This window comes from Aedes albopictus, chromosome 1 (assembly GCF_035046485.1).
Source record: "Aedes albopictus strain Foshan chromosome 1, AalbF5, whole genome shotgun sequence".
In the NCBI taxonomy this organism is placed as follows: Eukaryota; Metazoa; Arthropoda; class Insecta; order Diptera; family Culicidae; genus Aedes; species Aedes albopictus.
The window spans coordinates 28,519,493-29,484,570 of NC_085136.1; the positions used below are offsets into that span (position 1 = coordinate 28,519,493).

Below are 965,078 nucleotides of genomic sequence, written 5' to 3' on the forward strand. Positions count from 1 at the left end.
ATTGGTGTGGTGTCGCTGAGAGCAGATAGAATCCGAAGATTTTTGACGGATCCTCGGAAACAGAATTTTGGTGACCAGCAAAACAAAGGAAGTTTTCGCCGCAATACACGCAGAGATCGGTCCACTCAATAATGAGCAAGATCTACTCAAATTTATATTCATCCCATGGCACTCCTAAAGTGAGCAAGTGGGGTCTTACTCATTTTTGAGCTAATGCTTCAAAGCCAAAGCAGCATGAGTAAGCTTCACACATTGAAGCGTTTGGTCACCATTCCGGAAGAATGAGTAACCGTTACACATAAATGCGTATGCTTCGCTTGCTCTGAAAATGTGTGATAGCTACTCATTTTGATTAAATTGTTTTTTTTTTTTATAACTGTTTGAATAAAATACAGTAATTCATTGTATTAAAAGTTTAATATCTGTAGGAATTGACATCATAACATACATAAATATTAATTCTCATTCAATTTCCTAAATAATAAAAATGCCGTCGTCGCATAAGTCGTCATATTAGACGCGGTTCCGCATCGGGTATCGATGACCGGATTCATCCGAGTGTTTCAGCCTTGGTTCCAGCGATGCAGTTCTTCACCTAAATCAAATAAAAACTAATTTTAAGCACTTAATTTACTTAATTTTTAATTGATTACTTACTTTTGGGGACTTCTTGTGATCATCACAAAGAAACAACTTTTTTTTATTTCTTTTTTGTTGGAAACTTTGACAAACGCATTCTTTTTGAAGCGTTCGTCAACACAAGTCAGGACACAATCGCCAGCACAAAAGTGTGTAACTGGCCATCAGCTCATGGCGTGAGTAAGCCGTACACATAATTTTCACGCATTCTCCCGGATTTGCAGCGATGCTCCACAGTGAGTAACTGTTACTCATGCGATGAGTGAAGCAGTTTAAGCGTGTATTCTTTGATTTTCACGTACAACAGCTTTTCCCCCTCGGTAAGTAACGCTCACCGGATAAAAATGGCCGATTCCGAACTGGCTCGCAAGAACTGGGAGATGGAGAACAACATCGAAACGCTGCCGGCGAGCGACGAAATCTTTCGCTACGATGCCGAACAGCAGCAGCGGATACTGGCGGCCCGTCCCTGGGACAAGGATCCGCACTTTTTCAAGGACATCAAAATTTCCGCTTTGGCTCTGCTGAAGATGGTGATGCACGCTCGCTCCGGCGGGGCGCTGGAAGTGATGGGCCTGATGCTGGGTAAGGTTGAAGAGGACACCATGGTGGTGATGGATGCCTTTGCGCTGCCTGTGGAAGGAACCGAGACGCGGGTCAATGCCCAGTCGCAGGCGTACGAGTACATGACGGCTTACATGGAAGCGGCCAAGGAGGTGGGACGCTGTGAAAACGCCATCGGGTGGTACCATAGCCATCCGGGGTACGGTTGTTGGCTGTCGGGAATCGATGTCAACACGCAGATGTTGAACCAGAACTACCAGGAACCGTTTGTGGCTATCGTGGTCGATCCGGTCAGAACCGTCTCCGCCGGGAAGGTATGCCTGGGAGCGTTCCGGACGTATCCGAAGGGTGAGTATTGAAGTAGACCGGGGCTGATTGCGGAACTAATTCCGGTTATTCCTTACAGGCTACAAACCACCGAACGAAGAACCGTCCGAGTACCAGACCATCCCACTGAACAAAATCGAGGATTTCGGCGTGCACTGCAAGCAGTACTACCAGCTGGAGGTATCCTACTTCAAGTCGGCATTGGACCGAAAGCTGTTGGACTCGCTGTGGAACAAGTACTGGGTCAACACGTTGGGCAGCTCCGGTCTGCTGAGCAACGCCGATTACACGACCGGTCAGATTCTGGATCTGTCGGAGAAGCTGGAACTGAGCGAGGCTAGCCTGGGACGTGGCCCGTTCGTGGTCAGCGGAACTGATCCGAACGAAAAACGCACGGAGGACAAGCTCTCGAAGGCCACCCGCGACTGCAGCCGGGCTTCCATCGAACTGATCCACGGATTGATGGCGCAGATTGCCAAGGACAAGCTGTTCAACACGGTCAACGTGAAGACTGCCAAGTGAATGATTCTATTGATACGGTATAAGCTTACTCAATAAATAACATGTAAACGAAGTTCATTCAATAAATCTTATTAAACCCTTTTGATTCTCTCAGTAAAATTTGCTAGTTTGTATCTCTTTGAAAAATCTTTATTAAACTTAACATTCTAATTCTAAATAACCTTTTTGCTGTAATTACTGTACCCGATCCCCACGCAGGTAATCATCACCTTGTTCGAACCTGCCATCTCGTCGTCGTCCATCTCATCCTCGTCGCCTTCCTCTCCGGAGGCATTCTCCAGCTTGAACGTGATCCCGAAAAACTCCCTCAAATGTTGCAGGAAATAAATCGAGTACTGCGACAACGGTCCAATCAGAAACTTGGACACATCCTTCTGCCCCAGGGCCATGTATAGGGCAACCAGCCACTGAAACGCCGAATCCACGCATCCACCGCGGTAGATTTCATCCAACAACTTCATGGCCGCTTCTTTCCCCACATCTTCCGGAATCGAAGGATTTCCACCGTCTTCCAGTGTTTTGGAAGTGGCTTCTGCGGAGAATTTGCTCCCATCTGTCGTTTCTGCCACCAAATTGACTCCGTAGCCAGGACTGTTTCCCGATCGCTTGCCCTTGTGCTGATCCGTATTGATGTACACATCCGGCAGAAAATTCAGCATGACTCCCTTGGCCGATTCCACCGCTCGATTGGCCATCGCTGGAGAAACCTTGCAACAGTAGGCCGTACCCCGGATCCGCTTGACCATGGTCTGCTTCGTGCACTGAATGGCTTTCAAAGTCTTCCTCACCGGGCACTTAAAATGCACTTCTCCGCCTCCCCCGGGCATGATCCCGCGTTTCCGAATGGTCAACTCCAGCCCTTCATCCACCAACAAAAACCGCTTCAACGCGGCGAAAGCCGACGCCTTGATGTGATCCACCGAGGGGCTCTCGGCGCTATTCGTCACTCCGGTCAGTGTGACATCCAGTGGAAGCTTGCAGAACGGCCCCAACGCCACCAGCACGTCCAAATAATAGCCAATCCCCCGTTCGGTGCAACAATCGTGCTGGAATGCACCTCCCTGCAGCAGCCCGGGCTGGTAGCTGAACGAGCCCCCGGTTCGATCCACCTTGACACGCGTTCCGTTGGTCACCTTGTCCAGCAACTTCAGCAGGTCAGTTTCGTACTCCCTCAGGCCGGGGCTTTCATCGTCCTGCAGTCGGATGTCGCGGATTTCCACCGGTTTGCCACTCAGCGTCGACAGGATCAGTCGCTGCTTGAGGAAATTGCTTCCGCGGTAAATGAGGTAGCTGTGCTCCTTGCCGACACAAGTCATGACTGTCAAAAAGACAAAATCTCCATTATTCGAAACATTTTTGTTATATTCTGTGGAATAACTCACCTGTACTGCTTATATGAATAGTAAATTAACGATATTAAACTTTAAATTCAACGAAAACCAATAAAAATTCCGACATGTGCGAAAAACACGACAACGCGCTTGATGTTTTTTATTTTAGTTTGACAGCATGGTGTTTACCTCGGCTGGCCCCTGCGACTGAAGTTGCAGCAGAGTCAATATACCGCATTTAGTTCACTACTGGACTGCGAACTGCGACTTTATAAGTGCGAAAACGTAAATAAAAGTGCGCGATTGCATCAAATCAGGTTGATGTCTTCGGCGCACTATTTCTTCAATCTATGGAGAACAAGTGCTCTGAAGACACCGAGTTGATTTGATGCAATCGCGCACTTTTATTAGCGTTTTCGCACTCGTGAAAACTGTTAGAATAATATAATTATAGCAGGCGTTCAGACCGAACGCCAATCGTAGTAGCCTAGATTTAAATTTAAATAAAATTTTCACTTCTGTTTCTACCACTGCACAGAGTAGTTCGTTTTACTGCCTACCTACTCCAATAGGTTATTGGCCCAAGTATTTTTTTCAAAAGAAGATTCCAGAAGCAGTTTAGAAAATGTCTCTCGGAGCTGGTGACCATCGGGCGGAACGGGTTCCGCAAGCCCCGCAACAGATCCAGAACCTTTCAAGCCTTCCCCCCATCGAGCGGCCGCGAAAATTGGCCCACGTGGAAGTTTGCGGTGGAAACGTATCTGGAGCTGGAGGAGCTGTGGGAAGCAGTCAAGCCGATTCCCGACGCGGATGGGACGCTACCGGCGGTCGACGAGAGGAAATGCAGAAGAGCACGTGCGAAGATTATTCTGTTGGATCCCATCAACTACGTGCACGTAAAGGGAACGTTCAAAAATTACGTCCAACATTTGGGGGAGGGGGGGGTCTACAAAAGTGTGACACTACGTGTATTAGGTATAGGGAAAATGCGTGACAGAGGGGGGAGGGGGGTCTAGAAATCCCAAAAATTGATGGACGTAATATTTGAATCTTCCCAAAGGACGCGAAAACGGCCCGTGAGGTTTGGGCGAAGCTTGAGGCAGCGTTCGAAGACACCGGCCTGACGCGCCGGGTGGCGTTACTCAGGAAGCTCATCACGACGACGCTTTCGGCGTGCGGCAACGTGGACACGTACGTAACGGAAATTATTTCCACCGCTCATAACCTTCGAGGCGTTGGTTTCGAAATTTCCGAAGAGTGGATTGGTTCCCTTCTACTGGCTGGCCTTCCGGAGGAGTACAAGCCAATGATAATGGCGCTGGAAAACTCCGGCACCCCCATCACCGGCGACAGCATCAAGACGAAGCTGCTCCAGGAAGTGCAATTCTCATCGGACAAGACGGCGTTCGTTGGAAGAAAGCCATTTCCAGCGAAACCGAAGCAAGGCGTACCCGAAACCCGGACAACTGCGCAGTCGAAAGGTCCGAAGTGCAAACGTTGCCACAAGTACGGGCACATTGCGAGGGAATGCCAGGTAAGAAGCGAGACGAGGAAAGGATCGGCATTTTGCACGGTGCTGAACACAACTGGTTGCCATAGCAACGACGGTTGGGTTTTCGATTCGGGCGCGTCGGACCACTTCACCATGAATCGCAGTATGCTGGTCGACCCAAGGCCGGCGAGCGGCGTTGTCATGGCAGCGGATAAAGGTATGATGGAGATTGCTGCGACCGGCACCGTCAAGCTTTTTCCGAAATGTTGCCCGGAAAATCCACCGATAGACGTGCACAACGTAAAGTTCATCCCAACGATGTCGAACAATTTGCTGTCGGTGAGCCAAATCGTGCGACGAGGTCACGTGGTGCAATTTTGCAATCGTGGCGTGAAGGTAATCGTCCCCGCTGGTGACGTCATCGCAACCGGTACCCACGATGTGACGAATGGCCTATTTCGTTTCGAAGAGTCCGAGGAGCAAACCGCTCTGTCGCTCGCAGCTACGCCAGTCAACTTGGACGTCTGGCATCGGAGAATGGGACACCTCAACGTCCGAAGTCTGAAGCTTCTGAAGAACGGTCTTGCATCCGGAATCGAATTCAAGGAGTCAGCGATGGAAAACTGCACGGTGTGCGCCATGGGTAAGCAAACTCGACTCCCATTTTCAAGCGGCGGTCATCGTGCCACCGGCGTATTGGAGCTTGTCCACACACTTAATCTCCAAATTTGATCTCGGTAAAAGCGAATAACGAACTCAATCGGTAAAGGTTATTTTAACTGAAATGTCGTTGAAATTTGACAGTTCATAAAAAATAACTTGTCAAAAATAACGAAATTCGGTAGTTTACGTTCATTACTGATTATTGGCAAACTTTTTTGCCACAGCAATCGGCAATCTAATCATGTTGCTGAATTTCGGTAAAGCGCATCTGTCAAAAGTCAAAACGAAACATGTTACCGGGTGCCATCTTCGAAAAAAAAGGAAGAAGGATTTTTTGAGGCTGGGATGATTCTTGTAAGTAAAGCAATTGCACTCGCTTTTTGCTAATGATGTGTATGATTATGCTATTATCATTCAAAATTTATTGTTGCTTCTCTTAATTTTCTTTTCAGTTCGTTGGTTTGGATGAGGCGCTGCTGAAAGAGTGCCGGATTCTCGCTCCAAAAAGGGGCCAGTTTGTTTGCTGCCAGCTGAAGCTAGAAAACCAAAAGCATAATAGTCCGCACCAAACAAATCGCTCGTAAATCCACCGGAAAAAGGTAGCAGTTCACAAAGGCTGCCCGCAAAAGTGCTCCCTCGACCGGCAGAGTAAAGAAGCCGCATCTTCACCGGCCGGGAATTGTAGCTCTGCGAAAAATCCGTCGCTACCAACAGTCCGCTGTCGCTCCAGCGCTTGGTGCGTGAATTCTAAGGTGGATCTGCGCTTCGAATGTGCCACCGTTGCTGCCCTGCAGGAAGCCAGCGAAGCGTTCCGGGTTGTTCGATGACTCCATATGTGCACGATCCACGCCGAGAGCGTCGCCATCATGCCGAAGCACATCCATCTGGTCCGGCACATCCGTGGCAGGCGTGTGAGGAGTAGGAGGAAGTGACCCCGGGAGAAGTGTGAAATTATGTTCCGGAATATGCATTTTTTTTGCGTTATTTACTTGCGTGAATAAAATTGTTAACGTATTCATAATTTTTGTTTTATTTTACTTCTTCTTATCAATAAGCATGAAAGAAAACAAACATTTACTGAATTTCGGTAATAATATACGCCGAAGTTTTCGGCAACGTATTACCGAACCGCTCGTCAAAGTTTGACAGTTGATATTTGTCAAGTTTGCAGGTTAGTCGGCAATTTGAACTTTTACCGAGATTTTTACCGAGCGCTCAGCTGTTGGATTCTCGGCGATTTATTTTGCCGGCCTCGGCAAATTAAATTAAGTGTGCACACGGACATTTGCGGACCAATGGAAGAAACCTCGTTAGGTGGAAGCCGGTACTACGTGTCGTTTGTGGACGATTGGACGCGGCGCATATTTGTCTACTTCCTGGAGACGAAATCCGAAGCTGAGGTGCTACACGCATTCGACCAGTTTCGCGCCCTACACACTTAATTTAATTTGCCGAGGCCGGCAAAATAAATCGCCGAGAATCCAACAGCTGAGCGCTCGGTAAAAATCTCGGTAAAAGTTCAAATTGCCGACTAACCTGCAAACTTGACAAATATCAACTGTCAAACTTTGACGAGCGGTTCGGTAATACGTTGCCGAAAACTTCGGCGTATATTATTACCGAAATTCAGTAAATGTTTGTTTTCTTTCATGCTTATTGATAAGAAGAAGTAAAATAAAACAAAAATTATGAATACGTTAACAATTTTATTCACGCAAGTAAATAACGCAAAAAAATGCATATTCCGGAACATAATTTCACACTTCTCCCGGGGTCACTTCCTCCTACTCCTCACACGCCTGCCACGGATGTGCCGGACCAGATGGATGTGCTTCGGCATGATGGCGACGCTCTCGGCGTGGATCGTGCACATATGGAGTCCTCGAACAACCCGGAACGCTTCGCTGGCTTCCTGCAGGGCAGCAACGGTGGCACATTCGAAGCGCAGATCCACCTTAGAATTCACGCACCAAGCGCTGGAGCGACAGCGGACTGTTGGTAGCGACGGATTTTTCGCAGAGCTACAATTCCCGGCCGGTGAAGATGCGGCTTCTTTACTCTGCCGGTCGAGGGAGCACTTTTGCGGGCAGCCTTTGTGAACTGCTACCTTTTTCCGGTGGATTTACGAGCGATTTGTTTGGTGCGGACTATTATGCTTTTGGTTTTCTAGCTTCAGCTGGCAGCAAACAAACTGGCCCCTTTTTGGAGCGAGAATCCGGCACTCTTTCAGCAGCGCCTCATCCAAACCAACGAACTGAAAAGAAAATTAAGAGAAGCAACAATAAATTTTGAATGATAATAGCATAATCATACACATCATTAGCAAAAAGCGAGTGCAATTGCTTTACTTACAAGAATCATCCCAGCCTCAAAAAATCCTTCTTCCTTTTTTTTCGAAGATGGCACCCGGTAACATGTTTCGTTTTGACTTTTGACAGATGCGCTTTACCGAAATTCAGCAACATGATTAGATTGCCGATTGCTGTGGCAAAAAAGTTTGCCAATAATCAGTAATGAACGTAAACTACCGAATTTCGTTATTTTTGACAAGTTATTTTTTATGAACTGTCAAATTTCAACGACATTTCAGTTAAAATAACCTTTACCGATTGAGTTCGTTATTCGCTTTTACCGAGATCAAATTTGGAGATTAAGTGTGTAGCGGAAAAGCAAACCGGAGCCAAGCTGAAGGTCATCAGGAGCGATAACGGTAAGGAATACTGTAATAAATCGTTTCAGAAGCGCTTTGCCGAGGCTGGCATCATCCACCAAAAGTCAACCGATTACACACCGGAGCAAAATGGGTTGGCCGAGCGTGTCAATCGAACCGTCGTCGAGCGTGCAAGGTGCATGCTATTCGAGGCGAAACTACCGAAGTCCTTCTGGGCGGAAGCGGTGGCAGCTGCGACGTACGTGATCAATCGGTCCCCTACCAAAGGTCACGAATTGACACCAGAGGAAGCCTGGAGCGGAAGGAAGCCCGATCTTTCCCATGTGAGAGTTTTCGGTACGAAGACGATGGCACACGTTCCCAAGCAAAAGCGGAAGAAGTGGGACGCGAAATCGAAGGAGTGCATCCTGGTCGGTTTCGACGAGCTGACCAAAGCCTACCGCCTTTACGACCCAGTGAAGAAGGACGTCTTCAAGAGCCGTGACGTAGTGTTCATGGACGAACTGTCTCAATCCGGGACGCGGGCGCAACCAGTCGCCATGGAGAGCAAGCCAACTCAAGTGCGGACGTTTGTTAATCTGGACTTCGACGTCAGTCCGATAGAAGCGAATCCACCAGCTGAACCACCGCGGCCTACAGATGAAGAAGTTCCCGATGACGAGGCATCTGGATCCGATGAAGATTTCTATTCGCAAGCAGAATCAAGCGCAGGCGAATATTCAGATGGTGCTGAGGGTGACGTGACAATTACGGCGCTCCCACCGCGACAATCTTCATATCCACCGGAGTCACAGGTGTTGAGGCGCAGCGGTCGGGAGCGCGCAATTCCAGGCAAGTACCACGATTATGTATTTCCGAACAAAGGCTATCCGTTTCCCCCTCCTACAGGACAGTCTGACCAAGCCGGTCGGAGCGGTCTGCAACAAGGACTGAAGGCCAGCAAACATCCGGCGAGGAAGTCGGGTGATCCCCAAACGCGAACGGAGGCGCTGCGAAGCGGCGACGCATCTCTATGGCAATCCGCCATGGACGAGGAGTTTCGGGCGCTGATCGACAACGGCACGTGGGAGTTGGTGCAGCTTCCGGCTGACAAGAAGGCTGTCGGCTGCAAATGGCTCTTCAAGACCAAGCAGGACGAGAACGGTAACATAGTACGTCACAAAGCGAGGATCGTCGCTCAAGGCTTTTCGCAGCGCTACGGGACGCACTACGACGAGGTCTTCGCACCGGTGGCAAAGCAGACGACGTTTCGGACACTGCTGACCGTTGCCAGCCGGAAAGGGTCCATCGTAAGGCACGTCGATGTCAAAACAGCGTATTTGAACGGTGTGCTTGAAGAAACCGTTTACATGCGCCAACCCGAAGGATACCACGTCGGGGACGAGAGGACGGTTTGCCGATTGAGGAGGAGTCTGTACGGCCTGAAACAGTCAGCGCGCGTATGGAACCGTAAAGTGGATGCTGTTTTCAAGTCCATGGGATTCCAGCCGACCGAATCGGATCCGTGTTTGTACGTGCGACGTACGAATGGTTCGGTAGCATACATTCTGATATACGTTGATGACATGATCATCGTAACGCAGACGGCGAAAGAATTCCAGTCCATCTTGAATAGGCTGCAACAACAGTTTTCCGTAGCGGACCTCGGAGACATCAGTCACTTTCTTGGCGTGCAAGTCGAGAGAAGCGCATCCGGGTTCAAGCTCAACCAGGAATCGTATATCCGCACGATAGTTGAACGGTTTGGCATGGAGCAGGCGAAACCCTCGAAGGTGCCGCTCGATCCGAGCTACCTACAGAAGAAGGAGGAGATGGATCAACTGCCGAACAACCACGACTACATGAGCTTGATTGGTGGTCTCCTGTATGTAGCTGTACACACGCGGCCCGACATTTCCGTGAGCGTGTCCATTCTGGCGCAAAAATCCAGCTGCCCAAATGCGCAAGACTGGGCTGAGGCCAAGAGGATCCTGCGCTACTTGAATGCCACCAGCAACCATAAGCTGCAGCTCGGAGCCTCCAGTGAAGGTTTGCGAATGTTCGTCGACGCAGACTGGGCCGGTAATGCTCGCGATAGGAAATCGAATTCCGGTATGATGCTTCGGTTCGGCGGAGGACCAATCTCGTGGTGCTCAAGAAAGCAAACGTGCGTTGCGTTGAGTTCGACCGAAGCTGAGTTCGTGGCACTCGCTGAAGGGTGTCAAGAGTTAGTCTGGACCAAACGACTGCTGGAGGAGATCGGTGAAGCAACGAAGGAATCGGTCCCCGTGTTCGAGGACAATCAAAGTTGCATCAAACTGGTCGAAAGTGATCGCATCGAACGACGTAGTAAGCACATCGATACGAAGTTCTTCTTTGTACGGGACCTGCAAGAAAAAGGTGAAATTAGAGTGCAGTACTGTCCGACGGAATCAATGTTGGCCGATTTGATGACGAAGCCACTGCAACGGGTTCGTCTGGAGAGATTACGATTGGCAATAGGAATCCGTCCGGATCTGCCCGAGGAGGAGTGTTAGAATAATATAATTATAGCAGGCGTTCAGACCGAACGCCAATCGTAGTAGCCTAGATTTAAATTTAAATAAAATTTTCACTTCTGTTTCTACCACTGCACAGAGTAGTTCGTTTTACTGCCTACCTACTCCAATAAAAACTAGTGCGATAGTCCAGTGGTGAACTGAATGCGCTATAGAGGTAATCACGTTCAAATGTATGCGTGCCTTTTTTGTAGATGTAGTTGTGAAACTGCGAGGAAAATATTTGCACTCTTGCCCCGGACGTTAGTTTTATCATTATTTACCCGTTTTACCCAATTCGATTGGGTAATATTTGCATATGCAATCTGAATAGCCTTTCAATCGGCGTGCACTTTTGTGTGAGGAAAAACTTGCGCTAGTGTTCGTGTGTTGAAATGTCACTTATCTCTATATCAAAATATCTAAATACCATTTTATATATTACATTTACATTTACATTTTTATTTAACGTATTTAGATACGTTGAGTCAATATACCCGCAGAGTCGTACTCAGAAATAAAAGAAGTCGTTAATGCATATTTTTCATGCAAAATGACGGTTCGACTGGGTTTATGCATAAAATGACTAATTCTGGAAAAGTTTTAGCTACATAGTATTTTCAGGATATTTATTTCTCATATATCACATAGGTTTGAAATTAATGAATGGAGAATAAATCTGGAGCTCGATTTGAATAGGTCGTATGTACATTTGTCGATATAAAATTCGATCAGATTATTTTAGTTATTGTAGCAATAGGGAACGAGATAGGGAAGATATTTTGGAGACTTTTAATGATGGAACGTGTTCTAAAGTACGTCTATTCGGGAAGGTAGTTAAAAACACACTGGTTGATTGTCACAAATGTACAAGCTCTCATTTATTTCACCTACCCGTTTTATACACGTCTCAGACCCGACTCACCTACTTTCAATTCTACTCATCTCACTCAGTTAATCAGTCTGCACTCTTCCGAGGATTTGTCTTTCTTGGTCGAAATCCTAAACTGCTCGAAAGCGTTATAACAGAACGGAAAGCCTGTTTTGTGATGATTCTGCTGTATGTATCAACTTTGTTCAATTTCAACGGTTTTTGCTATAATAAGCGAATCCAACTGATCGAATTTTTAATCGACAAAAGTACATACGACCTTTTAAAATCGAGCTCCAGAAATGTTGTCACGAAATACGATAACACGGTCCAATCATAGATGCTAGCGCTCTGCTTTGACCACGGTAGCGCCATCCGGTCGGGGAAAACGAAACATCAGACATTTCAAGCGGATATTGCGGCGTCGTTGACTCTCCAAACATCAGCTTGGTTCCCCATTCTGAGATGAATATTAAAAATATGTTTATTTTAACTACTGAAACAGTTTATAAATGTAGAAAACTTACTTACCTTTGCAACAGTTTATTTCCACGAAAAAAACTTCTTAAGTCGCAATGGCCGGTGGCTTATGTATTCGTTCTAAAAAATACTCATTTTTGAAAACTTAACGGAAGTTATTCATAACATGCATTAAATTCAGATTCTTAATGCATAATTTGTAGTATTTGATATGCATAAATTGAACATAGTTGGCAAATGAATAAAATATAGTCATTTTCTGACTTTCCCAGCTTCTGAGTGTACATATGCTTCGGTTGCTGTGATGCAAAGTATATAAATATGTACCAAGGTAAGAGATTCCCGTAAATGTCAAAAATGAGACTCACCAACACATCTGCGTTAGTTATGAAAAGTTGGTGTTTTTACACTAAAATGTCATTATTTCAGCAAAGATTGTGAAGTTTTGTTAGTTTGGATGTTTCTAAATGCTGAAAAAATATGTTTAGAATCAATTAAAAAAAAAATGTTACCGATTTTCAAATGGCGATATTTTCTGTTTTATTGCATGGAGGTCACATTTAATCCAGTCAGATGCAATTAAATAATAGCTTCTAAGATGCGAGTGCTTAATTTCTTAAGAAAGTTTGCTAAATAGTGATGTGCCCATACAAATCAGCGCAAACTTCATAACTATTTTTTGCTTTTTTCCTTTTCTCACTAATCCGTGAATATTAGCGGGAATCTCTTACCTTGGTATTTAGATACTTTGGCTGTGATGTGCAAACCTTAGCAGTCAGCGAGTGCTAGATTTCTAACACCCCCTCTCAACACGCAGAAAAATGAGGCTTATTTAAAACAATAAAACGCACGGTTGATTTTCAATCTGAGCATTTACTTATTCCAAAGTTATATTTCTTTGCTCTTACTTAGAGTTTATTGATCAAAACAACTAATTCCCATCATTCCATATAACGTTAAAATCTGCATTTGTTTCAACAAAATGGGGACCATAAATATGGCCCGGAAGCACTCACACATCTTCAAAATTCTTACCCCAACATCGCCACAACGAAGAAAGTGTAGCAAATCCATCACTTCAACTTCCAAGTGCAGTTTTGGCCGTGATGGATAACGCGCAGGTACTCAAGACTGCATCCAAAAAAAAAGTTGGTCGGTTTCGATTTTTTGCCTTTTTTCATTCGTTCTCGCTTCCATCCGCTTGTCGAGTGTCTAAAAATAGATTTCCGAGCTGCCGCAGGAGCTGCCGTCGCCAACACAATCACTTCCCGGCTTTGTTAGTGGCAAAAGTGCAGTTGTTTAAAACAATCTGTTATTTTATGTTGAAACTACCAAATCTCTGTTTGTTCTAACAAACTGTCAAAAATTTCGGCAAATGAAAATATTTGTATTATCAAACAATGGAACAGTTCAGTTTAAACTAGAAATCAGTTTGTCGCTATAACAAACTGAAAAATCGGTTGATTTGAACTAGAATTTAATTGTGTTTACAAAATATTTTTCTGCGTGAATCGATGACCCCGATCTTGCTCCTGAGGGACTGGAATCGGGTTGCATCTAACGCCTTCGTAAACAGATCTGCTTGCTGCTCGGTGGTACTGATCGGTTCGATCTTGACGGTCCCGGCAGCCACATCGTCCTTGATGAAATGGTGTTTAATGTAGAGGTGCTTGATACGCTTCGATTCAGCATTCTTGGCCACCCGAATAAAAAATACAGTAGAAAAACCGAACGTTGTATTGTAACAGTACTATTTAAAACCATATTTTTACAATAGAAACCACTGTAAAAATAAAAATACAAAAACAATTAAATGTAATGTAGAACACCATACAGTAAATTGTAAATAAGATTTTTACAATATACTATACGGGTTGTTAAGTATCGTAACAATATAAAAAAATATTTTTCTTCATATATATTTTTTTGCAAAACCATACATTATATTGTAAATGAATTGTTATAAATACTGATACGTGGGTTTTAATAAACCGTACATTGTATGGTACACGTATGGTTTCAAACAACAAAATGTACCGTAAATATATTGTTTTAATTGTAGTTTCACCACTGGTTATACATTTAATTAAATGGTTTTGGAATGGTTCTCTTTTGTTATGTTGTATTGGTTTACATTACATAAACCATGTAATGTTATATTATCTTGTCATTTTCCTCCTGTTAATGGCATCTTAGGCTTACTAGCATTATGAGAATGCGCTTTGGGAATTCTCCAGAGCGTTTTGGATAACCCTTCATATATTGGATTGCCCACGTCTAAGTCTGAGTCGAGGTCTGAGTAGTCTCTGATTGCATTAACAGTTGAAGCTTAGGCTCCCATGCCCCACCAGCCAGATAACCGGGTTTCGCAAACTAAGCATTATTTGTGGCAACACTTTGAGCGGCATGATGGAACTATGCCGAGCGCGCTAAGCATTATTAGACCACTAATGTAGTTGCATGAAGTGGGTGACGAGGTACATAAGTATCATTACAGCGTGCTTAACCGTTATTGCAATATTGAGGCTCCAGTTTGACTAAAGTTTGAAATAAACGTATGTATTTAACAACTCATTAGAAAACTGTCAAGTTCGATTCAAGTATAAGTTAGGTTAAGAAGCGAACCCACAGACGAACCTATATTAAAATTTCTTTCAGTATTCAGTCCAGTCCATGTGTTAAAGATGGCTCTACGTCAAAGATAAAGTTCGTCAATCGTATTCCTCTCATCGCACTCTACATACCTAGCTCGCCATATCTCTAGGATCTGCGATTCTTAAGACAACTGGTTTACTACTTATTTAAACATTTTATTGACTTTAAATTGATGTTTCAACTTATACACTTTTTTCTTTCCTTTCCTTTGCATCATAAAAGTCACAAACATCAACAAAACAAAGCACGGAAAAAATCTAAAACTGAATAAATAATTAAAAATGCACGGAAAAATAATGTTTCGGAAAAGTGAATGGTTCAAACGTAAGAAAAACAGTATAATATAGTGTTACATAAAAATCGAATGTAAATGTATAGTAGCTACAATGTGCGAAGCTTTTAGTGAACCATTTCATTACAATATACATTATTGTAGCTGGTACACTGTATGGTGCAGGAATGGTTTTCACCAAACACCCTATGGTTAGTTTTTATCCGGGCAGCCCTATACAGCCTCGGTTATCCTCGTAGATTGGCACAGGATCCGTCGGTTTCTTGCAGTTGAGGTCTTCCAAAATTCCAGCTAACCAGATGGCTTCGGATACAGCTGCAGCTAGCGCAACATATTCGGCCTCGCTAGAAGACATGGAGACTGTTGGTTGCTTCCGACTTGCCCAGGACACTGTTGAGCCGTAAACTTTAAACAGGTAACCCGTTACCGACTTGCGATCTTCCGTGTCGGATGCCCAGTCGGCGTCTACAAATCCCACGAGTGGTCTGCTGTCTGCATTTCGCTTGAACTGTAGTCCCATGGTAGCGCCCAAGTAACATTTCTAGTTTTATGCAACTCTACAAGACTGTTATAAATCCATGTTCATAAAACTCTTACCGAGGCAATAACATCTTCAAGGCTTCTATCAAAACCTCATGAAGAGTAGCATCCGGCTAGTTGGCCCATTCTTGAGAAGGTTATGAAGAATGCCAAATGCTACAGATAGCAAAGTAGTTTGACATTTATAATAACCTTCTGTATGCTATTTTATCTCCGAAGCTGCTGTTTTCACTAGCGAGGGCATTAATGGCAACGTATTGGAATTCATAAATTATACTTAGCTTCAATTAATTCATGCAGGAAAAACAAACACTCCAATGGGGCTTTGCCAAATTTCGAGAGAAGTTTTTTATCCATGTCACGCCTCAATTTCCATGGCCATATAGAATTTATCGTGAAAAGTGTCACAAATCACCCGAAAAACAAGTGCCCCCTCTGAAATTGTTAATATTTATAATATTTTTTGGATGTAAAAAATTCGGTCGAATGCAAATTTAGATTAAATATCACCAAATCATTCAAATTCTGGTTTTATTCAAACCTAAAAACAAGTTTTGTCCAGGATTTAGCTGAATAATACAAAAATGTTAGGCAAAACTAAACTGTATGTTACAAAACAAATCAGTGAAACGGTGTACAACCATAATGGCGGAGGCTAAAACATGATCGTTATTGCCATTGCTACCTTGCTTTCATAAAAGAGCATATTAATACAAAATGATTAAAAGTGGCATTTGTGGAAGTAATATGCATGCGAAAATGTTGCCATAAAAGCCGATCTAAAGCCGTTCAGCATTTTTTCTGCTTATGTGATGGCCAAACAGCAAGCAGATGAATTTTGACAGCTGATGCACTGTTTACATTGGAAACATTTTCCGCGTAAGTGAATTGCTGAGTTTGTAGTAATTACATATTTATATGAATTTATAACGTGAAATCTTTCCCACTTTGTGGCTTTCTCAAACGGCTACCGTTTCACCTGGCGCAAACTAACACCGCACCGTGGAGCCATCAATTACCGCATCAAGTAAGTTCTTGTGAATTTCTTCGATTTACGACGACTTACTGCTCACGTTTTTGGGGATTAAATTTGGCCGTTTCTAAAACCTTCAACCTGGTGGTGGTTTCGTCCCGCGATGTGATCCTATCGTCTATCAAATTCTTGCAGTTCTCGAGGCATTCCTTATTCCAGCTTCCAAAAATTAATGGTGCTTTTCGCAGTCATGGAAACAAATAACAGTGAATAACAGTGATCGCCATGTTGATGAGCGACGGCCGCTTTGATGGTTGTTTTTTTTTGGTTTTGTAGCGGCATTTATACAAACTAAACACTTTTATAGACTATTTTATTATAGTTTCTTTAAAACCAAAATCGATAGCATTATCAAACGGTTTTATAAAGGCACACAATGCCGTGACAAATTAAGTGTTAAAACCAACGTGTGTTACATTTATTATTTAACTACAAACGGTTTTGAAAATATCTTGAAGAAAATTTTGTAAAAGTAATTGCTTTGCATTCTTAAATGCAACAATTAAGCAAAGCGGCATGATAACTGTTACAATAAAACCTCTATAAATATGCATGAAAGTCAAAAGGTTGTCATATTGTTACTTGGGCGGTCCCTTTGAGGTATCTTACAACCCGCTTCAGTGCCTGCCAATGATTTTCCGTTGGGGATTGCTGGAATCTGCCCAGGTAGCTGACGGGGTAGCACAAATCCGGGCGAACGCAGAGCATCTGATACATTAGGCTGCCCAGCAACTCCCGATACGGCTGGGAAGTACGACATCCTTCTTGGCACAGCTGGAGTCCTTTCTCCATCGGATTCTTGGTGGGGTTGCACTCGGCCATGCCGAACTTCTCCAGGATTTTATTAACAGCGGTCTCTTGAGTCAATTTCAGGTCTCCACGCTCCGGATTGTAAACGAGCCGCATCCCCAGGAAAAACTTCGCTTCGCCGCAATCAGTCATCTCGAACTCATCGGAAAGACGGGCTTTCAGCTTCTCGATTGTTCGGATGTTTCGTCCGACTATCAGGAGGTCGTCCACGTACAGCACCAGATAAACTTCATCGCCTTCAGTCAGTGTTGCACACGTAGAGACAGTAGTCGCGGTTCGACCTTCGGAATCCCAGCTTCAGTAGAGTTGCGTTAAACCTCTCGTTCCAGCAACGTGGTGCTTGTTTTAACCCGTATAGAGATCTCTGCAGCTTGCACACGCTGCCTGGTTTCGCTCTTACGCCTTGAGGCACTTCCATGTACAAATCTTCCTTCAGCACTCCGTGGAGGAATGCCGTCTTAACGTCCATATGATGTACTCGAAAAACATGATGTACCGCAACAGCCAGCACCACCCGCACGGTAGACAGCTTGGCTACTGGTGCGAACGTATCCTCGAAGTCGACTCCAGGACGTTGCAGGAAACCTTTAACCACCAGTCGCGCCTTACGCCGAACCAATCGACCGGTCTCATCCTCCTTGAGTCGGAAAACCTATTTCGTTTTGAGCAGCTTCACGCCGGCGGGACACGCCATTAGCTTCCACACATCATTGGCCTTCATAGAGCGGAGCACCTGCGGGACGGAAGAAGGACCAAAAATGTTCCGAAGGTTCGCTCGAACTCAATCGTCAACGGCTCACCTGCGGGACGGACGTTTGGCTTCTGGGCAGCGTGTTGGGGGGAGCACCAGGTTCGGCTTCGGCTCAGGTTTCAACTCACTTGCACCACAGTCACATCACCAAAACTACTGTACAGGGGTTCGTTTCTCGACGATTGACTACTAAAGCACTTATTTGGAATCTTTTACTAATTTATTCAAACTTATTTTATACAACAGTAATTTACAATTTAATTTTCAGTTTTTCAACAGACGACCATGTGCGTCTTGTTCGCACGAGGAAAATTTTCTCTACTCTACTGCAAATTCAAATTTGAACCTCGCTTGCTGCGATGCGGTTCGTTAGTTGCTAAGGCAACCCGTTCGCGTAGTCGCGACGGTTGGGCCGACGACGGGGGTCGGCAGTGCCCGAGCAAAAATGTTTGTGTCGCGTCTAATGTTCGCAACATTCTCCGGGCCAGAAAGCGAGCTGATGGGTTGCAGCAATACTATTTTAGTGACCGGCCTCTTGTACGTTGATTTCGACGTTCGTATCCGCACCGTCCTTATTTTGTCATCCGGACCACGGTAGACCTTCTCTACTATACCCTTTGGCCAGCTACCTCGATGCAAATGTTCGTCCACAATCATCACCAAGTCGCCAACTCTGTACTCATGGTACTTCCTGTTATCCGGCCATTTGCGACTCCGAATCAGTTCCGGACGATAAGCTGCTACCCACCTGCGCCAGAAACGATCCGCATAGACCTGTGAATGTTTGTAGGCGGCACGACAATCCAGGTCTCGTTCATCGAAATCGTGGTCGAATTGGATCACGTTGTTCCGTCCGAGCAACAGCATGTTGGGTGTTAACGGTTCTGGATCCTGGGGATCATCTGCAACGTGCGTCAATGGTCGGTTGTTGACGGTGTTCATCGCCTCACACAACGCTGTCCGTAGCACCAAGTCGGTAGGGTGTCGGTCCCGTAGCATCGCACCAAGTGCCGCTTTAACGGAACGGACCAATCGCTCCCAGCACCCTCCAAAGTGTGGAGCACCAGGTGGTATAAACTTCCACAGCACACCTCTTACGCTCAGCGTCTCCTCGATCTGCGGCTGGTCCAGTGACTTCACGAGTGATTTCAGTTCTTGATCGGCACCGGTAAAGTTCGTCCCATTGTCGGTCATGATGCACTGCGGCAGTCCACGGATAGCCATGAAACAGCGTATTGCCATTATGCAGCTGTTTGTATCGAGCGATGGCACTACCTCCAAATGTATCGCTCTTGACGTCATGCAGGTGAACAAAACAACCCACCTTTTCTCAACACGCCGGCCGACTTTCACAAATAGCGGGCCAAAGTAGTCGATGCCAGTACAGGTGAAAGAATATACGAACGGGGTAGTCCGCTCCGGCGGCAGATTTCCCATCTGTGGAACGGTTGGCTTGGCTCGCAGTTCTCGGCACTTCACACATGACATCGTGTACTTCTTCACCTGCGAGCGGATCTTCAGAATACGGTAGCGTTCCTTTACATTATTGATGACGGTTTCCAGACCTTGATGTGCGTTGGCTATGTGGTACATCCGGATCAGCAGTGTACAGAACGGGTGTCCGTCTGGCAGAATCACTGGATTGTTCACTTCGAACGGCTTGCTATCGTTTTGGACGCGACCGCGCATCCGGATGATTCCCTCATGGAGAAACGGCGAAAAAGTTTTAAGGCGACTGCTACTCTTCACATAACCTGACGTCTTCAAGCTACGCAGCTCGGATTCGAAGGTCTCCGATTGTACCTTCCTGTACCACGCTTTTCTTGCTTCATCCATGTCACGAACATTGATCGTCAACCGATCAGGCTTTTCTCGTTTTGGCAAAACTAACAGTTTTCTCATTTTCAGGTAGTACGCAGTTGACCTGATCAGCCGGTTGAAATCCGAGAACCTGGAAATGTCGGGTAGATCGATCAACTTTTCTTTGAACGCCGCACAGCACAGCGGTCCGGCAACATCTTTGACAGCTATTTCGGAGTGGAAGCTCGCGAACTCTGCGGAGGACATTTCCAACGGTTCGTCGACCGGCCAGGTAGAGCTATCCCGGTAGAGGAAGTCTGGGCCACGCAGCCATTCCTGCATGCTGCCAATCTTCGAGCACTTCGTTGCCAAATCCGCCACGTTGAGCTGCGACGGAACCCAGTGCCAGAACTGCACTCCGTGACCATTCTCCTTAATCTTCATTACGCGAGCGCCGACATAGGCCGTCAGCTTCTGATCCGACTTCAACCAACACAAACAGATCTTCGAATCGGTCCAGAAGTACAGCCGGGTAATGTCGATCATGATCTCCGTTTGAAGAACGCTTATCATCTGGCTTGCCAGGACGCATACTTGTAGCTCTAGTCTAGTAGCGAATTTCTCCCAGTCCTGCAGTTTCGTTCAGCCATTCCATCCATCTCGGCACCAGACCATCAGGAATCTCATCGTCCCATCCCGACTGCAGTCGCCACAGCTCTTGAAAGATGATCTTCAGCTGAATCGTGATCGGACTGAGCAAGCACAGTGGATCGAAGATACCCATCATGAATTTCAGCAGTTGCCGCTTCGTGGGCACGGCTTCAGCTGTCCGGAATCGCTGATCCAGTTTTGGGAAGTCTAGCGGGAAGACGAATTCGTCGGACTGCAGGTCCCACTCGATTCCGAGGACACGAACGTCGCTTTCCTTGTCCGCGACGATTTCCGGATCGAGGGATGCCAATACGGCACGGGAGTTCGACGAGAACTTCACTAGCTTGAATCCGCCTTGATCGTGCACCTTAATGACACGCTGAACCAGTTCGATGGCTTCTTGTTCAGTGTCCGCGCAGTCGAAGTAGTCGTCGACATAGTGCTGCTTCACGACAGCTCGCTCGACGCCGGGGTGCTTTTCTTCCAGCTCCTTCGCATTGAAGTTCTTGATGAACTGTGCCATCGACGGGGACGACACTGCACCGAATACCATCACCTGCATAACGTACTCGTTAGGAGGGTCCGTGCGATTCATGCCACGCCAAAGAAATCGCTGGGAGTCCTGATCTTCTCTGCGGATGAGGACTTGATGGAACATTTCCCGTATGTCCGCAACGAAGGCAATCTTCTTCATTCGGGCCCGTATCAGGACCGCGATCAGCGGAGGGACGAAATTCGGACCCTTCAGTAGCAGATCGTTCAGGGAAAAACCGTGCGACTTTGCCTTGGCGTCCATCACCAAGCGGAACTTCTCATCAGTCGCCACGCTGAAATGCGGCAGGTACCAGGTGTTCGGAGTTTCAGTTAGCTCATCAGGTTCCAATTCCCTAGCGTATCCTTTGTCGACGTAGTCCTGGATCTTCCTGCAGTACCGATCAGCGAAATCAGGATTCGAGTCCATCTTCTTTTCCATGATCTGGAGACGTCGTAGGGCTTGAGGCTTGCTATCCGGGAAGACGAAGTTGTTGTACCTGTATATCTGGCCAACCTCGAAACGATCACCACGCCGTGTAATGGTACGGTGCATGATGTCCAGTGCTCGTTGATCTTCGTCGGCTATTTTCACCGACTGGCCAGAGATCCCGAAATCTTCAACCTTGTACATCTGTTTCACCAGATCTGTAAGCTCGATGTCGTCGTCTTCGGAGCACAGGAACGCATGATTATTGCTAGATCCGGCGCCGGCTGGGTCCACTACTCCATGGATTGTCCATCCAAGGTGGCATCGAGTCAGCTGCAAGCCATCCAATGAGTATTGCACCGTCTTCAGAGGCACAATCAGACCTGCGTTGTTCGATCCAATCAGCATACAGGGACAGGCATCTTGGATCGCAGCCAGCTTCTCTTCATCGAGCATGGGGTACAGCTGCTTTACTCTCGCCATGTCGAACTTCACCGCCGGCAGGGCGATGTTTGTCACCGTCTGGATATTGTTCACGTCGTACCACTTCGCTTGATCGGAAGGTCCAGAAATTCGGAACGAGAGCATCATCGACTGTTCCTCTTTGTGCAGGATCCCATTTGTCCAGCGGTAGGTCACAGGAGCAATCGGTCCCCGCAATCCGAGACTCTCCGCCACAGCTGCATCCATCATCGAGAGAGACGAACCTTCATCGAAAAGCGCAAATACTTCAGCGACGCCTTGTGGACCACGAATCTTAACCTTTCCAACTCGGAGCAGTGTGTTCATGTTCTTGCCGTTGAAGTTGCAGACATTATCGTCACCACTCGCCGCGTCCGTACGACTGATCCTCGAGTTCCTTGCAGGTTCGTCGGTGTGGACCAGTTCATGGTGGTTCTTCTTGCAGATGGAACACTTCTTGTCGGACTTGCAGTTCCTCCTCGCATGGTCGAACTTCAGGCAGATGTAGCAGACCTTGCAAGAGTTAGCAGCAGATCGACGTTGGGTAACCGACAGCTTCCGGAACTGCTCGCACTTCTCCAGGCCAGAGTGAGAGCTTGCGGAGCACAGAGGACACTTCTTCGCTACCACTTCGTCGCGACTGTTGACGTTCAGGACTGTCGGCTTCGGCTTCGGCTGGTAGCCGGGCTTTTTGACGCTGAATACAGGGTTGAGACTCGCGAGCTGGTTGTCCATCTCATCCTCCAACCAACGAGAGAAAGTGTCGAACTCGATTACAACGCCTTCCTTCAACAGAGCGGCCTTATGCCGAACCCACATCTGTTTGCTGAAAGCAGGCAGTTTTTCAGCCAGGTGCGATATGAGTTCGGGATTCATCAGGTAGTTATCCGCCCTCGCGTTGGTCATCGCCACCTTGGTACCAATTACCGCATTGTAAAAGGCACGGAAGGACTCGATGTTTCCCTCTTTTACGGTCTCCAGGTTTCTCAGCGCCTCCAGTCGGTTTGCCACCACCCATTCAGTGCGGCCGAAGTTCGACTTCAACATTCGCATAATCTGCTCCACGTTGTCAGGCGATGAGAGCAGCGACTCTACAGTTCTTCGCGCTTTTCCTTGTAGCGCTTTGTTCAGTCGTCGAAGATTGTCACGGTCCGACAGCTGAAACTCTTCGGTGGATGTTCTGAAGTCGTTTTCAAAAACGGTCCACTCCATAATGTCGCCGGAAAAGGGAGGCAAGTCTCGCATGTTCCTACTTTGTAGTGCTCTGAAAGCTTGCGACAGAGCCTCATTTACAGCGGGTTCTTGTACCGACGCACTCCGCACGTCGGATGCCGGCGCGTTCCGCACGCCGGAGGCGGGTGCATTCCATGCACCCTGGTTTACAGCTCTCTGCACGCCAGGAGCCGACGCATTTCGCGCACCGGGGGCTGGCACATTCCATGTGCCCGGGTTCCAGGCTTTCTGCACGCCGGGGGCCGACGTATTCCATGTGCCGGGAGGCGGCGCATTCCAGACGTCGGGGGGCGACGCATTCCCTGCATCGCGATGTTGTAGGAACGGACGATCTATCCAGTGGGACGATTCATGCACGTTGGTTGGTCTGACCTTATCGGATTCGGTAAGCCAATCTGCAACGCGCTTCGAGACGTCGGTGTAGGTACTCGATCTGCTCGATGTACCCGATCGGTGACTTGAGTCAGACTGCAGCTCGATCTTCCTCAAATCGCGTTCTCGCTGCCGCTTCAGGAACTCCGCTTTCCGCTGCTCGGTCTTCAGTGCCAGGTCGTGTTGAATCTGCAGTTCAGCAAGCTGCTTCTCAGCCACGATTCTGTCCCGCTCGATGGAAGCTCGCAGTTCAGCCTCCTCGTTCTGCTCTTCCAGGTCCAAGAGCTTGATTTGACTGTCAGTCCTGCTGCTTCGCGATGTTCGAGTTCTCGTTGACTTCGCAGGTTCTCTCGATGTACCAGAGGCGACAGATTTGTTCTCCGGAATCGCGTCCGGTTGAGTAGCAACGTTTTCCCCCACGTGGGGATTCACATTCGAGACGTTGGGTGGAGTACGAAGCATGTTGCTTAACTTAGGAATACTAACTACGTACTTATCTAAAGCCTTAGGAACTACACCTTTATTTTTTCTAGAAGATCGTCGTACCTGTTGTTCCATATAAGCCGGTCATGGGCATTCGAAGGACCAAAAATGTTCCGAAGGTTCGCTCGAACTCAATCGTCAACGGCTCACCTGCGGGACGGAAGAAGGACCAAAAATGTTCCGAAGGTTCGCTCGAACTCAATCGTCAACGGCTCACCTGCGGGACGGACGTTTGGCTTCTGGGCAGCGTGTTGGGGGGAGCACCAGGTTCGGCTTCGGCTCAGGTTTCAACTCACTTGCACCACAGTCACATCACCAAAACTACTGTACAGGGGTTCGTTTCTCGACGATTGACTACTAAAGCACTTATTTGGAATCTTTTACTAATTTATTCAAACTTATTTTATACAACAGTAATTTACAATTTAATTTTCAGTTTTTCAACAGACGACCATGTGCGTCTTGTTCGCACGAGGAAAATTTTCTCTACTCTACTGCAAATTCAAATTTGAACCTCGCTTGCTGCGATGCGGTTCGTTAGTTGCTAAGGCAACCCGTTCGCGTAGTCGCGACGGTTGGGCCGACGACGGGGGTCGGCAGTGCCCGAGCAAAAATGTTTGTGTCGCGTCTAATGTTCGCAACAATCAGTTTATAGTCAAGTATAACATCCCTCCTTAAACTTATCACCCTCTAATACCCAATGCAGAACGATGTTTCTCGAACGATGCGGCTGGCAATCCTTTGGTAAGGATATCAGCTGTCTGTTCCGCAGTCGGCACGTAGCTCACCTCTATCTTACCTTCTCGTACACACTGTTTGATAAACGACAGCTTCACCTCGGTGTGCTTCATCTTCTTCGAGGGGCCATAAGATTCAGCGACGGCTATCGCGGACTGATTGTCCTCGAATATCTTCACCGGACGACGATCCAGTAACTTCAACTCTTCAAGCAACTTGCAGGTCCATAACGCTTCGCATATGCAATCAGCCAGGGCACTACACTCTGCCTCGGTTGAGGACAGTGCCACGGTTCTTTGCTTCTTGGAACTCCACGCCGTTGTTGATCCGTACAGCTGAAGCAGGTATCCGGATGTCGAGTGACGATCGTTGATGTCGGTTGCCCAATTGGCATCCGCGTACCCGACGATCTGACGGCCAGTCTCACTTTTTCCGTACACCAACCCGAAGTTCGCCGTACCCTTCAAGTATCTCAACATCTTCTTTGCATGTCCCCAATGTTGCTCCGACGGATTACACTGGAAGTGGCTGAAGAAGGATACCGCCGCGCTCAAGTCCGGCCGTGATGTCACTACCAAGTATGTGAGACAGCCGATGAGTTCACGAAAAGGCTTATCCAGGTGTTGAGCTTCCAGGGACTTCTCGAGCTGCAAGTTAGTCTCCATGGGAGTACGCGCCGGTTTGCAGTCTTGCATGCCAAATCGCTTCAGGACTGCGTTGATGTAGCACGGCTGGCTTAGCTTCATGGTGCCTTGACTCCGATCCCGGTCGATTTGTAGACCCAAGAACACTTTAGCTTCTCCGAGGTCTTGCATTCGGAACTCCTTCTGAAGCATTTGCTTGACCACCTCCACGCTGTTCAGATTCTTCGCGATAACCAGTACGTCATCTACGTAGAGTAGCAGGTAGACAGGACCGTCGCTTCCGTATCGTACGTAGAGGCAGTTGTCCTCTTCACATCGTTGGAATCCGCACTCAATCATGAACTCGTTGAAGCGATCGTTCCAGGCTTTCGATGCTTGACGCAGACCGTAAATGGATTTGAACAGTTTACACACTCTATCTCCCTCCTCAAATCCTTTGGGCTGCCTCATATAAATGTCCTCCGTTAGTGTACCGTTGAGAAACGCAGCCGTTACGTCCATTTGATGAACGAGCAAGTCATGTTGATGGGCGTATGCAAGCATGGGACGTACTGTAGACATCTTGACAACGGGCGCATAGGTTTCGGAGAAATCAAAACCGTATCTCTGCGTAAAGCCTTTGGCAACCAATCTTGCCTTCCGCTTCTGCACTGAGCCATCCGGGTTGAGTTTCGTCCGGAACACCCACTTACAGTCGATTGGCCTGCATCCTGCCGGTAAATCTACCAGCTGCCACGTTCCGTTGTCCGTCAATGACCGCAGCTCATCATCCACCGCTCGCTTCCACTCCGGCCAGTCGTCCAACTGTTTCAGCTCCTCGATTGTACTCGGAATACTCTCCACGTAGTTCTCCGCGTTGAGTGCGAAGGCCATGCACATGTAGTCGCTTAGCTTTGCAGGTGGCTTTCTGATTCGTTCGCTCCGACGTACATTGGGAGTCTCCGGTGGATCTGAGCCCCGCGCCGGCTCCTGTTCTCCGTCTGTATCAGAATCTCCATCGTCAGGAATGCCATTTGTTGCTTCCATGTCGTTGATCTGGAATCGCGGTCCAGCCAATCGGCGATCGTCACCCATCGAAGAACATTCCTCCTGGCACTGAACAACTTCCGGATCGCTACAGACGCCTCGGCCGAGCGGAGGTAACGGCACTTCCTTGATCACCACGTCGCGAGCCATGAATATCTTCTTGCCGTCCCACAGCCGGTATCCGTTTGGCCCGTACCCGACGAAATAGCTGGACCTGCTACGCGCTTCAAGCTTGCTACGCTTCTCCTGTGGAATCAGACTCATAGCCAAGCTCCCGAAAATCCGCATCCGAGATACATCCGGTTTGTGGCCGTACCACAGTTCGTACGGGGTTTTGTTCGACGTCACCGCTGCTGTCGGGCTCCTGTTGATAAGGTATGCGGCCGTTTGGACAGCCTCGTTCCACAGACACTTGCTCAATCCCGAATCAGCAATCATCGACCGCGCATTATCGAGAATGGTGCGATTTAAGCGTTCGCTGACCCCATTCTGCTGCGGGGTATAGGGTACAGTTTACTCGACACGGATACCCTTAACGGCACAGAACTCAGTGAACGCTCTACCCACATATTCGCCCCCATTGTCGCAACGCAGGCGGCTTACGCTGCTGTCAAAGTGGGCCTCGGCCATCGCCACGTAGGATTTGAACGAATCCAGCACCTCGTCTTTCGTGTGTAAGATGTACACCACGCAAAAGTGAGTATAATCGTCAGTGAATGTGACTAGATATCGCTTACCATTCCAAGACGCTGGCTTCATCGCGCCGCAGACATCGCTGTGTATCAGCTCAAGCGGCCGGGAGCTCCGTGGCAGTACCATATCCTGGAACGGTTTTCTGGTCTGCTTGCCCTCCAAACACGGGCCGCACATTCCCATTTTTAGCACTGAACTCTTGTCAACCGAAATTCCGTTCACCATTTCACCACTAATCAGTTTAACCAGTCCACTTCGACCGATGTGGCCATATCTTCTATGCCACATCTCCACATTGTCCATCGATTGCACGGTTGCCAAGCTCTCCGAACCCATCACTTTCTCCATGTCCACATTTAGCACATACAGTCTATCCGTGCGACGTCCAGTGCACAACACTTCACCGTTTCTCTTATGTCGAATTCGTTTTTGAACCTGGGTTGGAACTGGATTGGCGGAAAATGTGTAAACAAATAAACGTCAAACAAACTCAAACAAACTTTAGTACAAGGGAAACCGAAGTCGGGTTGGGGTTGAAACTGTGATCTCATCCAGTTCCAACCCAGGTTGGAACTGAATCAAAAACGAATTCGACATTAATCACAGCGGCATTTTTGGTAAACACTACTTCCATACCGAGCTCACCGCACCGCCGGATCGAAAACAAATTGTAGTTCAAGCCGGGCACATAGAGAACGTTTTCCACGACATATTTCACTTGCCGCTTGCCGATTCGCGCAATTATGTCCACTTTTCCTTTGTAATGGCTTCGGAGAACTTGACCCGAAGCAATCTTAATCAACACTGCACTTTCCAGCTGTTGGACGTCACGCAAATATTCTTTGGAGCAGATCATATGATCTGACGCCCCTGAATCCAAGATCCACTCAAAACCCCCATCACTCGGAGCAGGTTTATCACCGCCCACGCAGCTGCTGATGAACGTCACTTCCGAAGACTCTCCGACGTGTGCCTTCTCCTTCTTAGTCGGCTTCTTCGCTGGCTTTCCATGCTTCGCTGTGTCGAATTCCCGCCGATGAGGACAATCAGCGCGTTTGTGTCCCACTTTTCCGCAAGCAAAACACTTAATCTTCATTTTATCACTTTTGCCCGCGAACGCCGTCGATGCGTTGCTCCCTCCGACGTCGTCACTGTACTCCCGCTTGACGCTCTCGCTCAACAAGCGAGCTTTCACAAAATCCAGCGTGCATTGCTCGGTCGAAAGGGTCTCCAACACCGTAACCAGCTGATCATATGACTTCGGCATCGTTTGGAGGAGGTAGAACACCACCAAATGCTCCGGCAAATTGATCCCGGCCGAATCCAGGTCTCGGACCATCCGGTCGAACGCCAACAAGTGGGCCTGCATCGGTGTTCCCTCGTCGAACTTCATTGCAGACAGCCGCTTCATCAGGTAGAATTGCCCGGAGATTCCTTTCCTCGCGAAGGTGGATTCGAGCGTCCTCCAAATTTCAGCTGGTGTGCGTTTGCCCTTTATATATTCCAACTGCGAGTCAGCGATGTTGCGAACGAGCACTGATTTACATTTGACATCCTTCTTGAGACGACTCGCCAGCAGCCTGTCCTTGCTCCTCCTCACATCGGCATCGTCGCCGGGAAGGACCTGCAATTCCGGAACATCCTCTGCCTCATCTCGTACACATTCCACGAGCCCCAACTCTTCGAGGTGAACTTCCATCCGGAAGCACCAGTTGGCGTAGTTGGATCCATCAAAGAGGTAAATTTTCTTGTCCTCTTCCATCGCTGCAAAAAAAAAAACTTCTTCCGACCGCCGCGAAACTTGTTTAAACGTGTTCGAACGCGCACTCGTGTGGGGCTAGGGCTGCGCCCATAACCTATAAACGGTGATATATACGGAGCAGTAAAGAAACGCGTGTGTTCTATACGAATGCGACAACTGAATGAAATTTTATTGTTTACCTTCTTGGTTACACGTTATCATGGTATTACCCATTATCCCTTTAGTTTATACCCAGTACACTGTGATCAGTTTATAGTCAAGTATAACAATTTCATCATACGTCTCAGGAATGCCTGGAGGAGAATGGGGGCCAACAGTCCCGAATAAAAAATACAGTAGAAAAACCGAACGTTGTATTGTAACAGTACTATTTAAAACCATATTTTTACAATAGACACCACTGTAAAAATAAAAATACAAAAACAATAAAATATTATGTAGAACCCAATACAGTATATTGTAAATAAGATTTTTACAATATACTATACGGGTGGTTAAGTATCGTAACAATATAAAAAAATATTTTTCTCCATATATATTTTTTTGCAAAACCATACATTATATTGTAAATGAATTGTTATAAATACTGATACGTGGGTTTTAATAAACCGTACATTGTATGGTACACATATGGTTTCAAACAATAAAATGTACCGTAAATATATTGTTTTCAATTGTAGTTTCACTACTGGTTATACATTTAATTAAATGGTTTTGGAATGGTTCTCTTTTGTTATGTTGTATTGGTTTACATTACATAAACCATATAATGTTATATTATCTTGTCATTTTCCTCCTGTTAATGGCATCTTAGGCTTACTAGCATTATGAAAATGCGCTTTGGGAATTCTCCAGAGCGTTTTGGATAACCCTTCATATTGGATCGCCCACGTCTAAGTCTGAGTCGAGGTCTGAGTAGTCTCTGATTGCATTAACAGTTGAAGCTTAGGCTCCCATGCCCCACCAGCCAGATAACTGGGTTTCGCAAACTAAGCATTATTTGTGGCAACACTTTGAGCGGCATGATGGAACTATGCCGAGTGCGCTAAGTATTATTAGACCACTAATGTAGTTGCATGAAGTGGATGACGAGGTACATAAGTATCATTACAGCGTGCTTAACCGTTATTGCAATATTGAGGCTCCAGCATGGGCTCCAGTTTGACTAAAGTTTGAAATACACGGAAATACATAACAACTCATGAGAAAACTGTCAAGTTCGATTCAAGTATAAGTTAGGTTAAAAAGCGAACCCGCAGACGAACCTATATTAAAAGTCATTTCAGTGTTCAGTCCAGTCCATGTGTTAAAGATGGCTCTACGTCGAAGATAAAGTTTGTCAATCGCATTTGATTCGATTGTGGTCGAAGGCAAGTTCACATGAGAGAAGAGGAGAAAATTCCCCTAAATGCAAATACAGAAATAATAGTGTTGAACTCATCCACTGATTTACGGTAATCTGACCTGCATCATTCCGGGTTGGCCTACATTCGTATTTCTCTCATCGCACTCTACACACCTAGCCCGCCATATCTCTTGGACCCCTGCTTGGACCTGCAGTTCTTAGAATAGGACATTTGGTTTACCACTGATTTAAACATGTTATTGATTTTCAATTGATGTTTCAACTTATTCACTTTTTTCTCTTTCCTATGAAAGCTTTCCTTTGCATCAAAAAAGTCACAAACATCAACAAAACAAAGCACGGAAAAAATGTTAAACTGAATAAATCTGGTGTTCGATTTGAATAGGTCGAATCTGCATATGAATCACAGCAAACATGCGACCTATTCAAATCGAACACCAGAAATAATTAAAAATTCACGGAAAAATAATGTTTCGGAAAAGTGAATGGTTCAAACGTAAGAAAAACAGAATAATATATTGTTACATAAAAATCCAATGTAAATGTATAGTATAGCGAACCATTTCATCACAATACACTTTATTGTAGCTGGTACACTGTATGGTGCAAAAATGGTTTTCACCATACACCCTATGGTTAGTTTTTATCCGGGGTACTTGCTCTAAATCCAGTAAGATAGTCAAGGAACTTACCCGGAAATCGGCGCTCCCGTTCGCTGCGCCTCTCGGACTGCTCGCCTGCATGGCCGGAAGACAAGTCCAGATCTGATTGCGAAGGGAGCGCGGGGTGGGCTGGTTCAGCTACATCTTCTTCGTCGGTGACATCATCGGTTAAAACTTCATCTTCATTTTCCGGAACAGATTCATCGTCAGATTGGACACCTTCCTCTGGATGTGGAAAGGTTTGTTCTTCCCCCTCTTGCTCGTAGATTAGGGGTACCACCAGTCTTTCTTTCACACGATCTCTTGCATCGTTGGCCCACGGAAACGAGTTTTCTTCGAACTTGACGTCACGAGCAATTACGATTCTCCTTTCGTCCTTGTCCCACAGCCGGTAGCCATATGGCGCGTAACCGACCATGACCAGATGTCGACTCTTCGCGTCGAGCTTCTTCCTCCGTTGACTCGGTATCCAGGCAAAGGCTTGACATCCAAAAACACGCGCCTTCTCCAAACTTGGCTTCCTACCATACCATAGTTCAGCAGGGGTAACGTTTCTTGGAACCGCCGAGGTTGGGCTTCGGTTAATCAGGAACACGGCCGAAAGCACAGCTTCACACCAGAACAATTTTGGAGCATGGGACTGGATCAGCATGGTAGGTACTTTCTCGATGAGGGTCCTGTTAAACCTTTCCGCCACTCCGTTTTGCTGCGGTGAGTAGGCTACAGTTGGCTCAACTTGAATGCCCTTCTCCTTGTAGTAGGTCTTCTGACTGTTGGAGAAATAGGGTAAGAAATCAAACTTTGAACTAGTCAAATTGTAATCTTAATTTGAACCATTTCGAAACTCATTAAAACGACGTACTTTTTAGGCAAATATTGTCCCGAAAAAGATGTTAAACAGCTTTCCGTAATATAACCTGATAACATGGACTTTAAAAGCATTGAAAAAAGCGTTTTTGTCATGGAAAACAGGCAATTGAAAAATCACTGTGATTTCACCTATTTCCCCCCAGAGAAAGTCCATTTTCGGTGCACCCGTACAGCTCATGCATTGCATCACACGCAATTAGTGAAAACGTCAAATGAAAGCTTATTTATCGTAGAATCGACCAACCGAATAATATTCCGCATAATTTGTTATAAAATTATCAAATTTAAGTGATTCTTACTTGGAGAATGTTATCTTAAGTTGAACCATTTGTAATCTAAATTTGAACTAGTAAACGGGGGTGAGCTTCTAGTGTTGGCCTGTAGATTGCGCTAGTGGTTGCTTTGTTTACTCTTGGGGGATGAAAAATTCCAAATTTAGTTTCCAAATTGGCTTCTTAAACGGTGTTGAGATAATTCGATATTCTGAATCTGCATGTCAAACTGAGCCGAAATCCAAATTTTCATGAATTTTGGTGCCCGGGAACCTATTTAAAAATCAATTTGAAGTTTGTATGGGAGCGATTCGTCGAATCACCCCTCGTCGCAGTTTGTACTGGGCGGAGCTGTCAAACAGTTGCCCAGCTGTCAAAAGGTGATTTTAAAAAATCTCTTAGAAATTGATTTTAGGTATCAAAATAAAGTTCTAAAAATCTGAAAAAAATCATAGCGGCTCAGAAAAAGGTGCTCTTTCATATAAAATCAAAAAATCAATACATTTTTCAAAATTTAAAAACCCAATTCCTAAAGAATTTCGAACATTCTGAGGTGAGATTCCACTGCCTAATGAAAAATAGGTATGAGAATTAGCAGATTCATGTGATTTTTCATTGTTTAGCATGGAATTGGCTGTTTTGTGAGTTGCTCGAGCTGCTGCCGCCAGTAGTTCAAATTAAGATTAAAATTGGTTCAAATTATGATTACGATGGTTCAAATTAAGATTAAAATCATTGTTGATGAAAAATCGAATATTTCAATGAAATTCGGTGCAAATACAAACTTTTTACCATTTAACAGAAAGCTTATACCTGTGGCTTTCATGTACATACGATTTTGCCGTAGTAAATTATTTCCATGTGGGAGAAAAAATCACTTAAAATTTGCACTGCTTTAGAAAGCCGCAATTTGGTTCAAAGTTTGATTACCTACCCTACTCACGTCCCTGGTTGATAGTAAGCTTCGAAATCTTCGTGCCACACGCCGCTGTTGCCATCGCTTCAAACTCCTTGAATTTTTCAAACACCTCCGATTTCTTCCTAATCAGGTACACCACAGCGAAATGCGAGTAGTCATCAATGAAGGAGACGAGATAGCGATGTCCTTCCCATGATGCAGGCCCGATCGGCCCACACACATCCGAGTGGATACGCTCCAACGGTCGCGTCGCCCTGTCTCGTGCACCATTGAACGGGTCCAGGCTTTGTTTTCCAAGGACGCACACATCGCAGAACTTGATCTTCTCTGGCTTGAAGGACACGCCAAGGACCAGCTTCTCACGCATTAGAGCGGCCATTCCAGTTTCACTGATGTGTCCGAGACGTCGGTGCCAGAGATCCGCACTATCCACTTCAGCCAAGCTTGCATTGGCTCGTTGCACTGCAATCTCCATGACGTAGAGATTTCCCCGCATATGCGCCGTCCCAATCGTCTCTCCGTCCTTCTTCAGTGTTACTAACCTTTCGTTGAAGATGACTTCCACACCAGCCTTTGTTAGCTTCTTCACGGACATGAGATTGTCCCTGAGAGACGGAACATACAGGACATCCTTCGCATGCATCATTACGCCACGGTTCAGGTATCAGTAGGTCGGCTCTAGAGGCACGTTCTCCTCCATTTGGGAAATTTGTGCCATCGCCACGGTTGCTCATGCCACTAACGACACCTGATTCCTTGGCCACCAGGGATTCTCCGCTTTTCGCTACATCGATATGCACGGGTTGCTTTAAAACCTCGACGGACGAGAAATGCTGCTTCGTGTTCATCATGTGACCTCCCGAGTCCAGCAGGAATTCAACCTTCTTACCGCATTGCTGCTTACCTTCACATTCGTCCACACGGCCGCCCGCCATGTACACAACCGATCTTGGTTCGGTGGCAACGTGAGCGTTCGTCTTCTTCCGGCAATCCTTCTTCATATGGCCGCGTTTGCCACAGCCATGGCACTTCCCGTTAAACTTCTCACCTCCTTGCTTCTTCCGTTGATCCCCGGCAAACGCAGTTGGTTTTTCTTCGTTGCTATGTATCCTGTCCAAACGCATCGACTCGTCGCTTAGCAACCGGGTTTTCATCAACTCGTACGTCAACTCGTTTTCCGGCAGGTTTTCTAGGGCTGTCATCAGGGGGTCGAAGGATTCTGGGAGGGTCAAACTGAGTGCTGCACACGCATCGCTCTCTTCCAGGTTTGAACCGGCCACTCGGAGTTGCCGAACGAGGTCCTCAAACTTCAGCAGGTGGGCGCGCAACGATGTCCCTTCCTTCAGCTGCAGACGAGCGATTTGCTTCCGCATTACCGTTTGCTTACCGGCAGACTTCCTGGCGAACGTATCTTCGAGAACCTTCCATATTTCCTTCGTTGTAGACTTCTCCCGGATACATCCCAGATACTCGTCCGAGATAAGGCTCACCAGCAGGGACTTCGCCTTACAGTCCATGTCCTTGAACTTGGCTGCTTCTCCGGCTTCTGCTGGAATATCCTTCACGACTGCGTCCCACACCTTCGATGCTTCCAGGTAGACTTGCACGCAGAACTTCCAGGTGTCATAACCGGTTCCGGAACTGTGGGATTCCGTGAACGGCCACTTCCTTCTTGCTGTCGCCCATAACCTCTTGAATATGGTGGAACTTCTTGAAGGCGAAAATTGAAAAACGCAGCTTGAACAGTTTAACTAATTTATTAGTGACTTGTCAGGATGACGGTAAAAGTTGGAATGAACGAAAACTTACAAAACTACATATGCTTCGGTTGCTGTGATGTGCAAACCTTAGCAGTCAGCGAGTGCTAGATTTCTAACATATTTAAACATTTTATTGACTTTACTTTTGTTCTTTCCTTTCAAAGGCATCAAAAAAGTCACAAACATCAACACAAAAAGCACGGAAAAAATCTAAAACTGAATAAATAATTAAAAATGTACGGAAAAATAATGTTTCGGAAAAGTGAATGGTTCAAACGTAAGAAAAACTTACTTACCTTACCGGTCAGGCTAAGGCCGGGGTGGCCTCTGTGTACATAGTAAGCCGCCTCCATTCCACTCGGTCCATGGCTGTTTGTCTCCAGTTCCGCACTCTGCGTAGGGTCCGCAGATCGTCCTCCACTTGGTCGACCCACCTAGCTCGCTGCGCTCCACGTCTTCTTGTACCGGTCGGATGACCCTCGAGAACCATTTTAGTCGGGTTGCTATCCGACATCCTGATGACGTGACCCGCCCACCGTAGCCTCCCGATTTTCGCGGTATGGACGATGGTTGGTTCTCCCAGCAGCTGATGCAGCTCGTGGTTCATTCGCCTTCTCCAAGTCCCGTCTTCCATCTGCACTCCGCCGTAGATGGTACGCAACACCTTCCGTTCAAAAACTCCAAGGACGCGTTGGTCCTCTGCACGTAGGGTCCATGTTTCGTGCCCATAGAGGACGACCGGTCTAATGAACGTTTTGTAGATGGTTAACTTCGTGTTACGGCGAACTTTATTCGATCGTAGAGTTCTGCGGAGTCCAAAGTTGGCACGATTTCCTGCCACAATGCGCCTCTGAATTTCTCTGCTGGGGTTGTTGTCGTCGGTCACCAGTGAGCCCAAATACACGAATTCTTTAACCGCCTCGATTTCATCACCGTCGATATGAATTCGGGGTAGCGGGCGCGGTGATTCCTCCCTGGAGCCCTTTGCCATCATGTACTTTGTCTTCGACACATTAATGACTAATCCGATTCGTCTGGCTTCACTCTTTAGTCGGATGTACGTTTCCGCCATCGTCTCAAATTTACGACCAATAATATCAATATCATCGGCGAAACCAAGCAGCTGAACGGACTTCGTGAAAATCGTTGAACTCGTGTTTATCCCCGCTCTCCTTATTACACCCTCTAGAGCAATATTAAACAGCAAACACGAAAGATCATCACCTGGACGTAACCCTCTGCGGGATTCGAAGGGACCCAAAAGTGTCCCTGATACTCGAACAACGCACATCACTCGATCCATCGTCGCCTTGATCAATCGTATCAGGTGGTATCAGTTTATCCGGGATTCCGGAAAGCCTTGTAGGTGCTTTACTGTATATTGTGATAAATACGAGGCCCAATATTGCGATCGATCAGCACGTCTATTCTGGGGCGTAAGGTAACCAACCCATGTAAGTTGGTTGGACAGAGACCAAGCGCACTCTGCGGTATTTGTATACAGCCGCGGACCTCAAGCTAAGACTAGAAGATGGAGGATGACACTTGAAACAGGATTATGCCAAATGTCTTTATGTCAAGTGACCTTATGCCAAATGTCCTGCTCCCTTTCTAAAGATGGGAGAGATCTGGGATTATGTTAAGAATGTTTCCCGGTCCCAAAAACCCTCGCATACAAATTTGCATGCCGATCGGTTCAGTAGTTTCCGGGACTCTTTCCAGCTCACACATGAAATAGCTTCCCGATGAATTTATTCGTTCTTTCAAAAATAAACCGGAACTTTGAACATAAATTAATTGCTTTTATTGTATCTTCAACTAGTGGTTACTAAACTAACTTGTTTTATTCAACATTTCCAACGTTTACACTGGTGTTTGATGCCCATTACACCTCTTGTAACGAGTTTCCACGCACAATAGAAAGAACTATGTATAAAACTCCTTTCCGAAAAGCTCTTCCTCAAAATGTGTACTCTTTTTTTCACTGACGGATCAGAACTTTTTTGTGGATCGATCTAATAACTAATCGTTGGTCAACAATATCAATTTGTCTTTTTATTTTTCGACGGTTGTGTCAAGCTGCATTAGTCTGCTATCACTTCTTTGGTTAGCATTGTTAATAATTTAGGTGCCTGCTTAAATATTAATTTGAACGTTCCTAAACTTGAGTTATTCTAGATAAACAGTTACAATATATTAACAATTGGGAGTTAAAGAAACCTGCACTGGTTTTGTTAAAATCATCAGAAAAGGTCAATTTAAAAAATATATAAACCTACGTAGGTAGTAACACACTTTGCTGAGTTCCAATCATTGAATACAGCAATAGCGAATGTCTACGTAATAATACTTGTATGGGTGTATTGGATGAGTTTGTTAACCGAAAAACGAGCACCACTCAGGCATGCAGGCAGACAGGAGCTCACTTAAAGTAGGCAGTTATCAGATAGTTGGCCAAATAGAGCATGAATATCCGGACTAAAATCTTGGACAAAAACAAATATCATTCCTTGGTTTTTCCGGTCTTGGCCGTCGTCGGTTTGGTCACGTCCAAGAACAGATCGCTACCGTAGGACCACACCAGCTCTTCGCCGTCGAACTTGTCCTGATGGACCAGATTTTTGTACGCGTACAACAGCGGGTTGTCGATGTAGGATTCGCACTTGTAGCACCACACCGAAAGGTCGCTGAAACTGAGGGCTAGCGCGTGCTCCGACTCCAGGCTGTGCAGCATGGCGTGCTCGTTGATGTAGCGACCGCAGTGCACCCGGAAACAGTGTAGGCAAACCCAGTTCTCCGCTGTGGAGTCGCACCCGGTGCAGGGAGATTTTGTACTGATGGCTGATGGGAGTGAGATAATATGTTATGGTAAGCGTAATGGGGCACTCCCAAACGGAACGTGTGCAACATACCTTCAGGAATATTTTCCGGATTGAGTTCTTTGAGATGCGGGCAGTCCCGCAAAGGAACGACAGCGAACATTTCCTCGTTCTGTAAGGCCTACAAAAGTACGAATTTCAATCAATAGCTTTTGGGAACCGTCAATCATCAACCTACCTCTAAATTGGCAGCCAAGAAGTCCCTGAGCGTTTCGTGCTTCTCACCACTACTGACCCTTCCAGCGCTAGGTCCAGCCTCCAGCTGGTCTTCCGTTTTCCGTTTTCGACTCGATCCTGGTTTGTCATCTCCATCGCACGGAGCTCCGTCTGCGTCCTTATTCTTTACCGGTGATGACCCCGTCGACGAGGGCGACCCACTGCTAGAAGACTCCGTCCCCGTTGATGACAGGTTCAACCTATCGAAGGCACCATTTAGATCCGGCTCGACACCGGAGCTGTTGCTGAAATCGGGCAGCTTTTTGTTGAACCGCAGCGACTTCCAGAACTTTTCCTGCACCGACAAAACGTTCCTCAGAGTTTCCGCGCAAGCAGCGTTTGGTCCGTTGTATCGTGAACTCAGGTGAAGCATTGGCAAAGGATCACCGAGTAGGGATTTCGTGCACAATGCCATGGCGTGGGATATCGAGTTCACGTTGTAGCCTCCTTCCAGACAAACCACCACGCGGCCGTTGGCCAACGAAGATAACCAATGAGTGAAGAATCCGTATGCTTCGGGGGTAACCTTGCATCCACCCAAGGGATCACCAATGGCTGCATCGAACCCAGCAGACACCAGAACCAGCTCCGGATCGAATTCGTATGCTATGGGAAGGATAACCTGCTGGAAGGCTGCCGCGTACTCTTGATCTCCCATGCCTTTCTTGTTCCAAGGAATGTTCACATTAAAGCCCTCGCCGGAACCGGATCCTACCACGTCATAGTTCGCATCGGTGCTCTTCGGGAAGAACGTCCCGTTGTCGTACCGATGAACCGATACGTACAACACTCGGGGATCACTTTCGAAGATATGTTGCGTGCCGTTACCGTGATGGACGTCCCAGTCTACGATCAACACCCGCTTCAATCCGTGATCCCGGATGGCGTACTGAGCCGCGATTGCCACGTTGTTAAAGATGCAGAACCCATGGGGCATGTCGGATTCGGCATGATGGCCCGGAGGTCGTACGATGCAGACTCCACTCCTCGATTGACCATTCAGCACTTCGTCCACGACCTGCAGGACGGATCCGGCCGCCAAGGTGGCACATTCGAACGTCTTCGGATGGAAGTAGACCGAGTTGAATTGGTCCGCCACCTGTTTCATCTCTTCCCGTTCGACTGTCCGCCGTATCACGTTGACGTGCTGTCGGGAATGAACCATGCACAGTTCAGTAGTGGTCGCATGCCGCGGCTTGAGGCGCTTCATCCGGGACAGCAGTTTGTACTCTTCGTGGCGGGTGTAGATTTTAGCTATCCGCTCCGGTTGTTCCGGATGGGCTTCATGCACATTCCGGTGCTCTAGGAGAAGGTCGTCGTAAACGAAGCATACGCGATTCGAAGGGAATGTAAGACGGGTGGCAATCTGAAGCATGGACAGACGTTCTTCGATGCGGGCTTTCTCATCCGCGCTTTGAAGTGGGTAACAGTTTCGAGTTTCGTACCGGATGGGTTCGGGTTGGGGTTCCGGTTGGACGTAGTATTGGACTACTTGATGGAAATTCGGTTGTGGGTTGACGTTGTTCAACTCCTCGAGACCATAGGTATCGTTCAGTTGGAGATTCTTCCAGTAGGGTCGGTGTGTGTGAATACAATTTAGGATTGTTTGTTGCATGCTTTCGCACGGAGGGTGCAGCTTCTCCACCAGTAACGGACAAGGATCACCAAGGAGTGTCCGCAGAGTGAGAGCACCGCCCTCGGCCAGCGATGACAGACAGTAACCACCTTCCAGGATGACAGCGACACGACCTTGAGCAAGAGACATCAGAGGAGCTAGCAGATGCGGGTAGAACGCCGGTGTGATCTCCATTTGGCCCTATCGGAAACGTTAAAGCACATGTTAGAGACGTTTCTACGATCGAGAGGGACACGGACAAGATGAGACGGAACTTCGATTGGACCCGTTATGTTCTGATGAGGAGGACGATAAAATGCGTGAGAAAGCAAGCACTTGCAACCGATTGCGACTGTACCTTGTCATCCCCGAGGGCAGAATCATAACCGGCCGAAACGATAACCAACTCTGGGTTGAACTGGGGAAAGGTGGTGGGAATAAGAAAACAAATAGAATTAGTAATGGTGGAAAGAATACAAACCTCGGGGCAGCCGTACGCAGCATCGTAACCAGCTGAAACCAGAACCAGTTCCGGTTGAAACTGAAATGGTTAGAAAGAGATGTTATCTTGCTGTATTTGTCTGACGTATCGTAGCTATTAAAAAAAAGGCAATGTGAAAGCTAATCCCTGGATCCCTGCATATCTTTTGCCTCGTTGTGGCTTTTACACGATTTCTTGTAGCAGTTTTCCCGGAATTGATGCAAGGATTCCTTTCGAAACTTCTTCCGGTATTTCGTTAAACGCTCTATCCAGAATTCATCCTGGATTTTCTTAACCACTTGAAGCTTTTGAATTTATCCCGGGAATTCTTCCCAGATTTCACCCAGAAGTCTTCGGAGATTTCTCATGAAATTTCTACCGGGTTTCTTTGTGGAAAATATCCGGTTCAACTCCTGTAGGAATTCCGGAAGAACTCTTTCCATTTTTCTCAACTATTCCTAGCGAAACTCCAGGAAAAAATTCGGGAGAAATTCCTGGAAGGAACTCGACTCGGTGAGCTGAACATGTTGATGTTGTATAATACACGAAGCTGTTTCAACGCACTGTTCAGTTCAGAATACAACACCGTGACACTGATGATTCTAGTATTTATAAGTAGGACTCAAATAATGTGTGACTATCTCCTTTCCGACACCTTAGTGCGTATAAACTTACAGAAAGGCAGCTATTCTTGGATTTTCAAAATATGCAATTACCTCCATCGCTACGGGCATCAGGATCTGCTGCCAAATGGCCAGGTAGTCCCCGTTCGTCATCCCAGTCCGGTTGAGTGGCACATTAAAGTTGTAACCCAAACCTGCACCGTCTCCGACGTAGTCAAAGTCCGACTCTCGCAGATTCGGCCAAAACTTGCCGCACTCGTATCGATGAATCGAAAAGTACAACACCCTAAAATTATAAGGTTATAGATTATTCAGAGCTACGCAACAGTCAACACTCCACCCCACCGGCTCACCTCGGATCATCGTAGAACATCCGCTGGGTGCCCTGGCCATGGTGAATGTCCCAGTCCACCACCAGAATCTTCTTCAGCCCCAACCGGTCCAGTGCATGCTGGGCGGCAATGGCCACATTGTTGAAGAAGCAATACCCATTGTATTCCGCCTTCATGGCGTGATGTCCCGGCGGACGGATTATGGCCATACCATTTTGCACCCGCCCTGTCACGACAGCATTCACCAGCTCGATCGTACTCCCACAAGCCAACAGCGAACAATCATATGAAGACTATACAGAAATCAACAACGAGATAAAATATTGCTATAAGTCCTGTTTGCTATCACCGCAATCAAATTCCCCATCCATAAATAGCCATATTCAAATAGCCTTGATAAGACACGTACCGGGTGCACGTAAATCGCATCGTACCGCGAACTCAGTTCCTCCAGCCGTTCCAAATCTTCGCTTCCTTTGGTACGCCTCAAAATCTCCACCTGCTCCGGCGTATGCTTGGTCAGGATTTCCTCCTCGGTGGCCATCCTCGGTTCCACTGTCCTACACCTATCCACAAGTCCCAACTGTCGGCATCGTTCCAGCACCCGGGTAAACCTCTCCGGACATTCCGGATAACCCGTATCCCAGAGGCATCGATGCTCGGCGAACTTCTCGTCATACACCAATCCCGTCTCGCCACGAACCAGCTCCATCGACGACATCGCATTGCTGTAGATGTCCTTCAGCTGTGCTCCGGTCTGATCCGACCCCAGTGCCGTACCTTCCGGTCCCATTTGGGAACTCATTTTCAGCTTGCCTCGCTTTTTAGCCTCCGCCAAACTAATGGGATTCTGTCTGCGTCCGTAGAATTTATTCCGTCGTTCGGTGGCCTCGGCTTCTTCCGCCGCTTGCTGGGCTCTGGTGCTGACTTTGGCCTTCTGGGCGCCTCTCCGCGTTACGACGGTGGAACTCTGCGTCGGAATAGATGGAAATTGAAAACGGAGACAATTTAGTCAGTGGAAAATGGGGTCACGTTGGAGGTGGAAATTGATAGAGAAAAGCAACTATGATGAAAACGATGTGACACACTGAATGGGAACAAACGGTGGGACACGACTAATTGAAGATGATTCTGCGCTTTGGGGCCTGGCCTGGCTGTTTGTTTGTTGATAACGCGCTGTGAGAGAGAACAAGAGCGTAGCGCACGCGAGAGAGAGTGCACTGCTGATGATAAGCTCAATAGAAATACACTAGAACTCCAATGGCGCTGTAGTCACTTTTCTTATTTAATTAAATTTATAACTTTTATTGTAATTATTGATTGTTTTTAAGTGTCCAGCTTGACGAGAATCTTTTGTTTTGGTAAACAAAATTTATTTGACACTTCTAGTACCGCTACTGACGCTGTAAGGGCGTGGCAAACTAGATGTTAGTCACACGATCAGTCGCGACATTGGACTTCTGTGGCTAGTTATTCTACTATAAGCTCTGATAAGACACAAAAAGAGCCGTCAAGGTGCTGTGATGTCGAATAGGTGTGGAATTGTTTACACACCACAACAGGCTGTTACAGAAGTATAAAAGGAGCTTCAGATTCTAACATTTGGAAAAATATTTTGTTTGGAGTCCAATCTACTTGATTTCTCATCGTTGATTCTCTCGTGGACTTTTACTGCTTTATGGATCTGTACCAAATAATCGCTGTAAAATTTAATACGGCTCATTACTACATATATCTTCTAATCTTTTCTTTTCGAAAGTTCTTTCGGCAGTTACTCAGAATATTTCTTGAAGAATTCAAGCATAACTTTTCAATCCGACGTAACTCGAGAATGTAAACAAATCCGGGTTTACTGCTGCATGCATGATTCATAAAGCAAATTGAAGAATCCACATCACTGTTTGATGATTTATTGCTTAATTTGTTTAACTAAGCATATTTTTCGAAACGACGTATCTAACTATTTTGATGTTTACAACTTTACTGATAGATACACCGTTTTGATATATGAGAAAACCAAACGACGTATCTAGCCAAAATCAAAAGTAAGAGATACACCAAACTGGCACCATACAAAAGCGACGTATCTGGCATGACGTATCTCGAACCAACCCGGTGTATGTGTATTTTTGTCAAAATTTGTTGTGAAAAATATATGGAATGAGTAGGTTTTGTTCCTTACCAAGTGCGTGCAATATCCCTGGTGATGTTAAGCACGAAAAAACTTATGAAAAGTCTTTTTATAAAAAACTATTTTAGTGAAATGGTCGTCAACATTGAGCATGAATTTACTCAGATCAGTGAAAAAGTTAGATACGTCGATTTGAAAAATTATGCTTGAATTATACAATATTTCAATAATCGAAATCTCCGAGGTCACTGGACAACATTCAGAGAGAAAAAAGGCTGTCCATGTAAACGCCTTCAGAGTACTATTCATGAGAAATATACAAAGAGCGAAAAAATGTGTCGTAGCTAATTTTTAAAGATTTTATATTTCTGAAAATTATTCGAAGACAGTTACCAGAGCTAGCGTTTTTAGCCGATATGGGCAACTAGTTTTTCTGACAGCTTCCCCAAACAATAATCAGATAATATCCTCAGTTATTTTATAATACATTCTGAAAATTATTTCAAGCTGATTACCAATAGTGTCAATAACCGATGTTAGTCATTGACAGCACCAGAATCATCCCCAAATAACTCTCATATTAGTGTTAGATAACACTTTTTGAGCTTCCATTCGATGTTGTAAAGAAATTAGTCAAACCCTTTATGTCAAAATATAGTCTATAATGTATCAAATTGTGTTCCTAATTTCGCCAGTCGTCTTCTGTATATCTGTGATCATCTCAGTCCAAAGTAATATTACATCCACCGTAACCCTTTACATTGTCAACCGTCCTAAGTCCTAAAGAAACATGTAACTAAATTCCTGCTTTTTTTGGTCAGGGAAATAATACCGTCTAAGATATAAAAACAAAAAAGTTCAGCCAACTGATTTTTGTTAAAAATAAAAAAAATAATTATTTGTCAACTTTTATATATTCTTCCCTACAAAACCTAAAAATAAGAAATATAAATATAAACTCCTAAAACCAACAGTTTTATCTTTACCTAATCAGTCCAAAATTTTCTAATTGTAATGATTCTAATCTGTAAGGCTGTAAGTCAACTTATCCTAGCGTCCCTGTCCTGTGTACTAACGAATTCAAGTAATGGATGATGAGTGTAACGCAGAGACCTCCCTCACCCACTCTTGCGTTACGTTAAATTTAACAATTATTGTTAAATTTGAGAAAATTCAAAGAATGCAAAGATTAGGTCTATGCAAGCGGAATTATAATTTGTTTTCGACTTGTGATAAATGCACCACGGATACTCCTTTGGTTCCCATTAGCACTTACTGCGATTCCTTCACTTGCGCTCAACTCGTAAACTAGATATATCTAACCCAAAGTCCAAGCGGTGGTGAATGAACTGGCGCTAAAGTGCTAATGGGTTAAGCCCTCCCATCGCGTCAAGATCGAATATCCAGGGGGAGGGAACTTCAATTTTGACAATGATCTAGTCTTATTGAAATTGGCCATATTGCACCCCTTCTAGAGGATGGCATTGGGACAAACACTAAAATTTAAACTAAACAGTTCAATGTGAGAAAATATCGCTTACAAATCAAAACTATTGAATACATAGGTACTTGCACACAACCTGAAAAGGGTGAGTCGATAATTATTGTGCCATTTTCAAATTACCGTAAGTTTTTTCCTACTTCACCAAAATCAACCAAATTTTGCACAGTTCCTCCTTATATTCTAATGTTTACTGTTGGGAGGACCACCCTACGATCCAACAATGATCCATCTTATTCACAGTGGACTCATCATCTGACACACTCTGTCAGAGTGACTGACGTCTACCAACACAACGAGCGCACACTGGCTCCAGCCCCATATAAGGGCGATCATAAATATGATTTTCTCGAGTTTTATGATGAAACCGCTAAATTTGATGCATATTTGCATTCCAAATGCGTTTTTCAATTGTTTATTGAAAATGGGATCAATCGAGTTTTTGGCTTTACGAAGCCGAAAATCATTATTATGCAGTTTGGGTTACCAGCTCATTTGGATAAACTAAAATTAGTTTAGGTGGTCCACGGTAGTCAAACCTTCTCCAGAATAGGGAAACACACATAATGTGATGGATAGAGATTTTTTCCAGCTCGTTGAAAATTTTCAGTTTTTTTGTACTTTTTGGAAAAAGCATCTAATTCAGTATACTTATTCAAATTAAATGATAAAGAATGGCATCCTAATTTATGATAAACATCGATTTCAACTATGTAAGAATTGAACACAAACAACTAAATACATGTCGAATGTATGAGACTTTTTAATAGAGTGATGAATGCATAGGACTGAAATCAGAAAAAAAAATCAAATAAAATGTCTTCTCAAGAATAACCACTTTCAAGAGCTCTGCGGAAAAGTTTCGGCATACAATTGATAAAGGTACTGATTGATCGTAGTTATTAAAGCATTAAACTTGATGTTACCGCAATGATATCACAGTTTCATTGGGGTCAAATTTTTGGATTAATGACCTATGGCGGAACCACTGTAGAGCGAGAGGGAGCAACAGATCATACATACAGTAAGACTGTGACCATAAAGGGTAAGGTGAGATGCGATCGGATGCGATAAGTTATGAGATGAGAAGAGAGATGTTTGATAGGTCATAGTGCATGAGGTTTTCAATGAGGGTGCGCATGTTGTTTTCACATCCTTTTTCGCCTATTTCGTGCGCATTAACGACTCGCGTGATTTGATCGATGAAGTTGCTTGTATGTTGAAGCGCTTCTTTGGATGTGGGTAGTGAAATGATCATTTTATCTATAAGAGCGGAAAGATAAAATGCACCCGCTTTTTGTTTTGCGCGGGCCGTTTTTTTTTGCTATAACTTAGTCAGTTCTGATCCTGTTGCAATAGCAAAAACCGACCAGTTAAAAAAATCAAAACAAGATTGAGATTATTGAATTAATTATTTGAGAAAAGAATGTATAAAATGTAATTATATCCGCGTGAGTGATGTCTTTATATATACACATATTTTAACTTTCCGGACTGGGCTATCTAAGTGTTGATTTCAATTTAAATCAATATGAGACTGTTATACTGATTTTCGGCATTAAAACATTACTTGATTGTTAATGAAACTCAACGTACATATGTACAGATGGAAATATTATTAGTAAAATTGCGAAAAAATCCACAGCTCAGGTGAGATTTGAACTCACGACCCTTATACGCTAGACAAGTGCTTTTCCAACTAAGCTACCACAGTCGGTGATGAAGAGACGCCTGAAAGTTAGGCAAACAGTTTCAACAGTAAATAAATCGCATCGCTCTTCATGCATGTGTACATAAGAGATGGATATATTTGCGGTGAAATTTAAGGGAAAGATAAAGCATGATCGATGAGATTGGAATTACCTTGTACCAACCAAAATGCCGTGTCATTAATTGGCTCGGTAGCTTAGTTGGAAAAGCACTTGTCTAGCGTATAAGGGTCGTGAGTTCAAATCTCACCTGAGCTGTGGATTTTTTCGCAATTTTACTAATAATATTTCCATCTGTACATATGTACGTTGAGTTTCATTAAAAATCATTAATTGACCACACGGATTGGTATACCGAAGACTTTGCCCTTAAGTCATTACTTGATTGTGCTGACCTCGACAAAAAGACACAAAAATTCGGCAAGTATGTATTATTAAAGGGTATAGATTTTTTTATTACAAAATTTTCGGCGATATCTACGAGAAAAGATGTTTCTAAAAAGTAGACATTATTTATCAAATACTAGCTGTCCATGCAAACTTTGTCTTGCCAAGCTTGTGATAGTTTGACAGCTTTTGAGTTCATTTAAGCACCGTACTCTAGATTGCTTTCATTTCGATCGTGCTGATTTTCTTCCCAGCTCATAAAAAATCAGCACTTCATCAATTTTTTTACTTTTTCAGTTGATTTTCCTAACTTTTTCCACTTATAAACACAGCCACCATGAATACGAATCGAACCGTGCAAGAGTCAAGCTAATCGGTTCACCCGTTCGTGAGTTTTGTTGCCTCAAAGGGACTTCGAACTCATTTTTGTATATACATATAGATTAGGTAAAAGAGTATCACTCGAAATCGATGTCACACTCTTTTTGTTAAGGATCTAATTTTGCCTGACAAAGAAAAAAGCAGAACCTTTCAATCAGAATCCTTTTTGCAATTAAGTTGAATACCATAAAACCTTAAACTTTCTAACTTGCACATGAATAACATGCACTGAGCAAACGACCATATCAAACATTGAACACTTGATTTAAATCCTGAACAGAGAAAATTTAATGTTTTCTTATACATGTCGTGTTCTGAAAACGACTTAGTAAAGAGAAGATACCCTAATCGAATACAGATGTATTTTCAATATAATTGTATATATTGTATAAGATCCTATTGTACTTCGATCAAAATAAATACCGGCTGGTTCGGGAGACGAGTCAGAAGTTCACTCTGACACATCAAGATAATGACTCGTGTTTTATTCCTCTTGGAAAGAATGACAGGATATTACAATACACATATAATAACAAAATTATGCTTAAACGATTTGATGGAATACCATTTCATATGCAATGAAATATGTTATTTTACATGGCGATCGATAGACAGTTTGATAAATTTTTATTACGTCTGGTCCATCAAAATGCAAGTCATGTGAAAAAGCATTGAGTTATGTTTAAAAACAACATATTAACGCATTTTATATTACCTACTAGCATTACCAACACATTAAATCCGCATTGCTTCACATACACAACGAGCCAGGGATGGGAACACTCACTTGCAAAGATTTACATTCACTTGCTATTTTCTTAGCTCAGAAGCGTGCTATCAAGAAACGATGTATGAACGACTTTTGTCTTATAGTTTTGTCTAAAAGTTTGCCGAATAGAGTAGGGGTCGCAAACGCATATCAAAGTTGTAACAGAGATGTGAAAGCGACTCTCCACGAGGTGAATGTAATTTACATTCACCTCGTGGAGAGTTGTCTTCGCAGCTCCCTCACGTCTTCGGTATGCGTGTGCGACCCTTACTCTATTCGGCAAACTTTTAGACAAAACCACAAGGAAAGGTCGTCCATACATCGTTTCTTGATAGCACGCTTCTGAGCCGAGAAAACAGTAAGTGAGTGTAACTCTTTGCGAGCGAGTGTTCCCATCCTTGCAACGAGCGCAATCATAAAATCCATACCCGACAAGCGTTCTCTTGCATTCACATGCGTCAAAGCAGCTCCATCGCATCTCCGCACTCATCGCAACTCATCTACTATGTACGGTTCATGCGTTCTGCATATAGTTTCCACAGAGTGTGCTTCGACGCTTATCCGATCTCTTATCTCTTTGCATCGCACCTCACCCACTATGTGCTCAACGTAACAGTAACAATAGCGATCAGAACAGAATGTATTTTACCACCGCAGTGAAAACCACGCCGCGTTTTTAATCTGTAACTTTATTCAGTATTTTAAATAAAGTATTTATTTGTTTGTTGTGCAAATCATCGGCCCCATTAATCACAACATTTACATATAATAAATTGAGCAGTTATCAGTGAGATTTCGGTCGATATAGAATAAATTTAGTTAGCAGTTCTAAAAAAGATGTTGTACAATCACATGCTAAAATCAAAAATCATGGTACCGCACCTTGGAACAATTCATGATTATATATGATCGGATCATCTTAATGTTCGTCAATAGGTTTCAGGAACAGTTGAAACATAAGCTTGGAGCTGGGTGAAAATCAAGCACGATGCGCATAAACAAACCAGAGAGATTTAATTATTTGTTTCAAGTGGAGCCTGAACATGTCCACATGGAGGGCGTTAATTGAAAATGTCGTGAATTTCACTAAAACGCATCCTAAATTTGAACCTATACCAAAAAGTTGAAATACATACATATACTAAACTACTGTAAAAATTTGGTTTCATTTCGTTAACTGTAGACAATTTGCGAATCAGTTGAAGGTAGGGTGGCACAATAATTAACGACTCACCCTTTATCAGTGTCTAGTCACTTTAAAATAACATTATATAGAAACGAACGTGAAAGTTTGACCACAATCATTGTAAACGATCAATGATTGAATACAATACATCCGCTATCTCTTAAATATAGCTCCAACTAGCATTCTCAAAAGATGAAAGTAATATTTTTTATATCTACCTTGGGATTGATATGCGTGCATTTTTAATTTTGCACGAATCTTACATTTATTTCCAAAACTTTACCACGTATTATGCATTAAATAATGTAAATACTCTCACATGTAATGTGAACACATTTGTGACATTTGTAGGGTTTTCGTACTGATTGCATTGCTTTCATATGACCCAAAGTTACCCCAAAATGAATTATTTGTAACAGCTCGAATAAATAAGCATTAAATTAAAAAAAATCCAAAGAAGTTTTCTGGAATTTCTGTTGGAGCTTTTGGAACAGACTACGGAAAAACTTATGGAAGTACTCATTCCCAAAAAGGAATCCCAGTGGAACTTCTAGTAGAACGCCCAGTGCATCTCCCAGATGAATTCCCGGCAGAACTAGAGAAATACCTTGTGGAACTTTTGGTCTTCCTAGATGAAGTTCCAATGGAGCTGCTAAGAAAATCCCCGGTGGAACTGCTAGGGATACTCCCAAAGGAACTTATAAAAGAAATCTTAGTAGAGTTCCTAGATGAATTTTCAAAGAAACTTCCAGGCGAATTCCAGTGAAACTCTATTACAAGTTTTATTTTTGTGTTAAATGTGCTATTTTAACTTGTAAATATTCCCCTAGAATTCATGCACATTTATAGGGCTCCGACAGAATAGAGGCTCGCAATCCTATTTCGATTGCCAACATTCAGGCCATTTCGGGCCGTGATAAAGTACTAGAGATGTAAACCTTTCCCTGGCCAGACTTCAAGTTATAGAACTCTAGTGATAAAACCCAAATTGGGGTGCCCCCTTAGGATTAGAAATTCCTAGACAAAACAGAGATATGAAAGTAACTAATGCTGTGAACCAAAGGCAACCTGCCGGAAAAAATACGATTACAGGATTGACTGATGGACCAACAAAATTTATGAAACCTCGTCATCCTGTCATCGGAAATTGTTATCGACTAGGTTAACAGGGCAAAATATATGTTCTGTGTTGTATTTGTGCAAGTGTGATGTCCTAATTTATTACGCATTTGTAGTGTTCCACTCCAATATGTTATATTTTAATGTGCATTTGTAGTGCTTTATTATTTTTTTCGTAATAACTCCTAAAATAGACGTGTGCGCCACCGTCGCCGACGTTTTTTTTTCACGCCACCGCCTCCAGTCAAATGGGTTTTTAAATTATGAAAAATGTATTGTTGTTTTGATCTTATACAAAAGAGCACCTTTTTCTGAGCCACTATGATTTTTTTTCAGATTTTTAGAACCTTACACTTTGAAAAGTTTTCACGTCCAAGTTACATGAAAACATTGGTAGTTTTCGTCCACCTAACTTTTCATGTAACAATGACCTGACTAGCATGTGGCGGCACTCACAAATGAGGAACTCACGGTTACATGATTATCACGTGAACTTTACGGCGATGGTGCGGTGCCTTGTTTGAATGTTTTTGCTGATATCATTCAAACAATCAAGAAAAAAGCCACATTATTTTTGCTACCCTTTAATTATGTAATACATTATATTATATTATACGTGAAAACTGCAAAAATTCGGTAATACAAATAATTCACTGATTCCTTTGTTGACATCGTTCATGCTTCAGCTCCAAGCATCGACTGAGTTTGTGCTCCAAGTAGGTATGTCCGATGGCTTCACGGGTTCACTTTATTTCTAAGAACAAATACCAGTTAATAAGAAGAATGTTTTTCAAAATATTAATTTTTGAATTGTGTGTATGATTTATTATCTATTACATACCTTTTAATTTCGATTTTTACCCAGAAAATCAAATCAACGAGTAGCAAAACGAGCAAAACGAGTAGGTAAACAATGATGACCGCCATGTTGTGTACTAACTTTCTGCAGCCACCATGGCAGTCACTCATTTTTCACACATGATAATCATGTAACTGGTACGTGAAATCGAGGTGACTCTAACGTGGTTCTACGTAAGAGTCACATGAATCATGTAAGAAGGGCAAAGTGAGTTCAAGATGGGGTCCACGTGATTTTTCATGTAGATTGGACGTGAAAACTTTTCAGAGTGTATTTTGGTACCTAAAATAAATTTCAAACAGATTTTTTGAAATCACCTTTTGACAGCTGGGCAACTGTTTGACAACTCCGCCCAGTACAAACTGCGACGAGGGGTTATTCGACAAATTGCTCCCATACAAACTTCAAACTGATTTTTAAATAGGTTCCCGGGCTCCAAAATTCATGAAAATTTGGATTTCAGCTCAGTTTGACATGCAGATTCAGAATATCGAATTCAAGGATGGAAGATCATGTTACAAGTCGCGATAAACTTTATTCATCACGATTAATGCCACTAATGCACCCGAAACCCGAATTCATTACCAGGAATATTACATTCATAGGGGTTGTGTGCTAGTAGTGGACCCTGCGCCTATAGTGGACCCCCTTCAGAAAAACTTAAATATAAATGCCCAAATCAACTGTTTCCAGGCAACTTCCACCGGGGGAACATCAATTCCATTGCTACACAGCAGTTCCTGGCAAACAAATGACCCAGTGGCCGCAACTATCGGTTATTTGATCTATTTAATGAATGTAAACACTCAAAAGGGTCCACTATACGCACACTCAGGGAGGGTCCACTATAGGCACCTCCGGCGGCGTGACAGCTAGCATGGAAATCAAATGGGCGGTCCACTATAGGCGCAAAGATATTTGTAAATAATCCTATAATGGACCCCGGTGGTGTCCATTATAGGCAACATCGATGCGTATTTTCAAATGCGTATTTCACTGGAATAATTTATAAATGTTGTATGTTTCACGGTCTTAACATAAAGAGGGGACGTGAAACTTGTTAAAAAAAATCCACTTTAGAACAATCCACTGCCTTAACATAGCTAAAAAGCCGCAGAAGTAAATTTCGATGGCTTAGGGGGTCCACTACTAGTACCCAAACCTATGCATATCGCGAAGCTTCAGCAATAAGAATGCACAAAAATTGCCCAAAAATCGAAATTTATCATTTCGACTTCATGATAACGATCGCATCGCAACCGCACATGCCGAGCGATTCATTATTCGCGGAGCATGGTTTGTTATGAATGCTTGACGACAAAAGTCTAGCGTTGTTGCTATGATCGCGCGATGCCTTCCAACCGCGACTCATTTGGGATCCTATCATGATCACAAGATTTCCATCCTTCATCGAATTATCTCAACATCGTTAAAGAAGCCAATTTGATCCGGCGCGCCGCTGTTCATATTTTAATTAGGTAAACAATTTATTTCAAAACTTCTCCATGGATTGCATCTGAAACTTACTGAGAAATTACTTCAGAAGTATCACTTAAGACTCCTTCAGTAGTTTAAGGATTTCTTCATGAAACTTTTGAAGAAATTTTGGGAAAAAACCTGGACAAGTTTCTGAGAAAATCCCTGAAGGGATTTCTAAAGGATATCCTTGAGGAATTCAATGTAAAAGCAGTTCTTGAAAGAAGTTTCTGAAAAAAAAAATCTTCTGGAATCCGTGCAAAAATGGCAGACAAAAGTAATGAAAGACTTCTTGAATATATAAACAAATTTCAGGAGGAATTCCTGGAAAATGATTGTGTAAAGTATTCAGGGAATAAGGAGAAGGCGAATGGTGGCATAGCCAGCCATGCTTTCTCTAGAAAATCCGTGGGAGTTCCTCCAGGAGTATCTCGTGAAGCCCTCTAGAATTTTCTCGGGAATACTTCCAGGAAATTATCAAGAATTATTTTAGGAGTTTATCAGAAGATCAACTGGATGTTCCTATGAATAACTCCAGGAAACTCTCAGGAAATCACAGGAAACTCCTGCAGTAGATATCCGGGGAATATAGAGAAATTTCCGAGGGATTGCAAAAAAAAAACTTCAGGAACTCTGAAGGAATTCTCTTGAAGGGATTTCCGAGAAACACTGAACTCCTGGAGGAATTTCCGATGAATCCCAGAGAGAATTGCCGAGGAACTGTTGGGGGAATTCTCGAGAACTTCTGGAGGTATTCCCGAGAAACATTTAAATAAATTCTTAGAGGAATTCCCGATAAACTTTCAAATGAACTCTTAAAGAACTCCTGGGGAAATTGCCGAGGATCTCCTGGAGGAATTCTCGTGGATTTCCTGGAGGATCATCAAGGATCTCCTGGAAGCTTTTTCGAGTATCTTCTACAAGGGTTCCCAAAGATCTCCTGAATGAGTTCCCGAAGAACTCATGGAGAAATTGCCGAGGAATTCCTGGATGAACTCCTGAAGGAATTTTCGAGGGACTCATGGAGGAATGTCTGAGGAACTCCTGGAATTCTCGGGAAACTTATGGAGGAATTCCCGTAGAATTCCTGGTGAAGTACCCGAAGGACTTCTGGTGGAAATCGTAAGAAACTCCTTGAGAAATTTTCCCGACGATCTCCAGGAGGGTTTCCCAAGGATCTTCTGGGGGAATTCCCGATGATCTCCTGAAGAAATGCCCGAGGACCTCCTGGAAGAATTCCCGAGGAAATCCAGGATGACTTTCCGAGGATCTTCTGAAGGAATTCCCTACGGTATTCTGAAGGAATTAATTTCCAAGGAATTCTCCGAGGACTACCCGAGGAACTCATGCAGGAATTTTATTTTATTTTTAGATGAACTCGTGGAAATAAATCCTAAGAACTTCTTTAGGAGTTTTCGGAAAAATCTTAGGAAAATATTGGAAAAATCCTGGGGAGAACCATGCATTGTTACTGGAGGACTTCTTGGTGATATTCTAAGGTAGGTTCCGTGGAAATTTTGGATGGAATTTTCGTATAATTTCTGTAGTTATTTCTACGTCTGGAGAAGCTACGTAGCGGCCTAGGAGTAAAACCGGATTCATTTGAGGAGAAGAGTTGCGAAGTAGGCGTCCGAACCGGAAGATAATCACAGTAGTCTGTATGTTACATAGAAAATAAATTTGGTTCATTCTTTCCTACACTGCCAATCCAAACGGTAGAGTAAATCGCCAATTATTGCACACCTTAAAAACTCGCCAATTGTACACTCCATGCTTTTCTTATGAGGTGTACAACAATTAGCGATTTTTTAAGGTATTCAACAATTGGCGGTGTATACTTTCTACGGCAGTTTCCCACTAAGTGGTCCTGAAGGAGTTCATCCCGGAATTTCTTCCAGAGATTTTCACGGTATTACTCTTAGGATCTCTCATGGGATTTCTCGCGGAGTTCCTTCTGTAATTTCTTCAAAAAGTTATCGTGAACTTTCATCTAGAATTTCTCCTGAGATATTTCTTAAAGATTCTCTCGGGATTTCTTTTCTAGAAATTTCTATAGGTTTTTTTTCGGAGTTGCTCTTGGAATTTATCTTGAGCCGAACAATCTCGGAAACAATCCCTGGAACCTCTGGATAGAATTTTGGGAGAAACTCCTGGACAAATCTAGAAAGAAACTTCAACAAACTACCAGGAATTCAAGGAAGAACTCCGGGAGAAACGAGGGAAGAATTTAGTAAGGAACTGCGTAAGAATTCGAAGAAAGAATTGTGGTACAAATCCAAGGAGAAACCCATAAGATGTTCAATGAAGAATCCTGGATAGAATTCAGGGGGAAATCTTCAGACGAATAGGACACCATCGTTGAAGTACTAGAATTTAAGTAATGAGCTGAATTTTTGTATGGTAAGAAGGTCAATTCTTCGCTTCTATCAAATTAGACAAGGAATCATCATACTCATGCATTTTTCTCCATTCCATTGCAGGAACGGAGAATTCAGCTTCTCACCATGCAAAAATTCAGCTTATTACTACAATTTTAGTACTACCCCGAACGTGTCCTATTTCGGAACGAATTTTAAATAGATTTCCAAACATATCATTAAACAAACCTTTGAAACAAATGCTAATCTCTGAAAGACGTTTTGAGATCACATGTTTTCCTCAGAGTATACTAGTAGCTATCCATCGGAATAGCCAGGGTTATTACAGTACTTCCCATTTTTATACGATCGCGTTAATATTCCGTCGTAATTCTATTTTTTTTCCAAGAATTTTCATCGGGATCGCATTATTACTAGCTAAAGGCTTGCTACTCTAAACTTGTATGTAGCAATTACTACTTTTATTCATACTGAACGCTTTGAAGTGTAGTAAACTCGTTTTTATTCGTACGAACATGTTACACAAGTAATATTAACTAAAAAATGTGGAAAAAATCGATTTACTACTTAGGGTCTGTTCCAATTGGCGAATTAAAATTGATTTTTACTTAAATTTGACAGTACTCCTAAGGAAATAATTATCGAACTGTCAAGTTTAAGTGAAAATTATTTTTAATTTACCAATTGGAACAGACCCTTATATGACCCAATGTTGACAAGCCATGTGTAATTTGCAATTTGTTACAAACACCTGTGGAACTAATACGACCTAGAAGAATTAATCAGCGATGTGATTAAAAGGTGTGGAATTGTTCACCATCGCTTAGATTTGCTAGTCACACATTCACACCGCCTTTATTATCGCCACCAAGCGACGTTCTTAATACTCCGTCTTTATCCAATCCAAAATGGCAATATGTACATATTAACAGCTATTACAATTAAGGCCATGTCTAACCTTGAACAAACCAAACCAACTAACGAAATCTGCCAAGTGAGGAATTACGACCAAAACAGTCGTTCCCCTTACACTTCATTGCGCTGGACAGACTAACTAACTTGGACAAACGGTACCTACTGCTTACTAGCCCGGCACAGCCGGGGTTCATTCCGGCGCCTCATACTCTTCTATTTATCTAGTTATATGTATCGCCTGCTCGCACCGTATATTGATCGACTCCGCTAGGCGACGCATGAGGAACCTATCCGAGGTAAGGAAGAGGTGGGGGTTGTTAGTCACCGTGTGGTGGGCGGGCGGCTTCAAAACTTCAAAAGAAGGCAACGCTATTCAAGCGATTGCTTGGCGATCGATTATTGTTTGTTTTATTAAACAAGCGCGAACAACCACTTTCGATGAGAAGTTTGGGGGACAAACTGCTGAATAATTCATTTGTGGGTTTCTTGGAAGAAACGCCCCGTGGTAGTTGGGGTGTTTCTAAGTACCTAAGGCATCGAGTAAACCGTTGCTTTGGCAGTCATATTTAAGAAGACATGTTCAAGTCAAGTGCAACCAATAAATGTTTCAAAATAATCTCAAGGAACACATAAAAGAAAATAACTTATTCATATGACTACTATAATGAGAGAACAAGGGCCTTAATCGATCAGATACAAGGTCAACACGGTGGCGACAGCGGTGTCCTTTTTTGGTTACGATTGGTTCTACCTTGTCCCCATAGTTATTGATTGACGTTGTCGTCTAACTTAACTTACCATCGTTGTAGACGATGTGGTTCAACTACTGCAGCTCCCAATATGCCCAATCCGGGTCAAGAATTCTGCTGTGGTGGCGGCAGCGGCCTTCCGGGACTTTCAATGTCAAATTAGTATTCTTCTCTCTATTTATTCACTGCACGAGTTCTTCCACGGGGTGTCGAGACTCAGCAATCCAAACACTGTTTTACTTCTATTTCGGCGGTCGTCATCATTCTGCTTGGATTGTCACGTTCAGGCAAGCGTAGGCCGCACCACATCAAACACCCACTTGATGCTCTTTTTTGGAATGCTTGTGCCTCCGCAGTCTGTCACACTTCGACTCTTTTCTCCTTGCGGGAAGTCAATCACAATCACACAATCAACGGAACCGAGCAACCTAATTCCCTGATTCGACTTAGAAATTCCTTCAGCTAGCACAGATTTCCATCTCGGTCGGTGGGTTATTTTTACGACACTCTTCAGTGCTTCACAAAGCTGAACACAACACTACGCCGCGCCGCGCCTACCAGATCCCGTCCGCTTCCTCCACCCCCCGGCCCGGGCACAGCGCTGAATTCGAATTTTCTACGGTGTTTTGCTTTTCTTCTTCGCTTGACGGATCACAGTTACCATAGCGCGTTGATGCAGCTTAAAACTTAATGGCTAGGTTTCATCGAAGCAATCTGCAACTTTCCACGCAACAGCGCGACTAGGCAGCGAGCGAGCGAGCAGATGGTCCCAAATCCGCTTCGTTTGCGTCCGAAAGACAATTTTGCACAATCCACACCTCACCGACAAGAACGAAACTAACAAAACGCGAAAATTCGGATTCTTTTCGCACACACGAGGTAGCCTGCTTGATTCACCCGATTCTGGTCAGAGAACGATGTTCCTCCGCCAGCACTGTCCACCGTTCGCGTATGTGTAATGAATGAAAAACACTGTTTTTTGCAGCAGCGCACACTCTAGCAGGCGAGCCCGACGAACACACCTTCCTTTTGTTCGCGGAAAAGCAGCCGTTTTTTTTCTACTGCCCGCGGACGCAATCTGACAAACACTGATTCAGCTTCGCTCAAACAGACTTTTTCCTCCGATGAAACACCCTGGTGTGGTGAGGGAACGTCCATAAATTACGTCACGCAAAAATCGACCATTTTCAACCCCCCCTCCCCCCTATGTCACACTTTTTGTATTGGACCTCTGAAATTTTTGTATGGGTCGTCACACTTTGCTGAACCCCCCCCCCCCTCCCCCCTCAAAGCGTGACGTAATTTATGGACGTTCCCTGAGGAATCGGTAGAATCACTACTAGCACCTACCAGCAGCTGGAGGAAGGAACCGCGCGGATGAGGAGTACTGCGGAAAACGCGCACTGGAAACGCGAGCGAAACCAAAACGAACGAAAGGGTAAACAAAAACTGTCAAACAAAAAGGCGACGTTTTGAAACGTCAGGCGGAACAAATTTTGTTCGGTGCGATGTTTTAGCAGAATCGTTCTCTCTCGCACTCTCTCGACAAAGACCCTCATGGATCCTCACATTGAGCAACATTGGGATTACGAATGGTCAAAATTATTTCACTTGCCGAGAGTTGGATTCTCAACATTCCCTTTCCTGTCATTATTAGGGGCTGTCCATTAATTACGTAAGGGTTTTTGGGGGGAGGGGGGGGGGGGGGGTTGGAAAATCTTACGCGGCATACAAAAATATTTGGAGTTTCATACAAAAAATCTTACAAGGGGGGGGGTGGGTGTGTCGAAATTTCGGAAAAATTGCCTTACGTAATAAATGGACAGCCCCTTATGCTTTTGCTTGAAATCCGTAGTCATCGGCGGTGCGAAAATCGATTTCTAATCTAGTTAGGAATGACGCAACTTAACTTGAATTAGTGCATATTGTACATCTTAAACAGCTTAATGATGCGCACCAGAAAAAAAATATTGAGGGATTTGCACAAAAGTGCACGCGGCCTATCGCTTCTGAAAGGTACAGCCGCGGTTTTCACTCCCTGTTTACTTCATCCTTATGGGAAATAACATTGCGGCGTTTCCTACGGTGCGGCTGATCCTTTCGAAAACGATAGACCGCGTGAACTTTTGTGCAAAGCCAAGGGGTTGGAAACTCTGACACCTTGAATTGTGTCGAACGGTGTTCCTCGGGTGTTTTTGGGTGTTTTTGGGTGATTCTGCGTGTTTGACAGTGACTTTCACATATCTCCGCAAAACGTCAAATTTGTTCATCTTTTCCAATATTTCTGGCAACACTGCTGGATTGTTTTGTTGTTCCTTGAGAATCTATCAGAGAAATTATGTAAATAACCACACAAAAGTATGTTCGTAGCTTCTTAAAATGTATGATTTCGGTTCATAAACGATTGACGAGATAAGAAACCATACACGTGCTGCTCCCAAAAGGCGAATTCCTCCACCACCTACCTATTTCGTTAGACACAGTTGAGGTGGAAATGGGTTTTTTTCCGGGCTGTGAGCGTTGTTAGGCGAAGGATGATGGCACGGTTGCATGACGATTACATAAGGTAAGATAATCTCATTCAAATGATTCGGTGTATTCTGATTTTTTCCATATCCGTATTCAGAAAATACCAGTGGCGGAAGGAGTTTGATAGTCGTTGGTCACAGCGACGTATGGAAGAGACGATCGTACCCCAATATAAAATCAACCATGACTTTGGATGTGGCGGAAGTGGTAACAGTGAAGCAATGTATTGTCATCATGAACCAGAAATACACAGAGAAACTTAGCAAAAGCCTGAAACGCAATGAAGCAATTACGGCATCCAATTTCTATCGGAACAAACCACGAAGTAGAGTCACACTTCCGGAGAATCGTCGCGAGACATGGCTGGTAAAGGTAGCTCGCGAAAGTCGTACCACAGTCATTCTATCACACGTCCGGTTGGATCCAGTAAGAAGAAATCGACGACAGAGGAAAGCCAGAAACTTAACGGCGACGGAGAGTCCAAGAGCTGTTGATCAGGTGTGGAAACACCACTACTAAACTGTCCGTAGAGAATTCCATCTCACTGAGTTTTTCTTTCAGAAAAAAAAAATCTGAAATTTTGTTAATATGAAACAATAATATAATATCCTTTTTATTAAATAGAGAAAGACGAAGAGAAAAAAAAAATAAGAAAATAAGGTAAATCTTCCGATATAAGGTTTCTAGTAGAACCAACAAAAAAATTAAAATTAAAATAGTTTTATTCAAATAACACTTTTTTATTGGATTTCATACCTATCACATTGTATTTTTAGAGATTCAACATACCATAAGATTAATCCAAGGATTTAAGATTAAACTACCTTCTTCTCAGCATATGTAAATACCACGAACGTTTAGAAAAATATCAGTTTCGGTCACATGGCTAGGTCGAAAAGTCCCGTGATCCTTCCCCCCTGTAAAAGTTCCGCACAAAAGAGATGCTGGGCACCACAAACACCAGCCACCAGGGCAGCCACCGATGGCGTCAGCTTCGTTTGCTGGTTCGGAACATATGGGCCAACATAACCGACAAATCGTCATGCTGATCCTCCTTGAGGAAGTTGTCGAATAGTCCAGACGAGGTGAAAGCAACACCGGGAAGGATTGCGCCGATGGAAGAATGTTTCCGGGATAACTTCTCGAGTTTCTCCAGTGGATGAGGATGTGAAAGTAGTTCGACGGTGATGATCGGTGGGAAGTAATACTTCTAAGCCGCTTCTTAGCGGATGCAACGAGCGCTTTCGTTCGTTCGCGAATTCTGCGACCGATGGCCGTGATTTTGCTTCAGTCGTTTTCGTGTTGGACGACTCATCCGATTCACATCGTCCACCTCGCTGTTGCTTCTGGTAGACTGCTGCGCTTCCTAGGCATGATTGTCTTTCGTCTTCAGCATCCCTTCCACACCGGTACCACATCGAGGAGGACTGCAGCGTTCACCCCTTTTGTTGCCTTCAGGTCATTCTGTCCACTCAATCACCTCCAACTTTTTCCTTTTTAACAATCCGGCCCATGGTAATATTGGACAGGATTTCGTTCGTAGAAAATGTACCTGCTGCTGCTCCTGCGCTTCTGCTCGTACCCGGTAGCTGCTGCCTGTTCCGTTCCGCAGCGATGATAAACATTGTCTGAAAATGTAAATATAAACATCGGCCGACCAGTGACGCCAGTAAAATAAAAAGTAATCATGGTGGTAAAACTGAAAGGTGTCGCAAAGGTGTCAAAAGGTGTTTTAGGTGTGCAAAATGGGTGTTTCACACAAGGCTTCAAAACATCGTTGATTTTGGCATTCCAGACTCTGCCGGCCTGCTTGAGTCCATAGAGGCTTTTCCGTAACAGGCATACCTCGTTTCCGGTCCCGCCTTGGAACCCTTTCGACTGTTTCATGAAGATGGTCTCCTTGAGCTCTCCATGCAAATACGCCGTCTTCACGTCGACGTGCTTGACCAACATACCTCGCCGGGCGGCGACGCTCAACAACGTCCGAAAAGTGGTTTGCTTGGCAACTGGCGCAAACACCTCGTCGTAGTCGGTCCCGTACTGCTGACTGAAGCCTTGTGCCACGAGTCTGGCTTTGTAGCGGATGACGCTTCCGCTCTCGTCCGTCTTCTTCTTAAAAATCCATTTGCAGCCAATCGCTCTCTTGTTTGGCGGCAAACGAACAACATCCCATGTGGAGTTTTCTTCGAGCGACTGCAGCTCCTCCGCTATGGCTTGCTTCCACATATCGCGCTCGGGCCCGGACATTGCTTCCTCAAATGTGCGGGGCGCGTCATCGTCGTGTATCGCTACGCGTACGGCATCACTGTACCGCTGTGGTGGTATCCCTTTTGTGGTACGTTCCGATCGCCGAACTACTGATACATCGGCATCGCCGCTGACGGCCTGCTCCTCCTCCTCACTGTCGGATGTACCGGACTCTTCCGGCGCGTCTTCCACGTACGGTTCTTCATTAGCATCGTCGTAGCTGGTCTTGAACCCACGGAAATCGGATTCGTCCGATTCGTTATCGCTGTCATCCACGTTTGCTGGAATAACGGGTGCATCAGGCTTCTGTTGTTCGAGGAGTTTGAAAGGGTAATCAACGATACTTTCCTGTTGAGGTTCGGCGGTCCGAACCTCATCCTTTGACAGGAACCTGCAGTCACGGCTGACGGTCAACTTGTCGTTGCTTGGGTCCATGAAACGATACGCCTTATGGTGCAAGGAGTACCCAACAAATAACATCTTGCGAGATTTTGCTTCTAACTTTCCTCTTTTCTCCTTAGGGATCCAAACGTACGCCGGCGACCCAAACATTCGGAGATGACTCAGGTCCGGCTTCGTTCCATGCCAGAGTTCGAACGGAGTTTCTTCCAGCAGCTTCGTCGGCAATCGGTTCTGAAGATAACTTGCCGTGTTTACCGCTTCGGCCCAGTACTTTAACGGCATTCTCGCGTCCAACAGCATGCAGCGCGCCATTTCGACCAAAGAGCGGTTCTTCCTCTCCGCCACTCCGTTTTGCTGCGGGGTGTATGCAGTGGTGAACTGTTGTCGAATCCCTTCGGCTCGGCAGAACGCATCCAGCGCGTCACTCCGATATTCACCACCCTGGTCGGAACGTATGACCTTCGGCGGCCTGCCGAATTCGGTCTTCACCATCTGGACGTATTCCTTGACACGTTGCGGCACCTCGGACTTTTTCTTCAAGAAATATACAACGGTGTACCGAGTGAAGTCGTCAATCATGGTGAGGAAATAACGACATCCACCTGGCGTCACAGTCCGCATGGGTCCACACACATCGGTGTGCACGATATCCAACGGTTGTTTGGATTTTCGCTCCGATTTCTAGGGGAACGGAAGACGTGTCAGCTTACCTTCAAGACAGCACTCACAGGTGACCCGACAGCCGCAATCTTCCATCTCGATCCCAGTGGCCATGTTCTTGGATACAAGGTCACGGATGACGTCATAGTCGCGATGCCCCAAAACACGATGCCACGTGTGCTGACAATTTGCTGTGTGCTTCACCGCCAATGCTTCCTGGGCTACCTTCAGGCAGTAGAGCCCACCGGAAATGGTCGATCCAGCAATCACCTTCTTGTCCTTGATTATACAACATCCGTAGACGTCGAAAATGACCGTAGCTCCATATGATGCCAGCTTCTTCACCGAAACCAGGTTCGAATCGAATTCCGGCACCAGCAGCACATCCTTGAGGGTTACTGTTGATGGCTCACCCTCCGGAGAAAGTACGGTCATCTGGCATGAACCGATTCCTTCCGCTTTCGTCGTAGTACCGTCGGCCAAAATCACGTCCTGCTTGCTGCTGTCGTCGAGTTCCAGGAAACTTTCCCGATTCGAACACATGTGCGACGTTGCACCTGAATCGATGATCCACGCATTCGACTTTGCCTCCGACCCCGTCGTGAGGAAAGAGTACTCCTGCTTCTTCCGGGTTTCTTGACGAGCCGCTCGCACCCGTGGTTGGCTTCTTGTCTCACGATGACCTTCCGATGGCCTTTGCTCTGGGGTATGCTTCTCCTTCAGGGACGGGCATTGCTTCTGCTTGTGCCCCGGTTTGTGGCATAAATGGCAAAGCATTTTCTTCTGTGCCACGTTTGTCTTGAGCACCGAATCCGACACCGTAGCCGAGCATCGTTTCGCCACTTCGTCGACCACCTTGGACTTGACCAAATCCAATGTCAGCTCCTCGTCTGACCTGCTCTCCAAAGCCGTGATCAATGTCGAAAACGATTCCGGTAGACTCCGGAGCACCATAGCTACCTGCAGACTTTTGCTCAGCTCCTCGCCAGTCATCGTCAGCCGCTCGAACAGATCTTCCATCTCGAAAATGTGCCGCTCGATGTCCTCGCCGTCGGAGTAGCGCTTGTCGCAGATCCGCTTGAGAATGGACACTTTGGAAGTTAGTGTTACCTTCTCGTAGTGTCCCCGTAGCTTCTCCCAGGTCGCTTTTGCCGTCTTGCAGTCCTTGATCAGGTTCAGCTGGTTATCCTCCAGCAGGAGGCCAATCGTCGCCCGAGCCTTCTGGTCGCCACCGTTCCATGCTGCCCTGGCAGCCTCGCTTGCCGGATTGATTTTATCTTCCACCGGTTCCGCACGAGTAATGTACTGCCATAAATCCTCCCGGATGAGGAGGAACTCCACCTTGGTCTTCCAAACGCTGTAGTTTCCTCCGTTGAGTTTCTGGATTCCCAATCGTTCCATCTTGAAAATTTTTCACTTGTTGATTTTCGTTGCTATGGACAACGTCTCTAACAACGGCCCATAACCTCTTAGAGGGGAATAAAACCCAACTGGTTTGGTTGAAAGTGTAGAGTAAACTAACATTTATTTCCAATTCAAAATCTTAATCTCCATCAAAGCTGTGGCTGCTGGGCTCGATTTCCGAGTGATTTAATTGAATGAGAACTTCTCCCCGGCCCCGCTGTCGCCGAAGTTCAAGTGAAGTTCACTTTTGGTACGGTTAATATTTATCCGAACTTTCAGTAGTAAGTTCAAAACAAGTTCGAAACAAGTTCGGAACGGATGATTTCAAGTTGTTGGAATATGTTCAAATGAACTATATTTGAATTTTAAAGGCACGCAAAAGTTCAACATGAGTTCGGTTAATATTTGATTGAACTCTGTTTTAAAGTTCAACATAAGTTCTTTTTGAACCTTTTTTCGACTTTAATGTCGTTTTGAAGACAAGTCAAAAGCTTGTACATGTACTTCCAAGTTCATAAACAATACAAGAGTAACTTTTTGGAGAATTAAGTTCAACGAAACCTGGAATTGAACCGAACTTGAACTTCTGAGTTCGTTCTTCAAGTGGAATCCGAACTTTTGGTTGCTTGGGTGTCGGGCCGCCACCAAACCGAACTTCGCACAATCAAGTCGCGCGCGACCCAACTCGCGACGTTTTTGAATCATGTTAAAAGTAGTGCGCATCCTTCCCGTTGTTGTCAGCAACACAGCGCACTAGATGCGAAACAGATGCGACACTTGTGGTCCAAGGAAATGACAATTTTTGATTGAATGTCTGTCCTGATTCCTACCGGATAGACAATATTAAATACATGAGTGATCCCCATGACTCCAAAATGTTCTCTTGTTCAAAGCTGAACATGATGAACATGTATCGTTGTTTCAAAATAAACTACAATGCACTAACAGTTTTTATAATTTACCATGCTTTCCACGTGACCGTGGAGCTGTGACAGCTCGATGGAGATATTTTGACAGCGGGGAATGGAGATATCTGAACAAGCATTTTCGCAGTCCCCAGGTGTGCATCCTTCCCATTGTTGCCAGCAACACAGCGTACTAGATGCGAAACAGTTGCGACATTTGTGGACCAAGAGTGTTGGTCAATAGGAATAGAATCATTTTATTTTGTATGGCGAAAAGCATCTAAACTCGAATTTCTCGAAATGAAAAGCTTTTACCGAAAAAATATTTGGTAGGCACCAAACCGGTCATCATTGTGCACAACCGCTACCAAATATTTTTTCGAATAATGTGTTTCACTTCGAGAAATACGCCATTAGGTGCTATTCGCCATACAATATTTTTGTGATTTACTTTTAGTGATCTTTCGCGCATAGAAGCTAGCGCCGCATTGGTTGATGCGGAGGGTAGGAAAACAGTCAAAGCATTTAATTCATTTGGGGTGCTGCCTCAGACGAATTTATATATCTTCGTTTGTGGTGCAGCCAGCAATAGATAAAACTAGAGTTGAAAGTCTCTTTAATAAAGACAAATCAATCAATAAATCAATAAAACTAGAGTGCCTTTAACTTAGAGTGGCGTCAATGTCAAAATTGGAACAAAGATCATGTGTCAAATTCCTGTCAAATTCATACAAACGCGCGTTCCAAACGAGCAGGAGACCTGTCAAAATCGGAACATGACGCCACTCTCCAGTCACTCTAGATAAAACCATTTTGTCCCGGATTTTATTAAGTTTTTCTCAATGTGATTCGATGTTTTTTGTGTTTGCTTCTTCACGAATTACCCCTCGTAATAATCACCTTCCAGTCAACCCTGCGCATTGCACGCATCCGCACGGAAAGTCAGACCAAAACAAAATATAATATCTGTCAAAAAGCGAATACATAATCGCTAACGAGTCTGGAATAACAAAGAGGAGAAACGTCAAAATTGGAACAGCCGATTTGCTGTCATCCCCATAGTTCCAATCGAGCAGGAGACCTGTCAAAACGACCAGGATTCGCCACTTTGGTATACTCGAGACACTTTAATAATCGCATCCTGCAGTCCAGCACAAATTTTATCGAAAAAATAAGTGTTTTCCGTGAAAATTTCTGTTAAAACCCTGCGGACCAATGTCCCATCTGTTGCGTAACTTCAGCCGGCTGGCCATCGGCAGTTCCAACCGCTTAATGCCGGCCTTAACCGCCTTCCCCGCGGTCGCCACCAACCAATTCCACACGAGCAGCACGTTGTCCAAGAAGTGGAACAGTCACAGTACCGGCCCGAAACGATGGCTCGATTACAACAAAATCGTGTACGCACCGCAAACACCGGACGAAACCCCCCGGCCAGCTTTCGTGTGCCACCAGAAGACCAACATCAAGTACAGCCCGAAAAAGATGTGGTACATTGCCAGCTTCGTGCGGGGCATGTCGGTGGACGAAGCCGTCAAGCAGCTGTCCTTCATCGATAAGAAGGGAGCCGCCGCAGTGAAGGAAGCGATTCTGGAGGCGGTGGAAATGGCCGTCAAGCAGCATAATGTGGAGTTCCGGTCAAACCTGTGGGTGGCGGAATCGTTCTGTGGCAAGGGGCGAGTGTTCAAGGGTTTCCGTCGGCACGGACGGGGCCGGTTCGGTGAGGTCGAGTACAAACATTCGCACTACTTTGTCCGGCTGGAGGAGGGAAGCCCACCGGAGAATTACTACCCGGGACAGGAACCGAAGAGTGGCGACCAGATGCTGCAGGAGTGGCTGGAGTCCATGCGAAAGCGGAAGGTTATCAATTCGCTGTAGAGGTTTGTGTTGGAATAAAAGGATGATAGTTTCGGTTTGAAATTTGCCTTATGATGTTGAATATTTTATGTGAACATGCCCTTAAAAAATGTTACCTAACTCTTAAACATTTTCAGCGTTACAAAGAAAAATATGTTGCGGGAAAAACAATCCGGTACTATTCTTACACGTTTTTTACAAGCTTTTGTATGATTTAGAAACTGTCGGAATTCTTTAAATTTGAATTACTATTATGCCTCTCAAGAAAAATCAGAATATGGCGATTATCTACCTCTGGTTTCTGATATAAGCGCGACAGTCACTAATCATAACAGCGTCACCAGATTTAAAAGTAGATAATTCCATTATATGGGGTTTGACAGCAAGAACACTCATTCCACTGAGCCACTCTTGCCGTTCGTCACAAATACATTCAAAAACATCTGTCACTTCGCGAAACCCGCACGTGCTTTTGTTTTTGGCGGGAACACTTTTTCTTTTGTTCTGCCTTGCGACTGTCATGCGGCGGTATGCCTTGCGAGCGTACGACCGCCACAGGACTAATAAAAGATAAGCGCGACAATACGTGTGATCATCGAAAAAAAAACATCAAACATCGAATTTGCTCATAACAAAAGCAGATAAGGGCAACAAAAAGAAACCTACCTGAAGCTACGAACTGACCCATCCAAAAGAATCATGAGGAAGATAAATGTAACGGTTGATGGGTGGCTGGAACAGAAATGTATAGAGAAAAGTGAACATCGGGAAATTAAAATATCGAGCTATAATCCCCCCAGAATCCACGGCTTTCCGAAGCTGCGCAAGGAAGGCAGACCTTTGAGGCCAGTAGTTTCGACTTTCGGATCCACCACCTACCAGATGGCCCAATTTCTGGCAGGAGTCCTGGAAAATATTGTTGAATAAAAAAAACAACACGTAAAAAAAAAGTTTTGAGTTCGCACAACAAACAACAAGAATGCAGATCCCCGAGGAGCACGTGCTTTTTTCACTGGACGTGAAATCTATTGGAAATAAAAACACAAGCGAGGCTTTGCTCTCCAACCCCAGGCACTGACTGATATCGCTACCAGCTCAGTGCCTCTCCTTTATTCAATCTAGGTATAACATATTTACAATTTACTAGCTGTACCCGGCAAACTTTGTCTTGCCTACTGCGTTTTTTGACGTTTCAAGTGTCTAGCCAAGCAACCAAGTCCCCGTTCAAAATGTATAAAAACCCGTTTTTCAAACTCTCAATTTTCCCATGTTTTAGGCCTCATAAACCTTCCTTGGGTGAAAACTAACAGAACAAAACTTAGACGACCCAAATCGGACCACCCGTTCGCAAGTTATGCGCGGTCCCACGTATGCCGCTGCATTTTTATATATATAATATAGATAGATATAGATTTCCATTTACCTATCAGTTAATACCTAGCTCTCCACTGAGCTGTGTGATGCACCTCCAAGGATGTACCTACCATTCAACAAAATCGCTATATACAAATCGTGGAATGAAATAGTTATTTATGTAACGAGTTGCAAAAAGTTGATTTTTTCAGCACGAGTCGTACATTTATCCAACGAGGCTTGCCGAGTTAGATAAATACGAAGAGTGCTGAAAAAATTGAATTTTGCAACGAGTTCCATACAAAATTTTATGCAATGATTTTTTCATAATGCAACTCATTTGAGTTGTATAATGTTCATAATGCAACTCAAATGAGTTGCATTATGAACATTATTCAACTTTTTTATTATGCAACTCATTTCAGTTGCATAATGAACCAGTTCGGAAAAATTGGCCATTATGATACTAAAATGAGTTAGATAAAATATAAATTATGATACTGAATTGCATAAAAAATATTATTCTATATTTACACAGGTCGCTGCGATTATACATTTTATATGTGGATTTCAACCGAGTGCTTCGATTGAGCTATCTCAACGCTCCTCCTCGAAACCCCCAGGAAGTACACCAGCCTTGGATCGATGCTTCATCAACTTAATTTTATTCAATGGCTTGGTTAGCATGTCCGCAATAGGCTCCTAAAGTCCTATCGGGATTCTTGTTTTAAACCACAATAAATGGTTCAAGAGTACATATTTACTCATTTTTTGGACCCTATTATATGCTCAGAGGGCAGTAGATTACGGTCAGCATACCTTGTTGAACGAGGTCCAAGGTTGGATATTCGTTCCAGCCGTTCCGACTCCAGTTGCCGGATCGCACTTTGATTATCCTCGTAGGGCAGGATTTTACTCGCCGATTCGCCTACGTCTGCCATAAGCTTCCGGTTCCAAAGCAGCAACTTCAGCTGCTCCAATAAATTCGGCCTCGGTTGATGGCAACGCGACGCATGTCTGCTTCCTCGCTACCCAACTTATCGTCCCAACTAACAATTGCAAGCCACAAACAAGCAAGCTTGCTGAATTGTTGCTTAATTATTGGTAATAATAGCTGAACTAAAATTATGCTCTGCACATTACTGTTTAAATGATTTTTCAATTGAGAAAATAGTCAATGTTCGACTTTCCTCATCGGTATCAACAATGATAAATTAAAACACTTTTCAAAAGTTTAACAAGAAATTTATTCGACAAGCATTGATTCCTTAACAAAAGAGTTTAACAACATTTGTCTGCATCTTATTAAGCTGATGTATCGATAAGCATATGCTCCTGAACAATGTGCTTTTCACTTGTCAAATAAACGCCTTCAGCCTGTCATAGTTTGACTCGGAACTTTGTTCGGATTATGGGATAAATCATGACTAAAACTGTTTAGACAACCAAGTTATTAAAGAACCAAAACTTCAAACGAATCACATAAAATAAAACAGAATAGAATTATGTAGTTTAACATAGAGTGTCAAGAGACGTAATCAACGTAAAAATGAGGCATTTATTTATTATTATCAGTCTGTAACAAGATATCTTGTACCTTGATTATTATATTTTTTATCTTCTGCAGCAGTTCGATTGTACGAGACGCTTTTTTTTTCCTTCTAAACCATAGGGGGATAAATCTGCTCAACAGACACCCTAACAGGAAGGTTAGGGTAGTGTGGGGTTGAGGCCGTCTTCTACAATGCCGGTAGAAGCCAGGACTACTCTCTCCTCGACCCACTAAAACACATTCCTATGGTCGCCAAACCCTACGTCTCTCCGGAACCACCAAGAAGGTATTGCTTCAGAGAAGTGTACGAGACGCTTGGATCGCTGCATTTGACATTTCAGTGCTGTCGTGTTTACTGAATATTGTTCCCACAGTCACCTAGATAACCAAAGCATTCAGAAATCGACATATTTCAAGTATCCCTAAACATCCTTATGCACTATTTATTGAACATAATATCAAGATTCCATGGCAAAAGCATAAATAAAAAATTTGCTTGACGGATCTTCGACTGAGCATGAGTAGATTACCTGAGCAGAAGCTGTGAATGCACCATGTCCAAGACAATACCGCATCACATATTGTCATACATTTTTAAAGATCGATATTGAATAATACAAATTAAAACATATTCATATCGCAATTAGTTCGCCTGGAAACAATATCTTCAATAAGGCTTTTTGGCCGCATTCGATACAAGTTTTCTCCCCGTGCGATAAAAATACTGACAGCGAAATCAGAATGGAAAACACGTGTTTTGGGCTGAACAGCTGTTGAAGTATAAGGTGTTGATCAGTTGATTACCACGTGCTGTGCTAATTCACCACTGCTGAACACAAGTTCAGGTGTGATCCTTATTGAGTCATGGGAAGATTATGTTTTGCTTTGGTTGCTACATCTCACCATCTCTAAGATGGCGCAGATAGGAAGGCATGTGGCTGGCAATCGACAGGTCTCGCGTTCTAATCCGGATTAAGGTAATTTTACATGTAACTCTTATTTCATAATATGTGTTCTCAACATGGGAGCAAATAATTACTCTCGTGAGAGTTCAACATTTTTGCATTTTATTTATTTTCAGTCATTTTTGCCAAAGCTTAATAACAACTTTCTTGTACATTTGTAAAACGCTTTGAACAACAAAAAATTAAGTTGGTGCCCACCCTTAAAATTGAAGGTCCAGGATAATAATTTCTATTGCATCTACATGAGAATCATAATTTTTTCTTAAACATGATCTATATTTTTGTAATCTAAAGATACTATATCGCAGATACTAGATTTATCGTTCAAAACTTAATCATAAGATTTATTTTAGATTTTTCTTAAATTTTGATTTTAAATCTTGGACTTTTTTAATAGAACTGTTGTAGAGAATTACAATTGTTTTTTTTTTTTGTAAAAGCTAAGGTATAAATGGAAAACTTTAAATAATGTGTCTTGGGTAGGACAGTCAGTGTATTGTATCATTACAGAAAAAAATATTGCCATATTAAAAAATACCTTATTTTACCGCAGTGTTCCTCTACAATTACAAATGTGTATGATTTTACAAATTCTGTTAAATCGATCGTCTTCAAGAATTTCATAACATTTTTTCCAGTATTCCATGTTGGACATGTTCTTTAGATAGTATTCAATCGATTCTTCCAGGTTGCCTAACATTTCTCTTGATGATAAACCAAGGTTTGCTTCGCAGATTCTCCTAGAGATTTCTCCAAACATTCAATAAGAGATTTAACAAGATATTTTCCCGGGGATTTCTTGAAACGTCTCACAAGTAACTTTTCCAAAACAATTCAACCATATCAAGTAGTTTTACCAATAATTTCCATTTTTTCAAGAAAATTATTGATAAAATTATAAATAATTTCTTAAGACGTTCTTAAAGATTTTACATGCTTTTTGTCAAATTCTCTTGGAGTAATTTATTTGGGAATTCCAACTATATTTTACCTATTTGAATCCTCCCATGGATTTCTTCAAGAGTCCCTCTTTCATTAGTATACTGTCAAGCATCTCAACAGTGAACATCAACAAATCAAGGAGGGAATCGCGCCACTTCGGCGGTGGCTTCTATGTTCGTCTGTTTTCCACTATAACTCAGTCAAATTTGAACCAATTGACACAACTTTTGGAATGCCATAAGATAGGTATAGTATCTATAGGTATACCCGTGTGCAACATTTCAAGCCAATTGGTTCAAAATTGATTAAGTTATAGTGGAAAACAGACGAATATAGAAGCCACCGCCCAAGTGGCGCGATACCCGAATCCTTTATTAATTATTCCGAGATTCCACAAACAGTTTTTACATTCCAGATTACCTCAAGAGATTTTTCGAATAATCTCCCAGGGATTGCTCCAGTTGATTCTCGAGAAATTGATATGTTTTTTTTTTTAATTTCATTTGGCATTTCTATTAGAAATCTCTACCCTAACTTTGAATAGAGCATATCTAATCAAGGATGGCAGAAAATCACTTCAAGCGATAAATGATACAGGATACGAAAAATCCAAGATAGCCTTGTTCAGGCAGTAGCATGATGCCGACGCCTCACACCGTGCTCGTATCAAAGAACAATTAAAGCATCTGATGCACGCTTTATCGCGTGATGACCCGTTATCGGATCATGTTACAAGTCATGATAAATTTTATTCATCACATTGTTTGCCACTTATGCACCCGTAAGCCGCATTCATGATTCGAAATGATACGTTCATAAGCATATCTGAAAGTTAAATCATCAAGAATGCTCAAAAAGTGAATGAAATCACTAATTTATCATTTCGACTTCATGATAACGATCGCATCGCGCCCGCACATGACGAGTGAATCATTCTTCTTGAACCGAAGTTTGTTATGATGCTTGACGACAAAATGTTATCGTTGTTGCTATGATCGCGCGATGCCGTTCGACCGCGACACATTCGAAATCTGATCATGATCACTAGATTTCCATCCTTGTATCTAATATGTATAAAATTCCGAAAATACTTTTTTGAGAAATATTTTAAGTTTTTAGGACTAGAGAAAATATGGGCTTCTTACTAAATGTGGCCTATATTGGATTTTGTTTTCCACCAAAGATGCTCTAATAGCAGGGATCATTCGCTTCTAATTGTTAGGCATGATTTAGTTTTCGCTTTGTTCGAGATTTTACTAACGTTTTCTGAATTTTGAATGTTGATAACTTGCACATAAAAAAAGAACTTCTGGTACAAAAAATCGCATTCAAGTATTTTTATGTCATTTTGAGCGTTAAACAGTTCAAGCTTAAAGCATAAAATTGAACAGTTATGGTGTTATGTTGTTGGGGAATTAAAAAAATATATAAATGTAAAATTCATTAAAGCCGCCATAAATTGTCAACCTCCTAGAACGCGATCAATTGAGCCAAAAGTGTACTTCACTTGGGCTGTTTATGATGAATGATATTTTTTCACATTGTTAGACCTTTGACAATGGTTCGCTTCCAGTAAGGTTAACTGTTTACAAAATCAGAAAATAGCAATATCAGTGTTCCGATTTAACCATATAAATCAATTTCTAGAAAACCGGGAAAACATTTTTAGGTACCGGGAAAAACCGGGAAATAACCGGGAATTTATTTTACCGAGTTGAGTGACCACCCTGAAATGAGCATCTGGAAAATTTTACATATCTGCGTTACGTAATTAGTGAGAAAAATGAATAAAATTGAAAAGCACGATTCTGATGTAACTTTCCCGATCGTTTGTCGAATGATTTGATGATGAAAACCGACCAAACATCTAATGCTGTTGTGTTTATTCAGTTCATTGAGGGCAATGCAAAGCAGAGGAAAAATAACTTCAACAGTAATCTACGTAAATTATATGTTTTAAACTATTTTATTTTTTGCTATTGATTGGGGCAAAACGCACCTATAGAAAACAAGCTGAAATAATATCTATGAGTGCTCTGTAAGTAATCGCAAACTAAATTGAGCTATTGTTTGTCTTAAAACCTTATAAAACATGCATTTTGTCTAAGAAGTGAAAAGATTTCTAAACTCGATGGTGCATCTTGCCTCAATGTTGTGGTGCGTCTTGCCCCTTTGTTTGAGTGCATCCTGCCCCATTGTTGTAGTGCATTTTACCCCGAGCAAGGGTGCATACTGCCCCGCATAAACATACGAAGCCGTAATGTTAGTCTTTACAAAAAAATGTTATTTTCAAGAGCTGAACTGTATTAAGGCTGAAATTTTGTTTGGTTTCTCTTAGAATGAAAGTATATGCAATGAATGCATGCATTAAACCAATAAATTATTGCCTTTTTATATGCATTTGGACGCATCTTCCTTAAGTGGTGCGTATTACCCCAGAATCCCCTAATGGTACCTGTTAAATGAGTGATTGTTAGTTGGGTTCAACTCTTCCCATCGATCATAGTTTTTTTTTGTCTGTATTAACGAGATTTTTAACCCTAGGCTAGTTCATCTCGGGACCCACGCTTTACTTCCCTTCCGAAGGAAGAACCCACATTTTGTGAGTGTGTCGGGAGTGGGATTCGATCCCAGGTCCTCGGCGTGATAGTCTTGTGTTCTAACCACCACACCAGGTCCGCTCCACATCGATCATAGTGAAAACCGCTTATTTTTATATTTTACAGATCCTGAGTATCAGACGATTGAAAATAAGAAGTTTGTCCTGGGGCTCTGAGGGTTAACAACACTCGGTCCTTAGAACACGCAATTCCAATCCACCGACATCATTTTCAGCCAGTCGCGACCCAGTAACGGATGCTTCCCGGAATTCACCACGTACAACGGTGATTTCATCCCGTTACCACCGAATTCAACACTCGCTTCGAGGATGCCAAGTACATCGATGCAGGTATTGCAGTAGCTAAACAAGTCCGTATCGCCCTTACGCTACCGCGCGGCCGGGAAGAGTCTGGTCTTGTCCTCCGCACTGATGATACTGACCGGCGAACCCGTATCAACCTCGGCCGTACGCACTTGTCATTCACGGAGACATCCATTATGTAGAAACTTTTTGCGACGCGACGACGATTCGACCATGTAAACTTCACGCAGGATATAATTTAAGACGGGTATAAAGATAGTATGGTCGTGTGCGTGGCCGACGGCTGGTGAATTTTGCCGTTTTTCGGTGAATTTTCTGAGCTTCTTATTCTTTTTCTGTTCTTTTGGTTCACGATTGGAATTTGTTATGGAAACTTTTTGCACCATAAAACAGAAAATTTCTTCAAATGTGCAAATAAATTAGGAAATCGTTAGGCAATTACTAGCAAGCATCCCTCTGATGCGATCTGATTGCAAATACAGATGATTTTTGCTACTTTTCTGTGATGTTTCAAGATTTTAAGAAACCTCACCAGCAGCTGATTGGGTTTGCCATAACAAATTTCGGCTCATCTTCGGCTCTCTTCGGATAAACTTTTTTCGTTGCTAACGAAAAATTTCTCACGCATACCTGAGCGTTCGTGTACATTTTCCCCCCCTGGGCCGAACCGATCAGCATGACCCTTGCACGTTTCGATTCGTATTCATGGTGGCTGTGTTTATATGTATAAAAAGTTACGAAAATCAACTAGAAAAGTAACAAAATTGATAGAGAACTGATTTTCCATGAGCTGGGAAGCAAATCAGCACGACCCAAATAAAATCAATCTAGAGTGCGGTGCTATTTCGAGCTCAACAGTTGTCAAACCAACACAAGACGGCAAGACAAAGTTTACCGGGACAGCTAGTACTGTATATAATACATGTTTCATACAAACGTCCATGTTTTGTTTCAAATATGGAAAACGTATTTTCATACACTTATATAACCGAAAAAGCGCAAAAAATGGCGGCTTATAAAACATCTTTGATGTTACTGAAGATGTTTATCAATACATCATTATAACATAAAATTATGTATCGAATATGTTCTCAGCAACATCATAACAACTTACTAATTGCTGGCACGAAATTAATATTCATCAACCACGCACAGCAAATCAATATGGCATCTATTATAAATGCAGTATTAAGTGATGGCTCAAAATAATTTGCAGATCTTACACATCGTTTGTAATTTACCATCTCGATGTTTGGGCACTATGACTTAATTTCATGTGCCGTTCAAAATTTATGCTGAAATGAGCACTTTTCCTCTTAATAAATTCATTCGCTTTCCATCGGAAAGAAATAAGAAGGGAAGTTTTTTGACATTTCTGTGGTTTGTAAGAAATTTTCAAACAAATTTTCAGATATGCAACATGGTGGCTTCTTGACCTTTGTCACGGTACTTTACCGTCAGAATGTTTTGGGATGTTATTTTAAATTATGATGTATTAATGATGTTCTTTTAGACTGTAGAATTTGTCTTCGTTATCAATAAGGAAATTATATTATTTCATTACATATTTAAACTGTTCCAGATGGATAATTATTGGCAGAAACATCAGTAGATGAATTAACGGCCATATATATAAATGATAGTGTGAAACTTTTTAGCAGGCACTGTAATTGGTCTGGCCTGATATACGGAAGAGCTCAAAATTTTAGAAATACGTTTAAATTACGACTGCTATACATCTCAATAACATGTTTGTCGAATACCACTTGAGTCGAATGAAATACATTGAAAAAACATCATAGCAACGTATTTTGAACATCTACTACTCAATAGCATACGGCGATGTCATTTTTGGTTTTGGATTACCTGTTTTGAACATAGGTATAACAATAACAAAGTTAGAGTGCGTTTCCTAGAACAAATACCAATTAATTGTTTCCGTTTGCTTCACGGGATAAAAATAGTGTAAAAACTGTGCTGGTAAGGGAGATTTATCCGCCAGGTAAGTATCCCCAGTGATTTTTAGATGACGGGAGGCCTACCATGTAAATAAAGTTGAATGGTGGCGTCCATCTTTCGAGCCATGGTGACTGTGATCTGCTGATTGGTCTGCGCCAAGTTTTTAGAGACTATTAACATACCGATTGGTTACCTCGTTTAGCATACTTGTAGCAGGATCAATCCACAAACCATAAAATTAAAGTTGCTATCGTATTTGGATTGCATTGTATTTTTAAGTGAAAGAGATGTTTCTTAAATAATGATCAAATCAGTGAGAAGAGATAGCAAACTAATAATGTTGTACATTAACGTATTTAGTACGTAAAAACAACGTTTTAATAACATGTTTGATCTCAAAGGTTATAACAATGTGCTGCTGATGTTATACAAAACATCTTCAATTGAAGGAAGACGGTGATATAAATATCTTGTGTAACCAACGTTAAATTTACGTTATTTTAACTTGTAGTGAGGATGATAACATTTTTCAGTTACTTGTTATTGCCAAACAGAGTTAAAACATGATTTCAACATAATATGTGTACAAATACGATTATAGTACATACCGTGATTTCGGGTGAAATGGGGGACGTTCAGTGTAGAACTAGATTTGTAGTAATGAGCTGAATTTTTGTATGGTGAGAAGGTCAGTTCTCTGTTTCTGCAATAAAATGGTACAAAAAGCGTGGGTATTATGCTTCCTTGCCTAATTTGATGCTGTTTGAGCAAAACTTTGGATAACTATGTTGTTTATGTTGCAAGAAATGAAGAAAACAATAACACTGTTGCCCAAAGTTTTGCTCAAACAGCATCAAATTAGGCAAGGAATCAAAATACCCACGCTTTTTGCACCATTTCACTGCAGAAACGGAGAATTGACCTTCTCACCATACTACAATTCAGCTTATTACTACAAATCTAGTACTTCACTGATCTGTCCTATTGATCACTTTTCACAGTTTTTGGCGTCTTATTTTTGAACAGTTATCGATATTGTCAAACTCAATGCTATAAAACAAGTACGACCACGGTTCTCATCAGTCAACGAGGTTAAAACTTTTTTTGCAAATCATTTTATTACAATAAATATCATTTGAAACAAAAAATAAAAAAAATTGCTTCCGGGGTGAAATTGATCAGTAAATGTAATGCCTATGTAAGTGCTGTAAATATGTTTTCCAGTTGAATTAACTACCCCAGAACGCGAAAAACTACGCAAAACTTTTACAAGTTTTCTAAATTTTTAATTATTTAAGTTAAAAGGTTAGTAAGTCCAAAGAAAACGCCTGAAAGTATGCAATTTCCTTACTAAATAAGTTATTACTTCCTGTAAAGTGCAATTTTATGCATAAATTTGAATATTTATAGAAATTTTTCAGACGAAATCGTGTTTAGCAAATGATTCGCGAATAAAAACATCCATTTAAATATTCATTACACGTACTATACAGCCACGGTGACAAAAGTTTGAAAGTGTGTTTGAAGTTCGCCTAACACGCAATTTCATAAAATATTGATTTTAATACAGAAATATGTGACTAATTGGCTGTAAAACATGTAAACTCATCATTCAATAACCCTTTAGCCAGATGATGGCCATTTTCTACAAATTGTTTTAAGTTTAAAGCATTATTTTTAACAAACAAGAATGAGCCTCAAGACGATCAATTTCACCCGAAATCACGGTACTATACTACAACGTCTTTTTTAAAGTTTATTCTCAAAGATGTTTTCTGTGTTACTTGGGCTGTTGCCGTGACGAGCTCTTCCACTTCGGTGACCTCGTCTAGGGTGTTCACCTCACCTCTACCTCTTCGCCAAGGACCTCTTCCGCCAAACTTTTGTAGGTGGCGCTCTTGCGCCCTCAAGACGTCCGAGTACTTTGGCTGTTTAGTCTTGATGACGAGCGCGTCGCCTTTCTTGCGCTGGGCACCTACTCTTTTACCCCTTCTTGATTTGACGTCCCAGACTTTTTAAACCTGCGGCTTTTTCTTCTTCCTCCTCCGCTCGACTTTCGTCCAAGGGGAGTCTTTCCCTTGATTCGCCCTACTCTGTGGTTGCTTAGGGCCTATCAACGGTCGCAATCCTCTGTTCTCTTCCAACCGGGACGGGCCAGCTTTTCCAGCTTTCCGGGATGCCTGGTTGGGGTCCGACTTGCCGGCATTACTGCCGACCTTCGGAGTTAGTATCCTCTTGGTTTTGCGGGCACCACCAGACAGCGAAGGCCTCCGTCTGGGTAGACTTCGTAATCTTTAATTTCACCGTTTTCGCCGCTGCTACAGACTATACTAAGTTATGAATGGTACGCTTTGTTACAGCAAATTTGTAGCTTCGAAAACATCCCTACACTCCTGTATGTGGCCCACTGTCCCATCCACGTGAGAGAAACCAGAAATTTTCTCGCCAAGACTCACATCGAGAAAAACTCGGAAAACCCAAACGGAAAAGGGCCAAACAGTGAGAAGGAGCAGCGTCTCGCTTTTCACACGACTTGCGACGACGACGGCTGGCTTCTGCTTCTGGTCTCGGTGGTTGTCTGTCGTCATTCTTCTTTCCTTCGCCGATTCGGGTGGTGTGTGTACTGTACGGTGGAAAATTCGATCCCGCTGCAAATTTCGCGTTCGAATCTGTTAGAAGTGAAAATTGTTCGGACTGTGGAACGGCAAATCTTCCAGATCGATTAAGGATTTGCGGTGTTTGTGGAGAAATGCAGCGCTGCTGGTTGGGGATTGCTGCCCGGATCGTGACCTAATCCGTGTGGCGTGATCCTAGTCCCTTGGATATTAGGTGAAAGGAGCAGCGGTGGTGCGAGTGCCATAGCATAAAATACCTGCAGTGTCGTTTTTCCATACGAAATCTGCTGGATTCTGAGCGCGAGTGTGGGAGTGGACAACGATTCCGAAGTCCCTTTTTCCAACTATAGCCCTCATCGTGTTCGCGCGGAAGTCAACCCATTGCCAGCCAGTTGATTGGGATTTATTGCATTTTTTCGTGCGGCGAGGTCGCCTCATAAAAAGGCGAATAAAATTGTGACCCGTTTTTCCCGAGCTGGAAGTGTGTGGAAAAAAGTTCCCTAATCGCGCAGCAATAGTAGTATACATATTTTCCCGGAGTGTGGCGGCGACGAAGGAGGGTATCGCGTGTGTGTGAATCGAACGAAGAGTGCGAGTGGGTGGTGGGTGGCGTCGCGGTGAGCCGCAAGAGGAGGGAATTTTCCTCGTTCGTTTTCGCACATTGCATACGACAAAGCAGGCGGGCAGGCATTGACGACGACGACGCCGCACAAACACACGTTCGTCCCTAGTAGGTGGTGAAAAACAGCAAACAGTCAGCAGCAGTCGCCGTCGCTCACTTGACTACCAGCCAGAACGCAGAAACCGATAGTGAAGTGAGGAAGGGGTTTTCTCACTGGTGAGCGCACGGTCACGCGGGAACGGTGAAGGAGGTAAGAATAAGAAATCAAAGCTCACTCGCGTGTGACTTTTTCGTGTGCTGTAATTGGCGGATGGGAAAAATGTTGATTGAGTCCTAGTCAAAGGGATACCTACCTGTGTGAAAAGTGTACGATTGGCATTTACGAGGGTGTTTGTTGAAAGGTTCGTAAATCGTCAAGTTTGTTATGATTTTGACTTGTAAACAGTGCAGTGTGTTACTCGTGATGCATTTTTCAGGCAGTATTTGCGCTGTTAAGGTCACCGGCAGAAATTGTGATTTGGTTGTTACTATTCTATCTTCAGAGATGTTTTGCCTTTGCCCGTATCCCGTTGATGAGCATATTTTGCGCGGATGAGTAAACTTTGGCTACATATACAGGCACAGAAGTAGACTATGATGCTTTTCAGTGACATTTAAGTCTTACTGACTTATTCACTTATTCAGAGGGCTTACTCTGTGGGGACGGATGTAGATGAACGACCTTTAAAGTTCTGTGTATAGTTTGTCGCACTTACTTTGGGAATGTCAAGACGCTTTTCAAGAAGATTAAAGGCGAATAAGGAGAGGCGTTTTACTCCAATTAAAAAAAAAATATTGTTGGTACAGGTTGGTACCGTTGTTGATTGCCTAAATTATAGGTTAAAATAAAAGTAATAATCACAAACATATAATAAATTTGATATAGGATGGGAAGGTCGCGTGCTAAGGAAGATCTTCGGCGACGTGCTGGAGAATGGTGTTCGGCGGAGAAGGATGTACTTTACGGCAAACCTAGTTTCCAGAAAGTGGCAAAAGCCGGAAGGATGTTGCAAGAATACCGGACAACTACCCTGCAAAAATGGTGTTCGCTTCACAGTTCGGGGTTTTCAACATAGTTTTTCGGCAAATCCTAGACCATACTGTCACATCATCAGTAACATGATTTTAGAAAAGGATGAACATGGCAAATCCATACAAATTCCTGTTCAATTTTAATTCTTTTTGGCTCATATCAAAGATAATTAACTAAATTTACGTTTGATGTCTTTAACTTAACGTATTTAACGATTTTTGTATATGAAAATGTTATGTAAAGTTAACACATTTCACCACATTTCAAAAAATGAGGCAACTTTACGTTATGTTTTAGTATGTAAATTTCAACAGATATGTGTGGTCCAATTTCTTTGTAGTTAGTATGATTCATTATGTTTCAAATAAGCCAAGAAGAATTTAAATTGAATGAAAGATGACAAAGATATCAACAAATCACTTTTCCATGTTTTACGATAGTGACCCCAAAATTTTGGCCGATAAGGTACCCCGGGGCAAGTGAGACCTATAGCTGGTATTTTTTCTATTATTTATTTTTAAGACTAACATTCTTCATGGAAAACATAGGTATCACATCTACGGATACTTTAAATACAAAAAATGTTATTGTTTCAACCATAAAGAGATCATATACGTTATTGTTGTTAATATGTAATTTTCAATTCACTAGGTGAGATTGACGTGCTCTACTACATTCGTCGTTTAAAAAAAGATTTGTCATTCTACAAATACTTTTTCGGTTTCAGGATAGTATTTGGAGTTCTTGCAAATGATTTCAAGCGAAAAAGCTGTATTTTATTTTTATTTATTACCTTTAGTTTACTGCTCTCACTTGCCCCAGTGCATTTCGCTATCTGGGGTAAGTGGGACCTATGAGAATAAACAAACACAATTTTAAGGGTTCATCTCGCCTTGTCCAGCCTAAGATAAAATTAGCACGAAAGTCAACAAAAATGGACGTGTTAAGTAATCTACTGTTGAATTATAATTTATTACCTCTATTTAGATGATGAAATTCTTGTTAAAAATGGTTAAACCTTGGGTAAAACGAAAAAAAAATCAAAAGCATGTATTTTTTTAGTTTTTCTCTAAATATCTTCCATTATTTTTTTCACTTTACGCGGCATAATGAATTCTTTTGAGCATTCAGAAACCGTTCATAAAAAATAAAATAGGGAAATGACTTTTTCAAAATTCATGATTTAATAAACACATTATTTAATGATCGTAAGATTATGTAAGGGAGAAGATATTACTGAAAATCTCGAAACCCTAGATTTACTTTTTGCAAGATTCATCAACTATATAATATAGAGACCAAGTTTCGAAATCTTTTGTCTCTTCACTTTACGGCGCTTTTTGTATAGAAAAAAAAAAACAATTTATTTTGCATGAGCTGCTAGAGTTGATTCAATTTTTTTTCCCCAGCGATTTTTTATGTGTTACGTAATTTATGCACGATACCTTAAACCTCTTCTTATTTTAATCTCTTAACATAGTCATTCATATAAGGGGTTTATGATTTATGTTACCTTATTTGCTGCAAATTATATTAAGCCCTTTGAACAAAAACTCTGAATAGGTCCCACTTGCCCCGTGAAACGCAGTAAATGAAAATCTGCTACATTTTTCATTATATGCATAATATATGGAATGTAAAAATTTTGAAACAGTTTTAATGCACGTTAATAAGTACAAATATACCAACAACGTCTTTTGGGTTCATTGGAATTATTAAAAAAATGTGTTCTGAAATTTTTGGCATGACAAAACCAAATTAGCATTTTTTTAGGTTCCACTTGCCCCGGGGTACCTTACATCATTTTGAGGGGTGACCCCAAACTTTTGGTCGATTACATCAAGGATTAATTTACCTAATAACTTTTTTTTCTAGTTTTTTTTAGCAAAGTTCTGTAAAATGCAGTTGAAAGCTAATAGAAAATGGGTTATATTACCGCTCTCATCTTAAAATTTTGTCGACCCAATTTCCAGCGATACTGCCGGAAGTTTATATTTATTTTTTAGAAAATTTGGCAACTTTGGGGTAAGTTTACATGCAATTTTTTTCCAAAAAGTTTCTTTTAAATCATGTTCAAAGTTTCTTTGACTTATTATCTTTTGAATGAGACCTAGGGTTTTGAAATCGGACGCAAATTGGCGAAGATATGGCAATTATAAAAAAATGACATGTTTTTTAGGGGGTGACCCCAAACTTTTAATCGGAAGTGTATGTGTGAAAGTCCAGTTTCTATCAAGCCTAAAATGTCCTCCTACGTAAAGAATTTTCCTAATTATTAAATGTGATTACTTTTAATCCCCAGTACAAAGGGCTGTGCATAATTCTGACCTTTCTTCAGGATGATAGATATTTTTTGGTTTCATGCGCTGTACCTAACGTTGTGAAAATCATAATAAATAAAATCGTTAGAAAGGGAACGAAGCCTTTGCATCTGCTTGGTCTTGTTCCGTTTTTGGTCTGTTGTAGTACAAAAAGCCCCTTCCACTAGAAAGCTATGATAGAAGACCTTCAAATCCTGTCCATAAACCACGTAGACTCGGGGGGTATGTTACCCAAATGAGCTCTGAAAAAATTTGAAAACCTGGTATGGCCAAATGTCGACGAGTGGGAGGGAGGGAGGTTTCTGAGAAGTGAGTCAATGAACGACGCCTCATTACTCGAGCAATTGTGGGAAAACTATCTGGTTAGAAATCATGAAGTCAATGAACCGGGTGCTCCACGGTGTTGTGATAAAACTCCTAAAAGCATGCATCTGGTTCACTAATCACTGCATTCCTTAATGGTAGCCTAGCCGCCAGCTACAGTATTGTTCCGATTTTATCACGCCCCTTTTCGAAAATGTTTTTAAATATTCTACAAAATCTATACGCATTTTAAATATTTTTATCGTAGCAAAACGCACAACATTCATTTTGAAGAAGAGGGGAACCCCATCTTCTCAAATGTAACAGCAAATGAATGAAAAAAGAAAGATTGACACGCGGAGACCGTGATGAAATCGGAACAATACTGTATTGCCATCAGTTCTTTTTCAACCTAAAAATATAAATATTAAGTACGAAATCATTAAAACAAATTGATTCCTATTTCTACAAACAAGTGAAAATTGTTGACGTTTCACGATGTAAATACAGGTTTTTGAACAAAGCTTGCTTTGATTTTACCATAATAGTATTTATGGTGTCGGCAAGAAATGTCATCATAATTTATGGCAAGCTAGCGTAAAAAACTGTATAAGGACTGTTCATTAAAGAAAGTGGACATCTGTTTAAGGACTGTATCATTAATTACACTAGTTTACAGCATTTTTTAACTCGGTAAGCTGATGATCATTTTTGGTGTAGAATCATGCCCAGAGTTCGAAAACGCAAAAGAAAAAAATTACAGTAGAGCGGAAATTTTTTCGACTTTCCATACAAGGGTGATGATTTGAAATTGATTTTTGTTCTATTTTTAAGCAAAGTCGCTCACTTCAAACTTCTCATTCTCCGTAATCATTGCTCCGATTGAGCTGAAATTTTTACTGTAACTCGCCTACACATGATATGTCAAATAAACGTCAAGAAAGAATTTTTAAATAGGGGTTTTCTTATTGAAAAAAATACATTTCTTCAAACATTTTTGGGAATTTTGCTAAAATTTAAGGAGATCGTCCCTAAAACTCGTCAATATCTTGAAATTCATCAATCTGACGCAAAACCTGTATTCAGATGATCGAATGGTATTGTATTCAGCTTTTAATTTATGGAAAAAGATTTAAAATTGGTTGGACAAAACGCAATACATTTGAATTTTAGTAAACTACATATTTTGAAAAGTTGTAAAACTCAATATTGAGCTAAAACTCAAAAACTGTTCTACTTAAAATTTTTTGAAGGTCGGTTTCGAAATCAGCGCTAAATTGTGCTTAAAAAATTTGGTCGTTGACAGAAGTTCACGACTTTTGTTTTATTTTGTAAACTAGTGTTATGAGTACACCTTTGAGGCTCTGTATTAATAAGTCTATGCCTTATTTTGACAACTGCTATGTGTCTATGTGTTGCTAACGTTGTAAACAAACGATAACCTTCATTAAAATTTAAAGTTTTTCCTCAAGTGGAACAATGCGAGAATTTACGGAGGAGAAGCGAAAATCGATTGTGACCAGGCACTGCAATGAAAAATGATCATCGCTAAGAAAATTAGCAAAAAATGAATGTGTTAGGGTTTTTGTTGTCCAAAATGCTATCAAACGATTCGGTATGCATAACACACTGAAAAACTTACCCGGACGCGGCAAAAAAAAACAGGTGCGTCCAAGTCAAATTTGGACAACAAAATTTGCAAAATCGTTGAAGAAAATAGGAGGTATCCATTAGAGATTACGCAAAAAAGTGCGGAACGACTGTTGGTATGGTTCAACGCGCCAAGGAGCATAATTTCCTTAAGACCTATTCAAAACAGAAATGTCCAAAACGCAGTCAAATTCTAGCGGATTATGTGAAAACTCGAGCTTGGAAACTGTACGACGATGTTTTGAGTAAAAATTGCATGTGCATAATCATGGATAATGAAATGTATGTCAAATTGGACTACAAGGCACTTCCAGGGGTACAGTTTTTCACTGTGAAGCGTGGCACGGATGTTACGAATCAGGAGAAATCGATTTTTTGCGAAAAAATGGGAAAACGTGTTGGTTTGGCAAGCAATTTGTCAATGTGGTATGAAATCGTCACCTTTCTTGACCGTCTCAAGTATGAACGTCGAAATATACCGGACGGAATGTCTCCAGAAACTTATTCTGACACTTATCAGAAGGCACAAAGGTCCTACATAGCTTTGGCCGGATTTGGCATCCTGCCACTATGCGCGTGACACCTTTGACAGGTATGATGAAAATAATGGTCAATTTGTGGAAAGGGCAATGAATCCTCGAAATTGTCCACAAGTAAGGCCCGTTGAGAAATAGTTAACTTTGGTGAAAGGGAAACTACGGAAAAAGGATAGAGGAGCAGAGGACGTCACAAATTTCAAGAAAAACTGGGTCAGCGTAAGCAAAACCATCGTCGGAACGGTTGTCCAAAACCTTATGAAGAAAGCCAAGAAGAAAGTGCGAGAAATGGCAAGATCCACGAAAAATCATATATACAATCATGTCATGGGCTTTTCTGATGGTCAATAAACAATGTAATTGAATTCAATTTATGAAATAAATACAACATTTCCAAATACAGCAATTATCAGGTGTACTCATAATTAACGATACAGTCCTTACCAATAGTCTAGAGTTAAAACTCAACAAAAAATTGTGAATTTTCGCTCAGTGTGTATTGTTTTCTTCGGCAACACATTCAAAGAAAACGAAAAAAATGAGAAAATTTGAGCGATAGGTTGGATTAGCTTAGCGACTAGCAGATAAATTCTGCACAAATAGTGTTCCAAAAAGTTGTCGTTTTGAGAATTGGCATACTATTACACTTCCGGTACCGCAATTTTTCAACGCTGAGCAGGGAACAGATGTGCTGGATGATGTAGGGTACATCAGAACCGAAAATTTGGAAAAAAGTTTTAGGTGTGGCAGGTCAGTTGTTTATGCGACTTAAACAGTTCTTTGTACTTTACAACAGGAACAATCAACGGTGAAAATAACATAAAGGAATGCATCAAAAAACGACTTCTACCCATCTATCGAAAACATACGGATCCTCCATTGTTTTGGCCGGATCTGGCATCCGCTCATTACGTTTCTAATACACTAGAGATGCTCAAGACGGAAAAAATCGATTTTGTCGAAAAATGGCAAAATCCACCAAACTTTCCTGAACTGCGTCCTTGTAGTGACGTCAGTAGGTCAGACATAGACAGGGCAAGTTACCATACCTGGTATATCAAAAACCTTGCTACCGTGATGAATCTTAAATGTCATTCAGTATAAAAACGAGAAAAATAAACGATACACGTTCTGTTTAAGAGAAAACTATCTCCGCGTTTTTTTATCGGAATATCGCGTCGGATTAACTGTCCCAACCACGGAATCTCTTCCCGGATCTCAACAGGTTGTGGACCCGCACGAGAATGGCCGAAGAAAGCAGTGAAAGAATTGGAGTGAGACAGTTTGCTGGAGTTGGGTACGCTAAGTGGAGCTACCGAATGGAGGTTATACTCGACGAGAAAGACTTGCTCGAACATGTGAAGGGGGTACAGCCGGTGCAGCCCAATGATGAGTGGAAGAGGGATGACAAGAAAGCAAAAGGCTTGGTCATACGGTGCATCCACGACGATCTTCTGGACATGACCCGCGACTGCAACACAGCCTTCGATGTATGGGATGTTTTGAGGAGCACGTTCAACCGGTCGAGTGTAGCTAAACGTTTGTTGCTGGAGACGGAGCTGCACAACCTTAAACTCCACGGTGACGAATCTCTGCAATCGTTTTTCATGCGTTTCGACAAAAACATTCGAGAGCTGCGCGATGTTGGGAAACAGTTCGACGAAATTGATAAGGTGGTGCGACTTTTGATGCTGATGCCGGAGCAATATCGACCTGTGATCGCTGCTTTACAAACCATGGACGAAGCGGATTTGAGCCTGACGAAAGTGAAATCAAGCCTACTGGAAGAAGAACTCCGAATGAAGGGCAAGGCGTCAGAGGAGGTACTTTCGGAAACGTTTTCATCGGCAATGAGCTTGCAGGAGCGAACGCAGGAACGCAAGCGCTTTGCGAAACAAAAACGAAAATGTTACATCTGCGGATCCGAGGAGCATCTGCAGGCGGCGTGTCCAAAAAGGAGGAACGACATTGCGGACGGTAGAGCATCGGCGGTCAAGAGCGGGGAAAGAGCGTTTGCAATGGCCGTGTACGAGGGCAGCGCCCCGCAGGTGAGTGAAATGTGGTTCATACTCGATTCGGGATGCTCAGAGCACCTCGTCAACGATGTATCTGTGCTCTCTGGAGTTACAGAGCTGAAGTCACCTTTTCAAATTGCAATCGCTATGGATGGGGTGAAAATGTGCGGCACTGTTGGTGGACACATATCGGGACGCATCATAGCGGATGGAGAGGAGGATATTGAGGTGATCTTGCACGATGTTATTTACGTCCCAGAGTGCAGGGATAATTTGTTGTCGGTGCAAAAGTTGGTGGAACGTGGCAACAAGGTGGTGTTTGACAGACAAGGCGCTGCTATTTCGAGAGACGGAAAAGTGTTTGCACGTGCAGTTGTGAAAAACGGCATCTACTGGATCAAGATCCATGCAGAACAGCAACCTTCGGTAAGGGCAGCGGTTGCGGAAGTGAATGTCAACTCCTTGTGGCATCGACGTCTAGCACATCTCAACATGAGAAGTATTTGTTCGTTGGTTAGAGGTAACATGGTCACCGGAGTCGGAGACTTGCTGACGGAAGAACTGGATTTCTGCGAGAACTGTGCACGAGCGAAACAGACGAAGGCGCACATCGGTGGTACACGAACCAGAGCTACAAAACCGCTTGAGCTAGTGCACAGCGATGTGTGCGGTCCAATAACGCCCACTACATACGACGGGTATAAGTATTTCATCACGTTTTTGGACGATTTTACACACATGGTCGTTGTGTATCTAATGAGGAGTAAGGATGAAGCATTGGCGAAGTTGAAGGAGTTCCATGCCATGGCAACTGCGCATTTTGGGACCAAAATGAAGCGGCTTCGGTGCGATAACGGCGGAGAGTACCGCAGCCGGGATATGAAAGCGTTCTGCGTTGTTGAAGGGATTGTTTTGGAGTTTGTACCCCCCTACACACCGGAGCTGAATGGTGTGGCGGAAAGGGTTAATCGCACCCTCTGCGAAAAAACGCGAGCGATGCTGATTGATGCTGATTTGGACAAACGGCTTTGGGGCGAGGCACTCAATACCGCCGTTTATCTAACGAACCGCAGTCCAACTCGTGCTGTGCACGGAAAGACGCCGTACGAAGGATGGTTCTCAAGGAAGCCGGATTTCTCGAACCTCAGGATTTTTGGCTGTCAAGCATTCGCGACTGTGCCAGCTGCGCATAGGAAGAAACTGGATGACCGTGCTTTGGAATGCGTGTTTCTCGGATATGGAGTAAATTGCTACAGGCTGTGGGATGTCGTCAAGCAGAGGATCGTTTGTTCCCGGAGTGTGAAATTCAATGAGTTGAAGAACGGCACTTCTATCGAAGAAGTAGAACAAGCGAAGCCAATTGTCGTGGACGTCAGTAACAGCGAAGATTGTAACGAGGTTCGAAATGAGTGTCAGGAGCAGGAAGAGTACATGTCGGTTGGTTCGGGTGATGATTCGCTAGAGGAAATTCATCAGCCAGAGGAGGATCCATTGGAAGTCCGGCAGAATCCAGATCGGAGTCGACGTCAGCCTGCTTGGATGAGGACCGGAGAATACGATATTTCTGCAAATGCTGCGATGGCTCTTGAAAGTTTCATGTCGGGTGCTCCTGAATCATACCAGGATATTCGTGGACGAGATGATGAAGCTCAATGGATGCAAGCTGTCAAGTCCGAGATGGATGCTCTGGAGATGAATGGAACCTGGACAGTAGTGAAGAATCCGGGAAACGTGAAGGTTATTAGTTCGAAATGGGTATTTAAACGCAAGAACACAGATGACGAAAAGCCGGAACAGTTCAAAGCTCGACTGGTAGCCCGTGGTTTTCTACAGAAGCGTGGAGTAGATTTTGTGGAGTCGTACGCACCTGTAGCTCGTCTCCCAACCGTGCGCTTTGTACTGTCTCTTGGAGTTAAGAATGGCTACCACTTCCGACATCTCGACGTTAAAACTGCCTTTCTTAATGGAGTGCTCAAGGAAGATGTCTTCATGAATCCCCCCGAAGGTATGGAATTGAAACCAGGATATATTTTGAAGTTGCTCCGCTCGTTGTATGGTTTGAAGCAGAGCCCTAAATGTTGGAACGATCGGTTTCACGACTTTATTACTAGCATGGGGTTCAAACAGTCAACAGCGGATGTTTGTCTGTACTACAGATGTTACGAGGGCACAGTTGTATATTTGGTTATATATGTTGATGACATGTTGCTGTGTGGTAGTACTACGGATGTGGTCAACTACGTTCGTGATAGGCTCGCCAGGGAGTTTCGGATGACGGACCTTGGGGTGCCTAATATGTTCATGGGGCTTCGTATCAAGATGAATCCAGAGGAAGGCGTTCTGCAGATCGATCAAGCAGGTTACACCTCGCGCTTGTTGGATAAATTCGGAATGACTGGCTGCAACCCTGCTGCAACCCCCATGGAACAGAATCTGAAGTTGATGCTTGGCGTGAAAGCAGACAAGGTTCAAGAGCCCTACCGTGAACTCATTGGCAGTCTAATGTTCCTTATGTCTGGTACCCGGCCGGATATCTGCTTTGCTCTGACGTACCTTGCTCGTTTTCAAGAGAATCCTACACAGGAGCATTGGCAGTGTTTAAAGCGTGTTTTACGCTACTTGAGTGGCACGATCGACGTGGGACTGCAGTTTAGTAAGCGTGACGATGAACCAGCCCTTAGTTGTTACGTTGACGCAGATTGGGCAAATGACTTAGTGGATCGCAAGTCAACTACTGGTTTCTTCATTAAGGTGTACGGAAACGTAGTACAGTGGTGTAGCCGCAAGCAAGCCATAGTGGCCCTCTCTAGTTGTGAAGCAGAGTATGTAGCAGTCTGTGATGCCGCCAAGGAAGTACTATGGCTACTGAAAGTCATGAATGATTTGAACCTACAAGTGCAGCTTCCAGTGACGATGCTTGAAGACAACTCGGGATGCATAAGTGTTTCGGAAAACCCAGAGACGCGCCGTTCCAAGCATTATGATGTTCGATACCATTTTCTACGAGAGAAGGTTAGGGAGAAGATACTAAAGCTGAAACGGATTCCATCTGAGAGTCAGGTTGCAGATACCTTAACTAAAGCACTAGGCAAGGTTTTGTTTGTACAACATCGAGAGGGATTAGGATTGGTGAACTTGAGAGGAGGTGTAGTGACGTCAGTAGGTCAGACATAGACAGGGCAAGTTACCATACCTGGTATATCAAAAACCTTGCTACCGTGATGAATCTTAAATGTCATTCAGTATAAAAACGAGAAAAATAAACGATACACGTTCTGTTTAAGAGAAAACTATCTCCGCGTTTTTTTATCGGAATATCGCGTCGGATTAACTGTCCCAACCACGGAATCTCTTCCCGGATCTCAACAGTCCTGTGAAAAGATACTGGACAATAATTAAGCGGCATCTCAAGAAAGATGGAAGTGAAGTAAGCTCTGTTGATTACTTCAAGAAAATTTGGTCTGCGGCACAACGAAATGTTACGGAGAAAGTTGTGCAGAATCTAATGGGAGGTATCAAGAGGAAAGTCCGAGCGTTCTTCAGAAATGCGAAGTAAATGTTCAAACTCTCGTGAATTCGGCCACATGTATGTTGATTGTATTAAATAAAAAATAAACTTATGAATTTGTTCGAAAATAAATAGTTTCTATTGAAAAACAGGTGTCCACTTTCTTTAATGAACAGTCCTTAGTGCGTCAACTCTCGCTCAAATCAACCACGTTACCAATCAGAACAACCGTAGTCTGGACCTCTGCTTTGTCAGTAGTGCACAGGAGCGATGTGGATTTACCCATAGGTGCGGCGATAGAAAACTAGTCGGCTCTTCCATTCCTACAGCGTTCTTATGGGAGTGACGTCATGTTTACAAATATAGAACATGACGTCACTCCCATAAGAACGCCGTAGGAATGAAAGAGCAGACTTGTTTTCTTTTCGCCGCACCTTAGGTGATCCACATCGGCACAGGAGACTGCTCCACTTTAGGCGCCGTCCACAAATTACGTAACGCTCTGGGGGGAGGGGAGGAGTACGACCGAGCGTTACGATCCTTACAAATTTCTTGAGGTTTTTATACAAAAAAGCGTTAGAGAGGGGGTAAAAAATGTTGATTTTAGCGTTACGTAATAAATGGATGCTACCTTATGCGAAGCTCCTGTTCCTTTAGTAAAATTAACAGTCTACCACCCTCCTTTGCAGTTAACAATCGACGCTAACTCGCCGCTTGAATTTGTCAATTTCACCGACTGCCGTTTCCTATGGCAATTCCGCAAGGCTGATCATCGTAGATTCAAAGTATCACTGAACTGTTATCCGGCCTTGATTGGGGTTATCTCCTTAACACCGAAGTCCGAAGACATTGAGCTTGCTGCTCAAACTTTGTCCAATGTGCTGGCATACGTTGTTGACAGACACGTCCCCAAGAAGCTGCATCGTAATACATCGCGTCGTCCTTGGGAAGCAAGTGAACATAGAAATCTGGAAAGAGGGCCGCTCTGAGGAAATTCACCAGACACCACTGCTACTCCGAAACTATTGCTTTTTTCACTGAAAATTTTCGTTGCTTCGCTGAAGAACTTGACGGTTTCTTCCAGCGAAAGCTTACGCGATATAGCAAATCGCTAAATTTCACACTAACACAGCAAAAAAATGCGTCGACAATAACTTAATACACATGCATTTTCTGCGAAAAGCTCTATTTGCATGACAACAATCCACTCCCATAACTAACGGGCGGCCGCCGTCAAATATCAGGATTGCCAACTGTCCGGCGACTGCTGTCATGTTTCTTTGTCGCCGAATCTGGCGCTGGGTCTTCGGCGCGGAAACCCAAAGGTGGGAATAAAATTTTGGGGTTTGCGCGCAATACTATGTGAGGATTGTTGGAACTAGTCCACCATGGACACGCAGGCCTTAGCGAGGTTAGCTCCGTCGATGACCGTTTCTTGTCCCCCCCCCCCCCGCTTGCGAGTCAGCCGCGTAGTCGCCAGCTAAGAATAGGACTACTAACCCCAATTTTCAAGGTGTCAAGCGACCCGTCCACGAAGTCCAAAATAAGTAAGGACCTGAAAATGGCCGTGTTGCGTTGCGACTTCGTATGTCGATGGACGACGCCAAAGCAGGATCACGTGAGCCTCGAGAAGAGCTGAGACGAGACTCACGAAGAGGAAAAAAAGGAACGTCAAGTGTAGCTCAACTGTGCTGTCAGCTGTAGCCCGTTTGATTACGTTACTTAAAACGAGGAAATTATTGCTATCCGAGATAAATTCTGAAGCCAAAATTCACTCCGAGCAGCATTTTCTTCTCCTGTGCTGCAAGAATAAATTGAAATCAATATATTCCAATGATTACTTTGCTTGGCGATTGTTGGCGATGCAACATTTCACCTCAACATGATTTTGTGCGTGAATGGGATTCAGTCACACTGCATGTGAGATGATGCAGTCACGTACGTGTTTGAACACCAGCCCAAAACCTAATGTCAACACAGATAGGAAGAAGAAGAAAAATAACAAACTGGAGAAAAAGAAGACCGTCTTAGCGAGTCTCGTCTCAGGTGAAGACTACAGCAGCGGAGGAAACCGGTGAAAGTAAGGTTACGAAGTCTACCCAGACGGAAGCCTTGGCTTTCGCAGGAAGTCCAAAAGGTGTGGCGGTGCCCGCAAGGCTAGGAAGATGCTAACCCCGAAGGTGGACAGTAATGCCGGCAAGTCGGACCCCAGCCAGGCGTCCCGGAAAGCTGGGAAGGGTGGGCCTGAAAAGGCTGGCCCGTCCTGGATGGCAGGGAACAGGGGATTGCGACCGTTGTTAGGCCCTCAACATCCACAGAGTAGGGCGAACCAAGGGGAGGACCCCTTTTGGACGAAAGTCGAACGAAAGAAGAAGAAGTCAAAGCCGCAGGTAGAAGTAGCTTGGGACGCCAAACCAAGGCGTAAGAGAGTAGGTGCCAAGCGCGAGAAAGGCGACACGCTCGTCATCAAGACCGAACAGTCGAAGGACTCGGACGTCTTGAAGGCGGTGCAAAGCGACGCCAAGCTCGTGGATCTGGGAGCCGACGTGCGCAGTATCAAACGTATTCGTACGAGCGAGATGATTCTGGGCAATAGAGTAGAGGTGAAGGCTCTCACACAAGAGGCGACTCTGAAAGTGTAAACACTAGACGAGGTCACCGAAATGGAATAGCTCGTCACGGCACTGCGGCAACAGTGCGAGGTGCAGGCGGCCGCCGTAGCCAATAGGCTACGGAAAGGGCTGACAGGGACACAGGTAGCTTTGGTGTGCATGCGATGCGACCATGCCTAGGCAAGGCCACCCCAGAAATGGGAGACCTCCGGCTTTCTGGTATGGACTCAAACGATTGCGGACTTGCGCCGCGCCTGCCTACGGGCTAGGCAGTGGATGCAGTGAGCACGATCTGAGGAATAGCGAAACGAACGGTGGGGTGTGTTCGTCGCTGACAAAGTCACGCTGAAGACCGAGATAGGGGCAAGCAAAAGGCCTCCTTTGAGGGTCTCTACCAGAGTGCCAATGCAAATCCGTGTGGTGATGCCTACAGGATCGTGATGGCCAAGACAAGAGATGAACATAGTTCTTGGCCTCTTTTCGTAGGAGAACTGGGGACTGAGGCTGGCGATGAGGAGAGGGTCACCGATGAGGAACTTGCGGGGACAGTAAAATCCCTTAGCGTAGGTAAGGCCCTATGTCTGAACGGTGTTCTGAACTTGGCCTTAAAAGTAGCTATTGCAGAGGCTCCAGGGATGTTCAGGTCTACTATGCAGGAATGCCTGGACGAGGTAGTTTTCCCAGAGGTTTGGAGGCGGCAGAGCCTGGTTCTATTGCCAAGGAGCTGTCCATAAACCACGTGGTCATTTTTTTGGGACTTTTCAAACCCACCCCCCCCCCCCCCCCCCGCGTGGTCATTTGTCCATACAAAATTTTTTTTGTGTCCATACAAAATGGTCATTGGCCGAACCCCCCCCCCCCCCACCTTATGACCACGTGGTTTATGGACAGCACCCAAGGGCGGGGAAACTACCCGGATATTCGTCGGTATACTGATAAATATGTTTGATCGACACGGCGGAGAAGGTGTGAGAAAAGATCATCTTCAACAGAATGTTGAGACACACCGAGGGTGGATTCGTCTTCCGGAAGGGGAGGTCGACCGTAAACGCTAACTTGTCGGTTACATAGACCGCCGAAGCGTAAGAGGAGAAAACAGCGTAAGGAGATGTTGATCAGCCGCTCCTAACCTGGAGAGCAGAGGCTCCGACATTCTACTTCCCTGCCAGCCTACGACCAAAGTTCCCCCGGTGTTAGTTACCCGATCTTCCCTAAAGTTGCCGGGCTGCGGACCAGTCGACCAGTGTCTTTCGGATAGGAATTGCTAGGAAGCGGGTAATGACGCGTTACCCAGCCGTTACCGTGCGGGTAATTACAAAGTTTTTTATAACAAAAGAAAAACATGTGATTGAGCCAATTAGGCCATGGTCTAGGAATTTCTTCGAATTTACGAAAGAATATAGATAGTCATACGTTTGAACCAATCATCCAATACTTAGTGATTGAATATACCTGAGTCTTTAAAATGTTTCCTGTTGACATAGACAGCATAGCATCACGCGACGACGCGACACTGAGGAAAGCAATGACGATAAACGTTGCGACAGTTGTTGGATGTTATGTACACAGTCATAGAGGCTGTCTCTCAGTGCCCTCCCGAAAAGAGTTATTAGAATTTCACATCTGCTTCCCTCAAAAAATTGATTTTCGATTGTGTACCATCCGACGGTGACCTTTCACCACCATTAATAATTATTTTTTCTTCTTCTTTTTAAAGACAATTGGTCGGTGAGGCGGCGCGAAGATGGAATCCGTCAGCATGGTCGGTGCCAACGGCGGAGGGTGTCCCGATGCCGATGGGACACCCCTGTTGATAAAAGCCGCCCGAACCGATCCACAGTTACCACAACCGCAACCGCCACCTGTTCCAGGCTCGGTGTCTTCCTCGTCGGCGCTGGAGGAGCATCCAGCGGTGGACGACGAACCGAATCACTCGGATAAGGTTTGTCATTGCGGCCGGGGGGTCTAGGTGGTGGGTGGATGGAAATCCTAAGAATGACATCGCACGTTGCTTTATCAATAATGTATTCCCACAATACGGAACGAGACGATGATGATGATGGGTTCCATCCAAGACGCGATTGACGTCATCCATATCCGGCGTGGTCGACGTACGGTCGTTCCTAATGTTCTCTCCGTTTCTTCTTCTTCTTCTTCTTGTTCTCTTTCAATTTCCGCCAGCTTGGTGTACATCTGATTGTTAGTTTTCGCGATATCTGTGTCTTTACGTTGGTCCTGCCTCTGGGGACGCTGTTCGTGTGCTTCGTGACGGCGTACATCTTCCAGCCCGATGAAGTCCACGAAACCCACTGTCGGGTAAGGAAAATGCTGAATACTTGGCTGGGGTGGGGGTGGGGAGGTATTGTTCTTTGCTGACAGTTTTCTTGCATTTCCATTTTTAGGTTTACAATGTTATCCCTTCGATCAGTGCCATCACCGGTGTCAGCCCCCAGAGGTACTTGTGGCGGATCTCGATAGCGCTGCACATCGGACCAAGGATTATTATAGCCTTCGTGTACAAGAACTATTACCGGGCGTTGATTCGGGAGCTCAGCGATTTAGTGGTGAGTTATGTCTTGAATCTATGGCTATATCTACGGTTTGCTACTACAAGGTTGATGGAGCTTTTAATTTAAAATCGGAAATTCTGAAATAAATTTGGAGAGAATGTTAAATGGCATTCTGATTTAGTTCTTCGAAAAAAAAGGCGTATTCCCAAGTAACCAAAAGTTCCGCTTCCCATGACAAAATGCACTTTCAAGTTCCGCGAAGTTGAGATAAAGTTCAAAATGGAACTTTCTGGCTGCTTAAGAAGCCTCGATGAACCTTGCTGGAAATTTGATCACAAGTTCCGGCAAGGCTCATTGTTAGCCTCTTAAGCAGCCAGAAAGTTCCATTCGGAACTTCATCTGAACTTCGCGGAACTTGAAAGCTGCTTAAGATGCTACTCGGAGCTTTGTCGGAACTTTCAAGTTCATAGAAGTTCAGTACAGTAGCATTGTGTTTCAATGAAGATTAAATTTATTTCTTTTACAGAAAACAACTGCACGAATAAAAGACAAATATGAATTTATCAAATCAATAAATACTAGGCTTGAGCAAAAAAAAAATTGCCGCCCATCGGATTCGAACCGATAGTCGCTGCGTGAGAACCCTACACTCTACCACAGTACTACAGTTGCGATTGAGTGGACAGCAGGTAAAGTCTGACTTGAATCGATTTTCTGTCAGCAGCTAGTTTTGCACATTTGTACAGTAGTGAAGTTAGCTTGACTTTGTCAAGTGTCTTCAGCAGCGCAGCGGTAAGTCGGCAGGCTATCACGTAGGAGGATCCACTTCAAATCTACATATCTGCGACAGGTGTAAAAATATAATTATCAGAAGCAATTTCCAGACGTGAATCACAAACCCACCAACAGGGTTGGGATTCTGAAAAACACATGTTTGTTTCTGCATGAATTTTGTCAAAGTTCTGTCAGAAGCTGCTTTAGAAGGCTATCCAGCGTGCTTATGTGAACTTTCAAGTTCCAAAATTACTTAAAAATGAAGCTGCTTAGAATGCTAATGAGCAACCTCGAACAAGCTGCTTAGCTTATAAAGTACCCTTTTATCTGAACTTTTGGTTACTTGGGTTCCTTATAGGTGGTGAAATAATATAAAAACCCCAGGTTTTTAGAAATTTGTAGATTCGACCAAAAATTTGGATAACTTTTGCAGAGATCTTACATCTCTCAATATAAGGCCTATTTAGGCGCAGCGGTTAACGCAAAGGTTTTCAAGATGACTAGACTTTCATTTTCAAGTTTCTTGGGATCTTCAGAGGGGCGTCGGAAGGGTCCTCAGGGCTTCTAATGGGGTTTCAGGGATGTTTCAGAGGCATTTCCGGGATTTTCAGAGGATTTTAGAAGAATTCCGGAGGGGTTTTGAAAGATTCATGGAAATTTAGATAGTTTTCAAGGAAGTTGCACGGATTTTCAAAGGGGTTTTAAAACGTTTCAGAGTTTCAGGTGATATCAGGGGTACAGACCCCTTGAAACCACAGAAAAACCGCTGCAATGCTCCTGAAACCTTCTGAAACGCACTGAAACACTGAATCGGCTCTGAAATCTCATGAAACACCTTTAAATCCCCATGTGAATTTTAACTTAGGCTTATTATTCACACCTTGGAACACCCCTAGACCGCTTATGGGACTCCCTGAAACAACTCTGAATCCCTCGGTAGTCAGGATGAGTCCTTCTTATTTGATGCCGTAGAGCAACTCAATTCAACGGTCTTCAAGACGCGTTTTTCGATTCCGCAAGCCTCCACACGTTCAAAGACGATGGCTTTCAAGGCACAACCTTTTGCACAGGAAAATAAACACATTGCAATACGACGGTCTTCGAGATGCGTCCTTCTTTTCCATTCTCGACGGCCTTCGAAGCACGTCCTTCTTTTCGATTTCTCGACGGCCTTCGAGGCGCGTCCTCCTTTTCCATTCGCGCCGGCCTCCGAGGTGCGTCCTTTTTCATTCTCGAAGTCCTTCGAGACGCGTCCTTAATTCTCGATGGCCTTCGTGACGCGTCCTGCTTAGATTTATCGACGACCTTCTAGGGCGCGTCCTTTTTTTATTCTCGACGGCCTTCGAGGTATGTCCTCTTGCCCATTTCAACGGCCTTCAGGCGCGTCCTTCTTTTCGATTTCTCGACGGCCTTCAAGGCGTGTCCACCTTTTCCGTTTTCGACGGCTTTCGGGTGCATCCTTTTTTTTCGGTATCTGGACGGCCTTCGAGGCACGTTCTTTTTTCATTCTCGATGGCCTTCAGGCGCGTCCATCTTTTCCATTTTCGTTAGCCTTCGAAGCGCGTCCTTCTTTTCCATTCTGGACGGCCTTCGAGGTGCGTTCTTCTTTTAGATTTCTCGACGGTCTTCGAGGCGCGTTTCTCTTTTCCATTTTCGACTGTCTTCGAGGTGCGTCTTTCTTTTAGATTTCTTGAAAGCCTTCGAGGCGCGTCTTTATGTTCTATCTATTTGACGAATCACACGGCATTTCTCTGCAAAACAAAACTCATAACTTCCGCTTCACAAAACTGTATTTTTCAAGATTTTCACTTATCTGGCTGAGCGATTCTCACCTAAGTACGTCCGACGTAGTCTAACACTGACCGATGCAAAAAAGAAGAGTCGTGAACCGCTTTGATCTCGACAGCAGCTGTTAGTCGATAGGGTAAGCGTTACCCCGGAATGCCTTTGAACCCCCTTGTAAACTCTGGAACGCCCCTGGAACCTCATGTTTGATGCTTGGAAAAATTTTGGAAAAACGGGTGCCGCCAGGAAGTAACTTGTGTTTACACTTTGACGCGAAGGCGGTTTGCGCGCCTACTAGATTGCTTGATGTGTATTTGGCAGACCATGTGCTAACATTGGAAGGCTAGTCGAACAACAATGCAGATTCAGTACCACACATCCTCCCCCTTCTCAGGAATGAATATAGTAGTAACAGAAGCTTTCATCCTTAGATACCTACTACATAATTATCAATTTCTTTTCGTTCATTTTAAACATCAGCCTTTGCCGCAGTTGTTCATGTTTTGATGTTGTTGCTGTTTTATTTAATTTGTATTAGCAGAATCGATAATCAATGAGCAGTGTGCGGTAATATATACCTATCTACTGTTCACATGTCTACCATCAGCAAAGTTCTACTGAATACCTGCGACTACTAGTATGTAGTATAGTACTACCATTAAACCAGACGTCGAACATTTGAGCCGCGACACCACCCAGTTTGAGATTGTTTTCATCACGGTGGCTTCTCGTTGACACGTGACAGCTGGGTGTGGCGTATTTTTCATTACACCTACAAAGCTAGCCATGAAAATGTTTGACACTTCTCAGGTCATTTTGACAGACCACACACATGCACGAAAAAGAAGGATCATATATTCTATTCAGTGAACCAAAATTCAACCATCGCGTAACAATAATGACAATGTCGCAACCTGCATTTGTTGCGACAATCCACCCAATGCGACATAAGTTTGTCCTGAACATAATAGGACAAAGATCGTGCAACAGGAGTTTAGAGATTTTAAGCCTTACATTATGATCTTGTACCGACTTTTCGAACCCTCTAAGCAGAAAACCCTCTTCGAATGAGTGTTTTCAGTGTTGTACCTTTTAATTCCGCCCTAAATTGCTTATCCTTGGACAGATATGCGTATTTCGATTACCACTTGTAATCTTCCTCAGTATCAGCTATCCACTTCCGTTTGCCTGCAACAAAATTTTTCGAGATCATGTCATTATCTGTTACCAGTTGGGATAATGAGTAATCGCCGCGCCTTCTTTGTTGCTTGTTTTGTGCCTCTTTTGTCTGACAATTCTCTTCACTGATTCTACTCAATCGATCTTGTTGCCTAACGTATTTAAGGCCTTTTCTTGTGTCATCACAAAATGGCTTCTTCAGAATCATCATCCAAATTCAACTTTACACAGTATTGCACTAATACATTTACGCAAGAAAATCGACGCTTACCTTTTCTCTAAAATTCTCCACTTCACGCAAGATATTTTGAAAGGAAACATAGAACACACTGTTCCAATTAAAATTCTCTTTCGAACTATCTATACCACAAAGAAATATTTTCACTCAAACTTGAAAATTATTCAAATTTGTCTCAAACGCACCGAGGGTTCGATGGCAATGTTTACCATCCACCACAGTACAACGACGACGGCAGCAGCGCGACGCGACGGTGCCGTCCGGCGCACAATCATCGATCATTGAACGCAGTGATGTCGATCTTGCGGGCCAATTCATCAATAAAATCAACCAAAATCATTGAAAAGGTCAACTCAAATTTATCGATTATACGTCGTAAAATCGAAAACTATTCTTCGAATGATTATTGTTGTACTTTGAATCACATATGATAGTCATAAAAGCAAATAATTTTTATTTGTGCAATCTCCTCCGCACTGTCCGCCAACACTGCTGCTGCTTGCAAACATCAACAGCGGAAGAGCATACTAAGAGTATTCGATCATTTTTAGCTTATTACACATAAAATTCGGCGTTTTTCGTAATATTGAGACATGTTTCATTGTTATTTACCAAAACAGAGTAGTCTACTGCTTGAATTGGTTTAAAATGATTGATAATCTTGAAATGTTTACATTGGTGAAAGCGTGACAAAGAGGTGCTGTTTTTGTTTGTTTGTTTATAAACCATATGTAAAAAGGCAACACCACTACTGTTGCGCTCGATGATTGTTAGAAATAAGAATCGAAAAAGAAGTGCTGAAATAGGAGTGATACGGGGAGTCACCTTAAATACCAAGGTAAGATATTCCCGCAAATGTCAATAAAGAGACTCACCAACACATCTGCGTTAGTTATGAAAAGTTGGTGTTTTTACTCTAAAACGTCACTATTTCAGCAAAGTTTGTGAAGTTTCATTAGTTTGGATGTTTCTAAATGCTGAAAAAATATGATTCTAACCAATTAAAAATATTTTGTCTCCGATTTTCAAGTGGCGATATTTCCTGTTTTATTGCAGGGAGGTCCCTTTTAATCCAGTGATATGCAATTAAATAAATGCTTCTAAGATGGGAGTGCTTAATTTCTTAAGAAAGTTAACTAAATAGTGATGTGCCTATACAAATCAGCGCAAACTTCATAACTATTTTTTTGCTTTTTTCCTTTTTTCACTAATCCATGATTATTAGCGGGAATCTCTTACCTTGGTATAGATACTTTGCTTGTTGCCGTCCTTCTCATGTTCATGTTACATCTGTCAAAATGACCTAAGAGTTGTCAGTCATTTTGTGGCTATGTTCGTTGGTGTAATAAAGAATTGCTGCTGATCAAACGTAGAGTAGACAAACAACCTGTAACGATACAAATAGACGATTTTCGAAAGGACACGAGGACTTCATACTCACGATCAAGCTTACTCAACACATCTCTAATGTCTTCCTTTTAATGTTTTCCCTGAGGGATGCACATGGTGAAAGTTGTGCACAACCTTCGCATTTTAACCGTTATGTGTCCGACAAACTGTATTTTAAATGGGCGCTGGGTACCCGGGTATTCTGTCGGACACATAAGGGTTAACCAGTCAAACCGATCATGCATCACGATAAACTTGCAAAGCTTAAGTATTAAACAAATATTGAATTTTGCTATTTTTTGTTTTTTTTTATGACTACATAGGGGGATTAGGGGCATAATGGACACCCTAAGCAAATGCGTATGTTAGGCCTGTACAACAGAAAAAAACTTAACATATTATCAGTTGGCTTACAACTTTAACTTGTTTTCTACGTATTTCAATCATTTACAGCTGGTAGAATGTCATTATTGTGGAGAAATAATGAATTGAAAATTGTGTGTTTTTAGGGCTGGCAGGAAAGGTACGGGGTGAAATGGACACCCATCGGGGCATAATGAACACCCCTGCATATTTTATGCTGTATCTTTGAGAATATAGATCAGATAAGTAACTTGCCAACGGAGATCAATACCACAGATATAATACTCCATCTTGGACGAGTTTACATAACTTCAAAGTTAATTAAATAAATTATAGGCTAAAATAATCATATTGATTTTTTTCAAACTCTCTAAAACGCCTAACAGTATGCAACGCGCGTACATCCATTCATAATTGCCAGTGCTCATTTTGCCCCGAATAGACTACAACACTAACTTTGCTATTTTACTTTATCCATTACAAAATCTACGTATACATGTAGATAAGCTAACAATTCACTTGTTTTTGTAGTGGACACACTCAATCACACGTAATACCTTATTTGCTGCTGCTTCGAAATTATAAGAAATCCACCATATGAAACACATACTTCAATTTCAATGATATTTTGGTTATTTTGAAGGAATACAAATGGTACTTTTGAAAAATAGAACAATGACTTGTTCCTTTACACTTATGCATTGAAAGTTTTACATAAAAGTCAACGTTTTCGGCAAAAACAGAGGTGTCCATTATGCCCCTAATACCCCTACCAAACCAAAATATGTAATCCGAGTCTCACAGTTCTTCCCTTAGGCATATCTTCTGCATGTATTATTCTTGAACTACAGCATCTTCTACAGCTATCATATAATCTATTTGCTGAATCGTCAACAATGTGTCTTCACCCCTTTGGTTAGATTCTGATGGAACAACAATTATACAACAAACAAAAATTCATAAGTTTGAACGTCAGACCATATGATAGATCAATCGAGACCAGAAACAGAATTTATTACAAAAATAAGGGTGTGGTCATCCGGACACGCTGTGGACTGTTTCTACTGTCGCCATGAGACAGAATTTCTTACAAATGTAGGGGTGCGGTCATCCTGACATGCTATGGACTGTTTATACTGTTGCCATGAGACAGACTTTTTTTTACAAAAATAAGGGTGCGGTCATCCTGACACGCTATGGACTGTTATACTGTCGCTATGAGATAGAATTTCTTTCAATGTCCATCTGGACGCGCCGTGGACTGTGTTTACTGTTACCATGAGACAGAATTTCTTACAAAAGTATGGGTATGGCCATCTGGACGCGCTGTGGACTGTGTTCATTGTTGCCATGAGACCGATTTATTTTAAATAAAAGTATGGGTGCGGTCATCCGGACGCACTGTAGACTGTTTTTACCTCGGTTTTTACTGTCGCCATGAGACAGAATTTCTTACAAATGTAAGGTTACGGTCATTCGAACGTGCTGTTGACTGTTTTAACGGTTGCCATGAGACAGATTTGTTTACAAAAGTAAGGGTACGGTCATCAGGACGCGCTATGGACTGTTATAATTGTTGCCATGGAACAGATTTGTATTTACAAAAATAAGGGTCCGGTCGTCCAGACACGCTGTGGACTGTTTCTACTGTCGCCATGAAACAGAATTTCTTACAAAAATAAGGGTGCGGTCATTCGGACTCGCTGTGGACTGTTTTTACTGTCGCCAAGAGATAGAATTTCTTACAAAAGAAAGAACGCGGTCGTCCGGACATGCTGTGAACGCCCCAGAAACCCTCAGCGTCTCCCATCAAGCTCACTGGAGCACTTCGAAAACTTCTAGGACTCTCTTAAAATCCGCTGAAATACCCTGGAACTTATATGAAACACCCTGGAACCCCTTGAACCCCCTTGAAACCCCCTAGAACTTCTGAAACCCTCTTGGAAAACCATGAAACGACCATGGAACCCCATGGAATGCTCTTTCTTGAATACACCTTTTTACACAATACACAATTCCCCGGAATACACCTGTGCAACAAACTGCCCATTGTAAAAAGGCAGTTTGTTACAAGTTGGCATATTTGATTAAAAGCAGTAGTTGAGTGTTTTTGAGTGTCCAAATTTACTTTGGACCAATCAATTAGAATTGAATCGATTTGGCCTAGATCCACTCGCCACTGCGAGCATAACAAGCCACATATAGCCCTGACTTTGAATATTTTTCAAGTTCAAGGGGAGAAAACTTTGCATACACCATATGCGACAATATTTATAAACACTCTTCCTCTAGAACGACCACCGATAGTATGGCGTTTAGCTGAGAGTGGTTTATGTTTGGAGAAATATCGATCGGACGCGCGATCAAAACGCAATGCGTGTTGCAAGCGACAGTCCGTCTTGGGTTTTCTTTTTGTTCTTCCATTTAGAACAGATTACCTCTTATGGAACATGGCATATGTTTCGATGGATGGAGATAGGAATCCATTCAATGATTCATAAAGGCATAGATTCAGCCACTTATTCAAGGCGAGAGCCTGGGGTAAGGAACAATCGATCCAACTGTGATTATGAGTATTCGTACTACTGGGGTTCTCGAACGAATTTGAGTACGAGACATTTTCTTCATATATTTGAGTACGAATCAATCAATTGGGAAACTTCATTTTCATCACGAATTAGATCTTATCCCCACCACTTCATATTGATAGTGTGTGAAAATTTTATTTATGGATAGGGGTTGCAAATTTGGAATATCATACCCCCCACCATATTTCGAATAAATATTTCCGAAGGTGAACCGATCTCTCCCCACCACTCTTTAGGGATATTTTGTAGGATCCGTATTATCCCGATCAAGAATAATCGTGGATCCGATCTCTCTCTTTCATTCGTCACGGATAAAAATTCCGAAGTTGAACCGATCTCTCCCCATCATGATACTTAGATACTTAGATCGGCACCTGAGTTTTCAACACCACTGCGATAGGATTAAAGCACAATGCGAAAGCCGACTGAATCTGATACGAGTAATTACCAGCAAACACACCAAGAACAATCGTGATGTAGGATTACGGATCACACACGCCATCGTTTGCAGCAAACTACTCTACGGTGCTGAACTACTATGTAGAAGCTCGGACATCGTAATTAACAAGCTTGCGCCAACCTTCAACCGATGTATCCGCAGTCTGTCTGGCCTTCTTCCCTGTACACCAGCAGCATCCGCATGCGTCGAGGCTGGTACTCTCCCTTTTCGACACATTTTCGCTATAGCCGTGTGCTCAAAAGCCGTCAGTTTCCTGGAAAAGACGAGCGGGGATGACGAGGAAGTGTTCCTCCTCAAAGAGGCCAACAAGCTCCTCCAACAAATCGCCCACCAAACCCTCCCCCCGGTGTCCACGGTCCACTGGGTCGGAGACGAAGCGTGGGACTTTTCTCCACCCAGAATCTTATGGGCACTAAACACTCCAACCAAAGCAAACCTAAACCCCAACACTGTGGTCCCACGCTTCAACGAGCTCATCAAAACAAAATTGAATGATTACAAACTTATCTACACCGATGGATCCAAGACATCTGGTGAAGTTGGTTATGGCGTTTATGGCCCGAATCTAGGCCCGAATATCAATACAAGTGGAAGCCTTCCCAAACCTACTTCGATTTTCTCGGCCGAAGCAACGGCCATCCTTCTGGCTGTTACCAATCCCGAATCTACTTGGAAGGCCATTGTCACTGACTCAGCCAGTGTACTGAAGGCCCTGGAGAATCCAAAAAACCGACACCCCTTCGTGCAAGCTATTAGAAAAGCTTCGAACAACAACACCATATATGTCTGGGTTCCCAGCCATTGCGGTGTTAGCGGAAACGACGCTGCCGACAAGCTGGCAGCAAGTGGCAGATCAAAAACCCCAGCAAATCTTGAAGTGCCTGCAGATGATTTAAAAACATGGGTTAAATCGATAATCGCCTTGTCTTGGGAGAACGAATGGAATCAAATACGCGATCCTTTTCTACGAAAAGTAAAAGAAAATACAAATCGCTGGTCTGACACCAACAACTGCATATTTTGTTTTTCGAAATTTTTCAAGAGTAACATTTGAAGAGGGCCTAATTTTTTTCATAGATTTTTTTCAAATCTATGTAACTCAAAAATGACAAGACCTACAAAAAAAGTGTTGTATGGCGCACTATCATGAAATTCATGAAATTTCATGAAGTTTTTTAGAAAAATATCTAAAAAATACAAAATTAATTCCTACACTGAAAAATAAAGGTTTTAAAAATTTAAATCGATATTACAAAAAACCCTATGTTTTTAAATCGATGATTTTTTTCTGGAGAAAGGTATTTCAATTACCTACATTTTCTCCAAACAATGTTGCTGTGACATATTTAAGGGAAAAAAGTTTTTCTAACAAAAACTTTTTTCATGTCTACATTGAGTGAATATATTTCATCGTGTTTCGTGCCAACATGGCCATATATAGGTTCAGCAGCCTCTCATCAACCAATGAAAGTTTATAGAAGTTCAAAAAATTGTTTAAGAAGCAACTTTGCATAATCTAATATTTATCTAGACGAAAAACAAAATATGCAAAGTTGCTTAGAAAGACCTATTGTTTATGCCCATAAAGTTTCGTTCGATTCTGAGGGGGTGCTGCCAGCCCCATAGAAGGGATGGCGCGAAATTCGTCTAAAGTCTTCTAGCCATTGACCATCCTTGATCTCATTAGTAATCACGAGATCTAAGTAATGAATCCGCCTATTATTTACATTTGTGCACTCCGACTCATTATCTCAATGAAGGTTCCTTGAACGATTTTGGAGAACAACAAAATTTACCCACCACGATCATGCGGGACAATCACATGTTATAGGTCGGACTCGATTATCCGGGTGACTCCAAAATCATTTCACCCCGGATAATCTAGCCATGCTTCTTTTCTTTTATTTTTGATGTTCTTCAATCAAAAACTGTTCGTTAAACATAGAAGCTATCATACATGACGTTGTAGTGCCTAAACTTAACGTCAGGTATTATTATAACCATGTTTTTTGAAAATGAAATTTTGGCTGAAAAATGTGAAAAAATGAAAAAAAAATTCAAATATGGTAAATCCAATTTTCAGGTGTTGTATTTGATGTTTATCACATTTTTTGACATATTATAATCTTAAATCTTGTAAACAAAGCATAAAAAAATTTTTCCCCGGATAATCGAGCCATTTTTGCCGGATAATCGAGCCCCGGATAATCGGGCCCCCGGTTAATTGAACCCCCGGATAATCGAGTCCGACCTGTAATTGTTAATTGTTAATTCGGAACATTGTATCAAGTACCTAATTGACGGTGCTGGTGACTTCGATGATAGAGGTCAGCATTGGTATGCTGTTGTGAGATAATCATGCACGAATTATTACCGCAGGTATCTGTTGATGAAGACCTGCAATTGTTGAGTGTTCTAAACGTATTAACGTGATTTATTGTTATCTGAGTTCTCTTACGTATTCTTGTTGAAGTTAATAAGTTTAATCTTAATTTTATTTCTTTTCTAAACAGCGGATCAAGAAAGCGACCAATCTTCTCAGGATTGTCCACGGTTTAAACATAGTGGAAATCAGTGCCCTCTGCTGCGTTACCTATGTTTCCAACAAGGAAAACTATCGTAAGTATCTTGCATTCCTTTGCTTAAGAAAACATCTCCAGAATGCGCCTAACCTGATCACTTCTTCCACCACCACCAGCCGTTCACGAGAAGGTCTTCATCCTTTTCATGACTTCGTCGTTGTCCTATATGCTGGCCACGCTCAAACTCCTGAAGGTGCTCCAGCCGAACGGACCGCAAACGCCCCAGGAGGACAGCTCCCTCCGGTACAAGAAGGCCTTCTTTGCCCTCTCGATCGCCTCCACCGTTGGGTTGATTTTGTTTTTCCTGAAGCATCGCTTCCTGTGCCACGATTTGGGTAAGTTCTGAAGCAGACGAAATGAAGTGGACAAAGACTGATCAATGTATCTTTTCTCGTCTCGGAACAGCCTTCAGTTGGTTCGCCCTGTGCGAGTACATCGTGGCGTCGGCCAACATGGGCTTTCACTGCACCACCATGTTGGATTTCCCGACGGAGGACTTCATGATTGCCAAAAACGCCAACCGGTACCGGAAGAAGCACGCCACCATCAGTTGGAAGCTGGATTGAGGAGGCTGCTGAGCAGAAAGAGCAGTGTTGCCAATCGGTGCGATCGGCAGCCACATCAGTGTTGCCATTGTTGTTGTTGTTGTCGTCGTCAGCAGCAGTACCAACCGCCCACAGGCCTGCGGTTTGATATCTAGTGAATTCTCTTATGTTAAGTAGGTGCAAAAGTTAGCCGGAGGAAATCGTACCGAATCGGTATTATTGGCACAATTGGCAACGTTTCGGAGCGCAATCGGTGCTTCCAAGGGGTGCTTATTGAAGATTTTCCTTTCCGATCTGGTGTCTTCAGAAGATGTTACTGTAGGTTAGACGTAGAGTAGTGTAGACATTCCTTAATTTCCACTGCGTTAGCTTTACTTTACTTTCTTCTTCGTCAGATAAGTACACTCTGCCATTTAGACAAGACCCATTTCAGAATGCCTGGAGAGACACGTCAATTCGGAAGTCACTTTCACTTACAATAAAACCCGCATGTGTGCATTATCGTTATCAATTGGATAATAATATTGAAAACATACTTCCTGAATCAAAGATAGTCTTTGAAACTGGCGTGTATTTAGTTCAATGTGTTCTATTAACACTAAGCAGAACATTCTCACCGGAATCCATCCAAGGTAGCGCTGCCATCGTCATGAGAACGTCTTCACAGCGCAGTCAAGCTTGTTCCGCGTATGCATTCTGTCATCATTAGAACACGCGTCACTCTATCTCTCACAGAATTACGAATTACGGTACATTTGATTCTGCAACCACTCAAGAATCACTAATATCATGGTGTATAAGCCAAATATGTAAAAAATATGACATAAATTAGCTAAACAAAGATGCATTTTAAACGCTTTACACCATTTGCGTCACTCGAGCAGCTAGCAGCGGCATGTAAACACACAAAACACTTCCAAAGGGCGTAGCGCTGTCTTGTTTCTTGAAACGCGAAACTGAAATGGAAAACAATTCTTTCCAAAATCAATAAATCTACATTGACATTCACACAGCACAAACACTTTAACACACGGGAGAACTATTCGGATGGCATTGCACCGACCAAACCGTCAGCGAAATCGCGAGAATGCGAAAGAAATGTGACAAGCAGCTTGAAACACGTCTGCAAGGGGCAACGCCTACTGAGCCTTTCAACCGCTTGACACTTATGTGGGGTACACGTTTATTCAATGTTTTTTACCTAAATTCACAAGAATTACAATTTTCCAGGTGAGTGAACGAAGAACTCACCGTTGAACAGTTCACTCGTTACTCGTTACACTGTTACAGTAGACGTTCGATAAGTGCAACATGTTTACGTTTCAGTTACCGAATGAAATTCGCTAACTGCAACGACTAGCAGCCGTCAATCAGTTGTCAAATACTGGTGGACGCAGCCAGAATGAACTCAAAAACATCGCAATGCAGCTGTAGTGCATCCGAAAAACATTGCAACTCTGTTGACGTTTTGTTTTGGTGCGATAACTGCAAAATTATTGCACTTAGTGGACTTGCAGTTAAAAAGCATTGCAGCTTAACCGTTTGCGCCAAGCGAACGTCTACTATACTCGTCTCTAGACGTGTTTGTTATGAGTGGCGAGAATTTGTTGGGTGCCGTTTGACTGAGTTGATATTTAAAACCAGTCAAAATGGCATAGACCATAAACATAGCCAAAGTAATAGAGAGGGCACACAAACATATACAAAGAACAACTTGCGCCTTCTTGGATGGATCATGTGTACTCACGATGTTGAATGAGTGAGCGCTTAGTTGTCAATATGCCCAGCATGAGTTACTGTGTACTTATCTGAGAAGATATCATTAGTTACCTGTTATATTTTACTTAACAATAAATTGTTTACATTCCTTATTTTTCCAATATGTGTTTTTAATAACCTGTAACTAGTCATTTTCGAATTGCACTCTCAAAACAGGAAGCACAAGCGTCAAAAAGTAACCCAATACTCAAAATTGTAATTCAAAACAAATCGTAATGAATATAGGACTCCTCTGAATGAACTCAAAACGAAAATTAGACACGCAATTAGAACAAAAAGCAGATGAACAGTGATTTTAAGATATTATTAAATATTACCTATTGAACAAAGAAAAAAAAAAACACACGTATAGTCAAAATACACGAGAAAGGGTAAACCCACTCCTGTAGGAAACGATGAGAAACCGATTCTAGTCCTGATTGTATTTAGAGAAAAGAAAAAAAAAGAGATGCTAAGCATAATCTTACACAAAATTGGTACCTTAACATTGTAACGTATATAGTTATTATTTTTCACTTTCCTCTATAATGAAACTAGAAAACCGAAACGAAGAATAATGTAACGAAAACGGAAGATTGCTGCAATTTAGACGAAGATGAACTCTCGCGACAATTAGTTCTTAAGCACTCTCATACAAACAATCACGCGCCATATTGGTTAACGCGCCAGCATTCAAGAAATTTTAAAAAAAACGTCATCACACGTCAGCTGTCAAGTTGACACGCCCAATGGGCATTGTTTATGTTTTCCTTTTACGCCCGGTTCCTGTCGCTCCTCCAACAGCCTCTGTACGTACAGATATTAGTCAATTTGCATGTGTGATATTTTCTATATATACATTGTGATTTATCTGTGTCTTCTTTTGTGCCGTCGCATCCGTCAGTGTGACACGTTCCCGAGCATTGTTTACCCGCAATAAGGCGTTTGTTTTGTTTGATCGATTCGCTCTCCGTGTGTTGTTGTTGTTGTTATACATACTCGCGATGACACGTTTGTAGAATTTACATGCGCGTTAATCGACACTATCCAAATTTACACTGGCAATTACATATCATCGGACGGAATCACAACGGAACTATTGTTTACATAACGAGTTAAAACAAATGCGCCCTTTCTACTACCAGCTACCACGCACAAAACCATTTTTTTTCCTCCATCATCGATCGCTTCCCCGAGTTCCTACTTACGTTTACGTTTCCGCAGTCCATCATAAAACCTCAAAGTCTGATCAATACTCTGAGTTTCCGTTTTACGTTGAAACTTATCAATGTAAAAATCCATGTAAGTAAAAAGTCACCCACCGTGTATTGCTCTCGGCTTCCCATAGTTCGCGCGTTAGAACGTCTTGTTTGATGATCGATCGGCAGTTGTTAAGTGCTTTTGACTTTTATCTCCCCTACTAAAAACTGTCTGTTTTATAATACTGAAAAAGTGCATGCATGAGCCTAAGAGGTAGTTTGTGGTCCAGTCCACAGTGAAATATGAAAATTTGTCTTCTTGTTTTCCAATCGAAGCTACCGAAGCGAAAATTAGACAAACCTTCCGCGTTTGGTTGTTGACATTTAACTGACAGCTCGAGCTGTCAAACCACACAGAACAGTATGCAACAGTTTAAAAATGGTTACGACAACCTCCACATCACTCACGTAACAACATATTAACATTTCCGATTCAATAAAAAAACACGTTATGAAATAGACCGAATTCAGGAGAATGAAAACAACAAAAACCAAACAGAATGTTATAAGAAAATAGTAAACAATATTCGAATTATATGGTAACGCCGCGTCAGGAGGAGGTCAGACAACATGGTCGATCGTGAAGTGAGAGTTGAATGGTCACATGGTTGCGCCACCACACACCACCCTTAACAATTGAGGAACTTTGAAAGGAAATAAATAATAACAATTGACAAATTTGACAACTAATCTTAGCTTATTCGGTGTAGAATTCTTCGAAATCACGTCCCATCACGGTTGGGGATTGCAATCCCATACAACATATCCGTCTACCCCCGTTGGTTTGACCTCATCTAATCTGAACACCTTTTAATTTGACCCCCTCTAATCTGCACATCGTTCAAACTAAAAATGGTTCAAACCAGGCCCCTGGCATGAATGAAATTTATCGTAGCCAACATCTAACTGCCTTATACTCATATTCGTGCAAATTGTAACAAGCGTGTAATCAACAAACGCAGCTTTTGTTTGATGTTGTGAGCCACACACGAAATCACATTCACAATGCGTGTTTGTTGGGTTGCTTCATTCAGCTAATCGCATGCTCCACTTACCGTACATTAATATTAAAGCGAGTTTGAAGTGTTTTGTGATCATAAGCGGTGGGAAAAATGATTCCAAAAACTGATCAACAAACCAAAATAAACGTTTAACAAAAAATTGTTGATGTTTTCGCATTTGACAGTGGGCGCTATTTATTAGCGCCCAGGACATCCTGTCTACCATGATTCCAATGCATTGATATAGGCCGTGTCAGGGGCCTGGTTCAAACGTCATGCTGCTCATGAAACGGAGTGAAACGAAACGCAGAATCAAAACAAAACAGCAAAAAGGGTTACTATCAGTATGTTTTTCGATGCCTACAGGGTTACAGGTTCAAATTAAAAAATGAACCCCGTTGATTTGCAGGAGATGTCGTTCAAACCAACGGGGGTAGACGGTAATCGTGATTTTCGCTGTCAATCACCATTGTTTTGCTTTGAAAACTTCCTTCCTGGGCATTGCACTATGTAAAACCTCCACATATCATTCTGATCCAAGCTTGTGGTTTATTCGTTTGTTTTTATCAGACAGAGTGGAATTTGAAACATTGACTAAACTTTTATATTATAAACACTAGCATGTGCAGGGATATTGCTTAGGGAGGGGGGTGGTGTGGTGCAATGGTGCAAAATAGTATCATTGTGTTACACTTGTGTTACACGCAATATGAATTCCCAAGAATGAGTTTAAACATGCTGTGGTGTCAACATCGCAAATATTGGGGTTCTGGAGAAGGTTTCGGATGGTGATCATTTCAAGGCAATGTGAAACTTTAATATGAAATCATTATCTCGATCCTGATGAAATTTGGTAAATATATCATTTGAAATGAAAAAAAAAAACGAGAAAATTATCAATAAATCTTACTAAAAATATATATGTCGCAGTGAAAGAATTTTAATCTTGGACAATTCGCGATGATAGATTTAGAAAAGATTTCAAAGATTGAGTAGGAATTCCTAGATAGACAATTTTTATCGGAATCCTTTTTGCTATCTATAGAGATTCCTACAGGCAATCTTCCAAGGATTCCATTAGGAACGCATCCAGGGATTCCTCCAGAAATTCTTTCAGGAATTCGTCCTAAAAGGTTTAGGGGAAGATGATATAGATCGATGAGATTTGAATTACCTTATGACTAAGTTGCCGTGTCATTAATTAGCTCGGTAGCTTAGTTGGTAAAGCACTTGTCTAGCGAATAAGGGTCGTGAGTTCAAATCTCACCTGAGCTGTGGATTTTTTTCTCAATTGCCCCAATAATTTACCCATCTGTACATATGTACGTTGAGTTATTTGAAAATCATAATTGACCACACGGATTGGTATTACCGAAAATTTGTACTTTGAGTGAGTCATAAATAGTGTACAAAATTAAGGTGATTCATTGGTGTGGAGTCACTGTATTTCCAGGATGCTTTTCAATACTGGCTGTGCAAGCGCTAGAATAGAGTAGAATAGAATAGATTCTTTTAGGAATGCCTCCAGGGATTCTTCCTGGAATTTCTCCTTGAATAACTTCAGAGATTCCTCCAGCAATTCTTCCAAGAATTTCTTAAGAAATTCTTCCAAAAATACCTCCAGGAATTCCCCCAAGGTTTTTTCTAGGGCTTACTCTTAGGAATCCTCCAGGGATTCCGTCAGCAATTTATCCAGGAGTTCCTCTAGGAAATCCTCCTTTCAGGAACACCTCCAGGGATTCCTCCATAATTTTTTTCAGGGATTCCTCCTGAAGTTCCTCGAGGGAATCATCTTGAACTTTTTCACGGATTCTTTAAGGAATGCCTTTATGGATTCCACTAGGGATTTCTCGAAGAATTTTCCAGAGTTTTCTCCAGGAGTTTTTCCAAGGATACTTTTAGGAATGCCTCCAGAGATTCCTCCTGATTTTTTTTTCAGGGATTCCTCATGGAATGCATACACGGATTTCTCCAGAAATTCCTCCAAAGATTCTTCAAGTAATTCTCCCAGATATTCCTTCAGGAATTTATCCTGAAATTTCTTCAAAAAATTTTCCAAAAGTTTCTTCATGGGTTCCTCAAGGAACTCATCGAGAGATTTCTTTAGTATTTTTTTCAGGGGTTACTTTTGGGAATCTTCCACGAAGTTCTCCACGGATTCCTCTGAGAAATTTCTCAAGGATTCCTTTAGGAACGCCTCCAGGAATTCCTCCAGAAATTCTTTCAGGGATTGCTCCTGAAGTTCCTCCAGGGATTCATCCTCCCTTCTTCCAAAAAAGCTTCAAAATTCCTGCAGAAATTCTTCAAAAAATTCCTCCAAGAATTCTTTTTTGAATTCATCTTCAGGAATTTCTCCAGGATTTTTTTTTCAGAACTCCGCCAAGGATTCTTCCAGAGATTTCTAGAAGATTTTCTGCAGATTTTCCTCCAGGGTTTCGTCAATGAACTCCTCCAGGAATTTTCCCAGAAATTGCTCCAGGAATTTCTCCACGAATTCCTCCAAGAATTCCTCCATGATTGCTCCAGGAATTTCTTCTAGGATTTCTTCAGGTATTCTTCCAAGAATTACTTTCAGAATGCTTACAGGGATTCCTCCAGAAATTCCTCCTGAGATTCTTCCTGAAAATCCTTCAAAAATTCTACCAAAAATCATCTAGGGAATCCTCCTGAAATTCCTCTATTGATTCCTCCAGGAATTTTTCCAAGGATTCCTTCACGAATGCCTCCGAAATTCCTTCTGATATTTTTTCAGGCATTCCTCCAAGAATCCCTCCTGAAATACCTACATGGATTCCTCCGGAAATTCCTTCAGAAAATCTTCCAGGAATTTCACCTCGGATTCTTCCCGGAATTCTTCCAAAAGTTCCTTCAGGAATGCCTCCATGGATTTCTCCTAAAATTCTTACATGGATTCTTCCATGAAAGCCTCAAAATTTATCCAGAAATTCCTCAAAGAATTCCTCCATAATTTCCTCCATAAATTCCTCCATTAATACCTCCATAAAATTCCTCCAGCGATTTCTCCAAAAAATCTTCTGGAATTTCTGACAAAATACCTCCAAGAATTTCTCCAGCAATTCCTCCAGAAATTCCTTCAGGGATTCATCCTGAAGTTCTTCCATTGGAAATCCAAAAAGCAATTTAAGAACTTCATTCGGGATTCCTCCAGGAACTTCTACTAGAAATTCCTTCAAAAATTCCTTCCGGGTTTCCTCCAACAGCACCTTCTGAAATTCCAACAGATCCTTCTGAAATTTCTACGGAAGTTCACTATGCTCTGTCAGATAGTTCTCATAGAAATCCTTTATGAATTTTCAATGGAAATATTTATGGAATTATTCCCAGCAATTCCATTTAAACTTCTTCCATTACACCCTTTTAAAATTTCCATGATGAATTCCCCCAATAAAATCATGAGGTAATCCTCCAGCAGTTGTTTAAGGGCAGGAAGGATTGCAGACTAAATTTCAAGAGAAATCCATAGAGGAAGCTCTAGAGGAACCTCTGTAGGAGTTTATAGAGATAAAACTTTCCCCTGTGGAAGAAGCCAAAAAAATCTGGAGAATTCCTGGAGCTTCTGGAGGAATTTCGGAAGATATTCCTAGATATATCCTGGAAGAAATCTCTAAATGGAAATACAGAGGAACTACTGGATGAATCTAGGAGGGAAATTTTGGGGGATTCCCAGAAGGAGTTCAGGGATCTCAATGGAAACTCCTGGGAGGAATCTTGGATGAAATTGCTGGAAAAGCACTGATATAATCCCGGAAGAAACTCCTGGAATAATCACGGACGGAACTTCTGGATCCAGTAATAATCTTAGTTGAAATTCCTGGAGAGAAGTAAGAATGAACTCCAGTAGGAATATCATAAGAAAACTTCTGCTTCTGCGCCGAGTGACGATAAGCTTGACCTGGATTGGTACCGGGGTAACGGTGTCCGGCCATTTGGACAAATGTAATTTGGCCGAATGCCGTTTGGGTGAATAATGATCAAAATAATTTGGAAGAGCGGGCAACCTCTAGATAACATTCTAGCTGCCAATATGACCATCGGAAATATTTTCTTAATGTAATCATAGGTAATTCTTTCTAAGTTTTACCATTAAGGCATTAGCTGGTGATGAAACTGTGACTATTTTCAACAGAGAGTTATTCTTCTTTGAATCATAGGCTGCTCTTTCGACTTGCACTGGTACAGAAAACAGTGGCATGATCACTTAAGTTCATCTTTCACACTTAAAACAGAAAACCGAGATCAGCTGGGTGAATCTCGGTTAAAGTTCATTTGCTGATGTATCGGCTAAACGCTTGACGTTTAATGTTTGATAATAGCGGCACCCATGGGTGCTGTTATGAATAAACATGACTTTTGGGTAATATCTCAGTTAAATTGCGATTGGCACTCGGCGGTGCGAATCGCAGCCTAAGAATGGAAATTAGCCGAGCTCAGCTTAGTGTGTTGCTTTTTCGGCCAAGCGGCATTTTGCCAAATGGAGTTCGTCGACCGAATGACCCAGAAACCGGGGTAATATTTTAGAGATGGCAACCTAACAAAGGTCCGGTATATCTGGGGCTACATTTTTTCCGGAACATGATCATTTGTTGGCGCACCGATGCCTTCTGGGTCTTGGTTTGCGCCGCTACAGTATTATTGTAGAAAACTGGTAGAAGGTCCGTTTTACAAATGCTTCATCCTCATCAAATAGGTTTCGGCGGAGAGAGGATAATTTACTGGTACTGTGGAATTCGTTGCAACAATACGACAAGTGCTGAATTGAATGATTCTCCAACCATCATTACTGAAGCTAATGAAAAACTACTCAAACTTCAAACTGTAAACAACAACCCAAGAAAAAAGGACAGCTGAATAACAGCTTATTCAGCCATTTTTTTCAAAATCAACAGCGGCCTTTTCATCTGTTGTACAGCAATAATATTTGTCTGGAAGGCTTTGAAACGTCAAAGACTTAAAAAAATCCTTAGCAATTGCAGCATGCATTGCTATATAGCGCAGAGAACAGACATCCAAGTCCAGTTCCGAAACTGTGTAAGAAATTTAACGGCCATTTGAAATTGACAACACAAGTGGCAACATCGTGGCACTGCAATCGGTTAATTTCCCATACTAATTTAATTCACCACTTAAAATGTTTCAATTCACCACTGACTGTGGCAATATGGTGTTTGGCGGCGTTAGTGTTTTCATCGTGTATTGGTTTGCAACCTTACTCAAGTGAAGATTCAAATCCTTACACAACTTTCTGAATGAAATTTGTTCTAGCCTAGATGTCTGTTCTCTGTGTATATAGGGCACTGCACTGTCATGATTTTGTACGGGATTTTGACGTTTCGTGGCCTTGTTGTTTACAAAATTTATAAAAGAGTGAAAGAAAAGGAGATAACACAGCGCAACATTTTTTTGTCTCAAGAGCAAACTTATGTGTCTCCGAAGGATTTTGGACCGCTGAATCCGAATCCGGGCTCAGATTTGCTCCAACACGTCACATTTTTGAGCTATACCTCAATTTATAAGGCAAAATATGCGATTTTGGGCTTTTTTGACTGCAAGTTATTAAGCAAGGAAATATTTTTTTTAAGCAATCAAAAGGTTAATTGGTCAGTTAACATCTAAATTAACGACTCACGCAAAATATTTCGTTTTACCTAATCAAATTTGATAGATTTAAGCATTTCATGTTAGTATGAAAACTTGCATACAACTTTTGGAGGGTGACTTGTATGGGAAATATCGCACCTAACATAAATCGCTTAAAACTATCAAATTTGATTAGGTAAAACGAAATATTTTGCATAAGTCGTTAATTTAGATGTTAATTGACCAATTATCCTTTTGATTGCTTAATAAAAATATTTGCTTGCTCAATGGTTTGCAGTCAAAAAAGCCTAAAATCGCATATTTTGCCCTATAAATTGAGGTAAAGCTCAAAATTGTGACGTGTTAGAGCAAATCTGACCCCGGATTCGGATTCAGCGGCCCAAAATCCTTCGGAGACATATAAGTTTGCTCTTGAGACAGACAAAAAGTTAATTTTTGTTACGCTGTGTAATTTTATGCAGTGCCCTATAGGGCGATTCATTGTCAAATAACACATTAAGATAGTGAGTATCTCAGCATAATCGATCGCGTTCGCTATTGTCACGCGTGAAGATCAAAACAATGGATGCGCGGGTGTTTAGTGTTCAGTATTGTCGATTGATTGATTGATTTGTCCTAGGATTTGTCTTTATTTAAAAGACTTTCAGCCCTTGGCTGGTTCCTCTCTTTCATTATTGTGTTGTTCTTTGTTGTGCATGTGAGTGTTGAAAAATAGGGTCGCACGGTCGCACGGTCGCATCGTTTTTAGCGATAGGTCGAGGGGTGCTCGAGTGATTGATGAGTGATTGATGATCGGTGAGCTTATTCCTCGTTTTTCTTCGAAATACGCTGTAAATGTATCTATTAGTTTAAAATCATCCTTCATATATTTGCTCAACAAGAACTGCAGAATTCGCCACTTTAAGTGTCGGCTAAATTTTTCATTTATTTTGTTTTTTTTTTTAATAAAGTCTCCTGTATTTATGTACAGTCCGCCACCTTACGGTGCTGGCCACACTGATTTGATTCGTAATTATGCGTCAGTATGTTGCCGGCCTAAGTTTGTGCGATCCGTCACTGTTGTGTCGGCACATTGTTATATCGATTTCATGGCAAGAAGCATATTGGTTTACCAGTCCTCACAATTGCGAGGTGACGCAAAATCTTTTTCATTCCATAAATTTGCATGGTCTCACCATTTTTCCAAATTGTGAGGTGACACATTTGTGTGTATACTGTACGGTTGTATCAAAGTCCCAATTAAGTCGTATGACTCCTTGATAATACCTCATTATTTTGGGGATCATGAAGTACTAGAATAGAAAACATTATACCGTGTTTCATAGTTGCCTTGAAAAGTTACGATCGAATTGATCTCGTTACCTGTGCAATTCAAAACCCATGTTGCTATCTGTTGCTATGCGGAAAATAACAAACGGTGATCTGTATTGCATAATGTTGATTAGGTTGGCTCGCCATGGGAAAAGTATGCTGCATCGAAAGATACAGGAACCAATCGAAAGTATCCATCCCACCACACACTGTGGTCTCCCTGTACCGTTTCCCTCAGGATGATTACTGGTAAGTACATGTATTACTGTATAAAAGCGAGTATTATTTTCTTTTTAATTTTAGCTCGAATATGTGTAGAGAGTTCTGCCGTAAAAACGGCCCTACAGTAACCGGAAATATGGAGCATCGCCGTATTTGCTCTCGGCATTTTGATGACGAGGTATTCACGGATCCATCAGATGTTTCGAAAGGGTATGTAACAGTAAACATTGTTGTCTAAAAGAGTCCACCAATAAGTTGTTCGGCTTACTCGGTATTAATGTTATACCGTAAACCGGGATCTAATCTGAAGTACCCAATATCGCTTTGCGCTAAAAAGATGAACGATTGATTACTCATTTTTGATGATCAATAGATCTGCTTTTCAGCGTAACTCGTTATTTGAATCTTCAGTTTCTTCTTTTGTGCTCTTTAAAATTCTAGGAAAAACGGCTGATCAATTTCGACCGGAGATCGATTTGTGTGGTAACTAAAGCATCTGAGAAGTAATTATGTATCTCAAACAATTTCAGGTTGAAAAGACATGCTGTTCCTACGCTATTTGAGATTGAGCTGTTACAGGACGTACAATATTTGGAAATTCATAGAGAACAAGTGAAACAGAGTCTACGGATAGAAAAGTCCAAAACTGAAGGTAAACCTAATTAAAAGCACCGTGAGGTCGCCATTCACCGCTCGTTTCATACGATTTTGATATAAATTTCTTTAAAAAGGATTTGTATATTTGCAGATAAGGAAGTCCTAAAGAAGGGAATACAGCTGAAAGATGTATTCAATACATCAATACATAAGTTGATAAACTTTTTTTTCCTATGCCGTATTGTAATTACTATTAAGGCTTACTATTTCATCATATCTGTTGCATTGATAGGTTTTAAGGATTTTTTTAATTAGTTTTTTTTTTATTTTAATATATGTTTGTTCAATGAATAATAAAAAAATACATATTACACCGCTAAGAAGCTCATGGTTGTTTTTCAATAAATTAAATCACAAAGAGAAACTCCTGGGAAGGGAAGCATTCCCACTTGCTTGATTTCAACGTAGAATGAATCAAACTCAGATGCATTCCGATGTCGCCAGTTTCGTGAATTATGAACACACTCTAAAGTTTCAATTATGGCAAGCAAACTGACTTCGATAGCCCTTTTTCTATCATTTTCTAGTATTTTTTGCTAAATCCTGTTATTTTCTATTCACTTTGTTTGCTGCTCATAGCTAAGAATCAGGCTCTGTTCTTATTGCAATGCGATTGCAAGAAAAAGGATAAAAATACCGATGATTACAAATGAAGCCCAAATTTTTTCACCCGATAGCGTCACGAGTCAAGCGTCACAAAACAATTTTCATGCTGAGGTTGTTGCCATAGACTACTGCCTAGCAAAGTTGATATGAAATGAGGTATTCCGGCAAATGTCAAATTTGGGTACCGGGTACCGAGTGCAGTACTAGAAGTGGTACCCAATAAAAGGCTGACTGCTACGACTTTATTTGGACTTTGGTTGTATGGATAGCATCGCCCAACTAACAATCGCCAGCCACAAACAAGCATGCATGCTGAATTGTTGCTTTATAATGGTAATTATAGCTGAACTAAAATTATGCTGTACACATTACTGTACAAATGTCATTTCAATTGAAAAGGCAGCCAATGCTCAACTTTTCGTATTGGTATTAACAATGATAATTTAAAACATTTTTTAAGCGTTCAATAAGATTTTTATTCAACTCGCAGTAGTTCCTTTACAACATAGTTTAACAAGACTTTTTTCTGCTTCTTGTTAGGTTCATGTAAAAATTAGCACATGTATCTGTATAATGTGTTTTTCACAAGTCAAATAAACGCTTTCGTTTCATCATACTTCGACTCAGAGTACATGATGAAAAACACGTGTTTTTTACTAAACAACAGCTGAATTAATCTGTTGTTCAGTCGTTAACCATAATGTATGTGCTAATTCACCACTGCTGAATAGGAGTCGAAGTCTGATCATTATTAAACCACGGGAAGTTTATGTTTTGATTTGAGCGCTGCAATTCATCATCTCTAGGATAGCGCAGATAGGAAGGCATGCGGCTGGCAATCGACAGGTCTCGAGTTCGAATCTGGATTTAGGTAAATTAATGTGTAGTTATTATTTCATAATATTTGTTCACAGCATTAAGTTCCAATCATAAACCCTCGTGGAAATTGGAAAATTTTGCATTTAATTTATTTTTAATCATTTTTGCTAAAGCTGAATAACAGCTTTTCTATATACTTGTTAAACGATTCAACAACAAACAGTTCAGTTGGTACACAACACTATGCTTTATAGTTTCTCCAAATTTGTGTGAACAAAACCCGAACAAAGGTTGTGCCTGAAAATTATCCAAATGTTATTCAGCATCATGCTGAATCAATTCGTCGTAAAGGTGCTTGTAAAATGAGTGATTGTTAGTTGGGTGGTGGCCTGGAACTATTTTTAAAATGCATTTAAAATTTGTATGGGGATTTTTTTTTGTTCGGGGCGAACTGTCATTCTATCCACGGAAATGAAAATTGTTTTGTTTATTTAACCATCAAAACAAAGGAATTGCATCGTAATAAAATCACGCTATATTCAGAAAAATGAGCTCTTCCGATTAGGCTACAGAAAATATCAATATTTTATTCACTAAACCCAATTGGCAGCTGCACTTCCATTTTTGTACAGCGCCTAAATGTATTCTATTATTCTACTATACCGAATTGGTTGCTATTCGCGCTGCTTTCACTTTCTAACCTACCGTCTACCCCCGTTAGTTTGACCGCATCTAATCTGAACACTTTTTCATTTTAACCCCGCTAATCTGCCCATTGTTCAAACTAAAAATAACTCAAACGTCATTATGCCCATGGAACGGTGTGAAATGGAACGTAGAATTAGAACAAAACAGCAAATAAGGTTACCAGCAGTGTGTTTTTTTTTTATGCCCATAGGGTAACTAGAAGTTTAAATTAAAAATGAACCCCGTTGGTTGTTACCGTCTTAGGTAACAATGAGCCCGACGCACTTGTATCACAGAGAACAGACATTCAGGCTAGAACAAATTTCATTCGAAAAGTTGTGTAAGGATTTGCATCTTCACTTGAGTAAGGTTGCAAACCAATACACGGTGACATCACTAACGCCGCCAAACACCATATTGCCACAGTCAGTGGTGAATTGAAACATTTCAAGTGGTGAATTAAATTAGTATGGGAAATTACCCGATTGCAGCGCCACGCTATTGCCACTTGTGTTGCCGATTTGAAATGGCCGTTAAATTCCTTACACAGTTTCGGAACCGGACTTGGATGTCTGCAAAGCGGCTTAGAATGGGATGGTCATGTACATTCACAGTGTAGCAAGATTTATAATGGGCTTCGCACTCTTAGAATCACTGCAAATATGCTACCCTGTGAAGTTAAACTGAGACTGTTTAAAACACTTTTACTTCCGCATTTTTTCTATGGTTGTGAATTTCTATTGAATGCTTCAGCTGCAGCATTACATAGACTACGATTGGCTTTGAATGTTTGCATTCGTTGGATTTTCAACTTATCAAGGTTCTCTAATGTTACACGCCATCATCAACAACTATTGGGATGTTCATTTAGCAATTTTCATAAACTTCGCTCCTGTCTTGCATTTTTTAAAATAATAAGCAATGAAAAATTAACATATGTATTTATTTGAAAAATTTCAACCGTTTCGTGGATCACGTAATAAAAACTTTAGATTACCACATTACAACACTTCGCACTATGGAGGAACCTTCTTTGTGCCACGTTTGTGCTCATTGAAACCAACTTCCTTCAGCTATTAAATCGCTTTGAAATTTGAATTCGTTCCGTAGAGAGGTCACGATATGGATGGAGACAAGAAATTAGAATATGTAATTAAATTGAAGTAAAAAATAGATAAACTGAAAGAGTAAAGAATAGTTAAGTAAGAACTGTCAGAATTGAAAAACTCAAGGAATCATCTAATTGTAGAATTTTAAAAGGAGAATTCCTTACTCTACATGTATTACGCATAAATAAATAAATAGTTCGAAGAAGAGAGAGTCGATGAAGAGAACTCGCTCATGTTACTTTCGCCCTTATTTAAACTCAATCCAGACTTTAGTGGCACAAATCTGATGATTCCAGCCCGGGGTCCGTGGCGCAAGTGGTCACAAGTTTGCTTCAGCAGCAGATGGTCGTGGGTTCGATCCCAGCCCAGGCACTTTCGTCAGTTGCTCTTTCCCCCCTGAGAGCAGCTTACACTGACCATCTTCTGAGCCCATGGCTCAAATGGACGCGGATACTTGAACTTCGGCGAACGGCAACTCATAATGGGTCCCCAATCGGACTGGAAAATGGAGCAACCAAAAGCCACACATCAACAACCTCGTGCTCATCATTCTACCATGATACCGTCTACCCCCGTTGGTTTGAACGACACCTCATGCAAACCAAGGAACTGCTAGGGCGCTGTCCATAAACTACGTAGACTCAATTTTGGCAATCTCAGACCCCCCTCCCCCCTCGTAGACTTTCGTCCATACAAAATTTTCGAAATTTGTAAGGACCGTAGACTTTGGCCAGACCCCCCCGTCCCCCCTCAGAGTCTACGTAGTTTATGGACAGCCCCTTAGTGGGTGAGGGTTAATACATGTGTTGCGGCCGATCGCTGACGGTGGGGCCCATGCTGGACATACAAAAGGAGCCAAGGCTCCTGACGACATACCTTGTTCCTGTGACCGGGCTTTCGTTGTTTCGGCCGGAAAGCTTCTGGAGATGGCTGGATGGGTGACCACGATCCAATCGGGGCCGGGTGCGCCAGCAAGGGAGTTCGTCCCGGTGGTTTCGTGGGTGTTTCGTCCGGGAAGCTTCCAGGAACGGCGAGATTAGCGACAACGATCCATTTGGGGCTGGGTGCGCCGGCAAAGGAGTTCGTCCCGGCGTTGGAACGAAGACCACGTGGATTTACTTTCGTTCGTTGTGTTTACAGTGTGCGACTATACGTAACGACACTCTGTTAGTAACTGACCAAATCAGCTCGTCCCTTCTCCAGTATCTCCTTTTCGCTCTATTCCTTCCCTCTCCTTCTCGTTTTGCCCCGGATATGGAGTTGCCATAATAGAATTCACCCGAGGGATCGTGGCCCAAAAGGCCCAAAGGAGCGTTAGTAAATACACGCTCAACGTATTGACGGTTTCCCCCTTATCGAACGCGACGATTTGAATCCATCGCGGATGAAATCGTCGACAGAGTCGTCGCAGCCAATCAGCAGGCGGGAGTCTGACGTTTCTCCGATCTCACTAACACAAACAGCAGCAGAGGTGGTGCTTGATTCATAGTGGTTTCGCAGCGCGGTGTCACGAACACTAATGCAAATCTACTGGTTGAAAATATACCCATTTGATTTTGCCAGGAACAGCTGATCTTTGTTTACTATTTTCCACCAGTAAATCAGGTAGTGTTCGTGTAATGCAACGTGTACGTACACGCAACACCACTAAAAGCAGAAACCACTATTGCGATGATTTAGAAATGCCGACTGAAAGTTGGCAGCGCGTTTTGTTATAAAAGCAACATACAATACTTCATGCAAGATCTCACATTATATTTGCGATTAGTTGAGTCCATACAAGGTAAAATCATTCCCAAAACAGTAAACTTATTAACATAAACTAATTCATCATCTCCGAGTTTAACCCTAAAATTGGACCCCAGGCGCCTTTCAGAGCTCGTCTTTCATGGAACACACTCAGCGAGGTGACGAAACTGAGGCATTGAAGGTATCCCTTTTAGGGTTGATAGAGGGTAAGCTAGATGGAAATCGAGATCGACAAATAAACATAAACACAATTAAAGCGACAAGATGCAAGTATGGTTGAACTTTTTGGTCATAAATCGCTAGGTTGCGATGCAATCTTGCGTCTAAGTGTGAAAAAGTTCGATTGATTTGGCATCTTGTCACTTTAATTTGCAGAAAAGAGAGTCGATGAAGAGAAGTCGCTCATGTTACTTTCGCCTTTATTTAAACTCAATCTAGAAGTTTGTATGCAATATTGCAATGGGATTTCTTGACTGTTTCACCTTAACCAGTCGGATGGAAAGTCCAAAAACAAAAAAAAAATGTCAAAGACTCAGAAAAATTTTCCTTAGCAACCACGACGTGCAGTGGGCACTGCATTATTAAGCCTATCTTATTATGCCTCTCAAGAAAAATCAGAATATGGCGATTATCTGCCTCTGGCTTCTGATATAAGCGTGGCAGTCACTAATCATAACAGCGTCACCAGATTTAAAAGTATGTAATTCCATTATATAGGGTTTGACAGCAAGAACACTCATTCCACTGAGCCACTCTTGCCGTTCGTCACAAAAACATTCAAAAACATCTGTCACTTCGCGAAACCCACGTGCTTTTGTTTTTGGCGGGAACACTTTTTCTTTTGTTTTGCCTTGCGACTGTCATGCGGCGGTATGCCTTGCGAGCGTACGACCGCCGCAGGACTCTAATAAAAGATAAGCGCGACAATATCTAACATTGAATAAAAATATGGTATCGTATAATCATGTTGTCCGTTATATGTAATATGAACAACCGTTAAGTTAAAAAAATGCTCAATAACATAACCTTTCTTTGCGTATTTTTATTTCTCCAACTGCATACCATCCTACTGATGCGCTTTCCTTTCAGAACAAAGAGCGACGCACTCACTCCACCCGTCCCAGTCCCAGACCAGCTCAATCGGACTGGGCGGGGGAGAGAAAACTCGCATTCGCCGCGTCGTCACTCACCTCGTGCACGGCCGGCCGGCGGCGCGGCGCCGAGCTCGAGGCGGAAAAACGACGCCTTTGCGCGAACTGAACTGAGTGACCATGCTTGTTTCACGCTTGTTTGTTTCTGCGTGGAGTTGGGTGGGTGTTCTGTGTTGAAGTTATGGATTTATTGTTGTTACTTTAGTCTGAATGGGGAAATGATTTCGAAAAATAATTCTCAGATTAACGTTTTGAACAATTTTAGGACTGTGAACGCAAAGTCACAAGTTGCACTGAGGGGGGAACAACCCACATGCTTGTGTGAGAGTTTACAAGCGTGACCAAGAAGAGGGCGTCGCGAGAGAGAGCACGCGTGTGAGACACAGACGTCGCTCGCTCGTTTCGGTCGGGACGAAGCGGGAGGTTCCTTCCTGCTGCTGCTAGCTGGCTCTGACTGATGCTAAAAGAGTTATTACCGACCGACCGACCGATCCGATCTCCGACTTTGTTGGGGCTATATTGTGCTGCCATCATTACCTACCAACAGCAGTTTTCTAGAGCTCTGACACGACGACGACGCCGGGCAGGCAGCAGCGAGCGTGCGTTGTGTTTGGTAATAATTTAAATTTCGCTTGCCATTCTAGATTTGCCATTTGTCGGGACACGCCGCGCCGCGCGCTTTGCTTCGAGTTCGAGCGAACATTCGATTCGGTGTGTTACTTGGATCCGTCGTCCTGTTGGCGCGTACAAGTCCGTCGGTCGGTCGTATTGAACACGTGCGAAGTCTGTCTGGACTTTTCGGTTGAGGTTGTTGTTGAGTGGAGAGCGTGGGTTTCCCGCAGTTTGTGGTCGTTGAGTCGCACGCGGAAGTGTTTTCCGTCGTCGTCGTTCAATCAGAAAACGCGCGCGCGGTGTGTGAGCTGTTGCGCTTGAGACGGCCGACGGCAGAGCGACGCTACAGGCGATTATGTCATAAACAGGACGGGCATTGTGGTGAACAGTAGAACAACAGGTTGAACACGCGGGTCACCAGCACCCGGTTGGTGATGAGTTACGCGGCTTAAAGTTCTGGAAGTGTGGTTTTGGGGAGCGGAATTTGGTGATGAAAATTCGACAATTGAATGAGTGTCCAAGAGTGTGATTAAGGAAAACTCGAAGCGCCTCGTTCCCGGTCTGTAGTGGCTATAAAATACGAAAAAAAGGAAAACATACTAGAAGGAAGTGAAAATAGATTTTCCCATGTGTGTGGTTGGCGGCTGACGGTCGGTCGGTCTCGGTTAGTTCGGAGGTCGGTCTCGGATTCGGGTTTCAGTTCGCCGAGAACACATATATTGTTTGTTTTCCGATGCGTGCTACTGCAGACTACAGCCTAGCCTAGACTAGCGAAAGCGCAGCCCGCCGGCCCGAGTTTAGGTTTTTGTGTATTTTCGTTTCTCTCGCTTTCTCGGGTGGTCGTTTGCGTGCCGCCGGGAACTCCGCGTGGTTTCGTTCCGTCGGGAAAACAGGGTATTGTTTGAGTTTCAATTTAAACCTAAAACATACGATAAACGCGCGCGTTCGGCGTCTGACCGGCCATGGATTATCCCCGTGAAGTTGACCATTGAAACAGAGTGCTAAGAAGCGCGTGCGAAGGCGGCAACAGGAGGTGACTCCCCTGAATCAACAACAATTACACCTTTCCCAAAGGCTTTTGTATGGGCTTCACCGCCAAGGCTTCAATCCGAAACGAAACTAATGTGTATGTGAATGATTTCGCTCTCTCTCGCCCCATCTGTATCTAAAAGCTGGTTATCTCGTGAAGAAAAGTGTTGCCTGAAATAGATGCAAGAGGCGTGCCCTATCTCGACCGCATCGATTCAAGGAAGAGGTGTAAAACGATAAGCCTTAATTGAAATTGTTTGTTGCTAAAATCGCGGCCCCCCGATAAAAGGCCCCCATCGGAGAAAGAAATCAAAAGCAAAGCAACGAAGAAGTGTGTAGGTTATTTCCCCTCGCGCGCAATCAACCTCTACCCCGAAAAGAAAGTGTAAAGTCGTATAATCATCAAAAGAAGAAGAAGAAGAGGAAAAGTGCGCGCCGATCTCCGACCCGGAAGTGCCCCCCGAAAGCCGTCAAAATTGAAAAAGGAAACTATCCCTTTTTGAACCCCCTCGCGTATCCCTCGTCTGCTCCCTCGTCTGCTGGTGTGCCGGGTGGCATCGGCGGCGTCGGTCCGAGCGGCGGAGGCGGTTCCCTGGGCGGCGGCGGAGGCAGTGCTGCTGCATCCGTGTCGGCCGTGGCCGCGGCAGTAGCGGCTGCAGCTGCGTCCACCACCACTAGCAGCAGTACCACCAATCCGGTCGCGGTGCATCACCACGCGGCAGCGGCAGCGGCGGCGGCAGCTGCGGCACACCATCCGCACTTCCCATCGCTGGCGGCGGCGGCGGCCGCGGTCAATACCGGCGGCGGTACCGGCGATCATCACCACCACCATCATCATCCCCATCATCACCCGCACGCCACCGGAATACCAATCAGGATGGACTGCGACTACTCGAAGCTGTTCTATGCGAAACGTAAGTGTGCCTCCTTCGGCTGGTTGTTGTTTTGAGTCTTTATTTCGGAAATGACCATTCCCGGTTTCGTTTTGGTTCGGTTCGGTACCTACTGTGGTGGTTCCTAGCTGCTGTGGTGATAGTCAATGAACTTTGGAGGATGTGTAGCGACTGACTCTGTAGTGATATGCAAATGCCACTAGGCGGTTTGGCGTTCGCTTGGAATTTTAATGCTTTAGTTGAGCTGGAATTTTGAGAGGTCATTCTAATGCATGTTCGTATGGAACGTTTGATGGAAAGGAAGCGATGTTAGACATATGAAAAATCGTAAATTGTAATCTCAAATGGTTTGGATTGGGCTTTGGGAGAATGTTTTTTAAGATCTTAACTACTGTTAGGTTTATATCTAGAAGATGTTTGACATAAGAGGGTACAATTTATACTTTTGATGAACCAAATTATTTTCAATTCAATTTCAATGTCACCTCAAGCATATAGTAAGTTGAGCCTTGTTTTCCGTTCATGAGCCTATTGAACAGATAGATTGTTTATCTTCTTCTTCTTGGCGTAACGTCCTCACTGGGACAAAGCCTGCTTCTCAGCTTAGTGTTCTATGAGCACTTCCACAGTTTTTAACTGAGAGCTTCCTCTGCCAATGACCATTTTGCATGTGTATATCGTGTGGCAGGCACGAAGATACTCTATACCCAAGGAAGTCAAGGAAATTTCCTTTACGAAAAGATCCTGGACCGACCGGGAATCGAACCCGTCACCCTCAGCATGGTCATGCTGAATACCCGTGCGTTTACCGCCTCGGATATATGGGCCCATTGTTTATCTTATTTCACAATTTGATGTACCATAATAACAGAATGTTTCATTGCTATACAGATTCTCTGTGACGTCTTGAGTAATCAAAGAGATTTTCAATTTTACTTCTGTTTTATTCTAATGTCACTTATAAACTAACTTTTACATTTTCAATTTCTGGCCAGCGATTGCTGCGATTGAAGTTTTATTACATGGCAACCGTCGTCAGGTCAAATCGCGGTGTGTGCCATGCTGCAGGCAGTGGTGCCAATACACCACAACTACTCCCCCTCAAGATAGCGCGGTGGGCGCACTTCTCGATTCAATCTGCTCACGTTGGTCTAATCCGATCGATGATGATCAAATCGACGCAGCTCAAATCCTTCAACTTCGTCGACGAAATCCTCGCCATAGAACTTGTTGTCACTTGATTCATTCCCTAGATTGTGCTCGTCTTCGAAATTGTCGTAGGGATACTCCAACAGTTGATGGCTTCGTCGCTTGATGCGTTTTGAACCCACGGCATCGCATTCGTACAGGGCAGCTCCAAGCTTCCTCACCACAGTTGCTCGAACCCAAGCAGGCTTCTTCGGGTCACGGTAATCTCTTGCATAGACAGTATCACCTACTACGATCGCTCCAGTTCCATCCGAATTCACTCTACGCTGTCGTCTGCTACGATCCGTCTTCAGGACGTCGAACTTCAACAGCATTCCCCTTCTGCGATTTGGTTTAAACGTTCTGTGGCACTCCTCACAATTCCTTTTTGATGAGCCTCTCCTTTCAACGGATGACAACGGTATACTCCAGTTCTCATTTCCCGTGGACGCCTTTTTCAAACTTCGGGGCTCTGCCGTAGAAATAACCTCACGCTTGCTGTTTTTTCTCAGCGGCTTACTGTGGCCTACAGCAACCGACGACGCACCAAAATCGATTTTCAGTCCCCAGCTGAACATAGTCTGTCGACCCAGCAATGGGTGCCAGTCGCCTTCGAATACGAAAATTTCCTCCTTGGAATCGTGTTTCTTGAACCGCATCCGAGCGTTGAACTTACCTATCGCTCGGAAGCCGCTACCGTTGTAGCAAACGAACTCCTCTCGCACGTTTGTGATGAGCTTCGCATACGGGAACAATTTCTTAAACATCCTCTTCGAAATCGCGTTTACTGGGCTTCCTGTGTCCATCTCGAAATCGATCAGCTTACCATTGACGTCAATCTGCAACCGAACGGGTGGCAGGACATCCATTTTGCTCAAACGTAGGTTGTTCACTTCTGGGCCGCTGAAACTCCTTTCCGATGACGAATCGCTTTCTTCGTTAGGGCAAACCCTAGCTAAATGCCCCTTCTCATCGCAAATCTTGCAAATATAGCTTCTGTACTGACACTTACGAAAATTGTGGTTGCCTTTTCCGCAAGCAGAGCACTTCGTAGGAATAGTCTTGTTCTTGTCAACCTCGTGCTGGATCCGGTGCACATCGTATACTTCCCGCCGCTGCAGAGTCGATTCCTTCTTCATCGCAATCTTCACCAAATCGTCGTACGCCGCCGTGGCGTCTTCCTCGCAAACTCGCTCGAAGATGGGACCACGCCGCAATCCCACGACGAACATATTCTTGATGAACTCGTTCAAAGTGGCACCGAAATCACAGTCGATAGCCAACTTTTTCAGTCGGGTGGCCCACTCCACCACCGACTCGTTGTCGCCTTGACGTGCTTCGAAAAATCTCGAACGCTCTCGAAAAACCACCACCGTTGGGGTAAACCGCTGGCGCATCACTTCGCAGAGCTGGGAAAAACTCTTGCATTCCGGCTTGTCCGGGAAACATAGATTCTTGATGATCTGGTAGACCTCCAGGGAAACGGAAGTCAGCAGGAACGCAGCTCTCCTCTCGTCGTCGTCCTCGTCGTTAAGGTCGTAGGCCACGAAAAACCGTTCCAAGCGTTCTTGATAAAGTGGCCAGGAATCTCCGACGTTGAACTCCGGGGGCTTCACGTTCATCTTCGAATCTTCTGGTTTTTACCTCGCCGCCAAACTGTGACGTCTTGAATAATCAAAGAGATTTTCAATTTTACTTCTGTTTTATTCTAATGTCACTTATAAACTAACTTTTACATTTTCAATTTCTGGCCAGCGATTGCTGCGATTGAAGTTTTATTACATGGCAACCGTCGTCAGGTCAAATCGCGGTGTGTGCCATGCTGCAGGCAGTGGTGCCAATACACCACATTCTCAAAATGTACAAACGCAAAACAGGTTGGTTCCATTTTTGTCACTATTAAATTTCGTCAGTATTATTACCTTCCCATGATGACATAAAAGACGTATGCGCCACATCTTACAACACACTTTTATTCATATCTAAATAGTGCGTGATTGAGCTTTCTCTCACGCACAATTTTACTTTTTTCCATATTTTAGAAAAAAATAATTATTTTTTTTAGTGTGAAACACGAAGTGACCCAATCCTATAGGTGGGAACAAGGAACTCTTAGAGAATTGTTTAAAAAAATTAAAAAAATAATCCTGCGGGATTCCTAGAAGGAACTTCTGAAAAATTCCCACAAAGAACTCCTGGAGGATTCTCAGAAATAATTCCTGGAAGATTTCCATAAGTAACACCAGAAGATATCCTAGAACGAACTCCTGGACAATCTCCAAAAACAACTCTGCATGGACTCCCAGGAGCAGCTATTGGAGGATTCCGAAAAGGAACTCTTGGAACAATTGCAGTAAGAAATGCTGGAGGAACTCCAAAGACAAATAAAGATTCAATCTAGTTAAGTCGCTTGGAAGTATTTAAAATCAGAGTCCCAGAAGGAACTCTGCTGCAACATTTTCGATGAGTTCTAGAAGGATTTCTTGGAAAAATACTACAAGTAACTCTTTGGAGAGTCCCAGAAGCAGCTCCCGATGAAATCCTAGAAACTTTTTAAGTCGTTTTTTTCAAGCGTTTTTTCTAAGGTTTTTATGAAGTTTTGGTGCTCAACAGCATAAAACGGGTAGAATGTGAAGCAGAATTTTTTTCTGGATATCCTAGGTCATTCAAATTGTTCTTGAGTATAGATCCTAAAGTCTACGGGAGTAACGGTAACTTCTTTCGTTATACAAAGTTACGATTTGTAATCTATCATGTTTAGTAAGCTTTCTGTAAGTTCAGTAAACAGTATTAGATCAGTCCGGATATCCATACTGTTTTGAGTTCAGATACTAAAGTCTACGGGTGTAACGGGGCCGGATCACAACGTCCGAGGCCATACTATCCCGGTCATTGAGTCGCGTTTTTTGCGAAATAACGTCCAAAAGATTGGGTGCGTCATAATATCCTATCTGTATCTGCATGTTCGGACGTTATGCCCCGAAAAAATGCGCCATTAGGTCCTGGGATATTATGTCCTCGGACGTTATGATACTGCGCCGGGTGTAACGGCAATATTTTTTTTATTTATTATACAAAGCTACGATATGAAATCTAGGGGTTGTGTGCTAGTAGTGGACCCTGCGCCTACAGCGAACCCCCTTCAGAAAAAGTTCAATTTAAATGCCCAATTCAACTGTTTCCAGGCAACTTCAACCGGGAGAACATCAATTACATTGCTACACAGCAGTTCCTGGCAAACGAAATGCCCAGTGGCCACAAAAATCGGTTACCTATTTTAACTACCGTCTTACCCCGCTGGTTCGACACGTTTTAATACGACACTTTTTAATTCGTACCCCGCTTATTCGACATATGTCGAATTAAATAGTTTTCAAATGTCACAGCGATGTACACTGCAAATGCAAAATAGTTTGATATTGCGCTTATACTCGCACCCGCAGCAGCTCCTCTTGCAGCCGCTAATTCCGGAAATTCTGAGTTAATGCTATTTGAGACCCAAACCGCCTAGAGATCAACCGGAATGAACTGAGGATGGCACCAATCGTAGAAAGAACAGTCGGTGTCGTATTAGCGGGGTAATACGGTATTTAATAAATGTAAACACCCAAAAGGGTCTACTCTATACGCACACTCAGATGGGTCCACTATAGGCACCGGCGGCGAAGTAGATAGCATGGAAATCAAATGGTGGGGGGGGGGGAGGGTGGTCCACTATAGGCGCCAAGATATTTGTAAATAATCCTATAGTGGACCCCCGTGGTGTCCATTATAGGCAACGTCGATGCATACTTTCAAATGCGTATTTCACTGGAATAATTTATTCATGTCATATGTTTGACGGTCTTAACACAAAGAGGGGACATGAAACTTGTTATAAAATTCCACTTTGGGACAATCTATCGAGGTAACATTGCTAAAAATCCGCAGAAGTTAATTTCGATGGCTTAGGGGGTCCATTACTAGTACCCAAACCTTATCATGTCCAGCAAATCTTCTAAATATTCAATGAACATTATCAGATCAGCTGGGGTCATCCAGATTATTATGATCTTTAAAATCTAGCATCTACAGCAATTGAAGTTTCTGTTTTGGTTATATAGAATTATGCGTATAAAGTATTATATTTACTGGAGCTCACAGAATACAATCAAATATGTGAGAATCTTTCTCTGTAATGATTATTCAACAACTGTATTCATTATTTGTATACACTTTATTACCGATACTTCAATATTACATACAATGATTCACACTCTAGACAACAATAACAACATCTCCACATATGACAGATACTCAATGTAAACATACACGCTAAACGTAATAGAGTAATACAATAATTTATTATGTGCATACCACAAGGTACCACATCTCGTTTTTTCTCCAGATCCGCAGCAAGGTCACTCCACGTTGTTTCGCTTATAGTCTCCTCAGTTTATAAACGTCTCGCTTCAGTCTCACATCAAAATTAGAAGTACAGTCATCCATTTGGTCATCCATCTCTGCTCGGCATTTTGGTAAATTACTTGGCCGTTACTTGTGGTTGTACCTAAAAAGAAATATTATTTTGACCCAAATATTTTCCCAAATCCCAAAATATTTTTAATACTGAGTGTCAAGCTAAATATTAACTTTGCTGATGAATTATTTGAATTGCTTTCCTCTTCTCAAATGTTTTCAATGACAGCTAGCATGCAAGCATTGTATACTGCCCACTGATTTTTTTTGACATGTCCTTTCATAGAAGAATCTCATACAAAAGGTATGTATATTCAGATTATTATTCAGACATTTTTTTTAACTAATATGTCGGAACACTGCACGAATGTTACAGTGGAAAAATTATCAATATCCATTAACTCGTTTTCGATCCAACGTGTCCAAGTGTCATACAAACACTATTTTATTTTATGTTTTTTTGGCGAACTTTGCTGGAACTCGTTTCTTGTTCAGAATATATTCAGAAGTTTGGCTTAACAGATTTTGTTTTCTAAATATCGAAGGGATTGATACTTTTATTAAATCAAATCACGATTTTGAAAAACGTCACTTGTCCAAAGCAATATTTGTAATACTAGTTTTAGCTAAATAGTAATTTGAAAACTTGAAAACATCCATTTTTTGAATTATATTTTATATATATTGTTCACAAAACTCGCACCCGCACTAGCTGTTTGAAAGTATAGTAGAATATTAATATTCATTCTTTTTTTTCATGTTGTAATCCTATAATTATCTCAAATTCTTAATACATACATCATCGTCGCAGTACCAAATCGAAGTCACGCATTTAAGCACATGCAAAGTTGCAGTTGTGACGTAAATTTGAACCTGTTGCTGGTATTGCGCATCATTAAGCTACTTAAGAGCTGAAATTAGCACTAATCTAAATCGAGTTGCTATGTTTATAAGTAGGTTAAACATCAATTTTCGCCCCGCCAGTCACTTCGGCTTCCAACCGTAAACGTAATGATAGTAGTCAATTATTATACACAAAGCAATTTTCTCCAGATAACAAAATAAATCGATCATCTTATTGGAGCACTTTTCGACGGTTCACCTATATAGGTGTCCACGGGTTTAGGAACCATGTTTCCGATAATTTCGGAATTCTTATGATTTACCATTTACCTTTCAAACTGAATGAGTTTATTTTTACGGTTTGGTCGTTCAATAGGTTTACATTCTACGATGCATATTTTCCCTCATTAACTGGTGATTCGTGCTCAATCAAACCTATTTTAACATTACAAAACCAAAAATTTGTTCCTTTGATGTCGCTCTTTTGGGTTCTGAACTGTAGGACTTATTTTAATGGTGTACCTCCAAAATATTGCAAAAGCACCTCAACATGTTATGTTCTCACTCTAGATACCTAATGAAGCTATTTCAACAAGCCTTTTCCAAATTATTCGCATTCAATGTACCGTCAAAATTTAGAACTTTTTATCTTTAAGTAACTTTGATTTTCTACATATGCCTATCATACTGATAATATTCTCAGTTCGTTGGATCGGACTAGAATATTCTGCATTATTGCAAAGCTCAATCATCTGTCTATCATATCACTTATTTCACATTTTTTCGATGAAATACATCCTCATATTTTTTTTTGTTAACGACTACAAGTCTGACGTAGTGCACACTGACCATGATTGTCTGTGTCATGATGGCCCTTACGCTTGCCTCTACGATTCATTTCTTTGTACTGAAACAATTTAAAGCACGTTTTTATTCAAATTTTCAATGAACTCATAACACAAATATCACTTATACATGTACACGCATTTTTATTGGTAAAAATCCATGAATTTGATATATAAATTTTATTTATACACACATATTCGTTTTCCACGCTGGATCACACATAAAATCGATGGACCTTATATAAACTATGTGTCTACACATGAATAGGGTTATCTATGACAAATTGCAAAAATCTATGTGAGCGACACATGCATACAATATTTGCAGTTTTTTCAGTGTATGAAATCTAAAAATTCAAACAAGGTAACATGTTAGTAATGGTACCTGTTTGCATTAATAAGCTCGACTGAAAAACAAACCTCATAATCCAGCTTTCATTAGATATATCTATTCCTGTAGTTACAGAAATGATTATCTTTTTTTATTCCAATATCTTGTGCTTTTGATATACTGTACGTTATTCTCCTCAATAATAGTTTCAATACTTCTTTAACTGATCAAAATTTGTCTCTTCCTATAAGGAAATTATTGCGCAGAATTTGTTGTTGAGCGTAATGCTGTACCTTGTTCTCTAACTTGTGCCACAGTTCTTGGCAAGATGGCCACTCATTAGCAAAAATGGCACTATATCCAGTGTTAGGCAATCATAAGTCAAAATGCCCCTCCTGACAACACATTCAATAGGTTATAAAGCGCTTTTTACTCGAATTCCTGAGACTTCTAGTTAAGCCGAAAAGTTTCATTTTTTATTGTTCGATTTTTTTAAATATCCAATTCAACTAGCCATTTGACTAGCATGATACTTAACAGGTTAGTGGTTAGCAACTGCTCTGAATATGTCGTCTAGCTTCAACGAATGCTTTAACTGTCAGTCAAAACTTCATATCTTGCAAACTACCAAGACAGTTTAATTATTCTCACACATTGATGTTAATTTTCTTGAAGTTACATTTTTAGTCTTGTAACAGGACAAAGCATTAGTTAAATCATGTCTTCATAATAATTTGGTTTCAAGAGCCAACCCTTTTTACGTCTCGTAGACTTATTATACTTTGCTGAGCAATGATAACTTCAATATATATCACCTGAGGTGGGTCCACAACAATCTCAGTATCAACTCAGTTATATTCGCATTTGGAACATATTCAAATACTATTCGTTCCTGTTTTTCTAGTCACGCTCAGCCTAAAGTTTAGTTTTGTCTTTCGCCTTCTCAGCTGCCACTTAATTGGTGTGAAATTTCATTTTTAATGGTTCAATTTAACTAAAAAGCCCAGATTGGAGTTCAAGAGAAATCGCTCAAGAAACTTCTAGAACGATTCCTGGCAGAAACTTTCTACGGTGACTGCCATTTGAACTGTCATTTTTTTCGCAACTGCGTACTGCGATCGAAGAAAAAACGGTTTCTTGAGTGATTCAGCCAAGCAATTTCCCATGCCTCAAGATAGGCCGAGAAATTCCTTCTGATCTGCAAACAGCCCTTAAATCTGCGTTGGCTGGTAATCTGTTTCTTACGAAATTTACGACACTGTTGCGTTTTTAGTACTACAATTTTTAATAACACAATTCGCCTTATACGGCTCTACAAAGAATCGACTATATTTGCCTTGCAGGTCTTACCGCCTTCAACGGCATTTCCACCTTCAACGGCTTTTTCCGCCTTCAACAGCTTTTCACTCTCCGACGGATCTTTCCGTTATCGACAGTTTTTCGCCTTAGTCGGCTCTTCTGCCTATAACATTTTTCCTGCTTTCCGCCTTCAACGGCTTTTCTATCTGTAATCATTTCCGCCTTTTACGGCTATTTCAAGAATGTCGCCTTCATTAGCTTGTATCGCCTTCATTGGCTTTCATCGCCTTCACTGGCTTTTAACAGCAACGGCAAAATTTGATTTCAAAATATTGTTTCACCTCTACACCTTCCTCGGCCATCCGGTTAACAAATCAATACTTCATTCATCATTCAGCATTTAAGTCTAGATTTAGGACAACAACCCTATTCAACGAGTACCAATATCACAATCAACAAAACTTAGGTTTTCTTCACAGTTCTTTATTTCTTTATCTGACAATAGTGATTGTCATCGATTTGAACTAAACAATACCGATCACCATCAAAATCTCTCACAGGTTGATCATTGTCATTAGTGGAAGGTACAAATAGATCGTTTTATTCATATTGAACAGTTAGTACACAATATTTACCTTTTTGATTCCAATGTTGAAATTCAATCACAAGTCATCACCTGGAGGTCATCACCACTCTGCATGCACCACACACACACCACTCATCTCTTTCTTTTTCCAAAGACAACACTTCCCGAACCGAAATTAAACTAATTTCACATGCACTGTTCACCGTTCTCGTCGCCAATGTGAGAATCTTTCTCTGTAATGATTATTCAACAACTGTATTCATTATTTGTATACACTTTATTACCGATACTTCAATATTACATACAATGATTCACACTCTAGACAACAATAACAACATCTCCACATATGACAGATACTCAATGTAAACATACACGCTAAACGTAATAGAGTAATACAATAATTTATTATGTGCATACCACAAGGTACCACAAAATACATAGCACAGGCAAACAGACGTAACACTTGCGAAATTTCCATCGACCACGCTTTTAACGATCATTTTAAATTTTCACAGTTGTGGTTTTCACAACCAGAGGCACGTGCATCGTTTTTCTATGCGTTTGACGTTTCACACTAGCGCTTTCTGTTGACGATATTGCACAACACAGTGATTCGTGCAACTTTTCCACCAGGTGAGTTGTGTGAACTGGGCGATGGATTTCCATGAAAATCGTTCAAGGTGTTACGTCTGTTTGTCTGTGTACATAGCTTCGGGGTCCAGCGGTTTTTCGATTTTGTAACGGTTCTATTTAATCACGCTCCATTATATCACTCTCGATTCTAGCACGAAATTTTTTTGACGTAGGACTACGTCTTTCTTTTCTATACCAGGTGTCATGCTCAAGTTGCCTAGTCAAAAGTCAAGTCTAGTTTAGTCTACACGTACACAGTAATTCATCGAAAGAATCCTGGAAAATAATAGAATCGACTATTTCCATAATTTTTCTTGTCATTATTAATGATTGCAGTACATCGGAGTTGCATTACAAGCATTAAAGCGGCCAGGCCTACTGTGTAGCGTTTTTAATTCAACAATAAAACCAATGAGTGAGGACATCTCGTACCAATCGCTAAGTATATGAAAAAGCAAAATACGGTGAAAATCAGTGGGGGTGATGATGCTAAGAAGGTTAATGTCACCCCTTGGTCCTTGGTGCTTCCTGGAATTGGACACAGATATTTAATCCGTGTCCTGGTCCTGATGCCTAGGCTTAAGCGCCATTGCTCACTCTTTGAAACGAAAATAAAAAAGGAGACCCATTTACAGTAATTAGTCCAGTGTATTACTATACGACAACTCAAAAAATAATTAAATTAATCAATAAATATTTAGTCTTTATGAAATTTTAGCAGCTTGGCTCTATTCGTCATGGTGTTTTCTAAAACCAGTTGACTTCAAAACTAGCTTCAAGACATTCCCTACAAACTGCAATCAATTTGGCCGACGAAACCCCCTCATAACGAAGAAAATGAAACCATCGAAAATACCCAAAATCATCCAACATAGATTTATAAATAAACAAGGATGTAAGACATACTGGAAAAACTTGTAATAAGAAGGCACGAAATGTTGCTAATTGAAGATGAAATTTGTGAAAAAAAACGCGTTCTGGTGGGATTTTTACCCACGACTCCGTATTCGCTAGACCGGCGCTTTAACCAACTTAGCCACAGAACAAGTAATGATTCTGCGGAATAGAAAGCCAAACTGACTCCGAAGCCGCACCGTGAACATTTCTATTTCACAAACTCATCTGTTTCGGCTTAGATGCCAATCCACAACACACTCTCGTTTTTGCTCACTAACTGTAAGACATGTAAAACATGTTGACTTGGCAAGTGATAAACAATCCTACGGAACACTTAGCAACCACACTGAGGCAAAAAAAAAACTTAGGATGAGCATAAGATCCCCTTAACTATCGTATGTTTGCTCTTATTGAAATCAATACTGAAACTTATAGAAAACAACATTGATAATTATGAATGTCATGTCGCAAGCAAAATAATATTCGTATTCATATATTGTGGATTTTTTGATGAAATAATACTGCTCCAATTCATGTCATGTGTCTTGAACTACTGCGTAAATAAAATAATCAAATCCTCTTCATCCTTCACATGAAATATAGTGGAAAGGAGCGTATTCGACTGTGCGTTAATTAAAAAATGCTGTCAAACTTGCTTCTTGATCAATTCAGAGAAATCGATAATTTTACTTACGTATAATTCCATTGTTGTTGTTGATTTGGGAGAACTTATGGGCACTTAAATAAAATATTTGATTTTGAGTGTCCGATGGCTCTAAAAGCTGATCTCTGAGTAATGCTTGTTTGTCTAAGATGCAGCTAGCTGGAATCCATACTCTCATTGTAAAGTTTTTCATAGATTTCAATTATGGTTTTTCCACAACCATGTCTCGGTGTATCTATAAGCTAAACTGGTAAGATCTCTCCGAATTTCAGCGTCATTTTGTTCAGTATCGTGCTCAATATATTTACGTAGCCCCAGGGGTCGGGACAATACCATGGCTTAAAGGAATTGAAGATTTCCAAACTTTTCACCATCACCAACATTAACACTAACACCAAATTCGTTGCGCTAAACGTTAAACGTTATTTATAACTTATTGAAGTTTCACATGGAATTTAGATTTCACGGGAGCTGCGCGGCTTTAAAAATGCACTTCTTGCACTTATTTTGAATTCAATTCAATCGTCCGAATTTATTATCATCAGAGCCGAGCGAAAACGTGTCAAAACTTTGAACGCTGCCATCCGCGCGCGATGCCTGCTGCGATCACCCAAGTGTCAGTTCATGTTGCCTAGTTACTTTCTGCTAATAAATAATATTTTTCTGTCATTTGCCAAATAAATAGATTGATTCGTCCAAAGAGAACTGAATGAATCTCATTAATTAACATATTGAATCCATATCATGTGACTTTCCCTCCTCTCCATTAACAAAAACTACTTTCCGTGACAGTTGTGGAGAATATGAGGTGATCTCGGTCGCTAGTAGCAACGTACGTCATGTTAAACTTTCTTCCATTCCTCGAAGACCGTAAGGATGTGGCCGGCGCCGTTACAGACTTGATGAAGTTTGGATTTATCGAAAATGCACATTGGGAACGGTAAGCTACTCCCGCTCCGTTTGTTGATTCCTTGTGCAATTTTACGCCCATCTAAGCTCATGTTCATGCTAAATGATCATAAAATCTCAAAAATAATCGTCTTAAAAATAAATAGAAAAATATATAGAAGCGGGTAAATGCTTATAAAAAAATCAAAAACCAACATTCAAAAAAAAATGCGATATAAAAATAATTAGCAGCTTCAACGAGTTCAAACATGTTATAAACTGGTATAATTTTAGAGGGTATTCAACACCAGTTGAAACTACAGGGGTAGAACCAGGTCAAGCAAAAAATATAACAGTTCAAAAAAAAAAAATTATTACAGATTTAAGAGTTCCTAAAGGAATTTCACCAGTGGATTTACGTTCCAGCAGTTCCTTCCAGAAGAGAACAACAATTTCTCAACCGAGCTTTGCCAAATGCTTATTGCCCTTCATGATGCGTACTATCTGAAACAAAATAAACCTAAACTATTTTTTTAGAGAAATTTGTATTAAACGTATTTTAAGTAGAATGTTTGAAAGATTTAAGATGACTTAATCTGAAGTTGGATTATTTCTGAATTTTCAACAAACTCCAGAGACCTTTGACAAATTGCTGTTGTAATATGTATTGTAATATTCTAGGGTTTTGCAATTATTCTACTGCCTATCAGGCCATCCTGGCTAAACAGAAAAGCCAACACATTAAAAAAAATGCATTTCCGGCAATCCAGCATATGCGGCGATTGCCGCCAGCGGGCGAACTAACTTGCTCGTTCATGCAATGCCGAGTGTAATGTCAGTCTCTCCACACTCGGTTGGGTCGTTTTCCCTACAAGCTTGATGCAACTTTTAACATGAAAAGGGGGAACCAATGATCCGAAACGTGCAAAGGTAAATGTAAAACGATGCAATAACGTGAGAAAATTGTTGCTCCTCTTGCTTTTATCTGGTTGGCGATTTTCGTGAGAAAAACGAGAAAATCGCGAATGGGAATGTACAATGCGCAAACCGTTGATACTTGCGCCCGGTGGATAGGCAATTCAAATTGCTATCAGCATACTAAGGGTCTGTGTCAATTTACGAATTAAAATTAATTTTTACTTAAATTTGACAGTTCAACACTTAAACTTGACAGTTTTCCTAAGAAAATAATTATCGAACTGTCAAGTTTAAGTGAAAATTAATTTTAATTCGCCAATTGATACAGACCCTAAAGCCTACATGGTATCTTTAGTGAAAACGGTATTTCCGAAAAAAAAAGAAACAAAAAAATGTTTAATGCCAATTCCACAATACTATAATTTAATACAGTAGCAGAGACAATGATGATTATCTAGCAATCATCGGCGACAAAATATTCTGGAATGAATGACGCTAATATTCAAACGTACTAACACCCATACAAGGGATACTTATTTTATAGTAGCTGACAATCCTTCTTATTGAGCTTAATGATTTGCACACGCGGATTATCTTTCTCTCAGCTACGGATCGGAGCGAGTGTAGGTGGGCAGTAGATACAAACAATGTTTTCCTGCCCATGGTTTCATTCAGAACTGTAATGCATGGTATGTGAAAAACAAACAACTCCAGCTGAGTTGGAAGGTAGTTGTTTGTTTCGGCGTACTTCAGGCTGGAAAATTTATAAACTAAACGTATTTCCAAACTTTTAGAAATAAAATAATAAGGGGAGTCACTGGTTTATACATGGTTCATGTCAAATTTGTAAAAGTGGACAGAGAACTTCGGAATGGTCCCTGTGGCCGGAACTTTTCGGAATAGAAGGAATTCCTGAAGGAATCCTTGCACGAATTTCTACTGGTATTCCAAGAGAGACTCCTAAAGGCACCCTTATAGAAACTTGTGCAGTAATACCAGCTAGAGTTTCTAGAGGAATATCTTATGGGATGCTTTCGAAATTTATGCTAGGAATGCTGGTGGAATTCCTATAAGGATTCCTCCAAGGCACTTGTAGTTCCTCCTGTTATTCGCCCAGGGATTTCGCCAGATATTCCTCGCGTGACTCCTGAAGGTATTGCATTGCGTTAAGTCACAGACAAACAGACGTAACACCTTGAACGATTTTCATGGAAATCCATCGCCCAGTTCATACTAGCATCACTTAGTGGAAAAGTTGCACGAATCACTGTGTTGTGCAATATCGTCAACAGAAGGCGCTAGTGTGAAACGTCAAACGCATAGAAAAACGATGCGCGCGCCTCTGGTTGTGAAAGCCACAACTATGAAAATTTAAAATGATCGTTAAAAGCATGGTCGATGGAAATTTCGCAAGTGTTACGTCTGTTTGTCTGTGGTTAGGTGGTACCGGAGTAATTCGTAGATTGCAAATTGAAAGTTGTAATGTTATTACACTTATTCCAATTACGTATGGAAGGCTATATGAGAAAAAACGAATTGGATATTTAAGCTGAAAATACATGAAAACTTTCATTGCCGGCCACGCCCATCATCTTCGTTACGAGGATAGGAAAGAATGTGATGATATGACATCAACTCTACAAGAGGCCGGCGATTCACCGACGCCCCCATAGGTGTCAAGTAGATGGATATTTTAATTAGGATGCTTTGGGATTCTATAGGCGAGTGATATAATAAGGTGCAGATTTTGTTAGTGTAATTGAGTAGATCATGTAGATGTGTTGATGTTAGTGTTTTGGTATATTAAAACATCATCGTTGGGAGTGACGTAGCCCTCCCCCTGGATATTCAATCTTGACGCGATGGGAGGGCTTAACCCATTAGCATTTTAGCGCCAGTTTATTCACCACCGTTTGGACTTTGAGCTAGATATATCTGGTTTACGAGTTGAACGCAAGTGAAGGAATCGGCCGTAAGTGCTAATGGGAACCAAAGGAGTATCCGTTGTGCATTTATCACAAGTTCAAGACAAGTTTTTATTCAGCTGGCATAAACCTAATCTTTGCATTCTTTGAATTTTCTCAAATTTAACAATAATTGTTAAATTTAACATAACGCAAGAGTGGGTAGGGAAGGTCTCTGCGTTACACTCATCATTCATCTCTTGAAATCGAAAGTACACAGGACAGGGGACGTTAGGATAAGTTGTCTTACAGCCTTACAGATAAGGTTTAGTTAACAATTAAACCCATTACCATTAGAAAATTATGGACTGATTAGTTAAAGATAAAACTGTTGATTTTAGAAATGAGTTTATATTTGTATTTCTTATTTTTATAGGTTTTGTGGGGATGAATATATAAAAGTTGACAAATAATCTTAACCATTGCCATGAGATACCATGAAGATTGGACATATGCTGTAAGTAATCCAAGATCCTTAGTTAAGGACAGACTTGTTAGAATCCCAAAATGGCCGCCACAATGGCCGTCTTTGGCACCTACTCACGGTTTCGAAAGCACAAATCTCTTCATAAACAAAACTAGCGCACCTAAGCTTCTTATTTTATTCTTATTACAAGTAAGCAATAACAGAGTAATAAAATGCACTGTTGTTTAAAGCTTGCTTCTTGAGATTTGTGCGTCTGAAGTTCTGATACACTTTTGAAGCGGGATTTCAAGACGTTTGTCCTTAAGTATCCCATCAAACTGAAGCCTCTAAATTTAATGACTGAGCTGCTTCAGATGATATGGTCAGCTTCAGGTTTCACTAGTTGAAGAGCAGTATGCGATGACTTGTTTGAAAGCATCCGTAGGCATCCGTTCGCCATGGGGTAAATAAAGCGAACAATAGACGTATTCCCTGTTGAGGATTCCAGCTTTTTACGCTGGCCATAAAACGACGAGGGGTGATTTGATTCTGACATTTCTTGCCGACAGGTTTTATAGTATACATCTTGGTAGGCCGTATTTGAGATCGTTGATACGACTGTCAAAAATTTTCACGTTTGTGTTGGAGCTTGTATTATCATTTTGTTTCGCTAATTTTACTTTTATTAAATACATGATTTTAGGAACCCGAGCACCATAAGCATGGAGAAATAGTTATGCCCGAGGAACTAGAAAGGACGATAAAACACTGCGGAGATTTAGGATTGACATTCGTTATTAAATTTCCGTTTTTTTTTTCGCTTGAAATATTCAATGTGTGTCCCGACAGTCATGTTTGTCAGAAGGAAATTATTGAAAACCTTAAAAAAACCTTGAAAAAAAGTCCTCTGTGTAGTCCTCAAATGGTTCCTAAAGTTGACACCCTAATAGTCTATGTTTGCTCGGAGATTTGCTTGTCCAAAAATATATTGTATCGTAATTAAAAAAAGGGGTCTTATAAAGTAAAAAAAATATGCTCAAAACCACGTAAACCGTCATGGAAAGGAACACGAGATATTTTGACGAACTTTGTGTAACTTTGTCTCATCTCAGTCCTTGTTCCTGTCTTGGGGATACCAGTTGGAAAGAATTAAAATGGCTTGGTACCGTCCATGGTAATCAACTGTTACATCTCTTGTAAAACATTCCCAAGCAAGCTCACAACCATAGGCAAATTTCACCGTTCTGGAAAATTGATATAGCGGTCTAACGGAAATGATAATCCACTTTTATGCTGTTGATTCAACAGTTTTCCCAGGTACCGTAGATTCAGCAACATTCCTAAGCCATTCTTTTCTACCTAAAAGACACAAAAAGATTAAATAAATTCATGAAAATTATGTATTAATTAACGATTGAATTTTCAGGAATGAAAATGAACAATTGAATGTCAACACAAAGTTTTTGGTGCCTAAATGCCTGCTTCGATTTTACTATAATTGAAATTATAGTGTCGGCAAGAAATGTCAGAAAGGGGTGATTTACAGTTTATAGCAGGCTAGCGTAAAAACCTGGATAGATACACCAATTGTGTTGGCATATGCATCTCTTATGGTTGTTAGTTCATAGACGACTGTAGCGTGGAGTGGACCTGGTGTGATGGTTAGAACACTTGACTATCATGCCGAGGACCTGGGATCGAATCCCACTCCCGACAAACTCGCAAAACGTGAGTTCTTCCTTCGGAAGGGAAGTACAGCGTGGGTCCCGAGATGAACTAGCCTAGGGCTAAAAATCTCGTTAATACAGATAAAAAATAAATAAAAAAAAAAACGACTGTAGCAACGATTACGTTGTTGGCAAGCACACATGCTCGAGGTATGGCACGCGAGTTTGTGAGTTTATCATTCAATTTTACTGACAGAGTAGCAAACACCGTGTTCACAAGGTTACCTAGATAGAAGTTTGCAAAATCAAACACGAAATCATAATCAGCAACTACATCTCTATGTTTGTGTTGTATATCCACTTTTCTCTATTATAATTCCTATTGTTTGCAATCCAAATTCCAATCCAAGAGGAATCGTCAAAAATGAATGAATCTTCGCCTAAGGAGGCTGTGGGCAATGTGTACGTGGATTTTTGCATACGAGACATCGTACTTCACAATCACAAAGAAAGATTTTTTCGTTGCACTATGGTGGCGTTTTATGATCTTTTGGTCGATATTTCAAAGCTACACTCATTGCAATTTAAAAATTTCCTCTCAAACATACTTTGAACATATGATTTGATTTGGATTGCGAAGAATTTGACCAACTTTTCCAATAAGCACCTATGGTCAAATTCTAATTTTTGACCATCTTGTGTTCCATAGTGTCACGTAGAAGGTGTGCCCGGAATAGACGTGGACTAGACGGACACCTTGTAATCTTCACAGACCGCAGGGGACAAGCATCTTCAAAAGCTTTCATGATGGAAGTCGTTGCAGTATCAACGACACCATCTGATTCAGATGATCTGAATCACTTGGAGTGTCAATGTATGGTGAGTATTGATTAAATTTGCCCGCCACCTACAGATTTGATCCCAGGGGCCAGGTGGTTGACCGAGGATTTCTGAAATGCAAAATTTGCGAAGTAATATTCAAGAGCTCAAAAAAAAAAGATGTAGCGATGGTCAGATGAAGATTGTTCATCTGACACATACCTATTGGTCTCCTCTCTAGCAAATACCATGAAGGTTGGGAGGTTGCCTTTATAACTAATCCAAGATCTGCACTGTATTCCATCAAAATGCAGCCTCTCAAGGTAATGTCTCCAAATGGTATAATGAACACATACATAGTGAACCTAGATAGTGCCGCTACTGCCGCTCACTAAGAATATTCAAAACGAATGCATACATATTATTTCAATGTTCTCAATGGAAAACTAAAACAAACCTAATTTTTCCCAACCGATGCGCCGCCGTCAAAAGTAACCTATACGATCCCCCAGGATTACCAATTTCCTACTCGTATACATACCTATTACATTTATATGCATTTCGGACCACACTCAATCCGCCACGGCTGAGTCGGTGTGTCGTTCATCCGTTCGGACGGCGGCAGCCGGCCGGTCGTTCGGTCGTTGGTCGTAGTCGTCGATTCGCTCGCGCGGAAAGATTCTATTTTTGGACGTGAAAACGCCAATTTTCCACTTTTCTTCTCCCTTCCCCAGCACCCTCCTTCCCAGGTTTTCCCACACCGTCCTCACCGCTGCTGTTGATCGTGTGTTTGTTTACCCAGCAAGTGGATTATTAACTTGCGCGCTTGCAATATTTTATGCGGCCAAATACGAAGGTTAATCACCAACTCCTCCGGCTTTCGGCGCACCACTCGCGCGCCGGACGGACGCGACGAGCGGTAATCGGCTTGCACTGTAAATTTACGTTCGAATTTAGCTTAATTGCCGTTGGGCGAAAAACAACGGTTCTTCGGACGACGACGACGACGATGACGACGGACGCACTCGAGCCAGGATTCTCCTCAGTTTCCCATCAATTCTTGGCTACATTAGTAGGTAGGATACATACAATACAGGAAGCAGAGTATTAATGGCTTTTGCTTGCTTTTTGTGTTGCGGCAGGCCGAGAGTGGAAAGAAGACGAGCGTCATCGCCTCCATCATCAGCATCATCACAACGTGGTGATCCCCAAGGCTCCTTCTCATCGTGGTACAGTGCAGGTTGAAAGAAAGTACGATTATATGTAATAATGAATATTATTTTATGATATTTGTTTCATTTTTATTGAATTATATTATTTAATTTAAAAATATGATTGGTGTTTTGACTGAAAGGGGTTGGTATTCCTTTCCTTGGATTCTATAAACTAAGAAAACTTTGCACCTCTGACACCCCCTAAAATGGCCTTGGAAATCCCGTGAATCCCCTCCCCCTAGGGAGCCCCTGAAATGCCTGAGATCTCCCGGAACGCCTCTGAGACCCCCTGAAGGGCCCCTGTGACAGCCCTAGAACCCCCTGAAACCCAAGGTGGTGACCCTGATACCCCCTTCAACCCCCGTGAGAATTCCTGAAGTGCCTCAGGGACCCCCGGTCGTTCCACCATACCCCATATGAAGATTCCTTGAAACACTCCTGAGACCTACGGGTACCCTTTAAGACCCCCTAGAACCCTCTGCAGCCCCCTAAAACCCCCTGGATCTCTTCTGCAACGCTTCTGAGAGCCCCAGGTACGCTTCTAGCACCCCTTAAACACCTCTTATACTCCCTGGAACGCCTTGAGTCTTACTGAAGTGCTCTATGAGATCCCTTCGAACCCCCAGGGAATCTCTAAAATGCCCTTGAGATCCCCTGAAATGCCCCTGAGTCCATATAATGATCATAAAACGGCATAAAGATCTTCTGGATCTGCCCTGGAATCCTCTGAGACCCCTTGAAGCGCCCCGGTGACCCCCTAGAGCCTAGAACTTCCTTAAACCCACGGAGATGACTCTGAGAACTCCTGAAGTGCTTCAGAGACCCCCTGGAGCCCACCCTCCGTCCCACGAGGCTTAAGGGCATTACCCCGAATTTCATTTCCCTGAATAATTTATCCACAAGCCTATCTGGAGACCAGCTCTGGGTATTCTACGATGTACCAAGTGGTTGGCCGCACTATGTTGTTCTTTCTGGCCTTTAGCAAACTGCTAATGTGGACATCAGATAAGTATCCTTCTTTCAAATTTTGGCTATTCTTTTAAGGAATTTGTTAGCGTTTCAACTGGTAATATTTTTATCATAGATTTTTCCTTCTTTAGGCTGGTCTTTTATGTTGTACTGTTATTTATATAGAAAAGTTTAGTTCATTGTTTTTGGCCCCATCCGAAACCAGTAGTTCAGTTGGCTGTTCTTTTATTTATAGTGATTCGAGACCAAGGTTGTTAATCGATAAATTATCGTTATCGGCGATAAAGTTAACATCTGTTATCGTTTATCGTCGATAACGATAACGTCTTCAGACGGATTCGTCATCGGCGATACAGTTAACTGTTGAAATTATCGACTCGATAACGTCTCCGGAAAATTTTCTTCGCGATCTGAACCGTTGTTGATGCCGTCACTAGGGTAACTAGATTTATCGCAAAATTATCGAAGGTACGTTGATCTTCGCGTTGATTCATCGTTTGGTTATCGTTATCGAGAGATTATCGAGCAACCTTTATCGTTATCGAGTTTGCGTTGAGTTAACTGTCGATAATTTATCGGTTAACAACCTTGTTCGAGACGTTTATAAAGTGTCCCTGGAGCTTTATATACCTAGAAATGCTCACAAAAATAGCTATGACTTTTCTTGATTTATGCAAATAGAAAGTATATGATAACATGATTCGGGGTAATGGAATTTGGAGTAATAGATCATTCGCGGTAATGGAATTCGGGGAAATTTCATAGTCGTTCCACGACACCATCTTATAATCCTTGAAACGCTCCTAAGACCTCCGACTAAAGCCTGTATCCGCAATAATCGGGACACAAAAGTATGGCTGTAGCTCTGCAATGAATCAGTATAATTGACCAAATAATTGACTGAGAACTCTTTGGTGTATGTTTATCATTTGTGCCAAATTTCATCAAAATCGATGCATTACTTGTAACTGTAGATGAAAAACAAACAGACGTGGTTTTAAGCATTTTGTACAATCATGACCAATTTTCATTCGCATAATAGATGGTTCTTTTAAGCTACAGTCCAAAGTTCTATGATGATAATTATGAAATTTCGTTAGCAGTTATGATACTTATAGATACACTTTCTTGCAAGATTTCGTCAACTTTGATCAATTGGTTTGAAAGCTACTGCTGTTGATAGGTGTGAGTGTTAGGGAAAAATTTTCGTGTTTTTCATGTGCGATGTTTGCCTATTCATAACTTTTGAATTTCTCTGCTAATTTTCATGAAATTTTGACAGAAGGTAGTTGATTATGTGTATATTTTGCCTGCAAAATTTTAAAATTTTTGGTATAGTACTTTCAATAGTACAATCATAACAATGAAGAGTGCTGACTAATTGCTTTCGGAGGGGCTAAAATCACGTTCAGTCCCAATACATGTTTCGACTATAAAATTGTTGATAGTGCATTGATTTTTTTGAAATTTTGCATATGCAACAAATGTAGATTGAGAGGTTTGTGTTCAAAATTTCAGCCATTTCCATTGCAAAATTCAAAAGTTACAGCGCTGACAAGCAAAACTAGGGGCTGTACAAAATTCATTGGCGCACATTCTACTCTTTCATTGCTACAACAAAAAGTACTTCTTCGATTCACATGAAATTTTGTAGGTGAAATGAACACATACTAAGATGTTATTAGGCCAAATTTGAGCAATTTTAATGTACATATTGCAGAGTTATAGCTGTTTTTCTGTGTCCCGATTATTGCGGATACAGGCTTTACCCTCTGAGGCCCTGTGAAACATTCCTGAAACCTCTATCTACCCAATTAAACCCCATATGTCCCCATGAAATGCCAATGAGATGCGCATAAACACCCTTGAGAACCCTGGAACTCCATTGCAATCCCATTGTACTTCCTGAAACGCCTCTAAGATTACCTTAAATGTCCCTGATATGCTTGAAACGCCCTTGAGAACCCTGGGACCTCTTTGAAACCGTTTGAGACACCCTGAGACTCCCTGACACCTTCTTGGACCCTCTGAAAAGCCTCAGAGCCCCCCCAGAAGGACCTCGGAGAAATCCGTGGAACCCTCTTAGCAACGCTCCTGAGACCCCCAGGTATGCCTTTGGAACCCCCAAAGTTACCAAAAACTCTTCTGATACAACCTGAATTCCCCCAAAACCCTCACAAACCCCATGTAATGCACCTGAGATCTTCCGAAGTTCTCGAAAACGCCGGCGTAACGCCTATGAAACCCACCGAAAGTCATCTGAAACTTCCTGACATGCACCCGAAATCGCCCAGAAATCTGCTCCGAAAATCGTCGCGACATTCTTACACTTCCGGTTCTCGAGTTACCCGCATGACTTTCTCGCGGTTCTCGGAACAGTTCGGAACTTCAGCCTATATTTCGAAACTGTTATTTTTCAACTTTATGGAGTTGAGGTTAGTACTACAACCACACTAGTGGTGATCAATTGGTTTATAAGAAATCTGTTAATGACTGAAGTTCAATAGGCTGGAACGTTATGAACATCGAGTTTAAGTGTGCTTTCACCGAAAATAATCAACAACCGAAATATATACTTACTGTCAATTTTTTACCTGATACACCTTGGAAGCCTCTGAGATGCCTTCGGATCCCTATATACGCCTCTAAGACTCCTTAGAACGCTCCTCAAAACCCTTGAATCGCTCCTGAAAGTCTCTCATATGCTCCAGAGACCTTAAGGTACCCCCTGAAAGCCCTTGAATCCCTTGAAACGTCCCAGAGACCTCCTGGAACCCCATGAGACCCCCTGGAATCCCCCTGAGACTCTCTAAAACAGCCCTAAGACCTCCTGAAGCACTTCTAAGACCTCCTAGAATCGCTTAAGCCCCATGAGAGAACCCTGAAACACTCCTGAGATCTCCCGGTACCCTTTTGAAACACCTCTGCATTCTCCTGGTACCCATTTGGTACCCCTTTGGGACCCCTGCAATCGCCCTTTACTCGCCCCCATCAGTCTTCAAAAGTTCCCTTGCATTGCATTGCTTTAATCTGAAAAACTCGGAGCAGGAGAATAATGGTTTCTTCGGCAAACTTGTTCCAAATAAGTTATTTGAATGAAGTATGCCGAAACGTTATGCCCAAACGATTTGGAAGAATTTCCGATGTGTTCACCGAGAAAAATTAAAAATGTGGTGAAATACGGCACATGGAGACAGGGCAGTTGGGTCCTCCAGTGAGCTTTATGAATAACCAATCCGGAAACGGCAAGTTCCACTCCCGCTCTGGTCGAGAACTTTTGTTGACTTTCCTGGGAATAATAGGCTCCTAAAGGCCTATCTCAATTTCTGCATAATTCGATCAAGCATTGATTAAAACGACATGTTTACTCATTTTTTAAGTATTCCTATTAGGTAAAGCCCATAAAATATATTTTCAAAAATTTTAATAATTTTTGCAACACTCCTTGTTTAGCACTCAATTATGGGTAAATTTTGTTTACCGTGTATGTCAAACAGGAACATTTGTTGTCAAAAGTGAGCCAATGTGGTGTCTTTTGCAACCCGCTGTTTCACTTTCGTTACGTCAAGGTTGACCTCGAATGTCAAACAAGACCTGCTCATCATTATTTTATTTTCGAGTTTATTAACTATACTGTTATTGTTAAAGTTCGGAAAAATTACCATTGAGATCAGAAAAGCATGCTCCTTCGTGTTATACACCAAAAGCGGGAAAATATTTTTCATTTTAGGACCCTATTGTATCATTGTGCTTGCCTCACAATATACAAATTCATGCAATGGCAGGCAAAGAAAGCCCTTCAATTAATAACTGTGAAAGTCCTCAAAGAACAGTATGTTTTGAAGATAAGGCAGGCCAAGTTCCAGTGGGAACGTAGTGCCACAGAGAAGAAGAAGCAGAATAAGGGACAGGGCAAGATTTGGTGAGAAGGGGTTTCAAGGGATCTCAAGGAAGTTCTTGGGTTCAGGATTCTTAAGAGTTTAGGGGGCGTTACTAAGACTCAAGGGATTTGAAAGGATTTAATGTGTTGGTGGCTTTTCAAGGGGGTTCAAAGGATTTTCAGTGAAACTTACATAAGTCGTTGAAAATCCGTCGAAACTTATTGGAAAGGCTCCAACAACCCTATGAAACCCTTCTGGGCTCTTTGTAATGCATCTGCGACCATCTGAAACCTCATAAAACACTCCTGAATCCCTAGAAAACTTTCCAATATCCCCTGAAATATTTCCGAAAACCTTCTGCAACACATCCGAAACCCCCCAAAACTCCCTGTAATCCCTCTGAAGCCCACTGAAAATCCCTGAAATAACCCAAACAACCCCCTGAAACTCTCAGAAATACCCAAAAACACCCCGTTGAAAACCTTCAGAACACCCCGAGGCCACCATTGAAACCCTCTGAGAACCCCCTGTAACGCTGCTGGAACTCTCCGAAAGCCCCTGTAAAACCTCAGTAGCATCACCGTAACCATCAAAACCCCCTATAGTTTTGGGAAACCTTGGATGCTTGGAAATGCCCATTAAACCCTGAAACTCTCCTAAATCTCCTTAAAGTATGCCACCCCGCTTTGAACGCCCCTGAAACCCCTGGAATCCTCTCCTCTTACACCCTTCTAAAACTTCCAGCAAACCTATTTTGGACTCAAACACCTAGAAGTAAACTCTGTGCTCGCGAACTGAACTTAATTTACGCACAAAAGTCCTTGGTGGTACCTGTTTGTTTTACTTACCTAGTGGTACCTGTTTGTTTTAACTTAAGGCATTTTTGGGGAGTTTCGGAGGGTCTCAGGGTATCGTGTACGTTACAGAGGGTTTCGGAGGGTTTCAGTTGCGTTACATGCGGTCCAAGGGGGTTTCTTGGAGTTTTAGGTTACATTTCAGAAAGTTTCAGAGGATTTCCAACATGTTTCAGAGGCGTTACAGAGTCGTTTTCGGAGTTTCGGAGGGTATCATGTGCATTACAAGAAGTTTTCGGTGCCATTTCGAGATTTTTTTTCAGCGGATTTCAGAGGCGTTACAGGGGCGTTTTTTGGGGCGTAGGAGAGTCTCAGGTGCGTTACTAGGGGTCCGGGAGGGTTTTCAAAGGCATTTTAAGAATTTTCAGCGGGCCCCCAAACCTCAAATAGTCAAAACACCCTGGTCCCTGGTCTGATGCAGTTGAATCGATCCGTTTGCTGTACTTTTGTTTTTCTTGATGATTAAAGGTTTTCAGAACAGCTGCTGTTTGAGCCACACCTCCTAGGTACATACGCTGAGAGAGTTCAGTTATGTGGCTTTACTTCCAACAGATGCTGTTACTAATCGAACCGAATTTGTTGGAAGTTTACGCAGATTAATCTCAAGTTAACAGATTGGTAATGAATTCATTTAGAACTTTATCCCTAGATTTATTCCGGGGTATGCTTCATGGATTCCTGACGATAGTCTATAGGGATTCATTCAGGAATCTCTCAGGTATTCATTCATTCAGAAGTTTTTCTGTGGATTCCTTTAGAGCTTTTTTTTGGGGATTCCTTCATTGATTCACTTCGTGATTATTCTAGGGATTTCCACAGGGGCTCTTCTTGGGAATTTCTGAATGAATCATCAGGAATCCCTTGAGTGATTGCTCCCGGGAGATATCATTAGGGGTTTGTTCCTTAATGGCATCAGGGATTTCTCTCGCGATTCTTTCCTAGAATTCTGTCGGGTTTCCTCTATGGATTTCATCCGAGATTATTAAGGGGATTTTTTTTCTGATATTCATTCCGCAGTTCCTTCGAGGATTCCTATCCAAATTCTTTCAGGGTTTCTGTAAGGGATTTCATCATTTTTTTTTGCCCGGGCTTCCTTCAAGGGTTTCTCTCGGGATATTTTTTTTACATACTTTACCTTGGTTACCGTTCTTCCGTCATTCCAACAAGGATCTCTTCAGTGAATCCTCCTGGGGTACTTTTCAGGAATTTCCTTCAGGATTTTCTTCCAGATTCCTTTAGAAATTTCCACGAAGAATCCTTTATCTCTTTTCCCGGGATTCCATTACGAATTTCTCGCAGAATTCCTACCGGAATTCCTTCCGGGATTCTTTTAAGAAATTTCTCCCGAGATTCCTTCGGAGATTCGTCCTGGATTTTTTAATTGATTATTATTACAACCTAGCTTTATTAGGGAGATTTTTAGCCCGAGGCTGGTTCATCTCCACCGATTCCTCCTTGGGTTTCTCCAGATTATCTCCAGACAATCTACAACATTTTTCCAAATATAGAAGAACAGAAGTCTTTTATCGTGTAACAAGCCAGATCGTGTAAGGGGCAGGACAGTGTCAAAAAATAAAAAATACAGAGAATCCTTAAAATTATGGACTGACCATTTTTCACACTTTTTGATTAAGACCATTATTTTTTTCCTGGGTTGTAACCCTTTGATGAACCCCCTGCCAACTCAAAGCGTGACGCAATTCTTGGAAGTTCCCTCAATGTAGGACAGTACGAGAAAGAAAAATAAATTTTTAACTATTCTTCGGAATAGTTCCTTGGAATTCCCTGAGACCTCTTCAAACACACCTGAAAACTTTCTAAAATCTCTTGACACACCCCTGAAATATTCATGAAACCTCCAGAATACCCTGAAAACTCACTGAGACGCCCTTGAAACCACCAGAAATGCTAAGAAAAACCCCTAACACTCCTCTGAAACTCCCTGAAATGGCCCCAACAACCCCCTGAAACCCCTGTTGAAGACACCCTCCCCTCCCTCCAGTAACGCTACCAAACTCTCCGAAACAAGCAAAACCGACGAAACTCTGTATAATGCTCCTTAAATCTGTTGAAAGTGCTCTAGGAACCCCCAATGCAGCTCCTGGAACCCTCTGAAAAAACCCCTGTAACGGCCCTAGAATCCACCAAAAGCCCCTGTCAACCCAACGAAACCATCCAAATTACTTGCAAATATGGAAAGCTTAAGGATTTCAGGGGGGTTTAAAAGGGTACCAGGGAGTTTTCGAAGGGAAGATCCCGAAAACACTTGGAAAGTCCCTGAAATCCCGTGAAACGCCAGTCACTCTCTTCGGCATGCCTTGGGATACTCTTGAAGCCCCATGAAACCATCTGAAACACTCCTGAACCTCCCTGGAGTGCGCCATCCCGCTTCGTTCCTGCCAGCCTCTTTTGAAGCCATCTCAAATATTCAGAAGTAGAAGTCTCGCGAACATAGTATTTGAAGTGCTGACTTGATTTATGCACAAAAGGCCCTATTTTGTTTCAGGCCATTTTTTGGCATGTGCACTACTATTTTAAAGAATGTCATTCAGGTGAATTCGTGGTTGTCGGAACATTTTAGAAGGTTTTCATGGGCATACAATGACGATTTCAAACACGTTAAAAGAGGTTTCAGGAGGGTTTTAGAGAGTTTTAGGAAGCTTCAAGCTGTTTCTCGGGTGTTTTACAAGATTTCAGATGGTTTGCAGGGGCGCTGAGGTGAATCCCCCTCCGCAAAATGCCTTTGATCCCCTGAAATCGCTTGAAATATACTGAAAACCCGCTTAAACCTCCTGAATTCTCCTGAGACTCTGGAATCGCTTCTTAAAAGCCTAAAGCTTGATGAAATCCCCTAGTACCACCTGAGAGTCCCTGAAACGTCTCCGTAAGCACCTGGAATCTCCTGAAAAGCCCACAAACAACCCTGAATACTACCTGAAATACCCTGAGACCATCATAAACGCCTTAAAACCTCCTGTAGCGTCTCTGAAACCCCTAAAACGTTTAGAAACGCCCCCACGGTGCTTCATTTACCGTTATTATCAAAAAAAAAATATACCATCAAAACCTGAAACGCCAATCTCTTTCTTCATCATTCCTACACCTCTGGACAAATTTTTTAAAAAATCGTTAGACGAAATTTTGAGTTACGCCCTTTTAAAGGGCCTAACCCCTAAAAAATCAAGGTTTCTATAGAAAAACATCATATTTTATAACAGAAGCATGTTTCTGCCATCAAAATTTGAAACGCCATTCTCTTTCTTTATCATTTCTACACCTCTGGACAAATTTTGAAAATAATCGTTAGACGAATTTTTGAGTTACGCCCTTTTAAAGGGCCTAACCCCTAAAAAATGAGGGGTTCTATAGAAAAACATCATATTTCATAACAGAAGCATGCTTCTGCCATCAAAATTTGAAACGCCATTCTCTTTCTTTATCATTCCTACACCTCTGGATAAATTTTGAAAGTTATCGTTGGACGAAATTTTGAGTTACGCCCTTTTAAAGGGCCTTACCCCTAAAAAAATAGGGGTTTCTATAGAATACCATCATATTCCATAACAGAAGTATGCTCCAAAGTCCAAAATAACGAACAGTATCATTAATAATGCTACAATTTGATACTATGTACTAATATTGAATGCATTGTGTATAAAAATTAGCCATAACGCCAGTAAAAGGGAAGTATTCTTTAACCTGTAGGATACGGACGTTGTTGGCTTCATTTACTATTATAGCCAGAACAATGTACAATGAAAAACATAAACGACAGTTCATTTACTTTTTCATTTATATAGTTAATGCACACCCATAAACTGAATTTAAAAATAATGTTGGTCAAATTCTCCAGTTACGCCCACTTGAAGGTCATAAGTACTTATAGTAGAATTATTATAAAACTTAGTTTCATTTAATCACGTTTATTCTTCGGTAACGTAGTTTAGCAGATAAATATAGAACTTTCATTACAATTGATCATCTCAATCCTTAGTTTTGTATGTTTATTAATTGAAAACAGCATTCACCAAAAAATCTAACGAATGAGATAGGCACATGCCATCGCTTGTTTTGTCTTTAAAAAAGCAATACAAAAAACTTACATCCCACGCTATGAATGGCAATTGATACAAACATGATTGCTCCCTACATGTTTGAAAATACTTCCCTTATATTAGCGTAATGGCCAATTTGTATACAAACATCAATACAAATAGCCAATATTAGCGCATAGTATCAAATTGTAGCATTATTAATAATACGTTTTATTATTTGGGACTTCAAGGCATGCTTTTGTTATGAAATATGATAATTTTCTAAAGAAACCCTGATTTTTTAGGGGCTTGGCCCTTTAAAAGGGCGTAGTCTAACGATTATTTTAAAAATTTGTTCAGAAGTGTAGGAATGATAAAGAAGGAGCATGGCGTTTCAGGTTTTGATGGCAGAAGCATGCTTCTGTTATGAAATATGATGGTATTCTATAAAACACCTATTTTTAGGGGTAAGGCCCTTTAAAAGGGCGTAACTCAAAATTTCGTCTAACGATTATTTTAAAAATTTATCCAGATGTGTAGGAATGATAAAGAAAGAGAATGGCGTTTCAAATTTTGTTGGAAGAAGCATGCTTCTGTTATGAAATATGATGATTTTCTATAGAAACTCTCATTTTTTAGGGGTTAGGCCCTTTAAAAGGGCGTAACTCAAAAATTCGTCTAACGATTATTTTCAAAATTTGTCCAGAGGTGTAGAAATGATAAAGAAAGAGAATGGCGTTTCAAATTTTGATGGCAGAAACATGCTTCTGTTATAAAAAATGATGTTTTTCTATAGAAACACTGATTTTTTAGGGGTTAGGCCCTTTAAAAGGGCGTAACTCAAAATTTCGTCTAACGATTTTTTTAAAAATTTGTCCAGAGGTGTAGGAATGATGAAGAAAGAGAATGGCGTTTCAGGTTTTGATGGTATATTTTTTTTGATAATAACGGTAAATGAAGCACCGTGGCCCCTGAAAGTCCCCTAAAGCACTCTGAGATCGCTCAAAACCCTAAGACTTTAGCACTCTTAGACCTTTAACGTTTTGAAGAATCAGGGTGTTGAGCAATTTGAGAGTGCTTCCGGGGCGTTTCTGTACGTTTTTGGGATTTTAGAGACGCTACAGGAGTGGTCAGATGGGTCTCAGGGGATTTTAAAGCGTTTATGGATATCCCAGGGAATTTTAGAGGGTTTTCAGGGTAGTTTTTGAGCTTTTCAGGGGATTCCAGGGGTTTTCGGAGGTGGTACCATGAAAATTTCATTGTGCCTCAGGGGGTTTCATGGGTTTTCAGAAGCGATTACATAATCTTAGGGGGTTTGAGCAGGTTTTCAGGATTTTTCAAGTGGTTTCAGGGAGTTTTCGGAAGTCTCAGGGAGTCTCCTGAAAACCCTGAAATGCCCCTACAAACCTCCCAATATCCTATGGAATGGCCATGAAACCCCCTAAAACCTCCTTCTAAACATGCCAATCTGGTAACGTCCCCGAAACACGCCTGAAACCACCTAGAGCCCCAAAAAATGCCTGTGGCCCTCCCTTAAATCGTCCACCCCTCCCTCCTCGAAGCTCCTGGAAATTTCTTTAGTCCCATTTCAAACCCCTGGAACCAAACCTTATCTCGCTAACTAAGAGTCCTGATTTGAAACAATTTAATGCATGGCATACGTTCAGAACTTAAGGGCCCATATAGCCGTGGCGGTAAACGCACGGGTATTCAGCATGACCATGCTGAGGGTGACGGGTTCGATTCCCGGTCAGTCCAGGATCTTTTCGTAAAGGAAATTTCCTTGACTTCCTTGGGCATAGAGTATCTTCGTGCCTGCCACGCGATATACGCATGCAAAATGGTCATTGGCAGAGGAAGCTCTCAGTTAATAACTGTGGAAGTGCTCATAGAACACTAAGCTGAGAAGCAGGCTTTGTCCCAATCAGGACGTTACGCCAAGAAGAGAGAGAGAGAGAGACGTTCAGAACTGAATACTACATTTTTATGGTATAAACAAGCTCTAATGTTTTCTACTCCGTACGGACTGTACGAAGCTTTCATCTTCTTTTTATTCTGTTTCGTATGTCTCACTTGGTGTACAGTACATTCTCAGCAGAAGCTACTCACTGTAGCGACAGCGAGTTATTTCACATGGTGGATAACGGCGCACTCTTATACCCCTTGCCATTGATAGTAGTACAAAAACTCCGCATATCGTTTCGATCCACATTCATTTCAGTCATCACATTCTCTTTGTGCAGCCTTTGTTCGATACGTTGGATTTGTTTCTCTTTTCAATACTCTTGTCACCATGCCCTTCTTCTTCTATTTGGCGTAACGTCCCTACTAGAGCAAAGCCTGCTTCTTAGCTGTGAGTTTATTGGGTTAATAACAGAAAGCTTCCTTTGTCAATGATCATTTTGCATGTTGAATATCGTGTGACAGCTACGATGATACTAAAACCGCTGAAATCTTCTGAGGTTCCATGAAATTCCCGGTACCACCTGAGAACCCCTGAAGCGTCTTCGAAACCCTTAAAACCCCCTGAAATCCTCGGAGACCCATCGTTAAACGCCATTTTTAACCGCTTGGGAATCCCTCTGAAGCTTCCTGTAGCGTTCTTGTAATGACTTTTCGAACCCTCTAAGCAGAATACCCTCTTCGAATGAGTGTAATCAGTTTCGTACCTTTTAATTCCGCCCTATGTTGCTTATCCTTTGACAGATACGCGTATTTCGACTACCACTTGTAATCTTCCTCAGTGTCAGTTATCCACTGAGTGGAGCAACATAGGGCGGAATTAAAAGGTACGAAACTGATTACACTCATTCGAAGAGGGTATTCTGCTTAGAGGGTTCGAAAAGTCGGTACAAGAACGCTACAGGAAGCTTCAGAGGGATTCCCAAGCGGTTAAAAATGGCGTTTAACGATGGGTCTCCGGGGATTTCAGGGGGTTATTTGGCATAACGCCGTTTGGCATAATGCCATTTGGCATAAAGGCCATTTGGCATAATACGAAAAACAGCCTCCTTGGTAAGAATGTGCATAGTCCTCGTTATGTCAAATGGCCATTATGCCAAATGGCCAAAAGGCATTACGCCACACAGCATTATGCCAAATGGCATTATGCCAAATGGAGTAGATCCCCTGCACCACTAGCATTCGACTAAGAAGCTGTCTGTAGGTTTTCAAACTGAACTGTTTTGTATGGAAGTCAACCACTGTGTGTACTACATTTCGGCCAGTACTGTACATGGATAAAGTAGATATACCTTCCAATATCCGCAAGCCGCGGAGAGGTTGCTTGGGACGAAAACGGGTTTTCCTGCTCGGAGTTTAGCTCCGTTGGTTGGTTGGTCGGAGCAGCAAAAAAGAAACCCTAAGCGTAAGCAAATGAAAAGTCCCATAAATCAATCCTCTCTGCCCGGTCACCTTCTACCTCCCCCCTCCGAGAGGTGCGGAGACGCATTTCTTCCTGCGCGAAAAGAGGGAAGGCGTTCTAATTCAATTTAATTTATTCGCGTGGAGCTCTCTACAACCAAGCAGTGAGTTTGTTTGGTTGTGTGTTTGGGTGGGGTGGTGGTACGATTACTACAGTTAGCTTGTTGCACTTTCCTCCTTCTAAATGCGATCGATGGATACCTCCTAGTGGTGTGGTGGTAATGGAATGGCTTGCCGCGTAAAGTCGGTGCAAGGTCAGCCGATTGCCCCCTCCCGACGATTGAGGGAACACAGTGAAACTAAATACCGTGGAAAATCTGGTGCCATCGGATTATGTTTGGGTGGTCTGTGTGCAGATTAAAATTAATTCTCGTTTGGGATACTTCCGATTGCAACATGGGAACAATTTAGTGGTTTCGAACTTAATAAATCAAAAATATGCCAATCTCACCAATTTTGAGAGTTTTGTTTCAAACTGGTTAATTAATGTTATTTTTTCTTTCTATTTCAGGTATGTACTGGATGATGAAACAATTGTTCGACTTTAAATAACAGTAAGACAGTGTACATGCAGTGGTTGCATACTTGCAGGCGTTTTAGCGGCTCCATCTAGTTGTGAAACCCTAGAAAACGCAAATTCAGTAAACTTTCAACTGTTTCCCTATAAAACTTGTCATTTGTAGATGGGATCCAATCGACTTCCTTATTTTGTAACAAAATAAGGATGGAATCCAATCGACTTTCTCATTTTGTAACAAAATTTCTCTCTGAAAACCCATCAACCATCGACATCAACGGCCAAACCCCTCGAAGCCAAACGTTCAAATTAAAAGTGATATTTCCATTCGAAGAATAATTCCATCGGTATACCTACCATCATCGCATGGTCGGACCAACCAACTGCCGGTGCCGGACGAACAAAATTGGGACTGAATTTGCGTTGGAATGATGAGGCCCGCAGCCGTCGGCCTGGATCCCGACCGAAATGCCGGGAATTCCTTTGCGTTGCTGCGTTGCGAGTTTCCACGACTGTAGGCCCCTCCCAGTTCGGTTTGGTTCGGTTTTTCGTGTCATCAGGAGGTGAACTGAATGCGACCAAGATGGAAGGTGGGGATTAAGGTAGAAATCGTTCGTTGGTCGCGAAGTTCTCTTTATTTTGGGAAGTGGAAGAACACCACAGTCATCACCCGATTGGATGATTTGATTTCTTTATTTCTCGAGGACTGGTCTAAAGTAGGTACTGGAGGATCAATATCAATTCTAATCAATTTGAGCCTGGCAGACACAGAAAACGTGACAAAATGGGAGTGGAATTTTCTTTGAGTCTAGTTTTTTTCCCCCGGCGAGTATTGTTTGGAGAAGTGAAGGACCTAACTGGTAATGGAATGGCATATAAATTCCTTGGTGTGGCAGTGCGTCGTCGTACTGGACGGACAGTCACCCTTCTCGATAAAGAAATGAGGAGAAAAGTGGATTAAATGTGGGTCAATAACTCAACAAGATGAATGGGTGAATGGAACTGCTGGGGACTGGGTGGTATTAGGAATCCTCCAATTGCTGAATATCATTTACATTGGGGTAACGTCCAAAGAATAGACTTGCAAATATAACAAAAATATAATTTTTTGCGCTTCTCAGGCTTCTTAGTAGAATTAGGAATTGCTACCTATGTCAAAAATCTTCCAGAATTTCATCAAAAACTCCTTTCAAGAAACTTTTAAGAAATTCTGCCAGAAATGCCTTCGGAGATTTCATTGACAATTTCTGCAGGAATTGTTTCAAGGATTCCTTAAGAAAGTTTACAAAGATTCCCCAAAACAAACTTTCATGAATTTTCTCAGAAACTCCTCCATAGATTCTTTCAGAATTCCGTACGAGAAATCTTTCATAAATCACGGATTTCTTTAGAAATGCTCTCCGTGATTGCTTCAGGTGTGAATAGCTGACAATCAAGTTTAAATAAAGATACCTTCAGAAAATCAAAAGTTCCGAAATCTTCTAGAAGTTCGTCCAAGGATTTCTTTGGAAAATCTTCCATGGACTTTTTCAGAAATATTTCCAAAATTTCTTTGAGATATTCTTCCTGGGATTTCTTTAAAAAATCATGTAGATTTTCCAGATACCTGAAATTAATTCATACATTTTCCAAAGATTTTTTAAAGAAATCTTTATTGGATTCCTTCCAAAATTGCTTCATTGATACCTTCATATAATACTCCAGGAGCTCAAACCTACCAAGGTTTCTTTCAGAAATTTTACAATTAATTGAAAATAATTTCTGCAGATGTCTTAAGAATTACTCCAAGAATTCTTTTTGGAAGATTTTCATGGATTCCTTCTGAAACATCGCCTGGTATTGCTTCAGAAATTATTCTAGGATTTTGTTTCCAGAATTTTCTATAGGGATTCCTTCAGAAATTCTTATAGGTATTTCTTCAAGAAATCCAGAGATTTGTTCAGGAATTGCTCTAGGGATTCCAATGAAAATCCTAGCAGGAATTTGTCCAAGAATATCATCAGAGATTCATTTAGAAAATCTTGCAGAAATTCCTCCGGAGATTCTACTATTATTAATTTCAATGATTCAGGTAGGATTCCTGCAGGAGTTCATTTTGAGATTCTTTCAGGATTTCCTCCACACATTCCGCCAAGTTTTTCCTCAGATATTTCTCCAGAATTTCCTTTAAGGGTAATTCCGAGAATATCTCCTCGGACTCTACAAAATCTTCCAAATCTTCCTCAAAATTCCTCAATAACCTTTCTTGGGAATTCCACCACGTGTTTCCCGAATAGTTTCTCCAGGAAGTTCTACAAAAAATCCCCCTGTTTTTCCTCAGAATTTCCTCAAGTTTTCTCTAGAGATATGTTCAAGTGTACTTCTTCGGCATTCTTCTGGGATTTTTCTGGAGATATCACCAGAAACTTTTTCAGGGGTTTTTTTTTTCAGAAATTCCTGTGCAGATTTCTTCGGAAATTCCTTTAGAGATTTCATCAAAAATATGAAACTCGTTCTTAGTTTTAGAGATTTCTTCAGGAATTTCAGCGAAGAATGGGATTTTTCACAGATACCTGCAGGAATTGTTTTAGATATTTCTCCTATGCTTTTTTTTCGGAAGCTCTTTCCGGAAGCGCTCCAAAAATACTGGAAAAATTCTTGAAAAATAAAAATTAATGAAAGAATTTCTAATGAAATTCCTGGCTGAATGCCTGAAGGAATTCCTTATACATCTGCTGAAGATTCCCAGAAAAAATTCTTGAACATTTCTGAAATTATTGTTATAAAAATTTCTGGATGAAGATGAGATTACTCCTTAATTCATATTACAAAAATATGAGAAACTTATGGAGGAAGCAATTGCCAGGAAAAATAGCTTGACAATTTTCTGGAGAAACTCATGAAGAAATAGGTGGTGGAGTTGTAATGTCTTTGAAAATGTCTTTGAAAATCCCGACTATGCAGACAGAAAAAAAAACAGAAAATGGAGGAATTCTTTAGAGAAACGCTGAATTTATTTTTAATTTTAATTTGATTTGATTTAAGGAATTCTGGATAAAATGTACTTTTTCAAGGAATCTTTGAAGGAACCCTCTGCAGGTGTTTATAGAAGAATATTTTGAATAATTCCAAAAAAAAAACGTCATAGCATGGATTCTGAAAGAATCTGCTAGAACCTCTAAGACAAGCTTTTGAGAAATTGCTGAAGAATTACTGGAAAAAATATGAAAGAATCCATGAAGAAAGGTCTGCATAAATCCTAAGCAATCTTTGGGGGAACTTCTGGAGAAATCCCAAAAGGCTCTTTCAGAAAAACCTCTTGAGAATTTTCTTCAGGATTTTCTAAAGAAATGACTGAGATAATCCCTGAATACATTAAAGAACCTACAATTATTTCTGAAACAGTTCATGGAAAAAAATATGAATTTCTAAAGAATAACCCGTGAGCAGTTTCTAAAAATAAATCTCGTAATGTTTATGAAAATAATTCTCCTAAAATTTCTACTTTTGAAGAAGCTTTTGCAGCAATTCCTGGAGAAGCCTCTGAAAAATTCGCAGAAAAATTTCTTGAGAAACTTCTACAAGAGTACCAGGGAAAATCCCAAAGAAAAACTCCTGGAGGAAAATTCCTAGAGGGATTCCTTCAGAAAATTTTAAAGAAATTAATGAAGGAATACATAAACAACTTTCTGTAGCAATTAATGAAGGAGTTTCCTAAAGGAACCCTGAAATAATTCCAGGAGGAAGTGCTAAAGGAAATCCTGTGAAGAAGACTCAAGGAAAATTCCTGAAGGAATTCCTGAAAGAATTTCTGGAGGAATCCCTGCAGAAATTGCCAAAGAAATACTTGGATCGGAATACAATCTAATGGGGTATCTGAAGAAACCTTTGGAGAAATTCTTACTGAAATCATTTCTGGGAAATCCTGAGAGTCTTCTTTTCATAATAAAAAAAAATAAGTCCTGAAAGAATTCCTATAGGAATTTCAGGTGCAATATTGAAGTCATTTCTAACGAGGCGTACCAGTATAAGGAACGCTGATATTTGGAATTACGAGCTCTGATTTTATTACGATAGCACTGACCTTGATCGAATTAAGTTGTTTTTAGCGCCAGTAGGTGGACTCAAGGTAAGTTTAACTTCTAGGGGTGGGGATCATAAGAGTATCCAAGGACTCCCTGGAGTACAGGCCATTTTGGATCGACAAACACTGTGATCATTTGAAGCATTATGACCTAAGATCATGATCGTGTGGCTTCGTCCAACTATGTCCTGTCAACAAGTGGAAACAATGACTGTCTAGGGTGTCCATAAACTTCTTTAAGTTTGGGTAATCAAATCTACATGGGAATTTCAATTGCGTTTACAAAGGAATTACGTAGGTTTCGGGGGCGTTTTAAAGGCATTTCGGAGCGTTTTAAGGGGGTTTCAGAGTCGTTTCAGTGGGGGGAAGGTTCTGGGGTTCTAATGGGTTTCAGGGGCATTTCAAATAGATTACGGAAGTTTGAAGGTCCTTTCAATGAGATTATGGAGGTTTTAGGAGCAGTTCAAGGTACTGCAGGAACGTTCCAGGGGTTTTTCTGGAGGGGTCTCAAAAGTTTAAGGGCTCTTATGGGCATTTGATAAGGATTACGGGGATTTTAGGAGCGTTTCAATAGTATAAAATGATCCCTCGCGTTCCTTCCCAGGACGATGGCCGGACGTTGGCCTGGCTTCGCCTCATGAAGCCTCGGTGGTTGAGCTGGACTAGCCTCCGCTAGCAGCAACCTGACAACTCTTTGAGACTGTTGTTCAGACAACTCCGTTGCTCTGAATAACTCCAAGAAAAATAATTCTCAACAACTCTTCTGGTGGAATCGGGGATGGTTCATATGTGCGGTGGATGAATGTCAAACACTGGAGAACTTCTAATCTACACTACTGTATTGTCCATTTTCCCTTCGATCGCTTAACTTTAACTTTGATGTTCACTCTTCGGCGGCTCGCGTTCAACTGATACTGCCGCCACGATGTGAACTATATTTCTAGCCTTTATCCTACTCGAGCACCCGCCCCCCCTGGAATGGCCCTAACATACCCTGATGCGCACCTGAGACTCCCTGAAACATCCCTGAGACCCCATGGATCTACCATGAAATTCCATTGGATCTCATGAGATGCCCCTTAAACGGCCACGCGAGAACTCCGTACACGCCAAATTTTTGGAAATGCTTCCAGCACAAAAAAAAATCAGCAAAATAAATTGATGAATTTCAGCAATATTTTTGCTGAATTTCAGCACAATGTTGCTGATCAACTGTCAAAATTGCTGGATGGTTCAGCAAGTTGAAAAATAATTGCTAATACTCAGTAAATTGCTATTGCTGAATGAGATCAGCACAAAAAAAAATCAGCAAAATTTGCTGAATACCAGCAAACAAAATTTGCAGTGTACACCCCTGGGACCCCATTAAAATGCCCTTATGATCTCTTGGCACCCCGTAAAACGTGCCTGAAACCCTCAACAACTCCTCTGGAACCCCTTAGACTTCTTGATGCGTCCCTGAGATCCCATGGAAACCCTTGAGACGACCCTGAGACCACCTTTAACCCCATGAACGTCAAATTTAATGAAGTCTTATTAATGATTTTTTGTCGCATTGGCCATATTTCGGAATTTCACGCTGCCTGATTGACCTGCGATTTTTTAAAGTGCTCCTACTGCAGTTTCTTCTGAGATATTTACCAGGAATTACATCAAAGAAGTTAGATTCTTAGATTTCTTGAACAACTCTGGGTTTCTTCAAGTAGTTCCTACCAGAAATTCTCCGGGAGTTACGGTGGGCGTCTTGAGTCTTGGAAGGAACTTATGGAGCAACTCACAACAAAGTGCAAGAGACGCCATCTGGACATAATATCAGAAGAAATTGTTGGAGGGATTCCAGGGGGAATTCCTGTGCAAATCACACAAAGACTTTACCTGCCGATCCTTTTGGAATTCCTTCAATATTTTTTGTGGGATTTTTTTCATGAATTGTGTTCTGGGTTCTGGCTCCACAGATTTTCTCTTGGATTATTGAGGTAAATCCTTCTGAGTTTCCTGAATGAGTTCTTTTTTGGATTTTCCAAGAATTTTTATGGCTATTCCTCCTAGAGAAATGTGTTCTAGGACATCTTCGAAAATTCTGTCTGGGATTCTGAAATTCCTTCAGAAGTTTCTTCTTTGAATCCTCAAGAAGTTCTATCTCAGATTCCTCAAGGAGTTTTGGGATCCTACAAGCAGTTCCTTCTGAGATTTCTTGGACCAATTCTTGGTATTTTTTGTTAAACACTTGGCAAATTATCCTTTTTAAATAAATTTCAAGGTTGTAGAGGAAATAATAGAAGATATGAGTGGCTATCACGAGCAGGAGAAAATAGCTGAAGAATACCAAACTCAGGTAAGGAAAACCAAATACCTACAACCTAAACGAGGTATTAAGAAGCCCTACATAAGAGGTAAAATTCCTAAAATAATAACTGGTGTATATTCTGTGCATAACACGTGAATAATGACCTCAGGTATGACAATACCTGCATAATAATTGGCGAACAATTGTACGACTAACAAATAGCAATTTTTCCATAATTCAATAATACCTCACGCAGTCCTCAACAGTGTTGAGAAAAGTCATCGCTGAAGCATACAAACTAACAGTAGCAACGGTTCTTGTTGTCTTCATTGCTGCGCCACATAACAAGTACGTCTCACAAGACGAGAGATTTCGTCATGCAACAAAAAAGTTGTAACGCTGTCGAATCTGGCACAGTCAATATTTTGTTCGTCACAATGCATTATAGTCATGCTACATTAAACTGATGAAGAATCGCGAAAGTTTTCGTAAGATACAATTTTGTTTCGTCATCGTCACACTTCAGCTGTTGCTCGAAGAAATACGATTTGTTCTAGTTGTTCCATCCAAACTAAGAAGCTGTAAACAATATGATATGATTTGACAATAGTTAACTTTTAATTTTCGTTGTAACACTCTCAGAATATAATCCTCGTGTAAAAAAATCGAAAATGGATTTTCCGACATGCGCAAATTAGTGTTATTTACCTAATACCTAATAATTTGGTCCAGGCATATTGCGCTGATTGGCAAATCACATCAGCAATCCACCGCACTACGTCCAACGTTAGCCATCCTATTGCATCACGTTGAGACCAGCTCGCTGACGATGACGTAGTATACGGTCTGGGTCAAAAATGGAGATAATGCTAAAGGAGGGCTAACCTTCCGTACCTCGCGCGGTTGGTCACCTCCGTCAGCACCACGCTAATGCTGAGTACAAAAAACGAGATTTTTTCAACATGTTGTACAAAATACAACAGCGCGATCACCCGAGGGTTAATGGGGATTACGCATTTGTGCCATGATTTGTACTCTAAGAAATTCGTAATATATATTTATATTCATTCACCGAAATTATTTATCGCTATGGATCTTTGCACGAGCTGACTAATTTGATATGCCCTGTTTACCGAAAAAGTAAGCGTTCTCAAGGCCAATAAAGATGAAAGGGAAGCGCATCTAAATGCATTTTTGACTCGCATTTCCACAAATCTTATAATCCTCGCAGAAATATGAAAATGCTACTCCACGTTTACCACAAGTAAGCAAACAATTAAAAACATTTAAGCATTAAGCATTGAGCATTGAGAATCTGTAAACTATTTTGATGACGAAATCCGTGTTTTTTATGTTTCCGAGACAGCCATTGCGGCGGCCATTTTTGTTTCCTTCATAGGGTATCGCGCCACTTGGGCGGTGGCTTCTATATTCGTCTGTTTTCCACTATAACTCAGTCAATTTTGAACCAATTGACTTGAAATGTTGTACACGGGTAGATACTATACCTATCTCACCACATTTCAAAATTTGTGTCAATTGGTTCAAATTTGACTGAGTTATAGTGGAAAACAGACGAATATAGAAGCCACCGCCCAAGTGGCGCGATTCCAAATATACTATATTAACAATATAGGTCACTCTTGCGATTTTTTGGCGACACCTTTTTAGTGAATGTGGCGCCACCAAGCGTCAGAAGAGGTACTACTACACACTAAGTGCATGCGCTATCCGAATGACGTTTATTCTGTCGAACTGTCATTGCATGGTGGGGATGCCCATTTCTTCTGAAATAATCGATTAAACATTAATCGATTTTTTTTCAACTACTCAAATAAGAACAAATTTTATTCTCTCTTCTTGAACAATTTCTGGCGTATATTATCGTCGCAGCACCAAATCGAAGTCGCGACTCGTGCGAATGCGAAGTTGCAGATGAGAAGTAAATTTGAACCAATAAACGTTCATAACAGACTAAAACACAGACGACCCAAATCGAACTTTCCGTTAGCGAGTTATGAACGGTATTTTGTCCGGAAATTACACAGGAATTTCCTTTAACAATTGCACAAGAGATCCCTTTAAGAATTGCACAAGAGATCCCTTTAAGAATTGCACCCTGGATTTTTTTTTCTCCAAGATTCCTCCTGAAGCTCTTGGGGGATTCCTCCTAGAAATTATTCTGGAGTTTGTTTAGGAACTCCTCCGGAATTGCTCAGGGAAAGCGTTCCAGCGTTCCTCCAACATTTTTTTTTAATCTGGGATTACATATCTCCATGAATAAAACGCAATCAGTGAAGTACTTTGTAGTATAATGATTTGTATAATGAGAAAGTAAATTCTCCGTTACTGCAGTTACCGTTTAACTGCAATAATGATAACAAAAAACAAGGGTTTTATGACTGCTTGTGTGATTTGATGCTGTTTGAGCAAAACTTTGGGTAACTGTGTTGTTGTATTCTCATTTAATGCAACTCCAACAACATATTTCCCCAAAGTTTCGCTCAAGCAGCATCAAAATAGGCTAAGAATCATAATACCCATTATAGATAGTAGAGTAAACTGTTACTCTACTATCTATAGAGTACTGCAAGCACCTGATCTAACCTCACTTTGTTTGACAGTTCAGCGAGCTTGTTTACAAGGTGCTAGAATTTTTAACGTCCGGCGAAATTTAAATTTATGTTTTCCGCCCCGAAAACATTATGATACGGAAATATCGATTATATTCAACTCCACTAGTACAAAACCAATCGTCTAATTACCGTTTCACTGAAATTGTATTGAAAAACAGTTTTGCCGGAACTCCGCCAGAGACTAAGTCCATGTAAACAAGCTCGGTGAACTGTCATTGCACGGCTTCGTGACGTCATCTTGCAGTATCCTATAATACCCATGAGTTTGCACCGTTTCAATGCAGAAAAGGAGAGTTTAGCATCTCACCATACAAAAAACCAACTTATTACTACAAATCTAGTATTCACTTATTTCTTCTGGGAATCTAGGAAAAAAGTACTTCTGAAAACATTCCAAATTTATAGAAGTCTCGGAAGGAATCACGAAAATAATTCCTGGAGGATTTCTGATACTTCAAAAAGGGAACTTCTGAAGGAATCCTGGAAAGATCCCTCAAAAATATTATCGCGTATAAAATCGCGTTGGAGATTTACAAAGTCACTTCGGAAATTCTACGAAATTTCAAAAGAAATTCCTTGAAAAATCCCAGAAGACTCGGTGGAAATCCTAAAAGGACGGAGTGATTTCCACAAGGAACTTTTGGAGGAATACTCGTAGAAATCCCGGTTGAAATTCCCAGATGGAGGTTTTTTAAGGAACTCTTGGATAAATCATTAAAACAACTTCTGGTTGTTCTTGGAAAATTTTGGAGGAATTCCAGAAGAACTCCCGGAGGTATTCGTAAAAAAAACTGCTGAGGGAATCATTGAAGGAGCTGAGCTTCTGCAGGAATCCAAGAAAAAACTCCAAGAAACTTCTATAAGAAAATCCTATGAGGAACTTCTTGACGGATCCTAGAAGAGAATTCTTGAGGATTCCTAGAATTAATTCTTGAAGGAACATCAGAAGAAACTGCTGGAGTAATTTCAGTAGGAACTCCTGGGAGATCCTCGAAGGAACCTCTGGAGAAATTTAAGAAAAAAAAACTTTAAATCAATCTCTGAAGGCACTCCTGGAGGAATTTTACAAAGAGCTTCTGAATGAATCTCAGAAAAAAAAACTAGAAGGAAACCAAGGGGAATAACATATCCTTTTCTAATCGGAAAATCCGTATACATCCGTGCCTAACCGTTACTAACCGCTGCGAATTGAGCCGCGGGTGCAGTTAGACGCGATTAACGACGGTTAGCAACGGATAAACAACAACGGATTTTTCCGGTTAGCTACAGAAAAGAGCAAACTGAGAAGGAACTTCCGTTGGAAAATCAGAAGGAATTCAGAAGGAACATCTGAAGGAATGCCTGACTAAATTTATGGAGGATTATCACTCTGCAGCAGGTGAATTTGTTAGAATATTTTTACTAACTGAAGTTCACCCACAAACCCATGACTGTATATTTAAAAATAATGAGCTTTGAAGGATTTCGCGACGATCGTGTAAATTTTCAATCTTTGACAACACAATTATCACACATTCAACAACAAAGGAAACCGATTAGTCCGGAATTAACAACCAGTATTCGAATAAACTCACAGTTCACTTCGGAAGAACAACAAAATTAATCGAAATTAAATCTGACGGGTTCTATTCTCAGGTCCGGTCCCGGAGCTCATTTTTTATAAGCACTCAAACGTTGAAATTTCGTGCATCTGTCCATTAGCTTGTGCACCCTTGGATTCAATGTCTTGCACTCTCCCACAAGAAATTTGACGTGCATTTGGTTGGTGATCTTCCGTATTTTTGTAAGCTATCCAATCCGATGTATGTATGTCAACATGGACATTAAGAAAGATGATATTAAAAGCCTTTGTTAAAGAAAAATAGTATCCACCAGCGCAAAATATAAGTGAAAATTTTAAATTTCGAAGTGAAACGATTTCGGTGGCGTTAATGAGGAAGCATTCAAATTCTTCTACAGATGTATTCGTAGATGTCATCTTATGAAATATAGCGCATTTAGTTTACCACTGGACTATCGCACGAGTTTTCATGAATGTGAAAACGTAAATTAAAGTGCGCGATTGAAACAAATTAACTCGGTGTGTTCAGAGCACTTATTCAGCATAAATCAAAGAAATAGTGCGCTGAAGATATCAACTGGATTTGATGCATTAACGTTTTAGCACTTATAAAGACTTTTATTAACGTTTTCGCACTTAAAAAGACTGAGTGCGCCGTCCAGTGGTGAACTAAATGCGCAACATTATTTTGTTTGTGTATATTGTAAATCGATTATTTATTAATCGATTTTTTGGAACAGAAAACTTTGGCACCCCTAACATCTTTTTTCAGAAATGTCACCTTACACGGTAAACAAAAAATGATCAAAATACAATTATTGACTTTTTCTGACAACAGGTGGTGCTGTAATCATTCGTAAACGGCGTCTCCATGTCGTTGTATGTGAAAACACGAAGTGACCTATATTGTTAATATAGTATATTTGGCGATTCCCTATATGCCATTAACAGCAAATCATACGGGTGAACACGTGCGTTGGAACCGAAAATTTTCAGGATTTGTATAGCCATACAGGAATGAAGTCAGTAGGCCATGAGAAACAATTCACATAACAAAAGAAGAGCATTCGTAAAAAAGTGACATTCGCCTCTCAGACATGGAGCGATGAAGCGTACTTCCGATCCTGACTACTGTCCATCAAGAAATTTATTTTAAATTTATCTAAACGACCTGAAAGTGTTGAAAAGTAATTTGACGGAGCTTGGGTGAAGATAAATGAAGCCAAGACAGTTCAGGAAATACTCTGATAACGGTAATAGCAGTAATCATTTGTAGTATTGCATATACATTTTCTTTGCATTTTACACTTTTTGCATGTTTCTCTTTTCGACTTCCTTATGACCCTGCTCACTATGCTCAAGCTATTCCTAGTACGTAATTCAAGTAACGATTTTTATCCTTTTGCGACTTTTCAAATCCTCTAGTAAAATTTACTATAGAATTTTAGTGAAATAAGTTTTTTAGGGAACTGGAACATTCTAGTCAGTTTTCCACTATATCTTAGTCAATTTAGAATCAATTTTGTGTACGCAGTTAGATACATACGTTCAATATCTAATCGTTCATAAAAATTTAAGTCAATTTGATGAGTTATAGTGAAAAAGAGTCCAAAAAAGCAGTCACTGCCAGTGGTTTGGCACACATTAAATTCAACTCGCTGTTGCATATACTTCACAGATACGCGTATTTTGACAACCATATGCAGTCTGCAAATTTGCAGTTATTTACTTCCCTGTCACATGAATCATTATCCATTCTCCTCTGATAGATAATAAGCATTAGCAGGCAGAGTTGCAAGGTAAACAAATCAATTTACTCAAACCAAAGTGATCAATAGGTATTCTGCACTTCTGCAGCGTACCAGCAAAGTCAGTCTAAGCTAGTTGAACTAAGCGTAAAAAATACGTTCCTATAAGTATATGTCATTGAATTACGCATTTCCCACTCCACTGGACCCCTTTCGCAGTTAGTATAAGTGCGGAATCGTGAATAAAACCGTGGTTTTACGTCAAATCACGTCGGTGCCTTCTACGCACTTATTCATCTTCTTGTAATGCATAAGTACGCAGAAGAAACCCGCACGATTCGATGCAAAACTGCAGTTTTATTCACGATTCTTCACTTATGCCAACTGCAAAAAGGGTCCAGTGGAACGGGAAATGCGCAATAACGCAAGATTCGCTACTGGTTTACATAAACTTAAATGCAACGATTTGTAACAATACCAAGTCAAAACCATTTGCCAATCCAAATCTGTCCCAATTATAAAATTGAGCGTAAGCTTACCCTAGGGTACCTACACACTAATGAAATGGTTGGTCAAACCTGGCCACTTAATCGATCAACTCTCTTAGGCCACGAGCACACGGGGTCAAATATTTAACAATCAATGAACTAATGAGTAAACATCTGTTTGACACTAATGCAAATTTGATCGAGTCAAAGCAGATGTTTGATCACTGTTTTCTTTTTGGTCAAATAGTTGATCCTTTGTACTAGCGGCGTTGGGCTTGTGCTATGTTTGATTTCGTAAATCGGAGCGAGTTGGTCGTTTGCACCACAATGTTTGACCAACCATTTGACGATAACGGCTGCTGCAGCTGAACCGAAAATGGTTTTGCAACAGCCTCAGAAAAAACGATCCTCATATAAAAAAAACTTACATTCTCACGTTTGAATTAGACGCAGTTTATCCAACATTTTCTTATTATTTGTAATACCTAGTAGTAGTAAAAAGGCCTTTGATGCAGATGTAGCTCTTTCTTTCTGTATTAAAAGTAAACAAACGAATTTAGAAACTTCCGTTTTGCAAAATGCACATTTAAGATCAACTTTTATTAGTAAGGAAATAAAATTCATAAAACATAACAAATGCTCAAAAATATCAATGTTCCAATTTTCTTCTTAAGTTTCAGATGTATCATTGAAGGCAGCTTTCCAGTCATACATGGACGGTATGATCTTTTCAAAAATGTCCTTGTTGAGTTTAATCATCAAAATGTTTTCCAAGGCTTCATCCGACAGTCCTGTGCGCAAATCCGATAGAACTAGTGCGAGCGCACTAAATGATCGTTCAACCGATACTTGACTGGATGGTCCGGAGAGTACTGCCATGGAAACTTCAAACAGCTCCGGGTGGCTGTGCTTCCTAGCGATCCAATGATTCCACACGTCATAGTGATGAGGTTGCCTATTTTCGATGTTAAGATGATGAAGCTGCTGTTGGAATGAGGAAGCCATTGAGGTCGATGCCGTTGGCTCCGAGCTTCCAAACAATTGTGTGATGTAATCGTCCATTTCATCCACCTTCGAGGCGTTGCTGTTATTCGCTACTCCTGAAGACGTTGATGGCTGGGGTTCATTCGTCGGTTGTCGAATCTTGTTGATCCTGTCCCAAACGTTTAGAATGAATTTCTGAAAATAATTGGTATTTATTGGATTATTTCTAACTATAATTTTTTTCAGAAATGGAAACCTACCTGTACAGATTCCCTTTCGTCTGCTGAAGCAAACACGTTTGATCCAGGAAAATTGAACCGTGGGTCCAGGAGAAGGGCAGCAAGAAAAAGTTTGTTTTCCTGGAGCTTTTTCAGTCGGCTTTTAAGCGCCTGTGCTAAATTGAAGCACAACGGGTTGCTCTTGTTACTCTCAACAGATCGTATTGCTTGCAACCAATGCATGTAAAAGTCACTGAGTGTGACGTGTTTTAGTTGTAGCTCCATCGTCAATTTATGTACAGGAGAAAACGCTCCAACGAAGTCTTTCATGAACTTCCAGTCGTCATCGGTGATATCTGTAAATAAATTCCTAACTAGTTACTAATAGGACTTTAAATAAATCACGTTAACATTTAGAACGGAGATGAAGGGTGCTGTTGTTTACGAATTTGTTTTAAGCTAAAACTGCGAGACGGTCAAATTTTGGTTTATGTGGTTTAACAAGTCTAGACAAACATTTGAAAAGGACGTAACAGCCATTGCGAATTTCTGCTTCTCCCGTCCCCCCTAGGCTTATCCCCCATTATTCATGAAATCTTTTACCAGTAACAGATAGATCTGGCTCCCCTCTATCTGTTAACGGGAAAAGTTTGCATAAAATATTGAAATACGCCCAGGAGAGACGGAACAAGTGAGAATTTGTAATGGTTGTTCCGCCCTTTTCAAATGTTAGTCTAGAAGTAAGTTACCCACTCAATCTAACCATTGTTCGTTAGTGTTACTACTACGAAATGAAATGATTTAATAAAAACAGGGACTCCAACCAGTAACTTACCAATTTCCTTGTAGTCTTCACCCAACTCTTTGTAAAATTGTTCTTGCTGAACAATCGATTCTATCATCTTATATTTATTTCCCCATCTGGTAGGGCACCAGAAAGGAGCCTTGGTGGCTTGTTTGTGCTCGAAGAATAGGGTGTACTTAGTTTTCCGTGTCTCTTTCACAAGGTCGGTGATCCGTCGAATGTTAGGGTCGTTCTTTTTAACGATATCACCGACAGCCAATTGAAGCGTGTGGCTTGCGCACCGGGTGAGGCATAGCAAAGGCTCGAACTCTGCACTAAGTGAATCCAATAATTCGGCCTCCTTATCGTCACAGGTGGTCGTTTCATCCTCCAAGGAGGTTTCTGGGGACATTCCGAGGATTTCAGCATCTTTCTGCAACATTTTATCTGCTGCAATCATGTTGGCTCCATTGTCAGTGGTTACTGACAAAATTTGATCAATGGAGACCTCGAACCATTCCAGAATCTCAAGAATCCTTTCCTTGAGGAACTTAGCGGTCTGACTCTGCTTAACTTCGATCATTCCTACAAATACGGCAAAATTTGAGAGAGAATATATAGATAGGACAAATTTATGGGTTTAATAATTACCAAGTGTACGTATGACCACCGCCCCTTGCTTCTCGTACTGCACATTTATGCCGAGTATGTGCCTAGAATGTCGTGAAGCGGAATCAATGGCCAGATGGATTAATTTCCCGCACAATTCCGTTTTGATCGCTTGTTTTATTTTCTCCGCGGCGACACTAACGTGCACTTTGATGTTCTGACGGTTAATTTTAATGTTCAGTGCTTCCGAAATCGGGTCCAACAAAAGTCGCAGCCCTTCCCATTCCATACTCGAGAAAGGAAGATGATGCAGAGCAATCAACTTGAGGCACGCTTCCAGCAGGATTTGTCGATTTATTGGAATGGGGATCTTTGGCACAATTCGTGCTTTCTTCGCTGGAGGCTTTCTCGTTAACTCGTGAATAGCAGCTTCTTCCGGGTGCTGTGATCGGAAATGCCGCAGAAAATTCGTCACATCATATTTTTCTTGGTGATAATTACACCCACTTATTCTGTCGATGGCACAGTACACTTTATTGTCCACTTTTTTGATCAGATCCGTAATTACAGACGAATACGTAAAGCTCCGCTTCTTTCCGGCCATGATTTCGGATTTTGTTGTTGTTTTTCGTCTCTGCGGGTGAAACACTGATTTGGAAATGACAGATATTCGTCGCGCTTGTATCACCTGCATGCGATGCGACAAGATCGACGTGACGACATATGTTGGATATGCGAGACATGTTCAGTATTCAAGTCATGGCAATTCAATGTTGCGAAGAAAAAACTAAGGTTATCGTCGTCACTTGTAGCTGCTGGACTATCGTCATGCCTCGTATGTAACATGACGAAAATGGCAAAATGAAGCATCAATCAAATCGACGACGACGATTATTTTGTCATAGTCGGCTTCATATGACGAGAATAACTTTTGTCAGCCCTGCTCAACACCAAACCAATAACTCGTTAAGGTATTTATCAATACCAACGAAATACCAAAATAAGTTATTTTCAATACCTGGGTAACCGACCAATACCTTGTTTTGGTATGCTACAGTTATGTGTCAGTTATTCATTCCTGCTCGGGTAGAAGATTTCAAGGTGATGCCATGCGGTTTATCATAAGGATTTAAGGAGGATTTAGGGTTTTCATGGAAGTTTCGAGGGGATTTCTAAAGCGTTTCAAAGCATTTCAGGGGTTGGAGCTTTGGTGGGATCAGGGAGCTTCAGGCAAGTTCAAGAACAATTTCAGAGAGATTTCAAGGCAATAGTGATTCAAGGGGTTTAAGAGAAGTTTCTAGAATTATCAGAGACAGATTTAGGACAGATTCAAGGCGTTTTGACCAGAGTTGATGTACACGTCAAATAGTCCCATGTACGGGAGCCACATTGCAAGAGAGCTCCCAGGAGCATAGATAGAAAGTTGTGCCTCAGTCTTGAGCTTCGTCTCATGTGCTGATTAAATTGGAAAATTTCACGACATAAACTTTCTAAACGAACGAGAATTGAAACCTTAACATTTGCATTAAGAGTCCCTAGTCGTATCCCGACTAGAAAATTGTAACAAAAATATAACATAATCCTAGCAAACTATGATATTTATAACTAATTGTGATATAATCATGTTCAACATCCTTGGTGTTTTCAAAATATTATAACTCAATAATATCACATTATGTTATAAATGTTGAATGATAACACATTGTATAATAATTTAGTTTTGAGTCTTAGACATTTGGAAGTTTGCCGGGTACAGCTAGTTTGATATAATTTTGTAATATTGTTTTCCAAACCTCGAAGACTCAAAACCCAATTATAATACAATGAGTTATCAAACAACATTTATAACACAATGTGATATAATTGAGTTACATTATTTTGAAAACATCAAGGATTGACAGATCTCCTGCTCGTTTGGAACAGGAATTTGTATGGGTTTGACAGATGACCGCTGTTCCAATTTTGACATTGACGCCACTCTAAGTTAAAGTCACTCTACCTACTCCGTACGTGGACAACACTGTCAGTGCCAATTAGCACATATCTTTTTGCCGTTTAGTTTACTTCAATGAAATAGTAACTCGACGCTACGTTGTTCTTCCTCCACTCTTTAGTTACACCGCACTTTTACGTAATTGGCATAAGCAGCACCAACTTGAAAAATGGCAAAAAGAAAGGGAAACATACTCGTTCGGTTCGCCCTTCCACAGCACATGTGTGGTGGGTAGGTGCCCAACTAACTTGTTGTAAGTAAGCAAGCATCGTATGAGTGTGCTGATGATGGATGCTCGTTGTTCAATTCATTGGGGTTGACGAAGCACAGAGCGGAGACAGACGACACAGGCGGAAGGGAGCAGCGCGCGGTAGATTGTGACGTGTCTGTGTATCGAGTTAAGTGTGTAATTATCACTTGTATAAACACCGTATAAGTAAATAATTTGTCGATGAGCTGATGGGAAGGGAAGTATAGGGGATAGACACTACTGCCACCGCCGCGCCGATCGAAACTGTTTGCAAGAAAGTATAAGCTACTACCTATGAGGAGAAGCGTTTCTTCTATCTCTGTTTGCTTTGGATGGAGAAGGCGTGAGCAGGCAAGCAGTAAGCCATGAGCTTAATCGTTGCCGGTTTAATGAGTGGGGATGGATTAGTGGACAACAACAGTGTGCTGTTTGCACAGGTTGGGGGTTGGGGGTGCTTTCTGTTCAGTCATTCAGTTGAGCTGAATGCTGTGAAAAATTGTTACAAATATTTCTTTTTGTTTTCTGACTAGGAACATACGAAAAATTTCAATCGTAGTGTTCTGCAATAACTAAAAATGTTTTCCTTTTTAATGAAATGTCATGATGTTGAATACTATTTCTCGAGTTAGATAGCAATTGTTTTTCTTCTCAAGGTTTATACCTAGTAGTTCACTCTAACTATACTGATCTAAGAAATCTGTTTTTGGGATTGCACAGCCAGTGAAAAAGTTGTCGAATCACGAGCCCGACAGATGAGTTAGAACGACAATCGTACCCGTAGCGGTGTAATAACTCTGTAGAAAGTCCATCATTGAAATTTCGAACCTTTCTCCAAAAATACCTTAATAAAATTTCCAACAGTTCCTGTAAAACTCTGAGAAATCTAACCAAATCATGCTTCTAAATCGGTAATTAGGATTTAATATTCTGCATTTTTTTTTTGAATTCCTGCAGATATTTTTTGGAATTCCAGAAAGTTCTTCTAAGAATCTTCAAGGAATTCTTCCGGAAATGTCTCCCGAACTATTTTTTTCAATAAGTTCATCCTGGAGTTTCTTCTGCAATTTTTTAGGAGTTTCATTTTTTGGGCTCCCTCCAGAAATGTCTTCTGAGATTTCTCCTGAAGATCTTTCTGAATTTCCCCAAAGACTTCTTTTAGGAGTTTCAACTGGATTCCCTCCTAAACATCCTGTTCGGATTTTTTTTTCATTAATTGAACAAATTTGAGATTCTTCTAAATTTTACTTCTAAAATTCCAACAGATGGTCCTCTTGATAAGTCTCTAGCTGTTTTGTTATGATTTCTAATGAACTGAAATTCCTCTAAATTTGTGAGTCTTGCTTAGATTCCAAAACCGAACTTTCGGAGAAATACCAGAATGTACTATTGAAGGAATTCCAGATCTTCTTGAACTTCTTGAATTTCTTCAGCCCTGAAGAAATTACTCTGTGGAGGACCTTCTTGAGGAATACCAAAACAAGTTTTGGTAGGAATCACAGTATTCCATAAGCAATTCCTGAAAATATCCTAGAAAAACTGTCGAAGGAATAATGCTAGAAAGTCTTGAACAAATCCAAGATAGAACTTCTTAAACATTTTCAGAATGACCTTCTTGAAGAACACCAAAATGTAAATCTGGAAGAAAAAACATCCCTAGAAATTCACTCACCGAACTACAGAAAGAGGCTGGAAGGACCCCTAAGAGAAATCCATGAAGATTCTTCTGAATTTCTACTCGGATATCTTTCTTCATAAATAGCTTCTCCGATTTTTCCAAAAGATTGTTCTGGAATTCCTCAAGAATTTCTTCCTGGTCCTAGTCCACACCAAGAACCGGAGTCAGTTTGGCTTTCTATTTCGCAGAACCGTTACCTATTCTGTGGCTTGGTTGGTTGAAGCACTGGTCTAGCTAACACGAAGTCGTGGGTTCGAATCCCACCAGAGCAAGATTTGTTTTTTTTTCACAATTTCATCTCGCAATTTGCCAAATAAACAATGTTCTGTGTCTTCGAATTTTCAAGTTTTTCCTAGTACGTTTCGACGTACCAGCAATTTAGAACAAGCCTGTAAATGGCAACATAGACATGTGTTGAATAGTTAGCACTGGAATATTAGATTTTGCTCCTTTTGGGGAATCCTTTAGATGTTCCTTCCGCGATTTCTACAGGTTTTACTTACGAGGATTTTTAGAGGAGTTCCTTCTGGGATTCCTTAAATATTTCCATCGTAAACTCTGCAATACATTTTTCAAGAGCAGCTCATAGAGAAATCCCGGAAGGGACTCCCAAAGGAATCCTGGAAGGAACTCCTTGATGAATCTAGGAAGGCAATCCTGGAGGAATACCAGAAAAAATTCTTGGAAAATTACCGAAAGGTACTCCTGGAGGAACTAGAGCAGTACTTAGAGAAATACTACAAGGATCTCCCGAAGAAATCCCGAATGGAACTCCTGGAAGAATCCCGGAAGAAGCTCCGGGAGGAATCTCAAAAGGATCTCCAGGAGAATTACCTGAAAGAACTCCAGGAGGAATCCCGGAAGGAACTGCTGAAGGAATCTTATTAGGAACTCCTGGAAGAATTCCGTAATGAACTATTGTTGGAATCCCAGAAGGAGCAGATTTCTGAACTGCTGACCGCATCTGACAATCATATGTGCACCTTGCGGAAGCACAAAGACAAATGCATTTTTGCATGGGCCATCCCCTAACACGCCCCCCTCCCCCCTAGAGGCCCGTAGGAGAAACACTTAGAAATCTCTGAAGGAGTCGCGTGATAATTTCTTGAAGAATACCGGAGGGAAATCCAAAAAGAATGGTGAAATAAACTCCTTGGGTTTTCCGGTCGCAAATCTTGGTGGAATTCCAGTAGCATTTCCCGGAGGAATTTCGGAAAGTGTTCCAGAAGGTACCTCGAATGGAATTGCCCGACAAATTCTGGAAGGAATTCACGGGGAAATACCTTGAGGAATCCTGGAGGAAATTTCCGAATGAATCATAGTCGAAATTCTTGTAGCAGTATTGTTTGAGATTCTTGAGGTAATCTCAGCTGCATTCCCGCAAGGAACCTCAGAAGAAATTACTGGAGGAATCCCAGAAGGAACTCCTGAAGCAATCCTTAAAGAAACTCGGAAGCAGTTCTTGGAGAAATCGAGAAAGAAATTCCCGAAGGGGCGCCGGAAGAAATGTCTATAGAAATCCCTGAAAGAACTCCTGCAACAATGCCGGAAAGAAGTCCTTAAGGAATCCCCACCTGTTTTGATGGTGATATTTGAATTTATTGTTAGATAATATACTATTTTTTTCGAACTATAATGAATACGCTAATACTGTCTACCCCCTTGGGAATCCCAGAAAGAAAACCTACAGAAATCACGAGAGGAACTCTTGAAGAATTCCGGGAGTAATACTGGAGGAAACTTTTGTAGGAAAGGAATTCCTGGGAGAATCCTGGAAGTAGTTTTGGAAGAATCTCGAAAAGAAATTCAACGACAAATCTTAGGAGGGTCTTCTGGAGGAATTCTTGAAGAAACTTCCAGAAGAATTCAGGAAGCAGTTGTTGGAGGACTCTTGGAGAGAATTTGTAGAGCAGCCCCAGAAGAGGCCCCTGGAAGAATCCCGGATATAATGCCTGAGCAAACCAAGAAGGAATTCTAGGAGGAATATCGAAAGGCAGTGCTCGAGTGATCTCAGAAGGAATTCCTACAAAATACTGGAAATTCTCCAGGAATCTCCGTAACAATGTCTGGTTGAACACTAGAAGGAATTTTTGATGGATAACTTTTAGGAACTCCTGAAAATATTTCAAAGAGATCCTCAGCGAGTACCTCAGAAGGTGTTAGCACAGCTTCGTACCACCCTTCGACAGCGCAACCAGGCGCAACACTCGGTCCACACCGGACGCGACAACACCAGTGGATGGATGAACCGTGCGCTGAGCATAGCTGTCAGCAGGTATAGGATACTGCAAGATGACGTCACGAAGCGGTGCACTGACAGTTCAGCGAGCTTGTTTACATGGACTTAGTCTCTGGCGGAGATCCGGCAAAACTGTTTTTCCGATACAATTTCAGTAAAATGGTAATTAGACGATTGGTTTTGTGCTAGTAGAGTTGAATATAATCGATTTTTCCGTAACATAATGGTTTCGGGACGGAAAACGTAAATTTAATTTTCGCCGCTCGTTAAAAATTCTAACACCTTGTAAACAAGCTCGCTGAACTGTCAGTCAAAGTGAGGTTAGATCAGGTGCTTGCAGTACCCTATGTTGGGGGATAGAAAAAGTAAAAGGTAAACAGAAAGAAACTAAATTACACGCTCGCGTCAGAATACCCATTTTTTCATTGCTATCTCTGTCGCTCTTCAAGAGGCTCCATTTAAAAATACCCATTTATGAGTTGGGCCGCCCAACTTGAAAATGGGTATTTTTAAATGGGGCCTCTTGAAGAGCGACAGAGATAGCAATGAAAAAATGGGTATTCTGACGCGAGCGTGTACGGAAGATACGAACAAAATGGTTTTGTAGTGAAAAGGAAAATTAGATTTCGAGCCAAACTGGAGATTAATTGCAGTTCAGAGTTTGAGGCTTTTTATTGAATTGATAGCTTTTAAGGTGAAAGAAGGCAGTAGATTTTGTGACTTTCCTGAAACTCAAGGTAAGCCAAATGAAGTAAATTGAATGTGAATTATTTATATATTTCGATGTTCGCCTGTAGGATCCTGTTGGAAACCAGCGCCAGAAAATCATTGTCCTAAAGGGGAATTATACGAAAAACCATTAAATGTAAGTCATTGTAACTAGAGATAAGCTAAAAAAGAAATTAATGTTCGATGTTTTTATATTTCCAAATAATATTGAAATAAATAGTTTCAAGCTGTCACATCCAAAGTGCTGCTGTGGAAATTAGGTTTCATTAGGGTGGTCCAAAAAGGAACAGAAGGTATTCCTGGAGAAATACCAGAAGGTGAATTTGCTTCTGTTGTATTTCTTTCGACGAAGAACGCCCGGATTTATCAAAATAAAGACATTTTAAAAGGAAGCATTCACATTTGTTCACATTGTTAGTTGGAAATACGGCAACGGCAGTTTTAGTACATTCCGTGCTTGCCATTCCTGTCGTTTTGCCGTTCTCATTGTTTTTGGTCCTTAATTGTTCAACGGTTCACTCCGGTAGTCGGGAATTTGAATTTTCTGTAGCATATTTGTCAGATTTTCAGCTTAAAACTTCTTGGAAGTTTCGGATGGTTTTCGGAAGTGTTCCCATTGTTTCACGGCGTTTCAGGAACACCCCTGGGGCTCCCATGGAACACTACTGAAAATCTGACCAAGGTAGTTTAAGTGATGTTCCACGGGCTTTACTGGGAGTCCCAGGGGTGTCAGAAACGTTGCAGAGAGATTCATAGGGGTCCCGGGGGGGAAGGGGGGGTGTTCAGGGCCGTTCATGAACCCCTTTGAAACAACGCCTTTAAAACTTTTCCTGGAACCCCTTGAAAACCCCTGAACGGGTAAAATATGCCTACACAGAAGAGATTTTCGGACAAAAGAGGTACAACACAAGCAACAAAGAAGGCGTCGAGATTACTGAGTAATGGTAAGAGATAATGACACGATATTGAAAATTTTTGTTGGAGGCAAAACGGAAGCTTAATTTGTTGCGTACTTTTCAACTCATGAGTAATCGATTATTACTCACTGTTGAAACTGTTTGATGATTGAACAACGTTGTTGTGTTTACCGGTTCGAAGTTACTGCTCGATGCGCAATGCAAGGCTATCTAAACTCGTGGTGTACGATCTTTATCCTAGTCTATTGAATATGGGACAAACTTAGGTCACATTGGGTGGATTGTCACAACAAATTCAGTTTGCGATATTGTCATTTTTGTTGCCAGATGGTTGAAATTTGATTCAGTTATGTCTCTCTTTGACGTACGGTGTCAAAAAATGTAAAGGAATTTCTGTAGATTTTTTTCAGAAGGATAGCCTACTTTAATGCAGACAAACTAGCAAAAACCGAATAAGTACTCACTTAAACCCACCGCCACCGCGAGCATATTGGATGTAATCGCCACCATCTCCACTCATATCAACTCTTGAGATAATTACTACCATAAACAAGTCTCAACCCATTGCTCGGAGTCATAACAAATGCGCTCCCTGCCAGCTTGCATGGCCACCACCACGCCACCGCACGTGACTCCACCGGTAAGAAAAAAAAAAGCTGAAACCAGTGCACTCTAGTGGTGGACAATTACACTCCGCCCACTTCCTCCGCTAATAAGCGCGCAGTAACTTCAAGTTTCATGAAATAATGAAACGGCATCGAAGCAACCCCCCGCGTCGTCGTGCCAATTTTCGCTCCATTACATACTGCGCGATGCGATGCGGTGGGGAGCGCAGAGAACAAACCCTACCACGACGACGACGACAATGCCATGTGTGCGTGGGGGTTCCACCCACTCTCAACGCTTGCTGCGCGACGACGGCGACGGCGACTGAATCTGCTGAGTCTTCAGAGTTTAAGTCTGGCTCACGACGATGCGACGGGTCTTTGTTTCTGAACCGAAATCGTAGTAAGCCTAGCCTAAGTTAAGGTTCAACACAACATTGTCCACAGCAGACGGGAAGGTGATTCAAGCAGTTTTGTCAATGGAGCGGTGGCAATGGAGAAACTCCGCCCACCTCATCGAATGCGGTGGTTTTCCGATTTGAATCATTTGGGTAGTGGAAAATCTTCCTAATAGGTAGCCTGTTGCTATGACCGTATCGGCCATGATAGAACAGAGAGATATAAAAAAATATGGCTTTCTACATGACTTTCCGGCTAGCACAGTTGAACTTAATTATTAAAGCGATACGGGACACCGTGGTTATTTGGCTATCTTCCGTCTCTACCCTCGAAACTTTAACGATGTAAATTTTCAGTTCCAATGGTCTGATCTAGCTGAAAACTTAGTTGATTGTTCATCACATATAAGAATACAAACAATCAAATTTTCAGCCCATTTGATGCAGTAGAACTCAAGATTTGTATCTTCAAAGTTTGAGAGCAATGATTGATGATTCTGATGACACCCCGTAAAGCCTTAAGGGGGTTCACTAAATAACGTAAATCGCTGCGTAAGTCATGAAGATTATTTGCTTTTCAACACTCCAACAGCCATGGTCTAAATCACTTACATCAACTGCCATGCCCAAAACATTGGGAACGGTCTTTTTCAAGTTCTAATATCTCAGCCGTTCATCATCCGATTTAAAAAAAAATCAAACTAATCAATTTTTCCAGCCTACTAGATGAAAGTAAAATATTGGAAATATCGGTTGGATCGAAGTTGTGCTTAGAAAACTTAGAAACTTAGAAAACGTATTTTTTGGGAATTGTTTCGTAAATTTATTTGGCAATTCTTTTGTAATTCCCTCAGCAATTTTTTCGAGTGTGTTTTGTGTAAATCCATTGGGAATTTTTACTTCAATACTTTTCGGAATTCCTTCAGCAATTTCTATGATTTCTTCATACAATTTCCTTGTGAATTCTTAAGCGATGTCTTTGGAAATGTCTGCGGCAGCTTCTTTAACAATGTCTTCGATTTCATTGGCAATTTCTTTAAAAATTTCTCAATAAACGGTAAAATTTCTGGAGAAATTCCTTTAGGAGTTCCTTAAAAAAAACTCGTCAAAATTCTTGGTCGTAGCAATTTGAATCAATTGCATAATTTCTTCCCACATGTTTTGCTAGAGAAATTTTTAAAGGAGTTACCTGTTTTTTTTTTAAAGATAATTCTGAAGAAACTCTTAAGTGAATTTGAAAGACTCCTTCGAACATTTTCTTGGGCAATTCTTTTTGGAACTCTTCAGATATAATTGATACGAGAGCTCGCACTTAGGATATTCTACAGGTAAATTTTGGAAAGAGTTACTTGCAGAATTCTCAAAGATAAATGCAATATCCGAAGAAATTCCCAAGTGCATTTCCAGACGAATTAATGAAACATCTTCGAGAAATCGCCTTTGGTAATTTTTTGGGCCATTCACTAACAACGTAGACCAAATTTTGGTCATCTCAGATCACTTTCCATCCTAATCGATTTTTGTCTATAGTAAAAATTGAAAATTCTAATGAAGCGTAGACCTCAGCAAGATCTCTCCTCGTTCCTCCAATGAAGTCCAAGTGATTTATCGATGACTTCTCAAGGGATTATGTGATAAATTTCTTCAAGAATTCCAACATCTTTTTCAAGTTATTCCTTCAGTAATTTATTTGAAAATTGCTCTGGAAATTAAGTTGAAAGTTTCGCTGGTAATTTATTTGATGGACTTCTTAGACAATTGTCTTGTACAATTCCTTTAGAAACTCTTTAGACATGATTGATAGGAAAACTCGTTTCGGAATTCTTGTAGGAATTTCTTAAGAAATTCTGCTTGAAATTATTTGGAAAACATCTGAGAAACTCTTCTGGAATTTTCTTAAGTAATTTCATTACCGAGGGATTTTCCAAAAGAATTTTCGGATTTCAAGATGGTTTCTAAATCAATTGTCCATGAAAACAAAATAAAAAATGAATTAGCGAAACGATTATATTAGGAATAGTTGAATAGTAGAAGGAGTAATTTCCGAAAGTAACTATGTATCCTCGTAAAAAGCCAGGGAGTTGTTAAAGAAACTGCCGGAAACATCATTGGAGAAATTGCCAGAGAAATTGCCAAATGATAACTCTTGAAGGAGTTTCTGAATCAATTACCTGAGAAATTCCAAAAGAAATTGTTGCAAAAGCTTGTGAACAAATTGCTAAAGGAATTCTCCAAAGTAGTTACCCAGGTACCCTGAAGAAATTCAATGTTGAATTCTTAAAAGAATCGCGGAAAGAATTCCTCATAGATTTGCCGAAATAATTTCTTAAAGCTATGCTGAAAGAATGTTTACTGGGTTTACCGAAGAAATTGCTGGACAAATTTTATAATAAACTACATGAGGAATCCCAGAAGCAAGTTGCGGAGCAATTCTTAAGATTATCTTAATTCCAGACACATTTCTAAAAAAAAATGCTTTAGATATTCCTGAAAAAAAAAATGTGCCGAAAGAACTCTCGAAGGAATTACTAAAGGGACCCCTCAATTTACAGGAATTTTTATAAAAATTGTTGAAGAAATTTACAGAGCTATATCGAAAGAAGCTCAAAAAGAATTTCTAAAAATTATTTGACAGTATTGCCAAAGGCGCTTTTAAACAATTTGTGCAATAGGTTTGCAATGATAATGGTGCAATATTTCCAAACAAAAATTACCCGATGAATTTTTCACAGGAATCCCATGTAACTTTTTTCAAGTCAAATATACTAGAAGAAGTTCTTAGAACCTGAATAAAAGGTATAAGGTTTTATAACGGTTCTAAAAACCTCTACAAGACTAATTGGCCATGGAAATGTTACTTGGGATTATTATAGGAACTCCTCATGAAACTGCTGGAAGAGTCCCTTGAAAATTTGACGGAAGAGCAATTGTCAAATAATTGGCTAAATAAACTGTCGGAGAAGTTTCTGAAATAATTGCATAAGAAAATCCTCAAGAATCTGTTGAATGAGATTGGGAAAAATTGCCAGAGGAATTCATAAAAAAAAAAAAATGAAAAAGGAAATGAATTGTCAGAGAAATTCCTGAAAACAGCTGTCGAGAAACCCTGAAGAAACAACTGTCACGATCTCCAAAGAAGTTTTATGATAAATTCTTAAAATAGCTACCAAATTGCTGGAGGAATTTTTCAATAAATCGCAAGGGGAATTATATAGATGAAAGCTCCTCCGTAAATTCCTTTAGATTCATTAGAGAATTTTCGAATTACCGGAAGTATTATTATTTATTTTATCTGTATTAACGAGATTTTTAGTCCTAGGCTAGTTCATCTCGGGACCCACGCTTTACTTCCCTTCCGAAGGAAGAACTCACATTTTTTTTTGTGAGTTTGTCGGGAGTGGGATTTGATCCCAGGTCCTCGGCGTGATAGTCAAGTGTTCTAACCATCACACCAGGTCCGCTTCACTACCGGAAGTATTTGTTTCCTATCAGCCAAAGGAGTTCCTGATAGATTGGCAGAGAATATTCCAGAGGCATTTCTTATAAAGTTGACTAGGAAATTTCTGAAAAAAAAACTCCCGAAAGAATTGCTCAAATGGACCCCTTAAAAATTTCAGTTGTAATTAAAAAAAGATCCAGGAATTACCTATGAATTCTTTACGAATTTGTTGGGAAGATCTCATAAAAAAATGCAAAAGGAAATACTTGAAAAATATGCAGTGAGAATATCTGAAAAAAAAAATGTAAAGAAATTCTTAAGCAAATTATCATAGAACTCCCGAAGGAATTCTATGCTGAATTTCCCAATTGATAGGGAATCCAGGAAGACACTCTTCAATAAATTTTTGAATAAACTGCATGGAGGAACTACGGAAAAATAATCGGGGAATTCGTAAAGAAATAATTTAAAACATCCTCAATAAATTGCCGGGGTAATCCTTGAATTTTAAGAATTCATCTATACAATTCTTACAGGAATTTCCAGAGAAGTTCCTAGAGAAATTGTTGAATGAAAATCTGAAGAGTTTAAGGAAGAAATACGAAGAAAATCTGTCGAAGGTGTTCTTGAAGAAGCTGTCGTACAATTTCTCAAAAAAAGTTAGATAACTCTTAAAAACTGCTCACGAATGAATTTCCTGAGAAAAGTCGCCAGAAATATTTCCCAAAGAAACTATAAAAAATCCTGGGGCAATCTTCAAGAAGTCGCTCAAAAAATTTCCGAAATAAAATGTTCAAAGGAATTTTAAATAAATTTCCTGATAAATTCTTAAAGAACAGTCCGAGGAATTCCTGAATAAATACCAGAAGGAAAGCCCAAAATGATTGCAGAAGAAATTCTTTATCAATTCTCTGGATCAATTCCTGAATCAGACTTCTAGGCTAATTGTTGTAGAAATTTCCAAAGAAATTGAAAAAACTATACCGTAAGATACTCTGAAGGAATTTCCAAAAATTCCCTAAAAGTATTGCCGAAGGAAATTTAAAACAATTTGTGCGATGGGTTTTTAATGATAATGGCGCAAGAATTAAAAAAAAAAGAAATCCAAGAAGATTTCTGATAAAGTTATTATGGGAAGTCGTCATGAAACTGCTAAAACCCAACTAACATTTTCAGTGCTATAAGCTACAGTCATTTGCTTTCTGTTATGTAACCATCGAATTGAAGCAGTCAACGCTGAATAAAAGGGAAGCTAGTCAAATATAAACCATAAGATAATACACGACTGGAAAACAAGCACCATTAGTAGCTGTAGTAACTCGGTTTTCAGAAATCAATCAAGAATTGGGAAGATGTGAAAACTTGAACAAATCGAATAGGAGTCCCCACTAACAAAACAGCTGCTACTATACAGTACCATTCGTTATACTGACAAATCCACAAACCAGCAGCGCTTTGAAGACCGTTATACGATATCATTACAGCTAGTAGCTGTAATAAAGAAACTGTTGGTATATCAACAGGGGCTTGTCGGATGTAAACATTATTGTCAAAACAAACTTTAAGCGGCATATACAGCTACCACACAAATACTTTACAGCTATCCATCTCCATCTCTTAGAAATTGCCTTGTTCATTATGAGTTTTTTTTTTAATTTAAGAAGCAAATAAAATTATGAAAATGTTACAAATAGGTTGACAGGAAATTCTGAACTTCAGCGATTCAAAAGTAATTTTCAGAGGAATTCTGTATAAATATCTGGAAAGAATGAAAAAAAAAAACACAAGTAGATAGCAAAAACTTCTACAAAGTTCGATGTTATTCAAGCAGTGGCTGGTTGCTACGATATGACTGACGAGTGACTGCGCGACTCATTTCTCAAATTTCCGTTCAACAAAGCAGTTGGTGATACTGCATTGCAGCAACCATCCAATAGGGAACTGCACGCCGCGGTTGCTAGGGAAAATTCTTCTAAGTCCTTGACGTTTCGTGGCCTTGTTGTTTACGATTTGGACTTAGAAAAATTTTGCTGGTTTTACTGAGGTGCACCCAGGTGGGCAGGGTGGCTTTGATTGAAATTATCAACGCGTGGTTCGTGGGTGGCGGAATGCGCGCGTTTGGGCTCCTACTTGCAAGATTATGAAACCTGACTTGACTACAGTTATGAAGTTCAGCAATTTGTAAGGCATGATAAGCTGATGTCAGGATGAATCATTGACCACATGGTCACCACTGGCCACTCCGGGAACTTCCGGGATGACCCGAAACAACCTGGAGAACCGGTGATAGGGGTCAATTACGTTTATTTAGCAAAACATGATGAAAAACACCACGGCTCTTTTTTATGATTTTTCGACAATTCACTTGTGACTGCATAGCAATACTGGCCATGGTTCCCATGTGCCACTTCCGAAACTTCCGGGGTGCCCTGAAGAACCGACATTAGAGGATAATCATATTCTAACAGAAAAATGTGTCATGCGACGGATCTTCCTTCATGAATTTTCATAGATATGTTTGAGGTTGTATCGATGCTAGACATGGCCCCCATTATTGGCCACTTCTGGAACATCCAGGTACCCCGACGGAAACGACAACAAAAGCTAATTACGATCATACAACAAAACATGTAATGTGACCATCATGATTTTTAATTCCTATGTATGTGGTCGTATCAAAAGTGGCCACACTCTTGGTTGACCATTTCTGAAACTTTCTGGGGCGCCCTGAGGGAACCGATGGCCAGAATCAATTTGCTTCATTCAGCGACGGTTTCATCATGTTTTTCGAGAATATGCTTGTGGTTACTGCTAAAACTTAGAGAATGCCCTCAAGAGACTGATGGCATATTGAACAAACGCGTTCATATGACAAAATGTGGTGTGTAACGCATCTTGGCTAGGTCCAGAGAAATATCTGACAGGATAAAATAATGCCTGATGGATCTTCCGAAGGATTCCCTGGCGTAATTCCTGGAGGAATTCCTTTCAAAATGTTTGAAGGCATCCTCAACGGAATTTCTTGAGAAACGTCCATCTGGGAATTCCTCCGGGTTCTCTTCCTCCAATTCCTCCAGGAGTTTCTCTAAGAGTTCATTCTATTTTTTTTTCCTTAACCTTCCAGGACGCGCGCCATCAAGCAGCTGAAACTGCACCGCGCTCACGCTGTATACGACGAGCGAGGATTTTTGGTAGTGTTGTACTTTTTACAACAGCGCGCGCGCTGAAGGGTTAAGTAAGTATGAGAGTTTCTTCCAAAACTTCTCCGGGAATTTCTTCTGTAATTCCGCACAAAGTCCTTCCTAGAACTCCTCTGGGAGTTTCTTCTTAAGTTCCTCTGGAATTCCCCCCGGCAGTCCCTTTTAAATTTCACCAGGAGTTTCGCGTAGAATTTCACTGTGAGTTTTTCATAATTTCCCCCGAGAGTTTATGCTGAAATTCTTCCACAGGAAGTTTCTCATGAAATTCCTCCGGGAATTTCCCCAGGAATTCCTACGGAAGATGCTTGTAGAAATATCTCTGGAAGTTCCTTCTGAAATTCCTCCGAGAGTTCATCCTGGAATTCTTCCGGGAGTTCACTCTGAAGTTCACGCGGAAACTCCAACGGTAGTTCGACCTAGAATTTATCTGTGAGTTCGCCATAGTATTCCTTCAGAGTACCATCCGGGAGTTTCCTCCTAGAATTCCTCTTGAAATTCCTCATGGAACTTCCTGGATCCCAAAAATGCTTCAGGAGTTTATCACAGAATTGCTCGGATGTTCCTCTTGAAAAACGTCCGGGAGTTCCTTCAGGAAATCTTCCGGAAGTTCCTCTGGAAGTTCGTCCTGCAATTTCTCCTAAAGTTGTTTCTGGAATTCTTTCTGGAAATTCTTCTGGAATCCTTCTAGGAGTATCTCTGGAGTTAATCTGAGAATTCCTCCCAAAATTCCTCCTTTCTTACCGAAATTTCTCTGAAGGGTCACTTTGAAACACCTTCTGAAATTCCCACAGGAGTTGCTCGTGAAATTTCTCATTAAATTTCACAGGGGACTCTACTTTTATTTCTTAGGGGGGTTTGCCTTAGAATATCTCTAGGAGTTTCTCCTAAAACTCTGGGACTTCCTATTGAAATTCCTTCTGGAGTTCCTCCTCCTCTGAGAGTTCACGCTGGAGCCCCTACGAGAGTTCATCCTGAAATCCTCCGGGAGTAAGTCATAGTATTACTTCGGATTCTCCACTTGAATACTCTCCACGAGTATCCTCCTGGTACCTCTATGAGAGTTCCTCGAAGATCCTGGAATTCCTCTATGAGTTCGTTATATTATGTCTTCGGATGTTCCTCTTGAATACCCTCCTGGAATTCCTTCGAGAGTTCCTCATGAAATGTTACCAGGAGTCCCTTCTGAAATTTCTCTAGGAATTCCTTCTGGCAGATCCTCCTGGAAATCATCAGATAGTTCCTTCTAGAATTCCTGCGGAAAGCCTTTCGGTAGTTCCTCCTGAAACTACTTCGTGAGTTCATCCTAGAATTTCACAGGGAGTTTCTCATGATATTCCTGCGAGAGTTTGTAACGTTCCAATCTGTTACAGCAGTCTGCGACTTAAGCGCCACCTTCTAAAGTTAGAAGGGCCGAAGACTGTGATCTAATCCCGGCATGAGATTCCTCTACTCAAGGCAGGTTATAGTTCTGCATTAACATGTCTAAAGGGTCTAACTCGTTTTGTAAACAAACATTGTTTCTGTCGCTGTAGGGCCTATCTCGATCCACCCACGCATGTCGACACCCTTAACAGAAAGAGCGAAGTTAGATCTTTCTGATAACGGTACCTAGATGCGTGGGTGGATCGAGATAGACCCTACAGCGACAGAAACAATGTTTGTTTACAAAACGAGTTAGACCCTTTAGACATGTTAATGCAGAGTTATTCCAGATGACAAAGTTACTAATTTGAACGAACCAACTAAGCCAACTCAATCACGTCCCAAACTTACCAACTCAATACGCCTCCCACACAGTCGAGGAGAGCATGTGTCTCGGCTAAAATACAACCAATTCGTTCAATGTCACAAGCTATAGCGCGCGAAGAAAAAGGTGGAATTCCACTAAATTAGAAGTAATTTTCAAAACTCATTTATTCACGCAATCCAAATCAAATTACATCAACCTTTTCTTGAGTTTCACAAGATTCTGTTAATGAGTTTTCTGGCGCCTTTTAAATTGACTTGTGACGTCACGTCAAAACTATTTTTACGCTTATAATTTTAGGTAAGCTAAGTTTTCTCTAGAGAAAAGTTCCTCGTGCACAAAAAAGGAGAAAAATCTGACCTTGATACGCCGGGCCGAGGTCCCACGTCGTCCTCTAGGGTCGTCAGCAAAAGGATCTACTCACCAAACGATTATCTTCAAATCAGTTCACGTCGAAGTCCGAATCCGCCCCGCGCGTGCGATTGTCTTCAGGGTAGATATGTCCCCGGAATGGTGGAGTATCGAGCCGTTTTACGTAGCTCCTATCGCACAACTAGCTTGGACGGGTTCACGATTCGGATCTGGATGGACGAGGATTCGGTTACCTGTTATCCGTGTCGACGTATCTCGACTAACAGTCGAGCAGTTCGAAATGAACTGCACCGATGACCAACGGGCCTTGAAGTATGCTTGTAGTTCGGTGGCAGGGACTCTTGAACGGAAATGGTTCAGCACTCGCTTGTGTTACGGTTGGGCAGTTTAGCAAATCCGGTTCCTAGGTCCCAGGAGTACGGTGACAAAACACGTGGTCGATTCAACGCAACGTCCACTGGCGCCTGCTTGGCCTCACGGGCTTGGATTTTGGCCACTACTGCTTCACCGGCACGAACTGACCCACACTGGCTGCCCTCGTTGAAGGGCTTGGCCTAATCAACGAGTTATTTCATTACTTCACACGTGGTCTTCACATAAGGTCACATTAGAGCTTACCTGTCTCAAGTCACACACTAATGCACGGTGTGGACGAGTATTTCACCACAAAACCTGACCGAACTCAAAAAAAGATCAACTAAAAATACCAAGCACATTAGAATAAAACTAAGCTTTAATTTAATCGCGACATTACTTCGAATTTAGTTGTACAAAGCGAACGATATTTTCCAATATCGATTGATTATTTGAATTTCAAATTCACCACTTAGCTATTGCTCGAACTCGAACTCTACACTTTGGAAACTCCACCAATAATGAAGATCGGTCGCGGTCGGATTGGTATATTACCTTAAACTAAGACGCAATTTCCCACTCGAGGGTGTACGGAGAGCGTACAAAGCATTTTTTGATTGGGTTTCGTTATGCCAGAGAAAATAGCTCTGTAATCCGTTCAAATTTTCTCTAATGCGCAATTAAATCCTGGAATTTTCCACATGAAACAAATTCGAGCAGATTTCGAACAACCGCCTGAATGTAGACTTACTCATGCTGCAGTTTATTTTATTTCGATATAAAGTTTAGCTCACGATTCAAATAGTTGTTCACAGGTGGCGCATGGCTTTATGCAAACTTTTGTAAGCTTGCAACATATTCGTTTACACTCTAAAAAAAGTATTAAGTGTCTAAGGGTCGAAAAGAAATCTCTCATACAATTTCTTATTGAAATGGTACAGATTCATCGTTACAAGTTCATGCTGGAATTTCTTCGGGAGTTCCTTCTTGAGTTTCTTAGGTTATTTTTTTTTAAATTCCTTCAGGATTTCCTCGAGGAATTGCTGCGGGAGCTGCTCGTGGAATTTCTCCTAGAAAGTCAACGGAAGTTTCTCCTGAAATTCCCACGGGAGTTTGACCTGGAATTTCCGTAGAAGTTCCCCTGGGATTTCCTCCCAAAATTCCTATGGCGATTTCTCCTAGAATTCCTTCGGTAGTCCTTCCTGTAATACCTTCGAGAGTTCGTAAGAGTATTTCTTTAAATGTTCCTCTGATTGTTCGGATCCTGGTGACCGCTCTAGCTACACCAAAGTTACGGAACTTCTGGGAGATTCCCTGGTCTTGTTCCTGGAGAAATCCCTATCAAAAGTCGTTAAAAATAATTTGTGGTGCTAGTGATTTCTGACAGATGCTGTGCCAGTTATTTTTCCAGAAGCTCCACCATGTATCATTCCATGAGTTTCGTAAAGGATTGTGCGTAGTGTTTCACCAGGGATTTTTCTGAAGATTCACTAGTAATTTATCTTGAACTCCACCACTGACTGCTCCAGAAGTTCAGCTAGAAGTTCTTCCAGAAATTTCCCCAACAGTTCCGGAGGGTATTCTTCGTGGTGTTTATCAGGGATTTTTCCTGGAAATCCATCAGGGGTTGCTCTTAGAGTGCTGTTTCATTCCCCCAACAGCGGGGGTAAAAAAAATACTGCAGGTGATTACTGCTGCCATTCCTCTCAAAATTTCTTTAGAAATTCCGCCATACGGGAACTCCGCTAAGAAATTCATACAGGAACTCCGCTAAGGACTCCTCTAAAATTTACGCAAATTACTGCTCTTGAATTCCATCTGGTTTTTTTTTTAAGAGATTCATCTAGGAGTTCCGCAAGGGCAATGCACTGCATCTGGATTATCTCTGCCAGATATTTATTCAACAATTCCAACAGAGATTTCCTCAATATATTAGTCAGAGATTCCTCAAACATTTTGCCAGACGTTTCTCAAGAAATTCCGTTGAGGATGCCTTCAAACATTTTGAAAGGGATTCCTCCAGGAATTACGCCAGGGAATCCTCCGGAAGTTCCATCAGGCATTTCAAAGGAATGAAGGAATTTCAAAAGGATAACCTAAGAAACTCAAGAAGGAACTCCCGAAGAAATTCCAGCATAAACTCTCGCAGGAATATCATGAGAAACTCCCTGTGAAATTCTAGGATGAACTCACGAAGTAGTTTCAGGAGGAACTACCGAAAGGATTTCCGCAGGAATTCTAGAAGGAACTATCTGATGATTTCCAGGAGGATCTGCCAGAAGGAATTCCTAGAGAAATTTCAGAAGGGACTCCTGGTAACATTTCATGAGGAACTCTCGAAGGAATTCCAGGAGGGTACTCAAGAGGAACATCCGAAGACATAATATAACGAACTCATAGAGGAATTCCAGGATCTTCGAGGAACTCTCATAGAGGTACCAGGAGGATACTCGTGGAGAGTATTCAAGTGGAGAATCCGAAGTAATACTATGACTTACTCCCGGAGGATTTCAGGATGAACTCTCGTAGGGGCTCCAGCGTGAACTCTCAGAGGAGGAGGAACTCCAGAAGGAATTTCAATAGGAAGTCCCAGAGTTTTAGGAGAAACTCCTAGAGATATTCTAAGGCAAACCCCCCTAAGAAATAAAAGTAGAGTCCCCTGTGAAATTTAATGAGAAATTTCACGAGCAACTCCTGTGGGAATTTCAGAAGGTGTTTCAAAGTGACCCTTCAGAGAAATTTCGGTAAGAAAGGAGGAATTTTGGGAGGAATTCTCAGATTAACTCCAGAGATACTCCTAGAAGGATTCCAGAAGAATTTCCAGAAAGAATTCCAGAAACAACTTTAGGAGAAATTGCAGGACGAACTTCCAGAGGAACTTCCGGAAGATTTCCTGAAGGAACTCCCGGACGTTTTTCAAGAGGAACATCCGAGCAATTCTGTGATAAACTCCTGAAGCATTTTTGGGATCCAGGAAGTTCCATGAGGAATTTCAAGAGGAATTCTAGGAGGAAACTCCCGGATGGTACTCTGAAGGAATACTATGGCGAACTCACAGATAAATTCTAGGTCGAACTACCGTTGGAGTTTCCGCGTGAACTTCAGAGTGAACTCCCGGAAGAATTCCAGGATGAACTCTCGGAGGAATTTCAGAAGGAACTTCCAGAGATATTTCTACAAGCATCTTCCGTAGGAATTCCTGGGGAAATTCCCGGAGGAATTTCATGAGAAACTTCCTGTGGAAGAATTTCAGCATAAACTCTCGGGGGAAATTATGAAAAACTCACAGTGAAATTCTACGCGAAACTCCTGGTGAAATTTAAAAGGGACTGCCGGGGGGAATTCCAGAGGAACTTAAGAAGAAACTCCCAGAGGAGTTCTAGGAAGGACTTTGTGCGGAATTACAGAAGAAATTCCCGGAGAAGTTTTGGAAGAAACTCTCATACTTACTTAACCCTTCAGCGCGCGCGCTGTTGTAAAAAGTACAACACTACCAAAAATCCTCGCTCGTCGTATACAGCGTGAGCGCGGTGCAGTTTCAGCTGCTTGATGGCGCGCGTCCTGGAAGGTTAAGGAAAAAAAAATAGAATGAACTCTTAGAGAAACTCCTGGAGGAATTGGAGGAAGAGAACCCGGAGGAATTCCCAGATGGACGTTTCTCAAGAAATTCCGTTGAGGATGCCTTCAAACATTTTGAAAGGAATTCCTCCAGGAATTACGCCAGGGAATCCTTCGGAAGATCCATCAGGCATTATTTTATCCTGTCAGATATTTCTCTGGACCTAGCCAAGATGCGTTACACACCACATTTTGTCATATGAACGCGTTTGTTCAATATGCCATCAGTCTCTTGAGGGCATTCTCTAAGTTTTAGCAGTAACCACAAGCATATTCTCGAAAAACATGATGAAACCGTCGCTGAATGAAGCAAATTGATTCTGGCCATCGGTTCCCTCAGGGCGCCCCAGAAAGTTTCAGAAATGGTCAACCAAGAGTGTGGCCACTTTTGATACGACCACATACATAGGAATTAAAAATCATGATGGTCACATTACATGTTTTGTTGTATGATCGTAATTAGCTTTTGTTGTCGTTTCCGTCGGGGTACCTGGATGTTCCAGAAGTGGCCAATAATGGGGGCCATGTCTAGCATCGATACAACCTCAAACATATCTATGAAAATTCATGAAGGAAGATCCGTCGCATGACACATTTTTCTGTTAGAATATGATTATCCTCTAATGTCGGTTCTTCAGGGCACCCCGGAAGTTTCGGAAGTGGCACATGGGAACCATGGCCAGTATTGCTATGCAGTCACAAGTGAATTGTCGAAAAATCATAAAAAAGAGCCGTGGTGTTTTTCATCATGTTTTGCTAAATAAACGTAATTGACCCCTATCACCGGTTCTCCAGGTTGTTTCGGGTCATCCCGGAAGTTCCCGGAGTGGCCAGTGGTGACCATGTGGTCAATGATTCATCCTGACATCAGCTTATCATGCCTTACAAATTGCTGAACTTCATAACTGTAGTCAAGTCAGGTTTCATAATCTTGCAAGTAGGAGCCCAAACGCGCGCATTCCGCCACCCACGAACCACGCGTTGATAATTTCAATCAAAGCCACCCTGCCCACCTGGGTGCACCTCAGTAAAACCAGCAAAATTTTTCTAAGTCCAAATCGTAAACAACAAGGCCACGAAACGTCAAGGACTTAGAAGAATTTTCCCTAGCAACCGCGGCGTGCAGCAGTGTTGCGAAATGAGCGAGTACTCACACAACTAGTCAAACTCACGAGTGAGTATGAGCAGTACACCTTAAACTCACCGTGAGTATTACTCACATTTGAGTAAGCGCTGTACAACTCACACTCACTCGTGAGTATTGACGTGCAGATACTCACTCACGAGTATGCTTTACTCATATTCATACGGTAATATAAAATTTATCTAAAGGCTTGGAATCCTATCAAACATTAAAATGGTATGTTTTTTTGGGGCGAATGTATTGAATCAGTAGACAAGGTTGCTTGTCAATAATTCTATTGTTTTTTTTATTCTAGTGAATTGTATCTTATTGGTAGTTCTAAGCGCTCCGTTAAGGGTGGTCCTGAAGAGGTCCCCTTTGAGCCCAACAGCATTACATTTCTCATCGTAATAGGCTGTTTTACTTAACGCAAATCTAACAGGAAAAGGCCTACTTTCCCACACAAAATTAGCAGTGCTGTAATGGTTCATTACAGCACTGATTTGCGTTGCGTAATGAACCATTACAGCACTGTTTTCAGTTTTGATCAACTTCTTGGTGATTTCTGGACGCAGCTCTGAAAAAATGTGACAAATGCACAGTATAACCTGTTATGATCAGACTTTCTTAAACATGGCTATGAACATCAGTGTACAGTTTGATGAAAATTTTTGTTAAAAACTATCCTCAACCGGTAATTTATGAAATTGCAAAAAACGTTGTACGCAACTCGGTGCAGAACTCGATTTTTCCAGCACTCGTCGTAATTATCCAACTCGGCAAGCCTCGTTGGATAAATGTACGACTCGTGCTGTAAAAATCTTTATTTTGCACCTTGTTGCGTAAACTACTATTCATGTTTATGCGTCTTGTAAATTTAATAAAGAACACTAAACGCATTGAACAAATGTGTAAACGATCGTTTCTCAAATGCACGATAATTCGTACGACAAAGTTCGCTTCCGCACGTAGCAGATTGAAAGGCAGGCTGAAATTTCGTAAACGAGCCCGTTCGAGAACTTCAAGAACTAACGCTTTCTTCAGGGGATTGGCAGAGATAGCAATTAAGAAAAAGTAATTTTACGGAATCGTGTGGTGTGCTCGATTGGTAGCCGATTTGACCTTGGATTTGACAGTTAGATAGCAGCAGACCTGCTGCAAAGGCGCATATAGTGCTAAATTAATGCCATTTTAGCTGCTAATTGGTTACCTGGGTGTGATTACTGGCCATGTTACTGGTAGTAATTTGCTCGGCAGTTTTTGTTTTCTTTTTAGGTCCGAGGCTCATATAATTAGGGTGGTCCAACTTTATATGAAAAAAAAACTAAGACTTGAAAAAGCTCATGGGATTCCTTCAGAATTTGTTCCCTTTTTTCCATTCTTCAATCACTTTACCTAATTTACAGCTCTTTTGTCCACCAGGGCACTGCGTGAGCAATTCCTATTGGAAGCTGTGCTTACACTTTGTACAGCTCCTAAATGTATTGTATTATAATTCTACTAGATCGAACTGGATTCCGTTGCGCTGCTTTCACTTTCTACACTATCATGGTAGAATGATGAGCACGAGTATGTTGATGTGTGGCTCTTGTTCCTTTTCCAGTCCGATTGGGGATCCATTGTGAGTTGCCGTTAGCCGATATCCAGGTGTCCGGGTCCGTTGGAGCATATGCTCTGAAGAGGGTCAGGTACCAGCTGCTCTCGGGGGGAAGAGCAACTGACGAAAAATTGCAAGTGCCGGGCTGGGATCGAACCCATGACCATCCACTTATGAAGTGAACGTGTAGCCACTACGCTACGGGCCCTGGCAATTTGTTCCTTTTGTCACCCATAAGCTCCAATAAAGTTTTGTTTCAATTCTATCAAGTCTAAGCACTTTTTAGTGAAACATCCAGCAATTTGTGCTGATAGGGCACAAAGTTGTACCGGATTCTAGCAAAAAATTGCTTAAAAACCAACTATTCGTTTTGCTGGTTTTTGCTTTGCTGGATGCGTTTAGTGTGTAAGTTTCATGTTCGAAAGTTGAGTACTCAAGTAAATTTACTATTTTTTGTAAATTTTAAATTACAAACTGATCAAGTGTTTAATATGAGGAAAAACGTTACTTTTCCTTACGGAATAATAGAACGGACTATTTTTCCGCACAGAAAAAAATACAGCTCTTTTAGATTTACAAGGGAGGCGTTACCAGTGTAAAACTTTGTTTCCTTACTTGCCTACTCAAGTAATTTTGAAGCGAAACCACTATTTGTCCATTATATGCCCTATCTTTTTGCACAGTAATAGAAACTAGCCATATGGGAAAAAACGATCAAATGTATGCAGAAAAGAAAAGTTTTAAATGTTTGGACCAAGGAGATGCTGTAATTGACCCTACCATCTTTAATTTGAAGGTTGGTAAATATTTGCCAAACATCTTTATTCAATACCGTAAAGTGACCCGACGTACGCGAAAAAAGTTATACCATTGACAAAGTGTGGTGAAATATAGAGATTTCCTAATTGATGATGTTACTTTGCATGCGTAGGTAAACAATAAGAGTTTTTAGCCTATGGTGCCAAAGCTCTCGAGCAGATCCACCTTTCGTCGAAAACTGTGCCTTGTATATAAATAATCATCATTGCAGTACAGAACAAACGAAAACATCATTTCAAACCAACAAAAATAACTTACTCACTAAACTCACCGTGAGTAAAATGAGTAACTCACGCGTGAGTAATGACGTCATACTCTCGCGTGAGTATTACTCACTTGTGAGTAATACTCACGCGAGAGTATGACGTCATTACTCACGCGTGAGTATACTCATACGCGAGTAACTCACAGCGTGAGCATTACTCGCAAATGAGTAAGGTGAGTGAGTATTTTTTACTCGTGAGCATGAGTTTCGCAACACTGGCGTGCAGTTCCCTATACATCCAAACAACCTTGCTTGATCTTGGCGGCTCATTTGATTGTCGGCTAATTACTCCCTAATCATCTGTTGATTTGTTGAAATGTCTCACTCTAGGCAGCGTGTGTCCGTTCGTCACTGACCGCAGTGGATTGACGGACGTTCGAGTTCGGGGCCGTCTCGAATGAACTGCTGTCACCAGTTTGTTGAGAACTTTTCATTGAAAAAGAAGAACATTTGAAATGTTCTTGTTATGTGAACATCTCTCATCTTCCAGATAATATCAAAGTTTTAAGAGTTTTCACAAATGAAAGCATATCCAATATGGCCGCCCAGACATTTTTATAGTTACAAAAAGTAACTCTTGCTCTCTTCGTTGTTTTTTTTTTAAAAAAGTTTGCTTATGTCTCAAATGGACAATAACGTACCTCTGGTTCGATTGGTGCGGTTGCCTTCGTCGTATGCAAAACGAGAAAAATTGTGATGTCGTAAGTGGAGTGCAATTCAAACGTGAAATATTGCGTAATTTTTCGATTTCCAGTGCTATAGAGGCTGGTTATTGACAATCTACATCTTTTGGCTTCCATCTAACGAGTCGTTAGCAATGGTAAGTTGGAATATCTTTATTTATTGGCCATTTTTCATCTGATATGACGGGAATTAGCGCATATGACGAAATCATTTTCTACTCTACATAACAGGAAAACACTTTTCGAAACATGGCAACCTCAACCCAGGCTACTTGGATGATTTCTGAAATTTCAACTGTATACGAACGAAACGTTATAGAAAAACTCTGATCAACGTCTTATTTAGAATATGGCAACCCCAAATTGATTTCAGCCTACTGTAAGCGATAGTGTACTACAGCTAGGCTACTTTGATGTTTTCGGAATTTCAACTGAATAACAGCGAAACGTTATAGGTACAAAAACTCTCATCAACATCTTATTTATACAAAGACTTGCCTCCAAGCTCTCGGAAAAACCTTGACACCCCCTTCCATTCAACAACGGCTAGTTACGCCGCCAGGTGACTGGCTGTCCGAAGCGAACGGTTTGCTACGGTTTGATTCTCGGAACGTTGTTGGAATGCTCGCACTCGCATAACTTGCTCGTCGTAGCTAGTTATACCTATGGACGGACGACGGCGGCTTATATGTACTTGCCCACACGTCTATCTCATCCACAGCACTCAGCTTCTCTGCATAGCATACCCGTGAGCTCAATTCTCAGAATTTTCCCTACCACTGACTGGATGACTGACTAACTGCAACTTCCCCGCGTTGCTGCTGCTGCTGCTGCTGCTACTGCACCTGTTGAGTTTCCTTCAGAGGCGGTCCCTTCCCTCCGCTGACTGGGCTGTGTTTGCCGTTTTGAATTTTCCGCTTACACAAATAAATAATTAAAATTTTCCTTCCACTTATTCATTACCAATTAACGCATTTTCCGCGAGTCGGAGATGGGAAGCTTGCTCGTGGGTACCTACGTATGTAGGTACGTGCAGTGTTGTTTATCGGGGCGATGTAAGTTTCTTTGCGCGTCCTCCTATTCCTAATCATCACTGCACTCCTCACGTGTTCGTAACATCGCATCTGGGGACGTGCTTTTCTGAGATTTTTTGCGTGTTTCTTGCCAAGGGAATCAACAACGCTAGACAGACGTAACGTGTCTAAATGTGATTTGGCCGCCGGAGTTGTGTTCAGAGCGTTGATACTTACCTACATGTAATTTAAGTCGAGTCTCTTGCAAAAACGAGTGATAGCAATGTCAAAACTAGGAACGAGTGATTGTTGTCGTACTAAACAAACAATATCACCCTAATTATGTACATTACATGCCGTTAGACTTCTAACTTGTTTCCGTCACAACAAGTTATATTTAATTCAATCTATCTACCTTCTACATGCAAAAAAAAAAATTTTCTGTCTGTCTGACCCGTATAGACGCAGAAAGTCTTGAACCGATCGACGTGAAAACTTATTTGAGAGTGTTTTTGGAGCAGGGGAAGGTCTCTCTGGATTTGCGAGAGACTTCTCTATGGTCCACTGCACGAATTTATGCTGGCCTGCTTACTCTCACACGAAATTTGACGTTTGAGAGGTGTCGGCACCGCTCAAACGTCAAATTTCGTGTAAGAGTAAGCAGGCCAGCATAAATTCGTGCAGTGGACCATAGAGCTGTATGTAAAAACGCAGTAGGCAAGCAGTATTGTATGTTGTTTTCACAACAAAACGCATCGCCAACTTACAGTGGGCAGCTCAGAATCATCGCGACGAATCAGGCACCATATCTACTGGTGCTTGTGTAGGTATAGTGATATCGGAGAAACGTCAGGCTCCCGCTTGCTGAATGGTTGGCGACGGCTCTAGCGATGGTGTCACCCGCGACGGATTCCTATCGTCGCGTTCGTTAATGTACAAAATCTACAATATTGTCGGGCCGCCACCAAACCGGACTTCGCACAATCAAGTCGCGACGCGACTCAACTCGCGACGTTTTTTAATCATGCCAAAAGTAGTGCGCATCCTTTCCGGTGTTGTCATCAACACAGCGCACTAGATGCGAAACAGTTGCGACACTTGTGGACCAAGAAAATTGCAATTTTTGATTGAACGTCGGTCTTGATTCCAACCGGATAGACAATACTTACAGGCTGCACGGAATTGTCTTTTACTCTTATTAAGATTTTCAAATTTTTTATATACATACATATTAGGTTGTTTCAAATGTCAAAACAGGCTAAGCGGCCATGCTTTTTTCATCATGAGAAACTCTGAAAACAAATCCCTCGTCTCCTTAAGTTCATTTCAAATTTCGCTTTCTCTCCCTTTCTCTACAAACCAAACATCATGGATATGTAAAAACCACGGCATAAATATCACAAGGCAGGCTAGTAACCTATGTAAACATAAATTTTGGATGTAAACATGTGACGTCATTCTAATCGATCTTCACATGATCAAATTGATGTGGAGTACTAGATCGCCTCTGAACGATTTGAATTACTTCATCAGAAAACTGTCAGTTTTTCGGAAGATACCACCTTCTAAATGTTGTACACCGTGTGTAAAAACCAACGTAATGAAATATCAAAATTCCTTGCAAAACCAAAACAGTGCAGTGCCCTATATAATAGTCTATTTTACGAGCCGATTTTATGAATGAATTTTGACAGAAGGTAGCGTCCAATAGCCCGTGAAAACCAATATCATCATCAACATTGTTGTCACTTCGTAAAATGGCTCATTGTGTTCCTGGACTCCTCCAGGAGTTTTATGTAGGATTCCCAGGGAGCTCTTGATGATTCTTTGGGGGGTTTTCCAGGAGTTTCTTCCGTCTTTGATTCCTTGAAGAGCTCTTGCCTAGATTTTGCCAACAGGTACTCCTGAGATTCTTTCAGAGATGTTTTTTTCTGGGATTTTTCCTCCAGGAATTCCATCCTAAATTCTCCTAATATTTTCTTTTGGAATGCCTTCAAAAGTTTCTGTTTACCTCCAGAAGGTATTCCTGAGACCTCCAGCAATTTTACCCAGATATTCTTCCGGGATTCCTCCAGCCGTTCTCTAGAGAATTGCTTCATGAATTTGTTTCGAGATTCCTCCAGAAATTCCTTCCAAAATGGGATTACTTCCAGGAATTCCATGCGAGTTTCCTCCCGGAGTTCCTTATGGGATTTCTTCAGGAATTCTTTCTGACATCCTTCCAGAAATCCTACAAGAATTTCTTACTGTATTCCTCCAAAAACTTCTTCCAGGGATTTTTCCAGGAGCACCTTGCCGGACTATTTCAGGAACTATTTCTGGGATTGCTTCAACAACTCCTTCCGGGATCACTACGGTAGTTCCACCGGAAACCTCTTCCGGGACTCCTCCAGCAACTACTTCCAGGATTCTTTCGGGAGCTCTTCCAAGAATTCGCACGGGATTTTTTCTAGGCTTCTGCCAGGATTCTATTCTGGATTGTCTTCAGGAACACTTTCGTGGATTTCTTCGGGAAGTTCTCCCGGGACTCCCCTTGGAATTCTTTCTGGGATTCCTCTTGCAACTCATTCTGGGAAACTCTTCTGGAATTATTTCAGAAACTGCTTCCGGGGTTTCTTCATGAAATCTTTCCAGGATTCATCTAGGAACTCTTTGCTGGATTCCTTCAAGCTTCGTTTGTAATTCCAGCAGATCCTTCTGGGATTTCTCTGGAAGTTCATTCTGTAATTCTTTCAGCTGTTCCTAATGGAAATCTTTCTGTTTCCAGTTTCAAGAGTATTATGAAAAGTTCCTCCTGCAGTTTTTGTTTATGGATTTCCTCATGAAATTCCTACAAGATTTCCTTGAGGGAATACTCAAGCAAGTTCCTTCTAGTTTTCATCAGAAGGTATTAGGAGAATCCTGGAGGATACCCGAAACTCCATGAGAAATCCCTTAAAGTCCCAGAAGGAATTTCAGAATTAATCCTGGAAGGAGTTCCTGAGATGGAACTGGTTAGGATTCTCCGAAGAAACTTCTGGAAGGACTTCAGAGGTAACTTCAGAAGGAACCCCAAAAAGAATCTCAGATACAGCTCCCTGAAGAATCACATAAGGAAATCCTAGAGGTATCCTAGAGAAAAAATGTGGAGAAATTCAAGGAACTCAAGGAAGAATCTCAAAAAAATGCTTAAGTAATCTTGGGAGGAATATCTAGAGGGATCTCTCTCTCTCTTCTTGGCGTAACGTCCTCATTGGGACAAAGCCTGCTTCTCAGCTTAGTGTTCTATGAGCACTTCCACAGTTATTAACTGAGAGCTTCCTCTGCCAATGACCATTTTGCATGCGTATATCGTGTGGCAGGCACGAAGATACTCTATGCCCAAGGAAGTCAAGGAAATTTCCTTTACGAAAAGATCCTGGACCGACAGGGAATCGAACCCGTCACCCTCAGCATGGTCATGCTGAATACCCGTGCGTTTACCGCCTCGGCTATATGGGCCCTATTCTATCTAGAGGGATCTTCAAATTAATTTCTAGAGAAATTTCGCAAAGATTTTTTTTTAAATCCAAGGACTCTTGAAATCCTTTTGCTAGGACCCCCACAACCGCAACAATCTCAGCAAGTACTATTCAAGCAAACCAGGAATGAATCTTTGGAAGAATCCCGGGAGTACTTCCTGGAGGAATCCTGGCAAAAGCTCTTGAAGGACACCCAGAAGAAAACTCTTTAGGAATCACAGTTGAAATTCCTGAAACCACCCCATAGGGAACTTTTGAAGAAATTCGAAATAAACTCTCAGAAGAATCTCATCAAGAACTCCCTTGGAATCCTACAAGAGACTGCTGGAGGAGTTCTGGAACAAATTTGTGATAAAATCGCGAAAGATTCCTGGGATTTCTGTGGAAGGAGCTCCTGAAGGGGTGCCACCGTGCAGTCATCAAGTCATAAATCAGCTGAAGCCCGAATCGTAATGCATCCTTGTTGTTTACATCAAATGTTTAGAAACATAAATATCATAGCAACCGCCGTATGCAGTGCCCTATGGCCCTATGGGGCACTACACAGCGCGGTTGCTGAGAAAAACTTGTCTAATGCCTAAGTACACAATATTTGATAAGGAAAGTACTCAAGAAATCAGTTTGACACTAATGACAATTCGATCGAGTCAAACAAGATATTTGAGCATTTGTTTTGTTTTTGGACACATATTTGACCCCGTGCACTGAGATCTTAAGTGTATGACGTTTTGTGGCTTTGTAGTTTACGATTCGGACTTTGAACATTGGATCAGTGAAGCAATCTTTTCTAGCCTTCACCGCATGTAAACAAAGGCGCCACTCACTGTATATGGACATTAGCATTGTGACAGCAGTAGAGTTATGTCAAACACACAAGCATGCACACAAGTCTACGGTGGCGCTATCTGTTCATTCCATAGCGACCGTTTTAGTTATTTCAGTGATCCATTCATCAACTATCCATGGGTGACTTGATTGAATTCAAAATGTGTGCGTGTGAAACTGTGCTGATTTAAAACTTGCCGCTGGCACTGACACCCCTCATATGGGTTCCGCAGGAATTTCACCCAGGATTCCTCCAGGAAGTTCTCCGAAGTTTCTCCACAAAATTTCTTCCGGGACTAATCCTGATCTTCTGCTGATTTGGAATCCCGAGAGAGTTACTGACCATGGTTTCTTAGTGGCCTTTGGATACACTGTTTCATCGCTTTTGAAGCGTATTTGAGCATAGTTTGCATTCTGAACATACACAGCAGTAACTCCATCCAAGGTTTATGCCGGAATTCCTCCGGGAACTGCTTCCAGGATTCCTCCAAGAATCTCTACTGGGATTCCTACAGGAACTTCTTCCGGGATTCCTCCGGGAACTCCTTCAGGGAACTCCTACCGTTTTTTTTTTGCGGAATTCTTTCAGAGACTGCTACCAGGGTTCCTTTTTTAGCTACTCCTTCCTGAGTTCCACTAAAATTTACTTTCGGGATTTCTCCGGGAACTCCTTTCAGCTCTTCTCTGGGAAAATTTCCTGGCATTCCTCCAGGAACTTCTACGGGATTTCTTTCGGGAAGTTCTTCCGGAATTCTTTTAGAAACTGCTTTCGGGATTTCTTCAGGAACTTCTTCTGGAATTTCTCTAGGAACTCTTTTCTGGATACCTCCAATTTCCCCGGAAGTTCATTATGGGATTCTCCCAGATGTTCCTAATGGAATTCCTTTAAGAGTGTTTTATAAAACTCCATCATTAGTTTCTATGCAATTCCTTATGGAATTACTCTAGGAGATCTTTTAAGAAGTTTCTTGATGAGTTCTTCCAACAATTTATTGAGCAAATTGCTACAGCAGCTTTGTAAGGAATTCCGTCGGCGGTTCATCTAGTTTTTCGCATGTACGTCTCTTCGAATCCGGAAATATTCCATTTTCCAGGAATTCCTTCTGGAAATCCAAGAAAAAAAAATCTGTAGACATTCCAAATGGAAGTATTAGGAGACTCTGGGAAAAAAATTCTGTAGGATTTCCGGAAGTCCCACACAGAAGGAACTCTGGAAGGAGTTCATGAAGCAATCCCAGATGGAACCTTTTGAGGAATCCCAGAAGAAACTTCTGCATGAATCCCAAAAGGAACTTCTAAAGAAACCCCAAGTAGAATCTCAGATGGGATGGGAGCTCCATGAAGAATCATACAGAAGAAATCCCTAGAAGAATCTTGAAACCAATTTCTTGATACACCACGGTAGAACTGGAGGAATACACAAAAAATACTGAAGTAATGTCAGAAGGAATTTCTGGAGGAATCACGGAATGAATTTCTAGAGAAATTTTGAAATTCCAGGATCTTCTGCAAGAATTCTAGATGGTATTCCTTAAGAAATCCGCAAAAAAACTTTGAAGGAATCCCGGGAGTACTTCTGGGGTATTCCAGGTGGAACTGCTTAAGAAATATCACATGAAACTCCTGGAAGAATCCCAGATGGAACTTCTGAAGGAATCCCAAATAAACCTCCGGCAAAATGTCATAAAGAACTCCTTCGGTATCTCACAAGAAACTTTAGAAGGTGTCCTGGGAGAAATCATCTTAGGTAAAATATCACTGATATGGGGTATATACGATATACGAAATAAAAACAGAACACAGAGAATCACAGACACACAGAATTCCGAAGTTTGTAAACAGTGAGCGACCAGTTCGCGTTCGTTTTGTGCCGTTCGCCGTCATTTTGTATTTGTGTACAGAGCGATAAGCTAATTTTGCGGGACTCACGTGCACTAGATTTCAGTAACTCTTTTGATTTTTTGGTTTACCCATGGCCCGACGACTGGAGACTCAGCAGCGCATGTTTTGAAAGAGTGAACATTCGATATGATTCGAAGGGGATTCTTAACCTATTAGAAACAAACAAAGGCAAACAGAAAATAAGCTGCATAGGAATAACTGGTGAGTTCGTTCCTTGTTATTCCAGAGTTTGTTTCTGTGAATTGCGAAGGAGGTGGAGTGGAACGAACACTTTGAACCGTTAACTGGCTACTAAAGAAAACCCTAAAAGTATTCTAGGGGAATTCTGAAGAAACTTTTGGAAGCAACTCCCTGATTGAACCCCCGGAGAAATCTCTGAATGAACTCCAGGATAAACTCCTGCAAGAACTACTGGAAGAATACGCGGAAAACCTGAAGAAAATCCTGGAGAAATACCTGAAAGATCTGTAGAAGCAATCTCTGAAAGAATTGTGAGACAAATCCCTTAAAAAACTTCTGAAATGACTCTTTAAAAAACCTCTGAAGGAATTAAATGAGTTTGTTAAGACAGGGATGGGAACATTCACTGGCAAGAAGTTACACTGACTTGCTATTTTTTCAGCTCAGAAGCATGCAATCAAAAAAAAAAAAAAACGATGTGTGGGTAACTTTCATAGTTGCTTCCGGACTGCCTTCTGGTTTTGTCTAAAAGTTTGCCAATTAGAGTAGGGGTTGTACACGCATTCCGAAGTCGTGAGGAAACTGCGAAGGCAACTCTCCACGAGGTGAATGTAAATTACACTCACCTCGTGGAGAGTCGCTTTCACAGCTCTGTCACGGCTTTGATATGCGTCTACGACCCCTAAATACTCTATTCGCAAACTTTTAGACAAAACCACAAAGCAAAAGTCGTCCATACACCGTTATTTGATTGCATGCTTCTGAGCTGAGAAAATAGCAAGTGAGTGTAACTCTTTGCAAGTGAGTGTTTCCATCCTTACCTGAAGAAACTAGGGTAACTCGCCAATTATTGCCTGCATTAAAAGTGATTAAAAGCTCGCCAATTGTTGCACACTCCATGCTCCATGTCCCTTGAAGTAACTCCATTATGAAGGAATTTTTGGAGGAGATCTTGAAGGAATTTCTGGAGGACCCCTGAAAAAACTGCAGAAATAACCTCTGACGGAACTCTTAGAGGAATCTCTGAGAAAAAAAAACCCGAAGGGATAACTGAAGAAACTCGTGAAACTCTTCTGAATACCTCAAATCCCTTAATCAACTCCTAGAGGAATTCTTGAAAAAAAAAATCACTGGGTGGACCACTTGAAGAAACTTCTGAATGAGCTTCTAAAGGAACTATTGGATGAATTTCTGAACGAACTCCATTATAAATCCTTGAAGTAATTTTTGGGATAATTCTTGAAGGAACTTCTAGAGGAACTCCTGAATAAACTGTAGGACCGAACTCTTGGAGCAATCTCTGAAGAAGTTTGTTGAGGAGTCATTAAAGTAATTTCTGAAAGAATTTTTAAAGAAATTTTTGAATTAACTGCAGAAGGAACCCCCTACGAAACCCCAGGAGGAATAACGAAACTACCAGGACAACCACTTGTAAGATCTTTAGGGGGAGTTCTCGATGGAACTCCAGGAGAAAGCCCCAAGCTGGATGAATCGAATCGGATGAACTTCTGAATGAACTCCTATAGGAATTCCTGCCTGAACTCTGGGATGAATTACTGAAGGAATTTGTGGAGGAATCTCTGAAGCTATTTCCAAAGGAATTGCTGAATAAATTCTAGTAGAAACCCCTGAAGGAACTCCCGGTAGTAGAAACGCATAAACAAGAAAATGGTTTCAGACCATATTTGGGAAAACCAGTAGTATTCCGGAACCGGTTCCGTGTGTCCCGCCGGAAGTGGTCATGTAGATGGGGGGACCAAACCCATGCATGTGACACATCAAATATCGGCTTTTACGATAAGCTGATGAACAGTGAGTAGGAAAATAGCCTTAGATCCAGCAGAGACTATCGATACTGTTCCGGAACCGGTTCCGGGTGCCCCGCCGGATGTGGTCAAATATAGAAGTGAACCAAACCCATGCATGCAACACATCAAATCGCGGCTCTTTAGATAACCTAATGAACAGTTAGCAAGAAAATGGTTTCAGGCCATTTTTGGGATAACCAATAGTATTCCGGAACCGATTCCAGGTGTCCCGCCGGAAGTAGTCAAATGTAGATGAGAGCCAAACCCATGCACGCGACACATTAATTCGCGGCATTTTGATAACCTGATGAACGGTTTGCAAGAACACAGCCTATGATCACATCAGAGACTACCGGCAGTAATCCAGAACCAGTTCCGGTTGTCCCGCTGGAATTGGTAAAAATAAACCAAACCCATGCATGTGACACATTACTTCGATAACCTGATAACAGTAAGCAGGAAAATAATCTCAGACCATAGCTGAACCGGTAGTGTTCCGGAATCGGATACAGGTGTTCCGCCGGAACTGGCCGAACACAAAAGTGAACCAAACCCATGCATGCGACATATCAAATCACGGCTTTTTCAATAACCCGATGCATGGTTTACAAGAAAATAGCCTCAGATCACATTAGAGACTACCGGTAGTGTTCCAGAACCGGTTGTGTATATCCCGCCAGAATAACCAAAATGTAAAATGTATCAAATCTATGCATGCGACACATCAATTCGCGGCTATTCAGAAAACCTATTGAACAGTTAGCAATAAACCAACCTCTGTCCATATTTGAGACAATATGTATGTACTTCCAGTCAACTAGTCATCGTATAAGATGTTGCATAAGATGATAAAGTGGAGGCGATATGCGTACATTTTACATGCGCCTAAATGGAGGCATGCACGCATATGGCCTCCACTTTTTCATCTTATGCAATATCTTATACGATTACTGGTTGTCTGGGCTGTCTTGGAACCGCTTCCGGGTATCTCACAGGAAGTGATAAAAAACAGTAAAAATAATCTTGACAAAACTGAAGCAGGCTCATCAAATCAGTAGGATGGGGTTTGCATGGGAAAATTTAAATTTAATTGCATCAACCTCGTACAAAGTTTTTCAATCCCCTTTTGCGGCTAAGATTACTGCGCAAAATTTTTATTCGACTGGATGCTCCTCGCGCTCTGTGATATGGTTCTAATTTGATTTGGATTTAGTATGAAAACTTTCACTTGCTTGCATTTTTGGTCAAATTTTATGAATCTAGTAACCAATGATAATACAATATAGCCTAAAGTTTGCAAGATAAAAGTTTATCAAAGTAAAGTGGTTTTTGGTTGTGAAAAAAGTTATATTTCAATTTGTTATTATTGTCTTGGTATTGATCAGCCTTCAGTAATAGTATTAGTGGTGAAGCAGTCAACTAAGAGGTCTGATATTATTCAGCTCTGCCTATACATTCAACATAATGTCGGAATATATGCAATCAATAAGTTTCCTAACTCGATGCATCGATGTACATCATGATGGCTTGGATAAAATTCTTGCTTTTATAAATAAAGTATTCACATGATTCAGGACTACGACTTACGTCGACAGAAAGATCATGAGTACATATTTGACGAGAAAGGCGCTATCACCACTAGGTGGATAAATCCGGGTTTTACTTATTCGTTTATTTGGAAGGCTCGGGCGCCACATGAGCATAACAAAGCCGAAATCTTTCATACATTTTTTCCTCAAAAAACCTTCTCGGGATTTATTTTATACAATTCTCAAGAGAATTTTTGCAGGGATCCCATCAAAATTTGTTGCAGTGGTTCTCCATTAATTCTTACAGGAATTCTTCGGGCATTTCTTCACCAACTACTCCAGGAATTCCTACAAGAATTACTACATGAATTCCATTTGAAATTCTTGCTGAAATGTCTACCAGGTTTTTAAATGGAACCGATATTACAGCAGGAATCCTTCACAGACGCCTGCATAATGGCATTCAGTTATTCCAGCAGGAATTCTACCAGAGATTCCAACAAAAGCTCGTATAGAAATATATTCAGGAATTCCACCTGGTAATTCTTTATAACCATGTTTTGTTTAATAATTATTGAAAATTTTCTTACAGATCTTCTGGGAAATATTTTGACAACTTCAGAAGACACCTTTGGTAAAGTTATTGGAAAATTCTGGTAGTACCAATTCAACTAATCGACCAAAATTTGAAAAATAGATCGTACCCCTGAAACTCAATAAGTATTTTTTTGAACAAAATTCTGTTGAACAAAAAATCTAGAAAAGAAAAATAACCCTGCAATATGTCTTGAGCAAATTTGTCGTGGGGCGCTAATCTGGATGCTTGCCAGGGGTGCCATGGAATCACGCTACGGCTCTGAGTATGACCAGTGTCTCTAGCAGGATCTGACCCCGCTGGTTCGTGAAACGGATTCCCCATTCCACGGCCCGCAGGCATTGTAGTCACCCGCTATTACCACCGACCTTCGCCCTGTTAGCACGGTCGTCATGCGGTCCAGCATCTGCGTGAACTGCTTACATAGCATATTTACATAGGGGCTGTTCATAAACCACGTAGACCAAAATTTGGCCATCTCAGACCCCCCCTCCCTCCTCGTAGACTTTTGTCCATACAAAAATATGAAATTTGTATGGAGCGTAGACTTTGGCCAGACCCCCCTCCCCCCAAAAAGTCTACGTGGTTTATGAACGGCCCCATAGTTGTGCCAAGGCTACCTGTGTCCCTGCCGGCCCCCGTACCCAAACGGCTGCAGTGGCTACCTGCACTTTGCACTGATGCCGCAGTGCCGTGACCAGCTCTACCGCTTCAGTGACCTCGTCCAGATTTTTCACCTTCAGAGTCGCCTCTGCTGTAAGAGACCTCACCTCGACCCTTTCGCAAAAGCCATCTAATACTGCGCACATCCGCTCTCAGATCAACGAGCTTTGCGTCGCTTCCCATCGACCTCAAGACGTTCGAGTACTTAGACTGTTCGACGAACAGTGTTCGTTCTTGATAACGCGCTTGGCACCTACCCTTCTAAGCCTTCTTGGTTTGGCGTCCGTAAACACCTCCTCATCTAGCCGTTTTTCTTCTTCCTCTTCCGCACGACTTTCGTCGAAAAGGGGTCCTCTCCTTGGTTCACCCTGCTCTGTGGTTGCTGAGGGCCTAATAACAGTTGCAACCCCCTGTTCCCTTCCATCCGGGACGGGCCAGCCAGCCTTCAGGCCCACGCTTCCCAGCTTTCCGGAAAGCCCGGCTGGGATCCGACTTGCTGTCATTACTGCCGACCTTCGGGGTTAGTATCCGCCTAGCCTTGCGGACAACGCCAGACAGCTCTGGAGAAACTTTTGTAGAAATGCTTCAAAGAATGTCTGGCTAAACACCTGGATATTCCATTTTATATTTTTGCCCACCATATCGTCATACGCCATTACAGTTCAACGAAAAAATCTTTCTCCGTGGTTATGAATTACGATGTTTCGTATGCAGAAAATCCACGCCCAGATTTGCTTGCATCCTCCCTAGGCGAAGACAACTTGTTGTTTACAATTTAAGTAACAGAAAAAAGTGATTTATTTGGTTAATTGAACTGCTTTTGATGCATTCTGCAGCAGTGAAATCCAATTTTGAAGTGCCATAGAGCTTTTGTGAGACTCAATAAGTGAATGTGGCGAAGTAAAAATTGTACGGTAATGAAGAACAAGTTGGTTAGCATCTGCTGTGGTGCGGTTGCCTTCGTCGTACGCAAAACGAGAAAAAAATGTCAACTCTTAAAAAGAGTGCAATGAAAACGTGAAATTTCGCGTAATTATTCTATTTCCAATGCTATAGGAGCTGGTTAGACTACATCTTTTTGCTTCCATTTAATGAGCCATTGGCCATTAGTACTTTAGAATATCTGTAGTTATTTTGTATTTCCTGATATGACGGGAATTGGCGCATATGACGAAGTAGATTTCCTCCCTTTTTCATATAGTCCATGTTATGAATAAAAGTTTGGCAGGAAGTGGCACACTAAAGCCGCTAGTACATATAGGGTCAAATATTTGACCAACAACAAACCAATGCTCAAGCATCTGGTCTGGTTTGACTCGATTTCATTTTAATTAGTGTCAAACAGTTGTCTAGTTTGCTCATTAGTTCTTTCCTTGTCAAATATTTGACCACGTGTACTCGATACCTAACACGTGACTATCAATATCAACATTGTAGTCGTTTCGTAAGATGGCTCATTGTTGTCATAGAAACCTCATTTTGCTGTCACCCACTTCGGCCAACCTTCAGCCTACTCGGACCTCGGGCAGCATAAGTACACATGTCCCCATTTTCAGACCGTGATCCACATACGTTTGTTTCCAAACAATTTAGGAAATAAACTTCGTGAGTCTCAACGAGCAGAGCAACTTGGTATTTTTCAAATAAAACATTCTAAACGTCTTCACAACAAATCACACGGTCGTCGCGCCGGCCAGCCAATGATGAAACCGATAAATTGTTGCTTTATAAAACGTGATGACAGCGCAGCCAGCACAGAGCTGATCTCGATGGTGGTGTGCGCTGGTCGAGTGTTTGGCTGTTAGAAGGATGCGGAGGAGCCTTTCGTCATCATCTTTTAGCTGTGATGCTCACTCAGCTCTTTCTCAGCTGCCACCGCGCGCAGCTGTCTACTGTAATATCACAGAGAAACAGACGTAACAACACTTAGAACAAATTTCATTAAAAAACATCGTCACGAAAACATAATCGCCCAATGCTAAGCGTACTGTGTTTGGCCGGGCCGCCACTAGATGGTGGTAGTGAGCGAACGTCAAACAGGAGTAAAACCGATATCAGCGCTGCGAGTGGTCAATCGACCTACTACAAGAGTTGGTGATCGATGGGAAGCAATGAGAGTGTGACGTCTGTTTCTCTGTGGTATTATCGTGTTTCACAATCCACATTTCCGAGACAGTTCCGCTGAGTCGGTATTGTTTTTGGTGCTTTTGTTATAGGAGAGAGTGCTCCAAAATGCACTGTCAAGGTAAAATCACAGACAAACAGACATACTACTCAAATCGCAATCACCGCACGATTTAACGGTCATTTTGAAAATAAAGTGTGGTTCGGACTGTGCTCGCATGTGTCATGGTGGCGCTGCTGTGCCTACATCACCTCTCAATTTTGGAGAGAAATGAACGCGACGCCGATCAATGTTTACATAAAATGACTCAGTCATGAACTTTCATTCATGTTTTATGAATGGATGACGCCACGGGGGAGTCGCCACCTGCTAAATTATTACATTGTGCCGAGGGAAACAACACCTGCAAATGAATGCTTCGGATTGAGCATTATAGAGGGTGCTAGTGATATGCCGAACGATGTTTTTGAAGCCAATTTCTTCTAAGTAATATGTCTGTTTGTCTGTGGTAAAATGGTGGAGAACATTTATACTCACGAAGTGGAAACTAGCCTTCAGGATGCATACTTAAAGATTGGAAACCGATATGAACAGTTTCACGATCTAGCGAGCCTGCACGCTGCACGTGCAAAGCTCTATAGCGCATTTTATTCCAACTTCCCTAATGATGAACACACGGCTAAACATTCTCGAGAGGGTTGCTTGTTGTTGAGGTAAACAAAGCCGGTCAATGCAATGTTTACTTCTCCTATCCTAGTTTGACGCTACGCCGCCACCACGGATTGAAAGACGCGCTGACGTGGGCGAATTTTCAATGGAGGCGCAAGGTTACCACTGATGGCCGTTAATAGCTGTTGCCTTGCAATTCAACATCCAATCGATCGATGAAGAGATTGTTAATCTTCCTCGGGATGAGATAAAGACAATGGTCTCGATTGTTAGTTGGTGCGGGTTGCCGCCCCAAGACGGGAACCGAGATTGGCGGACGGGGGCTGTGCAAGGGCCGAGGGCATGATGAAAAGATTCCTTCTGCAAGGAAAATTTCTTGCATAGTTTCGCCGAGATTCCTTTTTCCAGTTTGCACATCGAAGCAAGCTACGTCGTCGTCATCGTTGTCGGCGGCAAAACAGCCAAACCCCGTCGTCGTCGCCTGCTGCTCCTGCCTGGTCGCCTACTACGTCCAACAGACGAGGACGACGGCAGAACCTCCTGAAGATGGGTTGTTTTCCGCTTGGAAACCCGTAGAATGGCGGCCATTTCTACGTTCCTCTCGTAGCAATCCACGGCAGGAAGCTGGGGGAAGCAGCGCGGACGAAAATGCTTCATATTTTAACATCCAGCCGCGTGATTCAGCCCAAGACCGTGTTGTTTTGTTGCACATCCGACCGAACCGATGCCAAAACTGTGCGAAATCAGTGCACGACCGACCAACCGGACGACAGAGACGCGGACGACGCTCGCTTCGCGTGAAAACGGAACGGACATCGACGTTGAACTCGGTCCATCGGCATGGCATGCCTCTTGAAGGAACCCTCGTCGGCAGCCCCGAGACTCGACTCGACTCGAGTGGATGTGGAGATATGGCGCGGGATAGATTCGCAAATATGCCAACAATCTTCGCCGGTCGTGTCGTCATCCACGATGAACCCCGGCCAAGCCGGCCGACCAACATCAACAACGCAACGGACGGGGACTTGTTCTGGTCGCGTCCCCGTCCGACGAGGACGAGGGGCATTCACAGAAACGCAGAGTTATTCGAGAGGTGGTGGTGGTCATTCGTGGTCCCGGCGGCGGCCCGGAAGATGCGATGCAACAACACAGCAGGCTGTGATTTGCGGCGATTTGGCAAAGCATCGCGCGTCAGTCGTTTGGCATCGCCATCGCCATCTAAGAAGGCGCTGATGATGGTCGATGGAAACGAAACATCAACAGCGTTGCGTTGCCCTAGTGAGAACGACTGACTTCACCGGGTTATTGCACAAATGGAGTGAGATAAAAATATCTGCACGCATTAGAAAATTGTTTATGAGTGTGCTGTGTTTTGAAGGGATTTTTTGCACAGTTTGTATACATTTTTTCGCGTATCTAGGAGAAGATTATATGAAATGTACATGCCTGTTTAGATTCCAAGCATAGAGAGATTGAAAAGAAATTTTTTATCGTTTGGATTATTATGGTTACGGTTAAACAGCTGGTATCCGAATCTTATCTTAATCTTACCCAATCTTATCCTATTATCCTACCTATATATTAAAGGTACTGTTCATAAGCCAATCAATACCATAATTTGACATGATACCAGATTTTGGTGTGAATCTCGTGTGACTCTGTTAATCGTTTTTGCTCGGAGGCAGATAGGCAAACTAAGCGCTCTGTCATCACGTTTATAAAGCAACAATAAATTTATCGGTTTCATAATCTGAGCGTTCTTGGATGATTCGCTGTGAAGATGTTTAGAAAATTTCTTTGAGAGCTGCTGTTCTACTCGTGGAGATTAGTAACAAGGTTTGTTTGTTTTCTTTTTACGATTGTTTGGAAACAAAAGGTTTGTAGATCACAATCCGCAGAAAAAGGGGACATGTGACGCTGATCCGAGTAGGCTGATTGGTTGTCAGAAGAAGGTAAATATTATTTCCAAATTAGGTTACATTGCTAAAATGTGGGTTACTAGATCGCCTCTGGCTCTACAAATTGAGGAATGTATTCCTTTTGAATGATTAGTTTTAACTTGTCAGAATGACGGCAGATTACTTCTAAAATAATTGAACATTTCACATTACGCCAGTTCTTCATGTGCCAATTGTAGTTGGAACTATTACTGCACGGTTCTTCATGGTTGTTTCGGGGGTACTATAGGAGTCCGTGTTGAAGGAATCCTAGACCTTATGGAGTTTCGCTTAATTAGGACTATGGGTAAGCAAGCGTATTCCAAAGTACTGTTATATTTTGTGAAATCCAGGAAACTTCTTGAAATTCTTCTGGAACTAGAACGTCCCTGAACAGAGACTTCTTACAGACTTCTCCAGTGTCGAGCACAAGGCAGTTTCTCATTTTGAGAAGTATAAGGGTTCATAAGGTAGTTCCGGTACTGTGCGGTGATCTCAAAGATATTATCCTAGGCATTTATTAATTACTTCAAAGATAGCTTCAGAAATAGCTTCAAGAATTTGTCCAAAAATTCCTACAAAAAAAAAATCCAAGAATTTTATCTAATTTCTTGAGTTATACTTGAAAAACTTGTAATTAATTAGTAGGCACGATATGGGAACGTCCATAAATTACGTCACGCTTTTAGGGGAGAGAGGGGGTTCAGTAAAGTGTGACAACCCATACAAAAACTTCAGAGGTCTCATACAAAAAGTGAGACAGGGGGGGAGAGGGGGTTGAAAATTGGCAACGCTCCCTATGTTGCTAGTTGACAAGTTGAGAGATGAAATTTGAGAAAAAAAAATCGCGTTCTGGTGGGATTCGAACCCACGACTCCGTATTCCATAGACCAGCGCTTTAAAGAGAAACATCAGAGGACTACAAGTGAGAGCGAATTGTTTGTAGATAGTGGGCACAAACACGAGTGTGTTGTGGATTGGCATCTAAGCCGAAAGAGAGATGGGTTTGTGAAAAAGGAGTGTTCACGGTGTGGCTTCGGAGTCAGTTTGGCTTTCTTTTCCGCAGAATAAATACCTGTTCTGTGGCTTAGTTGGTTAATGCGTCGGTCTAGCGAATACGTAGTCGTGGGTTCGAATCCCACCAGAACGCGATTTTTTTCACAAATTTTATCTCTCAATTTGTCAACTAGCAACATTTCGTGCCTACTAAATTAATTACAAGTTCTTCCAGAATGTTCTTTCAGATATACCAGCAAATCTGGTAAAATGCCGGTAAAGGGCAATATGTATCATTGTTCTAGGGTTATCTTCAGGAGAATTTTAAGGGGTTTCTTGACACAATCCAGGAATTTCTTAGAAATCCCTTCACGTATTCTTCAATAAACAATTCTTCAGTAAGTTCTATTTCTGTGAGCACTTCTATAAAATTTCTAGAGAAATATCTGAAAACATTCTGTAGGGATTTCCACGAGGATCTCTAAAGACATCCCAGGAGATATTTCTGATGAAGTCGCAGCAGAAATTTCTAAAAAAAACCTTACAGGAACCATACTGAAGCAATTTATTGTAGAATTCAGCCAAGGGACCCAGGGACTCTGTAGAATTTGTAATTAAATTTTCAGAAGAATTTCAGAATAAAAACTCCATGGAAGAACTTTTGAATCCCTTGCTGACATTCCTGATGAAATATCCAGAATTCTGAAGCAATAAGTTTTGAGAAAATATAGGAAAATTCTTGAATAAAATTCTTGGAGGATTTTCTGAAGGTTATTCCTTAAGATATCTGTGGACAAATTTCTGGAAGAAATCCTGTAGGAATATTTGGAGAAAGATCCCTCGGTAAAACTCTACAGATATTTCTAAAGAAATTTGCGTAGAAATCCTAGAAATTTCTTAAGGAATCCGTGAAGAAATATTTGGAACAATCATGGAGAAAATACCTGATAAATTTCTTTGCTAATGCATGGAGGAAATCTTGAAGGAAACTCAGTATGAGCTCCTGCAGGAATCTCTAGAAGAATTCCGGCCTGATTCACTGAAAGTTATAAATAATGTCAGAAGAGCTGCTGGAATTTCTGCAGGATTTTCTGGATGAATCCCTGAAGAAATTCCTGGAATACGGGAATTTACAACGGAACTCCTAGAGTAATTCCTGAACAAATCTATGGTGGAAATTTTTAAATGAATCCCTGTAAAAATCCGAAGGAAACTCTTGAGAAATTTCCGAATAATCTTTTAAACGCATCCCTGAAAGAATGTCTCAGGGAATTCCTGGTGGAGTTTCAGAAGGAACCCAAAGAAATCTGCTTATGGAAATGTCTGCACGAAGCTCTGGAGAAATTTTGCAAAGAATCCCTAGTAGAATTTCTGATAAAAAAAAATCGCCGGAAGAGTTTTGTTTTAGATAAACCTTGATAGATTTTAAGACCGAATTCCTGAAGTAATTTTTGAATAAATCCATGGATTAATCTTTCAAGAAATCTATAGACTTGGAATCCTTGGACAAATATATAGAGTACTACCTGTCCCCGGCAAACTTTGTCTTGCCTACTGCGTTTTTTGACGTTTCAAGTTTCAAGTTTCAAGGCCAAGACCCCGGTCACAAAGTGTATGGAAGGTCAATTTTCAAGAACTCCCAATTTTTTCATGTTTTTTGTCTCATAAACCTTCCTTAGGTGAAAACTAACAGAACAAATCAAAGACGATCAAAATCGGACCTTCCGTTCGCAAGTTATGCGCGGTCCCACGTATGCCACTGCATTTTTATATATATATATAGAAGATTCACGTTACCATTTTTTGAGTCTCCAGGAAAGTCCCTGGAAGAGTTTCTAAAAGGTGTGGTTTTTTACCCTAGAAGAGTTTCTGAAAGAATTTTTGTTAGAATTTTTGAAGGATTTTCCTTATATATTCTTCGATAAATTTATGAAGGAACCTATAGTTTTCATAACGAATCGCTGAAAGCATTTCTGAAGGAATCCATGGATCAAAATTCCTGAAAGATTCCTGCAATAAAAAATCTATGGAGGATTTTTATGCAAACCCGTAGAAGCTTTTCTAGAGGAATTTTTGGAGAAATTTCCGAAGGAAATTGTAGAGGAAATTCGGATGCAATCCATGGAAGATGTTCCAAAGAACTTTTTATAGAAATTCGTAGAAGACTCTCCTCCTCTTCTTGGCGTAACGTCCTCTTTGGGACAAAGCCTGCTTCTCAGCTTAGTGTTCAATGAGCACTTCCACAGTTTTTAACGGAGAGCTTCCTCTGCTAATGACCATTTTGCATGTGTATATCGTGTGGCAGGCACGAAGATACTCTATGCCCAAGGAAGTCAAGGAAATTTCCTTAACGGAAAGATCCTGGACCGACCGGGAATCGAACCCGTCACCCTCAGCATGGTCATGCTGAATACCCGTGCGTTTACCGCCTCGGCTATATGGGCCCTAGAAGACTTTACGTAAGAAATTCCTGGAAATTTTTTCGCAAACTGGAAGGAATCCAGGGAAGATTTTATAAAAAAGTTCCTATATTGATTTCTGGGGTCATTTCTAGAAAGTGTTGGAGAAAATTCTAGGGGAAACTAAGAATTTTCTACAGGAATCAGTGGAAGTATTCCCGAAAGATTTCTCAGATAAATATCCAAAGTTATTCCTGGCAGAATTTCTTTAAAATTTTCTGATTGAAGCGCTTTAGGAATTTTTGAACAAATACCTGGAGGATTTTAGGATAAATTTCTGAAGATATTGGACATCCATTAGGGTGGCCCACACTTATATGAAAAACAAAAATTTCGAAAGATGCCAATTCTTACCTCATAAATCAGTTGTTTTGGACTCCCAGAAGCTATGTTCAAAATTTGAGCAAAATCGGTTGAGCCTAAGGAGGCGCTCAAATCGCTTGAAGTTTGTATGGGAAAACTTGGCCAAAAGTATGCAAAAATTTTGAGTTTTCGAATTTTGCCGCTAGGTGGCACTGTAAGCGTTCAATAAACAAACCCTTTGGTATTATTGTAGGTGACTATATGCCAAAGAACTTTGTCGAAGACCGCGAAGTGATCCGACGGCTGTGAAAAAAGTTATACCCAAGGCAAAGTGAGGCAAGGTATTGAGATTTCATTATTGGTATTATTCCTTTACATGTATTGGAAAAACAACAATAAGGTTTATCCTCACTTTATCTAGGGTATAACTTTTTTCACAGACGTTAGATCACTTTGCGGTCTGCGACAAAGTTGTTTGGCATATAGTCACCTACAAGAATACCGAAGGGTTTGATTATTGAACGCTTACAGCGCCACCTAGCGGCAAAATTCGAAAACTTAAAATTTCTGCATACATTTGGCCAAGTTTTCCATACAAATTTCAAGCGTTTTGAGCGCCCTCTTAGGCTCAATCGATTTTGCTCAAATTTTGAACGTAGCTTCTGGGAGTCCGAAACAACTAATTGAGGAGGTAAGACTTGGCATTTTTCGATTTTTTTGTTTTTCATATAAGTGTGGGCCACCTTAATATCCATGCATGTTTTTTTTTAAATAAACCCCTCGATAGTTTTGTGGAGGAATCTCGAAAAGTTTTTGTAGGAAATACTAAAGAATTTCTGAAGAAATAATTTTTAAAGCAGCCTATGCAAGATTTTCTGAAGTAATCTTTTGAGACATTTCGGAGTGATTCCTTCGTTAATATCTCAATAATCCCTGTTAGTAACTAAAGCAACGCCTGGGAGAAATTTTCCGAATGAGTCCTTGATGTGTGTTTTAACCATTTGGAGCCGGAGGGGTCAATATGACCCCGGTGATGAAACTGAGCATATCAAACGTTTTCGAGGCCAGCGAGGTTGCGGCGGCGGTGGCTAAATTATACGGCTCCATAGAGCTCAGGGAGGAATTTTAGGAGGAATTTGTGGGGAAATCCTTGAATATATTTCTGTGAAATGAGACGAATTTTAGAAAGAATTCCTGGAATTTTTATTTTAGTTGGAGAAATTGCTGAAGAAATCCCTGAAAGAAGACTCTATTTCAATTTTTCCACTTTATCACTCTGTATTTTCCGCTGGAACACCCTGTACCTCATGGAACACCCCTGAAACGCCCTTGGGGACCCTCTGAAATCCCCTGAAACACCCTGGATATCCCTTGAAACTCAATTAAATCCCTGGAGTAGTCCTGACACCCCCTGAGACATCCTTGGGACCTCCTAAAATTCCCTGCAACACCCCTGAAACTCCCTGGAACAGCCTTGAAACGCATTGGAACGTTCCTGAAACCCCTTAAAACCTGCCAAAACACCCTGGTGTAGTGACCAGATATCGGTACGTCCCTGAAACCCCCTGGAACGCTCGGGGACCTCCTGAAATCCCCTGGAGCACCACTGAAACTCCTTGGATTGCCCCACAAATCCCTTGAAAGCTCCTGGAACAACTCTGAAAATCCTTGAAACCCCCTGAAACACGCTGGAACAACATGGAAAGTCCCTGAAACCCCTGGAACATCCTTAAAACTCCCTGAAATGCCACTGAAAGCTCTTGAAAATCCCCGAATACCTTCAAATGCCTCAAAACTACGGCATTCCAGCGGAGATTCTTCATGGGATTCCTTCATTGATTACTCTGCTGTTTGTTTAAGAGATTTTTTCAGGATTCTTTGCAAGTTTTTCAACATTCCTCCCGGGAATCCATCTCAAGATTCCTTCATGGATCCTTCCCGGGACTTCTTCAGGATTCTGTCAAGGATTTCTCCAGAAATTCTTCCGGGATTATTTCTTAGTTTCCTCTCGGGACTCGTTTAGGGATTCCTGCAGGGAATTCTTCCAGCATTCGTTCATGGATATTTTCCGGATTCCATTAAGGGCTGCTGCCGGGATTCCTTTAATGATTCCTCCGGGGTTCACTTCCGGGATTCTTTCATGTATTCTTATTTTTCTTTATGGTTCGACACATTGGAACTTGGCCTGCCACTCTTCAACTTAGTGTTCTTAGAGCACTTCCACAGTTATTATTTGGAGAGCTTTCTTTGCCTGCCATTGCATGAATTTTTACATTAGGTGGCAAGTACAATGATACACTACATCCAGGGAGTCGATAAAATTTCCCGATCTGTACGGGAATCTAACCCGCCGTCTCCGGAATGGCGTTCCATAGTCTTAACAACCATTTGGGCTAATTGGGAAGCACGGCTTTTCTTCCGAAGGAAAAACTCACATCTTCTATATACAGGGGATGGCCAAAATGTTTGGGATAGGCAACTTTTTTTCTCCCACAAAAAAATTCAACATGCTGTAACTTTTCATAGAGTGCAGCAAAAAATCTCAGATTTTGAGGGTTTGTCAACCTATTATATGTGCATCATTGGTACAAATTTGAGCTCGATTGATTAATTTTTCGCGAAGTTAGAACCGTTCGGGTAAAACACTATTATTTGGACAACTAATTTTTGAACTGTCATATCTCGGAAACCAGTGAACCGAATTGAATGATTTTTTTAACGTTTATCAACAATATATTGATACTTAATACGACGTTATAAAATGTAATATTTTCTCACGGCAAATTAAGTTATACCGGATTGAATTTTTTACCCATATAGAGGAAAATAAGTAAAATTTACAATACCATACAAAAATTACTGAAAATGTTCTACCTTCAATCTTAATAGGCTCTAATATATCTGATCAGAGATAACTTGAGAACAGAAGTAGAAAATCTTTGGATATCAACACTAAAATTTATTGACATTGATGTAAAAAAATTACATTTTTTCGAGAAAAATCCAAAAAGTGTCAATCCATGATAACTTTTTTCAACGTTTAAAAAGTACCTATGTTTTAATAGTTTGTGAAGCATTTACATATCGTTAGTGTACGTTCAAAATTTGATTCAATTCGGTGCACTGGTTTCCGAGATATGACAGCTCAAAAATGAGTTGTCTGAAAAATAGTGTTTTACCCGAACGGTTCTAACTTTGCGAAATATTAATCAATCGAGCCCAAATTTGTACCAATGATGCACACATAATAGGTTGACAAACAGTCAAAATTTGAGATTTTTTGATGCACTCTATGAAAAGTTATAGCTTGTTGAACTTTTTTGTAAGAGAAAAAAAAGTTGCCTATCCCAAACATTTTGGCCATCCCCTGTATATATAAATGCAGTAGCATACGTGGGACCGCGCATAACTTGCGAACGGAAGGTCCGATTTTGATCGTCGTTGTTTTGTTCTGTTAGTTTTCACCCAAGGAAGGTTTATGAGGCAAAAAACATGAAAAAATGAGAGTTTTTGAAAATCGATCTTCCATACATATTGAAACCGGGGACTTGGTCTTGAATAGAAACTTGAAACGTCAAAAAAAACGCAGTAGGCAAGACAAAGTTTGCCGGGGACAGCTTGTTTTTAAATAAATATGTTGGGAGTGAGGTTCGATCCCAGGTCCTCGGCATGATAGTCATGGGCTATCTCACCAGTAGGCGAATTCCGGTTCACTTTTTCTTTGAAGAGAACAAAATTTTCTTGCTGGTTAGCAATGGAAGAAAATTTCTTCTCTTCCAGGAAACTGTGCGCCGGGCTTCGGCTACAGGTCTGCTTCTCACTGGGGCCCAATTGCTGAGCTGGTAAATGCACAGCTTGTTGAAAGTATTCAGGCTCAATTCGTGGTCTGGTTCTTGAGACACAGCAGTTAAGAATTTCTAAGACTTACTAGCCCCACCTAGTGGATAAATCTAGAATCAAAAGTTCACTATCTGACAGCTCTTGATGTGCTGATCAACCTAGCCAAAAGACGGAATTCAATCACTAGCGCCATCTTACGGATAAGAATCAACTAGTCAACTACTGGATAGTTCTTGATTGCCTGATCAACTTTGCCGCAGACAAAATTCTTCTAAGTGGTTTGTTTCACACATCAGTTTAGAATTTCTAAGACTCACTAACTCCACCTAGCGGGTAAACCTAGAATCATCTAGTTCACTATCAGACCCGAGCAGAGGAGAATAGCAAATTGATAACAACACAATCACATAGCCTGTTTTTATATCATAATTTGTTATTGTTAACTTATCAAAATATATCTTTTTAATAACATGTTTTGTTGGGCACTCTTATTTTGTTATTATCAAGTTTTTGGGATATATCCACAAGATAACATTTCAATAATATATTTTGTTGTAGAACATGTTTAGTTATTATTCTGCTGTAGAGAATGTACAAATATGTGATGAAGAATAACACAACAGTAACAAGTTCACAAATTTCCTGTTATTAAGTTGTAATTGATCTAACAAAACATGTTATTGATTTGTTCTTCTAGGAACATTTTTTTGTTATGATATTTGTTATTTTGCCGCTTATGACAGACAAGTTTATAACATAATATGTTATGCCAATAACATAAAAATTACTGATTGCATGATACAGTTATTAGGCCAAAATAACACATTTGATATTGATATTGATATTGATATTTTCTTCTGCTCGGGGATAGCTTCAAGATGCCTTGATCAACTTTGCTGGAGACTGCGCACTCAACCCAAGAATTAATTCAGCTAATGCTAGGTACACTACGCATTGCAAAACCACGCTGGATATTTACAACACGGTCACGACGATACTGGCAATAGCTGTTGACACAAAGCCTATTAAAACAAAAACTTGTATGATCACTAGCGCCGCCTACTGGAACCAAAGTACTATTGTAGAGCCTCTGACCTCCTCAACAACTTTGCTGAAGACACTACCCGAGCAAAGTACAATAACTGAGCAGTAACATACTGATAACTAGTGTTCGCTCCAGAACTCATTTTACAATTTTGTGTTATCAACTTGGTAGTTCATGTTACCATTACCTGTCAAACTGGGGACATCATCGTCGACAACAACAACGGAAGTTAGTTAGTTATGACTGTTGCAAATATCTTTCTGATAACAAAATAAGTTTTCAGTTGGATAAAATTGATAGATTTACAGAAGTTGTTATCAGGGTGCCTTTGATGATAACATAATGAGATATTTAATTGGTATCACGGGTATACTTGTTTGTTATCATGTTTGTTATGTTGCCTGCTTATTCAGCCACAATGAGAACAAATTTAGTTAATTATTTTTGATATCAGATAACACAGTATGTTATCCGGTTGTTATGAAACTTTGCTCGGGTAGTCTTCCAACATGCTTCATTTCTCCACGTATTCGCCAAAGTTACTGATCTATAAACAGATCGCTGGGCGTTTAGCAGCAGATGTAACTTTTGAGTTCTGGCCTTCGGCCACATTTTACATAAAATACAGTCAAATTTATTGAGCTTGATCAGCTGTAGTGGCTGCTCCAGTTATCGCCAGGTCAGCTTAACACGCTAAGTACCGACAGGCAAAAAAACGTGGAACTGTTTTTTTGCACATCCATATCTCAGCAGTTAGTGGACCAAATTTCAATCTTTTTGCGTTAACGGAATCCTACACTATCCTAGAGAGGTGAAGTGAAAGCCGATTGGAATTTCATGCAGCTTCCGGTGAGAACCAGGCGAAAACATTAGTTCCACATTTTTAACTTCTTCCGGTTCCGTTATGTTCCCGGATTGGTTGTGAGTACCATGTCTTTGTAGCGAGTTCTTTCGGAACCTCGACAAGATAGCAACATTCTGTCTTCGGCAAAGTTGTTCAGAACCACGACCACTTCCTGGTGATGGATTTCATAGTTCCGAATTTCACCACCACGTGGCGCTAGTGTACATAGTGACTTCCGGTACGACTTTGGTGGGATATAGCACGAGATTGAAGCCAGATAGGAAGATGCAAGCTTCGGCAAAGTTGTTCAGGACTACGAGTACTTCCAGGTCTTGAAGAGCATAGTTCAAAATTTCACCACCACGTGGCGCTAGTGTACATAGCTACTTCCGGTACGATCTTGGTGGGATATAGCACAAGATTGAAGCCAGATAGGAAGATGCGATCTTCGGAAAAGTTGTTCAGTACTTCGAGTACTTCCAGGTTATGAAGAGCATAGTTCGGAATTTCGCCACCACGTGGCGCTAGTGTACATAGCTACTTCCGGTATGACTTTGGAGGGATATGGCACGAGATTGAAGCCAGATAGGAAGATGCAATCTTCGGAAAAGTTGTTCAGGATTACGAATACTTCCAGGTCATGAAGAACATAGTTCAAAATTTCACCACCACGTGGCGCTAGTGTACATAGCTACATCCGGTATGATCTTGGTGGGATTTAGCACGAGATTGAAGAAAAATAGGAAGATGCGATCTTCGGCACAGATGTTCAGGACTACGAGTACTTCCAGGTCATGAAGAGCATAGTTTAAAATTTCACCACCACGTGGCGCTAGTGTACATAGTGACTTCCGGTACGACCTTGGTGGGATAAAGCACGAGATTAAAGCCAGATAGGAGGATGTGATCTTCGGCCAAGTTGTTCAGGACTACGAGTACTTACAGGTGATGAAGAGCATAGTTCAGAATTTCACCACCACGTGGCCCTAGTGTACATAGTGACTTCCGGTACGTTTTTGGTGGGATATAACACGAGATTGAAGCCAGATAGGAAGATGCGATCTTCGGCAAAGTTGTTCAGGATTACGAATAATTCCAGGTCATGAAGAGCATAGTTCCAAATTTCACCACCACGGACGCTAGTGTTCATAGTTACTTCCGGTACGACTTTGGTGGGAATTCCTCAAGGAAATTCCGACAAGGAATTTCCTCAGGGTTTGTCCTGGGTTTTTTTTTCAATGATGTATTCGAGAATTTTATTAGGGATTTTTGTTCCACAGATTCCTACTGGAATTTCTTTAGAATTTTGTTCAAACATTTCTCCAGTGATTCTTCTGGAATAAACTCACCTATTATTATGTCTCCAGGAATTCCTCCGGATATTTTTCAAAGTATTCAGTGGTGGAAAGCATCATTCGCTTGACGTGTTTTTTGGTTCGCATCAAACACAATCTTTGCTCACGCGCTCGCGAACCCAAAAAGAGAGAACGGTTCACGATTCCCCGGATCGACGAACCAACACAAAGCAAATGTCGAACGAGCAGAATCGCAGTTGGTTCGCTAGAAAGATCACAATGTAGAACACTTGGTTTGTTGCCATTTTTTGTACACAGGTAATTTGTTGGGTGTTTTGATTATACTGGTCAGGTACCATTCCAATAAATGATATCGACGAAAAAGTTTACCAACATTTGATTTCATTACAGAAATATCGGCCGCGAACCTCTAAAATAAAAAATAGCATCGCGTTTGCAAAAGATGCGATGCACTCGTTGGCGTTCGTGTCGTACGATCGTGAGTCACAGACGTACGAACAACATCGCACAGCAAAGGTTTGCGATGCGATGGCATTTTTTTGTAACGCGTAAGCACACGTTCGCGATAAATTTCCACCACTGAAAGTATTCCTCCAGGAATTCCTCAAAATATTGTTCAAGAGATTCTTTTTCCAAGGATTCCTGTGAATATTCATTCGTGGAATTCCCAATTAAATTTATGCAGTCGTTATTACTGAAATTCCTCACGGACACCCTTCAGGTATCCCTCCTGAGATTCCAGCTGAATTTCTTCCAGTAAAGGAATTGCTTCTGGAATTTTTTGAAATATTCTTGCAGGAATTCTTCAAGAAATAGTTAAATAATTCATACAAAGATTTTTCCAGCTATTCGAAAAATTCTTCGAAATTTCACCAAGAATTCTTTGGGATTTTTTTAGAGATTGCTTCGGAAATGCCTCCCAAGATTCCTTCGAATATCCATTCTCCTGCGATTCTTTGCCAAATTCTTCCAGGGATTCTATCAGGATTCCTCTAGTGATTTTTTGGAAATTCCTTTAGCGGTCCTTTCTGGGTCATTTCCAAGATTTCTTTCGGGAAATCATATGGGTGATTCCATTTGGGATCCTTGAGTATTGTTTTACAAATCTTTCTAGGGATTCAGGGGATTTCCAGTGATATCTTCATAAATTCACCCAAGCATACCTTTATATTTTCTACATGGAATTTTTAACAGGGATTCTGGAGTTCCTCTAGATGCCCGTTTGTATTATCCTTCATGAACCCATCTTCTAATGCTTTCTTTCCCCAAGAATTTCTTCAGAAATTCCTCCGGAGCTTGAAAACTTCAGCGATTTCATTTCAAATCACTCCGGAGCTTCTTTCTGCGATTCACTTACGATAAATATATAACTTATTTTCAGCTCATTTTTATAAATTACAATCTCCGTGTTCTGTTTTCATAGCAGAACTCATTGCTTTGTATTTTACTTGTAACATGATCAAAGATTGTCCGCCTAATTTTTATATAATATGCTCTGACAGTTTCAGTTGTCTGAGTGCTTTGAATACTATCAAATTCAATTTCAAATCACATCATATCTTGTTGATGCTGGAAAAAATATTGTTTGATTTGCATTATGAAGGATATGTTATTAAATTTGTTTGGGTTCCTGCTCATTGCAATATTTATGGCAATGAACAGGCGGATTTATTGGCAAAATTTGGGGTTATGCGTGGACAAATTTATCATCGTGATATATTTCCTTCTGAATATTTTCCCAATCTGAGAAATTATTCTCCAAATGCTTGGCAAATCAATTGGAATTCTAGTGAGAAAGGGCGATGGTGTTATTCAATATGTCCCAAGGTGAATCATTTTCCTTGGTTTAAAAATGTATCTGGGAGTAGAAATTCATTATATTTGTAATAGTCATTTGTATCGTATCAACATTGTAGATTCAAACTTATGCGAATGTGGCTTATCGTATGAAGACATTGATCACATTATAATTAATTGTTCTCGGTTTATTGCACCGAGGAAGATATTATTTGATAGCCTGATTGCAGCAGGTTTTTCAATTCCTGTATCTATACGGGATATTTTGGGCTTAAAAAATGATCATATATTGAAACTTTTGTTCAAATTTCTAAATGAGATTGCCTATGTTGTTTGATACTGTTCGCCTTTTTTTGTATTCTTTATTTTCAGCCTTGAAGATTCGTTTCTGATGACCCCCTGACCCCTCCCCCTCCCCCATTAGGATTTCTGGATTCCCGGAGACTCTTTTTACGATTTGGCATACTGTCCTCTTTCAAGATAGCGGCTCCGTTATGGCTCATTGCCGTGTGAGCCTTTAGTTTTAAGTTATTTTTATAATGTTATTTGAAAAGAAAAAGAGGTTTTGTGCCTCTTTGAGAAAGATTTCGTTTTTGAAATGCCGAAATCACTCAAAGGGGTTTTTCCCTCTTTCTAAATTTCAAGTTAAAATAAACAATACATAACAATAACTTACGATAAATTTTGGTGATTCTTTCAGAGATTCATTATGAAACTCCCGAATTTAGGAAAGTTTTTTAGTGATGCTTTCGGAATATGTTTTGCAGGGATTACTACGTAATTTTTTCCTAGAGTTCGTTCGCGAAGTCCTCGAAAGATTCCTTCAGAAATTTATGCAGTGATTTATTCGGAAATTCCTCTTCAGAGTGCCCGAGTTCGTGGCGCAGTTGATCGCATGTCCCCCTTCATTTGTGGATGGTCATGGGTTTGATATATTATTCTGGATAATAAATATGAAGTTAGATCAAATTTATTTGAATATCTTTGCTAAAACTTGTGTAAATCATCATTATGAGAATATCTTTCTGAAGTTTACATTTTTCACGAAAACAAAAATCTGCCATGAGATCAAAGCTTTTGCAATAATTATTATTCTACTAGAACTGAATCTCTTGGAGAAACGCCTTGGGCATTCGCGGAAAGTATTTCTGTAGATATTCTTAGGGAATACTCTCCAAGTGGTCCTGAAATGATCCTTGATCCTTGATCCTTGAACGTGGGAGCTAGACTCGTACCTTTCTATCTGGCTTTAATCTTGTGATACATCTCACTAAAGACGACTCGGAAGCCACTATGTACACTAGCATCACGTGGTGGTGGAATTCGGAACTATGTTCTTCATGACCTGGAAGTACTCGTAGTCATGAACAACATTTCCGTAGATCACACATTCCGTTCTGACTTCATTCGAATGATATAGCGCCACGTGGTGGTATTAGTCGGAACTATGCTCTTCATGACCTGGAAGTACTCACAGTTCTGAACAACTTTGCCGAACATCGTATCTTTCTGTCTGGCAAAGTCGTACCGGAAGTAACTATGTACACTACCGTCACGTTGTGGTGAAATTCTGAACTATGCTCTTCATGACCAGGAAGTACTCGTAGTCCTTAACAATTTTGGCGAAGATCGCATCTTCCTATCTGGCTTCAATCTCGTGTTATATCCCACCAAGGTAGTTCCGTAAGTAGCTATGAACACTAGCGCCACGTGGTGGTGAAATTTTGAACTATGCTTTTCATGACCTGGAAGTACTCGTAGTCCTGAACATTTTTGTCGAAGATCGTACTTTCCTATCTGGCTTCAATCTTGTGATTTATCTTACTAAAGTCGTACCGCAAGTAACTATGTACACTAGCGCCACATGGGGGTGAAATTCCGAAACATGTTTTTCATCACCTAATAGTACTCGTAGTCCTGAACAACTTTGCCGAAGATCGCACCTTCCTGTCTGGCTTCAATCTCGTGCTATATCCCTCCAAATTCATACCGGAAGTCACTATGTACACTAGCGCCACGTAGTGGTAAAATTCCGAACTATGCTCTTCATGACATGGAAGTACTTGTTGTCCTGAACAACTTTGCCGAAGATCGCACCTCACTATCTGGCTTCAATCTCGTGCTATATCCCACCAAAGTCATACCGGAAGTCATTTTGTACACTAGCGCCACGTGGTGGTGAAATTCCGAACTATGTTCTTCATGACCTGGAAGTACTCGTAGTCCTGAACAACTTTGCCGAAGATCGTATCTTTCTATCCGGCTTCAATCTCGTGCTATATCTCACCAAAGTCGTACCGGAAGTCACTATGTACACTAGCGCCACGTGGTGGTGAAATTTGGAACTATGTTCTTCATGACCTGGAAGTACTCGTAGTCCTGAACAACTTTGCCGAACATCGCATCTTCCTATTTTGCTTCAATCTCGTGCTATATCCCTCCAAAGTCATACCGGAAGTCAATATGTACACTAGCGCCACGTGGTGGTGAAATTTTGAACTATGCTCTTCATGACCTGGAAGTACTCGTAGTCTTGAACAACTTTGCCGAAGATCGCATCTTCCTATCTGGCTTCAATCTCGTGCTATATCCCACCAAAGTCGTACCGGAAGTCACTATGTACACTAGCGCCACGTGGAACTATGAAATCCATCACCAGGAAGTGGTCGTTGTTCTGAACAACTTTGCCGAAGACAGAATGTTGCTATCTTGTGGAGGTTCCGAAAGAACTCGCTACAAAGACATGGTATACTCACAAACAAACCGGGAACAAAACGGAACCGGGAAGAAGTCAAAAATGTGGAACTAATGTTTTCACCTGGTTCTCACCGGAAGCTGCATGAAATTCCAATCGGCTTTCACTACACCTCTCTAGGATAGTGTAGGATTACGTTAACGCAAAAAGATTGAAATTTGGTTCACTAACTGCTGAGATATGGATGTGCAAAAAAAATTAGTTCCACGTTTTTTTGCCTGTCGGTACTTTACGTTACAAAAACCCTGTTGGTATAAGCAGTGTTAACATACCACGTGCACATACACACAGGAAAACGATGAATTACCTGCTTTGGACGAACAGACAACTTCAACGTGTGTGTGTGTGTGTGTGTGTATGTGTGTGTGTGTGTATGTGTGTGTGTGTGTGTGTGTGTGTGTGTGTGTGTGTGTGTGTGTGTGTGTGTGTGTGTGTGTGTGTGTGTGCGTGTGTGTGTGTGTGCGTGTGTGTGTGTGTGTGTGTGTGTGTGTGTGTGTGTGTGTGTGTGTGCTGGTGATCAAAAATGGCGTCTGCTACGTCAGGTTCCAAGTCGGGTCAATGTGGGGAAGGGAAAGGAAGTGATGATTGCAATCGCTTGCCCACGACAGACCGTTTATACCACTGCGTCTGCGCAAGTTCATGCTAGGTTGCCGGAGTGTTTGGAAAATTGCTGCGTGGCAGAGGGTTCACGTTGATGCGTAGATGCCAGACGTAAGGTAGATTGTGCGTTTATCACTCTGAAGAAGATGTGGCACAGTTCATTGGCTACATAACTCGTAGGCGTTATATGATAGATTGACAACCTGCTGTGAAGTTGGAAGAATGGGAAACGGCTTTTTCAATCCTACTTGCGATGGCTACAAACATTTATACATGAGTTGCAAATGTAAAAAATAGGGATTGATAGATCCAAAATAGTTTCCATAGTTACTAGTTATTACGAAACAATTATCAGAACGGTCGAAAAGAACCAAAGGTGGTGCGTACTAAATTTATTATTTTAATTACAAACTCCAATATAAGTTTTCGAATGAAAGACTACACACAATCATGAATAAATTGAATAACCTCCATCACCAGTAGCATCCCCGTTGTCATCAAAGCTAAAATGAATTCCCCGCTAAATCATCGGGCGGAAAATCGATGAAAAGAGCACAAACGACGACGTCAACAGCCAGTCAGCCAGCCAGTGGAAGACGAAGACGAAAGCCGGACTAGGGTTGTGCCAGTGTGCGACCGGATAATAAAGCTTTTCAAATTTATAATCTGCCACTTATCCTTTTGCCTTTTGCTCTCATAACTCTTACCGAGGGCTCTGCTAGCTCGTTCTGCTAGTCGTCGTCGTCGTCATCTCACCAAGATGCTACACGGAAGGATTACACGAGCGAGCAAGCAAGAGAAGATCCGACCGACCCATTGTGTAATAGGAACGACACGCCGCCGGACGGTTCCGTCCGGTTTGGTCCCCGTCCATCGTGGGTCCAGTCAAGAGCGTTTTCTTAAAGCTGCCCCGTGTCCGACGAATGCGAGAACGAGGAAAACCCAAGCAAAAGAGCAATCCCATTCTTCCTTCTGCAACCCCTTTTCAACCGGGATGAGAAATTTGTCTTTGATATAGCTTACATAGGCGAAGGAGGAGGAGGAGGAGGAGGAGGAGGGTTGTTCGGGTCCCGGGATGCTCATTTGTTTGTGAATGCGTGAGTTGAAGTGGCCCATGGGACAATGGAGAAGTGGATTTTCTGATGTTGAAAAGATTGGAAAACCTCTCGATGGAAGCTTGTCAGCTTTGTCGCACCTTGATTGATAATGTTGCCACATCATAAAGTTTGGTTTATGCCGTTCTCTCGGAAGTGTACTTCTTTCAGTAGGTAATTTGTCCTCCGAAATTTGGCGTTTCGTCACTGAAGAATTGTCAGATCCTTTAGAAATTATGACAGTACAACATTGATTCTCATCACAACGCATGAATTGATTGACGTACGAGAACGGCGCAGTACAAAAACACAGATAAGGCTCAAGCATGGTCTTCCGGCCAAACTGATAAGGCTGTAACGTGCAACGCTGGATGAACTACACTCGTTCGCTTTCAGACTCGTCCATGTCATTGGTTGGATTCTCGCAAGGGTAAAGAAGTATTACCATTAACCAATCACCATTAATCAAGAGCTTTTCTGGATATTTCCTGCAGTCTTTCCAGTATCATTTTTCAATAAAATAACGCTGCTATGAGTGGCCCAATCAATGGGATTTTCGCGAAAAATACGAAGAAATTACGTGTCTGTGATGGAATTTAGTTAGGGTTTCTTTCATTGGCCTTTCCTCAAACTTTCCTTTGATTTCCCTACAATTTGCTCTTGGAAAGCCCATGGAGTATCTTCTCTCATTATTTTTTTTTGCTGAAGTTCGCTTGGAGTTTCTCTTGATATTTCTTTGAATTTTTCCCGAAAATTCCCTTAGAATGTCTACCGGACAACCACGGAATGTTTCTTCTTCTTAAAATTTTTGAACATTATCCTGTTTTTTTTTGAAATTTGGAGTTTCTTCGTGAATTCCCTTGAATTTTAGCTTTCTACATATGTTTTCAAGTTGGTGCGGTTTCCTTCGTCATATGCAAAACAAGAAAAGTTGTCAATTGAAAAGTGAAATTTAGTGTATTTTTTTTTATTTCCAGTGCTATAGAGGCTGGTTATCCATAGCCTATATTTTTTTGCTCTAATCTAATGATGCATTGGCAAAGGTAGGTCGAAATATCTGTAATGATTGGCTATTTTCCGTCTGATGTGACGGAAATTAGCGCATATGACGAAGTAATTTTTCACTATATTAAAAACAGTAATCGTTGCGAGAATTATCCAATCAATTCGTTTTGAGCCGTTCTGCACAAACATGTGTGTGATAAATTTCCTATAATAGAATTAAGGGAAAAGCTCTTCTAGAACACCTTAAGAATTGTGAGGTATAACTCGTGCTGTGATTGGCTCGATCTACTCTCATGATTAACAGAGCAAAATTGAAGGAATTCTCGTGTCCATTTCGTTATTTATCGTATGTTTTTTTTTTCAACATCGTTTTCAAACTTTCACTTAAAAACTCAGTTTAAACATTCTTGAAATAACTTCGAAATTTAGGTATAATATTCTCAAATTTATCAGAAGTTTCTTGAGCAACTTCCCTGCATTTTGCCGGAAATTAGCTAAGAATTTCTTCGCATATACCTTTGCAATTTCCCTTGTATTTCTAGATACATTGGCAATTTGGCATGTTTTTCGAAGTTATGGCAGAATTTTTTCTAAAGATTTCTTGGAAATTCTGCTGAAATTTCTTTTGATTTTTTCTAAAAATTAGTCTTGCATTTTCTGTTAAAGGTCGCTTAGATTTTTTTTTCCTGAAACACTTTCTTGAACATTCTTCTGAAAGTTTCTTGGAATTTCTTTTGATGTACCCCCCTCACAATTTCTCCTGAAAGTCCCTTGGGATCCCTACTGGAATTGGGTTGGAATTTCAATCGAAATTCCGTTTGAATTGCTGTTAAATTGTCTATGAACTTACCACTCAAACTTCCCTCGAATATCTCCTGAAAATTATAGAATTACCCTGAAATTGTACCAGGCATTTCTATGGAACTTCTTTTGGCTTTGTTTTCTAATGCTGAAACAAGCAAAAGATATTTTTCTGGTTTTTATTTGAACTTTGCTCTCAAAGTCATATGAAATACCATTTGAATTTTTTTTTTCGAAATTTCTCATTAGTTTCATAGAAAAAATCTTCTCAGTTTCCTTTTAAATTTCTCTTGAAAAGAAAATTTCCTTAAATTTCTTCCAGCAATTGCCTTTCGGAATTTGTCGAAAAATTTCTTAAATCATTTACCAATTTCTAAGGAAGTTATTTAGAAGCTCCCTTGGCGTTTATCCAGTAGTTACCTTTGATTATTTCTAGAAGTTCTTTTGGAATTTGCTCGAACAGTTTCTTGAAGTTTTTCCTCAAATTCCATTTGGGTTTCTCCAGAAAGTCTCTTGAAACTAGAATTTAGAATTTCCTTTCGATTTTCCTTCAAGTTTCTCCAAAAAATACCATGGGTTTCATTCGTTTCAGTTTCACTGAAATTCATTTGGAGTTTTATTTTGAATTCTCTAGGAATTTCTTCTGAAATTCCCTTGTTTATTTTCTTTAAGCTTCTTTGGGATTTCTCTTGACATTCAATAGAATTGCTTCATGAATTCGTTTAGTTTTTTTTCTGAATTTTATCTTGAATTAACTAAACATGTATTTTGGAACGCTCATGAAATTCCTTTGAAATTCATTGGAACTATCTTCTGATACTCTAATACTTCTTTTGAAATCGCCAAGAAAGTTCTCTAGAAATTTTCATACTTCGATCGTATTTACTTCCGAATGTAACCTGAAATCCACTTGCAATTTCTTCTGAAAGTCTGTTAGAACTTCTCTCCTCTTGAATTTTTTTTTCTAACATCTTTTGAAGATTCGTTGGAGTTTCTCTTAAATTTACCTCTGAAAATTATCCAAATATTCATGTGGATTTTTCTTATTTTTTTCCGAAATTTATTCTAAAATCTTCACGAGAAAACACATTGGAATCTTATTTTATTTTCTCTAAAATAAGTTGAGCAGATTTCCTCTACAGAAAGACCGTAGAGACCGACCGGAAATCGAACGCGTCACCCTCAGTTTGGTTTTGCTGAATACTCGTGTGAAATTTCCTACGTATTTTTTTCCAGAAATTACCTTGAAAATTCCTCCTGAAATTCCATCGGAAATTTCATCTTAAATCCTCTCTGACCCTTATTCTGAAAATCCCCTGGAGTCTCCAGCAATTTCTTCCGATTTCTTCAAAAACTCTCTTATGCTCGAAATTTGCTCAGATGTTTTTCAAAATTGCCTATTGAGTTTCTGAAAACAAAAATCATTTGCAATTTTGCTTGAAGTTTCTCTTAATTTTAATTGGAATCCTTGGTATTTGTTTGGAAGTTCTTGGAAATCGTCCTCAAATCCCACTAGGAATTTCTTCTTAATTTCATATAAATTTCAGTAATTTTTCAGAATAAATGCCAAATTGTGGAGTTTACTTATTCTGGAATATTACTGAAATTTATTTTTGAATTCCGATTGTTTTTTTTTTTTAATTTCCCTTGATATGCTCCTAAATGCTTTTTATTTATTTTCTGAAATTCCCTTAAAAGCTTTTCAACTCTTTTGGAATTTCGTTGAAAATTCCTGAAATTCCTTTGGAATTACGCTAGAAGATATTTTTTAAATTTGTTTATGAAATTTTCTTCGAATTTTTCTTGAACAACTTAGAGTTTTATCCTGAAAGACGCTTGGAACTTATTTTGTTTTTTTTTTCAAAAAATAATTCGAATTTCACTTGGAACTACGTTTGTTTCTTAAAATGGTTTAAAATTTGATTTTAAGTTCCATTGAAATTGCAGCGAAATGTTCTTGAACTTACTAACGAAATTTCTTTGGAATTTCAATCCAAATTTCCTTCAAATTGTCCTGAAATTTTCCCTGAACTGGATTTTTTTTCAAACATCACCTTCGAAAATTGATTGGATTTATTTGAAATAACGCCTGATTTTTTTCGTAATTTCTTTCGAAATGAGTATAAGATTTCTTCTTCCAATTGAGGGTCCCATATTTTTTTTTCAAAAATATCGCTGAAATTTATTTTTTGAAATTTTTCCGAGATTCGCTCGAACTTTCTCCCGAATTATCTTTGACATTTCCCTTGGAATGTTACAATTATTACTATGTATTACTTTATTATAGAGATTTTCAGCACTAGGCTGGTTCATCTCTTCTTGGAATGTTTTAAACTTTTCCTGTAATTATCTTGAAATCACTTCAGACATTTCCTGTAACTTCTGCCAGTAATGTCTTCCGGGATTTCACCAAAAGTTGCCTTGAAATTAATCCAAAAATGCCTTTGGAATTCTGGCAGAAATTTGTTTAGTATTCAGAAATTCCTTTGCAATTTATCCGGAAATGCTATTGAACTTTTTTTCCAGAAATTTTCTTGAGATTTTCTAGAAAATTTCTTGGAATTTTGCCTTAAATTCATTTAAATTTCTCCTGAAAGTCTCCTGAAATTTCTTTTTAAACTCCTTTGTAATGTCTCCTGAACCTCTTTTACTTAGAACTTCTTTCTGATTTTCCTTTGAATTTCTCCAGAAATTGTCATGGACTTTCACCAGAAATTCCCAGGGGATTTTTCTGAAATTCATTTGTATTTTATCTTACATTCTGGGAAGAATCCCTTTCAATTCTCTTTAGCATTCCCCTTAGATTTTTTTAAGCTCCCGCGAATTTCTCCTGGAGTTTCGAAGGAATTGCTCAAGGAATTACATCAGGATTATCCCAAACATTTTTTTTTATAATTTCTACTGCAAAATTTGTAAGAATTTCTTGAAATTTAGCTGAATTTTCTACTAAACTTCTCTCTAAACATTTTCCTGGCATTTCTTCTCCTTGATTTTTTTTTCTGGATCTTTGCAGTTTTCTCAGAATTTATTCTGGAATTTCTTAGAAATTTCTCTTTAAATCTACATGAAATTTGTGCTGATGTTTGAAATTTTATGAAAAGATTCATTGGTTTTGTCCTGAAATTCCGTTGGTATTTATCCCAAACTTTCCTCTGAAGATTTATCTGAAATTCACTCAACACAAATGTTGTTGTTTTTTCGGATAACCAATCGAATTGGTATGTTAACGCGCCCTGCCTAATGACCTCGGGGAGATGTGGGTTCAAACTCGTATTTTTTTTGCAATTTTTTCATTCAATTTCTCTATTTTCCAGCACATATTGTGCCTTTGAACTTCAGGCATTACGTATGAACTTCACTTCCAATTTCTTCTGAAACTCGCTCGAAGCTCCCCAAGTAACACACTTGTCATCGAAGAGTCACGGCGGCGCAGGTTTTTGTTGCGCAGAAGTCACTGTGACTTACTTCTAACAAATAAACACTTACTTGCTAGAAGTAAGTCACAATGACTTCTGCACAACAAAAACCTGCGCCGCCGTGACTCTTCGGTGACAAGTGTGTTACTTGGGTCTTTACAATTTTTTTGAAATTTCTTCTGAAATTCCATCAATATTTCTGGTGAAGTTTCCTAGGGATTTCTTTTGAAATTCGCATATTTCTCCTGAAATTTCCTCCAGAATGTCATCTGAAATTCACTAGCGATTTCTGCTGATATCCCTTTGGTATTTCTTCTGGAATTCTTTTTGAACTTTTTCTGAAGGTTTGTTGGAGAAATTCTCTCAAAATTCATTCAAAAATCCGCTAGAGAAATTTCAATCCCATAAATAGGCCAAGAATTATTCTTGTAACTGGCCCAAACCAGTCGTAATTTTCTGGATGGTTGTTTCCATACTCATACAGAATCCCTAGAAATTTCTCTAGAAATTTGCTTGGAATAACACTTGGGAATTCTCTTGAAATTCCTTTGAAGCTTTATAGAAATTACTCTTGAATCGTCCTACAGTTTTTTTGTAGGAAACCCTCTGAAGTTTCTCCAGATTGTTCTTTCTTATTTATTTCTGAAATTCTTTCCACATTTCATTTTTTCTTGATTTTTCTCCAAAAAGTCCCATGGAATGTTTCCCGAAATAGTCACGGGGTGTTTTTTTCTGAAATTTTCTTGAAAAAAAAATCTTGCTTCTTTTGAAATTCCCTTGCAATTTCTTCTGGGATTTATTGGCATTTCTCTTGCATCTTTTAATTTTTATTATTTTATTTGAAATTGAGGTTGCCTTGAACTAATTGCAGAAAGATCCGTGGAATTCCTCTTGAAATTTTCCTAACATTTTTCCTTAAAGTCGCTTGGGCTCCGCAAATTTTTCTGAAATTTACTAGAAATTCCCTTGAAAAATCTTTTGCAATTCCGTTATAATTGATCTTGCCATTTCTATAAATCTTCTTTAAAAATTCCCTAACCCGAAAAATGCACACGAAATTTCACCTGAACTACGTTTGAGATTTTTTCTACAATTTTCTAATTTTCTCTAATATGTTTTTTATGCTTTTTCATTTGAAAATCACTTCAAATTTCTTCTGAAATTTCCTTGGAACTTCTTAAAAAATTTGGGGGATTTATCTAGAAATACCTTCGATTTTTTTTCTGGAATGGCATCGGATTTTTTTTTTCCATAAATCCCGTTCAACTTTCTTTACAAGTCACTTGATTTTTTTTTATTCTTTTGAACTGACTTCTGAAAATTAAGTTCTGAAATCTTTTGAACTTCCCTTCGAACTTCTTTTGAGCTTCCCTTGGAATTTTTGTTGAAATTCCCTAGAAGTTTCTGTTAAAATTTGCCTGGATTTTCTGTTGGAGTTTATTTGGAATTTCTCCTGGAAATTTCTTTGAATTTCTTCTCAAAGTTTCTTGGAGTTTCTTCTGATATTCGTTCAGAAGAAATTCCAAGAGAATTTCAGAAGATATTCTAATCTCTGCTAAAATTTCCCGCGAACTTCCTCTATTTTTTTTATTATAATTCACATGGAATGTCTTCTGAAATCCCATTCGCATTTATTCTGAAGATTTATAGGAATTTGTATTGGAATTCCATTAGTGTTTTTGGTGAAATTCCATTGGAATATTTTGTTAATTTCCCCACGATTTCTTTGTCTTGGCGTAATATTCCAAAAATCTCATGCAGTTCATCCTGAAATTATTTTGGATTTTTTTTAATTGTTTTTAATTTTTTTTTTCAAATTTCCTTAAATTTTTTCCTTAAAATAATTTTTGATGAAATTTCTAATCTCCTCTGAAATTTCCTTGGAATTTTTATGGAAATTTTCTTGAAATTTCTTTAGAAATTCCCTTGGATGTTCTTCTGCAATTTCCAAAGAATTTATTTTGTAATTCCTTGAATTTTTTTTCTGCAATTCTCTTGAGATTTCTTCTGAAACACCCTTGGAATTTCTTCTGAAATTAAATTAAAATATTTTTCTTGAATTCTTCTTAATTTCCTTTTGCAATCCCTTTAAATTTTTCCCCAAAAATCCTTTGGAATTTCTTTTGAAATTTATTTGGATTTTCTTTTGAAATAGCCTTGGAAATTCTTATGAAATTCACTTGCAATTTTTTTCTAAAATTTCCTTTGAGTTTCTTCTTCCTTGGATTTTTGTCCAAAATTCTTTTGTAATTTCTTCTAAAATTGCATTGGAATTTTTTTCTGAAATTCCTTTGGAATTACTTTTGAAATTCCCTTGGACTTTCTCCTGAAATTCCCTTAAAAATTTTTCTGAGATCCCCTTGGTATTTCTTCAGGATTTCTCTCAAAACTTCTTCTGAACATCTCTTAGATTTTCTTTTGAAATTCTCTTAGATGTTCTACTGAAATTCTCTCAGAATCTCGTTTTAAATTCCTGTGGAATTTTATCTGGAATTTCTTCTGAAATTCCGTTTATTTTTCTTCGGAAATTATTCTATACTAGCAGTCCCGGCAATCGTTGTCCTGCCTGCCCTTTCTGTTTTTTTGACATCCGGTTCCATGAAGAAATGCCCCTCAAAATGAAATTTCAGATATTCCTGTTTTTCTTGCCATCCCGGTCACTTTTTCTAATTATTTTTTCGTACGAATACGTCGGAGGCTTGGCGGAATGCAACAGTGAAAGAATTATGTCGATCAGTTGACTCGTTCCCGAGCCTATTCGTGACATATAAACACCATTCCATTTTTATTTATATAGATTTTGTTCTGGAACTCTCTTGGATTTTTTTCTGAATATCACCTGGAATTTTGTCAAAAATTCTATTGAAATTTCTGCTTAAATTCTCTTGGTATTTCTTCTGGAACTTCCATGATTTTTTTCTGAAATGCCGTTGGATGATTTACTGAAATTCCATCGAACTTTCTGACATTTCTTCTGAAATTTTCTTGGATTTTTTTCTGAATGACGTTAGACATTTTTGTTTCTGAAATTTCCTTGGAATTTCTACTGAAAGTGTCTTGTTGTTTTATACTATTTTTCCTTGTTATTTCTTCTCAAATTCGCTTGGCATTGTATGTGATTATTTTAGGGCCTCTCCTGAAATTTCCATGGAGTTTTTTTTTCTGAAGTTTCCTCGAAATTTCTACTGAATTCCCAATGGATTCTTTTTGAAATTTCCTTTCAATTTCTTTTGAAAATTGAAATTGAAATTTATCTTGAAATTATCTTGTTTTGAAATTAGTTCTGAAATCCCCTTGGAATTTCACATAAAATTATCTCTGAATTTATTTCATGAAAGTTCAGCCACAAAAGTTCAGCATATTGGACGCAGTGGCTTAATTTCCCCAACAGGGGAGGAAAAAAAATGTCATGAAATTCTCCTTGTATTTTCTTTGATTTGTTTAAGTTCCCTTCGATTTTTTTCTGTAATTCTTCTTGTATTTTGTTAATTTATTTGTAATTTTTTCTTCAGTTTTTCTATATTTTTTTCCTGAATTCAATTGAAATTACTCCCAAGCATTTATCGGAATTATTTCTAACATTCTGTTGAATTTTTTGAAAATACTTTTCACTTACTTCTGAAATTTTCTTTTATGACATTTAAGAATTCCCTTGAATCTTCTCTTGAAATTCCATTTCAACATCTAATGATATTACTTTAGATTTTCTTTGGCGTCTTCCACGAACTCCCCTCGAAATTTGTTCTGAAATTCACTTGAAATTTTTCTTGCAATCAAAAAAAATACTCCGGAAATTTCCTTGGGATTTCTCCTGAAACCCACTCCAAATTTTCCGTAAAATTACTTAGAATTTCTCATTATATGCCTTTGAAATTTCTCGAGTGATTCCCTCCAAATTTCTCATGGTATTTGCTACTAATATTTCTCACGAAACTCTTTTGCAATTTCTATTGAAATTTGTGAAAATTAGGTATTTAGCTTGAAACATCCTTGGAATTTCCTTTGAAATGTCTTTACCAAAATTTCCCAAGAAATTAACTTTGAATTACCTTTAAATTTTCTAGGGATTTTCTCTGAAATTTGCTTGAAATTTCCCTTCGGAATTTATCTAGAAATTCCCTCGAAATTTCCTTTGAAATTTCCGTGGAATTTTTCTTAAAATTATCTTGGAATTACCTCTGAAATTCCATTGGGATTTTCTTCAAAATTCTCATTGAATTTCCCTTGAAATTTATTATGAAATTATCTTGAAACTTGTTTCGAAATTCCCTTGGAATTTTTTTCAGAAATTTTCTTGGTATTTCTTCTGAAATTTCTCGGAATTTCTTCTTTCTGTTTATGATCTGGGACAGATGTTCTTAGTTGCTTGGAAGAAACTGAGGTGGAATCTTGATTGTGAAAAACCTCGTACCACTACCTACTTTTTCTCGACTCCTTACAAAATCTATGCTAACAAACATTTAGATATAAAACACCCACAAAGCTACATTCAAACGAGCACCAACGCGGGAACGGAGTACATCTGAATTCCTTAGGAAATACCTCAAGTCTAGGAGTTGAACGCGGTGCAGCGACAATGCCGATATCGTTTCTCTCCCGACCATCATTGGCGGCGGTCGTAGGAAATTTCCCACTTTTTTTCTTTTTTTTTTGTTCAACCATCATCATCACCGGTCGTCTTCTAGGAAAACCACGGTCCACGACCACAGTGGAAAAAAATACGGGCGTTTATTGCTTTTCCTTCTCGGAATAGGACGCGAGCGAGAAGTGGAGAGCGATTCCAAGCAACAGCATCAAAATTAAGGAAAATTTTTAATTCATGATTTTCTATTGAACTGAAACTTTGCACAGTTTTTCAGTTCTATCTAAATCGCCATTTTTCGATATCAAATTTTTATTTAGAGCCACGACTAACTTTTCAAAAGGGTGTATGTGAAAATGGTTCAAAAATATTCAAAAATATGCACAGCAAAAACGGATTGTTCGATTGTTATGAATTTTTCAGCAAAGTTAGATAGCTAAATGGTGATATCTAAGAAAATATACACTGTGAAAAAAAAATCTATTTTATCATTGAAAAACATCATTTTTGTCACAAAAACTCAAATATCTCAAAACCCTATCTTTTTACCAACTTGAATTTTTTAGGGAAAACGGTCCATTGTATTAGCAATCTACCATAAAAATTTGGTGATGGTAAACTAATAAACAAAAAAGTTATAACATTTCAAAAATTTCACAATTTTTACATTTAGTAAAAAAAATTTTTCTGTGTAAATTATTTCGGCCGGAAATCGCGATTTGATGCTGATTTTATTGTTCAGCAAAGTTAGATAACTAAATGGCGATTCCTAAGAAAATATACACTGTGAAAAAAATCTTTTTTAACATTAAAAAATATCATTTTTGTCACAAAAACTCAAATATCTCAAAACCCTATCTTTTTACCAACGTAATTTTTTAGAGAAAACGGTCCATTGTATTAGCAATCTACCATGAAAATAAACAAAAAAGTTATGACAATTCAAACATTTCACAATTTTCACATTTAGTAATAATTTTTTTTAGTGTAAATTATTTCGGCCGGAAATTGAAGTTTGATGCTGATTTTATTGTTAATGGCCTTGCGTGAGTAAAACAAGTTGTTTTTATTATATATTATATATACATATAATATAATATACTATGTACCGTAATGTTCCGATTTTATCACGCCCTCCGCGCATTAGTCGTTTGTTCATTAATTTGCTGTTACATTTGAGGACAAGTGTTTTCCCTCTTCTTCAAGATGAATGTTGAAAGCGTGTTTTGCAACGTTAAAAATATTGAAATGGGTATAGATGTTGAAGAATATTACATGGCATTTTTGAAAAGGGGCGTAATTAAATTGTTTAAACAGATGTCGCTGATGGCAATTTCTCAGTTGTTGTCGTTTTCGAACTTCCTGCGCCCTGCTTTACCGATGATAAACAGATGGCTCGTTTGTCAAATTCTAGACGGCAGGACGTGCAAATGCGTAATTTTGTACACAATGTGGACATTTGGGCATAACCAGTCTCTTTCAGTTTATCTATGGTGCTTTCGGTGTGATTTCGTAACTCTTTTGAACATTTTTTTTCATCAAACGGTCTACAAGAGAGCGTTGAGTTGAAGACCTTTGAGAAAGCGACTGTTCATCTTGTTCGTTAGATTATAATAAACAAAATCACTTATTAATTTTAACTTACTTGTTTGGTGTTGGTGGCTGAAGAAAAAAAATACTATACAATTTTTAATATTCATAGCGGTAGTATTTTTTTGTTTTTTTCGTGAGCATTGTCAGGTATGTATACAGACAAACAAACGTAACACTGGCGAAATTTTCATTGACCACGCCTTCAACGATCATTTTGAATCTTGGTTGTGGCTTTCATAACAAGAAGAGCGCCCATCGTTTTTCTTTGCGTTTGACGTTTCACACTAGCGCCTTCTGATGACGATATTGCACAACGCAGTGTTTCGTGAAACATTTCCACCAGGTGGTGATAGTGTGAACTGGGCGATGAATTTTCACTAAAATTGTTCTAGGCGTTTCGTCTGTTTGTCTGTGGTATGTACCTCTTATGCATTTGTTGTTGTTGAAGTTACTCGCATTCTTCCGATCATAAAGTCTGTTCTCTACACACTTAATTTTGATTACCGAGTTCGGTAATTTTTTGACGAGATTAAAACTGCTGAGCACCGAACTCGTTCAGCAAAAATGCATTGTTTACCTTTTCCATACGATTTTGACAGTTGTTTTACTGAGCCTCAGTAAAATCGATTACCGAAACTACCGAGATCGTACTGCTGTTATAATCTCGTCAAAAAAGTACCGAACAGACAATTCATAAATAAGTGTGTAAGAGGGATTTTTTTTGCGGATAAACTAGACGTATACGCGTATAAAAAAACTTTTATTATACAGCTTTTGTCTTAAAAATAAATTCAATTCCATTTTTCTTATAATCAACAGCTTTTCAACACTATCAAGGGATTTTTTCACCAGTCACGTACAATAAAAAGTATGACAATCTCAATATTTTTGATCACAACACTGGATCGCGTCTAAGTTTCAAATAGATACTATAGTAATTACGAATAATCAAACTAAAGTATCATGAAAACAACTTGTTTAATTCAGGCGGTAGCCTTTACAATAAAATCAGCATCAAAATATATATATATATTTTTTTTTTATCTAGTTCATTTATTTCAGGCTCAATCGCGTATAACGCTTTACGGAGCCGAGGATCTCTTTTTGCACTTAATAATATACTATGTACAAGATAATAACTTTTCAATCATGTTTGTTAGTGATGGGTGGAGGCCAGGGTACTCGTGGCAGCTCGAGGTTAGAAGGTCACATTTTGAAGGATGGACAGGGTGAGGACTGGACCAAAGGTTTCACTGCAGCTCATCCGGGGGCTAATCGCATTTTTCTAGCGTGTTCGGTGCCTTGTGGTGTTGGTACCAGCTTGTTGAAGGGCTTGGTCTTCCGGATGGCCAGGAGCAGCTCGGTAACACGAGGGGGACAAAACAGAGAAAAAAAAAACTGGAGAAGAAAACACAAGCGAATTAAACTTTTATACCAGATGAGCGGAGAAATTCATAAATGGATTGCATATAGGGGAGATCGCGGGTTCCCAAAACATCTCTAACTGGAACAAAGGGCTGTCTACCTCGGGCCTCAAGGGTATCCAATAGTAGCGCTCTGGAGGCGTCATTATCCGGGCATTGCCAAACTACGTGGTCGATGTCATCATAACCGGAACCGCACTTAGTGCAAAGATTGTCGAGCGCAAGATTTATTCTATGCAAATGCGCGCCTAGCGAGTAATGGTTGGACATAAGTCTTGACATCACACGTATGAAGTCTCGACCTACATCCAAACCGTAATGCCACGCTCGCAAAGAAACATTAGGAATAATAGAATGTAACCACCGTCCCAGTTGGCCATCTCGCCAATCATTTTGCCAACTTTGAAGAGAACTCTGACGAACTAAATGGAAAAATTCATCGTGTGAAATTCTTCTATCATAGATCTCACCTTCCTGTGCGCCCACCTTTGCGAGAGAGTCCGCCTTCTCATTGCCATAAATTGAGCAATGTGAGGGGACCCATACAAAGGTAATCTTGTATGATCTTTCGACCAGTGCATACATCTGCTCTCTTATTTTTGTAAGAAAGTAAGATGCATGCTTTACAGGTTCCATCGACCGGAGTGCCTCAATCGAACTAAGGCTATCCGAGAAGATGAAGAAATGGTCTGCGGGCATGTTGGAAATCATCCCCAAAGCGAAGTCAATTGCTGCCAGCTCAGCAACATAAACAGAACAAGGTTCTTGAAGTTTCCGGAAGGCGGTGGAGTTTTCATTGAAGACACCGAAGCCAGTGGATCCATTTATTCGAGACCCATCAGTGAAGAATCTCTTACAGGAATTGACATTTTGGTACTTTTCGTTAAAAATGCGAGGAATAGATATACACCGAAGTTGATCTGGTATTCCCTGAATAGCTTGTTTCATGGACAGATCGTATTTAACAGAGGAACTGTCAATAGTGAAGTTTACACGAGGAGGGTTATAACTTGGTAGGCTTATGTCAGATGACATGTAGAACAGATAGATTCTCATGAATTTTGACTGAGTGTTCAAACTGAGCATTTCTTCGAAGTTTTCTATAACGCGTGTGTTGCTCACTCCACACTTGATAAGTAACCTTAGCGAGAGTTCCCAGAAGCGGTTCTGGAGAGGTTTCACCCCTGCCAGGACCTCTAGGCTCGCATTATGCGTTGAGTGCATGCAGCCGAGGGCAATACGCAAACAACGATATTGAATTCGTTCCAGCTTTATTAGGTGGCAGTTTGCTGCTGAGTGGAAGCAGAAAGAGCCATACTCAATAACAGAGAGAATAGTCGTTTTGTAAAGTTTTATGAGGTCTTCCGGGTGAGCACCCCACCATGTTCCGGTAATTGTGCGTAGAAAATTGATCCTTTGTTGACATTTTTGCACCAAATACTTTATTTGGGTACCCCAAGTGCCTTTTGAATCAAACCAGACCCCAAGGTATTTCGAAGTTAAAGATTGGTCGATTTCTATTCCCAAAAGATTGAGTTTCAGTTGGGCTGGGTTCCGCTTTCTAGAAAACACAACCAATTGAGTTTTTTGCGGAGCAAACTCGATCCCTAAATGTCTTGCCCAGATTGACAGATTATTTAGAGAATTTTGCAATGGTCTTTGCAACATTTCTGCATGTGGGCCTTTTAGAGAAACCACAGCATCATCTGCAAGTTGTCGTAGCGTGCATTGTCCTTCCAAGCAACTATCAATGTCTTTCACGTAAAAATTATAAAGCAAGGGACTTAAACATGAGCCTTGGGGTAGGCCCATGTAGCTAATTCTGGAAGTTGTCAGTTGTCCGAGATTGAAGCTCATATGTTTTTCTGACAACAAATTATACAAGAAATTATTTAAAATTCCTGGAAGTCCACTATTGTGCAGTTTTTCTGACAATATTCCTATGGAAACTGAATCAAAGGCGCCCTTAATATCCAAGAAACTGAAGCCAGTTGCTCCTTTTCCGCAAAGGCCAGTTGAATATCTGTTGAAAGCAACGCTAGACAATCGTTTGTTCCTTTGCCCTTGCGAAACCCGAACTGTGTATTTGAAAGCAAATCATTCGATTCAACCCAATGGTCGAGTCGTGATAGGATCATTTTTTCTAACAATTTCCTTAAACATGATAACATAGCAATTGGGCGGTATGAATTATGATCAGACGCTGGTTTACCAGGCTTTTGAATAGCTATTACTTTGACCTGTCTCCATTCTGGCGGAACAATGTTATTCTCCATCAATGAGTTGAACAGGTCCAGTAATCGTCTTTTCGCGATATCTGGGAGATTTTTAAGAAGATTGAACTTGATCATATCGCGTCCCGGAGCGGAATTGTTTGATGAAAGAAGAGCCATAGAAAATTCCAGCATAGTGAAGGGTCTGTCCAGAGAACCGTCTCCTGAGGATGTTTCCCAAGAAACCGGTTGTGCTGGGACTGAGTCTGGGCAGACCTTTTTCGCGAAGCTAAATACCCAACGGTTGGAGTATTCGTCACTCTCATTAGAAGAAGAGCGGTTTCGCATGTTGCGAGCCACTCTCCAAAGCGTTGTTATTGAAGTTTCTCTAGAGAGGCCCTCAATGAAGTGTCGCCAATAACTACGCTTCTTCGCTTTCAGCAGGTTCTTCAGCTGTCTTTCAAGCTTAGCATACTCTTGAAAAAGATCTGAAGTACCATGCCTACGAAAAGCTTTGAAAGCATCAGATTTTTTAAGATACAACTGGGTGCAATCATCATCCCAGCCTAGTGTGGCGGGTCTTCTTTTGAAAGTTGCACTTGGAACTCGTCGTTTTTGTGATTCTAATGCACTCTTGTATATCAGTTCTGACAGGAATCGATATTCATCCAAAGGTGGGAGGGGGTTGAATGATTCGATGCCAAAAGATACCGCTTCTGCATATTTTTGCCAATCGATATTCCTTGTGAGGTCAAAAGGAACCTGAATTGGTTGGTCTGACCTTTCACTATTATGCTTTATGGTGGTTATAATGGGCAAGTGATCACTACCATGAGGATCCTCGATTACCTTCCACAAGCAATCGAATGATAGTGAACTTGACCCCAGTGATAGGTCGAGACGACTTTCTTTGCCGTCAGATGCAATACGTGTCACTTCACCTGTATTTAAAATGTTCAAATTGAAATCGTCGCACAAATCATAGAAAATGGCCGCTCTATTATCGTCATATGGTTCGCCCCACCCTGTACCATGTGCGTTCATATCACCCAGAATTAAAACTGGATGTGATAGTGCAGAAACCGCATTCCAAAGATGACGGCGGTTAATAGAGATTCTTGGAGGAATATAAACGGAAGCTACGCAAAGATCTTTACCCTTTACGTTTATTTGGCAAGCGACGATTTCTACGCCAGGATGAGTTGGGATTGGAATTTTATAAAATGAGTAACTTTTTTTGATCCCCAAAAGTACTCCTCCGTAATGGTCATCTCGGTCCTGGCGAATAATGTTGAATTCGTGGAAGTTGAGTTCGTCTTCAGAAGAAAGCCATGTTTCACAAAGTGCAAATATATCACAATCAGAGTTGTGAATCAAAAATTTAAACAGGTCTAATTTAGGTTTTAAACTATGACAGTTCCACTGTAGTACAGTGATCATATCTTGAACCTCGGTTGATGAATTATCCATCAAAAGATATGATCGAAGCAAGGAGGGGCCATGATTGTGTCAAATTCCGAAGATACTCTTCTACTGCTTGGAGAAAAATGTCTAGTATGCCTCTGAAGGAGTCGGAAAGTCCGAGGGCATCGTATAAGCGATCCACAAGGGCCCTAAAAGTGAACAGTCCTCGTTTGGGCTTGATAGGTTTTGCTGAAATTCGAGGAGCTTTTGTGGCTTTTTTCTTGCCACCTTGTCGAGAATTTCTTTTTGAAGTATACTTAAGGTGACTTGGTGCATCACAGAATTTTCATAGGAATCATTGACTTTTTAATTTTCAATGATTGTTTGCCTCGCGTTTTTGAAGTGATAAAAAACGGGAAATTTTGCAGTCTTGCAGTAGAAAAAGTATCATCACACTCACCACGAGTGAGCATATGGGATGATACATTTTCATCCGAATTTGCGCTTTGGTAACTGAGTTTTATCACTTTGAAATTTCGAGCGAGATTTCAATGATGCTGATGACGCACTACGCGTCGTTAACAGTTGGAGGCGGGGGTTCTAGGTCCTTGCTACAGCAAGGAACTGCACCATCAGAGACCTGCTTCTTCGGAGTTTTTAAATTCCCTCCGCCTCCTTTGGTAGTTGTCAAACTTTTGAGGGAAGACTTTAAGAAAACCTTTCGGCGCAAGCCCGGGGAAGATGGTGACTTCCTTTTTCCGGATGCGTGTACCTCCGAAAAGGATCCACCCTCATCAGTTTCGCCATCGTCCTGATCATCGGAAGACAACTCCTGATAGGGATTTTCAACTGGGACAGCTGACTCAGACATTATAGCGGGCGGATTCGATGATTTCACCATTTCCGCGTATGTCTTGTTGGAGCGCTTAATTATGGAGCGACTCTCATTTTGAATACGCTTTTTATAGGCCGGGCATTTTTGCAACTCGTGTAGTTCTTTACCACAGTAGCTACATTTTTCAGCTTCCTGTGTGCAAGACTCGTCGAGATGAGCTTGGTTGCATTTGCCACAACGGGGCTTGTTGTCGCAAAAGCTAGCACTGTGACCAAACTGCTTGCATTTGGTACAATTAAAAACCTTCGGCCTAAAAAGACGTACTGTGTAAAAAGCATTATCAATTACCACAAAATCTGGGAGGACGGAACCTGGGAATGTCACTCGAAAAGACCCTGACGGTGAGTAAACTTTCTTGTCACCTTCCATGGATGCCTTTTGAAGAGGTTTGCAATCAAGAATACTCACATCAGCGATTGACCTATTCTCGAACCGGCCTACACCGGTCTTGATGTCATCGCAGGTCAGCGTTTCGTCGAGGATCTTCCCCTCCACCTCCACTTCTCGTGCATTTATGTATAGAGCGTATTCACATGAGAACAACTCGTGCTGGACAATTTCATTAGCTGCTTTGTAACTAGGTGCGGTTACACGCAGCTTGGACTGTTTCACTTGGTGAATAACAGTCCCGGGATACTTACGCGTCAGCTCTCGAGAGATTGAGAGCACATTCAAAGGTTTGCATTTGCGCCGGAAATAGACAACCCAAGGCCCAGGCGAAGATGGTTGGTAAAATCGCGTTCGAGCAATGAGATCTTTTGGAGGCGTACCGCCTCCATTTGAAATGTCCATGCGGGAGTAATCTCTATCGCAGACAGATCAGTACCAGAGAAAAAAAAAACAACAGTAAAAAAAACAGTGGTAATTCAAGTGCACCAGTACGGTACTTAAATGAAATATTGAGAAGAAAAAGTACTTTTCAAATGCACCCTATAGCACTGCGAGAGAGACGAAAAAAAAAACGACCTTGAAAATCGAACGGTTTGTTCGGAGATGCGAAAACAATTCGAACGGGAATGGGATATAAAATAAAAACGTTTGCTACTTAGCCGTTAACGTTGGTTTGATCGGCCGCCCCGCAGCAGCCGTAGACGGAAAGCAGGCAAAACTGCCACACAACAGCTTGTTGTTTATCGTGGCGATGTGGAATCGATCACGTGATGCTAGTGTGACGATTCTTTCGATGGTGGAATGATGCTAGATAATCTAGCTCACTTCCTTCGACGAGCGCGGTTACCTATAGCACTATGCACAGATTAACTTTATGATATCATTATCAATTAACCGACCGACGAAAACCCACACGGGCGGTGGGAAAAAAGTCAAACTATTTAAACGTACTGCACAAGTGCCGCGTAACGAGACCGGGAGCCTGTCGACCGACTCATGCAAGCGCTCAGCAAGGAATGAAAATATAATTCTCGAAATAATTTACACAGAAAAAATTTTTTTATTTTTTTTGTTACTAAATGTAAAAATTGTGAAATGTTTGAAATGTCATAACTTTTTTGTTTATCAGTTTACCATCACCAAAATTTTATGGTAGATAGCTGATATAATGGGCCATTTCCCCTAAAAAATTGAAGTTGGTAAAAAGATAGGGTTTTGAGATATTTGAGTTTTTGTGACAAATATCATATTTTTTCAAAGTAGAAAAAGAAATTTTTTACAGTGTATATTTTCTAAGGAATCATCATTTAGTTATCTAACTTTGCTGAAAAATTTATAACAATCGAACAATCCGTTTTTGCTGTACAGCTTTTAGAATATTTTAGAACTATTTTCGCATACACCCTTTTGAAAAGTTAGTCGTGAGTGAATATGAAGGTTTAATATCAAAAAATGGCGATTTATATGAAATTGAAAAACTGTGCAAAGTTTCAGATATTTTTGAAATGGTCGCTCAGGATCGACTGACATGACTCCGTGGAATTCCTCTGGAGCAGCACATCAAGCAGCGACGGCGGTGGAAAATCGACGTCGATGGTGTGGCGGCAGTAAAAACAATAATAGAAATGATCTGTCAACTAACTCTCACTGGCTTTGGCAAGCACGGCCTCGAAGTGCTCTCGTCACGTGGTGGCCTTGTAGTACCCAGCTAGTAAATCGAAAACAATCGAATCGATTATCTCGATTCCCGATTCTTCAATCGAATCTATATTATATTCCCTGCACTTTCTCAGACATAATTTAGGGTAAAGTAATTTTTAGTAATCCGACAGTCCCACATTCACAATTCACACAACTGAACTGTTTGTTGTTAAATCGTTTTACAACTATATAGTAAAGCTGTTATTCAGCTTTAGCAAAAATGATTAAAAATAAAAAAATGCATTTTTTTTCAATTTTCACGAGAGTTCATGATTGAAACTTAATGCTGTGAACAAATATTGTGAAATAATAACTAGGGTAAGTGTACCAATTATGGCTACCACTTATTCGCCATAGTAAATTTTCACCCTTTAGCGATGTAAATCAACAAGAAAAAAATTGTGAACAACAGATTTCGTTCACAAAAGATAGTCGCACACATTTAAACTTCACATTTTCCGCAAATCATGGTAGAAATAAATCATTTTCCTTAAGATTTTGGCTTCCTTGCACCCTTTTTCGCCATAGTGTACCAATTATGGCTAATCCCATAAGAAATGCATGCAAATAGTGCGAAAAGGAAGCGAAGTTAAAAATGCAACCATACCTGGTACAGGGTTCCTATCATTGGCACACGCTGTAATCAATACTTAAAGTAGTTTTGGCTCCGATACTATATTTTTCCTGTGAAGTATGGAAACTAAGCTGTCTTTTAACTTATTGATGACATTCGTTGGTCTTCTTGTTATTTTTGTATAAATAGCTTTCCTTAGATAGTGCCATAATTGGTACACGCACCCTACACATATGTTTTCCTAAATCCAGCTTCGAACTCGAGACTCGTCGATTGCCAGCCGCATGCCTTCCTATCTGCGCCATCCTAGAGATGATGAATTGCAGCGCTCAAATAAAAACATGAACTTCCCGTGGTTTAATAATGATTAGACTTCGACTCCTATTCAGCAGTGGTGAATTAGCACAACATTATGGTTAACGATTGAACAACAAATTAGTTCAGCTGTTGTTCAGTGAAAACCACGTGTTTTTCATCATGCTCTCTGAGTTGAAGTATGATGAAATGAAAGCGCTTATTTGACTTGTAAAAAACGCATTATACAGATACATGTGTTAATTATTACATGAACTTAACAAGAAGCAGAAAAAAGTCTCGTTAAACTATGTTGTAAATAAATTACTGCGAGTCGAATAAACATCTTATTGAACGCTTGAAAAATGTTTTTGATTATCATTGTTAATACCAATACGAAAAGTTGAACATTGGTTACTTTTTCAATTGAAATAGCATTTGTACAGTAATGTGTACAGTAATTTAAGTTCACCTATAATTACTATCTTGAAGCAACAATTTAGCATGCATGCTTGTTTGTGGCTGGTGATTGTTAGTTGGGCTGACAGCACTTTAACCCCAACTCGACCGACCTTCATCCGATGAGAAAAAGCCGTGTTCAAATTGTCTGTGTAAAGTCAGCTTTAAAAAACTTTGCGGAAGCACTTGAAAGTACGACGAGACTCTCTTGATCATCCGGTAGGTAGCAAAAAGGGGTAAGACGCAGGGGTGATGATTTTCAGGCAGTCCTGACAACAGACAACAGCATCCTCGTCCTACAGACATGACGAGAAAAGTCGTCCCGGAGGAGGTGAAGTTTAAAAGTTTTTCAATCTAGCTTCCACACTTTGACCGGACCGGACCCGCCGGTTTCTAAACCTGGGTTAGAGGACAGAGGAAGCAGTTCAACTCACTGGACGGCGTTGTTGTCTCTCACTCATAAGTTTGAACACTTAGGTTTTTCCGGTTTGGTCGGTTGTTTTTGGGAATCGGTTGGATTCAGAGAAACTACAGTTGCCGTAGCGGTTTGCATGGTTATTTTAAAAGAAGTGCAATATGGCTCTTAGTTTCCAGAAAATTGTTGGTTTACATGATTTGGATATGTGCTATTTTTTGACTAAATTTTTATGTGAAAAATGTTCAACTACATGAAACGAGCTCACCAATTCATTTTCGGATTCATCCCCTGTACACATTAAATAATACTCTGACGCCTCAGCTAAGGTCAGTTTTCCAGACAGATGGATACAAACAACCGGCCTGATGATATGCTCAACAAGCCTTCAGCAATTCCAACTGAGTCAGGGCCAGAAATTCCTAGCAAATTTAACACTCTTTGTGTATAATGATCATTTTCGTCCCAAAACGTACATTAGCTGTTTTCAACGGAAAGTTAACAAGAAACTCGAAGGAAATATCAGAACTAATAACAAGGAAATTTCAAAAGCAATTCTAAGAGAATTCCAGAAAAAAATCCACTAAAATTTGAGATCAAATTACAAGAAAATATCGAAAAAAATCCAAGGGAATTCCGGAAAAAAAAATTCCATGGGAAATTTAGAAGCGATTCCAAGTGAATTTCATGAATTTCTTCTGAAATTTTCTGGGATTTGCAAACAAAAAATTCAAAGGAATTTCCGAGGCAATTCCAAGGGCATTTCAATATAAATTCCAAGGGAAAAAAATTCTAAAGGAATTGTTGAAGTAATTCCCAGAGAATTTCAGAAGAAAATTCAAGGGAATTTCGGAGAAAATTCCATGGGAATTTTGGGGAAAATCCCATGGGAATTTTGGAGAAAATTCCAAGGGAATTTCAGACAAAATTCCAAAGAAATTTGAGAAGAAATTTCAAGAGAACTTCGGAAGAAATTCCATGAAAATTTCAGAAGAAATTACATGCACATCTCCATCGAAATTCAACGGGAATTTCAGAAGTACCATTTCACGGGAACTTCAAATGATGTTCCGCGGGAATATAAGAAGTAATTCCACGCAAATTTCGGGAGAAATTCCATGGGAATTTCCAAAGAAATTTCATGGGAATTTCTGAAGAAATTCCAAGAGAATATCGAAAGAAATTCCAAAAGAATTTCAGAAGAAATTTCAAGAGAATTTCAGAAGAAATTCCAAGAGAATAATAGGGGAAATTCGAAGAGAATTTCAGGAGAAATTCCAAGGAAATTTCAGAAGAAATTCCAAGGAAATTTTGGAAAAAAAAGTCCAAGGAAATTTTCTAAGAAATCCAAGGAAATTTAGGAAAAAAATCAAGGAAATTTCAAAAGAAATTCAAAGAGAATTTCAGAAGAAATTCAAAGAGAACTTCAGAAGAAATTCCAAGAGAACTTCAGAAGAAATTACATGCGAATATCCAACGAAATTCCACGGGAATTTCAGGAGTTTTATTCCATGGGAATTTCAAATGATACTCCGCGGGAATATAAGAAGCAATTCCACGCAAATTACACAAGAAAATCCATGGGAATTTCCAAAGAAATTTCACGGGAATTTCAGAAGAAATTCCAAGAGAATTTCAAAAGAAATTCTAAGAGAATTTCAGAAGGAATTCAAAGAGAATTTCAGAAGAAATTCAAAGAGAATTTCAGAAAAAAAAATCCAATAGAATTTTAGAACGAATTCCAAGAGAATTTCGGAAGAAATTCCAAGAGAATTTCAGAAGAAATTCCAAGAGAATTTCAGAAAAAATTTCAAGAGAATTTCAGAAGAAATTCCAAGAGAATTTTAGAAGAAATTCCAAAAGAATTTCATAAGAAATTCCAAGGGAATTTCAGAAAAAATTCCAAGAGAATTTCAGAAAAAATTCCAAGAGGATTTCAGAAGAAATTCCAAGAGAATTTCAGAAGAAATTCCAAGAGAATTTCATAAGATATTTCAAGAGAATTTCAGAAGCAATTCCAAGAGAATAATAGGGGAGATTCCAAGAGAATTTCAGGAGAAATTCCAAGGGAATTTCAGAAGAAATTCCAAGGGAATTTTAGATAAAAAAGTCCAAGGGGATTTTCTAAGAAATCCAAGGAAATTTAGAAAAAAAATCAAGGAAATTTCAGAAGAAATTCCAATTGAATTTCAGAAGAAATTCAAAGAGAACTTCAGAAGAAATTCCAAGAAAATTTCAGAAGAAATTACATGCGAATTTTCAACGAAATTCCACGGAAATTTCAGAAGTTTCATTCCATGGGAATTTCAAATGATATTCCGCGGGAATATAAGAAACAATTCCACGCAAATTACAGAATAAATTCCATGGGAATTTCAAAAGAAATTTCACGGGAATTTCAAGAAATTCAAAGAGAATTTCAAAAGAAATTCTAAGAGAATTTCAGAAGAAATTTCAAGAGAATTTCAGGAAAAAATCCAAGAGAGTTTCAGCAGGAATTCTAAGAGAATTTCAGAAGAAGGTCCATGAGAATTTCAGAAGAAATTCCAAGAGAATTTCAGGAGAAATTCCAAAAGAATAATAGTGGAAATTCCAAGAGAATTTCAGGAGAAATTCCAAGGGAATTTCAGAAGAAATTCCAAGGGAATTTTAGAAAAAAAATCCAAAAAAATTTTGGAAGAAATCCAACGAAATTTAGGAAAAAAATCAAGGGAAATTCAGAAGAAACTCCAAGAGAATTTCGGAAGAAATTCCAAGAGAATTTCAGAAGAAATTCAAAGAGAACTTCAGAAGAAATTCAAAGAGAATTTCAGAAGAAATTCCAAGAGAATTTCGGATGAAATTCCAAGAGAATTTCGGAAGAAATTCTAAGAGATTTTCAGAAGAAATTCCAAAAGAATTTCAGTAGAAATTCCAAGAGAATTTCAGAAGAAATTCCAAGAGAATTTCAGAAGAAATTTCAAGAGAATTTCAGAAGTACCATTCCACGGGAATTTCAAATGATTCCACGGGAATTTAAGAAGAAATTCCACGCAAATTTCAGATGAAGTTCCACGAGAATTTCGAAAGAAATTTCACGGACTTCCAGGAGAATATCACAAGGTATTCCAAGAGGATTTAAAAAAAATACCAAGGAAATTTCAAGGGAAATTTCAAGGAAAACTTCAAGGGAAATTTCAAGGGAATTCCAAGAGGAGTTTCAAGGGAAATTTCAGTGGAAACTCCAAAAGAATTTCAAGTGGAATTTCGAGGAAATTTCAAAAGAAACTCCAAGAAAGTTTCAAAGCAAATTCCAAGAGAATTTTAAAACAAACTCCGAGGAAATTTCGAGGAAAATTTCAAGGGAAATTTCAAGGGAAATTTCAAGAGGATTTCAAGTGAAATTTCGAGGGAGTTAAAAAAAAACTTCAATAGGATTTGAAGTGAAATTCCGAAGAAGTATCAAAAGAAATTTCCAGGAAATTTCAAAACAAATTCTAAATTTCCAGAAAAATTTCAAGGAAATTTTAACCTTCCTCTTGCAACACGTTGGTAGCAGCTCGCTGACGTAGTGTACGGTGAGGGTCAAAAATGACCTTAATAAAAAGGAGAGTAAAGGGAAATTTCAAGGGAATCCAAGAGAATTTGAAGCAAAATTCCAAAAGAAATTTAAGGGAATTCTCAAAGGAATTTCAATGGTAATTCAAGGGAAACTTCAAGGAAATGTCAAGGTGAATTTGAAGGGCATTTAACGGAATTTCTTGGAAATCGCAAAGGAGTTTCTTGGGAATGTCAAGGAAATTCCAAGGGCATTCAAACGGAATTTCGTGAGAAATTCAATAGGAATATCAGGAGTATCATGAGAAATTCCAAAGGAATTTCCAGAGAAATTCCAGGAGAATTCCTGGGGAAATTAAAGGGAATGTCAAGGGAAATTCCAACGTAAATTCTAAGAAAATTCAAGAGAAACTCCAAGAGAGTTTCAAGCAAAATTCAAGCGAAAATACTAGGGAATTTCAAAGGAATTTGCTAGGGAATTTCATGGCTAATTCAATAGACGTTTTAAGGGAAATTTCAAGCAAATTTTTAGAGAAAATTCAAAGGGAGTTTTCAGGGAAAATTCGAAGGGATTTTTCAGAGAAAATACGAAGGGAATTCCAAGGCAAATTCCAAGGGAAATGCCAAGGGAGTTCAAGGGAAATCCCACAGGAATTTTAGGGAAATTCAAGAGATATTCCAAGGAAATTTCAAATGAAATTCTGAGGGAATTTCATGAGAAACTCCAAGCAAATTTAAAGAAAAATCACATGGACATTTCAATGGAAATCCCAAGAGAATTTCAAGAGAAACTTCAAGATTTCAAGATAAATTCTAAGAGAATTTCAAGAAACATTCCAGTAGAATTTCGAGGGAAATATCAATGGAATTTCAATGACATTTCAAAGAAAATTTCAATGGAATTTCAAAGGAAATACCGTGGAATTTTCAAAAGAAAATTCATGACAATTTCCAAGAAAATTCCAACGAAATTTCAGGGAAAACTCCAAAGGAATTTGAGGGGAAATTCCAAGGAAAATTTCCAGGGAATTTTAAGGGAAACTCCAGGGGAATTTCAAATAATTTCAAGGGTATTTGAAATGAAATTTCTAGAAAATTTTAAATGAAATTCCAAGGGAATTTGAAGAAAAATTTCAAGGAAATTTCAAAGGAAATTCTTGGGGAATTTCAAGGAAAATTTCTAGGGAATTCAAAGGTAACTCCAAGGGAATGTCAAGAGAAATTGTAAGGGAATCTAACGGGCATTGAACGGAATTTCTTGGAAATTTCAAAGGAGCTTCAAGAGAATGTCAAGGGAATTTCAAGCGCATTCAAACGGAATTTCTTGGGAAATTTCATAGGAATATCAAGGGAAATTCCAAAGGAGTATCAAGGGAAATTCAGAAGGAATTTCCAGAGAAATTCCAAGAGAATTTCTGGGGTAATTAAAGAGAATGTCAAGGGAAATTCCAGAGGATTTTTCTTTTAAATATCAAGGGAATCTCCAAGAGAATTTCAAGCTAACTTCAAGGAAATTACTAGGAATATAAAGGCAAATTTCAAGGGAATTTCCAGAAGAAATTTAAAGGGAATATCAAGAGAAATTCCAAGGGAGTTGAAGGGAAATCCCTTTGGAATTTTAAAGGAATTTTAAGAGATATTCCAAGGAAATTTCAAATGAAATTCTGAGGGAATTTTAAGAGAAATTCCAAGCGCATTTCAAGGAAAATCCCAAAATTTCAAGGGAAACTTCAAGAGAATTTCAAGGGAATATCAAGATAAATACATTGGAATTCAGAAAAAAAATCATTGGAACTTCAAGGGAAATTTCAATGGATCTTCAAAGAAAATTTCGAAGGAAATACTATGGAATGTGTAGAATAAATTTCATGACAATTCCAAAGAAAATTCCAACGAAATTTCAGGGGAAATTCCAAAGGAATTTGAGGGGAAATACCAAGGGTATATCAGGAGAAATTCTAAGGGAAATTTCCAGGGAATTTTCAGGAAAATTCCAAGGGAATTCAAAATAATTTCAAGGGTATTTTAAATGAAATTCCAAGGGAATTTGAAGGAAATTCATAGGGAATTTCAAGGAAAATTTCTAGGGAATTTCAAAGGCAACTCCTAGGCAATGTCAAGGAGAATTGTACGGGAATTTAAAAGGCATTAAACGGAATTGCTTGGAAATTTCAAAGCAGTTTCAAGAGAATGTCAAGAAAATTTCAGGCGCATTCAAACTAAATTTCGTGGAAAATTTAATAGGAATATCAAGGGAAATTCCAAAAAAAGTATCAAGAGAATTTCTGGGGAAATTGAAGGTAACGTCAAAAGAAATTGGAAATTCAAAAGAAACTCCATGAGAATTTTAAGCAAAATTCAAGGAAATTACTAGGGAATTGCAAGGGAAAGTTCAAGGGAAAGTCCAAGGGAAAGTCCAAGGGAAATTTCAAGGGAATTTCCAAAGGAATTTCATGGTTCATTCATTTTAAGGAAAATTTCAAGGAAATTTTCGTAGAAAGTTCTTTGGGAATTTTCAGGAAAAACACGAAGGGAGTTTTCAGAGAAAATTCAAAGGGAATTTCACGGGAAATACCAAGGGAGTTAAAGGGAAATCCCACTGGAATTTTAAGGGAATTTCAAGCGAATTTCAAGGAAAATTTCCTGAAAGTTTCAAGGGAAATCCGAAGATAACTTCAAGAGAAACTTCAAGAGAATTTCAAGTTAAATTCTAAGGGAATTTCAAAAAAAGTTCCAGAGGAATTTCGAGGGAAATTTCAATGGAATTAAAAGGGAAATTTCATTGGAATTTCAATGAAAATATCAATGGAATTTAAAAGAAAATTTCAATGGAATTCCAAGGGAAACACCATGGAATTTTCATAAGAAATTCCAAGACAATTTCAAAGGAAATCCAAAGGAATTTGAGGGGAAACTCCAAGGGTACATCAGGAGAAATCCCAAGGGAATTTCAAAGGAAACTCCCAGGGAATTTTAAGGGAACCTCCGAAGGAATTTTAAGAAACTTCCATGGATACTCCAAATTCTTAGGGTATTTAAAATGAAATTCCCAGAAAATTTCAAATCAAATGAAATTTCAAGGGAGTTTGAAGTAAAATCACTAGAGAATTTCATTGGAATTTGAAGTGAAATTTCAAGGGAATTTCAAGACCAATTCCAAGGAAATTTCAAGGGCATTCAAACAAAATTTCGCGGGAAATTTCATAGGAATATTAAGGAAAATTCCAAAGGAGTTCCAAGGGAAATTCCAAAAGAATTTCCATAGAAATTCCGAGAGAATTTCTGGGGACATTGAAGGGAATATCAAGGGAATTTCAAGAACAATTTCTAGGGAAACTTAGGGGAAATTCCATCGGAATTTCAAGGGAAACTCAATCAGAATTTCCAGGGATTTTCAAGGGAATTTACAAGGGAATTTCAAGGGAATTTCAAGGGAATTTCCAAGAGAAATTTTCAGGAAATTTTAAGGGAAATTACTGCGGAATATCATGAGAAATACCGACGAAACTTCAAAGGTAATGCTAACGGATTTTTGTAGGAAATTTCAAAGAGACACGGCACTATCTTCAACCGGAGGCTGTACAGACTGAAACTTAACGCAGGACCAGTGAAGAGAATTTTCAGACAAAAGAGGCACAAAACAAGCAACAAAGAAGGTGCGACGATTACTCATTATCCCTACTGGTAACAGATAATGACATGATCTCGAAATTTTTTGTTGCAGACAAAACGGAAGCTGAATTTGTTGCGTACTTTTCAACTCGTGAATAATCAATTATTGCTAACCCAAAGTCGAAACTGTTTGATGATAGAGCTTCACCAGAGTTGCAGTGTTTACCGACTCGAAGTTACCGTTCGAAAATCGCAATGCAAGGCCTTAAAATCTCTAAACTCGTGGTGTACGATGTTAATCCCATTATTTTCAAGTTGGGACAAACTTATGTCGCATGGGTTTGTTTGTCGCAACAAATACAGGTTGCGACATTGTCATTATTGTTGCGCGATGGTTGAATTTTGATTCACTGCGCAAGACAAGGGACATACGAAGTGGATACGGAGAAGAAACTATTCTCACGAAAAGTATCATCGTCCGGAGTGGGAGTCGAACCCTCGCCTGATAGCATGGTGCGATAACAGGCTTGGCGACCCTAATCGCACAGCTACAAGGCTCACGGGATTTCACGGATTTCAAGGATTTTTTAAGGAAATTTCTTCTCTTTGGACTTCATTTCACGTGCCCAATGAGGCTCTCGGCTTCGTCGTCGATGGCTGCCTTATCTATACTCCAGCTGTCCTCAAGAGGGGCCTCATGGAGCTAGTCCACGTCCGGCAACACTACTGCTTCGGGATTCTGTATGAAGTGCTTATGCTGAGGCGACATCCGGTTGATTTGGTCGTCAAAGGTCGTACCGGCCCATATAGCCACAGCTGTAAAGGCGTGGATAGGGTATCCAGCATGGCTACCGGTTGGTCTAGGAACTTTTCGTAGAGGAAATTTCCTTGACTTCCTTGGGCATCTTCGTGCCTGCTACACGATTTACCCTGCAAAATGGTCATTGGCAGAGGAAGCTCTCAGTTAATAACTGTGGAAGTTCTCAAAGCTGAGAAGTAGGTTTTGTCCCTGTGGTGACGTTACGCGAAGAAGAATAAGGACAAGAAGGTCGTACTGAAGCGGCCGTCGGTACCGTACTACCCCATACAAAGCAGCTTTCCTATCGATGGAAAATAATAGAAACAGCACACCTTCGGTAAAGTGAACCCACGCAAGAAAAATACACAGATAAAGTACTCCTCCAAGTACCTAACCTACGTACATCGGAGGTACCCTAATTGACTGAGCCTCATCAGCTTTGCTACAGTATACAGTAGTGGCATTTTCTCTCAAGGACCTGCCCCTGCCAGGTAGGTAGAAGATCCAATGTCTAGCTGCTGGCTGCCAGATGGATGAAGTGTAACTGTTGGTAAATTTCGGTAATCGGACACCGTTGAGTTGTCTCACGAGGACCATGACGAGGGCGACGGGGTTGGCTGGCAATGCTGGCCCGAGTAACGAGAATGGCAAAAAAATCAACGAGAAAAGAACATCATGACCACCGAACCTACACCGACTTCAAGATTCCGTCCGGACAAGGTGAACCCCCCCCCTCTCGCGGGGGGACGGACTGGGGCACTCATGAGGGAAGAGGGAGAAACAAATGAAGGAATTCCAAAAATCTTCCTTTCGTTCTTTCGTGATATAGAGTTTCAAGGAGAACCGTTTTGCCGAGCTGCTGCTGCTGCTAGAGAGGTACGTCGTCGTCGTTTGATCTAAGCCGCTGCGCTCGATGTACTAAATGGAGCGCACCGTCGTCGTCGACGTGGCCTAGAACAGACCGGCGAAGGAGCGCGGAATTTCAGGTGTGGAACGGGGAGGTTCAACGGCATCTTCCGGCAGCACGAAACAAAACAGCCAACGGAGCCCAGAGGGGGGGAAATGCCCAAGACTTCCACCGCCACCACCACCATCAACCCTCACCCGAGAAAAAGGAGGGCAAAATTAAATAAATGATATAAGATTGCGTATATTTTAATTCGGCTCTTTTATCCGACATTTCTTTGTTAAAATTCCGGGGATGCTTCCCCCTTCCGCGGGGATTGGATTCGTCTTCGAAGCGGGACCGACTCTACGGGTGAATTTGGCTGGCTGGAGCAGCAGAACCCTAGCAGCGCGCATTTTTTCCATCCTCCACCTGAAACGACGACGTCCTCGCCCTTTGGAAGATGGCTAGGGCCGAGGAATTTGCGCGCTAAGCTACCTAACTAACTATACTCGTCCGCCGCGAGAGATACACAGCAAACGATATCAGCTCTGGTAAGCAACTTGGCCGCCGCGCCGTTCCACGCCATGGGGAAATAATGAAGAGCTTGTGTTGTGTCCTTGTTGGTGTTGGTTCCTCGAGTCCCCTTGCTTGGCGTGGCGACCGGAGTTGGGACCCAAATTAATTGATGCTTCCAGATGAAAATTAATTGATGTGAGTAACGAAAATTTCGACTTGTCTTAAGAAGGACACAGTTGAAAAACTTGGTTATGAGCCGAAACATCGAAATATATTCTGGACAAAAAATATTCTTTTTGGGACAATCGTAGAGACGTGTACAAATACTTGGTCTATATACTAACAATATGGTGGTCAAACTAACATTCCTTTCCTTTACCGATGACTGGTAGGACGTGGTCGGTGCCTTTATTGACCCCTTTAACCCTTCCGTTATCAACCCCCCGGCCTCCTAACGAGAGTGCGAAAAAACACTCTTTTCACTATAACTTTTTTTGTTTTTCAATATTTTCCAGCCAAATTTTGACAAAGGAAGCGGATATCCTTCTAGATTAGGGATTTTCCAGGGATTTTTGGAATGGCTACCTGGTTCCGGACACATTTCGGAAGCAAAATGGGTCATTGGAATTGGCCGTATTGGATAAAGTGAATTTTCGATTTGAGAACAGTTTAGTTTTTATACCTAAATCAACTAGTATGATAGAAACATATGTCTGGAAATCCATACCGGTCACTAAGTGCATTGGAACCAGTTTTACGGATGTTCCGGGGAACCGGTTCCGGGGTCAATTTTTGAATATGATTCAATACCATCATGCGACACCTCAAACTTCATGATTTTTCAAGATACATAATTCTGAACTGTTTTTGTGTTATCCTAAATACTTTTGGCCATTTTGGAACCGAAAGGCAGATATCACGGGAATCGGTTCCGGTGGTCCCGGAGTCAAATTTTCTAAGACGAATTAACACCATCATGCGACATATCAAACTTCATGATTTTGAAAGTTATAGAATATTATTACGATGATTGGATTGGAATCGGTTTACCGATTTTCCGTAATCCAGTTCCGGGGCAAAGTTTTGGAAATGGTGCAATATTTATATATAGATATATATATATATATATATATATATATATATATATATATATATATATATATATATATATATATATATATATATATATATATATATATATATATATATATATATATATATATATATATATATATATATATATATATATGCTTAGCTTAGCTTAGCTGACTGCACATATCTATGGTTGCTACTCCGTGATTGACCCGAACCAATGACAGTTGCACAATGAATCAACTGAATAATTGACTGGGAGTGGTCAAAATTCTCACTGTGCACGCTTCAGAGACTCTATTTAACGGTACAATAACGGCGCCGGCCACGTCCTTGCAGTCAGGTTGGAAGAGGGAAGGAATATTAGTATCAACCTTTGTTATGTGAAAGTTGGCGTTTACCGCACGTCTCCACTAAAGGTTGAAGGAAGGGTTGGTTGTTAGTAGGGAAGGTATCGTTGGGTCTGGATTCACTTTGATAAGTAATATGACCTTTTGTATTTGAATCATGCCATGCAGATTGTCGCGCTATTGTTCGCTTTACTCGGAATGCAAACAATCGACTACCCACGTCAGGTGGTCTCGTAATGAATTTATACTACAAATGACGGGACAAAATATGCAATCTGACGCGCTATTGTTTGCTTCACGCCATAAGCAAACAATCAATCACCCACGTTGGGTGATTGTTCAATATATACTATAAACCACGCGACAAAACATACAAGCTGATTCGCTATTGTTCGCTTCACGCGGGAAGCAAACAATCGACCACCCGTACGGGTGGTCACTCAATGTTTACTACATGAGACGTAACAAAACCTCTCCGGTACATGCGAATGGCATTACAAGAAAAAACATAGGAGATATTGAGGATGTTAAAGGAAACTTAGGAATCATGAGGATCTACATGGGAAATGACGCCTTTGTGAAGTCTATGCATTAAGTTGGACATTTTAGGAGAAGTTGGGGATTTTTAGGGAATATTGGGGATTTTTAGGAGATATTGAGGATGTTAAAGGAAACTTAGGAATCATGAGGGTCGTCATGTGAAATGACGCCTTTGTGAAGTCTATGCATTAAGTTGGACATTTTAGGAGAAGTTGGGGATTTTTTGGGAAACATTGGGGATTTGTAGGGAACAATGGGGATTTTTAGGAATATTGGGTATTTTTAGGAGATATTGAGGATGTTAAAGGAAGCTTAGAAATCATGAGGGTCTTCATGAGAAATGACGCCTTTGTGAAGTCTAAGGATTAAGTTGGACATTTTAGGAGAAGTTGGGGATTTTTTAGGAAACATTGGGGATTTTTGGGGAACAATGGGGATTTTTAGGAGATATTGAGGATGTTAAAGGAAACTTAGGAATCATGAGGGTCTTCATGGGAAGTGATGCTTTTGTGAAGTCTATTCATTAAGTTGGACATTTTAGGAGAAGTTGGGGATTTTTAGGGAATATTGGGGATTTTAGGAGATATTGAGGATGTTAAAGGAAACTTAGGAATCATGAGGGTCTTCATGAGAAATGACGCCTTTGTGAAGTCTAAGGATTAAGTTGGACATTTTAGGAGAAGTTGGGGATTTTTTAGGAAACATTGGGGATTTTTGAGGAACAATGGGGATTTTTAGGAGATATTGAGGATGTTAAAGGAAACTTAGGAATCATAAGGGTCTTCATGAGAAATGACGCCTTTGTGAAGTCTAAGGATTAAGTTGGACATTTTAGGAGAAGTTGGGGATTTTTTGGGAAACATTGGGGATTTTTAGGGAACAATGGGGATTTTTAGGAGATATTGAGGATGTTAAAGGAAACTTAGGAATCATGAGGGTCTTCATGAGAAATGACGCCTTTGTGAAGTCTAAGGATTAAGTTGGACATTTTAGGAGAAGTTGGGGATTTTTTAGGAAACATTGGGGATTTTTGGGGAACAATGAGGATTTTTAGGAGATATTGAGGATGTTAAAGGAAACTTAGGAATCATGAGGGTCTTCATGGGAAGTGATGCTTTTGTGAAGTCTATGCATTAAGTTGGACATTTTAGGAGAAGTTGGGGATTTTTAGGGAATATTGGGGATTTTAGGAGATATTGAGGATGTTAAAGGAAACTTAGGAATCATGAGGGTCTTCATGAGAAATGACGCCTTTGTGAAGTCTAAGGATTAAGTTGGACATTTTAGGAGAAGTTGGTGATTTTTTAGGAAACATTGGGGATTTTTGGGGAACAATGGGGATTTTTAGGAAACGTTGGGGATTTTTGGGGAACAATGGGGATTTTTAGGAGATCTTGAGGATGTTAAAGGAAACTTAGGAATCATGAGGGTCTTCATGAGAAATGACGCCTTTGTGAAGTCTATGCATTATGTTTGACATTTTAGGAGAAGTTGGGGATTTTTTTGGAAACATTGAAATCTAAGCATTAAGTTGGACATTTTAGGAGAAGTTGGGGATTTTTAGGGAATATTGAGGATTTTAGGAGATATTGAGGATGTTAAAGGAAACTTAGGAGTCATGAGGGTCTTCATGGGATATGACGCTTTTGTGAAGTCTATGCATTAAGTTGGACATTTTAGGAGAAGTTGGGGTTTTTTAGGGAATATTGGGGATTTTTAGGAGATAGTGAGGATGTTAAAGGAAACTTAGGAATTATGAGGGTCTTCATGAGAAATGACGCCTTTGTGAAGTCTAAGGATTAAGTTGGACATTTTAGGAGAAGTTGGTGATTTTTTAGGAAACATTGGGGATTTTTGGGGAACAATGGGGATTTTTAGGAAATATTGAGGATGTTAAAGGAAACTTAGGAATCATGAGGGTCGTCATGAGAAATGACGCCTTTGTGAAGTCTGAGCATTAAGTTGGACATTTTAGGAGAAGTTGGGGATTTTTTAGGAAACATTGAGGATTTTTAGGGAACATTGGGGATTTTTAGGAGATATTGAGGATGTTAAAGGAAACTTGGGAATCATGAGGGTCTTCATGGGAAATTACGCGTTTGTGAAGTCTATGCATTAAGTTGGACATTTTAGGAGAAGTTGGGGATTTTTAGGGAATATTAGGGATTTTTAGGAGATATTGAGGATGTTAAAGGAAACATGGGAATCCTGAGGGTCTTCATGGAAAATAACGCCTTTGTGAAATCTAAGCATTAAATTGGACATTTTAGGAGAAGTTGGGGATTTTCAGGGAACATTGGAGATTTTTAGGAGATATTGAGGATGTTAAAGGAATCTTAGGAATCATGAGAGTCTTCATGGGAAATGACGCCTTTGTGAAGCCTAAGCATTGAATTTTCAAGGAACGTTGCGCATTTTTAGAGAACGATGAGGATTTTTAGGAGATATTGAGGATGTTAAAGAAAACCTGGGAATCATGAGGGTCGTCATGGAAAATGATGTCTTTGTGAAATCTAAGCATTACGTTGGACATTTTAGGAGAAGTTTTTAGGGAACTTTGGGAAATTTTAGAGAACGTTGATGATAATAAGGAGATATTGAGGATGTTAAAGGGAACTTAGGAATCATGAGGGTCTTCATGGGAAATGATGCATCTGGGAAATCTAAGCTTTGAGTTGGAAATTTTAGGAGAAGTTGGGGATTTTTAGCGAACGTTGGGGATTTTGAGAGAATGTTGGGGATTATTTGTAAAGGTTTGGGATTTAAGGGAACGTTGCGGATTCAAGGAGATATTGGGAGGTCAAAGGCAAGTTAAAAATCATGAGGGTCTTCATTGGAAATTATGCCTTTGTGAAGTCTTAGCATTAAGTTGGACATTTTAGGGGAAGTTGGGGATTTTAAGAGAACGTTGGGGATTTTTTGGAAAAGTTTGGGGTTTTAGGGAACGTTGGGGATTTAAGGAAATATTGGGAGGTCAAAGGCAAGCTAGGAATCATGAGGGTCTTCATGGGAAATGATGTCTTTGTGAAATCTACGCATTAAGTTGAACATTTAAGGAGAAGTTAAGGATTTTTAGAGAACGTTCTCTGAAATTTTCCAACGTTCCCTTAAAATCCCCAACTTCTTCTATAATGTCCAACTTAATGTTTTGATTTCCCAAGAGCATCATTTCCCATGACGACCTTCATGATTTCTAAGTTTTCTTTAACCTCCCTAATGTCTCCCTAAAATCCTCAACGTTCTCTAAAAACTCCCATCGTTTTCTAAAAATCTCCGACTTCTCCAAAAATGTCCAACTTAATACTTAGACTTCACAAAGGCGTAATTTCCCATGAAGACCCTCATGATTCCTAAGTTTCCTTTAACATCCTCAATATCTCCTAAAAATCCCCATTGTTTCCTAAAAAATCCCCAACTTCTGCTAAAATGTCCAACTTAATGCTTAGACTTCACAAAGGCGTCATTTATCATGACGACCCTCATGATTCCTAAGTTTTCTTTAACATCCTCAATATCTCCTAAAAATCCCCAATGTTTCCTAAAAAATCCCCAACTTCTCCTAAAATGTCCAACTTAATCCTTAGACTTCACAAAGGCGTCATTTCTCATGACGACCCTCATGATTCCTAAGTTTCCTTTAACATCCTCAATATCTCCTAAAAATCCCCAATATTACCTAAAAATCACCAACTTCTTCTAAAATGTCCAACTTAATGCATAGACTTCACAAAAGCATCACTTCCCATGAAAACCCTCATGATTCCTAAGTTTCCATTAACATCCTCAATATCTCCTAAAAATCCCCATTGTTCCCTAAAAATCCCCAATGTTTCCTAAAAAATCCCCAACTTCTCCTAAAATGTCAAACTTAATGCTTAGACTTCACAAAGGCGTCATTTCCCATGAAGACCCTCATGATTCCTAAGTATCCTTTAACATCCTCAATATTTCCTAAAAATCCCCATTGTTCCCTAAAAATCCCCAATGTTTCCTAAAAAATCCCCAACTTCTCCTAAAATGTCCAACTTAATCCTTAGACTTCACAAAGGCGTCATTTCTCATGACGACCCTCATGATTCCTAAGTTTCCTTTAACATCCTCAATATCTCCTAAAAATCCCCAATATTCCGTAAAAATCCCCGACTTCTCCTAAAATTTCCAACTTAATGCATAGACTTCACAAAAGCATCATTTCCCTTAAGACCCTCATGATTCCTAAGTTTCCTTTAACATCCTGAATATCTCCTAAAAATCCCCAATATTCCCTAAAAATCCCCGAATTCTCCTAAAATGTCCAACTTAATCCTTAGACTTCACAAAGGCATCATTTCTCATGACGGCCCTCATGATTCCTAAGTTTCCTTTAACATCCTCAATATCCCCTAAAAATCTCCATTATTCCCTTAAAATCCCCAATGTTTCCTAAAAAATCCCCAGTTTCTCCTAAAATGTCCAACTTAATGCATAGACTTCACAAAAGCATCACTTCCCATGAAAACCCTTATGATTCCTAAGTTTCCTTTAACATCCTCAATATCTAATTAATAATATCTCCTTAAAATCCCCAATATTCCCTAAAAATCCCCGACTTCTCCTAAAATGTCCAACTTAATCCTTAGACTTCACAAAGGCGTCATTTCCCATGACGACCCTCATGATTCCTAAGTTTCCTTTAACATCCTCAATATCTCCTAAAATCCCCAATATTCCCTAAAAATCCCCGACTTCTCCTAAAATGTCCAACTTAATGCATAGATTTCACAAAAGCATCACTTCCCATGAAGACCCTCATGATTCCTAAGTTTCCTTTAACATCCTCAATATCTCCTAAAAATCCCTAATGTTCCCTAAAAATCCCCAATGTTTCCTGAAAAATCCCTAACTTCTCCTAAAATGTCCAACTTAATCCTTAGACTTCACAAAGGCGTCATTTCTCATGACGACCCTCATGATTCCTAAGTTTCCTTTAACATCCTCAATATCTCCTAAAAATCCCCAATATTCCCCAAAAATCCCCGACTTCTCCTAAAATGTCCAACTTAATGCATAGACTTCACAAAGGCGTCATTTCCCATGACGACCCTCATGATTCCTAAATTTCCTTTAACATCCTCAATATCTCCTAAAAATCCCCAATATTCCCTAAAAATCCCCGACTTCTCCTAAAATGTCCAACTTAATCCTTAGACTTCACAAAGGCGTCATTTCTCATGACGACACTCATGATTCCTTAGTTTCCTTCAACATCCTCAATATCTCCTAAAAATCCCCATTGTTCCCTAAAAATCCCCAATGTTTCCTAAAAAATTCCCAACTTCTCCTAAAATGTCCAACTTAATCCTTAGACTTCACAAAGGCGTCATTTCCCATGACGACCCTCATGATTCCTAAGTTTCCTTTAACATCCTCAATATCTCCTAAAAATCCCCAATATTCCCTAAAAATCCCCGACTTCTCCTAAAATGTCCAACTTAATCCTTAGACTTCACAAAGGCGTCATTTCTCATGACGACACTCATGATTCCTTAGTTTCCTTCAACATCCTCAATATCTCCTAAAAATCCCCATTGTTCCCTAAAAATCCCCAATGTTTCCTAAAAAATTCCCAACTTCTCCTAAAATGTCCAACTTTATCCTTAGACTTCACAAAGGCGTCATTTCCCATGACGACCCTCATGATTCCTAAGTTTCCTTTAACATCCTCAATATCTCCTAAAAATCCCCAATATTCCCTAAAAATCCCCGACTTCTCCTAAAATGTCCAACTTAATCCTTAGACTTCACAAAGGCGTCATTTCCCATGACGACCCTCATGATTCCTAAGTTTCCTTTAACATCCTCAATATTTCCTAAAAATCCCCAACGTTCTCTAAAAACCAACAACTTCTTCTAAAATGATTAATTTATTTCCCTGATTTCTTATGAGCATTATTAACCTTGAAATCCCGCAAATTTTTGCTGCATGTTCATCAGCTTGAGAAACAGGCTCTGTTCCATTGGGGATGTTAAACCAGTAATAAGAAGAAGAATAACGCTACACATAATACATTTAGTACATTTGAAAATGCATTTAATAAGTGCATTCTCTAGTGCATGCTCTAAATTCCCGCACGCATAGACCTCCCCATCTGAACAGCACCGCAGCAGAGCTACGAGTGCGAAGGATTTAAAGGGATGCTCTTGTAAATACACTTTTGTCAGCGCTTTCGCTCCGTCCAAAACAAGTGTATAGTGCGCGTCAAACTGAATATGGCACAGAAGTCACACGCCGCCTCGAAATCTTCCACAGGCGGGGATACAACGCGACAAAGAGCGAACTCGTTCTCTGTTCGCGATGGCAGCACCAGCAGCTGCCGTCGTCCTCATACCGTAGAGCAACATCACACGAACGCACGAACGGATGGGGTGATGACCATTATTTTGGCATGGTGTTGATGCAATTTGGAGCGATATTTTCAAAATCATTTTCTAGCTAATCTACAAAAGATAGAGTTTTGCTGTCAAAGAAACATTTTTAGAGAACAAGTTCGTGCGTGTTTTGTAGAAGAACTTTTTTAACAGAAGTTTTGTTTTCATATTAAAATCATCAAAAATGTCTGAAAAAGAGCTGTTTTTTTCGACATGTTTTGCAATGTTTTGAAAATTTAAGCCTTTTAGACTAATTTTACAAAGTTCACGTCCAAGAGGCTAAGATAGTAGAAGTCATTAGCTTTCAATTCGAGCGTTGACATTGATGGTACGACTGATAGTTTAGTAGATAGAGGGTTTCAAAGATGAGCTAAATTAAAAAACTTAAAATGTGATTAACTCACTTAGCAGTGATTTCCGACCCCATGTTCCTTGGGCACTTTTTCATAACTCATGGAGACCTATTCACCCTAAAAATATCTGCACTCCGGAAACAAACACCCTGTATATATTTACTCTCATTTGGAATTTCAAACATCGCGGTTTTCAAAATACACCATTATGTGCTAGTTTTGCGTTGTATGGAATACTTCTGGCCATTTTGGACGACAAACTGATTACCGGGAAATGATTCTAGCGGCTCCGGGTTCCATTTTTCGAATGTGAACAAAACAGTATCATGCGACACCTCGAATTTTGTGGTTTTTCAAGATACATCGTTCTGAGCTGTTTTTATGTTATCTAAAATACTTCCTCCTGGTATTTCTTCAAGGCCTTCTCTCCATGGGTTTTTCAAGGAATGCCTCTATCGATTCTTCCAGTGAATTCTCTAGGTATTCCTTATTCTTCTAGATTATTCTAGAAATTCCTACTTTGATACCTCCCGCAATTCTTCTAGGGATTTCTCTCGAGGTCTATATTGGTTTTTTTTTTTCAGGAATTCCTTCAGAGATTTTAGCCTTGGATTTCTCGAGATATTTGCATCAATATTTTTATTGTCAATAATTATCGACAATATTTTCACCGAGTTCGACCCGAGTCACCCACACTGAGTCGGTCCACAAAAAAGTCGAAAATTTTAGCGGACCCCACACGAGCATCAATACTTCATCAATATCGGTACTTTTTGACAAAATTTTCATCAAACCTTTAGTTTAATCGAAATATTTTCCAAAAATACATTGGAAAAACCATGTGTTTGACGAAAATTCCAACAAAAAGTACTGATATTGATGAAGTATTGATGCTCGTGTGGGATCCACTTATGATGCCGATTGAAACAAATGAGAGCGAAATGCATAAAATATGCTTCGGTTCGGCTGGTCTTGGCTAGCGTGGTCGAACTGAGAGGGGAAAAGAGTGAAATATTGAATAAACGTGAAATAAAACTTTTCTGATTTCCCTCAATATTTTCATCAATACATTGATGTCACCTCACACGCCATCAATGTATTGATGTGTTTCTTCAAACCATCAATATATTGATGTCGTCTGGTGGCCCCTTAATGTTTGCATCAATATACTTATGTCGCCTTCATATGGCATCAATATATCGATATGTTCCGTCAAACTATATTGATCAAATATTGTCAAAGTATATTGATATTGAAGTCGTCTAGGCGCACACTATGATTCAGATGCTCCAGCTCAGTAATTTTTACACTGAGTTCAGTATTTTTTCGATCTTTTTACAGAGTTTTTAAAAGCAGATTTATTTCGGTACACTCGGTAATCGTATTCACCGTTCACCAGTAACGATATTCACCGTGAATCAGTAAATTTTGACAGTTTATTAGCTGAGCTCGGTAACTCATTTACAGAGTATCCGCAAAAGAAACAACCGAGCGTACCGAGTTAAATCTGCTGTTGAGAACTCAGTAAAAAGATGGGAAAAATACCGAGTCGATCTTAGTGTGCGGTTGGTTTGAAGAAACACATCAATATATTGATGCCGGGGCGACATCAATATATTGATGCAAATATTGAGGAAAATTGCATGCCACGATTAAGATAAAATTTTGACGTTTCGTGGCCTTGATGATTACGATTCGGACTTCAGCTTTCGGACTTAGAACAATTTTGCTCCAGATTCCTCCAGGAATTCCTTCTAGGATTAACGTAGCAATTTTTCGTGAGATTCCTCCGGAAATTTCTTCCATTGTTCCTCCACAAATTTATTCTAGGATTCCTCTAGAATTTCCTTCTGTAATTCCTCAGATAGCTGCATCTGAGATTGTTTTTGGGGTTTCTTCAGAAGTTCCCTCCAGGAATTCTTTCCAAGATTCCTTCAGAGATTCCTTTTGGGACTTCAAGGGAATTCTTCCGCAATTGCTCCAGGCGTTCTCTATAGAAATTCTCTCCGGATTTTTCATGTGAGATTCCTCCAGGAGATCTTTCTGGGATTTCTTCAGGAATTCTTTCTGAGATCCTTCCAGGAATCCTACAAGAGCTTCTTTCAGTAATCCTCCAAGTGGTTCTACCCCATTTGGCATAATGCCGTTTGGTATAACGCCGTTTGGCATAAAAGCCATTTGGCATAACGGTCATTTGGCATAACAAGGATTATGCACATTCTTACCAAGACGGCTGTTCTTCGTATTATGCCAAATGGCATTATTCCAAACTGCGTTATGTCAAATAAATATCTACTTCTGGCATTGTTTCAAAAATTCCAAGATTTTTTTCTGGAATTTCTTCTGAAACTCCTTCGTGGATTCCTTTAGGAACTCCTGCGGGATTCTTCCGGAAAGTTCTTCTGGAATTCTTTCCAGGATTCATCTAGGAACTCTTTTTTGATTTCCTTCAAGAGTTCCGTTTGGAATTCCTGATGATCTTTCTGGAATTCCTCCAGAAGTGTGTTATGGATTTTTTTTCAGCTGTTTCTAATTAACATCCTCCAAGAGTGAATTTGGAAGTATTTTGAAAATTTCTTTAGAGCCTAGAAAGCCTGTCTAGTATCGATCTAACTACAATTACCTAGCCGTTCAACATCAGAACGGTATGCAAGATTATCACTGTTGTAATTGTGTTATTCAACAATGGCCCTCTTCTAATTTCAATTTCTGTTCAATTTCTCTTATCGCATCGCTTGCGTATTCTTTCGACCGTATACTTTAATTACTTTCCTTACTCCCTCTTACTTCGAGTAATATTCATATCACCGAAAAAACCAATTAAAGTTAATTATGATAACTTCTCATTGATTTCTTTCTGTATTTCCTTCACCAAATTTATTGTGAAATCCTATGACAATTCCTTTGGCAATTGTTTCGACAATTTCTTTGGAAATTACACAGCAAATTTCTTTGGAATTGATCGGGCTATTCCTTGAAGCTTTCTTCGTGCAATTTTTTGACTACTTATTTGGTATTCGTTTTTGGAAATTTCTTTAGCAACTCTTTTGGATGCTTGTTCGGAAATCACCTTGGGGCATCCTTTGACATTTTCTTTGAGGTTCCCTTAGATACCTTTTCTAGCAATTCCTTTGGAAAGTCCTCCGGTTATTCCTTTTTCGGTGTCTTCGCATATTTCTATACAAACGTTTTCGGGCCATTTTTCAGGACTTCTTTGGCCATGGAAAACCTAAAGAGGAATCTTATAGATTTTTTTTTGGATCAAATCCAATAAAAATTGATGATAGGATTTCCAGAGGATTTTCCGAAGAAGTTCCGCCAATGGTAATTCGAACGATTTCCACAGGTTAACTCACAGGAATTTCACCAAATCAATTTCCACAGAAAATGCCGAATATATTACCCAATCGATTCCTGTAGGGGTTAGCAAAGAATACCAGAGGATTTTTCAAACGAAATGTACAAAAATAAACAGAGAGAAGCTGCAGACGGAATATTCAAAGAAATTTCCGTAAATAAAAATTCGGAATAAGTTCACAAAGCCATTGCTAAAGCATTGAATTCTCGGTATTAATAATGTTTCCAATTAAGGAAATACCTAACAATTTTTCCAAAAAAAAATGATACAGAAATTTCCAATAAATATTACAGAAAGAACTAAAAAAAATGCATAAGGAATTCCCAAAGGAATTACCGAAGGAATTTTCGTAAATTTTTCTTAATACCCGAAGATGGTTAAGGGATTCCTCCGAGATTTCTGCTGGAGTTTTGGAAATGCTCCAAACATCGGTTCCAAGATTCCTTCCGGAATTCCTTCCGAAATTCTCCAGGTTCTTTTGAATGTCTTCTCTTCACTCTTCAGTGTTTTTTTCTGGAATTTCCTGAAGGAATTCCTGAAAAAAAAAATGGAATCCCGGAAGGAAGTATTGGAGAAACCCCCGATAAAACTTATGGTGGAATTCCTTACAAGCCGGACGAAGAAGTTGGAGGAATTCCATAATAAGCTCCTGGAGGATTTCCATCCTAGGAACATCAGGGGAAATACCTTGATGAACTTCCGGAAGAATTCCAGAGGAATCTGCAGGAAATCCAGAAATAACACCTAGGCAAATCCAGAAAAGAATTCATAGGGGAATCCTGGGTGGTGCTCCTAAAAAATGAAAAGCAATTCCTGAAAAAATGCCGGAGAGAGTTTTCCGGAGGAAACCCAGAAGGAATTACCGAAAAAATCGCGAAAGAAGTTCTTGAAGGATTTCAGGATTCAGGAGTTTACAGGACCGGTTATGTTGTTAACTCCGAAGGTGAACGACAGCCGTGCTAGTAAGCCGGTCTTCGGGCGGACATCCCGGAAGCTGGGAAGTGTTGTCCTGAAAAGATCGGCCCATCCCGGGTTGATGGTAGCAGGGGGTCTGTAGACCTTATGTAGGTCCTCAGTCACCACATATTAGGGTGGGTCAGGTGGAGAATGCCCTCTGGACACAAGTAGGCAGGCAGAAAAAGAAGAAGACGAAAATAGATGACCAGCAGCTTAAGGGCGCTAATCCTAGGAGAGGAAGGATGGCATGTTTCAAGCGCAAATAGAAGGACGCTCTCGTCAGCAAGCCGAACGAGTCTAAGCATTCAGAGGTCTTGAAGGCGATGAGGAGCATTGCCAAGCTCACGTATCTTGGGGCGGACGTACGCAGTATTTGACTTGCGGACCCCGGACGGCTTCCGTGGTTAGACAAGGTCAAACACATAGGTGGAGATTACGGACGCGGAAGAGTTCGTCACGGCACTGCGGCAGCAGTGTGAGGTGAGGTGACCACTGCAACCGTTCGACTACGGAAAGGCTCTGCAGGGACACAGGTGGCCTTGGTTTAGCTACCTGTTGCGGACGCCAACAGGTTTGTCAAAGTAGGAATGCTCAAGGTGAGCTGGTCCGTTTATCCGCTCGTCATACACGAGTTACTGGAGGCTTGCTTCAGTTGTCTTGAATCGGTACATAGTCATGGGACTTTAAAGGCCCTGACAGGAGCAAGCTTTGTTGGCGATGTGGAGATGAAGGCCATAGGGTACAAAGCTTTACGAACCCTCCCAAGTGCTTGATATGTTTCGGGACATCCGTGAACAGCAAATACTTGGCTGGAGGCCAGAAGTGCCCAGCCTTCAAGAGAACTTCAACAAACAAGTCACTGTTCAGGCAACGTAGCTAACCCTGAACTACTGTGACGCAGCTGTGTAAGCCAGTTGGTGAGTAGGGGATTGGGCCGTGGAATGAGGAAGCTGTTGTACGTCGCAGCGGGCTCAGATCCTGCTTAAAGCACTGGTAATGCTACATGTTGAACTGGCTAATGTCGGTACCAAAAGTACCTCCAGTCGGAACGGAGCAGAGTGGATTGTCGACGTTACTTTTTGTAGCCTAGCAAGTTGTTGGAACTGGAGGGTAGACGATGGCTACACTCACAGCGACCACCTGGTGGTTCGTTGCTTGCGAAAAGGTCAAACCACGGATCTTCTTGGACAAAATTCGATCATTACTCGGCTTCTTGAAACAAAAAATCCATCAAGCCAGTTCCATGTAACCAAAGACAACGACGATGACGACGACTGTTACGGAATATGTCGACTGGAATGCGGTTTCGGCATTCTTCAGTAACGGGGTCCAAACGCAGCAGCCCTTGAGATATTTAAGTTAAGTGCATCATGGGTTGAATATGCGTTCGTCGCCTACCGAGCCTCATGGCTGGTTGTGCGTCATATGGCATGATTCCGTCAGATCGCGTCCGCTCGGAGTAGGTACATAGTCGACGGCGACATTCCTTTCCAGAGCTCTGTGGCGGCTGCGGCAGCAGAAGTCTGCGTCGTGAAGGATATTTGTGTCATCGTTTTTTTTTTCGAGTCAAAAATGCAATCGAGAATCATTCCTCATCAGAATGATAAGAAGGGACGAGCTTTGTCACGGGGAGATAAATACAATTTTTTGCCCATTTACCTACTTTGAGAGAAGCTCCCGCATTGCTCAAATAGAGTCACGTTCCGATCGCAGGAGGCTGCCATCATGCTGCTCTGAAGTAAAGTTCATCAGTCGTAAAGGGTGTTATTTTTTTTGTTTTTGTATTTTGTTTGTATGGTTGCCACATTTTTTTTCGTTCGTGCTTGTGTTATTGTCCTTTCATAAATTCCTCGCAATTTTTCGTCTCCGTCGACACGAGAATGGCCGGTTTCGTAATTGAAAGTAACATCGAATGAGTAGGAAAAATCGCGAAAAAGGGGGAGGAGTTTATTCGTTTACACCTCCTCTCGCCGCGGTGGTGGTCCACCGTCGCCATGTTGGAATGGGGACAGTTGACAGTTCATGCATCTTCCGAAATGTCACCATGTCGCCGCGATACAAAGGGATTCATTACAGCCTTCTCTCTGTTTGGAAATGTCATTCCTGCACGATCAGGTTTCGAAACGGGGAAGAATAATAACCCGCACCTTACGGGTGCTAAACGATCCGGATTATGACCGAGAAGGGACCGAAATTACACCTATTCATTGTAGCACAAGTTGGTCGAACCGACAGGTCGGTCGGCTAACTGGTGGGTGAAGTGTGTTGTAACTAATTCCAGTCATTCGCCCCCACCCTCGCCTCGACCAACGCCTTTCGTTCGCACCAAGAAGCATCATAATCATCGAAGTAGCTCGGTCGGATGGTCTCTCGGTGGTGGCAGCGGTGGTTTGTGGTTTCTATGCGGCCTCCTAGATGATTTATTAGCGCAAATACTTCGAATTTACTGGCCAATAAATTTCTCTCGCCTGCCCTCGCCCTTCCCTTCCCCTTCACCACAACCTCCCTGTCATATTTTCTATAATCGCGCACACCATCCTCCCTCGCCGCCCACCTTCTGCCAACAGCGACCCCTTTTTGACAGTTTATAGTTCCCTCCTCTAACACACAATGGAATGTCCATCGTCCGTTCAACACCATTATGCATCCAAGCAAGCGTTGAGCAGCGGCGAGCTAAGCAGGCTTGCCCAAAATTTCGTGACGTCTTCCACGTCCACCGCAAGGTTCTCCTCGTTCCTTCTTGTTTGCGGAGGAAAATATTGTCCCAGCAAAAAAAAAACTGAACCACGAAGGAAAAGGGGGAACGGTACGGAAGAAAAATGAGACAAGGAAATTAATTAAATAATGCCTCATTGTGTGACGCGAAGACCGAGGACCGAAGACGACGACGATGATGACGATTATTTCACGACTTTGAGCCTTTCCGACGGAGACGAAGAATGCTATTCATGAATATACCATACGCTGAAAGGGAGCGTCTGGAAATTGGGTGGAGAGAGGACAAACACCAAGGAATGGGTAGGAGTGGTGGTAATCATATTAAATAATCATAAAATAATAGGTAATCGTGTCCATAAATTAAACGGCTTCGTCGTGCTATGCTACCACACTTGGCACAGGGGCGCTTGCTTTGACCTGCTCCTTCATTTGCGTTTTTCTACTTCAAACATGATTCTTGAAAATCGAATGAGTCAAAGTAGACTGTGATGAACAACGTTAGAGTTCTATAGTAACAAAAGGATGTAAGAGGTTAGTCTGACGCATACACCAAAGAACATGAATTCTAAGTGCATAGTTCCACTCCGCGATAGCTGTTGAAGTCCTGAAGCAGCCTTGAAATAAATAGCAATTTCCAGGGGAAATTTCCGGAACTTCCAGGGGCAATTCTCCGGAATTTCCAGGGAAAATTCTTCGGAACTCCCAGAGGAAATTCTCTGAAATTTTCGGAGGAAATTCTCCGAAATTTTTGGAGGAAATTCTCCGAAATTTCCAGGAGAAATTCTTCGGAATTTCCAGGGGAAATTCTTCGGAATTTCCAGGGGAAATTCTTCGGAATTTCCAGGGGAAATTCTTCGGAATTTCCAGGGGAAATTCTTCGGAATTTCCAGGGGAAATTTTTCGGAATTTCCAGGGGAAATTTTTCGGAATTTCCAGGGGAAATTTTTCGGAATTTCCAGGGGAAATTTTTCGGAATTTCCAGGAGAAATTTTTCGGAATTTCCAGGAGAAATTCTTCGGAATTTCCAGGGGAAGTTCTTCGGAATTTCCAGGGGAAATTTTTCGGAATTTCCAGGGGAAATTTTTCGGAATTTCCAGGGGAAATTTTTCGGAATTTCCAGGGGAAATTTTTCGGAATTTCCAGGAGAAATTTTTCGGAATTTCCAGGAGAAATTCTTCGGAATTTCCAGGGGAAGTTCTTCGGAATTTCCAGGGGAAATTCTTCGGAATTTCCAGGGGAAATTCTTCGGAATTTCCAGGGGAAATTCTTCGGAATTTCCAGGGGAAATTCTCCGGAATTCCCAGGGGAAATTCTCCGGAATTTCCAGGGGAAATTCTCCGGAATATCCAGGGGAAATTCTCCGGAATATCCAGGGGAAATTCTCCGGTATATCCAGGGGAAATTCTCCGGAATTTCCAGGGGAAATTCTCCGGAATTTCCAGGGGAAATTCTCCGGAATTTCCAGGGGAAATTCTCCGGAATTTCCAGGGGAAATTCTCCGGAATTTCCAGGGGAAATTCTCCGGAATTTCCAGGGGAAATTCTCCGGAATTTCCAGGAGAAATTCTCCGGAATTTCCAGGGGAAATTCTCCGGAATTTCCAGGGGAAATTCTACGGAATTTCCAGGGGAAATTCTCCTGAATTTTCAGTGGAAATTCTCCTGAATTTCCAGGAGAAATTCTCCGGAATTTCCAGGGGAAACTCTCCAGAGTTTCCAGAAGATATTTTCCGGAATATCCAGGGGAAATTCTCCGGAATTTCCAGGGAAAATTCTCCGGAATTTCCAGGGGAAATTCTCCGGAATTTCCAGGGGAAATTCTCCGGAATATCCAGGGAAATTCCTTCAGAGTTTCCAGGGGAAATTCTCCTGAATTTCCAGAAGAAATTCTCCGAAATATCCAGGGGAAATTCTCCGGAATTTCCAGGGGAAATTCTCCGGGATTTCCAGGGGAAATTCTCCGGAATTTCCAGGGGAAACTCTCCAGAGTTTCCAGGGGAAATTCATCGGAATTTCCAGGGGATATTTTCCGAAATATCCAGGGGAAATTCTCCGGAATATCCAGGGGAAATTCTTCGGAATTTCCAGGGGATATTTTCCGGAATATCCAGGGGAAATTCTCCGGGATTTCCAGGGGAAATTCTCCGGAATTTCCAGGGGAAACTCTCCAGAGTTTCCAGGGGAAATTCTTCGGAATTTCCAGGGGATATTTTCCGGAATATCCAGGGGAAATTCTCCGGAATTTCCAGGGGAAACTCTCCAGAGTTTCCAGGGGAAATTCTTCGGAATTTCCAGGGGATATTTTCCGGAATATCCAGGGGAAATTCTCCGGAGTTTCCAGGGCAAATTCTCCGGAACTTCCAGGGAAAACTCTCCAGAGTTTCCAGGGGAAATTCTTCGGAATTTCCAGGGGATATTTTCCGGAATATCCAGGGGAAATTCTCCGGAATTTCCAGGGGAAATTCTCCGGAATATCCAGAGAAAATCCTCCAGAGTTTCCAGGGGAAATTCTCCTGAATTTCCAGAAGAAATTCTCCGAAATATCCAGGGGAAATTCTCCGGAATTTCCAGGGGAAATTCTCCGGGATTTCCAGGGGAAATTCTCCGGAATTTCCAGGGGAAACTCTCCAGAGTTTCCAGGGGAAATTCTTCGGAATTTCCAGGGGATATTTTCCGGAATATCCAGGGGAAATTCTCCGGAATTTCCAGGGGAAATTCTCCGGAATTTCCAGGGGATATTTTCCGGAATATCCAGGGGAAATTCTCCGGGATTTCCAGGGGAAATTCTCCGGAATTTCCAGGGGAAACTCTCCAGAGTTTCCAGGGGAAATTCTTCGGAATTTCCAGGGGATATTTTCCGGAATATCCAGGGGAAATTCTCCGGAATTTCCAGGGGAAATTCTCCGGAATATCCAGAGAAAATCCTCCAGAGTTTCCAGGGGAAATTCTCCTGAATTTCCAGGAGAAATTCTCCGAAATATCCAGGGGAAATTCTCCGGGATTTCCAGGGGAAATTCTCCGGAATTTCCAGGGGAAACTCTCCAGAGTTTCCAGGGGAAATTCTTCGGAATTTCCAGGGGATATTTTCCGGAATATCCAGGGGAAATTCTCCGGAATTTCCAGGGAAAATTCTCCGGAACTTCCAGGGGAAACTCTCCAGAGTTTCCAGGGGAAATTCTTCGGAATTTCCAGGGGATATTTTCCGGAATATCCAGGGGAAATTCTCCGGAATTTCCAGGGGAAATTCTCCGGAATATCCAGAGAAAATTCTCCGGAATTTCCAGGGGAAATTCTCCTGAATTTCCAGGAGAAATTCTCCGAAATATCCAGGGGAAATTCTCCGGAATTTCCAGGGGAAATTCTGCGGAATTTCCAGGGGAAATTCTCCGGAATTTCCAGGGGAAATTCTCCGGAATGTCCAGGGGAAATTCTTCGGAATTTCCAGGGGAAATTCTCCGGAATTTCCAGGGGAAATTCTCCGGAATTTCCAGGGGAAATTCTCCGGAATTTCCAGGGGAAATTCTCCGGAATTTCCAGGGGAAATTCTTCGGAATTTCCAGGGGCAATTCTCCGGAATTTCCAGGGGAAATTCTCCTGAATTTCCAGGAGAAATTCTCCGAAATATCCAGGGGAAATTCTCCGGAATTTCCAGGGGAAATTCTGCGGAATTTCCAGGGGAAATTTTCCGGAATTTCCAGGGGAAATTCTCCGGAATTTCCAGGGGAAATTCTCCGGAATTTCCAGGGGAAATTCTCCGGAATTTCCAGGGGAAATTCTCCGGAATTTCCAGGGGAAATTCTTCGGAATTTCCAGGGGAAATTCTCCGGAATTTCCAGGGGAAATTCTCCGGAATTTCCAGGGGAAATTCTCCGGAATTTCCAGGGGAAATTCTCCGGAATTTCCAGGGGAAATTCTCCGGAATTTCCAGGGGAAATTCTCCGGAATTTCCAGGGGAAATTCTCCGGAATTTCCAGGGGAAATTCTCCGGAATTTCCTGGGGAAATTCTCCGGAATTTCCAGGGGAAAATCTCCGGAATTTCCAGGGGAAAATCTCCGGAATTTCCAGGGGAAATTCTCCGGAATTTCCAGGGGAAATTCACCGGAATTTCCAGGGGAAATTCACCGGAATTTCCAGGGGAAATTCACCGGAATTTCCAGGGGAAATTCACCGGATTTTCCAGGGGAAATTCACCGGATTTTCCAGGGGAAATTCTTCGGAATTTCCAGGGGAAATTCTTCGGAATTTCCAGGGGAAATTCTTCGGAATTTCCAGGGGAAATTCTTCGGAATTTCCAGGGGAAATTCTTCGGAATTTCCAGGGGAAATTCTTCGGAATTTCCAGGGGAAATTCTTCGGAATTTCCAGGGGAAATTCTTCGGAATTTCCAGGGGAAATTCTTCGGAATTTCCAGGGGAAAATCTCCGGAATTTCCAGGGGAAATTCTCCGGAATTTCCAGGGGAAATTCTCCGGAATTTCCAGGGGAAATTCTCCGGAATTTCCAGGGGAAATTCTCCGGAATTTCCAGGGGAAATTCTCCGGAATTTCCAGGGGAAATTCTCCGGAATTTCCAGGGGAAATTCTCCGGAATTTCCAGGGAAAATTCTCCGGAATTTCCAGGGGAAATTCTCCGGAATTTCCAGGGGAAATTCTCCGGAATTTCCAGGGGAAATTCTCCGGAATTTCCAGGGGAAATTCTCCGGAATTTCCAGGGGAAATTCTCCGGAATTTCCAGGGGAAATTCTCCGGAATTTCCAGGGGAAATTCTCCGGAATTTCCAGGGGAAATTCTCCGGAATTTCCAGGGGAAATTCTCCGGAATTTCCAGGGGAAATTCTCCGGAATTTCCAGGGGAAATTCTCCGGAATTTCCAGGGGAAATTCTTCGGAATTTCCAGGGGAAATTCTTCGGAATTTCCAGGGGAAATTCTTCGGAATTTCCATGGGAAATTCTTCGGAATTTCCAGGGGAAATTCTTCGGAATTTCCAGGGGAAATTCTTCGGAATTTCCAGGAGAAATTCTTCGGAGTTTCCAGGGGAAATTCTTCGGAATTTCCAGGGGAAATTCTTTGGAATTCTTCGAGATTTTGAGGGGAAATCCTCCAGCATTTCCAGGGAAAATTCGTCAGAATTTCCAGGGGGCATATACGGGAATTAGATAAAAATCTTACGTAGACTTTATTTTGGTAATCAGTCACTTGAGTTTTGTGTTTTTTTTCTATTGGACGTGTTAATAATCGAAATGAAAAAAAAATCCTCTTTCAATGCCATTAATTCATATATCCACTTCTTTCGAATTCCAAATGAGACACGTATGATTCACAATCGTCCAACTCTTTAAAAATCAATTTTCCTTACCAACTGAATTGCCACCGGTACGGTACCTTTCCGAAGAAAGCAGAAGCAAAAAGTCCTCATCCTTTCCTTACAAACACCCCCCTAGAAAGAACGAACCAAGCGCAACCAAGAGGAAAAAGCCAGTCTTCTTACTGCGCTTGATGATGACACCGGAAAATCTGAGTTTAACCTACTGCCAACCAGCCAGCCAACCCTCTTTGCCGGTCACCACTTATGCTAGCTCACCCACATCCATCATCCCATTACCACCCGAACGATTCTCGAGAGCGACTACCTAGTACCTAGGATAGACGATGAGAACCAAGAGCGCCAAAGCCAAAGTCAAACCTTATTGTCATTGTCTATTTGTTAAACGTTTACCGCCCCCTTGCTTCCGCATCCAAGACCTACCGCCACAGCGAGGATCCTCTCCCATTGTGTTCGCCAGAAGGAGAAAATTCAATTATACGATTCACGCCGGCACGCTCTCTCTCATGAACGTGTTCCTTTCTCTTTCATCGGGTACGATGAAAATTGGAAAAACCAATAAACATCATCCCCAACACCAGCCCCACCCTCACACGCTGAGTTCTTCTTCCGAGCGAAAAGAGTTTCTTCTCCCCATCAGGCAGAGAAGAGTGATGACAGCTGCTTTCTCCGACGAGCTCTCTCATGACTCTCAGCAGCCTTAGCGCGGAGCTGTTCTCACGCGGAGATTGCAGTCACTCACCGTCCTCTCTCGCTCCCTTCCCCATCGCAGATGGCGTTGTGTTGGTGAAACCGACGATAGCTGTGTTGCAAAAAGCTGCTCCTAAACAGCAACAAGTTGGCAATTTGTAGTGCCAGCCTCCCTCTTCCGACCGGTTCCCAGTCCTCCGATGTGAGTTAACCGGCGGGCGACGAAGGAACCTTTTCCGGTTATGCAAATATGTACATCTAATAGTGTGTGTCTTCTTTGTTATGGTTTCGTTTTACTCCCATTAGTATGCAATTACGCGCCTGGAGGTAGGCTATTGATTGCAAACGATTTGCCATAATTTCGAATAATTATGGATTTATCGAGAACCAACTAACTGCCCTCAAAACTACTCGAAATCAGAGGTTCGATAACAAATTGACTTCCTTTTGTCGTTCCAACTCTCTCTCTCCTTTCAGTTTCTGTCTCTCTTTATCCTGGTATCACACTGTTGGGACCGATTTCGTAATAACCTCCCCACCATACCCTCAGTTGGGGACATTCCGCATCATTGGCGATGGACGGACGAACGGATGGACGGGTGGGAAGGCGGATTGTCCGAAACTCCTTGCGGCTGTATACATAACAAACGAATCAATCAATTTTATTGATTTTTCCCTCAAACCCTTGCCCGATGATGGTGTGATTGGTGTTGTTGTTATTACTTTTAACATTTTCCCGGTTTCCTCCCGGCTTCTCGCGATGCAACGGTGGTGTATCTAGGATAGAAAGAACGCCAGAGAATTGCGGACAATTTTCCTAGAAATTCCGGAGAATTTCCTTTGGAAATTCCGGAGATTTTTCCTTAGAAATTCCGGTGAATTTTCCTTAAAAATACCGGAGAATTTTCCTTATAAGTACTGGAGAATTTCCCCTGGAAATTCCGGAGAATTTCCCTTGAAAATTCCGGAGAATTTCCCTTGAAAAATCCGGAGAATTTCCCCTGGAAATTCCGGAGAATTTCCCCTGGAAATTCCGGAGAATTTCCGCTGGAAATTCCGGAGAATTTCCCCTGGAAATTCCGGAGAATTTCCCCTGGAAATTCCGGAGAATTTCCCCTGGCAATTCCGGAGAATTTCCCCTGGAAATTCCGGAGAATTTCCCCTGGAAATTCCGGAGAATTTCCCCTGGAAATTCCGGAGAATTTCCCCTGGAAATTCCGGAGAATTTCCCCTGGAAATTCCGGAGAATTTCCCCTGGAAATTCCGGAGAATTTCCCCTGGAAATTCCGGAGAATTTCCCCTGGAAATTCCGGAGAATTTCCCCTGGAAATTCCGGAGAATTTCCCCTGGAAATTCCGGAGAATTTCCCCTGGAAATTCCGGAGAATTTCCCCTGGAAATTCCGGAGAATTTCCCCTGGAAATTCCGGAGAATTTCCCCTGAAAATTCCGGAGAATTTCCCCTGGAAATTCCGGAGAATTTCCCCTGGAAATTCAGGAGAATTTCCCCTGGAAATTCCGGAGAATTTCCCCTGGAAATTCCGGAGAATTTCCCCTGGAAATTCCGGAGAATTTCCCCTGGAAATTCCGGAGAATTTCCCCTGGAAATTCCGGAGAATTTCCCCTGGAAATTCCGGAGAATTTCCCCTGGAAATTCCGGAGAATTTCCCCTGGAAATTCCGGAGAATTTCCCCTGGAAATTCCGGAGAATTTCCCCTGGAAATTCCGGAGAATTTCCCCTGGAAATTCCGGAGAATTTCCACTGGAAATTCCGGAGAATTTCCCCTGGAAGTTCCGGAGAATTTCCCCTGGAAATTCCGGAGAATTTCCCCTGGAAATTCCGGAGAATTTCCCCTGGAAATTCCGGAGAATTTCCCCTGGAAATTCCGGAGAATTTCCCCTGGAAATTTCGGAGAATTTCCCCTGGAAATTCCGGAGAATTTCCCCTGGAAATTCCGGAGAATTTCCCCTGGAAATTCCGGAGAATTTCCCCTGGAAATTCCGGAGAATTTCCCCTGGAAATTCCGGAGAATTTCCCCTGGAAATTCCGGAGAATTTCCCCTGGAAATTCCGGAGAATTTCCCCTGGAAATTCCGGAGAATTTCCCCTGGAAATTCCGGAGAATTTCCCCTGGAAATTCCGGAGAATTTCCCCTGGAAATTCCGGAGAATTTCCCCTGGAAATTCCGGAGAATTTCCCCTGGAAATTCCGGAGAATTTCCCCTGGAAATTCCGGAGAATTTCCCCTGGAAATTCCGGAGAATTTTGCCTGGAAATTCCGGAGAATTTCCCTTGGAAATTCCGGAGAATTTCCCCTGGATATTCCGGAGAATTTCCCTTGGAAATTCCGGAGAATTTCCCCTGGAAATTCCGGAGAATTTCCCCTGGAAATTCCGGAGAATTTCCCCTGGAAATTCCGGAGAATTTCCCCTGGAAATTCCGGAGAATTTCCCCTGGAAATTCCGGAGAATTTCCCCTGGAAATTCCGGAGAATTTCCCCTGGAAATTCCGGAGAATTTCCCCTGGAAATTCCGGAGAATTTCCCCTGGAAATTCCGGAGAATTTCCCCTGGAAATTCCGGAGAATTTCCCCTGGAAATTCCGGAGAATTTCCCCTGGAAATTCCGGAGAATTTCCCCTGGAAATTCCGGAGAATTTCCCCTGGAAATTCCGGAGAATTTCCCCTGGAAATTCCGGAGAATTTCCCCTGGAAATTCCGGAGAATTTCCCCTGGAAATTCCGGAGAATTTCCCCTGGAAATTCCGGAGAATTTTGCCTGGAAATTCCGGAGAATTTCCCTTGGAAATTCCGGAGAATTTCCCCTGGATATTCCGGAGAATTTCCCTTGGAAATTCCGGAGAATTTCCCCTGGAAATTCCGGAGAATTTCCCCTGGAAATTCCGAAGAATTTCCCCTGGAAATTCCGAAGAATTTCCCCTGGAAATTCCGAAGAATTTCCCCTGGAAATTCCGAAGAATTTCCCCTGGAAATTCCGAAGAATTTCCCCTGGAAATTCCGAAGAATTTCCCCTGGAAATTCCGAAGAATTTCCCCTGGAAATTCCGAAGAATTTCCCCTGGAAATTCCGAAGAATTTCCCCTGGAAATTCCGAAGAATTTCCCCTGGAAATTCCGAAGAATTACCCCTGGAAATTCCGAAGAATTTCCCCTGGAAATTCCGAAGAATTTCCCCTGGAAATTCCGAAGAATTTCCCCTGGAAATTCCGAAGAATTTCCCCTGGAAATTCCGAAGAATTTCCCCTGGAAATTCCGAAGAATTTCCCCTGGAAATTCCGAAGAATTTCCCCTGGAAATTCCGAAGAATTTCCCCTGGAAATTCCGAAGAATTTCCCCTGGAAATTCCGAAGAATTTCCCCTGGAAATTCCGAAGAATTTCCCCTGGAAATTCCGAAGAATTTCCCCTGGAAATTCCGAAGAATTTCCCCTGGAAATTCCGAAGAATTTCCCCTGGAAATTCCGAAGAATTTCCCCTGGAAATTCCGAAGAATTTCCCCTGGAAATTCCGAAGAATTTCCCCTGGAAATTCCGAAGAATTTCCCCTGGAAATTCCGAAGAATTTCCCCTGGAAATTCCGAAGAATTTCCCCTGGAAATTCCGAAGAATTTCCCCTGGAAATTCCGAAGAATTTCCCCTGGAAATTCCGAAGAATTTCCCCTGGAAATTCCGAAGAATTTCCCCTGGAAATTCCGAAGAATTTCCCCTGGAAATTCCGAAGAATTTCCCCTGGAAATTCCGAAGAATTTCCCCTGGAAATTCCGAAGAATTTCCCCTGGAAATTCCGAAGAATTTCCCCTGGAAATTCCGAAGAATTTCCCCTGGAAATTCCGAAGAATTTCCCCTGGAAATTCCGAAGAATTTCCCCTGGAAATTCCGAAGAATTTCCCCTGGAAATTCCGAAGAATTTCCCCTGGAAATTCCGAAGAATTTCCCCTGAAAATTCCGAAGAATTTCCCCTGGAAATTCCGAAGAATTTCCCCTGGAAATTCCGAAGAATTTCCCCTGGAAATTCCGAAGAATTTCCCCTGGAAATTCCGAAGAATTTCCCCTGGAAATTCCGAAGAATTTCCCCTGGAAATTCCGAAGAATTTCCCCTGGAAATTCCGAAGAATTTCCCCTGGAAATTCCGAAGAATTTCCCCTGGAAATTCCGAAGAATTTCCCCTGGAAATTCCGAAGAATTTCCCCTGGAAATTCCGAAGAATTTCCCCTGGAAATTCCGAAGAATTTCCCCTGGAAATTCCGAAGAATTTCCCCTGGAAATTCCGAAGAATTTCCCCTGGAAATTCCGAAGAATTTCCCCTGGAAATTCCGAAGAATTTCCCCTGGAAATTCCGAAGAATTTCCCCTGGAAATTCCGAAGAATTTCCCCTGGAAATTCCGAAGAATTTTCCCTGGAAATTCCGAAGAATTTCCCCTGGAAATTCCGAAGAATTTCCCCTGGAAATTCCGAAGAATTTCCCCTGGAAATTCCGAAGAATTTCCCCTGGAAATTCCGAAGAATTTCCCCTGGAAATTCCGAAGAATTTCCCCTGGAAATTCCGAAGAATTTCCCCTGGAAATTCCGAAGAATTTCCCCTGGAAATTCCGAAGAATTTCCCCTGGAAATTCCGAAGAATTTCCCCTGGAAATTCCGAAGAATTTCCCCTGGAAATTCCGAAGAATTTCCCCTGGAAATTCCGAAGAATTTCCCCTGGAAATTCCGAAGAATTTCCCCTGGAAATTCCGAAGAATTTCCCCTGGAAATTCCGAAGAATTTCCCCTGGAAATTCCGAAGAATTTCCCCTGGAAATTCCGAAGAATTTCCCCTGGAAATTCCGAAGAATTTCCCCTGGAAATTCCGAAGAATTTCCCCTGGAAATTCCGAAGAATTTCCCCTGGAAATTCCGAAGAATTTCCCCTGGAAATTCCGAAGAATTTCCCCTGGAAATTCCGAAGAATTTCCCCTGGAAATTCCGAAGAATTTCCCCTGGAAATTCCGAAGAATTTCCCCTGGAAATTCCGAAGAATTTCCCCTGGAAATTCCGAAGAATTTCCCCTGGAAATTCCGAAGAATTTCCCCTGGAAATTCCGAAGAATTTCCCCTGGAAATTCCGAAGAATTTCCCCTGGAAATTCCGAAGAATTTCCCCTGGAAATTCCGAAGAATTTCCCCTGGAAATTCCGAAGAATTTCCCCTGGAAATTCCGAAGAATTTCCCCTGGAAATTCCGAAGAATTTCCCCTGGAAATTCCGAAGAATTTCCCCTGGAAATTCCGAAGAATTTCCCCTGGAAATTCCGAAGAATTTCCCCTGGAAATTCCGAAGAATTTCCCCTGGAAATTCCGAAGAATTTCCCCTGGAAATTCCGAAGAATTTCCCCTGGAAATTCCGAAGAATTTCCCCTGGAAATTCCGAAGAATTTCCCCTGGAAATTCCGAAGAATTTCCCCTGGAAATTCCGAAGAATTTCCCCTGGAAATTCCGAAGAATTTCCCCTGGAAATTCCGAAGAATTTCCCCTGGAAATTCCGAAGAATTTCCCCTGGAAATTCCGAAGAATTTCCCCTGGAAATTCCGGAGAATTTCCCCTGGAAATTCCGAAGAATTTCCCCTGGAAATTCCGAGGAATTTCCCCTGGAAATTCCGAGGAATTTCCCCTGGAAATTCCGAAGAATTTCCCCTGGAAATTCCGAAGAATTTCCCCTGGAAATTCCGAAGAATTTCCCCTGGAAATTCCGAAGAATTTCCCCTGGAAATTCCGAAGAATTTCCCCTGGAAATTCCGAAGAATTTCCCCTGGAAATTCCGAAGAATTTCCCCTGGAAATTCCGAAGAATTTCCCCTGGAAATTCCGAAGAATTTCCCCTGGAAATTCCGAAGAATTTCCCCTGGAAATTCCGAAGAATTTCCCCTGGAAATTCCGAAGAATTTCCCCTGGAAATTCCGAAGAATTTCCCCTGGAAATTCCGAAGAATTTCCCCTGGAAATTCCGAAGAATTTCCCCTGGAAATTCCGAAGAATTTCCCCTGGAAATTCCGAAGAATTTCCCCTGGAAATTCCGAAGAATTTCCCCTGGAAATTCCGAAGAATTTCCCCTGGAAATTCCGAAGAATTTCCCCTGGAAATTCCGAAGAATTTCCCCTGGAAATTCCGAAGAATTTCCCCTGGAAATTTCGAAGAATTTCCCCTGGAAATTCCGAAGAATTTCCCCTGGAAATTCCGAAGAATTTCCCCTGGAAATTCCGAAGAATTTCCCCTGGAAATTCCGAAGAATTTCCCCTGGAAATTCCGAAGAATTTCCCCTGGAAATTCCGAAGAATTTCCCCTGGAAATTCTGAAGAATTACCCCTGGAAATTCCGAAGAATTTCCCCTGGAACATCCGGAGAATTTCCAGTGGAAATTCTGGAGAACTTCTTCTGGAAATTCCAGAGAATTGTCTCTGGAGATTCCGGAGCCTTGCAGAGCTTCCAGGGGAAGCCTTGCAGAGCTTTCGGGAGGAGCCTTCCAGAGCTCCCGGGAGAAGCCTTGCAGAGCTTCCGGGAGAAGCCTTGCAGAGCTTCCGGGAGAAGCCTTGCAGAGCTTCCAGGACAAGCCTCCGGGAAAGCTTTTCCAAGCTCTCTGGGTGAAGCTTCTCCAAACTCTCTGGAGAAGCTTATCCAAGCTCAATTGGGAAGCTCCTACAGATTCCCGAAGGGAAGCTTATCTAGTCTCCCTGGAGAAGATTCTCCAAGCATCCTGGAGCACCTTCTCCAAGATTCCAGGGGAAGCTTCTCCAAAACACTTGAGGAAGCTTCTCCATACTTTCTAACGAAGCTTCTCTGAGCTCACTGTGGAAGCTTCTCTAAGCTTCCTGGGGAAGCTTCTTCAAGCTTCTTGGGGAAGCTTCTACGAGTTTCTTGGGGAAGTTTAGTTCAATCATTCTAATGATGAATTAATACGGAATACACCATTTGTGAACTTTGTGCATTTGTTTATTTGCATCACCACATTGCAAAACTCCTTATTACGCTTATGTTGAACAGTATTCTCAACTCAACGGTCGCCTACAGATATAGGATTCGTACATGATGTTTTTCGCAATAATGTCGATTCCTGGACGCTCCCCTTCCCCTTCGTTCCTTCGTCCCTACCTTCTTCGTCCCGACCCAGACCCAGAATTGTGTCCGTTCGCTCGCTTCGGAGGGACAGTGTAGAGTCTTCGACTGAACTTGTCAATAATCACACATACACACACAGACACATCCACCACTCACAGCAACTACAATGCCTTGAAGGGAGAAAAGCTAGAGAAAAGATCGACCTTTTCACTTCGGACGGGTGGACGAACGACGACAACGATGACGATGGCAGCGACTTTCGAAGAACTAGTCCCCTCTGTTTCTTCTTTCCATTTCCTTCTTGTGTCCGGTAAGAGGCGCCTCCGCCCCACCCAATACCGAACCGCTTGCTTGCTTATTTGTTCCGATAAATCTATTTTTGATTGTGACATTAATTGAATGATACGCTTGTCAGGCGGGCGGAAAGAGACGGGGTTAAACGGAATTGGACCAGCAGATTGAATCGAATGTTGAATTGAGGAAAATTTGTTACTTGCCTGTTAATCGGGGGAGCGATGGCGATGGTTATTGATTTGTGGAAGTTTTCTTCCAGATTATGGAGTTCTTAGTGATTAACAAGCTTTCGAAACAGGACAAAATAAACGGAACAGATGGAACAGGTTGAAAACATAGAACAGACATAACAGGGATAGAATCAGAACAGACAGAACAGACAGAACGAACAGACAGAACAGACAGAACAGACAGAACAGACAGAACAGGCAGAACAGACAGAACAGACAGAACAGACAGAACAGACAGCACAGACAGAACAGACAGAACAGACAGAACAGACAGAACAGACAGAACAGACAGAACAGACAGAACAGACAGAACAGACAGAACAGACAGAACAGACAGAACAGACAGAACAGACAGAACAGACAGAACAGACAGAACAGACAGAACAGACAGAACAGACAGAACAGACAGAACAGACAGAACAGACAGAACAGACAGAACAGACAGAACAGACAGAACAGACAGAACAGACAGAACAGACAGAACAGACAGAACAGACAGAACAGACAGAACAGACAGAACAGACAGAACAGACAGAACAGACAGAACAGATAGAACAGACAGAACAGACAGAATAGACAGAATAGACAGAACAGACAGTACAGACAGAACAGACAGAACAGACAGAACAGACAGAACAGACAGAACAGACAGAACAGACAGAACAGACAGAACAGACAGAACAGGCGGAACATAGACAGAACGGAATAGACAGAGCAGACAGAACAGACAGAAGAAACAGAACAGACTGATTAAAATAGAACAAACGGATGATTAGATCTATGGATCCGAAGATTCATGAACGTTCTTCGAGTCTGGGTGTCTGTTCTCCTTGGCATCTGGTTCCTGATGCCTATGTGCTTGAATTTCTGATATTCCATTGTTCTGTTTTTAAGCATTCTAAAAGCACGGAAAATAAGTTCGAAACTGCTTTGGAGATGAACCAGCCTCGGGCTGAAAATCTCCCTAATAAAGCTAATAATAATAAAGTTCGAAACAGAATTATTTCATCAATCAACATTACACCGCCTCCTCAAACATAAAGGACACATCTCCCAACTGTCAAACAACTGACAACTCTGGATTTGCGTGGTCGAAATTCTAACGAACCTTTCAGCCCAATCAGTCGCCCCGGCATCGGCTTCGTCCAGAATGGCTTATATGTCCATTACCGTAGTTGGCTATGACCAACGCCGAAAATAGACCGTCTCACCGATTGAATTAAAACGGCCTGCTATGCACAACTGCCTACTGTGCTCAGCCGTTCCCGAACAGTTGCAGCACTTGCAGGCGCAATACCGTCCAAAATGTTGCATTGCTGGATTCGTCCAAACTGCACTCTTTGCTGCTGTGCTGAACGGTGGCGGTGGTGGTGGTGGCGGCAGTGATGATGACAGTAGCTGCATACGATCCCCCTCCTGTACAAGGGGAAGGACAGTGTCGAGGGGAAGGGGAAATAAAGCACGCCGAAAATTATATTTTCATTGCGAAATAGTTGTGGTTTTGGTTGGGTTTCGTTGGAAAGCTATACCCATCCATGCTGGTGCTGGAACCGGGGGGACCCAAGCAAATTGTAAAATGTTGAAAATGTATATTAAAATGAAAGAAATTAAAATTTTGCAGTGGCGTATGCGTGCTGCTTTTAGTGGTGGAGAAGGGGGGCGACCGGGGGACATTGTTGGTAGATTATGAATGTCTTGCTCGCTCTCTCTGTGTATCAAAATGGCAGAAAAATGTCGGTCCCTTTGGAAGGGGGCAAAACCTCAACGGCAATAGAGCGCAGCACGCTATTTTGCAATTGTGGTGCAAACTGCAGCAGCAGCAACAGCAGTGGCAGAGTCAGTGGCGCAATTTTGTTGTATTTATTTCGACCGTCGTCGCCCGAAAAGGATCGGAATTACATTCTGCATTTTTGCTCGCTAAATGAATCCAAATCCCGCTCTCCGTTCGGCCGGGTGTGTTCTTCCATCTGCAATGGAGTGAAAGTTTTGGGACGCAAATTAAATCCGCACTGCGACTGCGGCGGATTCTACCATAGCAGCAGGCGTCGGTTTTTCGCTGGGCCGATTGAGCTGAGGAGATTATTTAGATGTCACGTGGAAACAAGCTGTCAAAAGCTGTGCGACGACGACCGGCCAGCCGGTTGGCACCGCAGTTGGCCATGGATGCGGGATATCAAGTGTCAAACCAGCGCAGTATGGTTATTCGCAAAATGGGTCCATTTCCCTTAACCTCCAAAAGCGCATTTAACGGTTGGTCGTGTATGGAGCGAAAATTCTCACTCATTCGACGTATGTGATAGCTAACAAACTGGTGCACTACCAGTACCAAACCAACGTAGAAGTAATCTGCTTCACCTGTTGCAAACGAAATCGGATCAACAAGGTGAATCGTTGCCATTTCACATGGTGTTCTCATGTTTCATACAAGTTGGACGACGAACGCTTGTTACTCATTTGAGACGCCGAGGGTTACAGCTCTGAGTTGCTGTTATTTGTAGATACACATCAGATGCAGGAAAATGCTTGAGACTAATCGTAGTAAATTTCAACGTAGACAAAAAGGCGTTACATGCTTCGGTTCATCGAAAACTTTTTAGCGATGGGTTCGGTAGATGTTCAAACCGTCACCTTATGATCTCTTCGTCAAATACACACCTCGCTCTGACTTCATAATATTTTGTCGAGGTCAGAGCAATCCATGTTCTTCGTTGTTACGGAAGCAGAAAGAAATTGTCAGTTTTCACATATATAAATTCACATTTATTACTCCATCTGTGCCTGTTTTGCTGACCGACCACCACCAGCACATGCATTCGACCATCAAAGTAGGTTGGGAAGGGAATATTGCATTTCTTTTCACCATCGCCGCGTTGTCGTAGTCGTCGCCATCGTCACCGAACGTTTACCCCTTCACCCCAAGACTTTCCAAAGTAGTGGGCCCACCATCCCTGCTTCCAACTGTGTCCACCGCATACAATATTGCCTCAAATTCCACAGAATTCATAACTCCTCCGTTTCTTGCTGTGAGGTTCCGTACCGTTTTGCTCATTTTTTACCCTGAACTGGGGCACATTGTACCAAAGTTCTCCTGAACTGAACTTAATTTACCCAGCTTTAGCAGCTTTTTACATGCCTTTGTGTTCTTATTCTTTCCTAGTGCTCATATACATAAAAATGGCAAAACAAAATCTGTGAAAGATATTGCGGATTTTAAGAAAAAAAAAATCTACTCTGTGGTAGCCGCAGAGTTCTACCACAGCTGTCAAAGTCCTACCGCAGCCATGAAAATCATCCTATCATTGAAATAGATTGCCAAATCGTAGTATGCTTGCAAAGTAAATCGCTTTGAAAACCAACAACAGACAATGTTCATCGGCGAATCTTCCATAGGCCTTTCAGTTGACAGGCCCGTGTATGCCACTGTTAACAACTGCCCAACAAAGGCGCAAATGCTGAACTGTCATTTTCATAGGAGAACTGTCAAATGCCCCAAAAAATCCGCTGAATTTAATCGTCTTCTGATTAGGCCTATAACCCTATTCGAACCCTCAGTGATTATTCTGCAGATCAATGCACCTCCGGCTTACGGTATGTAACGTACAGAGGCCCTTAGACGTATAGACACAGAGACCTGCTCCCCCGTACACACACACATATGAATTAACATAAAAATTTATGCAAATTTTTGACATTTTTCCTCCTTCTCCGGATGGCACTTGGCTTCCCTCGTCAACTGACCAACTGGAACTTCTAAGCTCGGCAACAATTGGACAACGCATTCGCTGCTTTCATATGGTTCAACCCCTTCCCAGCTCGTTCCATCTTCCGTCCACCGCATTGCATGCATTGAGTAATGCGTTTTAATATTCATTATTCTAAATACTACTCTTACTTGTATACGATGCAGTCATAATAGAGCTGGTGAGGGCCTTGATCATCACGTGGAATCATCCGGAGAATGATGATTGTGTTGGAAAATTCTACTATTTCAAGTCTGTCGATTTTGGGAACAGTTTGTATTGTCGTCGCGGTTGAAACCCGAAGTTTTCCCACACCCGACAATTGAATTTTCTCAAAATCCATACGTAAAATCTAACGTCGGACGTAGTGCGCTGGACAGCGGACCTGGCCCTCTATCCAGCGCACTGTGCCCGACGTACGTCCGACACACGGTTAAGGAGAAAAATCGATTTTCGCGTGTCAAAAATTCCGATTTTCAACTGCACGAACAATATTATTCTAGAAAAATCATTTTATAAATCTGGCAACATTGCCTCAAATGACAGTTTAGCTTTAACCTTCGTATTCGAATCAATTTCATAGTGAAGCTTAACCGCGAGTTTAATGTTTGCCATTTTTTGTTCTCTTTCTTCTCTTGTTTCAGGTAAGTTCCGGTCAATTAACCGTGACAATCAGAGGGACAATTGGACGAAGTTGTGTTGCTCGTGATGTGAAGGTACACACTAAGAACGGCTCGGTATTTTCCCCATCTTTTTACTGAGTTCTCAACAGCAGATTTAACTCGGTACGCTCGGTTATTTATTTTGCGGATATTCTGTAAATGAGTTACCGAGCTCAGCTCACAAACTGTCAAAAGTTACTGAAGCACGGTAAATATCGTTACTGGTTAACGGTAAATACGATTACCGAGTGTACCGAAATAAATCTGCTGTTGAAAACTCAATAAAAAGATGGAAAAAATACGGAACTCAGTGAAAAAATTACTGAGCTGGAACATCTGAATCTTATGCCGTTTTTCTTTATTATTCAGTTCCAACCTGGGTTGGAACTGGATCAGATCACAGTTTCTACCCCAACCCGACTTCGGTTTCGCTTGGGGAAGATTCAAATATTACGTCCATCGTTTTTCGGGATTTCTAGACCCCCCCTCCCCCCTCTGTCACGCACTTTTCCTATATCCAATACACGTACTGTCACACTTTTCTACACCCCCCCCCCCCCCCCCCCCCTCCCCCAAATGTTGGACGTAATTTTTGAACGTTCCCTTGTACTAAAGTTTATTTGACGTTGTTTGTTTACACATTTTCCGCCAATCCAGTTCCAACCCAGGTTAAAAAAGAAAAACGGCATTATTAGTGTGTAAGGTGACGAGAAGGTGCCAACCAAAACCACGACAAAGCGACCAGCCCAACATTGCAATGGTATATCGCCCTCCCTCCTCTTCTGGGAAATGGTTAGCGGGACAACTTATCAATCGAGGCAATTGTTATGCCTTTTTTCGGCTGCCTGACTGGGCGTTCAATGAGCTGTAACATACCTGGCTGGAGGCCGCACCTCTCGGTTTCATTCAATAGGGCTTAATCAGAAGACATTTTATTCAGCTGATTTTGGGGGCCTTTGATAGTTGTCCTATGAAAATGACAGTTCAGCATTTGCGCCTTTGTTCGGCAGTTGTAAACAGTGGCATACTCGGACCTGTCAAATGAAAAGGCCTATGCGGGAAATGATAGCTGATGACATTGACTGGTGGGATCAGCCGGGGACAATGAAGCCATCAGAGAGGAAGGGGTGTGGAACAATAATAGTCACACGCTATGAGGAGTGTTGTGTCTTATGTCGTTTTTCTTTTTGATCCAGTTCCAACCTGGGTTGAAACTGGATGAGATCACAGTTTCGACCCCCAACCCGACTTCGGTTTCGCTTGTACTAAAGACACTGTATGCTAAAGACACGAAATCTGATGATTGCTGCTGTTGATGATGATTGTCGCGTCATGACGATGATGCTGTCGAGCAATGCTTTTAAAGTGCTGCTCGATTGGAATGACATTGACAGCAAATTTGGAATTCCAATTGGAACATTTCGTGTCTTTGCATATAGTGTCTTTAGCTTGTACTAAAGTTTGTTTGAGTTTGGTTGACGTTTGTTTGTTTACACATTTTCCGCCAATCCAGTTCCAACCCAGGTTCAAAAAGAAAAACGGCATTAGAAGAACGGGAGCTTGCACGCTGACGTCATCATTGTCTCCTTCTCTTTCATTCCTTCGGCGTCGGTCCATAAAGCCGTCCTTGCCCTCAAAAAAAAAATTGAGGGCAATGTTTACAAATCGTATGAGAATTCGATGAGGTTATGTTTTTGATGCAAGCCTCTACACTGTAGGAAATGTATACCGGCAAATCAGCATTATGATGTGTAGCTAGAAGAAAAGCCTTGGGAACCAGGACGAACTTCGTGTGTGAGGTTATGGAGAAATCCATGGAAACATTTATGTCCTGGAAATAAAATATTTAGGTTATTTCTAACGAATCCTCAAAAAAATTTCCCTTCACGAAAAAAAAGTGAAGCAAGAAAAAAAAAGTAATGCAAGAAACTTCACTTGATTTGATTTTTATCACAAGAATTCAAATAATTGTCTACTGCAAGATTTATGCGATATGTTATGGTTATTCTGAAGTAGTTATTATTTGTTTAACTATTTATGAAGTTCAAAATTTTGCCTCCATAACTTATGATCATTTTTTGTGCAATTTCTAATAAAAATTACATGTAGAAAATCTTCGATTGAATTCTAAAGGAACTCCAAAACTCTATCAATTGTAGAATCAGACAGTTCCTGCTGAATTTGTTTGTTTTTCTTATATTCTGTCTAGAGTTTTTGGAAACATTTTGAAGAAATTTCTATAGAGTCTTGAAGTTTTTTTTTTTTTTGAAAGGGCCACATGTCTAGTTTTGTTAACCATCGGAGAATTCCGGATTTGGCCACTGTGGCCACCGCGAACCTTCCTCATCTGAAAAAAAAAATGCCGCTTTAGAGACCCTAACTTTGCCAAGCTATAACTTTGCAGCCAAACAACTAATCAGGTTCGTTCAAGAATTGTTGGAAAGGTATTCTCGTGGACTTTGATTAGGTATAGGCATTAATATTGACTAATTATTGAGAACCGGTTCCAGAAATTCTACAAGTACAATTCTTTTTTAAGTTGAGAGATTGGCTTACTGAAATAAGGATAAATCCATGGTGAGATGCTGATTAAATCTATAGATTCCTTGAGAAAAACATCAGATGAAATATGTAGAGAAATAAATGAAAAAAAAATTGTCTGGGTTTTCCGCTGAAGATTTTCGAAAAAATAGTAGGAAATTGTATTGAAACTTTAGTCAGGAATTCTTTCGGGAGCTAATGAGAGGTTCTCTCCAAAATATTTTCGGCATTTTCTATTAGAATTTCCTTTTTGATTTTGGAGGTTTATGAACCTCCCCTAGCAGTCACGCTAAAACAAGTTTTTGTTAAGTGTTCATTCGTTATGGTGATCGACCAGCAACTCCTCCAGAGATTGCAGCAGGGATCTACTAGAATTTGTCTTTGGATTTCGAAAAGTCGACACAACCGATTGCACTACAAATTATACCGATTTTTTTTTTTCAAAAATTTCATCTATAAATTCTTTTTGTAGTTTCACTATGAACTCTGGCATGAATTTCTACTAAATCTGGGATCAATTGCCGTGAATACGCTCGTGAAAAGCTTTTTTTTTACTTTAATCCGTTATGAATAAATTTAGTGGATATAAACATTTTTCCTAGCTCTGCTTATTGCTCTTGATTCAAGTTCTTCTACATCAACATTTGCACCTTCAATATTATATCTATTTGTAAAATTATCAATATTTTTTTTAAATTATTTCCATATTATATTGTAAAAAATATATTCACTATATTAAGGGCCCCCACATCTGTAAATTCGGCTCTGGCTATGCTATAAATCACATACACCAACTGACATGCCTGAAAACAGTGGGGACGGTATTTTTCAACTTTTAATATCTTAACCGTTTTTTATCCGATTTGCAAAATTTTTTAAGCTTGAATTTTCTCAGCCTTCTCGGATGAAGTACCTTGAAAATGCTGTTTTTCTGGAGCTATTCCTAATGTAAAGTGGTTTACACACATATTTTGGTGTTGGATTGGCCATATTAATGAAGCAAAAATATTGTATAGAAATATCCGGAGATACTCAATCATTAAAACTTGAAAATTTTCACAAAACTACTTACAATACAAAACATTTGTATGTTCGGTTTGAACTTCACATTCATCGTTTATTGCTTTAAAACAGTCCCGTTTACATAAAATTACATTTTCAGAGCGATGGGTAGGAACTACAACATCTTCCCAAAATTCCGTATAATATAGGAAATTTGTATTAGTGGTTCAAACTGAACATTCGCCGGGACAACCCGTGTGTTGGGACGGTTTACCTTTAGCGCGTACAACCAATGATTGAAAGCAGCCTTTTACTTCGTAGCAGCTTCAATGCTGAAATTCAGTTTATTTAGCTTAAATCTATTTACAAATAATAAAAATTATATTTACAATTTGGTGCCCATTTCACGCTCTTCAAAGGACCTCCGCCCGAACTCATCACTTTTCTCAACTGATTTCATCTACCGACCAGCGTTGCCAGTTTTACAAAAGATCGTCACAACACCGTGTGTATTTTTTTTTTGGCAACAATCATGTGTGCATAAAAATAAAAACTGGAATCGAAAAAAAGAGACACTCAAAATAATGTATAACTTTTGATTGCGTTCACAAAAATAGCTGATTTTTTATCCAGGAATAGCATGTAATGTGTAGCTAATGCCCTAAAAATTTCATCAAAATCGGTTCAGTATTGGCGCAAATATTGTCGATACAATAAAATGTGCTTTTGCAAATTTTGGGCTTCCCTTTTAAAAAAATGTTTAGGCTATAACTTGGTTGTTAGCTCATCAAAACGTCTGAAAATTTGACTGTAAGTTCTTCAAGTAAGTCATAATAAGTGGTGAAAATTGCATTATAATCGGTTCTGTACTCTTTTTTAACAATTCAAACAAATTTTGGGCACTTTTTATCATTTTAAAATCAGTGTGCATTATTTTGACTGTAGTATTGGCAACACTGTCCTGACTTTTTTTTGAAAATTTGACAGTGTAAAATCGTTGTGCTAATCTGTTCTCAGTGAAAATTTCAGCCCTTTTGATTCAACATTTAAAAAGTTAGAGCAGTTTGAATGTCACTATACCAAAAACCACATCTGCTTATTGTGACATAGTGCATCATATATGGCTATAACTTTTTAAAGGTCAAAGCAAATTGAATGAAATTTTGGCACAATACATCTACATACATACTTTTTGTACAGAAAAATTTTCATTGAATCGGTTCAGTATTTTTGGCTCTACAGTTTTAGGTAAAAAATGTGATATTTTTTTTAAAGTGGGCCAAAACAAGATTCTCAAATGGTAAGTCTCTTGTTTCGACGATATCTCCGCCAACACTTAACCGATTTTGATGAAATTTTTATGGTATTAGCTACACATAATGTACTATTCCTGGTAAAAAAAATCTGCTATTTTTGTGTACGCAATCAAAAGTTATACATTATTCTTTGCGTCTCATTTTTTTTCGAGTCCAGTCTTTACTTTTCCAGAACGATGGGGACAAGTATAATTCTTAAAAACTACAAAATCTTCACAAAATTACGTATAATACATAAATTTTGTGGGGTCTCCAATTAGCCCAGTGGTTAAGGCTATGGATCGCCATTCCGGAGACGGCGGGCTCGATTCCCGTTCCGGTTGGGGAAATTTTCTCGACTCCCTGGGCATAGTGTATCATTGTCCTTGCCTCACAATGTAAAAAAATATGCAGTGGCAGGCAAAGGAAGTGCTTCAATTAATAATTGTGGAAGTGCTCAAAGAACACTACGTTGAAGAGCGGCCGGCCAAGTTCCAGTGGGAACGTAGAGCCCATTAGAAGAAGAACTCTTCCAAGAATTTCTACAGGAGTTTCTTCCTGAGATTCCTAAAGAGTTCTACTCGGCAATTGTGCAGGAGTTCATTCTGGGACTTTGATCTTATTCCAAGAACTTTTGCTGCATTCTCTTTATAATCTTTTTTTTTTATTTATACAGCTTTTTATACTGCGTTTCATCTGGAAGTTGCTTCTGATAACTCTTCACGAGTCACTTCTGGGAATTTTCTAGAAATCCTGCAGGAAGTCCTTTTGGAAATATTCTGGTAGGGTCTGGGACCATTTGGGCAGGAGCACCTATTTTGGGCACTTGCTGCTATAATTCACTTAATATCAAACCGATTGACTTGAATTTTTGTACATGGCTAGATACTGTGCGTATCTAATTGTGTCTCGAAGTTCAAGTCAATCGGTTAAAAATTGACGGAGTTATAGCAGCAAGTGCCCAAAATAGGTGCTCCTGTCCAAATGGTCCCAGACCCTATTCCTTTTTAGAAACATCAGGAGTTCTTTCTGGGAAAACTCCAGGAGTACCTTTTGCAGATCCTGAGAGCCCTCCCAGTCAACCATTAATCGTAAAAGATGTTGCATGAGATGATAAAGTGGAGGCGATATACGTACATTTTACATGCGCCTAAATGGAGGCATGTACGCATATGACCTCCACTTTATCATCTTATGCAACATCTTATACAATTGCTGGTTGTGTGGGCTGCTTCTGGGATACCTTTTTCTGGAAGCCTTCCTGGCACTCCTTTAGGAAATTTTCTCAAGAATTATTTTTTGGGAATCCTCCAGGTGTTCCTTTTGAAAATGTGGAAATCTTTCTGAAGCTCCTCTTTTCTCTAAGACTTTTTGTAAAGATTTTTTTTTCGAAATTTTTTTCTGAGATTCTTTCGGCAGTGCCTTCTGTGGTTCCTTTAGGAGTTTCTGAAAATAATCTTAGATAAAATTTCTGGACTAATGCGAGGTATGCACTTCAAACGGAATCGCTCAAGTATATTTCGTTTAGTGCATTATTTTTCCGTGACAGGAATGGTCAAGAAATTTAACATAGCAAGCCCCATTTGATTTGACGTTTCGTTTCAGCTCCGTACCTAGGATAGGATGTGACACCTGCAACTTCTCTGTCTAATTTCACAGCTTGCTGTCTTGTTTTTCCGCGTTGCTAAGATTATTGGTCCCCAAATTGGTCTCTTTTGGGCTGACTAGTTGTCGTATCCTATCCTAGCTCCGTACTAGGATCTGGACTAAAGCGACGCTTTACTATTTCTTGAGCGATTCCTTGCCTGAATTTTCCACGCATCGAGATAGGCCAAGAAATTTCTTGCAATCTGCGTACTACATATACTGATGCAGGAATGCACCCTAGTTTTACCACAGTTTTCCTTTCTTCTTCCCCTTTCCATATCTTCACAATAACACAGAGAGCCATCGCAAAAATACATGTTTAAAGCATCTTACCTGGCCGTAGAGCAAAGATTTTGCTACTGAAAGCGGTGCACACTATTTTCTTCCCAATTGTTGAAGGAGGTAGGACGAGAATAAAAGGCGAAACCGTTTCGATAGCAACTATATTGCGAAATAGGCTTCAAACTGAAGAAAAGGCATTGGTTTTATAATAGTTCTATGATGAAACAAAGTATGACTTACAATTCGGTGTGCCTGGTATTTCTAGCACGTCCTACTTTACTGAGAGTTCAACATTTAACGACGTTCAGATTTCTGCACACGAATTTCTCAGATTTATCAGCTCTTGATACGAGGGAATCTTAACTGTGGGCAATGGATATCGCTTTCCTAGTAGGATATACAAATGTGGAACTAACTTCACAAAAGTTGAACTAACTTCAATTCTAACCGGCGGATCCACGACTCCGCTCAATTTTACAATTATCACTATTTTACAACCTGCTAACGAATTCAGAATCTCTGCGGTCGAAAACACATCCGTATTTAAGCATGAAAGAAGGTTAATAATTACAAAATCACACTGAATATTTCTTCTACGACTGCTGCACTTCACTGTGTCTCGGAAAATGTGGTATGATCACCGGAAATGAATCGTTGACAGCTCGCTCACTGTTTGTGACGGCTGTCACTTGTTTTGCCGCGACGCTTCACTTGTTGGACGCGACGCTTCAGTAACGCTGGGAGACAGGGCTGCCAGCTGGACTAATTCTGCGGCAACAACAATTGATCGGCGTTTGGGTCCAAATACGCTTTAAATTCACTCATGTGTGCTAAAACAAACAGCACTTCAAAACCGTTTCTTCTTCCTGTTCTGTGTTGGCGGTATTCTTGGTGGCAGTTTCGTTTGCGGCCGTTTCTTTGATCAACCATTTCATTCACTTTTTCAGACGGTAGCACTCAAAGTAGAGGTTATGTCGTGAAAATTTGGAAGTTTGAAGGGAATATCAGTTCCCTATCAGTTTAATCATCAATTTTTTGGTAAATTTATCGATAAAATTATTTTTTCTATCCGGTTCCTACAAAAAAGATTGTCTGGAACGACTCAAAATACGAAATGAGATTTCACAAAACATAACCTCACTTTTGGAGGCCAATTGCGCGATTAATAAGAGAGACAGACGCGTTTTTGCCGAGAGATAGAGACGTACATATGAGTGAGAGCATTCGCAACTGTGTGAGAGACAAATCGCAGCACTAGCTCTACGGAGAGAGTGATTGGCACTGTGCTGGTCACAGTGCACTTGTTTGATACTTTCGATGGATTGATTCGAAATTTCACTAATCTTGCGTAGACTCAAGCTCAGTATCAAGCACAGAGAATGTTCATACGATAGAGTGCGAGAGACAGGAGACCTTAATTTCGATATTCCACTTGGCTCGGGCTGTAAATTTCACAAGTGATGCCTGTATATTTTTTTATGAAATCTGTGAAATATATCGAGCTCATAATCGAAACGAACTCATAGTATACTCATAGTTCCAATGGGGCATTTGGAACGGAGGAAAATCAGACCTCCACTGCCACAAACTGACTGACTGACAGACTGCGTTGGAGACAGTTTGGAATGCGTCGAACGAATCATTGTCCGTGCATGGCAGCGCAGCATCCCAACAGATTGAGTATGTGTACAATGTACACGAATCCGAATGAGTATAATGCTGCCGAACGCAGTATACCTAGTTGGATGCACTACCGGTGGGTATGGGGTCGCATTGTTGGGATATTTTCGGAATTCATTTATTATTTTCTATATTTAAAACGAGAAACGGGGAAAAACAACAAACATTCCTCACGTGGACTAACAATGGAAAATGGGATGGCTGGAAGCAAATTGGAAGTTACGGAAAATCTTTTTCCGGATAAAACCGATTGTACTATTATCACAGACAAACAGACATATTACTTACAAGAAAATTGCTTCAAAAACATCGTTTGGGATCTCACTAGCACCCTCTATAATGCTCAATCCGAAGCATTCATTTGCAGGTGTTGTTTCCCTCGGCTCGATGTAATAATTTTGCAGGTGACGACTCCCTCGTGGCGTCATCCATTCATAAAACATGAATGAAGGTTCATGATTGAGTCATTTTATGTAAACATTGATCGGCGTCGCGTTCATTTCTCTCCAAAATTGAGAGGTGATGTAGGCACAGCAGCGCCACCATGATACATGCGAGCACAGTCTGAACCACACGTTATTTTCAAAATGACCGTTAAATCGTGCGATGATTTGAGTAGTATGTCTGTTTGTCTGTGCTATTATTATTAAAACATAGTTTGTCAAAAGATGCGGTTTTTGAAACGTTATTATATTTGGCAGCGTAAAATCACGCCGGCCTACTTCTCTTGTCATTGTGATAAAATGAGATGAATGCTACTAGGACAAAGAAGGATACATTTTTCAAAGTTTTTTTAAAATTTCTTTTAACGTAATGTCTCCAGAAACCATAAATCAACGAACACTACTGTCCAGATGAACTAGTCAAAAACAAAGCGTACATGTTTTTTTCTGAGATCTAATGCTAATATCACCGTAGGGGTATCGCTTTGTCGAACTCAACCTTCGACATGCCAACAACGACTGACAGGCTTCATTATTCATCCCCGAAAAAAAAAAACCTATGGAAAAATAGCAGATCATCGCTCCCTTGCTGATCCCCGAGTTCCAATCAAATTAATTATCGAAACTGGATTTAATTAATGCACCACCGCGCAGCCACAACACGGCGGGACATCTTGGTGGATTTCATCCCAAACGAGAAGATATCGATCTAGTCAGCCAGCAGATAATAGTAGCGTAGTAGGCTGTCGTGTGTACCATTGATTTTCACAGCCTGCTACCACCACGCACCACACGCGGTTCGAACGAAGAAAGAAAGACCAAAAGCGGTTCCCACGTAATTATGCAAATAAGGAAACCCGAAGAAGGCGTAGAAAGCGAAACGCGCTGCGAAAATAAAGGGACGACATCCATAGGATCAGACGCGGGCAGGTACCTGGCTGCTCCGGTTCCAAACATAAGATGTGTATCACGTCGTCCTATCTCCAGTGAGCGAGGAAGCAAGCGGGGTATCAGGTGGTCGTCTTCATCGCAGCCGAATCGCTCGAGGGGGGTGACAAAAAGACGAACGAAACGATGAACGAAGAGAGCGGACGGTTCGGTCAAGTCCACAGATGGAAGCGACACCGAAGAACTAAATTTAGTACGTAATTGTTGTTCACCTCCCGAAGGGGCCAGAAGCGCAAGTATGACGAGCGAAGATGATGAAGGTCCAGTTCGTTCGGATCGGATGGAGGAGAGATAATAATTGTGCCTTTCAGCAGAATACGCGCGGAAGAGTGGGGGCAGCGGCGCGGAACGAAGGAGGCTGTGTGCAACTTGAGCAAACAGCTGCTGGACCCGTTTCCTGTTTGGAGCTGTTTGGGCTCCAGGCTCCCAGTATGGAGAGAATGTGGAAAAACGTGAGTCCGCGTTCTTGGAAACGCAACAAAAGGGAGGCCATGAAATGGACAACTACTAGAAACCGTCGCCTGCTGCGACCACCAACCGCGAAGCGCCGACCAACATGCTGCGCCTAATCGCTCAATCTAGTTTGTCGTGTCCCGCTGTAATCGCTGGTTTTGGCAGCACTGTCCACGCCAGGCAATGACCAAGCGTAATTGTAATCAGTCCACCCGCGAAGAGGAGATAAGCGTGACTGGGGCCATAACTGATTGTGTACGCAGCTTTGTACACAATCGACTCGCGCGCGGTTGGAAGACGAGAGTGAGAGAATCCCTCAACTCAGTCTACGAGAGTAATCCAAGCTGGGCGAAGGTGTTTTGCATTGCGTGATCAGTTTCACTCGATTTCAATCTGAATGATGGGCATCCGGAACACGGGGTGAGTCACCGGTGGCGGTTTCCACGATCATTCAGAATCGCAAATGAGACACTTTTCCCCTTCTTCCTCGCTTCCGCAGAAAGCTAGCCGGTAAAACGCTATTCATCACCGGAGCTTCTCGGGGGATCGGCAAGGCGATCGCACTAAAAGCGGCCCGTGACGGTGCCAATGTGGTGATCGCAGCGAAAACTGCCGAACCACACCCGAAGCTGCAGGGCACGATCTACACGGCGGCAGCCGAAAGTGAGTAACCCCAATAGAGTTAATAAACTATAGAGGACGAATGTCGCTGGTGTTCCCTTTGTTCTCGTTCGAAAACATGCCGGGTATCTATCTGTCAAACTGCATACTTTTTCGCTTTGACACTTATATACCTGCCTATCTCCGCCAGCAAGAGATGTTGCGGCGGCGACGCCAGCGACATTCTTCCTCTATAGTTTACTAGCTCTATTGTAACCCCCGACCGGTCGGTCCGATCATGAAAGCGGACAAGATCGATGATGATCGTTTCTCTCTTTGTAGTTGATGCGGCCGGCGGTAAGGCGCTAGCGTGCGTAGTGGATGTCCGCGATGAGGTCGCCGTGCGGGCCGCAATCAAAGGAGCCGTCGACAAATTCGGCGGCATCGATATTCTGGTCAACAATGCCAGCGCGATTTCGTTGACCCCGACGGAACAGACCGAGATGAAGCGTTACGACTTGATGAATAACATCAACACCCGAGGAACGTTCCTGGTGTAAGTGATCGTACTGATCTTGAACTTGATTGATGAGCTTTCAAACCGATCTTCTTTACTAACAGTTCCAAGGAATGCATCCCGTACCTGAAGAATAGCTCCCACGGTCACATCCTGAACCTGTCACCGCCGCTAACTCTCAAACCGGAGTGGTTCGCCCGCAACCTAGCGTACACGATCGCCAAATACGGCATGTCAATGTGCGCCCTAGGAATGGCCGAAGAGTTCCGCAAGGATGGCATCGCTGCCAACGCCCTGTGGCCAGCAAAACTGGTCCACACGGCGGCCGTCGACATGATCCACGGCGACGGAGCCGAGGTCGTGTCCCGCAAACCGGAAATCATGGCCGACGCTGCGTACGCCATTCTCTGCAAGGACCCTCGCACCTGCACCGGAAACTTCTTCATCGACGAGGACCTTCTCCAGGCGGAAGGCATCACCGACTTCAGCGAATACTCCTGCGTACCCGGCAACGAGCAGAACATCCGTCTCTGCGGCTTTGTCGACCCGAATCGATCGAAATTGTAATAAAACAAAGCAGCAATCCATCCGGATTTCGAAAACATCTTTTCCAAATTTCTTTCGATCGAAGCAACCGAAATCCAGGCAGGCTTTGAGCTTTGATGCCGTGAGAAACCGCGACGCCGCTCGGTCGCGTCTTCTTCGGGTAAAAATCGATCGCATTAATCTTGCCATCATCGGGTCGGGTCAGAAAATTCAAAACATCCGCCTGGGAACGGAATGTCCAATCGAGAACCGAGGACCAGCTGAAACGGCAAGAAATATTTGCCTCGGCATGGAATCTTCGTCGTCATGGTCGTTGTCGCCTTCGTTGGTTTCATCGTTCCATTCTTGTTTTGGTTTCGAGTTTTCGTTTCAACCGTCGCGACGCGACAGGATGGTTGCCAGGGCATCTTCATTCTTGAAATTCTGCAGAACCCGATCGTCGACGATGATCGCATGGTTTGCTGCGTTGCGTGTTTGCGCGTCCTAAACTCACTTTTTCCCCAGTTGTTCTTTTTCGTTTTAAATGTTTTTTTTTTTTCAGAACACCGCTCCAAAATTGAGGATGATCAGGTTCAGGCAGATCGGTATTATTAAATTTGCATTTTTCGATTGCCTGCTTGCCATACTCTGCCCCACTTAGTGGGACTGGTTGGTAGTGCGATCGCAATTCATAATTTGGATTTTCGGGAAATAAAAACTATGATTCGCTTCTTTCAAGTTTCATCTTTGTTTCACTCTTCAAACTTGAATTAATTTATGATGCTTTAGCATTTTGTACGTCGGAATTCAGCGCGGAATGGGGAACAGGAAACCTTTTTTTTTGCGCGAAGTTGCCTGGGTAAGGTACACAAGAATAAAGTTGCGTGCGTGAACCAGCCAGCGGATTTTGAACACATTGAAAATTAGAGTTAAAAAAGTGAAGAAGAAAAAACGCCAAATTGACGCATCTAATGAAATGGAGTAGCCTTCCTGGAAACGGACAAACACGTTGTTTTTGGGTGCGTTCTGAACTTATGTTAAAAATGTGTGTTGGTAGATTCTTTTTTTGGGCATCCTTCGACATTGGAGTAGTGTTTCCTGGAAAGGGCAGTTTGGGTAACATAATTTATTGCGGTAGAAGTTTATTTATGCTGTTGAATCTACATTTAAAAAAAATCACCGATGGCTTGTAAGAATCGACATACCCTGAAACTTCATGTAAAACATATTTTAAAAGAACTACAATTTCTTTAAAATAATAAAATTGAATATTTGTTCCTCGAAGTCTGTTTCCGTCTACTCCACGTTTATTTTCGGCACAACCTGAATTCAATTCCGGGCACACTATGGTACACTATGATTTAAATTACGTACGAATTACAAAAAATCATGATTTGATCGTAGGTGTGTATTGGAAAAGTAATAGGCCATCACAGTGCAACGAAAAAATCTTTCTCTGTGGTTGTGAAATACGATGATTCCTTTGTAGAAAATCCATGAAAGGGTTCAAGGCGAAGATAACTGCGAATAAACGTTATACCGACGGGAAAAAAGGCGATTGATTTTATTATAATTGATCATCTTTGCTGCCTTCTGCAGCAGTGGGATTCAACTATGAAGTGCCACTGAGCTTTTGTGAGGTGTGCATTGAAGGTTCGTTCAACAAGTGAATCTGCTGAAGCGAAAAGTAATCAGAGATGAAGAACAATTCGGCTAGTTGTTGATTTGGTGCGGTTCAATGAGGTACAGTTACAGGTGACGCAAAAAAAAAATTGCGTGTCACTAGTTGTCTGTTTTGTTTTATCGCTGATCTTATGCAACTCAAATTGTGACGTTACTATTTGCGTTGGATAAGATCATCGGTATAGAGGCACGCATTGTTAATCTCAGGAATTCCCCAGAGGATTCTTTTGGAAATTCCGTTGAACATTCTAGACGATATTCTTCCATGCATTCCAAGATTTTTCCCCGATGATTCATCTAAGAATTTCTACCAGGCTTTTCGTTCTTTCGAGGATTACTGCAGCCTTTTTTTTCGACAATTAGTATACCTTCCCTTACCGGTCAGACTAAGGCCTGATGTCTCCATTCTAGTAGGTTCATGGCTACGTGTCTCCAGTTCCACACTCTGCGAAGGGTCCGCAGATCGTCCTCCACTTGATCGACCCACCTAGCTTGCTGCGCAATACGTCTTCTTGTACCGGTCGGATAACTCTCGAGATCCATTTTAGTCGGGTTGCTATCTGACATCCTGATGACGTGACCCTGACCCGCCTACTATAGCCTCCCGATTTTCGGGGTGTAGACGACGGTTGGTTCTCTTAGCAGCTGATGCAGCTCGTGGTTCATTCGCCTTCTCCAAGTCCCGTCTTCCATCTGCACTCCGCCGTAGATGGTACGCAACACCTTCCGTTCGAAGGTCCATGTTTCGTGTCCATAGAGGATGACCGGTCTAATCAGTGTTTTGTAGATACATAGTTTACTTCGTGTTACGGCGAACTTTATTCGATCGTAGAGTTCTGCGGAGTCCAAAGTAAGCACGGTTTCCTGCCACAATGCGCCTCTGAATTTCTCTGCTGGTGTCGTTTTCGGCGGTCACCAGTGAGCCCAAGTACACGAATTCTTCAACCGCCTCGATTTTATCACCGTTGATGGAAATTCGTGGTGGCGAGCGTGGTGATTCCTGCCTGGAGCCCTTTGCCATCACTTTGTTTTCGACACAGCAATGACTAATTCGATTCGCCACTCTTTAGTCGGATGTACGTTTTCGCCATCGTCTCAAATTTGCGAGCTATTTATCATCATCGAAACCAAGCAGCTGAACGGACTTTGTGAAAATCGTCCCACGCAATGTTGAACAGCAAGCACGAAAGACCATCACCTTGCCGTAACCCCCTGTGAGATTCTAAGGGACTCGAGAGTGTCCCTGGTACTCGAACTACGCACATCATTCGATCCATCGTCGCCTTGATCAATCGTATCAGCTTACCCGGGAATCCGTATTCGTGCATAATCTGCCATAGCTGTTCTCGATCGATTTGAAATCGATGAACAAGTGATGTGTGGGCACGTTGTATTCGCGGCATTTCTGCAACACCTGGCGGTTGGCGACCATCTGGTCCGTTGTTGCGTGTTCGCCCATGAACCCAGCCTGATATTGCCCCACGAAATCTCTTGCAATCGGTGATAGACGGCGGTATAAAATTTGAGAGAGTATTTTGTAGGCAGCGCTCAGTAGTGTGATCGCGCGGTAGTTCCCGCAATCCAACTTGTCGCCCTTTTTGTAGATGAGACTTTCATATTCGGTAATACTTCCTCTTCCCAAATCTTGGTAATGACCCAGTGTAGTGCTCTCACCAGTGCTTCTCCACCGTGTTTTAGTAACTCGCTTGGTAGTTGATCTACTCCAGCGACTTTGTTGTTTTTCAACAGGCCAATCTCCTCTTCAATCTCTTGGAGGTTGGGAGCTGGATATTTTTCGTCACTTAAAATTCTATATATCATAATAATAATATTTAATATTTCAGGTAAAATCAGGTACTTGATCAGTTATATAATTAATTATAGTTAAATTACATGATACTTGGGATGTTGGCACCCGTAACGTGGGTAGATCACCTTAGAATTGTGCGTTGCGGTGTAAGATCTACCAAATCAAATTTTGATCTTAATATTTATCGTATTTATATATATTCCAAGATCAAAGTTTGATGCACTTTTTTGTGTTTTGTAGTATTTTTGTGTCAATGTACAGCTAATTAACATTTTATTTCAGCAGGATTCAGGTAAATTTATCTTTTGGTATAAATATGATATATTGTAAAAAATTGTAACTGTGGCGAGCGTATCACTAATATGTAGCTTATTTGACGTACGATGTTAATATTATTTTATATTTCAGATTAATAGTAATTCAACCAAATGCCATCAAGATGACGAGGAAGCCAGGATGAATTGGGCAGACAACTGATTCGAAGCAGTCTAACAATGGTGTGCCTGAACGTTGATCAAGCGTATCCTTTGGAGTTTACCACTAACAACACCCAAATTCCCGTGACACCTAGGCCTGAGAGATCGTAGAGTTGTCAACATTTTTCATAGGTGTCCAAAATTAACCCTCAAAGCCCCAGGACAAACTTTTTATTTTTAATCGGATGATACTCAGGAACTATACAATATAAAAATAAGCGGTTTTCTCTATGATCGATGGGAAGAGTTGTACTTCATGCAAGGGTAATTGGCAAACCGGAAGTCCATGCTTGAACCCGATTTTGCACCGGAAATAAGTGTTCTCTGGTTCAATGTTTCGGCGATTCGGCGTCTATGAATCTGGCATTTGAAAATAATTCTGAATTCTTTAACAACTTTAAATGGTAGGCCAACGCAAGAACACAATGCTGAGGTTGTTTTATAGCATGAGTTGCATGTGAAACTTTGTCCCAGATGTGCACTTCCGGTAGGACTCGGGGTACACTGCTCCTTAAGATCCATAATCAGTTTGGGCCTGAAAAGATTATTTTAGAAGTTTAGTGTCTATGAAGAATTTGTTCGGTATATCCGAGTCCTTCTTTTAAAAGTATCACTCATGCGATTAATCCATCTAGAATTCAAACACGGGTTATACTTTAAGCCAACGAATAATTACAAGACCATTGCATACATTTAGGCGGTTATCGGTTTCTGTCCCAATTTACAAAATTTACTCCACTTTGTAAAAAACACGTTTTAGAAAGAAATTAAAGGCCAGATTTGGATTCCAATTTAATAGATCTACCGAGAATAAACAGCTATTTATTGAAAAAGTAGCCAGTAGGCAGCTGTAGAACATATCGCCACAACATTGCACCAGGGAACACTTATTTCCGGTGCAAAATCAGGTTCAAGCATGGACTTCCGGTTTGACAACTACCCTTGCAAGAAGTGCAACTCTTCCAATCGATCATAGTGAAAACCACTTATATTTATATTTCATAGTTCCTGAGAATCAGCCGATTAGAAATAAAAAGTTTGTCCTGGGGTTTTGAGGGTTAACCATCCTTTCCCATTCCTCAGCAGTCGCAAGGACGTGGCCAGGACAGTGCTCGACCATTGGAGGATTGCGTCAGTCTTGTCTAAGAGTCGAAGATTAGTCCCAAATCTTTGTGCTTTGGTTTGGACGGGAAGGAGGCAACCCTCATAACAGCGGTCTAGGACTGTACCACCTACGAATTTGTGTAACTCGTTTAATGCTAATGCTAATGCTAATGCTACATGATACTTGGGATGTTGGGAGGGGTAGCCTAAGGAAGCTAAATGAACTGGTTTCTGGGCAAATGTTCGTGGGGTCGCCAGACTTTGTAACGAGATAACTCCAATCGTGTTGTCTTCCGAAAGTTTCCAGTGAATTTAGCTTGGGGGCTGTTCATAAACCACGTAGACTTTTTGGGGGGAGGGGGGGGTCTAGCCAAAGTCTACGCTCCATACAAAATTATTTATTTATTCAGTTTCGTCAAACAACGTAGACTAGTACATATACATACAGTTTTTGTTTCATTTCTTAAAGCTATAGTACATATTGTTAATAAACTCGTATGGATATGTACGAGGGGGGAGGGGGGGGGGTTGTGTCTGAGATGGCCAAATTTTGGTCTACGTGGTTTATGAACAGCCCCTTACCCTGCTACAACAAACCATCAGGTAGATCATTCCCTTCCGGTATGACTCTGCAGCCATAGGTAATCCTTGCGCTGATGGTGGTACACAATCATCATCAACATCATCATCATCGAATACCAGAAGAATTCCTTGAGGGATTCGTGGAGAAATTCCCGGTGGAATCCCTGTTTGTATTCCGGGAGTTATGTCTGGAGATATTCCTGAAGATTTTTTGGAGGAATTCATAAAGGAATTCATTGATAAATTCTTGAAGGAATAGCTAGAGAAATTCTTGGAGGAATTATTTAAGGCATTTCTGGACAAATATTTAAGGCTTCATGGAGGAATATCTGGAGGAACTCCTCGAGGAATATGTGAAGGGTTTTTTAAAGGAATTTTTGAGAAAACTCATGAATGAATCCCTGGAGGAATTCCCGTAAAAAAATCCTGGAAAAAATCCTTGATTATTCCCTGGAGAAATTCCTAGAGGAATTCCAGTGGATTTTCTGGAAGAATTGCTGGAGGAATTCCTGCAGCAATCCCTGGAGGTATTTCTGGAGGAGTTCCCAGAAGAGTTCCGTGAGAGTTTGATTTTGGACTAAGTGGTGGAATTCCTGGAGGAATCGCTGGAGAAATCCCTTGAGAAATTCCTGAAGAAATTCCTGGAGGAATCCATGGAGGAATTTCTGAAGGAATTCCTGAGAAAAATCCTTTTGAAATTCCCGAAGGAATCCATGGAGGTATCCCTGAAGGAATTCTTGGAAGAGTTCCGGGAGACATTCCATTAGGATTCTCTGGAGGAATTCTGGCACAAATTCCTATAGGATTTTCTGGAGGAATCCCTGGAGTAATTCTTGGAGGAATTTCTGGGGAATTTTCGAGGAATTTCTGAAGAAATTCATGGATGAATCCCTATTTCTGGGAGAATATTTGAAAAAATTTTTGAAGAAATTCATGGATGAATTCTTGAAGCAATTCGTTGAGAACTTTCTGGAGACATTCGTGAGATTTTTTTAGGATTTTCTGGAGGAATCCCTTGGAGAAATTCCTAGAGGAAGTATTGGGGGAATTCTGGCAGACATTCCTAGATGATTTTTCCTAAGAGAAATTTCAAGATGAATTTCTGGAGGAATTCCTGGAGGTAATTCTGGGGGAATTCATAGAAGAATTCATGGAGGAATTACTTGAGGAATTTCTTTAGAAATATATGAGGCTTCCTGGAGAAATTACTGGAGGAATGTTTGAAGGAACTTCCCGGTATTACTGAAGGATTTTTTGAGGAATTTCTGACGAAATTCATGGATGAATCGCTAAAGGAATTCCTGTAAGAGTTCCGGGAGATTTTTTTTTAGAACTTTCTGGAGGAATCCATGGAGCAACCCAAGAAGGTGGAAACATCTAATGTATAGCTTATTCAGCTATTACTGAATAACTGAATTACTGAAGAACAAAAACTGTTATTGGTTTCATTGATATAAGAGGTAAAAGATCAGAAATAATAGCAAAATCTAGTATAGCGAATTGCTCAATAATTGCTCGTTAAGATATTACAAGATCAAAACAATAGCAGACAAGATTTGTCGACCTATTTCTTTAAAAACAAAAATTTCAACATCCAGCATCGAACCTACGACCTTAGGATTCACAGACGGCGATGCTTATCACTCAACTGTGGCTCACTGCTGTGAATATCATGGGATTAACCTTTTGGAGCCGATTTTTTTCGCCGCTGTCGGCGCAACCTCGCTGGTGTCGAACACGTTTGTTATGCTCGGTTTCATCGCCGGGGTCATATATGACCCCTCCGGCTCCAAAGGGTTAAGAGCATGAGTTTCTTCGTTTCCACAGCTCTGAAAGGGGCACATGGCATTTCACTAAAATTGAGCCATCTCTATGGGTGCATGTGTTCCATTTCGCGCAGAAGAGCTAAATTTGTTCTTATGTAGAAATTTTCTGATATTTCGACAAGAACAAAAACTGATACCATATCACTTTGAGCTATTCGTGCGATATTCTTCAAATTTTTGAATTACACATCAAAATCACATCGAGCTATGACAGCAAATTTTTTTCGATTTGAGATATGATTCAGATATTCTTGTCTGTCCGGGAATTCCTGCTGGAATCCCTGGAGGATATATTCAAGAAATTCTGGCAGACATTCCTAGAGAATTTTCCCTAGAAGCAATTTCAGGAGGAATCTCAGGTGGAATTCCTGGTGGTAATTCTGGAGGAATTCCTGGTGGAATTATTTGAGCAAATTCTGGAGAAATATATGAGGCTTCCTGGAGAAATTTCTGGAGGAATGTCTGAAGGAACTCCTCGAGGATTTTCTTAAGAAATTCCTGGAGGGATTGAAGAATAAAACAAATTCCCGGAGGAATTTCTGGAGGAATTTATGCAGGTTAGGTATTTCTGAAGAAATTTAATAATAAATCTCAGGAGGTTTTCCTAAAGAAATTCCTGGAAAAAATATGGATAAATTTCTGGAGGATTCTGTGGTGAAATTCCTCGAAGAATTCCTGGAGTTCCGGGAAACATTCTTCTGAGGAATCCGTGGAGAAATTCCTAGAGGAAGTATTGGGGGCAGACATTCCTAGATGATTTTTCCTAGAAGAAATTTCAAGATGAATCTCGGTAGAAATTCCTTTAGAGTTTTCTGGAGGAAACCGTGGAGGAAGTCCTGGAAGAAATCTCTGGAGGCACCTTGGAGGAATTTCTGGATTTTTTTTTGCATGAATTCCTGGAGGAATTCATGCACAAATCCTTGGAAGAATCTCTGTAGAGTGCAATAAGGATTCCAATCGAAATTTTCTATCTAGGAAATCTGACTCAATCTATGGAGTCTACTCCAATTCTAGCGTCACTAATTGTCCAAGACTGAAATTCTTTCACCACCATATATATTTTTTTCTAATTACCCTCGCAGGCTTCCTGTTCATTAACGCTGTTACGTTCGATATGAGGCAGTTGGTCCACCTGCCTTTCACCGCATTGTCTCACTCCTGTAGCCACTAAGCCAACGAGTCCGCTATGATAATACTCCTCACGTTCCTGGTATTTCTTCAACTTGTCCGGACACATCTCGGCGGATGTCGCCGGGTCATTCGTCTTTGCCATCACAATTCGGTACGCGTTGCCTCATGGGTTGGCATCGGCTTCTCGTCACAGCTCTTTGAAGCAGTTCGACATGCTCTGCCCAATCTCCCGCTTGAGAGCTTCGCGAAATACGAGTCTCCGCTCTTCCCTCTCAACATCCGTTCTTGCTTTTCGGAGCCTTCTTCTTGCTCGAAGGCATGTAGCACGGAGGGTACACTTCACCAGAAGACTGGGCGCCGTCGGCACCTGGGCACCGGGGAATCTGGTACCATTATTTTCTATTGAAAATGGTTCGGATCAGTCCAGCCGTTTCGGAGTTATGGCCATATTTGAGTTCCGGACCAGTACTCCAGCAAGGGGCCAGATATGAAAATGCAGTAAACCCATGCATGCGACACCTCAATCGCTGCTTTTGCCCTGATGAACGATTAGCAGGAAAATAGTCTCAGAAAATTTCTGAACCAGTAGTGCTCCGGAACCGGTTCCGGGTGTCCCGCCAGATATGATCAAATGTAAAAGCGAACCAAACCCATGCATGCGACACTTCAAATCGTAGGTTTTTAGGGAAGATGATTTCATATTTCATGTTTGGGAACACCAGTAGTGTCCCGGAACCGATTTCGGGTGTCCCGCCAGAGGTGACCAACTTTAAAAGTGAACCAAACCCATGCATGCGGCACATTGAATAGCGGCATTTTTGATAATCTGAAGAACGACCAGCAAGAAACTAGTCTCAGACCACATCTAAGACTATCGGTGGTGTCCCGGTACCGGTTCCGGGTGTCCAACCGAAAGTGACCAAATGTAAAAGTGAACCAAATCCATTCATGTTACTCTTCAATTCGCAACTTTTTAGGAAACATGATTAACGGGTTAGCAAGAAACAAATGTCAGACCATTTTTGGGACAATCGATACTGTCCCGAAATCAGTTCCGGGTGTCCCACCGGAAGTGGTAATGGGTAAAAGTGAACCAAATCCATGCATGCGATACATCTAATCACGGCCTTTTCGATTATTTAATTAACGGGTACAAGGAAAATAGGCTTAGACCACAGAAATTACTACTGGTAGTGTTACCGGTTCCGGGTGTCATACCGGAAGTGGTCAAATGTAAAAGTGAACCAAACATCCTGAAACATCCAGGAGGTTCTCAGATAATAACTGTGGAAGTGCTCATAGCACAATAAATTGAGAAGCAGGCTTTGTCGCAGTTTGGACGTTATTCATAGAATAAGAATAAGAAGAAGAATTGATTTGATTGATTTATCTTTATTTGAGAGACTTTCAGCCCATAAGAAGAAGAATGATTTTCTAATAAATGGGGTTTTGAATAAACTTGTAGGGCAACAAGGTTTTTCAAAATCACGTAGAATATAAGTTTCACAATATTTTAAGTTTTTAAGCTACATTTTACTAAAAATTTCAACTTTAAAACGCTATAACTTTTCAACTGTTTGACAAATTTCAAAAGTTTCGGCAAAGCTGTACATCAAAAGTCTTCTAATAGCACCCTTTTTCACTGAAAATGAGAATTTTGGCTATGTTTTGATTGTTTTCATGCAAATTGACGGCATTTTTTCCCAAAATTTTAAATCTGCTTCAACCGTTTGCTCGGAACGCTCTTCCCCGTGTCGTTGACTGGCTTCATCAAGTGCAACCCACCCACAGTGCGCGTAATACAATCATCACCCAGGAAAATTGGCGCGAAAATATGAGAGTCGTTGGAATTTCGGTTGGGTTTTCATTTTAAAATATTTGCAACCGCTCTCGCTTGATATGACGCACCACCCACCTTCCATCCTGATTGGAGCCAAATCCCCCCAAAAAACAACGATTCTTTTGGCAGGGGGGCACGCGAATTTTCACCACACGCACAGTTGGATGTCGGAATAATATTTTCATCAAAAATTAACAAACAAATGGTCCCCCGTCCCGAAGGGGATGGCATTGTAAGGTGGTGCGGGGAGAAAGGGTGAACACGGAGCTACAGGTATTCGAATCCGAGTAAAATCGCAGCAAAATGATGCTCCTCCACCAGGGCTGCTCCCCGACACTGCAGCAACAGCAGCAACGTGGCATCCCGGGAAATGTTAACAGATAGAAATTCATATATCTACAGACATGAGATGCCTCGCGCAAAGCCGAGTATCGGGTGTGCACCACCAAAGTGCAGTCCGAAGCCGCGCGCCCATAAAACAATGGAATTTAAACAAAATTGTTAATTAACATGTTGTTTGGAAGCTCGGCGGACTGAACCGAACTGCCTCTGCGCTGCTGCAACTCCAACTGCAGTTGTAATATATTACATTCATTCCGGGCGTGATATATGATGCTGTTTGCTGTTGTTGTTGTTCGCCAATTTTCCGGAATGCATTCGGGGGTTTTTCGGTCGGTTTACTTCACATGCGCTTGTGTCGCTCGGTGCTGGATCGAGGCTGCGGCAGTATTTTATGCAACATGTAAAACGCATCCCATGCTCAATTACAACCGGGTACCTGCCACAGATTCCAGTCCCAGAAAGCGATGCAGTTGGAAGAATTCCTGGCCTAATGGAAGAGCGATGCAGTGCACTTGGTTGGGTTGGTTTCGACCGAACTTATTTTTGGATATTTTGTCAAAAAGTGTTTCTCAAAATTATGCATCTAAGCTATTCCTGGATTTCTGCAGGAATACTTTTGGGTACTCCATCTAGCGTTGTTTCAAATGTTAAAAACTTCTTAAGGAGAATGTATATAAATTGGACACCGGCTCCGCAAAGCTTAATAAGCGGTTGAGCTTCGTATATATGCGTCTCTCATCAAAGGGACTCAGCTCCGTCTCTTTTAATGTTTCTGCTGTTTATCAATTTTCCTATGATCTCCATTATCCCCATTATGCATGAAAAACTCAAGTGACTGTCGATGTCTTGCTTCCACCTTTCAATCACCAAAAAAATCCAAAATTATTCTACTTCAAGTTCTAACATTTTCTCTTTCTCTTTTTTTGCAGGTAAGTCTCCAAAATTCTTCCCCAAAACAAGCAGTTGATCGATCCAGCATAAAACCCGTTCGCTTCCTCAAGCAAGCAAGGTACAGGTTTCTTTCACTGCTCTATAGTATCGATGTCGAGCAGGTCGTAATCTGCAACTCAACCGTGGAATCTTGAGCAGGATTCTCGGGAATCTTGAGCAGGATTCTCGTGGAATCTTGAGCAGGATTCTCGTGGAATCTCGAGCAGGATTCTCGTGGAATCCTGAACAGGATTCCCGTGGAATCCTGAACAAGATTCCCGTGGAATCCTGAACAAGATTCCCGTGAAATCTTGAGCAGGATTCCCATGGAATCTTGAGCAGGATTCTCGTGGAATCCTGAACAAGATTCTCGCGGAATCCTGAACAGGATTCTCGCGGAATCCTGAACAAGATTCTGCCGGAATCCTGAACAGGATTCGGTCGGAATCCTGAATAGGAATCTGTCGGAATCCTGAACAAGAATCTGTCGGAATCCTGAACAGGATTCTGTCGGAATCTTGAACAGGATCCTGTCGGAATCCAGAACAGGATTCCCGTGGAATCCTGAACAAGATTCCCGTGGAATCCTGAACAAGATTCCCGTGAAACCTTGAGCAGGATTCCCATGGAATCTTGAGCAGGATTCTCGTGGAATCCTGAACAAGATTCTCGCGGAATCCTGAACAGGATTCTCGCGGAATCCTGAACAGGATTCTCGCGGAATCCTGAACAAGATTCTGCCGGAATCCTGAACAGGATTCGGTCGGAATCCTGAACAAGAATCTGTCGAAATCCTGAACAGGATTCTGTCGGAATGCTGAACAGGATTCTGTTGGAATCCTGAACAGGATTCCCGTGGAATCCTGAACTAGATTCCCGTGGAATCCTGAACTAGATTCCCGTGGAATCCTGAACAAGATTCCCGTAGAATCCTGAACAAGATTCCCGTGAAATCTTGAGCAGGATTCCCATGGAATCTTGTGCAGGATTCTCGTGGAATCTTGAGCAGAATTCTCGTGGAATCTTGAGCAGGATTCTTGTGGAATCTTGAGCAGGATTCTCGTGGAATCCTGAACAGGATTCTCGTGGAATCCTGAACAGGATTCTCGTGGAATCCTGAACAGGATTCTCGTGGAATCCTGAAAAGGATTATCGTGGAATCCTGAACAGGATTCTCGTGGAATCCTGTACAGGATTCTTTTGAAATCCTGAACAGGATTCTCGTGGAATCATGACCAGAATTCTCGTGGAATCCTGAACAGGAATCTCGTAGAATCCTGAACTGGATTCTCGTAGAATCCTGAACATTATTTTCTTGGAATCCTGAACAGCATTCCTTTGGAATCCTGAACAGGATTCTTTTGGAATCCTGAACAGGATTCTCGTGGAATCCTGAACAGGATTCTCTTGGAATCCTGAGCAGGATTCTCGTGGAATCCTGAGCAGAATTCTTGTGGAATCCTGAACAGGATTCTCGTGGAATCCTGAGCAAGATTCTCGTGGAATCCTGAGCAAGATTCTCGTGGAATCCTGGGCAGGATTCTCGTGGAATCCTGAGCAGGATTCTCGTGGAATCCTGAGCAGGATTCTCGTGGAATCCTGAGCAGGATTCTCGTGGAATCCTGAGCGGGATTCTCGTGGAATCCTGAGCAGGATTCTCGTGGAATCCTGAGCAGGATTCTCGTGGAATCCTGAGCAGGATTCTCGTGGAATCCTGAGCAGGATTCTCGTGGAATCCTGGGCAGGATTCTCGTGGAATCCTGAGCAGGATTCTCGTGGAATCCTGAGCGGGATTCTCGTGGAATCCTGAGCAGGATTCTCGTGGAATCTTGAGCAGGATTCTCGTGGAATCCTGAGCAGGATTCTCGTGGAATCCTGAGCAGGATTCTCGTGGAATCCTGAGCAGGATTCTCGTGGAATCCTGAGCAGGATTCTCGTGGAATCCTGAGCAGGATTCTCGTGAAATCCTGAGCAGGATTCTCGTGGAATCCTGAGCAGGATTCTCGTGGAATCCTGAACAGGATTCTCGTGGAATCCTGAACAGGATTCTCGTGGAAATCCTGAGCAGGATTCTCGTGGAATCCTGAGCAGGATTCTCGTGGAATCCTGAGCAGGATTCTCGTGGAATCCTGAGCAGGATTCTCGTGGAATCCTGAGCAGGATTCTCGTGGAATCCTGAGCAGGATTCTCGTGGAATCCTGAGCGGGATTCTCGTGGAATCCTGAGCAGGATTCTCGTGGAATCCTGAGCAGGATTCTCGTGGAATCCTGAGCAGGATTCTCGTGGAATCCTGAGCAGGATTCTCGTGGAATCCTGAGCAGGATTCTCGTGGAATCCTGAGCAGGATTCTCGTGGAATCCTGAGCAGGATTCTCGTGGAATCCTGGGCAGGATTCTCGTGGAATCCTGAGCAGGATTCTCGTGGAATCCTGAGCAGGATTCTCGTGGAATCCTGAGCAGGATTCTCGTGGAATCCTGAGCAGGATTCTCGTGGAATCCTGAGCAGGATTCTCGTGGAATCCTGAGCAGGATTCTCGTGGAATCCTGAGCAGGATTCTCGTGGAATCCTGAGCAGGATTCTCGTGGAATCCTGAGCAGGATTCTCGTGGAATCCTGAGCGGGATTCTCGTGGAATCCTGAGCAGGATTCTCGTGGAATCCTGAGCAGGATTCTCGTGGAATCCTGAGCAGGATTCTCGTGGAATCCTGAGCAGGATTCTCGTGAAATCCTGAGCAGGATTCTCGTGGAATCCTGAGCAGGATTCTCGTGGAATCCTGAGCAGGATTCTCGTGGAATCCTGAGCAGGATTCTCGTGGAATCCTGAGCAGGATTCTCGTGGAATCCTGAGCAGGATTCTCGTGGAATCCTGAGCAGGATTCTCGTGGAATCCTGAGCAGGATACTCGTTGAATCCGGAGCAGGATTCTCGCTGAATCCTGAGCAGGATTCTCGTTGAATCCTTAGCAGGATTATGCTGGAATCCTGAGCCGAATTCTGCCGGAATCCTGAGCAGGAATCTCAATGAATCCTGAGCAGGAATCTCGTTGAATCCTGAGCAGGATTATGCTGGAATCCTGAGCCGAATTCTGCCGGAATCCTGAGCAGGGTTCTGCTGGAATGCTGAGCAGGATTCTGCTGGAATCCTGAGCAGGATTCTGCTGGAATCCTGAGCAGGATTCTGCTGGAATCCTGAGCAGGATTCTGCTGGAATCCTGAGCAGGATTCTGCTGGAATCCTGAGCAGGATTCTGCTGGAATCCTGAGCAGGATTCTGCTGGAATCCTGAGCAGGATTCTGCTGGAATCCTGAGCAGGATTCTGCTGAAATCCTGAGCAGGATTCTGCTGGAATCCTGAGCAGGATTCTGCTGGAATCCTGAGCAGGATTCTGCTGGAATCCTGAGCAGGATTCTGCTGGAATCCTGAGCAGGATTCTGCTGGAATCCTGAGCAGGATTCTGCTGGAATCCTGAGCAGGATTCTTCTGGAATCCTGAGCAGGATTCTACTGGAATCCTGAACAGGATTCTACTGGAATCCTGAACAGGATTCTACTGGAATCCTGAACAGGATTCTACTGGAATCCTGAACAGGATTCTACTGGAATCCTGAACAGGATTCTACTGGAATCCTGAACAGGATTCTACTGGAATCCTGAACAGGATTCTACTGGAATCCTGAACAGGCTACTGGAATCCTGAACAGGATTCTACTGGATTCCTGAACAGGATTCTACTGGAATCCTGAACAGGATTCTACTGGAATCCTGAACAGGATTCTACTGGAATCCTGAACAGGATTCTACTGGAATCCTGAACAGGATTCTACTGGAATCCTGAACAGGCTACTGGAATCCTGAACAGGATTCTACTGGATTCCTGAACAGGATTCTACTGGAATCCTGAACAGGATTCTACTGGAATCCTGAACAGGATTCTACTGGAATCCTGAACAGGATTCTACTGGAATCCTGAACAGGTTTCTACTGGAATCCTGAACAGGATTCTACTGGAATCCTGAACAGGATTCTACTGGAATCCTGAACAGGATTCTACTGGAATCCTGAACAGGTTTCTACTGGAATCCTGAACAGGCTACTGGAATCCTGAACAGGATTCTACTGGATTCCTGAACAGGATTCTACTGGAATCCTGAACAGGATTCTACTGGAATCCTGAACAGGATTCTACTGGAATCCTGAACAGGATTCTACTGGATTCCTGAACAGGATTCTACTGGAATCCTGAACAGGATTCTACTGGAATCCTGAACAGGATTCTACTGGAATCCTGAACAGGATTCTACTGGAATCCTGAACAGGATTCTACTGGAATCCTGAACAGGATTCTACTGGAATCCTGAACAGGATTCTACTGGAATCCTGAACAGGATTCTACTGGAATCCTGAACAGGATTCTACTGGAATCCTGAACAGGATTCTACTGGAATCCTGAACAGGATTCTACTGGATTCCTGAACAGGATTCTACTGGAATCCTGAACAGGATTCTACTGGAATCCTGAACAGGATTCTACTGGAATCCTGAACAGGATTCTACTGGAATCCTGAACAGGATTCTACTGGAATCCTGAACAGGATTCTACTGGAATCCTGAACAGGATTCTACTGGAATCCTGAACAGGATTCTACTGGAATCCTGAACAGGATTCTACTGGAATCCTGAACAGGATTCTACTGGAATCCTGAACAGGATTCTACTGGAATCCTGAACAGGATTCTACTGGAATCCTGAACAGGCTACTGGAATCCTGAACAGGATTCTACTGGATTCCTGAACAGGATTCTACTGGAATCCTGAACAGGATTCTACTGGAATCCTGAACAGGATTCTACTGGAATCCTGAACAGGATTCTACTGGAATCCTGAACAGGATTCTACTGGAATCCTGAACAGGATTCTACTGGAATCCTGAACAGGATTCTACTGGAATCCTGAACAGGTTTCTACTGGAATCCTGAACAGGATTCTACTGGAATCCTGAACAGGATTCTACTGGAATCCTGAACAGAATTCTACTGGAATCCTGAACAGAATTCTACTGGAATCCTGAACAGGATTCTACTGGAATCCTGAACAGGATTCTACTGGAATCCTGAACAGGATTCTACTGGAATCCTGAACAGGATTCTACTGGAATCCTGAACAGGATTCTACTGGAATCCTGAACAGGATTCTACTGGAATCCTGAACAGGATTCTACTGGAATCCTGAACAGGATTCTACTGGAATCCTGAACAGGATTCTACTGGAATCCTGAACAGGATTCTACTGGAATCCTGAACAGGATTCTACTGGAATCCTGAACAGGATTCTACTGGAATCCTGAACAGGATTCTACTGGAATCCTGAACAGGATTCTACTGGAATCCTGAACAGGATTCTACTGGAATCCTGAACAGGATTCTACTGGAATCCTGAACAGGATTCTACTGGAATCCTGAACAGGATTCTACTGGAATCCTGAACAGGATTCTACTGGAATCCTGAACAGGATTCTACTGGAATCCTGAACAGGATTCTACTGGAATCCTGAACAGGATTCTACTGGAATCCTGAATAGGATTCTACTGGAATCCTGAACAGGATTCTACTGGAATCCTGAACAGGATTCTACTGGAATCCTGAACAGTATTCTTTTGGAATCCTGAACAGGATTCTCTTGGAATCCTGATCAGGATTCTTTTGGAATCAGGACCAGGATTCTCTTAGAATTCTGACCAGGATTCTCTTGGAATCCTGGGCAGGATTCTCTTGGAATCCTGGGCAGGATTCTCTTGGAATCCTGAGCAGGATTCTCTTGGAATCCTCAGCAGGATTCTCTTGGAATCCTGGGCAGGATTCTCTTGGAATCCTGGGCAGGTTTCTCTTGGAATTATCTTAGATTCTCTTGGAATCCTGGGCAGGATTCTCTTGGTATGCTGAGCAGGATTCTCTTGTATTTAGAGCACCATTATCAGTATAGCTCTTAATAAGCTTCATTACAGAGCTCTTAAACAATCCTAAATTTGTTGGTTTCACAAGCATTTGATACGATAACCATCTGGGACAAATTGTTTACAATTTTTCAATACTGCTTAGCGCATCCTCCATTCGCTTCTTTCACAACTCGCCGGACATTCACCTCAATTCGAGTGCACACCAGCACAATCAATATAATTGACTCCTCACGACAATCAATGCACTGTGTCAGGATGACTCATCGCTCCCACCCTCCGCCGCTCCCAAGTTCACTCGTTGCCCACGGCATTCTCGCTGGTTGTGGCTCGACGTCGACGGGTCACAGCCCCAAGCTTGCAAACCTGATTGGCCCACTTTTGGCATCCCCGAAAAAGTTCGATTTCGCCGGCGACTGTGTCGCCATCATGCAGTGATTCTCCCTTTCTCTTTTCTCTCAGTCGCGGTCGCGGTCGCCTCGCTGAGTACTGATCGAGTGATCAATCGAAGTAGGCTGCCTGCCATGTATAATCTCCACAGCACGCTCGGGTTTGGTGAGTCCGTTCTACACACTTCGCGATGACCGTGGATGGGATGAATGCGGTTGAAATTGTCGTGCAGCAACGAGGCAATGATTTTTGCATGGTCCAGTGAGTCCCAGCCCAGTGCACGAGAGAGGCCGGCCAGGTGCTTTTGTCCGAGGAAACGGGTTTTGGTGGCGCGCGCGAACCTACAACAATAGTAGAGTGGAGTCGCGAGCGGCCAGGCCGCCCGCACTTGTACACCGGAGTCAGTCAGTACACTTGCCATCTAGACTACATTTAGAAACCCATTATTATGCATACACAATTCGAGTGCGGTCCATCCATTCTCTTCTATCCGGTTCGGATGGCCGATTGACTTGACTGGCTGCGAGAGCTGCCCCGCACAGGCTACTCGGAGCTGGTACAATTTAGCGCAGTAAAACCTGTTATTCAAGGGCACCCATTACAAGCGTTACAGTTAAAACGCCACACCTTGAGAACGACTCCGTCCGCCCAACAACGACCCGTCCGCTCCCGTTTGCCGCTCTAGTCTAGTAGTGGGGGTCCAATCGTTCAGCAGTCTGTATGTAGTCGACGTATGACGACGACAAGTAGGCTGTGCACTAGTGCTGCACTGCACGCTCGATGGATGGATGGTCAAGCAAGCGACGGCGACGTGATTGCCACGGTTACTGAAACACTTGCTAACCTATCATTAATGGATGCAGTGAGGGCTAGCTAATTGATTGACGCCGGCTGTCCAAATTGACTGCGAACTCCGAGGGTTGTTAATTCCATCTTCTCAGAATGCGTGCTCCAAATTTTGCCAAGTCTGGTTGTAGTGTCACATCGCTTTCATTAGTGTCACACCGAAGCAGCAGGCGGTGGCAGCGGCGCCGATTCAAACGGCCTACTTAGCTAGGGATCGAAATCTAACCCGAGCAGCAGCAGCGTAACGATAGGTACTACAACCGTAGCAGGCTATCTTGATTGGAAATCTGTCTGCGCTGCGACGCAGGCTGCTGCGCTCTACACACGTTATCCCACTGGATCTGTATAATTACGAACATAAAATGCAAAGCATTTCTATCCCGCTTGCTCTTGGGGCGTCTGGTGAGACTGTCTCCCGCAGGTGTGCGCAAGTTCTTGCGCTGGCTGCTGCAAGCTGAACAACCGTGGCGCGCGGCGACAGGCGTGAGTAACGGTAACCTCGCGTCCCCTTTGGACATGTATGAGTCGAGGTGAGGTAGGATCTGTAGTCAAACAAGCAATACAGTTACGGACGTAGAGATTACAACCTTGGAATTTAATGTTTTGAAACGGATTCTGATGAGCCGGATTCTGGTTTAATTTGATTTTAATTTATTTTGTTCGTAGAATCTTGTTGAGGCTTCCAAGAGAATCCTGTTCAGGATTCCGGGAGAATCCTGTTCAGGATTCCGGGAGAATCCTGCTCAGGATTCCGGGAGAATCCTGCTCAGGATTCCGGGAGAATCCTGCTCAGGATTCCGGGAGAATCCTGCTCAGGATTCCGGGAGAATCCTGCTCAGGATTCCGGGAGAATCCTGCTCAGGATTCCGGGAGAATCCTGTTCAGGATTCCGGGAGAATTCTGCTCAGGATTCCGGGAGAATCCTGCTCAGGATTCCAGGAGAATCCTGCTCAGGATTCCAAGAGAATCCTGCTCAGGATTCCAGGAGAATCCTGCTCAGGATTCCAGGAGAATCCTGCTGAGGATTCCAGGAGAATCCTGCTGAGGATTCCAGGAGAATCCTGCTCAGGATTCCAGGAGAATCCTGCTCAGGATTCCTGGAGATTGCTGTTCAGGATTCCTGGAAAATCCTGTTCAGGATTCCTGGAAAATCCTGTTCAGGATTCCTGGAAAATCCTGTTCAGGATTCCTGGAAAATCCTGTTCAGGATTCCTGGAAAATCCTGTTCAGGATTCCTGGAAAATCCTGTTCAGGATTCCTGGAAAATCCTGTTCAGGATTCCTGGAAAATCCTGTTCAGGATTCCTGGAAAATCCTGTTCAGGATTCCTGGAAAATCCTGTTCAGGATTTCAGGAGAATCCTGTTCAGGATTCCAGGAGAATCCTGTTCTGGATTCCACCGGAATCCCGTTCTGGATTCCACCGGAATCCTGTTCAGGATTCCAGGAGAATCCTGTTCAGGATTCCAGGAGAATCCTGTTCAGGATTCCACGAGAATCCTGTTCAGCATTCCAGGAGAATCCTGTTCAGGATTCCAGCAGAATCCTGCTCAGGATTCCAGGAGAATCCTGTTCAGGATTCCAGGAGAATCCTGTTCAGGATTCCAGGAGAATCCTGTTCAGGATTCCAGGAGAATCCTGTTCAGGATCCCAGGAGAATCCTGTTCAGGATCCCAGGAGAATCCTGTTCAGGATCCCAGGAGAATCCTGTTCAGGATTCCAGGAGAATCCTGCTCAGGATTCCAGGAGAATCCTGCTCAGGATTCCAGGAGAATCCTGCTCAGGATTCCTGGAGATTGCTGTTCTGGTTTCCGGCAAAATCCTGTTCAGGATTCCGGAAGAATCCTGTTCAGGATTCCAGGAGAATCTTTTATAGGATTCCAGGAGAATCCTGTTCAGGATTCCACGGGAATCCTATTAAGGATTCGACAAAATTCCTGTTCAGAATTCGACGAGAATCCTGTTCAGGATTCCACGAGAATCCTGTTCAGGATTCCACGAGAATCCTGTTCAGGATTCCACGAGAATCCTGTTCAGGATTTCTCTTGAATCCTGTTCAGGATTCCACCTGAATCCTGTTCAGAATTCCACCTGAATCCTGTTCAGGATTCCACGAGAATCCTGTTCAGGATTCCACGAGAATCCTGTTCAGGATTCCACGAGAATCCTGTTCAGGATTCCACGAGAATCCTGTTCAGGATTCCACGAGAATCCTGTTCAGGATTCCACGAGAATCCTGTTCAGGATTCCACGAGAATCCTGTTCAGGATTCCACGAGAATCCTGTTCAGGATTCCACGAGAATCCTGTTCAGGATTCCACGAGAATCCTGTTCAGGATTCCACGAGAATCCTGTTCAGGATTCCACGAGAATCCTGTTCAGGATTCCACGAGAATCCTGTTCAGGATTCCACGAGAATCCTGTTCAGGATTCCACGAGAATCCTGTTCAGGATTCCACGAGAATCCTGTTCAGGATTCCACGAGAATCCTGTTCAGGATTCCACGAAAATCCTGTTCAGGATTCCACGAGAATCCTGTTCAGGATTCCACGAGAATCCTGTTCAGGATTCCACGAGAATCCTGTTCAGGATTCCACGAGAATCCTGTTCAGGATTCCACGAGAATCCTGTTCAGGATTCCACAAGAATCCTGTTCAGGATTCCACAAGAATCCTGTTCAGGATTCCACAAGAATCCTGTTCAGGATTCCACAAGAATCCTGTTCAGGATTCCACAAGAATCCTGTTCAGGATTCCACAAGAATCCTGTTCAGGATTCCACAAGAATCCTGTTCAGGATTCCACAAGAATCCTGTTCAGGATTCCACGAGAATCCTGTTCAGGATTCCACGAGAATCCTGTTCAGGATTCCACGAGAATCCTGTTCAGGATTCCACGAGAATCCTGTTCAGTATTCCACGAGAATCCTGTTCAGGATTCCACGAGAATCCTGTTCAGGATTCCACAAGAATCCTGTTCACGATTCCACGAGAATCCTGTTCAGGGTTCCACGAGAATCCTGTTCAGGATTCCACGAGAATCCTGTTCAGGATTCCACGAGAATCCTGTTCAGGATTCCACGAGAATCCTGTTCAGGATTCCACGAGAATCCTGTTCAGGATTCCTCGAGAATCCTGTTCAGGATTCCTCGAGAATCCTGTTCAGGATTCCTCGAGAATCCTGTTCAGGATTCCTCGAGAATCCTGTTCAGGATTCCTCGAGAATCCTGTTCAGGATTCCTCGAGAATCCTGTTCAGGATTCCTCGAGAATCCTGTTCAGGATTCCTCGAGAATCCTGTTCAGGATTCCTCGAGAATCCTGTTCAGGATTCCACGAGAATCCTGTTCAGGATTCCACGAGAATCCTGTCCAGGATTCCACGAGAATCCTGTCCAGGATTCCACGAGAATCCTGTCCAGGATTCCACGAGAATCCTGTCCAGGATTCCACGAGAATCCTGTCCAGGATTCCACGAGAATCCTGTCCAGGATTCCACGAGAATCCTGTCCAGGATTCCACGAGAATCCTGTCCAGGATTCCACGAGAATCCTGTCCAGGATTCCACGAGAATCCTGTTCATAATTCCACGAGAATCCTGTTCAGGATTCCACGAGAATGCTGTCCAGGATTCCACGAGAATCCTGCCCAGGATTCCAGAAGAATCTTGCCCAGGATTCCAAGAGAATCCTGCCCAGGATTCCAAGAGAATCCTGCCCAGGATTCCAAGAGAATCCTGCCCAGGATTCCAAGAGAATCCTGCCCAGGATTCCAAGAGAATCCTGCCCAGGATTCCAAGAAAATCCTGATCAAGATTCCAAAAGAATCCTTCCCAGGATTCCAAGAGAATCCTGCCTAGGATTCCAAGAGAATCCTGCCCAGGATTCCAAGAGAATCCTGCCCAGGATTCCAAGAGAATCCTGCCCAGGATTCCAAGAGAATCCTGCCCAGGATTCCAAGAGAATCCTGCCCAGGATTCCAAGAGAATCCTGCCCAGGATTCCAAGAGAATCCTGCCCAGGATTCCAAGAGAATCCTGCCCAGGATTCCAAGAGAATCCTGCCCAGGAATACAAGAGAATCCTGCCCAGGATTCCGACAGAATCCTGCCCAGGATTCCGACAGAATCCTGCCCAGGATTCCGACAGAATTCTGCCCAGGATTCCGACAGAATCCTGCCCAGGATTCCGACAGAATCCTGCCCAGGATTCCGACAGAATCCTGCCCAGGATTCCGACAGAATCCTGCCCAGGATTCCGACAGAATCCTGCCCAGGATTCCGACAGAATCCTGCCCAGAATTCCAAGAAAATCCTGATCAAGATTCCAAAAGAATCCTGCCCAGCATTCCAAGAGAATCCTGCCCAGGATTCCAAGAGAATCCTGCTCAGGATTCCAAGAGAATCCAGCTCAGGATTCCAAGAGAATCCAGCTCAGGATTCCAAGAGAATTCTGCCCAGGATTCCAAGAGAATCCTGGTCAGGATTCCAAAAGAATCCTGTTCACGATTCCAAGACAATCCTGCTTAGGGTTCCAAGAGAATTCTGTTCAGGATTCCGGGATTTCAAGGTCGTTACGAAGTGGAATTTCATAGAATTTTAAATGCGTCTCAGGGGCATTTCGAATGGATTACGGAGATTTCGAGGGCAGTTTTTAAGTGGAGATATGGTTTCTGGGGCGTTTCATGACAGTCTAGGGGTGTTTGAAGCGGTTTCAAGGGTTTGTGTGAAGGGGTGTCTGAAAATTTTATGAAATTTCCTCAAATGCCCCTGAAACCCTTCTTAAAGCTTCCATGGTCCCCATCTACTGAGACCCTCCGAAACCTCCGAAAACGTCTCCGTAACGCCTCTGAAACCCACTGAAAATGCTCTGTAATTTCCTGGAATTCCTTCGAAATCCCCTTAAGCCCCCTCGGACCCCATGTGACACAACTGAGATTTTTCGAAACCACCGTAAACACACCTGTAACGCCTAAAAAACATACTGAAAATTCGCTGAAGCCTAAGTTAGAGGTGTAGTTTTGGTGATTTCGGAGGGTGTCAAGTACGTTACATGGAGTCCGAGGGGGCTTTAGGAGGATTTCGGAGGAATATCATTTTTTTTTGAAAACTCATCGGACTCCATGTTACTCCCCTGACATCCTTCGAAACCCCTGAAACACCTCCGTACTACCTCTGAAACCCACCGAAAATGATCTAAAACGTCTTGAAATCCCTCCGAAATCCCCCTAACGCCCCCTCGGACCCCATGCATCGCATCAATGACCCTCCTAAATCACCGTAACGCTTCTAAAACCCGCCGAAAATTCTCTGATGCTGCCTGAAATGCCTCCGAAATCCCCCGAAAACCCCCTTGAACCCCGTGTAACGCACCAAAAACACACCTGTAACGCCTTTGAAACCCACTAAATCTTCCTTCTTGAAATATCTCCGAAACCCTTTGCAACGTTCGAAAACGTCTCTGAAATCTACTGAAATTCTTCTGAAACTGCCTCAAATGCTTTCGGAAACCGTCTAAAGCCTCCTCAGACCCAATGTAACGCATCAGAAACCCTCTGAAGACACACCTGTAACGCCTCTAAGACTCATTGAAAATCTCTGAAACTTCCTGAAGTTCCCCCAAAACCCCTCTAAAATCCTCTTGACACTTTGCTTGTACCCCATGTAACGCTCCTGAGACCCTCCGAAACCACCGAATACGCTCCTGTGAAGCCTTCAAAATCAGTAGAAAATCCTCTGAAACTCTGCAATGCCTTCGAAGGCCCTTCAGACGCCTGAAAACGGCCCTGAAATCTACTCCGAGTTCTCGAGTTACCTGCATGAGTATGACTCTTTCGCAGTTTTTAGAATAGTTCGGAATCACTGGCTTACAATGCAGGTCTACAGTGCAAAACTGTCATGTTTTTGCCTGAGATCACCTGGGAGCCCCTGAAACCTTCAGGTACCTCCCGTGAAACTGCTTTGGATCCCCCGCAACGTGCTTAAGAGTTTCTAAAACGCCCCTGAGACCCTCTGAATCGCGCGCCCCAGGGGCCCCTATGAAACCCCTAAAATGCAAAAATGCTCAAAAGACTGTCATAAAGTTCTCTTTCAAACTGGTAAACGATTGTAGTGATCGTCTAAAATCCCAATTGGCGTATCAGAATGATTTATTTACAATAGTCTTCTTGTATAATCCCTACTTCAAAGCCTACTTGATGGAAATGATAAATAACCGTTATGTGGCCGGCAAACTTTTTGCTTTTTTCTACACCGTGTATTTTAAATGGGTGCTGGGTACCAGGGTACCCTGCCGGTCACATAAGGGTTAAAAACCTACTAGATTCACCTGCATGCTTCTTCTACACGATTGGCTCTGAAGTTGATTGTAACGATTTTTTTCAGTTATGCACTTGTTTTAAACAAACGATATCGACTATCGGGCCGACGTTTCGATACAGGTATTATGTTTCCTCAGGGTGCTATAATGTCTAGTTGCTACCGATCATGCAATTTCCAGAAAGGTCATTTTCAGTGTTTTCGAAGTTTAATCGTCGAATGCCCTCGCAAATATTGAGAGGCCACACACTCGTTCTCAGTTGGGCTCCAGTTGCATTTACAGTTTCATATTTCAAAGACCAGGGTGTTTGTGCTGTGCGGCACAAGAGCAGAAGTAAACGTTTGGAAGCAAAATGAAAACCACAAAAGAACGATGATGGAGAAAAAAGTCATACTCGGCAGCTAGACTCAGTAGCCCACTCTGCTCTGGTTAGGAACAAAAAAGTCAAAGGAGCCATTCCACTTCGCCTACTGCGCCAGTGTGGAATAGGAATGAAAGTGTGATAACGAAAAAAAAATCTAAACCCATCTTCTATAGTCTCACTCTACAGAGACGACACAAGGAACAACGCTGAGCAGAGGACCGTGTCAGCGAGTCTCGACTCGGTCGTAGTCTTCTAAAAGTGGTAACACGAGACCAAAGCTGACGACGACAAGAACACCGATCCTCTCGTGTGACTTTATGGTTTTATTTAAATGACTTATTGTGGTTCCCGTGGCGCTCCTTCCGCCTGGTCCCTCCCCCACCAGACTTCCCCCACAGCTAGACAGGTTCGATTCGATGATTGCTTTTGCCTTCTATTCGCTCGATGGAACTCCTCTTCAGCTCTTCGGAAGGAGGTGTCAGATGTTGTAATATCGCGCCAAGTCAAGTTCTCCTTCTGCAAATGCGAGCTCAAAGTTTTTGTCGCGTTGTCGTCGCCATCATCATGTTTAAAAGCGCGAGAAGACAATAAGATGTGGATCACGACGACGACAACCGCCAAGAGGACTCGCGTGTCGAACGAGACTCACTCGTCTTGAGGGTCTGCGATAATGCGATGATGACAGTGAGACGCTTTGCCTTTCTTCTTGAGGCAATCGCAGTTGGCTTGTAGGTACGCGCGCGGAAAAAGGTCAAACTTTCCTCGCATGCTGCGATGATGATGACGACTACCAGATGGAACAGCGGAACAAATCTCGGTTTCAGCGAGTCGCGGTAATTGCGTCACTTCATGGCTTACTTGACGTTCAAGTGTGTGGTGCCCGTTGCCGTGAGTTGTACTGAGTTGTACTGCCGTGACTGTAGTGCAAACACGTGCCAAACTGCGAACTAGTCAAACCACAGCGCAGTCAGTGACGACAACCTCAGCAAGTGACGACCGACGTGTGTGAGTAATCGAGAAAACGCGCGCGCGCTCGCTGGTAAAATATTTGCACGGTACATCTGGCGTCGGTCGGTATAGCTCACGTTCGGATTTTACGAGATTTGTGTGCGACACCTTCTTGGAGGAGACGGGACGGAGGCTTTCTTATCAAACAACAACAGAATAAGTACGTGTTTATATGGACAGAAGCCTGCAAATCACTGAAAACTGTCACATTCCAGAGTGGGAATTCAGCCATGTTGCACAAAGTTGCACGTGTTCTTTGGGCAAAGCAGATATCGTCGAGATATGATGCCTGAAAAAATATAACTTTTAAAACCAGTTTCATATGTATTTTTACAATACCCATTGGAAGTTCCGCCGTCAATAACATAACAAAACTCACAAGTTGCATCTGCCAGATCGAAACAGATTTTCTCTTGCGAAAAATGGTTAGCTTCCTGAGATGTTTCAGCGAGAAATCATGCACATAAAGGGAATGCTAGAATAAGTGCATATGTACATGAAGTATCATGTAAAATTACGTTACAATCGTGTAAATTTCCGCTAACAGTCACGTAACCGGTTGGAGCCCATGAGGGTTTACGCGATGGTTGGCGGAAATTTACACGATGGTAATGTAATTTTACACTATATCTCATGTAAAAGTGCACTAATTCTAGCATTCCCTTTATGTGCATGATTTCTCGCTGAATTTTAATTACATATTTTTTTCTGTGTTCTCAAGATTTCAAGAGAATCCTGCTCAGGATTCCAACAGAATCCTGTTAAGGATTTCAAGGATCCTATTCAGGATTCCGACAGAATCCTGTTTAACCATCGTCGTGCATTAGGGTCATTATGACCCAAAACGTGATTTCAAGCATTAATATCTCTTTTGTTAGTTAACTTATCGTAATGAAACTTCTTGACTTTTAATATTTTTCAGAAACGAGTCTTTGAAAAAATTTTTTTTTTCTTAAGGTGAAACCAAAATGGCGTCACAAAAAAGGTTACGAATAATGCATTGGGGTCATTATGACCCAGAAAATCAAACTCTTTTAGAATGATATTTTTTTTACTAATTCAAATGACCAAAGCATAGATTTAACTTCAAGATATAAATGTCAGGAAGAAATCTGAACGATTTTATGACGCCATTCGCTCCCCCACCTTCCCCCACAATATTCGCCTGTGACTGATTTCGCTTGAAGCGACGCCTTAACTTGCTCGTTTTTTATTCGCCCACCCATCAAAGCAAACAATAAATACAGCCATCTCGTAATCAAGGCTACGATGTTTTCTTGTTTATTTATATTGCAAGGCTGAAAAAAAATCTGGAACGTCAACATGATCTGGAGACAATTCTGGTTTCGCAGCTCATTTTTTGTCTGTACCTGTGCTGGTATTCTAATTATTTCGAGCAAAAAGGATCTGTCGGGACACCGATTCATTGCCCGTTGTTGATTCCCTTATTCCCGATATCACGACGTGACGTGGTTCTCTTCAATAGCTAACTGTAGTTCGTCGGAGCCATGTCCGGTTGGACCTCTGGTCGTTACCAGATTTGTGAGAATATCCCTATTAGTCCCAGTTTTGGGATGAGTATCATGTTTTAAACTAACTTTTTCGTTAAACTGCAACTGAAACCTTTTTTTCTGATTTGGGGGAGAGGGGGGGGGGGTTTATGATTTGGTAAGGATGCTTGACGAACAGCATCTGTTGCCGGTCGTAAGGTTCCGACAAAAAGTGGCATCAAAGATTTCTCAGCTGAAGTTGGCTGAAGTGCGCAACGTCCAATCATAGCACAGATTCTCCTCCCCACCTGTCGGCTGAATGATCGAGGAACTGCCTCGGGAACTGCTAGTCATCAAAAAATGTCATGCTATAAATGTTGAATCAACCCAGCGTTTATTTATGATCCGACTTTAGAACTCCATAGGACCTGCATAGGGGCTTGTTAATACACAGTGCCTTCCGACCGCAATCGTGGAATCAAACCTCTTTTTCTCGGGCACTTCACTGATTGCCCAAGGACCGTGGACCGATAACCGCTCCCACTCCATCTAGTCTCATCAGTCGAACAGAATACCTGATCAAATCCGCCAAAGCAGTGGACGAACATCTTGCATTAGCTATAGCAAAGATTACCCCTCAACTTATGACTTGCCTAGGGCCACCAGCACACCCTTGTCCCAGGTGCCACTACGGTCATTGCTTTCCGCCAATACCAAAACTAATAAACTGGTGCTTCCACCGAAATTTCTGAAAACAAGAATGTCGTGTTTTCCCATCCATTATCAATAAAGAAAACGTAGGATCGTACAAAAGAACTGAACACTCCTGCATGATGTCTTCTTTTGTTTTACTAAGCATGTTAAATTCCATACTCCCAATTTCAAAGAAATCTTACCTTATTCAACCGATTCAACCCGAAGCCAATGCAGCTCCTCCATGAAAGATCCGCAATATATTTACCAAAAACACAACTCCGCATCATCTTTTCACACCACACTGATACAGACACTATCGCAAATAAAACATGCTCTTTCAATGATAATTATCTTTATTCACTGCACTATTCCTCCATTCACAATATACAATACCACCAATATCGTAATCACCTCAAACATAAATCAAAATCGAACAAAACTGCACAACTTCACTCGAGCATAACTACTCCATCCGTTCGCGCCAAACCTCGTTCATAGACTGACGACTGCCCTTCCAGTCGCTTGTGTCCTGCACGCACCTGCTGTTCATTCATTCACATATCCATTGAAGTCTAGCCTTCCTTTTCCAACGCATTGTGTCGTTTACGCTCGTCATCGTCGTTGCTCGTCGTTCGTCGCGGGAAAACTTTCAACCTCGTTGTGCTCGACAGAGCTGTGCGCATACAGATACACCGAACCAAATCGATAGATTTTTTCTTTACTGAATACAATAAGTCTGTTTTCAAATTTTAACTAAGTCAGTGTCCTAGTATGATAAATTGAAAATTAAATCCTTTTCCTCACTCACTCTATATTACTACAAAGAACAGAAACAAATTTCGACTAGGTGTAAATATCATTTTCAAATGTTTTCAACGAACGAAGAAAAATACGATTGACAGGACGACGCGTCAAAAGCGCCGCCTCCTTATGGCTATTCAAAAATGATGTACTGGGGGAATGGGGTCATTGAAAATTGATAGATAATTTCGTCAAGAATGTGTTGGAGCGGACCTGGTGTGATGGTTAGAACACTTGACTATCACGCCGAGGACCTGGGATCGAATCCCACTCCCGACAAACTCGCAAAATGTGAGTTCTTCCTTCGGAAGGGAAATAAAGCGTGGGTCCCGAGATGAACTAGCCCAGGGCTAAAAATCTCGTTAATACAGACAAAAAAAAAATAATAAAAAAGGGAGATTTTCAGAGACGTTACAACGCGTTACAAAATGTCTCAGTTATTCAGCAATCAAGAGAAGAGTAGAAATATCGTTATCCTGAGCACATCAGCAGAATAATGCATTTTTTTTCGTCAAAAAAATTGTTTTGTAGCCCCATACAGTTTTTAGTCCACTTGGGGTCCCTTTGTTTTGAGCAAGGATGAGATCATTCATTTGCAATCATCTACATTCACTTGCAAATAACTCGCTTCAGAAACATCGTTTTTGTTTCACCCGAAACTTTGTAGAACAATGTACTAGCGTAGCGTCAATAATAAAGTCAACAGAAGGCAGCAAACGCAACTCTCCACGGCGTGAATGTAATTTATATTCACGCCGTGGAGAGTTGCCTTCACAGCTCGTTCACGAATTTGGTATGCGTGTGCGACCCTTATGCTATTTGGCGACCTTTCAGATAAAACTACAAGGTTTAATTCATCCATACATAGTTTTTTGATAGAATGCTTCTGAACTGAGATAGTATCAAGTGAATATAAATCTTTGCAAATGAATAATCCCATCCCTGGTTTTGAGAAACGGACATCAAATTTTGATACGATCGTTTTTAGCTGAACTTAGAACATCAAACATTTTCAATTTTTGCAACATATGGAATGGCCTACTGTGCAGATGTAGTGCTATTTATGGTCTATCATGGGCAAACGACTGCACGAGGGGTTAGCGTCGGCTTCCTGGCATCAGTCTTGTTAGAGATCACAGTCATTTGAACCTTTTCGTCGATATTCGGGCTCCTTTGTCTCCGACATTCGCAACATAAGCAATCAAACTACTGTTCGAAACAAAAATGTCAAACGAATCCACTTCACCACGCCTTGATAAAAGTCTCTTTGTCGAAATTCTTCATCTTCCATTGCCGCTCATAAGTTATAGTGCTCAGTATGGACGTAGGAGCTCTCTGACCTATCTTGTTGAGGATAGTCTGGTGGTCGCTGTGGGAATACTCCTCCTTTATCCTGATGACAAGAAAGAAGCGTTCTACGCGCAGTTAGAGCAAACATACGATGGTTGCTCGCCGCGTGACGTGAAAATCGTTGTCGGCGACATGAACGCGCAGGTAGGAAGGGAGGAAATGTACAGACCGGTAATCGGGCGAAACAGCCTGCACGCCGTATCGAATGATAACGGCCAGCGATGCGTAAACTTTGCAGCCTTCCGTGGTATGGTAGTCCGAAGCACCATCTTCCTCCGCAAAGATATCCACAAAGCCACCTGGAGATCACCCGACCATCAAACAGAAAACCAAATCGATGGTAAATTCTTCTCGGATATAACCAACGTCCGCACATACCGCAGTGCGAATATAGATTCGGACCAATACTTAGTCGCTGTATCCATGCGCTAAAAACTTTCGACAGTTATCACCACGCGTCGAAGTCGAACGCCGCGACTCAACATCGAGCAACTTCGTAACGTAGAAGTGACTCAAGACTACGCGCAGCAGTTAGCAGTAGCCCTACCAACGGAAGAGCAGCTTGGCGCAGCTACACTTGAAGATGGCTGGAGGGACATCCGATCCGCCATAGGTAGTACCTCGGCTACAGCACTAGGCTTCGTGACTCCGAATCACAGAAACGACTGGTACGACGGCGAATGTGAACAGTTGAAAAACGAGAAGAATGCAGCATGGGCGAGAATGCTGCAACACCGTACGAGAGTGAATGAGGCACGTTATAGACAGGCGCGGAACAGGCAGAACTCAGTCTTCCGGATGAAGAAGCGCCAGCAGGAAGAACGAGATCGCGAAGCGATGGAAGAGCTGTACCGCGCTAAGGACACACGAAAGTTCTACGAGAAGCTGAACCGCTGGTCGACAGGTGGCGGCAGCATTAAAATGAGCACCTCAATGGCGACGTTGCAAGTACCGAAGGTGGCGTGGTAACAGACTAGGAGTATGTGCACATGACGAAAGACTTCCGGCCCCTGATCTCCAAGAGATTGAGGAGGAGGTTGGCCGGTTGAAAAACAACAAAGCTGCTGGAGCAGATCAATTACTAAGCGAGCTTCCTTAATACGGTGAAGAAGCAGTGGTGAGAGCACTACACTGGGTCATTACTAAGATTTGGGAGGAGGAAGTATTACCGGAGGAATGGATGGAAGGTGTAGTGTGTTCCATCAACAAAAAGGGCGACAAGTTGGATTGCGGGAACTACCGCGCGATCACACTACTGAGCGCTGCCTACAAGATACTCTCTCAAATTTTATGCCGCCGTCTATCACCGATTGCAAGAGAGTTCATGGGGCAATATCAGGCTGGATTTTTGGGTGAGCGCGCTACAACGGACCAGATGTTCGCCATCCGCCAGGTGTTGCAGAAATGCCGCGAATACAACGTGCCCACACATCACTTGTTCATCGATTTCAAATTGGCGTAGGATACAATCGATCGAGAACAGCTATGGCAGATTATGCACGAATACGGATTCCCGGATAAACTGATACGATTGATCAAGGCGACGATGGATCGAGTGATGTGCGTAGTTCGAGTATAAGGGACACTCTCGAGTCCCTTCGAATCTCGCAGCGGGTTACGGCAAGGTGATGGTCTTTCGTGCTTGCTGTTCAACATTGCTTTGGAGGGTGTAATAAGAAGAGCGAGGATAAACACGAGTGGGACGATTTTCACGAAGTCCGTTCTGCTGCTTGGTTTCGCCGATGATATTGATATTATTGCTCGTATATTTGAGACGATGGCGGAAACGTATATCCGACTAAAGAGGGAAGCCAGGCGAATCGGATTAGTCATTAATGTGTCGAAGACAAAGTACATGATGGCAAAGGGCTCCAGGGAGGAATCACCGCGCCCGCCACCCCGAATTCATAGCGACGGTGATGAAATCGAGGCGGTTGAAGAATTCGTGTACTTGGGCTCACGGGTGACCGCCGACAACGACACCAGCAGAGAAATCCAGAGGCGCACTGTGGCAGGAAATCGTTCTTACTTTGGACTCCGCAGAACTCTACGATCGAATAAAGTTCGCCGTAACACGAAGTTGACTATCTACAAAACGCTGATTAGACCGGTCGTCCTCTATGGGCACGAAACATAGACCCTACGTGCAGAGGACCAACGCGCCCTTGGAGTTTTCGAACGGAAGGTGTTTTGTACCATCTACGGCGGAGTGCAGATGGAAGACGGGACTTGGAGAAGGCGAATGAACCACGAGCTGCATCAGCTGCTGAGAGAACCAACCATCGTCCATACCGCGAAAATCGGGAGGCTACGGTGGGCGGGTCACGTCATCAGGATGTCGGATAGCAACCCGACTAAAATGGTTCTCGAGAGTCATCCGACCGGTACAAGAAGACGTGGAGCGCAGCGAGCTAGGTGGGTCGACCAAGTGGAGGACGATCTGCGGACCCTACGCAGAGTGCGGAACTGGAGACAAACAGCCATGGACCGAGTGGAATGGAGGCGGCTACTATGTACAGCAGAGGCCACCGCGGCCTTAGCCTGATCGGTAAGGTAAGTTAGAAACATATCTATTACTGTTCTGTTTATAAACAAAGTGACTCGTGCATACATATTCACATTCCAATCATTGTATGAAGACCTTCGGAAGACTTTTGCTTCATGAAATGTCCATTAAACCCATCGTATGCCCCGTATCCATTACACACCATACTATGACGTGACTTCATCAAACCTATGGAAGGCCATCACTCGTTTTCAAATCCGACTACAAAATCGCTTGTTCGACTCCCCATCACTCCGCTTTTAGCACCCCATTTTCCGCCTACTACGACGACGAATCGGCAACTACGTATAAACTGACCGACAACATTGTATGGAAACCGAGTGCCGAGAGCCGAGAGAAGTGGCAAGCTGCGATTGTTATAAAAAGCAATCAAATTTTTACGTTTTAGTAGGTAATAAAATTATGCACTGAACCTTCTTGGCTCCCTCTTCCGCCTAGGGTTATTACGGAGCGGGCAAGCCAGTTGCCGCCAGTTTTCTCCGCCCGCATGGTCTCAACTTTTATAACCTAACTTTTCTGCTCCCATTGGCGTCCGTCCAGCCGTCGCATCAGAACACCCATCGATGTCAGTTTGTTGTCATCTGTTGCGGGGGGATCAACCAAACCGTTCCTTCTGGTTTTCCTTTTCCCATAGTAGGTAGGTAGGTAGGTTCTCATGAGAGTGAGCTAGATTGTAATGTGGCGTCATGACACCGTTACCATGGCAAGAAGTCACCACACTCACTGGACCACTGTCTACTCTGTTTATTATATTTTTCCTCGAATGACCCTTCTTCTCTCGGACGATGACGATGACTGGTGGTACAATTCTAACCGAAGCGTCGTCGTCGACGTCTAAATGCTTGATCCCATGAGTAGAAGGACGACAACAGCACATTTCATTATTTTCCTATTTCATGGTTCTTTTCCGCACAGTTTATGCAGCAGCCCTTGCATGGGTGGTTTCCTCGGTTACCTTTGGCAGTAGTTTCTCTTGTCTGGAAAAGTATACATTTTCTGAATGTCCCATCTTAGTGGGCGGTGAGTCCAATGGAAGGATTTTCCAGAGCCAAAGAGGAATTCAGGCAGAACTTTTCATTGGGATCTCTTTTTCAAGTGGAACACTTGGGACCCTGATGAAACTTTCCAGCGGAATATGGGCAGAAATTCTCAGAGTCTCGTTTGTGTTCTGAGAGGATTTCCCGGTGGAACAATGAGTTTTGACAGGAATTTCTCAGGCGGAATTTTGAAATGATTTTTCAGAGAAAATGCATGATTTTTTAGAGGTCAATCCAAAGCGAATTTCCTCAAGATATCGCGACAATCATCAAAAAAAAAAAAAAACACTGACAGAATTTCTTGGAGAAATCCTGGCATGACTAGCAAAAGGGTCTCCAGCTTTGGATCGCCAATCCGGAGACGGCGGGTTCGATTCCCGTTTGGCATAGTATATCATTGTACTTGCCTCACAATATACAAATTCTTGCAATGGCAGGCAATTAATAACTGCGGGAGTGCACAAAGAACACTAAGTTGAAGCGAGGCAGACCAAGTCCCAGTGGGGACGTAGAGCCATAAAGACGAAAAAGAAGACGAAGAAGCAAGAAGAGTTCCTATAAGACAATCCAAAGTCATTCTGATAGGATTTGTAAGTGAAACGCTTACAGGATTTTCCAGAAACCTCAAAACATTTTTAAGATTTTTTTACAATATTTCCCATAGAAATATTGAAACCAAAGCAGTCCTTGAGATTTCCCAGAGGAATCCTGCAAGAATTCAGTGTAAGTTCAGGAATCTAGGCAGGAAAATTCTGACAAAATGTTACCGGAGGAGTACTGACAATACTTCTTAGACTTATCCAAAGGTACTGGGAAAAACTTGAAAATTAGAAAACACAGAATGAATGGCCAATGGAGTGATGAAATTGTGAACAAAAAAACACGTTCTGGTGGGATTCGAACCCACGGCTTTTCGCTAGACCGGCGCTTTAACCAACTAAGCCAGGGTGGCCAAAATGTTGGGGATAGGCAACTTTTTTTCTTCCACAAAAAAATGCAACATGCTGTAACTTTTCATAGAGTGCATCAAAAAATCTCAAATTTTGACTGATTGTCAACCTATTATATGTGCATCATTGGTACAAATTTGAGCTTGATTGATTAATTTTTCGCGAAGTTAGAACCGTTTGAGTAAAACACTTTTATTTAGACATCTAATTTTTGAAGTGTCATATCTCGGAAACCAGTGAACCATCCTCAGGAAAATCCCACAGCAATCCTCTGAAGAATACCGAAGGCATCACTGGTAAAATCTCTGGATGAATCTTTGAAGGAATTCCTAGAGCAATCTCTGAGAGAGTCCTGAAGAAGTCTCGAAGGAATATCGGATATACTGTCTGAAGAAATTCTGGGAAAAATTCCTAAGTCAATCCCGGGAAAAATTCTAGTTGAATCCTCGATGAGAACCGTGGAACAATTTCGGCAGGTATCTCTGGTGAAACCGTTAGAAGAATCGGGAGTAATCTCGAGAGTAATCCAGTAAGACACATTGATAGGTATTCCGGGAGAAGTCCTGGAAGAGATCCCGGAAGGTATCCTAGAAGAAATCCCGAGAGAAATATTGTGAGGAATTCCAAGAGGCTTCCCTTACGGAAATCGGGGTGATATGCCTGGAGTAATCCCAGAAGAAATCCCTGAAAGTATCAATGGAGCAACCCCCGGAAAATCACAGTTGAAATTCTGCTAGTAATCCTGTAAAGCACGGGTTCCCAACCGGTGGTCCACGGCCCCCTAGGGGGCTGTGAAGCCAGTCCAGGGGTCCTCGATGTTACCAAAAAATAATATAATTTTTACTCGATTTTGTACAAGTTACACCAATTTTTAATTTCATAACTTTGTTTTGCGTTTTTTTTCTATATCGGTAATCAGTAACAATGATTCCCAGAGTTGGCGGAAATCGGGTCAAGTAAATATTGCAAAAGCGACGACTTTTTCAGTAGCTTCAAGAAACTAACTTATATTTCCAGGATTTTTTTTTCTTCGAGATAAAAAATCTTCTACATATGCACATAAGTCTACATAATTATATAGAATTTAAAAAAAGAAAAAAAAAAAGACAATTACACCATCTTCGACCTTACGGCCTCTACAGACTGAACATTACGAACATTTGGCAACGGACAACACATATTACACCCAGTGGCCCAGTAGAGAATTTTCCGTTTGACGAAAACTTTTCCCCGACTGGAGCAGGAATCGATCCCACACTCAGAGGCTTACGAGAGACCTACGCGACTAACGCCGCTAACCACTCGGCCACGAAGCCCACCACAATGTTAAAGTGGTTTCTGGAGACTATAATAATTTTGGAACTTAGAAATCGAAAAATCTATTGAGAAGTTTTAAATCGCTGTGATTTCGTAGTATTTTTAGTGAATATTTAAGATTATTTTTGACTGAAATTGTGAAAGAAAAAGATCTGATTTGATCAGAAAATGTTGTTTTAGATTCTAGGCGCATTTTTTCAGAACAAATGTATGGTAGTATTGGTTACAATACTCTTTTTCTGGCAAAATTCACCATCATAAAAAAGGATTCTGTTTTTGTGGTTATTTAAGAATTATGAATTTCGCTTATATCTAGGAGTGGTTTGAAAAGCACAAGAATTTTGCGGGACATTCGTTAAACCCCTTTTCCATTTTTTTAGGTTTAACCACACCAACCGCCACCCCCGAAGAGCCATAATTTCAGGAAAAAAAATTAAAATGAAACGCTTTCAGAAGAAAAAAAATTTCGGCTGTGCCGCTTTTTTTAAGCTACATTTCAAATTAATATACACTGCATCTTAAATAAAATTAGTATCATTGGTTGTCGAAAATCCCTCCCACAGTAAATTTCTGGCTACGCCACAGTATCCGAATAACTTTGGTTTTGTTCATTTATCTTTTTCTAAAAATTTTCATTCTGACCCAAATGTTTTTACAATTGTTAAAGGGGGGCGCCATCTCAAAAAGGTTGGGAATCCCTGCTGTAAAGTAATCTCTGAAGGAATCGCTGGAGAAATCCCGGATGGAATTCCGAGAGAAATCATTTAGAAAGTTCCAGGAGGAATCTAAAAAAGAATCTTGGGGGAATCCCTGGAGGATTCCCAAGAGGAATTACGAGATGCATAGGCGCCAACTTGGGGAGGCAATCATGGTTTTGCCCCCAATATGTGACGATTTTTCGATTTTCCCATACAAAAAATCAGATAATTCAGGTTTGCCTACCCCCAATAAGTTGACCAAGTTGCCGCGTCTGACGAGATGATTTCTGAATCTTACGTGTGATTCAATGGAGAAGGTCATGCTCGTCAATGATGTAGCAGTTTTGAGGATGAAATGAGAAGTTTTTTCGGATTATGATCCACAGGGAATACTAATGACAAAGTATGTAGTTATTTGTAGTAGTGCCCTATAAAACTTCTTCATAAACTTTTGTCCCTACATTTTTTTTAAATTTGTATGGAGCGCAGACTTTGGCCAGACCCAAAAGTCTACGTAGTTCATGAATGGCCCCTGATCAGGACTGCAAGTAAGTTATCAATCTGAAAATACTTGCACTTCCTCTAACTCTATGGTTCTGAGTTGATTTGCGAGGAAATTCACCATAAACTGGCAAGCACTGATTTTTTTACATAATTATAGCCGTGGTAGTACCTTTTGAAGTATACTATACAACAAACATTTTTACTTTGTCCTCATACTTTTAGATTCTTGAAAACTATGAGGAATTAATGCAGCCCGTGATCTTGTATTGGAAGCCATTTGTTCTTTACAACACCACCATACTATAAATAGTGTTCCTAACGACACAGAATTTGAAAACATTTTCGTTTTGCCCTCATTTTATGGTTCTGGAAGTTATTAAAAAAATCATTCACACTTTCTCCTAGAGGACTTTCGGTTCTTGCGAAGTTATCAATACCTGATTGTGGAAACAACCGGGAGCAGGCCGTTAGGCCGAATGCCATTAGGCCAAATGCCGTTAGGCCGAAAAGGTCGTTAGGCCGAATAGTCGACAAGAACATGCTACGGATTACATCGCCGATGTACACTCAAGAAACTAGTAGCGATCTGGAGGTAGCATATTACTCTCAAACTAATCATCATATGAGAGGAGTTACGGAGTCAATAAAAGAAGTTTTTAAAGGAGATAATCGCAAAATTAAGTTCCAATTTGGAGTGGATTGTTGAAGGACCTAGTCCTAACTAAACTGATTGTCGAAGACAAAAGTTGATTTTCGGAAGGCAGTTCTAGAAGAGGTGTCATTACCGCTCATTACTCTCGAGCTTGAATGTCTACGAGATGAGTTAATGTATGCAAAAGGCTATATGTGGCGCTAATAAGATACTCATGCGTGTTTTCATGGGAAAGACAGCATTACAACATCGGAATATACGCCACCGAGTTAGACTTTTAAAAACGAGCAATATGGAAACTGTCATTAGCTGGTGGATCACATCGAGGCGAAAGGGTTACGTTAAGATGGCCGAACTGTAGCAGGCTGTGATTTAGGTAGCTTGCAAGTTATGACATAATAAAAGATACAGTATCTGAAACTGCACGTCTTTCTTCACTACAATATAAAAATATTCTAATCAGAAAATTTACTATCCTAACTAACCTAAAAGCATCAACATCAACGTCCCCTCATTCTACCATGAGCAGGGTAGAAAAGTGAAAGCAGCACAAAGCCTTCGATATAGTAGAATAGAATACGTTTAGGTGCTGTACATAGTGGAAGTGTAGCTGTCAATTGGAATCGCTAACGTAGTGCCCTAGTGCTTTAAATTGGCTTAAGTAAATAAGAATAGAAAAAAGCATTGAGGGATTCCACGGAGGCACGCAAGTCGATCCTGAGCGACCATTTCAAAAATATCTGAAACTTTGCACAGTTTTTCAATTTCATCTAAAACGTCATTTTTCGATATCAAATCTTCATATAGAGTCACGTCTAACTTTTCAAAAGGGTGTATGTGAAAATGGTTGAAAAATATTCAAAAAGCTGCACAGCAAAAACGGTTCGTTCGATTGTTATGATTTTTTCAGCAAAGTTAGATAACTTAATGGGGATTGCTAAGAAAATATACACTGTAAAAAATTTTTTTTTTTGCATTAAAAAAATATCATTTTTGTCACACAAACTCAAATATCTCAAAACCCTATCTTTTTACCAACGTGATTTTTTCAGGGAAAACGGTCCATTATATTAGCTATCTACCATAAAAATTTGGTGATGGTAAACTAATAAACAAAAAAGTTATGATATTTCAAACATTTCACAATTTTTACATTTAGTAAAAAAAATATGTTTTTTTTTACCGTGTACATTATTCAGAGAATCGCATTATGATGCTGATTTTATTGTTAAGGCTACCGCATGAATTAAACAAGTTATTTTCATGATATTTTTATTTAATTATTCATAACTATTATAGCATCTATTAGAAACTTAGACGCGATCCAGTGTAGTGATCAAAAGTATTGATAGTGTCATTATTTTTATTGTACGTGACTGGCGAAAAATTCTGTTAATAGGGTTAAAACCTGTTGATAATAAGAAACATAAGTAATATTATTTTTAAGATAAAAGCTGCAAAACAAAAGTTTTATATAGACGAATGCGTCTAGTTTACCTGCAAAAAACTTACCCCTTAGATAATAGATTTTATGATGGAGAGAAAGCGAGTAACTGCAACACCAACAAATACATAATAGGTGCATACCACGACAATGCTCTAGACGTCTAGTTTACCTGCAAAAATTTACCTATCAGAGAATAGAATCATAAATATCGGGAGGAAGCGAGTAACTTCAACAACAACAAATGCATGATAGGTACCATGACAATGCTCACGAAAAAGTAAAAAATTACTACCGCTATGGTTATTAAGGATTGTAAAGTAAAAGTTTTCTTCAGTCAAGTAAACGACACCAAACTAGTCAGTAAAAACTTGAAAGTGATTTTGTTTATTAAAATCTAACGAACAACATGAGTAGTCGCTTTCTCAACTGTTGTAGGCCGTTTGCAGAAAAAAAGTGCTCAAAAGAGTTACGAAATCTCACCGAAAGCACCATAGATAAACTGAAAGCGACAGGTTATGCTCCAATGTCCACATTGAATACAAATTTACGCATTTGCACGTCCTGCCGTCTAAACGTTGACAAACGAGCAATCTGTATATCATCGGAAGAGCAGGGCGTAGGAAGTTCGAAAACGACAACAACTGAGGAATTACTAGAAGTTCCAAGTGCAGAGAGCCTTGCCACCGTACCATCAGCGACATCTGTTTTAACAAATCAATCGGAAGATGAGTGTATTCAAAAGGTAAACATCGAACGCTTTAACGAGGGCATAGCTGGGATAAAAGTGACTCCGATTAAATGGACGAAGATGGACTACGTTTATTATCCAGAGAAAAAATACCGTGAAATAAACGAAGCTGTACGTAGAAACCTCTTCAAATTAGGACCTGAGGATGTGGAAAATACAGACTACGATGAGGTAATTATGAATATGAAGGAAAGGTTCTCGAATCCAGCCACGACAAGGAAAGAAAAATTATTGATTTTGTCGATGCTGCCAAGTTCGTGGTCTATTCAAGATGCCATTGATGAGTTCGAAACCAATAGATATACAGTAAAAGAGGCAAAACTATTTATGAATAACTGTCTTTCAACCAAAAATACTAGGTCTAGTAATGCGTTAACAGACGAGGCAAAAGAAATAGTAGTTCAATATTTTGAAGATGATGAAGTAAGTCGAGCTATGCCTGGCCAGAAAGATTATGTATCAGTAAAACAAGATGGAAAGCGTCAAGCAATCCAAAAACGATTAATGATGACGACATTGAAAGAAGCTTACACACGCTTCAAGGAAATTCACAATAATATTAAAGTAGGTTTTTCCTCATTTGCAAGCCTTCGGCCAAGGCAATGCAAGCTTCTTTCCAATTCAGGAACACATAATGTTTGTGTGTGCACAACCCATGAGAATATTAACCTTATTTTACATAGTTTGAAAAGAATAAATTTAACAAAGGATATTAAAATGTTAACTGGTAGTCTTTTGTGTGAAAATACAACATCAAATTGCTATCTACGATCTTGTTCGGATTGTCCAGATTCTTCATTATTGGAAAATACTTTATTCGGTGAGTTTGAAGAAAAATATATTGATCAGTTATCATTTGAGCAATGGGTAACCACGGATAGGTGTGACCTAGAAACAATTGTAAAACCTGTAGATGAGTTTGTGTCATATTTTTGCTTGAAATTAGAAAGTTTAATCCCTCACGATTTCATTAAAACAGAGCAATCCAGCTTTTTAAAAAATACGAAAAATACGTTACAAAATGGTGAATTTTTAGTCATTTGTGATTTTTCTGAAAATTACAGTTTTGTATTGCAAGATGAAGTTCAGTCCCATCACTGGAACGTGCAACAAGCTACAATTCATCCATTCGTTATTTATTTTAATGGAAGTTCGCAAATTGAACACTTTAATTTCATTGTAATTTCCGAAGATTTAAGGCACGATTCAATATCCGTAAACTTGTTCATTGCCAAAATGATTAACTTTTTACGCGTTGATAAACATAAAGAAGTCAAAAAGATATATTTTATGTCTGATGGAGCAGCGTCGCAGTACAAAAACCGTAAGAATTTTTCGAGCCTATGTCAATTTAAATCAATGTACGGAATTGATGCAGAATGGCATTTTTTTGCTACGTCACATGGCAAAGGTCCTTGTGATGCTATTGGAGGAACAATAAAGCGCATGGCCACAAGAGCAAGTTTAGCCAAAGAACGTGAGCATCCAATTAAAACTGCGAAAGAACTTTTTGAATGGGCGAATCGTAGAAAAGAAGAAGATTTAACCAAATTATCATTTTGTTTTACTACTACGGAAGAGTACGAAATAAAGGCTTCAGAGCTCAGCGAGCAATATAATAACGCGAAAACGATCCAAGGAACCCTAAAATTCCATTGTTTCATTCCATTGTCAGAAAATAAAATTAAAGCAAAACTATACTCAAACTGTTCTGACAATAATGCCAAAGTGTTCGATATTGTAAAAAAATAAATAAAATCAAATAAAAAATAAGTAAAACTGTTTTCATGATCTCATAACCCATAATAAAATCCAAACCCAAAACTCTTAGCCCTCTCTTACCCCTATTGTGTCAAATCTATGATTATTGTTGTGTAATTTGAGAATTCATTTATATGTATAAATATTATATGTATACATATTATATGTATATATATTACATGTATATACATATAATATAAATACATATAATATTTATACATATAATATACATAATACAAATGAATACACAAATATTGAATATCGTAAAAACAACTTGTTTAACTCCTGCAAGACCCTTAACAAAAAAACAGCACCAAACTGTGATTCTCGAAATAATTTACACGGTAAAAAAATTTTTTTCTACTAAATGTAAAAAATTGTGAAATGTTTGAAATGTCATAACTTTTTTGTTTATTAGTTTACCATCACCAAATTTTTATGGTAGATAGCTAATATAACGGACCATTTTCCCTAAAAAAATGACGTTGGTAAAAAGATAGGGTTTTGAGATATTTAAGTTTTTGTGACAAAAATTATATTTTTTAGTGCAAAAAAAATATTTTTTTTTACAGTGTATATTTTTTTAGTAATCACCATTTAGTTATCTAACTTTGCTGAAAAAATCATAACAATCGAACGAACCGTTTTTGCTGTGCAGCTTTTTGAATATTTTTCAACCATTTTCATATACACCCTTTTGAAAAGTTAGTCGTGACTCAACATGAAGATATGATATCGAAAAATGGTGATTTGGATGGAACTGAAAAACTGTGCAAAGTTTCAGCTCAATAGAAAATCATGAATTAAAAAAAGTCCTAAATTTTGATGCTGTTGCTTGGAATCGCTCCATTGCAGTTTTTAAATTTTTCATCGGAGATTTTTCCTTCTTTAAAACATAGGCTATTCTTTCCAGTTAAACTGCTTTTTCAATAAGTATTGCAACCATTAACTTTTCCATCAGAGTTTATACCTTCTTCTGAACATAGACTGTTTTTTTTACTAATTTTACGGCTTTACTCATATATTCATGACAGCTATCAATTTTTATCGAAGGTTTTTCCTTCTTCTGAACTTTCTAGTTTCTAATTCCAAATTGACTTAAGTTTTTAAGACTAAAAAAACATTAGAGCTATTGAATTTCACAACGAACATTTCCCTTACTTAAGAACATAGGCTATTATTTCTACCTTAACTCTCATACTCACTATAAGCATTACAGCTATTAACTTTTTCACTCGAGATTTTTCCTTCTTTTAAACATAGGCTGTTCTTTCTAGTTTAGCTGTTCTACTCATTTATAAGTATTATTACAGCCACTAACTTTTTCATCAGAGTTTTTCCTTCTTCGGAACATTGACTGTTTTTCTAATTTACATTACAGCTATAATTTTTTCATCGGAGATTTTTCCTTCTTTTAAACATAGGCTATTCTTTCTACATTTGAGAGGACGCGATGTTATTGAATTTAATAATGTGAATCATGTTCATACAGGAACTCTGAAGTTGTTCCTGGTATAGGCATGCAAAGTCACCCAAAATTTCAAAGTCGAAGATCATTTCCCTCATACATTAAACAGTTCTTTACCATCCAGTTGCCCTAGAAAATTATTCAACCTTACAACCCATTTGGCTTAGTGACCTGTTCGGCCTGACGACCTACTCGGCCTAACGGCATTCGGCCTAACGGATTTCGGCCTAACAGGGTAGAACCCTGATCTGTATTGTATTTAATACACAAACTCAGTTGAGCTCGGTCGATTTTCATTCTTTTGCCGAGCGCTTGAGAATCGCAATGTAGCTGAGATAACAGCAAGAAGTCAAGTTAATTCATAGCAACACCTACGGGTACCGCTAGCATTAAACATTATACGTCAAGCGTTTAGCCGTGATTTCAGCAAATAAAAAAACTCTCACCCTCTCCTAGAACTTTCGGATCTTGAAAAATTTGCGTGGCCCGTTACTCAAGCTTAGGAACCAGTAAATTTTGCAAAACTGCAGTGCTGTTGGTAGGGGAAGGTGGATTAATATGCATCCCCCTAAGCAAACGTGGCCCTATAGGCAAATCTGACGAAAGCTAACGATCACTCTTTTCTCTGGTGGCAGGAATGAGAACCCTATGAAAAACGTGACTCCGCCAAAATTTGCCATGGCGCAGCATAGGCAAAGTGCACTTTTTCCACTTTTTCATATCAAAATCCGCATCGTAGAGAAACAAACGAGCACTTTTTGCAAAGAAAATTTACTTCTCTTTCAGATGCGCTTAGATCCGGTAGTTACTTACGAACAATTTATATGATAAATTTGAGGAGCTCTTGCTATGCCTCCGGCGGGCGATCTCCCGGATTTTTTGTTAGCTGGCCAATCCGGTGTGAAATTGCAAATACCAAGGCAAAATATTAGTAATTTTGAAGACGAAAAATTGAATTTTTGATGTAAACAAACGATCTTCTCCTCATCTCGCCTAGCGCCTCTACAATTGGGGGTCATTCGAATTCTTCTATAGCTAAGATTAAGATGATTCTATGGGTATCTTGCGTTTTGAAAGTTAGTTAACTTATTTGACTAAGCGACGCCAACTTTTGCTCCGCGTGATATTAATTATACCGAATCAAATGGTTGAAAAAGTGTTACGTTTTGGGCGCTGAAAAACTGTTGGAGGCAAAACGCACCTTGAGGCAGGGCAATACGACCCCTGGCATTTTCCGCTTTAAAATCTAATGAAATACCAGGCGGCTCCATCTTACTATTTACGGCCGCAATTGGAAGGAGGAGGAGGCAGATGGTAGTTAATTGGTTGATTCCATATAAGCAGTGCGCAATTGCTTAAATTGCGTGCGCTTCAAATTAGACAATCTTTCCAAATGTGGAAAATCATCGTTTTTCACGCCTTTCATTCGGATATTCTTTGCATTCTTGGGCTTGTCCAGCTCAGTTTTCCGTCTAGTTTGCTTGCATCGAATGGAATTTCTCTCATATAATGAAATAGCGTGAGGGCATTTTGCTCCGGGGGTGCGTATTACCCCAGGTTACCCTACTTAAAACAAAATGCCGAGATCAGCTGTGCGAATTTCGGCTAAAGTTAATTTTCTAAAATCTCGGCTTAACACTTTGACGTTTAATACTTGATGCTAGCGGCACCCATGGGTTCTGCTATGAATAAACTTGATTTTTTGCTGATATTTCAGTTAAATTGACTGTGCGAATCTCGACAAAAGAATGAAAATCAACCGAGTTCAACTGAGTGCGTTAGGACCATGATTGAATCGGACAGTTTGAGAAACAACTTCAATTTTCCATTTGCCAGAGAAGCGTGAATAGGGCACTGCATTGTTTTGATTTTGGTAGGGGTTTTTGACGTTTCTTAGCCTTGTTGTTTACAAAATTTCTGTAAGAGTGAAAGAGAAGGAGTGAATTTCATGCATTGCCCTATTGAGGAGGCTCTGCGTCAGTATCGTAGCAGGCTGTGTGCGTGAGCAACTGAGTTTTCAAAACTGTCACGCATTTTCTTTGCTCCGTGTTGTTTTGAATATGGCTGGCCTTCCGCATTTTTTTTCCACAGAAACTGCTAGCAAATTGATCTTTGTTGTTCAACATCTTCTTTTGACTGACGTTTAGGCGGATCACGTGGTGTTGAGTAGGCTAATTCGCGATTGTTGTAAGAGTTTGTTTTATTCCCATCGGGGTGCCGGAATACGTCTTCATTTTCGCGTTATTTCTGTGTAATTCTTGGTGATATTGCTGCCTGGGTGCCCGGGAGACACAAATGGAAGTCACTAATTTCCTCTCGAGAGTACTGAAATGCGTTTAGTTTGGTGAGTATTTTCATGTATATTGTTTTATTGCCTAAACTTTGGCTAATCGTATCCTTTGGACTTAACCCTTCCACTAACAACACCCAAATTCCAGTGACACCTAGGCCTGAGAGGACGTAGAGGTCTCTATCATCCTTTCTTAGGTGTACAACTAATCTTCCTTTCTCATAATACTGAAAAGCCACGTTAGCGCCATCCCAAATTTGGTCGTCGTTTGCTTGCTTGTTCATACAGTAATGCGAACAGGTTAAGGGTACCACCAGAGTGGACGCGTCACGCGACGCGACGCGTATTTCCCATACGATTTGACAGCGCCTTATTTATTATTGATTGTTATTCCTTTGCGTGTAATTTTCCGCGTCGCGTCGCGTGACGCGTCCACTCTGACCGACACCTAACACGTCAGTTACTTTGTAGAAGAAAATCCTAAAAGAATTTCTTCAGGGATTCCTTCGGCAATTTATCTTATAATTACCGGAAATTCTCCAGAGAATCCTTTAGGAATTCATATCGAGTTTTCTTCAAAAATTTATGCTGGAATTCTTCCTACGATGCGTGCAAAAACCTGCAAGCATTACTTTAAGCATTTCTCCAGAGATGCCTCCGGGATTCCTCCTGAAATGTTACTAGGGGTTTCTCCCTGCTCTTTCCAAGGACTACTCCCAAGTAACATTTTAAGTTTTGTTCGGCTCTACAAGAGATCTTCATAACCAATCTTAAAAAACTTGCAATAAAACTGAATCATACATCAAAACCTCTTGATAACCTCTTTAAGAGCATCTTCCGGCTAAGTGGGCCACTCTCGGAGAGGTTTTGCAAACCGCATTAACAGTAGCAATAAACCCGTTTTAAAACCTAGTTGGAAATTTACCCATTCTCGATTGTTGTTTTTTTTCAACAAAAACTATGACAGCTCAAGATGCAAAGAAGCTTCTTCGATGGCACGTAAATTTCAGGAGGATACATCAATCGTAAGTAGAAAGTAATATTTTAGTAGTTATTGTGCTGGTAGGCTTATGCGCATTCAAATTTACCATGAATATTGGGGTTGCAGAATCATAAAATTAATGCGCTTCGAAAATAGTGAATATTATAATCTTGGAATGAAATAAATCAATTTGTGAATTTAGTAAATCTGGAATTACAAGAAAACTCAGCTGAGGGAGCTTATGTGAGCATGTTATGAAAATGGTTGCAAACTATCAATCTATTGCAAAATTATCTATTTTCCATTCACGTAAGCTAAGTCTTCAATATGGCGACGACCATAATCAGTGAAAATAAAACGAAAGCAAGTTCACTTTTATGATGACCGCAATAAACCTAGCAGTGTCGTAGTTTCTGCTTTTCCACCAACAGATGTCGTTACAAACCGAACGGATCGCCATCTGTTGAGAGTTTTAACAGTTTTATTGTGGTAATAATGATTGCCAGAAGGTTTACATATAGAAAAGTTTTGTTTACTCTTAAAATCTGTCTTTATGGATATCTTCAAGTATACTATAAAACATTTTATCAATGGTTTTCATAAAAGCAGTATAATAAAACTGTGAGTTTTAATTATTGCTGTAATAAAATCAAACAAAACCAATTAGCAATGGAATTGTTACTTGGGCTACGACTTCTCCATGAATGTAATCCCTGACAACTTTTTGAAGAATTCTTCGATAATTTCAGGAAGTTATACAGAATTTCTTCATATTAATCTTCTCCTTTTCCTCCTCCTTCTTTTTATTCCCTTCTCCTTTTTCCTCCTCCTTCTTTACATTCCCACTAGAATTTGGCCTGCATCTCTTCAACTTAGTGTTCTTTGAGCACTTTCACAGTTATTAATTGAAGTGCTTCCTTTGCCTGCCATTGCATGACTTTGTATATTGCAAGATACTCGCCGATACGAACCCGCCGTCTCCGGATTGGCGATCCATAGCCTTAACCACTAGGCTAACTGGAGACCCTTTTTAGAGAATTTACAGAAACTATTTCTGCGTATGTACATGTGTGCTGATCGTAGATTTATTCTGAAGATTCCAACCAAATATTAACCTGGATTTCCAAAAGTAATTGTTTTTGGAAACCTCAAACCTTGATAGGTAGCATAAAAAGTTTTCCATTTTCTCGAATTGCCCCGTTGACACACATCCTTCGATCAAGCCTTTCAAGACTTAATCGGATGCATCGCACTCCATTAAGCTTCCTTTCCTCAGTTGCAATATTATCGACATCGTCTCTACGTCAGAGCGTGTCCATCACGTAGCCAAGCACTCAGTTAACCTCCTGATCCCAATGCCCATAGCAATGAACGTAGGTACGTACGTACGTAGGCCCAACCGTACCTACGGTTCTCCGCATCAATCCCAGCGCAGCGTGACCTGCAGCTTCTGTTTGATTAACGCGCGCGAAAAAGGGCTTTCAACTCGTTTTCAATCCGATCGCTGCTCTCAGAGGGCTTCCCTCCTTTCACCTTCAATCAGCAATCACCAAAGTGTACCAGTAGTCGCTGATCGAGTCGAGTGCCTTATCATCCCCCGTATGAGTCAGATCGGATCCGATCATGACGGTGGTGGTGTGGAAGAAAGGCTCTACTCCCCGTAAAGAGAAAAGAACAGTTGTGCTGACGGTGCGGAGCTGCAGCAGTACCCGCGCGGTAATACCAATAATTGAGAGCATATTAAAGCCAATTTCCAGCCCAAGGAACGACGTGCAACGGGGCTCCACTCCAAAGGGGTCAATTTCGTTCGATGCCTACTCTCAACACCGTCTGGAGGCTTCTTAAGAGAGAGCAAGAGCAACGTTGGTACTACATCTTACGACGAACCTCCGCGGGCTTACGGGCACGTACGACCCAAGACCAAACGGACGCGACCTGGTAAAGCAGGCTGGAGGAATACTTTATTAATCTTTTTGCGCAGCGTCATCATCATCGCTCATCTCTTGTATAGCGTGCTGTGCGCGCGCGGGCTCAATAGTGCCGGGAAGAAATGGGCTTCGGGCTTACTGCTATGGTTAGCTGGTTGCCGATTCTGTTCGCCTTTGGGACCACAAGACACACATACACACACACGTGCACATGGCAGACTTAAGAGGAGATGATGCTGGTCCTTAGCGTAGAGTAGCAGCGTCTGCCTTGCAACACTCTGACTTAAACTTGAAGCTTCATAGGGGATGTTGGGCATTCTCAATAAAAAAAAGGGTTAAAAGGTATATGTATCAAAAGAAACTTTGTCATGAATTTGATTTTTATAAGAGTGCTTTGGAAAATTAACATCTTAAAGTACGGGTTCCCAACCGGTGGTCCGCGGCCCCCTGGGGGGCCGTGAAGCCAGTCCTGGGGGCCGCGATGTTACCAAAAAAAAATTGTACTATGTTGTGCAAATTATAAAAAAAATCAATTTCGTATACCGCCACCCCAAAAGCCACAATTTGAGGAACAAATTTTCAGTATAAAACACCTTCAGAAGAAAAAAATTTTCGGCTGCGCCGCTATATTTTAACTACGGCTCAAATTAAATAAACATGACATAGTTGTTTACGAAATGTGATTGTCGAATAAAAAAAAACTATTATTGATCGTCGAAAATCCCTCCCACAGTAAATTTCTGGCTACGTCACTGTACCCAAAAAACTCGGTTCCGTTCATTTTACTCATATTTTTTATTCTAAAAATTTTCATTGCGCCCCAGATGTTTTGACAACTCTTAAAGGGAGTCGCCACCTCAAAAAGGTTGGGAACCCCTGTCTTAAAGATATCGGAAAACTGTTGAACTCCAACTTCTGGAACTCCTTCAAATGAGTATACTCTATTTGGGGGCTGTTCATATACCACGTAGACCAAAATGTGGCCTCCATAGAGAATTCTGCCATTAATATTTCTAGGGGTTCCCTTTATGATTCCTACAGGGATTTCTCCAGGATTTTTCGATTTTTGTTTTAGTTTTTTAGTAGCCTCTCCAGGGCAGTCTCACTCCTCCAGGATGGATATTCAAAGGGACATATCGAAAATTTAGATTTCGGTTCAGTTTGACCTGTAGATTTTTAATATGGGATTATCTCAACACCGCTAAAGAAGCCAATTCCGGATGAAATCACGGGAGACATCAATGAAGTAATCCTTGAAAGAATCCTTCCAGAAGAATCTATGAAGGCATCATGTGATGAATTCCTGAAGGAGCTTGGAAGAAATGCGCGAAGAAAGCGCGGAAAATCCCCCAAGAATTCTAGAATAATGTCTTGGAAGAATCCTGAAGGAATCTCTTCTCTAGAATGGTCCGTAAAAAAACCCAAAAAAAAAGCAGGAGATACCCTCAAAGGGATCCTGGGGGGAAAACAGTGAAAGGATCCAGGGTGGACTACCTACTTGAATGCTGAAAAATATCCCAAAAGAAAGACCGGAAAAATTACTGAAGGAATCTTTGTCAGAATCCTGTAGGATTCTCTAAAGAAAATCAAGGATCCCGAAGAGAATCCCAGGGCAAAGCGCTGAAGGAACCCAAAAGATTCTATAGAAGTACCTTGGGCGAAATCAATGATGAAATCCCTAAAGGAATCCTGAAAGACTACTGTGAATATATCCCCCGAGAGGAACCTCTGGATAATGCTTCGGAGGAAGAAAAATCGGAAAGATCCCTAGAGGAAACACAATTGGTATTTCTGACAGAATCCCTGCTGTAGTTCTTCGAGGAATCTCAGGGGAGATTTTTGGAGTAATTCTAGCAAGGATTGCAGGTGTTTCTGGAGAAACGTTTGGAGAACAAACTAGAGGTATCCCTAGAAAAATCGTTGAAGTAATATCTGGAAGAGAAGAAACTCTTGATAAATTACTAGAAGCATCCCTGCAGAAACTCTAGAGGAATCCTTAGAGAAATCTCGGCAGTAGCTCCTTAAGAAATCTTAGAAGTGGAGTGCCCATCCCTGGACAAGTATTGCTAAGATATGAGCGATTTCGAAATTTGGTTTATTAAGTAACAGAATGCTGAACAAATTCCTAAAAAAAACTTTCCAAAGAATTTGTTTGGAGGGATATGAGAAGGATTTTCTGGAAAAAACAAGAAAGGAATTCCTGAACACATACCGGATGATCTTTCTGGGTAATCTTTGAAGCAATTACTAAATTCTCTTGTTCTGAACGACTGTAGGCGTACTTCTAGGTTATGTTTAGTTGGCGATTCAGTCATCAATTTGATTGAAAACGATGATTAAATTTTCATTCAATGTTTCGCTTCGTACGGAAGCTTCTTCAGGGACTCAATTTGTGTCGTTTTTTTTTTGTCTCGACGGATTTGTTAAACGTTGAAATGTCAATATTGATCGAGTGACTTATTTTGGGGGTGGTGGCATTACGGAAAGCACTAATTTAACGGGGTCTACTTTGGATGGATTATTTAGTTTGGAAGTATGTCAATAATATTATTGATCGACATTATTGACATACTAAATAATCCATTCAAAGTAGACCCCGTTAAATAAGTGCTTTTCGTAATGCTATTACCCCCAAAACAAATTACTCCATCAATATTGACATTTCAATGTTTAACTAATCCGACTAGACAAAAAAACGATACAAATTGAGTCCCTGAAGAAGCTTCCATACGAAGCGAAACGTTGGATGGAAATTTAATTATCGTTTTCAATCAATTTGTTGACTGAGTCGCAAACTAAACATAACCTAAAAGCAACTACTAAATGAATCCAGAGAGGAACTCTCTGAGGGATCCCAAAAGAATTTTGTTGAGAAATTCAAAATAGATGTCCAAAGGGCATTTCAAATGAGGAATGCCAGAAACAGTGCGTCAAGAAATCTCGTAAGGAATTCTTGAGTTATCTCGTAAAGAACTCTCAGAGCAATCTCAGAACACAAGCCACAGGCATGTCCTATGAGAGTTCTTGCAGCACGAATTTTGGTTTATAGTTTTTTTTTAATTGCTTAACCTAATTTATAGCTCTATATGTCAGCTAGGGCACTACGTGAGCGAATTCAATCGACTGCTGCACTTTCACTTTGTACAGCGCCTAAATTAATTCTATTCTACTTTTTGTGCTGCTTTCACTCTTTACCATATCATAGTAAATGATGCACACGAGGATATTGATGTATGACTGTTAGTAGTTCCTTTTTTCCAGTTCGATTGAGGGTCCATTATGGGTTGACGTTCACCGATGTCCAAGTTTCCAGAGTCACTAGAACCATGGGGACGGACTAGTGTCAGCGGTTTTCGGGGGACAGCAACTGTCGAAAGTGCCAGGACTGGGTCAAACCCATGACCAGTCTTGTATTCATTCATGCGCTACCGTTACATCTTACACTCAACGCGAGCGAACGAAGATCAATAAACATAAAAAGGGGTCAAATCAATGTCGTCTGACACGATGACGTTTGTCTAATTCTAGCTTTTCGCATGGATTTCAGCCAATTCCGATTATGAATGTTAATACTACTTTATTCTTGCTTGTTGAATTGAATACGACACACATATAGCCGGCTGGTAAGGACGGTATCGCAGCAGAACTCATCAAGATGGGCCCGGAAAAGTTGGCCACCTGTCTGCACCAGTTAGTAGTCAAGATCTGGGAAACCGAACAGCTACCGGAGGAGTGGAAGGAAGGGATAATCTGTCCCATCCACAAGAAAGGCGACAAGTTAATGTGTGAGAACTTTCGAGCGATCACCGTTTTGAATGCCGCCTACAAAGTGCTATCCCAGATCATCTTCCGTCGTCTTTCACCTAAAGTAAATGAGTTTGTGGGAAGTTACCAAGCCGGTTTCATCGACGGCCGGTCGACAACGGACCAGATCTTCACCGTACGGCAAATCCTCCAGAAATGCCGTGAATACCAGGTCCCAACGCACCACCTGTTCATCGACTTCAAAGCGGCATACGACAGTATCGACCGCACAGAGCTATGGAAAATTATGGACGAGAACAGCTTTTCCGGGAAGCTGACTAGACTGATAAGAGCAACGATGGACGGTGTGCAGAACAGCGTAAGGATTTCGGGAGAGCTATCCAGTTCATTTGAATCTCGACGAGGACTACGACAAGGTGATGGACTTTCCTGCCTACTATTCAACATCGCCCTGGAAGGTGTTATGCGACGAGCCGGGCTCAACAGCCGGGGTACGATCTTCACGAAATCCAGCCAATTTGTCTGTTTTGCGGATGACATGGATATTATTGCCAGAACATTTGGAACGGTGGCAGAACAGTACACCCGCCTGAAACGTGAAGCAGCAAAGGTCGGACTGGTGGTGAATGCGGCTAAGACAAAGTATATGCTGGTAGGTGGGACTGAGCGAGACAGGACAAGCCTTGGCAGCAATGTTACGATAGACGGGGATACTTTCGAGGTGGTAGAAGAATTCGTCTACCTCGGTTCCTTGCTAACGGCTGACAATAACGTGAGCCGTGAAATACGAAGGCGCATCATCAGTGGAAGTCGTGCCTACTATGGGCTCCAGAAGAAACTGCGGTCAAAAAAGATTCACCCCCGCACCAAATGTACCATGTACAAGACGTTAATAAGACCGGTGGTTCTCTACGGACACGAGACATGGACGATGCTCGAGGAGGACCTGCAAGCACTCGGAGTTTTCGAGCGACGGGTGCTAAGGACGATCTTCGGCGGTGTGCAGGAGAACGGTGTGTGACGGAGAAGAATGAACCACGAGCTCGCTGCACTTTACGGCGAACCCAGCATCCAGAAGGTGGCCAAAGCCGGAAGGATACGGTGGGCAGGGCATGTTGCAAGAATGCCGGACAACAACCCTGCAAAGCTGGTGTTTGCAACTGATCCGGTTGGCACAAGAAGGCGTGGAGCGCAGAGAGCACGATGGGCGGACCAGGTGGAGCGTGATCTGGCGAGTGTTGGGCGTGACCGAGGATGGAGAGCTGCAGCTGCAAATCGAGTATTATGGCGGCAAATTGTTGATTCAGTATTATCATGAATTTGATGTGAACTAAATAAATGAAAAAATGAAATGAACACATATAGCCAACACAGCTCTCATTGTGTAAGAAGACAGGAATAACAAAAACCCGAACCGTCTCCTGAAGGCGCAATCGTGGTCAAGTGCATTCGTTTGACATTTTTGTTTTGACGGTAGTTTGATTGCTAGTGTTGCAAATGTCGGAGACAAAGGCAGCCGAATATCGACGAAAAGATGTCAATGACTGTGATCTCTAACAAGACTGCCCATGTTAATCCGCTTATGAAGTGTGTGACCACTTGCGCCACGGGCCCCGGCTGTATAGAAGTTAATTTTCGTAATTCTACACTCAGCGAAGTACACACTTATTTTGGATTTACGAGTTCGGTAATTTTATCTACTGGGTTCGATTTGTAAACAACAAAATTGGCGACAAATCAGTAATTCCATCTAAAAGAAAGCGAACTTCAGTTAAATGTTCTTTATTTTACTGAGTTCGGTAATGTTTCATACTATTTTCTCAGTAAAATTCACGCTTTACCGAAAATGGGAATAAGTCAGTAGACGCAGGTACCGACTTTCGGTAATTATTGCAATTTTACTGAGTTTTCGCCATTATAAAATCAAAACAACCAGCTGCCCTCAGAAGCAGCTGTCAAACAAAATCATCGTTTCGTTTTTCAGCAGCTGCAGCAGTAGCGAGATGCCGGAAAATTCCAGATAATTATTATAACAAAATGCTTTCTAATCAGACAGGAGACTCAAGTTTTATGTGACCCCGCCAACTTTCAGGTAAGTAATAGATAAATTTGTAAAAAAAGTGATTTTACTGAATGTGGCACTACCCAGATTGGCAATGGTGCTGACAAAGCTTCTCCCGCCGGATTCTTCTGAATCGTACGAATTTGCTACAAACGAGCTCCAGTCAACACCAACGCCGATGAGATTTCGTGCCATACTGCCATGTAATCACTGTCTTTACGAATTCCTCTACTATTCAACCAAAAGTTGGCTGGGACACAAAAGGTCAATCATTCTGTGGCAATCCGAAATGGAAAAAAAAATTGAGATGCGGCATGTGGGAAACCATTAAACCAACTGAAAAACTCAGTAATCTGAGGTTCTTGAACAATTTACCGAAAATCAGTAAATTTTTCTCACAAAAATTACTGACTAAGTCGGTAATTATTTGACAGATGATCAATTTACCAATTTACTGACTTTTAAGTAATGGTAACATTACCGAGTAGTCAGCAGTTCAAAAACCCAGTTAAATTTTACCGAAGTCGGTAATCTAAATTCGCTGTGTAAACTACCGAAATTCATCAAATTCAAAATACCTTATGAAATTAAGCCATAACTGTAAAGTATGCATGCCATAAGAGAACTTTTGAAAATTGAACTTATTTATTATAACCTAATTACATAAGATAAACTAATGAAAAGAGCAGAAAAATCGATAAATGATGCAGACTGAAATCGATCCATGAATGTCGAGATCACTGAGTTCGTGCACGACCCACGCGGCTATCGACGCTTGAGAATATCCTGTAGCTAAATTTGTATGAAAGTCAAACTGTGAGACGATTCTGCGTCATAAATCAACGTTATGAAATTCATTCTAGCCGTTATGAATTGTTTCTATACCACAACAACTATCGTTGCCATAACTCTTATATGACATGTATGTTATACTTAAGAAAGCACTTCTTGACATACTACTACTACTTATAGTCCTGGGCACCCACAGTGGTGCAGAGGGCCGAATTGGAAGATTTCCATCCTGGGCGATTGCCAGCCATCGCCTTGACCTGTCTCTCTCTCTTCTTGGCGTAACGTCCTCACTGGGACAAAGCCTGCTTCTCAGCTTTGATGACTGATACTTTATGCCCGCGGATGTCAAGGAATTTTCCATTGCAAAAAGTTTCTGGCCCGAGGGAGAATCGAACAAGTCACCCTCAGAATGACTACCCGTTCGCTAACCAGATCGGCTACATATACATATCCTAGTCATAGAATGTGCTTAGTGAAGAGGCTAATGATGCATACCAACTAACACAAAAATGACTGATGGTATTTCAATGGGAGATGTTTCCTCCTTTTTGCATGAGCTATTCTTTCGAGTCATGCTGTTATGGAGATTGGCTGCCATTACAGCTGCCAACAATGTGATCAGAGGTTTTTCCTTCTTTTAAATATATGCTATTCTTTGGAGAAATACTGTCAAAGTTATGAAGGCGATCAATAATGCATACTTTAGCGCGGAAAAACAGTCCTAACGCTTTCCGATTTCGAACATAATAATGGCAGCATGTTCGTCCAATGAACCATCAACCAATAAGCGCGGTAGTGTGCGTCAAATGTCAAACTCAAGCAAAACCAATGCAAGCGTCAGGACTGAATGGTCGGCCAACTAGCAAATTTTCATAAAGATCATTATATCAGTGTACGATATGAATAATTAGAGTGTTATGTCTGTTTGTCTGTGATGTTAGTGTTGCCTTTAGGCTCGCCGTTTGAAAACTAGTCGAATCATTATTTCAGCCTTATGTTATTTCAGCCTTTTGACATTTTCAGCCTTTTGTGATTCAGCATTTCGTAATTCAGCCTTTTGTTATTTCAGCCTTTTGTACGTAACCCGTAGCGATGATAGTATACATTCTTGCCTCACTTCAGCAACAACCCGGATGGGATAGGACGAAACACCGTTGTGCAGCTCTCTGCACGAAAATACTCTGTACTGTGCTTCAATGAAGCCGATGATTTGATCAGGGACATCCTCCAATTAACGGCTTAAGCTGATTAGATTTCAGCGCAAAATCCAACGATGGAAATACGATTTGCTAATTTTTTGAGCTGTTCCAGTGTAGATCAGACTTGTGTGAATTGGCAACGCACTAGTGTCTCGAGCGGAGTAAATTTCGTTCTGCGGTGGATACGTTCATATATACTTGTTTATTATTGTTTTGTTCGTTTTTGACTCACAGATTCGACACTCAGCGAAAAAACTAGCGAAATTCATCGAAATACCTTATGAAAATTTGCTATAACTAATTTTTATGGATGACATAAGAATACCTTATGAAAATTGATCGGCTACTGACGCTTGAGAATACCATGTTGCTAAACATAAATAAAAGCCAAGCTGTGAGACGATTTTACGTCAAAGAGTGACCTTATGAAATTCATCTGAATCATTATGAATTATTTAAAGGCCGTTTCATAAGTTGGGTCTTATAGAAATCTTAAGGTTATTTGGCTGAGTGTATAGGTCTAATCAGAAGACGTTTATAATCAGCAGATTTTGGGGGCATTGGACAGTTCTGCTATGAAAATGACAGTTCTGCGTTTACGCCTTAGTTTGGCAGAAAAGGGCATGCGCGGACCTGTCAAATGAAAAGTCTTTCAGCGATTGGCCTCCTAAAGTGAGGTTAAGTTTTGTGAAATCCCATTTCGTATTTTAGTGATTGAGTCGTTTCACATAAAATTTAATGTGGGATCGGGGTAGAAAAAATCATTTTATCGATAAATTTACCAAAACGTAAACTGATGGGGAACTGACATTTCCTTTCAAACTTCCAAATTTTCACGACATTACCTCAACTTTTAATCGCCAATTCAAACCGCCTTGGTATCTTGCATTTCCAAGTGCTGGGTGAACAAAACGAATGGACTTATTCACCGATAAACCGAATTCAATCGGTCCGAGAATTTTAACATTAGGGCGAGGTCATATCCAATCAGAATGAGTAATTTACGAAATGACAACAATGTTGATGATGATATTGATTTTCACGGGTTATTGGACGCTACCTCCTGTCAAAATTCATTCATAAAATCGGCTCGTAAAATGGACTATTGGATGATGGCCCCGATCTAGTGTCAAAATTCTTGGACCGAATGAATTCGGTTCATCGATAGATAAGTCCATGGGCAATGAAAGTAGGAGAAGTCTGATTGGCTGGAAAACAAGCGTACTCGCTTCTGCGCGCTGCCATAGTGATTCGTTTGTGGGCGCAAATGCGTTGCGATCAAAGGAATTCCTTTTGTTGATATTCTGATTTGCGGGTTTCACACACGCACAAACGTGCGTCACTATGGCAGCGCGCTGAAATTGTGCGTGGTAGTGAGTGGGGGAAACGTAATAATTGAAAGAGTGTTTCCCATGCTTGATCACATTTTGATTGATTAACGGAGGAGCGATAGAACAATTACGAAACTAATTACAATGCTAGTACACAGGGTCAAATATTTGAACAATTACAAACCAATGCTTGAACATCTGGTGTGGCTCGATCGAATTTTCATTTTAGTGTCAAACAGATGTTTACTGTTTTATTGCGCTGCTAACAATCTCATCCGATATGTTATCCCTTTTCAATCATTGGATATTGTTTTGAAATATGTATACTGCCATAATTTGATGGCTGATCATCAGTTAAGCGTAGCATGGACTTGGAAGGGTTGAGGTGTTCTTGAGAACGATTGATTTTTAATTGACGGAGTTTTTTCAGCATAAAGTGAATTCAGCCTTCTGAAGTTTTTAGTCTTTTGAATTTCAGTCTTATGTGTTTCAGCCTATTGTACATTACCCGATAATTAGTAATCCATTTACTGATATAGAAATCGGAATATCAAACTCAATTCAGTATCAATTCCTTAAAATTTAGAAAAAAAAAGAGATTATTTTTATCAAAATCAAGATAGGTAATTCCTGACATTTGTAAAATATAGATTCGAATGTCTCAAGTTCGAACCCCAATCTTCGCTAACCAGTACCTACAGGCACCAACCACCTAAACGAAACGAGAAAAGGTCATCAAACTATATATTATACGGTGGTTCGAACCTGGGGGCTTCCTCCACCCCCAAGCCGTTTCCTTCCTAACAACGGACTCGACGAGCAGCCAACGCAACGCAACGTAGGGAGGCGGGTTTGGGTTGAGCCCTCTTCAAGCCAGTCAACAGCTTCCATCTTACTCGGCATAGCTGCGCCCTCCTGATCCGATGCTACCTGGCGCGATATCCAGTTCACCACCATGGTCTCGCGAGATTATCTTATTTGGGGAAGACGTCGATCGTCGATCGCCGGACCCTAGAGCCTGATGGTGCGCGTGGTTTGCCTACTAAATGCTTTCGTTTTTATTTCGACTCCACAGCCCGCGTTGTTCAATCCCCAGTTGGGCTGCAACCGGGCCCGAAAATAAACACAACAGTCGAGCAAACAAAAAATCGAAGGAAAAACCGGTCCTAAAAGTGGCTTTCTTAGCGAGCTTCGCTCTTTCTCGCGTCAACTCCTCTTTGTGTGTGGGTCTTACTGGAGATTTGGGTGGTGCGATCGGTCGTTCGCGTCCCGTGCACGGCCGTGTCTACCTGTTTCTGGTCCAGGATTTGGGTTGGTGAGTCTGGGGTCCAGGAGAAGTGAAACGAGGCTCAAATGCGTCACTCACGCGACTTTAGATACGGTCGATTTCTGGGCTTTCGCTGTGTGTTTTGATCCGATGTTTCTTAGCCGATTGATTCGGTTTCTATTCATCTTCGCGAACGAAAATTGAAAGGAATATGTGCGTAGATATCTGAATGTACAGTTGATTCACACAAAAGAGTATTGATAACAAATAGATTGATTTGATAGCAATTAATAAGCAAGCAGGTCGATATTACCTTCATTTGAATAGATGTGACTGTGCTTTTTTCAATAAGTATCGCTATTTAACTGTACAATCCAATCAAATTTGGGTTATCTAAACAACCAAACCTTAAAAAAGCATATTCAACGATGTTTTGAGCCCCACACACTTAGGAATTCTGAAATTTGCACGAAACGGAATCACCAAAGAACGTAAATGTTTTCAAGACTGAATCATAATTTGGACTCAATTTTACGCGCATCATGTAAGTGCTGGTTGGTTGCGTTAGATGTCAACAAATTCGTTTCACCAGAAACGAAGAAGCAGTATCACGTTCATCAGCCACCTTCTAACTCGGTGAAATAGCCGAGAGGTAAGAGATGTGTCTCACGATCAGGAGATCCGGTGTTCGAATCCATGCATAGCATTATTTTACTTTTCTGTTTTATCTGTCAAATCGGTTTTAGCGATTGCTAGACGCTAAGAAAAAATAAGTTTTATTTTGGGGTGTCTTGAAAGACGTAAATTTACATGTTTCAACCTCTAAATTTATGTTTTTGGAGATGCTCGTATATGTCAGGTTCAGGACACTTAAAATTACATGATATTTTCTAGGTGTGTAGGCAGTCGGGTGCCTGAAACTTTTAGTAGAAAAAGACCGATAAAGCCATAAAATGATTAAGTTTCTTATTTTTGTATTTTTTGCTAGAAGTGAAAGCAAAAACAACGGAATCAATCGGTGCCGTAATCGTTTGTTTTCGGATAGGATGAATATGGGAGCGTGAGATAACTGATGGCACACACCCTATTTTATGACTGAATGGCGAATATGACTTAATTTTACATCTTTTTGCCTTTCTCGTACACCAAAGTGTACTGAAAGGCTTTATTTTCACTCAATAAACGAATTTTCGATAGAAGGCTCGGAGGGTCAATTCACATATACCAATCAACTCAGTTCGAGAAATTGAGATGATGTCTGTATGTGTGTGTGTATGTATGTCTGTGCGCAAAAAAAGTTCACTCATATTTAAGGTACTTCTCATTGGCAAATTTTTAGGATTATAGCTCGAATCGAACCAGAATTTTACCGCATTGTTTGCTATTAAAAAGGGTTCGTATCGATCGATGCGTTCCGGAGTTATGGCTATTTCAGTGATCCGGACCAGCACCGGTGGAGCTGGTCGTATATAAAACTGAATCAAGCCCTTTCATGCGACACATCAAACTGTGGCGATTTTTGTAACCTTTAGTATGGTTGACGAATTTTATGCGAAAATGAACCCTGGAGACCAGAAATTCCAAGATGGTGGTGACTGTTTGATGGAGTTTTAGTGTGTGTGTGTGTGTGTGTGTGTGTGTGTGATCCAACTAACCCCCACTGTCCGGCAGTGGTATTATGGAAGAAAGTTTTCTGCAATATCCTTTTGATACTATTGCAAAAAGCTTTAGTCCGGGAGTTAGAAGGTGATAGCTCTATTGCAGATTCAGAGACCCATTTCAGAATGACTGGAGCGACACGTCCATTCAGAAGTCACTTTCACTTACAATAAGCCCCGCATGTGTACATTACCGTTGTCATCTGGACAATGATAATGCAAACACACTTTCTGATTCAAAGGAAATCTTTAAAACTGGCGCGTATTTAGTTCATTTTGTTATAGTAAAAGTAATCAGAACATTCTCACCGGAATCCATCCAATCCAAGGTAGCGCTGCCATCACCATGGGAACGTCTTCGTTGTGCAGTCAGGCTTCCTCCTCGTCTCGCCACCGTTGTGCTTGCAGTCAGTCATCATTTGAACACACGTCACTTTAGCTCCCACAAAAATATGAATGTTAAGCCTCACGGGATGATTCTGTTATCCCTCGCGAATCACTGATGGCATGGCGGTACTTTCATAGCCACATACGTAAAAAAAACACGACAGAAAACTGCAATCGTAGCGCCTTTACAACAACTTTACTATGAAAAACTACTGGAAGGCGTAGCGCCATTGACCGTTCTACGCGAAAACGCAAAATAGACGACACATTCCCACTCTCTCGAAACGAATTTCAGCACCGCTTCCAAATCCGAACTTCTTTAGCAGCGGCATTCAAACACACACAATTTTTAACCCCCCCCCCCGCTGTCGCACGATTCATTTGAAAATAATTATATTTTTTTCAAAATCAATCAACCCATTTCTCACTATTAAAATTCACAAACGACAAGCACTCTTTCACACGCGGAAGCTATCCGGATGGCGTAGCTCCAGCCAAACCGTCAACAGAATCACAAAAAAAAAATTGGCGAACGCGAAAAAAACGCGATGAGCAAAACAAAACACGTCTGATCCCGGCTACGCCTACTGCGCTCCTTCCGACTGTTTGATGGAGTTTTAGGACCTGAAACCATGCAATAGGGTATATTTGGTATTGGGAAGAAGTCTGGACTGCAAAAATGGCGACCAGAATATCCCAGAGGGCAGTTTAAAATCTAAGATCGCGATGCAATATTCAAGATGGCTGCTGTTTAATGGAGTATTAGGATCTAAAACCTTCCAATATGCTAGGCAATATGGGTATATTTGGTATGGTGAAGATGTCCAGAGTTCAAAATTGACGACCAGAATATCCAAGATGAAGAAGAAAAATCAAGATGGCGACTGTTTAATGGAGTTTTAGGGCCTGAAACCATATATTTGATAAGGAGAAGAAGTCTGGACTCCAAAAATGACAATCAGAATATCCAAGATGGCGGTCTAAAATCCATGTGGCAGCTTAAAATTCAAAATGGCTTCTGTTTAATGGAGTTTTAGGCTCTAAAACTCTGGTATTGAGAAGAAGTCTGGAGTCCAAAATATTCAAGATGGCGTCTCACAGTTCAAGATGGCAGCATAAACTTCAAGATGCCGGCTGTTTAATGGAGTTATGGGCTCTAAAACCATTCAATATAGGTGTATCTGGTATGGGGAAGCAGTCTGGAGTCCAAAAATGGCGACCAGAATTTCCAAGCTGTCGGACTTAAATCCAAAATGGCGGTTTAAAATCCAAGATTGCGGCTGTTTACAAGAACTTAAGGCTCAAAAATCAAAACCCAGATAAACGATATGATCTCTGATGCCATGAAATGGATTTCTGGTAAACGTATGAAAGTGCAAAATTCATCAACAAGTCACTTGAGTTGTGTTGAAATGTGTTTTCGAAGGCACGAGAAAGGCGCTAGGTGGATTATTTAGGGGTTTTTATCCCGTTTGTGATATGTTTTATCTGTCGATTCGGATCTAGCGATTGCTAGACGCTAAGAACAAACAAATTTTTATTTTGGGGTGTTCTCGAAGACGATAATTGATGTTTTGAGCTCTAAATTTGTGTCTTTGAAGACGCTCGAATATGTCAGTTTCAGGACACCTAAAATTACATGATTTTTTTCTAGATGTTTCTTTTTACTCAAAACTAGCTATCCCGACAAACGTCGTACTGCCTTCCTGCCTACTGTGTTTTTTGACATACGACTCCATAGAGAAGTCATTGATAACTACACACCAACACACCGAAAATCGATCGAGAGTTTCAGCAAAATTTTGCTGGATTTTGCCGAGCTGAAGGTTTCAGCAAAATTTTTGCCGGAATTCAGCAAAATTTGCTGATTTGTTCAGTAAACTCTGCTGATCACCAGTAACGTTTTGCTGAAACTCAGCAAACTTTGCTGAAATTTCAGCAAAAAAATTTGCTGGACCCTTAAGCTCGGCAAAATTCAGCAAAATATTGCTGAAAGCGTTTGGTGTGTAGAAAAAATCATGTAATTTTAGGTGTCCTGAACCTGACATATACATACGAGCATCTTCAAAGATACAAATTTAGAGGTCAAAACATGTAAGTAAATTTACGTCTTGCAGGACTTATATTTTCCTAGCGCCTAGAAATCGCTAGATCTGATAGATAAAACATATAATAGTAACATATATAATTAACATGCCTGGATTCGAACTCAGGATCTGCTGATTGTGAGCCACATCTCTTACCTCTCGGCAATTTCACCGAGTTAGAAGGTGGCAGATGAATATGATACTGATTCTACGTATCTGGTGGAGTGGATTTGTTGACATCTACCGCAACCAACCAGGACTTACATGATGCGCGTAAAATTGTGTCCAATTTGTGATTCAGTCTTGAAAATGTTTACGGTCTTTGATGTTTCTGTCTCGTGCAACTTTCAGGATTGTGCGATATTTGCCAGAAAACCATTCGCCAGAATGCCACTGGCCAGAATGACATTTGCCAGAAAATACCATTTCCCAGAAAACCGTTTGCCAGAAAGAACCATTTCCCAGAAAACCATTTGCCAGAATGTACCATTCTCTAGAAAGTACCATTTCCCAGAAATTTTCCGAAGTTCTCAATCCAGAAGTGGTCGCAATCTAGTGATAATTTAAAGCATTCTTATTGAAAAAATAAATCGTGTTTTTTATTTGTTTTGGACCGATTAGCCCACAATAACGATTGTAAAAATGTAAAATTTCAATTTTGTTCAGATTTATATGCGAAAGTTAAATAAATTATTGGAACTGATGTAAGAGCAAACATTAAATAATTTTAGAGTAACTTTTAAAGAAAAGCCTATAGTTTGAAGAAGGGCAAATCACTCTGAAACAATAAATTGATGTGAACTCAAACCTTTCAAACTTTACAATGCATTGAATCTCTTACGTTATTTAATATTTTATTGTGAACAACAGCTAGAACATTTCCACAAATTTGTTTTGTGGACAAGTTGATCAGGATCTGGATCCAATTGATCAAATATTATTTTGATGGAATTTGATCAATAGAAGGATTTTCCTTTCTTCAACACGTAATATGTTTTTTCCAGCTTTTACTGATATGGAATTTTTGGCTTAACTAACATTTTTCAAAGATTCCCTTCTTTCAATTGAAAGTAATTTTAAAGCTTATTTTTGACAATAAAAATAACATGATCACTTTAAATAATAATTTTGGTGCCAAACAGCAAAATTACCCGGAATTGTTGATCACACACTGAAGTCAATCGAATACCATACACAAAAACCTTATAGAAGCAACAAGTAAAATACACAGAAATAATAACTTAAGTGACGGTTTTACCTATACCATTAGCCTGACTGTCACTGCCCGAAAGCCAGTACCCTCAATATCACAAGCTTGAATGTACCATTAGGCCGAATATATGGCCTAAAAAGCTTGTTCTTGAGGAAATTGATTCTAATATTTCCAGCAGTTTATTCCTTCTTTTAATCATCTGCTGTTCTTTCTAGATGAACTTCTTAGTTTATGTGCGCCATTTCTAACCAATATATTCCCTTATCACGGTGATTGTAACATGTGAGCTTAACATATTTGGGCTTATCTAATGGCGCTCCGGCTACTGTTATAGAATCTTACTATCAATGGTGTAAGGGCATTCGGCTGAAGGCCATTGGGTCGAATGTCATTGAGTCAAAAAGTTATTTTGCCGAATGGCCATATTTTTTTTTCGTTTTCTTCTTTTATGCTGTCAAAACAATTGTTGAAGTTAGAGCTACTGAATTTTACCCATGAATCTTTCCTTCTTTTAAATATAGGAACAATATACGGGTTTAAGATCGGTTATTTTTTTTTCAATAATTTAACTATTTGTTCCGCAATATCAATATTGCTTTACGATTCTAACATAATCAACAATTAATGCCAAAAACTAGACTAGATGAAACTAGAAAGAACAGCCTGTGTTCAGAAGAAGGAAAAATTCACTATTTGAACTAGAGAGAATAGTTTCATTGTAGAAAAATAGTTTTTTGCACTGAAACCGTTGATGTTCAACTAGTGAATTTTGCCTTCTTTTGAACATAGGCTGTTCTTTCTAGTTTCATCGTAAGACTTGTTTTTGGCATAAATTGTTGATTGCAGTAAAACAATAAGGCAATATTAATATCGTAGAAGTATCAGCTAATTATTGGAAAACCGAACAAATTTAAGAAACCGTTCCGATTCCTGTTCCATAATCACTGAATTGCGATTCGTGATCACCATTCTACCTATTGAACATTCGGCCCAATGGACTTCGGTCAGCAGTATTTTGACCATACCAGATATTTGTGGACATATGCACTTATAGCCTAGTTACATCGAAGTCTCGCGCTTAGTATCATACAGGCGTATCTGCTATGATCGATTTCTCTTCATCGATTTTCTCTTTGCTCAAGAACTACCGGTGAATCATTTCCTGTTGTTTTTGTTGTTCTAGCCCTAGTCGTCCTTTCTCGGAACAAATCCTAGCAGTGACAATATTGAATTATTGTAAACGATTGAAACTTATGACATTTTTTTATGTAAATGGACTGAATTATATCCACCAAATTCTCACAATCACATCTTTAGTTTCAATTAATTCTTAGAGAACGGATTGATTTGATTTGTCTTTATTAGAGAGACTTTCAGCCCTTAGAGAACGGAGAAAATTTCTATTTTCCCGAAAGTACCATTTGCCAGAATGTATCAATCCCCAGAACTTAATATTTAATATTAAATTCTGGGGATTGGTACATTCTGGCAAATGGTACTTTCGGGCGAATAGTATTCTGGCAAATGGTACTTTCTGGCAAATGGTTTTCTGGCGTTTGTCATTCTGGCGAATGGTTTTCTGGCGAACGGTTTTCTGGCAAATATCGCACAATCACTTTCAGAATTTTTAAGTGTGTACCCCGCCAATTCATCTGCCCTCCTTTTCCGAGGGGGGAGGGGTCTCAGACCTTGTCAAGAACCCTCCCCATCCTTGGAAATCTCTGCATGTACATTTTCACACCAATCAGTCCAGTAGCATCTGGATCTATAAGGGTCAGACAGATAGAAATTCATTAGATACAAGGTCAGGGTTACGCTCGACCCGCAGAGGCAGCAAATGGAATTAATGGGAGCTTGAGGTGTGTTCAGAGGAGGGTGATAAGACGTGTGTGATATTTTTTAAGATTCCCTAAATACTTTATTGCGCATAAGTCATCGGATGTACTTGCATAACTTGTGTGCTCGAATGAAATCTATGCTTTCCAACAATGGGGTCCTCAAGTGTAATCAGCTTGGAACATATGAAGCCCTTCTGAAAACGTTCCAGGTGGTTCAGACCAATGAAACGCTTTGACATGACCCTGGTGGAATTCGTCTGAGTGTCTATGAAGCCTCCTAAAACTCCTCTGAAACCAACTGAAACGCACTGACACTCTTAAACGCACTGAAAACTCTATGAAGATCACCTGAGAACCTCTGAAGCCCGTTAAGATGTACTGAAATCTCCTGAACGCCCTGAAACGCATTGTTTCGCGTTGAAATGCCTCTGAAACACCTTCTCCCAGTAAAGCTCACCCAAGAACCAGTGAAGCCACCTAAGACCCTTCTGAAACCTTCTAAAACGCAATACAATTGAAGCCTCCTTGAAACCGAACCCCCGCGAAAAAGGTAAAAAAAAAAGCTCGCCCGATATTCTGTGAAGCCCTCTAAACCGCCTCTCTCCTTGGCCTGAAAGACCTTGGAACGCTTTGAAATGCTTTGAAATGACATACATCAGAAACTCCCATGAAGCTCACCTGAGCACCCGAGAGTTGTTGAAACACCCTAAGGTCAGTCGGACACGGCCTCAAAAACCCTGAAATGCATTGAAACGCCTTGGAACGCTTATGAAACCCTCCTGAATCCCCCGTGAAGCTCCACCTCTGAATTTATCTAATTATCTTTCGGCCAAATGGGGTTCGGGTAAATGACATTCAGCCAAATGGTCGGACACCGGTAGGACCCTAGGATTATTCCTTGGCGAACCTTATCCACACTAGACCTGTACGCCGCCGCGCCACGCCGCCGCCGCCGACTCTTTTTGTCCCACGCCGACGCCGACCGAGGTATCGGCGGCGCGCCATACGCCGCTGTTTGTCACGCCGCTGATTTTAATTTTTCATCCGATGATCAGAGCACGAACAAAACTAAGTTTACATAAAATTGAGATAAAAAAATCTCACGATCATTATCGTAAGAGTTTGATTACAGTTACTGATTGCTCAACTCTTAGAACACACATTCACATCTCTCCAGAAGTTTTTTCTTCCAGAGGATTCAGTGATGCCTCCAGAAGACCCTCCCAGGATTCCTCCAGAAAATTCTTCAGGGATGCCTTCAGGATGATTTTTTTAGAAGATCTCTCAGGAAGATCTCGACAGGAGTAACTTCAGAAATTCATTTGGAGAAATCAAAGATGCATCAGAGATTCATCCAGAAGAAGATCCTTCAGGGATTCTCATAGGAGATCTGTTACGTACAGTATTAATCAGTTGTAGATAGGCCGATATTAGACTCATCGATCGAATCGAGTCAGATTGAGCATGAGTACCGCCAAATCAGTTTCTCTTGTTTGCACACCGCAGACCAACGATAGGTCGTGCAGGTAGTCCCCGATCGTCGGCTTTTGAGTGCCACCGATCGCGCTGTTGATCAGCAAGCACAGATTTATTGGATTAGTTATCTCCCGTACGTCGGTCGCGCCGGCAGTAAAATATACAGTCCGCTACAGTCACTATCGCGTTCAGTTTTTTGTAGTTTAATACACACCGCCAGTTGTGCAAAATTTGTGTTTTTAAATCCAAGTCCGAAAATACACTATTCCGCGAGTGAACCGTGGGTGTCAATATCCGGCCAGTGAAGATAGTTTATTTCGTAACATTTTCTGGTCCTTCGAACCGGATAGGGCCAATCCGCGGACCACGTTTTTAGTGAATAGTGCGCGTGGCTTGGGTGCATTGTACTGCACAGTCGTTGTCCGTCGTTTTCATTGTGCTCGATCGATGAACTTTGATCGAAGCCATCAACCGCGCGCGTGTGAAAGTGATGCTGCCGCCATAAGTTGGCAGTGAAGAAAAGTGATTTAGGTCGAATCCCTTGTATGGAACCTTGGATTCGAATTCCCAGTGTGCTGTTAGCTGAAATCCGTTCGTAATTGGAGACCCGATTATCCTGCAACGGAGACCGCCGTCCATCCGTCGGCTGTTTATTGGATTCCTGGATGCTGTTCGCCGTCGTCCTGTTCCCCTGGAGCAATTTCATCCCGCACCGAGGAGTCAGATAAGTAGCCAGTGTGTGTGAATGTGTGGTTGAGGTGGCTTTGGATAGCGTGGTCTGCATGTGACGCAATCCAGCCGATAGCGCTTTGTTCTGCTGCATTTAGCGAGCGCACTGTTACCGTACTGTGGTGCGAGTTTGGACAAATTTGAATATTCTTGTGGAGGATGTTTTTTGAGTTCTCCGGTTGATAATTTGATTTTGGCACAATTGCGATTTGCCGTTTGGATAATTCCCACAATTAGTGGTTGATAATTGAGCTTTCTGTCTGTTCTGTCAATTCGTTCCGCTTGAGGTCTCGGTATCGGTTTTCTGTTCAGTGAAGTGTGATAGTGGTGAATTATTAGCGATGACGAAGTCCAGTTTAAGGCAGTTGGTGAAGGAAGAACACCAATTGCAGTCAGCGTTGGAGAATGTGCAAGAGTTTGTGGATAATTACAACGAAGTTCGCGATCAAGATATGGTTGAATTACGTTTAGTGAAGTTAGATGACATTTTTGATCGATTCTGTGCAGTTAGAGTGAAGATTGATGTGCTTCTAGACGAAACCGGTGAAGATTACGAAAGTGCTGGTGATGAAGAAGGTGCTGGTAGCGTGAAGTCCATTCCTCCCCGCACAGACAGTGCCCGTACCTACAAGGATTTCGAGAATTCGTACATTCGACTGAAATCAGCACTGCTTGCAAAACGACCCAGAACCCAGCTAGGAGTTGTGGAGCGTCAACCTGCGGTCGTAGGTGTTCAGCCATCACGATTGAAGTACCCGGAGCTGAAGTTACCATCGTTTTCCGGAAAGCTGCAGGATTGGATCAATTTTCGTGACAATTTCCGATCGCTGATCCACGACAACGCTGAGCTGAGTCCCATCGACAAGTTTAACTACTTGCGAGCTTCGTTGAGAGATGATGCGCTAATGCAGATCAACCAAGTTCAAGTGAGCGGTGCATCGTACCCTATTGCCTGGGGAATCCTCGAAGCGAAGTATGAAAATCATAAGCTGATAGCTCATGAGCACCTGAAAGCGCTGTTTGCAGTTCCATCAATGAAGTCAGAGTCTTTCGAAGCCCTGAACATTGTCCTGACGACGTTCAAGGTCAATCTACAGCAGTTGGAGAAGCTTGGAGAAAACACCAACAATTGGAGCACTCTTCTGGCGTTCATGCTATCGCAGAAACTAGACACCGCTACGCTCCGCCAATGGGAGACTCATCATGGGTCCAAGGACATCCCGCGATATGACGCCTTGCTAGACTTTCTGGATAAGCATTGCGCGATTCTGCAGTCTACGTCAACACGGAGTGGATTCGAGCAAAAACGTCCGTTCAAGAGCTCAGCTGTTCACACTCTAGTGCCATCCGCTACCAGCAGTTGTCAGATCTGTAACGGTGGACAGCATAGCGTTGAGCAGTGTCGTCGCTTCAGCAAGATGCGAGTGGTGGACAGAAAGCTGGCGATTCGAAGACTTGGGCTCTGTCTGAATTGCCTATCGTCCGGACACTTCGTGGCAGATTGTTCCAGACGTACGTGTTCTAAGTGTGGTCAACGTCATCATTACCTGTTGCATCCGTATTCTCCACCCACTACTGCCCCTCAGAATCCGACTCCGAATACCCCGAACAGGCCTCAAGCCGCGAACGCGAACACAAATGCTCAAACACAGTCTCGTCCTCAGTCTCAAGGACATCAATCGCAATCGAATTCTCAAGGCCAATCCCGGATGAATAATACTCAAACAAATCCACAAACACCTCCCGTCCAAAACACTTCTCCGCCACATACACGACAGTCACCTCCCACAAATACACCGACTACTTCTCACCACACTGCTACTTCACACAACACTCGAAGTCAACGAACTACTACACTTCTGTCAACCGCGCTCGTGAAGCTCGCCGATCGCTTCGGAAACACAGTCATTGCTCGTGCGTTGCTGGATAACGGTTCGCAGATATGTATGATCACGGAGAACCTGTCTCAACGGTTGAACTTCAAGCGGTTCCATGAAAACCTACCGGTGAATGGTGTTGGTGGTGCTTCATCGGTGTCCAAACAGTCAGTGTTGGCGAGAATTCTGTCACGTTGCTCGTCGTTCGAAACTGAAGAAGTGAAATTCTACGTGCTGCCTCGGATAACGTTGAATCTGCCGCAGCAAAGCTTCGACATCAGTTCTTGGAAGCTGCCGTCCGACATCTGTTTCGCTGATCCAGGCTTCCATGAGTCCAGTGCCGTAGATGCAATCCTTGGCGTGTCTGTTTTCTACGATTTGCTGATGGGAGAACAGAAAAGGCTGTCGGAGTCTGGTCCGATATTGTGTAACACAAAACTCGGATGGATAGTGGCCGGAGAGATTCCAGAAACTCCTGTCACAACCCTCAGTGCAGTCACCGCTTCAGTTTCCACCGAAGAAATCCACGAGCAGTTAGTACGCTTTTGGGAACTGGAATCCTGTAGAACGAAGAGCTGTCTTTCCATCGAGGAATCTACGTGTGAGTCGATCTTCGAGCAGACAACGACGAGAGATCCTGATGGCAAATTTCGGGTAGTATTACCGAAGAAGGAGTATGCGTTGAAGCAGTTAGGCGAGTCCAAGGCGATTGCCACCAAACGGTTCATGGGATTAGAACGTCGCTTGAACGCGAACCCGGAAATGAAGGCTCTGTACACAGAATTCATCCACGAGTATCTGCTGATGGGCCATATGCGAGAAGTTCGTGACGACGAGGAAGAGCCGAAACACAGTTACTATTTGCCGCATCATGCAGTCCTGAAACCTGACAGTACCACGACGAAGCTCAGAGTAGTCTTCGATGCGTCGTGTGCTACAGACACTGGAGTTTCCCTGAACGATACCCTGATGGTGGGACCGGTGGTACAGAGCGACCTCTTGTCCATTCTGATTCGCTTCCGACTCCAACAGTACGCGATTGTCGCTGATGTGGAGAAGATGTATCGCATGATCAACGTAGTCGAAGAGGATCAACCGCTGCAGAGGATTCTTTGGCGAGAGTCCGTAGATGAGCCACTCCGAACGTATCAGCTGACGACCGTGACCTACGGTACTTCTGCCGCACCGTATCTAGCAACACGGAGCTTGAAGAGGTGCGCAGAGGAGGGAGAGCAGACGAATCCCCCCGCAGCCAAAGTCATCAAGAAGGATTTCTACGTCGACGACATGCTAACTGGAGCGAAGTCTGTGAAGGAAGGAATACGGCTGTGCAAGGATGTCCTGTCGCTACTTGGTGCTTCTGGTTTCAACCTCCGAAAGTGGCATTCCAACCAGCCTGCGATCCTGAAGAGCATTCCACGTCATCTGCGTGACGAACGAGAGCTGTTGGACATTGACGCGACAGCTACAGTAAAGACCCTCGGCTTAACCTGGGAACCGGCGACAGACTTGTACTGGTTCAAAACACCACGCTGGAGCCCGAAGCTTCCAGTGACACAGCGTATCGTACTGTCTGATTCCGCACGTTTATTCGATCCGTATGGCTTAGTAGGGCCAGTGATCGTGCAGGCGAAAATGTTTCTCCAAGAACTTTGGAAACGGAAGTATTCTTGGGACGAACCGTTGAGCGCAGATCTGCAATCACAGTGGCTCGAGTTCAGAACGAACTTGGATCGAATCGATGCAGTTTCCGTACCCCGCTGGATCGCATTCAGCGATAATGTGATATCATGCGAACTACACGGATTCTGTGACGCCTCAGAAAAGGCGTACGGAGCAGCAATATACCTACGTTGCGTTGCACAGGACGGAACAGTTACAGTTCGGCTGGTGATGGCTAAGTCCAAGGTAGCTCCATTGGAAGACTTGAGCAAGAAGAAGAAAAGGCAGTCAATACCCCGACTAGAGTTGTCTTCAGCACTGCTATTGGCGCACTTGTACGAAACAGTAGCAGAGAGTATCCAGATCCCAGCGAAGACATTCTTCTGGACTGACTCGACTATCGTGAAGTGTTGGCTTTCGTCCCATCCGTCCAGATGGCAAGCGTTCGTCTCCAACAGAGTGTCAGAGATTCAGCATATCACTCGAGAAGGCGTTTGGAACCACGTGCCTGGCGTCGAGAACCCGGCAGACGTAATATCTCGAGGTGTAACACCGCTGCAGCTTGCCGAATGTTCAATCTGGTGGAGTGGACCGACGTGGCTCCAAGAAGACCCGAGTGCTTGGCCGAAGATGAGTAGTAGCCCAGAACAACAGTTTGATTCTGTAACGTTGGAGGAAAAACCGTTAGTGACAGCAGCGTTGCAGATGCTACCGCCCAGTGAGATCTTCGTCCGCTATTCGTCTTTGCTGAAGCTAGTTCGATCAACATCCTGGATGCTTCGTTTTTCCAACAACTGCAGAACAAGAAATCGAGCCTGCAGACGAAGTGGAGTCCTGAACGCGAAAGAACACGAAGAAGCTTTGATCGCATTAGTGAAGCTGTCGCAGTCAGAGTGTTTCCCAGTGGAATTGGCAGATCTAGCAGCGAAGGGACAAGTGAAACCCAGTTCGAGATTGCATACGAAGGATCCGTGTCCGCGAGATGGATTAATTCGTGTTGGCGGAAGACTTCGCCATGCTCCAGTGTCGTTCAGCAGAAAGCATCCGATTGTGCTGGACAGCAATCACCCGCTGACGAAGCTGATAATGGTTGACTACCATCACAGATTGCTCCACGGAGGAGCGCAGCTGATGCTATCCTGTATGAAGGAGAAATTCTGGCCGCTATCCGGAAGGAACCTAGCACGGAAGGTAGTGCACGAATGTGTAACCTGCTTCAGAGCTCGTCCACAAGCCCACGAACAGTTGATGGGAGACCTGCCGATGGAACGAGTGACTCCTGCTCCAGTTTTTCTTCGCGTTGGAGTCGATTACTGTGGTCCGTTCAACGTTCGTCCAGCGTCTCGGAAGGCAGCACCAGTCAAATGCTACCTGTGCGTGTTCGTCTGCCTAGTAGTGAAGGCAGTTCACATAGAGATGGTAGCAGATCTCACTACGGAAGCGTTTATGGCTGCACTAAGACGATTCGTGTCGCGGCGTGGGAAGCCAGAAGTGATCTTCTGCGACAACGCTACGAACTTCGTAGGAGCGCGTCGAGAAATCAGTGAATTGCATCGTCTGTTCCGAGCCGATCAGTTCCAAAACGCAGTTGTGACGGAAGCAGCCAGCAACTCGATCGAGTTCAAGTTCATTCCCGCCAAATCGCCGAACTTCGGCGGATTATGGGAAGCGGCCGTGAAGTCCCTGAAAGGCCACATGCGAAGAGTGATAGGGAACACCGTACTCCGTCCGGACGAACTGCTGACTGTTGTTACGCAGATCGAGGCATGTCTGAATTCGAGACCGATCACTCCGATTAGCAACGACCATCGAGACCTGGAAGCATTGACCCCCGGACACTTTTTGGTGCAGCGTCCGCTAACAGCGATTCCGGAACCGAGTCTGGAGGACATCCCGGAGAACCGACTGAGCAGATGGCGCTTGGTTCAGCGTTATAGTCAGATGCTGTGGAAGCGATGGTCTACGGACTACTTGTCAGATCTCCACAACCGTAACAAGTGGACTCGAAGAAGGGATAATCTGCATATCGGAACAATGGTGTTACTGAAGGAAGATAAACTGCCGCCGCTTCAGTGGCAGCTTGGACGCGTGACGGAGATTCACCCGGGAGCTGATGGTATCATCAGGGTGGTTACCGTTCGCACGCAGCAAGGAACATTCCGTCGAGGAATCCAGAAGATATGCATTCTCCCGATTCAAGACAATCAACAGCAGGTCGAGGAAGCATAGTAGATATCAGCATCAGTACATCAGTCCGCTAAGTAGAATAAGTATTTCCGCCCCCGTTGGGGCACTTTAGGCAGCAGGCGGCACACATTTCGCCGTTGATGTCTGGGGGCGACCCTCAAGTTACGTTCATCCTGTTTTCGTATTTTGTTGGAACCTACCGCTTTGCTTTCCATCGCTAGGGATGTGAACACCAACTGTCTCAGCCGTCGTCGCCGCAACCCAGACGATCCGTTAGATGTGATGCTTCTACCGTTCCTCTTACCTGCTCGGACAACCATCAGGCTAAGTACGCCCCCATATGGGGCAACTGTCGGCATTTTGCGGTGCTTTATTACCGCTACGCCACGGGGGCGACGTATAAGTTACGTTGATCCGCTTTAGTGTTTCTTTTGGATCCCAATCGCCTCGTATCTTCGACAGATCATCCGCATCCTCGTTCATCGCTAGTCATCAGTATTCCCTAGCCCGAGAGAGATGCCCGAATATCCATCCGATGTACAGTCTACCGAATCGTTTTCATCAGTTCATCGTGCCAGCAGCAAGGAGCTGCGCTTCAGCTAAGTATTCATTGCCCCCACGGGGCAACTTTGGCAAGCTATTGGACATTCCGTCCGTTTATCGCCAGGGGGCCGACCGTTAAGTTACGTGTCTCCTCTGTAAGCCCGTGTCTCGGATTACAGCCGTATTTATCTTCGACAGGCATCGAACCGTCAGATACCGCAGTCGCCAGTGGCAAGCTCCAATTCTACCGGACGTTGACATCAGTGCACGGATTCATCGTCTACGTGATGCGGACATCGTCATCAGTGACCAGCCGTAGGAGGACCAACCGATCCTGTCCAGTTTTTGATCAATCGCTTATGTGTATAGTGTTAGAGTAAGCGACGAATCTCAGACGAGATCGTCAAGCCGTTGTTACGAAGGTAGAGCAAAACAGAATTGTTTGTTCATTGTTCCATTGTACTAGTTAGATCATTGTTCCAGTTTGTTTTTGTGTTGAGTTAACTCAAGGCCGCCGGCATGTTACGTACAGTATTAATCAGTTGTAGATAGGCCGATATTAGACTCATCGATCGAATCGAGTCAGATTGAGCATGAGTACCGCCAAATCAGTTTCTCTTGTTTGCACACCGCAGACCAACGATAGGTCGTGCAGGTAGTCCCCGATCGTCGGCTTTTGAGTGCCACCGATCGCGCTGTTGATCAGCAAGCACAGATTTATTGGATTAGTTATCTCCCGTACGTCGGTCGCGCCGGCAGTAAAATATACAGTCCGCTACAGTCACTATCGCGTTCAGTTTTTTGTAGTTTAATACACACCGCCAGTTGTGCAAAATTTGTGTTTTTAAATCCAAGTCCGAAAATACACTATTCCGCGAGTGAACCGTGGGTGTCAATATCCGGCCAGTGAAGATAGTTTATTTCGTAACAAGATCCTTCAGCGATTAGTCTGAGAGTTCCTTAATGGATTCCTTCAGAAGTTCCTTCAGGAATTCCTACAGGAGTTTCTTTAGGAACTAGTCCAGGAGTTTCCTCAGAGACTCCTCCAGGAGATCCTTCAGAAATTCCTAGAATTTGTTCAAGAATCCCTCCTGAAATTCCTTCGGGGATTCCTCTTGGAATTACTTCGGGATGCCCCGTGAATTTTTTTCAGAGATTCTTTCAGGAGTTCTTTCAAGGATTGCTCTACAAGTTCCTTCGGTGATCTCTCAGGGATCTCCCTAATAGCTCCAAGAGGATTCAGGGATGCCTCCAGGTGTTTATTAGGAATTACTTCAGAAGTTCCCTAAGCTATTTCAACGAGTGTTCGTTCATGTATCCTTCCAGAAGTCCATTTAAAGATTATTTTAGGAGGATTTATAAATGCTACATGGAGATCCATCAAGATTCCCGTGAGAAGTTTCTTCATTAATTCCTGCATCTGGTCTAGGAGTTCCTGCAGGGATTCCTTTTGAATTACCTTTAAAAATTTCAACAGGAGTTCTTTCCAGGAATTCCAAGAAATTCCTCCAGCAGTTTCTGGGATTCTTGCAGATGTTTCTTCGGAGATATACGAAAATCCAAGGATACCTCCAGGGGAATTCAGGGATTACCCCTGAAGTTTATTCAGGGATTCCTATATAAGAGTTCCTTCTAAGATTCTTTCAGGATTCCTTAGGGGATTGTACGAGAAGTTCCTTTAGGAATTCTTTCTAGGATCGCTACTCTGGGGTTCATTCAGATTGTAGGTTGAGATTGAGATTTTTCCAGGAAGACTCACAGATGCCTCCAGGAGTTACATCAGAGATTTCTCCAGAAGCTCAATCAGGAATTCCTGCAAAAGTTGCATTAGGGAATTTTGTAGGAGTTTCTTCAATAATTCCCTTAGGATTATAACTAGGTATATCTCCAGGATATTCTTGAGGGATCTTTCATGGAGTTCCCACAAGAATTCCTCAAGGATTTCCTTCTGAAATTATTAAAGGAATTCTTTAGAGAATACCTCCTGTAATTCCTTCCCCCTACTCGGAAAGTTCCACTGAAAATCCTTCGCAAATTCCACCTGGAAATCCTTAGGATATTCCTACCGGAATTCTTTTGAGCATTCCCCTGAAATCTCTGCAAGGATTTCTCCTGCAATTTTTTCGGGGATTCCTTCCAATATTCCGTCAAATTTCTTCCTCAAAATTCCTCTTAGAATTCCTTCGGAGATTCCACCTGGATTCCTTATGAAATTCCTCCAGGGATTTCTCCTGCATTTCATTTAGGGATTCCTCTTGGACTTCTTTCGGGAATTCCTCCTAGAATTCATTCTAGAATGTCTCCTGAAATTTCTTTGATGGTTTCTCTTAGAATTCCTTCTGGATTGGTTCAGGGGGAATTCCTTCAGGAGTCGTTCTGGAATTTCTTTGGGGTTTTCTTCTGGAATTGCTTCATTGATTTCCCCTAGAATTCCTTCGGGGATTCCTTCTGAAAATCCTTCGAGTATTCCGCTTAAAAATTCCTCCCAGATTTCCTGCAGGGGATCCTACTGGGATTTCTGCAGGGATTTCTCCTGTAATTTCTTCGGGGATTTCTCCTGGAATTCCTTCAGGAATTCTTCAAGGGATTCCGTCGGGTATTCCTGCTGGACTTCCTTCAGGGATTTCTCCTGGAATTCATTCGAAGATTCCTCCTTGAAACCCTTCGGGGATTCCTCCTAGAGTTCCTTCGAGGATTTCTCCTGGAATTCTTTCCGGAATTCCTCCGGAACTTTCTTCGAGGATTCCTCCTGAAATTTCTTTGGAGATTGCTCCTAATATTCCGTCGGGGATTCCAATTTCTACGAGAATTTCTCTTCAAAATTCTTCGAAGATTCTTCCTGGAATTCTTTCGGGTTTTTCGCTTGGAGTGCCTACGGGAACTCCTCCTAGAATAATATTAGGGGTTTTGTCATGGAATTCCTATGAGGGTTCCTACGAGGATTCCACCTGGATATTTTTCGATGATTCCTCCTAGAAATACTTTGAAGATTTTTTCTCGAATTCCTTTAGAAAAAAATCTGGGATTTCTTTGGGGATTCTTCCTGGACTTTCTTCATCAAATCATTCTGGGATTTTTCGGGGATTCCTCTTGATAGTCCGTCATGGATTCCTCCCGAAATTCCTCCGGGGTTTCCTTCTGGAATTCCTTTGGTGATTCCTCTTAGATTTCCTTCGGAGATTCTTCCTGAAATTCCTTCAAAAATTTCTCATGGAATTACTCTAGGATTCTTCCTGGAATTCTTTCAAGATTTCCTTCTTGAATTACTTCGGTGATTTGTCCTAGAATTCCTTCGGAAATTTTTCCTGGTGTTCGACGATTCTTTCTCCTTGAATTTATCTGAAGATTCCTCCTGGACTTCTTATGGGGATTCTTCTTAGAACTCCTCCGGGGTTCCACTTTGAAGAATCCGCTTGTAATTCCTCCGAAGATTCCTCCCGGAATTCCTTCGGAGGTGCCCTCTCCGATTCCTGCAAGGATTTCTGCTGTAATTTCCTCGGGGATTCTTTCTAGACTTCCTTCGAGGGTTCCTCCTGATATTTTGTCAGGGAGTACTCATGGAATTCCTTTGGTGATTTCTCTTCAAATTTCTCCGGAGATTCCTCCCGGAATTCCTTTGAGAGTCCTCCTGGAATTCCTTCGGTGATTCTTCCTAGAATGCCTTCCAAAAGTTCTCCTGAAATTCTATCGGGGATTTCTCTTGAGATTTCTTCGGAGATTCCTCCTATAGTAATTTCGGGGATGCCTCTTAGAATTCCTTCAGGGGTTTCTCTTGAGGGGTTTTTCCTTCGAGGATTCTTCCTAAAATTCTTTAGAAATTTCTTCTTGGGTGATTCCTCTTAGAATTCCTCCGGGGCTTCTTCCTAAAATTCCTTCGGAGTTTCCTGCTAAAATAGCTTATGGGCTTCCTTCTGGAATTCCTTTGAGGATTCCTCATGAAATTCATTCAGAAATTCCTCTTATTATTCTCTCAGGAATTTATCCTGGAATTCCTTCTCGCTATTTTTCGTTGATTCCTCCTAGAAATCAGTTGGGGATTCCTCTCGATTTTTTTTTAATTCCCGCTGGGATTCCGTCGGAGATTCCTCTTGGAATTCCTTTGGAAATTCCTGCTGTAATTCCCTTGGGATTCAGGGTTTCAAACAGCAGTTCCTGCAGAGATTAGCTCAGATTCTATGACATTTCCCGGAAAATCATTTTCCGGAAAGACATTTTCCGGAAAACATTTCCCGGAATGACCCATTTTCCGGAAACCCATTTTCCGGAATGCCCCATTTCCCGGAAACCCATTTTCCGGAATGCCCCATTTCCCGGAAACCCATTTTCCGGAATGCAACATTTCCCGGAGGAAAACTGTTATCGCTATTCCCAGACTTAATAAATTTCAACCTTTTTATGAAATGCACAATAATTGACTCATTTTGGTTGGTATTCATTGAAGAATTTAGGCAGGCCTTTCAGCGTTTTTTTTTCAAATCTTCGAGAAAATATTAAAACACAATGACAATTCTGGCAGCTATAATTCCACAAGATAACATTCGAAAGACTAGCCTACACAAAAGAAAGGAATAATATCAATTAAAATGGTAGCAGTTGCATACTGCGCATAGTTTGTACCCAGTATACTCTTGGTTTACAGTTTCCATCCTATTTGCGAGCTCAATAGGTGGGTTGCAGATTAGTCAATATAAGCTCAAGAAATTAAGAAGTCGGCTCATCTTTCCACGACACTTCTGAAATCTACACATCAGACGCGAACAAAAAATCATAAATAAAACGTTGAAATGAAAAAATAAATGAGAGACGAAATGTCAAATTAAAAAAAATGGGAAGTCAAAACTTGAATGACCATTTCAAAGAAGAGTATAATGTATTAAATTTATCTGTAGTACTCATTTTATACCCTCTTATTGTTTCTCTCATATGTTCTTTGCCTTTTTGATACTAAACCTTAAAAACTGCAAATAACAAGAGGCCAACTTCAACTTTTTGCCTAACGACTCATCCGGTTTAAGGGCGATTTGCACAAATGCACTTGAGATATAGCTGTCAGTAAAGGTTCTTCAAATAACAACTGAGGTGCTGAGGTAATGATGTGGCTTATTAGGCCGAAAATACCTTTGGCCACATTAGGCTAGATTGAAACGAAAGAGATCGAAAAACAGGCCTCGAAAGAACATCCTATTGCTAGAAGAAGGGAAAATCTCTAAAGGTGCAATTGACAGTTTGGCGATTAAAAAACTCTTAAACAGTCTAACTTGAAAGAACAACCCATTTTTAAGAGAAGGAAAAATATCAGATAGAGTTGATAGCTTGGCCGCCAATCAAATACACAACGTTGTAACTAGAAAGAACAGCCTACTAAATGAAGAAGGGTAAACCTCCTATATAGAAAGCAGCAAGTGCCAATAAAACACATGTTGGTTACCATGCTAGTTACCATGTGTTTTATTGGCGCTTTCTATTTAAGAGATTCGTTCTTCTTAATTTAATACTTAGGCTGTTCTTTATAGTTGCACTTATCGAACGTCTACTGTACTGCCTAACAAGCCAGCTTGAAAATTCAACATCACATTGGCTGAGCCTGATGTCAATAGAATGATCAGAAGCCTGTGGATATGTCAATGGTTCCAGAAAATAAGTGCTCTTCAAGTACAGTTAGTACTGGTTGAAACATTCCTAAAACGTCCATTATTTTCCAACCTTCAAATCATTGTTTGAAAGAATTCAAAACTCAGCGTACACTTTTTTTTCAGTGTCATCAAAGGATCCACCCACGCTTCAAAATCTCCCTGCAAGATCCCAACAACTGGCGGATGCAGTCAGCTTTAACTACCACCTATCGTTGCATCTCGTGCTGATCCGTCTTTTCACTGCTGCTGAGTCGGATGCAACCATTTGAAAGAGAATCCCCATGGCCTCCTTGGATGTTGGCTGGCTGAATGGCTTTTTCCTTCCCGTAAAGGTGAGCCAACACACACCATCCACAGGGAAGAATACAGCTCGAACGTGTTGATATCCAAAAGAGGTCCAAAATAAACCCCTTTCTGAATCGAACACCAAGTCATCCTCGTCCGTCGTAGGACTTACGTAGCTCCTTCAAACTTCGATGTGTTTGCGAAAAAAAAACCCAGCAGACGAGTGGAGTGGTGGCGACCTCTGCTGGGGTGCGCCAAAGATCAAAGAACCATGTCCTACACGATGTCTCATCCTCTGGCGGTGGTTCAACGAGAAGGCACATGAAAGCAGTGGTGATATGCATATTGATTCCTTCCCGCTCGTATTTGAGATGCATCCCCAACGCAGCAAGCGACGGACGACTGACTGTGTGATGCAATACGAGAAAAAGCTGCTCCGACGAGGCTCTTTGTTGGCATGGAAATGTGGGACTCCTCCAGTCCAGGTGGTTGCTTCGATTCCTTCCACCACGGTTCGAGAGCTCTGAGCTAGCGGAAGAAATAAATCACCGCCACCTCCGACTCAGAACTGAACCGACTCTTGTACACGTACGACGGCGGCGTGTGATTTGGGGGGCCCCTCGTTTGCCACCTTCTCATAATGAACTCTTAAACTGCTTTTTTGCCGACACGTGCAGAATAACCAATTTAGAAATCGATCATAAAAACAACACACACTCTCCCCCGTTGTTGAGCACCCGCCTGAGTCCGCATCGCCGCAACAGCGAGGGTAATGATCATCTTCTTCACGGCAATTTCAGAGGGAGCATGGCTAAACGGGAATCGACCCCAAGAGGCGACCGGCGGCGGCACCTTCACCGCCTGCTTCGAAATATGTTTTAAATTAAAATCCTATTAATTCGAATGGTCTCTCTAAAACCTTCGTCTATCCCCTCGCCACTTGAACTAACCTCCACTAGAGAGCCCCAACAGTCAAGTTTACAGACTCCCGCTACAGTTCTCCAGCTTTATAGCTGGGGGATGGATGACTTTTGCATATGGGGCTACAAACCGCGCGACTAACGTTTTAAAACTCGACGCGGTTTGCTCCTCTCTTGATTGAAGTAGGTAAGGTTCGCCAGCAGCCAGAAATGAGCAACAGATGGTAAGCCGACGACGAGCTGAGATGACTATACTGAGAGGCTGCGACGTTCGGCGCAGAGAAAAGGTCGGCCAAGAAAGTTTAGGTTTTTTCTTAATTTCGAGGAAACCCCATATGGTTTTTATGCTTATGGATAGTGAACTGGTAATGAGAAACAAAAAAAAGTTTCAAACTAAGAGGTGATTCTTTAAAAAATACTACCCAAATAATGGGGAAAAGCCTATCTAGATTTCAGAGAAGAAATGAGATTTGATTGGTTTATCATGTCTAGTTGCATCTTTGATGGACTGCAAGCACATGCACTAATGCTTGTAGCACATTGGAGTTGCATTAGAAGCATTGAAACGGCCAGGCCTACTGTACAGCTTTGAAGATTCCGCAGTGAAACCAATTAGTTTAGGCATCTCGAACAAACCGAATCTGTCCCAGATTCGAGCAGAATCTGTCCCAGATTCGAGCAGAATCTGTCCCAGATTCGAGTAGAATCTGTCCCAGATTCGAGTAGAATCTGTCCCAGATTCGAGTAGAATCTGTCCCAGAATCGAGTAGAATCTGTCCCAGAATCGAGTAGAATCTCTCCCAGATTCGAGTAGAATCTGTCCCAGATTCGAATAGAATCTGTCCCAGATTCAAGTAGAATCTGTCCCAGATTCGAGTAAAATCTGTCCCAGATTCAAGTAGAATCTGTCCCAGATTCGAGTAGAATCTCCCAGATTCGAGGAGAATCTGTCCCAGATTCGAGTAGAATCTGTCCCAGAATCGAGTAGAATCTGTCCCAGAACCGAGTAGAATCTGTCCCAGATTCGAGTAGAATCTGTCCCAGTTTCGAGTAGAATCTGTCCCAGTTTCGAGTAGCATCTGTCCCAGATTCGAGTAGAATCTGTCCCAGATTCGAGTAGAATCTGTCCCAGATTCGAGTAGAATCTGTCCCAGATTCGAGTAGAATCTGTCCCAGATTCGAGTAGAATCTGTCCCAGATTCGAGTAGAATCTGTCCCAGATTCGAGTAGAATCTGTCCCAGATTCGAGTCCGAATCTGTCCCAGATTTGAGTCAGAATCTGTCCCAGATTCGAGTCAGAATCTGTCCCAGATTCGAGTCAGAATCTGTCCCAGATTCGAGTCAGAATCTGTCCCAGATTCGAGTCAGAATCTGTCCCAGATTCGAGTCAGAATCTGTCCCAGATTCGAGTCAGTATCTGGTTCAAATTCGAGTAGAATCTGGTCCAAATTCGAGTAGAATATGTTCCAGATTCGAGTGGAATCTGTTCCAGATTCGAGTAGAATCTGTCACAGAATCGAGCAGAATCCACTCGAATCTGGGACAGATTCTACTCGGATCTGGGACAGATTCTACTCGAATATGGGACAGATTCCACTCAAATCTGGGACCAATTCTACTCGAATCTGGGACAGATTCTACTCGAATCTGGGACAGATTCTGACTCGAATTTGGGACAGATTCAACTCGAATCTGGGACAGATTCTGACTCGAATCTGGGACAGATTCTGACTCGAATCTGGAACAGATCCTGACTCGAATCTGGGACAGATTCTGACTCGAATCTGGGACAGACTCTGACTCGAATCTGGGACAGATTCTACTCGAATCTGGGACAGATTCAACTCGAATCTGGGTCAGATTCTACTCGAATCTGGGACAGATTCTGACTCGAATCTGGGACAGATTTTGACTGGAATCTGGGACAGATTCTGACTCGAATCTGGGACAGATTCTGACTCGAATCTGGGACAGATTCTGACTCGAATCTGGAACAGATCCTGACTCGAATCTGGGACAGATTCTGACTCGAATCTGGGACAGATCCTGACTCGAATCTGGGACAGATTCTGACTCGAATCTGGGACAGACTCTGACTCGAATCTGGGACAGATTTTGACTCGAATCTGGGACAGATTCTGACTCGAATCTGGGACAGATTCTGACTCGAATCTGGGACAGATTCTGACTCGAATCTGGAACAGATCCTGACTCGAATCTGGGACAGATTCTGACTCGAATCTGGGACAGACTCTGACTCGAATCTGGGACAGATTCTACTCGAATCTGGGACAGATTCAACTCGAATCTGGGTCAGATTCTACTCGAATCTGGGACAGATTCTACTCGAATCTGGGACAGATTCTACTCGAATCTGGGACAGATTCAACTCGAATCTGGGTCAGATTCTACTCGAATCTGGGTCAGATTCTACTCGAATTTGGGTCAGATTCTACTCGAATCTGGGACAGATTCTGACTCGAATCTGGGACAGATTCTGACTCGAATCTGGGACAGATTCTGACTCTAATCTGGGACAAATTCTGACTCAAATCTGGGACAGATTCCGACTCGAATCTGGGACAGATTCTGACTCGAATCTGGGACAGATCCTGACTCGAATCTGGGACAAATTCTGACTCAAATCTGGGACAGATTCCGACTCGAATCTGGGACAGATCCTGACTCGAATCTGGGACAGATTCTGACTCGAATCTGGAACAGACTCTGACTCGAATCTGGGACAGATTCTACTCGAATCTGGGACAGATTCAACTCGAATCTGGGTCAGATTCTACTCGAATCTGGGGCAGATTCTACTCGAATCTGGGGCAGATTCTACTCGAATCTGGGGCAGATTCTACTCGAATCTGGGGCAGATTCTACTCGAATCTGTGACAGATTCTACTCGAATCTGGGACAGATTCTGACTCGAATCTGGGACAGATTCTGACTCGAATCTGGGACAGATTCTACTCGAATCTGGGATAGATTCTACTCGAATCTGGGATAGATTCTACTCGAATCTGGGACAGATTCTACTCGAATCTGGGACAGATTCTACTCGAATCTGGGACAGATTCTACTCGAATCTGGGACAGTTTCTACTCGAATCTGGGACAGATTCTACTCGAATCTGGGACAGATTCTACTCGAATCTGGGACAGATTCTACTCGAATCTGGGACAGATTCTACTCGAATCTGGGACAGATTCTACTCGAATCTGGGACAGATTCTACTCGAATCTGGGACAGATTCTACTCGAATCTGGGACAGATTCTACTCGAATCTGGGACAGATTCTACTCGAATCTGGGACAGATTCTACTCGAATCTGGGACAGATTCTACTCGAATCTGGGACAGATTCTACTCGAATCTGGGACAGATTCTACTCGAATCTGGGACAGATTCTACTCGAATCTGGGACAGATTCTACTCGAATCTGGGACAGATTCTACTCGAATCTGGGACAGATTCTACTCGAATCTGGGTCATTCTGGGAATTCTGACTCGAATCTGGGACAGATTCTGACTCGAATCTGGGACAGATACTGACTCGAATGTGGGACAGATTCTGACACGAATCTGGGACAGATTCTGACTCGAATCTAGGATAGATTCTGACTCGAATCTGAAACAGATTCTGACTCGAATCTGGGACAGGTTCTGAAACAAATCTGGCAAAGATTCTGACTCGAATCTGGGACAGATTCTGACTCGAATCTGGGATAGATTCTAGCCGAATCTGGAACAGATTCTACTTGAATCTGGGACAGATTCTACTAGAATCTGGAACAGATTCTAACTAGAATCTAGGACAGATTCTATCTCGAATCTGGGACAGATTCTTCCCCGAATCTTCAACAGATTCTTGTGCTCATTCTGCGAATGGAGTGACGTGAGAAAAGTCGGAGTCGTATGTCGAGGTGAGAAATCTCGACTCGAATGAGGTGACTCTCCATTTGATTTACACGGCGAGTCACTTCATTCGAGAGTGGATTCCTCATCTCGATATACGACTCCGACTTTTCTCACGTCACTCCATTCGCAGAATGAGCACATCTGACTCGAATCTGAAACAAATTCTGACTCACATTTGGGACAGATTGTGACTCGAATATGGGACATCGGACAGATTCTGACACGAATCTGGGACAGATTCTACTCGAATCTGGGACAGATTCTGACTCGAATCTGGGACAGATTCTGACTCGAATCTGAGACAGATTCTTACTTGAATCTGGGACAGATTCTGACTCGAATCTGGGACAGATTCTGACTCGAATCTGGGACAGATTCTAACTCGAATCTGGGACAGATTCTGACTTGAATCTGGGACAGATTCTGACTCGAATCTGGGATAGATTCTACTCGAATCTGGAACAGATTCTACTCGAATCTGGGACAGATTCTACTCGAATCTGGGATAGATTCTAGTCGAATCTGGGACAGATTCTACTCGAATCTGGGACAGATTCTGACTCGAATCTGGGACAGATTCTGACTCGAATCTGGGACAGATTCTTACTCGAATCTGGAACAGATTCTGACTCGAATCTGGGACAGATTCTAACTCGAATCTGGGACAGATTCTACTCGAATCTGGGACAGATTCTACTCGAATCTGGGACAGATTCTACTCGAATCTGGGACAGATTCTACTCGAATCTGGGACAGATTCTGACTCGAATCTGGGACAGATTCTGACTCGAATCTGGGACAGATTCTTACTCGAATCTGGGACAGATTCTTACTTGAATCTGGGACAGATTCTGCCTCGAATCTGGAACAGATTCTACTCGAATCTGGAACAGATTCTACTCGAATCTGGAATAGATTCTACTCGAATCTGGGATAGATTCTAGTCGAATCTGGGACAGATTCTACTCGAATCTGGGACAGATTCTGACTCGAATCTGGGACAGATTCTGACTCGAATCTGGGACAGATTCTGACTCGAATCTGGAACAGATTCTGACTCGAATCTGGGACAGATTCTACTCGAATCTGGGACAGATTCTACTCGAATCTGGGACAGATTCTACTCGAATCTGGGACAGATTCTACTCGAATCTGGGACAGATTCTGACTCGAATCTGGGACAGATTCTGACTCGAATCTGGGACAGATTCTGACTCGAATCTGGGACAGATTCTTACTCGAATCTGGGACAGATTCTTACTTGAATCTGGGACAGATTCTGCTTCGAATCTGGAACAGATTCTACTCGAATCTGGAACAGATTCTACTCGAATCTGGAACAGATTCTACTCGAATCTGGAACAGATTCTACTCGAATCTGGAACAGATTCTACTCGAATCTGGAACAGATTCTACTCGAATCTGGAACAGATTCTACTCGAATCTGGAACAGATTCTACTCGAATCTGGAACAGATTCTACTCGAATCTGGAACAGATTCTACTCGAATCTGGAACAGATTCTACTCGAATCTGGAACAGATTCTACTCGAATCTGGAACAGATTCTACTCGAATCTGGAACAGATTCTGCTCGAATCTGGAACAGATTCTACTCGAATCTGGAACAGATTCTACTCGAATCTGGAACAGATTCTACTCGAATCTGGAACAGATTCTACTCGAATCTGGAACAGATTCTACTCGAATCTGGAACAGATTCTACTCGAATCTGGAACAGATTCTACTCGAATCTGGAACAGATTCTACTCGAATCTGGAACAGATTCTACTCGAATCTGGAACAGATTCTACTCGAATCTGGAACAGATTCTACTCGAATCTGGAACAGATTCTACTCGAATCTGGAACAGATTCTACTCGAATCTGGAACAGATTCTACTCGAATCTGGAACAGATTCTACTCGAATCTGGAACAGATTCTACTCGAATCTGGAACAGATTCTACTCGAATCTGGAACAGATTCTACTCGAATCTGGAACAGATTCTACTCGAATCTGGAACAGATTCTACTCGAATCTGGAACAGATTCTACTCGAATCTGGAACAGATTCTACTCGAATCTGGAACAGATTCTACTCGAATCTGGAACAGATTCTACTCGAATCTGGAACAGATTCTACTCGAATCTGGAACAGATTCTACTCGAATCTGGAACAGATTCTACTCGAATCTGGAACAGATTCTACTCGAATCTGGAACAGATTCTACTCGAATCTGGAACAGATTCTGCTCGAATCTGGAACAGATTCTACTCGAATCTGGAACAGATTCTACTCGAATCTGGAACAGATTCTACTCGAATCTGGAACAGATTCTACTCGAATCTGGAACAGATTCTACTCGAATCTGGAACAGATTCTACTCGAATCTGGAACAGATTCTACTCGAATCTGGAACAGATTCTACTCGAATCTGGAACAGATTCTACTCGAATCTGGAACAGATTCTACTCGAATCTGGAACAGATTCTACTCGAATCTGGAACAGATTCTACTCGAATCTGGAACAGATTCTACTCGAATCTGGAACAGATTCTACTCAAATCTGGAACAGATTCTACTCAAATCTGGAACAGATTCTACTCGAATCTGGAACAGATTCTACTCGAATCTGGAACAGATTCTACTCGAATCTGGAACAGATTCTACTCGAATCTGGAACAGATTCTACTCGAATCTGGAACAGATTCTACTCGAATCTGGAACAGATTCTACTCGAATCTGATTCTACTCAAATCTGGAACAGATTCTACTCGAATCTGATTCTACTCGAATCTGGAACAGATTCTACTCGAATCTGGAACAGATTCTACTCGAATCTGGAACAGATTCTACTCGAATCTGGGACAGATTCTACTCGAATCTGGAACAGATTCTACTCGAATGTGGAACAGATTCTACTCGAATCTGGGACAGATTCTACTCGAATCTGGGACAGATTGTAGTCCAATCTGGGACAGATTCTAGTCGAATCTGTGACAGATTCTACTCGAATCTGGGACATATACTAGTCGAATCTGGGACAGATTCTAGTCGAATCCGGGTCAGATTCTAGTCGAATCCGGGATAGATTCTAGTCGAATCTGGGACAGCTTCTAGTCGAATCTGGGACAGATTCTACTAGAATCTGGGACAGATTCTACTCGAATCTGGGACAGATTGTAGTCCAATCTGGGACAGATTCTAGTCGAATCTGGGGCAGATTCTACTCGAATCTGGGACAGATTCTGACTCGAATCCGGGACAGATTCTAGTCGAATCTGGGACAGATTCTAGTCGAATCTGGGTCAGATTCTACTCGAATCTGGGACAGATTCTACTCGAATCTGGGACAGATTCTACTCGAATCTGGGACAGATTCTACTCGAATCTGGGTCAGATTCTACTCGAATCTGGGTCAGATTCTACTCGAATTTGGGTCAGATTCTACTCGAATCTGGGACAGATTCTGACTCGAATCTGGGGACAGATTCTGACTCGAATCTGGGACAGATTCTGACTCTAATCTGGGACAAATTCTGACTCAAATCTGGGACAGATTCCGACTCGAATCTGGGACAGATTCTGACTCGAATCTGGGACAGATCCTGACTCGAATCTGGGACAGATTCTTACTCGAATCTGGGACAGACTCTGACTCGAATCTGGGACAGATTTTGATTCGAATCTGGGACAGATTCTGACTCGAATCTGGGACAGATTCTGACTCGAATCTGGGACAGATTCTGACTCGAATCTGGAACAGATCCTGACTCGAAATCCTTGGGACAGATTCTGACTCGAATCTGGGACAGACTCTGACTCGAATCTGGACAGATTCTACTCGAATCTGGGACAGATTCAACTCGAATCTGGGTCAGATTCTACTCGAATCTGGGACAGATTCTACTCGAATCTGGGACAGATTCTACTCGAATCTGGGACAGATTCAACTCGAATCTGGGTCAGATTCTACTCGAATCTGGGGTCAGATTCTACTCGAATTTGGGTCAGATTCTACTCGAATCTGGGACAGATTCTGACTCGAATCTGGGACAGATTCGACTCGAATCTGGGGACAGATTCTGACTCTAATCTGGGACAAATTCTGACTCAAATCTGGGACAGATTCCGACTCGAATCTGGGACAGATCCTGACTCGAATCTGGGACAGATTCTGACTCGAATCTGAACAGACTCTGACTCGAATCTGGGACAGATTCTACTCGAATCTGGGACAGATTCAACTCGAATCTGGGTCAGATTCTACTCGAATCTGGGGCAGATTCTACTCGAATCTGGGGCAGATTCTACTCGAATCTGGGGCAGATTCTACTCGAATCTGGGGCAGATTCTACTCGAATCTGTGACAGATTCTACTCGAATCTGGGACAGATTCTGACTCGAATCTGGGACAGATTCTGACTCGAATCTGGGACAGATTCTACTCGAATCTGGGATAGATTCTACTCGAATCTGGGATAGATTCTACTCGAATCTGGGACAGATTCTACTCGAATCTGGGACAGATTCTACTCGAATCTGGGACAGTTTCTACTCGAATCTGGGACAGATTCTACTCGAATCTGGGACAGATTCTACTCGAATCTGGGACAGATTCTACTCGAATCTGGGACAGATTCTACTCGAATCTGGGACAGATTCTACTCGAATCTGGGACAGATTCTACTCGAATCTGGGACAGATTCTACTCGAATCTGGGACAGATTCTACTCGAATCTGGGACAGATTCTACTCGAATCTGGGACAGATTCTACTCGAATCTGGGACAGATTCTACTCGAATCTGGGACAGATTCTACTCGAATCTGGGACAGATTCTACTCGAATCTGGGACAGATTCTACTCGAATCTGGGACAGATTCTACTCGAATCTGGGACAGATTCTACTCGAATCTGGGACAGATTCTACTCGAATCTGGGTCATTCTGGGAATTCTGACTCGAATCTGGGACAGATTCTGACTCGAATCTGGGACAGATACTGACTCGAATGTGGGACAGATTCTGACACGAATCTGGGGCAGATTCTGACTCGAATCTAGGATAGATTCTGACTCGAATCTGAAACAGATTCTGACTCGAATCTGGGACAGGTTCTGAAACAAATCTGGCAAAGATTCTGACTCGAATCTGGGACAGATTCTGACTCGAATCTGGGATAGATTCTAGCCGAATCTGGAACAGATTCTACTTGAATCTGGGACAGATTCTACTAGAATCTGGAACAGATTCTAACTAGAATCTAGGACAGATTCTATCTCGAATCTGGGACAGATTCTTCCCCGAATCTTCAACAGATTCTTGTGCTCATTCTGCGAATGGAGTGACGTGAGAAAAGTCGGAGTCGTATGTCGAGGTGAGAAATCTCGACTCGAATGAGGTGACTCTCCATTTGATTTACACGGCGAGTCACTTCATTCGAGAGTGGATTCCTCATCTCGATATACGACTCCGACTTTTCTCACGTCACTCCATTCGCAGAATGAGCACATCTGACTCGAATCTGAAACAAATTCTGACTCACATTTGGGACAGATTGTGACTCGAATATGGGACATCGGACAGATTCTGACACGAATCTGGGACAGATTCTACTCGAATCTGGGACAGATTCTGACTCGAATCTGGGACAGATTCTGACTCGAATCTGAGACAGATTCTTACTCGAATCTGGGACAGATTCTGACTCGAATCTGGGACAGATTCTGACTCGAATCTGGGACAGATTCTGACTCGAATCTGGGACAGATTCTAACTCGAATCTGGGACAGATTCTGACTTGAATCTGGGACAGATTCTGACTCGAATCTGGGATAGATTCTACTCGAATCTGGAACAGATTCTACTCGAATCTGGGACAGATTCTACTCGAATCTGGGATAGATTCTAGTCGAATCTGGGACAGATTCTACTCGAATCTGGGACAGATTCTGACTCGAATCTGGGACAGATTCTGACTCGAATCTGGGACAGATTCTTACTCGAATCTGGAACAGATTCTGACTCGAATCTGGGACAGATTCTAACTCGAATCTGGGACAGATTCTACTCGAATCTGGGACAGATTCTACTCGAATCTGGGACAGATTCTACTCGAATCTGGGACAGATTCTAGTCGAATCTGGGACAGATTCTACTCGAATCTGGGACAGATTCTGACTCGAATCTGGGACAGATTCTGACTCGAATCTGGGACAGATTCTTACTCGAATCTGGAACAGATTCTGACTCGAATCTGGGACAGATTCTAACTCGAATCTGGGACAGATTCTACTCGAATCTGGGACAGATTCTACTCGAATCTGGGACAGATTCTACTCGAATCTGGGACAGATTCTACTCGAATCTGGGACAGATTCTACTCGAATCTGGGACAGATTCTGACTCGAATCTGGGACAGATTCTGCTTCGAATCTGGAACAGATTCTACTCGAATCTGGAACAGATTCTACTCGAATCTGGAACAGATTCTACTCGAATCTGGGATAGATTCTAGTCGAATCTGGGACAGATTCTACTCGAATCTGGGACAGATTCTGACTCGAATCTGGGACAGATTCTGACTCGAATCTGGGACAGATTCTGACTCGAATCTGGAACAGATTCTGACTCGAATCTGGGACAGATTCTACTCGAATCTGGGACAGATTCTACTCGAATCTGGGACAGATTCTACTCGAATCTGGGACAGATTCTACTCGAATCTGGGACAGATTCTGACTCGAATCTGGGACAGATTCTGACTCGAATCTGGGACAGATTCTTACTCGAATCTGGGACAGATTCTTACTTGAATCTGGGACAGATTCTGCCTCGAATCTGGAACAGATTCTACTCGAATCTGGAACAGATTCTACTCGAATCTGGAACAGATTCTACTCGAATCTGGAACAGATTCTACTCGAATCTGGAACAGATTCTACTCGAATCTGGAACAGATTCTACTCGAATCTGGAACAGATTCTACTCGAATCTGGAACAGATTCTACTCGAATCTGGAACAGATTCTACTCGAATCTGGAACAGATTCTACTCGAATCTGGAACAGATTCTACTCGAATCTGGAACAGATTCTACTCGAATCTGGAACAGATTCTACTCGAATCTGGAACAGATTCTACTCGAATCTGGAACAGATTCTACTCGAATCTGGAACAGATTCTACTCGAATCTGGAACAGATTCTACTCGAATCTGGAACAGATTCTACTCGAATCTGGAACAGATTCTACTCGAATCTGGAACAGATTCTACTCGAATCTGGAACAGATTCTACTCGAATCTGGAACAGATTCTACTCGAATCTGGAACAGATTCTACTCGAATCTGGAACAGATTCTACTCGAATCTGGAACAGATTCTACTCGAATCTGGAACAGATTCTACTCGAATCTGGAACAGATTCTACTCGAATCTGGAACAGATTCTACTCGAATCTGGAACAGATTCTACTCGAATCTGGAACAGATTCTACTCGAATCTGGAACAGATTCTACTCGAATCTGGAACAGATTCTACTCGAATCTGGAACAGATTCTGCTCGAATCTGGAACAGATTCTACTCGAATCTGGAACAGATTCTACTCGAATCTGGAACAGATTCTACTCGAATCTGGAACAGATTCTACTCGAATCTGGAACAGATTCTACTCGAATCTGGAACAGATTCTACTCGAATCTGGAACAGATTCTACTCGAATCTGGAACAGATTCTACTCGAATCTGGAACAGATTCTACTCGAATCTGGAACAGATTCTACTCAAATCTGGAACAGATTCTACTCGAATCTGGAACAGATTCTACTCGAATCTGGAACAGATTCTACTCGAATCTGGAACAGATTCTACTCGAATCTGGAACAGATTCTACTCGAATCTGGAACAGATTCTACTCGAATCTGGAACAGATTCTACTCGAATCTGATTCTACTCAAATCTGGAACAGATTCTACTCGAATCTGATTCTACTCGAATCTGGAACAGATTCTACTCGAATCTGGAACAGATTCTACTCGAATCTGGAACAGATTCTACTCGAATCTGGAACAGATTCTACTCGAATCTGGAACAGATTCTACTCGAATCTGGAACAGATTCTACTCGAATCTGGAACAGATTCTACTCGAATCTGGAACAGATTCTACTCGAATCTGGGACAGATTCTACTCGAATCTGGAACAGATTCTACTCGAATGTGGAACAGATTCTACTCGAATCTGGGACAGATTCTACTCGAATCTGGGACAGATTGTAGTCCAATCTGGGACAGATTCTAGTCGAATCTGGGACAGATTCTACTCGAATCTGGGACATATACTAGTCGAATCTGGGACAGATTCTAGTCGAATCCGGGTCGGATTCTAGTCGAATCCGGGATAGATTCTAGTCGAATCTGGGACAGCTTCTAGTCGAATCTGGGACAGATTCTACTAGAATCTGGGACAGATTCTACTCGAATCTGGGACAGATTGTAGTCCAATCTGGGACAGATTCTAGTCGAATCTGGGGCAGATTCTACTCGAATCTGGGACAGATTCTGACTCGAATTTGGGACGGATTCTGACTCGAATCTGGGACAGATTCTGACTCGGTTCTGGTACAGATTCTACACGAATCTGGGACAGATTAGAGAGGTTCCTTCAAGGTCTCCTCAAGAAGCTCTTACTTTGATTCTTCCTGGGAATTGTTCAAGGTTCCTTTAGTAGTTCTCTTTGTGATTTTTCCTGGTGTTAAATGCACCTTATTAGATTCTAAAGGTATTACTCCTGGGATTCTCTCAAGAGTTCTTTTTGGAATTCCTCCAGGAATGCCTTGCGGGATGCCTGCAGATATTCTTCTACGATTTCTTTAGGAACGACTTCAGAAATTATTTATGAGGCTCCTGTAGGAAATACTTTTAGGATTTGCTGCTTAGTTTTCTCTAGAATTGTCAGCTATTTCATTGGGAGTTTGGTACGGATTTCTTAAGGAGGACTGCTCAATTTCAGGATTCTACCTTCTGAGATTATTCCAGGAGCTCTTTCTGGTTTTCCTCCAGAAGTTCCTTTTAGCACTGCTCTTGGAGTTCCTTCTAGGGTTCCTGCATCATTTTTTTAGATTAGCCAGCAGTTCCATCTGTCATTTCTCATGAAGTTTTTTGTGGGACTCTTAAATAAGTTCCTTCTGAGAATCCTTTTTTGAGGATTCCTTTTTTTCTGAGATTCATTGAGGAGCTCTTTCTGGGATTCCTCCAGATTTTTTTTCTTGGATTCGCCCAAGAGTTCCTTAACGAGAAGGCATCCCTTGTGGTATCCTGGAACTGTTGGACGAATCCCGGAGTTTCAGGAGGAATTCCAAAAAGAATTCCAGAAGAAATCTCATGAGGAATTCATGTAGGAATCCCGGAACGAATTTCTGAAGAAATCCTGGTAGAAGTGTCTGGAGGGATCCTGAAGGGATTCGTGGGGACATTTTGATAAGAATCTCTGGAGAAACCCCTGGAGGAATCCCCAAATGGAATCTCATTGAGAATCAAAGAAGAATCTTCCGGAAGAACCCCAGAGATAGCTCCCCGAGTAATTCCAAGAAGAATTCCTGGAGGAATCTTGGATCTCCATAAAGAATCCCGGAAGGAACCTAAAAAGCAATCGCAGTTGAAATTTCTGAAGAAATCACAGATGAAACATCTTTAGGAATAGCAGGAGATACTCCTGATAGAATCATAGATCGATTAAGCCTTAATTAAATGAAGTAGATAAAAAAAATTAATCTCAGAGGGAGCTTCTACAGGAACTCTATATGAAATCTCAAAAGAATTTCATTAAAACCTCCCTGGAGGACTCCTAGAAGAAGTTACTGGAGGAACCGAGAAAGGAATTCACTTTTCTAGTACAAGTGTGAGAAATAATCGACCCTGCTTTTGGGTTTTCCTTAAGGCCGTGAAAGTATTTTTCCCATACAAAATCTTATACAAATTTCTCATCTGATTAGAGCTTCTGCCAAAGACCATCTTGCATTCCTACATCGTGTGGTAAACACGAACACACTATGCCCAAAGAAGAAGAAAAAATGCCATTACGAAAATACCTGGCCTGACCGGGAATCGAACCCGTCATTCTCAACATAGTCGTGCTGAATAACTCGTGCGCTTACCGTATCGGCTATTTTAGCATATTTTAGGCCCCTCTATTGTTCACGTTTTGGAGACAGCCGGCGAAAAGGTGCCAAGCCGGCGAGGTAAGCCATTATTTCCGCACGTATCATTACGATTTTTATGGTTCAAATCGGCTCTCTAAGAAAAGAATCGGACGCGAAGAGGCTCAAACAGAAACCTCATCCCAAGAAGTCGCTCAAAATCATTCACAAAAACCAGACGGTCGGACAAACTCCTCACGCAACATAAACGTTATTATTCTACATGGAGGAGGCGGCGGTTGGGGGCATGTTGTTGGCGGATTTCCACCGAGAAGATGCGACTGCCGGCTTCTTTTCAGACACGGAATCGAAGGTGGGCGCCCACTCGCGAAGATGCAATGACGAACGACGACGACAACAGGACGGACGTGATGCAGAAAATCGTCTCCTTTCTTCCTGGTGTGCGGAGCTGGGTGCAGTTGCATAGTCAGGACACGGAGAGAAATCCTTGGAATAGTAAAATTTCGTTTTGAAATTACTATCTATATCTATATCTATATGTATATCTATATATATACAGGGTGTTTGGTTCCTGAGTGCAAACTTTTTAAAGGGTGATAGAGGACAATAAATGGAGAAAAAAATTGTTCTACGCATATGGTCAAATCTCAATCGTTACGTAGTTATTGAGCTTCCCATGTTTATGACTCTTATTGCCTTAACTGGCAATAACTTGAAAATGGTCAAACTTATCGAAGTTTTTTTTACCCTTATTCGAAAGATCATTGAATTTTCTTACAAATGGCATCTTTGAATCGATTGGTTTGGTTAAATAACTAAGTTTTCTAGAGCAAAATAGCTGAAAATAGTGTATTTTTATTGGTTTTTGACAATTATCTTTGAAACATGCGTAGTAAATAAAAATTCTTTCTTTGGCAAAGTTGTGGCTCCTGTTACACTCTACAATTCGTTCTTTGACACCAAACTTCTATCTCTTATCGTTTTGTTGCAATTTCGATTTTAACATCGCATTTCAGATCATAAATTTGCAACTGTCATGGAAAGCACTTTTTTGCGCATTGTGCCGCACATTTAAATCAAAATTGCAAGAAAACGATAAGAGCTAGAAGTTTGATGTCAAAGAACGAACTTTAGAGTGTAACAGGGGCCACAACTTTGCCAAAGAAAGAATTTTTATTTATTACGCATGTTTCAAAGATAATTGACAACAACCAATAAAAATACACTATTTTTAGCCATTTTGCTCTAGAAAACTTAGTTATTTAACTAAACCAATCGATTCAAAGATGCCATTTGTTAGAAAATTCAATAATCTTCCGAATAAGGGTAAAAAAACTTCGACAAGTTTGACCATTTTCAAGTTATTGCCAGTTAAGGCAATAAGAGTCATAAACATGGGAAGTTCAATAACTACGTAACGGTTGAGATTTGACCATATGCGTAGAAAAATTTTTTTCTCCATTTATGGTCCTCTATCACCCTTTAAAAAGTTTGCACTCGGGAACCTAACACCCTGTATATCTATATATATAAAAATGAATTTCTGTCTGTCTGTCTGTCTGTCTGTCTGTCTGTCTGACCGTTATGGATTAGTTTCCGAACCGATCGGTGTGAAATTTTGTGTGTGGGTATTTTTAGTACCGGGGAAGGTTCTTAGCTTGGTGCGGGATCTCTCCGGTCTCTGGAACGGGGAGCTCCCATACAAATGACCTTGCGGGAACTTCGCTATGGAACTGGATGTCAAAAAACACAGTAGGCAGGCAGTACGACGTTTGCCGGGAAGTACAAGACAAGGGGTCATTCAAAAATGACGTCCATAGTTTAGGGTGGAGGGGGGGTCTGAGAAAGTGTGACACTCCATGTATAAGGTATACGAAAAAGCGTGACAGAGGGGGGAGGGGGGTCTAAAATTCCCGAAAAATGATGGACGTCATATTTGAATCGCCCCCAAGTGGATGCTTCTAAACAGATTTGTCAACATTGTAAGTGATCATGCAAGGCTATTTTGGCATCGGAATCCGATTACCTCTGGGGGAGAGCTAGAGATTCAACATGATCAAGCTAAGGCGTCAGTAAGAGCAGGTAAGACACTATTTTTTTTCGGCTTAGGTCATAGAGCGTTGATAATAATGAGAATCTTCACGAAATAGGAGTACGCCAGTATTGATGGTGTTCTGCATATTTCGGCGCTTCAGGATTCAGCCTGTCCGATTTTACTACCATGGTACAGACCTATATCAAGTAAAACGATATCGGGACGCGAAATGGTCGCGCTAGCATCCACCGACCGAGAAATTCAACTGGCTTGAGAGGGCTGCCACCAACCGACAGGTTTCTGAGGATTACTACGACCCGGAAAAACGGGATGATTTTTTTCTGGAGGGGAACCAGAGGGGCTAACTTGAGATGACATGGTCGCCCGATATTTGAATATGCAAATCTGGATTGCAGTTTTTAAGAATCAAAAAGACTAGATTCTCCCAGAGATTCCTTCGAGAATGCATTTAGGGATTCCACAAGACATTTCTTTGGGGATTTGTCCATAAATGGGGATTTAGATATCTTGAGAGATTCCTTCAGTGATTTTTGTGCTGTTTTCGCCGTTTCCTCCGAGAGTTTAACCAGAGATCCTTCATAGTATTTCTGCAGGTATTCCTTCAGAGATGTCTTCTAGAATTTCACTAGAGATTTCTCCAATTAATCCATCTGGAATTCGCAGTATTTCTACAGGAATGTCTGGAAGAAATTCTTCAGATCCAATTGTTCCTTGAATAATTCGTCTAGAAATTATTGCAGACATGGAATTCTTCAAATTTGTTTTATCCAGTGATTCCTACAGAATCTTCCAGGAATTTGCTAAGAATACTCTCCTGTGATTCCCTAAGGAATTCCTCATGGGATTTCTTCAGAAATTCACCAGGAAATTCCTTCTGTGATTTTTCTGAAATAACGTTTGGGATTATTTTAAAAATAACTCCAAACACGCTTCTTGGGATTCCTCCAGAAATTCCTTCAGGAGTTTTTTCATGATTCCTCTGTAGATTCCTTCAGGGATTCGTCTAAAAAATCCTACAGGGATTCGTCCAGTAATTCCTCTATAAAGTTCCTCCAGGTATTCCTCTAGATATACCTCTAGCAATTCCTCTAGAGATTCCACTAGGGGTTCATCCAGGAACTCCTCCAGGAATTCTTTCAGGGATTTGTTCAAGAATTCCTTCAGATATTCTTCCTGGAAGTTCTCCAGTGATTCTTCAATAAAACCCACCAGAAATTTCTCTAGGGATTTCTCTAGATATTCCTCCAGGAGTTCCTTAGAAGATAGCTCAATGAATTTCTCTAGAGATTTCTCCAGAAATTCTCTCAGGTATGTCTACTGGAATTCCTTTTGGAGCCTCCAGGCATTCCTTCAGGAGTTCCTCTAGCGATTGCTCTTGGAATTCATCATCGAATTCTTTTAGAAATACCTCCAGGCATTCATCCAGGGATTTTTATAGGGATTCCTCCAGGGATTCATCCATGCATTCCTTCAGGATTTAATTCTGGGACTCCTCCAGGAATACCTTTAAGAATTCCACCAGGAATTCCTGCAGAATTTACCTCAGGAATTCTGGATTTCATCCAGGCATTTCCTCCAGGATTGCCAAACAAGAATACCTCCAGGATTTACCTCAAGAATTAATCCAGGAATTGATCCAGCAAAACCTTCAGGGATTCCTTTTTGAAATTGTTTTAAGAATTTCTTCAGTAATTCCTCCAGAAGTTTTTCCTGGGATTCCACTAGGAATTCTTCCAGGGTTTCCTTGTGGAATTTTTACAGAAATTTATCCTCCAGGTATTCCTCCAAGAATTCCTCCAGAGATTTCTCCAGGAATTGCTTCAAGAATTGGTCCAGGTATTTACCAGAAATTCCTTTAGGGATTCCTCTAAAGATTCTTCCAGGAATTCCTCCGACGATTCCTCCAATAATTCATCCAGATATTCCACCAAGATTTTTTCCAGGAATTCCTCCAAAAATTCCTCTGGAAATTCCTAATGGAATTTCTGCAGGGATTCCTCCAGGAGTTCCTTTGGAGTTTTCTCATGGATTCCTCCAGGTATTTTCTAGAAATACCTCATGAAATTCCTGTAGAAATTCCATAAGAGATTCCTCGAGGAATTTCTCAAAACAATCATTAAAGGATTCCTCCAGGGATTCTAACTGAAAGTTTACCAGCGATTCTTAAAAAAAAAAACCTCGAGAAATTCCTCCAGAAGTTCCTCTGAAGATTTCTCAAGGAATTTCTCTAGATGGCATGTCTCCAGGTATTCCTTCAGGAGCTTCTCTAGGGAATCCTCTAGGGAAAGCTCTTGGAATTCCTCCAGGAATTCTTTTAGGAATACCACCAGGCATTCCTCCAGGAGTTCCCCCAGGGACTCTCATAGGCATTCCTCCAGGGATTCATCCAGGCATTTCTCCAGGATTTGATTCTGGGACTCCTCCAGGAATACCTTTAAAATTCCAACAGGAATCCAATCATTCGTTCAGAAATTACAACGGCAATTTATCCAGGAATTTCTCCAGGAAATCATCCTCCCGGTGTTTATACATGAATTATTTTAAGAATCCAGGGATTCCTCCAAGGATTCCTCCAGAGATTTCTCCAGAAATTGATTCAAGAGATTCCTGCAGTAATTCCATCAGGATTTACCAGTAATTTACCAGCAATTCCTCGAGGAATTTAAAATGGGGCAATACAAAGTTTGCCGGGTCAGCTAGTGATATATAAATATCATTGTGAAGTGACAATTTTTCTCGTTTTGCATACGACGAAGACAACCGCACCAAAGTAGCAGCTAGCCGAATTGTTCTTCATCATTGTTTAATTTTTACCATAGTGTCACGTAGAAGGTTGTGTTCAAAATAGACGTCGACTTGCAGTTCTTTAAAATATTGATTTACAGTAGACGTTCGATAAGTGCAACATGTTTACGTTTCACTTACCGAATGAAATTCGATAACTGCAACAACTGACAGACGTCAAATAACTGTCAGTTGCTGCAGAATGCAACCAATGTGCATACGAAAAACATCGCATTGCAACAAAAGTGCATGCAAAAAACATCGCATCGCTTTTGACATTTCATTTTGACATATGAGGCTTTCCACGGACCAGCACGAATCCATTTTAATCGATGTTTTTAATTTACTTGATATTTTTGTATACTATTCCTTTTCATGTGAGAAACCATTTTTTCATATCAAAAGTTCATATTTTGTCTCGACTAACTTTCAAATAGGGCCTATGAAAAAATGGAACACAAGCAAATAAAAATTATAACACGGAAACGGCTTGTTCGATCGGAAAGGTTGTAGTTGTAGAATAATATATGGCGGCTCTCAGAAAAATACACATTGAAAAATTTATTTAGTTTTTCTTCTGAAAAAACTGAATTTTGTTACTAAAAATTAAATATCTCAAAAAGTTATTTTTTTACCTTCGTGTTTTTTGTGAGAATAAAGTTCATTCTGTTAGCTATCATCTGTAAAATTTTTATAGTGGTAAAAAAATGTACAAAAAAGTTACGGCACTTTGAACATTTTTGGTTGCGTGTTTTTTTAGAGTGCATGACGAATTTCCCGCAAACTAGATTTTGGGGTTGGCAGCACCCTCTCAGATTTCAATGGAATTGTGTAGGTATGAAGACTATGTACTTTAAAGCAACGTTGCATACTTTGTTGTTTTTTTTTAAATTTATCTACACTAATATTTGAAAAGGGCTTAAGTTTTTGACTATTTTATTTATACCAATATAACTTAAAAATAACATGACCTGCAAAAAAGTGTGGTATGTGTGACTTTAAGGAATTTGTGTAAACTTTCAAGTAAAAAATTGAAATATTGAAAAAAAAACGATCACGCTAAAAAAAGTTAAAAAATAAATTGAAGTCAATTTGGAATACATTCCCATTTGCGAAATTAAATAATTCCTATTTCGGAGAACCAAACCCCACACCAACCAATAAGAATAGAATTCAAAATGGATCAAAGTAATTAAATTGCTATTATCTAAATCTAACCCAACACAATTTTTTTTTTTTGAGTCAAACCAATTTTTGGGTATTTTTATACGTGGATTTTCACATATTGATATTGAACATAGCTTTACATGTTTCAATTATAAATCTATCCAATACAAAGAATATAATTTAGGATTCTCTTTTGAACCAGAACACCAGATTTGTTACACAGAAATTCAGAACATCAACCAGAAGTCGAATTTCAACTTAAAAGTTTTCTTATTCATAAGAGAATAAAATAAATACTTTGCATTAGATAGACTTGTGATTTAAACATATGGAGCTATGTTTAATTTAATATCTGTAAAAAACGCCCTGGATAAAATCTTTTGTTTTCTACCGAAGAGAAACACGCAAAATGATGACATGAAGTATTTGTTGTTAGGAACCGTCCATTAAAGACGTAGCATTTTAGAGGAAGTTTATGATATTGCTAGGAGCCTTCTATTAGGTATAGGAGAATATACTTTAAGAGGGGAGGAGCTGTCAAAAATGTTCTTCTAATGCTACCGTGATTTCGAATGCAGCGATATGGTCAAACTCAAACATTACAGAATCCTTGAAAAAGGTCCAATAAGGACCGAAACGTCGGGTTAAGAAAACATATTGTTTGTTCAAAACACATGGAATTACTCATACCAGACACTCACACCATTGTATCCATATGAGAAATAAAATAGTATTTACTGTGCCTCCGCCATGGCAGGACGGCTGATAATTCAATCGTCTTTTAATTAATTACATCTAAAAAACACAACGTTCAAAAGGGTCCACCCGTGCGCGATTGACCAAATTAGACTGAATTGCCAATTAAAGATATCATCCAACGTACAGTCGATCACCCAAAGAAAGTCAAACTCAAAGCAATAAAACAAGTACGACCACGATTCTCATCAGTCAACGAGATTGAAACTTTTACTACAAATCATTTTATTGCAATAGGTAAATATCATTTAAAATAAAAAATCAATAATTTTGCTTTCGGGATGAAATTGATCAGTAAATGAAATACCTTTGCATGTGCCAAAAATATGTTTTCCACCTGAATTAACAACTCCAGAATGCGAAATGCTGCGCAAAAGTTTAACGAGTTTTCTCAATTTTTAATTATTCAAGTTTTATATTTAATAAATTTCATGAAAACGCCTTAAAGTATGCACTTTTCATACTGAAAAAGTGATTACTTCCGAAAAGTGCAATTTTATGTATAAATTTAAATATTTATAAAATTTTTGATTATGAAATCGTGTTTAGCAAATACTTGGCAGCTAAAAGCATCCATTCTAATATTCATTACATGTGCGATACAGCCACGGTAACAAAAGTTTGAAAGGGTATTTGAGGTTCGCCAAACACGCAATTACGGAAAATATTAAATTTAATACAGAAATATGTGACTAATTGACTGTAAAACATGTAACTCATCATTCAATAATCCTTTAGCCGGATGATGGTCATTTTCTACAAATTGTTTTAAGTTTAAAGCAATATTTTTAACAAATGAACATGACCCTCACGTCGATTAATTTCACCCCACTGATCAGTTTCACCCGAAATCACGGTACCTCAGAAATACTTTTCTTCAAAAGTGCGCATCTTGCGATATATGGCAAAATTTTCAATAATTACAAAAATGTCATGTTTTGCAAATTGAAATAATTTTTCTTATTTGCATTTTTTTTTACTTTTAAAGCGTATTGACATTTTTCAATGTTATGAAAGTTCACATGATTATCTAAAAGTCACCCATACATAACTTTTTTGTAGGTAATGTCATTTTTAAGTTATATTGAGTAAAAAACGGTCAAATACTTTAGACCTTTTCAAATATTGGTCTAGGTAAATAAAAAAAAACAACGTATGCAATCTTGCTTTAAAATACAAAGTCTTTAAACCTAAGAAATTCCATCGGATTCTGAGACAGTTTTGCCAAACCCCTACGGCGAGTTTGCGTGAATTCGTCATACACTCTAAAAAACACAACCGAAAATGTTCAAAGTGCCATAACTTTTTTGTACATTTTTTTACCATTATGAAATTTCTACAGATGGTAGCTAACAGAATGAACTTTATTCTCACAAAATATTACGAAGGTAAAAAAATAACTTTTTGAGATATTTAATTTTTAGTAACAAAATTCAGTTTTTTTAGAAGAAAAACTAAATAAATTTTTCAATGTGTATTTTTCTGAGAGCCACCATTTATTAATCTACAACTTTGCCGAAGACAGTTTTCCGATCAAACAAGCAGTTTCAGAGATATGATTTTTCATTTGCATGTGTTCCATTTTTTCATAGGCCCTATTTGAAAGTTAGTCGAGACTCAATAAAAAGTTTTAATATGAAAAAATAGTTATTTATATTGATTAGAACAGCTGTGCAAAATTTTATGCAAATCAAAAATGCAAAATTAAAAAAAATGGATTTTTTTCGTGCTGCTTCGTGGAAAGCCTCATATAGCGGTGCGATAACTGCAAAATTGTTGCACTTAGCGGACTTGCACTTAAAAAGCATTGCAGTTAAAACGTTTGCACCGAGCGAACGTCTACTGTACATGATTTAGAAGCTAATTTATAAATTAATAATTGATACCAATTTGGCCATGAGGCGCAAGGTGAGGTGCAACAATAATTCCGATAGTTATTGGTCGATGCCTAGATAGACGGGAATTAGATGAAAAGCCATTGATGCCAATATTTGTGATAAATGTCTGTACCATAAACCATCATAAACCAAAAAATGGGATAATGCATACAGTTTCACCGTCTCATAATCATGGACCACCCTAAACCAAAGGGAAGACGTCCGAAGACGATCGCTGCGCGGCGAGAATACTTCTCTCTTTGGGATCTCCTGGATCTCTGTCTAATGAAAGGACTACATACATTGTTAGAGCGCCCGCGATGATGTGCTTTTCACGGTTCGGAAAAAGGGTTTCAAACGAAACAGAAAGAACACCCAGCAGCCGGTTGTTGTTGGACTTGGTGTTCATCGATTCTTACCTTATTCTCAAGCTCCGAGCCGTGCCGAGGTTTTGTTTTCCCCAGTCATCCTTTTCGTTCGCTGTTGTAGCCCTTTTTTCTGTTCTTCGACGGTTTTATGTTTTGTTTTGTGGGTAGAGTGCTGTGTGGAGGTCTGCCTAGATCTCAGCACCTTTTCCAAAGCCGCGCGCGGTTCAACGAACTGCGTTGCGCGTTGTTGTGGCTGGCAAAGCTCCCGCCTAAACTGATGCTGCACTAGGTACAACACGCCTTTTGTGCGGGAAGATCGTGATGATATGATCTTTCCGAGCATCATAGTAGGCTGGCCGGCTGGTGGCTACCTACTTGTCTTGTGAGATCGTTCAAGACCTATACTTGAAAGTGCGGTGAGTGTTAATGGGCTGGGTTGCTGCGATATGATTGCTCACTTTGCTAATTGATTGATTTTTGAAACACTTTCTGGTTTTGGAATCCGTAAGTGAAAAAAAGATTTGGCTTCTCACATTATTTTGAATTTTTACTCAAAATTCGCAACATACGCGGTTTGCGGCTGCCACCTATCTCTCCCGGTGATTTTCTCGCTTTCCTGCTCCAACCGGATCTATGTCAAACACGAATTTAACAATGTTTTTTGGCATTCTTACAACATACCCTGCCCACCGTATTCAAATGATATATCCTAGACCTAGAATACCTTCAATGGTTCCTCTCAAAATTCTTCCAGGTATTCTTTCTGGAATTCTGCTGAAGATTTCAGAGAACCCTTCCAATTTTTTTCTACGGTGTTATCCCGGGATTCCTCTAGGGATCAAGGATGCCTCCCAGAAATCTTCTAAAGAAATCTGCGGATTTTTTTCTGAACTTTCTACAGGACTACGTTTTGAAATTCTCTCAAGGGTTCCATTCGAATCTTTTTCATTGGTTCACCCGGAATTCTTCAAGATTCCTCATGGAACTCTTTCTTTCTATGATTGCTCCAAGAATTTTCTTCTAGAATTTCCTTTCTTTTTTCACGGACTTTTCCCGAAATTATTTCTCGTATTCCTCCCAGAACTGTTCAAGCAAATCCTCACAGGGTTGTTCCTGAAATTCTCGGAATTTCTTCCAAAATTCTTGGGAAATTCCTCCGAAATTCAAACAGGGAATCTCCCAGGTGGTTTTTAATTATTTTTTCCGGAATTCAAAGATTTCCTCCGAAATTCTCCCACAGTTTCGTCCTGGAATTCTTCCACGGATTCTCCGTGAAACCGTTCCAGGTGTTGTTCCAGCGGAATTCATCATTAGATCACTGCCGGCATTCTTCCAGCGATTTCTCCCGGAATACATGGAATTAATTCGTACCGGAAGTCACTATGTACACCGACGCCACGTGGTGGTGAAATTCGGAGCTATGCTCTTCATGTTAAATAGTTTCTTCTGGGAATGCCCCAGTTTTTTTTAGTTATGCTCCTGAAATTCTTCCAGTAGTTCCTTCAGGAACACCTCAAATCCTTTCTTTATGCATTTCTACAACAGTTCCTTTTGAGATTCTTCCCGAAGCACTTTCTGGATTTCATCCTAGAATTCTCCCAGAATTCCTTCTGTGATATTTCTGAGAATTGACTCTACAATTGTCTCAAGCAGTTCCCCAAGAACTCATAAGAGTTCTCCGAAAATTCCTCCATAATAACCCTGAGAATTTCTTCAGAATCCGCATAGGACATCTTCCAGATGTGCCCCGGGAAGTCCTTCAGGAGTTCCACGAGAATTCCTCTGGGAGTTCCTAAGAAATTCCGACTGGAACCCCCTGAAATACCTCCAATGCTTCCCCAGGGAATACTTTCAAGAATTAAACGGGATATTTGTAGAATTTCCCCCAGAATTTCTCCAGCATTTTGGGCCAAACCTTTCCACTATTTTCCAGGGAATTCCTCTACGGTAATTCCTTCATAAATGATCCCAAAATTGATTTCGTTTCTATGATTTCCACGAAATTTGTTTCAGGAGTTCAACATTTCCCCAAAAATTCTTTTAGTAATAATTTCCGGTAACTCATCCAGCAGTTCCCTAAAAAATATTTGCACAAGTTTCCCACAAGAAAAAATGCTCCCCGAGAACTCCTCCAGGAATGTCCTGGGAGTTCCTTCAGGAGTTCCCCGGTAATTCCTCCAAGAATTCTCCGGGAATATCTTCCTGCAGTTCGCCAGGAATTTTCGAAAAAAATTCCCGGAAATTACTATTGAAATTCTCAAGGAATTCCTACAGGAATTCCTCCAAGAGCTTCCCGGGAATTCATGTAGTAGTTCTTCGGGAATTTCTCCAGGAGTTCCCCGCAAATTACTTCATGAGTTGCCCAGAAATTCCTCCAAAAAATCTCCGAGAATGCCTCCAGGAGTTCCTCAGGAATTCCTCTTGGAGTTCCCAGGAAATTCTTCCAAGAGTTCCTCGCGAATTCCTGCAGGAATTCCTCCAAGAGTTCCCAAGGAATTCCCCCAGGAATTCTCCGAGAATTCCTCCAGGAAGTCACCGGGATTTCCCCCAAGAGTTCCTCGGAAATTCCTCCAGGAGCTCCTCAGGAATTGCTCCAGAAGTTCCGAGGCAATTTCTCGGACATCTTAAGGTTTTTTCCAGGACTTCTTTACAGAAATCACACTCGGAAAATTTCCAAGGATTCTTCCCAAAATGTTTCTAGGCACTTCTTCTAAAAATTTCTCTTAAGGAATTTTACCAGAATATTCTCCTGATTATTTTTTTTTTGAATACGAATACGAAACAAGCCTCCCAGAGAAATTTACCACAGATTTCTTTCGAAATTCGAGGGATTTCCACCGGAGTTATTCCAGGCATTCTTTCTGCGTCTCTGTTCTGGAATTCCTCTTGAAATTTCTCAAAGAAGTCCTCCCTCACGATTCTTTCAGGAATTCTTTTCGAAATTCTTCCAAAGATGCCTTCCCAGTTTTTTTTTCTTATGGAATCGTTTTGGATCATATTCTGTGACATTCCTTGCAGAATCCTTCCACGGTTTCTAGCCGGAATTATTTTAGGTTTTCCTCTCGAAGATTTGTTTTTTCGGAATCCTGTAGAGTATTTTCCCGGACTTTCTTTCGGAATTTTCCGAGAATTCTTACTAGCATTTTTAGAAAATGTTCCAGGAATTCCTCCCCGGTACTCCTCCTTGAGTTTCCATTCGAATTTCAAACTTTCCTATTTTCTAAGAGTTGCCGTCACTGCCATCACCTCTGTTTTGTTGTGGCGAGTGCCAGAAAAAATTGTTTCAATAATCCATTCTAGAAGAATTTAAAAAAAAAGGAAAACCATGGGAAGTTTTTGAAATCTTTTTTTCTTTATGAACTTTTGTTCGGTTCTTGAATTTTCGATAAAAATGCCTCAAACAAATTTTCTTGAACGAAGTTCACAAAATCTTTCTTTAGTTCGGAAATCTTTTATTAAAAATTTTCAAAATACCTGCGAGAATCTCTCGGATTTTCGCTGGATTTTGCTGTATTTTTTTTTTTCAGAAATGATTTTTCCCATTTTATCCTTACATGCCTCCCAGGTTTTACAAGGAATGTTTCCAGTATTTCCCATAGACATTCCTCCATGGAATGCCATGGAATGGAAGCCTTCACTGCAAACTATTTCAAGAGATTACCATAGAAAAAAACATTGAAGGTACTAATATTTCCAGGCAGAGCTGAAAACTGTTCGTAATGGAATCTTTGGAAATATTTTTCGGAAAAGTTCTCTGGGAATTTACTGAAGAATTGTATGAGCAATTTCTTGAGGAATCCCCGGCGTTATTTGTGTAGAAACTCCTAGAGAAGAACTTCATGAACTCTGACAAAAACTTGACAAAATATTTGAGCAAACATCAGGGAAATTTCTGAAAAGGCTCTTTCAAAAATTCCAAAAGACATCTGAGAGAATCTTAGGATATTCTGGAACAATTCTTGAAGAAATTTCTGGAGTAATCATCATAAGAATTTCTAGTGGAGTTTTTGTAGCATTTCCAGCCCAAAACACGAAAAAAAAACTGCCATTTTTGACTCGATATTTTTCAATTTCTATAAGATTTTTTCAATGCACTGGACCTCGTGAATCATTTACTTTTTGTTCGTCATCTTATATATAAAAGCTTTATAATCTTCTTCAAAAAACTATAACTTGAAAACGGTTTGTTGGATTGAAATTATGTCTTCGTAGATGTTTGAGAATACCTGAATGTTTTTCAATTCAGAAAAAAATAAATACACTGAGAGTAATACTCATCATGGATCTATGTTAGATGTCATAGAATCTCAATTTTCCAAAAACCTTTCCATCCGATTTTTTATTATATTTCAGTAGAAAGCTGACTTCTAGCATCAAAATTTGTCAAGTGGCCGAGGATGGTCGAATGCTTTTAACTATGTTTCTTGAATTTTTATGTTTTTTCGATTTTCAAAATCAAACTAATTTTGAGAATTTTTATATCAAAAATAGATTCTACACTTGGACTTGGGATCCAATGAAAAAACTGCATTATTGTTTTCCTACATTTATCCAAAGTTACAGCAAATTAAAAAACAATCTAAAATTTCTTTCAGCACTTACTTCTTCAGGGCTTTCTTCTGGGATTTCCACAGAGTTCTACATGAGATTCTTCCGTGGGTTTATTTAGAATGCCTTCCAAAGTTCTTTCTGGGGTTCTTTCAGTAACTCTGAAACTTCATCTGAGATTCTGGTCTTATCTGGGATTCCTCCTGGAAGGCCTCTCATGATTGCTCCAGACATTCATTCTGATATTTCTTAAGGAATTCCTTCTGGAATTCTTCCAAGTATTCTTTTATGAGTTCCTTCCTTAGTTCCTTCTGCAGATTTGTTCTGAGATCCTTCCAGAAATTTCATCCGCAATTTCTTCCTTCTTTCCTCCAAAACACTTTTTTCCTTCCAGCGAGCCTCCGAAAACTCCTTCCGGGATTTTCTCAGGAACATAATCTGAGATTCCATAACTGGTTTCATCTGGGATTTCTCCAGGAAGTCTCCTCGGGATTCTTTCTGCAAATCCTTCTGATATTCCTCAATGAATCCTTTAATTCTCCAAGTAATCTTCAACGCGTTCCTTCCATAGTTCATTCTGGAGATTTGTTCTTAATTCCGTCCAGAAATTTCATCCGAATTTCTTCCATGTTTTCTCCAAAAATGCTTTTCCAGGATTGCTTCAGGAATGCCTTCCGAGATTCGTTTACGAACTTTTTCCGAAATTCCTCCAGAGATTCCTCCTTGGATTCCATCAGGTCTTCTCCTGGAATTTGATGCGTGCGGTTCCTTCAAGAGTTCCTTTGAAGATTCGTTCAGAAATCCTCTCTGAAATTCATCTAGGACTTTCCAGAAATCCTTCCATATCTCATTCCGTAATTTCCGTCAAGATATTCTGCCGGGATTTCTTCAGGAACTCTTAATGGGATTCTTTCAAGAATAATTTCTGGCACTCTTTCAAGAAATATTCCCAGTATTTCTGTGGGAATTCTCCCAGAAACTTTTTCCAGGATCGTCTTTTTAAATTCCTCCAGAAAATCCTTCCATCCTAAGTAACATTTTTAAGTCGAATAGACTAATACACTGCCGTAATTCTGCAAAGTGACGTAAGCGCCATTCAAAATGCCGATATTTTTCGGTATATTATATATAATATCTGGTGTAAAACAAATACTGTGGTATGCCTGCTGTATTAGAATGCAAGATCTAGTCGTAATCTATCATCTATGGCAAGAAGCTTAGAGGATGAGCAAGAGTTTTATGCATAATAACTAAAAAATGGGCCAAAACTATCAATGTCGCTTACGTCACTTTGCAGAATTGCGGCAGTACAGGTTCTTAGAACCATCATAAAACCAAAATAAAACGTATTAAGTATAATGACGGTTCTCAAACCCTCTACAAGACTAATTGGTCATCAAAATGTTACTTGGGATGTTTCCTCCAAGCACATTTTCTCGGATACTTTCAGAAATTATATCTGGGTCTCATTCAAGAATTTTTCCCGGTATTCCTGTGGCATTTCTTCCAGGAACTCCTTTCAAGATTTCTTCAAAAACCTTTCTCGAGATACCTCCAGGAACCACTTCCCGGATGCCATCGGGAACTCCTTGCGGCATTCCTCCGGGAATTTCTAAGCAGTAAGCAGATCCTGACTTTCCGGATTCCTCAAGTAACTCAAGCATGGATTTCTCTCGGTGTTTCTTTTGGGATTTCTCTTGGAACTTCTTCCGGTATTCCGCCAAAAACTTCTTCCGGGATTCCTTTATATGTTCTTTCCGGGATAACTTCAAGGTTACTTCCGAAATTTCTCCGCGATACCTAAGGGAACTCCGTCCAGGTTTCCCTTAGGTATCGATTTCGGAATTTTTCTAGGAAATCTTTCAAGAATTCGTCTAGGAATATTTTTAAGAGTTCCTGTTGAAGTTCCTTTTGGAACTCCTCCGGAGGATCATTCTGACATTCTGCCAGGTGTTCCTGATGGAAATCATGCAGAAAGTTATTTATAGGGATTGTTCGTTGAGTTTTATATGGAATTCCTTAATTTCTTATATAAAAGTTCATTATGAAGTTCTTGCAACAAAACTTCCAAAAAAACTGAGAATCTCGAAAGGAATTCCCAGTGGATTTTCGGAACTCCTGAAGCAATCTCAGAAGGTTTTCCTTAAGAAATCCGGAAAGAACTTTTGGAACAGTCCCTGGATTACTTTCTGGAGAAATCTTGGCAGAACTCCTGGAAAACTCCCAGATGGAACTGATTTAGTAGTCTCAGAAGAAACTTCCGGAAACCCAAATGGAGTTTCTGAAGGTATCCTAACTGTAGCCATAAAGAACCCAGAGGAGTCCTGGAAGTAATTTGTTGAAAACCAGCGAAGGAATACCAGAGGAAATTTCTGTGAAATTCCAGAAGGATCTCCTGGAGGGGTTCCACCAGCAAAGAATATGCGGAAAAACTTTGTCGAAGACCGCAAAGTGATTCGACGCTCACGAAAAATGTTATATGCTTCATAATGTAGGCTAAAAATTATGATTTTATTATTGTGCCTTTATTTTTTTGTACATTCTTTATCTAACAAATAAGATATTTTCCGGAATTGCCATCAAAATTTTGTAGGCATTTTTTTCGGCATTTTTTTTTATAAATTCCTCGACTAATACATTGGGAACTTCACCGGCAATAACTATGGAAACTGTTTCGAAAACTCTTTTAGGAATTCATTTGTAAGCGAATGGAAAAATTCATAGGCAATTCTTCAAATTTCTTCGAGAGCCTCTTCGCCAATTATTTTAGGCATTTGTGAAGAATTTTTCATTTACACTTTTGGCAACTGACTTATATTTTTTTTTTCGAAAATTGCATTGGAAAAATCCGCAATATGCATTTGGTAATTTCTTAGTAAACTGTTGAAACATTGATTTCAGCAATTTCTTTGGTAATATTTTTGGATATTCCAAAAAGGAAAAGGAAAAGCTTTCTAAATTTTCGAAAACGTTCCAGAAGAAACTTCCAATGAAAATTATGAATAAAATCCCAAGGCAAACTGCCAAAGAAATTCAAAAGATTAGCCATAGAAATGTCCACAACAAGTGCCAATAAATTTCAAAGGAATTACCGAAACGATTCATGAAAGACTCACCGAAGGATATCTAAAAAATTGACAAAAAAATTCGGAAAAATCATTTCCGAGGAAATTTTTAAACATGTTTCGAAGAAATTGTCAACTAAGTATAGCGAATAAGAATACTATCACCTGTGTAGACCTCAATCATTTATCAATTATGTGTAGACCCCAATCTGAAAAGATTGAGCCATAAGAACTTCTTAAGGAGTTCAACAACTATTCAATACATTTTTTGACTGAAACTCCAGAGAGTTCCAGAAATATCATCGGGAATTCGTCCAGGAATTCCTTCGGAGGCTCCTCCAAAAATTTCTTCGGGGATTCATCCATAAATTCTTTCGAGGATTCCTTCAGGAATTTCTTCGGACATTCCTCCAAAAATTTCTTCAGAAATTCCTCCAAGAATGTTGTCGGGGATCTGCTTCGGGAATTCTTCCAGGAATTCTTCGGGGATTCCTCCAAAAATTCCTTCGGAAATTGCTCTAGAAATTCTTTTGGGTGTTCCTCCAGAAAATCTTCTAAAAATTCTTAGGAGGAAACCCTTCAGAAATTTCTTCGGGAATTCCTCCACAATTTTTCCGGGTTTTTCTCCAGAAATTCGATAAAATAAAAATAATTCAAGAAATTTCTCTGGGTCTTCTTCTTCTTCTTCTTCTTCTTCTTGGCGTAACGTCTTCACTGGGACAAAGCCTGCTTCTCAGCTTAGTGTTCTATGAGCACTTCCACAGTTATTAACTGAGAGCTTCCTCTGCCAATGACCATTTTGCATGTGTATATCGTGTGGCAGGCACGAAGATACTCTATGCCCAAGGAAATCAAGGAAATTTCCTATACGAAAAGATCCTGGACCGACCGGGAATTGAACCCGTCACCCTCAGCATGGTCATGCTGAATACCCGTGCGTTTACCGCCTCGGCTATATGGGCCCTCTCTGGGTATTTGCGATGAAATTTCTGCGGAATTTCCTGAAAAAAATCTTGGAGAATTTCCCAAGGAAATTCCTGGAGGAATATCCGAAGAAATTCATGGAGAAATTTCCAAAGAAATTCCTGGCCATATTCCCGAAGGAGATCCTGGAGGAATTCTCGAAGAAATTTGTGGAGGAATTTCCGAAGAAATTCTTGGAGGAATTCCTGATAGAATCCCCGCAGAAATTCCTGGAGAAATCCTCGAAGCAATTCCTGAATAAATTTCCGAAGAATTGCTGAAGGAATTCCCGAAGAAAATCCCTGAGGAACCCCCAAAGAAATTACTGGAGAAAATCCCCTTAGAAATTCTTGGAGGAATGTCCGAAGAAATTCTTGGAGGTATCCCCGAAACAATTCCCAATTCCCGGAGGAATTCCCGTAGCTATTCCTGAAGGAATTTCCAAGAAAATTCCGGCAGAAATCCCCAAAGGAATTCCTGGAGGAATGTTATCGATGAAATTCTTGGAGGAATTCACGAAGAAATTTGTGGGAGAATTTCCTTAGAAATTCCTAGAGGAATTCCCGAAGAAATTCCTGGAGGAATTTCCGAAGAAATTCCTGGAGGAATTTCCGAAGAAATTCCTGGAGGAATTTCCGAAGAAATTCTTGGAGAAATTCCGGAAGGAATTGCTGGAAGAATCCCCGAAGCAATTTCTGGAGAAATTTTCAAAGAAATTCCTAGAAGAATTTCCGAAGATATTACTGGAGCAATTTCCGAATAAATTCCTGAAGGAATCCCCGAAGAAATTCCTGAAGGTATCCCCGAGGAAATTCCTAGAGAAATACCCAAAGAAATTCCTGGAGAAATCCCCTGAGCAGTTCCTGGAGGAATTCCCAAGGAAATTCGTGGTGTCATTTCCGAAGAAATTCCTGAACAAATTCCCGACGAAATTCCTGGATGAATTCCCAAAGATTTTTTGGAGAAATGCCCGAAGGTATTCCTGGAGGAATTCCCGAAGAAATTCATGGTGTGATCCCCAAAAGAATTCCTGGAGAAATCACCGGAGGATTTCCCGAAGAAATTCCTGGAGGAATTCCCGACGAAACTCCTGGAGGAAGTTTCGAGGAAATTCATTGAGGAATTCATGGAGAAATCACCGGAGCAATATTCCCGAATTCCCGAAGAAATTTCTGGAGGAATCCCGGATGCACTTCCCGGAGTAAATTCCGAAGCAATTCTTGGAGCAATTGCCAAGGAAATTCTTGGAGGAATTCCCAAAGCAAATACTGGAAAAATTTGCAAAGAAATTGCTGGAGAAATTCCCGAAGAAAATCCTGGAGGAATCCCCAAAGAAACTTCTGGAGGAATGGAGCAACTCATGGAGGAAGTTTCGAAGAAATTCATTGAGGAATTCATGGAGAAATCACCGGAGCAATATTCCCGAATTCCCGAAGAAATTCCTGGAGGAATCCCGGATGCAATTCCCGGAGTAAATCCTGAAACAATTCTTGGAAAAATTTCCAGGAAAATTCTTGGAGGAATTCCCAAAGCAATTACTGGAAAAAATTCCAAATGAATTGCTGGAGAAATTCCCGAAGAAAATCCTGGAGGAATCCCAAAAGAAACTCCTGGAGGAATGTCCGAAGAGGTCCGAAGTAATTCTTGGAGAAACTTCCGAAGAAATTCTTGGAGGAATCCCCGAAGGAATTCCTGGAGAAATCACCGGAAGAATTCCTGGAAGAATCCCTATAAGAATTCCTGGAAGAATATTCCCGAAGGTATTGCTGGAGGAAATCCCGGATAAATTCTTGGATGAATTTCCTAGGAAATTCCTGAAGGAATTCCCGAAGACATTTCTGGAGGAATTTCCGAAGAAAGTCTTTGAGGAAATCCCGAATGAATTCCTGGAGGAATTTCCAAAAGAAAAACCTGGAGGAATTCCCGAAAAAATTCCTGGAGGAATCCCCGAAAGAATTCCTGGGGGTATCCCCGAAGCAATTCCTGGAGAAATTGCTGCAGGAATTCCAGATAAAAAAATCCTTTAGGTATTTTCGAAGAAATTCCTGGAGGAATTCCCGAAGATTTCTCGGGTTAATTAAGATTAAGTAGTTCTCGAAGCGATGTCTGGACAAATTGCCATTGAAATTTCTCGAATAATTTCCAGAAGAACTTCTGGCAGAATTCGTGGATTGGATTCCGGAGCACCTCGCGCTTCTCATAGGTATTTCTGGAAAAACTCCCTGGGGAATTTGTGGAGGAATATTCCGAGAAATTAGCGAAGAATTTATAAAAGACTTCCACGAAGTATTCCCAGAAGATTTTCTGGAGAAATTTTATGAAGAATTCCCGGAGAAATTTATGGATTATTTCCAGTTAGAATTTCAGGAATTTTTGGAGGAAATACAGGACGAATTTCTGGAGAAATTCCCTGAGAATTTCTGGATTAATTCCCGGAAGATTTTCTGCAAAAAATATCAAATAATTTCTGAAGGAATTCGGGAAGCATTTTTGAATTAATTCCCGGACTATTGGAAGAATTTCTTGAAGAATTCCTTTATGAATTCCAGGAGGAATTCGTGGATGAATTTCCGGAGGCGTTTTCGTAGGAATGCGTGTTAGTATTTCCCTGAGGATTTTTTGAAATAATTCCAACGGAGATTTTGACCCACTGGAGTTTCTGCTAATGAAACCTTACAGAAATTTTGATTTAAAGGAATCCTTGAACTAATTAAAGACAATAATCCTGGATGAACGTTTCGTGATATGTACTTCCAAAGAAGATCCTGGAGCAATTCTTGGAGGCACTTTTGTTGAAATTCCACAAAAATATTTTACGGCAAATATTGTAATCTCTTGGTGAATAAGGAGGAATTTTGTGTAGAGATTTCTGGCATGATCTACCGAAGCAATCGAAACAAAAATTTGGGAAAGAGCCGCACAGATTTGAGGAAAAGGTTCCAAGTCTGCTGTCTTTCCGCAAAACAGTTACATTACACATCCCTATCGCATGTATTACAACTTCAAAGCGTCTCTACCATTCACAACGAAAGATCATCTCGTGCGTGGACGAGATAATATGTCTACACTAAAAGTACCTACAGGGGATGGCCAAAATGTTTGGGATAGGCAACTTTTTCTTCTCTCACAAAAAAGTTCAACATGCTATAACTTTTCATAGGGCGCATCAAAAAATCTCAAATTTTGACTGTTTGTCAACCTATTATATGTGCATCATTGGTACAAATTTGGGCTCGATTGATTAATATTTCGCAAAGTTAGAACCGTTCGGGTAAAACACTATTTTTTAGACAACTAATTTTTGAACTGTAATATCTCGGAAACCAGTGAACCGAATTGAATGAAATTTTGAACGTACACTAACAATATGTGAATGCTTCAAAAACTATTAAAACATAGGTACTTTTAAAACGTTGAAAAAAGTAATCATGGATTGACACTTTTTGAAATTTTCTCGAAAAAATGTATTTTTTTACATCAATGTCAATAAATTTAAGTGTTGATATTCAAAGATTTTCCATTTCTGTTCCCAAATTATCTCTAATCAGATATGTTAGAGCCTATTTAGATTGAAGAAATAACACATTTAGTAATTTTTGTGTGGTATTGTAAATTTGACTTATTTTCCTCTATATGGATTAAAATTTCAACCCGGTATAACATAATTCGCCGTGAGAAAATATTACATTTTATAATGTCGTATTAAGTATCGATATATTGTTGATAAACGTTAAAAAAATCATTCAAATCGGTTCACTGGTTTCCAAGATATGACAGCTCAAAAATGAGTTGTCTAAAAAATAGTGTTTTACCCGAACGGTTCTAACTTTGCGAAATGTCAATCAATCGAGCCCAAATTTGGACCAATGATGCACATATAATAGGTTGACAAACAGTCAAAATTTAAGATTTTTATATGCACTCTATGAAAAGTTACAGCATGTTGATTTTTTTTTTGTGGGAGAAAAAATGTTGCCTATCCCAAACATTTTGGCCATCCCCTGTACATCCTAACCTAGACATCGCAAAGCGAAAAGATTAATCATCATCATCAATATCTCTACAAGCTGCGTTCGTTTCATGTTGCTCTCCTCCCTTCCCTCTCCCACCAACCATCCACCGTCCAATCTCTTTCGCTAATCGTTTATTACTTTGCTCCGTTCTCTCCGTTCGCCTTTGCATTTGATTTGACTCCTCACTACTCACTTCAAATCAGCATCCTCCTTGCCACCGTACCTCTCCTTGTGTCCCATAACGCTCGCGTCTAACTCCATCCTGTCCGAGAGACTCGGAGGCTGAAATTATATATGAACACTGAAATAAAAGGGAGTCGATCGAGGCAAAAGGAAAAAAAAACGACCAGCCAAGTCGTGCTGCTCCACACACAGTTTTTCTATATTTAAAACCAGTTTTCCGCACCTTTTGAAAGGAGACGCTGGCTGCTGGCTGAAACAGAAGCGAAGCGAAGCGAAAAAAAAACTCAATCCCGCTAAAGCTGTGTGCGTCACTCTCGCGATCGCGACCCGCGAACAAAGAAGAACGACTGAAGAGAACTGATCTGATCGAACGAACGAACGACCGAACGAATGAGAGAGCAAAGCGGAGAGCGCAACTTTCGTCGCGCAGCATCCCTCGCGATCCGCGAGCGCTAGCGCTCAAGTGATATGGGTGAGATCGTTCTCTCTTGTGCTTTTCTTTCTCGTCTGTGTCTACTGCGATGCGATGCGAGGCGCACCGCCTCGGTTCTAATCCCGCTGTGCGCTGTTTTCTCCCCGCAAATCTGATTCGATTTTTGCACTTTGCTGATGCTTTCGCATCTTTTGCGCCACCCTCGCGCAGAATTTTGTCACTGCACAGCGCTGATGTCCGTGCTGGTGAGCGAACTTTCTTCCTGTCGCTATCGCTGTGAGATGATCGGATCGAAAATCTTCTTTTCTTCCTCCAGCAGCGGACAGGGAATGAAAAAAAAAGATAATCGAAGCATGCTAATTTGAATTTTTAATGGAACCATCATCGGCGACAAAGTCGGCTGCGGCCGCATTAAGCCCCTTCCTGGTTTTGTGTCGATCGCGATTCATCTTTGTCGGTTCGCGATGCACAGGATGACAATAAATTTCGGGCTGTTTTTACGATTTTTGGCAATTATTGTTTTACGGCTTTCAATTGGAAATTATGAATGCGCGATTTGGTGAGAAGTTTGAGCTGGATTTTCGACAAAAAAAACAGCGGAAATGGAACTCGTTGACCTTTTTGAGAGGAAGCGCTTTGAGTATTTTTCTCAAAATAATCTCAAAACTTGTTTATGGTTATTTTTATTTATTTATTATACTTTTTAAATGTCCCAATTACCGTAATTAATTGTGGATGTGAACAAACAAAAGAAGAATGGAGCATTAACAAAGCAATCCATTGACAATCAAATAAAGCCTAATGTTTATTGTGGTATTAGTTGACATCTGGATATCTCTTGTACACATTCGCTCGCTCTCTCGCTTCTTCCTCCTCACCCTCTGTTGTCGCTCATTCTCGATGTCGTCGCACGGGAGTAAGAAGACACCGATAGACACTCAATCATCGTCCCATCAGCACCAACGACGAGCAAAGCATAAGCGAACTCGCGCACGGGTTCAATACGAAACTGGTGGATTGGTCAGAAAGAGACACTCGGGGTTTTGGAAAAAGGTTTCTTCTAAACTCATCGCAGAAAGCCAAAAAGGTGAAAAAGAGAACGCGCGAGCTTGTTTGTGTTTTGAAACGACACTCTCTCTCCCACACCCGCTGTTCTCTTCACCTCTTGACGCGACGGTCAAACATTCAACAATCGAAGTTCAAGTAGGCTTTGAAAGGTTTCTAAACATCAACGGGAGAAGGCCTGCGGCTGCGAGGCCTACTTTGATGGTGGCGGCGATGCGACGATGAGTCCGAGAGCTGGTGACACTTCTTTTGACTGTGCTGCACTCGCGGAGCGGAGTGCAGAGCCAAGAGAGCGGGAGCTCGCGCTCCCGTCCACACCATCTGATCTTTAATTGTGTATTTACATTTGCACAGCACACGAACGGACGGTTGCCAGTCATCAGTCGTCGGTTGTGGTTATGTTTGTGTTTGTACCGGAGGCACCTTTCAATTGCGGGTGCGGGCGAAGCTGAGAGAGAAAGAAAGAGAGAGAGAACCGCCAGACTTACAACTCTTTTTTGTTTGGCCTAGTGCTGGTATTGACGGTGACGACGTCGACAAGCTGCTTGCTCGCCATTTGGGGGGTTTGCTCTGTGGGCAGGGTTGCCAGTGTTGTGGTATGACGCAGCCGAATTCCATTCGGAATTCCTGGAATTCCAATGCATGGGATATTGGGTTTTTGGTGAAAAATGAGCGATTATGGATTGTAAATCTATGAATTGTTAATAAAGCCGTTGAAGAACTCTCCTCACGATACTGGACGTAAACTAGTTTAGTTCGAAGTATCCACAGTAAAATTCTAAACAGATTTCAAATGGCTTCTATAGAATCCACACGGTATTATTCACATCAATCTGAGCTCGAAAAAACTCTCCACAAGATTTTGGACAAAATTATTTACCTGATCTGAACAGGAATGCCAAGAGAATTATGTTCGAAGAAATTTGCATTTCTTCAATCAGAAATCTCCACAGGACTCAAAATAACAATATTTAGGCAGTTCTGGATATGACTCTCCACAGAATTTTGCAAGAATTTCTCCTCAAGATTTTGTTTACAATTCTTCTGATCTGAAGAGAAACCTGAGGTTAAATAGAATAATAGTGTTCCACTTGATATTGGAAATAAGTCTCCAGAAGATAATTATGCATGGCAGCTTCCACAATTCCGATCAGAATCTTCTACAACGGTCTCAACTCTTTAAAGAATAAGAAAAAAACTGGTTGACGTTTTCATAATACAGTGTGGTGAACGGAACTCTCCACAGTGTACTTAGCAAAATCCCCTAAAAATATGAAATCAAATTTTTCAACAGATTTCCATTGGAAATCTAAAGAAAATTCTCCGAAGAATTATCATGATATGAAACAAGTCTCCACAGTACTCTTAAATAAAAATATCGAAACGACTCCGATCAGATTCTTCCACACCTCTGGAGAAGATCATCATTAGAATTAGCTATGTACATATATCTCCAGCGTACTGGAAGAAATTCACCACTTTTTTGTGTTATGAATCATGATTCTGGTGGGAAGTCTCCACAAGACTCTGAATGAGTCGATTGAACATTTCCACAATTATTACAAGCACTATGATAGACTTAGCCCAGAAAATTCCCAACCGAAACGGGTATCGATCCCATCGTCTCCGGATTGGCGATCCAAAGCACATAGTGCCAGAAACTTATGTCCCATACTCTGGATGCAGTTCCATACGCGATTCTGTGTGCATTTCTCTACATATTTGTGAAGGAAACATCCAAAGGATAATGGACGATGTTTTGAGAAAAGTCTCCACAAATTTCCTCATGGAAATATGTTCATTTTTCTTAGTGGGGTTCTCACCGCAAGAGCGATCGAGCGAGCGAGCGCAGTGCGTAGTACGAAACAGAATTACGGGTCAAACTCTCCACAGAGTTTTGAATGAAACATTCCAGTAGGTTTTGAATGAAATTCTTTTCGAAAATAGCAAGAAAATTCAAATTGGAATGCCTTACCTTGTCCAAAATTAACATAAATGCATACAGGATGCCATTGATACATTCATCTGCGATGTTTTGTTAAAAGTCTACACAAGATTCCGCTGGTTTCTGAGTGGAATTTTCACGGCATTCAGAAGAGAGCTTCTATTTAACGCAAGAGCGAGCGAGCAAGCAAGCATAGTGCTTAGTGGGAAACAGTAGTTCCCACAGAGTTACGGGATAAACTCCACTGAATTACGAATGAAACTCTCCAGTAGTTTTAGACAAGGTTGCGACCATTCATTTGCAAAGATTTACATTCATTTGCTATTATCTCAGTTCAGAAGCATGCTATCGAAAAACAATGTATGGATGAATTTAACCTTGTAGTTTCATCTGAAAGTTTGCCGAATAACATTGGGGTCGCAAACGTATACCAAAGTCGTGAGCGAGCTGCGAAGGCAACTCTCCAGGCGGTGAATGTAAATTTCATTCACGCTGTGGAAAGTTGCCTTCACAGCTCGCTCACGACTTTGGAATGCGTGTGCGACCCCAATGTTATTTGGCAAACTTTCAGATGAAACTACAAGGTTAAATTCATCCATACATTGTTTTTCGATAGCATGCTTCTGAACTGAGATAATAGCAAATGAATGTAAATCTTTGCAAATGAATGGTTGCAACCTTGGTTTTAGAATTTTTTTTTCAAATAGCTAGAATATTCTCTTTTGAATTCCTATCATGGTTTTGGACTTAAATGCACCACAGACATTGACACCAAGCACATAATTCCAGGAGAGATTCTCTACACAAGTATTGACGTATTTCTCCATAGTGCTGTACCAGAATCTTATGTCCTATACTCTGGACGCAGTTCCACACGCAATTCTGTACGCATTCATCTACATAATTATGAAGGAAACATCAAAAGGCAAATAGACTAAGTCATCAGCGATGTTTTGCGAAAAGTCTCCACAAGCTTCTGCATGGAATTATGTTCATTTTTCTTAGTGGAGTTCTCACCGCATTCAGAAGAGAGCCTCTATATAACGCAATAGCGAGCGAGCGAGAGAGCGCAGAGCGTAGTACGAAACAGTAGTTCCCCCAGAGTTACAGGATAAACTCTCCACAGAATTTTAAAAGAAACCCTTCAGTAGGATTCGAATGAAACTCTTTTCGAAAATTGCAAGAAAATTACATAACTTTGGACATAAATGCATACAGGATGCCATTGATACAGCCATCTGCGATGTTTTGATAAAAGTCTCCACAAGATTCCGCTGGAATTATGTTTATTTTTCTTAGTGTGTTTATCACCGCAATCAGAAGAAATCCTCTATAGATCGCAAAAGCGAGTGAGTGAGCGTAGTGCGCAGTACGAAACAGAAGTTCCCACAAAGTTGCGGGCTAAGCTCTCCACAGAATTTTGGTCGAAACTCTAGTAGAGTTTGAATAAAATTCTTTTCGAAATATTAAGAAAATCCCGATTTTCTTCGATTCTTTCTTCCTTCTTCGATTCCCTACATGATGTTGGGCATGAATGCATATAGTATGACATCTTAGACTTTGACACCTAGCACATAATCCCATAAGAGATTCTCTACACAAGTGTTGACGTAATTCTTCATAGAGTTGTGCCAATAACTTACACTCTGGCTGGATGTAGTTTCACACGTGATTATGTGTGCATTACTCCACATAATTGTGAAGGAATCATCCAAACCATAATGAACTTAGTCATCAGCGATGTTTTGCGAAAAGCCTCCACTAGTTTCTGCATGGAATTATGTTCATTTTTCTTAGTGGAGTTCCTACTGCATTCAGAAGAGAGTCTCTATGTATCGCAAAAGTGAGTGAGCTTGCGTAGTGCATAGTACGAAACAGAAGTTCCCACAGAGTTATGGGATAAACTCTCCACAGAATTTTAAACGAAACTCTCCAGTAGGTTTTGTATAAAATTCTTTTCGAAAATATCAAGAAAATTCCGATTTGAATTCTTTACATTATTTTGGACCTAAATGCATCACAGACATTGACACTTAGCACGTAATTGCGGAAGATATTCTCTACACAAGTATAAACGTAATTCTCCACAGTGCTGTGCCAGAAAGTTACCCTAAACTTTGGAAGCCTCAGTTCTACATACGATTCTGTGTAAACCCCTTCACAGAACTCCGAAGGAGGGAGATAATGAGCTTAGCCATTTGTGATGTTTTGAGAAAAGTCTCCACAAACTAGAAACTTACTCTAACACTCTGAGTGTATGGTTGTACACGTGACACTGCACTGTGTACAATCTTTCACATAACTCCATATTAATCATCCTGAGAATAATAAACTTAGCCATTCGTAATGCTTTGGGAAAAGTCTCCACAAGACTCGGTATGGGATTATGATCGTCTATCTAAACGAAATGGCTCACCACCTTCAGAAGAGAGCTAATATATAACGATGGAAGTAGTTTTTCTCGAATTTCTGAAAAAACAAACCTTGGAAGGAAATACCCTACAAGATAAAATTCTTTACAACTTACTTGGACGAAGCATGTATTTCAAGAAGAATTATATACATGATTCGTGTAGATTTGTTTGTCTTTGGGCTGATTTGAGCATGACGTTCTGAGGAGAGCTTTCATCGAGAGCAAAGAATTCTCCACAAAAAAATTTTGGATGAAATTTTCTATGAGACTTAGGTAGAATTTCTCCATAGGCTTTGATGCAAAAACCTGCATAACACTTTAGACGGAAACACTCCACAGGATCTCCACCAGAATTCTCCAAAGTAGTTCTTGACGACACTCACCACTACAGTAGACGTTCGTTAACTGCAACATGTTTACGTTTCACTAAGCGAGCGAAATTTCGTTCGCAACGTCTGGTAGATGTCAACAACCCATCAATTGACGTTGAAAGAACGTGAAGTTCATTCAAGTGTTCATAAGGATCGACATGGCGCACCAGTTTGACGTTTGCCGGTGCGATAACCGCAAATTTGTTGTTCTTATCAGACTTGCTGTTAAACCGCTTGCACCGACCGAACGTCTACTGTATTAACTTTGGGAAATTCAGAGTTCTAAAAGAGGTTTTCCACAACACTTTCCCGGTAAAATCCAGCGATGAATTCGGTGTAAACAATATCTGGAGTCTGAATACCAGGACATTGAAAACCGAATCTGAACCCCTAGACCGAGTTATTGGAAACATAATTTGTACACTAGTAGTGCCGGACCTTAATGCAGCTAAATTTTAACATTGGAATATGATACCTGAGACTACGAGAACCTAGAATTTGAATATATACGTTACATCTGGACTATGTACTTAACTGTATGTTCTTGATCTTGTTCAGTCAGATTTTCATGGGTTTATCAGACCTTACTAGCTGTAATCGAACACTACGTTCCCGGTTTCAACAACTTGATTCTACATCGGGTAAAAGTGATCGTCAGCTCTTGATCTCCTGACATCAAGGGCTCCACCAGGGCGTACATATCTGGGCCCATAACCTGCCGATCATATCAAAACGCTGAGGAAACATCTACTACATTTTATGACACTCTGTTCGATACAATACAGTGATGGTCACAAGGCCTCGAGCTGTACGTCACGGTTCACAAACGATACAGCCGAAGACGATTGCGGGGACCAGGATCCACCACGTTCGTTGAAGTTGCCTTGGCATTTCAGCCTGAGTCTGTTGGTGGCCCAACAATGGTGGTGAGAAGGCAGTGGCGATGAGAAGTCTTGGACCCTCACCCGGTCTCCATCGATGAACATTCGCACAACCACTTCGGTTTTGGGGAAAAGTAGATCCAGACGTAATACGATCACCAAACATCAACATCGAATGCGGCTTCCCAGTTGAGGGGTGAATAGTCTTACGGCTCACCAACAGGATGTTCGCCAACTCGTGCTACTTCGAGCATTTCATACTTTAAGGCTTTGAGTTCCTGCTTGAAGGTCTGTTCGTCTTTGGGGATCCCATCTTGTGGACTATCCCATACTGTTTCGGAAACCGTTGAAACCTGTTGCTGCTAACTGGAGACTATGATCACACGGCACTTCCGTAGCTGCATGCGCCCGTATTTGACTTGCAGATTCTTATCTCCTCTTGCTAGATATTTTGCCCTGGCAACGTCGCAAAGTATACGGTGTGAAGTTGCTCCAGTATCCACCGCTGCAGTGCTTCGAATACTTCGCAGTAAATATGCACATTGAGGAGAGAATTCGCTATGATCTAACCCGAACCGGTCCTTGGCATCACAAGTCTGTCCGTCCACGTTTCAGTCCTTGGATCTAGCTGTTCACTGACTTGTCGTCTGCTGTAGCTTACGAGAGCTTACCTCCTGGTAACCTTCCTAAGATGTTAGGTTTTACGCACCACGATGGCGTTGTGAATGTTCAGCGTGCCTATCTGGGTCATCGCGGACCCAACATCCAACTAGGGTTAACTGTGATGTTTCGAGCGGCTTGTCGAACTGCTCTACGATGTACTTCGAAACGGTTTGCTTCAGCGAATTCAAGACAGCGCGTCTGCATTGGTATGATCTGCTGATCTTCGGAGTTGAAGCTCGTTCTCGAAAGACTGCAGAAACGTTACGAAGTGTTGCCTCCGTAGGGCAGGAAGGACGGGATGCTCGCCGAAGGTTTCCGTTATGACTTGGCTATCCGTCAGCAGCACGAACGACTGAGAGGCTGCTAAGATTGTCCTAAGAACCTTCCGTAGTAGTTGATCATGTCGATGAACCTCGCGGCACCTCATCCTTCATTCTCGGCTTCAGCTTTTCGCTATTTTATGTACGCCATCCCAATCGATGATCTATGTACAGTATTCGCATTTTTCCACATTTTTCTTAGTAGTCCTTCTTGAATTCCTTCTGGGGGTTCCTACCGCCATTTTAATTATATTGTAGTAATTCATTCCGGGTTTCCTCTTTGAGAATTGTCCAGAATTCCTGAAATCCGATAGATTTCTTCTGGAGTATTTCACGGGGATCTCGATGAATCTTTTTGCGTGGATTTTGTCAGAGATATTGCTCCCAGAGTCCCTCATATTCCTAGGATTTCTCTCATAGCTTATCCCAGGATTTCTACAGGAGTTTTTTTCAGGATATTTCTCAGATGGTGTTGCGGAGTTTCCCATAGAGTTTCTCCAGCGATTTCTCCAGGCATCTTCCCAGAGACTTTCGCGGAATTTCTCCCAGAGTTTTTCCCAAGATTTCTCTCGGAATTTCTCCTGGGACCTCTCTCAGCAGTCCCCGGCACAGCTCCAAAAATGTCTCTTAAAGTTATTCATGATTTATTCAGGGTATCTTCAGGAGTTTCTTTTGTGATATCTGCAGGAGTTTTTGGAAACATTTTTTATGGAAATATTTCCGCGATTTCTTCCAGAGATCTCTTGTAGGTTTTCCTGGGATTACTTCGAGTTTTCCTCGGTTTCCCTTCCGAAAATTTGTGTGTAATCTGTAAAACTCTGTTTATCCAAAGTTTTTGATTTCTTCAATAGCTACTCCCGGATTTCCTTGAAAAACTCCTGGGTTATCGTACCTTGTAAGAAATTGGAGGGACTGCCAGGAGAATCTCGGAAGATACTTAGGGAAAAACTGTAGGAATTATCCCGGAAGGAACTTCGGAAGAGATCCCTGGAAATATTGACAAATCTGAAAAAAAAACGTCTGGGAATAATACCAGCAGTAACTCCAGAAAACTACCAAGAGGCATCTGTTCCCGAGAGGGAAACCAGATTTTTACAGCGGCTGATGATAAAGTGCCCCGCTCAATGGATACTGTGGTAGTTTTGGAACTAATCAAGTAGGCTGAGGATGGCTTTCAATCCATGACCAGTCCAACTGTCAAGAAGCAAGTACGCAACCCACCACAGGTACGTTGTTAATATTCCAGCAACTTCTGTCCGAAAGTTACTATTTGACACACCTGCATCAGAAAATATTTTAAATTCACATGGTTTCTCATAAAAACCGCCAAAACAAATAAGCTAAAAAAGTGATTTTTGACAATTTAAATTTATTTTGAAAATAACTCCATAACAGTAGGCTGTGGAATTACATTTGACGATTTAGAGAGAGTTGTTTATTTTGTCAAAATGAACATCGTGCGGGCATTAAATAATCGAACACGACGGTTTGGAACGATCGTGCCTCGAATAGTCCCAAACATCGTCCATTTTTGGCTTCACACCTGGCTTCACAGTCGAACGTGTCAAAAGTGACAAAGTGGCATGTGCTTTTTTGCTGCCTCACTCACATTTCATCTTCGCTCTCTTTCTTTTTTCAATGATGACAGCAGTAGGGCGCATCAAAGAACGAGGTAGTTTGTGCAAAAGTGGCAGCAAGGATGCACTCAATTGACGAGGTTCGTACACGGAGAAATCAAACTACCTAATTTTTGGGTCGATTTTACTCAAAGCTGAGTATATCGAATAAACTAGTTACCCAAAATTAGGTTGTTTTCCCTCTTTCCCTCACCGATGTTGTCAAAAACAAACAGAGATGCATCTACCCAACGGGGGTCCTTGAGCCCAATAAGCCAATTTTGGGTAAATGCAGGTTTACTCAAATTTGGGTTGAATGAGGGGGGGTCATGGGTTGAATTTACCTACTTTTAAGTAAATGTTTTTGCTGGAGGTGAAGGCAATTTACCTAGTGTGAGTTTAATCGATTTACTCAAATTTGGCTTATTGGGCCGAACTATGGGATTGCGTCAAAAGAACTCAATTTTGGGTAGTTTGGCGGTTCCGTGTAGAAAGCGTTTGAAATAGTGTGTCGAATCGACCTTCGAATCCAGTGGCCAAGGAAACTCACAATAACATTATCGAAAACGCGAAGTCTCTAGGACGTAGAACGCAAAAGTTCGATGGTGGCGCCACCTATGCGGATAAGTAGCAAACTACTAAATTCTTGGCAATTAATGCCCCTGATCATTACAAAGAACTTTGTCGAAGACACCTTGTGCCGGAAATGCTTACAAGAGCTGGGAGGATGTCCTTTAAACATTGTTTAAAAAACGTTTTCATTGCATTCATCGTACATTTCAAGGGGTTTCAGGGGAGTTCCAAGTATGGTCCAGGGGTGTTCCAGAGGCCTTCATGATCATTCCAGGGCTTAAAGGATTTAAAGGGCATTCCAGGGGTTTTGCAGGGGGATTCAGAGGGTTATATGGACCCAGGGGTGTTTCAGGAGCGATCCAGGGGTTTTTCAAGGGATTTTAAGGCTGTTCAATGGGGCTTCAGGGGGTTTCAGAAGCGTTCCAGGGGATTTCAAGAGAATGCTAGGAGTGTTCCATGGAGTCTCAGAGGGTTTCACGAGCGTTTCGTGGGGGTTCAGGGGTTTTCGGAGGCATTTTAGGGTCCTTCCCAGAAATTTAAGGAACTCCAGAAGCAATCCAGAGCTGGTCTAGGGGCTTTAGAGGATTTAAAAAAGACTACCTACACCGTGTCTTCAGTCAGAGGCTGCACAGACTGAACATTGCAAACACGAGACAACGGACAACACATATTTATAACATCCAGTGGCCCAGTGAGAAATTTTCCGTTTAACGAAAAGTTTTCTCCGACAGGAGTGGGAATTGAACTCACACTCCGAGGCTCACGAAAAGCCTAGACAATTGGCACCGCTATCCGCACGGCCACGAAGCGCACAACAATTTCAGAGTCATTCCAGAGGAGTTTCAGGGGCATTCTTAGGGAATTCCAAGGAGTTTCAGGGGTGTAACGGGGGTTTTTGGCAGTTGCAGGCAACATTTAGCGAGAATCGACCTCCATTTGGTGTTTGTCGGGTGTTAAGAAGTGACTTCGTGGTCGTTCGGCTAGTGTCTCCAAGCATTTCAATCGTATCGAGAGTATTACCTGAACATTAGCTGGTTCATGGTGTCAGTGGCTGAACACAATGATAGCTGAATAATGGTCTGAAGTATGACTTGTTCAACCTCTTTAATCGGCTTTAATGGCTTTAAATCAGCCTTCAAACCAGCTAAAGGTTCAATAAAATCACCAAAATTAGATGTTCAGGAGGTGAACAAAAGATTGTACCTCTTGAGCACAGCTTTTGTTCAAATAAATGCTTTGAAATAGTTGAAAAATCGTTTGTGCAGCATCAAATTGTTACCTGGGAAAATGTAGGTCTCAACGTTATCGTGTTTTCTTACTGATCATCATATAGTCTACCGCCATTTTGACTGTTCTGACGCCGGGTATTTGCAGGTTTTTGAGCTTTTGCTTGAAGATCTGCACGTTCCTGTCCGCGGGACGATGCGGAGATTCTTTCTTGGGGACTATTTTCATGCTGTTTCAGAAACCGTTGAAACAAGTCAGCTGTAAACTGGGTATTGCGATAGCTGGAAATGCCTGATTCGCGTCTGAATGCTCCAGTAATCCACGCCAGCCTCTCTGAAGGATACCTTTGCCACCAAGCTCTTTCTGGCTCCAAGCTTCATTCAACACCGCGTGAGTACCTACCGCTATTCCGCTCCTGCGTCCACTGTTCCACAACACGTACTGACCAGGAGAAGGAACGGCCGCATAAGGCGCGGAGTCGCAGCGCGGGATCCTTAGGCGGATGGATCACCTGCTGCGGAGGTTAGCATCGAAATGGGAACGAAAGGCGGTACGGGTCAACAGGATGACTGCTGGCTGGTCCCAGGAGCTCGATGGATGAGTCTGGTCGGAGCTAGGCCAGTTGCCCAAGACTTAGAGTGAGGAGGAGCTTCAAACCACGAGGAAATGGTCATGGTGGACTTGCTCTAACAGGTTATGGGCCCAGGGACGTCCTGGTGGTGGTTCTGAAAGCGCGAAGAGGAAGATGCGGTACCATCCAAGAGACGATGGAGAGGGCTGAGGCCGCGTGTCAATAGTCGTTGAGATACCGAAAGCCGGCGAGGGGACTAACACTCGGTGAGGATCTAGGATCAAGAGGGACCTACGCTATGAACTGAAGGAATCGAGGCGATGGGTGCTGGCTGATCGGTGGACGCAGGAGCGGAATGGCGGAACTTGTTCGGTGTCGGATGAAACTTGGAGCCAGGAGGAGCTGGAAGATGGTTCGGTAGTGAGAACAAAAGTAGGAGCTCGGCGAGCTCTGGATCCAGGAGGATTACGGTGACCAGGTAGAGCCCTGGACGCGTCGAATCTGAGTGTGTGATGAGGAGGAGTGTTGGAGTAGCCGCATTCTTGAGGTACATCACGCAGCACAGCTCAAGCATGCTAGGCCCATAACCTGTTGGAACAACAAAACAAACAGGCGAGGCATTCAGTCATTGCTTGCGGATTGGAACAGAAAGCCTCGCAAGTTTGTTTTGTTGTTCCAAAGACTTCAACTTCACTAGGTCCAGTGTTAGTTCGATCCTGGGTCGTTGTTCCAATGCTCAATGTTACGGTCTTCCGGCAGCTCCAGCCGGGTAAGCTTCTTCAGGAGATACACTTTAGATCGTTTTCGATGGTATTCCTTGAGCGTCAACCAAGCAGCCTCCGCAGTAGTTGCACAATTCAGGACCATTACGCGTCTGGTTGTAGTCGCTGGTTTCACGTGCTTTTGTGAACGCCTTCGGCCACTCTGGCATCAAAAGATTCGACTTATGCCACAGCTCATCGCGTATTTTGAACTACCACGACTGGTAATTGTGGTTGTTTAACTTCGCGAGGAAGTATCGTAATAGTCAAGTAACCATTAGCACTATATTCCACCTCTTTAGACCTATATACAGCATGTCAGTTCGACAATTGCACTATGTTTGTAAGCAAGCCGAATTATAGTGCCATAATATTGACAGAGTCTTGACAAAAAAAAGGCTGAATAAATCTCAAACATCCTCTAAAGTTTGTTGCGTAAACTATCGGGAGAATAGTAAAAATATCGCAAATTGAACATTTATTATTATTTATTTATTATATCATCATCTGGAATTCCACGCATTCCATCACTCAACCCTCAAAGCGACTGGCAACCCTGGCCCCTTTCGAACTCGCCAAACCAGTTTCTTGCCTCCCGAACCCACCCTTCTTACCGACACTCACGCGTCCAAGGGTTCTTACTCATCGGGAAAAACCAACGCTTGCTATGATGCGGCACATACTCGCGGAAAAACTTGCCTACGACCCAAACGTCGAACAACTTTGTCAGGCGAGCAGAGGAAAATCCGCGAATTTCCCTTTTTCCCTCTTGAAAGCGCCTCCGTTCTAGTGGTCGAGCCCAATCCCAGTAGGTTGTTTCGCCACGCAAAGTCGCACACCTGTGTGTGCGTGAGCGCTTTCCGCGCGAGAGTCACTGGTCGCACTCTCCGAGACTCCGCACTCTCACGCACACACACACTCGCGTGCTCGCGAGGAGTGCCTTTTGTGCGAACGCGACGCAACAGGAGACTAGGAGAGTGAAACGGACGCGCGCGGTCTGACGGACGGCTCAGAGCTTCGGACAACGTTTACCTCACTTGCTCAATTTAGTGACGCTTCGTACGCTGTGTCGATTGATCGTGTTTTGTGTTCGTAGGCGCTATCCGTCGTCGGTGTGCGTCCCACAGCTCAGTTGTTCCGAGCGACCGCGGTTCAAGTTGGAGGAAGATTTTTTTTTCGGTGGTGCAATTCCTAGAGAATTGTCGCGGCTGTTGTTTGTGGTGCACGACACGAGCGCATTTCGCGTGATTCTTTGTTTACATTGTTGCGAAATTGACATCTCATCTCGGTTGGTTGGGGATTGTCAGTCAGTAGGGGGAAAAGCAGTGATGCCATATCGTGATCCGGGATTGAAAGTGTGACACAGTGCCGGAGAGAAGATGCGTTCATTATGAAATTAGTTGGCAATAAACGGATCTATCAAGAAGAAGTATTTGTTCGCTGCTAAATACAGCGACCAGTTCGCGACAACACACCGTAGTGTCTGATTGAGCGAGAAGGAGCGCTTGTTTTGCGAGATAGGACTCTCGGGTGCGCAGGTGAGCGGGAAAGAGACGGGAAAGTCGATGTCAGCAGCTTTCGTACGTGCAAAAGTAGACTAAGAACGGGAAGAAGAGCTTAAATGCTCTGTATTGATAGATAGAGGAGGTGCACTTTCTTCCGCGAGGGAGCCTAGGGACACGGATCAGGAGGTGAAAGCTCCCCCACTGGAAGCAAGAGCAGCAGTAGCAACGGCAGCAACAGTGCGCCCTGTCAACCCAGCAGCGGTGACCGATTTCTTCTAGAAAGCGCAGCAGCAGCGCCCAACAAGAAGCCAGGCTGCATCTGTGTCTGTTTACAGTCCATTAGACAGACGGACGGTCGAACGGGTTATCGTAATTGTGTGTCTCCGCCGCGCCACCGTCGCCGCAGCCTGCTTCGATCGCATGTTTGTGTTTATGACACCTGTGTGAGTCACACACGGTCAGGCCTACTTCGTTCTGGTGTTTCGCAGAAGCAGCGCCAAGTCGATTTCAAATTTTATAACGCAAACACCAATACAAGCGAACGTTTTGGCCGCCGTGTCGCAAGGTAAGGTGAGGCGAGGCGAAATCGTGGTGAACGTCGCCGTAGTCGCTCCGGTCGTGTGTTGCGACAGCTCTCCGTCTCGTTGGAGGACGAGGAATCGGCAGCGCGCGCGTGGTGGACAGGAAGAACAAGAAGAGTGAAGTGATTCTACAAGTTTTTATGTGCCTCCGTCGCGCTGCTTCGTGAACTTCGTCGTTGTCGTTGCAGTTGGCTTATAATAGTCGTTGATTTTTGCTTCTCTCTCTCTCTCGGTGTGTTGTGTGCTGCACACACGCTGCGCTTATTCGCTCGATTCGTTCGCTTAGCAGCGGAGTGTGCTGGTGGTGCTGGCGCAAAGTGAAGGTGACGTGATTTTATAACTCTCGCGCGCGCGGTTTGTCATCTATATGGAGGTAGGTGCGCGCTGCACAAAGTGAACGGTGGAAGTGAAAGAAGCCCTGCACACGCTGCGACGAGGGAAATGACGCGGCGGAGCGGCGACGAAGACGCGAAGGGACAGAACCACAACAACTCGCACACTACGATCGAAGCAGGCCAGTCAGCCAAACAGCGAGCCAGTGCACAGTGGGAAAGGTTGAGCCTAAAAAGCCAATACAGATTCAAATTTCGATCAATTTTTGTCAAGTCAACGGATTTGCAGCTACCAAGGCTATCGTTTGGAATAGAAATACACATGCCTGTCCATCATACGTTTCAGGAGCGGATTCGAGAGTGAGACGTCTTTCTTTCATTTGATGTTAGATACAGTTGAAAATCCTAGAATTTCGCTGGAAGTCCTTTTAGGATTTCGCTGGAAATCCTCAAGGAATAACGCTGGCAATCTTTCGCAGGAAATCCTCCCAGGATTTCGCTGTAAATCCTCCCAGAATTTCGCTGGAAATCCTCTCAGGGTTTTGCTGGAAATCCTCCCAGGATGTCGCTGGGGATCCTCCCAGGATTTCGCTGGAAATCCTCCCAGGATTTCGCTGAATATTCTCCCAGGATTTCGCTGGAAGTCCTCCCAGGATTTCGCTGGAAGGCCTCCCAGGATATCGCAAGAAATCCTCTCAGGATTTCCCTGAAAACAGTCCCAGGATTTCCCTGGAAATCCTCCAAGGATTTCGCTGGAGATTCTTCCATAATTTCGCTGGAATTCCTCCCAGAATTTCGCTGAAAATCATCTCAGGATTTCGCTGGAAATCCTCCCAGGATTTCGCTGGAAATCCTCCCGGGATTTCGCTGGAAATCCTCTCATGATTTCGCAGGAAATCCTAGGATTTGGCTGGAAATCCTTCCAGGATTTCGCTGGAAATCCTGCCGGGATTTCACTGGAAATCCTCCCAGGATTTCGCTGGAAATCCTCCCGGGATTTCACTGGAAATCCTCCCGGGATTTCACTGGAAATCCTCCCGGGATTTCACTGGAAATCCTCCCGGGATTTCACTGGAAATCCTCCCGGGATTTCGCTGGAAATCCTCCCGGGATTTCGCTGGAAATCCTCAGGGGATTTCGCTGGAAATCCTCCCGGGATTTCGCTGGAAATCCTCCCGGGATTTCGCTGGAAATACTCCCGGGATTTCGCTAGAAATCCTCCCGGGATTTCGCTGGAAGTCCTCCCAGGATTTCGCTGGAAATCCTCCCGGGATATCGCTGAAAATTATTCCAGGGTTTCGCTGGAAATTCTCCCAAGATTTCGCTGGAAATCATCCCAGGTTTTCGCTGGAAATCATCCCAGGTTTCGCTGGAAATCCTCGGATTTCGTTGGAAATTCTCCCAGGATTTCGTTGGAAATCCTCCCAGGATTTCGCTGGAAATCCTTCCAGGATTTCGTTGGAAATCTTCTCAGGATTTCGTTGGAAATCCTTCCAGGATTTCGTTGGAAATCCTTCCAGGATTTCGCTGGAAATCCTTCCAGGATTTCGTTGGAAATCCTTCCAGGATTTCGCTGGAAATTCTCCCAAGATTTCGCTGGAAATCATCCCAGGTTTTCGCTGGAAATCATCCCAGGTTTCGCTGGAAATCCTCGGATTTCGTTGGAAATCCTTCCAGGATTTCGTTGGAAATCCTTCCAGGATTTTGTTGGAAATCCTTCCAGGATTTCGTTGGAAATCCTTCCAGGATTTCGTTGGAAATCCTTCCAGGATTTCGTTGGAAATCCTTCCAGGATTTCGTTGGAAATCCTTCCAGGATTTCGTTGGAAATCCTTCCAGGATTTCGTTGGAAATCCTTCCAGGATTTCGTTGGAAATCCTTCCAGGATTTCGTTGGAAATCCTTCCAGGATTTCGTTGGAAATCCTTCCAGGATTTCGTTGGAAATCCTTCCAGGATTTCGTTGGAAATCCTTCCAGGATTTCGTTGGAAATCCTTCCAGGATTTCGTTGGAAATCCTTCCAGGATTTCGTTGGAAATCCTTCCAGGATTTCGTTGGAAATCCTTCCAGGATTTCGTTGGAAATCCTTCCAGGATTTCGTTGGAAATCCTTCCAGGATTTCGTTGGAAATCCTTCCAGGATTTCGTTGGAAATCGTTGGAAATCCTTCCAGGATTTCGTTGGAAATCGTTGGAAATCCTACCAGGATTTCGTTGGAAAACCTTCCAGGATTTCGTTGGAAATCCTTCCAGGATTTCGTTGGAAATCCTTCCAGGATTTCGTTGGAAATCCTTCCAGGATTTCGTTGGAAATCCTTCCAGGATTTCGTTGGAAATCCTTCCAGGATTTCGTTGGAAATCCTTCCAGGATTTCGTTGGAAATCCTTCCAGGATTTCGTTGCAAATCCTTCCAGGATTTCGTTGGAAATCCTTCCAGGATTTCGTTGGAAATCCTTCCAGGATTTCGTTGGAAATCCTTCCAGGATTTCGTTGGAAATCCTTCCAGGATTTCGTTGGAAATCCTTCCAGGATTTCGTTGGAAATCCTTCCAGGATTTCGTTGGAAATCCTCCCAGGATTTCGTTGGAAATCCTTCCAGGATTTCGTTGGAAATCCTTCCAGGATTTCGTTGGAAATCCTTCCAGGATTTCGTTGGAAATCCTTCCAGGATTTCGTTGGAAATCCTTCCAGGATTTCGTTGGAAATCCTTCCAGGATTTCGTTGGAAATCCTCCCAGGATTTCGTTGGAAATCCTCCCAGGATTTCGTTGGAAATCCTCCCAGGATTTCGTTGGAAATCCGCCCAGGATTTCGTTGGAAATCCGCCCAGGATTTCGTTGGAAATCCGCCCAGGATTTCGTTGGAAATCCGCCCAGGATTTCGTTGGAAATCCGCCCAGGATTTCGTTGGAAATCCTTCCAGGATTTCGTTGGAAATCCTCCCAGGATTTCGTTGGAAATCCGCCCAGGATTTCGTTGGAAATCCTCCCAGGATTTTGTTGGAAATCCTCCCAGGATTTTGTTGGAAATCCTCCCAGGATTTCGTTGGAAATCCTCCCAGGATGTCGTTGGAAATCCTCTCAGAATTTCGCTGGAAATCCTCCCGGGATTTCGCTGGAAATCCTCCCAGGATTTCGCTGGAAATCCTCCCAGGATTTCACTGGAAATCGTCCCAGGATTTCGCTGGAAATCGTCCCAGGATTTCGCTGGAAATCGTCCCAGGATTTCTCTGGAAATCGTCCCAGGATTTCTTTGGAAATCGTCCCTGGATTTCTCTGGAAATCCTCCCAGATTTCGCTGAAAGTCCTCTTAGGATTTCGCCTGAAATCCTCCCAGGATTTCTCTGAAATCGCCATAGAATTTCGCTGTAAGATATTTCAACGCCTTGAATATGATCTTTTGTCGGTTTTTGACTCGACTATTCCCACTGTGCAGCTACGGGTGAAGGAGAGAAACCCCCGCTGCTGGTTGTTGGCCGTTGTTGGATGTTGGGCGGCCGGTTGGCGGACAAGAAGACGACGACGACGACGAAGAAACAGACAGAGGCAGACAAATCAGAAGAGAGCGAAGGCGCGCAACAACTAATAACAAAAGCAACATCAACAAAAGCGCTTTTATTTCAGACCAAACAAGTTTTCTACTTGCTCGAACAAGAGCCAGCAGAGGAAGAAACTAACGCTAGCCGTCGTACACACACTCGAGGGTGGTGAAGTGCAGGAAGGTGACGGGGTGACTAAACCGAGCAAGCTCGGATCCAATCACGCAGAGAAAGGCCAGTCGAGCCAGAATCGAATCGAATGGGAAAATAAAATAGGATGAAAAAGTTCAAGATTTAACCTAAAACAAATAGTGGAGAAGATACGAGTGTGAAAAAGTGTTGAGGAAAAGGCGCGCGTGTTCTGGAGTTAGTGGTGGTTCTGAAGTTAGTGGCCGAAGAAGAGTTCCGAGCAGACGAATCGCTCGCCCAAGAGTAACACACAGCAAAGGTGAAAGATCTTGAAAACGCGGCGACGACGTGAGCAGAGCAGCGGCGATTTATATTTATATCATCTGTCCGTGGTGTGTCGTCTGAAAATCCCCGAAAACAGAGCAGAGACGCGTCTCGGAAATTCTGTTTCACGGCGCGGTGGTCGTAAAAATATCGTCGTCGACTGTGAGTGTGAATTTCGTGTGGATTTCTCGAAGATAAAGAGCGGCGGCAGCGACGAATCCAGCGACTGAGCCGCCAGCAAATTAATGATATTTTTAGGAGGTCAGTACCATTGATTACCAAATACATACATCGAAAGAAAATCAGAGCGGATATACCGCAAATAAGGCACCTGTTCACACCGCAAGCGGATGTGTGTGACCGTGCCAACGATAAGAGGGGCTACTTTCCGCTATCGCGATTTCCTGTTTGCGTTACGCGGTTACCTGACTGGCTACCTTCCGACGGCAAATACATGTCTGCTTACTTTTGCGGGTGTTTTCGGTCGCAAACCGGTCAAAACAAATGGACTGGGAATTTCGGTAGCTTTGGGATGGATGGGAGGAGAGTGAGATAAGGCACTGTTGCGGGAATGGCAACCGGTGCGATGACATTGAGGTTGGAACAGAGACAAAACTTTTTCGAAGGTACTTGAGCTGATAGAGAGGACATCGAAAAGTGGATGTTTTTAACAGACGTAACTAGATGGGAGATTTCTTCAAACATTGCTTATCACGTGCGTCAGGAATTTTACGAAGGCAATACATTTGTGACCTTTGCAATTCATTACTTGAATTTGATGTCTGTGTTAGGGAGTGATAGAGGGGACAATTTTGGTAACCATAGCAGGTTTCAATGAAATGATCATGGTAATCATAGTAAACATAGAAAACAGGGACCTGGATGTAGCTTTCCATCTTCAATGTGCGCTTTCGAGGATTTAGAACTTTATATTGTCAGTACCGGTGCCGGCCACGTCTTAACAGTCATCGGAGAAGGGTAGGAATGTTAGTGTGACATCGGTTGCTACTAGAGACCATGTGTACCTCCGCATCTCCACGGATGTCACAGGAAGGAGGTTTGTTAGTGGAAGTGAATAGTTACAAAGCTCTGGATTCACATTGGCAAGTGAAACGTTATGTGCAACGGTCCCTTACGTCCACTTAAATTTACCTGCATCCGAACCCGAAGGAACTGGACCAGGATCCGGAAGTAGATCTCTCACCACAAACATCCCCACTAAAAATATACATGGAATGATATATCGCACCGTTTATTCATCTGATTTCACTTGAAATAGCCGGAATCCGGGTCCGATGTGACAGGACCAGCATCCGGAAGTGGCTGTATGACCTCTGTTAGGTCTCAAATAGTCACCAATAATTAAAATAGGTATAAAATGACACGTCACATGACACCTTTTCATCTAATATAGATCCCGAGATAAAGAAGTCTAATAAATTGCATGATAACTACCCAAGTAACCATTAGGCCGTAAAAATGGCATTAAGTTGGCTCTATAGTCGAATGTAGAACCTGGCTAACAGAGCTAATTGGTTCTATATCCTCTTATAGAGCTGCTCAAAAGCCACTTTTGGCGAATTATTCGGCTGATATACGGCCAACTTCAAAATATCGTACCAAGTCTCTGGAGCGAAAGTTGTCAAAAGTGAGACAAAGAAAAAAGATAATAAATATTTTGTTTATCTCCTGTTCTTTTCTAACTTCCTTCGCTTCCATTGAAGTTGCTTTTTTGCTACTTCATCCAGATTCTAGCTGTTGTCCTCCAGGTTCCTGATCAAGTCCAAGTCCGTTGCCTTTCTCATCTGCTCCACCAATGCACCATGGGAATGGTGTGATCAAACTAGTATTTAAACCATGGAAAACAATCTTGTACCGACTTTTCGAACCCTCTAAGCAGAATACCCTCTTCGAATGAGTGTAATCAGTTTCGTACCTTTTAATTCCGCCCTATGTTCAACATAGGGCGGAATTAAAAGGTACGAAACTGATTACACTCATTCGAACATGAAAAACAAAATAGTTTGGGCATTTCGAAGGTTGAAAATGATATGGGATGAGGATGATTCAGTGGTAAGCTTGGTGCTGATGAACGTAGGAATTGATGCAGGAGAAGCAATGTTTATATAAATGGTCGGGAAACGTTTCAGAAGAAGAGGAAAACGAGCTGGAGTTTGTCTTGATTGAAAAAAAAATGGAATAATCAACATAACAAGATTCCATTATCTATTTAACAACACCATTCCGATAAACATTCCAACAACAAAAATAATCCCGTTCCGCCAATCCCGTCCGACATGGATGTTTAAAATGTATTGATCATGACCGACTCGAGTCTGTTTTGGTCGAAATCTATTTTGATTGATATAAACGTCATGTGCTCCAAGCCCTGTGACAGCACTGACAAACTTCTTTACAGCTTGTAGGCTTTATATAGGCTTACAGGGCTTATTTTAGTTCTTACTGGTAATAGTGCCTATAAGCATTAGGAATGCTTATATAGAGCTATTTAGCATTGAAAAGCTGTTTAATGGCCGTTATAATGCTCAGAACAGTGCTTAGTGGTTACCTGGGTAGGGTTATCTAGTGGCAAAATTATCGACAAATTGGTGAATCAACCGAATGTATTTGATCTTATGAATAACTGTAACGGGTATAAACATTTGTTACATAAATAAGACAGAATAATTGTTGAATGTGTTATAAATTTTATATTCGTGCGATCTTTGTGTTACATGGTTTATTTTAACTTGTAAATATTCCCTAAGTTTTGATACACATTTATAGGGTTCTGACAGAATAGAGGCTCATGAAATGGAATCCTATCTGGATTGCCAACTTTCAGGCCATTTCGGGCAGCGGTCAAGTACTAGAGATGTTAACCTTTCCCTGCCACGGACTTCAAGTTATTGAGCTCAAGTATCGAAACCCGAAACGGGATTAGGAATAGTTTTCCTAGACATAAACAAGCTACGAAAGTAGTAGCAATAATTGTCAACTAAAAGGCTAAATATCATTCAATACACGATTCCAGGATGACTGATGGATCCAAACCAATAAAAGAAACCTCATCATCCTGTGATCGAAAGATGTTATCCATGTGGATAACAGGGCACATTTATGTTATACGTTGTGCTGTGTCCATTTGTGATGTTTCTTATTTATACATTTGTAAGGTTCTATATATGCTGTGATACGTTATTTTATTTGTGTAACATAACTTTGCCTAGGACGCCATTATTCCAAATTAACCAGAGCTTGAGATAAATTATGTTCAATTATTTCTTCACTTAAATAAAAATTGTTGCCAGTCTTTAAAATTGGCAATCATTTGAATTAGTAAACAACTATTGTATCCGACACATAAAGGCATTAGTAAAGCAGTGTTGTCGATTATGAGAAAATTTTCGATCTAGATCCTTGGATTTCACTATAAATCTTCCCAGGAAATCCTCTGGAGATTTCTCTAGAAATCCTTCAGGGGTTTTATTGGAAATCGTCCTAGAAAATCCTTCCGAAATTTCACAGGGAATTCTTTCAGGGTTTTTTCTTGGAAATCCTCCTAGGATTTCTCTGGAAATCCATGCAGGTTGACGCTGGAAACCCTTGCTGAATTTCGCTGGGAGTCGTCCCAGGATTTCACCCGAAATCCTTCAACGATTTCACCAGAAAACCTCTCAGGATTTCACTGAAAATCCTCTCAGGATACCACCGGAAATCCTATCAGGATCCACTATTTACGTTCACCAATATTGATTAACACCCATTTAAATTATTGCTCTGAGACCTAAAAGTTTTCTAAATATACATAAGTAAGTTGAGTTCGAAAGAACAGCAAAGGCTAATCAATGATATTATTATTTATTCTTTAAGATGGCAACACTGCTTTAAGAGAATCATGTATGACTGAACCTTTATATTTGAATGCCAACAATATATCAGACATTTCAGCATTATTTAAGAAAACGACAAAAGCTATTTTGTATTGCATAGAATAATACGATTTCTTATCTGAAAGCTGACAGCACTGTAGAACTAACATTGAAAATCTGAATATGTAATTCACTACGATCGGAATAGTTTACATGCTAATCATAGCTTTAATGAGTGCAACATATTATCAGTAAGTCATCAAGATTTGCCTTGAATACTTAAAAAATCGTCTCTTTAAAATTATCTATACAACTGGCAGCATTGAATAATGACGAACATCGATCAACACGGTTTTGATCTGAAATATCCAATTGGAATGGTCAGTCAGTAGGGTAACCAATATAATTTGGACCCCCATATATTTTGGACCCCCTGTGTCCTATTATTACAACTTACACAGGTTTAATGATGAGATGACGGGAATTTTTAAGAATCATTCGCTAAATAAGATCGCTCTGCACGGGCAGCAATCATTTCCTCACTGGAAATATCCTTATTTGCCTTGAAATTATTTTTTGCCAATCTCGTCATCCGTGCGAGTGTCGCATCATGTTTACAAAATAAAATTGCGGTGCTGAGGAAACTTGCAGATGTAAACAAAAACGTTTATCATTCTAGCGCATTAAATTAGCAAAGTTCGTCTAATCAGCCTTTGTCAGTCAAGAAATTAGGGTGTGATCCAGCATATTCAAGCGGCAGATTCTTCCAAAATAGTTTCAAACGAGTTTAAACACCGGGTGTCCAATATATATACTGAAGAGGGTCCAAAATATATTGGGGTGTCCAAAACAGTGAAAACTGATGCTTCAAAAATCAGTTATTTTCATCAAATTTTCAGCCAGAAATGACCTTGAGGATATTTTTAACGGACAGTGGAAGCTTTTAAGAACATACTAACAACATCATTATGTGTAAATACCCTCTGAATCTGTTTGATTTAGAATTAAATTCAAACCAATGTCCTCTAGGGGTCCAAAATTCAACCGTTACCCTATTATGTAGAAATCACGCGACATGTTTGGCGTCATTTCATAACACGGGCTTATTGCAAGAGCTGGCAACACTGGGCGTGCGAATTCAAGTGAAGCTTAATAAGGTGACAATGTGTATTCTTCTACTTCTTTATGGCTCAACGTTCACATTGGAACTTGGGATGCCTCTCTCCAACTTAATGTTCTTAGAGCACTTCCACAGTTATTAATTGAAGGGCTTTCTTTGCCCTTCTCGACCGGAACGGGAATTGAACCCGCCGTCTCCGGATTGGGGATCCATATCCATAGCCTTAACCACTATGGGGGGTTTTGTCAACCAAATTGCCTGAAACTTGGTTGTATAATTCAGCATGGTTGGAAGAGATTTGAGGCCTTCTTTGAGTTCACTAGATTAAAAAAAAAAACATGACGAAGAGAACAACACTGCCGAAAATAGTCAATTTCCCCTATCTCAGACGGTGTGAAAAAAAGGCAATTCAAATGTTCAACAATGTTATAAAACTATCAAGAGCAGTACATTGTTTAACATTGCGACACTAAAATTCTATTATTGCTGGCAACACTGACTGATCATGCAGAATCCAATGAAGCTCAATATCTCAAACCTGGCGTGGGATAGGAAGTTCTAATGTTCGACAATGTTATAGTGTAATCAAGTGCAAGACATCATCGGTTCACACTGTGACATAAAAAATTGGTTATCATAGGCAACACTAATCATGCAATTAAAATAAACTTGACTATTGACAATTGTGGAATTCAATCAGGTGCAGTGCAATGTGTCAGGAGCGAAGCAAAAGTGCACATCGAGGTGTTCCAGGATGTTTCAGGGGGACTTCAGGGGAGTTTCGGCGAGGTTTCAGAGGCGTTTTAATGGCTTTTCAAAGCGTTTCAGGACGCTTCAATGTTTAGAGGACGTTTCAAGGAGTTTCAGGCGTTTTCAGGATGTATCAGATGGGTTTTAAGAGCATTTCAATGCGTTTCAGAGCGTTTCAAGGAGCTACAGGACGTTTCAGAGAGGTTTTAGATGCGTTATAGGGGCTTTCAGGAGGTTGCGTTCCAAGAAGTTAGAAGGACTGAACCCTCCACTTAAGGAGGTTCCAGGGGCTTCTGAGAGTTCAGAGTTCTAGGATGTTTCGAGGAGGCTTTTAGGGGTGTTTTAATCAGCTTCAGGGCGTTTCAAGGGGCTACAGGACGTTCCAGGGAGGTTTTAGGTTGCTTTGGATAGTTTTATAATGTGTCAGATGAGCTTTTAGTTTCAGGGTGGTTCCAGTGGCGTTTGGGGGGAATTCATGGACCTCAGGAGTACCCGGATGTTTTGAGGGGCGATGTTTCAGGAGCCGGAAGGCTTTTAGCGGCGTTTCAAGTTGAAACTAACTGGAAATCGTCCAGAACTCCCTGAAACCCCATGTAACTTACCTGAGACCTTCCGAAACCCTCGATAACGCCTATGTAACGTCTGCATAACGCCTCTGAAATTTTTCCAACATCGTCTGAAACTTCTTGGAATGCTTCCGAAATCCCCAAAAAACGACCTTTGGTTATCATTAAACGTTTCGTTGGTAATCCTCGCAGGATTTCAGTGGAAATCATAACAGGATTTCATCTGAAATCCTATCAGAATTTCAATAGAAATCCTCTCAGAATTTCATCAAAAATTCTTTCATGATTTCATTGGAAATCGTATCAAGATTATATCAAAAGTCCTTCCAGGATTTCACTAGAAATTCTTCAAGGATTTCACCAGCTACGCCAGAAATCTTTCAGCTGCACCAGAAATCCTTCCAGGATAAAATCCTTTCAGAATTTCTCTGAAATCTTCTCAGGATTTCTCTGGAAATCCTCTCAGGATATCTCTGGACATCCTCTCAGGATTTCTCAGGAAATCCTCTCAAGATTTCTCTGGAAATCCTCTCAGAATTCCTCTAGAAATCCTATCAGGATTTCTCCGGAAATCCTATCAGGATTTCTCCGGAAATCCTATCAGGATTTCTCCGGAAATCCTATCAGGATTTCTCTGGAGATCATCTCAGGATTTCACTGGAAATCGTATTGGGATTTCCCTGGGAATCTTCTTAGGATTTAACCGGAAATCCTCCCAGGATTAAACTAGAAATCCTCTTACGATTTCACAGGAAATCCTCTCAAGATTTCACATAAAATCCTCACAGGATTCCCCTGGAAATCCTTACAGGATTTCGGGAGCGTTCATAAATTAGGTCCATCATTTAGGGGAGGGGGGGGGGTTCTAGGAAAGTGTGACAGTACGTGTATTAGGTATAGGGAAACAGCGTTACAGAGGAGGGAGGAAGATCTAGAAATCCCGAAAAACGATGGACGTAATAAATAAATCTTCCCTTCACTGGAAATCCTCTCAGGATTTCACTAAAAATCTTCTCTGGATTTCACCGGAAATCCTCTCAGGATTTCAACGGAAATCCTCTCAGGATTTCACCGGAAATCCTCTCAGGATTCCACCGGAAATCCTCTCAGGATTTCACCGGAAATCCTCTCAGGATTTCACCGGAAATCCTCTCAGGATTTCACCGGAAATCCTCTCAGGATTTCACCGGAAATCCTCTCAGGATTTCACCGGAAATCCTCTCAAAATTCCACCGGAAATCCTCTCAGGATTTCGCCGGAAATCCTCTCAGGATTTCGCCGGAAAGACTCTCAGGATTTTTCCGGAAATCCTCTCAGGATTTCGCCGGAAATCCTCTCAGGGTTTCATCAGAAAACCTCTCAATATTTTGCTAGAATCCTCTCAGGATTTCACCAGAAAACCTTTCAGAATTTCACTAGAAATCCTCTCAGGATTACTATGGAAATCCTCTCTGGATTTCTGTGAAAATCCTCTCAGGATTTCTGTGGAAATCCCCTCAGTATTTCAGAGGAAATCCTCCCAGGATGTCATTGGAAATCCTCTCAGGATTTCTCTGGAAATCCTCTCAGGATTTCTCTGGAAATCCTCTCAGGATTTCTCTGGAAATCCTCTCAGGATTTCTCTGGGAATCCTCTCAGGATTTCTCCGGAAATCCTCTCAGGATTTCTCTGGAAATCCTCTCAGGATTTCTCTGGTAATCCTCTCAGGATTTCTCTGGAAATCCTCTCAGGATTTCTCTGGAAATCCTCTCAGGATTTCTCTGGAAATCCTCTCAGGATTTCTCTGGAAATCCTCTCAGGATTTCTCTGGAAATCCTCTCAGGATTTCTCTGGAAATCCTCTCAGGATTTCTCTGGAAATCCTCTCAGGATTTCTCTGGAAATCCTCTCAGAATTTCTCTGGAAATCCTCTCAGGATTTCTCTGGAAATCCTCTCAGGATTTCTCTGAAAATCCTCTCAGGATTTCTCTGGAAATCCTCTCAGGATTTCTCTGGAAATCCTCTCAGGATTTCTCTGGAAATCCCCTCAGGATTTCTCTGGAAATCCTCTCAGGATTTCTCTGGAAATCCTCTCAGGATTTCACCGGAAATCCTCTCAGGATTTCACCGGAAATCCTCTCAGGATTTCACCGGAAATCCTCTCAGGATTTCACCGGAAATCCTCTCAAAATTCCACCGGAAATCCTCTCAGGATTTCGCCGGAAATCCTCTCAGGATTTCGCCGGAAAGACTCTCAGGATTTTTCCGGAAATCCTCTCAGGATTTCACCGGAAATCCTCTCAGGGTTTCATCAGAAAACCTCTCAATATTTTGCTAGAATCCTCTCAGGATTTCACCAGAAAACCTTTCAGAATTTCACTAGAAATCCTCTCAGGATTACTATGGAAATCCTCTCTGGATTTCTGTGAAAATCCTCTCAGGATTTCTGTGGAAATCCCCTCAGTATTTCAGAGGAAATCCTCCCAGGATGTCATTGGAAATCCTCTCAGGATTTCTCTGGAAATCCTCTCAGGATTTCTCTGGAAATCCTCTCAGGATTTCTCTGGAAATCCTCTCAGGATTTCTCTGGGAATCCTCTCAGGATTTCTCCGGAAATCCTCTCAGGATTTCTCTGGAAATCCTCTCAGGATTTCTCTGGTAATCCTCTCAGGATTTCTCTGGAAATCCTCTCAGGATTTCTCTGGAAATCCTCTCAGGATTTCTCTGGAAATCCTCTCAGGATTTCTCTGGAAATCCTCTCAGGATTTCTCTGGAAATCCTCTCAGGATTTCTCTGGAAATCCTCTCAGGATTTCTCTGGAAATCCTCTCAGGATTTCTCTGGAAATCCTCTCAGAATTTCTCTGGAAATCCTCTCAGGATTTCTCTGGAAATCCTCTCAGGATTTCTCTGAAAATCCTCTCAGGATTTCTCTGGAAATCCTCTCAGGATTTCTCTGGAAATCCCCTCAGGATTTCTCTGGAAATCCTCTCAGGATTTCTCTGGAAATCCTCTCAGGATTTCACCGGAAATCCTCTCAGGATTTCACCGGAAATCCTGTCAGGATTTCACTGGATATCCTCTCAGGATTTTACCGGAAATCTTCTCAGGATTTCCCGGAAATCCTCTCAGGATTTCCCGGAAATCCTCTCAGGATTTCCCGGAAATCCTCTCAGCATTTCAGAGGAAATCCTCTCAAAGTTTCACCGAAAATCCTCTCAGGATTTCACCGGAAATCCTCTCAAAATTCCACCGGAAATCCTCTCAGGATTTCACCGGAAATCCTTTCAGAATTTCACTGGAAATCCTCTCAGGATTTCACCGGAAATTCTCTCAGGATTTCACTGGAAATCCTCTCAGGATTTTTCCGGAAATCCTCTTAGGATTTCTTCAGGATTCAGGATTTCTTCGGAAATCCTCTCAAGATTTCTCCGGAAATCCTCTCAGGGTTTCTCCGGAAATCCTCTCAGGATTTCTCCGGAAATCGTCTTAGGATTTCACTGGAAATCGTCTCGGGATTTCACTGGAAATCGTCTCGGGATTTCACTGGAAATCGTCTCGGGATTTCACTGGAAATCTTCTCAGGATTACTCTGGAAATCCTCTCAGAATTTCTCTGGCAATCCTCTCAGGATTTCACTGAAAATCCTCTCAGGATTTCATTGGAAATCCTCTCAGGACTTCACTGGAAATTCTCTCAGGATTTCGCTGGAAATCCTCTCAGGATTTCTGTGGAAATCCTCTCAGCATTTCAGAGGAAATCCTCTCAAAGTTTCACCGAAAATCCTCTCAGGATTTCACCGGAAATCCTCTCAAAATTCCACCGGAAATCCTCTCAGGATTTCACCGGAAATCCTTTCAGAATTTCACTGGAAATCCTCTCAGGATTTCACCGGAAATTCTCTCAGGATTTCACTGGAAATCCTCTCAGGATTTTTCCGGAAATCCTCTTAGGATTTCTTCAGGATTCAGGATTTCTTCGGAAATCCTCTCAAGATTTCTCCGGAAATCCTCTCAGGGTTTCTCCGGAAATCCTCTCAGGATTTCTCCGGAAATCGTCTTAGGATTTCACTGGAAATCGTCTCGGGATTTCACTGGAAATCGTCTCGGGATTTCACTGGAAATCGTCTCGGGATTTCACTGGAAATCTTCTCAGGATTACTCTGGAAATCCTCTCAGAATTTCTCTGGCAATCCTCTCAGGATTTCACTGAAAATCCTCTCAGGATTTAATTGGAAATCCTCTCAGGACTTCACTGGAAATTCTCTCAGGATTTCGCTGGAAATCCTCTCAGGATTTCTGTGGAAATCCTCTCAGCATTTCAGAGGAAATCCTCTCAAAGTTTCACCGAAAATCCTCTCAGGATTTCACAGGAAATCCTCTCAAAATTCCACCGGAAATCCTCTCAGGATTTCACCGGAAATCCTTTCAGGATTTCACCGGAAATCCTTTCAGAATTTCACTGGAAATCCTCTCAGGATTTCACCGGAAATCCTCTCAGGATTTCACTGGAAATTCTCTCAGGATTTCACCGGAAATTCTCTCAGGATTTCACCGGAAATCCTCTCAGGATTTCACTGGAAATCCTCTCAGGATTTTTCCGGAAATCCTCTTAGGATTTCTTCAGGATTCAGGATTTCTTCGGAAATCCTCTCAGGATTTCTCCGGAAATCCTCTCAGGATTTCTCCGGAAAGCCTCTCAGGATTTCTCCGGAAATCGTCTTAGGATTTCACTGGAAATCGTCTCGGGATTTCACTGGAAATCGTCTCGGGATTTCACTGGAAATCTTCTCAGGATTACTCTGGAAATTCTCTTAGAATTTCTCTGGAAATCCTCTCAGGATTTCACCGGAAATCCTCTCAGGATTTCACTGAAAATCCTCTCAGGATTTCATTGGAATTCCTCTCAGGATGAGGCCTAGGTCTTACGTAAATTTGGGTATTGTTAGTGGAAGGGTTAACTCCAATGGATACGTATGTTTAACGCTTGGGCTCCACAACAAACAAACTTATCAAATTATAAGAATAACAGAACTATCGAAACGAAATTGTTGACTTCCATTTGCATGTCTCGGATATCCAGCAGCAATATCACCAAGAATTCCGGCACCCGATGGGAATAGGACAAACAGTTTACTCTCATAACAATCGCGAATGTTCCGAATAATCCTTAACGAAGCAATATTTGTGGAAGGATTAGCATCGCCAGCCATTTCCTAATTCGGCCGGCCATTATATGGTCATTATCAAAATAACACGGAGTAAAGAAAACGCGTGACAGTTATGAAAACGCAGCCGCTCGCGCGCACGTCCTGCTACAATAAAAAACAAAACAAAACAAAAAAGGAAATCAACATTATTGTGCCAGTAGTCGTTAAGACTAAATACGCTCAGAATTACCAAAAATCACTGTCAGCTTTGATGGTAACCTATGTTGCTCATGAAGGGCGAAACATCAATTAACAACCCAGACAGCATAACAAAAAAAAAAACTCGTGACACGACAATCAATTTCAACGTGTTTGAAAAATTGATTTTCCAATGAGTTCCGGTAGTACCCTCTACCCGTGCAGCCCACCATGCTTGGAAATATTACACGCCTCAACCTTCAATCTTCCGAGGAGTGGTTTGACGGCGAGCGAACGCGACCCACCGCGCGAACACTCTGCGCGATGTAAACAGATGTATCGAAAATTAATGGGAGATCTGCTTGCCTGTCGAGCTGCCGGGCTGGGTCTGCTGCGTGTTTGCTTGGGGATCTCCAAAAATGTTACTTCTCCCGCAAAAATACAACCAAAATCTCGCATCTGGGTTCCGGCCATATTTGAAATTCAAATTTGGCCACTTTCGGTCAACTGGACGAAAAAAAAAATATCCAGTTGGGATCGTCTCGTTTCCAGAGCTGCGCTCTGTCATTATCCATTGTAGTACAAATCTCCATAAACAAATCGCTAACTTTGATGGGACAATTCAGCAATCTAAGTCAGCGTGGGCTTTGCACTTTCTGTTTTCCATCAGTACTTGACTGACTGTGATAGTGTGTGAATATCACTGCAAGGCAATCAATTTAATCCAAAATCCGAATTGAGATGCACTAGGAATGATATTTTGAAATATATTGTAAATGTTTAGCTTTAGTTTAAATTTCGAATCAGCTGTAATGATAGTGATCTAAAGTAGCTGTCTGCGGCTGTCGTCTTGATATTGATCGGCCTTCAGTGATAGTCAACAGTCGCAATATCAGTAGTCAACTGAATATACTGACAAAGCGCAGTTCTGCCCGTCTCCCAGCGTTTCTAATATCTGCGCCTTGCTGTCCTCACGCCATACCCCCTCATCCCGCGTGCTGCGATCTTTTTCTCAAAGATCGCAGCTACTCTCTGCATGATTGGCTGAATTTTCGATTGTGTGTCCAGTAGACACTGTCTACCTAAGCGCACAGCTTTGCGACTCGCGCGCGCGCTACCCGACGACTTGAAGAAGATTGGAAATTGGTCAAGTTTTGCGCTTGCATGGGATGTGTAGAGTAGAGGCGAGAGCAAGGTGCGGTGGTTTCTTTTTAGGCGATCGGTCGCTCGATGACGCGACGGGATGAACTAGCAAGATGGCTTTGAACTTGAACCTTTCGTTGTGCGATCGATCGAGTGTTGGCGCTTATGTTTGGAGAAAGTGGCTGATCGTGGACTTTTGAATATGAAGGGGATATCATGTGAGCAGACAAGTCAAATGGAACGATTTGAAGCTGGGATCAGTTAGGTTTTTTATTTGAGGATCATTTGACGAAAGGCAAGTGTGCATTTCTTCCTTTCAACTGGGAAAAAAACAGATCAAATCTTTCCAGCTTTTGGGAAAACTAGAACTGCACATGAAACTGACAAACAGATCAATACTTTTCAGTTTCTAAGACAACTAAAACTACATATAGAACAATCTAAAACATGTATAAACTGTTTGAAGATGACGATTGAAAAGTAATGGATTTCGTTCTGAGATCCACTGAAGCCATTTCAATCAAACTGAGCCTCTTTAATCGAAAATGATCAAAGCAAGCCATCTCTTCTCGGGTCAAGCTACCTATGAACAAAAGTTCAATCGATCCTAATCGAATCATCGCATGATGATTGATGACCTACTACGATCGATTTCGCGCGCATCCAATCGCACGCACCCCAATCATTTTGGCCCTAATTTTAACGATTACCGACCCCCTGCTTCCCACATTCACCATTCCTTCACGTTCACCCTTTCCGCGATGACGTCGATAATTACCTGTACACGTCCAAGCAAGAGTCTTGGACCAAGACTGATGATGGAGCAAGTGATCGGCTACTGCTTGCTGATGATTCACTCCGGCCATCATCACCATTACGAGATCAGACCTCCTGTTCTGATGGATTCTCGCTTCTATTCTGCTTCACTTGACTTGAAATCGTCGCTCGAATGAATGAAAAACTTGTTTGGTCGGTTCCAATTCGCGTCTCCGTCCCGTTCGTCCATTCGGTTTCGTCCTATACCACGGGTGCCCAACGTACGGCCCGCGGGCCAGATCCGGCCCGCGACGATATTTTGTGCGGCCCGCGACACAAATGAAGAGAAATACTAGAATTTGGCCTAAGGAATAACATTTTTTTAGTTTTATTTTTTCCTACCAGTTAAAAAAGATTTTACAAGAGTGTATTTTTCTTAATTAGAGTTTATATTTCATAGAAATATTTAAATAAGTATTTATGTTATAAAAAAAATCAAAAAGTCAGAGCATCAGGGAGTCAGCTAATCAAAGAACAGAGAGTAAAAAATTCGAAAATACAAAATGAAAGTTTACATTCTATTTTTTTCATTCGTGCTTCGCCTCATTCATTGTCAGCTGAATGCCTCTCTTTTTTCATTCAATTCCCTGTCATGAATATTTTCTTGCACATCGTAAAATAATCAATTTCTGTTAACAAACGCAAAGTTCGAGTAAATGGACAAATGGAACAGTATGGATAGTATTCCAATTAATTACTTTACCCAAGTTTTGTTATGATTTGAAGTTCAATCGAGAGATATGGTCTAATTTTGTTTCTCAGTGAAAATTGTCAGTGACAGAAAAACGAATGAATAAGTGAAAAAATTCATTCACCAAAATGAATTTAATTTTGATCTCTCAGTTGAGAATCTTCGAAAATCAACAAGAATTTCACTCATTGAAAATGAAAATTTTAAACTCTGTCAAAGAATCAAAGAATCTGAGATTCAGAGAATCAGAGAATCAGAGAATCAAATACTCAGATAATCAGAAAATCAGCAAATCAGATTATCACAGAATCAGATAATGTGGAGCGGACCTGGTGTGGTGGTTAGAACACTTGGTCATCACGCCGAGGACCTGGGATCGAATCCCACTCCCGACATACTCACAAAATGTGGGTTCTTCTTTCGAAAGGGAAGTAAAACGTGGGTCCCGAGATGAGCTAGCCTAGGGTTAAAAATCTCGTTAATACAGACAAAAAAAAAAGAATCAGAGAATCGGAGAATAAGTGAATCAGAGAATAAGAGAATCAGTGAATCCAGATAATCTAAGAGTCAGAGAATCAGAGAAACAGAATCAAATAATCAAAAAACAGAAAATCGAAAAAATAAAAAAAATTAAAAAAATATTGTAAAAAAATAAAAAGTCAGAGCATCTGACTCCCTGATAATCAAAGAATCAAAGAATCAGAGAATTAGAGAGTCAGGGAATCAAATAATCAGATATTCAGATAATCAGAGAATCAGAGAATCAGCGAATCAGATTATCACAGAATCAGAGAATCAAAAAATTAAAAAAATAAAAAAAATATCGTAAAAAACAAAAAGTCAGAGAATCAGAGAATCAAAGAATCAGTGAATCATAGAATCAGAGAATCAGAGAATCAGAGAATCAGAGAATCGGAGAATCAGAGAATCAGAGATTCAGAGAATCAGAGAATCAAAGAATCTGAGGATCAGAGAATCAGAGAATCAGAGAATCAAAAAATCGAAAAAAAATCAAAAAATCATAAAGTTAGAAGATCAGAGAATCTGGTAATCAGTGTTGAAACAAAAGTTTTATTTTTATTTTTGGATTTTTTTTTGGGTTGAAGTCTTTATCTTGACAAGCGCATTTCAGAAAAATAAAAAAAAAGTTTACTATCGTCGTATTTTAATTTTTAGCCCGTGGATTGATATGGAGTGTCCCATGTGGCCCGCTGTCGTGAAAGGTTGGGCAGGCCTGTCCTATACCAAAAGGATTGAAAGTATGGGGGAGAAAAAAAAAACCAGTCTGCTAATGCTATGCTGCTACATATTGCTTACCACTGAATAGCTGTTGATCTGAACTTGTGATGCTGGCTCATTTGGTCGAGTTTGTTATTCTCGGTTCACCAGAAGCTGTCGTTTAAGCTTTGTTGGTTGGTGAAAGAATCCTAATTTTGAATGAAAACGCATTTTTTAACTCGACAACTGTCGCCTTAAATAGTGTCAAATAAGCGGGGTAAGACGGTACTTACTTTTTTGTTTTTATATCCAGATTACAACTCATATTTCAAGTTACTTTTTCTACCGTGTACGCCAAATAGAAATAAAGATGCTACAAAGTGAGTAGTTTTCGTTTGATCCCAGTGCTTGAAAAATGACGCGTTTTTCCTCAAACGAAGCTAAATTTGTTCCTCTTTAACTGGCGCGCTTTCATTGGCTAACATACTTCAGAAGTAAGTGGGAGCATGAGCAAACAAATTTACTACAGAGAGTGAGAAACGATGGTTCAGCAGCGTGGTGGCTCTCTAAATCTCTCTCTTCGCCGGCGTGTACGACAATTACTATACTTCTCGCGTTTAGCATCATACAGGCGTGTCTACTATGATCGATTTCTCTTCGTCGATTTTCTCTTCGGATTATTCCGCAAAATACGACCAATGTTCGAATGATCTCTTGATGTATTTCGGTGAAGGACGACTAGGACTAGCCTATATCACAACAAAAACAACCAAAAATGATTTGCAGGCCAATTATAAGCCGAAGAGAAAATCGATGAAGAGAAATCGATCATTGTAGATACGCCCGTATGATACTGAGCGCGAGACTTGATTTTTTCTCCCCGTTTTTACAGTGCAAATGAAAAACTCAAGTTAAATCGATTATAATAATAGTCACGTATAACATTCTCATACAAATTCAGTGTTTGGACGAAAAAGTGATCAGTGAACCACTCGGCAGTTTTTCTTCCCTTCTGTTGGTTCTGTTTCAATTACCAAGCGGTGTATGATCTCTCGTCGAGTCGCATGGTTCACGAAGGAACACAAAGAGGATACTCCGATATAAACAAGCTGCGGCGATGAGCGGGCATCGCTAAGTGTAACACATACCGATGATCGCTCATCGTTGGCTTGGGGCAACTGTGAATAATCGTTATTTTCATCAGTATTTAATGCGTTTTCGCTTTAAAAACGTGAAATACTATTTAATTTAACTGTATTCATGACGTTGCAGGTTGTGTAGTCACAACAAAAAAAAGAATTATGGCAATAAAATATTCTTACCGAATGCATCGCTTTCATTAGCGTCATCGAGCATCTTCTCTCTTGATTGCGCTCTCGTATCGAACCGGGCAAGAGAATGAACAGCATTTCGGGGAGCGTTCCCGATCATGTTGGTTCATGAAATGTTATATTCGCGAATGTATCACTTGCTGAGCATGGACCATTCAGTGGTTCGCGATAAAAATCCACACACTGTACAAATTGATTGTTTTTACAAGTTTTGAGCAACACATCATTTTCGCATCTTCACACTCGCCGCAGCAAGTGAGCCTGTATGGTCACCAGTCAGTTTGCTTCACAAGCCATCCAACCGATGAGAAACAGCGGTTGCAGTTGGTTCGGTTTTACTTTGCTCCCTTTGCGTGCTCGTTCGTAGTGGTTGCTGGCGCTGATAACTGGTCGTATTTTGCATATTCACTCAGATTCAAGCACTGATCTCGACAATCCATCCAGGATTCTTGCTTGAATTTCTAACCGGATTTCTACTAGGATTTCTAGCGCAATTTCCTCTTCAAATTCTTACGCAGTTGCTGACTGAGTTCTTCCCACGATTTCCCCCGGAGTTCTTCCTTGAATTACCCAAAGTTTGTTGAAGTTTCTTTCTAAGTAAATTTGTTCAGGAGTTTCTCCCAAGTTCCATCCAGGAATTTTCTCCCTGAGATCTTTCCGGGGTTTTTTGGTGTTCCTTCGGGGACTTCTGACGATTGTTCCTGGATTTCTATCGAGTTCCTTCTGAAATTTCTGCAGGTATCTCCAAGAACACTTCCCAGAATTTCTTCCAGATATTCTTGGGGGATTCCTTCCGGAGACGCTAAGAAAATTCTCACAAAGTTCCTTTGGGGATTTCTCTTTGTGGTTTTCAGGGAAAACTTTCCAACGCTTTCTAACGGGATTTTAGCGATTACTTCTGTAGCACTTCTTCCAGAGATTTCTCTCAAAAAGTTTTTCGGGTTTGTCTGGGAGTTGGAGAAGAAAAGTACATGGGTGATCTAGGGGGTATTAAGGATAAGCAATGGAGGTTTTATAAGGTTTCAGGGGGGCTCACGGGGTTCCAGAACAGTTTCAAAGAAGTTCTAGTGAAGTGTCAAGGAGGTTATGGGGTGGCTTTAGCGGTTTTAGGTGTTTTCAAGAATCTTAAGATGTTGGAAGCACCCAGAAGGTCTTCATGAACATTTCGAGGGGTTCCAGAGGTTTTCATGGGTTTCCTAGGGTCTAAGGGTTAACTACAGCGATTTCAAGGGTTTCAGATGGTTTCGGGTGGCGGTTTAGGACGGCTTATGGGTGTTTTGTGGGTTTTGAGTCGCATGAAGTCTCATGTTGGTTTCAGGGGCGTCTCCAGAGGATCAGCAGGTCCCAGGGGCGTTACACGAGATCTTCAGGAGACTTAGAGGATGTTTAGAGGATCCCAGGGACGTTTTAGGGGATCCAGGGGGTTTCAGATGCTTTCTGAGGGGTTAAGGGAAGTTTCAGTGTTTCAGGGCCTCTATTGCCACAGCTGTAAACGCGTAGGCATTCAGTACAGCCACGCTGAAAATAAAGCCTTCGGTTCATAGGATATATAGGGCATATTTTGTGCCCTCACTAACATAGAGTAATAATTCATGTGAATATAACAACTTTTTTGCCTCTATGCATATTGGAAGTTTCTCTTCCAAAATATAATGTGCCCGCACATGTGTTACTGTGATATTGGAACTCATCCAGCGATTGTTTTGAAAATCCTCCAAATAAGAGGAATTTTTCGGGATTTCTTCAGAAAATTTCTTTCAGAAATCCGTTTAAGAAAACTTCCAGGAAAACCTTTTTTGGATTCCTTCAGAAATGTTTTTGGCGTAGAACTACGTCTCTCTTTTCTACATCGAGGTGTCATTTCAAAATTTTTGATGCAAAAGCGTTACGTCGACAGTGGAGATTTTTTAGTGATTCCTTCAGAATACCAAAAGTTCAGAGATGTTCCAAGAATATCTCTAATTATTTTTTTTAAGAAAACCTTTCACAAAAGCTCCCTTCAGAAAATCTTCCAGGGATTGCTTTGGAAATTTCTCTGAGATTCCTACAGAAATTCTTCATGAGATTGCTCCAAACATTTGTGTAATGATTACTTAAAGAAATCTTCTATGGATTCCATCTAAAAATTGCTCAATGCATTCCGTTGGAAATTACACCAGGAATTCTATCCTCAACCAAGAAACTCCTCCATCCATTGTGAAGAAACAGAAATACTTCCAGGGATTTTTCTAGGAATTTTTTCCAGAGCTTCCCTTAGATATTCTCTCAAATACATTTCTTAAAATTTCCCCAACATTTTTTTTTAGGTAAATTTTTCTGAGCTCCTTCTGAAAGTCCGCTAGGGATTACTTTAGAAAATCTTCTAGAGATTTGTTTAGAAAATTTTCCCATAGATTTCTTCAGAGTTTCTACAGGGATTGCATCGGAAATTCTTTCATAGGCCTTTCCAGTGGTTTCTTCGGAAAATCTTCCCCAGATTTCTTCAGAATTCGTACAGGCAAGAAGTTCATTACACTATTAAAATTTCAGGGATTCAGTGGTGACCTCCTCTCTAGAGGTTCCTACAGGAATTAATACAGTGATTTCTTCAAGACTTATTTTTCCATGTTTTTCCCGTCATTTCTCCAGCATATCTACTAAGGACAAATCTGAAAATCTCTCCACGGATTCTTTAAGCTTTAAGGAATTAGTTCAGAAATATTTCCGAAGCATTTCTACAGAAGTTCTTCACGAAATAAGCCAAGAGTTTTTTTTTCTAGAGATCTATACAGAAGTTTGTCTAGGCGTGTCTCCAGGAATCCCAGAAAACATATCCACAAAATGCTCCAGGAATACTTTGAGAAAACCCTCCAAGAATTTTATAGATGGTTTTCTCCAGGAATTTTCCATAAAAATTCCCCAATAATCTTTTCTACGAAGTTCATCAATTTCTCCAACCATTTCTCCAGAAAATACTGGGATTTCGTCAAGAATTTCCCTTCTTCAGTTATTCCTCTTGAGATTCATTCAAGAGTACTCCCGAGATTTTGAAATGAATTCTACTGGAATTTTTTTCTCAGAAATTCCTTCGGGGATTTATTTTTCAAAATTTCTGCTCGTGTTACTTTTGAAATTTCTCCAAAAATATCCGCCAGATACTTTTTCAGAATTGTGCGGTTTTCTTCAGGAATTCCAGCAAGAGATTTTTTCAAAAACTCTTCCATGGTGTTTTTCAGAAATTAAACTAAAAATATCTTTAAAGATCCTACAGAGGTTCTTTGGGGAATTCGTCCAAGTATTCTCCTTGATAAATTTCTGCAGAAATTCTTACAAAAAATCTTTTAAGAAATTGCTCCTGAGGCTCCGTCGGAAACACCTCCTGAGTTTCCTTCAGAGATTTCTGCAGGATTGGTTTCATATATTCCTTCAGGATTTTTTTTTTCAGAAATGGAACAGTAAATTCTAGAATAATTGTTAAAAGAATTTCTTAAGGATTTTTTGTAGAAATCTCTGGAGAATTACATTCACAATACTTAAGATGTGAGACGTGACATAACACTTACAGTTCTTACAATGGTCACGTCACGTTGACAAAAATCACGAAAATTTGATAGTGCTCTGGAGAATTGTCAGAAGGCACCTCTTAAGAAACTTCTGGTGTTACCTGTGGAGGTCCTTGGAAGAAATTTTTTGAAAATTTTCTAGGGTGATTTCCAGTGCAAAATTCAAGAAGCAATTTTTGACTGCGATCTCTGGAGGAATTCCTGAATAAATGCCTGATTGGAAAATACCTGAAGAAAATCCTAATGATACTTCTTAAAAGGGGGGGGGGGGATTCTGGGAGAAATCTGTAGAGGAATTTCTGAAGGAATCTTTAAAAAAAATGTCTGCACCAATTGTTTACAAAGATAATGAAGATATTCTTGAAGAAACCCCTCAATGAATTGCTGTGGAATCCATGGAGGTTTTTTTGAAGGTATGGTGGACCTCGTTGAGATACCTCTGCAAGAGTTCTTAGTACACCATTAGTACACCAAAATCCCTGGCGAATTTTTTCGAAGAAAATTCTTCAGAATCAATAAAAAATCTCCTGAAGGAGTTCTTTAGAAAATCAATGAGGAAACTTCTGAAAACATGTATTTTCGAAGGAATCTTTGCAAGACTACCTGGTAGAACTGAGTAACTCTTGGCAGGTATTCATATATGAAATCCTGCCGAGAGTTCCCGAGTTCTAAAGAAGAATTTCTTGAAAATTGTCAAGGAATAGATTCTAAAATAGTTTCAACCAGAACTGCTGAGATAATGTTTGGAGAAATTCCTGAAGCATTATTGAAGAAATTTCTGAAAGATTCCCAGAAGAATGTATTGTAAGCAAACCCTGGAAGATCACCTGTATCCAGAAAATTCTCTAATAAATTTTAAGAACAATTTCTAAATAAATGTCTGAGAGAATCTCTGAATATATTAAGTAATAGGGTATGTGTGCCATCAGTGATTTCACGCTCCCATATTCATCCTATTCGTAAACAAGCGATTACGGTACCATTGATTCCGTTCTGTTTGTTTCCATGGGTGCTCACTTCTAACAAAAATACAAAAACAAAAAAAAAAACAAACAGCGCTTCAATCCTTTGTTTTTCGTAGGATGAGAATGAGAGCCACATGCTTAATAAGATATCCAATACCCTACATGAAGGTATCTCTTTAGAAATTCCAACAATAATAGCTGAAACAGTTAGTAGAAAAAAAAATCTAGTTTTAAATAAAGGAAATTCCATGAATATCTGAAAGAATCTCCAAGCCTCCATGAAAAAACTCTCCTGTAATTGCAATGTTTGAATAAGTGTTTGGAAGAATTCTTGGAGAACCCCCCAGTGGAGTAATTGCTAGAAGAATTCGTTGAGAAATTTCTAGCAGAATTTCTGTAGAAATCCCAAAGGAATACACTGGGAGGAAATCTGATAATGTTCCTGGAGGAGTTTGTAACGGAGAAAAAGTTTTGCGGAACACTACAAATGCGTCTTGTCCCACTTTGGGCGACACAATTCGGACAACTATTGCCAGAACCCTACAAATGCTCATTTTATTTTCCGTATCGAGCCCCACGTCTGGGAACTTTGATAAGAAAAACAAAATGGATCATTACAAATGTACAAAACACAAACATCCAACACACAACATTAATTGTGCCCAGTTATCAAAATTGATAACGTAGTCCAATCCCAGAATGACGAGGTTTCTTTATTGTTCTTGGTCCATCAGTCAATCCTGTAATCTTATTTCTACTGGCGGATTGCCTCCAACACACTCCATGCAACAATCCAAGAATGAGCTAATCATATACGATCTAATCTAAGTTTATCTAACCTAAACCAGATAGATCAACCAAAACACACTAATATCGAACAAAAGAAAATATCACATGCACGTGGGTTATACAGTTGGGCGCCAGTGTAACGGAATGTAACAAATAAAAAGTTTTGCGGAACACTATAAATACATCGGACCCCACGTTTGGGAACTTAGATACGAAAAACAAAATGGAACATTACAAATGCACAAAACACAAACATACAATACATAACATAAATTGTGCCCAGTTATCTTAATAGATAACGTAGTCCAATCCCAGGATGACCAGGTTTCACTATTGTTCTTGGTCCATCAGTCAATCCTATAATCCTATTTCTTCTGGCGGATTGCCTTTTTGTTCGTAGCGTTGGATGCTTACATAGCTTGAATTTGGTCTAGGAATTCCTAATCCAAAGGGGGCATCTAGATTCGGGCAACAGCACAAGACCGTCTGCCGTTTGATGTCCGTGTTAGTGGACGGCTTGCGTGTTTTGTACTGGTTGGATCGGTGCCCGTAACGACTGGAGCGCTACAAATGCACATTAAATTCAGGGACAGATGCACAAACCACAGTATAACATACAACATAACTGACAAAATGTTCACAGCTATTTACAAACTTAACAAGTTCTTTCAGAAAGGTTAAAAAAACATTAAAGTATTCATGCACGAACTTTTGTAGCAATCCTTTCCCAAAGAATCCCTGAAGGAATTCCTGGAAGAATTTTTGAAGGAATTACGGGAGAAATCCGCGTACTAGTTTCAAAGATTTAGAGAAAGAATTCTTGTTACAATCTCTGGAGAAATCTCAAAGAAATACTAGGAATTTCTGGCACTTTCCCGCAAAGTAAGCAGTACTAAAGATGATCAGAAGGCACGCGATATTGTCGCTTCATCACCAAACTAGACGTCGCACTACTGAGACGCGACACGGCTTAACTCGCGACGTTTTCTGAATCATTTTCGGAAGTACACGGAGAGACGAAACTACCAAAACTCGCAACAAACTCGCCATCCCACGTCCACTATGTCTTGAAGGCAACAAATTGCCGGCAATTAATTCCGTTACACCGACTGACTGACTGGCTGACTGAAGCTGTCGGCAATTCGGCTGCTGGGCGGCCCTGCTGCACGCTACCTGGTACTCTACTACACTACCAACAGCTTCAGATCCACAGCTCACCGGCACGAAACGAAAACAAATAAAATCGAAATTAATCACAAAATGCGATTTGCGACAACGGAAAAACAAATAGCTGGTCGAAGTAAGCTTTGGCGAACGGAACGCGACGCACTTGGAAGCAATCCAAGCAAGTTGTGCACCGACTCGACTTGACTGACTGAGTTGTTCAAAGCTTGCAAATGTTGCATCTTCTGTCAAGATTAGCACATGTGCATTTGTTGTTGATACCAGTCGCGTGCGCAGCCTACTGTGATGTATTTACTTGCCCAATCTCATACACGGGGACAAATTTCGTTCGTCTAAAACAAAAATATTCATGTTTATTCGGTAAACTGATAAAATGTTTAAAACTAAAATTTAAATTTTTAAAATTAACGCAATTGCATATTGATTTCGACAATACCCAGTGAGGAGCCCCCGTTCCGACGTCGAGAACATAAACAAAACTCACAAGTTCCAGCAGTTTTATTTTTGTGGCCTGAACAAATTGACAATTTATTTGAATTTACCTCAAATATGTTTGATTTTAACATAGTTGTTTCTGCCAATCTGGCACTCACTATTTAATGTGGTGCATCATCGAATTGCCGAGGCGGCGGCGCCTCGCCTACTTTTCGACTTCAATCTGCATGCAAATTTGCCATTTGACGCACTCGTCTCAGATTGCGTCCCAATCAGCGGAAAATTGATTCGCGCTGCGCTGTGCGTCTGTCAGTTTTTCGCCCGTCTGCCTTGCGCCCATCACACACAGACACAACACCACTGAACTGCTCCGCCACTCACTGGCGCTGCGCAGCGCCTCTACCGGCGCGGAATGATTCGTCGCCATTTGTTATGAAACAGATCTCTAGCAGCTTTTTGTATGTACGCGTCGTTGCAGTGCACAAATTAGAAGGAGGAAAATCGACAAAATTTGGCACGAAAACGTGCCCGGCGTTTGACAGCCTGCATGCGCCATCGTTGCCCTGCCTCGTCTTCTTCGCCCAGACTTTGATTCCATTTGGATGCATTATCGGTTTAGGTGTTTCGGGCAGGGTTGCCATTTTGACATACTTTATCTATCAGAGCAAGCCAGGAGTTCTAAAATGGCTTTTAACAAGCGTCAATAGATCCTTTCATGCTGTTACAAACTCCGGATAAAGGCTTGTTTACAACTGCGGAACACCACCTGGCGTTTCCATAAAGGTACTGTCAAACAGCTGCATTCAAACGTCAAATAGTTTGAACCCTATAACAGAAACCCACCTCAATGATGGCGACTATTGTCGCTCCTGAAAAATTCGCTGGCATCCCTGTTTCAGGGTGCTTCTGTCTGTGCGCATTTGCCTCTCTTCATTCGTGATTTTCTAGGTCAAAACCCAAACGCCGTCGCCGCCGCCGGCCGCTTCGGTGCATTCATTAATGCACTTTTGCCTGCATTATTTACCTTCGTCGAATGGATCGGCCGGTCGGTGGCGAAGCGGAGGGGTACGACACTTCCGAGAATTTCCATTCCCATTCAGGTATTGGACGAATCGTGTTTGGTTCGGTGCCTACTTGGATCGGGGGATTCCTCTGACAGGAAATCGGTGCTTAGCACGTTTCGATGTTTTACTTCTTTCTTTTCTTTGATTGCTATTTTCTTGAACCCGGACGGGCAAGCTTACAAAAAGTCATTCCGAGAATTTTTCCCATTTCGTACGAAATTGTGCGCTCTTTTGGCTGACTCTGGCTAGCTGGCTGGCTGTCTGTATTTGGCCGTGATGATCCGGCGTTGCTGATGGTCCACCTCGACGTGTGTGGGAGTTTATTTTCGGATCCGCGCGTCCCTGAATGACGTCAGTGCTGCCAGTCAGCCAGCTCAGTCCGCCGGCATAGCCTGCTGGGATAGTAGAGGGTCAAGGGAAGAAGACGAACGTCGTTCGTCTAGTAGTATGTTGTAGTATTTACACACTAATAATTCGTGAAGAGAAGGTACCCAGCCTACTTCGTCTGCCCAGCCAGCAGCGCTGGCGGCTGCCTACTTGTTGTAATCTCAACTCAAGCGTACAACAAGTGCTTTGAATGATCGCCGGAGATGCGTGGGAGGGCGGTTTCTGTTTATAGTTTTCTATTTGTTGGTTTTATTGTTACCGCGGGCTGATGATTCGCCGCGGTTGAAGGATTTCTGTCCGAGTCCGAGATGAATGATGATATTGGTAAACACTGCGATGGCTAGTGACCAGTTCACTGTACAGCTTAAAAGCCGTATGATAAAAACGGGAATTCGGTGGAACTCTTCACGGGAATTCAGTCGAACTTCTAACGGGGATTTTGTAGAACTATTTTCAAGAAATTATTTCCTGAATTCGGTTGAATCAGTGACAGAAATTCAGTAGAACTTCACACGGGAATACAACAGTAAATTGGATGAATTCTTCATGAAAACCCGGATGAACTCATCGTGAAATGTTTGTACAAATTCTCATTCATGATTTAATGAAATTCTCCATGAGAATATTCCTCACAGGAACTCTCTAGACTTTCGTAGAAAAACTTCTGTTACAATTTCGGTTTAGCTCGTATCACAAGTTTACAAATCCCTTTTACGAGCTATCAACGCCTACTTCGACGACCAACTATAAGGTGACAAAATCCTGTCACCGCCTGTCACTCAGTTGTCAATCTTGAACTGCTCCGGTTCAGTCCCCAACACTCTCTCTCACTATCTGTCTGCTTCGCACTCACCACCTCCGCTCGCCGCGCACACAAACAAGATTGATATCGCTAAATGTATGCAAAATAATTCCAAATTCATGTTCCTTTTCTGGAGAAAAGCAAGCAAACATACACGTACATCATCGCACTCGACGAGCTCGGAGGGTTCGTTGTAAAAGTCAGATTATGGGCCCATTCAGGTAGAACATCGCGACTCGTCGTCGTCGTCGTCTTGCGTACCTCTCCCACCTGTCACTGTGTAGTTCATCTATGGTCAATGCACTGCCTCAGTACTTCAGCCAGATTCTCTTCGCCCTCCTTACATCGAACAGAGTGCATTTCTTTTTACCCGAGAAAAAGTTGGATTAATCCTACTAGCGACAATGGAGGCGCTGTTTACTTCGCCATATTATGCGCTAATTTCCGTCATATCAGATGGAAAATGGCTAATAATTGGAAATATTTCGACTTACCTTTGCCAGTGACTCATTAGCACTGGAAATCGATTAATTACGCGAAATTACACGTTTCACTTACGACTTCACACATTTTTTCTCGTTTTTCGTATGACGAAGGCAACCGCACTAAAGCAGCAGCTAGCCGAATTGTTCTTTATCACTGTTTACTTCCACAGATTCACTTATTGAACTAACCTTAAATTCACACCCCCTCAAAAGTTCCGAGGCACTTTAAAGTTGAATTTCACTGGTGCAGAGTGCAGCAAAAGTTGCTCGATTATTGAAATAAATTGCTTTTTTTCGTCGGCAAATTGTAAAGAAACAACAGTAGTCTTCGTCCTTGGGAAAATGCAGGCAAATGTGTGCGTGGATTTTCTGCATACGAGTCATCGTATTTCACAACCACAGAGAAAGAGTTCTTCGTTGCATTGTGGTGGAGTTTTACGATCTGGTGGGCAAAAACCTCGTGTATTCTTTCGAAGATTTCTTCAAAAAGTCTGCAAGGATTTCTTTGGAAACTTATCCCAGAAATTCCTCTGAAAGCATCTGTATTTTTTTTTATCGAATATGTCTTCGTACTTTATATTTTTTTCCTTTTTTGTGAAAGTCGTACTTAACCATTTTTCAGGGAATTCCTCCCAAACAATTATTTCCTTTCTGCAGTTTATTAGAGGATTTCCTAAAGAATTTCTACAACATTTCTGAAATTGCTCCATTCTTGAAATTTCTTCAAGGATTTCCCTATTTTTTTTTTTCAAGAATTCTTTCAGAAATGTACAGCAAATTCTCCGAAGATTATTCCGAGGATCCATCAGGAATTTTTCATAGATTTATCCGAGAAATGTTCTTAACATTCCTCTACATGCTACTGTCGTGTCCAGACGGACACGGTGGCAATCCAGTTCAACCGATTCTGCCGGCTGAAATTCTTTATTACGAGGAAGGATGCAAATGATGCAACCCACTCGTGCAAAATACTTTACAAAACTGACGTTTTATTTCATCATGATCGTTTGCTTTGTTTTTCCAATGGCGCATCACCGCTGCTAAAGCTATATGCTCTGTTTCTCGCTTTCTCTGTATCCCTCTCAATCCCTACATTCTCCTTCTGTCCTACTCTACTATTGCTTTAAAAATTCAAATTTTTATATAATTTAAACTTCTCTTTTAACTTCTTTCTAAATATTCACCCGATTTACATTACCTCAACTGTTAACTTAACTGTGTGTTAACTGTTAACCTATTCAGTTAACAATTCTATTCGTTAAAAAACGTAATAATCGATCATTTATCATAATCCTTTATCATCATCCATTATAGTCTTTCATCATAATCCTTTATCATAATCCTTCATCGTCTTCCTTCATCATCATACTCCATCATCAACCTTCAATCATAATCTTTCAATACCCTCTTTCATCATAATCTTTCATCAGCATCATTCTTCATTATAATCCTTCAACATAATCCTTCATCACCCTTCATTATTATTCTTCATCATCGTCCCTTGTAATCATCCTTCATCATTATCCATCACTACAACTCTTCATCGTCATCATTCATCATCAATTTTCATCATCATCCTTCAAAATTTTCCTTCGTCATCATTCTTCATCATCATCCTTCATCATCAACCTTTACCATCATCCTTAATCATCAGCCTTCCTCATCGTCCTTCATCATTATCCTTCATCTTCATCCTTCAACATTATCCTTCATCATCATCCTTCATCGTAATCCTTCATCATCATCCTTCATCATCATCCTTCATTATCAACCTTCATCATCATCCTTTATCATTATCCTTCATCACCATCGTTCATCATCAAACTTCGTCGTCATCCGTCATCATCAACCTTTATCATTATCCTTCATCATTATCCTCAATATTCTTCCTTTACCATCATCCTTTATCATCAATCTTCATCGTCATCCTTCATCACTAACCTTTATCATTATCCTTCATCATTATCCTTAATCTTCATCCTTTACCATCATCCTTCATCATCAACCTTCATCGTCATCCTTCATCATCAAGCTTCATCATCCTCCTCCATCATTATTCTTTATCATAATCAACCTTTATCATCATCATTAATCATTATCCTTCATCATCATCCTTCATCATCAAACTTCGTCGTCATCCTTCATCATTATCCTTCATCATGATTCTTCATCATCAACCTTCCTCATGATCCTTCATCATCCTCCTCCATCATCAATCTTTATCATCATCAACCTTCATCATCATCCTTCATCATTATCTTCATCATCAACCTTTCTCATCATCCTTCTCCATCATCATTCATTATCATCATCCAATACCATTTTTTTTTGATTCGACTTACCCTCTCGGTGGAATTCGCCATTAGCTTACTCTCTCAGAGGAACTCACTTTTTTTTTATTGGCTTACCCTCTCGGGAGAATTTGCCATTAGCTTACCCTCTCGGGGGAATTCGCCATTAGCTCACCCTATCGGGGGAATTCGCTTTTTTTGGCTTATCCTCTCGGGGGAATTCGCCATTAGCTTACCCTCTCGGGGTAAAGCTATATGCCCTGTTTCTCGCTTTCTCTGTATCCCTCTCAATCCCTACAGCTATGACAAGGATTGGTTTTTTGAAGATGTTTTGAAAAATATGGATGTTCCTTCTAAGAATTTCAACAAGTTTTTTTTTCGGAAATTTCTACCAGGAGTTTCACTCAGATTTCCCCGACGATTCGTCCGAAGATTCGTCTCCTTGAATTCTTCCGAGGATGTCGAAGAAGTTCTTCGAGTTCACTTTTGGGAATTCATCCTGAGGTTACTCGGGAAATTATTTTCCAATTCCTTTGAGAGTTCCAAGGAGAATTCTTCCTGGAGCTTCTCCATATATGTCCAGGAATTCATCCTCCCTTCCTTTAAAAAAAGTCTTCAGAAGTTTGTCAAAGGTTTGCTCAAGGAAATTCCCAGAAGATTTTTCCGACAACTAATCAAACATTTGGTTTTAGCCCTTTCATAGGGGATTTCTTCCCGAATTTCTAATGAAATTCCTACAAAGATTCAACCAGAAATTGGCAGATGAAACTTTCAAAAACTTCTCTAAAGATTTGTCAGAGACATTTTATAAAATTGCTCTAACACGTTTCTTCAATTCTTTGATGCCTTCAAAGTTATTTTTATTTGGATATTCCACCGAAGGTTTTTTCGCAGATTCTCCCAAATTACCGAATATTCGCCCAAGGATTCTCTTAAAAAGTCTTCAGAAATTCTTTCAGAAATCTTTTTTATTTCTTTGTTTATTGAAGTTTTTTCGGGAATTTCTCCAACATATTATCGTTCAGAGGTTCATCGTAGGACTTCACCACAAATTCTTTCTCTGAATTTCTCTGAAATTTCCTCCCGAAATTCCTTCGAAGTTTTTTTCAGGTATTCACATTCACCATTCTTCTACAAACTCTTCTGAGGATATCTCCCTAAATTTCTGCGAGGATGGCGTTGGATTTTTGTGAAAATTTTCCCAGAATTCGTTCAAAAAATATTCCATAGATTTTGTGTAGGAATTCCCAAGAACTTTTACATTGAGAAGTTCTTTAAAATTGTTGACTAGAATTCCCCGAAAAGAAAATCTTTTCGAAAAGTTTATCCTAAGACTCCAAAGAAAATTCCCCTTGAAACATCTCTGAAAAAAATCTTGAACATTTCTGCGATGATTCCTCAAATAATATTCTTCAGAAATTTCCTTCTAAATTTCTTCCAGGGACTACTCAAGAAATATCTTTAAAAAAACTCCAAAGATGGACTTTACCAGATATTTTGCCGAGAAGTTTTTCTAAAAGGTCCTGAAATTTTTTCGAGGACTCCTGTAAAAGTTTTTATGATGAGCCTTTCATAAATTCTACCAAAAATTCTTTTGAAATATTTTTTGAGTTTCATTCTGAATTACTGAATTACTCTGGATATTACTTCAGCAAATCCTTATATAATTTTTCTAAGAATACTTCCAAAGATGCCATAATAAACTTCTCCGAAGAAATCCTGTTCCAGGAATTTTTTGACGACATTTCCTTGAATCTTCACCTGGAATTACTCAAAGGAACAATAATATCTTCAAATTTAAGATTTTACGGATTAAATACATGATCTAAGGAGTTTCTGTAAGCAGTAATCATTGGAAGCCACAGCTGTGAAAGCGTGGGTATTCAGTATGACCATGCTAAGACACCTTCTGGAATTCCTAGGTGAAACTGTTATGAAATTTCTCTAAGGTTTGTTCCCATTCCCCAATTCTGGGGATTCATCCACATATTTATCTTAAAATTACTCTGGATTTTCCTTCAGCAAGTCTTCTGAGAATTTTTCCAAGAATACTTTCAATGATTTCTTTACGAACTTCCCTGAAGATTGTTTCAGGAGTTCTTCCTGGAATCGCTCTAGGAATAATATCTTATATGTTTATTTTCATAAAAGGATCTTAGAACTATTTTAAATGAAGGCTTCCATGAAGAAATTCTAGAGTCTTCGGAGCAATGGAAATTCTGGCAGCATTCCTTGGAGAATCTAGGAGGCATGTTACAGCAAAATTGGAAAGGGATATAAAGCCAGGTAAACTTTAGAGAAAATCTCATAGATTCTTAAAAATTATATTTTGTCAGAATTTTCAAGAATTTATAAAATTTTCTCTAAAGTTTACCTGGCTTTTTATCCTTTTCCAATTTTGCTGCAACATGCCTCCTAGATTCTCCAAGGAACGCTGCCAGGATTTTCAGTTATTGGAACATTTCCAGACAAAAAAGAAAGAAAAAATTGAAATAAGAAATTCCGCAGTAATATCTTAGGGACTTTCTTAAAGGCATATGTGACGATTTTTTTTAGAAATGTGGAATAAAGTTCTTGGAAGCTCTTGGGAAGTTTTTCGAGGTTCAATTTCAGCCAACTCAATCCCACATGTTTCAGTTGGACCTGGTTGTATAAGTAGGTCGGCTCCAGAGGCACGTTCTCCTCCATTTGGGAAATTTTTGGCATACCTGGTTGTCCTTTGGTCCTTAATTCCCAGTGTCGCGGTATCCAAAGAAGTTACAGCTCTAAACTGGTGCCAGTCAGCAAATTTAGAGGAAAATTTAGTGAAAAAATCATCTGGTTGGACCCTCTCTCTCTCTCTCTTCTTGGCGTAACGTCCTCATTGGGACAAAGCCTGCTTCTCAGCTTAGTGTTCTATGAGCACTTCCACAGTTTTTAACTGAGAGCTTCCTCTGCCAATGACCATTTTGCATGCGTATATCGTGTGGCAGGCACGAAGATACTCTATGCCCAAGGAAGTCAAGGAAATTTCCTTTACGAAAAGATCCTGGACCGACCGGGAATCGAACCCGTCACCCTCAGCATGGTCATGCTGAATACCCGTGCGTTTTCCGCCTCGGCTATATGGGCCCTTATCTGGTTGGACCCATAACTTTCATATTGTGTCATTAAGGATCTAAATCAATGAGATCGTTGGATCGGGGGCCAACAGCTATCTTGTATGTTCTTACAGGCGTCCCTGTGATCGACAGGGTTGAGGCCAGTTACTAAGACTGTATGCCCTATTAGAAGACTCCAAAAGCGTACACACTTATTTTTGAATTGCACCTGTTCGGTACTTTTTTGACGAGATTAGAACAGCAGTACGATTCCGGTAGTTTCGGTAATCGATTTTACTGAGGTTCAGTAAAACAACTGTCAAAATAGTATGGAAAAGTTAAACAATGCATTTTTGCTGAACGAGCTCGGTGCTCAGCAGTTCTGATCTCGTCAAAAAATTACCGGACTTGATAATCAAAATTAAGTGTGTAGGACTTTGGGTGACAGATGAAGTGCCATTTTAGATTGCAATATTCACAGCCATCCAGGTTCGATTACAAAGACCTGTTAGGCTGGCAGTATTTTTTTTTTTGTTTTTATTTATGTGTATTTTAACTTATGCTAATTCTACACTTAGTTAGGCTGGCAGTAGTTCTGGCGAGTCGTTGGCCCAAAAGTACATTTTGGCTCATTTGGTTCACCATTTTGACGGATAACGGACCGATACACTGATCATCCATTTAACCCGTAACTCACGCGGTTGACTACCTGCGTCAGCACCACGCTAATGCTGAGTACAAAAAGCGAGATTTTTTCAACGTGTTGTACAAAATACAACAGCGCGATCGCTCGAGGGTTAAGTAGAATCCATGTAGGTGAAATCTGTCTAGGACCTCCATTAATTAAACTTTTGAAGCCGGATTGTTATGCCGCTAGTCTCGCAACCTCGTTAGCCTAAAAACGTTTGTTATGCTTGGTTTCATCGTCGGGGTAATATTTGATCCCTTTGGGTTGAGGTAATGGAATTTGGTTGTTTTCAGAACATGATGTATTATTTAAGATTAGAGTAAGATTGGTTAACTCGGAAATAGTAGGGAGGAAAGTTACGGGGAGTTTAGGCCGTGTTTCAAGAGTGTGGAGGATTGGGACTATTTCAGGGTCCGCAAAAACTTTCTTGAGCATAAGTCATTGGATCTTGTGAACTTCCCTGTATTATGAAAATGGTTTATTGTCACATAGGCTCGTACATCTACAATGTTCTATCTAGCTATGAGTTCAGTGACTGCGTTTAACAGTATTCGAGAGCTGTGGTAACTATAAGTTCTCGGATCAATAGAAGCATATTGAATGAAATTCATGCTTACACAGCCTAATGGGACTATGTGCTCTCCAGTGAGTTCAATGTCTGTTTCAAAATTTTCAAGAACTTTCTTGAGCATAGGTCATTGATTCTACGAACGGATCTAGTAGTCACTAAGAGTTTTATGATTAAGGTGCATATGCATACTCATACAGTCACAGGTAGCTACGATCTATCATGATAGCCAGACCCCCACTCAACAAACATTTTTGCTGTACAAGAGTGGAACAAACTACTCTTAAGCAATCTTTGGCTTAAGAAACTGTTTTTCAGCTAGTTCTGTTACTTGGGCAGAGAAATATCCAAACATCCCAGTCGAAAATCGCCAACAGGGTTCCTTTTGTTGAATTGTCTTAATGTTATGGGTTTATCCATACTGTGTCTCTGGAACTCTCCTGAAAGCCCTTGAACCCCTTGACACCTACGGAAACCCCCTGAAACGCCTTGTATGCCTTCTGAAACTCTGTGAAAGCCCCTGAAGCTCAACTAAAAACCGCTACAGTTCCCCAAACCTCCTGGTAAACCCCAAAAACCTCCTGAGATCTCCTGAAGCCTCCCAAAATTGAATCGCCTTGAAATATCTCTGAGTCATTGAACATCTCTACAATCCAATGAAACCTTCTGAATCACCCTGAGTCTATTCTCCCTCCTTTAGACTCTACTGAAACGCTTTGATACGCTTTTGAATGCCTTGCAACCGCTTTAAAATCCCTCTTGAAACTCTCCTGAAGCTCTTGTGAAAGCTGCTGAAGACCTCTCTGATATGCCTTATGCGGGTCATTTCTATACAAAAAGAAAAGATAATTCTTCCGAATTCCAGAAAGTAATTCATCCGACTTTCTGAGACGAATTTACCCGAATTTCTGAGAAGAATTCTACCGAATTCCTGGAAGGGATTCTTCCAAATTTCTCAAAGGAATTCTTCTGAAGTCGTGGAAGGAATTTTCCGGAATTCCTTGAAGAATTCTACCGGATAGCTGAAATTCTTCCAAATCCGAGAGAATTCCGGGAGAATTCCTTCCAGGAATTCGGGAGAATTCCTTCCAGGAATTCGGGAGAATTCCTTCCAGAAATTCGGGAGAATTCCTTCCAGGAATTCGGGAGAATTGCTTCCAGGAATTCGGGAGAATTCCTTCCAGGAATTCGGGAGAATTCCTTCCAGGAATTCGGGAGAATTCCTTCCAGGAATTCGGGAGAATTCCTTCCAGGAACTCGCGAGAATTCCTTCCAGGAATTCGAGAGAATTCCTTCCAGGAATTCGGGAGAATTCCTTCCAGGAATTCGGGAGAATTCCTTCCAGGAATTCGGGAGAATTCCTTCCAGGAATTCGGAAGAATTCCTTCCAGGAATTCGGAAGAATTCCTTCCAGGAATTCGGAAGAATTCCTTCCAGGAATTCGGAAGAATTCCTTCCAGGAATTCGGAAGAATTCCTTCCAAGAATTCGGAAGAATTCCCTTCAGGAATTCGGTAGAATTCCCTTCAGGAATTCAGAAGAATTCCCTTCAGGAATTCAGAAGAATTTCCTTCAGGAATTCAGAAGAATTTCCTTCAGGAATTCAGAAGAATTTCCTTCAGGAATTCAGAAGAATTCCCTTCAGGAATTCGGAAGAATTCCCTTCAGGAATTCGGAAGAATTCCCTTCAGGAATTCGGAAGAATTCCCTTCAGGAATTCGGAAGAATTCCCTTCAGGAATTCGGAAGAATTCCCTTCAGGAATTCGGAAGAATTCCCTTCAGGAATTCGGAAGAATTCCCTTCAGGAATTCGGAAGAATTCCCTTCAGGAATTCGGAAGAATTCCCTTCAGGAATTCGGAAGAATTCCCTTCAGGAATTCGGAAGAATTCCCTTCAGGAATTCGGAAGAATTCCCTTCAGGAATTCGGAAGAATTCCCTTCAGGAATTCGGAAGAATTCCCTTCAGGAATTCGGAAGAATTCCCTTCAGGAATTCGGAAGAATTCCCTTCAGGAATTCGGAAGAATTCCCTTCAGGAATTCAGAAGAATTCCTCCTAGGAATTCGGATGAACTCCCTTAAGGAATTCAGAAGAATTCCCTTCAGGAATTCGGAAGAATTCCCTTCAGGAATTCGGTGGAATTCCTCCTAGGAATTCGGAAGAATTCCTCCTAGGAATTCGGATGAATTCCCTTCAGGAATTCAGAAGAATTCCCTTCAGGAATTCGGAAGAATTCCTTCAGGAATTCGGAAAAAAACCCTTCAGGAATTCGGAAGAATTCCCTTCAGGAATTCGGAAGAATTCCCTTCAGGAATTCGGAAGAATTCCCTTCAGGAATTCGGAAGAATTCCCTTCAGGAATTCGGAAGAATTCCCTTCAGGAATTCGGAAGAATTCCCTTCAGGAATTCGGAAGAATTACCTTCAAGAATTCGGAAGAACTCCCCTCAGGAATTCGGAAGAATTCCCTTCAGGAATTCGGAAGAATTCCTTTCAGGAATTCGAAAGAATTCCCCTTAGAAATTCGGAAGAATTCCCTCCAGGAATTCAGGAGAATTCCCTCCAGGAATTCAGAAGAATTCCCTTGCGCAAGAGTTCCCTCCAGCAATGCGGAAGAATTCCCTTCAGGAATTCGGATGAATTCCCTTAAGGAATTCGGAAGAATTCCTTTCAGGAATTCGGAACAATTCCTATCAGGAATTCGGAAGAATTCTTTCCGGGTATTCGGAAGAATTCCTTCCGGGAATTCGGAAGAATTCTTTCCGAGAATTCGGAAGAATTCCTTCCGAGAATTCGGAAGAATTCCTTCTGGGAATTCGGAAGAATTCCTTCCAGGAATTCGGAAGAATTCCTTCCAGGAATTCGGAAGAATTCCTTCCAGGAATTCGGAAGAATTCCTTCCAGGAATTCGGAAGAATTCCTTCCAGGAATTCGGAAGAATTCCTTCCAGGAATTCGGAAGAATTCCTTCCAGGAATTCGGTGGAATTCGTTCCAGGAATTTGGAAGAATTCCTTCCAGGAATTCGGAAGAATTCCTTCCAGGAATTCGGAAGAATTCCTTCCAGGAATTCGGAAGAATTCCTTCCAGGAATTCGGAAGAATTCCTTCCAGGAATTCGGAAGAATTCCTTCCAGGAATTCGGAAGAATTCCTTCCAGGAATTCGGAAGAATTCCTTCCAGGAATTCGGAAGAATTCCTTCCAGGAATTCGGAAGAATTCCTTCCAGGAATTCGGAAGAATTCCTTCCAGGAATTCGGAAGAATTCCTTCCAGAAATTCGGAAGAATTCCTTCCAGGAATTCGGAAGAATTCCTTCCAGGAATTCGGAAGAATTCCTTCCAGGAATTCGGAAGAATTCCTTCCAGGAATTCGGAAGAATTCCTTCCAGGAATTCGGAAGAATTCCTTCCAGGAATTCGGAAGAATTCCTTCCAGGAATTCGGAAGAATTCCTTTCAGGAATTCGGAAGAATTCCTTCCAGGAATTCGGAAGAATTCCTTCCAGGGATTCGGAAGAATTCCTTTCAGGAATTCGGAAGAATTCCTTCCAGGAATTCGGAAGAATTCCTTCCAGGGATTCGGAAGAATTCCTTCCAGGAATTCGGAAGAATTCCTTCCAGGAATTCAGAAGACATCCTTCCAGGAATTCGGTAGAATTCTTTCCAGGAATTCGGTAGAAAGAAATTTGGTAGAATTCCTCTCTGGAATTTGGTAGAATTCCTTTCAGAAATTCGATAGCATTCCTTTCAGGTATTCGTAGGAATTCCTTCCAGGAATTCGGAAGAATTCCTTCCAGGAATTCGGAAGAATTCCTTCCAGGAATTCGGAAGAATTCCTTCCAGGAATTCGGAAGAATTCCTTCCAGGAATTCGGAAGAATTCCTTCCAGGAATTCGGAAGAATTCCTTCCAGGAATTCGGAAGAATTCCTTCCAGGAATTCGGAAGAATTCCTTCCAGGAATTCGGAAGAATTCCTTCCAGGAATTCGGAAGAATTCCTTCCAGGAATTCGGAAGAATTCCTTCCAGGAATTCGGAAGAATTCCTTCCAGGAATTCGGAAGAATTCCTTCCAGGAATTCGGAAGAATTCCTTCCAGGAATTCAGAAGACATCCTTCCAGGAATTCGGTAGAATTCTTTCCAGGAATTCGGTAGAAAGAAATTTGGTAGAATTCCTCTCTGGAATTTGGTAGAATTCCTTTCAGAAATTCGATAGCATTCCTTTCAGGTATTCGTAGGAATTCCTTCCAGGAATTCGGAAGAATTCCTTCCAGGAATTCGGAAGAATTCCTTCCAGGAATTCGGAAGAATTCCTTCCAGGAATTCGGAAGAATTCCTTCCAGGAATTCGGAAGAATTCCTTCCAGGAATTCGGTAGAATTCCTTCCAGGAATTCGGTAGAATTCCTTCCAGGAATTCGGTAGAATTCCTTCCAGGAATTCGGTAGAATTCCTTCCAGGAATTCGGTAGAATTCCTTCCAGGAATTCGGTAGAATTCCTTCCAGGAATTCGGTAGAATTCCTTCCAGGAATTCGGTAGAATTCCTTCCAGGAATTCGGTAGAATTCCTTCCAGGAATTCGGTAGAATTCCTTCCAGGAATTCGGTAGAATTCCTTCCAGGAATTCGGTAGAATTCCTTCCAGGAATTCGGTAGAATTCCTTCCAGGAATTCGGTAGAATTCCTTCCAGGAATTCGGTAGAATTCCTTCCAGGAATTCGGGAGAATTCCTTCCAGGAATTCGGGAGATTTCCTTCCAGGAATTCGGGAGAATTCCTTCCAGGAATTCGGTAGAAAGAATTCCTTTCAGGAATTCGGTAGAATTCCTCTCTAGAATTTGGTAGAATTCCTTTTAGAAATTCGATAGCATTCCTTTCAGGTATTCGTAGGAATTCCTTCCAGGAACTCGGAGGAATTTTTCTCTGGAATTCGGAAGAATTCTATTCAAGAATTCGGAAGAATTCCTACGGAATTTGGGAAACAACTTCCTTCTGAAATTCAGTAGAATTCCTTTCACGTCGAAGCTGACCGAAACATTTCGAAGAACCTAGACTTTTTAAGTGACAACATAGCCTTTCATCGCACGGGTAAAGCAGAAAAAAGCTCTTCGGTAAACATATTCATAACTCCACGCGAAGAGGAAGAGAGGTTATGCTTGTGTCAGAACGACGACGACGACGATGGCACCAGCGACACCAGTCGAATTATGTATTCAAAGAAGGAGCTCTCTGGTGTAGCAAGCACCAGCAAGCAGCACACTCGATCCAAGTGAGCTGTGTTGAGTCGTTCCGTCTCGTATGTAGCCTAGGTATCTATGCAACAGGTGTGCACCGTAGGCAACGCAACGCCTGCTGCCGAGAGCTGAATTCGAAAGAAGCTTCTCGTCGTCCGTCAACACCGGGCGGGCTGGGCTACTACGACGATTTGGTTTGGAAATCATGTGCGCGCCGTGGGAAGAAGGTGGCGGCACAGAAGGAAGAAAAACTTATGGTAATCGATTTGGTAATTGAATTGAGCTGAAGTTGTTCTGAGTTGGCTTGTCTATAGAGGGCGATGATGGGAGAAAGGCGTTCCCTGTCGAGGTGAGGGAGCGCAAAATTGATTTACGATCAAAACATATACCGTTTTGTTCGGGCTTCGCGTTGTTTCGTGGATTCGTTTGGGAAAATGGTTTGATGGTAGGAGCAACCGAGAAGACAGGAAGTCGAAGAGTGTATGGTACAAATCTGCGGAAAGTGTCATTCTTGTGGGGCATTAATTAAGAAACAGTCGATGACGATTTAACGAAGGCGATAATAGCGCAAGTCAGATAAAAGCGCCTGCTATGTTGAGTTAGAGGCAAATTTGAACGATGTCAGTGGACAAAAATGTGAAGGTTGAAACCTAGCCAAGTAACAACATCGATAAAGCTGTATTTATTGCTTTTATAATGCCTCTTTACTTTCAGTTACATCGGTGGAACAACTTTCTTTTTCGCTATCAACTACACAAAACAGAAGAACTGTTTAAATAACAGTTAAAAAAACAGAGATAGCTGAATAACAGCTTCTTCAGTTGTAGTTTGTTAAGGAGTTGTTTGTTCAACTTTTATACAGCTTGAATGTTTGATGGGAGTTGTTGTTTACCCAGTCAACAGATCGTATTTCATACCTGATTATGATTCATTTTCATTGATTTACAAGCACTGGAACTGTTCAGTATCGGTGTCTGTTTTCGAGCGTGGTTTCTTGATTGCAATCTCTTAAAAACTCGCCCATTACCTCTCGATTGGTACCTTGCACAACAGCTCAGCCGGTGCGGTGACTGACTCAGTAGCCTGTTTCATTGTTGTCGTCATCGATCGAATCGTCTTCGCAACACCATGGACCCCTTCGCGTCGTAATGGAAATGGGGGAAACCACATTCGATCGAATTTTGCGCCTCCTTTGTTGAGACCTCACTGCTGGTTGGACCCGGGCCATGGCCTTCTAGGTTGGATGGGGAGTGCTGATCGCATGGTCTATTGAGGATCCCCCGCCTCCTAGGATTGAGTCACACACTGAGCGCAACAAACTGGTCTAAGTGGGATAACAAAAAGTTGAGGAAAAAAAACAATCGACCAGCGATTCCAGTGGGGAATTTTTCTGGCCGTACGAAATCGATTTGGGTCTCTCGGTGATGATGCATGGAAAAAGCGCGCACGTGTGCTCGCTTTTGTTCGCTTTTTTTTGTGGGTTGGTACCCCTAATCTAACCTATCTATACCCCGTCGAAATTGGATCGACGAGATGTGAGCGAGCGAATGAGCGGTGATTAGCGATGATCGATTTGGATTCAGTGTTCTTTAGACTACTACTACTGTGGCGATTTGGGGGTTGGAAGATCACGCAACGATTAGAACTGACTGTGTAATGGAAATTTTTGAAACGGTGTGAAGAAATATGCAGGGCAATTTAACGATCAGTTCATCAGTACTTGCGCTGGTAGAGTTACATTGAAATGGGAAAATTAGCATTTCGGGTAATCGACGGTCAGATCCAATTTAGATAATAAAAATTGCTGAAGATTGGATGTTTTGTTTCCGATATCGCTCGTAATCGATCAGTTTTATCCACTTTTCTTAAATGAACGCTACTTTCGAATCTAGTTGGCTGTGATAGAATAACCGTTATTTATTTAGAGAAGTTACTCATCAATTAGCCCTTTTACATGTTTTCGAATTTCAGGGAGGAATTCTACCGAATTCCTGGGAGGAATTCTACCAAATTCCTGGAAGGAATTCTACCAAATTTCTGGAAGGAATTCTACCAAATTCCTGGAAGAAATTCTACCGAATTTCTTGGAGAAATTCTACCGATTTTCTTGAAGAAATTCTACCGATTTTCTTGAAGAAATTCTACCGAATTTCTTGAAGAAATTCTACCAAATTTTTTGAAGAAATTCTACCGAATTTCTAGAAGAAATTCTACCGAATTTCTAGTAGAAATTCTACCGAATTTCTAGAAGAAATTCTACCGAATTTCTAGAAGAAATTCTACCGCATTTCTAGAAGAAATTTTACCGAATTTCTAGAAGAAATTCTACCGAATTTCTAGAAGAAATTCTACCGAATTTCTAGAAGAAATTCTACCGAATTTCTAGAAGAAATTCTACCGAATTTCTAAAAGAAATTCTACCGAATTTCTAGAAGAAATTCTACCGAATTTCAAGAAGAAATTCTACCGAATTTCTAGAAGAAATTCTACCGAATTTCTAGAAGAAATTCTACCGAATTTCTAGAAGAAATTCTACCGAATTTCTAGAAGAAATTCTACCGAATTTCTAGAAGAAATTCTACCGAATTTCTAGAAGGAATTCCACCGAATTCCTGGAAGGAATTCCGCCGAATTCCTGGAAGGAATTCCTCCGAATTCTTGGAAGGAATTCCACCGAATTCCTGGAAGGAATTCTACCGAATTCCCGGAAGGAATTCTACCGAATTCTCGGAAGGAATTCTACCGAATTCTCGGAAGGAATTCTACCGAATTCCCGGAAGGAATTCTACCGAATTCCCGGAAGGAATTCTACCGAATTCCCGGAAGGAATTCTACCGAATTCCCGGAAGGAATTCTACCGAATTCCCGGAAGGAATTCTACCGAATTCCCGGAAGGAATTCTACCGAATTCCCGGAAGGAATTCTACCGAATTCCCGGAAGGAATTCTACCGAATTCCCGGAAGGAATTCTACCGAATTCCCGGAAGGAATTCTACCGAATTCCCGGAAGGAATTCTACCGAATTCCCGGAAGGAATTCTACCGAATTCCCGGAAGGAATTCTACCGAATTCCCGGAAGGAATTCTACCGAATTCCCGGAAGGAATTCTACCGAATTCCCGGAAGGAATTCTACCGAATTCCCGGAAGGAATTCTACCGAATTCCCGGAAGGAATTCTACCGAATTCCCGGAAGGAATTCTACCGAATTCCCGGAAGGAATTCTACCGAATTCCCGGAAGGAATTCTACCGAATTCCCGGAAGGAATTCTACCGAATTCCCGGAAGGAATTCTACCGAATTCCCGGAAGGAATTCTACCGAATTCCCGGAAGGAATTCTACCGAATTCCCGGAAGGAATTCTACCGAATTCCCGGAAGGAATTCTACCGAATTCCCGGAAGGAATTCTACCGAATTCCCGGAAGGAATTCTACCGAATTCCCGGAAGGAATTCTACCGAATTCCCGGAAGGAATTCTACCGAATTCCCGGAAGGAATTCTACCGAATTCCCGGAAGGAATTCTACCGAATTCCCGGAAGGAATTCTACCGAATTCCCGGAAGGAATTCTACCGAATTCCCGGAAGGAATTCTACCGAATTCCCGGAAGGAATTCTACCGAATTCCCGGAAGGAATTCTACCGAATTCCCGGAAGGAATTCTACCGAATTCCCGGAAGGGATTCTACCGAATTCCCGGAAGGGATTCTACCGAATTCCCGGAAGGGATTCTACCGAATTCCCGGAAGGGATTCTACCGAATTCCCGGAAGGGATTCTACCGAATTCCCGGAAGGGATTCTACCGAATTCCCGGAAGGAATTCTACCGAATTCCCGGAAGGAATTCTACCGAATTCCCGGAAGGAATTCTACCGAATTCCCGGAAGGAATTCTACCGAATTCCCGGAAGGAATTCTACCGAATTCCCGGAAGGAATTCTACCGAATTCCCGGAAGGAATTCTACCGAATTCCCGGAAGGAATTCTACCGAATTCCCGGAAGGAATTCTACCGAATTCCCGGAAGGAATTCTACCGAATTCCCGGAAGGAATTCTACCGAATTCCCGGAAGGAATTCTACCGAATTCCCGGAAGGAATTCTACCGAATTCCCGGAAGGAATTCTACCGAATTCCCGGAAGGAATTCTACCGAATTCCCGGAAGGAATTCTACCGAATTCCCGGAAGGAATTCTACCGAATTCCCGGAAGGAATTCTACCGAATTCCCGGAAGGAATTCTACCGAATTCCCGGAAGGAATTCTACCGAATTCCCGGAAGGAATTCTACCGAATTCCCGGAAGGAATTCTACCGAATTCCCGGAAGGAATTCTACCGAATTCCCGGAAGGAATTCTACCGAATTCCCGGAAGGAATTCTACCGAATTCCCGGAAGGAATTCTACCGAATTCCCGGAAGGAATTCTACCGAATTCCCGGAAGGAATTCTACCGAATTCCCGGAAGGAATTCTACCGAATTCCCGGAAGGAATTCTACCGAATTCCCGGAAGGAATTCTACCGAATTCCCGGAAGGAATTCTACCGAATTCCCGGAAGGAATTCTACCGAATTCCCGGAAGGAATTCTACCGAATTCCCGGAAGGAATTCTACCGAATTCCCAGAAGGAATTCTACCGAATTCCCGGAAGGAATTCTACCGAATTCCCGGAAGGAATTCTACCGAATTCCCGGAAGAAATTCTACCGAATTCCCGGAAGGAATTCTACCGAATTCCCGGAAGGAATTCTACCGAATTCCCGGAAGGAATTCTACCGAATTCCCGGAAGGAATTCTACCGAATTCCCGGAAGGAATTCTTCCGAATTCCCGGAAGGAATTCTACCGAATTCCTGGAAGGAATTCTACCGTATTTCTTGGAGAAATTCTCCCGAATTCCTGGGAGAAATTCTCCTCAAATTCTTGTGGAAATTCTCCCGAATTCCTGAGAGAAATTATCCCGAAGTTCTGGGAGGAATTCTTCCGAATTCCTGGGAGGAATTCTATCGCACTGCTGGGAGAAGTTTTTCCGAATATTTGGGAGAAATTCTCCCGAATTTCTGGGAGAAATTCTCCCGATTTTTTTGGAGAAATTCTGCCGAATTTCTGGGAGAAATTCTTACGAATATCTGAGAGAAATTCTTCCGAATTTCTGGGATAAATTCTTACGAATTTCTGGAAGAAATTCTCCCGAATTTCTGGGAGAAATTCTCCCGAATTTCTGGGACAAATTCTCCCGAATTTCTGGGACAAATTCTCCCGAATTTCTGGGAGAAATTTTCCCGAATTTCTGGGACAAATTCTCCCGAATTTCTGGGAGAAATTCTCCCGAATTTCTGGGAGAAATTCTCCCGAATTTCTGGGAGAAATTCTCCCGAATTTCTGGTAGAAATTCTCCCGAATTTCTGGTAGAAATTATCCCGGATTTCTGGGAGAAATTCTCCCGAATTTCTGGGAGAAATTCTTCCGAATTTCTGGGAGAAATTCTCCTGAATTTCTGGGTTCTTCAAAACGATCTATTTGTTAATACTGACGGTCATCTAACAACTCCCTCAAACAAATTGAAACTTAATTCAACTTGTCTGCAAAGAGTACCAACGTACATCACTTCGACAGTTTCACGTTTCACATCACTTCGACAGTTTCACGTTTCACTGCAACTCTTCTGTGACACATCTTTGACAACTTTTTCACGATAATCCGCAAAGCTGGCGCATCCGTTACCGCAGCATCTGAAGCTTATTTTTTCGCCACTAACTTACCTGCATCATTGATTATGACTTACCTGCATCTGAACGTATTGAATACTGTTTCTTCTTCTGCTGCTGCTGCACCTCCGCTCCATTTATGGGACTCCAACAAGATTAGTCATTCGCCTCCGCTACCGCCACTGCCACCGACCCGGCGTAGTTCCCTTCTCGAGAACGAACCAAGCCTCCGTGAAAACGACGGAGAAAATCCGACTTATGGCGGTGGGACAACAACCGTTCGATTCCACCGTCTTCGACGAGAACAACAAACAAGCAAAACAGTGACAAAGCTTGAACTTTCCACAAACTGCCAAACAAGATTTATATTCTCCTGCCTGGTAAGCCCTTCTACGGATCTTCTCCTCGGAAATCTCCTTCGAATTGTCTTCCGCTCTCCACCCGATCGAATTCGGCTTCTGTTGACACACCTGTGCGTGTGCATCTCCCGCTGTAATGAGGTGCACGCACTGTCACGCCACAGCTCCAGCCAAGTTGTTGTGGTGGACAAAAACGACGACGACGAATGGTGGCGAGCCTACTTACCTCCTGCTTCTTCTGCGTCGTTGATTTCCGCTTGCTTTGATCGTCCATTCGCGGTCGGTCATCGCGCTCTCTGTTGTTGTTTCCTCTTCGGCGCGGCGTCTCCTCCGCTTCCAGTCCAGAGAGATCTCATGAATCGCGTTGCTTCAATCCGAGCGACTGAGCTTTGTTGTTATTGTTGTCCCTGTGCAGTCAGCAGAAGTAACGAACAACCTGGAAATGGAAGCCTACTTTGTTCGATTATTGTTCAGAGCGAGGGACACCGACGCGACGCGGCTGACTCACGGTTCTTCTTCTTTATCGTCGCGACCTCCTCCGTGGCAAGAGGGAATTGACCCCCTTTTGGCTTTCTTTCCTGGATGGTTGACTTTCGTCGTCGTAGTTGTCAACGAGTGGCGGAGGGTAGGGCTGTCACGTCAAGTAGGGCTGGGGGTTTTGTGTTATTGTTCCGCAGGGGTGTGGTGGACGGTGTGGTGAATAAAATAAATCTCCGTAAGGTATGGTGGATATTGCGTCGCATAGTTCCCGTTAGTTTGTAGTCGCGAAGAGATTCAACACGGAGGGTGGAATTTGTTGTGGAATTTCTGAATGTTTCTCCGATGATGACAGTTCTTTGACAGTTGTATTAATATATGATTTTTTGTGTTTTCATTTCAGGTAAGTTGACGACTCAACCTTGCTAAACCGTGAAGGATTCAAGTGCAGTAGGTAACATATTTGCAAATCAACGTGTTTGGACTTTGTTTACATTTTCTCTATCCATTACTGGATTGAAATGCGGGAAACGAGATCGAAAACCAGCCAAAATGCTCCATCACGTCCGATCAGCCGCTCGGCAACAACCGGGCGGCGCATTTAGCAAATCATCACCCAAACAAAACGACCTTCCTCCGATGGATGGCGCAGCGATCGGCTCCGTTCTGTTTTTCCAGTGACCGGGTCCGCTCGTTACGGTTGGCAGCCCAAATTTACACAAAAGACCGGTGGTCGTCGTACGATATGTGCACTTGATGGAAGCGGTGAGAGGCAGGGTTTCCCCTATATATTTAATGCTCGCTTAAATATAATTCAATACATACCACACGCAACGCTCGCGATCACCAGAGACCGAGACTGCTCCTCGCTGAGCAACGATAACAAACAACAAACAAAGTCAACAAAAGACAACTTGCACCCAAAAAAAAACTGCGAGTGACCAGCGACTAGTATTGCCGGGTAACAGTACAAATTAGTGCACTGCTAGCTGCCGAGTGGATCGCTTGAAAGAGCAGGCGAGCAAGACTCGCCGGCCCCACAGCCTGACAAGTTCAACTTTTATCCAAATTACCCCGTTGTCTGCAGCGGAGCGGAGCGGAGCAAGGCTTAACAAAACAGCTGTGCTTACTGTCTGCACTAAAGCCACCAATTTCCCTAGTACTGAGAGCGTGTCTTTTGATCCGCGCGCACAGACCGGGCTTAAACGCTGGCGCTTGTTAAGCTCGCATTCAGCCTGCGCGTTCCCCGTCTCTGGGTTTCGCTCCCTCGCTGTTGTTCGTTTTTGACAACTCAAGCGTTTACTTTAGTGCGGATTATAGCAGGCCGCTGGTGATTGTTGCCGTGGTATATTGCAAAGGTTTGCTTGGATCGATCGGTCGCAGCCAATAGTAGTGCACAGTTTTCTATTTTTAGCCAATTGATCATAGTAAACAGGTCGCTGTTTGGTTCGCGCGGACGTTGGGCGCCATTTATTTAGAAACCATTGGTGATTTCCCGTCAAGCTAATCAAACTGACAGCTGGCGCGGACTAGCCAGCCTGATCCAAGTATGCCCTGGCGAAAATTTCGGTTCCGTTTCCAGTTTCAAAGAACCTGGTAGGTGGTGACAAAGTACATATTCATTGCCGCGCGTTTTATGGGCTCCGTCAACGAAATAAAAGGGTGAATTTTATTATTTTTTTTTCGCTACAGAAAGAGGGGTTTCTCGCATTGCTCGATAGGGTACGGGAGGCGATGATGACACTCTTGTGATTTAATTAGAAATCTTGAGTGGTCTTATTGCCTTTTTTGTTGGCGTTTGACTGCGATGAGACCAAGGGCACGTGCTTGCAACGGAATGGAACGTTATCAGCTAGCGCTGTTGTAAATTCAGTGGAAGTTTTTTAATTTTGAAAACGGCAGCGTTTAATTATACCGTCACGGCTCGGAAGGGGGTTGAGGGGCTTCTGGGTTGTGTGTTTGGCTTTCTTTAACTTAGAAAGGGCGAACATTTGTAAGGTTCTGAAGATTTCCGTTGTACATTATTCTGTACTTCAGAAATTGCAATTTGTTGCAAATTCAGACATATTTGGAAGCCAAAATGCCCTTTAGGACAAGCCAAAACTTTTGGCAAACGCCTAAGTGTCTTTTGAGACACGTCAAGATATCTTGTGGAAGAAGACAAGAAGACTCTTGGGACATCAGATCCATTGTATAGAATGATCAGCTGCCTTTTGGATGCTCAAATTCTCTTGGAACAAGCCAAAATAATCTTCAGGATAAGCCAAAACTTTTGGAACAGGCCAAATACTCTTGGAACTATTTTGGCCTTCCCGAAAAGCCAAAGCTTTTAGAAAACGCCAAAGTGTCTTTTGAAACACATCAAGATATCTTTTGGAACAAGCCAAGAAGTCTTTGGAACAAGCACGGGTCCAAAATACTCTTGGAATCAGCCAGGATGACCTTCACAAAAAGCCAAAGCCAATGTTCCTTTAAGACACGTCAAGATATCTTTTGGAATTATTCATGAAGTGTCTTGAGCCAACCTCAGACCATTTTTCTAATGCCTTTTAGAACAAGCTCAAATACTCTTGGAACAAACCAAGATAACCTTTAGGACAAGCCAAAACTTTTGGAAAAGGCCAAAATACTCTTGGAGCTTGTCAAGATGGTCTTCACGACATGCCAATGCTTGTGGGACAGGCGGAAATGTCTTCTGAAACAGGTCAAGATATCTTTTGAAACAAGACAAGAAGACTTTTGGAACAAGTTCGGGTCCTTTGCTTAGAATGTCCGGCTGTCTTTTGGAACATGCTCACGTGCTCTTGAAACAAGCCAAGATGGCTTTCGTGATAAGTCAGAGTATTTGGGACACGTCAAAATGTCTTTTGGTACACGTCAAGACAGTTTTCGGGACAAGCCAAGAACACTTCTGGGGCAAGCTGGGGTCATTTGTTTAGAATGGCCAGATGTCTTTTGGATCTAGCTCAAATGCTCTTGGAACAAGCCAAGATAACCTTTACGACACGCCAATACTTTTGGAACAGGTCAAAATACTCTTGGAACTAGCCAAGATGGCCGTCACGACAAGCTTAAGCTTTTTATCAAGATATCTTTTGGAACAAGCCAAGAAAACTCTTGGGAGACGCTCGGGTTCTTTGTTTAGAATACCCCATTGCTTTTTGGAACAAGGTCGAATGCTCTTAGAACAAGCCAATAAAACCTTTAGGACAAGCCAAAACTTTTGGAACAGCCCAAAATGCTCTTGGAAGTTGCCAAGATGGCCTTTACGAAATGTCGGAGCTTCTGTGACAGGCCAAAACGCTATTGGAAGAAACCAAGCCGACCTTTTGGGCCAGCCAAACTTTTAGGCAGCCCAAATGTCTTTTGGGACAGGCAAAGATATCTTTTAGATTAAACCAAGAAGACTCTTCGGACAAGCTGAGGTCCTCCACGACAAGTCGAAGCTTCTGGGACACCCCAATTTGTTTTTTGAGACACGTCAAGATATCTTTTAGAACAATCCAAGAAGACTATTGGGACAAGCTGAGGTTCTTTGTTAAGAATGACCAGATGTCTTTTGGAACAAGCTCAAATGCTCTTGGAACTAACCAAGATGGCCTTCACGTCAAGCCAGTCTAGTGGAGGTGGACATTCAATGGCATCCTTTAAAGTCAAATTGCAATGCAACATTAAGTTTGTTGCTGGCAACACTGATCTTGCAGAGTCAAACGATTGTTTTGATGTCACATCACATGTGAGACGGAGCTTTCGAGTTATCAGCAAAGTTGTAGGGTTGCTTAAGTACAATCCACAATTTGGCATATTGACACAAACATTTCTTTGACTGCTGGCAACACTGACGTCAAAGAGTCAAATGTAGGTTCTCACATATCTCAAACGAAACATGAAATTAGCGGTTCGAATGTTTGACGGAAGTTGTTGTGCTCTCAAAAATGCAAGTGCAAGTCACTATTTTACTACACTTTGTCTCAACATCATTGCGTTGGCTGGCAACACTGACCCAACAGAATCCAAATGAAGCTCAAAATATCATCAAGTTGATCAAGTTGAGATATGCCGTAAATGCAATGCATTACTCTCCTCTAGGAGACAAACATTAGTGAGGAAGCTGGCAACACTGACCAGACCAAGCTGGCCCTGAAATACAGCTGCCTTTGCTAGATCTGAAGCTAAAGAGATGACTCGAATGTTCAAAAAACATGTAACTAGTGCTTGGAGCTTAGACGAGTACGACTCTTGTGGTTGTTAAAAGACATTTCCTCCACGAAGCCATCAGAAAGTTCCGTTTCCTGCTCGCTTTTTTCCATGAACTCCTCTCAAAGTTCTCACATGTTAGCCGCAAAAAGTTATAGATTTTTTGTCAGAATAAGCCCTGGAAATTCTACCGAACTGTGTTTTCTAAAGCAATTGAAAAAAAAAATAACCAAAATAACTTTTTCCGAGGCTCTGGCTAGTGCTGAATTTCATTGTATCTGATTGCCATCCTCAAAAATATGTCTCTTCATTTAAACGTCTGATGCTATCTGAAGTTCAGTTCAGTTCAACTTCATGTGTTTTATTCCTCAAGTCTATTGTCGATATCTTTCGAAGGAAATTTAGCTGAAATTGGCTAGATTCAGCAGTGTTGCTAGTTATCATGCTCATTCTGTCCAATGTTTTAAAACACTGCAAATTGCTGATCGCTGTTCTGAGCTAAATACTAATCTACAAGATACACGCTAGAGAGTTCATCTTGAGCTTGAGCAGTGTGGCCAGCTATAACAATTCCTCATTCCTAGTGAGATGTTACAAGACATTATGTTCGGCATTACGCCAGTTTACGCTAACAAGCAAAATAGGATTACCGTTGGATGGCAATTGGTGTTAACTTCAGCTGTGCAAAACAACCGTAATAGCTGCCGTGCAATAAATTTGATCAGTTGTTTTGCACAGAATCCGGAGAGGATTTTGCGAGGAATTCGGAGAGGATTCTGCACAGAATCCGGAGAGGATTCTGCACAGAATCCGGAGAGGATTCTGCACAGAATCCGGAGAGGATTCTGCACAGAATCCGGAGAGAATACTGCACAGAATCCGGAGAGGATTCTGCACAGAATCCGGTGAGGATTCTGCAAAGAATCCGGAGAGGATTCTACAAAGAATCCGGAGAGGATTCTGCAAAGAATCCGGAGAGGATTCTGCAAAGAATCCGGAGAGGATTCTGCAAAGAATCCGGAGAGGATTCTGCAAAGAATCCGGAGAGGATTCTGCAAAGAATCCGGAGAGGATTCTGCAAAGAATCCGGAGAGGATTCTGCAAAGAATCCGGAGAGGATTCTGCAAAGAATCCGGAGAGGATTCTGCAAAGAATCCGGAGAGGATTCTGCAAAGAATCCGGAGAGGATTCTGCAAAGAATCCGGAGAGGATTCTGCAAAGAATCCGGAGAGGATTCTGCAAAGAATCCGGAGAGGATTCTGCAAAGAATCCGGAGAAGATTCTGCAAAGAATCCGGAGAAGATTCTGCAAAGAATCCGGAGAAGATTCTGCAAAGAATCCGGAGAAGATTCTGCAAAGAATCCGGAGAAGATTCTGCAAAGAATCCGGAGAAGATTCTGCAAAGAATCCGGAGAAGATTCTGCAAAGAATCCGGAGAAGATTCTGCAAAGAATCCGGAGAAGATTCTGCAAAGAATCCGGAGAAGATTCTGCAAAGAATCCGGAGAAGATTCTGCAAAGAATCCGGAGAGGATTCTGCAAAGAATCCGGAGAGGATTCTGCAAAGAATCCGGAGAGGATTCTGCAAAGAATCCGGAGAGGATTCTGCAAAGAATCCGGAGAGGATTCTGCACCGAATCCGGAGAGGATTCTGCAAAGAATCCGGAGAGGATTCTGCAAAGAATCCGGAGAGGATTCTGCAAAGAATCCGGAGAGGATTCTGCAAAGAATCCGGAGAGGATTCTGCACCGAATCCGGAGAGGATTCTGCACCGAATCCGGAGAGGATTCTGCACCGAATCCGGAGAGGATTCTGCACAGAATCCGGAGAGGATTCTGCACAGAATCCGGAGAGGATTCTGCACAGAATCCGGAGAGGATTCTGCACAGAATCCGGAGAGGATTCTGCACAGAATCCGGAGAGGATTCTGCACAGAATCCGGAGAGGATTCTGCACCGAATCCGGAGAGGATTCTGCACCGAATCCGGAGAGGATTCTGCACCGAATCCGGAGAGGATTCTGCACCGAATCCGGAGAGGATTCTGCACAGAATCCGGAGAGGATTCTGCACCGAATCCGGAGAGGATTCTGCACCGAATCCGGAGAGGATTCTGCACAGAATCCGGAGAGGATTCTGCTCAGAATCTGGAGAGGATTCTGCACAGAATCCGGAGAGGATTCTGCACAGAATCCGGAGAGGATTCTGCACAGAATCCGGAGAGGATTCTGCACAGAATCCGGAGAGGATTCTGCACAGAATCCGGAGAGGATTCTGCACAGAATCCGGAGAGGATTCTGCACAGAATCCGGAGAGGATTCTGCATAAAATCCGGAGAGAATTCTGCACAGAATCCGGAGAGGATTCTGCACAGAATCCGGAGAGGATTTTGCACAGAATCCGGAGAGGATTCTGAGCAGAATCCGGAGAGGATTCTGCCAGCAATCCGGAGGGGATTCTTCCAGGAATCCGGAGAGGATTCTGCCAGGAATCCGGAGAGGATTCTGCAGGGAATCCGGAGAGGATTCTACCAAGAATCCGGAGAGGATTCTGCCAAGAATCCGGAGAGGATTCTGCCAAGAATCCGGAGAGGATTCTGCCAAGAATCCGGAGAGGATTCTGCCAAGAAACCGGAGAGGATTCTGCCAAGAATCCGGAGAGGATTCTGCCAAGAATCCGGAGAGGATTCTGCCAAGAATCCGGAGAGGATTCTGCCAAGAATCCAGAGAGGGTTCTGCCAAGAATCCGGAGAGAATTCTGCCAAGAATCCGGAGAGGATTCTGCCAAGAATCCGGAGAGGATTCTGCCAAGAATCCGGAGAGGATTCTGCCAAGAATCCGGAGAGGATTCTGCCAAGAATCCGGAGAGGATTCTGCACAGAATCCGGAGCGGATTCTGCAAAGAATCCGGAGCTGATTCTGCAAAGAATCCGGAGCGGATTCTGCAAAGAATCCGGAGCGGATTCTGCAAATAATCCGGAACAGATTCTGCAAAGAATCCGGAACAGATCCGGAGAGGATTCTGCCAGGAATCCGGAGAGGATTCTGCCAGGAATCCGGAGAGGATTCTGCCAGGAATCCGGAGAGGATTCTGCCAGGAATCCGGAGAGGATTCTGCCAGGAATCCGGAGAGGATTCTGCAAAGAATCCGGAGAGGATTCTGCCAGGAATCCGGAGAGGATTCTGCCAGGAATCCGGAGAGAATTCTGCCAGGAATCCGGAGAGGATTCTGCCAGGAATCCGGAGAGGATTCTGCCAGGAATCCGGAGAGGATTCTGCCAGGAATCCGGAGAGGATTCTGCCAGGAATCCGGAGAGGATGCTGCCAGGAATCCGGAAAGGATTCTGCCAGGAATCCGGAGAGGATTCTGCCAGGAATCTGGAGAGGATTCCGCAAATAATCCGGAGAGGATTCTGCAAAGAATCCGGAGAGGATTCTGAAAAAAATCTCTAGAGGATTCTGCAAAGAATCCGGAGAGGATTTTGACAAGAATCCGGTAAGAATTCTGCCAGGAATCCGGAGAAGATTCTGCCAGGAATCTGGAGAGGATTCTGCCAGGAATCCGGAGAGGATTCTGCCAGGAATCCGGAGAGGGTTCTGCCAGGAATCCGGAGAGTATTCTGCCAGGAACCCGGAGAGGATTCTGCCAGGAATCCGGAGCGGATTCTGCCAGGAATTCGGAGAGCATTCTGCCAGGAATGCGGAGAGGATTCTGCCAGAAATCCGGGGAGGATTCTGCACAGAATCCGGAGAGGATTCTGCATAGAATCCGGAGAGGATTCTGCAAGGAATCCTGAAAGGATTCTGCAAAGAATCCGGGGGTGATTCTGCAAAGAATCCGGAGGGGATTCTGCAAAGAATGCGGAGAGTAATGAATTTTGTATTGATTGACGTCTGCCCGACGTTTCCACTTTCAATCGTCCTCACTGTTTTTGATTCATAAGTTTCCCAACTTCGAAGCCTCCCTGCTTACGTCCAAAACCACGAGAGAGACCCCCGGTAAGCCGTGTTTATCCGACTCGTTCCGCTCCATGAACCAAACGAGGCGCATCTTATTGGTCGTGATGGTTTAATGGTGTCCGTTCATTATGGATTTGATAAGTAAGTGTCGATTAGTGCGCTTCGCCGATCCGATCGGAGCGGATGGGAACAAGCGGCAATACCCGAATTGAATTTAGGTCACAGCCTGTCGTTTTCGGTTTCTGGTGAACGTCAACCGATTTGACGTCTAGTTCATGTCGTTTGACGTATCGATGGTCAACTGTCAAACGACACAAGTAATGCGTCAGATAGTTTGACCCTAGCTGTTAGAATCCGAGTTCAATTCTCGCTGCAATCTAGCCTACTTGATCAAAAATCAGAATTCAATCAAATGCCAGGTCTCAGTAACCATTTTTGCTCGGGAAACCACAATTGATACAGATTGATACTGATGGTTTCGGAATCGGAATCAAACACCAGTTTGGAAAATCAAACAACGTCCAACCATCCGTCAAAAGCATCATTACATTTGCAGCAAAGCAGCGAGCCGGCGCCGCCAATGCGTCCACCGCACGCTACGATGACCAAACAAAACAAAACAGTAGCGGCGAGCGGTGCCATTTCTGAGCTCTGCTCTGCAGAGAATTATGATACCGAAGAGAAAAGATAGATGGCAGAGCAGAGGTACCAGCCTCACTTCATATGATGGTTTTATGTTGGGCGACGGTAATGAATTGATAACACTAGTTTACAAAATAAAACGAAAGTCGTGAACTTCTGTCAACGAACAAAGATTTTGAAGCATAATTTAGCGCTGATTTCGAAATCGTGCTTCAAAAAATTTAAAGTAGATCAGTTTTTGAGTTTTAGCTCAATATCGAGTTTTACAACTTTTTAAAATATGAAATTTAATAAAATTCAAATATCATGCGTTTTGTTCAACCAATTTTAAATCTTTTTCCGTAAATTAAAAGCTGAATATAATACCATTCGATCAACTGAAAACAGGTTTTGCGTCAGACTGATGAAATTCAAGATATTGGCGAGTTTTGGGGACGATCTCCTTAAATTTTAGCAAAATTTCCTAAATTATATGAAGAAATGTATTTTTTTCAACAAGAAAAAAATAATTTAAAAATTCTTTCTCAACGTTTATTTGACATATCATATGTAGGCGAGTTACAGTAAAAAAATCAGCTCAATCGGAGCATTGATTACGGAGAATGAGTTGTCTGAAGTGAGCGACTTTGCTTAAAAATAGAACAAAAATCGATTTCAAATCATCAACCTTGTATGGAAAGTCGAAAAAAATTCCGCTCTACTGTAATTTTTTTCCTTCACGTTTTCGAACTCGGGGCATGATTCTACACCAAAAACAATCATCAGCTTACCGAGTTCAAAAATACTGTAAACTAGTGTAATTGACTGCTAATAATTGCCTTCATAAAAGGCTGCCTTGCCTTGCCAGTTGTTGTTCGGGAAAGAAGTGTAGTTGATGGGTTCCACTATACTTTGTTACGGTTATGGGTCCGGTTATGGGCCTTGACGAAACGGGCAGTGGCGACCAAGGCGGCGGCATGGAATCAGAGCCCAATGAGCGTGTATTTTGATGCACTGCTGACGGCTCTTTGCGCTTCGTCTGCCAGCAGCGGCGCAGTGGAAAGACGCTCAACTCGAGCGGATCGAGATAATTATGGGAAAATCGCTGCGAAGATGTGTGGGTGATGACAGATGGGTCGAGCTTGATGTTTGTATGATTCGATTTTCACGGCATTAATGGTGATTTATTTTGAGGAAATCGATTGTAAATAGTGCGGAAAAACTGCCATAAATCTCACCAGGCTCTAGACAAAAAAGTATTTTGACAAATTGACAGATGTTTGACAGATATAATTGACAGTTTCCCTAGAATACTTACCTCGAAACTTGGCACTACTCACCTTAATCAAATAACGCGACACGTCATCGACTCCATATCACGCATGACGTGACAGATGCCCACTAGAGCCTGCTTGGATCGATTTCCAGTGCGACCAGATGGCTATCTCAACCCGCACACATAACCCCACATCTTATCGCCGCTGGGTCACAACTGTGTGAGCCGGCGTAACCGGCAGCGATGTGATTGTTGTTCCGTGGAAAAAATGAATAAATATGTAAATTATTTGAAACTATTTCTTTATTACTCTCTGGCAAGCAAGCAAGCGCGCATTTTTCCCGCGCCCGTCTGTTTCGCGTTCCCAGTTCTTTCGCTTCAATTTCGGAGGGAAAACTTTGTACCCGAGCGCGCTTACGAAGCAGAAAGGAATTTTATTCCATGTTCTCTGCCGGTGCAAGAATTTTTCCTATTGTTTTAATTCTGATGTTGTTGTTTTATTAATTTTGCTGGCTCCATTCCGATCCGAATCGGGGCTCGCTGCACCAGCAGCAGTAGCGTGTGATTCCTGCGAACGAAAGCGAAAAGCAGTAATTATTGTCGTCGTTGTTGCCAGTGTTGCCAGCAGACTTACCACCCCTGCGTGTCAGCCGAAATGTCAAAGCTCCTTGGTAGCAAAAGCAAACGGTCTAGCGAACCACACAAAAGAGAAAGGGGTGCTACGGTGCGAGCGTGTAATAAGAAACCACTCGGGAGTCGGGAGCGAGACGCAACCGAACGGGAGAATAATATATGTCAACACATGAAATTTATATGCGCGCCCCTTTTTCTGTTTTTGGTCCCTGGCAAGTTGCTGCAACAACAACAACTACAACACCACCAATGGTCGGGAACACCGTTCTTTTTCGTTTCTCTTGGTTTATCGTCGTCGTCACAGACTCGGGTTCGCCTTATTGGGTTCCCTGAGCACAGGGAAAACAGGCCGCAAAGCAATCCGCCTGCTTCGATTTGGCCGCTGGCAATCGCATCGCAGCAACAGGGGTTGCAATAAATGCATAAACCGGTTCCTGTTTTAAATTTCGTCACAATCTAGTAGGCCAGTTGTGACGGAATCAACCCACGAACGAAGCATTCAAACAGGAATGCTTTCATTCTGGCGGGTGTATGTTTGGGTGACAGATTTGACAGAATTGACAGAACTGTAGCTTTTACACAGAAACCATCCCTATTTCTTCATCTACGATGGCAGCGACTATGACGGCTGTGGGAACGGAATACTCACCTCCTACAGGTTCCATCGTCTCACGTTATGCTCGCAATTGTTGCACCCGTTGCAGAAGTACGTGATCGAACAACAGTTCTCGTCGATTCCGCGGTGGTGGGACGCCAACCATCTACGGAAGGCGGCGGGGACGCGAAGACAGCAAGCAGCTGGATTTACACTACCTTTGGTTGTTCTTGTAAACCGCACGGTCGGTACTATGATGGCAGCACAGCAATTCGCATGTGCTTCGCAAAATAAACATGTTTTAACTGCAAAAGTTTGCTCGCACTCACCGCTCCCGGCCACCTCGGACTTCACCTGCCCCCTTGAACTGAAGTAACTAGCAACAGCAACAACAACAACAACAACAACAACCAGCTACGATTCGTCGGTTACCGTAACGACTCGAGAACCAAACGAAGTGACAGGCACGACGGACGACGACGAAGCAGGCGCTGAAAAAAATCGTATTAGATTACAATCACGACTTTTAGCTCTAGAGAGGGCGGCTACAGTTTTAATTTGTGTCGTGTTAGACTAGAAAACGGCTAGCTCCACAGTCGGGCGGGGGGTTTCTCTCGTTTAATGGGCAAATTTGCAGAATGACTGTACTTGTACTGTAGTTGAGGCAGTTTTCCCCCCTGCACTAGTCCTTGCACTAGTCAGTCACTGGTCTGGAAGTTCGTCGAAGGTGATTTATGTCGAAATGCAGTTGACAAATTTCATGAACTGCTGCGATTTCACGAACTACTGCGAGGGAGTCGTGTTTGGTCACCCGAAAACACGGCCCAAGCCCAACAAAGTAGACTTCGTCCAGTTGGTTGAATCAAAATAAGGGGCTAACTTTACGTAACATTTCAATTTTTGAAACGGGTTTCTACAAGTGATTGTCAGAAGGGCTAACTTGGAGCCAGGCTTATGACAAGATTTATTAAAATAAGATTTATCTTCATGACAAAAGATTCTACCTACTAAATACACGGTTTAGTCGCTTTTGTGGAAGGATTGTTTTGGTTTCACAAACTAGGAGAACTATTACCTAGAGAAGTCATCAAATTACAGCGGCCATTCGCCATTTGCAATGTCGTTTTGACAGTAAAGATCATCCACATGCACAGACAGCATGACTGACGATGGCTTCTTCAATTTCCTCGATTTTTTTTCCTAGAATACCATTGAAATTTCTTCTGAAATACCTAAAATCTATTAAAATTGCCTTGGAATTTCTCCTGAATGGCCTTTATAATTGCTTTGGAATTTACTTTAAAATGCTTATAAAATACCTAGGGATTTCTTCTGGAATTCCCTTCAAATTTCTTCTGAAACTCCCTTCTAATTTCTTCTGAAATTCCCTTCAAATTCCGTCTAAAATTCCTTCGGAATTTCTTCCGAATTTCCTTGGAATTTTTCAAGAAATTTCCCTTGAATTTCTCCTTGCATTCCTGTGTAATTTCTCCCTGCATTCTTTTGGAATTTCTTCTTGCATTCCTTTGGAATTGCTCCTGAGATTCCTTTGGAATTTTTCCTAAAATTCATTTGGAATTTCTCCTGAAATTCCTTTGGAAATTCTCCTGAAATTCCTATGGATTTTCCCATAAAATTCCTTTGGAATTTCTCGTGGAATTCCATTTGAATGTAAACTGATATTAGAGTTTCTGAAATTTGATAGGAATTTCTCCTGGAATTCCCTTGGAATTTCTCCTGAAATTCCCTTGGAATTTCTCCTGAAATTTCTTATGAAGTTCCCTCGGAATTTCTCCTAAAATTCATTTGGAATTTCTCTTGAAATTCCCTTGGAATTTCTCTTGAAATTCTCTTGGGATTTCACTTGAAATTCCCTTGTAATTTATCCTGAAATTCCCTGGGAATTTCTCTTGAAATTCCCTTGGAATTGTAACGCTGTGTCTTATTTTACAACACTCGGCGGTGATATCGATTAAAAACGACGTTATGCGTTGAGGTCCGAAGACCAAATTGAACTGATTTATTCGGCCTGGGAAGACCCCTTTTATAGGGCCAGCCAGACTGCCAAAAGTATATCATACAATGTGTTTACATAGAACCTTATGGAAGTTTCCTGGAGTGATTTATGCTTAGGTCAGCGGACGACGCGTCGTCGTCGTCTCGATCGAACCGTCGTATGCTCATATCGATTTGGCGAGCGATACATTGTTGTAATTAATTTGCAAACGTAAGCGTTGGGATACGAACGATAGCACGTTCGTCGCGTATGTAGAATTGGCTCGTTTTGCACTACACCTTTCCCCTTTTTCAGAAGAATGGCGTAGCTATTCTGATCAAGCATCACTTAAAGAATCTTTTACAATATATTTTGTTACATTTTTATGATTCGGTTTTTATGTACTTGTATTTCTTTTTTGTTGGAAATATCGATTATTTTACAATGTATATTGTCAACTTCTTTAATTTTGAATGGACCTATAAAATGTGGCTCAAGCTTTTTCCTATTTTCGTTTGATAAATACACCAAATCTCCTACAGAAACATCTATTGGATTTAAGTTATTATTCAAATTTTGTGTTCGTTTGATTTTTTGTTCTATTAAAATTTTCCTAGCTATTTCGCTTGATTTTTGCAGTTTGAATTTTAACTCTGTGTAGTATTCGTCCAAATTATATATCGGTTCTGGTGTAACTTTTTGCATATCCTGAGGAAGTTTGGCTTTTCTACCGAATACAAGTTCAAAAGGTGTATATTCGGTATCGGTGTGAGCAGTAGTGTTATAGGTAAATTCATAAAATTTAGTCCACTCATCCCAATCATTGTGGTGTACGTTGGAAAAATTTCGTAGGTATTCGTTTAAACACCTATGATTTCTTTCTAGTGCTCCAATGGATTGTGGATGGTAAGCAGTTGAGAATGTTTGTTTAAAATTAAGTATTTTACTAATCTGCTTAAGTACTTCGTTCTTGAACTCTGTACCTTGGTCAGATTTTAACTCTAAAAATGATCCATAGATAAGTATAAAATTCTGCACCAAAGCTTTCGCAATGGTATCAGCTTCCTTATTTTCTAATGGTATAATTACAACATATTTGGTTAAATCGTCTTGCAATGTTATGCAATAACGATTGTTTTTCGCAGTTCTTGGTAACGGACCTACTGTGTCAATCGAGATAATATCGAATGGTTTACAAGGTGTAGTTGTTACCAAAGATTCTTCTTTTGTCCGTTTTGTTACTTTGTTCATTTTACAAAGTTTGCAGGCCTTTACAAACTTCGTAATCGAACTTCTCATGCCTTTCCAAAAGTAAAGGTCTCTGAGTTTGAGATAAAGCCGGTTTTGTCCAATATGACCACCTGTTGGAGTCATATGGAAGTCATGTAGGATGTTATTGATCTCTTCAGAATTCGTCAATTCTTTCGGAGGGCGATATAGTATTAGTTCGAATTTACGGATGACGTCTAGAGCGATCCGTTTAAAATCTTGTAGTGGTATATGTTTTAAAATATCTTCTTGTGTCGACATTGCAATTTTTCTATTTTCCAATATTTTATTCATCTCTGAAAGAGCAAACTCTAGCGTCTGACTTTCATTTTCGTGAATAATATCTCTTTCAAGCGTTATTAAAGTTTTGCGCATATTTTCATTCATTAATTTTATAATAATCATTCCATTTTGCATGCATATTTTCATTTTATTCAATTTTTTAATGTCTGCCGGCGATTCTGTTTCATAGACAAGAAGGTGATCAAGCTTCTTTTTTTGTGAAACAGTTTTTGTTTTGTCAATTTTGTGTTGATTTTTGGTCATAGATCTAGTATGGACCATGAGAATTGATTTTGATTTAATATCATCTGAAGTTATAATTCTGGATAATGCATCTGCACCAACATTATTACTTCCTTTGATATATTGTATTTCGAAGTCATAATCTTCAAGATCTAAACGCATCTGGGTTAACTTTTTGGTAGGTTCTTTCATACCAAAGAGATACACCAGAGGGCGATGATCTGTTCTGATCATGAATCTTCTTCCATACAGATATGGTTTGAAATGATCGATGGCCCAGTGTATGGCAATCATTTCTTGTATTATTGTATGTTTTTTCGTGTCTGCATTGCTAAATGCTTTACTGGCATAAGCAATGGGTAAGTCATTTCCGTCAAAATTTTGTGACAACACCGCACCGCATCCAATGTTCGAAGCATCCGTTGTCAATACGAATTGTTTTGTAAAATCAGGATATTTAAGAATTGGTGGGTTTAATAATTTTTCCTTAAGAGCTTCAAAAGCTGCCTGACAATCATTTGACCACGTAAACTTTATATCCTTCTTTAATAAATTGTTTAACGGCCTAGCAAGTTGCGCAAAATTTGGCACAAACTTCCTATAATAATTACAAAAGGCCACAAACCTACGAACGTCATCTGCGTTAGTTGGTTTGGGATATTTTTTTATTACATCAAATTTTGAATTATCTGGGAGAATTCCATTATCTGAAATTTTATGGCCTAAGTAAGTTACTTCTGCCTTAAAAAATTGACATTTTTCGGGATTGAGTTTCAAATTATACTGTCTCAATCTTTCAAAAACTCGCTTTAAATTGTTAAGATGATGATTTATAGAGCATCCTATGACAACTATATCATCAATGTATACGAATGCACATTCAGGTGTTAAACCTGCCATGGCAATCGTCATCATGCGCTGGAAACTATTTGGGCTTATATTGAGTCCAAATGGTAAGCGCGTAAAAGCATAATGCCCAGAGGGTGTTGAAAATGCCGTATATTTTCTGGAATCAAAATCTAGAGGAATTTGATGAAATCCTGCCATCAAATCCAGAGTACTGAAGTATTTAGCTCTACCTAGTTGATCCAAAATAGTATCGATTCTAGGTAGGGGAAATCTGTCAGCCAAAATTTTTTTATTCAGCTGTCTGAAATCGACAACTAGTCTCCATTTTTTCTCACTGCTGCTCGACTTTTTGGGTACCAACAGAATTGGTGAATTGTAAGCCGAGACTGAGTGTTCAATCACATCATTTTTCAACAAATTTTGGACTTGAGATTCAATCTCCTCATTGTGCGCGTGTATATTCCTATAATTTGGGATGTATACAGGCACGTTATCTGAAAGTTCTATATTTTGTGAATAGAAGTTGTTAGTAGTGAGGTTATCTTCTCCTAACGCAAAAATATCATTGTATTCGTGAATTAAATTTTCAAAAGGTTCCTTGGCTGATGCTGGTAGTTCTGAAACATTAATTTTTGATCTTATTTGATCAGTTCGGTTGGAAATATTACCGTTTTTATTGACATTTGCTACGATAAAATTCTTCAGAGGTTTCATCATAGGCTTAAAATCTTTTATAAGTACTGCTTTATCAGTAGTATTTATAAATTTAACGTATTTTGTTGATGGTGACGTCAATGTATTGCCACAGAAAATCCCTGGTTGGATTTCTTCGGCACACACTAACATATCTTCATTCAAATTTAAATCATTTATTTTTCTTACAACTTCGCAACGTTCAGGAAGTATGAATCCTCCATTGAAGTTGTCTTCAATGGGAATGTTAACTTCCTCATTATTGCATCGAATGTTCAAAATCCAGGATTCATAATCAATACTGCATTTAAATGCAGTTAAAAAGTCTCGTCCCAATATCCCATCAGTAAATATTGGAAAATTTTCTTCAACTATTTGGAACTCATGTTCCAATGTAATGGTATTTTGGAATGTTAGTTGTGTCACAGCTGATGCAACAGTTTCAATTTTATTTTCTGATATTCCAGAGATCATACATCTTCGATCTCGATTTATCAGTTGATCATGCAATATATTATTTAATTTGAATATAGAAACGTCAGCACCTGAATCGACCATAAAGGTACATGTAGAATTTGATATTCCAATATGTGCCTTTATGAAATTTGATGCTGATGGGTTTATTGTGAAAAGCGTTGAATTTGGCCTAAAAAATTTTGTGGCTGTTGAGTGTTTTGATGTTGCGTTGTTGGTTGTGGAGCGTTTGTTGCTTGTTGGGGTAACTGAGGTGTCTGACCACTTTCACTGTTCGTATAATAAATACGGGACTGAGAATGTCCTCTATATGGTCTTCTACCACGTGAAGAATAGAAATTTGCACTATGTCCTCGGTTTTGATATCGGCCTTGGAAATTTCCACGAGAATTGCCTCTGAAATTTCCACGATAGTTACCTCTGTTTCCTCTATAGTGGCCTCTGTCGAAAAAACTTCTATCTCCTCTGATGTGTCCACGATGTACTTGACCTCGTTGGACAAACATCAGTTGAGAGTGGTTGGCATTAGAAGAACTTTTCTCATTTTCTACAGTTTTCTCGATGGCCGCAGACAAGGTTTTAAATTCTGCTGCCTTTAATAAGATTTTTGTTTCTGGGTTTTTCACTCCTGTGTAAAGAGCTTTTACCCCTTGTTTAATTGCCATTTTTTGGGCTGTATCAACTGGTATTTTCTCAGCAATGTATGCTCTTTCGAGCTGCTGAGTGAGTTTCTCGACGCTATCTGTAAATTTGTTAATGTCTCCTATTTGTTTCAAATCTTGAAGCTTTGCAACAAAAACATCAGGTGATGTTTTTGATGTACATTTTGCTTCTAATTCATTGATTATCTCATCGAAATTTCGTGGATTTTCACCTACTGCTGCTCTTGCTTTTCCAGATAGTTTCGATAGTACTACCTGTACGGCTGCAACGGTATTATCATTAGTCAGAATTGTCTTTCCTGCTTTAAGAGCAGAGATAAAGCTTGATAAATTATCATTTGATCCATCGTATGATGGAATCAAAGATGAGATTGTTTTGATTGTTTCAATAATATTAGCCATTTCTTCCTCCTGATATTCTTCTTCTAACTCTTCTTTTTCCCCTTCTACTCTGTCTTCTTCTTCTACTTCTTCTTCTTCTTCTTTTTCGATTGTTCCTGCTTCTTCTACTTTACTTTCTTCTACCCCTGATTCTAGTGCTGTCCGTGAAATTCCTAATTGTTCGTTCTCGTTTAGTAATGTCAATGATTGGTTGATTTTTCCACAAATTTCTGTACCCTTTTTTATAACTGCCTCATTTTGCAGATCTTTATTAGTTTTTAGAATGTTTTTAAGCCTTTTCTTCAAATCACTTAAATATTTCACCTTTTGTAGTCGCGTTTCCTCTGAAAATCGGTTGTACTTTTTCAAACTTATCTTGAAGTCGGAGCAGGATCAGGTGACACCCAGCTGGCACGGCCCCTATTGTCGCTAGGTCGTTGGTATCTTATTTTTGTTGCTCGAGGTTTAATGCTTGCCTTCAGTTGCATAGCCAGCATTTTAACCTCATCCACTGGTATTTTTACGCGTGCGCCCCACTGGCGCATGTTTTCGTCTGAACGGTTGACGTTTAGTGGTATATATTCAATACCATCTTTTTTCACTTTTTGTCCAGTAGATTTTTGTGTGGTTTTTACTTTTTCAATTACACTTTTTAGTTTTTGTTCACTTGTCGGTGCACCTTTTACTTGTTGTTCATTTCTTGGTCCGAATTTTCTTACGAGTTCTTCTCTTTTTCGGCTTACTTCTTCTAATATTAGGCCATGGTAAGCCTGCACATTTGAGGTACGATTTTTCTTCATTTCACTTTATTTTTCTTTGTCAATGTTTTAAACTTTGCTTAATGTTTCTGAGGATTTGCATCCTTTTTCGAAAGCTCTGCGCCTGACGTGTTTTGCGTGCCATTTGTAGGCAGTCACAGATAGTTGTATAATATTAAGAGCAAGAAGGATCCACAATTTTATGGCATGTTCTTCATGCAGGATACTGTGATCTTCTAGCTGGTTCACTATATTCACTTGTGGGTCGCCGCTGATTGATGTTGTTTTGGACTGTTGTTTTCCCATCACGAGTTACGCAATCACTTTGAAAATTTCAGCAAGCGTTCCTTAACGAATCACACAGTCACAGAATTTTCCTCGGAGAAGGTTCGGCCACTTGGCACGGTCAGCCATGTAACGCTGTGTCTTATTTTACAACACTCGGCGGTGATATCGATTAAAAACGACGTTATGCGTTGAGGTCCGAAGACCAAATTGAACTGATTTATTCGGCCTGGGAAGACCCCTTTTATAGGGCCAGCCAGACTGCCAAAAGTATATCATACAATGTGTTTACATAGAACCTTATGGAAGTTTCCTGGAGTGATTTATGCTTAGGTCAGCGGACGACGCGTCGTCGTCGTCTCGATCGAACCGTCGTATGCTCATATCGATTTGGCGAGCGATACATTGTTGTAATTAATTTGCAAACGTAAGCGTTGGGATACGAACGATAGCACGTTCGTCGCGTATGTAGAATTGGCTCGTTTTGCACTACAGAATTTTTCTTGAAATTCCTTTGAAATTTCTCCTGAAATTCCTTTGGAATTTCTCCTTAAAATTCCCTTGGAATTTCTCCTGAAATTCATTTGCAATTTCTCCTGAAATTCCTTTGCAATTTCTCCTGAAATTCCTTTGGAATTTCTTCTGAAATTCCCTTGGAATTTCTCTTGAAATGCCCTTGTAATGTCTCCTGAAATTCCCTTCGAATTTCTCCTGAAATTCCCTTGGAATTTCTCCTGAAATTCCCTTGGAATTTCTCCGGAAATTTCCTTGGAATTTCTTTTGAAATTCCCTTGGAATTTCTCCTGAAATTCCCTTGGAATTTCTCCTGAAATTCCATTGGAGTTTCTACTGAAATTCTCTTGGAATTTCTCCTGAAATTCCCTTGGAATTTCTCCTGAAATTCCCTTGGAATTTCTCCTGAAATTCCCTTAGAATTTCTCCTGAAATTCCCTTAGAATTTCTCTTGAAATTCCCTTGGAATTTCTCCTGAAATTCCCATGGAATTTCTCCTGAAATTCCCTTGGAAATTCTCCTGAAATTCCATTGGAGTTTCTACTGAAATTCTCTTGGAATTTCTCCTGAAATCCCCTTAAATTTTCTCCTGAAACTTCCTTGGAACTACCCTGAAATTCCATTGGAATTTCGGCTGGAATTTCTTTGGAATTGCTCCTGAAATTTTATGGAAATTTCAACCGATTTTTCCTTGAATTTTCTGTTGAAATTGCCTTGGAATTTCTCTTGATATTCTCTTGGAATTTCTACTTATATTTCATTTAAGTTTCTGCCTAAATTCCTTTGGAAGTATCCTGAAATTTCCTTGGAATTTCTTCTGAAATTTCGTTGAAAATTTTCCTGCAATTCGCTTGGAATTTCTTCTGAAATTCCCTTGGAATGTCTCCTAAAATTCCTTCAAAATTTCTAATAATTTCTATTGGAGTTTCTACAGAATTTTCCTTGAAATTTCTCCTGCAATTCCCTTGAAATTTCTCCAGAAATTGCATTGTTATTTTTTTCTGAAAATCCCTTGGAATTTCTTCTAAAATTCCCTGGGAATTTATTCTAAAATTCCCTTGGAATTTCTTCTGAAATGCCATTTGCATTTCTCCTGAAATTTCCTTGGAATTTCCCCCGAAACTCCCTTGGAATTGCTTCTGTAATTCTCTTGGAATTTTTCCTGAAGTTGCTTTGGAATTTCTCCTGAAATATCGTCTGAATCCTGAGAGGATTCTCGTCAGAATCCTTGGAGGATTCTCGTCAGAATCCTGAGAGGATTCTCGTCAGAATCCTTGGAGGATTCTCGTCAGAATCCTTGGAGGATTCTCGTCAGAATCCTTGGAGGATTCTCGTCAGAATCCTTGGAGGATTCTCGTCAGAATCCTTGGAGGATTCTCGTCAGAATCCTGAGAGGATTCTCGTCAGAATCCTGAGAGGATTCTCGTCAGAATCCTGAGAGGATTCTCGTCAGAATCCTTGGAGGATTCTCGTCAAAATCCTGAGAGGATTCTCGTCAGAATCTTGAGAGGATACTCGTCAGAATCCTTGGAGGATTCTCGTCAGAATCCTTGGAGGATACTCGTCAGAATCCTTGGAGGATTCTCGTCAGAATTCATGGAGGATTCTCGTCAGAATCCGTGGAAAATTCTCGTCAGAATCCTTGGAGGATTCTCGTCAGAATCCTGAGAGGATTCTCGTCAGAATCCTGAGAGGATTCTCGTCAGAATCCTGAGAGGATTCTCGTCAGAATCCGTGGAAAATTCTCGTCAGAATCCTTGGAGGATTCTCGTCAGAATCCTTGGAGGATTCTCGTCAGAATTCATGGAGGATTCTCGTCAGAAACTGTGGAAAATTCTCGTCAGAATCCTTGGAGGATTCTCGTCAGAATCCTTGGAGGATTCTCGTCAGAATCCTTGGAGGATTCTCGTCAGAATCCTTGGAGGATTCTCGTCCGAATCCTTGGAGGATTCTCGTCCGAATCCTTGGAGGATTGTCGTCAGAATCCTTGGAGGATTCTCGTCAGAATCCTTGGAGGATTCTCGTCAGAATCCGTGGAGGATTCTCGTCAGAATCCGTGGAGGATTCTCGTCAGAATCCGTGGAGGATTCTCGTCAGAATCCTTGGAGGATTCTCGTCAGAATCCTTGGAGGATTTTCGCCAGAATCCTTGGAGGATTTTCGTCAGAATCCTTGGAGGATTCTCGTCAGAATCCTTGGAGGATTCTCGTCAGAATCCTTGGAGGATTCTCGTCAGAATCCTTGGAGGATTCTCGTCAGAATCCTTGGAGGATTCTCGTCAGAATCCTTGGAGGATTCTCGTCAGAATCCTTGGAGGATTCTCGTCAGAATCCTTGGAGGATTCTCGTCAGAATCCTTGGAGGATTCTCGTCAGAATCCTTGGAGGATTCTCGTCAGAATCCTTGGAGGATTCTCGTCAGAATCCTTGGAGGATTCTCGTCAGAATCCTTGGAGGATTCTCGTCAGAATCCTTGGAGGATTCTCGTCAGAATCCTTGGAGGATTCTCGTCAGAATCCTTGGAGGATTCTCGTCAGAATCCTTGGAGGATTCTCGTCAGAATCCTTGGAGGATTCTCGTCAGAATCCGTGGAGGATTCTCGTCAGAATCCTTGGAGGATTCTCGTCAGAATCCTTGGAGGATTCTCGTCAGAATCCTTGGAGGATTCTCGTCAGAATCCTTGGAGGATTCTTGTCAGAATCCTTGGAGGATTCTCGTCAGAATCCTTGGAGGATTCTCGTCAGAATCCTTGGAGGATTCTCGTCAGAATCCTTGGAGGATTCTCGTCAGAATCCTTGGAGGATTCTCGTCAGAATCCTTGGAGGATTCTCGTCAGAATCCTTGGAGGATTCTCGTCAGAATCCTTGGAGGATTCTCGTCAGAATCCTTGGAGGATTCTTGTCAGAATCCTTGGAGGATTCTCGTCAGAATCCTTGGAGGATTCTCGTCAGAATCCTTGGAGGATTCTCGTCAGAATCCTTGGAGGATTATCGTCAGAATCCTTGGAGGATTCTCGTCAGAATCCTTGGAGGATTCTCGCCAGAATCTTTAGAGGATTCTCGTCAGAATCCTTGGAGGATTCTCGTCAGAATCCTTGGAGGATTCTCGTCAGAATCCTTGGAGGATTCTCGTCAGAATCCTTGGAGGATTCTCGTCAGAATCCTTGGAGGATTCTCGTCAGAATCCTTGGAGGATTCTCGTCAGAATCCTTGGAGGATTCTCGTCAGAATCCTTGGAGGATTCTCGTCAGAATCCTTGGAGGATTCTCGTCAGAATCCTTGGAGGATTCTCGTCAGAATCCTTGGAGGATTCTCGTCAGAATCCTTGGAGGATTCTCGTCAGAATCCTTGGAGGATTCTCGTCAGAATCCTTGGAGGATTCTCGTCAGAATCCTTGGAGGATTCTCGTCAGAATCCTTGGAGGATTCTCGTCAGAATCCTTGGAGGATTCTCGTCAGAATCCTTGGAGGATTCTCGTCAGAATCCTTGGAGGATTCTCGTCAGAATCCTTGGAGGATTCTCGTCAGAATCCTTGGAGGATTCTCGTCAGAATCCTTGGAGGATTCTCGTCAGAATCCTTGGAGGATTCTCGTCAGAATCCTTGGAGGATTCTCGTCAGAATCCTTGGAGGATTCTCGTCAGAATCCTTGGAGGATTCTCGTCAGAATCCTTGGAGGATTCTCGTCAGAATCCTTGGAGGATTCTCGTCAGAATCCTTGGAGGATTCTCGTCAGAATCCTTGGAGGATTCTCGTCAGAATCCTTGGAGGATTCTCGTCAGAATCCTTGGAGGATTCTCGTCAGAATCCTTGGAGGATTCTTGTCAGAATCCTTGGAGGATTCTCGTCAGAATCCTTGGAGGATTCTCGTCAGAATCCTTGGAGGATTCTCGTCAGAATCCTTGGAGGATTATCGTCAGAATCCTTGGAGGATTCTCGTCAGAATCCTTGGAGGATTCTCGCCAGAATCTTTAGAGGATTCTCGTCAGAATCCTTGGAGGATTCTCGTCAGAATCCTTGGAGGATTCTCGTCAGAATCCTTGGAGGATTATCGTCAGAATCCTTGGAGGATTCTCGTCAGAATCCTTGGAGGATTCTTGTCAGAATCCTTGGAGGATTCTCGTCAGAATCCTTGGAGGATTCTCGTCAGAATCCTTGGAGGATTCTCGTCAGAACCTTTGGAGGATTCTCGTCAGAACCTTTGGAGGATTCTCGTCAGAACCCTTGGGAGATTCTCGTCAGAATCCTTGGAGGATTCTCGTCAGAATCCTTGGAGGATTCTCGTCAGAATCCTTGGAGGATTCTCGTCAGAATCCTTGGAGGATTCTCGTCAGAATTCTTGGAGGGTTCTCGTCAGAATCCTTGGAGGATTCTCGTCAGAACCTTTGGAGGATTCTCGTCAGAACCCTTGGGAGATTCTCGTCAGAATCCTTGGAGGAATCTCGTCAGAATCCTTGGAGGATTCTCGTCAGAATCGTGAGAGGATTCTCGTCAGAATCCTGAGAGGATTCTCGTCAGAATCCTGAGAGGATTCTCGTCAGAATCCTTGGAGGATTCTCGTCAAAATCCTGAGAGGATTCTCGTCAGAATCTTGAGAGGATACTCGTCAGAATCCTTGGAGGATTCTCGTCAGAATCCTTGGAGGATACTCGTCAGAATCCTTGGAGGATTCTCGTCAGAATTCATGGGGGATTCTCGTCAGAATCCGTGGAAAATTCTCGTCAGAATCCGTGGAAAATTCTCGTCAGAATCCTTGGAGGATTCTCGTCAGAATCCTTGGAGGATTCTCGTCAGAATCCTTGGAGGATTCTCGTCAGAATCCTTGGAGGATTCTCGTCAGAATCCTTGGAGGATTCTCGTCAGAATCTTTAGAGGATTCTCGTCAGAATCCTTGGAGGATTCTCGTCAGAATTCATGGGGGATTCTCGTCAGAATCCGTGGAAAATTCTCGTCAGAATCCTTGGAGGATTCTCGTCAGAATCCTTGGAGGATTCTCGTCAGAATCCTTGGAGGATTCTCGTCAGAATCCTTGGAGGATTCTCGTCAGAATCCTTGGAGGATTCTCGTCAGAATCCTTGGAGGATTCTCGTCAGAACCTTTGGAGGATTCTCGTCAGAACCCTTGGGAGATTCTCGTCAGAATCCTTGGAGGATTCTCGTCAGAATCCTTGGAGGATTCTCGTCAGAATCCTTGGAGGATTCTCGTCAGAATCCTGAGAGGATTCTCGTCAGAATCCTGAGAGGATTCTCGTCAGAATCCTGAGAGGATTCTCGTCAGAATCCTGAGAGGATTCTCGTCAGAATCCTTGGAGGATTCTCGTCAAAATCCTGAGAGGATTCTCGTCAGAATCTTGAGAGGATACTCGTCAGAATCCTTGGAGGATTCTCGTCAGAATCCTTGGAGGATACTCGTCAGAATCCTTGGAGGATTCTCGTCAGAATTCATGGGGGATTCTCGTCAGAATCCGTGGAAAATTCTCGTCAGAATCCTTGGAGGATTCTCGTCAGAATCCTTGGAGGATTCTCGTCAGAATCCTGAGAGGATTCTCGTCAGAATCCGTGGAAAATTCTCGTCAGAATCCTTGGAGGATTCTCGTCAGAATCCTTGGAGGATTCTCGTCAGAATTCATGGAGGATTCTCGTCAGAAACCGTGGAAAATTCTCGTCAGAATCCTTGGAGGATTCTCGTCAGAATCCTTGGAGGATTCTCGTCAGAATCCTTGGAGGATTCTCGTCAGAATCCTTGGAGGATTCTCGTCAGAATCCTTGGAGGATTCTCGTCCGAATCCTTGAAGGATTCTCGTCCGAATCCTTGGGGGATTGTCGTCAGAATCCTTGGAGGATTCTCGTCAGAATCCTTGGAGGATTCTCGTCAGAATCCGTGGAGGATTCTCGTCAGAATCCGTGGAAAATTCTCGTCAGAATCCGTGGAGGATTCTCGTCAGAATCCGTGGAGGATTCTCGTCAGAATCCTTGGAGGATTCTCGTCAGAATCCTTGGAGGATTCTCGTCAGAATCCTTGGAGGATTCTCGTCAGAATCCTTGGAGGATTCTCGTCAGAATCCTTGGAGGATTCTCGTCAGAATCCTTGGAGGATTCTCGTCAGAATCCTTGGAGGATTCTCGTCAGAATCCTTGGAGGATTCTCGTCAGAATCCTTGGAGGATTCTCGTCAGAATCCTTGGAGGATTCTCGTCAGAATCCTTGGAGGATTCTCGTGAGAACCCTTGGTGGATTCTCGTCAGAATCCTTGGAGGATTCTCGTCAGAATCCTTGGAGGATTCTCGTCAGAATCCTTGGAGGATTCTCGTCAGAATCCTTGGAGGATTCTCGTCAGAATCCTTGGAGGATTCTCGTCAGAATCCTTGGAGGATTCTCGTCAGAATCCTTGGAGGATTCTCGTCAGAATCCTTGGAGGATTCTCGTCAGAATCCTTGGAGGATTCTCGTCAGAATCCTTGGAGGATTCTCGTCAGAATCCTTGGAGGATTCTCGTCAGAATCCTTGGAGGATTCTCGTCAGAATCCTTGGAGGATTCTCGTCAGAATCCTTGGAGGATTCTCGTCAGAATCCTTGGAGGATTCTCGTCAGAATCCTTGGAGGATTCTCGTCAGAATCCTTGGAGGATTCTCGTCAGAATCCTTGGAGGATTCTCGTCAGAATCCTTGGAGGATTCTCGCCAGAATCTTTAGAGGATTATCGTCAGAATCCTTGGAGGATTCTCGTCAGAATCCTTGGAGGATTTTCGTCAGAATCCTTGGAGGATTCTCGTCAGAATCCTTGGAGGATTCTTGTCAGAATCCTTGGAGGATTCTCGTCAGAATCCTTGGAGGATTCTCGTCAGAATCCTTGGAGGATTCTCGTCAGAATCCTTGGAGGATTCTCGTCAGAATCCTTGGAGGATTCTCGTCAGAATCCTTGGAGGATTCTCGTCAGAATCCTATTAAGAGGATTCTCACCAGAATCGTGAGAGGATTCTCACCAGAATCGTGAGAGGATTCTCAACAGAATCCTGAGAGGATTCTTAACAGAATCCTGAGAGGATTCTCAACAGAATCCTGAGAGGATTCTCAACAGAATCCTGAGACGATTCTTACCAGAATCCTGAGAGCATTCTCACCAGAATCCTGAGAGGATTCTCAACAGAATTCTGAGAGGAAAATGAAATGAACGCCTACTTTGTTTAACTATTTATGTGGGCTAGCATGGCGCACTATTTTGACATTTGCACTTACTGAACATGCAGTTGATAACATTTTAGTAAACCGTTGCAGTGACCGAACGCCTACTGTGTCTGAAAGAACTCGCATGGATACCCGAGTAAAAGGAGATAATTATTGAAATGAATGCGGAGTTAGCCCTTAGGTAGGGCTAACTTCAGTTTTGAAAAAATGAATTTCAAACTTTTTTCGCAGATTCCAGTGCAGCTTTTCACCCCGGACCAACGTCAAATCGAATTTTTCTTGTCATCCCACCGCAAGAAATAAATGAAATTCCACAAACTATTAGTTCGAATAGAATCCCCGCGATATCGAATTGCTTCATTGTACCTCGGTCGGGTGCGTGGTGCTACAGGATTTTCCACCCCTTGTTCACGAGTTTTTGTATTATAGTTAAATATCCCGACCGACCGACCGTCAAACGGCACGTCACGAGACAGATGTTCACTCGCTCCTAGAGCCGTATAAGGGGTCAGTGTCCCGTCCCGTCCCACCGATTCGTTCGATGAATTTTTCGACCCTACTCTACAGTATACTCTATGCGTTCTGCACTTTTTTAAGGGGTGAAATAACGGAAGTTTCCCAAGTTATGGTGGAAATTCTTCGCATTCTTGCGTGTTCGTTCAACCAACCGTCGTCACCGTCGAACTATGTATGTAGCAGCAATACGATGACCTTGGGCTCACATCGCCGCACTCGCATTCCCGTTTCGGCTTCGGGACACAGCTGCTTGCTCTGTCCTATGCTACTGCTTCCGTTGATGCTTCGTCATAGTAACTTGCAAACGGTAAACAACGAAAGTGGGTGCAGCGATGCGTTACACTCTCCTTCTCCCTCTCTTGTTCGCTCTTCCTACCTCTTCTTATCGGCCGAAGCGGAGGAGTAACGCAATGGTAGAAGAAGGGCACAAAACGGACATGGAGAACGACGACTAACAATGTTCGAATGAAACTGAATCTGATTAAAAATTCAATAACATTTTCTGGAGGGTCACCCCTTTTGTCTCGATGGGTTCGGTTTCGTCGGTTCTGAGAATAATGGAGAAGTTTTTGGATTAAATTTATTGACTGAATTTCGGGAGCACTCACGTCACGATAATTAAAAAGGATGCATAAATTTGGTTGTTGACGAAATTATACAGTAGGCGTTGCGTCGATGCAAACGGTCCAACTGTCTACAATGCTTTTGATAAGTGCATCAAATTCTCGGATATCGCACCACCAACTGTCAAAATTGTGCGCCAAGTTAGCCTCGAATGTGTTAAACCTTAACGTCAATTGATGGGTTGTTTACTTCTGTCAGACGTTGCAGCTATGGAATTTTGTTCGCTGAAACACGGGCATGTTGCAGTTATCAATCGTCTAGTGTTCTTCGAGTTTCGTTTTTCAACAGACTTTTACGGTGAAGTTCGCCAAGAAATGCTGGATTCTGAACAATATTATCGCCGATCACCTTATTTTGATGGACTCCCGCGCTCAGCTGTCATAACCAAGCACCTCACTTTAAATCGCGAACAACCCGAGCAGAAGCATCCATGCTCACGTGACATCAGTCAACCACATTGTCTCGTCAGCCAGAATGTATGCAAAATCAGGTGCAATCACAGTCAGTAGTGTTAGCAATGCGGCAGGTGGTCATTCCGGGAACCACGCACCGAGCCATTGCCGGTCGGGAATGATAACAAATCAATTTCACGCGGCGCAGTAGGCTTGGATGACGTCGACGCGGGTGCATGGCGGTGGGGGTTAGCCCCCGAAATCAGGAATGCACGCACTCCACGTGTGCGCGCGTCAAATTATCGCTGGTATTTATGTGGGACTCGGAACAAGGGGGCCACTGCTGCGGATGTGTCCACTCTTACATCGCGCCGCCTTTCAGCGCGTGGGGTTCGTTGTTCTTGACAACCGTGGATGTGGAACGTAGGTGGGCGGACGGTGGTCCATCTCGTTCCGGGTCAATTGATTGAGATGCGAGGTGTTTTGTGGCAGCCGACATGATTTATTGGCGTGATAAATCAAATCATAGTCGAGTGGAGGTCTTTGAGATGAATGCTTTTCATCATTAGAATGGTTCCATGAACAATTACTCGATTGTGAAGCTTTAAACTGCCTTGTCTGTAGACTGTACTAGATGCCAGATGGGCCAACTTTGCGTTAGCTACTGCCAAGTAAGCCCTTTTGACAGGAACTGTCAGAATACGCGGACAAATTCGAGTTATGGATTCTTCCACCGCTAGTGAATTATTACTAATTTTTTGTTCGGGTATACCTTTTAGAAGATTTCTGCTTCTTCTGGGCGTAACATCCCAACTCGGACAAAACCTGCTTCTAAGCTTGTGTTTTATGAGCTTTTATATGTTTTTGATAAATATTGAGAAGAATTTCACCAGTGTTTCCGTTGTCATATGCCAACGGTAACCATTCACGGGACTTTTCCGCACGCTATAAATTGAATTTTGGTAAATCTCATTCAGACAAACTGACTTATACAATAGGGAGGGCTCACACAAGCGAAATGTTCCTATCCACAACTGTTGTTCAGAACATGCATATGTAAATTCCTGGCTTGAATTTCATATTCGGAAGTGACTTCCCCTGCCTCGGAGAGAGTGAAGCACACCCTCCGAAAAGAAATGATGCACAGACCGGAAGGAATGCTAACATATTACGTGTGCGAAAGAATTTGCGGGGTAAGTGCAGCGGTAAAGGAGGATATATGATTTGTGGAAAAAAAAAACTTTATGAGATTTATATGAGACATTTTTTTTGCAGTTTGTCATAACCTCGAAACATTATTGTCATTCAAAAAATATGTGAATAAGAATGTCTCTTGATATTCCTGAGAAGTTCCTTGGAGTTCCTCATAAAGTTCAGGTTATTACGAAAATCTCTTAAGATTTTTTTTTTTTGAGATTTCCCCTAAGCCTCCATATGTATTATGTCTTTGATTGTTTTTCCTGAAAATCTTCTGTAACACTCAAAACTCTCCGATTATTATTGAACATGCTTTGAGTTTTCTATTGAAATTTTCTTGGATTTACTTTTGGAACCCCTGTAAGAATTATTTAAAAACAACTCTCCTGAAATTCCCATGGAGTTTCTTTTGAAATGTCTTCTGGAATTCCCTTGTAATTTCTTTTAAAATATCTCCTGAAATTGTCTTGAAATTTCTTCTGAAATTCCCTTGGAGTTTCTTCTGAAATTCCTTTAAAATTTCTCATGAAATTCTCTTGCAATTTCTTCTGAAATTCACATGGAATTTCCATTGAATTTTCATTAGTATTTATCCTGAAATTGTCTAGGAATTGCTCCTTAAATTCTATTGAAATTGCTCTTGAAATTTCGACACTGATTGTTCATTTGGGCCTAACTGACATTTTCGAGTTCTCTTCACCGATCCTCTCTTTGTGTTATCACAGGATGTGTATTGAGTTTTCCAAAGATTTTTTGGTTGAAATGCGAAAGAAGACGACTACATGTTGCTATAGAAACAAAAAGAGTAATGATTTTGATTGTTTTGATCAAGTTATTAGCGAAAAAGAGAGACGATAAAGAGAAATCGATCAAGTCAGTTAGGCCCTTATGAAAAATCATTGACGATTTCCATTGAAATTTCCTTGAAATTTCTCCTGATTTTTCCCTGATATTTCTCCTGATATTCCCTGGTAATTTCTCCCTCATTTCCCTTGGAATTTCTCCCTCAATTGCCTAGGATTTCCTACCTCAATTCACATAAAATTGTTCCTGAAATTCCCACAAAATTCCCCTCTGAATTTCACTCAGAATTTATCCAAAAACTCCCTCTCCTTAAATACCCTTGGAATTTTTCCTGAAATTCCCTTGGAATTTTTCCTGAAATTCCCTTGGAATTTCTCCTGAAATTCCCTTGGAATTTCTTTTTAAATTCCCTTTCAATTTCTTTTTTCTTTTCACTCAGAATTTCACTCAGAATTTATCCAAAAACTCCCTCTCCTTAAATACCCTTGGAATTTTTCCTGAAATTCCCTTGGAATTTCTCCTGAAATTCCATTGGAATTTCTCCTGAAATTCCCTTGGAATTTCTTTTAAAATTCCCTTCGAATTTCGTTTAAAATTCCCTTCGAATTTCTTTTAAAGTTGCCTTGGAATTTCCACTAAAATTCCCTTAGAATTTCTCCTGAAATTCCCATGCAATTTCTCCTTAAATTCCTTTGGAATTTCTCCTAAAATTCCCTTGAAATTTCTCTTGAAATTCCCTTGGGGGCTGTCCATTAATTACGTAAGGGTTTATGGTGGGAGGGGAGGTTTGAAAAATCTTACGTGCCATACAAAAAATTTTGGGTTCTCATACATTCCCCTTTGGAGGAAAAACATGACAACATTTCTCTGGTTCCCGATGCTGTACAGGACTTGACGACTTCACAACGTGAAGGTGAAGAGGTATTTAATGATAGTGTCATTTGTGATGTTCCGGTAAATCAAAATACTTTAAGCGAAACATTAATTTACTGTCAAAATTTTAACCGGATGCATGGTGCCAATAAAATAAATGAAATACATAAGAAAGTTAATTCTTGCATGTACAATGTAATATTAGGCACCGAAACAAGCTGGACAGATAGTATAAAAAGTGAGGAAGTGTTTGGAAATTTATATAATGTGTTTAGAAGTGATCGCAACTTAGCTTGGTGTGACAAAAAATCTGGTGGCGGAGTAGTCGTTGCTGTCAATACTAAGTTGGATGCTGATTTAATCGAAACAAACAAATATAAGGAATTTGATGACGTTTGGGTTAAGGTTCGCCTTGGTAACGAGACTCATATATTTGTATCAGTGTATTTCCCACCACAACATGCAAAAAAGCCTTCTTATGAGAAGTTTTTCAATACTTTAGACGTAGTTGCAAATGACATGAGTCCTGAAAATCACATTCATATATATGGAGATTTCAATCAAAATTCAGTTGATTTCATGGTCGATGTAGATAATGAATCATTGTTGCTTCCTATCATCGGTGATAACGAAACATTGCAGCTCATTTTTGACAAAACCAGTCTTCTTGGATTAAATCAAGTTAATCACGTGTGTAATGAACTTAATGTTTACTTAGATCTATTATTCACCAGCTGCACAGAGAACTTTCATGTAGACAAAGCCCTTTATCCCTTATGGAAAAATGAGAAACACCATATCGCTATAGAATATTCATTGTTGAATCATCCTGTCTCCACACGACCAATTGACTGCGGATTTAAATTAGCTTTCGATTTTAAAAATTGTGACTTCAATAGCATTCAAAACAAACTCAATGAAACGGATTGGCAAACTTTATTAAAAAACAATATGAATATGAGTTGTAGTGTGAACATATTTAACGAAAAGTTATTCGCCATATTGGATGAAATAGTACCGAAGAAACGTAAAAAGATGACGAACAACTCTAAAAACCCCGTTTGGTTCACGAGAGACATAAAAAAGTTAAGAAACCGAAAACAAAAAATGCACAAAGCTTATAAAAGAAATCGTTCCGCGGAGAATCTAGAGAAATATATAAACATTTGTGAGTTGCTTGATACTGAAATTAAAAACGCATACGAGAGTTACAATACGAAAATCGAAAATGACGTGAAGAATGACCCAAAAGCTTTCTTCAGTTTTGCCAATAGCAAAATGAAAACTAATAACTTTCCGTCGTGCATGGTGTTTGAAGAGGTTGTTAGTAGTGATAGTCAAGAAATCTGCAATAATTTTGCCAAGTTTTTTCAAGGTAACTATATCGCATTTAATGATTCTTTCGATCGAAAATACTTCGACTATTTGCCAGAACATACAAGTAATATTTCAGTCAGCTCTATCACAGTGCAAGAGATCTTAACTGCATTAGAAGGGTTGGATTCTTCAAAAGGACCAGGGCCGGATGGAATACCTCCTTTTCTTTTGAAGAAGCTCGCTACCTCTTTCGTTAAGCCCTTGTTTTGGCTTTTCAATAACTCTCTTGCTAGTGGTGTATTTCCATCGCAATGGAAGCAATCGTTTCTAATACCAATCTTTAAATCCGGTAAGCGTTCAGAAATAAAAAATTATCGTGGAATTGCAATTATCTCATGCATTCCAAAGTTATTCGAAGCCATTGTAAATAAAAAAAATATTTAATCAGGTTAAAAATGGTATTACAAATAGTCAGCATGGCTTCTTTAAATCTAGATCCACAACTACTAATTTGCTTGAGTTCGTGAATTTCACTTTTGCTGCTATGGACCGTGGAAACTATGTTGAGGCGTTATACACTGATTTTACCAAAGCATTCGATAGGGTTGACATCAAACTATTGCTTTTCAAACTACAACGCACGGGATTTTCAAGTGAACTTCTGACATGGATTGAATCATATTTAACAAACAGAATACAGTCAGTTCAGTTTAAAGGAAAGATATCTAATCACGTCAATGCTACATCTGGTGTTCCACAAGGTTCACATTTAGGGCCTTTACTTTTCATTTTATTTGTTAATGATGTAACTCTCATTTTAAAACGACTAAGAGTTCTGATTTATGCTGACGATATGAAGTTATATATGGAAATATTGAACAAGGCAGATTTAGTAGAATTTCAACGCGAGGTTGATGTTTTTCATAATTGGTGTCTAAAAAGTCTACTTGATATAAATGTCAAAAAGTGTTACATAATATCCTTTACAAGGAAGCGCGAGCCATCCAATTTCAACTGCTTGCTGGGCAATGAACAAGTGGTAAGGCAAACCAAAGTAAGAGATTTAGGTGTATTACTAGACTCTAAGCTTTCCTTTGTTGATCATTACAATTCAGTTATTCATAAATCTCAAAGTATGCTTGGCTTTATTAAAAGATTCAGCTATCATTTCAAAGATCCTTACACAATAAAGACTCTATATGTGTCATATGTGAGATCAATACTAGAATATTGTAGCGTTGTTTGGTCTCCATATCAAGATGTTCATTCAAATCGTATTGAATCTGTACAAAAACAATTTTTACTCTTTGCTCTAAGAAAACTAGGATGGGCATCCTATCCTCTTCCGTCGTATGAGTCCCGGTGCTTGCTTATCAATTTAGAAACTCTTAAGAAAAGAAGGGAAATTGCATGTATAGCTTTTATAAACGATCTTATATCACAACGCACTCAATCGGAAGATTTATTAGCGAGCCTAAATTTTTATGCTCCATTTCGCTCTTTAAGATCACGTAACATATTTCAGCTCAAATCGCTACGAACTTCATATGCAATAAACGGACCAATGAGCTCATTAATGAATATCTATAACAAATACTGCGAAATAATCGATTTAACTATGTCAAGACCACTGCTAAGGAAAGTCCTAAATGGTAGATCTAATGACACATAAAATGTTATATAAGTATCAATATCTGTAAACTTATACATTAAGCTTGTAGTCTACAATGATTGACGAAATAAATAAATAAACAAAAAATCTTACAAGGGGGGAGGTGGTATCGAAAAATCGCTAAAATTCTCTTACGTAATTAATGGACAGCCCCTTGGAATTTCTCTTGAAAATCCCTTGGAATTTCTCTTGCCATTATCTTGGAATTTCTTCTGAAATTCCCTTGGAATTTCCCCTGAAATTCCCTTGGAATTTCTTCTGAAATAACCTTGAAATTTCTCCTGAAATTCCCTTGAAATTTCTCCTGAAATACCCTTGATATTTCTCCTGAAATTCCCTAGTTTTTCCTGAAATTCCCTTGGAATTTCTCTTGAAAATCCCTTTAAATTTCTCCTGAAATTCCTTTGGAATTTCTCCTGAAGTTCCTTTGGAATTTCTCCTGAAATTCCTTTGGAATTTCTCCTGAAATTCCTTTGGAATTTCTCCTGAAATTCCTTTTGGAATTTCTCCTGAAATTCCTTTTGGAATTTCTCCTGAAATTCCTTTGGAATTTCTCCTGAAATTCCATTGGAATTTCTCCTGAAATTCCGTTGGAACTTCTCCTGAAATTCCGTTGGAATTTCTCCTGGAATTCCGTTGGAATTTCTCCTGAAATTCCGTTGGAATTTCTCCTGAAATTCCGTTGGAATTTCTCCTGAAATTCCGTTGGAATTTCTCCTGAAATTCCGTTGAAATTTCTCCTGGAATTCCGCTGGAATTTCTCCTGAAATTCCGTTGGAATTCTCCTGAAATTCCATTGGAATTTCTCCTGAAATTCCATTGGAATTTCTCCTGAAATTCCATTGGAATTTCTCCTGAAATTCCATTGGAATTTCTCCTGAAATTCCGTTGGAATTTCTCCTGAAATTCCGTTGGAATTTCTCCTGAAATTCCGTTGGAATTTCTCCTGAAATTCCGTTAGAATTTCTCCTGAAATTCCGTTGGAATTGCTCCTGAAATTCCGTTGGAATTTCTCCTGAAATTGCGTTTGAATTTCTCCTGAAATTCCGTTTGAATTTCTCCTGAAATTCCGTTTGAATTTCTCCTGAAATTCCGTTTGAATTTCTCCTGAAATTGCGTTTGAATTTCTCCTGAAATTCCGTTTGAATTTCTCCTGAAATTCCGTTTGAATTTCTCCTGAAATTCCCTTGGAATTTCTCCTGAAATTCCCTTGGAATTTCTCCTGAAATTCCTTAGGAATTTCTCCTGAAATTCCTTAGGAATTTCTCCTGAAATTCCTTTGGAATTTCTCCTGAAATTCCTTTGGAATTTCTCCTGAAATTCCTTTGGAATTTCTCCTGAAATTCCTTTGGAACTTCTCCTGAAATTCCTTTGGAATTTCTCCTGAAATTCCTTTGGAATTTCTCCTCAATTTCCTTTGGAATTTCTCCTGAAATTCCTTTAGAATTTCTCCTGAAATTCCTTTGGAATTTCTCCTGAAATTCCTTGGAAATTCTCCTGAAATTCCTTTGGAATTTCTCCTGAAATTGCTTTGGAATTTCTCCTGAAATTCCTTTGGAATTTCTCCTGAAATTCCTTTGGAATTTCCCCTGAAATTCCTTTGGAATTTCCCCTGAAATTCCTTTGGAATTTCCCCTGAAATTCCTTTGGAATTTCCCCTGAAATTCCTTTGGAATTTCCCCTGAAATTCCTTTGGAATTTCCCCTGAAATTCCTTTGGAATTTCCCCTGAAATTCCTTTGGAATTTCCCCTGAAATTCCTTTGGAATTTCCCCTGAAATTCCTTTGGAATTTCCCCTGAAATTCCTTTGGAATTTCCCCTGAAATTCCTTTGGAATTTCCCCTGAAATTCCTTTGGAATTTCCCCTGAAATTCCTTTGGAATTTCCCCTGAAATTCCTTTGGAATTTCCCCTGAAATTCCTTTGGAATTTCCCCTTAAATTCCTTTGGAATTTTCCCTGAAATTCCTTTAGAATTTCTCCTGAAATTCCCTTGGAATTTCTCCTGAAATTCCCTTGGAATTTCTCCTGAAATTCCCTTGGAATTTCTCCTGAAATTCCCTTGGAATTTCTCCTGAAATTCCCTTGGAATTTCTCCTGAAATTCCCTTGGAATTTCTCCTGAAATTCCCTTGGATTTTTTTCTGAAATTCCCTTGGAATTTCTCCTGAAATTCCCTTGGAATTTCTCCTGAAATTCCCTTGGAATTTCTCCTGAAATTCCCTTGGAATTTCTCCGGAAATTCCCTTGGAATTTCTCCGGAAATTCCCTTGGAATTTCTCCTGAAATTCCCTTCGAATTTCTCCTGAAATTCCCTTGGAATTTCTCCTGAAATTCCCTTGGAATTTCTCTTGGATTCCCTTGGAATTTCTCCTGAAATTCCCTTGGAATTTCTCCTGAAATTCCCTTGGAATATCTTCTGAAATTCCCTTGGAATTTCTTCTGAAATTCCCTTGGAATTTCTTCTGAAATTCCCTTGGAATTTCTCCTAAATTTCCTTTGGAATTTCTCTTGAAATTCCCTTGGAATTTCTCCTGAAATTCCCTTGGAATTTCTCCTGAAATTCCCTTGAAATTTCTCCTTAAATTTCCTTGAAATTTCTCCTGAAATTCCCTTCTAATTTCTCCTGAAATTCCCTTCTAATTTCTCCTTAAATTCTCTTTCAATTTCTCCTGAAATCCTCTTTGAATTTCTCCTGAAATCCCATTTGAATTTCTCTTGAAATCCCCTTGGAATTTCTCTTGAAATTCGCTTGGAGTTTCTCCTAAAATTCCCTTGGAATTTCTCCTGAAATTCCCTTGGAATTTCTCCTGAAATTTCCTTGGAATTTCTCCTGAAGTTCCCTTGGAATTTCTCCTGAAGTTCCCTTGGAATTTTTCCTGAAGTTCCCTTGGAATTTCTCCTGAAATTCCCCTGGATTTTTTCCTAAAATTCCCTTGAAATTTTTCCTTAAATTTCCATGGAATTTCTTCTGAAATTCCCATGGAATTTCTTCTGAAATTCCCTTGGAATTTCTCCTGGAATTCTCTACAAATTTCTCCTGAAATTCTTTTGGAATATCTTCTGAAATTTCTCATGAAATTCCTCGGATTTTCTCTCAGTAGTTTCCCTTGCATTTCAGATTTAGTTGCTCTGGAATATGTTTCGGAATTTTCCTGAAATTTCCTTGATTTTTTCCTGTAATTCCCTTGGAATTTCTTCTGAAATTCCTTGTTTTTTTCTGAAATTCCCTTGAAATTTTCTCCTGAATTTCACTTGAAATTTCTCCTGAAATTTCTTAGAATTTCTCCCGTAATTCCCTTGGAGTTTCTCCTGTTTTTTCCCTGAAATTTTAAATTTAATTATTCTGGCATGTTTCGGATTTCTTTTGAAATTTCCTCGAAGTTTTTTTTTTGAAATTCCCTTGTAATTTATCCTGAAATTCCCTTGGAATTCCTGCTGATAATTCCTTGAAATTCCTTCCGAAGTTCCCTTGGATTTTTTCCTGATATTCCTGTGGATAATCTCCCAAAATTGCCTAAGAATTTCTCAGGAAATTCCCTTGTAATTTCTTTTGAAATTCCCTTGGAATTTCTCCTAAAGGTCCTCTGAAATTTCCTTAGAATTTCCTTTAAAATTGCCTTGGAATTCCCTCTGAAATTCGTTTTGAATTTCTTCTTAAATTCTGCTGGAGTTTCCGCTGAAATTCCCTTGGGATGTCCTCTGAAATTCCCCTGAAATTTTCTCTGAAGTTCCCTTGTTAATTCTCTTAAAATTCCCTTAGAATTTCCTCTGAAATTTTCTTGGAATTTCTTCTGGTATTTCCTTAAAATTTCCACTGAAATTCTCTTATACATACAATTTCCTAGGATATGTTCCTTAAATTTGCTTGGAGTTTTTCTGAAATATCCTAGGAATCTTCTTTGTCTTCTGTGTCTTATGTGTCATCTTTGTCTTCTGTGTCTTCTTGTCTTCATGTCTTTTTTGTCTTCTATGTCTTCTGTCTCTTCTTTTTTTCTGTGTCTTCTGTTTACTTTGTTTCTTCTTGCCTTCTTGTCTTCTTATCTTATATGTGTGTTGTGTCTTATTTTATCCTCTGTCTTCTGTGTCTTCGTGTCTTCTTGGCTTCATTAATAAAAGACTCCATTTGAATACTTGACTTTTCGCGATTCCGATGAACGGGTATACCTAATCTGCGTACCAGGTAAATTGTTTCCCACTAAAATAACCGACCATACAATAAACTTCCGCGAAGCCCGTTCGTTCCCACTAACGACGACGTCGCTGTGCAGTAGTAAAGTATGCCAAACGCAGGAAAAAAAATAGGAATCCATCCTTGTCTAAAAGCTCACATACGCTACTCTTCTCCGACCAAGCAGGAGTATTCAGCGAGAAGCCAGCCAGGATCGTGTACGCGTGTGATGAAGCCTCTACTACTACTGCCAACTGGCTGCTTCGCCGGAATCCGACGAATTTTGATAAAGTGATAGGATCTCAATCCAACCCCAAACGTCCTTCCTGAATCCTGTCGGTCCTTCCAAGGCCGGCCGGGAAATCGCACGGATGGGAGATTTCGTCGGAGCGGAACGCAACGCAATTGCTGCTGCATTTGGGATGGGCGGTTGCACGTTGGAAAAATCGCATTCCTACCGGGAAAAGCCTCGCGTGTAGGCACGGGCACCGCCGGCCGGCGGAGAACAAAAGATGAACCATTGCGAGACTACTGTTCGTCTGACGAAGTGGGTGGCTGAAAGGGTGTCACGTCACACTGTGGAAAATGTTTGTATATTATCTGTCTGTGTATGTGTGTTAAAAGACACAGAAGACGCAAAAGACACAGAAGAGACAGAAAACAGAAGACACAGAAGAAAAAGAAGACACAGAAGACATATAAGACTCAGAAGGCACAGAAAACACAGAAAACACAGAATACACAGAAGACACAGAAGATACAAAAGACACAGAAGACACAGATGACGCAGAATACACAGAAGACGCAGAAGATGCAGAAGACACAGGAGACACAGAAGACACAGAAGACGCAGAAGACGCAGAAGACACATAAGACACAGAAGACGCAAAAGACACAGAAGACACAGAATACAAGACGACACAGAAGAAAAAGAAGACACAGAAGACATATAAGACTCAGAAGGCACAGAAAACACAGAAGACACAGAAAACACAGAATACACAGAAGACGCAGAAGACACAGAAGATACAAAAGACGCAGAAGACACAGATGACGCAGAATACACAGAAGACGCAGAAGACACAGAATACACAGAAGACGCAGAATACACAGAAGACGCAGAAAACACAGAAGACACAGATGACGGAGAAGACGCAGAAGACACAGAAGACACAGAAGATACAAAAGACGCAGAAGACACAGATGACGCAGAATACACAGAAGACGCAGAAGACACAGAATACACAGAAGACGCAGAATACACAGAAGATGCAGAAAACACAGAAGACACAGATGACGGAGAAGACGCAGAATACACAGCAGACGCAGAAGACACAGAAGATACAGAAGTCACAGAAGACACAGATGACGCAGAATACACAGAAGACGCAGAAGATGCAGAAGCCACAGGAGACACAGAAGACACAGAATACAAGACGACACAGAAGAAAAAGAAGACACAGAAGACATATAAGACTCAGAAGGCACAGAAAACACAGAAGACACAGAAAACACAGAATACACAGAAGACGCAGAAGACACAGAAGACACAGAAGATACAAAAGACGCAGAAGACACAGATGACGCAGAATACACAGAAGACGCAGAAGAAACAGAATACACAGAAGACGCAGAATACACAGAAGACGCAGAAAACACAGAAGACACAGATGACGGAGAAGACGCAGAAGACACAGAAGATACAGAAGTCACAGAAGACACAGATGACGCAGAATACACAGAAGACGCAGAAACTGCAGAAGCCACAGGAGACACAGAAGATACAGAAGACGCAGAAGACACAGATGACGCAGAATACACAGAAGACGCAGAAGCTGCAGAAGCCACAGGAGACACAGAAGATACAGAAGACGCAGAAGACACAGATGACGCAGAAGAACGAGAAGAACAAGAAGAAAAGAAGGCAAGAAGATCAGGGGATTCAGGGAAAATTCCAAAATAATTTCAGGGGAAATTATGAAGGAATTTAATGAGAAACTTTAAAGAAGTTCAAGAAAAAAATCCAAGGGAATTTATCTGTCTGTGTATGTGTGTAAGTGCATATTCTAGCCTAATTTGTTTTCTTTATAGTTGATTTTTTTTTTCTATTCACGATGTATAAAAATATAAGTCAATGTTTATGCATGTGTATGTATGTGTGTATGTATGTGTGTATGTATGTGTGTATGTGTGTTCCAGGATAGCTCTGGAATGTCTTAACCAATTTCAACCAAATATGGCACAACCATTTCTTAGGCTACGGGGGTTGTTGAAGAGGTATTGTAACTCGAAATGGTTCCAAGATGGCTGCCAAAACTCCAGAATGCACCATGCATCTAGCTTAAAGGGAATCGAGTACACCATTTGAAATGTATGTCGCAGAACATATCACTAGGTGGATTGATCAGCTTTTTTTCTGTTCCCGCGAGCGATGAAGCGGCGTTTGATCGTTCCCTAATCGAGCACGCGGGCTATCGATGCTCTGCCGCTTCATCATTGTTCGTTCGCTTATCGAATATGTACGTACGTACGTACGGCTGTATGTAGGTATGTAGGTTGGTAGATTGAGTGGAAGCTCGGTGGGTATCCTTTCCACATGCAGCAGCAGAAGCGGTGCGGAACGGTTGTTGTTGTATCGGAAAATCCACTCAACTAACATCATCATCAACATCATCGTCGTGATCAGTTTCATCCTCGTCGTCGTCGTTGTCGGAGTTGATTCGATGGAACGATGACAGCGTGATATAGCTTGAATAGCGACGTCACAGACATGCAGAATTCTGCGTAATGTTGATTTTAAAACTCTCATTACGAGTTACTATTTATCAGTACGTCGGCTCCAGAGGCACCCAACGCCTTCTGGGGAGTTGTATTGTAGAGCATCATGGATATCAGATGACAACAACTGCAAACTTATATCGAATGGCGATTGAGGTAGATTCTGTAGAACTTGAAGACCTGAACTCCAGAACATTTTGCAAACCTTACAATGTCACACAACCCCAAAAAAGGTTTTCTCGTAGCATTACGTAGTATCATGGATAACTGTGACCGTGAACCGCAAGTGTAGATTGAATGGTAATTGTGGTAGATTTAGTAGGACTTAGAGTCCTGAACTTCAGGACATTTTTTTAACTTTACAATATCCGACAACCACAAAAACGCCTCCTCGTTGGGTTGTGGGTCACCATGGACATCAGAGGACAATAACTGCAAACGTAGATCGAATGACGTTCGAGGTTGATTCTGTAGAACTCGAATGACCTGAACTCCAGAACATGTTGCATACCTTACAATGTCACACAACCTCAAAAAGAATTCCTCGTAGCATTGCGGAGTACCTTGGATAACAATGACCGTAAATCGCGAACGTAGATTGAATGGTGATTGAGGTAGATTCTGTAGAACTTGAAAGTCCGGAACTTCAGGACATTTTGTAAACTTTACAATATCCGACAACCGTAAAAACGCCTGCTCGTTGGGTTACGGAGCATCATGGATATCAGAGGACAATAACTGCAATCGTAAATCGAGGGACAATTGATGTAGATTATGAAGAACTTGAAAGACCTGAACTCCAGAACATTTTGCATACCTTACGATGCCGTATAACCTCAAAAATAATTCCTCGTACCATTGCGCTGTACCATGGGTAACATTGACCGTGAACCGCAAGCGTAGATCGAATGGCGTTTGAGGTAGATTGTGTAGGACTTGAATGACCTGAGCTCCAGAACATTTTGCAAACCTTACAATGTCACACAACCGCAAAAGGAACTCCTCGTGGCATTGCGAAGTACCATGGGTAAAAACGACCCTAAGCCGCAATCGTAGATTGAATGGTGATTGTGGTAGATTCTGTAGAACTTGAATGTTATGAACTTCATGGTATTTCGCAAACCAATTCATAAAACATCCATACTAAGTCGCCCAGCTGAAAGCGTAATGGAGAGTCACATCCGTTTATCCTTGATGTCACTGCCTTTATACAAAAGCTGATAGCGTCGTACAGCTTCAAATTCCTATCATCCCATCGGAAACAGAGAACTGAAGCTATCAGAGGTTGAAGCTTCGCTGGTGACTGACAGGAAGCCGGGACAAGGCAGGTACAGGGCAGGAACCGGTAGTGACGCTGGCTGTGTGATGTTTCTATTGTGTTGAAAGCGAGCGAGGGCGCGCACAAGCGGTCCTTTTCAATAATAGCACTTGAATGAAAAATATTTCGAATAATTCCGAACATTATCTCCCGCTCCTCGTGTGCCGAGCGAGACTGCATGGGATGCTTCCACCTGCTGCTGCTACTGTCAGCTTCTCCACACATCATCCGTGTGATGTTCTCCAGTCTCGACACAGAATGTCGAGAGCGGATGATGAAGCGTAAAACATACACATACACACACGCGCGCGTTGGATGGAAATATTTATTTGATCTAATTTGAATTGATTGATTAATTTTCCTACTGATTAACACAAGGAACAATTGGTTGTACTGGATGGCGTAGCTTCGGGTGTTCGTGAAGACGATAATTGCTATTCGGATTCATTGTCTCTGTAACAGCGAATTTGGAATCACGATTCTTGAGAAGTTTATTGAAATTAAATCAAACGATGAAAGCAAACTGGTGAAACATTAAAGATAGAGATGAAGCAAAGTTCATTTTGATAAAGACAAGAAGACAAGAAGACAAGAAAACAAGAAGACACAGAAGACACAGAAGACACAGAAGACACAGAAGACACAGAAGACACAGAAGACACAGAAGACACAGAAGACACAGAAGACACAGAAGACACAGAAGACACAGAAGACACAGAAGACACAGAAGACACAGAAGACACAGAAGACACAGAAGACACAGAAGACACAGAAGACACAGAAGACACAGAAGACACAGAAGACACAGAAGACACAGAAGACACAGAAGACACAGAAGGCACAGAAGGGACAGAGATACAGAAGATACAGAAGACACAGAAGACACAGAAGACACAGAAGACACAGAAGACACAGAAGACACAGAAGACACAGAAGACACAGAAGACACAGAACACACAGAACACACAGAACACACAGAACACACAGAACACACAGAAGACACAGAAGACACAGAAGACACAGAAGACACAGAAGACACAGAAGACACAGAAGACACAGACGATACAGAAGACACAGTAGAAAAAGAAGACACAGAAGACATAGGAGACACAGAAGACACAGAAGACACTGAGGAATTTCAGAGTCAATTCCAAGGGAATTTCAGGGGAAATTCCAAATGAATTTCAGGGGAAATTCCAAATGAATTTCAGGGGAAATTCCAAATGAATTTCAGGGGAAATTCCAAGTGAATTTCAGGAGAAATTCCAAGGGAATTTCAGGAGAAATTCCAAGGGAATTTCAGGGGAAATTCCATGGGAATTTCAGGGGAAATTCCATGGGAATTTCAGGGGAAATTCCAAGGGAATTTCAGGGGAAATTCCAAGGGAATTTCAGGGGAAATTCCAAGGGAATTTCAGGGGAAATTCCAAGGGAATTTCAGGGGAAATTCCATGGGAATTTCAGGGGAAATTGCAAGGGAATTTCAGGGGAAATTCCAAGGGAATTTCAGGGGAAATTCCAAGGGAATTTCAGGGGAAATTCCAAGGGAATTTCAGGGGAAATTCCAAGGGAATTTCAGGGGAAATTCCAAGGGAATTTCAGGGGAAATTCCAAGGGAATTTCAGGGGAAATTCCAAGGGAATTTCAGGGGAAATTCCAAGGGAATTTCAGGGGAAATTCCAAGGGAATTTCAGGGGAAATTCCAAGGGAATTTCAGGGGAAATTCCAAGGGAATTTCAGGGGAAATTCCAAGGGAATTTCAGGGGAAATTCCAAGGGAATTTCAGGGGAAATTCCAAGGGAATTTCAGGGGAAATTCCAAGGGAATTTCAGGGGAAATTCCAAGGGAATTTCAGGGGAAATTCCAAGGGAATTTCAGGGGAAATTCCAAGGGAATTTCAGGGGAAATTCCAAGGGAATTTCAGGGGAAATTCCAAGGGAATTTCAGGGGAAATTCCAAGGGAATTTCAGGGGAAATTCCAAGGGAATTTCAGGGGAAATTCCAAGGGAATTTCAGGGGAAATTCCAAGGGAATTTCAGGGGAAATTCCAAGGGAATTTCAGGGGAAATTCCAAGGGAATTTCAGGGGAAATTCCAAGGGAATTTCAGGGGAAATTCCAAGGGAATTTCAGGGGAAATTCCAAGGGAATTTCAGGGGAAATTCCAAGGGAATTTCAGGGGAAATTCCAAGGGAATTTCAGGGGAAATTCCAAGGGAATTTCAGGGGAAATTCCAAGGGAATTTCAGGGGAAATTCCAAGGGAATTTTAGGGGAAATTCCAAGGGAATTTCAGGGGAAATTCCAAGGGAATTTCAGGGGAAATTCCAAGGGAATTTCAGGGGAAATTCCAAGGGAATTTCAGGGGAAATTCCAAGGGAATTTCAGGGGAAATTCCAAGGGAAATTCAGGGGAAATTCCAAGGGAAATTCAGGGGAAATTCCAAGGGAAATTCAGGGGAAATTCCAAGGGAATTTCAGGAGAAATTCCAAGGGAATTTCAGGAGAAATTCCAAGGGAATTTCAGGAGAAATTCCAAGGGAATTTCAGGAGAAATTCCAAGGGAATTTCAGGAGAAATTCCAAGGGAATTTCAGGAGAAATTCCAAGGGAATTTCAGGAGAAATTCCAAGGGAATTTCAGGAGAAATTCCAAGGGAATTTCAGGAGAAATTCCAAGGGAATTTCAGGAGAAATTCCAAGGGAATTTCAGGAGAAATTCCAAGGGAATTTCAGGAGAAATTCCAAGGGAATTTCAGGAGAAATTCCAAGGGAATTTCAGGAGAAATTCCAAGGGAATTTCAGGAGAAATTCCAAGGGAATTTCAGGAGAAATTCCAAGGGAATTTCAGGAGAAATTCCAAGGGAATTTCAGGAGAAATTCCAAGGGAATTTCAGGAGAAATTCCAAGGGAATTTCAGGAGAAATTCCAAGGGAATTTCAGGAGAAATTCCAAGGGAATTTCAGGAGAAATTCCAAGGGAATTTCAGGAGAAATTCCAAGGGAATTTCAGGAGAAATTCCAAGGGAATTTCAGGGGAAATTCCAAGGGAATTTCAGGGGAAATTCCAAGGGAATTTCAGGGGAAATTCCAAGGGAATTTCAGGAGAAATTCCAAGGGAATTTCAGGAGAAATTCCAAGGGAAATTCAGGAGAAATTCCAAGGGAAATTCAGGAGAAATTCCAAGGGAATTTCAGGAGAAATTCCAAGGGAATTTCAGGAGAAATTTCAAGGGAACTTCAGGAGAAATTTCAAGGGAATTTCAGGAGACATTCCAAGGGAATTTCAGAAGAAATTCCAAGGGAATTTCAGGAAAAATTCCAAGGGAACTTCAAAAGAAATTCCAAGGGAATTTCAGAAGAAATTCCAAGAGAATTTCAGCAGAAATTCCAAGGGAATTTCAGGTGAAATTACAAGGGAATTTCAGGAGAAATTTCAAGGGAAGCTCAAAAGAAATCCTAAGGGAATTTCAGGAGAAATTTCAAGGAAATTTCAGGAGAAATTACAACGGAATTTCCGAAGATATTCCAACGGGATTTCAGAAGAAATTCCAAGGGAATTTCAGGAGAAACTCCAAAGGAATTTCAGGAGAAATTCCAACGGAATTTCAGGAGAAATTCCAACGGAATTTCGAGAGAAATTCAAAGGCATTTCTGGAGAAATTCCTAAGGAATTTCAGGAGAAATTCCAAAGGAATTTCAGGATAAATTCCAAAAGAATTTCAGGACAAATTTCAACGGAATTTCAGAAGATATTTCAAGGGAACTTCAGGAGAAATTGCAAGGGAATTTTTTGAGAAATTTCCAGACATTTTTTGGAAAAATTCAGTGGAAAATCCAAGGGAATTTTAGGAGAAAATCCAAAAAAAAATGTCAGGATTTCTCCATATTTCCAAGGAAATATCAGGTGAAAATCAAAAAGATTTTTAAGAGATTTTCCATTTGAATTCCAGAAGAAGTTTCAAAAGAATTTCAGGAGAAATTTCCAGAAAATTTCAGAAGAAATTCAAAGAGAATTTCAGATGAAATTACAGCGAAAAACCCCCAGGAAATTTTGGACAAATTCCAACGAGATTTCTTGAGAAAATTCAAGGGAATTTCTGGACAAATTTCATGGGAATTCTAAAAGATATTCCATGGGAATTACAGAAGAAATTCCAATGGAATTTCGGGAGAAATTCCAAGGGAATTTCAGGAGAAATTTCAAGGGAATTTTAGGGAGCTTCCAAGGGTATATCAGGAGAAATTTAAAGAGAATTTCATGAGATATTCCCTTGAAATTCCAGGAGAAGTTCCAGAAGAATTTCTGGAGGAAATCCAAAAAAATTCCAGGAGAAACTCTAAGAGAATTCCAGGAGAATTTCCATGGGAATTTCAAGAGAAATTTCCAGGAAATTTTAGAAAAAAATTCAAAGGGAATTTCAGGATAAATTACAATGGAATTTCAGGAGAAATTTCAAGAGAATTTTAGAAGAAACACGTAGGGAATATTTGGAGAAATTCCAGCGGGATTTCTTGAGAAATTTCAAGGGAATTTCTCGATTAATTCCAGGGAAATTTCAGGCGAAATTCCAAGGGAACTTCATGATTTATTTCAAGGGAAATTCAGGAGATATTCCTAGTGAATTCCAGGAGAAATACCAATGGAATTTAAGGAGATATTCTTAGTGAGTTTCAGGAAACATTACATGTCAGAGAAAATTTTGAATGAATTTCGAAAGAAATTACGAAGAAATTTGAAAAGAAATTCCAAAGGAAATTCCAAAATAATTTCGGTGGAAATTCCAAAAAAAAATCAAAGGAAACTCAAGAGAAATTTCGAAGTAAATTTCAAAGATTGTTAAAGAAAAATTCCCCAGAAATTTAGAAGGGAATTCCAAAGGAATTTTGAAGGTTATACCAATGGAAGCTTGAAGGACAATTCCAAAGGAATTTCACATGAAATTCAAAAAAATCACAGGAAATGACAAATGAATTTCAAAGTAAATGGATTTCAGAGCAACTGTAGTTAAGAAACTCGAGCACGTTTTCAAGGGATACTTTCTCAAGGATCTAAAGCCAAAACATATTTATCGATCGAACCTTCACTCCTTACAAGTCAGCACAGCAATGCACACGTGAGCTCTAGTCCACTCGGAAGACTGCGGCTCTGAGCTATCGACAAGGAAACCACCACTAGCCGTCGAAAAACGCAATCCAATAGCAAATAAAGCACGTTTTCTGTCATACAGGCGAGCAGCGGAGCTGCAAACTGACTTGTCCCATGGACGCGGGCGGACAGTCGGACATTGCGGTACGGTGGTGGAGAGGTGATGGTGATTGGTTCTTTCAGTAGTGCCACTTAGCCGATACCTAGGTAGGTAGGTATACCTTGTAGTTGCTTTGCTCTCTGTATCTAAGCGGATTAAGTGTCTATACCTTTCGTTCTCCGTGTTTCACCTTCACAACTGCTGTTGCCCTGCTGAGTGAGCGTTGGACCGACGACGAGACCGCGCAGCAAAACCGGACTGCATGCAATGACTCATAAGCAAGCAAGCATTCACTTCAGTCTAGTTCAGTATAGTGATGGAAGGAAAGTTGGATCGATGGATCGAATGATTTACTGCAGTCCGACAAATTTGTCGGAGTGCACCAATTCTGCATCAGTTTCCTGAAGCGCACTCATTAAGACCTTTAAAAGCATATTACAGTAGACGTTCGATAAGTGCAACATGTTTACGTTTCAGTTACCGAATGAAATTCGCTAACTGCAACGACTGACAGTCGCCAAGCAGTTGTCAATTGCTGTTGGACGCAGCCAGAATGCACTCAAAAACATCGCAATGCAGCTGTAGTGCAGGGTCGCCAGGTCAATTTTTGAGAAATCTGGATGATTTAGGAAGTTTTGTCTGGAAAAGTCTGGATCGTGTAAAAAAAAACCCTACAAATTCCGGGAAAAACCTTACAAATTCCGAGAAAAACCTTACAAATCCCGAAAACAAATGTCTGGATCTTCCAGATTTTTGCAAAATGAGACCTAAAAAATCTGGATAAATCCAGATAAATCTGGAAGGTTGGCAACGCTGCTGTAGTGCATCCGAAAAACATCGCAACTTTGTTGACGTTTTGGTTTTGACAGGTAGCGGTGCGATAACCGCAAAATTGTTGCACTTAGCGGACTTGCAGTTAAAAAGCATTGCAGTTAAACCGTTTGCACCGAGCTAACGTCTACTGTATTTTCGGCGCTTATCTCAAGCTGTGCGGGTTGTCGTCATTTAAAAAGCGAAACTGCGATCAAAAGGCAACGTGACTAACACCGAGTCCGACATAGACAGTCAGTCGGTCGTTCCTGCAAAAGTCATTATGAACGACGACGCGGCAGCGAAACAAAAAATGAATTTATGACAAATTTCCTCTCTACCGTCCGTCAGCAGACCATTGAATGGTAGCTACATAGTGCTCTGAGGAAGAAGATTAGATAAGCGCTGCGTCCGCTTTGGCCAAGAAGACGGTGTAACGAATTGAAAATTTCTCTCTTGGTCTGTGGAGTACTCTGACAAGAATTACTTAATTGGCAATCACAAATTAAATGTATAATGGTGAAACACCCCTATATTGGTAAACTGTTTTATAAAAGTTGATTTTGTTTTGAAAAGGAGTTGTCGAAACCAAGACAACGTGACATTGACAAACTGCACAAAAATCCATCCAAGATAACCGGACCATATTATGTTTATTCGTGAACCGTGGTTCTGTTTGAAACGGTACAGCTTCCAGTGAACAGACCTAATCAGAAGACGTTTAAATCAGCTGATTTTAGAGGCCTTTGACAGTTCTCCTATGAAAATGACAGTTCTGTGTTTGCGCCTTTGTTCTGCAGTTGTAGACAGTGGCATACACGGACCTGTCAACTAAAAAATCTATTCATCTGTTCAACTTTCAATGATATGAAATTACATTTTCTTTTCTTCTTCTTCTCCATTTGCAGATAGTGGACTGGGAGCCGGCACCATTACGACAAGGTGGACACCGATGGGTCCAGGGCCAACGGCTGGTTCGTTGGTCCCGGACGACACCAACGGGTCCGGGGTGGACAGCAAACACCTGGACGTCGGCGATATGAGCGATGTAAGTATATTGGCGGTCTTAGACTAAGGGATTGGAAGGAATTCCCAAAAAGGAGATTTGTGTTCCGTCATAACAACATAGTTTTACAGTAGACGTTCGGTCACTGCAAACGGTTTAACTGCAATGCTTTTTAACTGCAAGTCCGGTAAGTGCAACCAATTTGCAGTTATCGCACCGCCAAATGTCAGAATGGTGCGCCATGTTAGCCCAAATGAACAGTCGGATGAAGTTCACGTTCATTTTACGTCAATTGATGGTTGGTTGACACTGGTAGGCGTTGTAGCTATCGGTTTTTCGTTCGCTAAGTGAAACGTAAACATGTTGCAGTTATCGAACGACTACTGTATCCTATTCACATTAAAAAATCGTGTTTGTTCTTGTTTAACAACAAAACATTGTTTTAACAACAAAACATTTTACGTTTCAATCAAAGAATCTGCTAAAGATATTTAGTATTTCTTCTTAGATTCATTCAAAAAATTGTTTATGAAAAATCTCTATGGATGCTTCCAAAGAGTCCTGCAGGAAACTTGAGATTTCTTGCAAGATTTTCATATATGGGTGTTTCTGTTAGGATTCCCTCGCAATTCAAAAGAACGCACTTGTGGCACTACTGTAAACAAACTTGGGTAGGACTTTGAGGAACATTCGGAATACAATGGTGATTCCAGTGAGTGTTCCTGTCAGCACCTACGAAAGCTATAATGAGATTTTGTGAGAAATCTGATGCAAATCGTATCAGCGTTTGATGAGACTTTTGGTGAATTCCAGCGTGCTTCTGACTAGGATAATGATAACGTTTTTTTTTCTTTATGATGAATATGATTTGCGGGGGTTGTTTATTATAGAAGACTCTGAAATGTGTGGAGATTTTCAGCTGAGTTTCATTTTGGAAGGAAATTAATTTGAGAATCAGGTTGTAACTATAAAAGAAGAGATTCCGATAGGGCATTTAAGCCTGCTGTTGGGATTTAAACAACGTTTTTGAAATATGAAGGTGAGATTCTCAGAATAGTAAATACATATCGTAAATTTTTATTTTTAAATTATTCCAGAAACCTCACTGAAATCGTTCTGGAAATCTGCCAGAAGTTCCTAGGAATTTCGACGGTTTCCCAGAAAATGTGGAGATTTTCCAGGGGTTTATTCAGTTTTCCTTCTGAAGCTTCATTTAGAATTCTTTCAAGGGTTTCTTCTATTTTTCCGTAAATGGTTTATGTGGGATTCCTCCAGGAATCCATCAGAAACTCTGTACGGGCTTCATTCAGAGATTCCTTCCGGGATTTCTCCAGGTACTACTTCTTGTTAGAATTTTACTCAAAAAAAAGTCCATACGGAAAGCTTGAATAAATTCAATGAAGAACTGAATAAATTCCATTAAAAAACCTTCGGAACTTCCGATAGGATAGTATTTTTTTTAATTTCTAAAAATCTGATGACATTTGCAGGAATCTGAAGACATTCCTTCTGGAAGGAGTTCCTAGAGTAATCACCGAGGTACTTCCCCAATGAAATCAGTCATTAAAAGAGCTCCTGGAGGAATCCCGGAAGGAGATCGGCAAGGAATCCTTGAAGAAGCTCCTAAAGGAGCCTCAGAAGAAATTCTTGAACAAATCATGCAAGAATTTCTTGGGGAGGTTTTCCTGGAGAAATCCCTGAAAGAATTTCTGCAAAAATACCGGAACAAACTCCTGCAGAAATTCTAGATTTAGATTGTAGGTTTTGGAAGATTCCCAGGAGAAAATCCTGGAGGAAATCCCCAGAAACTTATGAAAGTGTCCTAGAACGTACTCTTGGAGACATCCTTCAAGTAACTTCTGATCGATCTTAGATGATAATTCTAGAGAAATGGCTGCTGAAGCTTCTTTCGGGATTCTTCCGTGAACTCCTTCTAGAATCCCTTCGAGGATTGCTCGCACAGTTTTTTTTTGTGATTCTTCTAAGACTCCCCTCTGCGACACACCAGGAGGTCTTTCTGGGATTTCTCCACGAAATTTATCATGAATTTCTTCGAGTATTCCTTTAGAAGTTTTTAGATTGCTGGAGAAATTCACAGTCAGGGTTCCTTCGTGAAAGTAATCCATCCTCCAAAGAATACGTTTCAGGCTTCCTTTAAGCACTCGTTCCAAGATTCCCAGGAAGTTCTTCCAGGATTCTTCCCGAGCAGGAATGAATAACTGACACATAGCTGGAGCATACCAAAGTCAGGTATCATACCAAAACCAGGTATTGGTCGGTTGTCCAGGTATTGAAAATAACTTATTTTGGTATTTTGTAGGTATTGATAGAATACCTCAACGCGTTATTATTTTGGTTTTGAGGACTGATTGAGGTATTATTCAATTATGGAAAAATTACTATATGTATGGAAAAATCGTCGATTATTATTTAGGTATTACCATACCTGAAGTCATTATTTGCGTGTTATGCACAGGAAACACATCAGTTATTATTTTAGGTATTTTACCTCTTATGCAGGGCTTCTTAATACCTCATCCAGGTTGTAGGTATTCAGTTTTCCATACCTGAGTTTGTTATTCTTCAGCTATTTTCTCCTGCTCGGGTTCCAGAAACTATCTCCGGGAATCCCAGAGGAATCTCATTGAAAATTTCGACAAAAACTAATCCAATTTGCATCAGATTGCCCCGAGTATCTCGAGTCTGTGCACGTATCTGTGTACATACTAGGTGTCTCTCTGTCTTTTACCCAAAAATGCGAGAACGCATCTCTTTCTGCCTCTTAAATAGATGCACAGTACTGCCGAGAATACCACTACCTATAATTTGCTGCATACGCTAATAAGAATGACCATTGAATTCCCGCTGAGTTTTCCTCAAAGTCATATCAAAGTCGTCCACAGTATGCTCTTTGGAATTCAACAAGGTTTTTCACATAATTTGCAAGGGAGTCTCAGCAGAATATCTGTGTATTCAACCGCATCGCAAACGTTAAACATTTTTTTTTTCAGAAATCTGTTGAATATTTTTCTACAATTTGGTCAAAACTCTTCCTGAAACTCTACAAGAATACACTTGACATAATTGTGGGGATTGCGAGGGATACCGAGAAAAGGATAAACAGGGCATATATCATTAGCAGCCAAGATGCTCTACCATCAGATAAACAAAGTGTGGTAGTTAGGTACATCACTGAGTAGGCCATGCTAGTCTGGACTGTCTGGAGGATCATTATTATTACAACTGTCAATTGGACAAGTGCCACACAAAGCAAACGAACCAAACGATCAAGATGAAATGAAACTTCAGTCTTGTAAAGTATTTCGTACGAGTATTTAGGTTGCGTCATTCGCAATCTTGCTCGTCGGTGCAGAGTTTCGGTCGGTGGAATTGGCTGGACCGGAATGTCACGGTGTCCATACGGACACAACAATAATATAAACCAATTAAATGGAGAAGTCAATAGATTATTCAACAGTTACTACAGGGATTTCTAAAGGATTTCCTCCAGGGATTCTTTCAGGAGTTCGGACTTTCGGGGATTTCTTCAAGGGTTCCTTTAGGTATTTCTTCAGAATGTCCTTGACGCAATCTTCTTGGAACTACTTCAGAAATTTCTACATGAGATCCGTCAGGGACTCTTTCAGGAGTTCCTTTGGGGGTTTCTTCCTATTTGGGAGTTGTTCCTATTCCTTAGAGATTTTTCAGAGATTGCTTTAGAAGTTGATGATTTCGTTCATAGACTGGGAGCTAATTTCTAGAAGTTTATGAAAAAAATGATTCTGGATATGCCCAAAGGTTCCTTCGCGTATTCTATAACGTTTTGTAGGAAAAGTTTCAAGAATTCTATTTATAATTTTGCAAGATTTGCCTTCATACAAAACTGAAGTTTCTTCAGGCTTTCATCTGTAATTTCAGAATTCGTGTACGCTTGAGTGGTCAACGCATGTGTGAAAAAAAAACACATGTCAAAAAGTTCAATGGGCCCCTTCTCATTTCGATCTTTATAATACAACGATGCTCTGGTCATATTTTAAGCTAAATTTGTTAACATTTGGGTGGAGCTAAACTCGACTAGTCACCTGAATGGGATAAACTACAATATCAACAACTTTTTTTTGGGTCATTAAAGACTTCTACAGAATGTGCTTTTTGCATTTATTCGTAGACCTTCACAAAAATAGATCTTGCAGATATTTGAAACGCTTCAAAAACCTTGAATAATTTTAAATGACCACTATAGAACTTTGTGGACCTCCACATTTCTTCGTCGGGCCATTACAGTAGACGTTCGATAACTGCAACATGTTTATGTTTCACTTACCGAACGAAATTGGGTAACTGCAACGACTGACAGATATCAACAAGTTGTCAAACGTCAAAAAATAACCGTGAACGTGATCCGACTGTTAATTTGGGCTAACATGGCGCACCATTTTGACGTTTGGCGGTGCGACAACTGCAAATTTGTTGCACTTACCGGACTTGCAGTTAAAAAGCATCCCGGATAAAAAATTACCATTCATTACATGGTAAATATTATTAACAAATGACTGGTTTTATTGTTCACATTAAAACACATAGTAGATATTTTGTTACTTTTTACAATAGAAATCAAGCCCATATAGTTCGTACAATAAGTGAACATTAGCTTTATTAGTGACTGATAGATTCGATTGTTTTTCAATAGTTCTATAATAATTTAAAGTTACTATCAGTAAAAATTAATTTAGGTTGTTTTTAAATAGTTGCAAAAGTGCCTGCGAAGTTCTCATGGACTTTTTATTAAAAAAGAGTTTATTTCTCAATTACACTTAAAAACAATTCGTAACAAATAAATAACAATAAATATTATTGTTGCTTGGATCATGTTTGTATAATCAAATACAAATACATTTGACATATTTTTTATAGTTTTCATTTTAAATTTGTGTACAGTACAGTCCAGATTCGCTGGTTGGGTCACGACTGCGCCCCGATTAGCGAATCTTGTTCGTTCGTTGGGGCAACTGACAACTGATCAAAATGCTCTAGACACACGCAAGTGACGAGAAATACGTCACGGAACACTCACATACTTGCGTGAACGTTCTGTATACAGGAGCTGTGATGCGACGGCGGTCAGACGTCAAACTCGTTTTGACATCTATTTTGACATTGACAGTGCTTTTTAGTTGGGTTTTGCCCCAACCAGTGAACATTCAACCATCGAGACAGCCCATCTAACGAGTCGTCACTGTAGATGTTTCGGTTATCGAATGTTATTCGCTAAAACTTCAACGACTGACAGACGTCAAGCCGTGTTGGCAGAGGAAGCTCTCAATGAACAACTGAGGAAGTACTTATGGAAAACTAGCTGAAAAGCAGGTTTAGCCAAGTGAGGATGTTACGACAAGAAAAAGATGAACAATGATTTTTCTAATTTTTTTCCAATAAATTAAAGGAACCTAGTAAATAGTAAACTACCATTGATAACAATACAAATACAATTAGTTTAATGGGGTCAATTGAACCGATGTTAAAATAAACATGCAATAATATTTGTTGTTATGTAAACAGATTTCGCCTTTGAAAAACCAAAGAATTCATATTTCTCGGTAACATTTTTCTCCAGCATTTACAGATACTAATGGCCACATGAATTGTGAACGATTTATGGTATGGATCATACGACCTGAGGTCTGACTTGTGATATTTGGTAGTTATTTGAAAAGATTGAAGATAGATCTTATCAACAGCTGCCAAGCAATATATACCAGACAGACATCAGAGTGTTTGATTCTTATCATAAAATGTGCATATCATTCTGGCGGACGTTAGTGCTCGTAAATGCTGGATGTTAATGTTAGCGGGAAATATAAATTCTATGGATTTTCAAAAGCGAAAACAGCTTACTAATAACAACAAATATTATTGTATTTTTATTGTAACAACGATTCATGTGACGCCATTCAATTAATTGTATTTGTATTGTAAGAACAATGAAAAAAACATCAAGATATATTGTTATCTTTTGAAAATTGCCCTAAAAATGTATCATAAAAACACAATACATTCTATTGTTTTTCGCGAAAAAGTGTATGACAATTTTCTCAAAATTGTATGGTTAAGATACATAACGACCACCATTTTTTATTGTGAAAGTGCCATTTACCATTCGCCGAATGGTATAGAACAATAGGAGTGATGGTGAGTGTGCCGTGTAAATTACAATATGTTTAATGGTGAATATTTTTCGAAAAAATGGTGTTGTAACAATAAAATTTATCGTATTTTTATGATATTTTTTATCAGGGATTGCAGTTAAACCGTTTGCACCGACCGAACGTCTACTGTACAGGCATTTTATGTTATGTTTGTAGATATCAATGTTTATATTCCATGAAGTTTTTGGTAGATCTATACCATCCATACAGCTTAATACAATACTTCATTTACTTGTTAGATGGCCATGGATCTGTGATGTATGGAGAAATCATTCATTGAACACTAGTTTCGCTTGTACGTATAGGAATTCTTCAGTTGATTTTTCGACAGCTCCATTTTAGGATTCTTCGAGAAATTCAATCAAGAATTGTAGAATTTCTACAAAAAAAAAAACAGAAGAATAATTAGATTGAATTCACTATTTTCAAACGTTTTATTGACAAACTGCGCGAAGTCCGACCTTTTCTGATTATTTTTCAGTAAACACATTACCCCGAATGGTGAGCTGTTTTGAAAAACTTGGTACATGGCGACCGTGACAGGATATATGCAAACTACAACTATACAGTCTAGACTCCTCTGGGCAAGGATTCTTTTCACACGGTCTCCTATTATACGCATTTCCATGTTGTCCATGTTGTAGGGACGCTAGAGCTTTTGGAATGTCGCTTTCGAGGTTGAGGGCAAACATCTCAAGAGTGTTCCACATTTTCTTTAATAAAGTTATGATACTAAAGTAGACCTTCCGTAGAATCTAATTAGTTCGACATTTGGTCGACAGAGGCGCTATTCAGAAATAGTTTTAAGTACGTTAGCTGGTAAAATCTCTCACTTGTTTTCACATGTGGTATCTCAAGATCTAGTTTATTTTGGATTACTGTCGTTTCAGCAAAGCTGTTCAAAAAGACAAGCTCAATCTGTAGATCCACCGACTGCTTAAGGGTTTTCCAAGTGATTTTAGCAAACATTCCTTCTGGATTCATCCAGAAATTCAGGAGAGACTTCTTTGTAGAATTTCTCCAGGTATTACTCCAGAAATGACTATACCAACATTTCAATTATGCTGTAATTATCATATTTATACCTGGCATTCTAATTTGTGGACTTGTGTAGACTAAATAAGGGTAGCATCATGAAGGAAATTTTCAAGAATTGGTTGTCTACACGTAATGTCGGTCATTATTCGATCCTAGTACATGGCGACCGTGACAGGACAAGAATCTTTGCTATCTTCGGGTGAGAGTTCTCCACGGATTCCTTTTGTGGAGAAAAAGATACACTCATTTTATTTCAAAAGGTGTCCATAAATCGCTAAACTTACGTTCTTGATATACATTATGAATTCCTTTTGATTTCCTGGAGGAATCACTGAAGAAATCCTTGGAGGAATTCCTGGAGCGATCCCTGGATGGAGGAATCTCTAGAGGAAATCCTTGAGGAATTCTTGGAGGAAATGCTGGAGGAATTCCAAGAGCAATCCCTTGAAGAATTCCTGAGAGAATTCTTGAAGAAATTCCTTTAGGAACTCCTGAAGGTATCCGTAGAGAAATTCCTGGAGGAATTCTTAGAGGAATCTCTGCAAGAGTTCCTGGAGAGATCCTAGGAGAAATTACTGAAGCAATCTGTGGAGGAAGTCTTGGGCGAATTCAAGGAGGAATCCCACGAGGAACTCCTGGAGGAATTCTAGGAGGAATCCTTGGAGCAATCTCGAATTCCTGTAGGAATCCCGGAAGCAACCCCAGGAGGAATTTCTGAGGAAATCCCAGGAAAGATTTCTTAACGAATTCCTGACAAAAACCCAGGAAAAAATACAGGAATCCTGCAGATTTCTGGACGAGTTATTGAAGGCACCATTTGATAAATTCGTTAAGAATTCTTCGTAGAAAATTCGGAAGTAATTTTTGAATAATGTCTCGTAGAATTTCCTGCAAAATATTTCAAATCGTTTTGAATGGAATAATTGTAGGAAGCTCTAGCGGTAGAAACTCTCTTGATAGAATGCATGAAGGCATCTCTGAAAAAAATGTGAATTTTGAGCTGACGCGCACGAGTAGCATGTTCTGCATATTCAGATATCTTGCAGGACCGTTGCCAATCAGATATTGGACTGGATTCTGATTGGAAATGGCTCCGCTCACTGGTCAAAACTAAAATTTCAAGCTCATGCGGTAGTTCATTCAGGCAAACTCTGCGCACTATTTGAACAGTTGGCAATGCGAGATTCATTTGTCCATGGACTGATCCACTGATGAAGCAAATGCAATCGGTCCAAGAATGTTGATGTTTTCAATTCTGCTTGGAAATCACCCCGTTCTAGTGTCAAAATTCTTGGACCGAGTGAATTCTGTTCATCGGCGGATAAGTTCTTGGGTGAATAGAATTCACTCGGATCGTGACACTATATCGAAGCAGTTTTAAATTAGAATTGCAAGATTCTTATTGGAAATTCCTCCGTTTTAGGGTCAAAATTCCGTGTGAATTCCGTTCAGTAATGGATAAGTCTATTGTTATCCGGCTACAGTTTACACGTATCCATTCAACGAACGAAAATTCACTATTGGTGAACTGAATTCACTTGGTCACAACGCTTCTGGATGAAGCCATGTGGCCCACTCTACTGTCCAAATAGGCTAGGGAGAATGATTCACCTAGGATGAACCAAACATCAAATCCACTTTTTCCTTTTATAGACGAGTGCACCGATGAACTGAATTCATCGCGGTCCAAAAATTTTGACACTAGAGCGGGGTTATTCCTAATCAGAATTGTTCAATTCTGATTGGAAATCGTTCGCCTCTGATTGGAAGCGGCCCCGCTCTAGTGTCAAAATTCTCGGGCCGCGATGAATTAAGTTCATCGGGGCACTCGTCTATTGGTGCTTCTAAGAGTAAATACGGATTTTGACATTTGGTTCATCCAAAGGCGCTCCCCTTTTCATGGATCGAGTGAATTCAATTCACCTGTGGATATATCCATAAACAGAATTTACTCGATATGAGAATTTTGTGGGGCCATTTCTAATCAGAATCTTCCAATTTTGATTGGAAGTAGCCCAACTCTAGTGTCAAAATTATCGGTCCGAATGAATTCGGTTCACCAATGGATAAGTTCATATTTACTTCTCCACTGCAGTGATGAACAAAGTTCACTCGACCTATGAATTTTGAAACTAGGGCGGAGTCATTTCTAATCAGAATCTGGAAATATTCCCACTGTAGTTTCAAAATGGACTTATCCACCGATGAACAGAATTCACTCGATCTGAGAGTTTTGACACTAGAGTGGGGCCATTTCCAATCAGAATCGCCAAATTCTTATTAGAGCTGACCACGCTCTAGTGACAGCATTTTCGAACTAAGTGAATTCTGTTCATCGGTGGATGAGTCCTTTCTGAGACCGAATGAATTTGGTTTACCAAGTGATTACTGCATATGGAGAAGAAAAGAAAAGGCAAACACCGTGGATAACGGATCTTATCCTAAATCTTACATGTCTTTCTGTTTTTTTTTTTTTGTTTTGACAAAAAGTTTGTTTTGTTTTGATTCATGTGAATGAATTTCAACTTAGAGCTCATTCTCTACTCATCGACGTAATGTGTTTCTAACAAAAACTTTTCTCTGTATCTCTTCATTCCAGGACGTAAGTGACATCCGTTGCGTGTTAACAATTTGGAATGCATTAGTGCCCAGTTCCAATATTAAGTGTGTGCTAAGCTATCGAATGCATCCAATGTCACCGAAGTGCAGTGTTCCCAGATTTCTGACTACGTTCTCTTCGATTTTTTTTCTTTCGTTCTCCTCCAAAACCTTACAAATGTGCCCCGATCCTTTGATGGTGTCCCTTCCCCCCATGGTACCCCACCCGGTTAGGATGATCAGGACCTGTCGTCGGCCGATGCCGAGGGAGTGTGGAGTCCGGACATCGAGCAGAGCTTCCAGGAAGCGCTGGCCATCTACCCACCCTGCGGCCGACGGAAAATCATCCTCTCCGAGGAGGGGAAGATGTACGGTAAGTGAGCGGGGCGGGGTAAATTAATTCCCGGGAAATTTTCTAATTAGAATTGTGAGAAAGGGAGGGGGAGGAGAGATGTCAAATCGTATAACTGAACGCAAAGGACCCGTGTTAAAGAGGTCACAACGAAGGGTTAATTCGCTTTAATCGTCCCGGTCCCGCCAGTTAACAGTATATGTAGTACATGATGAACCCTTTTCTTCTTGTTGCTGGTAGAAACAAAAAGGAAACGAACCAGAACACTGCCACCAGACTCCCAGTTGGTTGGGTGTTCTCGGTATGTACATGTTTGTATGCAAGAGAAGTAATAGCAGTGCGATAAGCATAAAACTCAATTGGTGATAATTACTGTCGTTGGTTTTGGCGAAAGCAGTTGGTTTTATTTTTTTCATTGGCGCATTGTCGCTATGGTAACTGTTTTAATTACTATAATTTGTATGGTAGTCATAGAGTGTAATTTAAACAAGCATTAGCAGATAAACCTAATTTAACTCGAGTCTTACACACTGTGTTGCAACTCAAGACAGGGTTAATTGTAACCATAAGCCGAATCGTAGATAACAACGCCATTTATGATAAATTAGCAATCACGTTTGAAAACGATGCGTTAAATTGCTGGGAGTATAATTTTGTCGGACACAATTGAAACAACTGGGATTTTTCGAGAAAACCATTAAGTTTATCATTATCTTATGGTTAATGTGTCTTTTAGCGGAATATTAGCTTTTACGTTTCAGAAAATGTTATTGTAAATTCCTAGAAATGTTTTGATATCGAGCCGATTATCGAGCACATTTCTCAAATAACCATTGTCCATATAATTATTGTATGGTTTATGTCCTTTTTACCGGATAAATTACTATATTATCAGTTCTTCGACAAAAAAAAACCGTCCATTCCCAAGGCAAGAAAAGACTCTCAGCCAATCATCATCGTCACTGACGGCAAAACAAACAAGAACTGACTTCGGGACCGTGCCTACTACATGCAATTATGCGTGAGCGAGTACAAAGCGGGGCTTTACAATTTAACAATCAAAAACAATTTTTTCTCCATTTAATTCCGACCACGCCAGCAAGCCAAAGAAGACCCACTGCTAAACGCACTGAAACTTAGCAAACGGTCCGCTTCCCGCCACCCGCGCCGCCATCTATTGGAGTCGGACTCCGGAGCGAAGTAATTACATCCAATAAAATTGCAACCATTTGGAGAGTGTGCTCTCTGCCTGTCTGCCCTCGCACTCCCCGACATGAGGGGGGGGGGGCAACCCGCCAAGCAGGGCAAACGGAACAAACATAACAGCATAGCACAGACGCAGGCGAGCATTAAGATTCATTAATTTTCAAATGATTTACGATCCCCGCGCCACCCTGCCTGCACGATGCCCGCGCCGCCTACTGACTGACTGGTTTGGTCTCCCCGGTCGCGGTCTCGTCGCGAGCTTGCAAAGGAAGAAAGTCGTAGTGATGAGATCGCAGTAGTCGTCGTCGTAGCCGCGCGAAAATGCATCCCGATTTTCGTCTCTGGGCAGTGGTGCCACCTTAATTTGGATAAAAACCATTGAGAGATGATATGGCTTATCGTTAGGATGATATGTCTTATCATAAGTGGCTGCGCTGACAGATTAAAACAGATAGAAAATCTTGAATGGTGAATGTTGAAATATCAATGGATTACCATTTGTCAGAAATTTGGAAGATACAGGTTAAAGTTGAAGCGATTAACGAATAGATCAAACACGGAGCAACATCGCTGAAGTGCCGCGGTAACGTTCCACGAAGAAACTGGCAACCCTTTCCGTCTTCGCGCTCGATGATACTTGATGTTCCGCTGCAAAAGAGTAAATTAATTTTAATTTCAGTTTAATGTGTAACCCTCGCGAGTTCGCTGTTTGCTGCGGATAATTCCTCCTCGCTGCGTGTTCACTCCTCGCGCGTTTCATCTCCATGTAATCAGAGCAAAAATGCCATTCTTTTGAAGAGGGCCATCTCTGCTCTGCTTGGAGTCTCAGGCTCAGAAGGCTGCTGATGACGACTACGACGACGGGGAGGACGACGACAAACGCCGAGAAAAGTTGTTCAATTTTCCGAGAAGAAAGTTTGAAAATTTCGTTTCGGAATCAAATTATGCTTGGCGTGCAGGCGCTGAGCCGCACGGAAGAACGCTTCTGAGTTGGGATTACACGGATCAGTGAACCAGATAGAGTTTAATTGATTTCTGGCACTACCGTTTGAATATTGAGTTATACGACAGATTGTGAGGTTTGTGTTGGATGAAATCATGAATTTCTAACATTTCAGCATACATTTTATGTCTTCTTCCTTTGGCAATTTCGTGGAATTTCAGTAAAACAAAATGTTGGAATAGTTTCGTTGATATTCTACAATCTTGGATCCCCAAATCAGTCGTTTTGCTACCATACAGCCTATTGTACTATTATAGTTAGTTGACTTACTACGACGTTAACAAGCTACGAATCGCCCACTGCTCACCGGCACCTGTGTTTTTTACCATACAGTTTATCATATTCCAATGGTTTGTTGCTCTAAACCGATATCAACAAGCAACGCGTGGCAAAATGTGTTTACTCCGCCTACTGTCTGACCAACTGTTACAAAAAATCCCATTTCCCGCCATAACTTGTACCAAAATCTGCGAAAGGGGTGCGTCACACACAATTTGAGAATTTTCGAGCACCCCTCCTCCCTTCATACGGGTTTTTCGTATACTTATTGCATTGCTTGTCACACTTTCCAGAACCCCCCTCCGAGAGTGACGTACTTTATGGATGCCCCAAAGCAATTTACTCGACACGAGACTTCTGATACTAGAGTGGGCTATTTCTAATCAGAATCTTCCAATTCTGATTGAAAGTAATCGAATTCGTTTCACCAATGGACTTATCCACCGATGAACCGAATTCATCGCGGTCCGAGAATTTTGACACTACAGCGGGACCGTTTCTAATCAGAATTTAACGATTTCCAATCAGAATTGAACGATTCTGATTATGAATGCCCACCCTACGATGTCAACAAGCTAAGAATCGCCCACTGCTCACCGGTGACTGTGTTTTTTATCATACAGTTTATCATATTCTAATGGTTTGTTGCTCTTAACCGATATCAACAAGTAACGCGTGACAAAATGTGTTTACTCCGCCTACTATCTGTCCAACTGTCACAAAAAAAAATCCCATTTCCCGCCACAACTTGTACCAAAATCTACGAAAGCAGTCCCATTTGGACACGAAGCCTCGTTCCGCAAGCTGTCATCATTCTTGGTGACCCCATAAATAGTTTTGCCGCATTGTAAAACGTAATGTTGTCTCCACCCTTTTCTCATGAACAACCTAAAGAAACAATCCCGCCCATATGGCACTGATAAGTTTAGCGCCTACTATGTTTTGAAAACACATTACATTACGGCAAACCGCCCGATAAGCTACCTGCGCAACATTGTATCGCTCTCCTGATGGCGAAGAAACAGACAGAACCCCTGATGCGTAAATTCATGTTCAACAGTGCCCAAAACTACCAAACAAACACGGCGGTTTTTTGTTTCCCCGCCCGTTTTGACAGTAGGTACAAATGTTATGACCCCAAATCTTGCGCAACACCTGCAGTCCATGTGCGTGCCCAAAAAGAGGTTATTTGCGCACAGAGCGTCGTCGTTGACATCCGTGGTAGCGCAGCCTACTCGGATTGTGAACTTTTCGCGTGCGCGAGAGCGCACTAATAGTTGTCCATCGAAGCAGTCTGTTTATGTTTCTGCTCGAACGTAAACAAACGTGACTGGGGCGGGCATGTGCCGGGCCGCGCAAGTATGCACAACTATTCCGTCCGATTGTGCTGCGCTGTAAACATCAGATTGTTATCGCGCTGTTCGGGATTTGTTTGCCAAAGGCTTCCAGAGTTTTTTTTTTCGTTGTTCCTGTCCGAAAACCATGGTTGCCTAGCGACCGAAATGTCGGCCAAATCGTGGTTTGATAAGACGGTCCTAAATTTGGGCTTTCGATTGACAAACAAATCGAACTCGTTGATTATGATCGTCGTGACAAAGAGCTGTTTGGAAAATGTAAACAAATCATGTTGAATTAGATTGGTGTCATGGTGACTGTGACGATCGACTCCAACGCTCGGCGGTGCGTTCTCATTCGTAGCATCATTTGTCAAGCGAGAGTGACTGACAGCGAAATCGGGTTGCACTTGTGTCAAACACCACCATCAGGGACAATGACGCGACGATGTTGTACACAAATAGAGCGATTGTTGTAAATAATGCTATTTGCTGACGCGCGCACTACTTAATCGCACTACTTTTCGGAGATCGTGGCGGAAGGGGTGTCTCAGCTGGCGGGATTGAAGTCCAATAATGGCGACGATGACAAGCTGATGAAGCAGAACGCTCGAGCGCGCTCTGGTGCTCTGCGCCCTAGCTGAAGGATCATTTCAATACTGCCTCTTTATGCTTACATACATATGTAACGAGAAGCAAGTCGTATACCGGTTCACAATAAAACTATTCTGACACGAGAGCAGCATGCGGGATTGTTGCGTAACCAGGGGCAACACAAATTGATTCTCAAAAACCTTCTAGTGGACTTGTACATCGAATCAAGGCTTTTCAATTGAACCATAAGACATATCATCCATTGTTCGATTTCTGTTTATGTTAGCCGAATTGTCTCTCTCCGTAACGCTCCGAGACTTCCACAGAAAACATACTGCTCAGCGTTACCAGTCTGTTTAACAACGAAAAGTAAAGACCCATTGAAATAACAGTTCTACCACAGACAAACAGACGTCTCACTCTAGTCTCTTCTCATCGTTACCTTTTTTAACGGTTAGTTCAAATATTTTGTAGTTCGCAAATCGCTCGGTCACGGCGCTCGCATCGTTTTTGCTCCTGTTTGACGTTTACTCATTACCGCCATCTACTGAGTGGTTTGCGTAACACAGCTTGGTTAGCATTGGGCGATTATGTTTTAGTGACGATGATTTGTATCGCAATTTGTTCCAAATAATACGTCTGTTTGTCTGTGGTTCTACAGTATTCGAATAGCCAAAGCTGCAGACTCGTTTAATGATTTTGATATACGACTTATTTCTTGCACCTAACCTGTATCAGTCACAGATCTGTCAGATTCGTGAATAGTAGCATTGAGATAGGAAATACTTGCAATACGATACACTTACCATAGGGTGTATCTTCCATGGTGTGACAGGATGAATGATTCTCTTCTCGAAAAACGATATTGATGTTCATCTGTAGAATTTCGAACAATTGCGCATTCAGCGTTTTGCGGTTCATCAATGCTGTTAACCTAAAACTATTTATGTAATGGTAAGGTAACAGTTTCGCATCGAAATTTTGCCATATAGAAATCCTTTGTTACCCTTTTTCTTCCACCCGAGGGCGAAGTGTCGAAATCCAAAGATAATTTCTGTTGCTAGAGCTAGGGAGCACGTAGATAGACTAAACAAATTGATCAGCCTAAGCAGATTTTTCCTTACCAAATAGGATTCTTCCAGAAATTCTTTCAAAAGTTATACGAGAAATCATTCAGGAATTTCTCCAGAAGTTCAAACGGTCATTCTTCCAGAAGTATCTCCGGATGTCTAGAAGCTCTAACTTGAATTCCTCGAGGAGTTCATACGAGAAAACCTCCAGAATTTATTATGGAATACTGCGGGCATTCCAAGAATTGCGGAATTTACTTCAAAAGTTTCCTCGGGAATTCTTTAAGGAGTTTCAACGATAATCTTTTAAAGAATTAATGTGGAGATCCCTCAAGGAGTCCATTCAAGAGTTTCTGCGGAAGTTCACCTAAGTTTTTCCTGGAATTCATTTTTAACAATTCTTCCGAAAGATTCCAGCATTCCTCCGGGTGTTATTTCGAGCATTCTTCAATGAGTTGATCTGGAAAGGCTCGCAAGAGTAACTCCGGGGAATCCTCCAGAAGTTACTCCAATGATATTTTTCGAGGAAGTCCTCGTTGCTGAAAACCATTGCTGGATGATTTACCTTATTGTTAGGATTATTTGTCTTATCATATGTGACTCCATGGAGATGTACCTTGACAGATTATTAACTATATCCTAAATGGTGAATGTTGGACTTCAAAAACAACAAGTGGTTACCGTAAGACCGAAATTTGGAAGATAAATGAATTCCGAGTGAAATTCTTATGGAATTTCCAGAGAAATTGCTCTGGAATTTCCAGGAAAATTTCTCTGGAGTTTCCAGGAAAATTCTTTTGGAATTTTCAGGGCAATTCCTCTGTAATTTCCAGCGAAATTCCTCTGGAATTTCCATCGAAATTCCTCTGGAATTTCCATCGAAATTCCTCTGGAATTTCCAGCGAAATTCCTCTGGAATTTCCAGCGAAATTCCTCTGGAATTTCCAGCGAAATTCCTCTGGAATTTCCAGCGAAATTCCTCTGGAATTTCCAGCGAAATTCGTCTGGAATTTCCAGCGAAATTCGTCTGGAATTTCCAGCGAAATTCGGCTGGAATTTCCAGCGAAATTCGTCCGGAATTTCCAGTGAAATTCCTCTGGAATTTCCAGCGAAATTCCTCTGGAATTTTCAGCGAAATTCCCCTGGAATTTCCAGCGAAATTCCCCTGGAATTTTCAGCGAAATTCCTCTGGAATATCCAGCGAAATTCCTCTGGAATATCCAGCGAAATTCCTCTGGAATTTCCAGCGAAATTCCTCTGGAATTTCCAGCGAAATTCCTCTGGAATTTCCAGCGAAATTCCTCTGGAATTTCCAGCGAAATTCCTCTGGAATATCCAGCTAAATTCCTCTGGAATTTCCAGCGAAATTCCTCTGGAATTTCCAGCGAAATTCCTCTGGAATTTCCAGCGAAATTCCTCTGGAATATCCAGCGAAATTCCTCTGGAATTTCCAGCGAAATTCCTCTGGAATTTCCAGCGAAATTCCTCTGGAATTTCCAGCGAAATTCCTCTGGAATATCCAGCGAAATTCCTCTGGAATATCCAGCGAAATTCGTCCGGAATTTCCAGTGAAATTCCTCTGGAATATCCAGCGAAATTCCTCTGGAATTTTCAGCGAAATTCCCCTGGAATTTCCAGCGAAATTCCTCTGAAATTTTCAGCGAAATTCCTCTGGAATTTCCAGCGAAATTCCTCTGGAATTTCCAGCAAAGTTCCTCTGGAATTTCCAGCGAAATTCCCCTGGAATTTCCAGCGAAATTCCTCTGGAATATCCAGCGAAATTCCTCTGGAATTTCCAGCGAAATTCCTCTGGAATTTCCAGCGAAATTCCTCTGGAATTTCCAGCGAAATTCCTCTGGAATTTCCAGCGAAATTCCTCTGGAATATCCAGCTAAATTCCTCTGGAATTTCCAGCGAAATTCCTCAGGAATTTCCAGTGAAATCCCTCTGGAATTTCCAGCGAAATTCCTCTGAAATTTTCAGCGAAATTCCTCTGGAATTTCCAGCGAAATTCCTCTGGAATTTCCAGCGAAATTCCTCTGGAATTTCCAGCAAAGTTCCTCTGGAATTTCCAGCGAAATTCCCCTGGAATTTCCAGCGAAATTCCCCTGGAATATCCAGCGAAATTCCTCTGGAATTTCCAGCGAAATTCCTCTGGAATTTCCAGCGAAATTCCTCTGGAATATCCAGCGAAATTCCTCTGGAATTTCCAGCGAAATTCCTCTGGAATTTCCAGCGAAATTCCTCTGGAATTTCCAGCGAAATTCCTCTGGAATATCCAGCTAAATTCCTCTGGAATTTCCAGCGAAATTCCTCAGGAATTTCCAGTGAAATCCCTCTGGAATTTCCAGCGAAATTCCTCTGAAATTTTCAGCGAAATTCCTCTGGAATTTCCAGCGAAATTCCTCTGGAATTTCCAGCGAAATTCCTCTGGAATTTCCAGCAAAGTTCCTCTGGAATTTCCAGCGAAATTCCCCTGGAATTTCCAGCGAAATTCCCCTGGAATATCCAGCGAAATTCCTCTGGAATTTCCAGCGAAATTCCTCTGGAATTTCCAGCGAAATTCCTCTGGAATATCCAGCGAAATTCCTCTGGAATATCCAGCGAAATTCCTCTGGAATTTCCAGCGAAATTCCTCAGGAATTTCCAGTGAAATCTCTCTGGAATTTCCAGCGAAATTCCTCGGGAATTTCCAGCGAAATTCCTCTGGAATTTCCAGCAAAATTCCTCTGGAATCTCCAGCGAAATTCCTCAGGAATTTCCAACGAAATTCCTCTAAAATTTCCAGCGAAATTCCTCTAGAATTTCCAGCGAAATTCCTCTGGAATTTCCAGCGAAATTCCTCTGGAATTTCCAGCGAAATTCCTCTGGAATTTCCAGCGAAATTCCTCTGCAATTTCCAGCGAAATTCCTCTGGAATTTCCAGCGAAATTCCTCTGGAATTTCCAGCGAAATTCCTCTGGAATTTCCAGCGAAATTCCTCTGGAATTTCCAGCGAAATTCCTCTGAAATTTCCAACGAAATGCCTCTGCAATTTTCAGCGAAATTCCTCTGGAATTTCCAGCGAAATTCCTCTGGATTTTCCAGCGAAATTCCTCTGGAATTTCCAGCGAAATTCCTCTGGAATTTCCTGCGGAATTCATCTGGAATTTCCTGCGGAATTCATCTGGAATTTCCTGCGGAATTCCTCTGGAATTTCCTGCGGAATTCCTCTGGAATTTCCTGCGGAATTCCTCTGGAATTTCCAGCGAAATTCCTCTGGAATTTCCAGCGAAATCCCTCTGGAATTTCCAGCGAAATTCCTCTGGAATTTCCAGCGAAATTCCCCTGGGATTTCCAGCGGAATTCCCCTGGAATTTCCAGCGAAATTCCCCTGGAATTTCCAGCGAAATTCCCCTGGAATTTCCAGCGAAATTCCCCTGGAATTTCCAGCGAAATTCCCCTGGAATTTCCAGCGAAATTCCCCTGGAATTTCCAGCGAAATTCCCCTGGAGTTTCCAGCGAAATTCCCCTGGAATTTCCAGCGAAATTCCCCTGGAATTTCCAGCGAAATTCCCCTGGAATTTCCAGCGAAATTCCCCTGGAATTTCCAGCGAAATTCCCCTGGAATTTCCAGCGAAATTCCCCTGGAATTTCCAGCGAAATTCCCCTGGAATTTCCAGCGAAATTCCCCTGGAATTTCCAGCGAAATTCCCCTGGAATTTCCAGCGAAATTCCCCTGGAATTTCCAGCGAAATTCCCCTGGAATTTCCAGCGAAATTCCCCTGGAATTTCCAGCGAAATTCCCCTGGAATTTCCAGCGAAATTCCCCTGGAATTTCCAGCGAAATTCCCCTGGAATTTCCAGCGAAATTCCCCTGGAATTTCCAGCGAAATTCCCCTGGAATTTCCAGCGAAATTCCCCTGGAATTTCCAGCGAAATTCCCCTGGAATTTCCAGCGAAATTCCCCTGGAATTTCCAGCGAAATTCCCCTGGAATTTCCAGCGAAATTCCCCTGGAATTTCCAGCGAAATTCCCCTGGAATTTCCAGCGAAATTCCCCTGGAATTTCCAGCGAATTTCCCCTGGAATTTCCAGCGAAATTCCCCTGGAATTTCCAGCGAAATTTCTCCGGAATTTCCAGTGAAGTTTCTCCGGAATTTCCAGCGAAATTCCTCTGGAATTTCCAGCGAAATTTCTTTGGAATTTCCAGCGAAATTTCTTTGGAATTTCCAATGAAATTCCTCTGAAATTTCCAGTGAAATTCCTCCAAAATTTCCAGCGAAATTTTGTCTGGAATTTTCAGCGAAATTTTGTCTGGAATTTCCAGCGAAATTTTGTCTGAAATTTCCAGCAAAATTCCTCCGGAATATCCAGCGAAATTCCTCTGGAATTTCCAGTGAAATTCCTCTGGAATTTCCAGCGAAATTCCTCTGGAATTTCCAGCGAAATTCCTCTGGAATTTCCAGCGAAATTCCTCTGGAATTTCCAGCGAAATTCCTTTGCAATTTCCAGCGAAATTTCTCTGGAATTTCCAGCGAAATTCCTCTGGAATTTCCAGCGAAATTCCTCTGAAATTTCCAACGAAATGCCTCTGCAATTTTCAGCGAAATTCCTCTGGAATTTCCAGCGAAATTCCTCTGGAATTTCCAGCGAAATTCCTCTGGAATTTCCAGCGAAATTCCTCTGGAATTTCCAGCGAAATTCCTCTGGAATTTCCAGCGAAATTCCTCTGGAATTTCCAGCAAAATTCCTCTGGAATTTCCAGCGAAATTCCTCTGGAATTTCCAGCGAAATTCCTCTGGAATTTCCAGCGAAATTCCTCTGGAATTTCCAGCGAAATTCCTCTGGAATTTCCAGCGAAATTCCTCTGGAATTTCCAGCGAAATTCCTCTGGAATTTCCAGCGAAATTCCTCTGGAATTTCGAACGAAATTCCTCTGGAATTTCCAGCGAAATTCCTCTGGAATTTCTTGCGGAATTCATCTGGAATTTCCTGCGGAATTCCTCTGGAATTTCCTGCGGAATTCCTCTGGAATTTCCTGCGGAATTCCTCTGGAATTTCCAGCGAAATTCCTCTGGAATTTCCAGCGAAATCCCTCTGGAATTTCCAGCGAAATTCCTCTGGAATTTCCAGCGAAATTCCCCTGGAATTTCCAGCGAAATTCCCCTGGAATTTCCAGCGAAATTCCCCTGGAATGCCAGCGAAATTCCCCTGGAATTTCCAGCGAAATTCCCCTGGAATTTCCAGCGAAATTCCCCTGGAATTTCCAGCGAAATTCCCCTGGAATTTCCAGCGAAATTCCCCTGGAATTTCCAGCGAAATTCCCCTGGAATTTCCAGCGAAATTCCCCTGGAATTTCCAGCGAAATTCCCCTGGAATTTCCAGCGAAATTCCCCTGGAATTTCCAGCGAAATTCCCCTGGAATTTCCAGCGAAATTCCCCTGGAATTTCCAGCGAAATTCCCCTGGAATTTCCAGCGAAATTCCCCTGGAATTTCCAGCGAAATTCCCCTGGAATTTCCAGCGAAATTCCCCTGGAATTTCCAGCGAAATTCCCCTGGAATTTCCAGCGAAATTCCCCTGGAATTTCCAGCGAAATTCCCCTGGAATTTCCAGCGAAATTCCCCTGGAATTTCCAGCGAAATTCCCCTGGAATTTCCAGCGAAATTCCCCTGGAATTTCCAGCGAAATTCCCCTGGAATTTCCAGCGAAATTCCCCTGGAATTTCCAGCGAAATTCCCCTGGAATTTCCAGCGAAATTCCCCTGGAATTTCCAGCGAAATTCCCCTGGAATTTCCAGCGAATTTCCCCTGGAATTTCCAGCGAAATTCCCCTGGAATTTCCAGCGAAATTTCTCCGGAATTTCCAGTGAAGTTTCTCCGGAATTTCCAGCGAAATTCCTCTGGAATTTCCAGCGAAATTTCTTTGGAATTTCCAGCGAAATTTCTTTGGAATTTCCAATGAAATTCCTCTGAAATTTCCAGTGAAATTCCTCCAAAATTTCCAGCGAAATTTTGTCTGGAATTTTCAGCGAAATTTTGTCTGGAATTTCCAGCGAAATTTTGTCTGAAATTTCCAGCAAAATTCCTCCGGAATATCCAGCGAAATTCCTCTGGAATTTCCAGTGAAATTCCTCTGGAATTTCCAGCGAAATTCCTCTGGAATTTCCAGCGAAATTCCTCTGGAATTTCCAGCGAAATTCCTCTGGAATTTCCAGCGAAATTCCTTTGCAATTTCCAGCGAAATTTCTCTGGAATTTCCAGCGAAATTCCTCTGGAATTTCCAGCGAAATTCCTCTGAAATTTCCAACGAAATGCCTCTGCAATTTTCAGCGAAATTCCTCTGGAATTTCCAGCGAAATTCCTCTGGAATTTCCAGCGAAATTCCTCTGGAATTTCCAGCGAAATTCCTCTGGAATTTCCAGCGAAATTCCTCTGGAATTTCCAGCGAAATTCCTCTGGAATTTCCAGCAAAATTCCTCTGGAATTTCCAGCGAAATTCCTCTGGAATTTCCAGCGAAATTCCTCTGGAATTTCCAGCGAAATTCCTCTGGAATTTCCAGCGAAATTCCTCTGGAATTTCCAGCGAAATTCCTCTGGAATTTCCAGCGAAATTCCTCTGGAATTTCCAGCGAAATTCCTCTGGAATTTCGAACGAAATTCCTCTGGAATTTCCAGCGAAATTCCTCTGGAATTTCTTGCGGAATTCATCTGGAATTTCCTGCGGAATTCCTCTGGAATTTCCTGCGGAATTCCTCTGGAATTTCCTGCGGAATTCCTCTGGAATTTCCAGCGAAATTCCTCTGGAATTTCCAGCGAAATCCCTCTGGAATTTCCAGCGAAATTCCTCTGGAATTTCCAGCGAAATTCCCCTGGAATTTCCAGCGAAATTCCCCTGGAATTTCCAGCGAAATTCCCCTGGAATGCCAGCGAAATTCCCCTGGAATTTCCAGCGAAATTCCCCTGGAATTTCCAGCGAAATTCCCCTGGAATTTCCAGCGAAATTCCCCTGGAATTTCCAGCGAAATTCCCCTGGAATTTCCAGCGAAATTCCCCTGGAATTTCCAGCGAAATTCCCCTGGAATTTCCAGCGAAATTCCCCTGGAATTTCCAGCGAAATTCCCCTGGAATTTCCAGCGAAATTCCCCTGGAATTTCCAGCGAAATTCCCCTGGAATTTCCAGCGAAATTCCCCTGGAATTTCCAGCGAAATTCCCCTGGAATTTCCAGCGAAATTCCCCTGGAATTTCCAGCGAAATTCCCCTGGAATTTCCAGCGAAATTCCCCTGGAATTTCCAGCGAAATTCCCCTGGAATTTCCAGCGAAATTCCCCTGGAATTTCCAGCGAAATTCCCCTGAAATTTCCAGCGAAATTCCCCTGGAATTTCCAGCGAAATTCCCCTGGAATTTCCAGCGAAATTCCCCTGGAATTTCCAGCGAAATTCCCCTGGAATTCCAGCGAAATTCCTCTGGAATTTTCAGCGAAATTCCTCTGGAATTTCCAGCGAAATTCCCCTGGAATTTCCAGCGAAATTCCCCTGGAATTTCCAGCGAAATTCCCCTGGAATTTCCAGCGAAATTCCCCTGGAATTTCCAGCGAAATTCCCCTGGAATTTCCAGCGAAATTCCCCTGGAATTTCCAGCGAAATTCCCCTGGAATTTCCAGCGAAATTCCCCTGGAATTTCCAGCGAAATTCCCCTGGAATTTCCAGCGAAATTCCCCTGGAATTTCCAGCGAAATTCCCCTGGAATTTCCAGCGAAATTCCCCTGGAATTTCCAGCGAAATTCCCCTGGAATTTCCAGCGAAATTCCCCTGGAATTTCCAGCGAATTTCCCCTGGAATTTCCAGCGAAATTCCCCTGGAATTTCCAGCGAAATTTCTCCGGAATTTCCAGTGAAGTTTCTCCGGAATTTCCAGCGAAATTCCTCTGGAATTTCCAGCGAAATTTCTTTGGAATTTCCAGCGAAATTTCTTTGGAATTTCCAATGAAATTCCTCTGAAATTTCCAGTGAAATTCCTCCAAAATTTCCAGCGAAATTTTGTCTGGAATTTTCAGCGAAATTTTGTCTGGAATTTCCAGCGAAATTTTGTCTGAAATTTCCAGCAAAATTCCTCCGGAATATCCAGCGAAATTCCTCTGGAATTTCCAGCGAAATTCCTCTGGAATTTCCAGCGAAATTCCTCTGGAATTTCCAGCGAAATTCCCCTGGAATTTCCAGCGAAATTCCCCTGGAATTTCCAGCGAAATTCCCCTGGAATTTCCAGCGAAATTCCCCTGGAATTTCCAGCGAAATTCCCCTGGAATTTCCAGCGAAATTCCCCTGGAATTTCCAGCGAAATTCCCCTGGAATTTCCAGCGAAATTCCCCTGGAATTTCCAGCGAAATTCCCCTGGAATTTCCAGCGAAATTCCCCTGGAATTTCCAGCGAAATTCCCCTGGAATTTCCAGCGAAATTCCCCTGGAATTTCCAGCGAAATTCCCCTGGAATTTCCAGCGAAATTCCCCTGGAATTTCCAGCGAAATTCCCCTGGAATTTCCAGCGAAATTCCCCTGGAATTTCCAGCGAAATTCCCCTGGAATTTCCAGCGAAATTCCCCTGGAATTTCCAGCGAATTTCCCCTGGAATTTCCAGCGAAATTCCCCTGGAATTTCCAGCGAAATTTCTCCGGAATTTCCAGTGAAGTTTCTCCGGAATTTCCAGCGAAATTCCTCTGGAATTTCCAGCGAAATTTCTTTGGAATTTCCAGCGAAATTTCTTTGGAATTTCCAATGAAATTCCTCTGAAATTTCCAGTGAAATTCCTCCAAAATTTCCAGCGAAATTTTGTCTGGAATTTTCAGCGAAATTTTGTCTGGAATTTCCAGCGAAATTTTGTCTGAAATTTCCAGCAAAATTCCTCCGGAATATCCAGCGAAATTCCTCTGGAATTTCCAGTGAAATTCCTCTGGAATTTCCAGCGAAATTCCTCTGGAATTTCCAGCGAAATTCCTCTGGAATTTCCAGCGAAATTCCTCTGGAATTTCCAGCGAAATTCCTTTGCAATTTCCAGCGAAATTTCTCTGGAATTTCCAGCGAAATTCCTCTGGAATTTCCAGCGAAATTCCTCTGAAATTTCCAACGAAATGCCTCTGCAATTTTCAGCGAAATTCCTCTGGAATTTCCAGCGAAATTCCTCTGGAATTTCCAGCGAAATTCCTCTGGAATTTCCAGCGAAATTCCTCTGGAATTTCCAGCGAAATTCCTCTGGAATTTCCAGCAAAATTCCTCTGGAATTTCCAGCGAAATTCCTCTGGAATTTCCAGCGAAATTCCTCTGGAATTTCCAGCGAAATTCCTCTGGAATTTCCAGCGAAATTCCTCTGGAATTTCCAGCGAAATTCCTCTGGAATTTCCAGCGAAATTCCTCTGGAATTTCCAGCGAAATTCCTCTGGAATTTCGAACGAAATTCCTCTGGAATTTCCAGCGAAATTCCTCTGGAATTTCTTGCGGAATTCATCTGGAATTTCCTGCGGAATTCCTCTGGAATTTCCTGCGGAATTCCTCTGGAATTTCCTGCGGAATTCCTCTGGAATTTCCAGCGAAATTCCTCTGGAATTTCCAGCGAAATCCCTCTGGAATTTCCAGCGAAATTCCTCTGGAATTTCCAGCGAAATTCCCCTGGAATTTCCAGCGAAATTCCCCTGGAATTTCCAGCGAAATTCCCCTGGAATGCCAGCGAAATTCCCCTGGAATTTCCAGCGAAATTCCCCTGGAATTTCCAGCGAAATTCCCCTGGAATTTCCAGCGAAATTCCCCTGGAATTTCCAGCGAAATTCCCCTGGAATTTCCAGCGAAATTCCCCTGGAATTTCCAGCGAAATTCCCCTGGAATTTCCAGCGAAATTCCCCTGGAATTTCCAGCGAAATTCCCCTGGAATTTCCAGCGAAATTCCCCTGGAATTTCCAGCGAAATTCCCCTGGAATTTCCAGCGAAATTCCCCTGGAATTTCCAGCGAAATTCCCCTGGAATTTCCAGCGAAATTCCCCTGAAATTTCCAGCGAAATTCCCCTGGAATTTCCAGCGAAATTCCCCTGGAATTTCCAGCGAAATTCCCCTGGAATTCCAGCGAAATTCCTCTGGAATTTTCAGCGAAATTCCTCTGGAATTTCCAGCGAAATTCCCCTGGAATTTCCAGCGAAATTCCCCTGGAATTTCCAGCGAAATTCCCCTGGAATTTCCAGCGAAATTCCCCTGGAATTTCCAGCGAAATTCCCCTGGAATTTCCAGCGAAATTCCCCTGGAATTTCCAGCGAAATTCCCCTGGAATTTCCAGCGAAATTCCCCTGGAATTTCCAGCGAAATTCCCCTGGAATTTCCAGCGAAATTCCCCTGGAATTTCCAGCGAAATTCCCCTGGAATTTCCAGCGAAATTCCCCTGGAATTTCCAGCGAAATTCCCCTGGAATTTCCAGCGAAATTCCCCTGGAATTTCCAGCGAAATTCCCCTGGAATTTCCAGCGAAATTCCCCTGGAATTTCCAGCGAAATTCCCCTGGAATTTCCAGCGAAATTCCCCTGGAATTTCCAGCGAATTTCCCCTGGAATTTCCAGCGAAATTCCCCTGGAATTTCAAGCGAAGTTCCCCTGGAATTTCCAGCGAAATTCTCCTGGAATTTCCAGCTAAATTCCCCTGGAATTTCCAGCGAAATTCCCCTGGATTTTCCAGCGAAATTCCCCTGGAATTTCCAGCGAAATTCCCCTGGAATTTCCAGCGAAATTCCCCTGGAATTTCCAGCGAAATTCCCTTGGAATTTCCAGCGAAATTCCCCTGGAATTTCCAGCGAAATTCTCCTGGAATTTTCAACGAAATTCCCCTGGAATTTCCAGCGAAATTCCCCTGGAATTTCCAGCGAAATTCCCCTGGAATTTCCAGCGAAATTCCCCTGGAATTTCCAGCGAAATTCCCCTGGAATTTCCAGCGAAATTCCCCTGGAATTTCCAGCGAAATTTCCCTGAAATTTCCAGCGAAATTCCCCTGGAATTTCCAGCGAAATTCCCCTGGAATTTCCAGCGAAATTCCCCTGGAATTTCCAGCGAAATTCCCCTGGAATTTCCAGCGAAATTCCCCTGGAATTTCCAGCGAAATTCCCCTGGAATCTCCAGCAAAATTCCCCTGGAATTTCCAGCGAAATTCCCCTGGATTTTCCAGCGAAGTTGCCCTGGAATTTCCAGCGAAATTCCTCTGGAATTTCCAGCGAAATTCCTCTGAAATTTCCAGCGAAGTTCCTCTGGAATTTCCAGCGAAATTCCACTGGAATTTCCAGCGAAATTCCACTGGAATTTCCAGAAATTTTCTTACGAAAATTCATCACTTTTTTCCAGGAAACTATTTCACTTCGAACGTTCCGTCTTCCTTTTTCATCCCACAAGTTCACAACCTCAGCCGAATGCATGGTTATAGTTATCGAAACTGCAACGGCATAGGTACGGTTTTATGACACTGCCGTTTGCTGCACGTCGGAATCGAAAGCCATCAAAACGGCAATTTCAGCTGAATTTTATGAGTGGTTTCACCTTTCCCTCTTCCGTGTACGTCGCGGATCGGGTAGGGAGGAAGCGCTTGGTGTTAAATGTACCTTGTGGATTACTGTAAAGCTCTGTGTTTTACAAGGTAAACATTAGTACAGTGAGTTAAATTTTCTTGTCAAATTCGTTTTATTTGAAAAGATGATAAACTTACCATAACGCTTATGGTTTTCAAATGGTATCGATGCTTGGCACTTGAAAGTTGGTTTGATAGTCTCAATCAAAATTACTATACATGTTATAATTTTTATAAGTTACAGTTACATAAATGGTTCAAAACCATATGCAGTATAATAACCATAAGATCTGTCTACAAAGTCGTCGTTTTCAGTAACTAAAACCCTAAAACTGGCGTATGAACTTTCTCCTCGAAATGCATTTCACCCCAATCGTCCCTACCATTGCAGCTACAGTCCATCCATCAGTCACACCGCAGGTTACAATGACTTCGGCGGTTAAAGGGCAGTTTGACACGAGTTTTACGATCGAGCGCAGTAGTAGGCCGTAGCTATCATAGATCAATCCACTACTATGATGGTGATGATGATGGAGGAACGCTTTTTTCCACTCCATGTTTTTATAGTTACTGAGTCGAAACCTCGAAAAAAAAAGTGTCACCATAACGGTAATGGTGGCAGCAGGACGGTAGACGGCAATCACGAAAATTTATACTCCCGCTCAGGAATGCGAGTGCATCCATCGCATCGTTTTTGACTCTCCCTGCTCCCTGGAAGAGTGTGCTAATTTGGTGAGCCCAGAGTTGTTCCGCGTATGCATTTTGATTACACACATTCGCCGTAGGTAGTCGTGCGTGTTTGCTTGCACAGAGTGTTCTGCTGCTTTTTTTTTCAATTTCAAGCGGACACAAGATTAATGGATGCATGCACCACAGCCCAATTGAGGCATAAATCGTTGTCTGGTCTAATTTTGTCGCCCGTTTCCGAGTCGTTGTCGACGCCTTGTACCGTGAGCGGAATTTTCGGAATTTTTCACCGTCTGGCACGGCGTGCATGGACTTTGGTTTGGTCTATTTGGTGCCGGGTCTGAAATAAATATTGTCAGCAGTTGGGATTTTGGGAAGATTGCGGCCTCAGAATGCCAATGCGATCAGTGCTGACAAAATTTAGCAATTCCCAACCATTTGCTGAATGGTTCGAAGACCAATCGTCTTTCCCGGTAATGATGAGTTTATCTTTCCTCAGTCAACCATGTCAATCAACTGTCGTAGCAAGCGACGACAATGATGACTCGTCATGGCTTGCTTTCTGCGAGGGAGAAGCGTGAACTTGGCATTGCTGCGATAACGATATCACATACCGTCTGCCTATCGTTCGTAGGCAGGCGCACGGGTTGTTGTACAACGGTTGTAAAACCGTGCCTCCGGACCCCGGTACCAATTCGATTGAAATCGAACTGTCGTCGGCGATGCGTCAGTAGGAGCCGATGACGACGACGCTTGTTACTACATTAACTACCGATTGCCGCCGGATTTGATCGAATGGGATGAAACCAAGCACCGGTGCGCAGTTTAGTAATCGTAAAAGTTTTGCTGCTTTTTACGATTTCTTGGTTTCGGCTGTAGCTGTACGATTGCAACAAATTGGTCGATTTTTCCCACACACACCCCCCGCCTTTCGAGTGGAATGGTGATGTCGCAGTAATGAACGACAACCGCGTGCGCTTGCGAACGAGCGTTGCCAATGGTTGTAAAACTATGTGTCTCAATGGTGCCGGGAAGTTACGTTTCGGTGTTCGGAATTGCAGTCACACGCCGCGCCGGTTTGAATTATGTGTGGACAAATTTTGAATCGATTCGAGGAAATTCGGACGAATTGCGTCGTTTTGTGGCTACTTGGTAGAGTAGCACTGGTGGAAGTATGCTATTTTGACTGGAAATCGACATTTTAATGCAAAACTATTACTGCACCATAACATAAATGGTTGTTTGCATCAAAAATCCTCAAAGCATTGGATGAACAACAGCTCAATAGCCAGAAAAACAAAAATAATGCTTCTCAAAAGAATCATTCATACCAAGGATGATACAGCTTATGGTTTTTTTATGGTTTTACAGTTTTCTAAAATTTTCAGAAGAATGTCATTGGAAATTCCAAAGGAATTTCACGTGAAATTTCAGGGGAATTTCACTAGAAATCCCAGGGGAATTTCACTAGAAATTCCAGGGGGATTTCACTAGAAATTCCAGGGGAATTTCACTGGAAATTCCAGGGGAATTACACTAGAAATTCCAGGGGAATTTCACTAGAAATTCCAAAGGAATTTTACTGGAAATTCCAGGTGATTTTCACTGGTAATTCCAAAGGAATTTCACTGGAAATTCCAAGGGAATTTCACTGGAAATTCCAAGGGAATTTCACTGTAAATTCCAGGGGAATTTCACTGGAAATATCTGGGAAATTTCGCTGAAAATTCCCAGGGGGAAATGCTATATTTTTGAAATACGCCTAGAATTCTCTACTCCTTTACTCTGCGGCTTGAGAGCAATCGTACCCCAACAAAAGCATCAAAGATAAAAGTCAAGTTTGTGCCAATGTACTCCACAAAACACACAGCCAGTTTCAACTGCTTCCGGAACCCATTGTTCTTCCTTAACCTCTCTCTCTCTCTCTCTGCTCAAAACTCAGAAGCAGAAATTCAACGAATTTTGTTTTGATTTCGAAAATATTTGGCCCTGCGGCTAGCTTTCCGCTGTCCTCACCCCTCTCACGATCGCCCAACCCCTCCCAGAAATCTTCGAAACCAAGCTTCAAAGCTCCAGTGCCGGTAGTGTCTCGGAAAGTCCCCCCTCTCAAACAACAAAGATGAGTGGATAAAACTTCTTGGGATGTGGAAAAATACGGCGGCGAACAAAGTTGTTTGCCACACAGTCGCAAAACGGGCAGGTTGGCAGTGGAAGCGAGGAGTGGTGAGTGAAGGGACACTTGAGCTTTAGCTTCTGGTAACTCTTTTTTTTGTGTCCTGCCCCTTCAGAAGGATGGCGATGGTGGCGTTACTCTTGAGAAAAGTTTCCCTGGAAACAACCTACAGCAAATGGCTTTGAAGTGTGACTCCAGTCATCATCCGGTGAGGTGAAAAATGTTGTCAGCACTAAGTCTAATGCTTCCGGAGGGGTGCGAAATATGAGGAACCTGAAAGGGGAAGATGTTTTGTCACGGTTTTAGGGAGTGCTGACAATTTTTTTAGCGGATTGAGGACTGTTTTAGGGGACTTTCGATGGATTAGGGTAATTTTGAATCAACTCAATGCCGCATAAAATTGTCAGCACTTGTGCTGAATTGCACATTTTTGTCAGCATGAGGGCTCTTCGATTTTTAAACTTAGAACAAGTTGCTGACAAGTGTTTGTTGACACCAACGAAATTACGTTGTTTAGCGCTGACAAATCTTTCTTCAGAATTATCACGTACCAGTTGCCACCAGCTTAGTTCCAAAACTTTAACCTATACATATCCAAAATTTGAATTATTTCTTCACCCATTTAAAAAAAAATCGTCAACACTTCCTTCAATTAACGCTCACAGATTTGTCAGCACTTGAACACTGTATCGGCTAAGAAGAAACCATGCCAAGCTGTTTTTCAGAGACATAGGTAGTAAATATTGAAAGCAACCAGCATTTTGGCGTCTGGGAGCTGGAAAATGTTGTCAGCACTTTATTCAACGTTTCCGCAGGTTGTTCAAATGCTATGAAACAGGGAACTGATGATGTTTTGTCATAGTTTGAAATAGTGCTGACAAAGTTGGATGGATTTGAGAATAACCTTGGGACAGAATTTCGATTGAAGTCAACTGACTTTTCAATTTGTGCAATCAAGTTGTTAGCACGAGTTCTAAATCGCGAAACCTTTATCATCATACTTAGAACAAGTTGCTGACAAGTATTTGTTGACACATGCCACCGAAATAACATTGTTCAGCAAAGAATTAAAGAAAAAAATAGAGAGACGAAGCAGCCAAGGGCTGAAAGTCTCTATAATAAAGACAAATCAATCAATTAAGAAAAAATGTCAGCACTTCATTTTTTCAATGGACAGAGCCCATTGCTAACCCTTACACATGATGCCGACAAATCTTTCTTCAGAATAATCACGTACCATCTGCCACCAGTTTACTTCCACGTGGAGCTTCGTAGCCGTGCGGTTAGGGTTACCAAGCTTCTAATCGCACCATGCTATGGGGTGAGGGTTCGATTCCCGCTCCGGGCGATGAAACTTTTCGTGAGAACAGTTTCTTCTCCGTATCCACTGGTGCATGCTCCGTGTGTCCCTTGTCTAGTGTTTAAGTTTCATTCAGTCTGTGCAGCCTCTGGCTGAAGACGGTGTCCACGTCCTTTTTTTTTTTAACCTAGACATACCCAAAGTTATCATGAATTCGTGACCCGTTTGAACAAAGAAAAGGTCAGCACTGCCTCCAATTAACGCTTACATATTTGTCAGCACTTGAACACTTTGTGAGCTAAAAGTGAAACCAAGCCATGTTTTTCTTCAGGTGACATATTAAAAGCAACCATTTGGAAGAGTTTTGGAGCCAGGAAGGTGGAAAATGTTGTCAGCACTTGATTCAACGGCCGCAGGTTACTGAAATGGTATGAAATGGGATACTGATGATGTTTTGTCCTAGTTTTAAATAGTGCTGACAATTTTTTGTTGATTTGAGAGTGTCTAAGAGTTATTAAAGTGAACTAACTATCAATTTCACTCAAAGGGGCTTTTCCCTCTTTCTAAATTTTTGTTAAAAAATAAAACTAAACTAAACTAACTATGAAATTAAAGCTATCAGCACGTGTTCTTAATCGTGAAACTTTTATCGTCATTAAAAACTTCTTATAAACAGAAACGATAGTTGCACTCTAAACATATTGCTTCAAAAATAGTTTTTAAAATAACATCAAACTTATACATAGACTTGGAAACATTTCGCTGAATATTTATGCATTCGAAATGGTTTTCAACTCCTCGATAGTAGTCAAACTACCAGTAAGTCGAGATGAAACCTAGCTTGTTTTGGTTATTCTGTTCTAATCGTAAGCCAAAAATGTCGTGCTTTTGTCAGAAAAAACTTGTCAGCATAAGTGCTGAGTGACACAGAGTTGTCAGGAGTTAGCATCTATCACAAATAGCACCGCCTTCTAAACTTTTTGCATGATGCTGACAAATATTTCTGGTAATATAAGCAGTTTAGGTCACTACAAACTTGCCGACAACTACGTCAGCACTTGAACTCCTTTTTTCTCCAAACCCCGTCACATTTTTGAAACCTGTGCTTACATTTCTTTGTTATCTCGAAGACCGATCGTGTTATATCGTGGTGTAAGAAATATTTTAGAAATCTTTGCATCTGTTCGGCATCAAGTGCCGCAAAACATTGTGTTCGACTAATTTTGGGGTTGAAAAATATTGTCAGCACTCAACTTGTACTGCCAGAGCTTTGTCAGCAAGTTATTTTCAGAATAGCTAGCATTTTTCTCAAACTTATATCACATTGCTGACAAATATTTTAACCAGTAAAATCAATTTATACGACAACGAAGTGTTATCCTAGCATGGAAGATTGTCATCTTCAGCATAGAAGACATATTTGACTTTGAATTTCATTGACCAAAGCTTTGACTGGCCTTTGAGTTTATTTTTGAGATATTCGATTGTAAAAAGCTATACACTTATACTGACCAAAATTGTTGTTGATACCGTTTCCATCAGCACAAAGCTTTGTCAGCACTCAACCTGGATGTCAGGTCAGGCCACGCCAAACACTCTGGAATCAGTGCTTACAAATTTTACGATCAATAATAGGTCACCTCTCTTAGCTGGGGTAAACCGAAGACTGATCTTTTTTTTTGTGCTTTTTGTTTATTCACTTCAATGTGTACCGACTGTTTCGGGATCGGAACTCTTTGTCAAAAAGTTGTCAGCGTTTGAAATAGACTACCAGAATTTTATCAGCAGCACATAAATATTTAGGTTTCAACAAAGTGTTATCCCATCTAAGAAAAAAAAAAAAGATTTCAATGACCGATTCTTTCGAATATATTGGCACTTTCGTCAATAATGCGTGAAGATTTTGTCAGTATCGTCTCCTTTAGCATATACTATTGTCAGCACTCAAACTCCCAGATCAGACTACGTCACACTTTCTGCAACCAACAGTGCTTACAAGCTTCACAACTAAAAGTTCCCCTCTTTTAGTTGTTTTCATTTCTTTTTTACTATTTGTTTTATACCGACTATTTTGAGGCTGAAACTCAATGTCAAAAATTATGTCTGCTTTTAAAATATATTGCCAGAATTTTATCAGCAAATCATTTGTATAATATACGTAATTTATATCTAAATTAAGAACTAAGCGCCGACTAGTTTAGTATCACCTGGTCGAAAAATCAATATGTGTTATTACTATCTTAGAATAAGATTTCGTTGTTGGAATCATTCGAAGTTTTTTAAAACATTCGTCGATTACGATAACTACCCATGATTTTGTCGGCATCGTCTCCATCAGCATAGAAAATTGCCACCACTCACACTCTTCGTCAGTTGAGACGTCGCCACGCTTTCTGGAACCAGTGCTTACAAATTTCATAACCAACAATAGACCTCCCAGAGTGTCATTCCATCTAAGCATACATATTTTATGGCAGATTCCATTACCCGAATTATTCGACGTTTTAAGATATTCGTCTATGAGGGTTTTACAAAATTATACCTACTGACCCAAGATGTTGTCAGCACCGTCTCCATTGGCCAACAAATTTGTCAGCACTTAAACTCCTCGTCAGTTCAGACCATGACACTCTCTTTGGTACCAGTGCTTACAAATTTCACGACCAGTAATGGGTTCCCTCTCCTAGGTGTGGTGGATCGAAGGTTAACCGTGTTTTTTTTTCGACCTGTTTTAATCTTCTTTCGTTTCAACAATGTTCGTCTCCCAACTTTTTTGGAAGTTTTGAGTGACCAATTCCTCGCCACAGCGCTCTATTCGTAGCTGCAGTCCTTCATTCTCGGACGCACCCAACAATTGCCAGATCGTTCTAAACTTAGTCCGCCTACCTTGCACACTTCCTCCAGGTATGTTTTGTACCACCAGGATCTTTTGCGAACTCCAGCTTTGCAGGGTTTGTGTCCGGCATTTGCACAACCTGCCCTGCCCTTCGTATCCTTCCAGATTTTGTCATGCTAGGTTCGACGCACTGTACCTATCAACCCAAAATTTTGTCAGCACCATCTCCATCGGCACAAAAAAATGTCAGCACTCAAACTCCTCATCACTCCAGACGACACCACGTCTCCCAAAACCAGTGCTTACAAATTTTACGACCAATAACGCCTAATTGAAGCCACGTGGACGTGGGCATCTAAAAGGGTCCCGCTCTCAACCGGTGATGATGGTGGGTCAAAGGGTCGTCCACTATTATCCAGTTATGATCTCTTGCCCCATAACCGTACCACACGAGACACGACGACCACGCGCTGCTGCGATAAACCCTGACTAAGCCGTGAGCTCAACTCTGGTGTGTTCCGTTCGAACACCGCACCACCGTAACGCGACTAACGACTAGTCGCTGTGTAGTGTGTGGCACCCAGGCACCAGGAAGTGTCGAAGCGAATTGTGAACCAGTTTATTACCCACCATCAACGGTTTGCTCTCGCTCTTCAATTCTGTGGTAAAACGACTGCAATGGTGACGAGACCAGGCAATAATGGGGTGGCAATCGTCGCCGGGTCGCGTACAAATTTTAGCGCGATTTTTTTCTAGTTTTTTTTTTGAGCACTGGACGAAACAGAATAGTTGTTTGGAGTCCAACAGGTGCTTCTGAGCTATACGGTGAAATAATAGAAATTCTGGATATAAAACGTCGGTGTAGGTGGATTACCACGTGAAAACTGTTCAGCAACAATGGAATTATGACGAGGAATGTGAAAACATTTGTAAACTCTTCGAACACGATGTCTGGAATGATAGTTTCTGGCTGCTGACAATTTACAGATTGCTAATTTGATGTTTTCTTCAGAGTAGTCGTGATATCCCTAAACTGTTCAGCAGAGATATTTCCACTGACAAAATTTGTCAGCAACACCCTTTTTCAATTTGTTTAACCTTTCTGATGGATGGTAGGCTATTGCTGACAATTTCTATCCATTTTTAACGAATGTCCATCAATATTTTTGACAATTTCAAGAAAACAACTAAACATTTATATGACTTTGAAGTTTATTTCTTCCAAACCATATTATGACAGCTTATTCAAACAAAGTTGGAATGTTTAAAATTATTATCTGTTAATAAATCTGTATTACATATTATCAGCAGTTCACCGCATAACATAACATTTTGTCAGCATTCAGCATTTTGCATCAGAAAAACTAAGACGGTTCGCTTTGTAGCTGTGGTTTCAATGTGTATGATAACTAAGACGGTTCGCTTTGTAGCTGTGGTTTCAATGTGTATGATAACCTATGAACTTCTTGAGTGCTGACTCATTCAAATAACAAGAATGGCTACAAGTAGACTACTCTTACTACTACAGTGCTTACAATTTTCACGCCATTCATAATCCAATTCCAGCCTTTTCAAATGTTTTTCTCCTCTTTCGTGTGATCTCCAGAGTACTGTTCCCACTTGTCACTTGACACCACGCATTTAAACTAAATAACATTTGGCGAGCAACAGTGCTGCCAATACTACTGGCGAGAGAACATGAGACCATTCAAGAAAAACTGTCAGCAGCCATCTAAATCTTAAATAATTTTGTCAGCACTCTGTCAGGTGGCTTGATAGCACTTAGATTGTTATCTCCATTGCAGTGCTTACAAAATTTTCATATCACATAAACACATTTCAGTCAAGTTTTGCATGGTACCAGTTATTAACTATGTATTGGCATTTTTTTCAACTGATTGGTGTTATTGTTGATCAGAGAATTTTTTTTTGTAGCTTTCTCAGCCCTTAGTTTTTGTTAGATTCTGAGAAATGTCGTTGGAGTGATCAACAATTCCTGTAGCTTCAATAACGAAATGCAACCATACGACTTCAGAATTCCTTTGTACCAGGTTGAAGTTAGCGGAAAAGCCTATTACAACCTTCTATCAAAAATTGTTGTCAGCAATCATTCGTACCTCATAGTATTTTGTCAGCACGTAACTTTATGGAACTTCCAATTTTCTCTTCATAGCTGTGCTTACTGTGCATTGCAATATTCTCTTCCTAGAATCGGAATTCCTAGCTTCTTCGTCTTAGCCAGGTTGATTAACGAATCGATATGAAACAGGTATCGAGTTAGTTCGGAATATCATTTTGATACACTTTTATCAACAGTTTCTCGGGCAAATCGCTATCAGCATTGATCTGCATTTGTTTACAGTTTGTCAGCACTCTTCCAAATACCATAAATACTGTCCCAAGATTCTCTCTATCACAGTGCTTACCATTTTCAAGAGATTTTTATCCCACTTCAAACCTTTCTAATGTGTATGTCAAATCCACACTGAAATTCGATAGGAACACTATAAAAAATATCAAAAGAAATTCCAGAGGAATTTTACTGCAAATTGCAGCAGTATTTTTTCTGAGAATAACTTTAAAAACTCCAAAGATATTTATTTTAAAATTTCAAGAGAACTTCCTTAGAAAATTACTGTGGTTTCAGTGATTTGGGTCTTCTTCAGCAGTAGACAACCACATGGACAGCCATCGTGTGCGCGGCCTGCTACGGAGTCGTCGGCCTCCTTCTTGTTCGCTCCTGAATATTTTCTTCATTATCCGGCATCCTTGCGACGTGACCAGCCCAACTCAGCCTAAGTTTTCGAATAAAGCACAATAAAAACGTTTTAGCTATAGTAAGCTATTCATATTTTCTGGTTTTCGGGTTCTGGCTCCAATCACAGATTCAAAGTACTACGTCAATCATGGGTACATTTTTGCTTTTACATTTTTCCCATCGTTCATACTGAAATGATGCCATCATGCTCTGGTAAACCGTCCTGTTTCACTGTCCTGCAAAACACTCTCATTGACGGATGATGCATCATCGTCATCGTTCGGCATCGTCCGTGTAGGTCCTGCCGCAAAAACAACCTCCCGTTGTGCAACACCGCACCGGAGCCCAAATTAAGCCATATCAAGCATCCCAATAATCCTTTTTCGGAACGAACGCCGGATGCGTTGCTGGCTACTGTTGTCGGTCGTTTCGCGAGCAGCGAACGCATCATACGACGGATGCCCTGCGTAGTTCGCGAGTCGAGTATCGTCCTGTGATGACGCCCAACCAGAAGAGCCTAGTCGCCATCGTTTCACCGAAGAGCACGAAGATAATTATTGTCAATTTTTGGGCCCGGAGACCAGGCTCGATGGCGGCCGCTGGCTGACCGGTGAACAATCCGCGAACAAGTGTGAAATTATTCCATCTAGGAGGTCCTCACAGTCTGCTGTGTTTGGTCTGCTAGCCGAGGTTGGTGGTCCACTCTGCTGGCTGGCCTGGTGTTGGCCATAGGTCACGCGCTTGTCGTCCACTGACACTCACTGACTGGTAGACAGGAATGGCCGAGCGCGCGTGAAAATTTTATGGGCTATTTTGGGCATTTTAATTGGCCTTCTGTTTTACTGGGTACGATACACGCGACCAAGGGGCGAGTGATGAAAGGTGAGATTCGAGCACCTTTCCGGAAGGATTCCACTCGGAATCCTGGAAGGATTCCAGTCGGAATCCTGGAGGGATTCCACTCGGAATCCTGGAAGGATTCCACTCGGAATCCTGGAAGGATTCCACTCGGAATCCTGGAAGGATTCCACTCGGAATCCTGGAAGGATTCCACTCGGAATCCTGGAAGGATTCCACTCGGAATCCTGGAAGGATTCCACTCGGAATCCTGGAAGGATTCCACTCGGAATCCTGGAAGGATTCCACTCGGAATCCTGGAAGGATTCCACTCGGAATCCTGGAAGGATTCCACTCGGAATCCTGGAAGGATTCCACTCGGAATCCTGGAAGGATTCCACTCGGAATCCTGGAAGGATTCCACTCGGAATCCTGGAAGGATTCCACTCGGAATCCTGGAAGGATTCCACTCGGAATCCTGGAAGGATTCCACTCGGAATCCTGGAAGGATTCCACTCGGAATCCTGGAAGGATTCCACTCGGAATCCTGGAAGGATTCCACTCGGAATCCTGGAAGGATTCCACTCGGAATCCTGGAAGGATTCCACTCGGAATCCTGGAAGGATTCCACTCGGAATCCTGGAAGGATTCCACTCGGAATCCTGGAAGGATTCCACTCGGAATCCTGGAAGGATTCCACTCGGAATCCTGGAAGGATTCCACTCGGAATCCTGGAAGGATTCCACTCGGAATCCTGGAAGGATTCCACTCGGAATCCTGGAAGGATTCCACTCGGAATCCTGGAAGGATTCCACTCGGAATCCTGGAAGGATTCCACTCGGAATCCTGGAAGGATTCTACTCGGAATCCTGGAAGGATTCCACTCGGAATCCTGGAAGGATTCCACTCGGAATCCTGGAAGGATTCCACTCGGAATCCTGGAAGGATTCCACTCGGAATCCTGGAAGGATTCCACTCGGAATCCTGGAAGGATTCCACTCGGAATCCTGGAAGGATTCCACTCGGAATCCTGGAAGGATTCCACTCGGAATCCTGGAAGGATTCCACTCGGAATCCTGGAAGGATTCCACTCGGAATCCTGGAAGGATTCCACTCGGAATCCTGGAAGGATTCCACTCGGAATCCTGGAAGGATTCCACTCGGAATCCTGGAAGGATTCCACTCGGAATCCTGGAAGGATTCCACTCGGAATCCTGGAAGGATTCCACTCGGAATCCTGGAAGGATTCCACTCGGAATCCTGGAAGGATTCCACTCGGAGTCCTGGAAGGATTCCACTCGGAATCCTGGAAGGATTCCACTCGGAATCCTGGAAGGATTCCACTCGGAATCCTGGAAGGATTCCACTCGGAATCCTGGAAGGATTCCACTCGGAATCCTGGAAGGATTCCACTCGGAATCCTGGAAGGATTCCACTCGGAATCCTGGAAGGATTCCACTCGGAATCCTGGAAGGATTCCACTCGGAATCCTGGAAGGATTCCACTCGGAATCCTGGAAGGATTCCACTCGGAATCCTGGAAGGATTCCACTCGGAATCCTGGAAGGATTCCACTCGGAATCCTGGAAGGATTCCACTCGGAATCCTGGAAGGATTCCACTCGGAATCCTGGAAGGATTCCACTCGGAATCCTGGAAGGATTCCACTCGGAATCCTGGAAGGATTCCACTCGGAATCCTGGAAGGATTCCACTCGGAATCCTGGAAGGATTCCACTCGGAATCCTGGAAGGATTCCACTCGGAATCCTGGAAGGATTCCACTCGGAATCCTGGAAGGATTCCACTCGGAATCCTGGAAGGATTCCACTCGGAATCCTTAAAAGGATTCCACTCGGAATCCTTGGAAGGATTCCACTCGGAATCCTTGGAAGGATTCCACTCGGAATCCTTGGAAGGATTCCACTCGGAATCCTTGGAAGGATTCCACTCGGAATCCTTGGAAGGATTCCACTCGGAATCCTTGGAAGGATTCCACTCGGAATCCTTGGAAGGATTCCACTCGGAATCCTTGGAAGGATTCCACTCGGAATCCTTGGAAGGATTCCACTCGGAATCCTTGGAAGGATTCCACTCGGAATCCTTGGAAGGATTCCACTCGGAATCCTTGGAAGGATTCCACTCGGAATCCTTGGAAGGATTCCACTCGGAATCCTTGGAAGGATTCCACTCGGAATCCTTGGAAGGATTCCACTCGGAATCCTTGGAAGGATTCCACTCGGAATCCTTGGAAGGATTCCACTCGGAATCCTTGGAAGGATTCCACTCGGAATCCTTGGAAGGATTCCACTCGGAATCCTTGGAAGGATTCCACTCGGAATCCTTGGAAGGATTCCACTCGGAATCCTTGGAAGGATTCCACTCGGAATCCTTGGAAGGATTCCACTCGGAATCCTTGGAAGGATTCCACTCGGAATCCTTGGAAGGATTCCACTCGGAATCCTTGGAAGGATTCCACTCGGAATCCTTGGAAGGATTCCACTCGGAATCCTTGGAAGGATTCCACTCGGAATCCTTGGAAGGATTCCACTCGGAATCCTTGGAAGGATTCCACTCGGAATCCTTGGAAGGATTCCACTCGGAATCCTTGGAAGGATTCCACTCGGAATCCTTGGAAGGATTCCACTCGGAATCCCAGAAGGATTCCACTCGGAATCCTAGAAGGATTCCACTCGGAATCCTGGAAGGATTCCACTCGGAATCATGGAAGGATTCCACTCGAAATCCTGGAAGGATTCCACTCGGAATCCTGGAAAGATTCCACTCGGAATCCTGGAAGGATTCCACTCGGAATCCTGGAAGGATTCCACTCGGAATCCTGGAAGGATTCCACTCGGAATCCTGGAAGGATTCCACTCGGAATCCTGGAAGGATTCCACTCGGAATCCTGGAAGGATTCCACTCGGAATCCTGGAAGGATTCCACTCGGAATCCTGGAAGGATTCCACTCGGAATCCTGGAAGGATTCCACTCGGAATCCTGGAAGGATTCCACTCGGAATCCTGGAAGGATTCCACTCGGAATCCTGGAAGGATTCCACTCGGAATCCTGGAAGGATTCCACTCGGAATCCTGGAAGGATTCCACTCGGAATCCTGGAAGGATTCCACTCGGAATCCTGGAAGGATTCCACTCGGAATCCTGGAAGGATTCCACTCGGAATCCTGGAAGGATTCCACTCGGAATCCTGGAAGGATTCCACTCGGAATCCTGGAAGGATTCCACTCGGAATCCTGGAAGGATTCCACTCGGAATCCTGGAAGGATTCCACTCGGAATCCTGGAAGGATTCCACTCGGAATCCTGGAAGGATTCCACTCGGAATCCTGGAAGGATTCCACTCGGAATCCTGGAAGGATTCCACTCGGAATCCTGGAAGGATCCAACTCGGAATCCAAGAAGGATCCAACTCGGAATCCAAGAAGGATTCCACTCGGAATCCTAGAAGGATTCCACTCGGAATCCTAGAAGGATTCCACTCAGAATCCTAGAAGGATTCCACTCGGAATCGTAGAAGGATTCCACTCGCAATCCTAGAAGGATTCCACTCGCAATCCTAGAAGGATTCCACTCGGAATCCTGATATGATATTTTTTAATTCTCGTACCATTTTTTTTTGAAATTACCTGGGAGTATCCTTTGAAATTTCAGTGCAATTCCTTTAAGACTGTCCTGATATTATTTTTATTTTTTCTTGATATTCTTTTGAATTTTTCTCAAAAATTTCATTTTTTCATATTTCTTCTAGAAATTGGCCTAGAAGTTTTCTCGGAATTGCTTTTGAAATTTCTCGAATTTTTCTTCAAATTTCTCGAGATTTTTTTGAAATTCTTTTGCAATATATTTTAAAACTTCTCCTGGAATTTCTTCGAATTATCCGCTAAATTTTCTTTTAAACCTTTGTATTTGCCACGGAAATCCGTTTGGGTTTTTCACAGAAACTTTTTTGAAATTATCATTTACACATCAAACGCCTATCCCATGAAATTTTCTGCTTGAATTTGCTGCTGAAAGTCTTCTGGAGTTTTCTCTTAAATCCTTCTGGTATTTTCTTTCAATTCCTCTGGAGTTTTCCCAGAACGCAGTCTGAAATGCATTGTATGGGAATTTTCCGGAAGTCGGCGCAAAGTTTTCCCTAAATTTCTTTAGATTTTTTCCTAATTCACATCCTAGATTCCTTTGTTATATTCCGACGCTAACGTATTTGGAAGTACTCCCTTAATTCGGAATGCCACCCAAAACTTTTGTATTTTCTCCTGAAATTCTACTGGGTCATTTTCTTTTTATTATTCCTCTCAATATTCTCCTGGGATTCCCTTTGAATTTCTCCTGAATTTTTCCTAAAATTTCTCCTTAATAACCCTAGGTTTTTTTTCCAGAATTTAACCAGTATTTCTTTTCTGAATTTACTCTTAAATTCTTCTACCTTTTTTCAGAAATGTGTTTTTCTTTCTCAGAAATTCTACTGGGGTTTAAGGACAGACTTGTTAGAATCCCAAAATGGCCGCCACAATGGCCGACTTTGGGACCTAGTCACGATTTCGAGGGCACAAATCTCTTCATAAACAAAACCAGCGCACCTGATCTTCTTATTTTAAGCTTATTACAAGTGAGCAAGAGTAGAATAATAAAATTTACTGTTGTTTGAAGCTTGCTTCTTGAGATTTGTGCTTCTTAAGTTCTGATGCACTTTTGAAGCGGGATTTCAAGACGTTTGTCCTTAAAAGAAATTTTCTTTGAAATTTCCTTGGAAAAATCCTCTGAAATTCCTTTGACAATTCCGTTCCAATTTTTTGATAACTCATTAAGATTTCTTCCAAATGCACTTGGGGTTTATCGACATTTTTCACGAAATTTGTGAAGTGTTTTTCTTGAGATACACCTGGCCTCCTTTGGACTTTCCCAGTAATCCCATCGGAAATTTCTTTGGAATTGTTTTGAATGTTCCTTTGAAATTTCTGTGGATTTTTCCTGAACTTGTTTTGGAATTTTCCCCGGCAATTCGCCACAAATTTCTCCTGAAATTCCTCTGTTATTTCTCCCGACATTTTCCTGGAATTCCTGCAGAAATATCCTTGGAGTTTCCGCTGAAGTTTCTCTTGAGTTTCATCTGAAATTCGATTGGGAGACATTCTTTTGGAATTCAATCATTTTTCATATGATTTTCTTTGAAATTGCTGGCGAATATTTTCAGAAATTCCCAGGCAATTTCTCTAAAACTTTGCTGGAATTTCCAATAAGGGTCACTTGGTGATTTTCTTTTGGAATTTTTCCCAAACATTCACCATTTTTATGCTTCTAGAAATTAGCATAGAATTTTTCTCGGAATTTCTTTTGCATTTTCTATTAAATTTCTTAAGAATTTGTTCCAATTTTTCCATCAAATCTCCTCTGAAGTTTTTATTTGTCAATTATGTTGGAATTTCTTTGAATCATCATTTTTTTATTTTCCTTTAAATTTCTCGAGAAGTTCTTCCCACCTTTTCTTGGAATTTCTTCTCAAAATTCTTTTGGAATTTCTCTTGGAATTGCCTTGAAATTGCCGTTGATATTCTTTTGAAATGTTCCAAGAACTTTCATTGGTACATTCATATTAATTTATTTAGATTATCACCTAGCACTCGCTTTCTGGCGCTTTAGTTTCTTGAAATTTACTACGTAATACGTCGAGGGTTCTCCTTGAGAAACACATGGAACTCCTTTAAAATTCTTTCGTTTTTTTTTTCAAATTTCTTTAGAATTGTTTTGGATTTCCCATTGAAATTTCTTTGACTTTTTTTACTGAACTTCGCTTGGAATTTCAACAGGATTTTTTTAAAAAACCTTCTGTAATTTATTTGCATTTTTCCTAGCATTTTCCTAGAATTTCTCCCGAAATGTCCTTGTATGTTTTCCTGAGTTTCTTGACATATTTGGAACAACCTCAAGTTAACTCAGACAACAATCTAACTTTAAGTACATGAGAAATCCATCGGCATTTTTGTTGTAACTGATTTTTTTTTAATGTCTCCTCAATTACCCTAGGATATACATATTTCCAAAATTTAACCGGAAAGTCCTTCTGAATTTACTCTGAAATTTCACTGGATTTTTTCAGAAATTCGTTTGGTATTTTTTTTTTGATTCTATTGAGTTAAAAAAATCTTTGAAAGTCTCTTACAATTTATTCGAAAATTCTGAAACTTCTGAAATTCCTTTGCAATTCCGTTTCCATCTTCTGAAATTTTATATTTACTCCAGAACCCACTTGGGATTTCCCTCGATACTATTATAGAATCTTGCCCATTCGACCACAGCAATTTCGCTTGAAATTTTTCTTAAAATTCTCCTCGAAATTTTCTTGGAACTGCTTAGAATTTTTTGAGAAATTGTTCCAATTTGTTTTTCTTTTTTCTACTGGAAGCCGTAAAAACCAAGTTCTATTGAAACTTCTTTTCAAATTATTTTGGATTTTTTCCTGGAATTGCCTAAAAATACCCATTGAAACTCCTTTGAAATGTTTGCCGAACTTATTTTGGAACATTGATTTAAATTTCTTTACAATATCACCTCAAATTTCCTTCCTGAAACTTCCCCTTAAGTTCATTGATATTTTTCGAGACCCTTCAAAAGTTCTCCTTGAGATACACCTGGCACGCCTTTGGAGTTTCCTTTAAAATTCTTTTGGAAAAATAGTAATCTAATCGAAAATTTCGTTGGGATTGTTTTGGATTTCCCATTTTCATTTCTCTTGGAACTTCTCCAGCAATTCTTCAAAGATTTCTCCTGAAATTCCTCTGCATTTTCCTAGAATTTCTCCCGAAACCTCCCTGGTTGTGTCCAGAGTTTCCCCTGGATTTTCTTCCGAGTTTCCTCTGAATAAAATATCCGCTTAAAATGGTGTTGTTCTTCAGTTCAAGAACTGTTCTGAGATTGCCACTAACCTGCTTATGTTTTTTTTTCTTAATTTTTTTTGGAATTTTCCTCAAAAACTAACTCTTTATTCTTCAAGGAATTTTCTCGTAACCACTTCTGAAATTTCATCGAAATTTCCCTTAAAATTTCTCGAGAATTTTCTCCGATTGTTTCTTGAAATTTCCCCTGAATTTGGAATTATTTTGAAATTTTCCATGAACTTGACACTTAGATTATTTTATTGCCCTTTTCCGGTTGGCTGATATGTCTGAAAAGGTAAGTAATTGTTGGATAAGTTTACGAAAAAGTTACCACTTATTTTGGTGGGATTCGAACACACGACTCTGTATCGCTATTCCGGCGCATCAACCAACTAAGCCATATAACAAGTTACAACTCTGTGATTTTTTTTATTTGTTTTAACCAGATTTGAAGATTCTTTCAAAAAGAGAGTCAAGCTTTTTTTTTTAGTTTTTATTTTTGTGTATTTTAACTTAAATGCTGATTCTACACTCAGAGAGTCAAGCTGGAATCGAAGCTCTACCCTAACTGGGTCCGTCTTTCACAACTTTAACTTTCATTCAGGCTTAGATGGCTTAGTTGGTTAAAGCACCGGACTAGCAATACGGATTCTAGGGTTCGAATCACACAAAAACAAGTGGATTTTTTTTCACAAATTTATTTCTCAATTCAACACATACTGTGTTTTCGACACTTGAGTTTTGCGTCTATTTGACAGAAACTTTTTTTGAAAAAGTGTCCTATACATAGCACAAGAATTTCCATTGTAATTTTTTGCTTGGAGTTGCTCTTGAAATTTTCCCTCAAATATTTCTGGAATTTCATTTTAACTTATTCAAAATTTTCCATGAATTGAGCCTGATATTCATATGGAAGTTCTTCGTAATTCTGCGTGATGCTTTCGCTTTTTTTACCTTTCTCATACACCAAAGTGTACTGAAAGGCTATATGTTCACCCAAAAAACGAATTTTCGATAGAAGGCTCGGAGGGTCAAGTCACATATACTAATCAACTCAGTTCACGAATTGTTATGACGTCCGTGTGTATGTATGTGTGTGTGTGTGTGTGTATGTCTGTGTACAAAAAATGTCACTGTTTCTCATGGCACTTTCTATTGGCCGATTTTTCTGATTATAGCTTGAATCGAACCGGAATTTTACCGCTTATTTTGCTTTTAAAAAATGGTCCGAATCGGTTAAGGCGTTCCGGAGTTATGTCCATTTAAGTGATCAGGACCACCGACGGTAGAACTGGCTGTATATAAAACTGAACCAAGCCTCATCATGCGACACATCAAACAGCGCCGATTTTTTGTAACCTTTAGCATGGTTCACGAGTTTTGTGCGGAAATCAACTCCAGAAATTCCACAATGTCGGCCCACAATTCAAGATGGCAGCCTAATTTTCAAGATGGCGGATCCAAATTGAAGATGGCGGCTGTTTAATAGAGTTTTTGGCTCTGAAATCATGCTATATGAGGTATATTTGGTATGGGGAAGATGTCCGGAGTCCAAAAATGGCTACCAGAATATTCAAGATGGCGGTCTAAAACCCAAGATGGCGGTTTAAAATCCAAGATGGCGGATCAAAATTCAAAATGGTGACTATTTAATGGTGTTCAGGTTTTAAAACCATGCAATATGGGTGCCTAGACAACCAATTTGCACGTATAATGAAGTTTATGTTCATGTTATACGTACTTTTATACGGTAAAGTTACATCGCATAAGATGCAGTAAAAGTGCCTTATGCGTACAAAAGTGGAGGCGCTATACGTGCATTGACGGGAAAACAATGACGCTATATGACTTGAAGCGATATCTTATGCGATGTACGGTATGCACTATTGCGACGTAATATAACACCTTATGCGACTTAAAATATTCAAAATAAAAAAATCTAGTCACCTAAGTATCGAACTAATAACCTTTGGATTATCGAGCCGCACTTCACACTTAGCACCAAACATTACTTATGAAACACACTGATTAAATGTCATGATATTCTAACTCACCTCAGTGCTTGTTGGAATGCACTTGGTTTCCGTGCGCTGTACGTGTTCGGCAGGCTCTTTGGAAATCAAAATGATGTAGCATGATTTCCCGCACAGTTACCACTACTCCTCTCTTGCTAGCACCACCCATTGTTAATTATAAGGTCAACAAAACAAAAATGATGACTTTGTAACTTGTTTTGTAACCATAATGAGTACTTTTCACTTTCTTTTAGCTTTTTGGCACTCCAACAGCACCTCTTTCATTGTTATCACATATCACATCGCAATATGCCAACGTTAACGATTCTAGCTTATGCGAGTTTGTATGTACATTTGAACGAGTTTATTTTCACTTTTATGCGATTTAGTTTGTACACCAATGCGAGTTAAACTGACATAATTAGAAAAGCACCAAACGAAGTCGTATAACCATCGCAGTACGCAATTATGCGAATTCAATTGACATTTTGCGAGTTCACTCGAACGCTTTTGCGAATAAGCAAAAATCATCGCAACAAAACATCGGAATGTCGTCTACTACGATGTAGTCATGCATTATAAAAGTTAATTTGCACTCTTATATGATTTTACCAGATACATCGCAGTAAGATCAAAAAATAACATCATATGCGATGAAAATTGCCCCTCAGCCGTACATATATGCGATAGTGACTTAAATAGTACTATATACGATGTACAGCGTGCATCGCGATTCCTGGTTGTCTGGGTGTACATATGTATCTGGTATGCGGAAGATGTCTGGACTCCAAAAACGGCGACCAGAGTATCCAAAATGGTGGTCTAAAATCCAAGATGGTGGCTCAAAAATCAAAATGACGGCTGTTTAATGGAGTTTTATGCTCTAAAAGCATGCAATATGGGTATATTTGGTATGAGAAAGATGTCCGGAGTTCAAAAACGGCGACTAGAATATCCAAGATGGCGGTTTAAAATTCAAAATGGTGGCTGTTTAATATAGTTTAAGGCTCTAAAATCATGAAATATGGATATTTGTGATATGTAGAAGATATCCAGCCGGGAGTCCAAAAATGACCACTGGAATATCCAAGATGGCGGCTCCAAATTCAAGATGGCGGTTGTTAATGGAGTTTTATACTCTAAAGCCATGCAATATGGGTATATTTTGTATGGGGAAGAAGTCTGGAGTCTAAAAATAACGTCCAGAACATCCAAGATGGCGAACTTAAATCCAAAATGGCGACTTGAAATTCTAGATAGCTGCTTTTTCTTAAGAGTTTGAGGCTCAAACATGAAAAGCCTGATAAACGATAAGATTTATTGTGCCATGAAATGGATTTTTGTTAAACGTTGAAAGTGTGATATTCATCAACATGTAGTAGGTCGCCGTCGACGTAGGAGAAAAGTTGCCCTTTTCCACCGGCTTTTCCACTTTTCCAGCACATAGGCCGCAAGGCGAACCGTGTGAGACTATCAAACGAGAACGCGCGAGGGTGATAATTTATGTGAACGCTCCGCTGGCTTGGAATTTCGCGAACGATTGAAGACAAGTGGAGATAGACGAGGACGACGTCGGCGGACAGCTGGGGCGGGGATATTTTGTAAAAGGATATAAAATATGTCAACCGATAAAAATTATTACTCGCCAAACGCCCCTCTAGTGAAATCGCTCGAAGCCTCTTGCTTGCCATGGATGGGGATTCTTTTTTTCCCTTCTCGCTCCGAGGAAGATAGAAAGCGTGAAAAGTGGAAAATGGAACACCATGCCCGAGGATGGGGGCGACGACGACGACGACAGTCGGAAAAGCCACAACACAGTTCTAAAAGTCAACCAGGGGGGGTTGATGGGGTGATGGCGCAACTGGGTGGGAATAGAACAAAGCCCGGAAAACAATAATAGACACAGTGCTCAGTGCAGTGCAGAGGTTCCGTGGTGACAACAGAGTAGGAACTGGGTAGGTGGAGACCTCTAGCGACCAGCCAGCCACCGCGACCGGGAAAGCGATATCCTTTTATCTGGTTGTTTGGTCTCCACTACTGCTTGCTGCTAAAGGGTGCTTCAATGGGAGCAACAACAACAACAAAAAAAAACAGAACTCCGGAAGCGGGATTTCAGTATGTTTGTGTTACGCCGCTTTAACCGAATGGAGGGCGCTTACAAGCTGTTTTTTTGTCGTGTCGTGGAAACATACGCTAAACATAATCGATTGTGGCTTTTGCACTTCCGATGTGGCATCCGGGAACGAGATTGAGGGGTTGTGGGATATTGAGTGGAAATTGCAAATATCGTTTCCACAAGTGACGATAGGGAAGCTGAAGTGGTTCAGTTTAAGGGTAGTGGAAAGTGATATGGAATTGTAAGCACCTGAAAGGATTTAACTCGGAATTCTGAAAGGATTCTTCTTGGAATCCTGAAAGGATTCCCCTTGGAATCCTAAAAGGATTCCCCTTGGAATACTGAAAAGATTCCCCTTGGAATTCTGGAAGGATTCCCCTTGGAATTCTGAAGGGATTCCTCTTGGAATCCTGGAAACATTTCCTCCTGGAATCCTGAAAGGATTCCCCTTTGGAATCCTGAAACGATTCCCCTTTGGAATCCTGAAAGGATTCCCCTTTGGAATCCTGAAAGGATTCCCCTTTGGAATCCTGAAAGGATTCCCCTTTGGAATCCTGAAAGGATTCCCCTTTGGAATCCTGAAAGGATTCCCCTTTGGAATCCTGAAAGGATTCCCCTTTGGAATCCTGAAAGGATTCCCCTTTGGAATCCTGAAAGGATTCCCCTTTGGAATCCTGAAAGGATTCCCCTTTGGAATCCTGAAAGGATTCCCCTTTGGAATCCTGAAAGGATTCCCCTTTGGAATCCTGAAAGGATTCCCCTTTGGAATCCTGAAAGGATTCCCCTTTGGAATCCTGAAAGGATTCCCCTTTGGAATCCTGAAAGGATTCCCCTTTGGAATCCTGAAAGGATTCCCCTTTGGAATCCTGAAAGGATTCCCCTTTGGAATCCTGAAAGGATTCCCCTTTGGAATCCTGAAAGGATTCCCCTTTGGAATCCTGAAAGGATTCCCCTTTGGAATCCTGAAAGGATTCCCCTTTGGAATCCTGAAAGGATTCCCCTTTGGAATCCTGAAAGGATTCCCCTTTGGAATCCTGAAAGGATTCCCCTTTGGAATCCTGAAAGGATTCCCCTTTGGAATCCTGAAAGGATTCCCCTTTGGAATCCTGAAAGGATTCCCCTTTGGAATCCTAAAAGGATTCCCCTGGAAATACTGAAAAGATTCCCCTTGGAATCCTGGAAAGATTCCCCTTGGAATCCTAGAAAGATTCCCCTTGGAATCCTGAGAGGATTCCTCCTGGAATCCTGAAAGGATTCCCCTTTGGAATCCTGAAAGGATTCCCCTTTGGAATCCTGAGAGGATTCCCCTTGGAATCCCGAAAGGATTCCCCTTGGAATCCTAAAAGGATTCCCCTGGAAATACTGAAAAGATTCCCCTTGGAATCCTGGAAAGATTCCCCTTGGAATCCTAGAAAGATTCCCCTTGGAATCCTGAGAGGATTCCTCCTGGAATCCTGAAAGGATTCCCCTTTGGAATCCTGAAAGGATTCCCCTTGGAATCCCGAAAGGATTCCCCTTGGAATCCTAAAAGGATTCCCCTGGAAATACTGAAAAGATTCCCCTTGGAATTCTGGAAGGATTCCCCTTGGAATCCTGAAGGGATTCCCCTTGGAATCCTGGAAAGATTTCCCTTGGAATCCTAGAAAGATTCCCCTTGGAATCCTTAGAGGATTCCTCCTGGAATCCTGAAAGGATTCCCCTTTGGAATCCTGAAAGGATTCCCCTTTGGAATCCTGAAAGGATTCCCCTTGGAATCCCGAAAGGATTCCCCTTGGAATCCTAAAAGGATTCCCCTGGAAATACTGAAAAGATTCCCCTTGGAATCCTGGAAAGATTCCCCTTGGAATCCTAGAAAGATTCCCCTTGGAATCCTGAGAGGATTCCTCCTGGAATCCTGAAAGGATTCCCCTTTGGAATCCTGAAAGGATTCCCCTTGGAATCCCGAAAGGATTCCCCTTGGAATCCTAAAAGGATTCCCCTGGAAATACTGAAAAGATTCCCCTTGGAATTCTGGAAGGATTCCCCTTGGAATCCTGAAGGGATTCCCCTTGGAATCCTGGAAAGATTCCCCTTGGAATCCTAGAAAGATTCCCCTTGGAATCCTTAGAGGATTCCTCCTGGAATCCTGAAAGGATTCCCCTTTGGAATCCTTAGAGGATTCCTCCTGGAATCCTGAAAGGATTCCCCTTTGGAATCCTGAAAGGATTCCCCTTGGAATCCTGAAAGGATTCCCCTTGGAATCCTGAAAGGATTCCCCTTGGAATCCTAAAAGGATTCCCCTGGAAATACTGAAAATATTCCCCTTGGAATCCTGGAAAGATTCCCCTTGGAATCCTAGAAAGATTCCCCTTGGAATCCTGAGAGGATTCCTCCTGGAATCCTGAAAGGATTCCCCTTTGGAATCCTGAAAGGATTCCCCTTTGGAATCCTGAAAGGATTCCCCTTGGAATCCCGAAAGGATTCCCCTTGGAATCCTAAAAGGATTCCCCTGGAAATACTGAAAAGATTTCCCTTGGAATTCTGGAAGGATTCCCCTTGGAATCCTGAAGGGATTCCCCTTGGAATCCTGGAAAGATTCCCCTTGGAATCCTAGAAAGATTCCCCTTGGAATCCTGAGACGATTCCTCCTGGAATCCTGAAAGGATTCCCCTTGGAATCCTGAAAGGATTCCCCTTGGAATCCTGAAAGGATTCCCCTTGGAATCCCGAAAGGATTCCCCTTGGAATCCTAAAAGGATTCCCCTGGAAATACTGAAAAGATTTCCCTTGGAATTCTGGAAGGATTCCCCTTGGAATCCTGAAGGGATTCCCCTTGGAATCCTGGAAAGATTCCCCTTGGAATCCTAGAAAGATTCCCCTTGGAATCCTGAGACGATTCCTCCTGGAATCCTGAAAGGATTCCCCTTGGAAACCTGAAAGGATTCCCCTTGGAATCCTGACAGGTTTCCCCATGGAATCCTGAAAGGATTCCCCTTGGAATCCTGGATTCCCCTTGGAATTCTGACAGGATACCCTTTGGAATCCTGAAGGATTCTCCTTGCAATTCTGAAAGGATTCCCTTAGGAATTCTGAAAGGATTCCCTTAGGAATTCTGAAAGGATTCCCTTTGGAATTCTGAAAGGATTCCCTTTGGAATTCTGAAAGGATTCCTCTTGGAATTCTGAAAGGATTCCCCTTGGAATTATGAAAGGATTCCCCTTGGAATTCTGAAAGGATTCCCCTTGGAATTCTGAAAGGATTCCCCTTGGAATTCTGAAAGGATTCCCCTTGGAATTCTGAAAGGATTCCCCTTGGAATCCTGAAAGGATTCCCCTTGGAATCCTGAAAGGATTCCCCTTGGAATCCTGAAAGGATTCCCCTTGGAATCCTGAAAGGATTCCCCTTGGAATCCTGAAAGGATTCCCCTTGGAATCCTGAAAGGATTCCCCTTGGAATCCTGAAAGGATTCCCCTTGGAATCCTGTAAGGATTTCCCTTGGAATCCTGACAGGTTTCCCCATGGAATCCTGAAAGGATTCCCCTTGGAATCCTGGATTCCCCTTGGAATTCTGACAGGATTCCCTTTGGAATCCTGAAGGATTCTCCTTGCAATTCTGAAAGGATTCCCTTAGGAATTCTGAAAGGATTCCCTTAGGAATTCTGAAAGGATTCTCTTGGAATTCTGAAAGCATTCCCCTTGGAATCCTGAAAGCATTCCGCTTGGAATCCTGAAAGCATTCCGCTTGGAATCCTGAAAGGATTCCAGTCGGAATCCTGAAAGCATTCCGCTTGGAATCCTGAGAGGATCCCAGTCGGAATCGTGAGAGGATTCCAGTTGAACTTTCACTACAGTTCCAATGTTGAGTGTTGCATGCTCGACTCGTGCTCAACAAACAATGATCATATCAACATGATTCTTACATTAAGATTGCAACATCACTCATCTAAAGTTTCTTGAAAGCATATATTGCCACAATGAAGAGAGAGCTCTTTATGAGTGCCACAAGCGACCCACGTTCCCTAATTAAATCAATTATGCATGTTAATAAACAAGGCTCATGATCATCATCATCAAACCGTCGTCATCATCGTCTCGACTTCGTCGCGTGTCATGTTCATGTCGCTGCATCATAATACCCGTCAGCGTCGTCGTCATCGTCGACAGTCGACCTTCTCTTATCGCCTATTCCCCCCTCTCTCTGTTAACATCGAATCTGAGCCATTTTCCCCCTCGGTCGGTGCAAAACTCACGCCAAGTCCGACCGCCTGTTGATCTCCATCATCATGACCGATAAAAAGACGCCTCCTCTCCTTCTTCGACATCGTCATCGCACACGCCGCCGTCATGACCAACCGTCCGACGACCCACCGACGATAACAGTAAATGAATGATAATTGCTCGATGCTTAATGATGCTGTCGGCGATATGCACCATGCTCCGCACTGCGAGGGACCCCTCAAGGGAGCACCCTTTGTTCCCAATCGGCTTTTATGCACTTTTCCCATCACTACCGGTGGTGCGCGCCCCTGCACGTATGCAACCGTCGTCCCAACGCCCCCACCGTCGACCGGGGGCAAAGTTTTATTATTAATATATTCATTTCGCCTCGTCACTTTCGTTCGAGTTCGAGAGCGTTAACCGAAACCCGCATCCACACCCACCCCCGCCGTGTTGTACACGGATGTCAACCATCCCAGCGAGACAAGCTTCAATAATTTAATAAAACATACATCATACTTCAGGCATGGAATGCCTGGCGCCCCCTCTTACCGTTCGTCAAAAATTTCCATAACTTTTTCCCGAGAGCGACAAAAATGTCGCCCCCGTATGGCACCCTACACACTACTCAAACCGTTTGACCAACATTGCCACCGCCCCCAGGTTGGTCGAACCAGCAAATGTTTCTGCAACCGTACGACGAACTGCCAAATCGTGTTGCACCAACATGTCACTTTGGTTGCACCAACATCATCTCCCATTTGAAATCGCACTATGTTTGTGCAACAACACTACACACGGTACGATCGGTTCGTCAAACATTGGCTCCGCCCACCGTTGGTTTGAGTTAAATCAAACTGGTTTGATTTTTGCCAACCAGACCATCAACCGTCAAATCGGTTTGACGAACTGCCAAATCGGTTCGTCAAACAGCATCACACACGGTCAAACACAGCACCAACTCAATCACCAACCTGGGGGCGGAGACAATGTTGGTCAAACCGTTTGAGTAGTGTGTAGGGTGCCTATCGCGCTGCCGCGCTGGCACCGCTCTGCTCCAAGGTATATCCTGGCCTCCCGAGAAGAGGTATATAAATTTTATTATAAATAATGCCCTTGTGTGCTGCTCCCATCCCACCTCCCCTCCGAGATATGGCACAATTTCACCGAACGCAGCGCTGACAACGATGACAATGGCAGAAGAATGCTCGGAATTCATACGGGAGAACAATTTTTCCGCGCGGTAATTCTCGGAGTCTACTACTAACACTGCTTCTGCGATACACGACCCCCACCCATAACGACGAAGATCAAAATTTGGTCGGATCACATGGTATCTACCTCCAGCGTGTTGCAGTTTGTCACTTGATTTGAGATTTTATGACTCAAGTTGTCTCTCAGGATTCAGAGAGGAATTCTCTCAGGATTCCGGGAGGAATTCTCTCAGGATTCCGGGAGGAATTGTCTCAGGATTCCGGAAGGAATTCTCTCAGGATTCCGGGAGGAATTCTCTCAGGATTCCGGGGGGAATTCACTTAGGATTCCGGAAGGAATTCTCTCAGGATTCCGGGAGGAATTCTCTCAGGTTTCCGGGAGGAATTCTCTCAGGATTCCGGGAGGAATTCTCTCAGGATTCCGGGAGGAATTCTCTCAGGATTCCGGGAGGAATTCTCTCAGGATTCCGGGAGGAATTCTCTCAGGATTCCGGGAGGAATTCTCTCAGGATTCCGGGAGGAATTCACTCAGGATTCCGGGAGGAATTCTCTCAGGATTCCGGGAGGAATTCTCTCAGGATTCCGGGAGGAATTCTCTCAGGATTCCGGGGGGAATTCACTTAGGATTCCGGAAGGAATTCTCTCAGGATTCCGGGAGGAATTCTCTCAGGTTTCCGGGAGGAATTCTCTCAGGATTCCGGGAGGAATTCACTCAGGATTCCGGGAGGAATTCTCTCAGGATTCCGGGAGGAATTCTCTCAGGATTCCGGGAGGAATTCTCTCAGGATTCCGGGAGGAATTCTCTCAGGATTCCGGGAGGAATTCACTCAGGATTCCGGGAGGAATTCTCTCAGGATTCCGGGAGGAATTCTCTCAGGATTCCGGGAGGAATTCTCTCAGGATTCCGACTGGAATCCTCTCAGGATTCCGACTGGAATCCTCTCAGGATTCCGACTGAAATCCTCTCAGGATTCCGACTGGAATCCTCTCAGGATTCCGACTGGAATCCTCTCAGGATTCCGACTGGAATCCTCTCAGGATTCCGATTGGAATCCTCTCAGGATTCCGACTGGAATCCTCTCAGGATTCCGACTGGAGTCCTCTCAGGATTCCGACTGGAATCCTCCCAGGATTCCGACTGGAATCCTCCCAGGATTCCGACTGGAATCCTCCCAGGATTCCGACTGGAATCCTCCCAGGATTCCGACTGGAATCCTCCCAGGATTCCGACTGGAATCCTCCCAGGATTCCGACTGGAATCCTCCCAGGATTCCGACTGGAATCCTCCCAGGATTCCGACTGGAATCCTCCCAGGATTCCGACTGGAATCCTCCCAGGATTCCGACTGGAATCCTCCCAGGATTCCGACTGGAATCCTCCCAGGATTCCGACTGGAATCCTCCCAGGATTCCGACTGGAATCCTCCCAGGATTCCGACTGGAATCCTCCCAGGATTCCGACTGGAATCCTCCCAGGATTCCGACTGGAATCCTCTCCGGATTCCGACTGGAATCCTCTCCGGATTCCGACTGGATTCCTCTCCGGATTCCGACTGGAATCCTCTCTGGATTCAGAGTGAATGTCTTATAGAAGTCTTTATCGGATCCTCTCAGAATTCCTCATTGTTTCCCTTCAACTGTCCGATTGAAAGCTTTCCCTAATCTCGAATCGTTCCAAGATTCCATTCTTTAGTTTTCTGAGGATTCAAACATTGAATACTCAGAATTCCTAGTAACGGTAAAGCTCGAAACAACTTAGTTCACCTCTAGAAACTCTCGTGCATAGATTCATAAACTTCATTCGCCAATATTGAACCGGCACAAATCGCTATCACCCAGTATAAGCTCTTTGTTCGGCTACTTGTCCCTCCCTCGAACACTTACTTCAACCTTATCGTGCCATCTCCACAGCCACTTGAGCCCACCAGCCGCAGCCAGAAAATTAATATAAAATTTAATTATAAATCATAGCGCATAACACGGGGGCCTGACACCCTCGCTCTTTCCGAGACCGACCCTTCTCTCGCGCCGAAAATCACTTCCCCTTTGGAAATCCCACATCCAGCTAGGGTGCAAAATAAAAAGAAGGAAGACGACCGCCGGGGCAATAAAAGAGGGAACATCCTTTAAGCAAATTATTACGTGTAATAAATTTAATAAACCCACATCCAGCACGCATCTCTCCGCTGCTGCCGCAGCACCGCCTCGGTTCGACAAATCGCACTTGATCTCCGGAGCTAGTGAGCCCTTCTTCTGATAACCCCGACCGACCACCATTTATGATGGGGCGTTGTTGTAACTCAGTTGGCTTTGGATTATTATGATGTTGTTCGCTCGTCACGCAACACTTGCTCCTTTGTGCTGCCATCGATACTTCTTTCTTGTCACCGCCTACTGACTGCCGGGTGTATCGAAAAACAAAAGGGCCAATTTCACGTCTCTTCATCTCGCAGTCGCAGTCGCAGTCGCAGCAATAAGTAGACTCAAGGGGTGGAGGATTTTCTCACTTCTCTCTCTCTCTCTTCTTGGCGTAACGTCCTCACTGGGACAAAGCCTGCTTCTCAGCTTAGTATTCAATGAGCACTTCCACAGTTTTTAACTGAGAGCTTCCTCTGCCAATGACCATTTTGCATGTGTATATCGTGTGGCAGGCACGAAGATACTCTATGCCCAAGGAAGTCAAGGAAATTCCCTTTACGAAAAGATCCTGGACCGACCGGGAATCGAACCCGTCACCCTCAGCATGGTCATGCTGAATACCCGTGCGTTTACCGCCTCGGCTATATGGGTCCTCACTTCATGATTTTCAAATCAATTATGAATAATATGGACACGTGTGACAACGATGTGAGAGACAACCCGCCCAATAGGCAGATGGAAGTCAGGTAAAACTGTGACATAGATGCGTGGCCTTCGTCACGTTCTTGGTTTCCGCCGGTTTCCACTTATACTAAATTAAGGTGAATATATAACGAAGCCACACTGCGAATTTTCAAAAGCACAAATCTGAAGAACCGAGAGTTGGTTTGCGCTGAAAAGTTGATCGATTGGTCACCACCAGCGGGTCACATATCGATCAACTTTTCAGCGCAATCCCGACCAGAAGCTCCTAACAAGATTATAACAAAATTATTACAACCGTTGTTAGAAATAACACAATTTGATATAATTTTGTTGTAAGGATTCGTATATGTGAATAACCATAACAAAATTGAAACAAAATTTGTTATTATTTTAATCACAAAACTATAACAAAACTTGTATTATTCATTCAAACAGATATATAACAGCATTTGTTACATTATCCATATTAAAATAACGGCCTATAACATAATTTCGTAACACATTTATTGTAGTTTTTGCTTCAGTTTTTGTAACAAAATAATTTCAAAAATTGTTGGGTTTTTTGTATTGACGCGAAATAGTTTGATAATTTTTGTAATATTGATCACTCGAACCAAAAGCCATAAAACAAAACTTATAGCATTCATTTATAACAAAACGCATGTTAAAACCCCCGTAAAGCGTCATGAAAGAACGCTTTTTTGTATGAAACTCCTAAAATTTTTTTGGGGTTCTTTTATTGCAATCTAATCCAAAACCGGAATAGTTCCCGGATGATGTGCCAATCGAATAAGAATCCTCACCAACAAAACAGCTGCTTTCATAGAGTACGTTTGGTACGTTTTGATACTGTTGCAGCGCTTTGTAGCGTTTTAAAGAACATTCTTTCTGCTGGAAGCTGTGGCGAAGAACCTGTTGACGCAACAGCACAGTATTTTCTAGATGATGTTGGGTTAGTTTTGTGGCACAATTGTAATGTCTTGTCTGGTGTGAAACACAACGAGTAAACATTGACAAACTTCCCCTTCATCAGACCATTAAGCTTTTCTTTCTTCTCTGTTAACCTTAGTTTTGTTTTCTTACGCGATAGATAGTCGGGTAAACAACATGAAAAAAGGTTTGGAACTTTTTATCAGACCGTTTCTAAATTTTGGTAGGATGTCAAAGATATAGTGTAGACGTTGAATTTTACACAAATGATCTCTACACGCTATCGTTTTAGATCGATTACAATAAATACCAATACAGTACTGCTGTTCTAATCTCGCCAGTCTTTCAAGAGCATCCTTATACTGCATGATTGGAACAAGCATGCTTTGAAATAATCCCAAATAACAGGATCGTTTTGAATCATGACTTTTTCCAATCCCAGCGTGCGGGATTTGTACATGGGATTCAATCCCAAGATTGAATCCCTAAGTTCAAGTGCACTGAATAGGTTGGGAGTTGAGGATTGGCAGCGTTTATTTCTGAAAATAAATACCATTCATGCAATGTTTCGGTTCAAATGCAAAATGTCAGCAGTACATACCGCGTGTAACCAAAAAAAAAACTGATGTGTGAACTTCTGCCGTATTTTTATTTATGTGGGAGGATATTAGTAGGAAAAAGTAATCATCTTTTCGAGCGGTCGAGCTCCAATGTTAAAACTGATGACTTTTTTTTAATTCAAGAGTTTTGAGAAAAAGGAATTGTAAGATCGTGCGCCCGCTAAAAACACCGCGTTCGGCAAAACTGGCGATTGAATCTTGCAATGTTGCACTGTCTTTGGATGAAATGCCAATTCAGAGCCCGTAGCTTCCGGGTAATAGGCTTAGTTCCCTAGATTCATGGGTTGATCTCAGGCTCGGTCTCAGGCTCTGCGAGCCAATTTCCGTCCATAAGCAACGAAATAAAGATCAGTGCGAAACTTTGAACCAATTGTAATAATAAAGTGTGCTAGCATTTTTTTTCTAGATTGATTAAGAATCGAAAAATCTATCAGCCTAGAACGCATCGGCTCGAAGTGACTCGTCCGGATAGTTTTGTTGGAACCGTTTCTGTGTTGGAACGTGTAATCTTCAAGCAGATTACAGAGAACATTCTTCTCCAACATGATCACAGAAGCAACTTACTTTTCGTGTAATGTGTCAATCTCAAATTTTCCATTATCACTCAACAAAATATCTATGGCAACGATGGCAACTCGATGCATTTTCACAATTGTGGGAATCGATCCATGATTGAATCATGGGATTCAATCCTCCCATACATGAGGCAAGATTCAATGCATGCCTGGATTGAAACAAAATGAGCGCGTCGAATTGATCATGCTCTTGTGGTTTTGAATCTCAGCAGCTCTAGGAGTGGGATTTTTTGAAGACTGAATCTCGCCAAAAAGTATACCAAGTTACCAAAACTGGAACTAAATAATTATAACATGGAATTTGTTTATTCTACTATTTTGCTTCAACCTTAGGGAACATCTGTTAAGTACGTCACGCTAAAATTGAAAACTTTCAACCCTCCCTGCCTCCTCCAAACGTGACGATAAACTTAATGGATGACCCCTTATATGATAGATTCCATTCCATTGCTTAAAATTTAAAAAAAAGTGGAATATAACTAAATTATATCTACAGCTGTTATCATATCTGCTTATGATATAATTGTGATAGATTAAAACAAAAACACTAACCACAAATCAAGTCTATTATACGTCAACGAGCTCAATGTGACGTCATACTACCACGCTCGTGTGCGTCTGACAAACAAGGACTTGAATGAGGAAACTGGCAATACGTAGAACCAGTAGAGCTTCTATCACCGCCCTCTTCAAGTGTTGTGATGGCCTCATTGGCAGAGGCGTCAGATTGCTACCGATGGTGGGTGTCTTGGTTCAAATCCCGTTCGGCTCTGAAAATTTTATAACGTACTGGAAACTTTTTTTTTATGTTTCCTACTTTTTCTAAAAATAGAATAACACACTTAAAAAATTTACCCAAAAAATTAGTATAAAAAATAGTTTTTACCCTAAAAGGTTGCCAAGGAATTATAACACAATTTGGTATAATTTTGTTAAATTCTACCATATTTCATGGAACAGGTTTTGTAATATTTTTGATATGATCATAACAAAAGTTATTACATTTATGTTCTTTTTATATGGGAATTTTGTTAGAATTTTTGTTATTTTAACTACTAACGGTACATGTTTTATAACAACCCTTGTTATAAAAATTTATTGTAACAAAGTAACACAGCTTGTTATAATTTTGTTATGTCCATCTAGTCGGGATCCGTCTTTTGGTTCCTCAGATTTGTGCTCTTGAAAATTCGAGGTGTGGCTTCGTTATATATTCACCTTAAGGACGACCAAACTAATCGTTTTCAAAGTTTCCGAGTGACATTGGGGATCTTTGAGGGTCGCAGAATAACGAGTGGCGGAATCGAAGTCGGTCGAGATGAAGGTGTCGATGACAACGATATGGTAAAATTTAACGAGCATTAATACCAGTCTGGGAAGAAGCAATTCAATAGGAAGGGTCGAAAGGTAAATTGGATGCCCGCAGAGAAGCTGGTCGATCGAACAGAAGTTCGTCCGATGTTCAAGGTAAAATGCGAATAAGATAGCTTTAAATTGACAGGCAAAAGACAAATTCTCATTAAAAAAACATTGTCACTGTCAAGAATCGAACCAAGCACCTCGCCTCGAAATCTTGGGAGCATTACTCTCGGAATCCTAAGATATCACCACTAGAAACCGTAGGAGAATTCTACTCCGAATCATGACAGGATTTTACTCGGAATCTTGTGAGGATTCCACTGGGAACCCTGAGAGAGTTCATATCGGAATCCTAAAAGGATTCCTCTCGGAATCATGAAAGTATTCCACTCGGAATCCTGAAAGGATTCCACTCGGAATCCTGAAAGTATTCTACTCGGAATCCTGAAAGGATTCCACTCGGAATCCTGAAAGGATTCCACTCGGAATCCTGAAAGGATTCCACTCGGAATCCTGAAAGGATTCCACTCGGAATCCTGAAAGGATTCCACTCGGAATCCTGAAAGGATTCCACTCGGAATCCTGAAAGGATTCCACTCGGAATCCTGAGAGGATTCCACTCGGAATCCTGAAAGGATTCCACTCGGAATCCTGAAAGGATTCCACTCGGAATCCTGAAAGGATTCCACTCGGAATCCTGAGAGGATTCCACTCGGAATCCTGAAAGGATTCCACTCGGAATCCTGAAAGGATTCCACTCGGAATCCTGAAAGGATTCCACTCGGAATCCTGAAAGGATTCCACTCGGAATCCTGAAAGGATTCCACTCGGAATCCTGAAAGGATTCCACTCGGAATCCTGAAAGGATTCCACTCGGAATCCTGAAAGGATTCCACTCGGAATCCTGAAAGGATTCCACTCGGAATCCTGAAAGGATTCCACTCGGAATCCTGAAAGGATTCCACTCGGAATCCTGAAAGGATTCCACTCGGAATCCTGAAAGGATTCCACTCGGAATCCTGAAAGGATTCCACTCGGAATCCTGAAAGGATTCCACTCGGAATCCTGAAAGGATTCCACTCGGAATCCTGAAAGGATTCCACTCGGAATCCTGAAAGGATTCCACTCGGAATCCTGAAAGGATTCCACTCGTAATCCTGAAAGGATTCCACTCGGAATCCTGAAAGGATTCCACTCGGAATCCTGAAAGGATTCCACTCGGAGAGGATTCCACTTGATCACACGGGTCAGGATGTCAATTTCGGTCAACTTGTGTGGTTGGACCCTAATATCTCGATGGAAATGAAAGGGATAGCCAAATAGTGGCTTTCGCTCCTCGTATTTTCGCTCGTTCTATTGCGGCTCCGGCGTTACTAAAAATAAAAATAATAAAACTTGCAATAGAGTTTTTAGAAACATCTTAAAAACCTTTAGGGTTGTTTATTTATTAGTTATTTTATAGTATTTCTACGAATATAAGTTAATATAAGGGCCCATATAGCCGAGGCGGTAAACGCACGGGTATTCAGCATGACCATGCTGAGGGTGACGGGTTCGATTCCCGGTCGGTCCAGGATCTTTTCGTAAAGGAAATTTCCTTGACTTCCTTGGGCATAGAGTATCTTCGTGCCTGCCACACGATATACACATGCAAAATGGTCATTGGCAGAGGAAGCTCTCAGTTAATAACTGTGGAAGTGCTCATAGAACACTAAGCTGAGAAGCAGGCTTTGTCCCAGTGAGGACGTTACGCCAAGAAGAGGAGGAGGACGAATATAAGTTTGAATCAATAGAGGATTTATAGAACGTTTCAGAGGGTTTCAGTGATTTTCAGAGGCGTTTTTAGAGGTATCACAGGGTTCACAATCTTACCAAAGGCATTTGAGAGTGTTTCTGAGGATTTCAGGGGATATCAGAAGAGTTTTTAGTGCGTTTCAGCAGGTCTCGTGGGTTTCAAATTGGTTTTAAGAACGTTTCAGGAAGTTTTCTTGGCTTCGGATGGCTTAATGGTTTTTTTTGGGGGGTTTTAGGGGGTTTCATAGCATCTCAGGGGGTTTCATAGTGTTTCAAAGGAGCTTGAGAGACGTTTCAGAGGGTTTTGGGTACACTTATTAGGTATCATGGAGTTTTCAAAAGTTTTGCAGGACCTTTACATGGCCTTTCAAGTGTTGCATAGTGTTCTTAGGGAGCTTTCGGTGCGTTTCAGAGCGTTTCTAAAGGTCCTAGCGCCGCTTTTGGGGGCTGTAGATGATTTCATATGTAAAAGAATCGAGGATATTTCAGAGTGTTTCAGGGACTGTATAGACGATCTGAAGGGATTTCGCGAGGTTTTTCAGTTGCATATTAGAGCGTTTCAAGAGGGTTTTTATGGTATTAAATGATGCTCGGGGTTGTTGAGTGCGTTTCAAGAAGATTCAAAGGCAGAGATTTCAAAGTGTTTTAGTTTATTCAGAAGCATTCACAGGGGCTTCTGATAGGTTTGAAAGGAGTTTCATGGCGATTCAGGGCGCTTGAGGATGTTGCAAGGGGTTCAAGATGAGGTTCAGTGGGTTTCAAGGGAGTTTTGGGGGTTGGTCCAGGCCCATAGGGCACTATAACTGCTTTGAAATCATCCTGACACGGCACTGAAACCCACTGCAACCCTTATGAAACCCGTTGAATGCCCATTAAATACTTTGAATTCCCATTGGAGCCCTTTGAATCTTCCTGAAATCCTACTAAAACGGTTCCGCGTCATTTGACCGAATGCCGTTTTTTCCGTTTTGCCGGAGGATCGAAAATCTGATTCTGAAGGGCATTGACTAGAACTAGACTGTGGAAACCTTAGGTGGAACCAGTTGAGATAAAATTACATATTTAATTTCCAAATGAACATTTAAGTTTGCAGTTAAAAAACTTTGAATAAAAAGGCAGTTTCTGAAGGGCACAGTTGAATCCCAATCGAGTTGGTTTCGTCAGATGCTAAGAAAGAATTAAACGATTTTGTGCCGTTTTTCACAATATCAACTGGATTTTGAATCTCTCAGGCAGTGCTGAAAATTTCATTTCGTCATATCTAAATTCAACCACCTACAGCTCATTTTAGAAGCTGAACCTGAGAATATGGTATATGAAAAACTTGTGCGGCTAAACCAGTTCTGCAAGAAAGTCACGGAAAAACTTATATTTTTCGAATATTTCAGGTAAATGTCACGGACTAACTTTGAAAAATGAAAATGATATTCACCGTGAATATCATTGGGATTTTTCGAAGGTAGTCCGTGACATTTACCTTAAATATTCGAAAAATAGCGATTTTTCCGTGACTTTCTTGTAGAACTGGTCTAGCTGCACAAGTTTTTCATATACCATATTCTCAGGTTCAGCTTCTAAAATGAGCTGTATGTGATTGAATTTAGATATGACGAAATGAATTTTTCAGCACTGCTCTCAGCTTATTGAGCTCCCGTCAGAAACGATGCACAAATCTTTCTATTGACCATCTAGTCTAGTCGAACTTATTTCACTCACCCTTGATCGAGAGCGGATCAGATATGATTCTGAAGGGCTCAGTGGATCATTGCTTAGTAACGTCCGATTCAAGAGGAGTTTTCAAAGTCTTGTCAAAGCCATGTGCCTCACTTATGGTACGAGAATGGAATCGAAGTATTATTATTTGACTCTATTATAATAGAAAGCCTTGACTTAGAACTATGAACTTCTGACAAAATTGTTTCGAAATTTCTAAGCAAACTTTCTCTTGTTTTAAAAACTGCAAGAGTTTTATTCAAGTTGTACTGACTACGAGAGCATAAAATAAAACTATTAACATTCTGTTTCATCAATAGCTATTTTAAGCTCCATTCTGTAGGGCGCAAATTGTTTGAAGCTAGCTGTGAAGTGGCACAAAACGATTATCTGAGTAACTTGAGGGATGTATCTATTTCAAAAGGGCGCAGAGACAGTTCAAACGATTTACATTACATACGTGACAAAATACTGATTCTAAAGCTTAAGCCTAATACTAGCATGGTTTGAAAGTTAATCTGAATCTTTGCTCAAGTGAATTGTTCGGTTCGAATCTGTTTCTGAAGAGCATACTTATTTAAGTGGATAACATTAGATGTAAGAATCTGAGCCTGATTTCCTGTGGTTTGGATTTAATTCTTTGGGAACATTGTTCAACCATTGAAGCCACTTGACATCGAGACTAAATATGTTTCTAAAGGGCACAGTTGAATCTCGACTGGATCATTTCAGACAAAAAGGCAGAAAATGATTGTTTACGTTCGATTTTTATTCTTCTAAAACTCTCGAAGAATATGTACGTCGCTTCAGAAATGATTGTAGTCTGAATCTGCTTCTGAAGGGCTTCACAAAAGAACTATAATTATTTTAAAATGGTTTCATCATTGACCACCAAGCTTTGCAAAATGAAATTAAGAGTGGGAATTCTTTTTGGCGACGATTCATCCAACATTCTTTCCTATTCCACAAATCCGCATTTCGACAAGCCCCACTATATCTATAATCCGTCCGTTTTCCTCAAAGGAAAACTCAATGAACAGACAATTTGTAAGCCAAGCTAGTAGCCGCCGTCATGGATAGGGTAGCCGTATCCTGCCCATTTCGAATCGCCGTTCTTGTGCAACTGAGTGGCAGCTTCTCGTCTCACCCTGGGTACGACGGACTGCTACTAAGTCGAAACGATGAGCCTAAGCTTCTTCTCTCGTCGCGCCGACGACTGGGTTGTTTGTCCGAAGCGAAGAAGAATGCCTGCCAACCCCATCACCAGCATTGTTCGGGGGGATGGACGCAGCAACTCCGGGTCTATTCCCATCGTCGTCGTCGTCGTCGTCTCCGAGAAATGGGTGATATAAACATATTGTTGTCTGTGCGCTGCTGGTTGGTTGCTCCTATAGTCACAGTCAGTCCGTGTTGGCTGAAGGCACAGACTGAAGCTAGTAGCGGAAAAGTCGAGCGGAGGGGTTCGAGCCGGAAAACTATGCCAAGAATGTGCAATTAGTGAGCGGAATACACATATATTAATACGGCAATAGAAACGACGAAGCGGAAGGACTGGAAGGATCCGGCGAGGACCGATCCGACCCGAAAGCCAGAGAGGGGTCCAGTTATTGGGCTTGGATGCTGGTTCTTTGGCTTCATGGGGGGCCGTCAGATGGGGTGAAACTGAGTCGTCCATGCAAACAAAAAAAAACATCAAAGAAGGTGAAAAGAAAAAAAAGAAACATTAAAGCAACAGCGATGAGAAGCTTTAGAAAGACGAAGAAACAGTGTCAGCGAGAATACACAGAAAACAAAAGCGGTTGTCTGTCCTTTACTACTCTGTGTAATTTGTTTTTATTTTCTCTCTGTATTTTTCGACTAATTTGAATTTTCTGTCTTGTTAATATTCTCTGTCTTTATTGTTTTCTCTGTTTTCTATCTCTGCTTTTTCTTCACTGTTTTCCTTATCTTTTCTATCATTTTCGGCTACTCAGATTTATCTGGCTTCTCTGACATCTCTGGATTATCTTTTGTAACGGGAGCGAAAGGATAACGAAAGGAAGGAACAAAACAGCCTCCGCTTAAGCGCCAGGCAAGTCGGAAACTTGCCGCGAAGGAGCGTGTCAATCTCAAAATCCCGTACCCGGCCGAGACCTCAGGGCGAGTCCTTGTCTTAAGCCTCCAATCCCAAAACCGAAACTTCTGATCGCACGGACTAAATACAACAACCGAAATCTTAACCAACTCCAGGGTGGACTGGTTTCCTTTGAAGGTTTGCCAAATCCAGAGCCTATTCTACCACGACCGCGAAGGTAAAACTGGATTAAAAGATCCCTTAGTCAGACCACAATTTCGTCAATTCGTCACAATACTACTAGGGCAGCGTTATTCATTGTTCGGGGGTAACATTTTATTGGATCAATTTCAAAATCCCTACTTTGCCTATCTCCATTCGATTCACTTAATCTAGGGTTAGTTCGATTTACATGGGTTCAGTTTTGTTCGAGCAGCTGCCCTTTCTCATACCTGTGCATGCTTCTGTTTCCTCACCTGCTGGTTGCAGTGGCAGTTGCACCAGCTGGACGGGCCCCTTTAGGTAGGCCACACGTCAGCCTTACCCGAGTAACGGTTCTCGCTCGGTGACGTCGGTGGTGAGTTGTCCCGCCGTGGTGAATTAGTGCGGGTCGGACTAACTTGTCTGTTCGTTTAAGTGTCACGTCAGAACGGCTCTATGACGCAACGATGATGATGACCTCATCGACCAACCTCGTGGGCTAGTTTCTCACGGGGCGTACCGAGCGGCCACTACACTCCAGGTTTAGACTGGTCCTGGGGGTTAGACCTCCGCTTGAAGGATTACCTGGTGTTGGCACAGAACTAATTTAACCTCTTCGGGTGTAGTTGATTAGATTGCTCCACAAGTTTAACTAACCACGCCGGGCTCACATGGCGATGGCTAACTAGTCCAATAACAAATTGTTTTTCGAATGCACTTTTGCACTTCTCCTGAGCACCATTACACTTTTTTCCCTTGACTTGGCTTCACTACTAGTTAATACAATTGTTCAATCTTGGGTAATGTTCTAGGCACAACCTTTCTCTTCGGTGGTCAAATACTAAGAGGCCGTTCAATCTCGCTTTACGGACCTTTCATCCTATGTTCGTTCCGCGGGCTATTGTTTTAGTGATCATGCCATACATCCGTTCAATTTCGATATCGAAAACCGCCGACTTAAACTGTCTTCGATTCTACAGTAGAGTACGTATCAGAGAGTAGGAACGCTTTCGCTATGACAATATTGGCGTAGGACGCGTTTAAATGTTGTTTGAATTGGAAAAGGGAATATCTTTTATTTGATAATTTTTTATAGGGAATTTAATTTAGTTTTTTGTTATATAAAAGTTTGTAACTTGTTACACTTTCTTTAACTTCGCTGGTTTCTCTGTTTTCTCTGGCATCCCTAGTTTCTCGATTTACTCTGCTTTCTCTACCTTCTCTATTTTCTCTACATACCTTCTCTGTTTTCTGACTTTGACTCTGTTCTTTGAGTAGACTACATCTTCTCTGGTTTTGCCTTTACTGACTCTCTGTCCTCTCTAGTTTCTCTTGATTATCTGGCTTTTATGGTATCTCTATTTCCTCTGTCTGCTCTGGCTTCTCTGGTTTCTCTGACTTATTTTGCTTCACTACCTTTTCTGGGTTTGCTGCCTCCTTTGACTGCTTCTCTGACTTGGTTCTATTCTCTGGTTTCACTGTCTTCTATGTCACCTCTTTCCTCTCTGTTTTATTTACCTCATCTATCTTTTTTGGCTTCTCTGTTTCATTTAACATATCACTAACTTCACTGGTTTCTTTGTCTCCTCTGGCATCTCTAGTTTGCTGTGCTTCCTCTACCTTCTCTTTTTTCTCTACATACCTTCTCTGTTTTCTGACTTTGACTTCTTTGTACTTTGACTTGACTACGTCTTCTCTGGTTTGGTCTTAACTGACTCTATCCTCTCTAGCTTCTCTCAAATCTCTGGTTTCTCTCCTTCTTGTGTCTGCTCCTGTTTCTGTGTCTTTTTAACTTCACTGCTCTGGTTTCTCTGATATCTTTATACTCTCTATTTTCAATGTCTTCTCCATCTTCTCTGTTTTCTATGTCTCCTCTTTCTTCTTTGTTTTTCTTATTTTTTCTTTCTTTTTGAGTTTCTCTGATTTATCTGGCTTCTCTGGCTTATCTATCTTTTTTTATCTACTCTAACTTCGCTGGTTTCTCTATCTCCTCTGGCATCTCTCGTTTCTCGATTTGCACTGCTTTCTCATCCATCTCTGTTTTCTATACATATTTTCTCTGTTTCCAGGCTTTGACTTCTCTGTACTTTGACTTGACTACGTGTTCTCTGGTTTTGTCTGTACAGGCTCCCTATCCTCTCTAACTTCTTTTGATTATATGGCTTCTCTAGTTTCTCTGTTTTCTCTGTCTGCTCTGGCTTCTCTGTCTTCTTTGACTTCACTGGCCTTCTCTGGTTTCGCTGTTTCCTGTGACTGCTCTGACTTCTCTGACTTGTTTGTATTCTATGTTTTATTTGCACTCACTATTTTCACAGTCTGTCCACAGTGTGTCCTCTTTCTTCGCTGTCTTCTTTATTTTCTCTTTCTCTTTTGGTTTCTCTGTAATATCTGGTTTCTCTTGCCTCTCTGGATTATCCATCTTCTTTATCTACTCTAACTCCTCTGTCATCTCTTTGCTCTACTTTCTCTACCATCTCTGTTTTCTCTACTTATCCTATCGATGTTCTGGCTTTGAATTCTCTGTACTTTGACTTGACTACGTCTTCTCTTGTTTTGTCTTCACTGACTATCCGTCTGGTCTAGTTTCTATTCTATTTAGTTTCTCTCGATTCTCTGGCTTCTCTGATTTCTCTGTTTCCTCTGTCTGCTCTGGCTTCGCTGTCTTCTTTTTTTTTTATTAATCCAAAGGATCATTCGAGTCGGCATGTCTTCGTTGGCATCACTGCCTTCTTTGGTTTCGCTGTCTCCTTTGACTGCTCTGGCTTCTCTAACTTGTTTGTATTTTCTGTTTTCTTTATACTCTCTATTTTCACTGTTTTCTCTATTTTCTATATCTCGTCTTTCTCCACTGTCTTCTTTTTATCCTCTATCTTTTCATGTCTTCTTCTTCATCTCTGGGTTATCTATCTCTAACTTCGCTGATTTCTCTGTCTCCTCTGATATCTCTACTTTCTGGATATGCTCTACTTTCTTTACCCTAATTATTTTCTCTACATATCTTCTCTGTTTTCAGGCTTTAGCTTCTCTTTAATTTGACTTCACTACGTGTTCTCTGGTTTTGTCTTCACTGGCTCTCTGTCCTCTGTTTCCTGTGACTGCTCTGGCTTCTCTGACTTGCCTGTCTTTTTTATACTTACTGTCTTCTGCGACTTCTCTTTTTTATGTCTCCTCTTTCTCCGCTGTCTTCGTTATACCCTCTATCTTTTTTGGCTTCTCTGATTCATCTGGCCTCTCTAGATTTTCTGGAATATCTACATATTTCTAACTTCGCCGGTTTCTCTGTCTCCTCTGGCATCTCTAGTTTCTCGATTTGCTCTGCTTTCCCTACCATCTCTATTTTCTCTGCATATTCTCTTTATATTCTCCGGTTTCTCTGGCTTCTTTGGCTTCACTGCCTTTTTATTTTATCTGGCTACTCAGTTTTCTCTATCTCCTTGGTTTGCTTCGTCTTGTCGGGCTACTCTACCATCTCTGGCTTCTCTTTCTGTAGTGGCTTCTCTGGTTTCTTTATCTTCTCTGTCTACAAAGAACTCTTTGGCTTCTGTGGCTTCTATGGACTCTCTGTTTTATCTGTATTGTATATGTTCTTTGTCTTTTTTTATCTTATCTAGCATCCTGGTTTGTCTGGCTTCTTAGGAATAGGTGTCTCTGGTGTCTTTATTTATTCTTCATTTTCTAGCATCTTTGACGGCTCTGACTACTGTGTCGTCTTAATCTTCTCTGACTTCTCTGATTACTTTTGGTTTATATGTCTTCTGTATCTTCTTTGGTTTCTCTAGCTACATTGGCTTCTCTTTCTAATCTGTTTTTTCTAGTTTTTTCTGTCTTCTCTGTCTTCTGTAGCTTCTTGACTTCTATGGCTTCTTTTCTTAATTTCTGTCTTATCTGGCTTCCTGGTTTGCCTGGCTTCGTAGGTATCTCTGGTTTCTTTTTTTCGTGTTACACTGGCTTCTTCGGGTTTTTATTGACTTCTTTAGATTCTGTGTCTTCTTAACCTTCTCTGGCTTCTCAGGTTCCCTTTGACTTATATATCATCTTTGTTTTCTTTGGCTTCTCTTTTTGTTCAGACTTCTTGTCTTCTCTGTCTGCCGTGCATTCTCTATCTTCTGTGGCTTCTCTGACTTCTCAGGCTTCTTCGTTAGCTCTATTTTCTCTGACTTCTCTGGCTCTCTTTGGCTTACTTGTTTCATTACTTTCTTGGCTTCTCTACCTTTTTGACTTCCTTACCTCACTTGGCTTCTTTGTTCACTCTGTCTTCTGTGGCTTCTCTGGCTTCAATAGGTTCTCTGTTTTATCTATCTTCTTGTTTTTGTTCTTCTGTTTTCTGTTTTGTCTTTTTTGACTTCTCTAATAACTCTGTCTTCATTATGTTGTCTGGTTTCTCGAGCTTCTGTGACTTCTGCTCTATTTTCTATAAATTCTCTGCCTCTTCTCAATATTTTCTGTTTTTTTTGTGTTCTGGGTCTTCTCTGATTTCACTGTCTACTCTGTCTCCTTAATTTTCTCTGACTTCATTGTATTCTTTGACTTCTCTACTCAACAAACGTTTCATCTGCACAAACAATAGTTAAGCAAATTTTAGCTTAAGAAACTGTTATTCAGCTATCCCTATTTCTTGAGCTGCCCCTGTGTCGTCTCTGGCTTCTCAGTTTTCTTTGTTTTCTCTGTCTTCTCTGGCTTTCCTGACTCCTCTGGCATCTCTGGCTCCTATGGTTTCAACATTTTCTCATTCTTCTTCACTGTCGCCTCTTGCTTCCCAGATTTCGCTGATTTCTCTTTCTTCTCTGCCCTCTCTGTCTTCTTAGCTTTGTGTGTCTTATCTGTATTCTCTGTCCTCTTAGGCTTATCTATATCCTCTGCCTTCTCTTATTTCCATATTTTCTCTGTTTCGCTATTTTTCTCTGATTCATTTGACGTGCCTGGCTTCTCACTCTTCACTGTTTTCTCTACCTTCTCTGGCATTCCTGACTTCTCTAGCATCTCTGGCCTCTCTGTCTGCTCTATCCGTGTTGGCATCTTTGGCTTCTCTGTCCTTTCTGTCGTCTTTGCCTAGTGTGTCCTCTCCGTCTTCTCTGCCTTCTCAGGCTTCTCTGTCCTGTGCATTCTCTCCATCATCTCTTACTTTCCCTGCTTATCTGCATTTTCTGTTTACTCTGTACTATATTTTCTTTGTGTTCTCTGTTTTCGCTGTCTTCTCTGGCTTATGTGTTCAGTGTTCCCTGTATTCTTTGATTTCTCTAGCTGCTTTGGCTTCTCTGGCTCAGGCTGAATTATTCGGTTCTCTTACGTCTCTGGCTTCTCTGGATTATCTGATTGTTTTGTATTCTTTATCACCCCTTCCATCTTCGGCTTCGTTGGTTTCTGTGGCTTTTCTGGCTGCTCTAGTTTCTCTGTCTGCTCAAACTTTCTGGTTTCTCTGTCGTTTCTCTGTTATTTCTGTCTACTCTGTCTTCCATCTCTGTTATCTTTAACTTCTCTGGCTTCCGTCTAACATTACGGCCTTTTCTGGCTTTTACATCTTCTCTGGCTTCCTGACTTGCTTGTCTTCTCTGACTTCTCTGTCTACTCTGGCTTTACAGATTTCTTATGCTTCTCAGTCTTCTCTGTCATTGTTGTCTTCTCTGGCTCCTCTGTCCTTTCTGTCAACTCTGCCTTGTGTGTCCTTTCAGTCTTCTCTGCCTTCTAGGGGTTTCATTGTTGTCTCTGTTTTCTCTATCTTCTCTGCATTCTCTGAATACTCTTCCTCTGTTTCATTTGCATTCTCTGTTTTCGCTGTTTTCTTTGACTTCTCTGTATTGTTTGGTTTTTCTAGCTGTTTGACTTCTCTGGCTACCTGCATTATTCGGTTCACTTACTTCCTTGGCTCTAACTGTTCTGTATTGTTTATCATCCCTTCCATCTCCGGCTTCTTTGGTTTCTCTGGCTTCTGTGACTGCTTTGGTTTCTGCGTTTCCTCTGTCTGCTCTAACTTCTCTGGTTTCTCTGTCTTCTCTAGCTTCCCCGACTTATCTACGATCGCGGGCTTCTCTGACTTCTACATCTTCTCTGGCTTCCTGACTTGTTTGTCTTTACTGACTTCTCTGTGTACTCTGGCTTTACAGATTTCTTTTACTTCTCTGTCATCTCTGCCTTGTGTGTCTTATCTGCCTCCTAGGGCTTCATTGTTTTATTTGTTCCCTCTATCTTCTCCGTAATCTCTGAATAATACACGTTCCTCTATTTTTTTTGCGTTATCTGTATTTGCTGTCTTCTATGTTTTCTCTGGCTGCTCTGCCTACACGGTATTCTTAATTTTCTGTGGCATCTTTACCTTTTCCGGTTTCGCTACGTTTCTCTACCTCTATACCACTCTGGTTTCTCTAGTTTCTTAGACTGCTCTAGTTTTTCAGTTTCCTCTGTCTGATCTGGCTTCTCTGGTTTCACTTTTTTTTGTGTTCTTTTGCTTTTTTATATTCTCTGGTTTCTTTTGCTTCTCTGGCACCTCTGTCGTCTCTAGCTTCTTAGTATTTCCTGGCTTCCCTTTGTTCTCTGGCTTCCTTGCTCTAATATCTCTGGCTTTTCTGACTTCTACAGTTTCTCAAGTCTGCCTTTCTTTTTGACTTCTCTGTCTTCTTTGACTTCTAAGAATTCGCTATCTTCTTAGGTTCCTCTGTTTTTCTATCTTCTCTATTTTCTACTATGTTTTCTCTGTTTTCTCTGTCATCTTTGTCTTATTTTTCAGTCTTCTTGGTCTTCACAGTCTTCTTTTCTCCCCTTCCTTCAAAGTCTTTTATGTTTTCTTTGCCTTGTCTTCTTTATCTCCATTTTTCAACTTCTATAGATACGAAAACGAGACCATATATCCACCATACTACGGTACTTTTGGCCTTGTTCTTGCTGTTGACTGCTCGTCCACTACTGTTGGGTCGCTTGCTATCATCCAACCAACCCACCAACCAATGGATCCGGACAAGAAACCCACGAACGTCGTCGACGACGACTACGACAACGACGTCGGACGCAATCCGGAAAGCTACTTGGCACTCTCCGGTCGGGGCTCCTTTGTCGGATCATGAAGACCAACGAACGCGGTCGGAGGTCCAGCTATAGCGTTTTCGTTTCCCTCAAAGGGAACTAGATGGATGATGTTTATAGGAACCGATGATGGCAACGGCACTATCACCGACCAAGCAACCGTTCAACGACGTCGAGGAAAACGACGACGTATCTTCCCTCCGGGGCTTTTGTTTAGTTTCGCTTTCTCGCTTGCAGAAATGGGAATTATTGGCACTGTGAGAAACGGTTTTCGGGAAAACGCCTAAATGTAGACTTTACTTCGGCGAGAATAAAAAGTGAAGGAGTTGATGAGCTCGTTCAATTTATTTCAATATTATTTGATTCACAGAAAACGCCCAAATGTAGGCACTGTCTCGCCAAATGTGATGCGTGGAAAAAAATGGTGAGCTCGTTCCATTTTCGAAATTTTCGATTTCTAGCAGAATCATCCAACTTTTTTCACAGTGTCGCATCAGCAGAGAACGGTTCGTTCGGAAATCACTTGACTCTTTCTTCTTGACCTATTGTTCTTGCCAGTTTGTTTGCCGTTGAAAAGCGTACTTTTCCCCAGTAGCCTTGTACAGGGGAACCGAATTCCATTCTCGCGAGGGGAGAAACTTGGCGAGGCACTACTTTCTAAGAGCAACACAGACACGTCGAGTGAACGAACGAACCGGGAGCAGCCCAGGACTACTCGTGGGTATAAATCTTCAGCGCTGACTTTGAAAATGCATGTTTTGTTCATTAAAATTTATGCCTTTGCCTCTTTTGTGCGAAAGGAGCCTATTTGGCCGCACATATGTATGTGTGCATACGGGGCTGTGGATCCTTACGCTCGGTCTGAAGTGCAGCCTGACACCTCGCATCGGAAGCTTCTTCCGGTCCAGGGGGTTCGTCTCTCTAGAGTACATTCGAACGTCCGTCCGGCTCCGTTCTTTGATTGAGGAAAATTTTGTGCGTTTTATTGCACAGAATGCGATCCCTGACTGGGAAAGATGGACGGACATGCATTGCCAACAAACACAAATAAGACAGAAGGCTTCTGCTGCTGCTGCAGCACAAACAGCAATACCGAAAGCTATTTCAATTAATATCGAATTCTGAACAGCAAATAGCATTCACAACAGGCATTCCTCAGAAAAGAGCCAAAGCCTACGCATCGCATTGGTTTTGAACGTCTGCTGGGGAGTCCTCTGTGCTGGCCCTAAGGACCTTATCTGCATTGCGGCCCCTTCTTCTTCGGAAGGGACCAGCAGTGCAGTGGCGCCCCGAGAGGCAGGTGGATTCAATTTCGAAAACTGCACTTCACAGAAGAAGCTGGGGCTCTGTCTGATCCAAACGCCCCAAAAAACAGAGAGTGTGGTTTCTGCCCCCTTCCTCCGGATGCCCACCCACTTCCGGTCTTGGTTTGGAATTTCCGGTGCACTCGAAATAGGACTTCCGTCGTGCTCACCACTTCTGGAAAAGCGGGTCCTCGCCCCTTGAAAGTTATGAAAGAAGAAAATTAATTTCGATTTTTACCGCCCCACCGAACCTTGCCTCGCTCCGTTACCCATTGGAGCTTCCGGTGTGGTGGTGAGTGTATGTGTGCGACGCAACAAATTTTGCATAGATTTCGGGGCGTTTGATCTTTTGCGTTGGTCCAAGCAGGAAAGAAATTTAATTTTTTTTTCCAAGCTTTTGGTCCGGAAGTTTGGCGCCACCCGCCACCCATCTCTCGGAACGCTCATACCAAACTTGTTTCTTGTTAATCTTGAAAGTAAAGAAGTCAAAGTTGGAATTAAATTTAGCAAATTATGTGGTGAAACGTTAAAGTTTGTGTGCAAAACTCACTCTGGTCTTGTACCATCTGATTTTCACTCTGGTACAAGTACTATCTGATTTCTTTTGGAAATGTTCCTCACTAAATGCGAGACCGCTTGGGATAAACACATATGAACGATCAGAAATTTTAAACTAAGAATTCATTCATTCACAGTCGTAGCTCATTCGAGCTCATTCTTAATCTGGAACGATAAGTTTACATCCGTAATACCGATAAAAAATTTTATTGGTGAGCTCATTCCATGATTCAAGTATGTAACACAGCTTTCGGGGTCCGGTGTTCGAGGTTCGGTGGTTGGTTGGCGAATGATTTGTGTATAAAACTTTAATTCGACCAACGATGAAACGATGGGTGAATATATACGAATCGGTGAGCTCGTTCCATGCTAATATTGTATTATAGATCTAGCATTTATGCATTTACTTTGCAAACATCAGAAAGTTCATCACTATACCTGTCAGTAATATTATCTAATTCAAACATCACCCACAACCCCTCAAAAATGTACTTCGAGGACAGTAAGACCAGTACTGCGCTCTGTCACTACCACTGGTAGTGACGTCGCTGGTATACATAGGCCGACTGCGATCCAAGTCATCGTGCGCTCTCTTGAGTCACTGTCACTTTCCTTTTTCCATCAAAACTGAAATGACTGTAATGATATGTGAATATCATTGATAGATCATCTTCAAAACTCGATTCAAAATTCAAATCTGCATTTATTTGTTTGATATTTCTAAGCGTAATACAGCACAAATAGTATTGTACGTCGGTCATTGGAAAGTTTGAGTTTAGTTTAAATCCACAAAAAAAAGATCTGTTGCAATGATAATGATCCAGAGTGTGGGTGACTATCTAGTCGTTACCTGTCATTATCTTCTCGATCAAGGATGGAAAATGTCGCGGAGTTTCATGAAAAAAAATGTCATGACATTTTTCTATTTACACCACTTCCGGTGTAAATTTCGGTTCTTCCGCATCACCAGTCCATAACGCTGTTTAGTTCTTGGTTTAGTTATGGATAATCAATGATGTCATCGATTTCACGACTAAGTGCAGTGCAAACGAAATGACACTTTTATGACATTTCCCATCCCTGTTCTTGATATTGGTCATCTTACAGAGATAGTGACGGTAGTGTAATATCAGTAGTCAACTGATAAGACTGATGTTGAACAGCTCTTGTTTTTTTTGTCAAGAGTAGGCTTGTAAACTCTGTTTTCGGGATTCGATGTTGAGAATATACGTGTTATTCTAAATTTAGATCCTTTGAAAATTATCTTGTAAGTGGGATTTTTTATTGAAATGCGTAACTAGTTTTCCATGAATGATTTCTTCTACATTACACAACATTCTTAATCTAACTAAAACGAAAAAGGATTTTTTTAAATACTATTCCGACTTAACCCATAATCGCCTAGCGTCCTATTTGTAGGTGTCCGGCCATTTGGGCGAATTCCGTTTGGCCGAATGCTGTTTAGCCGAATAATGATCAAAAGAATTCAGAGGAAGTTTTTGACATTCTAACTGCCAATATGATTATCAGAAGTATTTCCTTCTTTTAATCATATGCTATTCTTTCTAGTTTTAATATTTAGGGATTAGTTGGCGTTGAAATTGCCAATATATCATCAATGATTTTTCCTTCTTTGAATTATAGGTTGTTCTTTCGAGTTATATTGAGACGGGGAACAATGGTATGCTCACTTGACTTCATCATTCATTTTTCGGCCAAACGGCATTCGGCCATATGGCATTCGGCCAAATGACCCTTTCGGCCAAGTGGCGTTCGGCCAAATGACCCGGAACCCTATTTATAGACAGTCCCTACAACATGGATAATTACGCAAAATTAAAAAAAAAAACTGTCTTCTGAGAACTTATTCATCACATTCATACGTTGTTCATAATGGACAATATATTTGGGACTTCATTGATAACCTAGAACATCCTGAACACCATGGAATTTGGAAAAACGAAATAATTGACATACCAGTTGTTCTAAAAGTTGAGCTTGGGTGTGGGTTATGTTTATATGTATTCATTTAGGCTTTGTCAAGAATATCAAAAGGTGTTTTATATTCTGGGATGTTCTAGGTGTTCCAAAGTGCCCTATAGTGAAGTCCTTCCAATCTACAAGAATAATTTTATGTATTTTCGCCATAAATGATAGCATTTGCATAACCTACTGGGATCCATGAAGCTCTTGACATCATGTCATGTTATTTATAGACACTTCAGGGATATTCCAGGTCAGTCAAACTACCTTGGAGTTCAGAACTTCAGGTCTACACTCGTAACAGTAGCCATATCTGTTATACTGAGTAACGTTGCATAATCAACCACAATTACTGGAGAAATCTGAAGTTTACTAGCTTATTACAAACCTTTGGAACATTTAGGGTCGTCCGAACTGTTCTATGATGAAGTCCTTCAAATCTACAAGAATAAATTTATGTGTTTTCACCGTAAATATTTAATAGTATTGCATAATCTACTGGGATCCGCGAAGCTCTTGAAATCTCGAATGCCATACCCGAGCAAAGGCGGATAACAAAATGATAACAAGTTTTGTTAGCTGGTTATCATTCGTTTGATAATTGAGTTTGTTATCATTTAGGTTGAATTAAGAGCCAACATAACAAAAATGATAACTCAAATTTACTCCACGAATACCAAAATGATAAGAAGTTAAGTTATCATTGAGTTCAAGTTGATAACTAATTGTGTTATACAATATTTTATTCAAAATTACATTTAGTTATCAACATGAAAAAATACAGCTGATTGATAACAGGTTTTATTATCATTTAGTTATCATTTCGAGCTATTTTATCGACGAAAATAGTAAAAATCTACTTTATCGACATGGTCAGCAGTTAAAAAAGTTTCTTATAACTATAACCCATGTTTTCAACTATTGCGCCCAGTGGGTCTCGAACCCTGATCGAGTGATTATCGGTCGCAGCCGATAGCCCCTATACCAACGGGACTCAGTGAGAGGGAGAGTGGTTGAAGGCTACGCTTTTGTACTGCAGTCGCATTGAAGATGGAAAGCGGAATCTATTTTTAGATTCGAGGTCCACCAGACCCTCAGTTCTGGGAAAGCTTTGCAATGTGCATTTGAAACTGAAAACATATTTTGTTATTATTTAGTATTTTTATGTTATCTTGATAGACCAACATTATTGATAACTAAATTTGTTATCATGTGATTATCATCAATTGGAAAAGATGATAACAAAAATAACAAGATGATAATACCGATAACATAGTTTATTATCAAAGTGATATCACTTAGTTATCCGCCTTTGCTCGGGTATAGAGCCACAACAGGGGTATTTCAGGTCAGCTAAACTACATTGGAGTTCAGGACTTCAGGTCTACACTCGTAACAGTAGCCAATTTTTGTTATACTGAGTAACATTGCATATTTATCCGTGGTTTCTGGAGCAATCTGAAGTCTACTTTTTTATTATAAACCTTTGGGACATTCGGGCTCGTCCAAACTGTTCTATAATAAAGTCCTTCAAATCCACTAGAAAAACTTTATGTGTTTTCATCATGAATAATAGCATAGCATAATCTGCTGAGATTCGTGAAGCTCTTGAAATTTCAAATGTCATTTTAAGACGCTAAGGGAACGTTCCAGGTCAGCCAAACTATCTATGAGTTCAGAACATCAGGTCTACACTCGTAACATCAGCTATGTCTGACATACTGAGTACCGTTTCATAATCAATCGCAGTGATTGGACCAACTTGTCTACTATATATTATTATGAACCTTTGGGACATTGAGGGTCGTCCAAACCATCCTGAAGTTTAGCTCTTGATAGTAACATATAGTTAGTCTCACAATGAATTTTAGACTGTAATCTGTAATTCCCCTGGTATAGCATGAGTCATTTCAAGACAGTTTTGAGATATTCCAGATCAACAACACTACTCCGGAGACCATAGCTTTTAATCAAAAAAGTTAACGTTACACCTGTAGACTTAAGAATCTAAACTCAAGAACAGTTTGGATGACCTGGGACCTCTCGACTGATCTGACACTGTCTATATACCTTTCAGAGCAATTACTGGGCATGATAGATTACCAATCAAAGCTTTTTATAATGAAAGAAGTTACCGTTACACCCGTAGATTTTAGGATTCAAACTCAAGAACAGTCTGGATGACCTAGGATATCCCGACTGATCCGATACTGTCTATTAAACTTTCAGAAGACTTACCGGAAATGGTAGATTACAAATCGTAGCTCTATATAATGAAAAAAGTTACCGTTACTTAACATTTCAGAAGAATAACTGGACATGATAGATTACAAATCATAGCTTTGTATAATGAAGGAAGTTACCGTTACACCCGTAGACCTTTGAATCCAACCTCAAGAACAGTTTGGATGATCTAGGATATCCCGACTGATCTGATACTGTCTATTAAACTATCAGAAGACTTACTGGACATGATAGATATCAAATCGTAGCTTTGTATAATGAAAAAAGTTACCGTTATACCAGTAGACTTTATGATCTAAACCCAAGAACAGTCATCCATAGGGTATCCCGACTGATCTGATATTATCTCTTAACCTTTCAAAAGACTAACTGGGCATGATACATTACAAATCGTAGCTTTGTATAATGAAAGAAGTTACCGTTACACCCATAAACTTAAAGATCTAAACTCAATAACAGTTTGGATGACCTAGGATATCCAGAAAAAATGTTCCGCATAATAATCCACCGTATTTATACTGTTGACCACCAAAACTACAGAAAAACGTAGAAAAAACTCCAAAATAACGAATAACGCTTGGAAAAAATCCGGCTTCAAAGGGTTATAACATCCGAGAACTCCCTGGAGTATAAGTCATCAAGATCAACAAGCGTAATCAGTGATCTGTGGGAGCTGTTAACACAGCTGCGTACCACCCTTCGACAGTGCAACCAGGTGGCAGCATGTGGTCCACACAGGACGAGACAACCCCGGTTGATGGATAAACCGTGCGCTACTAGCAGAATTCTTTTGTTCTTTGACTTTTACTACGTGCTCTGTTTTGGTGCTGTCCTGCTCACTCGCACGGAAATTTTGAACACAGTGCTCGCAGTAAAAGTCAAAATCTCACAGCATGCAGAGGGGAATATCTGTGAGTGAGTATAAGGCTATCTGACATTTCATCATCTTTCTCTTTTTCGCTCTCGAGGAGAATAGGTTTGTTTTCATACGAAAACGTTTCCGTATGAAAATATTAAACAAAAAATGCTATCTTCTGTGACTGCTTGAGAGAGAAGGGAGATGGACGTCAGATAGCCAGTGATGGAATTACTCTCCTCATGAAGCAATTCGCGAGTGTAAAGCCAACACAAGGCTTACTCACGATTCCGATAGTAAACAGTGTGTGAGTCTATTCGCACCCGCCTGCTTCGTGAGTAAGAAGCAAAACAAAAGCAGAAACACTCATGAGCTTTTATTCATGAAGAACTAGTGGAGGTGCGGAAGGTGCATTTTGTTGTGGTTATAATAGCAAATCCAGCGATTATCCAACATCAACTAATGCTTTATGCTTCATTGTTCCTGAAATCAGCACTGTCAGTCGTTAAAATGCGATTTTCGTCAAAATGCAACAAAACTCACGAAGCTTCGCGAGTCACATGCGAGTGCTTGCCAGCTTCGTTTACTCACGAATAAAGAAGTGCGAGTATTCTCGGGCCCCTGTTGTTTGCGAGTATGTTTGTTTTGGTTTGCGTCTGCTTAGCTGCAATCTTCATCATTTTCCATCCCTGCAGATAGCCTTATGTTGGGCCAGAGAAAGTGGGAAAGTAAATAGAAACATAAACAAGATAACAGGGAAGAGCAACAAAATGAATTTGTAGAACAGTCAAAGAAATCGCAAATGGTATTTTGTGACCACCGCCAGCGGTAGTATCACTTTGGCTGTGTTGGCGTCACAGCAGATGTCAAGGACGTTTCTTGATGCTGTCAGAAGTGTATCGGAAGTAATAGTGAAGTTGTTGTTTCTGTTGAAGTGCGTGAGGGGCTGAAAGAGTTCGAAATGGAGAAGGCGAATTCGAACCGGGAAATGGAGAAGGAAAAGATTTTGTATCGGAAATGTCTGGAGATGTTGCATGAGCTGTTCTAGATGCGCCTGCAGCTGGAGAAAGAGAAGCGGGAGATGAAACTCGAGTTCGAGCTGGCGCAGTTGGAAAAGAAGGTCACCGAAAAACGAAGCCCATCAGAGGAAACTCGAACAAATGCGGACGGAGATGGAAGAGAAGCTGAAGCAGTTGAATCTGAAGCGGCCGATAGTGAAAAGGAGCTGGAGCAAGCTGCCGGAGGCGGTAAAGTGGGAAGGAGGAAAAAGGAAGATGGCGAAATCGATGCAGACGAAACCGGAAAAAGGACTCGAGAAGAAAAGTCGAGGAATGAAAAACCTGGAATAGCGGATGCTCGACTCCAAAAGCTTCTCGCAAACTGACACTGAAGTCGTTTGGAGCTCCATCGAGTCTGCCGGAGAGTGTTTTGATCGGGCGTGGTGGAGATTCGACCCCACTCGAAAAACCAAGGATTCCCAAACCCAAGAAGGTGAAAACAACCGAGAAGATGAGAAAGGTAGTGGAAGTTATTGAGTCGGATAGTGTGAGTCCCGGGGCTGCAAAACGGTGAGTCGATAAGGAGAGCGTCCAACATAGCTCTGGTCCTCACAAGTTCCTACCTCATGCTTCCACGGGTCAAACGATGACAAAGACCGCCAGCTAAGAGTTGTGTGCTTAGCTGGTAGTGCAGCCTTGGCACTGTTGTCCTTCTGACTTCAGCTAGATTGAGGAGGTACGATCCGAGCGTCTGTTCACCAAGGAGGTGCGGCTCAAACAGCGTCTGTTCTGGCATCCAGCGGCTGAGTATGAAATGCTGTATTGCGTCAGCTATACCTAAGAAGGCAGCCCCTTCAACGCAATGTAGGCAGCGCGGCCCCGGTAAGGTAGCCTGCTGAAAACCTTCAAACACCCAGAAAAGCAATAGTAGAGTAAACGGATTGATTCAACGGCAACAGACCCGGCAACGAATAAAGGACAACGATTGGAAAGTCGGATCTTGGAAATTGAGAACTTTGAATGAACCCGCACGTGTTGGGCTCCTGGCTCGTGAACTTCGGAATGTCGGCGTTAATGTGGCCGCTATCCAGGAGATACGCTGGCCCAAAACTGGAGAACGCGAATTCCGAGCGGTGGATCCCATCGCCAACACTTCATTCAAGTACCACATCTACTACAGCGGCGGCGATAAGGCAGAACGCGGAGTTGGCTTTATAGTAATCGGGAATCAGATGAAGCGAGTTATTCAGTGGAAGCCGATAAGCGACCGAATCTGTGTGTTGAGGATGAAGGGCAAGTTCTTCAACTACAGCCTGATCAGCATCTATGCGCCAACGAACGACAAACCCGATGACATGAAGGATGAGTTCTATGAGAGCCTTGATAAGGCCTACGGAGAGTGCCCAAAACAAGATGTCAAAATAGTCATCGGAGATGCAAATGCGCAGATCGGCAGAGAAAGTTTCTTTCGGCCTGTCATTGGAACGGAAAGCCTTCATTCTGTTACCAACGATAATGGTCTGCGCCTTGTGACATTCGCTGCTGCTAGAGGGATGGCAATCAGCAGTACCTACTTTGCACGTAAGAATATCCGAAAACACACCTGGCGACACCCGAGTGGTGACACTTGCTCCCAGATAGACCACGTGCTGGTCGACGGGCGACATTTCTCGGACGTCATAGATGTGAGGTCCTACAGAGGCCCGAACATCGACTCGGATCATTATCTTGTAGCCGCTAAAATTCGGGCGCGATTATCCAGCGTCACGAGTTCAAGAAACAACAGGACGATGCGTTTCAATATCCAGCGCTTGTCAGCCGAAGGGGTTGCTGCACAGTACCATCAGAAGCTAGACGAGAGGATAGGAGAGACCAACGGATCTGGAGATGTCAACAGCTTGTGGAGAAGTATCCACGAAGCAGTGACAACAACAGCGCAAGAGGTGATTGGTACCGCTCAGCGACGCCAACGTAATGGTTGGTTTGACGAGGACTGCCAACGAGCGACGAACGAAAAGAATGCCGCCAGAAGTCGAATGCTAGTGGCCGGTACCCGGCAGAACAGAGAGCGGTACAGGGTTGCAAGAGCAGAAGAGAAACGAATCCACCGCAGGAAAAAACGGCAACACGAAGAGAGTGTTATTGCTGAAGCGCAGGAAAGTATGGACAGGAACGATATGCGGAGATTTTATGCAACTGTCAATGGCGCGTGGCACAAGACTGCGCCAGTGCCCGCCATGTGCAATGACCGGGAAGGAAATTTGCTGACAGACAAAACAATGGTGGCAGCCAGGTGGAAGGAGCACTTCGAAGATTTGTTGAATGGTAGCAGCGAAGGAGCACCCAGGAACAGGATTAACATAATGGATGACAGTCAAGCAGTGGAACCACCAACACTGGATGAGGTTAAAAAGGCCCTTAAGGAGCTGAAAAACAGCAAGGCTGCTGGGAAGGACGAGATCCCGGTCGAACTTCTTAAGCACGAAAGCGAGCAGCTACATCAATCAATCCATCAGATTATTATAAAGATTTGGGAGGATGAAGAATTGCCTACTAGTTGGTTGGATGGCCTCATATGCCCAATCTACAAGAAAGGGCACAGACTGGAGTGTGCCAATTACAGAGGGATTACCCTTTTAAATTCGGCGTATAAGATACTGTCGCGTGTCCTGTTCAACAGACTGCGACCTCTTGAGGAGTCCTTCGTCGGCGAATACCAGGCTGGTTTTCGTGAGGGCCGATCAACGACGGATCAAATGTTTACCCTGCGGATGATCCTAGATAAATTTCGGGAATATAACTTGCAGACTCACCATCTGTTCATTGATTTTAAAGCAGCGTACGATTCAGTGAAAAGAAATGAGCTTTGGCAGATAATGTCAGAACATGGTTTTCCGGCGAAACTAATTAGGCTGATACGCGCAACGCTGGATGGATCAAAATCAAGTGTTCGGATCGCGGACGAAGTGTCTACGTCGTTTTTGACCTTGGATGGATTGAAGCAGGGGGATGCTCTTTCAAATTTATTGTTCAACATTGCACTCGAAGGAGCGATTAGGAGGTCAGGCGTGCAGAGGAATGGCTCTATCATCACACGGTCGCACATGCTCCTCGGTTTTGCGGACGATATTGATCTCATCGGCATCGATCGTAGGGCAGTGGAGGAAGCTTATGCTCCTCTGAAGAGAGAGACAGCGAGGATAGGCTTGACGATTAACTCTACCAAGACGAAGTACATGATAGCGGGTAGAGACAGAAGCAGGCCTAGTGGTGTTAGTGCTGAGGTAGTGATTGATGGGGAAGTGTTTGAAGTTGTTGAAGAATTTGTTTATCTTGGAACACTTGTGACATGTGACAATGACGTTTCCCGTGAAGTGAAAAGGCGTATTGCAGCTGCGAATAGGGCCTTTTACGGATTGCGTAGCCAGCTTAGGTCCCGTAACTTGCAAACGCAAACAAAATTCGCTCTGTATAAGACGCTGATTCTTCCGGTTGCCCTCTACGGTCACGAAGCGTGGACGTTAAAGGAGGTAGACCGAAAAGCTTTTGGAGTTTTTGAGCGCAAAGTGCTGCGGACAATTCTCGGTGGGAAACAAGAAAATGGAGTGTGGCGCAGACGCATGAATCACGAGTTGTACCAAGTGTACGAACCCAAGTAACACAGAAAACATCTTGAAAAATAATGATCCAGAAACATGTCATATAATTGCATTATAAACGAATTAGAAAACATCTAGTGTTATAACCAAGTCTTTATAAAGTTGTTCGATAACAAGCAGCCAAAAAAAATATCTGCAATTTCATCATGCCCGCAACACTTTGATCGCACAGTTATGTAACACAATTAAAACTATAAACACATCAAATCAATCCAAGAACGAAAACAATCACTGTTTACTACGTAGCATCATCCCACTTTGCGAAATTTAATTTCAGTTTTCAACATGTCTGGGTCTGCATTATTTAAAAGACGTCTCTTTCTATAAAAACAAATAATGGGAACTCATTAAGGTCTCAATGAAACTAGGTTTTCCATGTTTTGAGGCGGATACAATGAGGCAGAATGTTCATCACGACATATGCAAGAGAAAACAAGACCGCTCGTTGCTCCAAGTTAACTTGCACTCTTTTCAGTTGATGGCAGCTTGCCTTACCTGATGCCATGCAATTTACAATTTTCACTCGGGAGACACTATTTTATACTTTTATCATACAAAATGTACTAGCTTAATTCATTTCTTAGTAACACTCTACAAAGATGAGACGAATAACAACAACAAGTTTTGACGTTTCGATATTTATTTTTCGCAAAAGCAGAAGCTCTAATTTAGTTATATTGATGTTTTAATGTTCATCACAAAACGGAATTATAACCTTTTTGTGAATATGTTGAAAATATGTTTTCAATACGTATTATAATTGTTTTGATATTTTTTCATGCGGAGTTGTTTGCAAAGCGGCTTAGAGTACAGTACCGACTCAAAATATGAATAAATGAATTATTATATATAGATTATGGAGAAACTGGATTTTGCTGTGATATTTCAGTGTATTCTTAAAAAAGGTTTTTAGTTTAAAATAAAATCGAATTTCTTCTGAGTCTCTCATAGTCAATAACGAATCATTTCCAAGTTGTTCATGAAACTTTTCAACTGCACTGTAAGCGTAATAAAAAGTCTGCCATATTGTTTCTTTGTGAATGGATTTAAAAATATCAAAGAAAATTTGCACAATTTGGCTTACTTTCATTTCATTTTTCAACTCAACCCTGAAGCGCGTTTGTTATAGATAAGTATAATCAATAGTTTCACCATAAATCTTGAACTGCAGGTGAAACAGTTGTACCGTTACTGAGAATGACCGTTTCTTCATTAGTCATTCAAATTAGAAAAAAAAATCCAATTATCGAAATCATCATTCGGCTGAACATATTTGGATTGAAGAAGCATTTTGAATATATAATTATGTTTTTTTTTTAAATATTTGTTTACTGTCATTTGCCATGACAGTTTAGATATGTTCGTTTAAGCTTGTTATATTAATGTTTTCTCCAAGTCATATTTCTGTCATGTAGCTTGATTTCAATTTTTGCTGATAATATGTTATATAAATGAATTCTGCAAGCTATATCGGTTGAAAAATGCTTATTTCCAACCACATGAATGTATTAGTATAAAACGAGTATTTTGAACTGTTTCTGGACTAATTAATAACAGCAGTAGCCTTTAACATCTAAATAAATTGAAAATATTAGTACCATAAGAGTATTACAGTACATGTTATACAACTTGAAAGATGTTTTATAAGCCGCCATTTTTTGCGCTGTTTTGAGTATACAAGTGTCTAAAATAAAGTTTATAATTCAAGGAAAATACAGCAGGTTATGTATTAAATGTGAATTATAAACAGTATTATAACTAGTTGTGTTGCTTGGGAAGATGCGAATATTGTGAAACGTATAAAATACGGCAGACTTCAGTGGGCTGGACACGTAGTGCGAATGTCGGAAGAAAGAATAGCGAAAACAATATTCAGCAGAGAACCCGGTAGAGGTAGGCGACTTCGTGGGCGGCCGCGAACTCGCTGGCTGCACGCGGTTGAAGAAGATCTACGATCCCTACACGTTCGGGGAAACTGGAGGAACATCGCCCAAGACCGACGAAGATGGTGCTCTACTATACGCTCGGCATTGGAGTAAAATTACTTTGTAGCCAACAAGGTATCAAGGTAAGGTAGGTAGTGTGAGTCCCGAAGAAGAAGAGGTGGAAAGCTGCGAGAAATAAGAAAGTTCCAGCGAGGAAGAGGACAGATCCGCAGAGGAAGAAGAAAGCAGCGAAGAAAGTTCGGAAAGTTCCGAAGAAGAGAAAAAGGACGAGAAGTCTCGTCGGAAAAGGCAGCGTGAACCGACGAAGGTGCAGATGTCCGCTCGGCAGTTCCTATCCAGGAAGTTGCCAACGTTTTCTGGCAGGATGGAAGAATGGCCGATGTTCATTAGCAGCTACGAGACGTCAACGAAAGCGTATGGGTTTTCCGACGTGGAGAATTTGGTACGGCTACAGGAGTGCCTGACAGGAGGCGGTGAGGAGCAGACTACTTCTGTCGAAGTCAGCATTCCGAGCGAGAAGTGGAGCAACCGTATCCCAGAACCATCCGGAAGAGGAAAATGTCCGCGTTCCCCGCTACTATTTCCGTAGCACACAATTGCACGTTTTTGTTGACGCAAGCCAGCCATACGGTTCCGTGGCGTACATCTGCATCGAGACAGCCACCGGACTGGACCGCTCGTGAAAGCTAGGTCGAAACTTTCACCGTTGCAGTACATGCCAACAGTACAACTCGAGCTGCAAGCTACAAACAAGGCTGGCGAACTCTGTCGTAAAGACGATTCCATTTGGAGGTGAAGCAGCGTTCTATGAGGCCCGACTCGAAGATTGTGCTATCGTGGATCCACTCCGACCACAGTTTAACGACCACAGTTTAACGACCACAGTTTAACGAATCTTGCAGAACGGAGATTAATGACGAAGAAGTGCAATGTGGTCGACGCGTCGACGAAGTGGGAGAAAGTTCGTAGCCTGCGTTCAAATAGGCCATGGTTTCGTGGTCCAGGGTTCCGATACTAGCCGTAGGAAGCAGGAAAGAGAAGTTTTGAACAGTACCGAAGAGATTCGTGCGCTTTTGCAGTTCTACGAGATTTCAGTCACAGAGCCGATGATATTTGAAGGGGAATGTTGCAGTTCGGGCGGTAGCGCGTGTCTACCGGCTTGCATCGCATCGTAGAAGGAAACTGGAGATCGAGGCCATGCCAGCAACTGCAAATGTACGAAACGTAGTGAAGAAGATTGGGCAAACGAAGCTGTTGCTGCTGAAGTGGTTTCATCTCAAACTTCTTCCAGGATTACTACAGGAGTTTCTTCTGGATTTTCAGGAGATTTATTTATGCGATTCATTCTGGGGTTTAGTTAGGGTTACTTCAGAAGCATTCCCTAGGACTCTTGCAGGAGTTTTCCTGAGATTTCTCAACAAGAGCTTTTACCAGAACTGCTTCGGAAAGTACCCCCTCCTCCTGGATCTATCTAGAGATTCCTTCCGGGATTCCTAAAAGAATTTCTACTGGGATTTCTCCAGGAGTTCCTGAATTCCTGTTCTGATTTTTTTTCTCGGAATTTGTTCTGCGATTTCTGCAAGAGTCCTTCAGAAATTCCTTCTGAGGTTACCCCAGCAATTTTTTGTAATTCCTCCAGTTTCTTCTGTGATTCCTCAGGAAGCTCCACCAGAGATCCATCTTGGGGTTTCTTCAGAAGTACCCTCAGGGATTCTTGCAGAAATTTCTTCTGAGATTGCTTTTGGGACTTCAGAGATTTCTCTAGGGATTTATTCAAAAGTTCCGGGAACCCTCCAGAATTTTTTTTTCGAGATTCATTCCGGAATTCCATCCTGATATGCTTCCAATTGTTTCTTTTGGAATTTGTTCAGAAATTTTTCTCCGCAATGACCCGAATTTTTTTTTAGCAAAATGGAACTCCAGAAGGAATAATTGGAGGAAACTTCTTACAAAACTGCTGGAGGTATTCCTTAAGAAATTGTTGATGGAATTGCTCAAGGATCTCCTATAGGAATTTCATAAGTATCCCTAAAGAATTTCGAAAGTATTTTCAATATGAATCTCAAAAAGAATTCCTGAGAAAATCCAGAAGGAACTCCTGGCTGAATCTTGCTTGAAATTCGTGGAAGATTCCTAAAGGAAATCCAGAAGGAATCCCTGAAGGATTTTTGGAGGGGGTTTCTAGGAACACCTGGAAGAATCCTAGAAGGAATTACTTAAGAAAGCCGTTTCTAACGTACATCTTTCACAATGAGCAATTTTACGAAACGATAACATTATTGATATTAACTATTTTGGGATTGGCTTTCTCAGCCATTAAGTCAAGCCAAGTATTTTATACTGTTCCGACGTTTCGGCCTTATGTTGTGGCATGCTTCAGGGATTGTATTGCCTACCGTCTACCGTCATGAATAATTTCTTCTGATTTGACCATGAGAGAGATGGAGTTTTCATGCCTACTGTTCGCTAGATTAACTATTTTGGGGAATCTTCGTTAGCTACACAATCACTCAACACCCTGCTATTGATATTGAACTTCACGTGTTACCCGGATGTGACGCCTGTCAAAAATTCATTCATGAAATCGGCTTGTAAAATGGACTAAATTTGGAAGTTTAAACCAATCATTCGATAGGTTAAATAATAGGAAATCTAGTAGGCCTAGAACCACTTCCAGGAGTTCCATTTGAAAAACTTTCCCACCACATCGTGGTTTTCCTGTGCGTCTAAATGCAAAATAACCGTCCGTTGCTTCGGTTGCATCCTGGTCGTGTTCCTAACATAGAAGAAGAACATAAACTCCACTTCCGATGCAAGAGTCGAACTATTCTCAGAACGTGCAAAGTTTGACCTTTGCAAATATGTGGAAAACTTTTGCATCTTTTACCGCTAGAAGAGTAAAGAGGGTATAACCATAGATTCAATACTCTCGTACTCTTCTATTTAACCGTTATGTGTCCGACAATTTTTTTGCTTTTTTCTACACCGTGTATTTTAAATGAGTGTTGGGTACCCGGATGCCCTGTCGGCCACATAAGGGTTAACGGTGACCATGGTGAGTATTTTGAAACAAAAACTCATCGTCAAAATCAATCGTCACTCACAACAAGAGTTACCTTGGGATGAGTTCCTTTACGGGACATTCTTCACCACTTTATTGCTCGAATGGTGCGTATTGTTTCAAAGAAAGTAGAACCTTGAGCATATGTTAGATCTTTTTTAAACGTTGATTGAAATATGACAGAATCAGTATTTAAAAATGCTCTTGTTACTCTCATGGGAACTCGAAATGTCATGACAGACACAGACCTAGTAAGCAGCGAGAGTGTCCGGAACCGGGACACCAAAGCGCACCGAGCGATAATTAAAATTGGGAATACTTAATCTTGGCCCCGTTTCCCGTCGGCTCCGGCTTCGGCTCCGGCTGTTAGCTTCCAACCATGTCCATTTCCGCTCCATTGCTCTACGGCGGCGGATGGCGACAACGTTTAGAAGAGGGACAAGGACGAAGAGCGAGAGAGAGAGATCCTTGGCTGGCAAAGGATGGCGGCAATAAATCTTACCGTGAAAAAAGGACTCTTTAAATAAAAGCGTCTGCTGACTGTGCCTCCTGTGCAACTCACCGTCCAGGAGGATACGAAGACTTGGGAATCCTCCGAAGAGCGAAAAAAGGCGGTAGAAAACGGGAAGCAAATTACAGCTATTTGCCGAGCGCACAGCGGCAGTTCCTTGCAAGGATTTAACTTTTTTTTTCGTCCTTTCGTGTGGCGCGCGGAGAGGTGAGTTTGAGCTAGCGCCACCATCACAGAAACAGCAGGAAGACGTTAATGATAAAAATAACAATAAATGGGCAGGGAAAGGGGATGAGGATGGTCGCTACCAGGCAACGACCGCCGGAGGAAGGAATTTTCCTCATCTTTTGTCACGCTATCGTTCATTCCGGATTGGAAGAAATTAATTAGTGAGAGGAAAGTGTCCCCGGGAAGAATGAGGACCGAACGAACTTCTTTGCATAGACAGACGCCGCTTTAGTCGAAGATTGATGGCGACGACTTACAGCAGCGGGCGAGATTAAAGAACGACTTGTTTTGACATCGATCCAAGCAACCCCCGAGCGCCCGAACTCACCACCGACTAGACTTGTCACTCAGCGATGATCGTAGCAGGCGAACCATCATTCCCAGCTAATTATTTTCATTTTCTTACCATTTCAGGACGCAATGAACTGATAGCCCGCTACATTAAACTGCGAACCGGAAAGACGCGGACGCGGAAACAGGTCAGCTCACACATACAGGTCCTAGCGAGACGGAAACTGCGTGAATTCCAGGCCAAAATGAAAGTGGTAAGTAGCGAAGTCAAATCACAACCCCGTTGCCTACTAGATCTCACCTTTAAGTTCTGTTTCAAAAATTGCTTCGAAATTTTCAACCCACCACCTTCCCCCTATGGTTACCGCACCTTTAGGACCACACGTCAGTGCTGGCACCGAAGGACAAGATGTTTCCCCCGGGCCCAATGGCCGGTATGACTAGTGCACAGATCGTCACGGTAGCAGCAGCGAAAGGGTTGAGCCTAGCGAATGCGTCCTGTTTCCCTTACCCGCCGCCGCCTCCTCCTCCCCACCCGCACCTGCACCCACATGTCCATTCCCATCACAGTTCCCATTATCCCCTGTCCGCCCATCACCCTCACCTGCACCACCACCACCACGCGGGACCCCCGCCACCACCACCGTCGTCTTCGTCGGCGTCGACCGCTTCAGCGTCGACACATTCTAGTGTAAGCCCCTCCCCTTTGCCCACACACACCCCGCCCCCAAAACGGGCGACTTTGTGCTTCCTGTTCGTTTGAAAAACACGTGCTGTGTGCGTCCGCCATTTTGTTTGTTGTTGCTGCTGCTGCTGCTGCCACTGCCGCCGAACTAACAAACAACGATCATGTGCTCTCCTGCTAGCAACACCACTAATCACGCAAATCTTGAGGGAATGGCAAATCTGGCAACACGGACATCACCGTCATTCCTATATCATAGTCATTGTTGTTTGTTTTCGTCAGCTTTTTTGCGAACATCACCATAAAGCGATTTGGAGAGGAGTTGTACCCCTCGGGGTAATTGTACCCCCTCGGGGGTAACATGTAGTCAGTTCAGCATTCTCCATTGAAGTCATTCTTTTTCGTAACATTTTTCTTTCGACATCAGCATTTCCTGCGCACCTTTAAGGGAAAATTGTACCCCTCCGGGTTGCTGAAGTGTCCCCTGGGGGTAATTTGCGATTTGTTAACACTTGCGTGACCATTAATACCTTTTTTATAGCATCAGGCAACATGTTCTGTAGAGTTTCTTTGTTGGAAACATTTTGGAAAGAAGGACTAAAATACTGGAGAAATCTCTGATAGAGTATTTGAAGAAGTTTTAAAAGTATACCTGATAGTTCAGTGGGATATTTCAAGGGACATTTGTTAGGGGATGGTGAGGGGATATTCCAAAGAATTCGTTCGAGAATATCGCAATGAAACATTTACGGCTTTAATGCATGGAAAACTTGGAAGTAAGTGTATCTGGTACGCATTTATGATATTTACTCGGTCATTTAAAAACGTATTAAAGATATTATCACTGAGAAACAAACGTCACACTACGCTCGCTTCTATCGATCACCTTTTTAACGGTTGATTCAAATTTTCGGTAGTAGATCGATTGACCACTCGCTGCGCTGGTGTCGTTTTTGCTCCTGTTTAACGTTTGCTCACTACCGCCACTTAGTTATGGCTCGGCCAAGCTCGGCTCTGTGATATTATTGACAACCGACAACATAAATTTGACAGATAACATGCGAAAAAATGCATTGAAACATTTGAATTCCACACAAAAATTTTCAGCAGATCTGCGAACAACAAAGTCGATGCTCTATTTGGTCTTCCAAAGCTGATACCCCGATAAACATAAGTGCTGTACAATGGATTAATAAACCGCTCTTAAACTTGATTTTGAAAATTTTAGCTGAACAAGCTGTTATTAAGCTATCATTGTTACTTGAGACGAGCTTGGTGGTCTAACGGCTGTCGACTCTGATTCGCATGCAAATGGTTCTGGGTTTAATCTGTGGCTCATCCTTCTCTCCTACTTTGCATCGTTCTATCCACTTTCAGTCTCTCTCTTCTCTAAACAACTTTTACGTGAACACAGAGAACAGGGACTAGAACTAATTTCATTGAGAAAATTGCGTAAGGATTTGAATCTTCACTGTAGTGAGGATGCAAACCAATACACGATGAAAGCACTAACACTGCCAAACACCATATATTGCCACAGTCAGTGGTGAATTGAAATATTTCAGGTGGTGAATTACATTGGTATGAGAGTCTTACCGATTGCAGCGCCACGATGTTGCCACTTGTGTTGCCGATGAAATATTCCTTTCACAAACTTCAGATTGGAATTGGATGTCTGTTCTCTGTGCCGTAAATGTCCGTAGGCAACGCTATAGAAACAAAAACGGATTGAAAAGGCATTTCCCTTCCTTGTAACATCACAGTACAATATAACCTATCTACACAGAGAACAGACATTCAGGCTAGAACAAATTTCATTCAGAATGTTGTGTAAGGATTTAAATCTTCACTTGAGTAAGGTTGCAATCCAATACACGACCAAACGCCACCAAACACCATATTGCCACAGTCAGTGGTGAATTGAAATATTTCAAGTGGTGAATTAAATTAGTATGGGAAATTAACCGATTGCAGCGCCACGATGTTGCCATTTGTGTTGTCGATTTCAAATTCCTTACACAGTTTCGGAACTGGACTTGGATGTCTATTCTCTGTGCTATCTATCCGTATGTCAGCTCCAGAGGCACGTTCTCCTCCATTTGGGAAATAACCAATCTATCGTATCGCGCCTACAAATTTTGCAACCAACCGCATCCACAGAGAACAGACATCCAAGTTCAGTTCCGAAACTGTGTAAGGAATTTAACGGCCATTTGAAATCGGCAACACAAGTGGCAATAGCGTGGCGCTGCAATCGGTTAATTCCCCATACTAATTTAATTCACCACTTGAAATGTTTCAATTCACCACTGACTGTGGCAATATGGTGTTTGGTGGCGTTAGTGTTGTCATCGTGTATTGGTTTGCAACCTTACTCAAGTGAAGATTCAAATCCTTACACAAATTTCTGAATGAAATTTGTTCTAGCCTGGATGTCTGTTCTCTGTGCCGCATCTTTACAGTAATCTAGTGTAGAATACGAGGTATTCGGAATATTCAAGAATATTCACTTACTACAGTTTACAGTAATACACAACAATCTGCACAAATGTTTATTTTCGTTCGTTCTCACTTCCCGAGTCTAACTATTTCTGGATTGCTGCGCTTGCTATGATCTCCAGAACCGTTATTTAAATGCTGAGTATAGGATCCTACATCTATTACCCTTCTATAACCAAACGGCATCCACGTACCAACGTGAACCCTCTGCCACACAGCCTTCCCAAGACATCACACCATGAGCACGAAGAGGACTCATCGATCTGCCCTGAGCATGTGATTGCAATCGTCACTATTTTCCCTTCTCCATATTGATCTGCAATCTGTCGTAACAGGCGCAATTTGCACCTGAAAATGTTGCGCGCAAACCCCAAAATTTTATTCCCACCTTTTCCGCGCCGAAGACCCAGCGCCAGATTCGGCGACAAAGAGACATGACAGCCGTCGCTGGAAAGTTGGCAATCCTGATATTCGACGGCGGTCATCCGTTAGCATTGTTGTAATGTAAAAAGAGCATTTCGCTGAAAATGCGTGTGGATTAAGTTATTGTTGACAGATTTTTTTGCTATGTCAGTGTGAAATTTGGCGATTAGCTGTATCGCGTAAGCTTTCGCTGGAAGAAAACGTCATCTTATTTAGCGAAGCAAGAAAAATTTTCAATGAAAAATGCAATAGACAGATCGCCAACACTCACATACTGAAGATTTCTGATAGTACCAAGTAGTCGTCTTATTGGTTACTTGTATGAGTGCAACTTATCTGGTGTTCAAACTAAAAATGGTTCAAACGTCATTCTGCTAATGGAACGGCGTGAAACGGAACGCAGAACCAAAACAAAACAGCAAATAAAGTTTGCATGAGGTGTCGTTCAAACCAACGGGGGTAAACGGTACCTCTGTTTCTTCAAATGTTTTACATGTGCTTCCCTGAACCGTGAACAAACGACCACCACGCGCTCCGAAGTCTCCTTATGGTCCTGGATGTCGCACAGACTAGGTTATCTTCGCTGCCTTTTCACAAGCATAGTCAACGAGGCTGTTGAAACCCACCGATCGTCAACCATCACACCTTGGTGTTTAAGTTCTCGCTTCGATGAAGTTATGGACCCTTAACCCTGATTTTTAACTGATTTGCAGTTGCCGACCATCATTACCTGCGTCTTGCGAAAGCCCGTTGTAGCTTCACTGTACTAATCCAAGTCTCGACGGGTTCAATCGTCGCGGCCGTCAGTATATCCACTTCTTCCGGAGTCTCGCCTGTCATCGTTAGGACGACGTCATCCGCAAAACCGATGATCTTGACTCCTCTGTACAGCTCCAGTCTCCAACACTTCCTCGTATATCATGTTCCTCAACGTGAGGCCAAGTTATGCAGCCCTGTGTCACGCCCGCCGTGACTTTGATCGATCCATGGCTTAGATAAGTCTCATAGACCAAGAATAGGTTCTGGTAACAGCTTTATAACACATTGCACAGGTGGTCGAGAGCCCACAAACTATGCAGAGCTGTGACAATCACTTCCTAGCCGACATTGTTAAACGCGATTTTCATGTTTATGGTTAGCACTGCGCTATACCGCTTGATCCATCTCTTCTGTTTGGACGCTTTCTTCACACTTTCGATGACTGTTCGACTGCATCCACTGTTGACGTTCCTTTCCGAAACCTGAACTGCCTGTATTACACTTCGCTCTTGTTTTCCATGTTTTTCATCAGTCTCTTCAGGACGATCCTTTCCAGGAATTTACCTAGACCATCCAGCAAGTATATCGAACGATAGGACGCTGATCTCCTGGCGGTTTGCCTGGTTCTGGCAGCAAATCCAGCTCTGATTCTTTTAAATATCTGGGAAGTATCTATCGTCCACACATTGCTGCAACACTGTCCTGAACATGTGCGTATTCCTCGCTTACTCTCCAGTTTATGTTGTCCACCAGCGACGCGATACATCATGTCAAGTCTTTCTCGGCCGTCCTTACGGAATGAGCTCACAGACTCTTCGTTACACAGCGTTACGTTTGTCTTCGGAAGGACTTCCAACAAACTGTATCCTCTTGCTTTGGTCAGTCTTCTACCCCAGACTCCACAACCCAATTGTTGATGAACCCTCCGATAACAGCCGGTGTTCTTCCTATCAACATTTCCGTCCTTCTATTTGCAGAACATTTGTATACCTTGGGCTCTCTGTGCAGTCTCGAGCAACGTGATCATTCGCACCGCATTTTCAACACAGTGCGGATCAATCGGGCCTACTCAAGGAGTGAAATGTACTCCGAGCATTCCAACCATCCGATTTTTATCTTCCAGGTCTTCATGTTAGCGGCATCCACCAGAAGACAATTCGTCGTAGTCTGAGTACCTCCAAACGCCTTTCTTGTCAAAACTGTGGCTTCGTGGTCGTGCGGCTAGTGTCACCAAGCATTTGGTCGCATCGTGCTAGGAGTGCGGGTTCGATTCCCGCCGCAGCTGTCAGGAAAAGTTTTCGGCTGCGCCACTGGGCGTTGCATGCTAGTCCGTTGTCTAGTGTCGTGCTTCCTTCAAAGAGCGAATAGCTCACTGGAAGTACTAAACGTGTCCGTGTCTTTTAAACTTGAATCGGTACATCTAGGTTTCATTGCTTGGTCAGCACGAGCTGCTGCTCCTCTTCTGTCGTTATCTTATTCAGTTCCTTGTCTTTTCCACCGCCTCCTGTGAGAAAGCTTTGACGTTTGCCTCGATCCATATGGGTTTCCACCTTCCTGAGAAGCACAGCATACTTTGTTTTGTTGCTCGCTTCGACTATGACGGCATCGCCCTTGCTCCTCTCTCCCTAAAAGGCCATCGTTTTTCTTCCTTGATTGATTCTGTGGGATTTTGGTTGATGTTGATGATACACTGCAGTATGTTTGACGAGGTTGAACGCTGATCGAAGAAAGGGGGAAAGTCGTGGCCTGCTACGATCTCGTAAGTTGCTGTCAGTCGATAGTGTAGGCGTTACCCCGGGTGAGAAATATGCGTACGTTATCAACTGTCTGTTGACATGTTGAGGGACAAGACACTAAACACATCGAGAGATGCTCATTATCAGACATATACCGCAGGTTCCACTCTCTTTTCCTTCGTCTGCTTACGCTTTTTCTTCTTCTCTCGCTGACTTCCTATGAGCCATCTACAGTCTCTTACAGAATCTTACTGATTACCGACGCACTCTTCCTCATCCTCCTCCTCCTTGTATCCCTGCCTCTTTTTTCCGAACGAATGTTCCGGCGGCTATTCGCCTGGATTACCATTGTAGCTCATTCCGCCAAAGCTTTCTCTGCTGTTTCAGCTATCATTCTAAGCTCCTTTTGTATTGTTTACCTTCTTGTTGACTTCTGCCAAGCTCGACTTCTCTCGATTTCGGAGCCTTATATCTCTCTTTGATCTGCTTGTAGCTCACTCTAAGTTTGGTCGCTATTTGTCGGCAGCTGCCACTGTTTCTCCTTATGTTGAGCACATTGAATATGCTAATTGTTACTTTTTCATCTGTTGTTTGATGTTGAAGAACATCATGTAACTCCGCTGTTTTCCCATACTAACGTCAAGCGTCTCCGACGGCACCGGCTCCTAGTAAGTCCTATAGTCGACTCTTCACATGTCGATGTTCTACATCTCGATATCTCTCTCTATATCGATGGTTTGGTCGGTCCCTTCAATCTACATACATTTTACCTTTCTACATGTCGATATCTCCTCATCTCGATATCTCTCTATCTCGATGCGATCTCGTTCGTTTTTGTGTTAGATTTTCTCTCCATATGTCGATATGCCCATTTTTACAGGTTGCTAGATAAGATATTGTTTCTTAGGAGCAAAACACAGGTTGCTAGATAAGATATTGTTTCTTCTGAAAAAGCGAAGTGACATCTGTTTGTTGACGATTTCCCCTAGTAACGGACAATTTTTCAATCTAGTGTGCATTACAAACTGGTTCTTGAATACGATCTCTCCCTATCTCAATGATCCCCCCCCCTCGAGATGAAGAGAGTCAACTGTAACTGTGTATAAAAGTGTTAGAGTGTGTTGGTGCAAGTATGAAAATTCTATCAGGCTATCATGAATAGTTGCACCTTCATCCGCAGAGGCGCGATGCTAACAGTGACTCCCGACTTTCAGCAGTGCTGTTAGTCTTCTTGTTAAAGTGGCCTTCGCTTCATCGATCGTCATCGTTAACCTTAGTCAATATGCCACAATCAGGATGTTTTGAGCGACATAGATTCTTTTTAACTGAGTAGATTACGAATGTATGTAGTTTTTCAAAGAACTGTTAAGCCCATTGCTGCATTATCGCTCAAAATCGGAGTTTTCGTTCATGTGCCTCATACCTCTCGGGGTAATGCATATGAACACTAGGCAGTAAGCTTCCTGGCATTAGGAAGTAATGTTCTCTAATTCAATAGAAGGCACAGAGCCATAACCCCAACCAAAACTGCATCGTCAAGGCCTACTTGACGCAAGTCTCTGCCGCACAACCCTATTTATCTAATCGATCATCAGAGCAATCACGCGAATAGCTTTTCATTTCTTTCATCGCTAAACAGGCCAATGTTCACCCATATGATTCACCTGTATTGGAAAGAAATGTAGATAATCGCACCGTGCCCCCTTCGAATAATGATAGATAGATAACTTTGGGCCTCTGACGTGCGAGCGAACGCCATGCGGCTCTCAGCTGATGCCTCGAACCGAACGCCCAAAACCGCCGAAGGCAGATCCAATTACCGCGCCCAAGTCCAAACAAGCAAAAACACGAAATAAGCATGTTTGTTTTGCTAGTTTTCACGCCAGCACATGGCGGCAATATAGCCGAGGTGGTAAACGCACGGGTATTCAGCATGACCATGCTGAGGGTGACGGGTTCGATTCCCGGACGGTCCAGGATCTTTTCGTAAAGAAAATTTCCTTGACTTCCTTGGGCATAGAGTATCTTCGTGCCTGCCACACGATATACACATGCAAAATGGTCATTGGCAGAGGAAGCTCTCAGTTAAAAACTGTGGAAGTGCTCATAGAACACTAAGCTGAGAAGCAGGCTTTGTCCCAGTGAGGACGTTACGCCAAGAAGAGAAGAGGAGAGGACATGGCGGCAATCCACCATAGCTCCTTCATTATGTTCGAGAGAGAGACACATGGATGAAAAGGTGTTGCTCGCTATCATCACTTTTCTTCTGCGCGCGCTCGCGCGCCTAATTACTAGGGCTGTGCGCTATTTCCGCTCCGCATTTAGGGTTTCTGATGTAAGAAGAGCCCTATGCGGCCGGCCCCGATTGTTGGCTGACCGCCGGTGGAAATTGCACCGCTTAGTGGTCGGTGGTGATTATGACGCCAGCGATGAAGAAGATAATCTTCTTCTGTGATCGAAATCGATGTACGTATTGATTATTCCTTTTTTCCGGACCATAATTTTGACAGTAGCCACTTAGGCTCCGACTGATTTTCGAATTGCGTAAAGAAATCATACGGAATTTACGGAGTGACGGCACTGACTCGTGGAATGACGGAGTCGATCGAAGCAGGCCGGAGGCCGAAGAGAAGTCTAAGATTTTTGACCTATTAATCAGTCACGTGAAAATGGTGGCCGTATCAGCTGCGCCACAGAAACCGGTTATCCTACTTTAATCAGCTCTCTTTATTGTAGGGTCTCGATGATTAGCATATTATGTGATACGCAACCGAGGAATTCATTCGATGGGATCGTTTACAAACGATTATAACGGAATTCTTTTTCTGGGATGACCGTCATTGAGTCTTTATTTAGCCGAAACAATGCCTGAATACACCGACGACTGATAAGACCCAAAAAGTCCAGCGAAACGTCTTATCGCAGTTTTAAGCGTAAAGCTGATTCTCGAACAAGCAATCCAGCTGCTTTTGGTAAGGGAATGATTGACCACTTGTGTACATCGAGTGGTGAGATATGACAATCGAAAGAGAAACAGAGAATAACAACATGAGTCGCAGACTGTGACCAAATCCCATTCGACCGAATCCAGCCGAAACTAGTTGCGCCCGGAAATTATCACACCGTTCGGTTTGACTTTTGCCATCACTGTTAAACTGATACGTGCAGGTACTGCTAGACCAGACTAGGTGATAATGTGCAATGGAATGTTAAAAATGTCTCGTCACCACAGTACTTCTTGCATATTCACCACATAAACATATTGGTTGGGCTACTTGCTTCAAGAAATAAATGTTTGTAAACACACATGTAAGTCAAAGCTCACTAGATTGTCAGCCTATCTCAGCAATCTAACCTCAAATCATAACGAATCATCAGCACAGCATTATAACCCAAGATCGAAGCAAGCCATTCGCCGATGATGCTGAACCGAGAAAGAGAGAGAGAGAAGCCAATCCAAGAATGACTGTGTCAAATGAGAAAAACCTGTTCGTCAGAAACTTGTTTTCTGCTGATGAATCGTGTCACAAGCGCGACATGTGGTGAGGAGACTCTGATTCATCGTCATGCTTCGCTCCGCCACCAAGATTGCCCCTCGTCATACTTGTGGTCCACCGTTCGAATCTTGTAAATCTCCGTTCCTTCCATCTAATGCTATGGTACAAACGGGTCGTCGCTTTGCTCTCGATAGGGCTAATAATAAACATCAGACCTACTTAAAGCCATTACTACTGCTGCTGGCTTGCGTTGCCGCCGCCGCCGCCGCCCCGTGTTGCACTCCTTCATTACAAACAATCGAACATGGGTTCGAATTAATCATAATTACACCAATTTGATCTCGTCATCTCGAGGTGGTCGTTCGCGGCTTTAGCCACTACTGACTGTCACAGGCCTTGGTCACAGCGCTACCGTGCGGAGTGCATCAGTACTTATTTCATGCTCTGCACGGCGGATCAAACAGGTCTGTGCCATTTCCACTATACTTTTGATTGGCTTATTCCTCGTTGGTTTGATATCTAATCCGAATATATATTTTTTTAATTTGCCTCCCGTTAATCTGCACATCGTACGAACTGAAAATGGTTCAAACGTCATTCTGCTCATTGAACGAGATGAAATGGAATACGGAATCAAAACAAAACAGCCAAGTAAAACATCAAATTACCAGCAGTGTTGTTTTCCGGCGACCATAGGGTTACTAGACAGAAGTTCCAATTAAAAATAAATTCTGTTGGTTTGCTTGATTTGTCGTTCAAACTAACGGGGTTAGACGGTACTCAAGATGTACTCCACACTTTCACCATGACCAAAGTACGCATGTTTCGTCCAAGTAATGAGACGAGCCTAACTATTTTGACCACACACTATGAATTACTGTGGGAGTAAGCAGGCCAGCATGAATTCATGCAGAAGTTCATGGTGATTTAAGTGGTGATTATATTGATGACTACCAACTACCCAACAAACATTTTGGCTGTACAAGAGTGGAACAAACCACTCTTAAGCAAACTTTAGCTTAAAAAGCTGTTGTTGAGCTAGTTCTGTTTCTTGGGTAAAGATATTAGTGGTTTTAGCACTGTGCAAGCACTGAACTAACCTTCTACGGAACAGACATATAGGAGTGCAATTCCAGAACAGTAAGGAGTTTAGCGGCCATTTGAATTGTGGAAACATCGTGGTGGCGCTTCTTTTGGAAAGTACTAACGCTTTGGTCAGTTAGGGAGCCTAGGATGTTTCAGGTATTTTGGGCAGACCGTTACTGTTGGAGCTAGTCCACCATGGTCACCCAGGCCATAGCGAGGCTAGCTCCGTCGATGACCGTTCCTTAATTACTAAGAAAAAAGAACGCAATAGTCATCTGCATTCTAACTAGCAGGCTGCCGATTTCAATCAGCAACTGCCACTCTTTTTATTCTATTCAGATATATACAATTCAAAAATTATCTTCCATAATAATATACCTCTGCCATCTCTCCAACCCACCGCTTATGTACCTGGAGGTTTGACGCTATCTCAACGCTACTAATATTCCAACACTCCTCCTTAGCGTCGCATCCTTCGAAACACGATAATCTCCTCCTGGCTTGAAGCTCCTACTCACTGCAAGCCTAGGGTCAGTGGCCTAACTACGGCGCTTGCACAAGCTCTGCCAATATGCAGAGCTCCCACCGGGCTCGTCTATCATCGAGCTCCTTCTCCGTATTGTCCTCCGAATCACTCCTCCTGTCGTCAACTTCCTCGTCTAGGTGCGACCGCCGAGCTTCATCCGCAACTCCACAATATCTTCATCGATTCCTATCGATGACCAGCCAGCAGTCATCCAGTTGACTCGAATCGCCTTTCGTTTCCATGGATCCTGTCCCCTCCGTTACAACCAATCCATCTGCCTAAGGATCCCGTGCCAGGACTCCGCGCCTTATGCGGCCGATACTTCTCCAGGTCGATACGTGCTGTTCCACACGCTCCTGGGTCCATACACGTCTCGTGGCGGGCCCGCATCGCGGCCGCCCATCGGGCCATTCATGTGCATGTTGTCGAGCTTGGGAGTGGACTTCTTGACATCCACCTCTTTGACACCACCTGTTCCGAGTTGAGTTGGTCAGTCCACCGACGAAGATCTTGCCGTGGCGGGCCTTGGCCTTCTTGGGATCGCCCTTCGTGTCGTTGATAACACGGTCTCCGGCGGCCACAACCTTGTCGATCGAGTCGGCACTCTTGTACACTATGAAGGCGAATCCTCGCGAGCGGTCTGTGCTGCCCATTAGAACCCCATCCGCTCGATGAGTTTTTCTAAGTACGACTCACACGTAGATTGAACAAAAACATCCGCACAACGTTCGATTTACATTCCTATGAAGAACCTTACTTCATCAGTTGATCAGGTTATCTCGCAGTATCGCTTTATCTGTTCAACAACAACAAATCGGGATGTTTCTTCTGCGCCAACATGGAAATCGTCAACATACAGTGATCACAGATCTTCTCTGTGACCCATTCTTCTAAACACAAGTAAGGATTCGCTTTGATTGGCATGAACCTCAAGCTCCTCAACACTTCGGTCAAACTTCGGTTCCAACACCTTGCGCTTTGCTTCAAGCCGTAGATACCGCCACGACCTAGGCAACACACTTTCTCCTCCTGTCCTCGAACTGCGTAACCTGGGGGCTGGCGCATACACAACTGCTCGTGGATGTCGCCGTAAAGGTAGGTTTGCTACGTGGCATGCCGGATAACAAAGGCAAACAGTTCCCCAAAGTTCACGTCGTGTTGCTGCCTGCATCCCTTCGCTACAATCCGTGCTTTCAACCTTACGACTTTTCCACGTTTCAATGCCCATTTGCTTTAGACAACCAGCGGATTGTAGTTCGTTCTCCATCGCTGGCTTCTACGATTCATTCTCAGAACACTTCACCGCTTCGCTGTAGCTCACTGTTTCTCTACACCAGCTACGTGACTCCATTCCATGGCTTTATATTATCACTCGACGATGTACACCGGAACGATCCTTACGGCGCTCGTACACATTCAGTAGCATCGTCAGATCCATGTCGGGACGACTCTCGGACGCAAACACAAGGCCACTGTATGAACCCGGAAAACTACCATCACTACCCTGAAGGATTCCTTTACGACTTGACTGGTATTCTGCAACCTAGGGGCAAGACAGATCTAACGAAAGAAAATATGTGTTCGAAGTGTTGTTCAGAACTCCTCACAGTTCCTCAGATTTTCTCCCATCTATACCAAAGCGTGATCTAGCACCAATGTCAAACTGCAAAGTGTTTCGCGTGCTGAATGAAAATTTCAGTTTTGGGGATGTCTTTCGAAAAATTTCGTCGACCATCTATGAAAAGACTCACTCCGAATTTTTCAGAGTGGCTCTAGTTTGTTAGTGTCTTGCCCCTAGTCTGCAACCTGTCGAAAAGCTTTTCCACTTCAAATGAAGGGCTTTCCAGGTGGTCGCTACTTTCGAGCAGGTTCACGTTGAAAAGCTCCTTCAGAAGGGAAACTTTTGACGTCACGGTGACCTTCTTATGAAACGATCAAAGCTGTTACCACAGACAAACAGACGTAACACTCTTCAAAACGGCATGGCACATGCATTTAACGTTTCATATGATTTGCGCGATCGTTCCACCAGATGCGCTAGTGTTCGATCGCTTTGACGTTTGCCAGTGTACACGTTGCTGAATGATGCAAACGAAAACTACAGGCAATTTGTGTAGTAGTGTGTGTGTCAGCAAAACGTCAAATCAACATTCATCATGGCCGGCAGTGTCGCGCGCGGTTCTACCAACAGGTGGCAGTGTGCTCATGAAAATGACACCGGGCAAAAGTTTTTGATGGATTTCCTCTAAGAGTTACGTTTGTTTGTCTGTGCTGTTACCAAAAGTACTGGGCAGGTGCAGCAGTCTTCGCAAGGCTGCATTGATTTTCATCGATATACAACATCATGGTAGCATGGATTTTTTTTATCGTCATTGTCCCACTGTGCAGCAGCGACGATTGCTTGCGACGACACAAGGCGTGGGCTAGGATAGGATGTGACACCTGCAACTTCTCTGTCTAATATCACAGCTTGCTGTCTTGTTTTTCCGCGTTGCTAAGATTATTGGTCCCCAAATTAATTACCTGCATCGGCTGTTTTCCTACTCTCCGCATCGACCAATGTGGCGCTAGCTTCTATGCGCGAAAAACCGCTAAAAGTAAATCGCAAAAATATTGTATGGCGAATAGCATCTAAAGGCACATTTCTCGAAGGGGAATACATTAATCGAAAAAATATTTGGTAGTGGTTGTGCACAATGGCAACCACTATTATGCCTACCAAATATTTTTGTAGGAAGAGCTTTCTATTTCAAGTAATTCAAGTTTAGATGCTTTTCGCCATACAAAATTAAATGGATTTACTCCTGCTGATCAACTGTGGCTGCGCGTCAAGCGGGTAGTCCATTGGTCTTTTTTGGGCTGACTTGTTGTCGTATCCTATCCTAGGGCGTGGGCGTTAGGCGAGGTAGACAAACAGGCACTTTACTATTACTTTAGAGCTTTTAGTAGAACTTGTTACTTCAGACTCTAGTTTAATTTAAAAACACTTCACTAATACTTTACTTTTGCAAAAGAAAATAAAAAATGAATAACTCTTTTAAAGAAAAACTAGAAAGGACGAGCAAATTCCTTTTAATTCTACTACTGTGCTTATCTTCGGACAGATAGGCCTATTTCGTCTGTGACTTACAGACTTCTTCAGTGTCAAGTGCAGTCGAGCACTTGACACTGAAGAAGTCTGTAAGTCACAGACGAAATAGGCCTATCTGTCCGAAGATAAGCACAGTAGTAGAATTAAAAGGAATTTGCTCGTCCTTTCTAGTTTTTCTTTAAAAGAGTTATTCATTTTTTATTTTCTTTTGCAAAAGTAAAGTATTAGTGAAGTGTTTTTAAATTAAACTAGAGTCTGAAGACAAACAGGCGCCTCACTCTACTCACTTCTCATCGTTACCCTTTTCAACGGTTAGGTCAAGTATTTTGTAGTTCGCAAATCGCTCGGTCACGGCGCTCGCATCGTTTTAGCTCCTGTTCGACCTACTGAGTGGTTTGCGTAGCACAGCCTGGTTAGCATTGGGCGATTATGTTTTCGTGACGATGATTTTTAACGCAATTTTTTTCCAAGTGATACGTCTGTTTGTCTGTGTCTAAAGCTTTTGGAATTTGTAGACACTTCGGGCAATTCTCGGTGGAAGACAAAGAAGCGAATATTGTTAAGTGGATTAAATATAGCAGACTTCGGTGGGCTGGACGCGTACTGAGAATGTCGCAAAAAAATAATTGCGTAAACAATATTCTGCAGGATACCAGGTAAAGTTCAACGACTTCGTGAGCTGCCGGGACAGCAATCTGTGAAGGAACTGGTGATATCCACCAGGATCATGAAGAAAATTCCTTGAGAAAAGTTTTGTATTAATCTCTGAAAGAATTTCAAGATAAATTCCTTGAAAATTTTCTCGTAAGTCACATGTTTTAGAGAATTGCTAAAAAGAGAACCTAAAGAGATTTTTTTTTCTATGTCAGCTTTTGTTTACCTCTAGGGGGAAATTTCAAGAAAAACTCCAAAGAAAGTACTCCTGCAAAAAACTTTCGGAGAGATTTATGAAAACAAAAATATTCATGTGGGAATTGGCTGTGAAATATTAGTATAAAATACAAATGAAATTTCTTTGCGGATTTCTGTCAAAATCTCTGGGGGATTTCCGAAAAAAAAAGTACGGAGGCAGTTGGAGAAATGTATAAATGATTATTTAGCTTACTATAAGCTTTCTGTAAGCATTTTAGAGCATGATTTATCGAAACAAAGATATGTAATACATATGCTTACATATTATGTTTAATATAATGAATCTTTGGGGCAAAGAATAGACTAACAGAAGTCTCGATTAACATCTTCAGGAACCATTTGAAATACATAATCTTAAAAAAAACTTCTCAAATATGCCTGAGTAAACCCTTGGAATAACACCTTAAAACCACAGACAAACAGACGTGACTCTTAGAGGAAATTCATCAAAAGCTTTTGCGCGGGGTCTTTTTATGAGCATACTGCCACCTGTTGGTAGAACCGCGCGAGATATGTCGGCCATGATGGATTTCGATTTCTCGTGTGTCTAACACGCACACCACTACACAAATCGCCTGTAAATTTCATAAGCATCATTCAGCAACGTGTGCACTGGCAAACGTCAAAGCGATCGAACACTAGCGCACCTGGTGAATGGATCGCGCAAATGAAATAAAATTTTAATTGATCGTTAAATGCATGTGCCAAGCCGTTTTGAAGAGTATTACGTCTGTTTATCTGTGTGGGAAAAAATGCAGAAAGTCTATTAAATCTCTAAAAAAAACTTGTCCTTGCAGGGATTCCACACGAATTTTTAAAACAAGTTTGAAACAAATCTTATAAAATACGTGAAGAAAGATCGGAAAGATTCGTTCTTGGCTTAATAAGAATTCCTTAAAAATGACACAAAGGAACTGCTAGATCTTTTTATTTTTTTATGTCAGTGTATCTCCTGTAAAAATTCCTTGGGGAACTCCCGGAACTTCAGGAAGAATCTTGTAGAAAAAAACTTTTGATAATTTCTAGTAGGTACTTCTAGGAGAAATCTCACAGAAATTTCTGGAATTCTGGAAGAGCTCTTGAAAAATTATTGAAAAAAAAAATACATAATAAAGAATTCCGTAGACACTTGTGAACGAAATTCTGGAAGAATTGAAAAAGAAACTTTGAGAAGAACACCTAACTGTACATACTTCCGGAAAAATTCCCAAGGGAACCTTCTGAAAACGCAATACACAATAATGAATCACTGCAAAGACTACTATTGAAAAAGTAATCACGAGAATCCCAGCAAGAATTCTTTAAGCTACTCCTGGAGCTAGCAATTCGTGGAGAATCTCTAGGAGAAAATGAATTTCCGGAAGAACTCCGCAGAATTCTCGAGAAATTTACGGAGGAGCTCCTGAGTGTGTTGCCCAAAGAAACTCCTAGGAGAATTCTCGAAGAAACTGCAGAAGTAATTCCTAAAAAATCACTAATAAGATTCTTGGAGAAAATACTGGGCGATTACCGCTCAAACACTGGAGGAATTCCCAGATAAACAATTAGAGGAATTCTCAGAAGAGTTCTCGTTGGAATTCCCATAAGACCTCTTGATGGAATCCTAGATAAAAACTGCTGAAGGAATTCATGAAAAAATACCTCCTGAATTGGTTTTTCAAGAGATATTACTGGAGAAATTTCCGAAAAAAAATGGAGTAATAATTCTCGGATACTTCTTTAAAAAATCCCCAGAGACACTCTTAGAGAATTACTCAGAGTAAGTTCTATAGCAACTCCCGTAAGATTTCACGAAGCAACTCCTCCGCTGAAAATTCAATTCTAGGTGCTTGAAGTCCCATGATCATGGGGTTATAGCATTCCGGGAGTCCTTTCATCAGCAACGATGCCAACAACTGCTCATCAACTACAAATCCGATCTCGCTCAAGCTGTTCGTCTTGGTGACTAGTTCGTCCATATAATCTTCCACGCAGAAGTATTCTTCAATCCTCACAGATCCGTCATCCTGGAACACCTTCTGATCGAGTGCATGTCATGCTTCTTTTGAAGTTTTGACTCGTTGTACTAGCCTATGATTGTTCTTTTCAAAACTCAACTATATCGTCGCCTTGATTGTCGCCAAATCCAAATCTGAATCAACCGCCTGATTTTGATCCGGTTTGACTGCTCTTCAAGAGCCCTCTCGTATCAATATCATCTTCATTGCAAACGCCCACGATGCGTACTTCTGACGTCCTCGCAATTTCTAGATGGCCACTAGATTGGGGAACGTCCATAAATTACGTCACGTTTTGAGGGGGGAGGGGGGTTCAGCAAAGTGTGACGACCCATACAAAAATTTTAAAGGTCTCAAACAAAAAGTGTGACATAGTGGGGAGGGGGGGTTAAAAATGCCCAATTTTTGCGTGACGTAATTTATGGACGTTCCCACGTAAAAACTTGAATCATTTTTTGGCAAAGTTCGTTTAATTGGCAAATTGGCCGGTAGATTCACTGATGGGTTTCCGAAGGCACACCCATTTGCGCCGGATCGTCCGCTGCCTCATGCAGTTGCTCAAGCATAAAAATTTTCTAACATTATAACTTCTTGTTATCTTCAGTACAAGTGTCAGCTTCCTACTGCAAGCACACTGGGTCCATAACCACTTACAGTGGAAAAATAACGTGTGGTGTGTGCAGTATCTGAACAAGTGTCTGAATAGGTCTGAATGAACTCACTGTTTGCGCTGTTTACATCTATTAACAAAGCAAGCCATGAAAATGTTTGACAATTCTCAGGTCATTTTGACAGACCACACACATGCACGAAAAAGACGGATCATATATTCTACTTTGTCGATCTTTTGTCATCCTTTTCATGCTCATATTACAACTGTGAAAAATGACGCGAGAATTGTCAGTCATTTTGAGGTTAGGTTTGTTGGTGTAATGAAGACTTGACTAACTAATAACAAACTCGGTTGCTGAGACCTAACTGAATTGTTTGGTTACTACAATCGCGTGCTATGCCTCGACAGTTTCAAAAGGTGGTTTGAGGGCTTGATAGGTTTCAGGGGTTTTCAATAAGTTTGATGGAGTTTCATTAATTGCAAAGATACCAGGGAGCGCATTTTTCGATGTGGGTACGGAGAAAAAAATATTCCCACGAAAAGTTTCATCGCCCGGACCGGGAATCGAACCCTCACCCCACAGCATGGTGCGATTAGAAGGTTGGTGACCCTAACCGCACGGCTACGAGGCTCCACAATAAAAGAATTAATAAAAAGGCAGGCTTCAGAGCCTTTCGGAGGATTTTAGGACCATTTCTTAACAGTTTTCATTGGGGTTCAAGAGGGTTTTATCGAAGTTTTGGAGCAGTTCAGGGAGATTGAGATGGTATCAGGGAGTTTCTTGGAATTTCAGGGATTTTCATGGAGGTTCAAATGCGATTCAGGTGATTTGAAAGGGCTCCAGTAGCGCTTAACCCTCGAGCAGTCGCGTCTTTGACTACCTGCAGTGACGCCGCGCTCACTCTGTGTACCACATGCGTGCATTTTTCATGGTGCGTGTACTCAGTACACGACGCGACCGCTCCCGGGTTAAGGTAGCCTCAGAGGTTTTCAGGACGTCTCAGGACACGGGGGTCTTCGATACGTTTGAGGGAATTTCAGGTGCGTTTAAGAGGCGTTTTGAATCGTTTCAAGGTTTTCGGGTGATTCCAGTGATGTTTTATGGAATCTCAGAGAGCATCACAAGGAGTTCAGGGGTTTTCAGTGAGTGTCTTTTTGAGGAGTTTTAAGGGCGTTTCAGTGGGTATCTTGTGGTTTCAAAGGCTTCAATAGGAGTTTCGGAAGATTTCAAAAGGGTTTCGATGGGCGCCTCCGAGCGTTTCAGAAACCTTCAGTGGTCTTGGAAGGGCTCCTGAACCCCTCTGAAACGTTCCTCAAACCTCTTAAAGCGGCTCCGAAAGCAGAGAAGAAATTCTTCTCATCGTGAAACAACTCGCGAGAGAAAACCCAAACAGAAGGCTTACTCATGGTTTCGAGAGTAAACCGTATGTGACTTTGTTCGTAATCCGCCTGCTTTGTGAGTACGATACAAAACAAAAACTGATTCTAAAAGCAACTCCGTAACTGGTTGTGGAACTTGGAACAGCTTTAGCTGACACATTAATCGTGAAACAAATTCATCTCATAATATTTTTCAGTTTTGCTCCCTGATTTCCTATAGGATAGTTGTCAACTCGATGTAATAGTGGTAATAGTATAGACTTTAGATCTAAGTGTACAGAATAGGTTCAAGACAAGGTTTAAATACAAAGTATTTTGCCGATATTTAATATCAATTCTTTGCCTTACGTAAGATCATTCCCGGTGATCCTCAAGCAGTTTCGTTCTGAATCTTCTAACTGTCACATGTGTTTGTTGAGCTGTACTAACAAAAAGATTGCTCCATTCCATGGCCTTCTGCGCTGCTGCTGCTGCTGCTGCCGTGAACAGTTGTGCTGCTGCTACGCTGATGTACAAGTCCACTAAATTTGAACAAACCGTTTGTATCCATATCAATCTACACGTCATCTGATAGTTCATGTATAGCAGGCCTGTCAAAGCTTGCTAGACTGTGTGTCATATCTATACTTTTAAGCAACAGAGCTTTCTAGAATCTCATAATTTCTGATGGAGTTCTAACTCAACTAATGAGTTTTGAACCTATTACAAAAAAAATCTATTTTGAAGCTTTTGACCAAAGAAAAACTCGTCCATAGACTATGATATGTAATCTTTTAGATTGATGAAGTTCTTCCCAACTCTGCCGAATCTCTGACAATAGATCATAAACGACCCCGCAATACTTCGCCCATACATGTCCTAACAATCCATCCTGTGAATACTGTCTGCTATTTAGATGTGACCTTTTGCAACTAACCCAACAAAAAAAATCGACATAACCTAAACTTTACCTTCCCCTTTCTATCTCACCCCGACCCCAAACAGCAATTCTGGCAACCCGGCCTACAGCCGAGCACATCACAGGACGTGAAACCGTTCGCCCAGGCGGCGTACGGCCCCATGGGCAAAACGGCCACGGCCGTCTCGGACAGTGGGCTTCAAGCGGCACATCCCTGGGAGGGCCGAGCGATAGCGACGCACAAGTTCCGCCTCGTCGAGTACAGCGCCTACCTGGAGATGCGTGTTGAAGATACTGTGAGTATCTCCCGGGCTCAGCAATACCGATGAATTGACACTGATTTGATCCTTGATTTCCTTGCAGTACCACAAGCACTTGTTTGTACATATAGGCGATCAGCCGGCCCACCCGCTACTGGAATCGGTGGAGGTGAAGGAGATCTACGACAAATTCCCGCAGAAGGCCGGCGGCCTCAAGGAGCTGTACGAGAAGGGCCCCAGCAATGCGTTCTTCCTGGTCAAGTTCTGGGCGGACCTGAACACGAACGTGGCGAACGATGCCGGCGCGTTCTACGGCGTCAGTAGTCAGTGAGTATCCTTTGGCGAATCTGTTGGAAAGTCAAGTCGATTAACTCTGTTTTTTTTTCCTTCTAGTTACGAGAGCAACGACAACATGGTGATCACCTGCTCGACGAAGGTGTGCTCCTTCGGCAAGCAGGTCGTGGAAAAGGTCGAAACCGAGTACTCCCGCTTCGAGAACGGTCGGTACGTGTACCGGATCAGCCGGTCGCCGATGTGCGACTACATGATCAACTTCATCAACAAGCTGAAGCACCTGCCCGAAAAGTACATGATGAACAGCGTGCTGGAGAACTTCACCATCCTGCAGGTAAGGCGACGGCACGCGATCTTCTTTATCGATGTTACTTAAACGCGTCTGTTTTCTTCGCAGGTCATCTCCAACAAGGAAACGGACGAGACCCTGCTCTGTGTGGCATTTGTGTTCGAGGTGTCGACGTCGGAGCACGGCGCCCAGCACCACATCTACCGCCTGGTGAAGGAATAGCATGAAATCCACCAATCCCAAACCCACACCGCCCACCAGCACCACCAGCAGCAACAGCCGCATCAGCAGCCGCACGTTGACAGCAGCGGTAGTAGCCTAATGTTAAGTAATCTTAGTAGCAGTACTAACTACAATAACGGTAACGATAGTAACAATAACAATAATGCTAGCAGTAATCGTAACGATAGCAGAGGAGCCGGGGTCACTGACCTGGTAGTAGGCGGTGACAGCGGCAGTGCGGCCAGTGCCGCTGCTGCCTTATCGACCGTTGTTGACGAATCGGCGGCGGCGGCGCTAGCGCTTGGCGTTGATGCTCTGCAACAGCAACAACAACAACAGCAGCAGCAGTTGGTAGCTGCCGGGGGTGGTTCCACGACAACCGCCGAATCCGAGCAGAGCTCGACCGTACTGGTGGACCCCCACGAGCACCACTACAACAGTCTGATGGCCGCCGCTGCTGCAGCGGCAGCTGCCGTCGCCGCGCGCAACTCGGTAAAGCAGGAATTCATCGGCGGAGACGATTTCAGCGCGGCAGCGGCAGTGGCGGCAGCGGCGGCTGCTGCTGCTGCCGTGTCGGCCGCAGCCACCGGCCCGACACCTGGCGGGGCCGAGTAGAAGGTGAGCGATAGAGACAACCGTTCTGTATAAACTATTTTTAAGTGGAAGCCTCTACACTGTATCCTGGACGACAAACTGTGTACTATTTCGAGTAGTGTTTTTTAAAAATTGATTGTTTTTAGGGCAGCGTAGGAGAAAACGCAAACCCCCTTTCGTTTCGGTTCTTACTTTCTCTGCTAGTTTAGAAAGCAAAAAACAAAAGAAAACAAAAACGAAAACAAAAATGAGAAACTAAATTTTAAGACGATGAAGATGGAAAACAGTGCCTATATTACAACACAACTAAACTAAAGCAAAAATGGAAATGTGGAAACATTAGATACACTGAAACGAAAATGATGTCGTGAGAGGTGGCGCAATCTGTGTGTAGAAAAATGCTAAATACTATTCAAAACAACTTGAGCTTTCGTTTGTGAACCTTACAAACTTAAAAATTTCGAAATTTCTTTTCAAATATTTCTTATTTTTGTTTGCAATTTAGCTTCAATTTTCCATATATTTTTTTTCTCTCAGTGCAACCGAACATTTGACAGGTCCGTTTGAGCATTTGTTTACAGCTGCCAAACGAAGCTTCATCCCAAGTAACAATTTCATTGCTGATTAGTTTTGTTTGATTTTTATTAGGGTTTTATTACAGCAATAATTAAAACTCGCAGTTTTATGACTGCTTTTATGAAAACCATTGATAAAATGTTTTATAGTATACTTGACGATATCCATAAAGACAGATTTTAAGAGTAAACAAAACTTTCCGATTTGCAAACCATCTGGTAACCATTATTACCACAATAAAACTTTAAAAACTCTCAACAGATGGTGATCCGCTCGATTAGTAACGACATCTGTTGGTGGAAAAGCAGAACTACGACATTTCTAGGTTTATTGCGGTCATCATAAAAGTAAACTTGCTTTCGTTTTATTTTCGCTGATTATGGTTGTCGCCATATTGAAGAATTAGCTAACGTGAATGGGAAATAGATAATTTTGCTCAAATTAGCAATGAATTGATAGTTTGCCACCATTTCCACAACATGCTCACATAAATAAACTCTCTCTGCTGAGTTTTCTTGTGATTCGAGATAGTTTTACTAAATAAACAAATTTATTTATTTCATTCCAAGATGATAATATTCACTATTTTTGAAGCGCATTAATTTTATGAGTCTGCCACCCCAATATTCACGGTAAAATTGAATGCGCATAAGCCTACCAACACAATAACAACTGAAATATTACTTTGAAATGACCGCTTCTACTTACGAATGATGTATCGTCCTGAACTTTACGTGCCATCGAAGAAGCTTCTCTGCATCTTGAGCTGTCGTAGTTTTTGTTGAAAAAAAAAAACAACAACAATCGAGAATGGGAATTTTTTCTACTAGGTTTTAAAACGGTTTTATTGCTACTCTTAATGCGGTTTGCAAAACCTCTCCGAGAGTGGTCCACTTAGCCGGAAGATGCTCTTAAAGAGGTTATCAAGAGGTTTTGATGTATTAATCAGTTTTATTGCGAGTTTTATAAAATTGGTCATGAAGATCTCTTGTAGAGCCGAACAAATCTTAAAATGTTACTTGGGATATGTCGTCATTCCAATAGGGCACTGCATGAAATTCACTCCTTCTCTTTCACTCTTACAGAAATTTTGTAAACAACAAGGCCAAGAAACGTCAAAATCCCATACAAAATCAAAACAATGCAGTGCCCTATAGCAACTGTCAAAGACTCCCAAAATCAGCTGACTTGATCGTCCAATTTGACCATCTCGCTGTTCCAACGTTTATACGGTCCAGGTGCATTTTCGACTTCGCGTTTTCTCGTAATCCGGAAGTCTAAAATGCTACTCGATGTTTATCACGAATGAGCAAGCATTGAATGGCAATTCCAGCGCTGTGTTGTTACCATCTACCCCCGTTGGTTTGACCGACACCTCATGCAAACCAACGACACAGACAAACAGGCGTAACACCTTGAACGATTTTCATGGAAATCCATCGCCCAGTTCACACTACCATCACCTGGTGGAAAAGTTGCACGAATCTCTGTGTTGTGCCATATCGTCAACAGAAGGCGCTAGTGTGAAACGTCAAACGCATAGGATAACTATGCGCGCGCCTCTGGTTGTGAAAGCCACAACTATGAAAATTTAAAATGATCGTTAAAAGCGTGGTCGATGGAAATTTCGCAAGTGTTACGTCTGTTTGTCTGTGCCAACGGGGTTCATTTTTTAATTTGAACTTCTAGTAACCCTGTGGGCATCGAAAAACACACTTATGGTAACCTTTTTTGCTGTTTTGTTTTGATTCTGCGTTCCGTTTCACCCCGTTCCATGAGCAGAATGACGTTTGAACCTTTTCTAGTTTGAACGTTGTTTAGATTAGCGGGAGTCAAATTAAAAAGTGTGCAGATTAGATGCGGTAAACCAACAAGGGTAGACGGTTTAACACAACTATAGGACGACGGCATCTATGCTTTCGGTATTTGCAGGGCAGCCATTGTGAAGGCCATCTTTGGATTCGCTCATAAATGCCCTTAAGGTATCCCTGGAGGAATATGAGTAGACATTTCTGGATATTTGTGGAGGAATCGATGAAAACTCCTAGGAAGAATCAATAGAGAAATCCCACGTGAAATTCTAGGAGGAATCCTGTAGGCTGTGGGATTCTCGTAAGGAATCCCAAGACTTATACCAAGTATCATGGAGTAGGAATTCCTGCAGATATTCAGAGAGAAATCCTTGGAAAACCCCCATAGAAACTCCAGGAAAAATCCCAGGAAAAGTCTCAGGAAGAATCCCAGAAAATTCTCTCAAAGTCTGAGAGAAAGAATCCCCAGAACGTCGAAAGGTGTTTCGGAAGAAATATCTGAAGAAATCTCACAAAAAATCATTGTACAAATCCCCCAAGAAGTCTTCGTAGAAATTTGTAGATTAATTTACTAATACCGGAAGAATTGGAGGAATCCTGCATGGTATTCTTGAAGTGATTCAGGGTGGAATCCCGGAAGAATCTCTGTAGTAATCCCGGCAGGAATCCCGAAAGCTATCCTTGGAAGAATACTTGGAGGAACTCCTAGGTCACTTCCTGGGGGAATCCCAGGAGGAATCTTGAAAGCAATCCCTGGTTAATCCACAGAGGAAACCATTCAGGAAAGCTGGAAGGAATTCCGGCAGATAATTCACGAAAAAACTCTGGAGAATTGCCGAAAGAATTTCGAGAGGAATCACGGAAAAGTTCTCAGAATAAATCTCGGAAGGAATGACGAGGGAAATCCTGGAGAAATCCCTGGATAAATTATAGTAGAACTCGGAAAGGAATTCCTAGAGTTATACTGGGTGGAAACGCAGGAGCAATCTCCGTAGAATTTTTGAGATATATCCTTTGAGAAATTTCAGGGAACTCCGAAAGAAATCCTAGGAGGAATTCTTGAAAAAAAAATCAAAAGAAATCACGAAAAATCTCCAAAAATTGCTTAAAGAATCCTTGTGAGAATTTTAAGAATTTTAGTAATTTTAAGTAAAAATTCTTAAAATTTTTCTGAAAGATCTCCGAAAGGACCCAAGGAGAAATCTCTAGAGGAAACCCAACAAGCATTCCGAGAGATTTCCAGAGCATTTCTGGAAGAGCCTAGGAGGAAATCCTTTGAGGAATCTCTGGAATAATCACCAGAAGAGTTCTTGCAGAAAACCCGGAAGGAACTTCGGGGACAAAATCGCAGTGAGATCTCAGAAAAATATTCAGAAGGAATCTTGAATGAAGTTCCGGTAGCCTTAGTCCTAAGTAGCAATTTCTGGATTAATTCCGGAAAGCATTCCTAGAATGTTCCCAAGTAGAATCCCAGAAGAAATCACTGGAGGAATCCAAACAGAACTCTCGAGAAATATTCTTGTTGAAATCCCTGGGTTACCCTTCGGATGAACTACAGGAAAAACTTCGGGTAGAAATCCATGAAAAATTCCTATATAAATTTCAGGACGAATCCATTAAAAATCTCATGAAACTCCTGGAAGAATTCCTGGAGAAATCTTTGAAACTTTTCCAAATAAATTTCAGAAGAAATCCCGGCAAAATCTCCGAAGAAATGCCGAAAGAAACTTGAAAAGAAATCGTTGGAAAAATTTTAAAAGAAATTCCATGAAATTGGTGGATGAACTCCGGAAGGATTTCCTATCCCGAGTGTTATTCCAGAATAAATCTCTGGTGGTATCCCAACAAGAATTCCGAGAAATTTCCAGAGATTTTTTGGAAGAGTTTCGGAAGAAATCTTTTGAGATATCTCTGGAATAATCGCCAAACGAAACTAGAACTAGATACTAGAAAAGACGAAGGAATTTTGGAAGAAATTCCTAAAAGAATTCCTGGAGAATCCCCGAATAAATTCATGGAGTCCTGAGGAAAATCCTTGGATGAACTGAGGTAGCAAATCCTGGAAATTTCCGGAAGGAATCCCTTAAGTGTTTCCTGGTGGAATCTCAGGAGACATCTCTGGAGAAATCCAAACAGGACTCCCGAGAAATATCCTTGGAGAAATCTTTGGAAGAATTTCTCGAAAAATTCCGGAAAAATCCCTGGTAGAACTTCTGAAAAAAATCCCAGAATAAATTTCAGGAGGAATCCTAGAAAAATTCTCCGAAGAAATCTCGGAAGAAATGCTAAAAAAAAACCTTTCTGGGAATTTCTGGAAAAGTTTCAGCGAAAATTTCCGAGAAAAAAAACTAGAGGAACTCCGGCAAGAATCCCAACAGAGATCTCCGAAGGAATCCTGGGAAATAGCCTTGAGAGAATCGCTGATATAACTCCTCGAAGATTTCCGGGAGAAATCCTTGGAGAACCCCGAAAGAAATTTGTGATGAATCTCAGGAAGAATTTTTTTAAGAAATCCGGGAAGAAATGCCGAGAGAAATCTTTAGAGAATCTCTTGAAGAGTTTTGATATTCCTGACGAACTTCTGGAGGAATTCGGTAGGATAATTTTGATAGAAATTTCTGCAGAATTCGTGGAGGAATTCCTGAAAGAATCCTAAAAAATCTCGGAGTGGTTTTGAATGAATTCTCAGGAAAAAAAATCCGAATAAAACACTTGGAAAATTTTAGGAAAAAATCTTCGGATGGAATCCCTGTAATAATCCCATGAAGAATCCTTGAAAAAATCCCAGGTGGCGAAATCAAAAAAAAAATCTCAAGATATTTCAGAAGAGATTTTTGGATGAATATAAGTTTATAAGCAATTTCTGGAAAATTTCTGAGTAAATTCCAGAAGAAATCCCTAGAGTGCCTCCCAAGAAATATTCTTGGAGAAATCCTTGAAAGAACTTCTGGATGAATTCTGAAAGAAACTCCGGGAACACTCTTTAAAGAATCCCGGAAAAAATTGGAAGAAATTAAAGATAAATTCTCCAAATAAATGCTGAAAGCAATCTTTGGAACAGTTTTAGTAAAATTCACGAGGATCTCCGGTAGAATCTCAGGAGAGATCTCGGGAAAGTCCCGTACCGAGAGAAAGCCGTTCGGGAATCCCTGATTCCAGGAGAAATCTTTGGAGGGATCTCAGTGATATTCACGAGAAGATGCAAGCTTTAAGGAAAAGCCGAATTGAATTCTAGGAGAAACCCCGAGAGAAATCCTTGGACAACCGTTAAAGAACTTCGAGAGGAATGCCAAGAAAAATCGCAGCAAAATTCTCTTAAGAAATCTGGGAAGAAATTTCGAGAAAGATCTTTGGAAAGTCCTTGGAAGATTTTTTCTAGAAATTCCTGCAAAATATCCTAGAGGAGTTCCTGGAGTAGTTACTGGGAGAATTGCGGAGTGATTTCGGCTGAATTCTCAGGAAAATAAATCCGGGCAGAACGCCTGGAAGAGTTTTGCAAGAAATCTTTGGATGAAATCCAAAGGATTTGGATGAAAGTAGTCTCATGAAGAAAGCTTGCAGAAAATCCGTAGGATATCTCTTGAGGAATACCTGAAGAATTCTCAGATTTTAGGCTAAGTTCCAGAGAAAATTCTCAGAAAAGATCTGGATGAATTCCAGTAGCAATTTCTGGGAATCTTCTGAATGAATCCTGGAAGAAATTCCCCCAAAGAGAGTTCTCGGATGGAGTCCCAAGAGAAATCTCTGGATGAATCCAAACAGGACTCCCGAAAAATTTGAGAAATCATTGGAAGAACTCGGAATAAATTCGGGAATTCCAGAAAAAAGATCTCGGGAGAAATCTCGGAAGAAATACTGAAAGCAACCTTGGAAGAAATCTCTGCAATAGGTTTAGTAGAGATTCCTCAAACATTTCTTAAGGGTCTCCGGATGGCATCCCAAGAGAGATCTCGGAAGGCTTCCCGAGAGATATTCTCGAAGAAATCCCTGATAGAACTCATCAAAGAATTTCGGGAAAAATCTTTGGAGGGATTTCTCGAATAATCTCGAAAAGTGGCAAACTTGGAAATTCTTGGAAAACCCCGAAAGACCTTCGTGAGAAGTCCCAAGAAGCATGGCAGGAATAATCCCTGATGAAATCGGGAAGGTAATGCCGAGAGAAATCTTTGGTGAAATCCCTGAAAGAGTTTTAAAACAGATTTCTGAAGCATTTCTGGAAGAATTCGGTGGAATAGTTTTAATTGAAATTTCTGCAGAATTTCCTTGCAGAAAAGCCAGAGGAAATACCGGAAGGCTGACGAATTCCCGAAGAAATCTCGGGTGAAATCCCATAAAAATTCTCTAAAAAATCTCAAAAGTGATAACTTGAGCAATATCTTCAGAAATCTCTGAAGAAATTCTGATAGAAATTTTTGAAAAATTTCTTCCAGAATTTCAGAAAAGTGACTTCAGCAGGAATCTCTGGAGCAATCCTGAGCATTAGCATTAGCATTAGCATTAAGCGAGTCGCACAAATTCGTAGGTGGTACAGTCCTAGACCGCTGTTATGAGGGTTGCCTCCTTCCCGTCCGAACCAAAGCACAAAGATTTGGGACTAATCTCTGACTCTTAGACAAGACTGACGCAATCCTCCAATGGTCGAACACTGTCCTGGCCACGTCCTTGCGACTGCTGAGGGATGGGGAAGGATGGTTAGTTTTGGACACCTATGAAAAATGTAGACAACTCTACGATCTCTCAGGCCTAGGTGTCACGGGACTTTGGGTGTTGTTAGTGGAAGGGTACACTCCAAAGAATACGCTTGGTCAACGTGCAGGCACACCACGGTAAGTCTTCTTCGAATCAGTTGTCTGCCCGATTCATCATGGCTTCCTCGTCGTCTTGATGGCATTTGGTTGAATTACTAGATTCTTCGGTTGATAATCTGAAATATAAAATAATATTAACAGCGTACGTCAAATAAGCTACATATTAGTGATACGCTCGCCACAGTTACATATTTTTACAATATTATTTATATCATGCGATAAATTTTCCTCAAACCTGCTGAAATAAAATGTTGATTAGCAGTACATTTAAACAAAATTAACTACAAAACACAAAAAAGCATCAAACTTTGATCTTGGAATATTTATAAATACGGTAAATATCAAGATCAAAATTTGATTTGGTAGATCTTACACCGCAACGCACCATTCTAAGGTGATCTACCCACGTTACGGGTTGGAATCTCTGGAGCAATCCTGAGAGTTATTTAAGCAGAAATCCCTTGATCAATTTCTTTGGAAGAAAAGAAAAGCTGGGAGAAATTCCGGAACAAATCTCGGGAACAATCTATAGAGAATCCCAGAAGAAATTTCTGGTGAAATCCTAGAAAAATTCTCTCAACACATCTCGGAAGAAATTCCGAGAATACAGAAATTCTAGTAGAAATTTCCGAAAAAACTGAAGATTTCCTGAAGTTAGGAATTTCAGAAAAATCTCTGGAGTAAACCCGAAGGATAAATTTGCAGGAATCCCTGGAAGAACTCTGGAAAAATCTTGGAAGCAGATTTTGGACAAGATTTTGGAGAAATCCCTGGAATAATCACAAAAAGAATCATTGCTTGCAGAAAAGCTGGATGGAATTCCGGTGGAATTCGGTAGAAACCTTTGGAGAATCCCTGAAAGAATTTTGGGTGAAATCCCAGAAAATTTTTTTCAATAAATCTCGGAAGGTATACCGAGAGAAATCTCTGTAGAAATTTCAGTAAAACATTCTGAAAAAAAAATCTAGAAGAATTCTTGAAGGAATCCTGTGATCTTGGGAGAAATTCTAGGAAATATATCTGGAGGGATCTCGAGAGATATATTTGCAGGGATCCCTGGAAGAACTCCTAGATGAATTTCTCTAGAAGAATCTAGGGTGAAATGATTGCAGAAATTTCTGTAATAATCACAAGAAGAATCTTTGCAGAATAGCTGGAAGGAGTTCCGGAAGAAATCCCGGGTGGAATCTCTGGAAAATCCCAGAAGGAGTTTCGGGCGAAATCCCAGAAAAGTTCTCTCAACAAATCTTGGAAAGAATACCGAGAGAAACCTTTTCAGGGATCTCTGAAGAAATTCTAGTAGAAATTTCTGAAAAACATCTGAAAGGAACTCCTAAAGGAAGCACTGGAGCGATCTCGACAGGAATTTCTGGAAAAATCTATGGAGTAATCCCGATAAATAAATTTGCAGAAATTGCTGAAAGAACTTCTGGATAAATTCCTCTGGAATAATCTAGGGAGAAAGCTCTGGAGAATCCAAGCAGGAATTTCTCTCAACAAATCTTGGAAGGAATACCGAGAGAAATCTTTCCGAGAATCTGTAAAAATTCTAGTAGATTTTTTTGAAAAAAATCTGAATGAAATCGTAAAAACTCCTTGCAGCGATCTCGGAAGAAATTCTAGGAGAAATCTCTGCTGCAATCTCCAGTGATAAATTTGCAGGAGTTCCTGAGAAAACTCGAGGATGAATGCCTCTGGAAGAATCTAGGGATAAATCTTAGTAGAAATCTCTGGAATAAGCACGAGAAGAATCCTTGCTTGCAGAAAAGCTGGAAGGAATACCGAGAGACATCTTTTCAGGAATCTCTGAAAAACCGTTGTAGAAATTTCTAAAAAAAATCTCGAAGAATTCCTGAACGAATTCCTGGAGTACTCTCGGGAGGAATTCCAGGGCAAATCCCATGAGGGATCTTGAGAGATATATTTGCAGGGATCCATAGAATCTCTGGAAGAACTTCTGGATGAGTTCCTCTAGAAGAATCTAGGGAGTAATCTCTGAAATGGTCACTAGAAGAATCCTTCCAGAAAACCTGGAGAAAATTCTGGAAGAAACTTCGGAAGGAATCTTTGGAGAATCCTAGAAGGAATTTTGGCCGAAATCCCAGACAAAAAAAATCTCAACAAATATGAGAAGGAATACCGAGAGAAATTTTCCTAGGATCCTCGGTAGAAATTCAAGGAGAAATCGGTGGAGCAATCCTGAGAGATAATTTTGCAGGAATCCCTGCAAGAACTCCAGGATGACTTCCTCTGGAAGAATCTAGGAATAAATCTTTGGAGAAGTTCTGGAAGAATACCTGAAAGAATTTCTGGAGTCATCTTGGGAGGAATTCTGGAAGAATCTGTGGAGCAAATCCGAGAGATAAATTTTTAGGAATCCCTGGAAGAACTCCTTGATGAATTCCTCTGAGGGAATCTAGGGTGTAAGCCTTAAAATACTCACAAGATAGATCCTTGCAGAAAAACTGGACGGATTTCCAGAAGAAACCCCAGAAGAAATATCTGAAAAATCGCTGAAGAAGATATCCCAAGAAGAGTCACAGAAAAGTTTTCTCAAGAAATCTTTGTATAAATAGATAGTATAAATTAACAAAAAAAACAAGAAGTATTCCTGAAGGTACACCGAGAGTGATCTAGGAATGGATTCCTAGAACCATTCGAGAAATCGTCGAAGGAATCCCTGGAATAATCTCAAGAAGAAACGTTCCATAAAAACCGGAAGGAATTCTTGTAGAAATTCCTGTAAATCTCCACAGAAATTTCAGAAGAAAGTCCAGAAAAATTCTCTGAAGAAATAACAAACCTGTTTTTTAGAAATCCCTGAAATAAAAACAATTTTGTGAAATTTTCTGGAGAAACCACGGGAGGAATCATAATGAAAGAATCCCAGAATGATCTCGGGTGGAGTCTGAAGTAAAATCGCTGGAGAACCCAGAGGAATCCTGGAAAAAGAAACACCACCTGAAGGTAGGCTATCGATGCCAACCTCCCAGATTTAGCTAGATTTTCGAGGTCTCAATTCACAAAAATCTGGTAGATCCAGTCATTTTTTTTTTCCTGGAGTTTGTAAGGTTTTGCACGGAATTTATAAGGTGGCTCGTTAAGTTGTCGTAGTTTGTCGACTCAATTACTCAACTTTCGGTAATAAGCCACTTTTTGACCTTCCGTACCGAACTGTCTGTGGAAATCCGTCGTTTGCCTGCTGATCCAAGCTGGAGAAATCGGCGAAAATGGGACTTACCTGAAAAATGGTCCGATCCCTTCGCGCTGTTGATCACTTATGACCACGACCAGAGACGTGTCGACTCGGCGCCCCAGCTTTGTCGGCGCCGTGCCCCGAAACGATGAATGCCGAATGATGCTTTTATTCTGTTCTGTTGGTAATGCTTGTGGGGATGTGCATGCAAATGAACATCGCGCTCCCACACTGTCAAAGTTGGCGGGTTGTTTTGCTCTTCACTCTTTGACAGCTGTCAAATGTCAGACCAGTTTCGAAAACTATATGCCCTTTCATTTCTTTAGCATTCATTGACAATAGCTCTTTAGAATTTTTTTTTCTTTGCCCATGGTTGAACATTGCCGTTAGAAAAACAAAAGCGGTTGCACTGACACTTGTTCTTCGCGATTATTTATAACCTTCCCTCACTATTTTTCACCACAAATTGCAAATGTTGTACAAACACGGCCGCCATTTTTATTTGTTGTATAGTTTTGTCAGAAAACGATTAAAAGCTTAACCGAAAACAAACACTTTTCATTTACGCGCGAGGAAAATCCGCCAAAAGCAACCCAAAATGAAATTTGACGAGTCTCAAAAGAAAGCTGAAAACGCGCGAAACGCAGAGAGCCAGCTAGAGAGGAAATTCTTGTGTACAAACAGTAACTAAAAACAAACTGATGAAAACGGAAAATCTACTAAGAAGAAATTATTAGATAAACGAACACGGAGGGAGCGATGGATGGTTGGACGAGTTCGGTTTGAATCGGCCGAAAGATTCGAAAATAAGAGTAGATTAAAACTCTCCCCCTCCCCAACACACACACACATACAAAATGCCAATACTTAGCGATTAGTTGATGATGGAGAAAACAGAGATCGTTTTTTTTTGTTTGAAAATTTATGTAAGAAAACGATGATAGGGAAAGAAGTAAACAGAGTCCCGTGTTTTGATTTCTTATTTTTCATTCAGTTTATTTATTTTAAATCTTAATCGGTAGCTTTTAGAGAGGAACTCACAGTCGTGAGTGGCCACAGAAGGAGAAGAAGGAGGAGGAGAGATTTTTGTTGTTTTGCCACGCCCACCTGCTTTAGACGAATGGAAGTGAGAATAGGACGAAGTAAAGGAGGCAACCCAGATATTATATAATTCGATTTATTAGAAGAAGATTATCAGAAGACAGAGAGAGAGAGCGAGACAGGTAGAAGAGAGAAGGCGCTTTTTTAATATTGATGATTATTTTCGTTCGAAATAGTGTTAAAATCTGAAGCAAGATTTTTCTTTAAACGATATCGTGGAAAAAAGAAGGTTCATTTTGATCTCCCTAGTTAGTCAAATGCATTACACAAACACTGTAAAGCAATCAGAGCGAACGCAGACAAGTTTATTTTCTTTATTTTGTTTCGTACTATAATTGAATTAGAGAAAAAGAAAAACAGAGATATAAGGGAACAGCTGTAATATTAACCCCTGCAAGTATGCAAACACACAAAAACAAAGTAATCGAGACAAATAACGCTGAAAGTCGCAAACACACTCACACACACTCACTCACAAGGAAGTCAACACACGCTGACTGAGACAGAGAGCGATACAATGATAGAGAAAGGGCTTCATCTTCTGTGAAGAATGAGGCTTCGAATGACGATCTTTGAGCGAGAAAAAACAGATTTGACTAGCGGAACACAAACCACACCTACACAACCGAGAAAACCAAGCAAAGCAAAGCAAATCCCCTGTAAATAGTTTTGAGAGGAAATGTTGTGGAAAGTCGTATAAAGCAAATTGATTCATTAAGAAACAGAGAAAAACGAGTTCATTTTAGATAAGCACCTACAGCAGTAAAAACACGTCAAGAGTTATTGAACAGAGATCCTTTTTAGTTAATGACTAAACTTAACGTTTAAATTAATGACCTCGTTTTTCGGTTTTTGGTTTTTTCTTTCTGAAACTCTTGTGTATTGTTGAAACTCGAACGTGGATATGTACATTCTTTAGCGCCCCTTGTTCTTACAAAAGCAAACGTAATTTGCAGCAATAAGGTTTTTTTCTTAACTACAGGAATACAATGCATAGCCCAACTGCAGAACCATCGTTCAAGCATCCGATATATACATACCAGACAACCAAGCAAGCAACACTAAGTTTACACTTGAATACATTACCGCAATCAACCAGACACGAAACACGCATACACAGACACACAACACACATTCAATAAATCACAATCATACCAACTCAGATCAAAACAGGAAAGTAGCAAACCTTCAACTGTTTAATTTAAACGCAAATACAGCCACAACAGCAGCAAACAATACTACTGAAACAGAGAAAAGGAAGAATTTAAAAGAATCAAAAAAGAGAAAACAAACTACAGATAAAAGAAATCTTTAAACATTAGCTAAGCATACGTATAAGTAAGACAATTGCAGAATAAAAACACAACTCAAACAGAAACGACAGAATCAGCCGGATCACAATAATAAACAAGCAAAAAACAAATACAAAACCCATAGAACAATATCAGACCGTGTGTGTGCAAAACCACACCACTACTGCAATTTCGGACGAGCTGGAACAATCTTAACACAAACATATGTGGAGATCCAACTCGAGAACGATGAAAAATGATGAGGAAAATGAGAGGTGATGAGAACGAAGAAAAAGTGAGTTTCTGAATAAACTGATGGAAAATTCTTGAAAATGTGCAACTCCTGGCGCCGACTGTAGAAAACTTCGAAATCCTTGTCCCGGTGACTTTTCTGTCTCCTAATAAATAACTGAAACTAGTCTTTCTTTTACGAGCAACCGTATCTCCTTATCAGTCTATTTCGGGCACAACCTGTATTCAATTCCCGGCACATCTTCTACGTGACACTACACTCAGCGAAGTAAACTACCGAAATTCATCATAATACCTTATGAAATTTAGTCATAACTGTAAAGTATGGATGCCATAAGAGCCAAAATTTGTGGAACAAATTTTCAGTAAAGCGCTTTGCGACGAAAAAAATTTCGGCTGCGCCGCTATTTTCAAACTACGAATACAATTGCTCATTACATTTTACAAAATGTAAATTTATAATCAAAAAAGGTATCATTGACCGTTGAAAACCCCTCCCAGACACAATTTCTGGCTACGCCACTGACATAGTGCATAGTGCAGAGGTAATACAAAATGTTCGCAACTATCTTGAACATCCCTAGCTGCGATCAATTGCAGTTCTCGATGAACAAGCGCTCCAATGCACTTGGCAAGCATCCTAGAGAGTTAGGGACCTCGGCAAAGTTGTCAAGAATGATTGGTGCTACACTTTGATGTCTTTTTATTTTGATCTAGATCTGCTGAAACTGATTTAGATAAGTATTATCTTTCAATACTATGCTCTAGTGTTCCCGATATGCATCCTAGAGGGTAGGAATCTTCGACAAAGAGCTTTGGATTGGATAGTAATACATTCTTACGTATTCAGTTTTTATCTAAATCTGCTGAAACTGATTATCTAGTTTTGTCTTTAAATATAACGTCTTTAAATATATAAATACAATATGTTCTCGATATACATCCTAGAGGGTTGGAGTCTTCAGCAAAGTGTTTTTGGATTTGTTGATTCTTACGTCTTCGGTTTTGCTCAAGATCTACTTTAACTGATCTTGATCAGTGTCTTGGATTTATTGATACCACATTTACAAGCCTGCAATTTTGATCTATATTGCCTGTACCTGCTCTAAATATTTTTTTTAATTTTTGTATGTCACTCCAGAACACTAGAACTTGCATCCTAGAGAGTTGGAGTCTTCGACAAAGTGCTTTTGGTTGATACCTAGTTGCTATATTTTACATCTTCGGTTTTGGTAGAGATCTGCTGTAACTGACCTAGAGCAGTTTTTTTTCTTTCGATATACCTCTCCAGAGCTCTACATATGCATCTTGTTGGATGGCAGTCTTTGCTAAAGTGCTTCGTATTAGTTGACACTACATTCTTGCGTCTTCGGCTCTGGTCTGTATCTGTCTAAAGTGATCTAGATCAGTTGTATCTACTTGTTAGTACTTCATATTGATTGTTACTATAGTTTTACGTCTTTATTGTTGGTATAGAACAACAACAGCGATGCCAGATGATTTTAAAATAATCACCTCTCGATATAAATTCGGGGTGGCGGGCGCGGAGATTCCTCTCTGGAGCCCTCTGTCATCATGTACTTGACACATTAATGACTAATCCGATTCCCCTGGCTTCACTTTTTAGTCGGATGTATGTTTCCGCCATCGTCTCAAATTTACGAGCAATTATATCAATAATTAAGGTTATCACGTCCGATTGTATGGGTGGCCCTTTTGAAGATGTACTGCCGTAATTCTGCAAAGTGACGCAAGCGACATTGATAGTTTTAACTCAATTTTCGGTTATTATGCATAAAACTCTTGGACATCCTCTAAGTTTCTTTCCATAGATGATAGATTACGAATAGATCTTGCATTCTAATACAGCAGATATACTACAGTGTTATTTTTGCACCAGAGATAGTGTATGATATACCAAAAAATATGAAATTTTGAATGGCGCTTACGTCACTCTGCAGAATTACGACAGTGTATAGGTACGTTTTATGAGAAAATAAATGCACATCAATTCGCGTTGTTCAAAATTATGGAATTTACCATAATACCACAGGTAAATTTTCATACATCGCCTCGGAAAAAAATAAATTAGAGTGTTAAACTGGTAGAAAACAAACCAACGTTTACACGACGATTCTCGACATTAGTGTTTGTGTGAGAAATGTCACTAATCCTTATATCATCAGCGAAACCAAGCAAATGAACGGACTTCGTGAAAATCGTACCACTCCACATTGGAGTAAATCATATCGATACCTGATCATAAGTGGAAAAACTCAAAATGAATCAATTGGGCTTTCCGTTGTGTTTTTGCCAAGTGTAGTTATCGTGTAATCGTTTGACAGCTGAACAGTGTCCAAATGCTTTGTTTACATTTGTCAAAAGAGGTTTAGTGAAGCTGTATTTTAGCCGTTTTCTTTGTTAGAACTCACAATGCGTACAAGTTTTGACCACACAAAGTGAATAAAATTGATAGTTAATGCAGTTTGTTAAAGAAGTTTGATGTTCTTATTCTGTCTATTTGAAGCCCAAACAAATTGACGTTAAGTTTACATACAATATATGAAAATAATAAAAAAATATTGGTGGAATCCTTTACCGTACATTCAAAATGAAATAAGTTGATTTTCCGGCTGTTTCCAAAAAATCTTCTTTAATTGCATGATAAAACTATTGTTCCTCTTTCGAATGTAGAAAGAAAACCTTCCGGATGTTTCCGATTTTAAAAGTTGCAACTTTTTGAAAAAAATCTTGATAACTTTATTATTATATGATATTATTTGCCTAAAAACACTATTTGGCTCTCTGAACGTATTTTTGCTGAAAACTAGATTTCAACAGCTTTCAAGCAAAAAAAGAAGTTTAAAATCGGTCAACTGGTTCAAAAGCTGTGATTTTTTGAAAAATTTTAGTTTCGAAAAATCTTGATTTTTACAATCATAAAATTGGTCACCCTAATGACGAAATAAAAAAAATACGGGTCTAATTTTTTTCGATAAACTGCAAAACCACCAAGCATCACGATGTTCGGAGACACACTATACCGATTTTCTATGGAATGCACAATGGGTCCAGAGCCGTATTTACGAAGACAAAAATGTTTGTGCCTAAACCATAAGTTTTAGATACATGGTGTCTTTGGGAAACTTTCTTCTTATTTTTTGACGTTTTTTCTCATTATTGTGAAATAAGGGTGGTCCCTCTAGTTTCGCTGATCCAAACATCTGCTTTTTAATAGTTTTATGTACGTTCACAAAATGTTCTACAAAGTTGTAAAAGAACTTATTTGGAGCAAGTTTGCCGAAGAAACCATTATTCTATCTCATATGGTTCCTAACTTATATTTTTTTAAAAGATTCATGTTAGGGTGATCCATGAATTGCAGTTTTCCTGAAATATCATTTAATTCGTTCGTTTTTAGTAAATACTTTGTTCCGAGCACTTTTAGACGCATATTTTTTTCCAAAGAGCACAAAGTTCTAACTCTCAAAGTTAAAAAGTTATTGGCATTTTTCTTCGAAAAATCACTTTTTTTTTAAAATGTCATATCTCAAAAAGGAGCAAATGGATTTTCAATCTCTCGATTGCATTGGAAAGATCGTACTCTGTTCTATTTATGGTGAAAAAACTGCAGGTACCTTTTTTGTTTAAAACTTTTTATTAAATTTTGAAAATGCGATTTTTTTCATGGAAATGCAGTTGTAAATTTGAAAATCGATGAGATACAAACTTGGCGTCTTCAACAAAATTGTGAGTTTTTGGCTGCTATGAAAGTGCCCAGAACAAAGTATTGCGAAAAAATCAACACATAAAATTATATTGAGTAAAAACAGATTTTCATATGAAAAGTGACACACTTCAAGCAAATTCAACTCGTCTTTGGTGAATAGATCAAAGTAGATTGGTAAATGGTCATCCATTTCATTCTAGAACCAATGTTTATTTATACTGTCATCACCATTTAGGCACAATGTTGATAAGATATTGTAAATCATGTAACTTTGATAGGCTTTTATGTGAACATAAACATATACTAGTGATTGACATTTTCACTATCCATACATTGAAGTGATGAAATTGAAATTAAATTGATGAAAATCAGCTCAATATCACATTTTAAGTTGAGATCATTGACAAATTATGGACTATAAGCAAATTTAAACATTTTCGACATGGTTACTTCGATCTATCTAACAAAGACTTGTCGAGTTTGCTGGAACAATTTCATATGAAAATCGGTTTTTATTCAATATAATTTTATGTGTTGATTTTTTCGCAATACTTTGTTCTGGGCACTTTTAGAGCAGCCAAAAACTCACAATTTTGTCGAAGACGCCAAAGTTGTATCTCATCGATTTTCAAAGTTACAACTGCATTTCCATGAAAAAAATCGCATTTTCAAAATTCAATAAAAAGTTTTAAACAAAAAAGGTACCTGCAGTTTTTTCACCATAAATAGAACAGAGTACGATCTTTCCAATGCAATCGAGAGATTGAAAATCCATTTGCTCCTTTTTGAGATATGACATTTTGAAAAAAGTTATTTTTCGAAGAAAAATGCCAATATCTTTTTAACTTTGAGAGTTAGAACTTTGAGCTCTTTGGAAAAAATATGCGTCGTTGATAGTTCTAAAAGTGCTCGGAACAAAGTATTTACTAAAAACGAACGAATTAAAAGATATTTCAGGAAAACTGCAATTCATGGATCACCCTAACATGAATCTTTCTAAAAAATATAAGTTAGGAACCATAAGAGATAGAATAATAGTTTCTTCGGCAAACTGGAGCAAGTGAATAAGTTTTTTTACAACTTTGTAGAACATTTTGTGAACGTACATAAAACTATTAAAAAGCAGATGATTGGATCAGCGAAACTAGATGGACCACCCTAATTTCACAATAATGAGAAAAAAAGACCGAAGAATAAGAAGAAACTTTCCCTAAAACACCATGTATCTAAAGCTTAAGGTTTACTCACAAACATATTTGTCTTCGTAAACACGGCTCTAGACCCATTGTGGAACGGTTGTATTATTTAAAAAAAATCTTGTTGAAGTCGGCTAGATTGGTTGTTTCTCACTGCTAGGTGAATTTATCATTATGAAATTCATTGAAAACTATTGAATACGTTTCATTACCAGAGTTTAAAATTTTCATTTTCAATGAGTGAAATTCAACGGGAATTTTGAAAATTATCAACTGAGGGATCAAAATAAAATTCATATTGGTGAATGAATTTTCTCACTTATTCATTCATTTTTCTGTCACTGACAATTTTCACTGAAGAATATAACCAGACCGTAACTCCCGATTATACTTCCAATCACCTCAAAACTTGTGTAAAGTAGTTAATTAGAATACTTATTATCTGCTCTATTTGTCCATTAAGTCGGGTTATGCGTCTGTTAACAGAAATTGGACCTTTATGACGTGCCAAAAAATATTCGTGACAGAGAATTGAATGAAAAAAGAGAGGCATTCAGCTGACAATGAATGTGGCCAAACACGAATGAAAAAATGAGAATGTCAATTTTCATTTTCAGTCTTCGAATTTTTTACTCTCTTTTCATTACTAATTTGGGTTACATTTGGGTTGCGAAAATACGTCAAAATAATTTTGATCAGTTTTGATGTACTAGGTGCTCCACTGTGCACTCGTGTTTGCTCTCCTTATTACACCCTCTAAAGCAATGTTGAACAGCAAGCACCAAAGACCATCACCTTGCCGTAACCCTCTGCGATTCGAGAGTGTCTCTGATACTCGAACTACGCACATTACTCGATCCATCGTCGCCTTGATCGATCGTATCAGTTTATTCGGGAATTCGTATTCGTGCATAATCTGCCATAGCTGTTCTCGATCGATTGTTTCATACGCCGATTTGAAATCGATGAATAAGTTATGTGTGGGCACGTTGTATTCGCGGTATTTCTGCAACACCTGGCGGATGGCGAACATCTGGTCCGTTGTAGCACGTTTACCCTTGAATACAGCCTGATATTGCTCCACGAACTCTCTTGCAATCGGTGATAGACGGCGGCATAAAATTTGAGAGAGTACCTTGTAGGAAGCGCTCAGTAGTGTGATCGCGCAATCCAACTTGTCGCCCTTTTTTGTAGATGGGACACACGCTTGGTAGTTGATCTGCTGCAGCGGCTTTGTTGTTTTCAACCGGCTAACATCCTCTTCAATCTCTTGAAGGTTAGGGTTCGGTGCTTGCAACGTCGCCATTGAGGTGCTCATCGTAATGCTGCCGCCACCTCTCGACCACCTCACGCTTGCTCGTGAGAATATTCCCGTGATTATCTCGGCACATGTCGGCCTGTGGCACAAAGCCTCTGCGCGAGCGGTCCAACTTATCGTAGAACTTTCGTGTGTCCTTAGCGCGGTACAGCTCTTCCATCGCTTCGCGATCTCGTTCTTCCTGCTGGCGCTTCTTCATCCGGAAGACTGAGTTCTGCCTGTTCCGCGCCTGTCTGTAACTTGCTTCATTCGCTCTCGTACGGTGTTGCAGCATTCTCGCCCATGCTGCATTGTTCTCGTTTTTCAACTGTTCACATTCGCCGTCGTACCATTCATTTCTGTGATTCGGAGTCGCGAAGCCTAGTGCTGCAGCACTTCGACTCGATTTGTTCATTAGGAATGTTGTTGATTAGGAATACCAAAAACAAAAACGATTTTGACATTGCGTTTCTATCACGGGTATCTCCCATGCGCGTTACCGCCGCAGCTCAGTAAGATGAGCGCCGCAATACGAACATTATCTTGCTTGCGATATGATACAATTTACAAAATTGATTTCCATGAGTATGTATTACAGTTAAATTCAAAAGGAGCAAACTCAGGATAGTTATAATTTCTATGCAATGAAAGCTTATGATATTGGTAATTTCCTGGCCATGATGTTTCTTCTCTAAACCCTTTAACGCTCATGGTGTCTAGAGCACCATCACTTTTTGGCGAGTCAGACCTAACCCGAGCAAAGTCGAATAACAGCCCCATAACAAAATGATAACTGGTGCTCACTGCAAAACTCATTTACCAATTTTGTGATATCACCCTGATTATTCATGTTACCGCACCTGTCGAACTCTGAAGCGTCATCATCGACAACAACATCGGAAGCTAGTTATCAATGACTGAGCAAATATCTCACTGATAACAAAATGAGTTTTCAATCTGAGCATATCGATTGATTTACAGAAGTTGTTATCAGGATGCCGCTGATGATAATATAATGAGATTTTTTAATGATATCGTGGGTAGAATTGGTTGTTATCATGTTTGTTATGTTGCCTGCTTATTCAACCAAACTGAAAACGAATTTAGTTAATTATTTTTGATATCAGATAACACAGTTTGTTATCCGTTTATTATGAAACTTTGCTCGGGAAACCAGTTCACTTCAATATTCTAAAAGAGCTATTGGAAAGAGGTTGACGGCTTATTAGAGTACTTGTACACCCTACATCCTGGTTCAAAAGTGAAACTATTTATGAACAATCAATAACTATTGATCAACAACTATTGAATAACAGTTAAAAACGAATAACTATTTCGATAAATTAAAATGATTTCCAACAACTTTTATTCGAGCAATTGTTATTCAAAGCGTTCATAAACATTCAACACTTTCATGGGCAGGAAGGAGTTAATCATAAATGAAATTTACCACTTTCAATAATAATTAAAGTGTAGCCAAATCATAAGTGGTTTCAGTGTTCTTTCTTCCTAAGTTGTTTTGCCTCAGCGTATGTAAAAAGCCATAAAAATAGTCGACTTAAACCAAACAAAAAATACTGTGGCAAAACAAAGGCTTTCGGAACCGTTGCATCATCAATATATCATCGTCAATAAATTCAACCGTGTTATTAATACTCAACCCAAGCAACACTCTCACCTCACAGTTTCATCAAAAAGCTCAAGTCCGAACCGGTCTCGAGCTCTTCCGGTTCCATCCCTTTCCTAAAAAGCCGTGCCTTGCGCGTCCCGATCAGCGTCGCCTTCTCGCCATCTACCACCAGAGTGCTTCCTTCCCTAAGCCCCAACACGGGCACCTCGTTCTGCTCGTGAAACTGCAGAATCCGTTCCTCCCGAGTCTCGCCCTTGTGCGTTCCACCCACTTCCGGATCCAGGTAGTGCGGATTGATGTTGAAGGGCACCAGCGCCAGGGCATCGAACGACGGCGGGTACACAATCGGCATGTCGTTCGTCGTCCGAATGCTCCTGGTGGCCACGTTCGTTCCGGCCGAACTGCCCACGTAAGGCACCGAATGGTTCAGAACACGATCCCGGATGGGCTCGACCAGACCGCGATCGTACAAGGTCTTCAACAGCAGAAACGTGTTCCCACCTCCGATGTAGATGGCTTGAGCTTCCCGGACCGCTGCCACCGGATCCGGTGCGCTGTGAACGCCCTCACAGTCAAAGCCCCATCGTTTCAGTACGGTTCCCACCTTTTCCGTGTACCGGTCGTAATCGGCTAGGGCGTACGGGACGAACAGCACCTTGCTGACATTATTTCTGTGAATAATAGTGAAGTTAGAAGTGGTGCTTACTTCCGAAGAAGAGTTCTCGATACGAACTTTTTGAAATAGTTGCTAAGATCCTGTTCGGCGTGCTGGAGGTACTCGTAGCCGTGCACGGCCGACGAGGACATCAGGAAGAGCTGTCGTTTGGCAGTCATCTTGAGCACTGTGTTCATGGAGTCGCTACCTGGAATGGTGAGAATGCCAGCATAGAGAATTACCAACAAAATCTTCCAGAAATACGATGCCATCTTTTTCGAGAGTTAATATCTTACTGGAACAGGAACGATGAGCTCGGGTATCGAGTTATGAGCCCTTCCCGAAATATGTGTAAACGAATTCAATTGAGTCATGAATACAATGTTCAATTGAGTGAAAGAATAAGGATTGCGAAGCCCGTGCTGATGCATGACGATGAAGCAGTGAAATTGAATTATTTAACTTCAGGATCTTTACACTTACCTACCACTGGAGCAATTGAACTGAACTGATGCAATGTTGGCCAGTAATATCAAACCCTCCGATAGAAAAGATAACCACCTTATCCTACTTAATACTATTCAACAATCTTCAGTCTTTTGTTGTAGTTGCTACTGATAGCAGAGAAGAGAAACAAATTCGCTTGGCTATTAAAATAAAATTACAAATGATTGGTCACAGAACGAAGAACTGATAAGGAACAATAACGACACTGCGCGTAAGCCGAATGATAGGCTAAAGGAGATGGGAAGAAAAATAGCGATGTTCAACTACATGCTCAAACTGCATTCATTCGCGAGCTAGTTTCTGAATTGACGAGTGCACCGATGAACTGAATTCATCGCGGTTCGAGAATTTTGACACTACAGCGGGGTCGTTCCCAATCAGAATGGTTCAATTCTGATTGGAAATCGTCCACTTCTGATTGGAAGCGACCCCGCTCTAGTGTCAAAATTCTCGGACCGCGATGAATTCAGTTCATCGGTGCACTCGTCTATAGTTTCTGAAAGCTAGTTAATGAATCTTCCAGTAGGCGCTGAATCGCCCTGAATGAAGAATTTGACTAGGACTCGCAATACGTTTCCTTTAAAACGAGTTATTACGGCAAGTAGTACGAAGTGATATTTACAAACATGACAATTGATACAAATCAGCCATGTACTTCGTCGATATTCCCAAGCATATATGCACACAATCATCCGTCATTCTCATACCAGGGGTCTGCCACTATGGGGTTTAACACTTTGTACACGGACGAAGGACAAAGAAAACAAAGATCGTCTGTAAAGAAAAAAAAAGTACTTAGCTCACACTTGAATTGAACAGAGCTAATGTTTGTTGTGTTTGCATTCCACTGTGAGCGGTGGTGCAAAATGTAGACCGTAGAAAGAAGGAGAGTAAAAATGACTGACAGCATTGTATTACTTTCCCTCTTACAGCCAAAAGTTGAACATCATGCTGTAAGGTATGACAGTTCACACAGTGGTCGTTCAGAAGTTTTGAATTGTACATTTACATTGTGGATTCATTTCCGGGAAAATATTGTGCGGGTATTCCCTAATCGAACACGACGGTTTGGAACGGTCGTGCCTCGAACAGTCCCAAAAATCGTCCGTTTTCTCCGTAACACCTGGTTTCACAGTCGAATGTGTCAAAAATGACAGATTTGCATGTGCTTGTTTTGCTGCCTCACTCACATTTCATCTTCGCTCTCCTTCTTTGTTCAACGATGACAGCAGAAGGTCGCGTCAAAAACTGAGATCTCGCGTTTAGTATCATACAGGCGTATCTACAATGATCGATTTCTCTTCGTCGATTTTCTCTTCGGATTATCCCGGAAAATAATACCAATATTCGGATGATCTCTCGGTGTATTTCGGTGAAGGACGACTAGAGCTCTAGCATCTAAAACAACAAAAACAACCGAAAATGATTTGCAGGCCAAGTTATTAGCCGAAGAGAAAATCGATAAAAAGAAATCGATCATTGTAGATACGCCTGTATGATACTCAGCGCGAGAGATAGTTTGTGCAAAAGTGGCAGCAAGGGGATATCACATTGACGAGGTTCGTAGAAAAGGGCGTTTGAAATAGAGTGTCGAATCGACTTTCGAATCCAGTAGCCAAGGAAACTCACAATATTCTTTCGAAAATATTTTATGTATCGTTTATAAAATGTTATGGATCATTTTCTATGTTTTATGAATTGTTCTCCTATTTTCTAAGGATCATTTTTTCAAATTTTATGGATCGCTTTCATATTTTGTATGGATCTTCTCACTTGAGGCTTATTAAGGGAGGGATTATGAAGATGTTGTTGATTAGTTTAAATTTTCACCTATACGGTTTCGCATTATGCGATTTACACAGTGTATTCTGTGTATCCTCGCCTTTGGCGTTTTCCAATCGATGCCGATCTGGTTTTATTGCTGCTGTTCTTTGTTGTGCTGTTATTGCGAAGAGTTTAATCTTACCTAGTTTGTGTTGGGTATCTCAGCACAGCGGACAAGAACAACCGACCGGACAATTAATTATCACCCCGGGATTAGTGACTTGTTGAAAATAACTACACGGATTTCGGTTACGTCGACGTCTATTTACAATCACGGTTAAGTATGGACTAAATAATAATACAAAACAAACAATCGTGTCAGCTGTTACGCTTCGTCATTTAACTTCTGCACATACATACACACGACATCTGTCATCAATTTACCAAGGGGCTAACACGTTTAATTAATGTATAACCTTTCCAGGGGGCTGTCACTACTCTACTCCAACAATTTGGGTAGTAGCTACGGTTAGGATAGCTCAGATCAATCTTCAGCATAAAAGAACAGCAACAATCAATCTTTGCAGGCTTATGCATAATGGTACAGCCCAAATGGTCTTGGTCCAAGAACCCTCCTTTCGTAAGGGGAATTTCTATCTAGGAAACCTTGTGAACCCAATGTTTGGTACTTTCAGTGAACATAAAATGGCAAACTCGCGTGTCATGCCTCGAGCCTGTGTGCTTGTCAACAACACAATAGTTGCTACACTCATCTCTGAACTAACCACCAGAGATGTGCTATCACAATTGATGTATCTGTTGGAAACCTCAACAGGAAATACGTTTATTGTTCGGTTTATTTACCGCATGATTAACCATCCCCTACGGATACTTTCAAACAAGTCATCGCATACTGTACTTCAAAAGGCCTTCCGCTAATTGTTGGCAGAGATGCTAATGCTCACCATATCATCTGGGGCAGCTCAGATAATAAATTGTGAGGATTCAGTTTGATAGAGTACTTAAGAAGTACAGATCTTGCATTACTTAACATAGGCAACCGCTCAACCATCATGGTATTTGCTAGAGAGGGAGTGTTAGACATAACGTTTTGCACTAGTAGAATTAGTCACGAGCTGACCAATTGGCATGTGTCAGATGAAGAATCTTTAACTGACCATCGCTACATCTTTTTTGAACATTTGAATGTTACTTCGCAAACATTGCGTTTCAGGAATACTCTAATCTAATCTAATCTAATCTAACACATACGCAGCCAGTACAAGAAAGCATCCTGGAAAATAATTGGGTTAGATTACGCCCGATTATTTTTCTTGTCAATATTGATGCTTGCAGCATATCGAAGATATGACACAAGCCTCAAAGCGTCCAGGCCTACTGCGTAGCGTTTACCGCGAAGATGATTCTTTGAAATGATTCGATTTCCTTGAGCTTTTATTTAAAATCAGATCACTTCTCGAATCTGCATGGGTGGAAGGATGCGTGAACATACCGTACCAAACGCTCCGAGATTTGATTAATTATATGATTGTATAAATAGTGGTATGTATGTAACTTATGTAATAATAAAATATTAAATAGAAGCATGAAACGTTCTCACCAAATTAAGTTTGTTCATCCGCGGATCCGTTGATTGAGAAATGATATTTCTGACGTCCATCTGGTGGACTGATGTTGACAACCGGATTCATTTGTGACGTCTTCGTTTCTATGGTGACGTGTTGGCGACGTAGTGCTATACGGTTCACCAAAGACGAGCGATGTTAACCCGGCACTGAATTAGACGATTCTGGTAACAAAACGCGCGACCTTTGTTACAATAAAATCCATCGATATGCGGATCTTTCACATAAATCTAACTTAATTTCTCATAACCGGAGGCGGTAGGCAGAGCACCGACGTAAAATCAAACACATGATTGGAAAAAAGATTTCACATCATAACGAAACTTGCACTTGCGAGTGGGACTTCACAGGGATCCACTTTTTACTCGGGTGGCGAAGTGCCGCACAGATCGCTGGAGGAATCGCGGAAGAAACTTTTCAAGAAAACACTTCTTTGCTTGTGTTGGCGTAGTTTGATGGATGATGGAGTGGATTGAAACAGTCTTTTAGTTGTTGTACTGAACAGCTTTAAAGCTAAAATATATTTGCAGAAATTAATTTTCATTAGGTGAATTAATCTATAATGTACTTACAATTCTGTCTTTTTCCATATGCTACGCTACTACGATAACCGACTTGGAAACTATTGCTATCGCAAACTGATATTTATTGCACTTACTACGTGCCAAATTTATAACAACATCACCAACTCGCTTGGAGCTAACAATGGAGCTGACTGTGCTTCTATAAGCTAACTCTTCTGCACAGTCTATATTGATTACAATTGATCTGTTGGGCGCATCGATACACAAAGGAAACCCAGGTTGTTCCACCATCTATGTAGATCGATTGCCGCTGCACAGTGGTTGCGGCAACAGCTTGCAAGGAACGACATCAAGCTAAACGATGCACTTTCTTCCAGATTCTAAATCTGATTTCTTTTTGTGGAGTTCATATCCAGCAGACTGCATAATCACACGCGATCAGTTTCCGGATGGCGTAGCGACAGTCGAATCCATAGTTAAAAAACACCAAACGGGAACGTGAAAAAAATTGACAAGCGAAATTGAAACGCGTCCGTTCGCGGCGAAGCCTACTTCGATTTCCATTGCGTTTCAGGAATACTCTGTCAACAAACTGGGATCTATATTTACTGATTTGGTAGACACTCCAAGCGATTTAGTAGATGATGCCATTGATACTACAACGACCTTCATCACGGAAGCTTTTGAAGAAGCATGCCCTCTACAGTCTGTGAAGATCACAAGAGGAACTCCTTGGTGGAATTCTGATCTGGCGAAACTCAGGAAACAATGCAGAAAGAGTTTGACCTCTTTTCTTCTGAAATGCTTAGAAATGCTTAGAACGCATTGTGGATCATCACATCCGTGATGTTCATCTGGCCAACGTGCCTCTTCATGTGAACCAACATGCCTACCAATCTGGTAAGTCCACTGTGACTCTTTTACACAAGGTTGTTTACGATATCGAGAAAGCATTCGCTCAAAAGCAGTCTTGTCTGGGTGTTTTCTTAGATATCGAGGGTGCCTTTGACAACGTGCCTTTCGATGCCATATTGGAAGCCGCACGGAGTCATGGTATATTTCCAATGATTTCCAATTGGATTTACCAGATGCTCAAAAACCGATATCTCTTCTCGACATTGCGTCTAGCAGGGATTAGGAAATTGAGTGTTTGTGGATGCCCCCAAGGGAGAGTCTTATCACCACTTTTGTGAAATCTCGTAGCAGCTGATAAGGCAACTTAATAATAGCGGTTTTCCTACTTATGGTTTTGCCGACGACTACCTAACATTGTTAGTTGGTATGTGCATCAGCACCCTTTTCGACCTGATGCAAAGCGCCCTTCAGGTAGATGAGGGTTGGTGTCGCCAATATGGCCTTTATGGCCAATATGGCCTTTCGGTTGTGTGGTGGCAAAAGGGCGAAGTGAGAACGATCCAATCAAAGTTAGGTCATCTCCACAGGATGTACCTAATGGCGATGTCTGGAGCGTTCTCTTCAACTCCCACGGCAGCGCTTGAAGCTCTCTTTTACGTTGCTCCACTACACATACATCTCAAACAAGAAGCACTTTCTTGCACTTACCGTTTACGGCTACTTGGTCTACTAGAGGAAACTCCTGTGAACCGCACATCAACACACACCTCGTTGTTTCCACTATTGGTGAATTGGGACAAAATTGTCCTTGCTCCAAGTGATATTACAATTGCTTGTAATTTTCCATATAGGACCTTTTTCACGAACTTCCCTTCCCGGGAAGAGTGGACATCTGGATAGCTGGAAAGAAGTATTTCGGACGGCATCGTATGTTACACTAATGGCTCCCTTCTCGAAGGTCGAGCAGGTGCTGGTGTATATTCTCGTGAGCTAAGGCTGTATCAGTCTTACTCACTTGGTAGACACTGCACCGTTTTTCAGGCCGAAATCTTTGCTCTTATGTGCGGAGTGCAATCAGCACTTCAGCAGCACGTAATGGGCAAAGTAATATACTTCTGTTCAGATAGCCAGGCTGCTATTGTGGATTTAGCACTAAATTGGTGTCGGAAGTACCTTCATTGACTTCCGCTGCCTTTCCTATGCGTTAAACATAACGTCGGAAGTAGTGCGCTGTATAGAGCATCAGATTTACTATACAGCGCACTACTTCCGACGTTATGTTTAACGCATAGGAAAGGCAGCGGAAATCAATGAAGTTACTTTCGACACCAATTTGGTGCTAAATCTACAATATTAAAGCACTTGCTTCGGCCAACTCCAGATCGAAGATAGTTATCGCTTGTCGAATTCAAATCGAGGACCTGAATTCAGCAAACGCTGTTCACCTTGTATGGTTAGCTAACACCTGATGAGTTAGCTCGCACTGGAGCATCACATGACTTCATTGGCCCTGAGCCAGCTATTCCGGTATCCAAGTGTTGGTAAAGCTTCAGATTGACACCTGGGCTGCCACTCAGCACAAACAATACTGGAATAGTTTGGAGTCATGTCGTCAAACAAAATTGTATTGTATTGAGCCATCTCTAGGGGTGGCAAAGTATCTAACAAATCTGTCAAAGCAGAATTGCAGCATGCTGGTCAAAGCATTGACTGGTCACTGCCGACTCAGCTATCACATGGCGAATATTCAGCAAGCTGATTCATTTGCATGTGATAGCTGTGAATCCGATTATGGAACTTCGTATCATTTGATATGTAACTGTCCAGTTTTTGCGCAACTGCGTTTCCGAGTACTCGGGAAACACTTATTAAGTGAAACTGACTTCAGATACCTGAATATTCAGGATATTCTGTTGTTCTTAACCCGCTGTGGTAAAGAGCTATAGGCTCTGTTTCGCTTTATGCGTTATTACAGTGCCCTTTTCAGGGCGTTGTTTGAACCCATTGTGGTACGCTTATGCGTTAGTACCCTCTTCCAGGGTACTTTTCCTATTTCCCTACCTGTCCTTATCCCCATCCCTATCCTTATTTCCTTCCTTTTCCCTCAGGTAGACGATGAAATAGACTATTATTTTGGCGATGGCACAAATGTTCCAAATGGAGGATAACGTGCCTCTGGAGCCGGCCTTCTGATAACTGATACCTGTCAAACTTACATTCATTCCCTTCCCCGGTTGACTGTGAGGACGTGGCCGGCGCCATTATTGACCCTATAAAGTTAGAGCTCTCGCAATGTGTAGACTGAGTAGCAACTACGACGTGTATGGTCGCCAATGCTTATGCTCAAGAAGAAATGAAAAGAATTCTCCGTGCACAAAAGAGTGCGTTTTTGATGACTTCGATGAAAAATTTGAAAGAGAAACGATAGAGAGATAAAACGGTTTTTTAGCGCCACCCTAGTAAACTTAGAAAAACTGCTTCAAATTTGATCAAAACATTTTTTTCGCTTTATATTTTTTATTTCAAATTTCTCATTAAAGTAGGCTAAGAACCACTGCTTGAAGCTTTCATAAACGCATAATTTTATGCACAGAGTATGTTGCTAAGGCATCTGTTTTAAGGCATCTTCCCTCGTAAATCTGAGTCCTGATCCACCGTGCAATGGCTTAACTCACATTTTTCCCAAAAAGAAAAAAAAATAATTTCGCCAGGACCTTTTTCAAGGTTTTTTTGGGCTTGAAATTAATTTCCAAAAACACGTTTTTCAAGCAAAACCAGCATTTGTTAAATTTTAGACTCATACCATATTTTGCCAAGTTTTATAAATTAATAAAATACGCAACTTTTCTGAAGACATCGAAGCCATAAGAATTCAATAAAACAAGTTATCGGTAAATAAAAAGAAAATCGGGTTAAGTACGGTTCCTTTGAATTCCACTAAGAATTTGCATACTTTGACAGATACGTATTTCGACCTCAACTGTAAGGTCGTCTTCAGTGTCTTGTACTTGACTTGAGTCGAGTCAAGTACAAGACACTGAAGACGACCTTACAGTTGAGGTCGAAATACGTATCTGTCAAAGGATGCAAATTCTTAGTGGAATTCAAAGGAACCGTACTTAACCCGATTTTCTTTTTATTTACAGATATTCCCCTAACAAGCCCAGGTTAATCATCATCAAGTTATCGGTAAATTTATTATATTTTTCATCGAATTTTCGGCATGCATATCTGTTAGCCTGGTACACGGTTTATATGGGAAAATACAAAAAATGGAAAAACTCAAGTTCCTGTATACTTTTTGAGTTCCACTTTGGTCCCATATCATCTGTGCAAAATTTCAGATCGATCGGAAAAACTATATTTTAGCGCCCACCATTCTTAGTTTTTCATACGATTTACTATGGGGAAATATTACTCCTGCAAAGAAAAATCGCTAGGAGTCACCCCTAGATGCCTAAAAATAAGTCGACGAATGATTTCTGTAGAAAACTTCACTAGGAATCAGACCTCTGAAGACAGCAAATCAATGCGACGTTCGTGGAAAAAGTTATTAGGCTTTACCCGATCGATAAAATAACGAGATTTTATTATTTATTGACTCAGTGCTGAAAAATTCATTTCGTCATATCTGAATTCAATCACGTACAGCTCATTTTAGAAGCTGATCCTGAGAATATGGTATATGGAAAACTTGTGCGGCTAGACCAGTTCTGCAAGAAAATCACGAAAAAACTGCTATTTTTTGAATATTTAAGGTAAATGTCACGGACTACCTTCGAAAAATGCTAATGATATTCACGGTGAATATCATTTGGCATTTTTCAAAGGTAGTCCGTGACATTTACCTAAAATATTCCAAAAATAGCAGTTTTTCCGTGACTTTCTTGCAGAACTGGTCTAGCCGCACAAGTTTTAGATTTTTAGATTTTAGATTATTGTTATTCCTTACATGTTAAACAGCGTTTGCATGCCATTCGGTTTTCAGTCAATAACTTTTTTCACATGCCTCAGATCGCTTTGCGGTCTTCGGAGGGTTGATTCCTCGTTAAATTTCCAACAGAAATCATTAATCGATTTATTTTCAGGGGTTAAGGGGCAACCTGTGGCGATTTTTCATTGAAAAAGTGATTTTCCCCATACTAAATCGTATGAAAACTTAAAACGGCTGGCGCTAAAATATAGTTTCTCCGATCGATCTGAAATTTTGCACAGTTGATATGGGACTAAAATGGAACTCAAAAAGTGTACAGGAGTAAAATGTCTTTTTGTGTCTCACACTAATATCTGTTCTAAGGGCAAAACGGTGCAGATGAGGACACCCTTATCAGAAAGTAAAAAAATGTGAAACATTTTATTTTGTCAACCAATTTGGTATTAAAAGTGATCAGGACTGTTGAGCGAATTAGTCAAAAGAAGGTTACATATTATTTGTCATTCTTCTTCTTATTCTTTATGGCTCTACGTTCCCACTGGAACTTGGCCTGCCTATCTTCAACTTACAGTTCTTTGAACACTTCCACAGTTTTCAATTGAAGGGCTTTCTTTGCCTGCCATTGCATGAATTTGTATATTGTGAGGTAAGCACAATGATACACCACAGATAAACAGACGTAACACCTTGAACGATTTTCATGGAAATCCATCGCCCAGTTCATACTACCATCACCTGGTGGGAAAGTTGCACGAATCACTGTGTTGTGCAATATCGTCAACAGAAGGCGCTAGTGTAAAACGTCAAACGTATAGAAAAACGATGCGCGCGCCTCTGGTTGTGAAAGCCACAACTATGAAAATTTAAAATGATCGTTAAAAGCGTGGTCGATGTAAATTTTGCAAGTGTTACGTCTGTTTGTCTGTGGATACCAGTCTTGCGAATAATCGCGACCATGAGCCATTTAACGAGACGTTTCGGATCAGCTGATCGCTCATTTCATGAATGAAAATTTGACAGGAGTTGCGCCCAAGCCCGTGAGTGTTAATATCAATATCAACACTGTTGTCGTTTCGTAAAATAGACTATCACGAGACAATCACTTGAACCGCTTTCTGGAGTCACCCTTCCCAAGGTGATACGAACCAGCTAGCATGTCACGCCTGGAATGACAAACATGTTGTGGGTTCCACTCTTCGCAGCTTTGCAGCGATAGCAGTTGCTGAGTATGCTTCAGGCGGGTTGCTGGAGAATCAATCTCTCTGAGCAACGATGCATAATGGGCGAAGTGAGAGCGTTTGCCGTAGCCAGGGCGAACTGCGTGGTGCGCTCAATGTGTGCGTTTAAACCAGGCCCCTGACACGGCCTATATCAATGCATTGGAATCATGGTAGACAGGATGTCCTGGGCGCTAATAAATAACGCCCACTGTCAAATGCGAAAACATCAACAATTTTTTGTTTAACGTTTATTTTGGTTTGTTGATCAGTTATTGGAATCATTTTTTCCACCGCTTATGATCACAAAACACTTCAAACTCGCTTTAATAATCATGTACGGTAAGAGGAGCATGCGTTTAATTGAATAAAGCAACCCAACAAACACGCATTGTGAATGTGATTTCGTGTGTGGCTCACAACATCAAACAAAAGCTGCGTTTGTTGATTACACGTTCGTTTCAATTTGCACGAATATGAGTATAAGGCAGTTAGATGTTGGCTACGATAAATTTCATTCATGCCAGGGGCCTGGTTTAAACTGAGCAATGCAAAACGAATAGGATTTATGACGTAGTATTGCGACATTTGCACCCATTTAGACTCGGCCCGAATTCATTATTATCACAGTCGAATTTCGCACACGACTTCGCAGCGTCTAGCGTATACAAGTTCGGTTGAGTGCGTGACAGAGGCGTCGGAGGCACATCAGGTAAACAAAATAAGTTTGATTAGTATGAAATGTCACTGGGAAATAATGATTCAATGGATTCTCAAATTATCACAGTAGTCTAAACATTGATGAAAAACCCAATACATAAGTGACCCGATTTTGTCAGCCCATTTTCGAAACATACTTATTGCTCTCCTCAAAAACCTAAACAGGTTTTCAAACTTTTTATTCCGTTGTGGTCTGCATTCCAGCTGTAGTTTGATGATAAATATGAATGAATTGATTAAAGTTTGTCCGTAAGATAACGAGAGCAAAAAGTTTGTCTCTAAATGGAGCTGACAAAATCGGGTCCTTACTGTATACCGTGCTTGTGATAATACACATGCATAGTTTCACATGCTGTTGCGCGTGCATCTGCTTGAGGTGACGGAGAGAGTCATGACACTCACATGAGCCGTATCCAAGTCAGGATGATTGTAGCAAAACAAGGGTGACCGGGTGACTATGAGCGCTTGCACGCTGACGTCATCACTGTCTCCCTTTCTTTCTTTCCTTCGGTGTCGGTCCATAAAGCCGTCCTTGCCCTCAAAAAAAAATTTGAGGGCAATGTTTACAAATCGTATGAGAATTCGATGAGGTTATGTTTTTGATGCAAGCCTCTATGATGGGATTCTGTCTTTTCTGGTGTTAGCGACTGTAGAGAGAGCGAATCAGAAACCGCAGAGACAGGGTGATACAAGTTTGGTGTTTATCAGCTTTTTTGTGAATTGTACGCTGATGCTTCGCGACACTGGTGGATACACTACACTCAGGAAAAATCTTCATTTGATTCATGTGCAGATGCATATACCATAGTCAATTTATCAACTTCATTAATTCCATTTGTATCAAATACTCATTATACCATTTTCAAATGTCGCACATTTGCGACCAGCATATATGTCATTTGACATCTCATTCGAAGTATGTGCCAGCTCCATACTCAGATGGGAAACGAAACTCATAAAAAAAAAAACAAGGATGGCCGAAGAAAACAGTTTCCGCAAGCTCGTGTTGCGTGATCTCCAATTACCTGGCGAAATTTTAACAGTTTTTGAAGGTATTCGTATTTTTTATAAATATATTTACAATCGAAAATAACGAATAATTCGGGGGGAGCGACACTATTTTTGCCAAGCCAAAAAACCCCAAAAAAAAGCCGAAAAAAGTCGAAAAAACCCGGTAAAACCCGCAAAACTTATTATTTTTTGGACTTTTTTCAACTTTTTTTGAGGTTTTTTGGCTTGGCAAAACTAGTGTCGCTCCCCCTGGAATAATTACTTTTTCCAAGGTGCTGACATCGACTTCCTACGGTTGTCGCGAATTTCGAGAGACGAATTGCAGGCAGTACTGGGCTCCGGACCTCTTGATATTTGGAACATCGACGAAATTTTCAGAAGAATTCTCGTTTGGCGCCAAGAATCTGTAAGATTTTAGCTTATGTCTGCCATATATGGTTTATTTGCATTGGTTTTTCATTCATAGGGATTCGAAGACGTCGAAATCGTCGAGGATTGGCTGATTTGTGAAAGTCCGAAAGAGTCAGAGGAGAACACATCCAGGAAGGAGAACGAGCCTGCAAATGACACAGCTTCAACGGAGACATCTGAAGTCCTCGGAACCCAAAACCGGACAATAAAGGTTTTGCCGCAGAATAACGTCGATTCTGTTTCTAGTCCACCAAGTTCGCCCATCGCTATTCAGCCAAACATTTCCGAGGTCAAGTAGTAGATATTTTGAGAACTGAAAAAGATGATCTTTTCGCGATAGCACTTTTTTGGAAAATAGGCGAACTGAATGAGCACTATGTTGCATACGAATTAGTAGAGAAAACTTCCAGCTACAAAATGTTTAGCTTAAATGATGTAGATGGTCCGCCAGTCATGCCTCATAACGTACTGAACAAACTTTATGTGCGTAAAAAGTCTGATTTCCTTTCAATGGATTTATAACTACCCTTGCATAAAGAGTATGATACATGTTTCTGAAAAATTGTATTCAAATCTTGATTGAAGTTTAAACTGTTTCGTATTAAAAACAATAGTGTAAAATCCTCATCATTGCCTATTATAAAAACATTAGCTTTAAAGCATTTGTTTCGTGTATCAGAAAAAAATCAAACGAAATTACATTCAATGTACAATCATTCACTATATGTATGTATTTTAAAAATTTTAATTTGCAGAAGAGAGAGTCGATGAAGAGAACTCTCTCATGTTACTTTCGCCCTTATTTAAACTCAATCTAGAAATGTTTAAAAGTTGCAAATTGAATGTAAGGGAACGTTCAAAAATTACGTCCAACATTTTGGGGAGGGAGGGGGATGTTTCTAGAAAAGTGTGACAGTACGTGTATTGGGTATAGGGAAATTGCGTAACAGAGGGGGAAGGGGGGGTCTAGAAATCCCGAAAAACGATGGACGTAATTTTTGAATCTTCCCTAATTTCGTTTGAATTATTTCTGATACATGAAACAAAAGCTTTATTCGAGTGCTCCCAATGCTATAAACATAAAATACCTCACATTGAAACGATATATAAAATCAATGCATTCCATTGGGAGAATCCTTCAAAAGTATGTGCCTTGGTTATGGATTCCATGGAATCTCCCCTTCGATTCAATAAAAATAACTGTTGGCGATGATTCATTAAGTTTGCACATACAGGGGATAGACAAAATGATCGGGACAGGCAAAATTTTCCCTTTTCAAAAAATGTTCAATTAGCTGTAACTTTTTGTAAAGTGCATCAAATATTTTCAAATTTTTACTGTAAGTTCCTCAACTAGTTGTGTATCAGTGGACAAAATTTGGAAAAAATCGGACAATTCTTCACGAAGTTATAAAGATTTTTGAAAAAGGTAAAATTATCCGATAGCCAACTTTGAGCTGTTATATCTCCGGATTCAATGAACCGAATGCAATGAAATTTTGTCCATTTATGACTTATATAATGAGCTTTGAAAAACCATTGACTTAACTTAATATTCTTAACACGGAAGAAAGTTATAACGATTAGATTATTTTTCTAAAAAAAGATCAAATTATCCAAAACATCAACATCGTTTCAAAATTCAAGATGCAAATTATAGTTCATTTAGTTTCCCTCTAATTGACTTATATATAAATGCGTTTTGAAGGAAAGTAACAACATAGCCGCCAATAAATTGAAAAAGTAATGGGATGCATATTAAAAATAGACCAATTTACTAAAAAATCGTGAAAAAAATAAAATCGCTATAACTTTTTCGCTTGTTAAAAATTTCAAGTTTAGTTAAATGTTTTTCAGAGTTCATTATATAAGTCATGAATGGTCAAAATTTCATTGCAATCGGTTCATTGAATCCGGAGATATAAAAGCTCAAAGTTGGCTATCGGATAATTTTATCTTTTTCAAAAATCTTTATAACTTCGTGAAGAATTGTCCGATCTTTTCCAAATTTTGTCCACTGATACACAACTAGTTGAAGAACTTACAGTAAAAATTTGAGAATATTTGATGCACTTTTCGAAAAGTTACAGCAAGTTGAACATTTTTTGGAAAGTGAAAATTTTGCCTGTCCCGATCATTTTGTCTATCCCCTGTACTCTTCATGAGTCAAACCCCATTGCAAAAATCCATGGGGGTTGGCACATAGATCAAATGAAGATTTTTTCCTGAGTGTATGCCCAGGGAGTCGAGAAAATTTTCTCGACCAGATCGGGAATCGAACCCGCCCCGTCTCCGTATTGGCGATCCATAGCTTTAACCACTAGGCTAGCTGGAGACCCCATTATTAGTCAAAGTAGCCATGAGATTCACTCTCAATGCAGATGTAAATGCAGTTAAATCGAAATATGGACGATTTTTAATATGCTCATATCTCCTAAGCAGCGATCATAGATGGACAAACTGGTCAATTTTTGAAAGTTCTTCATATGCACTTTCTGATAATAGTATCCTCATCTGCACCTTTTAGCTCCTAAGAAAGATATGCATCAACGGGGCACCACGCACGTCAACCACGAATAGATGAATCGTAGTCCACATGATAAGACGATAAGGCCGAAAAGTTTGGGAAACACTGTTCTATTGGCTCACGATCAGATAAAAGAAAAAACATACCACCACAAACGAACAGTTCTATCAGTATTCCCACAATGCCAATCCAATCCATTCTTTGTAGTGGCTATTATCAACAAGTTGTCAACTTCTTTTGCCATCTTTTGCGTCTATACGCACAGTATACCTTGTTAGAAGCTTGAGAAACCGTGTTAACTTCCACCTTCATCCAAGATGAGCATATCGGTAGACATTTTCGACGCCAGCACCAAAAAGCCGGCAGTGAATTTGAAGATATCGTTGTGCCGTGCTCGGGGCATTGCATCGAACGGAGTCGTCATGAGCTGGGATAAGCTCGACGAAGGAGTTACCGATAGCAAAGGCCACTACAAAGCATCATCGTCTGGTGGTGATGAGGGGAGTACCCCCTTCGGCAATGGGCAGTACAAGCTAACTTTCAAGATTGGCCAGTACTATGAGCAGCTTGGAACGAGATCGTCCCATCCGTACGATGAGGTGAGTGAATAGATTGATGTGTTTTATGTTTGATTGATACATCAATTTGGGGATTTTGCAGATGCGTTTCGAAATCAACGATGAAAGCCGGGATTTTCACAGTAAGCTTAAATTGAATCCGACGGCAGGACTTGTTCGAGATGAATGAAGCTTTCCTGTCCATGACCCCAACAAAAACCACTAAGAACAATAGTAGATAAATTTAAAAGAAAAAAACCGTTATAATTCCATGGAAATCAAATCAAGTCCATTGTCGTCAGATATTAAATAGTACGGCTTCATTAATTCGTTGGATGGCTAAAATTTATTTTAATCGAATTTTTAAAGTGTTTATTGTAATATCATATACTTTCCTTTTAAATAAAAAACATAATGGCTATTCTGTATGCGATGCATTTCATATTATCTCCATGTAAACGTTACCGGGGCTAGATGACCTTCAGTTTTGTGCGTATTCCTGAAATTTTTGAAAGTGCACTGAAGCCTCTTTTTATGCACTTTCAATTCATGCACCTTTTCTATGAAAAAGAAGAGAGCTATTCAGAAACCAATTCATAAGAAAATGCAAATAATATCGGAAACTATGGCAATGGCGTTTTGTATTTATAAGCGAGAGTAAAGTGAGGATGCAGAGAAATTTCATGGGCCTCAAGGGGTTCTAAGGGGGTATCAGGAGATCTCAAGAGCTTTTCAGTGGGATCCCAGGGGATTTTAGGGATATTCAGGGGGTCTCAGGAGCGTCTCAGTGTGTTTCAAGGGGCCTCAGGGGAGTTTTAGGGGGTCCCATGGGGTTTCAGGGAAATTCCAGAGGGCCTCAGGGATGCTTCAAGTGATCTCAAAGGCGTCCTATGTGGTCTCAGGGGGGTCCAGAGCGGTCTCTGGGGCATTTTTAACGGTTCTCAAAGGCGTTTCAGGAGATTCCATGGAGTCTCAAGGCTAGGGCGTTTGTAGTATGAAGTATGTACTTAGTTTGTGTGCATGTACTTTAGTCGGATACTAAGCTACTCCCAATCAGTAGGCCTTGACTTAGATAGACTGACATCTGACACTTACACTGATCATTCTCAAATAAACGTTGATACTGAAAGCACGTATTTCACTAAAGCGTTCCAGGGGGTATCAAAGGTGTTTCTTGCACAAGCTTCTCTCTGAATCAATGCCTTCTTGGTGGTTCGAGAGAGTCAAAGGGTTTGGCCGTCATGGAAATTCTGTCTAGTGGATCGAGGAAAGAGTAGCCCTGGCTTTTATTTTCGTTGTAGAAGACGGTCCTTAACCCCACACTACCTGCATCTCTCTGTTCAGGTGACTGTTGAACCACAGTGGAAAAAAACAGTGCAAACCTACACTAAATTCTGTATCTCACAAACGCATTCAAATTTTCTAATGAACAAAACGGTGTCAGGCGTAAAATTGTCTGGAGAATCGAATGGAAGTGTTTAAACAGACCGCACGGATCATTATCCTGCTCATTTTGTCCAAATTCCCCCATTTTTTATTGACGTTTATATGAAACTAGCTCTAGAACACTTATCTAGACGAACATTTGAAAAGGGCCTATCTGCTTTTTGTAAACAAACATGTTTCTGTCTCTGTAGGGCCCATCTGCATCCACCCACGCACATCAACACCCTTAACAGATAGCTTGAAGAACACTCTTTCTGATAAGGTTGTTGATGTGCGTAGGTGGATGCAGATAGGCCCTACAGAGACAAACACATGTTTGTTTACGCAAAGCAGATAGGCTCTTTTCAAATGTTCGTCTAGTTATGAAACATGAATGCGGTTTGCCTTGGTGGACTTTTCTGATGGATTAAGATGTAGGGAATCGATTTGAAGTGATTGCAGTGTCTGCGCGAATGTAGTTATGCTCGTTTTACACGTAAACAAAACAGTACAGTTTAAAACAACAAACGCGTTTGTTGAATCTCAATCTAAAAACCCGATTTAATCCACCTATGGTGAACAGAACCCTTCTTACACTTATTAAAAATATTGTTGTATTATGCGTATTAAGCAAATTTATTTTGTGTGATTGACCAAAAGTTCTAGAAAATATTGTGGATTTGACATCTAGTGAATTGGTTCCCAAAATAGCATCAGACTCAGACACCTCCTAGAATCTTATATGAAATGTTAAAAAATAGCTTTCATATTCTGGAATATTGTATCTTTTGTTAACTGCCAAATAATCTTGAATTGATTAACAAATGGATAAGAAAATCAGCGAGATGCACTTTGTCTAATATCTCTTAATCAGTCGAATAAATTAGCTCCGAAGTACTTGGTATTCATGGTTATGGTGTAAAAAGGACAAAAATGACATATCTACTAAGTTAATCAGTTTTGGCATTAACTAGTTATTTTGGCTCTCCGGTTCTTGCATTTTTCCCACAATATATAAATTCAAAGCTTTCATTAAACATATTGTTTTTTTTTGTCTGTATTAACGAGATTTTTAACCCTAGGCTAGTTCTTCTCGGGACCCACGTTTTACTTCCCTTCCGAAGGAAGAACCCACTTTTTGTGAGTATGTCGGGAGTGGGATTCGATCCCAGGTCCTCGGCGTGATAGTCAAGTGTTCTAACCACCACACCAGGTCCGCTCCACAAACATATTGTTAGTTTTCATAAAATTCCTGTGTATTTGTAATTTGTTAATTATAATTTTGTTGAAAACAATAACCTGCTAGAATACACTTTGTATGAGATCAGCATTATTTATTGAAAAATAATTTCCCATAGACTGGTGAAAAACTAATGCAAGATAACAAGTGAATATAATAATAAAAAAGAATTTATTGAAAGAATTTATTGAAATACTCTTCGTAAGATATCTCAGTAATCAAATGTCGAATCGAAATAAAATTTCAGGGCCTTATACAAGGATATTGTAGCTTTCATTTGGTGCTTAGAGAACCCAAATCGGTTGACAGATGGCTGAGATATTTATTATGGTACCCTTGGTCCAAAATCTTTCAAAAAGTTAACCTGTATTACTCCCAAGTACTCTTTGAAAGATATCTCGGTAATCAAATGTCCAATCCTAATGAAATTGTATAGGGTTCTACTAGAATGTTGTAGCTTTCATTTGGTGCCAGGGTAACCAAAATCGGTTGACAGACGGCTAAGATATTTATTATTATACAATTGGTCAAAAATCTCAAAAAGTTTAGTTGTATAAATCCTAAGTACTCTTCGAAAGATATCTCTGTAACCAAATGTCCAATCGAAATAAAATTTCTGGGTGATCTACTAGGATGCTGTAGCTTCCATTTGGTGCCAAGAGAACTTAAATCGATTGACAAACAGCCGAAATATTTATTATGATACACTTGGTCAAAAATCTTAAAAACTTTAGAAGTATGACTCATAAGTACTCTTCGAGAGATATCTCTGTAACCAAACGTCCAATCGAAAAAAAATTCAATAGCGTTCTACTAGGATGTAGTAGCTTTCATTTGCTTCCAAGAGAACTCAAATCGGTTGACAGACGGCTGAGAAACGTGCGTGACTTTTTTTGTAACGCACATACACACACACACACACACACACACATACACACATACACACACACACACATACAGACATTTGCTCAGTTCGTCGAGCTGAGTTCATTGGTATATGAGACTCGGCCCTCCGGGCCTCGGATCGAAAGTCGGTTTTTCGAGCGATATTTATACCCTTCTTATGGGTGTAAGAAGGGTAAAAAATAGTTGTTTTAAATCGCAAATTTGTTATTTCAAAACCACGAGGTCGGTTTAATACAAACCGGCAAATTTGTTGTTTCTACTATCAGCAATGTTTTCATAATAATAGCCGACGTCAGATACTTCAAACCAATGTTTTGTCATTTTAACCGAAATACAGTCGTTTATTTTTACTATATCTTAGGTTGATTAAACTGCCTTAAACAAACCAAAATATTAGTTTGATTTTACCATTCCGGCGGTTAGGTCAAACCAATATTCCGGTTGACGCAAAAATAACAAACAAATTAGTTTGAATCAAACCAAATTACTGGATCATATTTGCCAACATCATATTTGTTTTTTTTTTAGTTTTTCCTATGTCATAACCGCATTTTGCAAAGTCTGAGCAGTTCAGTTGAACAAAAACTCAGCGATTTCCCGTTATTTAAGAACTTACGAGAGTTGCAGGTGAATTCATTTCTTTAATATTAGATGTGTGAAACGATAATCTTGATTATAATTGAATTTACAGAAGAAAAAAATATTACGAGAACTAAGGTGACGGATCTTCGATTAGATGGATATCTTGTCTGCGAATTTGTTGGACCTTGTTTTGCCACCATGTTTGACGATCGCCGAGGGATAATTGAGGCGGAACACCTCCGGGAAGATCGAACAGCTATAGCAAAGAGGACGACAAAATCGTACTGCCAGAGTTTTCATTTCTATTACTCCAGCAGCAGCAGACTTTTTTCTGGTTTTGGGCTCCACCAGAACCTCGTGCAGGATTTATAATAAATAAAGCAATCTTTTTACGAATTATCTGTGATTTTACTCCTGGAAAGTGTTTCATCTATCTCGCAATGATTTTTTTTCATAATAAACTTTCGTGGAGTTTTGCCAAAAGTTGCAATAATTTGATAATAGAAACATCTCCAAAAAATCGTCTTCCTTTTCAGGCTCTTATTTTTATTTATGAAATCAAAAAACTCCTGCATTAAATGTGTTGAAGTTCATAAGAAATTCATATCTGTGTGAAAAAAAACTACTAAGTAAGACGATCTTTTTCCCCAAGCTACGGCGCCATATGACCATCATCGTCCTTTGAAGGCACAGAACTCTCTGGGGATGGAGATGGTCAAGTGGCTCCGTAGCTTGGAGGAAAGAAGCACCCGTCCAGCAAATTGGGAGCCGTAGGTTCGATTCCCACCGGAGCACATGGACTTTTTTTCGCAATTTTAATCTCAATTTGTTAATCAAACACGTGTTTCTGTTATGTGCATGAAAATCAAAAGATTTTAACGATGTTACCATATGTAACTTCGATGGCGATCGCTTGGATCGCCCGAGCGAAAATCAAGAAATTGACTTGTAAAAAAATCTTGAATGGATGAATAACCACGCGTTCAACGTTTCGATTGTTTTTTATTCTTTTACCACTTAACCTAATTTACAGCTCTTTTGTCCACTAGGGCACGGCGTGAGTGATTCCAATTGGTAGCTGCACTTACATTGCGTACAGCGCCAAAATGTATTCTATTCTTATTGTACTATATCGAACTGGTTGCCTTTGCGCTGTTGTTACTTTTTCTACCCTGTCCATGATGGAATGATGAGCACGATGTTGCTTGTTCCTTTTTTCAGTCCGATTAAGGATCCATTATGAGTTACCCTTGACCGATATCCAAGTTTCCAGGTCCTTTAGAGCATATGCTAAGAAAAGGGTCAGGTGTCAGCCGCTCTCGGGGGGAAGAGCAACTGACAAAAATTGCAAGTACCGCCCGAATAAAAAATACAGTAGAAAAACCGAACGTTGTATTGTAACAGTACTATTTAAAACCATATTTTTACAATAGACACCACTGTAAAAATAAAAATACAAAAACAATAAAATGTAATGTAGAACCCAATACAGTATATTGTAAATAAAATTTTAGTAGTTAACGGGTAGTTAAGTATCGTAACAATATAAAAAAATATTTTTCTCCATATATATTTTTTGCAAAACCATACATTATATTGTAAATAAATTGTTATAAATACTGATACGTGGGTTTTAATAAACCGTACATTGTATGGTACACATATGGTTTTAAACAATAAAATGTACCGTAAATATATTGTTTTCAACTGTAGTTTCACTACTGGTTATACATTTAATTAAATGGTTTTGGAATGGTTCTCTTTTGTTATGTTGTATTGGTTTACATTACATAAACCATATAATGTTATATAATCTTGTCATTTTCCGCCTGTTAATGGCATCTTAGGCTTACTAGCATTATGAGAATGCGCTTTGGGAATTCTCCAGAGCATTTTATATAACCCTTCATATTGGATCGCCCACGTCTAAGTCTGAGTCGAGGTCTGAGTAGTCTCTGATTGCATTAACAGTTGAAGCTTAGGCTCCCATGCCCCACCAGCCAGATAACTGGGTTTCACAAACTAAGCATTATTTGTGGCAACACTTTGAGCGGCATGATGGAACTTTGCCGAGCGCGCTAAGTATTATTAGACCACTAATGTAGTTGCATGAAGTGCGTGACGAGGTACATAAGTATCATTACAGCGTGCTTAACCGTTTTTGCAATATTGAGGCTCCAGTTTGACCAAAGATTGAAATACACGGGGAAATACATAACAACTCATGAGAAAACTGTCAAGTTCGATTCAAGTATAAGTTAGGTTTAAAAGCGAACCCACAGACGAACCTATATTAGAATTTCGTTCAGTATTCAGTCCAGTCCATATGTTAAAGATGGCTCTACGATAAAGTACGTCAATCGTATTTCTCTCATCGCACTCTACATACCTAGTCCACCATATCTCTTGGATCTGCAGTTCTTAAGAGATCTGGTTTACTACTTATTTAAACATTTTATTGACTTTAAATTAATGATGATGATTAACCTGGGCTTGTTAGGGGAATATCCGTAAGTAAAAAAAATCGCGTTAAGTACTGTTCCTTTGATTCTTAGTGGAATTCAAAGGAACAGTACTTAACGCGATTTTCTTTTTACTTTTAAATTGATGTTTCAACTTATTCACTTTTTTCTTTCCTTTCCTTTGCATCCAAAAAGTCACAAACATCAACAAAACAAAGCACGGAAAAAATAAAAAAAAACGGAATAAATAATTAATAATGCACGAAAAAACAATGTTTCGGAAAAGTGAATGGTTCAAACGTAAGAAAAACAGTATAATATATTGTTACATAAAAATCGAATGTAAATGTATAGTAGCTACAATGTGCGAAGCTTTTAGTGAACCATTTCATTACAATATACATTATTGTAGCTGGTACACTGTATGGTGCATGAATGGTTTTCACCAAACACCCTATGGTTAGTTTTTATCCGGGCGGGGCAGACATCGAACCCATGACCATCCACTTATGAAATGAACGTGTAGCCACTATGCCCACGGGCCCCGGCAATGTGTCGATTACACCAGAAAAAAAACGTTTACGAAATCATGACAAAAAAGTTATAAGATCATAAAATATGCCACTTTTGATATCATGACTACGAGTCATGATTTTGTTTATTCTCAGCAGGTTAATTTATTTAACAGCTCTATTGTCCAGTTGGACACTAGGTACATGAGCGAATCCAATTGCCAGCTGCAGTTACACTTTGTACTGCGCCTATATTTTATTCTAATACATCGAACTGGATGCTTTTTGTGCTGCTTTCACTTTCTACTATATTATGGTAGAATGCTGAGCTTGGTTGTTTCTTTTTCCAGTCCGATTGAGTTTATATTCGCCGATGTCCAAGTATCCGAGTCCGTGAGAGTCAACTGCTCTGTATTTGGCGAAAGTGCCGAAGCAGGGAATCGAACTTATAACCATCTGCTTATGAAGCGAACGTGCCACGGATCTCGGCTACGGGTCATGATATCATGACAATAACGACGATTATCATAAATATGTCTAACCCTTTTAATACAAAAAAGTTATGGTTGCCAAAGACGTCATGACAAACCTTTTCTTGTTTACACCGTGTCCAATAAGTTCTCATACAAAAAAAAAATTGCCGGGGCCCGTGGCGTAGTGGCTAAACGTTCACTTCATAAATGGATGGTCATGGGTTCGATCCCAGCCCTGGCACTTTCGTCAGTTGCTCTCTCCCCCTGAGAGCAGCTGACACTGACCCTCTTCTGAGCCCATGGCTCAAATGGACCTGGATACTAGAACATCTGCGAACGGCAATCTTTAGCGTGCGCAGTGTTTTTTTTTCTTTTTTCTCACTCACTCTCATGAACAAACACGCGAAAGAAACATATAATAGAGGGGGCAGTTTGCACCCTCTTTTATCTCGCTCTTTCTTGCGTTCAACAAAATGAACGAGCAAGGAAAAAGAAAAGGCTGCGCACGCAAGTGACGGCAACTCATAATGGACCCCCAATCGGACTGGAAAAGGAACAAGAGCCATATATCAACATCCTCGTGCTCATCCAGGGGGCCAGCAAAAGGCAAAATCCCCGTAGCTCACAACAAAAACACGTTCAAAATTGTTTGTGCTGAAAACTGATGCGTTACACAATTTCTTACTGATTTATTTGCTATCTTCGCGTTGTCGTGTAATTTCGAACGATTGCACGCCAAAATTTTCGTAACCTTTTGCTAGTTTTACACGTTTTACTTAAGTAATAACTTATGGTAATGACTAATTCGCTGATGTCGTGCACTTCCCAGATCTGTCAGAATGCCCAAAAGTGTCAATTTCCCAAACATGTCAAATTCATGTGGACTACGGCACATCTATTCGTGGTTGACGTCCGCGCTACCCCGCTGTGCTCATCATTCTACCATGGACAGGGTAGACAAGTGACAGCAGCGCAAAGGCAACCAGTTCGATGTATTGTCGGGCCGCCACCAAACTGGATGTCGCACAATCAAGCCGCGACGCGACCCAACTCGCGACGTTTTTGAATCATGTCAAAAGTAGTGCGCATCCTTCCCGTTCTTGTCAGCAACACAGCGCACTAGATGCGAAACAGTTGCGACACTTAGATTTTTTTCCGCCAGTTCATTTTTTCTTTGGTTGACAGGAATCTAAATACGCCATAAGCCGCCACGAAGCAAATTTACACGACGGTTAAACTTTACACTTGCAATCAAAACAAGGCTTGTAAATTAATTTCTCGCTGAATTTTGTGCGAATCTTGGCATTCCCTTTGTGTGCATTATATTTAGCGGAAATTTACCTGGATTTTTAATACTGTGTTGTTTAATTTTCGTTTTATTTTGTACAACATAAAATGGCTTCGTACTTCACCAATACATAATCTCGTATTGTTTTTATCTTCTGGTCATAGTTGCTACAAGCAATGGTGAGAACAGGAACCTAATTCGTTTCAACTCAAAACCATTACTCGTTAAAATGAGACGAAATTCCAATGAAATGACGTGCGTGCCAGCTTAAGGACATACTTGTTAGAATCCCAACATGGCCGCCACAATGGCCGACTTTGGCACCTACTCACGATTTCGAGAGCACAAATCTCTTCGTAAACAAAACCAGCGCACCTGAGCTTCTCATTTTAAGCTAATTACAAGTGAGCAAGATCAGAATAATAAAATGCACTGTTGTTTAAAGCTTGCGTCTTGAGATTTGTGCGTCTGAAGTTCTTATGCACTATTGAAGCGGGATTTCAAGACGTTTGTCCTAAAATGAACTAACGACACATATACGATCCGCAGAGGAGGATAAGAGGCAATTAAACATATGCTGCACACTTTATTTTGAATACCGTGTTCGGTAATTTTTTGACGAAATTAGAACAGCCGAATACAGCTATAATGGATTGTTTACCTTTTGCACCCGTTTTTGACGGTTGGTGTACTGAGCCTCAGTAAAATCGATTACCGAAACTACCGAAATCGTACTGCTGTTCTATTTTCGTCAAAACAAGTACCGAACAGGCAATTCAGGATTGAGTGTGTGTATTTAACCAGTGTTAGTTGGTCGTACAATAAATAAAATTGACTTTTAAAATCCTAATTACAGATGTGAAACGAATTCAATTTGATTTTGTATGAGAACTTATTAGACCCCTTGTACATTTATCAAACATTATGACACTGAGTCATGAAATTATGCCGCCGAGTGATGAACCAACGTCATGCAACAAAGCAACAAACAATCGGGTGTGACTTTTGTGCTCTTTACGCAAACCTGTGAAGCCATTTGTTTGTAATGTTCATTTTGATTGGTTGTGGTTCGTGGTACAACAAAGTATTCTTCAAATTTTTAAAAGTGTGATTTTCATATAACTCTAAGCCGCAGAGAACCAGACGTCACACTCTCATCGCTTCCCATCGATCACCTTTTTAACGATTGATTCAAATATTCAGTAGTAGATCGATTGACCATTCGCGGTGCTGGTATCGTTTTTGCTCCTGTTTGACGTTTGCTCACTACCGCCATCTAGTGGCGGCCCGTCCAAACATAGTACATTTAGCATTGGGCGATTACGTTTTCGTGACGATGTTTTAAATGAAATTTTTTCGAAGTGTTACGTCTGTTTCTCTGTGTCTAAACTAATTTATTGTTCAGTGCAATACTGCAAAAAGTGAGCTTCGTTTAGGCTCATCTGCAGCAAAAGGGGCCTTTGTTTTGAATGTCAATTTCATATTATTCGTTGCAAGAAAAAATATTGCGCAAAGCTTTTCCAAATTGATAATAGATGTGCGTAGTTGCGTTTAATTGCTTCGGTATGTTCTGCGCGTTTAATCTATGGCGATGATCTATGAGCGATCTGGCACATTTTCGTGCGAGAATCTACGGCGAAAACGTGAATTCGAAGCCATGTTGCGGCAAAACGAGTCATGATTTCATGCCGATTTTTCTGGTGTATTTATCGCCAAATTATGACGACGGATTTTGCCAGTTTCGGATAGAGGATATTTACCGTGTTTGGGGTAATTTTTGGCAGAGGATTCACACGTTGGCACGTGTATGCCAGCCGTAAAGTGCCCCGCACAATGGTTTGCGTGTGCGGAACAGTAGTTTGACAGATTTTAAACGCAAACCACGATGAAACGGACGCTATGTGTTCCAGAATCCAGATTGATTACACAGAGAAAAATGTCTACTCAGTGACTGAGTTCCCGGGTAGAAGTAAAGAGCTCAATAATAGCATCTTTTGATATGAAGATCAAAAAGTGATGTTGGTTTGATTGATATAAGAGATAAAAGATCTAAAAATCATATCAAAAAATTACTCCTGGAACATCATCACAATATCATATTTAGATTTTGTAAGATCTAACCAATAGCAGCGAGCTATTGGATTGATCTTGAAATATCAAATTTTGATATTATCCAGATGTTCCAGGAACATATTTAAGATATTATTTTCAGATCTTTTATCTCTTATATCAATCAAAACAATATCACGCTTTGATCGTCAGTATTTCACCTCTACCCGGGTTGGACTTACTGAGAAATGGGTAAGTCATTTATTTTCTTATTCAGTTCCAGCTATAAGTAGGACAACTCAATGCAAATGCCAATAAGTTGTCCTACTTTTAACGAAAATTGAGTAAGAAAATAAAAAGCTTATTTTCATTTCATTTCATTTTATTTATTCAAATAAGTAACTTAAGACCCAAGTTAAGACCTAACGTTTTTTATATGTTATATTGATTTTAAGTAGAATAAGTGTAACTATTCACATTCGACCTTACAGAATCATAGCTAAGTTAATTTGTCTTGTATAATAACATAATAAGTATCTTTTTAACTAAAGTGCTTAAAACATTTCCGTCTAAATCCCATCCCTGATGATTCAACAGTTAGTTCATTTGGTAACGAGTTCCAATACGCAACACCTCTTACAAAAAATGAATTTCCATACTTATCGTTTCTGAGTCAGACCAACTTAGTGACTGAGTAAATATTTCTCTCGGTGTACTCTGATGGTGATATGGCACAGTTCGCTTGATTGCATAACTTGTAAGCGTTATATAATAGATTGACACTACTGTGTTGTGGAATTTGGAAGGAAGAAAACCGGTGTGTTTCAATCCATTTCTGGCACGAGTGATGGTTAAGAAAGGTTAAGAATATGCATGAGCTGTATCCTTATTATAGAAAATATGGAGATAGTAAATAGCAAGATACAAAGTGGGAGGAAAACTGGCCAAAGATTGGACCTTTTCGATATACACGCGTGCCGCTGTCCGATCACTTTTGCGCATTTTGAACGCCTTGTCACGTCCAGACCTGAGCTCAATCCATCAAAGCAAACCATAGTTACAGCATCTCAACCTTGGCCATGTTGTATGAAATTTGGCGTTTGTTTGATCAATTATATTTACACCATAGTGAAGTCAGACTCAGGTTGTTGATACACGTCTGCTGTATTTCGTATCTTGTAGGGTAATGATACAACTTCTGTCATTCTAACCTATGCTAACTAGATTTGCCTGTGCTAACCTGATTGACTGCTACAGCTCGGCCGTCCTGATCAAACACATCGCCCCCGATGTGTACTATGTTGGATCAACTTCCGTTTTCCATAATTTCATATTAGTCGGATCAAAAATACCAGTGAAAGGTGAACGAGCTAGTTGATGTCCCTCAATATCACATATCAAATATCGGTTATTCGCGAGTACTTTTTTAACTACATAAGGACCTTTGAAATGTGGTTTTAGTTTAGATGATCCACCGGAATTAGAATGATGTGGTATATACACCAAATCACCTTCTTGATAGACTGATATAGTTTTGCATTTTGCATCATATTGTTTTTTATTGTAAATTTGAAGTGCTCGGTTAATGCTATAGCTTTTTCTCGAATTTCAGCCAAATCTCTTTTCATTTCACTATTTGCATTCCATAAAGTTGCTACATCTTCATTACCAGAAAATCGTTGATTTATACCAAATAATACTTGTGAAGGTGTATTGGCAATTGATCTACAATAAGAATTATTAATAAAATGTTTAGCGTCTTGTAATACGAAAGTGAATCCACGTCTTGGATTAGAATCTACTAATTTTGCTAATACAGGAGTAAGCACTCTATTAAACCTTTCAACCTGAACATTAGCTTGGGGACACGCAGTAGCAGTTAAAATATGCTTCACATTGAATTGCATCAAAAACTCTTTAAAACTGTTAGATGTATAACAACTTCCACGATCTGAAACTATTTGAACTGGAACTGAATAACTGGTAAAATATCCTCTTAAATGTTTCAATACTTCACTCGTATTCGTTGTTTTACAGGGGTATAATTTCAGAAATTTTGAAAAAGCGTCCACAACAACAAATACATACTTGAATTTACAGCTTGACAACGTTAATGGGCCATAATGATCAATATGCACAGTATTGAATGGTACGTTTCCTTTTTCTACTATATTTAATGGTCCATCTTTACTGAAATTTTTCTTTGAAAATACTATACATTTTAAACAGTTTTTTATATATTGCGAAATTATTTCCTTCATTTTAGGGAACCAATATGACTTATTAATATTTTCGTATACTTTCTCCGTAGAAAAATGGACAAAATCATCATGATGCATTTTCAATATCTGATTAATCATATTTTTGGGAACATAAAATAGTAATTGATTTCTTTTAGTTTTTCTATAGACAATTCCATTTCACAATTCAAAATTCTTATCCTCTCGAGATTCTAATTGTTGCCTAATCCTTTCTATTTCTTGATCTTGTATTTGACTTGCAATAATTGCTCTTTCGAAAGAATTCGTTTCAGTTTCAATAATACAAATTTCAGGAATTCTGGACAAGGCATCTGCGTGTTTCATGCTAATTGAACTTCTGTGTATTATATCAAAATCATATTCTGACAAGAAAATCTCCCATCTTGCTATTTTGACATTGATATCTTTCTTATTCAAAGTTTCTTTCAAAGCAATGCAATCTGTTACTATAGTGAATTTTATTCCTTGTAAATAAATATGGTACCTTTTAATGCTATTGACAACTGCAAGTGTTTCCAGCTCAAATGAATGCAATTTTGCTTCATGACTATTTGTTCTTTGACTATAATACATAATAGCATGTAGGTTTCCATCCGATTGCTGTTGCATTAAAACACCACCGAATCCATGTGAACTGGCATCAGTATGAAGCTCTGTTCTAGCGTAAGGAGAATATATTTTTAAAATTGAATGTGATATCAACTTATCTCTTAGTGTTTCAAACGCGTTCAATTTTGATTCTTTAAAGCGGAATTTTGTATCTTTTTTAAGTAAGTCATAGAGGGGTTTTGCTATAGTTGAAAATTTAGCAATAAACTTTCTGAAATAACTTGCCAGTCCAATAAACTTATTCACATCATGAATGTTTCTTGGAATCAGAAAACTTTTTATACATTCAATATGCTTCTCACTTGGTTGGATTCCATGCTCACTTATTTTGTACCCAAGGTATTCAATATTTGTTTTAAGTATTGAACACTTTGCTAATTGAAGTTGCAAATGATTTTTGTTTAATATTTTGAACACTTCTCTTAATATTTCCAAATGCTCTTCAATTGTTTCCGTAGCAATTAATATATCATCCATGTAGACTTTTATTTTTCCTTTCTTAAGAAGAGGCTGAAAAAAATTATTTATAAAACGCATAAACGCAGAAGGCGCATTACATAATCCGAAAGGAAATCGTTTATATTCAAATTGCCCTAAAGGTGTAACAAACGCCGTGAATTTTTGAGATTTTTTATCGATATTCAAATGATGATAGCCATTTCTTAGATCTAAAGTTGAAAAATATTGTTTGTTCTTCAAACTGTCTAACTGCTCTTCGATTACTGGTAACGGATACCTGTCCTTAACTGTAATTTTATTAAGTTCCCTGTAGTCAACACACATTCTCCATGATTTGTCTTTTTTCTTTACTAAAACTATTCGACTGGCATAAGGGGAATTACTTTCTTCAATTACACCTTCTTTAAGTAATTTATGTATCTGTGATTCAACTTCTGTTTTCTGGCTGTGCGATAATCGGCGAGGAGAGAAACTAAAAGGCTTATTGTCTGTCAATTCTATACTCATTGTATACTGAATATCAGGCTGGTTTGGTCTCAAGTTTTTATTGTCATACATTTCAACGAAAAGAGATTTGACTCTATTTATATCTTTCAATGCAGTACCACTGTCACCAATATCCAAAATGTCTACATCAGTCTTCAAAAATGTGTCGGTGCTTACCTCAATACTATTGATATCATCAAACAGTGGAACATCCGCTGCTGCTACCAAACTCGAAGATTCTTCTGTAATCAATTGGCCTTTGATTGCAAACTGTATAAATCGACCGTCGTATTCAACTAGCAGGTTGTTGCCCTTAACGAAATCCGATCCCAAAATATACATCGGGCGCATCGTGGAATCTGCGTGGGAATCTGGCACAATCTTGAACTGTAAAGTGTAAATATAATTATTAATTACAATTTCTGTGTTAAAAATTCTTAAAATATCGAGTTTTGAATCATTTAAACCTACGTATGAGTTTTGAAAAGATTTTTAGAACTGAACTTTACCTGAAACAATACTATTTTTGATTAAACATATAGAACTACCTGTGCCAAAAAGAGCTTGGGATTTACCTAAATGATTTTCTAACCTAATAAACATATCAAAATATACCTGTTCTATGCTAACCCTACCATGATTTTTCTGTGTTTTTCTTGAAGAATATGAACACTTTTGATTCAGATCAGCTTCTCGTCCAACCGTCAGTATATTGTTTCGTAGTTGTCCATCAAAACACTCGTTCAATTGATGTTGATGTTTGCCAATGGATGTTTCAAAATGGTCTTGTCTTGATGTTTGGTTACAAGATTTGGCTTCATGTCCGCGTTTTTCGCATCCGGTTAGATTGCTGCTATTGAACCTTCTGAAACTGCTGTCTTCGAAGTAACACGACGTGTCTGCTATTTTCGATTTGAATTCTTCGTGTCTCTCCATTCTCCGCAAAGCCGAAACTAACTCATCTGTAGACTGGAACAACATACCACTCAACATGGAACGTATATGCAGGTGCGGAATTCCTCGAATAATGTACTTGATAATCGCCGCCTCACTGAATGATACTCTTCTTGCTTTAGAAATTATTTCATATGCGAAGTTCTCGTACGTTTCATCACGAAGTTTTGTTCTCTTCATCAATTCTGCATGAACGTCGGCTTCATCAATTCTAGCTGGAAACGACTCGTCCAATTAAAGCTTAAAGTTTTCCCAGTTCGCAACGGTTTCGTCCACACTCTCGTACCAAAGTTTTGCTGTGACTCCTAGCCGCATAACTGCAAACTGCCAAAGTAAACCTTTCGAGCATCCACTAAGTTCACCAAATCTCTCAACTTTCCTTATCCATCGTCTTGCTTCGATAACTTCAGGATCGAACTCCGGAATCATCGCCCTAACGAACTCAGGATGCATTGTAACGCCAGAGAAAAATATTTGACTTGATCCTCCATCGCTGGTTTTCTTTCCAATTGGTCCGTTAAAATTTTGATTAATTTCGCTGAATACTGTTGACTCATTGCTTCGAATATCGATGATGACAAAGAACTTTTTTTTCGGGTATCCCACTTCTGAAATTGAAGTCAGACTCAGGTAGTTGATACACGTCTGCTGTATTTCGTATCTTGTAGGGTAATGATACAACTTCTGTCATTCTAACCTATGCTAACTAGATTTGCCTGTGCTAACCTGATTGACTGCTACAATAGTGTACACCAACCCGTTTTTAATTAAATGTTTCGATTATTTTAGAATAATTTTTAACTTACTTTCTATGCATCCCAAAAAAAATAGATGCTTCACTCATGCGGTAAACTTTTTTCTGGCGGCAGGAGCGTACCTTCGCTTATTTCGTGTTCAAAAGGAATAGCTCAAGAAATTTCTTGACCGATTCCTTACCTCCTACAGAGACTGCCATTTGAATTGTCAATTCTTCGCAGCTGCGTACTGCGATCGAAGAAAAACGGTTTCTCAAGCTATTCAGGCAAAGAATATCCCATGCATCAAGATAGGCCAAGAAATTCCTTCTGAACTGCAAACAGTCCTTTACTATGCAACCTCCATCCCAATAGAAGACAAAAAATCGACTCGACACCACAACGCAAAGGAATGTAAACCACTTAAACACACACAATTCGCTCTCAATACTGTTTCGCTCATCTCCTGCAGCATCTCTGGACAGAAAAATGTTTACCAACACATTCAAGCGGACTTATCATTAATTCTACACCGCCGCCGCATTCTCGCGCTAAGCAACAAATCATAGCCTGCTTATCTCTTCCAACGTGAAGACAGTTTTTTCCTCAGAAATTTAGAACCTTTTAGGCATAGTAACTTCCCAGCTCCATTCGAAATGGGCCTTTCGACTCACATTTTGGACACCAGCCGCGGAAAACCGGCCGCAAATGTGAAGATCATGCTGTACCGTGCCGTGGACGGAGCTCCGGAGACGTGGGAAAAGACCGGCGAAGGAGTAACCGACAGCGACGGTCGGTATAGGGGATTTTATGGCGATAATCCGGATGCGTTTACCGCCGGGCTGTACAAGTTGCGCTTCCAGGTTGGACTCTATTATGAACAGTTGCGGACGGAAACGTTGTATCCGTTCGTTGAGGTGAGTCGGTGTCATGAAATTCCATCAAATCGAGAAAATGTGTATTCGAACAAAGCAACCGTCTGATAAATACAAAGGGAAGCAAACTGTCATTAGAGAGGTAGTAGGCCTACTGGGATAAAAATATTTCCTGGTTCATCAATGGACGTTTTTTAAATATCAGGGGATTTTGTACTGAATTTAAAACTTTTAGGAGTTGGTTCATAAACCAGACTGAACGTCTCCATAATAAAACGAATTGAATTTTGTTTTTAAATAGTTTTCAGAACATTTTCCATCAGTTCGAGCATGTTTTTCGGCTTTCCTTTGAGCATTTTGAAAAAATCTCCATGAAAATAACAAAACTTATCTTTGCAGATTGTTTTCGACATCAAGGACGCCAGCCAGCACTACCACATTCCACTTTTGTTGAACCCATTCGGATATTCTACATACAGAGGATCTTAAATAGTTCAGCTTAAATGTATTTGATAATAAAGCGCAATCAGACTTTAACAACTGCCTTTCCGACATTTCCGCCGGTCAACATTCCGATGAAAGCTTGTGGCATATTCTCGAATCCCTCGGTGATCGTCTCCCGGTACTTCAGCTTACCCTCCTTGATCCACTGCAGGTTCTGCCCAAAAGCCTCCGACATCCGGTTGTTCCAGCGGAACACCATAAATCCTTCCTGCCTCAACTGCTTCCACACAAAGTCCCTCTGCGGATCCGTAACCTGCGCCGGCTCGCTGTTGTAATCCGAAATGGTTCCACAAACGGAGATCCGCCCAAACAGATTCATCTGTTTGCGCACGATCTCCGCCGTTGAACCCCCGACATTATCAAAGTAGCAATCGACGCCATCGGGAGCAGCCTTCTTCAGTTCAGCTTCCACATCGGCCGTTTTGTAGTTGATCGCGTGATCGAATCCCAAGCTCTTGATCCACTCACACTTGGCGTCGGTTCCTGCGATCCCAATCACCTTGCATTCCTTGATCTTCGCAATCTGCCCAACCAGAGATCCAACGGCCCCGGCCGCTCCACTGACCACCACCGTTTCGCCTTCCTTCGGGTTACAAATCTCCAAAAATCCGAAAAAGGCCGTCTGCCCCGGCATACCGAGCGCACCGATCCCCAGGGACAGTGGTTCCCCGGCAAAGTCCGGCAACGGATACGGCTTCCACTCGGCAGCCACCTCATCCGGATTGCACACGGAATGGGTACGCCACCCGAAGGCACCCACCACGTACGATCCCTTCGGAAATTTTGCATTTTTACTGTCCAAGACCTTCGCCACCTGGCCACCGATCATGACCGTACCCTCCGGATGCTGTGTCATAAACGGTCGCATGTACGGATCCACGCTGAGGTAAATCGCTTCGGCAAGGAATTCTAAAAAAAATCATAAAATTTTAAGCTGGTTACCGACTTCCACTCATTCCCCATTCCTACCATTATCTTTCAATTCGCCATCGAGCGTTTCTTCTTCGAGCCGAAAATTTTCCGCCGTTGGTAAACCGGAGAAGGCCTTGGCGTAGATCCACTTCTTGGCAACGACCATTTTTCAATCCGAGCGAGCGGCTTGCTTCGATTAGAGAACTTCAGTTCAACTGATTGTTTCAACCCGTTTCAGGAGAAACGTTTATTCAATTAGGCAAAGAACGAATGAAAAAAATATCAGAATATTGTCACTCGATCGTCGCGGCAGCAGGATAAATCTAGGGATAAATGCATATGCGAGTTTAGCGTACAGATGAGAAAATGATTTTGCCGGCTTTCGATCGCAAATGTAGTGGTGTGATTTTTTTCTTATGTTGGCACAGATTTCAGTTTCAGTTTCGATACATGCTCTCAACGAAGACATGAATAATTTTGAATGTTATTATTTAATTAATAACATTTTTATAAACAGCCTACTTCTCGTCAACAAAATACACTTAGGGGATTCACTAAACAGATTAAACAACTGCGTAAGTCTGGGGATACTCAAAATAACTGGGACAGCTAAAATTTTCACTTTTCAAAAAATGTTCAACTCGCTGTAACTTTTCGAAAAGGGCATCAAATATTCTCAAATTTTTACTGTAATTTTGTGTATCAGTGGTCAAAATTTGGAATAGATCGGGCCATCTTACACAAAGTTATAAAGGTTCTAGAAAAAGGTATAATTATCCGATAGCTTTTTGATTATGACTTTTGATCATATATGACTTATATAATGAGCTATTAAAAACATTTGACTAAACTTAAAATTCTTCACACGAAAAAAAATTATGTCGATTATTGCCCGTTGTGAAGATTTATAGATTCCGACGCAAATAAATTATTAGGCTCATTTTCAGCGTAGGTGCGTTATAAATGTTTGTTTACAATGCAAACTTATCACCACATGTGTACCTAACAACACAGCGTAAAATATTCACCAAGACGCGGTCTGGTTTTATATCTGTGTGCCCACGCAAGAAAAATCCACGCAACTTATTTTCGCGCAGGAGTCTAAACAGGTGGAATCTCCGCAATAGTTTATTTTTCTAATATACCACCAATTTATCCAAAACTTTATCATCGCTTCAAAATTCAAGATAGTAATTATAGTTCATTTAAATTCCCTCTAATTGAATTGAATATGTTTATGTTTCAAAGGAAAGCAACCATTTAATTTAACTATTTAATAGCCGGCATTAAATTGAAAAAGTAATGGGATGCATATGAAAAGTAGATAAATTTACTGAAAAAAAAACATGGAATAAATGAAATCGCCATAACTTTTTTTTCTTATTAATAATTTCAAATTAAGTCAACTGTTTTTTTTATTTAACCGTTATGTGGCCGGCAAACTTTTTGCTTTTTTCTACACCGTGTATTTTAAATGGGTGCTGGGTACCCGGGTACCCTGCCGGCCACATAAGGGTTAAGTTCATTATATAAGTCATAAATGATCAAAATTTCATTGCATTCGATTCATTGAATCCGGAGATATAACAGCTCAAAGTTAGCTATCGAATATAGCGCATTTAGTTCACCACTGGACTATCGCACTAGTTTTTAGAAGTGCGAAAACGCAAATAAAAGTGCGCTATTGCATCAAATCAACTCGGTGTCTTCAGAGCACTTATTCAGCATATAATGAAGAAATAGTGCGCCGAAGACATCAACTTGATTTGATGTAATCGCGCACTTTTATTTACGTTTTCGCACTTATGAAGACTGAGTGTGCAGTCCAGTGGTGAACTAAATGCGGTATAATTATACTCGTCTACCCTTCGAGCTTTGGCTTGCCCATGATTAAGAGCAATGGCGCTTTACCATCCAGACTCCCCGACATTACCCCGAGCATTACCGCCCGCGCTGCGTTCTTCTCCTCCAAAACCGTTCTGCACTCTTTATCGAACCCTTTCGTTCCGTCGATTCCGTTCCACGTACCCGATGGTGCTCTCGGCTGCGTCGTTGATGGCTGCTTTCGCTGTACCACAGCAGTCTTCTAGGGGGCCTCATCGAGCACGTCCTTGTCTGGGAACGCGGCCTCGAGATTCTGCGCGTATCCTGAGGCGACATCCGGTTGTTTCAGTCGCTCTAGGTTGTACCGTGGCGGTCGCCGGTACCGTACATTGTTGATGACGGAGAGTTTTGGGCGCAGTTTGACCATCACCAGATAGTGGTCGGAGTCGATATTCGCGCCACGATAGGTCCAGACGTCGAAAATGTCGGAGAAGTGCCGTCCGTCAATCAGAACGTGGTCGATTTGTGATTCCGTCTGCTGTGGTGATCTCCAGGTGTAACGATAAAAGAGGCTGTGTTGGAAAAAGGTGCCACGTATGGCCTTATTTTTAGATGCGGCGAAATCAATGAGGCGTAGGCCGTTTTCGTTCGTTCCCTCGCAACTGAGCGGCTGCCGCCGAGTGGACTGACAGATCGGATAGCAGCTGACAGAACAAAGACAGACATACTCATTCAGACTTTGCTAGTGTACAGTGTAGTTAGCATTTAGCGAATAGTGATTGAACTTAGTGCATTATTCATATAGTTTGAAGTAAGTTTTTGATAACTATTTATTTGAATTATAATAGTGAATTCATTCTGTTATACCTAGTAGGAAACTACAGCAGTTTTCGGATACAGTCAGCACCGCACAGGCAGATTATTCCGAGTCAGTTGAGGTACGTTTTGATCGAAATTATAGATTGCCTTTTTATTAATCAGACAGTGTAAAACAGATTATAACCTCCAACTGAATTGTGTAATTTGCATTAGATTGTACTACCCACGTTAACGTTTTCCCCGGTTACCGATACACCAGGAAGTGACAGAAAAAACACTGAAATTGTAAGAATTGTCTCTAAATATCTGTTAACTGACCACCCAATAACCGATCATAATAAATTACAGCTTTGTAGCTGCTAAGTCTGCAACTAAAAGAACGGTGTTTGTTCTGACGATCGGGAACAATGATCTTGACGTCGTGGCTTGGGCAGCGGTCGTACTCGCGTTCGAGCTTCGCGTAAAATGCGTCCTAGACATCATCAGTGCTCGCGGAGTGTGGGTTGTGCACGTTTATTATGCTGAAGTTGAAGAATCGGCCCTTGATCCTTAACCTTAACCCATTTCCGCCCAGTGATCTATTTATAGATCAGATGCCTCGAACGCCCAGTGATCTATTTATAGATCAGTAACTTTTGCGATAACTGCGGAGAAATGAAGCATTTTGGAAGACCGGTGTCTTTAGCAAAGTTGTTGAGGAGATCAAGGACTCTCCGATAGCGAGTAATTTAGTACGTATTCGCTCCAGTAGGTGGCGCTAGTGATCATGAAACTTTGTGCTTTGATAGATGTTTGGTCAACAGCCATTGCCAATGTCGTTGCGCTCGTACCTTGAAAATCCAACTACATAGAAAATTTTTATCTTCAGCAAAGTTGATCAGGACATCAATAGCTATCCGCTGGTGAAGTAGTTGGTTCTAGGTTTATCCGTTAGGTGGCGCTAGTGAGTCCTGAACAATTTAAACCTCTATATCTCGAGAATCCGACAACATAGAAGAATTTCGTCTTCGGCAATGTTGATCAGGGCATCAAGAGCTATCCGATAGTGTACTATGTAGTTGGTTCTGGGTTTATCCGTTAGGTGGCGCTAGTGATTCCTGCACCATTTAAACCTCTGTATCTCGAGAATCCGACTACATAGAAGAATTTCGTCTTCGGCAAGGTTGATCAGGACATCAATAGTTCGCTACCCAGACAACCAGGCATCGCATAAGCATGCACGCTGTACATCGTATAAAGTACTAATTTAAGTCACTATCGCATATATGTGCGGCTGAGGGACAATTTTTATCGCATATGATGTTATTTTTTGAACTTACTGCGATGTATCTGGTGAAATCATATAAGAGTGCAAATTAACTTTCATAATGCATGACTACATCGTAGTAGACGATATTCCGATGTTTTGTTGCGACGAACTTTGCTTATTCGCAAAAGCGTGTGAGTGAACTCGCAAAGTGTCAACTGAATTCGCATAATTGCGTACTACGATGATTATACGACTTCGCTTGGTGCTTTTCTAATTATGTCAGTTTAACTCGCATTGGTGTACAAACTAAATCGCATAAAAGTGAAAATAAATTCGTTCAAATGTACATGCAAACTCGCATAAGCTAGAATCGTTAACGTTGGCATATTGCGATGTGATATGTGATAACAATGAAAGAGGTGCTGTTGGAGTGCCAAAAAGCTAAAAGAAAGTGAAAAGTCATCATTATGGTTACAAAACAAGTTACAAAATCATCATTTTGTTTTGTTGACCTTATAATTAACAATGAGTGGTGCTAGCAAGAGAGGAGTAGTGGTAACTGTGCGGGAAATCATGCTACATCATTTTGATTTCCAAAGAGCCTGCCGAACACGTACAGCGCACGGAAACCAAGTGCATTCCAACAAGCACTGAGGTGAGTCAAAATGTGTGTTTCATAAGTAGTGTTTGGTGCTGAGAGTGAAGTGCGGCTCGACAATCCAAAGGTTAATAGTTCGATACTTAGGTGACAAGATTTTTTTATTTCGAATATTTTTAAGTCGCATAAGATGCTATATTACGTCGCAATAGTGCATCGTGCGTGTACCGTACATCGCATAAGATATCGCTTCAAGTCATATAGCGTCATTATTTTCCCGTCAATGCACGTACAGCGCCTCCACTTTTGTACGCATAAGGCACTTTTACTGCATCTTATGTGATGTAACTTTACCGCATAAAAGTACGTATAACATGAACACAAACTTCATTATACGTGCATATTGGTTGTCTGGGTAGTGAACTAGTTGGTTCTGGGTTTATCCGTTAGGTGGCGCTAGTGAGTCCTGAACAATTTAAACCTCTATATCTCGAGAATCCGACTACATAGAAGAATTTCGTCTTCGGCAAGATTGATCAGGACTTCAATAGCTATCCGCTAATGAAGTAGTTGGTTCTAGGTTTATCCGTTAGGTGGCGCTAGGAGTCCTAAAAATTTAAATCTCTGTATCTAGAGAATCCGACTAAACAGAATAATTTCGTCTTCAGCAAGGTTGATCAGGACATCAATAGCAATCCGCTAGTGAAGCAGTTGGTTCTAGGTTTATCCGTTAGGTGGCGCTAGTGAGTCCTGAACAATTTAAACCTCTATATCTCGAGAATCCGACTACATAGAAGAATTTCGTCTTCGGCAAGATTGGTCAGGACTTCAATAGCAATCCGCTAGTGAAGTAGTTGGTTCTAGGTTTATCCGTTAGGTGGCGCTAGTGAGTCCTAAAAAATTTAAAGCTCTGTATCTCGAGAATCCGACTAAATAGAATGATTTCGTCTTCGGCAAGGTTGATCAGGACATCAATAGCTATCCGATAATGAACTAGTTGGTTCTGGGTTTATCCGTTAGGTGGCGCTAGTGAGTCCCAAAAAATTTAAACTTCTGTATCTTGAGAATCCGACTACATAGAATAATTCCGTCTTCGGCAATGTTGATCAGGACATCAATAGCTATCCGCTAGTGAACTAGTTGGTTCTAGGTTCATTCCTAATGTGGTGCTAGTGAGTTCTAAAAATTTGAATCTCTGTATCTCGAAAATCTGACTAAATAGAATAATGTCGTCTTCGGCAAGGTTGATCAGGACATCAATAGCTATCCGATAATGAACTAGTTGATTCTAGGTTTCTCCGTTAGGTGGCGCTACTGAGTCCCAAAAAAATTAAACCTCTTTATTTCGAGAATCCGATGAGATAGAAGAATTCCGTCTTCGGCAAGGTTGATCAGGAAATCAAGAGCTATCCGCTAGTGAACTAGTTGGTTCTATGTTCATCCTTTAGGTGGCGTTAGTGAGTACTAAAAAAACTCTGTATCTCGAGAATCCGACTTAATAGAATAATTTCGTCTTCGGCAAGGTTGATCAGGTCATCAATAGCTATCCGATAATGAACTAGTTGGTTCTGGGTTTGTCCGTTAGGTGGCGCTAGTGAGTCCTAAAAAATTTAAATCTCTGTATCTCGAGAATCCGCCTACATAGAAGAATTTCGTCTTCGACAAGGTCGATCAGGATATCAAGAGCTAACCGATATTGAACTAGTTGGTTCTAGGTTCATTCACTAGGTGGCGCTACTGAGTCATAGAAATTCTTAACTTCTGTTTCTTAACAACCAGACAACATAGAAGAATTCCGTCTTCGGCAAGGTTGATCAGGACATCAATAGCTATCAGCTAGAGAACTAGTTAGTTCTAGGTTTATCCGCTAGGTGGCGTTAGTGAGTCCTAAAAAAATTAAACCTCTGTATCTCGAGAATCCGACTACATAGCAAAAAATCGTCTTCGGCAAGGTGGATCAGGACATCAACAGCTAGCCGATAATGAACTAGTTGATTGTAGGTTTGTCCGCTAGGTGGCGCAACTGATCTCTAAAAATTCTGAACTACTGTATCTCGAGAATCAGACTACATAGAAGAATTTCGTTTTCGGCAAGGTTGATCAAGACATCAAGAGCTACCCGATAGCGCACTAGTTGGTTCAATGTTTATCCGCTAGCTGGCGTTAGTGAGTCCTAAAAAATTTAAACCTCTATATCTCGAGAATCAGACTACATATAAGAATTTCGTCTTCGACAAGGTCCATCAGGACATCTTGAGCTATCCGATACTGAACTAGTTGGTTCTAGGCTTATCCACTAGGTGGCGCTACTGAGTTATAGAAATTCTTAACTTTCGTTTTTCAACAACCAGACTACATAGATTTTTTTTTGTCTTCAGCAGAGTTGATTAGGACATCAACAGCTATCCGATAGTGAACTAGTTGGTTCTAGATTTATCCGTTATTTGGCGCAAGTGGGCTCTCAAAAATCTGAACTTCTGTATCTCGAGAATCAGACTACAAAGAAGAATTTCATCTTCGACAAAGTTGATCAGGACATCCAGAGCTACCGGATAGCGCACTACTTGGCTTTAGGTATACAAATCCGTTAGGTGGCGTTAGTGAGCCCCAAAAATTCCAGACTTCTGTTTCTCGAGAATCAGACAACTTAGAAGAATTTCCTTTTCGGTAAATTCGATCAGGACATCAAGAGCTACCCAATAGTGCACTAGTTGGTTCAAGGCAAATCTGCTAAGATGTGCTAGTGAGCCCTAAAAGTCCTGAACTTCTGTATCTCGAAAATCAGACTACATAGAAAAAATTCGTCTTCGGTAAGGTCGATCAGAACATCACAAGCTCTCCGATAGTGAGCTAGTTGGTTAAAGGTTTATCCGCTAGGTAGCGCTAATGAGTTTTAGATTCTTAGCTGCTGAATCTCGAAAATCAGGCTTCATAGAAAAATTTCGTCTTTAGCAAAGTTGATCAGTACATCAAGGGCTAACGGATAGTGAACTTTGTTGGGTCTGGGTTTATCCGGTAGGTTGCGCTAGTGAGCTCTGAAAATTCTGAACATCTGTATCTCGAGAATCCGACTACATAGAAATTTTTTGACTTCGACAAGGTCGATCAGGACATCAAGAGCTATCTGATAGTGGCGCAAGTGGGCTCTAAAAATTCTGAAGTAATAGTGGTAAAGTAGTTTTTACGATAAAATAGAACTGCATGGCTACTGATTGATAACAAAACCAGCTAGATATCAAACAGTCGTCTTATTTCATATTGATAACTAAATATAATATTGAACAAAATATAGTGCAGTATAATTAGTTATCAACTAGAACTCAATGATAACGTAATTTTCGATAACGTGCTATGTTCTATCTATTTATTATCTTTACTCGGGTTCATTGTGACTCTCATCTCAAACGCATTCGTTTGGATCGAACGTTCCTACATCACCTACAGTAAAGCTAGAAGCATATGACTACTCTCACTGTTTGCGCGAGGGTAAAATGGCTGATTTTCGCCGCAACACAGAAATTTTGAACTTGTGTATCTCGAGAACAGAACTACATAAAGGCCTCTAGTCCATATAACCACAGCTGTAAATTACGTGAGCCGTGAAATACGATCACGCATCATCAGCGGAAATCGTTTCTACTAAGGTTTCTAATAAGGTGAAACATAAACCAAGCTCAAAGAACACTTGCAAACATTTGGAGTTTACGAATGACGAGTGCTAAGGATGATCTTTGTCGCTGTACAAGATAACGGTGTGTGGTGGCAGAGGGTAAGCCACGTGCTCGCTACGCTCTGCAGTTGCCAAATCCAGAAAGATACGGTGGGCAGGATATACTACAAGAATGCCAAATATCAATTTATTTTGTATAGAAGTTATTAGAATGATGCATATTGGAATGCCTCAAAACTGTTGAAAACTATCCATTGATAAACTAATAGTAGATTTTTTTTGTTATTACTAATGTAAACCCTTCCTGGAACATTTCAAACTGTAACTCTTTTATTAGGAGAATATAAACTATTCCTTGCATCATGATCAGTCATCTAAAACAGATTTACAAAGCTCATAGAAATAAGGTAGCTGCGCAAAAAAAAATAGAAAAATATTTTTTCAACGTTTCACGTGCATATGCCCCACTGTGTATTAAAACGAAAATTTCACCGTAGATTTCCGTTTAAATGGCTACAATAACTTTCTTTTATGTGGTTGAGGTACTCCAGAAAAAAATCAGACATCTACTGTGATTGTGGCATAATTCGGGCGTTAATGGGTTAACCTGCATATTATTTCGTCGATCAGCCACCAACCGATCACGCACCATAGCTTGCGTGTGTTGCCGCAGCTCTGGTAGATGGTATGATTACCTCTAAACGTTCGCACCATGGATCCTGTCCAACACACCTCCTGCCGAACCCGCGGTCCTTCAGTAGATCGGCGAGTATGCGGGTGCTCCCACTGAAGTTGAGAGATCGGCAGTTCCACGTACCGAGTTTCCAATCGCAAGTCCTTCTTGTTCGCTGGGGACGTTGCCATTGGTCTCGGTTCGTATTATTCTGTTGCTGATTTTCCGCTACAATGGTTTTTTACGGCTGGCTCGTAGGGCCTGACACCAACCCCCTACTTTCCGGAGGACCATAGTGCACAGTTGAGCTTAGAGTCCTTCCCTGGCACTCGGACGTAGATCAGCCGCCCCTAACATGGGGATCAGACGCTGTTGTGAGCCGCTCCTCCTGGAGAACAGACGCTCAGGTTTGCCGAAGCAAACCCCCCCTTCCCTGTCAGCGTACGACCAAAGTTCCCACCGGGGTTGGTTACCCGATCTTCCCTAAGGTTCCTCATAGTTTCCGGCCGGTACCGCGTGGAGGTAGGGATAGGTGTTGCTGGGCAGAGGCTAGTGGATCACAATGGGATCTGAATTGCGCAGCATACCCAGCCTTTACCGTGCCGTCACGTAAAACAACTCTACAATTAAGCTGACAAACTGGCGGTTATTGGGAAGCGGTGGTCCTCCTTTGGATGTAGGTGGCCGGGATCCAACGGGACGCTATACGGTTTCGCATCTTCCTGACCAAACCTGACCAATAGCTTGCGGATCTTGTTCTTCTGGTTCAGTTCAGCGCAACGCGTTCCTCTGATCGCGTGACTTGAATGCCGAGGAAGAAGTTGTGGGAGCATTGCGATGTTTATAAGAAATTTGAATTCGAAAATATGTGCAATCGCAGTAACCCGTTTTTTATTTGAATTTTGTTTGACATCTACGACTCAATATTTTGTCACTCTGTATAACGTTTTCTTTCAATAAAGACGCTTTTACGAAGGTTCCAGTGAATTTCCCGGATAAAAAAATACCATTCATTACATGGTAAATATTATTAACAAATGACTGGTTTTATTGTTCACAATAAAATACATAGTAGATATATTGTTACTTTTTACAATAGAAATCAAGCTCATATAGTTCGTACAATAAGTGAACATTAGCTTTATTAGTGACTAATTGATTCGATTGTTTTTCAATAGTTCTATAATAATTCAAAGTTACTATCAGTAAAAATTAATTTAAGTTGTTTTTAAATAGTTGCAAAAGTGCCTGCAAAGTTCTCATGGACTTTTTATTAAAAAAGAGTTTATTTCTCAATTACACTTAAAAACAATTCGTAACAAATAAATAACAATAAATATTATTGTTGCTTGGATCATGTTTGTATAATCAAATAAAAAATCACTTGACATATTTTTTATAGTTTTCGCTTTAAATTTGAGTACAGTAGATGTTTCGGTTATCGAATGTTATTCGCTAAAACTTCAACGACTGACAGACGTCAAGCCGTGTTGGCAGAGGAAGCTTTCAATGAATAACTGAGGAAGTAGCTAACTAGCTGAAAAGCAGGTTTAGCCAAGTGAGGAAACTAGCTGAAAAGCAGGTTTAGCCAAGATGTTACGACAAGAAAAAGATAAACCATGATTTTTCTAATGTTTTCCAATAAATTAAATGAATCTTGTAAATAGTAAACTGCCATTGATAACAATACAAATACAATTAGTTTAATGGGGTCAATTGAACCGATGTTAGAATAAACATGCAATAATATTTGTTGTTATGTAAACAGATTTCGCCTTTGAAAAACCAAATAATTAATATTTCTCGGTAACATTTTTCTCCAGCATTTACAGATACTAATGGCCACATGAATTGTGAACGATTTATGGTATGGATCATACGACCTGAGGTCTGACTTGTGATATTTGGCAGTTATTTGAAAAGATTGAAGATAGATCTTATCAACAGCTGCCAAGCAATACATACCAGACATCAGAGTGTTTGATTCTTATCATAAAATGTGCATATCATTCTGGCGGACGTTAGTGCTCGTAAATGCTGGATATAAATGTTAGCGGGAAATATAAATTCTATGGATTTTCAAAAGCGAAAACTGCTTACAAATAACAACAAATATTATTGTATTTTTATTGTAACAACGATTCATTTGACGCCATTCAATTAATTGTATTTGTATTGTAAGAACAATGAAAAAACATTAAGCTATATTGTTATCTTTTGAAAATTGCCCTTAAAATGTCTCATAAAAACACAATACATTCTATTGTTTTACGCGAAAAAGTGTATGAAAATTTTCTCAAAATTTTATGGTTAAGATACATAACGGCCACCATTTTTATTGTAAAAGTGCCATTTACCATTCGCCGAATGGTATAGAACAATAGGGGTGATGGTGAGTGTGCTGTGTAAATTACAATATGTTTAATGGTGAATATTTTTTGAAAGAATGGTGTTGTAACAATAAAATTTTTCGTATTTTTATGATATTTTTTATCAGGGTTTACTCTGTTTCCAAAGACGATTCTGACCAAGGTTCCGACAGAAATTGGCGACCCGCTCCACTATTTGCAGATGATAGAGATCATTACAACACCTTGCCACAGCAGCAATCCTTTCACCACTGGCAATCGTACATCCGCCTTCATTGAACTTCACTTTCGCGCCTTTCTGGACAAGCTTTCCTACCGATACTAGGTTCATGTCCAGACCCGGGACGAACAGCACTCCGGCAGCTCTACCTGCTTCTCTTCATCATCGCGTCCGTAGCGTTGGATTCGGCAGTTGCCGACACCTTTCACTGAAGCTTTCTTCCCGTCAGCAACCGGTCACAAAGCTTGGCGTACCGTCGCGTTGCTTCTCCACTGACAAGAAGTATTCCCGGTTGACGCACATGTGCGAGCTGGCGCTGGAATCCACAATCCACTTTGTCGCTGGTCCTTCTCGTGCACTGAACACAAAATTTTCCTCAGTCGACACCGTCTTCCTTGCTTTTGCATGTTGCTTAGCAACTTTCTTGGTATCCATGGCAACCGCTTGCTGACTCCGAGAATTTTCACCACGATTTTACTTCTGCCACAACGTGTATGTAATCTCGCTTTTTGTGGCCGACCGTCCACTTTTAACACCGCCGAATCCGACGGAACTGCCTCTCTGCGCTTCTGGACTTCTTTGATAATTTTATCCTTTAGCTTAGTTTCTTGTTGCCAAGTAGAGCGCTCAAGTAAAATTCCTCCTTTTTCCGCAAGTAAATTTGACAACTGCTCCAGTATGAGGAGAAACGTCACTTTTCCTTATGGAATAATAGCGCGGACTATTTTTCCGCAAGGAAAAGTTACGAGTGTTACACTTTTTTCCTTACTTGCCATCTGCGAACTGAACAAGTAATTTTGAAGCGGAATCATTACTTGACCATTACTTGTCCTATCTTTTTACACAGTACGTACGAAGTGGAAACTAGCCATTTACCAGAGCCAGCATGAGGTCGTCATCCGACCGATTTTCGAGTGTGGTGATCAGTGCGTCGAACGTGCTTGGCAGACTACGGAAAACAAGGATTACCTGGAGATCGTCGTCGAGCTTCGTTCCAGCGTAGGCCAGCTTTTCAAACAAATTTTCGAATTCGGCCAGGTGCTCCTCGATGTCGTCTCGTTCCTGGAACTTGAAATCGCAGATCCGTTTCAACAGATGCACCTTCGACGTCAACGATTTTTTTCTCGTGCTGTTTCCGCCGTGTTCGCCCCATCAGCAGCCTCTTTCGGCTTTACTCCGGGCACAACCTATTCCCACAAACCATCTCGCACCAGCAGAAACTCCACTTCAAGCTTCCAGGTTTCATAGTTTCCGTAGGTCAGTTTGGTGATTCCAGTTCTTTCCATCTTGAATGTCCTCAGCGGGCCCAAAACCTCTTGGATAGTAAATGGCCATAGATCGGTTTTCACTCTTCAAAGAAAAAGTAACTTGACTTGACAAGAGACACGAATGAATTTTATTCAAATTTAATATTAATCTATGGTTGCTTCGGTTCTTTCTCGCTATCTAGATCATCTTCCCCAACAAGGACCATCGTAGTTCAGTGTGTCCTAATGGCAAATCATGCATAAAGTGCTTTAAAAGATGTAGTGAATAAGAGGCGAATGAGTAAAATCGAATCACTTTTACTGAGCTCACATTGAGTGTGTATTGATGACAGATGCTGAAATGAACACGGAGAAAACTGAATATACTGTTTAGCTTTTAATATAATAATAATTTCACATTTTACCGTTTTATCATTCGCAGTGCATAAAAAATATGCACCACATCATTTGAATTATGCATTCCTTGGTATTTCTGGCATTTATTCTGATTTCTGTGAATATCAAGCCAATATTTTTTCACTTTGGACTTAGTAAAATTTTAATTGGTCAACCGACAGCTGCAGCCATCGCGAAATCAGAATTAGTTTTGTTCGTCCATGTTTTTACATAAAGTCCATTAAATACTTTGAATTTATTCTTTAATGTAAACCTCGATTGTGCATTCCGTTTGGGTAAGTACGCATGTATATTTTTTTAAAGCAAAAGATCTTCAAAATACTTATATTTACAGATCAATTCTGCTGCTTCTATTTCGTCCGAGGAGTGTGGCGGTTTCGGCGGCGGTGGAGAAAATAGGCCCCATTGCGTGTGTTGTAATTATTTGTGCTTATACAGTAAGTTGAGTTGTTATATATAAATAAGGAGAAATAAAGTGTAAATCATTGGTTGTCCTAGTTTCAACCACACTTGTCGTTTTTTTTTTTCTTATTTTGATCAATAAAAAATAAACAAAACAAATTTATGCATTTTTCAACAAATAATATCGGTATATGCATTGCTGAATAAAATCGACATATGCATTGCAAGCAATAAATGGCTTTTATGCATTGAAGGAATATATCCTAAAATATGCATTTCAAGGGGTGGGCAGATCGAATATGGTTTTAGTAAAGAATTTATGCATTTTAGCATTTTCCAATCTCTCCGTGAAGTCGAGAAAAGAAAAAGAAGCGAACGGCTCGACAGAAATTTCTATTCAGTGATATGACTAGTGTTACGAAGAACGGTCGACGTTGAATTTGAACTTTGTTCAAAGTACTGTTTTTGTAAATATAAAATAATAATATAAGAATACGACAAAAGGCATCACACGTTGTTTCATTTCGAGCGGAAGAGGATTCTAGCAAAGCGCGCTGATACACGGGAGCCTTCCAAAGCCAACCCAGTACCCGTAGCGATTCAGCATCCTGTAAGCAAAGACAAACAGACATATTGTCGGGCCGCCACCAAACCGGACTTCGCACAATCAAGTCGCGACGCGACCCAACTCGCGACGTTTTAGAAGCCAATTCGCGAAACCGTGTAAAAAAATACCGTGCTAATTCGGGAATCCGTGTAAAAAAACTGAGGGAAATCTGAAAATATTTGAAATGTCCTCACCTTCAGATATTCGAGGTTTGTTTTAGAGAGTTAATAAGGAAAGGGGGGGGGGGGGTAGTGGGTTGAATCTAGGGGTTAGTGGCGAAGGGGACAAGGGATGGGTTATGAGGAGCAGAGTGCATACTGTTTCAAAGGAAGATCGCAAAGGGGGGTGCTAAGGACTGTCTAGACGGACGAAATGAAGAATCTAGGAGACTGTCAACACCCTACAGGTCCACGCAGCATGGTGGTGTAGAGAAAGATGTTTCAGGACACCCAGGAACTTTCGCGAGTAAAGGCTTCAATATCTACGAGCGTAATCGATTGATTGTTGTTACATCACTGATACTGTTCAACATCCTACAGGTCTACGGAGCATTGTTCTGTAAATAATTTTCAAACTTGACCTCCAATTTTGATCTCCAAGAACTTCCGCGAGTAAAGGCCACAAGAACTACAAACATAGCCAATGGTTTTTTGCTACATTACCGATACGTTGTAACATCACAGAGGTCCATTGAGCATTGTACTGAAGAGTATTCATTTCTAAAGATATGCTAGGTCTTCCATGAACTTCCGCGAGTTAAGGCCTTAAGATCTACACGCGTAATCAATGGATTGTTGTTACATTTCTAATACGTCGTACCATGATACAGATTCATGAACAATTTTTCTGTAAAAAACTAATTTCCACAGATAATCTAGGTCCTCCAAGAACTTCCATGAGTAGAGACCTGAAGATCTACGAGCGTTATCAATGGTTTGTTGTCACATTACTGATACAGTGTAGCGTCCTACAGGTCCAGGGAGCATAGTTCTGTAGAGAAATAATTTCCAAAGATGATCTAAGACCTCCAAGAAGTTCCGCGAGTAACGGCCTTAAGAACTTCCATGGGTAAAGACCTGAATATCTACAAGCGTTATCAATGGTTTATTGCCACATTACTAATACAGTGTAGCGTCCTACAGGTCCAGGGAGCCTAGTTCTGTAGAGAAATAATTTCCAAAGATGATCTAGGACCTCCAAGAATTTCCATGAGTAAAGACCTGAATATCTACAAGCGTCATCAATGGTTTGTTATCACATTACTAATACAGTGTAGCGTCCTACAGGTCTAAGGAGCATAGGTCTTTAGAGAAATAATTTCCAAAAATGATCTAGGACCTCCAAGAACTTCCGCGAGTAAAGGCCTTAAGATCTACAAACGTTATCAATGGTGTGTTGCCACATTACTGATATAGTGTAGCGTCCTACAGGTCCAGGGAGCATAGTCCTGTAGAGAAATAATTTCCAAACATGATCTAGTACCTCCAAGAACTTCCATGAGTAAAAACCTGAAAATCTACCAGCGTTATCAATGGTTTGTTGTCACATTACTAATACAGTGTAGCGTCATACAGGTCCAGGAAGCATAGTTCTGTAGAGAAATAATTTCCGAAGATGATCTAGGACCTCCAAGAACTTCCGCGAGTGAAGGCCTTAAGATCTACAAGCGTAATCAATGGATTGTTGTTACATTTCTAATACGTTGTAACATGCTACAGGTCCATGATTTTTTTTTCTGTAAGGATCTAATTTCCATAGATGTTGTAGGTACTCTAAGAACTTCCACGAGTAAAGACATGAATATCTACAACCGTTATCAATGGTTTGTTGCAACACTACTGATACAGTGTTGCGTCCTACAGGTCCAGGGGGCATAGTTCTGTAAAGAAACAATTTTCAAAGATGATCTAGGACCTCCAAGAACTTCCACAAGTAAAGTCCTTAAAATTTATAAGCGCAATCAATGGAAGTTCCCAAGAACTTCCGTGAGTATAGACCTGAAGATCTACAAGCGTTATCAATGGTTTGTTGTCACATTACTGATACAGTATGGCGTCCTAAAGGTCCAGGGAACATAGTTCTGTTGAGAAATAATTGACGAACATCTTCTAGGTACTCCAAGAACTTCTATGAGTAAAAGCCTGAAGATCTACAAGCATAATCAATGGATTGTTGTTACACATTTTTTTTTTTTATCTGGTTCATTTATTTGGGGCTCAATCGCATATAACGCTTTACGAAGCCGAGGTAAAGCATCAGATTCACACCTGGGCTGCCACTCAACACAGACAATACTGGAATAGTTTGGAGTCATGTCGTCAAACCAAATTGTATTGTACTGAGCCATCTCCAAGGGTGGCGAAGTATCTTACAAACCTTTCAAAGCAGAATTGCAGCATTCTGGTCAAAGAATTGACTGGCCACTACCGACTCAGCTATCACATGGCGAATATTCAGCAAGCTGATTCATTTGCATGTGATAGCTGTGAATCCGATTATGGAACTTCGTATCATTTGATATGTAACTGTACAGTTTTTGCGCAACTGCGTTTCCGAGTATTCGGTAAACACTTATTAAGAGAAACTGACTTCAGAAACCTGAACCTTCAGGATATTCTGTTGTTCTTAACTCGCTGTTGTAAAGAGCTATAGGCTCTCTTTCGCTTTATGCGTTATTACAGTGCCCTTTTCAGGGCGCTGTTTGAACCCATTGTGGTACGCTTGTGCGTTAGTACCTTCTTCCAGGGTATTTTTCCTATTTCCCTACCTGTCCCTATCCCCATCCAAATCCTTTTTCATTCCTTTTCCCTCAGGTAGATGATGAAATAGGCTGTTATTTTGGCGATGGCACACATGTCCCAAATGGAGGATAACGTGCCTCTGGAGCCGGCCTTCTGATACCTGATAGATATTAAATTCTGCACTCGTGGAAATTCTGGATGACCTAGAATATCTTTGGAAAAAAGTTCTCTACAGAACCATGCTTCATGGGCTTGTGGGATGTTATACCGCATCAGTAATATTACAATAATTTATTGATTATGATTGATTCTGATCTTAAGACCTTATCTCGCGGAAGTTCTTGGATGACCTAGTACATCTTTGCAAATGACATCTCCGTGTTCAATAAATCTGAATGACTTTACACCGTATCAGTAATGTAACAACAATTGATTGAATACGCTAGAAGATCTTCAGGCATACACTCGCGGAAGTTCTTGGAGGTCCTGAATATCGGAAAAGTACGTCTCTACAGAACCATGCTCTGAAGACCTGTAAGATGTTACATCATATCAGTAATGTAACTAAAATCCATCGATTACGCTTGTAGATCTTAAGGCCACTACTCGCGGAAGTTCTTGGTTTCCCTAGAATAAATAACTTCTCTTCAGAACTATGCTCCATGGACCTGTAGGATGTTACACCGCATCAGTAATTTGACAAAAATCCATTTATTACGCTTGTAGATCTTGAATTCTTTATTCGCGGAAATTCTTGGATGACCTAGAGCATATTTGGGAAATTTCTTTTCTACAGAACTATGCTCCATGGATCTGTAGGATGTTACACCCCATCAATAATATAGCAAAAATTAATTGATTACGCTCGTAGATTTTCAGGCCTGAACTCTCGGAAGTTCTTGGAGGTCCTACAATATCTTTGAAAATTACGGCTCTACAGAACTGTGATCTAAAGACCTGTATGATGTTGCGCCGTATCAGTAATGTGACTACAATCCATCGATTACGCTTGTAGATCTTAAGGCCTTTATTCGCGGAAGTTCTTGGATGCCCTAGAATATCCTTGAAAATTACTTCTCTTCAGAACTATGCGCCATGGACCTGTAGGACGCTGAACCATACTCCAGAAATAACCTTTAGGAAACTCCCCATTTAACCCCTCCTACCCCCCCCCCCCCCCCTTCAAGAAACAGACCACCCCACACATCTTTTTCCTGCAGACCTCTTACATCATCATCCGCCTTCACCTCATACCACTTTTCAACTCCCTTGCAACCCTTTCCTATAAATCCCATTTCTTCCTTTTAGTAAAAGTTCCCTTCTAGACACTTAGCGCGAGAAAGTTGAAAAAACCGTGTTAATTCGCGAAACCGTGTAAAAAAAGGCGTGTAAAAAAAAACCGTGTAAAAAAGACCTTAGTGTACCATTTAAATCGCAATCATCGCACGATTTAACGGTCATTTTGGAAATAAAGTGTGGTTCGTACTGAGCTCGCATGTGTCATGATGGCGCTAGTGTGCCTACATTACCTCTCAATTTTGGAGAAAAGTGAACGCGACGCCGATCAATGTTTACCGTGACCGGCCCTAATTCTGCGCAGTCCCTAATTCGGCGCACTTTCTCGAATGTACCACAAAATCACGGACGCTAGTTCAATATTAGCTTCAAATATATTTTTTGAATATTGCTTCAATAGTAATGAAAAAGTTTGTGAAGAAAAAATTTTCAAATCAACGATCATTATTTTGTAAAAAAAATAAAATGATGTCGCAAGTACTGTAAATTGCCTGAAATCTGTGTCCGTTAGCGAAACTGCTAAAAAGTTGCTTCTTGAGCTGAAGCATTTTGCGAAATAAATAATGAAGAGAATGCCTGCTTTTCCATGCGCATCCTGTACTGCTGTCTTCGAGGAATCAGAATCGGCAAAAAACAATTGAGTTTTCTTCTTCTTTTTTTAATCTTCTTGTTCTTCTTAGGTGCGCAGAATTAGGAACCGGTATTAAATGGTGGTCCTAATTCTGCGCAGACATTTCAACACTAAGTTTTGAATATATAATTAATAAACAAACATCATATAAATGCCAGCATAGTTATAACTAGGATATTCTATGTTTCTAGCAATCCGGTGAATGTAATTACGGCTCAACAAGTTAGTTTATGAACTTTGAAGGCTAATTTACGGTTTTTGAATTTTTGATCTGATAGTTCGACCGAACTAATCACTTGTTTTAAACATTTGCTATCAACCTCGGGGGAAATTTCATGTATTCATGCAAGCATTCGTCAAATGCGAGATATGATGTGAGTTTACATGGAATTTTCTTAAACAGTGGAAACCCTGGAGTTAGACAAGAAAGAAGTCTCATTTTGCAAACAAAGATTGTGCCACCTTGTCATGGCGAAAAAGTTTATATTGCCTTTAGAAATGAAAGTAAATTGTACTAAAATGTGCATATGCGAATAACTAAAAAGCTTTACGTAGTAGCACATATTCGATAATGCTACAAAATCCGTTTGTGTATTATGATTAAAATTCCCTTTGCTTAGTAAACAAAGTAGGTAGTATCAATGTTGAGGACATGCAAAGTTCCAATATGGTCGTTATGTCGTATAAAAGTTGAAAGTGAAGAATTCAATTGAATTTCATCTATGAATCATGTTCTCATTACACACTCAAAACAGATTTGCGGGCTCGGCAAAAACGCGCACAGCCGTCTGCTCAGTAAAACTATCAGCCGATATCCCAGCAAAAAGTGACATTTGTTAGCTGACTCTCAGCAAAACGATTGCCGAAGCTCAGCAATGAACTGTCAAAATTGCTGAGATCTCAGCAAAATGGTTGTTTGCTGATTACTCGGCTGTGCAAATCTCGGCAAAAGAATGGAAAAATGCTGATATCCCGGCAATCTGAATTAAGTGTGTACAATATGTTATCTTTTTAGAGTTTTTTCCATGTGCGCAGAATTAGGAACATTAGTGCGCAGAATAAGGAACATTCCAAAAATGGGTGCGCAGAATTAGGAACAGAGACACACTTTAGAATTTTCATGATTTTACATATAAATTGAGTGTTTTGTATAAGAATTATATTTTTCCCTCATTTACAAAGCTAATAACTATGTGCAGTCAAAAATTCAGCCAAATCGGTTCGATTTGGAATTTGTTACAGCTGATTGAAATTGAAAAAGTCTTAGATGCGCAGAATATGGGCCCTCCACGGTACATAAAATGACTCCATCATTGACCAATCCAAATCCCTGTGTGGTAGTGGTTTGTGTTCAGATTTCTCGTGTTAATCTATCTGTAAGAACTTTGTAAACATCTTTTGTTCTCACGTATATGGATAGGCTTGCAGTAGGTTTCGTGAGACTTTTTTTGGACAACTCAATGAACCTTCATTTATGTTTTATGAATGGATGACGCTACGGGGGAGCCGTCACCTGCTAAATGTTTACATCTAGTTTAGGGAAACAACACCTGCAAATGAATGCTTCGGATTTTGAGGATTTAGAGAGCCCTGTTTGTCTGTGCTTAGACTGCCTCACTCAATTCGTTTCAGCTCGACATCTAGTTTCAATTTCCAGACCCTGTTGGTCTGTTTGAGGCCATACGGAGCCTTTTTCAACTTACAGACTTTGGTTGGTGCTTGCTGGTCCGAGAAAGCTTCTGCTGATCCATCGGAATTGATTTTAAACTCATACACTCGCTTCGATCGCAAATCTTTTCGTCCGGCAGGTAACTTCGTTAGCTGCCCACGTTAGGCGATGTAAAATAGCAAGCACGAAAGATCATCACCTTGCCGCTAGATTAGAAGAGACTCGAGAGTATCCCTGATACTCGACCTACGCACATCACTCGATCCATCGTCGCCTTGATCAATCCGGGAATCCGTGTTCGTGCATATTCTGCCATAGCTGGTCTCGATCGATTGTATCATACGCCGATTTCAAATCGATGAACAAGTGATCTGTGGGCACGTTGTATTCGCGGCATTTCTGCAACACTGGGCGGATGGAGAACATCTGATCTGTTGCTGTACGTTCACTCAAGAATCAAGCCTAATATTGCCCCACGAATTCTCTTGCAATCGGTGATAGACGGCGGTCTAAAATTTGAGAGTACTGTACGTAGCTCTCAGAAGTGTTATCACGCAGTAGTTTCTACAATCCAACTTGTCGCCCTTTTTATAGATGGGACTCACGATACCTTCCATCCATTCCTCCGGTACTACTTCTTCCTCCCAAATCTTGGCATTGACCCATTGTAGTGCTCTCACCAATGCTTCTCCACCGTATTTTAGAAGCTCGCTTGGTAGTTGATCTGCTCCAGCGGCTATGTTTTAATTTCAACAGATTTTAGCTTGTTCATCAAAAGTCATTCAAAGCTATCAAATCACCCCCGGTTCACGGTAATTCTCTACAATATTGAAATATCTATACCGACTGACTCAAATCGCAACACAACGAAACCCAACCCAGCAACGGATGCACGACTAGCGGTAACGATAGTAGCAGCAGAGAGACTTGAACAACAACGGCTAGAGGTATTTCTCTCTTCAAATATCCACGCGAAACCGGTCGTGAAGCGCTCGCTGCATAGCCCGTCGTCCGTCAACTAGCGCGGCGATTGTTGTGAATGATTCAGTTGCTTTCCTTCCTTCGCGCGGGTACTACAGGTGGCACTCTCGTCATCATCCTCATCGAGTCGTCTCCGGGCGTCGTGATTCTTCGTTTGTGCGAGTTCCAGATTCGCTCTCCCGTGACGTCGCGGCGCGTTCCGTCCGTCCACCCACCGCCTGCTTTGTTCGTCACGTCGCGTCGCGCGTGATCTCTCTCTCACATTGCGCGCTTCAAGCTTCCATACGCCTCGCCTCAGTCAGTCGGTTATCCGCCGTCGTACGCGTCGTAGCCGTTGATCCCGCATGCATGTGGCGAGGCGAGACTCCACGGAGATGGGGCAATGTGTGGCGAAGTAACTTTCGAACCGTGTATTGTGTCAAAGATATACATTAATAAAACCGTGCCGCTGTGTTTTGTAATTTGCATATTTTGCTTACTCGCCCAGAGGAATACAAGGGAGCGGTGCAGGGGTCCCCCCGTTCAACCCCCCTGGCCCACCTTTCGTGCCAGTGTTTGCTATGTGTGACAAAAGGGGAGCAGCTTGCTATAGTTACGAGGTGGAGTAAACAAGTTGGATTTCTTTATTCTGGTCGACCCGAGAACGACGAAGAATTTTTTTTATTATTCAAAGAAAATGTGCTAAACAAATCCGCAATTTGCGGTTTCAGTTAGCGAGAGTGAATCTCCGAAAAAATCGTGCACCGGCAGGCCAATTAACGTGTCGCATTTCGTTTATGCAGACAAGGAGATTGTCGCGAAATGCAAATTTCACGAGTGAATGACCATCAAACAACGAAGCGACAACGACTAGAAGTGAGTCTCACAGTGACAACACCGCAGCCCTTCTGGCACCGATCATCATTCGGATTCGGGGTGGCGAAGTAGGCGGCGACGCCTCCAAAGTTATATTATTGCGTGCGCTACCGTAACCGAAAGACGCCAACTACGATGACTGGATAATGCGTTGCTGATATTTGAGGAATGTGGTGCAGTGTTCACTCGGAAGAAACGCAAAATCCCACGCAACAACAACGGTTCTAATTTCGGCTACCGAAATTCGATTAGCAGTGGAGCACAAGCGACGAAGAAGGTGCGTGTTCGTGATTTTGTTTGACTTGCTTGCGTGAACTGTTTTTCAAATTAAGTCTCGCACATTCCACGGGGCGAACAAAGGAAGCAATCAATTAGTATTCGCATCCATCCAATCGGTGCGCGAATCGCATTTGCAACGGTCAGGCCAGAACAGAGATGCATCTGTTGAATGACGGGAAATAGCGATTCCATCGGACGAGACGAAGCGGACCGACGCGCAATTCCAGAGCTGATAATAGCCCCAAAGGTAACTAGATATATGGGTGTAATTACGGCACGGTGTCTTCCCATTCAGTTGAGAATGCACAATACTAGGGCTAGTTTATGTCCAAAATAAAGGCATAGGAGGCGATGGGAGAGCTCGAAGCGAATAACTAGGTTACTAGATCGAAGGAAGTAGATTGCAGAAAGGTGCTCACTCCACGCGAAATGAAGTCAACGACGATGGCAGACGCTGGCGTAGCTAGGATGCATGATTCTAGAGGGGGCCTATGGTTTCCAGGGAAGCTTAGTGTGATTATATGAGTTCCCCTTTTCAACAATCACAAGAAGGTGAAATATCAAGAAATCAGAGGCACAAATTTGACTAACAAAGCATCGAATTAGCTGCAATTGTTTATCCTGGTTTTGATCACTTGCAAAATGAGGCAAATAGTCCTAATCAAGGCGCATTCGTTTACGAATTTTCAACATTGGTGCTCTTGATAGCGTGAGTCATTCATACTCTCTGATATTTCACCTTATATGGGTTTCTTCTTTCTTAAAATAAAATAAATTACAGCAAAATAAAATAATGTATTTCAATTCCCTTTAACTCCTTTTTCTAAGAGTGGTTAAAACATTTTGAATCGAAAATCTGGTGTCTATTTAAAGGAACGCATCCGCAAGCTAACTCATTCTAATGTTGACCAATTTTCGCTAATTGTTGAACGGTTCACACTGGTCGAAATTTTGAATTTTCCGTTACAAATTGACAGATTTACGTTTTAAAGATACATGGGAGTTTCAGCAAAAGTTTCGGAATGGCTACCGGGAGTTTCAGGGATGTTTCAGAGGAGTTTGAAGCCATATCAAGTAATTTCAAGCATTTCAAGGCGATTAAGGGGTTTCGGGTGGTATCACAGAGTTTGAGGCGAGTTTGGTAGTGGTTTCCGAATGTTTAACCATTCTAGGATGTTAGGATTTTCGCACCACGAAGGCGTAGTGCACGTTCAGCTTGCCTGTCTGGGTCATATTGACCCCAACATATTACTAGGGTTAAGGATGTTTTCAAAAAGGTTTCAGTGATGTTTCATAGGGGTTTCAAGGTGCCTCACGATTTTGCAGATGGTTTCTTAGGAATTGTTGGTGCTTTTAGTGAGCTTTCCAAGGGAATTTCAAGGCATACGAAGTCGTTTCAATATTCCAGGGGGCTTTCAAGGGGGTTTAAGATGGGATTCCAGAGGAGTTTGAAGGCGTTTCAGGGAGTACTGGAATGCATCCCATGCAACGACCCTAAAACCTCATGAAACCTCCTACAACCCTCAGAAACCGCTTGAAACACCCGTAAAATCCCCTGAAACACCCCTGTAGCGCCCAGGGAACCCCCTTTAAGTTTTTCAGGAACTCCTCCAAAAGTTCATCAGGAACACCCCTCCCAGGAGTTCCTCCGCTATTACTTCAGGAGTTCCTCAAGAATACATCCAGAAAAACCTCAAGAATATTTTCATAATTTAATCAAGAATATCTACAGGATTTTTTAAAGAATTTCTCCATGAGTTCCTCGGGAATTTCTCTAAATATTTCTCGGAGATTCCTCCAGTAGTTCCTAAGAAAATCATCCAGAAGTTCTCCGGGAATTCTTCCAGGAGTTTGTCGGAAAACACCTCCAGGATTTTCTCAGGAATTCATGAACAAATTACTTGGAAATTCTCCCAGGATTTCCCCGAAATTTCCTCCAGGAGTTTTCCGGGAAATCCATGAAAAGTTTTTCAGGAATTCCTCCAGAAGTTCCTAGGAAGCCCCCCAGGAATTCCTCGGTATTCGTTTCAAGAGTTCCTCAAGAATTCATCCAGAAATACCTCAGGAATGTTTGCAGAATTTTCTCGAAAATATTTCCAGGAATTCTTTAAAAATTTCTCCATGAGTTCCTCGGGAATTTCTCTTAGATATTTCCGGGGATTACTGCAGTTGTTCCTCTGGAATTCAACCAGAAGTTTTCCAGAAATTCCTCTAAAAGTTTGTCGGAAATTCCTCCCGAAGTTTCTTAGGAATTCAATGAAGAAGTTGCTCGGGAATTTCTTCAGGAGTAACCCGGGACCTCCTGCTGAAGTTCTCTGGAAATTTCTCCAGAAGTTCCCCGGAAATTCCGCCAAGAGCTCACCAGGAATTTTGCCAAAACTTTTCCGGGAATTCCTCTAATTTCTCGAGGAATTCCTCCAGCAGTTTCTGGAAGATTTTTTCCTCATCTGTTGGGGAATTTAAGCCACTGCGTCCAATAAGCTGAACTTTTGTGGCATGTCCCGTTTTGATATCCGCATCTAGCTAGCTAATTACTACAGACAAATAGACGTAACACTCTGATAATTTCCATCGTACACCGATTTAACGATCTTCTTCAAAATTTGATAGTTGACCAACTGCACAACCGTGGCGCTTGCATAGTTTTTGTTCGAGTTTGACGTTTGCTCACTACCGCCACCTGGTTGGTGATCGGCCAAACATAGTCCTTTTAGCATTGGGCGTACATGTTTCCGTGACTATGATTTGAATCGAAACATGTTCAAAGTGTTACGTCTGTTTGTCTGTGTAATTACCATGTGTCAAATAATCAGCTTCTGCCACGACCCGTCGTCTCCCAGTCAGGTGCAATGGAGGTAATAAACCCCAAGACCTTCCCAGGTTCTGCAATTTCCGACCCAGACAACCAGTAATCGCCTCCATTTAGGCCCATGTATAATGTACGCATATCACCTCCACTTTAACATCCTATTCAACATCTTATACGATCACTGGTTGACTGGGGAGGAACCCTAGGAAAAAATGCCGTGGAACTCCTGGAGGAATTTCCGATGAATTTCAGGAGGAATTTTTGATGAACTTCAGGTAGAATTCCCGAGGGACTGTTGAAGAAATTCCTGGGAAACTTCGGAAGAAATTTCTGAGGAACTCTTGGAAGAATTTACTGGGAACTTCTGGATGAATTCCCAGGGAATTCATGGAAAAATGATGAGGAACTCCTGCAGAAATCCTCGATAAAATCCTGGAAAAATGCCGAAGATCTCCTAGAGAAATGATGAGAAACTCCTGCAATAATTCCCGAAGAATTCCTGGAGGAATTCCAGAGAAACTCCTGAAGGAGTTATCAAGGAACTCCTTTAGAAATTCTAGAAAAAAAAAAACTCCTGAAGGAATTCCCGAGTTGACTGTACTGGCAAAATTATTGTGAAACTCCAAGAGGAAGAATTTTTAGGTTATTTTTGGATAAATTTCCAGGGATTTCTTGGAAAAAATTATGAGAAACCTCCTGAGAAATCCTTGATGAAGTCATGGAGCAATTCCCAAGGAACTCCAGAAAAATATGCCAAGGAACTCCTGGAGAAATTTCCTAGGAACTCTTGGAGTTTATCCTGGAAATGAAACTGTTTGAGGGATTCCTGAGGATCTCCTAGAGGAATTGCCAAACAACTCCTGGAAGAATTTCCGATGAACTCCCAAAATAATTTATTGGGAATAGATGAATTCTCGGGGAATTCATGGAAAAAATGACGAGGAACTCCTGGAGAAATCCTCGATGAAGTCCTGGAAAAATGATGTGGGACTCTTGGAGAAATTTCCAAAGAGTTTCTGGAGGAATTCCCGAAGAACTCTTGGAAAAAATTCCCAATTACTACTGGAAGATTTTTTGAGGAATTCCTTAGATACTCCCGGAGGAATTCCTTGAGAAATTCCTGAGAAACTCGTGGAGGATTTCCTGAGGAAATCGTTATGGAATTCATGAGGGACTCCTGGAGGAATTTCTGAGGAACTTCTGGGAAACTTCTGGAGGAATTTCCGAAAAACTCTAGAAATAATTTACTGGGAACTTCTGGATGAATTCCCAGGGCGCTCATGGAACTGCTAGAGAAATTTCCAAAGGAGTCCTGGAGGAATTTCCGAGAAACTTCTGGAGGAGTTCCCGAGAAATTCCTGAAGGAATTATCAAGGTATTCCTTTAGGAATTCACGAGAAACTCCCGAAGGTATTCCCGAACTACTGAAGAAAATTCCTAGGAAACTCCGGGAAGGGTTTCTATGGAACTCCAGGGAGAATTTCTAGGGAACTTTTGGATGAATTTCCAGGGATTTCTTTGAAAAAATGATGAGAAACCTCCTGAGAAATCCTCGATGAAGTCCTGGAGGAATTCCTGAGGAACTTCTGAAAGACATGCCGAGGAATTCCTGGAGAAATTTCCTAGGAACTCCTGGAGGTTCTTCTGAAAATGAAACTGTTGGAGAAATTTCTGAGGATCTCCTGGAGGAATTTCCGAACAACTTTTGGAAGACTTTCCGAGGATCTCTTACTGGGAACTTATAGATGAATTCTCACGGAATTCATGAAAAAAATGATGAGGAACTCATGGAGAAATCCACAATTAAGTCTTGGAAAAATACCGAGTGACTCGTGGAGAAATTTCCGTAGAGTTTCTGGAGAAATTCCTGAGGAACTCATTATGGAATTCCCGATTAACTCCTGCAGGAATTTCCGAGGACTCTATGAAAAATTCCCGAAGAACTCCTGGATGAATACCCGAGGAACTCCAGGAGCAATTACAAAGAAACTCTTGAAAAAAAATTTGTAAACTTTTGGAAGAATTACCGGGGAACTGTTGGAGGAATTCCCTACATATTTCCGGAGAAGGAACCCTGGGAGAATCTCCTGGTGACTCCTAGATGAATTCCCAGAAAATTCGTGGAAAAAATGATGGAGAACTCCTCGAGAAATCCTCAATGAAGTCCTGGAGGAAGAAAAGTAAAACCTTTTTCAATACCCTACATATTTTTATAGAAATTTTCAAGCAACCCCTGGAAAAATTTTCTGGGAACTCCTGGATGAATTCCCAGAAATTCGTAGAAAAAAACGATGAAGAACTCCTGGAGAAATTCTTTTATGGAGTCCTGGACAAATTCCCGAGGAACTTCTTCAAAAAATGCCGAAGAACTCCTGGAGAATTTTCTGATGAACTCCAGGAGGAATTTCCGAGGAACTCCTGAAGATATTACTAAGGAACTCCTGGAGCAATTCATGAGGAAATCCTGGAAGATTTCCCTAGAAACTACTGGTGGAATTCTTCTGAAACTCCTGAAGGAATTCCTAAGCAATCTCCTGGAAAAATCCACGATGAAGTCCTGAACGAATTCCCGAGGAACTCCTGGAAAAAAAAATCCGAGAGCTTCTGGAGTAATTCCCGAGGAACTCCTGGAATAATTTTCTAGGAACTCCTGGAGAATTTTCCGAGGATCTCCTGGAACGATTCCCGAGGAACTATACGAGAAATTTTGGAGGAACTCCTCGAAGAATTTCCGAGAAACTCCTAGTGGAATTCTGGTAGAGCTTCTGGATCTTGTATGAAAGAACTCCTGGAAGTATTACCGAGGCACTTCTTGGGGAATTGCAGGCATTGCTCTTGTATGAATTATTGATCAACTCCCGGAAAAATTTCCGTGGAACTCCTGGAACATGAAGACAGGACGGAATCAAAAGGTACAAAATGATTACACTCATTCGAAGATGAAGACATTTTTAAAGTAACGGTACCTCTAATTTGAAATGAGGAAGGGGTCTCAGGGGCGTGCCATGAGGTGTTCCATCCAGAGAGTTTTAGAGGTCCTTCAGTGATGTTCCAACGCCAGCGGGTTAGGGGTGTTCCAGAGCGTTTGAGGAGGAATTCAGGGGTTTTCGGAGACGTTCCGAGGTCCGCTACACACCAGGAGAAGTTGTATAAATTTTGTAAATAAGATAGATTGTAAGAGAATACAATATGTCTCAGATAATTCAAATTTGTAAATATCCCTTAGCTTAGGCAAACGCTTCCCGAGGTCGAGGCCATTTGTTTTCTGGATAAGGTGGGAAAGGGAAAGCAGCACGACTATCGGTCAAACTATCCACATAGCGGTGTAGTCACGATTGAACACTAAGGGTTTTGGGAAATGACGTACTTCCGAGTACGTCCGAGTTTATTCACATTCCCTTACCGTAAACAACACCGCGAAAAAGGTACCTACACCATTCACTACTCGAACAATGGTGGCGCGTCGATCGTGCAAGTTTATTGTTTGACAGTTAATAAAGGCGCATTTGTTTACGAATTCTCAACACTAGTGCTCTTGATAACGTAAGTAGGGGTTCAAGTCATTTGTACTCTTTGGTATCCCGACTAGAAAAACATATCAAGTTTATAACACAATGTGTTATGTTGTTATAAAATTTTCCGATAACTTATTATGCTATAAACTAGGTGCAGGATGATGTTAAAATAACTAAAATTGTAACAAAAATCCGGTCTAATCACAATTATAACCTATTTTGTTATAATAAGATCAAAATTATAACACAATATGATATGAATTTCAGCTTCAAGAAAACTAGTTTCTAACATATTTTGATACAATTGTGTAAAATTATTTTCTGAATTGACGAAAGGAAAACTAAGTTGTTTCACAATGAGTTATTAAACATTATTTATAACATAATATGATATAATTGAGTAATAACATTTTCAAACACCTAAAATGTTAAACATGATTATATCACAATGAGTTGTAAATATCATGATTAGTTATAATTATGTTATATTTTTGTTAGAATCTTCTAGTCGGGATTTCACCTTAAATGGATTTCTTTGAGATTTTCTCATAATATTTCTTAAAGAAATTACTGCAGAATAAAACAAATGAATTTCAATTCCCTTAAACTTCTGTTTCCAAGAGTGATTAAAACATTTTATACCGGAAATCTGCCCAACGTTCAATCACTCATTTTACAAGCACCTTTATGACAAACTAATTCAGCATGATGCTGAATAACATTTGGATAATTTTTAGGCACTACCTTTGTGCACCCAAATTTGGAGAAACTACCCGAGCAGAAGGGCATACCTTACAAATACCGTGGAAAGAGCAACCTGTGCTCTAATACCACAGACAAACAGACATACTACTCAAATCGCAATCATTTAACGGTCATTTTGAAAAGTGTGGTTCGGACTGTGCTCGCATGTGTCGTGGTGGCGCTGATGTGCCTACATCACCTCTAAATTTCGGAGAGAAATGAACGCGACGCCGATCAATGTTTACATAAAATGACTCAATCATGAACCTTCATTCATGTTTTATGAATGGATGACACCACGGGGGAGTCGTCATCTGCTAAATTGTTACATCGAGCCGAGGGAAACAACACCTGCAAATGAATGCTTCGGATTGAGCATTATAGAGGGTGCTAGTGAGATGCCAAACGATAATTTTGAAACAAATTTCTTCTAAGTACAGTCCCGATTCGCTGGTTGGGTCACGACTGTGCCCCGATTAGCGAAACGTGTTCGTTCGTTGGGGCAACTGACAATTGATCAAAATGCTCTAGACACACGCAAGTGACGAGAAATACGTCAAGAAACACTCACATACTTGCTCAAACGTTCTGTATACAGGAGCTGTGATGCGACATCTATTTTGACATTGACAGTGCTTTTTAGTTGGGTTTTGCCCCAACCAGTGAACATTCAACCATCGAGACAGCCCATCTAACGAGCTCTCAACGAGCGAATCGTCACTGTAATATGTCTGTTTGTCTGTGCTAATACCTCAAGTTGGTCACAAAATACGCGAACACGAGACGGAACACAACACTTATCGTTCTTACTACTTAAAAGGAACTTTAAAAATTGTTGTTTTTAAGTAGTAAGAACGATAAGTGTTGTGTTTCGTCTCGTGTTCGCGTATTTTGTGATCGTGAATGTTCTTACGTTAGCACAATCAACAAATTGTTTGCTCAAGTTGGTATTGCTATATTATTCTACGCAATGATATGAGAACATCACAATAACAAATGGAGGTATTTGAGCAAAGTTAGGTATTGATGTGGTATTGTTGATTTAGCTGGGAAAATAACTGAATAACAAGATTTGTTATTACATCATGGAGCTATCGAAAAATGTTCAATTTATTAGCAAGACATGTTATTACTTTTTTATTTCATACCTTCTGGATAACAAATAGAGCACTTGAAATTTATGGTATGCATGCATTATTGAAATAACAAGGCTTGTTATTTTTCAGGTCTTATTTATACAAAATTATGGTATTCATTTTTGTTATTTTGCCTCTTATGTCCACCTAATGAAGGGCATATCGAGGTATAATGTTATTTAAGATAAATACCTCGATATGTTATTTTGTTGCTATTCTTTTCTGCTCGGGTATAAAGCATAGTATTGGGTACCAACTGCGACCTGTTTGTTGTTAAATCGTTTTACAACTATATAGTAAAGCTGTGATCCAGTTTTGGCAAAAATGATTAAAAATAAATAAAATGCAAACCCAGATGCCATCCTAGAGATGATGAAATGCATTGCTCAAAACAAAACATGAACTTCCCGTGGTTTAATAATGAACATACTTCGACTCCTATTCAGCAGTGGCGAATTAGCACAGAACATTATGGTTAACAACTGAGCAACAGCAACATCCAGCTGCAATTCAGCTGTTGTTCAGTAAAAAAAAGCACGCTTTTTTCATCATGTACTCTTCTGAGTCATGATGAAAGGAAAGCGCTTATTTGACTTGTGAAAAATACATTACACAGTTACATGTGCTATTTTTTACATGAACTTGACAAGAAGCAGAAAAAGGTCTTGTTAAACTATGTTGTAAAGGAATTACGGCGAGTCGAATAAAAATCTTATTAAACGCTTGAAAAGTGTTTTAAATTATCATTGTTAATACCGCGGTACAAAAAGTTGAACATTTTCAATTGAAAAAAAGCATTTGTACAGTAATGTGTACAGCATAATTATAGTTCAGCTATAATTACTATTATAAAGTAACAATTCAACATGCATGCTTGTTTGCGGCTTGCGATTGTTAGTTGGGTGGAGTTCAATTGAGGGAGTTAGAAGCAAAGGGATGTAAGTGATAAAAACCCACTTTCGAGAAAATGAGGCTCAAAGATTTCTACCAATTTATCATCCCATACAAAATGCATGGAGCTTCAAAATCAATCAAATTTTCTCCGATTTCTTGTAATGTTTCTAAACAAGATAAACATTATCATAAAAAAAAAGTCCTAGAAAGCTTGAAGTCTGAAGATTTTTTTCTGGTATGCTCAACTCAAATTCGACAAAAAAGTCAGTTACACCCCTTTGCCCCTGGGCCTCTCAGTTGTAGCTAACTCATTCTAATGTTGACCAATTCTCGTTAATTGCTGAACGGTTCACTCTGGTTGTCTAAACTTTCAATTTTCTGTTATAAGTTTGACAGGATTTTCGTTTTAAAGTTTCATGGGAGTTCCAACAAGGGTTTCGGAAGGGCTCCGTGGCGTTTCAGGTATGTTTCAGAGGAGTTTGAAGCCATATCCAGCGTTTTCAAGGGGCTTCAGGGAGGCTTTCCGGGGCATTTCAAGGCGTTTAAAGGGGTTTCAGATGGTATCAGAGAGCTTCAGGCGAGTTTGGTAGTGGTTTTTGAAGGTTTAAAGATCCTCTCAAAAAGGTTTCAGGGATATTTCATTAGAGTTTCATAGGGGTTCTGGTGCTTTCAGTGAGCTCCCAAACGAGTTTCAATGCATACGAAGGCGTTTCAAGACTTCAGGGGGTATTCAGGGACTTTCAAGGGAGTATAAGATTGGGTTCCAGAGGAGTTTCAAGGCGTTTCAAGTGGTTTCCAGGGTGTATTGGAAATGTCGAAGAAATCCCATACAACGACCTTGAACGACCTTCTGAAACCCCCTAGAACGACTCTAAAACCCCTTGAAGCGCCCTGGAACGCACCTGAAATGCCCTGAAATCACCTCGAACACCCCACTAACGCCCCTGAAACCCCCAGAATCCGCATGCAACGCCCCTTATCCCCTGGAACGCCCTGGGAATCCCCATTAAGAAGTCATCACGAGTTACTCGGCAATACCATTAGGAGTATCTCGAGAGTTCCTCTAGATATATCCGGTAATTCCTCCAGCAGTTCCCCAGGAATTCATCTAGAGGTTTTCCGAGAATTCCTCTAGGAGGAGTTTGTCGGAAACACCTCCAGAAGTTTCTCAGGAATTCATAATGAAGTTGCTCGGGAATTTCTCCAGAAGTTTTTCAGAGATTCTACCAGCAGTTCCTGGGAAACCCCCCAGCAATTTCTCGGTATTTACTTCAGTAGCTCCTCAAGAATTGAACCAGAAATACCTTAGGTATATTTCCAGAATTTCCTCGAGAATATCTCCTGGAATTCTTTAAGAACTTCTCCATGAGTTCCTCGCGAATACCAGTAGGAGTTCCACGGAAATTTCTCTACATGTTTCCCGGGGATTCCTCTAGCAGTTCCTCAGGAGTTCATCTAGAAGTTCTCCAAAAATTTCATCAGGAGTTTGTCGAAAACACCTCCGGGATTTTCTCAAGAATTCATAAAGAAGTTGCTCGGGAATTCCTCCAGGAGTTCACCGGGAATTTCGCCAGAAGTTTTCCGACAATTCCTCCAGACGTTTCCTGGAACATTCCGCCAGGAGTTTATGGGGAACTCTTTGAGGAAATTCCGAAGAAACCTTGGAAGAATTCCCAAGAAACTCTTGGAGAAATCGCCGGGGAACTACTGGAGAAATTTTTGATGAACTCCTGAAAGAATTCCCGAGGAACTCTTGGAAACCCCTGGAAGAATTTCCAGTGAACTTCTGGATGCATTTCAAGGAAATTCATGGAAAAAAATGAGGAACTCCTGGGAAAAATCCTTGATAAAATCCTGAAGGAATTACCGAGGAACTCTTGGAAAAATGCCGAAGAACATCTGGAGAAATTTCCGATAAGCTTCTGGAGGATTTCCCGAGGAACTCGTGGAGGAATTTCCGAGGAACTCCTGGAGGAATTCCCGAGCAACTTCTGGAGAAATTCCGAAGGAACTATTTAGGAATCAAGAAACTTCTGGAGGAATCCCCTTGAAATTTCTGGAGGAATTTCTGAGAAACTCATGGAAGAATTCTTAAGGAACTCCTGGAGCAATACCCGATGCACTCTTGGAAAAGTAACTGAAAACTCTTGGAGAAATTGCCGAGGAACTCCAGGAGGAATTCCCAAAGAACTCCATGAGAAACTCACCAGGAACTCCTGGCCGAATTTCCGAGAAACTCCAGTAGGAGTTTTCAAGAAACTTCAGGTAGAATTTTTTGGGAATTTCCAAGGAATTCATGGAAAAAATTATTAGGAACTCCTAGAGAAAACCCCAATGAAGTCCTGGAGGAACATGTAGAAGATTTCTCGAGGAACTCCCGAAAAAATGCTGAGGAGATCGTTCAGAAATTTGCGAGGAATTCCATGAGGAACTCCTGAGGAACTTCTGGAGGAATTTCTGAGGAACTCCTGAAGGAATTCCCGAGGACTTAATGAATTCCCGAGGAAGTCCTGGAAAAAAATCCCGAGGAACTCCTGGAGAAATTCCCGAAAAACTCCTGGAAGGATATCCGAGGAACTTCTGCAACATCTGGATCAATTCTCCGGAAATTCATGGCAAAAATATGAGGAACTCCTGGAAAAATTTCCGAGTAGTTTTCTGGAGGAATTCCTGAGGTTGAGCGAGGTGCATCAGGCTTCCAGCCGCGTCCTGGTACAGAATGTTGACCATTTACTGCACCGGATTCCGAGGCAGTTCTTCGCTACGCCAAGATCCTTCATGCGGAAATGGCCACTCAGGAACGCTTTGATTTGTGCTGCCCATCCATTGTCGTTCGAGAATATCATGACGTCATCCACGTAGACTGCCACGAATATCATGCAACCTTCTTCGATGCGATAGTAGGTACACGCATGGATCGTACTTCGCTTGAGTCAGCCCGAACTCCTACAACATCTGGTCCAGCTTTTTGTTCTAGACATGACTGGACTGCTTCAGCCCGTACAGGGCCTTGTTTAGACGGCACATCATGGATGGATTTCAACGAACGACGAATAACGGAGGCTGCTCCATGTAGACTACCTCCGCCAGGTCTCCTTGGAGGAAAGCGGATACCGCGTTCATCTGCTGGATGTTCAGGTTGTGCTTTGCCGCCATGGCGAACAAATATCATAGCGAACTGTGACGAACCACCGGGGAGTAGGTTTAGTAATAATCTACGCCCTTTCGCTGCGAAAATCCCTTGATAACTAGCCGCGCCTTATGTCGGTCAAGGTTCCCATCGACATCCAGCTTCGTGCGATACACCTTCTTTCAACGGATCGTCTTCCTGTCCTTAGGAAGTTCCGTCAAGGTCCACGTTCCGTTGGATACATGGGCGTCGAACTCCTCCGTATGGCTCACGCTGCTCCTGCTTGAAAAGTCCGTTCTAGTGGCTTCCTGTTGCCACCATGCCACCGCTCGAGTTGCCAGCGTTGTCAAACACCATCCAGTAGCTTATGTTTACGATTTTGTTGCCGGATAGGAGGTTGACGGACATCTGCAGAATATACTGGACATCGCTCATGGAAATTTCGCTTTCGTCTTCCTGGAAAATGGACTTCAACGCAGCGATTCCAGTACCTTCAATCTTCATAGCGGCCTTGTTCACAGCCACTACGGTGCCACTGTATGGCTTCAGGTCCTGCAGCAGTACTTTGCTTCGGGTCATGTGATTGGTTGCCTCGAATGTTGACAGGACGGTGCAGAAAGCTTCGGCTTCGGCAGTCCCCCGCAATGTGTCCGTAGTTTTGACACTTTTTGCACTTCGGTCCTCTCAATGGATTGGATTGCTTTGATTGATTACCTCGATTTTGGCTGCCGTTGTTGCTGAGGTTGCCGGCCCATCACTGGTTGCCATGGCTACGTTTAAACGTTTACGTAAACGGCTACGTTACGTTTACCCTTCGACAGCAACGCCGCACCGACGACGGAATTTGCACCTCTTGCAGCAGCCACGGTGTACAGAAGGTGATATATTCCCGAAATCTGACAGTTTATTGATGACGTAATTCAAATCGTTCATAGGTCATCTAGTACTTAACACCAATTTATCAACGTGAAAGACCTGAAAGACGATAAGAACGACGTCACATGTTTACATCCAAACTAGATGTTTACATAGATTATTAGCCTGCCTTGTGATTTTTATGCCGTGGCAGCAGCTTTGTTTTTTATTACGACTCCTGTGATCCTAGTTCCACAATTTTCCAGACCCATGATCATTGGCCTTTATTCCTCCGGAAGACCGTAGAGTAGCAGGGCACCAATCCATTCCTCCGAAAAGTTGAATCCGATTCCATTGTGTTGGTGGACCGTGGAGATTATCCGATTGACGTAATCGGACATCAACGAACAGCTCATCAGATCGGTTTTCACCACTAGCTTGTGAGGGAGACCGTTTCGCCTGGTGAGACCGGAATCTTTGAACGCCTTCTCCAGGTTTCCCCAAACACTTCCAGTACCGTTTCCGTCTCCTTGACGTGGCATAGTTCACCAGCTCAAGGAGAATTCCGCTTCCGTCCGGATTCAGCTCCGGCTTGACGGCTCCCCAGGGATCTTCCAGTTCGAGGTACGTTCGAACGGCAAACTTCCACGTAGCCCTGTTCTCTCGTCCGAATAACCGCTCAATACCTGGCAGGCTTGGAATTCATTGCGAGGAACTGCCGCTTGATCCCACTTGACTGCCGGCGTTCATCCTGAATCGTCTGAGCTTCGGCTTGAAAACGATAAGCCCATAACCTATTGTATCTTCAGAATAAAAAGAAACCGATTTGTTCCTTTGACGTGTGAACAAAAAGTGAAAATTTATTTGAAAGCAAAGTCATGGCTTACTAAGCTAATACACTAGCAGAATTCCGGAGAAACTCCTGGAGGAATTCTTGAAAAACTCCTGAAAAAAATCCCGAGGAACTCCTGGAGGAATTCCCGAAGAACTCCATGAGGAATTTCCCAGAAACTTCTGGCCACATTCCCGACAAAATCCAGGAGGAGCTTCCAAGGAACTCCAGGGAGAATTTCTTGGGAACTTTTGGATGAATTTCCAACGAATTCATATAAAAAAAAATGATGAGGAACTCCCAGAGAAATCCCAAATGAAGTCCTGGAGGAATTCCCGAGAAGGAAACCTGGAGGTATTCCTGAGATACTCCTGAGCAACTCCAGGAGGAATTTCTGAGGAAATCCTGGAAAATGGCCCGAAGAATTCCTGGAGGAATAACTGAGGAACTCCTAAAGAAATTCCCGAGGAACTCCGGGAGGGATTCTCAGAGAACCCGTGAAAGAGTTTAGTGGGAATGATGAATTCTCAGAGAGTTCAAGGAAAAAATTATGTGGAGCTCCTGGAGAAATTTCCGAGGAGCTTCTGGAGAAATTCTCGAGGAACTCATGGAGGAAAATGCCAGGAACTCCCGAAAAAAATCTCAAGGAAGTCCTGGAGGAATTCCCGAGGAACTCCTGGATTAATTTCCGAGAAACTCCTGGAGGAATTCCCGAGGAACTCCTGGAGGAATTCCCGAGGAAGTCCTGCAGGAATTTCTGAGATAGTTCTGAAGGAACTCCTGGAGGAATTCCTAAGAAAATGTTGTAGGGATTCCCGAGGAACTCCTTGTTTGTATGAATTCCCAGGAAATACATGGAAAAAGTGATGAGGAATTCCTGGAGACATTTGCGAGGAATTCCGGGAGAAAATTCCGAGGAATTGCTAGAGGAATTCCCCAGGAACTCCTGAAAAAAATCTCAAGGTACTCCTGGAGGAACTTCTGAAGGAACTCCTGAGATACCTCTGAAGGAACTCCTGGAAGAATTCCTAAGAAACTTCTGGAGGAATTCCCGAGGGACTTTGGGTAAACTTTTGAGAACTTTTGGATGAATTCCCAAATACATGGAAAACGTGATGAGACAACCCCTATGAAGTCCTGAAGGAATTCCCGAGGAGCTTCTGGAACAAATGCCAAGGAATTCCTGGACAAATTTTCAAGGAACTCCTGGAGGAACCAAGGAACAGTAGGAATTCCCGAGGAACTCTTAGAGGAATTTCCGAGAACACCTGGACGGATTCCGGAGGAATTTCCTAGGAACTTCTGTAGGGATTCCCGAGGAACTCCTGGAAGAATTTCCTGAGAACTTCTGGATGAATTCCTGAACGGTGTTAAAAAAGAAATCAACCAAATTTCAGGTAAAGGGGCTGATTAATTCATTTCTACGCCCATGGACGAGGCCGTCGACGTCGACGACAAGTTACGATAATTAATCGTTCTATCGTTCGAAACTATCCGTCTCCTATGCATATACCATGCTAACTATAGTTAGCATGACACAGTCCGTGTCCGGGTGCCTTCTTCCCTGAAATATAACCTATATTTCCCACACAACCAACAACAACAACGTTGGTGCTGGCTGGGCGACGGACGAGCCCTACATTTACGACGACGACGACGACGACAACACCAGCGGAGCCAAGTTTCTTCGTTGAACTTGGTCTTTAACCCTCTTCGTGCATTAGGGTCATTATGACCCCTAAACGTGCACTAGGTCAGCGAGGTGCGCGCAAGCTAATGCACGAAGAAGGTTAAATAGGGGAATCGACCTGCCGCGCCGACCTCTCCGTTTGCTATTTTAATGGCAAACAACATAGCGGAGCGAGCCTGTTTGGCGGGCCCTCGACGACGAAGGTCCATCCATCAGTAAAAGTTAAACATTAGTTTACATTTTGCGCGCGCGGAGTGTAGGCATTTTGTTGTAGGCCTAGGTACCTAGGCCTGCTACGATTTAGAGCGAGTGCAAGCGATGGGCTCAAACGTATAAACTTTCGCTTGTCAGGTCCTGAGACGAGACCGGACAACTGGCTTCTTATTGATCTTCTTTTCTTCCAAAATGTTTGTTGTTAATTTACGTTTCGCTCCGATCGTCGTTCGGGCTAGTGTTGCCAAACATTTTATGTTGCTTCAAGATTCAAGTTTTTTTTACGGATGAAACATGAATGAGAAGTGCCCATAAATTTTGTCATGAGCTTAGGGGGACGGGCAAATGAAGGAAACTTCCATAATTGATTATCCATAGCGTGTTCGTAAATCAAAACTAATGAAGGATTAGTTCTAAATGATATTTGTAAACATAATTCTTTGGAAAAAATACCTTAATGCTAAAGCTATATTTTCTTCAAAATTGATCACGTATCGCGATTTTCATACAAAATAGTCACCGTTGAGATGCTGTAACTCTGCTTCCTGGTGAAAGATTAGGCTTACATTTTGACGAGAAGAAACGTCTTCGGTTTTGATTTAGGCTAATTTTTTTCTGTAGCATCAGCTACAAAACAAACAAGGTCAAATTGTTCAAAATAGGACCACTCCCAAATTCATCATCGAAAAGAAGCGAGAAGGCACCGATTCATTGCCTTCTTTTGGTGTTATTATAAGTTCTCATTTCTAACAAAAATACAAAAAGAAAGTGAACAAAACAAACCGCGCTTCAATCTTTCATTTTGAGTAGGATTGAATTGATAAAGCAACCCCCCGAGCAGTTGAAACAATCTCCGTAATAACAGTTTTACATTTAATTAATTAATTAATTAATTATTACGAATGAAAAAAATAATTCTCTTTCATTATTATATTGCACTTTTACTATAATGAAAATGTATGCGGGCCGTATTTTCATTCGCTCTTGACAACACTGTCCACATGCTGTCGGGAACGGTCGGATGGTTTTTGCTTTTTTCTAATAGCATGAAATCAACCAATCAGCAGCTGGTCCGTTTTGGCCCCATATCGAGCTACCTATTGACTGGTCTCGTTTCAGGTCAGGTCGGAGGAACAGGCCATGAACTTGGTGCGGTAATTATTACTAGTGAGAATTCCCTTTTCTTCGTTTCCTAGGTCTAAACGGTGTGGCGTCCGCAAACAGAGCCTACTGGGATGCGATTATGGCAATTGGGACCGAAGAAGGTTGGAAAATGGTTGCGGGTTAGTACTTTCATGTGGCGCAAAGCTATTTCGGTCACATGGCACAATTTTATGCTGGTAATTTCAAATCTCTTTTCTAATTGAATGTGGTATTCCAAGTTGACCAAAACTGTAAAAGTATAACATGGTATAACGCTGGGTTTCAAATATATCCAGACAGGCATGGTTGACTAACACCGAGGTTGACAAACAATTCACGATTTATTATGAGTACCGTACAATGTCATATTTTCCATAACAAGGCTGCTGACAGGATATTTAGGTCCTTTTGTGATGGATTAGGTGCGTTGATAGTTCAAGAATAACAACATGTTTTATTCATACGATAGCCGTGAAATGGGCAGCACGATGGAGTGTTGACACGCCTGATGTTTGAAGATCGTTTTCAAAAATAGTACATATTCAGATTAGGTCGCTTGTACTGACAGCATATTTGAGTAGTTTACTAGATTTACTATTGGTACTGTTTTTTTTTTGCTAGACTAAGGGCCCATATAGCCACAGCTATAAAGACGTGGGGATTTAGCATGACCATTCTGAGGGTGACGGGTACGATTCTCGGTCTAACCAGAAACTTTTTGATAGAATTGAAATCGTCTGACCAGGTGTAGTGACTAGCAAATAATGATTTATTGAGGGGATACAAACTTAATGCTTACTATGTTAACATCCCCTCTTAAGTGAGTATTTGTATTAAACCTAATAACTTCCTGTCTTCTTGCAGCTTGAGTCCAGGTAACGCCTTGGTCAGGATCCCAACTAACAATCACTCATTTTACAAGCACCTTTACGACGAATTGATTCAGCATGATGGTGAATAACACTTGAATAATTTTCAGGCACAACCTTTGTTAGGGTTTTGTTCACACCAATTTGGAGAAACAATAAAGCATAGTATTGTGTATCAACTGAACTGTTTGTTGTTAAATCGTTTTACAGCTATATAGTAAAGCTGTTATTCAGTTTTAGCAGAAATGATTAAAAATTATAAAAATGCAAAATTTTACAATTTCTACAAGAATTTATGATTGGAACTTAATGCTGTGAACAAATATTGTGAAATAATAACTACACATAAATTTACCTAAATCCAGATTCGAACTCGAGATCCGTCGATTGCCAGCCGCATGCTTTCCTATCTGTGCCATCCTGGAGATGATGAATTGCAGCGCTCAAATCAAAACATAAACTTTCCGTGGTTTAACAATAATCAGACTTCGACTCCTATTCAGCAGTGGTGAATTAGCACAACATTATGGTTAATGACTGAACAACAGATTAATTCAGCTATTGTTCAGTAAAAAACACGTGTTTTTCATCATGTACTCTGAGTCGAAGTATGATAAAACGAAAGCGCTTATTTGACTAGTGAAAAACACATTATACAGATAAATGTCTTAATTTTTATATGAACTTAACAAGAAGCAGAAAAAAGTCTTGTTAAACTATGTTGTAAAGGAATTACTGCGAGTCGAATAAAAATCTTATCAAACGCTTGAAGTGTTTTAAATTAACATTGTTAATACCAATACGAAAAGTTGAACATTGGCTACTTTTTCAATTGAAATAGCATTTGTACAGTAATGTGTACAGCATAATTTTAGTTCAGCCATAATTACTATTACAAAGCAACAATTCAGCATGCATGTTTGTTTGCGGCTGGCGATTGTTAGTTGGGATATCTGCTGCCTGAAGATTGGAAGCCACGTGTTCCAGCTTGATCGACTTTGCCTCTATTTGTTCTCGAACGAAGTGGTGTCACACATCGATATGCTTTGTCCTCGCCGAGTAGCCAATCTTCTTCTCAGCAAGGCAAATTGAGCTCTTGTTGTCGCACTTGATGATCAGGGACTCGTTGATACTGTATACAGCTCACGGATGAACCCTCGCCACCAGACGGTCTCTGGAGGGACCGTGGAAAGTGCCATGTATTCCTCTTCCGGATCGTTCGCCCAATCGGCATCGTTGTATCCAGGAAACACTGGAACTGCATCTCTCCTGTAAGTCAGCTTGCACTGCTTGGTTCACTTGAGATATCGCAAAATCCTCTTGGCCGCTGTCCAGTGTAGAAGGCCGGGATCGCTACATAACGAACTTACCATGCTTACTGCGATGTCTGGCCTCGTGCACTGTGCGATAAACTAAAGATCTACAATCAGGTCACGAAATCTTGCGCGAAATAGAACTTCCTTCATCCTTTAAGGATAGACTTATTAGAACCCCAAAATGGTCGCCACAATGGCTGACTTCGCACCTACTCACGATTTCGAGCGCACAAATCTCTTTGCATACAAAACCAGGGCATCTGAGATTCTTATTTTAAGCTTATTACAAATGAGCAAGTACAGAATAATGAAATGCACTGTTGTTTGAAGATTGCTTCTTGAGATTTGTGCGTCTGAAGTTTCGATGCACTGTTGAAGCGGGATTTCAAGGCGTTTGTCCTTAATGTTACTCCGTATTTCGTGGGCTCATCGTCTTCAGCATTCGCTGCTTCGCGTCCAGCGGGTGTGCTACTGGATTTCAATCCGCCATATTGAATTTCTCGAGCAATTCCTCGATGTCCGCTCCGCTCCTGGTCGATGGAAATAGCGTCGTTGGTGCTGGTGATACGCAGACCCAGAATCTACTTGGATTGGCCTAGGTTCTTCATCCGGAATTCATCCGGAACAACTGCTGCTTCACATCATCGATCAAACTTTGATCGTTGGAGAAAGTCGTCGACGTAGACCGCCACGATGATGATCTTACCACATTTCATCTTGTAATACACGTTCGTGTCGTACTTCGAACGCTTCAGCCCCATTCGCTTTAGCTTCTGGTCCACCTTGGAGCTGTCCATAAACTACGTAGACTCTAAAGGGGGACGGGTGGTCTGGCAACAGTCTACGCTCCATACAAATTTCAAAAATGTTGTATGAACAAAAGTAGTCTACGTAGTTTATGGACAGCGCCCTTGTTGCTTCATACTCTGCTAGACTGCTTGAGGCCGTGAAGGGGCATCTTCAGTTAGCAGACCTTCTTGGGAGCGGCTTCGCTCCGGAATCCTTCCGGCTGCTTCATGTATATCTCCTCACCGTCCAGATCGCCTGGGAGGAACGCCGTCCCATCGTCCATCTGATACACGAAAAGACTCAATTGCGTGGCCAGCGCACGGAGGTGTCGAATGGCGGCGGACTGGCTCTGACCTTGAAGACCCAATTGTTCTTCACAGCCTAGGTTCACAGCTTTCCGTCCTTACGGAAGATCCATCAGACACCACGTCTCGTTCGCACTCAACGCATCCAACTCCGCCTTCATTGCTTCAATCCATCGGTCCCGGTCGTCCCTTAGAGGCTCCTGCAGCGTATCAGGGTCCTTGAATACCCGTAGAATGTATTCTGGTGAGAGATGGTGGCCGTTATCGAAAGAAAAATCCAACATCCCTTGGACAGGGCGCTGTCAGTCACTGTGCCCAGTTGTGTATTGCTTTCCAACTGCTACTTCCTTGGAGCGTGACGGGAGCGCAGCGCTATAAAACTTCCGCGCTGTTGAACACTATACTGGTCCTCGTTCATCTCGTTGTTGATTCTCGGGAGTTTCAAACTTCAGATGCAAGATACTGTAATGTACCTTAAAATCTGCGTACTTGCCTGAGAATCGGCGCTTTCTCACGCCGTTCCTCATCGTAGAATGCTGAAAAAATGCGAGGGAAGCGCAAGCAGTTGTTGTGGATCCTGTGGCTCTTCTAGCACACTGTCCACAGACGTCGTCGTCTTCCTCTCTACGGTTCTGATATCTACGCCACAGTCAGCAACGGTTTGTTGCTTGTTGACCACGGTGCCCTGTTGACCGCCTTTCATGACCTCTTGCTGATCAACTCTCATAATAACCATCATCATTTTGACGGTCGAATCAGTCTTCTCCGGTACCGGAACCTCCGCTACCTGACGCCACATCCAGCATTACCACACCCCGACTTTCGGACACTTGCACCGCCAGCCCTGGTGCCGTCACGTCCTGTAGAATCTTCGACTTCACTCAGTCTGCCGTCCAGTTGATCACTGCTGCGTCCAATCCCATGATCATCGGTTCGTATCGCTTCGGCCGCCCCGTCATGAAGATCAGCGACATCCATTCGTCGTTGAGGGGGAAGCCTGCAGCTTCTAACTAGTGGACCGTATACCTCTACGGAAGAACATTCTTCGAGCTCCAACCGCATCAACTTCCGCAGCAGGCTAATCTTCGGATACTTCCCACTGTTCTGGAAGGCGGTCCGAAGGCTGTGCCTTCGGCATTTTGACCTAGGCTATAATTATACAAATCCTCGCTGATCTGAACGTCGTCCGGGGAATTCGCAGCTCGCCAGGTTCCTTCCTTGGTCATCCTTGCCACGCTGAGGCTGCATACCTGATGATTGCTGCTGATGATCCCGGTGATACGGGATAGTGCCGATATCACCGCCGTGGCCTTCTTGCAGTTGCAGACGTAGTCAACGTGACTGTTGAAGTTAAGTCGATCGTCTAACATCACTCACAAGTGCCTGACTTCGCGCTTTGAGTCGATCATGCACTCGCCAACCACAATTCTTGCATGCTGCACTGTCTTCTGCTGGTTGCTGATTACTACCATCTCTGTCTTGTGATGAGCTAGAGATATTTTCTTCTCGCGCATCCAGTCTTCCGTCGCACCCAGTCTTCCACCGCATTCTATCGTCTTCTGGCGAAACCCATGGCCTCTTCGGTGTGAAGAATGGTGTAGTTTGTATCCTTTGGGGAATACTTCCCATAACACTGACTTCCTCAGCTGTATTGGCGATTTGCCTTCACGCTTTCGACGTTTGACTAACCTCAGTGGCAGTCTTGGCTCCCTGAGAGCTCCTTCTCAGCTTCTTCGGCTCTCTGTGCCATATTCTTGCACTCTTTAACTGTCGATCCAAGAGCCGCCTGGATCTTCATCACCAACGCGTTGAAGTCCTTGTGCACGATGCTTTTTTTTGTTTGTTGAATGATGTTCCATTCTTCAGGGTTCCTTCTCAGCACACCGCTACCACCATCCGTTGTATCTTGTCGCTTTCGTGATCTTTTGGTTGTCTATGAAACAGAGAGGCCAAGAGAGGGTTGTGTGTGGCTTATATTAGCAAATTGAGTATATTGATTAAACTAGTGTAGATTGCGTAACAAAGCAACGCTTTTGCACAGAGTCGATATACATGGGCGACGCTATCGATATTAAAATATAGCATAGCACAAGTAGGCTGTGATCCAACTTCTTCAGTTCCTCTTACGACAACGCTGCAACTGGTAAGCCATTGTTACGTCGCAGCTAACAGGCCATTGCGCCGGGTGATTTCTTGTAACAATCTAAGAAGTGCACAGGTTGAACACGTTCCTTGATGGGGTTCGTGTCCAGAACTAGATCAGCGTAAAGTCGGGGATGCTGTGAACGTAAAGTAGAGGATAGAGTACAAAGTATTAGGGTAGAGCTTTGGGGTAGACGAACGGTAGAGACTAGGGTAGACGATAGGGTAGAGTGTTAGGGTGAAAGGTAGAATAGAAAGTAGGGTAGACGGAAGGGTAGAAGCTTGGGGTAGAGGGTACCCAAGAAACAGAACTAGCTAAATAACAGTTAAGCTAAAGTTTGTTTAAAAGTGGTTTCATTCTTGTACAGAAAAAAATGTTTGTTGGGTAGTGAAGACAGTAAGATAGACGGTAGCTTAGAGGGTTGGGGTAGAGAGTAGGGTGAAGAAGAAGATGAGATGATATGAGATTTTCTCGAGATACCTCCAGGAATCCTTTCCGAGATATCTTGAGATATTCCTCTGTAGGTTCTTTCCAGGATTCCTCCAGATGTTTCTTCCGGAAATCCTGGAGTATTCATGCCGGAATTCCTTTGAACAACCCGAGTTTTTCAGGGATTTTTCAAAAACAAAATCAGTATTTCTTCTATGATTCTTTCAGAAATGCCTGCTTAGCTTCCAGTCGAGATTCTTGTAGTGATTCCGTCAAAGATTCCAATACGTCTTGTCTACGAGGTTCCTTTAGGAATTACTTCAGGGATTTCTGCCAGGATTGCTTTAGGAATTGCTAATATGATTCTTTGCTTTCCATCAGTTTTGTAAACATTCGACACTTTTCACTACTTTCATTTCGTTGCCGCAGTCGTGTGTCAGCTTGCTTTGTTACACTCATGCGATACCGTTACCTCTTACACACAACACGAGCGGTAGAACGAAGATCAATAAACATAACAAAGGGTCAAATCCAAGTCAAATCAATGTCGTTTGACACGATGACATTTATCTAGTTCTAGCTTTTCGCATAGATGTTCAGCCAATTGCGATTATGAATGATAATATTAGTTGATTCTTGCATGTAGCATCGAATACGACACACATATGGTCAACACAGCTCTCATTATCAAAGAAGACAGGAATAACAAAAGCCGAACCGTCTCCCAAAGACGCTGTCGTGCTGAAGTGCATTCGTTTGACATTTTTGTTTTGTACGATAGATTAATTGCTTGTGTGGCGAATGTCGGAGACAAAGGAGGCCGAATATCGTCGAAAAAGTTCCAATGACTGTGATCTCTAACAAGACTGCTCCATTCTGCGATGAACACTTGACCGATTCGATCTAAAAGTTAAAGTGCCCCGCACAATGCATACGTTTGCGTTTGCGTGACAGTAGTTTGACACATTTCCCATGGGAAAACTGTCAAAAAAACGCAAACCTCGACGGAACGGACGCTATGTGCTCCAGGCTTAAGATTCGAGATTTTATACACAATCAAAATTGACTCATCCAAAAGATTGTTGATTCACAACACAACCTTTTCAGTTAATCAATTCCGCACAATAAATGGCGCCCGACATCTGTCTGATCCTGTGAGTTTACAGGGGACAGGCATGGAAAGGCGACGCACTCAACGGATCTCAGCCATTTCCAACGTTTCCTAGGTAGGCACAAAGCTTCATAGCATTGCGGTTTCAACAGACGCAAAGAATGCAAGCCACAAGGTGAAATCGTTCAAATTGATGAATACTTCAAAGTGTGTAGGAAGTGTTGTTGCACAAACTACATATTACCAATCTCGCAGGGATTGTGGGTCGATTCACACCTTACGCGCGCGTGACTTCACATCGCAACTTTTTATGAGTGACCCATGCATGCATGCGCATTGCGCATGAGGCTCATCGTCGTCGTCGTAGTAGGCCTAGGCCGTGTGTTTGTACACACACGTAACTACGCTCTGCGCGGTCCCAGATGAATTCCTTCGAGTGCGTGTCATACACGTTGTCGTCGGTGTCCAAACGACGCGTAAGTTTCACTTTTCTTCTCAACCTTTTTGTGACACGCCCTTTGGCGATTACCTCTCAGTTATATAGGTAGAGGTAGCTAACCAGACGTGTACAGTTTTATTGGTGAGGACCGTCGTTTGTATACGCGTGGTTTGGCTTTGGCGCTTGTTGCTATAGATAGACAAACAACGGTGACGACGCATCCATCGCCTGCTTGGATGCATGCGAAGACACCCTTTTTGGGAGACGTTTGACTCTTCCCAGCTTTGTTCAATGCGCTAACACATGTGTTACAAAACACATTGTTTCAATAAAAGCTAATGAAGCACGTGTTCTAGATCTGTGATGATTGTTCCATTTATTGTGTATAGGTACCGGTTACCGGCGAGAGTCACAAAGTGTGAACTGACTGGCGTGTTTTGTCGAAATTTTATTTGCGAGCTTTCCACATATGTAGAGAGGGCACACCCTTCATCATGCCTTCGTTTGCTTCAGTTCTTGTTACTTATGTATGACGGAAACACAACTTTTGGTTCTTGAAACAAGTTCCACAAAATTCCATTTGCGTAACGAATTGAGAACAAACACGAAAGTAACCAACAACATGTGATAAGTGGTAATGTACCTGAGTCGTATGTGGATACTTGCTGCTGGTAGTGCAGACATGTACAGAGTATGTAACGGCTTGTTTGCATTTGCTAAAACGAAAGTGACTGTCAGAGTGGTGCTAAAAATGAAAGTTATTGTCAATCTAATTGCAACGAGAGAAGCATGAAACGAAAGTACTGGCTACTGCTAATTGGTATGGAAATGTTTAGTAAAAGTATGATGAATTTAGGTGAATTTTCCACGTCGAAAAACAAACTTCTGAGACTAACTGAGACTTACAATCTGCTCAATCGACCCAGTGGCTAAACCGAGACTCTAGCTCAGTAGTATGAGACCCCTAGAGCTGGGTCTACAGTAGGCTGCGGCATTTTTTTCAAAAGTTGTTGAAACCTGGAATTCGTAAGCTCTTTTGGATTCAAATGACGCAAAAAGAGAAACATCTGAGTTTAAGCCAAAAATATTGAGATTTAGAGGTCGCGCAATCGCTTCAAAGTCGAATTTTCGAGTAATAAAAAGGTGTTTTCACTTCAAGTGCCATAACATTCTCAATTTTCAACCGATTTTCAATCTTTTTTATGAATTTCTCAAAAATTAAATTTCGAATAAACTCGTAGAACATCATTTCACGCAAAATATGAGTTTTTGTAGATTTAATTCATTTTTTTCTTCTTTTTACAAAAAAAAAAATGACTTTAGTGTCCTATAACCTTTTAAACGTTTGACCAATTTTAATTTTTTTAGCTTGCTGTTGTAGATACCGTCGTTGGGGGTGAGAATGGGTCAAAAAAGGATACTCAAAGATTGTTTGTTAAATAACAAATGCAATTGAAGTCAGAATAACTTTTTATTTGGTATGTATACTCTTCTATACGGTAATGAAAGTTTAGCAAGAAAGTATCACATTATATGAATTACTTACTAAACTACCAATGATTGAAAATTGACCCAATCTCACCCCTTAGAGGGGGTGAGAATGGGTCAAAGTATTCGAAGTCACCTATCTAAGAATATAAGTTAATTTTATTGATCATATTTAGTAAATCTATTTAAAATACAATGTAACCATGACGAATAAAAATTTAGGTAAGTTTAAAAGATGATAAATCCACCTAAAAGGGCTAATACAACCGAAAAAATGGTTGAAATTTGATAAAATAACGTTTGTATGTTGTATCGCCATTTTTAGCCACCATAATCATCCTCATTTAAAGTTTCAACCTCCAAGAGAGGAGGGAGGAAAATTACAATGAAGGAGGGACGCATTGAAAGATTGATTGAAAAAAAAATGATATTTTTAGTATACTGCATAAGAAATGTTTAACCAAGCCCTCCGTTATATACTCTTATGCACAGGATCATTGGCCTCTCAAGATAGAGGGTCGTTAAAATATTATGTTATACAACATTTCACAATATTAGACCCTCTCTCGCAATAACATTTATACGAATATGCAGTACACTAAAGGCTAGATGATGATTAGAGGAGCTATCCAAACGCATGGGTGTATTTTTTATAAATGATTTTAGGCACTAAACGTATGAACACACTCGCTTGACGCTTCTTCGACACTTTTTCGAAAAAAGCGTGCTTTTATGAAGATACGGTAAACATGGCACCACTTTAAAGTCAAATGGGGACTGGATAAGAAGTTCAATTTTTAGTTAAGGTTATGTGCAGTCGATAACTTGCTTGACCCAATCTCACCCCCATTCTTAATATTTAGACATAGGATCGAAAATATTGAATGTTTAAATAAAAAGTGCATTAACAGCCCACTTTTTTCGTTGCATCAACCAGGTAATACCTACAGCTAACCACTTATAAGAAAATTTATGGTTAGGTGCTTGTGATGAACATTCCGAAGGAGAAATTTTTTCAGAGTGATTTACTAGTAGTTTCATCACATAAGTTTAGCCACAAATTTGAACAAAAAAACGATTATTGCTTAACATCTTATTCTGCATCATGACGTTTAAAAACATCTCCTCTCTGAAATAATATAAAGTTTTCAATATAAATTAGTGACAGTTGACGAGTTATTTCAAATTTTATGTTTCTCCGTTTTGACCCAATCTCACCCCCCAGACCCATTGTCACCCCCATCGACGGTATTTTTGTTGCCTAAGAATGCTGTGAATAAACTGTACATTAAAAAAAAGGTCCAAAATAGATATATACCAAAAACCGTTCAGAAACACATATTTTAATGGAAAAATCAGAATTTTGGCAAAATTTTAATGCTTAGTTTCGGGCCCAAAGTGAAAAAAATATTCTCAATAATCATATGGAAGCCTTAAACTTCAGTTTTTGAAGTGTTCTGTATCAAAAAATATTTTCATGTTCGAAATGCGAGAAAAAAAATGAAAAAAAAATCCTCTAATGTGTTCCATATCCCTAAATATGAGGCTAAGTATCTGGTTTGGAGTAAAAAATTGCGAGTAATCGTCAAAAACACCAATTTTGCATGAAAAAATCAAGTTTTAAGGCAAATTTTGGCAGTTTTTGGTGAAAAGTATCATAAAAATGACTACTTTGATGAAAAGCTTGTTTAGGACAAAGATAGGCAAGATATTTTACTACAAAAGCAAGCTTATAAAATTAAAATTGGTCAAACGGTTAAAAAGTTATAGGATTCTAAAGTCAATTTTTTTTGTAAAAAGAAGAAAAAAATGAATTAAATTTTCAAAAACTCATATTTTGCGTGACTTTGGAAAAAAGGACATCTACGAGTTTATTCGAAATTTAATTTGTGAGAAATTCATAAAAAAGATTGAAAATCGGTTGAAAATTGAGAAAGTTATGACACTTGAAGTGAAAACACCTTTTTATTACTCGAAAATTCGACTTTGAAGCGATTGCGCGACCTATAAATCTCAATATTTTTGGCTTAAACTCAGATGTTTCTCTTTTTGTGTCATTTGAATCCAAAAGAGCTTACGAATTCCAGGTTTCAACAACTTTTGAAAAATAAGCCGCAGCCTAGTCTACAGGGTCGGCATGCTACTGGGTGATTCGGAGGGGCGACGCGGAACAACGGGTGCTGAAACTGTGGAATTCTTAATTGATTGAAAGAGTGTTTTACAAAGTCTATGTGGGATTTATTGAATTTAATATTGAGGTTGAGTGTTTGAACTTTATTGGGCTATTTATACGAATATGGGCTAGTTTGTGGTAAGGATTGTTGTTTTGGAGGAACTCTTGAAGGAATTTTCGAAAGACCGCCCAAAGAAATTTCCTGAGAGACCACTGCACTGAACGAAATTCTGGAGATCTACTGAAGAAATTTCTGCTGGGGAGATTCTTGGTAGAAACCCTAGAATAATTAGCGGTGGAACTCCTAGGACAGTTCCTGTGGAAGTCCTTGAAGAATTGCTGGTTGAACTGTTTTTTGTTTGTTTTTTTTTTTTCAAATAAAAAAAAATAAACTTGCTTTTAGAGGAATTACTGGTGTATTGCCTGGTGAAATTTTTACAGAATTTCTTGATGAAGCTCCTTGAAGATTTTCTGTAGGAAATTTTAGAGGGTTTCCCAATGAAAATCCTGGAAAAAATCGATCAACAGTCTTAGATGAATTCCAATCCTAAAGAACTCATAAAGTAAATACTGGTGAAACTTCTGAAAAAATCTTTGTGCAACTCATACAATGGTATTTTGAAAAGAAATTTCCACAAGTATTCTCGGCGGTACTCGTGTAAGGAATTTCTAGTGGAACTCCTACATGATTATACATTAGAACGTCGAAAAGAATCCCCAGTAGGGTGTCCCAAAATAGAAAAAGTGTCAAAAAGTTAACTTGCTCACCCTTAGAATGATAGATTAGGGTCTTAGAAACAATAGTTCCATACATGAAAACTCAATCAAAAAATATTTAGAGGTTGCACGCATCGATTTTATGAAAAATGGACGATTTTTGGTATTCTTACCGAAAAAATGCTAATATGAGTTGAAAAATGAAAGAAATAAAAGTCATCAATCAATGTAAATCATAGTTCTGGGTCCCGCAAACAAAGTTTGGAGGGAGTTTAGGTCATCAAAGCTGATTTTATATATTTGGCAAAGGTTAAAATATCAAAAAATCGCGATTTTTTTACCCAATTTTTTCAAAAATGCTCAAATTATAAGGATTTTGAAAATTTTCCTGCGATTCGCAATTCCCTTATTTTATAGCAAATTTTGTGTAGATTATTTCGGCCGAAGACAGTTTTGAGCTATCTCCTTCATGAGCTGAGATATCGGTATAATAATGATAACACAATCAATGAAAAAATCGGATTTTCTTACGTTAATTGATTTTGTTCACTAGTTTCCATGACTACCATGCAATTTAAACAACACACGACAAATGTTTGACATAATAGTACGTACAAGTGTACATTTTTGATGAATTTCAGGAATTATTGGGTTGCTTTGATCATTACTGATTCATACTGCATGACAGTAACAATATGTAAAGGTTTTAAGAGTTAATCATCGTTTTATATTTACATATGCTGAACGTAACTTTTCACACCCGCTTTGTGATTACGAAAAGAGTTTTCTTCCTAGATTTCATCTGTTGATCAGATAACAGTAGCAAGTCACCGATTCAAAACTTGTTATTTTGGTTGAAAATTATGTTCTAATAAGTAAGCTGCGCAGCAGAAAGATTTTAACATTGACATCTCTTAGCTTAACACCTCTTGTAACATATTAGGCCAGTCACTTATTTATATTTATTTATTTTTAAATAATGGTGGTATCAAAACATCCTGATACTTTCTGAAATCCAACCATAACTGCAAATATGTGCGCTAATAGTTTGCATTTAAAATCTAATTATATAATAGATATCAATATTGTGTAAAGATTTAGCTTTAGTTAAAATTCGTGAATAAAAAGAAGAAAAAATATTCTAATATTCGTAAAAATACCTGAATTTCCATACACACGCTTAAATTTTTGTGTCCATTGGCTAGAACTATAAAACTTTATTTTTCTTTCTTACAGTTTTTATTAGCTATTTTATTTTCATTTTAGTTGTTTTCAGTGTAAGAGCAGTAGTTCTGGGATAACTATAAAGAACCTATATATTTGCTTAACAAGAGCACCAAAATCTATTTAAAAAGGTAAATATTGTTGAGCGATCTACACATCACTCAAAATATATCCTAGAACTTCACACATGGATTTTGATTGTCTGACTTGCGATCACTTATATTATTAATATTTCGCAGCGTGTCACTTTTTGAGTCTTTCTTTGAACCGGTAAGCACAATCTATGTGAAATTATCAAAGTAACCCAATTATTTCTGAAAATCTTCAAAAATGTGTACTTACGTAACATAACATGTCAAACACTTGTTATTTGCTTTTTTGCATGGTAATCAAAGAAACTAATTAACAATAACAAATAACATAAGAAAACCCGTTTTTTTTTTCATTGAGTGTGTTGTCATTATTATGCCGATATCTCAGCTCATGAAGGAGATAGCTCAAAACTGTCTTCAGCCGAAATTATCTACACAAAATTTGCTATAAAATAAGGGAATTGCGAATCGCAGGAAAAATTTCAAAATCCTTATAAATTGAGCCTTTTTGAAAAATTTGGTGAAAAAATCGCGATTTTTTGATATTTTAACCTTTGCGAAATATATAAAATCAGCTTTGATGACCTAAACTCCCTCCAAACTTTGTTTGCGGGACCCAGAACTATGATTTACATTGATTGATGACTTTTATTTCTTTCATTTTTCAACTCATATTAGCATTTTTTCGGTAAGAATACCAAAAATCGTCCATTTTTCATAAAATCGATGCGTGCAACCTCTAAATATTTTTTGATTGAGTTTTCATGTATGGAACTATTGTTTCTAAGACCCTAATCTATCATTCTAAGGGTGAGCAAGTTAACTTTTTGACACTTTTTCAATTTTGGGACACCCTAATCCCCAGTGAGTTAAACTTTCAAAGGCATTCCTGGCAGAATTTTATCTTCTAGAGGAAATTTGCGGTGGAATTCTTGGAGAAATAGTTTTTGGAACTTTTTGGAACGATTTCTGAAGACATTTTTGGTGGAATTTCAAGCAGAATTCCCACAAGAATTCCCGGTCAAACTCTTGCTGGACTTCCCGATGAAATTTCGATAAATAATCGATGCAACTCGTAGCGAAATTCTCTTTGGAACTCCCAGACGAATCCCCAGTGGAATTCCTAGAGGGATTCTTGCTGTAACTCCTAAGGTAATCTCTGGTGGAAGTCTTAGAGGAGTTCCAGTGAATATACTGGAGGAATTCACGATAGATTTGCTGGACGGATTCACGGTGGTTCAACTACTACAATTTCTAGATGTTAGCGGAGGAGGCCTTTCAAGTATTTACAGAGGATCTTCGAGTGAAACTTCCGGTGTAACTGGAAGAACTTCCATTGAAACTTTGAGCAGAATTCCCAATGAAACTGACAGGAATTCCCGAAGCAACTCCTAGAGGAACTCCCATTGGATCTACTAGAGAAATAATTGGTGGAAGTGAAAAAACATTTAGTGGAACTCCTGGAGAAAGTATATTTGGAACTCCTAAGAGAATTAGTAACGGAACTCCTAGAGGATTTTGCTGAGAAACTTCTTGGGGCATACCCGTTGTAATTTCGGAAACAATTCTTAGTTCAAAGAAATTACTGGCGAGAGAATTTTCGGGGCAACCTGTAGAGGGATTTCAGGTGGAACTCCTAGAAGAATTTTCGTTGGAACTTCTAGAGGAATTTTCGGTGGAACTACTAACTAGAGGATGTGACTCCTGCGGGAATTGGCAGTGGTACTAATACAGGAATTCGACGTGGACGCCTATAAGAATTTCTCTTGTAAATCCTACAGAAGTTTCAATCAGAACTCCGTGGTGGAATTCGTTGAGATTTTCGGTTGAATTTTCTGGTGGAATTGATGGTGTTACTCCTTGAAAGGATGGACCAATGGATCATCTAGAGGACTTTCTACTGGAGCTCTTGTGGGCATTTCTAGAAGAATAATAGGTGAAGCTATGTTAGAGATTCTTATTTGAACTTCGTGAGAGCTCCCAAAGGATTTTTTTTTAATTTTCATCGGAAATGGAAAAAGCCCGCTAGAATAGAACAATTTTCAACAAGCCTTCCTCCAATAGGCATGAACCCCATCATTTCTTCTTCTTTGTATTGTATATACTGCAAATAATAACAAAAAATTACAAATCTATACATTTATTCGTAATGAAACGTGCTTATATTTGCAACACCAAAAGGAATTCCTGGTCGAAGTGGTGGTAAGATTCCCGGTGAATTTGCCTCAGGATTTTCCGGTATTTTAATTTAGAATCTCTCGAATACTATCATACACCCGGAATTGATAATGTTGTGCTATTTGCTATAATTCTGCAGAATGACGTAAGTGACATTGACAGTTTGGCACCTTTTTAGTTATTATTCACACAACAATTTATCGGTCATTCTTTTATTTTTTCTTTCGTAGACAAAATCTTGCATCATAATATGGCAGAAATATCATGGTTTTATTATTTTACGAGACATAAGAAAGCCAAAATTTTTAATAGTGCTCAAGACAGTATGGTGAGCTTCCGAATGCCTACTTTTGTTGCAGTAAAAAAATGAAGTAACACAATTGGGGTTTCTCCGGTAGTCATTCCAATGGCCTAAAAAGAACGAAATCAGCATTTTAATACCAGAACATTTCAGCTGAGTCAGCTGAGAAGCAGGCTATTTTCCAGTAGGGATATAACGCCAAGAAGAAGAAGAAGATGATGAATATCAATCTCTTTGTGTATCACAAGAGCAACAGACATGAAAATCCACGAAGGTTGAACCATGTGACGCCGGATTTTGGAGCGTAAACTATACCAAGTCCATTGTCGTTACCCAATTGGCCACCTTCCAGAATCCCTGTAACCGGTTCCGCATTGAAGAGACTTGACGAGAACCCCCCAAAATGGTCCTTAACAATATTTTTCTCATTTCGTTGAGGTGTGCAGAGAATTTATGCAATAAAATGCATAAAATGAATAACATTAGCGGATTTTCACAACGATGAAAACTAATTTTTCGGATGTTCCAGATTTCCGGAATCAGTTCTCAATAATTAGTCAATATTAATGTCTATAATCAAAGTCCACGTAAATACCTTTCCAACGATTCTTGGACGGTTCTGATAACTTGTTTGGTTGCAAAGTTATAGCTTGCCAAAGTTAGGGTCTCTAAAGCGGCATTTTTCAGTAGAAGCAAGTTCCCGGTGGCCACAGTGGCCAAATCCGGATTTCTCCGGTGGTTTTGAAAACTACACAAGTGCCCCTTTCATTTGAGCCAAAGAGATCGAAAATTGGAACAGCCACTGATGTTTGCGAGCTGTCCAAAGTTTGGGGTAAAAAATGACCCCAGGGTCTTATTTGTTACTTTTTATATGGGAGCAGCCCTAGGGGTCGTCCAATTTTTTGATTTTTGAAAAAGGTTTATTTCCACGTAAAGATAATTGTCAGAAAATTTCAGATTGATAGGATTTATTAAACAAAAGCTACAGAGAATTGAAATTTGAAAAAGGTCAAAAAAGACCCCAAGGCCTTAACTAACGGCCTTCCGAAATAGCATCCAAAATCTGTTATCTGGCTGAACTATTGGCCTCGCACTATGGTTCACTTCAGGATTGCACACGGCACTTTAGCCACTATAGGCACAATTTAAACTTGGCTCAACTGTCTTGCACAAACGCCGATTAACTTCTGATCAATGGCCGACTTCCCAAAATTCTATCTAGCCAATCCATTCATTTTCCATTTGTTCCATCCTTCCTTCATTTTCCTTCCTTGTTGAATATCACCACCCATCCATTTTCAATCCTTTTTCCGTATTACCACAGTTGATTTATTCTGCCCTAAAAGGCCGTTGATCTAATATATTTAATACAAACTATACAATATCTATCTAATCCTACAAACCCAACATGAAACACAATCTATAAAAACACTACAGTTCCTTAACAAATGCACAAATTAAAAATAATATTGGAATAATTGTAATTAAACGATTACACTCCAAATCGTTTGAAGAAGATTTGAGCAATAAACATTGAGGGAATTCCCATCATAGCAGCCCTGTGATCAACGTTTCCGAGTAAATGTATTAAAATGGCTCGTCAATAGAGTAATACGGGGCAAAAGTTCGCACGGGGCAAAAGTTCGCAGTGGATCTTTTTCTGAACACGAGTTAAGAACCCAAATAAATTTGCATGGGTTCGACACATAATCAGGCCAGTTACTCGTCAACAAAAATTGGAAGGATTTCGTTATGGTGTGGCAGAGTTATGCGAAAAAATGTGTTTCTAGGTGTTTTGATAGATTTTTTGGGCTTTTTCGAATAAGAATTTGTAGTAACAGGAAGAAGAAGAATCTCAAAATCTCTTGATGTCAGAGAATCGTTATTCCATAGTAGTTCAAGAGGTGCACTCAAATAAACACTAAACTACTAGTGCGTCTTGCAGAAAGGGACATTGTTAAAACCTTGACGGTGGGGCAAAAGTTCGCAGTAGCTGTGGGGCAAAAGTTCGCACTAGCTTTCTGAATGTAGTACATCAATAAAATTACAGAATCTTTGCAGTAATGATGGTTTCGTATAGAAACTACTATATGTGTATAATATGTGTAGTATGTACCCTGAAATCGTTCCGGCAGAGGGTTTGAATTTTGTTTTGTAAGAAGATCCATTGTAAGGCAAACATTATGTTCACCCATTTAAATCAAGAAATGAAAAATGGTTAAAAAACATTTTAAAACATTTTCTTCGTCATCCTCGCTGTGTCTTTTCGTATGTTTCTGAAAGTCATGTTATGTTCTTCTACTTTACCGGGGTCTTTCATAGCTTAGTTTGCAAATTCGCAGTTATAATTCATCACCATACTGACGGGGATAAGATTCGATTACGGTCCCGTTCAATAGTTTTGCAGCATATTTGATTTTTTTTAATGTATTTTGTGCAACACGTATCTCTATGATTACCCCACAATGTATTTTGATAACTTCAGTTATGCAGGAAAGGACAGCTTCTTGTTAGTAGTTGTGGAAGTCTTCATAAAATACATTGTATTCCAAAGCTGAACACCAGGTCGTATTCCAGTTGGGCCGTAAAGCTAAGAACAGAAAGAAACAGATTTCACGGCTAAAGTGAAAGGACGAACATGAATTACCATGAAATAAATGAACATCACACCAATAAACTATGCTATTCAACGTGCGAACTTTTGCCCCGCATAATGCGAACTTTTGCCCCCACTATGGGGCAAAAGTTCGCATTGGAGTACTTGCATTAAAAATTGTATTACTCAAACTACGAAAAGAACGCGAAAAATTCTAGTACTACGTTTTGAAGGCAACATGATAGGGACCCGTTTAACGAAGAAAAACGATATTATTTTCTTTTCGTTTAATAGCTACTTTGTGAAGTCTGTTAGGTGCGAACTTTTGCCCCGCATTACTCTACCGATCCCAGTATGCGTTGCATGTTTTTACCTGTAATAATTTCTATATATTTACGACGCGTGCCGTACAGCCATTACAAGATCAAAACGCGTTTGACACAAGTCAGTAGTCGTCTGGCGATGTGCATGGTTTGGATCTGTGTGCATCCGCACGAGAAACAACTAAATGCATATTGTATTGGAGCTGAACACGTCACACAGCGTTTCGCAATGATCGTCCACAGTCCCAGGCCATCAGTGGAAGATTCACTGTGTTGGATGAAAAAACGATCGTGCCCTACTACCCGTGAACGATTTGATTAGTTGACAATGACATTTTGATTGTTTTATTGCTTCCCGGTGTGCTCATTCCTATAGTAGTTGTGCTCCCGGTCGGTACCTATGTACCCAGTTGCATGCGATCCATGCGCGGTTGTATCCATGGTATTCACCACGGCGTTTCCAGAAAACGTGAGGTTACTTGGATGGGGGACAGGGGGGAGCAACGGGGCACCTGAATGAAATTGCTTTGAACTTTGGCTTACTACGATGCACAAGAGTTGTTTGTCACTCGATGTTTTGTGTTGTTTTTTTTTGTCGAATGGGAGCAGAGCAGGTCTAATAGGTTCAGCCCTTGTCACACGTAGCAAAGACCAAGTACTATAGCGATCTTCACACTGCGTTGACACGTCTAACTACCAATTTTTCAAACGATTTTCAATTACATACCAGCGTGCGCACGTCACTCGGCAGTCGCGTTGCCGGTCCCGGTGGTAATTGACCAACGTGTCAAGTTCGAACTTCAATCAACCAACATCTGTTATTGATTGTCGACTCTCTCTCGGTCTCGAGTGCGTGGGTCGAGCAATGGACCAAAAATTCTCCAAATGGTCGCCGTCTGCAAAATCAACAACAATGAGACGTATGGATGGACGGAGGCCTGACCAGTCAGTGACCACATTTGGAGCGGTGGAACAAGTCATCGCCACGCTGTTCTTTGGAATCATGTTTGGCTGACTTGCTGGTTGCAACCGGTAAAAATGCGTGTAACGTAGGTATACAAACGGAGATGGATGGGCTGACTGAAGAGAGAATGTATAGAAAAATGAAAAAACACAAACTCCAACCGGACCGGACGGGGGCAGCTCTCGCCCCCATTCCCGTCCACAGCTGCCGGTTCTTTCTAGTAGTCTGCAGTCCATTAGATATGATTGTGGAGAACAAGAGATGAACGAAAGAAGAGGAATTACGGTATTAAATACCTTTCCGAATGTATGCGTAGATTGGACCATAGTTGTTGGGGTTGCAGTCATTGCATTATATTTATGTACCTACTGTAGTAGGCCTGGAGCACGCCGGTCGCGATGGGAATCGAAGCAACCGCTTGTAGACCTGGAACGAACTGATTCCACTGTTCATAGTGGTTTCGCAGCGCGGTGTCACGAACACTAATGCAAATCTACTGGTTGAAAATATGCCCATTTGATTTTGCTGGGAACAGCTGTTTTTTGTTTATTATTTTCAACCAGTAACTCAAGTGGTGTTCGTGTAATGCAGCGTGTACGTACACGCAACACTACTAAAAGCAGAAACCACTATTATTGTAGGTTTGTTCAGAAGGAATGAACCGTACCGAAAGAGAACCACAATATCGGTTCAGTGAGTTTTTTATTAATTACATTTATGAATGATTGGTACAAAAGCTACGAATTTGAATAGCAGAACCGATAGTATCACAGGGTCCAAAGGTCAATGTAATACAATGAAAATGAAAGATAATATAGGTATTTATGTAACAAGTTGCAAAAAGTAGATTTTTCCAGCACGAGTCGTACATTTATCCAACGAGGCTTGCCGAGTTGGATAAATACGAAGAGTGCTGAAAAGATCGAGTTTTGCAACGAGTTTCATACAAAATTTTATGCCATGATTTTTTCATAATGCAATTCATTTGAGTTGCATAATGTTCATAATGCAACTCAAATGAGGTGCATTATGAACATTATGCAATTATTTTTCATTATGCAACTCATTTCTGTTGCATAATAAACCAGTTCGAAAAAAGTGGCCATTATGATACCAAAATGAGTTATATAAAATAGAAATTATAATACTGAATTGCATAAAATACATTATGCCAAGTCAGGTAGTTTCATTCCGTTTTCTTCGTAACACTTGATCGAAGTGTGCTGTGCTTAAAAACACTCACAGTTCTTCAATGTCAAGAAACCCTTAACCAAACTATACATTCTTCTTGCGCTCTCCCAATGGGTTATGGGCCCAGCTGCGAAACGTTCTGTTAGGAAGTTTCTAGAAGTCAGCTAGATGTTTTTACAAGAATATTTTTCCCTCAAGCAGTGAAGATTACTGTGGAGCTTGGAATTATTCTGGACAAGCGGGTGCCCCAGGAAGTAACTGGTGTTAACACTTTGACGTTCGCGAAATAGTGACGCGACGACAATTTGCGTGCCAACTAGATTGCTTGATGTACACACTGACAGACCATGTGCTACTGGCGTGCATTGGAAGTCTAGTCGAATAACAATGCAGATTCAGTACCACACAATTACTTGAAGCGCAATCAAGTCGAGTGGAACCGATAGTTACCAGTGGATCTCAAGCTAACCCGGTATTAGACATCCTGCAAGTTTGCGGTGCAAACCTACATGGAGCTCGAAGATTTTTGTATTGCGGTGGAATCAGCGCTGATAGATGACGATACCTTTGAAGTGGTAGAAGCTGGCAAGAATAGGAAGCGGCCCGCGAAGATCATTCTGCTATTGGAATCGTTGAAATACGTCCACGTCCAGCAAGCAGGGAGAGCTCAGCAAGTATGGTCCAAACTGGAAAAAGGTTTCGAAGATCCGGCTTAGACTCCCACCTAATCGGGCGAGTCGGCCTTCTCCATAAGTTGATCAGGACGTTGATTCCATGGCCGACTACGTCAACGTGGATTCGCGATTTCTGAAGAAGGATTTAGCACGTTACTGCTAGCCGAGCTCCTGGATGAGTATCGTCCGATGATTATGGCCCTCGAGAGCTCAGGAACACTGATCACCGCAGATGCCGTCAAAACGAAGTTGCTCCAAGAGGTCCAGGTTCCATGCTGGCTACTGGTAAAAGCAGTAGCACAAACGGTAAACAAACCAAGAAGGTAGATCCCAAAAAGATCCAAAGTGTTGAAAATGACACAGATTCGGACAAACCCAAGAACACACCGCGAAGGGTTGCAATAATGCAGCTCCCAAAAGCAACGCGTTTTGCACTGTATTTTCGACGTTCGACGCAAGCGACCATGATCAGCGAAGGTGTTGAAGGTGATAGGGACGAGGTCAACGGTACTCAAGCCATAATGCAAACAAGAGGCCATTACGGTTAAGGAAGTGCAGCTGTTGCCAGAGCTCAGTACAAACCTTCTATCCGTGAGCCAAATTGTGAATAAATGACACACCGTGATTTTCACCAACGACGGATGCAGCAAAGTGGTCGATATGGTCGGTGATGTGATTGAAGTAGGTATCCATGGCAGTAATCTCTTCAAACTGGAACAGCATCGACATGACACGAATCGAGCGCTAGCTTGTTCGTCGTCCAACAGCCTGGTGGTTTGGCATCGGAGATTGTGCCACTTGTACTTCAACAGCGGTGCCTGCTAGGGTAGGCTATTATTAACCCCGAAATCCGACTGTAATGCCGGTAACTCCCAGCCCGGAAAGCTGGGGAGGGTGGGCCTGAAAAGGCTGGCACGGCTCGGATTGAAGGGAACAAGGGATTGCGATCATTGTTAGGCCCTCAGCAAGTACAAAGTAGAACGGATGTTGAGCGAAAGAGGAAGGAAAAGGAATCGCTAGATGTTTAGGAGGGTAAGGACAAAAAACCTAAATAGGAGGCGTAGGAGGTAAGGTACCAAGCGCGGGTAGGAGGTAAGGGCAACGCGCTCGTCATCAAGACCAAACAGTCAAAGCACTAGGATGTCTTGAAGGCGATGCGGAGCGACGCCAACCTTGTGGGTCTGGTAGCCGATGCGCGCTGTATTAGACGTACTCGTACGGGCGATATGATCCTCGAGCTAAGCTCGACAAGGAGCGCAAGGGCGCCGCCTACAAAAGTCTGGCGGAAGAGGTCCTTGGCGAAGGGGTCGAGGTAAGGGCTTTTACAGCGAGGGCGATTCTGAAGGTGAAGAACCTAGACGAGATCACCGAAGCGGAAAAGTTCGTCACGGCACTGCGGTAACATTGCGAGGTTCAAGTAGCCACCGCAGCTGTTCGGCTACGGAAGGGGCCGGCAGAGACACAGGTAGCCTTGGTACAGCTACCTGTGGCGGACGTCAAAAAGTCCGTTAATGTAGGGAAAAGATAGGCTGATGGTAGGTATGCCATCTGACATTCCACGAGCCACCTGAGGTTTGTTTCAGGCGTCTGGAACCAGGACACAAGTCATGGGACTTTAAAGGCCCTGACAGGAGCAAACTGTGTAGGAGATGCGACGCCAAAGGCCATAAAGCACAAGGTTGCACGAGTCCACAGACGTGTTTGATTTGTTCCGAGAAATCCGCAAACAACATACACCCAACGGGTGTCCAAAGTACCTGACCTTCAACAAAGTCGTAGTAAACAAACCACAGTGCATGTAACGCAGCTGAACCTGAATCACTCAGACGCAGCTCAGCAACTGCTTTGTCAGGCGGTTTCTGAGTAGGGGACGGACCCATGAACGATAGGTAAATACCCCGTCCAGGAGTTGGTACGAGAGCTTCGTGGTCGTCAAGGTTAACAGAGTCTTCGTCTGCCTCTGCGATGGTCACTCGAGCAGTTAACGCCGATGCTGAACTGTACGATGACAGTGCTGACAGAACGAAGGCCGGCGTTAATAGCGGGTAACTTCAATGGCAGGTCCATGGAAAGGGGAAGCCGTTTAACGAGCCAGCGGGGTCAGATTCTGCTAGAGATACTGGCTATACTAGATGTCGACCTGGCTAATGTCGGTACCTACCAAGAGTGCCTTTAGTTGGAACGGTACGGAGTCGATTATCTGTTGGAGCTAGTCCACCATGGCCACGCAGGCCATAGCGAGGCTAGCTCCGTCGATGCCTGTTTCTAAATTACAATGAAAATAAAACGCTAGACATCTTCCATCAAACTAGACGGCTGCCGACTGATACCTCAATCAGCAACCGCTACACTCTTTATTCATTCCAGGTATATACAATTGTTCAATCTTCTTCAATAACAACATACACCAACAAATCTACCTCGCTCCAACACTCCAAACTCGTACCTGAAGGTTCGACGCTATCCGAGCGCTCAACGCTACCTAACTTCCAACACTCCTCCTTAGCGTCGCAACCTTCGAAACACGATCACCTCCTCCTGGATCGAAGCTCCTCCTCACTCCAACGCTTGACAAGTGGCCCAACTCCGACGCTTGCACCAGCCTTACACCATTTCCGAGCTCCGACCAGGTCCATCTCCGAGCTCCACCTTCATGTTGTCTTCCGGATCACTCCTCCTGTCGCCAACCTCTTCGTCCAGGTGCGACCACCGAGCTGCATCCGATCCTACTCAACAATCCTGGAGCTCCTTCCGGTGACCAGCCAGCAGTCATCCAGTTGACCCGTATCGCCAACATTCCCATGAATCCTGTCCTCCGTTGCAGCCAATCCATCCGCCCAAGGATCCCGTGCTGCGACTCCGCGGCTTATGCGGCCGATCCTTCTCCCGGTCGATACGTGCTGTGGAACACGTTCCTGGGCCCATAACCTGTTGGAATCCCAGCACAGTGGACACTTTACTCGGTACCTAACCGATCTACGGATAAATTCCCGTCCCGAAATCGCGTGATACGGAGAAAGAAAAACTTTGTACAAGGAGTGCTATTTACAGACGTCTATTTACAAACAACTCTAAGTACGGACTAAGAACAAAAACAATAACAAACATTGTCATATCCATCAGCATATATGCTTCGTCAACTGTTCAAATCTCACGCATACATTCATGGACACTCACGAGCAACTGCCATCATCATCTTACCAGGGGGTTGTCACATCACTCTTATTTCAAGTCCTACCAGGGGGCTGCCACTACTCTACTACAACACTCCTCCTTAGTGGCAGTCCACTGACATACTCCTCTTGAACCAAAACGCTTTACTCCTCCTGAGTCGAACCGTGTTGATTACTGCTGCAGGTAGTACAATCCGCCGCACTTTTCACCCACTGCAAGTACCTTCTCACCATCCATGATTCTACAACTTCTCGATCCAAAAACCACGGTATAGCCATCTTCTGTTATTCGGCTGACGGATAGCACGTTCCTTGATAATTCTGGCGCGTACAACAGCTCTTTAATCTTCACTTCCACTTGCTCGCCATACATTCCAACTCCAACAATTCTTCCTTGGCCGACACTCCAAACTCGTACCTGAAGGTTCGACGCTATCCGAGCGCTCAACGCTACCTAACTTCCAACATTATCGACGTTACTTTTTGTAGTCCTGGCCTACTTAACAAGTAGTTCGGACTGGAGAGTAGACGATGGCTACACTCACGGCGGTTCGCTACAGTATTGACTACCACAACTGCAGGCAGCGGGTAGAGGAAGAGGCAGCTAGGCCATGGCCAAGCTCTTGTAGGTGGAAGACATCATACTTCGACGAAGGGGTATTTAAGGAGGCGTTCCGTGAGCCGTGAGGCCGTGAGCGAAACCTACTTGGAGACGGCGACGAGCTGGTAGCGATGCTTTCGCGTGCGTGCGATGCGACCATGCCTTGGCGAGTCCACCCTAGTAATGGGAGACCACCGGCTTACTGGTGGACTCAAGCGATTGCGGACCAGCTAGGGCTAGGCGGCGGATGCAGCGCCGCTGCTAAAGTCGCGCTGAAGGGCATGCAAAAGGCCTGCTTTGAGGGTCTCCGTCAGAGTGCCAATGCACATCGGTGGGGTGATGCCTACAGGATCATGATGACCGAGACGAGAGGTGTAATGGTTCCTATAGAGCGATCTCCAGAGATGTTGGAGGGCCTTTTTCCACCTCCCGATTCTCCTAGTCGTAGTCCTTGGCCTCCTTTCGTAGGACAACTGGGGACTGGGGCTGGCGATGAGGAGGGGGTCACCGATGTGGAACTTGCGAGGATAGCAGAGTCCCTTAGCGTAGGTAAGGCCCTAGGTCCGGACAGAGTTCCGAACCTGGCCTTAACAGTAGCTATTGAAGAGGCTCCCGACCCCGAGATGTTCAGGTTTGCTGTACAGAAATGCCTGGACGAGGTAGCTTTCCCAAAAGTATGGAAGAGGCAAAGCCTTGTTCTATTGCCAAAGGCGGGGAAACCACCCGGAGACCCGTCGGCATATAGACCAATATGCTTGATAGACACGGCGGAGAAGGTGCTCGAAAAGATCATCCTCAATAGAATGTTGAGGTACACCGAGAGTGTAAATGGTCTCTGGAGCAACCAGTTCGCTTTTCGGAAGGGGAGGTCGACCGTAGACGCTATGCTGTCGGCTAGAAAGACCGCCGAGGTAGCGCTCCAGCGTAAAAGGAGAGGGATTCGTTACTGTGCGGTAGTGACTCTGGATGTAAGGAACGCGTTCCATGGCGCCAGTTGGACGACTATCGCCGAAGCGCTCCTGCGTCTGGGGATACCCGGGTACCGCCACAAGATTCTAAAAAATTACTTCCAGAATCAAGTACTAGTTACGATACGAAGGTGGATCGGAAGGGCTTTTACGTAACCTTAGGAGTCCCGCATAGTTTCATCCTGGGTCCGGTGTTTTGGAATGGCATGTGCGACGAGGTGTTGAGATTAAAGTTCCCGATGTGACTGACAATCGTCGGCTTCGCTGAAGTCATTACGCTGGAGGTCTACGGTGAGTCGATCGAAGAAGTGGAGTTGACTGCTGCCCACTCGCTCGCAGTTGTGGAGGAGTTGATGAGCTGGGAAGTTTGTATCGCTTCAGCTTGTACATCAGGCCATCATGCCAGATGTAGTCAAAAGCTTTTCCGATTTCGAGCAAGATCATCGCAAATGTTTTTGATACGGACTTGTCCCGCCTAAGGATGCTGGTTACTCGGGCCAGTTAGTGCACGGTAGATCAACCGCGCCGAAAGCCAAACTGTTCCTTGAGTAAGATGTTGTTGACACATTCTACCGTGACGTTACAACGTTTTGACGCCTTTTTGGGCAAATTTTTCACTATAACTCGTAAATTTGACCATAAACCCTCAAATAGTTTCACATATTCGAATTCCTTGTACAATTTCCAATAAGTATGATCTGTTGAACAGTTAGTTTTGATTGAAAAAGTATGTTAAAAATGAGAATTAGTAGCGTGACGTTACAATGTTGTTTTACGCATACTTTTCCAATCAAAACTAACTGTTCTACAGATCATACTTATTGGAAATTTAACAAGGAATCCGAATATGCAAAAATATTTGAGGGTTTTCGATCGAATTTACGAGTTATAGTGAAAAATCTGCCCAAAAAGGCGTCAAAACGTTGTAACGTCACGGTAGAATGTGTCTGTTACATTGATTGGATGGTATGAGCAGCCGTATGTAGCTCGAGAACTCTAAGACACTGATTAAAATAAGTACCAGATGTTGGTAGAACTGGGGACTGAAGTTCTTGAGTTCCAAGTTCAGGATTGATTGATTGATGTGTCTTTATTAAAGAGACTTTCAGCCCTTGCCAAGTTGAGGATGTTGTCGAAACCTGGGTCTTTTATATGCTGCAATGTAGATCGTCAGTTTATCAGCTGTAATCTCCAAGTCCCCCGAAAAGTTATTGGGGATCAGATGAAGATTGGAAGCATGCTGGCATTAATGGCAATGGTGTTAATCACCGGACGGCACTTCGTAACATGCTGCTCGCGGGCCAAGGAGATGGCCGCATCGATGTTGTACTGCTATACCGGTTGATGTCTTCAGGCGTGTTGGGACACTCCTCATAGCCGACGTTATCATCGACACATCGCTGGAACTACCCCTAGCCGACTTAAGGGAGCAAAGTTTGGTCGATTCCAGAAAGTGGTACAAACTCAGATCTGGACGATCGCATGGAAGATGTTCGTAGTCACGTTCTTGAGGAACACGTCGAAAATGGAGTGGCTAAACCGGACCTCCTCCAGATCATCTTGGAGAGATCTTCCGTTTTGGCTCCGGCGACTGCTTCTCCACGCTTCTTGTCTTTCATTCACGTCTCCAGCCAGGATAAACTTCCCTCGCCGCCGAGTGAACTTGTTTCAGAGTCGATTAGTTTGACTTTTTTGGACTCAGATGATGGTGATTGGGCCCGTGGTTGTGCTTACCTCAACACCGATGACTCCAATGAGTTTTAGCTGGAAGGTCGGCAGCAGGTGGCACTTGTCGCATCGGTGCAGCCTTAAGATCCGTAAATCTGGTATGAAGACGAAAAGCTCGGGCGATGCCGTATTAAAGAAGCCGTAATGCTTGTTCTGGACTCGGTTCTGGATCGAACAAGTATTTTCGTTCAAGATCTTCATTGCGTCTACAGGGCTCACACTTGTTGATGAAGTCCTGGATCGTTTCGGAGATGGCGTTATCCTATTATAGTAAAGTAGACGGGACACTGATTATTTCACCAAAACTCTTTAATTAAATGATTATTCCATCATAAGTGTTAGTAAAATTTGGAACTACGCAATATAGATTTCAACTGTGTTATATATATATATATATATTTCTTTATTAGTCCTTCGAGTAACACAGAAAGTCAATTATCACATGAAATCGAATTCTACACCTGATGATATAATCTCATGATAGGCAATTTACTGGGCATAATTGCGAATTAATAGTTAATTATTGGAAATCCATTACATTCTAGTAAAAACCTTTCAACAAATGCTTATCGATTACCTTTCGGCTCATTGTTCAAGCTTCCACCTGGCTATGACGACCTTTATTAACAGCTATTCTCCCTCTATCTCTATCCATTCACATATCTAGTAATCAAGCGACGCCCTACGCCACATAAGGACGAGTAACCATCCTTTCATCATCATCATCATCGTCGTCATCATTCCGCACTGACCTACTTCGTCAACCACGGAAGGCTGCAGAACAACGGGAACCTCCCCAACCACCCCCGGTCAATAATGCTGACGGGCAGCGATGGCAGCCATTGCGCCCAGTATCTACGCTGCCATCGTGACCTGTCTGGGGTTTGCGTGCTTCGCGCTGAGTGCCACCGCCGTCGGGCTGCCCGCGTGGGGCCACTTCCGAAACACCGACGGTTACGAGGACCAGGGCTACTTCGGACCGTGGCGCCTCTGTCGGCAGCTGTCCTTTAGGTATCGCGAAAAATGCGGACCCGAGGTGTCCTACTTCCGGCCTTCAGGTGAGAGTTTTTGGGAGCTTTGTGGTGAAGTGTGAACTAATCAAAACTGGCCTTCCAACAGATGCCATCTTCGTGGCCGGTCTGCTGGCGACGTTCGGCTGCATTGCCTTCGGGTTCTATTGTATCCTGTGCATACTGCAGATCGCGATGATTTCCTCCCGCGAGAAGGTCGTTCTGCGGTACACTACTCTAGTCGTTCTAAAACTGCTGCTGGCGGTGATGGGAGCAGCGCTGGCCCTGATTGCGGTCATCATATTCGGAGTGTCGTCGGACAACAACCGAGGTCAGTTCAGGGTGACCCGAGGGGCCCCGTTCTACGTCCAGCTGACGGTGGTCGTACTTGCCATTTGTCTTGCCATGTTGGCCGTTTACGATCTGATGCTGGCGCGTAAGCCCAGCGGTGATCCAACGATGCTGCCGATCGGATCCGGTCACAGTGGACGGTCCACCCCGACGACCGTGGTCAATCCGGGCTACCGGGACACGCCACGGGGGAGAGGCAGTCGTGTCGGTGAGTTCAAAATGTGAAGTGCGACGATTCAAAATGAATTCTAATATACTCTGTCTTTCTTCAGGAATCTCCGTAACGGATTCATCCGGTCGACCGTACACCGGAAGCAGCGGCACCGTCAGCGGAAGTGTCCAATCGATGAACACCACCGTGACGTCGGTGTCGGCTTCGACAGTGAGCACCACTCGGACCCCGTTGCGGTCCAGTTTGAAGAAACCGCGGCCGCCCGGAAGTGCCGAAGCGCTCGGCATCCAGAATCCCGGATTTTCCGGGTCCAATCAATCTCCGCGACTTTCCCGCAACGGTAGCGTCAAGAAGGTTCGCATACAAACACACGACACCGAAGTGTAGCATAAGTAGGCGCGGTGCGTTTCCGTAGAAACGCGTAGCTAGCGCATTTGCTGTCGATCTAGACTAGATTCTAATCTCGGGTAAACGCAATCCAACTGTAGGATAGAAACGGTTTCAATCTATCTAGAAGAATAGATTTCATTGATGAGCGATGCCACTGGTTTCGCCCCCGATCATCAATAGCGAGATACTTCAAGGTCAGTCCGTTCCGTATATTGCGGATACGATTGTAGCTTTTCTACATTTAAATATTCATATACAAACACATCACACAGACATAAATCAAAACTCTAGGTGTCTAGAGGGTGCAACTTTGTTGTCGAAAGCTTACAAATTTAGCAGTTAACTTGCCTAGCACCCATTCACTACTAGCTCGTAACAGAAGCACACTTCATTCGGAAGCTAATTTACGAGACACCGCAGCGTTTTCCGTCTGGAGGACGAACACGTCTTACTAAATTTAAGTATCGTCTTACAACCATAAAAAACGAAATGTACAAACCCCCCACATCTCAGCAACCTATGAAAAACGGGAAGCATCCTTTCCTTTGTCGGGTGGCAAAGGGCGCATGCTTTAATCGATTTACGTTACAAAATTTAACGATCCGCCACAACCGCCGCCGCGGCAATTTAGTGCAATTTAGTGGGTGGAAATATATGCAAATATGTTGCGCACAGTGTCACCCAGTAGGCGGCGGTGGCGCTCGTAGCACGACATCTGTTTGCAATTGCAATGCAGTTTTATTTTAGATGTCAAACCGTCTCGAGAAACACATTTGAAACGGTTCCAAAGGAACGGACTTCGTTTAGAGCGGTATGAAACGTTTTTTCGTTAGTTGTTAGCAATGCTTTTCTGTTCTGTTTTATTTTGTCCGGTAAGATTAATAGTTAAGTTGAATGGTTTTTTATAATGTTAAAATGTTTTATTGATACAAACTACAAAGAGTATAATCACCTCTTCAGGAAGTTCGTGCAAACAAACTCTGTAAAACGGATCCGTCCGAAGATCTAGTGCACCAAAAGGAAATATTTTTACATCTACAGTTGTTTTAACAAATCAAGAATCATATCCAGCCGAGTATTTATTGCATTGTACTAGTAAAATTTTAGCATTTATCATAATCGTTTTTATCTAGTTGAAAAAAAGTATACTTTTCCGTCCAAAAACCTAATCTCACTAAGAATAATTAAACCGAAAGTAAATAGCATGGTTTTTAGCTGTAAACTGTGATTAATTTGCGAAGAAATGAATCGGCATTCGAACTAAGATACTGCCAAGGAAGAACTGTCTCGCTAAAATATACCGAAATTCCATTTACTAATGGGGGAGCGGGACATTTGGCATAAAGTCGTTTGGCATAATGATCATTTGGCATAATCGAAATGCACCCTTCTTTATTATGCCAAGTGTCCATTATGCCAAATGACCGTTATGCCAAGTGATCTTATGCCAAATGACCTTATGCCAAATGACTTTATGCCAAATGACACAGACCCTACAAATGATGCTTTCAAATATTTGAAATTGGTTGTGTCACTGTTTAATAAGATGACCTTGAAATACCTTATATTATGATATGATTTGGAAAGGACATAAGGAAAATAGTGTACACATTACCCTTTCAAGATCTAAGATTTGATGGCTACATCGAAGACCGATATTTATTATCATTGCACCGTAGCATTGATGTACCTGATATACCGGTATTCTTTTTACTTTAACACTTTCTAGAAGTTGCATTTTATTGGAGAGACAACTTTCGTGCCACCCCTATCAAGTGTACGATTTGCGTGCACACCCCTACACGCGCATCAGCGGTGGCAACCCCACAGCAGCAGCAGCAGCAAGGCGTAACGCAAGAGGCGCCATTTTATCAAAACCAAAAGTGCTCTCGCTGTGTAAACATCGTTTCGTTCAATATAGTCTTCTTTATTTCGTTTTTACTAATTAAATACTGCGTTTTAATTCCACTGGAACATTCGTCCCAATAGGTTATGGGCCCAGTTGCGTGAAAGTGCGGTAGTTTAATTTCGGTAGTTCATCGCGAATCGTGAATTTTGTTTTTCAATCGAGGGACAGTAAAGTGCGTAGTGCCAGAGACAAAATGGCCGACACGAAGGTCACGATTGAGAAGCTGAACGACCAGAATTATGCCATCTGGAAGTTCAAGATGCGGCTTCTGTTGACGCGGGAGAAAGTGCTAAGTGTGGTGACCGATCCGAAACCTGCAAATGCTGATGCGGCCTGGATCTCGAACGATGAGAAGGCGCAGGCATTGGTGGGGTTGGCGCTGGAGGACACTCAGCTGATTCACGTGATGCAGAAGACGACGGCGAAGGAGATGTGGGATGCTCTGAAAAGCTATCACGAGCGAGCATCTCTCTCCAGCAAGATTCACGTCGTGCGGCAGTTGGTGTCCACCCGGATGCCGGAAGGAGGAAATATGTCGGAACACCTGAAGACGATGGCGGAGCTGCGACTTCGACTCACGGCGCTGGGGGAAGATCTGAAAGATCATTGGTTTGTGGCTTTGATGCTTTCCAGTCTTCCTGCGTCGTACGATGGGCTGATCACTGCCCTTGAGAGCCGGCCGGACGACGATCTCACGGTCGATTTCGTCAAGGGTAAGTTGCTGGACGAAGGTCGTCGTCGCCTGGAGAAGAATCCCGAGAGTGAGAAAGTGTTTGTGACGGAGCCGGCTAAGAAGAAGCCGTTTAGTGCGAAGCAGAAGGTGGCGAAAGTCTGCCACTATTGCAAGAAGGAGGGCCACTTCCGAAAGGATTGCCGGAAGTTCCTCCAGGATCAGCAAAAGGAGAAAGTGTCAGTGGCTGCCGAGCGTAAGAAGGAGTTCGAGATGTGTCTGGCTGCTGGGAGTGTTGGTGAAACAGGCGACTGGTATCTTGATTCCGGTGCCACCTCCCACATGACGAACGACGCGTCCTTCCTGGAGAAGATCGACGAGTCCAACGAATCGGTGATTTGCTTGGCTGATGGGAAGACCATCAAATCGACTGGTTCTGGTTCCGGACAGATTTCGTGTGTGAACGGTGAAGGTGCGCGAGTGAAAGTGAAGCTGGGAAATGTTTTCCATGTGCCGTCGCTCGCTGGCAATTTGCTTTCCGTGGGCAAGATCGCAGACCTTGGACTCACTGTGTCGTTCGAAAAGTCCGGGTGCAAAGTGTTGAAGGGAAAGAAAGTTGTTCTGGTCGGTCAACGGAACGGTGGCCTATATCATTTGAAGCGATTTCCGGACAAGGCCCTTCTATCCGAAACTAAGCACAGTGAAAAGTGTGAACACTTGTGGCATCGTCGTCTGGGGCACCGCGATCCGAAGGCTGTAACGAGAATAGTGCGTGAGAAACTTGGTCACGGTCTGGACATTACGCAGTGTAGCGTTACATCGGTGTGTGGGCCCTGTTGCGAGGGGAAGATGAGCCGGGACTCCTTCCCGAAGGCGTCGAAGAGCCGAGCTAGTGAGGTTGGTGAACTTGTGCACAGTGACTTGGGCGGGCCGATGGAAGTGGCAACGTCGCGGGGAAATCGTTACTACATGGTGCTGGTGGACGATTACAGTCGCTATTCAGTAGTGTACTTGCTGCAGCACAAGTCCGACGCGGAAGTGAAGATTCGTGAGTACTGCAATATGATGAAGAATCAATTCGGTCGTTTCCCCAAGTGTATCCGGTCGTATGGGGGCGGCGAGTACTCCGGTAGTGCGTTGAAGAAGTTTTTCGCGGATAATGGCATCGTGCATCAGATGTCGGCCCCGTATTCGCCGCAACAAAACGGTGTGGCTGAACGGAAGAACCGCCACCTCAAGGAGATGATGCGTTGTATGTTGGCTGAATCGAGCTTGGAGAAGAAGTTCTGGGGCGAGGCGATCAACACAGCAAACTATTTGCAGAATCGCTGCCCGTCGTCATCAATCGTGGGTACGCCGTACGAGTTGTGGAACAGGAAGAAGCCATCGTACAGCCATCTGAAGATCTTCGGTAGTGAGGCATACGTGCATGTTCCGAAAGAAAAGCGAAGGGCACTTGATGTGAAATCCGTGAAACTAGTGTTCGTTGGGTATGAAGAGGGTCGAAAGGCATATCGCTTCCTGGATGTGCAGACGGGGTACATCACCATCAGTAGGGATGCGAAATTTCTTGAGCTGTGTGGTGTTAAGGAAGCCGTCCGTGCGGAACCTGTAGCGTCGGGAGGAGTGATTGAAGTGCCTTTGTCGTCGCCTCCACGTGAGCCGGACCTGGAAGAAGAAAACGGTGAATTTTCGGACGTGAACAGTGTGGGATCGGATATCGATTCGGATACTTATGGAAGTGCTTCTGAGGACGAATCCTTTCATGGGTTTTCGGTGGATGAGATCGCTCGGCGTTCGCAGCGGTCAACGAAAGGAATTCCTCCGAGCAGGCTGATAGAAGAAATCTTCGTGGCTGAAACTGCGGCGGGGGATGAAGTGGAACCGAAGAGTCTGAAGGAAGCGCTGGCCTGTGATCAGAAGCTGCAGTGGCAATCGGCAATGCGGGATGAGCTGAAGTCTCATTCAGACAACGGGACTTGGGATCTGGTCGACCTACCTGCAGGTCGGAAGCCTGTCGGTTGCCGCTGGGTTTTCAAGCTGAAGCGGAATGCAGCTGGCCAGGTGGTGAAGCACAAAGCTCGTCTGGTAGCGCAGGGTTTCTTGCAAAAGTTCGGCGAAGACTACGACGAGGTGTTTGCTCCGGTGACAACTCACTCAACTTTTCGGCTTCTGTTGGCGTTGGCGAGTAAAAGGCGAATGACACTCAAACATTTTGATGTGAAAACCGCCTACTTGCACGGCCAACTTGATGAGGAGTTGTATATGGTGCAGCCACCCGGTCACGTGGTCAAAGGCAAGGAGAACAAGGTGTGCCGTTTGAGGAGGAGCATTTACGGGCTGAAGCAGTCCGCAAGGTGCTGGAACAAGCGGCTGGATGCAGTCCTGAAAAGCATGGGCTTCGAGCAGAGCACAGCGGATACCTGTTTGTACACGAAGAAAGTGAATGGGAAGATGGTGTATCTGCTGGTTTATGTGGACGATATTCTCGTCGGTTGCGAGGACGATTCGGAAATTGAAGTGGTGTACAAACAACTAAAAAAGTACTTTGACATGACGGATCTCGGTGATTTAAGTTATTTTCTTGGCATGGAAGTTGAAAAAGAAGCAAACGGGTACAGTGTGTCGTTAAGGGGGTACATTGATCGTGTTGTGGACAAGTTCGGACTTCGTGACGCCAAAGGTACGAAAACTCCGACGGACACCGGATATGTAAAAGAAGAGGACAAAAGTAGTGCATTGAGTGATGGGAAGCAATATCGCAGTCTCGTTGGTGCATTGCTATACATAGCGGTCTGTGCTCGACCGGATGTGGCCGTGAGTGCGTCGATACTCGGACGCAAGGTAAGTGCACCAACCGAGGCGGACTGGGTAGCAGCGAAGCGAGTCGTTCGCTATCTGAAGGCGACAAGGGATTGGCGTTTGCAGTACAGCAATTCTGGTGGCGACCTGGACGGATTTTCTGATGCGGATTGGGCGGGCGATATTCGTTCCAGGAAGTCGACCACTGGTTTTGTCTACCGGTACGCTGGCGGTGCAGTTTCTTGGTGCAGCCGGAAGCAGTCGAGTGTCACTCTGTCTTCCATGGAGTCGGAGTACGTGGCACTAAGTGAAGCAAGTCAGGAGTTGGTATGGCTTCTGAAGCTACTCAAGGATTTGGGTGAACCATACGACGGGCCTGTGAAAGTGATGGAGGACAACCAGAGTTGCATCGCATTTGCAAGCTCGGAGCGAACCACCCGGCGCTCGAAGCATATCGAGACGCGGGAGAACTACGTGCGGGAGTTGTGCTATGACGGGATGATCAAGCTGGAGTATTGCTCTACGGAAGATATGGTAGCGGATATTCTGACGAAGCCCCTTGGTACGATCAAGCAGAGGAAGTTTTCGGAGATGATGGGGTTGTCGGCAAGTGGTGGCAACAAAGGTTGAGGAGGAGTATTGGAGAGACAACTTTCGTGCCACCCCTATCAAGTGTACGATTTGCGTGCACACCCCTACACGCGCATCAGCGGTGGCAACCCCACAGCAGCAGCAGCAGCAGCAGCAAGGCGTAACGCAAGAGGCGCCATTTTATCAAAACCAAAAGTGCTCTCGCTGTGTAAACATCGTTTCGTTCAATATAGTCTTCTTTATTTCGTTTTTACTAATTAAATACTGCGTTTTAATTCCACTGGAACATTCGTCCCACTTACAGCTCTTACAGCTCAACTAATTAATATAGTCTTCTTTATTTCAACTAATTAATATAGTCTTCTTTATTTCGTTTTTACTAATTAAATACTGCGTTTTAATTCCACTGGAACATTCGTCCCACTTACAGCACTTACAGCTCAACTAATTCAGACCCATCCTTCCTTATGGCTCACACATCGGTACGGTTATGGGCCCAGGTTTATTCAGGTTTAATTCAATATTGCAATAGAAGGACTCTGCCTCGTCGAAGGTAGCCAGCGACAATCAACAGAAGAGTTTGAAGCAGAGAGTGTTAGCTAACGCCACAACAGAATCCCCTCCCCGTGTACTGACCACTTTCATGTTCGAACAGGCATTCCTTGCGAACCTGTTCGGTGTTCCCTGGGAAAAGTATCAACCAGCGTCGTGAGCTGGAGGCGCAGAAGTGGTAGTGTTGGAGCTACCTCAGCTTCGGTCATCAATCCAAGAAGTGCTGTCGTACGTGTCGTGAGAACCTTACTTACCTCACCTAAGCCAGTCAGACTAAGGCCTGAATGTCCTCTGCTGTACGTAGGAGTCATCTTCATTCGACTCGGACCATGGCTGTGCGTCTCCAGTTCCGCACTTTGCGATTTGCGGGCCAATCGTCCTCCACTTGATCGACCCACCTAGCTCGATGCGCGTCTTCTTGTACCAGTCTGATGACTCTCGAGAACCATTTTAGTGAGGTTGCTATCCGACATCCTGATGACGTGACCCGCCCACCGTAGCCACCCGGTTTTCGCGGTGTGGACACTGGTTGGTTCTCTCAGCAGCTGTTGCAGTTCGTGGTTCATTCGCATTCTCCAAGTCCCGTCTAGCATCTTCAGTCCGCCATAGTTGGTACGCAACAACTTCCGTTCGAAAACTCCAAGGGCGCGTTGATCTTCTGCACGTAGAATCCATGTTTCGTGCCTATAGAGGACTACCGATCTAATCAGCGTTTTGTAGATAGTTATAATCGTGTGATGGCGAACCTTGTTCGATCGTCGAGTCATTGGCGTAGCTAGGGGGGGTTCCAGGGGTGCCTGGCACCCCCTAGAACAAATTTGGCACCCCCTAAAATTTTTCCTTGACAGTCAACCAAAATTTAAAACTTAACACAATAATTCTAATATTGTTTAATAGCACATTTGAACAAAACCTAATCACACCCGGAATTACTTATATACCTGTTGTACGTTTTTTCGTAAAAACAATCAACATACTTCTCCATGGATTCCTCCAGTAATACCTGTATGAATAGATAATGCAGCGATTTCTCTAGGCTTTCTTTATGGATTCCTCCCGATATTTTTTCAATGAACTCCCTTAGGATTCTCATGGAATTCCTCCAGGAGCTTATATGGGCCTTCCTCCGGGAATTGTGGCTAGGATTACTCAAGCAAGGATTCCTGCTGCGATTCTTCCAGCAATTTCTCTTAGAACTTCTCAAAAAATTCTTACTGTGGTACCTTCAGGTATTCTATTAGGGAAGTTCTTCCGGAAAATCTCCCAGGGATTTTTCTAAAAACCCTTTCGGTTATTCTTCCAGAGATTTCTTGAAGGAATTATTCAGGACTTCCTCCAGAGGTTCTTCCAGAAATTCCACAGGAGATTTCTCCAAAAACTTCCATGAATTCCAACTGGAATTCTTCAAGCAATTCTTATTACGTCTTCTTCAGAAATACTTCTAGAGATTTCTCCTGGCGTACTTACTTGCGGCAATGGAAATCTTCCTGAGATTTCCAGGGATTCCAGAAATGCCTCCTGTGATTCCATCAGGAATTCCTCCAGTATACTTCTATCAATTCTTCCAAGGAGAACTGTGGGTATTCTTCCAGGCATTTGTTAGAAGAACTTCTCTAAGGATACCCCCGGCATTCCTGATTCTAGGATTTCTCTAAAAATTACTTCTATGATACCTCCCGGAGTTCTAGGAATTCCTCCAGATGTTCCAGCTGGGATTCCTCAAGCAATTCCTGCGGTTATTCCAGTTATTCTTCCTCGTGGAATTCAAACTGTGGTACTTCAGAAATTATGCTACGGATTCTTCTAGAGCTTTCTCCTGGCATTTGTGGGTTCTTTTCAGGCAAACTTTCTGGATTTTTTTTGCAGAAATTCCTTTGATTGTTCTACTACGGATTTCTACAAGGACTCATTCAGGAATTCCTTCAGAGATTTTATCCAAAGATTCCTCCAGAAATTCCTCATGGAATTTCTGCAGAAACTCCTTTTGGCCTTCCTCCAAAAATACCTCAAACACCTTATCCTGCGGTTCTTCCAGAAATTCGTACTATGATACGTCCGGAAAACCTTCTAGTGATTCCTATACAAATTTATCTTCCGGGAAATCTTCCTAAGATTCCTTCAGAAATTCTTCCTGCGATACCTTCAGGGCCTTTTCCCAGAATACCTCTACCGGTTCTTGCAGAAACTTCTCTAGGTATCCCAGGGATTTTTTTAATCCCCCATGCATTCCTGATGGGATTTCCTGTATAGATTCCTCCAAAAATTCTTTCTAGGATTTCTGCTGAGATTTCTACAATGATACATCCCAGAATCCTTTTAACAATACCTCCTGATATTTTTGCTGTGATTTCTTCAGAATCTCTCCGGTGACTCTTCCAGGAATTTTTATACCAGATATTTTATCCAAGGATTCTTCCATAAATTTCTCATGGGATTCCTCCAGGATTTTCAGCTGGATTTCTCAAGCTATTCCTGCTGTGATTCTTCCAGAAATTCCTCCTAGGACTCCTCCAAAAATTCTTACTGTAATACCTCCCGGAATTCTTCTAGGGATTCCTCTAAGAATTTCTCCTAGGGATTCCTTCAAAAACTTGCTGGGATAATAATCCAGGGCAATCTTCTTGTGAGCCTTGCCTTCGGTGTATCCTCATGGAAATCCTGAAGGATTTTATTCCTGGGATTTCTCCAAATATTTATCATTGTTTCAGCAATGCCTCCTAGGTCTCCTCCTGAAACTTTTACTATGATACCTGCAGGAATCCCTCTAAGGATTTCTTTTGTCATTCTTACTGGGGTTCTTGTAGGCAGTTTTCCTATTCCAGAAATGCTATTGATTCTTCCAGGGATTATTCTAAAGACTCATCCAGGAATTCCTCTAGAGTTTTTATTCATGGATTACTCTAGAAATAAATCATGGTATTACTTCCGGAACTCCTATTGGCCTTCTTCAAGGAATTCCAGATGAAGGAATCCCAAGATAAATCTCCAGAGGAATCATTAAACGAGTTTCGGGAATAGTAGGGAGTAGAAATTGTAGGAGATATTACTAGAGAAATCCCTAGTAACATTCTATAGAAATGTACGAGAAAAACTTGTAACTAATTAGAAGGCACAGAATGCTGCTAATTGACAAATTGAGAGATGGATTGAAAAAAAATCACGTTCTGGTGGGCTTTGAACTCACGACACCGTATTCGCTAGACCGCAGTATGGCCATTTCTTTCAGGGTTCATTCGGCAAAGTTGTTTTTTTCTTGAAAATTTCTACAGTAGTTTTATTGGAATTTCATCAGAATTTTCTTTTGATTTTTTTTCTAGAATTTCAATGGCTATTCCTCTGAAATCATTTCAGCAATTTCTTTTTCAGTCATTTTGAAAATATCTCAGGCAATTTTATCGTGATTACTTTTGTAATTCTTTATGATTCAATTGCAGTTATATTTATTGCTTCCGAAAATGGCTGGATTGGAAATTGAGAAATTCTAAACTGGGCTTGCTCGAAGAAAATCCTATGAAATTCACGAAAAACTTCCTGAAAAATTCCCTTGGAAACTGCCGGATAATTTTCCAATAAATTTACCCTAGAACTTTCAAAGTAGTTGCCAAAAGACTTCATATAAGAATTGCCAGTCGAATTCATGAAGAAAATATTAAGGTTTTTTAAAGAAATTGCTCAAACCCATCCTCAAAATAAATTGCTGAAATAATTTTTATAAAATTTCCACAAACATTCACATAACAATTTTCGAAGAAATTCTCAAAGAATTTACCGAAATCATCAAAGGATTTTCTGAATAAAGCTTAGAAAGATTTCCAAAAGTAATTGCCATAGTATCACCAAGACAGAATTTTTAAAGAACCGCCAAAGTTTTTTTTTTCAAATGAATTCTCGAAGGAAATCTTTGAGAAATTTGCCGAATCAATTGCCAAAGCAATTACTGCAGAAGTTCCCAAATAATCGAAATTTTCAAAATTTCCAAATGAATTGTTGATGAAATTCCCAAATAAATGTTCAATGCAATTTACATCGGAATTGCCGAAGGTTATTCCAATCGGAATTGCTGCAGGAATTTCTTACATAATTACTGAAGAAATCTAAAAGAAATTGCCTAAAGAATTTTCTCTAAAATTATAGAAGCGATTTATAAAATAATATCCGAAGAAATTTCAAAGGAATTGACGAAGGAATACCGAATAACATGGATAATGAAAGTCCAAAAAATTGACGAAAATCCCAAAAAAAGTAGAATGACTTGCCGAAGACATTTCCAAAAAAAAATTGAGGAAGTTCCCAGGGTCATTGTCGAAAGTTGGATTGATTTAGCTATATTATAGAAACTTTCAGCCCTTGGCTTGTCGAAAGAATTACAAAATAAAAAAAAATCCAAAAGAATTTCCTGAAGAGTAATTGTAGAAATTGAAATAGGAAGTATCAATAGAATTGCTGACATTAACCAAATATTGCTTGAAAGACTACCAAAAAATTGGCGAAGCAACTCCTGAGAAAACATTTCAAAGGATTTTTCAATGAAGTAAAAAAGCCAAATAAACTCCTAATGGAACTACCGAAAAAAATTCCAAAGAAATTTCCGGTGAAATTTTTCAAAGGATGCGTGAAGGGTGTTCCAAACGTTTTACCAAATAAATTCTTAAAGAAATTGCCGAAGGGGATCCAAAGATATTACCGAAGATATTTGCCAAATCCAAAAGAATTGCTGGGAGATTTGCAAAGAAAGACTTAATTGAAATAAATTGCAAAACAATTTTCAAATAAATTACCAGGAATATTTCATTGATGTATTACCGAAAGAATGTTTTGCTGAAAACACAAATTTCTTGTATTATACGTACAAACCAGACTCAATTATCCGAAATGTACGAAGCTGAAATTTTGACTGATTACTACAATGTTGATTTTACGCAAGTCAAATTTTGAGCTTTATACACAATTCCTTTCAACAGTTATATTACACTAGTTTACAGCATTTTTGAACTCGGTAAGCTGATGACCATTTTTGGTGTAGAATCATGCCCTGAGTTCGAAAACGCGAAAGAAAAAAATTACAGTAGAGCGGAATTTTTTTCGACTTTCCATACAAGGTTGATGATTTGAAATCGATTTTTGTTCTATTTTTAAGCTAAGTCGTTAACTTCAAACATCTCATTCTCCGTAATCAATGGTCCGATTGAGCTGAAATTTTTACTGTAACTACGCCTGTCAAATAAACGTCGAGAAAGAATTTTTAAGTTGTTTTTTTCTTATTGAAAAAAAAAATACATTTCTTCAAAATTTTTTGGGAATTTTGCTAAAATTTAAGATGATCGTCACTAAAACTCGCCAATATCTTGAATTTCATCAATCTGACGCAAAATCTGTGTTCAGATGATCGAATGGTATTGTATTCAGCTTTTAATTTATGGAAAAAGATTTAAAATTGGTTGAACAAAACTCAAGATATTTGAATTTTAGTAAATTACATATTTTGAAAAGTTGCAAAACTCGATATTGAGCTAAAACTCAAAAACTGTTCTACTTAAAATTTTTTGAAGGTCGGTTTCGAAATCAGCACTAAATTGTGCTTCAAAAATTTTGGTCGTTGACAGAAGCTCACGACTTTCATTTTATTTTGTAAACTTGTGTTATCAATTCATTTGAAATCGGAATTTGGTGTAAGCACCAAAATCCCGAAGAGAAAAATCAAAGTTCGCTCGCACCAAATCCCGGGATTGATAATATGTTTGTGAAGCTTCAGAACGGAACTCAGGATAATCGAGTCCAAATTTTGTACTTACAATTTCTCTGTAAAAGTATTTTCATGTCCACGTGTGGTAGTGTTCAACTAATGAAACAAAAACGCTGTCGCCATTAACGTTGTGTTTAAACCGAAAATGCAAATATGTGTCTTGAATATCCAATTTCAAGTATTCATAACTCTTTCAATTGTTCTTGAAAACTATTTTAACAAAGAGGATGTCACGATGAATACAAGTTACACGCAAATTTGTGAATATTTTATGGTTTCAGAGATTTACACTTGCTCTGAAAATGTATTCTTACGGACCTGATTATTTTCAATCCACTAAACAAAGGGTTGTCTCGCGTACTGAAACGGCAAAAACTAGCAACATTCAATATCTCACAGAAATAATATTTAAAAATATCAAAGTCTTTGATAACAGAGATACAGGGGATACTCAAAATAACTGGGACAGGCAAAATTTTCACTTTTCAAAAAATGTCCAACTAGCTATAACTTTTCGAAAAGGGCATCAAATATTCTCAAATTTTTACTGAAGGTTCATCAACTAGATTCGTATCAGTGGTCAAAATTTGGAAAAGATCGGGCTATTCTACACGAAGTTATAAAGTTTCTAGAAAAAGGTATAATTATTCGATAGCCAACTTTGAGCTGTTATATCTCCAGATTCAATGAACCGAATGCAATAAAATTTTGATCATTTATGACTTATATAATGAGCTATTGAAAACTTTTGACTAAACTCAAAATTCTTTACACGAAAGAAAATTATAGCGATTAAATTATTTTTCTAATATAACACCAATTTATCCAAAACTTCATCATCGTTTCAAAATTCGAGATAGTAATTATAGTTCATTTAAATACCCTCTAATTGATTTGGATATATTTATGTTTCAAAGGAAAGCGACTAAATAGCCGGCATTGAATTGAAAAAGTAATGGGATGCATATGAAAAATAGATAAATTTACTATAAAAACATAGAATAAATGAAATCGCTATAACTTTTATCTTATTAATAATTTCAAATTAAGTCAATTGTTTTCCAAAGTTCATTGTATTAGTCATAAATGTTAAAAATTTCATTGCATTCGGTTCATTGAATCCGGAGATATAACAGATCAAAGTTGGCTATCGAATAATTATACCTTTTTCTCTTGCTTTTTCTAGAATCTTCATAACTTCGTGTAGAATCTTTTCCAAAATTGAACCACTGATACACAACTAGTTGATGAACTTACAGTCAAAATTTGAGATGATTTGATGCCCTTTTCGAAAAGTTACAGCGTGTTGAACATTTTTTGAAAAGTGAAAATTTTACCTGTCCCAGTTATTTTGAGTATCCCCTGTATGTTCCTTCTTTTTATCATCTGCACAAAAAACTATTGAAAAATGTCCATAGAATTTCCAGTTATTCAACAAAAACCTGAATTTTTATTGCTTCTCCCATACAAAGTGTTAGGCGATTTTGATCAAGTTTATTGCTTATTTCTTATTTTTAATTGAGCAATAATGTAGCTGCCATTTTCAAACCTTACATGGCGGGAAAAGTGTTAAATCTGTGCAACGGTTCAGATAAAAAAGTGTTCTTTAAAATATAGCGCGTTTAAATTTACGGGCTAAATATTATATCTCGGCAGGGGTCCTTTCTGCTATAACTCAGCCAATTCTGAAACAATTGACACAATTTTTGGAACGCGATGAGATACGTATAATGTCTAGCCGTGTACTAAATTTCAAGTAAATTGGTTTGGAATTGACTGAGTTATAGCGAAGAGTGCCCAAACTACCGGCCGCTGCCCAAGTGGTTCGCTATCCTATATCATTATTTCATGAAAGAAATTGAGGGAGGTTCGGTATTTCCGTTTACGAAAAAAAAGCATAACAACCAGGAAGTCACTGAAACTGGCACCCCCAAGGCACCCCCTAGGAAAAAATCCTAGATACGCCAATGCGTCGAGTTCTGCGGAGTCCAAAGTAAGCTCGATTTCCAGCCACAATGCGTCCAGCACGAAATGCTCCTGGTTGGACCGATTTTCCAGCAGGACCTCTATTCGCTCATCTACTTGAGGTTTCGGACGCACATCATCGCTGTCGTAGCAGATGTGAAAAAGATGTATAGGCTGGTGTTGTGCCATCCCGACGATCTATCATTCGTCCGAATTCTTCATCGCACTAGTCCATCCGATCCCATCTGATACTGCAAGCGCACCGTATCCTCCAGCAGATTGCTAAAGATCAAGCGGAATTTTATCCCGCTGCCGTTGAACTATAGTCGTTGAAGATTTCTACGTCGAATATTTTCTGTCTGGTGTGCCAGACGTGGAATCTGCTGTAGCTCTCCGACAGCAAGTCACCACTATGCTCGGTTTCACAGGGTTCACCTTGAAGAAATGTGCGTTGAGCGCTCAGGAAGTGCTGCCGGATGTTCCGCCGTACAGGATCAGCAGACAATCTCCACGCTTAATCGGCTGTGGGATCCGAAGGCCGACAACCTTCGACGAAAGGTAGACTTACCTCTCCCCGCTGCCATTCTAACCAAGCGTAAAGTGATGTCGTACATCGCTCAAATCTTCAACCCCTGGGCTTGGTAAGTCCAGTTATCGCGAAGGCAAAGCTCTTGGAGCAGCGCCTGTGTGCGCTGAAGCAGGGCAATATCTCCTGCGAGTGGGATTCTCCGTTGCCAGAAAAACTTCAGCCGGAGTGGAAGCTATTCCACACTACGCTATCCCTTATCTTCGAAGTTCGAATTTCTCGTCTGCTGATTTCTCCCGGCAGCGATAGTATTCAGCTCTATTTCTTCGTTGTTATGTATGGAGCTGGAGTCAGCGGACGGCCCTCAAGTTCATCTCCTCTGCTAGAAGCATCCTTGAAGATCACCCCTCCCGCCTATTTCTGGTCAGATTCCAGTACCGTGCTGCAGTGGCTGCGTGCTTCTCCAACCCGCTTGAATGCATTCGTCACTAATCGAGGGTCTGAGATCCAGAACACCACGTGTATCGATCGAGAATTCTGCAGATGCCGGACCGCTAGTCCATCCTTTCCGAATCGGACATCGCTGCGTCAGCAACCGATCGAAGCTTCTACCTGTTCCACCACCGACGAGTTCCAACACGCCGAGCACCTTTGCTACCGCTTTTCATAGTACCGTGATTTCGGGTGAAATTGATCACTTTTCACAGTTTTTCGCTACTAATTTTTGAATAGTTATCGATATGATCAAACTCAATGCTTTAAAACAAGTACGACCACGGGTTTCGTCAGTCAACGAGGTTGAAACTTTTACTGCAAATCATTTTATTGCAATAAAAATCATTTAAAATAAAAAATCAGAAATTTTAGTTTCGGGGTGAAATTGATCAGTCAGTAAAATGTCTTTGTAAGTGCTGAAAATAAATTTTCCATCTGAATTAACCACCATAGAATGCGAAAAGCTTTGTAAAACTTATACAAGTTAAGTGAATTCTTAATTATTTAAGTTTAAAGTTTAATAAATCTAAAGAAAACGCCTAAAAGTATGCAATTTTCATACTAAACCAGATATTACTTAAGCAAAAGTACAATTTTTTGCATATATATATATATATATATATATATATATATATATATATATATATATATATATATATATATATATATATATATATATATATATATATATATATATATATATATATCAATATTTATAGAACTTTGATGACGAAATCTGGTTTAGCGAACACTTGGCAGCTATAAACATTCATTCGAATATTTATTCCATGTGCAATACAGCCACAATAACAGAAATTTGCAAAAGTCTTTGAAATTCGCCAATCACGCAGTTTCGGGAAATATTTAATTTAATACAGAAATATGTGACTAATTAGCTGTAAAACATGTAAACTCATCATTTAATAACCATTGAGCCTGATGATGGGCTGCAAAACGGTGAGTCGATAAGGAGAGCGTGCAATATAGCTCTGGTCCTCACAAGTTCCTACCTCATGCTTCCACGGGTCAAACGATGACAAAGACCGCCAGCTAAGAGTTGTGTGCTTAGCTGGTAGCGCAGCCTGGACACTGTTGTCCTTCTGACTTCAGCTAGATTGAGGAGGTACGATCCGAGTGTCTGTTCACCAAGGAGGTGCGGCTCAAACAGCGTCTGTCCTGGCATCCAGCGGCTGAGTAAGAAACGCTGCACCACGCCCAGCTATAGATCCAAGGTGGTAGCCCCATCAGCGTGGTCGTCCCAGTGTTGGTTGGGACGTTAAACAGAACTGGCACGATGGCCCTCCGGCGAGACAGGAGTGTTGGCGTAGGCCCAATAAGCCACCCTTAAAAATCCCTATTGCGAATAACATAGGAGAAAATACGACTCGATACAATCGGCAAAGACCCACGCGACGAAATAAGGACTACGATTGGAAACTTGGAACATGGAATTGCAAGTCACTAGGTTTCGCAGGATGTGAAAGGATAATCTACGACGAACTACATCCCCGCAACTTCGACATCGTGGCGTTGCAGGAACTTTGTTGGACTGGACAGAAAGTGTGGAAAAGCGGGCATCGAGCGGCTACCTTCTACCAAAGCTGTGGCACCACCAATGAATTGGGAACAGGATTTATAGTGTTGGGCAAGATGCGACAACGTGTGATCGGGTGGCAGCCGATCAACGCAAGGATGTGCATGTTGAGAGTTAAGGGCCGTTTCTTCAACTACAGCATCATCAACGTCCACTGCCCACACGAAGGGAGACCCGATGACGAGAAAGAAGCGTTCTACGCGCAGTTAGAGCAAACATACGATGGTTGCTCGCCGCGTGACGTGAAAATCGTTGTCGGCGACATGAACGCGCAGGTAGGAAGGGAGGAAATGTACAGACCGGTAATCGGGCGAAACAGCCTGCACGCCGTATCGAATGATAACGGCCAGCGATGCGTAAACTTTGCAGCCTCCCGTGGTATGGTAGTCCGAAGCACCTTCTTTCCCCGCAAAGATATCCACAAAGCCACCTGGAGATCACCCGACCACCAAACAGAAAACCAAATCGACCACGTTCTAATCGACGGTAAATTCTTCTCGGATATAACCAACGTCCGCACATACCGCAGTGCGAATATAGATTCGGATCACTACTTAGTCGCTGTATGCATGCGCTCAAAACTTTCGACAGTTATCACCACGCGTCGAAGTCGAACGCCGCGGCTCAACATCGAGCAACTTCGTAACGTAGAAGTGGCTCAAGACTACGCGCAGCAGTTAACAGTGGCCCTACCAACGGAAGAGCAGCTTGGCGCAGCTACACTTGAAGATGGCTGGAGGAACATCCGATCCGCCATAGGTAGTACCTCGGCTACAGCACTAGGCTTCGCGACTCCGAATCACAGAAACGACTGGTACGACGGCGAATGTGAACAGTTGAAAAACGAGAAGAATGCAGCATGGGCGAGAATGCTGCAATACCGTACGAGAGCGAATGAGGCACGTTACAAACAGGCGCGGAACAGGCAGAACTCAGTCTTCCGGATGAAGAAGCGCCAGCAGGAAGAACGAGATCGCGAAGCGATGGAAGAGCTGTACCGCGCTAAGGACACACGTAAGTTCTACGAGAAGCCGAACCGCTCGCGCAGAGGCTTTGTGCCACAAGCCGACATGTGCCGAGATAATCACGGGAATATTCTCACGAGCGAGCGTGAGGTGGTCGAGAGGTGGCGGCAGCATTACGATGAGCACCTCAATGGCGACGTTGCAAGTACCGAAGGTGGCGTGGTAACAGATCTAGGAGTATGTGCACAGGACGAAAGACTTCCGGCCCCTGACCTTCAAGAGATTGAGGAGGAGGTTGGCCGGTTGAAAAACAACAAAGCCGCTGGAGCAGATCAACTACCAAGCGAGCTTCTAAAATACGGTGGAGAAGCACTGGTGAGAGCACTACACTGGGTCATTACCAAGATTTGGGAGGAGGAAGTATTACCGGAGGAATGGATGGAAGGTATCGTGTGTCCCATCTACAAAAAGGGCGACAAGTTGGATTGCGGAAACTACCGCGCGATCACACTGCTGAGCGCTGCCTACAACCCAGATAACCGATAAGCATTTGAATAAGCCGTATTTCTGTTTTATATCTGTATTTGATCTGCTTACTGCCGTATCATAGCAGTTTGACTGCTAAACTGCCCTATATTAGACATTGAAATGCTACTGAAAATCTGACAGCGGTTATGTAGCATTTCAGATGCACGGTATGTTTTGGTCAACAAGCAGCATAACTGCTACATTAGTGCCATAAAACTGCTACGTGAGATGAGTGATGCTAAACCCACAACACATTTCCACTTTTCAATTTACGTGCCCCAGCTGTAGATGCCATTATCATTCGCTTGTTGTCATTTATAGAGTAGCAACTAAAAGAAACATGCTTTGGCAAATATTTTCCATAATTTTGGCTACTTTCCAATGCTCCAATATCTGACGAAGCAGCTGCCGGTGTAATATTCAAGCTTTAAATTGATCAAAAAACCAACGCACATTATCTAATCATCTATAGCTTACATCGTAGCATAGTTCAGCACCATCGACAATCCGAGTATCGAGGGATCAAATCCCAATTTCGTCGAAACCAGCAAAAAAAGCAACAACAGCATTCCAAAGCGTGCCCAAGGCCTCAAAAGTTGCACACGAGAGAGGAGAGTGAGGATAAAAATAGAAGAGAAAGGCAAGCCGTAAAATGGGCAGGGGAAATATTTTGTTTTTATTTTGACAATCTGGGGGATAGGAAATTTAAGCATTTAATCAGCCGTATATTGGGCCAAAACCTGCATTTAAGTAGCACTTATGGCGCATATAGGGCAAATTAGCATTAAATGACCTGCTGTAATGGCGCATATAGTGCCAAATTAATGCCATTCGAATTGCTTATTGGTTACCTGGGAAGATACTCTCCCAAATTTTATGCCGCCGTCTATCACCGATTGCAAGAGAGTTCGTGGGGCAATATCAGGCTGGATTCATGGGTGAACGCGCTACAACGGACCAGATGTTCGCCATCCGCCAGGTGTTGCAGAAATGCCGCGAATACAACGTGCCCACACATCACTTGTTCATCGATTTCAAATCGGCGTATGATACAATCGATCGAGAACAGCTATGGCAGATTATGCACGAATACGGATTCCCGGATAAACTGATACGGTTGATCAAGGCGACGATGGATCGAGTGATGTGCGTAGTTCGAGTATCAGGGACACTCTCGAGTCCCTTCGAATCTCGTAGAGGGTTACGGCAAGGTGATGGTCTTTTGTGCTTGCTGTTCAACATTGCTTTGGAGGGTGTAATAAGAAGAGCGGGGATAAACACGAGTGGGACGATTTTCACGAAGTCCGTTCAGCTGCTTGGTTTCGCCGATGATATTGATATTATTGCTCGTAAATTTGAGACGATGGCGGAAACGTACATCCGACTAAAGAGGGAAGCCAGGCGAATCGGATTTGTCATTAATGTGTCGAAGACAAAGTACATGATGGCAAAGGGCTCCAGGGAGGAATCAACGCGCCCGCCACCCCGAATTCATATCGACGGTGATGAAATCGAGGCGGTTGAAGAATTCGTGTACTTGGGCTCACTGGTGACCGACGACAACGACACCAGCAGAGAAATTCAGAGGCGCATTGTGGCAGGAAATCGTGCCTACTTTGGACTCCGCAGAACTCTACGATCGAATAAAGTTCGCCGTAACACGAAGTTAACCATCTACAAAACGTTGATTAGACCGGTCGTCCTCTATGGGCACGAAACATGGACCCTACGTGCAGAGGACCAACGCGCCCTTGGAGTTTTCGAACGGAAGGTGTTGCGTACCATCTACGGCGGAGTGCAGATGGAAGACGGGACTTGGAGAAGGCGAATGAACCACGAGCTGCATCAGCTGCTGGGAGAACCAACCATCGTCCATACCGCGAAAATCGGGAGGCTACGGTGGGCGGGTCACGTCATCAGGATGTCGGATAGCAACCCGACTAAAATGGTTCTCGAGAGTCATCCGACCGGTACAAGAAGACGTGGAGCGCAGCGAGCTAGGTGGATCGACCAAGTGGAGGACGATCTGCGGACCCTACGCAGAGCGCGGAACTGGAGACAAACAGCCATGGACCGAGTGGAATGGAGGCGGCTACTATGTACAGCAGAGGCCACCCCGGCCTTAGCCTGACCGGTAAGGTAAGTGAGCCTGATGATGGTCATTCTCTACAAATTGTTTTAAAATTCAAAGCTTTATTTTTGACAAGTAAAAATTGCCCTCACGTCGATCAATTTCACCCCACTGATCAATTTCACCCGAAATCACGGTACGAAACATTCGCTGAGGAGCTCTCGGACCTAGCAATCCTAGCCAGCTTGCGACTTTCATCGATGCGTTCGTTTTCCGAGAGCGGGTTGACTACTGTGGACCATTCTACGTGAAGTCAGCAGTTCGAAACCATGGTTCTACCAAAGTCTACGTGGCCGATTTCGTCTATTTATCTTAGGCAGCTCACATCGAACTAGAGAGCGACTTGTGAACTTCTGCGTTCCTAGTTGCTCTTCGCGTATCGTCGCCACTACCTTCAAGGGTGCGTCGCATGTCGTAGAAGCCGTTGATCACCAGCACATTTTCGACCGATGCTCTGGGAATGAATTAACCTGGAAGTTCATTCCGCCTAGAACACCACACTTTGAAGGCCTCTGAAAGTCATCAACCTTTTCTACGAAGATCTCCTACATTGTTGGCACAATTCGAGATGTGCCTCAATTCTCGGCCACTGACGCCGATACCATAGGACCCCGGCGAACTAGATGTCCTTACTCCAGGATATTTCCTCGTCTGAAGTAGCCAAATGGTTATCGAGTGGTTTCACCCACCTTTGGCAACAGGACTAGGCTCAGTCGCTTCCAAACCCTGCCCCGAAAGGAGTCCCTCGTCTAGGCATCTTGGGAGTCTCTGCTATGATTACATTCAAGGCTCGGTTTGGAACTCCGTCCGGACGTGGAGACTTACCTACGCGGGGAGTTTCAGGGTTAGTAGCCAACCAGAAGGTGGTCGCTGCAAACCTATTTGATAGGCCTGGAATACAGAAGTTGACTGACTCCACCCGTTCCGGTTTAAAGTACGGACATAAGCCAGATCGACATGAAGCATGGCCAGCGCCCCTAGCAGGATCTAATCCTGTTGGTTCATGAAACAGCTTCCCCATCTCACGACCCAGTCATTGAAGTCACCCGCTATTACCACCGGTCTTCCCTCTGTCAGTTCTGCTGTCATACAGTTGAGCATCCGCGTTGACTGCTCGATCGATCACCGAAGAGGCGCAAAACAACTACAGAAGAAGACCCCGTTGAGCCTGACGGCCACGAAGCCCTCGTTAGATGTTAACATCAACTCCTGACCGGGGTATTTACTCGTCATCCATTATGCCGCCTTTTTGAACCCATCCAAAAGCAAATTACCGTTTCCGGGCGGGTACGCACTAAATACGCAGTATGGATCTGCTATGATTGCTATATCGGTACTTCACTCAGAAGCTGCCTGCTAAAGCAGTTGTTGAGCTGCGGCACAGTGCTTCAGGTTACTTGTAGTATTCAGGAGTGAACTGTCTGCTGTAGACGTGTTTTCTGTTCTCAGATTTCCCGGAACAGAACAAACACTGAAGGTTTCCCTGACGCGTAGCAGCTTATGGCCTTTGCATCCACATCGCCTGCAAAGCTTGTTTCTGTCTGCAGTCCCAGGGCTTATGTCACAGTTCTAAACACCCGAAACAAGCCTCCGGCATCTGTAAGTGCTCGAGTACTCCAACCAGCCCCCTTGAGCTTCTCTATCTTCACCACAGATGCGTTGACACTCGCTACTGGTAGCTGAATCAAGGCCATCTGTACCCCTAACGGGCCTTTCCGCAGCCCTATGGCTATAGTGGCCACCAGCACTTCACACTGTGTTGCCGCAGTGCCGTGTTGAACTCCTCCGCATCTGTGATCGCTTCCAGGTTTTTACACTGGAGCATCTAGTCCTTCGCCAAGGACTTCCTACACCAAATACTTCTAGACGGAGCCCTTGCGTACAGTGTCCTAACCAGCTCAAGAATCATTTCACCGGTACGAATACGTCGGCTCCCAGATCCGTGAAATTGGCATCGCTTTCTATCGCCTTCAAGACCTCCGAGTGCTTAAACTTGTCGGTTCTGATGATAGGAGTGTCACCATTGTATTGCTTGACAACTGGTCGACCTGACTTTTTCCGACTTAGCTCAAGGGGCGTCTCATATTGCGTTTTTCTGAGTAGACTTCGGCACCTTCAGCTTCACGGGCTCTGCCGCTGCCACTGTTTTCATGAGCTTGTCGTAGCCTTGCTTGGCCGCTAACATCGACTTCCGAGGCCTTTGTGCATAATGCTCTTCGAGGACGCGAAGCCGATTATCACGTTCAGAAAAGCCTTCTCCGTTTTAGTTGATGGGTCTCATCAACCACGTTACATCTTTCCGGTGTGCCTGTCGGGATTGTAATGAGATTGCCCTCCGGGCACTGTTTCCTTTTGTCTATATCAGCTCTATATCAAAATTGATCATGCTTTAAACTCTCTCGACCATTCGTCCCTCGACACGGGCTGCATGACACCTTGAATTGAGGTTCCCGGTATGGTGGATTTCTACTCCAGCGACAGGCGGTCCATACTACTATTCTAAGCTAGCAACTAAACGGCTGGACGCTTTCACAGCATTATCTGACAAAATGACATTTGTTTTTGTTTTTTTTTTAGTTTATTCGCATTTTCGCCAAGTTCAATGATTCCAAAATTTTAGCCATTCGACAATTAGCCTTACGTTAGGTCCCCGTTCATCAGCATCACATTATGAATAAAAAATATTTAGACATTCTTCCTTTTCTATTTTAAAACCAACCTTCACTGTCTTACCCCTCATTTAACCTTTCGCTCACAAACACGTGCATCAAACGTTCCAAACACGCCTACTACGCTATCAGCTGATCGCGCTTCGCACTTTTCTCCGCTCCCCAACTCGTTCAGTTAAGAGCGAAGCGACCGACAAACAACCATTCATTAGGCAGCTGCCAGTCTGTATTCTCCAATCATAAAAAAGTGCGTTCTCGTTTCTCGGTTCTTTTCTGTGAATCAATCATCCATTGAACCCAAGTGTGTGTTTTTCAGAGAAAAAAAACGAGTGATTGACCGGATATCGTGAAAACGCTGCAATGGCAAACGGTCGCAGTATTCGCTTCTACTACGACCTCATATCGCAACCTTGCCGTGCTTTGTACATTTTCCTTGAGCAGAACAAAATCCCCTATCAAAAGTGTCCCATTGCGTTGCGGGAATGTGAGTGCCCTCTAAAACTTCTAAGCCTGCTGCTGTTGGCTTATTGGCTGTGTATGAACGAACTGTCAATGCCATTTTTCTCTCGCTCTCGGTATCGACATCTAGTCGCGCACGTGCTCTCGCACACATGCTCACGAGATGCGAAATCTGCGTTGAAAGGTGGTACGAATTTTCTACATTATGGAATTGATCTTTTTTTAGGGGAACACACAACGCCCGAATATCTGCAAAATGTGAACCGTTTCGGCAAAGTGCCCGCCATTGTGGACGGGAAGAACTTCAAACTGGCGGAGAGCATTGCAATTCTGCGCTATCTGGCGCGAGAGTTCGCCGTTCCGGACCATTGGTATCCGAGGGACAGCCGTAGGCGCGCCAGGGTCGACGAGTACTTGGAGTGGCAGCATTCGAACACTCGGTTGCACTGTGCCGGGTACGTGCGCTACGTGTGGCGAGGACCGCTTCGCGGGGAAACCATGGACCCGCGGGTCGCCAAGAGGCTGAAGGCCGAGATGGTCGGTTGTTTGGATTTCATCGAATCGAACGTGCTGCAGCGGGAGGCACGGTTCATAGCAGGCGATGAGATTTCGATCGCTGACCTGGTGGCGGCCTGCGAGATCGAGCAACCGAGTGAGTATCGACGGTTCGAGGGGTTTTACGGGATGATGAATTGGAATGTTTGGTGTTTTTTACAGAGCTAGCTGGATACGACGCACGTGTAGGACGACCACATCTGACGGCTTGGATGCAAAGGGTTAAGGAAACCACCCAACCAGACTATGATGAAGCGCATAAGATTCTGAATAAATTTGCGCCTACTGCGACGTGATATACAATGGGTACCTACACTGGAACAGTGTATGCCTACTAAGCTCCACCGATAACGAAAGTGTGATTTATGTTCGCTTTGTCTATAGTATTAAATAAATAAAAGAGCTTTAACGTTTTTGATTCATGCCTTTTTGTGGCATTATATCCTAACGGCGACCAACTTCACTTTTCAGTTGCGCACTTCATTATTGAACAATTATTAGTGTTGGATGAGATCTAAGATGCAAATATTGAAAGCCTGCCCGCCATCGCCTTGTTACAGCTAATGCTTACAGAGAGTATGACCTTGAGTAGAGTGTGGCCGACAAACCTCTACTTTTGTTCCCGAAGCTCTGTTGCTATCGGTTTTTGATGACATCGACATAATTGTTCTTCTCTATACTTAGGCAGATCGCCACTAATGCTCGTTCGCTCATTCCCGGATGTACCTCCTGTCCATCTAACGATTTCACCGCTCGTCAGGAACCTTCTCTAATCAACGTCATCTTCATCGCGAAAGCCCATGATGCATAATGCTCACGTCCACGTAGCTTCTCCATGGTCGATAGGGTTTCCATACTATAGGCACGTACAAAAATTAAACGATGTAACTGGATCGCAACCAAGGGGAATGACATATCCTTTTCTTACCGGAAAATCCGTATTTATCCGTTCCTAACCGTCGCTAACCACTGCTAACTGAGCAGCAGTTAGACGCGGTTAACGACGGTTAGCAACGGATAAATGCGGATTTTTCCGGTTAGCAAAGACAGTGTCATTCCCCTTGATCGCAACAACACCTTGTCGTACATGACATTCCATAACACTGGCCCAGGATGGAACCTTGCGGGGCACCTGAGGTTATGTGAAAGCACTTTCGACCCATCTCTGTGTCGAAAACTAGTAGGCTCGATTTTGGAAGTAACTTCCGAGAATCTTGTATCGGGCATCTCCAGACACAGGAGCGTATCAGCAATAGCCGGCCATCTAGCGCTATTGAACGCGTTCTTTACATCCAGAGTTACTACTGCACAGTAACGAATGCCCTTTCTTTTACGCTGTAGCGTTATCTTGGCGGTTTTTGTAACCGACAACCCCTTCCGGAAGCCGAACCGGCTGCTCGAGAGACTATTTACACCTTTAGTGTACCTCAACATTCTATTGAGGATGATCTTTTCGAGCACCTCCTCCGCCATGTCGATCAAGCATATTGGTCTATATGCCGAGGGGTCTATAGGTGGTTCTCCGCCTTTTACACCAGAACTATGCTCTGCCTCTTTCAAACTTCTGGGAAAACTTCCTCGTGCATGCATTTCTGCATAGCAGACCTTAACATCTCGGAAGCTTGTGTAATAGCTACTTTTAAGGCCAGGTTCGAAACTCCGTGCGGACCTGGGGCCTTAACTACGCCAAGGGACTTTGCTGTCCCCGCAAGTTCCACATCGGTGACCCTCTCCTCATCGCCAGCCCCAGTCCCCAGCTATCCTACGAAAGGAGGCCAAGGACTAGGATCATGACGCGGAAAAAGCCCCTCGATGATCCCCTCCAACATCTCTGGGGATTGCTCTGTAGGAGCCACTACACCTCTCGACTTAGCCATCACGATCGTGTAGGCATCACCTTACGGATTCGCATTGGCACTTTGACAGAGACCTTCAAAGCAGACCTTTTTGCTTGTCCTTATCTCGGCCTTCAGCGCGGCTTTTACAGCGGCGAACACCACCCGCCGTTCGTTTCGCTCTTCCTCCGATCGTGCCCGCTGCATTTTAGAGTAGCTCCCATTTTAGGGTGGACTCGCCTAGGCATGGTCGGGGCCGTTGCAGTTGCATCACTTGTGTCTTGTTTCCAGACACCCGAAACAAACCTCCGATGACTCGTGAAAAGTCAGAAGGCATACTGACCAACCCGCCTTGATCATCCCTCCTTTAACGGACTTATTTACGTCCGCCACGGGTAGCTGCCGACCCCTTCCGTAGCCGAACGGTTGCGATGGCCACCTGCACCTCGCACTGTTGCCGCAGTTCCGTGACGAGCTCTTGCGCTTCAGCGACCTCGTCTAGGTTCTTAACCTTCACAGTCACCTCTGCTGTAAGAGACCTCGCGTCAACCTCTTCGCCAGACTTTTGTAGACGACGCCTTTGCGTTCTTTGTGGCGCTTGAGCTCTAGGATCATTTCACCCGTACGAGTTACGTCTGATACTGCGCACGTCGGCTCCCAGATCCACGAGCTTAGCGTCGCTTCGCATCGTCCTCAAGAAGTCGGAGTACTTAGACTGTTCGACCTGGATGACGAGCGCGTTGCCATTCACGTTGTTTTCCTCGACTTTTTTCTTCTTCCTCTTCCGCTCGACTTTCGTCCAAGGAAGGTCCTTCCCTGTCCTTCTACTTCGTGATTTCTAAAGGCTTAACAACGGTCGCAACCCCCTGTTCCCTTCCATCCGGGTGCCGACTTGCGGGAATTACTGCCGTCCTTCGGAGTTAGTATCCGCCTAGGATACTAATCGAATTGCGGGCACCGCCAGACAACTCCTCACATGACGGCTGCCTCACCCGCTTCTACGAGTACCTACCAAAATCAGTCGCATCCGTCACACTTTTTGGGCTTTCTGCGAAAGCGAAGGCGTCCATCTGGGTGGACTTCGTAACCTTTGCTTTCGCCGTTTCTGCAGCTGCTACAACCTTTACGAGTCTCTCGTGATCTTCAGGCTAGTCGGGGAATGCATCGGAGCTCCCACGCTGGAGCTGCGTTCGCAGATTCCCGCTGCTGAGTCCTCACTTCTTCTTAACGGAGACCTAGCCAACCCACTTCTGACGGCTGGTGTAGATGTGGTCGATTTGATTTTCCGTGACGCCATCACGGGAAACCCATGTCACTTTGTGCACTGGTCGATGGAGATGGAGATAGTCGATGCTCATAGTCCGCATTGTCGTTGGCTGTTAAAGTTCTCTTTGTCTTGCATTTCAGCAGTATCAGTTGGCACGTAACACTGGATCATGGTAAGGTTGCGAACCCTTGTTCATTTTCGGTTTCTGTAACGGTTTTTCGAGAACGGTAGGTTTTTGGGCTAAGGTGGCCTATCCACCATGGCTGCCACCTTAGGTATAGCTACCGATAGAAGAGCATTTTACATTTAGCCGCTGGATACCCGAACAGACGCTGTTTGAGCTACCCCTTCTTGGTGAACAGACGCCCGTTACGTACCTCATCAATCTAGCTGAAGGCGAACAACCATGGAAACGTTGTAGCGCGATTCGATCTGGACGTACCTGCTGAGACGGATCAAATGTCAATAAATGGGAGACGTTGCGAGATTCGGTCTTAACGTACCTGCTGCGAGACGGACCGAATATCACCAACCAGCAGATGTTGCAGCGAGATTCGGTCTTGACCTACCTGCTAGGGGACGGACCAAATGTCAGCAAACAGGGAACTTGTAGCGAAACTCGGTCTTGATGTACCTGTTGGAAGACGTCTGCAACCAGGGAACGTTATAGCGGGATTCGATCTGGACGTACCTGTTGAGAGACGGACCAGATGTTGTGAAATTTTGGGATTTCATCGGGAAGAATCACCAACGATACACGACTTAGGCCGTACTCAAGCGACGGTTTGGCTTCCAAAGAGGTTGAGTGAACGGTTGCTGCGATGCCGTCGGTGCTCGGCAACGGATCGCCTTGTTGCTAGTACTGCAAAAGCCATTATTGTATAACTCTATCATGTAACGTATGCTTGGAGTCATTAAATTCATGAGAAAACGTTTTCGTATCCCACAGTTGTCGGCGACCAATGAACGTTGTAGCAGAATTCGATCTGGATGTACCTGCTAGGAGACGGACCAATGTCAACAACCAGGTGACGTTGTAGCGGGAATTTGTAGGGTCCACTTCCGGAAGCAACTCTCACAACGGCAAACTCTAGCTCTCCAGTTCAAAAGCTTTCTCCGGTCGTTCGGATTCACCAGACTTCCCACAGGTTCGCTGTCCGTCGTCCACCGACGCTCCACTTTATCGCAACTATCACTCTACACGCTCATTCGTAACTGCTCAATTCGCACCATCTACACACTCAATGTAAACATAGAGAGTGCATGCCAGTACAAACCCTACAGAATTGATCTGAACTTACCTGCTAGGGGACGGATCAGAGGTCAGCAACCACTAACCAGAGGACGTAGTAGCGGGATTCGATCTGGACGTACCTGTTGAGAGACAGACCAAATGTTAGCAAGCATGGGGCGTTGTTGCGGGATTCGGTCGTCACGTACTGCCACGAGACCGACCGGATATCAGCAAGCAGAGAACGTTGTAGCAAGTACTTCAACTTCCAGGAGATGCATTCTGACAATGAGAGAATCTTGCCACAAGAATTGATCGCTTCAAGGCAAATAAGAGGACAATATATTGTCCTTATAAGGCTTGATATTTAGAAAATATTCTGAATTACAGTCAGGTTTTTTTTTACGCGGGGGATACGTACCGCGTAAAAATAAAACTCAGTTCAAAATTCAAAAAACCGCGTAAAAAAAGTCTCACCATTTCTCGACGAATCATGCAAAAATAAGACGATGAAATTTTTTTTGTATGGAGTTTTTATTTACGCGGCCGCGTAAATGAAAACCGCGTAAAAAAAGACCTGACTGTATTTGATTTGTCTTGAGAGTAAAGTGCCCCACACAATGCATACGTTTGCGTGTGCGTGACAGTAGTTTGACACATTTCCCATGGGAAAACTGTCAAAAAAACGCAAACTTCGACGGAACGGACGCTATGTGTTCCAGGCTTAAGAGCGTCGAGTAAGCTTCTGTAGTTCACAAAGGCTTTTGAAGCAAAGACATAACTGTTCTTCTCAGCCACAGTCGCAACAGTCTTCATTGTTCTGGATAATAACCTCGTTGTCGTCAACAACACCAGGGATGGTTCCAAGGATGTTTCTTTTTGTCCTACCAAATATTATAAACTATTGAAGTAAAAGATTTTGTTTTGAACATTTTCCCCCTGTAAATCACACTCATCCGTTACCTTTCCAATTGCCCATACCGAAACCTACAACTTCGGCCTCGGAACACTTTCGGGAGCAATCCTGTAGACCAATTTGTGCGCTTCATCGTAGTGTGGATTGGTTACTTCCCGAACCCGTTCCATCCAAGCAGTCATTTTCGGTCTTCCAGCGCATGGATCAAAGCCGGCCATTTCTAGGAGAAACCAAAATATAATACCACTCAACGACTAAGGGTGTGAACCATTTCGCTTATTTGTTTAACTTTTAGTTAAAATTTGACACTTTGATAGTTATTTGCCATCGAAAAGTTAAAAAATAACCACGACGGCGGCCCATTTGAAATTTGACAGACGAGTAGTAATTTGGAACAAAATACAGTACGCAGCCAAATCATTGCGAACAAAAAATAACTATCGAACTGTCAACACTAACCCTGCTCGGGAGTAGGGTTATTTTCAAAATAACTATCGAAGTGTCAAATTTTAACTAAAAGTTAAACGAACAAGCGAAACGGTTCACAGCCTAAAACAGCCCACCCCATTTCACGGCTTACTTGGTTGCTCGATTTCGCACGCCGCAAACAGATCAGCCACGGAAATCTCATCGCCCACTAAGAATCGGTTGCCCCCGCCCAGGTAATCACCCTCGATGAAATCCAAGCAGTCCTCCATCTTTTGCTTGAGCTCCTCGGCCCGTTCCGGGTTCACCTTGGTGCCCATCAGTCGCGGCCGAAGCCACATGTACTGGAAGTAGGTGGCACAGACGGCCCGGGTGTTGTGCTGCTGCCATTCCAGATACTCATCGATGCGGGCTCGCTTCTGGCTGTCCTTGGGGTACCAGTGATCCGCGAAGGGATACTCCCGTGCCAGGTACCGCACGATGGCAACACTTTCCGCCAGGTGCAGATCGTTTTTATCGACGATGCAAGGCACCTTCTGGAAGCGATTGGTAGCCTTGAACTTGTCGGTCAGATGCTCACCTGGAAAAAAGAGTTATTTATGTAAACAAGCTGATATTTAATGGCAGTAAGAATATTTTACCTTTGCCCAAATTCACAAGACAACGCTCGTAGGGGGTCTTCGTGGTCTCCAGAAAAATGTACAGCATCCGACTGGGCTGTGACATCAAGTCATAAAAGTACCGTAATTTCGACATGTTGCAGCTGCGCGAGGACCACTTCAAAGTTCAACAGCTAAATTGGTTCTGATAAGTCCGGCTAAGATTAGCACTGTTGAGAGTGACTACGCTGATTTGCGAAAGCAAAACAATGCAGTGGTATTCGTGTGTCACAACTACAACATCACCTGAATGCGTGAATATGCGTCACGCACACCTACGCAAGGCTACATACTGATAAAAATCAAATCAAAACAAACAACTCTCCACTTTCAACATATATTGCTGCCATCACTCGAAACTTACTCCCCCTTCGGGGTCTCGATCTCCTTCGGTGTGTACTTGTACAGAATTTTATGCGCTTGATCGTAATGCGGATTGGTGGCCGTTCTCACCCGCTCCATCCAGGCCGCCAAATGGGGTCGCCCAACGCGGGGATCGAACCCGGTCATCTTCGGTTGCTCGATCTCGCAAGCCGCCACCACATCGGCAAAGCTCAGCTCCTTTCCGGCAACGAATGGCTGCCGGCCTTCATTCAACCACTCCCGTTCGAAAACGTCCAAACAATCGATCATGTTCTTACGCAGCCTGTCGACCTTCGCCTGGTCCACTTCCATCCCCAGCAGCGGCGTGATCCAGCTGTAGATGAAGAACTGGGCGCACTGAGCCCGAATGTTGGCATGCTGCCACTCCAGATACTCATCTACCCGGGCCCGGTCGGAGGGCTCCTTCGGATACCATCGGTCATCGAACTGGAACTCCCGCGACAGATACCGGAAGATCGCAATACTTTCCGCCAGCTTGAAGTCCCCGTGAATGATGCAGGGCAGCTTACCAAAGCGGTTGATATTCTGCACGAACTCAGATGAACGGTTTTCAACTAAAATCGGAATAAGTTTCATTCAAATTTTGCAAATAAAAATCAATTGAAAGTTGATCCTCACATTTCCTCAAAGCCACTGGGCATTTCTCGAAGGGTATCTTCGTCTGCTCCAGCAGGATGTACAACGCACGGGACGGCTGCGACAGCAGATCGTAGTAATACTTGAGAGCACGGCTGGCCATGATTACGCGGCTTGGCCTACTAATGTTTAATTTTAAACGAATACGCACAGCAATGACTGCTGCGCCGAACAATTATGCCAAACTTCTTATTTATGATTCTTCTGCTCTTGCGCTTGCGGTTTCAAAGTCCAAAATTTCTAGCTCGACCACAAGCGCATCATATATATGTAAACGCAATAAATTAGTCAACAGACTGATAAGTGGATATCATTACGATTCCGAATGTATACGTACAATCTGCAATACGTATATATAGCTTTGTGTTATCTTTGTTATTGCCGGTGGGTATTTGGATGTGTATGTACGACCAAGGATGGTACAGAATGCATCAAGAAAAGTTGTAATAACCAGGTAATTAAACATTAAACATGTTCACTCACCACAGGATTTGATACGTCTGCTGCGTGTTTTTTCTTCAATCCTCTTAGTTCAATCATATAAGAAGGCAACAAAAGCGATCGCTTCTATCGCCGCAATTTGATTCTTCTGGAATAACTCTGGGCGGACTTCTTCCGTTATTATGCTTGGAGCTACGGCCCCATCACTAGCACCCAATGCTTGACCCATTCCCTACTTCAACTCGATCTCACCGACTTTTCCAGAAAGTCGTGTACAAAATGGCATCGTATATCGATGTGCTTCGTCCGGTGGTTATACGATCTATTCTCGGCAATGCACATCGCAGATTGATTGTCGCACAGGATCTTTCGCTTGCCGAAAATCTGCTCCAGCATATCTTGCCTCCATAACGCTTCTTTTGGATGGTTCTTGATAGAAAACGCGTCTACTCAAGAGTCGTAACAGAGAATGAATTTATTAACGTAGTAACAATAACGCTTACTGTGATAACATCCCCCCTTAAGCGGAAATTCATATTACACCTTGTTACTTTCTGTCTTCAATTAATTTTGAGCCAGGTAGCGCCATTGTTAGAATATCCGCAGCTTGAAAATTGGAGGGAACATGTTCTAGTTTCATTGACTTCAGTTCTAGTTGTTCTCGGATGAAACGGTGTCTGATGTCAATGTGTTTAGTTCTTGCCGAGTATCCGATTTCCTTCTCAGCCAAGCTGATTGCACTTTTATTGTCGCATTTGATGGTTATCGGATCGGCAATTCCTAAGAGCTCGTCCAAGAATCCTTTCCACCAGATGACTTCCTGAGTTGCCGATGATAATGCCATATATTCCGCTTCTGTTGCTGAAAGAGCAACGGTTGATTGCTTCCGAGAACTCCATGCGACTGCTCCACCGCTCTGAAGAAAGACATAGCCACTGTAGGAACGCCGAGTTTCGGATTCGTTACCCCAATCTGCATCACTATAGCCAGAAAACTTGGAATCACCAGTCTTCATGTACGTCCTGTACGAATCCAGGATCACTGCAATAGCTACTCAGCGCACTAACTGCATGGCTAATATCAGGTCTTGTACATTGTGCAATGAACTGTAGTCCTCCTACCAGCTCACGGAATGGAATCTTTCGCATCTTCTCTCTTTCGTCATCATCCCTAGGTCACATTTCTTTGGAAAGTCGTTGATTCGCATCAAGAGGAGTAGAAACTGGGTTATAATCCTTCATATTAAACTTCTCCAATAGTTCGTCAATGTACCGTTCTTGATCGATAGAAACAGCATCTTTTGATTTGATCACGCGCAGCCCGACAATCTGTTCTGCCTTTCCTAAGTCCTTCATTTTGAATTCTTCGCTAAGCTGGCGCTTTACATCTTCAATCATCTTCTCGTCATTTGCGAAAATTAGAAAGTCGTCTACGTACACAGCAATTATAATCAGCTTGTCTTCAATTTTCCGATAATACACACACGCATCATATTTGGAACGCTTCAATCCCATACGCTTCAGTCTGCTTTCTAGCAGCTTCTTATTCTTATACCTAATCTGCAAACCTTGGCCGGGGCACGCTCATCTTCGAAACCAACTGGCTGCTCCATATAAATTTGCTCGTCGTTCAAGTCTCCCTGTAGAAATGCTGTAACCGTGTCCATTTGGTGCACATGAAGATCCAGCTCTGCCGCCAGCGCCAAAAGATATCAGATCGTGGCGTAACGAACTACAGGTGCATAAGTTTCAGTATAATCTACACCTTTAACTTGAGAAAATCTCTTTATCACCAACCTGGCCTTGTAGCGTTCAATCGTACCGTCTGCATTCGTCTTCAGATAGTCTTCGAACTGCTTGTTAACAAACTCTTTTCCATTATCGGTCCGGAAACATTTCAACTTTCGACCTGTTTGAGTTTCGGAATCTTCCCCGGCATCGATCAGTGCTTCTTTCGTTCTACACATATCCTGCTCCTGAGTCAAGGATCCATTCTTTTGGAACACTGTTGGATCGATGAACTACCAGTAACGCTGCCTTCCGGTGTCTAGAACTTTTTTCATCTCTGACGTGCTTCTGTTTCGATTGGCCTTGACATTCCGATGCATAATGTCCAAATTTCTCGCACTTGTAACACTGGATACTGGATTTATCCTTCTTCTTTATTGCCTTCTTAGGACGTGCTGCCAAAGCACCGCTCGTATTGCCGGAACTGGAGCCATCGATTGTAACGTCTTGACTAATCTTTGACTTGACCCAATCAGCTGTCCACTTCACTCCAGACGCGTCCATGCCCATCACCATGGGTTCATACCGTTTAGGAAGTCCCATCATCAGCACTAGTGATAGCCACTCATCGTTGATTGGAAACCCAATTTCTTGGAGCTTCTGGCTGGTGGTCAGGATCTCATCTACGTATTCTTCGACGGAATTACATTCTTCCAGTTCCATCCGCATAAGTTTTCGCAACTAACTGATTTTACGGTATTTTCCACTGTCTTGAAAAGCCGCTCGAAGGTTTCTCCATGCTTCTTGCGCCGTTCGAGCATTTTCGATGCTTAAACAGATGGTTGCCAAAGCTCGCTGGGACCATTCGTCGCTGATCTGAACGCCTTCGGGAGGTTCAACGGCACACCATGTTCCTTCCTTTAGGGAACGTTCAAAAATTACGTCCAACATTTAGGGGAGGGGGGGGGTCTAGAAAAGTGTGACAGTACGTGTCTTCGGTATAGGAAAATTGCGTGACAGAGGGGGGAGGGGGGGGGTCTGGAAAACCCGAACAACGATGGACGTAATATTTGAATCTTCCCTTATCATGACCATTCGCATTCCGAACGCCCATGCTGCGTATTCCGGCCTTTCAGATTTTCCAAGGGTTTGTGGGAAACACTGCCGACGGGAATTCTCTGCTCACTTATCCTAGTTTGCTGATTCCGGCCCGACGTCCCAGCTACTTGTTCTGAACCGCGAATTTCTTGATTAACAACACCTTGCTCGAAACTTAAAGGAGGTCAAAGTCCGTCTCCAGTTCTCCTCAACGACATCTATGAACCATGGCACAGACAAACAGACGTAACACTTGCCAAATTTCCATCGACCACGCTTTTAACGATCATTTTAAATTTTCATAGTTGTGGCTTTCACAACCAGAGGCGCGCACATCGTTTTTCTATGCGTTTGACGTTTCACACTAGCGCCTTCTGTTGACGATATTGCACAACACAGTGATTCGTGCAACTTTTCCACCAGGTGATGGTAGTGTGAACTGGGCGATGGATTTCCATGAAAATCGTTCAAGGTGTTACGTCTGTTTGTCTGTGGTACAGTGCTATGGAGTGAGGGTTCGATCCCCGCTCCGGGCGATGTGTGTTGTGTCCGTTGTCTAGGCTGAAGACGGTGTCCCGTGTCTTTTAAAAAAAAAAAAGGAAAAAAAAAATAGTGTACGTTATATCAAAGCAAAATGTACGTTATGTCGAAGCACAAAAAACGAAATGATTTTTTCGCAAAAACTCATTTATTTTTTTCGTTATAAGTTTTGCGAATTTCACCGAAATCATTATTATTATTATCATTAAATATTTGGGAATAATTTCACGTCGAATCCATCAGCACTAGCATAAAAAATATTAAATTTTTCTCTGCTGCGATATAACGTACACTTCAATGTAACGTACAAAGAGAACATTTCTGGAGCTCGATTTGAATAGGTCGTATGTACATTTGTCGATATAAAATTCGATCAGTTTATTTTAGATATTGTAGCCATGTAGAAGATATTTTGGAGACTTTAAATGATGGAACGGAAAGCCTGTTTTGTGAAGATTCTGCTGTATGTATAACTTTGTTTAATTTCAACGGTTTTTGCTATAATAAGCGAATCCAACTGTTCGAATTTTTAATCGACAAAAGCACATACGACCTTTTCAAATCGAGCTCCAGATTTTTTTGTACGTTATATCGAAGAGTACCTGTACCCAAGCCTGCACCAAGATAAACAAACTCATCCACAATATTAAACTTTTCACCACCTAGGACCACGTCGTCATCACTATACAATAGGTATACCACGACCGGACCCACGTTGACCACAAGCCAACCATGTACTTGGTCTTTGTGGTGTTAATCGTTAGTCCAATCCTCGCAGTCTCCCTTTTAAAAGGAATGAACACCTCTTCCACGGCCCGACGGTCGATCCCGATGATGTCGATATCGTCTACGGAGCCCAGGAGCATATGCGACCTCGTGACAATGGTTCCGCTCCTTTGCACACCAGCTCTCCTTATCTCTTCTTCCAACACTATGTTGAACAGCCCGTCTAAGGTCACGAACGATGACGAAATTTCATCCGCAACCCGTACACTTGATTTCGAACCGTCAAGCGTCGCACGAATCAGTCTAATCAGCTTCGTCGGAAAGCCATGTTCGATCACAATCCGCCATAACTCGTTTCTCTTCACTGAATCGTACGCCGCCTTGAAGTTAATATGGGTCTGCAAGTTGTATTCTCGAAATTTATCGAGAATCTGCCGCAGAGTGAACATCTGGTCCGTCATTGATCGGCCCTGACGAAAACCCGCTTGATATTCGCCGACGAAGGACTCCTCAGTCGGCCTCAGCCTGTTAAACAGAATTCCGGACAAAATTTTGTACGCTAAATAGAGAAGTGTTATTCCTCTGTAATTCGCGCACTCCAGTCGATGCCCTTTTTATATAGAGGGCAAATGAGACCATCCAACCAACTAGCAGGCAGTTTTTCCTCTTCCCATATATTCAATATAATACGGTGTTAGAGTTGATACAGCTGCTCACTACCGTGCTTGAGAAGCTCGGCCGGGCGTTCGTCCTTCCCAGCAGCCTTATTGTTCTGTAGACCTCTAATGGCTGTCTTGGCCTCGTCTAGCGTTGGAGGTTCCAGAGCTTGTGCATCGTCGTCGATTCGAATTCTGTCTGTCGCACTTCCATTTCCATCGTTCAAAAAATCGGCTCTCCGTACCGATGATTGGACGGAAAAAGTCCTCTCTTTCGACGAAGACGGCTTATAACAAGACAGACATCTACCCTTTTGCTCCATATACCTTGGCAGCTACAAGCACACTAGCGCCACGAACGACTTCAGGGAACAACATCATGAATGAGTGGGCATGCGATGCTACCATTTCCGTGTACGTATTTGGATGTACACGCACACAATCATGTTTTAATGTTCCTGTGAATCGTTGAGGGCGTTTCAACCATGTCGCCAGCAACAGGGTGGGAGCTGTCTGTCTTGTTAGTAGCCGTCTTCGCTTTCGACCAGCGCGTTGGCGTCACCGATGACAATCTTAACGTCCACGGTATTTTTTTTTCTCCGAGTTGATGCTTCTTTTCTTCTGCAAATGCGGGCACTGTGACACATTCATGAACATCCAGTAACCAAGTTCACTGGATGTTCACCGGATCCCGCCGGATGCAAGATGCGAGCAGTAAAATTACTACCGTCTACCCCCGTTGGTTTGACCTCCTCTAAGAGCACCTTTAACGGTGCGCTTCTATACCCCGTTTGGTAGCCCTCCATCATTGCAGCAAACTTTACCGGTCGCTGCTAGATGCGCTCGCAAAATAGTAGCGCTATGGGTGGGGGACCAAATATAACAGCGCGACAGTTGCGCTGCTAAAAATGCAATGAGAATATGACAACCCTCCCGATACGAATCAGGGTGACTAATTTGATTGCTACCGGTGTGGAAAAGAGTGGTTAAGTCAAAATGGTAGCGCTGCGCGGGTTGCTCGAATAGTAGCCGCCGTTAATGTTATTGGATGGAGCAACGATCGAGATGCTCTAACCGTTACGGCTGTGCTGACAACTGTGAGCTTTCGCATCTGGCAGCACAAAGCACCGCCTGCTGCGACGGCGCGATTCCCTTGCGCGCCATTCATCAATACGCTTTCATTCAGTGAAACGCCATTCATGTGTGAACACGTTCGTGGTCGATTAGCTCTAGTATTTTAATTAATAAAGTTATTTCTCTACAGTAGTTTCCTGCACTATAGTTTCCGCTGTTTATAGAAAGAACGGCCCAATAAATGTTGCTCTAATCTGAACACTTTAATTCGACCCCCTTTAATCTGCACATCGTTCAAACTAAAAATGGTTCAAGCGTCATTCTGCTCATGGAACGGGGTGAAACGGAACGCAGAATCAAAACAAAACAGCGAAAAGGGTTGCCACCACTCCACCAGTGTGTTTTACGATGCCCATTAGCGTGGTTCAAAAAATCGTTTTTGCTCCACACCGCTTATTCGACTCGTAACCAGATTCTATGCCTTCTCCCAAAATTTGAGCTGAATTGGTCGAAAATTGAGAGTGCACAAGCCCTTCGAAGTTTGTATGGGAATTAGTATGGGAAAAGGACGTTTTTCATTCAATTGACCGTAGCATTTCCCCAAGTGCCCTATAGTGTTAGTTGACCCTTGGTACTCCTAGGCCACTCTATCAGCTACAACTTTTCCGAAGACCACATTCAAATCGGACGCCTCATTAATTAGTTATTGATTTTTAGCCAGAAGGAAAATCTTTGGTCATGATGATTTCACTATTCGATGGGCATCACTGCAATTTGCCTTCAAACATAGTAGCCATGATTTATGTGTGCTACACGGAACCGCCAAACTACCCAAAATTGAGTTCTTTTGACGCAATCCCATAGTTCCGCCCAATAAGCCAAATTTGAGTAAATCGATTAAACTCACACTAGGTAAATTGCCTTTACCTCCAGCAAAAAATATACTTAAGAGTAGGTAAATTCAACCCAAGACCCCCCCTCATTCAACCCAAATTTGAGTATACCTACATTTACTCAAAATTGGCTTATTGGGCTCAAGTACCCCCATTGGGTAGATGCATCTCTGTTTGTTTTTGACAACATCGGTGGGGGAAAGAGGGAAAACAACCTAATTTTGGATAACTAGTTTATTCGATATACTCAGCTTTGAGTAAAATCGACCCAAAAATTAGGTAGTTTGATTTCTCCGTGTATATTTGGCGCCATGTGCAGCAATGTTGCCTGCTGGAAAGCTGAACGATCACTGTTAAAGTTTCTGCTGCTGGTCAAAAATCAATATTGCCGTCGCGGTTGAAACCCGAAGTTTCCCCACTCGCGACAATCGCCTTTTCTCCAAATCCATACGGGAAATCTAACGTCGGACATAGTGCGCTGGATAGCGGACCGGGTCCTCTATCCAGCGCACTATGTCCGACGTACGTCTGACGCAAAGTCCTAATTAAGTCGTTCAACTCCCATACATTGGTGTGAAATTTCGGGGTTCATGAAGTACTAGACCAAACAACTATAATACCTTCGTATATTAATACTTTGCGCCGTTCAACAAATTGAAAATCTAGTACTCCGCTTATGTTGCTATGAGTAACAAACTACTGTTTATACAAAGATAAACACGAAAAATTTCAGACTCTGGTGAGTATTGAGTGATAAATTTCTCCAAACAATTTAACATTTATTTTATTTTAGGAAATGGAAGTAATTGTTAAAACTTTGGATCATGTCAGGCAAATGATGGCCTTCTGGGTCTTGATCTGGGAGAAGCAATGGGCAAGTTCATCATCATAACTCTTTCGGAAACATACTTCACCATCCGTCGTGCAACTAGTTCAAGCAGTCCTCAGCGTTGTCGATCATGAGAGCTTTTAGCAGGACATCATCTCACGCCAGCCGAAATTCCGTCGCTCGCTGTGAACACAGTAAAATACTCCCCGTCGACCTACCACCCCGCGCCATGTTGACCCGCCTGACGACGCCATCGCTCTAATCTCCACTGTCGGCAACCCCTTAGTCCCCATCATCGCCGTTCTTGTTAGGTCTCAGCGTTGCCGGCCGTCCAGACACTCTACAACACGATTACACCGTCAATATGTAATTAAGAAATTAGTGAGAAGAAGCAACCACATGCGTTTGTTTCCCTAATTCGGAACCGAAAACCTTATTTGGAGCCGACCTTAAGAGCCGATCCTCTCAAGCTCGATCTCGCCCATGTAAAGAGCACCAGGGACCTCAGATTAGAGCATGGGAGTAATAAAACTGCGTCGACAATAACGAATTCGACATATTGACATGTCGTTGTCATAGGTAACGAAAGCACAAGTACAATAAAATAAGGTATGCAATCAAATGTCAAATTTGGGTACCGGGGACCAAGTGTAGTACTAGAGGTGGTACCCAGTCTGAGCCCGAGTGCTACGACTTGATTTGGACTTTGTCTGACGCATGGTTTTATGAGAAAAATCGATTTTCGCGTGTCAATAATTCCGACTTTCAACTGTAGGAACAATAACTAATTAATGAGGCGTCCGATTTGAATGTGGTCTTCGGAAAAGTTGTAGCTGATAGAGTAGCCTAGGAGTACCAAGGGTCAACTAACACTATAGGGCACTTGGGAAAATGCTACGGTCAATTGAATGAAAAGCGTTCTTTTCCCATACTAATTCCCATACAAACTTCGAAGGGCTTGTGCACTCTCAATTTTCAACCAATTCAGCTCAAATTTTAGGAGAAGGCATAGAATCAAAGTCCAAATAAAGTCGTTCAACTCCCATACATTGGTGTGAAATTTCGGGGTTCATGAAGTACTAGACCAAAAAAATATAATACCTGCGTATAATGATACCTTGCGCTCTTCTGCAAATTGAATATCTAGTACTCCACTAATGTTGCTATGAGTAACTACTGTTCAAACAAATATAAACAAGAAAAAATCAATCTCCGGTGGGTAACGTTTTAAATGATAGTTTTCTGCAATCAATTTAACATTTACCTATTTTATTTTAGGAAAACGAAGTATTAAACTGTTAGAAAATTGGAAGCATCCTTCATCAGCCTTCGTTGTGCAACTTTGGTAACTTGGAGCGTCCTTAATCGAAAATCCAATTCCAACTCCCAGGCCAAAAAGTGTAACGAACCCAATGAGACCCCCACCGACTTACCACCCCGTCGCCCCGTTTACCAGCCTGACGATGTCACCGTTCCGATCTCCAACGTCGCCATTCCTATAGTATCCCCCCCCCATCGTCCGGACGGGCCCCGTTCTTGCTTGATCCAAGAGTTACCGGCCGGCCAAACACACTACACAATCATGTAGAATTTGCTTTAAAAGTTAAAATATACATTAATATAATTTAGAAAAAAAAAACTACACGAACACACCCTAGGTATGTTTGTTAATAAATTAATGAGAAAAAGTAATCCCGCGCGTTTGCATTTATGATTCGTGGACGAAAACCGTATTGGGAGCTGGACCTCGAGAGCTGATCCTCTGAAGCTCAAACTAGTTGTCCCTTGTAAACAGCCCCAGAGAGCTCAGATTATATCTAGCATGAGAGACTTTAGAGAGTTGAGACAACGCAAGAGTTTGACATGTTGCATTCAGTGTTGATATCTACGTTGGTTGTCATAGGTTACTAAAGAACAAGTTCAATAAAAAATGAGGTATACAGTCAAATGTCAAACTTGGGTACCGGGGACCAAATGCAGTACTAGAATTGGTACCCAGTCTGAGCCCGAGTGCTACGACTTTATTTGGACTTTGATAGAATCTTATTATAAATCGAATAAGCGGTGTGGAGCAAAATCGATTTTTTGAACCACGCTAATGCCCGGGGGGAGCGACACTAGTTTTGCCAAGCCGAAAAACCCCCAAAAAAGCCGAAAAAAGTCGCAAAAACCCGGTAAAACCCGCAAAACTTTTGCGAGTTTTAGCGTCTTTTTTGGGCTTTTTTCAGCTTTTTTTGAGGTTTTTTGGCTTGGCAAAACTAGTGTCGCTCCCCCTGCTAATGCCCATAGGGTTACTAGGAGTTCAAATTAAAAAATGAACCCCGTTGGTTTGCATGAGGTGTCGTTCAAACCAACGGAGGTAGACGGTACACGACCCGCAGTTACCGTTTCATACGTTGCACATCTTGCTGTTCGTTGGTGTGTGACGCAGGGTGGCCAGACCTACCGATTTATCGGTAGTCCTACCGATTTTCGACATGCCTACCGATTCACAAACGCGAGCCCTGAAACTACCGATTTTTCAAATTTCCTACCGAAAACTACCGATTTTCCAGCTTGTTAATCAACAATGTTAAAATATCTTAATAATAAAGTTTTGGAACCAAAGATGGTTGGCATGCATCTTTGAAAACAGATCCAAAAACTTTAAGAATAAAAGAACTGCCAGTTTTTTGCCAAGAATTTCTGTAAAGATGTCTTCATAAATTCCTCATGGGATTCCTCAAACATTTACTGTTACTTCAGGTTTCCAAGAGGAATAATTCCTGATAGGAATACTTTTACTATTGCTTTAAAGATTCTTAAAAATATTCCTTCAGGAATTTGTTTAGAGTTTTCAACAGCGATGCCTCTAGAATTGTATCTAGAGTTTCGTCCAGAGATTCCTCTAGGGATTGCTCCACGCATTTTTCCAAGAATTGCTCCAAATTGCTCCTCCTGTGATATCTTTAAGGTATCTTCCAGATTTTTTTTTTCAGAAGTCTTATCTAGGGATTCCTCAAAGTATCCCTTATGGAATTCTTCCAGAAATTTATCTTGGAATTCGTCTAGTATTAACCAGAGCGTTCATGATTAACAGAAATTTTAATCATGATTATTCATTGATGATTAAAATTCCAATTTTGGTGATTATTGATTATGATTAATGATTAATTTGATTTTTAGGGTGAATAAAGATTAAGATTAAAGATTAAAATTGGTTTTGTCTGTGATTATTGATTATGATAAATGATTAAAAATGGCTCATTGATTAAAAATCATGATTAATCATGATTAATCAATCACAAAAAACTGAAAATGATTAAACTATATTTATTGTTTAACATGTTTTTGAAGTTTGAAAAGTAAAAGGTAACTCTGTCCGGGAGATTTTTAAAAAAAGAATCATAAATTATATTATTTAGAACAGCATTTGAACCAATTTAAATTGGATCATATATTTTATATGATGAATCATTTTTGGTGAAGAATGATTAATGATTGATTAATATTTTTCTCATGATTATGATTACTGATTAATGGTTAGATTGCATAAGCAGTGTGATTAAGATTAATGATTAAAGTTTGAATGAGATTTTTTTTTGTGATTATGATTAATGATTTTGATTAATCTCAATCATTAATCATGATTAAATTTATGATTAATCATTAACGCTCTGGTATTAACTACAGGTCGGACTCGATTATCCGGAGTCAGGTTCTGATGCTTTTCACACATACACCTCGTCCTTTTTTTACGTCCATGCTTGGCTAAGCGACGAAAAATTATACCGCGAAGACAATGAGCAATCTCAAAAGTTATATATTTTTTAAAACATCTTCGTGATTAGGAGAAGTGTACAAAAATATAAAAATGTGTATTTTGATCATTATTTTGTCGGTAGAATTTTTTTTCACTAAGCCAATAGTGGACGTAAAACAAGGTTTAGGTGTATATCTAAGGAACGGAATGCTCTACACAGTTTGAATTTTGACATTTTGTCAAGTCAACTTTGATTAGGGATCAGTCAAAATTTCAGCTTCCTACAGCATTCGGTTTGCGAGATATTAATATGAGAAGTGCTAGAACCTGACTCCGCATAATCGAGTCCGACCTGTACTGAGATTGCTTAATCGATTTCTGTTACTGAAATTCTTCTAGGGATTTTGTTTAGAGAATTTCTCAGGCATGCCTACATGGATTCCTATAGAGATTTCTCTAGAAATTTCTGCAGATAATGGTCTAGAAATATTTCTGAAAAATGCACCAGGAAAATTCCTCCGGGAATTTCTTCCTCCCAAAATACCTAGAGCTCGACCTAGAGGGATTCCTTCGGATATAGTTTAATTTTATCATTTAACATAAGTAAGCTACGTCTCTTTTTTAAGAGTTTTGTGGTATTATTTTTGACAAAATATTTAATTAGACGCTTGTAGAAATAATGGGGAATTGTTTTGGAATATTTCTGGTAGATTTAGTCGTACAAGTTTTGAAGAGTAGCTGGTGGAAGTTTAAGGAGAAATTTCAAATAAACAGTGAATGTGTAATTCTTAAAGAACACTCTTGTCCTGGATGAAATTCTGCTATTTTCAATAAATGCTGAAGGAATTTATTATGCTATTTTTGGTGAATATTTTGGGTCAATTCAAAAGTTTTTCTTAAAAATCCTGAAATAACTTTTGCTTTGGTTTTTTAAACAAATTTTGAAGGCAATATCACAGACAAACAGACGTAACACTCTGACATTTCCCATCGTACACCGATTTAACGGTCTATTTAAAAATTTGATAGTTGGCCAACTGCCCACCCGTAGCGTTCGCATCGTTTTTGTTCGAGTTTGACGTTTGCCCACTACCGCCAGCTAGTTGATGGTCGGCCAAACTCAGTCCTTTTAGTATTGGGCGAACAGGTTTCCAGGACTATAATTTGAATCGAAAAACGTTCGTAGTGTTACGTCTGTTTGTCTGTGGCAATATGTAGAGCTTTTTAGTTACAGTTATGCTCATTAAAATTCTGACAGTGATGTTTTTCCTTGGTACATTTTATGACTAGCAGGAAGAACTTTTGACGATAAAGATTGAAAATTCAAAACAAACCTTTGGTGTCATTCCTGAAGCAGCACAAAATAAGCTTCAATAAAGTTTGTCTAATCTTTTAGTTATTTCTTGGAGTACAACGCAATCGAAAAACTTTAAACCCATATTTTCTAAACCTTCAATCCTTATTTTCTTGAGTAATTTATCTGGAAATTGCTCTATGAGTTCTTCCAATAAATTTTAAATCGATTACCTGGAAAAGTTTTAAGGTTTTTATTAATAAAGGGAGATATTATTATATTATCTGTTAAGAATTTTGCCTGGCTTTTAAGTATACTTTGGATGATACGTAAAAGATTTCCAATAAAATTGACTATATATTTTAAAAAAATAAAAAAATAATCTTGCATGCTACTGTTAAAACTGTGTGAAGAATTAGCATTAAGTTAAAATTCACAAATACAAAGAAATTAAAAAAAAAACTGTTAAAACCTATTATAATAAATTACTAGAAGATTTTCTTATAGCATACCAACAAAAATCCTTCCAGTACGCTCACTTGACAGTTGTGAGCAGATATTCCAAAAATATATATATGAAGGATATTCTGGAGGCATTTCAGTAGAAAGTGCCTAAGTCAATGTTGCGTTGGATCTTCCTCGCGAGCATTCATTTTTGCATCTTCGCGATCCATTGTTCACAAGCATTCGTTTTTTCATTTATGCTTCGCGAAGAACACTCTAGCAAGTCAATGGGAGCAGTGAACGAGGAAGTAAGTTGATCATTTGTGCAGACCACATGCGACTTCCATTCGTTCATGGTGCTCACTCCTTCAATCGTCCTCTTCGTTGCGAGTGCATTTTGACAGTTGCGTTGCGGCTAATCTGGTTGGGAAAGACCTGGCATCAGGCATTAAAATTCTACGCCGACATCCGGATTTTCCGCAATCCTCGGTGACCGCTCCGCCCCCCCCCCCCCACTCAGTAGAAGGTGATTTTTTGAATCGAATTAGCCCAAGATTGCTAGAATTGGCGATAAAATGGCAAAAATATGACCATTTTTATTTAGCAGGTACCAGGGTACCATGTTAGCTAGAATGCCGTGCAGCGGGTGCCGTTCACGAAGCTGCTCGTGCGAATGGTTTTCTGATCTTCGCGAAGAGCACGCATGATGCATCGAAGCAATCATGTCTTCGGGCGATGAAGTTTTTTTTTTTCAGTCGTAACGAGCGACGACGACGCTTTGTTGATGACGAACAAAGCTCAAGCATTGGCAAACCTGTTCACTCGCAGTTCACATGTACATGGCGAAGCAATATTCATCGCCCTTCGCATGTTTCATCAGTGTTCAGCAACATTGGCCTAAGTAAGTTTAGCAGATAAAACTATGTAGATCATTTCCAAAAGGAATTCTTGAAGGATCCTTGAATAAATCACAGGAAAAAGGATTACATCAAAAATTTCGAAGAGAAATTTCTGACGGAATCCTAGAAGGAATATCCTCACATAAATTCCTAGAGTAATCCCAGCGGGAATACCTGGATGAATACCGCAAATCTTTAAGGAATAAAAATAGAAATTCTTGAAGAAGTTCATGAAAAACGGTTGTAGCAATCCCTGAAGGAATCTAAACGAAACTCTGGATACATTTCTAGAGGAATCCCTGAAGTAATATCGGCAAGAATCTCTAGAGAAATCCTTAGATGAATTCCTGGAAGAATTCCTCAAAGAATCAGAATTTACTGGAGGAATCTTAACATTCAAGGACGCGCATCCTGAAGGGTTAAAAAAGGAATCCCATTAGGAATTTATGAAGAAAACTTCACAGAAATTCCTGGTGTTAACTTATCAAAAGTTCCTGAAGGAATTTCAAAACGCATTCCTTGAGTAACACCAAAAATAATTTCATAAGAATTTCCGTAAGAAATACCTCGATAAAATTGTTGGATGAATTCCTGGAGTTATCCATGGAAATAATCTCTGGAAATATGATGGTAGAATACAATGATGATGACCTGTATTATTTCAGTACTTAGTATCTCGCTTAGTATCATGTTAGTTCAATATTTTCCACGATTTTCGAATTTCATGCTCTGTGGGTATCTTTATTCTTAAATATTAATCAGGTTGATTCTGTTTCAACTTAATATGTCTGGCTTTGTTGAGAATTCCAATACAAGCCAATTTTTCAAGCCTACCGATAACTACCGATTTTTATTCAGTAAATCTACCGATTTCGAAGAAAACCATCTGGCCACCCTGGCGTGACGTCACCGATGACAAGTTGCACTGAACACATCTAGGCTGGAAACGGATTCTGCATTCAATTACACTACATATCGCACAGCCTTACTTTCTTCAGACTGTCAATCATTTTCATTCTGTTTTGATTCCTTCCTTCTGATGAGGTTCTTTTGATTTTCCGCACGCAGTTTTTTCATTCTCGGCAGGGCATTCCACGTTTGGCTGCTGAGAAGAAAGGAGGGTTATTTTTGGCGTTGAATTTTGGATTGATTTTTTTAATTCGAAGTGGTTTGAAATAGTGAATTATATATACTGAATATAATAGTTTAGTGAAAACACAATCGAATATAGAAAGAGAAAGTGACAAGAAATAAAAAAGAGAAATTACTACCAACGCGGCGGAATCACTCCGCCAAATATCGGCCATTTTGTTTTGCGAACAGGAGGGAGAAAAAGCCTAGTGAGAGTAGTGAGGTTAGGGCGAAAATGTTGGAACCGGATGGTTCCGAGGGAGCCGTTGGGGGGACGGGGCCCCCCGTAATATGGCCGACAGGTGGACACTCCATGATGGGGAGACACCTCAACGAGAACAGGATGAATGGTATTACGAGAAGCGATCAGGAAAACTTCCAGTACACCCTGGGAGATACAGGACCGTACCGTATCTACGTCGAGCTGAGAACAAGAAACGCTGCTGACAGGAACACGAAGATCAACAAATTTTCGCTTGGCTCGGCTTTGCGAAAAATGGACGGTTTCCGTGGACACATAGTGGACATGAAATACCTGGGCAGATTCAAGATCATGGTCCTGGTTAACAATTTCATCAAGGCTAACGCATTGGTGGAAGCAATCAACACAGCTGAAGGAACATATCGAGCGTACATTCCTAGCCATCTGGTAACAATCGCTGGCATCATCGCTGGGGTCCCAGCAGACATCTCAGAAGAAGAAGTACTGCAGGGTCTGGACACCGAATGTCCCGTTGTTCGGGTGCGCCGACTGCATCGGAAGGAAAACAATGTTCAAATACCGCTAAACCGAGTAAGTGTTACTTTCCGCACATCGAAACTACCAGAAAAAGTCAAGCTATTTAGCTGCATCACCAGAATCCTACCATTCATCAGGAAGGTGGAGCTGTGTGAGAAGTGCCTGAGATATGGTCACAGGACCTTCAACTGCAAGGGAGCCCGACGCTGTAAAAATTGTGGGGACCGCCACGAAGAGGAAACCCAGTATGATGCTTGTGCAAACCCCGTGAAATGTGCCAGTTGCAGAATGAACCACCAAACGACAGATCCGACCTGCCCGGAGAAAAAGAAGCAAGCCAGCATCAACGCAATCCGTGCTAAGCAGAATCTCACCTATGCAGAAGCTCGCGACATGTGCTCGGTGTTCAGCCAAAACCCGTTTGAACTGCTGAACAATTTGGAAGACTATCCAACGATATCGGAGACCTTCGCTGAAATCACGACCGAAAACCAGGAATCATTAAGGAAACAATGGGAGCGAACAAACCTACCTCGACAACCAATACAACCGGCGGTAAAGCTGTACAAACCAGCTGTGAAGGAGAAGGACAAAAAGAAGAATACAAAACGACGACACACAGAAGAGGAATGCAGCACAGAAAAGCAAGCAAGGAACAGCGAACATCAAACCTGCAAGATCGATCGGGAGGACGGAGTAGGGCTTAACAACCCACACCGAGTCACCGACAAGGAACAGCTAGAAAGGATGATCAATGAAGAAAAGCGCAAAACGTTGGAGACCGCGCACCGCGATTTCCAGGAAAAGGTAATGAAGTTTTACTCGATGTGTATTGATCATGATATGCCAGACGATGTACAAGAGAAGTTCAAGAGCATCTCGAAGCAATGCTTCGACTTAGCTCAGACTTTCTTGTAGGGATCTTCACGCCAAACGAAGATAGCTCGTTTAGGATATTGCAATGCAATATCCAAAGCATGTATAAGAACAAAGCCGAACTGCAACGAGTTTTAACATCTGGGGATTACGACGCAACTTTGCTATCAGAAACATGGACGGATCTAACACTAGAGGATACCAACAAATACCGAATTTCCACGTATCACCAAATTCTACATTCTCGCTATGACAATTATGGAGGAGCGGCCATCCTCCTGAAAAAAGACTTCAACTTTTCTCTATTGACTTTACCCGGACTATCAGACTACACACAGGCTACTGCTCTGAAAATACTATCTTTGGAGTTGGTACTTGTGTCGATTTACATCAGCCCAACGGCCGATAACAAATCGGTAGAGGACGACCTAATCAAAATTTTCGGAGTATTGCGATCTTTTCGAAAGGTTATAATAGGAGGAGACCTGAATGCTCACCATTATTTGTGGGGAAATGATCGTTCGGATAAGCGTGGCGAAGTTCTGATGCAACTGGTGGAGGACTTCAACTACCTCATCTTGAACGATGGATCACCAACGTACGTTCCGATCAGACTAGATCAATCATCTACTGCTATTGACATCACTATGAGCACTCCCAACGTTTTCACCGACCTGGAGTGGAAGGTGTTGGACACGGGTATCGGAAGCCACCATCTAGCCGTAGAAATCAACTTCAACGCAGGGACAGTTAAGCGACCTGTTCGATATGTATACGACCAACAGAAGATCAACAAGAGCCTGGCAGATTTGGACAAAGAAGATGTAAGAGGGATAGAAGATTTGCAAAGAAATGTGAAAAGGGTGAGTAAGGCACATAGAAGAATAGATAAAAGGGAACCTAAATATTGGTGGACTCAAGAGGTTGAAGATGCATGGAAACAAAAATCGGAAGCGAGGAGGAAGTTCAACCGAGAATCAAATCTGGAAAACATGATGGAGTTTAAGAAGAAAGCAGCGATATTCCAACGAACAAAAAGGCAGGAAATGTTGCGTAATTGGAAAAGTTTTCCCGATGAAATCAATCCGTTCATTGGGTCAAAGGAACTTTGGAACAAAATAGGTCGGTTAACTGGAAAACGACATTTCAAAAAAGAAAACAACATCCTTTATGACTCACCGGAAGAAGCAGATGCATTCATGGACGCCCATTTTGGACAAAATGAATACCAACAGCTACATAGAGGAGTGGCCAAACAGGATCTGTTGAACATGGAGATCCTGCAAACAATACTGAATCGAAAAAAGAAGAGGTCAGCAGCCGGAGAGGATCGTATCACATACGAAATGCTCCGACAGTTGAGTCCTGAGGTGAAACAGAACTTGATTGTGGATCTTAATCGGATGTGGAGAAATGGATGTCCGGACGACTCGTTAAAACTGATCAAAGTTGTGGCGATCCCGAAGCCTGGTAGGGACCAGAACACCGCTGCGGGAAAGCGCCCAATCTCGTTAGTTCCTACAACAACCAAGGTCATCAACACAGCAATATTGGACCAACTACAGGACCACATAGAAACGCACAATATATTACCTCGAACATCCTTCGGGTTCCGGAAGCACTCTTCAACGAACAGCTGCCTCACATACGTCGTCAATCACATCAAGGCCAACAAACGGGAAGGATATGTATCGGCGATGATCTGCATTGACTTATCAAATGCATTCAACGCGGTACAAACGAACACATTGGAGCGAATACTGGATTCTTATCTGGTTCCAAGCGAAATCAACGTGTGGATTACAGGATTCCTCCGAAACCGCCGGGTGATCCTGCAATTAAGAGAAGGAACGGTGACTAGGACCATCAGCAACGGGTTACCGCAGGGAGACGTGCTCTCGCCTACCCTGTTCAATTTGTACACGGCCAAACTACACGAGATATCCGATGGAGACGTCGTCCTGGTACAATACGCGGACGATTTCGGGATCATGGTTCGAGGCAAAAATATGGATGTTCTTCGAAACAAGGCGCAAGAGAAACTCGACGAATTTTGCTATCTGGCACAAGAGTTAAATTTCGAAATCAACGCAAACAAAACTAAAGCGATCCTTTTCACAAACAACAACAAATCGTTAGATGTCAACATCGCTGACGTCCCTCTGGAAACAGTGAAGAGTCACCGGTACTAACGAGTCTGGAATAACAAAGAGGAGAAACGTCAAAATTGGAACAGCCGATTTGCTGTCATCCCCATAGTTCCAATCGAGCAGGAGACCTGTCAAAACGACCAGGATTCGCCACTTTGGTATACTCGAGACACTTTAACCGGTACCTGGGAGTAACGATTGACCGTCACTTGAGTTTTGGACCGCACGTCAGGGAGACCCGAGCAAAAATAGCTGACAGGCTAAATATGCTCAAAGTAATCAGCGGAGTGAAAACAGGAAGTCATCCACAAACTCTGAATAGCATCTACGTCGCCATAATACGAAGCGTTATGGAATATGGGTGCTCAGTGACCAACAACGCCGGAAAGACCAACAAACAGCTGCTAAACGTTGTAAACAACCAATGTTTACGGAAAGTTACAGGTTGCACGCGCAGTACGCCGCTAAATGCTTTGACGGCTCTTGCAGGACAGGAACCTTTGGAAGAAAGATTCAACTACGTGACAGGCAAGAGTATAACAAGATGTTTCGAAAGAAATAACGTGATAGCAGAGCAACTGAGGAACATAACCGAAATCGAAGACGGGGATGAAGGAAAATACTCATACGTAGAAAGGATGTACTACAGGAACAAACAACTTTATGACAACATAATGACGGTGGAGGCAATATCGACGAAGAGCCAGGAAGCAGAGGCGGTAGAAATAACCTCAACGCTGGAAGGAATTGTCGGTCATAAGAAAAGTAACTTGGCGCCGACAAGAATGAAACAAGCAGCATTAGTGGCGATGAACGAGACGTACTGTGGACGGGGCAGAATCTTCACCGATGCTTCGAAAGCAGACGGTGTCTGCGGAATAGGTGTATACATTGAGGACGTGGATGTGAAACGATCGTTTAAGCTGGAAGGAGATATAAGCATTACTGCGGCAGAAATCCATGCTTTAGGCGTGGCACTACAATTCGTCGAAGAGGGACAACTGCTCAACTACGTCATCTATACGGACTCGATGACAGCGTGCTTGATGTTGGAAGAAGCAAGGGATTTCAACAGGGCGGAGACAGTGCTAGCATATGTGTTAGAAACAGCACGGAAATGGCGTATTAGCTTCCAGTGGATTCCAAGCCATGTAGGAATCGCTGGAAATGAAGTAGCGGATCAACTAGCGAGGGAAGGAGTAAACCAAACTACCGTGTTGGAGCACCAACTATTTGCAAAAGACGTCATGAGACAGATAAAAGTACAGACAGCAGAATCAGCACAACGCTGGTACCAGGAGTATTCACAGGAGAAAGGAATACGGTTCTTCACGCTGCACCAAAAGCTACATGATAAGCCGTGGTATCATGGAAAAAGTTTTGGAGGTCGGGATATACGACTTCTGAATAGAATCATGACCGGCCACAACTACGCGAAGAGCTGGCTGGCCAGAATGAAAATTGTGGAGAGCGGAGATTGCGAGTTATGCGCGGAGGAAGAAACGGCAGAACATTCGATCCTGACCTGCCCCCGCTACAACAGTATCAGAGCTAGATACAGTTTTGGGAATGGATATTCAGAATTAGTAGAAGTGTTTAAAACCAAGAGCATGGAATTATATAAAGAGTTAGTGGATTTTGTGAAAGAGTGCAAACTAGACTTGTGAACTAACGAGTCTGGAATAACAAAGAGGAGAAACGTCAAAATTGGAACAGCCGATTTGCTGTCATCCCCATAGTTCCAATCGAGCAGGAGACCTGTCAAAACGACCAGGATTCGCCACTTTGGTATACTCGAGACACTTTATTGTGAACTAACTACACATGTAACGACTATCATGAAAAACGGAGAAACAGGGCATATAGTCAAGTTGACTGGCCCTATACATCGACGAGTTGATGTGATCCCCATCAGCCCGCACAGAAAGAAGAAGAAGAATTCTCGGCAGAGTCAGACCACTAGTTTTCGATCACGGTGTTGTGAAATTCTTTCAGCAGCGCTTCAATCGACAAGCCCGTCCTGTAAGTAACCATTCCATTCACGTGAGACGTTTCAGATGCCGCAGGAACAGTCATTATAGTGTAGTATTTTTTCAAGGTCAGCCCTCCCGCCGATAGAAAACACAAGGCCAAGCCGAAAACCGTAAAACGACGCTATGGGTAATTCTGTGAGTGCCAGTCCGGTAGCGGCTCTTCCCGCGGCAACCACCACCAGCAGCAGTGCAGCGGCGTCGGAAGCCAAACCAGACAAACCAAAGTGCAAGGCGTGCTGTGCCTGTCCGGAAACGAAGCGCATTCGAGATGCCTGGTGAGGCGACAATCCGGAAGGGAATTTTCCGTTCTCGTTACGTAATGATTGTTTTTTTTTGTTCTGCATCTTTCAGCATAATGGAACGAGGGGAGGAAAACTGCGGGGATTTGATCGAGAAACACAAACAGTGCATGCGAGACATGGGATTCAATATCTAAATATCCAGGCTTTCGAGAAGGATAAAATTGTTGACTGATTTCCTGATTGGATACCAAATTCCCGTAGATTGCCAGCCATTTGGGGCCGAAACATTCTGCGCTTCAGTTCATGAGTAGAGTTGTACATAGGAAGGCCTTTCTAATCGGGGTTTTAATTTATGTATTTGTATTACCTCCCTTAATACGCTTTGGTTAGATCCCGCTCTGTACTTAAATTGCGGTCATAAATAAAATTTGATTTAAGTACAATCAAACAAATGTCTATTTCCATGGATTAGCCAGTCAGATGTTTGGCTCATAATCCAACTAGAATGCTTTTTCAGATCAATCCAGTGTCTACGGAAAATCCTTTGTCTTTTATCAGAGATGGTAGCAAGAGCTAATGCTAGAGAGATTCAAAACAGCGTAAACCGCTGATTCAGGGTCATCCTTCTGGTAGTTTGGCATATCACTGAGTAGGCCATGGTAGCCTAGAGGGTTATTATTATTACAACTGTCAAATGGACAAGTACCACATTGGCGACGAGCAAGAACCCATTGCAGTGCGAAGGGGAAGGAGAAGCTGAACATTTTCTGGGTGGACTTTTTGAGAAAATTGTGGATGACTTGAATCCACTGGAGCACATTTCGAAGCGAAGATCTAATGCAGCAGAAACAAGAAAGATACAGATAGAACAACGAAAATGATTAGTTAGCGAACAACTTGGTCGTGATATTTCTCAAAGCCGAGCGATGGAGAGACCTTCTTTTCGGGTGTCACGTTCCGTGATGGGAGAACAAAAATGGGAAAAGGTGGAGTTATTGGAAAATATAAATTGTCTGCATTTCCGACGGATAGCATCTGGAAAATCTGGCCGGGACTGGCAATAACGTCTGGCCTTAAAGAAGGGAGCACGTAAGCGGCAGGTAAAAACCTGTCCGAGCAGGCATTAAATAAATAAATTAAGAATTTAGAGTAAGATGGGCCAATATGCGGCCCGATGCAGCTGAAGTTTTGAAGAAGCTGGCGAAGTTTTTCAAGACTCGTCGAAGTCGAAACCGAAAGGGGGAAACGCTAAAAAGGACGCTACGTGCCACATGGCGCGAGCAAATCAAGGATTCACCGACGAGAAGATTTTGGAGCACAACGTAGGAACAGTCAACAACGGCAGCATGAAAATTGTGACGAGAGGTACTGTTGGTCTCCGTAGTAATTAATGTCCATGGCGTGTTGAAGTTCCCGGTGAGAACCATGTGCAAACGAGACCACACCATAGTTTTGTTTCTAGACAAGGATGGCCAACTGGTAGTTACTGGAGTTGAAAGGGGTGGACTATATTTCTGATTTGGGCTGCCAAATGGTGAGTCAATAAGGAGATCCTCCAACATAGCTCTGGCCTTACAAGTGCTTCCACGGGTCAAGCGATGACAAAGATCGCCAGCTAAGAGTTGCTAAGCTGGTAGTGCAGCCTGGACACTGTTCTGACTTCAGCTAGATTGAGGACCATTTTCTCAAATTGTTCATTCCTATTCCAGTTGTCATTAAAGCAAGTTCATTTTATTCGTTTCACTCCTGAGTTTCATTGGCTGTTCGTTAGGCTACCATACTGCAACTCTAAAGGGTAAGGGCGATACATGAAGAGAAGCTGAAACCCACAAGGACAAAGATTCGATATCTGGCAGTTTAGAGTTCAGACGTATCTGGAGGCGTCGAATGTCTGGGATGCAATTGCTGTGGAAAAAAAATCGCAAGGCTAAGGCTCTGTTGGTGTGAGTTTCATTGCGGACGAATACATTGGATGCGTGAGGGGAAAGGAATCGGCAGGGGTGATGTGGAAAAGCCTAGAAGACGCTTTCATGAAGAAGTCGGTGGGAAGGCAAACGCTCATCCGGAAGCAGATTGCAAGACTTCAGTTGAGAGACGGCGAATCTGTTCGAGATCATCTGATGCGGTTTGAAGATTTGGTGCGTCAGTTCCGTATGGCTGGTTCGAAGCTCGAAGAAAGTGATGTGTGTTCGGCACTCATGCTCACGTTGCCGGAATCATTTGGTTACGGCATTGGAAAACCTAGCTGAAGCTGACCTGACATACGAGATGATGAAAACCCGACTGTTGAGTGAAGAATCGAAGCGTATGGAAAGAACGAGGAGAAACCGGTGGCGTTTGTTGGAAACAAGGACGAAATTAAGTTCAGGAGCAAGTAAGTGTTACCTATGCGTGAAGAAAGGCCATCTTCAAAAGGATTGCTGGAAGCAGGATGGTCGGCAAGATAGGAATGCGAATGCAGCAAGTGATTCCAAGTCCAAAACGGTCGTGTTTATGGCTAACAGCAGCGCTGCCGAGGAAAAGCGAACAGAGAGAATCAAATTCAAGCTGGACTCCGGATCAAGTGAACACCTGGTGAACTCGAAGAGGCATTTGACGGAATTGAGAAACTTGATGAAGCCTGTTGTTACCAACGTTTCCAAGGAAGGTCAATCATTTCTGGCGTATCAAGTTGGGAGTCATCGACGGGATTAGTAACCGGGGATTGCCCCTGCAAGTTCAAGATGTACAGGTTGTTGGAGGCCTACGGGAAAACCTCATATCGGTAAGCAAGCTAACCAAGGCAGGCGTAGAAGTATCGTTCGGCAAACGGGTAGCAACGTTGAAGAACGGACAGGTAATCGCAACGGCCTACCTCCAGGGCGACTTGTACGAGCTTGAGATCGAGAAACTTGCTAAAGCGTCTACGAGCCTACGGAGACAAGAAAGACTGGTAATTCCTATTCTCTTCAATCAAGAGGGGAAGAAGCTCGAGTTTGATAGACCTGAGGACGGAGAAGAGGATGTTCGTGTCGGAGAACTCGATGAACCATACCCTAGGGACTTTGAAAAAGGCCGTTCCTACCGATGATAATGATGATGATGCAGTAGAAGCCCTGGGCCGGTACGGATTTTGAACCGAGCAAGAAAGCTGCAGATGCTGAAAACGAATCTGTTGCGAAAAGACATAATTGTGTCTGGTTGAAACGGAAAAGAAAATGGATGTACTTGAATGCCGAGAGCGAGTCTTGTCAATCGCTCTTCAGTGACGTCAACGTCAACGTCAAAAAGACCAAATCGTTGGATGTAAACACGGTCACCCCTTCCAGCTTTACGGTAGCTGGGCAATCAGTGCAGAATGTTAAAAGTTTCCAATATCTTGGTAGCCAACTGGCGGCCGACGACGGCACCAAGATCGACATAGGTGCACGGATCAAGAAGGCGAGGACTGCTTTTGCGAGTTAAAGAAACGTATGGAAAAACAAGCAGATTAGTCAACGCACCAAAATCCGAATTTTCAACTCGAACGTGAAATCTGTGCTGCTATACGCCAGTGAAACCTGGTGTGTATCAGTGGAGAACAATCAACGGCTGCAGGTATTCATCAATAGATGCCTTAGAACCTTTATAACTTCGTGTAGAATGGCCCGATCTTTTCCAAATTTGAACCACTATACACAACTAGTTGATGAACATACAGTAAAAATTTGAGAATATTTGATGCCCTTTTCGAAAAGTTACAGCGAGTTGAACATACTCGACGGTATTGTTTTTTGACGGCGTCGCATGAACTACGAATTGTACCAAGTATATAAAGAGACGGATATAGTGAAGCGGTTAAAACACGGCAGGCTGCGGTGAGCTGGGCACGTAGCTCGTATGCCACAGGAACGACAAACTAAAATCATATTCAATAGAGAACCAGGAAGGGGTTGTCGGCTTCGTGGAAGGCCGCGCACATGTTGGCTTTTTGCAGTTACGGAGGACCTAAGAACTCTAAACGTTTAGGGCGACTGGAAGCGATAGGCCCAGTGGGGGTGAATACTTCATTCGGCGTAGTTGTGTGGCCCATCAAGTATCAAGTAAGTATATCTCTGGTCCAGTCGGAAAGGTCGTTACTGGCAAACGGAATCAAGCTGTGGCATCGCCGGTTAGGTCAGCGTTTAAATCTTTTCAAGTGAAGGCGGAGCGTCAAACCGGTAATAAATCAAGATTCTTTGAACCGACAATGGGCTAGAATACCTACGTCAACGAAGAATTCCACAAGGCTTTGGAGAGAGATGGAATCCGTCATCACAAGACATGTCCGTATACACCAGAGCAAAATGGTACGGCGTAAAGGATGAATCGCACCTTGATAGAGAAAGCTCGATGTCTATTGAATGAGGCGTATTTGAAGTAAGAGTTTTGGGCAGAAAGGATGTCGATGGCAGCGTACCTGGTGAGCCGTTCTTCAATGTGGATGGGTAGGAAACCAAACTTGAAGCATTTGAGAATTTTCAGATGGAATGTGACGGTCCATGGTCCGAAGATTAAGCTTAGGAAGTTCGATTTCGAAGGCTGTAAAAGGTATGTTTGTTGGATACTGTGAAGATACCATGAGCTACCGTGTGTATGATGTGGAACGGAAGTGTTTCCTTATGAGCAGAGACGTTGTTGTAGTTAACGAAGGTGTTGGCGATAGCACAGCCGCGTGTGTTCAAGAATCTGCTCAATTCGAATTCGCTTCGTTGCGCCAAAATTAAACATGGACGTTGACCGATCTTCCCGAGGACGTAAGGGAATTCGTTGGTATTCATGATCAAGCGAGGTTCGGATGGAATGGAAGCGCACAGCGGTACAAGGCAAGACTGGTGGTCAAAGGCTCTTCGCAGAAACCCAACGTTGACTACAAATAGGCGTATTCTCTGGTGTTACGATACGTAACGATCCCATGGTGTTGGTGGTAAAGTTCGACCTCGATTTGGACCAGATAGACGTGATAACTGCCTTCTTTCAGAGCAAACTTGGTAATGAGGAGTTGTACATGGCGAATGGGAATGTGTGCGGGTTCCGTAGAGCACTGTACGACCTCAAACAATCAAGCCGCATATATGCGAACGAGGAACTGGACGCTGCGTTACAAAAATTTGGACCTGCTTGTATTCGATGATCGATGGAGACAAGATTCTGTTTGTGATGATTTATGTGGACGACCTACTAATTTGGAAGAACAGTCGCGCTTTTGATATGAAGCTGAAACAGTATTTGAAGGACAAGTTCGATGTGAACGATCTTGGAGAAGCTACGCACTGCTTGGGAATCTAGACCGAACAAAAGGACAACTTTCATTGGATCAAGTTCAGCGCTTTGGGATGACGGACGCTAGACTGGTAGCAACCCCGGCCGATTCAAGCATCATGCTCGAGAAATGAATAGCTCCCAAAATTGTTGATATAGAGATGTAGAAAGTACCTTTCAAGGCAGCAGACAATTAGTCAGGTAGACAGGATTGTGATGCAGTCAAGCCTATCTATCATCCAACATGTGAAACATGTGAAGGTGATATCGAAGAAAGAGCTGGTATACACGAAGGACGAATCTGAGTGCCTTGAACGGAGCAACGTAAAGCTGGAGTACATCCGTCGTACAAGTTACCCTTGAACTTACAAGACTTTCCAGCTTCAACTTACAAAAAAGTGGATGAAACGTAATTTCAAAATACAAACTTCTGGTCATAGTTTTAATCACTAAGCCCTCTGCAAATAAGGTAAAGAAGTTATATATATGTGTACTATTTGTTTTCCTTATGAAAAAGCCAAATAAGGTCGTTTTTTGTTACAAGAAGTCGCGTTGTGAGTTTTGTACGGAATCTATAACGAAGTCCTGGAGAATATCTTGCACAAATTAATGGATGAACTAGGAAAAAGGACGTTCTTTCGCAATCTAGTCTACCGCGGTTATACTAATAAAGGGTATAATTGTTCATATATAGTTATGCAGAAGATTATCCTAAAAAACCTTAAAACCTACTTACTTGATGTACTTATCCATAAACTTCTTGTGGAACTCAGACCGCAGTGAATCGTTGATGAACTGATTGGTCTTCTTGTCCGGCTCCGAGCGGGCACAATTTTTGAACACCACATCGTCGTCCCACCGTCGCTTTACCTTCAGCTCCGCCTTCGCCGTAGACGCATAGTTCAACAGTGGATTTCCCGAAAGGATATTTTCCATCCGAATCCTCTCGTCCTCCTGGCGTTTCTCCAGTTCCTTTTTGGCCGTCTCCTGCGCTCGTTCCCGTTTGATTTTGTTCAGCTCGGCCAGCAGGGCCGCCGTGTCGTCCTCGTCCGAGTCGGAATCCGAATTCTCGCTGTCGACCGGATCGTCCGCATCCAAATTCTGCGGAGTTGCGTCGACTTTCTGGCGCTTGCTGCTGCTTCCTCCTGCACTGCTGTTGGCTTCGATCGCACGCCGGACCACCGACGATGGGGCACCACCCGCAGAGGGACCCTTTCCGGATTTGCTCTCGCGTTCGCGCTTCTCCAGCTCCTCACGGAAGTCACGGCTGCGCAGTTCCTCGGAGGTGCCCTGACCGGGATCTCTGCAAAAGTTGGAAAACAAAATTTTTATTGAATGCGTTTTGTCGCAATTGAATTCCCAAGGGTAACCAATTCCATACCTGTACTTGAGTTTGGTGTGAGCGGGCAGATCGCGACTGCTGTACTGTTTGGACAGGGCGCTCAGATCTTTTTCGCCACGACCGCTGCCACCACGGGCCGGATCGAAGGTTGGCCGAGCTGCGGTGGTCATTTTGGAGCACTTGAAGGTTGGATTTTCGCACTAAAATGGAAACGTTTTTCACTTTTCTGGGGAGATTTTGTGCGTGCGAAACACAAAGCGAATGTGAAATGTTTACCTCACGTTGACGTTTTGAGTTGAATCAGGGTAAACCGAGAGCTGCTGCCGCGGGGTGGGCTGAACCGGTTTTGAAGGTTTGAGTCATGGATCAAATTTTGAGCTCAAGTTGACCTAATTGTGGTTTCTACCGACAGTGAAGTGCCCCACACAATGCATACGTTTGCGTGTGCGTGACAGTAGTTTGACACATTTCCCATGGGAAAACTGTCAAAAAAACGCAAACCTCGACGGAACGGACGCTATGTGTTCCAGGCATGACAATTCCATTGAGTTTTATATGCGACCAACATTTCTGGCGTTCGATATGGGAAGATTCAAATATTACGTCCATCGTTTTTCGGGTTTTCCAGACCCCCCCCTCCCCCCTCTGTCACGCAATTTTCCTATACCCAGTACACGTACTGTCACACTTTTCTAGACCCCCCCCCCTCCCCCAAATGTTGGACGTAATTTTTGAACGTTCCCTATGAATAGGTCCTATAAGCATAAAGCCCAGTTTCGTGTTCGAAAGGAATCGCCCAAGAAAGTTCTTAACCGATTTCTGGCAGAAACTTTCCACATAGAGTGGCTTTAACTTAGAGTGGCGTCAATGTCAAAATTGGAACAGCGGTCATCTGTCAAATCCATACAAATTCCTGTTCCAAACGAGCAGGACCCAAGTAACCACGGTGCTGAAGCATTATTGCATGCAGATATACGGTGTACTTAGAGCAATCATTACTTTACATGCAAACTTAAAGTTGATTTAAAGTGGAAATGGGCAATTATGCGACTGCTTCAAGATTATACCAGTAAAATCCTAATTTGATTCTATAATTGCCCACTTCCACTTTAAATCAACCTTAAGTCTGCATGTAAAGTAATGATTGCTTTAAATACACCGTATATCTGCATGCAATAAGGCTTCAGCACTGTGGTTACTTGGGGAGACCTGTCAAAATGGGAACATGACGCCACTCTCCCTTCCAGTCACTCTATTTCCACAGTGACTGCCATTTGAATAATTCTAGATTGAGTTTAAATAAGGGCGAAAGTAACATGAGAGAGTTCTCTTCATCGACTCTCTCTTCCTCAAATCAAAGTGACAAGATGCAAGTATGGTTGCACTTTATGGTCATAAATCGCTAGGTTGCGATGCAATCTAGCGTCTAAGTGTAAAAAAGTTCGATTGAATTTGTATCTTGTCACTTAATTTGCAGAAGAGAGAGTCGATGAAGAGAACTCTCTCATGTTACACTCAGAAATATTATGGCGCCAGCACCAAACCGAATAGCGACGTTTTGACTAGCGACACTTTTCGACTAGCGACACTTTTTTTCAGTACCGGGTGGGGTGCGCTGTGTGCGTTCAATGATGCACTATCAAATACGCCACTTCCGATGTATGTTGTAAACAACTCAAAATTAGCAAAAATATTTTTCTCAAAAAAAGTTTTTTGATTTCCAATTGAATTCATAATAAATAAAGTCATTAATGAATATTTTCTATGCAAAATTGCGGTTTGACTGGGTTCATGCATTAACTGACTAAATATGAATTCGTTAAGCAAGACTTTATACCATTTAGTTTTCAGAATGCATATTTTTTAGCATTTTTTGAAAAAGTTGATCCTTGTAATATTTTCTGAATTTTATGCATTTTATGTATAAATTTAAGTAAAATTCCGCTTCTCTTTAGGAGTTTCATTTTAATATATTAAACTGGTGAATCAGCAGCTAAATTTCAACATGAGGCGTTTTAATCTGATAAATTTATTTTATAAATAAATTGAATCATTTCTACAAAGTTCAATATTTAAACATTCAATGGTTCTGCTGTGAATCCTTCACTTCCTATAACCTGCTGGACTCTAACGATGAGTATCCTAGCCCACAAATAGTATTCCAAGTCCGAATGTCCATATCCTGATTCATTAATAGGAACCTGTTCACGATATCAATCTGGTGCTCTGCAAAGGATATGGTGTAATTAAATATGGGATAAGGATAATCTTCGAGGTCACATAAAATGAAGGGACCGATTTGGTTCACTCACCACGCCATTTTTCTGAAATCGCTTCTCGCAGATATGGTACACTCAGAAATAAGGATATTCATTAAATGACTATTTTTCATTCATTTCATAACTAAATAGGGTCCTAAAATTAAAGACGAAATCTCGCTTATATTGAATAATACGATCAAGCATGGTATTCTAATCGGAATTGTACTTTACTCGAACTTGAAAAACAAAGGAATAATGAGAAAATTCGAAATAAGTAAAATGGTAAATAGTTCTACTTTGACATTTGAGGTCAACCTTGTGTGACTGAGCTCGACATTTTTCGCACTGGGATTTCAAAAGTATTCCTATCTGACATACACGGTGAAAAAAAATCACTCAAAGTAGGTGTTATAAGCTAGGGACGAGAAAAAAGGCTAAAAAAATAAAAATTATATATTTTCAGCTACGGTTAATAAAAACGACAAAAAGTGAGTAAATATGTACTTTTGAACCATATATTGTGGTTTAAAACAAGGTTCCCGATAGGACTTTAGGAGCCTATTGCAATTATGCATTGGGATTTCTAAGAAATAGGCTCTTAGTGCATATAATTTATAATGAGAATGCATAAATTAATTTAAGCGAGAGAATGTGTAATTTTTAGACACCTATACGGCGGAAAATTACAAGAAAAGCAGCAGTTAAAAATTCTGTTTCTGTACTTTCGGTTTTCGTTATTTTTTTTTTCAAGTTTGTTTATTTATTTAGTAATATTTGTAAAATTATTAGTACAACTCGAGAAGTTCCTCATAAAGGATGCAATGCAGTCCTACTTTGGCCCTTTTTTAAACTCAATCTAGAATTGTCATTCCTTTGCAACTGCGTACTTCGATCGAAGAAAAACGGTTTCTTGGGCGATTCAGGCAAGGAATTTCCCATGCATAAAGATAGGCCAAAAAATTCCTTCTGAACTGCAAACCGACGAACCGACGTGACAGCCCGCATAATCATGAACTGTAAATGCAGCGTTTCTCATACTGTAGATGACTATTAACAATTGTCATTTAACCATTTTTCAAACTGTCCGAGATAACAGTAAGCTAACCATACCACGTACAGATTTGCCAGTTTGACAAATGGTAATCTGCCAAATTACAGTATGTTGAATAGGCGGTTAAGATAGGTTACCATAAAAAATCGCTCGTTTTCTCAAACAAATTTTTCGCAAAACAGTAAATGATATGGTCAATTTATTATCCAGTTTTTCAGTCAATTCATTGCATGACAAATAGTTAGAGAACAATAATAAAACAGTAAATCTGGAAGGAAAACGAACGATGTATGCGGTATTCTTGACATATGGTCATCTATGGTAAATTAAGCTTATGGTATATGGTTCATCTACATTAAAATCGTTAAAATAAAAAATCTGTTATGCGTTCACCGGAGATTTTTTTATTCAAGAAATATTCCACCTCGGCTATAACTTCAAAGCACATCACTTTTATTGACATCCACGCATAATACTGCTACAATCACCCGACTCGCGAGGCAATCCCGGATCCGGTAGCTCCAACGATGATTGCTGGGGTCCTCTTCCGGATGGGGTCGAATTTCATAGAATTTGCGGAGCCCCCGCAGTCGCACAGAGTCAGGCGGAATGGAGAAAGTTCACGAATTCTGCAATATAATTAACACCCGATGATTTATGAGTATCACTACAAAATGGAATAATCATGCAAAACTTACCCCTGACTAATCCGGACCGCTCCAGAAACTTCAGCTCGTTCACCGCAGCATGTTTTCAGTTGGGATTTTCACACAGCTCACAAGCGACTTCACGAAAGATTTTGTTTTTTTTTCCGAAAAAAAACGCAAACTGAGAAGTTCGGGCTTTACAAATACCAATGTGTGCAACAGTTTGGCAAACTGTTCAATTTAAGTGGCATACAGTGATATACACATGTATAAGTGTGTTGCGCAAATATAATCACAAACCATTTGAGAAATGGCTAGTTCGTATTCAAGGGGACGGCAACCTATTTTTTCACTATGGAGTTTGACAGATTGGATTGTGCCTCCTTACGTGGAGCATAAATTTATGCTCCAGCCAAAATATTCACCAACACATTCGTGAAATTTGAATGTTTACCTTTTTACGAGGGATATCGGTGCAAATAGCTTACATTACATTAGATCTTATAAAAGTGTGGATAATGAAAAGCGGCATTAATTGATAATTTTCAATTTAAGTGTGTCGATGTTTAGGTAAAGTTCCTACTGAGAGTGGGAATTGCTTGTGAAAAGACACACAATACTTCTTTTCGCAAACTTTGTTCGCCAAAAGTGCGTTTTTCCTTATTTTCTCCCGCTGCTGTATTGAGTGAATGTTGGTATTAGTGAGCACTGGTTGCGCATGATAAGCGGCAACAAAATCAGATCCCCGTAGCAGCCCCGTGTTCGTATTCCCATCATGTTTCACTAGTTTTCATCGCTATAATATTTGACAATTTCTGCACAGTATAACATACTGTTACAAATTGGTATGCGTTACTTAGACCGTAGCTGATGGTCGAATGCTACGAGCTTCATAGTTTTCAACAGAAAAGTACCTGATTGTGGTACAGTAACATTAACAGAAACAGGAGACATACTGTTTGGAACATAATACAAATTGTAATTGTCTATGCGGGAGCTAGAACGAATAAATTCAAATTTCTTGTCCCCGATGCCATGATGAAAAATAGCCGAACACTACTGCCTCCTCTATAACGGTTTGCGTTGTTTTGATAGCTTGACTCCAAACCTCCGTGTATTCATATAGGAAAAGGTTCGCGTCTGCGCTGGTTTGACAGAAGCGTTCGCTCGCTCCGCTGGTCGACCGTTAAATTTGGGGGGGGGGGGCAGTTTTAAATCACTACTGTCCAGCGGGGTAGCGCGGACGTCAACCACGAAGAAATGTGCCGTAGTCCACATGAATTTGACATGTTTGGGAAATTGACACTTTTGGGCACTCTGACAGATCTGGGATGTGCACGACATTTGCGAATTAGTCATTACCATAAGTTATTACTTAAGTAAAACGTGTAAAACTAGCAAAAGGTTACCAAAATTTTGGCGTGCAATCGTTCGAAATTACACGACAACGCGGAGATAGCAAATAAATCAGTAAGAGATTGTGTAATGCATCAATTTTCAGCACAAACCATTTTGAACGTGTTTTTGTTGTGAGCTACGGGGATTCTGCCTTTTGCTGGCCCCCTGCTACCGTCACATCGGTTCGTCGGTGCTTAAGAAGCAAAGTGAGCATAAATGCACCCTTATGGTCCACTGCACAAATTTATGCTGGCCTGCTTACTCTCACAGAAAAATTGACGTTTGAGCGGTGCCAGCACCGCCCAGACGTCAAATTTCGTATGTGAGAGTAAGCCGGCCAGTATAAATTCGTGCAGTAATCGACCGCCACATTTACATAAGATCCTACACTGAACCGAAACATCCTCTTCTAATCGTATGATCCATCACTCGCGTGGCTGCGAAAACTGCTCCTCCCATTTCCGAATGACAAAAGCCTAGGCAATGACATATAAGCAAATACAACGGAAGCAAACGATCCCTCCGCATCTGGTGGCAGGAATGAGAACCCTTTGAAAAACGTGACTCCGCCAAAATTTCACATGGCGTAGCATAGGCAAAGTGCACTTTTTTCACCGTTTTTCGCTTCTTCATATCGAATTCCGCATCGTAGAGAAACAAACGAGCACTATTTGGAAAGAAAATTTGCGTTTAGATCCGGTAGGTGCTTACGAACAATTTATGTGATTAATTTGAGGAGCTCTTGCTATGCCTCCAGCGGGCAATCTTTCGGATTTTTTGTTAGCTGGCCAATCCGGTGTCTGTCGGCGTGGGCATCAAGAATGATGATAATGGATGCCATTACCAATGGCGAGACCAATGGAAAATAGCAACTACCAAAACGAAATATGAGTTAATTTTGAAGACGAAAAATTGAATTTTTGACATACGATTTTCTCCTCATCTCACCTAGCGCCTTTATAATTGGGGGTCATTCGAATTCTTCTACCGTCTACCCTCGTTGGTTTGACCGCATCTAATCTGAACACTTTTTAATTTGACCCCCTCTAATCTACACATCGTTCAACCCTGATAAAAAAGATCATAGAGATATAACCGTGGATATAACAGAATGTATTGTTACAACACGCTGAAATGAATGGTAGTTACCATGATTTCAATTGTTTAAAACGATAGACTAACAACAGACCCTATGATTTTCTACCATAGCATGTATCTCGGCATGTATTGTAAATGTCACTTTTACAATCCACTTAGGGAAGATTCATTTATTACGTCCATCATTTTTCGGGATTTCTAGACCCCCCTCCCCCCTCTGTCACTCTATTTTCCTATACTTAATACACGTACTGTCACACTTTCTTAGACCCCCCCTCCCCCTAAAACGTTGGACGTCATTTTTGAACGTTCCCTTATCCGCGAGCGATAATGGCGGCGGCGGGCACAAATAACCGGTTCGAATTTTGACGTTTCTTGGGGATCGCAATCGGTTGGCGCCATCGAACGGTGGGTAAAGGGGTGAGGAGGAGAATGAAACTGTTTTGACTTTCCCCCAAGAAACGTCAAAATCCGAACCGGTTGGTTATGCCCACCGCCGCCATTGCCGCTCGGGGATAAGTGGATAGAAAATAGGGGTTGTTATGTATCTTTACCATAAAAAAAATCCAAATTTTCTGCAGCAAATTCAAGTTAACTACCATTCAATTTATGGTGTTTTACCCTTCTTACACCCATAAGAAGGGTATAAATACCGCTTGGAAAACCGACTTTCGATCCGAGGCCCGCAGGGCCGAGTCACATATACCAATCAACTCAGCTCGACGAATTGAGCAAATGTCTGTATGTGCGTGTGTGTGTATGTGTGTCTGTGTGTGTATGTGTGTGTATGTGTGTGTGTATGTATGTTACAAAAAAATGTCACTCACGGTTCTCAGCCGTCTGTTGACCGATTTGAGTTCTCTTGGAAGCAAATGAAAGCTACTACATCCTAGTAGAACGCTATTGAATTTTATTTTGATTGGACGTTCGGTTACCGAGATATCTTTCAAAGAGTGCTAGGGAGTAGTACAACTTAATTATTTTAGATATTTTTGACAAAGTGTATCACCATAAATTTCTCAGCCGTCTATCAACCGATTTGGGTTCTTAAGAGCAACATTAACGGCGGCTACTATTCGAGCAACCCGCACAGCGCTACCATTTTGACTTAACCACCCTTTTCCACACCGGTAGCAATCAAATTAGTCACCCTGATTCGTATCGGGAGGGTTGTCATATTCTCATTGCATTTTTAGCAGCGCAACTGTCGCGCTGTTATATTTGGTCACCCACCCATAGCGCTACTATTTTGCGAGCGCATCTAGCAGCGACCGGTAAAGTTTGCTGCAATGATGGAGGGCTGCCAAACGGGGTATAGAAGCGCACCGTTAAAGGTGCTCTAAGGCCCCAAACGAAAGCTACTGCACCCTAGAAGAACGCTTTTGAATTTCATTCCGATTGGACATTTTGTAACCGAGATATCTTTCGGGGAGTACTTTGGAGTAATACAACTTAACTTTTCAAGAGGTCTTTGACAAAATGCTTCATAATAAATGAATCAGCCGTGTGTCAATCGATTTGAGTTCTCTCAGCATCAAATGAAAGCTACAGCATCCAAGTAGTATGCTATTAAATTTCATGCCGTTTGGACATTTTGTTTCCGAGATATCTTTCCACGAGTACTAAGGAGTAATGAAATTTACGCTTTTGAGAGATTTTTGATAAAATGTATCATAAAACATTTCTCAGCCGTTTGTCAACAGATTTTTTATGATCATATTTGGTTACACAAGTTAGTTATACATGAAAATGCAATTGCATCAAATACATAAAAGCTACTATCTCTTTGTAATATTTGAGCTTAATAAACAGTAGCAAAAATATCACGGAATGTATGTAGGAAAAGCCTTTTTACCCTTCTTACACCCATAAGAAGGGTATTGTCGCGCTTATCTTTTATTAGAGTCCTGCGGCGGTCGTACGCTCGCAAGGCATACCGCCGCATGACAGTCGCAAGGCAAAACAAAAGAAAAAGTGTTCCCGCCAAAAACAAAAGCACGTGGGTTTCGCGAAGTGACAGATGTTTTTGAATGTATTTGTGACGAACGGCAAGAGTAGCTCAGTGGAATGAGTGTTCTTGCTGTCAAACCCCATATAGTGGAATTATATACTTTGAAATCTGGTGACGCTGTTATGATTAGTGACTGTCGCGCTAATATCAGAAGCCAGAGGCAGATAATCGCCATATTCTGAATTTTCTTGAGAGGCATAATATAAATATCGCTCGAAAAACCGACTTTCGATCCGAGGCCCGGAGGGCCGAGTCTCATATACCAATGAACTCAGCTCGACGAACTGAGCAAATGTCTGTATGTGTGTGTGTGTGTGTGTGTGTGTGTGTGTGTGTGTGTGTGTGTATGTGCGTTACAAAAAAGTCACGCACGTTTCTCAGCCGTCTGTCAACCGATTTGAGTTCTCTTGGAAGCAAATGAAAGCTACTACATCCTAATAGAACGCTATTGAATTTTTTTTTCGATTGGACGTTTGGTTACCGCGATATCTCTCGAAGAGTACTTATGAGTCATACTTCTAAACTTTTTAAGATTTTTGACCAAGTGTATCATAATAAATATTTCGACCGTTTGTCAATTGATTTGGGTTCTCTTGGCACCAAATGAAAGCTACAGCATCCTAGTAGATCGCCCAGAAATTTTATTTCGATTGGACATTTGGTTATAGAGATATCTTTCGAAGAGTATTTCGGAGTTATACAACTAAACCTTTTGAGATTTTTGACCAAAAGTATCATAATAAATATCTTAGCCGTCTGTCAACCGATTTCGGTTATCCTGGCACCAAATAAAAGCTACAACATTCTAGTAGAACCCTATACAATTTCATTAGGATTGGACATTTGGTTACCGAGATATCTTTTAAAGAGTACTTGGGAGTAATACAGGTTAACTTTTTGAGAGATTTTTGACCAAGGGTACCATAATAAATATCTCAGCCGTCTGTCAACCGATTTGGGTTCTCTAAGCACCAAATGAAAGCTACAATATGCTTGTATAAGGCCCTGAAATTTTATTTCGATTCGACATTTGATTACTGAGATATCTTACGAAGAGTATTTCAATAAATTCTTTTTTTTATTTTATTCACTTGTTATCTTGCATTTGTTTTTGACCAGTCTATGGGAAATTATTTTTCAATAAATGATGCTGACCTCATACAAAGTGTATACTAGCCTATACTAGCAGGTTATTGTTTTCAACAAAATTATAAATAACAAATTACAAATACACAGGAATTTTACCCAAGTAACCACGGTGCTGAAGCATTATTGCATGCAGATATACGGTGTACTTAGAGCAATCATTACTTTACATGCAAACTTAAAGTTGATTTAAAGTGGAAATGGGCAATTATGCGACTGCTTCAAGATTATACCAGTAAAATCCTAATTTGATTCTATAATTGCCCCCAAGTAACCATTAAGCCGTAAAAATGGCATTACATCGGTTCTATAGTCGAATATAGAACCTGGCTAACAGAGCTAATTGGTTCTATATCCTCTAATAGAGCTGCTCAAAAGCCACTTTTGGCGCATTATTCGGCTGATATACGGCCAACTTCAAAATTCCGTACCAGGTCTCTGAAGCGGGAGTTGTCAAAAGTGAGACGAAGAAAAAAGAAAAAATTTTTTTTTATCATCTGTTCTTTTCTCATTTCTTTTGCTTCCACTGAAGTTACTTTTTTGCTGATTGACCCAGATTCCAGCTGTTGTCCTCCGGGTTCCTGATCGAAAGTCCAAGTCCATTTGCATTTTCCATCTGCTACACCGATGCACCATGGATTCAGTGTGATCAAACTAGTATTTAAACCATGCAAAATAATAGTTTGGGTATCTCGGCGGTCCAAAATGATATGGGAGGGTGATGATTTAGTGATCAATTTGGTGGCGACGAATGCATGAAGAGAAGAGATGCAGGAGAAGCAACATGTATATAAATGATCGGAAAACGTTGCCGTTCCTCTTCCGCAACGTTTTCCAACCGGATCTGGAATTTGTATTTGTAACTATGAGAATCATGCCTGGAATCACCACATTTGCTTGAAAGATTCCATTATCTTTTAAACAATATAGCATTCCGAGCAGCATTAGTCGAATGACAACAAAAATGATCCTGTTCCCCCGATCCCGATCCGATAACATTAATGTTAAAATGTATTAGTCATGACCGACTTGAGTCTGTTTTGGTCGAAATCAATTTTGATTGATATAAACGTCATGTACTTCAAGCCCTGTGACAGCACTGACAAACTTCTTTAGAGCTTGAAGGCATTATATAAGCATACAGGGCTTATTTTAGTTCTTACTGCTCATAGTGCCTATAAGCATTTGGAATGCTTATATAGAGCTTTTTAGCACTGAAAAGCTGTTCAATGACCGTTATTATGCTTAGAACAGTGCTTAGTGGTTACCTGGGCCCACTTCCACTTTAAATCAACCTTAAGTCTGCATGTAAAGTAATGATTCCCAGGTAACCACTAAGCACTGTTCTAAGCATAATAACGGTCATTGAACAGCTTTTCAGTGCTAAAAAGCTCTATATAAGCATTCCAAATGCTTATAGGCACTATGAGCAGTAAGAACTAAAATAAGCCCTGTATGCTTATATAATGCCTTCAAGCTCTAAAGAAGTTTGTCAGTGCTGTCACAGGGCTTGAAGTACATGACGTTTATATCAATCAAAATTGATTTCGACCAAAACAGACTCAAGTCGGTCATGACTAATACATTTTAACATTAATGTTATCGGATCGGGATCGGGGGAACAGGATCATTTTTGTTGTCATTCGACTAATGCTGCTCGGAATGCTATATTGTTTAAAAGATAATGGAATCTTTCAAGCAAATGTGGTGATTCCAGGCATGATTCTCATAGTTACAAATACAAATTCCAGATCCGGTTGGAAAACGTTGCGGAAGAGGAACGGCAACGTTTTCCGATCATTTATATACATGTTGCTTCTCCTGCATCTCTTCTCTTCATGCATTCGTCGCCACCAAATTGATCACTAAATCATCACCCTCCCATATCATTTTGGACCGCCGAGATACCCAAACTATTATTTTGCATGGTTTAAATACTAGTTTGATCACACTGAATCCATGGTGCATCGGTGTAGCAGATGGAAAATGCAAATGGACTTGGACTTTCGATCAGGAACCCGGAGGACAACAGCTGGAATCTGGGTCAATCAGCAAAAAAGTAACTTCAGTGGAAGCAAAAGAAATGAGAAAAGAACAGATGATAAAAAAAAATTTTTTCTTTTTTCTTCGTCTCACTTTTGACAACTCCCGCTTCAGAGACCTGGTACGGAATTTTGAAGTTGGCCGTATATCAGCCGAATAATGCGCCAAAAGTGGCTTTTGAGCAGCTCTATTAGAGGATATAGAACCAATTAGCTCTGTTAGCCAGGTTCTATATTCGACTATAGAACCGATGTAATGCCATTTTTACGGCTTAATGGTTACTTGGGTTGCTTTAAATACACCGTATATCTGCATGCAATAAGGCTTCAGCACTGTGGTTACTTGGGTATGGAAACTAACTGTAAACCTGTATATGTTAAATGAAAGCTTTGAAGAACCAGACAGCCAAAATAACTAGCTAATGCCCAAACTGATTAACTTAGTAGATATATCATTTTTGTCGTTTTTACACCACAACCATGAATACCAAGTATTTCGGAGCTAATTTAATTGACTGATTTAGACAAAGTGTATCTCGCTGATTTTCTTACCCATTTGTTAATCGATTCAAGATCTTTTAGCAGTTAATAAAAGATACAAAATTCCAGAATATGTAAGTTATTTTTTAAACATTCCATACAAGACTTTAGGAAGTGTCTGGCATTTCTGGTAGTTTAGTCCATGGTCCATGATGCTATTTTGGAAACCAATCCACTAGATGCCAAATCAACAATATTTTCTAGAACTTTTGGTCAATTCCACAAAACAAATATGTTAAATACAAATAATACAACAATAATTTTAATAAGTGTAAGAAGGGTTCTGTTCACCATAGGTGGATTAAATCGGGTTTTTATTATTGAAATATCCCCAAGTAACCACAGTGCTGAAGCCTTATTGCATGCAGATATACGGTGTATTTAAAGCAATCATTACTTTACATGCAGACTTAAGGTTGATTTAAAGTGGAAGTGGGCAATAGGAGGCAATCAGTGAAGTACTAGATTGAAAGTAGTGAGCTGGATTTTTGTATGGCGAGATGATCAATTCTCCATTTCTGCAATGAAATGGTGCAAACAGCGTGGGTTATATGATTTATTGACTAATTTGATGCTGTTTGAGCAAAAGTTTGGATAACTGTGTTGTTAAAGTTGCAGGAAAAAATAATACAACAACACAGTTATTCAAACTTTTGCTCAAATAGCATCAAATTAGCCAATAAATCATATAACCTACGCTGTTTGCACCATTTCATTGCAGAAATGGAGAATTGATCATCTCACCATACAAAAATCCAGCTCACTACTTTCAATCTAGTACTTCACTGATTGCCTCCTATTATAGAATCAAATTAGGATTTTACTGGTATAATCTTGAAGCAGTCGCATAATTGCCCATTTCCACTTTAAATCAACTTTAAGTTTGCATGTAAAGTAATGATTGCTCTAAGTACACCCCCAAGTAACCACGGTGCTGAAGCATTATTGCATGCAGATATACGGTGTACTTAGAGCAATCATTACTTTACATGCAAACTTAAAGTTGATTTAAAGTGGAAATGGGCAATTATGCGACTGCTTCAAGATTATACCAGTAAAATCCTAATTTGATTCTATAATTGCCCACTTCCACTTTAAATCAACCTTAAGTCTGCATGTAAAGTAATGATTGCTTTAAATACACCGTATATCTGCATGCAATAAGGCTTCAGCACTGTGGTTACTTGGGCCGTATATCTGCATGCAATAATGCTTCAGCACCGTGGTTACTTGGGTCTAGTGCCATTCATTTCATTGTGCACATATTGTAGTTCCAATACATAATTTTCAGCAGGAAAATACGTACACAATATGATTTGTTGTTGAACAATCAACTTTATCATTATTCAATGGAAGTTTATGGCGATTTTATATATTGTATATCTGGAGCTCGATTTGATTTGGTCGTATGTACAATTTTCGAAAAGTGGAGATAAATGGCTAGCAACGTTTCTGAAATGGAAATTAAATCCTATTTAAAATTAAAGACTGAAAACTTCTCAAAGTCCATATTATATCACACAGTTTAATGCCTTCTAAGAAATTTACAATTGAAATATCAAAACAACAGTACATCTACTAAGTTATTAACAAAAATAAGTTTTACGTCGGTCTGAGATTCTATGCAAGACTTTCGACCTCATCGATTCGACCTTATACCAGACACTACTGTACTTCGCACCGGGGCGTTCAGACGTTTTGACATCTGAAAATGTTCATACGTCAAAGTATTATGTTTCCAGTTCAAAACCGAATTAGCGACATTTTTTCTTCGACTTCCGCTGCTTTTGCCTTGCGTGAAACACAATGTCGGAAGTGGGGCGCTGTATAGAGCACCAGGTGTACAATACAGCGCCCCACTTCCGACATTGTGTTTAACGCATGGTAAAAGCAGCGGAAGTCGAAGAAAAAATGTCGCTAATTCGGTTTTGAACTGGAAACATAATATTTATTTTTATCAGGGAGACTCCCTTTTGATTTCAGAAAAAGGCACAACTTCTCCCGGGCTTTTTTCAAATGTTGTTCCAGAAGTTTGTCACACGAAAACGTCAAAAAACTTGAACCGGTTCGCGCATTCTTCTTTGTTTACTTTTCCACGCCGAGAGAAAAATCCACTGATAGTTGGTGCTGACGGTCGGCTGGCTAGACGTCAAACGAAAATCCCGAGGTGAGCAGCGGACAGAAAAATACCTTTTGCCACAAAATTTTCCAATTTTCTCGCATTCGGTGCCCGTTTTCCGTTTCGGTAGGTATTTGCTGCGTGTGCCAGGGGCGAACTGCTTCCGGCCGTGTGAAAGTTACAGTGCTGCGGTTTGTTTACGGTGGTCAAACGGAGTTAGGAGTTCCGATGGAAATTATGTAATTTTGCGGGGTTGATTTTCTACACGTTTGACAATCGCGGCTGCTGCAGCGGTCGAAATTTGGCTCCGTGCCTGCGAGGACTGTGGATCGATAACAGGCTTTTTGTTTTGATTGTTTCGGTTGCAGAATAAAATTGTGAATCCGTACTACTGACCGCAGGGCAAGATGCTTCGTGCGCCGTTGACCAGGGCACTGGTGGTTGGGGTGCGCTGCCCCGCCACGCAAACCGCCGTCCGTACCACGGCCACGACTCCGGCCAAAGCCCCGGAGAAGATCGAAGTGTTTGTCGACGATGTGCCGGTGATGGTCGAGCCGGGAACCACGGTGCTGCAGGTAAGGAGGGGACATTTATTGCTGCGCAATTGCTGTTTTTCTACGACTAAATTGGGTGTTTGTTTTTTCCTTGTAGGCTGCAGCTGCAGTGGGTGTCGAAATTCCGCGCTTCTGCTACCATGAGCGGCTGGCCGTGGCCGGAAATTGTCGTATGTGCTTGGTGGAGGTGGAAAAGTCGCCAAAGCCGGTGGCCGCTTGTGCTATGCCTGTGATGAAGGGATGGCGCATCAAGACCAACTCGGAGATGACCCGCAAGGCTCGCGAGGGTGTGATGGAGTTCTTGCTGATGAACCACCCGCTGGATTGCCCCATTTGTGACCAGGGAGGCGAGTGTGATCTGCAGGATCAGGCCATGGCCTTCGGATCGGATCGGTCTCGGTTCACCGATATCGACCACAGTGGAAAGCGTGCCGTTGAGGACAAGGACATTGGCCCATTGGTGAAGACCATCATGACCCGGTGCATCCACTGTACCAGATGTATCCGATTTGCCTCGGAAGTGGCCGGAGTCGATGATCTGGGAACGACTGGGCGTGGTAACGACATGCAGATCGGCACGTACGTCGAGAAGTTCTTCCTGTCGGAGCTGTCCGGAAACGTTATTGATTTGTGTCCGGTCGGAGCTTTGACTAACAAACCGTACAGCTTCGTGGCTCGCCCGTGGGAAATCCGCAAGGTCGAGTCCATTGATGTGTTGGACGCTGTCGGAAGCAACATCATTGTTAGCACCCGTACCGGAGAAGTTCTCCGAATCTTGCCTCGCGAAAACGAGGAAATCAATGAGGAATGGCTATCGGACAAGTCCCGCTTCGCCTGCGACGGTTTGAAGCGCCAGCGTTTGATTGCTCCGATGTTGCGTAATCCCAGTGGCGAGCTGGAAGCCGTCGAATGGGAATCGGCTCTGATCACAATCGCTCAAGCCCTCCGTGGTGCCCCTAAGGGCAAGATCGCCGCCGTGGCCGGAGGATTGGCCGATGCTGAATCCCTTGTCGCTCTCAAGGACCTCCTGAACCGTTTGGGATCGGAAACACTCTGCACCGAGCAGAAGTTCCCCACCGATGGGTCGGGAACGGATTTCCGCTCCAGCTACCTGCTGAATTCGTCGATTGCCGCTTGCGAGGAAGCCGATCTGGTCCTGCTGGTCGGAACCAATCCCAGATATGAGGCTCCGCTATTGAACACCCGCCTGCGCAAGGGATACGTCCATAATGAACAGAACATCGCGATGATTGGACCCAAGGTCAACCTGTCCTATGAATATGAGGTAAGTTACCATCGCCCGTAGTTGCTACTCCAGATCACCAGATCAGCGACACTCAGACATGGAACCAATGAGATATTACTGCTTAGGACTAACTACCGGTATCTTCAGTGTTTGAGTGTTGGTGATCTTCTATTTTTATGCAAACAAATGTATCTTTTAGCATCTTGGAAGCGATCCCTCTCTGGTCCGGGACATCGCCAGCGGTAACCATCCGTTTGCCAAGAAACTGAAGGCCGCCAAGAAGCCGTTGATCATCGTCGGCGCCAACCAGCTGGCCCGCAAGGACGGCTCCGCGTTCGTAACCGCCCTGCACGTCTTTGCCAACTCGCTCCAGCCGGCTGATGTAAGTTTGAAGCTCTCTCGTTTCTAATGCAGCCCTTTATAGAAAACGCCCTTCTATTCCCCCCGCAGCCCAACTGGAAGGTCTGGAACGTGCTGCAAACCACCGCAGCTCAAACAGCCGCCCTCGATGTCGGTTACTCGGCCGGCGTAGATTCCGCGTTGGCTTCCGATCCGAAGGTCCTGTTCCTGCTCGGTGCCGACGCCGGAGCCATCAAGAAGGAGCAGCTGCCGAAGGATTGCTTCGTCATCTACCAGGGACACCACGGCGACGCCGGAGCGGAAATGGCCCACGCCATCCTGCCCGGAGCTGCCTACACCGAGAAGCAGGGCACCTACGTCAACACGGAAGGTCGAGCTCAGCAAACGCTGGTTGCGGTCACTCCTCCAGGGCTGGCCCGCGAGGACTGGAAGATCCTGCGTGCCCTGTCGGAAATTGCCGGAGCGCCGTTGCCGTACGACACCCTGGATGAGCTGCGTTCCCGCATGGAGGACATCGCCCCGCATCTGGTCCGCTACGGACGTCTCGAGAAGGCCAACTTCTTCAATGCCGCTGGGGAGATGCTGAGGAACGCCGCCGTGCACTTCGATGGCAGCAAGGTGGACGTCAGCCAGAAGCAGCTGGCGGACTTCTTCATGACCGATCCGATCACGCGAGCTTCGCCCACGATGGCCAAATGTGTCACGGCGGCCAAGAAACAGGGCGCTAAGGCGGCAAATTAAAAGAACTTTGTTTTGTCAGTTAATGTTGCACTTTAACACTATACTATATACTATAATGTAGACAACATCTTGTAATGGAATGGTGCGATTTTTGTATCGACGTAAAACTCGATTTTTCGGAAGCGCTGGACTGATATCAACGCTATTTAGGCACGGAACTAAATATTGTAAATTTTATTCAACGTTAAAAACACGAGTTACGATAATCCAGTAACCAGTCTTGAGCACCAGATTACATAAGCTAATAAAGATTGAGAAATCGAATCAATTGTTCCTTGCTTTTGGCGCAGAAATATGACATACCTTGGCAAACGTAGAAACATCGATCGTATACGAAGGGAAGGGATGTTAGTGCAATATCCGTTGCTAGTAGAGACCGAGTATACCTCTGCACCACAACAGTTGTTGCGGGAAACATTTTTTTTTTCGCTCCTCGCAATTTTCTTAAACTCCTTCATACGATGCGGCGTAGTGTGATGGAGGACAGAGATCAGATTTACATGCAGTGTCTTGACATAGGGGGGAGTGGGGTTGAAAATGAGCATTGTTTACCACCACCACCGATCAGGCTAAGGCCTGGGTGTCCTCTGCTGTACATAGTAGCCGTCTCTATTCCACTCGGTCCATGGCTTTGTGTCTCCAGTTACGCACTCTGCGTAGGGTCCACAGATCGTCTTCCACTTGGTCGACCCAACTAGCTCGCTGCGCACCACGTTTTCTTGTACCGAACGGATGACTCTCGAGAACCATTTTAGTCGGGTTGCTATCCGACACCCTGATGACGTAACCCGCTCACCGTAGCCTCCCGATTTTCGCGGTGTGGACGATGGTTGGTACGGATTTAGGATGTCAGCGTATGACTCCTCCTTCAGATTTGGAACGTCGGTACCGGGTTGGACAAACTCCTTCTCAACGAATTTGACGTCTCGGCTGATGACCAACTTGTTAGTGGTCAAATCGATGAACCGGTATGCCTTATGGTGGTTGGAATAGCCGACGAACGTCATTTCCTTCGCCTTGTCCTGTAGCTTACTTCGCTTTTCCATCAGTGCTTCGCTTGCCTACTCCCCTCCCCTGTCTGACCGGATGCATATCCCAAGCGCTTCCGAACTGGGTGCGAACGTAGTTGCAAAATTCCTCAATACGGTCGGCGACCTCGGATTTTTTCTTCAAAAAATAAATCGTACAGTAGCGACTGTGGTCGTCAACAAATGAAACAAAATAACGAAATCCACTAACCGAGGGGGTCTCCAGGGGTCCATACACGTCCGAGTGGATGAGGTCCAACGGCGCGCTGGTTTTTTTCTCGGTGGTCTTTGGGAAGGGAGTTTGAGCTTGCTTTCCTCTGACACAGCATTCACAGTCTTCGCGTATTCCGCAATCAGCCACCCGTCATTCCGTTGACCTGCTTTTTCTTTAGCAGTACGTTCAAAGCATCTGGCTCACGATGCCCAAACCGCCGGTGCCACGTGTGTTGGCAATCTCGCTTGTGAGATGCTGCCACTTGCAAGGCGAACGCTTGCTCCGGTTTGTCGAGTCAATACAGCTTTTTGCGTTTCGTTGCTATGGCGATCTCGTTGCTATTGACGACGATTTTGCATTTTTCACCGTCAAACTTCACCTCCGCCTTCCGGTTGGTCATAGTAAGCACTGACAAAAGGCTGGCTGACAGCTTCGGCACAAACATCACGTGATGCAATCGAATTTTGTTCGTCCTTCCAGAACCGTCCACGCATTGGATCACGCCGGTCCCAGTACCAGCTAGAGCCACTACGCGGCCGTCGGCCAACTCTACCTCACCTGTCGCCGGTTCCAGCTCGTCGAAAAATTCCCTGTTGGACGTCATGTGCGAACTTGCACCGGAATCGATGATCCAGTCGTTCACCGTGGCCCCGCTCCCGATGGTCAGAGCGTACATACCACCGTCCCGGGCAACCTTCGCGTTTTGCCTCTTGACTCCTCTTGACTCTTTCTGCTGCTTGCAGTCACGTTGCTTGTGGCCAGGTTGCTTGCAAAAATGGCACACAATTGATTTACGACCAGCAGCTTTCAGTGCCGATCCGCCGGTCGAGTTTCGGTTTTGCTTGCTTACCTCGTCCAGCAGCTTCTCCCGGATGAGGTTCAACGTCAGGGCATCGTCCGCATGCGTTTCCAGAGCGGTTGTCAACGCGTTAAACGATTTGGGTAGCCCTCGCAGGATGGTCCACTGCACGAATTTATTCTGGTCTGCTTACTCTCACACGAAATTTGACGTTTGAGAGGTGCCGACACCGCTCAAACGTCAAATTTCGTGTGAGAGTAAGCAGGCCAGAATAAATTCGTGCAGTGGACCATAGAGTACTGCAAGCACCGGTCTAACCTCACTTTGTTTGACAGTTCAGCGAGCTTGTTTACAAGGTGTTAGAATTTTGAACGACCGGCGAAAAATTTAAATCTCGTTTTCCGTTCCGATATCATTGTGATACGTAAATATCGAGTACATTCAGCTCTAATAGTACAAAACCAATCGTCCAACTCTCATTATTCCGAAGTTCTATCGAAAAGCAATTTTGCCGGATCTTGGCCAGAAACTAAGTCCATGTAAACAAGCTCTGTGAACTGTCAGTGCATAGCTTCGTGACGTCATCTTGCAGTATCCTATAAAGGCCACCATGGTACCATGGTGTCTTCTCCCAAGTCCTTTCCTGCGCTGCACAACTTGGTGTACAGTTCCTCCATTTTTGTGAGATAGTCGTCCATATCCTCACCTTCCGTATACCGGGTCTCGCACATCCGTTGCAGTAACGAAACCCTGGTGAACAGCGTTGCCTTCTGGTGATGCTTGCCATGGTCAACGCCGCCCAAGCTTCCTTCGCCGTCGTCGTCGCTCGAATCATACCGAACTGGTTCTCTTCCGGCAGCAGCAAAATCGTGGCACGTGCTTTTTCAACACCTTCTTCCCATTTCGCTGATGCAGCCACTTCCGCTTGACTTCTACCTGCCGCCGGCGGGTCGTTCTTGACGTAGGTGCACATACTTTCCCGGATCAGGAGCGCTTCAGTCCGGAGCTTCCAGGCTTCGAAATTGGAATTGTTCAGCTTCGTAGAATTCTTCAGATCCGTCCTATCGCAGGAGAGGATCCATGTTTCGAACTTCCGGAAACTTCTTGAGAAAAAACGGCACAGTGCTAAAGGCTCATAACCTGTTAGCAGAGCTTGAAAGAAAAGAACTTGCTTCTTCGAGTAGTAACATTGGAATGAGAAAAAAAAAATTATTCTATATTTATAGGTTGCTGCGATTATACATTCAATATTTGAATTTCAACCGATTGCTTCGATTGAGCTGTTTCGGTATCTCAACAAATTAACATTCTTGATTCAGTAGTGTGTGTTAAAGGGCTGAGGATGAGCAGAAGTAAAATGAAACCAATTTATCTGGAAACGGCTTTTTACTGATTGGATAATCAAAACACAACAGAAACCAAAGCAGACGAATCGAAAAACGTTGAGTCGAATCCAGCAGCACCAAGGACGTCATCAGCAACCAATCGCCCAAAAATTAGACATCACAAAACCCCAATTCTGCAGCAATAATCTATATTTTGAGACAAATAAAAAAAAAACATCCTGAATGCCGGCGCAAACTAGCTCAGCTATATACCTAATTAGCTGTTTAATCGTTCATGTATGTTTTATATCATTATTCTGAGGCGCGCTAGGCATAAAGGTTTGCTCTTATGAAAATTGATTCCATCATAGTCATTTATATATATTATTGTATCCTTCATCTAGCGGTTTCGATTCGTTTCTGTTTTTTTAAGAGTTTTGTTTTTATTTTGTTAATGCAGAGTAAATTGCGTAGTTTTAAATTATTCGGTACGGTTTACGTTCATTGAAGTAGGTAGACAGGGGATAAGTGTTAGTGTATAAGATTCGCTATCGGTGAAAGCAGTCAATCTCTTTAATCATTTCCAAACCCTCGAGTAAGAATCTCTCCCGGTAATTATCTGTAGCCGTATTCTGCCGTACTTTTTATCTCTTTTTTAATCTACACTTATGGTAATATAACCCTTCTTTCTCTTTAGTACAGCTTTCACATATGGAGCGATAGATGGTTAATGATGGTTTTTGACAACGAATTTAAGGATGTTCAAACATTACCTGGAACAGTGTAGTAATTGTGACTCAAGAACCACGATTAAACGATCAATATCGCTCTTTCTTCTGAGAGTTCTGGTTTAGGAAGCAGGATACAGCTAGGATCGGCTTGCACTTTCGCAAACTTTTACCTAAATTTAAATATATCAACCAACAAACTTTAGAGGATAGTTTCGCGATTTTCTTTTTTCATAATTTCGCAGTGCTGATGTGATGATTACAGCTAGCTTTCAATAAATAAAACAGATTTTTGATTTTTTCGACGAAAATCATTCACTGCGACCACTGCGACAGTAACAACAAATTGCAATATGGGTCTTACATATTTGGGGAGTATCGGAGTTCACCCGCTCGTCGTAAATGCACCAAGGTAATGTAGGTAGATAGGCATGAAACTCCCGACAGGTTCGTGTGATTGTGTGGAACGAAAGGATCTCGCGTTTCTTAAGATGCTAGTACGCACAGGGTCAAATATTTGACCAAATACAAAGCAATGCTCAAACATCCGGTTTGACTCGATCGAATTTTCAGTACTGTCAAACAGATGTCTACTCTTGAATTCATTCCTTGTCAAATGTTTGACCCTGTAAGTACTCGGAACCTTATTGAGGGCTCTAAGTAGGTCGTGCAATGCTGTCAAATAACCGGACCTTGAAAGTGTTCAGTTGTCAAATAGTCTACCCCATTTGGCATAAACGTAATTTGGCAAAACGCCCATTTGGCATAACAAGGATTATACACATTCTTTCGTTTTATGCCAAATAAATGTTATGCCAAATGGCTTCATGTCAAATGGGATTAAGCCAGCTCGACACGACATCATCTCATTTGAAGGTGTTTTTTGCCAATCGCAGTTACCAAGAAGTTCCATTATCGTTATCGAAAGTTCAGGAGAATTCAGGGATGCCTTAGATATACATCAGTGATTCATCCAGAAGATCCTTCAGGGATTCTCAAAGGGGGTCCTTTAGAGATTAGTTTGAGAGTTCCTTCAAGAATTCCTACAGGAGTTTCTTTAGGAACTAGGTAGTCAAAGAGTCAGATCAGAATTTTCTGGAATTTGTTCAAGAATCTCTCCTGAAACTCCTTCGGGGATTCCTCTTGGAATTACTTCGGGATGCCTCAAGAATAATACAGTAAGGACCCGATTTTGTCAGCCCCATGTTGCGACGAACTTTTTGCTCTCATTATTCTACGATCAAATTTTAAGCAATTTATTAATATTTGTCATCAAACTACAGCTGAGATGCAGAACATAGAGGAATAAAAACTTTGAAAAACTGTTTAAGATTTTGAAGAGAGCAAAAACTGTGTTCCGAAAAGGGGCTGACAAAATCGGGTCACTTATGTATTCAGATATTATTTCAGGAGTTCTTGCAGGGATTGCTCCAGAAGTTCCGTCGGTGATCTCTCCAGGAATTCGTTCAGGGATCTCCCTGAAAGCTTCAGGAGGATTCATGGATGCCTCCATGCATGTGTTCATTAGGAATTCCTTCCAGAAGTTCCCTAAGCTATTTCAACGGGTGTTCGTTCAGGTATCCTTCCAGAAGTCCCTTTCAGAAGTTCTTTCAGGAGGATTCATAAATGCCACCTGGAGATCCATCAAGAATCCCGTGAGAAGTTTCTCCAGGAATTCCTGCAGGAGGTCTTTAGAAACTAGTCTGGGAGTTCCTGCGCAGGGATTCCTTCTGAAGTACCATTAGAAATTCCTACAGGAGTTCTTTTCATGAGTTCTATCAGAGATTCCTCCAGGAGTTTCAGGGATTATTGCAGATGTCGCTTCAGAGATTCCTCCTGAATTTCTTCAGGGCTTCCTACATAAGTTCCTCTAGAAATCTCTACAGAAGTTTCTACAGAGAATCATATACGAAGATCCAACGATACCTCCAGGAGAATTCAGGGATTACCTCAGAAGTTTATTCAGGGATTCCTATTAGAGTTCTTTCTAAGATTTTGTGAAGAGTATCCTGTGAGGATTGCTTAAGAAATTCCTTTAGGAATTCTTCCACAAGTTCTTTCAGGGATCGCTCCTGGGGTCCTGTCAGATTATAGATTGAGATTTTTTTTTCAGAAAGGCTCACGGATGCCTCCAGGAGTTACATCAGAGATTTCTTCAGAAGCTCATTCAGGAATTCCTTCAGGAAATCTTCTAGGAGTTCCATCACTAATTCCCTTGGGATTATAATCAGGCATATTTATGTCTTGGATATTCTTGATGGATCTTTCATGGAGTTTCTACAAGAATTCCTTAAGGATTTAATTCTGGATTTCTTCCAGGAAATCCTTCCCCCTACCCGGCAAGATCCGCTGAAAATTCTCGATGATTCCGCCTGGAAATTATTTGAATTCTTTGGATATTCCTACCGGAATTCCCCTGGAATCCCTGCCGGGATTGCTCCTGTAATTTCTTCGGCGATTCCTCCTAGACTTTCTTCAGGGGTTCCCTTGGACTTCCTTCGAGGATTCATCCTGGTTTTTTTCTGGAATTCTTCCGTGGATTTCTATTGGAATTCCTCCGAAGATTCTTCCTAAATTTTCTTTCGGGGTTTCCTCCCAGACTTTCTTTCGAGGATTCCTCCTGAAATTCTTTTTGGGATCCCTTCTAATATTCTGTCGAATTTCTTTGGTGATTCCTCTCAGAATTCCTCCTGGTTCATTTAGGGATTCCTCTTGCACTTCCTTTGGAGATTCCTCCTATAATTCATTTTGGAATGTCTCCTGGATTTCCTTTGGGTATTTCTCCTGGACATCCTTCATGGATTCTTCCTGAAATTCTTTCGGGGCTTTCTCCTGATAATCTAACGTGGATTTCGCTTGAAATTTCTTCGGGGTTTCCTCCTGGAATTTCTTTGATGATTTCTCTTATAATTCCTTCGGAGATTCCTCATGGATTTCCTTTAGGAGTCTTTCTGGAATTCCTTTGGGGGTTCCTTCTGGAATTGTTTCAGTGATTTCTCCCAGAATTCCTTCGGAGATTTTTCCTGGCCTTCCTATGGGAATTCCTTTTAAAAATCCTTGGATCCGCTTGGAAATCCTTCGGATATTCCTCCCAGAATTCTTTCAGGGGTTCCCCCTGGGATTCATGCAGGGATTTCTCCTGGAAGGTCTTTGATGATTTCTCTTATAATTCCTTCGGAGATTCCTCCTGGATTTGCTTCAAGGATTCCTCATGGAATTCCTTCAGGAGTCCTTTGGGGTTTCCTTCTGGAATTGATTCAGTGATTTCACCAAGAATTTCTTCGGGGATTCCTCCAGGAATTCGTTTGGGGATTTCTCTTTGAATTCCTTCGGAGATTTCTCCTGGAATTCCTCTTAAAAATCCTTCGAGTATTCCGCATGGAAATCCTTCGGAGATTCCTCCCAGAGTTCTTTCAGGAACCCCTGGGATTCATGCAGGGATTTCTCCTGTTATTTCTTCGGCGATTTCTCCTGGTAATCCTTCACGATTATTTTTCAGGAATTCTGTCAGGTATTCCTGCTGGAATTTGTGTTAGACTTCCTTCGGGAATTCCTACTGAAATTCCTTTAAAGATTCCTTCTGAAATCAATTCGAAAATTCCTCCTTCAATTCCTTGTAGAATTTCTTCGGGGATTCCTCCTGAACTTCCTTCGAGGATTCCTCCTGAAATTTCTTCGGGGATTCCTCCTGATATTCCGTCGGGGATTCCTCCTGAATTCCTCCGGGATTTCCTCATGAAATTTCTTCGATGATTTCTCTTCAAATTTCTTCGGAGATTCCACCTAGAATTCCTTTGGCAATCCTTCTAGAATCCCTGCAGGGTTTCCTCTTGGAATTCCTACGAGGATTCCTTATGGATTTTTTTCGGGAATTCCTCCTAGTATTCTCTCAGGGATTTCTCCTGGAATTCCTTAAGAGATTTCTTCTCAATACTTTTCGTTGATTTCTCCTGAAAATTCTTTTTGAATTTCTTTAGAAATTCGCGCTGTAATTCCCTTGGGATTGCTGCTTGATTTCATTTGAGGAATCCTGAATTTTCTACTGAAATTCTTCGAAAACTTCTATCAGGGATCTCTAAGAAATTCCTGCAGAAGTTTCTTCAGGGATTCATACAGCAGTTCCTGCAGACATTAGTATAGATTTTTTTTTCATGGATTCCTTCAGGAGTTTCTTTCAGGCTCCTCCTAGGATTCCTTCTGAAGTTCCTTCCTGAAATCATTCGGGGATTCCTTAGTGTAAATAGTGTGGATTTATGACCCAGACCCATGTTGTCACTCCCCTATAGTTTCTCCAAATATTCTATCCGGAAAAGACTTCCCCGGGAACTTAGTTACGAATATTATAAGCTAGTCCTCAAACAATTTTCTTTAAACTTCCAAACATTATGTTTGGTCGCCTGGACCAAAATAATGGAGAAAGCTTTTATTCACACTATAGACAAAAACACCAACTTGATGAACCGACTGCACACTGCAAACCTACACGCCCTCACAACGCTTCATCCCTCCGTCACTGACCTTGCGGCGTTCCGACGTACAACGTGGCGCCCAACTACCACCCTTGCATTCCACCTAGTCCCTCTCTAGAAGATCCGCTCGTAGAACAGCAGATAGGCGGACGCTTTCAGCACTTGGTCTTCGGTCGTCTCGCGGACGTGGCTATCGGACACGTAGTACCACTTGCCCGGCGGGGGGTCCACGTCCGGCAGGATTTCCGGCCTCGGTGTGTATCCCACGGCGCCTTCCTCGTCGCCGTCGGAGGTGGTCGTTCCGGTGCTGCTGGACGTGACACTACTCGAAGAACTGTGCGCATCGTCACTGTCCCGGGCGGCCGCGGCCAGGTTACGCGCTTGCTCTTTGGCCAGTTCCTTCTCGTGTTGAATGGCTTCCTCGTCTTTCTGGTCCAGTTCGGCTTTGGATCCCTTCGGGAGAAACTGCCACCGGGGATCGTCTCTCGCCAGCTGCGGACGGACTTTGACATAGGCTACGTAGTGTCCACCGTGCATGGTTCCGGAGTGTTCCACTATTCCGTAGAGTGAATAGAGCAGTTTCTTCTGGCCGTGCTTGACGTTGGGCAACGTTTTGACCTTGGAACCGCAGAACGGGGCAATGTCCAGTACGAAGGGGAACGTGACGGGTTTGGTAATTTTCCGTAGCATTCCGCGGGGTCCGACCTGGAAGCGCTTGAGATGGAGAATGAGGACAGCTGGCGGGGAAGAAATCAGGAACTGTTTCGTTGCATTCGTGTTGACCGACTTGCCGTCCTTTCCGTTGATTCGTTCCGTGCAGGCGTCGCAGCAGACCTTGTTGCTACCGGTCATTAGCTCCGCTTGCGTAAACGCATTCAAGCAGGATTGTATGGAACACTCGTTCTCTTCGCATTGGTACCGAGGAGCCAACGTGCTTCCCCAATCGGCATGGCTGTAGGTCCTCTGACGCCGGGGTTTTGTCTTTTTGGCATCCGCCTCCTCTAGCTGCTGATCTCCGCTCGAGTTCAGAGACATCTTCTCCACCATGCTGGCCAATCCTTTCGCACTGAGTCCCAGCTCGCAGACCACATTCCCATCCCCATCCCCTACGCCCTCCTTGTTCGGGTTCTCCGGTGTGTCATCCGCCTTTTCCGGTCCCACGGCCGTTTGCTGATTGCCATTCTGGTCCACTGCTCCGAGTTTTCTCGGCTGCGAATCATCCGTCAGGTTGTCCTCAACATCCGCATCGGACATTCCGTCATCGTCGTCGGCAGCGGAATCACCTGCTCCTCCGGCACCCGAATCGGTTCCGTTATCAGGAACAACCGTCGCTGCCGTGGCACCAACTCCCGCCGTAGCGTTCAAATTCAACAGGTTCTTGTCCTTCTTAGCGGCGGCACGATTGGCTTTCTTGACCCGTCGTCGTTCCTTGGTGCTCATGGGTTTGGCGGTCGCCACCGATGATGACGAACTGGCTCCGTAGCCGAAATCCGGTTCGGGGCTTCCTTTTCGCCGGATGGGAGGCTGCGGTTTTTCGGCACTGACTGGCAGCGACAAATCCAGAAAACATTCGTGCCGAGAGGACAAGTGGTCGCAGTCCTGACAGTTCAGGGTCGACACCAGACGGCCACGGAACACCGGCTCCGGAACGAGGATTCGATCGCTTGCCTGCATACCGTAAAATTTGATTTTCTCCTTCATAACATTGTCGACTGTCTTCGGATCTACACTCTTTGTGTAACCTAGCGAGTGTAGGATTATAAGTTGGTATCTGTATCAATGGAAGAAAATGAATTAATCCACCTAGCGGTGATGGCGGCACCCTCCCCACCGACTTACCGTCTCAAATCCTCGGATCGCACACTCTCCAGCAGATGGCGCAACAGTTCGTGCGAATCGTGCTGCTCGGCGCCGGCAAACTGAGGCCATTTGGCGGTCAGCTGTTTCAGTAGCCTACTGGGCGTGAAAACCCCTCCGCCGGATTGCAGTTCGTTCAGCGTCGCGGCCAGCGATTCTGTCAGATTGCCCCAGGCATTTAGCTCGCCACTGATTGGCATCAGTTCCGTTTCGGTGCCATCCGTTAGCTTAAGTAGTCCTCCGGGCAGCTGAAACTTCTCACCGTTGTTGGCGGATTCCCTCAGGACGTCCAGAAGGAACGGAGTCCGGGCGAGACACTGCAGCACCGCATTGTAGAAGCAGGTGTTGCCCAGGTTGGAGAGACCTCGCACCCGAGGCAACCCATCGATGATGGCCGAGGCAGGATTCCGCGCAAGGTCCAACCGCAAATCCCGATAGATCGGGGTGGTCATTGAAGATGTAGAGGAATTCACGGTGCTGTTCAGCCTATTTTGGGTGCTCGCCAATCCCATCGTACTGCTGGTGATGGACGAACCGGATGCAACCGGCGTGGGTATCGCATTTCCCATAACGGCACGGAGGTCGTTGGCCCCGGCCTGTATTTTCCGCTCAATGTCGACAATTTGCGGCGGATCTGCGCGCACTTGTTTCTCCGCTTCGCGCTTCACAAACTCGTAACAATCGAGCAGCTTGGGCACCGACTTTGGATTCACTTCGGTGTCGCATTGATAGCACCAAATCTGGAACTCCATCGTATTCATCGCTATCACGTGCGGTTCGGAGCGGGGAACCTATAGGAAGACAGAGAATAATAGTTGTTGGTTACATAGGTCAACCATTGCAACATTCGGGGGAAAGTAGCACAATCATATGATAACTATATATGATTGTGATACTTTCCCCCGAATGTCAGTTTCCCGAAAACTCCTTTTCTCCGTATCCGTTTCGTAGATGCGCTTCAAAGATGGCAGTTTGGAGTCTCGGGTATCAGGTATCAGGTATAAGTAAATTCCATCATCATGAACACGAACCTATCCTTCATCTACCTGAGAGATAGAAGGAAAGGAATAAAGGATGGATTGGGGAAAAGGGTAGGTAGGAGAACTGGTTCATCACCCTAGAAGAGGGCACTGACTTCTAAGGGCACTAAGTGAACCTAAAGCGCTTTGCTACAGCGGGTTGAGAATGTTGATATCCCAGGGCGCAGTGGGTGGACACAAAACAGACTAGATAGCATACCAGAGTTCGCGTGATATAAAGAAAATAAATGACATATTGTGCTTCTTAACGACATCTATTTACAACAACGAACTAGTACGGACTAAATACCTATAAACAAAAATACATTCATTGCACATTAGCTCTTATGCTTCGTCCAGAGAAAATAGGTAGAGAAGTGAATAGTGTGAAGCCAAAAATACCTTATCGAACCGTCAAACTGGTATCCTAATGAACAAAATCAACAAATATTGACGATTTTCGCAATTTTTTTTTTTTTTTTTCCAAACTCTTTATTTAAAGGCTCAATCGCCGTATTGCACAGCTTTACAGAGCCGATTATCATTTTTTACAATGAGTAGTAAAGCTAACACCCTTCCCACTTTTATTTTTCAAGTGAGCATTTTTCCCCTTTAACAGCGCATCAGTTGTTTCCTCGCTCTCGTGGCCCGCGTTGTGGGAACACTGGTCAGCACAAACTTTCTTTGCATCGCATTCCTTTCGGGTTGACCGCCTGCGTTTGTTTGTGACTACATTGTAGTCAGTTGAAGAGCTCGATGTATTGTCATTGTCATCACAGTCAGTCCATTCGTTGTCGTCCTCTTGTGTTCGCCGTTCTTCAACAGTAGGTTTGCGAATTGATGATTGTTCACCACTTAGAGGGGGGAAATCGTTGGAGTTGAAGAGCCCGTCTCGTGAATGAGATTTTGATGGTGCTGCAGACATTACAGTTGAAATTGTTGCACTGTTTTGTTCAGATAGCTCGACGCATTTTTTGTTTGGATGTGCCGGCTGATTACACCGGCGGCAAAATAGAGGTTGGTTCAAGTAGGAAACCGTAGTTAATTCGTTCTCTATTGTGATGCACGAAGGTATATGGCGGAACAGATTCATCCGTAACACTCTCACACCATTGGGAATTCCTGGAAAATAGTGCTTCCAGGTTTCATTCCTAATAGAAATTACTTCGCCAAACTTTAACATGCATTCCCTGATTGAGGCATCGCTAATCGTTGAGGACAGATCATTGACTCGCACGGTCACTGCCTCACCATCCACGTACACGGGAATCTTGTATGCTTTATTTTCAGCAACAATGACACGCTTCCAATTGTGCTCCAATTGGTAGCGTGAAGCAACTTCTTTGTTGATCATCTCGATGAGAACGCAGTTGCGAGTATTGTGCAACTGAATGCTTTTAATTTCAGCATATTGGAGATGAATTTCGTTATCCAAGAATAGCTTTATCTTCCCAACATCGGGTCGAGTGGGAAGCACACTAATATCAATTACTAGGATGTTTTCACGCGCGGCGCACATTGTTTTCCACGGTATTGGCGAGAGAGATACGGAGGTAAAGCGAATACGTGCGGCGTAAACGAGTGCTGGCAGTCAACTGCTTTTTTTTTTTCGCAAAATTAGAGATAGGTATTGCAATCACATTGAAACATACTTTCACCAAAATTCCTAAACATCAAGGATAACAGTGTAAATAACATTGACTTCTTAAATAAATGAAAAATGTTTTATTCTGGAGAAACCCTTAGGTTATAAATCAACGGCATAAATAATTTCTGATGCGGTATACAAGAAAGACACTACCATTGATGGGTGGATTAATCTGTTTTGCGGCAGTTGCCAACACCCGTGGGATGAAATCTTTTTTTTTTCTTTTTTGAAAGGTTCCTAGCGACACGCCGAGGGACGTAGAAACCTCTCCCATCACTGTGCGCACAATCGTCTCGCGACGAAATTAAATGCTGCACTTTCCCACTATTAGTTTCTTAAATTGATATTGCAAGAAAACGTTATTAAGCATCAGGCATTCGAAATATATTAGAGTTTACTCAAAAAACTATCAGATATAAAAATAATAAAATTTAAAATTAAATCACGTAAGCAAATCAAATGTTGAGAACTAGGTATAAGCAAATTGAATACATTATTACATTACATTATTGATTTTTATAGTGTTTGTTAAAATTAACCGAATAGTGGGAAGCCCAGACAACAATGCAGTCTGCTGACTCCAAAAAGATTCTAAGATTCGTCACAAAACACAAATATTTTCATTATGATCCACAACGACCTCAAAACCCTTCCAGAATCAACCGACCGGAACTGTTTTCTGAGTATAGAAACTACTGAGCCCTAGCAGGTCCCTCCTGTTTATCGAGCATTTCTGATAAATCAGCCATACTCCATCTGTAGCAGCCGGTTCGCAATGAACCGTTAGAGGCGCATTAAAGTGTTGAAGGTGATATTTTCAATACAAGAATTACAATTAACATCCTTCACTTTAATACCGTCAAACCCTGTGATCTTGGCCAACACCCGTGGGATGAAATCAAAACAGAAAAGGTGTTGCCGTTCAGACGGCTGTTCACTCTTCGCTTCTCTACCTATTTTCTCTGGCTTCGTCATCGTACTTATACACACATGCAAACACTCATACAACTGTCATGTTAACCAGGGGCCTGTAGCATAATGAAAATTTTACTAATAATATTAGTCTTGTAGCTTGTAATTTATAATTTTCTGTTGCATAAAAATACTACAAGTACAAGTTACAAGTCCAATACTACAAGTCGGTTGGACTAATATTATTAGTAGAATTTACAAGTGTATGTTGCATAAACAAACTACAAGTATAAAATATTAGCTATGACTTGTACTTTTGATTACAAGTCTCAAAGGTCTTGTAAAATAATTTACAAGTTAGATTTTAAGTATTGTAGAAGTCATATTTAGTTTTGAATATATCGATTTACCATTTTGATGAACTCAAAAGGTATTATTTATCTAACATGTCAACCTTAATTCCAGTTTTCGACGATTAAATTTGGCAGTATGTATTCGAAACTCACTGAAGAGAAAATTGCGTTGATGTACACTTTGTATCCAAAATATAATTTCTGCTGAGTCTCTCAAGTTCTCCAAAGTTTCTACAATACCCATCCTTGATTGGAGGTTCTTGGTAAAGTTATATATTATGGTCACTGCATAAGCACAGGTAAAGTTGCAGATGCGAAATAAATTTGCTTGTATTGCGCATCATTAAGCTAATCAAGAGCTACAATATACATACACTAACTCGAATCGAGTTGCGACATATAAAAGTAGGTAAAAGCTCAATTTTTGCATCCCAGATCATTTAGGATTTTAACAAGAAGCATAATACATGTTGCTATATCTTTATACATTGTTTTTCAACCAGTACTATTAAATCTTTGGGACATTTTACTAAAAATCTAGGTACTTGCAGTGCCATACTTTGTAAAAAAATATTTCGTCAGAGCGGCCAAAAATTATCCAAACAGCACATGCTTTTCTTCACCTATCGTATAAAGAATGCAAAACTTCGAAATAAATGAAGTTATTTCCGGATGTTACGCGAAAAATGCAGAATATAAACAAACATCAACTGCCATTTCAAATTAATAGTGAATTGTCGGATGAATTTTGACAGGTAAATGAACCAAAACAACTTGTATTTTCATGGTCACTAATATTACAAGTGCTAATAATATTAGTGAAAAATTGAGCCTTTATGCAACACAAATTATTAGCACTTGTAATATTAGTACTTGTAACTTGTAACTTGTAGCTAATATTATTAGCCTGATTATGCTACAGGGCCCAGGGGGTTGACTTCTTTTTCGCTCTGTCGATCTTACCAGGGGGCTGTCAATACACCACTCCAACACTCCTCCTCAGTGAAGCCCCATGCTCACATCACATTCTGTAGCTGGTAGCTCCCTCATCCTGCTTCAAAACACTGTTCAACTATTGTTTTAAATAGTACACACTCAATCCTGAATTGCCTGTTCGGTACTTTTTTGATGAAAATAGAACAGCAGAACTTTTTCGGTAGCTACGGTAATCGATTCTACTGAGGCTCAGTACACCAATTCTAGATTGAGTTTAAATAAGGGCGAAAGTAACATGAGAGAGTTCTCTTCATCGACTCTCTCTTCTGCAAATTAAAGTGACAAGATGCAAATTAAATCGAACTTTTTTACACTTAGACGCTAGATTGCATCGCAACCTAGCGATTTATGACCAAAAAGTTCAACCATACTTGCATCTTGCCACTTTAATTTGAAGAAAACTCTCTCATGTTACTTTCGCCCTTATTTAAACTCAATCTAGAATTGTCAAAAACGGGTGCAAAAGGTAAACAATCCGTTATAGCTGTATTCAGCTGTTCTATTTTCGTCAAAAATTTACCGAACACGGTATTCAAAATTAAGTGTGTATAGTCCGTTTTATTTCTCACCAACTGCAATATCTTATCGAATACTGTGAGTTCACTATTTTCACTCCAAGTTGTTGCTTCTTCTCTCTAGCCGGGTTTTCAACTTCTTCCAACCGTTCACGACAACTTCTTCGCAAATGACCTGCTTTCCCACAGTAAAGACACGTCCACAAGCAATTTCTTCGTTCTTTATACTGAACTGTGGACCTCAATGCTTCCTCTGTAAAGCTTCCCCCATCCTGGCTAATCGGTGAACAAGCTCCGTAATGTTCGGACATACTTCTTTTATATCCTTCAAAAATAAAAAGAATATTAAAGATGTTAACAAGTCCAAGGCTTGTGCAGTATCTGCCGTGTGGTCCAATGACCACCCGTATTTATACTACCTTAGGTAGACAGAATGAATCATACCTAGATATTTAGGTACTGTTATGAATAGTATTTCATGTAGGTAGATATCCTATGCGCACAACCATTAGGTAGACACTACAACCGCAGACAGACGTTCAAGTTTGACTCAGCAGCTTGTGTAAAAAACATGGCCGCCACAAATTGCCAAGTGGCAATCAGCGAACAGATGGCGTTAGCGACGTTCATATTCAATCGCTGCCTCACATGTGCGTTGCAACCAACAACTGTCACCACGGTCGTCTTCCAGCCGGATGGCGGGAAAAGATCGCACGTGTTGCACGCTAATGTTTCCACATAATTTGTGCAGAGTAAATGACTTTTGTTTAATGTCTAAAATCTTTTGCACAAATTAGCGCAGGACTCTTGTAAAATATTTTACATATTATTACTTTTATTTTACATAGATTTGCTTGAATAAAACTGCATTTAGATGAAGTTCACTCGCATTGGGAAATCTTTGTGAATGTGACGCAAATGTAGGAATGATTTTGACAGTGTTTGTTTTGATTTTATTTTTCGGTGGGTGGAGAATTGGGTGGTAAGTGAGCGGCTGGAAGCACGTGGTTTCTCAAACTGTCAACTGCACGCGACTGTACTGTGGCAATCGGTTGCCTAGGTGTCGCTAGTGAAAATTTACATAGAAAATTTGAATAAATTTGTTCGAGCTAGAACGTCTGTCTGCGCTACAACTTCCACTATCATTTAAACGCATTGAACACAGTTTCCTCTGGACATGTCCCACATTTCCGCCGCGCTTCCAACTCCCATAACGTGACTAAGGGTCTGTTCCAATTGGAGAATTAAAATTAATTTTCACTTAAACTTGACAGTTCGATAATTATTCCCTTAGGAGAACTGTCAAGTTCAAGTGTTGAAATGTCAAATTTAACCTTTCAGGACGCGCGCCATCAAGCAGCCGAAACTGCACAGCGCTCGCGTTGTATACGACTAGCGAGGTTTTTTGGTAGTATTGTACTTTTTACAACAGCGCGCGTCCTGAAGGGTTAAGTAAAAATTAATTTTATTTCGCCAATTGGAACAGATCCTTATGTGATTGTCCTCCAATTCTAAACCAAGCAACGTTCTAGCCTGTTGAAAATAAAAAAAAAACAAGCGAGGCTTATGTTTCCAATTGTTGGATATGGGCATGGCCGTAGATCGATTAAGGTAAACGTCTGTATTGTTTAAGGTTCTAATAACGAATGACCATTTTATTAATGGCTGTCATAGATTTTAAAAGTCATGGCTTGCTTGTTCGTAGCTCGTCGATATCTTCCACACTCCTAGGGGTAGGCGGGGCAATATGGACACCCTAAGGTTTTTGCCAAATTTACCTAGCAAGATGTCAAAAAAGTTTAGTTTTTTGATACATGTATCCTTTTAAAGTCTATTTAGCATCTATTGCATAAGAATGTTCACGAAGAAAAATGATTTATCCACTTCAAAAAATGTTTTGAAAAATGTTAGTTTTTCATGACCGTCTTCAAGCATACGGGGCAGAATGGACACCCCCATGGGGCAATATGGACACCATGAGACTTTTACGAATTTCGTACATTATTTACACCCATAAAGTCATTTCATTACAAAACAACTATTATGGATGAATAATAGGCCGAAGTAGTTAATTTTTGTTCAATTAATTTAAATTCAGGCTGTTTTGGATAAAGCTTCGTTTTTGTCGGCATGTACAGCTGTGCCTAGAACAACTATTTTCCACTTCTGTCGTTTTTTGACCAATTTGTTTCACCCTATATCTACTATAGTGACCATTTAACCGAAAATATACTGAAATCGAAGAATTTGGTTGGTTTGTGATTTAGGTTATATTTTTCCCTTGTCGCTTCTTTCAAAAAGGCGAGTGTCCATTTTGCCCCGGCAGCAGAAGATATTTCCAAACTTGATTTTTGATATAATAAAGAAGAAAATATAAACATGTTAAGCATGTAGATACAGCAAAACTACTTGCATGTGTTCTAGAAATATCAGGTTTTAATCGACCTGCAATAAATTAATCACTAAATCTTATTTTAGATGGTGTGAAAATTATAATTTCCATGCACAAAAAATGGAGGACGCAACTTTTTCGTGTAAAATCAAGTATAATTTTAATTTCGAATGTTTATTTCCAGAAACTACGTTTTAGACAAATGAACTATATTCTCCATTCATTAAAAGTTCAAAAAAGTTCGCATATTTCAAAATATTGAGGGTGTCCATTCTGCCCCGGGTGTCCATAATGCCCCGCCTACCCCTATCTTATTTTTTGTGTTGATAAGATAGTTCAAATCAGTAGATGTAAAAAAGACATGCCCTGCTTTTCAGAATGACTTAGTATCTAAAAATTGGTATTCTTACGTGAGATGTTCTTAATCGCGATTTGAATTTGGCACGGATCAACGTATTCGCCTTTACTCACTTTACCACTGTTTCCTGGGCTGTTTCACTGGTCCAGGACTCATACGTCTTCATGTAGGAAAATAATTGAGAATATCGACAGGAAAGTAAGATAAACGCGAAAATATGGCTCAACATTTTGTGGAGAATATCTTAAAAAAATCAATAGGCAGTAAAGCTTGTCAAGAGCGCTAGCTTTTTAAGAAATCTTTGCTAGCCAATTTCTATATGAAGGGATTGAATAATAAAAAATAAAAATCAAATAATGATGCCACCATAATTCCATAACACAATCAAGACAAAAACTTGTTGAGCATATGTGATTTTTTACTTTGAAAGTGTTTTTGGGAAGTTCTTATGTGACATTTTTAGAAAAATACCTAAAAATTCAAATTTCACCAAATAGTAAATTGTGAATAACTCTGAAACGGATAGAAAAAACGCAATGCTGTCTTCGGCAAAGTTTTTCCTCATAAAATTATCTATCTTTTTATGGAAATTGTTTTAAATTAGCATTAGGTTTAGATACTTTTTATGATGGGTAAAATGCACAGTATATCAAAAAATGACAAATTTTAGTAAATTTAAAAATTCGGTATCAAAAAGTTACCTGCAAAACTTGTCGTTAATTATTTTTCCCAAGAAGTTTGAATCCATATCAATCTGTAAAAAATATAAAAATAGTGGGTATTGCCAATTTTTGTACGGTAAAGAATATTTGTATGAAATTTATTACGAAAAATGGCCATTTTTCAAAAATCTCGCCGGGGCGACCTCTACACGTCATTTTTGAAAGTTGCCGTCAAACAAAAGTTTATTTCAAACACCCTTGGCTATCATTTGCAGGGTGAGCCCCCAAGCTTTTTGACTATGTGCAATTTTGGGGCAACCTAGTGGACACGGTCTCACAAAACAGACAAGATATTCTCCGTGCAGTGGGAACCCGGAATTTTCGACTAGCGAAGTTGGATATTTCTCCAAATCCGTGCGTCGAACCTAACTTCGGAAGTGGTGCGCTGTATCCACCTATCCGCGAGCGGAAATGGCGGCGGTGGGCACAACGAACCGATTCGAGTTTTGACGTTCCTTGGGGATTGCAATCGGTTGGCGCCACCGATCGGTGGGTGAAGGGGTGAGGAGGAGGATGAAACTGTTTTGACTTTCCCTAATTTAGCCGATTTAGTAGGCGAGTGTCGCGACCATTTAGAGCTTACATCTTTTCCGATGAACCACGGTTTCTCAAGAATGTTTGGTTGTATTTCGTAGAAATCCTAGCCCTTTTTTTCGGAGTATGATGAGTACCAGCTCGCGGTTTGTTGCCATTTGTATTTTCAGTATTCCGAATACATCCTTGAGGAACAAGTTTGGTCTTGGAACTGCCGCCGTGAGTGGTAATCCCGATCGTGCCAACTTATCTGCCATTTCGTTTCCCGGAATTCCAACGTGGCTAGGAATCCATTGAAACGCAGTTTTCCACTTTAGTGCTGCTTTTATCATTTCCGCTAGTAGTGTTGCAGCTTTTTTCTTATCTATCGCATCTTCCAGCATGTGGCATGCTGTCATTGAATCAGTGAATACCAAATAGTGGTTTAACTGATTGACTTCTATGATGTCCATGGCAACTTTCAGTGGTTAAAGTTCTGCTGATGTTAGTTATGCTGGTGTTCCATTCGAGTCGGTAGAATGCTTTCATGTTTATTATTTCAACGAAAACCCCGATGTCACATGTCATGTTCTCTTTGGACGCATTCGTGAAGATTCGTTCTCGTCCAGCATACTTTGCGTTCATTACACAGAGTGCAGCTTGTTTCAGCTCACTGATGGTAAATCATTCTTTGGTCTAAAGATTCCTTCTAATGTGGAATTTATTTCCACATTTCCTGGTATTGTTGAAACGTGTGGCATGATATTGGTGTAGTGATTCCAGTTCTTTCGGTAAATTTTCTCCTGATATGAATATCCTCCCTTGTCTTCACCGTTGATTTCTAGAGTATCCACCAGCTGCTCAGCCACGACGCTACGCCTTTCGAATCATCTAGCTATGGTTTTTCCACTGACATACTCGAGTCGATGTTCCAAGCAGTTTTGTCCAGCAATCGCCGTTGACGCATTTATTGGTGTAGTGCGGATGCATCCTGTTGCTCTTCTTAGGCTTTGGTTGTTTGTAACGTCTAGTTTTCTTCGGTTTTGCATTATACGTTACCGTACATCCGTATTCAATAACGCTTCGGATGAGGACAGTATAAATGCTCATTGCTGCTTCCGTTTTTGATTCCGTACATAACGTAATTCCGTTCAGTTTTGCTGATATGTTGGCCGAAACTCACGATCAATCGTCACACCCAGGTATCGATGGCTTTTCACAGTTTCAATCGGGCTGCCGTTCAGGTCTACTGTTAGCGTGTTGTTGTTGTTCGTAAACAGTATTATTTTTGTTTTTTTTCGGTGTTGATCTTGAAGTTTAGTTCTTACGCTTTTTCGCTGAAAAGATTGACAGTCTCTTTCACCTTTTCATTCAGAAGGCTGGTGTTTTTCGCTCTGACGATGACTCCAAAGTCGTCTGCGAATTGCACCAGAGGGTTGGCGAGAGCACATCCCCTTAGTTAAGGAAGCCGACGGCTGATGATCTTGCTGACAGATCCTTTTCTCAGCTGCATTACCAATCGACGGTTGCGGAGGAATCCCGTTCCTTCCAGCTTTTTAGCTATATTTCCTGCCGTTTTGCCCTCTGGAAAACGGCAGCTTTCGTTTTGAAGTTAAGCAGTGTCCTTTCGTTCGATGTTCTATTAAACTCCCGATGAGCTTCGGTTTTCTCTCTCTATGCCTGTCCACATCATCAGACCACCAAAACTAATTTATCCTTCCTTGTGTGCCGCTTGATCACCATTTTTGCGGTTTCAAGCAAATCCTTAACGTTTTGCATGTCTTCCCCATCGAGTTTAGCCATGTCTTCATCAATCGTCTTCTTATCAGACACATAATGCAGTCTCGACACATCCATGTAGACTACTGTCTCGACCGCCAGATGATGACTGCCGATACCGAACTCTAGCACTCTCCAAGTAAGATCCATGTATATTGTTGGAGTACATATGGTTACATCAATTGCTGTCGCCCAGTGATTTAACTACGCTGGTACGAACGTACAAGTCCCATCATTCAACAGTAGATACCGCAGGTAGTGTAATTGGGAAGTAGTTGTAGCTGTTTTTTTTTAGCAAAAGTGCTGCGCCGCCATAATTGTTATAGCGGGAGTCGTATACTTTTTTTTTTATCTGTATTAACGAGATTTTTAGCCCTAGGCTAGTTCATCTCGGGACCCACGCTTTACTTCCCTTCCGAAGGAAGAACTCACATTTTGTGAATATGTCGGGAGTGGGATTCGATCCCAGGTCCTCGGCGTGATGGTCAAGTGTTCTAACCATCACACCAGGTCCGCTCCCGTCGTATACTTGATGATATTCTGAAATACGGTGCTTTGATGTGCTTTCCTGTTCTGCTTGTGTCCAAGTCTCAGAAAACAGAGCTACATCATAGCTATCTGTTGCCAGTACTCTCAGTAGTTTAAATTTGTTACTCTTTAGGCTTTGTATATTGCATTGTATGATCTCCAGTTCTGTATTTTGTCGGTTGAAGGCGATTACACAATGGTTTTCGACAGATCGAAGCACTGTTTCGAAATATCTTTGATCTTTTCTTTTACTCCGGTTGGTAGATCCTGCTCGATGCACAACGAGTAGAATTTCATCACTTGCTCCTGGAATCGCAGGTTAGCGTTGCGGGTGGTCTTTTTCGTAACCTCCTTGATGATTTGTTCGATGTCCTTTTCAGTCGTTTTGTGGGGGTTGTTCGAACAAACCCCGTTGTTTGCTGGCTTCCTAGTTTTCTTGGCGTTCTCCTCTTTCGCAGAATCCTCTTCGAACACAGTTGTGTAAATCCATTTGATACTTGGGTTTTAGATTCCAAGTTTTACCAAAGGTTCGCCGGTATTGCCCGAAGGCCATACAAGCTTTCTTGAGAGCATGAACTCAATGTAAGGTGTCCAGGAAAGATTGGAATTAAGAATAACTCCAGCTGTTCAGCCACATCGATTTCAGAATCAAAGAGATGTAAAGGTCGAACGCCATTGCAGTTTTGCCTTTTCGCGAAAAGAACAATAGATGTTTTACTCGGATTTACCAAAAGACCCTCAACTACCTGAAGGGCGCTTTGCATCAGTTTGAAAAGAATGCTGATGCACATAACAACTAAAAATGTTAGGTAGTCGTCGACAAAACCATAAGTAGGTAAATCGCTATTGAAGAGTTGCCTCAATAGCATATATGGTACGAAATTCCTCAAAAGTGGTGATAAGACTCCCCCTTGGGGCCATCCACAAACACTCAATTTCCTAATCGCTGCTTGACGCAAGTTCGAGAAGAGATGTCGGTTTTTTGAGCATTTGGTAAATCCAATTGGAAATCATTGGAGATATACCTACCATGACTTCGTGCGGCTTCCAATATGGCATCGAGAGGCACGTTGTCACTCGATATCTAAGAAAACATTGAAGCAAAATAGAATATATTCCGTCTGCTTCAGATGCTTTGAAAGGAGTGAAACTATTTAGTGCCCACTCAATCGATACTAAAATTATGATACTCCGAACTGCAGCCAGAGAATCATTACTACAAGAAAAGACAATATCTTGATCCGAAGATGTAATATCCACACATCCAGGGAAGTATTACGCATTTCCCACCCCACTGGACCCCTTCCGCAGTAAGTAAAAGTGCGGGATTGTGAATAAAACTGCGTCTTTGCATCGAATCGTGTCGGTGTCTTCTGCGCAGTTATGCGTTACAAAGTGCTGAATAAGTGCGCAGAAGACATCGAAACGATTCGATGCAAAATCGCAGTTTTATTCACGATCTCGCACTTATACTAACTGCGAAAGGGGTCCAGTTGGGTGGGAACTGCGCAATAGCTACTGATTAAACTTTCCAGAACTCCCTCTCCGGAGGACTTTCAACTGTTCCAACTCATTCTACATTGTTTCCTGAGCTTCGCCAGATCAGAGTTCCACAAAGGGGTTCGTCTTGCAGCCCTCACAGACCGAAAGCTTGATCGAACCTACGGTTTTACTTCCTATCCAAGGGAAGGCGTGATCAGATATTGGAAACACTTCCCAGCGCCCACAAAATATAGAAATCAAAGAATTACCTTGTAATGCTCCAGCGCATGCGATTTCAGATAGCGCCCGCACAGCTGCGTTCCGCACTGCAGACACAACCACAGGCTCAGCGAAAACTGAATATCCTCCTCCAGCTCGAATCCTTCGCCAGCCGCCGCCAGTTCCGGTTGGGGCAATGATTTGTTCTCCACGCATTTCGGGCACTGCTTCTTCAGTCCGTCCTGTTTAAGCTTCTTTTTGACCGCCGGTGGATCGATCGCCTTCTTGACGTGGGTGCATTTCTCCCCGGAGCCCCCCTGGTGGGAAGGTAACCGCGCATCGTCGTTCGATTCCGTCGAGGAACCATTGTCCCGGATGTCACTGCACTTTTTCTTCACCATGTCGGGCGCGCTCACTCGTCGGAACAAACACCTGAAAACAGCAAAACAAAGAAAACATCAATCCACCAGCTTACCTCTGTTCGCGCTACTCGATGACCCAGAAAATCGACTGCACACAAAGGAACTACTCCCGACCAGGGAGACAAGGTAAACCCTTGCGCGTGACCCCACTAAATCAAAACCATGCACCCTGCGTTTCCTCCTGAGACGGCAAGGCCATCAAAACACGCACACCCGCAGCTCGCATCACGGAAAATCCACGGAGGTAGGCATTCGTCCCCCACCAACCCAGCCACTAATTGAGGTTAATTGCACAGCACTGAATCACTCCCGTTTTCAACCCAAAATCCACCGATTTCCACCGAATCAACACCCACCTCACCACCGACGGGTCGCAAACTTACTTTTACGCTAGAATTTCCGCGGCGGAAACGATGATTTGGCGTGGAAAATTCACTTCAAACGCAGCTCAAAATACGCACGGAGCAAAAAGTTTCCATCTTCTCGTCAATCTGTCTGTCTTGTCTTCTTTCGATGCAGTGGAACGACGACGACGACGACGACGGACGAGATTTTTAGACCAGCGCAGCAAAAAAGTGACACAACATTCGACCACATTTCACTTGACAGATGGATGCCCGAGAAAAAAAAACTTCGATGTCATCCGTCAGCGAGATGTTTTCCTTTCGATCGATGGGTGTCCGAATGGTTGGTCGAAATGATGATTAGGTCAACAACTTTTTTGAATGTCGCGATAAAAAATAAAAAAAAAAACTCCATGCTGTTGTTCGGGTTGTTTGTCGCGGACAATAGAGATAATAAACTATAGAGGGAGAATGTCGCTGGCGTTGCCGCCGCAACATCTCTTGCTGGCGAAGATAGGGAGGGATATAAGTGTCAAAGCGAAAAAGTATGCAGTTTGACAGACAGATACCCGGGATGTTTGCGAACGAGAACGAAGGGAACAGCAGCGACATTCGTCGTCTATAGTTTATTAACTCTATTTCGCGGACCGAGAGAAAATTCGAAGATTATGCTGAATTGTATCGCTAGTGGACGATCCAGTGAAGAAGAATAAAACTATGAACGCTTTCGAGCCGATCGTGGAGATAAGGGAACAATGGTCCAAAAAAAAAAGGATTCACACTTAGAAAATTTAACCGAACTCGGTTCAATTTCAACTGAGTTTTTATCTGCTGAACGCTCGGTTGGCTGTTCGGTTGAAAGTGGATTAACCGAGTGTTCGTTACAAATTTTATTTGAACCTAAACGTCAAACTAACCTAAGTAGTCGGTTGGAGCCGAGGCAAAATTAATAAACCGACGGTCGGTTATACATAAATTTTCATGAATGTTTTGTAAATCTCGTTCGGATACAAATGCATATTGAGCAGTAAAATAATAAATTTCACCCTTACATTTTTCATTGCATGCTTTACTAATCATTCTTTTAAGCCATGTTAGAAGAAACGGATTTCGAAGGAATTTCGATTAAAGAGAAGAATCGTTTTGAATGTATAGCTGGAGAAGTTCGCATCGTTGGGCATCAAAGTAGGAAAAATTGAAACAACCGCAAACTATTTTGCTCAACGATTTAGATATTTTAATTGTATACCCAAGTAATCACAGTGCTGAAGCCTTATAGACTAATCCAGATGACCCCCAATAGGGTCCTAAAATTAAAGACGAAATCTCGCTTATATTGAATAATACGATCAAGCATGGTATTCTAATCGGAATCGTACTTTACTCGAACTTGAAAAACAAAGGAATAATGAGAAAATTCGAAAAAAGTAAAATTGTAAATAGTTCTACTTTGACATTTGAGGTCAACCTTGTGTGACTGAGCTCGACATTTTTCGCACTGGGATTTCAAAAATGTTCCTATCTGACATACACGGCGAAAAAAAATCACTCAAAGTATGTGTTATATGCTAGGGACGAGACAAAAGGCTAAAAAAATAAAAATTTTATATTTTCAACTACGGTTAATAAAAACGTCAAAAAATGAGTAAATATGTACTCTTGAACCATATATTGTGGTTTAAAACAAGAATCTCGATAGGACTTTAGGAGCCTATTGTAGAGGCGCTTGGTGAGATAAGGAGAAAATCGTTTGTTTACATAAAAATGTCAATTTTTTGTCGTCAAATTTTACTCATTTTTTGCTCTAGAAGTTGCTACTTTCCATTTGCAATGGCTTCCATCATCATCATTCTTGATGCCCACGCCGACAGACATCAGATTAGCCAGCTAACAAAAACTCCGGAAGATCGCTCTCCGGAGGCATAGCAAGAGCTCCTCAAATTAATCACATAAATTGTTCGTAAAGTACCTACCGGATCACGGCGCATCTGAAACAGAATTATTTTTTTTTCCAAAAAGTGCTCGTTTGTTTCTCTACGATGTGGAATTTGATATGAAAAAGTGAAAAAAGTGCACTTTGCCTATGCTACGCCATGTGAAATTTTGGAGGAGCCACGTTTTTCATAAGGTTCTCATTCCTGCCACCAGATGCGGAGGGATCGTTAGCTTCCGTTGGATTTACCTATTGCAGTGTTTCCCAAACTTTTAGGAGGTTTCGCCCCCTTGGAGCTTACGAAAAACATTTTCGCCCCCCTAAGTGAGATTTATTTTTCCATGATAAAAGTCTGAAAATAGGGTCCTAAAATTAAAGACGAAATCTTGCTTATATTGAATAATACGATTAGGCATGGCATTCGGAATTGTACTTTACTCGAACTTGAAAAACAAAGGAATAATGAGAAAATTCGAAATAAGTAAAATGGTAAATAGTTCTACTTTGACATTTGAGGTCAACCTTGTGTGACTGAGCTCGACATTTTTCGCACTGGGATTTCAAAAATGTTCCTATCTGACATACACGGCGAAAAAAAATCACTCAAAGTATGTGTTATAAGCTAGGGACGAGACAAGAGGCTAAAAAATAAAAATTATATATTTTCAACTACGGTTAATAAAAACGTCAAAAAATGAGTAAATATGTACTCTTGAACCATATATTGTGGTTTAAAACAAGAATCCCGATAGGACTTTAGGAGCCTTGCTAAGCAGAAGCCTTTGAAAGCCCACATTTGGCGCTACTGTGGCAAACTGATAATTATTATGTTTCCAGTTCAAAACCGAATTAGCGACATTTTTTCTTCGACTTCCGCTGCTTTTGCCTTGCGTTAAACACAATGTCGGAAGTGGGGCGCTGTATTGTACACCTGGTGCTCTATACAGCGCCCCACTTCCGACATTGTGTTTAACGCAAGGCAAAAGCAGCGGAAGTCAAAGAAAAAATGTCGCTAATTCGGTTTTGAACTGGAAACATAATATTATATCTCAATTATGGCCTGGCCCTTAGTATCGCTCTCATTATAATAGGGTCCTAAAATGAAAAATATTTCCCCGGTTTTGCTGCATAACACGATAGAGCATGCTTTTCTGATCTCAATGGTAATTTTTCCGAACTTAAACAATAACAGAATACAGTGACGATTCGTTCGTTGAGAGCTCGTTAGATGGGCTGTCTCGATGGTTGAATGTTCACTGGTTGGGGCAAACCCCAACTAAAAAGCACTGTCAATGTCTAAATAGATGTCAAAACGAGTTTGATGTTTGATCGCCGTCGCATCACAGCTCCTGTATACAGAACGTTTACGCAAGTATGTGAGTGTTCCGTGACGTATTTCTCGTCACTTGCGTGTGTCTCTTGGTGCTAAACAAGGAGTGTTGTAAAAATGATTAAAATTTTTGAAAATATATTTTATGGCCTTTACCGAAGAGGAATAATTAAAAAATGAGTAAACATGTCGTTTTAATCAATGCTCGATCGAATTATGCAGAAATTGAGATAGGCCTTTAGGAGCCTATTGCTTCCAGTTAACAAAAGCGCAAGACTATGCATCCATCGGAGTGTCCGTAGACCTTGCCGTGTACCGCGGTTACAGCGTTAGATCATCCGAGGGATCACCGCAGCCACGAAGGATATTTCCCAACTTTATATACATATACATTAATGATTAAATAAATGTTCATTTTTGTTGCTCTCTGGAACTCTGGAATTTTGTTTTCATGGTGGAAGAAGAAAACAATAAAAAAGATTTTTTTACAACTACTCACTTTTTAAATTTGCGATTTTGCAAGTTACTCACTTTCTACTCACTTTTGATAAAATCCAAAGTTACTCTAAAGTGAGTAAAGGCAGATTACTCTCTTTTGAGCTGTTCCACTTTGTGCCAAAGAGAGTTGTTTTCTACTCACTTTTGAGTAGATTTCAACGAGCGTGTAGATATTTTGGTTTGTCTAGTAGATACCTACTAGATTTCTAGTTGAAATTTCTGAGCGGGGTGCGGTTTTACTCTTTGAAAAACTCTGGTATGGGAAGATTCAAAAATTACGTCCATCGTTTTTCAGGATTTCTAGACTCTCCCTCCCCCCTCTGTCACGCTGTTTCCCTATACCCAATACACGTACTGTCACACTTTTCTAGACCCCCCCTCCCTCAAATGTTGGACGTAATTTTTGAACGTTCCCTATGAACAGACTCTGTATAGAGATAATAAACTATAGAGGGAGAATATCGCTGGCATCGCCGCCGCAACATCTCTTGCTGGCGAAGATAGGGAGGGATATAAGTGTCAAAGCGAAAAAGTATGCAGTTTGACAGACAGATACCCGGGATGTTTGCGAACGAGAACGAAGGGAACAGCAGCGACATTCGTCGTCTATAGTTTATTAACTCTATTTCGCGGACCGAGAGAAAATTTCGAAGATTATACTGAATTGTATCGCTAGTGGATGATCCAGTGAAGAATAAAACTATGAACGCTTTTGAGCCGATCGTGGAGATAATCAGAGGGGGCGACACTGGCTAAGTCGTGATTCTTTTCATTGGTTTTATCCGGTTACTTTAGCCTGGTGTAGGTTTCGTTGGATTATGCAACTTGCAGAGGCTTATCCCTCCGATATGAAAACTTCGAAGGGTTCCGTCCAGGGGACTGTTACGGTTTTCTTGTTTTCTTACCCCGCATTAAAATTATGCTGCTGTGTTGAAAGATAGGTTGTCAGCTTGAGCCCTACGCTTGAGCCGCTGTTATGCTGGCTACGAAAACATTGCATTGGTGGGATAGGGATGCCAATTCCTTGGTTCCGTCGTGGTGGTGCATCTTTTCCATCTTTTCAGCGGATATTTTGATAGAAAAAAGCTTTTTTGCTTTTGAAGTTTACCATAGCATTTCAAAAGGGCTTTACTCATGTAATCATATTTTCAACTTTGAACTCAAATTGTTTTAATCAAACAAATGTAGTTCACGTCGATTGTATGATTAAATAGTACAACAATGGGTTCGTTAAAATATTACGTAACGCTAAGAGGGGGGGGGGGAGGGGGTCTAGCATCGTGTTACGCTTCATACAAAATTTCAAAATTTTCCATACAAAAGTTGTTACGTGGGGGAGGGAGGGGGTCTAAAATTGTCAAATTTTGCGTTACGTAATCTTTGAATGAACCCAATGTGACGAAAACGAAAAAAAATTCTTGGTTTCGTTTATCATTGTTAGATACGTCGTATTGAAAGTCCACTCAAATTGCATGGTGATGCAGGAATTATACTTATTATGGAGGCCTTAGATGTCCATAAGGATTCATGTTCTATTTAGGTTCACCAAGTCCACTCAAATTGCATGGTGATGCAGAAATTATACTTTCAAACCAGTTCACTTCTGGAGGCCAGGAACAACGTCATGTTATGGTACAAAACACCTGTATAATTGGAAAATCGCAATTAGAAACCTATTTCTGTTTTGTGTCTCCATATACAAAAACAACTCATGAATAGAATACAGAAGAACAACTAAAGTTCTTGATTTGTTTATATTAATTTATTATAATTTATCAAATATCTTTTTATTTGAAAACACAACACGGGAAAATGTGCATACACCAGTTCGAACCCATTCGACCGGCTTCAAGAAAGCGACAGTTCTTATTGACCTGCGACGAGCCCAAGGACGAGCCTCACTTCCTGCCAAGGAGCACTTTCAATGATAAGAAGCGGGCATTGCTTCTCATTCTGTAGTCCCACCAGACGCTGCTCATCCTTCCTATTACAGATCACCATCAACACGAACTAAAATCACATCGTAGTCCAGCGCCAGATCGGCCAAGGAGGACCAGCTTAATCTTTAATTTTTGCTCGCCATCCGGCATAATCCACACCACCTAGTGCAAGAAAAAAGCGAATTATTGTCAGAATCAGAAATGATACCAATGCTCTCATTACTTACGTCGCAAAAAAGCTCCACAATGATGGGGTCCTTGCTGGCCTTCACTTTCTTTTGGAACTTCGGCGCCCTTTGAATTTTGAAAATGCAGGACCACGCCTGACCGAGCAGCATTCCGCAACGGCAGCGGCTCTCCCAGCTCGGGCCATTGCGACTAGAACTGCAGTGACGTTAGCTGACTTTGACGCAGGCATTCTCGATTTGTGACGCGTCCCACTCCGGGCTGTAAATTTCCGCACTACAGTTTCGGCCGATTGCCGCAAAGTTGCCTCCAGCCTGTTTTGGATGACACGTGCTTGCTGCCCGGTTGCTGCGATGCGAAAGAGGGCGATCGTCGGCAGCGCGGTCTCTCCTGTCCGACCGGCTCGAGTCTTCGTGTCGTTGACGACCGACGACGTGCGCGTCGCGACGTCGCGAAGTCGCGATGTCTGATGGAGCGCGAATATTGTTGTCGCGGTTGGGTCGCGGTGTTCGATGATGCGCGAATGCTGACGATTCGCATTTCTGCGCATAGGGTGCTAAACTGGTATGCCACATCTTCCTTCTCCTCTCGACAAAAAAATCACAAAAAAAAGGTTACCATCTCCCAGCTACATATTGTATACGGCCTTCTTATGCGTCTGGAATATTATTTAGTCAACCTATTGATTTACTAAAACACAGGGTAATTCAATTGATTCTAGGCAAACCCACTAAGCCAATAACAGCAACATTTCGTTGTCAGAATCTCAGACGATCTCATGATCGTAAGAGTCGTGTGCCAGTTATATTCAAAAATTTTACTTCTTAACTGTTAAAATTTGCTTCTTTGAGGTCCTGTATGTTTTTTGAATAAACCTGCACTTGTTTCTCACTAGCAGAACACCGGAAGGGCCCGTTCGCATGGTTGCAACCACATCTCGTCATTCAGAGACGACTATGTTTTGACCAAATGCATAAATGACCACCATGTTTTCATTATACTCCTCCATTACTGCATTACTATGTAGGTTGAATATCGACTTTTCCTTCACTCTATATTAACATTCAATCATAACGTTACTCAGCATGCTTCTTCCGCCTTCGCCTGTCCTCACGAACCATAGCTTTTAATTTAGTTTTGTGATCTCTCTAGTTGCTGTCATGGTTCTTCTTCTTCTTCTTATTTTTCTTTGTGGCTTTACGTTCTCACTGGAACGACTGCTTCTCTCCAACTTTGTGTTCTTGGAGCACATTTACAGTATTAAATTGAAAAGGATTATTTATTAATGCGAACAAAGCATTTATTTGAGAATCCTTAAATATGTTATTATTCCATGCACGGTTTTGTTTGAAACATAATTATTCTGACGATTGTCCATGTTTCAAAATGCCCGTGTTAAGTGATTCATACCTAACAGGAATTTCGATGACATAATCTGTTGATCGATTTTGATTCGCGAATTTATACAAGTTGTTTTCAACATAGCCTTTTATTAAAAAAAATACTGAACATGTTTTGGCAATCTAAATGCGGTGCATGTCTTAAAAGCTCCATATAATGGTACGTATGCCTTTGCGTCACGGCATAAAAATCACAAGGCAGGCTAGTAACCTATGTAAACACCTATTTAGGATGTAAACATGTGACGTAGTTCTTATCGTCTTTCACGTTGATAAATTGGTGTGGAGTACTAGATCGCCTATGAACGATTTGAATTACGTCATCAAAAAAAAACTGTCAGATTTCGGGAATACATCACCTTCTGTACACCGTGCCTTTGCGTGGCAGTAGTTTGACAGATTTCCCATTGAAAAACTTTCAAAAATGCAAACTTAGACGTAATGAATTGGTATGTTACTTTTTCATGATTTTTTTCAACGAAATGTACTTTTCCTCGTGAAACAAAACTCGCCCGAGAATACTAAATTGCAGTCCTGCAAAATATCAGTCTCAGTGCCTGTTTATCAGCCGAAAATGAATGACTGTGGCAGTCTAGGTGGCGGTCGTTTTCAGTTCCTCGATGTGAGAACTGACAGAGTCCGAGAGCTCCATTCCTGAGCGATCCAACAAGATCAATTCCCAATCATCCACACACTACTCATGCTGAAAGGCCATTCGTCTCAAGCGGTGGCTTGTGAGAGTGAGTATAGGGATACGTTAGCACGGGTGAAAACACTCAACTACAGAAAATTGAATGGGAATTCAGCCCTGTCAGCTCTCGCTTTCAGCACGCTGCGTGCGAATGTGAACCTATTTCATTTCGCTCCCGTGTTGCTGATCGGAAAGCAACTTTGACAGGAAACCCAAAACGGAGAAAATGAAAAAAGCAAAATATCGCTATCATAAAGGCCTGTCGAAAAATCGCAGCACTGCTAAATTGACATGAAATCTTTTCTAAGCGAAATCGTTCTTATTTAAACGGTTGTCCAATCGGTCCGCAATAGCGCCAAACATCTGGTAGACCAGTTGAGTATTTTTCGTTTAACGGAAATTTTCCTCCACCTGCAGCACGAATCGAGTCGCCTGGGGCACTCACAATACGCCAAAATTACTAATGTCGCTACCTGCACGACTGTTTTTCAAATCTTTTGTTTTTATGCATGAATTTCAACATTATAGGACACATTCAACTTGTGAAAGAAGCGTTCAAGCTGCTCAAACAACTCCGGGATTTTCGAATCTATAAAAATTGTGCAGTAACTTTTATATTTTCCATAGTTTCTCAATCTGAGATACTTCTTATTTCGGTGACTCTCCAAGCACATCCGAGGCTATCAGTACACCACAAAGGCGGACGCATAACCACGTCCGCTGGGTTTATTTCTAAGGAGTCGCAACAAGCACTATTTACTTTCATTGTCGCAAGTCGTACGAACATGAATACACGTGAGCATCCTGTAGCTTCTCGTTAAAATCAAGAAATGAATTCCCTTACAATATCGACGGTAGTCCAAACGCGTCTGTAATTTCGCACACAAGTCCATGTATGCGGATTTATGAACATTGAGCTGCCACTTCTCGAGCTTCGATCTGCATCTTCTGACGGTAATCCACATGCATAAGATGCTCTTCAATACGAGCACTCAATCAAAAGCACAACCACGTGCAAAACGTCTGGATTTTTTCAATTTACCGACGATACTTCAATCTCGTACGGATCTTCACACTCCGATGTCGCTGTTCGTGTGTGGCTTTTTTCATTTTCCCCCCGGCGGAACTCCAATCGCGCCGGATCCTCACACAAGTCCATGTGTGGCTCTTTTCATTTTCCCCGGCGGAACTCCAATCGCGCCGGATCCTCACACAAGTCCATGTGTGGTTCTTTTCGCTTCCCCCCGGCGGAACTCCAATCGCGCCAGATCCTCACACAAGTCCATGTGTGGTTCTTTTCACTTCCCCCCGGCGGAACTCCAATCGCGCCAGATCCTCACACAAGTCCATGTGTGGTTGTTTTCACTTCCCCCCGGCGGAACTCCAATCGCGCCGGATCCTCACACAAGTCCATGTGTGAATTTTTCCATTTTCCTCCGGCGGAACTCCAATCGCGCCGAATCCTCACACAAGTCCATGTGTGGTTCTTTTCACTTCCCCCCGGGCGGAACTCCAATCGCGCCGGATCCTCACACAAGTCCATGTGTGGTTCTTTTCACTTCCCCCCGGCGGAACTCCAATCGCGCCGGATCCTCACACAAGTCCATGTGTGAATTTTTCCATTTTCCTCCGGCGGAACTCCAATCGCGCCGAATCCTCACACAAGTCCATGTGTGGTTCTTTTCACTTCCCCCCGGCGGAACTCCAATCGCGCCGGATCCTCACACAAGTCCATGTGTGGTTCTTTTCACTTCCCCCCGGCGGAACTCCAATCGCGCCGGATCCTCACACAAGTCCATGTGTGGTTCTTTTCGCTTCCCCCCGGCGGAACTCCAATCGCGCCAGATCCTCACACAAGTCCATGTGTGGTTCTTTTCACTTCCCCCCGGCGGAACTCCAATCGCGCCGGATCCTCACACAAGTCCATGTGTGAATTTTTCCATTTTCCTCCGGCGGAACTCCAATCGCGCCGAATCCTCACACAAGTCCATGTGTGGTTCTTTTCACTTCCCCCCGGGCGGAACTCCAATCGCGCCGGATCCTCACACAAGTCCATGTGTGGTTCTTTTCGCTTCCCCCCGGCGGAACTCCAATCGCGCCAGATCCTCACACAAGTCCATGTGTGGTTCTTTTCACTTCCCCCCGGGCGGAACTCCAATCGCGCCGGATCCTCACACAAGTCCATGTGTGGATGTTTCCATTTTCCCCCGGCGGAAGTCCAATCGCGCCGGATCCTCACGTGTGGTTCTTTTCCATTTTTTTCAATCAGCACTCATAACCTCTCTTGCTCTTCAGCGTCATTGCACAATCAAATAGCATTACTTTGCGAGTATGAAAAAAAAAATCACTTCCACCAAATATGCTTACCATTTAGCTTATATTTGAAAATGTTTTCGGCCTTCACAATTTATTTGCTCTTAAAACTTTAAGCAGCAAACCTGGCAGGATCACCAATGTAAATTTCCGCACTACAGTTTCGGCCGATTGCCGCAAAGTTGCCTCCAGCCTGTTTTGGATGACACGTGCTTGCTGCCCGGTTGCTGCGATGCGAAAGAGGGCGATCGTCGGCAGCGCGGTCTCTCCTGTCCGACCGGCTCGAGTCTTCGTGTCGTTGACGACCGACGACGTGCGCGTCGCGACGTCGCGAAGTCGCGATGTCTGATGGAGCGCGAATATTGTTGTCGCGGTTGGGTCGCGGTGTTCGATGATGCGCGAATGCTGACGATTCGCATTTCTGCGCATAGGGTGCTAAACTGGTATGCCACACGGGCCTCGGAACATCTCCGGGAAAAGGAACTTTTGCAGCGGATCTTCCTACGGTGAAACAGGAGCATTAATCGCGAGGCACAAATAGGGTTCCCGAAACAGGACATGATTCTCCTCACTGGAATTGCTCGCAGTTGTCCAGGAACATAATGGTTGTACACTTTGGAGAAGGTTCCCTGATCCTGCAAAGCAATGTCAAACTGTTAGCACCAGAAAAAAAAGAAACATTACAAAGACTTTCGCAAAACTTACCCTTGTTTCCTCCAGCCAGCTCCAAACAGTTCACCGTAACTGTTTCGGATTAACTCACAAAAGCCCAGGCACCTACCACAATCACCGCTGGTTTCGCAAGTTCCATTTTGTAGAACTGAACAGGATACTGCATGATGACGTCACGAAGCCGAGCACTGACAGTTCAACGAGCTTGTTTACATGGACTTGGTCTCTGGCGGAGATCCGGCAAAACTGTTTTTCGATACAATTTCAGTAAAACGGTAATTAGACGGTTTGTTTTGTATTAGTAGAGTTGAATATAATCGATTTTTCTGTATCATAATGGTTTCGGGGCGGAAAACGTAAATTTAATTTTCGCCGCTCGTTAAAAATTCTAACACCTTGTAAACAAGCTCGCTGAACTGTCAGACAAAGTGAGGTTAGATCAGGTGCTTGCAGTACCCTACTCTTCGATGAAAAATTGGAAGAAAAATACATAAACAAACAAAAAACAAAAAAGTCGCAAAAAGATGTTGACAACCAGAACGACTTTTTTGGCTTTTTTGTGGTTGGATGAGGATAAAAGCGGATAAATAGGGATGTGCAGGGATTATTTGGGTAAAAACAAATTAATAAGGTTGGTATGACATTGTTGCGGATATTATTGAAAAAGTCGGCTTAAAAACTAGTGTCGTCCCCCCTGCTTTTATCACACTTTTTGGGCGTACCATAAAAAGTGTGATAGTCCAATTTGGGATGTAGTCTGCAATAATGTTGGTGTTGTATAATGAAGAAGTGACGTACCACTCGAAATGAAACGAACCTCGCTCTCGTCCTGGCTGTCAAATCAAACCTGTTTTTGTTTGTACACACGTCGCCTGTTGCCTCGCACTTTCCAAAGTGGCGTCGATTTTGTTTTGTGTGCTTTTGATTCCTTTTAAACATTCCAATTTAAAATAGTGTTAATATATTTTAGCCAGAAAAACGCGTTATTGTTAGAATATTGTTGAGTTTAAATGTAACATAGAAGGATAAACGTTTAAGAAACAACAACGATGGAAGCCCGCTTGTGTCGATTGTGCCTCGCTCCAAACTGCGGTCGGATTCCGCTGTTCAACGAGATGACCATGACACCGAACGTACTCCTGATCCAGAAGGTGGTCGAATGTACCTCGATCAAGGTGAGTGCTTGGAATCTTTCCTAAAATAGTGTATTTCTATAGCTGATATGGTTTTCGTAGATAACGGCCGAGGACGACTACCCGTCGTCGATTTGCGCCGAATGTGAGCGCAAGCTGAACGAATTATCGGCGTTCAAAATCCAGTGTATCGTGAACAACGATTTCTATCGGGAGAAGCAGGCGGAACTGAGGAAAAAGCAGCTGTCCTGCAGCCAGCAACCGACGGAAGTGGTTTGCTTGGATGACGACGACGACGACGAAGAAGAGGTGCATTATGCGGAGGAAGAGGAAGAACAGAGGCAGCAGGGAACGGATGGTTATTTCGAACAGCCGGAGCAACCGGTACAGAAGAAAACCCGAATCGAAGAGGTTGTGATTGAGGACGACGAGGAGGACTACGAGGAGTTCAACCTGGATGACTTCGAGCTGGTGGAAGGCCAGGAAGTGGATCAGTACTACCAGCAGGAGGAGCCGGAGTACATAGACAACAACGCCATCTTGACGTCGATTCTGCTGGACGACGAAGAAGATGATAACGACACTGGGAACAATGCGCTACTCATAGACCAGGGCCATTACGAGAAGATCTATCCGTACGAGTGCGAGTTCTGTCGGAGGCGGTTCTCGTCGCTCACGAAGCTGGAATCGCACGTCAAAACGCACTCGCAGAACCGGATGAAGTGCTTCATCTGCGGGCGGATGGTGGTGGTACACTTGCTGAGGCACCTGCGCACGCAACATCCGGGGATGGCTTTTCCGGAGCCGGTGCGCTGCTGGCACTCCAAGTGCGCCGACTTGGACGAGGTCTTCCTGGATGTCACCCAGCTGCTGGCACATATGGACACAAAGCGGAGAAGGCGGTAGGAAAGGGAACTGGCTGGGGGGAAAATGTGGAATAAAGTGCCTTCTTGCGAGCGCGGAAACGAAAACTCGAGCTGGGGCGAGTCTAGTGAAACGCTTTTTAAATTGTAAATGACAATCAAACCTGATGAGACTGTACATACACAACACAAGCTATTTTTGTGCATTCGCTCAAACCGATAGATGCAATAAACGAGTATTTTTATCGCGAAGCTTTTTAGCTACGAAGCTTATATTGGTGTTTGTTTTCTTGATAACAGGGGGTTCGAGTGGGTGAGTAAACCTATTCCGACGAATTCTCGTACGCCACGTCAAGTCAGGGTAGGGTATGGCGTTATGCGGTGGTATCCCAGCAGTAGGCTACCTACCAGAGGTATCGATCCATAAATCGTTATCACTACGGTCTGCTTATCGTTTTTTCGAAATAATGTGAACGCTTCACCTAGTCCAGAGTGGCAAAGGTGTATGATACTATTGGTAGTGGTTTTTTGAAGAATCTGATGAAAATTTGCACTTGGAAGTAACACAGAGATCGGCTCAAAGGCTATTTAGGGGAAAATCTTTTGTTTTTCACGACCTTCAACATTTTGAGTCGAAAATCTTCTATATATATAAAAATGCAGTGGCATACGTGGGACCGCGCATAACTTGCGAACGGATGGACCGATTTGGGTCGTCTAAGTTTTGTTCTGTTAGTTTTCACCCAAGGAAGGTTTATGAGGCCTAAAACATGAAGAAATTGGGAGTTTTTTTGAAAATCGGGTTTTCGTGCATTTTGAACGGGGACTTGGACCTGACTAGGGACATGAAACGTCAAAAAAACGCAGTAGGCAAAACAAAGTTTGCCGGGTACAGCTAGTTTAAATAAAATTTGCTTTCATAATGAAACTTGTATGCTTATTTTTACCAGTGTATTCAGGCAAAAGAAAAAAAAAAAAACATCGCATGGCCGACTGCGCGTCTGGCATCGAACCATCGAAACTTTTCGTTAGAGCTTTCGAATCGAAAGCTCGTCTCTGAGTGAACCGGAGCTCGGCTGTGATCGTTTGAATGAATGGAGAGAAATAAATGAAAAAGAGAGAGACGGATGTTTGTGTTTGGATTCGTGTCAGCAGACGAGTCGATCTTTTTTGCGTCGTGCGCAAGGAGTAAAGTCATTACTCGAAGTTTGTGACGCGTGGACGTTGTTGATGCGCTGCGCGCGCAGTTTCTGACAACAAGTATGCATGTGTCATGGTGGAAGATGTGTGTTATTTTTTTAAAGTAATTTAACTCGAATTATTGAAATGTTGTGAGAAAATTCTATACATAATGTGGTGACGGTCAAGTGGAATGCAAAAATAAAAACAATTCAAGTGCCTGAAAGTGTACGGGGTAAGCGGTCAAAATCATGTGCATCATGCAGGACAGTGTGAGGGTAAGAAGGCATGTTTGTTTAGAAAGTAGAGATTTTGATACTTATTGGGTCACATCAGTCGTATAAATAAATGAAAAGTAGCGCAAACTTTACTACTTGTCGCATCTACTCAGAAGTTAAGTCCACAATTTTTACTATAGAGTTTTGCATCGAAATTTAACCTCAATTTTCTCCCCTAGAGAGAAAAGAACGGCAACGAATGGGAATCAAAACAAACCACCGGAAAATGTCAAAATTTGTGTGGGAAAGAAAAGGATAGGACGAACGAGACGTGACGTCATCTTGCAGTATCCTATAGACGAGTGCACCGATGAACTGAATTCATCGCGGTCCGAGAATTTTGACACTACAGCGGGGTCGCTTCCAATCAGAAGTGAAAGATTTCCAATCAGAATTGAACAATTCTGATTGGGAACGACCCCGCTGTAGTGTCAAAATTCTCGGACCGCGATGAATTCAGTTCATCGGTGCACTCGTCTATATGGGGCGATGAATGATGAATGGATGAACTAATGAATATTTGTTTGTAGTGCACCCCCTGGCAAAAACCCATTTGTTTTGTGTCATTTCTTGATGAACTATGATCAAAATGAGCGCTTTTATGCCATCAACGCATATTTAAACGCTGCAATAGACGAGTGCACTGATGAACTGAATTCATCGCAGTCCGAGAATTTTGACACTACAGCGGGGTCGTTCCCAATCAGAATTGTTCAATTCTGATTGGAAATCTTTCACTTCTGATTGGAAGCGACCCCGCTGTAGTGTCAAAATTCTCGGACCGCGATGAATTTAGTTCATCGGTGCACTCGTCTATGGACTTATCCACCGATGAACCGAATTCATCGCGGTCCGAGAATTTTGACACTAGAGCGGGGCCGTTTCCAATCAGAATTGGACGATTCTGATTGGAACAGACCCCGCTCTAGTGTCAAAAATCTCGGACCGTGATGAATTCGGTTCATCGGTGGATAAGTCCATAGGAGCTTCGGACACTTTAGGGGTAACCTAGCATACACAGTAACGCGGTAACATTGACTGATTGCATGGGATTGCTAACGCTGACTTGCTTGGGCATATATCAACACAGACAATATGTTCGTACCTCTGGAAGTAACCAATGTGGCCCCACAATATCCAAATAGGAACTTTGTGTCATTTCTTGATCATTTATGATCGAAAGGAGCGTTTTTATCCTATTCACGGTTACCCAGCGTACACAGTAGCGTGCTAACATTTTGTACATTACATGACATGAAAAACAAAACAAACACAAGATTTCTTTCCTTTTCTGATGCACAGTAGCGCGTCAACACTGACTGATCGCATGGGAATGGTCATATATGCCATCAACGCTGATTTGCTGGAAAATATGCCAACTTAGACCTATATTCGTACCTGGAAATAACGTTTATGGTACGGAAAAGGCCAAATACAAGACTGGTGTCATTTTTTGATAAACTACAATTGAAACAAGCGCTTTTATGCCATCGACGCAATGTTTCGTACCCTGAAGTAACTAAAATGGCCCGATACAAGATTTGTGTCCTTTTTGGGTGCACTTTGCTCGAAATGAGCGCTTTAATGCCATTAACGCAAGATTTGTGTCATTTCTTGATGAACTATGATCAAAATGAGCGCTTTTATGCCATCAACGCATATTTAAACGCTGCAATAGGAGCTTCGGACACTTTAGGGGTAACCTAGCATACACAGTAACGCGGTAACATTGGGATGGGATTGGGATTGGGAGCATGGGATTGCTAACGCTGACTTGCTTGGGCATATATCAACTCAGACAATATGTTCGTACCTGGAAAAACCCAGACGAGTGCACCGATGAACATTGAGTTCACTGAGCCTGAAAAATTTGACAGCACAGCGGGGTCGACTCTCAACAACTTCTACTCAGAGATGCATTACCAAAATGCGCTGATATTTTTTTTCTTTGATTTCTTACATGAATTTCCAAGTGATGCATATGCATTAACTAGCACAAGCTCATATTTTTGCAACTTCATCGCGAAAACTAGTTGCAATAAATTTAACAAATATTTAGCCAGGTAGAAGTCGACCCCGCTGTGGTGTCAAAATTCGCTGCCCGAGTGAACTTCCAGCGGGCGGTGCACTCGTCTATTAATAGACAATATTGTTAGTACAGTAGACGTTCGCTCGGTGCAACTGCTTTAACTGCAATGCTTTTTAACTGCAACCCAAGTAACCACGGTGCTGAAGCCTTATTGCATGCAGATATACGGTGTACTTAGAGCAATCATTACTTTACATGCAAACTTAAAGTTGATTTAAAGTGGAAATGGGCAATTATGCGACTGCTTCAAGATTATACCAGTATAATCTTAATTTGATTCTATAATTGCCCACTTCCACTTTAAGGTGAATATATGACGAAGCCACAGCCAAAATTTTTAAAAGCACAAATCTGAAGAAGCATTGGACGGTTAGCTCTGAAAAGTTTATCGATTGGTCACCACCAGCGGGTAACCAATCGATCAACTTTTCAGCGCAAACCGACACGTAGTTCTTCAGGTTTGTGCTCTTGAGAATTCGGGCTGTGGCTTCGTCATATCTTCACCTTAAATCAACCTTAAGTTTGCATGTAAAGTAATGATTGCACTAAATACACCGTATATCTGCATGAAATAAGACTTCAGCACTGTGGTTACTTGGGAAGTCCGGTAACTGCAACAATTTTGCAATTTATCGCACCGCTCTCTGTCAAAAACGAAAAGTCAACTCTGTTGCGATGTTTTCGAATGCACTTCAGCTGCAATGCGATGTTTTCAAACGCAGTTGGCTGCGTCCAACATGAATTGACGACCGTTTGACGCCTGTCAGTCGTTGCAGTTAGCGAATTACATTCGGTAACTGAAACATGTTGCAGTTACCGAACGTCTACTGTATGAATAAAACAGTTCTGAACATGTACAGTAGACGTTTAATAACTGCAACTCTAGGATGGGATGCGACACGTCAGCCAATTTTAGACCAATTTGTTGTCAAACGGAGATCACTCGTTGATTAGTCGAAATTGGGTTTTTAAGTTTTGAAAGATGTATTGTTTTTTTTCTAATTTTATACTAAAGAGCATATTTTTCTGAGCCACTATGATTTTTTTTTCAGATGTTTAGAACTTTACTTTGGTACCCAAAAACAATTTCAAAGTGATTTTTTTAAATCAATTTTTGACAGCTGAGGAATTCCACGGAGTCATGTCAGTCGATCCTGAGCGACCATTTCAAAAATATCTGAAACTTTGCACAGTTTTTCAATTTCATCTAAATCGTCATTTTTCGATATCAAACCTTCATATTCACTCACGACTAACTTTTCAGAAGGGTGTATGCTAAAACAGCTCAAAAATATTCTAAAAGCTGTACAGCAAAAACGGATTTTTCGATTGTTATGAATTTTTCAGCAAAGTTAGATAACTAAATGATGATTCCTTAGAAAATGTACACTGTAAAAAATTTATTTTTTTACTTAAAAAAAATATGATTTTTGTCACAAAAACTCAAATATCTCAAAACCCTATCTTTTTACCAACGTTAATTTTTTAGGGGAAATGGCCCTTTATATCTGCTATCTACCATAAAATTTTTGTGATGGTAAACTGATAAACAAAAAAGTTATGACATTTCAAACATTTCACAATTTTTACATTTAGTAACAAAAAAAATTTTTTTTCTGTGTAAATTATTTTGAGAATTATTTTTTGATGCTGATTTTATTGTAAAGGCTACCGCCTGAATTAAACAAGTTGTTTTCATGATACTTTTGTTTGATTATTCATAATTTCTATAGTATCTACACAGACAAACAGACGTAACACTCTAATAATTTCCATCGTACACCGATTTAACGGTCTTTTTCAAAATTTGATAGTTGGCCAACTGCCCAACCGTGGCGCTCGCATAGTTTTTGTTCGAGTTTGACGTTTGCTCACTACCGCCATCTAGTTGATGGTCGGCCAAACTTAGTTCTTTTAGCATTGGGCGAATATGTTTCCGTGACTATGATTTGAATCGAAAATCGTTCGAAGTGTCACGTCTGTTTGTCTGTGGTATCTATTTGAAACTTAGACGCGATCCAGTGTTTTGATCAAAAATATTGAGAGTGTCATACTTTTTATTGTACGTGACTGGTGAAAAAATCCCTTGATAGTGTTGAAAAGCTGTTGATTATAAGAAAAATGGAATTAAACTTATTTTTAAGACAAAAGCTGTATAATAAAAGTTTTATATACGCGTATACGTCTAGTTTATCTTCAAAAAAATACCTCTTAGAGAACAGACTTTATGATCGGAAGAATGCGAGTAACTTCAACAACAACAAATGCATGAGAGTTACCTACCACGTGAAAATCCATCGCCCAGTTCACACTACCCCCACCTGGTGGAAATGTTTCACGAAATACTGCGATGTGCAATATCGTCATCAGAAGGCGCTAGTGTGAAACGTCAAACGCAAAGAAAAATGATGGGCACTCTTCTGGTTATGAAAGCCACAACCAAGATTCAAAATGATCGTTAAAGGCGTGGTCAATGAAAATTTCGTCAGTGTTACGTTTGTTTGTCTGTATACATACCATGACAATGCTCACGAAAAAGCAAAAAAAAATACTACCGCTATGGATATTAAATAGTAAATTTTTTCTTCAGCCAAGCAAACAACACCAAACTAGTCAGTTAAAACTAATAAGTGATTTTGTTTATTATAATCTAACGAACAACATGAACAGTCGCTTTCTCAAAGGTCTTCAACTCAACTCTCTCTTGTAGACCGTTTGATGAAAAAAAAATGATCAAAGGAGTTACGAAATCTCACCGAAAGCACCATAGATAATCTGAAAGAGACTGGTTATGCCCAAATTGAATCCAAATTTACGCATTTGCACGTCCTGCCGTCTAGACTTTGACAAACGAGCCATCTGTATATCATCGGTAAAGCAGGGCGTAGGAAGTTCGAAAACGACAACAACTGAGAAATTGCCAGAAGTGCTAAGTGCAGAGAGTCATGTCACCGTACCATCAGCGACATCAGTTTAAACAATTAATCACGCCCCTTTTCAAAAATGCTTTGATATATACTTCAACATCTATACCCATTTCAATATTTTTAACGTTGCAAAACACGCTTTCAACATTCATTTTGAAGAAGAGGGAAAACACTTGTCCTCAAATGTAACAGCAAATAATGAATAAACGACTAATGCGCGGAGGGCGTGATAAAATCGGAACATTACTGTACATATAATATACATAATACATAATAAAAACAGCTTGTTTTACTCACGCAAGGCCATTAACAATAAAATCAGCATCAAGCTGCGATTTCCGGCCGAAAAAAATTATTACTAAATGTGAAAATTGTGAAATGTTTGAATTGTCATAACTTTTTTGTTTATTAGTTTATCATCACCAAATTTTTATGGTAGATTGCTAATACCGTTTTCCCTAAAAAAATTGCGTTGGTAAAAAGATAGGGTTTTGAAATATTTGAGTTTTTGTGACAAAAATGATATTTTTTAATGTTAAAAAAGATTTTTTTTCACAGTGTATATTTTCTTAGGAATCACCATTTAGTTATCTAACTTTGCTGAACAATAAAATCAGCATCAAACTGCGATTTCTGACCGAAATAATTTACACAGAAAAAAAATATTTACCAAATGTGAAAATTGTGAAATGTTTGAAATGTTATAACTTTTTTGTTTATTAGTTTACCATCACCAAATTTTTATGGTAGATTGCTAATACAATGGACCGTCTTCCCTAAAAAAATTGCGTTGGTAAAAAGATAGGGTTTTGAGATATTTGAGTTTTTGTGACAAAAATGATATTTTTAATGTTAAAAAAGATGTTTTTTTCACAGTGTATATTTTCATAGGAATCACCATTTAGTTATCTAACTTTGCTGAAAAATTCATAGCAATCGAACGAACCATTTTGGCTGTACAGATTTTTGAATATTATTGAACCATTTTCACATACACCCTTTCGAAAAGTTAGTCGTGATTCAAAATAAAAATTTGATATCGACAAATGGCGATTTAGATGGAACTGAAAAACTGTGCAAAGTTTCAGTTCAATAGAAAATCATGAATTAAAAAAATTCCTTAATTTTGATGCTGTTGCTTGGAATCGCTCAGCTGGGCAACTGCTTGACAGTTCCGCCCGCCCAGTACAGAAGGCTACAAGGGGTGGTCCGACAAATCACCCCCATACAAACTTCAAATTGAGTTTTAAATAGATTCCCGGCCATCAAAATTCATAAAAAATTGGATTTCGGCTCAGTTTGGTATGCAGATTTAGAATGTGGAATTATCTCAACATCGCTAAGAAGCCAATTCCTGGAAAAATCTCTAGAGAGAATACTGGAGGAATGCCTAGAAGAATTCTCCGATGAGACCCAGAAGGATTTCATGGAGAAATATATGGAAAAAATCTCTTGAGGAAAAAATCTCTTCCAGGAGGATTTCCTGGAAGAATCTCTAAAGACATCCCTAGAGGATTTCCTGCAGGAATTCCTGGAGGAATTACTGACATAATTTCGGAAGGATGTCCATTAGCAATTCCTGAAGAAATTCCTCCACCGTATATTTGAATTAGCATTGTGACAGTAGTGAAGTTATGTCAAACACACAACTCTACGGTGGCGCTATCTGTCCATTTCATAGCGGCCGTTTTAGTTATTTCAGTGATCCATTCGGAAGGAATTTTCAAAGAATCCAGGAACTCCTGAAAATATCTTAGAAGAAATTCCTCAAGCAAACCAGGAAAGAATCTCTGGAAGAGTCCCATTAGTTTCTACTGGAGGAATCCTTACTGGAGGAATCCTGGTAAAAGCTCTTGAAGGAATCCAAAGCGATACCTCTTTAGAAAGCTCAAAAGAAACTCTTGGAAGAACCCCAGAGTAAACTTCTGAAGGAATCTCCCCGGAAGAATCTCATAAAGAATTCCCTGGTTATCCTACATAAAACTCCTGGAGGAGTCCTGAAACGAATTTGTGGATAGACCGCGAAAGGACCTGTAGAATCCCAAAAGGATCTCCTAGGTGAGTGCCACCGTGTCGCCATCAAGTCATAGATCGATTTATGATCAGCACACATTACCACCCATCAAAATTCATTCAAGTCCGAAAGCTGATGAAATGTTTCTAGGTTCGAATCGTAAACAACAAGACCACAAAACGTCAAAGACTTAGAAAAAAATATCTTAGCAACCGCGGCTTGCAGTGCCCTATTTCCAGATTTTCGTTTTGTACGAGTATCCCGGACAAAAAAATAAAATACAATAGAAAAACGTAGGATTCTATGAGCCATTTTACGAAGTGACAACAATATTGATTTTCGAGGGTGATTGGGCGCTAACTCCTGTCAAAATTCATTCATAAAATCGGCTCGTAAAATGGACTATTGTAACAGTACCATTGAAAACAATACTCTTACAATAGAATTCAATGTGAAAATAACAATAGAAAACCCACAGACAAACCGAAGGGATGACACTCTGATCTTTTGAGTTTAATCTTTTTTGAATCTTTTTGAATCATTTCTAATCTTTCCGAATCATGCATATCAAGAAGGACAGAAATTTTTGATTCAGTGTCTGAAGAACACCTGTCAAACCGAACCTCGTTCGCGCGCGCGAAATAAACAAGTGAAAACAAAACACCAAAGAGCAGCGGTGAACATTGCTTAAATTGTTAATATTGTAAGTATTATCGCATAAATATGAGAATCTTTCGCTGCATATTAAAAATCTAACATTTATTCCAGCTTGGCTGACATGCCGGAGCTTGATGACCGGTCTGGTGCCGTACTGAGATGTACCGTAGACAGCCACCTTTCTGAGCGTTCGTCAGTCATCGATTTGCTGCCAGCTAGAATTTTCCTCGACCCATACCTACTTCATTTTCGAAGGTGCTCCACAACTAGCCTCTGGGTGTGCTCTGGGTCTATTCTGCTGCGAAGTTCTGATGGATTCGTACAGTAAATTACCGTTCTCGTTGTGAAAACGATTCTACTAGTAAGGCGAAAAACATTAGGTTAGATGATGTAATAATATAAAGTAATGGGGGAATTATTGAATTATTAACGAATCTTTCTTTTATCCTTAGGTTGGTGTAGACGGTCTGCCACGATATGGCAGCGTATTTTTCGTGTAAAGCTGCCGCGAAAAGAACAAGCTCCGGAATTAGCGTTTTGATTTGGAGACGCAGAAGTAGGTACGTGACAAAATTCTAAGACCCCAACGCACCGAAATGTTCTGTCGGCGTTTCTCTTGTTCTGCAACGGTGAATGGAACAAGTTGCAGGGCAAGGCGCAGTACGAACAGGTGGTCAAGCTGAAATAGGAAAACGAATAGACCGGTGGAATCTCAATCAACTCGCTGTAAACCAGCACGTAGCATGCGGTAGTGACCCAACAGGAGATGGAGAAACAGCTGACCAGGGAATCGAACGTAGTTTGCGACGATAAAGGTAAGTCTACCTAATATTGCTTTGGAAATTCTATCAGAAATTGCACCAGACCATTATATTACTGGTGTTTGGTTCCAGCTGGATTTTTCTACGAAAAAGATTTTTATTGTTACATCTTTTGTTTCTTACTTGACTGAGACAAATCCTGCTTCCTCTAGTGTTCTATGAGCGCTTTCACGTTGCACCTAGTCCACCCATCGTGTTCTCTGTGCACGCCTTTTTGTGGCAACCGGATAATTAGTAAATATCAACGTTGCCGGATTGTTGTCCGGCATTCTCGCAACCTGCCCTGCCCAGCGTATCCGGTCAGCTTTAGCCACTTTCAGGATATTGGGTGCACCGTAGAGTGAGCTAGTGCTTCATCCTTCACTGCCACATACCGTTCTCCTGCATGCCGCCAAATATCGTCTCTAGGACTCGTCGCTCGGAAACTTAAAATGCTGGCAAGTCCTCCTCGAGCATGGTTAAAGTCTCTTGTCGGTAGAGGACTACTGGTCTTATTGGCGTCTTGTAAATGATGCGGAGGTGAATCTTTTTAGACTGCAATTTCTTCAGGAATCAATGGTAGGCACGGCTTCCACTGATGATGCCCTTTGTATTTCACATTGTTATCAGTCATCAGTAAGTATCCGAGGTATAGAACTTGAACTCAACTACCTCGAAGATATCCTCGTTGCACTTAAAGTCTTCCACTGATTATTTGTATTTCACGACTCACGTTGTTGTTAGCAAGGAAACGAAGTAGATGAATTCTTCTACCACTACCACATCAAAAGAATCGCAACATTGCTGCCAAGGCTTGTCCTGTCTAGCTCCTCGTTTTAGATAGGGGGTCATTCTAATATGATGTCCATCGTTTAGAGGGGAGGGAGGGTCTGAAAAAGTGTGACACTGCATATATTAGGTATACGAAAACGCGTGACAAAGGGGGAGAGGGATCTAAAAATTCTGAAAAATGATGGACGTGATATTTAAATTGTCCCTAGGTGTACAGTTCTGCTACGTTCCGAAACAATATCTTCTAGCAATAATATCAATGTCATGCGCAAAACAGACAAATTGGCCAGATTTCGTAAAGATCGTACCCAGTGTAGCGTAGAGGCATTGGTGGACCAACTCTTTTGGCAGACATTTTATTAATTAGAAATCCAACAATTGATTGCTGTTCAATCTGCTACAAATCAAAGCTTTAAATATATTTCATTACAATAGTCATTAGGTTCAATAATATAAAGTGACACTTTGTAATCATTCGGTAAATAAGTAATATCAGCTGAGTTTGGCTTGTGGATGAGTTACATAGTAGTGTTCAATCATGTAGAATTGAAGTCCCCGTTGAGATTGTAATGAACTGTACAGTTCAGCCAAAATCCTTACGTAGTTTTGCACATCGTCCTTCGTCACTTAGGGTGACAATGGGTATTATCGGCAGGTTTGTTCTCTTCGTCATGAGGGGTTTTTGTCAGCCAAATTGCCTGAAACTTGGCTATATAATTCAGCATAGTTGGGAAGGATTTGAGACCAACTCTGAGTTCAATAGGTTTCAAAAAACCCCCAAAGACGAAGAGATCAAAACGGCCGAGAATAGGCAATTTCCCCTATATCAGTTTTGTAATCTTCCCGCGAAAGTTGTTCTCGTCCATGATTTTCCATAGATCTGCGTGGTCGATACTGTCGTATGCCCCCTTGAAGTCGATGAGTAGATGATGTGTTGGGATCTGGTATTCGGGTATTGGTATTTTCGACAAGTTCTTTTCTAAGTTTTAAAAATCCATTTCAGGCACTTCTGCTAATCATGGAGCAGCTTCTTCACCGGTCTCATTTATCAAATGCTTTGTAATATTTCTTTCTGTTTTTATATAATATTAATAAAAAAAAATGCGGTGGGTGGGGGTGAGGTGTTTTGTTGGGCTCTATAAAGTCATCCGAAATTACATAGGCTGGGGCTACTAGTTGTATGAATAACTACATCTGCCCATAATCGCATATCAGTAACAATCGACAAAAATAGGCAAATTATCATTTTCGCTTGCATGTGAATAAACCGAAATTAAAAAAAAAAAAAAAAACATAAACTCCAAATCAATCGTTTAGCGATAAAATTATCTACAGCACTTTTTGTATGCTGAACCAATAGCCAGAAAATAAATAAAACCTTAATAAAATTGATTGCACGCTTTAAAGTCTGGCTATTTTTTCAGTGTGACTGTTATGCAATTACATGCATTCAACATTGAGACAAAATGACTTATTTCAAATATCCTTGAACAAACTTTAAAATTTTATTAGGGTAATTGAAAGTAGGTACTTCTGTTTCGTTGATCATCCCTGGTATTAACTCAATACTAGTGAAAAATGCAAATGTTACAAATATGCAGTTATGGGCAGTCACTTCAGTTGTTATAGGAATGTTTAATAGTTAAAAATCAAACTAAGGTACAACGGGGCAATTTGAGACGGTGGGATAAGATCATAAGTGGATTAACATTAAGTTATCTTATCATGATAATCTATTTGAATGTCATAACAAAATAGTTTTTGGATCAAACAATCTCTTAGTAAAGGATACATTTCCAAATTGTATTGAAATCTTTTTCAAAACTTTGCGTATAATCTTGCCAAACCAGCTTCAAGTTGCCCAGGTGTATCTTATCAAAGCGTAGGTTGGAAGTCTAATCCTAAACCATACGGAGGACATCATACATCAGCAGTTCGTGCATGCGGGTAAGTACATATATTGAAACAAAAATACCCAGTCTAATCGCTGAATTTCTTTATGTTATGACATGTAGGTAGTCAAAACAACATTTTTCTGTTTTGAAAATAGAACGATTTCTCTTAATCGCCAGAACTAGTCATACAGAAGGTTCACCAAGTCCTCTGAAGTTGTTTGGTGACACAAAATGCATCTACTTTGAAAATAGAACTATTTCTCCAAATCACCCGAGCTAGTCATGCCGAAGGTTCACCAAGTCCTCTGAAGTTGTTTGGTGACACAAAATGCATCTACTTTGAAAATAGAACTATTTCTCCAAATCACCAGAACTAGTTATGCCGAAGGTTCACCAAGTCCTCTGAAGTTGTTTGGTGACGCAAAATGCATCTTTGAATATAGAACGATTTCTCTTAATCGCCAGAACTAGTCATACAGAAGGTTCACCAAGTCCTCTGAAGTTGTTTGGTAACACAAAATGCATCTACTTTGAAAAAAGAACTATTTCTCCAAATCACCAGAACTAGTCATGCCGAAGGTTCACCAAGTCCTCTGAAGTTGTTTGGTGACACAAAATGCATCTACTTTGAATATAGAACGATTCCTCCAAATCACCAGAACTAGTCATGCCGAAGGTTCACCAAGTCCTCTGAAGTTGTTTGGTGACGCAAAATGCATCTTTGAATATAGAACGATTTCTCTTAATCGCCAGAACTAGTCATAGAGAAGGTTCACCAAGTCCTCTGAAGTTGTTTGGTGACACAAATTGCATCTACTTTGAATATAGAACGATTCCTCCAAATCACCAGAACTAGTCATGCCGAAGGTTCACCAAGTCCTCTGAAGTTGTTTGGTGACACAAAATGCATCTACTTTGAATATAGAAGGATTCCTCCAAATCACCAGAACTAGTCATGCCGAAGGTTCACCAAGTCCTCTGAAGTTGTTTGGTAACACAAAATGCATCTTCGAATATAGAACGATTTCTCTTAATCGCCAGAACTAGTCATACAGAAGGTTCACCAAGTCCTCTGAAGTTGTTTGGTGACACAAAATGCATCTATTTTGAATAAAGAACGATTCCTCCTAATCACCCGAGCTAGTCATGCCGAAGGTTCACCAAGTCCTCTGAAGTTGTTTGGTGACGCAAAATGCATCTTTGAATATAGAACGATTTCTCTTAATCGCCAGAACTAGTCATACAGAAGGTTCACCAAGTCCTCTGAAGTTGTTTGGTAACACAAAATGCATCTACTTTGAAAAAAGAACTATTTCTCCAAATCACCAGAACTAGTCATACAGAAGGTTCACCAAGTCCTCTGAAGTTGTTTGGTAACACAAAATGCATCTACTTTGAAAATAGAACTATTTCTCCAAATCACCAGAACTAGTCATGCCGAAGGTTCACCAAGTCCTCTGAAGTTGTTTGGTGACGCAAAATGCATCTTTGAATATAGAACGATTTCTCTTAATCGCCAGAACTAGTCATACAGAAGGTTCACCAAGTCCTCTGAAGTTGTTTGGTAACACAAAATGCATCTACTTTGAAAATAGAACTATTTCTCCAAATCACCAGAACTAGTCATGCCGAAGGTTCACCAAGTCCTCTGAAGTTGTTTGGTGACGCAAAATGCATCTTTGAATATAGAACGATTTCTCTTAATCGCCAGAACTAGTCATACAGAAGGTTCACCAAGTCCTCTGAAGTTGTTTGGTAACACAAAATGCATCTACTTTGAAAAAAGAACTATTTCTCCAAATCACCAGAACTAGTCATACAGAAGGTTCACCAAGTCCTCTGAAGTTGTTTGGTAACACAAAATGCATCTACTTTGAAAATAGAACTATTTCTCCAAATCACCAGAACTAGTCATGCTGAAGGTTCACCAAGTCCTCTGAAGTTGTTTGGTGACGCAAAATGCATCTTTGAATATAGAACGATTTCTCTTAATCGCCAGAACTAGTCATACAGAAGGTTCACCAAGTCCTCTGAAGTTGTTTGGTAACACAAAATGCATCTACTTTGAAAAAAGAACTATTTCTCCAAATCACCAGAACTAGTCATACAGAAGGTTCACCAAGTCCTCTGAAGTTGTTTGGTAACACAAAATGCATCTACTTTGAAAATAGAACTATTTCTCCAAATCACCAGAACTAGTCATGCCGAAGGTTCACCAAGTCCTCTGAAGTTGTTTGGTGACGCAAAATGCATCTTTGAATATAGAACGATTTCTCATAATCGCCAGAACTAGTCATAGAGAAGGTTCACCAAGTCCTCTGAAGTTGTTTGGTAACACAAAATGCATCTACTTTGAAAAAAGAACTATTTCTCCAAATCACCAGAACTAGTCATACAGAAGGTTCACCAAGTCCTCTGAAGTTGTTTGGTAACACAAAATGCATCTACTTTGAAAATAGAACTATTTCTCCAAATCACCAGAACTAGTCATGCCGAAGGTTCACCAAGTCCTCTGAAGTTGTTTGGTGACGCAAAATGCATCTTTGAATATAGAACGATTTCTCTTAATCGCCAGAACTAGTCATAGAGAAGGTTCACCAAGTCCTCTGAAGTTGTTTGGTGACACAAATTGCATCTACTTTGAATATAGAACGATTCCTCCAAATCACCAGAACTAGTCATGCCGAAGGTTCACCAAGTCCTCTGAAGTTGTTTGGTGACACAAAATGCATCTACTTTGAATATAGAAGGATTCCTCCAAATCACCAGAACTAGTCATGCCGAAGGTTCACCAAGTCCTCTGAAGTTGTTTGGTAACACAAAATGCATCTTCGAATATAGAACGATTTCTCTTAATCGCCAGAACTAGTCATACAGAAGGTTCACCAAGTCCTCTGAAGTTGTTTGGTGACACAAAATGCATCTATTTTGAATAAAGAACGATTCCTCCTAATCACCCGAGCTAGTCATGCCGAAGGTTCACCAAGTCCTCTGAAGTTGTTTGGTGACGCAAAATGCATCTTTGAATATAGAACGATTTCTCTTAATCGCCAGAACTAGTCATGCCGAAGGTTCACCAAGTCCTCTGAAGTTGTTTGGTGACACAAAATGCATCTACTTTGAATATAGAACGATTCCTCCTAATCACCCGAGCTAGTCATGCCGAAGGTTCACCAAGTCCTCTGAAGTTGTTTGGTGACACAAAATGCATCTACTTTGAATATAGAACGATTCCTCCTAATCACCCGAGCTAGTCATGCCGAAGGTTCACCAAGTCCTCTGAAGTTGTTTGGTGACACAAAATGCATTTACTTTGAATATAGAACGATTCCTCCAAATCACCAGAACTAGTCATGCCGAAGGTTCACCAAGTCCTCTGAAGTTGTTTGGTGACACAAAATGCATCTATTTTGAATATAGAACGATTTCTCTTAATCGCCAGAACTAGTCATACCGAAGGTTCACCAAGTCCTCTGAAGTTGTTTGGTGACACAAAATGCATCTACTTTGAATATAGAACGATTCCTCCTAATCACCCGAGCTAGTCATGCCGAAGGTTCACCAAGTCCTCTGAAGTTGTTTGGTGACACAAAATGCATCTACTTTGAATATAGAACGATTCCTCCAAATCACCAGAACTAGTCATGCCGAAGGTTCACCAAGTCCTCTGAAGTTGTTTGGTGACGCAAAATGCATCTTTGAATATAGAACGATTTCTCTTAATCGCCAGAACTAGTCATACAGAAGGTTCACCAAGTCCTCTGAAGTTGTTTGGTAACACAAAATGCATCTACTTTGAAAATAGAACTATTTCTCCAAATCACTAGAACTAGTCATGCCGAAGGTTCACCAAGTCCTCTGAAGTTGTTTGGTGACACAAAATGCATCTACTTTGAATATAGAACGATTCCTCCAAATCACCAGAACTAGTCATGCCGAAGGTTCACCAAGTCCTCTGAAGTTGTTTGGTAACACAAAATGCATCTTCGAATATAGAACGATTTCTCTTAATCGCCAGAACTAGTCATACAGAAGGTTCACCAAGTCCTCTGAAGTTGTTTGGTAACACAAAATGCATCTACTTTGAAAATAGAACTATTTCTCCAAATCACCAGAACTAGTCATGCCGAAGGTTCACCAAGTCCTCTGAAGTTGTTTGGTGACGCAAAATGCATCTTTGAATATAGAACGATTTCTCTTAATCGCCAGAACTAGTCATAGAGAAGGTTCACCAAGTCCTCTGAAGTTGTTTGGTGACACAAATTGCATCTACTTTGAATATAGAAGGATTCCTCCAAATCACCAGAACTAGTCATGCCGAAGGTTCACCAAGTCCTCTGAAGTTGTTTGGTAACACAAAATGCATCTTCGAATATAGAACGATTTCTCTTAATCGCCAGAACTAGTCATACAGAAGGTTCACCAAGTCCTCTGAAGTTGTTTGGTGACACAAAATGCATCTACTTTGAATATAGAACGATTCCTCCTAATCACCCGAGCTAGTCATGCCGAAGGTTCACCAAGTCCTCTGAAGTTGTTTGGTGACACAAAATGCATCTACTTTGAATATAGAACGATTCCTCCAAATCACCAGAACTAGTCATGCCGAAGGTTCACCAAGTCCTCTGAAGTTGTTTGGTGACGCAAAATGCATCTTTGAATATAGAACGATTTCTCTTAATCGCCAGAACTAGTCATACAGAAGGTTCACCAAGTCCTCTGAAGTTGTTTGGTAACACAAAATGCATCTACTTTGAAAATAGAACTATTTCTCCAAATCACTAGAACTAGTCATGCCGAAGGTTCACCAAGTCCTCTGAAGTTGTTTGGTGACACAAAATGCATCTACTTTGAATATAGAACGATTCCTCCAAATCACCAGAACTAGTCATGCCGAAGGTTCACCAAGTCCTCTGAAGTTGTTTGGTAACACAAAATGCATCTTCGAATATAGAACGATTTCTCTTAATCGCCAGAACTAGTCATACAGAAGGTTCACCAAGTCCTCTGAAGTTGTTTGGTAACACAAAATGCATCTACTTTGAAAATAGAACTATTTCTCCAAATCACCAGAACTAGTCATGCCGAAGGTTCACCAAGTCCTCTGAAGTTGTTTGGTGACGCAAAATGCATCTTTGAATATAGAACGATTTCTCTTAATCGCCAGAACTAGTCATAGAGAAGGTTCACCAAGTCCTCTGAAGTTGTTTGGTGACACAAATTGCATCTACTTTGAATATAGAACGATTCCTCCAAATCACCAGAACTAGTCATGCCGAAGGTTCACCAAGTCCTCTGAAGTTGTTTGGTGACACAAAATGCATCTACTTTGAATATAGAACGATTCCTCCAAATCACCAGAACTAGTCATGCCGAAGGTTCACCAAGTCCTCTGAAGTTGTTTGGTAACACAAGATGCATCTACTTTGAAAATAGAACTATTTCTCCAAATCACTAGAACTAGTCATGCCGAAGGTTCACCAAGTCCTCTGAAGTTGTTTGGTGACACAAAATGCATCTACTTTGAATATAGAACGATTCCTCCAAATCACCAGAACTAGTCATGCCGAAGGTTCACCAAGTCCTCTGAAGTTGTTTGGTAACACAAAATGCATCTTCGAATATAGAACGATTTCTCTTAATCGCCAGAACTAGTCATACAGAAGGTTCACCAAGTCCTCTGAAGTTGTTTGGTAACACAAAATGCATCTACTTTGAAAATAGAACTATTTCTCCAAATCACCAGAACTAGTCATGCCGAAGGTTCACCAAGTCCTCTGAAGTTGTTTGGTGACGCAAAATGCATCTTTGAATATAGAACGATTTCTCTTAATCGCCAGAACTAGTCATAGAGAAGGTTCACCAAGTCCTCTGAAGTTGTTTGGTGACACAAATTGCATCTACTTTGAATATAGAAGGATTCCTCCAAATCACCAGAACTAGTCATGCCGAAGGTTCACCAAGTCCTCTGAAGTTGTTTGGTAACACAAAATGCATCTTCGAATATAGAACGATTTCTCTTAATCGCCAGAACTAGTCATACAGAAGGTTCACCAAGTCCTCTGAAGTTGTTTGGTGACACAAAATGCATCTACTTTGAATATAGAACGATTCCTCCTAATCACCCGAGCTAGTCATGCCGAAGGTTCACCAAGTCCTCTGAAGTTGTTTGGTGACACAAAATGCATCTACTTTGAATATAGAACGATTCCTCCAAATCACCAGAACTAGTCATGCCGAAGGTTCACCAAGTCCTCTGAAGTTGTTTGGTGACGCAAAATGCATCTTTGAATATAGAACGATTTCTCTTAATCGCCAGAACTAGTCATACAGAAGGTTCACCAAGTCCTCTGAAGTTGTTTGGTAACACAAAATGCATCTACTTTGAAAATAGAACTATTTCTCCAAATCACCAGAACTAGTCATGCCGAAGGTTCACCAAGTCCTCTGAAGTTGTTTGGTGACGCAAAATGCATCTTTGAATATAGAACGATTTCTCTTAATCGCCAGAACTAGTCATAGAGAAGGTTCACCAAGTCCTCTGAAGTTGTTTGGTGACACAAAATGCATCTATTTTGAATAAAGAACGATTCCTCCTAATCACCCGAGCTAGTCATGCCGAAGGTTCACCAAGTCCTCTGAAGTTGTTTGGTGACGCAAAATGCATCTTTGAATATAGAACGATTTCTCTTAATCGCCAGAACTAGTCATGCCGAAGGTTCACCAAGTCCTCTGAAGTTGTTTGGTGACACAAAATGCATCTACTTTGAATATAGAACGATTCCTCCTAATCACCCGAGCTAGTCATGCCGAAGGTTCACCAAGTCCTCTGAAGTTGTTTGGTGACACAAAATGCATCTACTTTGAAAATAGAACTATTTCTACTTTGAATATAGAAGGATTCCTCCTAATCACCCGAGCTAGTCATGCCGAAGGTTCACCAAGTCCTCTGAAGTTGTTTGGTAACACAAAATGCATCTTCGAACATAGAACGATTTCTCTTAATCGCCAGAACTAGTCATACAGAAGGTTCACCAAGTCCTCTGAAGTTGTTTGGTAACACAAAATGCATCTACTTTGAAAATAGAACTATTTCTCCAAATCACCAGAACTAGTCATGCCGAAGGTTCACCAAGTCCTCTGAAGTTGTTTGGTGACGCAAAATGCATCTTTGAATATAGAACGATTTGTCTTAATCGCCAGAACTAGTCATAGAGAAGGTTCACCAAGTCCTCTGAAGTTGTTTGGTGACACAAAATGCATCTACTTTGAATATAGAAGGATTCCTCCAAATCACCAGAACTAGTCATGCCGAAGGTTCACCAAGTCCTCTGAAGTTGTTTGGTAACACAAAATGCATCTTCGAATATAGAACGATTTCTCTTAATCGCCAGAACTAGTCATACAGAAGGTTCACCAAGTCCTCTGAAGTTGTTTGGTGACACAAAATGCATCTATTTTGAATAAAGAACGATTCCTCCTAATCACCCGAGCTAGTCATGCCGAAGGTTCACCAAGTCCTCTGAAGTTGTTTGGTGACGCAAAATGCATCTTTGAATATAGAACGATTCCTCCTAATCACCCGAGCTAGTCATGCCGAAGGTTCACCAAGTCCTCTGAAGTTGTTTGGTGACACAAAATGCATTTACTTTGAATATAGAACGATTCCTCCAAATCACCAGAACTAGTCATGCCGAAGGTTCACCAAGTCCTCTGAAGTTGTTTGGTGACACAAAATGCATCTATTTTGAATATAGAACGATTTCTCTTAATCGCCAGAACTAGTCATACCGAAGGTTCACCAAGTCCTCTGAAGTTGTTTGGTGACACAAAATGCATCTATTTTGAATAAAGAACGATTCCTCCTAATCACCCGAGCTAGTCATGCCGAAGGTTCACCAAGTCCTCTGAAGTTGTTTGGTGACGCAAAATGCATCTTTGAATATAGAACGATTTCTCTTAATCGCCAGAACTAGTCATGCCGAAGGTTCACCAAGTCCTCTGAAGTTGTTTGGTGACACAAAATGCATCTACTTTGAATATAGAACGATTCCTCCTAATCACCCGAGCTAGTCATGCCGAAGGTTCACCAAGTCCTCTGAAGTTGTTTGGTGACACAAAATGCATCTACTTTGAATATAGAACGATTCCTCCTAATCACCCGAGCTAGTCATGCCGAAGGTTCACCAAGTCCTCTGAAGTTGTTTGGTGACACAAAATGCATTTACTTTGAATATAGAACGATTCCTCCAAATCACCAGAACTAGTCATGCCGAAGGTTCACCAAGTCCTCTGAAGTTGTTTGGTGACACAAAATGCATCTATTTTGAATATAGAACGATTTCTCTTAATCGCCAGAACTAGTCATACCGAAGGTTCACCAAGTCCTCTGAAGTTGTTTGGTGACACAAAATGCATCTACTTTGAATATAGAACGATTCCTCCTAATCACCCGAGCTAGTCATGCCGAAGGTTCACCAAGTCCTCTGAAGTTGTTTGGTGACACAAAATGCATCTACTTTGAATATAGAACGATTCCTCCAAATCACCAGAACTAGTCATGCCGAAGGTTCACCAAGTCCTCTGAAGTTGTTTGGTGACGCAAAATGCATCTTTGAATATAGAACGATTTCTCTTAATCGCCAGAACTAGTCATACAGAAGGTTCACCAAGTCCTCTGAAGTTGTTTGGTAACACAAAATGCATCTACTTTGAAAATAGAACTATTTCTCCAAATCACTAGAACTAGTCATGCCGAAGGTTCACCAAGTCCTCTGAAGTTGTTTGGTGACACAAAATGCATCTACTTTGAATATAGAACGATTCCTCCAAATCACCAGAACTAGTCATGCCGAAGGTTCACCAAGTCCTCTGAAGTTGTTTGGTAACACAAAATGCATCTTCGAATATAGAACGATTTCTCTTAATCGCCAGAACTAGTCATACAGAAGGTTCACCAAGTCCTCTGAAGTTGTTTGGTAACACAAAATGCATCTACTTTGAAAATAGAACTATTTCTCCAAATCACCAGAACTAGTCATGCCGAAGGTTCACCAAGTCCTCTGAAGTTGTTTGGTGACGCAAAATGCATCTTTGAATATAGAACGATTTCTCTTAATCGCCAGAACTAGTCATGCCGAAGGTTCACCAAGTCCTCTGAAGTTGTTTGGTGACACAAAATGCATCTACTTTGAATATAGAACGATTCCTCCTAATCACCCGAGCTAGTCATGCCGAAGGTTCACCAAGTCCTCTGAAGTTGTTTGGTGACACAAAATGCATTTACTTTGAATATAGAACGATTCCTCCAAATCACCAGAACTAGTCATGCCGAAGGTTCACCAAGTCCTCTGAAGTTGTTTGGTGACACAAAATGCATCTACTTTGAATATAGAACGATTCCTCCTAATCACCCGAGCTAGTCATGCCGAAGGTTCACCAAGTCCTCTGAAGTTGTTTGGTGACACAAAATGCATTTACTTTGAATATAGAACGATTCCTCCAAATCACCAGAACTAGTCATGCCGAAGGTTCACCAAGTCCTCTGAAGTTGTTTGGTGACACAAAATGCATCTACTTTGAATATAGAACGATTCCTCCTAATCACCCGAGCTAGTCATGCCGAAGGTTCACCAAGTCCTCTGAAGTTGTTTGGTGACACAAAATGCATTTACTTTGAATATAGAACGATTCCTCCAAATCACCAGAACTAGTCATGCCGAAGGTTCACCAAGTCCTCTGAAGTTGTTTGGTGACACAAAATGCATCTACTTTGAATATAGAACGATTCCTCCTAATCACCCGAGCTAGTCATGCCGAAGGTTCACCAAGTCCTCTGAAGTTGTTTGGTGACACAAAATGCATTTACTTTGAATATAGAACGATTCCTCCAAATCACCAGAACTAGTCATGCCGAAGGTTCACCAAGTCCTCTGAAGTTGTTTGGTGACACAAAATGCATCTACTTTGAATATAGAACGATTCCTCCTAATCACCCGAGCTAGTCATGCCGAAGGTTCACCAAGTCCTCTGAAGTTGTTTGGTGACACAAAATGCATTTACTTTGAATATAGAACGATTCCTCCAAATCACCAGAACTAGTCATGCCGAAGGTTCACCAAGTCCTCTGAAGTTGTTTGGTGACACAAAATGCATCTACTTTGAATATAGAACGATTCCTCCAAATCACCAGAACTAGTCATGCCGAAGGTTCACCAAGTCCTCTGAAGTTGTTTGGTGACGCAAAATGCATCTTTGAATATAGAACGATTTCTCTTAATCGCCAGAACTAGTCATACAGAAGGTTCACCAAGTCCTCTGAAGTTGTTTGGTAACACAAAATGCATCTACTTTGAAAATAGAACTATTTCTCCAAATCACTAGAACTAGTCATGCCGAAGGTTCACCAAGTCCTCTGAAGTTGTTTGGTGACACAAAATGCATCTACTTTGAATATAGAACGATTCCTCCAAATCACCAGAACTAGTCATGCCGAAGGTTCACCAAGTCCTCTGAAGTTGTTTGGTGACGCAAAATGCATCTTTGAATATAGAACGATTTCTCTTAATCGCCAGAACTAGTCATACAGAAGGTTCACCAAGTCCTCTGAAGTTGTTTGGTAACACAAAATGCATCTACTTTGAAAATAGAACTATTTCTCCAAATCACTAGAACTAGTCATGCCGAAGGTTCACCAAGTCCTCTGAAGTTGTTTGGTGACACAAAATGCATCTACTTTGAATATAGAACGATTCCTCCAAATCACCAGAACTAGTCATGCCGAAGGTTCACCAAGTCCTCTGAAGTTGTTTGGTAACACAAAATGCATCTTCGAATATAGAACGATTTCTCTTAATCGCCAGAACTAGTCATACAGAAGGTTCACCAAGTCCTCTGAAGTTGTTTGGTAACACAAAATGCATCTACTTTGAAAATAGAACTATTTCTCCAAATCACCAGAACTAGTCATGCCGAAGGTTCACCAAGTCCTCTGAAGTTGTTTGGTGACGCAAAATGCATCTTTGAATATAGAACGATTTCTCTTAATCGCCAGAACTAGTCATAGAGAAGGTTCACCAAGTCCTCTGAAGTTGTTTGGTGACACAAATTGCATCTACTTTGAATATAGAACGATTCCTCCAAATCACCAGAACTAGTCATGCCGAAGGTTCACCAAGTCCTCTGAAGTTGTTTGGTGACACAAAATGCATCTACTTTGAATATAGAAGGATTCCTCCAAATCACCAGAACTAGTCATGCCGAAGGTTCACCAAGTCCTCTGAAGTTGTTTGGTAACACAAAATGCATCTTCGAATATAGAACGATTTCTCTTAATCGCCAGAACTAGTCATACAGAAGGTTCACCAAGTCCTCTGAAGTTGTTTGGTGACACAAAATGCATCTACTTTGAATATAGAACGATTCCTCCTAATCACCCGAGCTAGTCATGCCGAAGGTTCACCAAGTCCTCTGAAGTTGTTTGGTGACACAAAATGCATCTACTTTGAATATAGAACGATTCCTCCAAATCACCAGAACTAGTCATGCCGAAGGTTCACCAAGTCCTCTGAAGTTGTTTGGTGACACAAAATGCATCTACTTTGAATATAGAAGGATTCCTCCAAATCACCAGAACTAGTCATGCCGAAGGTTCACCAAGTCCTCTGAAGTTGTTTGGTAACACAAAATGCATCTTCGAATATAGAACGATTTCTCTTAATCGCCAGAACTAGTCATACAGAAGGTTCACCAAGTCCTCTGAAGTTGTTTGGTGACACAAAATGCATCTACTTTGAATATAGAACGATTCCTCCTAATCACCAGAACTAGTCATGCCGAAGGTTCACCAAGTCCTCTGAAGTTGTTTGGTGACGCAAAATGCATCTTTGAATATAGAACGATTTCTCTTAATCGCCAGAACTAGTCATACAGAAGGTTCACCAAGTCCTCTGAAGTTGTTTGGTAACACAAAATGCATCTACTTTGAAAATAGAACTATTTCTCCAAATCACCAGAACTAGTCATGCCGAAGGTTCACCAAGTCCTCTGAAGTTGTTTGGTGACGCAAAATGCATCTTTGAATATAGAACGATTTCTCTTAATCGCCAGAACTAGTCATAGAGAAGGTTCACCAAGTCCTCTGAAGTTGTTTGGTGACACAAATTGCATCTACTTTGAATATAGAACGATTCCTCCAAATCACCAGAACTAGTCATGCCGAAGGTTCACCAAGTCCTCTGAAGTTGTTTGGTAACACAAAATGCATCTTCGAATATAGAACGATTTCTCTTAATCGCCAGAACTAGTCATACAGAAGGTTCACCAAGTCCTCTGAAGTTGTTTGGTAACACAAAATGCATCTACTTTGAATATAGAACGATTCCTCCAAATCACCAGAACTAGTCATGCCGAAGGTTCACCAAGTCCTCTGAAGTTGTTTGGTGACGCAAAATGCATCTTTGAATATAGAACGATTTCTCTTAATCGCCAGAACTAGTCATAGAGAAGGTTCACCAAGTCCTCTGAAGTTGTTTGGTGACACAAATTGCATCTACTTTGAATATAGAACGATTCCTCCAAATCACCAGAACTAGTCATGCCGAAGGTTCACCAAGTCCTCTGAAGTTGTTTGGTAACACAAAATGCATCTTCGAATATAGAACGATTTCTCTTAATCGCCAGAACTAGTCATACAGAAGGTTCACCAAGTCCTCTGAAGTTGTTTGGTAACACAAAATGCATCTACTTTGAATATAGAACGATTTCTCCAAATCACTAGAACTAGTCATGCCGAAGGTTCACCAAGTCCTCTGAAGTTGTTTGGTGACACAAAATGCATCTACTTTGAATATAGAACGATTCCTCCAAATCACCAGAACTAGTCATGCCGAAGGTTCACCAAGTCCTCTGAAGTTGTTTGGTAACACAAAATGCATCTTCGAATATAGAACGATTTCTCTTAATCGCCAGAACTAGTCATACAGAAGGTTCACCAAGTCCTCTGAAGTTGTTTGGTAACACAAAATGCATCTACTTTGAAAATAGAACTATTTCTCCAAATCACCAGAACTAGTCATGCCGAAGGTTCACCAAGTCCTCTGAAGTTGTTTGGTGACGCAAAATGCATCTTTGAATATAGAACGATTTCTCTTAATCGCCAGAACTAGTCATAGAGAAGGTTCACCAAGTCCTCTGAAGTTGTTTGGTGACACAAATTGCATCTACTTTGAATATAGAACGATTCCTCCAAATCACCAGAACTAGTCATGCCGAAGGTTCACCAAGTCCTCTGAAGTTGTTTGGTGACACAAAATGCATCTACTTTGAATATAGAAGGATTCCTCCAAATCACCAGAACTAGTCATGCCGAAGGTTCACCAAGTCCTCTGAAGTTGTTTGGTAACACAAAATGCATCTTCGAATATAGAACGATTTCTCTTAATCGCCAGAACTAGTCATACAGAAGGTTCACCAAGTCCTCTGAAGTTGTTTGGTGACACAAAATGCATCTACTTTGAATATAGAACGATTCCTCCTAATCACCCGAGCTAGTCATGCCGAAGGTTCACCAAGTCCTCTGAAGTTGTTTGGTGACACAAAATGCATTTACTTTGAATATAGAACGATTCCTCCAAATCACCAGAACTAGTCATGCCGAAGGTTCACCAAGTCCTCTGAAGTTGTTTGGTGACACAAAATGCATCTATTTTGAATATAGAACGATTTCTCTTAATCGCCAGAACTAGTCATACCGAAGGTTCACCAAGTCCTCTGAAGTTGTTTGGTGACACAAAATGCATCTATTTTGAATAAAGAACGATTCCTCCTAATCACCCGAGCTAGTCATGCCGAAGGTTCACCAAGTCCTCTGAAGTTGTTTGGTGACGCAAAATGCATCTTTGAATATAGAACGATTTCTCTTAATCGCCAGAACTAGTCATGCCGAAGGTTCACCAAGTCCTCTGAAGTTGTTTGGTGACACAAAATGCATCTACTTTGAATATAGAACGATTCCTCCTAATCACCCGAGCTAGTCATGCCGAAGGTTCACCAAGTCCTCTGAAGTTGTTTGGTGACACAAAATGCATCTACTTTGAATATAGAACGATTCCTCCTAATCACCCGAGCTAGTCATGCCGAAGGTTCACCAAGTCCTCTGAAGTTGTTTGGTGACACAAAATGCATTTACTTTGAATATAGAACGATTCCTCCAAATCACCAGAACTAGTCATGCCGAAGGTTCACCAAGTCCTCTGAAGTTGTTTGGTGACACAAAATGCATCTATTTTGAATATAGAACGATTTCTCTTAATCGCCAGAACTAGTCATGCCGAAGGTTCACCAAGTCCTCTGAAGTTGTTTGGTGACACAAAATGCATCTACTTTGAATATAGAACGATTCCTCCTAATCACCCGAGCTAGTCATGCCGAAGGTTCACCAAGTCCTCTGAAGTTGTTTGGTGACACAAAATGCATCTACTTTGAATATAGAACGATTCCTCCAAATCACCAGAACTAGTCATGCCGAAGGTTCACCAAGTCCTCTGAAGTTGTTTGGTGACGCAAAATGCATCTTTGAATATAGAACGATTTCTCTTAATCGCCAGAACTAGTCATACAGAAGGTTCACCAAGTCCTCTGAAGTTGTTTGGTAACACAAAATGCATCTACTTTGAAAATAGAACTATTTCTCCAAATCACTAGAACTAGTCATGCCGAAGGTTCACCAAGTCCTCTGAAGTTGTTTGGTGACACAAAATGCATCTTCGAATATAGAACGATTTCTCTTAATCGCCAGAACTAGTCATACAGAAGGTTCACCAAGTCCTCTGAAGTTGTTTGGTGACACAAAATGCATCTACTTTGAATATAGAACGATTCCTCCTAATCACCCGAGCTAGTCATGCCGAAGGTTCACCAAGTCCTCTGAAGTTGTTTGGTAACACAAAATGCATCTTCGAACATAGAACGATTTCTCTTAATCGCCAGAACTAGTCATACAGAAGGTTCACCAAGTCCTCTGAAGTTGTTTGGTAACACAAAATGCATCTACTTTGAAAATAGAACTATTTCTCCAAATCACTAGAACTAGTCATGCCGAAGGTTCACCAAGTCCTCTGAAGTTGTTTGGTGACACAAAATGCATCTACTTTGAATATAGAACGATTCCTCCAAATCACCAGAACTAGTCATGCCGAAGGTTCACCAAGTCCTCTGAAGTTGTTTGGTAACACAAAATGCATCTTCGAATATAGAACGATTTCTCTTAATCGCCAGAACTAGTCATACAGAAGGTTCACCAAGTCCTCTGAAGTTGTTTGGTAACACAAAATGCATCTACTTTGAAAATAGAACTATTTCTCCAAATCACCAGAACTAGTCATGCCGAAGGTTCACCAAGTCCTCTGAAGTTGTTTGGTGACGCAAAATGCATCTTTGAATATAGAACGATTTCTCTTAATCGCCAGAACTAGTCATAGAGAAGGTTCACCAAGTCCTCTGAAGTTGTTTGGTGACACAAATTGCATCTACTTTGAATATAGAAGGATTCCTCCAAATCACCAGAACTAGTCATGCTGTAACCGTTTGTTACAAGTTGTTAGTTTTTTTTTAATTCGTGCTTTTGTTTTGTGTACAGTCACGTTTTTAGTACTAAGTGGTGTAGGATACTTGTAGAGTAATAAATAAAAAGGTTAGTAAGATAAGTCAAGTGCTAAGATAATGTGAGTATGAATGTTAGTAAATTTGTTTGAATCGATCGATATCATTGAATGTAATTGAAACTGAAAGGTGAAATTGCATACAAGCTGTGGGTACAACATAAAACGAGGAGTGGGTCGGCAGGCGTATCGCACTAAACAGGTGGCAACAACCCCCCAACTAATTAACAAGGAAACAAGGAAGGGAAGAATGTACAATAGAGGGGGTTGAGTCGATTCCAAGAAGCGCCATTGCCTCACTTGGTAAACGGCGTTCGTGTGCATAAGGAAGTTATAGAAGTGTCCATAGTAAAATAACGTGAGTGGTTTTCGTCAGAGTGGGAGAGAAACTTGAATTCGTCAGGTATAGTTAATACTTAATCTATGACTTAAAACTAATGACTAGATAGTTGGAAAGTACGGTCAGTTAATGCCCCATTACCCTCACAGGACCTTTTTACCTTTTATATAAAATCGCCATCTTGTCTGGTCTGGCGACCAGCCAGATACACACGATTCGGCCTAGTTGACTTTAGTTTACTACGCCTAACCCGACAAGGATCATCGAGGACCTCTGGCCACGTCGGTCGTAATTGAGGTCGAAAGCTCGGGCAAATCCCCTAAACGAAAAGGAGCTTGTCCCCTCTCGGCTCGGTCACTCTGGTACCGTCCTGGACCGCGCCGATTGCAGTCAAAGAGGGAAGACGCCGTATTGACCAACCCCCTCACGACATTGTATACTGTCGTCAACGTAGTCACCAGATAGCCAGTTCTCCAGTCCAACATCGGCGAGCGCTCGCTGAACTCCAGAGAATCATCGGATGCAGTAAGAAGGAGAAGTCGTACCGGTACGTGAATAGTATTTTCTATAATAACCCACACCCACCCAGAACAAATAGCTTGCAATACACCAAAATACAACCCTTAATATTCGCCATAGATTAGTTTGACTCAATAGTCCAGTTTTGAAATAAATTCCAAGATATTCCTCCAAACTCAATCTTTCAATCCACATTTGTAATAGTGCTAGTCAGGTGACCGTACGCAGCACACCTTGTTCGTGTAGCCCCTCAGCTTACCCAGTAGCAAGCCGACCCTGAGACCCAGCTCGAGGGGTCTCTTGTTACTGAGAGATTGCCCGGTTTTAGAATAGTTACAATGCCGAAGGTTCACCAAGTCCTCTGAAGTTGTTTGGTAACACAAAATGCATCTTCGAATATAGAACGATTTCTCTTAATCGCCAGAACTAGTCATACAGAAGGTTCACCAAGTCCTCTGAAGTTGTTTGGTGACACAAAATGCATCTACTTTGAATATAGAACGATTCCTCCTAATCACCCGAGCTAGTCATGCCGAAGGTTCACCAAGTCCTCTGAAGTTGTTTGGTGACACAAAATGCATCTACTTTGAATATAGAACGATTCCTCCAAATCACCAGAACTAGTCATGCCGAAGGTTCACCAAGTCCTCTGAAGTTGTTTGGTGACGCAAAATGCATCTTTGAATATAGAACGATTTCTCTTAATCGCCAGAACTAGTCATACAGAAGGTTCACCAAGTCCTCTGAAGTTGTTTGGTAACACAAAATGCATCTACTTTGAAAATAGAACTATTTCTCCAAATCACTAGAACTAGTCATGCCGAAGGTTCACCAAGTCCTCTGAAGTTGTTTGGTGACACAAAATGCATCTACTTTGAATATAGAACGATTCCTCCAAATCACCAGAACTAGTCATGCCGAAGGTTCACCAAGTCCTCTGAAGTTGTTTGGTAACACAAAATGCATCTTCGAATATAGAACGATTTCTCTTAATCGCCAGAACTAGTCATACAGAAGGTTCACCAAGTCCTCTGAAGTTGTTTGGTAACACAAAATGCATCTACTTTGAAAATAGAACTATTTCTCCAAATCACCAGAACTAGTCATGCCGAAGGTTCACCAAGTCCTCTGAAGTTGTTTGGTGACGCAAAATGCATCTTTGAATATAGAACGATTTCTCTTAATCGCCAGAACTAGTCATAGAGAAGGTTCACCAAGTCCTCTGAAGTTGTTTGGTGACACAAATTGCATCTACTTTGAATATAGAACGATTCCTCCAAATCACCAGAACTAGTCATGCCGAAGGTTCACCAAGTCCTCTGAAGTTGTTTGGTGACACAAAATGCATCTACTTTGAATATAGAAGGATTCCTCCAAATCACCAGAACTAGTCATGCCGAAGGTTCACCAAGTCCTCTGAAGTTGTTTGGTAACACAAAATGCATCTTCGAATATAGAACGATTTCTCTTAATCGCCAGAACTAGTCATACAGAAGGTTCACCAAGTCCTCTGAAGTTGTTTGGTGACACAAAATGCATCTACTTTGAATATAGAACGATTCCTCCTAATCACCCGAGCTAGTCATGCCGAAGGTTCACCAAGTCCTCTGAAGTTGTTTGGTGACACAAAATGCATTTACTTTGAATATAGAACGATTCCTCCAAATCACCAGAACTAGTCATGCCGAAGGTTCACCAAGTCCTCTGAAGTTGTTTGGTGACACAAAATGCATCTATTTTGAATATAGAACGATTTCTCTTAATCGCCAGAACTAGTCATACCGAAGGTTCACCAAGTCCTCTGAAGTTGTTTGGTGACACAAAATGCATCTATTTTGAATAAAGAACGATTCCTCCTAATCACCCGAGCTAGTCATGCCGAAGGTTCACCAAGTCCTCTGAAGTTGTTTGGTGACGCAAAATGCATCTTTGAATATAGAACGATTTCTCTTAATCGCCAGAACTAGTCATGCCGAAGGTTCACCAAGTCCTCTGAAGTTGTTTGGTGACACAAAATGCATCTACTTTGAATATAGAACGATTCCTCCTAATCACCCGAGCTAGTCATGCCGAAGGTTCACCAAGTCCTCTGAAGTTGTTTGGTGACACAAAATGCATCTACTTTGAATATAGAACGATTCCTCCTAATCACCCGAGCTAGTCATGCCGAAGGTTCACCAAGTCCTCTGAAGTTGTTTGGTGACACAAAATGCATTTACTTTGAATATAGAACGATTCCTCCAAATCACCAGAACTAGTCATGCCGAAGGTTCACCAAGTCCTCTGAAGTTGTTTGGTGACACAAAATGCATCTATTTTGAATATAGAACGATTTCTCTTAATCGCCAGAACTAGTCATACCGAAGGTTCACCAAGTCCTCTGAAGTTGTTTGGTGACACAAAATGCATCTACTTTGAATATAGAACGATTCCTCCTAATCACCCGAGCTAGTCATGCCGAAGGTTCACCAAGTCCTCTGAAGTTGTTTGGTGACACAAAATGCATCTACTTTGAATATAGAACGATTCCTCCAAATCACCAGAACTAGTCATGCCGAAGGTTCACCAAGTCCTCTGAAGTTGTTTGGTGACGCAAAATGCATCTTTGAATATAGAACGATTTCTCTTAATCGCCAGAACTAGTCATACAGAAGGTTCACCAAGTCCTCTGAAGTTGTTTGGTAACACAAAATGCATCTACTTTGAAAATAGAACTATTTCTCCAAATCACTAGAACTAGTCATGCCGAAGGTTCACCAAGTCCTCTGAAGTTGTTTGGTGACACAAAATGCATCTACTTTGAATATAGAACGATTCCTCCAAATCACCAGAACTAGTCATGCCGAAGGTTCACCAAGTCCTCTGAAGTTGTTTGGTAACACAAAATGCATCTTCGAATATAGAACGATTTCTCTTAATCGCCAGAACTAGTCATACAGAAGGTTCACCAAGTCCTCTGAAGTTGTTTGGTAACACAAAATGCATCTACTTTGAAAATAGAACTATTTCTCCAAATCACCAGAACTAGTCATGCCGAAGGTTCACCAAGTCCTCTGAAGTTGTTTGGTGACGCAAAATGCATCTTTGAATATAGAACGATTTCTCTTAATCGCCAGAACTAGTCATAGAGAAGGTTCACCAAGTCCTCTGAAGTTGTTTGGTGACACAAATTGCATCTACTTTGAATATAGAACGATTCCTCCAAATCACCAGAACTAGTCATGCCGAAGGTTCACCAAGTCCTCTGAAGTTGTTTGGTGACACAAAATGCATCTACTTTGAATATAGAAGGATTCCTCCAAATCACCAGAACTAGTCATGCCGAAGGTTCACCAAGTCCTCTGAAGTTGTTTGGTAACACAAAATGCATCTTCGAATATAGAACGATTTCTCTTAATCGCCAGAACTAGTCATACAGAAGGTTCACCAAGTCCTCTGAAGTTGTTTGGTGACACAAAATGCATCTACTTTGAATATAGAACGATTCCTCCTAATCACCCGAGCTAGTCATGCCGAAGGTTCACCAAGTCCTCTGAAGTTGTTTGGTGACACAAAATGCATCTACTTTGAATATAGAACGATTCCTCCAAATCACCAGAACTAGTCATGCCGAAGGTTCACCAAGTCCTCTGAAGTTGTTTGGTGACGCAAAATGCATCTTTGAATATAGAACGATTTCTCTTAATCGCCAGAACTAGTCATACAGAAGGTTCACCAAGTCCTCTGAAGTTGTTTGGTAACACAAAATGCATCTACTTTGAAAATAGAACTATTTCTCCAAATCACTAGAACTAGTCATGCCGAAGGTTCACCAAGTCCTCTGAAGTTGTTTGGTGACGCAAAATGCATCTTTGAATATAGAACGATTTCTCTTAATCGCCAGAACTAGTCATAGAGAAGGTTCACCAAGTCCTCTGAAGTTGTTTGGTGACACAAATTGCATCTACTTTGAATATAGAACGATTCCTCCAAATCACCAGAACTAGTCATGCCGAAGGTTCACCAAGTCCTCTGAAGTTGTTTGGTGACACAAAATGCATCTACTTTGAATATAGAAGGATTCCTCCAAATCACCAGAACTAGTCATGCCGAAGGTTCACCAAGTCCTCTGAAGTTGTTTGGTAACACAAAATGCATCTTCGAATATAGAACGATTTCTCTTAATCGCCAGAACTAGTCATACAGAAGGTTCACCAAGTCCTCTGAAGTTGTTTGGTGACACAAAATGCATCTACTTTGAATATAGAACGATTCCTCCTAATCACCCGAGCTAGTCATGCCGAAGGTTCACCAAGTCCTCTGAAGTTGTTTGGTGACACAAAATGCATCTACTTTGAATATAGAACGATTCCTCCAAATCACCAGAACTAGTCATGCCGAAGGTTCACCAAGTCCTCTGAAGTTGTTTGGTGACGCAAAATGCATCTTTGAATATAGAACGATTTCTCTTAATCGCCAGAACTAGTCATACAGAAGGTTCACCAAGTCCTCTGAAGTTGTTTGGTAACACAAAATGCATCTACTTTGAAAATAGAACTATTTCTCCAAATCACTAGAACTAGTCATGCCGAAGGTTCACCAAGTCCTCTGAAGTTGTTTGGTGACACAAAATGCATCTACTTTGAATATAGAACGATTCCTCCAAATCACCAGAACTAGTCATGCCGAAGGTTCACCAAGTCCTCTGAAGTTGTTTGGTAACACAAAATGCATCTTCGAATATAGAACGATTTCTCTTAATCGCCAGAACTAGTCATACAGAAGGTTCACCAAGTCCTCTGAAGTTGTTTGGTGACACAAAATGCATCTACTTTGAATATAGAACGATTCCTCCTAATCACCCGAGCTAGTCATGCCGAAGGTTCACCAAGTCCTCTGAAGTTGTTTGGTGACACAAAATGCATCTACTTTGAATATAGAACGATTCCTCCTAATCACCCGAGCTAGTCATGCCGAAGGTTCACCAAGTCCTCTGAAGTTGTTTGGTGACACAAAATGCATCTACTTTGAATATAGAACGATTCCTCCAAATCACCAGAACTAGTCATGCCGAAGGTTCACCAAGTCCTCTGAAGTTGTTTGGTGACGCAAAATGCATCTTTGAATATAGAACGATTTCTCTTAATCGCCAGAACTAGTCATGCCGAAGGTTCACCAAGTCCTCTGAAGTTGTTTGGTGACACAAAATGCATTTACTTTGAATATAGAACGATTCCTCCAAATCACCAGAACTAGTCATGCCGAAGGTTCACCAAGTCCTCTGAAGTTGTTTGGTGACACAAAATGCATCTATTTTGAATATAGAACGATTTCTCTTAATCGCCAGAACTAGTCATACCGAAGGTTCACCAAGTCCTCTGAAGTTGTTTGGTGACACAAAATGCATCTACTTTGAATATAGAACGATTCCTCCTAATCACCCGAGCTAGTCATGCCGAAGGTTCACCAAGTCCTCTGAAGTTGTTTGGTGACACAAAATGCATCTACTTTGAATATAGAACGATTCCTCCAAATCACCAGAACTAGTCATGCCGAAGGTTCACCAAGTCCTCTGAAGTTGTTTGGTGACGCAAAATGCATCTTTGAATATAGAACGATTTCTCTTAATCGCCAGAACTAGTCATACAGAAGGTTCACCAAGTCCTCTGAAGTTGTTTGGTAACACAAAATGCATCTACTTTGAAAATAGAACTATTTCTCCAAATCACTAGAACTAGTCATGCCGAAGGTTCACCAAGTCCTCTGAAGTTGTTTGGTGACACAAAATGCATCTACTTTGAATATAGAACGATTCCTCCAAATCACCAGAACTAGTCATGCCGAAGGTTCACCAAGTCCTCTGAAGTTGTTTGGTGACGCAAAATGCATCTTTGAATATAGAACGATTTCTCTTAATCGCCAGAACTAGTCATAGAGAAGGTTCACCAAGTCCTCTGAAGTTGTTTGGTGACACAAATTGCATCTACTTTGAATATAGAACGATTCCTCCAAATCACCAGAACTAGTCATGCCGAAGGTTCACCAAGTCCTCTGAAGTTGTTTGGTGACACAAAATGCATCTACTTTGAATATAGAAGGATTCCTCCAAATCACCAGAACTAGTCATGCCGAAGGTTCACCAAGTCCTCTGAAGTTGTTTGGTAACACAAAATGCATCTACTTTGAAAATAGAACTATTTCTCCAAATCACTAGAACTAGTCATGCCGAAGGTTCACCAAGTCCTCTGAAGTTGTTTGGTGACACAAAATGCATCTACTTTGAATATAGAACGATTCCTCCAAATCACCAGAACTAGTCATGCCGAAGGTTCACCAAGTCCTCTGAAGTTGTTTGGTGACGCAAAATGCATCTTCGAATATAGAACGATTTCTCTTAATCGCCAGAACTAGTCATACAGAAGGTTCACCAAGTCCTCTGAAGTTGTTTGGTGACACAAAATGCATCTATTTTGAATAAAGAACGATTCCTCCTAATCACCCGAGCTAGTCATGCCGAAGGTTCACCAAGTCCTCTGAAGTTGTTTGGTGACGCAAAATGCATCTTTGAATATAGAACGATTTCTCTTAATCGCCAGAACTAGTCATGCCGAAGGTTCACCAAGTCCTCTGAAGTTGTTTGGTGACACAAAATGCATCTACTTTGAATATAGAACGATTCCTCCTAATCACCCGAGCTAGTCATGCCGAAGGTTCACCAAGTCCTCTGAAGTTGTTTGGTAACACAAAATGCATCTTCGAACATAGAACGATTTCTCTTAATCGCCAGAACTAGTCATACAGAAGGTTCACCAAGTCCTCTGAAGTTGTTTGGTAACACAAAATGCATCTACTTTGAAAATAGAACTATTTCTCCAAATCACTAGAACTAGTCATGCCGAAGGTTCACCAAGTCCTCTGAAGTTGTTTGGTGACACAAAATGCATCTACTTTGAATATAGAACGATTCCTCCAAATCACCAGAACTAGTCATGCCGAAGGTTCACCAAGTCCTCTGAAGTTGTTTGGTAACACAAAATGCATCTTCGAATATAGAACGATTTCTCTTAATCGCCAGAACTAGTCATACAGAAGGTTCACCAAGTCCTCTGAAGTTGTTTGGTAACACAAAATGCATCTACTTTGAAAATAGAACTATTTCTCCAAATCACCAGAACTAGTCATGCCGAAGGTTCACCAAGTCCTCTGAAGTTGTTTGGTGACGCAAAATGCATCTTTGAATATAGAACGATTTCTCTTAATCGCCAGAACTAGTCATAGAGAAGGTTCACCAAGTCCTCTGAAGTTGTTTGGTGACACAAATTGCATCTACTTTGAATATAGAACGATTCCTCCAAATCACCAGAACTAGTCATGCCGAAGGTTCACCAAGTCCTCTGAAGTTGTTTGGTGACACAAAATGCATCTACTTTGAATATAGAAGGATTCCTCCAAATCACCAGAACTAGTCATGCCGAAGGTTCACCAAGTCCTCTGAAGTTGTTTGGTAACACAAAATGCATCTTCGAATATAGAACGATTTCTCTTAATCGCCAGAACTAGTCATACAGAAGGTTCACCAAGTCCTCTGAAGTTGTTTGGTGACACAAAATGCATCTACTTTGAATATAGAACGATTCCTCCTAATCACCCGAGCTAGTCATGCCGAAGGTTCACCAAGTCCTCTGAAGTTGTTTGGTGACACAAAATGCATCTACTTTGAATATAGAACGATTCCTCCAAATCACCAGAACTAGTCATGCCGAAGGTTCACCAAGTCCTCTGAAGTTGTTTGGTGACGCAAAATGCATCTTTGAATATAGAACGATTTCTCTTAATCGCCAGAACTAGTCATACAGAAGGTTCACCAAGTCCTCTGAAGTTGTTTGGTAACACAAAATGCATCTACTTTGAAAATAGAACTATTTCTCCAAATCACTAGAACTAGTCATGCCGAAGGTTCACCAAGTCCTCTGAAGTTGTTTGGTGACACAAAATGCATCTACTTTGAATATAGAACGATTCCTCCAAATCACCAGAACTAGTCATGCCGAAGGTTCACCAAGTCCTCTGAAGTTGTTTGGTAACACAAAATGCATCTTCGAATATAGAACGATTTCTCTTAATCGCCAGAACTAGTCATACAGAAGGTTCACCAAGTCCTCTGAAGTTGTTTGGTAACACAAAATGCATCTACTTTGAAAATAGAACTATTTCTCCAAATCACCAGAACTAGTCATGCCGAAGGTTCACCAAGTCCTCTGAAGTTGTTTGGTGACGCAAAATGCATCTTTGAATATAGAACGATTTCTCTTAATCGCCAGAACTAGTCATAGAGAAGGTTCACCAAGTCCTCTGAAGTTGTTTGGTGACACAAATTGCATCTACTTTGAATATAGAACGATTCCTCCAAATCACCAGAACTAGTCATGCCGAAGGTTCACCAAGTCCTCTGAAGTTGTTTGGTGACACAAAATGCATCTACTTTGAATATAGAAGGATTCCTCCAAATCACCAGAACTAGTCATGCCGAAGGTTCACCAAGTCCTCTGAAGTTGTTTGGTAACACAAAATGCATCTTCGAATATAGAACGATTTCTCTTAATCGCCAGAACTAGTCATACAGAAGGTTCACCAAGTCCTCTGAAGTTGTTTGGTGACACAAAATGCATCTACTTTGAATATAGAACGATTCCTCCTAATCACCCGAGCTAGTCATGCCGAAGGTTCACCAAGTCCTCTGAAGTTGTTTGGTGACACAAAATGCATCTACTTTGAATATAGAACGATTCCTCCAAATCACCAGAACTAGTCATGCCGAAGGTTCACCAAGTCCTCTGAAGTTGTTTGGTGACGCAAAATGCATCTTTGAATATAGAACGATTTCTCTTAATCGCCAGAACTAGTCATACAGAAGGTTCACCAAGTCCTCTGAAGTTGTTTGGTAACACAAAATGCATCTACTTTGAAAATAGAACTATTTCTCCAAATCACTAGAACTAGTCATGCCGAAGGTTCACCAAGTCCTCTGAAGTTGTTTGGTGACACAAAATGCATCTACTTTGAATATAGAACGATTCCTCCAAATCACCAGAACTAGTCATGCCGAAGGTTCACCAAGTCCTCTGAAGTTGTTTGGTAACACAAAATGCATCTTCGAATATAGAACGATTTCTCTTAATCGCCAGAACTAGTCATACAGAAGGTTCACCAAGTCCTCTGAAGTTGTTTGGTAACACAAAATGCATCTACTTTGAAAATAGAACTATTTCTCCAAATCACCAGAACTAGTCATGCCGAAGGTTCACCAAGTCCTCTGAAGTTGTTTGGTGACGCAAAATGCATCTTTGAATATAGAACGATTTCTCTTAATCGCCAGAACTAGTCATAGAGAAGGTTCACCAAGTCCTCTGAAGTTGTTTGGTGACACAAATTGCATCTACTTTGAATATAGAACGATTCCTCCAAATCACCAGAACTAGTCATGCCGAAGGTTCACCAAGTCCTCTGAAGTTGTTTGGTGACACAAAATGCATCTACTTTGAATATAGAAGGATTCCTCCAAATCACCAGAACTAGTCATGCCGAAGGTTCACCAAGTCCTCTGAAGTTGTTTGGTAACACAAAATGCATCTTCGAATATAGAACGATTTCTCTTAATCGCCAGAACTAGTCATACAGAAGGTTCACCAAGTCCTCTGAAGTTGTTTGGTGACACAAAATGCATCTACTTTGAATATAGAACGATTCCTCCTAATCACCCGAGCTAGTCATGCCGAAGGTTCACCAAGTCCTCTGAAGTTGTTTGGTGACACAAAATGCATTTACTTTGAATATAGAACGATTCCTCCAAATCACCAGAACTAGTCATGCCGAAGGTTCACCAAGTCCTCTGAAGTTGTTTGGTGACACAAAATGCATCTATTTTGAATATAGAACGATTTCTCTTAATCGCCAGAACTAGTCATACCGAAGGTTCACCAAGTCCTCTGAAGTTGTTTGGTGACACAAAATGCATCTATTTTGAATAAAGAACGATTCCTCCTAATCACCCGAGCTAGTCATGCCGAAGGTTCACCAAGTCCTCTGAAGTTGTTTGGTGACGCAAAATGCATCTTTGAATATAGAACGATTTCTCTTAATCGCCAGAACTAGTCATGCCGAAGGTTCACCAAGTCCTCTGAAGTTGTTTGGTGACACAAAATGCATCTACTTTGAAAATAGAACTATTTCTCCAAATCACTAGAACTAGTCATGCCGAAGGTTCACCAAGTCCTCTGAAGTTGTTTGGTGACACAAAATGCATCTACTTTGAATATAGAACGATTCCTCCAAATCACCAGAACTAGTCATGCCGAAGGTTCACCAAGTCCTCTGAAGTTGTTTGGTAACACAAAATGCATCTTCGAATATAGAACGATTTCTCTTAATCGCCAGAACTAGTCATACAGAAGGTTCACCAAGTCCTCTGAAGTTGTTTGGTAACACAAAATGCATCTACTTTGAAAATAGAACTATTTCTCCAAATCACTAGAACTAGTCATGCCGAAGGTTCACCAAGTCCTCTGAAGTTGTTTGGTGACACAAAATGCATCTACTTTGAATATAGAACGATTCCTCCAAATCACCAGAACTAGTCATGCCGAAGGTTCACCAAGTCCTCTGAAGTTGTTTGGTAACACAAAATGCATCTTCGAATATAGAACGATTTCTCTTAATCGCCAGAACTAGTCATACAGAAGGTTCACCAAGTCCTCTGAAGTTGTTTGGTAACACAAAATGCATCTACTTTGAAAATAGAACTATTTCTCCAAATCACCAGAACTAGTCATGCCGAAGGTTCACCAAGTCCTCTGAAGTTGTTTGGTGACGCAAAATGCATCTTTGAATATAGAACGATTTCTCTTAATCGCCAGAACTAGTCATAGAGAAGGTTCACCAAGTCCTCTGAAGTTGTTTGGTGACACAAATTGCATCTACTTTGAATATAGAACGATTCCTCCAAATCACCAGAACTAGTCATGCCGAAGGTTCACCAAGTCCTCTGAAGTTGTTTGGTGACACAAAATGCATCTACTTTGAATATAGAAGGATTCCTCCAAATCACCAGAACTAGTCATGCCGAAGGTTCACCAAGTCCTCTGAAGTTGTTTGGTAACACAAAATGCATCTTCGAATATAGAACGATTTCTCTTAATCGCCAGAACTAGTCATACAGAAGGTTCACCAAGTCCTCTGAAGTTGTTTGGTGACACAAAATGCATCTATTTTGAATAAAGAACGATTCCTCCTAATCACCCGAGCTAGTCATGCCGAAGGTTCACCAAGTCCTCTGAAGTTGTTTGGTGACGCAAAATGCATCTTTGAATATAGAACGATTTCTCTTAATCGCCAGAACTAGTCATGCCGAAGGTTCACCAAGTCCTCTGAAGTTGTTTGGTGACACAAAATGCATCTACTTTGAATATAGAACGATTCCTCCTAATCACCCGAGCTAGTCATGCCGAAGGTTCACCAAGTCCTCTGAAGTTGTTTGGTGACACAAAATGCATCTACTTTGAATATAGAACGATTCCTCCTAATCACCCGAGCTAGTCATGCCGAAGGTTCACCAAGTCCTCTGAAGTTGTTTGGTGACACAAAATGCATTTACTTTGAATATAGAACGATTCCTCCAAATCACCAGAACTAGTCATGCCGAAGGTTCACCAAGTCCTCTGAAGTTGTTTGGTGACACAAAATGCATCTATTTTGAATATAGAACGATTTCTCTTAATCGCCAGAACTAGTCATACCGAAGGTTCACCAAGTCCTCTGAAGTTGTTTGGTGACACAAAATGCATCTACTTTGAATATAGAACGATTCCTCCTAATCACCCGAGCTAGTCATGCCGAAGGTTCACCAAGTCCTCTGAAGTTGTTTGGTGACACAAAATGCATCTACTTTGAATATAGAACGATTCCTCCAAATCACCAGAACTAGTCATGCCGAAGGTTCACCAAGTCCTCTGAAGTTGTTTGGTGACGCAAAATGCATCTTTGAATATAGAACGATTTCTCTTAATCGCCAGAACTAGTCATACAGAAGGTTCACCAAGTCCTCTGAAGTTGTTTGGTAACACAAAATGCATCTACTTTGAAAATAGAACTATTTCTCCAAATCACTAGAACTAGTCATGCCGAAGGTTCACCAAGTCCTCTGAAGTTGTTTGGTGACACAAAATGCATCTACTTTGAATATAGAACGATTCCTCCAAATCACCAGAACTAGTCATGCCGAAGGTTCACCAAGTCCTCTGAAGTTGTTTGGTAACACAAAATGCATCTTCGAATATAGAACGATTTCTCTTAATCGCCAGAACTAGTCATACAGAAGGTTCACCAAGTCCTCTGAAGTTGTTTGGTAACACAAAATGCATCTACTTTGAAAATAGAACTATTTCTCCAAATCACCAGAACTAGTCATGCCGAAGGTTCACCAAGTCCTCTGAAGTTGTTTGGTGACGCAAAATGCATCTTTGAATATAGAACGATTTCTCTTAATCGCCAGAACTAGTCATAGAGAAGGTTCACCAAGTCCTCTGAAGTTGTTTGGTGACACAAATTGCATCTACTTTGAATATAGAACGATTCCTCCAAATCACCAGAACTAGTCATGCCGAAGGTTCACCAAGTCCTCTGAAGTTGTTTGGTGACACAAAATGCATCTACTTTGAATATAGAAGGATTCCTCCAAATCACCAGAACTAGTCATGCCGAAGGTTCACCAAGTCCTCTGAAGTTGTTTGGTAACACAAAATGCATCTTCGAATATAGAACGATTTCTCTTAATCGCCAGAACTAGTCATACAGAAGGTTCACCAAGTCCTCTGAAGTTGTTTGGTGACACAAAATGCATCTATTTTGAATAAAGAACGATTCCTCCTAATCACCCGAGCTAGTCATGCCGAAGGTTCACCAAGTCCTCTGAAGTTGTTTGGTGACGCAAAATGCATCTTTGAATATAGAACGATTTCTCTTAATCGCCAGAACTAGTCATGCCGAAGGTTCACCAAGTCCTCTGAAGTTGTTTGGTGACACAAAATGCATCTACTTTGAATATAGAACGATTCCTCCTAATCACCCGAGCTAGTCATGCCGAAGGTTCACCAAGTCCTCTGAAGTTGTTTGGTAACACAAAATGCATCTTCGAACATAGAACGATTTCTCTTAATCGCCAGAACTAGTCATACAGAAGGTTCACCAAGTCCTCTGAAGTTGTTTGGTAACACAAAATGCATCTACTTTGAAAATAGAACTATTTCTCCAAATCACCAGAACTAGTCATGCCGAAGGTTCACCAAGTCCTCTGAAGTTGTTTGGTGACACAAAATGCATCTACTTTGAATATAGAACGATTCCTCCAAATCACCAGAACTAGTCATGCCGAAGGTTCACCAAGTCCTCTGAAGTTGTTTGGTGACGCAAAATGCATCTTTGAATATAGAACGATTTCTCTTAATCGCCAGAACTAGTCATACAGAAGGTTCACCAAGTCCTCTGAAGTTGTTTGGTAACACAAAATGCATCTACTTTGAAAATAGAACTATTTCTCCAAATCACCAGAACTAGTCATGCCGAAGGTTCACCAAGTCCTCTGAAGTTGTTTGGTGACACAAAATGCATCTACTTTGAATATAGAACGATTCCTCCAAATCACCAGAACTAGTCATGCCGAAGGTTCACCAAGTCCTCTGAAGTTGTTTGGTAACACAAAATGCATCTTCGAACATAGAACGATTTCTCTTAATCGCCAGAACTAGTCATGCCGAAGGTTCACCAAGTCCTCTGAAGTTGTTTGGTGACACAAAATGCATTTACTTTGAATATAGAACGATTCCTCCAAATCACCAGAACTAGTCATGCCGAAGGTTCACCAAGTCCTCTGAAGTTGTTTGGTGACACAAAATGCATCTACTTTGAATATAGAACGATTCCTCCAAATCACCAGAACTAGTCATGCCGAAGGTTCACCAAGTCCTCTGAAGTTGTTTGGTGACACAAAATGCATCTATTTTGAATATAGAACGATTCCTCCTAATAAAAATTGGATTACTCCAGAGGTTCTTTGAGATTTTATTTCATTTTCGCTCAGAAGGTCCACCATGTCCTCTCGGGTTGCGTCGCAATACCTAAAGAATTATGCTATCGATTCATGAGATGTTCTTTGGCCCAAAATGGGAACGTAAACTTTTGAGTACAATAACAAAGCAATTTTATTTAATTTTATAACTAAAAAGTTAAAGATTTTATTCATAAATAAGATGACTCATGCTTGTTTTTAGTTGCCACATTAAAAATTTCTCGTTTTTTTTCAAAACCATGTGAATATTCCGGCCAGGTTGCTTGAATGGACACTTAAACCGACAATGCCTTAGATGTTGAAGAAAGTTGGCCGGAAATCATTTTGATGTAGGGTCTTACGCGAACACTTGGCGATAAACAAGCCGTAAATGGTAGAAATCACGCATAGAACCTAGTATATGCACATTGTCGATCTGGAAAAGAACAACAGGCAGCGTTGGGCTGGACGTCTCACGGAATCTGGACTGGACAAGCTGCAACGATTCCGGAAAACGACGAGTGAAGAGGTCTCAGGTGAAGAGAACAGATGCTGATGATTCCGTTTCAGGTCGCAGATGTTGCTGGTTGCTATCGATAAGCTGATACACTTGCAGGTGTGCTGGAAGAGTGGAAGCGTTTGGCCCAGGTGTGAGTCCAGTGAAGGATTTTTCATTCGGCATTCATATGGAAAATCTAGGGCCCCAGCGGAAAACATATCGAAAGTGCAGTATGATCCGGGTTTTCTGTCGTTGAGCGCTAGTCCACCACGTCCTGCATAACTATACTCTGGCAGCAACACTATCTGCAGTAGCTAAAAAAGAAGAAATTTTAATTTATTTTAAACGTTTAGTTAATTTTTATTAGTTAAAATACAGAAAAGCTGATTACACGGTTGATTGTCTTCTAATTACATCACGCGAAACCTCGCAGCAAACAATGAAACGCGCTCCAAAACAAAAACATACACTAATCGAAATCATTCAGTCATTTTGATTCATTTGACAAGCACCTGGTTTTGTTGTTGATCGCGCCTAATCTTTTCGAATCATTCTGAATCTTTTTGGAATCTTTTAAACTGATTCGAAAAAGATTCAAGTGTCGCACCCCCTGAGACAAACAGTCGTATCACTTGGAACAAAGTACGATTAAAATCATCGTCATAAAAGCACACTCGCCCAATGCTAATTACGCTGTGTTTCGCAAATCCACTGAGTAGATGGCAGTAGTGGGCAACCGTCAAACAGGAGCAAAAACGATACGAGCGCCATTAGCGAGAGATTTGCGAACTACAGAACATTTGAATTAGTCCGTTGAAAAGGGAAACGATGGGAAATGGGTAAAGTGACGCGTCTGTTTGTCTGTGGAAAAACAATGGAATGAAACGTGTATAACCAGGTATAACCTTTTCTAACAATAACATGCAAAGTGAATGAGCATTTCACATTGAATTGGCTTCTTTAGCGTTGTTGAGATATTCCCATATTCTGAATCTGCATGCCAAACTGAGCCGAAATCCAAATTTTCATGGATTTTGGTGCCCGGGAACCTATTCAAAAATCAATTTGAAGTTTGTATGGGAGCGATTTGTCAATTCACCCCTCGTCGCATTTTGTACTGGGCGCAGCTGTCAAAAGGTGATTTCAAAAAATCTCTTTGCAATTGATTTTAGGTACCAACATAAAGTTCTAAAAATCTGAAAAAAATCATAGTGGCTCAGAAAAAGGTGCTCTTTCATACAAAAACAAAAAATCAATACATTTTTCAAAATTTAAAACCCCAATTGTATTGATTGTTAAGTATCGTAACAATACAATTTAAGACTGTTTTCCGTATAAGTTTTTTCATAAGACAGAAGATTCTATTTTGTCTGTGATTCTATATTGAATGTTGTTAATGTCGATAGGGGAGATCTTGGGTGGGATCAAATATACCGAAGATTTCAATGTATTTGAATTGTTTTGAACAATCAAACTTTATTGATGAATTAAAACGTTCGTGAATGGTTTATTATAGTTGCATTTTGGAATGCCCTCTAGTATGCTTGAAGTTATATTTGAAGATCGTTCAAAGCATTCAAATGCAACAAATGATTCTATCCTATGATACATTTGTGTGTCATTTTGAGACTCGTTTCCCCAAAATGACATTCAAATTATTGCACAGATTAAGTTCGTTAAATTTTGTCCACACCACCACGCTTCTGTACCTGGCATAGTTCTTCACATATTTGGATCACTCATTTCAAAGTTCAAGTAACGTCTTTCGGCCCTAAAGTATATTTTCCAGGTTTTAGGGCCGATTTCTCCACCCTGGCATTGAATCAGGTTTAACTGATGGGTAAGCCGGTATTACCGGTTAAGCCGAGGCCCTATCCTTTAAGACGCGCGCTGTTGTAAAAAGTACAACACTACCAAAATACCTCGCTCGTCGCTTACAGAGTGAGCGTGGGGCAGAATCGGTTGCTTGATGGCGCGCGTCCTGAAAGGTTAATGAATGTTAAGATGAAGCATACTATTTTAATCACTAACAGTACTTTTTCCGACTTAAACAATAGCAAAGTCCTTCGAATGAATGTAATCAGTTTCGTACCTTTTAATTCCGCCCTATTTAGTATTTCGACTACCACTTGTAATCTTCCTCAGTGTCAGTTATCCACTCGCTTGAAGCTTGAGCTTCCATGCCCCACCAGCCGGATAACTGGTTTTTTGCAAACTGAGCATTATATGTGGCAACACTTTGAGCGGCATGATGGAAATGCACCGAGCGCGCTAAGTATTATTAGACCGCTAATGTAGCAGCATTAAGTGAGTGATGAGGAACAAAAGGGCCCATATAGCCGAGGCGGTAAACGCACGGGTATTCAGCATGACCATGCTGAGGGTGACGGGTTCGATTCCCGGTCGGTCAAGGATCTTTTCGTAAAGGAAATTTCCTTGGCTTCCTTGGGCATAGAGTATCTTCGTGCCTGCCACACGATATACGCATGCAAAATGGTCATAGGCAGAGGAAGCTTTTAGTTAATAACTGTGGAAGTGCTCATAGAACACTAAGCTGAGAAGCAGGCTTTGTCCCAATGAGGACGTTACGCTAAGAGGGGAAGGAACAAAAGTACAGCGTGCTTAACCGTTATGTGGCCGGTACCCCCGGGTACTTTTAAACTTTTTCTATTTCAAATCTCGATATCAAAATGGTTGTTAAAACCAGGAAATTGAAACTCTGCTAGATCTAAGAACTCGTGAATATATGTTATTTAATGGGGTTGACCGAATTTTAAAGTAAGGAGAGGCAGAGGGAGGGGCTCCTGCATATTTTTTTTTTATTACGTGCAGTGCCGGCAGGGTACCCACAAAATTTAAATGATCATATCATTTTTGGGCTCATATAACTCAGAAATTCGGTTGGACTGATCTGATCACCGTGGTTTGTGGAAAATCACCTCACGAGAATCGTGTCACATAACATAAGTGGAACTCCATGGTCTGAGAGATGGAAAAAGTTGAATCCTTTTCCAGCACGCGAAACTGTTATATTTTTCATAAAAGGCGTCGAACCATAGACTTAATGTTGGTCGAACTGTCATTTATTTTGGTAAACAAAAAACATCTGATCCAACCAGTATTCCAGTTTTGGCAAAGAATACAGGAATGAAGATTAGCATCTGAGATATACGCAAAATTAGTTGCTGAAAATCGACTTATTCATTTTGTCTTAAATTCATTGATATCTTCGAAATAACACATCCACGTTTCACGTATCGATCTCCCTTTATATTTAAAGCGCAGTTTCGAGTTCGAAAGGAATCGCTCAAGAAACTTCTTGAGTGATTCCTGGCAGAAACTTTCTTCGGTGACTGCCATTTGAACTGTCATTTCTTCGCTACTGCGTACTGCGATCGAAGAAAAACCGGTTTCTTGGGCGATTTAGGCAAGGAATTTCCCATGCATCAAGATAAGCTGAGAAATTCCTTCTGATCTGCAAACAGCGCTTAAAATCATAAAACGTATTTTTGACTTGAGTTTACAAAGTTTTATTACTATTTATGTCCTATTTTAGTTTTCCACGTGCTGCCAGTCTAGATCTATGAAGTCTTTGTTTTACTTCACAGCAATGAAAAATGGTATGGGCCTTTTCATTTGACGTCTTAAATCAGCTGATTTTTCGGGCGTTTGACAGTTCTTCTATGAAGATGACACTTTCTTGTTAGCATCTGTTGTTCAAGCTTTGTAAACAAATGCATGCACGGAACTGTCACATGAAAAGGCCTATACATGCTGAAAACTAGTACACGGAACTACAAATGAACCCAAATTTAAGTTGTTTTGACGCAATCCCGGTCTTCCGTGGAATTACTTAAATTTGCGTCAAACAGCGATAGTGGCGAGTGAGTAGTTCTCGTTTGAGAGCGGCAAAAAAAAATAACCCAGTGGTAAGTTATTTTCACCCAACGGAGGCCTCAATTGACGCAAATTTGGGTTAACTCAAGAAAACCATGTCATGCGGCAGTATGCCTTGCGAGCGTACGACCGCCGCGGGACTCTAATAAAAGATAAGCGCGACAATATAAGACTTCGGCACCAACATTTCAAAAGGGCGTAACTGCTTTTGCAACCAATGCCTTCTCATAAAACTGTGAACCGTATCTCATCCCTCCCGAGCAATCCACTAGCACAAATAGAAAGATAAAATCCTCCTCTTTCGTTTAATGGTTGTGAATTGCGTAAGATGAATGATATACGATGCACAGCTCTGTGAGAAGTAATTGGTTGTAAAAGCAGTTACGCCCTTTTGAAATGTTGATGCCGACTTGTGGTGTTGCGACCCACAGTTGGGAAACTATGAAATAGCCTGGAGGAGCGACACTAGTTTGCCAAGCCAAAAAAAAAAACTAAAAAAAAAAGCCGAAAAAAGTCGCTAAAACCTTTAAAAGTTTTGCAGGTTTTTCCGGGTTTTTCGTCTTTTTTTCGACTTTTTTTTGGGGTTTTTCAGCTTAACAAAACTAGTGTCACTCACCTCCCCCGGAAATAGCTTATCATCGGATACCTCTTAATATCCAATTTAACTTTGCCCAGTTCTCGGAAAACAAAAGTTTAGAATTTCTAAGATTCTTTAACGCCACCTAGCGGATAAACCTTGAACCAACTAATTCACTATCGGTTTGTTTGATTGTTCTTGAATTCCTGTTTCGAATCAATTCGAATTGTACTTGATGTCCTGATCAACTTTGCCGAAGACGAAATCCTGTTAAATGGTCTGATAAGTATAGCAGTTAAGAATTCCCACTAATCTTCCAACTTTCATCTTTTCTCCACGGTATTCGTAAAAGCTACTAATCTTTAGATCAAATAGATCGCTGGCCGTAAATGGGTTAATGCTAATGCTAGCATTAACCCAGCTAATGTCTAGAGTCCATTTTCTAAGGATTCTTTGAAGAATTCTTTTACTGTAATTCTCCAACATTGCGTCAAAACAACAGCAGCCATCGCTCTTTCGAATTACAACAATATCATGCACATGACTGACAGGCCATTTTTGAAAGATGTAATATAGCATGAAAAAGACGGCAACAAGATTGTATGGATGTAGATGTAGAATGTATGATCCGTCTTTTTCGTACATGTGTGTGGTCTGTGACGGGCTTGGTGGTCTAGTGGCTACCGGCAGAATGTCATGGGTGTGGTATCCTGATATGAGTGTGTGAGAGCGACGAGTCAGTCAACATCAGGATCGGTAATTAGATGGACATCCATAGTGTGTTGCTCCTAGTGAAAGTACCTTTTGATGGTTTAGAATACCGATCGAGTGATATCAATAAGATGTATGATACGGAATATCACATTGGCGATCCTGCCATGATATTTACGATAGTTACTTGGTGACATTTACGATAGTTACTTGGTGAAAAATCGAAAACGAAAGTGAAAAAAAAAAATATCTACGAGAAGCTTGAAGTGTTGGTTTGGTGTGAGTGAAGTGTGTGTCGAGAAGGGTCAATATTGTAAGTAGAGGTGATGTGTTCACCCAACATGGTTGCCAAAAATGTTTTCTTTTTCAGTTACGGTATGACTTGCGCAGAGTTTTAGCTCATTGCCAAGTAGTCCGCCTGTTGCGTCGGGTTAAGCCCATGGCCAACAGGGGTATTGCGCCGAGTATAGCTCATGGCCAATACAGAAGAAGATCACAAGGTAACGCTTGAGTAGAGTATTAGCTCATTACCAAGCATTAGAATTGTTGCGTCGGGTTTAGCCCATGACCAACAGGGGTATTGCGCCGAGTATAGCTCATGGCCAATACAATAAAATGGAATCGAACATTTGCAACTGTTGCGTCGGGTAAAGCCCAAGGCCAACAGAGATATGTACGCATTGTACTTAAAAAAACGAGTAAAGTATAGCCCATAGCCAAGAATGTTTGATGTTGAGCCGGGTGAAGCCCAAGGCCAACAAATGGGTGCCAATACAAAAAAAGGATTAAGTAAGCCCATTGCCACAACTTTTCAGAGTTGGGCAAGGATAAGCCCATCGACAGCACGTGAATTGAAGTCCAATAAAAAAAAAACAGAAGGGTTCAGAGAAAATATACGAATATACAGTAATACTACGTTCAGACTAGGCCCTATATTACGTAATATAGAGGGTTTCATGATATAGGAGCTATATCACCCTCTATATTACATCATATCCCATACAAATGAGCTGTCATCCAATATTACGAACCGAACATGATATCGCGTATATCATGTTCTTTTCGTTATATAAACCGGAAAAGTGATGGTTGGCAACCCGGCCTACATAGCGCTGGGCGATATTTTATGTTGCGATACGTCAAGTCGCACGCAACCAAAACAAAAACATTAGAAGAAAAAAAAACGAAAAAAAAGTTGGTGCCCTCGGTGGATTCACTGATTCAGTGAAAACAGGTAGAGTTTCTTCCACAGTTTCCTTGGAAAACTCAATTCCAGCAACGTAGTTGGGGCGTCGGGAAGCCAAGGAAACGAGAAGGAGGAAAGCCGGAACAGCAACTGCAGTATTTTCCCGTGAATTCGTTGTAGTCTTCACCGAGGATCACTCCATCAGGAACTCTCAGCAGTTCCATGGAATTTCCTCCAGGAGCAGTATGTGAATTTTCTCAGGATTCTCCAGGACAACTTTCAGCAGCCCCACGGAAATTCCTCCAGACGCTCCCGAGAATTTTTCAAGCGTTTATTGGTGGATTCCTGAACTTTCCGCGACAACTTTTCTTACCAGGCTGCATCATCAAGAAATCAAGCATTTTCGAAGGAAATATCCCAGGATTTCCCTGGGAATTATTCCAAGAATACCCCAGAACCTCCTCCAGGATTTCCCTGGGCATTATTTCAAGATAATCATATGATTTCCCCGGAAATTCATTTACTGCTATTCATGGGAATTCCTTCAGGATTTTCATGGAATTTTACCAGTAGTTTTTTAAAACCTCCAGCGGCTCCACGAAAATTCATCCACAAGTTTCTCAACATTTCCCCGGAAATCGCTCCAGAATTTTCTTGCAAATTAATCGTTGAGTTCCTTAATCAATTCTCCAGAAGTTACCCGAAAATAGTTCCGTGAAAATTCCTGCAGAGTTCCAATTTTTCTCTGACAATACATCCAGAATTTTCAAAAATATTTCTGAAGAAATTTCCCGTAAATTCAACCAGCATGTTCATGGGAATTGTACTAGGTGCTTCCTGGGAATTCATCCTGGAGTTTCTCGTGAATGCCTCTAGTAATTTCACGTGCATTTTTTCAGCAGTTCCACGTGAATTCTCACAGGGTTTCTCACTGAGCTCTTCTAGCCTTCCATCGGTTCTTTCTCCAACAGCTCCACGACAATACTTCAACGAGTTCTACGGAAATTTTTTCTGGAATTTCCCAGCAAAACGTCCATAAGTTCCATGAATTTCCACCAGAAATTACCCGGGTGTTTTTCCCTTGGTTTTTCCTTGTTATTCCTGGATATATACCAAGAATTTTTCGAAAAAATTGTTCAGGAATTACCTAGATTCCCCGGAAATTTCTACTAGAACTCCCCGCGAGTTTCTCTAGTTCTTTGGGAATTCCTCCAGGAGTTCTTTCGAAATTTCTCATGAATTCCTGCAGGAGTTCCTCAGGAATTCCTCCTGAAATTGACTAGAAATTTCTCCAGGAGTTCCCCAAGAGTCTCGGGAATTTATACATAAGTGTCTCTTTGGAGTTTCGCCAGAAGCTAAAAGAAGAAGCAGAATTACTACAGAAGTTCCTCGGCAATACCTCCAGGAGTTCCCCGAGAATTCCTCCAGGAGTTCTCTGGGAGTTTCTCGAGTTTTTTTTTCAGGATTTCCTCGGTAATTTCTCCAGGAGTTTCTTGGGAATTTCTCCAGATAAAGAAGCCAATTGCTCATTTACAAACCCCTCCCCCCTCCCCCTGTCACACGTTTTGTATGAGACCTCTGAAATTTTTGAATGGGTTGTCACACTTGACTGAAACCCCCCTCCTTTCTAAAAGCGTGACATAATTTATGGACGTTCCCTTTCTCCAGGCATTCCTTCAGATTCTTGGGATTCCTCTGGTGATTCTTCCTGGAATTCTTCAATATATTCATCCAGGCATTCTTGAAGGAGTTCCTCCAGGGATGTCGGTATACATATGTCACCCTCTTTGACCGAAAAACTGGCTACACCCTTGTGTTCATGTAATGAGACACGTATGTTCGTTAACGCAACACAGTTAAAAGCAGAAACCATTAGGTACTTACTGTGAACACCGTTATCATTTTTCTTTGTAGAAGCGTTCTGAATCACATTATGGAGGACCAAGAACCCAGTACGTCGAAGCGCAAGCAAACTAAAAAACGCAGTGTGTGGTCGACCGCTCAATTTGATTTGCTGCTGGAGCTGTGGGAAGAGAAGATTGGCGATCTACGTGGTACGCGGAAGAACAGCCATGTATATGAAGAGATGCGTACAAGTTTCGAAGAACACGGTTATGCAGTTTCAGCGGAAGAAATCAAAGTTAGGATAAATAACCTAACTGCACGTTTCAAGTAATTTTTTGTATTCATTTTCTTTGTTTAGTATATGCATATCGTTAATTTCCATTAACAGAAAAGAAAAAGCAATCGTAGGTCCTTCAGGAGGATCGCCTTCTGAGTGGCAACTGTACAATCGAGTAAACCAAATATTGGGAAGCTTCCGAATCCATAACGTGTCAGCTGTTGTGGAAGACAGTATTGAAGAAGAACGTAAGTATTAATTAATTGATTCATTCTATTAGTCTAGTGGTGCAGACTTCTAAAACAGATCTACATATTCCAGATCTCGACGAAGAATTTCTTGAGGAACCGTGCACTCAAGCGACGTTTGCGGCCTCAGAAAGTGCAGATTCACCCATCGCCTCACCATCACCTCCTGAGCGTCCCCCTCCAAAAATGAGGAAGCTGATGAAGCCGCAGGCAGAGCTGATGGAGGAATTTAAGCGTACCAATGCTCGCATTGAAATAGAACTCCAGCACATGCGGGAGGTCGACGAAAAGTTGTTGGAAATAGAACAAGAGAGAAACGATATACTAAGAGGTATGGCGGAGAGCTCCAAGGAGCTGAATGAAGCGCTCGTCAAGTTTTTGAATAAATAAGCTGGACTGATTACTAATTTCTCCGGTGTTTTTTTTTTGTGAAATATAATAGCAGTCATTTACTCACAAAACTTTAGTTGAAAATCAAAAGACAAATGAAACAAAAAATTCAAAACTATCATTTTCTCTTTTATTGAACTACAATTTTCCTTTCAATTCAACAAATTATAGCTATACAATGCATTGTTTTAAATATCTATTACGCCGTCATGGCAATGACGCACAAAGTCGCACACGATTAAGCCTTATTGAAGCAAACCTCTTAAGAAAAATCGTCGGTAGATTCAATCACGAATTCGTCATGCGTGGTTTCAGAGTGTGTAGCTGTAGCTGAAATAAAGATAATAATATCACAATTGGGCGTAACTAGAATATTCTCTTGCCAAGTAGACATTAGACATTCACAAGGGGCTAACTGGCTTGATCGTTCTCTTTTCATCGATTTTGTGTTTGTGTTGTCACAGAAAGTGTATTGAGTTTAGTTTTCCAAATATACCGCATTTAGTTCACCACTGAACTGCGCACTCAGTCTTCATAAGTGCGAAAACGTAAATAAAAGTGCGCGATTGCATCAAATCAAGTTGATGTCTTCGGTGCACTATTTCTTCAATCTATGCTGAATAAGTGCTCTAAAGAGACCGAGTTGATTTGATGCAATCGCGCACTTTTATTCGCGTTTTCGCACATGTAAAAACTAGTGCGATAGTCCAGTGGCGAACTAAATGCGCTATATTGACTAATTCAGATCCACAGGGGATAGATACATTTGGGCAGGAGCACCTATTTTGGACACTTGCTGCTATAACTCAGTCAATTTCAAACCGATTGACTTGAATTTTCAAACATGGCTAGATACTGTGCGTATCTGATCGTGTCTCAAACCTCAATTGGTTCGAAATTGACTGAGTTATAGCGACAAGTTCCCAAAATGGCCAAATGGTCCCAGACCCTACTTAACATGCATTGAGAAAAGAGAAAGGATAATTAAAGCGATAAAATTTACGTAACAGTCCTAATGAAGTACAGCCGAAATAAAAAAAAGTACCTAAATACGTTGCAATTGCATCTCGAATCTTCTGCGCAGTGGGGTTTGAATCTGTAATCGTAACGACTTCTTCAGGTGCTTGTTTTCGCGTACTTTCATAATCGCGCAATTCTTGAAGCCAATGCTGGTTGATTTTATCATTGTTCACATTCAAAAAGTTGTGTAGAACGCAACAGCACTTCACAATAAGTGGCACTTTATCAATTCTGTTGTCCAAGCCCTTGCCGATTCTTCGGAAACGTGCCTTCAAGTGCCCAAAGGCGTTCTCAACAACTCTTCTCGCTTTCGACAAAAAATAATTGAAAGTTCGTTCCAATTCATTGGAATGCGCACGGAATAAGTACGGTTTCATAACTGTGTCTGATAAACGAAAAGCAGAATCGCCAATCAACAAGAGTGGCACCTCAACTCCATTAAGGATTTTCGAGTACTGTTTTAGACAAGGGTCTTGAAGCTCTCGTTTCAGCTTTGAACTCTCGAATATTTTTGAATCGTTGCATCGTCCAGGGCTTCCAACGCTGATATACTGGAATCGATATCTAAAAAATTAGAAATATTGAATTATTTTTAAAGGACATCATAATAATATGAAACAATCTATATACCTGTAGTCAACGCTGGCAAATAACACTGTAGAATACCACCCCTTGTAATTATGGTAGTCGATTGCTTCATCGCTGTGGGGGCTAACTTCTATGTGGCATCCATCTGTAAAAATAATGCGTAGAATAATATGAGCCTTGAGAATTTCTTCTGAAGTTTCTTGGAAGAAACTTGAGGAGGCTTCCTGGAGGAATCCTTGTAGAAATTTCCGGACGAATATGCTGAGGAATACAAGAAGGAATCCTTGTAAAATCCTGGAAAATCATTGGAAGAATTCTTCAAGGAATTCGTTAAGGAATCACTGGAGGATTTTTTGGAGAAAACTTAGATGATCAGAGCTTTTTTTGACTAGTACAAATAAAATTCTCCTGCATCCTCGTTTTTTTTAATGTATGCAGGAATTCCTTCGGAAATTCTTGGAGGAATACCTTCGGAGATTCCTGGAGGAATTCTTTCAGAAATCCATAGAGAAATTCGTGAGGAAATCCTTAGGTGAATTCCTTGCGAAATTCCTGGACAAAATAATTCCAAACTTCCTGGAGGAATGCTTTTGGAAATTCCTGGAGGAATTCCTTCGGAAATTGCTGGACGAATGTCATTGAAAATTCCTGGAGGAATTCCTTCGGAAAGTCCTGGAGGAATTCCTTCGGAAAGTCGTGAAGAATTTTTTTCGGAAATACTTTTTGAATTTTTTTTGGAAATTCTTGCAGGAATTCCTTCGAAAATTCCAGGAGGAATATTTTCGGAAATTCCTGGAGGAATTCTTTCAGAAATTTCGGGAGGAATTCCTTCGGAAATTGCTGGACGAATTTCATTGGAAATTCCGGGAGGAATGGCTTCGGAAATTCCTCAAGCAATTCCTTCAAAAAATCCTGGAGGAATTCCTTAAAAAAATCTAGAAGGAATTCCTTCCAAAGTTCTTGGAGGAATCCCTTCGCAAATTCCTGGAAGAATTCCTTCAGAAATTCCTGAAGGAATTCCTTCGGAAATTCCTGAAGGAATTCCTTCGGAAATTCCTGAAGGAATTCCTTCGGAAATTCCTGAAGGTATTCGTTCGGAAATTCCTGAAGGAATTCGTTCGGAAATTCCTGAAGGAATTCCTTCGGAAATTTCTGGAGGAATTCCTTCGGAAATTCCTTGGGGAGTTCCTTCGAAAAATCTTGGATGAATACCTCCGGAAATTTCTGGAGGAATTCTTTCAGAAATTTGTAGAGAAAGTCCTGAGAAAATCCTCTTGGATGAATTCCTTAGGACATTCCTGGAAAAAAATCATTCTAAACTTTTTAGAGCAATGCTTTTTATGATTCCTGGAGGAATTCCTTCGGAAATTGCTGGACGAATGTCATTGAAAATTCCTGGAGGAATTCCTTCGGAAAGTCCTGGAGGAATTCCTTCGGAAAGTCGTGGAGGATTTTTTTCGGAAATACTTTTTGGATTTTTTTTTTTTGAAATTCTTGCAGGAATTTCTTCCGAAATTCCTAGCGGAAATTCCTTTTGATTCGGATTTCTTTTTTGGATTTTATTTTTGGAAATTCCAAGAGGAATTCCCTCAAAAATTCATGGAGGAATTCCTTTACAAATTCCGTTAGGAATTCCTTAAAAAAAAATCCTGGAGGAATTCTTTCGGAAATTTCGGGAGGAATTCCTTCGGAAATTTCAGGACGAATTCGTTTGAAGATTCATGGAGGAATTCCTGCAGGAATTCTTTCGGAAATTCTTAGGGGATTTTCTTCGGAAATTCCTGGAGAAATCCCTCCGGAATCTCTGAAGGATCTTTTTGTTTGAAATTCCAGGAAGAATTCCTTCAGAAATTCCAGGAAGAATTCCTTCAGAAATTCCAGGAGGAATTCCTGGAGAAATTCCTTTGGAAATTTCCAAAGGAATTTCTCCATGAATTTCCGATGTAATTCCACCAGGAATTTTGCGAATGAATTCCTTCAGGATTTTTCCGAATGAATTCCTCCATGTATTTGCGAGAGAATTCCTCCAGGAATTTCCGTGGCCATTCCTCCAGGAATTTCCGAGGGAAATCCTCCAGAAACTTCCGGAGAAATTCCTCCAGGAAATTTCGGAAAAATTCATCCACAAGTTTCTGGAGGAATTACTCTAGGAAGTGCGCCGCCCTAAAACTTGCAATTGCATGGAATTTATAATCAAAATAGAAATCGAAGCAGCTATTTTAACCATTTTCTAATTATTACAAGCAAATTTGTTCAAAAAATTCAAGAATTTATACTTGGTGCACAGGTAGATTTGAGGTTAGGGAATCGCCACTGCCAGAAGGTATTCAAAGAGAAAATCCTGTAAGAATTTCTAAAGCAATCCCTGAAGAAATTGCAGGCATAATTTGTGATGAAATTCCTTGATTAATTCCTTGAGGAATCCCTGGAGAAATTCCTGTAGATTTTTTTTGCAAGAATTCAAGGAGGAATCCTTGGGAAATTTCATGGAAGAATGCCTAGAAGAATTCCTGGTGGAATTCTTGGAGGATCCCCTGAAGTAATTCCTGGAGAAATCTTTGGAGGAATTCCTATAGGAATTTCTGGAAAAAATCCTTGGAGGAATCTCTTGAAGAATTCCTGGTTAAATTTCTGCAGGAAATCTTGGAAGAATCCCGGAAGCAGTTCCTGAAATGGAGGAATCTCTGGATGAATGCCTGGAGGAGGTCCTGAAGGAATGCATTGAGAAAACTCTGGAGGATTTCTTGGAGGAATCTCTGAATAAAATCTTGTAGGAATTCTTGGAGGAATCCATGGAAGATATTCTAGAGGAATGCCTGTAAGAATTTCTAAAGGAATCTCCAGAGGAATTCTTCAGAAATTTCTTGAGGAATTCCTTCATTTCTAAAGCTCCTTGAGAAATTCCATAAGACATTCCTTCGAGAGTTCTTCTACGATTTCCTTTAGAAGATTCTTCGGGAATTCTTGAGGAATTTCTTTGAAATAGATTTAGAATATTCCTTGAGGAACTCCTTCTGAGTTTTGAAAACTTGAGAAAATATTTCGGAAATTCCTGAAGAAATGCTTTTTGTGATTTTTTATTTCCTAGAGGAACTCATTCGGAAATTCTTTGAAGAATTCCTTTAAAAATGCCTTGATAAGGAAAATTCGGAAATTGTTAAAGGAGTTCGTTTAGAAATTTTTTTGATATGTCTGAATGTCTTATGGAATACCTTCGGAAATTTCGTGAGAAGTTGTTTGATAAGTTCGTTGAGGATTTTTTTCGGTTTTTTTATAAATCTTTACGAAATTTCTCAAGGAATCCCAGCGAGAGATCTTTGAAGTTTCTTCAGAAATTCCTCAAGAAATTCCTTCAAAAATGTATTGCGGAACTCCTACGAAAACTTGAGAAACTTCTTCAAACATTCCTTCAGAAACAAGTTTCGGGATTATGTAAGAAAATCCTAAGAAAATTTTTTGAGGACAACCGTCAACAATTTTTGGAGGAATTCATTCGGAAATTTTTGGAGGTATTTCAAGGCAAACCTATAAGAAATTTCTTTGGAAATTCCAGGAGGGATTTCTTTGGAAATTCGTAGAGGAATTCCTTCGGAAATTCAGGAGAAAATCCTTTGAAAATTCCAGGTGAAATTCCTTTGAAAATCCCTGGAGGAATTCAACCGGAAATTACTGCAGGAATTCCCTCAGAAATTGCAGGAGGAATTCCTTCGGAAATTGCTGGAAGATTTCCTTCGGAAATTCCTGAATGAATTGCTTCGGAAATTTATGAAGGAATTCCTTCGGAAATTCCAGGAGGAATTCCTTCGAAAATTGCAGAAGAAATTTCTTTGAAAATTCCGTGAGGATCTCCTTAGGAAATTCCTGGAGGATTTCCTCCGGAAATTTCTGAAGAAATTCATCCGGAAATTCATGGAGGAATTTCTCAGGAAATTGCTGGAGGAATTCCTTTGAAAATTCGTGGAGGAAATTCTTCAGAAATTCGTGAATGAATTCTTTCGGAAAATTTCTACAGCAATTCCTTCGGAAATTCATGGAGGAACTCATTCGGAAAATGCTTTAGGATTTCCTTCGCAAAATTCCTGGAGGAATTCCTCGAGGAATTTCTTTGGAAATTTATGGAGGGATTCCGTCGGAAAATTTCTCGAGGAATTCCTTTGGAAATTCATGTAGGAATTCCTTCGGAAAATTCTTTAGAAATTCCTTCGCAAAATTCCTGGAGGAATTCATTCGGAAATTCCAGGTGGACATCCTTTAAAAATTCCAAGAGGAATTCCTTTGAAAATTCCTAGAAGAATTTCTTCGGAAATTCTTGGAGGAATTCCTCCGGAAATTCCTCGAGGTATTTCTTCGGAAATTCGCAGAGGAATTCCATAGGAAAATTTCTGGAGGAATTACTCTAGGAATTTACGGAGGAATTCCTCCAAGAATTTCCGAAGGAATTCTTCCAGGAATTTTCAAGGGAATTCTTCTTGGAATTTTCAAAGGATTTCCTCCTGGAATTTCCGAAGGAATTCCTCCATGAATTGCCGAACAAATTTCTCCAGGAATTTCGCCAAAGAAGTTCTAAAGGATTTTCCGAAGGAATGCCTCCATGAATTTCCGAAGGAATTCCTCCAGAAATTTTCCTATGGAATTCCTCTGCGAATTCCGAAGAAATTCTTCTAGGAATTTTCAAAGGAATTCCTCTTGGAATTTTTAAAGGATGTCCACCTGGAATTTCCGAATGAATTCCTCCAGGAATTTTGCGAAGGAATTTCTAAAGAATTTTCCGAAGGAATTCCTACATGAATTTCCAAAGGAATTCCTCGAGAAATTTTCCGACGGAATCCCTCCATAAATTTCCAAAGAAATTCCTCGAGGAATTTCCTGAGGAATTCCTCCAGGAATTTTGCGAAGGAAATCCTAAAGCATTTTCCGAATGAGTTCCTCCATGAATTTCCGAAGGAATTGCTGTAGAAATTTTCCGAAAGAATTCATTCACGAATTTCTGAAGAATTTCCTCCACGAATTTTCAAAGGAATTCCTCCAGCAATTTCCTGAGAAATTCCTCCATGAATTTCCGGATGAATTTCTTCAGAAATTTCCGGAGGAAATCCTCCAGGAATTTCCTAAGGAGATCCTCACGGAATTTTCAAAGAAATTTCTTCTGCAATTTTCGAAGGAATTCCTCCTGGAATTTCCGAAGGAATTCCTTCATAAATTTCCGAAGCAATTCATTCAGGAATTTCCGAAGGAAATCTTCCAGCAATTTCCGAAGGAATTCCTCCTGCAATTTCTGAGGGAATTCCTGCAGTAATTTCCGGTTGAATTCCTCCAGGGATTTTCAAAGGAATTTCACCTGGAATTTTCAAAGGATTTTCTCCTGAATTTCCGAAGGAATTCCTCTACGAATTTCCAAAGAAATCCCTCCTGGAATTTCCAAAGAAATTTCTTATAGGTTTGCCTTGAAATACCTCCAAAAATTTCCGAATGAATTCCTCCAAAAATTGTTGACGGTTGTCCTCAAAAAATTTTCTTAGGATTTTCTTACATAATCCCGAAACTTGTTTCTGAAGGAATGTTTGAAGAAGTTTCTCAAGTTTTCGTAGGAGTTCCGCAATACATTTTTGAAGGAATTTCTTGAGGAATTTCTGAAGAAACTTCAAAGATCTCTCGCTGGGATTCCTTGAGAAATTTCGTAAAGATTTATAAAAAAAACCGAAAAAAATCCTCAACGAACTTATCAAACAACTTCTCACGAAATTTCCGAAGGTATTCCATAAGACATTCAGACATATCAAAAAAATTTCTAAACGAACTCCTTTAACAATTTCCGAATTTTCCTTATCAAGGCATTTTTAAAGGAATTCTTCAAAGAATTTCCGAATGAGTTCCTCTAGGAAATAAAAAATCACAAAAAGCATTTCTTCAGGAATTTCCGAAATATTTTCTCAAGTTTTCAAAACTCAGAAGGAGTTCCTCAAGGAATATTCTAAATCTATTTCAAAGAAATTCCTCAAGAATTCCCGAAGAATCTTCTAAAGGAAATCGTAGAAGAACTCTCGAAGGAATGTCTTATGGAATTTCTCAAGGAGCTTTAGAAATGAAGGAATTCCTCAAGAAATTTCTGAAGAATTCCTCTGGAGATTCCTTTAGAAATTCTTACAGGCATTCCTCTAGAATATCTTCCATGGATTCCTCCAAGAATTCCTACAAGATTTTATTCAGAGATTCCTCCAAGAAATCCTCCAGAGTTTTCTCAATGCATTCCTTCAGGACCTCCTCCAGGCATTCATCCAGAGATTCCTCCATTTCAGGAACTGCTTCCGGGATTCTTCCAAGATTTCCTGCAGAAATTTAACCAGGAATTCTTCAAGAGATTCCTCCAAGGATTTTTTCCAGAAACTCCTATAGGAATTCCTCCAAAGATTTCTCCAGGAATTACTTCAGGGGATCCTCCAAGAATTCCACCAGGAATTCTTCTAGGCATTCTTCCATGAAATTTCCCAAGGATTCCTCCTTGAATTCTTGCAAAAAAAATCTACAGGAATTTCTCCAGGGATTCCTCAAGGAATTAATCAAGGAATTTCATCACAAATTATGCCTGCAATTTCTTCAGGGATTGCTTTAGAAATTCTTACAGGATTTTCTCTTTGAATACCTTCTGGCAGTGGCGATTCCCTAACCTCAAATCTACCTGTGCACCAAGTATAAATTCTTGAATTTTTTGAACAAATTTGCTTGTAATAATTAGAAAATGGTTAAAATAGCTGCTTCACTCATTTCGATTTCTATTTTGATTATAAATTCCATGCAATTGCAAGTTTTAGGGCGGCGCACAGGTAAAAAATGAGGTTACGCGACGCCACTGCCTTCTGTAGTTTTTCCAGGAATTCCGCCAAGAATTCTTCCAATTTTTCTTCAGGAATGGCCACAGGGATTCCTCCAGGAATTCCGCTAAAAACTCCTCCAGGAACTTTTTCAGGGATTTCTTCAGAAATTCGTTCGAGGATTTCTCTAGGACTTCCTCCAGAGATTTCTCTAGAAACCCCTCCGGGGAATTCCCAGGAGATTTTTTCAGAAATTTCTCCCAGATTCCCCCAGAAATTCATCCAGAAATTGTTGAAGAACTACCTCCAGAGATTCCTCCTGGAGTTCCTTCAAGGATTCCTCTAGCTATTCACAAAAGAGAACCTCTAGTAATTCCTCCAGGCAGTCCTTCAGGATTTTATCCAGGAGTTTCTTTAAGAACTCCTTCAGAAAATTCTCCAGGAATTATCCCAAGATTTTTTTCAGGAATTCCTACAGCAATTTCCCTAGGATTTGTTCCAAAAATTGCTCCTGGACATCCTTCAGAAATTATGTCAACAATTTCTCCAGGATTTTTTTTCCAAAAAATCTTCTGGGGACTTTTTTCTGAGATTCCTCAAGGATTTTCCCAGGGATTCCTTTAGGAAATCCCCCGGAGATTCCTTCAGGAAATCCTTCAGAAGTCCCGTTAATGATTCTTACTGGAAATCGTCTCTGGATTTCTTCAGAAAATCTTCCAGGAAATTCCTGGAAGAATACCTTCAGGAATTTTTCAGGGATTCCTCCAGGGACTTCTTTACAAACTCCTTCGAGCATTTATCTCCTCCAGAAACTCCGCTAGAAATTTCTACGGGATTTTCTCATGGTTTTAGAAATATAAAAATGATAAAATAGAAACAGAAATCTCCCAGAATTCCTCTAGAAATTCCTCCAGGAATTACCCCAAGAGTTTTTTCAGGAATTCCCCCAGTAGTTTCTCCAGGAATTTCTTCAGGAGTTGCTCCTGGACATCCTTTAGAAATTATGTCAGCAATTCCTTTTAGGGATTCCTCCAAGAATTTCTCCCGAGATTCTATCAGAGATTTCTACATGGAATCTTTTAGAAAATTGTTCGAAGGTTCCTGTAGAAAATCCTCCAGAAGTTTCTTCAAGCATTCTTCCAGTAAATCCTCCGGGGATTTCTTTAGAAATTCTTCAGGATTTTTTCAGGGATTCCTCAAGGTATTCCACCAGGAATTCCTCCAGAGATTCCTCCAGGAATTTCTTCGAGAATTTCTCCAGGAATTCCACCAGCAATTCTGCTGGAAATTCTTCCAAGCATTTCTCTAGGGTTTTTTTTTAAGAATTAGAAAAATAACAGAAATAGAAAAAAAAATCTCTCAGAATTCCACTGGAGATTCCTCTAGATATTCATCCAGTAATTTTTTAACAGCAATTTCCACAGGAACTTCTCCATAAATACCTCCAGGAAATATCTCACGAATTTCTTCCGGAATTCCTCCAGGAATTGCTCCTGACATCCTTCACAAGTTATGCCAGCAATTCGTCCAGAAATTCCTCCTGGAAATCCTTTAAGGATTTCTTCAGAGATTCTTCCAGAAAATTCTCCAGGAATACATTCAGCAATTTTTCAGGGATTCCTCCAGAAATTCCTCCAGTAATTGTTCCAGGGATTCCTCCAGGAATTTTTCCAGGGATATTCCCAGAGATTCCACCAGGGAATCCTCCAGAAATTCCTTCAGGAAATCTTCCTGAAATTTCTCAAGCGATATTTTCAGAAATTTCTTCAGCAATTCCTCCCAGATTTCCTCTGGAGATTTCTTCAGGAATTCCTCCCGGAATTCTCCCACGGCTTGCTCCAAGAATTTATCCAAAGAATTTCTCAGAAGAATTGCTGAAAAATTGAAGGAATTTCTTAGAAGAATTGCTGAAAATATCCTAGAAAGATTTTCTGAAGAATTCCGTCGAGAAATTCCTGAAGCGTAGAGAAATTTCTGCAGAAATCCTTGAAGGAATGCTTTCAGAAATTCCTTGGAGAATTCTTGGAAGAAATCATGGAGGAATTCTTGGAAAAATTCTTGAAGGAATTTCTTGAGACTTCCTGAGTAAAATTCGTGGAGGAATCCTTGGAAAAATTCCTTACGAAATCAATGGAGGAATTCCTGGAGGAATCCTTAGAGATTGGTGGAGGCATTCTTGAAATAATTTTTGGAAAAATAATCGAAGGATTTTCAGGAAAATTCCGCTGAGGAATTACTGGAGGAATCCACGGTGAAGATTGTGCAGGAATCCTTGCAGGATTTTTGGAGAAATTCCTGGAGAAATTTGTGATGGAATGCACTTGCAGGAATTCCTGAATAAATTCTTGGAAGAATCCGTGCAGGAATCCTTAGAAAAATTATTGGACGAAATCCTTGAGGCATCCTAAAATCGTTGAGAAAACCTTGAAGAAATTCATCCCTGGAATCCCTGGAGTAATCTTTAGTGCTTTTGCTGAATCCTTGGAGAAATTGAACAGATCATTGAAAAAAAAATGGAATCCTCGAAGAATCCTTAAGGTGAAACATCCAGAAATCCCATTGCAGTTTGCATACAAACTTTAGAGGCACACATCTGACGAACAAATTATCGAACCAAGACGCACTTGTTTATCCTGGTTTTGCTCACTTGCAAAAAGAGGCAGCTTTTCCAAATTAAGAGCATTTGTTTACGAATTTTCAAGATTGGTGTTCTTGAAAACGTGAGTAGGGGGCCAAGTCGGCCATTGTGGCAGCCATGTTTGTATTCTCTGAAGTGTTTCCTTAAACGAATTCCTGAAAAAATTCATGGAATCATTCTTGATGGAATCCTTTAAGGAATGTTTGCAGGAATACCTGGAAGAGTCATTGAAGGCATTCCTGAAAAATCCTTGGACGAATTCTTGGAGTATTTGTTGAATGAATCCTTCTAAAACTCCCTGTAAGAGTCTTTGGAGGGGTTCCTGGAGGATCTTTTGTTTAGAATCCATGGAGGAATTCCTGATGAAACCCTTTAACCCTTTGGAGCCGAAGATATCAAGATATAACCGTGCATAAAAAACGTGCTCGAGGCCACCGATGTTGCGACAGCGCAGGCAAAACAGTCTGACTTCAAAGGGTTGAGGAAATTCTTGGAAGAATCCTTGAGTTCTTGAAGAATTCCTGAAGGAATGCTTAAAGTAATTACTTAAAAAAATCTTAAAAGAATCCTTGGAAGAATCTTTGAAGAAATTTCTAAAAGAATTCACAAGAAATTTCTGCAGTAATCCTTGGAGCTATTCCTGGTAGAATTTTTAGAGGGTTGTTTTTAATGAATCCTTGAAAAAATATTCTGAAAGACTAGAGAAAACCTTATAGGAATTCCTCGGGAAATCCTTTGAGGAATTTCTGCAGTAATTCTTGGAATAATCCTTTAAGTAATACCCAAATAAATTCCTGGAGGAATGCTCAAAAAAATTTCTGGAGGAATCCTTTGGAGAATTCCTTAAGAAATCCTACTCAAATTCCTTTAAGAGTGTTCTACCTTTAAGGGTGATTCTTTCAGGAATTTCTACTAAGATTCTTTCAAGGAATTCCTGCTGAGGTTTATTCAGAACTTTGTCTTGGGATTTTTTAGAATTATTTCTTGAGTTTCTTTACGATTTTTCTTCGAAATCATTTGGGAACTTCTCTACGGATTCTTCCAGGAAATACTGCCAAGATTCTTTCATGAATTCCTGCTGGCGTTCTTTAAGTAATTCATCTTGGGATTTCTTCAGAAATTGCTCTTAGGATTTCTTTATGAATTCTTCCTGGGAATCAAGGGATTCATACATGAACTTGTTCAAACATTTGTTCTGGATCATCTCTTGGAATTTTTCCCGAATTACTTCCGGAGTTCTTTTCGGGATTCCTGCAGGAATTCCTACTTAGAATATTTCAGGAATTTCGTTTTTGGCATTCTTTTGAGATTTTTGTTAAGGAATTCCTGATATTCATTGCGGAATTCCAGCAAGAGTTCGCTCAGGAAATATTCTTGGGATTCCTTCAGGAATTTCTACTGGAATACCTTAAGGGTATATTAAAATGTCCCGGAAATTTTCTTCAGAAATGGATGAATTCGTCCAGGGATTAGCTCTAGAAATTGTCCAGGGATTTTTTTTATTTTCTCCAGAAATTTACTCAGGAATTCATCCTGGGGTTCCTTCCTGGGGGCAAATATGGGAATTTAAGAAATAAGGTCTGTTTTAGTAGTAATGTAAAGGCAGTATTAAAATGTGGAGAAATTTAGGAAATTTAGTAGTTCGATTTAAATTGATCATATGTTTGCTGCAAGATTCCTTTTACCCGAGCTCTTACCTATTGCTCCAAAACATTGGGGGAAGCCAATGCTTTCAAAGCCTTTCACGCTCTCCTCAACTTTCTCTTTTGTCAGTGGGAATGTATCCATATAGTCATGGCGCATGACTCGCCACACCTCGCTGCAGAACTCCTCAACGAGTTCACATACGGTCGACTTTCCCACGCCAAATAAATTGGCCACGGTGCGGTACTCTGCCGATGAGCCTAAAGCGTATACTGCAATTGCAACTCTTTTGTTGACTGGAATGCTCGCCCGCATTAACGTATCCTGCTTCGCCAGACCCTGCATTTTACTGCAAAGTACGTCAAAGCACTCACGGTTCATTCGAAAATTTTCTTTAAAAAATGTCTCTCCGTTGTTTTGCGCATCATCCTCAAAAAAACGACCGGTTCGATTCTGTGAAAAAAAAAAACAAAAAAACTTTTTTATCAATAAAGTACTCACCTCAATTATGCTATGCTGAATTTAAGTGAGCTTTAGCTAAAACTTAAAACTAATTGCTGATTATCAGCTACGTTATGCTGAAGTTCAGTATTTTTCCGGAGTTTCGGCAATTAATTTCGTTGTAGCAGTTAGCTAACCAGATCAGGCGTTCTGGATCGCCCACCGGAAGAACCGAAACATTATTAGCTAGAAATTTCTTTAGTCTGCTATGGTCTGGGACCATTTGGGCAGGGGGGTCTATTTTGGGCACTTTGTACACTCTACGTATCTCAGCGTGTCCCAAAAATCAAGTAAATTGATTCAAATTGACTAAGTTATATATGCAAGCGCCCAAAATAGATCCCCCTGTCTAAATGGTCCCAAACCCTAGCTGACTAATGAAATAGCTATCCAATATATTTCGGATCTTCCGGTGGGCCTATCAGTGGCTATGTTGTACAAGAACTGTGGTAACCAAAGAGTTAATTAGGAAAAAAAAAAACAGCGCTCCATTTGAAGTTTCATCAGCTGGCATTTCTACGGATTCGGATGGTGTAATGGAAATTAAATGGTCACCAACAATATTGAGTACTATCCTGTAGCCAACTGACACTTAGGGCCGATTTCTTCACCACGGCTTAACCGGTAAGCCAGGCTTACCCATATAGTTAAACCTGGTTTAACGCTTAAGCCAGGGTGAAGAAATCGCCCCTTATTTTGTTAAGAGTTTTGGGCTCTGGCCAGCTAAAGCAATTAAAAAATCTGATTTGTAAAATCTCAAACATTTGCATCACCCGGAAGGAAAGACGGGGTAGTCCAGACTTCAAAAAATAGTACAACTATTTCATTTAAATGAAATTCCAAGTTAAAAAACCTCGGTTACTGCCAAGATCAAGCAATTTGAAAGTGTTTGGTATGACTTCTTGCTGTTTAATTGTGCAGATTGAAGAGATTGCCTGTGTCATTATGACAAAAATTTTGTAGTTGCGCTGTGGGAAGGAGATTCTCCTACGGATGAATATGTCATAATCATAAAAAAACGATTCCGGATGGGTGTCACATCCGGCATATTCAAGCATCACTTACCTTTTTCCATATTTTCCTCTTGTTACTGCGAATCCTGGAATTCAAAACAACAGCCTTTTTCCGCAGTTTGATAATGTTGCTGAGATGCTGCTGCCGCTTTCGCCGATATCGCAGCATCTTCGCAGAGAGCAAACGGATCATATCCGAAGACATTTCCTGTCGTTTGCTTATTTGGTTGATAAGCACCATAAATTTTCCCATACTATTTTCGGAATCCATTTCCTGATCCATTTTTTCACGAAACTTGTCACCAAAACCAGAGAATTCTCTGACCAAAACAACAAATTATCACAATGTTATTGTTATTGCTTTGCCCGTCAACATAAACGTCATGCTATATTATCTCAGAGTAGTGTGAACGCGTTTCGTAATATAGTATATCATGTCGTTATATTACGTGATATAGAGCGTAGTCTGAACATGGTATAATCCATTATTAAATGAAAATGAGAATTCCAGAAATAAAGCAAGGCGTGGCTTCTGGCAGCACTGTCCACCCATGCAGTCACCACGACGTTGTGGCATCAGAATGAAGTGTTCATTTTCGAGGTTTGGTTGTGTTTGTTCAAGCCCGCAGCAAAAAAAATGCGTTGCTGGAACTGTCACTGGATCGAAGGGGGATGTCGGGGAGGCAGAACACCCAGATGGTTTTTGTTTTGCATGGCCTTCTCAGATTTGCTCGCATTCGCATTCTGCTCGGCACGCCTTCCACTTGGCGGTGTGTGTGGAGCAATGAA

General features: G+C 41.6%; 26 protein-coding genes and 5 long non-coding RNA genes across 36 annotated transcripts; 16 read left to right on the plus strand and 15 right to left on the minus strand.

Moving 5' to 3' along the window:
- Window positions 1–885: 885 nt before the first annotated feature.
- LOC115262976 (COP9 signalosome complex subunit 5) lies at window positions 886–2,151 on the plus strand. Its single transcript, XM_029865919.2, has 2 exons — window positions 886–1,551; window positions 1,610–2,151. Exons 1-2 carry the CDS (start codon window positions 984–986, stop codon window positions 2,050–2,052), a joined length of 1,011 nt encoding a protein of 336 aa, XP_029721779.1. The 5' UTR covers window positions 886–983; the 3' UTR covers window positions 2,053–2,151.
- LOC109428430 (probable RNA 3'-terminal phosphate cyclase-like protein) lies at window positions 2,106–3,591 on the minus strand. The gene is made up of 2 exons (XM_019704186.3): window positions 3,435–3,591; window positions 2,106–3,370 (listed from the first exon to the last, which is right to left on the minus strand). The coding sequence occupies exon 2, from the start codon at window positions 3,366–3,368 to the stop codon at window positions 2,205–2,207; it is 1,164 nt and encodes a 387-aa protein (XP_019559731.3). The 5' UTR covers window positions 3,369–3,370; window positions 3,435–3,591; the 3' UTR covers window positions 2,106–2,204.
- An 11,631-nt stretch (window positions 3,592–15,222) lies between these two features.
- LOC134288194 (uncharacterized) lies at window positions 15,223–15,543 on the minus strand. Its single transcript, XM_062852218.1, has one exon. The coding sequence runs from the start codon at window positions 15,541–15,543 to the stop codon at window positions 15,223–15,225; it is 321 nt and encodes a 106-aa protein (XP_062708202.1).
- A 2,983-nt stretch (window positions 15,544–18,526) lies between these two features.
- LOC134288195 (uncharacterized) lies at window positions 18,527–20,530 on the minus strand. The gene has a single exon (XM_062852227.1). The coding sequence runs from the start codon at window positions 20,528–20,530 to the stop codon at window positions 18,527–18,529; it is 2,004 nt and encodes a 667-aa protein (XP_062708211.1).
- Window positions 20,531–20,564: 34 nt separating this feature from the next.
- Window positions 20,565–24,098, minus strand: LOC134288196 (uncharacterized). The gene has a single exon (XM_062852235.1). The coding sequence runs from the start codon at window positions 24,096–24,098 to the stop codon at window positions 20,565–20,567; it is 3,534 nt and encodes a 1,177-aa protein (XP_062708219.1).
- A 12,514-nt stretch (window positions 24,099–36,612) lies between these two features.
- LOC109428432 (histone deacetylase 6) lies at window positions 36,613–57,650 on the minus strand. Of its 2 annotated transcripts, none has more exons than XM_062844287.1 (8): window positions 56,587–57,650; window positions 41,387–41,947; window positions 40,999–41,270; window positions 40,739–40,931; window positions 39,900–39,959; window positions 37,889–39,742; window positions 37,744–37,831; window positions 36,613–37,672 (listed from the first exon to the last, which is right to left on the minus strand). In XM_062844287.1, the coding sequence occupies exons 1-8, from the start codon at window positions 56,587–56,589 to the stop codon at window positions 37,335–37,337; spliced, it is 3,369 nt and encodes a 1,122-aa protein (XP_062700271.1). In that variant the 5' UTR covers window positions 56,590–57,650; the 3' UTR covers window positions 36,613–37,334. The 2 variants fall into 2 exon arrangements, with proteins under 2 accessions (XP_062700271.1, XP_019559733.3); XM_019704188.3 differs by lacking the exon at window positions 39,900–39,959 and adding an exon at window positions 40,023–40,082 and having other exon boundaries at window positions 56,587–57,649.
- Window positions 57,651–65,718: 8,068 nt separating this feature from the next.
- On the plus strand, window positions 65,719–66,601 carry LOC109428434 (large ribosomal subunit protein uL22m). Its single transcript, XM_019704191.3, has one exon. It carries the CDS (start codon window positions 65,900–65,902, stop codon window positions 66,557–66,559), a length of 660 nt encoding a protein of 219 aa, XP_019559736.2. The 5' UTR covers window positions 65,719–65,899; the 3' UTR covers window positions 66,560–66,601.
- A 12,198-nt stretch (window positions 66,602–78,799) lies between these two features.
- Window positions 78,800–111,602, plus strand: LOC109428435 (post-GPI attachment to proteins factor 2-like). Of its 2 annotated transcripts, none has more exons than XM_019704192.3 (7): window positions 78,800–79,719; window positions 95,204–95,428; window positions 95,668–95,802; window positions 95,889–96,050; window positions 107,286–107,391; window positions 107,471–107,689; window positions 107,760–111,602. In XM_019704192.3, exons 2-7 carry the CDS (start codon window positions 95,231–95,233, stop codon window positions 107,918–107,920), a joined length of 981 nt encoding a protein of 326 aa, XP_019559737.3. In that variant the 5' UTR covers window positions 78,800–79,719; window positions 95,204–95,230; the 3' UTR covers window positions 107,921–111,602. The 2 variants fall into 2 exon arrangements, with proteins under 2 accessions (XP_019559737.3, XP_029711268.2); XM_029855408.2 differs by lacking the exon at window positions 78,800–79,719 and adding an exon at window positions 79,740–79,870.
- A 16,608-nt stretch (window positions 111,603–128,210) lies between these two features.
- On the plus strand, window positions 128,211–670,728 carry LOC109428436 (protein scalloped). Its single transcript, XM_029855553.2, is given in 8 exon segments — window positions 128,211–128,402; window positions 544,750–544,889; window positions 554,924–555,062; window positions 635,974–636,104; window positions 656,039–656,248; window positions 656,316–656,539; window positions 656,606–656,840; window positions 656,904–670,728. Coding segments are annotated over 8 exon segments (1,845 nt in total). The 5' UTR covers window positions 128,211–128,365; the 3' UTR covers window positions 657,633–670,728.
- Window positions 133,767–138,627, minus strand: LOC134284857 (uncharacterized). The gene is made up of 2 exons (XR_009995977.1): window positions 137,981–138,627; window positions 133,767–134,118 (listed from the first exon to the last, which is right to left on the minus strand). It is a non-coding gene; the product is annotated as an uncharacterized LOC134284857 (long non-coding RNA).
- On the minus strand, window positions 171,930–179,585 carry LOC115270469 (uncharacterized). Its single transcript, XM_062844289.1, has 4 exons — window positions 177,100–179,585; window positions 176,500–177,033; window positions 175,707–176,020; window positions 171,930–175,641 (listed from the first exon to the last, which is right to left on the minus strand). Exons 1-4 carry the CDS (start codon window positions 177,749–177,751, stop codon window positions 175,132–175,134), a joined length of 2,010 nt encoding a protein of 669 aa, XP_062700273.1. The 5' UTR covers window positions 177,752–179,585; the 3' UTR covers window positions 171,930–175,131.
- Window positions 311,761–313,202, plus strand: LOC109428437 (hydroxysteroid dehydrogenase-like protein 2). Its single transcript, XM_062844288.1, has 4 exons — window positions 311,761–311,903; window positions 311,983–312,146; window positions 312,426–312,639; window positions 312,705–313,202. Exons 1-4 carry the CDS (start codon window positions 311,881–311,883, stop codon window positions 313,165–313,167), a joined length of 864 nt encoding a protein of 287 aa, XP_062700272.1. The 5' UTR covers window positions 311,761–311,880; the 3' UTR covers window positions 313,168–313,202.
- LOC134291960 (uncharacterized) lies at window positions 429,415–435,066 on the minus strand. The gene is made up of 3 exons (XR_009999382.1): window positions 431,391–435,066; window positions 430,979–431,266; window positions 429,415–430,048 (listed from the first exon to the last, which is right to left on the minus strand). It is a non-coding gene; the product is annotated as an uncharacterized LOC134291960 (long non-coding RNA).
- A 7,774-nt stretch (window positions 670,729–678,502) lies between the features above and the next one.
- On the minus strand, window positions 678,503–679,877 carry LOC109428439 (probable alpha-aspartyl dipeptidase). Of its 2 annotated transcripts, none has more exons than XM_019704204.3 (3): window positions 679,639–679,877; window positions 679,234–679,363; window positions 678,503–679,171 (listed from the first exon to the last, which is right to left on the minus strand). In XM_019704204.3, the coding sequence occupies exons 2-3, from the start codon at window positions 679,350–679,352 to the stop codon at window positions 678,550–678,552; spliced, it is 741 nt and encodes a 246-aa protein (XP_019559749.3). In that variant the 5' UTR covers window positions 679,353–679,363; window positions 679,639–679,877; the 3' UTR covers window positions 678,503–678,549. The 2 variants fall into 2 exon arrangements, with proteins under 2 accessions (XP_019559749.3, XP_029711298.2); XM_029855438.2 differs by lacking the exon at window positions 679,639–679,877 and adding an exon at window positions 679,452–679,619.
- Window positions 679,878–694,486: 14,609 nt separating this feature from the next.
- Window positions 694,487–695,256, plus strand: LOC109428545 (5-hydroxyisourate hydrolase). Its single transcript, XM_019704332.3, has 2 exons — window positions 694,487–694,870; window positions 694,932–695,256. The coding sequence occupies exons 1-2, from the start codon at window positions 694,589–694,591 to the stop codon at window positions 695,016–695,018; spliced, it is 369 nt and encodes a 122-aa protein (XP_019559877.3). The 5' UTR covers window positions 694,487–694,588; the 3' UTR covers window positions 695,019–695,256.
- A 16,554-nt stretch (window positions 695,257–711,810) lies between these two features.
- On the plus strand, window positions 711,811–712,669 carry LOC109428441 (5-hydroxyisourate hydrolase). The gene is made up of 2 exons (XM_019704206.3): window positions 711,811–712,185; window positions 712,543–712,669. Exons 1-2 carry the CDS (start codon window positions 711,925–711,927, stop codon window positions 712,630–712,632), a joined length of 351 nt encoding a protein of 116 aa, XP_019559751.2. The 5' UTR covers window positions 711,811–711,924; the 3' UTR covers window positions 712,633–712,669.
- Window positions 712,629–713,894, minus strand: LOC109428440 (prostaglandin reductase 1). Its single transcript, XM_019704205.3, has 2 exons — window positions 713,617–713,894; window positions 712,629–713,556 (listed from the first exon to the last, which is right to left on the minus strand). Exons 1-2 carry the CDS (start codon window positions 713,723–713,725, stop codon window positions 712,670–712,672), a joined length of 996 nt encoding a protein of 331 aa, XP_019559750.3. The 5' UTR covers window positions 713,726–713,894; the 3' UTR covers window positions 712,629–712,669.
- Window positions 713,895–734,803: 20,909 nt separating this feature from the next.
- On the plus strand, window positions 734,804–784,046 carry LOC109428442 (uncharacterized). Of its 2 annotated transcripts, none has more exons than XM_019704207.3 (4): window positions 734,804–736,353; window positions 781,527–781,917; window positions 781,979–782,428; window positions 782,493–784,046. In XM_019704207.3, exons 2-4 carry the CDS (start codon window positions 781,692–781,694, stop codon window positions 782,777–782,779), a joined length of 963 nt encoding a protein of 320 aa, XP_019559752.3. In that variant the 5' UTR covers window positions 734,804–736,353; window positions 781,527–781,691; the 3' UTR covers window positions 782,780–784,046. The 2 variants fall into 2 exon arrangements, with proteins under 2 accessions (XP_019559752.3, XP_062700274.1); XM_062844290.1 differs by having other exon boundaries at window positions 734,804–736,104.
- Window positions 784,047–806,086: 22,040 nt separating this feature from the next.
- LOC109422153 (glutathione S-transferase theta-3) lies at window positions 806,087–807,354 on the plus strand. The gene is made up of 3 exons (XM_019696796.3): window positions 806,087–806,406; window positions 806,608–807,033; window positions 807,099–807,354. The coding sequence occupies exons 1-3, from the start codon at window positions 806,283–806,285 to the stop codon at window positions 807,230–807,232; spliced, it is 684 nt and encodes a 227-aa protein (XP_019552341.3). The 5' UTR covers window positions 806,087–806,282; the 3' UTR covers window positions 807,233–807,354.
- A 4,819-nt stretch (window positions 807,355–812,173) lies between these two features.
- LOC109428446 (glutathione S-transferase theta-1) lies at window positions 812,174–813,512 on the minus strand. Its single transcript, XM_019704211.3, has 3 exons — window positions 813,253–813,512; window positions 812,766–813,191; window positions 812,174–812,405 (listed from the first exon to the last, which is right to left on the minus strand). Exons 1-3 carry the CDS (start codon window positions 813,365–813,367, stop codon window positions 812,257–812,259), a joined length of 690 nt encoding a protein of 229 aa, XP_019559756.3. The 5' UTR covers window positions 813,368–813,512; the 3' UTR covers window positions 812,174–812,256.
- Window positions 813,513–813,593: 81 nt separating this feature from the next.
- Window positions 813,594–814,551, minus strand: LOC109428444 (glutathione S-transferase theta-2B). Its single transcript, XM_062844291.1, has 2 exons — window positions 814,273–814,551; window positions 813,594–814,208 (listed from the first exon to the last, which is right to left on the minus strand). Exons 1-2 carry the CDS (start codon window positions 814,391–814,393, stop codon window positions 813,631–813,633), a joined length of 699 nt encoding a protein of 232 aa, XP_062700275.1. The 5' UTR covers window positions 814,394–814,551; the 3' UTR covers window positions 813,594–813,630.
- Window positions 814,552–823,058: 8,507 nt separating this feature from the next.
- On the plus strand, window positions 823,059–823,966 carry LOC134292050 (uncharacterized). The gene is made up of 2 exons (XR_009999429.1): window positions 823,059–823,489; window positions 823,553–823,966. It is a non-coding gene; the product is annotated as an uncharacterized LOC134292050 (long non-coding RNA).
- A 9,849-nt stretch (window positions 823,967–833,815) lies between these two features.
- LOC109423641 (uncharacterized) lies at window positions 833,816–835,216 on the plus strand. The gene has a single exon (XM_029868100.2). It carries the CDS (start codon window positions 833,816–833,818, stop codon window positions 835,214–835,216), a length of 1,401 nt encoding a protein of 466 aa, XP_029723960.2.
- A 202-nt stretch (window positions 835,217–835,418) lies between these two features.
- LOC109428447 (cytochrome c oxidase copper chaperone) lies at window positions 835,419–836,276 on the plus strand. Of its 2 annotated transcripts, none has more exons than XM_019704212.3 (3): window positions 835,419–835,571; window positions 835,648–835,857; window positions 835,934–836,276. In XM_019704212.3, the coding sequence occupies exons 2-3, from the start codon at window positions 835,706–835,708 to the stop codon at window positions 836,016–836,018; spliced, it is 237 nt and encodes a 78-aa protein (XP_019559757.2). In that variant the 5' UTR covers window positions 835,419–835,571; window positions 835,648–835,705; the 3' UTR covers window positions 836,019–836,276. The 2 variants fall into 2 exon arrangements, with proteins under 2 accessions (XP_019559757.2, XP_019559758.2); XM_019704213.3 differs by having other exon boundaries at window positions 835,440–835,571; window positions 835,653–835,857.
- Window positions 836,277–841,744: 5,468 nt separating this feature from the next.
- Window positions 841,745–842,715, minus strand: LOC109428448 (protein CWC15 homolog). The gene is made up of 2 exons (XM_019704214.4): window positions 842,465–842,715; window positions 841,745–842,386 (listed from the first exon to the last, which is right to left on the minus strand). The coding sequence occupies exons 1-2, from the start codon at window positions 842,593–842,595 to the stop codon at window positions 841,816–841,818; spliced, it is 702 nt and encodes a 233-aa protein (XP_019559759.2). The 5' UTR covers window positions 842,596–842,715; the 3' UTR covers window positions 841,745–841,815.
- A 13,994-nt stretch (window positions 842,716–856,709) lies between these two features.
- On the plus strand, window positions 856,710–859,903 carry LOC109428450 (NADH-ubiquinone oxidoreductase 75 kDa subunit, mitochondrial). Its single transcript, XM_019704216.3, has 5 exons — window positions 856,710–856,864; window positions 857,107–857,313; window positions 857,390–858,577; window positions 858,738–858,920; window positions 858,989–859,903. The coding sequence occupies exons 2-5, from the start codon at window positions 857,146–857,148 to the stop codon at window positions 859,637–859,639; spliced, it is 2,190 nt and encodes a 729-aa protein (XP_019559761.3). The 5' UTR covers window positions 856,710–856,864; window positions 857,107–857,145; the 3' UTR covers window positions 859,640–859,903.
- A 3,294-nt stretch (window positions 859,904–863,197) lies between these two features.
- Window positions 863,198–884,475, minus strand: LOC109428449 (ubiquitin carboxyl-terminal hydrolase 16/45). The gene is made up of 4 exons (XM_019704215.3): window positions 884,301–884,475; window positions 883,546–883,927; window positions 870,042–870,850; window positions 863,198–869,973 (listed from the first exon to the last, which is right to left on the minus strand). The coding sequence occupies exons 2-4, from the start codon at window positions 883,894–883,896 to the stop codon at window positions 868,317–868,319; spliced, it is 2,817 nt and encodes a 938-aa protein (XP_019559760.3). The 5' UTR covers window positions 883,897–883,927; window positions 884,301–884,475; the 3' UTR covers window positions 863,198–868,316.
- Window positions 884,476–896,081: 11,606 nt separating this feature from the next.
- On the plus strand, window positions 896,082–897,493 carry LOC109428451 (uncharacterized). The gene is made up of 2 exons (XM_019704217.3): window positions 896,082–896,399; window positions 896,460–897,493. The coding sequence occupies exons 1-2, from the start codon at window positions 896,274–896,276 to the stop codon at window positions 897,261–897,263; spliced, it is 930 nt and encodes a 309-aa protein (XP_019559762.3). The 5' UTR covers window positions 896,082–896,273; the 3' UTR covers window positions 897,264–897,493.
- Window positions 897,494–906,208: 8,715 nt separating this feature from the next.
- LOC115265124 (uncharacterized) lies at window positions 906,209–909,080 on the plus strand. The gene is made up of 4 exons (XR_009999474.1): window positions 906,209–906,410; window positions 906,476–906,744; window positions 906,817–907,179; window positions 908,960–909,080. It is a non-coding gene; the product is annotated as an uncharacterized LOC115265124 (long non-coding RNA).
- A 31,518-nt stretch (window positions 909,081–940,598) lies between these two features.
- Window positions 940,599–941,553, minus strand: LOC115265125 (uncharacterized). Its single transcript, XR_009999488.1, has 2 exons — window positions 941,322–941,553; window positions 940,599–941,259 (listed from the first exon to the last, which is right to left on the minus strand). It is a non-coding gene; the product is annotated as an uncharacterized LOC115265125 (long non-coding RNA).
- Window positions 941,554–949,202: 7,649 nt separating this feature from the next.
- Window positions 949,203–950,431, plus strand: LOC109401861 (myb/SANT-like DNA-binding domain-containing protein 1). Its single transcript, XM_019674461.3, has 3 exons — window positions 949,203–949,488; window positions 949,550–949,686; window positions 949,760–950,431. Exons 1-3 carry the CDS (start codon window positions 949,250–949,252, stop codon window positions 950,074–950,076), a joined length of 693 nt encoding a protein of 230 aa, XP_019530006.3. The 5' UTR covers window positions 949,203–949,249; the 3' UTR covers window positions 950,077–950,431.
- Window positions 950,432–965,078: the final 14,647 nt, after the last annotated feature.

What these genes read in the sequence shown, in the direction of transcription:
- LOC109428442 (XM_019704207.3), top strand. Translation starts at nt 781,692, where the DNA reads ATGGCAGCCATTGCGCCCAGTATCTACGCTGCCATCGTGACCTGTCTG. An exon ending in GTCCTACTTCCGGCCTTCAG is followed by an intron (nt 781,918 to 781,978) that starts GTGAGAGTTTTT and finishes GCCTTCCAACAG; the next exon opens with ATGCCATCTTCGTGGCCGGT. An exon ending in GGGGAGAGGCAGTCGTGTCG is followed by an intron (nt 782,429 to 782,492) that starts GTGAGTTCAAAA and finishes GTCTTTCTTCAG; the next exon opens with GAATCTCCGTAACGGATTCA.
- LOC109428447 (XM_019704212.3), top strand. Translation starts at nt 835,706, where the DNA reads ATGGGTAATTCTGTGAGTGCCAGTCCGGTAGCGGCTCTTCCCGCGGCA. An exon ending in AAGCGCATTCGAGATGCCTG is followed by an intron (nt 835,858 to 835,933) that starts GTGAGGCGACAA and finishes TGCATCTTTCAG; the next exon opens with CATAATGGAACGAGGGGAGG.
- LOC109428450 (XM_019704216.3), top strand. Translation starts at nt 857,146, where the DNA reads ATGCTTCGTGCGCCGTTGACCAGGGCACTGGTGGTTGGGGTGCGCTGC. An exon ending in CGGGAACCACGGTGCTGCAG is followed by an intron (nt 857,314 to 857,389) that starts GTAAGGAGGGGA and finishes TTTTCCTTGTAG; the next exon opens with GCTGCAGCTGCAGTGGGTGT. An exon ending in ACCTGTCCTATGAATATGAG is followed by an intron (nt 858,578 to 858,737) that starts GTAAGTTACCAT and finishes TGTATCTTTTAG; the next exon opens with CATCTTGGAAGCGATCCCTC.
- LOC115270469 (XM_062844289.1), bottom strand. Translation starts at nt 177,751, where the DNA reads ATGCAGGTGATACAAGCGCGACGAATATCTGTCATTTCCAAATCAGTG. An exon ending in GGTGGTCATACGTACACTTG is followed by an intron (nt 177,034 to 177,099) that starts GTAATTATTAAA and finishes CCGTATTTGTAG; the next exon opens with GAATGATCGAAGTTAAGCAG. An exon ending in TGAAGACTACAAGGAAATTG is followed by an intron (nt 176,021 to 176,499) that starts GTAAGTTACTGG and finishes ATTTATTTACAG; the next exon opens with ATATCACCGATGACGACTGG.
- LOC134288194 (XM_062852218.1), bottom strand. Translation starts at nt 15,543, where the DNA reads ATGGGACTACAGTTCAAGCGAAATGCAGACAGCAGACCACTCGTGGGA.
- LOC109428446 (XM_019704211.3), bottom strand. Translation starts at nt 813,367, where the DNA reads ATGTCGAAATTACGGTACTTTTATGACTTGATGTCACAGCCCAGTCGG. An exon ending in TCTTGTGAATTTGGGCAAAG is followed by an intron (nt 813,192 to 813,252) that starts GTAAAATATTCT and finishes TCTTTTTTCCAG; the next exon opens with GTGAGCATCTGACCGACAAG. An exon ending in GTGCGAAATCGAGCAACCAA is followed by an intron (nt 812,406 to 812,765) that starts GTAAGCCGTGAA and finishes GGTTTCTCCTAG; the next exon opens with AAATGGCCGGCTTTGATCCA.
- LOC134288195 (XM_062852227.1), bottom strand. Translation starts at nt 20,530, where the DNA reads ATGATAAGCGTTCTTCAAACGGAGATCATGATCGACATTACCCGGCTG.
- LOC109428441 (XM_019704206.3), top strand. Translation starts at nt 711,925, where the DNA reads ATGGGCCTTTCGACTCACATTTTGGACACCAGCCGCGGAAAACCGGCC. An exon ending in CGTTGTATCCGTTCGTTGAG is followed by an intron (nt 712,186 to 712,542) that starts GTGAGTCGGTGT and finishes TTATCTTTGCAG; the next exon opens with ATTGTTTTCGACATCAAGGA.
- LOC109422153 (XM_019696796.3), top strand. Translation starts at nt 806,283, where the DNA reads ATGGCAAACGGTCGCAGTATTCGCTTCTACTACGACCTCATATCGCAA. An exon ending in TCCCATTGCGTTGCGGGAAT is followed by an intron (nt 806,407 to 806,607) that starts GTGAGTGCCCTC and finishes ATCTTTTTTTAG; the next exon opens with GGGAACACACAACGCCCGAA. An exon ending in CTGCGAGATCGAGCAACCGA is followed by an intron (nt 807,034 to 807,098) that starts GTGAGTATCGAC and finishes TGTTTTTTACAG; the next exon opens with AGCTAGCTGGATACGACGCA.
- LOC109428440 (XM_019704205.3), bottom strand. Translation starts at nt 713,725, where the DNA reads ATGGTCGTTGCCAAGAAGTGGATCTACGCCAAGGCCTTCTCCGGTTTA. An exon ending in TGGCGAATTGAAAGATAATG is followed by an intron (nt 713,557 to 713,616) that starts GTAGGAATGGGG and finishes GATTTTTTTTAG; the next exon opens with AATTCCTTGCCGAAGCGATT.
- LOC109428449 (XM_019704215.3), bottom strand. Translation starts at nt 883,896, where the DNA reads ATGGTGAAGAAAAAGTGCAGTGACATCCGGGACAATGGTTCCTCGACG. An exon ending in ATGCGCTGGAGCATTACAAG is followed by an intron (nt 870,851 to 883,545) that starts GTAATTCTTTGA and finishes GTCTTCCTATAG; the next exon opens with GTTCCCCGCTCCGAACCGCA. An exon ending in CGATCCGAGGATTTGAGACG is followed by an intron (nt 869,974 to 870,041) that starts GTAAGTCGGTGG and finishes CCATTGATACAG; the next exon opens with ATACCAACTTATAATCCTAC.
- LOC134288196 (XM_062852235.1), bottom strand. Translation starts at nt 24,098, where the DNA reads ATGCTTCGTACTCCACCCAACGTCTCGAATGTGAATCCCCACGTGGGG.
- LOC109428451 (XM_019704217.3), top strand. Translation starts at nt 896,274, where the DNA reads ATGGAAGCCCGCTTGTGTCGATTGTGCCTCGCTCCAAACTGCGGTCGG. An exon ending in TCGAATGTACCTCGATCAAG is followed by an intron (nt 896,400 to 896,459) that starts GTGAGTGCTTGG and finishes TGGTTTTCGTAG; the next exon opens with ATAACGGCCGAGGACGACTA.
- LOC115262976 (XM_029865919.2), top strand. Translation starts at nt 984, where the DNA reads ATGGCCGATTCCGAACTGGCTCGCAAGAACTGGGAGATGGAGAACAAC. An exon ending in GTTCCGGACGTATCCGAAGG is followed by an intron (nt 1,552 to 1,609) that starts GTGAGTATTGAA and finishes TATTCCTTACAG; the next exon opens with GCTACAAACCACCGAACGAA.
- LOC109428434 (XM_019704191.3), top strand. Translation starts at nt 65,900, where the DNA reads ATGTCCCATCTGTTGCGTAACTTCAGCCGGCTGGCCATCGGCAGTTCC.
- LOC109428545 (XM_019704332.3), top strand. Translation starts at nt 694,589, where the DNA reads ATGAGCATATCGGTAGACATTTTCGACGCCAGCACCAAAAAGCCGGCA. An exon ending in CGTCCCATCCGTACGATGAG is followed by an intron (nt 694,871 to 694,931) that starts GTGAGTGAATAG and finishes GGGATTTTGCAG; the next exon opens with ATGCGTTTCGAAATCAACGA.
- LOC109423641 (XM_029868100.2), top strand. Translation starts at nt 833,816, where the DNA reads ATGCTCAAAGTAATCAGCGGAGTGAAAACAGGAAGTCATCCACAAACT.
- LOC109428430 (XM_019704186.3), bottom strand. Translation starts at nt 3,368, where the DNA reads ATGACTTGTGTCGGCAAGGAGCACAGCTACCTCATTTACCGCGGAAGC.
- LOC109428448 (XM_019704214.4), bottom strand. Translation starts at nt 842,595, where the DNA reads ATGACCACCGCAGCTCGGCCAACCTTCGATCCGGCCCGTGGTGGCAGC. An exon ending in CACACCAAACTCAAGTACAG is followed by an intron (nt 842,387 to 842,464) that starts GTATGGAATTGG and finishes CAACTTTTGCAG; the next exon opens with AGATCCCGGTCAGGGCACCT.
- LOC109401861 (XM_019674461.3), top strand. Translation starts at nt 949,250, where the DNA reads ATGGAGGACCAAGAACCCAGTACGTCGAAGCGCAAGCAAACTAAAAAA. An exon ending in AACCTAACTGCACGTTTCAA is followed by an intron (nt 949,489 to 949,549) that starts GTAATTTTTTGT and finishes TTCCATTAACAG; the next exon opens with AAAAGAAAAAGCAATCGTAG. An exon ending in AGACAGTATTGAAGAAGAAC is followed by an intron (nt 949,687 to 949,759) that starts GTAAGTATTAAT and finishes TACATATTCCAG; the next exon opens with ATCTCGACGAAGAATTTCTT.
- LOC109428439 (XM_019704204.3), bottom strand. Translation starts at nt 679,352, where the DNA reads ATGAACACAGTGCTCAAGATGACTGCCAAACGACAGCTCTTCCTGATG. An exon ending in CTTAGCAACTATTTCAAAAA is followed by an intron (nt 679,172 to 679,233) that starts GTTCGTATCGAG and finishes TATTATTCACAG; the next exon opens with AAATAATGTCAGCAAGGTGC.
- LOC109428444 (XM_062844291.1), bottom strand. Translation starts at nt 814,393, where the DNA reads ATGGCCAGCCGTGCTCTCAAGTATTACTACGATCTGCTGTCGCAGCCG. An exon ending in CCCAGTGGCTTTGAGGAAAT is followed by an intron (nt 814,209 to 814,272) that starts GTGAGGATCAAC and finishes TTCCGATTTTAG; the next exon opens with TTGAAAACCGTTCATCTGAG.
- LOC109428435 (XM_019704192.3), top strand. Translation starts at nt 95,231, where the DNA reads ATGGAATCCGTCAGCATGGTCGGTGCCAACGGCGGAGGGTGTCCCGAT. An exon ending in TTCCAACAAGGAAAACTATC is followed by an intron (nt 107,392 to 107,470) that starts GTAAGTATCTTG and finishes CACCACCACCAG; the next exon opens with CCGTTCACGAGAAGGTCTTC. An exon ending in CTTCCTGTGCCACGATTTGG is followed by an intron (nt 107,690 to 107,759) that starts GTAAGTTCTGAA and finishes GTCTCGGAACAG; the next exon opens with CCTTCAGTTGGTTCGCCCTG.
- LOC109428437 (XM_062844288.1), top strand. Translation starts at nt 311,881, where the DNA reads ATGATGGGCATCCGGAACACGGG. An exon ending in CTACACGGCGGCAGCCGAAA is followed by an intron (nt 312,147 to 312,425) that starts GTGAGTAACCCC and finishes CTCTCTTTGTAG; the next exon opens with TTGATGCGGCCGGCGGTAAG. An exon ending in ACCCGAGGAACGTTCCTGGT is followed by an intron (nt 312,640 to 312,704) that starts GTAAGTGATCGT and finishes CTTTACTAACAG; the next exon opens with TTCCAAGGAATGCATCCCGT.
- LOC109428432 (XM_062844287.1), bottom strand. An exon ending in CTGCCCTCGGGGATGACAAG is followed by an intron (nt 39,743 to 39,899) that starts GTACAGTCGCAA and finishes CGTTTCCGATAG; the next exon opens with GGCCAAATGGAGATCACACC. An exon ending in TCTTGGCTGCCAATTTAGAG is followed by an intron (nt 37,832 to 37,888) that starts GTAGGTTGATGA and finishes GTACTTTTGTAG; the next exon opens with GCCTTACAGAACGAGGAAAT.